The sequence below is a fragment of the Temnothorax nylanderi genome, unplaced genomic scaffold (genome assembly GCF_030848795.1).
Source record: "Temnothorax nylanderi isolate EJ_2023f unplaced genomic scaffold, tnyl_v1.0 TNYL_tig0001_pilon, whole genome shotgun sequence".
NCBI lineage: Eukaryota > Metazoa > Arthropoda > Insecta > Hymenoptera > Formicidae > Temnothorax > Temnothorax nylanderi.
Genome location: NW_027249063.1, coordinates 3,178,318 through 4,130,750, shown reverse-complemented (window position 1 = coordinate 4,130,750; position 952,433 = coordinate 3,178,318). Strand labels below are relative to the sequence as shown.

Genomic DNA, 952,433 nt, shown 5'->3' with positions numbered 1-952,433 from the left:
CTCCTGGAGTGGAAGATACTTACTTGGGACGTGCCCCTTTAAAAATCGAGAGGTTCAAGGATAACGAGTCTCATCACGTGCGATAATCATCGTACAATAAAGAGTGCAATACGGCTCAGGATATTCTGAAATAGAAGGCTTTTACGAAAATTTCCGGTTAGCGAAAGAGCCACTGATTTCGCGAAGCCCCGTGCATTTCGCTCGCCGCTATTGCACTTTGTCGTAGCCGCGGTAGCCGTTGGGCAATCTTCTCTCGAGTTCGCGAAAGAACGAGCTCATTTTTCTGGTGTGTCGTTTCGTTCCTCTTAAAAACAACAATAGAGATAGGATAACATATGGAATTAATTTACTAGGGCGATTGACATTCAAATATCGTCATAATAACGACACACGAGAAACTTTTATGAGCTTTTCAATATTAAATAAATATTCTCTATTAAAAATAAATATTCTCTATATAAATAAAAGCATTTATTGCAATATCATTTCAAATAATATTTATTGTAAAAAAGTCATTCACTAACATGTTCACAAAATTATCTTCTACACATGGTTATACAACTAGAAAAATTACTCGAACCAACGCACACAATGATAAATTATTAAGAAATCGAAGTCGGTTAACGTCAGTTGATTAAATGGAGTTTTATAATTATATAAATAACAAACTCCTTAAAATATAAATAATTAAATATATATGTTATAATAAGGATTAACTCGTTTAATAAACGCTCCTTATCTAAACAATTTGTCCACTTCGCAAATTGTTTATAGTGATCCAATCTTTTAACCATACATCATACTTTTAAATCATATCCCATAAGTCTAACATTATTATTCTTATTCATATATAGTTCTTTGATATTTTTCTCCTCTTCAGACACTTCAAATTGTTCGCAACAATAAATATAACAGAAAATCTGTTATAAAAATGTCCCGATGTTTTCGTAAAGATTTACAAAAAACTGCAAGAATTTTCCGGAGTAAATGCACTCTTCAACAATACTTTCATTACTAAATCATTTGGCAATTTCTATATATTTTTTAAATAAATATGGGATTGAACGAGTATATTCAACAAAATATATGCAACGCGTTATTTTCACAACGCTTCGTTCTTATGCAAAAAAAAAAGAGAGGTGTACATAAATGCCGTGTCACAAACATTTATCGGACATCCATGAAAAAATACGCGTACTTTTTAGAATTCTCGAATTTTTTTTATTAAAACAGTCTGAATCGTCGAAAATACGAACGTTTGAGATATGAAGTCCATGAAAGTTAACGCGTAATCTATATGAGTAGTCTTTACTATTAATATTTTATAGTCTTAAAATTTAAAGCTTACATTTGGTCTGAATGTGTCTACATACGTATATATATAATTACTCTACGATATTCTCGGCTAATTAAGAGAAGGTCCCCTTGTTAATAAATTTTGATCTGAAGGATCACGAGCTATAACTGCGTTTAATACTTCCATAAAGTTTACAATTTCTATAATAGAGATAACAGGGATTCTGATCGCGAGAAATAGTATTTTATTTTACATGAAAGAAAGAAGATCACATGTTTATGTTATTTAACAGTCATGATAGTTTGGAACAATAATGTATTGACTACTGTAGACGAGGATACGTTTTTCGCGTAGATTAATATGTATTATTGAGCCGAGCGCTTTAATTACATATAGTAATACAATTACGTCAGAAGGGGAAAATAAAATGATAATCTCGTCGGCAAAGAGATTCGCACTCCCGCTTTTATATAAATGCCCGCGAGAAAATTTCACGGTAATATCTTGTTTTATTGAAGGCCGCTTTCCGTTGCATAGGATTAAAACTGTGTTGATTTCTCGCTTCTTGCACGGTGACTTTCGTTGCACATTTAATTAAAGCATCAAACAGCTGACAGGGGTCTTTAATAAATTGAGAGATGTTCGCATTGAGAGTTATCCAGTTAACATCTCTGTTTTTCAGTTCTCGCTTTTAATTATCTCTTAGCGTGAACTTTCAAATTAAAAGCCGATAATGTACCGACGGCTCAATGAGATCATCTCTTTAATTTCGTGCTCTACAAACACGTGTACAATCTACGAATCTCGCTAAGAGCTCTCTAGTAAGTCCGAACCCAGTAAGTCGCGCTTCATACATCACCTTCCAATGTCGAAGGAACTAGATACTAAGAATAATCTCAATAGTAACTGCTTGTCTTATCCCAACAGATAAAAATATGTAGGCTTTCCGAAAATATCTGACATTAGTTCCCGCATATGTATGTATAATGTACCATGTAAATCTATTAATTATTCAAAATAGGTGATTATTTCGTTATATCGTTACGGATATATTCGTGGATATGACGGCGAATATTATTATAGTTTCTGTCTGTGATTTTAGAATAGTATATGCCTAGAACGCTTTTGTACTTTACGACAGCATTAATCGCGTGGAATTATGTCGTGCTCGCCAAAACTAGAAGCGCAATCAAACCCATTATGCGATAATGAAATTTTAATGACCGTTACGACCGTTAAATGTAAACGTACGGTCGTTTTTGCGCTGACTACGTATCGTGTTTCGTACATTGGTCGACCACAAAGCTCAATTAACGATCCGACCGATACATTCGATATCAATCCGTTCAACATTAGCTAAATTAATAGGCTCTGTAACGTTTAATTGAAATGCAAGAAATAAATGCGTATTCGATGGACTATATTAGAGCGACAGAGACTGTTTTTCACGAGTGAAGATTTTAAATAATAATCCCTGAGAGCATGTGCCGTTCTTTTCCTTATGCTGATGGCGTTGACAGGTTCTACAGATCGAACGATCGAACGCGCTTGGTAAACGCGCCGTTGCGTTTAATTAAATGATTTACGCTGCCTTGTGTGTGCTGACAATTTGCGAGAGCCCGTACGTCTACAAGAAGAGGAGATGCTACGCGAGACCTCATCTCTCCGAAGAATAGAGTAATTTCTACGGTTCGCTCCCTACAACGGATTGCAGTCCAAGAGGAAGGGGAGAAAAAGGAGAAAAAGTCTCCGTCTATAATTATGGCTATGTTAGTAAAAGACAGAAAGCGAGAGAGAGAGAGAGAGACAGAGAGAGAGAAAGACCAAAATTGAATAGGAGTGAATGCAGTTGGTCGATCGATTCCTTTTCCGTAGGACCGATTATACGCCGCCCGCTCGTCAGACCCCCGCGATCAAGGATGTTAATTAAAAATTCCGGGCCGCCTGAATAAACGCATCAATGAAACCATTTACCAATGCTCGCAATCGCGGCTCTCCCGCCGTATTTATTCGGTTTACTGACGCGGCTGTGTTCGCAATATATCAGTTGCGTTCTACGGTTTCATTGTTCGGCTAGCGAAACTCTCGAATATACCATTAACGAATCGTCGAGTAACGAAGGGAAATTCAACGAACGTAATTTCCCTGGGCGAATTCGTCGAAATGCCCGTCATGTATCATTCATGAGGCCGACCGAATCGAGGGCGCGGTAGGTAATTTCGTTATTACATTTAGCCCGCGGCAAAAGAGGAAGAAAAAATAACGAAAGAAAAAGAGTAACTGAAAAACGATCCTCAACGCCCGCCCTCCTGTTTGCATGGCCACGCGACACGCCTTTAATTTCTGGAGAGTACCTGGAAAGACCCGACGCGCACGTAATTTCGCATGTGCAGGAAATAGGTGCGAAATATTTCTCTGACTGAGAACTAGACCGTTCTCCATCTGTGTGCGAAGCGAGCGAGCGAGATCGAAGCGACGTTTATGGCGCAAAGAGAGAAATGAGGGCGAGTCGTCATTTCGAAACCGCATAACGTTCGAAATACAGCGATTAGTTATCGGAGTCTGCATCGACGGTTCGATAAGGGCCATTCGATAAGGTACTCAGGGCTGTGATATTTTTTTTTTCAGGAGAATCCATAAAAGAATACAAGAAATATAAGCGATAAAGGATGTGCTGACATCGAAGCAAAAGCGATTACGAAAGGATTTCACAGCCGTATTTCGTCCAAGGCAGACCAACTGGACCATCGGTCACGGAATCAACGTCGTCATCGTCGTCTTCGCGCGTTCTCTTCAGCCTCCGGAAGAAGCGGCCGATTAAACGCACGTCGCTTTGTATCCGAGCACGACGTCGGACGTTTTGCTGCAGGATGGACGATCGATGTGATACACGGAGTTGTTTCTCTCTCTGATCGTGGTGCATTTCACCAACGTTACGTCCTGCCGGGTGTTCACGTTATTGGCGCTGCCGCGTAGGTCTCGGCGCGACGACGATTTCCCGAGAGTCTCGATTCTGTCGACGTTACTGACGCTCAACCGCTTGTCCGTTTGCAGGGAACTCCTGCTGCCCGGCGACTCCTCGTCCCTCTCCAGGAAGTTGCACACGCTGACGCGTCTCTCCCGCAGCAGGGACTTGCCGGGCGGAAACGTGGGCCTCGCCAGCACGTCCATTCTGTCGAAGTGACAGATACTCATGCCGCGATCGCGCTGCAACGTCGGTCTCGCCAGGACGTCCGTCCGGTCGAAGGGGCAGATACTCATGCCGCGATCGCGCGGCAACGACGGTCTCGCCAGGACGTCCATCCGGTCGAAGTGGCAGATGCTCAAGCCGCGGTCCCTCTGCAACGGCCTGGCCAGGACGTCCGTCCTGTCGAAGTGACAGATACTCATGCCGCGCTCCCGCTGCAGCGTCGGCCTCGCCAGGACGTCCATACGGTCGAACATATAGGTACTGGGCCGGCGCTCCCGCTGATGCAGCAGCCGCGACGACTCGCCGATGGACCTGAGGGTCCTCAGCGTGTCACCGTCGCGCTCCTCATCGTTCTGCGAGCCGGCGCCCTCCGCGTGCACCAGCGACTGCAGATCGAACGCGCTCTTGGTTCGCCTGGGCCTCTCTTGGCTGGCCGGCAGCAGTGACGTGCTCGAGCCCACGAACACGCTGTTCTGGCGCAGCCTGGCAGCCGACCCGCCGGCGGCCGACACGCAGCTCACCGGATGCTCCATGCAGTGGATGTTGAACTTCGAGTAGCTCCGGGGCTGTGAACACAAGAGGAAAAGTCCCGGCGAATCCTGACGGATCTGTTTGGCGCCGCGCGATCTCGGGACACGGTTTACGACGTTACATCAGCGGCGAGTCATATTTAAAACGGCAGTCTGATAAATGTGCAACGCGAACATAAAGCTGAAATCTTTTTATCGATTTTATGTGCGATACGACTAAAAATATATATACGCGGCTATAATGCCGAAACATGATAGTCGTTGCATATGATATCGCTGTTAATCACTGATAATGATGCGGTGATAAATATCCTTGACAATCAAACGCGCTATTGACATTACGATTAAGCGACATCGTACGATTAATCGTAAGTGCCATAAGTACGCAACTCGAAATTGTGTGTACCCTGAATGAGTCAGATCCATTATTACGAATAAATCCATCTCTTTTAAGCGACATGCTAATAATTGGTGATTTTTTTTTGGGTGGAACACGATCCTCTCGAATGATCTGTACACGAATGTCTATAGCCAATAAATGTTGGATTGGAACACGTTTCTCTCGAATGACCTGTACATATATCTGTAGCCAATAAATGATAGGGAAGCTATGATGGCGCTGTCGTAGAAACATTTAGACCGGGGATATGTAACGGGCTACGTGACTGCGTTGTTTCTCTGATGGAGATGTGTTGGGCGGACGTGACCTGATATACGGGCGCGTGTATGTCGGACACGTTGACATGATTTTCTAGTAGACGCGATGACGGTTTAATGGCCGTGACAGTATTGTTGTGATAACGAGAGAATTTTGTTTTATAAAAGCCTCGCGGCTAGCCGGGGTAATATTGTCCCTCCATAAATGAAGTTTCCCAACGCGATCGAAGTTTCTTCGTGCAAGGCCAAAATTGGGTTATAACGCCGTTCTGTTGAATTCTATTATAACCAGGGGGAAGAGATTGCGTTACAAGATTTCCTCGTGGAACGTAAATAGGACATCTTAAAAGAGTTTTGGGTTTATAATGCCGCGCCATACCGGTAGCTCGCTAAACTATGCGGCTGAAAAGCTGCAATGGAGAACTCTGGTATGCGACACACACACACACACACACGCTTGCGCTTGCTCGCGTTCGCGCGATTTTCATTGCGGGCCGCGGGTATACGTTACCACGGATGCCGGGCGTAAGTCGCTATCGCGTTGGATTTTATAAGACGCGGCGGGTGCTGCATCTCCCGAGATTACGGGTGTCGCGAGTTTCGCTGAAAGGGCAAGGATGATGCTGCATTTACATGTATTATGCAAAAGCGAATGGAGACGCGTACTCCGCCAATGCTCTATTCAATTTACGGTCCTTCGTGATCCTCCGCCGTGAGAGTAATGCAGAGCATATTAGACAAGCAGAATCAAGTATGTCAATAAAATATCATAGCGCGGCTAAACGACGGAGATAGCGAGACGGAGTTTTTCATCTCGCAATTTTTTAAGCGACGGAAAAGCTACAATTTTTCTTCTACGATTTGTATCTGTAACCGTTTTTATCTTTAGCAAAATGAGAGAGAGAGAGAGAGAGAGAGAAAGAGAGATTGCGGAAATAATTACTCAGCTCCTGAATTATACGACTGGAGATGCTAGGTATATAAGTTCCCACGATCCTAATTATCGGAAAATGTTCGACGTTCGGGCATGTACGGGATGTCCGATCGAGATGAAGAGCCCCGAGAACACATCGAGATTCGCTAAATATCTTCCACAATTTATCTGACTCGGACATCGGACAGGCCGTTCGTCATTATTAACGTTGCGCGTGATTTTCGATTATTGCCATTTATAGAGTTGATGTACAAGCAAACAGAATGCCGCTAATAATAATTATGGAATAATTATTACATGGCATTTATCGCAATAACACGATCAAATAAAATGTCGTATCATGCGCTCTGTTTATTTTGTATATTAACGATATATTTCATCGTCTTCCTTAGCAGATATTGTACGGGGAAATATTTCAACGAAAAATTTATTCGTTCGTATGATCGAAAGTCGTTGAAAGCTCCCTTCGATGGCTTATTTCCCGCAGCTTCCTCATCAATCATGAAAGTTGCGCGAGACAGCGAGATCGCTTAACGCGGCTGCATCGGATTACGGATCTGGGAACACGTATACATACGTCGGGAACAAGATGGGATAATATCTCCCAAACGAAAGTGCGTGTAATATACAGCACGACAGTGCTTTAAAGCTTTGATGGAACGATGTAACTCCACGCAGCGCATCACTCGCGTACTCGGAATGACAAATTGCAGGTTTCGTGCGCAGATGTACAGTTCGGCATACCGCTTTATTATACTGTCCTGAATATTGCATGTAATATCACGCCGTTATTCGCAAACATTAGCATAATCAGCGCATCTTATACAGATTGGAGACCTCGGTATAACGAAATATTGTTTAATATTAAGATCCAAAAACTTTAAGATACGTCTCAATCAGTAACATATTAGTTTACTGTATAAATAGAATGTATTTTTGCGACTTTACGAATCAGGTGTTACGAATCACATAATATTTGTGAGTTGTTTCTATACGCTTGAAAAGGACCGAAATCTGCGGTCGAAACGTAGCGTTTTGTGAACAATAAAATTTGCCAGTTGGGTCGATCATAATACCTTTGCTAATTGTTAATTATTCACTGGCGATTCAAGTTCTCCGTTTTTGTTCGTAAATTATTCTTTGCGATAATTCGAAGATTTATGAATATATAAACGCGCAAATATGTAGATCCAAGACTCGTAGGTTTAAGTATGGATATATTCTGGAATCTACTTGATCAGTGGGAAGATATTCGTTTGCACAGAGCGGAATATGCATGATAGGCAGTCAGCAGTGGTGTTAATATGCCAGACTATGTGTACGCGACACGAACTTTCCTCTAGAAGCTCTAGAGCCTCTAAACCGCAGATTGTAATCCTCTGGAAGCTCACCAAATACTCACTCGAACAATTTAGAGAACAATAGTAAATCCATTCGCACCCGGTATTGCAAATGAACGATCGATTCTCCTCTCAGGATGTTGAATCGATTATTTGGAAGATCCTCGCGGGACTCACTTCGAACTGGTATCCGAATCCCGTAGTAAACGAGACTTCAGAGACTGGTCTTGAAATCCAATGATCCGACATTCGACAATTCGAGTGTACCTCTTGTAACTACGTTGAAACGAAGTCTCACTAATCAAGGACATTCAGGATGATGGTTTGCGAGTCGGGATAGTTAAATAGAAAGCCAAGTATTCTGAGAAAAGTTTTCATTTAGTTTCATTAAAGAACCTTCTGCGACTCGCTGCGCGTCACCAATGAGCAACGTTGTTAATATCAATTTTCCTTGCATGACGTCAAAGATACAAGTTAATTTATAATTTATATCTTTATATATCTTTCGCTCTTTATCTTTCCTCTATGGCGATCTTATCCGAGTTTACCCTAAATTAATATTTTGATTCAACTGTGTATATCCACAAATTAAAAATATAGTATCAATTAGACAGAAAAATGTCATTTGTGGTCCGGACTGGGTCTTGGTAGCTTAATAATGTTGCGTGAATTTTATATACTTTTTTTCAAACTCAGCAAAAAATATAGTCTTGAGCCAGCTTCTCTCGAATATCGTCCACGCAGACCGTTGGTGCACAATTTTAAGATACACGATTTGTTCCAATTCGATAGAATCGAGGTCGGCATGTTTCTGACGTGGTAAACGGCAATGCAATCGAACGTTTCCGCGATTGAATTACCATGGACGCAGAAATACATATTGGCAAACGGTGATTCCTATCTAAAAGTAATTGCTCGAAGCTCATGGACGCGGAACATATGTCCGTGTAACGTCCATCCCATGCATATCCCCCTGTCTGTACGTGCAGAAGCAAAAATCTTCTGTTACAACAAAAACATTTAATATACCTTTTATATCATGTTTGTACAAAACCCAGGATTATTTTACCGCTCGAACGAAATAAATATTCGCTCAAAGCGAATAAAAATTCGCCAGCGCGATAAATTGACGCGATAGAAAAATACAATAACAATCGGAATATACCGGAAGGCAAAATTTTACACGGAATAAAATAACGAATAGCGAGTTCGTAAAAACCTCAGCCGATATGCGACGAAATGACAGGGCTTCTGTGAACTCCGTTGTTGAGCACCCATTTCGGATATTTCCCATTCGCGTCGTGATTTGTATTCCTTTGTACCGGTAAATCCGGTGCCGATATATGCGATTGACATCGTGAAATATTCGGCACATCCTAAAACCGATAAAAAACCTGCGTCGATTCCAGACGCAGTGCGTTGTTCGCTTGAAACAATTTTTTTCTAAACCGTACCGCATGAATAATAAAACGCGTCAATGCAAGGATATCGTGGAAAAAAAAATTGGCACGCAAATTCAGTACATCTATATTCGTTATGTAAAATCTCTCTCTATGGAATTACAACCTTAATTCTAATATAAATGAAAGATGATCCGCGCGGTGAATTCTATCGCTTTAATTTAAGTTTTATTTATGCATTTTCATTGCGGATAAAGCAAATATATTTTATCGGATAAAATCGCTGATATGTTTTTGCTTCGGAAAGAACCAGGTTCAGAAATCAAGGCGGTTCGGTCTGGAACTTATGTACTACCTGCTAAACGTGGATATCCATTAAGCTAAACGACCTGCGAGGATCAAGCAGTCCCAGGGCATTTTATGACATAATAAATGATAAATTGCCTCATGTTCGCGCGTACTTTCCCTTTAAATATATTATAACGAAATCGTGAAGTATATATGATCTGTCTGGAACGGGGCCGGTTACGGAACATATGTTATCCGCGTCCGACCGCGATGAGAAGCGCCCGCTCTGGCATGGTACTATTCGAGGGTCAATTTATATAACAAACACGCAGCAGTAAATCCTCTCGTTTATTTTGCATTTATCTACAAATCATAAATAAGCCGTTACATAAATGCGTTTGGCAGTTTAATGGGCGCTACAAGATTTAGGAACTCCCGAAGCGCGCATTTGGAATATGGAACGAATATGGAGATATCGACAGTTTAACTTACTGGATATGTTTGACTTACTAGATATGCACTCCCTCGATTCAGAGCCGCCGATCGAGAGTGTCTTTGCGCAGAAATTTATTTAACACTCTTCTAAGAGAAAGTTAACTTAATCGAGGAGTAAAAGATGATATTTTAAAATTAATCCCAATTTCTTTAAGTTCTTCTTTTTAAGCTTGTAATTGATATTCTTTTATGCGACGCAGAATTTACATGATCTGCGGTACTCCAGATCGGTTCGATTTCTAAGGATGGCACGATTTGAAGCAGAAGCTGAATTACCATAAGGATCCGGTGAAAGATACGAGTGAATTTATGAACCTATACGTAAAATCCGTGTAAAAGCAAGAAGGTTTACGTCTACGTGACCCGCGTGGCGTATGGAAAATACATTATTTTTCGCGTGAGCTCGCGCCGGTAGCGTTCACGTTCAAGTTATTGCTTGCTATGCCATAATATACGACACATTGTATACGCGTGTATTTACTAGGCTGTAAATTTCATTGAGAAAGAGATAAAGTATTTTGTGCTTAAATTCAATTTACAGTATTTTTCTTCTAAAGTTTACGGTATTTCTTCCAAAGCAAACGTTATTAGGACCTTGACATTTACCCTTTCTTTAATTGAGCAATAAAGTATTAGGACACTTACATGGCGTTTAACCGGCTCAGTATCTTGGATAGGTTTACGGTAGTTATTACGCCGGTCTCACGAGTTTGCAAATCTCCTTTAACGGCGGTTTAACATACCGAGTTTGCCCTCCAGCCGAGTGCCGTAACGCTCGCCGTTATTTTGGTAATTAAATGGAAAATAATCAGAATCTCGGCGTCGCTACATGATGTATATATCGGGAAATTTAATTTCCACTCCGCTATATACATGTATAACTGCGATATTTGTGTTCCGCAAAATGCATTAATTTACGCGCCACGAAGAAACTTCGCGAATTATTTAATTTAATTAAATACACAATGATGACGATACGTTGCATAGAATTATATTAAATTCATGAAATTTAAGGGAAAATATCAAATCAACCGTAATAATAATCCTAAAATTCTTTGCTATAGAGCGAATTAAATTCCGTTAATTACCTTGCAAACTTTATCGAGCAATGTGTGCAATCAATGCGCCTCCCAAATAAATGAAAACCGTTAATTTACTTTTATCTGATTATCCATTAGTCGCAAGACTTAATGATTAACATCTCTAGATACATATACAGATACATAATCGATTCAGCGTCATGTATGTAGAACATAGTCTGACATACAGAGCTGTTTACGTCACACATTTGTGCGGATAATGTGTATTATGCTAATCCGACGATGCAATTTGACGTGTTCCAACAACTGTGTACAGACATTCTCTGTGCCAACTACCCATGCGGATTAAGAGAGTTCACTCGGAGACGAGAGCGAGCAGCGAGCGCGCGGCACGAACGCACTTACCTGAAGGGGGTTTGGGTCGAGTATGGTGGTGCAGCTTTGTCTGTGCTGTTGCTGAAATTTCGGCTGATACGGCTCGAGCATGCGGATCTTGCCCCATCGATTGAAAAACAGAGCGATGGCAGCCACCCACAGGATCAGGACAAGAATGACGATCAGGGCCTCCTCCGCTCGCACCACTACCGCGCCTGTGCCTGCAATCCCCGATTAAATTCGCTCTCGTTTCTTACGCTAGAGTGTGTAAAAACTATGGACTGAGGAACAAAGGAAGTTATAAGTTTGTGTTGAAAGATTAATGTTGAAAGAATACACAGCGTGGGTACTATTAATATAGATTAGTACTGAGATTAAAGTTAAACCTACCACCACGATAATGTGACCTAATTTTCTCGTGTGCATCCTTTGATCTATGAGTTAACTACGCGAACGTGTTCGGCTAGCTGCAAGCGAGAAAATGTAGACTCAGGAAATATCGCTCAGGGGTACAATTCGATGTTCAGTCACACGTAAAACCTTTGTTGGCGGTCCTACAATGCCGTCTAACGATGTATCATAGCACGTTTGCATGGCAAACGATCGAACTGATAAATTGATATCCCGCCGTCCTATACGGATCGAACGCGGTGTCTGAAGAGAGAACTTCACCTCGCGGGCTATCGTATAGAAAATCAGAAGGAGAAAAAGAACTAGACAGATTCCATTATACAATGCTCGCGTACTCGTTGCTGGCATCCGTGCTGTATGTACGTAGAAAATATACGTAGTTCGCGACGACATTCTATACATAATTTATATCTGCTTTAAATCTCCTCTCTTTGTCTTCCAGCGACAAGAGTTATCATGCATTTTTAAATTTGCAGAGTTAAGAAATTAAAATTTAATTAAAGTAACTGCAAAAACGTAACACATTACAGAATTTTGGAATACTCCTTTTTCCTCGTAGCATGTTAGATTGTATCGCAAGTGGTTTATCGCGAATTTCATCAAGTACGCCAAATTAATATAAATGTTCACTTTTCACGTTTTCATCCCTGAAGCAAAATTACGCGATCGATCTTCCGCCACTAACAACCTTTCTTAAAATCTGTAGAGTGTCATCAAGTATAAACCTGCCCGTTTATAGCTTTGCATAAAACTAAAATGGTTAGCGGCCGTGAAACGTGCCTAAACGGTATCGGATTAGCGAAAACTCAGATATCGGAAAATTTCCTCGTTTCGCACGTTACGATAATCAATTATTTACTCAATTAACAGCATAATGCATTCCACTCACCGACCGTGGAACCATTATTCCGTCGCGATCGTGTAGATTTCATCATGGAGATTTCGTGAGATATGAAATGATCCTCTCTGAATAACTTTCCGTTGGTTGATGAAAGTAAAATTAAATCGACGTGCGAAAGGTAAGCATTTACCCTAAAAAATACATTTACCCTACGGATCATATTTCTTTTCGTTTGTCACAGCGAATCCGAGGAGAGTCGTGTCAAAAATTCATGACAAAAATACGGACGATATTATGAAGGATCCCGGACCACTCTCTTGGGGATTCTTCCAAATTGAAATATCATTCATGATCAATGTTTCAGAGATCCCATCAAACTTTTGATCGTGTCTTTTTTCAGTCATGTTTCCTTTCTGTTCTTCGGGGTATAACGATAAGATAAAAACTCGTGTCAAGACTCCATCAAGTAGGTATTAAGGGAGAATTATGTAACAAATATAACTTCTTGTATTTTTTGAGAAGTGAAACGAGAAGTAAAAAAGCGTATTTTCCCAGTTACAAATAACATGAAAGAAGAAGAATTAAGAAGACTTCGGAGACTACCATTAATTCTCATTACGTCCTTTGAGGGGAAAAAAGGCAGCGCTAAAAAGGACATCTTTATATCTTAACAAGGCTGGACAAAGAAATATCGTGAAACATGGCATGACCAGAAATATACAAGAGTTACAATTCCAATTGGATTATATTAGACTCACCGTGGGGAAAGGTTGAATTAAGTTCGGTGGTGGCTTCCAATTCAGATGACATGGAACCGACGGTGATGCTGTCTGGTGCTTCCTCGAGCATCACCTCAATCTTTGTCACGTTAACTGTAAACGAATGTCCAAAAAGTTTTAGCTCACCTCGTTAATCATCGGGGCGTAATAAATAAATATTAGTTATAAATATAATTAAAACTTTTAGATTAAATTTTTATCGTTTTTCGCCGTCCCTTTCCTTTCGTGTGTAAATATACGTGAACGTACCGCTTGCATCGGCATCGCGACGTTTGCTCGCCGTAACATGCCGATGTCTTTTTTTAGGTCGATTGCTTCCCTCCACAATGAGATATTCTCTGCTGTGACGGCCTTTAAATTAAAATGTGGACTTGTTAATGAAAAAACATAGCAATTAAAATTGTAATGTAATTAAAACATAGTAATTAAAATAAATCTACTTCAGTTTGATTTTAAAACCCAAGACAATCTATTTGTGTCAGAATTCAGAATAGATATCTTTTGTAATTTTACGGTGCCGTGTAATATAAAAAGCATTTGAAGAATCAAAAATACGCACATATTTAAAATGTGCATTAAAGTACATTTAAAATTCTATTCTAAAATCTGACGCGCGAATTATAAATTAAACTGTAGGTAGACTATCTTAACTCTAGAATAACTTCTTTATTAGGCACTCCAGTTGCCTTCGAGAAACACTCGTTTCTAGAGAATTGAAGGCGCGCTGTAATGAAAGATTCTCTCTGTCCTACGTATCTACTATTTGAATGGATTTTCATGAAAAATATCGCATTGCGTTTGTGAGCCAAAAATGAGAAACAGAACAGCGTGCATCTTGCTGGAATGCAGAAAAAAAAAGAGAACGCCAGTGGTGCTGAAAATGTGCCTCTCCGCCTCGCGCACATCACTCGCCCTCATGCATTATTCAAAGACCACGCTCGGCTACGTTTGATATATCGGTTACGTATCTCTGCTTCGCGTTTTCATCGCGAGCGGAAAAGGGCTTCGTCGTGACAGCGCAACGGCGACATTCGTTTGCACTTTCTATCTAATCCTATCGCGCTTATCAAATGTGTACAGTTTCGACATTTTGGTTCAGCTTTAGCGCCATACGCTAAATCTTTCGACCGTGCGTCCGCGGTAAAGCGAATTTAAAATCCGCTTAAATTTCGCCCGCCCGTATTCTTATCTTCCGCCGTTATCTTCCTCCAGCATAAATCACGCATTCGTAAGCTCGTTAGACTCTAATTAACGCGCCAATTAAATGATTATCGATCGCATACGCTTGCCACTTTCATCGACCCTGAAATTATCGCACTGGTCACGCGTAAGCTTTGCGAATATTTTTCAAGCGTACGCTTTTAATAATGAAAAAGCGAATCTATCGACCGCTACTGCAACTCCATAAATAATATGCACGACTAATATAACTCGAGTACTGTGATACGTCTATTAAAGGAATTAAAAGTAGAAGAGGTACTTGCGATCGGTCGTATGGCGAAGATTAAAACACATTACATTCACCGTATTGCGTCGTATCACGAATTACGATCGCTAAAATAAGCTTGTCAATAAAGCCAAAGAATTAAAAAAAAGTTAAACGCTCGATCTAAAAAGCAAAACTTGAAAGAAAGGTCTACGACCAATAACGAGCATAATAAGATGTCAGTTTAAAATAAAACACAAATTTATTTACAAAAATAAGATGAAAAGCATTGTACGTTTCGACTTTACTTACAATTAGTCTTCTTCAGCAATTAAAATATAATATAAAAGTAGAATGGAAGGTACATAATTAGATAATGAAAAAGAATTAAAAGATTAATAACAAATTACAATGTATTCCGATGATTAAAGTCATATAAAATATTAAAGCATATTAAAGGATATAATAAAGGATTTAATAAAAGTTGTGGCAAGAGCCGAAGAACACATTGTCAAAGAATTTATATTGTCAAACCCAAAGGAGATTTACCCAACTTTGTGGCGCAATTTTACACGAAGACTCCGCAACAACGGCACTTGCTTGCCAAGGGAAAAAATTTTCGACAAATCCCGAAGTCTCATATTTCAGAGAGGGGACTGCTAAAAGCCCAATGAACGACAATGGACAAGGGGTGAAAAAGTTATGTCGACGAATGCCGGGGTGTGCGTGAAAAGCACGCGAGTAATTACGCGTCCGAGATTCCCTCCCCTTTCTCTCTCTCTCTCTCTCTCTCTCTCTCTTTTTGTGGTTTATTCTCCCGTAGGCGACAGCGGCAGCGGCGGCGACGGAAGGAAAGATAATCGCAACGCTTAAACGAAGCGCGAGATTTAATAGAGCCTCAAAGTAGCGACGGTGCCTTTTTTATCTTCTTCGCAAAAAACCTACGACCTTGGAGTGATAAAGTATACATGCGCAATAAAAAGAAACTTGGGAGATCACGTATACATATAATTATACCTTTATACTACGCGTAAAATTCCGCACACGCTATTTTATTCTTGTAACGTAATGTTATTATTTCCAGGTCGCAATTATGATGTAATTTTCGTTTACCTACTCGAATGTTACTTCTATTGATTGAAAATAACCGGCGTTATTGGATAAATTTATTGTATGCTGGAACCGCTTCGATTCCATTATGTAAAGTCGGCCGACATGACGTGAGCTGGTTATATAACATATAATAAGCAACGTTGACTCCTAAAGAGGAATATGCATATACGCGAAGACGATTTATTTTATTTCACTTTTTCGAAACAAAGCTGTTATATTATTAAAATAAACGCTATTATATTATTTTATTGTCTGCATAAAAATTATTATATCTGATTATAAATTTTTATTATTACGAAATTAATTTGATGTACTTCACATCAACTGTTTCGATAGTAAGTATTATTACTCAAACTTTTTAAAAAGTATACGTGTACACAAATGAGCTACCTTTAGATAACTATCTCGAAATTCTCATTTCGTTACTGTTATAGCCTTTATCAGTACAAAGAGCACTGCACATTGGAATACTTTAGAAAGCGCAGAAGGTGAAACGTGAGAATGTAGAAATCTTGCAAAACTAGAAGAATGCTTCTGGAATGTCTGTTCTGTTTTATGAGAAATAAACCTTTGTAAATGTAAAACAATAATCTCTTTTTATTGACATTAAACGAGGGAATGCGAATTGTCGAGAAAATTTAGATCTTAAGGAATGGTAGTTGAAGCTGAAGATTGCTACATTAAAAGCTTCTTGCGATTTCTGGTCCATAAGGTCTGTCATAAAAGACCGGAAACATTTTATGGGGCTTGTCCTTTACGTCCATTTGCGTTATCTTTCAGAAATAGAAATCGCCACGCGTACAATAGTTCCATACAAATATAGCGACAGTAGTTAGAATAAAAATAGATATTTTAACATATTAAAGTATAAATAAAAAATGTATATCAAAATATAAAATATATCAATATATTAATTTAATGTATTAATACAGCAATATATTAAAATTTATACAGTAATATGATAACATATTGGTTAATGAATATTGTCTATGGAACTGTTATCGTATATTTTAACATGATGATTAAAAAATGGTTGACCCACATACACTGAAGCTTTCTCCTTTTCTAGATGAGCATCGCTTTTCTACATTTATAACAATTTTTCCAAACACTTCGTCAGGACAATCTTGAGAAATTGCAACTTTTATCTCTCAGACGTTTTCTTGCGCATCATGAAAAAAGCAGAATGCAACAACAATCACTAGAGCTGAAGAGATTCTACACATTGCGAGCCTCAGCTACTGCAATGGAACGTGTGCAATAAAGCATTACACGTAATAAAGTACCGCATAAAACCAGGCATTAAGCTCCACTCCTTTAATCGGCAGGAGCGTTCTTTTCATAAAAACGGCTTTTCAAGGAAAGGACGTATAGCCTCGCTAAATAATGAAAAGAACTACGACGTTTTGTTGTTATTATAACGTTATTTTTAATTTCCTTCTATTCGAAAATCCGCCATAGTTGACCCCGTTAAAGAAAAAATAATAAGGGTTATCGCTTCTCGGAGTGAAAAACTTAAATAGCTCTCAAATTATATTTTTCAGACTTTAAAAAATACATTTCTATTTTCTTATTATAAGTAAAATTAAATTAAAAATAATATTTGATATTCTTCCACATATATATATTTATTCACTTCGCAATTTCATAATCTCAACCGTCGCACACCATTCAGATTAATTAAATTGTATTAATGAAAAGCTGTTATTCAGTTATGTAGCAATATAACAATCTTCGAAATGCTTTAATGTAGGAATTTGTGAGAATAAATTGAGCGAAAGTTCTCAGCGAAGCTTGTGCGATAAGCGGGCAAGGAAGTAGGGACAAATATCGGTCTAATAGGGTGCGGTACACATTCCAGAGTTTAGCACAAAGTTTGCCAGCACACAGCATGCTTCAGTCACAGGCACGATGAATGCCTCTTGCGGTAAAGTACGAACACTGTTCCGACCCATGGGATACATACACACAGCTATCCAGAAACTCTTATAACTTCGCAGTGTACGGAAATAATAATGTAATTTTCAAGCAAATCGATTCACCGTAAATCAATCAAAATCAGGAAAAGAAATTGATTATTCTGAAATTTCAAAAAATTTAAAAATCTAGAATTTTTTAATTTTTTTTTTTTTTTAAAGATAAAATAGAGCTTAATTTTATTCTAAATCATTTTCTTCTGATCTCAGCGTTTTGTATCTCTAATAATTTCTGTTCTGGTTTTGCTTATTGCAAATGTAAGATGAATACGAGATGATTGACGTCAAAAGAGCGTTTCCTCGCATTCATGTTGTAATTAAACACACAACAGTTATTCCAGTTAAATAACATTGAAAGAGATTTGTATAGTTACATACAAAACTATAAAGCTGCAGTTTCACGAATGTCGGGCAAAACGGAATTACTCCGAGTTTTCCAACAATGATGTAATATGATAGTAAAGTTGTTATTTCAAGCACAACGAAGCGCAGTGCATAACGTGTTCTACGATCATCTGTTTTTGTGGTAATAATTTAGTGAATAGCATTCATGTATCAATTTAGTTCTTTTGTAAACTTTGTCTCTTCACAATAGAAATATATAAAATGAAAGACTACGTAGAAAACATAAATAGAATATAAAAGATATATCGAAGATATGTAATTTTTAAGAGCACATATTGTTTGTGAAGAAAATGCTGTTCAGCAGGAAGGGAAGCTTCAAAAGCAATACACGATTGCACTTTCTCAAATATCTGTATAAGCATGCGCTATTTCAACGGTACTTATTTATCACGTTGTTCACAAAAGATTTCTTTTCGAAACTCTGCAAATCCATCTATAATTATAAATCTAACACATCGTATCTTCATGTAATACGAAAATGTGTGTGATATTCGACGTTATATAAAATCTACGTGATTACATTTAATCATATGTATGTGCTCTCAATCTTTAGTAATATCGAAGGCGGAACATATCTTATGATTGAAAACAATGGATGCTTTTTTTATTTAGATACTGCTAAAAACGTCATTAGCCTTATTCGTCTTAAAGCTTCCGATTTTATTTTCGGCGCCATATCGAGTAACTAATTACTGATTTAAACTCGAGGGAAAAAGCGCTATTTTCACGTCTGACATTCTATCCGGAATATCACGCCGAACAAAACTCTAGTGAAATTTATCGAATTTAATTAATACTTTATTTTTATGCACGAACTATTTCAAATGCAAATGTAATGCGGGTATTCGTATTCTTCCGAGAAATGCGATACCTTCATATTCCCTCGGATAGATATCGCGAGGAGTGCCGAGGAGAATCCGCGTTGAACCGTACCGCGATTACGTTACCGTTATATCTTTCATTGCATCGGTTTGTTTACGGATATAGAACGGGAGGAGATAGCGAGTGGTCCGAAGAAACTACGTTTTTCTTTTCAATTTCAAGAAAGAAGCCATTTCAGGAAATGACTGCCCCGAGTGGCCGCGAAGCAGAGGAAAAGATTCGCGAAAAGCGTTTGGATGAAACGGCGTTTATGATACGCACATATAATTCTTCCTCTATCCTATTCGGCTGGTCAACGGAAAACCCGCGAGAGTTTGAGATCGCAATCCTTTCCATGGAAGTGTCTCTTCGCGTCACCTCTCATATCTCGTAACATGTTTTCGCGCGAGAACGATTTTATCTCGGACTACTCTCCAATTCGATTTACCGAGAAAATATCACCGAAGACATTTACGTTGTTACGAGAGATAATTTTTTCTTTTTCTATATCTACTTTGTGAGACACGTATTTGTTGACTGCACGCACGCATTATTGTGAATCAGAATGTATAGAGGAAGTTTTCAAGATGTACTTGTTTGTAAAGAAAATGCGATTTAACGGAGGAAAACAAATTTCGACAACACATTATTGTGACAATATTGAAAGAGACAATATAATGTGATAATACTGATAAAGTCTCATGCTTTTACTAAGGAATATATGTAACGCCGAAATAAGGGAAACTACAACGAAGAAGATTTGAAATACAGTTATTTCTCTATTACATTAACTCACTAATGTATATATGCCCTCTCGGCGTTTTCATGAAAATGGCTATTGAAATTCCGTCGCCTTGAAGGAAACATCAATATTTGCATCAAACTCTATTCTCGCCTTTTCAAACTTGCGATCCTATGTGCGCCGACGAGCCTCACGTTTTACTGACATTTCCTGTGTAATAGTTTGATTGCAGAATGTTTTTGCTTTCTTTTACAGTTCTATATGTCTATCGTATCTGTGAGCCATATGCATCCTGTTTGTGCCAAAATCACGCGGGGTTACCAAATTGGCTGCCCTCGTCAAAAGCTAACGAAAATACTGAGGAAACTCGACTGAGTCTACTTTATCGAATGATCTGAGAGGTATCGTCAGCAGCACATTCAAGAGATCGATACTGCCGAAGCTGCGAGGAAATTGCGGAACTCGCCTAGATGCAAATCTTTCAATTGTCCATTCGTTAGCATTTCTGCATAATTAATCGGCTGGATCAATTTCGCGGCGCGAGAGACGATCGACACACTCAATATTGAACCTTTATTGATCAAAAGGAAAATCTTTATATCTCGTGAATCCTTTTTACACAATCGCATGTATTACGAAGACCTTTTTTTATAGACACCTGGCATTTATGGCTATAAATAAAAATAGAGTTTTTATTTAAAAATCGATGCAATCTATTGAGAGTATCATATCAGGGAGCGAAACTCTATACGACTTCGATAAATGTGCAATATAGTGAACGATTAATGGATATCTAACATCACCAGCGAAGCGTAAAAAGTTACGGGTACCTACTAGGGGAAGAATTACATTGTGTTTAAGGCTGGTGACTTTTTTATTGAAGACGGACAGGCAAAGTAGACGGAGAAGTCGCGGTAGACAGTAATTGATGGAAACGAATTACGCCTTGGAGTACTTTGCATTTTTTTTGGTCCCTACTAGGCCAGACTGCATTCACCCTTACAAGGACGAAGATTCACTCTTAATGATACGACAAGATTCGCTCTTAATGATACGACGGAAAAGGATTTTCTTGGAAAAGGAGAAACTTTTATAGCGCTAAATAATATCTGTTATTAAATCGGCATTCACAGATTAAGGCAATAATTAATAGAATTCTTCCTGCGCGTGTGTGTTCGTAATTAAATCATTTCAATCAGAGCCGATGCGAACGTGCCGGAGAGAGGGAAGGGCAAAGAAGAATCGATGCCATGAAATCTACCGTCGATGTGGAACTTACGCGCGGGGTCTTGCAGTTAATCTATGCCCGGAGATAACGAAAATGAAGATAATTCGATTTGATCGGAAGAAGATATACCGGACTTGACTGGATCTTGTGATGATTGAATTTGTGATTTTGCATTTACGTGCGATCTCGCTCTCAAAATGGAGCGGGTATATAATTACGAACGATCCGCGTGAGTAATTAATTGTGAAAAGATATGAATCGAGGCATTAATTATAGCACAGAATCGCTGAGTTACAAAAAAAGAACGAATAGATTCCAAATTTTAGCTGGCTTTTATTTTATCGTAACGAGAGTCTTAAACTAGCACAAGCATTAGTATTTGCATTAGTAATTGCATCAGAGAGTCCATTTTTATTCTTGTATTTCACGATAAAGGCATAATACAGGTATGAAACGCGAGATTGAACACGTTGACTGTAATATGTATCTCTATACGTTACTAAGCCAAGCAACAAGGGCTAATAATAATCCCTCTCATAGGGGAAAAGGTTATGAGGCTGAAAAACAGACGAAATTAAAATGGTATGATTCTGTTGTAACGTAAATATTAAAACCATTTAGACTCGTCGACAGTGAATTTAAGTATCAACGCGAGCAACGTAAATCCATTCACGGTTCTCTTTTGCCTCTCTTCCTCTGCTTTTTGTTATTATAGTAGAGCCGCTAGCTATTCTGAAAACTTCGCTTATCAAAGTAACGTTCCATCTTATCCATTTGCGTAAAGCTGCGTCAAAGTTTTTTACAGCGTAAATCTTTTGCCACAAGCTGTCGTACATTTCATAAGATAATCTGATGTAACGAAAATCGTGAGTAAATGATTGTATTTTTAAAAAAGCAATGATATAAGAAATTTACTCACGATTAATATCAAATAAAAACCAATCACAATATTATAATGATTTATTTAGAGACAATATTTTATTAGAGATTTTATTAGAGATTTCTTGCGCCTAAGTTTTTGGTATTATATTCTCCTTTAGCGATATTAAGGAATAATGATGACTAAGAGGCTTGCGTGTATTTAATTTTAGATTGGAAAATTTCACTCATAATTATCACGACGTTGCACCAGCCGAACCAATGTAGTTATCTTCGGAGACACTAACAAACTTTACGTTACGGGAAAAGGGATTTTTAGTGGTTTCCACTTTACTTGTGCCTTCCATCTTTTTGCTTGGGAATGCCATTAACGAATCTGAAGCGACGTGAAACACGCGGTTTCTTTAGAATTTGTGAAAACAAACTTGGCCTTCATCGAGCAGCTGCCTGCCGTAGTTCGGAAGACGCAAGTCCAAACGCCAATAATTCTTTAAAGCTCGTTATATCTGTCACGCGGGAAGAAAGGTGGAAAAGTTTCATTTTTGAGTTACACGAGAATCCAGCGATAATATTTTCTCGTAGAATTCTCGTTTGACCAAAAGAGCGAGGTGCAATACGATGGAAATGTCGTTCATTTTTATCCACTATGAAGGTAACGCGCATTCATTCCTCTCCATTTTATATATAAACGTTGCCATCAGAAAAGATTCGAGAAAATAAGTGAGATTAATGTCCGCATAACCGATCGAATTGCTTCCACGCTATCTCCACGACGGAGTTTTGCTGAATTCCGGCGTGAAATAAACTTGATCCCTCGAACGAGTACAAGTATGTAAAGGTAGGACAGCATAGACGTTCGATCATAGACGTGCTGCACATCCGTGTAAACAATCCGTTGCGACATTTATTATTTCAAAGCAATCGATGACTGGTCGATTGGCCCAAGTCGGCATCAAAAGAAAAAGTGTCATTGATGTAATAAATCAAATATTTATAAAAATTTCATTTGACACGTGCGCATTTTGTAATGATTTTTTTTATTACAGTTAGTAATATTCTCTGCGGCTATATAGCGATCAATGACAAACCGAATATAGGATTTTTATATATTTTTAATATGTTTTTAATATGTTATTAAATCTATTCATATTATTAAAGTATGTATGATACGTTTATAAATAGATTTTCCAGAGGTAGACATGGTTAAAAAATTGTCGCGCAAAAATATTTATGAGCTGAAAACTTTATAAGAAATTACTTCAATTTTTATGCGTGTTGTAATTCTTGTATAAATTAATAAATGGAAATAACAAAAATAAAGTATAGTAAAGTTGAATACCAGTAATATTCAATATCACGACCGCTTTAAAAACCTTCCGTTCACCAAGGTTTCTTTCTCGGCATAAACTACCTGCTCTTAAATGCAATTTAATTTCCGAACAATTTCACCGGCGTGATCGCCGATAAAAACTGAGAAGAAATTAATTTCTGACGATATCAAGATGCAGCTTGAGAAAATTATGACTCTCTCTATTGCAGCTGTAGAATAATAATTATAACGATCGATAATTATGAAGATAAAATTAGTTGTGATACGAATCCATTGAAAGAAATTCTCATCATTTTCAATTCTCGGTGCAACAAAGGTATAAACGTACATTTTATTTCAACATTTGCGTTTATATCGATACGATTATGTCGATGATATTATAGTCAAGTTTGCGGCATCGAAATCTTCACTGAAGTATGACCGGGTCTCAACCCTTGCCTGAAACGCCCTTATTTCCCCGGAAAAATCGAACGTTTCTACGTCATTGGTCATAGTAGCCGGGCTCATAACATTGTCTCTCTCGACGGCTGATCGAAAGTGGCTGCATGGCGCTGTGTCTGTTCCGCGAAATTGCGGTTGGAGTCAATTTTTTATGAGACACAGGGTTCAATATCTCTTCGCCTAGCGACCGGTGAAGTTTCCGCGAGCGAGCGTCGCGAAGTTTCACCCTGGCAAATTCCCTATAGAACGCCGCGCGCTTTACAGTTATTAACAACGACTCAGATCCCACAAAGGGACTTCGGTATCAAAGTGAAGCGGATACCGTGAAATGTAGCTACATTTCACCTATGAACGGTCGTACGAAAGAGGCGAGGGAAAAAACTTACCTAATGCCGCGATTACACGAAATATTGGCTTTATTTTTCTTTCTCTAAGCCTCCGTATAGTATAGAAGCACATATATCTATACATATACTATTGTATATTTGTACTCTCAAAAAACACTGTGTTGTAGCAGAACAAAAATTCTTTTATTTAGATTTTTTAATATTATCATGTAATTTTTTAATATTATTATGTATTTCTCTTTGTAGCTTCCACGTCCCCGAGAGATTTATCCTTTCACATGTTCGCGTGGGGAAATTCCGGGCCAATCGATGGGTCACAAGACCCTAAGGGGTTTCACCGGTCAGGTTCGTTAATCTCAATCGAGGATCACCACAAAGGATCGCGCGCATCAAATCTCCTGTCCACCCACATTGCGTCATCAAGTTTCCCGACGATGCACCAAAATATCTCGCACACGTCTGCGGTTTATAGACTGAATTATTTGCCTAAAGTTGAAACTAATCTAACTTCAATGATATCTAAACTTGAGAATTAGCTACCGCGTTTGTAGAATGTTTAAGATGTGAAATTGTTTAAACAGTGATTTCCTTCGATATCTTTACTAGGAACTTCGATTTTACGATAAATGTTTAACGTACACTTTCCTAACTTAACTAATTATATAATATTATCTGTAATGAACTATTTTTCAATCTGTTGGTTTGAGAGAGTAATTTTACCAATTTTATATTCTAATGGAAGAGCACTAATGAATATACGAATTGAGGAACTCAAAGAGTTTTGGGCACATAAATAAAAGAGGGAGAGTCGCGCGGAAATTTACCCTTTGATGGAGTAGTCGCAATAAACACATCGCATGACGGAACCCCAGAGAAACACACGGTGAACGCACAAAGGAGAAGTTTTTATTTGCTTAATTCTTTTCGCTCGCGTTGAATTCGAACCGATGTTATCTAGCCCGTGTAAAAAAACGATTTTATGTTTCGATAGAAAAGAGAGGTTTTATTGTGGTAATATCGCCGAGATTACACCGATCGGGAACATTTGCTTACTTTTCTTCCTCAGTCCGCAAATATCCTGCCAACGTAGAAATTGAAAAACCACAATTGCTTCGTTAAAGATTGCATTTTGTAACTGCATATTGTTCTGCAGTATCGTATGTTAGATATTAACCGTATGTTATAAAAAATAATGAGCCATATCAATGTACTATGCATCACGCGAATTGTGGTTGCGCGTGAACGAAAACTTGCCGATTAATCTAACTGATAACGCCTGCGTGACATCGGTACATTTAAATGTTTTACAAACTTCTGTGTCGCAGTTTATTACCGCAAATTTTACGCTCAATTAAATTCAATCAATTAACAATTTTGATGAGAGAATTAAACCGTGTGCCATCATAAATCGATATTACGCATCATGATTTCATTCATAATTTATATAATATGCAAAAATATAGCGAGCTATGAATATTTATACTTTAAATGTACGCTAAAACAAATATTAAAATACGATTGTGTATAAATTTGCATTACAGTTGGAAAACGTTAAGCGCCCAAGAAACTTCTTCAAAGATTTCTTTAAAGAGATTAAGATTTGGCGAAACAAAGTCGTTGTTTCAAGTTTCAAGCATAACAGTTAGCTAGTCTACTTCATTACAAGAGGTTTCCGACTCTTTAAAATTTCATCTTTCGAGATAAACCACCGCCGTCCCGAGAGACCGTGAGCTCAGATATTCTCCTTTGCGCTTCTAAGAGAATATAGCGCTCTACTTCCAGAAATATGAAAATCATCTATCAACCCCCTGGGAGTGCGTTCGGAAACTTGTAAGTGAAGCCCAATCTCCCGTCTTCGAATAGATTTGCGAAACTCATCGAAAATAAATGAAAATCGCTCGTTTGTACAGTTTGTGGTGTATGCACTAAGTTATTATATGATATTAATTTTTGCCTGACACGCGAACGCCTTTATCTAGTTTCTGATTGAGCACAACATTACGAAAATTTCTTGCTAAAGGTTACACACGGTTGTTCTTAAAATTCCAACTGCGTCTAATTAAGAGATTAGACTTGGAAAATAAAATATGTAATAGATAAGATATAATCTACTTTAATTTCTTGCATTATACATTTATGCAGTCACAAGAAAGAAATTACGTCACTCAAAGTTATAATTGTATGATGCAAAAAATTAAAGTAGGTATGGTTAAAAATTATACAAATTGAATATAATTTGAGTAGTTTTTAACCATTCTCATAGATCGCCATTGCTCCTACTGAATATGTCATTAATTTAATTAAAACATTGTTAATTTAACTAAACTAATAGAGTTAAAATAATAAATTTCGACGCACATGGTAGTTATTAAAAAGAACAAAATGTTGTTTAACTCAAGGTATTGGTTTAAATTTCATCCTTTGATATTTAACAGTGTTTAAACGAGCGTGAAATTCATATAAAACCAAATTTTCTGCTGATAGAATGGAAAACTCGGAGAATACAAACGTTCAACGAGCATTCCAGATCCAAAACAGTATGTTAATAGAAGTAAAGAGTATAGCGACAAGTCGACAACCCTGCTTTCCTGTAGATTTTCTATGTCGATCCGCAAGAAGTCGCACGAGGTAGAATATGTCACCGTCGTCAGGTGAGCATCGATGCATATTGCATTATTTAATACAGTAACGAAGTATCATTGAACATTGAGACTGCGTTGAGCATTGAGACTGCGGTAGATTCCAAATGTAAACTCTATGTTGCACGATATCGACCGTATATCTACTTTCGCAGTATGTTCTCACCTTTCAAATTAATAATGCACTTATGTCAAACGTGACGAGTTATCTTACAATCGAATTTACTCTTTATGTCACAGATTAACTCGATGATGATTCACAGAAGAAATTCGAATGACAAAATTTCGATTGTCAACTCCTTCCTCGTTGCCAGAGCAATTGAATATCGTAAATATATACATAAATAAGTAAAATTTTCAGTCGCATTTAATATGACAATTTCGATCGAGATTTCGACAGGAACAATTACCTTTGGCGACGATCTTGAAAATGCACCTTGAACCGTGACGAATCCAAATGCTTCTCTCTCTTTCTTTCTCACTCTCTCTCTCTCTCTCTCGGTGTTGGTTTCTTTTACATCACCGAGAAAAAAGAGGCCGACAAAGGAACGCGATCCTTACCCGCGAAAGCTCACCACGTGACTGACGGGAATAGAGGTCTATCCGTCGCTGCCGGGAAAAGCCAAACAGAAATCTCCTGCAGCGCGCAGACTCGTTGGCGGATGGAGCACGTCAAAATAAAGCAAGACATGCGTGTGTTTTTGGATCTGTCCATCTTAGCCGTGCTATATTTCGAACTTTCCATTTATGATTTTAAAAAGTCATAAAAAAACGCGAAGCAACGGAGACTAAATCTCTTAATTGACGCATCTCTGCATTTCGAGAAGAGAAAGAAAGTAGAGTAGAATCGATTGTTTTAGTAAAGACATTATTATAAAATCCTCATTTCTCCCAAAATTGCAAAAAAGGAAAGGCTCAATAGCATTAATATAATGTCTAAAAACATTTCGTTACTACTTCTTGTCACTGTTATTTATCGTATAACGACATCCTAACAATGTTTGCCGAACAATTCATTTGCGTTTTAGAAAATAAAGTTCTTTCTTAAATAAGCGATCCCTGTGTTAAATTCGGCATACAGAGGCTCGAGAAACGTATGTAATGGAAAACATAACAATTTTTAAATTGTAATTAATACTTATTATAAAATTATTAAAAAAAACCACGCCGACGCGAAATAAAGATCATAATTTGAGAGGAAGATTTTAGCTACAAACATACTTCAGTTCTGTATTTATTACAATTTATCGATGCATAATAAACTAAATAAACATTAAGTCCCTTGCATAATAGGCGATGGCGATATATAGCGACAGCGACAGCGACAAAGGTGCCGACAAAGCTGTAGCTCTAGGAGTCTCGAACCAGCTGTAGCTTTGTCAGCAACTTTGTCGCTGTCGCTATTGCTATCGCTATCGCCTATTGTGCAAGGGGCTTTAGACATGCAATAAACGTATCGTCGTATAATGAACATTATTTATCCGTAGCTTTTTTAGCATGATCAACAAAAGGTGATTATGAAAAAGCGTATCATTGTACGTACGTGGAAATGAAAAACGGAGAGAAAAAAGGTTGAATAGCGACGGATAACGAGTTGTGAGGCAACATCTAGCGTCTACTACACAAGGCTCACTATTTGCACTGTCGATAAAAGAATATTAAAAACAAATCCTATTGGAAAATATAAGTACAAATCACTAATCTCTCAAGAATGAAAAGATTCGGGAAAAAATATCCAAGTGACTGATTATTGATTGATTGTCTTTTGAATATTCTATTTAAATGACAGATTCTTAAGTCAAGTCACGTGGGCGACCACGTGTCACGTGGCGGGGGAAAAGGGCGGGAAACCATCAGTGTCATGGCGTGGAGGTGCACGCGGGAGTGATTTTCATCACTCATGGAATTATTTTTTCTTGCATTTCCCGTTGTTCGTCGCGCGTAGCCGATGTATCGCGAAGATCGGGAGATAACAAACGCTACGTAACGCAGTGTTCTCCACGTGCGCGCATTTCGTGTTTACATTGTTTACCTTCAGCCTTCAGCTTCACTGTGCAGCCAGAAGTAGATCATCGTAGATTGGAGGATGGAATACAAGGCACGCCGGCGTTACACGGCCGTCACGGACGTGAGTGGCCTCAGTAACGATTATCCTCACGACATACAGATGTACGATGTGCCCCCGGTCGGTGAAATGTCGCTGGAGGAGTTTCAGGAACTGGGATTCGATAGGTTGAAAGGTAACCTTCCAGGACCCTCTTTGTCTCTGTACAAATTCATTAGAAAGATTAATAAAGTGATTTGAACATAAAGACAAAGAGAAAGGTGTGAGGAGATTTGTGTCAAAAAACTGGAACCCCCGGTTAAAAAAAAAAATTACCCAATTTGTTGATGTACGATCAATTTTGTTGCAGCGTTACGGTTGGTGGAGACGACGAATTGCAGAGGCGATCTGAAAACGCTCGAGGAACGCAAAAAAGCCTTTTGTGATTCTCTAAAATCCGACGGACTGAAGTACTATGCGAATCTGCTGTATGCCGATGGATCCAATCCGCAGTCGGAGGAGCATTCACAGACCAGGAGAAAAGATCACATATCGCATTTTATTTTGAGACTAGTGTATTGCCACGACGTCGAGCAAACCAACTGGTTTGTCAAGCAGGAAGTGGAATTCTTCAAATTGAGATTTAGCTCGTTAGATAAGAAGGGCATTGAGCACCTATTGAGTGTTAACAACCTGAATTGCGTGCCCGTACGTTTTATTATACTATTTACTTAAGAGATTATAATGTAATGTATGTGTTATAATCTGATCATTAATGTTTCTTTAGATTTCACCAGATGAGAAATCTGAGCTGAAAGAGGAGCTCAGTTTATCATCCGGGAAAGTTACAAATATTGATATCACCGATATTTATAAAGTGCCTTTCGAGAAAGTCATTGACTTGGTCAGAGGACGTAAAGTGTACCTCAAAGCTGGGATGGCGTATATCACTCATATGGATATAAGCTCCGTGTTTGTTTCCTATTTTAAAGAAAATCTCATTACAGGATTAGAGGTACATGTCATTTTGATCAGTTTCAAAAGAAGATTAAAAATTACATTCAATTAACTTCTCTATTTTGCAGAGTGCAAGAATTCTGTACGATAATATATCTGATGATGAAAGATTGACCAAATACTTAACAGGTCTTCCTTCAGCCTTCTCTGGAATGGCACGTGTTGTGTGGTCAACTACAGCCACACCCATCGACAAACTGAATGATGTAAAAAAAACAATTATTATTTTAGCTAGAAATTGTATTTTCTTAAGCTCATCTTATTCGAAATCTATTCTAAAATTTCAGTTGTCGAAAACGTCATTTCCGTTATGTATGAGAACACTTCACGAGGCGCTGTGCGCCAACAGCCATTTAAAGAACTCAGGGCGTATGCAGTATGGGTTATTCCTGAAAGGTATAGGTGTGACTTTAGAAGATGCTCTTCGTTTTTGGAGAGATGCATTCTCAAAAAAGACAGACGGGGTTGCATTTGAAAAAAACTATGCGTACTCCATTAGGCACTATTTCGGTATAGAGGGGAAGCGAACGAATTACACTCCATACGGTTGTCAAAAAATTATATCTAGCTCTGTCGGGCCTGGAGAGTACCACGGATGTCCTTTCAGACATATGGATCGCGATTCGCTTTGCCAAAAGTTAACTAGCTGCGGCGTATTCGCCTCCAGTAAGATCATTGATTTTGTTACTGTTGTAAAAAAAACCCGGGAATGTTCTCTTACATTTAAATTTTATATTAATTTATTTTAGATATGACCGAAATATTGGACTTGGCTAAGGATGGACAATATCACTTAGCATGTGCCAAGTATTTTGAAGTTGTGCACAATAAACCAGCAAGTAAACCACTTCTACATCCAAATGCATACTTTGCTGAAAGTCGTGCAATTTTAACCGAAGACGATGGTGGTAAAGGTACGAAAAGAGGACAAATTTTTTTTAGGAAAAGAAACGTCTCAACATTTTCGCATTCTATAACATTTTATTTGCAGATATAGATAATAAAGAGAAATTTTCTCAAAGTACGGTTGGAACTCCTGGAAGCCTGTCTTCAAGGAGAAGCGATAAATATCCTACACCTTCTAGAAATACAGAATTTGCTGGGACGCCAAAGAGAAACGATAAATATGTTACACCTACGAGAAATACAGATACAACTGGCACACCTTTGAGAAAGGATCAAAGAACGAGTTATCAAACGCCTTCAAAAAAGAGTAAAATGACACCAGTAAACATCGCGGAAATGCTAAATGACGATGATTTTACAGAGTTTATGGATGTGGACATAGATCAGAGTTAATAAATAGCGTTCTGTCTTTTTGTATTATAAAACTATTTATATCTTTTGGATTTAATTTACGAAAAATTTCTCCAAATATATATTTTTAATTCTATTTATCGATACTTTTGTCAATAATTGTCAAACTGGTTTTAAACTTAATAAATACTCCGTTTATGTATACAAAGTACAAACTCTGGATCTCTAAACTCATAAATTTTGATTATATGATTTTAGAAAGAAATATTTCAAGTTTTCGAAAGGGTTTCCAAAATTCAGTTATAATACATTTAAAAAGCCTCTTTGTGTAACAAGAAAATCGTTGTATTTTTATTAAATTCCTGAGATATCAGTTATACTTTGTTGGAATTACATTATATAACTTATAACTTATGGAAATACTGTACGGAAATATTTCAAACGTATTGACTTTTACACGATTATATTAACTATTGACATTTTTCACAATTGAAGGACTTCAGTTGAGAGCCATTATTGAATTTTATAACTTGAAAGTTTGCAAAGAGCGTACGTCAATTGAAAAAAGTCCGTAACTAGTTATGTATAACTCGACACAATTATACATAGCTATTGACCTCTTTCAATCGATGTTTCGGTAGAAAATTCGTTCTAACGTCTCGTACCATTAACTCCACCAACCTCTGCAGATCATATTTGTGTTTCCATCCCCAGTCCCGTCGTGCTTCGCTATCGTCGAAAACTTGTGGCCAGCTTGCCGCTAAAATCAACGTAATGACAAATTATTTTTTTAATCGCATTACAAATTACAATATCTGTATGAAGGTGTATGTACCATAGACGTATATAATAGACTAAGCATTCCCATTGAAGAGCTTCCGGCAAGATCTGAAGGACAGAAGATATGCTTGCAGAGACGATTTCCTTTTCTAATAAAATAATAGCGTTTTCGACTAGGCAGTAGGCCGGGCGGCCGCCCGCGCCAGATCCGCCGGGTTGAATCGCTCCGACTGCTCCGAGAGCGATTATTGACGTCACTTTGGCAAATCGATGTTATCGCTCGATTTGCCGAAGTGACGTCATTAATCGCAATTAATCGCTCTCGGGTCGATTAAACCCGGCCCAGTCGAAAACGCTATAACATTTAGGTTAGGACTTGGGACACAATTAGATTTTAGAAAAGGTATAATCGCCACTGCAAGCATATCTTCCGTCCTTCAGATCTTGCCGGAAGATCTCCAATGGGAATATTGGGAATATGCTCAGTCTATTACTTTATTATATACGTCTATGGTATGTAAGTACCTACATATTGCATACGTACCGATGTGCTGTCGTTTATCTGGCTTATAAGTGATTTTCAAGTCCGGTATATACTTCAAGAGCTCGCTGAACAGTTCCTCGGGTGTGAAGCTCATGGCTGTGACGTTATAAACTCGTCTACGCAGTAATTCGTTAGGTGTATTCAAAAACTGAAAGAGTGCCGACAGACAATCCTCGATGTATATCATTGGCAGCCTCGTCGTAGGCTCCAAGTAACACTCGTATTTTTTGTTTAACAGTCCCTCGTGAAATACTGCTACAGCGTAATCTGCGAAAGCGTAAAAAAAGGCAGAAAATTATTGTCGAACAAAATGAAGAAAATGAAATTTGCAGACAGATAAACTGCAAACGATTATTCTTGAAGGAACTTCCTCATCAATTTCTAATCTATTTTACTAAATGGAAATCTTATATATTTTTTTTCATTACTGCACTTTACAATTGATTTTTCTAGAGAGATTAATTGCGATGACAAAATAAACGCTGATTTAAACATGCGGAGTGCAAAAACAAAATAAACGATTATATGATATGATGACAATAGAAATGTGCCAATATACGATTGGATTGAATCTTTTGCGTCTAATAATATTTTTGAATTTATGTGTACATTTTTCGCTTTGCAAGCTACGCGTCGATTACTGTCGGTTAATCGGTATTGAAATGGAAATCTCAAGCTGAAGTTGGAATAGCACAATCATATAATTATTATAAATTAAATCGATAATCATTTCGATAATAGTGATGCTAATAAGCCTCTAAAAAAGATTTATTGCGAAAAATATTACGATGTATAACGTGTTTGTAAAAACATGTTTTTCATCGACGTCAATTTATTGATACTTTACGTTTTAGAAATTAAGAAAAAATGCAAAAAGAAGCGACCCAGGATCGAGACTCGCTGCATTACTTGCCAGTAGCATATTGTCCTTGAGAAACGATACATTCCGCTATTATGCAGTTATCTTAATCGCGGTTAATGCTCTAGTTCTTCGCGAAAGAAGGTAAGCGATATCAATTTTCAGTTATCAGCCTATTCTACACGTGGCATTAAGAGTTCCTTAAGCATGAATACGATTATCTTGCTACGAATCGAAAAACTTGAACATGCAATGTTTGTTTGAAGAATATCTCATTTCAATATATAATATATTTCCATATATATAATATATTCCATATATAATATATATCATATACATTTCCATATATAATATTCCATTAACAGCGATATCTTAAAGAAATAAATGCATTATTTAAAAATATGTGGCGAATGCTACCTTTAGTGATGAACAAATCAGATTATACTGTACTACTGTCTTTTAGAACTTTCTGTTAGCTGGAATGTATCCTCACCGGTGGTACCGCCGCCGGGCGGATCGCTGCTGATTACACCGGGGAATCGGAGGCACCGAAAGTCGAGGCCGAAACGATGATGATAATACTCTCCTAAGAGCTCGGCGTGGACCTTGCTGACACCGTAGATCGTACGAGGTCGTTGCACCGTGACATTCGGGGTGGGATTCCTCGGCGAGTCGGGACCGAATGCGCCGATCGTCGACGGTATAAAGATCCTCAGCTTATACTGCTTCGCTAACTCGATGACGTTGTGCATTCCTGTTAATTGCGAGAAAAACAGATAATGGAGTAATGATTATATGCAACTAATGCAACGCGAACAGATATTCGCGATGATTCTGAATGTCTTAAAAAGGATTGTATGTAGCTTTGATTGTGTCTTTTTCCTAAAGCAGTCTCGGTTCTGCCTTTCAGGCATGTTTTCCTAAATCGCGATATTATCTATTTCGCTTCGACTGCTATTTTGTGCCCGCTTTCTCCCGGACACTTTCTTCCCTTCGTGATCACGACCGCGTCCATAATTAATATCGTAATGACAAATTCACTCGTCGGCACAGCATTCCATTTCACTTGGACGCAGTTCGCGGAAAACTCACGTCCTCGCACGAGAGGTTTTGCGTTTTATTAAATATTAAAGGAAAAAAACAGGAAGTAATTACGTTACGCTGTTAATAATAATATGACACGCGATCTTGATCGGATGACATGATGACATACGGCTCTCCCTACCTTCGATATTGACTCTGACGGCTAGCGGTACGTTTTGTTCACCGACAGCGCTAAGCAGAGCGCTGAAGTGGATCAGCCAGTCGATTCTGTAGTCCACGACGGTCTTCTGCAGACCCTTGAAGTCGAGGATGTCGGCGAAGATGAAGGGCCCGTTCTCCAAGCTCTCCTCCGACGGCTTGATAATGTCCGACAGTATGACATTCTCATTACCGTAATTTCGACGAAGCAATTTCGCGCATTCCGTGCCCAATTGTCCGAGACCACCTGAACAAAAATCACATGAGAATTTGTTCGATGAAGAAAGCACGCACCTTGCATCTTTTATGATAAAACGCGGATATCGACGTGTAGCGTTAGCCTTGTAATATTTTTCTATACACAAAGGATATAATACTTTCTGATAAAATCTTAAGCTGCGAAAATATGCTGCGAAAACATGTGGTTAGATTTACATATGAAACATCCATCTACCAGATCTTAAATCTGAAAACCCAAGTTCTTCTTTTAAGTAATTCTTTTATGAAATATGCATAATTGGATTAGTAACGTATCAAATGCGACGTGAAAGTATAACAAAGAATAAATTCCAAAATAAAATAAGAATATAGTCGCGTGCATTTTATCCTTATCACATTAATAGCAAAAATAGCATGAATTAGCATTTGTCGAATTATGTAAAATTTATTAGATTAATATCTCATAAGATGTTATTTCATTGCTCACCTGTTATTAGTATCCGCGGAGGTTTAACTGCATTTCCTGTATTGGCGGAACTAGTTTCCTTGGCATTACCTGTTTCCTTGATCATCTTATTAAAAGGACTGATGGTTACGTGGAAGTTTCTACGAACGTTTCTCGTAAAGTGACACGAGAAGCGAATAATACTTTTGTACAACATTATTCTCAAAATCGATGCACTCTTTTATTTTCAAACAAATAAAAGATCTCGTTGTCACGATGTTTATCTTTCCTATCGGTCTTTCTATCTAATATAATATTAAATGATTTCTACATAACAAAAATTTATATTTAAAAAAAGTGTAAAATTGTTCGCACTAAAGTGTCCACTGTGTCAAAAACAAATGACTTTTTACAAGCAGAGAATCTGGAGATTCTCTGCTTATACTTAAGCAGGATTTAATCCTTTCCTGTTGGTGGTCGATAAACAACTGGACGCTCGAGCAATAATTCTACCTTATATCACGGTCCATTTTCAAAACCAGTTACATAGAACACAAATACTGTCTTGCCTGTATATCTAATAAAGGCCTGTTCACACTAGGTGGGATCGCGTGAATACTCACATTACAAAAGAATTTTATTGCAGAAACCATTTGTCATGCTTCTTAAAGTAGACAAAAATTGCATCTCCATTTATCTCTCAAATGTAATAATATGCTGGATCATTTTCTCCGTTGCACAAGATTCCGATTTGTTTCATAATAAATATTCGAATAGTTTGCGTCATCGCGATCGCTATCTTCATCAATTAAAAATTCTCAAAAATGTCTCGCAGAAGAAATATTCTCAAGATATTCGCGTCAACGCCATACTTTGTCAGTCAACATGAGAAAAAGATACTTCTGCTGGATTTCGTGGAGAGAATAAAAACTACATACCGCGGATATATAATCGCACTTCTGCTTAATGTGAACGAATCTTTACATAAAAAGGACTTTAAACGGCTCTCAGTCTTTCCCGATACTATGCATATATACAACTCGTTTGACAACATCAGCCAGAGAATTGTGTTTTTTATTAAAGTTACACCCATTTTAATCACAGAATTTTATTCACAATGACATTTATATAGATACCACGTCAATTTTATCGACTATTTCATCATGGCTATCGTGTTTATATTATTACTTATTTTTTATTAATTTAATTTTTAACAATATTTAACATAAATTTCGTAGAAATAATTTTATCGTTACCAGTATAGAGAGAGAATTCCTACTTGTATAGAATTTTTCAATTTCTCTAGAGTTTGTATCTTTTTCGGAAGATTGAATAGATCAAATTCAGAAGTTACATAAATTAATTATTTATCTATGACGTTTGATTGCAGTAATCGATGGAGGCTTGACCAGTACGGACCAATAGCGAGACAATTTTTCCTCGTACGATCCTAAACCGGTTATTGCTCAAAGTCCTGCATAGACGCGAGAGCAAAACATGAGAGCATAAATAAGCCGTTCGTAGATGCCGTATGAATATATCAAGGTTGCAAAAGAACTTTCGCTCACATTATATCGATACGCGAGATAAAACCTTCGTAATTTTTCACATGTGAAGAAAGGATATTAATGACCGATTTTAATGAATGCATTTTAAAGGTGAAGAGAAAGCTGTATCAAAAGAAGATGAAGTTCCATAGCTATACAGTTATTTGGAAGTTAACGATCTTGAAATAGAATCTCGAACATTTCGGATCACTGTGGCGAATAGTGTATAGGTAACTATGATATTTTACTTAAACTTTATTTGTTATTTAGATATAATCATTATTTATTCACATCATTACATGATCGATTATTAAACGTTATTCACGATCGTAAATGCAGAGAGTGTAAGTCACTAACTGCATAATTCTGAGCGTACCAAATCCAATTTTCTTAGTGTACACATAAATAATGTGTTAATATATTTTCTATTGATACAGTTATTTTAATTATACCTTACATCAACTCCACCGACGATAGCATATATATCTATACGTATGCATATGGATATATGTATTGCATTAAAATGACTAATTTTTAAGTAATCGTGAAGGATTAATGTATAATCGACGTGACACACGCGAATAAATCAAATAAAATTAATAATTGTTTATTTTATGATATTAAGAATTCTCAATTTTCGAAATTAATTGAATTATTGAACATGTCCTTTCTGTTTTCAAGTACCCATTCGAACGAGTTAGATCAGGGCGCAATCAACCTCGGTTGCTTCACCAGTGCAACGCGGAAAACGAAAGGGAAGACGATTTTTCACCTGCCGAATTATACACATTCGGCGATCGGTGAGATTTGTGGGGAAAGGGAAGAATTTCCTGGAAGCGTGTCTTCACGGTGGCTGGACACGCACTTCGCAATTCTCTTCGCGTCCCTCCCGCCATCACCCACGCCATGGCACCGTCATCTTCTCCCCTCAAGTTTGTGCAGGCCACCACGCTTTTGCGAACAGCTTCTTCAGTGCATTTAGTACGTAACGAGATTACGAAAAGCTATACTCGTGACCACGGAGACGTTGAAAAAGATAAAACGCGTGTGTATGTGTGTGCCCTTGTAAAAAAGATATATTGTTCGTTTTATGCAAGAGAATAGAGTGTAGATAATTTTATATTCATAGTTTCCAAAAAGCAAATTTGGTTTTTCTTCGTGAAGTTCGTTCTCGCTGAGAAACGTAAAGAATCATATTCTTCAGAAACAAGACGCCGATTTGACGAACACTGTCGATATTGAAGGTAAATGAAAGTTTATGGACAAAAGTTAAAGATTGACACTATTCAAAATTTTCTTTAAATATAATAAATTTTGATGACACAATAGCAAGACTGGCAATCGCAATTTCGATAACCGCTCTAAAACTTATTTTTGTTTTGTAGAAATTTACATTATCTAACGCATCCTTTAACTAGTTTGATAATATGATAATATAGAAATGAAAGAAGTCTTCCATGAAAATAACTAATTTTTGATATATGAATATATCAGATATTTAAAAAAAAATTAAAAATTTTATAAAACAAGTTGCTAGAAATCTACTCGATATTGATTAGTATTAGTGTACTACGAAAAAGAATGCCCCATAATACAAAGAATACAATCTTCCTCATGCATAGTTGCATAATGATGTAAAATTAGCATTTGCGATAAAAATGAGATGCACGCTTGAGGTCACTGACGGCGAAATATCAAGGAAGTGGATATCACTTTCACTAAAATTGCATCCATAGCTATTCGAGGCCAAACAAACGCTGTTGTTTGATCAAAATTCAGCATTATGATGACGGAATTGAGAGACAATTGGTTGTGCGAGTTACGCGAGAAACCAGTCATGCATTTATCAGTGCATCTTTATTGAGCAATATCTTAGAATAAAAAATTAATACTAATAATAACTTAATATATATGTTAAAGTATACAAATAAGTTGTATAGTAAAATGTTAATGTAGAATATATAAAATAATGCACTCTAAGGCAAGACTAATATTACCGTTGCTATAATGCTTGAGAGATCTTGAAGAAATCTTTTAATGAGATATATAACCGTTAATAATTATATGCTGCTCCATATATATATATATGTATATATATATATGTAAAAAAAACAATATGTAATACAAAAACAGATAATATGCTGCAGAAAATAAAAAATAAGTGTTCAGAAATAAGCGAAATAACATTTATTTTTTATTTTCTGCAGCATATTATCTACTTTTGTTTCTCTACGTTTGTTAGCTGCGAATTTTGTTCTGTCAATCTCGATATTTATAATGCGAAATATTCGATTGTCTCAAAAACGTATATTATATTTCTTCGCAGCAATTAATTTTATGCAACAATTAATTTTATTCTGTCATCTGAGATCATTGATATCAATGTTTCAACTTTTTTCAATTCTGCGGAAACGTCTTGAAATGCGGAAACAGATACATCAAGACAGATCTATTCGTTAACGCAACGCGTACAATGCAACTTTGAATCGTTTTATCATAGATTGCGCTATATCGACGTTATTCACGTGCGAATAGCTTTTCAGGCCGCCCGATTGTTTCCTTCTTCTTAAAGACTGGCGCATTACGAAATCCACGTTTTTCTGCATGTCAGGATGCTCGTCGTAAACGCCTTTATCTTAATGTTCACACAAATGTTCGCGTTGATTACATTTTATTTTTCGCTTTAAAATAATAATTATGCAAAATGTTATCTTATTAAAATATTACGTAGTAAAACAAGAGCAGTTGATGTGTTCAGAAAAAAAAAAATTATCTTTTAACATAATTTCAAATGTAAGTACATATATATATAATTGTATGATTATATACAATTGTATAATCTTACAAAATAATAATGCTATCCGAGGAACACAAAGGTGCTTCAAAATACAGTGTACCTACTCAAAGTACAACAATTTTCTCAAACTTTCTCTCTCTCCGAAGTGCGAATTTTTAATCCTAATCCGACTCACCCTCCAGTTTTACTCGCCGGTCATCACTTTATACATCAGAAGCGCGGTCGCGCGACGACAATTATTACGGACAATGATTGTCCTAGCGGTCTTTAACTTCGCTTACGGTACGGGACATCAATTTTGTCGTCTGCGACCGTGACGTGTGTACACGCGTACACAGTGCGTGGCATCGTGCTCAGGATACAGAGGCGTACCGTGACGTCCCCCAAGGGCTCTTAACATCTAAAATCCCACCAATCGGTGGTTGTTTCGCTAACGAGATTTCTAATCTTAGCCGCGCATTCGTCATCTCGTATTCGCGGAAACGCTGCGCAACCTTTGACATGTCGAAACAGCGACATTCGTTACTGTTATAATTTCCTTAATGAGTCTTTTGGCAACAATTTGCTAAATACAATTTGTTGCCAAAAGATCGAGTCATTAAGGAAATGATAACAGTAAGCGCAAAATCGCGTGTAAGAGCGACTTCACAGCTCACGATGGATCTGTAAAAAAGATTAAGAAAATCCGAATATTCTTATGTATTGTGCTGCTCAATCTAAAAAATTAACGATTTAGAAAGATTTCGAATATGAATTTTAATTATCAACTTGTAAAACGCATATAGCTGAAGAGCTAGATTCTCTTATTCCTGCAAATTCGTCCGCGTACGAATGCACGCGTATTCCAGAAAATGCGGAACTGGTGCTCGCGGTCATAGACTACGGTCCAAATGCGCGATGGTCAGGCCGTCGGAGGGCGGTGGGCTTTTGATAGTTGGCTGGCTCCTGGCACTCCGTTCCATCGGTGCCGGTGCCCAGTTAGATCCGGATTACGGATGTCCGCTTCAAGAGAGGATACTGCCATGCAGATGCTCCACGCGCGATATGGAAGTTCAGATATGGCAAGTTTACATGACCGGATATGTAATCCCGAGAATTTCAATGAATGAACAATCTTCAACGCTATAAATTCGCACAGGTGTAGCCACAGCGAGTTACCAAAGGTCCTGGAAGGTCTGCAGGCAGTCAGCCACTATATGGACCGACCGGTGGACGAATTGATCTTGGAGAACAACAACCTGCCCAGTTTACCCGGCAAGGTGTTCGCGACTTTACGAGTTCTGCGCTTGATGCTGCGAAACAATCGTCTCGAAAGGGTGTCCTCCGGCTGGCTGGAAGGTCTACACGACTCATTGCTGGAACTGTTCATCGTCGAGCCCGATCTGCGGTCTCTACCCGTAGACAGTTTAGAAAATCTGCAAGGTGTCGAGGCGATGACGCTACAGAGTCGCGTGATGAAGCGACTACCGAGATTCTCCGGCCTGCCGAAGCTGAGGTATCTTCAGATCAACTCTCCGGCTTTGCTGGAACTCGTCCCGAGGAACTTTCGGGACGTTCCCAATCTGGAGCAGCTGCACGTGTTGGGTAGTCCGAGACTGACCAGACTGGAGGCCGGGCTTCTTCGAGGTCTGCCTCGACTAGAACTGATCAACATCACCGATTCCGGAATCCACTGGATTCATCCGCGGGCCATGATCAATCTATCAGAGCTCAAGGAGATCTCATTGGTTGGAAACGCCATAATCGACGCCGGTATGGTTGGTCGCGCGTGTATGGATCTCCCGTCACTGTCGGTGATACGTCTGGATCGAAATCGCATCAATCGCCTGGGCGAAGGCTCCTTCGTTGATCTTCCCGTTTTGTCGCGACTCTATCTGTCGCGCAATCACATCACCGAGATATTCGCCGGAGCTTTTCAGGGGGTACCAGTTCTCAAGTCTATAGACCTGAATCACAATCTGATTCATCGCATCCATCCGGAATTCTTTCCGCAACGGATAGGAAACGCGTTGGAAGAGATATGGCTGATCAATAATGATCTTAGTCACGTGGCCGAGATACGATCGGTGCTTGAGGCTCTGCCAAGGCTGAAGTTCCTAGACGCCAGTCACAATCAGTTAGAGGAAATACCCTTCGGTGCTCTAAGAGGCCATCCCACTTTGGAGAGGCTCCATCTGAATCATAACAGGCTGGCGTTTTTGCAAAGAGAAACGTTCACGGCGATGCCGGCGCTCAGGGAGCTCAGACTGAAGAACAATTCTTTATCAAATCTGCTGGAGGCTCCCTTTTGGAATTTGCCAGCGTTAAAGGTAAAATTCCTTAAATATTAGTTTTAATTGAATTTTATTTTTTATTTTCATTAAATATTAATATTACACGAATTTTATGCAGTCATTCATTACTCTTCAATAATTTATTAATTTCGAATTCAGCTTCGATTCTTTCTTAAAAGTAAAATTAAATATCGTTGATATTTTATTACTTCTGCTGCTTCTGCACCGGTTACAATCAGTACTTAATTCCAGGGTCTGGATCTTTCGGAGAACTATTTCCGTCACGTAGAACCACGTTTGTTCACTAATCTACCAAATCTCAGACGGCTGGATCTTAGCGGTAACGCCATAGGGCTTATCGAACCCGAGTCCTTTCTGGGCACACCAGTGCTGGAGCACGTCAATATCTCCGGGAACGCCTTGTCCGTCCTTCATCCCTTAACGTTCCGACACCTAACGAACTTATACGAGCTTGACGTCGGTTTGAATCGTATGCTGGAAGTGGTCCCTGGTCTACCGAAGGACATCGAACATCTTCACATGCCCAAGAACCGTATTGTCGCGTTGCCAACGGTGTCCTCTCAGGATCTAGCTCTACCTGCCCTACGATCGTTGGATTTAAGCTCGAACGGGATCGAGAGAATTCCGCCTGGCGCCCTGGCTGACTTGCCGAATTTGAGAAAATTGAATCTAGGCTACAACGCTCTGAGACTCCTGGACGACGGCGTTTTCGACGGACTCACGGGATTGGAGCAGCTAGACTTGAGGTGCAACCGGCTGGTCACGTTGCACGGACGAAGCTTCCGACCTCTGAAATCGTTGATGGACGTGAATCTTCGGGGCAATCGAGTGGAGGTTCTGCGACCTGATATTTTTCAAGAGAATACGAGACTGCAAAGAGTTGACTTGAGTAGAAATAATCTCGCACAAATTCCTCACGCCACCTTCACCAACACCAGGTAAGAAATTCAACAATTTTAATAATACAATGTTAAAATAATTATATATATCATTATAATAAAATATATTTGCAGTTTATTTCTGAACGTGATGTTTATATTATATGATATTTGCTTCTTGCTCTCACATACATATGTTAAAATCACGTAGAAATCATGTTAAATTCACATAAAAAATATTAAAATGCATCATTTTCAGTTTATTTCAATTTTTAATTACCAAAATTTATTTAGTATATCACGTTTATAATAATAGAAGTAATTTTCCCCTTTGTATGTTTATTTCGCGGTCTCGTATTATAGTGGAAAAGTAGTTTCACTCGTGGTTACTTGGTTGCATCACTCTTAACTTGGTACCTAGAAAGTTCTTCGTGCACACGCTAATATCTCTTTCTCGTCGTTGTGTAGCATCGGCCTGGCGTGTCGACTAATTTGACAGTAATTTGACTGGATTTTATACGCGATTTTATTTAATCTCGTCCATCAAGTTTAACTTGATCACATCGATCAAATACAATGTACTTTAAAAGATATGCTTTAATTTAATTTAAATCTGAATCTCAAACGCATTTTCTAATGCATCTTTATCATAATTTTCTCCCAGATTGACTAATATTCAAGATAGACATGTTATATGTATATATTTGCGATTAAACTTAAATTGATAAATATTAATAAACGATTAAATATAATAAACGATTTAATTTTTGTTTAAAACGCTATAAATAATGCCGTGAAAGAAGTTTGAAGGATATTTCATCTTTTCGTACATCTTTAAACGTCTTTCATGCTTTTACTTCGGAGAAAGATTTATTTAAGCATCCTGCATCCAAAACGATAACATCAATGTCAATTACAGAGACCTTCGTGAATTGTACGCGTCGCACAATACTTTGACCGAGTTACCCGGATCGCTGCACGGCTTAACGGCTCTACGAGTCCTCGACTTGAGCTTCAACAAGCTGAACATCCTATCTCCGGAAACGCTAAGCAGTCTGTCGTCCTTGTTGGAGTTGAAACTGGTTAGAAACCATATACGGGAGCTGCGGGAGGGTGCGTTTGACGGATTGCCGCGATTGTCCCTGATCGATCTCGAAAACAATGATCTCAGGGTGATCGAGAGAAACGCAATCAGAGCGTTACCGGAGTTGCAGGCCGTCCGACTCGGCAGGAATCGATTGCAGGTAATAATAGTTTCACGGTCACCCACAATTGTAAAATAATAATTCATGTCAGATTAATATCTCTAGACAAAACATCACTACATATTTTGTCAAATACGAGTAGAAAGTTTCAATATTTGTTATCATAAAGAATTTTCAGAATATATCGAAAATATACTACGTATCATTGTCTAATTTTTATATTTAATAAATTTTATTGTGCTAAATGAGTAAGGATCCAACATAATGTACATGGTTTTACAGTCCATCCCCAGCGGCGCTTTCACCGAATTACCACTGCTACAGAGCGCGGAACTTCAGGAGAATCGGATCCAGGAAATTGCTAGTAATGCCTTCATTAACGTGCCACACTTACTTTTCCTTAATCTAAGTCACAATCACCTGCCGGACTTGGAGTACGTCGGTCTGGAGGGCCTTCGCTCGTTGGAGGTCCTTGATCTCAGTTACAATCGGTTATCCAGAGTCTCCAGCGACAGTTTGGCAGCTATGGAGTGGCTGGTGGAATTAAAGGTAATTATAGCGAAAATTTCAAGATTTTATGAGATCGATTTTAAAAGAATAGATTATTATCTCTTTAGTGTATATTTCACGTTTTTTAAATATTTTTTTTACGTCGTCATCAGAAATTTAAAACTGCGGTACAATTTGTAAAAGATTTATCTGAATTAACTTGCAAAATATCACAAAATAACACAACGAGAGTGCGAGAGTCTTCGCTAATAAAGAAGAATACTTTCTCGTCGAGAGTGAAACTCCTGCGTGAACCATGGTGCGAGACGGGCCGTTCTGCTGGCGGAGCAATTATTCGTATACCTGCATCGTTAATTAGGGAGATAGCTGAGCCGCTTTACATAGCCGCCTTACGACCGTTTTCCTTTCTGCATGCAGATGGACAACAATCGCATTTGCGCCGTGCACGGTTCGCCTTTCGACGATATGCCGAGATTGCGGGTACTGAGCCTGCGAAGCAACCGGATGACTGCGGTCTCTGAAAACGCTTTCAAAAGGCTGCGATCGAATATCGCTGTCTTGGATATCGACGGTAATTTAGAATATAGATTAAATTAATGATAATTATATAAAAACCCGTATTTAAATCAATTATACTTGATAGCGTTAGGATTAAATATTAATTTGCATCAATTTCTTTTAATGAAAGCCTCGATATCTACATAATTCGTCAATACGTTTTTTAAATTTATATTTTCTTTTTATTTCTGAGAAAGGAAATCCACTGTCCTGTTCTTGCGGCATGCTTTGGCTGCGAGGATGGCTACAGCAGGCTTCCTCGGAGGGTCCTAGATGCGCTGATGGTTCCCTCTTCAAGGAACTTAGATTATCGCGACAGGACTGCCAGCGTGAGAGATACGTGGAACTGGTTCACCCAGGATGCGAGACTGAAATGATTAACGTTGCGACGCCTTCGGTTTCTTCATCCGGTAAATCCATGAATAATCCGAGTAAAATAAATTAATTAGCGACCCAAAAAAATCAAGATTTAATTTTTCATCAGTGCTAAATTATTACACTGTTTTATTTATTCGACGATTTCAATTGCATTTCAAATATATAATATATTCAAATATATAAAAAAAATTTTTTTAAATATATGGTACTCGATTTACAATATATACAATATATATCTATGAATTTAGAATTCATAAATTAGAAAGAAAACAATTTCAACAAACAGATTATATTACTTATTAAGTTATATTGAATTTTGCCAGCATTTGGGATTACAGAGACAATACCACTGTGGATGAATCTAAAAGATTCCTCCACGCAGAAGCCTTCTGTTTCCCAGGACTCCGATTACTTCTACCAGTACGTAGATTATCAGGATAACGGAAGCGATACGAGCACGTTGCTGCCTAGCGTGTCTACCATCAGCGCACCTACCCAGACCGTGAAGATCATTCATCCGCCGCCGCCAACGCAGAAGCATCAGAAAAACGCCACATCACCAATAAAGAAGAATCCTATGATGCCACCGTCGCCCAGCAGCTCCGGTTTCACCTTCTTCGGCCTACCGCTGCCGAATTTGAACTTCAATTTGTGGGGAAATTCAGGCAGGAAGGCGGAGAGGAAGGAGTCATCGTCGGATAGACCCGGCCGAGGACGTTACAGATCTTTTCCGCCCACAGAACCGGAAATTCACAGGGGTGGCTTCCTGCCTCTACCGCGCGGCCAAAGTGGATTCGTGCCGATTGCCGATCCTAGATTGACGTACGAGAAACAGGCGAAGCACGAGAATACTTCAAAATCGCTGAATGTAAGCAATACATCGGTACAGGAGGAACGTCCTCCTCGGAAAAGCGGAAACAGTACCGTGACCAAGGTGGAGAAAATTATTTCCAAGTCCGGGAAACCGAGAACGAACTTCCGAGAAAGGGAAGAATTACCTACTGCGTCAACATTCGTTCGATCGACTGGTTTTGAATCTCACAAGATTTTGTCCAACGTCAATAAAACCAGGTAAATGTCAAAAAAGAATTTTTTTATGTAACTTTTTAAATTTAACACACAACACTCGGGATAGGATATCTTTCAAATTCTTTAGTCAATTAAAATAAAATTCTTTTTTAATGCATTCTCCAGATGGTTTACAGTTTTAAATGTACATATATGTACATTAATTTTTTTACTTGTATTCAATTATTTAATTTTAATTTAAAAAAATTAAATTTCAAATTGCTTTAAATTGATTACTGTTATATCGATACTTGCTTTCAGCTAATCTTTAAACGTTGTTTCTCTGCTTAGCCTTAACGCATCAAATGTAGTGAAAAATAGTGCATCAATAATCGTGGAGGAAGATTCATCGCAAGAAGCTCACGAAACATCGGTGTCCACCGAGATTTACGACGGCGAGAGTTTAGAAATAAATACGGAAGACACTAAATTCATAGAGAAGCCGCAGATGGAAGTCGCTAACAGGATAGTTTGGACCACACCAAAAGCAGTAATAGCGGAAACGAAAAAAGCTATAATTACCAAGGAAACTGTGACTGCAGCGGTGGAAGTAATACCGGCAAATGAAAGCGGATCCAAAGACTGGGCCTTAGAAATATCTGAATATGACAAAGATCCGATCCTTTTAAGCAGTACAGTTGACTCTCACGAAAAACCTGGTGAGAGTTTATATCTTAATAACATTAATATAATTTAATTTTAAAATGTTTGATACGTGTATACATTTCGTCGTAAGAGTTCTCAGAGATGTGTTCGCAATTAAATTTCTGCTGCGATAAAATTTATTTTAAAGTTAAATTTTTCGTATCGTAGTTCACTAAACATCTAACAAAAATATTTTATTTATTACAGACTATTCGGATATTGTGGTAAAAATAGATGCAGAGCCGATTCCGCGCTTTTCAGCACCCACAACGTCTTCTACATCGAATCCACGGCCCAAAGAAACCACGACTACGACTTCTCGAGGAACGGAGGCATCCGCTTTGTCCGCTCTTCTGATCCCGGGGGGACAAGTACCGTCTTCAGGACCCGTGGTAAATTTACGTCCGCTTGGCAGATCTACGATAACTAAAGTTGCCTCGCCGTACATCAGCTACAATGCCGAGCAATCCAGGGAGAAGCAGAAGTCGATTGCCGGCGCTGCTCAGAGAAGTGAGATTACTGATGAGACGACGATTGAAAGCCAGAACGAGGCATTCGTTGTCGATGATGAAGCCAAAGTGATAGACAACAGTCCTTTCAATTGGTACTTCCAGCATTACAACGATACGAATTTGGAACCTTATGTGGGCATAGCTTATAGCGGTGCCGCAAAAATCGAGACTTATCGATGGCTCCTTTCGTTCATTTTCTTCAGCATTCTGATATAAAAAAAAGTTTAGAATTTACAGCGGACTATAGATGATTTTTAAATAGATAATCGCTGAATCATACGATAAATCAAATATATTGTAATATTTGTTAATAAATGCCGTGGTACGTGGATGTTTTAAGTCACAAATCATATAATACATGTACAATCAATCATGCAACGTATATGATTAAAGAGATTTACATATTTATATATATTCCGCCTGTGTGAAACATACAGTTGTACATGTACAAAGATCATACATACATATATTATATATCTGCGTTTTTGTATATTCTGTTTGGTAAAGTATAATATTTTAGGAAAGCATTTCTATATCGAGATAATAAATTAATAAAACGGTATAAGTAAAAGATCATTTTTTATTATTAATGTAATATTTTCTCTTAATAGAATGACTTGTATTTCCTAAAAAATACATTATCAATATCTATCACACATGTTAATTGAAACTTAAATTTTAAGCAACACGCAATTGAAGCAATTTAAAAGAATACATCAATTGTTTATTAGTTGAGTAATGATTGAAATCAAGAGAAAATAAATAATTGTGTCTTGTTACATATAGAATATTATCATTTATATTAATAGATTGTTACTTAAAACGCTGAAAATATTGTAATAATTACAATATTCTGTAAAAAATGTCTTAATTCTAAATTTTTCGATATATTTACTACATCATTCATTACATTCAAAATACAGAAGTGTCGAGTTATCATTTATTTCTTTTCTCTTGCGCCTAATATATTAAAAATTCACAGAATTATGCCAGAACAGTTGGGGAATCAATTTGCCGTTTCTAATACATATTTAAACTGTCATTATTTATAAGTGGGATATAATTCTGTACAAATAGTGAACAGGCTTGACTATTACACACAGAGTCATTAATTGTCCTCAACTTTAACAGTCTCAATCTCGCAGCTGAGCAAGCTCAGAAATGCTCCGATCACTGATTCTTAGCTTTCGCCTTTTCCTCCCCTTTTTTCTCCTCTTCTTTCTTTTCTTCCTTCTTCGTGTCCTTCTTCCCGTCCGTTTCTTTTTTCTCAGCGTCACGATTGGTTAGCTTATTGTTAATTAAATTGTGCAACGCTACTATGGACCTAACTAACGCTGCTAGATATACAACCAGCATCTGATCATTTGTCTTGACATATAACGAATCGACGAAGCTACTTTGAGTCATATCCGGTAACAAATTAAAGATATCCTGTAGCTGATAAACAATTTGATGATTTATAGGTAATTTTCCATTGCCAACCTGCAAAAAGTATTTATTTGAGTGATCCTCTCTCCTGGCGATATTAATACAAAGCAATTTCAGAAATTAATATATACCTGAAGCAGATAATCTCTAATTTCCCGGATTTGTTCGTGAAGACCTTTTAAGCCAAGTAGTTGATTTGTGATTCTTTGACTGAGAGTACCAACTGTAGTGTCCTTGATGTCTCGTAATAAATGCTCTACTCCAACCTCTTCCGCTTCTTCAGCTCCAATTTCACTTGGAATGTGCTCAAAAGTTTTAGAGGTAGGAGAGCCATCCTGTGAATAAAATTCTTGTTACGTGTTTATTTTTTTTTTCAAAACAGACATTATATATGTAAACGTACATCATGCACTTCTTCAACTGCTTGATACGCCTCGGTGGGAAGTCCGAGATCTTTTGGCTTGGCGTCGATAATGACCAAGACTGAATTAGGACAGTATCTTCTTATTAGTTCGTTGATGGCAACGTCATTTTGATGTAGCTTAGGCCCAGTGTGGTACCAGCCTACTACCTTCTCGCGAGCTAAGAGTCAACAAATAGGATATCGCAATCAGAATTCTCGCTCCAAGTAAAACCTACAGGATTTGCATAAACTAGTCATAGGTCTTTACCATTGACTTTCTTGAACATTCCGTACATATTTTCAAGGTAATCATGGTCGAGGAACCATACACTTTTATCCTTGTCATCCTCGTCAAAGGGTACTGAAAAACACAAGCACGTTCATCTCTTTATATCGCCACTCAGCTTCGAAGGTAAGGACACTTATTCCTTTAAGCATTTGTGAGCGTTAACAAAAGCAGAATGGCTGCAAACGCGAACGTTTTGAGAAACGTCGTAACATGTAGCTCGTCCTAACCTGCAAAGCTGTTCGACACGTCCAGGATTCCCTTGGCCCTCCAGCAGCCCAGGAGTACGCCGACCACTCTTTTTTGATTTCCGATTTTTCCCATGCGATTAAAGTGGTCCACCACGCTCAACAGCACCAGCGGGTGGACAACAACTTTCGTTGTCATTACCTCTTGACTCGGCATTTTTTGACAAACCCGAAACGATATACTGTGCTGCTGCTACACTACTGACACTATCCCAGCCCAGCCGCCGCCGCCGTGCCCGCCGTCGATCGCATCGCGGTCGTTCGGAGGTAACAAGAATGGCATGTCGTACGTCAAGTTCATCGGAGCGCCATACGCGGACGAGGGGAAAAAAAAACGCCGATACTTGTGTTTTTTGCAATGTGAAATAGCATAAGATAATTCTAGATGTGGAAGGTAAAATATTATATTGTATTTGATTGCTTTCAATTCTAAGTAATGAAGCAGTTTTCCATTTAGTTGATGAACGAGGACAACATGACTTTCGCGATTCATCCGAGTGAAGTTGGCCAGCTTGATCGAGAAAACAACGTTGCACGCGCTGGCCGCTGGCTGCAGTTTTCTTGGTTAGGAGCGACAACGAGCTTTCGTAAAAGTATTACGATTTTTCAATCGAGAAGGTAAGAGTTTTCTTTTTCGCATTAAAGTATATCTAATAGAGATGGTTTATTATTTGGAATACGTCATATTCACATTATTTTGAGATCAAATCATGGACAGAAGTCCAGCGTGTCGAAGTGCATAACATGTTTACATGTATTGTTCTAGACAAAAAGCTGCCAATCTGAAAGATGTGAAAAGCGCGCGGAATCGAGGAAAGAATAAATGCTGAGAAGATATAATCTATAATAAAATTATAACAAAATATAAAAATGTCATTCTAACGTAATTGAGAGAAGTAAATTAAAAAAAATTTTTTTACTAATATTTCCAATTTAGTAAAGCCAAAATTTCAATGTAAAATATTATCTTATCCAATTTTGTAAAATTGAAACTAAAATAGTTAACTAATCTTTTACAATATAAAGCACACTGATTATTACAAAATGGGGAAATCCTGTTAATGAGAAGAATAAACGATGAAGATATAATCTACATATAATGAAATTATAACAAATAAAAGTATGAAAATGTCATTCTAAAGTAATTTAACTAAATCTTTAACTAATACATACAATTTAAAAGTAGAAATCCAATGTAAAATATTTTGTCAAATTTTGTAAAGACTAACTGAAGTTAAAATAGTCGACTTATTCTTTACAATATAAAGCAGACCGAATTATTACAAAACGGGGAAATTCTGTTAATGAGAATATACACATATTTTTCTACATCTATTTCTATATATTTTTTTTATTTTGTAATAACTTACTGGATTTTATATCAAAGAAATCGTAGTTTAGAACTATTTTTTACAGAATTTGATAATATAAATATGTAAAAGTAAATATTAACACGTTTGTATTAATTATAAACAAAAGGGACAGGGCTAGCGAACAAAGCTGGATGTTAGTGCTTAAGATATGCATAAATTAGTAACATTAAAAGCTCAAGATATATATTATACATTAGTAATATTAAAAGCAAACGTTTCGACCTTTAATATGGTTATCATGAGTAGTATCCGCAAATGTACGGATACTACAAGTTATTTTAACGGAAAGACGCAAATTGTTCAGAGTTGTATTCCAACGAAAAAAAACTTAGATATGCAACAACTCTCAACAATTTGCGTCTTTCCGTTAAAATAATTCATATTATATCCTTACATTGCTGCATATACGCATATAAACATCCAACCTTGTTCGCTAGCCCTGTCCTCTTATTTTATTTGATGATAAAATTTTATGTCAACCGTCAGTCGACGGAGGGTTCCTACAGTAGAAAAAGATTTTTTCAACATTAATCAAAGAAATTTTAGTTAAAATAATACACGCCCTACTTGACGCTCTACGTGTCTTCTGTTGCAGAATATGTCGCTGTCAATAGTGTTCGTAACGGGCAACGCGAAGAAGCTGGAGGAGTTTGTCGCCATTTTGGGGAAAGACTTTCCTCGATGGATAACGAGCAAGAAGATCGATCTGCCCGAGTATCAAGGCGAGGTAGACGATATATGTCGCGACAAGTGTCGGGCTGCGGCGAACCTAGTGAAAGGTCCGGTGATCATCGAAGATACCTGTCTCTGCTTCAATGCGCTGAAGGGCCTTCCGGGGCCTTACATCAAGTGGTTCCTCGAGAAACTGGGCCCCGAAGGACTTCACAAGATGCTCCACGGATTTGAGGACAAATCGGCGGAAGCGGTTTGCACGTTCGGTTACTGCTCCGGCGAAGGCTCGGAGGTCCACCTATTTCGAGGCCGAACTCAGGGCACCATTGTGAGTCCGCGAGGTTCCAGGGATTTCGGCTGGGACCCTTGTTTTCAACCTCTGGGGTACGATAAGACCTACGCGGAGCTGCCGAAGGAAGAAAAGAACAAGATTTCTCATCGCAGCAAGGCGATAGAAAAACTAAAAGATTATTTGATAAAAAATGAGAAGAGTTAATTTATTTCAATAGGTATGTAATAAAATTACTATTCCTCCCATAATCCTTGTTGTCTTCTATAAGTCTTTTATAATCTTTCCTCCTCTGAGAATACCTTGTCTACGAACGCTTATCGATAATTCGCTTTTGAAAAATCAGAGACTATTTTTACAATCTTGCATTAATTAATTCTAGCAGGATATATATAGATAAGTTAATTTTTAAAAATTCACTTTACAATCAAAATATTTGATATTAATGCGTTTATTGTAATTTTTTTTAATTCTGGAGAGCGGCGAGTGTGCGTTGTTTTGTCTTCACTTTAATTTACGCTGACCTATAATGTTAACGTTCGATATCCGTTAAATTTATCAAAGGATTCCTCGCCGAAAACAACGCATTTCGGTCACAGCGATAGCCAGGCAGCATATGGAACTACTTGCTGACAACCTTGAAGCTACCGCGACATCTCCTAACTGAGAATCTGATAATTTTTAATTTCGATAGATCATGCGATGTGTTAATCAACGACTTCCACCTTGCAATTCTTACGTGACGCAACAAATTGAAATATGAAACCATTTTAATCGTTCAGTGGTAGATATTATTAATCATGTAAACCGATACCTCTCTCGTGCGCAAGCACTCATAATTAGAACAATAAATCATGTACAGTAGTAACCACAACGGATCACGTCGCTGATTTTCAATTGCTTTATTTACCGATAACGTGATTACATACGTTGTATGTGGTACCAGTACAAATAGAATTTAAATATGCCAATTACTTATTAAATATTTAAGAATGATACAGGATAAAATTAATTCTATACACATTGACTCTGTATACAGAATTAATGCAGAAGTATACTGTACTATATATAGATTTTTATAATATGCTTGAAAATTCTACTTAATGCAGAGAAACTAAAAATATATTTGAACTTAGTAAGAAGAAAATGCTATTTGGTTTATCTTCATAATGCTTGAAATTGAAATAATCTGTAGGTTCAAGGTATGTAATTATTGTTTAATAAAAACAAGTACTTATCCAACGTGAAATTGTAGATAAAGGTAATTAATAATAATATCTTAAAACTATATATATCGGATGTTCTTTATTAACGGCAGGTTCTTTAAAGTCAATTTTTTCTTAGAAAAATATCGAGGTATCAATAATTTCCAAGTTATAATTAAGGGATTAGAAAAGAAGCATATTTCACGAATTAAACTTTGAAAAATCAAATAAATACTATATTTATCAGTTAATTCTTCGTTCAGCTCAGTTAGTGTTAGGTAAAGTTTGCTTCAAGACAATTTTAATTTGAGACACAGTTACAAATATACATGATGCAAAAGACTTTGGAAAGATGCAACAAATAATGAACTCCTTCGACATTTTCATTCAGGAAAAATCGAGTCCGAAGAATCTGTCAATAAAAGGACATACATATATATGTAACGAACCGATAGATAAATTTTATTTTATGCGTGTCGTGGTGTGTTATTGTTGTTACGTAATAACGCTGGTAAACACGCAATCGTTTTTGGATTTCTTTGCCTTATCAAACTGTCGTTGATTATTTAATTTATGCGATCAATGGAAAAATTGTTCATTTAACTTCGCGACTATAATTCATGGTTATCATAATTAATACAGAAACATGTATTAAAAAGAAAAGCCATCTCAGAGTTATGTTTTTTTAGATTTTTTGAGTATTTTAGTTTTTTAAGAATAGTTTTGCTGCAACGTGAAATGCAAGTGACAAAACAGAATTTATAACTTCAATGACTGATAAGTGAGGAAACGAGTAAATTATTTATTGGCCTCTACCGCAATAAATACATTATCTAATCTTCCTATTAGTTTTGCTAACGACAGCAGTTTAACACAAAATTGCAACATTATGTATTCCTTTAATAATAAGTCATATTCTAAAATTTTAAATTATAGAGACAGAAATATACTTTCTGCGTTATCTGCTCGTATCATTTGACAAGGATCTTTCTATTGAACAGCCAATATTTCTTCTAATACATTTGTCCCGACTATTCACACATTTTATTGTCTTCGCAAAATCGACTTCTTACAAAATCAATGTTCTTTCCAATGCTCCTCATTCGATTTACAGACTTATTGTCGTCGCTCATTATCGTCAAGATACCGACTACTCGGACTGCAGCAGTGTCCCAGAAATATTCGGCAATCTCTTCTTTCCGGTCCATAATAAGAATCACGGGAGAGCGGTGGTGCGATTATATGTGGTACACAAAGATAAACTCGCAAAATGCATGTGTAATTTAAACAGACAGAGAGAGAAAGAGAGAAGAGAGAGAGAGAGAGAGAGAGAGAAACAAAGTTTTGATATGCGAATTATTTTTAATATACATGCGTACATTTTTAATGTGAACAGTTGCAGTGGGGCTTGATGCCCGAAAGGGTTATCTCCTTGATTACCGACACGATCCTCTTTCTCTTTCTCTCCGTAACGTGTAACACCCTTTCATTGCGGGGTTATCGGCTCGCCTGCACTTTTGTATTTTACCGGCAATTGGCGAACTTTGCGCCCTATAAAAGCGAGAGGATCTCGCGTACGCTACCAGTCTTACATCAGGGGTCACGTTATGATGAACACCCTTACTGGTAAGTCGAGTTGCGCCTCGACGGATTCGCCTTTTCTTCTTTTTTTCTCGCAACTTTGGCGACAAGTGCAATGTGCATAATTGTGAGAAATTAACACAGGTGTTTTGTCCAGTTTCACATTTGTTTTATATTGCCATTCGTTCAATATTTCTCAACTCACGAACCACTCTGTTCTTTTTAATCTTACATTTTTAGAAACGCTTCGGATGAAAAAGAAAATAAAATTTTTGCGGATTATGAATTCTGGCGGAAAAATACTTGAGGAAGCCATTTGCATTTTCGTATAGCTTTTTCAGATGTATATTGAAGCTTTACTTAATAAATATAGTTACTTAATAAATATATTGATTCAAATATATCTCTTCTCTTCACACAGACATATTTTAAGCATTTTTACCAGATAATACATTATATAAATTATGTTTTCAGTATTGCTGCTGTGCCTAACGGCCGCATGTGCGGTACCAGGTAAGTTTTTCCCTATTTTTTCCTATTTTATAAAATACTAGAAAAAACATTTGTTAACAAATCAGTATAAACAAATTGTATTCTTAATATTTAACAACATTATTAATATTAAGGTCATTTCTTCGGAAAAATTTTATCATTTCTACGTATTAATTTGCTACATCATATGAGTCGCAGATATTTTTCTATACGTAATAATGAGAATAGTTCGATGCACACTTTAATTTATTAAATTAATAAATGTAAAATTATTTATTAAATGCAAAATTATTATATCTTTCTCAAAATCGCAGATCATAGGTAGTATTTATTAATGAAACGCCATAATTGCTTCAATTAACAAATAAATAGTACAAAGCAGAATAGAGAGAGATTAAGATATAAATGTAAAATCCTGATAGACAAGTTAATTTATAATATTTTATATTGGTATATACATATATATTTCATAATATTTCAGTACATTTTCCTGCCGAGAAAACTGTGATTTACAATTACCATGCCGATGTGAAAGCTGGAGTTTTGGAGCCAGCGCATTACGTCTCCCAGTTCGCTCTCGCCGGACAACTTCACGTAAAGAAGGATACTAGTGATCCGACTTTAAATAATGCTTATCACATCAAATTAAACAACGTAAAGCATGGCATGTACAATGGCATGGTCGCCGTACATCATGAGCCGATCGAAATTCTCCACGAACTCGGAGAAGCCGCACAGCAAATCCAAGAACCGTTCGTGATCGTTTACGATGAACGTGGCAAGGTAAATGCCCGACGAATTCCTGACGTGACATTTTGACATAAACGTTCGTGGAAGAGTCATGCGATCTATTGAACGATCGATTTCAGCTCCAAGGTATTAAAATGCCGGAAGCCGAGAACGGCTGGTCCAGGAACATCAAACAAGGTATCGCCTCGATGCTGCAATTGGATCTGGGCCACATCCAGATGCAAGCCCCGATGAAGCCGCACGCTTTCGTCACCCATGAGGTAGGTAACGACTGATGGGAACATCCAACAAAAGCGGCTCTGTTTCAAAATGTTCTCTTTGGTTGTTACCACTAGAACACCATCCACGGTACCTGCCAAGTCTCTTACGATGTACATCCGAAGTACCCGATGAATCCGGAGAACGCTAATGTCTTCGTGGTCACGAAAATGCACGATTTGATGAACTGCAGCCATTTCGTTCAGCGTGTTTTCGATCATTTCGAGTGCGAGAAATGTCACGTGGAGTCTGTGGTAATTTTCTATCATTTTGTTTTCAGAACTTTACTCGTCTATCAAACGTTTATTTGAATTCTGGCTGAGATAGATTATAATTAATCAATTTTTGTTTTGAATTTCAGGATGACATGACTACTTCCGCCAGAAGAGTTTTCGAGATCAAACAACAGGACAATGACATTGTCATCGAGCGGCTGGTTGCTCACTCGGCTATCAATTACTTCCCTTATAATGCCCGATCTGAGGCTCACTATCTGTGGACCAAGTAATTATACGATAACTATTGCACTAATTGCACCGGCGATCATGCTAATTTTATTTGTTATTTCAGCGTTACTTTGGATCTGCATTCCGTAGTATCAACGACGGAAGTCCCTGTGATGGCCGTGAATGTTCAGAACGTAGATATCATTCGCGACATTACTTTCAATAAGCCATTGGGAAATTACGCTCTCCATGCTGCCGAAGATCTCTCTCATGGTCGACATATTGTGAAATTGGACGCGCTCATCCCTAAACTTAAGAAGATGTTGGCCGAAGCTGTTGATTACCTCGAGGAAAATCATTTGGAGGCCAAGGAACCCGAATGGAAGCACGGACAAACCATCAACAGGCTACAGCATACTATGAGTTATATGGATTTAGGTTCACTGGAACAAGTTTACAACGCCATTCAGGATTCGAAGACGCCTAAGGAAGTCACGATGAAGTGAGTAATATATGATCATCCCTTATTTTGTGTTACAATGAAATCAACTAGTATTAGAGGATCAAGAAAATAATTTGTTATTATTTTGAAATAAATCTAATAGCTATAATTTTGTCTGACGCGACGTAATAAAACGATAATTGTGATTTTTAAAGAAATATCTTCCTGCGAATGATTCCAACCGTGGGCACGACCGCTGCCAGCCACTTCGTGCGAAATGTTGTCCGCAAACATCAAGTGACCGATGAAACTGCCGTCGTGATGTTGATGAAATTGCCGATGCATGTCAAAGTACCATCCGAGAGATTGCTTCTGGAAATGGAAGATCTGTTGAAATTGGGTAGCACCGTGTCACCGCAAGTCAAGAAGGCCAGCATCCTCTGCTTCTCCATTTTGATTCGCAAGACGTTCATACATCAGCAGAGCGACGTCATCAACCCTCTTCTCGAGAGATATCTTCACCGTTTCCTCGATCATGTCAAGAGTAAGCATTGTATTTAAATGTATTTAGACATTAGAAGCACGCAGCAAAAATGGATCTTATACGTTGTTAAGTACAAATATATATTTAAAGTTTACTTTTACTCTGAATTTTTCATTTAATTTTATCATTTTTAACAATGCACACGCAAATGTTTCAGACGAGCAATCGTACGAGATGAGAGTGGTGTATCTGATGGCGATAAAGAACGTGCAAGTGGGTAACATTGAAAAGCTCTTGGAGCCGATTATCCGTGGTGAAGTTATGATATCCGAAAATCCACTTCATATTCGCGTTCAAGCAATCTGGGCCATCAAGAAGGCAGTCACCGATAAAGTCGAGTACACTCACAATCTGCTCTGGCCTATTCTCGTTGATGTCACTCTACCGCTGTCCGTCAGGATTGTCGCTTATGATGTCTTGATGAGTCAGATGCCGAACATGCAACGTATTATGAACATCTATTGGTTCATGGTACACGAGCAGAACAACCATCTGTACAACTATCACATTACTACCCTGAAAGGTCTCGCCAATTCCGTGGATCCTTGCCTCTTGCCAGTGCGCGAAATGGCCAGAAAGTTCTTACGTTTCACAAGAATCAGACCGGTCACCACTCAGCTCTCGTATAAACATTTCATTGATTATATCGATTCTGTTTACGAATATGGCGAATCCTGGAATGACGCCTGGGTTCTCGATGAATCGACCGGTATGCCAGTCGCCGGATACTTCGAACATCACACCTCGGTCGCTCGTAAATCCGTCGACAAAATAGGCGTGAGTAATATGTCAACTGAGCGTAAACTTTACTATACACAAAATTTTGACACGTCTCGTAAAAGTCTCTAAAAGTAAAAGAAACATTTGTCTTTTTATCGATATTTTACAATCATGCGTTCTATATAAATTTTCTTCAGATCTACTGGAGCGTCTACGGTTTGGACGAGGTCATGAAGATGGTCAAGAAGGAATTAGTCGGTACCACAGTGGAAAATCTCAACAATAAGAATGTGCAAAATCTTTTGATTCGCGCCGCGCAGGATATGCCGATGAAGAGACCCATTCACGTCGACATCTGCATCACGCTGAACGGTGTTGTCGTCGTTGCCACTCACTTTGACCAGAATAGCTTCAAGAACATATTCGACGAAGTATATCAGCTGAAGCAAATAGTGGTTGGCAATTTCCAGGATATTGTATACGAAACCTTTTATGAGATGCAAGTGCCTACCGACATGGGTCTACAGGCAGTCCTCAGTACCAAGATACCGCAGCTGTGGTCGTTGAAGTTCGATAACATTCGCAACGAGGTCATGAAGCCGTCCGTGAGCATGAAGCTCAACGTCGATGCTCGGGTTTGGAAGCATGGTGAATACGTCATGTCGATCTACAATCCGATCGTCGATGCTTGGCATTCGATTCGCCGCGCCACCGTCTTGGACGTCGCCTTACCCGTAGATATGAGCGTCGGTTACAATCACGAGGCGAAGAGTCTCAAGATCACCATGCGGAGATTGCCGGTCAACAAACTGTCGGTCACCGGAATGCGATTCTACGCGAAGAACTTGGTGACCGTCACCGAGGACGAACAGGACGTTCTCAAGACCTGCTGCGCTACTTGCCATCATCACGCGGTCGTTAGCACCGGCGAGAAGAAGAACCATCATGTCGCCGTAGACTCTAAAGACGTGGGCCTCAAATATAGCATGTCGGTCTTCGATTGCGAGAACGAAATCACCCCGATGACTAACGCCGAGGAATGGCAGCGTGTGCTCTCTGTGGAACACAAGAACACTTGGTAAGTAATAGAGCAGAAATGCAATAATCTGCTTAGATATTTATTGTTGCTGTGTGGTACAGTCTTTCTTCTATATCACAAAAAAGAACACAATTTGTAGTTAAACTTTTTTTATATATTGTCAATGCAACTTTTCGAAAAAAATTATTATGTTGCGATTTGTTCATTAGGAACTCGAAGCTCCTCCAATACTTCATGGGCGTCCGCCAAAAACTGACTAACGACTACATTTCACCGCAAATGGGTAACTGTGGAATTCTCATGAAGGCTGAACCCAGCATTGTTTATCCTACGTCACATGTAAGCAGTCAAAAATCTCGGTCTGAGAGACAGAAGTGATATTGGCATTCTTATCCCCTTAACTTCTTTTCCAGGTTGATTTGAACGTAAGAGTTAATATGGAGGATGTCGATCACATTCATGAAAAGATGCACGCTCTTAGCAGCAACAAAATCAACGTACGCGGTACCCTCGATGCAAAAGCAGCTTCCACAAACGAGTCCGTCCGTTCATGGGACATGAACGTGAATATTGACATGTCTCGGGGACACGTAGTCAACAACGTCAAAGTTCAGATGATGAGACAGACTCCAGGAGAGAAGAATTTGAAGGTACGTCTAACTTAACTTAATTATCTTAATTAATTAAAACAGATTCAAATTACAAATAAATAAGTTCAATAAAATTGAAGTAGTATTATCGATTATGAGACGTGCGTTTTTGGCTTCTACTTCTAGATCTGCGTAGAAGCTCAGAAGAACTATCCAGTCGTCGAGACGGATCCCTTGAAGGTCGATACCACTAAAGAGGAGACCAACAACAAGGTGGTCATCACAGCAGGATTCACAGACGATGATAAGTGCGTCCGCGACGATATGATGATCGTGATGACCGTCAAAGGCGAGATGACGGAAGAACAGAAGAGGCAAATGACGCACGATTCATTGCGTCATGGTGCTTGCATTAAAGACATCCAAAATCCGCAATTCCAGACTAAGCAGGGGCACGTTGCTAAAACCATGAATTGCGTCCGTGAGACTTTACAATACACGACCATGAAGAAGTACACCATTAACGCAACGTACAAAAAGGTAAGAAAAGATAAATACATTATTCGTAACATAATTTTGTTTTAACAATTTGATATAATTTCAAAATATAAAAATACATAAAGAACACACAAAAGTATGCTAAATACGACCTTTAATTAGTTCTCTAATTTTACAAACGTCTCTTGAATTTGTTTTATGCATTTTTAAGCATTCCATTGTTTAATCCCATAATTAGATCTAGAAATATCTTTTTTATGTACTTGTAAATATTATAGAGACTAGCACAAACGTGGAGAAGATTGAGATATTAATATCACAGATATAAGCAGAGAAGTGTGATTCTTTCAGGTGCCTGTGCAGATATTATCGCAAATCGCCATGATCGAAGATCATATTCGCGCATGGCATTTGCCACATGTGAGGTACATCCTGGACCGTGTTGAGAGCGGTAACGCGAAGGTCGTAGTCGAGTACTCCTCCGATCTGAGCCACGTCAATGCAACCGTCGTCACTCCGGTCAGCGGATACGAGTACGTTCAAGTTCCTTTGCAGCAACATCTCTTCGAAGGCATGGTCGTAGACAAACCGATGCTACATTTACAGTGGCACGCTGCCATGGACAATACTCGTTTCTCCGTAGCTGTTATGCACAAAATAAAGCACGACCAGGCTAGTAAGTCGTTATACTCTCAAATAAGTTTCTTTTTTTTTTACATCATAATACTCAGAAATTTTTAGCGTTCAAAATGACATATCTCTTCATTTATAAATTGTTTATTTATCCATAAAGAATTCGAGCAACAGTTCAATTTCATTGAATACCTGTCTTTCACAGAGATCTGCACCGTCTATCCGCAAGTCTTGATCACCCTAGACGAGGGTGTGATTCCATTCGTGATGTCCGATAAATGGGTCCTCGTATCTGGCGATCACATCGATCAGACGTACGCTATTTTCGTGAAGTCCGTGCAAGGTACCAAGCTAGCAGTGAAGATGCACGTTGGCGATCACGAGATGGAGATCATGCCAAACGAGTTTAATGCAGTCGTTAACGTTGACGGCAATGTAGTCAATCAGCACGAGAAGGGAGTCGTGGTGCCGAAAGACGAACCGAACTCTTACGCGTTCAAGTGAGTACAACGATTAATCGATCGCGCATGGAATTTAAAAGAGAATAGTATAGAATTTAAGAGTAGGAGAATTTAAGAATAAAAGAGTATAGACTTCAAGAGAAATTGATTGTATTAAAATACAACTTTCGCTTGCAGACTCACCGAGAACAACGAACATCTCATGGTCCAGTCTCAACGAGTGCCGGTGATGATAATGTGGACCCCCAGCAGCGTAACTCTGATGTTGGACACCACTCTGCAAGGTCACGTGACCGGCGTGTGCGGACACATGGACGGCACGCATAAAGAGAAACTTCCCAAAGTTTATACCGTTGTGTGAATCTTTAATTATATAATATAATTTGAATCTGTATAAAATATATATTTTTTAAATTAAAATTAAGAGTACCGAGCACCATTTTGAATAATATAGAATACAATTTTTGTTCAATAACAAAATATAGCACAACGATATCGTGGGAGTAGAAAGAGAAATATAATACACAATAAATCTTTATTTTCCATTTATCTGTGTTAATTTAATTATTTCTTCGATCTGCAATCCATAAACGTTATGACATCAAGTTATTATGTACTATTTACACGTATTTTATTTTTAAAGAAGAAAAATTGTCATGACTTAGAAATATTATCAATATACATGATACAATTATAAAAGCTCTTTTGAACATAGTCAAATCGAAATAAAAAAATGGCAATAAGAGCCAAACGCAGTAAATAAGGCGCATATATTTTATTGTAAATATAAAATATGCATTATTGATATAATGTATAAATAATATAATAATGTTTCGGTCCTTTTTCGGGACCATCTTCAGCGCAATTAAAAAGTAATTTTAAACATAAATTGCATAAATCAATTCGCAACGCAATCAAACAGGTAGTGAGCAGTTACGAATTCAAAGTATAGCCTCCGATGCCTCACAAGCATCTCTGAGATGTATCACTCCCTATAAATTGATAGGCCAAGAAGAGAACCATTAGCTGAGGCTTCATTACATGTATATTTTCATGCCGGAAACGCTCGAGTTTTAAAAATACTGTAATGAGACGAACGGAACAACACATGCCAAGTATTGAGAGATATATAAACGGATATTATAATTAAGACAGAAGCAACTTACAAATGAATGCAAAGAAAAGATGCTGAGAATCGCATGAAAGGCAACAATTTATGAACATGATTATAATAAATATACGCAGCAATATGTAATGACACACTGGCACCTTTTATTGCTACTTTTTTTACCTCGATCATATCTACATAGCTCTAATTTAAGTATCGAAATTCATCAAATACATATATAAAGTCTTGCTTATCAACATATTTTACACATAAGCAATACTTTATGATTTATTATCAGATGTTTAAGTAAATTATTAATATTATTAATTGTTAATTATTTAAAAACAAACAATTTTTTATATTTTACGTTATATACTGTACGATACCAAGCAAAATCAACTTGCCTCCGTGGCGCAATCGGCTAGCGCGTTCGGCTGTTAACCGAAAGGTTGGTGGTTCGAGCCCACCCGGGGGCGTTATTTTTTTTTATATTATTAATGTTAATAATGATATTATTCTCTCACGACGTTTTGAGCGATAACCTCGCTTGTAAAACCGAACATCTTATCGAGTAATGTTGTTAAAATTGGCATTTAAATGACGTTAATATCGAAGTTTTGTAAGATACCAGCGATTCGGTTGTGTATATAATTTGCGAAATAGTAATCACAATCGCGAAAAAATACGATATACGCGTTTATCGTAATGTGATGCAATTATTAAATGTTTATAAATTATTCTCGCACTTGAAGCAGAGAGAAAAACCTGAGAGCCACACCGGCATTCTGCTTGATACCGTTTTACTGAACTGCTTGATACGTCACTCGTACCCATTTTCAACGAACTATTTGGCATAATCATTTTCTTCTTGAAAATGTAATTGCATATCACATTGCAATTTAAGAAAAAAATTCGCGGTGCCAGTGATATATCGCAAAATCGCTCATCTCTACCTACAATATCAACTTGTATATTTAACTTGGGTCATAAAGCGAAAAATGACTGCTATATAAGGCAAGCGTATAACATTTATTGTTAAAATGAGGAAAATGCATCAACGGGAAAGTAAAAACGGGACGTGTAGTGACGCCGCGGCGCTTTTGAAGTTGCCGCGCGGCGCGCGGGAAACGCGGGAAGCGCCTCCGCCATATTGATGACGTACTCCCTTTCATTTCCAGAGAGCGGCGGACACGGAACGGATCGGCTCCGGAACGAGCGACGTCGCGACTCATTTAATTGGTAAGTATAACACATATTAATGTTGCATGCATTATATTCACCGCGATACCTATCGCGTAACATAGATTTACCGCTCGGGTATTGATATTTCTTAAAAATACGTATTCCGCGGTACTTGTCCGGCCGAAGGCGCGTCGCGCGAGCAATCGCGAAGGTGACGATCGTATTTTCGAGTGTCGTGCCGCGAATATCGCGGATATTTGCCAATAATATTAATACGCTATTCGCTAGAATGCAAAAGAACAATCGTAGTAATAAGCGAGTTAGTAATATTTGATTTCTCAAAGTTCGGAAAAGTCATGATCGCGAACTTAAGTTGGGTGCGGAACGCGTAGCGACGCCGCGGCGCTTTTGACGCGTGAAGTTGCCGCGCGGAAACGAAGCGCCTCCGCCATTTTGATTACGTATTACGCTCTCCTTTCATTTCCAGAACGCGGCGGACACGGAACGGATCGGCTCCGGAACGAGTGGCGTCGCGAATCATTTAATTGGTAAGTTTAACATTGATCTTGCATATATTATTCACTGTGGTATCTATCGCGTACTTAGTATAGATTCGACGCGACGCTCGGGTATTAATGATTCTTGAAAATACGTATTCCGCGATACACACACACACACATACACACTTGTTTGGCCGAAGACGCGTCGCGAGGGTAATTGCGAAGGCGATCATATTTTCGAATGTCGCGAATATCGAGGACGCGCCGCGACGCCGCGACGCTTTCGGTACAAGAAATTGCCGAACAGGAGACGAAGCGCCTTCGTCATATTAATTACGTTCTCCTTTCATTTCCAGAACGTGACGAATACGAGACAGATCGGCTCCGAAACGAGTGGCATCGCAACTTATTTAATTGGTAAGTATATACATATAGACATATATATATATATATTTTTTTTTTTTAAATATGTGTATATATTATAAAGTGATCTGAAAACGACACTGCGCAAATAAATATTTATTTCCATCACCTCGCGATCTGTTACATTTGGTTCTCGCTTCCTTAATTTTGAGTCTTCTTTTTTTCTGTATTGTTATTTCTTCGTGGCACTCACATCTGTTTTCTAAAACAAACAAAATATTTATTAAATGCGATTACGAGTAATCATTAGAATACAATGATCGAAAGTGTATATCATACAAGATATGGCAAAGCCACGCGAAAAAGCAATATATATATCCATATATAGTCATTTAAATGTTTCAGAAAATAACGCGGAAAACGTCGCATCGATTCAACGTGATAACACTGATAACTCAAGAGGATAGCCTGAGAGGAGGAGGAGCCCTGGGAGAGGCATCGTGCGCCAACGTACCAACTTTACAGTAAATATTATTTTTTATTTTGTGTAAAAGTAGTTCTTTTGTTTTTATTCTTGAGTTGTTTTATTTCACAATAATTTAGAAATAATAATTAAAAAGAAGTAATTTGAAATTTTATAAAAGTTCAGTCTTGTAAAGATCTTTTTCGGAAAATGTACCTATAATTATTTAAATAAATATTTAATTGAATGATGAATAAGAAGTTTGATGCGTGTAAGAATTATTTAATCGTTTATTTGTATGTTTTAGAAAATAATGACGCGGGAAGTCGCATCGTTGCATCGATGGAATTCAAGCTGATAACCCGAGAGGACAGCCTGAGAGGAAGAGGAGGCCTGGGAGAGGCATCGGGCGTCGACGTACCAACTTTACAGTAAATATGATTTTTTATTTTGTGTAAAATTAGTTCTTTTCCTTTTATTCTTGAGTTGTTTTATTTCATCATGATTTAAAAATAATTAGAAAGTAGTACTTTGTGAAATTTTATAAAAGTTTAGTCTTGTAAAGATCTTTTTCGGAAAATGTATAATTATTTAAATAAATATTTAATTAAATGAATAAGAAGTTTGATGTGCGTAAAAATTATTTAATATCAAATCATTTATTTATATGCTTCAGAAGAAAACGACGCAGAAAGTGTCGCATCGAGGGAGCTGACAACCCGAGAGGATAGCTTGAGAGGAGGAGGAGGCCTGGGAGAGGCATCGGGCGCCAGCGGAACAACTTTGCGGTAAATATTAATTTTTATTTTGTGTAAGAGTAATTTTTTTGTTTATTCTTGAGCCTTTTTATGTTATCATGATTTAGAAATAATATAGTTAGAAGAAAAGGAGTAATTTAATTTTTTATAAAAATTGATTTTTGTAAATATCATTTTCGGAAAATGTGTAATTATTTCAATAAATATCCAATTGAATAATGAATAAAATGTTCGATGCTGTAGGAATTATGTTTTAAAACATTGAGTTTTTTTAACACTGTTTTAATACAAATTTTATATTTGTTTGTTACAGAATCAACGTAGCTACGTGGCAGATATAATTCCGCTGTTGCGCATCGAAGTTGGTGAGTGATAAATTAACATATTTATTGAGGTAATTAATAACTGGATTTTACCAGTTAAAATAGTAATGACGTGAGATCTAATATATACATATATTTATATTGTTATAAAATAGATAATTTTTTCTTAATTAATTATCTAGATAATTATTTTACAACCAATTAGTTTTATATCACTTAAAAATAATTTTGAATTAATATATTATATTAAAAATAATTTTAATAATTTTAATAATTTGCAAAAAATAATTTTATCAATTCTAATTGTGTGGGAAATTTATTATCCCTTTCGGATCTTACGTCATTCATCTGAATTTCTCATCTCTGCATGCTTTTGAGATGAGATTCAGCAACGAACCGTTCGAATCGATGAAAATACGCATATGGGCCTTATATGTAGATTCTATCGAATGGCGCGTCTAGCAATTTTTATTCATTTGTTTTTAAATTAAAGTTTTTTTCTTAAATAAACTATGTATATAAAACTTCGTTTAATTATATAAATGACTTCATTCAAGCAAGTTTTCTTCATTTAATGTAATATAATCTCATTTCAAGATTAAATATTTTTGCGTATATACAAGTATATAAGTGTTGATTTGACACTTCTTTTTTTCTGTGTAATTGATTTAATTAATGTGGTGGCCTCTTCGCGACGCGTTCGTGTCTCGCGCATCATATGAAAGCGTAAAATCTTGCGCTTATTGGCGGTAACAGCAGGAGTATTTCTCCTTGCTGCTCTGGCTATATGAAGCCAAAATAAGGCCAGATGCTACAAAAAATGAATCTATACTCTGGCCAGAAGAGTGAAAACGAAGAGGATTGAGGTAGGTTGGTGTACCACATCAATCAAAGTATAAAAAATACAGGTAAAGATAAGCCTATAAGGTTATTTATATACGTGCGATTGTACACCTAATCAGAGACGGAAAGATGTACACAGAAAAATAATCATTCTACAGCCAAGAGAAAAGCACTTACTTATATTATTTTACTTCTTTTAAGTAAGTTTTCTTTCAACCAAGAATATTTTCTTACTAATAGTTTTCAAATATCTTGACACGAGTCAAGAATATAGTTTTGAGTAAATGTAATTCTTACAATGACTTTATGATTGATTTGCGGATATACTAACTTACCATTTACTTAATCCGCAAATCTACCATAGAGTCATTGTAAGAATTACATTTACTCAAAACAATATTTTTGACTTGTGTCAAGATATTTGAAAACTATTAGTAGAAAATATTCTTGAAAAGAAAACTTACTTAAAAAAAGTAAAATAAAATAAGTAAAGTACTTTTCTTGGCTGTAGAATGATTATTTTTCTGTGTGTGTCGTCTCGTATTAAATTTCTATTCCGCGAAAATAAAACTCTCAATAAAACTTTTAAATGGTCCTTTTAAATGATTTAAAACCGATTAAAAATCAGATTTAAAATTTACGAGCGCTTGTCTGATTACGGGTAATCGTGGTCGTAACTATAGGTATACTATAATACGTAGAGATACGGGTAGGTAGAATACGGATAAAAATTAGACGAAAATCAGATTGGTAGAAAAACGAATAAGCAAGGGTACGGCCGGGTAGGTAGGGATATGGGGGTGTAATTTTCGAGTTAAAAGAAACTTCATTAATATTATAATTGTAAGGAACTTAATTAGGAATAAGTAAGCATACGGGTAGGTAGGTAGGTAAGGATAATAAAGCGGGAGGGTGTAGTTCAACAATAAACAAAAATTAATTTTTTAAATAATTTTAAGAAATTTTAATTTATTCGTGTAAAACTGTAATAACATAAAAATTGTCAATTGTACAAAATTGTATATAAATAATATAATTAAATTGTATATATCTAATTTGTGTAAACTGGTTTACACGAAATCGAAACGCGTATAACACACAATTTTTTAAATTAAAACGCCATGAAATAATTTCTTTTCTTTCTTATTTCATATCCTTTCTTTTTCTATCCGAGACTTTAACTTTTAAAATATATCAAAAAATCCCTCTTAATCATTAATTAATTCAAGACATTTTTTAAAAATAAAACGCGTTTGACATTGTCACCAATTTTTGTAACGCATAATAATAAAAAATTTTTTAAATAAGAATACAAAAACTTCATGCTAAGTTAGTGATCGAATATTTACTTAAATTACATGTCATTTATCAATACACTTTTAAGTTATATTGTTAGAAATTATGGACGATGTGTCAGTATACGCATTTCCAACGTTTTTGTGTAATCCGGATTTAATAATTAAGATAAATCTTATATATGCAATGTACACAATTTTTTGTCTTGCACAATGTAATTTTGTATTGTTTTATTGCTCTATTATGTATATATTAGATTTTAGCATATACTAAATTGTATAACAAAATAAAAACAAAAAAGAACATAAAAAATTATATTTAAAAAAAAGAGGACCGCTGATTGGAATCGGCGGGGGTGGTGGAGGGCCTCTATATTAGGAATCGGAGTCGGTGAGTGATGAATTAATATTTTTATTGAGGTAATAGATTGTTAAATATACATAGCATGTATCTAGATAATTTTATGCAATTTGATAACAATAAAAGGATGCTACATATAAGTACTGTTTCTCAACAGGAAAATTATGTACGTAGCACGGACACGCACCAAGTGGCGAGACTTTATCGGCAGTGCCAGAAGATGTTATTAAAAATTTCCGCATGAAGTTACGCTAAATTGCCATCGTAGCGCTAGCTTCGGCTTCCAGATTATCACACAATCACAGTCTCCATTGACTCCATTTTCCTTTTATCAGGGAGAGCTCCACGCGAGAAGAAAATCGAATATTCCAACTCTAAAGTCACGATTTATTACGTAAGAATCAATTGTTTTATTATAAACACTAACGATTATTATCAATTTTAGCTTAATTATACGTTCAAATTATATAAAGACACTGAACATTGATATTAGATCGGCGAAAAGAAGGGTTCAATTTAACCGGTCGAGATCCACTTTGTTGCTCCATTAACAAATATAAGATAATACATAATTATAAAGTATAGTCATAATTAAGAAATCTGTAATACATTTGTTATTGTCATTTCTTTCTCTTTTTCCCTTGCTGAGATAAGCATTTGCCAAATATATTTCTCCTTAAAATTTTAGGTTAGGACGATATCATGATTATTAGGAATTAACTAGAATAGTACATCAGATTTCATCATCCTATATTACATAATAATATTTTATGTTTTGTAGGGTAGCATAACATTTGATCATGGCAGCACAGTTTTTCAATCGAATAGGTCAGCTCGGCCTGGGCTTAGCATTGACAGGCGGCGTCGTTAACTCTGCGCTGTACAATGGTGTGATATCTTTTATTCCACGTGACAGTTAGCTACATTGTTTTCTTAAATTAATATATTAATAATTTTTTTAGTTGACGGTGGTCACAGGGCAGTTATATTTGATAGATTTGCGGGTATAAAGAACACCGTGATAGGAGAAGGGACACACTTCTTCATTCCCTGGGTGCAGAAACCAATTATTTTTGATATCCGTTCACGTCCGAGAAATGTTCCTGTCATTACCGGAAGCAAGGATTTGCAGAATGTAAATATCACTCTTCGTATCCTCTTCAGGCCTGTACCTGATTCATTGCCCAAGATATACACGATACTCGGTGTTGACTATGACGAAAGGGTACTACCATCTATTACCACTGAAGTGTTGAAAGCTGTTGTCGCACAATTTGACGCTGGTGAATTAATTACGCAAAGAGAACTTGTATCTCAAAAGGTCAACGAAGATTTAACGGAAAGAGCTTCTCAGTTTGGACTTATTTTGGATGATATTTCTCTTGTAAGTACAATTACATTTATTGATTACATATGCATTGTATTATCACGAGAAAGATACGATGTATTCTTGCAATCAACGCATAGATTATCATTATTTCTCTTAAAATTCTTTCAGACACATTTAACATTTGGTAAAGAGTTTACCCACGCAGTAGAATTGAAACAAGTTGCGCAACAGGACGCAGAAAAGGCCCGTTTCTTGGTAGAAAAAGCTGAACAGCAGAAGAAGGCGGCTATTATTAGTGCTGAGGGTGATGCTCAGGCCGCGATTTTACTAGCGAAATCTCTAGCTGAGGCTGGAGATGGTTTGGTCGAGCTCAGAAGAATCGAAGCTGCGGAAGATATCGCTCATAATTTATCCAAGTCCCGTCAAGTGGCATATTTGCCATCAGGTCTGAACGTTTTGCTTAATTTGCCGCAGTAAAATAAATGAATTGTTACATGTTTCTACATGAATTGTGCATTTATATCATGAGCAGTTTGTCGCTGTATTAGAGATAAAGAGAGAGAAAGTGTAAAAAAGAATATAGCCTATATGATGAGAACTTCCCTGAAAGTGCTGTATAGCAGGAATATATAGTATTTTGTAATATTCATTCATCGTTTGATTTATGAATTTACGCCATTTTATAAATATATTGGTCTTCATATTTTTTAGTTACTAAAAACTCCAATGTTAAATAATATTACTTAACATTGAAGTAATTAACCTTTGAATATCTACAACTTGAAAAATATTTAGAAAATCTTGAAAAAATAGCCGGGATGTTCTATACTTAGAAATTCTTCTATAAAGTCTTTTATAAATTTATCAATTTATATGATGTTTTTCTCTTTATACATTTATTTCTTCAATTAATAATGGCTTCGATGGTACGTGACATGTAACGAAAATTTTAACAAACAATACAATCATACTTTTATTGTATATGAATAATCTTATGCAAAAAATTATTTCGTTCGGTTCAATCAGAGCTACCGACTGATGAGGATCTTAGTAAAGGCGACAGTGGTAAGATAGACCGGATATTTATAAGCAAGTTGTTTAGTTGAGCCGAAGTATGATTACTGGATTTCAATAATGGCTGGATCGATTAAGTTTTATCTCAATCGACGACAGGGTCCTATTGCATAAAAAGGTATCTTTGATTTTTCATATACAAAGCAAGTACCATTGAAAGGAAAAAGACGAACCGTCAGTTTATCGTATATACATTCGTACCCTCGTATTGATCTTGAATTTAAATTATTGTTATTTATTAACAAGCCAACCAAATTGAATTTGTTTATTCGGTGATTTAAGCTTATTTCTAGTGCACATCGTGTAAATAATCGTTATTTTGCTATTTTTTTATTCGGCCTTTCTGTCATATGTGATAAAAGGAACTCGAGTTGCGAATCTAATTTTACAAACTCAGAGAGGTGTCGACATGTACTTTTTAAATCCGCGATAACGAAAGGTTTCGGATTGGTAGGTGATCCGACTCGTTCGTTCCGGACGATCCGTTTGAGCGAACCGTCCGATGGATCGCCATGATCAATCAGGAAGTCGAAATTGGTGGAAGATTATCTCGGTCGGGGTGCTCGCATCTCGCCTCTGTCGGCACAAGCTGTTAATAGAGAAAACAATCCATCATAATTTGGCGATCGTCGCGGGGCGCCTTTACCATGGTGGTCCCCTGTAAAAACGTAAAATATACACGGCGATGTCGGTTGCACTTACACGTGTTTCGGTTACCGGTTATTAATGTCCGGACAGATTTATTGCGTGCCTACAACGGGAGCGAATAATTAGTGGCTCGTTTTTTTTTAACCCCGGATATTGTAGGATATTTCGTTTATTATTGTTTATCAAATTCTTTTCTGATTATGAACAAGACAGAATATTTTATAATAATATTAATTTATTCAAATATATAAATTATAAATTTTTATTAACGCGTGGACATTAAAATTACAGGGAGATCTAGTAATGGTAACTTCGTGCGTTATTGATTTAAAAATTAATCCCATCTCCTCGATTCTCAAAGATACCGAACACTGTATCATCACGCAGTATGCAACGTTTGCTTCACGGTTGTGCCACACGATAATAATATAATATAATTTCCGCGAAGTTACTACAAATAGAGAGAGGCAAATGAGAGAGAAAGAGAGAGAGGGAGAGGGAGAGAGATAGAAAGGAAGCACCAAGGAGGGTTCGCGGTGGCAGCAGCACGGGGCGAGAGCAGATTAGCGTGAATAATGAAGACACGACCCCGTGAAAGCCTAAGCGGGTCTCCTTAAGTCTGTTCCTTCGAGTAGAAGCCGAAGCTGGAAAGGGAGGATGCTGAGGGAGGACGGGAGGGAGGTGGAGCGGACAGAAAGGAGGTAGAAGCAGTTAATTACTCCTCCCATCCACGGGATAACGACTTCCCCTTATTTGTCGAGAGGCGCAAACAGCCAACCCTCTGCAAAATCCCTCGCCAAGACGCTTTCTCCAGTGTATATGCGTACATTTGACTTCATATACACGTATATACGTGTATCACGCCATGTATATACATGTATATTTGTGCTCGTAGGTAGACAGGACCAAGGACTACCCGGTCCATCTCGAAGTACCCATTTCGTACGTATCCTCGATTGATCGGTCAGATTTTCGCGAGGGGATAAGCACCGTCTCGTTAAATCGAAATGCAAACCTTGGCTCCAAGATAAGTCGAATTTAAGACAGTAATAAGATGATCGAAATATGGAGACGTTTTGACCTGAAAAATCTACGAGATTTAAGATCTAAAAGACGTAATAACAAAATGATTAATTGATTACTTAGAATAATAATTAGGAAGTAATGATAATTAAGAAGAAATGATAATTAATTTAATGCGTTATCTATGCGAATTTCTCGAGTCGAACATTCCGAGCGAGATACACATTTATCTCAATATTCTTCCGTGCAGATTTATCTTCAAGCGATATATACTCTCGTTTAAATTCGTTATATGGATGATACGACGTAAGATCGTCGTTAACCACCGCCGTTGTCCCCTCGCTAAGTCGAAGGGCCATCGACAGCTACGGAGTGATGCGGTATAACACATGTTACGGATCGAGCCACGAAACATGCAACGAAACAAATGTTAGGTACGCCCGAATACACGTACGGGATGCGAAAGGAACGAGAGAAAGGGAGAAAGAGAGAGAAAGAGAGACTAATTACGAAAGAAATCATAATAGGCACACATGCACCGCGGGCTGTCGGGCTAACGATCGGGCTTCCTCCGCCGCATCTGCACCTGTTACTCAGATCCTATGGTCGCGCCGATGCACGCGAACTGCATATGCCGATGGCCTTCCCCAGAGACAAAACGCCTAAGGCTCGCCTCTCACCGGAGTCCCCATAGATCCCGGCTCGAGAAGGGTAAAATTACGTCCTCTAGAAATTCATTCCAACAAATTTTCTACGTCTTAACGATCCGCAGAAGAAAGGAAATAGAAAGGAGGAACAGAAAGAAATTGACAGAAATTTATTCCGCGAAATTAAATTCTCAATCTTCCAAATCAATGCCGAGTTCTAAAATATTCGGCTTCCATTCATTATTCTAAATAAATCCTCTCCTTCTCTCTCTTTCTTTTTTTACCTGTAATTAATATAAATTCTCAACTTCAACATTATAGCTGCACATAAACACGAAAGGTATAATCGCCCACGACACGTACGGCGACGCTCGAGTCAGAGACTCGAGTCAGCACCGGCGTAAGTTACCGGCGCGACTAGTTATTAGACGCGACTAGCTACATCATCGATATTAATGATACGAGCGGCGGGCTATAAAATTTCCATCGATTAGGTCCGCCGGGTCGCAAACCGCGCCGGCGGCGGCTCGGCTCGCGAGCGGGCGAGCGCGTTCCCCATCTCGAGTTCGTAATCGTAATTAACATCTCGACCGTTCCGTTTTACTCCGCTTACAGAGAGAAAGGGAAGTATCGTCGAGCTTGAAAAGTCGCTCACGCACGACGAGTCAGCGTAATAACGGCCGCTTTGAACTGACCACGATCACGAGGAACCAGCGGATAAATGCGAGAGCGCGCGCGGGCGACCCCGGGGTCCGCCGCTGCTCGTTACAGAAATCTCGTTAATTAAGGCGGAAAATGTGCGCGAACGAAAACTGCCGCCGGTCCCACCGTTGTGCCTAAAGGTAACGAGAAACGATCTTTTTGTCTTGATACGGTCCACGGGGCATGCGGACCGTAGCCCCGCGCTGGTCCGCCCTTCCTGGTCGTCGAGCTGCATTAACAGTCGACGATGAAATTGGATGAACCGCGATTTTAAACACTCGCGCTGACCGCCGCCGTCGTTTCGGCTCTTTTCATCCCGCCGACGAGTCGTGCGTATGATTACGTACTTTGTTCGCGATTCTCGGCTAATCAACGACGGATATTTACGTTCGCGAGTTCCATCGGACTGCGTTTTTCATTATATGGCTTTACGGTGAAACGTGCGGCAAAGTACAAATATCGTTATTATTAGAAATGAAATTTCGATAGGTAATTGGATCGAATAAGCATAAAATATTTTCGAGCGGCGTCTCGCTCTTAAAATTGGTCGTCGCGATTTTTTCTAAGCGATTTCAGCAAGTTGTTTCGAAGTTGTCTCGCTCGTGTCGAAGATTGGCGTGCTTCTAAGATAAACTGCGTACAAACAGTTTAACATCTTCTCTACAGCCTCTTCAAGTTTGTCAAGAATAATAAAAGCTAGCCGTTGCGAAAATTGATTGCAATCGCAACTGCAGCGTCTGTTCGTTAACGCTCCGGTTGCACGCGAGCGATAATTTGAAATTAGAACGCCCTTCTAAGTACTTTTCTGTAAAAATTCCCCTCTCCGGGCCCGAGGCTAGGCCCGGCTGTGGCAATCTTCGCCAACGGATGGCCGGGGTGTGAAGATATTACCCTCTAAAGGTGTTTTAACCCGTCAGAACAAACGCGGCCGTTCGCCTCCTGCAGTCGCAATTTCGAGAACACTGAGTCAGATTTTTCCTTTTGTTCGCTTCCTCTCCTTCCCCTTCGCCTTCACGCGAAACCTCGCACGCGAGGAATAATTTTCAATAAATGCGCCGCGCGATTTCATCCCGACGAACAGTCTCTTATGATGCGATTAGACTGGTTGTGAGGCTGGTATGATATTGACGCACGGAAAAAATGAGCTTCAACCCTTTCTTTGCGAGATACAAAAGTTTTATATTCTTTCTCTATGCAAATTTCTTAGCCAATGCTAAAAATATGTTACACTGTTAAGTTTGTAGTATCAAATTATACTCATTTTGAGTCATTTTCAACCATTCCTATAGGTTGCCACTGCTTCTACTCAATATGTCGTTAATTTAACTAAACATTGGAGTTAACATAATACTGTTTTGTGTCAAAATAATAAATTTCAACACACGTGGTAGTTACAAATAACAAAATGTTATTTTATTTAAGGTATTGGTTTAAATTTTGTCCTTTAATATTTAACAGTGTAAAGGTACACCTTAATTGAGTCCTGCAGTCCAAGAAACCTCTCTCTACTCCTATCTGTCTCCAACTCCTTCAACGAAGTCTAGTTGCTTAGATATGTCATATCTAGTTGTCGTCAAGTCTAATACCGAAACGATCGTTGGAATTAGACGGTGCGAGAATGTCAGAGGCGAAAAAGATAGTGACGATCACGTATCGCCTCGCCCCATTCACCTCCGTCAGTTCAGTGGACGAGGTACACAGGTGAGAGCCCGAGGGGGCCACTCTCTTTCTCTCTCTGCTTGGCTCGCGATTGATTTAGATCGAGGGAAGTCCCGAACAGGCCCTGTAATCACGCTGGCACGCCGGGTGCGTACGCACGCGAACGTAATCCCCGGGGGTACATTAGGATCCGGGAGGGAGGAGAGGGACGGAGTTGCAGGAGGGATGCTTGGGTCTCCTGCACTCATGCGCGCGCGCTGGATTGTTGTCTCTCGAATTTACTCTCTCGTCAAGGTCGGAGAATGAGACGCACGACGATTCTCGGTAGAACGAATTAGACGGGAATGCGTCTACCATGCCGGAACGTTCGATATATTACGAGCTAAATAAGAGAGACCTTCGAGGGTCATTTTAGTGCCTAACAAAGCAATTAACGATAATGGAAAAAAGAAAATCGCAGTAAATCAGCAACTGCACTTGAGTTTTGGAAATCTCCCTTAACTTTATTTCAATTTTCCGTGAAATCCACATGCACGCTATATCTCGTTTTGCGGTAATACACCTTACGAAACTTCACGTACCCTATTTCACAGTAATACAAATTGTACGTCGTTAAAGTTAGATGGAAATTTGTGGCCGGAAAGTAGGATGGCGCTCCCGTTAGGAAGCTCCCTCCTCGCGAGTATCCTCAGGAAGTGCCGAGGTCATCGCGTGCAGACCCGTATGGGACGATCGCGAATTTCTATTGTCGACGGCGTACAAGAAAGAGAGGTTCACGGCTACGGTGTACGCAGGGGTCAGGTGATGACACTGGGTGTCACCGTTACCCGGCGATCACCTCGCAGCGCAAATACGAGCGTGCATATTCGAACGAAAGTGGAACGGCGCGACGACCGTGCAGAGTTACCTCCGTTAATGGAGAATCCGCTCGGCGGATCAAGAATTTTTCTTTTTTATTTAGTCTGAAAAAAAAAATGTATCGAGATGTTCTAAGTTACCAAAGGTTCGCCATTTTTCAGCGATTTTTAACTCTGAGAAATTTTTCTGAGAAATCTCTTTGCGAAGAGAATTTCGATGTCATCGCGATAAACGTTTATCTTTCCTAATCCCCATGATTTTAAATTAATTTTCTAAAGGAGAAATTTTTTAGTGGAAATATTTATATGGTGAAATTTGCGGATTTTCATGCACGATGCGCGTACGACCGCGGCGGACAACACGCACAATGTGAAATACTCGCGTGACAAGAACGATCGACACATTTTACGCGACGTTCGGCTAACGGTCATGTTTCTTACCGGCGCTTCATGAAGTATATGCGCGACATTTTTATTTCCTGCGTGATAACCGTTCGCCATAGTCACCTTTTTATTCTTTTTCTCCATCGAACGCTCGAGTCATACGAAACGAGCCCCCATTTCTTCCTCGCGCCTTCGACCACCTTTCCGGACATCGTCACGCGACTGTGCTCAGAGAACGATTTTGCATCTGAGATCGATTAATTTCTCGAGGTTGTGGTCTTCGCGAGCCCGCACGTTTCCTTCGCTTCGGTCTCACCTTTTCCATAGATTTCTAAATGAAAGATTAAGTGGTTTAGATAAAAACAGGCTAAGTGTTTCAAATAAAAATTCGCCGTGAAAGGCAAGCATCACACACATAGATTCTTGCCTTTCTACATGATTCCATCAGATTGAGATTTTTCATATCTATGGCCTTAACTGCCTGTTTATCAGCACGTTCGTTGAACGCTATTTGCGCCGACGCTTGGTACCGTCATTTCCACGGTCTCGGTCTCGGTAACCGTCTCGACGACGACCTCGTGACGAACACGACGACAGGTAAATGGCGTTCGCCGTGACCCTCGTGATCATCCAGCAAGCGGCTTCCAGGATCGGCGGCGGCCGCGGAGGACGACAAAAGCGGGGCAGCTCGGTTCCCACAGGAGCCGCTCTTCCGTGCTGCCTCGTACCCGTACACGTTCGCGTACGTTAATTCGAGGGAGAGGTCGCGCGGGCTGGAGGGACACATCGCCTGCCGGAGGATCATCGCCGACGTGGAAGGAGAGACCGGCAGGCAACATATGTGTAACGTGAGGGGCGTTTCGTGGCTGCGGTCCCGTCCGTCCGTCCGTCCGTCTGCGGCAAGGAGCCCGTAATTGCCACATCCTCAGATGCTGTCGTGTGTATGCCCGGGTCGCGCGATGCATTGCACCACCACCACCACCACCACCACCACCACCACCACCATCACCATCACCACCGTTACCAAAATCGTCCCACCGCTCCATTGTCGCATCCGATGCACCGACCTACCAAGGGCGGCGGAACAGAGAATTATGTGTGAAAAAGCAAATTAAGAAATTTTGATAATATTGGAAAATATTAATATCAATTCCTTTATCAATGATTAACCCTTTATTTGGTAATACTCAAGCAACATATTTGCTCTGCATATCATCTTCGCTCTCATGGTTGAAGTCCTAATCCCTATCATTACCGTTATGATGTTTTTAGTTTTCAGTATTAACCCTTATGTAGCAATCAGCTATATTGAGCCCCGAAACATTTTACCTCAAACAAAAAATTAATAGAAATAATAATACTGTATATAAAATAAGGTATTTACAAGGATAAAAGACTAAAATATTTTCACTTGGCTTCAGAAATATCCTCAAGGAAGAGATCGTACAGTTTCTTTGCGAAAACTGGTATTTCTTCTCTCTCTTTCTCTCTCTATTGCCATAATAATCTTTTCGAATTATATAGTTTTAGTCTCAACAATATTTCTGGTTTACATACTTCATTCTGCATAAACGTACTTTATTTCTTGCAAATTATTGCTTGCTTGATTTACATACCAGCGTGCAAAAGCACGTGTTGAGAGCTGCGGCTAATTTTTTTTATTTCCTAACGTCGCCTAATATTTATAAGTCTCGCAGTTTTATGGAACGGGGCCCGGTCCGCCGCCCTTACCGCCGCAGCCGTAGCACGTACGTATGCACGCGCGTGCAAGATGCAAAATACGCGTGTGCGTGTCCGCGCGACGCTTCCGTCACGCGACCTGCTGTGCGACCATCGCGCGTTCTCTCCCTCTCAACGAGCTTTTTTTTCTTTCGTCTTCCTCTTCTCTCACCCGGGACTGCGGAGCCCTCGGCCCCCGGTCATCCGTCGTGGATTTTGATGGACGGTGACTCTCGCACGAGAGGACGAATTCCCGCGGATGCGGATCCGCAGGAAGGACGGATGCGCGCGGAGAAAATTGCCGCTTGGGGTGGAATTAATTTTCGACTGGCCTTCCTTCCCGCCTTCCTCCCCTCATTCCCGTGCGGCTTCCTTAGAAACGTACCTCTGGGTGTTAATGTGTACATCGTTGTCGCAGAAGCGGCTCTTTAATAAATCGACAAAAAGTTTTGGGACTTCACTGCGAAAGTATCCCACACGGAACATAATGTCCATTCAAGGTTAGACGTCCATTCAATGGAGCTCCATAGCTCTATGCGACGTCTATCTCTACAGTGGAAGTCAGATATAGATCTCTAATATAAAGATCCGTACTATTTCCATAATACGTGATTTATTATTAGTATACATATAAGGGTATTCTATACAGCAATTATATAGGCAATTTATATGTATTAAAACAATATAGGATACCAATCTTATATTATTACATGTGTGCTTATATTCATATTTAAGTGTATTTTAAAAACGAGAACATACGTTGCTCGCGAGCCATCTAATAATTGCTGGTGTTACTACACATGACCTCAAATAATGTGCGCGCGCGAATATATACACCACTGTGTACTTTATTATCTAACTGAACGTACTTTTCAAACTTTCTTGATAGATTCGATTATCTGAACACATTTGCTACGGCTGTTTTGTTACAAAACTAAATGTGCAGAAAAAGCGTTGAAAGATACTAATTAAAGCGAGCAGATTTAAGGGACGCGGAAAAAAGTATAGACAAAATAGCAGATTTATAAAATCTATTACTAAATCTCCCTGTCTGAACACTCGATTTTATCTGAAATTATATTTGTCTTACATTATATTGGATAGTCAAATCTGTCGAGAACAGATTTTGAAAGTGTCTGCTGCAAATTTTGTCAATAGAATATCAGCAGATGTATAACAGAATCTTCTAATAGAATTGCAGATTGACCGCAGAAACTGAGCAAAATCTGCCGTTTCGTAACCATCTAAATGACGTATTTCACTTAAACGTTTACGAAATGACAGATTGTGCTTGGTTTCTACCAACAATCTATTATCAAATTATATCGGCCGACTCTGTTGACAAAACACGAATTTAATGCAGACATAGATGATACCGGATTTGTTGCGATAGTTGAACAGATCTTCGCACGCACATTATTTGATGTTATATGTAGTAATACCAGCCGTTACTAGATGGCCCACGAGCAACGTATATGTTCTCGTTATTAAAATAAACTTAAGTATATAATATAAGTACACATGTAATAGGGTAAACTCGGATAAGATTGGGATACAGAAAAGATGGCCAATTCATGTTCATTCGATGTTTCATGGCGAGCTAGATTGAAAGAACATAGGTTGGCCATCTATTCTGTATCCCAGTCTTATGGATTCTGCACACAGGACGCGGAAACGCTTACCGCGCGGCAAGAAGCGACGCGGTAGCCAATAAACTTTTGGTTCTTACGGAAAAGCAACACGTTGATTGGCTACCGCGTCGCTTTTTGCCGCGCGGCAAGCGTTTCCGCGTCCTGTGTGCAGAAGCCATTACCCGAGTTTACCATAATACAAGATTGGTATTCCTCTATTATTTTAACACATATAAATAATTGCCTATTAAAACACAATACGTAGGAATACTCTTTATATATATACTAATAATAAATAATAATCATAAATAATTCTATTATACTGCGGGCAGTTTGCTTATTGGAATTATTTCTTTTTGGGATTGTTTCTTATTAGCGACGCTAATAAAGATCTCAGAGTTAATAAGAAGATCGCCGAGGATTGTTAGAGCTTTTGAGCAATTAGCGAAATGTGCTTTTTTTTCATCACTTTAACGTCGAACGTGCGCGGTTACCGGCAATAAAGGGAAACAATTATCGCGTTATCTCGGTGTCTTCGCTTTGTACAGCGGCGGTTGTTAAATTTCTCGCTTTCACGATGGATAAAACGACGCTCGGCTACTTCGACCTGAGAACTTAAACGAAGAACAATCCGCCGCCGACTCTCTCCCTTCCGGCCTTAACAATGTTTTTGTCCGGAGCGTAACCACGATTTCGCCGTAGCTCACTTTTTACCGCGGCGTAACGATACCGGCAAGATTAACCGGCACAACGTCAAATAAAAGCGTCGGAGAAGAGATAACGTAATAAATCTTCATTAGGTAGGAAAAAGCGCCGGGCACATATACACGCAGATAATACGACGATAAATGACCGCGCGGCGCCCAGGCGTTTCCTTTTCTTTCCCCGGGAAATCGCTGGCAGAAGTAAAGATATCCGACGCAAAGAACGAGTAATTTACAAAATTATCCGCTAATCTGATAAAATTGCAGAAATAACGCCGCGTCGTATAACCCATAAGAGCAGATTTGAAAAATATTCAATCTATTCAAGTAAGATACTTTAAACTTTAAGTGTCTTTTTTTAAGGAACTTCGAAGACGTATTAGCAAGAAAAATGTTATATTTGAACAACGAAGTTAAACGAACATGAAATCAGATTGAAAAACAGGCACGTTCTTATGTCATCGTTTTTCGAACAAGCATAAAGGAGGATATTCTTCAAGGCACTTTGAAATGAAAGGTTTCCCTTCGTAAGTAGCAGGTCAACTTCAAATCCACCCCCGCGTCCTGGGTCCGCGGAATCCTTCTAATTCAATCAAGCTCCCAAAACCACAATGTGCATCCAGAAGCGTAGAATCGACCCCAATTTAACTCACGCATTTCACGTGTCAATCATTATAGTTTGATGCTTGAGAACCGGGTTACGCCTCCCGATCGTTTCCGCTACCGGCGGAAGTTGAACCTGTAATTTTCCACGTAATTTGAACGGAACTTTCGCCAAAATCCGTAACGCAGGAAAGTCACCCTTTAATAACGTTCTTTTTCCCATATATTTTTCCAAGATATATGTTGCAATTGCTTCGATATTCTTAAGAAGATAATTAATATGTTTTGCAAATATTGTAGTTTTATACAAATACAAACGTTAAGTGAAGAAAAAGGAGCGAATATTTAAGTAAACTTCATTTACGTGTCAAAACTTAATTTGCTCTCAATGCATCTTCTTTCCTCGATAATCCTTCCTGGATTAAATGTCAATTAACAATTTAACGAAATCTTGCATATCTCAAGATTAAAACTGCAGCGTTTTGATTTTTGAGATATCAATTTTTTATTAGGCAAATGAGAATACGTGACATTTCCGTACAAGTTTCCGAGGCGATACTCCACGCGGATGAATCTCGTGTCCGTTACCTCGGGATGAGAGAGGCGCAACCTCGACGTCTCTGAGAGCAGCAACCGCGCAGCGTTGCTGCGCGGACCGGCCGCCCTCGCTCGCGCGTCTCACGGCCGACAGCGTAGAGGTAGTAACGACGAGATTTACAGTGGCGCTTGTAGGTAATAAGTCATGCCCGACGAACATGTCGCCTACCGCAGACCTTCGCGCGTGGCCCGTGGCCGCATACATAAAGATGATATGCCGGGTATGAAACGCGATACGCGCGGCGGTGTATATACCGGCGCGGCCACTCCTTCCCGATAATATCGCGCCAATGCGCCACTGCAACCTTTCGGGATACACACGTTTGACGCATGCACGCGTGTACAGGCACGAACATCCGTCGCTACCGCTGCTGCTGCAACACGCGTGTCCTTCGCGTAATCTGCGAGGCGTCGCAACATTGACGTCATCCGCTTCGCGCCGTAAAAGATGCAAAAAAGATGCCAACCGATTGAAATCTGGAGCAGCTCGAGGCGAGAATTTACCTACTTAACATCACGTGAAACATTGATTGGATAAAAATTTATCTTCAAGTTATTTAGTTGTCTTTCCTAAGATTAAAATTGGCTCTCACGTATGTCGTTTATTCTCTCGATATCCGAGATTCTCTTCAATTTTTTTCCTAATACTTTATTCCAAGACCAGCGTTTGTCGCTTTATATGGATGTTGTAGAGTATGTTGTGACTATTGAGATACATAATACAAATGATACAATATAATAGTATGATATGATATAGTATAATACAAATGGGATTACGTTCAGATGGTTATATTCTGTTTTGGAGGAATATGAATGACTAGTGTGTGGAAAAGATCGAGTTGATGCTAAAAGGGTTTACAATCTGAATGAAAAATTTGTGTAGTGGATATCGATTTGAGATGCGGAGGAATGGAGGAAATTCCTAATTGATATAGTGGATACCGCTTTGGGGTTGATTTAAGAAGATACAGAAATTATTTTTGATTTTTAGAATGTGATTTTTTATTTCTCTTACAACTAATTCTTGGTGCGGTTGTTTCGTACGAACCATCGTGCTTTTACTGCATTTCGTAGAACTTTATTCTGAAATTGTTGGATTTTCTTTATGCTGGTGTTCTCTTCGATTTATTTCGACTTTGCTCGGTTAATTCGCATATCGTAGACGATCTCGCGCTTCCCATGTCTTTCGGAACTTGGCACGAGAATTTTCACACAACCGGTGTATAACTCTCGTCTTTCTCTTTTTCATAGCGATCTTCCGTCTCTGGCCGCTGCAACCGTCGCATCCCGCTGACGATATTGAGTAGAAGATTGCGCCGGCCTCTGCATGTAATGATGATTGTCCGGAATAATTTCGGTGGCGCGCCGCTTTTTGAGTGTCACGCCATTCGGGGCAGCGAGCCTGCGACCGCATCGAGAGGGCGGGGGGAGGGGGGGGAGGGCTCGGCTAAATATTTCGATGTAAATTTTCGCCCGGTACCTCTTCCCGCTCTCTTCGTCCTCGCTACCGACGATAAAATTGACTGGCGTGTAATTTTTCGGTAATTCGTACGCCTGACGCCGCGCCGCGTTCGGTTTTGCATCCGCTCCAGAGTCTTTTTGCTCCAATTCGCGAAGCTCTCGTCTCCTCTCGCGTGCGAAATTTCGTAGCCATCGAGGGTTAACCGTTCGTCCCGGGGATAGGCAGATTGAGAGGGGAATTTGTCCCCTATCTAGCACAAGCCCGCTGAGATCGTAGAGTAATCATGAAAATGACGAGAAAATTTATTATGCGCAAGAACTATTTGCCAAATTGAATTAAATCATAAAATTAAGAAAAGAAGGAAATTTATTTGAAAATATATTAGTTATTATCGGAATAATGTTGACAGCGATCCTGGTAATATTAGTAATCCCGTATGAATGTGCATAGAAAATGGAAGGCTTATACTTCGGTCCCTCTAAATGATTATTATCCTAAACGCGAAATTCATCCCTTTTGATGAGCTGCGGAAGAAAGGAGCATCATCCCGCCCATCGAGATCCTTCTTCGCCACACGATCGTAGCCTCCTCGCCTGCCCCCAAGAGAGCTTCGATATCGATGCGTCTGTCTTCTTCAGCTTCCAGATCAGTCGGATACTCAATATCCCGATACCTTATCGCCCACATGATTTCTGAACCGCTTGTCTAGGTATAAGAGAAATATATATATTCGTCGAGAGAAGCCCGGTGTGTATGTGTGTGTGTGTGGGAGAGAGAGAGAGAGAGAGAGAGAGAGAGAGAGAGAGAGAGAGAGAGAGAGAGAGAGAGAGAGAGAGAGAGAGAGAGAGAGAGAGAGAGAGAGAGAGAGAGAGAGAGAGAGAGAGAGAGAGAGAGAGAGAGAGAGAGAGAGAGAGAGAGAGAGCCCGTGCCCGGCTAACCCGGCCTCTTTCCCCTCCTTCCCCGTCCTCCCTTCTCTCTCGCTCGCGCGTCTCACGTCCGCTGGCTCTCGCTCTCTTCTCGCTTACCATCTCAATAACGCGAATGACTGAATGGTCTGAGTCTCGAAATCCCGAGATAACCTTTATTGTAATTACAATGAAGCATTATATATACGCGGTCGGCATCCACGGAGGTCGGAGGTCATCCGACCGCTGAGGTCTTCACTCGGCTTTGCTCACCACGTCTTACCGTTTCTCCCGTTCTTCTCTAACGCCCGTTTTCATCTAGCTTCCCTAGCGCTATCCCTCCTCGATTCCACGCGATAATGCGAACGATATTTTTACGTTATAATGGCATATAAGAATCGATGATGAAATTCGACGAGAAGTTTTGATCTATATTTCTCATAGATCAAAACAATATTATTAATAAAAAAAAATGTTGCATCTCGCGTATATGGAAATATTAATAAGCGGATAGAGGGAAGTCTACTTTCTAAGCACGTATATTCTTCCTAATTAAAATTTAATAACCCTTTAGCTTAAACTATCTATGGCATGTTTTACGTTTGCATATTACCACACGTTACGCTGTTATTACGAAATAATTACGCAATAATTTCGCAACGAGACTTGTATCGGGTTAATCTCCGCTCATTAATAACGCCTTGTCCGTGTCTCATTATCTTTGCACTCTACGAAACCTTCTTGAGGTCGAACGGGGAACGGGCGAGGGAGGCAAAACTGGCCTTTTCAATTAATTTGTTTGCGCGTGAACGCCTCTTCCTGCCGATGATTTACGGATTTTCGATCGATGAATCTCTCCCCACGAGCTCAAGCGTGTGGCTAGTGAGTCACGTGTCTTTACACGTGCATCTCAGAAATAGACACACGTGGACCTTATCTCGAATCTTATCTCGAATATCGAATTAAGACCTCCCTATTGCAGTTTATTGTAATATCCTCTTCCCCATTGTAAATTCAATGAGATGTATTATTCCGGTAACAATAAGATATGGAATGGATTTAATATATTTTCAACCAAAATCGTTTAGCGTGATAAATAAGGAAATTTTTTAAGCATCTATTTGTTAAATTCATAGATGTAATTTATATATGCAAATCAAGGATGATCTTTTTATCCTTAAACCTTAATATCGTGATATTGACGATTAATATCACGTTTGCTATGGCGAAGAGATATTTCTTAGAGAATTTTAGTCGATTCCCTCACGTGAAGTCCTGTTTTCCGGAACTGGTTGCCGGAACGGTATAATTATCCGAATATTAATAATTCAATCGCGTATATGATTAACAGGTGCCGAAGATCGGCGAGTCTCTCCGTCTGTTTTGCCTTTCCTTTTCTTCACTTGTAAAAGGGTTGGTACTCGATGAAGGCGGTGCCGACGACCACACAGAATGCCGATGAGAGGCATGTCTCGCGAGTACTCTAAAATTACTTTATACGGGGTGTTCGACACGCAGTTGTTATTTTGAATTGTATTCGAGTACAGAAAATGCATTCGTTGTACTAAATTTTAATTTATGACCCTTTTCCTTGTCCATTTTTCACATTCGTTATGCACACACACTTAATGTGACACGTTACTGACAATGAGTTTCCATTGTCTTTCTTAAGGCTTCAGTTTATCAATCTCACATCCTTGGTTTGATGAATGGATTTTATTTTTCTTTGTCGGTTAGTCCTAATTTTCATTTCTAGTCTGAATATTGTGGACTATGAATATTGGCAGAATGTTTGTGGTATTTTCTCTTGAAAAATACACCATCTCTTTGTACATTTAATTTTTTAATTCTCACCTTACGCTCATCGGAGAGCTTGAGATTATTTAATTTATCTATCACCGCGTCGCTGAAGACGGCTCAAAAATAAAACGTATGATTTATAATTTGTATTAAATTATTAATTAAATGTTACATAGGGTTAATTCATGCACAACTAACCGCGTTTAATTCTCAAAGCCGAATTTGTGTTACTCGTTAATTTTAATATCGAGAGTCTGTAGTTAATTAACCTTTATTTATCTGTTCTAAATTTATCCCGGAGTAGATTTACAATTGAACGGGACCAGATCAGTGCGACGGACAATCAAGGCGATCTCACGTCGCGGGTCGAAAGATCGAAACTGTAAGTGCGCCACGTCACGGCCGTCCATTCTTTCGCATACGGGCTACACCACCCGTTAGAGAGGCTGTTACCGCACCGGGTGTGATTTACGCGTCCCCTGATTTACACTGATTACGGGGGCCCCGCCACGTCGCAAAAGCAAATACAGCCTCCTACCAGCTTCCCTCCCTCGTGTCCCACCTCCCTCCGCGTCGGGCGGCCGGTTGCAGGTCGTCGGGCACCCACTCGCCCAGGCCAACATCAATTCCCGCTGATTGATTTTACTCAGGTATTAAATTAATCCCCTGGAGACCGGCGGACCCCGATCCGTGCCGTAAACGCTTTGCCGTTCGCCGCAAAGGGGCACCCGCGAGTGCGTTTTATTCGCGCATTACCGCCTTATTATCGACAGCCCTTCTCGAGTTCTCGACTATTTTTATCCCGTGTGTTACGTGCGCGCGATCTGTCTTGCGTGCCTCGCTTTCCTGCACGATGGAATGCTGAGTAATAAAGAACAATCAGATAAAACGGAATTACAAAGCACGATTAAGCATATCTCCAATAACATCTTGAGTACATATTTTTTAAAAAATAAAGATTACGTGTTATGGAACTTATAGAAATCCTTTACTCTTTCTCGCGTTAGTACAGTTTCTCATGATCGAATATCGGGACATTTAACCGCAGCGGTTCGCGCGGTTTTATAAGAGGATTTAATCAGCAAAATCGGATGAACGTCACAATACAACGAGATACAATATAATACGGTACACGATCTAGTACGTGTTTATCGTGACGTAAAGCGGGCATTTCGATCGGCCTAATCGGTCAAAAGCACCGGCAAGTATTTGAAATTGCAACCGGTTCCACCGACGACTCTCGCAATGATTTTCGATCTCGTTCTCTTCGATTTCCCCATCCTTCGAAACGCGGCGGCGATACTCGTTAAGGGCCGACTTCTCTCGCGGATCTCTCGCATCAACGTGCGCTCGTACAAGCCGGTGTTTAATATCCGAATCCGTCTGGTATTTATCACCTCGTAGACACGCCGTAACAAATTGGTTCGCGAAACATTCAAGAGTCATTCCCTTTTCTTCTTCACGATTGCTTTGCTCTTTAATTCTCCCTTATACACCCCGCTCGCCCTTTTTGTAATCCTTATCATTTCCAATCTGCCTTTAATTAATAATTATTATTTCTGCTAATGTATAAGATTATATTAGAATACTATAAATACGAGGATGATATAATTTATTTATTTATATAAGGAAATATAATATAGTAATTTATTTGCAAGCAAAGATCCATTTTTCAATGTTTCTACTTTCTTTACACAAATCATTAATTCAATCGATAATGAACAGTAGATCATAAATCAATCAACATATAATAATACGTAACAATTTACGTAGCACATATATTGGACTCTGTCGTTAACCATAACGTTTATTTTCGTGCCTATCACGTCGCAGGGACACACGTAGCGATCGTGAGGAACGACCCTGAGACGCACACGGCCGGTCTACCTCGAATTCGCCTAATATTTATCGCGCCGTGGACACGCCGTGGCAAATTGGTTCGCGAAGCGTTTAAAAGCCTCCTCGTATGAGACACATCCCTCCACTGCCTCACTTTTTATCGCTTCCACCTCGCTTTCTCTCGTTCTTGTTTTGGTCTACGGTGTCCCGCGCGTCCTGCCAAACTCTTTTTGCTCTTCCGGACCGTCTTCGGGCACGAGGAGAAGCCCTCCGGCAAACGTGACCGGACGGGCCCGAATCATAAATTCCGCCGGGTAATGTAACGTCCGACGCGATTATTTACTGATACTTACCCGACGGCCAGCAACCCACCGGCGCTACCTACCAAGCCGGGGACTTTTCCTGGACCGAGGTTTCAGCGCGACGTACCGAGATGACAACATACACTCGAGAAACATTAACGACGTAAAATATATACACGGGGCTTGCATATTCAGTTGAGAGAATTTAGAACAAAAAGATATCGTTACGGCATTGCTTCCAAATGTGCTAATTTTTGAAAATACAAATGTTATTGTAATATAAATTGATGTGATTAATAGCACGAGAATAGATCATTATTTTTATCATGCAACACGATATTTATTGTAAATATAAAAGTAATGTACTTGATACTACCGTGTCTCTTGATAAAAGTCACTCTCTCGCATCTCGCATAAAGTTTCGTATAAATTAAATCCGGTATAAGCTTTTACAATAATTCGCGGAGGGTGTCCGACATATAATATATGTCCCAACTTTAACTTTTGTGTCCTCCCAGAAGTGCCTCTCTTGTATTTAAGAACGATAACGAGCGGCGTTCATTTTAGAAGCGAACATTAAAAGTGGGAAAGGTTTTCGAATTCTCAAACATATTAAAAACTTTAGATTTCTGAATAAATATTCAATAAGATCGATCGATATATCTCAAATAATTCGGGTATATCTGTCAATCAAGTTTTTTTCGCGCAACGAAAAACGCACAAGTGACTTCCTCGCACAGCGCGAGGGAATGTTGAAAACCAGGAAACTCTAAATATATATCCGCAACGAATGCGCATCCCCACCTGGCGTAAATTTGCAGTATAGGAATCGCAGTTGCTTTTCGGCAACGCAACGCCGGGCGGTTGGTGGTCGGGCGGAAAAAAGTGGATGAAGCCGGAGGAAGGATAGACGCGGGGGATGAGACTCATCTCTCTGTTCCAACCCCCGACGAAGCTGCGCCAACTCTTCCTCGCTTCTTTCTCTTTCCCGATCCCGTCCTCTCGCCGTCTTTCTCCCTGTTTTCTTCTGTCGCTCCGCGCGCAGACCCGCAGACGCGCAATCCGCAGTATTTCGCGGCAGAGAGAAAGAGCAAATATCTCATCGCTATGGAGAGCTAGAGGGCGGCTTCTTTCTCTCTCTCTTTTTCTCTTTCTCTCTCCCTCGCTCTCTTTTCGTAAGCTCTCTTTTGCCCCCCGTCGTTGCAGTTCCCGTGCCCACCCGACGCGCAAATGAGGTGGAAAAGATAAAGACCGCGACGGGCGATCATTAACATGCACGCTCTGCTTTCGAGGAGTCTCTGAAGGATCGGCTGGCGGTGGATGGGTAGATTTGGAACCGCATCTCCCGTGTATATATATAATATATATATGTGCGTGTGTATATACGTGTATGTGCGCGCACGTATATAGTGCCGTGAGAGCGGAAAGACAGAAAGAAGCGGGGCGCACGAGAGGGACAGAGGATAGAGTGGAGGACCAGCCGCGGTAGAGATACCAACCTAATGGCGGCAGCAATTAACAACAAACACGCTCATTAATCGAGAGAGAGAGAGAGAGAGAGAATCTTTGCTTTCTCCGCCATTCTCCAACGGTCGTATTTTCTTTCCCCCTTTCTCGCTTCTTGCTACCATCCGCCACCTATCACCCTCCACCGCGCGTTCTCCTCGCAAACACCGTTTACCCCTTTTACCATCCTGCCCCCTCCCGTGCACACGACGTGAAGTTTCCTATTAAAAAAGGTTGGGAGTATAATAACACCGTGGTCTTTTCATACAAACGATCGATGTATGAAATCGCGTACATTGTGACCGAGGAACGAAGCGAGCGCATTATGTTTACAAGAGTCGCGTTTTATTTATGCGAAAACTGCTTAACCTGACGAGAAAAGCTGAAAGGCGAGAATCACGAGCCGTGAGTCTCGTTACGTGTCAATAAACTCGCAAGTGACACATTTAATCGGCCTTGCCGATAATTTGGACAAATGTTGCGAAGTGATACTCGTGGTAAACAATTGGAAACGGAGATATATAGACCGAAATAAGGTACAAAACGCTCGCTTGAAACTTTGCGTATACTTTCAGTATCTATGCTTAATCAAGTGCGGTTCACGTCTGCAAAGAGAGAGAAGAGATAAGAGAAGGAAACGTATCACGGCGTCGGTCCGCGCGGAAGTTGGTTTCTCGAATTTTAAATTCTTATAAAATTAAAGTAAATGCGCTTGGTATCATACTCGTGTGACTTTGATCCCTATTGGATATATACGACTCTAGTGAAGATATTTCTAATGTTGCCGGTTCTTGGAAACGAGCGTCAAAACAGAAATGGTATTCCGTAAATTAAATCAGATTATTCCAGCGGAAATCGCCATTGAAGGCTCAAGCGGAATAGTAATCGGCGGGATTTGTTGCAACACGAAGGTCCTGTATATCTCGCGTGTGGCGAAAAATTTCTGTCTCGTCTCCGCTTGTTCGTGTTCGTGCTGGTCCCGTGTGACGCTTGTCAAAAAGAAAAAGACAATCCCTCGGTATTAATGAGAGATATCAATAAAATATATATATTAAACAAAATATTAATAAATATACAGTTTAGCCACAGAAAGCAGAAGCATCCCAGCAAAGTAACATGTAACTTATATGTTAGTTATAATTTCCTATATACTCAATAATACAATATAATACATTGTTAAGTAAATTAGGAAATGCTGTGAGGAAATTATAACACGTAAGTTACATGTTGCTTGATATTTGCTGAGATGAGATAAGGCGAGAATTTGGGACGATTGGATTGCGGCTCCGATTCTTTTCAGGAAAGAGTGTAAAAATCACATATGCCCGCTGGACTTGGCACTGTCAAATTGACAAGAGGATGACCGTATGAGATCAGACGACACGAAAAGCCCTCGGGCGTTGAGGTGGGCCCCCGGACTCTTCACACGTGACGACGCCGACGGTCCGCGCGTCTTCATGCACGTTTTTGCGTAAAATATTCGTGGGGGACGTGGTTTCCACGTGAACCGGCATGTAGGAGCGAGGTAGAGGGAGGGAAAACCGCGTGACGGAGCGGGGAAGAAGTCATGCTACCGGTCGACAGAGGCGCGAAAAAGGGACGGAGAGACGGGGGACAAGCAAACTGCGACAAGACATGCGAGCCCAAAGATGAATCCCGATCACGCACGATCCTCTCCGGTTCCTCCTTTCCGTCGGTGCCGCCGCGAATATTCTCGTTCGTTCGTACCCCCGATAATTGGAAATCGGTCTGAATATAAATAACCTCGCACGAGCGAACGGCTCGCGCCTCTCTTTCTCTCTCTCTCTCTCCCTCTTTCTCTTTTTTCTCTCATCGGCTTTTACCCCTTTGCGCTCGAGACGTTCGGCCCGATTTCGCGCTATGCGGAGATTCCCTCCTTGATCAGGTGCATCCTTATTTGCATAATAACCGCTCGCGGGGAGAAATGGAAGACGGCGAGAGCGGGTGTCCGGATCCAATCGGGTTGCAGGATGATAACAAATTCATGACAAAGTCACCAATCGATACAAAAACGACTGATGCATTGTAATCAGGATTGCAAGTAATGTACACAAAGTATTAACTGGATAATTGCATGTCGATGTACGCGAAGTTTTCAATTTCTTTTTTTGACAAGTGATTGGAGAATATATTGAAGGATATATTTCATCAATAACTGTAGAATGCAATACATAATGGTGGAAGATACGTTTTTAAAACGTGGCAGTTTTGAAAGGTGGTGGAGCTACCATTTTTTTTTATGCCACGTTATTCGCCAAGGGAACAAGTAGGCGGGCACCAGGCTTGAGCGTCGGTGCATCCGGTGACAAATTATGCGGAAAAATGCGCGAAAAGGATCCTGGCTCGAAGAAGACGGCGGTGACTACCGCTATTCAGAAGGAAGTTTCAATACGCATACACGGCGAGGAGAAAGAGAGAGAGGGAGAGAGAGAGAGATAGAGAGACAGGGGGTTCGTTTAATGAGTTTCGCGCGCAGACCGTGAGGCGAGAAGCGAATGTAATTTACGAGGATCGTGCCACTTCACAAGTCGATGAAGTGTCGCGGCTGGAGAATTTGTGAAAACGGTATCGAAACGTCAAGAAACGGCGCATTTTCGACGCGGTCCGGTGCATCAAAAATGCGAATTCAATTTCCGCGAGGTAACTTCGCCGTTCGTTCCTCGAACGCGCGACTTCGATCGTTCACTTCGCGAAAGTACAGAGACGTGAACTATCGAAGTGTTTCCGAAGCGAAGCGGAGCTCGATGCTTTTAAATCCGATAAAGTCTCGGTCGAAGGGAATCCTGTAAGGAAATTTGTACAGCTGAAGAAATATCTCGCGAACGAGTACAATTACACGTGACAATGAAGGTCGGTAATATAATTCCTTCTCTCCCCCCTTGGAAAAAATACAAAACTTTTCTTCCGTCCTTCCATTATGCTATTCAGACACAATTATTGTATACTAATATTTACAATATTAGTAGATTATTGTATACTAATATTTTACTAATACATCAAAGAGAGCGACGCGCAATTTTTAATACATACAAAACGATAAATTATCCAAATCTTTAAATCTTAAAATTTGGCTTAAACATTTGGCATCCCTTTCGACTGGGTATTCAGATTTATTACCGCCGCACATTCACTCGGATGATTTTTCACGCGGGTGCGGACGTGTCTCCCCTTTGCACGCAAGTTTACGCGCAATTCCGTCCCGGAGAGAGGCCTCGCAGAAACGGATAGGAGGAGACGGCGGCGGTGGCACGGATTTCCAGCAGCTGGTCTAGGGGGGGTTGCCGGGGACGTAACGTTGTAATTTCAGATAAGCGTCTCCCAGGAGACACGCATTGTGCGCCGCCTCCACCCTCCGGCTTCCTTCGGCATGGAGCGCGTGTCGCACGATGTTCACGCACACGCACGTAACCAGCGCACCACGCGCGCGTCACGTCCCCCTTGTTACCGTTCATTACGTGGCGAATCGCGATATCTCGCTAGGACACCACCCTTCGACATCAAGACTTCGAGTGTCACGGCCCAACTTGTCGACCACACACAATCGTCACTCGTGAATTAATCGTCACGCAGGATGTCTCGAAATCATTGCATTTAATTTCTCGTTTAGACTCAATTAGTGATTACCAATTTTCGAAAATCTTAAAAACTCGCTTTCGATGCAAATCAGCCCTTTCAGGAATGCAAAGTTTTGTTCTTCGTTAAATTTTCAATGGATTTTGCTTTAGGGAAATTTAAATTCGACGTTCTTATCTTTCGAGAGATAAAGCGGACAATTAATTGTCCGTTACGTACAGAAAATTGCAAGAGAGCTCATTAAAATTAAGTGGATAAAACGTTATAGAATTTTTACTAACGGCTGGTCGTAGCCCATGGATCGTCCAATTGATTTAAACACCATCTCGCATTTCTCATCATCTTCGAGTTTATGGGACTCGTCTAATATAAGGGATTCTCCGTGATGTCCTCGCCCTAAACGAGTCGACGCGATAAAGGTGGGATAGAAAAAGAGGCAGGAAGGGAGGACAGTGACGGAGAAAATGACGAGCCGATGATCTTCCCCGGGGACGATGGAGCTGCACGAAACGTGCGGACGCCCACGTGGGGACACGATAGAATGGGATTCTTAATTAATCTTTGCATTTCCATTAGGATTTACGAAATTGCCCTCACCGACCGCTCACCAAATCAATTCCAAATAATTGTCCGGAGGATAAAACGCATCCGTGTACCCGTTCCGTCGATGTTGCATCTCGATCCGTGCGACGATGTTTTTTCCCTCGTGGAATTCACAAACAAATCAAAATCGACAATTACTGTAAATAATAAAGCGTTCCCTCATTTTTAACACTCTCGCACAATTAAAAATTATGTAAATGGTTGTCAAATGAATATAATGAATATAAATTGAAATTACGAATATATTAATATTTTATTGCAGATTTATTTAATTAATCGTAATTTATTAGCTCGGCGTTTTAAATAGCGAGCTAAGAAAAGAATCGCGGAATATACGTGGAAGTTTGAAGTCTGGTGTCAGAATGTCACTGTTTGGCTTATCACTGCGCTGCCATAGACGCGTAACGAAGCGTCACGGCGAACTACTCGAAAACACACTATTTGCTGTTTGGAAGGAAGATGATAAGTGCCCTTCGGTATCCGGTACCAATTGACGGACCACTTAACGGCGCGGTTTAACACCCGTAACGTTAGAACGATGTTTGACTTCTCAATGTGTTTAGGTGGGCGGCGCGTGGGCGAGACCCACGAGCTTCTTACTTATGCATTCTGGTTAGCGCGCGGGGAGAAAATTAATGCCCACCATACGCCACTCCGGCTGTATGGGATATACCGAAAACATCATGAGCGCGCTGCACTTGCCGATGCGATCGAGACTTTGCATTCGATTCCTTACGTGAGATTAATCTCCAAGTAGCGGGTATATGGCAAGAGATCAATTTGCATTTGCCTAAACAAATAGGGATCGGTGTAAAACTCCACGATATACCATAACAGATGCATGCGTTTAATATTCCGATATTTATTATCGCAAACACGGTTTCCAGATATATATATACCAATCGTTAATTCTTCAGATCGCTGATATTTTGATACATAATATGATTCTTCAGAATTAATATTTTACGATCTAAGGAAAATTTTTAGGAAAACATTTAAACTCGAAGTGCGCGGACTCTTGTTTCTATCAGCTCGAAGTGCTCCAGGACGTTTTGCAAACGTAAGCGTGAATTCGTTGAACTTCGGGGTTAGCCGCAGATGGAACTTTTAAGACAGACTAACTTGCGAAATGTTTTAAGTAAATTGCCAGTCGATTCGTTTGACTTTAAAATATCTTGGATGGGGCGTGACCGACCGGTCGTTTAATCAGGAAAATAATTAAGAAACTCTGCCGTCCTTCTTCGTTTCGTCCGAGGCTGCTGCGCTATATGGGGCGTGAATTATTCTACGATATTGCCCGATAAATTTCACCTCGTTGATTACGCGAAAGCGCTTCGATACCGAGCGGACAAAATTCGCTCGACGAATTCACCTTGGAGAAATTCTTTCACAGTCGTTTATGAGAAATTTACACTCCATATTTATTTCATTAAGATTAACAAGAAAATATTTGATTTCGCTAATAAAAAGATATTTAAAAAAGCCTTCAATATCCTAAAGAATTCTTTTACTCTCCGTAAGATTATATACATATTGGTGTGTTTAGTCCTTTTATTGTTTTATTCGTCTCATTTTCTACAAGACTGGAAGCGTTTTAATTAATGGATATATAAATTACGTTTTATTCAACATTGTGTGTGCTTGTTGCGTGTATAATTGCCTCATCTGCGAATATGTTTTCGCAGTCGAAGATTTTTTTCTCTCTCGTAAGAAGAGCTTCCCTGAGAACTAAAGTATACATTACTTTATTATATTTAAAGGCACTCGGCTATCTCTCTCTTTCTTCCCTCCTCTCTCTCTCTCTCTCTCTCTCTCTCTCTCTCTCTCTCTCTCTCTCTCTCGCTTCTCGCGATAAATTACGGGCTGCAGCTCGACGCACCTGCGCACAAGTGTGCGAAGTCGTAGGCGATCTGCGCAAAGTGTGAGGCCACGGGGCCACCTATGAGGACTCCCTCTCATATTTTTCTTTACGCAACTCGTGCCAGCGGGCTCCGTGGAATGCGGTAGAAAGGGATTTTACTTTCCATTTTACCGCGACGTTTATCGACACTTATTTAGGCAGACGATCGCGCTTATTCGTGATAAAGTTTCGCCGAGGCATTTATATCACCTCATATTCGCAAATAGTAAGGCGTAATAGCCGCTAATGAGTCGCGAATACGTGCGCGTATAATTTCGCCCGGACTTTTGTCGCCAGATTTAACGAGGTGGTTTAATAAGTAACCTGGAAGTATTTCCAGAAATACATTCCGTATCTTTCTTATGTACTGATATGGCTTGCTGGAGAAACGTCGCTTTTTGCGACAAGGAGCCGCCGAATAAAATGCGCGTCGAGACGGCGATGCCACGGAAGCTTCGATCGAGTCGACTTATTTCGCATTAATATTATTCCCACAAGTTGACCGCCGTTAGACCTAGCATAATTTCGATTTCGCCCCCGAGGTCACATCTGAAGTGGACCAGATCGAAAGCAGCTGCATGGGCGGGGAAAGCTGCCCGGAACAGGGGGGTGTTTTAGAATCCGACGACGGGAGAAGACGGGTATAAGGACAGGGGTGGGAGGGGGAGGTAGTGAGTACTGGTGATGCTGGCGTTGGAGGGTAGCAAACAACCACCAAACGTGCCACCCTCCTTGCAATACGACCACTTCGGTGGCTCCCCGCGTTTCATCCTCGAGAGGAATTTGGCTTCAAATTAAAAGATCTCGGCCCGAGCCCCGAATGAAATCTCATCGCACGAAGGGTAGATATGTTCGCGAACTGCGATCCACTGTAATCTGTGCACAGGGTGTCTGATATTTTTGTCGGCTTGCGATGATATAAAAAAACTTACGAACGATGACAGTGATTGGAGAAAGTAAAAAAAAAATAAAAAATATGTAGAATATATAATTATCTCTTCTATAATAACTTAATATGGAAAAAAAATATTTTCTTGACTTGTTCACATTTGACGTTTACATGTATTGCACAGATAATTTAAAGTAGGATAACGATGATAACATGCGATAATATGTTGTTTAATATTATTACGCTATCACCGGGGAATTAACATTAAAGATTGGGAAGAGAAGTAAGAGAGTATTTTGCACACCCTGTACATGAGCCGCACAACGACAAAAAAAATACCATCCATCCTCACGGGCTTAACGCTACCAATATCCCAAAATTAAAACGCGCCACCGGCTTCGCAAATCATTCGTGCGACAGTATACCGCGAATAAAAGTAACAATGGCCCAGCGACGAGAAAGAAGGCGGAAGGAAGGAAAGGAGAGCGGCCACGTATACTTCGTACATACATATATTGCGCGTAGGTTGTCCACCGCATCGACCTCCGAGTTGCATGTTGCATCTCTTTCTCTCCCTCAGAGTCTGCTCTTCTCGTTGCGCTACGTGACCATATATTTTGCGTGAATCAGCTACTCGAATCCAAAGAAATGTTTTCTGCTACGTGTCGGCATTATGAATCGGATTGTGTGTGTTGGCGCGTTGGCGTGTACATTGATGTAAGATTTCTAGAACTCCGTGTACACAGTATTCTTAGTTTTTAAATTTATTATTAAAACTCCTTTTCAATAATGATTATTTGTGGATCAACATTTAATTCTTTTTTTTTTAGACGAAGGAATTGAAATGGAATTTACAAGGAAGGACGAATCGCGATATTCGGGAATTATAAAATGATAAATAGTCTCGCCAGTGTGATAACGAAATTTCGATTCGGCGATCTCTCGACCCGACCCTCGATTCGACCGCCGAGGAGCTTAAGAATTTCAATCTGCGGTCAGAAGGGTGGTGTCGGCGAAGGGTGGATAGAGAGACGACCCCCGTAGTACCGTGCCCCTTTAGGGTGCGACGTGATTTCATTGCCGCCCCTTTGCCGCAGAGATCAAGTTAAAAAATGATCCTTGCGGTAGGAGCCGTGCCAATTGTTTTCTCCATCGGGCGAAGGAGCTAATGGAGAGATCGATTTCATACGCTCGACTAACAATGGAAGAGTCTGCAAGAATAAATATTTCCAAATACATATTTTTATTTTTTGATTAAAGAAAGATAGAGATAGATAGAGATAGAGAGAGAAACATCACGCCTAATTAATACAATTTAATGACATAAAAAAAAAGAAATAATGCAAAAATGAGAAAATATATGATATGAACAATTTTTGTGACATCAATATGTAATTCAAATTTCTCCAAAATTTCTTTTGGAGAAATATTAACATTTTCAAAGCATGATGACCTACATAGCTTGATATAAAACATAAAATTAAAAATAAATACAGAAGAGTTAAACGTCCAACTTTATAAATCAGCAATTACAAAATTATCGCATGTTTCTATTTAATATTTAGGCAGACGCTATTAGCGCATCAATAATCATCGTTATTTAGCGCACGCGTACAATGCGTCATGAAAATCCCGGAGTAAGGACTCGGGAGGAAAGAGGGAGAAGAGAAAGTGGACCTGACTGGTCGAAACGATAGCAGCTATCGGAGGTAGCCAACTGGCCTGTTGCTCGCTGACAAGCTGAATTTGCATTTCCTCTCTTCCGTCTGTTGAATTACGGATTAATTCGTAAAAATAATTACAGCAAAGATGTTGGCGCTTTAATACGATAATTGCTTGGGCTTTTACCATATCTCTCTCAGGCATTTGTTTCCACGTTTTTATATTAACTTGCACAAGTTTGCCTAGTTATTCTCATTAGAACGCTACGAGTTTCATCGCATGGAAGAAATGAATTTCAAACTTAATTCCTTGAAATTTTTCAGCTTTTTCGTTCAGACGCTTTCGTTCTTTATCTTTCGTGTTTCATCGATCGATTCATTCTGCCGGATGCTGGCATGACGAACACCGCGGACGAGCCACCTTCAACATACGAGTACAGATTTTGTTTTGAAGTCAGTTGCCAGACTTTGCGAGCTGTGGTGGCCGCCGCAGCTTTGAAATTCCAAATGAAACCCGCGATTCCCTAAACAATTCCAATTGGATAGCCACGGGCTGTAAATCGCGTGACCATCTAACCGCCGAATTTTTTTCTCCGGCGGCGCGAAAGCAATGACCGGAGTTGGAGATGCTCGCGTGTCGCGCGAACGCTTCTGTTTAACCATCCTTTCACACATGAGTAAACAAATAGACGAATAAAGAGCGAACGGTCGCCGCCATCGATGCGCGTGTCCGGCAAATGCAAACCGCCGAATCTTTAATGAGATACGGGGCGAGAAAATCTTATTATTATACCGCGAGTACCTACGCGTATTGTGCGGCGCATAATGTACACACTGCATGTAATTCTACTTTTTATTCTCGTGCGCTGCGACATTCGTTAATCGTTCTCTCACCGATCGCATATGCGTTTCGGCTATACGCATGTTGCAGACCGAAAATATATTTTATTTTACGATTTTATTACTTAAGAATTAACGTTATTTCCTATGTTATTATTATTTTATAACATGATGGAAAGAAAAGCAAATTTGAAAAAAACTTTAATTTAATTTAATTGTCTACTCTAGGACAATAAAAAAATTATAGCTATTTTAACTTTAACACCCTTTATTTGCTCGTATTTGGCTCTTTGACTTTTCCTAATTGTTTTATACATAGCAAGCACTTTCGTATTTGTTACTTTATTAAAGTAATTTATACTGTATATTACTTTACATCAGTCATTTTTATCTCGTTAGTTACAGTTGATTTTACAAGCTAGTACAGTGTTAACGACTGCTGTGATAAATAAATTAGTTGCCAATCGCCATCAATCGCATCAATTGAAGTCTCTCGTCTCGAGCGGGTCGTTCCTCGTATCGTCGAAGAGAAAGAAATGCGGAACAGCTAAATGCCGAGAGCAAATCGAGAATGCCATTTGCGAGTACTCCCAACGCGCCATGCTCCACATTCAGCCCTCTTCCTTCTTGCGAGGCGATCCACCTTAATTAATGAGTTTATCGGGAACTCTCGTTGGAGTCGATGTCGGTCTTGCCGCGTAACCACCCTCGGGGGCGGAAAAAGACTCGGGGAGGGGGGGGGTGAGCTTATATACATAAGCGGCGGATATGCTGTGCCGCTGATGTTGGGGCCCGGAGGAGGGTTCTAGACGAGGCCACTCACTCCGTCACTCCCCGCCATTTTAATTTCGCGAAGAAACTTTCTAATTACGAACTTTTCTGATTAATCACAGTAATTAATTAGTAGCCCTCGCGGAAAAAGGGAAAATACGAACCTCCGAGATGTAGATGTGCTCCCTTCTCCTCTTCCCTCTTCGTCCTCCTCTTCCACATCTTCCTTGCAGTTTCGCACTCGCGTTCTCGGAGCAACTTTTGGCCCATTCTCTTCTCTCCTTCTCTCTCTCTCTCTCTCTCTCTCTCTCTCTCTCTCTCTCTCTCTCTCTCTCTCTCTCTCTCTCTCTCTCTCTCTCTCTCTCTCTCTCTCTCTCTCTCTCTCTCTCTCTCTCTCTCTCTCTCTCTCTCTCTCTCTCTCTCTCTCTCTCTCTCCCTCTCTCCCTCTTTCTCTCTTTTCTTCTTTATTTTTCATTCCTCTCTCTCTTCCTGTCTTTCTTCCTGTCTCTCTTCCTCTCTCACTTTGACAGTCCCGATTCTATCGCTATTTTGTTTCTTTTACGTCTCTTTGATATACATATATGTTCTTTTTTTTCTCTCAATTGAATTCTTCATAATTGAATCCCGAAGGGATTTTCGAGCGATTGGCTCACACGTGAAAGAATGCTTACGCTTCTCTCTCGTTGCCGTTTTGCGACACGCAATTGTACCTAATTTGCGTTCCCGCGCGATTCCGCTCGTTTTATCGAATCGTTGACTTTGATGGATTCATCCGGACACTTTATTCACTGCCGCTTTATTCGCGGCATCTTAAATCGTTAATTATAAGTGCGACGCGCGCAGAGGACCAGCACGTTAGAAGAGAGAATTATGAAAAGAGGTACCATCAAGAGGGCAGGGAAGAGGGGGAGACAGCGATTAATGTCCGCCAAAGCGTACGTCGGGTCGGTGATTAATTTACGGAAACGCGCGTCTTATCTCGAAAGTTGCGCGACGCCGCGCGCTCTTTATTTTTAGCAAATTTCTCCGATTAACGGGTCTCAGCGCTTTTCGTTATCGTTGGCGAACTTGCACGCCGGCGGGACCTCCTGGCGCCTCTGTCCTCGAGAAAGGAGGAGGACAAACTTCGAACATCGATTTACTTCTGCGAGTAACTCCCGATTACTTTTCTAATAAAAACGCAGCGCCAGGAAAATCCAATGATGGACGGCCGCTAATGCGGAAGGAGGAGCAGATTGCTCGAGACGCATAAATTAAGATGATCTCCGAAAGGAGCTCTCCTTATCATTATCAATATCACTCTTGTGAGATAAATACGCGCATCTCAAGCAATTCAAAGTCGGATTAATAAATACCACAAAACAAGCATAATAAATATCACAAATTAAAGTTTGTGAAAATACAATTTTAAATAATGCAAGTGGATAGTAAAACTGAATCCTTCGTTTCATGTCAATTTTAAAAATATTTAACTCGCGATATTTTAGATATCTAAATAATATAAATATTGAAGATGAAAAAAGAGATTGATTTCTAATCTACTAGAAAATATGGATTTAAAATTAATATATTTACAAGTATGAAATTCGCGCGCTTGAGTCGGATTAAAAGTCAGCTCGGCGCCGAGTACTTATTTCGCTTTTCTTCTTTCCAATTAGCTCGTTTAATAAAACGTTTTGATTGGCCTAGTCGCCGGACTTGGCGCCTCGCGATCATTACTCGCAAAGTTCGTGCCAGGTAGCCGATGACTCGACGATATAACAAAATACAGTATCCTGCGTAGACGGTTCGACTATCTCGAGAGCAAACACAATTATTTCAATAAATATATCCCGTGAGAGTGAAAACGCCCCTAATGTAGGATTCTCGTTTTCTTGAAGCCCATTCAGAGTGGATTAAATAATGATTCCTTACGTTCAGCCACGTAGCACGACAGATTACGTTGTGAAATGCTATCTGGACGTTTATTAGCGGCGACTATACGTACCTAACGTGGGCCGAGACCCGCAACTGTAACTATACCTGCATTCCGTGACTGGTTCTAATTCAGAAATTGCTGGTTTCTTAACAGTCGTGATGGCGCGATCAGACCCATTTTGATTTTATCGCACGGCCTGGGATACATTAAGTCCCTCATCTGCGTTATAATACAAATAACATTTTCTAAGATTTTGAGAAATAACAGAGGGAAATTAACATGAAAATAATTTTTCAACAAATAGTAATTTCAATTACTTGTTTCACTTTTAATCTTTCTCTTTTTTAAAAATCATTTTCTGTAATTTTGATGTTTCGAATTACATCTTCAAAATTTTTCAGCTCGTCACCGCTCGAATCTTTTAACTTCTACAGGCTGGTCGAATCTCGTTTATCGAAATTCACTTGCGCAGCCAGAAACCAGCTGACGGCAGCGTCTCTTCGAGCTGCTACGGAGGACAAATATTGCGGAATCCTGCGTCCAAGTGTGGTTAGGTATATATCCACTTCTACATTTTTCTCTCCTTCTTCTCCCCCCGTCCACGAGATCATCCCCCGTCGCCGCCCTTCCGTTCTCCCCGGGTGTTGTACGATTGCCGAGTCATCATGTAATGACGTGCCGGCTGTCAGACCTCGCGAGAGGCAAGGCGGCACGATTCGAGCCACGAAACGATCGGCATCGCCGCGCCGGCCCGAAGAAGACGAAGAAAAGGATCGGACGGGGGCCGCGGATGTACGCGAGCGAGACGGAGATCCGGAGAAGGTGGACGTGAGTGAGACAACGTGATCAAGAGGAGGCGAGCCTCCTAAGGACTCAATATCTCGGACGTCATCTCCGAGGCGAACCGGACGCATCGGACGCAGCTTCTCGGAATTCTCGCGAGGACCTCGCGCTTCGAGGCCGCAGAAGATCGATACAGTTACGGGCGAAAGAAGAAGTCCTGCTCTCTCGGCTTTGATTGCGCTCGATTAGCCATTTCGGTTTTCAACTTTCAATTTTACCTCGCTTTTTTCACACACATTTCGCATATTTACTTGTACTATTTGAAGACATCCCGAAAGGTCCTTAGACTTGGAATAAGTTATACCTGTAACCTTCCGTACGTTCCCAGTCTATAAATCTACTTCTCTTTGTATCCCCTTAGCTCGTGCGGTGCACGCGTTACAAGGATATACGATTTTCTTCTGATTTCTTATTCGGTCGGCGATGTTCTCAACCGACGTCCATCGGACCGTCTAAACACCTTAAATCGTTTTTTTGCCACGCGGAGCGTTTCTAATTTAATCGGAGGCGTGTCCGAAGATCGGATTGTGGTATTTATGTCTACGAACGTATTGTACGCACGTCATCGCCATTACGAGTGATCGTTTCCAGAGGTCCCCCGGAGTACGTTTGGACTGTCAGATACGTCAATAAAATTAGAATAGGATTATGTGCTTGCAAGAGTGCTGCAAGCAGTATGTGTATGAAAGAGTTATTTATTTTCTTATAGTCTCTACATCATAATTTACTTTGTTTTCCTTCAATCAACCTGTTTAACCGCTTCTTTGAACGCACATTTGTCATATTATTCCGATTCGATGACTGACTAAAATTTAATTCCAGTGACTGGGAAAGGGACGTATTAATGTAATTAAACGTTTCTGAACTTAAGTGCTTTTTAATCGCCCACTCCAGAATTACAATCCAAACGATATACAACGTCGAGATTTGTATAGGCGCAATCCAACACAAAGTGAGTCGCTCGCTCCGATGGCACGTACTTTTCTCGTGCCGATCGCTCACGAGAGGATGTCATACGAACTCTCGAAAGCGAGCCCGGGGACGAGGAAGGAAGAGAGAAAGAAAGAAAGGGGGAAAGAGAGACACGGATATAGAGACGAGCGGGTCGCGTCCGAGGAGTCACGATAATTCGTGTGATCAAAGCGACCGACTCGGTGGTGTCTCCCGCGCTGGCATCTCTTCTCACCTTTAATAAAGCTATCTCGCATCTCTAATATCTCCTCGCGCCAACGCGCGAGAGGTAGACAAAGACGGATGAGGAACGTCGGGGTGGTGGTGGTGGGGGCGGAGGAGGAGGAGGAGGAGGGGTAGAGGCGATGGCGGAGGAGAAGGAGAACCCCGGACGGGACGGGGGAGAGAGAGAGAGAGAGCGGATCTCGAGGCTCTTTGCTCGCTGCCCCGACACCTTTCTACAACGAGGCCTTGTTCGCCAGGAGAAAAGACACGTCAGCCGACACCACGTACACACCTCGTCTCTTCGGGGCCATCGATACGCCGGGATCCTACTCTCCTTCTCTATCTCCGTCGATCTCTCTCTCTCTCTATCTCCGTCGATCTCTCTCTCTCTCTCTCTCTCTCTCTCTCTCTCTCTCTCTCTCTCTCTCTCTCTCTCTCTCTCTCTCTCTCTCTCTCTCTCTCTCTCTCTCTCTCTCTCTCTCTCTCTCTCTCTCTCTCTCTCTCTCTCTCTCTCTCTCTCTCCTTCCATCACACGCTTTTTACATCGTAGCCCACCTCTGGTACCGTGCTGTCCTCTCGCTCTCTCTCCTTCTCTCGCCTTTTCCACCTCTCTCCGCGGCCATCTCTCGGGGAGATACCAGCATACCGCTAGGCGCGAGAGATTCACGAAGATATTACACTTACCATCTCTCGCAGCCACGCGGCGATGCTTATCGGCGACCGCCGTCAATTAAGCAATTATCGCCACCTCCGCCGATAGGCTCCGCGCGTATGCTGGGTCATGCCGCCGCGCTGTTCCGCTCGTTTCACGGGGATACGCTTACACGCGCAAGGACGTAAACGTTAATGAACGACTCGGTGTTAATAGGAACGTTGTTTTCCTATCGGTCTCCGTCGTTTAATCAAAGCGCGAGGCATTACACGGCGTTAACGCGTGGAACGACGTTCCACGACATAGGGGTGGTCGCCGCATTCCGAGACTCGAAAGCGGCTGGAAAGTCGAATCAATCGGCGTGAACGATGATAGCGGGGAATGCGATCCTCGCGGCGAGGCTGAACGCGAATCCTTGATGAACCATAATGACGCTGGACGTCGGAGACTTGCTTGCTTGCTTGCCATCTTCGCGGTCTAGGAAGATTCTTATCGACGTCCGGTGTCAATTGAGCGATTAGGCGACTATCATACTGAATGCTGGGAGTCACAGAAAGAGCCTTTGATACTGCAACGTGCTTGCAAAATACTTGCCATCCGATATAGCTGATTTAGATTGGGTATTAATATTTATTTTATTAAATATGGCAATGAATCTTGAGAATTATTGTTCGCAATAGTGCGCATAATTCCATCGATAACAATGTATATATGATATATTTAATCCGAATATATTTAACCGATGTAATAATTAAACCAAATTTTATGACACAATTTATTCGATATCGCAACGCGCTGTTTTTCAATAGCGCAACGGCGCAGAATGGCGCGAAGGGTATTAAATTATTTTATACGATTCTATATGTTTATGCCCTCTTCCTCATGGCATATTCAATTTCTGATAACACCGCACCTTCTCGACTGCGAGGAAAATCGTTTCATATCATCGCGAGATGGCTTCGCCTTGCGCACCGCGCGCGTTCGCTTCTCTTTCTCTTTTCTCCATTCTTCCGTCTTTCTCTCTGCCTTACCTGCCACTGCAGGCGGCCGCACCAGACCCATATACATGTAAACGAATTCCAGACATAAATTTACCGACTTCCGCTCCGCATTCAGCAGCGGGGAACGCGTCTCGGGGGCATCGATATATTGGGACGATACTTCCGGCAATTCTCGAAACTCCTCTCTATGATAAAGTCATCGGACTGGGGTGTGATAAATATCATTCTGCCGCGCGGTGGTCTCCTTCCTTTGCTTATCGCTATATCGAATTTAAATATCGCCATCACCTAGGCGACTCGATTTTTCGGAAAAACACCATGATATTTCCACAATAATGAAAAAACTTACCTAATTCATAATTCGTCATTTTAAGTTGCTTGAACGCAAAATCAATGTAACTAAAAAAAATTTCCTTCCTATTTTCTTAATTTTGGGACACGGTGTTAAACCCGTTTGTTAAGTTGGACTACGCGCCGTGGGGCACTTTGGGATAAAATATTTCGTCCACAAGCCAGGTATTCCAAAAATAAACCCCGAGAAAATGCAATGACAAATCGCCAGCAATGAGATAGGGGATCAACGTTGAAGTTTCACGGAGGCATTCACGATAATTAATCGACAATAGAGCACTCTGGATTTCGTGGGTTCCTCCTGGGGTGCGTGAGGACCCCCACCGCGGTTCCGTCTTCTTCCGTTATTTATGTTCTAGGATCCGAGGAGACGGTGAGGTATCGCATCCCCCGTTTCTTCAAGGAAGACTATAAATTCGACGTTGCTACCGATTAATTGAACAATTATTCAAATATCTCTCGTCATTTTTTTTACCACTATTATTTGTTAATTTTTCAAAAAAGAGAGGGTACTTTCGGGAATAAAATATTATATAGAAAACGTCGCAAAAATTAAAATTATTCTGATATTTTATATAATTATTTTAAAACTTAAAACTTAAATATTATATAATCGCTTATTCTTATCTTAAGTATATTTTTCATTCATTTTACAAAAGTATATCTTATTTTGTTGAAGAATATTTGCAAATTAGTAAAATTTGATAGAACTATACAATTAGCGTTTATATATGAGACGTAAATGTGATTTATGACGAAAGACACAGAGTTATTTGAATTCTCGTATTTCTAGAAACTTTCTCTTATTTATGCATACCGATCTACCAAAAAGAGAACAGCGCGCTTAAATGCTTTTAAGCGAGCGGCATGAATTATTTAAATGCCTGCACTTACTTCTCAGATGCGATAATGATAATTGACGATGCTGAGTAACGATAATTGCGCGCGATCTTATACGTAGCTATAATAATAACAATTATCCATGCGCTTCGTAAAAGCACATGGAAGTCTCATGATCTCTAACAACATATATAAATGTAGTTTCGTTCTAATTTTCATTTAAGAATATTCTTCACGATTCCGAGTCACGTCTCAGCGTCACGTAATGTGCTTTCTCCAGCCACTGATACCTGCAACAGAAAAATTTCAGCAGATTTGTGAGATGTTTATAGGCTTAGCGTAAACTTAGCGTAATCATACGAAAACATCGAGCAAAAATGGATTAAAGCCCAAAGAAACGTCACAAATGTTAACTAAATATCGCAAGCGAAAAAAGCTTTCCAAGGACAGGGATATATGTATAATATGTATAATAACGATACCTAAAGGTTCTAAAGGAAGGGATCTGTGGAAGGATCTAAAAATATCTTCAGAGAAATAATTTCACTGCGGAAAATTTAGATCGCGCGTTTGATTTATTGCGTGACTACGCTCGGACCGACCTTCCTCACGTTAGCGTAAACGCAACTACCGGAAGAGCTCGCTGAGTAAACGCGCCTGATCTGCATCGCAAGCGCGAGAACCGCAGTCGAGTTGTACGCCACGGTGGGTAGGTCGCATCCACATTTCCTCCCTCCCCCCCCCCCTCTCTCTCTCTCTCTCTACGTGTGTGTGACCGCCACTGTGCGACGGCGGCGGTGGCGGTGGCGAGCATAAGAGGGTGGACGTTTAACATATGAGTGGCTACCAGTGTTATTAATGCGGCGGTAGCGTCGTGCTCGGTTTCTTCCTCGACGAGAGCCCACGTACTGGGCCTTAGATCCCAGACGGCGTACGGTCGGGACTAGGGGCCACCCGCGGGTCCTACGGACGCGCACAGGAGGCGAGAGGAAGGGCCCCAGCCCCGGCCCCGGCCCCTGCCCGCCAGGCAGAAGCGCGCGGGATGGGGTACGGTAACACGACACTCGGAAACCGCGGCACGACCGACGTCGTGCAACGGCCTCGAACCATCCCCAAAGGAGTTATGCCTTCCTGCCGGCATGCCGCCAGGATGCCTAATTAATATGTGCTTAGCCCCGGAATGCTGCTCGTGTCTTTGGGAGCTACGCACGTTCACGCTTTCCGGAGGCAGCAGAAGGAAGGGAGGATCGGAACGCGTATCTCGAACGTTGGTCTAGATGCGATACGGTATCTTGAAGATCAGATTTTGTACCGGTAATACACGAGAAAGTATTTGATTGTATTAGATAACGCTATATTAAATAATGAGAGGTATATTAATATAACTTCTTAATATCTTGAGAAAAATTGATTAAGAGATAACTCCTTTTTTCCGTATGGAGTTAACATTTGAAACTTTGCATTACTAAAATAATTCAACGCGCGATATCTCAAAAATATATATCTCAATATTACTGGCTTAAAACATTGTTCTACTCAACGATTCACGCCCGAATCACGTGCAATTTACCAGCTAAGCGCACGTGGGAAAAATTCGACGTGGGTGTGCCCACCTGTTCCATGTGTCTAAGAGAGGAGAGAAGTAGCCGGTGGACCTGGCCTCCCTCGTATCCGCCGCGATCGCTCGCGCGAGCGGGGCGTATAGGCAAATATCTCTCGCGCTCGGCCAGGACATTAGGAGCTCTCTGGCGTCCGGAGGATTATAAATCCTTAATACAGATCGGCACGCGATGCTCGGCTCGTTAGGGTGATGCATGGCCGACTCTGGTGTCCCGTGGTGTACGGTAGCCGGTACCAATACGCGCGTACACCACCGTACCGCCGCGTGCACGCACACACGCGCGGAACGTTCGGTTCCTACGGGAATAACTGACACCCACACGCATCGGTGGACGCCAGGTAATAATGAGAGATCGGAGATACGGCCCGATATTAATTGTGCGCATCGAATGTGGCTACGGCTGCTGCGGCTGGGCCGCTGTATCCGCGCGCCGTAGAGGGAACAGGCCGCGCTACCGGCTTACACCGATCCTTCGGCGCGATATGTACGATATACGATACGGGAACGAGCGTGGTGGACCTGACCTCCCGGTCCTCTCGCTGCGGCGGCGGTCGCGGAGGAAACGCGCGAAATAGTTTCCTCGAAAAACTGTTCACGTATGATTGTGATATGATGTTATCGTATTAGGTCGTACACTGAGAGAAATTTTTTGCTGTATTAGCAAATCATTTGTCACTATAGCAGAGAGAAGGATGAGAGGCGCAATGACGGCGATTTTCTTGGGACGCTTTTGCTAGGCCGTACAGTAGCGCCACACATCCACTTTCAGGAATTGGAACTACGAGTCACATCTACTTTTCGATACTGTCGATGAATTTGATTCATGTCCGTGCTATGTATACATCCACTTTTCGATATTGTCGGTCTTTGGCCGGTATTCATAGTCGGTTCTTGTGTTTAAGACCATCTTAAGTACAATCTTAGGGCCTAAGCAGAATGTCTGTCTTATAACCAAGGGGATCCTGGAGTGACAGCGACAAGGCATAATCGGTCTAAGCAATATCTTTGAATTGGCTGAACAGAATGGAAAATCCTTTTACACGATTAAAGTACGCACAAAAATGTAGAGGGCTGTACATGATTATATCTGATAAACTAAAAAAATTATTTTTATAAATATTGTCTTCACCTGACGACAATATTTGCTTTATACAAAAATTCTGCAGTTTTTCTATAGAAAATAGTGATGCAGCCTTCTACAAAAAACTGTCAGGAATAATATCGTGCAATTAGAAGTAAGATTTAAAGCCTAAAAAAAAGATATCTATTACTTACAAGGGAACCTCGCGAACTGGAAAATTCTGATTTTAATGAAACTTTCCACACATGTAGGGGGAGTAAAAAGATGAATTTAGATATTTTTTGTAGCTGCCCAAAAACGGTTTTAAGGGGTGAAACCACTGCTTATATGTAGAGCGGTTTTTTGCTTTTCTCGATATATCTCGAAAAATATTTGAGATATCAAAAAATGTTTCTCATAAAAGTTTTACAGTAAAATCTCCTCTATTCGACAACATTAATAATATTTTTTAAAAATAATTTTTTAAACAAAATTTTGATTAAAAATTAAATAAAATTTTTTTTTGAAATTTTATTAATGTGGTTGAATAAAGATGTTTTTACCATAAAACTTTTATTTGAAACATTTTTTGATGTCTTGAATACTTTCCAAATATATCGAGAAAAACAAAAAGCCGCTCTACATATAAAGGGTGATTTCACCCTTTAGAACCATTTTTTGGCAGCAACAAAAAATTTATAAATTCATCTTTTTACCCCCCCCCCTGCCCTCCTACATGTGTGCAAAGTTTTATAATAAGAACATTTATGTGTATTTAACCGCAACGAATAATTTTTCAAAAATTTATTTATTTTTGCATCTTTTATTTAAAAAAATATCTGTTGCGTGCGTTATTTAATAAAATTGTAAAATGAAGATACTTTTATCCTGAATGTACTTATAATTCTTTAAACAATATCGTAACAATTTTAAATATGAAAAATTACTGCAAAATATCTTCACGTACAACGTAAAGTATCTCATAAACTATGAATGGGACAATTTGAACTAGCTTATAATAATCCTACTCATGTCCTAATCATCCACAGAAGTTTTGTCAAAAAATCTCCCTCTCGTGGTGTGCCACCTTGCCCGTGGTGAGAGGGCTCCCTGTATCAACGATCCACTGGGGCAGTACCTTCGGCTTTACCGAAGGGAGGGCCCGGTGGGGAGGTACAGGGTCTAAGAGCACACCGTACCCTCCTCCCAGTTCGCTGGGAGTGAAGGGTACAATGGGGTCCGGCGCTCCCGTCGCGTTGTCTGCGTAGCGACACCCCACGCTTAGAAAGTTAGGCGTGTAAGTAATCGCGTCGCGTCGTGTCTGCTTATGCCCGTATCAGACTACGGATTGGGATTGAGATTGGATTGAAATTTGACCAATCAGAGCAAAGTTTACTAAACTTGAGATTAGTTTTCTCTGTTCTGATTGATTAAATTTCAATCCAATCTCAATCCCAATCCATAGTCTGATACGGGCTTTAGCGACACCCACGGGCTAGTTAGGCTAATATTAAGTAATCGCGTCGCGTCGCATCGTGTCTGCTTAGCGACACCCACGGGCTAGTTAGGCTAATATTAAGTAATCGCGTCGCGTCGCATCGTGTCTGCTTAGCGACACCCACGGGCTAGTTAGGCTAATATTAAGTAATCGCGTCGCGTCGCATCGTGTCTGCTTAGCGACACCCACGGGCTAGTTAGGCTAATATTAAGTAATCGCGTCGCGTCGCATCGTGTCTGCTTAGCGACACCCACGGGCTAGTTAGGCTAATATTAAGTAATCGCGTCGCGTCGCATCGTGTCTGCTTAGCGACACCCACGGGCTAGTTAGGCTAATATTAAGTAATCGCGTCGCGTCGCATCGTGTCTGCTTAGCGACACCCACGGGCTAGTTAGGCTAATATTAAGTAATCGCGTCGCGTCGCATCGTGTCTGCTTAGCGACACCCACGGGCTAGTTAGGCTAATATTAAGTAATCGCGTCGCGTCGCATCGTGTCTGCTTAGCGACACCCACGGGCTAGTTAGGCTAATATTAAGTAATCGCGTCGCGTCGCATCGTGTCTGCTTAGCGACACCCACGGGCTAGTTAGGCTAATATTAAGTAATCGCGTCGCGTCGCATCGTGTCTGCTTAGCGACACCCACGGGCTAGTTAGGCTAATATTAAGTAATCGCGTCGCGTCGCATCGTGTCTGCTTAGCGACACCCACGGGCTAGTTAGGCTAATATTAAGTAATCGCGTCGCGTCGCATCGTGTCTGCTTAGCGACACCCACGGGCTAGTTAGGCTAATATTAAGTAATCGCGTCGCGTCGCATCGTGTCTGCTTAGCGACACCCACGGGCTAGTTAGGCTAATATTAAGTAATCGCGTCGCGTCGCATCGTGTCTGCTTAGCGACACCCACGGGCTAGTTAGGCTAATATTAAGTAATCGCGTCGCGTCGCATCGTGTCTGCTTAGCGACACCCACGGGCTAGTTAGGCTAATATTAAGTAATCGCGTCGCGTCGCATCGTGTCTGCTTAGCGACACCCACGGGCTAGTTAGGCTAATATTAAGTAATCGCGTCGCGTCGCATCGTGTCTGCTTAGCGACACCCACGGGCTAGTTAGGCTAATATTAAGTAATCGCGTCGCGTCGCATCGTGTCTGCTTAGCGACACCCACGGGCTAGTTAGGCTAATATTAAGTAATCGCGTCGCGTCGCATCGTGTCTGCTTAGCGACACCCACGGGCTAGTTAGGCTAATATTAAGTAATCGCGTCGCGTCGCATCGTGTCTGCTTAGCGACACCCACGGGCTAGTTAGGCTAATATTAAGTAATCGCGTCGCGTCGCATCGTGTCTGCTTAGCGACACCCACGGGCTAGTTAGGCTAATATTAAGTAATCGCGTCGCGTCGCATCGTGTCTGCTTAGCGACACCCACGGGCTAGTTAGGCTAATATTAAGTAATCGCGTCGCGTCGCATCGTGTCTGCTTAGCGACACCCACGGGCTAGTTAGGCTAATATTAAGTAATCGCGTCGCGTCGCATCGTGTCTGCTTAGCGACACCCACGGGCTAGTTAGGCTAATATTAAGTAATCGCGTCGCGTCGCATCGTGTCTGCTTAGCGACACCCACGGGCTTCGAAAGTTAGTTAGGCTACAAACTTATCGCGTCGCGTTATTGTCTGCTTAGCGACACCCCCGGCTTCGAAAGTTAGTTAGGCTACAAACTTATCGCGTCGCGTTGTCTGCGGAACGACACCACGCTTACAAAGTTACTTACGGGGAGCGCGCTTTTAGCGCTATAAGCGTGCTCTGTCTTTGTTCAACTTTCAGTAAGTAACAGAGATAGAATGACGTTGTCAGCGCTGATAGCGTCTCCCCGAACGCTTTAATCGAATCGTTCATTTGAATGTTTCAGAAAATAACGACGCAGAAGATGACATCGGAGCAGCGAGGGAATCCTGCGAAGCTGACATCCCAAGCAGCCTGAGAGGAGGAGGAGGCCTAGGATAGGCATCGGGCATCAGCGTACCAACACTTCTGGTAAGTGTTACTTTTTATTTTTTTTTAAGATATTATAGAATCCCTCTTTGTGCTTATTCAGTTCCTACATTAAACCATGTTTTAAAATATAAATTAGTAAAAAGAAATATTTTGAAAAATTTGATTCAAGTTGATTCTAACGTAGAAACCTTTTTCGAAGGTGTAATTTAAAATATAATATTAATCTGAATAACGAATAAGATGTTCGATGCGCGTGACACGTATTTAATCGATTCGATTATTTTTATGTTACAGAAAATATCCGCGCTGGAAGGAGCATCATCTTCGCATCGAGGAACCACGAGTGACATCCCGAGCAGCCTGAGAGGAGGAGGAGGCCTAGGATAGGCATCGGGCATCAGCGTACCAACACTTCTGGTAAGTGTTACTTTTTATTTTTTTTTAAGATATTATAGAATCCCTCTTTGTGCTTATTCAGTTCCTACATTAAACCATGTTTTAAAATATAAATTAGTAAAAAGAAATATTTTGAAAAATTTGATTCAAGTTGATTCTAACGTAGAAACCTTTTTCGAAGGTGTAATTTAAAATATAATATTAATCTGAATAACGAATAAGATGTTCGATGCGCGTGACACGTATTTAATCGATTCGATTATTTTTATGTTACAGAAAATATCCGCGCTGGAAGGAGCATCATCTTCGCATCGAGGAACCACGAGTGACATCCCGAGCAGCCTGAGAGGAGGTGGAGGCCTGGAAGAGGCATCAGGCGCCGGCGGAACAACATGCGGTAAATATAATTGGTTTATACATATTGTGTCTTTCGCGGAAAGTTTAACCAATCGGTTTTTCAATCGAATAGTAAAGATAGTCAGAGAGTAGAAATTAAAAAAGAGTTTAATTTTTTAAATTCTATTTTGAATTCTTGTGTTCAATAAATAGAGTATACTTTCAAGAAATTAAACGTTATATTTTTATTAAATTGATTTAACGAAATAAAATATAGAATTCCGTGTTTTACGTTCGGTAATTATTTTTGAAATACAGACTGTCTCTTTTCTTCCCTGCTCTAATCTGGATTATATGTTTGATTGTTACAGAATCATCGTAGCGACGTTGCAGATACAGCTCCGCTGCTGCGCATCGGTGTCGGTGAGTTTTAGCGTAGGGAAGTGTGGAGAAATAAGCGTAGGTAGGGACTTAGTTAAAACGTAGGTAGGGAATAATTTTTAATTATTTTCAGTAATTACATTCCCATTAAGCGAGAAAGGTCAAGAAACATTTCGACTATATTGCAACAACGTCGTAAAATTAATGCAATATAGCCGAAATGGTTTCTTGATTTTTCTTGCTTAATGGCAATGAAATCACACTGCATTGCCACGAGTCTCAATGTGGCTCGAGACTCCTAGCTGACCCGGAGATGGAAGTGGATTTTGTGGCCTGAAGCGCTTAAAAGAAAGTGGTGAGTGTAATTCATTTTCACGTACTATGTCACTTATGTCATAAAATTTTCTATCTCTTCTGTCTTTACTTAATCGAATCCTTCATTTGAATGTTTCAGAAAATAACGACGCAGAAGATGACATCGGAGCAGCGAGGGAATCCTGCGAAGCTGACATCCCGAGCAGCCTGAGAGGAGGAGGAGGCCTAGGATAGGCATCGGGCATCGGCGTACCAACACTTCTGGTAAGTGTTACTTTTTATTTTTTTTTAAGATATTATAGAATCCCTCTTTGTGCTTATTCAGTTCCTACATTAAACCGTGTTTCGGAATTTAAATTAGTAAAAAAAAATATTTTGAAAAATTTGATTCAAGTTGATTCTAACGTAGAAACCTTTTTCGAAGAAGTAATTTAAAATATAATATTAATCTGAATAACGAATAAGATGTTCGATGCGCGTGACACGTATTTAATCGATTCGATTATTTTTATGTTACAGAAAATATCCGCGCGGGAAGGAGCATCATCTTCGCATCGAGGGAACACGAGTGACATCCCGAGCAGCCTGAGAGGAGGTGGAGGCCTGGAAGAGGCATCAGGCGCGCGGCGGAACAACATGCGGTAAATATAATTGGTTTATACATATTGTGTCTTTCGCGGAAAGTTTAACCAATCGGTTTTTCAATCGAATAGTAAAGATAGTCAGAGAGTAGAAATTAAAAAAGAGTTTAATTTTTTAAATTCTATTTTGAATTCTTGTGTTCAATAAATAGAGTATACTTTCAAGAAATTAAACGTTATATTTTTATTAAATTGATTTAACGAAATAAAATATAGAATTCCGTGTTTTACGTTCGGTAATTATTTTTGAAATACAGACTGTCTCTTTTCTTCCCTGCTCTAATCTAGATTATATGTTTGATTGTTACAGAATCATCGTAGCGACGTTGCAGATACAGCTCCGCTGCTGCGCATCGGTGTCGGTGAGTTTTAGCGTAGGGAAGTGTGGAGAAATAAGCGTAGGTGGTCCGGACTCGCACCAGGGGCAAAGTCTGTAATGTGATTTAGTCCGGACTCAATCCTAGGGGCAAAGTCTGTCGGTAAGGGGCAAAGTCTGTCGGTAATCAAAGCACGGAAATGCTAGTCTCGACTTTTGAGGGGCCATTGGCTATCTGTCTATTAATCTGTGACTATAGTGACAACAAACACTTGGTTTGCTGCGAGAGCTAATTAATTTAGCAATAGTAGCAAACTTTTTGTTGCAATAGCAAAAAGTTTGCTCTCGCAGCAAATCAAATTTTGTTGTCACTTAAATTTCTCTCAGTGTAGGACTGGTATCTAAAAATAAGAATACACAAGATACATAAATATTTCTCTTCAGGAATTTCAAGATTACTTGAGATATATAAGAACTACTTTTTAGCGCAGTGACGAACCCCGATAAAGTCACAAAAAAGTTACTAATTGTAAGATATCGCGCGCCTATCTATCTACAAAAGTATGATATGTACATAACAAAAATTTTTTTTGTTTTCATTATGTGAACCAAATTTTTTGTTATATTAACTGAAGAATTTGCTCATATCCAACCAAAGATTTAGTTGATTCAACAAATGGGTTTCTCAGTGTATATCAGAAAATGACAAAGTAGAAATAAATGTTTAGAAAGAAGTTATTGTATACTTTAATCTATGAAAGCATACCGTTTTAAAAAATGGTAGCAGCGCCAAGTTTTTTTGTATTAAATATTTTTTAAAATTTTTATTAAATTTAAAAATATTACCAGCTTTTTTTCAAAGATTAAAATATACAACAGCTTCTTTTTAAACATTTATTCCTACATGGTGCCATTTTCTGATATCATATTTTTGTAGATAGACAGGCGTGTATATTTGACGTATACTTGACGCCCTTTTTGTACCTTTTTTTAAAAAAAGTAGGTTTTTATAGATATCATGCCTGTTTGAGTATGTTAGATACGATTGATGTATGTATATGTGCATGAACTCGGTAAAGTTATTGCAAGTTATGTTTTGCTTTAACGCCTTTTATTAATTATATATAAATCGTGAAATATAACTATTTTAAAGCTGATAAAACTATACTTATTATTAATAACACAGTTTAATTTATTTATTTTTCGTGCAAATCTTTCGTGCAATTTGTTGAATTTTACAAATTGTACTAATCAGTACTGTCAATCTATTGACCTAGAGAATTAAAATCTAAAAAAAAAACGATTTTTTTAATTCTGAAGGGAATTAAAATCTTAAAAAAAAGTTTTTTTGAAATCGAAGCATTAAAAAGTTTTCAAGCGTCTAAATGTTGCTAATTTAAGTATTTTTCAAATCTCGAAAAAAATTGTTACTTGCTATATGCAAGGGTAAAAAAAAAGAGAAGTTAGGATATCAAAGTAGATCGTGGAAGACAAGGGGATGGCTACCAATCCGGGTCGTTTCGCCGGTGATTACTAGGAGTGGACAGATTGAGATCCTAGGGCTCCTCCCTCGTCCTTCTGCCGGTGATCTCTATGCGGGCTTCCCCGGACGACCCACGCCCAGGACGTTCTATTCCTCATCCTTCCAACGAAGAGAGAATATTCCCTCCCTCATGCCGACTACGAGCCACTTTGAAGATACGATCTCGAAACAAATTACGAGTCCCGCTCTCGGGGCTCGCCCTATCTGGCTGAATTAAAATAATCGCGGGCCGTTAGCGGTCGGTCGTGTTTTTTAAATCGGTCTACACGGATCGGTTCCCCTACGGAGTTTGTCAAAGGCCGCGATGCAACGCGTCTACCGATGCGTTCGCCATTAAAGTTGCACGCACCCGCGACGGTGCGTATAATAATGAAGTCTCTCGAATTAATAACGATAACGGATTGGTACTCCATAATTCTTTCCTTTTATACAAATCTTCTTAATGCCACGGTTAATCGTCGGTTATTCGTCCCGCAGAAAAGCTGGGTGAACATAATAAACTTGATAGTTTTAGATTTCAAAATGATATGTACATAAAATTTAATAGGTTTAACACTTCCGATAAAATGTAACGACTTTTCTTTATAATTGAAAGCAAGTCGAGTACATTGACATTTCAAAATGAGACCGTAGATGCTGCAATGCGAGAAAACCAAGGTAAATACATGTACAATACATACGTATATATCGTTATATAGCGGTGAGGTGCATGTACCACTCGGCCGCAGCTCGTCTCAATCCGGATTACGGTAACACCTGACCATCCGCAATTTTATCATCCTCCGTTCCAGAAAGATTCCAATTTTCTTCTCCCGCCGCGTAGCTTTCTTTCTACCTCTCCCGGCACCGCGCTTTCCCATCCCGTCTCCTCCCCGTTCCTCCTTTTCCTCCTTCTCCTTCTCCTCCTCTCCGTGCGCTTTTCTCCACCGTCCATGGACTCAATCTGTGTCTCATCGCGGATTATTGGGATTTCGCGAGGATGAGGAAGAAGAGGAGAGACCGAGGCTCGCTCGACTGTCTGAGCTTCGCCGGGCTCGGCTCGAAACTGGAAGCTGTAAGACTGCCGACAAGGACGAGTCTTTAATTCTTTCCGTCGTCAGCCGATCTCATCGCTTCGATTTTCTCCTCTAGATAGGTGAATTCGACCGATTACTCACGATGTGGGACAAGTAAATGCGAGTACATTGAACTTCCGCTGAGAATCGATAATAACGAAGTAATGCGACAACAGATAATGATGCGGCATGAAAAATCTGTCCGTGGCCTCGTTATATTGATGACGGAGAAGATAATTGGACGATGATAAAATCTCTTCCCGATTGCAATATCTCCCGTCAGGACATTACAACCGGATACAAAAATTGGAGCTAAATATATAGTATTCGGCAAACACGGACACATCAACTTTGTTACAAGGAGTGCTAAGAATTGAAACAAAGGGAAAACTGCATATTATTGATAATTGAACAATTAAATGAATCACGAGAAGTAGAGCAGCTGCAATTCTTTCTCTCGTCATTGAATACAGCAGAATTCTTGCGATCATATTAGAAGAACGTCGGCGCTGACACGTCGAGTTCGCTGTCATTCGCGCAGGAGCGACAGGGTCACGATCGTCACGCAAATCCTCTTACGCGGGGAAACAAGACGCGACGAAGGCGGTAGGAAATAAACCACCGCCGACGGAACGCAAAAATAATGATCCTCGCGAGCGTGAGATAATTGGCGCAAGGAGCTTGCGCGTCCCGCGGAGACAGGGACAGAGGGAAGAGATGCCCTGCGAGATCAAAGGACCTTCACCTTCATCCAGCTCCCAGCGTTCGCCCCGATATCCTGGGAAGCTGATGGAAGAGAGGGGGGGGAGGAAGCTCCTTTTTATCGTTCCTTCCGCGGAGAGGAGTCGCAAGCGACGCCGACGCACGAAATCGATCCGATGATTAATTTTCAATCGCGGCTTAATTACGCCGGGCGGCTAAGCCCGATTGAAGAGGCGTCCCCGGATAGTGAAAGGGCGGTCTGTGTGGTGCAAAAAAAAGAAGGAAAAAAAAGGGGAAAAGAGGAGATCACGTGAAGATGGAGAGAGAAAGAGAAAGGCGAGGGAAAGAGAGAAAATGAGAGAGATAGAGAAGCCGCGTCCCAGTCGCCCCTACAGCCATTGAATAAAAGGCTCTTCGTTCTCTCTAGAAGAGGATTGTGTCCAAGGATGAGGACACGCCGGCGCGGGGATGAAAGGGTGGCCGTTCGAGAAGCGGGAGGGGGTGGCGAGGATCGACGCAGGACACGATTGCCAGGAACACGTGATTAGATGGCCCTCCTTCCACGCGATTCTCCAGATTGGACACCCCCGTCGTTGGGAGACGTAAAAAATGCAATCGGCTCTTACCGTAATGAAAAAGTCCCGACCCCGGGTAATACGGTACTGGTGGCAATATGTGTGCGTGCCCGCGCGTGCGCGCGCGCGCGCGCGTGTGTGTGTATGCACGAGCGCTCGCGAATACACGAGCATTCTGCGCGTATTTGTAGATGCACGAAAGCACGGCTGATGGATCGCAGCAGCATTTGCAGCTGTCGCGTTGGGAATGATGGTGCATTTAGTATACCTGGAAATCCTAATTTTTACAAACGAAGATAAAATTTTCCTTTATTATATTACGTTAAATAAAAAAATAAGTAACATAAATTGCATATATGTATGAAGCTAATAGTTTTACATTTAAACCATCGCGCATTTATCTTCGCTTTAAAAAATCTAACATGACGGATTAAATCTTTAATAATTTGGCTTCCTTTTTTGTTTCAAACCTAAAGATAACTTGTCGGCTAAAAAAATGGAGTTGGACAATATTTCACATTATCGTATTATGTATCAAGAGGATGAGAGGCAGGAACGAGCGTGTTAGGTTTTAGATGAGGGACGAAACCGCCGTAAGGTCGAGTTTAAGAGGCCATAGGACAAGATACAACATCATTGGGAGAGCAAGAACCCCGTTACTCCCGTGATTCATCGGTCTTTTTACGCTGGGTGGCCAGAATAATTCACCCTAATGCCCCACCTAACTGCCTCCGACCCTCGTTGCCCGATTGTTTATTGCCAAAAAGCATTTCTTTAATATATATCATTCTACTCTCTAAAGAGGACCTCGTCTCCTTCGGAGGAAAAAGGGGGCGAGCGAGAAAAAAAAAGAATTCTGGCATGGATTCGGTGAGATTTACCTTCGCGAGACTTCAATTTCTTCCCCGACGAGTTCTCGCGAGTGAAAAGCGGGACAAATAAAAAGAACCGCAGGAAGCAAAACGATATCGCAATACTCACGAGTATTGCTCCCGTTGCTGCAAATTTACATCTGTATAAATTCGTTTGTAAAATATTAGTAGATTTTTTTAAATTATTAGTCGCGTTATACATTAGAATAACAGAGCACATTTTGCACGTTGGATTTACACGAGCCTGTTGAGAATTCGTAAAAATTAACTCCGAGCGCGCTCCGGAAAAAACATCATCGTACACGCAATTAGCCGCGGCTAATTTGCGCAACTCTTTTTCAATTATCAATTCGCAATGAATTTGCGTCCATCTCCGTTAATATGTCCGCGGATATCGATTCGCGTCCCGCTCGCTGCCATCGAAATACCTCTGAAAAATATAGCTTCCTCTTTTTCGTCAATGGTCCGTCGTATATCAGAACGGATCGGGGATAGAAGGGAAGAGGGCGAAGGGCAGCGCGGAAGAAGGGGGAGAGAGAGGAGGTGGAACTGTCGAATTGACGTACGATACGAGGTGTATTAATTAGCGGCGGGAGAAAATTGCGACTGAGCATAGCCTCCGGGATTGAAATCGTTATCGAGGGGGGTTTACCTCGCGATTTTGATTTAGCCCCGGCCTTCCACGTCAATTCTAATTGCGTTTGACAGTAATTTGGCAAGGGAGAGAGGGCTGATTGACGGCTAAGCCGCGCGCGGCCACGTTCGGCCTCGCCCTGTGTTTCCTCTTACGTTTTCTCCCTCTTTTTTTTTAAACCGATCTAACAATAATATTCCTCGTGCGTGCGCGTGCACGATTGTGTGAGTTTTTGCACGCACGCTACACCAAAGATAGTTTGAGACACGTATATCCGATATGCAACCGCAGCCAATTAAAATAATGCCGATGTTAATTAAGCCGCTATGCCGATCATGTCGTGTGACGTGTACGAAATATACCATCGCTCCGACCGTCATTATGAAAATGCGAACGTATTGAGAATTGATCGTAATCCGATTCCGGATACATTGCAGAAAAACTGAATCTTGAACATATTCTAAGCTATTGAACTGTTCGCGAAGAAGTAAAAAGACTCAAAGATTGAGTAAGACATAAAAGCCTATAAAGACAAGAAATCTATTGAAAATATTAATCAAATTTATATGATTATATCAAATAATAAACTAATAAATTTGTTTATTATTTTTTCTTTCTTGGTGTTTTGTTGCATTAGAGAATCAGAGTTATGCAAAGTGCGCGACAAATGATATCTTCGAAGAAGATAGCAGTCACGTGGAGTGCGGCAAGTGCACGATTTCAAATTGGAGCAGCAGAAATTGCGAGATGGCCGATCTCCGCGGCGAGACAGTATTAGCGCGCGAGAATTAATTAAGCCATTAGTCGGTGCTGATGCACGCCTGTTAATCATCAGTCACTAATTATGCTAAGCAGCCGAGGTGCAGCAGGGACGTATGGTATGCAGGTGAACGCAGTGTATTACAAGGCCGTTGCACGTGCTGCATCATCGATCCGCGAGCGAGAATGCAAGCGCGATACGCTTCTGCTGTAACGTCGACGTGCGATTTTGGATATACGATATCGCCAATCGTCTCTTCGGTCGCAGATCTTTACACGCAAAGACAATTTTCCGATAAATTTAAAAATGCTCACTTGTTTGTTATTCTATATAACGTTAATATACTATTTAATATACTATTTTTTATTATTTTATTATTTATCAGTATTATTTCTCGGTGCGTCATCTATGTGATATCATTTTTTTCACATTTAAAAGTAAATATATAAAAACCATGATTCAGCCGTATTTACATTTAAAAAAGAAATTACTTAATATTTACACAACATTTTCTCGTGGCGTAATTTTTTCATTTTTTAAGGATTCTTTCACAGAACAAGCCGACCGAAAATCTCATGGACGTTCAATGACCCGACTTTAAGTTGGATACCCTCGATATCGCCAAGGGTGGTGGCTAAAACAAAGGGCTGGTCTCGGGTTGGTCGATAGTCCACGGCCGCCAATCAGGCGAGACCTCGTCGGCAACCCTCGTCCTTGCGATCCTCCGCAACGGCAAGGGTGGGTTAGATTCCGGAGAGGGTTCGCCCGTCCATGTAGGAGACAGATTCTCCAAGATCGAGAATTCAGGAGAACACCCACGACTCACCAGTCGTCTCCACGGTGACGACTACTAGATGGAAAAGACGGTCCAATATCTTCCCTTCTTATATATACCGAGTGTTCGCCTTTGTCGAGAAGATCGCGAGTGGCCCACTCGGTTTCTATCGAACGATGAACTGAAAACACGGAAGATGCGACTTTACCGCAAGATGAAATGTATAACGCCATTTTCATGACGCAACACGTCCTAATATCTCTAAAAATATTTCAAAGACTAAATTCTACGACAGAGTCTGCTTTAGAATTGTATAAAATCAAATCAGAAACTTTTACTTCGCCAGTAATCGTAAAGATTTTTTTATTCGACCTAACTGGCTATCTTTATTAATTATAATCGTCACAATTTGATAATTATAATTAATAAAGATAGCCAATTAGGTCAAATAAAAAAATCTTTACTATAAAATAAATAATTATTTCTGTAATACCTAACTAGTAAACAAAAAGCAATAAATATGATATTACATACGTTTTGATTGCTATTTTAGCAACATAAGTAACAATAAAAAATTATAAAACATAACTTGAATTACGAATATATAAAATTTATCTCGCTGTTTTCGTGAAAATGTTAAAAATAAATGTAGGTAAAAAAATGTACTAATAGTACGCTATGAATCTTCATTCAAACAGCTGATATTTTTTTATTCGTATTCTATTTCACCAGAATATTCGTTCGGATCTTAAAATTACACGCGAATTTCCGGTGAAGCAGCCATACTCTCATCTCTACGGTGACGACGTTGGCAGAGAAGACGAGCCAAGAAGATCCGCCCTTCCTTACGTCGACCCCCGTCGCTCGCATCAGAAAATTAAACGCGGTCGGCCATTCGTCTTTATTCGAAACATGGCGGATCTCTATCGAGGAGCTGTAATCTCCTCGAAAAAGTATCCCGATACACGAATGCGAATTTATTTTAGCATCCGACGACGATCCCAATTATCTCTATAATTCGATAATCGCGAATCTCGGTGAGATCGTAGCGCTATTCGCTCGACTGTAATTAGAGAAATTAAGAGGCGAACTTTACAGTTAGCTTACCTCGGAACATCATCCTTCGCACTTCTCGCTCGATCATAGAGTTTCGTTATACTCCTACGTCTTATCCAACTTTAATCTTCAATTATCGCATATTTCGAGTTACGACCCGATCATGGAAGATGATTTAATTTGCACCAGCTACATATACTAATCGCAACGGAATCACTGGCCATTTGTCTCAACGTATCTCGTTTATTCAACACTTATTTTTATTATACATCCTTACGCGTAAGGTCTACATAAAAACTTATTAAAACGAGCTTAATCATATGTTCATAACTGGTTCTGGGCTGGGGCAGCTCCGCGCGGCAGCGTCTCGATGCACATAATGGCCCGGCTCTAGAAAAACAAACAGGACGTTCTATAAAATCTGTTCGTTACATTCCCCTAAGATTGTTATTTTGTAATAACGACAATTATAAATTAAGATTATCAACTGAATATACAATTGAAAAAAGTAATTCACAGAAAGTAAAATAATTGTATGTTAAAGTTCTGAGAATGCGTAGCTACTTTCATATGATTAAGGGCCGGTTGTTCCAACCTCTTGATAAACTACCTAATAGTTAAATCATATATATGTCTTTGTTTATCCTTTACATTAGGCAAAAATTATAGACATATGATTTAACTATTAGTTAGCTTACCAACAGGTTGGAACAATCGGACCTAAAAGGATGAGCAGAGTCAACTCTGAACTAAGCTGAATTTAAATGAAAAATGTTTGTTTTTAAAATTTGATACTTGAAAATTTTGCACTTTAATCTCATATATATCTGTCGTTATTACATTATGTAGCATTATTAGGCACTGTTAGACGCAGTTTGAAATAGCAGGCATTTTAGATCATATATAAATATGAGTGTTAATTAAACGATTAAAGCAATTTTGTGGATATAAAAAATAATTCAAATTTAGGCACTTTTTTTGAATGTACATGACACCTTTCCATTTCACATCAACTGTCGTAAAATAACATCAGTTGTCGCAGTCACAAGACACTGATGCATTTATCACGCCGATAAAATTCAATGGCACACTTGTTACGCCGACGAGAGTTGTTTAAAGTTGGGGAAAAAAAGGATAACAAGCCGCTTTTGTAAATGACGAACAAAAACCGAATGTGTAAATGGCCGTCGACGAGTTGCCGCGTTGATGAAGAGGGTGGCATCGTCGACGGAGTGGTAATATAAACTTACTGATTGCAATTGCTACCGGTCTTTTGGGAATTTATATATGTATATAAAAAACACATACAGCAATAGCGAGCCACTGTTCTCGCAGATCGATGATCGTTTGTCACAGCGTGTTCGCGAGCTTTTTTATTAACTTCCCGCGTGTCCCACGAGTTTTCTACTTCTCTACCCGTGTTTCGCGTTCACGCGCACATGCGCCACGTGTATATCGTGCCGTTAATAATCATGAATAATTATTTGACGCGACATCTCGATATCCGACCTGCTCTCCTTTGTGAAAAGCGCCTTTCTTACTTGTGCGAAACGCGCACAATTGATTACAAGCTACGAAGAATTATTGAATCTCACAGAGTCGAGCCTTTAATATCTTGGATCGAATGTAATTAACTTTCGACACAATAATAATTTATTTAGCACAATATTGAATATTGAACGTATTTAATCATCTGAAAAAATAGATTCAATAATTTTTATTTTCTTTCTCGTTCGAGTACTGATTGTCTGAATAAGATAAGTCGAAGCCGATATTGATTTTTATTATAACACGGCAAAACGTGCGGCAAATCCAATTTTAAAAATGAGAAATCGTAGACATTTCGGAATAGACACGATTGTGGCTCGATTTGAGAGAGGTACTCGAGGCGGATAAATTTTTATCGACGCTTGTTCCGGCGTGCCGAGCTTATTAAGCCGTCCGTTCGTCCGTTCGTTCGTTCGTCCTCACAATGGCCGTCGAACGGATGGAAAGCCGCGAGCGAAGGTATGGAAGATTCGCAATCCGTACCCAATCCTCTCTTTCAGTGTAATTATTTTTACGCGAGTCGAGAGCTCCTGCCGATGACAGCCACGACTGCCGACGGAGGCGGAGGTGGAGACGAGACGGGACGAGACGAGACGAGACGAGACGCGACGCGACGCGACGGCGACATTGCGTGTGTCGGTCCGGCGCGCGGCGCGGCGGAGAGGCGACATTGGTTTCACCGAGGAGAGACGCGAGACGGCAGGTGGGACCTGGGCTGGTCCGGGTCACCCCCTGCAACCCGCTCGCGCGAGTTGCAGCTCTCGCGGGAGAGGACAGAAGCGGAAAACGCGACGGATGGGAAAAAGTAGGCGAGCTGGCGCGTGACGAGCGAGGGTGGGACAAAGATCGGTGTCATTGGCAGCATCTCGGCGAGCTGGAAACCGACAAGCGGAAACTGACACGTGACTGGAACACCTGGCGAGCCGATAGAAACTGTGCGCCGTCGGTGTGCGAGTGCAACATCGCGCTGACTTCGACTCGAGTCTCCTCGAAAAGCGAAAACCGGACGGGAATCCGAAGACTCTATCTCGTTTGAAAATGCTAGGAATGTCCGTTTCTTTCTTCACGGAGAAGAAAAAGCTCGAACGACTTTTGTTTTCACAGAGGAAATATGATTACGTCCTATTTTGTGGATAGTGTTCTATTTTATATAAATTCATTCTAATCTTTATGATGTTTAAATACAATTTGCAAATCGCTGAAAGTAGACTTTATGTGGCACGAGAAAGTTTATCATATGTATTCATGTATTCATAATAAGAGCAGGAAGGGTACAGTTTAACATGAGAGTAATGGCTTGAAGTAAGTGAGTAGCAAGTCAATCGGCGAGCTTTCCGAATTTAAAATCCGTATTATTCTCTGCGAAATACACATTCACGCACTACTTTTTTAAATTTTTACTTACACAAAAAAAAAGAACAGATCTAAACAAACTATCGTGTTTCAAAGAAGAAAGAATGTATGATTAATAGAAAATAAGTTTATAAAGAATATCAATGCGACTACTCGCAGTCCAATTCTCTTCGCGAAGAAAATCGCCACCCTTTCGTTTCCTGCAGCGTTAGTAAAGCGGCTCCCGCCTGATGTAATAATAAGCAAATATCCCGAATAATAACGAGGCGCGTCGCGAGCAATCTTATGACAGTATAATCTTCCACATTACGTACAGCTTAATCCGATCCTGGACGAGGAGAGCCAGCGTGGATGATTCGGAGGGGGGACGAAGGGGGGCGACGGGGAGGTAGCGGAGGATGACTCTGCGAGAACGGACGCGCGGCCAGCCAGAGCGCTCTGCCCGCTCTCTGGTTCAATTTCTGGCGTCAATTAAAAAGTGATGCGGACCGAGGAAAATCAGGAATTAACGAAGCGGACCCCGAGCCGTTCCCGCCGCGCCGACGTTTCGCCGACGCCCGTTCCCATTCTCGCGGCGAATCGTCCTTAATCGGCTGTCATTGAGGAATCTTAGCAAGAGCCGATCGGGAGATGCCGATCCGATTTTAGCGAAACGTCCACGAAGCCAGAAGGGGAATGAGTCCCCGTCTATGTGAAAGAACGAACCGAAAGAGAAAAGCGTCGCGTCGTCTCTCTCGCTGTTCTCTCGAGACGTTTATAAATGGAGGAACGAATCATCTTAAACTTATTATTTTTCACTTTTGGACATTTTCTGGATCAAACAGATTTTCCTTTTGCCGGCAAAGGAAGGCAAGTATGAGGTATGGTCGGGGATCACAGGATGTTAGCTTGGGAAAACAGATTTTCAGGATTAACCATACATAAACTACGCGTTCGGGAACCATGCCGATGTCGCTTCGAACGAAACTGACCCTTGATCTTTCCCTCCGTAACGACCTTCTTCCTCCTGCGTTGCGTTACGGCGAAACGGCCTAACCGCGATTCGGACTCGAGAAAGGAGGCTTCGCCTCGTCTCGAACTAGCACCCAGCTGAAGTTCGTTACACAGCGTGACTCGGCAAACACGATTTCTTGGACGATCTACCTCGCCTCGCGCCTTCGATGGATACTCTTTTGCGTGCGCGCGAGCGAGCGGATCTTCTTCCACCACCGGTTTGAAGGAAGCTGTCGCGAGCTACCCATCATTAGCGCAATAATTACCGAATTCGCAGTCGCGCGATCGCATTTAATTGCTCGATATTATTAATCGATCGGGAATCTGCACCACAATACTCGTACCTTTCACGCTCGACGAAAATCGATCGTTCCGATTAAAAGTCTAATCTTCGACCGTAATTTAAGTCATTCTTTGTTACCAGAATCGGTCAAACTGAAATTATATTATTAATTGATAACGCAATAATTGTGAATAGAATATTTTAAATCGTGAAGCGTCTTATTCATTTAATTTTGCGATTTTACTTATTTACGTGGAAATAAGCTTTCTTCAAATCACGTCTTAGCGTTTCTCGATCTTAATCTCCGCCAAAACACGGAATAACACGCGATGCAACTAGATTCAGGGAGGGTTTAGTCGCAGTCACGAATTCTGTTGCGCCTGCTTCAGAGAATTTGCCATTATCCACCCGCCGTTTCGCCAATGTTGACTACGAAACTCCGTAACGGCGTGTTGCAATCGTGAAAGGCGCAGAGCTTTGCGATGACTGTTGCAATTTACCCTCTCGACTAGCCCCGCCTACCCCGACTACAACGTTTCTCGTGAATTAACGGCTAGCCGTACAATGTGAAAGTGAATCGTCGAGAATGTATTGGCTGGCTGATTAAGAATGTGTCCACCTAGCACCCTGCGATCATCATCAAGTGACAAAAACCGAGGAAAAAAAGCGGCGACACGTTCTGCGCGCGTATTTGCGTGCGCGAGATTATGACGCGAGCAAATCGGGCGAGTGAGGATAAAAGAAGGGCAGAGAGAGAGAGAGAGAAAGAGAGCGAGAAAGCGAGGGCCCTTCGCGTGGAAGGTGGAAGGAACGGCGATGCCGCGCGGCTAATTACCTGAAATAACCCATTAGTCCTGTATCTACCAGGGAATTACAAGGCAACTGCTGAGACAGAGAGGGCGCGTCGTCTTTGACGTGTTAATCTCGGCCGGAGGACCGCGCGTTCCTTCCACGGCGCTCTGCCTCTTCTTACCCTTACTCTCGCCTGTTTCCATGAATCAGCACTATCGCGCACCTGAGAAAAATCGCCGACACGGAACGAGCCGCGATGCAGATCCGCCGAATCGATTATCGGCGTAATAAGCCGTGCCATTTGGGCGTGATCCCGGAACGATTTGCGCCGCGAAAACTCTCAGCATGCGACAGACGTTCACAATATTTATCAAAAGCTTTACAAATCGCCTTACTATTTGAATCGCGAAGCGGTCTTAACTTTTTAACTTCGATGTAACATTTTCTACGGACTCTACGGAGCGACGGTTAACGTTTTTACGCTTCGTCGAAATAACTTTTTACACAATTTTAACATTTTCTTCTTACATTAAGTTTCCATTATCATTTCACTCGACGATCTTATTTCAGGGACTTGTATTAAGGTTATTTTGAGCAGAGATAATTTTCGCCGTGTTTTTCAACAGAAAAGAAGTCCCGCGGAAGAACTGATCGACAGTGCCTTCGGATAACTGCTTGGTAGAACTTCGGGAGGTTGGGGGGCCGCGAAGTGAGAGGAGCAATCACGAACGATTTCATAGCTGTCACCCTCGATGGAGGACTTCGGGTTCCATTTCGAGGTTCCCGGGCCGGGGAGATCCGTGGAATGACGGGGCGCATTCCCCTCTTCGCCTGGGAGGAAGCTTTCCCTCTTGAAAAAAATTCGGGATACCCGTCGTCCCGGAGCGGCACGTACCTCGCGCGAACCGATCGATCGGAGGCCGTCCACCTGACGTTTCAATTTTTAATCGTCCGCACGATACATTGCGCCTCAATGTGCACGCAAGAACGGCGAGCGATTTGAGAGATTGGAGAGCGAATCGAATTTCGATCGGGAATTGAAATATTTTATATCCCAATTCATCTCGAAACGTACGTACCTTTTTAAAGTGTCGTCGAAAGGTGATTATTTTTACACTATCGCTGTGTACCCCTAATTAAATTTATTTTTTGATTCGAAACAAGTGACAAAAATAGAAGCAAGCAAAAATATGAAATGGCTCTCTTTCGCGTTAGCACATTGTTGACTATCAATTAACGTACGATCATCATAGGCGTCGTCTGTCACGGGCGATCTTAGGAAATCTTGGAGGATCTGCTCGAAATCGGTTAGTTCCACGTACTTCCCCGTACTACCGCGCTCCGCCTATCCAATTTGTTCGATGAACGTTGCTCAAAGAACGACTCATTCTCGCCGTGCGTACGAGCGATGTCGAAATGGGAGCGTTGGAGGGCCGGTATTCTCGAGAGAGGCGCAGAAGCCCGAGAGGAGAGTTTACTCGTTTGAGCGCGACGAAAGGGCTCGTTCTTGCGAGCGCGGCAAGACTGATGGCGCGAAGGATTTTTTCGCCGGTTACGATTTTTTTTCCTCTTCATTGACTTATTTTTGTAATTAAAGCGACCGCCACGGCGGAACGATCGGTGACAAGGTGCGGCGACCGGCTCGCTCGATCGCGCGAGGGTCAAGCTGTTCGATTTTGGCGATCCGATGAGCGAGTCGGCCGATCGATGGTAAGATCGGCGGACTATCGAAGCCGCCAATCGCCTAGTTTGCCTGAGCGGAACGAACTCGCCGTACAGATCGGCCTGTCAAGTGAAACTGGGGCAAAACATCCGCGTCCCGATTTAATCCGCCGGCCGCGAGGAATCGAGTCGGGATCGGTCACGGCGTGAGAGCTTTCTCGGCTCGTTGTAAAGATCGATAGGATGGATCGATTAAACGGCCGCGATAGAGATCGCGTTTGTCGTAGAGATCGCGAGTCGGCGCAACGCGCGCGCAAAGTACGCGCAAAAAACGATCCTTGGTGTTTTGCGATACTTTCATGGACAAACCACCACCGTTCGACTAGCAGAGTCGATTTGCCATTTGCGTGAGTACTCACGTGAAAATCGACTTTCTACGTTAGCGGACAAATAAAAAAAAAATTTATGCTGTCACGCCCTAGATCGTCGCTTAAATGACCGATCGTTATGCCGAGTTCATTAAAATTCAAGTAATTTGCAGATTAACGCGCTCGTTAGCAAATTATTAAGTAAAATCAAAATTACAAGAAAACGTTCCTTTTATCATCTGATCTCTAAATCTGATCTCATAAAAAATGGGATAGTTTTAGGTAAACTCTTGTGTTTCAGATCTTTGCACAAATAATTTAAATAAAACTAAATTAATGCCTTTTTGTCTCCTTCCAAATTATGATCCGGCCTATAACATAAGCATAGAAAGAAAATCGAGTCAATTACGAATTCGTAGATTAACGTTATTAATATACAAATCGAGTGCAAATTTTCTCGTAGAGCGCATTTCCAAAATCTCGCGTGAACCTCGCTGAGGAACACCCGGTAGGGATCGCGCGTCAGCAGAAGTAATCAATCTCGAGTGTCTAGTAAGTTTCACGCCTTGCTCGATTCTCTTTCGCTTGATCTAATCTTCTCAGGATTGAAGGAAGACTCACCGTAGCGCGCGAAACAATCAAGGAGCCTGATCCTTCGGTGGTGGAATGGTTCGACATTGTCGCGGCGAGAGTCGTTCACGTCGGCCAGGATTCCTGCACGCGTACGTTGCCCGTCGCGTTCCAATCCCTGCAACACACAAGACGTGCGTCTGAGAGCGATCGGTCGGGTCCTTTTTCGGCCGTGGCTAAGGTAAAGACCGTTTCCGTTCTGGCGAATTAGCCGCCGTTCCATCGCGGGAAACATGCCAAATTGATACCAACGAGCTATACTTAACTGCTACGGCCAAAAGAAGTCGCGTATCCGATAGAATCGCGACTGACAAAGGAGGAAGAAACTTGATAAAAAAGGAAATTCCGTATTTGGGCATTTTGTCCAATTGGGCATACGCTACCATTAGCAAAAAGATAAGTTTTACCGATAAGTGTAGCACTGAAAATGTGTTTTTCAATTGTCACGTCGTTAAGTGATATAATACTTTCTTAATGATTGCTATACAGGTGGTCCTGAATTCTTGGAGATGCGATATCGCGCGCGGGTTTAAGGAATGCGATATGATGATTGTAATATAAGTATGCACGTGAATCACGCTGATATTATATATTAAGATAAACGAGACAATTTCAAAATTCATTGCCTCTGAAAATCTATACGTGTACAATAGATTTCCAATACTGTAATTTTGAAAACATTAGCTACTATAAAGACATCCACGACATCTCATTGTTCTTTCGTCCGCACGTATAATGTAGCTTCTTTAACACAAAAGTTGCATATCCTCTTAATAGATTAATACTACACTCACTAACAGCGATTTAATCAATTTAATTATGTCGTGATTAATAATAGATCGTTCTTCAACAGCCATTATTAAATAATCGTAGGTTATTGTCGAATTGACTATTCCGCTAACACCGTGCACACAACAACGAGTTTGTCACGTTTTTGTTCCGCTTCGATAATTATCGATGAATAACTCATCTACTTTTCTCGGTAAAGATTTTCTTCCGCTATAAAGTTCAACGCTATTACGTCGCTGTTGCGTTATCCGCCGATAAGTAAGCCTCGAGCGCATTAAGGTGAACATCGCGACATCGACTACGTCTTAAGCGGGTACATCGCGTGTGCGTGTCGGGGATGTGTCTACGCTCGCGTTGCGTGTGCGCGGGACTAATTCGCGAGTTAATTTTATGCAGCGCGACATGCGAGAAGTCGACGCGAAGCGAAGCGAAGCGACGCGACGACGACGACGGTGCGGCTTATCGCCGTCGCAACCGCCTGCGACGTACAATTGCCGCGTTTCCTCCTCGAAAGCGTCTCACGCGCGCATTTCTATCACTCCCAGGTGTGAAAATGACGGATAGCCGTAACCAGGCGGGGCGAGATAGAGGTATAATGCATTGTACGCCTCGACGAACGCGTTTTACGCATCTATTAAGAGTCACGTCATTAACGAGGTAATTAGATGGTTATGAGGAATATGGTTTTATTATAATTCGTTAGCTCCCTTTTCTCTCTTGAACGTATTAGTACGTCTTGCTCTTCAGTAATTATTTTAGTTAATCATTAATTTAAGTCATCATAATCTAGTGTTAACTTTGATGAAATCATTTTTTTGTTAGTGCCTTATATCGTGCTATTCAGGGCTTTTAATCTCAAATGATGCAATTTTGTAATGCAATATCGAACAAAGTGTATATATACAGCTTATCGTTCTCGCCGGGTGAAAATGACGAATGACCGTAACGAGACGATCCAAGGAGGATATAGCCGAGCCGGACGATGCCTCTTCTCGTTTCCCTTCATTTACGACGAGGTCACGAATGACACGTGACGACGAGTAATGAGCTTGGTTCGTTACCTGCTGCCGCGCGAGGCATTCCACGCCCACGCGTGCAAGAATGTGACGGACGAGGATTGATTTAAGAACTATCGTTAATGTAGAATCACATGTGGTGGATTTCAGCTATACGCGATATACCTCAGAAACTAGCGTGTTTCGCAATTTTTCATACATAGGTAGTCCACGATATGCGTGATGTGATGAAAGCGCAAAAGCTTAATATATCTACAATAGAAAATGGATTCTATTTATCGATCTGTATATATTCGAAATCCCGTAATTTGTTTGGCTAGCAAAGAAAGGAGATCCGATCGAGCACAACAGCAAAAACTGAAATATGGGCGTACAAATAAGCAGGCATATATGTAGAAATATGAGAGAGATCGAGAAAAAAAGAGAAGGGATAACCCTTGAGGAAACCAATGAGAATTAAGTGACAACGTGTGCGCGTAAACAGCTAGAAAAACTGGAGAGGGACATAACGAGAACTAGAGGGGAATGAGGTCCTATCGTCAGAGACCAACTAGACCGAGGTCAACCAACTACGCTCGCGCTGTCCCCAAGTGTCACAAGTTATGTATCCGCACATGCACAGACAGGGCTAGCAGCATTAAAGATAAAAAAAAAATAAAGAAACAAAACTACGACAATTCAAAATTATATTATTTTCGTTATAATCATATGCACACAGAAATATCGATCCCCTTCAATAGGTTTTAACTGCAATTTTCGAACGCGACGCTTTCAGATATTTCGGACTTTTGCAGTTAATTTTGCGATTTTCTGCTCGCCGTTGGCATCGGTAGATAAATCCTTCGTGGCAAGATCGTGATAAATTTTCGCGAGGCCCATGAGGGGGAAAGCAATACCATTAGCTTTCGTTTTGAATGGCGACACGAATTACGTTCAGTTGGGAGAGATTGAACAGTATGAAAAAAGGGTTGCTACCCTCCGCACCGGCGGGCGCGAGCACATCGATGGTATTGTTCGAAAAAAATTAACCCGGGATTTTTATTTACTGCCGTTCCGACCCTCCTACCTCCGCGACTCCGACCCTCACGGAGGCCGATGATCGATCGATCGCCGAATTTACGTGCGTGCTTTTTGTAAACGAAGAAATTATTTTAAAGAAATCTTACGTGTACTGGATTCATGGCGCTTGATATACACGTACGTTTTTCCTGTAAACTTTTACAATGGAATTTTACGAGAATAGCTAATAAGCATCACAAAATAGTTGTTTAATTCGACCTAACTGGCCACCTACGTTGAATGTTAATCTTATCAGTTCTTATGAAAAACATTTTAACAGTTTTGAGATTTGTAAGCTTTTAAGTTTTACTGTGGCTATTATATAAGTTTTGTATAATAGCCACAGTTTTACTGTTATGACTTATCATTTATCGAGGAAAACCAATTTTCCTCATTAGATTATCGGCTGCGTTCCGACATCCGACTCCGACATACTGATTGTAGAACCGGCCTAAAACTGTGGCTATTATACAAAAACATCAAAATGATAAAATGTCTTTGATAAAATTAACATTTAATAAAAGTAGTCAAAGTCAAATTAAACAACTATTTTGTTAGTTATTACTGGCGAAGCAAAAGATTTTCTATCTAATAAACATCTTTAAAGCACTTTCTCTAAAACCACGATATTAGTCTTTCACAAGTACTTGAAAAAAAAAAATATCCGAAGAGATCGGAGAATAATATCGATCGTATCATTCCTTTCTTTTCGGTGGCCACGGCCGCTCGATAGTCATTATGGTGCGATTCGCGAACAATTAAAGCGAAGTGGCAGAAGCAAACAACGATCGGCAAGAGCGCGTAAAGGGAATTAGTATGTACTCTGAAGTTCGAGCCCTTGGCTAGCTTCGAACAGAAGGCGGCCAGGCCGAGCGTGGCAACGCGTGGCACGGTGAGAGTGCGACGGGATGGCACTCAAATATTTACCACACCGTGCAAACAACCGTCGGTATTGTTCTGCGGCGCTACTATGTGTAAATTTAATCTTCCTCAGAGGCTCAAAAAGTAAAGCTTGCGTGCGCGATTGGTGGACGAAACGCGTGGCGAGAGAGAAGATACTCTGCTACACGTTCGAAAAAACGAGTGTATAATCTGCAAATTAAAATTGTCCCACAAATCACAGCCTTTATTGACGATTGTTCTTCGTAATCGAGAGATTACATCAAACTTGATTCAGTTGCCTGATTCAACAACAATCGCCTATTTTTAGTCTCACACATACAGAAAAAAAAGAAATATCAAGACTTATAATATTCGTATATAAAATGTATAGTCTTGTTATAAGAATTTGAACTTTTTATTTCAATAATTTTTTTTCATAGTTGAGTTATATAAATCACTTCATTCGAGCAAGTTTTCTTCGCTTAACGCAATCCTTATCTCTCATTTCAAGATTATAGATTCTTGCGAAAGTCTTGAGTTGACACTTCTTTTTTTCTGTGCATTTACGTCGCATGAATCTAAATCTTTAACTCGTGTGTACCTATGCTATGTAAAACACCATATTTTTTAGTTATCAAGATAATAGTTTATCTCACAAACTTCGTTTTTATGCCTGACTCACGTAGACAGGACGAAGAGATGAAGTTATCATGACTCAAGTGACAACGAAGAATTCACCCCGCCGGAATTCACTAACTCGCCGCCAGACGCGACGGTGACATCTCCATCTTGTTCTCTTCTCTTCGTTTCTCCTCCCGCTTTTTCCGTCCGTCAAAAAAAGAAGTCTAGACCGTTCTCTTTCCCCACGAGCCCTTCTCACAACCGCCCTCCGGCGAGAGGACAACGATGACTTTGCCCGCTGTTATGTGCGAGTGGCCCTCTCGGGCCTTTTGTCGGCCTATCGCGAGAGACACCTGGATGCCGCTTATCTTCTTCTCCGCCACCTCGAGGTCATCCAAAGGGTATCCTCGATCTCGCGTCGATCGCGAAGAGAGGAGAAACGGCTGACGCCGTAATGTCTTGTCCCTCTTGTTACGGAATTCGACTGTTGATTTGAATGACGGTGTTCAGTTCTTTATATTTAAGATACTTCAGATATATCAATATAGTACGATAGAGCTCGGCAAGAAATACATTTTCCGATTTTTAGCTGGCTTCGCCTAGCGCTATATCAAGAGACACGGTTAGGTCTCGCCGTTAACGCATGCACTTGGCGCGAGACACTACTAGGAGATAGCGCTATTGCTACGTGCAATATGTAGATTGATGTTCCTGCTCACATTTGTAAAAGATTTCAAAAGTCGGCCTAAATTTTCTTCATTTCAATAATTATTTAATTCTGTTCAATTAGTTAAAGGGTCGTTTCAGTTATCAGTGGATTAGGTTTATTAGGGATACCACTTATAAAAAAAAAAAAAAAAAAAAACGCGTCAACAATAGTACCTCATAGACATGAAAAGCTATTGGAAACATGTTTATCATTCGCTCCTATCGCTCCTATTGCATTTTTTGTCTTATTAAAATGGACCTGCAAGTGGCAGATAACGTAATAAACGAGTTGTGCTTTTAGTTTCGAGTTATCTTAATAAGTTAGAGTGGGATATAGTTAATGTAATGGAATTAGTTGATTGGTTCTTAACTTAAAAATGCCCAAGTGTGTGTTATTATCTTTTTAACGATTACAAGGATTTATAGAAACAATTTTATCCTGACGTAATTATTAATCTGGAATATACGCCGGCAACGAACATATATATCTTGTTCATTTACCAGAGGAAGACACTAGGATATCTAGATTCCGGACCGCCATATTAGCGGCCACACGTGGTACCGTGAGAATTAATGTACACGGGGGCAATGGGTAAAGAGAACGAGGGGAATGGTGGAAGACGGACCGACCAAAGGAATGCCATCGCCGTGCCGCACGGTCCACCTAGGAACGTAGCTAATGGGACCACTTAACGTCTCAAGCATCTCACGAAGACACCGGACTTCGCGTCCGTGGCCCGTCTTGCACACCTCGGGAACGACGTTGGCCCTTCCTTCCCCTATGGATCCTCCTCAGCGGTCCGCGTGGCGAGTTAATAATCGCCAATATTTATTCCGGATTGGTCACGGCTCGGTCCGGAGAGTGATGAGGAGCTCGGGCTGAAGAATGACGTGACGGCGGGTTCGAGGCCACAACGGAACGACCCGCGCGCATTGTAACGCCTGAGATTAATATTTACCGTTCACCATTACATCGCGTCGCCCGTCGTCGTCCTCGCGAGACTCTTCTCCCTTGCGCGCGATCGCGCGCGAAAGTTCTCTCTCTTTATCTCTCCCTCTCTTGTCGAGAATAAAAGAGGAAGACGACAGAATGTGACGAACGTATGTGCTTTGGGATCCCAACAATTCGCGGTCGCGATAATATATCGCTGCCGCATGGATTATCGTATCTGGTCAACTATTTTAAAACCGGCACACGCCATGGTGAAGATGGAATATAATCGGATGGAATACATCAATTAGGCGAAGTAATGTGTAATATAAAAAGAATCACATACCGTTGTTAACGCAAAATTATATTTGAACATTATCACAGAGGAAGATCAAGATCGCAATTAAATTTAGTTACAATAAACGGATTATCGCTGATCGTAGCCTGAATTTTTTCGATGATAAACCATAGAGTTACTAAAGCCAGCTGACCGGAACAGCGCGGAACGTTAGTAAACGACGTTACTAAGCGAATTCACTGAAATGTTAGCGGGAAATGTTCACGGATCGGCCTAACGGGCACTCAATCCACGATTAAGTCGGTGGAGGCTAATGAGCGTTGAGACTTAACGCCAGATTACTGACTTAATCCTTTTGACGAGCGATTCGCGTGTCTACACGGCGTCACGTTACTTAATACACATTTATATCTATATGTATACACACGTCTAGATAAGATAACGTCGTCTGACGTTACAATCGGTGATTATCGATCTTGTCGATCACGTAGCGATTACCTTTGATACTCACGCGAAAGAAAATATGTAAAGAAACTCAGTGATTCATATCAATGAGATTCGACGGATAAATATTCTATATTCATTCTCGATAAATTCTGAATTACCACGTCTCTCCGATTGTACCTGACGCTGCTGTAAAATATGATTTATAGATTTCAATCGCAAAGTTTTAGACTGTTTGCTTGGATCCTTCGAAAAAAACGTGGCGAAAACAAGCCGGAACGTCGCGCCGAATGAATTCATTCGGGGCGACCACAAAAAGAGAACGGGCGGGCGGCGAGTCCGAGTCCGTTAATTATCTTCCGAGTTACTGTTTTATGGGAAGGGAAGAGGAAGGGGGAATTTAGGTGATACGGTGATGTCGTTTGTATAGACCGTCGAGGGGGAGGAGGAACACCCGGGAACGCGGGGGCGCACAAAAGGGAGGCGAGGATGAATCGCCTCCGGAGAGCGCACGGGACAAATGGGGACATTAAGTCGCTTTTGCCGCCCGGTACCAGGCGCTACCGGTACCTCGCCCAACTTGACCTTATACTGCAGCTCCGCTCCCCTCCTCCCCGTATGCACGCGTGTACGAATTTCTTGCTCGTGTTTTGCACGCATACACGCCTCCCGCGACGCGTTCGTAAACGCGCGCGCGAGCCGTTGTCATCTTCGCGCCTATCAGCGTGTTAAATCGCGACTCCGCCGCACACAAATATATACGGTGTGTACGCGGATAGGTACACGATGCATATCTCGATCTGCCCCGCGACTTCTGTCGCGTTTCAAAGTCAGCATTTGACTCTCGCGCCTAAGTCAACACTGCCGTACGTTTCACTTTGACCCCGTCCTATTGTGAGACGCGCAGCGGCTGCGCCTCGTGAGAAATAATACCAGAAAACTCTGGTATTTCAATCTATAATAAATCTAAACCTCAACATCTTTCTGCGTGCAGCAACAAAAAGCAGATTCCACCGTTATCAGTTTTATTGTATACCAATTCACGATGTGCGCGCTTCCGTGCATTGACACGTGTCATGGAGTCGTTTATGATGAGGCTTGTTTACACACGTATCCATCGTTGCACCGCGATGAACATCGTAACGATCGCTATCCACTTCCGGCGGAAATGTAGAAGCGCCGTGACTGGTCGACCGATCTCATCGATCTATCTTTCCTGAAGGTCGATAGCTTTCCACATTACGGCTATGCATATTTATAATATAACGAATTAATAAGTATATTAATAACACATCTGTGCTTATGGTAATTGTCTCGCAGTTTCATAACAATACCCTCATACCTTGTTTTGCAATCTCGTTAATTACATAATGACTAATTAAAAATTTTTTCGTTGTTACAATCTTTCTGCACTGTTATTACATTCTTAAGCGTAAATCTAATTAATAGTGATAATAAGCACTGATAAATGTAATAATAAATAAGCAAATGAGCAATAATAAGAAGTACAAATCTACAATAATTTATTTTCAGAATTGATCGCGGAATTCTTGTGCGTTAGAAGAGAGTAAAAAAATAAGAAGGACTTAAACAGTGCTTTTCTCTTCGTTTTCCTTCATTACTAACCTCGAACGCAATACTTAATGGCGTTACCGAGATACTTTTGCCCCGAAGCAATTAGACAAGGTTGAAATAAATGAGAAAAGTTTCCGAACACCCGTTAGATGGTAGCGCAAGGCCATAGGATGGTTTTCTCGGGGGTAGGAGCGAGGACCTGTCACATTACGGAGTGGAATTTATGCCCGATGCCCAGCGGCGTGACAAGTTGCCTCTGATGAACGGCCCCACCGCGAACTCTTGGCCCTCCACAACGAGGATAAGGAGAAGGTAGGAAGCAGAAGGAAGGGGCCGGAAAAAAATAGAGAGAGAGAGAGAGAGAGAAAAAGAGAGAGAGAGACCTTAGCACGCTTGCGCCCATCCTTGGCCCTTTCTCCAAATCTCATAGAATTCTTCCTGCGATTTTTATCGCCACCCTTTGCCCTTACAATTTACCGTATCCCGCGAATTCAAATTGAAGATACCGCAGGTAAGGGACGATCCCTCCGTATAATTGTGCAATTTAGCGAACTTCTTCAAACGTAACTGTCCTTTAAGGACTTTCCCTCCTTAAAAAAGACACTCGTTTTATGTTTGCAATAAACGTGAAATCTCTTATTACGTATGTATTACATCTATAACGTTAATATTTTAAATTTTAATAATTTATTTTCAGATTATATAGACTACTATATATCGAATACTTTAATTACTCCGAAAATATTTCGTGATTATAACGAATTTTTATTTTATCTATCATTTTTTCTTTTTCTTTCAGGCGTTACGTTGAGAAAGGTTGATGGAATCGGTCACCATTTCCGGAAACGCAGTACGTCTTCCAAGAGCGGACGGAAAAGACGCGGGAGAAAAAATGCAGAAAGGATTGTTCCGCGTAAGTTCTTTAATTACCGTTGCCATACGAGCCGGGCAGCGTATGTAAGCGTTTCACGCTCGGCGGACGGAATCATTTTCTGCGAAGTTCGCGCGTTGACGTGGGTGGAGGTGACCGTAGGAACGGCGGGTACGGTCGCCCCCCGCGGGACAGGGGGTCACTGTTGTGGTCCCCGCGCGGAACCGTGGGGTTTAAAAATCCCATACGATTTTAACGCCCCACGCAAGAAGTCGTTCCTCGTGCGCTAACGCCGCCGGTCGCGCACGGCTCGCCGGTGATAAACACGCCAAGTTACGATTTCTCGGAGCTCGGCGCGCCGTGTGCGAGCGACGGCGGTTATTAGCGATGACGGTGGTTTCGTACGAGCCGTCCACTTTGCGAGTGGCGCAACTCGAAACTTGGCGGCTCGACGGATTTAAGTGAGATGTGCAAACTGATGACACGATCAGCAATTAGATTTCGACTTGAGCTTCGACGTTGAGTGAATGCAGTCTTGTCTGTTACAACTAACTCTGTTAGAACTAACGGAAACTATAGTCAAACGTTGCCTATAAGTTTTACCATAAATTCTGTTACAAATATATTGTGTGATTGTAAAAAATTGTAAAAAAATAGAAAACGTTATCATCTGTAACTAATCAAAATTTATTTATGTAGGTAATAACGAAAAAAGGGGTCTTACTCGAAATGATCACCTTTTGCTTTAATACACTTGCTTTAATACGCTTCCAAATAACGTGGTCAATCAGCGGATTTTTGTCATTACTACCCATATCAATAAATTTTGATTAGTTACTTTGATTGGTTACAGATGATAACGTTTTCTATTTTTTAAAACAATTATTTAATATATTTGTAACAAAACTTATGACAGGATTAGATATTTCTCCTAATATGTCAAGTAAGCCGACCGCAAGCGGTTAATAGAAATACACAAAATAGAAAAAGTAAATGTACTAAAAGCAAACCTGTTAGAAACAGGTTTTGTTCTCAGCTCATCTGTTAGACATACGTAGACATAGGGGACGCACGTGGAGAAAGTACCCCAAAAATTACATGGGTTGTCGCACATACTTTTGTTAAAATAGTGGAAATTTCCACGGCGCAACTGAAAAATAACACACTTTCTCGAAATTCTACATTGTCTATTTTTTCCTTTTAAACCCTGTAATTTTTTGTAATTTAAAAAATCAATATAGTGTATGGTGATACCTGTGGACACGTACGCAATTAATCCAATAATCCTCCCCAGATATTTTTATCCTCTCGCGCGACAAATATACCTGTCATGTAAAAAAATGTGCTCGATTACGCTATCGGGCGAAATCGATATCTCTCTAAGCAACGTGCGACGAAGATTCGGAGCTGCGTATAATTCTGCGGTCCGAACCACAGCGTGTCACCGCGGAAATCACCATGGCGAATCCCACAGCGCGTGTATATCATTTTTACAGCCCCGGCACTGTTATGGCGCTATCGAAGTTACGACCGTGCGAGAATCGAAAACGTCGAACGGGACGAAGGGGGAGGGCAGGTTCGATAACGTAGCCAGTAACTTGTACCCCGTATCGCTATTCGCGAAATAGTGCGTACGTGAACTGCATCGCGCGTCGATTGTCGACGGCGGATATGCCGCAGCGTAAACTTCCGTTCGAGAGATTTTTCGCCGATTCTTCGTCGAGCCCAAGTGCTACGCGCACGCCGTCACGCTGAGGTTGCCCTACCTCCTTTAGCCTTTGTTAATCTTTTTTTTTATTTTATGGAGAAATATGTTCTCGCGTATCTAACGTTACGATATTCATTTTTCGAGTAAGCGACGAATTTTGAATAAATATTTTACATAAGCGGCAAATTTTGAATAAATATTTTAAAGAAGAGAAACGAAAAGAGATTGCTCCGCAAAAAATAAATCTTTATTATTAATGCTGTAAGAATTTTTCGAATAATCAGGCTTTTAGGAACGTGACTTTTAGAACTGTTTCGATAATGTATCTACATCTGCTTGTAAGAGAGACTGATCTCTCTTAGAATACGACAGTAAGAACACCGCCGATAGGATATCAGTACCATTAATAGTATAATTAGCACCACTAATTCCATGAATAACGGCAGCAACAACCGGCGGTATCAACAATCGACATTACTAACATAAACTGAAAAAACCGCCTCTTATTTTCCTCCCCGTAGTATAGTAAAAGCTTCGGATAAGCCGCTAATAGCTTGAGGGAAAATCCAAGACCAAAGGACACATTCTCATGCGATAGCACTTCCTCGAATCGATAACACGTATATACAATTGACACACAACTCCATACAGCACAACTATTGGCGGTCACTTCAAAAATCAACATTTTTTTGTGTGGGAATAATCATCTGCTTTTTGTTACTTTAGTAGTTTTTTTCTTCGTGGTAGACCCCTAGCTTTGACACATTCTCCTAAGTGATTTCTTCACTTTCGCGTTAGGTTAGGTTTCTTCGGAAAAATACTCACATACCTATCTATCGCAAAGTTAACGCTGCTAATATCTTAATGGCGTTGACCGTCTTGTCCGCTTCTCAAGCTTTTTTGTCGATCGAACACGAGAATGGTTCGTATCAGCGATTAACGTATCGCGAGTCCGTTTCACATAATACAATGCGCGAAATCGCACCGATTGGTATCTTGGGAGCTCATCTTGAAGAGGCATTTCTCCGTAAAAATATTTGGTAAAATTGGCTTAGAATTGTCAGCGAACTTATGAGAAAATATTTTTTCATTCATCGCTCGTATTTTTTCCTTAGATTTCCCATAATGTCAGGGGTCTGCAGAATTTTTAGTAACCTTTAGAGAATTTAACAAAATTGTGCTGCAAAATTCCGAGACCAATTAAATTTTTCTTTTGTCGCTAAATTTTGCGTTTAGCTAGTTCATCCCGATTGTGCAACCCCGCCTTCGTGCTCCAACGAAGATTCACGAGTGAAATGAAATCGAGCTATCGATAGAAAAAGGGAAATAAATAAAAACGTATTCCGACATATTCCAGGGATACGAAACTGCTCGCGCGGTGAAACCCGGCGAGCCATGGAAACGCGGGATCATGGGAGAGAAGCTTGCGCGGCGTAAGGCAGGTGCTCGGCCATTGGTCGGCATGGATGCGACGAGAGATCGCGGAGGTGTAGGTGGGATAGAAGTTTATGTCTGCCTCTTCTCTCTCCTTCTCTCTTTCTCTCCCTCCGTTTTCCTCCCTCCCGTTTCCCCCAACCAAGAGCGAGATAGGAGAGCGAGTTACTGGCTCATTGTACGCGCACGCGATCGGAATTTCGACGCGGACTCGTTATCGCGGCCGTTCGCGTTTTCCATTCGAAAATTTCGTTTTCCGCTCAGATACGATATCGACACCGGGTATCTGTCGGCCGGGGGTATGCGCTGCACAGCTTTGCTGGGGTTCGCAGAAAGCGCCGAGAGAACTGTTCTGCATCCGGGATCCAGGTCGAGCGGCCTCTTTTACGAGGCTATTTTTATCTAAACGCATCTACGCTTCCCTACCTCTACGGGTATTTGAAATAAAATCGACGCGATAACGAGAGCGCTAATACCCGGATCGTCGCCGGATCAAAAATTCGCTCGCAGAAATTGCGCACGAGGGCAATGCGAACAAAAGCCTCGATGTTGGAATCGATTAGCAGAACCTCTTGGGAAAAAAAAAATTTTTTTTCGTTATATAAAAAAATACCTTATGCATAACATAAAATAATGAGAATGTATATAGTAAAAAAAGTGAGAATAAAAGTATAATTTATACGTTGGAGAAAAATTAGTTACAAATAATTTATTGAAAATCTTAAAATAAATAAAGGAAAAAATTTGTTAAATCTTATTATATATATATATATATATATATATATATATATATATATATATGGAGGGGTAAAAACCACAGTGGTGTAAGTCAAATTTTTAAAAATATTTTCTCGTGTGCATAGATGCAATCTGTACAATATATAAATTGCATCTATGCACACGAGAAAATATTTTTAAAAATTTGACTTACACCACTGTGGTTTTTACCCCTCCATATATATAAATTTAAAAAATAATGTTGTTCAACAGCATTAGTCTAATTAGAAAAAAAATTTGTTCATTTAGTACATCATGCTCTTGTTTTAATAAAATAAGTATTTGTTTTATTAATATTATTGAATTAGCAAGATTATTTCCAATTAGATCTAATGCTATTAACACAATATTATTTTTTTTGTGTGAGGATTGTTTTACAACTCCGAAATGTGACTATGTGTGATATTTCGGAAGCATTAAAAAAAAAGAATATATTTATCATCTTATTTAAACCGCTCTTACTTCTTGTCACTCTAATACATTTTTCAAACTTTTAACAGCCGACAGACACAGATAATCAGAAAAACGTTCACCAGGTTTCGATTTCTAGTCCGTTAAACAAACAGATCTAAAAATTTGCTGAATCATTTTCGAATAAAGAGTCTATGATTATAAGCCATATGTTTCAAAAAAATTCGTTTTCTATATTTTCAACAAAGTTTTAACGAAATATTTGTCTTCCTGAATATGCGTTTACGATGTTATTTAAAAGAAAAGTCTCAGTTATATATAATGCCTTTAAAGTTGTATGTAAAATGAAACAATGTATGTAATCCTAAAAGATTATTTAATTAAAAAACATATTAATACATTTCTTATTATTAATATAAATATTTCACAAGGTGACAAGGCACTTTCAAATAGTTGAAGACAAAGAATTACGAGGCGATTCTACGAAACCACGTGCATTATCAGGTAACAGAGTAGATAAATGATAGTCAAAAAGTCTCTACACTGATAAGTACACATTGGGAAAAGGGCGGAAGTCTGTAAAAATCTGTAAAACAGACAAATGTGGAAAAGTGAGAAATAAAGAGTAAGGGATAACTGGCAAGGAAAAATGAGTGACATCTTTTTTACCTGCTTTTTCTTTTGGACTTTACTATCTTACAATTAGTCATAAAATAGGTAACGATCAGGGGAGAATGCTTTGGCAGTCGGCAGCTTTGTCTGCGAAAAATGTACTGTCATAGCTTCTTTGTAGGAATGGGATAATCCTTCGCAGGACACCGGAAGTGAGATACCGAATCTGCCAATTGACACAAAATAACTCAAAATATTAAAACACAGCAGGTGGCACAAATAATTAATCACATATAATATGCCCAGTTCGAGGACGTTGTACACATTGGTTTTTTTCCTTTAACAAATCCTATTTTCGTTATCCTTGGCATTACGAGAACAGAAACGTCCAACATATTAAATAACAAAAATTTACTAACTACATTTTTGATCGAACATAATTCTTTAAGATAAATATCCTCTTCTCATTTATCTCATTATACAACCTTAAAGACATTGATTGAGACCTTTATTTTATCATATATATAGCTTTTATGTGGATGCAATGCTTATGTTACTTTGCGATTCCGAACGTGCAAAAATCCTTGAGAAAAGGTACCTGCGAAAGGAGTTAGATGCATATAAACGGCTCACACGTCGAAATTCATGTCATTAGTATATTTTCCCATCGGCATGTTTCTAGCCTCAGTTTTAATTTTGACAGGCATTAAGACAGATGGGACTGATAGGTACCGACAGACAAAATGGCTGTGAGCTGCCGCACGAGGATCAGGATCAGCACTCCGAGAGATCCCCCCCGTCGCGAGGCACGGCAGACTTCAAAGGCTTCGAGACTTCATCATCGATACCGGGTCCTGATCACTGCCGGCAGATTAGAGGAGCACCCATCCCTTCTTCGCCTTCTCTTCCTCCCCCTCATTTCTTTCGATCATCCGCGCAAGGATATAGGCCCATCGATCCTCTTGTTGTCGACATTTTTAGAATTCTTTTCGAATCTCGCAAATTTCTCTAGTAAGATGTGCTCAAAATAAGACTGTCGTTCAGCTTGATTTTCCCTTATTCAGATATCTAATTATTAATATAGCTAGCTGCATAATTAAGACGATTTAAGATAAAAATACAATCTTAAAATTAACTGAAGAGAACAGAATTTTCACAACAATTTAATATCCATAGTACCTATCTTATTCGACTTAACTCTTTTTCACGATCTCTTATTAATGTGTAACGACAGCAACTTTCTAATCTGACTTCCGGTATACGTGCATTATATACGTATGTACATAGTATAGGATGTCGGTTAAGTAGCAGAAAAGGCAGGACCCCGCTCAGCTTAAATGCGAGCCTACGGTAAAATTTATTGCACGGCACGTTTCGCCAGAGAAGGTTTCCGGGAAACACGATTGCCCGGCGAACCACAACTCGCATACGGAAATAAGTAGAAACCGAGCAGAAACGAAGGGCGGGGAAGAAGAAGAAGAAGAAGAAGAAGAAGAAGAAGAAGAAGAAGAAGAAGGAGCAGTTCCACCGCGAAGTCTTTCGCGGAAGTTGGCGAAAGAAGATGGGGAAAGTTTTCATTTGCGGGCTGCCTCTGAGGTCGGGGCCAATGGCGGTCTTAAATCGTTCGCAATTGAGAGGCGTCGGAATCGTTCTTCCCTCTCCTCGCGAGGAGTCGCCGGAAGTCGGCCAGCTGAAGAACAACCTGTTGACCTGACGCGATTGCCGAGAATACGTCGGTTATCGCGAATTTATCCGAGCGATTTTCGAGAAACGCGTGAAATTCCCTGCCAGACCTCTAATTGTACAAAGTATTCTAGATTCTCAGTCTTTAAATTTAATCGGGGTCCGTTTTTTTTTAGCATGCGCTATTTGTAATACTGATATCATAATTACGATATGGCTGATGATGCCTACGCGCCCGTAATTATGCCCGGATAGATATTACGTTCTATATATACGATCCTCATTATTATTCTTCTTATATAAGAGTCTCTCGCATTGGGAGGGCCATATTTCTCTCAACGCGTTGCGGATGATTAAGATTGATGGCTGACTAAACTCGCCAGGTGTGTGCTGGTTCAGATGATTCATTCCAAAAAGTATAACGTAATATTTTAGGAGAAAAAGAAAACATCTCGCGATGACATGGTGAGCATTGTGCAAATAATTACGGAATTACACAAGAGCTCATAAGAGCTCAAATACCTATGTATACAAATGCACGAAATTGTGCATCTATTTTTATGACTATTCATTTATAAATTTATATATCACTGAAAAGAATTTAAATTTGTTAACATTGAAATTATGTGTCAGAAGAATTTTCACGTGCAAATTGCTATTCGAGAAATATGCTTTATTTGTCCAACCTTCAAAGCAGAATTACGTAAAGTTTTCACGCAGATCAACGCTGGGCGTGCGACTTCCGGCTAAATCGGGAAAATTATCGCGTGTTACAGTGTTCGTTTTTAGCCATGTTTGCTGATATGTGGTTTATCAGCAAACAACATGTAAAAACACTTTTTATAAAGAGACCACAAATAGCTACTTATGTAAATCCCGTAAAACAAAGATTAAGATGTTTTGTAAATATTTTACTTTCTATGATCTATATCGTATATCTATCTATTCGGCTTAGGCCACTTTTTGGGTCACTTGAATAGAATGTTAGACAGGTGCTTCTATTTTTTGAACCAACGGGGGAGTTGTTTTTCAACAATTCTTGAAAGGCGCAAGGTAGAAGGCTGAAGATGTGTGACAAAGAGTGTTGCCTGGACAAATAACGGACTAAGATCGCAAAGGTCTCTTTTTCTGAGAAATAGGTCGGCGCTAAGTACAGATAACTAAAGCTAAATTAACTTCAAAACATCAACATTTAATTAAAAATAATAATTTCTTTCTAACGCGAGTATCTAGAAAATAATTATTTGATTTTGTTCCTACGATTAATAATATCGCAAAAATTGCGGTAAAAGCAGATAGTTGTGGCGGGTGTTTCTAACGTGCGAGAAAACGCAGGAAACTGTTCAGAAAATTATAGCCCATCCCACATGAAATTAAGAAAACCATAAGAACGGTAACGAATTTTTAAAGCAGCGTGCAATTCCGTGAAATATCTTTACACCTCGCGAGGAATGACGCTGCGATATTAAGTGGACCGCTCTCGGATCATCGTCGGCTCATTTAGCCGACAAATGATCGGCACTCGTTGCGAGATCCATGCCGGTTTTTCTCCTTGTTGAAACAACGACGTAGGAATCCATCCGAAATCGATCCTCGACGTCACGGATGAGCATCGACGATTTTCCGGTGCGGCCCTTTTGAACCGTCTATTACGAGGCTTCTCCTCCCTTTTTTTCTTTTTTTCAAGAGAACCCCGGTATACAACTTCATCGTAGATCTTGAGCCGAGCATATACTGAATCGCGACGCTCGCGTGAGAATCGCATAAAAGACCTCCGCGTATTCATAACCGCGGCCGAGCAGGTACTCAAGCACCCACCGGGTACTCGAAACCAGCGGAACCAGCGATATTTCGATGCATGCGCGTGCATGGAGCGCACGGAATATTTTTTTATCTTCCCCGACCGTGCAAAGATATCGGTCGGCCGATCGCTTCTCCGGGGACGAATATAACATCGGACGATCGAATACACGATTCGACGATCGTGCGAAAAAAGTCCGCGGAAAATACTATTCGTACAATTCATCGGTATTATTTATTACTGGGTGCAGCATTTTAATTCGCTCAACGATCAATCATCGTATTGTTCCTAGAGTGTCGTGACGTCGATTGTTTTAATCGCGACTCGCGCAACGAGATACGAATGAGTCACGGTCGAGTTACGAGTTGTCGTTATTAACGTTGCGGCGAGCCGATCGACGAACTTATTCCAGCCACGGCCGACGTGCGACGTAATTAATCACTCGATACGAGGAGATTACGATTACGACAACAAATAAAATCGGCCAGACACCTCGCGCGTAGAGGCTGTCGAAGACGCCGGGTTGGAGAATGAAAAAAAAAGAGGCACGTTGAGAGATAAATATCTCGCAATTAGCGGAGCGTGACTGAGTGACGAGTGACAGTGTGCGAGAGATCGAAACGATCGATTTTCAAACGTCATTAAGGCCGGTCCACGCTGTGAATGACGAGGAAGGCGCGAGCGGGGAGGAAAATCGGAATCGCGATCTCCGGCGGCGCGTCCAGCCTGGAAACTGATAAATTGCGACTTCCGCCTGCGTTTCGATCGTGTACCACGTAATTTCCTGCAGAGGAGCCGCCCTGATAGGCGCGCGCGAGAGGAGGAGGACGAGGCGGTGGTGGTGGTGGTGAGAAGGGGGAGAGGCGGCGGAGGGCGAAAACGGGGATGGGACGGGAACCAACGGCGATCGGAAATTGGCCCGATGACATTGATTAAAGCGTTTAGCGAGAGGCGACAATGTCGTAATTATTAATTGGTGACGACGCCACACCGAGATTCCCGATCGCGATAGTTGACGTTGAAATACGCTTGCTTAGGAAATTGGAGTCTAACAAATGACTGACGTGAAGAATCTGATTCGTTTAATGAACGCGTGTAAAACGTATATAAATGTGCAGAATGTGATTGACAGCGTTTACTTCTAGTAACTTTTGCATTGGCGATTGAAGCTCACCGCATCTTCGTGCATAAAAGTAATAGCATCTTTTCGAAGCGCCGTCAAATTAGTATATTACCAATGGTCACTGTTAACTGTCTACTATTATGTTGCATATCAGTAACATATAATTCTCCTGCATCGTCATATTACGACACATTACGGCGATGTATGTTATCTCATACACGCGACGCAGTATTAGTGTCGCTTTGGCGAATATCTTTCAAACGATTAAATCATTCAGGAGTCATCCTAACAGCATTACGTATGTTTTAACACGTCGATCCATCCTGCCTAAAATTCGTGAGGCTAACAACATAATCGCGATCGAGTCGTATCTCGACTCTCATCGTCGCTATCCGTTGTCGTGTAAGTTTCTTCCTGTTGTCCGGCACCGATGATACGCGAAGGATCGATCCGATGGAATGCCGCTGCAGAAATAATATCGACCATCCGATCGACTAAAAGGAAAAAGGGGAGAAAAAGAGAGAGAGAGACGCAGAATGATGCACGCGCGGCGAAGAAAGAGAGGAGACGCGGCAGCGAGAAAAAATTCTCTCGAGGGGGGAAAAAAGATGGAAGAAACGAGCGGAGAAGAAGCCGTCGAGTCATCGGGCAAACGAGCCGATATTTTCGCACCTCGCTCGACCGGACGGATGGACGGAGGCTCAGGCTCAGGTAAGAAGAGGAGGAGGGGGAGGAGACGCGAGATGCCGAGGAGGAGGCTGCAATGAATTTCGCGCTACCTGAAGACGAGGCGAAGGAGGAACGCGGAGGCGCGCGAGAGGAGATGACGCGCGGTGGTAAAAAATAAAAGGACTACGACGACTACCGGGAGGGAGCTGTTCGCGTCCGCGGCGAAGGTGAAGGAAGAGGGAGAAGTACGACGGGGATGCGAACGAAGGAAGGATAGCGAGAACGAGGAGACGAAGGAGCCACGTCGGTCGTGGCGATGGAGACTGGGGCCCGATTTATTGGCGAGTTTAAAAGAACTCGGACCCTCGACATAACTCAGCATTCGCCTGATGTTGACTGAGTGGCCGACTCGCTCGCGCGAGGCCATAGGCGCGGATAGGCGCAACGTACCTGGCCTGTCAGCTTCGGTTATCGTCAGGCACCTCGTCTGCCAATCAAAGAGCATTCACCGGTACTAAGTGGCTCGGCTTAATTAAGCGCTGGAACGAGACATCGTAACGCTGGTATACGTGCGAGCGAGACGAGCCCGCGCGGCCGGGCCGTTCGCTTCTTTTCCACGGGTCGTTGCGTCGTGAAAAATATATTCCCTTGCGGGAACGCGATTGCCGCGTAGGGCGAGCAACGTCTCGGAAAATTAGGACGATACGGTTCACTTTGGAATCACTTTGAAATTTCCGACGGTGCGTGTTTTTAGAAAAATTTTCTGAACCTTGAGCACGTTTAAAGTGACAAACTACGGAGATGTCAAAGGGCCGCTTTTATGACCTTCGTGCTAAGAGTTTTCGGCGAAATCTTAGGAAATTAGTTACGCGAGATTTTTCTTCAGTTAATGTCTACCATATAGTACTTACAATTTATTATATAACTGTCATGTGCAAGCACGAAATATTCAAAGAAATAATTTTACTTCAATTAGATTGAATTGTAGTTAAATACACGGAACAGTTATACTACAATTTCTAACAAATATAGGAACGCATAAAAAATATTGATTATAACATTTAAAAAATACATTTACACCTACTCATCAGCGCCGGCCAGAAGTCGAAAGCGATAAATCAGTATGATTCGCGCTTCTCGCGTGCACCGAGAGAATAACTGCCGCCTAATCCGGCGTGTCATTCGATCGTGCGGCGCAATAAAGTCGAATGACGAGCCAATAAAATATTTATGGAATCGTATGCAAGCACGGGAACGTGCGCTCACCCCTGTGTTTCCCCCCCGGTGGTTACACGATGTTTACCCCACGACAATCCCCTCCGCCCCTCCCCCGAGGACCGTTCTCGCAAATATACGTATTGTGTCGTAGCGAGTAGGCGCGCGAGGAGAGACTCTCTCGCCGAAATCCCCCAACGCCATCGCCCCGTTGCCGAACATCGTCTCTCGATCGAGATCATTCCGGATCATTTTTTGCGCGTTGTCTGGGTACAACGAGGCCCATGGGACCGGGAAAATCGTGACCCAAAAATACCCTTCGCTGGGGGCGCAAGCAAATCAATTTACACTGTTCGCTATCTAATGTCCTACTTTTCAATACTTATATAATTCGCGATGTATCTTCAATGTCTCAACTTCATATTCTAAACGCAAAATGCCTGCGGCTTCTATAACTAATATATAAATAAAATAAATGTTTTATTTGAAAACATTTGTATATTTTTATTATAGTTATTGCAGCGAGAGATGTCAACTGATGTACTCTGTGCACTAGCGCGAACATAAACATTGGCGGATTAAATGCTTCTATGGAAAGTTGATCGACACACCGAGGTGTCGGACCCTTTTCATTTGCGCGATCCACTCGCAAAGCCAGAGCGCATGTTGAAGAAGGAATCGAACGGTAGTTTCGATCAACGAACATTCCACACGAGAGTATACGATCCCTGGATCCTTTCGGTGCCATCGACGACAAGTAACCCTCATAGAGCAACGCAGCTGGAGCCCGAAATCCCTCTTTTTTGCACAGCTGCCCTAAGGATGTCTGCGCAGGAACGCAAAAGCCCCGACGAAGCACCCCACCGAGACGAATGCGGATACGCAGTTAGCCCTCTCTCTCTTTCTCCGTCTCTCTCCCGCTCTTCTTTCTCTCAACATAGTCATGCTGAACGTCGTAATCCTTTCTCGATCACGCGCTCGCGTCCATCATCGGTCTAACATGCACCTCTTCGGGAAGCGTATTAAAATCTCATTGGGTGTCGAGTACAAGGGGGATCTCTCACAGAACTGCACCCTTTCGCGACGTAAATGTCGCACGGCGATGATACTAATAAAAATCAAAATATCATCCTGTAAGCTCGGTATGACGGTTTAATTAGCTAACGGCGGATTTCAGTTATTTGTATCTCTTTTCTTTCGTGTGACCGCGCGGCACTAAAGAAAGTAGGGTCCGCGCGAACGATGTGGGCACCGCTGATGAAGGGATCGATAAGAAGACGAGGCGATGTCCAGAGGTATCCATTAGAGAGTTAACGCGTCTATTAAAGTGTTAAAAGAGAGTCTTCGATGTGACATCTGGATTTAACCTGTCGCTTCCCGACAAAGATATCTATCGCGTATCAAACTCATCTTTATAATGAGATCCAATGATTTTGCATTATACGTTTTCTTCTTCCTAGCATTCACGTATTATTTCGGACGATCAGGAAAACAGTCATCGCGTGTCAAGCTAGATAAGAAAGTGAACCCTTAACCGAGCCGAGAGCTGGATTTTTTGCGAGGCCTCGTTTCCTGGTTTAATTCCTATTTAGTGTAGTTTTCAGGTAACGTCCGTTAAAATTGGTCAGCACTGTTACAATGTGTGTCAGCGCAGGGAAAAAAAGGGTGAATTTTTTGCAACAATTCGGCGTGCCGCGGGCAGTGTTTAAACGAGCACAAATAACCATAATGAGGTTGCCACGAAAATTCTGTTCAAAATTCAGAGCGAGCATTCGTAAATGCGCGTGCATCCCGAAAAGACGAACGTTCTCAGAAGGATAAACTCTAATATATGCAAATCCCTAGTGCGGTCGAAATGCGAGAAAGTAGCCGAAACACGGCATTCGCGGAATCGATTCATAACTCGGTGACCATGGACAGGATGCACCATTAATAGCTGCGGCCCTTTATACAGGGTGTCCGAGAAATTATGATCAGTAATAACGAGGATGCGTTCCAGAATTTGAAGCTCACTTTTCTTAAAGAACACGATTTATTTATTATATATCTTCTTTTTAATTTAAATTTAATTGATTCCTTTTGATGTTTCGTGACTTTCCTCGAAAAGAATATAAATAATCATATTAATTACAGAATACTAAAAGAGAAGTATTAAACTTTTGATTTCTCCAAACTAGTAACGTTCCAGTGAACCACAATTTATACTCTAGTTAAATTTGCATGTTTCGCAAATTAATGTCCAATAAAAGAAAACCTATAGTTTCTTTCGATCAAGGGAAAAAGAAGATGTGAAACAAGATGTACGAAGAAAGACGAAGGCAATGGCGATAGTAATGGCGACGCGGTCAACCGCTATGTTTGTTTTGCTTATCTAAGACAAATTTGCTGCTTGTAAGTGGCACCGAAGGGTCGCCTTTTGACAAACTGAGGGTGTTTCTGGGATCTCCAGACACGAGTATGTAACACACATAGACAACTTTTAGGCGTGTATACGGGAGATCTCTCTTTCTAGCGTCCAGCCGAAACGAGTCCCAGACTTCTTTTCTTCGATTTTTCTCTCCTCGTTCTCTCTCACGCATATCCCTCCCTCTTTCTTCGACCGGCCCTCGTAAAACTTGGTCGACTTTTCCGACGGTCCGGCATTGACTTTTTCGTGGACGACGGGGAAAAGCACCATACTTCTGGACTGCAGGAAGCTCCGGATGGTTATTTATTTCGGTCGCCACCGAACGTCCAATGTTATGTGGCGTCCCATTCACGGGAGAATTTACTGCCGATGATCGCTTCCGCATAGCGAGAGATACATACGTGCCGTTCTTGCGAGGGACAACTCACATTCCAAATATTAGCGCGCGATAAAGCAAAAAAATGCGTTCTTGAGAATTTGACAAACGAGTATCGAGACGTTTCGTTTCAATTCTATGCTGAACATATTAGATATGAGTGTAGATTCGTATACGTACGATATAACTCATGATGTAATAAGTATCATTTCCATATTAAGGAAATAAATATCGTGTTAAAAGGAAAGGGGGCATGTAGGTATGTATCGCAAGGAAAATAAATCGCACAACAACAAATGGATAATTAACGGTTCTATCGCAAGTGCACGTTGAAAATCATACAAGATATATATCGCGATCATTAAGCGCGCGATGGGAGAATAATATGTATTAATTAGCGGACTTTAACGCTCTGATGCTTTCCCTAACAAAGGGAAAACGCGGCTAATGTAAGACGTTAATCAGATTTACGGCGCAGCCCGATGGCCATAAATCTACGGAAATAGCCGGTGAACCGTATCGCCAAATCGCGCTGCCGACAGGAAGAATCCGATCGAGCATTACTCTTCGGTCGAGTAGGGCGAGAGAGACGGTCTCTCCCGGCGTAATTAATTATTAATTAGGATTACCGTCTCCACCCCGGGGGCGACCTCTCGACGACGACGTAACGACTTCCTTCGTGCCTTCGCCCCTAAAATAAACGGGCGACTGCACGAAGACTGCTAAGTAACTCCATGAATTTTCCGGCTGCGCCCCCGGAGCTGCTCGTGCCCTCTTCACGGGAGGGGAGGGTGTAGCTTCTAATCATCCCTATCTCCTGGCCACACCCTCGCCTTCAATGACCACGGAGTCTATCTTTTCCGCGAGGAGTATTCTTACTTTTTTTCCCTTCCTGTGTTCGACGAAGTTCCCTCCAACTCTTCGCCACATTTTTTTCCTTTTCCTTTTTTTTTTATACGACAGGCTGCGTTTCCTCGTCGTTCTGACCGACAATTTTTCCTCGCTTTCGCCGCTAATACGACACTAAATCGGCCTTAGGCCGTCCTGGGTCGTGGCGAAAGGCGTTAACGGCTGGCCTTAACGAATCTTCGGATGTTCTCCCTGACGCGTATACGGCTGAGACCTGCGTGCGACACGCGAGCTCTCCGGCGTGCACTACGATTTGAGAATTTATTCTCTAGGCGCTGTCATTATTTCCCTTTTTGCTTCACGAATCCGCTGGTGTCAGTCGTAAACTAATTCGAAGTACATTTAACCCGCTCGCTCACGGAACGCTCTCGACGACGAACGGACACGCGAGTTGAGCAAGCCTCAAATAGGAGGCACATTATTCTTCAAGCAATTGATTTTAAAACCCGCCGTTCTTTGACGGTACAGTTCAAACGCATTATAAATTACTCATGGTTACAACAAGATTACAAATGGTTACCAAAGTAAAGTAAGAGTGAACAACGTATAAATTACTTTTTCATTCAAATTATGTGTAAACAATTTTGTCGTTAATTACAGTATAAACAACTTGAATGATTTATCATGCGAATCAATGATGGCTGACAAGATGCGCGACGCTTGAATTAATTGCCGGAGATTGTCTCGCGCGCGTCCGTGTGTCTGTGTCACGGAAATACATTCATCTTCACGCGGACGCACGTCGCACGCTCGAATCGTGACGAAGAAATCGACGGCGGGAAACGGGAGGGCGCGAAAAGGGGAAAGGCGGAAGTAAATCATGCAACCCCCGTGACGACGTCGGTGCGATGACAAACGAGCACCGTCGACGTCATCGCGCAAGAAGTGGAAGCGACATCTGATAACGACCTTAATCGCATTAAGGTACCGTCTCCCGGTCCCTCCCCCGTACAATCCTCCGCCAGTCCGTGATCGCGTCCCTAATGTTCTGAGAAAAACCACCACAATTGCAGATAAATCGCTCCTGACCGAAAGTACCAAGTACACGGAAGGGGGCGAGATATCAATATCTCTCCGTTGACAGCTTCTGTATTATGCGCGAGAAGGTTGATGATAATTACCGCTTCAAATTGAATTCGCGAAAAGCATGTCTTAAATCAGAATCGTGTGTCGACAATGATGTTGCAAAGGGAAAGTCAAGCGCGCCATCGAATATCACCCGAAAATTGAGCCGTTTCACCTCGTTTCATTTCGAGAGAGCGGTAAGGTGCCTCATCCCCCACGCACACACAAAAAGCATTCGTCACGCGTCGTTCTCGAGGGTCGCGGCATTCTCGACGACTTAAACACACTTGTGCCCCTCAGAAAGAATGAATTCAGCTCGCAGAGAAGGGTTAAGCACGCGGCACTTTTCGCAGTGTCTCGCGTACGATGTGCAAGGTCGTGGCACCGCCGGATTACCCGCGCGCGATCCGGTGGTGAGTTTGTAGAGCCCGTCATAAATTAACGCAAAGGCGAGAGAATGGCGTTACGGGTGGGTGAGATGGGGGAAAAAAAAGGAAGGCGGTAGAAAGAGAGAGCGGCGGCCCTTCGCGGTCCTACGCAGGTACTACGGCGACAACACGTGACGACAATATGCTGCGCGCAACAAAATCATCCCAGGGAACGAGGGAGAAGGAAAGAGAGCCAGAGAGGGAGGAAGTTCAACCCCTTCTGACGACAATGCGACATTTCATTATTAACCCTCCCGTTGCGCCACCGCCGTGTGCTCGACCCCCAAAGCGAGATTCAAATTAAACACGCAAATATTTGCGTATTTTATTCCCGGGGTTTTGTCGGCCGGCCGCGTTTTGTTACCTGCTCGCGCAGCGCGCGCCGAGTTTAATTCGTTTTGTTATAAATACATCAGCGGTCGCGGCAAATTACCTTTTACGAGTGCAGCGGGGACGGGGGAAGGAGGAGGAAAGGGAGAGAGAAAGAGAGAGAAAGAACGAGGGGAGAAGAAAAAAAATGCACGCGCGCGAGGAAAACCTCGCGCGGCGATGGAATAACGGCGGTGATAGATTTTTCGGCAAAATTGAGTGTGAATGGTGGCGAATTATACAAAAATTCATGCCCATTGTTTCGGAAATGCGCCCGCTGTTTAACGCCGCACCGGTTAAAACAGTTTAAAATCTCCGCGGGGAGATCGCTCGCGCGTCAACGTGCAACGGTTAACTTCGTTTTCGGCAAAAAAAGCCCGGTGTGTATTTTTGTTAACCTCGCGATCAAAAATGGATACGCGGTAAAATAGATAAAAATACATATTAAAAGGTGACATAATCTCGCTGTCGCGAGGTCGGATCGATCAGAAAAATTTAATTGTACTCACCATGCTCGTACGGATTCGGAGTAGCAGCCGGTTTCCGGGTTCAACATTTTACGATCGCTATCTGACCTGAAAGACAGAGAAAACATAAAACTCATTAATACCCAGTTCTATTATTTGTACAACAAAATATATATATAATCGCTAAAATACAGGAATTAATTTTGTTAACGTTTCTAAATTAACGACGCGACGCGGGTCGCTTCCGGCTATTTCGCATTTCGCGCAAATATCCTCTCGCAGAAGAAGCAGTTAACGAGCGCGACGACGACGACGACGATGAGGCTGTCGGCAGTCGGCAGGACGTATTTTCGCCCAACCTGTTAACAGTGACGTCAGTAAAGATAGACGAGCGACAACCGGCCATTATCGTCTCAACGTAGTCGACACGCGGGATGAATAATATACGCGCGTAACGAACGCGCAGGGCGGCGTCGATGGTGACAAGGTGTAGACCCGTGTTGTGCGGCGGAGTGTGGAGCACGACGTATGTGTCGATACGTTTATTTGCAATACGCCTATCGCGCGTGTAATAACGAAACACACGCGCGCGCGCGCGCGGCGCACACACACATACATACTTCGCCTCTCTCTTTCTACATCTACATATTATACCGTCGTGACTCCGCGGCATTGATACATTATCCGTTAGCGGAATTTATTGGGCGCTCTTTTCGACGCGAACGCTTTCGTATCGGCTTTATCGAGTTATCACTGGTGCTGCTGACAGAAAATATCAGATTTTTGTAGACTAATGAAACGTAATTATTGTCGGAAATGAATAGAAATGTATAATATATATGAGTTAACATTAAATAGGACGAAATGATGAATATTAAATCTTCATTACAGTCAACCGGTATCTCTCGGAGTTTTGTTGCCGCGACATAATATGATTTAAGAACTTACGGCGCTACATCAAATGGACTAACGGGTACTTATTGCCATAATCGCGTTATAGGCGCGTTTTACGAAGCCTCTTGTCACGGTCAGAACGTATAATAAGTTACACAAAGGAGCTACTGGAATCTGCCGCACGCATATTACATCGTGCAGCCGTCGAATAATATCTCTAATGAAACGGAACGTTTATCCCAAAGTCACGGCTAATCCTTTGATTTCTTAATCGGAACACGGGCGTGTGTTTGCGTGTTGTGACAGCGGGCATTATCGTGCGACCGATTACGTGCGACATCGTGGGCTATAGGTGAGTGCGGGGTGGGGTCGTGAGAACCCCATCTGCCCACAGAAAGGGTGGACGGGGCAAGCGCGGATCGAAAGCGGGAACGAGGTAGGAGGCGCGCTTTCTCGTCGAGGGTGGAAATCACTGTCCGCAGGCATTAGGCATTCATGCGTGTCGGTTGCGTGAGTCCCCGTCGCCGCACCCCCCATACGCTCGCGCGCGGGCGCGCGCGCGCGCGCATGTGTGTGTGTGTGTGGGAATGTGAATTCACCATGGTGAATACCGCCGACGCTATAATTCGGTAGGGGTCGGTAGGAATGTGATTTTTGGTCGGCGCAATATGTCGCCGGGACAAGCAGATTCGCCCTCGGCGAATAGGTTGTTTGCCGGAGAATCGGAAGAACGGAGAGCGAAAGGTGAGCTCGAGCAAGCTGCTGGAGAACGCGGCAGAACGCGGGACAATGAGTGAAATCGTTTTTCTTTATTGTGCCGCAAATAGAAGCGGTCTGTTTTTTTCACTTTCTATGTTTTTCACTATGAGAAGCCGCGCGCGGAAAAGTCCTCGCCGCGGAAAATCGTCGATACGCGATAAAAGCGTGTGTCAAGTAGATGAATCGCCACCGAGAGATCTCTCACTGTGTAATCGAGCTGTCGTTAGCGATTATTGGCAACGATATACGAATTGGACGGTGAATAATGTTGAGGCTGGGCGTTTCGCGTATTACATTGCGCTACGGAATGCGAAAAGGCGCTGAGCACTGTGATGCACTTGCATTCGTAGAAATTTGTAACGCAACGCGGAGACAACACTCTCGGCTCTCGTAATCCGAGAGAATTGCCGCGGTAGCTTGATGCGAACACGAAATTTACACGACAATTGGATCGCGTTGCCGAGATTTCGAGATAATCTGAATCAACGGGTGTCGATATCCAATTATTCATCGTATGGAAATTTTATGATATGCAAGCGATATTTCTTGCATTTTGATTAATTCGCCTGCTCGCGAGAAAATCATGTAACTACAGATATATACTTTTATTTTGATAATTTCGATAAACTCTAATTAAAATCGTTTTATCCATAATCGGCAAAGCCGCAGCGAAGCACTTTGAGTCTGTACGCAGAGATTGCCACGATGACAGATTGTACCGAATGACGACCGCACATTCCTTTGTCAAGTAGAGCGTAACTCAGCGGCAAGCATTCGAATTAATAGACGTAGCTTTCGATCTATCTTTGGGCATGACCACAGAGTGTGACTTATGCAAGCATTCGATTTCACCGAAAGTATAACGAAGATATACATATTCGGTATTAAATATAGAAGAATAAATATACACAATATAAATATACTATAAACCATTATTAAATCATTAAACATTAACAGTTTATATATATATATATACAAACAAATATACAAATATAAATAAATCAAATATGAAAAGTACGGGGGAAAAACAATCAATATCTATCCGGAGTAATTTTGAGAAAAATGCAATTTTAAGTTTCAAGGAATATCTCAGAAAGCTATTGAAAAAAGTACTGTCAAAAACCATGTAAAATATATCTCTACACAAAGTATTTTATATGAGAAAGGGTTTTGTAAATTGTCCTAAGAAAACACGGCATTCTTTGATCGAGATTTAACAACAATGATTAATTATCGATCAAGACAGTTTGAGTATCTTTTGACATACCGAAACAACGGATTTTGCAAGGTCATTTGCAGACATTTAGAAAAGACACACAGTAGGTGGTCGAGAAAAAAGAGAAAAAAAATATTTAAGAAATCGGAACTGCAGACAGTTTTAAGTGTCGCTCCACTTAACCATTTGTCAAAGTGACAAGACAATTTCACCCCCGAAACTACCACCCCCCTTGGTTGACGAGTTCAACTCGCTCTCTCCTGGCACGAATATCATCAATCAAAGCTATACGGAGCTTTACGGAGATTGGATATTCGCTATTTGCGACCAAGAGAAACCTACCCTTGGACAGGAAATTTTTGCGTCGCAAAATGCCGCTTGTAAATACTGACAAATGCGTGCGCACCAAGATTAACGACTTTTCAATCTTCTGATCTCATTTAATTCTCGACGAGTGAGGAAAATCGTGATAAAAATTACTACGGCTGTTACTACCATTTATTTTAACATTAACATTACATGATGGCAAGTGCAATCGTTTAACGTAGAATGCGATTTATCAAACAAACTTGCAATCGTTTCATTGGAGATGGATCGATAATCGCCCGATACATATATAGGCGATCTCTTTCGACATAAGACCTGCGATGCATTGCGCAAATACCGTGTCCCCCGTGGCATAATCACTGTACTTAAGGGGAGTGGTTGTTCCACCCGTGTGACCGGGTTCCCATAACCTCGGCGTTATTAAATGCCAAAGCGAAATCTCGTCGTTCACGTCGTGCCGTCCAACACGATCGGCCGTTTTGGCAGGTGCTTCGTCCACGGATTTCCCATAAAAAGGGAACGCCGTGCGCGCGCGACTTTAATTATGCTCCACCTGCCCTCGTCGAAATTCCCATGCTGACACGATGGGGAAATCCGACGCGATTTCTCGTCGCCGTAACCGGGCGGTGTTACGCATAAATCAGGGTGAACGAATATTATTTAAATATTTATGACGATTGTAACTGTAATGGCATGCGTAACCCCCTCGTTAACACGTTGACAGAAGAGACGGTCCTGACAACTTTCAAATATATAGATATCGAATTTCGCTATAACATTATAATCGTTGAATTTAACTTTGTATAATAATTTTCAAAACGCAAAACAGTTTTATATATTTTAAATTTTTAAATAAAACAGAATAAGAATTACCTTTGATGAGTGCGAGTTGGTGAGTGTTTCAAATTTAATTACAATTCGCGAAACATTATTCCCTTCATCAGCTCGCAATGGCGTATCCTAACAAGGAGCTGTGTTAACGGAAATAACGGGATCGTCGCAATCAGCGTAGCCACTTATACAAGCCTGTACACAAAACTGCCACCGAGCACATTGCGAGGTGAATTTCGCGGAATGCGCCGTCGCCGAAATGAAATATCTGAGTTATCGCGCGCTCGCCAAGTTCGCCACGCGTCGAACAATAAAAAGGAAAGGAAGGAAAGAAGGCCCAAAACGCGAGCTATTTCGTGAACGCAGAGAAGATAGGGTTAAAATCTGGCCATCTCACGTCGCCGCGATGCCAGGCGTCGGTATCCGTTTAACAAATCGCCCTTTTAATCACGAGTGGCTAGCTGCCTCGAGTCATTTGGCCCTAATGGCGGCCTCTTGTTTAGGCGCACCGGCCGCAACGCGGTAGGTTGCCGAGCAATTTCGTTCGGGGCCGCGCCGATACGCCGACGTTTTGTTTAAACCACCCCGGCTCATTAGTCATCGTTCGCGGACGGCACAAAGTAATCTTTTGACGTGAGATCCGCGAGGCTCGCCTCGGTCGACGCAGCTGAAAGAGACGCCTGTGTGTCAAAATAAGCTCGCGTGCCTCTGGATTTGTCCGGAGATCGGACCACCTTCACCTGGCGGATCATTTGTAAGCGATATGACTCAAATATAAGTGTTTAGATAAATAAAAAATCACGATATAAAATAGTGTCTTGTAAATGTAGTGTAATGAGCATATCAATGTTCAAAATAAATTAAGTACAGAACGCTCGCATTTTTTCTGCACATAAGTCTCACGCATTTTACTCTTCGCAAATTGCTAAGCATAATATTTGCACGTAAAATATATGTATTGCTCATTTAATGTGCTTTCAAGTTTCAGAATTTTTAAATTTATTTGTAACGTTTTAATGGAAGGTATTTTAAATTATCCTGCATTGTCCGAAATGTAATGCTCATGTCCTAAGAACAGCGCGTTTTGACGAACGCAGACTATCTAATAACAACATTGGTAAAGTCAACGAGCCGCTACGGTCTCATCAGCGGATGAAATCAGCGCGTAGGTTCCGCACCCTTCCGGTTCCGGTGTTCCGGTAGGCTAGCTCTATCTCCCGCTCTCTCGCTCTTTCTCTCTCTCTCTCTCTCTCTCTCTCTCCCTCCTCATCGTCACGGGGAACCCCTGGCTTCCGGTATTCAGGTGGGATACACGCTCAGCCGAGCGTCGTGACGCCTCGGATCCATAGATCCATGGATCCTACTTCTCTCCCGCTTGCCCCGTTCCGCAATAGGTCGCACGTCGCACTCGCTTTCGATGGTATTTCCGGCAGTGCGACAACACGAAATTGAATTTACTGGGATCTTATCTCCTGCGCCGCACGAATTAATTAAAGTCAAAGGCGTTCAGTGGTAAGAGAGAACAAGCTATTTTCATTCGACAGACATATTTAAGTAAAGTAAAAAAAAAGTATTATTTGTACTTTTCCGTCGCACGATTTATCTATGCTGCAATATGAGTCCATTTTTGCCTGTCTCGACACAAAGATACTATTATAGCGTTTAGATACGATCGCAACCTGTTACGATAAGGCTTTCATGCCGCGATGGGTTCCAAAATGTTCGCGAGGACGCTTTTGAGGAAAAAAAATATTCGCGCGTACATTTGGCGGCTTTACGCACTAGCCATTTTTATTGCGCCACTTTTTCACTCGACAATGCCGAGCGAGCGTGACGCACACGGGTTCGCGCGGGTTCGTGACGCTGGTTTTTTAGGCTCGGCCGATGGGAAAAAGCGATCGCGACCGGAAGTGGAAGTGGAAGTGGAAATTGAGGCAATGAGAGCGTAGCCCGACGCCGCTCTTATCGAGACATCGTCGGTCGCTGGTTTCCGCAATTTCCTATCTGTCGACTGTGTATACGTCCTGCAATAAAAATACATTTCATCACGCTGCGTCGCACCAAAATTCGCGTCCACGCGCGTCGATCGACCGACCGAGCTCGTTCGAAACGCGCATATTTCGCGTACAAATTGCGGAATAAATGCGAGATAAGAAGTCGAGATAAAGAGGGTGATGTAACAATTGCACTGACAATATACAGATGTAAATTTTTCAGATTTATGTAAAATGGTTTTTACTTTTTATATTACAGTACAGTGGTAAATTATTTGCTGTTATTGGCTATGTTATTTGCTATTATTAGCATTTATTGATATCAATCAGTCATCGATAAATCTTAATTGGGAAGAAGAGAGAGTCGTCTGTACGTGTTAACGATAGATTATCATATACGAGAAATACTAATTACGTTTCTCTGCAAAATACCACTGTCTCGTTCGAGATTGTGCTTAATTACAACACTACTTATTAGTGACGCCAAATGTTTCATCAAACCTACGAGAGATAATATCTACTTGTAGTATCAACTTCCAATATTGGTAAAACTGTAGTTGTTAAAAAATTTTGTAATGAAATCACAGCTGTATTAGAGAAATTGATATATTTGTTGAAACCAATAATCTTTGCGATCTGAAATAAAGAATTAGGTCGTTGACAGATATAAACATGTATGACAAGGAAAAGTAAATAAATGTTATGGTCAGACGCTGTTTTTCCAAAGCGCACTCAAAAACTGTCTATTGGATTAAAGCAAACCTAAGAATATTATTAGAGATGATATTTGCGTGTCGAACGAGCAGCGGCAGCGCGTGGGTCGCCTTTGTGCGTGGCGGCAAATATTTTCCGAGGTATGCGAAATCCTGGCATCGGTTTCGTCCGAATTGAGGACGGTTCGATGGCGACGGCGAAAACTAACCGTGAAGAGAAGAGCTGCGGTACGGAAAGGCGAGGGGGGGACAGCGAGCAGGGGCCGGGGGGGGGGGGAAATTTACCCTAGCGGCAACATTGCGAGAGTGCACACCTGGCCGAGAGCTGTGCGGCAGCTGCGGCTACAGACCCTCCGACGCCGACAGGGGATGAAAAGGGGAGGGAAAACGAGCGCAGAGCGGCGAGTCGTTGTGGGGCCATCCATGGTTGTCGCGCGCGCGCGCGCGCGAGAGAGAGAGAGAGAGAGAGAGAGAGAGAGAGGGGGGGGGGAAGGGGAGAGAGAGGAGTGCAGGGAGAGGTGCGCAGGGGTCTGGATGCTGAGATTTCAGTTACGTATTTCGTCCTGCGAAGATTCCGACGCCGCTCGACGCTGAAAAACGAATAGGGATAAAATATGCGACTATTTCGACTGATACGATAAACGACACTTCTGTACTGGATGCAACATAATTGCGGAAAAGCAGATCAATCAGCATTTCACGTCCCACGTTAAGTATGACTGTACATCGCTCTTTCAATGGAGCAAACGTAAATAAAAAAAATATCAAAGACGTTGAACGCGTAACGAGAAAACAACGTTGTATTTTAAAGTCTAAACCTCCCGAGCAGCGTCGTAATTAATTAAATGATTGAATAATCAAGCAGTTAAATAAGCGAATATCATAATTATGAAAACAGCGCGACTTTTCAATAGAAAAAAAAATATTTCTCGATATAATCCTTTTTTTTCTCCACGCTAGTTCCTTAAACCATTATTTTGCGCTCTCTTGACACAGTTCCTTTCGAAGGGCGTGCAGGTGAATTTATTCAAATGCCGATCGATTCAAAAGGGCTCATCGACACAAGCATTCTACCGTCTCTCCTTTTCTTTCCCTCTCCGCCTGTCTCTTTCTCTTTCGCTCTCTTTTGTCATTCACCGTACATGGCTCTCTTATACGACGATCTTCGTCAGCACGAGGGCTAGGGACAATGACCGTGATATACGATTCTCAAATTTGTTTATAAATGCTCAGGATGGCGCCCGTTCAAGAATACCCGGGCCACAGCCTGTCGCGCGAAAAATGCGTCTTCCTTCACATTCCCCGTTATGAAACCGACAGGTTACTCATAAGAAGTTACGTCAAGGGCAAGGGTTATTGAGTCATCACATACTTGCTCCACTGCACGGGCGTATGGATGACCTATTTATAGAATTATCATATTATCAAGTCATAATGAATAAAAGATAAATCTTCCGGTTGAAAAAAATAATTCCGTAACGTTCCGAGCATTTCATTTTTTTGCCTCTTTGCAGAGAAAGAAAAATAATTATAAGAAAGAGAAACTATACGCCAAACGCGGGAGACTTCGCAGAACTCCTGAACCGAAACCCTTTTTTTTTCGCGTGCTATTGCAGAATTGTGTCATTGTTATGTCTCTCTTAAATTACGCAGGGTAGCGCCAAACGACCGAATTAAGGAAAATGAAAAATGTTTACCGGACAGTTGGTGTAGCAAGTATTACCTCGAAGAGACAAAGCTGCGCGGGACGAAATTACAAAAGAAGCGTGTCCGAGGCAAGGAGGAAGATCCGGGAGCCTAAGTTTATTTACATCACAGTGCCAGGCTGGCTCTCTCGTTGCTTTGTGGCATGCTTGCCATAATGCATATTAATAGGAAATAATCCCTCCGGGGGTGGGCGCGGCGGAAAGCGACTCAGAATACCTTTCGGGATACCCGACGTGATAGAGAAAGAGAGAAGGAAGAGGGGGAGGGGGGAGAGCGAGAGAGAGAGAGAGAGAGAGAGAGAGAGAGAGAGAGAGAGAGAGTCAGAGCAGGAAATATACTCGCGGATACAAGCGAGGCGCTTTAACGGCGTGACGTGGAAATTTCGTGACGAATTTCCACGCCGGAGATGAATATTCATGCGAGTCGCGCGCGAGCAGTTCGCACTGCTGTTGCGTTTTACAAAACGCGACTGAAAACTCGAAAGCGTATCCCAAAAAAGATTGGAATGCATAGAATTAAACGTGTTTCTTTTCCTTCTTTTTGGGGGGGGGGGGGGATTTTGCCGATTCGCTATACTGGCGCTTGACCGGATTCCGAACTTCACGAAATTGTTACATGTATATCGTGCTAGAGATTTCTACCTGACGTCTCTCTCGAAAAAGAAAATTTCGATTACGCTGTAAAAAAAAATGCATAAGAATGAGAATAATCGTTTCCCGTAGTTTTTTTGGATGCTGAATACGATCCCGTTTACTAAAGTGTTCTATCACGTCACAATTTTGAGAAATTTCAAAAAGGACTATTTTAGTGTATTTTTGCATATTACATCTACGATATGTGACGTGTTGGAGAAGTTTTATTGCAATAAAAATTAAGTTGTTAGGACTTTCAGCTCTAAAAGGAATTCGAATTTTTACTTTTGATACCCGCCATATTGGCTCCGTCACTTTGAATTTAACAACTTTGATATCAGATTAGTATTCAGCGATCTGAAAAATCCTTAAGTTTGATTAATATAATTAAAAAATATTGTATTCAGCGTCCAAAAAATTACAGAAAATGACTAGTCATCTTTTGGTGTTCAAAAAAAGTCATTTTTTTGTTGAGTTATTAGGCGACAGCCACAGGGAAAAAATACATTCGACACTTACTACTTTCTTCCTTGCTTCCGAGAAAAATTTCCATTTAGAGGACTAATAAAATGTTAAAGAATGCCTGCTGCTCTTTTTTGTGTGATAGTTTTTCTAAAGAACTGTCCCACGAGGCTTAAGGATCTACCTGAAGAAAGTCAGTGTTAAGTGAAACCTTTTAATGGGATTCCGTAGTTTTAGGCTTATCCTCGGTTTAAAAGGCTTATATTCGGTTCCAATCATTAATATCGTGTCTACGTCGCATTTTTGCGGCTTTAATGTCGGCTTTCCTTTTGAGAAAACTTTTAGCATCATTGATACGACGACGAGAAATAGACAGACATCAGACGCGTTCGGCTATACCTGTGCTTATAGAAAAACGGCGCCAGTATGTTCGGACACCCCGTCGCGTCGTTTTAGTATTTACGTTGCATTATAGATGCAACGTCTCTCCAAACGGTACAAACATGCAGAAAAAAATCGCACGTGTTTTTCTTTTCTTTCTTTCTTTTCCTTTTCTCCTGTTGTTTTTTTCCAAATCGTCGCGTTTGCGTCGCGTCGGTCGGTTGGCTACGAGACGGAGCTGTTCAAATATTAACACGGAAAACAGAGGAGATTCCCAGACCTTGCTTGGTTTCGTAACACTGGTAGCCGAGTTTACACGTTTACCCCGAGGTTATCTGTACTCGCTCGTGTTTGCCGACACCTTGGCGTCCTTTTACCCGTGCGCACGTGCGTATTTATATGTATATGTTACATGTGTGTATGTTAAATGTAACTTACAATGCGCAGTAGCCCGCGACCGATCACCCACGCGCGACTCGTCCGCCTTACACGATTACATCACGAGGTCGTATTACATTCATAGTCGCCCCCCCCCCTGCACTGGTTTCTATATTTATAATAAGTTCTAATCACGGATAGCGCCAACTGATAAGCGAATCTATTAACATATTCAATATTTGATCGTGCGTACGTGGATGTAATTCTGTCACGTGTGAGCGATTAGAATAATAAAGTCTTCGTAGACGACAATGATTGTGCAACGAACTTTCAGGCAGAAAGCTTAACGGCTTAATTGTTGGTGTGTTTGTGGATTTCATAAAATATTCATATTTTCTTTCATAAAATAACTTAGTAACTCCTTTTAAAAGCTGCAAGACGGTGTAACCACTCACGTGTATCATATTATAATAGTGTATTTACTCAAGCGTAATCGTAGAAATCGTTTCTAATAAGAGCTCTATTAATAGATTCAATATTTGATCAACGTTAGATATATGAAGATCTAAACACCATCACGTGTGCCGTCAAGCAAACATCGAGCACTAACTAAAATAAAAATATCCAAAAACAACGATGAAGCTTTTTACATCTGACTCCGTTAGTCTGTCAAGATGGTCTTAGTTTTCAAATACTGACTGTACCAAATAATCTCATAAATTGACTGTCAGGTATGAAGTTTCACTTTGGTTTACATTTCATGATAGAGCAGCTATTTAACCTAACATCTTATAATGAACATCATTATATATTTTCTAGAATAAAATACGAATCCAAATAAATACTTGCTTAATATTTATAATACAGTATCAATCTAAGTAAAAATCATCATTATCGTCTAATATTAGAGTCTAAAGTCCAAATATTGGCTGTAATAAATCACATATTTATTCAATGGAACCGATATTCGTCTACAGTCTCGTTCGTGACACGAGTCCACAAACGATTATAGTATCCACCCTATAATACTGTGCAAACATATCGCTTAAAATGCTGTTTAAAAAAGAAAATGGAAAGCAACAAATGATGAAAGATCTGAAATCATTTCTCCGGCATGCCATCGGAGAGAGCCGTCGGCGTTTGCCGGATACGCTCGAATTCACTCTCCGAGAATCCTGAAGTAGAAAATCGGTGCCGCCGCGCCGCCGCCGACGCGTACCGAAAGCAGTATAACCGGCACAGACAGTTGGGCGCCCAAAAAGCCCGGAGAAGGGCCGCCGGAGAGGTCCTGAGCGAAGGACCTCTCAGGTAGCCGCCGTCTCTCTACCTTCGTTACCGGTCCCCCTCCCCCTGCCCCGCCCTCCCTCAATGATCCATTCGTTCGCATAGCGGCCCAGGAGCCTGTAGTCCACCCCTGAGCGGAGCCTGATCACCCTCCCCCTCGTGTTTCCTCAACGAGCACACCTGGTCCAAGCTAGATTCTAGGACCGACAGGATGGTTAGACAGATTCTTCTGATTTTTCCTCTTTGTCTTTGCCGCACGGTTTGTCCGTCTCTTTTAACTTTTAACTCTCTTTATTTTCTTTTTTATATTTTAGTAAGATGCTTTTATTAGTTAACGTAAATTAGTAAGATAATTTTAGTCAACGATAACACACATTATTATTGGTAGAAATACTCAAAAATCGCTAAAATAATCAGTTGAAAATCCTTCCAGCTTTTACTTCGTTATCTGTAACGTTTATCCGTAAGGCTCTTGATAAACATACTTTCGACATTGGCATTATTTTATACCAATGATTTATCTTATCGGCAAATGTCAGCTTACATATGGCTTTCTACGAGCTAAAAGACGTAATGCGTCTGTATCGGCTTCGTCTCCGAAGATACCAGCTCCATATTAGATAACAAGGATTCGGTAATCATACACCAGTATCAAGCGAGAGCCCGACTGTTCGCTCGATTCCAAGCGAGAAGAAGAGAATGCAGAAGAAAGAACGGTACGAAGAGAAGAAAGCAAATAGCAAGAGAGAAAGAATGAGAGGGAGGGACGCAGAGAGAGGTGGTTTCTCGTTACAGAGCTTCCTGTATGGAAATCACAAAATGCCAGTCTCTGGTCCTGAGCCTCGTGTCTGGCACAATAATCTGAGATTTAAATCAAATCTAGGCTATATAAACGACCCCTCTGCGCGCGACCACCGACGTCTTCCGGAAGGTTTGTCCTCTCTCTCTCTCTTCCTCTCCCACCTCTCGCTCTGTCTCTTTCTTTCTGAGTGGAATGTCGAGGACGAGAGGGGGAACAAGAGATCGTTGAGGTAACACTCCGTAATCGATTTTCGTGTATTCGAATAGGAACACGAAATCCTGACACAACATTCTATATGGCAAACGATATGAGCAGCTTGAAAAAAAAAAGAGAGGAATAGGTGCCAATTTCAATGGATGTCGTTCAAGTGCATTGTTATTGAATTGATACATATTGATAAAAATTTTATTACGAAAATGGCAGTAATAAAATTCGATTCGGTGTGATATAATAATCAAGTTCGCTTTTAAGTTTTAGATATTTAATCGTGATTGAAAAAATTAAATCTAAATTATTTATCTCAAAATTAAAGCTAATTGCTTCTTAAAAATCTAATTAAATCACTATTACAAATTATTATCTCGCTATTTATTAATTATGACCTCATCAACTAGGAATAGAGGAGAAATCATTCCAGTGCATCTCACGTGTTCTCTCTCTCTCTCTCTCTCTCTCTCCCTCTCTCTGCTTCGTGTTCTTCGTTTTTCTTTTTCCTCTTTTTTTTTGCTCCGCTCACTCGTATCTCGAACACGAAGATATTCCAGCTGAGTTGCGCCTTCTCCCGAACTATCGTGGACCGGATCGAATGGCAGCCAGGACCGCTTGAGAGGCAAGACGAAGGGGGAGGGAAGAAGTATCGTGGACTCGAAAAGAGTGTGTAGCCAGGGGTGAAATCCGGTAGCCGCGACCATGTCGATCCACGTTTGCGTTCGACGGGGCGCAAAACGGTCGGGCAGCCGCGAAAAGATTTCGTGGATATACGGACGCGGGAGCGGCCATCAAAGATATCGCGAGCGATCGACACTGCGCGGACTCGGACGTTGTTTCAGAGTAAAATATCGAGTACGTTAAAATCAACGCAAGTCTTATGAAAGTACGAAGCTGCGATAAAAAAAAATAAAAAGCATCAGCCTCTGTCTCCCTTTCTCTGTCTCGCAAGAAAACATAGCGGTCTATAATTACGCTATGTACAGTTAACGTTGCATATGCCTAAATCAACGGTTAAGAAAGTTTTAATAATATATTAATTTTGAATGATTTTGAAATCTCTGTCAAGACTTTCGGGAGGACCATGAGCGAATTATGATGAAACCATAGCAGAAACGTGTTCAAGCCAACAACACGTGTGCCGCGTGTGCTTTACACCTGGGCACGCTAATTAAGACTCGATGTGGCTTAAGACTCTAAGAAAACGGGTGAATATTTGTAAGAAAAGAAAAACCAGATGACAAAAAAACCTGACTATTCAAAAGATCATTCTATCTGAGTTATATTTCCCGCACAATTTTAGTTCATATTTTTAGTTTTCTGCAGAGTACAGACTAGAAAATATGAAATCCTTAAAAAGATTCAAACACAAGAAAATCAAATTCAATCTACAAATTCCTAAATTAAAATTTTTTTCATATTTTGTGCGTGGCAAAAGATGAAGATTGTTAAGTATCTGTTACCTGATTTCATCACAATGTTGGTCAATATCCATTAAACATATGGTTAACACACGTTTGTTAAAATACTGGGTTTCTCTTCTTTGTATGTTTAGATTGAGGAGAATAGAGAATTGTTCCTCGACACGTGCGCGGCACGATCGTGTCCCTTCTTTCTTCGAATCCAGGCGTTCTCCCATAAATGCGCGACGACAACGGTTACGCGCGCGATCGCATAATTAATTCGTCGCGCCACGTGTCACGCGTTGACTTTCGCCTCACGCGCATCACCTTCCTCGCGTAATTCCGTACGAGAAGGGAATGCTGATCGCGCGCACTTACTCACTGGCCGCTTACTCCCGCGGAAAAACACGAACTTTCTACCGCGCATATCGAATTACCGGACGTGATACCGCGGACGTCACCGGCGATGCTCGACAGCGAGCACAAATTGACCGAAAACCCGTAACAGGACGATGCCAGAAGTTGCCGGCGATACGAATCGTCTTACAAGAAGGCGCCGCACTCATTGGAGCGCGAACTTTTAGCGTTGGATTACGCTCACCGTTTAAAAAAGCCACCGTCGACTTGGTGCATAAGAAACGACGCGAGTATGGTACCGGCTATTACTTTGCGAACGCTTAAATAAAAAGTCATCGACAGAAATTTAGATGAGAGACAAATTATATGAGCTGATTATTTGTATATCAAATCTTTTTTTTCCATTTAAAAAAAGGTAATGGTAATATAATTTAGCGATTGTGTGTAGAAAAAAGATGTTTAATACAGATGTATGAGAACCAACTTTCGTCAAAATTTTAAAACATCTGCATTTATTCCCTGAGAAATGATTGGAGTTGCGAGTAAGAGTTACAGACGCGCTCGCGAAAAGAATTAGCAACTGCATATTGAAAGACGTAAGGCGCATACGAAGTATCTACCGCCTCGACCTAGCCGCGGCGTAATTGTTCGCGACTTGCGAAACTTACGCGATCGATCGCAGCCGCGAGGAAGCTCGTTAGAAAACAAACCGCCGCGAGCGCGAGCGGCTCCGGCGACAATCGCGTCGAGCTCTCAGAGTTCCGTGCGAGTGAGCGAGTTCCGATCGGAAAGCCGATTTTCTCCCTCGTACTCCAAGGTGAATTTAATATCCAAGCGCGCACGGCGATGGCAACAGCGACGGCGACGACGACGACGAAGACGACGATGACGACGGCGGTGGAGGCGATGGTTCTGGCGCTCGCTCGCGCGTACACGGCCGCACGTGTCCGTGTGTCAAAACCACCGCCGAGGGAGTTTCTTGCTGTAACTAACTACTCGCAAATTTATCGAGGCACCGACTCGAGTTTCTCTCGCCCGCCGGCGGCGGTTCTGGAAGGTGCGTGGGCGGAGGCTACCACGGGAGGTAACCGGGGAAACTTTCCAACAGTTTCTCCCCCTCCCTCCCTCGTCCTTGCCATCCCAGTCCCCTTCGCCGTCTTCAACCTCCCTCTTGAGGGGGTAAGGCGTGTGGGTGGCGATGGAACAGCGCCGAGGCGGCGCTCCGAGGACGAAGGGACCCGCCGCCGTCGTCGCTGTTGCGGCAAACTTGTAGTTTATGAATTTATAGCGGCAGAAAGCAGCAGCCGGTGGCAAAGGCAACCGAGTTATGCACGCTCCAGTTTATTCCGTCTCACCGCCGAGATTTTCCGCATTGAAATTTCCCGGGGGAGAGAGACCGCGTAAGGTGCGACGTTGCTCGCCTCCACTGGTTCCCTTTACTAACACTCGCGCCCGCGTTCCTGCAACGATGTTTTACGAAGGACACACACACACACACACACACACACTCTCTCTCTCTCTCTCTCTCTCTCTCTCTCTCTCTCTCTCTCTCTCTCTCTCTCTCTCTCCTCGCTCGCCATTAACATCGTTAGTTCCGAAGTGTTTCCCTTCCCGGAATGGAAGATACTTCTCACGAGAGAACTTTCGGATTTTTCCCGGGTTTGAGAGATTTCTTTTTTTTCCTTTCTCGAGAGAGTAGGTGGTAATAAGTAGATGGCAATGATCTTCATTACTTGATTTTTTAAATACAGTATTCTTAGGAGAAAAATTCTTTTAATATGTTTAGAAATATGTTTTATGATTTATATCTACTGGAAAGTATATTTAATGAAATACACTTAATATTTAGCTTACCGCGTGATTTAACTCTTGCCGCCCATCTGCTCTATTTCATATAACCCACCTAGGTAATTATAAGGTAGGGTCGTTTCTGACCCACCTTATAATTACTCACTTTATATTGAAATCAAAAGTAACAAAAAGTATAAATATTACTACGAAAATAACCTCGGAATCACAATCTTCGATAAAACAGAAGAAAATCGCCATTTTTAGATACGTGAGGATCAAAAAATACCTCAAGTAGGTTGACGAGAGTTAAAGAGGTAACAAACAAAGCTAGTTCGACACCGACGCTTTACAACCATTTAAAAAATATCACGCTACAGCTATGCGACCTGTGTATAGGTTTCTACACGCCCTCTCAAGTTAGGTGCAGCTCGGAAACCAACGTAACCGCATACGCCTATTCCGTTTCCTGCGAAAACACGATGAGTTCCAATTACACAACGGGTACCTAGCGCGAAGAGGAGACCGTGCGTTCGCGTTAATTTCACGTACACGTATGCGGCAGTCCTACACATGAAAGTGAAGAAGCGAGGAGTAATTTAAATATCTAAATTGCAGCAAGTTTAGCGCGTCGTCTGTAAATAATCCCTTCTCTACCTTGCGTCAATTATAACGCGACATTTCGGTGCATTTTGGCGAATATATTACACAATCCCGTCGGAGATCCCGGCACTCACGACGCGAGCATCTGCGGGCTGATGCGCGGTTCTGCGAAGCGATTGTGCACGTGCGTGCAGAGCGGGGTGCGTTACGTACACGCGACACCCCGACGGTGTCGGCGTGTCACGGATTCTGATACGGTCACGGTGACCGACGATGCCTCTCCTCCCTCCTCGTGACACCGGGGTCTCGTGAGCACCCACCGTGTCTCCGGTATGACACACTGAATGCGTGGGACGACGGATGCCTCTTCGGGAATCTTCATTGATCGCCTCTCCGGCCTTCTCTCTACATCGGGTTAGTGATCGTCTTTCACGCACGAGCTATGAAAATTAACGCACACATTGACACATCGAAAGTTGCTGTAATATTGAAATAAAAAAACCCCGATTTTTCTTCTGGCAAACAATGATTATAATAAATAAACAATCGAAGTATATATTTTGTGTCAATTTGTGTACTATTCTGAACCTATCCGCGTGGTAAACTCGATAATTGTCGTCACTGCCTCAACGACGATCCGGGCAACAGCGATAAAAGGAAACCGACATTTCTCACGAGGCGGGCCAATATTTGGTCAATAATGTCAATAACCTCGCGCATGACACTTGACGCTTCTCGTCCTTTTACCGTGTGCGCGTGCATACCGGGTGCCGCACATCAACCACGGGAAACACGCTACGTTTCCCTGGCTGAACATGTGCATCGTGACTGGCCAGTTAACACATCTCGACGACGCAAAACGCCCTGAGTCATCGATGAACCGTGGAATCGATCCGTCGACGAAAGAATACCGCGCACGAGAAGATTTATCGTAAAAATGATTTGACACGTTCGTCTACCAAGAGAATCCAGTGGAGGATCATCGGCACGTAGCGCGGAGATTTAAAGGAACGCATTATGTATCTCTCTCGAGGTCGCGACGTGGAAATGTAGCCATCCGTGTAATCCAAAAATTCATCTGTCGGGGACGGGAAATCTTATACGTTCCGTAATGGCGAACCATTAGCTCCCATATCGTCGAAACCTTATGATATCATGTTGCCGGGACATTATGTAACTCTGCGCGCGTCCTATTAAATGTCACTGTTTCCCCCCGAACGGCGCAAGCGGGGACGAGGCACCGGCGAGAGGCGGAAAGACGTTAATAAGACATACTGACGAGTCAATTAATTAGAGCTGCATAATTAATGTCATCTAGAATGAATGCTTTTTCGGAGCGAGGCACGTTTAACGGGCGTTGATCTACCTCGGGCTCAGGTAAAAGAAAGAGCCGTCACGCCGTACCCAAATTATGTAGCAAAAACAAAGAGCTTATAATTGCCGGATCAAAAGCCGAGGAGATTGTCGAGGATCCGCCGATCTCTCCGACGGAATGGGAGGACGATGTTTATAGATAAGCTCCCTAATTTGCCACGTGACCGGGCGGTCGGGCGTAGGGCAACAAGAATCCATAAATCCCCCGGACTCTCGACATCGGGAACGCGTGCGCCGCGTTAATTCCTCTATTTTTCTCTCCTTTTTTTTTTGTTGGTATAACGGGACACATCGCGAAATAATCATCGGCGCGGAACGATGTTTATTTTGCGGATACTCGTTGAAGCGCGCTCGATTAAACGTCCATCATGTCGGTAAATTCACGGTGAAATTTCGCCGAAATTGAAAAACCAACCGTCACACGTCGGTCCCCCTTCCCTGCCCCCCCCTCTCTCTAACCCCTTCACCCTTCCCCCTTTCCCCCTCCCTCGTCAATATCGGCCCCGCGCATTACATCGGTGAAAAATTTCGTTTCCGCCTTGACGCGAAATTACACACGTTCAAACGGTACGCGCGAATTCGAGAATTAAAGTTAGAAGGTTGCGCAGCGCGACAACTTGTCTCGCGTTTGCTGCCGCGATAAATTATTCATGAATCCGCGCGCTAGCGAAAGGAGAGAACTCGCCTGGCACTACCGCGCGCTGGCACATCCGCACAGCCGACGCGGTGTCAATTTTTTCTCAAATAGTCCCCGGTAGCTCTCGAAGCTGTCGTTTCGATCTGCCGGAGGATTCGCTTGGCCAGCACCGTAAACAGAGGTTTCACTTTTGGCCTGGCTAATTATGCGCCGTCATAAATCGAAGGTAAACAGCGGCCGCTGCCGATGCGCGCACCCGTCGTTCTTGCTGCATTCTACCAGCAAGAATTCTCCTCGTGTTATACAATTTTACACAAGAGTGTGATGCCATACGCCGCATTTAACTAACAATAAGAGTAATTATAACGAAATTTTTCTCTCAATGCTAATTTTATATCAAATGACGCCACGCGAGTAATATAGCGATTTATCATCCGGCACGCAGAACTTTACGTGGAGAACCTTGAAAATCATAAACTACAGGAGAAAGTTAATAAATGTCGAAACATCGCTCGTAAACCATCGTGCCTAAGCGAGCGTGACGGGTAACAAGTGCCGCCGTTTAATTAGTCGATGGAGGTATAAATTGAAGACGCATCTATAAAAGATCATCGTCAGCGTTGCCTGCCTCGGTGACTGCACAACGACGCACGCATAAGCACGCACGCATCGTGGGCGCCGCTAAGCGCGCCAGTTGCGACGAGGGTTGCTGTCATCAATTAATACACACGCGATGGCTCAAGATCACTTGAACAAAACGATTCAGGCCACAATTCGAAACGTAAATCAATTTACATTGAACTTTCACCTCTTACAATTAGACCGTAATGAGCAGCCAAGTGATAAGTGAACGTTTTCAAGTGTCGGAACGCCAAAAAGACTCACGAAATTCAAAACGGGAAGATTCGATAATTGCGATAATTTTATATTTAATCAATCGCTTTTCACTTTCAATGCACTTTCACGCTTTCCTTTTTGAAAAATGTGAGTAAATGGGAAGTACAAGTAAACGCAATCGTCAAATCACGCATATGAAAGTTTCACACGCGTTTCCGTTAAACGTGTCAATCTTAATGTCACGATTTTCATTAAAAAGGAAATAAATAACGTTTGGTCATTATCATATTTATTTCACGGTCGAGCACTCTTGTAAGAAAGACAGGTAGCGTAAAAAAGATTCCACCGCGGGTCGCGCTTATACATGCAAGTTATTTCTATGCAACGGGACTCTCCTTTCCCAGGTAAGAGAGGCGACATGCACACGCGCATTAACGCGAATCCGATTCGCGCGCCTTATTGTATAAGTATTTGCCGTCATACCGTCAAATACGTGACACCGGTACGAATTTGGGTGCCATTAACGGGCGCATTCAATTTCCACGGGATCGACAAAAGCGTCGAATTACAAATTCAAATCCCCGGCACGTGTGTCAAATACGTCGGAATTCTTTTCGCGTCAATCCACCTGTAAAACATCGCGCGATGGTTATAAACCATCACGCGCCGTCTGTTCCGACGAAAATAAATTCTCAGCTGCAATAACGAGGCAAAATAAAAAAAAATATTTGCGCGTAATTAAACTGTCGCACCAAAACTAATTATTCGTGAAAATACCGTATCATTATATCCAATCGCGTACAAATTAAAAATTTTGCAAACCATTTTTTGATACGCTGTATAATCTCATAGCAATTTCTATCTTTGACACAAACGGCAAAAAATTTTGTAATTACCTAATAGTTACATAATTCATTTAAAAAATAGACTCAAATGTTCTTCATTAATTTCTTCATTAAAAAGATGCGATCGGAGATAACGATTCTTTCCCAGTAATTAAGGACAATCTCCATGCCCGTAGGTGAACGATCCTCGCGCCAATTCGGATCCAACTACTAACTCTCGAGTGCCCTCAAAGGGTACTCGAGTAATCGCCACCCACGTGTGCCAGACGTGTACGAAAGTTCCGCACATAGATGAGCGCGCGTGCGCGCGCTTTTACTCCGCGAGACGAGGTAGTCGAGAGAGAAAGAGAGCACTCGAAGCGTGTACCGATCCTAATTAGGGATATGCTAGGAGTGGACGATGCCATGGACGCGCCACGTGTTTCTTTCGTGCCAGGACGATATGTTCGTCCATCAAACACGAACGAATCTCCCTCGTTCTCCAGATTGCACGCATGCATATATGCACACGTATATATGTGTGGATATATATATATCTCTCATGTTCTCATGTTCTCTCTCTCTCGCTCGCTCGCTCTCTTTTACTCTACGTGTTTGGTCGGAAGTGCCTTCTCCGAGTCCGAAGTGTTTGCTCTCGTTGGTAGAACGAACGGTCGTTCGGTTTGTCGGTCTCGTCTCTCGGGCGCGAGAGACGACCCCCCATAAAGGCCCAGACAGACTTGATACTCGACTCGCTCTTTCCATGCGAATCGCAACGAGGGCGTTTAGTGCTGCCGTGATCGCGACTCCATACGTACGCCCTCGCCTCGGTATCGCGTTGCAATTTCAAATCAATATTTGAGCCGGTTACGGGAATAGCAGCAATATTTCTCTCGTACCGAAAATGTTTGCCGAAAGTATTTAAATGTCCAACTTTTTTGTCGTAGTGCATTTTCATGATTGTTCTAGCTTATGCCGAATTGATTCATTTATCATGAAATCCGATTCGATTAGTTTTGGTGAAACATCGCCATCCGCTGTCGGCTTACAACATGTCCAATATAATATTTGTTCGCCACAATTTAACGCAGTTTACATGTCGTTGGAAATTATTTTTGCATTTTTAACATGGCTTCAATAATCTAGCGTGGACGCGTTAGTTAGTTTTCGATTGAATTTACAGCCTCACACAGAAGCCATTCCCGAATGCGATTAAAATTTTCATATATCATTGTACAACGAGATAACATGACTACCTGTAAAATGCGGCAAAACATAGCGTACACATTGTAACCAATCTTCGTTTCGAATAAAATTGCGATGTTAATTTCAATAAAGAGTTGGGATTTACCAATTTGATCCTCATCGCTCATGTGACGGCAAATTAGGTGAAAGTCAGTGCTGTCCAATCAGAATTACGGCAAATGAGGCAAACGCGAGGAAGATGAAGCGGGACGCCGGTGGAAAGCGAATGAGAACGAGACAGCAGCGCACGAATAGATTGCCGGCCGAAAAAGAATTTATTAGCAACGCTGCAGAGCACGCTCGCAATAAACCGAGTTCACGATCATCGGAGATTACGGCGTGAGGTTGGTTACGACGATGGTGGTAACTACCAGGCACCGAGACACCCACTGCCGTATGCACCAGCGCGGCGCGGCGGTCAGCAACGGCAGTGGCCGCCGCGCTGCGCGCTGGTCAACCGCCGGTGGCTGCGGCGAGCGGGATGATTTAATGCTGGGGCTGCCCCACCCTGGAATGCGCGTCGTTTGCGCGAGATTTTCAAAAATAATATCGGGCCACCCGAGCGCGAACCGGCCGGCAATATTATGGCGCCATTCGAATACATTATCACGCATTATGCGCGTTTGCGTTCGGTGGCCGGCGACTTTTCGAGTAATTCCGCCGTCTGCTTTACTAGTTTTCTCTTTATCGCTAGCCGCGGTGGATGAAATATCTCCCTCTCGATTCGGAAGTCTCGAATTAACTAAGCAAGATGCATAATTTGTCGTGATTTTAAAGTTGTTAGATCTCAAATTAGAAGCGTGTAATAAAATTAAGAGATTATATTTGTGGACAACACAAGATTCTCGTTATGTCAATTCTTATTAAAGTAGATTGGCCGTAGATTTCTTTCAAACGCGGCAAATTGATTTTTTTGCAACATCATTACGCGAATAAATTGCCGGATCAATTTTCTTGTCAAACGTGTCAATACTGTTATTACGAGCCTTTACCTGTCCAACGGAGCGGTTATTACTCTCTCGGTACGTATCATTACGCTCACTATGTTCACGTCTTCAAGGATTCGCTTTATCCCAGACAGACGTTAGTCCCCGTTGGTCGAAATTGAAGGCAACTTGCAAAACTGGGACGCAGAAAAAGCGACGTGTACAAAATATAAGCATTTTATCACGATAATTTAGTATTTCTATAATGAGCTAGCAAGTTATTTCGGCTCTGAATGGCACGATATCTCGACATTGATCATCAATATTATGTCATTTTTAACATAAGCTCTTGGCACAACGGGCGCTGAGGATGAGAGGATTATATCTCGTTAGGAAGAGATTTCCAAACGAAAACAGTTTCTTTTAAAGAAGACGTGCGAAAGAAGCGCTTTCTCAACAAACTGTGCTTTCCGCGCCAACAAATAGTCAGCTGATATCGTTGATATATGACCGTAGATTGATATCACGTGTAAGGAACACAAGAACGACACGCAAGAATTCGGATGCGGCCCTGAAAGTAGCAACCGGCCTGCGCTTCGAGGACATCAGGTAGGAATATATTCCGTTCTCAACGGGAGGCTGCTGGTCACGTCCAGACGTGTCATATTAGGATAACCAGGTCTCCAGGATTCCACGTCTCGTTCCTATTCGCTTCGTTCGCAGCTCGCCCGAATATACGTCCGCGATATACGTGAAGGTCTCGAATCTCGAGAACACCGTTGTCTCCGTCGTATAATTTTTCAGGCCCGCAATTTTCCAGAGAGAGTTTCCACGACTGCTCACCCGCAGGCAGAGACGGCGTGAAAAGTGGACCGATTTAGCACGCCCGATCCTCGCTTTCTCGTTTTCCGGTTTGCGTTCATAAATTATTCACCATATTCTCCCCGGACGCCGGTTTTCGAGAGTAGTCTCTATACAGTATCCCCAGTCATCCGCAGATCACACGCGTATTAACCCCTATTGTTATCTTCCGAGATATTATCAGAAAGAAGTCGCGAAAAGTCGCTATCCAGAAAATAAAAAGGAGGAGACGGAATTATTGAGCAGCTCGGGGTGAAAAGTGACACTGCAGTTTTCTCATATCCAGTGCTAACGCTATTTTTCTTTTTATCAAGCCCTGATTGTGTTTCATTGCCACGAAACATTTCCGAACAAGATATACATATATCTGATCGCGTTCGCGTTTCAAAGAAGACCGATATAAGTGGTTGCGAGACACCTGGCTCGATATAGGTGACAAAGAATCTAGCTAATCGTAGTAAGCCGACCAGTAAATTAGTGCCGGTGGGTTGTGCCCCGGTGGAACCGGTAACCGATGACTCGGCACGGCGGAGGACCACGAAGGCCGTCACCGAATCATTAATGGGCATTCGCATTTTTCAACTTCCCACGTTTAGCTGGACCCGGGCATAGACACCCTAAGCCGCATGCGCCCGTAAATTAGATTTCTACGACGATGATTTGTGGCCGCCGAACCGTCTCCTCGCATTCGCCAGGAATCGCGAGTGACGAAAAAAAGAACGAAAGAAACAGAAACATACCTCGAGCCATCGCGTGGAGAAATTTGGAAAATTCAACCTCTTTCCAAGACGCATTTCGCGAAAGAAAAAAGTAAAAGACGCAAAAAAAAAAATGAAACCAAAAATTGATTCGCGAAGTAAAATATATAACGCAATTCATTGTCGCCGTTTATTGATGAACTTTCCATAAAGATCGGTGAAAGTTTCATTAATTTGTTGCGTCACACTTTGCAGTATTTCTTCGCGCGTACTACGCTGTCATTAGTTGATACGCATCTCGTGTAATACATATTTGTATTACCAGCAAGTTCACACAATGAGATTAATTCCGAGCTGAAACGCGATCTGCAGTTAAAGCGCGGTACAGGGGTCAAGTTAGTCGGATAAAATTAAGCTTCGCAATTTCCGCTCGAAAATCGTGAAGTAACTGGAGAACATTTAATCGGATTTCATCGCACAATGCATTTGTCATTATAAATCGCACTGTTCCCAAAAATGTAACGCTTTGAAAAACTGAACGAAGCTGAAAATGTTGGCGAGTTAGGCCGCCAATTTGCAAATCGACGATTCAAATAAAAATGCTTTATTAGAAAAAAAAAATAAAGGATCAGGATCTGAAATTCGTTGAAAAAAGGGTCACGTCAAGCAAATTCGCTACAGGCAACTACCGAGCAACGAAAAGCACGATAAACAAGAACGGTATTGTCAGAAAGAGAGAGCGGCTGGATTCCGTTAGAATACACACATAATTACCCCTCTGTGTCTTCGCGCACTCACACCACGTGACGCTCGTATGGTCTCGTCGATGACGTCTGCAAGCCACTGCCAAAGGGACTGTTTGTTAAGGGATGTACGGGAGTTTCAGGAGGGGGGGATAACACAGGAATGTACCACCGGCGGCGATAGCTACCACTTTGATATCGCGCCTCGCTTTGTGCCACGGTGAATGGCGGACAATAAAATGGCCAGAATCTCGTTTTTTTAGAGACGTGCAGCCCGTTTGCTACAGACGTGCAAATCGCCTCTCCCGGATTTCTAATATATAACGCAAGTGAACAGTCTAATAAAGCAAACGCATCCGGCTGTGTCGTTGACAACTGTGATTCGTAATAATGCCAATAACCGTGGTCGTGAGATGAGATGAGCGAAACAGTAGTCTCAGATAAAATACATTTAGATTCACACTCAATTGAAGAGATGATATATTACTGGAGAAAAAATGTTGAAGATATTAATATGTATAATACTTTAATAATATCTTTAATATCTAACTTTAATATCTAACAATAATATGTAAATAGTACTATCATACATCATATCATAATATTATAGAGATTTTAGAATGAGTAAATAATTATTCCGAATAGCTCATGCGACACATGATCTTTTTTTCCTAGACTATCCTTTATCAACAAAAATCCACTTCGCTTTTGACTGTTATTTCATTTATTATTTTTCTAACTATATTTATCTTCTGACTATATATATTCTTCTAAATATATTTTTTTTTGTTTCCCGCAGAAAGAGGAGAAATGCCTCGCGCATCTCCGGGAGCCGGCCACACCGGAGTATGTGGGGAGAATATATTTATCGTGTTCAAAAAATTTAGAAGTAATCTAAAAAATAGTATTCTAAAAAGTACTAGTCTTCAACTTAGGGGCCTATTCTGTAAACGGATAATGACATTGTCGTGCTTTTGTGTAGGTATAATATATCAAAAATATACAAAAATGCTGCGCAAAGCACGTAACGATATCGTTAACGTTTACAGAATAGGCCGCTTAGAAGTAATCTAAAAATTCACTTTTATCTCACCTTATTTCTCTCCTAATGGGATCGGGATCGATAATCAAAGGGATCGAAAATTATCTAGCAAAGCTAGATATTCCTAAAGCAGATATTCCTTCCAAGCCCAATTGCTTCCAAGGAATCTTCATAACTGAAATTCCGAATTAATAATCTAGCGGCTAGCCCTATCTTTTGTTCGGTGGTGTATGCCTCCGCTTTGACGATGAATTAGGTTAGCGAACGGACGGTAGATTTACACCTTCCGCCATGTGGCCCGTAATCCTTTCAAAGCGGAAACGGCGTCAAGCTCCCTCGGCCACGAATAACACAAGTATTATCAGTTATCAATTCCGCGTAAATGAGATTTCCCGCAATTTAATTAATTTGCCGCAAAAGTATACAAATGTATGAGAATTGTGAGTTATGGACGTCGCGAAATCGGACTAATGGAAGTGCGTCTCATTGAAATTTGTGGTATAAGTTTCGCGGGGAGAAAAGTTCACTAATACCTTGTACAGAACGATGTAACTTTCTGTTTGCGAAATATACGACTGCGTGAGACAGAACGAGGGAGAACCGATTGGAAATATTGGCGGTTGAAGTTCGAAGTAAGTAAAGTTTCGCGGATCATTCTTCCGACCAACTTTAATTCCGGCAAGGCCACTAGAGCGATTTCTTCGAGAGAAAACGCGATTTACTCGAGCCATTTGTAACCTGACGGCACGGAATCGATAACTTACGCGGAGATGAGGTGAATATTATATTTAATTTTATTCTACTCGCGGCTACGGTTGAAATTATAACGACAATCCTCTTACATGCACTTACGAAAACGAAGTTGGAAAGATTCGTTAACAATTTGAAAAAAGGTTGCGTCATTTAATATTTCCTTAAAACGGGTAGCAGCTTCAGCAGATATAAAAATTAAAAATTAAAAATTACATTTTATTAACAATTTTCTGTAAGTGAGATATCAAATAAATTTTCGACAGGCGAAAAAAATTGAAGCATAAATGTATAGAACTCGCGAATTATTCAATCAAATGGAAAGACGAGTCAAGACCCTTATTAAAGTCGTACATCTTGTCCTTTTAAGATTAATTCCGTCGATTTTCGCGAAAACAGAATGTAAAGAGATTGTGAATCGGCGAAAGCCATTTTTCTCTCCCATCCATCGCCCCCGAGTGCGAATCCTGATTGGATCCAGCCACGTCAAACGCATGCGTGACCACGCGCTCGTCGCGTATATACATCGCATTTAATGCGTCAGATACGAACGCGCGTGCGCTTCGATTCGGTGTACGAGAGAGGCATAGTGATAACGCGGAGGCCATCCACTGGCGCGCATCTCCGGCATTTACTTGACAGAAATTCATTCGGGAAAAAAATTCACTAACGCATTATATACCCCAATAAAGAATTTGACAAAAGGTTTTGTAAATTTCTTAGAAAGGGAAAGAAAAATTGATAAAATATTTAAAAGTAAAGAACGAGCCAAATCCCGAAGAATGCAATAAATAAAATTTCTTCCTCATCTAGCTATTCATACCTTCGTTCGCGTACACGCTTGGTCGCGGTCTTAATTAAACGCGCGAAAAAGAAAGGAGATCTCATTGCGTGCGCGCGTGAAGGAGACGAGTCAAGCGGGAGGTGCGAATCCACGCATCCGCGATTTCTTTCTCTCGCCCCGCGAGGGTGCGTTTAATTGCGAGTTTAAGTAATTAGTACCACGAGACGGGGATCTCGATGAGAACCCTCGCCTTTTCTCGTTCGATTCCCTCTTTTTTCATTCGACGACGGTCATGCCTCGTCGTTTCTCTTGTCCTCGTAGCCATAATTGCCGCGACAGAGAGCCGCATAATAATGTAATACGCAGATACAATTTGCAACTCTGTATTATGAGATATAATATCACGGCGATTATCAAAATCACGGTTTTCCTGCAGCTAAAAGATATAGAATTATGCGTATCGCAATGAATACATCCCGACTCGCACATTCGCACTGACGAATATTTCGACGACCCAATCGCTTTTCGAACCGCGGTTTAATGTTTGGCGCCAAGTGGCGGTCCTAATTTTTCAAGTGATTAACATCGTCCCGGACGATTATTTGCGAGCGGAAATTTGCTCTGCGCCAGAAAAAATACTAGACTGTCACGAGTAATTATATAGCCTCGAGCGTAATGTCTTAATTTCCAGGCAGAACCGCGGCAGAACCACATGTGCCATTTGTGCTAACCTGCCTCTTATCTCGCACGTAAATATTTAACACTTGCCTGGGAAGATAAGACGCGCCGTATTTTCGTACTGGCAATGTCCAGTTCGGTGAGCAGCTTCGCAAAATCATCCGAGGTCGCGATTTGGAGTGTCGCGAGAAAAATCGCGGTCTTGCGAAATAGTTGACAGCGTACAACGAACGATAGACGTTCACACAAATCGTTTTTACGAATATCTCTCGACAGGTTTTTTTTTCTTTCCTCGCCTGCTCGTGCCGCGCGTACTTTCAGTCTCCTTTCAAAATCCCACGCGCGCGTTTCGAATATTCTTTCGCGTGACCTATTACGACCGCAACGCGAGAAGCAAAGCAAAGCGGAAAAAGAAAGGGACATGGGCGGAGGGAGGGGTGAGGGGAGGAAAGAGAGAGAAAGAGACAGAGAAAAAGAAAGGAGAAAGGGCACGAAAAAAAAACGCACGATTTGTCACTCACAACGTCACTGCTTATCCGCGCGATACATCACGAACCGGCGCACAGTTGGCCGTAATTAATCAACGGTGCAGCGATAAATAATTAAGATTCGAGCCGCGCGATCGCCTCATTAATTATCGCCGCGTGCGGTGACACGCGTGACACTCTCTACAAAGTGTGGCCGTTTAAAGGCGCACTCGCGGCAGAACTATTTTCTTTTTCTTGAGTTTTAGTTGCCGATCACGCTCGTGATAAGCGGGGCTCCCGCGAAATAAACGAAACAAATGAGAGAAGCGCCGAGATATCAAAGCGACGGCATTCACTATCGAGAGAATTAATTATATTATCTTAACGTTGACACTCTGCTTTCTGCTTGCTCGATTCTCATCCGCTGATGGCCGGTTCCTCAACCATCTAAAATTATTCCTGTAAAAACTATTTGATCCGTCAAAATTGATGTAAAACCGTTACTCGACTTTTTGTCTTGAGATAAAGTACACAATTCGCAGTAGAAATTTACGTGTTATTTACTCTAACATGATTAAACTTAATCTAGAAAGAAAGTGTCAAATAATTATATCTATACCTACATATGAACACGATCTTTGATCGTTTTTTTTTATTCCAGAAAGGAGAGAAAAGGAGGACGCATGTTCGTCCATTTTTATAAGCGTCTATACGAGCAGCAAATTCTTTAACTTCTAATTCGCATCGATTAGTAAAGGATGCGATTTGTATTGTTCGTCATCTATAGACGGCCGGATAAGATTACAATTTTCTGCTATCGCGAAGCTCTGCATTCCGATCGGGTGTCCGCGTACCTATGGAGTACAGCGAGCGGATTCAAATCCGCGTATAGCGACGTTGAAATTTCATTCATCGCGCTCGCGCGCAGAAAACGCAACGCGCGGTTTCTATGCTGACAATACCGTGCTAATTACCATCGCCGGAGAGCCCGCGACAAAAATGACTCGTCGCTGTCACACCTGGTCGGAATATGGTCGAAAGGCAGACAGGTCGGGTATCTAAACCTCCCCCCATGCCCCGCATAAATACGAGCGCACGGAGCTGCGTCGGTTTCTCCGAGAGCGGCGCGGCGCGGTGGGCACATGCACAAACGACACACGCACGACGTCCCCACAAACGGCTCAGGTTAACGGTGAGACTCGGAGCGAGGCGAGAGAGCTGATGAGAATATAATTGCAAAGTCATTCATCAGGCAACATCGGCGGCGGCGGCGGCGGCTTGTGTGTACGTGAATTATGTTAGAACGGAGCGCATGCGAGGCACGGTCGCGAGAGAGCCATCGATACGTACGGATGTATGTACGAGGAACATCGTGAGAGCGCGAATTACGTGTCTATGGCAGACGCGGGCATTCCGCGGGATCATCGAATTCCAGGACGGAATCGCGCGACGCGTTCCGTAGCTTCTTTCTATCTCGTCCCCTCGCCGGCCGAGAAAAGCGGGCGGAGGGTGCGCGCGAATGATCACCGATATCCGATAATTCGGACGTACTGATTAATGGTAGGGCTTAGCGAAGGTTGCGAGATGGATATGTATAACATGCAATCCCCGGCGTTATATCCTTATACCTATCCATAAAAATTAAATTCCTAATTTTATCTCGGATGAGACGCAATTACGTCGTAATCTTCTTTACGACGTCGTAAAAATAAGGTTTACGTCGTGCATTCCTAATTTTATTTACATATACTATATCTATGTTTTGAATTTCACACATATGTTCCAACGGTATACATGCAAATTATATAATTATATAGAACTATGTAGATTCATTGTATCGTACAATGTACGATGCCTTCTAAATAAATTAAAATGTCACATTTCTCTAGTGAGAATCTCTACTTTGTCTTACATTCGTTTCCATCCTATTAATTCGTACAATTTTTAAACTGACGCGAACATACCTTGCGTTTATATAAAATAAATTGCGTGTCGATGACGAGCATCGCCGCGTGAAATCGGACCTAGCACTCGTCCGAAGAGGAGAATGGAAAATTGCGTAAGGATCTCCGCGGCGCGGCGGCGCGACTCGCGCGATAAATATGCAACTTCGGACGCAATCGCATATTTTTACGGAGCTCGGGGGGGATTTTTTACCAGATCGCCGCGACTTAAAAAAACTGCAATGATTGACGCGGTTGCGACGCGAAATTACATCACGATTCCGTCGTGTGTCAAGATGCACGGACTTCGACGCTCAAAGGACATTTCGCGATGCTTAAAGTACGTTTGTTCAAATATCAAAGCGATTGATCATGTCGATTGATTGTCGATGTCGATCGAAATTACCACATTTTCTTATCCCTTAATTAGTTGCGTATTAAACTCGTAAATAACGTCATCCAATTTATCTGAAATACATAAATAAATAAAAAAGTGTGCCGAATAAAGCAAAAAAAATTTTTTTATGATGAGTTAGGTAAAGAGAAATCGATTATTTGTTATTGGAAATCAAATCTCAAAGACCATGTAATTATTATTTAATAGCGCCATAATTATCTCTAATTATGCTATCACTAATTACGTTACGCAAGTTAAAACGCGACTAACTAACAAAAGGGTTAAACGGCGATGGTAGTTTAATTAGAGACCCTATAATAAGAGACTGGCCATAAGGCCAGTTTTGTCAAAATCCTGCGAGAGAGAAGGATATACATTCATATCGCTTTCTCTTTCTCTCTTATATCTCTTTCTCTTTCTGTTTCCCTTGCTTTTGATAAAATTGGCGGACCAATCAAAACTGGCTGTCTTATGGCCAGTCTCTTATAGGATCTCTAAGTTTAATCATCGCGATCAATTATAAGGATGACCGTTTCAATGTTGCGCAACGGTGAACTTTCGAATCGCGGTATCCATTACAAATTAATCGAGTGACCGTTGCCAAAAAGCCGGGTGTCTCTTGACGTCTGTGACATGCACCGATACGCTTGAGCATACGAACAAAGCCAGAAAGTGGGTCCACGACGTATGGCGTCGCGGAACGAGCCACTAAGCGATTACACGGCACGTCGTCGAAGGATTAAGGTCTCGGTTATATTGAAAAATTACGCTCTTACGTAATTAACGGCCGAAAAGTCCAGACGAGATGAATACCAGCGCGCGCGCGCGCTAATCTCGACTCTCCTTCGAACATCGGTCCTCCTCGTCTCACCGGTGTGTTCCCCATTTCTTTTTTTACTTTTTAATTCCTCTCAGCCGCCTGTATGTCACGAAGATAGCAAATTTCATTTGTTATTTTCTCTCTGTATTCGCGAGAGGAAAACGCGAACGCGGCGGCGGGCGGCAGCGACGACGGCGACGGCGACGACGGCGACGACGGCGACGGCTTCTTTCACGCGGCTCGCACGCGACATTTATCACGCGCGTGTGACATTTTAATTAAATGCGATGACACTCCTCGTTCGATCCAGACAGAGCGCGTGCACACGCCCGCGAGTTGTGATCCGCCTCGCACGTTAACACCTACGCCCGTCGATAACGATATTACGTCGCGCGTTCGCCGCACAGCCCCGTCCTCTCTTCCTCTTTCTCTTAGTCCCGACCACATTTCCCCTTGCCTCTCTCTCCCAGTCTCCCTTCCCCTTGCCACGCATCGCGGTATCATTCTTTTCGAGTCTCTTCTCTCGTTTTTCTTTTGACTCTCGAATGAGCACTGGCGATCGCCGACACCGCGCGAAAACAACGCGTCCACCGTGAATCGGAATGACAAATCACCCGTGAGGCTCTTGACGATGAAATTAGCCGGCCATTCGCTAATCGGCGCGGCGATGAAAATCGCACATTGTCAGATTCGCGGAGCGATGACCGTTAAACGCGCGGATACTTGTCGCCGCAGTCATTTTTAATCCGTGGCATTTATTGAAACTGCGTGCGCGCGTGTGTGTATGTGTGTGCTGAAATATTTCAGTAATAGCCGCTCCTTTAAGAGGCTTATGGCACATATAAACGTTGAAATTGCAATCGCAAACACGTCGCGTGGTTAACCGTGATATAATTGCATTACGTTGTACGTAAGAGCGATGATCTTCAGCTGCTTGCTCGTTTTAATTATCATGATTGATTCTCGTTACAAAACGGCGTATTGCCGTCTGTGACGAAAGACGGCAACAAATTGAGCACAAGCGTATCGCGGCAACGCGTCGAATCGCGATACTAGCGATCACCGGCGTCGGTGCGCAATCCGAAATTCTAATCGCCGTCACGATCTCCCCGCTTCTTCAGCTCGAGTAGGGCCCCGCGCGCGATAACTCGACGCGTGACGGCATTATAACGACTTTCGCAGACGGCGCGGGCGGGCGGACCGATAAGGGGACCGGCGAGGCGAGAGGTGAGACGGAATCCCGGATCCGCAGTCGTACCGAAAATTAAGACAAATCACGACCGATTACGATCGCGTTAAATTAGCCGGCGGCCGATTCGTCGCCGACCCCGACGCCGACGCCGACGCCGACGTGGCCGCATGCGAATCGTGCATTAAGAGACGCCGGCCGTCGTAAATGCATCGCCGTCGCCCGGGAGCTTCGCTTCTTGTTTTCGTTCACGATGCGACGGCCCGCAGGACGATAACTCAGCAGCGTGTACGCCATCGCACGCGCGGTTGCCCTAGGTTATCAGCCGGCACGAGTCGTTATCAGCAGCCGCCGCGACCGGCTGAAAAATCACCGGCCGGAAAATAATTGTTAAGTGCTTTTATTAGTGCACTAATGTGCAGCGACGGGGGGGGGGGGGAAGAACTGGGACAAAAGGGGGACGAGAGATAGCCTGTTCTGACAGGGCGGAGCAAGTCTTGTCTTTACCAATAACTGTTCCATCATAGAGGACTTATCTGAATGTTCGAGATAAGCACAATTAAGAAGAAACAAAAAACAATGGCGCTGGAGCCCTGCAATGGTGCCCTGTCTAGACCAGAGGATGATCCTACTTATGGCTCATGTTAGGATGCATTCCGTTTCACGCATGATGCATCATTTATCCATGTTTAACATTCGGTGAACAATAAGGATAAATGTTACATTATGCACATCGTGCGTGAAACGAAATGTACTCCTAGTGAGTAGTGTACACTATTCACTAGGATAAGTCACAAACAGGATTATCTTCTAGTCTAGACAGGGCATGGGCCTCATCAGAATTTTTAAAAGGTTCCGAGACAAGATTTTGTTTTCCATAGTAAGTTCTATGGGTTTCTGGTTTCACGGGTAGGTTTTGTCAGTCTACCGCCTTAATCCCCAATGACTAATTAAGTAAAGGACAATAAAATTGTCTCAGCTACGCCGGAAGGTTGGTTTCAAAGATCATTGGATCGATGGCGATGTCTAGCTTATGCAAAATGTAGGGAGCAGAATTTTAAAGATGTCACACATAATCTAGCGGAAATTCGCGAGATCGTCTGCAGGTAGATGCAAGTTTGTAGTGTGTAACAAAGCGCGCAATAAATCCTCTCGATATCGCTCGTTAATGATCGCGTGCATCGCCGATAACTCGCCGGCGCGCAGTTTACTATCCATTTCCGAGCGGAGCGCCGCGCCGCGCGTCGCGGTGCATAAATCATATTTCGTATAATTTATATCGCGAATAACGCGCGTAAGATAGGTGAAATATAACCTTTCGTCGTCGGAGAGAGCTGAAATCGCTTTGCGGATCCGAGCGGAGAGCGCGGGTGGAGCGTCGCGTCCTTGAAGAGCCGCGGACTAAATCGAGTTAGATATATGGGCCATCCGCTTAAGTAATTGTAAAAAGCACAAGTGAATCTAATGCGCGAGGGTAAGGACAATTTAGCGCTGTTAAATTAATTTCAGGTCAACGTTTCGTAAATACGAAATATTTATGAACTTCTGACGCTGCTCTTCCGACAACGCTCCCCAGTACGCATAAATTAACGTCCACCCGGGCGTAATTCACGTTTGCGCAGGACGCATACCGAAGGACGTGAAGGTGGATAAATGCCTATAAATATTAACTCGATTACGAGGAGCTGTTTGCACCTGCTGAATTACTGACCCGTAACGCAAGCGAATCTGCCCTAAAATTATCCGAGCAAAATCTCCGGTTCGTACGAGAGAGGCTACAAACGAGGAAACGAGTAATCAGTTTCGGGAAATACCATGGAATACAGAAAATCAAGCGTTTTATGAGGGAGATGTATTTTCCTCGTGTGTGCCATATTACATACGTGCCTCGACTTTTCGAACAACTTCAAGACGAAAGTAAATCGGCGTCGCGTGCAAGGGAATGACAAGCGAACCGTTCTAATGCCGGGAAACTGCAGCGTACTTGTTTGTATTACTCCCAAATTGCTCGTAAAACAACGGCATCTTTACTGCGGCGTGCGTACATACGTTTCGCGTGACAGTTCTGCAATGGGCAATTCTAGTTAGCGATAACATTTATCCGTCACGGCCGCGGAGACGGATTCTGACGCTCGAGCCGAAATAAAATGGCACGATGGAAAAGCGTACGGGGAGTGAAAATTGCGTGTATATGTAACAAGCGCTGACAATCTCCCGCATCTCGTGAGGCAGACCGACTCCGAGTGTTTACCCGCGACGAATTTGTCCGCATTAAGAACGCATTAGCGTCAGGTCCACGACGGTTTAAGCGATCGGCGTGATACGAGCTTCGTGCGGGTCGCGACGGCGCGCGGCGCGTGCACGCCGACGAAGCGGTGATTAAGGACTCGACGCCGCTCGCACAATCCGTGCTCTTAAACCTGATCTTTTACATTAGATTGAGCAATTTAAATAAATTTCCTACGAATATAAATAATACGGAAGACGATCTTACCAGTCTTGTGCTACCTTTTAGTAACAATACATAACGATGTAACGATGTATAAATCTTCTTTTTTGCTTTCCTCAACTCAAATCAAAGATCTTGATACCAATTGATTAAAGGCTAACGGAAAGAGAAGAAAAAAAAAGAGAATTAAATTTTCTTACGCGAAAACGGCTCGAAGAAGAACGGGAGGAAGAAATGAGGAACTTGTTTTAGGGTTTGTCAGCTCCCGGTGGTTGGCGGTTCGATTCGGACCGGTGGTGCTATTAACGACATTAACGCTACTACGAGCAAACACGGCTCTATATCATCCACAAGCCGGCGGAATAATAAACAATAAATTCCGGTGAAATACGGCGTCGAACAAGCGTAACCCATTTGTTTGCGATAAACTGACCCGGAGGCTAGTCCGACCAGTTTGTAACTGCCGTCTCCGTGCGTGAACGCAACCCCTCGCCGTCTTCTTACCATTTTTTTTTCCTCGCGGCTACCCTCTCCTTTAACGCGTGAACGCTCACGAATATCTCAGGACAAAAATTACTTTCTTTATGCGCATCAGATATTCATAAAAAAATATTGGGATAATATCTTTATCGCGCAAACTCGGAAGCGACTGTCTTCTCACAAATTCAATGACTGAGGCTGATTATATTTTTTATCCCGTGATTAATGATCAATTCAATCGCGTGCTCGATATGAGTAAACGACACGCTAATAAATTTCTAAGATTTCAGATGTTTCTTTTGCAGCATGATTGCAGGTGTTACTTCCATCTTAAGTGCTGACAGGCACGAACGTATAAAACGCTCGTCTGTTACCCGAAATTACCTGGTGCGAGATTTCTCAAATTTTATCGAGACCCACCTCGGCGAATAATTATAGCGCGCATTTTTGGCGCTTATAAATCGATCGGGGAGATGAGCGTGAAATTAGAAGAAAAAGTTTGGTTCGAGTAATCTGTAAGCTCGCCGCTTAACGAACGACCGTGTGATTACGAGTGATTACGAGTCTTAATCATGCGAGCGCGAATACGATGTAAGAGTGAAGGAGAGAGATGGAAAGAAGAGAGATGTGTGCGACCGCGACGGCAGCGGCGGTTCGTCAGAATATACGATGCGCGTACGTTATCGTGCCAATTAACAAATTGGAAGGTCCGACTGGATTCTCAATGACGGCCGTTCGTTGCCATAACTGTCGCCCGCTGGTACCATAAATGCGTAACGACGAGCGGAAAGAGGCCCTATGTCTGAACCGTTTCTCTTTTTAGTTATACTGTTTGCACTTTTTTATCTTTTTCATCATTCCACGGAGCATATATATTTCAACTTTTACAAAAATTTCGAAAATGTATACCGTAATACTATATCTATCAAAAAATCTAGAAAAACGTGAGAAGAAAATCTACCTGATTGTGTGAGTCACTACTAAAAAGAAAATAATCTACCTGAGTCAGATAAGAAAAGGGGATAAAAAGCAGAGTTCCAGGGAAAAAAAATCTTTAAAAAAGTGATTCAGTAGTATATCTCGATTGTGTAGTATATCTCTAAATACTCTAAATATACTACAATCTCTAGATATATTATAAGATATGCTATACAAAAGCTAGTAGTACTACTACTGCTACTACCTTTTGTAGTAGTAATACGTTCAAAATTCTTGTTAATTTTTTAGCTTTTGCAGTAGTTAGTACCATTCTTCAAAATTCTTGTTAATTTTGATGAGAGAATTATATCTCTTGCAATCTATTAATATATTCTCCAATCAACATTTGTGTATATTAATTTATGAGACACGCCACTGTCGAAATTGCACTGGCACGATGATAACGAAAAGCGTCGGAAACAAAACGCACGACGTATTCTCTCGGTCCTCCAAGGAGTAAGAGAAGGGCGCGGGCTCTCGCTCACCCACGTTCGCAGTAATTATCGCGGTTACGGTTCCGCGGAGAGGGTACGCGATCGTTTAAGTCACTTGGGATAACAAGTGCGAGATTCGCAGTTCGTTAACCCGCTCGCTCGAGATGGATTAATGGATCCGTTAGATCTTCCGATCGGCGACGGCGCGCCCGTCATCCTCTCGTCTCGCTGTCAGTAGAAATCGCGTTGGATCGACGCCGGTGGTAATCGCGAGCTTATTATCTCGGCGCCGCGATTTTTTCGCCAGTAAAACGCCGATGAAAAGTAGCCCGCGAGCCGATAAGCCCAGATAGAAGTAAAGCGATCTCGCGCTGTCGTTGCTGTTGCTTTTCGCGAGCGTATCGGTACGTTATTGGCCGTTAATTTGCCCCCCGAGCACAGGAAGTTGACGAAGAGAATTCTTTCGATGAAAGCCGATCTGCATAAACTGTTTCTCCTGATGTACAAAAAAAATGTATTCAATTAGGAATAAATATATATGGGACAAGTACTGATCGACTTACGGCTCTGATGGAGCAGCAGAGAGAGAGCGAAGTCGGGGTTATTGGATCTAGTAAAGCTTACTTGAACGTTAATAACAAGGTCGTTTCGCACCGGATAGTCGATCGGCACAGTGGCAGGCTGCCAATAACTCCCGCGGGCGCACGGGCGGTGCCATAAGGAGTGCGTTTTAGGTAATTGGCCGTGAATATTATCTTACTTAGGGGCGACGGAGGTTAACCGGATCAACGGAACCGTGATAGCGAAAGAGAGAGAGAGAGAGAGAGAGAGAGAGAAAGCAGTAGACGGTTAGAGGGAGAGCGGAGGCGAGGTGTGCGATACCTTACAAATTGCAACTCGCGAGGGGATGTTTAGCACGGAGGTACCCACGCGTGATCCGAGGGATCGGCTCGAGATTAAAGCGGACCTGAAGCGCAGTGGCATCAAAGCGAACTCTCTCTCGTTCGCCTCGTGCCGCTCGTTTTTCATCATTTTTCTCTCCTTACCCGGCGCAAACTGATTTATCGCGAGGCGCAAACAGTTATTAAGCTTCAAGCATGCCTACGCGACTTTTACGCAAACTTTATCCGTACAGATCCGACGTAATTTAGTCATCTGATTGGAATCCGTATTCAGATCATTTTCGCTTGTTGCGTTTATACAGAACTGAAGAAATGAAACGGAAATAAACGAAGGGAAGAAAAGGCAAACGAGTGCAGCCGACACTTTGCGCGCAAAAGAGAAATCACAAGTGATTTGAATGAAAAATAGATTGCGTTTACGTTAATGACGAGATTTTCCTGTTTTACGCTTTTATTAAATGTAATTTGCGCCAAGTCGTTCCATGATATTCGTAATGTCATATTTGTGTCACAGCCAGTAGTATTCTGAATGTAACATATACACAAACGCATACAGGGATTTCAAGATTGACTACATTCGCGCGTTACCGTATTTATGCAATATTTTCGCAACCGCGCATGCAGAAACCGCTACCATTGTGCGGACGTTACTTTTTAAAGCGGAAGCGCGATTAAAATGGCATACCCGGCGGTTGGTAATTTTCAAATATCGGAAAAATCTAAATCACCTGTGATTTATTTCGCGGATATCTATATATACCGCGAGTAAAAAATTTTGTCGTTAATAACTCCGCGCGTGATGGACGTCATGACATATATTTGTTACGCACGTTCAGCGAGAAATATATACATTAATCGAGAATATTTATTCGAATTCTAAAATTATTTGAGTACCTTTTTTTCCCCGAGATTTTCCCGGGATTTTCCCCGAGACCTTCGTCACAGTATAAGTAGATACAGTAGGTCCACTCCGTGTCGGCCACCTTTGATCTGAAGTGAAATGGTCCGCCATGATGTTGAGTGTGGAAATCGTATGTCTGTCCTTCTCCATCGCTCGCGGAGAAGGACAGACATACGATTTTTCTCCTTCTCCATCTTATTGACCGCCATATTGTTGAGTGTGCAAACCATTTCACGGGTTTTGGCCTGAGTGAACATACTGTATCTACTTATACTGTGCCTTCGTCATATTAAATTAAGGCGTTAGAACAATCCTGGCCTTCAACATAATAGTTTCGGCTTAACTTTGTACTGTTTACGTATGTGTTCGCCGGTATGTAATATATCTTCTAACGTATTTACTTGTTCGCAGACAGATGGAACCTGACCTTCGACAGAGACGCACGCTATTGCTCGATCAAACGATCGCGGTGATCGCGGCTCTATCAAAATAATTTGCGACTTGTCGACGTTCAGTCGAGATAACAAAAACCACCGTGCAAAAGTTCGTATATAGCGAGCTTTAATCAATCCCCAGGATACAGCGATCGCATTGAATTCGCGTAAGTATAATTTAAACAAATTATAGCTGGACAGTTCATAAATTGTTTTTTAATTGAAGAATATTTGTGTTGAACGAGGGACGGGTGTTGAAAGAAAAAAATTGAGGGAATTGTTACTCTTTGAGCCAACTCTGTACTTATCCTTGCTACTTGATCGCGTGTCGAAGTCAGCTATTATTACAGCCACGATCGCTTGTTATGAAATAGTTATTATGCGGCATGCTCAAATAGACGCGTGCTAACATATTTATGCTAACATCTAGTTTTCCTGAAACCGAATAAAACCAGACAATTGTAGTAGGATAAAAAAACGTCGTTATTGTAAAACCGTCTGTGTGTAAAAAACATGTACGAGGTTTACTCCTTATATGAGATACCTAATCCATCTGCTCGTTAGCACTCGTAAATACGGGATATTCGGAAACGATTTAATATTTCTTAAAAAGAAAAATTGGAGAGCAGGATAATCGAAGTGTATCGCAAAACAATAAAACGTAGCGATCATAACAACGGGCAAAAGTCTCGCGTGCTGTACTCGAACTAGTCAAAACGTGAAAGAAATGATGACGCGGATGGAAAAAGATATACGTACAAACACACGTTTGGACGTCGCTTCAACCCGTTGCCCGAAACACCGGAAAGCGACCTGAAATTATTATCCAACTTTGTGCGAGCAACAAGTGTCGTTAAATCAACTCCATGTCGTCCATCTCGTATATCGTGCGGTTGTATATCGCCGCGCGCTACGCACGCACGGGATATTTAAAGAAACGTTATCTAAAGTTGGTCTCTGCGAGCATTGTTATTCGCGGCTTCGCGCAACGTTCGCCCGGTTAAAATAAGCCAGCGTCTACCCAGTTGAGCTCCTGGCATACGAACAGATGCAAATTGCGCGCTAGGTAGCAGGTAGCCAGCCTTATACATTCCAGACAATCAATGTCACGTATAATCGTGCGAGAGGAAAACAATTTTCCGTCTCATCGCTCGTCGTCAACGAGACCACTCGCGAGTTAAACGTCGCGGAAGGTCGCGGACCGGGGGAAGGAGATGAAAAAAAAACGAAGAAAGCTGATGAAGCAATAGGTATTAAATAATGACGTGCTCTCGCACTTGGCGTCACGTACGTCAGCATGCCGCGCCGCCGCCGCCGCCGCCACCACCGTCGCCGCCGACACGCAGCATGCGTGTCCTCGTGGGGCGTGAAACACTTGAAAATCCCGGTTATGTAAAACATAGGAAAACGGCGGCCCTCCGCATGCAGGGCCGCCGCGTCGCGTCGCGTCGCGTCGCACCGCTTCGGGAACGTTAGGTGGAACGCGTAATTGAAAGCACTTTAGAGACCCTAGCGGCACGCACAACGAGCTACTCGCATTTGCATTCAGTGGCGGAGGGAATGCCTTTTAACCGAAATGACTGCGTGTGTATGACAAACGCCGGGGTTTATGTGCCGGAACGATGAGAATATTTATTGGCGCGAATTAATGTCTCCACTCGGCCATATACCGCGTTCGGCGCGCACGTTTATGCGTATATATGCTATATATTATATATACATATTTATCGGAACGATTTCGCGAATGCGCGCTATGACCCGCCGCCGTCGGGAGAATAAAAAGCCCATTAGCGGCAAAAAATCATTTGCGCGGGTCATAGGGCGTGTCTGTTCATGTGGATTCAACTCGCGCTGTTGATACGTGATTTGACATTGACTCGTTATAAGCAAGTAACACATAAACTCATTTCGCGTTTGAGTAATTGAAAATTCAATACAAAAAAATAGTTGCACCACATTTCCAAAAAAATTATCGAGAATGCTTGCGAGCACCAATAGCACATTAAAATATCGACGGTTATTTTACAAATACGCATATGTAAGACGGTAAAATATCAGAAAAAAATATTCTTAGACTTTTATTCTTCGTTCCAATTAATCTTTGTATTATACCGATATAATATTCATGAATTTTCACTCACGAATGAACGGAATTATTCTCTCGCTATTCACTATCAGTGCAATCGAATTGTTTTTAACGAGTCTCATTTTGTCGTTAATGTTTATATAAACATGCATAAATGTAATATTGTAATGAAGATATAGTGCGTCGAAGCAGGATGACGGATACGAAAGATGATGTGCAGGACGGTCGAATTGAAAACACGAGTTTGAGTTGCTGATGTTCAATATATATCTATATATATATATATATATCAATGTATCTATATAATATCATATTCTAACATATCGTAACATATGTACATTACAGAGTTCACGATAATCTGCGTTAAATCATTATCGATCGTGTGTATGTATCATGTGTATGTTCACTCCACGGAATGCGCCTTAACATGAAGACTAAGTAAGAGATTCGAAATGATTCTTGAAATTATGTTTGCGATTATTTATCTCTTACTAATTACAGACTTGTAATGTATGTATAGTTGCTTGCTGAAACAGGATGTTTTTGTGAAAAGTTCCAGGTTGTACGAGTACGCTGCTCCATGCCGTGAAGCGTCCCCGAATATAAAGCTTCAAATGTAAGGAGAAGTCTTTGAATATGTCACCAAGTTACAATGAGTATAATTACCGAGGATAATTCCTAGTTTCTACCGTGTAATAGTATATTTAGATCAATTTTAATGCTTTTTGAAATTGAAAGCGGTGATCGCGAATATTTGACGTTTCCAGATTTTGTATGATATAGTATATGTAAGAAAAGAAATAAAAGAATAAAATATAAAAAATTACATATTTCAAAGATATATATATATATATTATAATCAAATACATATATACATACATATATATATAATCAAATACATATTATTATATAAATATATTAAAATGTATTGTATAAACATTTTATATATTTTTTCATACATTATAAATACGTATACATGTATATATAAATGCATTTTTACATATTTGACAAAAGAAAGAAAATGTTAAGAATGTGTAAACCGTATTTCTCGAAGTGCATTTTTATGGGATGTAAAGGGGCAAGTGGAAGCAACTTTGTTTTCAATTTGTCGTTTTGTTCTGCTGTTAGACTTTATTATCGATATTATTATGAAATATAAAACAATTATAAGAGCAACAATTATAAGAGCGCAATATTTAACATAGAGCATCGCATACTCGTGTACAAACCTCGTATACAAATGAGATACTTTGTAATGTTTCTTATCACAGATCGAATCGTAACGGCAAGCATCGATTCAGATTGTTGGGGTCAAGGGGACTTTGCACGAGCAAAGTCCCTTTGAAATCAGAAACATGAATACTTTTGATATTACAACACTCCCGCTTCAGGTTGGAAATTAATAACGGGATTCGATGATGATTTATGCGCATGTGCGTTGATTGCCCGTTGGGAGAAACTAATAGAAAATTAAGAACCCTTAAGCACTAATGCCGAAAGTCATGTCCGTTTTGAGAGCCGGTCCATTTTTTTTAAGCATTTTTTTTCTAAACCGAAATTTAGAATTTAACAATAAAAGATTTTACGAGCAGCTAGCTTTTTCGTTTTATAAAAATTCTAGTCAAAACAAAAATGATTTGCTTAAACTTAATGAGTACTTAAGGATTGAATTTTGAGTCGCCCATCGTTCCGAGGTGTCGCAATGGAACAATGAGAACGGTCATGCGATAAGGATTACGAAATTATCATCGATACCATCGATGCCTCGCTACCACCATCATTATCACTGAACACGCTATTGTAATACTTGTTACATGATTCGTTATATATATATATATATATATATATGAATATGAAATAGATATGTACATATGTGACACATACATGGCGTCCAAAGAAAGTACGTGCATTTTCGCGATACGTAATTTAATTCGTCATAAAAAGAATTGCATTAAATAAACCGCATACTTTCTTTTCACTTTATGTGTGTAACGTGTAAATACACACATTATACAGATGAACAAAGGAGGCTAGCTGCTCGTAAAACCTGCTATTGTTAACTTCTAAAGTCTTGTTAGATTTGCCTAAAAGACTTATTCGAGACAAAAATATTGCATATGTACATATCTATTACTTTTATTATTATTATTTTTAATGAATCGCGAAGATGTCGATGATATTATTTTAGTTAGAAGAATTACTTACAGTGTAATGATGACAATCGATGATAACGTAGGCGAGAATGATAGGAGTAACTAAAAAATCGCATTCCTTTTACAACTAATAATAATAACTAAAGTTATAATAACGGGCACATAATATGATAATCATAATAATACGATAAAAATTAATATTTAGACGCTACAATGGCGAAAATCATAAACGGTTGCTGTTTTAAGCGCTCGGAAAACGGATTATATAAAAAAAGAATATTATTGTTCGGTTGTATTGAAAATAAAGCTTATTCCGATAAATTCTTCTGCGCTATTAAACAAACTATATTTCATGACACTAATAACTTGTTAGCATTTGTTATAAAAAAAAACTCATCGGAATGAAGCTCTAGTTCAAAAATTGAAGAATGACAAAATGTATCTTTTTTTTTACGCATAGATACCTTCACTGGTATTACATTATGTATAGCGTTATGATTCCCAGCGTAAACACGTCTTCATCCGAAAAACATTGTTCCATCCCCGACAACATCAATTCCATTTACAGTCTATCGGTAATGACGAATACGATTACGTATCACGAAAATGCACATACTCTCTTTGGATTCTATGTGTATTTCGTATATGTACATATCTATTTACAGATATATACACAGTTGCACCTAGTCCTAATTTCTATACGTTTTAAACATATAATACACGAACATTAGATGTCTACGCAGAATGCACGTTTAATGAAGAATACTTGAATCAAGATAAGTTGGGTGCCCCCTCAATACCTTGAATAATTCTAATGAAGGAATAGTTTTCGTCAGAAATGTACTCTTTACAATAATTGATTGTAAACATATTAGAACGATCATCATTTGCACTATTCCTTCCGATTCTTCCGTTCTTAAGTTGTTTTAAATATTTTTTTTTATACACTGTGCATTGTCGCTGCTAACGAATAGACATCTAATAAAATAAGACAAATTTAATAAGACGATGTTTCGACGATGATATTTACACGACGTCTAAAAAACTGACCGTTTTTAATTTATATTTTTATATTGCAAAATATATTTTTAAATATATCTTGCAATAATTTTTTAAATAAATTATTTAGACTGTCAAATAGCGATGTATGTCAAAAAAATAATAGTGTATGCAAAAAAATATTTGTTTATAACATTATTTTCCAGAATTTATCTTTCGTCAATAAAAAATATATTTAATGGAAAAAACCTTAACTTATCGTATACCCATATGTTCCATCACATACTTTTAACGCGAAAAGTCGCAGTGGTTTTTTTCAAGTAAACATTTAATTAATATTTTCATATCACCAGTATGAAAAAACGCAGAAAAAATGAGGGTACATGAGGTTGCGACAGAAATTGAGAGTCGAGTCTCGCGATCTGGACCAATAATACCTATTATCTTTAACAAACATAAAAAAAAATACATAAACTGTAGCTGATGATAAGTTAATCGAGAAACTGCTAACGGGATCCAAATGGAATTGATATGGATATACAGCGTCCGGTCGTGTATAGAAATCCTCTTTGGTAATGTCAATTTTGCGAGAGCGTACTTGCAAATAACATTATATACATTATATTGACGTCTTCTCTATAGCTCGAATGTCTTCGTGGATATCCCTATCGACGCCGAATAGGGACGGCCCCGTCGATGATAATGCGCAGCATGGGCGATGATGATGGAGAGAATCTTTCGTGAGATGTGAATGCGAGCGAAGGCGCGGTCTCTTTCGAGTACCGAGCGCGAGAACGAGAAAGGAGGAAGAAAAAAGACAAGCTTCGTCTCTCTCTCTCTCTCTCTCGTAGCCCCATGAAAATTGTCCTGAAGCTACGTTTCGTCTTTTTTCTCCCCCCTGCCCCACCTCCCCCACCACTCCCCTCCCCTCACACGCTCGCTCTCGCTCTCGTTATGCGTTTCTCTTTATTTCGCATTCCACCTCTGGCCTTTTCTTTTTTCCTCTCTCCTTCTCTCCTACTTTTTCCGTTACTCTCTATAGGCCTTCCATTTGCACAGGCGTCCATCCAAGCTTGCCCTCTCTTTAAGCTACGAGATTCCTACGGCGTCATGTTTTGCGTTAGGTTGCGGCATAGATGTGAGAAAACGTTTGTTAAATTTCTACCTCTAGCTCTCCGTACATCGACGAAGAGATAGGATGAGTCAGACGAAAACCTTCGTGATTATTTGGCGATCGTGATAAAGTGATGAAATGCTATCCAAGTGTGAATTTGCGTAGGATTGTCATGAGATTACTTGAAATATAAGACTCAACGTAAAAAAGGCCGTGAGTGCCAAAAATAAAAAACTCTCCGAAAAAAAAAAAACTATTCTTCTGGATAATAATTTCGACGGTTTTTTGACTCAACCTATATCAGAAAACTCCAATTAAATTCAATATTTATATTCTCACAATTTAAAATACAATTATTTATAAAAATCATTTGTAACAGAGGCAAAAATGAAAAGAAATAACAAAGAGAAGAAAATAAATTCACAAAGAAAAGTAAATTTAAGCCTCAAACTAAACATGTGGTATCGTGAACTCTGCTTCGTTCTGGACCGTATTAAAAACAATTCGATACATAGTTTTAAAATTTCTATCATGTATCTAAAATAATAACGCAACTTAGATATAAAAATAGCAATTAATAATAATTAACAATAAGAATTAATGAAAAGAAATAAGATGGGTAAAAATGATATAATAGTTGTAAAATTGGAAATAATCACTTGATTTCAAAAATAACTATTTAGAAGTTTTTGCGAAAAATCGTGGAATCTTTGTACTCTGAGTATACTCTGTATTTTGTCTATCTAATAAATAAGATTAAATCTAATGAAATAATAATTCATGTCCAAGAAAGAGAATCAGAAAATTTAATGGAACTGATTTGGGAAAGTGTGTGTTAGTATGGTGAGTAAATGAAGACAAACGAAGAATGTTTCTGGTTAATAAATTTATAATTGATCTGTTTAAAAGTCTTAACTTTCGATTAAATGCAAATATAACATTGAATAAATCCTCTGTATTATATAAACCTGTTATATAAACCCACTATAAACCTCTTATAAACCTCTTCAAACGCTCATCAAACATATCCTTTTAACATATACTTTTTATCAATTTTATTATATTACAATTTTCTATCAATTTTATTATAATTCATAGTTGGATTTTTAAATCGCGTTTCGAGGAATACTTTCCAGCTGAGAAAAATTAAATGTGGAATATGTGAGATTTTTGTCATATGGATGTCATTGTCACATGGATTGTCATTGATGTCATATGGATAAATTCAATTTTATTCGTCTTAGGTCGGTTCTACAATCAGTCGTATGTCGGAACGCCGACGATGGTCCAATGAAAGAATTTCTATTTCAAAAATGAATTTTCCTCATTGGACCATCGGCTACGTTCCGACATCCGACTCCGACATACGACTGATTGTAGAATCGGCCTTAACGGTCATAATTATTCAAATGTTTAATTATTTCAGTAAAATTTATAACTGTATTCATCAAGAGCGGTAGATTCTTTATACGGGGTACCTTGGTATGAAGTAAATCAACGTGTTTCCCCGCTGCCAACTCGCCGGTCTATAATTTTCTAGCGTAATGATATCTTGCAAGATCCACCTTACTAACTCTTGAAATGGTAATGATCGTGTGCGAATAAGCGATTGGCAAATTTCAGAAATAAGAATGAGCGAATCGTAGACCATTTTAGCATACTGGGGCGTAATTGTCCATTAGAAGCGAAGTCACAATATCATATGCATAATCATTCTCTCTAGTAACAGAAAAATGTGAGTGTTTGCGTTATGAAATATGTAAATATGAGAACCTGTTAAAAAAAAAAAGAGATAGAAAATATTTCTATATAGCATGCTCGTTTAATGGAAAAGAAATAATTCTTGAACAGAACACTCATAATACGACACTCACGAAATACTGCATGTACGGAATACAGGAGATCCTTGTTATAAGTTCGGCTTAAAGCCAAGTAATGAAAGAATTTATTTTGAGGAAATAAACTTTTGCAAAATAAACAGCAACCATAAAATAGCAAATCCAACAAATTTTAGTGTAAAATCGGAAACTTCTATAATATGTGGAATAAGTAGGAAATTAAATTTTATAGATTAAATAGAAAAATAAAACATCTTTTATATGTATATGTATACATATATAAAATACGAATTATAATGCGGATCTCCTGCGAACTCCGACAACGCTCGATTCACGAATTTCGATGATCTGCGAATGACACTCGCGAAGATCACCGATAATTCTCGTTATTTATAACTCAAACGAACAGTGCAATCATCGTCGAATTGGGATAAATCGCGTTACGTTTATCGTATTCGGCATCGATATTAAAAGATTAGCTTTGTAAATCATATGTTCTGATTCGAATTGTCTGCCGGGGACGTCGTCACAACTCGCTGTTTACAATAAATCAAAACATTTCTTTTCGTTTGAACGTAAATATTATGCTTAGTTTGTAGTAAGAATATATTTTGGGATGGAATCTATCCTTAATATAATATTCTAATAGGAGACATTTAATACTGATAAGCTCCATATTAAGAGCTTGATTGAGAAAAGTGCAGATAATAGCAATAAAAAAAGCAAAAATATTAATTAAAACAGAAAATACACGAATAAATATGTTAATTCCCTTTAAATTTTCTTATTCTATTATCATATAAATAAAGTATTTCAAAAGAAGTATAGTCCACTTTTGTTCTATATTTTAATCGACTGCAAGGTGTCGAGATACGACTATAGCGTCGCGATTTATCCCGCCTCCACGATTCTAAAAAGCTATTCGCAAGCGTAGGCAAGGAAAAAAAGAGTGCTGCGTGTGAGGTGTGAGTATTGCGAGAGAAGCCTCTGTTTCTACTTTTTCTTTTTTTTTTTAAATGATAGCTTACATGTGTGTAATCGGCTGCATAGCCGCATGGTGCTGCAAAGAATCAGGCGACGGACCCGGTGAGTAGACGCCGCCACCGTGTTGCACGACTCCCTGCTCGACTCCCTGTGGCAGGTACATCGATATCATCTGCTTGATCTGTGCTTCGCTCTGTTGATTCGTCTGCGGCTGTCCTATGTATTCCCGCTTCACGACCTGGCCAGCGGGACCAGCCGCGCCCGTCGGCGTCGGCGTGTGTATGCCGCCGCCGCTCGCCGGGCTCGTCGGCTCTGACTTTATGCTGCTGCCACTAGGACTATGACTGGACATCTGAGAACCCGGTTGAGCCTGGTGATAAGGTGACGGTGAGCCGCCGGGCACGGTACCGCCGTATCCGCCGTAACCGTTCATGTAGCTGTTGATAGGGCTAGGACTGTTGCCGCCCATGTGATGGCCCATGGAATCGTACCTCTGGTAGGCCGCGGCCGAAGCGGCGACCGCTGCGGCACCACCCATGTGATTGCTGTACGCGACGTGTTGCTGATACGTCGGATCATGCGACGCATGCATCATATAACCGTTGGGCATGTAGCCGGTAGGCATCTGATATACATCGCGCGGTAATTGCGGCTGCTGCGGTCCGCCGCTGGTGCCCACTTGCCGTTGATCGACGCCGAGCATACCGCCGACGCCGGCAACACCTCCGCCCAGCTGGAACTTGTCTTTCTTTATCAGTGTCTTTGTCTTGCGACGCGGCCGGTACTTGTAATCGGGGTGCTCCTTCATATGCACGGCGCGTAGCCGTTTCGCCTCGTCGATGAACGGGCGCTTCTCCGCTTCGCTGAGAAGCTTCCACTCGGCACCGAGGCGTTTCGATATCTCGGAATTATGCATCTTCGGATTTTCTTGGGCCATCTTGCGCCGTTGTCCACGCGACCATACCATGAAGGCATTCATCGGCCTCTTCACACGATCCATATTGTTATTCTTGGCGTTGGCTGAATTGCTAGGATTGTTAGGATTATTCGGATTGCTATGATTGTTGGCCTGGTGGTGCTGCGTTTGCGATTGTTGTTGCTGTTGCTGCTGATGAGGATGATGCTGCTGTTGCTGAGCGCTCTGCTGGGCCGCCATTGCGTGCATGCTCTGTTGCTGTTGTTGCTGCTGCTGAGCGGCGGCGGCGGCGGCGGCAGCGGCCACCTGCATGCTTGTTGTATGGTAGTGATGTTGAGGAGTTTGATGATGATGCTGAAGACCAAGGCCTAAGCTGCCCGCGCTGGGCGGGCTGCCTGATAGCGCGGAGCTGTGAACGATCGATCCTAGAGATCCGTAAGGTGACATCCCCGTGTGATGGCCCATCGGCGATACACCCTGGTGCGGATGCGGTGGCATCTGGGCGTGCAGGTTGCCGCCCTTCATGTCCGTCTCCATCGTGTGCATCTCTTCCTGCCTGTGCCCGTACAGCTTGCTGCCCTTTTCTAGTACTGTTCTACGTCAAGAAAACTCAACGGAGCACGCCGGAGAATGTCAATCGGTTACCGATAGGATAGCCCGTCGCGCGAACCACGATCACCACCGCTCACTTACTTAACGTTTCACCTCTGCGCGCGAAGCGATGACATGAAAATCGATCGCGAATTCCTCAAGTCACCGATAATCACTGCTAAGACACCTCGGTAAGAACGGATCGCTAAACGCGCGCGCGCGCGCGTTTCTTGGTCACCGGCGTGCGATCAATCCATCACACGATCGCGCGAACGTGTCAGCCGAACGACCATTCCGTGTTACGATGATCTTCGTATCACCAGCTACAAAATCTTCCTTTCGCGCGGCGCTAATCGCGAGTGTTGTTCACAAGGCAACCAACGTGTGAATACGGGGGACACCACTCGCGATCATTATACTATCGGTATGGTCCTCCCGCACGTCGTTTCACGATGCGTACGTTCATTCGTCCTTCTCGTCTTCTTCCTTGAAAATCACCAGAGAGACTCTCGTCGAGCGATCCGTGAGTTACGGAGTCCGTGCGAGAACTGACCGCACTTTCTTCCCCTCACTCGTAGCCTCTCACCACTCCGTACCATTCGCCAGCCGCTCTGACTGGCTGCGGGCCACTGTACGCTCGACGAATCGCGTCACGACAATGCCAGCAACGACGCGCCAACTAAACGCGAGTGCTCCGGAGCGGCGGTCTCCTTTGAAAGGAGATGACGGCACCCCCTAAACGCCGCGTGTGGCACGAGAAACGCGAGAACCAGTGGAGCTGACCAAGTTCACGAACACCGTTTCTGTCTTCAAAAATCTATCAATTTTTTTTTCACTCGCGTATGCACTTTTCCCTCAGCGATACCGTGCGAGGGATTTGAACCGCAGCGCGTACGATTAAAAGCGATGATGCTTTTATCTTGTACCGCTGCTTTCCCGCTCGTCCTGCCTCAACACCGTGCTGGACGACAACGATAACGAAGAATCCGACGCAGAAGATGAGATACAACTTCCACTCTCCACGGGAGAATACTCTCTGAGCATTTCAATCGCCTTGAGTTTGGGGTTCCTATCGAAGGCGGCCGCCCCTTCTTCCAACGCGAAACGTCCCCTCTTCTCGACCTCTACCTTGGGGTAGAGTGGGGATCATATCGGACTGACTGTACTGCGCTCCGTACGCACCGCGGGCAATCGATTGGCAAGAGAGCCTGAGAGAGCCTGCCATGATTTCCCTCGACCAATCGGCCGGCTCGCTCGGCACGCGGAGGCGGCGCTTTTACTCGGTGACGTCACTCGGTGAGCATGACCGACCTCTCGTGGCGATGCTTCGGCTGCCGACGGCTCCGTTCCCCTTCCTCACTTCTCGCAACCCCTACCCAACGCTATCGTCATCTCCTCTCCTCTCATCTGTTCCCTCTCGCGCTCCGGTCTCTGCACAAGCAACGTTTCTCTTGCTTTTTCGCGCCGCGAAATCGGCTGCCCGTCGGACGCATGTACCGCTACGCGGCCGCCGTCCGCAGCGTTGAGCAGCGCCGGGTACATACGTGCGTCCCGCGAGCCTTAATATGTTCCTTTGGACGCGAGCCGGAGTTGCGTGATACATTACGTATACATCGATATTAATGCACGAATAAGTCGAACACGTGCGTTAGTGCAGCTCGCGATGAGAAAACTTAAGAAACTTAATGGAAATAGAGAGACAAGATATAATCCCGAATCTTGTACCGCTGCGGTCAAAATAAAGTGAGAGCAGGCAGTGCGATGACATATGTATTATCTGAACAAGGATTAGGAGTTGAATGACATTCAACCCCTTTCTGGGCAAACGTCGATTGAAGTCTTATAAAAGAACCTCTCACAATCATCTTAGAAAATAGACTGAAATGGGATATGGGTACATTTTCTGCGCATCACATGATGCAATTCACATCTGCGAGTCACATGTGCAAGTCACCCAACGTCACATTGTATCTATCTTATCATAGCAAAATGTTTTTTTTCTCGTTGCAAGTTTCGAGAATTCGCTTTTTCTCTCTGCTTTTCTTACTCTCTTGCCGTAATATAATAATTCCTCCGTCGAATCCAACGTCAATTCCAAACTCTATTTCATTGCGCTTTATTACCGCTCGATATATTCAAGAAGAGTGAGAGAGAGAGAAAGAGAGAGAGAGAGAGAGAGAGAGAGAGAGAGAGAGAGAGAGAGAGAGAGAGAGAGAGAGAGAGAGAGAGAGAGAGAGAGAGAGAGAGAGAGATTTGGAGTTCGTAATAAGGATCCCGCTTCTTCCTCCTTCCCGTTCTCATCCGTCGGACGCTAGAATCTAAGCGGCTGACTGAAATCGTTACCGCAGTGCTTTCATTGGACGTCGCGTCTTCATTTCAGCATGCTGCGTGTTGTGGGACCTGTTGCCGCGAGACGCGACGAAAAGGAGAAGAGATGCGAGACGAGTCGGCGGAAGTATGCGTGGTATAGATAAATAAACGCATAGAGCTATATTTGTGTCTGATCGTATCATTGAAAGAGGCATCGTGAAGATCTCTCCGATGCTGCGCGTACAAACGTGTTCGAAATCATGTTCTCTTTCAAGTGTAACGTGCTTTCCCTCATTTCAAAATCACATGATTATCGTAACTGCATCCTTATCGAATGATTGTTTATCTGCGTTTCTGATTACTGCAGTTACGTTAATTTTCCAAGTAATCTGGAGTACTCTCGCGATCCTGATGCGCGATCAACGTGATTGCGATGACGTTATTATTTCGCAATTCGTCCTTGAGAACGACGGTCTTCAGTGCAATTGCAGCTTGCATTGATCGCGATTATAAATCACTCACATCCGCGATATCTCGATAAGCTTTTATCACAGTGACATTCGATCAAAACAATTACAGGAATAAACCGTTTGATAAATTTTTTGCAAACACAAAATGTATCTAAATGTCTGTGTAGTATCTCTAAAAATTTGATTATTTTAGTCCAAATGGCTTATATTATATCTATCACATAATCATGCTCAAAAGCAATTAATAATGAATTGACGCATAAACAATATTAATTATAAGCAAGTCTGCGTCTTCGCCGCTATAAACATTTCAAAGAAATTTTATTTTAATTGAAAATATATGCAAAAAAAGTGCTAATTAAATTAAACAAACATTTTGCTTGCTATATTTAGAAATTTGTGTATTTACCAAAAATTAAATAAATCTTATGATTAATCGAAGCCTTTTCCTTGCGAGCGAAAGAGAACTTTTTAAATTTATGATTTTATTTTACGATTTATGGGTCGTCCCGCGGCATTAGGTAGCAGGTAGCTGCTACCTCAGAGATACCTGCTTTCAATGAATGAACACAAACAGGGAATTAGGTTTAAGGAAAAACAAAATTACTTCCGTTCGATGTTAATCTGTATCCTTTTCGGAAGTACAAAATTTATTTTTATAATGCAATTGGCAGGCGTAAGTCATAAAAAAAACGACCTTACGTTATTTTTCCATAACTTTATTGTACTATCTTTGTACTTCGGAAATGCATTAATAAATCATCACTTTAATTTCCTCAGAGTTTTCAGAGATTTCATTTTTTAATAAATGTTAAACTTTACTCCCTCATTCATAAGATGAAATGAGATTGGCTTACATCAGTGTCATTCTAAACAGCAAACTTCGTCATATATATTGACAGCGTAATAGGCTATAACAAATTAGAGTGGTGTTTGATAATAAGTGGTGTGCATCCAGAAAAATCTGCGAGAACGCTGGTGATTTGCCCGTGCAACAGCGGCATTAGGCCGAAATGCCACAAGTGGCACATAAACCGTCCGGAATAAGTGGATTGATAGGTCGTTACCATTGAAAGAAGATAGAGCGGATCGCGCGATACACGTAGAAAGTTGGAGGTAAAGGAGGAATAGAGAAAGAGAGAGAGAGAGAGAGAGAGAGAACGCGTACAATAAGTCGGAGTCCGACAATGGGATACCGCGGGCGGTCTTTGTGATTCAAATCAATGTTTGCGATACTCGATGGCGCACTGCCTTTGTAGCACCGGGCTTTCCTAGGCTTCCCGCGTATACATACACGTTTCCCGCAGAACGTGTGCCGCACGCACACATATACACAGAGCTATCTGTCCTATCGAGTGCGCGCGCGCGCGCACGCGCTATATCGAGGTCGCGTGTATGTGCGCGAATGTGTGCATCGGCGATGCGGCGCATCCACCGTGCGACATGAGAAAGCTCATTGTACGTCCCGGCATAGACGCACTCGAAAACCAGAATCCTGAACGGCCCTCCCTGATCGATCTCCTTCTACCCCGTATACGAACGGGCCGGCCGTCTCGTGCCGCGCTCGCGCTCATTCATATCCCACCGCGACGTTCGGGAACCGAGACCTTTCGTTAGGTTTCGCGGACTACGTTCCTCTCGCGACGTACATCGATTTTTGCGACGCGCGAGGCGCGCGTCTTTTCGCAGCGCGAAAGCGAAATCCTTTCTCGTTACTATCCATTAGGCGAGGTGACCGACCTGCCTAAATCTGGTGGACGAGAAGTAAATTACTTATACACAATTTCAATAGAAATATTTTCTTAGCTGAATATTTTTAAATAATTTTCGTCATAATTTGCTTCGCAAACAATTGATTTTATCGATGTCGACGATAATTCTCCTTAGGGCATATTTACATAATTGAAATGATAAATATCATGCAAAAGTGCTGATGATAAATTTCTTTGTTGCAGATAATTGATTCTTTATTGTTAAAAAAAGTTAACTCTTTAGTTTAATCATTAATATCAACCTGTTGTCAAACGTGATGACCGTAAAACAGAAAGACGTATTGGTTTAAAGGTTTAGGTTTAGGATGAAAAATGTTTTAATAGCAGAGTCGTATAAGTCATTAAAATTCTTTCTTTTACCTGCGCACGTGCGCTTAATGGTGCACGTTTCGGCCTTCATCCGAAGGTCAAGAGAAGGTCTCTTGACTTTCTCTTTACTTTGCGGAATCTTTTCTTTTTCTCAAATCGCAAGAATATAGAACGGAGTCGATTCCCATTTTCAAATAATATATTTAAACACTGTGTAGATTACATGTATTATAACTGTTTATGTCATTATTTCTAGAAAATTATTGCTTATTAAATATTGCTCATTTCAACATCTCGCTGGCCGCTTTCGCAACAAAATAAACTTCTCCTCAATTCACCGAACTTGGAACGCCGTCAAACTCCGTGTCAAAGTGAAGAAAGAAGAGGATACTGAGAGGGGGAGAACACGATCGCGCGATACGCGGGCGAATTCGTAGGCGTCCGATTGTCAACAGGTGATAGCATTGGGCCAGCTCTTAGAGCTCGAGTAACGAGAGAAAGGGAGATTGTGTGTGTATGCGAGACGAAGAGAAAGCAGGAAGGTTGGAGGGGGGGGAGGGGCGAGATCGAGCGAAAATCAGGGGGTGGTTGCGACGGGGAGAGAACGGTGGTGGCGCCGGAAGGGTAGCCAACAAAGTCTTTATCGTTTCGAGGACCGATTACAAAGCTCGATTGTTGCCATTCTTCGGAATCCAAATAATCTCTCGCTCGTCCGAGCCGTAGACGAGCAACCAACCACTGGAATAGAAATTTACAGCCGTTGGTTTTACCAAGTGGCCATTATAGATCCCTTTCTTCATCAAGAAACCATTAACGTATCTCTTTTTTTAACAACAGAGAATCTGTAATAAAGAAATGTATCACTAGCACTTTCACTTGCTAGTTATTATCATAATTATGTAACTATATGCCATAAAGAGAGTTAGAACGTTAACATTGATAAAATCAATTACGTTAGAAGAATGATTTTTACGAAAATTAAAAAATATGTAACTGTTGTTTCCAGTGAAATTGTGAATAAATAGTTTAGCAAATTCAGTAAGTCAATATTTTGAAAGTAATTTGATCAATGCGATATAATAATTATCATACTAGTCAACAAATTGCTTCGCATACATATGGTCGTCGAAACACAACATGTGAAAAGTTCTTGTAAACCGTGGTCAGTACGTGAAAAGTTAAAAAAATGGCATACTGTAAAAATTATTACTTTGACAGTGGGTACTTATGGTCGTCGAAAGATGTAAAAAGTTCTTGTAAACTGTGGCCATTACGTGAGAAGTTAAATATGGCACACTGTAAAATTTATCACTTTGACAGTGGGTACTTTTCTAAATTGTTTACACGTTACGCGTGAGCAAGAGGATAGTAACGGTGGTCATATTTTACGAGAAGGACAAAGGATAATTGATTGTATTGCCCTGTAAAAAGGAAATGCAGTAAATTCGTTCCTCTGCCATAAAAAAGAAAGTGAAAGACAAAGGTAAAGTAAAAGTGATAAGTTTTTCTCAGCTGTCAGGCCAATAAATTTAGGAGAATCCCGAGGAAACGATTTTGAGTGAAATATAGCCAAGATTAGATGCGAAGTAACCGAATTGTTACAGAATTAATTCTTATGCCCGTTTCTACCACCTTCGCCTTAATCTACGATGTGGCAAAATTTCTGTTAAAATTAAACCTCGATTTAATGCTGATTGGTTTTTACAATACATTGTGAACATTTAGCTAAACTTATAACTTGTGTGTCATAACTCAAAAAACTTACTAAAGTTAGAACGTTGATCAATATTGGCTTTAACATTTTCGTGTCGTGTGAGGGAAATACGTAATATCGAAAAACCTGTCAAAAATTATTAAGTTAAAAATGAATGATTGCAGAAAACATTATTAAATAGAGTTAATATTCCGATATAAAGATATTATAGAAAATAAGAAATCTGATACGACAACCTTCAAAGATAAAAATAAATCTTGGAAACTAATGGAATGATTATTTAATAGTTATACGTTCTCGACCGAATTTTGAACTTTAGACGTCTTGAAAAGTTGTTGAGACTATTTAAAGAAAAAAATAAAAAAGTACGATTATATAAGAGGCAAATATTTTTACTTCATATACTATGTAGCAAACTTACTATCAATTTTATTTCCTGATACTGACAAATGAGTAATTATTTACGTTTCCATGTCAATATTTTACATTTTTTTAAATTAGTATTTAAGTAACAATCTTAATAGTGGCAATTATTATTTAGTTGCTACAAGTTATATATCAAATTTTATTTTCTAATGTATTAATTATAAAAGTTTAAAATATAATATTCATATTATTAGGTAGAGGAATGTGAATCTAGATTAGAGCTAATGAGGAAATAATGGGCCAACAAGCTACGAACTAATTGTAAGTTCAAGATATGTTATATTAAAAATAAATTTTATTCATAAATAAATTGGATAAACGGTAAACGTTTCGACTTCATTTAGTCTTCCTCAGTACCAAAATAATAAATTAATGATTAATCATAACGGAATTAGTCTACCATAAAGTTTTCCACAATTGTAACTAATAATAAATAACATTTGTTTGGAATAAATTAAAACTTAAAAATAATAACTTGAAAATACATACACAAAACATAAGGTCAAGCAATGAAATGTCCAGAGAAATGTGTCACGTCAAAAGTACGAATAAAAAAGCGCGTACTAGAGTATCCGGTATCAGTGTCTCAACAAACAACAGGTTTTACGAAAGGTTCACAAAAATACAAATAATGACACAGATCTGCAACAGATAAAAATAATCTTATTTAATAATCTGTAGCAAAATAAGTCAAAAGGTATCTATTATCGTTCACATATAATCGCAATGTCAGCAGATACAGATACAAAGTGTCACATTATCAGCGCAAATTGTAAAAAAAAATCAAAATCAAAATTATCAATCCAAATTCCTTCCGGTAATCTCTGATCGCATACTACGACTCTTATCATCCAATCGCACACCCATGGACGAAATTTCAGTGTCTCAACAAACAACAGGTTTTACGAAAGGTTCACAAAAATACAAATAATGACACAGATCTGCAACATTTGCTTTTTTTTCTACTGTCCGAATCCGCAAGCAAAAACTCCTATCACACATGTTCTCAGGTTTACGAAAGAAAATGGGATTAAAGGTTCCCAAAAATGTGTTTCTAACTATTTTTGAAGATCCGTAACGAATCCGATATACGACAGACATTTAAATTTCTCAAATTGCTTGAACATGCAACACATCTTTTACCGCAGCGTACATCGCCTTTAAAAACAAAGCATGAGGTTCGGTGATACCTGCGGTAAAAGATTTAACATTCTTATATTAAAGTACAGTGTCTAAGCTTTAATTTGAGTCGTTTTTAAAAGTCTTTCGCATCTCGGGAAAACTAAGTAAAGTCGAAACGTTTATCGTTTATCCAATTCATTTATGAATTTATTTCTAATATAACATCACACTCTTGAATTTTGCTCGTATTATATTATTAGCCCATTATTCCCTCATTTGATTTACGAAAACAAGCCTAATGATTCAATAATTTCATAGATCATCAGATCTAATTATGGAATGTCTTATTAACTTATTATATATCTATTATCAATAATAAATATAAGTCATGCTTGATTGAAATCAAATTAAATAAGCACAGTATGATATAAAGTTTAGTTTTTAATTTCAATTTTTTACGTCATAGTTTGTAAACTATCGATTCACAATCGATGCTATAATTGCATAAAGATTGTTCATTATTCGTGACCTAAAGCAAACGTACTTTGGCGTAACAATTTTTCTGCAAAATGTGGCCAATAATCTTCTTTCGGCGAGGAAAGTATATCTTCAATAGATACAATCTGTCCTTGTACCTGCGATAACGTGATGCATATTTATAAAAGCCGATCCGCCTAAATTCGGCCAGTCACATATTTAAACCAATCGAAGAGGTGTTAATAGGACGAGCGATACGTTTCTTAAGTTCGGGTTGAATAAAGGATAGGCGATGAAGGGTGAGTGTTGAAAAACTTCTATAATAGAACCGTCGATTAAAGTAAAACGATATTTATACGCTGTGTGCTAGAAACTTTTAGCAATCCAAATTTATACCAATAATTGACATCTAGTCGGTTGTAATAAAAGCCGGCTAGATCACGATTCGATCGTATCGCGATTAACATTTTAATGATGTGATTTTTGTTCGGCATAGTAATATACGTAATCGCCATCGCCTTCCTGGCATCTTGGGCCGTAAGCGCCGCGGACATCGAACCTGAGCCATCTGATCCGAAGGAAGACACCTACGCGAACATTCCCAAAATATGTCCATACCCAGAGCGAAATGAACATAACACCACGACCAACCTCCCACACGAATCCGATTGCACGCTGTTTTATAAGTGCGCTGTGGGTAGACCTGTCTTGCAAAAATGTCCCTTAATGACCGAAGGAGATCCAATAACGAGACTGCACTACAATAGACTCCTGCAAGTCTGCGATTGGCCATGGCAGGCCGGTTGCGCCAGTTGTCCCCAAAGATACCGAAATGGAACATTACCGGGCTGGTCTAAAATAAGCGGACCCAACAATTGCTATCAGTACTATGACTGCATAAATGGTGTAGGGCACTTGCGTACTTGTTACCCCGGTACGTGCTTCAGCCGCACATGTCAGGAATGCGTTGTGGGCAGGGAAGGTGGAAGATGTCCAGGTGGTGGGATAGTGCCTACAACAAGTCCGACACCGAAACCTACACCAAAGCCAACACCGAAACCTACACCAAAGCCAACACCGAAACCTACACCAAAGCCAACTCCACCTCCATTCTGCATAAACGGCGATAGAAAAGCTGACAAATGTGACTGCAGAAAGTATTATACATGTTATAATTCTGATTGGTACTCCACAGACTGCAGTGGTGGTCTACACTTTAGCTCCAGAACAAAAACGTGTCTACCACCAAACGAAGCTGGTTGCCTGCTACCGAGGAACAAATAAAAGCAACAAAAAACTTGGCAAACTATTCGAAGCTAATTTTCAAAAATAGATAGTGTCACAAGTGTGGTTGCGAGTTATCTTACAGATGCAAATATAAAAAGAAGGCCCATTGTCCTTTCCACGGAAATTTTTCTTCGATAAGGATAGAAATGCGATCCTCCCTCGCTGGCCCCCCTTCGCTCGAAAAATGTACAAATACCCAAATGTAAAAATCATGGAGACATTTTTGCATGGTTGACCATCGATTTCGGAAGATCCTAAGCTGAAAATAGTGACAAGTACGAAAAGCAAATTGCTTCATTAAAACTATTATTATTATAATTGTACGAGTAGATTAGTTTGCTAAGATATTTTAATAAATCTGATAATACGTATGATCGTTTTCTTGCAACTTCCATGTCAATGTAATCTCCATTATACGACAAATCACACACACATACACACTCGCTGTTTTGTCACCTCCAATTCAGATAAAAAATTTAAGATAAAAATAATCTTATTTAATAATCTGTAGCAAAATAAGTCAAAAGGTATCTATTATCGTTCACATATAATCGCAATGTCAGCAGATACAGATACAAAGCGTCACATTATCAGCGCAAATTGTAAAAAAAAAAATCAAAATCAAAATTATCAATCCAAATTCCTTCCGGTAATCTCTGATCGCATGCTACGAATCTTATCATCCAATCGCACACCCATGGACGAAATTTCAGTGTCTCAACAAACAACAGGTTTTACGAAAGGTTCACAAAAATACAAATAATGACACAGATCTGCAACATTTGCTTTTTTTTCTGCTGTTCGAATCCGCAAGCAAAGATTCCTATCACACAAGTTCTCAGGTTTACGGAAGAAAATGGGATTAAAGGTTCTCAAAAATGTGTTTCTAACTATCTTTGAAGATCCGTAACGATTTTTAATATAACATCACACTCTTGAATTTTGCTCGTATTATATTATTAGCCCATTATTCCCTCATTTGATTTACGAAAACAAGCCTAATGATTCAATAATTTGATAGATCAGATGTAATTATGGAATGTATGAGTAACATGGCAAGCCGTTAGGCTAGAAACATATATTCAACAAAGGAGAACATACAATATCCGTCGAAAACATACATAAGCTTAATACAGTTGAAGTGCGAAGTAGGTAAGGGATGCATCTTTTGTTGAGAATAAGGTTTGAAATCCTCTATTATATTAAGTATCAAGGAAAAAACGCCAAAACCAGAAGTTAACCATGCTATTGTCGCATTATTATCCCTATCCAATTTTTTTGACAATGAACTCACATTCATGATCGCATTTTCTCTGTTCCTTTCAACAATTTTTTCGAGAATTTGTGTCACTTTAAGGAAAGGTGCGAAAACCTTCAGTATCAATATAAGTTATTGGGTGCATTCCGTTTCACGCATGATGCGCATAATGCATCATTTATCCTTGTTTAACACTCGGTGAACAACAAGGATAAATGATGCATTATACGCATTAATGCGTGAAACGGAATGCATCCATTATTTGCTAAGTATAAAATACCCACAGTTTAGTATTAAAACAAGATTATATACTTAGAAAAAGACTCGTAAGAATAAAGGTATACATAATATACTTATTATTTCAATACCTTTTGATCAAATCTAATTTTATTAATAGAAAACATTGAATTAATTCCTATTAAAAAAAGCAAAATTTTAGAAAAATCCGATCTTTTCCGTTCAGGAAATTGATTTAAGAGATCCGATTTATGCCAGTTTCTACGCGGGCGTAACATTAAGTTCTCGTTCCTTCGTGACTGCGTAATCATGCGTGAAAGCCCGGATCCCGGATCGGTCTCTCTCGCGTCCCGCAGGACCGCGGCGGGCACAGGTGTACAAATAAATTGCACGGGCATACTGATTGCGCGTAGCTACGGCATCTCGCTGCACCGGCCCGGTCGACCGGCCCGTTCTGGCTGCATCATTCTCCCTGATTGCTAAACGATGCGCGCAACTGCTCGCTCGCTCGCTCGCTCGCTCGTGCGAGCCCGCAACTCTCTCGCGCGCCTTCGCGTACGATTAAATACATTCGCGCAAATCAGGATCTCATTGCGCTGTCAACGGCCAATGGGCACAACCGCCGGTCTACGCCGCACGTCCGTTTTGACGACATAATCTCTCTCTTGCCGTACCCCATCTCCTCCTCCCCCCCCCCCCCCCCCGCGTCTCCCTCGTCTCTTCCGCCTCTCTTTTCTGGTTCCCGACATCGAAACGCTTTTTTCTTTCTTGCATTGCAAAATCTGCACTGCAACCGGATAGCCTTCGCAGCCGCGCGATGCAATATCCCGTCGGCCAATTTAAATATTCGTCGAACTCCGTCTTCGAGGATGCCTGGCTATTTGACTCTTTTTCCATTAGAAACTCGCATGAATCGAATTATTATATTTAATCGTTATATCGAGAAATTGAGAGGTTTTTTATTTTCACAATGCAAATTACGATTTTGCACCTTACAGAAATGTCATGGAAAAAAAAATTTGTATGGTACGATTGATGTGGCTCGTGCGTTTCGCTAAAGTGACGATTCATATCGGCGAAAGTATGACGGAATTGCTTTTATGTTTGTTTTGATGCGACGCTCTATTTTTACGAAGGGTCGCGGACCAACGTCACAATAGTCGAGTCGTTTGGAAATGTCCGGTATTATTGCGACGATCGATCCATCGACACGCTTCGGAATCCACGTCGAAATTCGGTGCGCGCGGCGGGAAATGACAATGGCACCCTTCGTATACGCGGCCCACCATCTTACGACACTTAATTCGTGCTACGTCTGTCACCTGCCGGCAACACGACGTCCACGCTGCGCGACACGGTTCTCCCCCGGTGCATTCAAGAAACCTCGAGGAGATTCGTTCCGCGTACGCGAACGTCATCCAACGCGCCTGGAATTTCAATACGTGCCCGCGGCACGATCCCGATTACGCGAATCTTGGATACACGCAATGTGTATCACTCCTGAAACCTTGCAATAAATTTTCACGGACCCCAGCGTTTCACTTAACCCGATTACGCCCACGAAAAGGTAATAATCTCCGTTAATATTCATTATGTGTTTATATATTCTTCAAATCACTGAGAGAGAACGGTAGAAATACATCGTCATTAAAATTAACTATAAGTTATACGGCGACGGATATCGCCGATAAAAATCATTATTGCTTGGGAAATGCCTTCGATAGCGTGTATCTTGTTGAAACAAGGAAAAGATGCGTATCTCGTTGAACCGGCCGTAGAACCGCATGGCTGCGGTTACATCGACATTCCCACGTTATCGTCTCCGAGACGCAACGACGATCGCTGGCACCGGAGAGCGGAGAATCACTGCGACGAGGTCAGGCCCCTTTTCGCAAGGTCCCCCCTCGGGTACGATCGGGGGCCCTCTGCTCCACATAGCCGAGTATGAACCTCGCCGAGGTGCACCGTGAAGAGGGTATGCTCGAGGGTTCCTGGATCGTCAACGGGGGGAGGAGGGAGGAGGAGGGGGACGAGAACCGGGGACCCCTTCGATATTTATTGCGGGGATGCGTGCCGGGCAGATATTATTATTTGTACCACGCGCATAATTCAAGCCGGTCGTTAAAATTATTTTATTACTTGTTCTACACACCGCCGCTCCCAGATTCCGCGCGGTCACCCTCGTACACGGTATTCCTTCGCCATCCGTGGGAGCATCTTCGGGATAGCTGCGTTTTTGCGATCGATTGAAATCGTTAAAAAGCTATAGTGAGTCGTGTATAAAATGAGAATGTCAATTGATCCGGACGCTATCTATTTTTTAATTATAAGTTATACGAGGGTAAAACTATTGCAAAATGTATGCTCATTTATTATTTTTCAGAATTATCGAGTATTAGCATAATAATGTTTCTGCTTGATACGTTACGTATGTATATTTATACTAAAAATGCTAGTAATGCCGACACCCCATAAAAAATTTCATTAAAAGCGAAATTTCCTAACAAAGTTTGAAAAATAATTTTTTTCAACATATATTTTATAAAAGTCACTCGATTTTAATAAGATTAACGTGCGTAAAAATATATGACGGGAACGAGTCTCTGAGATCAACTGATACATATCGATTACGGCACTTTTTAAGATTCCTCCAGCGACGTTGTGCTCGGTAAGAGAGATATATACGTACATAAGAACATATAAATGCCACCTGTCGCAAAGCACATTCACCATCAACGCCTCGGGAGAATAAAGAGAAAAGCTCACTCTCGATTCATCGGAGCCATCGAGGTACGGCCCAAAATAGGTCGACGCTAATACAGCTTCGCCACTGTAAGGCTACCTGGCGGGTTCTTCTCTCTTTCTTTCTCAACGTCACTTTCCGCAGAACGGGTTCCTGCAGATCGTTATTGAAACGAACGACACGCCGGTCAACGGCAGGGGCGTATCTGGTTGGACGCCTCGGGTCGAGAGCGTCGTTCGGAGCGCTTTTCTTCACGAGGAGGCGAGCCGCGCGCAAAGTGGCGTGACGAGTGGCGGGACCAGAATCTCGACGAGCGGCGAGCCTCTCACGTGGAGTAACTTAAAGTCGTATCAATCTCATTTATGCCAATTTTCGTGTCTCGTGTGGTAGCCCCCCTGTTCCTGGCGAGCGAGGGGCTCCCCTTCTCGTCTCGGCCGCTCTTTCTCTCTCTCTCTTCGTCGGGCGAGTCGCCGCGCCGCGCGTCATTGGCGAGAGCCGTCTGCGAGTGTGTCTGCGATGCGACACACGTTTTCGAGACATTTTCATGATAATCGAATCGGTGGGCCTGGGGTGTCGTTGGTACCGCGACACGTTCCTGCGTATGCAAATCGCGCGTGGAATCAGTAGCTACCACCGGGCCAGTAGCAGCCGATTTATCGCGCCCTCCCGGATCGATTATTCATCGATCGAACTCGTTTGTCGACTCGATTAATCTCCATGAAAAATGTGACGATTTTCCGTACCTCTCGTCCAGATATAAGCGAGAACGAGATAATTTACGCACAACCACGAGACTCGCGCGTATATAATTGATCGCTGTTTACCAATGTTTCTCCCCCCCCCCCTCCTCCTGAGGGAGGTATGCGGTGAAATCGTCGACCCCATGTTTGTACGCGTATTGATTTTAACTACTCTCTTACAAGTTTTTACATCAAATATCGTGTTATAATACTGAGCTAATTAAAGTAGATTTCGCACACGTGGTTTCATTATTGACCAATTAACGATACGTATTGACGTCAATGTAGTTCTCAATCATTCTTACCAATGTCTTCGAATTAAATCCGTTAATAGCGTTGAATCCGTACCGCAGGTTATTTTTAGTACCTCTAGATAATTCGCGTGTGCGAGCAAGCTCATGAAAAACCGTACGCGACACACGAGCCAGATCCAAGACGTCTATATGCATTCGTACCCTGAACAGCGTCAAGAACGAAGGGTACGCCGGGTACACGTAGTACCCTCGTCACGATCGTCATCGAGGTGACAGGTAAATACAGAGAACCGGGGTCTACCCTCGGGAGAATATACAATATACGTTCACGAGCCAAGTAGGAGAAAGGAGAAGGGGTGGATCGCACGGGGAGCGGAAGGGAGGCAAAGGGGGGTACGTTCGTAAACGAGAATTAAATCCGAGACGACGTTCCCGTTTATTCGAGATACGCTTCTTGTTGTGACCCAGACGAAATCGTGCGTGCAAGGCGACCGAGAGCGAGTAATCGTTTAACACGACGTTACGTATTCTTTTAATTTCAGACTCGGCTGGGAATCATGTGGGAAACAATAGCGCTGGTGTCAAAGAACGGAAAAACGAATTATCGCGCGATTGCGTTTGATATATCCGCCTTTTAGGGGAGGAATACTAATAACGAGACCATTTCAGATCTCATCAGTTATTCATAATAAATTGTAAATATACTGAACTATAAATTATCCAAGCATTATCCACAGAATATTTGGTAACTATATCGACAGCGATGCAAAAAAAAATCTGACTCGTTGGATTTAGATTGTGTAACAAAGACATTGTGCCTTTTGGCTTTACGTAACATAAAGGCAAGGATATTGAACGAGACGTAACTTCCATCCGTATTCATATCTTGCGGCGATTTAAAGCACGATTATCGCTCGTATCATTCCGGCTCGGAGGCGAAGTTTCGAATGCACCTTCGGCGCACGCGGTTTTTACCGTCGGTTAACTTCTGTTCCTCTTCCTTGGTGAAGAAATAAAAAGCCGCATACGGCGCATACGCACCATTACGCACGCTGGACGCAATCTCGCCTACACACACACACACACACACACATACACACGCACGCATACTCACATTCCATGTAGAGAGAAAGAGGCAACACGCACACCGGCGATTGGTCGATCGTACGCACGTGTGCGTGCACCACAGGAGGGAAGGGGAGGCAGTTATGCAGAGGCCAAAGGCACAGAGGGACGTAGGAAAAAACGCGTGCACGCACACGAACAGCAACGACGGCGGCAGCGGCAGCAGTAGCAGCAACAGCAAGCGGCAGCATCGCCGGTGATCTCCCTCTCGTTCACTCCCGGACCGCTCGATCTCTCTTTTTCTCGCCCACTTCCTCTCTTTCTCTCGCTCTCGCTGGCGCGAAGGGTGGAAGCCATCTGCATCGCGATGAATGCCACTAACCACCCTGCGAGTAACCCCCCTCCCTCTCCTGCAAAATCCCCTTTACCTACGTTCCAACCCCTCTCTGTCGCGGGCTGGCCGGACGCGCGGCCACGGGTTCTCAATGCGCTCACGAATGGAATGCGAAGTTATTCCGCAAGTATAATATAGCGATAATCATCAATAGTCACTTGCAATTTTTTAACAAGGGAACATAAATGTGCTCATTCGAAAAGTGTCCATATCCAAGACGTATAAATGTCCGTTTAGTCACAAATTGAAAATTTTGTTAACGCGTTTTCCATAAATTACTTTGATATTTATACTTAATAATCTGAATTTTTTTTCTAGATATATATTAATATATATTCACCGTAAAACTATAAACCGAGATGCAATATCTTTTGCTATTCGCATTTGCTGCTGAAGCTCAGCACGTCATGTGTCTTTTATTGAAGTCTTTACAACTATTGACGCCTTGGCAATGAAACAACCGACGTTCTCCGTAGCAATTACTTTTGCCGCTTTGCACTTGCGCGATCGAAACGAAGGGCGCCAAATCGAACGGTGAAGGCAACGGTGAAGGCTCCGGCATACCGTGCGGAGCGCACACTTTTCTCAGCTTCGAATTTATTGTATGCGCTCCATCACCGCGCCGCGTAGATGCGCGCATCTCTCTCTTCACGACGAAATAATCGATCGTTTAACTCTGACGCCGGCAGTTTATCATTATCCCCTGTGAAACGCAGACCCGCGGAGGTTTCGTCATCGCTCACGTCGCACCTTTATTTTGCTCCTTGTTTCTCGAGGCGTGCGCTTTATTATCGCCGAGGCGATGATTTGCAAAATAAGCCCTCCCCGTTCGTTTGACTTTCGCCAAGCTTCGCGCGGGCGCAGGCGATGCGGCGCGGCGCGGCGCGGCGCGGCGCGGCGTTTATCAAGTGTACGAATTAAATTGCCGTTTTATTACCCTTGAGGGGCGAGGTCGAGGGCAAGGGTGAGGACTTTACCACTCCCCCTCCCCTTTCATCCCTCGTTCAGTACGCCGGCGAAGATTCGGTATTCAATGTAGAACTTCGTCGTTGCGGATTTTAAACGATCGGAAGGTGTAAATTTGATTCGTCAATATTTTTCTTGAAGCTAATACAAAACTCTTCTGATGCCATTCATGTATAAAGCTTATTCAGTTGGTAAAATTTTATTTTATGATATCCTAAATTCATACCTTAATTGTAACTTTTTTTATTGTCGCATTAAATATTTATCTACCGCGCTACGATATCTCACAATTCAACATCCGTAGCGTTTTATACACGAAACTATCAAATAATCGTAACTTTCTTTTTTGGAATATTCGTATCAGAAGTTTACTTCGAAGAATGTGTTAATTATTTACAGAAAATTGTAATACTTTAAATCGTTCGAGATAATTATTCAAACGCAATGGGATCTCGTCGAAGCGATGCATTAAATATGACCAAAATCCCTCCCCCGGTTACACGTCTCAAAGATGTTTGCTTGGCGGCCAGTTTTTCAAAGCGCGTCCGCACCGGGCGAACATCTATCCCGCGCGCGATACTTCCGGATGCGGAACACGATTCCCGCATTATGCCGAGTACGCGGTCACGACTGTTACGAATCGCCGGGCGAGCACCATTCTAAAGCCCCCGTCGGATTCTAAACATACCCTTTACATACCGCGAAGTGATAGGTGGGCGGATTTAAGGGATTGGCGACAAGAGGGGAATTCGGTCTGATCGATTATACGTCACCCGGGACGTTTCTCGACCCGCGGTCGACGGTTAGTTTTACGGTGGAAATTCGCGTGGTCGATGAAAAAAAAATTTACAAAGAGGATTTCAAACGCCGCTAAAAGTCATATATGTAGAACGGAAAACAAGCTGCAAAGTCGCAATTTTTCACAACTGGCAAAGCCTTAATAAATCATACAATTTAAGACTGCAAAAGATAAAAGTTGTCAGAACGAAATACGTCGTTTCTATTCTAACCAGAGATGAAACATACTCTTTATATATGGAAGCACATGTTGTTACTCATTGATGCGAGGTCACAGAAGAATCAATTCCGATTTTCCGGCTCATTCATAGTGCACCTAATCGTCCCACTTGGCGTTTACACGTCCCAGATTTAAAAAAAACAGCGTCGCGCCATGGAAAGAAGATGGCGTCGTCCCTCAGGGACCGAGGGGGGTAAATTTTAAAGGTCTCTCTTTCTCTTTTTTCCCCGTAGTCTCTCTTCCTCCCATCCGTTGACTCTGAACCACGGCAATCACGACGCGTGCAATTTTTATGAAGTCCTCGCTGGGTCTTCGAGTCGTTGAATAATTCAGGGTCAAGAGGGGAAAAACGACGCTTTTAGGTGTAGTGTGTGTATATATGTGTGTGCGCGTGAAATTTTTGGCCTCCAGTCGACCGGCGAACGTAGTGCAGCATTTTTACAGCCGTATAACATATTACTTGCAATCTGATTGAGATGCGCGAAATATATGCATGCTAAATATACGAAATGTACGAGATTAATTATAATTCTTCGTTTTCTACGGTTTATTGTTAATATAATAAGGAATAGTTTGCCAAGGCTTTTTAAATGCCTACATTTCGCACTTAAATTTTGCTTTTAAAAAATCGTAGAAGAACTCACGGTACCGAAAAACCGTTTAGCTTTTAAGCACAAGGTCTTCGTGAGTTGTTTAGCGGCCGGAATAATTTTCCTGTTAATTAACGAGAGAGGAGAGGTTCACTAGACGTTGCTGTGGGACTATTCATTGGCATCTTGACGGAGCCGGCAGAACGGAAATCATACCCGTAACGAGAGGTACGATCTGTTTTTTTCCGCGCTTAATTTCTGGACTACTCTGGCGCACCCTCGGCCATTAATCACGGGAACGGTGCTACGCTCGGGTCCGCTCCGCATGGCACTGTTTGCAAACCAGTCCGCAATAAAGCGATTCGACGTCGATTCGCCACCACGTCGAATTATCCAGATATACCATTTGCGAGCAATATACACCAGCCCCGACCGTGCGACGTAATTTATTCGCTGCAACTGACGGCCGCGTTACGGGCCGACGCTACCGCGTGATTTTTCTGCGTAAACAGGAGTTATAAAAGTTCATTGGGAAAAATTCTCTCAGAGAGGGAAAGGATAAAAATGTAACATTGTCAATGCGGAATTTTGGATAAGAGATAAATAATAATTTGCTTCTGTAATTTTTGTTTTATCTTCCAAACACAATATTTTGTTTGGAACTATCTTATATATATATATACATATATATATATACATATATATATATATATATCTTTGAAATAAAAAACAGAAATATAATAGTCAAGTTTATTTTGCATAAATATCAGCAATAAGGATTTAACGCCTATTAACTTTGGGGTTTCTTCCTGGTATTATCGTACAAAATATACCAATCACCAACCATCGCACGACAAAGAAGAGAAGCGGGAAGAAAACACTAAGACGATACCTGCGAAGGTCCCTTAGGATCAAGGACACCGTTATAATCCTTACATCGCATTCTGGCATCCTTACATCCGGTAATCCTGGCTTTACGGGCTCGCCACGGGAATGTTCGTGTGAGAGATTAGAGAATAATTAGCCGAACGAGGATGAGAACATTGATTAGCTTCAACTGTCTTTCGCTTTCGAGAACCTATAGGAGACCGAGACTGGAAAGCGACAAAGAGACAACGGGACTGCAGTTACAGTTAATCGACGGGCTTTTGGGGGAACGTTTGCTCCCCCATCATTTTTTACGCGAGTTGCGAAACTCGCGCCTGATTCGGGATACACGGGAACGACGCGGACTGTCCAGGCTTTACATCATGAGCGTGCGCGCGGCCTGAAGGATCGCGATGACGATAGCAGCCTTCAGATAGGGAAAGATAAATGAAAATCGAGTCGGGCAAAAACCGATTGATCCCAGCGAGAGCTACCCCGCCGCCACCGTCGTCGGAGCGTGTTAGGAGAGAAAGAAGGTCGTAGGTGAGGCTTCGGAGGTCGCTTCTCGGAGCCGATGGACATCGATCAGCGAACCGTCGTACGTCCGCCCGCTCGCCCGTGCTCGCTTCCCTCCCGCCCGTCCCGTCCCGTCCCGTTCCGAACCGCGCGTCGCCTTGATGGATGCGAGATTACAGCGGCAGGGACACTCGTTGACACCCCATGATGTATCACCACAACCACCGCTTAGTAGCGCAGCTACTTACCGCGCCGAATGGGGTGCAGGCCGCCGGCGTGAGCAAAGAAACGAAGAAAGGGCGAAGTCCGTCGCCCACCCTCTTGGGCAATGAAGTTTGCATACTCTATCAACGACACTGCGTTTCGCTTACATCGTTCTATCGCTCTGCGTCCATAGCGTTTCAGCGTATTCCCGACGCGTCATTGCACCTACTCGAATTATAAAAAATAAAATATTTATATATGTAATTTATCACGATCTGCAAACTTCAAATTATCGCCATTTGTACTTTACATTGTATTTTTATTGAATAAATATATTGAATAAATAAAATTCACATGCAAATGATAATCGCAAAACATTTTCGCAAATGCACCGACTACGAATATGTTTAAATTGAAAGGAAAAAAAAACAGAGAAAAAGATCTGGTCATTTGCTAAACCGTGGAGAATCGGAGAAGAATGCGCGAGGGAGCCAGTACAGCGGGAGGGCCGAAGGATGTTGGCAGATAAGTCGGGGTTGTCGGGGCATCTGCTTTCTTTCATGCTTCCGGCCATCTTCTGCCACCCTTTCGCGCTTCTTTTTTCGGCGGTAGAAACGGTCCCAGTCCATTCTCGTCGAGACGTTGTATCGGGCAACCCGTAAAAGGGAAAAAGAGACGTGCGAGCGAAGGAAGATGAGAGAAAGAAAAAGAGAGAGAGAGAGAGGGGGGGAGGGAGAGAGTAGGAGGGAGAATAGTCCGATGGAACTAGGAAGAGCGAGAGGCGTGGAAGAACGTGCTGAATAGAAGATTGGAACTCTTTCTGCGGTGACGGCGCGCTATCCGGCAAAGCGGCTGATAGTGCCGGCTATTTCCGGTGGCTACCATGACATTGCTATCGTCGGCCCATGTCTACCGTCGCCTCCCTGGGGCCATCCACGTTAAACGTCCCTCTTACCTCGTGCTGGGAAAGTTTACGTGTCTTCCCAACTTTTCCGACCGATCGCCCGAGTTACGCCGCGCAAATCATGTATACGATATAGAAATACAATAACTGTTCGAGAGAAACAAATTAATTTTCGCGTCATATGGAGAAACTTCCGTATGGAGAACATCTTTATGCGGATTTTTAACAAGCGCCATAAGACAACATTCTGGCTCGATGAGATCTAGAGAATTCCATATGGAGAACATCTTTATGCGGATTCTTATACATGTGTCATAGTACATTCCAGCTCGATGTCTCGTCGCTGATCACGTATCAGATATTCCCGGATCTAACTTCTCGGAGTATTGACCCTTCGATGTCGCCTTTATCGACAGTATGATAGGACAAAGGAGGTCGTCCCGACGACGGACGGAGAGGATTCTATGGTCAGATCAGACGACGCACGCTTCCCTGTGTCGATTTCGTGGACATCGAGGACACCGATGCGCTTGTTAGTCGCGACATTTTGTAATCAACGAAACGTACGAGACATTAACCGTGTCGATCGCGTGTTGATCGTTCTATCTCAAACCAAAAATAATACGATCTTTCTCTCTTTCGCCATCTTCCTGTCGTTCTCCGCGGGGATAGAATATTTTTAATTTCGACGAGAGAAGAGGCCGTTCTTTTGTGGCGGCGAGTATACGTCGTAAACGCTCGCACACGAAATTTAGAACCATGGAGGACGGATAGTACCGAGATCTGCGCAGTCCTTTCAGAGGTATTCAACTGTCAGTCAAAATGCGCGGAGTCCCGGGTCCACCGAGAACATCTGCTCCCGAAGAACGCGATACGTCGAGGGACGGGGGCGTTACTGCTCGACCTCGTTCGTTCTCTTTCTCTTTCCTCTCTCTTTCTCTTTCTCTTCCTGTCATACTCCACGTGCGCACTTTATTCTTCACGGTTCATCCGGAAAGAATTTGTCGGGTGTCTACAACCCTACAAGACGCTATCAAAAAATACGAAGTATTGTCACTAAAAATTGCCGAGTTAAAACAAGAATGAGAAACCAACACTTGTTGTCTGTCTGTTCAATTTCTTGCAATTATACAATGCAATTATAATGTACGTGTAATGTAACTGTTTCAATTTCAAAATAAAAAGTATCTATATAAATGCATATATATAATAATTACACGAGTCTGCATGATTTTACGATCTGGAAAAGAAAAGTAGTTTTCTATAGTTTTTTGTACGCTAAATCCGCAAGCAAAATGTTTCAACATCAGGTCAGGGCGTATAAAAACAAAGCGCACCTGAGATTCAATGGTACTTATAGTAAAAGATCTGGCATTCTCATATTGATGTACAGTGTTTTCGAGCTTTAATTTCAGTCGTTTTAAAAGTCTTTCATACATCGGTTCGTCAGCTGTGAATCTCCAAAAATGGTCACAAGCGTTTCTTGGGGATATTAACTCTATTTTTCTCATAAAGCTGATGTGAAAGGACATTTTTGCTTGCGCATTCGGGTTCAGCGCACAAAAAACTATAGGAAACAACTCCTTCTTTCCAGACCACAGAAAAAAGTAAAAGTTTGTAGACCCGTGTTATTAAGTATCCGGATGCAACTCAAAACAAGAAATTAACAACGTGAAAGACGCTAATGGAATTAATCGCAGCGAGATGACTGGCGAAGGAGCTCAGCCCTTATTCGAGATCTGAACGATGTCGCGGTTTCTGCTTGTGCGGAATATAGTGGCAAGGACTCGATTGGTCTCTGTTTAGATCCATTTGATCTCAGAGGCCATTAAGGGAACGTTGACCAAAATTGATTAACTGAGCTATCGACTAAACTATTAACTTGTAATGGTATCTACAAGCCTAATGGCCTACGTTACCAGCTTAATGTTACCGGAGTTAAATCTATCGTCAATACGTTTTATCGTATCTTTTAGAAGATGTCATATAATGCAAAGATGTAACGCTATAAATAACACAAAGAAGAAATTTAGTAAATAAGGAGATACTAAACTAACAACAAATATTTAAAACAAGTTTAAAACAAGAATAGTGTCTTCCAGCAAGAATAGATAGAAAAAGATATAAACGATAGGTTTATATCTTATAACATTTTGTATATATATCTACTCATAAACAAAGAAAATTCAGAACGTAAAACACATCATAACATTTTAGAATAAGCTACTGTACGGTCTCAAACTAAACGCACGATTCCTGAAAATGCCTGAAACTTATCTCGCTATTTTACTGTGACCAGGTACGAAATGCCAAGTCATTCATACCTACGTCGAAAGTCGGACTCCCGTAAATTCCAAAAAGACCTCCTGTGGATTTGTCGCTTGGGGGAGGAAGAGAAGTTTGCCGCTGCCACTATCCTCGGTTGACCAGGTCCATCGTATTTCGTTTGGTAAAAAATATTTTTCTCTCGTCGCTTGTTTTTCCCGTCACAATTTTTATTTTCTTGACTCAATTTTGTGCGCGCAAAGCTTATATTTATCACGAAAAATCGAAAAAGTCAAATACAAAATCAAAGGGCAATAATTAATAAAAAAAAATATTGAAATTACTGCGATGCAGAATTTAGTCTTTTGACACTCTAGATAATTATTCTGAAATCTGTAAAAATTCTGTGCGTTTCTTCTTCTAATTTCTTTATTCTGGTAACGCAAGAGAGAGAGAGAGAGAGAGAGAGAGGGGGGGGGGAGAGTGCAACGGTTGGCAGCATAATATCCTTGAGAAATAATCGATTGAAACCGTCGGCGCGGTTCGATTTCTCCAGACGTTGCGGCCTCCTGTGTTCTCGAATTAGGAACGAAGAGCAAGCAAGAGAGAAAAAAAGAAAACTAAGGCATCCCCTGTCTCGATGTATCGCGTTACTCCCTCGTACCTGCACGCTGTGAAAGCACCGATCCTCGCTGATCTAGCGCTCCTCTTTCTTCTGCCGAAGACAGGCGAGTCAACGGGAAAGAAAGGGGGAGAGAGAGACGTTCGATCGCGCGACAGTACGAAGGATAGTCCTAGAAGGGTGTCATCGAACTCAATGGTAACTCGTTAACGCGGCCATAGAAAGCCGATACTTTAAAATAAAAAAAAATTACAGAAAGCAGGAACTACGCTGGTGGGAGAGACGCGTTAAATCGACAACGATGCTCTGGATTTTCCGACTAGCTTCGAATCCGATAAATGTACAAAAAAGTCCGCACGAGAGTACATCAACTCGGTTATTCACTCTGGCATCTGATTTTTTTTTTTAATTACTACTACATACTTCCGTTACGGAGTTGATTCGAGCGATTATTAATCGCGGAGAAAATCAAAAAGGTAATAATGATATAAGGTAGATCTTTCAAAGTAAACATATTTCAAAACATGTATTTTTCAGTGCTAAATTTAGCACTGCTTAACCGCGGTGTTTATTTGAGAACTCCCTTGTATGAGAAATAGCTATAAAGCACGAAGGAAGCGCATCGGAAGAAAAATAGACGCGGGTAACGCGATATAAATGCACCGGCTGTTATCGATGATCTCGTCCTGAAAACGAGGCTCGTATGAATGGCGAGCACAGCTAGGAATCTCATTCACGAACCCCTAACGTCCGTCTTGAAGGGACATCTCTTGGCGCGCCATCGTTGACCAAGGTTCAAGTAAGAAAATAATTATAATGGAAAAAGAACCGTCTTTTACTCGAATTTCACGTACCTAAATCTCTCGTATCAAAGTTGAAAATCTTCAGATTTTCCTAGTTCTTAAATTTCGAAATCGCCGATAAGCAATATCGAGATATGCGCGGTCAACAAAACATTCAGTATTCAAAATAAAATGTGAAATGAAAGAACTCCGTCTGCTCATTATTTTATTTGAGATAGAAATAAAAATTAATAAATATATATTATTTGTTCCGTATAATAAATACATTTATCTTCATACATCTTTGGGGTTTTATGTTATATTTCACATCCTTTAATGATGAATTGATTAAACGACATGAACTGAATTCATTGAACATGTGTTAGGATATATATTGCTCTTATCAATTTGCCGTTTTCACGGTTCGCGAGACACGCATTCACCGCCGCTCTTATCACTCTTCTTTCTTTCTAGAGAAACGCCACGCCGGCACTGCCTCGTCACTGCGGTAACAGTGTTGGCCGAGGTTTACGGAGAGAGAATAAAGATTAACGCGAGTTGCTTGTGCGAAGCGGTGCTAGTCCGATGCGACGGGTTAACGATTTTTCTCCCTCTTCCACGGGGCGGAAACGAGTTCCCGACGAGTTCGAGGTCCACGTCGACAGGTTCGTTATCGTAACGGTGCTTTTGTTTGCGAAACGTTTTATTCTTATTTACGTAGCGCGCGAGCGAGCGCGCTGTTTCAGGGTGCACACGCTTTTGGGACTCGCGTAACCGCGCGAGGGTCATCCGTACGCGTTCTGAAAAGCGAAACGACACCGCGGGACACCGTCGGCCGTATATACCGGTAAGTACACAGGTGGCTCGTACCGCTCGTGCCTTCGCCGTCTGCAAGCAAGATCTCTCCTAATCTCGACTCATGAGGCTGACAGGATTAGGCTCGTTAACTCCGTGCGTATATACACTCTCTTTTTCCCACGCGAACTCTCATCCGGTTTTTTGTCCCGCGGATATGATCAATATTGTCACGACCGGCGAGCCTTATCTACCTCGTGAGATTCATGCAACGTTAACCGGCATTACTGGGGGTTGATGTTAAATTAATGCGACTAATTAATTCAGGTAGCACACTCGCAATTCTTCCATCATATTCAAAGTTTAAAAAATGTATATATAGATGTTATATAGATAGAAATGCGAATCTGGCACGAAAACTGAATTAGCATTTAATTAAATTATAAGTAATTAGCAAATAAATGCACAAACATGCGTGTATCGCGTCGAAGCATCGTAATGTTTGTGTTACCGTATAATTTATTTTTACTTTTGTTAGATCGACAAAAAATCGTGTTTAATTATTTAAGAAAACGAGATGCAAGCTTTTAACATGGATTATTACATTTGACAATCTATATATATATATGTATATACATACAAGGTGTATAAATATGATGCGAAACGAATATGTTATCGAATCGAATCGCTACAAGTCTCACACAATAGCCGCGGAACGAAATCCTTCCAAATATATCATCCTGGAACTGTTTTTCCAGCGGGCCTCGGGAACGATCGATGCGCACGCGATCATCATTTCTACGTGCAAAAGGATGAAGCGATAGCAAAAAGAAGAAGAAGACACGGAGAGAAAAGACCAACATAAGCTCGCCGATATTTTCTCCAACGAATCTGTGGAAAAGCCTATTAGGCAAGAGGATTCCTAGGCCTGGACCTGAGAATCTAGCCGGCCCAGCGAATCGCAAAATCCCACAACAAAGACCAGCGGCTGTACGAAGAATTTTGCCATCCCCCTCTCTCTTTCTCTCTTCTCTTCTTCTTTTACATATAATCAATATCTTATAATAAAAAATTACATTATCTTTAATATCTGCATTATGTTTTCTTTCATGTATTAAAAGATCATTTATTTTAGAATATACCATAAATTGTCTTCTTTCCCCTTGAGACCTTCTCTTCCATTAACTTTCTTTTTTTTTACCATTAAATACAAAAGCTTTTTAAGACAGACCGTACCTGCAGGAGACCCCAAAAAATTCCTTCGAAAAAGCCCTCACCGAAAATATTCACAAATGTCTTTTTGTCTCTTGTTATCTCGATACATCTCAGTAACAATTTCGCTTCTCTAAAAAATAAACAAATATACATCTCATATTACTGCAAGTCAGCGAGGAACGGGCATCCAATTACTATTTTATAAATTTCTAAGAATTTTTCCTTCGTCGTTAAAGTTATAGTGCTCGCATTTTTACGTCTCTTTTTTAGAACTTACGAATGACATTTTATTATACGTCGTTATTCCAGATGCGGGAAAAAGATTTTTGACGGTTACATCGGAAAAAATCGCCGGCTGCCGATATTACGATTAATTTGCTCGTAAATTTTCACCTTGGGGTGTTCCCCGAGAAGTCTTGGGGGATAATTTATATATTTCCTGGGTCGTGTCAATGGCTCTAAGCGCACCTGGCATTTTCGACGGACCTTTACCTGAATCGTGCGATGTAGACAGCATCGCACCATCTTTCATATTTGTTTCATCATTTTGTTTGTGCCATCGTTGTGACCTCGAAAAAAAATCCAAAATTTGTATTTTGGATTTTTTTCGAGGTCACAACGATGGCACAATATTGACGACAATAATTTTGTACGGAATCAAAGTGTATATTGCCATATTGTGTAATTTATGCGCGATTGCATAATGATTATTGAAACAGAAAAAAGAGGGTGAAGGAAGAGGAAAGAAAGAAAGAGTACGCGTGCGCTATATCGATTGATAATTAACGACAGATCGGCATCGTTGATAAATTAGCGTCAGAATTTCGAAATTGCTCGTAACCGACAAATCGCGAGACGTTTGCGAAATCGCGTGCAATATTTCTTTCCAGTCGAATTCCGCGACGCGATTTCCTGCGAGAACTTTGCATCGCGCGGAGGGATATGCGAGAAGAAGAGAGAGGAGGGGGGAGCGGGATCTCTTCATCTCTTCCCTCTCGAAATCGTCCAGAAACTCTAAGCAGAGCATTCCCCACGAACTTTCTCCGCAATAATTCAACCGAGACCGAGAAACGACAGAATGCCAAGAGAAAGAAAGAATCGGCATTCGGCACTTTGAGAGATTCTTTTGCCTTGTTTGGCAAATTAAATATGAAGCGCAAGGTAATTGTCGCGAGGGAACTTATCATCAGCTAAGAGAATCACACAGGAGCGTATTAAATCATCCTTCGATGTGACTTGACATTTTAAACGTGATATATTAAAGCAAACGAAACCAAATCGTATGTATGATGGATTTATTGTATGTTTCTTTATACTTATTAAAAATTAACGCCAAAAATTAAAAAATCTTTTGTTTTTAATTTATCATCAATCTTATTGTTACATTATTATCTATGATATAACATCACTTCGTGTTATCTGTATAGCTTCTTGCGATTCATAAAATATATTGTCGGATGCGCTCGCCGTCATGGAATTCCTGACGGGGTGAAAATGAAGTCGCTGCTGGGGAGGATGTCCGGGCATTACCGATTCCTATTCGCGAATTGAATGCGGCGTGTTAATTTTCGTAATAGAGCTGAATGCTCAGGCGAAGTCGATTTTGCGGTTTCTATAAAGTCAATAGCGAGAACGTAATAATAGCGGATTCTTCCACGAGACGAGACAGTCTCTATTGGGACTTTTCAATAGAGCTCGCGCGATCAAAGGACTCTCACGCGCCCCTCTTTTCCCGAAACAGGACCGTATGCCACGGGGAGAGGCGCCATAGATGCCCCTTGGCGCCTCTCGCTTTTCATACCGTCGATAGGCGGCCATAAGTGCATTCACCGTGCAAATCGGGTTGCCTTGAGAGTGCAACAATACGCAACAGGTGAGGCAGAGATCGGTACGCATTCGGTAACAGACGGAGTTCCATTCAAGAAAAGAATTCCGGGCGAAAATTGTGTCAATAGGTCGGCCGAATGTAGTTGGAAAATTCGGTGAAAGGGCTGTAACTTAGAAATAACGAGCGGACTCGATTTAACTCTAAAACTTTTGGCTCTCAATAATGATACGCGAAGTGGAGACTTTAGTCTCACATCACAAATATATTATGGTAATTAATAATGACTGTATGCGATTCAATTATTCATACATTACTCACAAAATAATTTTATAACACTTTTTTAAAATAAATCCTCTTACAAATTAAATAAAATGCTCTCTTATCCGCAAGGATTTTTTTGGCTTTAAGGTTTTGCAAATTAAAAGGCTCAATTAACGTGTTATTAATGAAAATACGCCGAGCAATTCGAATTTTTATTATTGAGAAGAAAACTTGAGCCGAAAATAAGTTTGAAGTCATCAATCCAGCGTTTTATCTTTATCATCGTGTTTCTCATTTTTTTCAACAACGCAGCCGTTCGAAATGATCTTTGGTCTTAATTTTATTCAATGACAAAATCAGTTATTTCTAGAAACCTAACTTGTGTGGCGGCGACGCGGCACGGAAATTCGCTTCGCATCGTAGCGTCTCTTTGCGTATTTTCGGATACACATTTTAGGTATGATAATTTATGTGGAGGCCAACGCGAGCATTTATGGTCGGTGTCACGCACGAATTTGGTCTCGATTCTTCATACGTTTCGTGACACGCATGACACAGAAAAAATGAAGCAACGCTGCGTCTAAATATGTAATTTTGTATAGGAATACATAATCGATTACACAAGATTCTCACAAGATTACCATAAGTCATAATTTATTAATTGAAAATCAGATCTCTGACGGTGGAAGCGTGGAGGTAATGTGTTTTTGAAATAAATTCGTGTGCGCGTCGTAAGCAAGGCGATCAATAATTCATTACAGAGAAAATCGAAATTCGTGGTATTTGAATCCAAATGTGTTTGTGCTATTTTTTTTCCAGTTTGGAGTAATATTTTTTAGATATGAACAAGATAATGTATTATTTAAAAGTGAAAGTTTGACATATGTTTTTAAACGTTACCTGATTTAGAGAAGACATAAATTTCTACATTTCTTTTCGCACCTATTTAGAACAAAAGAACTACGTTGGAGGAGATTTTTCGGGAGTCTGTTTTTCACCCGCACTAGAAAGATCGCGGTCTCATATTGGCGAGACGGGACCGGCCATATATCGTGCAACGAATACAGGATACGTCCACAAAGGCCAAATTAAACGGTTCCGTCGGCATTCAACCCTTTCGACCTAGTACAGCCACGACCCTCTCTACGAACTGCGCGCGTACCAGCATTATCTGTCCATCGGAGTTCCTCCCTCTCGCCCTTTTTCGTTTCCCTCTCGAAAGCACTCTCCCTTCGTGTATATCGGTCTCGAATCAAGATGAATAAATATAGAGTGCCGCTCTCTATTAAACTACACATAGCTTTGCATCCGAGAGCAAAGGTTTCTGAAGTACCTTACAACAGAGCTCTTATGCGTGGCTGTTATTCGCAGCGTAGAATTTTATTGCACCGATCCCTCCCACAATATTAAAAATCTAAACTTTATATTTTGCGGTGGTAAAAGTCCTCGAAGCGACGCGACGTTATCGGTTGATAAACGCAAGAGGAACTAGGATTGATCTGCCAAACAGATTAACCTTGAGAAAAGCATGCGATAACTGCACAGCGTGCACGAGTAAACGAAAGGGAAATCAGCGCGAAATCGAGTGAGCCTGAGAAAGAAAAAGGACAAGGTTAACAGAGCGAAGATAAGTAAGAAGTTCCGGGTGCGATGCGTTCTTCGGTGTCCTTCGCGCAAAAGCGAGGGTATCCTCTTACCTGATGCCCGAGTCCCGCCCCCTCAGACCTCATTCCCTTATACCCTCGATTCCTAAGCTTTCGTATGAGAAAAATCTACATTGAGGCGATAGCAATGAATGAGAACAGCTCGGGTCCTCGGGCGAGAGGTCCTTTTGTGCGAGAATCCATCCCGGCGCGGCGGGCGGATACGCAAGCGATTCCCTCGTTGACGAAGGGGTCCTACGTTTCCAAGTTCCACCCACGATCACCGCTGCGCGGATAGGTTCTCTCGTGGCTACCTGAATCTTCCCCTGAGGACCTCCGGTCTTCTAAAGTCGCACGCGTACCTGCGGAAGGACGGCTTTCTCACGGCAATTTTACGGTACCCCCGCGGTGTCGCCACCCTCTGCGTCATCTCGTTGGACGGACATGTAGGTAGGTATATACATACATACATATATCATGTAAAGTGTACAATACAGCCCGAAAAAGTAACAGCTATAGGTCACGGCCTCGTAAATTAATTCGCTACTCTACCAATGTGGTACAGCTTAATTACATTTAAACTGCAGAATTCACAGTTCGCTTTAACTTTGGACAATTTCAGAAGTTGGAAAGCTATGAAATATAGCTGTCGTAAAGACGTAGCGGATTCAGAAAAGAAAGCAGAACACATCTCAACGTTACTTTCTATAAGACCTTCACTACATTTCTAGCCTAGCAAGCGGTATCCGCGTACGGGCTGTCAATCAATTAATATTTGCAATCAGTTAATATTTGCAATATGTTCTTTTAGGAACGCGGAATGGAAGAATATTATGGAAAATCATTTACACATTAATAATTATGATATCCGCTATGACGTTATCAACGTCGACGACAAGGTATTACGTGTCTTATGGCATACGAATTATTTCATCGAATGCAAATTCACGGAGAGCGACGTGCAGCAGCACGATAGCAATTATTCATCGACGAAGAAGTAGTAATCAGAACCAGTAGTGTGTAGTTCGCCTCTGATCGATTCACCGCTATTTCGCCTTTTCTTCGTCGCCTTCGCCGGTAGACATCATCGAAGCGGATAAGAAGAGGTTCTCTCCTTTGCTGTGCCGTCGTCCGCGACAGAGCGACGGAGGAAGTCGACGAAGTCGATGAATCAGAGGGAAGATGAGCGTAAAGGTCGAGGAAAGTGCATCGTCACGTGCCTCTATTAGAGACCTCGTGGAAAAGGACTTTTTGCTCGCGTTCTTCTTGCATAGCTACCATTCGACACTCTCTCTTTCTCTCTTTCTTTCTCTCTCTCTCTCTCTCTCGCTTCTCCTCGTCATCGTTCTCTCACTCTTCTACTCGTTCTCGCTTGCTTCGCGCGCGTCGACACTCTCCTCTCTTCCGATGTTATATAATATTTTCATGCAATTCGATCAACGTACCTGTCACTACCCGTGTCATAAAATTCGAAAGCAAAATTCAAAAAATTCCAATATTTTGAAAAAATAAACAAAATCAAATTTGTTAAATAATTTATGACAGAGGTATGCAGAATAACTATAATGACATTATTACTTTAAATTTCTTTGCAATCGATATCCTCAAAAATAGTAAAAACTTTTCAAGTACAAATCCTGAAATTTAAATAGGAAAGATTCAATTATATATACAATGGTACTGTGTCATAGCTTGCATCGTTTACGAGAAATGACAACCAGTTATTTAATAGAATTCAACTTTTTGTTTTACAGGGGCATGCAATAATTCATTTTTATCTCAAAATTCCTAAGCATTCAAAAAATTCAGAGAGACTCGTAGAGAGATCTGCGAAATATTTTCACCGTACATTTCTCCCCTTCATACTTTGCACTTTCCCCGATGATCGCGAAGAAAAATTCCCGTCTACTTGAATACTCGGATACAGAGCGAGAGGAAATATTTTTATTGGAACGATTGAGGCCAACATGCGAGGGTTCTTCGACTTCGCGCACGCGGAATCGTAACATGGATCATACTCTAGGATCCTGAACATCTTCTCATAGAGAGCGAACTCGCGGAAGATCCGTCAAAAATTCCGACGTGATAATAGCGCGAACGTTATTTTTTAGTAAATGTATCACTTTTTGTCACTAAAATTATAACATGTAAAATGTAATGATACTTAAGTAACAGTTAGCAATTCTTTCTGTGTGTAAAGGAAAGTCCAGTCTACAGCTAACTTTATCAAGTGCAATCATATATAAAGTATCTTAAGAAATCACAAGTCGCGCATCCTCTTCATCTAATAAAGTTTTCTTTAGCCAAACTAAACAGTTCTTTCATTTCCTGTCAATCATCATACAGAACCAAAACTATATTTATTACAGATTATGCTTAATGATTATAATTGTGCAATGTATATGACAATTCAATGTAACTGCACGTTTACGTTTTTTTTTACATATGTTCATATATGCAACGTCCATACTTTAAACAATGTAGTAATTATCGAACTCTTACGAACGATGAACAAAATTTGCGAACTCGTTTTCGTTCCTTCCGTCTGCGGGCGTTCTCGAGGAGCAAAAGAAACGCATAGGGTGTCGACGGGAGGGACGATACGCGGTCGCAAGCCACGTCTGGGAAGGCGAGTGTAATTATGTGCGAGAGGAGATAGAGTAACGCGTCGGGCATTCCAGCAGCCAGCCACCGAAGTCAGAATCCACCCTCGCCGGCTGGCCCGTGGCTGAACTGAATAGCCGGCTAATGAACGCCGAAGCCTCCGGTCTGTCAGTCCGGCACATCGTAGCGCAGCTACGAGAACGATCGTTGACCGGGAATGAAACCGACGCGATGCCGGCGTTCGGATAAAAAGTTTCGCGAGCCGGCTCATCTCTCGCGCGCATGTTGGAAGAAACGATAATGAGGCACGCCGTCATTGTGCATCGTTTGATCCGGATGATGCAAGATCGATGTCGCACCTGCGTTCTTTCCCTCTATCATTTTATCAGAAAACTTATTTCAAGGAAAAAACAGTAGGACTATAAATTAGTTCGGAAAATTAACCTCATCAGGAATAACCAAGTTTAAAAAATTATGTCAAAGATTTCTTGATATTTCCATGTTATCTTGTTTAAGTAAGATTCTGTTCAAAGAGAAATTAAATTTTTTCATAATGTAAATGACTAATTTTGCATCGACAAAAGCAAAATGTAATGGTTTTTGGGTTAAGAATCATGCGCTCGAAGAGGCTCTTGTCAGAAGACAGTTTCGCCGAACGGAATGGGCCACTCGCGTATCGGTAGCTACAATTTCAATTTTGCTATCTCCCCCTGGTAGTTCCTCCCGAGTCAAAAGGAGGAAGGGAATGATAGTCGGCGGATAGAGGCGGGGAAAGAGAAAGACGGCAGGAAGAGGGAGAGAAAGAGAGAGAGAGAGAGAGCAAGATTCGACGTTAGATAGGCGAGAGAGTTAGGCCGGGCACCGCCGCCACCCGCGTCCCGTCTCGTTCTCGGCTGTCACTCAAATCCTCCCTCCTACGTCAATTCCTCTCTCCCCCCCTCGGTTCCTTCCATCCCGTCGACGACAACCCCCTTCGGCCACCCTCTCTCGCACGTTTCTAAGCAAGAGCCACCCCCGCGGACTCGGTAATTGAATTTCACGAGTTGGTTACCCAAACCCCCGGGATCTCTCGTGCCACCCCCTTCCCCCCCGACGCCGTCGCCAACGCCTCGTCACCCCCGAGGGGAGGAAAACAGGGCGCGCGACACGTCGCCGTCGACGTCTTCGCTTCCGCGGTGCGACGGGGGTCCGCCAGCCCACTCGATGCCCGCTTAACGTCGTGTGGCAACATCGATTATCGCGCCGCGACGATTGGCTCGTGGTAGGCCTCCTGCCTGCTCTGTATCTGACGTTGAGAATTGCTGATTCCCTGCTCGGCGCATTTCCGATTAATTTTCGGCGAGGGTTGTGGACCGATTTCCACGATTTAATCCTTTGCTATATGTATAATAAGCAACTCGCTATTTACATGTAAATATATCGTATCTATTCGTTGAAATTTCATTCCCCCCTCCGGCAACAAGTCTTTTAAAATTATTTTTCGAATTATTAATATTCAAATCACTATTCAAATTTGACGTTTTAGTGGTTTTGAACTATGTTTACAGTAACAATAAATTTATTAATACTTTCGTTTCATTAAATATCGATGCATTCGTACATGCATGTTTATATTGTACTTTGTCGGATTTCCCTATTCGATCCCAGTGACCATGAAGATGTAATCTCTGTCACAGCGACAATCTCAAGCAATCGCGTCAGCACAACGGCAACGTCAAACGTTCAGAAAGTCGAGGAGAAATCCGATCCCCCCCTTCCCTCCTCTCAACAGCGTTCCACCTCCCTTCTCGTCATATTTAATAACCCACGCGCACACACGTCCGCACCAAGGTCCACGTACGGGCATTAAACTCCGGCGAGTGCGGAGGTTCGTTACGTACAATGCACCGCTGATTGACCAACCAGATCCGCCCTGAAGTGACGTACCGCTGCCTGCCGTCACGATATCGAGTCACCCGCCGTTGCTCCAATTGTCGGCACCCGGTATCTTTTCTGCCCTTCTAACGTCGTCTGATTCCTTCGCTCTCGTCAATTTGTCGGACGACAATCTATCGTTTCGATTCGGGACATTCGTGTCATTGTTTCGACCAAAAGCTCGCCTGCAGTAAATGCGCATGGATAACATTTAATTCGGAGTTATATTGCGTAAAAGTCTCTAAACAAATTAGATATATGTTACAAAATGTAGGAAAAAAATGTGTTCATTTATGATCATTAACGGTAAGATTATAATTCTTCGTGTAGATGCGAGTTTTCGCAGCAGGACATAAAGAACAGGTCGAGGTGAATAAGCTACCAAAATTTATCACTTCCGTCGCATTCTATATCACAAAAGCTAAGCAAACGATTATTGCTACCCTGTAAACTCCGTCGCCCGTTTTACTCGTCCAATTCATCGGCTCGTGTGACTCTCGTCGAATTCGCGAGAACGAACGCGTTGTATGTATGGAAGAAGAGCACCGTGGGGCGATAGGGGTACGAGAGGGAAAGTCAGCACCATAAATAACGGTACACGTCATGCGGCCATAATTCGTCTTCGGCCGATCGACACCTCGAGGGCCTCCGGCGGCCTTCCCCCTTTTAAAATTATTATCGTTCGATGAGAGCAACGGAAGAGAGAAACCGCTCACGAGCAGAAAATCCCAAAACCAGCGAATCGACGAGAGAAATAGAGTCGGGATCGGCTTACAGAATGAATTCATGGTCCCCATCTCTCTATCCCTCACATTCATAAACTCCTAAAGTTTAAATCAATAATTTAATTGATATAAAAAAATATAAATTGACAACTAAAAACAATAACAAATATAATAAAGAAGATAGCAAGAATAATAAAGTAATAATAAGTACAGAAAATGAAGAGATGTAAATGTGCATAATACTGAGAACACTATAAAACTATACATGCTTATTTATCAAGTTTTCAAAATTGGAGAGAGAAAACTCTTCGTCTCATTTATAAAACTTTCAGTCGACCCTGGAAAGAGAGGAGGCAGAGAAAAAGAGAGAGAACGAAACAGGGAGAACGCCGACAACGGGGGCGAATACAAACAGCTTCCCTTCCGATATTCGCGCCCGTGAAAAATCAGTCCGGTTCATTAAATTCCGAGAGAATGTCGGAACGCCGACGAATTCGCCCGCGCGGGGTCTGTGGCATCCATCCATCGTGTTTCTCGGCACTCCGATAAATATTTATGAACATGGAAGAGCCACGCGATCGAGCCTGGAGGCTGAACCGGCATTTCCGTTTGCATTTCGCATTTGATATGAGACTGATCGATATTATTTCAAAGCTGTAATAATGTTCGAAAATCCTTTCTTCTTACAGTTTGCTTCCGAACATATTGTTTTCCTCCTACACCTATCATTTCTTCAAGTATTATAACGTTGAATTAATATCCCTTTCCTACAAATATAATTTTTAAATTAGCGTAAAAACTAGGTTGGCTCAAGAAATCTATTCCAACAAGCACACAGCTCGCACGCAATTCGCGCCAGATTAAACTTGAAAACTCTTAAGAGATGCAATTTTTCTCCGACGATAATCGATAGCATCGCGGAGACGGCATCTCCCTCGACTCGTCGAAAGAACGATTTTATCACACGATTTTGCCACGGTCGAAAGTCGTTAGGCAGATGGCGATAAATCGGAGCTCACTGGTCCCCAAAACCTCTCTTCCACCCTCCCGCGAGACTTTGCAAACAAATGTGCCGGCGTCGTGCATTTAGACGTCTTTGTGACATTATCGGCGCAACTTCCATCCCTCGTAACTCCCCGGATTCACCCTCTCCCGCGATCTAACTCTGCTCGTATCACCCTATATTCGCGAAGTAATATTGAACGATCTTAAGTTCGCGGTGCAAACTTTGTATGCACGTGTATAACTATAACTTATCATTATTGTTGCTAATACGCACAGATGTACGTAGATAACTTAATATTTTCTATTGTAGCATATCTATTTAGTAATAACGCGTAGATTTTCGTTAATCACGCGCCTATCGAACATTGAAGTACAATATTTTCTCTTTACGACTTAGCCGACCATCGCGAGGCTTTCCGTCCAAGAGAGGAGGTAGCATCGTAGCTGAGGAACGTGCATAAATTTGGCTCATAGCTCGACCGATGGTGCTCGAGAGCGCTGAAGTGGGCCTCTTGGTAACGGCGAGCACTTATTCGCCCGCTCGCTCGCCAATCCAAATGAATTGGATAATTTGATCAGCTCGTTGCTGGCCCTTTGTTGCCTCCTGGGAACTTTGAATGGTCCGGTCGGCCGTCGGCCGTCTTTTTCTACCTTTCCGCTCGCCCCTTTTCTCTCTTTCTTCCCGTCCCCGATCCCTCCCCGTCGCCTCTCTCCTTACTCACGCGTATCTCCTTCAATTCTTCTATTCTGCCTCTCCTTGATACACTCACGTCGTGCGTCTCACTGCTGATATCGGACTCGGCGAAGATCACAGCAGACGTCAAATAAAGAAACTGCACGTTTAAAATCGCGCGGCAAGAAGTACACTCTCGCTCAATCGTCAAAGACTAACATAGAAAAAAAAGCATCGAAGAGTTATCGATCTCTTTTACGAAAAAGAAAGTTGAACTTAGAGTATTATGATCTAGAGACAGTTATGAAATAATTATGAAATGTTAATTATGATCTTGAAAGGATAATTAGCACCAAAAATGATTCGTGATTTCTATCTTTTTACTCTCTAAATCTGAATCAGTGAATAGTTACTGATATCAGTTATAAGTATACCACTTTCATGAATCAGTGGTATACTTATAACTGATATCAGTGACTATTCACTGATTCACAGTACTATTCACTGATTCAGATTTAGAGAGTACAGAACTTACATTAATACCTCTTTATCACAGACTCATCACGATAGTACTGAACGGGTCGTGCTTTCATTTTTGGGGCGCATACGAACGAATCCAAGAGATCTCAAGTAGGCCGACCCATTTCACGAGGAAGAAGTGTGCCCGAGAGTCTCTTGAACTACATTCACGACATGGAGTCACGAGAAATGATTTTCTTGGCGTCGTATACCGCGTCCCTTCCTAGCAGTTTTTCACCCCGGCCGAAATATCATTCGAACGCAGTATGCGCTTCTTCCGCACTTGTTCTGGCGTCCTCGACTCTCTTATGCCCTCGCGATTCTTCGGAAACGCGCCCGAAAGGAATAAGATCGTGGCTAGATCCTCAGTCTCTCGTGAGTGACAGACGCAGGAGAAATTCATGAAAATGATCTGCATGTAATAATGCTATAATCACGGATCAAAAAATGTAAAAAAATGTGCGAGGAAAACATAGGAAAAAGAAAAATATCACATTTAACCGGAAAGAAGAAAAGGTTCTTGCTTATAAGATTATAAGATTATTTGCTTACAAGGAAGACCGAAACGATTAAAGTAAATTCTCTACGCAGATTTGTTTGCAATTTGCATACTTTACAATATCCTGTTGCATATACAAAATCTTCATAACGCTTCGAGTTTATTTACGAGATATTTCTCGAGATACTCGAGGCTTCTCATATATACATAATATCAAGTAGATACATATATATGTATACATAGCAGTTATTAATTATATGAATAAAGTGGGACATCGCTAATAATTTGTATTAATCGAATCATAATCGTATACGCTTGAAAGCGAGAATTAATTTCAGAAGGATTAATTACAACGAATAGGCAAAAGATCGCTTCGTTGCATTTCGAGAAAGATGCAGGTATGTTTCGCGACCATTCGTCAGCACGCTTCGTGCCGTCAAATTGCGGACATTCGCACATACCCACGTGAGTCTGTAGGTAGGATAGACCCTCCAAAGGTGCAGGCTTATATATCGCCGTCCTGGCGCAGCTCGTCGCGGCCATACTGCCTCCGTTTGACGCCCGGAGGAGTAAAGATCCGCGACGCGAGGAGGTGGGGCAGGGAGAAATGATTAATTACGAGGGAGTGACGCGCAAAGGAACGGAGTGGGACCAAACGAAAAGCGACGATGGAACGTCGAGCCGGTGCGTTCCAAGGGGTCATGGATGAGCGTATCTCGTGAGTTGTAGAAACTCGGCCAGTTAGAGAGTTTCGCGGGCTTTATCATCGATTCCGTAGTTCCATTTCGACATAATTTGAATTTATCAGATACTTGACGTAAGAGAATGGCAATATCAATGCGCGAAAGTGCCAGCTATTGTTGCGTCTGCCATTAATATATCAAAGATACACGTGAACGGTTAATTGCATTAATCAAGATTTAAATCATATCATACGGAACAGCTCCAATTAAAATCTTGTTTTTAACGTCTGTTACAAAGGCGCATCGGAATACCAAAATAATAAAGACTTATTTGAAAAAATGTATCCATTTTCGGCCGTGAAATCGATGCCATTTTCTGCCAAAAACTGCGCGCAGGATCAAAGCTCTTCATGGATTTGACGATCCATGAGTCAGAATAAAAAGCAGGAATCGAATGCCGGCAAAAGGACAGATTCATCCAACGGGAGAGAAAGGAGGGGAGGTGTTTTTGAACACGGTCAAACATATTACGCCAGTCGGTTGTCCGATAATGTGTTTCTGATTGCCGGCCACGGTTATACGAAATCCCAATGAAAATCCAGAGGATATTATGTCCGTTCTTTATATGAAATATTCATTCGAATTATGAGATTTTTATATCTATCTATATATATATATATATACTTTTCATGCTGATTTTTATATTGGCTTTACATAACATATTTGTTATACTAGCATAGAAGAAGCATTTCAACCTCATTGTTCACTGAAAAAATTCAAAAGGATATTGGAATGGAATAATGCAATCCTTAAACGATGTCAAACTACTGGGTAAAAATACAATAAAATACAATTGTCTCCTATATACTTACTCAACCGACACGAAATGAGAGGAAGAAACGAAAACATCGCCAAAGATAAAGCCAAAAACATTCGTAAAGCTACGTTCGTTCGACCTTCTACCGGATCGATTGATGTCAGAACGAACTCTCGATTGAATCTCGCACGGAAAGACCGATACGCGCGCATCAACGAACACGTGTACCGTGCCTGTACACCCACAGGCAATACATAGACGAAGGGTATCAAAGTGCGTCAGAAGGAAGATCGTGATCGGGAGACGGCAGGATGGATGGCTGGAAGCGTATCAAATTATCGGTTATTAATAACGCCGCCTGATCCCCCCCCCCGTTCGTCGTTTTACGCAGGAACAGTCGCCCACACCCACGTCTCGCAAGGTCGAAGATCCTCACCTCGGCTCGCAATGACTCGATTAATAACGCCTCGTCGACGATAGCGCTTAATATGTATCCGGTCTAGAGCGGTCCCTATATATAGAGTTACGGATCCGTCGTTTAACGACGAACGTCGTCGCTGCAGCGAGTCACGTAAGCTCGCTTTGATTTCGCCGATAACAACTTCGTACTTTCGAAAATGTCGAAATATCTAGACACCTCGCGACCAAAAGGACAAAAAATCTATCGGCCTTTATAATGATACGTAAAACAAGTCGTCCGATGCTGATTACGTAATCATTGACGGTTTATCGGTAATTTCGCAAATTATCCGTTGTATACATATTTAGAAACACCGAGTAACATTAACTTTTAACTAACGTTAGATAACGTGTTAGTTATCTCCGTGTTATTTCTACCAAGGTAGATTAACTTTAATCTCGGTTTAACTTATTTTTTATTTTCTAATTTTTAGAACTTTTAGAAAAAGTTTTAGATAAGAAGTAAAACTTTTAAGATAAAACTTTTAGATAAGAAGTAAATTAAACAGAGAATTAATCTATACATTAGTAGAAAAGACACTAGTTAGATAATAAGAGCTCGAGGAAAAAGAAGAATCGACAAAAATATCTGGGCAATTAAGACATGACATCTCTTACTTTAAGTAGAATACTCGGTCAATTTGTCACTTACCATCGTCCATCGTCTCTCTTCCAAAACAGGAACTCGAGATACCTGCAAACAGAATAAAAATCCAACATTAGTTCCGGTCCTTTCTGTTTCTAACATGTACGTTCGTTAAAATAGCGAAAAGAAACGAGCGGTAGATATCGATTAAGCGTCGTCACGACGACGCCTTTCGTTGAGGATTATGACGTCGTCGGTGCCCTATTCGCAGAAGCGAAGCGACCGTGCCCCTCCCGCCCTTCTTACGTAATCCGTCTGTTAAAATATCAATCTCAACGTTTCGCTCTTTGCACAAGGTTCCGCGCGGGGATAAGGAGGGGGCTGGGCCGCCTGTTCCCGATCTGCACAGCCAGGCTTTCCTCTTCTCTTCGTCTGGACGAGGTCATCAAAGATGCAGCAGCAATCAGCGGAGCTAGTCGAGCGAACGAGCTCGAGCGGAGGACCGACCAGTACCCGAGGGATGCACGCGGATTTTCTTTGAGCGTTTAAATTGATCCCCCTTCTGAAAAAAATTGCCCACCGGTGAACAGCCCTTTCGAGAAAAGAGTGGAGGTGTCGACTGTCGACTAACTGCAGCGCGCATCCCGAGCGCGTGCACGGTGTCAGATTGAATTCGGGAAATCGGCTTATCGATGGAGTACGCCTCCGATCTTTTTGTAGTTCCTAAATGGATGGTACACTTTTCACGGCATACAATAGTTTCACAGACATCCTTAAAATTGTGTTAATTTCATTATGCATTCATCGAGTAACGCTCTTTATGAAAAAAAATGGAACGTCCTATTAAGGCAATAAATACTTTAGCAATCAATCAGAAATTATAGGCAATTATAATTAATATTAATAATAAGGGAAACTGAACTATGTTTCTGTCCGTCCATTATGGCGCAGGTATTAGTTCTCTGTTAGCATATCGTTCGGAACTTAGCGGAGAGGGCGGCTCTCTGAATCGCATTCACGCGAGCAATAGCGAGAAGCGCGAGATCGGCTTTCCGCACAAGGGCCTGCCGCGATTTACTGTGTCCCTTAATAAATCCGTCCGAAAGTTCAGTCGCAGGGAAAGACATCAAAGTCCTTCTCGCGCTGATCCTTAACGGGGCAACGAGGCATGCGACGAGGTCGTCGTTGAAATCACTACCGCGAGACACCCTCGCCGACCATCCTACCCCGCACGGGAGAATTCCCGCGACGGATGCTTGCTATGCGTGAGCCGCCGCAGGGGGGCGGACTCTATTAAAAATGCAATATTCTCGTTAATCCACGCCGGTATGTAGCGCCGGCTAATTAGCGAGTGCGAAGGACGGAGAGGCACGCGCGTACGCGCTTACCAACGTTGTCATGCAAATACCCCATGGTGAGCGGCTATGGGACGTCACATACGACATACACATCCACGTGCACAGGTACATGGAAGGAGAGAACGCGGCGTAGAGAGAGACGGAGAGAGACAGACACATATGTGCGTGTATGTACGCGATCGTGGACGCGTTTATATATGACCGGGGATATATGGCGGGTACAGGCGGAGGGGTAAGCTATATCAATAAGCATCGAACGGCCACGAAGGACGGCAGGGAGCTGTTGATTAAGGGGTGAGTACAATGAGGAGATATCCTCGGAGAAGGGAATGCGTCTGCGATGGATCCGCATGAGGGGGCTTCCCACCCACGTTCATCTCTCCTTCACCTTCTCCTCCACCTTCTCCTCCTCCTCCTCCATCACCTCCCATCGCCACGAATGTGCGCGCGCGCCCGCGTTTCGCGTCTCCTGTGTCTCTCCTCGATCTCATCTCCGGCGGCCTAAGCAAGAGAGACCGTTATACACCGATTACTGCCGATCCTGAACGGCACAATGGTCTCGTCTCTGTCATCGAGCGATGACTGGGTCACCTTGTCCCGTCATAAGTGGATTCCATAATAAAGTCGGATAGCTCGGAGCACGACGTTCCGGGGACGTTTTCCGACGTATACAGCGAAATAATTACAAGTTAACGAAATGGATCGGTTTTAAAGTAACAATAAACTATTTTACTGTAAGAGATTTATCACGAAAACTCGATTGATGAATTATCTAAGGCGCACAGTTTCACTTTTACCTGATCTTTCCTACAATCTAGGCGAATGCAATGCATATTTTCACCCTGTCGTTACTCTTTTTTGCAGTTTTCTCTCAAGTATTTTAACATGGCGCCGTATTCGGCGGCCAGCCTATCGGGCTGAGCAAGCCGAGCATCTCTGAAATTAATATAGAGTAATGAAAATTGGTTATCGGTCCGAAGCGACTGCGCGTCCTGCAAACCGAACGGTGTTACCAGCACTGGAGCGCGTAATATCGCATTGAAGATAGTCGGACGGCGGGCACGGGGCTCGGCACTCGGGTGCAAGGGAAGCGGATCACGTTGACACAAAGCGCCCGTAATCCGTTTATCTTCTCTCCGGGCACTCCGCGCCCACGTGTTACGCTTCGCGTTATTCGAGAGTGAGAGAGAGAGAAAGGGAGAGAGAGAGGCAGCCTGCCACCCGTTCTTCCGCCCATCCTCATGCTCTCGCTGACACTCGTTATTTCATAACAGAATGAGCGACCGGTTTCTCTACCGTCGAAGAATCGCCGATGGGATCGAAGAAAAGATCTCATACGAAGAAAATGGCGACGTGCGACCGCGAAGTATAGATTCCGCTTGCATAACGTGATCGAGAGAGCGGAAGGAAATAATTTTTTCGTCAATACTTCCCGGTTTTAGACTCTAGATACTTACAATGTGTTACAATGAGATTAGAATCGTATTTGGCACCGTGATATTAATTCGCGGGTGTTAATTGAGCATTTATGTAATCATACATCAAAGATAGAAAGAAATAATACAAGGTTTGTTTCGATGACACGCGGGAAAATATTACGCTGCTGAATTGTAGGGAAGAAGAGATGGGTCGCGCTCATAAATCTGAAGGTAGAGCGTGCTCGCCGACGCGCATCATTGGCTGACAGATTTCTTCGCGGCGTCACACAGTTCCTCGATGTGCTCGCTTCTCCGAGCTGTTTCCTTTAGAAAGATCCACGAGCCGGACGAGCCATCGCGACAGTATCCCCTTTGAGTAATGACGCCCGGGCCCCGGCGCAGGAATGCCGGGCGAGGAGGAGAAGGAGGGCCCCTTTCATCGGCCGTTTCATTGGCTTCGAAGCAACACGGCCCTTCTCGCCTTCTTCTTCCGCCTCGCCTCCACCTCGCGGCCGTTTAAACGTGAAAACGAATGACGGTGACGAGTCGTCGTCACCGTCGCCGCTGCCGTCGCCGCCGCCGCCGCCGCCGTCGTCGCCGTCGTCGTCGTCGTCGTCGTCGTCTGCGTTTTGTCTCCATATCGTGAAACACATTTGTCTCGCACTCAGATACGGGGCGGTTGTGAATCCTGTGTTGAATTCTCCCTCTTCTCCTCTCGCGCATATAATATATATTACAAATCTCTCTGGCGTTCCTTCTTGCCGTCCTTCCGATTCTTCCCCTATTTCTCTGTCACACAAACTTGCACTTCTCTTTTCACTCCTTTCATCCGAATCCAATCCCAACAGGATTCGGACCGCTGAAAGACGCGACAAAAGGCTCCCTAATATATTACGCTTATTAGCGCCGGGGTATCGCATCGAATATCTTGTCGAAATTTCGTTAAAAAGCCCGCCTGGAAATGCTCCACGAAACGTTGAAAGCATCGGGCCGTTTTATCATGGGTTAAACTGGTTCGAGAGCCGAGAAGAGCACCCTAAAACTCGCGTCGAGAACCCGCGTCGTCCGCATTCATCCGCCCGGAGAAACAACCGTTCCGTTCCGCGCGCTCGTTCCATTTAGTGTTTCTCGCGAATGGCGCGCTTCAGCGAGCGCATTCCACGCGCTGCACTTTTAATTGATCGATCGAATCGCTGTTTTGTCCATCGCCGGATTCGATTCGATCTCGTGTTTCGTGCCATACTGATTTGCACTCTACCGCGAGGGCAAAAAACTTCACGATTTCGATCCAGTTTCAATGAGAATTTTGATATTTAACCTCTTCAGCACATAAAAAAATGTGTTGGAAATTTCGAAGTCGTCAAGAATCCACAATCTTAATTTAAAAAAAAAAATCTTCCCAAATTTGATCGACTAATTGATCCATCAACACAGCTTGAGAAAATTGCTTAATCACGTCCCCCGTTCACGACGCAAAAATAAAAAAATTATGCTTTTTACTTCTCAGTCGGGAACCATATAATCGACAGTTTTCTCGTTACTGATGTAAAGGACTGGACATTCCCGCCTCACCTGTCCTTCTCGTCCGGCACTTTGTTTCGCGTCTCGTAATTTTCGCGTGCACGCGCAAACGCATAAAACATATCTGGCTCATTAACAACACAAAGTCGATGGAGATTAAGCAAACGCTCGGCCGCTATCGCTTCTCTTTGTCGCGCTTTCCACCGCCACCCTCTCTTTTCTCTCGTTTTCATCTTTCTCTCGCCCCCTCTATCTCTCTTTCTCTTTTTTTTCGCCACACATTTCAGCTTCTTCGTCTTTGTCGATTCGCTTAGTGCGCCTCTGCGAAAACGTCGGATAATCCTCGCCGCACGGTCGCTACATTGTGGAACCCGCCACGCGACGCTGCATTATTTATACCCAGTCGCATAATAACGCCGCGAATGATTTTAATGCGCACCTCTGCCTCTCGGTTTTAACAATTTCCACCATGAGAGATGCGTCGTAGAAGTTTTATACGCGTGAAAGAAATCTGCAGGTAAAAACATAATTAAGAAATATCCATAACTATGTAAATCGCGAAACTATGTTACGAATGGTCGAACTGTCACGAAGATGTCGATTAATCCTTGAAAAACCTCTAGAAAATCTAGAAAAATCCAGAAAAAAGAGAGAGAGAAGAAAGAAAGGGGGAGGAAGAAAGTGAGATGAGATTTGGAAACTTTCAAAGCTAATGGCTGTTTTTGAAAGCTAATATCATCTAACACTTCTCTTTGACTGTGGGCGGCAGTGTACGCAAGTATTTGTTTCGCGGCATGGTGCATTTATAGCAAGCTTAACAATGGTAGTTCGGAGTCGGCGACCTTTTTGAAGGGACTATCTTTCTTCAACTATATATCTTTTACATTTATCTGTTTGACATTTCTCTCTTTCTTTGGTCTTTCCACTAATAAGCGAAACTTCACTGATAAGTGATACTGGTGGTTTTTAGTTGTTTAGCCTTGTGTCTCGAGGAAATCGATAAATGCACTCTAGCTCTAAAAGCTAAGTATTTTAGTCCGTTTATACCTGCCCTCCGGATATGGATCTTATGATATTTCCAAAAAAGGAAACAAGATTACTATTATCTCATACATTTTTGAACCTGTCGTATAATGGTTTGAAATCACGCCTTACACATAGAAAAAAAAAGAAGTGTCAAATCAACACTTATATACTTGTATATACGCAAGAATATATAATCTTGAAATAAGATTATATTGCATTAAACGAAGAAAACTTGCTTGAATGAAGTCATTTATATAGTTAAATGAAGTTTTATATAGTTCAATCAAGAAAAAAAAGTTAAAATAAAAAGTTGAAATTCTTATAAGAAGATTATATATTCTTGCGTATATACAAGTATATAAGTGTTGATCTGACTTCTTTTTTTCTATGCATCAAATGTAAATTTCTAAAATTTAAAAATTTATTTAAAGCTAATTTCTGACTTTTTAATCAGTTTTGTAATACAGACTATGAGAAAACGCGTGTGATATGTTCACGCGACATGACAAAATTTTCGAGTGAACGGTTAAGCTGCGATCAGCAACTTCCAGAAAATCGCGAGGGGATATCGAACGCAGGCCATGAACCGTGGCCGGTCCTCCTACGCATAGGATCACGCATGCGTCGAGCCTCCCTTAAAACAATACTGCGGCCAATCTGGATGGTAAAAGGGACTCCTGTTTCATTGGCTCGGCTCCCTCGAGCTAATCTTTCTTTCGAATCGAACGCATCCACCATTCCGTTCTTCTCCGTTATAAAACTCGCCAATCTTTTCTTAAAAATCATATAACTATAATTTTTATATTGATCTCTTTTTATATTTATGACGAAAAATCATAAATCAGATACAAACAAATAGCTAAATAACTCAAAATAAAATATCAATCTTCCTATTTTATTCAGTTTAATAGATAAATCTCAATCGAAAACTAAAACAAGTGATATACATATAGAGTCCATAAAACGTGATCATCACTTAAGCTATTTTGCATCTCGTTGCACTTTATTATCCGACATTAAGAAAGATGGCACGAAACGTGACGATGCGACGTTCCGTTCTGTTGGAGAAAATGAAAAACGGATCGATGCCTTTCGAGCTGAGCGATGAATTTTAATTTCTTCCCCTTCGTTCAGAATATCTAGGTACAAACAACGGCCATTGTTACGCTTATAATCGAGGGTCATTGATCGGCGGCTGTGATGTTAGATCTGAAAAATTAGCAAGTGTTTCCGTTCCCGTGCATATTGTTTCATTGTTACGTAAGAGAAACGTATAGGTAGTTTTTGTTTCAAGGTGTTTTCATGCATGATTACAAACTGAAAACAACGAGCCAATAAAGGTCCAAAAAGTCGATGCTGTCATATATGTAATATGTATCGAAATTTTGATCCTACTTTCAACCTCAATATTCCATTTATGCCTACTTTAATACTCTGAAGCCTATAATAGCAACCCCTTTTGTTTCTATTTAACCTATAGCTTCTATTTAAAGCTTGTAAATTCTATTTGGATGGATTGCTGCTCCTACTGTGATACTTGGAAATTCCTCTTAACCTTTAATATAAGTAAATTATATCCATAATTTCATAAGGCTCAAATAATTAGAAATCAATAAATAAAAAAGAGAGAGCACAGAGTCAAATAGGATATTCACATCGTAATCTTTACCTAAATTAATATTGACATACATTTCGGTCTGTCATCAGATCATCTTCAGTGAGATAAATTAATAAAATACATAAATGTCGGTAATCAAAAGATAAAAAATAAAATCCGCAAGACACATATTAGTCGCATTAGTTTTTGTCGCGATATAAACTCGAATAGAACGCAATCCTGTTATTTCGATGTATAATGTCGAGAAGTAACGTGTAAAAGTCGAGAAGTGAACTGAAATAAATAATTTATAAATGACGTGTCACCGAGATAAAAGAGTTACGTGAAACTTTTTTTTTAATACGTACATAGATATTGTGATAAGAAGACCTGGTGAAGAGAGTCACGTTGTAAAAATTGTCACTTATTCTAATGTTGTACGGTCAGGATGCGGCGAACAAGTGGCGAGAAAACGCGTTCGCATGTATGGAGTAAGGAAAAAAGAATAAAAGAGAGAGTAGGAAACTGACGTAGGGAATGGTCAATTTCACAATTTCCACTAAAAGAATTTTGAAATTATCGTCAGGGTTTTTTTTAACATTGTTCTCTATCTTATTTTTTCCATTTTTAAGAGTAGATTGCAAGGAAAAATTTTTAACATCGATAACAAGAATTATGACGATTTTTGAAAACAACAAAAAATTTTTTCAGCATTTCTTACGTGAAAGCCATTTTCGAGAAGTTCTCTAAGATGGTTAAAAAATATCTTAACATGTTATCTTAACATATTCTTGTTCGCATTCTCTCAAGAAATTTATCAAAATGGATAAAGACAAACTAGATATGAGAGAATAAAAAGTTCATCCTTATGGTGGACCAAAAGTCCACCATGTATTTGTGTAAGTTAACGTAGACGCATATGGCAAACCGATTTTATTCTCATCTATCACTATCTATATTCACCATCATTATATAGATATCACTTGGATTTCTCTTTCGACGAGATGTTAAGCAACTTGAAAAATTTGTATTATTCAACGACGTAATTCCCATAGCTTGGCCAAGTAAGTATGCCAAATATGAAGAGAGAGAGAACGAACAAAGAGGCGGTCCCTTCCCTTCTGCGAGACGAAATGTTTTATCGAAGGTAATGGTCGTGCCGGAAGTGAGATGACGCGTGACCCCAGACGGACGCATTAGACGCACTTCCGGCGGTGTGACGCTCGGCGCCCTCGTTCGTCCGTTAAATCCGGTTCTGTCTCGCTTCCACCCCCGTATCCATCGAGAATCCTCCTAATGCACCGTGTTCTCACGAGTAAATGCCAAAGAGTTATTCAGCGTCGCAGTATCATATCCAGGATCAAATCATCCGCGCAATTCGAAACGCTCTCTCGCTGTATAGCGTTTAATTCCGCTCCACGAGACAGTCCGGCGCGGTACAAAAATGCTCCGATGTATAAAGAATCGTTTTATCTCACGGACCGCAACACGGTATTACGTATTTAGCATTAGCACGAGATCCGATATATTCCGGGAATTTTCACGAATGTACAACATTTCAGAGACAGAAACCGGTTTGTCTCCGCTAAAATTCTTACTCGGAGGCGCTTTGTTCGACAAGTAGCTGCAGACATCGATATCGGAAGACGAGCACGGATTATACAGCCAACGATCGATTCTCTCTCTTCCTCGATTTCCTCTCTTTCCTTCCCACCTTGCGCCGCCTCATTTCTCCTACGACAGAGGAAATGAAATCCCGTCCGGGACGCGATTCGCGCGACGTTTGTCCCGTTATTAGATCAGCGTTACTTCGTGCTTCATCTCGAGAGTGCTCTGCGGCCGTCGAATACGTCTTCCGCGTTTGAAAGCGCTGATACTTTTTCCCTCCTACTTCTCTCCCGTTGATATTTCCTACGAAAATCGCGTTCGTGCTTCGAGCAATCAGCGAAAAAGTAACGCCAGCAGGTGCAACTTCGTGATTTATAAAATATCGCCCGTGCGTTTCAGCGGTTTGAATATAATGTTGTACACATAACAAAGTAAATTTGGATAAGTTTACAATTGTACGTTGTATGTAAAAGAATTTCAGTATATAATACAACACAAACATAATTTCAAGGTGCAGGTGTGATTATATTATGCCATTTTGAAGTTCTCACACGTTCAAATTGGAATTAACAGTCTGTCTAATAATGTCGCGCGGTTGCACGTACCCGTACTGTCGATCAATAAAACGCCAGTGATACAGTCGATTAGTTTTATTTTTTTTTTACTGGCAGAATGTGCCGAGCGATAATTATTTGAAAAAGAATTTTTCCGATTCAGTACTTTGGATAAACTCGCAGTTATATGTCCATTATCGCGCGTTCCGATCACTGGGGCCCATTCATCGTTTATCTGTTAAGCGCGTATGCATATACGATAGACTTTGTTACATCTCTTCTTCTATGGAAGAGGAAATGAAATTCTATTCGCGTCATGCCTCGGCCGACTTTGTCTCGTTATTACATCAATGTTACATCGGCTCGTGAGAGTCGTCTCGTGGTCATGCAACACGTCTTCCTACATTATAACGACTGTCTATAATAATCGGAATAAAGATCGCGGTATCGGTTTCTCACGTGAAATTGATAAAAATGCAATTTCAGCATATATTCCGGGAAATTAAGTATTAACAAAAATTGCAAATGAGTAGAAAAGAAATTTCACTTTCGTATAAAAATTTAAGGATCTCCGGGCGATCGCACGCGCGATTATGTGGATGAATTAGGGGATAAAAATCTCATCGGCCAAATTCTTACCTCCTTTAGCACGGTCTATTTGGCTAGTTTTCAATTCGAAAAGCTCTATTTCGACTAATGGTACAATCTGTCTGATTAACAAACTACGGCGGTGCTCGATTCAATCGTTTCGCCGGAACGATCAAAGCCCGAAAAATCACTCTCGTCGTTCTCGCCGATAGGAATCCGCGAGAGAGCGATGGCTCACGCTGCTCGCTCGCGCGGCCGACGTGCATTTACCACCTGCACCGACTCGAATTAAAAAGTTCGTTCTCCCGCGAAACCGTAAATAATGCCTTCTGACAGGCGGAGCCGAATGTCGATGAATAACGAGGCGCGGAACCTTCGACTTTCGATTCTTCTCTTTTTCCAACCAAGCGCGCGGGGCTCGCGAGCGCACGTCAGTCCGGACCACACACATGTATTGGCTATCGCACAGCTCGATACACACGCGCGTGTATGTGTACACTGCACATGCCCGCATACACTCTCGGATGCACGTGCGTGTGTATGCGAGCGCGCGTTCGTGTAGCTGGCTCGTACGTTTCGAAAACAAAGCTCGTGCCTGGCGAGAGAGAGCTCCTCCGCTCTCGGCGTGGCGACGACGAGACCGATGCATCGATACCGGAAACGGTGCGATACACGACGAAAAAAAGGCAGAGGAACTTACTGCTGGGTGTAAGTGTGTCGGTGTGCGTACGCGCGCGTGTGTGTGAACACGCCGCGATGGCGAGGACTGCGCGTACGTACGTCCGACGTACACGCGCCATGAATATTTGAGGAGACAGAGATACGCCTTCTCATCCCGTGCATGTGACATTCTCCGACGAGTTTTCCGTCGCGATGGACGTCGTCTGATCTCTTTTTTTTTCTTTCACGCATTGAATTTGTACGCGCGCTTCTCCGCTTGCTCACGGTGACGGCTAATCGGTAATATATATTCCCAAAGAGAAGGGGTAAAAAACCGTGCGAAAGAGTGTAAAATGAAACTCGTCATTTTTCAAATATCGAATCGATGACAATGGTAATATAACAATGACACAGGAGAAAAGTAAAGATGCATTTTGCTTTTTTTCACGATAAACAACCTCTGTGCGTTCAGTACTGATGATTTTGATGACGTTTAAATGACGAAAATAATAAAAGGGAACGGAAAGTGACGGAACACGAGATTCGTGACATCGGCGGGAAAAAGAAGAAAGTTAGAGAGAGAGAGAAAGAAAAAGGATGGGAGGGACCGAATGGTGGGAGTATAACGATGGAAGCCTCTCCTAATTCTCCGGGAAGCCACGTTCTCTCTTTCTCTCTTTCTCGCCGCGAATCTTCGGGAAGGAGAAATGAAGAGAAGAAATGCCCTCGCATCTTCTTGCAGAGAGGCATGGAAGAAAGACGGGGCGAGCATCGGCAACGGGCGAAGTGACGAAGGAGGTAGGGAAAATGAGAAGATCAGAAACTACCGAGGAGAGGCGAGGGAGAGTCAGTCGGTCTGTCCGTCTGTGTTCGTCCGTCTCTTCTTCCTCTCCACCACGTTCCACCATTCTTCGCCACTCTCGACGGGGATTAATAACGGCCTGCCATTGTTGCCATGGCAACTCTCGAAGCGTTAAAAACTCCTCGGCCCTAACCCCGATCGTCCGTTTAAAGTTTCACAGCGAAAGGGTTTGCGTCGTTCACCCGGGCCGAAACGACTGGGCAAATATTTGTGTGTTGCGGCGCGATGTATCTCCCCCTGCGAAGTGTGTACAAGACGCTACAATGGCCAACGATGACTTGTAGCTATAATAATTCGCGACGTTAACAATCGTGATATTGATACGAGGGTGGTAAATTAGGATACTTATTAAACGCACGTGCGATAAATAAAGACGAAAGTAGGAGATATTTTGTCGCGATGCCCATCGTGTTCTTATATATAGACGTTCAGACCTTCTTCTTTTCATCCTCCTTTCATAACAGTCTTCAGAGAGGAAATTTATTGATCTAATTTTTAGATTTAAAAAAGATATATAAAGAGTTTAATTAAAAGTGTTATTGAACAAAATCACGGGACTTCGGCAATAAGATGACGATAATACAAAGCGATTCATTAACTGGCACTCACTAGGATTATGTTCAATATAACTGTGTTGTTGTAAGATAAAGATAAACATTTTCCTACTGGATATGAAAGTTAACGTACACGCGAGAGATTGTCAGGCAAAGATAAACACAGCAAAGAGAAATTATTTAATTTTTAATTAATTCTAAGTCTAAGCAGAGATATCTCACCAAGTATTAAAAAAATTTCTGATCTTATTCGTGACCATCTTACTCTGTTTTCTATTCTGTTATCATTGCGAAGACACAATGTAAATGAAAAATGAAGTTAGGATGGCTTTCCAGCTCGTTAACGTGAAATACCACGTCGTTTATTATCGGAATAACTTCCGAACTACCTCGCGATAACAGTTACATCACGAAGCTAAGTATAATAATTTAGTGTTAATAGAAAAACAAGAAACGAGCTGAGACTCCGTACGCGAACGAAGCTGATCAATATTCATGGATCCCCGTTGTTGGGGCGGTTTTAGCGCTGTCAGAGTGGGGTGGATTTATGCGAATGCTTCCTTCCGTCTGAGCGCGTGAGCCATTCTTCTTACAATTCGCTAGACTTAAGTTAGTGAGAAATCGCGGAGCGCTCCTCGCTACGTATCGCATCGCGTTAGTTTAACACGAGGACCTCTTCTTGGTAAATTTCTTGGTAAATAATGATAACGCTATTGGATTTCTTAAAAAAAAAAAGGAAAAAGAAAGAAACGATTATCTTTCGAGCAATTAGCTCCGGATGAAGTCATGCGTTTGGAAAACGAGAGGAATGCGAACGTAACTCAGACGGACGGAGTCGCGCCGAGATTGCCCGGTCGACGTAACTGCACGAAGAAACGCGGCAGTTACACGTGCATCCGTGCGAGTGTAGACGAGTTCGTACGAGAATGCAGTTCGGTTCCGGTACGGGCCATTAGTTGATGAGCTACCTCGCTTCCCACCGCCACCGCCCCCGCCCCCACCGGCGGAAGATGCACTCGCCGCTCGTTGCAGCAGGCAGCCACCCCAGTATCATCCTTCCACTCGCGCTAACCCGGGACGGGCCCTGAAAAGCTCGCGTGGCATTGTGGGATCTATTATTGCCTTCCTCCTGTGGAGTTATATGTTTCGAGGGAGCAAACTCAGCCGGAGCTAGCTAGCCATCCGATAGACCGGACGATCGAACGAACGAACATACGAAAGGCAAGCACGAGGATAGGGAGAAAAAGAGAGACAGAGAGAGAGATTCAACCTCCAACTGCCGACTAACTATCCTTTTACCATATTCTGCTAATTCTATCTCTTTCTCTCCCCCGCTCACTACATTCGTACTATGCAACTCAAAACTCATCGGCACTCGTTTGACTGAGGTCAATGCGTTATCACAGGTAACATTTACTTATAATTTAAAAAAATAAACAAATGCTCCAAAATAAATACTTGAAAGAAAAAAATAGAAATTTATTGAACTTCATAAATTTTAGGTAAAGTCCATCAATGCTGGCCATCAAACACTATAGATGTAATTATCTAGAAAGTAACATATAACAGAAAAGACCTGTCGTGGATCCTTAGAAATAGATGAACGCGGAACGTTTCTCGTCTCCTCACTTGTGAAGGATAACGCGCATTTTTGTTAAATCGTGGCACGATAACGGCGAGGAGAAAATAGATGATAGTATCGCGCTCGCCTTATTCGCTGAAATTTCACGAGCCCCGCTTCGGAACGCGAACCCGGCACTCAAGATACTCGCCATTGTTTCGAAGGAGTCCGGACCGCGAGCACTAAAACCAACCCCCTGGCCCCGACATCGGTGGAAGCGCCGGATGATGTACCGCGCCCCAACCCCTTAATTACTGCCGCGTGCAAATTGGAAGGAAAAATTAATCGCAGAAATGACTTAGAGCTGCCGGCACGAGGGAAAGATGAGGCGGTGGGAGAGATGCTCGGGAGAGAAGAGGGGTAGACGAGGAAGCGCGCCCCAGGGTCACACAAAGGGGATGAAAGGAAGTCCGGGGCAATTAGAATGATGCCCTTTGCACGGTCTTCCTCGCTCAGTCTCCCAACCTCCCGTACCACCTTCCGTCTATGAGCGTTCTTCCTCCTCTTACCTCCCGCCCTCGCAAAATACCGAGGCCATCCTCCATTGCTAGCGCCGATGAAACGATGTGGAAACATCAGGTGCGAGGTATTATAACGTAATAATAAATTATGCTTCTTGTACATAGCATGTGTCACTCCTCACATCGGATCAGAGAATTAGATGACAGATTCTAACACAATTTACGATTGTTTCAACAAAAATACTGTAACCGCCCTTAAATTATAAAAGATTGGAGATGAAACTCTACGTATCTCCAAAAAGTTGTGAACGTCATTTACTTTGTTCGAGTAATTTTTTTATTCTCCGTGGTTTCGATCACCGAAGATACTTTTCCATTACCATCCTCTTTTTCAATAAACCACAATTCGCGCGCCCTTAAAAGTCTCCGTCCGAGTGTTGCTCCGCGCTATGAGGGATGAAGGAACGAGACGTGGTCGCAACGGGCAGATATTTAATCTCGATTTCGGGGTCGACCGCCGCCGCCAATGACGACGACGACATCACCCTCTGGCCGTGGAAGACCGTTGTCATATCTCCGGGGGATGATTCGACGTGACAGCTCTCCCTCGAGGGTTGCCACGGTCGAGCATCACCAACGAATCGCCGCGTCCAACCCCCGCTATCGTAGAAAAGCCACACACATACACATACATAGCCGCGGGCGGCAATATACGTCGTGACGTCCGCGAATTCCACGCGTGCCGCCCCTCCCGCTCCTCACGCGCGCCACCCTCGAGCGAGGTTTAATGACGTATAAACTATGCGTCGGATTAGCGACGCGGTTACGTTCCGCAACCCCCGTAAGACGATCGCGTAGGGCTACTTCTGCTCGACGACGTGGATAGAACTAATAATCTTCATCGATATTTCTACTCTTGTTAACTGTCTGCACACAATATGATTTGTGTAATGGAAATAATTTAAATCTCTCATTTATGCCAGATCGTTTACATGTTAGAATGCACAAACATTCATTTACTTACACTTGAATTGCTGAATTGATCAGCGGTATAAGCTAATAAATATAAATTTTCTTTAGTACATCTAATCTTTGCGCATAATTATTTCAACGATATAAAACTTAATATAAAGCTTTAGATTCCGTCATGCTTTATAAAATTATAAAAGAAATATATTACAAGTGACTGAATAATGTACAAAGAGTAGTTAGCTATTCCATAGCTTCATTTTATAAAGCCATGCCCGCAAATCGGCGATTCTTGGACGGACATGCTTACGAGATCTCTCGCGGTGATTACGGTGAACAAAACAAATAATTAACACGGTGTAGAAACACGCTCGCCCAAGAGCGAGCGTAAGTGCGTGCGGCTGGTGCAGATGAAATGCGGTAAAACGAGGTATGAGCGATAGGGAGAAGAGAGCAAGGCAGATAGAGAACGGAACGGGCACAAAGGGGCCCCGACAACAAAGTCAAGTGGGGCACAATGAGACGCGGTATGAGTACATCGAATGCCACGGTCGCCTCTCTCGTGCAGTCATGGTCCCATGACTCTCTACCGACCTTCCACCGCTTGTGGCACTCTGTCTCATGGTGTGGTCACGGCGAGCCCACAAAAGCGTTCATTCAATAATCTGACCGTGTCACCTATGTATACAATTACCGGTGTACGAGCCGGGATCATAGAGGGAGAAATCAAGCCGCGGTCAGTTCACCATCAAAACGCCAAAGACAATGGCCCGCCATAACGAGCAAATTCTGTCAGTGGAGAAATCTGGGACGGCAACCGTTTAATTTTTGCCCCAAACAGAAATCTCCCACAATAAGAATCGCTAATAATTTCACGGAATACCTACGTATTCGTCACAATCTGACAGACTTAGGGACATCGGGATGTCACAGAATCTAAACGCGACTCTTTATCGTACGCCAAGTATCAAATGTGTTCGGATTTCGTCTCGTTCGTCGAAGTCACGACGCGTTTGAGAGCGAGAAGAGCGAAGAGAACCGAGCGCGACAAACAACGCGCGACAACCCTCTCGTGGACATCCGCCGGTGATCCAAAACGCATATTCGCCGCTTCCGGACGCCGCGCGTCCCCTTCCTCCCGCGTTATTTCAAGCCGGTCGGCTTGATATAGCGTCCCGTCCCGTACCCCTCCGCCACAACTGCCCTCCCTCCCTCCCACCCACCTCCTCCTGCCCCCCGCTACGTGTCCCAGTCATCCCTCATCACGGCCCGGCACCCTCTCTCTCTCTTTCTGCCGGTCTGCCTCCGCGTCTGTCCGTCTCTGTTCGCAGGGGTGCAATCAATAAGACATTCGTGACGCGACGGTTATGGCTGACGGGGACGTGAGCACGGGGGCCAACGGCCAGCCCCATGAATATCTTTCGATAGATTGCACATCATCCTCGTTGCGCCCCCGATGCGCGATGCGCCGATCCGGCGAGGGGTGATCCATCGGGGCAGGAGACACCACGAGGGTGGACGGCCGATGCGTAGCCACGCGTCCACTGCGGTTAACTTCCCGCCCTATCCCTTTCTCATAGAACGGCTGGGGAAGGAAGGGGGAGTGAGGGGGGTAACCGGGGGTGCGAAAGACGCGAGGAATCATTGTTATAAGTCGCAGATTACGAAGTAAATACGGAAAAATTTAATAAGTAGATAGAATTATGCCACGTTTGTACAACCCGATGCGGAATAACGTTACAAGATTAATTTCGACGGAAAGTATTCCTATCTAATGCATTTCTGTACTTCTCAGAGAATCGAGCGCTGTCGTCATGTATCTTTACTCTTGTGCTTATAATCAGACCGTGTGAAGGACGCACGAAGATTTTCGTGTAAAACTTGTCCCAGTTAATCGCTAGACAGCGAGAAAAGACTCTCTCGGTGTCTCTCTATCTGTCGAGCAGTTACGCTGCTTAAATTACCGAGCTTCCCCACGAGTTTTTTTTTTCTCCTTTTCTCACCTCCGTCCATTTTGAAAGAGCGGTCTCACCTCCCCTTCTCATCCGACTGAAGTAGGTTCATCCTTCTTCTCGCCACGTCTGTCACACACCGCGTCGTGGCGCGGAGTTTTCGGACTGATTAGCATTTTTTTCCTTCTTCACGCTTCCACCGTGACCCGATGACGCCCGTGGCCGGACAATGAGGCTACTTATTTATTTAAATACCGGGTATCCTGTCCTTTCACGCGAAGATTTATGCACGCCGTCGAGCTAATTGCCGGCCCATTATCCGGATAATGATATTCCGTCGCGTAACGACGACGCATCGTCGGCGTCCTGGTCCTCCCCCTCTCGCCTCCTCGCCTTCTTGCCTCATCCACTTCTTCGTCTTCCTCTAACTTCTTCATGCACTACCGCTGCCTCCGTGTCTTTTCCTCTGTCTTCGTCTCTCTCTCTCTCTCTCCCTCCTTCTCTCCGCCTGCTCTTCTTCCATCGGGGACCGACAAAAGACGCATCGTTGACGGAATATTCGATCGCGATAATAAGCGAGAACGCGAGATAGGAACTCCAACTTCGTGGTCGCGGAGGACGCTCGGGAATATGTATGCGCGGGCTGAACGGCGCGAATTGCGACGAACGCCAGTGACGAAAGACGCTAATTTGTCGTCTCTCCTTGGACGTGTGTCGGTCACATATATTCATTAGTGTCAACCGGTCGCGGAGTATACAAATAGTCATTCTATCGTAAAGCGTGTCCATTTTTTAATATAATTTTTGCATAATTTTTTGTACACTGCATTAAATAGCTGTCTGTAATTAAGCAATCTCGAAATATAATGCTTGAACAGTTACTATTCGTCGCGGCAGATAATTACACTTAATTTCAAGCCTTCGATTTAAATTGCTGCATGGATATTAACGTGTAATTTTGCGAATTTCGAATTTGAGGAGGTGCATTTAAATTGCCGGAGATGGTATTATTGGTCCGGCAGCGAAATCGACGTTCTGCCCTCATCGAAATTCAAATTTAACGTCGGATTAATATTAAACCGTAGTTTTCGGTAGCAGTCACGAACTTTCTCGTGGAAAAACGTCGGGCTGGATAAGGCAACGATATGCGAGGCTGATTAGCATTTCATATTAAAAAAAGACCGGCAGGTCGAGTTTTCCCGTAGCCATAAGAACGGAGTAAAAGGAGAATCCTATTTAAAAAGTTTGATTAAGAGAGCCGGCGCGCCATTATTCTCATGCTAATTATGCGCCCGCAGACGCACTGCAAAATATGTCAAAGTGAGAAAACGCTGTCGTGACTATCTGCATTGGCCCACAGCGTTCCACATCTTTCTCTTTCTCTCTCTCTCTCTCCAATGAAAATATACACCTTGTTTTTTTTTTGTCTTGTTTGCCAGTTGGATCAAACTAAACAATCATCTTTACTTGTATTTTTTATCCCTCTGAAATGCGATATTTTTATAACGTGCAGTATTTCTTAAGTACTAAGCGGTACTAAGGAAGATGACAAAATTTTATGGAAAAAAAATCAACTAATTATGTAATAAATCATAAAAGTACTTACAATTAATTCAGACAAATTAGAGTCGCATAATAAAGAGAACTGTCGATTGCTGATAGGATGTGAGAATAACATGACTATGATGACTACGGCCGGTTTTAGTAAGCCATCTACAAAATCATATGCGTCAGTTCTCGGCTAAAATCCACATTTCCTACGGTGATATCGTGCGTGATACGGAAATAGGGACGCATAGTTCCCCCCATAGTTCTTATTCTCGACTTTGAAGAAAGTTGAACTTCAGTCAGAACGTTCAGTCAGATAAAGCACGAGCGCCTTTATCTAGACTTCTTTTGTATGTGTATATGTTTTTGCGCTAGAAAAACCTGTCCTCCGATAAATAGCTTAAACAATCTATATTTTATTTTAAAGAAATTTTGAGTTGTTACATGAAACAAAGTTCAACTGTCCTAATCGCATTCCATCGTAAAAGTATCGATAAAAAAGAATCAAAAGAAAACTCACAGAACGTTTTGTTCAAATTTCAAATAAAATGACTTCGAAGATAAGACTCTGTCGTGACTGCAAATAAGTTGGCTACGAAATATCGTAGCGATGACATTACAAATGACATCTGCTGGTTCTGAGATAAATCCGCACAAGATCAAAATGATTCTCGACTACAAGTATCGTATGCATAAGTCACTTCGCTCGCCTTTCCTCTCATTTAATACATCCTCGCAGAAGATATAAATCACGTGCCACATACATCATCGTACCGCCACGCGGAGGGTGGCGACATCGAGTAAAAAGTAACTGAGAACCCGGGCGAGCGACAAACCGACGATTTATCCAGTTATACGGGGGTGGGTTATTCATTTTTTTCCCCTCCATTTTGTACTTCTCGCTCATCATCTCTCATCCGTGTCGCAACTTTGTCGTCCGCGATTTGCCCTATGAATTTATTATTTCTACTTATAAAATATCATGGAAAGGAAGAGATACACTGGTTTTAAAAGTGTGACAAAATTAAGAATACGCGGTTGAAGTGTATTCGATTGTAACGAACTGTTGTTGCGAACTATTAAAGCTGGAACAATCTGATAATAATGCACTTCGTTTAGAATTTCAGAAGAGCTTACTGTCGTAGTAATTTTTTTTTAAAGTCGCCACTGCGATTTATCCAGGGCGATATTTAATTGATATATCATCAAAAAACCCGTATGATTGATAGAATAATTCGGAGGGAACACGCGAATTCCACCTTATTCGGTAACTCTCGTCATAGCGCTATTCGTTATCAGCATTTCTACTCTTTGTTGCCTATATTTACTTTTTATTCGCACCACTCTTCATCATCGGAGCTATTCCGAGGACAGTTCGACCTCTCGACACAAAATTCTATCTATTTAAACTAACATGTCACATCCGATAAAGACTGTCAGGCGCGTTGGCGTCAATTATTTCACCGCAATGCGCACCGCTCCCGCCCGAGTTAGGCAAGCGTTACTTCATAAACAGGTATAAACGCGTTCAACGGAATATTATTTCATCCGTTTCTCACGAAAGCTCATGCGACTACGATATTGTGGAACACTGGCGGATCCTAGGGGGAAGTTTTGGGGTTAAACCCCCCCCCCCCCAAATAAAAGAAATCAGTTTTATTGGATCTGTTTTAAAAAATCTAAGAAAAAAATGCGTTAAATATTAAAGCAGGATCCAAAGTTTCACCAAGTTCTCGTTGATCCTGAAGTAAAAACTAAACGCGTGATACGAAGAAAAATATCAAGTGAAATAATTTTGCCGAAACCCCTCTCATTATCAACATCAGGATCTGCTAGTGCTGTGGAACATATGCATCGCATTTGTTTCGCATATTGACGTTAACCGATCTTATAGGCTGCGTTCGCTTTGGACGCTTTCGTACTGAAAGCATCACTCCATCTTTTTTCAACATGTAATGAGCAATAATTAAAGATAGACTGACGCTTTCAGCACGAAAGCGCCCAAAGCGAACGCAGCCAAAGCCTGCTGCTCTTATATTTTAAAACAACATTTTAGATTGACATTTAAGATTATAAGACAACAGCTGCAACAAAGTCAGAAAACATTTCCCTCAACCATTACCCGTATTTCTCGAGTATCAAGAGAATGACTTGTGTCGGATTATCGGAAACTGAACAGCAGCTAATCGTATCTCCCATCGAATTCGTCGACGTCCCCGTAAACACGACGGGGTCCTACCATTACCGATGCCTGTTGCACGCCGCCAGTGCACCCTACGGACCCGTACAATCTCCAATTTCCCGAGGATCAGAAGTCAAGGCCGCCGATTCTCACGAACGAAAGATCGCGCGCTGTTCCCCTCCCTTTCACTGTCAAAATCGGACGCGATAGCGCTTTATTGGAGCACTGTACACGACCGACGAGGAGATTCTCACACGGTTCGCGGTCCTGCGGTCGGTTGACTGCCGAAGGTCGGACCGGGAAGGAGGCAGAGATAGAAAGAGAAAGCGAGGGGGAAAGAGATTAATCGCTGACGAACGCATCTAACGATCCAGTTATCATGTATCATTACATAAGTCTAGTGGACTAACAATGTCGAATCCATGAACAAGACAATAAAGGAAAAACGAGGGGAAATAGCGGGCAGAATGAGCGACACGGCCGGGAATGCGGGAAGATTGTTGTCGCGGAAACAAGAAGTCACCGCGCTTTTGCGCGCGGACACCCGGTATTACCGTTGATCGGGCTCCCTCATTACTGGTATGCGCTGCGTACGTATCCATTCGCCGCTCGTCTATTGTTCGCCGATCCGCCAGGAAGCATTGTGCCCCGCGGCGAAGGGGCGGGTAATAACGCGGCGCCTTGTTCGTCGATTAGGCGACACAATCGCCGCGCCGGGCTTTTCTTTAATTGGATTACGACTCACGACGAGTGCGCCCGGTTGCATTGCGCGCGATCGTTGAAAAATGACCGCGAGAAGAGACCCACAAATCCCCGTGAGAAGTCGCGGATACTCTGCGGACTAGACGTTTTGTCGGATTACACACGAAGACGGCCGTAACTTCACTTTCGACAGGACGGGGTTCTTTGAGGCGTTCACGCTGGATCTGTAAATCGCCTCGAAGAACTCGAGGGATGAAATCGACATTGGTGAGACGGGGATGAAACCACGGATCAGAGAGAAAGAAAAAACTTCAAAATGTTCAGAATGTGATGTTCGTGAAAGACCCATAAAATAACGTTCGAATTATAGTTTCAACTCGCAATCAGATTATACGTTGAAACAATGTGTGGAATCATAAATGGATACTCGAAATTAGGAACTATGCCGCAGTGTCGTGAACATTATCGATCGCTTGGAATTTTAAGAGGTATACCAGAAAGAATTCGAATGACAGAAGGCAGTTATCGTCGGAGTATGTTGTTGATGGTTATTCGTGAGCGTAGCTGAAATGAGCGAGGAATGAATATAGAGTGCGGACCATAGCGAGACAGAGAGGAAACCATGGCTGGAGCATAGCAAGATAGAAGAAGAAATGGGTTAGAAGGAGAGATATGGTGCAGGAAGCTGGTAAAGAGAATGCGTAGAATGGAGACGGAGAAGAACCCGAGAGGAAGAGGGACAAGGAAAACGAAAGAAAGAGGGATAGAAACGAGAGAGAACAGAGCAGAGAGAGGGAGAGAGGGAGAGAAAGGGGGAAGAGAAAGAGAGAGAGAGAGATGGAGAGGGACGGTGACTTGGGCAGTGCGTATCGATCTGGCTATGTTACGTGCGTGCCGGAGGTTGGGGTCCTAGCGTGGACCAATCGGAAGGCTACTCCTCTCTCTCTCCCTCTTTCTCTGTTTCTCCCGTTCTCCTCCTCTACCTCTCTCCTTATTCCTCTCGCCCATCTACATTGCCGCTCGTCCTCCCACTCGCTTCTTCCTACAGCTTCCTCGTTTCTATCTCGACACGCACAGATCCGCACAGCACGCAGTAGGCACGCAGGCACGCACGCACGTACGCACGCACGTACGCACGCACGCATATACACACGCACATCACCACCTTCAATATGTATATACCTGCCTGCTTGATTACGTCGGCTGATAACGCTATGCGGCCATTTCAGTACAATGCAATGGCGGATGACCGCGAGGGCCACATTGCCGATGTCGGAACCGGCCGATCGAATGATCGCGCGTCGCGTATATGTATATTCACGTCGCTAATTTAAAAAGCTCCCGGCGAATAATTCTGATACCAGAAAATTAATAAACTATTTGGACTGTCATTTTCATTAAATGTTTCACCACGTACGGTTAAAGTTTTCGATAACATAATTACTCCCTAATTCCTAATTACTGTTATCGAAAACTTTAACCGTGAGGAAACTACGAGAACATTTTGTAACAAGAATTTAGATGAATAGAATTTAAATTGTACTAGATTATGATTTAAACAATGTATTTAGATTATAGATTTGAAAAAGTTGTAATATATTAGTATAAACGTCAAGGCGTATAAAAATCTCATTATTACGCATTTAAAGTGAAGTTTCAAATGTGTAAGTAGTAACAGCAATCAACAGTAGGTACAGACAAACAACAGTAGAAATAATTTTCTAAATTGTTCGCTGAAGTGAAAGTACCTCCTTTCAAGATGACAGACAAACGTCGACGGAGTCTGTTACTTACTACCCCGACGTATTTCATATCATATATTTACCTGCTGATGACACAGACCGATAGGACCGCAACAACGTGACGTCGGCACAGTGAAATGGTGGACTGCTATGGTGATCGTCGAGACGTAAGCTACCGGATATCGCTGAGACAGCACGGTATCCGGATGCAAGGTCACTCGCTAAATCGATATGTTAATGTAATCCACGTGTCCGCGATACGGTACGGCCTACTTTATGCACAAGAAAGCGCTAAACAAACCAACGTGGTAAGTAATATGGCGATGAAGCGTATAATTTCCGGCAGGATCGATACACGTTCCACGTGTAAAGTCTGCTTTATACAGGAAAAGAAATTAAACTGTAACAGTCATTATATTTCGAATACAAAATGCTATTCAAGCTATAAATAATCGTGATTCGCCAGTAAACGCGAAATCTGATTTATTTTAAAATACCAAGAAAAAGAATAATTAATACTCGCGAGCCAATTAGCATGCTTAAAAAATCATAATCAATTAAATAACAAAATTACTTTAGGATACGTCAAGTCAATGAAAAAGGTATCGGAATTATCTAAACGTTTTAAGTTCAGTGTCGATTCGGCAACTTAAATTACCGATCGAAACTATCCAATTTAACTATGGCACAATCGACGAAATCTGATTGCAGTACACATGTTGGCTAACGGCTCGACCCGTAGCTAGTTCGAGGGATATCTGGCCATTGTTTGATAAATACCTATCCCATAACTATGCGAGATACAAGCCACCACGCCGACTCTGTTCATTGCAACACCGATCGAGTCACTTTATTAACCCACGAGGTGTTTCCACCCCGTGAAAAATCACACCGTTGTTCACGTCGCGAGTGCCGTGCCGATATTAATACGACACTAGCACGCGCGTGTTACTTTGCGCAGCCTAACAATGAATATTGTTTCGCGCGGAGATTTGTTTCCGGGACAATGCAATAGAAACCGCAAGAGTTCATGAATATTCTCACGGGAAGCGGTTCTTATACATGAAAAAGATAGGGAAAACTTCGGGCGTAACGAGAGTTAGACTTTTAGAAAGTTCCGAAAGGGTCTGTCGGGACTATCTGTCGGCGAATCTTTTTACAGATACGACGCGGACAAAAATCAGGGCAGAAAAATATGCTGAATATCATTAGGCAGTTTGTGGGTTTTTTCCGTTACGATCACTTATCAGATTCGTTCCGTGCAATTTAGTACATCATTGATTCTCCGTAATCGGTTGCTAATAAATCTTCGTCACGCGTGACACTAAATGTCACGTCATCCGGATGTCAGACACATCCAGAAAATATTTTCATTAACCATTCTTCGTTACATAACGATTCCATGTTTTAATTTACGTCATTCATTCGTTGCCAAGTACTACTGATTGATCTATGTTATTCAAAACTCGAATTTCGTTGTCTTTCGATATATCTTGCTTTTCCTTATTTTCGACGCATTCCATATCTCATTTATCTCTTAAATCCCGAGTAGTTTCAAATTTCTCTTTGACTGACGACAGGTTTCACCAACAACGGAAAAAGGGCGAGTTATCAAAATCGGCCTAATGCTTAGTCATACACTACTTACGAATGCCGAGAGTACTCGCGATGTATGTGGGACTGGCTGAATACAAAGTACGAGCAAAGACGAGCACGAGTACGAGTAACCGAGTACGAGTAGTCTAGGAGGCCTATATTCGGCATCGGCCGAACTCGCGCATAATCGCACTCGCACTGAATATTCGCGATGTGTGTAGGATCGCGGTTTTAGGGAAATGAGCTTCGATCGTAAAATCGGCGCAGATTGCGGGGAAAAGGAGATACGACAGTTCTACCGGGTGTCTCGTTGAACCTCGCCGGGGTGTTAGCGAGAATTCGGTCGGCCGTGAAGTCCCGGAAACTCGTATACCGGCGATTAACGAGGGAATTCGATGAAATCGTAAATTCATTCGTTCGTGCCTCTCGTCCTCCTGGCCGCTGTACGCGCGAATAAATGGCCGACTGTATTTTCGCTCACGCACACCACACAATTATACACGCCGTACACAGACACGCGCGCACAACACGGATACAACTACGCTCAGAGAGAAAATATCTGGCATGGCGCGGCCAACACCACCCGGGAGCAGTAAAATTTGCTAAACGATGTAAATAATGGATGGGAACAGTTGGACAGTTTTCAGTTATTTTCCTCGCGCGGGCATAATTCAACCGAAATTTATTGCCGCTGCTCAATTACGCAAAATATTGTCAAAAAACGTGGTGACCGCGGCAACCCTCTCCATTGTGCCATTTCGTTAAAAGCGCCGAGCACTCACATTGTCAGCCACGAGCTTGTCGTTGAGAGTTTCGATAGTACTAATATTCGCGGATGCATTTCGTTTAATTGCCGTTAATTATCTTCTGCAACAATACGACCTCGCAGTGATCATTCTAAAGACGTAGTCAAATGTACCTTAACATGACTAACAACATATGTTTCGCTGTTAAATAAATACTCGTTAATTTGCCACAGTTTTTCCGACTTCAACAAAGAAAATAACATCTATTAAAAAAGAAAGGATGGAAAAGTAAGAGAGAAAGAGAAAACATTTTGGACGCTAGTTTGACAGGTTTTCGCGTAAAATTATCACGAGAATTCCGAAACCGGAGAGTCGAGAAAAAAAATTACCGACAAACAAATCCGTGCTGCATTTTTTATCGCATAACTTCAACATAAAACTCACGTTATGCTATAAAAACGTTGCGTTCGAAAGAGAAAAAGAAAAAGGGGGGAGGAGGAGGAAGAGGAAAGAGAGGGGCGAATTCCGCAAACTTGTTATATATTTTCCAGCTTTGTCGTTACATTGAATTTAAACGGATCCCGCAATTTTCGCACACGCTCGACACACATTTCATTAAAAACCAACGTGTCTCGTGCGGACCAACGTGTTTCCTTTTCTATTCCTTTCCTTTTTCTTTCAATTGTATTATATACATTGAAACTCGTCGAGCGTGAGTTTTACGTCGCTACGCTTTAAGGGTAAACGCCTGCCCTCGACCGGCTGACTCTCTCCGTCGTAGCCGGCCATTTCGAGTTCGATCAGTCTTCCATCGCTCTGTAGGTACACTTTCCGCCTTCACCTCCGCCATTGTTTCCGCGAAGTAGCAGCGGTCGAGAGGGTACGTTGTACGCGCGCGAGATACGAATCCCGAGTGGAAATCACGAAAGTCCCGCCGTCGGCGCGCGGGTTTCAGCCCCTTCTAATCTGGTCGCCTAGGTTTCGCCATCGGGTTTCGTCGTGAAGCGCGGAGGAGAAGACGGCGCGGCGGCGAGAACTCACCCATCGGTGAGCGAGGGAGGGAAGAGCGAGGGGAGGGTGAAAGCCGGTTTCCCAAGGGTGCAAAGGAAAGAGTAGGACGGAGAGAGAGGAAAGTCCCGCGCGAGGGCGGGACGAGATACGGCGAGGGACACGAAGAGGCAGGATGGAGCAACCGAGGGAGGATGAGGATAGGAGGCGGTTTAAAGGGTAGCGAACGTCTCGACAAAAGCAACCCTCTTAAAGTTCGCCCTACGCTCTGCTTACCAATGCGACTTCGGATCTCGCGACTCCGCGTGCCAGATTCGCTGAAAGGAAGCGTCCCGAGGTCGGGAAAAGAGAAAAGCCACGAGAGACATAGGGCGAACGAAAACGAGACGCGGACGCGCGTAACCAAATGACGCGCTCTTAAGACAAATGTCAAATTAAAATACGTGTGCATATATATATATATATATATATTTACACAGCTTGCATGTATCCTAAAAAAAAAAATATTTTTGGTTTTTCCCTCAGCCATGTGTTCACCGCTTCTTGCACATGTTGGTTGTTGCTGCAGACAATGCACGCCCACATATTGCTGTCCATTATATGCGTTCAAACGCATATAATAGAGATTTCACTCCATCTGTTTGGGCCATTTAAAGATGCCTTAAGAAGTCATCAATTTATCACAGACCAACATGTGCGAGAAATGGTGTATACATAGCTAAGGGACAAATCAAAAACATTTTTTTCCGAGGGTACATGCAAGCATATGGAACGCTGGAACAAGTGCATTAAAAAGCACCGGGATTATGTTGAAAAATAATGTAATTATACGTTGTTTACTGTTGTTCTAATAAATTATAGAAATAAAGTGCGGATAATTATTGACTCGTATATAAAACTATATACAATCATGAAAAATAAAGAACGAAAGATGCCAAGAGTCAGTTATTATCTCAACGCGACTAATTTTCGCGAATAAATTTTAAAATAATTACCAGTTACAATTGTAGAAAATTTTCTCGTCCGAACTATTCCTGCCGGACAAATACACCACGCTGCGGAAAACAGATCCCGTAGGAGACGGGTCGTGAGTACGTCGTCGGTCTAATCTGGGACGCGGTGCGAGAGCAAACCCTAATCCAGCTTATCCAGAAAGTAATTTTGGGTCCTTTGAAGGCGGTCCTTCGCGCGGTCGGGCGCCCCGAAAGAAATCGTCAACCGTGGATGAGAAAAGACGAGAGAAAGGAAAGGAGCGCGAAACCTGCGACTTCCGCCGAATACTCAGGAAGAAGAACCACGAAGAACGGAGACACGAAACTTTTCCTCGCGGGATTCTGACTATCAGCGCGCAGAGATCGCTTGTTCCTCCCGATTCCGCTCGAGAAAATTAGCAAGGAAAAAAGAAAGAAAGAGAGAAAGAGAGAAAGTGGGAGATTTCCGACCGTGATAAAGTCTTGGCAGAAGGAAAAATTAAGCGCCACGAGTACTTAAATCCTTCTTTGATTTCCAGAAGTACACGGATATTCAAGACTTTATCGTCAAGCCGCAGATTTCTTCTTCAGCGAAAATGTGGTGATTCGTTATTCGAAACTCTTAGCTCCTAAGTGACGCCAGTTTAACTGATGGAAGAGTACAGTAATGAAATTGAAATATTTTTGAAACCTCTCCTCTTATTATCTTCGGGAATTATTATAATACGTTTATCGTTGTCATAATCTCTTTCGATTCTTATCGCTAAATATCTCTTTATTTCATATCAAAAAATATTCGTTAAGATAAAAGCCCACTTGACATTAAAGGAAGATTACAATTCTACTATCTGTTGACTATTTTGCTCCGCAAAATTCCTCAAGTTTATAAGTCAAAAATTATCGATGTGCCATATTTCGAAACGAGCGTCATTCATCTTGACTTTCAACTCCGTTATTCACAACTGTTAAGTAATCGAAATCTAAGATAACATGTACGATATTGATTGTGGTGGTATGCATTTTCTCCAAAATGTTCTTTCTTAATTTGCATATAACGCTTGACAATTATAATTACACCTTAATCTATTATTAGAAACATCAGTGTCTTTCAATATTTTACGGCAACGTCATGGGCGACACTTGAGACACCATAATTCGCATAAACGTTCTTCACGTAAGTCTAGCCTATCCGATTTCGCGGAAAGTCTACTGAAAAGATGAAATGCTAGAGCCTCCTGTTCTGTGACAGGGGAGCGAAGAGTATGAGACGAGGGATTTTATCGTACTTTAAGGAAGTGGGATCGGCAAACCAGCGATGAGATACGCGAGGAATGCTCAACGTTCAATTTATTGGTGGTTATCGACCGGCAGATAAAATATCGCTAGTTTCGTAACAAAATTCGCATAGATAATAACATCGAGCGAATGATATTCAACGTTTGACTGATTTAATGAAGTAACACAATATACATTTCTTATGCATCAGAAGATATAACTGCTTAATATTTTATTATAATATATATTTTGTTATATTATATTAACAATAATATATTATATACATTTTATGGAATATTTAAGTTAATATAACATGTTAATACAAAAATGTTAACCTTTTCAAAACCTTCATTTAAACTATTATTTTGTGATGGAATCATCTACATTATCTCAAAATAGCGAATTATTAGAGTATCAAACTAATCTTATCAGAACTCAATTCAACAAGATATTCAGCAAGATAACTTTCGTAATCTTTATGAACTTCGAACGAGTGAATCTGATACAATCGACATAATACGGATTTTAGTTTCTGTATTTTTATCTCTGAGTCATATTAAATTAATGCTCATTTTACTATTTTTGTTCATATCGAATGTTCATATCGAAAAAGACGTTATATATATTGCCAGTCAGGTCGATTTAAATTACTTTAATTGTTATTCTATGTACTGGCGAAAGAAATTTATCATTCTGTTTACTATTTTTCCCAATTTTTTGATAATTAAATAATTCGAATAATTCGGACTTCTTGCTTGAATCTCAAACTGTTCGAATCTTTCGAGTCTGTAAATTAAAAACAACTAAACAATCCTAATCTGAAATCAGTTAAGGCCATTGCACGTAACAAAGTTTTAGTCATAATCGTAAGGCCGTAAGAAAATAGACTAATCACACTCGATTATTCTTCGAGCTCAAGGAGAATAATCGACTTATGACTAAAACTTTGTTACGTGCAATGGCCTTTAGAATAATAAAATAAAATTAGACATATTGTGAGAAGAAAACCAAAAAAGCTGATTACTTCTCTTTACAATAAATATTATTTTCTTTTAGACTTTTTTTGATATCTGAATTGTTATCCGAATATTCAGTCGTTGAGAATTGGTCGAATAATTTAATCTGTCTGATTAAATATTTTTAAATATTTTACCTTAAACTGTTCGATCGCACGATTCGTCTTAATCTGTATTTGATTTCTGTACTAAACATATTATAAAATTAACAATCGATAATATAATTGATAGTGTGACGGCATATACATGCCGACAATAAATATCTGGGATCAAAATTGCAAATTATCAATCAGTGAATCGAGATGGAGAAAGAGGTAAAAGGTGGACAGAAGGGCAAGACGCGAGCCGCACCGGGACATTTCGAGAGTACTCGATGCATTGTCACTCGGGGACTACCCTCTTGCCTGTCCACCATCTAGGCGATTCGAAACAATCTCCTCGACGCGATACGTGTGTCGTTACGCCGACTACATATAGGCGTTGCGTTCGTGTCGATATATACATATACAAACACGACTCGCACATGTATGTATGTACGACTGCAGTTTCCTCGTCTGATCAACGAACAATTCAATAATCATATCGAATATCTTTATAGCACTTCATCGTGCGATAGCGCAATCTTATTTCGCGAGTTATCGGAATGATTTCGAAATCCTAAACGGAACTTGCGGCTTTCGCGCGTAATCGGGAAGAACCGCCGTTCTATCAGGATGGTATGCAAATCCCGGAAGTTGAGTCTTGGAATCCGGTCGCGGTACCGCTGCGCGGTGCACCGAATCACCCGGTAGAATTCCATAGGCACGCGTAGGCTATTACCTAACTCTCGCGTAGTCTCGCGTACACAGAAGGCAGGATAGCCGGCCGATGGGGCCGCGACTCAGGCGTCCGCAGTTACGTATCTGGAAGCCCGCCGCCGGTTGGTCCGGGGCGGGTAGGTACCGTATTATATACGTAGTGAGGGCTGGAGGGTCCTCACCGCCGCAACATTACGCTGATTGCCTGAATTATCCGCAACCAGCCTGCCTGTGCTCTCCGCTATATACGAGCACGTACATAGCCAGGCGGCCTAGTATATATGTGCCTCTCTCGTTCGCGTTTGCGTCTGTATATACATCTGGATATATGTATATGTAATATGTATATGTATTTATACATGCCTCTACGTATGTAGAAACGCATACGCGCGCGACCTGCTTCCCTCCGGCCACGCTCTTCGTCGACGTGTACCTGCATACGCATTCGCGAGCTCATGTGCTTTAGTGTCGCTCGTGTGGGTGTGTACATATATATACATACATATATGTATAAATATATGTATACCTATATACATATATATACATACATACAGACATATATGTATATACACATATACGTATATACGTACGAATCTCTACGAATGCACGTATATGTATCGTCACGCTCGTAGGATGGTTCACGACGAGAAAATTGAAAACAGAGCTACGCGCGAGCGCGGAAGACGATAGCGCGATATATTCATGAAGGTGGAATAATGAATTGAGACGAGGTATACGCACACATCCCGCATCCTCGATGCTGATGCTGCACGGCATGCGCGTTATCTAGCTACCGTACTGGCAAACCGTCGCGAATCGATCGCTTTATTTTTCAGCATAATGCGAGGTGCTGAGAAATTCAGTCCCTGATACTATCGAAGAATTTTAAACAAGCCATTTATTCTAGTCGTTAACTTGGACGTTTTGTTTCCTGGTACCATCTAGTTTCTTTTTTTAATTTAGTACAATAAGATCGTTTGCTTTCTCTCACATAATTTAAGTCATTGATCAATTGATAAAAAAAACTTTGAACTGCACTGTCGATTTAAGATAGATCTTAATAAAAATACAAAATTCACAGCTTTTCAGAAGCAAAGAATAAGCGAAAGATAGATAGATAATTCCATGAAGCGGCAACCCTAGCCATAAGTTCGTTTCGATTGTAACGCGAACTTGCAACAGAATAACGAAAGGGATGGAAGGGCAAGGAAGGGTTAAGGACGCGTATCATACCGTTTGATTAATGTACTTCACCCGTACATATCCGCCTATCTCTGAACGATCCTACATCCTACCTACATATGGATAGCTCGGACACGCGCGTCATTTGTTAGTTACGCCACATGGCGAAGCAACATATACATGGCAGTAACAAAATGTTATGGAGAGGGAGAGAGAGAGAGAGAGAGAGAGTGCAAAAATTCTCTAATTTTTTCAATAAACAAGTATTCAGTATGTATGGAATAACGAAAATATATAAATGATGTGTACGACAAAAGACTTTACAATCTTAATTTTTCTAATCTAAGGTACATATTTTAACAGATATTTTTCGTATTTGTCATGTTAACGGTACAAGCATAATTTCGATCTTTGCTCGCCATCAATCTGATAAATTGCAAGGGCACATTTTTTACACGTGATGTCTTATATTTCGTCATATGCATTTCGTCACAGAACATGCAAGAGATATGTCAGTATCTGAAAAAAATCTCTAGATAAGAAATACTAATGTCCTTTCGGAGTTTTATCGATTGTTATAATGGCTAGAAATATACACGACCATCATCGTCATATTTAGACGATGTAAGTTTTATCAGACGAGAACTGGACCTTACACCAAGGTGAATACAGATCATATGATATAAATGATACCTACGTCAGCGTCAACTTCAATGATAAGTTAAGTGAAGGAAGAGCTCTTACTCATTATTTCATGACTAAGATCACATATAATACTTTCTTCGAGTATTATGATAAAATCATTTGTACGTTCGACATTCCTACGAGAGAGCGGGGGAGAAGGGGAGGAAGAGAGAGAGCACTTTTATAGTTATACATTTTTATTTTTACAGTCTGGTGTAATTAACTCCAAATGTTGTTAATTCATCCATACCATTATCATTAATTTATTTCAAGATTGCATATATGCACGTAAATTAATTGTAAAATGCACAATTTTTCGATATAAAAAATAATCATTACACAGAAAAAACCGCGAAAGTAATGATCAATTAATTTAATTCACTTGGCACAATGCGACTTAAGATATTCATCCATTGCACTATTTTTAAAAATTTATTTCTTCATTTTCTTTAATATCGAATGTAATATAAATGCCAATTGCATATCTTAATAAAATCAAATGAGATATTTTTGCGCAAAACTTCAACATCTTAATCGATAATCAAAAGTTATATCAAATTCGAAAATTTATCTATGCGCAAATCGCAATGTAATCGAATTAGCTCAAAATGTTATGTCATAAAAAAACTCATTTTTCCTTGTTCAATACTATTATAACCATGAATAGAACATTTTTACTCCATTTCCAAACTCGAACTCAAATGCATAATTTTAATTGGAAAAATGATTTATACACATCTTTGCACATTATCTTCCTTAAATATAAAATTTCTGTTGAATAGATAAGAATATTTCAATGTTGTACAATTTCGATATTTTTAGCGACTTTTAGATGTCCAACGGTCAACGGTTCTAGTGTTAACTTAGAAAGGTTTAACGATAAAACGTTTTACGAGTTCTGATTGCTATCTAACCGAAAATCATACTCAAGGTTATGATGTCTTAATAACTTATTATATATCTTTTATCAATAATAAATATAAGTCATGCTTGATTGAAATCAAATTAAACGATAAGAACAGCATGATATAAAGTTTAGTTTTTAATTTCAATTTTTTACGTCATAGTTTGCAAACTATCGATTCACAATCGATGCTATAATTGCATAAAGATTGTTCATTATTCGTGACCTAAAGCAAACGTACTTGGCGTAACAATTTTTCTGCGAAATGTAGCCAATAATCTTCTTTCGGCGAGGAAAGTATATCTTCGATAGATACAATCTGTCCTTGTATCTCGCGATAACGTGATGCATATTTATAAAAGCCGATCCGCCTAAATTCGGCCAGTCACATATTTAAACGAATCGAAGAGGTGTTAATAGGACGAGCGATACGTTTCTTAAGTTCGGGTTGAATAAAGGATAGGCGATGAAGGGTGAGTGTTGAAAAACTTATATAATAGAACCGTCGATTAAAGTAAAACGATATTTATACGCTGTGTGCTAGAAATTTTTAGCAATCCAAATTTATACAAATAATTGACATCTAGTCGGTTGTAATAAAAGCCGGCTAGATCACGATTCGATCGTATCGCGATTAACATTTGAATGATGTGATTTTTGTTCGGCATAGGAATATACGTAATCGCCATCGCCTTCCTGGCATCTTGGGCCGTGAACGCCGCGGACATCGAACCTGAGCCATCTGATCCGAAGGAAGACACCTACGCAAACATTCCCAAAATATGTCCATACCCAGAGCGAAATGAACATAACACCACGACCAACCTCCCACACGAAACCGATTGCACGCTGTTTTATAAGTGCGCTGTGGGTAGACCTGTTTTGCAAAAATGTCCCTTAATGACCGAAGGAGATCCAATAACGAGACTGCACTACAATAGACTCCTGCAAGTCTGCGATTGGCCATGGCAGGCCGGTTGCGCCAGTTGTCCCCAAAGATACCGAAATGGAACATTACCGGGCCAGTCTAAAATAGGCCTACCCAACAACAATTGCTATCAGTACTATGACTGCATAAATGGTGTAGGGAACTTGCGTAGTTGTTACCCCGGTTCGGGGTGCTTCAGCCGCACATGTCAGGAATGCGTTCCGAACAGGGATGGTGGAAGATGTCCAGGTGGTCCGCCGATAACTACACCAACGCCAACTGAAACTCCACCTCAACACTGCATAAACGGCGATAGAAGAGCTCACGAATGTGACTGCGGAAAGTATTATACATGTTATACTCCTGATTGGTACTCCACAGACTGCAGTGGTGGTCTACACTTTAGCTCCAGAACAAAAACGTGTCAACCACCAAACGAAGCTGGTTGCCTGTAACCGAGGAACAAATAAAAACAACAAAAAACTTGGCAAACTATTCGAGGCTAATTTTCAAAAATAGATGGTGTCACAAGTGTGGTTGCGAGTTATCTTACAGATGCAAATATAAAAAGAAGGCCCATTGTCCTTTCCACGGAGATTTTTTTTCGATAAGGATAGAAATGCGATCCTCCCTCGCAGGCCCCCCTTCGCTCGAAAAATGTACAAATACCCAAATGTAAAAATCATGGAGACATTTGTGCATGGATGACCATCGATTTCGGAAGATAGCTGAAAATAGTGACAAGTACGAAGAGCAAATTGCTTCACTAAAACTATTATTATTATTATATTTGTACGAGTAGATTAGTTTGCTAAGATATTTTAATAAATCTGATAATACGTATGATCGTTTTCTTGCAACTTCCATGTCAATGTAATCCCCATCATACGACAAATCACACACACATACACACTCGCTGTTTTGTCACTTCCAATTCAGATAAAAAATTTATGATAAAAATAATCTTATTTGATAATCTGTAGCAAAATAAGTCAAAAGGTATCTATTATCGTTCACATATAATCGCAATGTCAGCAGATACAGATACAAAGTGTCACATTATCAGCGCAAATTGTAAAAAAAATAAAAATCAAAATTATCAATCCAAATTCCTTCCGGTAATCTCTAATCGCATACTACGAATCTTATCATCCAATCGCACACCCATGGACGAAATTTCACAATGCGTGCGTAAGTATTATTTGTGTAAAATCGCGAAAGACAAAATCAAAGAGGCTTGCAAAAAGCAGAGAAATACCGGCGGCATTTCGATTCCGGTGACACAGTGACACGGAGCCTATCAGCCGAAACCCTCCATTCGGCGGTCGTTTCTGATAAATAGAACGGTACCGGGAACAGTGTCGCGAGTCCCGACAATGGGCCGCCGGAAGACCGGGGCAGCTTTAATTTCCCCCCGTAGTTCCTGGCAATTACCGCGCGGCGCGACCCGATAGCCATCTCTATCTCCGACCACAATGCCGCCAGTTCCGACGCACCCCGTTCCTTGCCACCTTGCCAGCGATTTACTTCCCTCCACGCCCACGGAACGTCGTCGACCTTCGACGATTTTTCTTGTCCCGACGTGATACATGAGCTGTCCGATGTCCCTACAACCGATTGGACGACTTCGCAAATTATTGATGAGAAAAATCTAGATATATCCTCCAAAAATATCTCCCTAGAATATCGGAAAATTACATTCTACAATTGTACGTGGTATCCTTGTTAATTATCATATGATCGAAGATGTTCCTTATTGAACAATTTTATTGTTAAATTAAAAATCATTGACATCGTCGTGCTATTATTAGAAATATTCATTACAGACTCGTACAGATCAAAAGAACTGATTTATAATTATCAGCGGGAAACTTCCAATGACATTGAAATTAAAATTTATGAATTATTTTCTCGGATGCCACAAAGCGCCTGCATTAAATTTTTTTTCTCACTTATGTGAAATATATCTGATATAGCATTTATAGATATTGCACGATTAGTTTCTTCCGAAGCCGTTACTTATTTATGTAAGAGAAACACGTGCGAAGCAGCGCCCGACCGAAAGTCGGGTCGGGTGTTTAACAACTCGCGGCCAAACTTCTTCGAGAAGCTCGTAAATGGTGCGGGACGATTGGAGCGCGACTGCTTAAGTTCGGTCACCGGGGAAAGAAGAAGAAGGAAAGGGTGCGCGACAGCGGGTAAATTCCTCTCCCCTTCTTTTTCACCCTCTCTCTCTCTCTCTCTCTCCCTCTCTCCCTCTCTCACGGCAACATTATCGTGTTTTAATTTAACTTGCAGCTGCACTTTAATTAGACTTTGGCTGAATGAGGAGACGACGCTCGACGGGCAAAGCGAATAAGTACTGGCAAGTAAACGGGAGGCGAAGCGAGCGAACTCTATTCCTCATCCATTTCCCTGTCCCTTGGCGACCTCCTCTGCGCCTTCCTCCCTCTCCCCATACCATCTTCTCCATCCCCATCTATCTACGGTTAGACAGAAAATTCGAGTGATAAGGAAAGAGCGCAGCGGAAAAGGAAGGTAATTGGCCAATGCCGACAATACGGCTGGTAACGTCGCTTCTACTTAATTTTTCTTTTCTCTGCGACTTCACTTTGTAATAAGAAAGATATTCCTTGAGGTGCACATCTTCGACATGATTATACGAGAAACTAGTATAATTTCTGAAAAATATTTGAGAATTATCGCGTTTTCTCTTAGTTTTATATTCTCCGAGAAATATTCATGGTCTATTTTTTCTCTATCATTTTGAATTTCATTAACATAATTTCATTAACATAATCATTAATTATTTGCAATTTAATTTGCAATTTAATATTTCGTTAATTAAGTAAATTAAATAGATTGCAGGCAATAATTTTGTCAGGTATATACTTTTTATCGCGTAAGCTACTAGATCGCGTTCTGCCGAATTTCAGAATTCGTTGCCGGATCTCCCTGCTTCGAACACCTCAAAAAACGCGCTTCCGACGTAAGGGCGTTTCCGCTCACGGCCATTCAACTGTCGATATTACTCCGCTTGCTCGCACGAGCGCGAGACGCCAGCTGCTTTCCACAGTCGTACATTCTTCGCGGAGCTTGCAACGCGAAACGCAATAAATCTCCCGACTCTTCCTCCCGTAACGTTTCCCGTTGCTCGAAATAATGACATAGCGAAGCCATGGTTCGTGTAAGTCGGTTTTCAATGGCGCCCCTCATCTCGCGCGTACCGGTGTCTCTTCGCGCTTAATGAACGCCGAAACTGTCGCGAAGCCTCGCCCATACCTTAGCGGCACCTTTTCCATCCCCCCACGCTCGTCGGCATGAGCTTCGCCAACAATCTTGACAATGGCGGGTCTTCGTACTCTGACGATCGACATCAAAGGCGATCGCGAAGTCCTATCATGATCCCGTGAACATTCAACCGAGTGAATTAAACACAGCGATCAAATTCGGCAGACGAAGTTCTCGAAATCACGTGCAACTTCGAAACGACTCAGCCTTCTCGGACTGTCACGTTTGACAATGACAAACACATGAAAATTAAGATTTTGTTCTATAATCAGTTCTCGAGAGAGAAACTTATTTATCCAAATAAAGAAATTTGGAACTTATCTAAAATCACAAAAAAATTGGACGACACGTTTCGACTTATTATTTTCCTAATTAAAAAAAATAATGGATATTATTTTAGGACGATGCATAATGCTATTCTTATTTACAATTGCCTATCTTCAATGTTCTAAACATTTTTCTCATTTCTCTTTCAATTTTACTTTATTTTTCTTTCTTTCATTTTTTTAGAAGATTCTAATACTATTTCCGTCTTCCATTGAGAACCTCTGTTCCAGGTCGAGAGCACTTATTCGGGCCATAACTCCTGCGCGTGTGTTCCCTCCCCTTTCTGCCATCCCGCCCTCATAAATACATGAGAAAGAGGAACAGCAGACCGACGAGAAGGAAGGATAGCAGTAGGAGGGGTACGGCAAAGCCCGGGACGAAAACGGCGAAGTCATACTGCCGAAGGGATGAGCGGCGGATGCGAAACACGAGAATCCGGGACTTTAAAACAAATATATCGCGCGTAAATCCAGCGTGGATGTACGTAAGTCTCCTGCCGGGGGGATCCCTGGATGTATCTCCCAAACGAAGACAACGTCGCGAAACGCCGCGAGGAAAGAGAGCGGAGCAAATTGCCGACATTTTGCTTTACATATTTCCCGCGGAATTGTCACAACCGTGGCGAGAGGGGAAAAAAGATACGATCGTCAAACAATCAAAGAAACGAGAAGTAAGGCGGATGCTAACCCTCGGAAGACGGGGTCACTCGTGACCTATGCCTTGATTCTGTTTTGTTTAGATTTTAGATTGTGAGGCTCAAGGAGTCTTGTAACTTAAGCCTTCCGCTATTCTGTTTTAAGCGATAAGGCAACTCGCGTGAATTCAAAGAAAACAATCCAAAGAAAATTTTCATGTAAAAATTTGTTTTGCAACACATACAAGAGAAACTTTGCTATGGGTCAGAATTGACCGAGGGTTAAAATCTCATTCCTCTTCTCTTCCTTTTACACGAAGATTTGTGTAACTATTTTTTAATACTTTTTCTTGTAATCTTAGATTTATATATTTGAAACTTTGTGAGTATGACGGGAAAAGAATTGGCTTTCGAGCAGGATCGTCCAGAGTTTTCCGCCTGGACCGACTGAACCCCGTAGCAGACCGAGCGTACATATCCCGTGGGCGAATACCAGGATTCATGAATACCAAAGTATTTGCCAAGCGCGTACCGATACGCGGAAGCGTCGTGCGGACAATTTTACGTCCACGCGTGCTTGTCTTGTACTTTCGTTTTGCCACCGAAACGTATATGTATACGGTATATCAGAAATCAGTTTGTAAAAAAATAAAGAAGACTCTTCTAGTTTTCAAATGCTCTCGAAAAATTTTTTTTATTAACAAATTTTTCAGGCTAGATAATTCCAAGACTACTTAATACGCGAAATTGCTCTATATGACAGAATAGTTGGGGCCCGACATTTTTTCTAGCTCTAGTAAAGCTCGAGGGCTATCTCTCGATACTGAAGTAATCGCCGTTCTTCCGAGGTTGGATTCTGACGGTCGCACTTCGCAGGAACTGCGCGCGCGAGTGTCTCATACCCTGTATAGCAACGTGGGCTCGGTACGCGTCGTGCATGTAGTCGGGCAAAGTCCCCGCGGGCTTAATACGGTATGCACGTCTGTCGTTCGCAAGCTCGACCCTATGCGGGCTCGAATCCGCTACCAAGCTAATATTCCACGAGAGGGCCCTGGGCTACGTGCTCGGACTCGGAAAACTCAGTAGACCCGTCGAAGCCCGCTCCCTGATACCGAGCAGTCGATTCCGCTGCTACGTCAGATCGGACAAAAGCGCGGGTAATTGCCGCCAGGCCGCGATAGATTTCGTCAACGGTTAAGTCAGACTCGATATTGTAAATATCCACAGGCGCGATAAGATAATAATCCACCAATTTGCCAGACAATTAATTTAGAAGTTAAGAAAGTTGACGTCACGTTTGCATCGGTATCGCCGCGATTCATTCTGATCTCCAAAGATTTAATTAATACAGCATGATCTTTCAAATTGTTACTAATTTTTTGAAAGAAAGGAGAGTTAGGAAAAAAAAACTTCTTTATCGAGAAATATTTTACTTGATTGGATAATGATTGATGATTCGAACGCGCAAAATATTTATATTATTTTTTGCTTTTTCTTCAAGCTTATTTACGGCAAAATTCGTGAATAATATGAACAAATACATATTGTTGTAATAATCAAGAAATACTAATATTAAATCTTTAAATATATTTAAGAAGGATAATATTCGCTTTATTTTTCGTAGCCGACAGGTAAAATAGGATAGTGTGTGCCAGTTAATCATAACGATCCGCATACTCGATACCTGTTAACGATCATAACACACAATCGTCATTTAATCCTACCCGCGTAGATGCATACCGCGAGCGTGTATAACGTATACGCAAATAAAAAAAAACCGTGCATCGCATCCGTGCGATCGACAATGGTCACCCCGAAAGTTCGTTTGCGTCCCGCTTGCCGGTAGGTAGCGGATGGTTTTGAAGCTGCCGCCGTCGGGGGTGGTTGGGGCGACGATGGTGACGGTAGGGTTGGTGCCGATGTGGATTGGGGAGTGCGCCACAATGGCAAAGCGAAGAACAAAGCCTATCCACGGGTAATTCGAAATTCGTAGTGCTCTCTGTGCCTGCACGCTCGTAATTAACGGTAACCTCGTGTTCGAAGCCGATTAAAAAACGAGGGAAAAAAAGGAAATAGGACGTCCTATAATTGCACGTCGAAGCGGCCGCATCCAGTCGATGGCGCTTTTAACGATCTTTAGAGGGACTCCACGACACGGAACTTTGATGTCTGCTTGCTTGATCGAGACTACAATGACATTAACGATCGGAAGGACGAAGATGCTGCGTTTTTCTTGAAAATTGATTTTCGTCACTCATCTAAGCAACTACTGTTTAATACTATTATAGCAGCATCTCAATCCGTGTAATCCGGACAGAAAATTATATATTAATTACGAGCAATTAAATGAATTCAAACTTTAGGGTTCAATGTCTTTAGAAAGACAGCTATTAAATCAGCCATCTCTACTTATGTTCACATCCCTTCTATCGACCTGCAATCAAACGCTAGGGTAAAGGAGGAAACCTTCGCAAAATTATATTCATTAACTGGCTTTTCACAATTAGATTTATTGATGTTGGAATAATGATACAGAGGCACACACACACACAAACACACACACACACACACACACACACACACACACACAAAAGAAAAAGAGCGAATAATCTAAGCATATAAAATATGTTTCAGGACGAAGAAACAGACGTGAAACCTACTGGAATAATTGCCGAAATATTCTAGACCTATTCTAGACCAGTCGGTTAAGATGGAGAAGTAATGAAAGAAGAAAGAGAATAGAGGGCAAAGAGAGACAAGGAGAGATATGGGCGGATAGAGCGGGAGAGCAGAATGGAGGCACTGAGGAAGGAGACGAAAAATAGGAGAAACAAAGAGAAACACAGCGGCGGAGGAAAGGGGGGAAGCGAGTCCCGGTTTCCTCTCGCGATCGAGACGACGACGACAGAGCCTGAGCGGGAAAGAAGGAAAGAGGGACGAAGAGGAGGAGATAGTGGGAGTGCCCAAGATGGCGCCACGCGGTGAAGCTGCTGTAGGAGGTAGGAGGCGAAGAGAGGTAGAGAACGCGGACACGCGGGCATAGGGAGGCGGTGGGTAGTAGGGTGAAAGATAAATGACGTGTCCACCGCTACAACCACCACCATCTCGCGTCAACGTCGTTGCCACCAACAACGCCTCGCGGGTACGCGAGAGAGGAACGGGAAGAAGACGCGAAAAGACGATGAGAGAAAGCTTCCATTAAACATAAGCTACTCCGCGCGTTCGCCTGCTTACTCGCCCGCTCACTTCGCGCGCTCGTATTACGAATTTCGGTCGATTGTCGAGGACCTTCTCCTTCACGCGCTTCAGCGTTCGACGGACGGTCCGCGGGACCAAAGTTCGCGTTTTTCAAAGGCGCGATTATACCGCGACGTAACTCGTTTCGTGCGGGTAAATCCCTATTCTCAAATATCTCTTAAGGGAGCTGTACGTTTCATCGATATCACTAAAAATGTTTGATTAATATCGCGTTAAATGCTGTATGAAGATCCAACTTGGTATCAAGAGTCAACTGCTAATTTCATTCGTTTTTTTTTTTTCACTCTGATCGTAAACTATGGCTAATCTATCGCTCATTAAAAATGGTTCCTTAAAAACAAAAACAGAATTAACAGCTTAATAATCTGATATAATATAAAACTAAAAAAATACTTCGATAAAAATTATCAAAAATTGATTGGATTGTTATCGGTTCGCAAGAAAAGAAATGCGGACAGCGGGGCGCTAGTGGACCTCCTCGAGGTCCTGGAAAGATTCAAAGTAAGGCAGATAAGCTTACGAGTTTACGGTACTGTGAATCGACGGTGACGGGAACAGAGAACTTGCGGGATCTCTATCCCTCTCCCGTCATTCCGATGTTATGAACTATCGGAAGACACATTAGCGCAAATCTGCGAGGCCGATAACTCGGCACGACACCAACCGATGCGGAAGGTCGGCGAAGAAGGACGGAGCGACGAAGGAGGCGGTGTAGAGAGGAGAGAAGGGCGCGTAGAACGGGCCGCCGGCTCTGTCGCCGGGGCGTCAAATTATTCCGCGATTAATAATCCGCGCGTTACACGCGTGATCGGGTCTTTATCGCTACGCCCGCCGCGTCGCTCTCCAGTCCGCCTTCCTTCCTTCCTGGCAACCAAACCCCGAAGGTATCAATGCTCGTGGTACGTCAACGCGATTGTCCCTGTGTGTCGGCGGCATTTATCGCTTCGCGGAACGCGTATAGATCGATTGCACGACAGGATCCTTTAATGAGACGCGTCGCGACAACGCGTCCCAACTGTTTCGCACGACATTCAGCTCGTGGCCAATAATGAGTCTGATCCGAATTGTTCGATCATCAGGTTTTGTCAATTTCCCTTGACTGTACTTTAAATTCTTGAATTTATCATCACCAAGCGAATATCCTCGTACCGGCGCGCGTTTTACACACTAAATCTTTAAAAAATTTATCCCTAACTTTAATGTTCTAGATTTTGACAATGGATGAATAAGTAAATACATTATGTAAATCAAATTTTCAATAAAAAATTTGTTGACAAATTGGCTTTAATTTCTTTTTTTTTTTAATTATTTCTCACAAGTGTTACGCTCCTTAACTACAGTTAATTATCGTCAAACACCCAATGGATTCTTGCGTCAGCTCCGTAAATAATGAAGTGACGTTCGCGTCCGGATCGCGAATACTAATCGTGCTGTGGCGTGACACCACATTCGGATATTCCAACTTATTTCACCTTTCGGGCATGCAGCCTTTTTAAGCCCGCATTTCGACGGGCGACACAAAGAGACCCCATTGAACGGAAGTCCGCCACGTAGTGCGTACGCGTTCCGTACGTCATCATTCTCGCTCGGTCCGTATTGTACAAAGAAGAATATACGCGCACGCGCGCGTCCACGTGGGTGTGCAAAAGGGTGATATCACCCCCGTTAATGCGATGCAGGCGCGATGATCCGAGAGCAATATACGATGCTCTCTCTTATTCTGTCTCTTTCTTTCCCTCTCCGTCTCGCGAGTCTCCCCTCGAACCCCAGGCGGCAGCAGGATAACCTCGGCAGGACCCCCCTTCGGGCGCCCGGGACACCGCGATATTGCTTGTTTTATTGGAGCGTAAGACCCGCTTTCTCCGACACCGTCTCCGACGCGGGTTAACAGCCAGGATCTCGCGGAGGAAAAAAGTCATTTCACCGGATACTTAGGAGCGGAAAGCCGGAAAGCGTCGTGTCTCTCGAGGGCGAAACGATCCTCGATTTCGCGCCCGGGCTGGTGGCCGCGATAAACGAAACAGATTGCGGCACATCGTCGGCACATCGGGAAAAGATACGCGTACACGAATATATCCGAGTTTTATGGAAAAGCGCCGGGCCGCTTGGAATAATTTAATAGCCGTGTCGCACTCGGCAGCCGCGTCGTCTCGCGCATTTATAATCGACGTGGCTGGTCGGATGAATATTTTGTTCTTTGCATTATTGCACATAATTGCCGTTAGTTTGGAATACCTTCGTGCTGCTAGTCGCAAATTTCTTTTCTTTAGATAACAAACTATTTAATGAATTTATAGTCAGTTGTCATTTAAGTTAGAACGCAAAAAGATTTGACGAGATCAAGACGAGAAATTTTTATATAAATAAATTATAGCACATATACGTATATCTATTTTGGATATATTCATCGATAATATTCAAATCCAGCAAAATCGTCTAGAACCCGTTCTGTTTCGACAAAATGGCGAGAGAACGGAATGGGAGAAAGGGAGAAAGGTGAAGGACGAAGTGGCGCGGGAAATGAGGAGCGAGCGTGCGCGCGCGCGCGCGGGCAACCGGATACGAGCGAGCGCGACAGAGGAAACCGCGCCGGACCAGAAAGAGAGAAGTCTACTAAATTTATCAGTGGTCATCCGAGGGCGGAACCGAGGCCGGGGACAAATTCCATCGCGAGCGTCGCCCTCTTTCGCGAACGAGCACACGGAACGTTAGCCGGCGCGGGGGGGGATGGTCGGGGTGAATGGTTGGCTCGTTGGCCGGCGACCGAGCGATTCTGCCCCCTCGTCCTCTCTCTCTCTCTCTCACCCTTCTTCGTCTGTCGCGACCCGGCGTAAGTCATTGCGGCTGACCGGAAGTCACGGGATCACCGGAACTCGGGATATTTATGCGAGCGCATCCACCGACCGGAGCATTACCCGTAATAAGGAAATTGCGAATTTATTACAGGAGCCCTCCACCACCCCCCTTTGGTTCCTCTACGTTGTCGGCACCCTCCCGTCCACCCCGACCTTCTTCCTCTTCTTCGTTATTGTCCGCCGTCGAGTCGAAGGGGGTCCGGTCCGAGAGTTATTTCGGCTTTTATGGGTCGAGACCGCCATGGGTCATCCGGCAACGTTCCAGATGATGGGGAAAAAAAGCTGCGACAAGAGTGGGTGGTGGGGTGTAGCGAAAGAGGAACGAAATTGATTATTCGAGCTCTTTGGCTACCACGAAATCCATATCATTCCTTTCGAACTATTGTAGAAATACCCCACGACGTCGGCAGGTGAACGATTCGGAGAATGTGCGAAGATAAATTCGAATCTATTCCGGATTACGTGAAAATTTGCAGTTATTCCACTATCGCTCATGATTTAAAAATTCCATAAGAAATAATGGATCGTTTTCTTAATACATTAATGCGTTTCTGTGTTTTTTTGCACTCCTAAAATATTCTTAATTATGTAGAATTATGAATGCGATCCTATTCTAATACCAATATCTTGTAAAATCTTCTCTTTCTCATTTACGGCATGTTTATATAAAAAAATTGTATCTAGAATCTGATATCTAGAATCTCTCGTTCATTTATTTAAAATATTTCTCCGGGAAAAGTGTGCAACGTCATGCATACTACCTGCATATACGTTATATATGTTAAGATAGAACAAGCTCATCGTCCTATATTGTGACAACCGTGCGTTAAATGAGATTATATTTCATGTACAAGCGTTTGTTCGGCCATGCGTTACGTCAAAATCGCGGCGCGCACTCGACATGTAAAATTCAAGGCATTTAGTACATTATGAAGTGGCTTTATTAAATCATGATACGTTAATAAATTAAATTATGGATATTAAAACAGCCTAATACTAAATAAAAGCATATTATGTCGCGACGGTGCAAATTTAATCATGTAACGAACGTAATATCGTTATCATTAAGTATGTAGGAGAACTAATAACAATATGATTATAATAATTATTATTGTTATCATTGTTGTTAAGTACCTTAAAACTTTCACAAAGAGCGAACCACCCCCACGCGAAGTTTCCATTGAATGTGCGAGACCTGTGATTTTCGTGTTGGCGTTAATTTTCGTCAGCGACGATGAGATTCGCGTGGATCCTCGGTAACGCTAAGAGACGCAAATCCGCGAGAAAGAAAAAGCGTGTCACGGGACCTGGATACTGTGAGCGAAAGCCACAGGGGACTATTAGCACACATCATCGACAGCCGGGTCGCTGCTCGTGATGCGCCGGCATTGTTGTGCCCGGTTAAGCGCTGGCAGGAGGCGTGGTTCCGCGATAATTCATTCTTGATTGCGTGTCTGATACATACGATCCGTAATTATACCGCTGTGCCATGTGCATACGCCCGTTCTCGAAATCATTCGGGAGAACACCCGGGAACGAGGCCGTTCATTCGCGTCTCCTCGCGCGCTGCTCCGCGCGCGCGATTGTTTTGTTTTCGTCGATTTTCCGACCGGTTTCGCGCGTTCTCAGCTTCGTTAATTTCGCTCGCTGCACTTGTGATTTACGAGAGCGCAGGGAGAAACCCTATTCGGATAAGTCGATACCGCTGGCAATTCATGTCACTTTCGATGAAAGAACGGAGAATAAATAATATTGGGCAAGGATGGATTTGTATGCATGCACACATTTTTGGAAAAAGAAGACACCGTCTAAAATGACATTTCCAAAGAAGTTTCGCCTAGAGCTTTAGCAGGATTGTAGACTGCGTTCAATGATTCGTCGAGTGTTACATTGAAAAACGAAGTCACGAATCCTCTCTCCGCCGCGCCCGCGCCGCGAGAGAGGAACATGCGCGCGAGGCTAGGCGAAATGAGGCAAGGCGGAGGCGAAGCAAGGTGAGGCGAGATGAGAGGAGGCGAGAGAAGAGAGGCCAAGGTGAAAGAGTCAGGAGAGTTATTGATGATGCATGGGCACGGACACCGCCGGATACTGGATACTAACGTAACTCCCGTTTCATCCATCAAGCTAAGGGATTCGGCTTAATATCCCCGATGACCGCGAACGTGGCTCTGCATCTCTAATTCGTCGCCCCCGCCTCTCGCCGAGAGGTGCTGGTGGTGGTTCTCGTCGTCATCGCGGTTCTCCTTTTTTCTCTCTTTTCTTTTCTTTCTCCCCCCCCCCCCTTCTTGTCTCGTTGTGTTTCTTCACTGCTTTTTCTTACGACCGCCCGGCCCGGGGTCCTTGACGTGCCGAAGACGGGATTCCTGGCCTAAGCGTCGAATAATTGGGTGAAATATTAGCGGCCTCTAATGTCGTCGCGCTACTAAAAAGACCCGCTCGCCGACCCGCTTGCTCGAGCTGAGTCGCTCGTGAACGAAATCACGCGGGGATTACGACGTTTGATTAAAGTATGTCGATCAAACTGTTACACGAAAATATCAAGCCAGGGCGTTGCGAAATTGAAACCGGTATAAAAGTAGCACAAGAGTCGAGTGCAAAAGTTGAACGTCTCTCAATATTCTAAAAAGATTATCATATGCGTTAAAAACATTTAAATATAAATATCTACTTTTTTAATAGTTACGAAATTTTTTAAATTAATATCAGAATACTAATTAATTCATATATTATATAGTAAGAATTTGTTGAGTTTTAAGCTCATTCAACTTTATTGAGCAGATTAAAGGCGAAACAATATCACGTATTGGAGCAGAATCCTTTGAAACTTACAACGCTTTTAAAACAAACGGCTACAATTGACGGCACCTAATTTCGTTTCCACGCGGTCATTTTCGCTGGTCGCCCCGCGCGCAAAGTTTGCGCAGCCTCGTCCCTCGGGGGTAGTCCGGTCCCCGAAGAATTTCCGCCCTATAAACTTCAAATCCAATCTGCGCCGCGGTATATCGAGCGTATGCCAAACGTGGCCTGGCCCTGGCAAAATATTGGACCTACGTACACACGTGTGCACCGTGTGTATCGGCACCGGCGATGGACGCGCGTGAGCCTACATCCGCGGCTTCACATCGCTTTGTATGTACTTGTATCGCGTACGTACACTTAAAACACGCGCACGCGGATTGGTATGCGCGCTACGGCGTACCATGAAATCCCCATAGGCTGTTTGACCGTACAGTAGACGAGGCGGCATTATGTGAGCTTGATTGGCAACGGCAAACGTTTGCTATCGCTGTTGCAGATTTTGGCCAGCATATCCGATCACTTTACCAACGGTACCTGCCCGTCTCAAAGATAGCCCGAGATCGATCGCCGTTGCCACGGTAAGTCCACGCCGTAAAGATATCAATTATGAATCATAAAGGTATAATCCCCTGTTATTTTGAAAATTGGGCTAATTTGAGACGTAATCAGAATACAGGGCTTCGATTATTTTTAGTAAAAGTAGTTCAATCCTCGGCATTCTATAGCAGGGAAAATCTACACCATCACCGTTGTGAGGTTCTAACTTGATTACAATTTTTTTAATTTATGTAATTTATGAGAAAAATATCAAAGATTTTATTAATATATATGTCGGTTTTATCCTATTACTTGAAATTTTATAATAAAATAAAATATTACTAGATGTAACATATTTCCCTCCGTTATTTCCTTATCGAATACTTTGCGAACGAGTATGAGCAAGTGCGTTTTTACACCATTCGTCGTATATCCACCCTCGATTACCAACTTGCACACTCGGATTAATCGTCGAAAGCTCAAGTTTCACGAATTCTCGGCAAAGTTCTCAGCAACCACGTCGCTCGCTCTCCCTCTCTTTCTCTCTTTCTTCCTCGCAATTCTCCGATTCCGCATACATACGCTCACAAGCGCGACCGTGAGGGTTCGTAAAAGGGAACAGATGCAGTTGCGGCGCGATGTTTAAGGATAATTGCGATCGGTCGAGAGGCCATGTCTCCCTACACCACGTTGCGCGTTCTGCCAAACTACTTGAAACTTCCCGGGATCGCGATCGAGAAGAGGGCCATTGCCAAAGGCTTTGCTATACGCAAATACCACGGCCTTACATGGATATATTCCTGGAGGATATATATTGCGAAAGTAGAATCTAGCTTTGTATCACATCAAGCGTACCGAAACTTATCAAGTTTGCATGTAAAAGAGTAGAGAAAAAAAGAGACATTTACTTAACTCCAAATTAAAATAAAACTTTAATACAAAATTTATTATTATTTTTTTTTCAAAATTATAATTTTGCTTCTAAAGAAATAGCAAGACCTTTTACGGCAATGAAACAAACGAAGAACTGTTTAAGTTTTCGGCAAAATATATTTTATTTTATTTTTCTTGAGTTTCCTAATTTAATTATTTTGGTATTTAATAATGGTTTTTGTTGATTTAATATATTATACCTTTATAGTATTTTAATTGCATTCGGATATTAGAGCCGTCTCGCATATGTCAAGCTAGGCATCAAAGAGTAAAACGTCTCCTACTCCACATTTGTCCGTGAGGAAGGCGCGTGTCGAAACTTGCAGGACCAGTCACGTCCGGACGAAGAAAAGATCGTTCGAGAGAACCGCGAAGTGAATACGTGTCCGGCGCGTCGCGGCGCGGCAAGTTATTTCGCTAATGCAGCCGCAACGAATCCATCCGACGAAGTGCACGAGTTTACGGCGCGAGGGGTTCAGCGGGGAAGAAAGGAGGCGGTCGACAGAGAAAAAAAAACGAAGTCCACGGTATTCCCACTCGGTAGAATGCATCGTCGAGAAGTTCACGCCTCGCAACCGCACGGCCTCCTCGTCGGAAACCGTTCTCCAATGCGAACCTCATGATAACAGCAAATTACAAGATCATCATGCGCGAACTCGAGATTCTGCGTGTACACAAAATACGGTCACATTGAACATTTATGCATCAAAATTTAATTTAATAATGAGCAAGCTAATCGAAGCATAAAACATCGATGAATTTTGATGTGCGAAATATTAACAAGTAAACGTGATGTTACTTAACCATAATCTGCTAATAATAAGTCCCGTTTAAATAATTATATACAGTGTCATTATATAAAGATATTTTTAACATTTCAGATTTTCCACACAAAAGATATTACCTAGAGGAATGTTTAATAGAAAAATGAGCAATATTGCAAGAAAATATACGTGATTAGTATATGACAAATAGCACTTCGATACACAAATACATAACATATAAATAGAATTACATAATAAATTTGTTAATTTTTTTAATCAGTATAGCAATTCCTAGCTCTTCTAAAATGGATGTCTTAAGTAGATACTGTTTCCAAAATAACGCGAAGCATGTCTGCGGACATAGTGGCGATAAGCTCGAGGGGGAATATCAGAACAAATAGACGAGCATATGTATATGCGGAGTTAAAGATGAAAAAAAAGAAAAGGACCATATCAGAGAAACCGGACTCAAGTAGACACTGTTTCCGAAGGAACGAGAAGCATGCCTGAGGACATAATGTAAATAATCGAGGGAGTGGAAAGAAATTCAAGACGAATAGACGAACGTATATGTGTGCAGTTAAAGATTAAAAAAAAAAGGGAGGACCGTATCAGAGAAACCGGAGAACTGACTGCCATGGCGCGCGCGCGCGGAAGCCGCGAACCGGATGATGGCGTAACCGAAATTACTTAGGCGCGCGCTTTCAGAGGCAACCGAGGAGAAAGGACTTGTTGCACGAGTAAGCCGCGCGGTTAAAATATCGGAAATTTAAGCATCCTCCCCCTATGCCGCCCGCCCCCGCCGCAACCGATGCCGCCACCCTCGCGCGGTACATTTGCATTTCGTCTATTTCTTTCCTCGTCTCTTCTTCTACTTTTGCCTGTTATTTCGCCGTCCTCGTCCTTCCCCATACCGGAAATTTTCGACGTCGCTACTGATATCCGACCTCCAGCTAGCATGTATATGCCAGACCGATTGTCGCTCACTTATTCTCAATATTCGCGAATAAGAGTCTCTTATTAAATCTATAGAATAATTTCACCGAAGATAAGAATTTCATGAAACCTTCAAATAGAGGAATATACGTAAACATATATGTGTATGCGTGATTAAGGCTTTTAACAGCAATTATAAGTTTTAACAGCAGTTTTTAAGATGTGAGGTTTTCACTGCAAATATCATTTTACAAAAGCGGGCAAGGGTAATTTACAATACGATTTCCTGCTGTGCAATTCAATTATCAGACAAAGACACCACAAAACATAGCGTGGCCAATTGCAAACGAGTCCATTACCGTAATATTAGCAGTTTTCTTTTATTACCCTACCAAAATATAGAAACGAGCCGCATTAGTATTACCATCAGCGCGTCACATAACGCAAATTCTACATAATCACGTGCGTATCTGCATTAATTAGCGCTGGGACGGCCTCTGTGGTATTTATTAACATGATTGTGTACGCAAAACCGATTTCTCCGGTCATCCCCGTGTATTGCATAATTTCTCGTCGCCGATATTCAATTTCCACCGAATATTTCAACGCGTCATTCTACCGTTCTATTATCTCCGGATATCAATTAAGGCATTTCCCTCCAACTCCTACGTTGTGATTAATTTTCTCGCTATTTACGCGATGTATAACGTTCGTACTTAACACATACAATAAAGAAATAATTATACATTTAAGGAAAAAATTGCAAAGCCAAATCCGCGTTCCGTTGGAACCAAAGTCCTTCCAAATAAACGATGCATCCATTAATTAGAAGCCATTAAATGGATTCAGTCATCCGTGTCGACATTTTAACGAGCAATGTCACCAGCGGTGCATCGATACTCGCGCGATGCCAGTGTTTCGGGACTTTTCTCCTCGCGTTAATTAGTCGAAATTAGTGACGGCGCTGCTAATTGTCGTAACGATTGTCTCGACGCGCAAAACCAATTTATTGTCTAGCTCGCGCAGAATTGCCAACAATATTCCCTCGGAAATTCAGCAGCCGCGTTATACCTATCGGGGGATTATCACGTTATTCGCCGACTAAACCCCTCCGACACCTCGATTCTTATTGTTCCTTTTTTTTCTATCGTGGCATTAATGAGACTTCGCGGTGTTAACTGCTTGTTTCTTTCGTCCCGAGAGATGTGCATCCGACTTACACAAGCACAGCGACTTACACAAACATATTTTCTCATTTTGCTCATTCCGCGCACTGCCTCTATAGAATATGTCCCATCTAGAGACTGCTACGAAGCTGCAACTCTTTCATTTATGAAAAATGCCGTCGGAAAAATTTTTATTGACTTTAAATAAATTTTTTCTTATTCTTCAAAAATAACTGTTTCCTCTCATTATTATTATACCACAAAAATCTAAGACACATTTATAGTATAAAAGAAATAATACAAATAAAAGATAAAATAAAAACTGCAGCAAAACTAGGATATTTAAAAAGTCATCCAGCCGCGAAATCTTATTTCTACGTCATACGATATTTTTCGATGCGTATTATCGAGGAGTTCGATGGAATATCGAGAGGCAACGCGGTTCGTATTCTCGGAGCAAATCCGAGAATGGGCGAGACGCCATCGCAAATCTACCAACAAGCCAAACGATTTTTCTCACAAGCCTAAGACGACCCTGCGCGTGCGAGGGCTACCTGCTCGGATTCCGACGAGCCCTCCGCAGGCCCAGTCGTGCTCCAGTTGGCAAAAAGGTTCCCACGACATAAGATACGCTCCGCCATTTTAGACCGGGGAGAAAGAGGGACGAGATTCGTCTCTCTGTACAAGGCAATATTCGACGTGTCAAAAGTACCAGGATTACTGCCGCGCGGAAAAGATTGACAAATATTTTTCTTAAATATCCGTAATTGTACATCGCCGAGCGGGGTGCATTTTAACCGAACGTATGCCTCACGGAAAAATCACGCGAGAAACATATGAAACAGTGTTACGCGCGTGATTCACTTTCAATTAAAGATACCACAACTTCCCAAGACAATATCGCGTTTTCGCACGGATTATCTCTCCTGTCCAATTCTCTCTCTCTCTCTCTGCCTACGTCCGCCTTTCCACGTCTCTCTCCTCTCTTTCTCTCGCCCGCTCTTAGTCGGCCGCTCGCAAGGAACGAGGCATGCGCGTCGCCGCCTTTATTGGCAACACAAATTTTCTCTTGGCTGTTTATCTGACAGCTGATCTCTTTGTTGCGCGCGCTTCGCCCGCGGCTGGTAATGGCGAAGAAGACAGGGTCAACGACGTCAAGCACAAAACGCTGCGCGGTCCAGGACAAAGCACCTGATCCTTTCAGATTTTATTGCTGCATAAACACAGGTAGCAAGAACTCGTTTGCAGCATATTAAATTATGCAAACGCCTGTAACTGCCTCGTTTGCCTAAAATCCGAGCCCCGGCACACGCACCATTGCTATCCATCTGCCACGGTTTTGTTATGTAGCCCGCTTAAACGAAAGTGGCATTCTTCGCTAACACGTTTACGGCCCAGAGAGATGATCTTACTGCTGACGCCCCTAATAATAGACGTATAAAAGCTAACGCGACTCCTGCAAGATTGTACTGTCATGTCCGACCTGATTATTCGTGAGATATCCGAATCACTATCAGAAACTGAACACAACCAATCTTATACAAATTACTTACTAAAGAACAATTCTATTTTTTAACAATTATTCTCGTTTTCATTTACTACAGTTATTACATTCTCAATTTTATCTGCGCGATATAATCTCTGTAAAAGATTGAAATATCGTGCACGTGCTTGCGTATATTACGTATAATTTTAAACTGAAAGATTATAAATCGTCTCGAAGGCAAAGTGGAAGAATGCGAATTCTTGCGTAGTATCGATTTCGACGCGTCGGATTTCCAGCGGACTAGATCACGAGGTTGTCGGCCATTCGTTATAGATCGCGGAACGGCTATCGGCATTGACGTTCTCCGGAGATCGTTAATCAACTGAGAGCCACTGGGAGTGCTCATTGTGGACGGGTTATTAATCAAATGAGAACTACTGCAGCCTATTGTCGACCCCGCGGAGGTCGGAGGAAGAGAAAAAGAGCGAGAGAGAACGAGAGAAGATATATGATAAAAGATACACTAGAGAAGATAGAAGAGAACTTCTCTGCTATTTACCAAACTCAAGAGAGCACTAGATAAAGACAGTCCTCACTTTTAGATATTTAAAAACACTTTCGAATACATATATGTAATACATATCTCATATGTATTATATGAGATATGTATTACATACATGTATGTAATACATAAAAATATCTCTGTAAAAATATCTCTACGTCTAGATGTACTTCATTTTTACTTCGACCTAACGTCGCCTCTTTACTCAGAACAATATGCATGCCACAAATTGCTGACATTTTCAACCAGGAGGAAGCAATATACGGCGATTCCTAAACTTCTACGAACAATATCTGATGCGAGTCTCTATTCCAAACACAGAACAGAAATATTACCGCGTGTTCCTTGCGTGTTTTCCTAACAGTAGGAATCTAGATTCTATGGGCGATCCGGAATCAAAGCAAAATCAGTCGGCTTCCCGCTGTTAGAAACGCCGATGAAGATGTCGGCGGCACCTGGAGATACACAGGGATCAACACCAACGCTCCCGTTCGTTCGTCGCACATCATTCCGTTTTCTACAACAATGACGGATAACGAGAGCTTTACGACTTCTGGTGACAGGGAATTCACACGTCTCGTGTGACCCAGATGCATGCAAGAAACTTCGTCGTACTTCTTTAAAAAAATATACTTCGTTCCCACGTTTCTATCGTTACGCGTCTATCTTTTGGAAAAAATAATAGCGAGTCGCGCAGATAATCTGCGTGACTAAGCGAAAGGATTGACAATTCTTTTATTCTTACGTAATGTCACAAGTGTCACGAATAGGACGCGACGACGTAAGGAAGGCGGCGGAATTAGTCGACCCGAAAAAAGAAGCTTTCGCGATGCTTCAGAAAATTTCTTAATGCGCAAGTAGACTCGGGCTCAGGCAGGCAGGCAGGCAGGCAGGCAGGCAAGGCAGGCTTCGCACCCCCGAGGATTATTCCGTGTAATTAAGTCGACGGAACTTTTCTCAGAGCTTTCAGGCCTGAATCTGAAAAGAGGGCGAGAAACGGAAAGAAAGAGGGAACGCGAGAACGAACGAAGAAAGGGTGGAAGGAGGGCAGAAAGGACGGAAGGCGGCAGGTCGGAGGAGGTGGAGACAGACGGACGAGAACGAGGAGGTGCCACGAGAAGCGGAGGCCGACGGAGGAGAGGCGAGGAAGTAGAGGCGGTAATTAAGAGAGTTAGTTGCCGGTCTCCCAATTAGGAGCCAGTAGGAGCTAACTCTGCTACCGCGACGCCTGCCTTCTCTCTGCCCTACAGCTAACTCCACCTAAAGACTGCCCGTTCCCCAGATGCTACCGGGTGTATAAATGCGAAGATCGATGTTCCGCGTCATAGATGGCCGAGCCGGCTGCAACCGGCAACCAAATACAGGGAAATATGGCATGTTGATGTCGTTAGAATTGCACATATACTGTACAGGTATACTGTAAATATAATATTATAACACAAAATGAAGATTTTAAAAAGAAGCTAATTTGTTATAATAACTTGTGTTCCCAAGGTAGTTCCCCTCGAAATAATAATATTAAGAATCGCAAAATCGCTTTTGCATTTCGCTATCCATCGCGTTCCTCCAATTTTCGTCTAATAAAAGCTATTATTCCAACAAATTGGACGTAGACGATGAAAGAGATCGCTACCTCCCCGAATTTTCATCCCATTACCCTGTGTTAACTCTGATTTCCTCTGGGGAAAAGAGTGAATAATTGTAACAAGCAAAGATCACGTTCTGGATTATACGATAAGAATTCAAATAAAGGCGTAAATAGAAGAATCGTAGGGGTAAAGTAAAACGTCGAAGGGGGTTGCCGAAAGGGTTGTCCGCCTTAATTTAATCAAACTGTCGCAATTCAAACGGCGGACAAATTGCAGCCTTTAAAAAAGGTCAATTCAGAAATTTATGTAGTTTCAAGAGAAAGCAGAAAGAGAACAGAGTATATTTTCTTTGACTAGAAAGTTATCTTATCTTTTTTAGAGAAGAAGAGACTTCGTATGGTACACCTACAAAGTCTCTTTTTTTCTCTAAAAAAAAAACTACTCTTCTTTAAAAAATCATACTAAATTTCTCGCTTGTAAAAATCTCATAAAATCTAATAGCCAATCTATGCACAAATTATTTATACGCGGCTACAGCTCTGTGCAGCAACGAAAATGGCATCGTTTGCGATGCAAAGACGATGACGACAGGCAATCGTGCCGATATTGGGGCGCCTTGACATGGCAGAGACGACGCAGTCAGATAGCGGAAGAGGTGTTGGCAGCGTGACGATGCTTACCAATCGAAAAGTTGAAAAGGTATCGACAGATCGACGCACGAGGAACTACCGTTACAGAACGCTTTTCGCGACACGGCGCGCGCTTGTCACGCACGTCCTTGCTCGTCGTCGAGATTCCACGTATGTACGAGTCTTCCTCGTACGACTCTTCAACAGGTTGCGCGTTTCTCCGGGACGAGATAACGCGTCGTCGATACGTTGTGCGTAACGTCGATATCAACCTATGATCCCGATATGCCGACATCACTTCATGTCAGGATACCTGACACATTTTTCTTTCTACTTTCCAAGAGATAACGAGACGTTCCAATATCTTGCTATTGCTACAATGCTCCACATCGACGTAAAGTCGAAACGGAGATAACGGACTTTCAATATATTTTTTAAACCATTTGAAGTATAGAGAAATACAACTTCTATATCGTGCATTGTTAGACACGCTATTTACAATAACGGATAAAAAAAAGACGGTGACCATAAAGACATGTTTTTAATATGCTGCTACATGTATATCTAATATTTTACTGTATATCTTTGTATACTAAATATCTATTTAAATCATTTCTTAGCAACGGCATATTTAATCTGTACTATATTTAAATGAAAACAACATACGGATTTCACATTTTTGAATTGAGTACTCAAATAATTAATAAAGTACGCCGAGCATATGCTACTAACACGCGTAAGCTTATGAGCAAGCTCTCGAGGGTAATATGCCCATCTATATAGGCGCGAGCCAACTCTTCCGCTGGTCCTCCCTCTTTGTCGAGGTTCCCATCTCGCCGTCGAAGTCGTGGGTCAGGAGAAATCCCTCCCTCCCTGATCGGATGACAGGAGGGTCTCGAGGAACTCCTCCAGGCATAAGGACCGAACACCTGGTCGTTCAGCACAACGGGAATAGATCGGGGGAGGGTAAGGGAGGGTTGGAGGGGCTTGAGAGGTGACCTCGGTGGCGCGGGACGAGGTGGGGTGAAAGGGTAGCGGCAGGGTATTACCATGACAAAAGTTCCCCGTCGCGGCTCTTGCCGGGGTACCCAGGTGCGTGGGACCGAAATTCGGGGGGCCCGGTAGCCGATAGAAGGGCAGTACGAATCACCCCCGCCGCGAGCCAATATTCTTCATCCCGATCCCGATAAGTCCGCTCTGGTTCGTTGGTCCGTAGGACGGAGCTCGTGCGCGGCGGATTTAACCAGAAATCGACGGGGACTCACTGACGAAGGTATAGGACCTTAGTACTCGATATCACGCAGTTCCTTGTAGAAAACGAGATCCTCTTAGCGCTTAGAAATTCGACGTTCAATTAGAAGGACGATTAAGATCAATTAGGAAAGCGGAACTTAGACTAAAGTACTTCCATATTCGGTGGCATCCACCTTAATGTATATCGGTTTGTACTTTGCACATCTCAAGGCAACTTACTTCACATTGAAAACATGCGAAAATGCAGGAACTACGATAAGGATAATTATTATTATTTTTCGATAACACTATGACGTCACATTTTTACACTAAGCCAAAAAACCTATTCTTTTATTTTAACATTTTCTACGAAAAACGAAATTATATGCTAATAAATTTTATATTCTAGTTTGCCTTTTGCAATGTCTAAATTATCTCGAAAATGAAGATCTATTGCTAAATAATTAAAACACAAAAAAGGAATAGATAGACGAAGAAGAAATACAAAAATCCCAATTTCTGCAGTCTGTTCGTGACATATATCTAATGTGTCCATGCAATGCGTTAAGTCATGTTCTCAGCGTGCCCTCACATTTTTATGGTTTCCCTTTGCGGAGCATTCGGAAAGATTCGGTCCGTGACGAGGTACACGGCGACGAGACGACTCGCGACGACGGACACGAAGAAACGTATCTGAGAAGAGAGAAGCGAAGGGCGACGCGCCACGAAGACCTGGAAGCAGCGTACGCGGACGAGGCTTTGCGTAAGCAGGTGTGACGATGCGTGGACACGCGTCTACCAAGAAAGGTCGACCCTCGCACGAAGGATCCGCCACCCGCGGGACCAGGTGTTCTTTATTGCGGATTTCGTCTCGTAGGCGAGAGATCGCTGCGGTAATCTTTGTTTCGCGAGAAACTCGACGGCGACAGCGACGACGGTGATGGCCTTCCATTAGATCAGACGCAATCCTTTCTTCCTTCGCTTTCACGTGAAATGGTTGATTCTTTCGAAAAAGACGTTGTTAAAATTTTTAATTCTAAATATCACGACGAAAAATCTTTCTATATATTCTTAATGTCTAAAAACATTAACAATATTTAGTGATATATGTCTCTCCGCATTTCTCAGTCTATACCAAAGACACTAATACCCGTTCGAGGATCTTGACGCGCTCGAAGACGTGAGCGACACGCATCCAGCCACGAAACGGGAGCGCGCGGTTTCAGGTGGAGCAGCGGCAGCGCCGGGAGCACCCGAAGTACGATACAAAAGGGTATTTATTTTGGGTTATTGACGTCGCCAAATATTACACGAGCCGGCATTGTGTGCGCACACGGGTCCTTGATATTAGCATAGCGTGGATAGAGCCGGTGCCTGGCTACATTGTTGGTGAACGTGTATATCGGTACGGCCCTGGGGCGAATACCATTCATTGTGTGAGTCGTTCGTGCCCCCCACGCACCGACGTTCCGTTACCGCCGGGTGGCTACCCCGCGGCCAGGAGGTAAGTTAGGAAAACCGAAAAACAATTCAAGACTTTAATCAGACGTAAAAAAATTTGTTACGAGTTTTTTTGGTACGGCAAATACATTACTCCGTGGATTATTCTATTAAAAAAAGCTGTAAAAATCTAAATTTAAATCAGAATATATAAATAAATATGACGCCGTGAAATTAATACGCAAATCGAAATGCGGGTCGACAGACTCAACCGGAAATCGATTGTATTCGATTTTACAGATAACTATAACGATTAATTAGCTCACTGACCGTAAATCATTACCGGCTGAAATATCTGAAAACGAGCGCGGACACGGTGTCACGACGTCTTATCTCTCAGAAACGTGTCGCTAGTTATCATCAAACTACGTTGCGCCGATATCGTCGCAACATAGCCGAAGCGATTAATCTTAGCTGCAGCCAGGACGACGCGGTGTCCCGGAGGTTCTGCAGCCCCGTCAGGGTAATGATCCGTGGCACGCGTGATAACCCACCGCTCTTGCGTGTCCTGCAAGCTACCCTCTATAACCTTGTAACGTCCACCCAACGTATCGATGACCCGGAAATTCTAGCCGGAATGTAACGTGTCTCTCGTGGATGTTTAACGAGAAAAAAGATTCATACGCACGAAATCTTGTGAAACGAAAACGCTCTTTTCTCCCTTTTTTTAGGGATATTTATAAAACGAGAAACGTTGGAGTTGGACGCAATTCAGAGAAAATTGGTCAATTGTTTCGCAGGATTTTAAGGTACTGAGAACCAGTCGCGTCATACGCGATGATCCGGTACTCGAGCCGGCCAACTGGTTTGGCAAGTATTGAAATAGACTGCCCTCTTATAAGCACGAACGGGGGCTGCCACTTTAAAATATAATGATCTACTGGGTGTTTGGTACTAAAAAATATTACAGTTTTAAAGTCCATAAAAGCTAATAACGTTTGCTTACTTTAAATGACAAATAAAATCATTAAACAATAATATCTTATGTTATTTATATATGTGTCTTCTATTTTAAACTCCCTTATATTAAATTATATTTCCCGACTTTTTTTTCAATTATACTCAATCAGTTATTCCTTAAAATCTTCGCATACATTCTTCACAATAACTTTCCCAATAGACCGACTTATGCATATTTGTTCTTAAACAGTGGCTACTTGCGACGTATGTAAAATTCGCGGAGACGCGAAATTGGATTTAACGGAGCACCCCATATACGACGTCGTGAGAGCGCAGCCGGTCACGTCCCGGCCGCGTGAAATCAATGTTTCATAAGCACAGTTAACAGAACCGACCGCCATGTACACCGTGACCAATGTACATCTTGATTTAGTAGGTCCGGTGGACGCGTTTAGGTAGTCTCGTTTGGTCGTTGAAGGTAGGCTTAGGGTGAATACGTTGGTCGCCCGGTTGCTTCTCCGCTACTCACGAGCTGTCTCGTTAGCAGCAGCCAGACGTGAACGAGCGAACCGTGCCAGATGAGAGAGGAGAGAGGGAGGTGGGAGGGAGGGATTACAAGAGGGAGGATGTCTAATAAAGCAATTCCGTTATGGTGCCCGGCGTAATATGAGAAGCTATCCGCCCTCGTTGAATGCGAAATTTTTATGCGGTTACCTGTCCGCCATCCCGGGGAATCAGAAATAGCGGAGAGAGAGCGGGGGAGAACAGTACAGTCTGCCAAGAGCATGTTCGCGAATGTTATGAGGTACCATTTTGAAGAAAATTTTCTAACAAAATTCTAAAATCCTAAATTAAAATATGAGAATGTTCAAGGTATTTTCTCAACGCGATTGTCACATTTTTGACGTGTAACTCGTATAATAAAATAAAACGGCTATAACATTAATACATTAAGATATATCTTTAGTAGCAAGAATTCGTTTCAGGTTCTCGACCATAAAACAGACATGTTTCTTACTGTAAATCTTAAATCAACTCAACACTACTTTCTTCCAGCATGTTGCCTCATGGCTTCTTGAATCATGTCTTTGCGTTCGCCTGCGACACGTTCGTAAAATTCGCCAACACACACAATGACGATCTATATAGCTTCATTAAACGCGTGACCATTCAGGACGAACGGCATCCGTGACGCCTCTGGACTCTCAACGAGCGAATTAGGGAGATTTACGAGCCTGGGACGTGACCGTGGTACGTCTGACTAGGAATAGACCATATCTACTTTTCGATTTGACCTCTCGCTGTCGATTGATTTAGGTAACTCACGAAATAAAAATCTGAAGAAACCGTTGTTCCATTTTTTGTTTAAAAATTGTTTAATCAATCTAAAGCTAACTGTATTTCAGTCAAAATATCAGTAAATTATATTTTAATATACATAAATATTTTAAAAGTTGAATTGCATTCAAAATATTTTATTAATGCTGTATTGTGTATTTAGCTAGTTGTTTATACGAATTCTGTATTTTCACCTAGATTTGCTAGAATTGTATTCACTTTTTTAACAAAACGAGTACCTGAGAAATCATCGACAAAACAGGAAGGCGAAAGAAAGAAAAGGAACCAGAGGGTAGCGCGCATTGTTTTTAACCAGTCCTGGTGGGAGGAGACTGCAGGGAGTTCTCACACAGAATCACGCTATATTTAACCGGAAGCCGGTGTCGCCATCAGTTCGGGGGTGCTCGAGTACTCGTATTCCAAGTACCCGTCGTGCAGAAAGAGCTCATTCCAATCTCACGGCGTAAACGCGGCGGGAGTCCGCAACAGGATTCTCTAGTTTACACATCGACAGCGCGCACACGCACGTACGTACGAACACACGTGCGCCGCTTATAAATCATTAGCGGGTCGAGCGATTAGTCCTTGCGGAGGGGCTGCAGAGGGGGTGGGTAGCAGTCGCTCGTGATGCTGGCGGCGATGCGTGGCAGTCGGTATACGGTCTGGCGCAGGGGGGTGGAAATGATTATTGCCGCGGCGCACATAGGTCGGTTAGGGGGAAAATTATTAGTAGCCCCTGATTGGAGCTACTTCCCTTCGACCAAGAGGGTTCTAATATACTAACGAGTGCCTCCATATCGACTGAACCATCCGAAAAGATTTACCGCGATTCACTGTCCTCCTCGATATACATATGTATATACGATATACCCGCAGTATTTACGTAACGCGAATGCATAGACACCGGATTGGCTCAAATAAAAAGCATTGAGTAAAGACGCGTTATATCAATTCAATGAACATAGAGATTTTGATTTCCCTATAACTAATTTCTTCTTGGGAGGAAAATAATATCCGTTATCAACTTGATATTATAAGATACACTATTCTAATTAACATGTTCTAATTAATATGCATTAATATATATAGCAAGCATCGTTTGACAATGGTATTAATACAGATAAATCCAATTTAAATTATTTTTTAATAAGTTTATGAATGACAATCAAAGCTCAAAAAACTAATCACTGAAAAATAATAGTAACTCATTAAATCCGTAGACAACAACTCACAAAGTACGTCACAAATTTATCCCTGAATTTATCTGGCTGTAGATTACTATTATCATCCCCTATAGCTTGTCTCGCAATGTTTCGCTATGCCACTCATGCTGAACGACGCCGCACGACATAATCAAATTATTTACACTATATACATCCCCGCGCGCGCGCAAACCATCGATGGAGAATAAAATTTCGTCACGGAGAGAGATACGTCATGAATATTCCCGCGCCGGGATCGCCCGCATCGAGGGTCGATAGTTGCGCTTTCCCATCCCTCCGCGCATGAAAATTGTGCACTCTTGTAGTCGGGGATGATGTTCTAACTATCCCACAGAGCCGAAACATTAGAACACCGTAACGCGCGCGCAATCCCCTTTCCCCCCAAAAGATGATCCTCGCGAGGGTGGTTCGCTCGCCGGTTGGTCTCTCTATCTTCGTCTCCCCCCCCCTCTCTCTCTCTCTCTCTCTTTCGGTCGGCAATATGCCACGCTCAGTTCGTAGCATATGCTAGGCTCGTCCCTACGCACAGGCTAATCCGATTTATCATGTACGCGCCGCGCGTGCGAGTATCGAGATTTTATCGCCCGGCGCTGATATCGGCGGCGCCGGCAAGGGTGGATTAAGTCCAGACCCATCGCAAGAGGGTCGCCGCGAATTAACAGACTTGTTTCGCGCGACGTATTTGCTCCCTGCGACTGACAGATAACGCGATATGATATCGGACGTTTGGAAGGATGATGTACCGTTCGAGAAAAATCAAACAGAATTGAATCTCTTTCGGGGCCCTCCCCGCGGGAATAAGATCTTTTGCAACCGTATTTTTTATTTCGATCGAAAAGCAAACGATAAATTTTTACTTCCATTCTCTCATCGAGAACTCAACGGTTTTAACTTTTTTTTTACAGAGGTGTAAAAAACTTCTCTCTCGCCCCGGACCGACACGATTTAATCTCATCTCGTATTCAAAGCTTAAACTGCTTGACCGAATTATCAAATATACCCTGTATCGCACCAGTATATTAGCAAATGAAAAGGCGGTGGCTACGATATATTCATGTGATTATTAAATTATAACCAGTTGTCGCGCGGATCATCGTATGGAAAAGTGGTCCTACGAGCAATTCAATGACGTTCCAGCAACGATACTAACCCTCTACACGCCGCTACCCCAAAGCGTGGCCACAGATTCACTTAGCACCAGTTAACACGGAGGGAGAGAAAGAGAGAGAAAAAAAGATTCCCTTTCTCCGTCTCTCTCTCTCTTTTTCTCTCTCGCTCTTTCCACACGAACTATTTATTCTCCTTCTTCTCCTCGATCTCTCTCATTCTCGCATGGAACATACTTTACGTCACCACGTGGCTTACCCGACCCTAAACTCGAGAAGAAGGGACACACCCCCTGTCACCGATTCACGCCCCACCGTGTGCGTGTACATTGTCATATACGGTCATTGTATAATCGCAAAGTCCGTTTCAATTTTCGAGCTGTTCCTTGCCCGGCGATCATCCGCATATTAAAAAATAATCACTACGATTATTTTTTATCGCAAAGAGTCGGAAACATCACTAAAATAAATATGCAAATGAAAAGAATAGTCAATACCAACATTGTCGATTAACTTACTTTCTCTTATCTACAACGCACTTTTTTAAACTGCGTAAGAATGCGCTTTTAACGACGACCCGATGCCCTCCTGCGGGGCGAGACGGGTTATTTAAACCTCCGCGAGTTGTAGGAGTCAAGGGGCGATGAGGTTCTGTCGTTCGTGTAAGCGTCAATCACACACCGCGCATATATTTACGAGAATCGCGCTCCAGGACGTCCCATCCCTACGTCTACCAGCTCGACTAGCGTGTGACGTCTACCAGGCTCCGAAACACACCCCCAAGGAGAGTCTATCTACCCCCGTCGTTTCTCACCGCCGTGTGCACCGATGTTGGCTAAATAATAGCTCCCGGGGGAGGGCACACGACGTGTCAGCCGCCTTGACAGCACCATGACGTTTCGTACGTTCGGAATATACCTACGATAACCGGGCGACTTGATTCCCGCTAACAAAAGGATATCGCACGTATCGCCTTGTTAAACTGGAAGAGTACACAAACGAGATCCGCAAGTGTCAATTTTTTATATCGAATTGCGTCACCAGTGATTATATAAAATGTGCGTGTGTGCGTGTGGTGTGTGTGTGTGTGTGTGTGTGTGTGTGTGTGTGTGTGTGTGTGTGTGTGTGTGTGTGTGTGTGTGTGTGTGTGTGTGTGTGTGTGAGTGAGAATTACTATTTTTACAGTTACGGATATGTCAGATACGGATAACTTGAAACAGTATATAATGGAACTTATCTCAGTAAAGAGATTTATTTATGTAAAAGTGTATTTAATGTTGACAAAACTGCAGGAATGATGATGCAAAAGGATCTCCTCACCGACGTTTCACGATAGTATCCCAAACTGTCCCTCAAAATGTCGCACGACCCTATTTTACGACATCGCCGCCGTTCTCGCCTCGCGCGAACAATCGTGCGTTCCGCGGACAAAAAAGCTCCCGTCGACCTGTCTAAAGTTGCCGCACAGCGCGACAACGCGACTGTCTCGTGACGATGACGGCTAAAGTGCCATGAACGTTTCTGGCTTTATCGACTTTGCGCGCTTGCAGTTTATTAACTCGATCATATGCGAAACATTTTTTATTCCCCCTTTCCTCTTCCGTATATCTAAGATAGCTTTCAAATCTCGTAGAACATAATCATATTGCATATGTATAAAATTTCATATCTATCGCACTTTTGATAAATTGACAAATGATAGGAAGTAGTTTTGTTTTGTAATGTAATTACGCTATTCTGTTTCATAAAATTCTTGAAACTCGCATATTCATGAAATATCTGAATTGTCATGGTTATCATATGTTTAATAAAATAGGTTACCCCCAGAAGTTAAAGATGATGTGAATGGATATCACTACTTCATGGTCAACAAACGTATCTTACTTTCGATTTTATTCTTTTAACACGGACCGCGTCGCCCTATCAGGAGATTTAAAAAGATGTTCGCCGAGTCGTAAACCACGGCGAAATGACTTGAACAGATTTTATCGCGCTCACTTTAGAACTCTCTATCCGAGATACGTCCCCTCGAGAGCGATGTTTCAGACTTAGTTTAAAGTATTTCTCTCGGTTATTGATAGGCGACGGGACGCTATCGCGAAAATTGACGTACATCGTAATAGCGGGAGATCGGATCGAGGTCGAAATTGAGAATCCTATTTTTCGAAACGCTATTTCGGGGTCTCTAAACGGCGGCGGCGGGGAGCGTCGAATAGAATTCACCGCCATCGATCAGCCATTTGAATTTTAGAGTGGCCCAACGCTGTTTACACGTCCGGGATTCGCGCTTCATCACCGTGCGAATTTCGGACACGCGCGCATTTAAATCACGTCCCGTGAGCTGTCGCGCATGAAAATAATTTTTGTCATAATTACATTATCTGTCGCGCGCGCAGCGTCGATTTACTCGCAGCTCGTGCGATTTTTCATTTTTATTTGCCCGAAGACTCGTGCGGGACATGTGTCGATGATATCGGTATCGTCGACGGGATGAGTCGTAATGGCGCACAAAGAGCATATCGCAAATTCTGAAATAATAAACCGAGTTGGCAGCGTACCACTGTAAAATAATCAGGAATTCCGCGCGTGTCCAGCTTGTCGTACGAGGCGCCAATCACGCCAACATTCAATCGCACCACGTGTAACGAGAACGACAGACAGGGTTAAACGTACATGGTGTACAAAACGTTTCGGCCAACGAATGAAATCTCCCGATGGGAATTTTTGGGTCCTGAGTCCGTCAAATGGATATAATCAACGCCATAATTACTGATTGTCACTCATTCTGCAAAAACAAATGTAAAAATGACTGGAAAAATGAGCGAATCTCCCTGCGGAATAAGTAGAATATCGCAGATAGATTGGCCATTGTAGACAACTAAATTATTAATCCGACTTTATAAACCATGTTAAATTATTTGACTAGAAATAAATAATCGAGAAGTGAAATATCGAGCGTACCTTGTATAATGAAAAAAAAACGCGACGCAGTTTCAACGAGAAATGCCGCCGAGCAACCGCCACACGATTCGCGAAACTCACCAATTATTTGGCCATTCTTTGGCAACGTGCGCCAAATCTACAAGTGTTTACTCTGTTACTACACCTATCTATGTGAGCAGAATAACGAGTTTTGATTCGGAATCTCTCGAGCGGTTGAAGAAAGAACAAAGACAGCGATAGAAAGAACTGGAACGACAGAAAGAAACGGCGATAGAGCAGACCGAGAGAGAAAATTGGGAAACAAGCGCGAGAAGCAAGCGACAAAAACCTAGGAAAGCGAACGGCCAGTGCAATGGCGGAAAATCGCTGATTTCTCGTAAAAATCGAGTAACATCACCGACGCGGCTACCAAGCGATCCTTAATTGGACGACAATAATTATCAGTGCGTCCGCCCTTTTCGGCTTTTCCTTCGACGGCGAATTTTATTTCAGCCGGACCGGAAATTGACGCTTCGACGACGCAGGTCAAGCTGAGCCAGCTCCAACCAAAAAAAAAAACCGAGAGGATAGTCGTTGCTCTCGCGACTTGCACTTGTATCTTTTTGGATTTTTCAAATGTGAAAGACAAATCCGGCCAAAATTTTTTTATTAAATTAGACGTAAAATTACTTATCAACATTTGGTATGATTTTATAATAAACAATTCCCTTTCGTTGAAAATAAATATATTTTAAAAAATCGAAAACTAATTATTATCTAAAAACAGTTCTGTGAGAGGATAAGTCGATGGAGGAAGAAAGACGTCAAGCGTTACCAAGAATGACGAAGACAAAGAGACCCAACTATACAAATGAGCGCTGATGAGTGATCGACACGCTCTATAATTGATTCCCTCGAAATCGATCACTGAAATAGCGGACGAACACTAATTACGACGCGCTTCGACTAATTAGTGCAACCAGACTCCGCGGCTAGGTGTTAATTAATTAAAGGCCCTCTCATCGCAGATACGATAACGACGGGTAACGAGTATCATATTATTCGAGAAATGTCAACCACAACTCGGAGATATCGCCTATTTTCTGCTTATACATTATTTCCGCAAGCACTTATACATATACAACGTTGATTACCTTTCTTACCAGCATATTCTTTATTCAATATAACATTTATTTTTTTAAATAAAAGTTTTATGGAAAAAGCAGCTTCTTTATATTCTTAATATTAAATATTTTGACAATGAAACTTTGAAGTAATAATGTTCCAAAAGTTCGCTGTATCGAGATCGAATACAGAAACCTTCCGTTTCCCTCTTTCTCCACCATCTTCGAGCAGTTTACCGCGGAAAAAAGGTTTCACTTCGAAGCGGAAGAGAAAAAAAGAAAGATCGAAGAGAAGTGGAGCGCAAGAAAGGAACGCCGAAACCAGGAAAAACTCGCGTCTCTCTCTCTCTCTCTCTCTCTCTCTTGCGCGCGCGCGCTCTCTCTCTCTCGCTCTCTCTTTCGTCAGCTCTTTGACCGATGATTGGCAATCCGTAAGCCGATTACCGGCGCCGAATGAATGTGTTCGCCGGCCCGCGTCTAGCCCGGTCCAACTCCGCGCATAACTCCCTTCCTCCGTTGCCCCTCCGTAGCTCGCATATATCCCCCGAAACCGACCCCCGTTCCCTCGTCCGCTCCAGGAAACCACCCTTCTCTTGGTGATCTCCTTATTAACCACAGCTCGGTAATTGCGATCGACGAGCGATTATGCCGCGCTTCGTTGGATGCTCTCTCTGCACACGGCGGGATTAGGCAGATTAGTTGGAGGTTATACCGCTGGATAATTGATCGCACCCTTCTTGATCGGTTGGTGCCTCAGTGCAATTAACCACTAATATGTTCGTTGCAAAAATCATTCTATCGCATTACGCATACGTCGAAAGTCGTGTATTGCAATGTTTAAAGCCTACTTTAAACCGTTTATAATTCGTGCCAGAATTCAGAAATTCTTTTATAATTTTATGTTTAATACGAAAAATACGTCAAGAATACGTAAAGAAATAAAATATACGTAACAAAAAAATATATATATATCAAAATACATATAAAATTATAAATAAAATTCTATCTTGAAATTTTATGCAAATTATATATTGTCTAAAGGGAGCCTTACCGTGCAATATCGCACACAGTTAATGACAAGAAATCGCAAGATTGCCATTTTTACGTTAGATTATGTTTAGACTATGTTACAGAGAAAATTAAATATACATACTTGAAAAAGTAGAATATAATTTTAATTAAAATTTAAATCTGCGCTTGAGGAGTTCATTAAAGGGTGTCACTTATAATCGAAAAAAACTTCGTGAGAAACGTTTGCGAAATATTCTGAAATATCAACTATATCATGGGTTCGTCGGCGTTCGTCACCGTTTGGAATTATTCCCTCTCATTTTCCTCTCTTAATTTCCTGGGAATCAAAGAGCGCGACTAACCGGAGCGCCGAAAGCGAGTACATATTTAATATAGCGGGCGACACAAGGGGGCGTGTGTACATCTGTCAATGCGGTGTACCGCGAGTCTTTGCGATTTAGAGAGGCGAGAGAGAGAGGACCGAAGGCTTGCTTGAGTTATTGGAGGTTGTCAGCATTGGCTTCTGGTGCCAGGAACACATGCTCCGATTTCGTGGTAAATCGTCGCCCCGGCGACTACCACCGTGTATTTCGGTACGATCGACCCTCACGGCCTCGCACTCTTCGCGCGATTCTTTCTCCCGGTCCAGTTGTAAAAAAAAAGGGAAAGAGAAAGAACCGGCTATGCGAAAAATAATGGCGCCGCGGGAGGGAATTGCCGCTTTGGGAAAGGAATGACGGACGATCCTTCGCGAAAGAAAGAAGACTCAGGATTAAATAAATAGTGAGATATGATATGTAAACAGTAAATATGTTTAGTAAATATGGAGAGACATGGACAAGTGGTATACATATGTGATGAACATGTTGTATAGTATGGTTGACACATGTGATAATTAAAAACTGGTTGTGTAGTATAATTGTACAGTTGACAATATACATATATAAGATCGTTTCTCTTCACAATAAAATATCACGTTTGTTTCCGTCGCGCCACAAGCTTTTACACGAAAGTTTGCTCAGCGTTTCTGTCATTCCTCTCACTCCTTCCGTCATTCGTCATCATTTCACTAGGAAAGCTTTGCTTTGTAAATACAAGATGTTTGTATTAAAAACAATATGTACCCAAGAGCCCGCATATCGAGAGACTCGACGGTGAAACGAATGCACTGTGAGTAACTCGAAACACGAAATGTTTGGTCTACTAAAAGTTCTCTCGCACCGCACAAGAATGATGCCTTTAAAATGGTTTTGCGAAGGGTGATCCTTGCCTCTCGTGTGTCGAATTAAAAAGGATCGAGCTTAAACACCGTGTGTTCGTTTTCGCACGGGTTTCCAAGTTAAATCAAGCGACCATTGGGAAGTATATATCCGTAAGATTTAATGTAATTCTTTTTTATCATATCTTGAACTAAATGACACAGTTACACAGCGCTTTATTAATAATAAAAAAGAATTGTATTAATTTTATTTCAGAAATACTTTAGAAATTTCCTTTTTCAAGATCTACGATGTCTGACTACGAGTCGATAGGTCATTATCGAATTGCAGACGTATTAGACACATAGTAGGTAATGCAGTGACACGATAGATCGAATAGAAGCGCAAGTATGGTCGGCGGAAGTTTAGAAAAAAAATCATGCTCGCCATAGAAGCACCCTTCTTGTCTATTCAATCGAGTCGCCCTTCGGAAGCTTTATCGATTTCTTTTCACCACGATACGAAAATAGTTTCGAGTGGCCCGACGGAACTCGAGGGCTTCTTAAGGCCGACGAAAGGGTGTACTTCTCATTGACAGAGAACCCAAAATGGCGTTCCCGATACGAGAACACCCACCGAATGGTTGTACATGGAAAATGCATTAAATTCGGAAAGGCTAAGTATCGTCCACCAAAATAACTCGATGGTAAAGAAGTTATATGTCGTAGTTATCTTAAATTAAAAAATATCTAAATATATATTTTACGAATGGCTGCTTCGTGTTTTAATATAGAATTTCTAAATAAGATAATATTTTAGCAATAAAAATGCCGGTATTAATTTTTCTTACGAACAAGTCTGAATATTCCAGATGCATGCCGCTAATTAGGCACAATTGAATAGAAAGCGGAAAGACAGAAAATGCTTAAAAAATGGAGAATACGAGACGCGTAACATGTAACAAGAAATGTTATCTTCCACCAGTCTATACACAATGCTAATTAGGATTTTAAAAATATAACGAAGGAGAAGAATTCTTGTAGAGTAGAGAATTCATGGAGAAAAAATATGGATATTGCGATGGATGTGTGATAAAAAAATACATGTACGTTGAAAGTCGAAGGAATGAATTCGCATCGCGGATAAATTCAGGAAAGCAGAAGAAAGGAAGAAATGTAACCGCGTGTAGCAAATGTACGTGAGGGTGGATGGTGTTCGCGTAAAAAGGAGCAACCGCGTGTTCCCATCGGGCCTGAATGTGCTGGATGACAAACTTGTCGTCGACCAAACCATTAAATTCCTTTGAGAGGAGCACGCGGAAGATGTGCGCAGTGCCAAGGAATGTTTATTCGCGGAGTATGCCTTCCCTTCCGATCTCCAGGATGCGCGCTTGTGTGTGACTAACATAACGCAGCACAATGATAAGAGAGGAGAGTTACATGACGAAATATGAATAACCAACATTGTGACACGATAAAAGAAAAAAAGAAAGAGAGAGAGAGAGGGGGGCAGTAAATTATTGTATTATGTAATAAATTATGTTAATTTTTAATCTTTGTGTTCATAATTTTATATTCCTATCACAATATCATTCATTATATCGTTACTATACGCATATCTCGCAGATATAGCTGATTCATATTTTGTCCTAGATAAATCATATCACTGCAATATTGTAGAAACTTTAATACGAATGAAATCCGCAAAGTAGACAGCGTCTCGTAAATATACTTATAATCCCGGGCACTCCCTTTCCCCATCAACACTCATTATTCCGAAATATCTCACTCTACGCGGCGTAGTCGTGATCCAAGATTTAGAAAAATCTTATTACGATGGGTGGAATGAAAACATAGAAAATATGGCGGAGAAAGAAACCGGCGCCGCAGGGTGCGGGGTAAATGTTAATTGTCCAATAAAGTCGAGTTACGCTTGGCAAAAATATGTCGTTAACGCGGCCTTAAGGAGACCTGGAAATGACGCGGAAAGACATTATTTTTCGTTTAAGTTCGCTCTCCCCATCCCTCCATATCGCGGGTTTAAAGAAAGATATTATCCTCGTAATTCGCGTTATACCGCGTCGCGATGATGCAGTTGTGAATTTGGACACTACACAAGAACCATTGACGCAATTGGGCCCAAAATTAATATAAAGAATAAAGTCTTGCTACTTACTGGGTATTTTTCAACATTTCCGTAAAGATATCAAAATATATAAATTAAAATTTATATCTCTGAGCAAGTTCTTTACAAAGTACGAACCACTCGTATTCGTCATAATTTATTAATGGTAGCGACAACGCGGAATGTTGCGTTTAAAATGCGTCGCTACCGTTCCGGTCTACTTTTTTTCCCGGGGAGCTTGTCGAGATCTTCCCGGAACACACCGGAGCGAGAACGGGCTGCCGCACAACGAACGAGGAGTCGGGCGGATACAGAGAAAAAAGCAATAGAGAGAAGAGGAAAAATCGAAAAAGAAAGAAAGAGAGAGAAGAGGAATGGCAGAGAAATTTCTCGAGAGACGGAAGGAGCCAGGAAAAATGAATTCGGTGTCCCTACGGCGGAGAGGGAGAGGGAAAGGGAGGGAGAGAGAGAGAGAGAGAGAGAGGATGAACAAGCGTGCGGGACTCCCGGGAACAGGATCGCGCGGGATTATGATTATCCTTGGCGTAGAGGAAAGGAGTGATTTATCCTGTCGCCGTCCTCATTATGGCTCCCGGTCACATAATCCAACCTGGTGTGCCACACCCTGAAACCGCTCCGGGCGATAGATTAAGGTACGTCCATACCGACGTAGGTGCATCCTGCAAGTCCGCTGCGACGTAAATTAAGCGCCGTGTAGAACGCAAGATATATATATCGCGTCACGGTACATCCACGCTTCTCGGACTCCCGTTAGCGAGATTTACGCCGTATCAAGCGAACGATACTTAGGGACAACGAGAAACGAAGAGAGAGAGAGAGAGAGAGAGGAGTGAACATTTTCCATTTTCCAGCGGCGAATAAAGGGAAATCCATAATTCTCGCACGCTCGTCGCCTTTTCTCTTATTTTCGAAGAAGATTGATAAAATTTTTTCATTAAAAAGAGACCCACGAGTTTTCGCGCTTCGCGTACAAGCTCGTCGCCCGATTTAAAGCGCTTCGCGCGGACAGCGTCGCGCGCTAGGGCGAAAAAGGGTGTTGGGTGGACGGGGTTTTTATGGAGAAGAACATAAATATGGGGTATTATTCTCCTGGAACTGGTCGGTCGGCTGGCTGTCGCACTGATTTATAGGCTCGGCTTGTGAACACGGTTGTCGGTATTTTTATTTAAATTTAATACAGTCCACTTGGCGCCCGCGCGCGGGGGTGTATTAGACAGTTTTGATAAGCAACTATGTACGGATAAGTACACGCGTATATGTCGCACTGCCCGCTGATGATGATAAATGACCGTTAGCTCTTGCTACCTCACTGTTAATTTACGAACGTATATATATCTAGCGCAAAGTGTGAGATGTTGATTTAGCGATCGTTTCTATTCATCAAAATAAAAACGTAAAATAATTTCGACCGAGCCTTCATAGAACAGGATAACATTAAATTTTCTATGTTTCAAATAAAATAAAAAATTTAGTATAGCAGATAAATTAGATTAGATGAAAAAACTCTTACATATTGTTACATTGATTATTCTAAACAGGACGTAGTTGTTTTCATGTTCAATCATCGCGTTATCGATAAGGCGTGTATCCGATCGTTCATCCGGCAATTCTATTGAAATTAAAATAATTCGATATAAATCAATATACCTCTCGGATAAAGAAACGATCGTATTGCGTCGAGTCGCACGTAATCGCTCATTACACCTTAATCCAAGTGGGCGCACAGCAGCAACGTACACTGCGTACGGGAGTTAAGTCGATTCCTGCTGCATGATGGATCGAGTTAATGTAGCGTACCGCGGGTTTACACAGTGCGCGCGGACGTTAGGCCCATGATGATCCTAAGCTAGATGCAGGGTGAAAGTGATCGTGGGAGAAGCCGCAGTGGGTGTCGGCCCGCGACCGGGGTGTATCTATTCCACAGAACTGAACCGTAGATCGAATATTAAACCGTTCGATCGATCGATGAACCTTCCCCTCGTGATATAGATGGAAGAAAATATTTCTTCCCTATTTATTTATTATTTATTCGGAATTGTAAAACTTGATTTCGCCACGCCTAAAGTTTAATAGAGATTTGTTTTACTTTCAGCAGCCACTGATATCTGCATATTAATCAAATATTTAAAGAAGAAAAAAAATCGAGAATTGTTTCCATTTATTTCGATGATTTTAGGGTCGACGAGTCAGAGATCCCCGAGCGAGTATATTCGCAGACAATATGTTTTCTTGTTGTTGTAGCGAGAGGACAGAGATGGTACCGTTCGTGGGGTTGGCGTTTTCGCCTTTGGGGTGGCTCGCGGGGCTTGTAACTCGGTTAAACCGGCACGGATATTTCATTAGCCGTCCCCCGAAGCGTGCCGACCCCACGCACGACCCCAGAAAGCTCAGAAACGGTGGGCCAAGGGTGGGCTCGTGCATGAATCTCGGAAGGCACTGTCGCTCCTGTCGTTTCGCTGTTCGAAATCGCCGCATTAAGTCGAGTGCCCCGGCACCCCACTTTTCGTTAAATTGTTGACACGACAAATATATCGTACCGTCGTCTGCGACCTGTGTATCACACCTCGATATACCTCCATGTTTTAAATTACCGGCAAAACGCATAGTGATTAAACTCGACTAACAACGAATAGTATAATAATAAATAAAATAACGCGTGCAAGAATAACTCGTCCAAGAAACTAAGCAAAGCAAGTTATATAAAAAAAATAGAAATAATATATAACAACTGAGTGAAATTCATGAATTTCTTTCTACGCCGTATCAACCCGCGAATATTTGACGGGCGCGTTTCTGCTTTCCTGTTTCGCAAATTCTTCGCCATAATACGCACGCCCGGCGGACAACGTGGTCCGAATACGTTTGCCTTTGCCATCAGGATTCTCTCTTGCGGAAGCGCATTCTCCGAGAAGGTGCAAGATACGTGAACGAATGCGAGACAAGCCGGGGGCTACGAGGAAATGCAGGGAGTTAAGGGATGGTGCGCAGCCGGTCAGTACAGGGGAATGAGGCGTTATCAGACATTAGCTTTCAACGGGGCGCCCGGGATATAAAAGTAGCCCGAGGCAACCATTACTCGGACATTGTCCGCTCGAGTCTCTTTCGCGAGTCTATCTTTCTCGTTTCCTCCCTTTTCCAGTCCCGTGTCTTTTTTTCCCTTCCTTTCTCTATCTCTCTCTTTCTTTCCCTCTCTCTCTTTCTCTCTCTCTCTATCTATCTTTTTCTCGGGCTCTATCCTGCTGTCTTTTCGTATGTATCGCTCCCTCTCAAGCGAAAGGCGAAGAACGGAGAAAGACGCGGTTCCTTATCAGAATTCCTCGTTCGCATCGCCGTCACCTTGTCGCAAATCCATTTCGCAGTCGGCGAATTTCCACTCGTACACGTCCCCGGAATAGGGACGAGAGCTGCGTTCCAATCGCGCGAATTCTACGTAGATTCTTACCTCTCTTACCTCGGGCTTTTTTTCCGCCCTCCGTTCGCTGTTCGTCGCTCGCCCGTCTGCCATCCCTACCGCAAGTTCTACGATCGACTCGAAAATGGAGCGTCGGAGAGGATTCGCGAAGCGCTTCTTAATGGATTGTACCTAATTTGTGCTCGAGGGTCCTCCGAAGGGATTCGACGGGATTATTCGCGCGGAGAATGGAAGCGCAGCACTAAAAGTGCTTCTTACTGAACTCTTATCTATAATTGGGAAACACCGATACGCGCATTATAAGTATTTGTAAAAGTGCGTTTCTGCGTTTCTAAATTATTCTCATATACCAAAGATATTCTTCAACAATTATATTATTATCTATACGTTAAAGAAAAACTTTTGACAATATTTCGTAAGTTACGAAGAGCAAATTAGGTCTGTCAGAATTTGCGGATATACATAAATTATTTTTTAATCATGAAATTCTTGTATCAAAATCCATAGAAACAAATATGTTCGATGATCGCAAAATAAATGTAAATTCGTGCATCAATATTTTTTTCACGGATGCTATCATTGGAGTCGATTATTTCCAGCGCGGTTGCTGACGAAGCCGGATATTCCCTTTTCATCGATTATCCCACATAACATTTCTATGAAATCCGCACAGTGAGAAGGATAAAACGTGTTCTCGCGAGCTACTCGAAGGTTTCGCCGTATCGCCACAAGCAACAGGAAAGCAATTATCCGCTTCGAGATCGCGGTTCAAACGCTCCCCTTTATTCAAGCCAATGAGGTAAAAAGGACTGAAATATTGGCAAGCGGTATCTCAACAAATTAGCCCGATGAAACGCAAATGGAACACAAAGTGAGCGCGGAGGGGAGAAAAGACTACGAGAAGACAGGAATGACGGGAGTGGAAACTTTGAGAGGAGGGCAGTATCGAAGACAGAAAAGAGTGAGAGAAGAGAGAGAAAGAGAGAACGAATCAAAGTAAAGTCGTTGAGACTCATTGAACTGGAAGTAACCGACAGAGTGCCTTCCGCGCCTGGCGCTACTAATCTTATGCAATTACTTTACAATTCACTTTGCCGGTTGGCACTCACTACCAATAGAACAATCTCTGAAATCGAGTTACCCCCTCGAAAGTTTTCAAGCCCTTCGCCGCCCTCGTCCTCGCGTTACGAGTTTTGGATAGCGTCTGCTGATCTACGCTTCAAGACCTCGAGATAAGTCTCGATATACTGTTTGATAAAAGACTCACGTAAGTCAAGTCATCGTCATAAAGTGTAACAAAACAAGACTTTTTGCACAACTATAAAATTTCATACACAATGCATAATGATATGATTAACTATATAAAAACTATCTGATAAAATTAGCTGTATACAGGAAAATATACATATATACATATATACATGTCATATAACGCGTTTTTATAATGTAATATAAACTTATAAAAAATGCATTCATCCAAAGTTTTCACAAATGCAACCTCAAATTACGGTGATGCTTTAACGAGCGCGATAATTTTTCTCGTTTTCGTATTGCTCTCGATTTAGCCACCGACTAATCATTTTGAAGCAACCATCCGTGACGAGATGACTCGTCGTAACCGTCGTAATTGTCTCGTAACAGTGCACTGCGAACGCGCACAAAACAAACTTCGCCATATGGACCTTCGTTGAAAGAGAGCGGGACGGGAAACGGGGAAAAAAAGGACACGAAAGAGAGAGGAATAGAGATCGTCAGTGGTGTACGACTCTAAAGAGACGCAGAATCGTGCCTGGCGGAGCAGGATCGGAACCCGCGATCGAGATACGCCCATGTAATCAAGAGAATTAAGGGGACACCCGGCCCGCCCGCCCCTCCGTCCCTCGATACACCCCCGAAAACCCGGCGCGCAACGATATGGTGAGCCGTGATTAACTTTTCGTCATTCGCTCCGCGCCCCATTCATTCGCCATTCATTCGCGTCCGCACGGATTACGAGCACGCCCGCGCGTGTGCGTGTGCGTGGGTCGGCGAAATCGCGGATCAGCAGACCGAACGACCGGCGCGGCGCAACATTGCCTTGCGTCTGCGTGTACCACCGATCGTCTCGTCGACTATTTAGCTAACGTTCGCGAGATCGTCCGAACTCTATCACGCGATCTCCCAATTCTGCAAATTGTCGTTTGATTTTCAACTAGCACAGCCGGTCGATCTGTACCGAAAAACTGACGTTATCTTCTTTGCAATAAATGTAATTCGCACGATTTTAATGTAACGCTACAAAATATCTGTTTTTAAGTTTCAATTAAACATGGCTATTTGATCTATAGAAATCGCCGTTTGTGCGATTTCTTTTTCGATACGTAGGACATATAGGTACCTCGAATACGCGTGAAAAGTGGAGCGCGTAAATAAAATCATCTACGGCGGACCAACCAATTACGGAAAAAATCTCCTGCGTCGTTACAAGATATCACGATAAGATCGTGACCCTCGCATCCACTTTAAAGCGCGCCCCGTGAGTCACCGCCTTAAAACCACTCGGCGACAAAGGGCGGAAGGGGTTTCCGCCCTCTTCGGTCCAAGATTTAATGCACGTTGGTTATCAGAGTAATCACGAGACTCACCCCACGTCCTCCCCTGCCTCCTACCACCGCTACCCCGCCGATTTCCCCGACACTCCGCGCTCACGGAGCGACCGTTGATTGAAACGTTCTGATTGCGTCCCGCAGGGGGCGGCATGCGGGTGCCACATGGGGGTGATCACCCTGGTCGACCCCCCTCCTGCGGAACGTACCCACTTATTTGGTAGTCTAATGTCTAATACGGACGTCACCGTGACGAGGACGTTGATGATGTCGACGGCGGCGGCGGGATCGAGAACAATGCGACCCCCGAAGAGTCCGGATTTGCGGCCGAGGAGGCGGGTCCTTGCGTTCTGTTTGCCGCGGCTCCTAACATTATTTTTACGCGCTAACGTCTTTAGAGAGCAATTACTGCCACTTCACATCTCTGCGTTCCTACATTTCATCACGATATTAAATTTCATCTATCGACAAAAGCAAAATATAGAGAAAGATATATAAAATAATATTTGTCAATAGTCTGAACAAATTGCGATAAAGTCAACTAAGTTTTCTGACATGTGCAATCTTTGCAAAATTACAATCTAAAGCGTAATGCTAAAAACTCTGATTATCCAGATTCCTGTCAAGCGTATCATCGTTAAACTTCTCAATGATGCTTTCTCATTCCGTATGACGCGCGCCGGCATGAAAATCGGGAATTCGTGGCGCGAATTGAAAATTCATCTCAGATAAAACGAAGGCGACGAAAAGTCGAGGGAAAGGGGCCGGATCCATAGGCAATTTCTCGCGCCCCTGCCGCGATAAAGCGTAGCCATGGCGTGCGCGACCGCCGAGGATACGGCGAGAAAGAAGCCGGAGAAGAGTAGGAGCGCCGAAAGTCTTCCGCGAGAGGAGAGAGGGAGGCAGGTCGACACACCGAGCCGAGGAGAGGATGTCCTATCAACGTATTTCAAAGATAAGCCTGCTCACCCTACGTACGGCAGCGACCCCATGGCCATCAGCCATAATAACAATCCGATATGATTACGCCATAATCGTAACGCAGCCAGCTGCACCGGCCGGGTGGGATGAAATTACGCCGGTGAATTGAGATACCGTGTTTACGTCTTCCAAAGTGCTCGCATAAACAAAATTAAACGACTCTGGGGCCACCCCTCTCTCACCCCCATCCATGCCGGCGTGCATACCGCGCGTTAACCGCGCGTTGTGAAAATAAGTGGAAGAACATTTTCGGCGAGACGTCGCCGCGAAGATCGCCCCGCGAAGAAAGGGGAACGATGAATTTTATGCGAGATATAGAACGGACAGAGAATATAAACCGCCGATTAAGGATATCCGCGACGCTATCAATCAGAAGCTCCGGCGCGATTTGCAATCTAATTAGGTAGATAATGAAATCTATAAAGATAATGAAATCTTCTTCTTAATTCTAAATGAAATATTAACATTAATTATTTTATAAAATCCTCACGCAGATACCAATAGGTGCCCTGGTACGCTAATACTAACAATAACATTGTTTTGACATGATTGCAACTGACTCCAAAAAATATCTCACAGATACCAATTTTACGTGTGCCGGAAAAATCAAGAATTGTCCAAATTTAAATTATATAGAACATTTCGCTACTTCGACAAGAGACGTTATTTAAAAACATGACGAATATCAATTAAGAATTTCATATCGTCGTGCCATCCGCGGATTCGCACCGACATTAATTAAATGTCGAAATATCGCCGGGGTGGTTTTGGCCAGCGCCGATGGCTTTTCACAAAAATAATTAGTCGTTTGCGCAATAAGTTACGGGTCGGAACGTTTAATAAACCAACGGGGGCTCGTTACGCTGGTTGACGCAAAATACCACCGTGACATCGGCACGCGATATAAAATACGGGGACGCCAGCACTGCGAGCGTGTGTCAGTCTCTCTCTCTTTATTTTTTTTTCTGTCTCGCCTATTTCACAATGCCGATACGTTTTTAATGATTCGCGTCACGAAATACCAGTGCCGGTCACACAATGCGCCGGTCCGCGTGTAATCGTGGTTCCATTCCGCGCATAATGCCCAACAGTCACGTCGACGCGACGCGACGCGACGCGACGCGGTCGAAATCGCGGCGATTCTTTCGGTACCGTGGCACGTTTAATCGTAATTTCGGTATACGGCAATTATCGTTCGTCACAAAGTCAAACTGAGATGCGCCGTCACCCGTAACGAGTCTATCAAGCGCTATCCGTCGCGCGTGTTAATGTCCGAACACTCGGTACCGGGTGAAGTCGACCGCAAAATACGGTCCTAGCCATCATTAAACTTTCGCAAACGACGAAAATAGTTTATATTGGCACTATATTAGTTTCAGATTCTAAAACACTTATAGTATTGTCTACTTATAGTAATGTCACTCATCTCAAAAACATGTCAGATGAGTTGGAGTAAATTCAAAAGGAAATTTCATATCTTGAAATACGGATAATAATAATTCAATAATTAAATCGACATTAAAGCTCAATCAAGATTAAGAAGCAGAACAATTATTTACGCAAAATTTGACGTGATTCGTAGCGTTTTAGATTTCGTTTACTGAAAATCTTGCTGCACGCAGAATGCTTGTATAAAATTTGATAAAATAGTTTCTTTATAAAATCTACAATCTCTTTTTGCAAGACTTGCTCTATCATTTATCACTTTTTTCCAAGTTTACTCTACTTGTAAAATTAAATAAATATATAATAAATATAAACGATTAATTTCTTAAGTAATAAGTAATAATATAAATAAATAATAAATTACTCACCCTACGCCTGATTGCTCCGCCGTTGCCCGATATCATCCAGGCCAGGCTTCCTCCTCCTCTTTTGTTTCTCGCTTGCTGATTTTTCATAGTACTTGCGTAACACTCGCGAAAAAACAATTAATTACGATCGCGCGACATTTTGTACGATACTCTCGACGTTAATCGTTCACACTGCGCATTTTATCGCATTGTGCACGAAAAGTAAAAAAAAAAGCTTTACTCACGACAGCTCGCGAATTAATACAACGAACGAGATGCGAACCACGAAAAGTTTTAATGAAATATATCGTAGATTTTTGTTATTTTAATCACTCGATTCAATCATCTATTAGTACATTATTCCGCGATCTTAAAAAATAATAACCAGACGACATTTGAGTAGACGAGGAATTTAAAGAGCAATACGAAAAATATCCGACTGCTCAGAGGTATCGTTAAAAAGATAATTAAATATTACAAGACAATCATTTATATAATTCCAATTCAAATTTCTGTTTCAAATAAGTAAATCATGCGAAATGTTTTTTTTTTTATCTGCCACTCAGTTACGCTTGCGAGTCGCTAATTAAAAGAGTTAATCGCGTGTCGACAATCGCAAATCATTCGTGAAGAATGATCACGTTCGGCATCTTGTACTTGTCGCGATCGCGTGTCGAAGGGTAATGCGAGGATAGAAGGAACGGCTGTTCCCCCACCTATCGACTCGAGCCATGTAAACAAGATGACCTTGTGTATACGCACATCGCGCGTCGTAAAGCTCGAACGCTGTGTCTTAATTAATTGTCGTTACGAAATTTTGAATATACTACGAAATAAATGTACGCCAAATATTCTGTTCTTTGCATTTAGTCAATTGTTAATGAATGGTCGATATATCTTGCTTTTCGTACTGATACCACTCGGTTTGACAATTCGCGTATTGTTCCAAGCTCTCGACCCGAGAATGATAGGCGAATTATACTCAAGCCAAAGAGAGATTCTAAGCTCGATACAAGACAGGTATATTCAAATACAAGTATCGTCAAAAAAATAATTCCTGTCCGCAAATATCGTGAAAGAATAATTTCTATACCTTATCGCTCCGATTGCTACTTCGATAAGTAATCTCACAACACGTAATAGTACGAGTCGTCGATTGACAAAGTCGCGCATGTGATAACTAATTGTTCGTGAGGTACGATCCTAATATTCGCGATCAAAATATAGTACATGCGTGTAAAGAAATAATGCGATACACAGAGCGACCGCTACCTTCCGATTCGAATCTCATTGCAAAAAAGATAATACAGACAGTCTTGTCTATGAATACACAAAAATTGTGTTTAAAACTACTTAAACACAATTTTTTTTCGATTCAATTAATATAAGATTTAAAAATTATCAATACATATGTACCTATATGATTCTCTTAGAATTGATTCAATAATATCAATGATTCAATAATCGTGAGAAATAGATATAAATATTGCCCTTGTACTCAGATTCCTCGAGAGTTTCGGAACTCTAGAATCCAAAGTTCGAGACTTTAGAGATAGGAAGAATCTAGGAACGTATTACAGGTTTCGAATCGATCTGGAGACAGGAAAATCGCGCGGGCCCGAAACTTTGTTTGGTATCGACGTTCGACAGACTTCCTCTCGACGGTGTCATCTCGGGAGTTTCCCGAGGAAGTGGAGGAGAAGAGGTGGGACAGAGGAGGTGGCTGGGGGGGGGGATATTCCGGTCTTCGCGAAGATCCGGACAATGCGCCCTCGACGTCACTCTCGATGCTCGCAATGTCGATGGCGGGGGCGCGACGAGAGGACGAGGGACTTAGAATCCGGATAGCAGGAGGAGATCGCTCGACGAGGCGTAGAAAAAGACGAGGAGCGCCAGCCATGCGGTCGCGAATGATGGAAAGCGATAGAGCCTCGATCAACAGTCAGCTGACGAGGAACGAGCATAATAGCGACGAGAGAGTGAGGGGAAGGGGTGAGAAGAGCGATGTGCAGGGGCGAGAGGGAGGAAAGACTCTCACTTTCCTGTCGGTAGTCGACGGTCCAGATTGTCGATGGAATGCTAAACGACCCGGAATCGTTGAATCGGTATTGAGCCCTCTCTCGCGAGCTCTCTCGCCCTCTCGTACTCGTGCCGGTACTTTCCGTTCCTTCCAAAGAATGTCGTATATACAGCCGACCGCTTCCGACGTATCGCTGATTCTGATCGGCATTTCGTACGAATTTGCCTGACGATGACGATAACGATAACGATATATCGAAGCCGAGTATATCGGAAGCAGAGCGAAAGTTTCCGGGAAACTGTGTGTGTGAACGCTTTAATTAACATCTCTAATAAAAGGCGATTTGAAAGCATAGAAATATATCTATAACTTTATATAATTTCAACTTTGGAAACTATTATGTAATGTAATTACGAATGTAGTATTCCGAGTATATTACAAAGGCATACGAGCGGTGCAGAATAATATCGCTCAACTGTGAAACGAGGACGAACGATGCGCCGACGGATAAGCCATCGAAATAACCAACTACGCGATCATTCGCGACAGGAAGCGGGAATCTCGGCTCGCTGCTCGCACGAAGCTACCACCGAGTCTCATCTCGCTCCATCGTCCCGACATACCGACACACTGCCCCTCTTCTCCTTACGTCTTCCGACACGCGGCTAGCCGATGACGTATACAAGTCAATTTATTTGCGGGTGTGCGCGTGCACGCGATTGTGCAATGCGCATGCCTCGCTCGCGTATTCCGTTCACTATACTATCCGAGCTGTAGTATCTGATGACCCACCCTAGGGCTGCATATGACAGCAGCAACAGCAGCAGCAGCAGCGACGTCGGCGACGGCAGCGGCAGCGACGACGGCGCTGGTGGCCGGGAAACGAGGACTTCTAGAAGCGGAACCACAGCGGACGGCGGGGATGGCTTTTGCGAAGAACATAGGCAAGGGTGGCTAGAGGGAGGCTACGGTAAGGGCGAGGAGTGGGCCGAGGGGGCAGTGGAAGCCACGGGGGCGAATAGGAAAGGGGGGCAGAGCAGTCTTCATGTCATGCACTTAAATATGTACCGAGATAATGCCCGTCGAGAGGACCTACGGGGCTCGCAGGGTTCTCGAATGGAATGGAGCGTCCCGGAGTGTTTCAGACAGTTTGTTTACCACCCGAGTGTCTCTCGCCTTTCTCTCTCTCTCTTTCTATCTCTCCCTCTTTCTCATGCTCTCTCGAGCCTCTCTTCTCTCTGGCGCGGAGGACCGCTCGCACTCTTCTGGACGATTGATATCTACGAATATTTGCCCGAATAGCTTTCATTCGAGAAAAAATGAGATGACTGATTTCCTGCCATTGCTGATTAAACGCGATTAAACGATAATCTCAGCTATATCGTTCCTCTTGAGCAAAGAGTAGAAATTTATAACAAAACTATCCGTGTAATGAGATCCGAATAGTCAATAACAAGTGAAAGAAAACCGATGTAATATATACAATCAATTAAAGAAAATGCCATTTCCGATCCAGGCTGGATCTCTAGCCTAATAATAATATTGTGTTTGTATATTTCTCGATTTAAATATATGAATTTACTGTTCCAACAAAGAGTTATGTTTTAAATATCGACAAAAAATCGGCGCGCAATTTACTGAGTTTGGAAAAAAGTACACAAAATTATTATTAAGCTATCAAGATCTAGACTGGACCGGAAATGGCATTTGCTCTAATTAATTAGAGCATTATCTAATAGTGCTTTTTTTATTTTCATGTGTACATACATGAATTATACATGTATTATACATATTAAAAAGATTGATATGGAAAATAATCGAAATAAAATATTCCTTTTTCTAAATTACTGTCTTTCATTTCTTCAGATTTCAACAATATATAGTGACAATTACCCTTAAATTTTGGCTCACTGTTTAAATAATCTACCAAAATTTATTCTTATAACCTATGCTCTATGCTATCAGTTTCAATCCAGCATCCAGCGATCGCCAGGGTAAAACGCAGCTCAAAAGGGGGAATACGGAACCGAGATACGACGATAATCGATATACTCGCGTGTGTGTACGCACGCTCTTGGACGAATCTCGGCATATCGCATATGTGATGCCGAGCGGTATGTGCATATGCTAATGCAAGAATAAACGGTTCTATTAGAAAAGCCAACAAACGTCCCACTCGATGAGCATGGGGATTTGAATACATAAATACTCGAGTTCCTGGTGGACGCGCGCGTGTGTATACACCGAGGGTATGCGATCTGCATACATTTAAGACGGGGGGGGAGTGTGATGTTTTAATCCAGGTTCGGGTACGCCATTATTTCTGCCAGGAAACTGGTCCGCGGCCTTCTCCCTACGTGTGAAAAGGGAATCGCTTAAAACTCCAAGGAATAAATTTTGAAAAGTTATCGCACGTAGTAATTTTAAAATTTTAACCGTAATGAGATAAAATATTTACTGCCTTAGAGATATTATCCTTTTTTGCTCAAACTAAATTCTCTACGATCAAATATCTTTTAAATGGACTATTTTTTCTACACATCTTTTACAACATTTATGAAATATCCGTGACAATTTCCATGGCGGAAATAATGTAGCGATAAAGTCCAAGTGTTACATCTAAAAGCATATTTGATCTACAGGGAAAGAGAGAGTAAGTTCTCCCGAATTCTCGACGAATGTCCGTGCCACAGAGGAACAGTTTCCAAGGGGACTCTCGAGTTGTCGCCGGGCAACTCGAATTCCCTCCGTTCTATCCTCTCAACCCTCTCTTCTCCCTCTCCCCTCTCCCCTCCCCCGTTTAGTTCAAAACCCGTATCCCATTGGTAAGTTACTTTGTCTAATACCGGCCAACTTCGTCGATTTATCTCGAGAATCGGTTATATATGTATATAGCACATATAATCTTTGCGATAAAGTGATATTTCTAGCATAATTTGCGCGAGAGAGAGAGAGAGAGGGAGAGAGAGAGAGAGAGAGAGAGAGAGAGAGAGAGAGAGAGAAAGCAAAAGAGCGCGAGAGAGAGAGAGAGAGAGAGAGAGAGAGAGAGAGAGAGAGAGAGAGAGAGAGAGAGAGAAATTAGAAGATTCTCTTTCAATTTCTTTCTTCCTCGAAAAAGAGCAAGAAATGCAAAACGTAATAATAATTTATATTTTTATCGGTAAGTTATACATGTAATTATTTTTGTGGTTAAATTTGTGCAAGGAGCAATTCTGAATTAAGTCTAACCTGTTTGAGCAAAAGCCTTAGTTCAAAAACAAAGGGGATGCTACAGCTCCTCAATGAGCGTTATCTGTAGATTACACCATGTCTACGTAATTTGCGTGCGAACAAACAATTCATACACTGCATATGTATAGACACTATTATCACGTATTACTTATTCGTACGAAATATATTAACATAACGTAAAACAATTCTAGGTAAAAATATTTTGCGTAATACTTTCAATTCTCTTATGTCTCAATATATCTAGATATACAAAACTAGAATATTTATCTTTAGAACAAACTTTTCAGGATGTAAGAAAGTGTCTCTAACATTTAAGTATGCGTGAAATATTATGTGATATAGAATGATAAACGAGTATAGGCCTTAGAAACGTGGGAGACATTAGCAGTCCGATGACAAAAATAAAAGCAAACGCGAACAACTGCCAAAGCTCAGCCAAAAAGGACAGCGATATAATTTTCCCGGACGTGCCGGGGCCAAAAGGGGTGACGCTCGGTTTTCTTGGCGGCCAAAAGGAGAGTTCTCCGTAGCGTGGCACTTGGCTAATGGGTGCCCGGGAGTCTTACAGCGGACGACGAGGACGCCACGATGCGAGACACGAGTGAGAGGAAGCGAGAGAGCGAGATAGCCGTCGCGACGCCGAACTTTAACTCGTTAATTACCGGCGCGAGGGCAACTTCTTGCCAGGGCGCTCGAATATTTCAAACTATTGTGTTCGTAAACCCCTCGGGCTTGGCTCGAGCAAGGCGACCGTATATACACGCGCACGAATATCCACACGAACACGCGGACACATGTACACACACCTACATACTGATTTTGCATTTACGACGACTTGCTCTTTGCCCGAGCGCGAACGTATAGACCTCTGTCGTCTAGCATTCCTTTCCTGCGAATCGCCCTCGGTCTGCCAACATCTCCGCCGAATGTCCCAGAAAGCACCTTGCTACCAATCGAATTGAGTCGAGTCGAGTCGAGTGTCGCTGGCTGGAGAATAGGATGCTAAGCCGAAAAAGCTGAAGAAATCGCGGAAATAAAATCATGCGCGACGAGAAGAGATATCGGGAAAAGCAAAAAAAGAGAGCATAAAAAGAATGCTCAAATTTCTGTACGGCTAACTGCACAATAAATGCAACAAATTAATGCATTAAATCATAATATAAGCAAGCAATATAGTGATGCTTAAATCTCAAAAATCAGTCTACCGGAACACAGTCGTTATTATACCAGCTAAGGAATAAAGTATGATTATTATTAGTACTTAGTACTTGCTAAGTTTATTTATGGAAGAATCCACGCCTTTCCTTCGTAATTACCCTGCTATGAATGAATATAAGGTCGACCATGCGTGAAATCGACGTGTCGAAGAATCGCAATGAACAAGACGAGTCGGATGGAAGAAACGCGCGCGTTCGCTTCCGTACCCGCGAAAGACGCCAAACAGGGCACCAGTTGTTGCTCGCTTGCTCTTCACGCCTACCCACGTTCGTTATCCTAGCTTTTCCAGACACACGCACGGACACATATGCAGGTGCATACATGCACATGACAGCTCGCGGGTTGAGGGCGAAATCAGATGCGAGGATGTAGACGATACGGCAGATATGTTCTCGTCGACAAGACGAGGCTAATGGACGAGTGTAGGGCGTAAGCGCGAAAAAGCTCCATGGGAAAGGAGCGTAGCCGGAGTTGAAAGGGTGCAACCAACGATTAACGACCGAGAGGACCGAAGGTATCGTCGAGAGCGTTGTCTTCGTGAAGCCGTCTGCCGCTTCCCTTTTCTATTCTCTTCTCCTCGCGTTGCTGCAACGATGCAGCGCTCACCTTTATCGTGCTCCATCCCATCTCCGTTCCTCAATTACTAAAAACAACGAACAATCCTACGAAGAAATTGAATATACGAACGCTTGCGGCGCGCAGATGAGGGACAACAAATTATTTAACGCCGATAAACATATTCGCGATTTAATTCATATGCATATTGACCTACAAAATCTACGGATCGACAACGGAGCATTGAGATATTCTTGGAAATAATGAAGATTTTATACAAAGTACGATAATTGCGATTACTATGACTATATAAAAATGATATCACTGATTGTGAGAGTTGTTAATCTAGTTGTTCATATGTTTTTACGTACTTTCTTTAAAACGCATTCTATTAAGCGCAAGAGCATTGACGACGCGACGGTACAAATCGACGTCCGCTTACGCTGCGATTTTCGTCACTATGAAAACAAGATTTTTCGTCATGCGGAGAACGTCGGTCGACGGAATCGCGTGATAGATAGAGTCGCGTTACAAAGCGATTTTTATCGGTTCTACGGGCCCGTGTACGGCGCGCGCAAGTCGAACCGAGGCTGCCTGCGAAGACGCGCATATGGCGCGGAATGACGCGGCGTTCTCTCATTAGGTATGAAAACTCGTGCGTGAATTATAGCATTTATTAATTTACGCCTCGCGCGACCCTTCTCTCAGGAACGAAAGGGTAGCGGATCAACGACAGGAAGAAAGTTGTAAAACACGTCTCATCACGTCTGGGATAAATTCTAGATCGATATATAGAGGAATCTTTGCGCAGATTCAATCATTCGAAAGCGTACGTCATAACATATAATCTCTTTATATGTAGCAGCATGTATCTGTATATAAAAGAATAAACTGCGATATCGAGAGAAAAATTAAATATCAGAAAACATGGCTTTCTTCACATAACAAAAATATATCTCATCATTGTTATTCATCATCACAAAAAGTAGCGTACTGTCATCGAGACGAGAAGAGAGAAAAAAAGTTAATTCGGACACGTAAAGTCGGCTAAGTTTCGCGAGACTCGTTCATTCTCCGCCCATGTGCGCGCCCTCGCGTGAAACTGCGAGTGCAAGCGCGAAGGGTGCGAACATTTTCGCGTCGCGGGACATGTCGCGCGTGATACGATATTCACGATGCGTGATACAGCACCGCGCGCCGCGACACCCGGGACGACATCGCGCGCGAGCAAGCACGCGAGCACGCACAAGGGCGGGCGGCGTATGCACGGGCCCGTGCTCTCTCGTCCTCCCCCGTGCTCGTACGCGCGCGTTAAGGGACGCGTCTGTCTAACCGCGTGCACGTAGCACGCCCCGTCGACGTTTCCGGCCACAAGGGCTCGGCGAGAACGTAAGTGTGAATCGCAACACCGCGTTTCCAGCGCGTCGCGACGTCCCCTCGCCTCTCATCCGTCGCCGCCGCGAACTGCCACAACTGCAGAATGTGGTTGCGCAGTGAGTGCCGTTGCGTGCATAATACGCGGACGCGCATACTAATTACGGCGCTTCCATTTTGCACGTAGCCGCCTCCGCGCGACTTCGCTCGCCGTAACGATCTCGCAGCGACGATCATTCAGAAACGGCTACAATGCGCGACACCTTAACCCTTTCTCGAAAGATGACTTTATAGATCGAAAAACATTCGTTATAGATGAAGAATAAGCACCTAGAATTGTCAAGAAAAAAAAATAACTTATTGTTAGGTGGACGTCAATTATTGAGCGGACTTAATCATGTTCCTTCTCACACACATGTATTTGTAAAATAATTACTTACATATTACTAAACTAAACTATAAATCCTATCCCAAAAAATTCGCATTAATTTACGACCGTCTCACTCCCTTTGTCAATCGCAGACGGAACAGCCCTTAATTAACATTTTCATTCTCAAAACAGTGCCCATTTAATTGTCAGTGGTGAACTGAGTATCGTAGACGACGATGTCATCGTCGTCATGTGGTCGCGTCGACACGTAACGGATGCGTCTACAACGAGAGAAATAAACGGGCAACGAAGAAAAGAAGAGATACAGATGAAGGGGTTGGGAAGGCGGGGGAGCGGCAAAGGGAGTCCTTTTGTGCGTCTCGCTTGCCGTTCGTATTCTAGTAATTAGTTCGTTTGCCTGTGCTAATTACATTACCTTTTAATAGCGCACAAGAGACACCCTGCAGCATCTCCGCGAACAGACGTGCGCAGGCGTGCCGCTAATCATGAGCAGACCTGAAAGACCTAACTCGGTTGTCGTTTTCACCGAAACCGGCGAATATTTTTCTCCCCCCTGAAACAGTCGGAAGCAACGGTAGAACGCGCGTCTTGCCACCCCCGTGAGTCGCGATTTCATTCTTTACGCGCACGCGGTAACCCTACCGTTAAAAGTTCGCACTGTCGAGATTATAGACGAGAGAGGAGCCCAACTGATCTCGAAACATCTCGATGCGAGCATAGGGGAACGCACAAGCGTCGAAAAGCACACAAACGTGGCTAAAAAAATGTATTATACGGAAATACATAATATAAATATTCCGTTATTTTTTTAACGTGCCCCATTATTCTTAATAAAGAATCAAATAATTAAAGTAACAATTATCAAAAATCGACCTCTCATTCAATTAAACGAATTTATTTTCCATGTAAACTGATAATAATGTTTTAATTCTCCTGGCAACAGATTTGCATTGAATTTGTAATCGCGCCAAACTCGTTAAAAGAAAAAAATCAAATTAAATAATTGAAAAATGCATTTCAAAAATGTTAACCATGCCAGGTAGCCATTTGTTGCTCACGAAACAACCCTTCGCGTGAAATCAAACATTCCTGATTGTTGTACATCGTCCTCTCTCTCTCTCTCTCTCTCTCATTTTCCTCCGTGAATGCTTTAACCTCCTTCAGACTCGCAATTAGGGGGCGCCGAGACGCTTTACGACGCTATGTCACCCTTTTGCCTGTTATTTAATTGGGATGCGCAATTGAATGACACTCGATACACGGTATACCGGGAAAGAGTTGTCATCGGCCTGTGCTGGGCCCTAACGATGGTATTGTGCGGTGCCTCTTTTGACTACATCGCCCTGTTTTTACAAGCTTTTCGCGTTTATTTTCGGGTGCGGTAAAACAAAGGTAAACTCACCGCCCCAGATTATTTTGTGCTTTTGCAAAAAGAAACTTTTGAGGTGCGGCGAGTTTTAATAAAATAATAAATAATTTAATTAAATGCACAGCAATTTATATTTATTTATTTATTTACCGTAATTTATGAATTCTACCAACTAAAACTGTTGTATTTCGCGAATGGAATTTCGAAATATTTATATATAAAGAAACAAAAAATTCAATGAGAAACTCAATTGCATATTGCATGGTTCATGCTAATAATTTCGCTGTTCTAAGATTACATATATATCTCGATCATATAAATAGCACCATCACGACGAAAAACATTAATATCTCTCAAATCACATTCTCAGCGATCTAGAGCCATCCAATTCCGGCAAGGAAAAATAGAAATAAACTTCACGAGACACGCTAACAAGGCGCGAACGGGCGGGGCAGAACGAGTCCCTTAACGAGATCAGCTCCGTGGAAGTGCGGAGATTCGCGAGGTATCCGTCCCGAGAATGACGAGAGAGGAGCCCTTTGACACTCCGGCGCCACTAACTAGTGGAACAGAGAGCGACAACGCAGGCGGATAGTAACGAGAAAGAAGCGGGTGGGAGAAATGCTGCAAGACTGCGTCTTGGAAGACTTCCTCGAGCTCATTACACCGACAATAATTAACGTTGCACAAAGTGTCGTTATAGAAATAACCGAGGAGCCGAGCAGAACGCGAATGAAAGAGAACAAGACGGAGGAGACGCGCTCCACGCGAGAAGTAACGAAAAAAGACGGAGACGGCGAGATAAAACACCCACTATCCAACGCCATTCCGCACCGATGGAAAATGTTTCTATTGATAGTCCGCCCCTTCGCGGGATATCGTTTGCGGTTTGTCCTCCTCTCCTCCTCTCGCGCTATCCTCCCCGAAGAATATAATTCAACCGTCCTTCGTCCTGAAAGCCGACGAGCGAGAGACGGTCGAGACGGAAAGGATGGCGCTTCGCGCTGAATGTCCAATTATTATATCACGAAATATCTGCTAGAAAATTGGATAATGCACTCGGTAGGGTCGGTAGGCGGAGCGCAGCGGATAAAAGAGGAAGAAGATTCCCCGCAGGAGAGTAGGGTAAAGAGAGAGAGACGAGGGAGATCAGCACAAGGAATCTACAGGGGCAACTCGCCGGGAAATACAGCCACCTCATCACGCACGCTATATACATATATAACTATCTACGCGGAAGAAACGAAACCACTGGCAGAAAACGCCAGTGAACGACAGTCAGTACGCGGAAACCGCGACGAAATGACACTCGTGCTAGCGCTAATTGGGCCCTCGAGGTGACGCCATCAAGAGGGATGCTCTTCCACCCTCGGAGTACACCCCGACCAGCCTCCCACCCTCTACCGACTTCCTGCCAGCCCCCTACCCTCCTCTCTTTCTACCGCCTCATCATCTTGCTTCCTCTTCATGCATCGCGAATTGATGCAGTAGACGGAGAAAATTTCGAAGATTATCGAGAAGGAAAGGACAAACGTTAAATATATAATAATTTCTTACACTTTCCCTCCCGTAATTTTTAAACGTTCGAATGAAAATTCGAATAAAATCTGAATATTTCTTTCGAGTCACAATTAACATCTACGTATAATGACTTGCTTAAGTTGCTATCATTCAATTTTCTTAATAAATTCGAAATCGAGAAATATTAATAAATTCACGATATGAAATGCGGAATCATATTAAGTTTTTCTAAATTCATGACTGCTCTCAATTGACGATCCTTCATTTAATCTCTTTGGAGGTTCACCAAAGAGGTATTGTCACGCGCTCCTTCACGTACGATATTCATGAATAAAAGAAAGATATGAGCAAGCGAGATCATCCATGCATGCAGATTTCTATTTCTGTGTATAAAACGAACGATGCAATGCGCGTGAAAAAGAAAATAAATAGTTCCGATTCAAAATTAATTTCGTATCTTATAATTATATCATCTACAAATTATATGTGTCACTCTAGATGTGATAAGCGTGGTAAAAATCAAAATGAAAATTTGAATTTAATGTGTAGAAATTTTGAAATTAATGCATTACTATAGAGATTGTGTGATTGTATTACTACAGAATTGCCCCTTAAACACGAAAACTATACGAAAGTCGTAAGAACCCAAAATAGGAAGAGGATCCAAATCATAAGACTCACCGATCACACGACGTGCACCTCCTGCCGATGGGCCGCAGCAAGTCGCAATTCATCTGAAACAATAGAGAGAAATGCGTATGAAGGTGATGTTCATTGAGATGTTCCATATGTAGTCGCGAGAAGAATAGACAAGAGAAGGAAAGGGGTGCACAGTGGGTGCGAAAAGACGGCGGGAACTGAAATTAAACATTATGTCAGGCATTAAGAGAAATTATCCGCGTTATGCCTCGATCATATCTTTTATGGAGTTTCGCAGGCAACCGCAACGAGCGAAGTCAAGGCAGCGAAAAGGCAAGAAACGAGCCGACGATGGGGGACGGAAACTCGTTGAATTTATATTCGCCACTATACCGTATATAGGCGTATACGTATATATTTTATTGCGATATTCATATCGTTTACAAAGACGCCTCGCCGAACTACCTCGTTAAATATTTTACGATACGATCGATCTACGCTCTCCCTCCGACGGACCAGAAAAAACGGCGTGAATGAAATCGAATGAGAAATCATGTACAAAAACGTATAACTTTTAAGATAAGCAGTAGACAATATAAAGACAAACGCATTGCTCCGTTAGCATCGTAAATCGAATATTAAACGAACTACATCCCAATATGTCTCTAGAGATTATTCGTAATATATTTACTTCAGTGTACGAAAAATTTGCAGCGGTTTTATAAATATACGTCAAACAATATTCGCAAGTATAAATATAACAATAACAACCTATACATTTCTTTATTAATCTATATATTTATTAATTTAATAAGAATGGAGAATTTCGTGGAACAGTTTTACATAAAAAGCCTAAATTCGCGAAGTTTTCTAAAAAAAAAAAAAAAAAAATGTTATGTCCAATTCTGCTGCCACAATTCTTTGTGGCAAACTTTCGTGGCTCTCTGAATTTCAAGTTTCTGTCCTCGTTCGCCGGTCAGTGTCGCTTGCGTCGTAAAAGCGGACAAGTAGTAATTGCGCCACCCCGAAGTGTACGCACGGGTGGACCAAACGGGGACAATATACCAAAGCAGAGGAGCAGAAAGGGACCGTCGTTTCTCTCGCGACAGAGTCTCACGAATAAAGTTTACCCATTTGCAAGAATGGAAACTTTTATTACGCCGTTATACGAAGACGCATCATGCCACGGAAAATAGTTTTAATGTCTCTTCTCGCACTTTCGGAATTCCGTAGCATTTCGTGTCCCGATCTCGTAACTTACATTAGTTTCTTTTTCGATAATCTAATGAATTCGGAATCTAAGGTACTGTCAGAAGAAAATATTAAGCTATTTCTTACAAACATTTTAAATCGTACAGAAAAGAACAAGGAAAGGGAAAAGAAGAACTAAAATTAATTAAGACTTTAATTACTTGGAAAAATATTCCTCGTAGATCAAGAAAACATTTTCGTCATACTGAAAAATGTAGATAATCAATTTTTAGTTGAGTTCAAGAACTCGCGACACAAGTGTAGATGCGTGTACGCGTGTCTTGGACATTGTTGGACATTGGAGTGTGTGGATTGTTAGTTGGAGTATTAGTGCGAGCATTCTAGATGTAGAGCATAGCTGCCGAAATAAATGACCGGACGTCGTAGGCAGGCATTCATAAACTTGGCAGTGACTAGAGGAGTGCCCTGCTCTAGTGCCTTTCGGAATTCCGATTGGGGAGTCTTCGCGAGAGAAAGAGAAAGAAGGAAGGAGGCGATGGCGATCCGAAGGGGAAAATGAGGCACGGACAGAAAAAGAGAGGACAGACACGCGAGCGAGCGAAAGAGCACGAAGGCGGTGGATGAATCGGTCGTACAACCGTAGGGGGAGAAGCTTCTTTCATGTCAGGATAGTGAGCGATCGACCGAATCGCAGGTGAGTGCCTGCGCGACCGCGTAGGATTATTTATATAAACGCCGAGTCACCGGTTATTAATGAGAGGTACCGCCTCCCTCTGTCGGTGGCTATCGATGAGTTCCCTCAAACCATCCCCAAAGCAATGCCGGGCTTATATGTCGACGGGTCAGGTCACCGAAGGTGTCGATCGATTGATATTCTCCCGGAAGACGTCCGTCCTCCCGAAATTATTCGCCGAGCGCGATAATAGTAATTAAATTCCTGTTTGCGTCGAATGTGAAAATGATGTGTTTTAAACTTCCAAAAGTTACTTAATCTTTATAATAAGTATGGATTATAATACTATAGATATATATGTATATATTTATAGATTATTAAAATATTCCTAACAAAACATTTTATATTATAAAATAAACTTTAAAATATGCATTATGCATTTTTACACAATCTATTCGATGACATCGCACGCGAAAAGCTTAGCGGCTATTAAGTAAAAACGAAATTGGAAGCTCAAATTTTTTGCTTAACACACAATAACGCCGAAATCATCGCGATGATGACAATGAGTTTCCGCCAAACGTTTCACCATTAGTCGCGTGTCAGCCCTTTCTCAGTGGGTATACCTAATCGGTCTCACAATTCGGAAGTTTCACCATATAAAAGCCAGCGGTCGAGGTTTGAACATTTCTCTTGCCGCCCACGCTTCATTTCTTTTGCTATGCATCCTATTTATTGCACGAGATCGCAGAGATCTACCTTGAACGAAACCGGCACACCTGCATCTGGCTTCCTCCCATTGACGAGATGAGTGAAATATGAAGGTCTCCGAGGATGTAGCGGGACAGGAACACCTGGATTTAGCAATCGTTCTCTCAATGAAGGGATTCCCGACCGAGGGTTAGAAACGAAGTGAAGGACTGACCAGTTACTTCTGCCCTTTTTTTTTTTCAAAACCACCGAAGCAAGTAATCTGTCTTGAGGGACTAACATTGACTTTTAGCAAAAACGAGACTCTATTCTTCAAATATTTCCTGAGGGTGACCCACTTATTTTCAACATGAATTTGACTGCTACAAGTGCAAGTTTACGTATGAATAATACAAATCGCCTTTAGAATGTAGATATATTTAATTCGCTTGGGTTTGATCTTGGAAAGTTTCTTGTAATATTTTATCAATTTTTAACAATCAATTTAAACTTATTTTTGCCAAAAAGCATAATTGCACGATCAGAATTTCCATACATGTACGTTTGCTCATGATTCCATCCATATCGCGAACCAAACAGTTTCGGAAATAGATACGACCATCATGGGGCCGTGGAAGGGAGGTTAAAAAGGAATCGTAGGGGTTTACAGTGGAGATGGGGAACGCAGAACCAGGTGTCACGGGGCTGCTATACAAAGAAGTGATGGATGTCTGGCATGGCAACCCTCGTAACGTGTCATGGCGTCGACACCTCAGGTGTCACTCTTGGTCCATGCCTCGTTATCTCGCCGATAGGAAAAAATAAAGCCGATTCTTTCTCACCCCATATAAAGCCGACATATCGCACACGAAGAAGAATCTTTTTAATTTATATGCAAATTATGCGGTTAGATGCATTTGACATTGTTCGCCGAAGTTACCGAAGTAAAAAATAAAACTCATATAAATATAGTTGAATTTAAAAGTTAGACTGAAACCGCGCATTATCGTGAACGAGAGCAATTTTCTTTTTCTTCCTTTAAGACGACTCCTCCCTTCTGTAAAGTTGATAATATTCACTTTGTTAATGCGGCTTCACATCATCGAATTCGTGGGTAGCATGAAAATTGAATGGCCGAGTTGTGATCCTCCAAAGGGATCTTTTTTCTCGGGCCCCTGACCGACAAGAGAAACACTCAAGAATAAGAATACTGGTCGCGCGCGCGCGCGCGCGCGTTTCTTCGCACCTGGCAAATCCAAAACATCTCTCGAAGTGGGCTCTCGCTTTCGTTCTCTTACACAGGACCTCTCGTGCCTTTGTCGAGCCACGCGCCCAAAGAAATACAAAAAAGATTAAAAGTAAGATCTCTAATCCCTCCTACTGACACGGTGTGTATTGATAGCGCGACGCAATCGCATTTACATTATCGATAAATAAAGATAATAATAATTATTATTATTATTACAAATAAAAATAACAACTAGTATAATAATAAATAAAAATAATAAAAATATTAACGGGCATTTAATACCGTATCTTTTCAACATCATATTTTTTCCATTTAATAATAATATAAAGGTATACGAGGTATTCGTGCTATGAAATAACGTTAAGGAAATAAGACATCATCGCGCGTAGAGGATTACTTATATATCTTAATCTTATGATACGATACTCCATCTCTAAAGGAAGAAACGCGGTCAAGACGTTGGTGTCGACACCAACGACGCGCGCGTGATTCGCGTAAGGAAAGATTTTCTTCCTTTGCACGGTCCGGTGGCTTCTTTTTCGTTGGGATAGGTCCTGTCGGGGGCACCTCATTTCCTTTCGAGTTGTCGGTAGGGGTTCGGTTCTACAGTGCGACAATTCTTCCTCTCCTGCACCCGACTTCTACCTACTGAGCCCGAGTTGACAATGGATCGTTGGTCCACCGCGTAAAGAAATCTAGCGCGGAGACGAGAAATGTGAGAAACCGAGGAGAGAAGGAAAGAGAGAGAGAAAGAGAGAAGTTTGTTATGTTCTCTTAGGGTAAGTCGTTCTAACAATGAAAGAAATAAGCAATGCAATAAGAAAGCAAATGATAAAAAGTGGGAATAATAATAGGCAATAAAGGCATGAATATAAATACTTCAACGTAGTAACTTATAAATAAATAAAGGAAAAAATATGATGTTCGTCATTAATACGTCTGGTTATAGAAGTTTAATCATTTCTTCAAAATATTAAGTGTCTATCATTTGACTCAATATATAGAACATCAAGTAAAATTTGACCTAAAGAGGCAGAAGCAGAAAAGAGATTGAAAGCGGGAAGGCTACAAAAGGAAATAGAAGAATTCTTTCGAGTATCTCAAAAAACGCCATTCATACACCGCAGACCAATATTGCCATTCAGAAACGACAACCCTGAAACGAGCTTGTTCCGAATGACATACAGAAGCAATGAGCTAGATTATTCTTTGCAAAGGTACAAGTCAAAATTTTCTTGTATTTTGACTACCTGCAATGTTTACAATATATATTACGTAAAATTCGTCACACAAGATGACATCGATTATATAGGGTACTTTGTTAGTCGTTATGCCTCGAATTCAAAAAACTCTTTTCCCTTCTCTTCCTTCCTCTATTATCTACAAATCGTCCAAAACAAACAAAAACCTACATATACAATTTGATTATGTCGGCGCCAGCGATATCACGCTGCTTGAAATCGTTTGATTGCAATGAAACTTGCTATATATTAGACTGAAGCTCGTACGATCAATGTATATCGGGATTAAAAAATAAAAAGGCATAAATGACAACATCGAATCCGAAAGGGAGAACGAAAACGAGCTACTAGCATAGGGAGTGAATGAGAGTGACCTTGACAAAACATCGCGGCCACGAAATGAAGCCGTTGAGCCGCGAGAACAAAGAGATTCTGTCGTCCTTTGTCAGACAGTGTCTCTATCTCAGTCTGTGCCCATCGTTCTCTTTCCCTCCAGACTTTTATCTCCTCCCCCTTTCTCTTTCATTTACTTTTATCTAAGTCTGTTTGCCACTGTTCAAATTATTACGTCGCTTTCGCTCAACCGACTACCATTTGCGTCGACCATACATTGCATTGAGTCGCTATATTCAGAAAAAAATCGATAAAAACTGGCAAAGTTAAGTTTCAGAAGCTAACTACCTTATGACAATTTGCATCATTTTATCATAAAGTACGTTAAATACTAATAAACCTAATTAACAGATTTTAATTTAGTGACCCGAGTAAGCACATTTTTATCTATTAATTTTAGGAATTAAATAGATATTAAAAGATATCTTATCCTTATCCTGCAAATACTCATTATAATATATAAAATCGATTCGGCATCGTCAAAACTAACTAACCTTTCGCTGTTGGTCTTCGGGGAAGGCGACCTTTAAAACGGAGTTCACCACTGACCCCTTAATATCACTGGTTTCGCTCATATAATTCATCAGTTAATTAAGTCAAAGTTCACGAAAGTTTATAACGAAACATGTCAATAACCAATCCGATAAAATGTCGAAAGCTCCGGCCAGTTTCCTCGCGGTGCTTCTGTTTAACAATCTTGCGGAAGAAGAGAAAAACGGAAATGCTAAGGACGTGAAGACACGCCAGACCTGTCGATATCAGGACGGCGACGTCCCTCCTACAACAACATTGGATGACAGGGAGGGAGAGGAGGGGATGGAGAAACGATAACGGAAAGAGAAAGAGGGAAAGAGAAAGAGAAAGAGAGAGAGAGAGAGAGAGAGAGAGAGAGAGAGAGAGAGAGAGAGAGAGAAGAGAAGAGACAGAAGAGACAACAGAGTTGAACAAGTTGGAAAAACACTTAAGCGGGCAGCTAATGCTTTTATCGCGACCCTTGATTCCACCCTAGCCTGATTTTCGGCGACAAATCAAGGCGCTTGTCCCGCCGGGAACGGTAAATACGTTTTTGACGCCCCCGCGTGAAATAATGCGTGCGCGTACGCACGCACGCACGCGTGGCGTAGAGCGCGTAGCCGCGCACTCACGAGCGGCGACAATGCGCGCGAGCAAGCCTATTTACCGGAGGGTGAGAGACGAACCGAGTGGCGGAAGAATGGCACTTTATTAGTGTTTGCAAACGACGTTCCGCCGCAGCGCAAAGTTCCCCGTCTTGGACGATTTATCAGGCCAAGACAGCACCGTTTCGTTTCACTAAAATGGCGGTATTCGGCGTGAAAAGGTTACCATTCACACGTAGAATACATCTGCAGTAAATTTGCGACAGGTACAAACCGCACGAGAGGCGTCGTACGTTATTGCGGATACGTATGTCTAATGTGCGATATCGCGAGCTTGATGTATAACTCGTGAACATTAAAAATTTATTCGACAAGCTATCAGATAGATCAAAAAGGTAAGAAACTGTAAAAATTATTACATTGCATGTTTCTCATTAATTGTATCACGTGATTATAATGACATATGATCTATTGTTAAACTCACTTAGATAGTATTAATAAAGTTCAGGATAGTATTCGCGATTTATAAATCTGTCGTGTACTAAAACGTGAAAAATCTAAATACACACACACATATATATATATAATACACACACATATTAAAAGACATATAAAATTTTAAACAGAATTTTATCTTTAAATCTGAGCGAATTATAGATTACACCTAAAATAAATATAAAATATTAGAAACATGAATAGTTGTTTAATATTTTAAACTTCTAAATGGCTTGATAGTTCATTGATTTTTTGGTGCTTGCTGTGGATTGATACTTTTTATACGAAAGAATCGATACTCGTGCGAGGCTGCTGCCCGGAACGACAATAACTTGCGAGGGATTGCTACACAACCTGGTGAGACTTTGTGAATTTGGAAATTCAATATTAGCGAACATTTAGATCCACCATTCATAGAGAATTCACATTCGGTCACAGAGGATAACGGTGTCCACCGTTGCGTTCAACGTGTTAAAGAATGATACTGCATCACACAAACTCGCCGATTAGTGGAGTGAACGCTACGTTAATCGGATTTTCAATGTATCGACAAGCCTCTAAACCGATTCACGGTGTAACTCTAACAAATCTAGACGCGTTGATAACGGTTTAAAATTATTACACGTTAGAATAATAAAGAATCTAAAATGCGAGAGAGGATTGTCCTCTTGTCCCCTTGTTCAAGGGGAGATTACACACGATACAGGGTATTATTATCTTTCTCAAACTATTGCTCATAAAATATGCGACAGAATATCGTTGGACCGACGCTCCGGTTGAGACAAAATGCCCGAGATTCGCGCTGTTCCGAGGTTTGCCACGTCAGTGACGATGGCAGCACGTACCATTCTAGGGGGTGCATCACCCCCCGAGCCCGAGTTCCAGGTTAGCGAGAGCTGTTCTATAGACTCGAAGTAGGCGGCAGAGGAGGTAGGAGGTGGCGCGTAGGGACGGGTGAAGGGGGAAACAACGACGGCGGAAGAGCAGGAGCATGAGGTGGAGGAGGAAGAGGAGATGGAGGATGGAGGCACTCCATCGCAGTCCGTCGCCTCGTCCAGAGGGTGGGAGTAGCCGGCGGCGGGGTGGTTTTGTCTTCCTTCGCCCACCCTCCTTACCCGCCACCCGCGGAACCACCTCCGCGCTATTCGAGTGCGCTTGCGCTCGCCGAACCACCCCCGCGCGAGCCACCCTCTTCCTGCGCCGGCCCGTTTACGCTTCTGTCCCCTTCCCTCCCGCTTTATCCCCCCGTGTCCTCTCGCGCGCCACCCCTCTATTGATTTTGTTACAAACCGGCTCCATCCCATTCCCCTCCGGCCTCCCGACGTCACCCTCACGCCGACCCACGCGAAGTCCGTTGGAGCGATACGCGCCGATGCGTGTATGTACGTTGATATATAAATGTATATTGTTTATACATATTTCTCGTCGTCGGCGTCGCCGTCGTCGTCGTCGTTCACTGGGCGACTCCGAATTTCCAACAGGCGACGTCAACGCGCTGCCGCAAGTCTCTCCTGCGACCTAAGTATAGTCAATAAAAGTGGAAGTGTTGTGACCTGAAAATCGCAAGCAGAAAGCGAGCGATGGTTTCGAAAATGCTCGCGCGAATCATCCTCGTTCAATTGTAACAGTAATCGCGACGAACTAACTTCCTCTTAATATGTAATGCGCGACTTCATTCTGGACTATATAGCCATATCTATTATGCACAGAGAAAAAAATCAGATTGGTACTGATAAGTAAGTTGTGTGTTAGCAGCAGAAAAAATCGCGTTCACGAACTATTCATAATGTTTCTGAAAAATATTTGCCCGCCTAATAAAAGAAAAAAGGTGACAATAGAAGAAAGAAGGGTCTTATTCCTGCCTAAATTAAATAAAATATCGCAATTCTAGTTGCTTGAAAGAAATAAAAATATTTTATGCGAGAGCTTATAAATTAAATACAAACGATATCTCGTTAACGATTGTAGAAAAGATCGTATCCAGTTCAATTTTCTAAAAAACGAACTTCAAATTAAAGATAGATACAGTAAAAGCACAATATTTCATATAATTATCGCAAAGCATATAATTTTCGACGTGAGAGCGCAGCGCGAGTTTTCGCAGCCTAAAAGGATACGAGCCCTTGCTGATACATGGAGCTTGTATATAGCACATATTCATTTGTCGCGAGCTATTCGGCTGCACCACGTGCACGCAGCCGACATTCGGTCGGCCAACTCTCAGTGGTCCCCAACTGGTTCAAGTACCACATGCTCTCGTGGTCGCCCTTGCGCTCACGTACGAGCAAGAAGTACTCGATGGCATTTGCGGTGGATTTGGCGGTACTCCGCGCCACGGGAGCCCCACTTCTGGCCACCAGTAACCATAGGGTACTCTCTCTCTTCCTCGACTCCTCTCTGGATTCCTCCTCTTTCCTCGCCCCTCACTCACCCTTACCAACGTTCTCGAGAGGCCCCGTACGATACCCCCGTGATAATCTCCCGTCTATCGAAAGGGAGTCGCTGAGCGCGGATTAAAAGGGTGCCTTTTACGCAGAGTTCCACGCAAGATCTACATTTTCTCTCTCTTTCTTCCTTCTCTTTGTCTTTCCCTCTAGCGCCAAAGCTTTCCCGACATTCGCGATTACATACCGTGTCGTCAAGAAATACATTCGCAACAATATCGCCAGAAATATATTTCGCACGTTCGTAAACGATAGATTTTGGAAAAAGTCATTGCACATTGTAACTTATATCTCTTGAAATTCTCATAAGCGCTCACAAATGTGACGTTTATGTTTCTGCTTCACAGCAGATTCGAATGATTGCTAAAATATTTGAATCTAACATCTGTCAACTTCGATTCTATGAAGGAAGCCAACCTTAGTTAAACCGACCTCCGCGTAAGTCAGACAGATATGTGAATTCGATGACTTTGTTTCGTAGGATTGCCGACAAAATTCTGCAATTGCGCAGCTTCTGTGTTACATAAAAAATTCTATAACATTAGCACAATGATAATACTAAAATAGTACGATTGTTTTTTTAATGTCAATAAACGTGCATAGAGTGTCACAATATAATCTAACATTAAAAAGTAAAGCAATTACGCTTCGATAAATTAAGTTTCAAAGATGCAAATAGACCTAAAATTTGATTTTTTTTAACAGAATTGTAAGTCAACATTGTTTTAACCGAAATTTGATTTTCAAGTCCGATATAAAAAATAAATTCGATAAAAAAATCAATATACCTCGTCAATTTTATTGAACAGGTTAATCGACGCGATCATGCGCCACTTATTACACTAAATCTTCGCCACGTGTTCGTCTACTTAGCCCAACAATTCAGCGTTACGTAAGGTTTCACGGGGAGGACAGGATCCAGGATCCCGACGAGAAATCGGGCCCGCGTCCAAAGTGGGTTAATAAAGCGATATTAAAGCCACGGGTGGTAGACCCTACGGCAGAATCCCTCGTGTCCACTCTGGCGCGGTCTTCGGACAGCGGGAATTACGTGCGAGAACCACCACCCCGTGATCCACCATAGCGTTTCATTAGCTCTCCGCTGTCTCGGCACGTTTTTTCAACAAGCTCGCGAGTTCGATTATTAACTTAGCGTTTTGCTTGAAAGCTTTTACATTACACGTGCAGTAAACTTGTTTTTTTCATTTACATCCGAAAATGAGACTCTCGATTCTGATGAAACGCTAGATAGAAATTGCATTTTTATTATGTAGTGTTGAATGCAGCTATTAATCTTCAATTATACTATCGTATCTTATAAATTAAATTCCATAAAGAGATTTGTAACAGTCTTATGTGTGCAATCATATACTAACGGCAATTCTATATTTTTGTATGGAAAATATTTTAAAAAATTGCACGCCAAACATATAATTTAGCTAAAATTATCGACCACCGTACCATTATATGAAAACCTTCAAAAATATATTTGCTACTTTCAAACTACACGATTCGTTGCGGCACGACGTTATCGCGGTGTAATCTCTGCGAATGTAGAACTTTCATTCGCATATTCCCGACCGTTCTAACTATCCGACAAGGCTGGATATGTACGGTGGATCGGCAAACTGTAAAGTTTACAAACACCCCAGCGCTTCCTAGTCATTATCCCGTAATCCCGGTGTTTTACATGTTATGAGGATGCGAGAGAGGCGGCGGTCTGCTACCTGCGACCTTCGGTCTTACATTATTACACACCGTTAGTAGTCCACATATCACACCGACGAACAAAAGCCTGCATGATTTTACATAAATTTCACGAGTCGAAACACCTCGCGCGGGCAATCGTGATCTCCTCGGAAAGCTACAAATATGCTGCCGCTCAGTATAATCTGAACACGGTGAGGAGAAAACGCTGCGAGTGTAACTTAACGTGAGTTTATTTATCGCGCGAATTCACGTACGCGTAACAACCTATTTCATTTTGTCTTAGGTGGAGCGTTTAAGTCAGGCGCTTAATCGTGCATATATCCATTAAGTTTACAAAACGGAACGGCTGAGTTTCGACGGAGGTGAGCGTGTCTCCGAAACTTAACAGAATGATCCCGATGTGTCTTCGGTTTCGAGTTACGCCCGATCGCGTGCGAATTGGACGCGCGTGTTTTGACACGCAGCCCACCCACGCTTACCCTCCCGATCACACGCCTCGCACGAGAACTCGTCATTAAGTGCATTAGGACGCGTTTAATAGCGCCGTGATCGCTCGTTATATAGGTGGCTACTCGCTCGCTCGCTCGCTCGGGGATGCTGCGCTCGTGCTGGCCCGGCGAATGTGTCTAGTTCTCATTGTTCCCGCGCGTCAGACACGTGGCCGTGGCACGAGTCCAGCGATATCGAATATTCTTCCTTGCTTTCTCTTCTTTTCCAGCCCCCCCTCTGATTGGCACTTTAAAATCCGGACGATCATGCGTCGCGCGGGCGGAGGGAGGTAAAAAAAAAGCGAGAAAGAAATGACGGGGAACACCCACGGCGCGGAGGTCGCCATTCAGCTCGGCTCGAATGTCGCTCCCGCGAACTCTCGTGTGTCGGGAAGTTTGCAGGCTAAATTGACCGCAGCTCCGATGAAAGCGGTAATTTCAGCTGCGGAAAATTCTGTCTGACGCCGAGAAGTAAACTGTATTTCTTTTTCTTTTTTTTTTTCACCGCGGGCGTGGATATACGAGTCGAGTGCAAATACGCGAACGGTGAAGTACCGCGACGAATTCGAAAGTAATAATTTCGTATCTATCTCGAGCTCCCGTGATTATTTTTGTCTCTGCTGCGCATTCCTTTGACTGACAAGTTAACATTGCGAAATTGCTAAGATTACAAAATTACTAGGAATTTCTACTTTTCTTAAAGCTGACGTATTAAGGATCAAGGAAGATCGCGATTTTCAACAGCGATTATCCTCGGGCTATTTAGCACTTATCTCAAACGTTTCCCTAATATCTCTAAATGCGAATGTAAATAATTTATCACCTGTGCCGCGTGGAATTATCCGCGCGTAAATGGATCAGGTGTCGGGCGCGGCCCTTTTTCCTTGTCTACCATCGCGCGGTCAATTAATAGGAGTCATTTATAAGAGCAAACCGGGGAATCTGGGAATCCGCGATCCGCCCGGAGGCAATAAATCTCAAGTCGCCGAGAGCGGCATGGTAGCGGAACCCCTCTTGTAAGCTGGTTGTATTGTAGCTATTACCGAGCCATGCATCACTAGGTAACAACCGCACGATTCGTCGTCTCCCTCGTTCTAACGGCCGAGCACGGATCTCTCCGCATTTCGTGACCACGGGAAAGAGCACTAGGACACCGTGTAGGAAAGCGCAGGAAAACGCGTGATGCGTTTGGGAAGCTGCGCAGCTGATATCGGACCACCCAGGTTATTCTCTTGGATACCTTCTGGCCCCGTGGAACGTTCCGCGGCGTTAAGGGAAAACGTTACGTCCGATTCACGCATGACCACGAACAATGTTATGGCACGAGTGATGAACGATCCCCGTCGTTAATGAGCGAATCGTGTCTCGCATCGATATTTTATGTTTCGGTGCTTGTAGCAGAAAAGGTGGGTTAAAGCGTTGATTTGTAATTTGGCAACCTGCTTTTACAAATTATGCGACAACGCGATGCTCGCAGCTAATAAAAAAAAAAATTTTATAATCACGAAATAAATATTCTTCTCAATCAAACAGCGAAGAAAACCGCTTTCCTCGCTGTTATGTCTTTTCTTCCGTGTTTTAAGACTTAAAAAAAATAAGATTTCAAATTTTATAAGATAAAACTGATAAAATACAAGGTTACATGTATTGAAACGAAGAAAATATTACTCCGGTAATATCGCGGTGACATCTCATGCTTTCAAAAACATACTGCTCTAAATCGCTCGCTTGGTCCAGACGACACAACGACAGACGGTGAGAAAATAGCGGGCGATACTTTGTACGCGAGACAGAAGGTCGCGAGGGAAAAAAAACAGTGGAGCGAGGGAAAGAGACGAGTGAAGAAGAAGAGAGGGAATCGCGAGGACAGAATATACGGAGCGACGAGCCGCGCCGTGGTACAGCACAGTCTCTCTCGCCGGACAACCGACAGTTAGAAGAACGGGGTGGCTGTCGAGGAGGGTAGTACCTGCCTACTACTCGCACCCTCGCCGGGCGCTATAGTAACAACACGGGGAAACATAGGGAAATCAATATGGCTTCCGTTGCCCTCATCCCTCTCGCGCGCGGCCCTCGCAGCCGCCTGTCTCTCGCTCTCGTCCGATTCTCTCGCTCCTCTCTCGCTACTACGGAATTACATCTCTCCCTCAGTCTCCCTCGTTTTACCCATCTCTATTTATCTTTCCCTTTCTCTCTCCCTTCCTTTCTCTCTCTCTCTCTCTCTTTCTCTTTCTCTCTCCTTCCAGCTTTCTCTCTTTCTCTCTAGCACTCGACGCGGACGGGTGAACCCATTATAAGGGGGTGTTACTCCGGGCCAATCCCCAACCATCCGGAGAGAGAAACCAGAGAGGCGAGAGTCCAAGAAGGGCGCATGTGCGTTGCTAGGGCCACCGGATGGGTCGCGCGATGCGATGCGATGCGATGCGACGCGATGCGATGCAATGCGACGCGATGTGATGCCGTGCGTAACGTCCGCCCGGTATATACACCAGATACTTGACAACGCAGAAATATCTAACAACGCACCCAAGAAACAAGTACGGCGTATAATTTGCACTCTGTAGCTGGATGTATATAATAAAACGAACGATGAATTTTCTTTTCAGAATCTCCGAAATATATTTCTTTAACGAAAATATAATTGAATAACTAACCGTTATATATTCTATTTATATTTCTTTAATATCCGCATAAACGAATGCATTTTGATCTTATTATAGAATTTTACAATTAAATCATTAAGTCATTACGAAAGTCATTACGAAATCATGCAATATAAAGTTTTAGAAAATAAAATATACATACATAAAATCTTGATAAAGTATATATAAAATACTGATAAAGTATTACATGAACTATGCTACATTATTACTAAAGATTTTATTTAGCTTAAAGTCCTTCTTATATAAATAATGTGATATATATGTATATAACATGTATCTATATGTGAGACAAATAAAAAGACCGTGATTACATGTGTATATGTATGTATATGTGATTTAGATTTAATTATTTGCACTTATCAGTACAAAGTTTCAAAGCAAAACCCTACCCCTACTAATCTTTTTATGAAAAGGCCTTGAAAGGGTTGAATGTATCAACTAGAGTTCTCTGGCGGCATACCACGATATTCGAAATCAGAACTCGTACGTCGGTAACATAGAATTCTAGTATACAGAAGGTACTAAATGTACTCCTTCAGAACCATACCAAAAGCTCCAGGATAATGTCACACAGGTGCATTTTAATATATGTTCTATTATTTAATTAAATATTTTCCAGGACACATAAATATGTACACATAGCGAAAAAGTTAATAACGCATATAAAAATAAATATATTTTTTTTATTCTAATACGCATTATTAATTTTTTCACCGTGTATACATAGTATATATTCTATAAAATATTTATTTAAATATTTATAATAAATCATTTTTAATAAAAAGATCATTTTGAATATTGATTAAAATAATTGTAATATTACTTTACTAACTCAGAAAAATTTCAACGAACATCGTTTGCGAGAAAAGTAATATTCACCAGCTATATATTTTGTTAGACATGCCGTACACAGTTTAAAGTTTAAATACACAGCGGCAAGTTTAAATACAAATATATATATGTATTTATTGTATCATCATTATATATTAACCAACTTTATTTTGAAAAATAAACTTTAAACTATTTCTTGCAAATCAATCAAGATATGGAATTAAAAAAAATTTTATTTTGTATTCCGGTGCAAAATGATGGTCCACGGTGCTACTACAGTTCGCAAGAAACCTCAACTGATTTCAAGCAGTCCATCCTCATACTCTTCCAACCAAATCACGTTCACAAAGAATCCCATGAATACTCGGTCAATTCAAATCGCGCTCAAGAATCGTAGGAGAGATATACAGAATTTTCCCGTTTCTTCGCTATATAAATAGCCGACGTCCATGTATTACATTCGGTGAAGGTGGTGCATGCCTGTTACTTATTATTAGCCGACGTGGGATATATTCAGACTGGGCCCATTAAATTTCCGAAAATCATCCTTGTCGCTTTTCAACACTTTCCTCCTGTGTGAAATTCACTCATTATCGGCCTCATCCTAGCATATTACGGGATAGAGATCCTAGCTTTGGCTCCACTCTATTCCAAGAGAATTCTCTTGAGGGATGTTCCGGGAAAGTTTGAGAGAAGTTTCGCCTTGAATTTTCATACATCTTGAGAGTCCTTGTTGTGAGAGTATTTCTTTCCCGTTTCCTAGAGTTGTTAACTTAATTCGTCCCCTTCTTCTATGCAACATCACATACTCTACTCTAGAGGATAATTGGATGAATATTGCTCCCTCCTCTCTTAGAGAGGGCAATCCAATATAGATAAACCAACGTACACGATTTCATCTTCCAATCATCGTGGTTCTTCTTCTTCCTGAGAGTCTTTTTGGGAGAGTTTTGCGATTATTTTACTCTCCCTCTCTTTGACTCTATATATATACATATATATATAATATACACACACGCATGTGCTTTATAGTGCGTAATTACAGCCATTATATCTACATTAGCAATATCACGAAGAAGGAAAGCCCTGTGTTGGAGGAGATATCCCGCTCTTCTATTTTTTATTCATGAGGAATTGTGTTCAGAAAACTTCACCACACATCAAATTCACTCCCCCTTCACAGGGACACAACTTTCTTCTCTTCTATCACTATCATTATCTTCTATCAATCTATCTTATCATTATAGACGACCATTGCATATCATCAGAATAGACAGAGAAAGGAGCGTAAGCGCAATAACCTGCTCTCGTTTAATCGATAATAGTCTTCGATCCGTAACGATGTCCTGGCGACTATCTTTCATAACCACTTGGAGTGACGTCCACTGGAGCCTGTGAGAACGAGATAGCTGAAAGAACGACGAATGAAAACTTTGCCGTCAATTCTGGAACGATGAATCCGTTTTCACTAACCGCACATATAAAGCATCCATCATCCTGGTTTATGACGATCCCTGAGTAGCGTCAGACCACCTGACTTAAATGTATTCTGATACACCTTATAAAGAATACGACGTTAAAACAAATGCTTGCGAGAAAGCTCGATCTAGTATACGAAAGCACGTTATACCGAACGTATCTTTACAGTCTGCTTTCCGTCAAAAGATGAGATGAAACATAACGTCAGAGAGAAATTTATATGCAAATTATGCATCAGGGTGATATATTATAATAAAAACTGAAAATTTAAATAATAGACGATCAATATAATGATATCCTAGCGGTATTACGAGCAAACAAACTTGCAAAAAGAACGCTTGACGTCAAGGACTCGCGGTTACCCTGAGTATTATTTACCGGCATCATGCCGTATGGTAAGAAGTATCGATTAAAACCGGATAATATTTGATATCAAAACAGTTATTATTACAAGTTGTTGTTATCGCAAGTATGTAAAATCGTTTTGTAAATGTTAATTAGCAACGCTTATTATATGTGGGAAAAGTAACACGAAAAAATAATTGCAGTCGGCAAAGCAGACTTCGTTGGTAGATCAAGATGTCCAGTATCCTTGCTGAAGGAAGGAACGTTGCATGTACCATGGGTCCATACAGCAAACTGTACCAATGGAAAATGGCTTTACCATCCTCGTCGGTAAAGGAGATTTCTCAGGGTTAGAATAGTGCCACCACATGGTCAGATAAGCGATAAGAGAACTACGGTTTCAACAGGAAGAAAGGTAAAGGAGTGCTTGATCTGAGCTTTCACTGATCTTCTTATATATATATATTCCACCTACGCGATTTTATATCAAAGAACCTTGAATTCACTCTATTAATATTTTTCTAAATTAATTAATTTTTAATTAAAACTTCTTCAAATTTTCTAAACAAATTATAAATGTGTAAATTATGAAACAGTCTTGCAAGATTTATCTATCTTATTAATTCATTTTAAATCCCTCTTTTGTACGAAAAACCTATATCGATTTTTCGTCTTTTTAATATTTATTTAACGTTTAGTACTTTTTCCGATAAAATACAGCATAGCATGACCGGATTAATGCTTCTCACTCGCGATTCGAAACATTAGAAGGTCGTGTTTGTCATCACGAGTGCTCATACGAAAAGATTATATGTACAGGTGAACAGTGTGGCAGGATATACAAGCAGGACACACTTTCAGTTGTCGGTTAACGTCGTAACGGTTCGCAACGGCTCTATTATTAAAGCGGCTCTTATTACTTTTATTGTGATCCAGGTAATATCGACGCAAAAGTGAAATCTTGTTATAAGAAATAGTAAAATGTATTCGATTTAACGCGATGCGCGTATTCTCAAGAAAGTTGAAAAATCGTAATAATAACTCTTTTCGAACAGAATAATCTCCCTCGAATATTCATCTACAAGTACAATGTGGACTCTAAGATTACATTCTTTTGCCAATATACGTTATTTCTGACAGAAAATGTCGCGCGCGAGTGTTCCCCACGCGATTTAAACCGAAAAAAAGTAAACTTGCGAAGTGCACAAGCTGAGAATTCCTTGATTTCACTACAAACGTTCGTTTTTTTTTCTCTCTCTATTTTAAATCCAAGCAGGATACATGCAAAGTGCTGATGTGAACAAAAAATGTGTAGAACATCGATCAGAGGTCGCTCCAACTACGGGGATTAGTTTTGTAAATAATCGATCTTGTAAATATCACGCGTCTAATCATAGTATTATCGTGACAGTCGATTTTGATCGAAGGATTCGCTAAGAAGAGATCGAAAACAACGCTGAGCAAAAATGGCATTGACGTTAGCGCTACCGTTATTCGGTCTGGACCCGGAACGCTTTTCCACACTGAGCCTGAAGCTTCTTAATATTGAGCGCGAACAGAACTTGAGGAATTTGTCCGATTCTGGGCGGACTTCTCCAAGTACCGGAAGCGAGTCCAGCGGCGTCAGCAGTCTCGCAACGTCCGCCGAATCGGCGTCAGTCGAATTAACGCCGATCTCATCGCGACCAGAGACTCCCACTAGAGCACCGTGGAAGAGCCAGGAGAAGGTAAACATTACGAGCGTTCGCGTTCGCACGAATAATTCAGAACTCGACATAAAAAGGAGCTGTAGGAATGCCATATCGAAAGAGAGAGAAATATCAAAGAAACTTTTCTTAAAGACTATTGGCTTAATAAAAAAAATAACATTTATAGCATCTTATATAAATATATGCATTGCATATGAAAGTCTTTTGATGAAAAGATAATTTTATGGATATAGCATTATGCTTATAATCTTAACCATATTAAGCATAAGTATGCATCTATGTAAGATAGAAATTTAAAAGTATTTCCTTTCAGATAACTGCACCATTACGCATAATATACGAAGACCGCGATATATTGAACTTGGGAGCGAACATCAGACCGTCGTTCGACTGGCAAATGAGAGATCGAACGTTGTCTCGACACAATCTTCAAGATTATATAACTAATCGCCTGATGTATCATCGACTACGCGAGCAGCCGCCTACCAAAACTGAAACTGTACGTATGATGACGTCTTATAATAAAAAAATCACGATAATGTTTTTATATTGTCGGAATAAAAGTATTTAATACAATTAATTTTTAAACAATATCAGGTATAGTATATAATTTATATATAACTAATCAATTTTAATATTAAAATTTATTCTAATGTTTAAAATCGTATCTTACAGAAACGTTGCGACGAATGTGGGTTTTCCAATCTATCGTTTATCTTTTGATATCGACTTAAACGTAACGAAACGATTGACGGCAACAACGTCATGGACAACTGAACTGTGATAGACTGGATAAGCGGCAGCCGGATGGAGACGTATCGTAAATCGAGGAACGTATGAAGATATAAATCTAATGTCTAAGTTGGGATCCTATATTCGCAATAAGAAACGTGAATATTGAAATAATTGAAATATTCGCGTAAATTAGTGATTTAATTTAGTATTAATGAATTTGTCTAGGAAGAGATATCTAGAATTATTTAAGCGGTATGCGTTCCCTTGCCGGATACGGGCTGCAGTGGTCATCAGTTCTCCTAATTACGATATCGTAAGATGTGGTGAAATTATGTCAGCTAATGAATTTTGCATCAAAATAAAAATAATTCAGGGTCATTTAATGTCTAAATCTTATTGTTAGGCATTATACAATTCTACAATTTTTTGTGATACAGTACAAAATTAATTCTCTACTAAAGTAAATGTACCTCATCTTGCAAAATTAATTATCTACTAAAGTGAATGTAAATGTACCTCATCTTGCGACATCTTTTTTCTATTTTCAACTATACAGCGCATATGTACCTAATTATACTTCGGACGAATAACGATGTCGCGTAAGATATCGGCGCCTTATAAGACTATCCGAGCATAGAGTATCGTGTGACTGTCATCGAACGATCGAACAATATCGGATCTTTTACGCACGATATGACGATCTAAAACAGATTGAACGTTTAACTAGAGAAACGACCGTAGGCTTACAACTCGCAGTGTGTGTGCGTGCGTGTGTGCGAAAAGTCACATGTCGCCCAAAGACTTTTCTTTATGTATTCTTTACACAAACTTATTAATTTAAAGATACATCTCGCTATCCTAGTGTCAAGATTGTCATTATCATCGACAATTATCATTTTATTTTTTACAGTAACCATAAACAAATGCCGTTGCATTTCGTAGAATATCGTTATCAAGTGACACACCGGTAGATGTATTGCGTTTCAGGTAGTATCATGAACGACCGGCAATTTCTATAAACGACCGAAAATCAACCCTTACATTTTCGCGGTAATGTAGTACCTGCTCGTAGGATATAAATACGTATTTCTACGACGGCATTGCATATATACCTTGACCATTGTTTATAAATACATGATAAACAATATTTTATATATCCCAATATTGCGTTATTAATTATGCTTTTACATTAAATAAAATCATATTAAAAAATGTTCGCGAGAAATATGTAAATAACTTAGGTATGTAGCGTTCTCTCACCCGCTGAATCTCATATATTCAGCGTTTTATAAAACGAGATGGAGCAACTCTATCCCCAAGTTAAGAATATTTCGCATGGCAATATCGCCGCGGTGCAACATCAGCGGACCTTCCAGTAGCGATACTTGAGCCAGGCCGAAGATGAACGCTCGGCGAATTAGCGCGTAAATTCGCGCGAAAGGCATTAGTGCCGTTTCACGAGCCGCACAAGGGGGTTGATCGCTCGGACCCTCGTGCTTCTGCATTGTTTCAGTTCGAGCGTAACACCCGGCGTGGCGCTGTGTGGCCGGTTCGATCCACAATCCCGCCCGAAACACTCACACCCCTAACGAGAGAGACCACACTCGCGAGGCTCGCGACCGCACAACACGCGCGCATTACTCCGATCCTCACCGACGCACACGCGTATACACGCATCCAGGAAAAAAATGGACAAATTGCTAAAAGGAAAGAGAGATATTTTACCGTAAGGAAATTATATAAAAATAGCAATCTCTCACATATAACAGCATTTTTTGCCCAGTTTTCCTGCGATGCACGAGATTTATTTTAGACACGAGCGTTATGTGTCCATTGTTTATTATAATAATTACAAATTAAATGCTAATATTATGCCAAACACTTCTCATTTAATGATCGAAATTAAGAACGATGCTTCCTGTCCGCCGATTTTTCGCCTTCGGGCCCCGATATTTACTAAATCCACTGGTACGTGCGTTTATATTGCTTGCATGTATTCCGCGGGGTGTGCGGGAACCTTTCATCAGGCTGCACGCGTGCGTGTACACCGGTGCACGCGCGCGTGTGGAAGCGCCCCGTCCGTGCGTGCACGCGCGGATGCGTGGGTGCGTGCAACGCGCGAGAGATGCGCAGGACGACTATTCAGATATTGTTGTTATTGTTGAGGGAACAATCGCCCGTCAATAGGCCGCCTCGGCACAATGTATCTATTCAGGTGCGGTCAGCGGTGCTCAATCGATCAGGAATCCACCCTTTGCGAGAGTCGAAAAAGCACCGCGGAGACTGGCGAGAGATTGCCGTCAGTTTCGCGATGTGTATCGCGGAATTCTTTGTGCAAAGTCCCACTCTTAACTTGAGCCTGCCTATGCATGAAGAGAATAGGTGTGCTTATTTTCTTCACGCTTCAGGAGACCAAACAAAAGCGATTCTGAGTAGCTTGTGCATTTCTACTTATAGGACATGTACAAAATATTTTATATCTTTACATATTTATATAAGGAGCAAAATAAAATTGTCAAATTGATGTAAATTTTATTGAGAGATGATTAATTCATTGATTCAGCGAGAATTGTGTAAATCGACACGTATTCTTGTTCGTGTAGAATACAAATATTATATTTTTACAATAATTACTTTTATTATTGTAAAAACCAATGTTTTACTTTTGAATGATTTAATTAACAGGCATCAGAATAGGTGGGCTCAATAATCGAATTGAGAGTACTCTGTACATAATGTACGATTCATCCGGTGCGAGATTACTGTAAAAATTTAAAATGCTCCTGATCACGATAAATTGGTATCGAACCGTGAAACGAATTCCGACCCATGATGAATCATATCGACATTTGAGATCGTTGACGTCTAATGTTATTCCGACATCTGCTAACGTTGATCCTGATGATTAGCTGAATTTCTTACACATACTGCTGCTTACACATACACTGATTTCCTCTAAAAATCGACATTTTTCATCGTAACTTTAGATAATAACTTAAATTTTCATATTAAGAGTCACGCACAATACACACATTTCCTAAAGATCAAATGTTCTAAAAATAGATTTTAAGCTATACATGATTGCCGATTGACCTCCACTTACGCCGATGCAATGATCGTCGCTTAAACACACGACTGAAAAGCGAGTTGCGCGAATGAAGACGAGTCACCTATGACTTTCAACTATTATTCAATGAGCCAGAGTTTGAGCCGACAAACGGACCGCCGTCTCACGCTGATTCTCTATCGGGACTCGAGCATCGAAGACGCTCTCAAAAGAGGTCCAGCCGGAGAAAAAGAGGCCGCGAGTGAGAGCCACTGCCACGAGCGAGGGTACCAGAGTTCCGCGGCTATAGCGATGATTACGTATGCGGGAATCATTGTCGAGTAACGCGCGATGCACATGCAAAGGCCAAAAATCGTCGAAATCAGTCGAGTTCAACATCAGCATTGTACCTGGGCTTTGTCTCTGCCTCATTGTTGTTGGTCGGTACTCCTCCCTCCCCCCCTCTCTCTTTCTCACTCTCTCTCTCTCTCTCTGTCGATGTATAACCTATGCGTACGACTGCGATCCCCAGGATAGTCTCTATAGCATCCACGCGACCAGGATCATTCGCTAGTAATACCTATTTCGCAGACAGGGTCGGTTTAACCCTTTCGCCGCTAAAGACGCATACGCGTGCCATTGAAGAGAACAACGATAAAGAAGGGTAAAAGTTTGATATTTTTGACTATAAATACTACAAATTGATATTTTGAATTTATAAGATAATATCAAAATAGTAAAATAAAATAATTAGATCTATATATTATATTTAATTATCTTTTATAAAGTTTCTTCGTTTTTTTTTCAAAATGAAAAAAATAGTTTATAGCTTCTACTTTGCCGAACGCTGAATAATCCCTATGATGAGAATATCTACCTCCTTTGGGACACAATAACAAGTAAAGATTAAGTTGTGTCGTAAGTTATTCATCGGTCCTGAGCGGTTTTCGCACGGTGCATCGCGTTTCTAATTCACTCGCATCGCGATCCGATCCTACGCAGCCAACGCGCGATCGAAATGAAGGAGAAGGGATCCACACGGCGAATCCGTGTCTGCCTTTTTCCTCTGTGCATAATACAGGTGCAGGACAGATAGGACAAGATCTCCGCGATGATATTGGAACGAGAACGAGCGAGCGAGAGGGGTAACATCACCAGCAAGGTGAATCCGGCAGAGGCGGGGAGGAGGGGGTTGAGAGCAGAGAGAACGAGAGAGGGAGAGAGAAAGAGAGAGAGAGAGGGACGGTAAAGAGGGGATAGGAGGAGAAGAGGGCATAGAGCAGCTGAATAGGAAGCGACACAATGGACCTGGGTGGCTGTGGAGGCGTGTTATCAAATGGGTTCCTCATTCACATACTGCGGCCTGAGCTACCTGTGTCTGTCTGTACCGGTGTCTGTCTGTTATACTTATTCATACCGCCCATTGTGTCCTCCACTGTTGAGTCGAGTTCAGTTCAGTTGAGAACGCGATGGAACGTGCCACAATGCACGAATATGGGCTGCGCCGCACCTCCTCCCCTCCCCCGCCTCTTTCTGCACCCTTCCGCACACCCCCTTGTCACCGTATCTCTTTCTCTCTCTTTGCCATTTGCCACCCACGGTCCAACCCGCGCGCGCGTTGGATTCGCCGGGGCCGACTGAAAAGAAAATTGCGTCGGGAAATTGTATCCGTGAGAAAACCCGACCGATAATGCCGAGTTCTTGAAGCGTACACGTCGCGAGATTTCTCCGCCCTGGCGACGGCGACGGCGACGGCGACGGCGACGGCGACAGTGGTCGTCGAATCCTACTACCGAATGTCTCGTTAGACGAGCGCGCGAGTTTCCGCGAGGGGTCGATCGATGGCCTAACGTGAATCTCGTCCGGAATTCCGGGATGCACATGATATTTGCCGGCAATTTCAACGGGAAATTATCACGACGCGATAGTTGTTAGAGGCGATAAAGCGAAGCTAAGATTGTGCGAACGAGACCTTGGGGAAGGGTCAATGTAATCCTTTCCATTATCCAAGAGTAATCTCATTTACCGATGCAGTTTATCGCCCGAAGCGGGTTGCAATTTAAAAAAAATACTTGTTATTGGTGTTTCATACCTTACCCTCAATAAAGTATGAGATAACACAGTAAGACTTACTTACGAAATTAAAAAGTTCCGCAAAGAAACGACTCCAAACTGATTTTATTACTTCTGATAACAGAATGCTTATAAAGGAGCAAAATCGCTAATTTCATTTTTAGACGAAGCTTTTGAGGGACAGCCCGTATAACGTGGCACGCTATCAACCTATGAAAGAGATGAAAGAGAAACCTGAATTACGGAACTGGCAGCATTCTCTGTCGCGAGGGTATATTGCCGAAAAACGAAAAGCGGGAAGAGAGAATCTCGAGAAAGAGAAAAGGACGTGCAGACTCGTACGTTTCTTGTCGTGACTGCGCGATGTGGAAAGAGAAAAGAGAGAACGTAATACGTATAACGCGTATAAGCGACCATAGGGCCGCTGGATGAGCCGTCCGCGGACGCAACGGCATACAAAACTCGCTCAATACGTCATTCAGCCGAAGAATACGCCTCGTTCTCGCCATTTTGCTCCCAGAATGAGAGTTTCAAAGGGAATTAAGGATTCAAAGGCATCTTTTGCGCGGCGCGCATAAAACGTCCAGCCGCCGCCGCGGCTCCGCGTCGCTCTGTCTCTCTCGCGCTCTCTCCCCCTCTCTCTCCCTCTCTTTCTTTCTCTCTTCTCATCTAACTTCCGTCTTTCCCTTTTCTCCTTCTATAACTCCTCGTAAGCGTCGCCTTCGTTTCTACAACGTTCTCAAGAGGAGCCTTGAATCGGCGAAGTGCTGAATCGCACATCGAGTCGCACCAGCGAGATACCCACGGAAGGATGCTAAATCGTTGAACGAAGTACCTAGTCCATATTTCCTATATACATTTGCGACAAATGTCTAACAGATTTTCACTTCATGTTGAATACAGACCTCACCTGAAGCAAACAAAGCTCAAAAGGAAATAAAGATTTTGAAACATATGGTTTTTTTTATCAAGAACAAAAAAGAAAGATGCGGGAAATGTCTAACATATGTGCCTCCTACGTGTTTTTGAGCCTTCTCGATTATTCTCGATTATTCTCGATTATTCTTATAATTTAATATTTTAATCACTTCTCTCATAAATAATATAATCATAGATTATTTAGTAGCGAATAAATAAAACGAACCCGTATCAATAGAATCCCCTATTCACGTCACCGTTCAAATAGCCGGTCAATTCCCAAGTAGCCCCAAATCTGTGCACACTTATTCACGAAAAGAAAAAAAAAAGAACGCGGTCGGATCGCCCTTCATATTTAACGTGGAGTTCGGTCAAAAAATATGCCCCCGCGTACATGCACCCTCGCGATTCCTCCCTCCACGAGATGACCTTTTCCATTTACGGCGTTCGCGCGGAACAAATTCGGACGGCGATCACTATTTGCGCTATAAGATAACAAAAGGAGGGGTGGCAGTCGTCTCGCCTGTCTAGGATTGCGCGATTAACATAAAAATGCGGCGCCCGTAAAAGGCCACCGTATACATACATATATTATGAGTATTATGTATCGCGGGAGGGTTATAGCTCCTGATTGTTATTCATGTATGGTCGGTAGCCGCGTCCGGCATTCGTGCCAAGTCCCCGAGTCAATATAATGTCAACACAGTGCAAATATAGAGATGAAAGGTATAGGCACATCGCTCGTCATAATTTTCATATCTTGCACAGTGACAATATGAGATGCAATGTGTTAAATTATTTTACAATATTATCCTTATATTACTATATTTTGTTTCTTAACATGTTCTTTTAACAGATGCGGCTTTGTATCGCGCGTGGCTCTAGCATAATACTATTAAACTTTTCGCGATTATCTTTATTTTATCTTATTTTATTTATATTATAATTGTATTCGGTCAGTTTTTTTTTTTTACTAGAATCCGCATCGCGAAAGATAATTTACTCTTCTTCAGAGAAGATCGGCGAGTTTCTTCTCTAACCGTAACCGTATTAGATGTAACGCATGCAGACTTAAATGTTTACTTACCAACGCAGAATTAGAAGAGTGAAAGTGTCACTTATTTGGTCGCATCGATGCAAAAGCCAAGGACCTGAAACAGAAATCAATCTTAATAAGAGCAAGAATTAAATGTCATAAGAAATAAGAAATGTAAATGCTCAATATAAATATTATAAATGATATACTGTCCTATCCGCGGCACAAATAACGTAAACAACGTAATATCGGTCAATTCGAATTGCAACTTATTTCAATTCTCAATTTTCGCGCGATGTTTGTGATACAGCTTGCACATTAGTTCGTAGAGAAACGGCTATAGAAAAGTAAAGGAAATCGAGTCGTTCCCTGTTCACCCTTCCCCATCGCGACATCGGTATTCTTTTCGTCAGCTACACATCTACGTTATATTCTTCTTTTTATATCCTCCGCTCTTGTGCGCGCGCGAAAACGCGCGACGCGATCGTGCATACACCCCCACAGTTTGAGCATTGCCGAGGCCTTATCGGCAGTTATCGGGCCGTGATGTCACACAATGGGGCAGACAATGCGCGGGACAATACACCCCCTGCTCCTAGAGACTATCCGGCCTTCCTCACCCGGGGCACCCACCCATCCACCGTCGACTTCTCTTTTGGAATCAGCACATCCCGCCAACTTAATAAACATAATAGCTGACTATGCCGCCCCGCGGTCACAATGAGAGCTCCGCGCAAAGAGATACCGAAGATACGAGGCACCGACATTGTGTGCCCCGCTCTCTCTCTTTCTCTGTCCTGGCTACCCCGAACGGATTATACATCGACAGACGTGCCATCGTGGATTCACGAAAGACTTCTCTGCAAGAGAGGGGAAAAAAGAAAAACTGTCGTTCGGATGATAAAAGACGAAGAAATTCACTTTTAGTCATTATCAGGTCTAAAGTCAAGCAGTGAGCTAATGCAAAATTTATCAATAACACATTTCAATAATTTTTATTTATTTTGTATTATCAGTAGAATGTACTTATTTCATAAACACTGTGATATTGTCACGAGATAAGTCTTATTTTAAAACTAATTCATTTCAATATTAATTCTTAAATTAAATGAGTTAATAAACAATTAATTTTTAGACAAGGCAAGACTTGGAATGAGAACAAAAAGAAAAGTTTTGAATTGCGCGATGGATTTTCTTTCGATACGATTATTTCAGAGGGTGGATTGCCGCACACATCATCGGATCGACTCCACGCCCTCGTGTATATATTCCCACTCTACTCGACCTACCGCGGGTTGCTCGAACCACCCTTTGCGGCTGAACAATATGTTTGCCCTCCCCGCCGCCGTGTAATTACTCGAAACCACGTGCCGCCACGGAGAGGGAGAGACGGAAAGAGACAGAGAACGCGTGAGAGCTGATGCACGAGCCATTGAAAAACGCAGTCGAGCGCCTATTATCCCGAGAACTTTTCACTTTAAGCGCATCCGATGCCACGCACGACGACGCGTGTGATTGAGCCCGAAATAAGTCGCAATCGCCACGATCTTCTCCATACTAAAGTCCGAAGCATGTTAAATTTAAAATAAAATGATGGAAATTCGAATATATTAAGAATATATTATTACTGCTAATCTCGCTAACTTTTTGGATACGTACAAATATTGGGTTGATTCATAATGATAAATTAAGTTATGCTATACTACCGAATCACTTAATTCTTTTGAGAAACCAGTATTACCTGTGGTATCTATAATTATTTTATCTGTTGCAAGTAGAGTGTATCTACTTATACTGTTCTTTAAATATAAAAATTTAGTTTGTTAAATAAGACGTAACTTATATTTATGAACTGACCCAATAAATAATCTCGAAAATGGCAATAATTCGTATTATAAAAATTATTTCGTTATATGTTTAGCTAAATGAACGTATAATCTAAAATATGCTTTATAATTGCTAGTTGATATCGACAGGTAGATTTTCGTGTAACATCTTGCGCCCGGTACCCAGCACCGCGACACCGATCGTATCTCCGAAACAGCATCGGAGAAACGTTAATTAAGCGAGCAGATGCGCCGAGGAAATAGTAAATCATACAACCCCGCGCAAATAGAGACCGTTCGGCGCATCGAGCGTCGTATCGTCGTCGGGTTATCGGGATAATGATAAATCGTTCGTTCAAACGGACCCTTTCCAAGCCGCATTATAACTCGCTAAAGGGGTGGAATATATACCCTTGCTGGCACAAAGTGAACTCAAATAACGCGCTGTTTAAAGGACTAAAAATTCTTAGCAATTTAGATGCGGGCGGAGAGATTGCGACCGACTGTTACAAAATCAAACGGATCTTTTTTCAGTGAATACACAACACACATCTCGAAGGGAATACTATCATCGTATAATAAACTCAAACTTGTTAATAATACAAAATTATTGCAATTTAACGAGAATTAAAACTCCTCTGCGTTTTTTAATTTTATTTTAAATATTCTTCCAGCTTATTAATTTATAAAAATATATATTATATTTTTTTTAATGCAAAAAAGCTTCGGAAGTCGGGCCCTTTCGTTTATCAACACCATGCCACCAGCTTAAAGCCAAAATCGCGAAATTAATGTCAGCGGCGTATTAACGAGTAATTAACCACATCGGTCGATTCGATAGATAATCCGGAAGACGGCAGTAAAACAAGGTAACTTCGTGGGATTGGCGCCAGCGACGGTGGCGGCGGCGGATGACGGTGGTAGCGCGGTTGTGTAGCAGCGGTAGCGGTGCGGTAGTCGTTGGCGGAGGTGGTGGTTATAGTGACAGTGGTGGTGGCGTCGGAACCGCCCCGGCTTTGCAAGCCCGGCGAATGGAGTGACAATGCTGCCACGAGATTCACAGTTCTCTACCACCCCTTTTGTCTTTCCCCTCTTTACCCTCGGTCTCTCGCACGCGCTCTCGCCCCCTTTCATACCATTTGCAACTTTCCGGCCACCCTTCGTCTTTCCCCTGCCTACCCTTCTCTCTCGCTCTAACCACAGCTCTCTTTCCACACCTTCCTTTCCACGCCGCGAGTCTCTTTATCTCGTCTACGCGCCCGCCGTTGCATTCCGGCGGCTGCATACTTCGAGGCAAATCCTCGCGAAGCGATTATCATCGTCAAACGTGCGGATCGAAACGTTGTAGACGAAACTCGTACAACGAGATCAACTTCATCACGAAAAGAGAGATAGAGTATACATACTCAATTATCCTTTTAAAAACGCAGATGCTGAATTTCTCAGTCCTGTCACCTCACCGCACAAAAATGTTAAACAGCATCACTACATCTCAGCAAAATATATTAAATATTTTTACGACACTTCTTTCCCTTTGATGATTATAGAAATTCTTAAATATTTTTTAAACGCTTAAACGCGTTACATTCTTTTTTAAATTAGAAATGAGTAATTTGCTACGATGTAAAATATCGCATAAGATGTCAAAATATATCATTCGCATTTATATAGCGTCAAAAAATAACCGCGAGTAAATTGCCAAATTTTATCGCTTAAATTCAAGCGACACTCACTTTAACGGAATTTCGATTTAAGGCTTAGTTACGCCCGGAGATATTCAATGCCATAACGAGTCCCCGTGAGGCGGTAGGAAACACGTACACGTGCTGCAAAAGCGAGGGAGGGGGGTGGACGGGAAGTTCGCGTGCCGGTCGAGTGCGGAGACACGCGATCGAATGAGACGCCGGATTGCGGAGAGAGAGAGGGTGGGACACGCGCGTGAACCAAAGCATATCGAAAGAATCCACCGCGCTCTCCTATTTCACAAGAACGACGTCCGATGCGCGTCCGCCGTCGCATTCCCGCCGCCCACATCAACCCTTCCCCCTTCCATCTTCCCGCTCTCATCGGCGACGTTTCCCGCCGCGCGGCATCCACCATCCCTTCGCACCCCCTATCTCGCGCTCTCTCCCCGTATCAGATCGAGTCCCTCTATTTCGCGTCCTCTATTATTTCTTTTATCAATCTGCGCGCTTTCAGGACGCTTTGAGGCCCGCTGAAAGCTGCGCGATAAATCATGAAATGTAAGAACTCACACGTATGTGCCGGGCGCGCACATAGTCGCGGAAACGTACATACGTACGCGTCTGTAGCGGGTGCATCTACATGGAGCGCGCGTTTCTGTGTGTGTGCGCGCGTATACACGCGACGGAACGAACGAACGAACGAATGAACTGCGTTTTCGTGTAAACTGCTCCTTCGTATACACCGCGTACACATACGTGTACACGCATACGAGTCGCTCGCGCGTTCATATTCGCGTCTATCTGTACAGAGATGCGCGTAATACGTGTGTATGTGTACGTATATAACCGACGGTTCAATAGGCGGCATTGCCAGGGCGAACGCTATCCATACAGCCCGCCAGATGAGGTCTTCTAGCTTCCGTCGAGTCCGCGTGAAAGGATGCCCCAATAATATTCCATTCACCGAATCACCCACTCCCCTCTCCAACCCCGTCCTCCCGTCGCACAGCCCCGCCGCCCCCGCCGATATATATACTCGTCATCCGTAGTCCGGCCCGACTCGTGCCCAACGTCACCCGCCATTGATTTTTCATTCCTGGGCTTTTCAATAGTTTGTTACGAGCTTTCCTACGATGACGCGCCCCATCCCCGTAATAACCTCCCTCGTTTTCTCCTTCGGCTTTCCTACGACGCAAAGAAACCTTAGCTGACGCTGGGACACGTCGCTCCATTAAAGGATGCGTCCATAGATCGCACGACCGATTCGCGCGGTACACGTTCCCGAAAAATTTTCTTTTTAAAAAGAATATTTTTAAACGACTATTACTATAAATGTATAAATCGCGAAAGCAAGATATGGTAACGGTATTGATGATGATCTGGATATTGAGACCGTTCATTTAAAATCGTAAATTTGCAATTCTAAATTCGTTATCGATATCGAGAGCATTTCGCGTGTGCAGTGTCTATTCTATATAATATCGAAGATTCGACTGACTCGTACCGACTCCTGCTACCAACGAATTAACAATTGCCAAACATGACGTGGACTGGCGCCAGCTAGAAAAGTCCGTCGGCACGAATTTCGCCGCCGCGAAACGGAGCGAAAATAACCTATAACTTTAATCAGGGATGAATAAAGGCAACCCTTTTCGGTACGGCGCTGCGTCAAGGCGAAGAATGGAGATGAGGATGTAGCCGAGTATCGGCATTGTTTCCAAACAAAGCACGCTTTTCATACCACCCTCTCCTCTTTTCTCTTTCTCTCTCTCTCTCGCTCTCTCTGCAACCCCCGTACCTGCACCTCGGCCCCCGTTCCGGGTCCCCCCACCCATAGATTCCGCCCGCACTCTCCGCGGTTCAGTCATTTGACACGCAAAGAAGTCTGGCAAGTTGGCATTGTGGCGACCGCGCCACGCCATCCTCGATCCATTGTTACCGCGCCACTACCAAAACCGCGAAACCGTCCGCCCCAAACCCTCGCAGCTCGTCGGCTAAAAGTCAAACCTCTTTCATCACCCTCGTCAAATCGCGAATAATAACGAGTCGATCGCCCGCACACCGTCTTTAAAGATCTTAGTCATTTGGAACGGATGTATGGGAATCGAACAAGTGCGATAGATAGCACCGTACGTTTGACGATCCGTTCACGTTCCCTATCGACCTAAATTACTAAAGAAGGAGGAGTTTATCAAATTTCCTAATTTTTAAAGAAAGAAAAACTCTGAATTCTAACAAAGAAATATGCTAAAACGACACCGATAGTATTGTGAATGCTATCAAAATGATTTGGTGGATATAATGATCTCTGCACAAATCCTCTGCGAATTATCCGTGCTGTAATTAGGGCGAATATAACACGTAATGCATGCAAATAAAACAGTACGCATAACTGACATAATATATGCATTATGCATAGTGACACGATTAAATTAACTTCGCAGCATAACTGATTAATTGACTATAAAGAGGTAAAGAGAATTCGTTCGAGCGCGCACTCACCCCTCTCTATGACGACTATGGTTATGAAGTCCCCCATAAAGTTCCCAGGCATTTGCCACTGGTGTTCATCATTGGCTCCGCGAAACAAACTTCTTATATATTATGCAACTGTATGCGCACTCTCTGTGCTTTTTATCGCATGTAGAATGGAACGATATAACGCTTTGTCATCGTGATCAATACGTATATATATATATATATATATATATATATATATATGATATACCACAGAAGTACATAGAAGAAACTTGTCTATATACATTTCTTTGCAACTTAAAAATCGTTGATATAATAATCTAACTATGTGATGATTATTGTCCTAATTATTTTATATTTCTTAAAATCTGTGCATTAATTATTCAAATGATAAATAAAATTTTTTTAATTAATAAATTTTTTGATGGGCTAATCACTCTGCTTGCAAATTACTTAAGATATGAATTATGAACAGATTTATATCTTACTGTGTATTTTTTCCGTCAAGAAATAAAATAATACAGTTAAATAGCGAGTAAATTAATATCTTCCTGCCACTTGCACGACTTAAGGATAATTGCATTACCGCTCTTGTACCATATCGCGCGATATGCAGTTCCTGCAATGTACTCCTGATTTGCAGCATAGCATCGTCATCATTCAGGTTCGTTTTCACGTACGCAGCAGCGTCCCTTGTCGCGCGGGATACACACGAATTCAAGCACGATTCACGTGCGAATACAACGACCTCCTCTCTCTACCCAATAGAAACGACGATTATGTTGTGTGTGCGTGCGAGTAGCATATAATGCAATAACGCGAATCAGTCCTCGGGAGATGCTCGCGAAAGCATTATCCGTAATGTTATAATGCCATGCAGAGCATGCGTGCACGTGTCACACGTGCGAACATTAATAAAGGACCGACGTCCGATATATCGACATCCGATGGATTCCTCAAGCGAACGAATTATCGGCAGTCCTATTATACGAGTTCTAATAATTTAATTCGTATTTCATTTTTGCTTCAATGACATGTTATAACAAATGTACGAGATATCAATACTCTTCTCTATAATGAACCAATCACGCATAAAAATGCAAAGACAATCCATCGTAAAAATGATGTAAACACACAGATATATACCCCCTCTTTTTCTTTCTAGACTCAGAGAAATAAATTAAAAGTTAATACAATAGCAGATTCATATTGGATCGCAAAAGTAGATTTGAGAAATTTTATTCGCTTCGCATCCACGTGAAGAAATGAACGCGATTTTTGCCGGGAGTCGCCGGGCATCGAGCTATCACGAGACAAATAATCGTCTGTCGACAAAGGAACCTGTTAAAAGTTGCTAACTCCCGTGACAGAATAGGGCGCCGCGCGTTGAAAGGATATAATAGACATGTACGCACGCGTGGAGGGTAACGGAAGCTGCACCGTCCTCGTCCACGTGAAGGGGGGCTCGGGAGATGCGTACAGAGTAGGGAGAAGGATCATCGACGACCGGGATTTCAGGAGGAACGAGGACGACGCGAGACCATACGAATATGTTATACGCTCAAGCTCGTTCGCTCGTAACCGCGCAGCAGAATAGACGAATTGTTCGGCAGCGGGGCTTTTGTCTATTTTACGGAGTTCCAAGGGCTTCCATTGAGGGACGAGAGGACCGGGGGTGAGAGGAACGGAGGAGAGGAAGAGCCGAAAGCTCGGAAATATATTCTCGACTGAACGTTGTACGGATTCGCGCACCGGGCGTTCCTAATTATTGTTTTCCAGACATCCGTCCTCCGCCTGGTTGCTGCGGTGACTGAAATTCCCGTTGTAAAAGTTTCCCTGTCGCTCACTCGCGGAACAAGTGAGCGAGCGCAGCGAGTTGTCGCGTCGCGAAAGGGATTCTGAATTCTTATGCATTTTTTCACGTGTGCTCTTCTCGTATAATTCTTGGCGCGTTTCTCTGGACGTCGTACGAGATAAAAAAGACCTCGCGTAATCGGGCAACATATGTAAACCGATGTGAGTACCACGAATGTAGACAAGAAGGAATAAAATCGCGATACTCGAACCAATGATAGCCATCAGTTACGTGTAATTTTCTATCTTTCATTCATTGCATTGTATCGTAAAATAAAATAGAAAAACGATATTATATTGTTTACAATCAATATTTAAAAATTGAAAATTACACCAGCAATTATTGTATTTCAAAGAACCAATTCACGCTTTTATTAACATGTAATCTCAAAATAATTATATACCTATTTAATAAATATGTAATTATTTTAAGACTAAAATAATATATGTTAAAATAATATATTTAACAAATATAACCGAGAAATAATTTCAAAGACAGACAGTAAATTATTGTACTTGATTATATCCATAAAATAATCTCTTGCGCGACACATTAAGATATCAATTCCCTCTTTTCGACATCGTCGATAAGAGGTCGGAAAGTGACAGTAGAAAACGGGAATGCCAAGCAGATCGAGAGAACAGCGTGGCGCAAAGACTGAGGATAGGAAGGAAAACGAGGTGGGGATAGGGGTTGATGGTGAGGCAGTCGTATCGGTTAAGTGGGGGAAATTGCAAAACAATGAGACGTCGAGGTAGGGGTAACAATGTGAGGGACAATAGGCCTGATAATGTGCCGGAGAATGGACGCCTAGACAAAAGAGTCAAATAAGGGCGCGCTCACCTACCCGATCCAGCATCCACGTTACATCGCCGTCTCGTTTCGCACCGTACGCACTATGCGCGCACAAAGCAAGGCCGCAAAAAAAGACGCGTGCATATTTTTCAGTCGATTCAGTTGATTTTCAGCCGGGAGCACGGAAAATTTAGATAAATCTCCCAGCATGAGTGATAGCGACGTGAATGATCTATTGAGTGAGCGGCACTCTCGTTTGCATAAAAAGTTTTCACGCACATATACACATCTTATGTAACTGCAATTATGTCAAAATATTGTTTTAGATAGAAAAACAATCCTCTATCCGGCTGCACTTTCAATTATTTAAAATTATTTAAAATAGTTGATATCCTTGATAAATTTTATTTATTTTAAACTCTCTATTGCAAATTTAGGGAACATTATTTCCTTCCTTTAAAAAATTCTCTTGAATAACACATATACTTTTTATACAAAACATTAAGGAAACTGAAAAACACTTTTATATTCCATACATGCATTCTTACGAAAATTTATACTAATAAAAGAAAAGATGAAACAGAAGTGCAAAGAAAGTAAATGGGACAGAGATAAATGTCCATTAAATATCTTACACTTACACTATAAACGATCATACAAGAAACTACAGCAGAGGGAAGCAGGAATAACGTATGAAGCACATCCGCGTGCCGGAGGCTAATACCTGAATGTAACCTCGCGTTCTGGCGGGATTGCGAATCAAGGGGTTGAATGTAAGAGCTCGAAGCCAACTTGGGACACAATCCGCTCGCTATACAGCTACGTGTTCGACTTTGAGTTACAGTGCGAATCTATGATAATACACGTGTCTAATCGGATAAAAATGCGGTTAAAATTCTTTAAAAAATTTTCGAACGATTCTATAAAATTCAGCAAATTAAGCAGAAAAATGTCACGTTATGAAAAATTACTTTTAACAATATAGTTTGTAGATAGTTTAATATACGCAAGTATGTACAAAGCTTGCTCCGATTTAATTCTAATATTAGCTATTCAGAAAAAGGCGAATAATGTGGACCCTTCTAAAGTTCATTTTGTTCTCCTTTCATGAACTTTCTTCCGAAAGTACTTGGATCCTCACCGCGTTCAACAATTGAGCGCCGAACACATTGATGCACCGCGCGAACGGCAGAGAGCGAGGAAAAATGCGGGCGAGAAAGCTATGAGGAGAATTAAAGTTTTCACATGTTAACGACCCTGCCGTGGAAAATGTGTCTTGAGAGCACGCGTATCTTCGTGAGTGAGAAACGAGCGCAAAAAGTCGCAAGAAGAAGAGAGACGATGGAGATTCGCAAGCAAGGACGTGAAGAAAAGGAGGGAAAGAGCGTGGTGTCGAGGACAGAAGTGGTCGTGCAGGACGAGAATGTCACAAACGATCCATAGAAATTTGCGACTGCGGAATGCAAAACCATCTCGCTGCCGCGCACGCGTGCAACGAGCAGACGTCGTCATCGTCTTCTGGTACACGCGACTGTTATTTTAAGCTTCTCGCGACTCTTTTATACCTCTTGTGTCTTACATGCAAGACTCTGTCATTGCGACGGGGTGCATTCATTACGATGAATGCCGTGCAAGGTCTTCACAATAGCCTTTTTATTTGCAACAGATATTGTGCTATAATACCGCGGAGTATAGTCGGTCCCCGAGGCAGTCTTAGTTTTTGGTCTTAGCGAAATCGCCTGAGACGAACAAGTATCTCTCATATAGTTACGTTGCGTGCAATAAATATTAATTTCTATTTAGAAAACGTATAAATGTTTAGTATTGGAGCATTCAATTCAATAGTTAATTATCGCGTATTCAGGTATTTTTATGTTCAAAAAACTTAAAAACAAACGAAATTTTGCGAACATAATTTAGTAGAATAGAGAATTTAATAATAGCAATTAGTAAAGAGCGTTTAGGAATGGAAAACTATATAACGCCTTTTCTTTTTCCTTTTGCCTCTTTAAACTTCTTTGCTTAATGTAAATTGCCAAACACGAACAAGTGTCTTTATCGTTAAAATGCTAATTAATAAATAAAATGTATTCTTCAGAACTTTCACCTATATAAATATAAATTTATATAAATTGACACTCATTTATATAAATTGACCGGAACGGTATTTTCTAAATAACTTTATAAAGCTAAAGTTAATTGAGAAGAGATTCTTCTACAGCAACCGATTCCTACGAACAGGGTGGAACAACTCTTGCGCAGCTTAAGCAAAGTCGTCCTACGAGGTCGCCACATCACAGATTCGCCTTCCACCCACGTTATCCGCTACCCCTCCAGGTTCTTCACCGCCGGTGCCCTGTGCGCCTCGTCGTGGAAGTGCAGGGGATGAAAGGAGAACAAGAGAAGTACAGACAATGGATTCGGTTCGCGGCTGTGTTGGTGGTGCCTGCATTGTCGCCCGGCATTGTTGCGGCCCGGTTATTGTGTCGCTGTTTTGTGACCGATCGCAAGGTGGCGTGTCTCGTGTGCGCGAAACCCCGTCCACGATCGTTAGGCACGTTCGCGATTATTCGGAAGAACGATCGTTCGATGATAAAACCGGCTTCGAAAGGCGCTCTTTCCCCCTGCCGCCCGCCCTTCCGCCGTACGCGCGAACCAGGAAGGGAAGGAAAGTGCTGATCGCGAGGTTAGCGATCGAAACTTACATGACATTGACTTTACCCGGATTGGCGAGACCACGAGTAAAAGTTAAAGTCAATCACTGGTGGTGTCTATCTCTAAGTCTATAAAGTTTCGTTATTTCTTCAATCCTCCCTACTACTTCGATATTTTCTCGAAGACAGATATCTCAAACGTCGAGTTCACGAAACTACGGAATTAAAATTTCGGAGTATGAATCCTACGGTCGTGATTCCTCCATGAATCAGTGTCGGGTCCGACACTACTTCTTTCTTCTATTTGTCTACAGAACTCGCGATAAAAACGCACGTGCCCCAGCTCACCCGGCATGACACCACAAAACTTTATTCACAAGTAGGAAAAACATATGAAGAAGGAGGAAGACGGGCGGTGGAACCGAAAGAGCGAGAACGAGAAAGAAATAGAGAGAGAAGGAGAGAGGATTCTCTACTCATCCTCCCGTAGGTCTCATTGTGTTGGACGATTGTCTTAGAATAATGGCGGAGACTCACAATAGTGACTACAATGCTTGCTCGTTTAACAATGCGGTGACGTCACGCGGCGGCGTGTACGTGAATGTACCGGTACGGGCGCCCCGGCATCGTGTGCGTCGGTCTCTTTAGACTTCGTCTTTCTTCCCCTCTCTCTCTCTCTCTCTCTCTCTTTCTTCGCGATGCCCAGCCGCCACCTTTCTCCCGCTACCACCGCCAACCTCGTGCCTTCTCTTTTCCGCGATTCTTTACTTGGTTATTCATGGCGGGGACCACCCTCGTCCACCCACGGGTCAGCGGCAGCGGTAGCGGTGGCGGCGGTGGCGGCGGCGGCGCCAATAATGCCAGGGGAAGTCATTGACGGTAGCATGTAAAAAGCCCGACAAGTCACCCACTTTGTGGCGGCGAGTTATCACGATGGTCAAAGCAAGTAGCGCGAAACGTGAAATATGCAACAGATTCTATTATCAGATCGCGAACCAGAAAAAGAATCGTTTTTCATTTTTCAAAAACCGTCCCGAATTCATCCTTAATCTACAGTCAATGCGACAGCTAATGACACATTTCCTTTGTTTTCAACAAACATTTACGGATTAAAATAATTACGTATTAATATTATACAATATACTGTATTAATATTAATTCCATAAGCTATTATAGTTAGAATAATACTCAATAGTAAATGCTGCAATACAGTAAATTTTTCTCGAATTACCCAAATATTTTAATCGTATCAATTTAGCCTTTTGATAAAAATTAAAAGATGTCAAAAGAATAATCAATACCAAAGTATTGTCTCTCATTTACATCGATCAATTTTGACTTTTATTACTGGGGTGGTCGCACGAACCCTTCGCTCTAATCCTTCGCATCCCTCCCCCCCCCCCCGCGGTAAATTCAGTCGAATCATCCCTTGGGATGAGTCAAAAATGCAGTCCCACCTTTTTACGCTACGCTATAGAGCCTTACTCAGCAGAGCTATTAAACGAGATGATAGGCACGATTGTATTGGCAATTTTGTGTACCAGTTAAAAAGACGGAATGGCTCCACCCTTATGTACACGAATCACAATCTGCATCTGTTGAGTAAAATACAAATAATTTCAGAAATAAAATTAATACAATATATATACATATATATATTATATATATATATGAAAATAACAGAACTTTAAGGAAAATATAATTGAAAACCAACACAAATCTAGTCCAATTCAACGAAGACCAAATTGTCGCCCACGTCGAATTGATCAAAATAACATTTTTAATCTAGCGTTTGATAGATATAAAGAGATTGGTGACGCGAAGAGACGACTTTGCGTCGAAGCGAGAGGTAACGACGATAGGTTGCAAAGATTTCGCAAAAGGCGCGTGGGCGGCGGGTGATGAAGAAAGAAAGAGATAAAGGGAACCCAGAAAGACAGGGGTACATTGTGCCCAGCCGCTTGATACTTTATTCCATATAAAAGGAAAGACGGAACAATGACGGGAACGCGGAAGAATGGAATGAAATGGGACCGAGAGAGACTGATAGAAAGGAAGAAGGCAGAGGCGCGCTCGCGCCAGTGTGAAGACTCATCACTCTGTAAACAATGCGCAAAGCGAGAGTGACTCAAAGAGCGGCGAGATCGTCAGAACTCCTCCTCAAATGAGACAAGAGAGGAGAGAGAGAAGTCAACTTCTGTCGTCCTTCGGGTATTTCCACGCGCGTGCCCCGTTTTATACTAACATAAATGTAATTTAAGAAACTTTGTTTAATCGGTGAAAATTTCTTTCTTTCATTGTTAGATATATTTCTTTTATACGCGCGCGCGTGCGCGCATTAAGTACACACGTCATAAAATTCAAGTTTCCAATCTTGACATGACCACGTTTGAACAACCGGTATCATTTTGATTGACCAGCTGATTTGAATTGAATCAGTTGAGCCTTCACGTTTCAAGTTCAGGTGAAAATTTCATTGGCATCTGAGACATTGACAACTTCACATGCATAGCCGGAGTAAATTTTGAAATTATTTAAAATCCTATTTAAAAGAATCGAACAGTGATTAAATTTTAAACAAAAAGGGGAAAATCTACCAAAAACTGGAAAATAGCCGGATGTTGTTTATGGAGATTTCCTATTACGAAAGAATGGACGAAACAATTCCGTTTAGGAAGAAAGTCTAAGATAAAAAGAGACCGCGATAAGAAAGGTCTATGGAAGACTCAATCACGAAATAAGGAACAAAGATAATTTAAAAAATATTTTTACACGAGAAATTGCTTCCTTAAAATATAAAAAATACAAAAGGATATAAACACAAAAAAGATAAAAGAGATTATTTTAAATTTTGTAAAATAATCTCTTTTTTTATCTTCTTTGTGTTTATATCTCTTAAGCAGGGTGGTTAGTCAAATCAATTTGATAAGAATTGGTTCAAATTTATGGAAGATATTCGTCTATGGAAATCTGTCGTCCATGTCAAAGTTGAAGATAATTGTCTGCATGGTTGTCGAGTAATTAATTATTGAAGTTATATTCTTGTCTCTCTCTTATACACGGGCGACACAGCAAAAATGTTACCTAAAACCTGTAACATAACTCTCGAAAGCATATTAAAAATGATAAGAATTTAATGAAAATAGGTGCAAATAATTCTTTACATATTTAGGAAGAACTTTCTCGAAGACTGAAATGATTCGTCTTTATACTTATCAAGAAATTGTAAAAATAAAACAAGACCACATTTATTATTTTCACATTTCAACGTGGATAATAACGTATTTGGATTTCAATTGTACAAACAACTCTTTTTAGACCTTAAGAAACAGCAATTGAATGCATTCCACATATTTATTTGCTAAAATTCGTTTATTTCACGCGACGAAAATCTAACCTACATGCTTTCCCCCTGCCGCGCCGCCTGCCCCGCAGCGGAACGCTAACCAACCTCCTTAACCTTTAGAGGACTGGCAAGTTTTTTTCATGAATTTTTATAATTTTTATTTATAACTTCCATATATATGTTAAAGTGTTATACTACAAAAAATAAGCGACCCCCGTGGAGCCTAAAAATAGGCTTTCCGTCCTCTATACAAGTTAAACTATACAGCCTTTCTACATTTTCAAAATTTTATCATATCAACAGAAAGAAAATTTCTGTACATACGCGCACGATTTTTAACAGATACGAATGCACCACTGCTCAAAACGTTTAACATTTATAAAGTAGAACAAAGCTATAAATCAGCCCATCGAGATGATAAAGCTAATCCATTTTCTTTAATTGTCATCCCATACTTACGAAACTATTCCGTAAAGACTAAAGAAATAAAGGGCAAGATTACTAGCAGAATAATGCTCCGGCACCTGCTTTACATAACACGTTATCCACCATAACAATGGACCGCCGACAGCCGTGACTACCTTCAGAAAGAATCGTTTAATGCCGAAGAAATTGTCTAAGACAGGGGAAAAAGAGGAGCGAAAATTAATTTCACCCTGAGGCAGGAGAAACGTGCCGCGGCATCACTTTTTATTGAATATCTAGTATATTCATCCGAGAAAAAAAACTGATTCTTTTCTTCCACTTTTCTAGAAAATTTGTAACAATATTGAAACATTTTTAATTTTTGAAATATATCCTCGATGCCTATAATTAAATGTAACTTTGCTTCTTTAATCCTATTGAACATGTGACAAGAAAAGAAAACTAAGTGGCAAGATCGCAACCGGTTATTGTAGTTGGATTGTGTAACCGATTGGAGTGTATAAAATTACGGGTTGTCATGGCACGAATACATCGCCATTAGAGCGAGATAAAATGTTACAACTAGGGGTGGGCTCTGTAGAACTTAGAATTGCACAGAGAGAAAGAGAGAGAGAAAGAGAGAGAGAGAGAGAGAGAGAAAGAGAGAGAGAGAGAGAGAAAGAGAGGAGGCGGAGGGAGGGAGAGAGGGAAGGTGAGAGGAAACGGGAGGGTGGGCGAGGGTTGAAAATATTTAGACATCCGCGAAGGGATGAATAAGACTAAATTGTATCCACAATGCTGTCTCAGAGGCAGAGGCGCTCTGAATAGCCTTAATAAACTCGCTGAATCCTCGGAAATATTTCCAAGCTCTGGAGAAGTACCGAATGCGGCGAAAACTCTTCCCTTGACTTCACGTTCTTCCCGCTTTAGCACAACGTTCGTCCTCACCTCCCCTCGCCGTCACCCTCTTTATCGTCTACATACTGAGGTAATGCGAACGCCTCGGAAAGCCTTTGAAAATTTTCTCAAGACGCCCCGCGGCGAGAAAAACCAGATGCGGAATGTTAATAACCGATGCTCGTCATTAAGACGCGTGTGCGATTATCATATGAATGCTCGCGTTAAAAAAGAAAAGTTATCACGCCGCGCGCCGTGAATCCTGATAATATCTTCTAATGAAGTGAAAATAAGATGTACGACTGGAAAAAAAAATCGCGGGAGTCCCACACGTTTTTAGAATGTTACTCCACGAAACACGGGCGAGAAGTGCTTCGATGTGAAAATATCGGAGCACTCTCACCTCGTTGCAAATATATTCTCGTCTTACTTGTATGTGTGTGTGTGTGTGATAGCCCTCATCAATAAGCATCGAAATTCCCTAATGCAACGCCGTGTTCGCATAATACGCAGATTTGCCACCGAGCGCGATACAATTTCACTCGCATTAAGGAGAAAGCGTTCGCCCATTTTCCCCGCGAAACGATTTGTTCCAAGTTCACCCTTCAAACGTACGCGATCCATTTCCGAGAGCTTCGCGACTTCTCGCGCTCGACGTAAACAAGTCTTCACGATTTTCGCAAGATATAACAAAGTTGTACGAGCTGATCATTTTTACCGTATCTAATAAAACATTGTTTTTTTTCCTTTATCAAAAGATTGTATCGCGAAAGGACCTCGACGGAACGTCAATCTGATGAGATCGCTATCTACATCCCCGAGGCAGTGTAGCCGGCAAAAGTATAGACTATTCAAAGTTCGCCATTCGCGACTTCCGGCCGCGGGCAAGGCGAACGAGAACGTCGTTGGCGGAGATGCAAGGGAGAGGGAGGAGAGAGAGAGGGCCAGCGGAGGAGAGCGCGGAGAGTGAAGCCAAGCAGAAATGGATTCGCGATTTCGTATGAATCGCTAGTTACTGAATAAAGTCTTTTCGCCCGGGTTGGTCGGAGCCGGCAGTGGTGGCTGGCTTTACTTTATTATATGTATATTCGCTGCAGAGAGCGCGCGCAGAGGATGAAACAGGGTTTTCGCGGAGAGAGCGGTCGAAGGGCGAAGGGGTGAGGAGGGCGAGAAGGAGGAGAACGGGCAGGCGGGGGGGGAGGGAGCGAGTATCGCAAAGAGGGAGTTGGAAATGCGCGGAGGAGGAGGAGGAGGAGGAGGAAGGAGGTGGTCGTTCGACCGTGCGGTTCTATGAAATCAAAGGCCACATTGTCACCGGAATTACCTCCATTCGGAAACGACGTATTCAGGCTACCGGGCGCACGTGGAATTAACCCTATTTGTTTGCCGCCTTCGAGTCGCGTGTAACGAAGCCACGATTTATTCCGTATATGCCCGCCCGCTTCGCTCGCCGGCACCCGCCGGAGAGAAAGGGAGAGAGACAGAGAGAGAGAGAGAGAGAGAGAGGGACATCGCGTACCCCGTGTGCTTCGCGCGCGCCGTCGATTCAGAACGTCGAGGAATCGATCGAGAGAAAGGGGACTAGAGAGAGAGAGAGAGAGAGAGAGAGAGACACAGAGAAAAGCGCGCCGTACGCTACACGGGGCCCGAACTCGAAGGCGCTCGGGAAAAGGAGCTCGCGCCGCGCGGCAAGAATCTGAATCGCGGCTAATGAGTCGCTGCTCGATCTGCTTGCTGAATTACATCTGCATGTGCATGCCTGATAACTACGGCGGCTATTGTGCGCGAATATCTCGAGCCGCTCCACGCTCGGCAGATTTGCCGATAGTAATCGCCGCAACGAGCTTCGAGCCGATCGCACGAGTGTCGCCAAGGAGACTCGCCGTGTGTTCCTATTATAGACGAATAACACGAGAGATTCTAGAATACGAGATACTAGAAGCCCCCGCGCGAAGGAGAGATTTCCAAGTGGCCGCGATTGCAAAAAGGGAGATTCCGAATCACCCTTTCTGATGAAATAAAATAAAATTACACTGTTATTTACATATAAAATCGTGAAACGCGACGCGAAGATGAAAAGAGCTAGTAGAAAATGGTCTGAAATCGCGAGAATAAAATGTTCAACACGTGTTGGTCTTATTAATTGGCAGTCATCCGTATCGCATTGCCACATTGCTCACGGATGAGAAAATTGGAGCGTATCGTTTCGCGTCTGTCAGCTGTTGGCATTACGACCGAGCCGCTCGAAATTTCACGGTTGCAGATGACACCGTTTAATTGACCAACCGGTGTGCGTCATTCTTGTCGATTTCATTATTGAAATGATCGCCCTGAGTTTCGGTCTGTTACACCGCCCAAAATTAATTAACGGTTCCGTAACACGTATTCCTGCTGTTCGAAAGTCTCGCATCAACGTAACCACGATCGATTAGAATTAAGAATGACGTATTCTTTCCGCGGAGTTTACTGTATCGCGAAGCACGAGCCGGAGCAGCTAAAAACGTCGGCGATGACCGCGAGTTTCGCCACGTGCGCAGGTGGCTGTCGCGACATAATGACATGAATGGATTTCTTCTTAGTTCGTTAAAGTATCGTTATCATTTGCGATCATTCAAGTCCTTTAATGCACGATTTAATCTCTAGCTTATGCAAAAATTGTTATATTTTGAAAATAAAATTAAACCCACACTACATCTCAAATATCTTTTACCCTATCTAATACCTACACATATACAATATCCTATACGTAATATCTAATGTATTATTTATAAAAAGTAGTATCTAATGTATTATTTATAAAAAATATTATTAAATAAAATGTATTAATTTTACTCAACTTATACTTTTACAAGTACGTAATTTAGAATAATTCTTATAATCGGTACGCAAACTCTGATCCAAACGATATTTTTTGCAGTGCTGTACTGATTTGACCATTATACCGATGGTAACAACATTCACAATATTACGATATTAAGAATTCGATTATAATGTTTCTAATTCAAAATGCGTTTTGAATTTGGAGCGTTAAAAAGAACGTTACTAAATAAAAAAAGCCGAGACTCGGTGGAATATTTTATCCTTTCGAAGCCGAAGGAATTCGGGGAACTACTAAAATTGTCTCTTCCGGGAAATGACTGCTTTTATCGGAGATCGCCACAGGACAACACTGAAAAAAGCATTAAGCGAAGCCACAGCTGTGTTTATCGAGTAGTTTACAAATTCCTGAGATAGACGAGATCTGACGATTCTATAGGAGCCGTGCACGCAAAAAACCAAGTGAGCAGGCGGACGACGTGGCGTCAATCCCAGTCGGTCTATCGAGAATAGGCGCACGTGTGAATCGTGGCCGAAGGTGGGAGAACGAAGAGCGCGAAGAAAAACAAATGAACGCTGCTTGCCCGAAACAATCGAAGCCTGGAACAGGGATTGCTGGCCTTTTATGTTACCAACCCCTGGCGTACGGCGATCTCCTCCCCATTTTCAGCCCTCCGTACCCTCGACGCACCCTCTCTCTATCGTTCAAGCTTCACCCAAGGCGCCCTACCCTCCCCCGCGAACCCCTCGATGTATTGGTTGCTCTTAAACTGGGACTTGAAATAGGCCGGCGAGGGGCCCAATAACGTGTCATATGCATAATATTAACTCTAGACTTATCAATGGGGCGGGCGAAGGGATACTTTATGGAGGGGTACACCCATTGTTGATATTAAAGTCCCTTTAAATGAAATTCGTTTATTCTAACGTCAGTTTTATTTAACGCGTATTCAAGTCAATTTTCATTTTTAAGTAGACTAGAGAATAAAAATTAAACGATACATGTTGACTACAAAGGAATTTTTTCGTCATTCTACCCTACCTATTTAAAATTGTCCTAAAAGATTATTATATTACTTTAGATTCATTTCAGACGATTTACAATTTATAATTCAATAGGACTGAATTTTATTTGTAATTTAATATGTGTGTATATTTTAATATTTTATACATTTTTTATCTTCTGAGTTTTTAAATATTTTTTTCTATTATACCATCCTGTTGAATTATTACACAAAATATATAGATATACAGTAAGTACTAGCGCATTATTCTTGAAAAAAAAAAAAAAAAACAATCATCGATCGATGTAACTACATGCAAAATTGTTATTTTTCCGAGATGCACTCAAACTCTTGATTCGTCTTCAGCCGTGATAATTATTAATTATAATATTAACGTGCCTGATAGACTAAAGAAATAAGTTAAAAATTATCACTACACGTGAAATGCATTTAGGAGTCACGTGTACGTGACAAAAGTCAGTTAAGCAAATCGAAAGACATGAAAAGAATGAAAAGTTACGTTCATCTACCGCGTTACGTTTTTTTAACAGACAACTTTTGAGAAATCGCTCGTAATCAACACGGCATCGGGTGAATTAAGAATCGAGCGCACACGGCGTGCGCGTCCGAAGAGACGCCGGTAATTATAACAGGGTACTCACCTCCGTGCTCCAGCGACGAAACCAGGTCGGCACTCGGCGATGACGGGGGAAGGGGGGGGCGGCAAGAGAGAATTTCGGCGATGGCACCCGGCGCAACATAAATCAGATCCCCAATCCGAATAGGTAGGTAGGTAGGTAGAGGTGTGATAGAGATACCGACCACTCTAACGACCACTCAAAGTCAAAGCCAAACGTCATTGCAACCCGCGGCACTACATCCAGCAACGGCCTCGGGCGCGTGACGCGCTGTCACGATCGTCGCGCAAAATTCAAAACCGAAATTCCGCGCATTGTCCGCGCGTCACCGCGTCACTCACACGCGAGTTTCTCTAAATCATCGGACCACGTCCCCGGGACAACTCGCGGCGTGCGTGCGACGATCCGCGCGCGGCGCGTTTCGCGAAACGGCCGGGGCCGGCCGGCCCGGCCGACTCCGAACTCCGAATCTCCGCGGCTCCTTACGTCCGTCTCGCGCGCGAGATCGCGAGTCCTCGCTTCCACGCTCTCGCTTCCGTTACACTCGGTAACACGAAACGCCGCATCTCGGTCTAGCTAAACGTCAGCGAGTGCTCGCCTCGAATTGAAATGGAAATTCGTTCAAACAACGAAAACAAAAAGCGGTACATGAATGCGCGTTTGAATTCACGTATCCTTCGTTATCGAAAAAAATTAAGAAACAATTAATTTTGTGCTTTAAAGATAAATGTAATTCATTTGTAAATTCGTAAATTAACGACCGGGTCTATCGTATCAGCTGTTCTAACCGCGATTAACTGAATTTTTCAAGAGTGCAGCTGGAAATTGTCAACGCACTTTTGCCGTATATTTAAAAAAATACACGTGTATACTGAATTCACACAGATCGTATTGATATTTGAATTACGCTGCAAAATCGACAAAACCACGGAGCAATGAGAACTGCGGATCATTCGACACAACGTACGGAAATATTAAATCAATTAACCTACAAGTACGATCATCCTGGGATCTGCCGCGTGACGTTTTATATCAAATCTCAACTCTCGTGAAGTAACATCGACATCTCAATTCAACGAAATCACGAGCGTAACGAAACTACGATCGCACGAAGCGAGGAGGAAACTCGGCGCCGGGCACAAGAAACGTCGTGCGCAGTTGACAATCGCCTATATCAAACTGCGAAAACGGCAACGCGACACGATCGGTACTCTCGATCTTCGATATCGCACTGACGGCGTCACTCTTGTCCGTGAAAACGTCACTCGCAAGAAGTCGGAGCCCAGCGAAACGCACGAACTTGCGAGCGAGGCGCGAGACCCCGCGAGACCCCGCGAGCACACCCGCACACGTCGCACAGCAGCATGGGACTGAACGGTCGGACGGTTGCACGCCGCCCCACCAATGCCCGTCCCGCGTGATCCCCCCACTCCGCCGCCCAGGCGCCGGGCGCCGCGCCGGGCGCGGGCGGCGCGGCGCGTTAACGCGGCTATGTTCGCGGAATACTAACCGAAAAGCGGCGTCCCGATTTCACGTACATATCTATAAGTTTATACGCGTATTTATGACTCGTTATATAGGTGTATGTAGGAAAGAGAACAATAAAGCCCGTCGCTGAAAAATGTTTTATCTGACCTCGGCTCGTTTTGCGACCAAATTCGGGGCTGGACTAGTGGACTGTATAACGACGCCGCGACGCGACGTACCGAAGGCGTAAAAATTCCCGAATTGTCCAAACACCTCGGCACTCCGACACTCGCGACACTTAATTTCGGCACGCGACTCGGCACTCCCGTACTCCCGATACTTAAATCCGATGCTCGCGACGATTAATCGGACACTTTGTTTCGGATCCGGCGGATACAGACCGCGAGAAGCGCGGAGCTGCCGCGGCTCGCTGCCGACCGTTGCGGGAGGGACGAGGCGACTGAAGTATGCGGCGCGTCCTAACCGTCCTTAATGCGCGTCACCTGATGCTTCAAACCGCGGACTCCGTAACGGCTACTCGCTATTCGGCGCTCCGACATGTCCGATACTTTCTCGACACTCGATTGACGCCGCGGACACTTAATTCGACGTTCTCGAACTCGCCTCAGATTCGGCGAGCAAAAATCGCGAGAGATACGGAGGCTCGCCAACGAATCTGCCATTCGGCACTTCGACGCTGCCGATACTCAATTCGAATGTCTCAATGAACTATTTCACACCACCGACACGCGATTTCAACGCTACCGGCACTCGATTCGACGTTTCCGACACTTAATCCGACGTCCGGGGCATTTATTTTAGATTCGGCGAGTACAAATCACGAAATACGCGGAGCTACACCGCGACTTGCCGCCGACCGTTACGAGAGAGACGGAGCGACTGAAGTATGCGGCGGGACTTTTTACTTGCGTTACTCGAATCTCGATGCTTTCGCTTTAATGGCGGTTCGCTATTTCGGTATTTCGGTATTTCGTCACATTTGATATTCGACGCTCAATCGACATCTCCAACACTTAATTCAGTACTCTCGCAATTATTTCAGATTTGGCGAGCAAATATCGTGAGAAATACAAAACTCACTAACGGGTCCGTTATTCCGGATATTCGGCACTTCGGCGATACTCGATTCGCATCTCCCAATACGCTATTTCGCACCACCGACACGCGATTTCACACCATCGACACTCGATTCAACGTTTCCGGCACTTAATTCGACATTCTGGGCACTCGTTGTAGATTCAGCGAGTAGAAATCATGAAAAATGCGGAGTTACCGCAGCTTGCCGCCGTTGCGAGAAAGACGAAGCGACTGAAGTACGCACTAGAACTTTCTTACTTGCGTTACCCGATGCTTTGCACATTGGATGCAGTAATGGCCGTTCGCTATTTCGGTATTTCGTCACATTTGATATTCGATTCGACACTCAATTGGCATCTCCAACACTTACCCTCATACTCATTTTAGATTTGGCGAGCAAAAATCGCGAGAGAGATACGAAGCTCGCCAATCGACATTCGATACTTTGCCACTACCGATATACTATTCATATTCACACCACCGACACGCTCCCAACACTCGATTCGACGTTTCCGACACTTAATTCGACATCCTGAGCACTCATTGTAGATTCGGCGAATACAAATCGCGAGAAAAACGCAAAGCTTTCTTACACCACGTGGCATCATGGAAATACGGAATGCCCAACAAACTAACTTGCGAAGGAGACGACTGCAAGTCGACTGAAGTCGAGGGCATTCCATGTGTAAAAAGAAATTGGAAGAATAAACAACGGTTTTCAAATAGAAAAAAAAGGTAGAGACCTTCGATGAAATGCCTGAGATACAAAAACAATGTATGAATTCAAAATTTTCCAAAGCTTTGTTTTAAATCGAACGCATTTCGAAACAAGATATTCTCTGGATTTTGTATTAACGTTCTTTTGTGGATCTCAAAGAAAGACATTTTCAAAAGGACATTCTCCCATGATATTCCAGTCTCATTATGCCGCTGTCAAATTCAAACCTAGTCAGTTCACAGTTATATGTACCGAGATGTACTCTTCCTTTCTCTTTTTTCTCTCTTTCTCTTTTTCCTTTCTCTCTCTGTGAAACTGATACTCCTTTATTTAAGCAACAATACAGGAACGCTTTGCGTTCTAAATACCGTCGGGCAAACAATACGCATATTCAAAAGTTATAATTAAACTTTATTTATACATAAAATGTAAGTAAATTGAAATTAGTTCGTGCGCGTACAGAGATGCAACGAAAAAAATTATCGTTAATAAATCGTGAGGAGAGCTCTTCAATAAAGGGCTACTGCAGACGATCTACTAAGAACAGTAACTTGATACTTTGGCAAGGGCACTTAATTGATTGAGGCAAATTGAACGATGAATTCATATTGCGGACCAGAGAGCACAGCCAATAATCTGTTAGTACAATCACGAAACTAAAAAAAAAATATATATATATAAAGCGTTTGTGACTCTCGATGTAATTTGTATTATTGAGATCTCAAAATCTCGGGTACTTGCAACTCGTGCCTTCGCGTAAAAGAGTCACGGTGCGGTCTCGCTTTGCGTGTACTTGGCGCGAGACACTACCGCGTCTCTTGATAACTTCAGAAACTCTCAAAATTCAGAACTTAATGATTACTCGCGTTAAGATAAGAATCTTATGGTTTCCGTGCACTCGGAGGAAAGGCAAGCGAAAATCAAGCGTATAAATAACGCGCACATTGTACGCACGCTTTTCGCGCCGAGTTCGCCGAGTGCATAAAGGCCGAGTCAATATAGTTGACGATATTGTGTTAGCGGGCGCGCTTTGTAAGGAACGCTCGGCGTCTTAATATCGCGGCCGGAAGGATTAACCACGAGACCCACCTAAGAATGGAAGGATCACGGTAGGATTCTAATTAAACGGAAAATAGCTTCATTAAGTTCGTAACAGCCCCGGGGGCACACTCCACGATACTAAACCTATGCCGTGTCGGGAGCGAAGGAACCAACCAAAACCCCCCCGTCCCTCCGCCCCCTCGGTCGACGTACATACGCGGGGAACGTATAACGAGAAGTCGTGTATTCCGTGGCGAGTACAAAAGGCGTCAATACAAATGAACCGAGGATATGCGCCCGGGTTAATTGGCAAATTGATTTTGCATAAATTAGCGCGTGTCGATTCGCCGATCGTAATGAAGGAAATCGCCGGACACAAACGGGGAGTAGAAATATCAAGCCGGGGTCCACGGTGTGTTCGAACGAGCGCGATAACGTTCGAGATATTGCCGCTCGTTGATTTCCTTTAACCCCTTTCGATCTCTCGTTACGTAATTTCGATTACAAACCGCGTTCATTATGACACTCTAAATTCACTCTTGGATCCCTTCTTTCTCATCGTTTGATCATCCTCTCGTTCTTTCTCCTTTCCCTCGGTCGCATCATGAATCGTCTTACTCACCGGATCGTATCTTTTTATCCAGCCTAGCCAGCACTTTACAGTTTATTATATAGCCGCCTTTTACGTCACACATTGCTTTATGAGCGAAACGCTCTCGGATATCCTCCATTGACGTTGCATTTTCCGAAGGAGGCATTTCGCGGCCGCCGACAAAGAATCGCGCATCAAGTGGACAAGGGAGCGGTATGCTTTATATCATTTTATCGCTTGCGATGTCGTAAAACCGGGCTTTGGCGAAAGAAAGTCCCGTACGATATGTATACGCTCATATACTCAAGTGATATTTCAAATTAAATATAGATACAGATTGTTTGTTTAAACTTTCGAAAAGAATTTGTCTTTCAAATAAGTTTAATATACAATTTTGTGATAATTCAAAGCACACAGAATTTTCCTATCTTTCAATTATTTAAATTGGACTCTGTGTTTATAATATATGATTTTATTAAATTATGATGTTAAATTGAAGTTTCAGGCAAGCTTTAACAACTACACTGTCTCAGTAGGTAGGAGATAAAATGCGAAATCAAAGGAAACATATGACAATGGCATTTTAACGCTGAAAGCTCGATTCTTTGATCTACGCGGTTTAAATCACAACGATGCTCGCAATAATACATTGACATCGCACGTGAGCTCGCGTAGGCAATAAAAGGAGGTAAAAGAGGCTGGAGGGCGAGGAACTGGCCGCCGAATTGGCGATTGCAAATTGCGGGCCGCATCCGTGAAGATGGCCTCCAGAACGAAGAGGCGAGACCGGGAGAACGTAACTGGAAGAGGACGTGAAAGAGGAGGGCTGTGGAGGAAAGGCAAAGGCAGAATGCAACGAATTCGAAAAGAGCGGTAGCGGAACCCTGCGCCTGCATACGTAATGCCATCGAGCTATTGTCAACCGGCGCCGGCCCCCTTTTGTCTACCAGGGGGGAGAGGGAGAGTTAAGCCCGCGCCCTCAGTACCGCGAGCCGCAGGAAAATTCTGATCGCGCCGATATCGATCTTCGGCCGATCATTTGCATGCTCATTGTTCGACAACGCCGGCGCAACGAACAATATTCCCGTAGTCGCGAGCTGCCCAAACCGATTTCCTTCAACCCTCTTTACGTCGGGATGAGACACGCGAATATGTCACAAGGAAAGCGTTGCACGCATGCAAGGGTAAATATAAATATGGTTGAACAAGGGACGATCCAAACGCCTGTAAAACGATCTCTGCATAAGAAATGTACAATTTTTATTGTTTATCATATTAAATTCTATATAACGAGCAATATCTTTATAATTTGACAACAATGGAAATATTAATCGACTCTATAATATTGGCCATTATAATCGCCAAGACAATACGACCACGATTTGGTTCGATTATCGTCAAGACGCTCTTTTAACCAATATAAATTGGTTTTTATAATTTGATTAGAAAATTGTGCTTTGTTATTTGTTCTTTTTAATATTAAGATATTAAAATCTCAAATTTCCTTTTTAAAATAAAAATGTAGCACTATTTTTGACTGAACTTTTTGCATCTCGTACGAAAAGTGGAGCCTTCTCCGTGATGTGTCGACAAACGGGAAATAGGGAGATGAGCAATAGGATGGGAGAAAACGGCGCAGAAGTAACGAAAGGAGATGGAGAAAGAAAGAGAGAAGGAGATACATCGCTGCACATATTTTTATGTCATAGCGGTAGAGGCGATGCATTGTTGTCGCGAGACAAAAGCAAATGTGGCGGAAAAATTGCGGGGAAAAGACGAGGTGCGGGGTTTCGTGGTGTTCGGGACGAGTGTCGGAGGGTTGAAACGAGTGGAAGAGGACATGAAGATGAGCTGGAGAGAGAGAGGAAGAGAGGGACAAAATAGAATGGGTTAATGTAGGATCTCGCGCGATTACTTGACGATTATTTTCACCGAATGTTCCGTGAAATCCACGCCCGACAGTGTACAAGTCACTCGCGTAAACAAGATCGCATAAATAATGGTTATCATAAATTTAAACAAATTATGAGAGGGAGAAAAATGGCGTGTCAACAAATTTTAACGGAACGCGAAGAGCAGGCAATTTATAAGTGATCATATCATATGCTTCTATAAAAGTGTATTTTATTTATGATAAGATTTCTTTATAATTAGGTAACTTGTAATTGTGAAAGCTGTCAAATTATAGAGAGAAGATTGACATCCCTGAAGCCATTTAGTCGTACATTTATGCAAAATGTTGGCGAGCAAAAGTATTCGGAGCAATTCCTCCCGCGCGTTTCCCGAAACTTTCGAGAGCCTGACGAAACGACTCTAACACGGTACACTGACGATTAAAAAAAGAAGCGCTCGAGAGGAGACGCAGCTACTACAATTAAGGTAGTCAGCCCGTGACTCGTTCCATTCAGGGAATTGGCCCGCACAGGCTATGAACTATCGAGCAGAATTGAGAGTCGGCAAGGAGATTTCGCAGATTATCAAGCATCAGTTGGCGGGAAGAATAAGCAACCGCCAACCGTCATTTAACTTTAACGCTCCAACTGCCCAGCTCCGTCCCCGGCTACCCCCGAGGGCTTCCGCCCGTCCATGCTAATTAAATCTGCCTACGTATATTCCCCTCTATCGGCTCTCTGCTACTTGCATCCTATACAACGCAAATTCTCGGCCGGAGCCGGCTCGACGATCCTGCAAGCACGCTATTTATGCGCGCACGATAAACTAGGTGCTCTCACTTTCACCTCGATCCACTTTTGTTCCCGTCGTATCGAGCCCGTCACTCCAACCGTTCGCAAAAATTAATCCCCCGGAACTTAGTTTTTGTTTCCCGGAAGCATTTTTTTTATAATGCACAACGGCGTGTAAATAAAATTTCAAAATTAAAGAGAATTTCGTAGAAAAATTTCGTTACAAGAAAAATATAATTGAATAAGAACCGACATAAATGTATAACATTACATACAAATACATTATTCTAATAATATGAAGAGGATGGGACGGACTTTAGAATTCACACGCATGCTATTATAAGAGTAAATGCGTTATCAGTATCATTCGGATAATTTTCATCTCGTACGTAGACTACTTCTTTCGACGTCAGCAGTCGGAACTGTGTCTTAGCGATGGTATTCTCTTATTCATTTGATTCAGCTATACGGCTTACACTCGACGAAGCACAGAGTAAAACGCAAGAGTATGTGTTATTCGTTTCCACAATAGCGTCATTGTTGGAGCATTGTGCTTCCACCCCATTCCGTAGATTCGTCGCGAACACTTTACCTCCTACCCCTGGACCGTTCACAAATACACACGCACCGGCTTGCTTTACACGCACGAGATCCCCTTTTCACCCGTTTCTTCTTCTTCTTCTTCTTCTTCTTCTTCTTCTTCTCTTTCCTCTATATCTATTTCACCTGATATTTTTTTTCTCTTTCCTTTTATGTGCTAGTAAGTATCTCATGGTTTCGCTACCTTGCCCATTACCTTGCACAGGAAAGAAGCACAGAGTCTCTTACATCATCGATATCGACTACTCCCAGCGATTGGAACAATAATTTTTTGCCCCATCCTTCTGAGATAAATTTCTTTTTTTTTATGAATTATAATTGTTCCTTTCTTTGTGAATATATTTATGAGCTCTCTATAAAAAAATTTGTCGATTCGCTCTTTTGAATTTTTAAGTTATAAGAGACGAAAAATTGTCTAATCTCCGTTTCTGTTTCAAGTTTAAAGAAATGATGATGGTCGACATATTTTCTGGCTTCTTCGCAAAAGTTGCGAATGTAAACGCCTGCGTCCAGGCGAGCATAAACCCCGCGAATTACTATGGCTGTTCAGGAACGATGCCTGATTAACGACGGCGCGCGGCGCGACATTGTCCCGGGGTTGCTCGGAAAGGGGACAACGGACAGTAATGCGCTCATCTCTCAGGCACAATAGAACAATGCGTGCCATAAGTAAAACGCGTCCACTTTCACGAAATACACGCGGCCATGCGCGTGTAGGTGTACATTGTGCTATCGACTATAGCCTCGGTGCTCGCTTATGCGTATTTGCGACGAATCCTTAGATATTGTTGTCCTAGGACTTTTGTGATAATCCTGTCTCAGATTCTGACGAGTCTCAAGTACAAACAGCTTGAAATTGGAGATGTAGGTACATATTTCTATCTTAACAACACATCATATGAAGATGTTAATTCTTTCTTTTAAAGTTTATTTAAGTCTTTTGTATCTTATCATCAGGTAAGATATAAAAATGTCATTTTGTTTAAATCTTTTTCACTTAGATCTTCCGAAAGAATGTACTTAGTAATAAGATAACTAGCAATAAGTACGAGTCGTCAATAAAAGAAAGCAACGTATAAGCCACTGTCAAACAATGCTCGGAAACAATACGAGGAAGAAAGAGATGCTATCGTGTAACAATGTGGACAATAGATAAATGGTCACAACGAGAAACAAAGAGAAGGACGAACGTTGGTGCGAATACAATGCCAAAGAATTGGGAAATCGTAATAGTCATAAAATTTAGGCATCTAAAGTTGTTTTATCTGGTTCTCAGATGCTTTTCTGACGTCACCTGTTATCCAGCTAAAATCAAACATTAATTAATTACGTACAAGAGATAAAATTCCGCCTAATAATTCTATCGAAATAATTACAAGCACTGATGCCGTCATATACAACATTTTCTTAATTAAACGAATCGCTTATAAAAGGGAAAAACGCAGCTATCGACATTTAATAGAAGGCAAGTCGAGTCAACAGATCCGATGACCTCAAACCTCCAGGCGCTTTTAATCATCGCGCATCTGGATAACAAAACGGGTGGCGGTTAAGGTGCATCCACGGGAAAAGCGGAGCTACCACGTGAACGGGTCCGTCTACGATGAGCTTTATGATTGAAAGAGAGAACGGTAGGGTGGGCTAACAATGCGTGGGAGCGAGAAGGAGAATGTCAAGTGGACATTGTTGACGGTGACAATGCCGCTGAAATTGCCGGAGGACAAAGAGGTCTTATGATGATGCTGCTGGCGAGCGAGCGAGCGAACGGGCGAATAGAGCGAGTTGCTCGTGGACAGGGACACCACTGAATTCTCCGCTTCACCCTTTGCCACCAATCCGCCGCTCCTCCTCGCCCCGCCGTTCCTTCGCCACTTCCCATTTCCTCTTCTCCGCGACCCCTCGCATTATCCGTCATTCTCGAACTCCGGTATTCCGATATCGCGTGCGGCGTCGTGCCGTTGCCCGTTGTCGCGGCATCTTCACTCGCGAATTAGTCACCATCGTCCATTAAACCCTTTAAACGAAAACCGTTTCTTCTCTAATGGAGTACAATACGTATGCCGGATACTTTTTCCGATGTTTTTATTCGAAAATGATAACGGAAATCACGTTTTTTTTTTTTTATAAAATAAGGTAGTTTCAAACCTTACAAATTGTCACACTTAAAGGGAGAAATTTTCAGGTGTATGCATTATTGCGTATTATTAGAAAATTAGAGCAATCTTCAATTGCTACTGGATTGGATTTTATATTCGCCATAATGAAACAGTCCTTCATACTCGGTTGGACAACTTCTTTCAATGTTATTACTCCCTCGGGAAGAACTTGACCCTTTTAACGAAGGGTAATTCGTGACCTTTGGGCGAGCGGAAGAAATTTATCGCGTTCATTAGGGTAAACTCGGGTAAGATGGCCATAGAGGAAAGATGGCCAACCTATGTTCTTTCAATCTAGCTCGCCATGAAACATCGAATGAACATGAGTTGACCATCTTTCCTGTATGGCCAATATGATCATCTTACCCGAGTTTATCCTATACGGATCTTTTCTTTATAATCATCTTGTAAATAGCATTAAATTTCTCGAGTCATTCGTTCGCTATTAATTTTAACTTTGTGCGCGAAATCTGCATGCACAAGATGTGAACCGATAGAGTGCAACTACCATTCCTGTTGACACTATATTCTTTTACGTGCAAAGTAATTAATGTCGGTCAAGAAAATCCAATCATCAGGATGGCAAACATTTTCTCTCTTTAAATAGAAGAATATTTAAAGTATGTGAAAGTTCAAGGCCAAGTGTCCGTTTTCTCGCATATGTGTATGCATTGTATTATCACCGCGAATGCATGCTGCGTACTCATGTGCACGTAATCGAGATGATTTTATATATGTATATTAAGTGTATATACATATATATATATATATATATATATATATATATATATGTATACTCTATATACTTTTTATTTATACATGTATATAGAGTACATGTACATATACATCTATATATTACATATATATCACCAACGTTCTTTGCTTTCATTCGTTCACAGAAAGAAGTAAAGAGCTTTGTCGCCGCGGCATCAAAAGCTTGAATAACGCGACGATGAAAGAAGGAAGTATCGGTACAAGAAACTGCACAGTGAATACTGAAAAGAATGTTGTCGCGAGGAGAACGGCGGCAGATGAGGGGGATGAAAGAGTTAAGAAAGAGAGCGAGCGAGCGACATTGCAAAAAAGAAGGAGCAGATAGAAAGAAAGGCAGAAAGAGAGCGAGAAGGACGGCGGGGAGGAACGGGAGAAAAAGAGGGACGCGCTCTCTGAGAAGAAAACCTTTTGAGGGAAAGTGATGAGCATTTCTGTGGGAGATCTAATACAACTGTCCGAGATAGACATCGAAAGAAATTAAAATGTTTCATGAATTAGCAGCGCGTTATTATAAGTTATACTGTTGGAAAAAAAAAGATTATTTATCACATTGATGTTTATCAGGAAAACTTAGAAGTAGATTAATTAATTTCTATCATTTTAAAAGTGATTGTTGAACTTGAGAGAGCATTCGAAAATATTACGCGGTAATAATAAAAATTAATTTAATTTTAGCCAGTATTTGAAACATTCATAGCAAGACTAACAAATTAAATCGAATTCTAGACGAATCGTTTCCTTTTCAAACTTCAGACTCTCGAATGCTACGTTTATGATTTATAAAATCGAAGATAAAACGTATATCCACCAGATCTGTAAACAATAACAACGAATGTTGAATAAAGAACAAAGTAACGGAATGCGTTAGAAAGGATTGCGCAGCGACAAAGGTGTCTGCGTATGCAGATGCGTCTACGTTTCGTGTCTGATTGCCGGCGCTATCCGCCGTCTCGCGTACGCGAGAACAGAAGCATTTCAACCTGCGTCCCATCGCAGAAGAGCGGTGGGCGAAACAATGTGGCTTTTGTGGGGCAAAAGAAACGGCGAAGCCCGCCTAAAGAGAAAAGCTAAGAGCGATTGAAATACGCTCTCCTATGTCCGCCTTTCTTCCTCGGTTTTATTCCCGCCTCTTTCGAACCCCGCTACCGCGTACGCTACAGTTGTTTCCGCGCCTTTTATATTTTGTATTACAATAAGCGGAATATATATGTGCGCTTGTGCAAGAGTGCGAATTCATATAGAATAAAAATGCTCCATCGGAAGTATCCCGTGATTGGGAAATAAAACAAAAATGCGACGTGATCTTTAAAAGGAAAATTTTAGCGATATTTCTGTCGTCTCGAAAACACGCGTCTTCCGCTAAATTCGTAGATTTACGGACGTGAACTTGAAAGATCGTCACTCACGACGAACGGCCGAGGAAGCTGCGGGGGGAGGGGATTTTCGCGGAGGGGCGAGAAACGGGGTAAGAGCGAAAGAATGAGAAAGTAACGACGGAGGCTGGGGGACGGCGGGATGGTGGCGGTCGGCAATCGGGGGGATGGGTGTGTGTCGAAGGAGCGAGTATTGAGAGATGGGATGGGGGGGGGGGGGACACATGGGGAGGCGGTATGGGTGGTTGCAGGTTGGTAGTCAAGACTGCCTTCAGATTTCCAGAGTGAAGCATTGTGTTCCGAAGGCGCATTGTCCTCCCGTCGGCGGGAACTCGACAATGCCGAGTCCGTAAGTTAGTAACCCTACCGTAAAAACTTATCTCCACCCCCGAACCATCGACCTCCACAGCCTCCGTGATTCCGTTCGATTTCCAACCTGCCCTCCCTCCCTTCACCCCCATCCATTGGCGCATTCTCCTGGGCCCCGGCGTTCCGGAGGACGTGTATCTTTCTCTCGCTTCCTCTGCCTCCCTTTTCAGATTACGGCAGAACAATTCCGCGCCGCGGTTCTGACGTCTTCCTTCTTGCGGAATCAAGCCAACCGTCGCGTAACGAATTCGTTCCTCGCGGCTGAGAACGGGTATCTCCCGTTCGTTTCCTTCGCCGCGAGTATATCTTTAAATTGGAGCTCTAACAGCGACTGGTCCAGATCACGCTCTGCATCGCGCCTTCCGTAAAAAGTATCAGAAATTAATTTTTTTGATAAGTATGATTAAGAAAACGAAAAAAAAAAAAACATTCTCCAACATTGTTTAGCGCGTTGCTGTTATTTTCTCACTTTTACACCCGATAACGCAATTGCGATTAACCCGACTGCGTCTTCTTAGCAGCTAAAATTGATAACATATATGAGCGTTCGTCGCTGCGCACCCAATGATGTGCGTTAATTGTATCGACGATTCGTGAGTATCGCGGGAAGCGAACACACACAATGGGGCACACGGCGCGCGATTCCGAGAGTCGGAAGTGAACGTTCCGGGGAGCGGATACAAGCATCAGGGGTTGGCGGGTGGTCCTCTCCTCTTCTCTCTCTCTCTCTCTCTCTCTCTCTCCCGTTCGAACTCAAGTTGCCGGCCGGCCGGACAGCGCTCGGTCGCCGGACAAAGCTCCTCTAATTGTCCCTATCAGCGACGAAGAATGGACGGCGGGCCTGCCTCTGACAATTTCATTTGTAATTTGCATAAGGCTTATTAAAATCACAATGAGCGAGGAGTCGCGGCGTTGCTGCGTCGCGCGGCGATGACCGGCGATCACGGGGACGATCGCGAGAACGATGCCCCAGCGCGTCCCTCATAATCTTTTTTAGAACCGCTTATACCGGAGTGGAGGATATAATCGCGTTATATGTACATCGAGTTACGCCGATTGCGCACCGGTTGTGCGATGTTAACACAACCTTTTTGCAAGTTGCTATTCTCTGCCTACAATCATTATACATTAATATATATGTGCGTCAGACACACAAGTGCAATCTCGTGTAACAAACGTACGAGCGTTTCTTATAAAGAGATTTTCAAGGCTATATAATTCAGAAACTAATCATAAAGTTGATGAAATATTAGACTTTTTATCAGACACAGAATTACAACATATTACAAATTTACCGAACATTTTTCTCATTAGTATTATGCGGGGTCTTTTCTTTGCTATTAAATATGTAGTAGATTTAGTTATTTTATTATTCTTGCTTTGAGATATGTATACAATCTTCGAGAATCGTTTATGAAAAAATAAATTAATTGGGAACATTTTTTTTGCTGCGCGTCCGCCAGTCCGCTTTGTAGGGAAAAAAGGCATAACGTTCGCCGCCCTGGCAATCGCGATATTCGCGATATTCGCGATCTGTTGGCAATACTGATTCACTCCGGTCCGGTCTCCTCTCCTCGCGTGACGCGTCTGCTTGCGTTTACAGTGCACCCTTGACGATGACGAATGTTTTCTTTTCGCCCCGCGCGTACTGCAAAATCATTTTACACGCAGCCAAATACCCGCATTGTGCAATAAATGGCCTGCTGCTCGGCAAACAAAAGAGCAAGGACGGCAGAGCGGATCTGTACATCGAGGATGCGATACCTTTATTCCATATATGCCTACATGTTTCCCCAATGGCGGAAATAGCGCTTACTTTGGTAAATATTTCACGGATACTCGTTACCGCGGTGAAGCATTTCGCGAAATTGCACTTGCTGTCGCGCCTCCTTGGGCACGTACTCCGGCACGCGCGAAAATCAGGGTGTGACGTGGACGTGTCAGTATCCTAACCTATATCTATACCACAAGGACGAAACGTCACAGCGAGTGATCGCGCGCTCTACTTTTTTCCGCTCGAAATGCTAGAACAATAATCCTGTAATGTTAATTTAATGTTGCAACAGGTGGACCAGTTAGCTGCAAGCAAAGGCCTTATACTGGCAGGTTATTACCTGGCTAACGAGAATATAAATGACTTAAGGTACCTTGATATTTTTTTTTAATGTAACTAACAACCCTTTTTTTACATTGCATTGAGTACTGACTCACCTCTATGTTCTCCATGCAGTACAGATAGACCAGCCCACAGAATAGCAGACAAAATCGCAGAGAACTTTAATAACGCACTGCTGGTAGTGGTATGTTTATCAGTCGCCACGTCAAAACGTTTTACAAACTTCTACAAACTTTATTGGTTTTTACTGTTATCAGGTGGATAATCGAGAAGTGACTCTAGGTATGGGATCGAGTCCGTTGAGATGTTCGCAATCTGTAGAGGGAAAATGGAAGCCAAAGGACAAAGCAAAGTAATTATATATTTTGAGGATGATGCGGAAAAATCATGACCCTTGAAATTCGATTAAAAGAGCTTAATAGAACTCTTTTGATCGGGCTTTAAATATTATGCTTCTTGTTGCAGTATAATTTACGAGGACGATATTGCACACACAGATGCAATGTATTCGTTACTGAAGGCAGATGAGTATAGGAATCTGGTCGACTTCGACAACCATCTCGATAACATCACTCTTGATTGGCAAAATCAGAAACTAAATAAAATAATCGACGAGGCTGTCGACAAACACACATAAGAGATGACAATGCAACCATTCCACAAACATAGATCATACAAAGATTGTTTTATTTATATGTTATGTTGCACTCTATCTATATTTCATTCACTATATGCAAAATAACAAATGTACATAGGCTATAGAATTTATAAAATGAATATCACCTGTTTTTAAAATATCAGAGCTTTACTTTTACCTATTATCCTGTAATCTCCACTCTTTACAAGTAGTTCTTGTATTATCTTTTTCAAGAGAAAGATCTCCTTTGGATTCAATAATTTTATAAGTAACATTTAGATTTAATAGACATTGAATTTAAAAAGACGTGACTATTATTTTTTATATAAATGCAGTATATTTTTATAACCGTATATTATTTATATTTTCTTCATTTTATGTGTATTCTGTATATTTTTCTAGAAAATTAACTTTATGGAAAATCCCTGAGAGCTATAAACCCGATTTTGAAAATCGTACGAATGATAAACTTCATAATTGAATGAGAAAATAACGAAAGACAACTCGTATTACGGGATAGTTTGAAATGAGAATGTATATACATACATCGATTTACAATTCTACGACCAAAACATTATTTACCGACCGGTTAAGTAGGCAGGTTGAAGGAGAGGGAGCTTCAATGTAAATAATTTCTCAGGACAGTTTAATTCCACATTTATCCTTGTATTTATTCGACTTTCAACTGCCAAAGGAAGTTCTACCCTTTGCATGTAAAATATTGTTTTATTGCAATTGTTACGACAGTTATCAGGACAATCTTGTTGCGTGGACTTAACCTCAGCTTAGTAACGTCTTACGTTCGTAAAGAAACCAAGGTAAAATGACAAATACTTCAAATATAGATAGTCATTCCCTTCATAGAGAGCAACACAATGTTTTAAACATAATATTGGGAATACGAGCAAATTATTCATCTATAATTTGTGTACTTTTTGAAGAAATGAGTGGAAAATATATGTTCTAACATTTAACTCAAATAATTTATATTAATGATAATGTTATATTAAGATATCATTCGTTATATTATATAACAGTACTTGTGATCGCCATGTATATAAATATATAATTTATTTTGAATTAAAAAAATTTTTCTTTTAAGTGATTTTGTTTACTTTGTATATATTCATGTCTTTGTATTTTTTTATTGTTAACAGGGTCCACACGGATAATGGAACATCGATGTAATTGTGGTAGTGCACATGATACAACAGAATTAGGAGTCAGTTATAATTTATTCGAAAAAATAGATAAAGATAGAGTGGAGTGCCTAAACGAGCGTGAGGAAGGCAGTGGTGCCAGGGTCTTCAAAACGTGGGAAGAAAGACTAGATAGATCAGAGGTGAGTTCCATGATATTTCTGTATTATAAATATCAAGTGTACCTTAATATTTTTACGAAGCTTTCTACGGAATCTTTTCTCTATTTTACTTTTAGTACGTTGAAAGTGATGTCGATGCTGAGCTTCTATTTAACATACCGTAAGTATGCTGAGGCAATTTTTGTGAAAATGGATCAATATCTCATTACATTTTAATTTCTTTTGCAGTTTCACAGGAGATGTAAAGTTGAAGGGTCTTATTGTAGTTGGAGATGACGAGTATTTACCCAAAACAGTAAAGCTGTGAGTATAATTAAAGTTTCTCAAAAATAAAAAGAATTATATATGTCGACATTCAAGATGTAAAGAATAATGTTTCAATAAACTTATATGTATGTTATAGATATAAAAACCGGCCACACATGCTATTTGATCATGTAGGTACTAGCCCAGAGCAGGAATTTGAATTAATTACAGATTCATATGGAATACATGAATATCCTATAAGGTAATTGTACGCTTATTTTTGTTTGTATATTTTTAGATTTAAGAATTTTTATAACAGCTGTAATTGCATACAATTGTTTGTGTGAGATATTAAAAATACACAAAAATTATGTGCTATATAAATTATTACAGAACAGTCAAGTTTTCATCAGTGCAGCATTTGAGTCTTTACTTCACTGGCGACGAAGAACAAGTTAAAATTTATTACATCGGTCTCAAGGGAGAATGGACACCAGCTCACAAACATGGCGTAACCATTTGTACATACGAAGCACGTCCCCTAATCAGTGATCATCCAAAAGATTTTAGTGAAGTCGGTAAGATAATTAAATGATATCTGGATTGAAACCCGTTTTTGAGATTCTGGTTTCGAAAACAGGAAACGGATGTTGAGGATACGATTGTGAAATAATGTATTTTCTATGTTCTATTATGAAAATTCGATATAATATGGATGTTTTTAAATAAAAGTCCTGTAATAATAAGAAATTCTGGTAACAGTTTTATTTCAATTACACTTATATGTTTGTAGTCTTATTGGAATTATGTTCTATGATAAGATGTACATTAAAGACCTTACTTACTTAACAAATATATTGTACATCATTTCCATCACATTACACCATTAGCAAACCTTCCTGGCATGGTACACGGTTTAGATTGATCGATTTTAGAATATAAAATAACACATTATGTCTTACGTTTGGAATTTGATCTTTCCTACATCCATTTCTGAGAATTGCATATCTAGGTGAAAATCAATTATTTGAAATAATTCCAATGGTTGTGGTATCCTGCCGGTTTCGAGCTTCGACCAAACAGGAACGTCTGAAATATATCAGATGCGATCAAGTATTTCACATGATGCTTGATGTTAACAACGACTAACAACTGAATATACTTACCATTGAAATGTATTTCAAACGCACCCGACGAAATCAATTGGCCCTCTATGGCATTGCCAATCAGAAAAATCAATATACAGGAATAAAAACGATTATTTATACACCACCGCCATATGGATGTTAGGGGCAGACCAAAGTCGATTCCGCTTACGATTAGAATGATTAGCAGTATTTTTAACGTTCCCTAAATACAAATTTATAAATGAGACATATACAGAAGCATAAATCACAGAAAAGTATCAGGCAATAAATATAATTACCAGCGCTTTGGCGATTAACATATTATGACCGGGTGGGTTAAAGTTCTCGCCTTCCACATGAAGTTCTGGATACTTCTGCTTAAGAATAGTCACGTATTGTTCATAAGCTTTTCTATAACCGCACGAATAGCTGCAACAGAGAATTGACAAATTGGATTATTTACCGACGAGCCCGAAGATGAACAATAAAATCCGCGATGTCTCTAGGATTTATGTGAGAAGCCTAACAAGTGTCTCATTTAAGCGCGTGTGTAATTTAACGGCGGACGATCGTTGCGCGTCCATTATCTTACAGGACGCACGCCTCCGGTCGCCTCCGGTGAAAATCAACAAGAGAGATCGCGACGCTCACCAGTAAAAGAACTTCAGGGTCGGCCCGGTTTTTGCGCCGAGTTTGGTTAACGGCGCCTCGTCGCCGCTGTTCGCCTCTATGCTGTGCGCCAGCAAAACCGCGAGGGCACACAGGCGTATTAACCAGCGCATATTTATCCTATCCTTATCAATTCATTGAAGAAGACGGCCCCACACCACACGTCCACGCGACGACCAGACGCAACCAATACGCAACTGAACTAAACGCATCGAATTACTGCATGGCAGTCATGGCACCTATCCTATCAGCCTGGAGTATTCTCCCTCCTCCCTCTCTCCCCCTCTGTCTCTCTTTCTCTAACGTGTGTTGTTTGTTGTTTGCGTAGGGAGTACCGAAACTTATCTCGCAAGCCCTCTAATTTCCCAATTATTGCCGCTGAACGCCGTTATCGCAACTGATACTGTCAGACTTCGACCCGACCAGTTGAGAAGTGGATTTTCGCCTGTCTGCCTGTCATCGACAAGAATACAAATTGTTCTCACTCTGACAGGTTGCCTCGTACGCATGCTTCGCTCGCGGTGGCTCGCGGCGGCAGCGCTATTGGCCCGATTGGCCGCGCTCGGAGTGCTCGGACAGCCGTTGGGGAGGTTGTCGCCGTTGTCGGCTGCCCGTTTTTCACGTCGACGACGTCGCAGAAGCGATTTCGCGCTCGTTTCTCGTCTCTCACCTCGGAAACGCGAGAGATCGCCGGTTTCCGAAAAACGCGCGCTTGAATATGACTCCAACAGCCATGCATTTTAGCGATCCTTCGAGGATCTCGAAAGATGTAGACGAGAGTTTCGGAGTCTTCTACTCCGGCTGTCGAAGGATTCTCGTGCGACATAGCGTTGCCTAAATAAAGGCGAAGTGTCCCGTTAATTGGGAGGATTAAATAATTTCGATCGTACGCATCGCAGATTACAGCATTTACAGCCTCCTGCGACATTGGCGTTCCGAAATTCATCGAAAAGGACTTACACATGTGCATAAGGAAATAGACCAATCAATTTTCTTATGCTTACGCATTATGCGTTGTGCAGAAGTGTGGGCTCCTCGCTTTACCATGCCGATTTATCGCAACTAAAGTATTATATTCTCCCTTCGGATCCTGACAACGTGAATTTCGATCTCAACTGATCTCAACATAAATTATATGTCTACATGTCACAAGCCTACTTCGCATATTAAATTGGATAATATTTTGAGGTGGATTATTTTACCGATAATTTTCATCGAATTGAAAAACCATTATCAGCACAGGAAGAACGTTGGTATGTTCATCAAAATTGTTATCGTTTAAGGGGTTCCTATAGTGGCAGTGCACTTTATGCACTAAGTGCACACTTTAACTCGTATTTTATTTATTATAAATTTTTAAGAGCAAAAATGCAAAATCGGGCTGTGTCGGGCACTACATATGAGCTTACTGATTAAAAATATCCTAAATGGAATAAGATTTATTCGATATTTTGGCTAAATACTTCTAATTCGTAATTTAATTACGAATGCATATACGAATGCACTTAGTGCATAAAGTGCACTGCCGCTATAGGCTGTGTTCCTTTTTTACTGGCAGTGTACTGGCAGTGCTGAAAATCTATAGTATACGTGACGCAAACTATAGATTTTCAGTACTGGCAGTGAATATCGGAACCAGGGGTTGGGATCCCCTTAAGTATAAAACTTTTAATGTCACTGCGTGACATTAAAATATATATATATATAATATTCTATTTATATTCTACGTAGAAAATTCTATGTAGATAGCGTGTACATTTTGTACACATTGGGTGCTTCCGAAGAAGCGCTCGGGGTTAGGTTTTGGTATAGTGCACGTAACATATGCTATACCAAAATCTAACCCCGAGCGCCTCTTCGGAAGCACCCATTATGTTTTAATCAATTTATTTTTGCAATTTTATTATTTATTATTATTAACAATATATCTACTTTTAGTACTCATTTTTACCTAATCAGAGATAACATTAATTAGGTTGGATATCGATTTTATTAGTTCTCGAGGGACAATAAAAACAATATTATGTAGCCCATATAAAACATTTGATGAATGGATTATTGGTGCCAGTAAATACCGCGGTACAATATATTTATGCGAATTTTATACAGATGAAAAAGAACATCGTCGAGTCAACGAAACAATGTCAGAAAAACAAGTTACTTCATGGGGATTTAAATTTGAGCAATATATGGTAGCAGGTATATTATATTAAAATATATATGAAATTTTAATATATCACTGTTATTTCAGATATATATACAGTAGGCAAAATTGATTGCTTGTTGAATTTATATAATTAAATTATACACATTTTTTATTAGATCATCCATCACATAAACCAGATCTGTCAGTACCTCTCAATGAGTGCGAAGAATTTCACTGTATGTTTAAAGTAAACTTTGGCAATCATTCGTTATTATATGGAGCAGAAATAGATGGTATTTCTTCGCAACAGCCTATAACTGATACGCTTATTGGCAAAACTTTTGAAATAATCGAGTTGAAAACGTTTCCAATGGGTAATATAATGAATGGAAAAATTTCTCGGCATGTAGTATCACAATGGTGGAGTCAGAACTACTTGGTGGAAATAAATAGAATTATATGTGGATTAAAAGGTGAAAGAAGCACAGTGAGAATGATAAAGGAATATCCTACGCATGATCTGCCAAAGCTTTCAAAGGTAAATAATTTTGTTTAAAAAATTATACGACATGAAACTTAAAGATATATTAATGTGAAATTATTATACTGCAGCTGTCTTGTGATATGAACAAGTGCAAAATATTCTGCAACATATTTTTAGACAATATGAAAAAAATTGTCACTAAGGATCATAATGAATGCATGTACAAATTTCACTGGAAGACATCTGCTAAGAATGTTATTATAAATTATAGTGAAGAAGCTCCTGATAACGATATTTATTTCTTCTTAAAACCGTGGTTTGTTGATAAAGCAGAGCAATACAGGCGTGTAAATACAGCAAATATCAGGCGTGTAAATTCAGTAAATACAGAAATCTAAGAAATATTTTTCATACACCAAAGATATTATAGAAATATAAATACAAATGTAAAACATATGTTAAATATGTACAACGCGCAAAATGCATCAAGTATTTTATATTTTATGTAACTTTTTCTTTTAAGATTTTTAATCTTTTTAATCTGTTTGAGTCACCATTTATAGGTATTTGTGGCATTTATAGTACAGTATCAATGTATTCTGATATAATATATGATATGATATATTAGTGTGTACATTGTGATCTTTATACTATGTGTAAGTAACCAGCGAAATTAAAAAGTCTTAAAAGAAAAACATATTATTTTACTTTTTATTCTCTTAAGTAACGAACATGATTTATTAGTTTAAATAGATTTACATGTGAGAAATATTTTAATAATAATTTTTACATAAAGAAAAGTGTGACATAAGTTTTTACGTATAAGGATGATTAATTTATCTATAAAAACTTACTTTTTAAAAAAATTGTACAAAAAAGTGCCATGTACACACGCATCTGTTTACAAAGAGTATTCTATATAAATATTTGTATTTATATAGAAATGTTTAATACTCTGCTTGTGAAGTGTAACAACATACAATTCCATTAATTTACTTTATATTATTAAGTTTATATAAGATAAAAGTTATAGCGTAAGCACGTTGGCTAAGAACTGTACAATAATACACCTATACATATATTTGGTAATTTTAATAATTCCTATTTGCCAGAAAGCAAATCTTTCGTGCAATTTTTTGAATTTTACTAATTGTACCAATGTCAATCTATTGACCTATAGTATCAATAAGAAACAGTACGTGATGCTTAGCTATCAACATGCAATCGCTTGTACATTACATACTTCCATTACATACTTTTCGCGGAATATTTATATCCTATTTTCAAGATCAGGCATTTGATCGTGCGTTCGTGGCGTATTAAAGATCAGGTGACTCATGTCAATATCTTTGCTTTGCAGGGTCTCAACCACTCAAAGTAATTTCACGAAATAAGCGAGAAAATTATATTGTCAAGGGGTATATATAGTATGTTAAATAGAAAACTCAGTAATATATATACAAACCTTTTTATAAATATTTTTTAGTTCCATTCTTCTCTTGACTCTGAAAGATATTTCATTTTTCGAAAGAATACTGCTCGACGATCGTCTAATGTTTTCTACCTTAAGTTTATACATTTATTCTAATTATAATCATGTTGCTGAATAAAATCTTTGTTAAATATCAGACACTTCAACCTAGAATTTATCTGATTACATCTATCACTTTCCGACATAAGTTCTAATATTAATCCCAGATGCTGCGCGGTGAAGTCAACTTTAAATCATAATTCATTTACCTTTACCCATTCCAATATAATAATAATGTAGAGCACTAAAATTGTAGAAGGTATAAGAATTTCTTACTCCGTCAATTTTTTTGTTTGAAGTTATTCAAGCTGTTCTTCAGCTGCTTTAGATGGCATATTTCAGAGCAATGGTATCCCACTGTTATCCATGTTATCCATATTTCATCACAATTAATCAGAATTTGGTTCAAGTCATACTGAGCTGATAGTGATAATTTTCCAACGAAAATTAGAATATATCAATGAAGTGAATTTAATAAATTTTGCGAATAACGTAATATAACAACGCAAAAATAAACACTTTGATACCATCACCAATATACAGTTACAGCGTTAAAAATTACTGCGTAACGAATTCATCCAAATATTAATAGTAATTTTATAAAGAAGATTGTAGTACGTTGATTGTAACAAACTTATTGTTTAACAATCTCGAATCTGATCAAAAGTTTTCAATTTTTAATAAATCTCTATAAATGTCACCCCACCCATATGTATTAATAAAATTAGATGTATTTGATCTAAACTAAAATCATTGTTGCAATCGCTCAAAATCGCTAGGATTGATATAAAAAATCGATTAAGTGTTGACGGGAAAGTGTTTTAAAATTAAATACATCTCATGTATACAAAGTCATAGATATAGATGGATAAATAAATAGATATAATTAAATTATTATTTATCTTTCTGAACCGATTTTATATTCCCAGTTTGGAATCAAACACTTTTTTGCACAGCTTAATATACATTAAATATATAAAAGGACTGTCATAAATTTAAAAGAGTTGAGTGTTAGAGCATATAAACGATATATAGAACATTAGCGAGTGCTTAGTTATTAACTTAATAACTAAGAATATGTACATACATATTCGGTTAAGATGTTTATAACATATTTTTGCGCTAATACGTTTAATGTATGTATACATAGCTTTCAATGTTTCTATTGTTCATCTCTATATCGTATAGGTACGTACCATTTCCATATATCTACAAAAAGTTGTGTACAAACATATTGGTATTATCCGTTTCAAATTTCTCCTTGATGTCTATATTTCCAGTAACTCTCCTTCATCAGCGGAAACAACACACGCAGCATCGTCACAGTAAAAATCGAGTATTCAGCTCTTATAAGTTCTAAAACGAGATTTTGTGCTATTGCGGAGATAATAAAAGGATTCGAGCTATGGCAAGGAGAGAAGTTGTTGATGCACGTACAAGTCCGCCAGTTCATGTAACGACGGAATTGATCGGACATTTTAGTATCGATAGTGATTTGCAATATCGTGCTGATTTATCGCAACTAAAATATTATATTCCTCCTTCGGATCTTAACAATGTAAATTTCGATCTCAATATAAATTGTACGTCTGCCCGTCACAAGCCACCTTCGCATATCATATTCGAAAATATATTAAGGTGGATTAGCGTTAATTTTCATCGAATTGCGAGGCCATTATCAGAACAGGATGAAGAACGTTGGTACGTTGATAAATCGATCATTTATTTATGTATATGTTATTTAAATATATAATGTATTCTACAAAATTCTATATGTAGATAGCATATATTTAATACACATTATACACAAAAAAGTTATTTTTGCTATTTTAATTTATATTATCAGTATATAAAATATACTCGTAATAATAACTCATAAATATATTCGTAATTATTTTTATATAATCAGAGATAATATTAATTAAGTTGGACATCGATTTCATTTGTTCTCGTGGGGTAATAGCAAAACTGATGTTTTGGCCAGATTCAAAAAGTGAGAAATGGATTATTTGTGCTAGTAAATACCGTGGTACAATATATTTATGCGAATTTCGTCCAGATGAAAGAGAACGTGGTCAAGGCAATGCAACAGTGTTAGAAAATCAAATTTCTTCAAGAATAAATAAATTTCGGCAATACATAACAGCAGGTATTTCATATTAAAATACGTATATGAAAATTTGATCATTAGTCACTTTTACTTTAGATATATATTTAGCAAACAAAATAATGGATTACTTGTTGTATTCATATAATTAATTTATTTAAATTATATATATTTTTTTATTAGATCATCCGTTACATGAACCAGATTCATCAATACCGCTTAATGAATGCGGAGAATTTTACTGTATGTTTAAAGCAAATTTTAGCAATGTTTCATTATTATACGGTGCAAAAATAGATGCTATTTCTTCACAACAACCTATAACGGATACACTTATTGGCAAATCTTTTGAATCGATCGGATTGAAGACGCTTCTTACGTCAAATAAACACTCGGGTTGCAAACCTTCCACTGCAATAAAATGTTGGAGTACGAATTTCTTGGCGAATACAAACAGAATTGTAGTTGGATTTAAGGACGCAACTAACACAGTGAAAACGATACAGGAATATTCTATGGCTGGTCTGTTAAGGCTCTCACAGGTATAAATAAATAATTATGTTAAAAAACTTGTATAACAAAGTTTAAGGACGTAGTATTAATGTGAAATTATTGCAGCCTCCCTGTGATGTGGAATCATGCAAAAAGTACTTGACTGCGGCGCTTAACACCATCAAAAACAAGGTCACTGAAGATTATAATAAACACATATATAAAATTCAACGGCATCCATCCAAGGGAAAGTTAGACTGTACTAAAGTAGATCCTAATAACGAAATGTATCTCTTTTTAAAGCCGTGGTTTGTTGCTGAATCAGAGAAATACAGGCGTGGCTAGCAAACAGACTTTTAGATATTTTTCATATAATAGAGAGAGATATTACACATATACAAGTGTAAGAGATGCCTACCGGAAATTTCTAACAAATGCGTATAAAAAAACTTGTCCGTATCTTTTCGTATCTACAGATTTAAGCGAATATGAAATGTAGACGCGTACAAATGCGGATAAAAATTTTATTGGAAATTGCAAATACATACGTACATATATTTTCTGTGCTTTTAAATACGTACAAATTTGACATCCGTATATACAGACAAGCACATATATGCTAATAAATTACGATAAAGTTCAATAAGTTTTTAACTTGCATAAGCGGATATATTGCGTATACATATAAACATATAACATTTTGATCTGAATTTCTGGGATATCATCAGATACATGCTTATTAAATCGTAAAAATACGGATAAAATGATTCGCATTTGATTGTTTTTGATGGAAATTTCCGGTAGGGACGTGTTAGACAATGCGTACATTAACGCACAAATCATGATTTTTTCTTTTAAGTTTTTAATTTGTTTTTAACTGGCATTTACAATATAATCATATCAAAACGTAGATTAATATAGTATACGGTGATCTAATTATAAGTGAATTGCAAAATTGAAAACCTTAAAAGAAAAACAAATTATTTTTAGTCTTCATTTTTTGAAGTGACGAATAGGACTTATTGGTTATTTTGAGATAGGTGCATGTGGAATGACAAAAGAAGAGATAATAATTTTTTAGATATACTGACAACACTGTTCAACAAAAAGTTACTTTGTTTCGAGCACAAGACCGACAATAATCGTAGTCTTTTGGCGGATATCAAATCTTATAATAAAATTGCCCTTTTTTGCAACTTAACTGCAAATTTCTCAAAATTGTGACGTGATAGAGCAGTAAACAGTAAGTGGTAAACAGAATCGTATTCAGCGTCGAAAAAAAATAGGTGAAACGATTATTCTCAGTCTTGTGCATTTTTTTTTGTTTTTGTTGAGAAGTGTAATAATTTTACATTATATTCAAAAGTTTTGTATAGATCTAAACAATTAACATTTAATTGAGTAATTAAACTTGAATATTTTAAGCTCATATATTTACTCTCATTATAATTATATTTCTAAACAAAGAAACTTTATTAACTATTAGACACTTCGACCTAAATATTGTCCGATTGCATCCATTTTTTTGCGAGACATGGGTTCGAACATTATAATCCGAGTACCAGTCGAGTTAACCCTAAATCACGTAATACATTTATTTTTATCTGCAAGTCGCTCCTTAGCTTATTAATGGCAGTACATTCTCTTTGATCTGTAACATAATAATAACAATAATATAGAACAAAAATTCCAGAATATAAATCAATTTCTTATCCAGGCCTTTAAAATTACCTTTTTCAAGCAGTTCTTCAGCTGCTTTAAGATGGCATCTTTATAGCCGGTGATCCTACTGTTATCTATATTTTTTATTGCACCTGTTTTTAAAGTGCTCTCATTCCAATACGATCATCGTTCTTCTCTTATCTAGAGCGATATTATTTCCTTGCGATCAGTGAGAATTTTACTATCTTTATTTCTTAACTAATCTCTTGTTCCCAATTTAATCTTTTTCTTTAATTATATGTAGAATTAACAGTTCTATTTAGATTGACAAAATAATACAGCTATTACTTGATAACTTAATTATCGATTAATTATTATAGTCAATCATAGAATTTATTTTAAGTCACCCTGAGCTGATGATCTTCAAACGGAAATTAGAATACATCAATAAAATAAATTTAATAAATTTACGAATAACATATAATAACGAAAATAAACACTTTGGTATCATCGCCAATATACAGTTAAAAATTATTACGCAACAAATTCATCCAAATATTAATAGTAATTTTAAAGAAAATTGTAGTACATTGAATGTAAAGCTAGGTAACAAAATTATTGTTTCAACAATCTCGAATCTGATCAAATTTAGTTTTAGAAATCGATCTAACAATTTGCCGTTGGGAGACGTATAGTTATGTCATTTGAAAAGGAAAAATTTTTAATAAATCGTTAATAAATAAATATGTCACCCCACCCCACATGTATTAATAAAATTAGATATATTTTCCAGTTAAAAATCATTGTTGCAATCGCTCAAAATCGCTAGGATCGATATAAAAAATCGATTAAGTGTTGACGGGAAAGTGTTTTAAAATTAAATACATCTCATGTATGCAAAGTCATAGATATAGATGGATAAATAAATAGATATAATTAAATTATTATTTATCTTTCTGAACCGATTTTATATTTCCAGTTTGGAATCAAACACTTTTTTGCACAGCTTAATATACATTAAATATATAAAAGGACTGTCATAAATTTAAAAGAGTTAAATGTAGAGCATATAAGCGATATATGGAACATTTTAGCGTGTGCTTAGTTATTACTTAATAACTATAAGAATATATACTTGCATATTCGGTTAAGATGTTTATAATATATCTTTGCGCTAATACGTTTAATGTATATATACATAGCTTCCAATGTTTCTATTGTTTATCTATATCGTATAGGTACACTGAGAAAAAAATATTTTAATCCAAAAAAATATTTATTAGGTGGCTCCTAATAGCATATTTACTTACTTTTTACACATATTTATATTTAGAATTAGATATTTTTATTTAATTGAAGTAAGTAAATTTTTTTTAGTACTTAATAATATGATTGCGCTGAAATTAGTTCTTTAAATAGAGATTGTTGAATAAACAGATTCTTTTTAAATAAAAAAACGTACATATTGGCCAAGAGTGGATTTTTATATTTTAATTCAAATTTTAATTTTGTATTAACATGTAAAACAATGTATATAATAATTTTTTATTGAATAATTTTTTAGATTTATTAATATGTAGAAAAATACATCGATAATTAGGGTGCATTCGGGGAGACGCTTATTAACGCTATAAACGCAAACGCTATGAACTTCGTTCGAGGAGCCAATAGCGCGCGATAGCGATAGCAAGCTTCCCAAACGCAGCTTAAGCGCCAATAGTATTTCGTGCCTCACCTCGAAAATAATAGCGAAAATAGCGCGAGTGATGACGTCACGCTGCCTTTACAGTGACGTCATCATCGTATATCATAGCGCCACAAAGTAAATTTTCGCAAGTTACTACAAAATCCCGTTTACGCGAAGGAAAATTCCGTTTACGCGAAGGAATTATCGTAAGTTACTACAGAAGTAACGCTCGCGTAAACGTAGTAATAGCTCGAGAGAGAAGAAGAAGACAGCAGTCGATCTGTCTATCTTCTTCTACCGCTCGACGCTCGAAGCTGGCTGCTGAAACGTAAAGTTGGCATCTCTGCCCATCCCCACCACTGGCTGGCAGTGGCAGTGGCTGTCGAGAAAACCGCGAGTCTGGCATCCTTATTGACCACTCTCTGCCACTCTCATTCTTCTCTCTGTACGAAGCATACGAGCGTTGGTAGATTTCCCCTCTCCGTGCCTCGATCTTTTCCGGTGTATGGTGGACCACGAGGTAACGAAGTTTTTACGATGAAAAATATTTTGTAGAATCCGCATCAATCCGTCGATGCGTCGAATATAATAATTCGACATTGTGTGTTTTTCGCATTGTCGTATTTCACTCTTTCGCCGCAAAATATTATCTTTTTTTTTATTAGCCGTCTAATAACAACGAGGTGCACGCGCGTCTATGATTGTCGAGTCGCTTTGAGATTACATGTATTTTTATTTAAATAAAGGCATATACGAGCGAAGGTACATATGAAAAATTAATACGCAAATTTGCGAAAAATCACGCAACTTCTATTCATCTATCTGATCCTATCGATTCGTGTGAACATATATGTATTAAGGTAGCTCGAGCATCAGCGAAAACAAAGATTTTTGATTGACATGAAACTGTTATTCTATAGGGCATTATACGTGATCAGGAATTAATTCATGATTTTTTACCACGTAATTACGTAAATATAAGCATTCAAAGTTGGTCAGTTTTACATTAGGGTATATGTAAACGACGTGCATAATCGTAATTAACGAGATTTTACGAGTATTTTAAAAAAAGATTGAGGTTTGGAAAACAGAAGATCTTATCAAAACAAAATGTAGCTAACAGAGAAGCTCTGGCTAGGCTGCGTCACCCGGAAACGTCACTCGGGTGTGCCTTCTCCTTCTAACTTGCTGAGATAGAAGAAGAGGGGAGTGTGCTCGTGTGCGTTCGGGTGACGTTTCCGAACGCAGTCCTAGTCGGCCATCAAAACTTGGCAACAGCACGGACCGTACCTAACCTCACTGTCGGCGCCAATGTTAAAATAATCAGAATTAATGACCCAAAACTTCCAGAAAGTCATTTTTTATCATTATTATGATAGTTGAGAAACTTACGACTATATTGCACCCAATTTTTTAGATTTTTTATTACATTTGTTTTGACAGATGTGAAGTTGGTACCCGTGTGTAAGACACTTCGTTTTTAATGGGCACGTTCAGCAGACACAACTGTTGAGTTCGTCTTATCAACACACTGCGTTGATTGGTTGGTTCTAAAAGTAAGAGCCAATCACGTTCGACTGCTACTGAGCGGCTTGGTCTGCTGAACGCGACCAATAGCGTGTTTTCTTGGCTGCACTACCGCCCACTAGTGCAACACTAGTGCAAACGCTATTGCACTAGTGTTGCACTAGTGGGTGGTAGTGCAGCCAAGAAAAAACGCTTTAACTAATTACCTGTATCCTGTATCTGGGATTAATTACATGGTATTATTATACACTTCTGGAGACTAGAAGTTGCACGGAACAAGGTGATACCAAATATACATTTTTTAATACATTAATAAAAAAAATTTTTTTGAGACTTGACTCACGGCAACGCTCGAGCTACCTTAAGCGCTACTAACCTGATCTAACCTATAAGCTAGTAAACTATTGAGAATCGTAAAGAATGTGTTCCACCTGTGTGTTACAATAAACGATAAAATTGACAGCGATATATTCTTATTACAAGTTATTTTGTGCAGTGAGAATAAAAGTTCTTATTTTTAATAGCGCTATATTTATTGATAAAAGGGTAGTAAATATAAACAATTGTAGCACGTAGTTTTCAAACTTTTGTAATTAAAGACACCTACATATTTGTATTTTCATACTCAATTTATATTTATCGTATTCTTTGACGGAAACATAATTATCAGGACTTAAAAAAATCTAGCAGCTATATAGATAATCGCTACTGTCAATACTGTTGTATTCTATAATTACAGTACCCAGGTAGCAGAGTGACGTCAAATGACGTCTTAATAACGTTTTAATGACGTCTCTGGACGTCAATTAGACGTCTTTAGACGTTATTCTGCTACCTGGGTACTATATCTTATGGCAGTCTAGGCATAGGTCGTATATTACAAAAAGTGTAAATATATGAAATTATTTATGTTACAGAATGAAGCAAATCGATACTAATCAAACGGTTAAAATCCCAAAGGGATTGACTGTTACCGTCAAGTCCCGTCTGGTAACGGTGAAAGGACCAAGAGGTGTATTGAAACGATCCTTCAAGCACCTTGCGCTTGACATTCGTGTAAGTAGAATATTATTATTACAAAAGATATGATGTGTTTCTTGAAAAATTGTCTTCCAGTAATCGTCTAATTTTAAACGAACAAACTGGAGTAATTGTATCCATTGTGATGAGAATTTGGATTTCCCTTCATTTTTCCCATAAATGATAAATCAACATCTGAAATATTTGCAATTTATATCAAAATGTTGCAACATTTGTATTTATGTCTTATAAGTGAATATTCTTTATTCTGTATTTCAGATGATCAGCCCGAGGTTACTGAAGGTAGAAAAATGGTTCGGTACGAAAGAAGAATTAGCTGCTGTTCGTACCGTGTGCTCGCATATCGAGAATATGCTTAAAGGCGTAACAAAGGGCTACCAATATAAAATGCGAGCTGTATACGCCCACTTTCCTATCAATTGCGTGACTACGGAGAATAATACAGTTATAGAAATCCGTAACTTTTTGGGTGAGAAATTCATACGCCGTGTCAAAATGGCACCAGGTGTGACTGTCGCAAATTCCAGCAAACAGAAGGACGAGTTGATCATATGTGGAAATTCCTTGGAGGACGTATCTCGTTCTGGTAAGTACTTTAATACATATAAGTACCGGTAGTTTTCGAACAAATAAATAAACTTGGCAACATTAAACATTGTATTCTATATTTTAGCTGCTCTCATTCAACAGTCAACGACGGTAAAGAATAAGGATATTAGAAAGTTTTTGGATGGACTTTACGTGTCCGAAAAAACAACAATTGTACAAGATGATGAATAAATTCTTCAATATATGACTGGACAATAGAATTTATTAATGCACATATTTTTATTGACCCAATATTGAAATAAAAATGTACAGTTTTTAATTGTCTCTATCAACGTTATACTTTGATACCTTTAGGCTATGCACATAAAAAGTAGTTATATATGTCTTATTATAATGTTTATTACCATTTTTATTATTATTTTTCTTGAAACTTACAGTTTTTAATTGTTTCTGTTAACGTTACTTAGCTTTAAGCTATGCACACAAAAAATAGCACTGATTAAGTGGAGATATGTTTTATTATCATTTTTCTTTAAAATGGTCTCAAGAAAATATTTTCTCGAATATTTTGGTGTTTTAGTAAAATGTATGAATCCAAAGAAAATTGTTCAGATTTAGTTTTTTATTAATTATCAATTCTTCAATAAGAGTATGACTACTATACACTTTTATGTAGGTAGATAAATTATTAATTGAACTGCCGAGAGAGTTCGTGGATATAGTTCCGAATGACACCCGCTCCCGATCGACTTAAAACTTTACAGATAAGTTGTTTTCGATGTGAAAAATGAATTCCGCGTGGTCTCAACTTCGGGAAATAAAAAAAATTTTTTTTTTTTATAATACCATTTATCGACTAAAATCGGTTCTATATGATATATATGTTACTGTAAAAGTGATAAATTCGATAATTATACATAATTACCAGTTATTATGCATAATTTTCAACATACGGTGATAAATCCCAGGTAGCAAGCACATGTCATTTGGATGTCAAAAGACGTGATAAAATATCCGATATATATTTTACCAAATAACGTTATTTCGTTATTCAACAGAAAGTACGCTATTTTATCGCCTAATATATTTACGTTTTATTTACGCGTTTAGATAATTTCATGCGCGGCAGCCTTTAGTACGCACCGTGCATCGTGCATCGAATATTTTTGTCTGATTTTTGTTTGGCACGCTGACATCGTAAACGGAAATATGCCGGTATATACGAACGAGTCGTACTGAAAAATGTAGATTAACCGAAGAAAAATTTACTCCTGGCTGTGTGCAGAGTTATGTTAAATGCTGTTATTTTCATAAGCGACGTAATATAGGAAAAACAAGACGAGCAGGATGCAGGAATCCGTGAAGTTCAATCTTAAGGAGGTTAAGTCGGATCTTCTGCACGCGATACATGAATGCTCTCAGCGCGGTTTGCTGCACACCACCAAATGGTATACGTGAATTTCTGCTCGAATAAACGTATCGCGGTCTCTTTACGCATACAATTTTAGGATTTTATATTCATGTTTGTTGTAGGTTAGCGGAATTAAATTATTCGTTGAAGAATGTAGACATAGATCCACACGATTTAACAGCGGACATGAAGGTACCAGTGATCGGCGAAGCGGAGGATATCTATACCCTGGCTAAAACGTACTTCGATCTAAAGGAGTACGACAGAGCGGCGTATTTCACGATGGACTGTATAAGTCCTAAGATCAGATTTCTACATTTGTATTCGCGCTATCTGTCAGGGGAGAAGAAGAAGATAGACGATATGACGGACGTGCCGCCGGATCCTCTGAAGAACGAGACTCTGAAGTATCTTTGCGAAGATCTAAGGGCGGATCACCGAGCGTCGAAGCTGGATGGCTACGGATTGTATCTTTTCGGCGTGACGCTGAAGAAGCTGCAACTCACTAAAGAGGCGATAGATGTTTTAGTGGAATCTATACATAAGGAGCCTATGCATTGGGGTACGTGGTTAGAGCTGGCAGCATTAATCACGGACAGGGAGAAACTAGAGAGTTTGTGCCTGCCTAATCATTGGATGAAGTATTTCTTCATGGCGCATATGTACTTAGAACTGCAGCTCATAGATGAAGGCCTAGCGTTATACTGCCAACTGCAATCGATGGGCTTTCAGAAGAATGGTTACGTTTTAGCTCAAACTGCAATTGCAGTACATTATAGAAGAGGCAAGTGAGCAAATTCAGTATTTAGAATGGATAATATACAAGCTTTGCTGAAAAATTTAGAAAATCAATGTTCTCTTGATTATATGAATTATTTTAGGGTATGGTTAAATCTATCATTCGTTCATAATTATTAACATATATGTCTATGAATATCATATATCATGGAAATATTTTTTATTTTAGATGTTGACAATGCAATAGAAACTTTTAAAAGAATAATAGATGAAGATCCTTATTGCCTTGATAACATGGATACATATAGTAATCTACTTTATGTGAAAGAAATGAAAGTTGAACTGGCAGATCTGGCGCACAGAGCTACCGATATAGATAAATATAGATTGGAGACTTGTTGTATAGTTGGTGAGTATTAATTGCATCCCTTTGAAAGACATAAGTATAACAACGTTGCATTTAAGGAGCACATACTTTAAGAGATAAAAAAAAGGTACGTCTTTTAGGAAATTATTACAGTTTAAGAGCTGATCATCAAAAGGCAGTGATGTACTTTCATAGAGCGTTAAAGATGAATCCGCAATATTTGTCAGCCTGGACATTGTTGGGTCATGAATTTATGGAAATGAAGAATACCAATGGTGCTATCCACAGTTATAGGCAGGCGATTGGTAAGTTCTTTGAACACTTTCTGCTTGCATCGGTATGACATGTATTTTTAATTTATATTTTTCAACTTGCCAGAGGTGAATAGACGAGACTACAGAGCATGGTACGGCTTGGGTCAGACGTACGAAATTTTGAAAATGCCTTTTTATGGACTCTATTATTATAAACAAGCTCAGTTATTAAGGCCCCATGACAGTAGGATGGTTCTAGCTTTAGGCGAAGCATACGAGAAGCAAGATAAAATTCAGGACGCACTTAAATGCTATTACAAAGCATGCAACGTGGGTGACATAGAAGGAATGGCACTCTTAAAATTAGCAACGTACGTATCCAACATGTAGTGCTGTATGGCAAAAATAATATATATGTATAATTTCTCGTCTTGTCACAGGCTGTATGAGAAATTAGGAGAACACGATCATGCAGCGGCAGCTTATACAGATTTTGTAATGGATGAATTTCGAAGTGTTGACAGAACAGAGCTTAGTCATGCATATAAATATCTCGCACAGTATCACTTAAAGAAGGAACAATTGGATCAAGCTTATCATTACGCACAAAAATGCCTTCAGTTTGATGAAACAAAGGAGGAAGCAAAAGTGTTGTTAAGTACTATTGCTGAAAAAAGAACTAAAGTAGAAGAAACTTCTATGGTGGTAAGTAAAATAATTTTATAGTAATTAAACATTAAAGCAATTCAATTTCGTAATTTTTCTAGGTGGATGATATGAACGAAACGGACCCTGTAATTGAGCAAAGAGCGCGAACGGATGCAACACCTGGAAGTCAACTATCGCCGATGAATCTCTCATTCACACCTACGCCATAAACAAAATAGATATTTTCTACTTATAGTATATATAATTTTAATATTTGTAATTCTGTATATAAGTATACACATAAAATATTCAATAATTCTTTTGTATTGTATATTTAGTAAATTATTCTTTTTTCCTAAAGATTGCAATATTAAAATTTCTCGAGAATGTTTTAAGTGCATCTAACAATAAGATTAATTATTAAATAGCATATGAACATATATATGATAAAAACAATTCACAAAATCTCGACTTTTAATCCAAATAAGAAAAGGATCATGAAATAGCTATTAAATTCAATTCCAATTTGCTTATAAGAATTATTTATGCAGTCAATTCGCATATTAATACTTAATATATATATTAAACAGTTAAATACTTTTAAAGCGCGTCACTAATCTATACGCCGAAAGAATATCATTTCGAATTATGTTATACTTCTGACTTACCAACCAAACAGTTGTCACGTGACCTCTTGCATGCGCATGTGGTCGCGGGGCATGCTCGTACTGCTCGTAGTCGCTACATCTTGTCGGTATGACAGGTCTCATAACCTGATAGTCGTCAACTTTGACTGCTAATATCTCGCTTCGCGGGGCAGAGCGACACTTTTTTCTGCCAGATTCGGTCGTTTTGTGCAAAAACGCGTCGATTAAGCCTAAGTTCAACGAAATCGGTGAGGAGGCCACTATTCTGCATATTTACCCGATCTTCCTGACCTGTCCTCACTCGGCGCACTCCTCTCAGATGACGTGTACACGTTTGACATGGCTTCGTTGACATTCCCGCGTAGGTTATGTGCCGCTGATAAACTTCAAGACCCGCGATGAGCGAGAAAAACATTAACTCCGCTTTAGTGCGGAGGGTCAACAAGTTGCTGGAATCCAGGGTGGAGCACGATAAGGTACGAATGAATCCATCGATGATAAACGAGTCGATCATGTGGGAATCTCTCTTCTGCAATTTGGGTACGTTTTTGAGTGCTGAATAATTATTCAGATCCTGTATTTTAGGACACGCTAGAGGCTTTGAAAGAACTGTCAACCTTCTTCACGGAGAACACGTTGAATTCCCGCCGAAATCTGCGGAGCAAAATAGAGAGAAGGAGCCTAGCGATAAACGAAGAATTCCTGGCCGCCTTCAAGGAGGTAAAGGGTGCTTTGGACGATGTTTATCAAAATGTTCTAGCGATGAACACGGCTGTGCAATCTATGACTAATCGCTTGCAAGTCACGAAGGCTCAAACGTCGCAACTGATCGAGCAGACCTCCAAGCTTCAGAGCGAAAGGTAAAGTTATTTATAGGATGATACGCAGCTGTAGTTTCTAAGAAACTTATCGTTTACTTTTATTCCCCAGTCAAGCGTTGACTATGCAGCAGGAGGTCGCAAATGCATTTATCAGAAATTTCCAACTGACTCCATCTGAATTGAGCGTACTGCACGGATCATCCAGAGAGTCGCCTATAACGGAGGAGTTCTTTTCTGTAGTTAATAAAGTACAGGTAGTACTATCAAAGCTATTTGTCTTCAGTAGCGATAACTTGCTTCTGTTGCTATACTGTTATAACTTTGTTGGAATTCCTTTTCTAGGATATTCATGGTAAATGTAGAGTACTGATGCAGTCCGGCTATCAGACATTGGCTCTGGATATCATGCAAAGGATGACGTTGTTGCAAGAATCCGCGCTTGAAAGGTTATATCGGTGGACGCAAACTCAGTGTAAAAACATAGAAAACGAACGTTTGGTGCCGTTACTCATTAAGGCTATGAATAAGCTACAAGATAGGCCAGTGCTATTTAAGTAAGACGATTAACGTTGAATTCAAGTATTACTTCTTTGAAACTGCTATTTTTATCATAATTGACACGCACTGAACATCGCTAGGTATATTCTGGACGAATACTGTGCGGCAAGAAGAACTACTTTGGTGGGATCCTTCATAGATGCGCTAACATTAGGAGAAAATTTTGGTGGAACACCTAATCCTATAGAAATGCATGCCAATGATCCTAAGCGATATGTCGGCGATATGCTTGCTTGGTTGCATCAAGTGATCCCTGTAGAGAAAGAGAATATTCTTATTTTAGTGAAAGGCTGTGATAAAACAGGTAAGAAACTCCTTTTTTTTTCATCTTAAGCCTTTGTTAGGCTTAAATTGTTAAATATGAATTTGTTTATCGCAGATGTGTCAGATCAAGTGAAACAGGCGTTAAGTAATATCACGGAGGGATTATGTCATCCTTTAAAATCAAGAATAGAGCATGTTATAACTACAGAGGCGCCAGCAACAGTATTATATTCGGTTACAACCTTAATCAGATTTTACCACGCTATTATTGAACAAATCATACCCGACAGCGTCCTGGACCAGACATTGTCGGACTTATTAGTCTTGAGCGAAAAGAGTTTTCTAAGCAGGCTGCAGAGAGAAACGAGAATCGCTCTCGGGGAGCGCGCGGAGCCTCCCGGAAGCGATTTGGTCCCCGCTCCATCAGTCTCTAGACTATTGTCACTTCTAAATGAAATATTGTCGGTCGCCAGTATAGCTGAAGACAGGGAGAAAGATATGTTGCAGGTATATTCAGCAAAAATATTTCTTCGCCTTTTTGCATTTACTTTATGTCGTTTTATGATCCATAGATCGTGTCGTGTATTATCGATCCATTACTTCAAGAAGTAAATGAAACAGCATCCAGATTGCCAACCGTGGATATGGCCGTTTATCTTCTCAATTGTATGCATCAGATACAATCGACGTTAGCATTGTACGAGTATATGGATCAGAGATTAGAAAGGTTACAGGTGATTGGTTAGTTTGTACATTAGAGTCAGACGTAATAAGATAAAATTATTTCTATTGCTTCATTTGGCGTTTACTTGTAAATTTTGACGATATCGTAATCAACTGTAATAATCTAGGCACAATCGGATGCGCAAATCGACACGCTTACGTCGGAGCAAGCTAGTTCTTTGGTCGCGCATTTAAATCTCGGCTCGATCTACACCATCCTGCAAGGACGCGATCAGGGACCGCTTTCGTCCATACTCGGCATGGATGCCCTCAGCGTGAAAGAGTTTACTGTAAGTGCTTCAATCGCAAATATAGAATAATATACGATTAACGACAGGCATTGATGCTCATTCACAGAATAAACTGGAGGCATTTCTGGTGATGCCGGACGTCTTGCTGCTACCGCAAATAAGTTTGCTGCAGAGCAACAATCATCGCGTGATCACTCAGAAACGATCATTTGAAGTAATCGGAGCTATATATAGACAGTTGTACGACGCCTGCCACGACCCGAAGAATTTATACCAAAACCCCAGCGGTCTCTTTTCTAGGACACCCGAGGACCTTCTTCAGACACTAGTTTCTCAATAATTACATCTCCAAACTTCCAAAGGCATCGTGTATTATATACATACATGTACATATTTAAATGATAATGAAGTATACGAAAATGAGTCCTATGCTTGATTCTTTATAAACATGAAATGTCTCGAGCTTTTTAAACATTTTTAATCATTATTTTTAATAATCAATTAAATATCTTGAACTCTGTAAACAGTTTTAACACGTGTAACGTGCGTTATTGCCTTTGTTAAACATCGGATTTGTAAAGATCTCTTTGTTTAAAACTCCGGAAAGACGGGCGGATTCAGCGTCCCGCCAATGGCCGCGATTGGCGCGCGATTCTGGAGCGCAGGCGACGACGAGCGCCGATTGGTCGACGTTGTTCGCGTCGCCCGCGACGGCCGCGGGTCGGCGGCGTCGGCGCACGCGCCCCGCGCGGCGATTGGCCCGGCGTTTTCAGTCAGTCGCTAGTCCGGTGCGGTGGAATGTGGTCGCTTCCGCATTTTGTTCGCGAGCGCCGCGCGTCTTTCATTCATCCGCTCGTGTGGTAGTGCGTGGCTCGCCGTGCGCGAACCGTTTCGTCGGCCTGATCGGCAAGCGATCCCGCGCGTCGATCGTTTTGTCCGCGCGTCCGGGGGAACGGCCCCGCCGAGATCGCGTCTCCGGAGTCCGGGTACGGAGTGTGTCGTCTCGCACACACGGGGTGGGCGACGTGAAATGCGGCGCCGTACGGCGGCGGGCACGGCGCCGACGCGACGCGACGCACGCAGCGCGATATAATTCCGTACCGCGGGCATCAAACGCGCCATGGACCTCGCCGTCCCGTCGACCCATCGACGCGTACAAAGGACGGATGGATAAGCGGCGGCAGTAGTGAGTGAGTGAGTGGAAAGAGCGTTATTGAGTGCGGGAGCAAGATGGCGGAATCGAGCTATTATCAGGTGAGTCTCCGCCGCGCGCGAGGCACTCCGTCTGCGCTCTCCGTCTCTCTCCACGCTCTCTTTGCGAACTGGCGCGCGTGCCCGACGTGTGCCCCCGACGTGTGTTCCCCGTGCGTTACACCTTACACCCGCCGTACGCCGTAATCGCGCACCCTCTCCTGGGGCACGCGGACGGCTCCTCGTCCTGGCTCCTGGTTCGCGTTCTCTCACCTCTCTTTCCGCCCGCGCCGTTTCTCGCTCGCTCGTCCGCGACGCACATGCACTTGTACCCCGGGGCACAAGCGGGCTTTCCCCACCGACGACGGGAACCGTCGCTGTTTTCGTGCGAGAATCGCGCGGCGAACCAGGCGTGACGCGTGACGGGCCGCCGCGCCGCACATCTGATCTATGCATCCGATTTCCTTCGCCGTTGACTGTCTGGGTTAATTGACTCTGTTCCCGCTGTTCCCTTCGAGATTACGTTGCCACCTGTGCGGCGTAGAAAATCCACGCGGGGAGAAAATCCAGTTAACGAGGATCAAGCGACGTCGTCTGGGCGATCGGCACCCACCCGATCGCGAGGTTGCGGTTAGCGACTGCTCGGCTAAGGCCTACTATTATATACACTCACAACGTATACTTGCCATAGATAGTAAATTAATCTAATGATTGATCTAGGTCTGTCCGATTGGCGACTAAATCGTACGACCCAGGTCTCGGAGGAGAATTTTACCATGCCGGATTTTACGAGCGATATCTCGCCGAGGTTACTTTTCGACGCGGAAAGAGATTCGTCCTTCGACGATCGCAAAGGAGCACTCTCGCACAGCAGCGGGATTGAAGCTCGCGACGGTGCCGGTCTCGCTCTCGCGATCGTTATCGTTCTACCTGACGAAGACGACGAGAAGGTGGCCGGTCGGCGCTAATCAGCGTCGGTGTAACCGGTCCTGACTGACTTTTCGCGCCGGTCGGTTCCTCCTCGGCAACACCTGTTCCTCTCGCGAGGAGGCACGCGGGCAACGGAACGTCCGAGAGACATGCTCGGCCGCCGCAAGCGGATCACCGGAGACCTGCCTGCGCACGATCGGGCACGTTTTACGGTGAAGGCTTCTACAGACTTCGAATCCGAGATGATCGTCGTCGGGAGATCGCGGAGTCGGTTTTTGTCCCGAAAACTTTCGCGCGTATAATCGCGAGTTACACTTAAAGATCCGATCTCGAAAGGTCGATTCTATCAGATCGTTCACTGGCATCTTTCTCGAATTTCGCAGCGAATAGAATGTCGAGCGATGTTACGAGAATAATATTCTATAATATTTTCAGTGATATCGACTGCATCTTTTTTTTTTAAGATTTAATTTCACGGTGAAACGGGGAATATCAAATTGGTGCGGAAAAGTTTGTCGTTTTTCTTTCGTCGAACCGTGTACTAAAATATCTGTGGAAAACAAAATAAATAAGATAAAAATAAAGTTGGAGTTCTTTGAAAGGGGAGTGAAAAAGTTTCTACCTAAAGGGAAAAATATTTTGTTCTGACAAACTTTTGGAGATCAATTTAGTGTAACAGATAAATTTTATACATCTCGAATTTCGTAATTGTTTATGCTCCGGATTAAAACTACAGTGACGATCAGTGATGCGCCAATGGATGAGTAATGAATCAGTAATTTAACGCTATCGCGGACGTCAGGATTCCCTAAATTTAGCATTGCGTGATGGTTTCGAACCCAGGAGGCTCGCGCGGCATCGGTGAAATTCCCTCGCTGCTTTCACGATTTTCCCCGTGCGATTTCCTCGTGCGAGACGTTGGTCCGGACGTAAAGGGTTCCCCGGACGTCGCGACGTCTGTTGACCTCCCGGCAATTATCGGCGTGGCACAAATATTGGCGGAATGCATGAAAATAGATCGTGCGTCAGGGTGCCGGCCGTGCGCACGTTTTCGCACACGCGGCGAAAACCAAATTAACATCCACTTTCATTATTCTCGAAGACAGAGAAGCCGGGGGGTTCTTCGTCGTTTCCTATTCCCGCCTGGCAACGTCTTGACACGAGGAGGATTTGCGTAACTTGTACGATCGCGGATTGTGAATGAGACGTCGTAATTTCATGCGGTAACTTCGGGCTAACGCTTTAGCAGTAGCCATGTCGTTTCGACAGGTCTCCCCTGTGATGCTGTTTCTTGCACAATAGCACGATTACAATATACATGCTGTACAAATTCACGGATATTTTCTTTCTCGAGATAAATTGAGTTTATCAAAGTCAGCACAACTTGGGTTGCGGTGTAAAGAAATTGGAAGCTTATGGTGGGAATTGATTATGCATTACGCATCACATACGAATGATTGTTGATTTAGAGTCATAACAAAAAATATATATGAAACGGTCGGATGGCACCAAGTTACGTGTTTGCTTGACGATAGGCTGTTTTTTTTTTTTCTCGAAGATACCTTCTTCGTATTAGCATTGTAAGAAAACGATAAGTCCACGTTTTACAGTTGAGTAACGCTGTTATCGGCGCGGCCGAGATAAGAGATAACGGCGTCGCGCGCTGTCTTCTTGGTCAGTTCTACTTCTCAAATTCGAGGAGCTTGTTGTCGCGCGCTGCTCCTCGCGGGTGCGAGCGGAGAGTTTTACAGTTAGCCCGCCCGCGTGACAGCGACAGTGTGCGAAATCGCGGAAATATATGTCGCGCGGACGTGATATCGTAGATTTTCCACCGCAACAGGTGGCTGACGTTGACCTGCGGCCGCGGGCCCTGGAGATTATCGCTCCGATGACAGTGATTCAGCAGTGATTAATCGCGGTGGGACCTCGTTTGTTTGTTGCTCAGTGCGTTAAAACGTTTGCCTGCCGATATATTAGCCTCGCACGACAAAACGTAATACGCTAAGACTAGGAGACGAGACTGTCCGGTGCGAGGCCGTTTCAAGGATGTCGTTTATCGCAGTGGACAAAAAGAAGAGGAGGTCGATTTCGTGCATCTCACTAACCAAAATGACCGGCTCTAAATGGACTTGCGCGGCGCCATGTGCGGTACGTTTCCGCCGACGGTGTCGGTTCTGGATTGAGTCGGGATGAATCTTTTATTTACCTCTAAATAAAAGAAATAAGGGCCGGTTGTTCCAACCTATTGGTAAGCTAACCAATAGTTAAATCAATGCCTATCTTTGTCTAATTTAAAGGATAAACAAAGACATATATATGATCTAACTATTAGTTAGCTTACCAACAGGTTGGAACAACCGGCCCTAAGACTCTGGACTCTCGAAAATGAACCAGCAAATCGTGGCGATGAAAGGACTATGAGAGTAACAACGCGGTTGTTAGTGCGTGACTTTTCAGATTAACTGATTTCTTTCAAATCTCAACCATATAACGTTCCAGACGTTTCAGCTCCACCCTGAGTCATCCCCAACGGTATAAAAATTAAAATTAAAACCGTTAAAAATGGCTCAATGTGGAGCCGAGACGTCCGGAACATTATATGGCGGAAATTTGAAGTAAATCAGTTAATTTGAAAAATCACGCACCAACAACCGCGATATAGCCCTGTACTTAACTCTCATAGCCTTTCGTCACCATTTTAACGCAAAGTCAAGTGCAAACTCGCGGCCTCCGATTTACTCGCGATTCAAAGACGCGGTTGCACGTTGCACGTTGCTCGAAGTAGGTCACTAACGCGTCCGTTAGAAGTTTGATCGAATACCCTTGGACGTTTCCATGGTCGAAGCAATTGTGTATCGCCACGCTGATTGACAACTAACCGACGCGACGTCCATTCATCACAATGGATGATGCTGTTTCGATGCCCGGCATTCGATGCGAGGAGAGAGAGACCGCGGGAGACCGATACTTTCTCCTGCGTGTGTTGTGTTTACCTAGCTTCTATATCCGTATCTCACGGGTAGGCCACACGGCGGTATATACGTCTGTATACGCGCCAGACGATTTCCGGTTAAGAGATAGATATATTCCGCGGTGTTTCCCCTCGGCCCGACGCGATACTCCCCGATCGTCGATATTTATACGGTGCAATTTCCGCCCGGTGTTATCTTAACCCGAGCGCTAACGCGAGAGATCACATTGCGATTATTATTATTACTATGAAGATTAACGCGGGCTCTCGCGCATAATACCAAAAGATTATATACGTATACGGTGCGCGGAAACGAGCACGATGTCGATTATTAATTGATACGAATCTCTTGGCACACAAGGATGAAAAGAAGTGATTAAATACAGATATGGTGCTTCGCTCATGTCTCGTATATAAAAGTGGAAATTACTGTATAGAGCAAAAGGAAGAACTCTCGTTTTAATTAGAAAGAGAGAGTTTAATTAGAGATTGATTAATCGTCCGACGAACTGCCCGTCGTTATTGCGCGTTCTTTCGCCCAAGCTCGATCGCTGCACCTCGATCGTCAATAATCAGGATCGAACTTTGTATCTGTTTCAGGGCGATTACATCAGGCACCCAGTTCTTTACGAACTGTCGAGCAAGTATGGAGTGGCCGGCAGTGACCAGGTGCCCTTGCCGGCTCGTCTCGACGTGCTGCGGGAGCACATACGCCGAGAAATACGCAAGGTACGTCGAGTTTCGCTTATCCTTCGTCGACTGCAGTTTCTGCGAAGCTCCGGTCTTTTTTTCTTCGTCTGTGTGTACACACGGTAGCACGGTCAGCACTCTGCGTCTCCTTCGTTATCTCCCTCTGGCCTGTACCGCCTCCCTTTTCCTCTCGCTTTTCCTCTCCAGCAATAATCAGCCTAATGCGTCTCTTTTTTTATCTCGATGCGTAGAAATTAATCTCTCCTTGCTCGCCTACCTTAACGTTCTCGAGTAATAAATCTCTTACGATAGACGAGGGTATCTATTGCAGTAGTAGAAATATTAATTGCATCCTTATATGAGGCTAATTTAAGCCGATTCCATAATCTCGGAAATTTGCAATTGCAATTGCATCTCCGATCAACTCAAAAAGATTACGAGACCGTGACGAGTATTTACTGATCGTGCGCGATTATATTTTTTCGCGTATACCTATATCTGCCTTAATTATCCGACGTACAACTCGGTAATAAGCGATCGATGATCTATGGTTTCCGGATGCGCCGGACGTTCACGTTCTAAATCACGTTGCGAATGGAAACTTGAGGGTGGTCCGAACATTTCTGCAACTCGCGCAAAAACAAGTTTTGCTGTATGACAGCGCGTCCCTCTCTTCTTTTTCTCTTTTAATCTTTCTCTTGTTTTACCTCTCTGTACTTACTAAGCGCCTTTACAAAACTCTCGTCTGACTGCTACCTATCGCTAATAGATCCATTGCGAAACAAAGCTGCGTGTAATAGTATATAATACGATAGGTTTCTTAACGCGGCACATTTTCATAAACGCTTGTTACCGGAGCATTCGCTGCAAACTGTGAGTCAACTGCGCCGCAGAATGGATGCATGCATATCGCCTCGGAAGCCAAGACCGTTTATTTTAAATGAACCATTATTCCTTAATTCCTCATTGAATAAGTATCTTTTTTTAACGATTGTTTTTGATTTAATGTTTGACGTGATGTTGTTGGACCAATCGTTCTTCACATACCAACATGCCCTAGATTAGAAAATAAAAATACGTCGAATGACTCATTGCGAAAATTCGCGGCCACTATGCATTAATGTTTGATAATAGAATATCAAAGGGTATCATTGGGCACGTGTGTGATTTTACGTCTCATTTGCCGTACGGGGGAGCGGCACGATTGAGCGATTAAATGTATATGCAGTTAAATTCCTGGCGGTACAGGACGCTAGTTTTCGATTGAAATGAGAGCGCGATTGCGATAATTGTTCCGATGTACAATTATTAATTTTGACGCTTTTTCGTTCGCAGGAGCTGAAGATAAAGGCCGGTGCGGAGAAGCTGAGGGAGGTCGCGACCGATCGCAAGTCGCTCTCGGATGTCGCGACGATTGTGAAGAAGGCGAACAGCAAGCTAAACGAGCTCCAGGCGGAGCTCCAGCAGCTCGAGAGTCAAATTATACTGACGCAGGGCCAACCTCAATCGCCGCAGCAGAATCACTCCAATGGTCAAGGTTGGTAAAGCGAAGCCGCACGCGGCTTCGCTATGCGATACCATCTTCGTGTTCGCCTTATGATATTCTCCGCGTAGCATTGACCGAGCGAGAATAAAGCGGTCCGCTACGCGCTCCTAAACGGGTTTTATGTAACGAGCGCGTCGCGCGTCAGATGCAATATCGGTACAAGCACTAAAGATCCTCGATATCGGGACACTCGTGGAAAACAGGTTAATATAAGCAAAGAGAAATCGGCGTTTCTTACATCTAACATCCGTCGCGCGATGGTTTAACAAGCATTATTACATGAGTCATCGTAGAAGATAGACGATTACAAGCAATTAAAGCGCGCGGGATATTAATAATCGGAGAGCCTGATAACCATCGAGCCGATTACTCGAGCGAGGCTTTTTCACCAAGTTTCACGAAAGTACTCCCGTTAAATTTTACGATAATTTCACGTTTATTTGCACGCGGCGATTATTGCCCCGCTTATTCATTGGTTTTACGTATCGATGCATTGCGATAATAGTTAATGTTCCGGTATGTCAGCTCCCTACCGCGTTAACGATTGTTCCGTGTCGTTAACGAGGGGGCACTTAATAACTCCACCCGTTAACGAAGCGTCGAGACGACGTCTTCGGGTTTATAAAGCTCGTCTGAGCATACCAGGCTAGGCTGCTAGCCTTACGTCGCCATTAGCGCTGACAAATCGAGCGTATCTCTTTAACGCAGTGACGTTTCTGACTCATCGGTCAATATACATATCACTATGCATTAGATACGTATCTAAACGCTCGCGCGACAACGCTCAATTGGATAAATATAGCGAAAGACGTGTCAATATTGAATCTAAATATTGAATCTAAGTTAAAAAAGCGCGATCGATGAGATAAATGCAGCGAGGGGTATATTTATTCTTTTCACTGCTGATCGATTGACTGGCGATGGAAGACAATACATTCCAAAATAATGGCGCTATTGGTGCCGTTAACACTGTCGTTCTTCCGTGATATTGGGTTTATGCGCTAGCTGCACACCTTCGTGCCGTGTACGATTCGATCTAGCTTCTATGTATCCTCCTATGCGATGCTTAAAACGGCATTCAATTCCACGGGTTACTGCAGTTTTGACGAGACGACAAAGAGACGACGATTATCGCTTTCACGTCTCTGTGTCTATTCTGCCTCGGCTCAAAATCTCTCTCTGTTCATTCCGCGGAACAATTAGGAACAATTAACAGAATTTTTTGTAATCAGAGATCGTTGTCTTCTCTCGGTATTGACAGTATCGCGTTTCACATTCCGCGAGTCTGTCTAAATTGATGACTGAAATTCAATAGTCGCATTGTTTTCTTTTGCGCTGTTGCATTTGGTTGAATGCTCGAGATATAAACATCACCTGCATATTCTCAGACGGAGGAATTGATTCGAAGGAGAAAAATTGTTCGTTCGTATGTGACGTTGAGTCCGTAATTAGTATAGCGGAGTTATACGATCATCGAGATGATCATATAACGCAATTAATAGGCTACTCTAGTACGTTACACCCGGGCAAAACATCGTCTGATTCTTGAAGAGCATTTTTTCGCTGTATTACGAGTGGCCACTTCGTTATGCGCTGCGTGATACGTTGTACAGAGGAACTACAGTCTTGCACCCGCTCTGAATTGACGGTAAGTGGTAGCGGCTATTTATACCTTGGACCCCGAGACGCTCTCTATCCATTCCAGTTAAGTCAGTCATCATCATACTTGGTCTCTAGCAACCTGCCTCGGGGGTGCTTCATTCAGTTTCCCTTAGTACGATGGGGGACGCGCCATTCAGTGTGCGATCCCGAAATTTCTGCATTGAGAGTGTTCTTCTCAAGTTATTATTATAGATATTAAGAGCTCAATAACTCTGAGAAACTGATGAAGAAAAGATCATCCGAATTCGTCAAGAAGTAAAGTCTTTTTCCCTGGATCGCATCACTGTCTACGATAGATAATGATTCTCAAGTTTACTAAAAAAAAATGACTGATCCAATCGATTCAGCGCTTGGCGGTACAGTTTCGAGATCGAGGAGAAAGTTCACGCTCTTCTCTCCTTCTCGGTATCTCGCGAGGATGGCGAGCGGTGCGAGGCAGACGCCAACAACGACGACGACGACGACGACGACGACAATGTTCGTTCACTTTCCAGCTCTGCCGAGACACGCGCTCTCCTGCTGCGTGCAATGGCGAAAACGTTCATGTACAAACGTACACACATACGCAGACGCGTGTACGACGCGAGACGATCGAGAGCGCATTACGAAGAGAGGCGATCGGGATCGAGCGATCGCGCGGGGTACCGTTACGCGTGCGTACATAGGCCCCGAAGCTCTCCCGGCCATCCGACCACCTCGTGCTCCTCTCTGTATATCGAGATCGCGTTACGGCCAAACCGAACCCACGCTTTCGCATTCCATCGTCGGCGCTCTCGGGGGAAGCCCTCTTCTCCGATTCTCCTTCCTTCGCCCGTCTGCCTGCCTGACCGGCCAGCCGGTCGGCCGGGCCTGATCTTTGTGGATTACCTGTCCGGGCCCTCCCTCCGGGCCCGATTTAAGATCCCATGACAGCCGAAAAATCGCGTCCACGCGCGCCAGAGGCATAAAACTCTGCGAAATTCCGCGAAGAAATGATCAAAACGGAGATTATTTCGTCTTTACTCGTAAGCTTATACTTAAAAGTCCATTGTAAAAACTGCAGCGGATTGGCGAATCGCTAAGAAATGAAAGTATATATTATAAAAACGTAAACGTGTTTTACAATCGCGCTAGCAATTGGTATAGTTCGCTCTAATTATCGGTTATCTTCCCGGTGGGGAAATCCCCGATGAATCACGATACGCCTGGCGCTGTTCGGTCGCGAAAATTCCGCTAGATTTTATGAGCCGAGTTAATTATAAAGCTTATTGACCGCAGGATACCATGCATGAATTTATGAAGTGCACTTTATCGAACGTGCAACGTTCGTAACACAGTAACGGTATAGGGGCCAGGCATTTACGAGTTAATAAATTTTAAGTGGCCGCGCATTGGGTTCGTAACTAAATAAGTCACTCAGGTTGCCGGTTCGAATAAGCGCCGGAAATACTGCATGCCGCAAGACATATCATCGTGCAATGTTAGAACTTTTATGTTCGCGACTGAAATATTTGTGGCTCCCGAGAAATCGTATTCCTGAGTTATTCATCGGTGACGTAACGATAACGCAAGAATCGCTGGGAACATGTTTAATTTATAAGAATATTACACACACAAAGTACACTTGTACCGTTAAAATCGGACGTTTCGTATGTATAGCTACTTAAGTAGCTATATTAATATAGCAGACCCAATATAGTTCCGTAACATAAAACCTGCCCCTCCGGACGTACGTAATACCGTATTGCACAGCAGTATAGCGCATTGCGCTTCCGTATAACTGGAGCGGCGAATGTATCGAGTTCGTTATCAGACCTCATCAGCGCTCGTAAAACTTCTTAATTGATCGGAAAGGCGGGTGTTCCCTTTTCGCCGAACGACTCTCTCAGTACACCTTTCGCGATCTTTATTACATATGCAGACATCGCGTTTACGATCTTAATATTTGTTCTCGTCGACGTGCGAAGATCCGCCTGCGATATGCTATATTTAATTATTTCGTATCAGAGGTGTATTGGAAGTCGCGATATCATCATTAAAATCTAAAATCTAAAAATTAAAATCTAAAAACATCTCAGAATTTCATTTTCTCTGATCCACGTGATACGTGATTCCGAGAGACGTTATCGCTACAAATCTGGCGATATATCTACTACGGGAAAACTGGTGCTCGAGATTGTGGGCGAACAGATTAGATCGATAAACCTCATGCAATACAAATGTCTTGTAACTCGTCCTATCCGTCATATATAATGTATCAGTGCTGTCTAACGCAAGTAACACCGACTCTCCTCACCGTGCTCGCGTGCGATACGTTCACCATGGATGGCAATTGACGCCTACGATCATTCAATGATTGCGGATAATCGATAGGTTCCGGTAGCCCATGTCAAGGGTATGAAGCGCTCGCGACGAGTCGTAGCCTTGTTCTCGCAAATAATTATCTAATTCATCTCCGTACAGTCTCTCGGGAAATTGTGCGTCGCGGCTGCGTGTGCATGCAGTCGTTGCGGCGTCGCGTCGTGTTACTCGATTTTAAGTGATTTTCGCTGGCATAACCGTCGCTACATTATTGCTTTTTTAACGCTGCACTTTCTATCGGACCGGTCCCGCGATTTTCTCGATCGGCGCAACCAACCGGTGGCTCTATACTAATAACTTAACTGCTACTTTGCCGAGCGCCCGGGGTTACTCGTCGTAGGTTTTTCGAGGCGTATGCTAATTTCTCGGTACGCTTTTGCCGTTTATGCTAATCAGCGCCTCGGGCGTGTTTATGGCAAAGTTTGCCTGATACACGATAAAAAACTGTACTGCCTGCACCAAAGGTTACCTAGCCATCGGAGTATTTTTTTTTTTTAAGACATTACAAGGTGTTAAATCTTGCATTCTGCCTGCATTGTGTACTATCTTGAAATATGATTATTATCGAGGATGTCTTCGACTCGATCGTTATTTTAAAAAAGAAGAGAAAAATATTCATCAATTTTCAATTAATATCGTAATTATTGTAACTTAAATCTTGAGGGACAATATGTCATCTTATGATCTTCGAAAAGATCCTCTTTTCACAATTTCAATAGAGATCTGATTCCTCCCCAAGGAATTCTAGAGTTCGCGATATACGTTCTCGAGAAGCTCTGATGAAGTGTAAAAAATAAAAATCCGAAGATACGGAGTATCAATATCGCAGTTTTATTAGACAGAAATTGGTAATAATTCTTTTTGTTTCAATTGAGATCGCGAGTTAGAGTCGTGATGCTCTTTAATAAAGCTCTCGAGACGTTATCTGGAACTCTTGAGAGACTGTCAGATATCCGAGAAAAATATTTTAGCCATGGGAAAACTTCACAGAGATCCCGTTGCGTCCACTTGACGCAAGCGTTTGTTATGACGAGATGCTAGGAGCTCGCATATGTATGCGACTCTCGATGTCGATGCTGGCTTAGATGTATAAATAAAGCGCCTCGCACTCTCGCCTCTTGCAAAGTTACGGTAATTATTTTAATCAATGCCGTAATAAGGATGTTGCCGACAACCATCGCACACGAACAATCGCTTCTTACATGCATTAACGAACTGCACAAGAGCTCTCTCCCTCCGCGATCCGTTCATGCTTTATGAACGTATCGCTAACTCACGCTCGTGTAGATGGAACAGCTTCGACGCGAGTAGAGTTATGAATGGAATGGAGAGACGACAAAACCGGCACGCATCGCGCGATGGCATCAATGCATATCGCGGTTGCGTGTACAGCCACCGAGGAATTACCGTGTGTAATTTCTGTCTATTCTTCTCGAGAGATTATTACCCGAATTTTTGGTTTGCGGCTTTCCATATTAAGACCTAAAAAAAAAATTTAATTTTGTAAAATGCTTTTTAACATATTTTTTGAGATTCGTGGAATATTAAATGTCTTTCACATCTAAGCGCACAAGACTGGCAGAACACCTGGTTGCACATCGCCTCGATACGTTTTGCATAACCACCTCGCGTGGTCGCTGCGCTGTCCTTTTCTCCTTTCGCTGCGAGCAAAAGGCAGAGAGCAATTATCCTCTCTTCCAGAGCGCACGCACTCTCCCTACCGAAAGGGTTGCGTGCGCCGCGCCCGCCCGACGAGTTCATTGAACCGGCGAGAGTGGCTGCGAATAGCTGCAGCCACTTTGCACGCTCTGCACAACCACCCTTCCATTTCTTCCTCTATCTTTTTTTTCTCTCAAATGCTCGCGTAACCTCTCGGTTTGTTTCTCGGCGAAAGGATACCGAAAAAGGGGGAAAAAGGCGATTCGAGAGAGGAACGAGGACAAGCGGAAGGGCGCTCAGGAAGGGTGGGTGGATGGGTGCAGTTGGCGGTATCAAAAACAAGGAAAGCCTTTGTCAGCCGGGTCTCCCCGTGCGGCGGCGGGCAAGGGCAGAAGCGCGGAATATAATGGGGCACGTGTTCGGCCGAGCTGCGCTAATGACACGGTTTCGCGGAGCTCTCGATGCCGCATTGTCCCCGCAAACTCTTTTATGCCGCCTCCGTCTCCGCCATCGTTTTCGCCGTATTGTGAAACGGCTGGTACGTGTTTGCATTCGCGCGGACTTGGCTCCCCGTTTCTTTCGTTATATCTCTGCCTGTGTGCGCGATCCCCGGGAATAATAGCTGTCCCGCGATTGTCCGAGAGGTCGATGAAGTCGCCGGGAATCGATAAGATCTATCTTAGGCAAAGAATTAATTAAATTCTTTAGCCATAGAATTCAATCTCTGTCTATTGGATTCTTTCCTGACAAATGTACCCTGTGAAAAAATGTCTGCTATTAAATGTAAAACGTGTCGAAATAGTATCGGAAAACAATGTTCTCCCGTGCAACCGATTTCAGTTTTGTCTAATTTAACATATTTGCACAACTTCCCGGGATATTTGCGATCCTTCCATGCTGAAGGAGCGTAAATATTATTGCAAATTATCACAGATGCTTAACGCTTTCGCCGACCGTTTAGACACTTTAGACGTTTACGCGATTCCTGAGGTCTAAGCCGACGATTAGCATACATTTTCGGTGGTACAGCATATTTGAGGTATCGCGTGAAAAATCGCGCATCTGCTCGCTCCCTCGCATCGCCTTATTCGGACACGTCGAATGTACTCGTGTGCATAGACGGTGTGTGAGCGTGTCCGTCCGCGTTCGCCCATTTGCGTCGAACGGGCACTACGCGTCGTTTATCGCGACGTGCGTGCGTGAGTGCGTACGTACGTACGTATACGCGCGCACAGGGAAATCGCGGAACCGTGGAACCGTGCACGTGTTTACGGTAACTTCCCGTGCGCCCGGGCACGGGTGCATAATAGGCATATTTCGATGGAGGAAAGGGTGCCCCACATCGCAGCATTAACGAGCTAAATTCGTGCGCCAGTCATGCACGATGCAACAGTGTGCGGTCGAACAACGGACCGACGTAAATCTCCTCGAAAATCGCACGGTTAGCCTTGAAATAACGATGTATACTAGAGTAAAATAAACCGTCCGTAGAATTGACTTTTTTTAAAACGTATTTACTAAAAGCCCATTAATTCACATCGCAAGAGGATGCATTTATACGTGTTCGAGCGGTTTGCATTACGCAAGCAATTATTAATATATATCCTTGAGGAGATTCGCTATTATAGGGAGACGTCAGACCGCGTCCGCGCCGTTAAAATATATGAAATATACGAAATAATAAAGGATAACGCGATATGATTACGTAAGGTACATTGATTAATGTAATTGTTGGAAGTTCCGGCGGGCACGGAAATAACGCTTGTAATTATGACTTGCGTTTCCCACACCGTTCCGGTACGAATTACATGTACGCGGGTATTTTATTCGTACGCATCGTAATATTACTACATTGTGTATGCATTATTGTATTATTCGTATAAATTGTGGTCGCGAGTCTATTCGCGTATACGTGTAGCGATTCCGCCGCGCGCTGGCTTTGCGAGAAAGCATCTGACGCAATTGTCGGATAATCCCCGTTGTATCTCGAAAGACGTTTATGATGATAGACAGGCAGAATAAACGCGGTGAAAAGGAAGCGATGGGAAATTCATAACGGCGCGCTCCTGAAACAAAGCGGGACATCACTTTTTTCCACACTTCCCCATATACTTGGCTTGAATACGTGGGAGTCAGGGCGTTTTCAGCGTGTCAGCACTAGGCGATGGAAAGTAGGATCCAAGCGCGCCGTACGATCTCGCTTGTCAAATCAAATGGAGATTGCCAGACGTGAAAGAAAAAAAAAAAACATCACGTGTAAGACGGCGATTGCTTAGGCTAACGTGGAAAATCCGAACACGAAGAGAGATACCCGCGGGCTAAAGAAAGCGTGTCCGAATCGCGCATGGAACGTCTAGAAAATATATAGGTATATTCTTTTAATGACGCACTTTTGATACGTTCTCGCGTCATAGAGTGCTCCGTTTCATCGAGAGATATCTCGTTTACCGTTTAATATCGGTATCGCCGATACATTATTAAGTCATATCGGATTCTTTCATTTCGTGAACGTTTCTATTTTTGTTTCAGACACGCCTCTATCACCGATGGGGCCTTCGTCGCCGAGTCAGGAAGGTCTATTCACGGATCTTCGGCTTCTGTCCTTGGAGAAGCAGCTCAATATCGAACTGAAGGTAGAATCCGCCTGTTAAAGAGACTATTGAATTACATACATTTCAGAATAACAAGCAGACAATCGCGATATCCGCGAACACGGATGACATTCGCGTGATATCGAATTGTCACGCTATCATTTTTAGCAACAGTTGTCGCGATATCGGAGAATATCGATAACGAATGTCCTCTTCAGTAATAATTATATATCGCGGTACTTGATAATGTAGATTCAGAATATAAATTCTCGCAGAGTCATGTACAACGTTTTCCGAGTGATTACGCAGAACTTCGGTAGTTCTCTTTCACTTTTCTTGTATCAGCCTCGCGTGAGTCAGCGCAGTGAGTCGCTCGCAGTTTTTCTCCTACTAAAAATAATCTCTCGTTACATCACGCGGGGATTTGAAGTAATTAGACTAACGTGCCTGGACTCCTTGCAGTTATTACTTGTTAATGCAGCAGAAGCGTTAATTGTCTGCAATTATACCTTCCTCCTCCTCCTTTCGGTTTTTGATAAAATGGTTGGTTTTTTTTACATACACTGAATGCATCAAATCGAGGAGAGAACTTTCAATAGTGTATAGTAGAATTTTAATAAAATAATACATGTAAAACGTCATCTCATTCGTTTTATATTCACGATAGGTCAAGCAGGGTGCTGAAAACATGATACAGAGTTTAACGAGTGGCCATCGCGACAAAAAATTGCTACAGGAGGCTCAACAAATGCTAGATGATTCCCGCGCCAAAATCGAGTTCCTACGTATGCGGATTATGAAGGTGCGCCAGGCACGGCAGCAGCAACAACGAGGCGATGCGCCACCACCGAACGGCGAAACAGCTAGCAACAAAGGTACATGTCGGTTGTTATTAATAACAATTTGTGTATACAAACCGAACTACAGAGAAAGAAAATAATTGAAAGAATATTCCAAAATATTTTTCTATAAAATAATCGATTATCGTATATTGATTGTAACAATACGTTTTACAGAAGAAACGTTTTCTGTAAAATAATCGATTTTCTCTAGTATAAGGACCGGAGAACGCCCTTAAAGAGTTGTACTAGCATTTTGCGATATTACACGCGCAGATTAAGGATCTCTGGCTAAAACGCTGCGCTTATTTAAATATTGATACACGCTATTAGAAAGTTTCGCTAAATTATGTCGAACATACATGCGTATCGTCAGCTTTATCGTTGTAATTGTTTGAACAATCACAGTTAAGCTGTATACATTTCATTGTTAACGTTGAAGTTTACGGAATGAAGACAGTAAGCTGACATTTACTGCGGTAATGAAACCGTTTCAGAACACGGTATACATTCGTATCTCACCCAGGAATTTCTGCCGAGTATTCAGTATAAAAGTACAATGTTGCGTAGTGTGTTCGTTATTGTAGTAAATGGCGTTTCTTGGAAGGAAGCGCTTTGTTCGTCGAAGGATATATTCGTTACGCGTGTAATGGTTTACTTTTTCTCGCTATAAAGCGTGGGTGGATATACGTTACGTAAGAAGATAATCATGCACCGTTGATAAATGAAAGCTCTGTAATGGTTAGCGTTGCGAGTGTGATATTTTTGTCGAATGTAACGCGAACAATAAATGTAATGCTTTTACAGACAGGTACGAGCCTAGCTTGGAGCTCGCGTTGGAGGAAAGGGTGGAAGAGCTGCGGCATCGATTACGAATAGAGGCAGCTGTCGTGGAAGGTGCCAAGAACGTGATACGTCTTCTACAGAGTGCCAAAGTCGCTGATAAGAAGGCCTTAACCGAGGTAGGTCATTTCTTCTTTAATTCGTTATCTGTCAACGTAGAAACGGAAGTCTGCGCGTGACACGCAATCTGCGAAAGGCACTTTGTATGTGTAGCGTTAAAGGAAGCTATTTACGTCACTTCGCCGACAGAACTGTTTCGAAATGATAATAACGAGGAAATTGTCCGACTTCATCTTTCTCGGTGAAAATATAAAATGCGCAGACAATTTCCGTTTCTAGTGCAACAAGACGAATTTTTTTTCCTTTAAATTAGCAAACGCAATATATAAAAATATCCTATTGTCAATCAAAAGTTTTTATTTTTTTTAATTAAACGGATCGTGTTTTCTATAAAATTGTTGGGCTGTTATAAGTTGATTGATTAGGAAAACGTTTTCTGTAAATCGGCCAATTTATAACAGTTCTCACGAATTAGCGTTGGAGTCTGAGCGAACGGTAATGTGATTTCGGCGAGGGCGTCCGCTGCGCCGATACGAAAACGACTTCTTGTCGACAGCCGGATCGCGCGGGCGACGTCGGCGGCGTAATGCATGTCGACGTGGACCCCGGAGGGTCGGTGGCGGCGTATACGTTATACGCGCCTCTCTCAAAATAGCTCTTCGAATACCCGCGCTACCCCGCCGTTTCTCGTGACGCCTTTTCGGGTCGCGCTTAGTTACCGTCTCTCGAGGAGAACTGGCATCACCCAGTATCGTAAGCACCGCGATAAACCGACGACATGTGCACCGGCCGACTGCGAAGGAGGCGCCCGTGGAATGTATACGTCCGTCAAGTGGACATTCAAGAAGATATCGACCACGCATTCGGATAATCGTGGCTGTTAATTATGATTTGAACCCGAAGACTGACACGAAGCCGCCCAATGATCGTAGCCCGTTCGGAGTTGCTCCGTCGCTCTCTTCTCGAACGCTGCGCTCCAACGAAGACTGACGTCTGCTTCAGAATCGATTTAAGCTGTCAGGATACTTGTATACTAACTGGACGCTCAAACGTTTCTGATCGAGCCATAAACAATCCGTTACTTAGCGGAAGTTTGAATCTTGTTTGATTCTTGGATGCTTGGATGTGTGCGAGTCACTCAGAGATAATTGACCCGCCTTTTAGATTGTGCTAAATAATTTCACGCTCACGTAAGATATCCGTGTTTCGAATATTCTCGACTACCGGCGATTATCGAGACTGAATAGTCTACAACTGTAATTGAAATTTTTCAAGCAACTCGATACCGATTTTTGTATCATAGTGTATCTCGCCTGACTGTGCATTATTATTGCACACAATTATTGCGTCGATGACTGTCGAGCGTATGAAAAATGCCTTATTCCAAATTATATTCTTAGTGCGACTGTACGTTGCTCCAAATTTATATTGTGCTAATTATACACATTATCGCTATATTGCTCAGTTTATTGCCTTACGAGAGATGAAAACTGCGGTGGTTGCAACAATCGCAGAAGTATTGTGTAATATGCAACGACGAAGTCACACATTATAACTGTTTCACGTTCGTACAAGAAAAATATTGATTATGTAGAGAAATGGAATGCAAAGCGACGATCACTGTGTCACGTCGAAGTTGAATCTTCTTCAGGTATCGGCGCTAAAATTTTGCGCCGTTAAGGCGGAAAGAAACGCACTCGGATAGTTCTCGAACACACGGGAACCCGAAAATAGATCAGTGGCGATGCAATACCGCAGTATTACCATCCTTCCGGGAAAAACTGCGCCACGGACGAGATCGTGAAGCACGAGCGGCTCAACTCTTAAATAGACATTATTATATAAGATTACTTTTCAACATATTACGGAATCGGATGAGGAATTAGATGAACGATCGCGGGTGTTGCACGTAATCGCCGGCATTTTGTGTACGTTCGAACAGAGAGACTTCAAATCCATGAACAGAAGAAGGATAGGGACGAGAGAACCGCATCATCGTCTCTTCGGTACGGAGGAGGAGAGGACAGATCGCTCGGAAGTGTTCTCCTGCCAGCAGAGCCGATTGGATAACAATAATGTCGTGCGGTGGATGAAGGCGCGGCGGCGGAGGTTGAGGGGGAAGAGAGGCGCGAGATGTACGGACGTCAGGATAATTCGGGCGACGGTAGCTCGAGCCAGGTGCCACCGTGGCTCGTGCGCGCCGAAGTCACGATTCGCCACGGCGACGCGGTGACCTCCGAGACCGTGCGAATGCCTCCGGGTACCACCACCACTACTGATGCGGGCGGCATCCGCATGATATGCCGTTGGAACACGAGCGAGCCCAACTCGACGTCGACGCCGACGCCGACGCCGACGCCGACGCCGACTACGTCCAATGCGTTCCTGTCGGGTAGTACCGCCGGCGGCTTCGGCTTTCAACGGGGCAATATACTCTTCACGTCCACACCTCCCGCGAGACCGTCTCAGAAGTCATCAAGCGGGTCATACACTCTGCCGCGTTCGGGCTCGTCTGGCAATGACGACTCCATCTCGTCCAGAGGCCGAGCGAACGTTTCCGACTCCGGCTACAACAGCGAACAGTTCTCACCGCATACGTATTCGACCTTGCCTGCACGACTCTCGTCCCAAGAGTACAATCGTCGATGTAAGAGCACGTGCAGAATCGTGCTTTCCACCGCGGCCGCGGATAAACTGAATTCCGAGAAAGCCACGTCCGCCGAATTCTCGAAGATCACCCCGTCCGTCGATCAGTGGCACCGTCGACCCTCGCACCAACACATCTTTTCGCGCCGTCAATTCAGCACGGTCCCGGAGGTCTGCGAGGATTGTGCGGAAGGAAGCGCGTCGAGTGCCTTCACCACGCACTTTTGTACTCGCGTCGTGGAAAAGACTACGAATAGCAGCAGGTCCACCGCGGTAAGCAAGGACGCGGCATCGCAAACCACCGACATCGAATCGGTCCGCTCGTCGTCGACTGTGAACAGCAGCAGAATTCGGAGGAAATCTGGCACTGGTGCTTACCAACGTAGCGAGCAGAAACAGGAGGTGAGTCATCATTATGGATTCTGCAATATGTAGTAAACGTATGCAACAGAGTATTCACTATGAACGCGACGGTCGTCTTCTTCCAGCAGGAAATCAGATCGCCCCCGGCGTCAACTGAGAATACCAGTACCGGTCCTCCGGCTGATCCAGAGAAATCGGACTCATCCGCAAAAGAGGACAGCAGTAAGCGCAAGTCGCGGACGGTACATATCGACGTGTACTGTACAGGATCCGATGACGACGTCAGCACAGATACGATCAGCGAGGATGAACGCAGCACGCCCATGACCGTCTTCGAGAACGAGAACGTCAAAGTCACTCACACTGAAGCGACGGACGATTTGCCACGAGGATTCCAAGACGCAAATGCATTTCTGAAGCGTAGCGCCGAACGACGATGCGCGAGTTTCAGAAACGCGCCGATGAGGATGCCTTCGTTGGCCAGCTCGAAGGGATACGACAGCGACGAGGTTTTGAGTTCCCTTTACCCCTCGCGATTCAGCTCATACAGCGGGATACGGGACCTCGATTCCGTTCCGTGGTCCGCGGTGTCGTCCAGCACGGCTCTTTCACCATGCGATTACGATTCAACCATGACGTCGTCGAAGGACACATTTTCCGATATTGAGTCTCTGATCAATAATAAATCTGGCTTAACGCCTTGCGACAGTTTTGAATATGCCAATATCACGGATCGTGATAGAATACGGAGAATGGATATTTTGGCGAAAGCTGGTAATGAGAGAAACAAAACCTGGCGATCGCCGCAAATTGAACGGAAGCATCTGCTACAGAACAGAAAGATGAGGGAATACTTCAAGAAACACGAGATAAATTGGTCGTCCGGGGAGAGTGCCGAGGATTCCGACGAGAGCGGAGCAGTCGGTTGGAGTTTTGTATCCGGCGATGACAAATCACGATTTGTTAAAAGAGATTCGATCGTCCGTCGTACGAGCAAGGGTCAAATAGAGGAATTTAACGCGACTAATTTAAGCTCGGAGCATAGAAATGCTCAAGAGGAATGTTCTCAGTTTGCGACACGCAGAGATTACGTTCCATATACGAATGTTTTACGCGATCGTATCGGTCCGTTCGGATCGAAGAGCCCGTCTCCCCTTCCTTCGACCATACCCTCCCGCGTAACGTCTCCCTTCACTACACCGTATGGAGAAAAAACTGATCATATCGTAAAAGCCTCAAAATTTGGAGCAGTAATCAATGCGTTTCGAAAACCTGGACATCACATAGGCCCCTCGAAAAATCCGACTTGTTCGTGCGAGCATTGTCGAAGCTACTTCGAGGACGGAGCGAGAGGACGGTCCTCTTCGTTGAGCGAACTTGAACGTCATCCAGCATTCAAATCGCGAAAAGAGTGACACCTGATTTCATTAGCTTTTGAGAATTTTAAACATATTGATTCTTTTTTAGTTTTTACAAGACGACAAACGCTTTCCACTTTATTTATGTTGTAAGATTGTATGCGTAAAAAAATTGCGTTCCACTGCAATCATGGCGATTGAGGATAATGTAAACTTGTATATTGTGATTTGTGTGCTTTAATTTATATTTCTTAAAGTATTCCATATATTCTATATACGTATAGCTTTTTTATCTAAATTAATTATTATGAGGGCTGCTACATTCTGCTGAAAATTGAGCATTTATAAAAATTAACAAAGATGTATTATATTGATTGCATCGTTAATAAATATTATGTCGAATATTGTTTGTGTGTCTACATATATGTATAATCCCTTGTTTACGTAAAATTAGTATTAAAACCTCTTATCTCTTAATGGCAATATCTTTTGTTACATAAATCATTAATCATTAATTATAAATTACTACAGGCTCAAGCAAGCCTCGCAGAATCCAGTAGAAAATTGGACTTACTCAGATTGTCCCTTGAGCTCAGAAGACAAGAGCTACCTCCCGACAGCGGTACTGCAGCTCAGTTAAAGAGAGAATTAGCTAGCGTACAGTCGGCTAGTCCAGTTCCTGTTACGTATACATCATTACAACCGTTTCGCGGTCCTTTGGAAGGTAAAGCCACTGTACCAGCTTCAGTATCGAGATGCGCCGCTGTTACAGGACAATTAGAGGTATGTCGAAGACTGTGCAACCAAGTGACCGACAGTATTATTTCTGTTGTATTATACGCCGTAATTGGTTTAGGTAAGATTAATGGGATGTCAAGACTTAGCAGAAGAAGTGCCTGGCCGTACGAGGAGGGAACATCCTGCTAGTCCTGATTTACGTAGCTTCGTTAAAGGTGTCACAGGACGCAGCTCAAGCAAATCATATAGCGTGAAAGACGAAACTAGCAGTAAGTTTTCGATATTTTGAGAGTAACATCTGTATCTTTGAATCTTTTATTAATCTAATCTTTTATTAATCGTTTATTTTCAGATGATATCATGGCAGTTATAAAATTGGATAATCAAACCGTAGGACAAACTAGTTGGCGTCCATGTTCCCAACAAGCTTGGGACCAAAGGTAGTGTTAATACTAATTGATCAATTAATACAACTCAATTATCTTCATAGTGTTATGTGTCCAATAAACATTTCTAGGTTTTCTATTGAGCTTGATAAATCGAGAGAACTTGAAATAGGCATTTATTGGAAAGATTGGAGATCTCTTTGTGCGGTCAAGTTTTTACGTTTAGAAGAATTCATTGATGACGTTCGACACGGCATGGCTCTACAATTGGAACCGCAAGGCCTCTTATTCGCAGAAATAAAATTCCTAAATCCAATGATATCGCGAAAGCCTAAATTGCAGCGTCAACGCAAGATCTTTAAGCAACAAGTGAAAAATTTCCCAAGAGCAAATCAAATGAACATAAATGTCGCGACTTGGGGTAGGTTGCTTAAACGTTCGGCGCCTTCATTGCACAATTCCTCCAGAAACTCAGAGAGTCCGCCGTCAGGTAAAGATTCAATCTCATCTACGTATAATGCAAAGTCTTACCAAGATATCTTATATATTTTGATTTGCAGGACCACAACCGTTGCAACTTGTGTTTGATACCTCAGTAGAAGATAAGCCTGAAACTCCCGGCGAAGTGCCCGATCCGGAGAAAGGGGGATTGGGTGGCGCACGGCCTTTGAATATGTCAACATCAAGTAATAGTAGTCCAACTCTGCCACGTCCTCCGGAGCATCCTCCTCCACCGCCACCAATTGTGGCAAAGAAACCTTCTCCGCCTGCACCTACACCACCTCCCAAATTGGATCAAGAGGTAAAAGTCTTTATATATGCGTGTTTTTTTAATATCAACATCATTATTTTTTAAATGAAAGAGCTCACGTGTAGATACTCAATATTATTTGTTATAAATGCTGTTTATTGCGTTATACGTATTTGTCAATCTTTGCTTTTGATGTAAAGATATAAGACTGCCTAATGTCACACATCGTAACGTAAGCGTTACAAGTATATGATATGATATTATGTGTGGAAAGTTTTCATTATGCTACAAATATTTACTATACTCATTATATTTTTATGATATTATTCCTACTTTTAATCACTCAAGAAGATTATAGCAATATGTATTAGAATCTCAAGGCTGGGAATCTTGGTTATGGGATAGAACAATTTATAAAATAAATTGTATGATATGATAATTAGATACATTTTTTATAAAGTTATAATTCTAATGAATGTATATATACATATATATCTTGATGCGGCATGTTATCAGATATATTATGTGTTTCTGCAATTATAAATAAGTAGTTTAGTTTAATTTGCACTTGCTTTAAGAGAATATCTCGTAGTCATTACACACAAATTCTTTATTAAATGGAAATACAGGTTTCCTGTTTTCTAGTAGCTGTATTATATCAATTATTTTACAATAAATACAATTTTATTTTCTTGCACAATCGATTGCACAATCGAAAACAATATATACATATATATATTTACACTGTCCTTTCAATTTTTCAAAAGCAACAAATCCAAACTCCCTATTATAAATGATAAATCACAAGTTATAGAATTATTATAGAATAAATACATAGAATAAATAAATACATATTTCAAAATCCAAATTATATATTAGTTATATAGCCATGCATGTGTTCAATTTAAACAATTTCGGTGCGCAATCTAAAATTTACGACAGTTTCAATCAAATATTAGAGCTAAAGAGGTAGCAATGTAGTTGCAGAGTGCATTAAGGGAGTTTGATTTTCTGCACAACGAGGAAAAGGGCGGGCCTCAGGGTGCAAACTTGAGGCCCCTTGTGACAGAGCCCCGCCCTGTGCTGATTGCACCACCCTCTCCACGCACACCCTCGCCCCAACCTGTCGTCGAGTTTCCTGAGGATGAGGTACATACCCTCCACATACACACAACATTGCTTTGCTTGCTTTAGTATGTTGCATGCAAATACTGAAGAAACATGTAATTCTTTGTAATGCTTTTATCTTATATTATAAGCTATTTTATTTTTATCTTTATAAAATATTATCTTATACATTTATCTTATATTAATCCCTACTTTCTCTCCGAATCTTTCGTCTATACATTGCATGTATTTCTAATTATATTAAAATATATACTACCTAGACATAAAATTAATAACCATATGAAAATTTTAATAATTAAAATATTGCAGTTAACCTGTTATTGTGTTAACCTGTTATTGTCTAAGATCTAGGACACATTTAAAGTGTCTTATTTTTACAATATAATTCTATTTAACTAACATATAATTCTTATATTTTTATGTAATTACTTTTAACATATATATTTAACTAACTTATAATGATACGTTAAAACGTGCATTTGTACGTAATTAGTTGTTTCAATTAAACCTTTCTGTCCTTCAGGTTGTATACGAAATGCCAGTTAGACCTCTTCAGTATAGAGATAGTGCCTACGAGTCAAGAAGGCATTCTCAGCTCACTGGTATGACTCTGGAGAACTTTAGACTACTCTCCGTACTCGGGCGTGGACATTTCGGCAAAGTAATACTGTCGCAATATAGAAACACGGGAGAGTACTTTGCAATTAAGGCCTTGAAGAAGGGAGATATTATAGCTCGAGATGAAGTGGAGTCATTGCTTTCTGAGAAGAGAATATTCGAAGTAGCAAACACGACGCGCCATCCTTTCCTCGTTAACTTATTTGCGTGTTTTCAAACTGAGGTACCGATAATAGTTCTCTAGTGTTTTTGGTACGATTTGTAAGATAGGAGAGAATAAGAAAGATGAATTCTTTTTAGGCACATGTATGTTTTGTGATGGAATATGCAGCTGGCGGTGATCTTATGATGCATATACATGCTGATGTTTTTGGGGAGCCACGCGCTGTGTTCTATTCCGCTTGTGTGGTTCTCGGATTACAATACTTGCACGAAAATCGCATTATTTACAGGTATGTAACATATACACTAATAGCGAATTCGGGCACTTGCACACTGGTGCACACTGAGTGCGCACTAAGGCTTGTTTATAATCTATTCTTATATTTAAAGTTGCTTAAATACACATTTAAGAACTTTTTAGCCAAAAAAACAATCTGTAATATCTATATGGATGCTGTACAAATCATTTTATAGACTAAGAAGTATTTAAGATGATCTGTAAATATAACAATTGATTAAGAACAAGCCTTAGTGCGCACTCAGTGTGCACTAGTGCAAGCGCCCGAATTCGCTATAAGTAATCCAGCAATATATTTATATATTTAATATTTTTCATGATATACTTTATTTACAGAGACTTGAAATTAGATAATCTGCTATTAGATACGGAAGGTTATGTTAAAATCGCAGATTTTGGTTTATGTAAAGAAGGCATGGGATTTGGCGAGCGAACAGGCACATTCTGCGGAACTCCTGAGTTCTTAGCGCCCGAAGTGCTGACAGAAACTACTTATACGCGAGCTGTAGATTGGTGGGGTCTTGGAGTTTTAATATTTGAAATGCTGGTTGGAGAGGTAATTTCATTGCTTTAAAATATTATATACTTTGTTTAAAATATATTTATATTGAATATTAAGTAAAAATGTAATGTGTTTCAGTCCCCTTTCCCAGGTGATGACGAAGAAGAAGTGTTTGATTCCATTGTCAATGACGAAGTACGATATCCGAGATTCCTTTCTTTGGAAGCAATTGCAATTATGAGAAGAGTAAGTATCTTTGTTTTACTACTTTTTTGTTTCTCTAACATAAAACTTATCCACATGTTTTCTCTATAACAGTTACTGAGAAAGAATCCAGATAGGAGACTAGGTAGTAGTGAAAGAGACGCTGAAGATGTTAAGAAACAAGCATTTTTCAGACACATAGCTTGGGATGATTTACTTTTAAGACGCGTGAAACCACCTTTTGTACCAGTAATTGTAAGTATCACTTTAATTTATTAATGCATGAACTTTGAATATGTAAAAAGAAGAGAGAAAGAGATTACATCTGTTAATATGAGTAAACTTTAAATATCAATTGGAAATTAGAATTAAATTGGATCTTTTTTCGTTCTTAATACTTTCTTACATGGAAATATTTTTCTGTTATTAGCATTCAGTGGAAGATGTAAGTAATTTCGATGAAGAGTTCACATCAGAGAAGCCACAACTAACGCCTCCAAAAGATCCTCGGCCTCTTAGCGACCTAGAGCAGGGTCTGTTTAAGGACTTTACTTACATGGCTGATTGGTGCTAGCCATAATGATTGATAAATCTCTCGATGGGGAAATATCGGCATAATTGATAAAAAGTTGTTTCATACTATGGAATTCGCGCAGCTGTGGTATTTACACGCGCGTTTGTTTATCTGGGCAATATATATCATATGTCATTATACATCATGTATAGATTTTTTATTTTGGATACTATATTAATGATCACAGTAGGCACATTTACAAGAGAAATTTTTAAACCAAAGTTGTGGGGTGTACATGAATGCAGCTCCACAGGTCAAGATCTATTCGTTAGTGAGACTAATATCTCTACTTTCTCGAATATAATCAGATGAGCTAGGATTATTGGTATTCTCTCTCAGATATCATCTTGAAATTAATCGAAAACATTTTGAATGTTTTCGATTTGGAGTCGATATAGATAAAAACCCATATAAACTCTATATTATTTGGGTATTCTAGGAAAATATCTGCCATTTTCGAATGCTAATTTCTTTGCTTTGTTGCGATGACTACCAAGAAGCCTAAAAGATTTTGTTGATATTGCGCTTTCAACGCGGTTGAATATAATTTTGGTGCTCGATTGCTCACTCTGGCGAACGGCTTCGCTAAAAACCCCGAAACAAGGTATCTCTTTGTATAGGTTGTGAGTCTCTACGGTAAGTGATCCACAGTATCCGTCAATAAGCTGAGTTGGGGGTATTGGAAAAAAGTTGAAAACAAATGCTTTCTTGTCTCATGTTGGGTTATTCCTAGCACTCTCAGTTGCATGTACAGAGGTTTGGAAACAGTGAAAAAAATTTCCAGCAATAGAATTTCTCTCTTTCTTTTTTTGGTTATTGATTGCCTGAGTTTTAAAGATACAATTTTAAACCAAAGCATGGCAGTGGAATAAAACTCAGGAGACGCTTTTTGTAGTGCGACAATATTAATTAAAAATTTACTGAAAGTGAATCCACTCACTTCAGTCTTTCTAATGGTATAAATTGCATGTTAAGATTGACTTCTTGTATAGACATTCCAGTTACTGGATCCTGGATCGTTATTCTGGGGAAGAACTGTCTTGTCTGAATGCAGCTTATGTGGTTAATTTTATCACCTTAGAAATCTATCTTTTCTGAGGTTAGCCTTTTGATTTAACTTTGGCAGTTGTTCTTCAGACGCTACAATTGCGTCAGAATTTTTCTAACTTTCTTGTTTCCTCAAAAACTACACTTTCTTCTATTTAGCCTTCGTGGTAAGTTGGAATGGTTTAAAAACGTACAGAACGCTATAAATTACATGGTGTTATTTATGAGGGATTATGTGAAAATATATAGTAAAGTTTTCGGAAAATATAATATTCACCAACAATTGCATGCGCGAACTTTGCTCCAGAAACTTCTTTTATCGAATCTCAAGTTTTCCGCAAATGTATGAGTTGCACATTTTTAGTAAATAACTGGTGCATATGAATTTACAATCTGTGGTTTGATATGAAGTAATATTGTAAATGAGTTCATATTCTTGAAGAGTTAAAGGGTTCCGATCAATTCCTGTCAAGCAGAAGAGAAAACGATGAAATCTATGAATCTTTCGACAAAGAAGTTGTTTCTTCGCATATAAATGAGAATATTTTTAGATTATATTTGCAAAAGTGATCTCCAAACACTTTCTGTCCTGTTGCTAGTATTAAATATGTATGGATATCCTTTTGCGTGAAGATATATTATTTTCAACATTTCGTTATCTATGTACTGCTATTATGTACAGTAATACATGCAATTACTCAAAGATTTTATATATCCTTATAGAACTTAAAGGATAATCATAATAATGAAAACAATATTAACATTTATTAAGAAAGCATAAAGTAAATCAAAATGTAGCTATACTTGCTCATGCTCATGTGATAAAGAATTGAATTTGAAATGGCGCTATGTATATGCAACAATAATGATCATATTGACATTAACATTCAGCGCTTTAATTAAACTAATCACATATTGTCTGTTATGATAATTGGAAATTTAATCCATTTATGTATAGCTAATTTTGCAAGATTATGGTGACGTTAGACATACGAGCCCTATGATATCACGTGAGAAGCAGCGCATTAACATCATATAACAGAGTCCTTTAGGTTCGTTTAACATGTATCCCAATTATGTTTGCTATATTTCATCATTTAGTTATGTACATTTATATTCTAGTTTATAAGATACTTTTACTAGTTCATGTGCTTCATATCACGTATATGTTACGGGCAAAGTCCGCATGGTGTGCAGTGTCGGTATTGCCCGGGCAACGTCAGCATTGAACAACGCGACTGGGCAAAGTAGTTTATTAGCGGACATTGCCCGGTTTGATGTGGGCAAAGTTAACACTGCCCATCCAGCGATGGCAATGTCAGCAACTATTATCACATTGCGGACTTTGCTCGGTTCCAAGTGGACAATGTCGAAAATTAACAGTTAGCCTTATGTAGGCAGGGGAGAGGCTCCGTTTCCACGCGAGACGAGTTGCCACATGGGTTTACAACTTTCCACGCATGAAAAGTTTACGCATGTACTTTGCAAGGCACGTTGTGGCTTTTTTACATTGCCAAAACGCGTTGTGAGCGTTTTTAAAAGTGTCACGATACGAATTTCGCGTTGTGACCTTTTTTTGAACATGCCACAACGCGGTGTGGTCGGTTTTTTCTCTCAGTGAGCGTTTTCGGTCTTTGAGCCTGACATGTCCATTTAGCGCAGCTTAGTCCACGGAGATTTAGCATTGTCGACATTGCCTACTTGGAACCGAGCAAAGTGATTATAGTTGCTGACATTGCCATCGCTGGATGGGCAGTGTTAACTTTGCCCACATCAAACCGGGCAATGTCCGCTAATAAACTACTTTGCCCAGTCGCGTTGTGCAATGCTGACATTGCCCGGGCAATGCCGACACTGCACATCATGCGCACTTTGTGTGTGTGTGCCCGTAACATATATAAATATATAACCAAATGTGTCGAGAGAATAATAATGAATGATATTTCTCTATGTTCAATAGCTGTTAGTGTAGTATTGTATGATCAATTTTAATTAACTTTACAACAAAATACTATCATAAGACATGTTTCACGTTTTACTTCGAACATACTTGAATACATTTTTTAAGATTCGGTTTTAATTTTGCAGAGAATGATCTGAAAGCTGAGTAATATTGGAGTAGCTGTTAGATTTTACTTATGAAAAGCTTTTAAATTAATTTTCCTTCTAATTATTGCGGAACATTTCTTTCTTTACGGATGCTACTATCTATATATATTGTAACTTTAGTATTTAATAATTAATCCTTTATAGGATTTCGATTGTTCTTAGAACTCACACAATCTAAATGTAGTCCATGGTACACTTCACCCATCTCTTAAAAGGTGCCTACGATAATCGAACAACTTTTGATATATAATATGCAATAGAACTAGACAATTTTCTGGCTATTAGTAAGAAACGAAATAATCCGATATTGTATATAATCTTTTTGACCTGTCATTTATCTCTATATGTACTACGTCTCAGAATTGAAATTGAAGATTGAATTATGGACTTTATGACGGTGCAAATGAGGAAGGATATTTCAAATAGAGCTTGGTAAATTTTGTGTTAGTTGATTATGATACAGTTCATTTAATTTTATTTCAGATTCGTAAAACAATTGTAAAACAATTTGTAAAACAATTAATCATACTGTAAAACAATTAAACTACAGTTAAATCGGGTTTTGATAATTGTAAATATTGATTGCTGAAATCTTATTACATCAGTGAGATCTACCAAGTTTTATTTGCATTGACCTTTTAACAGGGCGTAAATATGTAATGACCAGAATTACTTGTGAAACTTTAATATCGAACATAATTATCATAAAAAGTTAACTGTGTCATTAGTGATAGATTCGAGTATCTCGAGATCTAGTTGCCTTACTGCAATTATAAATTGATATGTATATAACCATTTTGGTACCTATTTTATATATAATTTTTATACACGCAGAATGGTTCAGATCTGGTAGAAAAATATTTTAGGTGTTTCTAAAATTTTTTTCGGATCTTGAACATAATATACAGCAGTGGAAGATAATTTAAAAGATGCGGATAATTTTTATATGCCTGTTTTCTATTCATGTATATAAATTTTAAAATCTGATCTTTTTATATGGTATTATACGGCTTTGAAATAAAGAATACAAAATTCATGAAATTTTACGTGATGACACATTTAGTAATAAAACAGGCAGAGAAAAATATGGCATATACATACGAAATAATTTGTAAAGCAATATGGCAATTTGCAATAGATCTTGCGCGAGGGGGAGACCTAAGCTTTTCATTAATTTAACATTAAAATTACGTTTCGCAAAATACAACATTATTCTAGTTTCTTGATCTCCATTGACACGTGTTTATTATTTTTATATCTTACATAGCAGAAAAAAAGCTATACAATATCATTCTCTTTATGCTACTTTCAACTGCCTACAATCTTTAAAAACTTTGTAAACGATTTTGAATGAAAAAAAAAATATTTTTACGTCAAATAATACCGTTTTGTATTTTATGTTTTACAACGTACGTATAACTTGATACATATTATAAGATGGCATCGTGTGTGAACAAATTACTTTTTCCACTGATATTGCACGCAGCTCTTCATAGAAAAATTAAATTATTTAATGATTTTGTGGAATACATGGTCCAAAATGCGATAATTAAAAAAATTTATGTACATATAAACATCTTATAGTGTTTTGTAGATAGATCTACTCTCTTGATTCATAAAGATTTTTTTATTAGATTATTATTTCGTTACATGTATTTTTTATAACAGATAATTACATAGCAATTACTAGATATAAGTTTGGTTAAAATGTTCGCTATATTTATCATTAGTTTTATTATAATAAGGAAATTTATGTGCCTCGTATTTTGTAGTGTCTACTAATAATACATGGCTAGAGATGAAGATTTTTAAAAATTAATTTATTTAATTCATATATATTTGCAGTGGCAGCTTATTACATATCACTTTAAACAATTACGCAATCCTTAGAGGTATTCTCAAAATCCGCATTATATGTGAATTACTTTAAAAAATAAATATTAAAAATACACATCTCTCCCCACTTCTAAATGCACTCTCTCCTATCAACGCGTATTTATTGTAACTAAAATTATTTTACTTATTTATTGCAACGAAAATTATTTTACTGTGCTTAACAACAAAAATTACAATATACTGAAAAGTTTACTTCCAATGTGTCAGAATTTTTTACACGTTTAGCTTAGGTTTGATACATAAAATGTAAGGCGTGCAAGAAAAAAACATAAATACCAATATACAAACAGCAGACATATATTACATCAAAATTATATATTAAATAGAAGAAAAGTATCATAATATCTCCAAACTGGAATCAATATTTGAAGATTCTGTAGTAATATTCAAACCAGGATTACAATTTTGATCATTAATCTCACGAGTAGTACCTAAAGTCTTTGCTAATTCATACAAGTTTGGAGTGTTCCTCCGGATTTCACTTTCCAAATTAAGTATCTTTTCCGCTTTTTCCTTTTGTCGTTTGCTCGCTTCTGGTGCCGCTGGCTTTGAGAGGCCAGCGCTTACCGTATAGAAAACACTGCTGCTATCCTCAGATTTAAATACAAATGTCAATCTGTTGGACAAAATTCGTTCGTTATTCGTAAACGTACATTCAATCAATAAAAACCACGTTACGGAAATATGAAAGAGATGCGAGACAAACTCGCAGTATTACCGTTCATTTTGCAGTAACTGTTGCATCTCCTCAATCTTTTCAAGACAGATGTTATACTTGGTTGGCCAAGGCACGTAGATCTCCAACCGAGAGTGCTCCCTTTTCTTCACCTCGAAATAGATGACGTCAAGTTCTTCATTGTACTTGTACTTGACGTCCCAGTATCGCTTCACTGAAAAATCATCAGGAAAATAGATTGCCCGTGTTTATCATCCACCTAAATTGGACATACAATACCTTCGCATATCTCGATGTAGACGTAAAAAGCGGTGCTCGTTTTTATCGGGTCATTACAGCCGAGTTTGCACAGATGATAATACTGCAAGCGTACATTGAGAACGATCGCAAAATAATCACACTAAATGTTTACGTACATAGGCATGCGGACATTCTCAGATCTAAGATCGCGCGCACGTCTTCTCAAGTTATACTCACGCTGGGATGGCATATGTCGTACATCTTTTCGCACGCAGGAATGGAATTCGCCCCGTTTTTCGTCGCGAAACTATTTGTCGTTAAATTGTCATCGTAACTTGGGGGAGAATGTCAGTGGGAACTGGCACATGTGTTCGCCGACGGTTCCAACTCGCCCCGCGACGCTGCTCCACACCCACACCAGTGCCACCACGCCACCACGACGACCACGTCGACCACGCGTTTCTTCTATGAGCATTGAGCGTCCATCTGGCGTTTGTGGCCAGAAAGACGTTAAAACAAACGGCAAAAGCGTTATCCGAGGAGAGACTTGCTTTACCTCTCGAGTTGAAGTGAGGTTTCTCTTGATCGTGCAAGGATGTCGCCAAAGCATATATCGAAGATATAGAACAACGAAGACTTATGACCAATATTGACAAATTTTTGGCCAATAAATTAATTTAATTACAGAACTATAGAATCAATTAACTTACTATAGATTTAATTAACTCCAAAACTCTAGAACAGTTAACTATAAAACAAATAGAATATACGAGCTATGATCTCGGACACTGCGCATCTTACAAAAATAATTTAATCTTATATATGTAGATTTTTTTGTGTCTATATACTGTAGTGTGCACGTTAGATATGATTAATTTTTTGCTAATAAATTGATTCAATTACAGAGCTATAGAATCAATTAACTTACTATAGAATTAACTCCAAAACTCTAAAACAATTAACTGTAAAACAAATAAAATACGTGCGCTACGATCTCGAACATTGCGCATCTTATGAAAAGAATTAACTCGGTAGCGGGCGCCTGATTGTTTTTGCATGAATGGTCACCTGGAGTGATTTTTATACCTCAATTAAAAGTCATTAATTACATATTGCATATTTTTGATTGTTCTATAATTTATTAGTACCTGAGGACAATATGTATATTATAGATTTACTCAACATTTTTTCTGAAAAAAGTAAGGAAAAACTAAAAATTATTAAAATCGAAAGAAGCACATTAAAATTACTGTGACGTGAACTTTATTTTTTCGATACTGAGATGTAAAAATCACTCCAGGTGTGTACCTACTTTTAAAATATATTTTTTCTAGAGAAATTAGAGTGGATAAATACTCCAATGTAATCTCGAATGTGATGTTTATTGCTTAAATTGTACAAAGTATGATATAAATAACTGTCGCCCTGTATGCTTATTAACGATACAATGGTTAAACTTTCTTATTAAATATATGTTGAAAAATTTTCTCCATTATTTAATAAAATAATTTTTAAGCATTGATTTATTATACAATAAGCATCGAAGTGTCTAAAGATTTTACATATAGGATGCTAACATACGGATAGCGTAATATATACAACAATGTCTTAAATGCAAAGTTAAAAACTGCGTACATATCTTGAAACGTATAAAAAAAATTTATCCTATAAATACCTCACACGATAGGTAAGCGCAACATTAAACATTTTTAAATTACACTCTGCCGCTTGTAAAATATATTTCTACATAAAAATATAAATATACAAAGAAATATGCGTTTATTTTTATGTACAAAATGTATTTGAAATTAAGCTTGAGCATTTCGGCTGAAATAAGAAAGAGTGACAATATCACATACGACATCAAATAATTTTTTTTATCAAAAAAGCAAATTATTTAACAATAATGAACTGAACTTATTGAAGATAAGTTAATGATTTTATTGAAGAAAATGAGATTTGAATCACGCGATAAAATCTTCATGAAAGAAACTATATTTGAAGTATCCACACACACTCTTTATTACCAGCCTTTTTGTGTTCTTACAATTAAATCCTGCAAAATAGAACAATCTGGAAGTTTACAAATTTAATCAAAAGAATAATCTTTTATGTCATTTCGTGTGTTGAAAAACCATTAACGTGTGCGCAATCGATATGAAAATCATATACGTAGGCTCGGTTCCGCCGCCATTTTAAAGAATTTCCAGAACCCAGGTAGCAGGATGACATCTAAAGACGTCTTAATGACGTATTATTGACGTTAGGGCGTTATTAATACGTCATATAATGTCACTCTGCTACCTGGAAAGTCAGTCTTCAACTACTGTCGCTGAAGCTTCTGATCGAAGCTTTCCTACGCCTTGTGCAATTGAATAAGCATGACCCGACGGTATTTAGGATAACGAATTAGACTAGTTACAGCTGGTCCGATCCTCGCCACCCGGAATCGAAACCGCACGCCGTGTCGGAGTCGGAATCGTTCTGCTGAACGCTGCCGGAGGCGATGGAACTGGAGCTGACCGACGTCGTGGATATCGGTCGACGCTGAACGGCCCGGTTCGGTCGGCTGATCTTACCCTGCAGCAACGGAGTAGTCGGCTGACTGGCAACCTGCTGCTGTTCCTGCGACGAGCCGAAGTCCTGCGGACGCCTGCTCCTGCGCTTCTTGATGGGCGCGTACTTCGGCGGCGGCATCAGCTTCTGCTCCAGCTTGCGACGAGAAACGTCGCAGCGAAAGACATGCGAGAGATTAGAAGGGGCACCGAATGCTTTTATTAATCGATTATTGTATTAACCAGCGTGTGCATTTGTCTTTTACATATCGGCGGTAGTACAATTCTATTTGTTTCGATTAAATTTGTGTAATTATATATTTTTTATTAGATTTGTGTAGTTGCGAATAGATCGGTGATAGAGCTGCATGTATTCGGGATATTTAATTATTAATCTTGTAGAAACTCATGTTATTTATTGTTAATCTTCACAGAATTAATCAAAGAAACCGGATATATTCCTCGTTATGGAATTCATGCATTATCCTAATGTGCAACGCGTTTGCGAGATGCGCTGAACCCAGTAGGACCTGGACCTTGAATAATACCTGTACGTTATCCGCGGATCCCCACGATTTATGAATCTTCTCGTTGTTGCTGCTAGCCGTACTGCTGGTTGCCACACCCAGGAACTGGCTGAAGGCTTCCGTCGTACGTTTCACGCGAACGTTCAACGAGCCAATTCGTAGGAAACCAAGATCTTTCTCTGTATATTTAATCAATCACTCTGTTACAGTGCTTTCTTTTACTTATTACAACGTAACTTTTACAGCTGAAGAATACATAGCCGATCGACAAGGCTCGCGTATATCTCTGACTATCTATAAAATCTATGTTTTGCTATGTTAATTAATTCTACTGCTCGAATATTATAAAATTATTGAAACTGATACTATACTATTGTAAGCGGAGTTATTAAAACCATAAGTTTGACAAATAGGAGACTAATAATGCTCTAGGGTTAATGTCTATTTAGCTTGTTTCTCATGCGCTAAGTTAGTCTCTACTAAAACGCTCGGACACCAAAGGAATTATTTCTTACCTGCATGCTTTTTCCTTGCTTTTATTTCTGAAATAAAATAGAAAATCATTTGAAACTGATGTGTCTCGTACAGGCAGCGAGAAAATGGGAAGATTGACGAGTGACGAAAGAATATGAGCAAGTGAGTTAGAACCGAATAGAAAGAGAAAAAAACTAAATTTATTTAAAAATATGGTATTATTAGGGGATATATTAATTATGATATACTTAATAAAGCCTAAAGAGAAGCAGTTTATGTGCAGAGATTATATTAATAACAAATCTAAATTAATCTCCTTAATGGAAATGTTATTTCGTACAGTTAATAAAAAGTGTGATTCGCGTCATATGGGATTAGATAGAAGGAAGAGACCCAAGGAGAAGTTAATACGGTTAAATAAGGTAGTACAAAAATTAAGCCAACTTTCCCTTTCGAGAATTACACGTCCTGTCATTGTTATCAAATATAATAATTATCCAGTGCGAATAAAACGTGATGCTGAGAATCGGTCGACGTGATATATATGTGCTTCTCATGCTTACGTGTACATGCTTCATTCACGTTATAACAGCATATCACATACATACGCCCACGCACGCAAAAACAATAACAAATAACAGCAGCGGCGATGTGAAACGAAATATCTTATGTAACTAATAAATTAAGGCTCAGGGATGAGCCTTATTATTTTTTAATTGAAAATGTATCAGTGCTTCATCTCACGCACTCACATAAAAAATTACGAGTTTTAAAATCAATTTCACATTGCCAGTTACATAACATTGATTTTCTATGCCACGATGTACTACTGCCACTTGAATAATTTAATCACGCTTTATAGCCGATGCAAAACGTGTGATCGACGCTTATCGATGAAGAAGAAACGGAATATATGTTACACATGAAAAGAGATTGTTTCGTTACTAACAGTTGATTATATATTAAGTATTAGTTCGTAAAGAGTAAATATATGTTATGCAAGTCGATATAGAGTTACTTTCGGAGTAAGTACGTCAAAGCTGTAAACTCTTTAGCGCATCGACACATCACACATTTTCAACATTTCAGACGTTTAGAAGAGGAACAGTGACGGACGAACATTCCCTATTGCTCGTAAAGCGCCAGAAGCAAAACGGGTTCGTGTTCGACGCTAGCTCGCTTCTTTCGGCGAACGATATCCTCGGGCGGTATCCTCCGGCCCGTACATTCGCGCGACGAGAGGACCCGTGAAACTTCGAGATACTCACGTCAGAAGTGCAGAAAAGTGACAGTCATACGTTACTCTAAGGTGCGCCTACGTACTTTAATCTGGCGACACACAAGCGCTTTACTACTTTAGCGGAGGTGTGCTTCTGAACTTGCCTGAGCGTAGCGGCAGCAGTAATCCCTACAACAGAAGAATATTTCCAGAGCCCCGAAGTACACTCACCGTAAAGTGCGCCCGTAACCATCTTCCGACTATCCGAATACCGCGTCATGCCTGACTCTACACACCTTAAATCTAAAGAGGCGTCTAAAGCGACAGAAAGGTATCCTACATAGCCTGAGGATGCATTGTTATCTGTGCTATATTATTGGTAACGGTACATGCTGCTGAGAATTAATCGTAGTAGTAGAGTACCATGGCAAGAGTGCTAATGGACGTGCGAAGTTTAGCGATACGAAGAAATAGCGACGTTAAGATAAGGTCCAGATGTAAGCACGCGGTGTATCTAGTTTGAGAATATTAGCTCGTAGAGTGCCGACGGTATCGTTGCCGCATCGCATGCATTCTTCGAGGATTAGGCGGAATCGGGCTGTTAACGGATCGTGCTGGAGCGTGACAGGCAAACGTCACGAAAACGAGCTGGAGAACGGTGAACAATGATCGACACGGGATACAACGGGAAGCAACGGAACTTTGACGGGACTCACACTGACACAAGCGGTGTAAATTATAGTGTAGTACGGAGCGTAATTGGTTTCACGGCGACGACGGTGGTCGGGGCGCGTTTGGCACGGGATCAGAGAATTCCTTTAAAAGAACTTTTCCAGCCGGCAATTATGTCTTTTGTATTCGCGTTATGCAAAACTGCTTTCTTTCTATGGTCCGTTTCCATAGCGTGAGATGAACAACGTCTCGCTTGATAACAACACGTGGAAAGAAAAGGATTTTTATAAAACGTGAAAAAAAATATTTTAATATCCCACGGTCAAACTTTCGCTGCGATTTCGTCGCGAATGCGAGACGCGGGGAAAAGGGGGAAGGCTGATATGAATAATTTATAAAACATCCTCGTGATCTTGTTCGTCAACACGAATCGACAAACAAACGAAAATGACGCGTGTGCTGGATTCTCGAAGGCGGGCGAGAAGCTCGCTTTGTACAGCTTGCAGTTAAAGATTACCAAGATAGGCTCATGAAAATGCCACTAATTCGCAACGCGCGAATTGGAGACATTAATTTCGTATTTATTGAACAAATTATAAGGAATATTTCAAAATATCTACGCAAATATGTACAAAAATTGCGTTTTGTTTCTCTAAGTGGCGTTCTTCGTTCATAGAAAGAAATGTACTTACTGTGAAACGTGTCCTGACTGACTGCCGCCTCTTGCGAGGCCAAATACTGCCTGGCTTTCCTACCGCTGTAATCACGTATGTCCTGATTCGCGCCTGAAAATATATTTTTAAGATCCGTCAAGATGCGATCATTACGGGGTTTTTGCCTCTCGGTGAGGCTGTACAATGCATACTCACCGTATACTTGAACTAAGAGGTTGAATATGTTCTCGTGGCCGAATTGCATGGCGATATGCAGCGGCGTGTAGCCCTAAAATCGACAACAGCTTGATGTACTATATGTTTTCGATAGCTTGTTTATAAAGAATAAATATAAGCATATCCTCCGATCTTTCCGCCACTAAACACAGAGGCGTTTAAACGCGCATATATATATATATTAATATATATTAATCCCGTCCAGAAATAAGGAGAGCATATCGATAATTGGGCAAATTAAAAGACGAATGATATTCTCGTTTGGCGAGCATGTAATATCACGCGAATACAATGTTCACGTGCTTTCACGTTGACACAAGGTGAATGGGCGTTATTAATATACTTATAAACGCATTCGGTCTACAGTTTAATGAATAATGTATTTCTAATTGTACACGCGTATCCATCTGCGCTGTCCGTCGTTTCCGGCGCCGTTTTACGAAAAGGATACGCCAATCTCTTTCATTCTTTCTCTCGCTGAAAGGAAATTGTAATAAGGAAAAATAACAGGGAGGGACCGTATCACACCTCTCTCCTCACGCGTTGTATATCTTATTACGATTTGCTCGAATGCGTGACGTGCATTTACGAGTGAGACAGCGACGATGGGAGCGAGACGCGGAAAGAAAAGGGGGATGATAGCGGTGCCGTCGCAGAGACAATGAGTAATTAATGGCACCGTATTATGAATATCACCTCGAGCGTGCGAATTCGCATTTCCGCGACAACAGCGCGATCCGAAACAATCACGTACTTACGTGCGTGCGCGTGCGTGCGTGTGTAAGGGAAACGGCGATGCCGCGAAAACTAGCCTCGCGTGCATCGCCTCTATCGCCTGCACGCATTCATTTTCATCCGGCTCTTAAACGAATCTTCGTATCCCTGTCCGAACACGATCTGCCGCAGGCAGATGAATAACAGATTGTCCGTCGATTAATCTCGAATGGATTTCGAGACACATTTTAATCAGAGCTATAATTAGCGCGATGTTTAACGTTAAGAAGCGAGGTTCGATAATCCGATAAGTCGAAATTACTTCTCGACAAGAGTTCGCTGATCAATCTGTGAGTTAGCAGAACGTGTGCGTGACTTTAGATATATTACATATAAATCGATCGTACATATAAATGAGCGGACGATAGACCTTAACATGAATTTAATTAAACCAAGCCATTAAATGATACGAGACCCTCGATATGTAACGTAAGTAAGTGAAAAATAACGGTATGGACAAATATCAATCCGCGGACATGTTTCTCTTCATGATACACGGTACTATTTTGGTACGAGGTATCTTTATTAAGGAACACCATTTCATTAAGAGATAATATCAAACTAATCTGCAAACGTAAAATGTTAAGTGGGGCCTGCTTACGTTTTCATCATGGCATACGACACGTCAAGGTCTTCGGGGTATCGCGCTGTACGCACCATTTGTTGCGAGGGCAGAAATATTAAGAAGGCGTTATCTCACAATTAGTATCGTTCGAGTTGGGCAGGCAGGTGAAAAGAGCTGCTTTTCCAGCTCGCGTGTCAGGCAACAGCTGCCGCCCCGATGGCTCTCGTTCGCTTTTACCAAGGTAATACAATACGTGCATTCGATCGCGGGCCCATGATCCACTTTAATGCGTAGTAGCATTGCGATAGTTATAAGTGAATCCGATAAGGTCTATGAAGTGGTAATTCATCGCCGCGAAATATTATATATTATAATCGCCGAAATAATTTGCGCTGCATATCTTTATCTTTACACTGGATATCGACAAGAAAATTATGCAATTATTCCATAGCGCGAAATAATCGCTTTCCTCTACGTTTTATGTCTACATTCACAAATAAAGTATCTCTATTCTTCTAGAGCCAAATTAAATTTAAATCTCGTGCTGCGCGATCGTATAACAGCTAATGCCCGCGTCGCTGCTGTACCTCTTTTGCTGAGGGGAAAACTGGTTTAATTTAGATAAAAGTCGCTGAAAGCCGATCAGCCAAGAGGAGCCCGACCGCATAGCGCGGCCTTGGATTAAGGTATGCAAAACGCGAAGCCGCTGATATATGTACGGTGTCTATAAACAGCTTCGCCCCTTTCGAATGACAAATCGAAATTCAAGAATTGATCTTCGAACGAACACGCGAGCGGCGCGATAGCCCTACGAATGACAAAAAAAGCGAAATTAAAACTCGCCTGACTGTAGGTTTCAACACTCTTGAGCGCAACTGCAAACAATGCGTCATCTCATCACACAATTGTTTTCCATTGAAAAGTTATTTATTCATCGTTCGACGGTCTCGCGAACACGCTTCGCCTCGGCACAATTCGCAGACGGTATCCATGGTGAAAAGTAACCGTGGCCGGTCAGGGACATCGTGTATTCTTGCCGTGGGCTAGCGTTCGTGAAAGAGCCACGTTGTACCACGTACAACCGCCGCGGTTCACGATGCTCGCGTCGATAAGTGCGACAAATTGCGCGTAATTGTGTGCGTGCGCGAGTCATTATCCAGCGGAGGTGAAAACGCAGACGAGCTGCCTTAAAAGTGCGTTTTATACGTGTAAAATATGCGGGACATTCGAAGAAGGAAGCGCGTGAAGAAGGGAAAAAAAACAGGTGCGTCTGGGAACGTAGCGAAATACCCGTTGCACCCTATATTTTTTTGACTCTGTATTCACCATATGACATATATGTAAAACAAGATACTTTTTGAATAAGCTTCTGTGATCCTACTTCTACACTAGGAAACTACGAAACAAAAATTTTACCTTGGAGTCTCTCGAGAGATTAAATCAAGAGAAAAGAATAAATTACAGGAAAAGATTTTCGCAGGTTGAATTCACGGATACAGTATGCTTCGTTTTAATTATACTTGTGCGGCATGCATAATCGTATTACAGCTATATGTGTGTCGTCGGCTGTGAAGCCTGTGGCGAAAAAAAAAATGCGTAACGAAAGGGCCGATTTGAATCTGTATAATGCTTTTACCCTCAATTAAAATCACCCTCGAGGTACGCGGCTGAGCGCGACATTTGGCCCGCGCTACGGAAGCGCGATTAAAAAATCGTCCCCGTGACTGAGTTCATGAAACGACGCTCGACTGTATATCGTGGCGTTTAATATCGAACAGCGCAATAAACGATAGTGACAAATGTGTCAAAACCGCGATGGTAGTTATCGAAACGCGGGACGCACCCTCCACGTTCAACGTTCACCCTCGACGAGGCACGCCGTGCCGAAGGAGAGAAGGGGTTGGTTGTTCGCGCGGCGCTCACCCCCCTCGAAATTTCTAATTTATTTCACTTTAAAGTCCTCGTGACTATAGGTATACGAGCGAAAAAGTCACGACGCATATACACAGTCGCATATAGAAAACGGCGCGTATATGGGGTGGACTTCGCGCGTCACCCTTTTGCCAACTCCAATAGCATGCGACACGTGTGTCCTCGCGACAAGTGGCACGACACACCCTTTGCCGGGCTCACGCACGCACCCTCTCGCGCATCCCTTTTCGTGATACGGATATGCATGTACGAGGTGTCGCAAAAGCAACGGCTCCTCGTGATTCGTATAGACTCTGAGAAACTGGTTACTTAAACGCTCGAATATCACCTCCGAACTAGAAGAGAATTTCAGAAAATTTTTCATTTTATGCAAACAGATAACTTTATATTTTCAAAGCACTTTCAATTTTTTGGATTTTATTTCAGATTACAATTTGAATCAGGATATTTTTTCAAAAGCAGAACATTTCAATGATTATAAAATTTAAAGATTTAGTCGTCTAGATTTGCGCTGGCATTGAGTTCTACATTCAGAAAGCGGGTGATTTCTGAAACACCCTGTACGTGGATACGTACACGCGGAGGACCCCCTTTTTATGCTCGCGATGATATTTTAAAGTAGCAATGTCCTGGCACACGGAGTCTCGAGACAATATCGCGCCCCTACCGCCACTTCGTCTCCGTCTTCCTCGTCTCTGTCTGTTTTTCCTCTCGAGCGCGCCTACTCGCGCGTAACATGTCCCTTTTTTCTGCCTCTTACCTCTTCGTTTTTCTCTCTCTCGTCCTCGCAGCCTTCAAGAATAGGACAGCTGCCGGCCACCAATATCACGCACGCGTATATCACCGTTGAGGATTTTCAATTTTAATATTTTCCTACATCGGGCCGCCTTTACGAGCCGCTATATCATAACGGCGCTTCTCCATCCTCCCCGCCTACTCTGGAAGGGTGAAGGAAACGGGGGAGGAAGCCCACACGTTTCGAGGATATCTCGTTCTCCGACGTGGGCCCGCTCGAAAATCGGCAGGAAAGCAATATCGTTTTTCCGCAATCCATTGTGTAGACATTTTTTATATATCTCGTATATTTCGATGATTCAAATCTACTGTGAGCCAATTCAGAAAAACGAGAAATACATAATTTTTACGTAATATTGCGATAAAGATACAGAACTGGAACACGAACACGAGACTAATCGGATGAACTGAAACTCGATTTCTGAAGATTAGGCCTCTTATTTGACAGTTTACTTAAGTATTAGTCCATTTCTTTTTCTTCTTCAACTTTGACGATCCGAGTTTCAGTAGCTCGTAAAAATACGCGACAGATAATTTTTCTTATATTATTAATTATAATAATTTCCCGCCGATTAACTTATCTATTTCGAACTATCAATTCTAATCAGGGATTATACTCCGAAATGGATCACCGGTTGCACGAGGCAGATTCCAGACGCATCTACGAAGCCCTAACCGAGGATAGAATGACCATTGTCGTTGGCCGTCGTGCGCCGGGCAAGGATGCAGGCGCCACACGGTCGGCTTACCGGGAGTCCCCTGTGGAGACGGGGCACGGGGGGAGGGAGGGGAACGTGGCCACCGTTTTTTGCGGGGATTAAATGCGAGCCGATGCCGCGATAAGCCGTAGAAAAGCAAGGTAGAAGCGGTACCGGTGACAGATTATGCCCGTGACTGCGATCCGCTTCGTCGTCGAGGCCCCGGCGCGCCCGTTTTATTTAACGCCGACCGAGGATTTAAAAAAAGAATTGGTAAGCGGCAGCGGAACCGCGGCGAATTCTTACGATAAGCGGGTCGGAGTTTTTTCGCCAACGAAGCCGACCGTCCGAAAAAGCCGGCCGCTCGCGCTATGATTTTTCACACTAAAAGCATCATCAGTCAAGATCGCTCGGTGCTTGTTGCAGTGAGAAACATTTCATTACGTCGAAAATTCCAAACTTGCGTGAGAGACGAAACTGTGCAGCTTCGCGTTAATTCCTGGATAAAATAATGTTTTAAATAGCGCAGGAATTCAAAGAGAACCGATGAAAATTAAGCAGCGCACAAATTCGAGTATGTACATGTACATATATGAGGGAGAATAATCCTTTTTTATTTCTCGAATCATTATTAATTTTTATTATTTCCCATTATCGTACTCTTTGTAATTCACTGACTTTTCAGGTTTCCGGCAATCCCGTCGAACGAACCGGTATCGATGCCCGCGAGTGGCGGATATTAAACCGTGGATGAGATCGGCGGCGTGCCACGGGCGATTCCGCGCGCCTTACGGAGCTACCGGGTAATCGCGGGGTTCCTTTTTTTTTTTACTCGTTTCCTACCGTCCTTTCATTTGCCACGGGATTGGGGGAAAGCCGGTGCCCGGGATAAGCCGTAGGAAAGCGCGGCGCGCGGGAGCGATGCCGGTGACAGATTACGCCGCGCCGCGCGATCCGCAGTCTGGTCCTAAAGCCACGCCGTGGAAAAAAGCAGAGCGAGGATTCGCCGAGGACAGATCTCCCTCGTCCGGGTGTGGATTACCTACTTCTACATCGGTACGTACACGAGCACGACCGTATTCATTATATCCGGCGCTAATCCCCGGCAACATCGAGTCAGCTGGGATTGTCATTGGGAAGGTACGAAAATAGCGATGTCTGGCGCATAATGTTTCTGTATTAAAGGAATCTTTAATGTATACTCTTGATTTCTGCTGTTATTGATTCCTCTGCTTTATATTTTTCAGATTATTTACGAAAATTTAATTTCCGATTTTATTGTACAGCGATTTGAAAATAATCGAAGCGTATAAAGATTCCTGTTTTTTTTTCTCGATAGGGTCTCTATAGTTGAGAGAACTCTCAACGGATGACAGCGAACTGTAGAAGAACGTGGGATTTAGAGGCGAGGAAGAAAAGGTGTGCTGCGGTGTCGACAGGTCAGTTCGGATTACACCGGCAGAAACAAATGAGTCTACCGTGCGCGAAGGAGCTACGGTGAAGACCTTACAAGAAGATAAATGAACCGGCTTTCGGAATACACGCGCTTCGAATTCAATTTCCATCTAATGACGGAACGATAGACGAAAAAATTAAACGAGCTAAGTAAATTCCTTCTGATTGCTCGAAACGACAATTCGAAAATGTCGGATATTTTTATTTGTCGTAAAATCGTTATATATATTCCCATTACGCCTAATATAAAAATTTACAGTTTTACAAAATTATAACGACACATTGCGTCAAAACACGTAATAGAAGAAGAAAAACTAAAAACGCAATTGGTTTTAAAATGATAAAGAATACTGATAGCCTCGCCCAATGCAATATCCATGACAGAAAATCGAAATAACTTTGTTGTCCAGTGTCCAGTATAACGCGAGGGCAGGAGTCCGAGACGGAGTTTGTCGCGAACCGCTAACGAGCAAAGACCCCGTTTTCCCTCTTCCCTCCTCTAAGTACTCGCCTCCCTCGTCGCACGCCGTCTCTCGTCGCGCGGAGCACTCCCGCCTTATATAAGTCTTATAAAGAGCAAAGAGCGGCGGGACCACACACATCCGATCCTATCTGCGGGCTTTTCTGTGTGCTTCGGCCGTCTCTCTCCTTTCCCTTTCCTTCCTGCCTTCCTTCCTTTCTGCTACGCTGGACTGAGTCTCCGTTTGTTCTACCTCTTACAACACAACTCGCCCCCTAAACCGATCCTGCTCTCCGTACGTCTGGCAAATTATACGCGATCGTGACAAGGGCCGCCGCGGATACTCGCTCTTTCTCGATGTTATCCAAACGTATTTGAGGTACGCTTCGTCTTAATCTCGATATAGAAGTCATCGACGATTAAGAAATAAGATTCATTAAAGGAGACGTTATTTTTTGATATATGAATTAATTGCTAATCTAATTGTCGCGATATTATTACTTAAAAAGATATCAATCAATAGTTGGAAAGTATAAAGACACTTACCCCATTCTGCATCATCCGATGGAGATATCCAGTAGTCGGAAACAAAAAATGTGAAAGATTAAGTTGATTTTTGGTCTTACATTATTGTTCGAGTAATAATGTAAAATCGAACAATCGCTTCGATATTCTATACGTAAAACTATCGCTCTTACATTTTATAATGTTCACGCGCACTGATTTTATTAACAAATATTTTATCTAGCAATCTCAGAAATAGGACACTCACCGTGGTCTCATTGACACTTTTGATGTAGTCTCTGTAGGTGCCCGCTATTAATTTAACGATGTTCTCGTCCCCGTGTTTGGCGCCCCAGTGTAAAGCCGTCTGCAACACGCACGAAGAAAGGCGAGGTGATAATTCGTTCGTCGGTCGTTTAAATCGCACACGACGGCAGCGGTGCGGGATTATCGCGCGAGTAATGCGAGACTGTGAGGAAGACGCGCGATGTGGGAACGTGATAAGTAAAAATGTATCAAGCGTCGAGATTTATAGCACGACTGTGGACTTTTCGGCGGGGTGTGCCGAAGGTGGCCCCCGATTGTAGACACGACGCGAGCAGCTGTAGTGTATTTTCGGGGTGACGCGCCGGTGAAATATTCGCGAATTAAGCGACGGCAACGGCCGGGTGTCAACCGGGACGAGCTGGATGAATGGGAACCGTCGCCCGCGCCGGAGCGCACTCGAGAGAGGAAGATCTCGACTGGCAGTCGATTACAGCCGGAGTGCGGAGGAGTTAGTGCGGCTCGAGGAAACCCGGTAAGAGCAAACATATCGAGCTTCAGTTACTTCCACTTAGACGCTTCGATGAGTCGGAGAAAGAGGAGAAGAGAAATAGAGAAAGAAAAAAACATTTAGCCTGATTCTAGTGGAAGAAAATAGTAAATATTTTCTGAAATAGATATCACCAGAGTATTTGAATAAAATAGCGAGGGTGATAAAATATATCGCTAGCGAGATTCAGAGTAAGAATAATAAACGTGTAGGATATTTGGACCGTATTACAAAATGTGTGGACAGATCGGAGATATGCATGAACAGAAATTTTCAACGAGTAATAACGGATAGTAATTAATTGTGTACAAGTCATCTATTTGAAACTCATTTCCTGAGAATACACATAATTTTATATGTAACGCGCTGCGATTAATAATGCTGCCAAGAATCTCGCGACAGAATCTTGCTTTGATTATTCTAGCAGCATTCTATCCTACATTGCACATTGAATTGTTGAATGTATACATATCCGAGTGTGACCGTACGAACTTCAGTTCAGCAGCCAAAATTAACGCCCAAAATTAATCACCGAACCGCCGCGCGACATCAACTATTAACGCGACATTCTCATGAACCCATGATTCGGGGAGGTGTGCTCTAAAAGGGATATACACGTTTTTCGCGTAGGGGCGGCAAAATAAGCAAGCTTTCGTAGCGAGACATGCGTTTTAATTCCATCGAGCGTCCCGCGGGTAGATTAAAAATAGTGTTTCCGTCTCTCCGGATTTGCGCGGGAGCGTCATAGAAGCTGCCCTCGACCTGAGGCCGGCTGCCACGTATAACCCTCCGCACGGCGCGGCGGCGGACTGCAAGTCGCGGACCACCTCATTAGCGGACGACGAAAAAAAAAAGTTCATTCTAACGAGGCTACGTACCTAATGACGGGAACCACGCGCGAGCCCGCCCGCGCGAGCGGGTGTATGTATGAAGGTACACGTGGCGGCTCTCTGTACGAGGGCGTAGGTACACCTTGTGTACAACTCTTTCATTTTATATGCGCGGTCTTCGCGGAAAAAATTAATGAACGACGAACGTATCGAGACATGATACTCGCGCGACATTATGCGTCGCCACGTGGCGCGAATAACAAAAAGAGCTTTATGGTATACTGATCAATCAAATTTGACTGTTACGTGTGTTGAGAAAACGATTGGCTTATAGTGATGAGAATGAAAAGTATTGAAGCTAAAATTTCAATTCTCCATGTAAACCGAAATCTTTTTTGCGCAATGTATTATTAGTTTTTACCATGGTAACGCTCTTTATACATTACGGATGACGAAGAGCAGAGCGCAGAAAAGAGGATGGAATTTACGCATACGGATAATACGAATAATTAAGGGCGCGCTGTCGCTGTACAATTATTAAACGTACCGCACATAGCGCGACGACAGGCCGAGCGAAGTCATTAACTGCGAAGTGCGCGGACATGGCCCATCTAATACGCTCCGCTGCTGGTCCGGCTGGTGAAGATGCAAGAATCCGGCTGAATTACACGGCCGAGGTGCAAAATGAATTTTTACGGTGGTCTCGCGGGACCATCAGCGCTTATGTGGGTATATACCCGTGGCCGGGCTCGGACGTCTACTTCCCCCGGCTTCGTGCTAACGAAGTTTTATGAAGCGCGATAGCGCCATACCTACGCCGCGCCGCCGTGGACTTTGGCTCTCCTTAATTTGTGAATGCTGCTGCCGCGCGGTGTCGGCCGCGCGCCACGCCGCAAAAGAATGGTATGTCGGCCGACAACGTGATATATCTTCGGCCCTCTGCCCCGGACCTTCGGTCCGAGTATAGATGCATACCGCGGATATACGGTAGCCTGCTTCTTTTCCCGCCGGCGCGGCGTAACTTTCTTCAGAACGATCCGGGTGTAAAACCGCGCGCGCGTGAGAAAGCACGCGGTCCAAGTACCGCCGAGATCGACTATATGCTTTCCACAACGTAGCTACGCGCCGTAGTCTTCTTCGAAAACATGACGCATCAAATGGTTCGGTGGAAAAGTGGTCCGCGACTTACGGCGCATTTAGAATTTCCATCTTCTCTCTCTCTCTCTCTCTCTTTCTCTTTTTCATTTCGGTATCAATTGTTGGTTGACATACATATGTATTTAATTTTCGTACTAATTAGAGTCTTAATTAATACGCGGCTGTAAGCGCGTCGTAGCGCTAACATGATTACAGACGAGATGCGAGATGACCATCAACCATGACGGTTACAGCAGTCGGAGCCGCGCGATGCTTAATGCTGGACAATGTCGTTATGTTGTTCGCAGCTCGATATAATGCAAACAGAGCGGCCTTCATAAAAGTTTCTAAGGTTCTACGATGTATAATTTTTTATTCAATCTGAATGAAGTTTCGTCACGTATGTCGCGCGCGTCCAAAAATAAACTTCATTAGCAAAAAAAACTCCCAGAATTATTCTAATTATTCAAGATGCTCTCTTCGTAGCTCAACAACGGGAGTTTCTTCCCAACTTTCATCGGTCCTCCTTCCGTGGGACCCAATGTCTCTGTGACGACGTGTGCACGCCACATGTGCGCGGAACTATGTATAAGCCACGGCTATATAGTTGTCTTTCGTGGATACTGATTAAGCCGGCGTAGGGAACCGCGGGCGGTTCCGGGGGCCGAGGAGGAGAACAGGAGAAGCAGCAGCAGCGGCAGCAACGGCAGCGAGAGCAGGAGCGGGAACAGCAACGGCAGCGGCAGCAACGGCAGAAGCTCCGCTGATGTATGCGGGCGATACAGATATCTCCGGGAAGGAATTTGCGTTGAATTAGCGTATAATCGGCGGGCCGATCTGCTCATACGGAATCCCGCGGTCCCCCGTTTACACGTGTCCCGAGAGCTGTATTCTCTGCGCGAACACAATATTTAGTAGCCGTCGTGGCGCGGCGGCGGCGTCGCGGCCGGGTCCTCTCTCCTCTCGTCTCCTCTTCCCCGGCCAACTCCGGGCTCTCTTCTCTCCCGTGGGATCCTCTCTCGCTGCCGCCTGGTATGCGAAGGAGTCCTCTTTAAGCACGCTTCCCTGGCCCAAATTTTTCCCTTTCCGTCCGCGTCGCGCTGAACTGAGCTCGGCCGAGTCGAGCCGCGGGGTCGGTCGCCCGCTGGGAGCGACGGCGCGATTTTGTTATTAAGATAGGATTTTTTTCGAGATGCCAGCATCTCACCCGCCGGGATCTGACACTCGTGTCTCACCAGTATTTGTGGCGAGTGTTAATAAGGCTGCGGCCTTTGAACTCACTTTAATTGGCTCGATCGTTATTACGTTGATAACGCGTTGCAATTGAATATAAAATTTATTAAATTTATATAATTGCTGTAACATCCAGTACTTTGCCGATTTCTTAATACTTGAAGCGAAATGCGAATGTCGAAGAGATAGCAATTAGGTCCGTTTAGAGAGCTAGATACCCGGGCTCATCGACCATCGATCGTTCTACCGCAGATAATCGCGCAGACACGAGGGTTACGAGTATTAACAGATTTCACCATCTCCGTCCGTGCTTCTTAACTTCGCCATCCATCTCGGCATGGTGAATTTGCGGGAGGAAAGGGGGAGATATCGGGAGAGAGGAAGCCAGGATCCGCGTCGACCGATTCACGAAACTCTCGTGAACGTTCGCGGTGGGTCGTCCGGATTCAGCGGTGCGGCGCGATTCGATCTCCCGAAGGTCGATTCTGGGAAATCGGGGGAGACGTCGGGCGCGTGTCTTCCGACGGGAAGAGACCACAGGGTGATGGAGGGAAGAGGTGGGGTAACCGGAGGTGGAAGGAGCGAGGAGGATGGCCGGGTAACGAGCCTCCGGTCACGTGTATGGCGTCGGGCGTCGAGATGTCAGATCTATCGGCGCGTGCTCGATGGCGCGTGTCTTCGCCTGTTGATCAGTCCTGTTGCTTTTACTCGTGCCCGACGTGCACATCGGTCGGCTTGGCTTGCCCGATTGCCAGCATTAGTCATGAATTCGTGATCGTGCGACGCTTCGCGGTGTGACGAGCGGAAACCCTCGTACGCGATGAATATGATCCGCGATGAATACGCCCGCGATGACAATCGTGCATAAAGACTTTGACGAACAATGTTGGATAGATAGCAGGAAGATAAGGCGACAATGACACAACGCTGAGCAAATTGTTAAACTGAAAGAAATGTTCTTTTCCTATTCTAAAATATGTTAGGGCGTTAGTAATTCGCTACAAGGGATGTGAATCGATATTCAAGCTGCCAAATAATCTTTTGTTACTTCTGGTTACGATTCAGCCGACGCTGCGATAAAGACTTGCGCCGGGTTGAACGTAGAGAAATGTCGAGGGAGAGTGTTTTATTTCCTGCAATTGCGTCAAGGAGGTGTGTTACTCAGAGTCCCGTAAAAAGAAGAACGACGCCGACGCCGCGTGGCGTGCCGACCTGAACTTTCGCGTCTTGCGCGAAGGATACACAGGATGCAGGAGGTGTCATTAGCATAACGTGGAAGAGCCGTGGTTCGTGATTTATTCGCTATCTCCCGTTCTTTTCGCTCGTAATTCCACCTCTACGCCGGATAAACACGACCCCAGGAGCCAAAGGCGTCCGAGTGGAAGATCTATTAGAAAGTAAATTTACGCGTATATTTCCGAAGCTCCCGCACGTTATTTTCGCGAAAGAATAACGATGCGAATAAAGAAGAAGGACGCGCTAAATTAGTGACATTCCTAAATTAGCATGGGCCATTTCCAGTCTGGTCCGATTTAATTAATGATTCGAATTGTATTATATCACGATTGTATTACGTTGAAATCGTGTTTGATCGAGGGGATGTTGTACCCTAAATATCGCATGTTCAGTTGCGAAACATTTATAATTACGTAGACTCCACGCGCAACTAGCTGACTTATTATCACAGATCCTGTACCGTGGATTGACGATCGTACAATGTTATCCGTCGCCATCAGGCCCGCAATTGCGATCCATCACTACGGCGCGGTACAATTGAAAAAACCCGCTTCCTCGTTCGAAAGGAAATAATAAGAGCCGCTGGTAGATCGCGCAAACGAGGTGTAACTGAAATCACTTGAGGCACTCGCTCAAACGAGCTGTGACTGCACGAAGATCTCTATCCCGGCTACCGAGCCTTTAATTCTCTCGCAGATTACCACCTTGCGATATTCCCTTTGAATATTAATTTTTCTGCAAACGCGGTTTCGCGTTGCACTACACACTTACGATGATGTGCAAGCGCAATTAAAGCGCAATAAACATGAAAATGACCGTATTATTCGTCTAAATCTAAACTCATTTCTTAACGAGGCTGCAGCGTAGTGTGTCGGTTTAATTTTTAACAGCGTTCATGTCAGATCAATCGTTCATGTCAGAGTTTAGAAAAGGAAGAAAAAAAAAGAGAGCGAGCAACTTCAACCGAGGGAAAGCGAGCGATACAACTTGTATACGTATTCCGCTTTTTAGAAAATTAAACGGGTATTTAAAGACGTCGATGAGCAGCATTACCACGTAAATCTGCGCAAAGTGTGCCCCTGTGAGGTTTTCCCGCTGTCGCAGGTGGCGTCGACGAGCCGCGACGCGACAAGACATTGCCATCAGCCACGTCCATTACCTCGTGAACGTTGATTCGGTCCGATGAGCATCGGTAGTCAACAATTTCACTAGCCGTTCGCCTAAGCGAGCGAACGTCCGCGTCACGATCGCGTCTTACACGTGTAACCGTGAGAGACCGGACGCTGTGAATTTATTCTGTTGGAGGCTGGGGAGGAAGCGCGATGTCCTGAACAAAAGATGACCCGTTTCCACAGCTTCGGGATGTCTCAACTTCCGAGCAATCGGTACTAACAGAACCATTATCGTATTACGAAGTATTCGCAATTAGAAAAAGCATTTAAGGTAAATGTACCAATGCCTGCATGGACACGTACCTATGTCTGAACATTTTTATCATTTTAGTCCTTAAATAAGTTATAACGCGAATTAAATTCAAAGAATCAAAGATAAAAATATTTTTCCTGTATTATATTTTTATCTTTGATCTTAATTCGCGTTATACTTATTTAAAAACTAAAATGATAAAGGTGTCCAGACATAGGTCTTAAGTGTCTCGGCATTGGTACAATTACCTTACACATTTAGAAATTAAATTCGCGATTAATCGATTATTTAACAAAGCGTCGCGATTATCAGCGCTTGCAACATTATTTGGAATTTCCGCTCGCGGCGGAGACGATTTCCTAGGCGTGTCGGATTTTCTCGACGTGTCAGGCTTGTTGTCGACAAAATGCAAATATCGCTCATCGACGCTTTTGGCGAATACATCGACGATGTCGAACTCTTACGGCGCTGAATATCGATATTCAACGAACCTCCGGGGATCCCCTCGTGGTTTCGTGAATCACGAGATTCAGGGGGTGTCCGCCGCGGGTACGAGCGATGCATGCATACATCCACCTGCAGCGGAGTTTAAACGATTAACGGGGGCGGTTTCCCGCGAATAATCGATGTCCCCCGATGTCCTCGGGCGTACGGCAAAGTTCTCGGTCGTCTCGATCCAACACGGTATTTCACGGGGGATTACGCGGCTTACGCTTTCGTTCGATCGTATCCTATCCTGTTCTCCTCCCCCGGCCACCATCAGGAATTATCGGTCGTGTGTCGATTATATTTCGCATAGGCGCTCTTACTCCCACACTTATCTTCAGTCTCTCCGGTAGAAGGTACACGAACTATTTTAAAAATTGTTATAAAGGACTACAAGGTTCATCCTATTAAAAGTCTAGATTGAAAGTATGTATAAGAGTGTGTAAATATTTTATCGTTATCTTCTCGGAACTAAAAGCTACAAGCTATATTTAACTACAAAATAACTTACACGTTTTTGGAAAATAAATTTCCGCTGATTCTCTTAGCTACTCCGCTACTGGAGAGCTCTCACGTCGTATAGCGATCGACGAATCGAGAAAATCGATTTTGGATCGATCGTGAGGCTCGTCGATGGATACAGAAGCTCTCGGCTGCTCCGGCAAGAGAGCGGCGGAAGGGGTGAAAGGGTAAGCCGCTTTGCGAACGAGCGGAATTGCCGAACCGCGTTTGGGACGAAGGGAGTAGGCGATTAGGTAAACCCGGGATTAGTTAGACGTCGCTGCTCCCTTCGTTCGGGATTCGGAGAGCCTGCCGAAGAGCCCTTCCACCTTCGACTCAGACTCACAGTAGCCTCCATCTACGTTCTCTACTCCGCTACTATTGGCCTAGCCGAGTTCGATTGCCGCCGCTAATAATGCCATCCTTGATTTACATGATTGGATTGGCGTCTCGAAATTGAAACTGCCGCCTGCCGTCGCGCGAATCTGACGGAGAACGGGCCCCGTTTGCGTCCTGTATCAGACCGCGGACATTGAAATTTGCAGTAGGACGCCTCTCAATTGCACAATGATGGAACGTGTCTGATGAAATTGTGTGCGATCAGATGATTGCACGATGTGTCATTTATGGCGATCTTTCTTACCCTGCTGGCCAACGTGATCAATCAGGAATGATAAATATTGTTTTTCCCATTTTTGCATACAGTTTTCTACACCTTTTTGCTTCGCAGCCTTGTTTGTGATCTCTAGAGATCGCGATCTTCCAGTACCACGAGAAATCCTTGTAAATTCTCGTGGCCGTAATCATATTGAATCATTCCTCCGCGTCCCGGATGTGTGGGTAGACACCAATATATTTCATAGATGGATGCAACAAAAGAACGCCGTTTCCTCTTCGGAGAGACCTCTCGGAGAGATTAGTATGCTCGTATCTGCATGCCGCAAGATCGTATCTGCCACGAGCGCGGTCCTTTGTGGGTTTTTGTTTGCGTTGCGTACGTATTTATGTGAGCGCCCTTCCTCTTCTTTTCGGCCTCTCCTCCTCCTCCTCCAGCTGTTTCTTCCTTTTCTTCTTCGTCTTCCTTTTCTTCTCTTCCTTCTACCTCTTCTTCTTCTTCCCATACCATCATCGCGGGGGACGCTTCTACTTAGGAACGTTCCAAATGATCCGCTTCGACTCAATCAATCTTTAGAAAGTTACTGTCACGACACGAGTCTCCGGAGAATTTCTTCTGTACGCCAAGTTACATTCAAATGTCTAAGTTTATTTCTGTTTCTGGAAGAGGAAACTTCGCTAGTCATGTTTTTTGAAGGGGATTCGCCCATATTTTTACTGTTTAAATTTTATACGTATTAATGATCTTCTATCTTCATAGAAAACATTTAAAAAGACCGCAATTATTCATAATTAAAATATTTCTTCAAATATAGGAATTAAACTGTAACTCAAGATTGTAATCTATAATCTTAAACTGCATTTATCAGAACTCTTAGACTTTCGGCAGCATATAATCTGATATTCATTAATGCGTGTTTGATTGGAATTCTTGCGCGCACTATATCAATATCAATGTCGAGTTAGATGCATATATCCATTGTCTTGGCGTGGATCTGTAATCCCTCACTGTGTACCAATTACCTTGTCCATTCTACTCGCGTTGCATGCAAATTGGATTTCGGTCACGGAAGACGTAGAGGAAGACGCCCGCCGTTTCCTCATGACGAGCCGAGATTTCGTAGTTACCGAAAGCAAATTAGTAAACCAATGCGTTCGAAAAGAAGGAGCTTTCCGGTCGGTTAGCCAACCAAATAATGTGACAAAAAATGCGTAAAATTAATGCTGGGAGAAGTGGCTCGTGGAACATTAAATACATCCGGGGGCCATTCGTGAAAAGGTAACAGTGGCGCCGTTCCATAACCATAATAGGGTATTATCGGAAGACCGACAATAGAATAGCCCTTGATAATCATTTTAAACGGCAATTCGATTCTCCAACTGTAGATACCTGACGAGACATGGACCTGCCGCCGACCGACGAAGGAGTCCGAATAGTATACGGCGAGACAAGACGAGACCAGACGAGACGGTACTTGGTCGTGTGGCGATACTAATCCGATTGCGCGACTCGCTCGTGCCAGTCCCCTTTGAGACGTAACGACCGGCAAACTTTCCCTCCGTTATGCTTTTGTGAAAGTTACAGGATCAGTTCCTTCGACGACCGTTTGGATTGTTCGCGGCGGCGAGCTTCGGAATAGTTCCTTGCTGAACAGTTTACAAGATTTAGCCCCGGAAATTTAGTAGGTCGCAACGTTAAATCCTTTCTCAAAGCGTTCTCCGCCATTTTATTTTTAATAACTGTCCGAGAAGTAAAAGATCGATACGGCGAATTGTGTACAAAGTACCGAAGTCCTCTTCTTGCAGACGACACGTTATTAATTACGGGCGAATGAGTATGCGTTCGCGTAAAGTGTGGGAAGCGTGCATGTTGCGCTCTGGTATTTGGCTGGGAAAGGAAAGGGAGCATTAAAGAAAGAGATGAACTTTTTTTGCGGTAATTTCAGCGCGCGTCAATTAAATTACTGCGATGCGTCCGGGCCCTCGGGTTCGATCGAGTTATATAGGAAGCGCCTCGCGCTTGAATGAGAATCTTTCCCACGCGAAACGTCTTTACACGGGCATCTCATTCGAGATTGCATATTAACGCGTACGTAATCAGTGCCTTCTTGAAAATATCGTTTTCGGAACTACGCAGCGACATTTCGCAAAGTCGCGCGCGCGCGACACAGGAGGTTCGCGAATACATTCTGAGATATCGAGATCGATCATGATACGGATGTCAGTATTAAAACAAAAAGATCGGATAAATTCCATGCCTATAAAAAACAGTTCAGAATTCAGGATATTTATTGACTTGGTTTCGACGAGATTGTTAATTGTAATAAATTTTGTTTTTGAATTTACAAAATACATGTGATTGTTAAATGATTACAAGATAAAAAAAAAAGTTCAGATCATAGTGATAGTCGAGAGAAATCCCAGCAAAATCACACATTTTTTGTGACACCCCGATATTCCTCGTTAGCTAACGGAAGATGAAAGTCAGGAACCATTAGCATTCACGTAGTGGCACGCTTGTCGCTTTTTGGAAATACAACTTGGGAGGGCGGAGCCCGCTAACGCGATCGACGCGTGAATGCAAAGGAACCGATTTGTAATAAGGGACGTGGGGAAGCACGGGAAGGAGAATCGAAAGTCTAATCCCCTGGAAAGCGAAGTTCCCGCCGGAACTCCAGAATTCGTCGCATTAATATGGCGCGCGTGAGTCACGCGAGTGCGTTGTTAGTCGGCGGGCGTTCGGTTTTCTGTCGGCGATCGAGATGACGACGGTGATAACGACGGCGCATCGATGGCGACGTATGGTTGACAATGATGACGCATAATAGAAGGGATCGGCCACGCCGTTTTCCTTTGTCGTTGTAACCAAGCGAGAGGCGCGATGAGAATCCCATTATTTACGCGACGCGGGGCGGTACGAGTTGACACAGAAATAGGCACCAGAAGTCGCATACGCGTCCGCGTCGTTTAACGCAATTACCTCTGCTGCCGTGCAAGCGTGCGTGAAATTCCAATATCGTTCGTTGTTGCAGCAATCCCCATTACCGAGTACCGTGCTTTCGTGTATGCGAAGGGGCATGGGATTTTAATAAAATTTTATATGTAATTTAACGATATCTTCCTCTTTCGCAGTGACCAAGTAAAATTTTACTAGAATATTTCGTGGGTTTATGTAAAAAGAAGTTTTGCAAAACGTAAATTATATATCTCATGGCTTAAAAAAATTTAATTTTTTGATGGTAAACTGTAAAACTATAATTGTCCAACTTTTAAAGAAAAATGCCGTAAAACAGACATTAAAAAGGAGCTATTACATTCAGAGATCGCAGAAGTATTTTCTCTTGAATAATCTAGATTTATTAATTTGTAATATACTATCATAAATATTTTGTCAAGTTTTATCCAAGTGTGTTCTTAGTACAGACGGCATTAAAAGCTTATGGAATATATCGCTCCATCTTTCTCTCTCTCTCTCTCTCTCTCTCTCTCTCTCTCTCTCTCTCTCTCTCTCTCTCTCTCTCTCTCTCTTTCTCTCGTATCCTTTTAATGTTGGCCGACTCAATTAAAATGGTATCCTCAGACGACCACATTTACCAGGACTTTCCATTTAGTTTGGATCGTGGTGTCCTTGGACATTTCGCCCGGCAGCAATTTGGAAACACCCTGTATGGCATTAAGTGATGGACCGAGCGAGCCGATACGGCCGCGTACAAGAGTAATATCCCGAGTGCGAGAGGATGACGCGATACGACACGAGGGTGCCGCTCTGGGGAAGAGAGGAGGCAGCGCGCAACAACTCTCCGCGCGCGGGCACAAGGGTCAGCTACAGATTTTTGCGGGCAGGTTGGACCGGCATTGGGCAGCTGGCGTGCGGTCAGCCGCTCTGCCCGCAGCGTTGCGTCGGTCGTGCATCACCGGCCACCGTATTAACCCCAAGCCCCGACGGTACTCGGCCAGTACCGCAGGCCGCAGAGTCCACGGTCCATGGGTGCCCGTGGATCCCGTGCGAGTCCTCCACGTTCCGCCATATACCTGATTACCTTCCCCTCCTGCCTTTCTTCCGCCGTGGTTCAAACCATCATATCGCCCATAGTCAACCGCGATATTTCGCCTTCTCGCGACAAAAGGTGTATAATTATATGCTGTAAACGTGATCCCCCGAATGTGACAAATGGAAAGATAAAAAGAAAAATGATAACGTTCTTTTCTAAAAACGAGTACAAAAATTTATCTATTTCTCTCGAAGGGTTATTCTTTACTTGAGATACCAATATATCGATATCGAAAGGCATCATCGATGAGAGAACTTCACTGCTTCGAGTGGAAGTTCGCGCAGAGAGATTCCAGACGCAGTTGATCACGCGCCGATACGGATGGTTGGTAGAAAGGTGAAAAGATAGGCGGAATCGAAGGGCCGCTGAGAGGAGAGCTCTAGCACGGGCTCATATTCCACATAATGAGAGCAGCACCAACATCAGACAAGCCGACATTGCCGAGTAATCAAAAGCAGCCGTGCTGGCCGAGGCTGGCGAGGCTAATAAAGCAGCGCTTTAGATCGATAAAGTAATTTCGATTGACGATAACCGATAATTGAGAGAACGAGTGCTCGTCCAGATTTCTCGGCGCGGCTACGAGATGATTTGCGCGAAAGTTGGTAAAAGGGTGAACGCGTACTTTCTCAGAATAATGTCTCGGCCTCGCTATTTTTTACCGTAAATCAAGATACGCGGAGTTCGGATCTGCTATTGCGCACAATAAACACGAACTTTTAAATTGAAGTCTGATTTCCAATGATAAATCACTATCCATCAAACGCTGAAACTGCCGTTAATCTTTTCTAATTCGGTTGTCCTCTGAATTGACTACCATACACGTAACTTCCTCGTACATGATAAATGATCGCAACAATATTAATAAAACATCGTACTTACATACTATGATGATCCACGATGAGTATGCACATATCCGTCCACCCGAGATGTATGGCCAGGCAGGCACGAGGCGTGAAACAGAAAAGACGATAGTTACACGTATCTGCGCGTCAGCCTCGTTAGTATTAATTAAGACCTTATTTATATAGCACAAACGCGCAAGCACGATTTGCATATACGTCGCGTGGCGCCCGCCGAGCAAACAAAGTTCAGCGTCGCGCCGCAGATCCATCATCGTTGTCATTACCGCGTTGCGGCGGACCGGCGATTGTGGAGACGAATTATCGCCGGTATATACGTCGACGATTGTTGACAGGCAGCAATCATGCCGTTGGTACGCGGCCGACGATCATGTACTGGCGATGGCCAGCGATACGGTATAATGTCGTGGCGCAGTAAAGGCTTATTCAAACAATACGATTTCTAGCGCGTCGCCTTAATATCACTCCCAAAAATCCCCTTAACGCTGATACCACTTGCCACATGACATTTCGAGCACATTGTTGCCGCTGATCTTGACTATTGTTACATCTTGTGCAATTGGCGCTGGAATACCGTATCGTTTGAACAGGGCTTAAGGGCTCAAGCTCCGCGTGCAGACCGTCGAAACAAGGATCGCGATATCCGCGCGATCCGCCGAGACGTTTGGCGAGGAAAACTCGAGGAGATTTCCAAGGCAAAATAGCGGTCGGAAGCGTGCAACGACGCGCGCGAGGCTACGCCGGCGATCCGTCATGATCAAGCGGGAGCTGTGATTTAATTGTCACCGGTAACTCCGTGACGAGATGGTGGAAAGTGCGCAGGGTCGGCTCAGTCGCGAGGCAAGAACTGCCGTAGCCCTTTCAGCAAGAAACGATTACCGCTCTGTGCAACCTACGAGAACAGCATGCAAGAAGCGTCGGTGGCTTATTCCGAAGATCTCTGGCTTCTATCAAATAGTGCTCCGTTTTTTATTTTATGCAAAGCTTATTTTCGCGGAATATCCTTAGAATTCTTTGTATTTCTCAAGACTGCAGAATCAAGTTTCGCATAAACGCAAAGAGCGCCGGCAACTTTCTGTTATGGGGCACGATATTTATATTTTATTTAAATCACAGTTTCCCCCCTTCTCCACATATAATTATAACAAAATATCTTACAGTATAGTGGAAGAGCTGAGGCGCGCAGAGTACTTTTTCTGAAAACAAGCAGCGGCCCTGGCGCAGGAAGGCAATAATTGAGGAGGAAGGGCGGATTGCGGGGTTAAGATCGACTCGATTCCCGTTGGTGGAAACGCAACGGTGTTTCGCGAATCTCGTCCAACGAGCGGACACGATATCCAACGAGTCGGGCAATTATAAAACTGCTGTAGAGAGTCACCGCGAAACACATGTCGCCCTCGTACCACCCCCGGAGCCTCCCTCCTGTCCTGCACCGATGCCGACATGGGAGCGAACGCGCAACACGCACGCACGCGAGCACGCACGCACGCACGCGGCCGCTCACGAATGTGTGAGTTCCAGGGGTCTGCGTGCGTCGCGGTTCTGTATAATTTGACATGTTGTCGTACACGTTATTATTCAGATAGATCTTAAGATACGCGCGAGTCGAACGGACTTCTCTTCCTCATTCTCCTTTTCCTTCAGTTAGTCAGTCAGTCAGTCAGTGAGTCTCCCTCGCCACCATCTCCGATTGTCGTTTTATCACTGTTTCCTTGATCATTCTGACCCGTCAGTCGACGCTCATGATCACGAGCGAATTAAATATTATGTGACGTCCCGTCACGTCGGCTCGATATACATCTTTAGAAAATATCGAGCAGCTTTTGAATATACTACTAATAAATTAATGGGAAAACGATACTGTATAAAGGAAAGATGTGTTCAAAAAATAACTGTATATTGATAAATGTGACTGTATATTGATAATTTATTCCGATAGCGGTATTATCAGCGCTATGTTCCTGTGTTAAAAAAAGTCTAATCGTGGAGGAAACTGATCTTTTCTTGCTTTCGGATATTTGTACGTCGCGGCGCCGGTGACGCGGACTGTTGTACGATTCACGAACGCTAATGGGCCCTATTAGCGGCGAGCGCGATGTAGCGAATCGTTCTCGAACGCGTATAAAAAGCGACGCTAGCCACCCTTCCTTCTTATTAACCGCCGGCGATAATAAGGAGAGACGCGCGCGTCATTAGAACTGTGCTAAATATTCAAACGTGCATATATAAAACCGAGCCCGAGCACCTGCGGCCCCGCCTAATTATTCAAACTTTTTAAGTCGCGGCGATTTATATCGAGCAATTAGCTCAGCCTGTAACGCTAATTGGAATGAGACCGCGTACGCCCGCCGCGTACTGTACAACTGATAAACGTCGCCCGTTTCGTTAGTTACCTACGAAACGTTATCCGCTTTCGGAGGATACATTTCACGCAGAACTCCGGAAATATCTCTATATATATATATAGTCAATTTCTCCCTCGTCTTGATCTTTTTATTATTATCGCGAACAGTACGAAAAAATAGGTAGAATATTGATAATAATAACGTAGTATCTTTGCGCGGAAAAAGTTGTTCTCCAATCGATGGATTAATATCCGATTCGATTGTAAATTAGATATTTTACACATCGGTAGTTTCTCCTTATTAAAATGAACGTAATGGGTGTATAAAATATTAATTATTAAATCAACCTAGAGTACTAAAAACGTACATAATAAGTGGAATGTTTTATAGATGTGTGTTTAGTTAAACGCGCTAAGAAGCAGAAAGTATGAACAGGAAATATGCGCAGTCATTATGCACTTCGTTAAAAAGTAACTACATCGAGCGCTACTTTATCTCTTACATTTTTATTCATTAGGAAAGATATGTTTATCTCACACAATATTTTCGTCATAATTACGGCATTAGTGTCTAGCTTGAACGAGATAAGTGCCAGTCACCTTCGTGAAAATCCATGTTTGTTGTGTGAAAATACAAATTAAAATATGTTAGAAATGCCGGTTGTATCAATCAATGTCTGTCTAGTAAAAGGTAGGCGTGAAGGTGCTTCGTCATTAGGGGCTAACCTTTCAAACGTCTTCGAGGTTGAAGAGTGGCGACTCATCCGTCAAGTTTTTCGAATATTTTTACGATTAATATGCATACGCCATTTTTCATTTCGCGGACCTCTTATCGAAAGAATTATCGTGTCGATTATAGAATTAGATTTTTATCAGTTTAAGAGCTGGAAAATTACACCGCGTAATATATTTTGAATACCGAGATCTATTTTTAGTGCAGCCGTATATAATCAAAATTTCACTGTAAAGAAAACGATATCTTACTTCGTAAGAGGAGGAAACTTGCTTTTTACGGTGCTATTATTCAAAGTCAAACACACGAGCAATTATAACACCGGTAATCAAGATAATGTTAGAGAGATATAACATATAAATACGATATAAATACCGCATGCGTCTACCATTGCGTCCTTTTATCGCCGAATGCATTTTGTGTTTTTGAAATGTCTCGTTGCACACTATCTCGTTTCCTGCCCGTCCGGATACCATCGGAGTCTCACGAGTGTCTTCGTTGTATCTCGTACAATAGCGACACTCGTAAAGATAGAACGTTGACAACTTCGTTTGTCGACTAGGATACGCGGCGCTTTAGATCGTGCTTAACTCATCGTGCCTGATCGTCTACGACATACGCGCGATATGCACCCGCGTAACGTGCGTGTGGAACAATCGATAGAGTAACCTATCTTCCTTTCTCGCGAATGCACCGCGCGTCTACGTACGCATAAGCAATGCGAGAGGAAACTTCTCTCGCGCTCTCTCTCTAGTCGCACACCGGAGAGATCTCCCGCGGTAGATATAGCGCCGGCCCTAAACATCCGCCATTATATTAAATTGTGTATATTTCCCTTCATAATTGCTCGAATTATACGCATTATGTAAATCGGTATGTTAATGCCCTCTTGCTCCCTTCCCCCCTCTCTCTCTCTCTCTCTCTGCGACCCGTCGTATCCCTTCGTCCGCGATTCTTTTCCCCGCTTTTGCCCGCCTCGACCGGGGATTACAGCAATTTCGTTTAAGCGCGCGCGCGCTAAATGTTACTTTATGCTCCTTTTATATCCGCCCGGTATCTCCTGCCGGGCAGGCAGGCAGGAGAGGCGGGCTCTAGATCGCGCGCGTTTTAACGCACGCCTCTATTTACATAATATTTCGCCAGATCTGTATCGTCGCGTCCGAGATCGTGGCGTCGTAATCGCGCTTCACGGCGTTCGGCGCCAAAATCGGAGCGATCAAGCACGTTAATTGCATTCACGTCATTCACGTCGTCGCGATGCCGCGAGGACGACGATCTAGCTTAACGACCGACGCATAAAATCAAGCTCGGAATTTTGGATGATCTTTATAACTTGTAAATCACGGAAGCGCTAAACTGGATTGGACTACTATACGTATAATGACAGGGTTATTTAAATTTTATCGTTTTCTTCAGCGCAACAGGAAACATATTTCGTCTGTTTATTTTATTAGCGTTTTACACGTATTTTTCTTTCATGCTGAAACACTTCCACTTGCAGTAATATCGCAATTGAAGTTAATGAGTTTTGACACAAGCCCACACGCACACAGGAAAAATGTGAATTAAAATATTCCATTAAAAGTAAGTATCAACAAATTATTGATTATAATCAGCTCGATTTCCATAATATTATAACCGATATAACTGTAATAACGTCAAAAATGCAAAACGGCGCATATTTTTCGCCGTAAAGATGGTATCTTAAGAAGTGTTTGAAGTATAATGTATCGATAAGTGTGCGCTTCCTTATTAAGGTACCGAGGACTTCATCGAATTTGTATCCGTCGACTTCAGCAACGATCGATAAATAATTGCGTGATAATCATTACACGCCCTGAACATCATTTCGCATTTATCTTCATTTCTAGACAGCTGTACTTCACGTGAAATCGAGCGCGACTCGAGCGCAAGTGTTTCGCAAACTGTTTCGCCCAGACAATTTCGGGCAATATCGCTCGTCGTTTTCTTCCTTTTAAGAGAAACGGCGCGCCATTCCTTTTATCATCTCTTTTTTTTTCACCGCAAAAATTTGCCTGAACGACCTGAGCAGGTAATCCTGCGTCTCATTACCGGCGCCAATTATCGAATGGACGATTGGATCAGGTGCGGTGGCAAACGATCCTCGACTACTCTCAATCAAGCCGCGGACGAGAAGGACGACGACGATCGAGGGCAATTTCGATGATGATACGGAATTATCCAGCGCGAAGAGAAAGAGAGAGAGAGAGCGCGCGTGGTATCCCGAAAGAGGTTTTCGCCACAGACTCCAACTAGAAGATCTCTCCATACCCTGCGCCTTTCAATATTCTTCGGATATCGTATATAATACTCTATGATATGTATATACATATAATCTATGATATGCGAAATATAATATGTGCTTACGTGTGTACGCCGATAGGACGACTATTACGGATCTGCGGGCGAGCTTCGTTACGAGACCTGTGTGATTTTCCATGCAAATTGAGTTGTTCGCCTGTCATTATGCTAATAAAAGTAATGGCGCGTCGCATAGGGATAATGCAGCTGTCGTAAATGAACCGCCGCGATCGGCATCGGGAGGCACCATCGCGGAAGGGTGCATCGCGAATCGTGACGTTCGCGACATTTTTTTCGCGGCCGATCGCCGTCGCGTCGGCTCGGGGCCGCGACAGGTGGCTGACGAGATCGCGCGGTGAAAGTCGCTCTGGGAGCAACGGCTCTTCTTATCGCGCTCGCGTCCCTTCATTACGCGCGGACAATACCGGGGAAGAAGTGGAAAATGTTAAATTCATCGCGAGCGAGAGGGAAAGCAAGGGACGCGCGCCGGATTTGTCTCACGATTAGTTTTCACCACCTGCGAACGACGTCGGGCGCGAAACGGGATTAGCCGCGCGAGAAGAAACGTTGGTATTATCGAGACGAGTTTTTCTCACCGCTGCAGAATATCTCGGAGATAAGGCTACTGGATTTCTCTCCTCGTGCAAACTGGAACTACCGTTTCAAGCATTTCCCAATTTTTCTTTCGCGCGCTGAATTAAGAATTCACAAACGTATTCTACATTCGCGCATATACACGACGACGCTTTCTATTCGAATAATATTCTTGCCGGGACATTGCGCGTATGCTCGTTATGTCACGCGTGGAATGCATTTTCGTCAGGGCTAAACGCAACAGCTCGTCGCAGTAGCGTCGATACGCGAGTATCGCACAAACATGGAGAGTTTCGTGATAGTAATTACATTTATGTAAGATATACGCGCGTTAAATTGCGCTGCCGGTGTGCCGTCGAAAATAATGACGCGGCGATGTGTGTAATTAACGTGCCGTCATTGTGCTCGCGCCATTTAACCCAGAGGTTTTCCCCCGCGTTATTAATAATGTATAGGACTCGCGAGAGATAGAGCCTGCGCTTCTTCTCCTCTTTTTTTTTCCGCGTACCGAACGCGAAAATGCAAACCGGCGCACGTCAATGACTCGTTTCTCACAAAGCGGGCGAGAGTCGTCCACTGAGCTATGGTGCATCGTGGGACTGACGGCGGAAACGCGTCTGCTGCCGCTCCGCTCCGCGCGGCGCAGCGTTACGTGCGTGCATAATGCATATCGCGTGACTCCGTCACGGATCCGGACAGTTACAACGTGTACACGCGTAACAATATCGCGTATCACGGCGAATCTTTTTCTACTACCGACGTCTAGCATTTTAATCGAAGTGCGAGAAAGAGAGAGAGAGAGAGAGAGAAATGTGTGTGTGTGTTTGTTTGTTTGTGTTGGATGTGTGTGTATGAGAGAGAGAGAGAGAGAAATAGATTGCCAGGAATGCGTGTCTTCGTACGAGTGAACGATAGCGTAACGAGTGGCGTGCGTACTAATAAAAAATGTAATGCTGCGCGCGCTCTGTCGAGACAAGTCCGCCGTGCCTCTCCTTCACGCGTAGAGTGCCAAGTGCGTACTTCTAAAGCACTCTGTATATCGTATTACGACTGACTGGTTACATTGTAGCGCAATTACACTATCCCTATGTTAGATCTATGTTAATGACATTGTTACGTCCGGTGCCTCGCGATCGCGATCGTAAAAAGGAACGTAACACTTTTATATAGTAAAATAAGGAAAATTTTTTACAACAGCGATAAATGTCACTCTAATAGAATGATATATTTCAAGCCGCGAGGGGGGAAAAAAATGATCACGCAACTAATCACGTATGTTCATACAGCTCGTAAGATCGAAAGCGATTCTATTTTTTTTTTTGTTATTCACACCGGTCTGTCAGAACAAATGGAAACATTGTATCTTGACACGGCGCATTAGATCCCAGTTTTTCTTTGTTACATAGAAAGATGGATGGATTCGTAGGGAGAACAAGGCTGCCGTAATGACGGTTTATCGCAATTAAAATTATACTTGCTGACTACGTTGTAGCACAATTACACTATCTACCGGTAGATCTATATTAGTAACCGCAGCAATAACAACTCGTTTTTTTTTCTCTTAACGTCCAGATGTTCTTGCTTCGAGGCTTATCTAACCGTGCAGCCTATTATGCGTTTGACGAGAACGTTAAGAAGGAGGATCGGCAACGCAGTGTTCCGGTGTATACTTGTAAATTTGTTTACGATTAATTTCCCATTTCCAAGCCTTGTAATTAACGAACGAGGAACAGTTATTTTTTAATTACTTCAAAATGAATTTTCGTTCAAATCTGTTCTAACTTGTTTTTCCACCTGACGATTGACCCGTTGAATTTTACGTACCATGAGTTTGCCGTATTCTCATGAGACGTTGGTTTCTTCGTTCTCATTGAAGAAGGCCGTTGCCGAACGTTTACGCAATTGAAATCAGTGTTAAACAATGGATCCAAGGAAAAGCGCGATTTGTAAAACGTCGTGCCGGAAAAACTGCAGGACAGCGAGGCACGCCCGCTGTGCTTTTACGAGCTGCAGCATGCCAGCCAATTACACCTTCCACGGTTAGGTGGTTCCACGTCTTAACGGGCAGTTAGTGCGAACATAAATGTCTCCGCTGCACGCTTTTAATTGCCCGCTTATAGCGCCGCTCGCAATATACCTACGCGATAGCGAAAAAGGCAGTGGCCGATGTAGAAATTTGAGACGCTGTGGTATGCGAGGCGAGCGATACCTGCCTCTCGGTTTATTTCCGAACGACCGGTGGAAATCATCGGTCAGGTTTCGAGAATCCCCGTAATAAATTTCGAGGCGGTCTCTCTTCGGCGAGAGAGGCTCGTCAAACGTTATTCCGTTTACAACTATTGAATCTATGGACGTTTTAGTAGTGAGATCAGGATATACAACCGCGAGGCGAGATCGCAAGATTGTGCCCATCCCTTTCTACCACGCTCCAATAACAAATAACACCGTAAATCTCGCCCGACCTTATTATAAGTCACTTAACCGGTATTCCTTTTCGACGTATGCATCGCGTGGGTGTGCGACGCTCGGATTGCCGCGTCGCGTCATGAGGTCCGTCGTGAGGCCCGTGGCGGAAGACTAACTTCTGGCCCGAGTAGGAACACTCGAATTTCGGTTATTAATTTCGTGAGGGGCGCGACGGGGTGCTACGACCCCCTCGTGCGTGTCAAACCGGGGTTGGCCCTTCATCGTGGCTCGCCCTTGGGATCCCCCTGAGACAATGGTCCCCCGCGGCGCTGGATGTCTCCGACGACGTCTGGGGACCCCCATCGGGACACGAATGCCACAGTCTCAGTTTTACTACTATAGAGACGTCAGTTATCCGTCCCGTCATTTTTGTATTTGGGCCCCGGCGTTTTGCAGGCTCTCTTCGCCCTCCTCCGAATTATTGGGACGACTGTATTGTCGTCACGCGTTAATCGGCATGAAATATTGGCAAGGTCACGATATCGCTCACTATGCTAGTCTGTCTTTCAATAATAAAAATAAAATAATGAAAAATGCTAACAAAAATACGCAAGCTTTGTTTTATCTACATATATTTGAAAAATTGAAATAAATTTGTAATCTATGTTTCAAGCGTAGCTTACTTTTAGAACGTATCTCGCATAATCAATACTGCACGATACGAGCAGGTAGAAAATACTCAATAATCTGTACAGTTAGTGCATAATTTGTAACTAATTCGTATTTCGTGTTGCAACATTGTTATTATTTCGACTAATTAGGTACTATTCTCAACCGTTCCTCGTTCATTATTGCGCGAAATGGAATAATAATCATCGGTTGGATGGGCCTTAAACCTATGTGTAATCCTCCTCAAATGCAACGCGCTTGTGCGAAAATCACGGATAAGTACTATTCAGTATAACGATTTACATCAATAAATGTCGAAAGATAGCCATGTTAACTCTTTTACTCTTAGTACATCCACCGCGTATAATCCAGTATATCCACCGTCTAACAATAATTATTAAAAAGACCAAATCGTAAAATACTTACGCCCTGTATATGGTTCGCAGCGATGTCCGTACGAAGATTAAATGTCGATGCCAACGTGCGTGTATGTAAGAAAAATATGTACCATTAAATGATATCGAAGAAGCTTTGCCGCGCTGTTTTCAAGCTACAAATTATTGCTACGGTTTAAGGTCCCGTCTTGCTCTCACGCGCGGCATATTTTTTAGCGATTAGCAATGTAAACTACATGCATGCTGATACGCGCAAAACTTCTCGCGCCCTGCGAGCTCTCGTGCCTACGAAGGAACCGGCGCTCCGCAATTAATTGCCTACCATCGACTCCGGCTTTTCTCTCCCGGCCCAAACCCATTACTTTGTAGCATTTGGCTGGTAACTTAATGACCTATACTCACGGAAGTCGGATCCTGAAACAGAAAAAGCGTGAAGGCACGGGTTAGACATGCTACTCAAAATTCACAGTGCGCTACGAAACGTTTAATTTTCAATTTTAAGGATCAAGCGTAGCATCGCAACGGCGGTGGCGGCGCGGCGGCAACGGCATTACTCCTCCCGGTAGCCAGTTTCCGCTTTATTGCTCCTTTTTAAATTGCATTCGCTTAGAAATTCCGCTCGCACCACTCTCGTCGGTCGTATTATACGTAGTTGACTACGTGCTTACACGCAGAAAGGGAGAGAGAGAGAGAGAGAGAGAGAGAGAGAGGACAGTTCGACATTATGCAGGCATAATAATCGGACTGTAAATCGGTCGTGCGACGAAATAGCGTCCTGCCCCCGTGCTACGTGCATAACGTCGCGCGCAGTTTCTTTGTAAGTATAAAGACGTTCGTCAATTTGTTATGCATGCCTCGGTGGGACGAAAATTGCATTTAATTCGCCGTCGCTCTTGCCATTCCACCGTCCGGGCGACCGTCCGCGGCGACCGTGGACGCTACATTGACTACATAAATGTAGATGTTCCATTTAAAAAGCCATTTTCGCGTGTTTAGCATAATACGTAATCGCGCGAATCGCCTGTCCGTCGAATCATCCCCGCATGTCCGTCGTCCGCAAAAGGGTTACCGCGTCGTTAACCGTAAGAAAAAAAGAGGATATCGCGAGCAAAAATATCCCACCTTGTGATCGACATTCCCCGAACAGTTTATTCCCCGTGCAAATGAGATTCCATCAAAATATGGAACGCCAGGAATTTCGAATTTTTGCTTTTTATCCAGTTATATTAGTTGTCATAGAACAGAGATGCGAATCCCTGTCTGTCTTTTATACCAATTTTTTCTAATAAAGAGATTATTACGTCATAATTTATTTCTTCTTTTGATGATTATGTTGGTATATAATGTGCACGCGATTCGTTGTATTTTTTAATTTTTCCATATTCTCTCTTGCACCGACATTTTCTCGTTGATAAAAAATTTTGCGGCCAACTGTAGTTTCGTTCGAAAACACAGCGACGTCGGTGCCGTGAGCGCGTTTCAATCAATCTACGAGTAAATGGCAATTCGACGCGACGCGTCGCGTAATTCACACGATGTGCACACAGACATCGTCGTTCTCGTTCCGCTCTCTTTACTCTTCGGTGGACAGTTTTACCACCTTTCGATAGTACCGGTTGTCAAGCGGTTCGGCGAGAAAAACTCGTTGTCGAATCGCAAGCGAAATCGCCGATATAGCGAAACCATACGTTCGCCGTACATCGCCGCGGTTCGGTGAAATCCCCGGCCAATGAAAGTCGACGGTAAACGGTAAATTTTGCTTTAATTAAAACCCGATGGCCTGTGCAATTCTCTAATCCCTCTTAATTCGAGACAACATGTACCGTACGTGTCGAATTATGATAAACGTGTGAGAAGAAACGCGCCGGCGCGTTTCCACCGACCGCGAGAAAACTTTCGAGAGCGTCGTTCGCGGCTAAAAGGCGGAAGACGAGGGCCGCGTGTTTCGAATCTCGATTCGACGTCCCGAAGCGGCGTACAAGATAGATGGTAATACGATTATCTATGGGGATGCTCCGCGCGAACGCAGGATATACATGCAGTTATACGCGATTGCTACCAGCGGCCGTTATGAACATAGAGTATCGCGCCAATGAACGTTTGTACGAGTTTACAAAAAAAAAAAGAACAGAAGAACGTAAATCGAGCGAGTCGGGAAAAGAGCGAAGGAGAGAGAGAGGGAGAGAAAAGAGAAACAGAGAGGAAGAGAGATGAGAAAAGAGGACGAGAGAAGGAAGGGAAGATGAAGAGGATGAGGATGTCTGTAGAGAGGTTCGCCGCAAGATCGCTCCGGCTCCCACCGGAATTTTAACTTTTAATAATAAAGCGAGGGAGTCTCGTGTTGTTACGTTATGATAGCGCACGCGAAGGGAGGGGAGAGGGGGGGGAATGGAGGCGAATTAAAGGCGGTAGAAGGAAGTTCTCTCCGCTCTCCGTCCTCGGTTCGCCTGCGGCCGGGGGCCGGGGCAAACCGCAGCACAGGGCACCGCCGCCACCGCGTAATTGCCGAGCTCTCACTTACCGGTCGTTCGATTGATTATTATTTTTACGCGCTGCGACCCGCCTGACCCCGCCGCGAAGTGTGTGCGAGAGCGAGCCGATCGGCGATCGCCGTATCGCGCGTCTTAGATCTCGTCATTAAGGCATCGCCCCGCTGCGGCGTGCTCTTCGCGGTGGACAGATTCCGTCCCCATGGAATGCCATCAAAAACCCTTTCTCGTAGAAAACAATTCGCAGTTTTTTGACGAATTACTTATATGCGATTTCGGTAATTTTCTGGGAATTTTTGGACCAATCTGTTTTAAAATCTGAAGAATTCGATAGATAGAACGTTCAGTTATTAACTTATTAACTGTATAACATTTAGTTAAATACTCTTTATACTTTCTGATAGAATTAATCGCACGTTTATTGTAATTTGCAAGCTTTACTTTATTTAAATCTATCAAAACCTATCGTGTCGATCAATCGATCGGTCGGTCGGTCGGTCGGTCGGTGGCGAGCTATTATCTTTATATAGCTCGACCCACCTGACCTTAATGTACCGATTGCTGCCGCTCCTTGAATCATGTTATTAAACCGCTTGATCTTATGGACAAAGGTTGCCAGGTGTGGGGAACGGCGAAATCACGCGAGAGCGCTCCGAGAGAGCCTTCTTTCCCTTCTCCCTTTTTTTTCATAATCAAAATGTGAATACACCGGAAGTCGTGATCGTATAATTAAATAACAAAGTAGGAATTCCTCGGAGAGATTGGGTGGTGGATCGCGCACGAGCTTTTTATGCGCAACAGAGTGCGGCGGTTACGCGGCTTAGCTCGACGCGGCGCAAACAAATTAAAACATCCGCCTAACGCTGTTGCATTTTAAGCGACGCTTTACCTTGTCTGCAAAACTCGCGAATACGAACGCGAACTGGAAGAAAGCGCAGAGATGAAAACGGTGCAACGCAGCGTAGAAAGAGGGGCGTAAGCCTCGCGATGTTTCCGTCGTACTCTTTCTTCGGCAAAAAGCGCAAAGTAATTGGATTTGCAAACGTGGAAAGCCGCGGATACGGAAGGAGAAGAAACCCGCGAGAAAAGCCGTGTAATACCGTAAGAGAGAAGCACAATGAGCTGTATAAATAAAAAGCTCAACGAGAGAGTCTTGCTGCCGCGCGTAAGCTCGGAGAGTTACGAGACCAAAGAAAACCTGCCCGCGTTGCACCGAATAATAATTACATTCCGCCGCTGTTTACGTTACAGAGTACAGAAATTTCGCCAAAGAAAAAGAGAAAGGGAGAAAGAGAGCCGACAAGCTCTCGGTGAATAAAAATACGCTATTTATTTTGTCTTGGCATTCCAGTTCCAGAGGCTCATGAAACTGTTTCACGAGTCGCGACAGGTGCTACCCGAGGCAATTAAAAGCTCTGCTGCTAACGAATGAGGGACCATGTATCGTAATCGTGAAAAAATAGTATGTAAATTGAGCATAAATATCGCTAAGTAATAATTGCTTGGCGAATGAATAGAACGATCGATCATATCTCGGATGCAAATCGAATGTCCGGCCGCAATATCGACCGTGAACTTTGGGCACGCGCACACGCACGCGTACACACATACACGCATACACACGTACAGACGGTTTACTCATTTAAACTAAATTATTCCAAATAAATGAGCGTGTCCTCGGTAGTGCCTACATACCCCGGGACATTCATTCACCCTTAATTAATGATCCGCTCGAAAGTCGGCAGGATTAATCGCGTGCAATCAGATCACCGTAATTAATTACTTCGTGTTGGAAGCACTTTGTTTGCGTCGGCGAGGGCTATCTTGATGAAATGAAATTGCGCGACGTTGTGTCTGAAAATGTGCAAGTCAACGCGCGATACAAATGACTTACTCTTCGTCAACCTTGTTTCCCCTGCTTATTTTAGTACGTCCAATAATAATTATTGATTTCACGAATCCCACCGCAAAATTTTTCTCGTTAATTTATTTTACCATATATATACGATCTTTAATTACATAAATTATTTGAAAAAGAGAAGATATGTTTTCTAATTTGATACAGAGGGGCGACAAGCTTGTCACTGTAAAATAACAACTCCAATGACATTCTTATTGGATCGCATTAAAAAATAAATATTATTCGATTATCCCTTTTCTTTCCAATACGATGATCTGAACGAGCGGCGATTTTCTTCATTTTTCTCCAACGACTTCATTTCTATCAATTTTCCGGGCGCGCAAAACTGCTTACGGCATGTATAAAAGGTCGTATATTATATAATACAACGGGACGGCAGTAATAATATCAGATCGTGTATTCGAACGCGTAGACGAGACTCGTAGAGATGGTTTATGACGTGCGAGCGAGTGAAGCGGCTCGCAAGAGCGGAGGTGGAAGATCTTTACGACCTTCTCGATGGCGCGAAATCTCTCTCTCTCTCTCTCTCTCTCGGTGCTTCCGCCTCTATCCTTCGGTAAAACATGGCTAAACCGTCTTGGGCTAAACCGTCGGTCGGGCCCCACGGCAAGAAGAGATTCCTTTCTCATATATGAAACGCAGTACGAACCGCGTTGTACCGACAGCCATCGCGCAGGCAAGAAGATACGTAATATTTCGGTGGGGAATGTATGTCGTCACGGCGTAAGATATCGTCGTAAGCGTCACCTCCGCTGGTCTACGTTTGCGATTGCGATCGGATTGCGAAGGCGTAGCTAGAGTATAAACAGTATAAACAGACAAGAGTAACCACTTATAAGGCGCTGGAGGCTCTTCTTCCTTTTACAAATGCAAAAGTCAAGAATCTGTCATCTTTAGAAAAATATCTTATCAAGTGAGAAAGCAAAATTATCTTAACGTGTGCAATTTGTGTTTTAAAATTCTGATTACATTCTTAATAAGATGGTACTCCATTCGCGAATGTTACTGTCGTTAAACAATGAACATTAGCGCGAAGTAGACCATCTCGACCAGCGATCTCAAGCGCAATCGACCATCGCGATAGATTCGCTTCTTTCGACGGATCGCCGTCGCGCGGCTGAATCCGATTCAATGGGAGGCTATTAAGATAACCGGCGACGATCATTAATAAAACTAATGTGATGAATCGCTCGCGGAAGTTGGGAAAACTGATTAGGGCTCAGCCTCGGAAACAATTGATCACATCGTTGTTCGCGGCCGAAAGGCAGCGCAATGAAGAAACGATGCTTCGTGTCGCGTTGCGAACCGTTTACAGAATGACGAACGAGCGTTTCGGGTGGCAAATCTTATCAACAGTGCAGATGATAGCGAGGCGCGAGACAACTCTTTGTATGCATTGCGGATATTTCTTACGGAAGATGAAGGGGGTAGGTTGCGAAAGAGGGAAAGATCAAAGGTCATCGAGGCGAAGTCAGACACCCACACACTCTTGGAAAGCCGCACCCAGGTAAATTATTGTGCGAAAGTTACGAAGACGCGAAGACGGTCGTGCATCACGATTATCAATTGTAGACCTGCGACGTAAACGAGGATATAAATAAAAAAAATTAAAATTGTTTATTTTTCTTTTTCAGAAAATATTTTCATTACCAATTCTAAATGCGATCTTTATTTGAAAATGTCAGATCTCGCTTTCTCGGAAGAAACGCAATCACGGGGCGCGTGGAAAAACTCGTGACTTTCCACGGAATTGCATTAGCCAAGGTATGCGAACGTGTGCGTTTCTTTATTAGAATCCTATTTTGAATTTATGTGGGTAAAAACGGATAAACAAGTCGCCGGGAAAAGATATAATTGCGGCTTCAATTACGCCGATGGTTCGTTACAATGGTGCTCCGATCCCTATCGGCTCTTCACTTTCTAAGCGGACTGGGTTTCTGGTGTAACTGATCCGCTGAGATCGGTGAGAGACTACTTCTGTTTCCGAATCTCACGCTCTCGTCTAAGATATGGCGTCACACCCTCATATCTGTCTAATCAACACGCATCGTATTTTCGATAAGACCATCTGTAATGAGTTTCCCTTAAATGTTGCATATTTCTCCTATTTTCGTTTTCTCATTATTCTTTTTTTCTTTCGAGAAGAATTCATTCTCATGAAGGGAACAGTATCACGAGTCACCACATCAGCAAATTACGTCGCCGCACTTTGCTTGGTTAATTTACGGGCACGGTTTGACCCAGAAGCTCAGAATGACAGCCGGCGAAGCGCGGTAGTCAACCCCTGACGGAATAATTTTGCTTTCCTCCAGCGTTCTGCGAACGAACGAGTGGCGCCTGGCCCACCCCCTGACCTATTCCCTCCTTCTATCCTTCCCCACCATTTTATACCCGTGGGCGGATCCCGGATGGACCTAATAAATTGTTTGTTGTAATTAAATGAGTTCGAGGGAATCGTGTAGGGCGTGTGGGGTGGGACGGGGAGACGTGAGAGAGTGAGGGGGGACAGAGGTCGGGGAATAGGGCCTCTATATATAAAGGAATAAAGATGAACGGCCTATGGATGGGCCGCTATCTGCGCCGTTGGAACAGAAACACGCTCGTGGCGCGACAGCCCCTGACAAATGACGGCCCGAGCGGGGCTATTGCCGCCGCCCCCCAGCAACCCCTCCTCGTACATGCCGCACAACGCCGTACCCCTCTATGCGAACGGTCGAGCCACCCCCGATGCCGCCGCTCGCCGACCGGGGGCCCGGGCCATGATTAAACAGGGGGGGAGAAGCGAAATTGACCGGCGAATATTCCGCGGTGCGCGCCCGAGTGCGCTTGATAAACTCTCGATTGGTTCTGCCGAGCAACACGACTGCACGAGCCGCTTTCATGGGAACGAACTCCGGCTCGTGAAACACCACTGTCGCGGGACGGCTATTTTTTGCCTGCTCGCGGAAAGTTTTGCGCCGATCAACGAGAGAGAAAAAAGAAGAGAAGAGTGATTGGTGAAATCCATTGCGTCGACGTGATTAGGTCTTGTCAAGTAGCTTCGAAAACGATGCGATAGATTATAGGGGTGGCTCCCTAATAATCCAACTATTTATCGAGACATTAAACACAGCTGATATTATAGGAGGAATAGAGATGTATGAAAGATTTGCTTAACAGAAGATATTAAATTTTGAGAGGCTTTTCAATTTTATTACTTGCAGTTGATATACGTCGACGCACAATCCCGACCTTGTAAGGAAGAATAAGGCTGTCTCTTTCTACGATGAAAGAAAAAGGGCGACAGAGCGAGCATATATCAGAATAGAGCGAATATATCTCGCGCGAACGTCGTCCGCGCAATGTAACCGTTGCAGCGGGGCGCATTTTATTTGATTTGCAATTCGAGCGAGTCGTCCTCGCGCACACGCGGTGAGACGGAAAACAAGAAGCCCGCGAACGTATATATCCGTTACGTGCGTGCGCGCGAGGGACGGCGCGGGGCGGGAAGAGACGAATTGAAAATCGCCGACGTTCCTCGTGTCCCGGGGTGAAAACGCAATCTCCGCGAAGCGACGGTTCATCGCGGATACGAACAAATTGATTTTAGTCACCCCCTTCGACCCCTCTCTCGGGAGCTTCTTCCGTTGAATCAACGTTGCAACGCGCGCGAGAGAAAAATCGCGCGCACGCGCGTGCTAACGTCTCCCGCGCGTTTATCCTCGAGCTAATTGCCGGTTTGGCTCGTCGGCTTTCTTTCGGTCGCTCGGGAACAGACATTGTGTGTATGTGGCGATTTCTTTCTCGAATGAGGGGTTGAAATGAAAGAACCTCCTCGGGAGAAAATTGAATCTCATCGAATCGTTGTGAACCTTTTACTTCCAGAAAATAACACGCTGTAAAATACATACCGCGGCTATTACGGTGTAATTATGTGATTGAGCGATTAGTGAAGTTATAAAATACATATTCTGATCGTATGAAGCAATATAATTATCTTTTTTCTCTCTCGCGAGAAAAAGATAATTGTATGGGGAATGGGGATATATTACACAATCTTCATTTATCATTTATAATAAAATTACAACATTTATAATTTCTAACTATGCTAAAATTTAAATTGTTATATAAGATTCATGTAAATCTTGTAAGAGATTACTAATCTTTCCTGGTGAGAGATTGAACGGAAAAAAGTGTTATCGAGCGATTGCCTTGCGCTCGGTACGAGAACGAAGAGGGAAAACCATGCTACCGATGCGAGTGTCGAGACAGAAGTGGGGGGGAGGGGGAGAAGGGTACAAGTGCAGATAGATTCGGAATGCCGCCGATGGATTTGACAGAGAGCCTCGTCGAAGCGTTGTCGCGTCATTTTGTATTTTATTTTCAGAGAGTCGCGTGCGGATTGGACACGGCGCGTTAACAGCGCTCGTTGTAATGCTTTATAATGCCCCGTGACTATCCCCTGTCCCTCCGCGGCTCTTGGCGCCACCGGATAACAACGGGAAAAGGGACAGCTCGCACCAGCCGTCGGATTTTTCGTGATAAAATATGACGGCAAAGCCCCAGAGGGCAAGGTCCGAGCGAGACAGCGATGTTCGTGGTTTAATCCGCGAATTTTCGCGCTAGAGACGCTCGCAAAAACGATTTTTCGTCAGTTTCTAATTTCACATGACAGTTACCTTTATCTTAAAGAGAATTTACAGGAGATATATAAAATCTGATACATTCTATTAATCAAATATTTTTCTGCAAAGCGATGTGCAAAGACGTCCGCGTTCCCCGAATTTATCAATCGATAGGTTGGCAAATATCGATTGGCGAATCGATCATAATCTCTACAAGAATTCGAGGCAATCCGTCCCGATAGCGTAATTCACCGCGAGCGGGCATAATGGGACACCATTTGCCCGCGTACACTCGCATTATTGCGCTTGCGCTCGCTCCGCTCTGCTCCGTTCCATCTTCCTCCCTCGTCGAGCGCAAGCAGGCGCAGAGCGAGCGAGCGAGCGAGCGAGCAAGCGCGAGCGGTATGGCGCATCTTTTATTCATCCGACAGAGTGGAGCCTTAATTTGAATTGAATAGGATTTATAAATTATTTCAAATTATAGTTGCGACGCATGACCGAGCCTGCTCGGTGCTCCGGTAGCTACCGGGAGCGTCGCCGAATGCAACAACGGCGACGACGACGAAGAGACAACAACGACGACGACGATAGCGACGACGGTGGCGACCGGCGATCACGATACGCCGCTCTTTGCCGAGTCCAGATTGCACCGACAGGTGCAGCGCATATACCTCGTTCCGGTAAGCGGGATGGAGAGAGAGAGAGATATATATATATATATAGGGAGCGAAAGAGAGTAAGAGGAAGGGAAGGCACGACGAGCTGGATGCGGTCGAAACCTTTTCTTGTATCGTCTTTCGCTGAGATTCTCTTACGTAAGTACGTCGGCTTCTCGCGATGGAATTCGAAATCCCCCGGGCGTCATTGCGTCGGAAATCCGCGCGGCTCCGATCCGGGGATGAAGAAAGGCATCTCTCTCTGTCTTTTAATTCCGGATCTCGCTCTTCTACCGGGATCTCTCCTGACCGGAGTTCGGCGATTGACGGAGAAACGGACTGAGCATGAGAAAAACTTCCGCGCTGCAGAAGAAAAAGTTGCATCGAGGCGATCGCCTAGGTGATGCATCGATGCAGTCGGAAAGAAGCGGAACCGACGCGTAGTTTCCGACGACAATGTAAAAAGACGTAAAAAGAGCAAGGCTTTATTATTCCCGATAGAAATGTATCGAAATGTCAGTAACTTGTCGTCATTCGCAATCTCTGTCATTGACGGTTTCTCCTCGCGCGCTTCTTAATCTCGGAATCGAAGAATAATCGCAATTCATGAAACATTCTTTTCTATCTCTCTAATCGGCAAATTAAGTCACATCGCCCCGAAGAATGCGCGCTATAAGATTCTCGCGCGAGAGTAACTTGTAAATATGGTAATCCCTAAATGTTAGCGCTACTCGGTGAATCGAGAATGATAACGATTATGCGAATGCTCGACGAAAAGGGAATTAGGGAAATCATTTATTAGGCGAGCTGTCCGTCGCAGCTGATGTAATCCTCGGATCCTAGCGCCGGAAAGCGCTCCCTCTTTCTCGCACGAAGACGATTTGATCTTAATTTCATCCTACATTATATCGATTATGATTAAAATATTTTAAAACTTAATCTGTTCCTTGTCAATTCCCTATCCATCCCTCTCCTTTCAAACAAAATAAAATGATTTAAGAGTTCTTCTTAGGTTCTGTATTTTAATCTATTGTTAATAAAACAAGACACAGTCTTTGCATTTAGAAATATTTTCGGGATAATAAGAGGTATAAGTGTGTTCGGCTTCGAGGCGCCTACATTGAGCAGGTCAGGTTTTACTCCTGGGGAATGACACGCGATGTCGGATCCGTCTGTCGTTCCTCTTCGTCTCCATTCCCTCCCTTCCTTTCTCAGCGTGTGGGCAGCAAGAACTCAAGGAGCGTTCGCATTATGAATTACAGATTGGCTTATACGTACGTATCGGTCGGACGCACTGCGGGTAACGCATACCTGCGTCCATTACGCTCGAGATCCGCGTTGAGGACAGAGAAGAGAGAGAGAGAGAGAGAGAGAAAACGACGAGGGGGAGATAGACCATAGGACTGGAAAGAAGGGGAGAGAAACGACCAAGTGAGCAGCAGGTTGCAAGTTCGTTCGAAGGGGTGAAGGAACCGCTGTCGAGCTGCCTATTCTCGTCTGTCGTCCTCGTCCTCGTGGAAGATGGGGAGGAAGAAGATGGGACAGAGAGAGGACGGATACGGGGAAAGAGATGGGACAGACTCGCGTATACACGCGTATGTGCACACATACATATATACATATACATATACATGCTATATGTATGTATATATATATATATATATATATATATATATATAGAGGTAGTACTCGCCGGGATACGTCACCCGATTAATTTGTTGTTAGCAAACAGGTTGGCAAACTGCGAGCGGATGCTGGCTCGAGCAAATAAAGGAGCCTCCATTTATTAAGCTGGCAATAAAATAGCGCTCCTTCGTTCTTCGTTTCTCCGCGAGCCTTCCTTCTCTCTTTCTGTCTTCCTTTCCCTTCTTCCATCTCTCTCCCTCTATCTCTTTCTCTCTCTGCCCTGAGTTCGTGGGTGGAACATCGAGAAAGGAGAAAGGGTTACCGATGGCGACCGGGCAGGGGCACAGTCGGGGAACCAAGACTGATTTATGCGAAAATCGGGGGACTCTACTTTCAGCCAGGATCCATGGACCGGAGGTGCACTGCGTGGAAGTAATGCCCCGCTACAGCGGCGAAGCGAGTTAATCCACCCCAAAGTCTGTCGGGAAGCCGCACAAGGAAGTATCCCGACGAGAGTCGAGTTATCTAGACTTCTGGGAGGGGTTTTATAAATAGAACGATTAGCCATTTGATTTACCGTTCAGTATTAACATATCACAATAAAATCTTGCCTATACTGAAAATTCGTTCCTAATTCACCGTATGTTAATTTGTGAGCTTGAATTTTGACGCAAATTTATGGATCCAGCAATTCGACGCGTAGAAAAATTGAAATTAAAATCACTTCAGTAAAAATTATTAAAGGCCACTGATCGGCCTGAGGCTAACTATACGACTTGAATGATTGCAACATAAACATGCAGCTATCCAAAATTCTATTTACGAGTTACAAATTTTTTCCGTGTTGATCAATTGTGATTAGATTTTATCTGAGCTTATTTTATTAGCGAGCGCACGTGTTTTATCACGAATTTCGAGGTCGCGACGTCATGCGGATCCAAGACGAACGACTTCATCCTGAGAAACGAGTGATCCGACGTTACACCGGAGTGGCGGGGAAATAATGAGGGCGAACGAAGAGGAAAGAGGATATCATTTCCAATGGGCGACGGTGGTGGGTATATATACGTTCCATCGCTTCGGGCGGGCACGTCCCCGGCTTACACCAACGGGGGCACCATGGAAACGACGTGGCCGGGGTCCCATGCTGCGCTAGGAAGCATATATCCTCCGCTATCTAAATAATTATCGCGGCCATTACCATCACGTGGCGTTGTCCGGTGGAACCAACGACGCGACGTAGCGCCCCACGCCGTATTACGGCCAGGAATATTATGTATAGGTCGCTGTACACGTTGTGCGCTCCCGCGCGCGTATTCGTGTACGCATGTGTGCATGTGTGCACGAACGCATATTGAAACGGCCGAGCTACCGTGCACGGACACGGAATATGATGCACCTACTCGCCGTTCGTAGTGGTATCTCGTGGTCGAGAGAGAAAGAGAGAAAGAGAGAGAGAGCCCGAGAAGGACGAGAATGCCGAGAGGACGTGCCTTCTTCAATAGCGACTCCTTGACTTCCAGCCGCGCCGCGAGACGAACCTTCTTCTCGCGACTTTATTGATCACGGTACTTATACCGACATGTGTCGCGATACTTATCGTGCGTCGTGTATACGCATACCGTGCACCCATGTCCGGCTGCCACTGATGCGCGCCCGGGCCACCAGGACGCCCTGAATAAAGTCCCCGGAATGCGAAGTAGGGCTCATTTTTCCGCGAGACACTTTCAAGATCTGAGATTACTTCGCGGCTCTCCTTCGAATAATCTGGGTTGTTTCTCGCAGCGATCTATTACGGATCTTAAATAAAGTTTATTGAAATGTACAAATTACGATCTAGTTCGTATCACGTTTCTACGTCTTGTCAATAAGTTGTCAAATGATATCCATTTGCTGGTAACCGCAGAATGCGCTCAAAGGCAGCTACGAAGAATGCAAATTGAAGGGAGTGATTGTACAGAATAATCTCATTATCGAAGGTACTACCGACAGAGCGATGTCATAGGTTAAAAGAGGAGAAGGAGAAAGGTTAAAGGAGGAGGAGGAGGATAGAAGCCTGAGGCAAGCGCGTTTAAAGACTCGCTTCTGCGAGAGAGCACCGAAACTCACTCCCTGCTTTCTGCTACCAGAGAGGCTGACTGGCTCCCTCCCGGCTCGAGGGTAAAGGCACCGCCAATTAGCTCGAAATAATGAACGCATTTCGGCGTCTTTTGTTTTGCTTCCGTTCGCCGCCTCCTAGCTAACGGAGCTCGCCCCGAGCAGGAGAGCGTGGCATCACAATGGAGAGGAGAGACTCTGTGTTTCAGAAATTTACCGCGCGCGCACCGACGACGACGACGACGACGACGACGACGAAACGATGCAGGAACATTACAAGCTACCTGCGTCGACGGTCCTGGGTAGCATAAAACGTGCTCTTCCATTACACCGATTCTTCGGGAGCTAAATTATTCTGCGGTACGGTGAGACGGTTGCGTTACCTTGCGGAAGAAGATTTTTGACTATTCAGGTCTCGCACAATGATGATGAAGAGATGTTTTAACGAAGAAACAAGACCTGCACGGAATTACCGCGGAATATTGAACATGCGATGCGAAACAGAAAAATGTTAAGAGAACAATGTTAGCGTTAAGATGTTTTGACTATAATTACGCTTTTACCATTAGCAAGTTACGGAAGATGTAAAAGTAGAAACTTTATCAGAAAAATACTCGCTTCAAGTCAAATTTTATTTTATATTTTTCTCTTAACGTCTAAATTAAAAGATGTTTACGACTCACAGATCAAAGATGGCATTTGTACATTATCTTTCAAGAAATGATTTATAAATATCGGCATGATTTTCAATCGCTGCGACGATTGAGAGCTAATTTCAGTTTGAGAACTCGTGCCATGGATATTCCGCGTGCATTCGCTGGGACACCAGAGAGAAAAAGGGACACACACAGAAGAGCGCGGAACACGGAGGAAAGGAGAGCGAGAGAGAGAAACGGAACGCAGAGAGATCTCAAGAGGGCAAAAAGTAAACGGCGCGATCGAGTGAGAACGATTCAATCAGGAGCCACATAAATCTCCTCCCCGTGGACACCCCGGGACCTGGTCTCCCCCGATACCGACGAGGATCCCTTCTTTCTTTCCACGATTCACCGACCAAGAGAGACCGCGCGCGTTGTTCGCCGTTTCTCCTGCCCCCTTTGCCTACCCTCTTTCGCCTCTCCCGATCCTCTCTTCCTGCCACGAATCTCTCTGCCGTGCCCAGGCCACGGTATTAATTATGCGCCGTATGCGCTCGCGGGCATTCTGCAGCCGGTACCAGTATTTGCGCCATTGTTAATCCGCGTTCCTCTCCGTCCGCCGCTACAGTTTCGTTTGCTCTCTTGTTTTCCCCGTTCCACCTTTGCCCTCCCTGCCGCCATTCGCGTTGGCACGTCCTCTTTTTACCCGCGTCCCGCCGACTCTATCCGGCGTGCTTTGACGTAACGGCGGTGTCTTGCGCCGCTACCTAAAATTCGACATCGTCGTCATCGTCCCCGTTCACGAATCAATTTCGCCGCCGGCGAAACGTGAGCCATTCTCATTTCGCCGGATTCGTCTCTCACGACGCTGTGGCGAAGAGAACGAAATGACCAACGCAGCGACGCAGAATCCTCTGCGTGTTTCCTCTTGTTTTTAATGATATTGTGTATTACGATGTAAGAATTTATGATACCGCGTCGAAATTAAGAATAGAGCATATAATCGTGATCTAAACAACGGCGCGCGATGTCTCATCGAGAAAACATTCGATTTAGAACCTGTGATGTCATCTTGTTCGGAATTAAGCGGATTCTAAAATAATTTTTGCGACGGTATCAGTGTCTTCACAACACGTCGACACGAAAGCGTTTCCGCTCTCTCTCTCCGCGTAACGCACGATTCTCGGAGGTTTCCCCATATTCCACGCTTCGATAAATTACGGATGTAGCGTCCTCGATCTCGGCGAAGGATCACAAATAATAACGCGCTCTTTGAAGACGTGTTTTCGGGCGCTCGGGATGACGGGCGACTTCGACTTCAACGGCGGGGCTAACGGTTCCGAATTCCGTCTCTCTTCCTATCCTCCACGATCTCTCGTCATGTTACGAAAGCGCGGCGTTTCACGGCACGAAGATATACATGTTCCTGCTTGAATATAATCAACGTCACAAGGGTGCGTCCTTAGTGCATCACTGCCGCGTACAATTATGTCAGCGATGACGCAGCCGGGCGACCGGGGAAGAGGAAAAGACGGAGAGCCCGACGAGCGGGCGGACCGCGAGACGCGAGGCATTAAAGTGTCAGCGGCTGGAGTTCATTTAAATCCTGAGATATCCATGGCCGTTCATATCCTCTCGCAGCACATGCGGCCGCGCGCGGGTTGCGACAATTTTAAATGCAAGGAGAGCTTGGTATCGGAATCAGAGTTCGCCGCGTAACTATACTTCGCATTCTTGCGCACGACTTTATTTATCTCTTGCTCGCGCATTTTCGGGGATTAGAGGGAAACGAGAGAAATGAATTATAAGTATCTTGAAGATTATGGCTTCCAGTTAAATTCCCACGAAATTAAAGTCCGACCGAAATCAACGTGGAAAAAAATGTGACATGCGTACCTGATATTTAATTTACCTGCAGGTAATCTGTAATTTTTACCATGGTAATCTGTAATTTTTAACGCCTCGCTATTGAGAAATAACCGTTCATCCTAATTTATTCTGTAACATCTGTGATCAATAGGATATCTCGTAATTCCGGGCAATTGCGCACGGTACTGTAACATCCAAGCCACCGAGACATCTCCGAACATCTCTCTCATAATCGTCAGCGGCAGCTCTCATAAAAAGCCCGACGCGTCGCGTCGCGTCGAAGAGTAGCGTTTTCCCGCTTCATGACGACTGTTACCGCTGCAGCGGCACTCGTGTGGCGCCGTTAATTTACAGGCGGGTTACCGAGTGGAAAGCATCCAGTGGCACTTTTTCAGGGATGATTGATTCAATTGCATCCGCGTGCCGGGCGCACAGGACGTTACTCTTCTCGTCGAGGGCCCTGCTAACCCCGTTATTATTTCCAACGGCTGCGGTCTGTGTTTTTCGTCCCGCGGCACGGCCCCGTTGTAAACGCCGTTTAAATAAATGGTACTTTTAAACCGATATATTATGCGCCGCGGCCGCCGCCACCGCCGCCGCCGCCGTCGCCGCCGTCGCGCTCTCGCTCGCCCCTTTCACGTCACATCCGTCCTTTGCCATTGCACTCGTTGCACACGTTGCTGCATTCGCCCTGGCCCGGGAGTGATGGACTGCCGGGAGTGCACACGGGTGACTGATTCTCGGAGTACATACTCTTCGCGCGTCACCGGGACGAGGAGGGAGCCAGGAGAAAAAGGGGAAAGGGGGAGACACAAAGTTCTCTCTCCTGTCATGGATGCAAGTGGATGTTTTGACAGCGAGTCGCGCTAATCGGTCTTTCCACTTTGGCCCTGATGTACGGGCTCGGCTGCGCTCCCCAGCGCGTTTCTAATTACCGAGGGAACGACGTAGTAGCGCGTCCCCGTTGATCTATCCGATGCCTAAGAGGGAACCGCTGATCGCCGCGAACAAATGCGCGTGCCATTTGGATTCGGCATGACGTTAGGATGGATGAAGATCGCAACAATGTAGGAGAGACGATTATAGCACGGTTCGTATATACACGCAGAACACCAAAATGCACTGAACGGTTCGCCGAATAAGATTCTTGACTGGTTTTCAGGATATGAAAAGCAGTCCCGAGTGAATTATAGCGACTATACTATCATAATATTGTACGAAAGAACGTTTCAATGTTTTACGCAAGAGAAAATAAATTCGCGTTTGCGTAAAACCGTTTTACATTTTTCGAACCATGACGGCCGTGTTGAATAATAATTTATCGTGCCAGAAAATGGATCCGTCCGGGTAGGCACGGATTTAGCGTGTCGTAATGTCGTATAAATATTATATTAACATTTTCGCACTTCTCGTATATCTTTATAATACCGTTTCCTTTTACAAATTGTTCATTATGCTATTACGCTGCTATCCTTTCACGATGTTGTTACAGTTGATGCGAGTTTCTGTAAAGTTTTAATTAATTCCACTTCAAGATTGACGTGGATTAAAGTACACCGCGATAAGTGATATCGCTCGACGTGCAATTCAGAGATTCGGATCAACTGCCAAAAGCAAACGCATGCCCAGACCCCAGTGTTTTTCGTCGCGGAATCCAACCGTAGCTCCGCCGTCGCGAAAACGGGGGGGGGGTATTATTTTGAGTTCTAGCCGCGGATGGATGACGGGTGCTGGTGATGAGAGGATTACGCGTTTGTTTGCGGGCCATCGTGGTGATGATACGTAGGAGAAAAACGAAAAAGAATCCGGAGAAACGAGAAAGGGGAAGGGGAAGGGGCAGGAGGGGGAGCAAGAGACGGCTGTGTCACAAGAATGTTGAGCCCGGAACAGCGGCGAGACACGCGGCGACACGTGTAGGTTGGAAGCAAAATATATAGAGATACCCAAAAGCACGCGAATGTTCTCCGCCTTCGTCCCGGTCTCTCTCGCGCGACGATCCTCGTCGCCACTCTTCTTCTTCATCGCCATCGTCGTCGTCGTCGGCCGCGAAGTGCCCGCCTCGGTTTTCCAGCTGCGCGACTTTCGTCAACGTGACGGCGGTAGCCCACCCTCGGCGCCCGTCGGCATTCCCCGCAAAAAAGCTCGACTCCCTCGCGCACATAATGGCGTATGTTTGGCCGTTCTCCTCCGTAGGGAACGTTTTTCAGCCGCGCGACGACGCAGAAGAACGAGCCCGGCCGATCCGAGCGGAGAGTCTTCTTCCGCTGTGAATGGAACCTTCTGGTTTCCGCCTACAGATAAAATTCCTCTCCCGGATCAGCTTTGTGCTTGTATATCGCGCCGGACAAGAGAAATTGGTTCGTTTCATCGTGTTTCCGATTCGCGGATCCGTCGAATTGCGATTCTATCGTCGATTCGGCAAATCGAAATTGGTAACAACGACAGAATGTCAGGACGATCCGATCGCGTATGTAGGTGACGTTTAAAAAATTACCGCTGCGAACAACTAAAATGGAGACCGCGTCATACAATGCGTTCGATGAAACGTCTTAAATAAGAGAAGGTATACTTAAATTAATGAATACCATTTCGATTAGTTTCACGTGTAAGCCTATTTTCGATTTGTTTGATCTTTGTCTCTCTAGAACCTTGGAATAACCGAGAAGGTGCGAAAACGATTAGGTAAACGCGACTTCCCAATGATGGATGTCGAGAGATATACTGTATATTTCTCGACACTCTTGAGAAATGGCAAGTGAGGAAGAGCGGGGACGAGAATTCGAAGGGCGCGTTAGAGTGGCGTCGAGGCGCGGCATCACTAATTGGGTGGTACCCGTTGTCGGGAAGAGAAGAGAGGACTCGGGAGAATACTCTATGGTCCTCGACGTTTTTGTCCGTGCCACCTCGACGGCGGCGGCGGCGGCGACGGCGGCGGCGGCGGCGGAAAAGAGAGGGTCGCGGTTGGTCGGAGTAGTTCATCACCGGGTGAATTGGCGGTGTAGCGGTCATAGCGTGAATCCTGGTCGTTCCATCACTGCTAAGAGGTCCCGGTGTTCCTCGTCTAAGCGCGCGTCGCTCCCCCTCGCGCCTCTCCTGCCGTCGTCGCCGGGCTCTCTCTTATTTCTCAGGCGGTCGCGAGGCAACCCCTTTCGGCTTTCCAAAAAGAAGGCGGCGCACGACCACCGCGCACCGCTCGCGTATGGACGCGAGAGGACAGGGTGTTTAATGGCCGACGATTACTCAACGGATCGAATGGGCCGCGCCACGACCTCCGCGTAACGAAATACCAAAATAACGTTACCAATAAATATACCGAGCGCGGGGTACTCTCCTTCGGGACCCGCCTCGTCGTTTCTCGTGCCGCCAAAACGTTACTGTCGCTCGAACGTTACTGTCGGCCCGTCTGACAAACGACATCGGAATTAATCGTCGCGCACAGCTTCATAAGAAACGCATTTTGGAACAAAAAAATTGTGTCAACGCACTGAATTTTTTGAAATAAAAAATGCAACACCTTGTGCTTTCAAGTGGGCAGTCAGATGTACCGCATAACTGACATGCTTTGAATCGAGAAGGTTTAACAATTTCACAAACACCTCTCGCGTAGATGTTACCGAACGCAGATTAATGATCGTTCCACAGTTAGAGTTATAGAAGTAGTTTGATCGCGAGCAATTTGTTCTTCGAAGGAAGCAGCCAAGCGAACGCGAGCGACGACTATCGCGGCGAACGAGAACGATGGCATCCCGGCACAGGCACATAAATTACCAGGACACTCGGCAGCGAGGGGAAGTGAGTTATTTGCGTGTGACTGATGGAACGCGCCAGCTGAGGAAAGGCATCGAGGTAAAATAGCCTCGTGCGCGCGTTCTACATCACGGCGACGTCGCCCGTTTTCGAGGTATATTCCCGCCCGGGGATAATCGCGCCCCGGTCCTCTCGATACTCCACACTTATACGGGACAATTCGCGTGGCGAAAACGGGGAAGCCGCACGCGACTCGCGGATTGACAGCTGTGCGCGGATATCGAACAGATTCTGCGCCCGATATATCCCGTGGAACGTGCATTTGTAGACGCCGTTAGGTACGCGATGGGCGGTATAATGATAAGTTACGCGCAATGCCTCTTCATTGGCTAAGTGTTTTTGGCGGGTTCGAGGCGTATCTTCAAGGAGTTACGGTGTCATTACGCGTTATTACATTTTGCATAATAGCCATATGCGCATGTGGAAAGACATCGTGCATATTTAGTAAAAAAATTAATGTAGCAAGGACGCGAAGCGTTATTATGACGACTTAAGTTGATGATCATCCTGAACTTGGCTTTTACCTGCTACGACATAAGATAAACTTGATGCCAGCATAATTAAATAAGCTATATAATGCAGAATAGATATACAGGATAAAGTCTTTTCGCGGGTCCTGCGCCTTGCGAGCCCGGGCCCGGAAATATATGCTAACCTGTTCGTAAGTTAATGGCACCATTAATTAGCTTCGTTTCGTTAAAGCGAGGCACGAAATCTTGTCGTTGCGCGGGAGGGAATTAAGTGAAATAATTAGACAAATTAGGACAGGCGGCAAGGGTGGCTGGCTGAAGGAATCATTTATCATTAAGATCCGCTATTAATTCCTCGTTAATTCCTCCTTTCCTCGTCAAGCAAGATAAACGAGTGGCTCGAAGGTCTCGTAACTCCGCTCGCGGGGTCTGCGAGAGGCACCAGGCAGAAGGACCAGAATGAAGGAGCGAGAGAGAGAGAGAGAGAAAGAGAGAGGGCAAAAAAAAGGGAGGAGGAAAAAGAGAGAGGACTCCGTTAGGCGAGATACGAGTCCGATAGAGCGGCGATTGCATATATCGCGCATACAAAGAGAACTGCGACGTCTCACACTGACGAGCGTATAATAAATCAGTTAGAATCCGTATGAAGTACGATGTAGATCTACAAGAGATCGACGCGATTAGACGCGCGAGGAACGTGTACGAGGAAGAAAGTGCATCGGGTGGTGGAAGGAAATGAGAAAAAGAATGCTCGGTCGCAGGAAAGAGGCGAAGAAAAAAAAGAGAGAAAGAGAGAAAGAGGGAGGGCGGAAATATACGCGAGCGATTATTATGCTACCGATGCCACGAGCGAGAGCTGTTTGTCTTGAGCTTTGAGGAGAAAAGCGAACCCCTTCTCAAACACATCCTCGAGTGGCTCTCGACGGGAAGCTCGGTACTCTCCTCGAACAGGCGAGAGCCATCGTAATATCGTACATCCCCGAGGAACTCGTGACCACTCTCTTTCTCTTTCTGTCTCTCCCTTTCCTGCAAGAGAGAGGCCTTGATGTTTTGTCGGCCCCCTTCAGAATTCACGAAAAAGAGCAACATTAGCCCTCAGTGTCCGTGTACGTTGCATGCATGGCCTTTCAAGGATTTCCATATGAGCCCTTCTCGTGACACTGAAGCGAAGCATCGTTGAGAAAGAGGAGGAGGCAAAGCACCGCTTGATTATGTATTTATACGATATGTACACACAAAGCTTGTCAAAGTTAAATCTTACGAAATAGCCTAATGTTGTGTGTTAATTGCATATTTCTTTATTCGTCTATTTAAATGTATATCAAAACTCTTTGCAGTATTGCTAATAACGCACAGTCAGCTTCACGACGCGTTTATCCGCTGTAGCTCCAATTAAAAAACGATCAGATTACTCGTTTATTACATTGTGATGTTGAAACTTTTTGCAAAATTTAATGACACACTCGCACGTTCGTATCGCCTCAAATTATCCGGTGAATACAAGAAGCTCCCGAATGTCGCGCTACCAGCGAACGCGGTGAAACACGTGCGGATAACGTATACGAGAGCGTGCGATTGAGTCAGAGGAACTCGTACGTTAGGGTCTTGATGTGGCGAGACTAACCAATGCACGGCTCGTTGCCGCTGTCACCGCAGCACTATCTCACTCGTTTCGTCCCCGCATAAACCCCGCGCGACGCACCCACGCACCCACCAGCCGTATGTTTGAATAGACGTATATATCGGCCCGGTCCGCGCGATGAGGGCCCTATACGCGCCGTCCTCATAAGGCACGGCGACTGAGTATTTATTAAGCGTGGCCTCCGTGCCGACAGTTATGACGTGGAGGCCCGCGTTTATTTGTTTCCGTGGCACGGCAAGGAGGAGCCGTTGATATCTATACTGTCGGTCTCTTCTCAATAGAGAATGAGAGAGAAAAGGTGGAGCAGCGATGGTTCGACGTACTTGGAATCGAGAGATAAAAATTCATTTCGAGGTCGTCTATCCTAATAATAAGAATTTCAGTGACGCTTCCATTTTTCGTAAACGCCCGAATTCTGGGCATATCAAATCTTTATAATTAAGAAAATTGAAGAAAAAATATCAAATATTGTTTCTTAGAGCGTTAAAAAAAAGCTCAAATATTAAATGTTTCAATTATAAAATAATTGCCATTGATCTGGAGGAAATAAGATCGACTTATAGTTGCTTGATGTTTGTTCCAGTTCTTTAGAGACGTGTCTAGAAGAACGGTAGTATTGTGAGATCGTTACATATTGTTTTACGATGGCGCACGAACCGTCGCGCCATTATGATCCTTCAATTGCACCGACCTGCTGATACGCATTACGGAGATCGCTCGTCGGCCGCAATCGGCCACTCCGGAAATTAGTTCTCGCCGGATATTTTCTGCGAAGCCTGTATATCCGTATCCTGCGGTTCTTGCATATCTATCAATCACCACCGCCGCCGCAACCACCACCGTCGTCGCTATCGACGATAGTTAATCTGTTCCGGAGGCTATGATCGTGTTCATTGCGCGAAACAAACGTAGCATGTTACAAGCACCGTTCGCCACGACGCGCGACGAGTATATGCATCTGCGAAGAACTGAGTAAAGTTGAAACTAAATACCTACTCGAGAAAGTCCTCAATAGTGTGATGCATCCATTTCTCGAGCATGTGCATTAAAAATTCTTTAAGTCCAACTTACTCAATTTCGATAAAAGCGGTAGATCACAACGAGAAACTCGTAATATCTCTTTACAAATTCACATATAATTCTAAGTCTGGTTGGATGACTTTTGCTCTTCCGCGAAAGCGAATTTGCGCGATATTTCGCTCGTACGCCCACGATTTAACCTCTGCCGTATGTATCCTACACGAATATCTAAGTGAGAGAGAAAGAGAGAGAGAGAAAGAGAGAGAGATATGCGTGAATTTATATGTAGATTCTTCGTACGGTGCGTGTCTACAGTCTTGCCATATTTATTTCCCGACCTTTCGGACACCGTAAAGCATCGCACTGCGGAAGATGGACGGAGGAAGTCAGAACGTAAGCGAGAAGAGTGCGAAGAAGACGAGGTACTCCGCGTCGCGACGTCCACCCTTATTCGATCATCAGTTTGTCATGCGTCAGGGAAGCTACCGAGCGCTAACCAGGAGGGGTTGCACCTGCCGCCACGTTGTCACGAGGCTGGCCCGAAAGATAAACGGGTCGCCTTAAGTCGCCGCATTAATTACCGATTCCGAGCCGGAGCACCTACCGACGTTTCGTTCAGTTGGGCTGGGGTAAGCCACGAGGAAAGCGTTCAGCCTCTCTCTTTCTCTCTCTCTCTTCCCTTACCCTGTCTCATTTAACTTGATATAAATTTCCTAACATTTCCCCTCGCCATGGACATCGTGCGGCTCGCTGCCGCGTATAAAACGCACGAGCGACCCCGCTGTCGTTTTCTTTCTTTCTCTCTTTCTCTTTCACCTTAATGTCCGTTGTTTCTATCTTCCTCATTGCTTGGTGTTATTATTAGGGCCATGCCCGAAGCCACAAATAATGTCGCCGGCTTGGTGAGTGACGCGGTGACGCTGGCCGAGGGCAGGGGAATGCTTAGAATGATCCACGAGTCTCAAGTCTTGCCATCGCGCTATTTAAGATTTTCCCATAGATTCAGTCGGCAATAAAGACGCAATAAATTAGAAAGAGAAAATTGATGTCGCGAAAAAAAGAAATACGAATCGGTAAACGTAGTTGTTTAAGAATTTAAGATCACCGGGTGACTAAAAATATTTATTATATAATAAATATGTGGAAAACCGAGTACCGCAAAAACAAACGGAAAATATATAATAAAAGATAATCAAATATGTAGCATCGTGTAATATAATAAAAGAGAATATTTCACGAGTATAATATCAATTCTTTCAAATTAAATACCGATCCGTCTTGAAGACTGAAAAATGAATCAAATATTCACTTAACCAGTCAGCATGCCTGAAGTGTAATCTGAATCAGCGTCTGCATTCGGTTCGCTTGAAAATTACAAGTAGGTTCATCGGCTCGAGGGCCACTGCTATTCGTGAGAGAAAGTGCACCGCAGGGGTGCGTTCGTTCCCACCGGTCGGTGCGGGGTATCTCGGAAGACGGCGTCACGAAATTAATTGGATGGGTGTTAAATCCGACAGTGTGCTCGTCTGACTTTCGCACCGTGCCTTCCTTATCGCGCTCATTTATACGTTTCAATAAGATGACGATGTTTAAAATGGGGAAAGATCGGCCGAGGTATAATGTATGAGGACATTTTATTGAGGCGTTGTTAAATGCGCGATCCAATTAATATCAAACGATGAGAGCAACGAAAATCTTTAATCTGACAATACCACGAAAGACAATCAATTATAATCGACCAGCTGTTTTATTGTAACATGACAGTTTCGAACGGCAATAATTATAAAAAAAATCTCATACTGAGAAAATTTGAATTGTTAAAACAAAATATTTAATGAATCTGACTTAATTGATAATTATACCACTGGCTATCAATCTACCGCGCTCAAGTCTGCCGTAAAATTCTTATTGACCGTGAAAGGGAACAGAAACGGTAGGCGAGCAGAGGAGGAAAGGAGTAGAGCCAGGTGCCCGTGCGTTTGTTAAACGCTCGATCGGCCACACAGAGACGGGGGCCCGGGGGCGCAAAAAGATGCGTGTGGCATCCGCGGTGGCTCATTAACCGAGCTGCCTCTAAATTGGCCCCACGGCAGCTCCGTAGCTACTTCTTAGGCAACCCGTGGAATATTTATACCCGCCGCGTGGCGAAGACCGACCGTCCATCCGTCCGTTCAAACCGTTCAATTCGTCCAAACAGACTCCACTCGAGGAACGGACTCTGAAATTCTTATCGGTGATGATTTACGCAGTCGCACCCGCCGAAATTGCCCGCGCCGTATGGCGCGATTTATTCCGCGCGACTGACCCACTTTCGTACGATATTATCAACTCAGCTGACTGATTTACGGAGATGAAAATGGAATAAACTCTCCGAGAGTGAGAGAGAGAGAGAGAGAGAGAGAACTTGATCTCGAATATAATACCTTACTAATAACATTTCATTAATCATTATATTAAAATATATTGATATATAATTGTACTAATATATGCCTTATTTTTCTTATTCTTTAAGGCGTTCATGACTCTTTGCCACCTATAAATATGGAGGCTATTTTGTAACATCGCAATTTTTTCCTCGAAATAAAGAGAAAAAGAAAGAAATTGCAGGGAGAAGGGGGCGTGAGCAAAAGCGAGTGCTTTACTGCGCTTCGAGAGTAAATCGTAAAGATCGGCTCTCTCTCTCTCGCCGTGCGCGGGATCGGATAGGCCGCGACGTAAGTTACCTCCGCCATCGTCGTAGGTAAACTTATCGGCCACGGCGAGATGGCGAGTGACTTTTTCCGCCGTGGCTCGTGTTCCTGATTTACGAACCATGAGTTCAACGTGGCGGGTATAGGTAGGTAAAAGAGCGTGTGTACACATACGAGTACGTGGAGGACGCTTACTTAGACGGCGGTAACGCTTTACGCGGCTTTTAACGGTATATACACCGCCGTAGCGAGGCGATACATATGTATATAATGATGCCCCTCCCGTAAATTACTTAAGATCGGCCCTTATAATCTCGATTCGAGTGTAACCAATCTCGATATCGCTCGACAGCATTAACGGGTCTTCACTCGAACCGGAAAATTGGAATACCGCGATATAGCGGAAGATAATCGATCAAACGAAAAATGTAGATAGACTGTGCAAATATCCTCGTATCAGATATGTCCTCGATGAAATTTATCTGATATCACGGATTGATAAGTATCGCGAGACGATAGCGTTAGAAATGTTGCTTAATTTTGAAACAATAGTTGGCGTGAGAAAGATCCAAACCAAACGCGTGCAAGGAATATCATGATTTTTAGAAATCCTCACAACGCGTTAATAAAAACGGTTATAATCTTGCTTGCAATTTGGTGGTAAAATCGCATGTTACTCCGCCGCACGAAAGTGCCTGTCGAGCAACAGGACACGGAATGTTAATATAATCGCCGGGAGAAGGGTCCCGCGATCCTGATGTCCTCAATTGATATCGTCGTTTTAACGATCTACTTATACAAGGTGTTATATCGCGGTATTTTCCACAACTTGTACGTCTCGTATATCTTAACCACTATGAAGGAACCGAAAGGTAATTATAATTCCGCACTGGATTACAATATCCGCAATGTGTATATGGAGTAGCAGCACGGATATACACGGTTTGCGACACACAATAATACGGTATAATAAACGCGCAGTAAGCAAACGGTATCACTATCGTGCCGTTGTAAGAGGAAAGGGTACAAGTGGTGCAGCTGTTAGTTATCACTGCGCCAAATCCAGCCTATGGCGACTCGGCGAAACGGTGTTATAACAATACAAATACATGTTTAATATCGTAATCACGTAGTTTGAATGAATACGCAATAATACATTTGCCGCGTTTTAAGAAAACGTTAAAATTAAGCGCGAACGAAAAGCTAAGAAGAGAAATGAACGACTATAAGTTTCGACGTTTCCAGAGATATTTCAAGATCGCTTTTCTAAGCGATTTCTATGGGAGTAGCGTTTCTGTTTACTTGTTAGCGACCCCGTTCCTGGCGCCAGTTTCCCATCGCGGATATATATTTTCTCTGGGCGTGATTAGTTAAACGTCGTTAGGATCGCGGGTGACAGCAGTCCTCGTGGCGCAAGCGCCAAAACCTGGAAGCGATTTATAAGCATCCTACTACTACGGTGCAGCATTGAGTCGGAGTTCTCGAATTGGTAAGAAGAAACCAGCCCCATTTCAACCGCGTCCCTTTTCCCCTCCGCCTCCTCCGCCCTCGCTAGCGCGTGACCGAAAATATTTCTCGACGAATCACTCGTCGTTCGTGGCCTAATTGGCTGAACCCCATACAAAACTACAGCGTCGGGCGCCGGCAAGAAACGTGCCTGTATATGAGCGCTGCATTCGTAGTACGTGATAGAACATCAAAATTAAAAAGTACATTAAAATTAACTTTAATTAACTTTTACTTATGTTATAAAAATAACGAAAATAAAAAGTATATAGATTTAAAAGCAGAAAATTAATTCCGTTTCTAAACTTCTGGTAGTGTTGATGATTCCACGTTGCAAATACATCGTCAAACTTTAAATTTTAGCGATTAGAGCTTGACTAATTAATCTAACCGCAAGTTCTTTCGCGAGACACAATAATATGATATAATATATATATATATGTACGTATATAGGACCTCGCGGAAGTACCAAATTTCCTGTTGCAAGAGACACGAGGTATAGTGAGCCGACGCGACGCCAGCTAGTCGTCGAGGCGTTGCTGCCGATCAATCACGAGGAGTCGTCGATCCGGCCCCTTCGGCCTCATCCCCGGCCCCTCTATGCGGTAGATAAATGACAGGACGTGGAGCTGGCGGCGTCGCGCGTGGTCCTTGCGAGACCCGCTCGTGTTCTCACGTATCTTACGAGACGAGCGGCCCGTAACGTAACACCAACAGGTCGCGGCTGGGGTGGCTCGACGATTGGCGAAGGGTGGTCAATGTTTAGCCTGACAGCAAGTGTTCTCTAGAGTATCGCGATCTCTTTTGTTGCGCGCCGATGCGAGTCCTGCCAACGTCCTCCAGTGGCTTCGGCCGGCTCGTAAATAGCCGACTGGTGCAACACGGCTTTGCGGAAACATGCGTGCAGCACGTGTTGCGACGCGTTTTCACATGCCGTTGCGTGACTACTTGAGATTCACCAGATACCAGTCCGCCGATCGCGTTTCTCGAGTGCACTTAGTTCACGCGAAATGGCGGATGCATCTTTGCGGGATGCATCTTTGAACTTGGGCAAGTCGAGGAGGGACTTGATTTAGTTTACGTCACTTGTAGAAACATAAACGTTTTTCACATTATAATGAGAAAGTAGTATCCTAGTATGTGGAAACAAGCTCCTGAGCTCAAGCTGTCCTTAAGCTGATGAAGCACTCGAGAACACGAGATGTCTCTCTCGTTAACCTACTGGAATTCAGGGCGGCGTCGAGTAAACGTTAACAGAGTCGCCAGATTCTCTAGTCCGGATATAACTGTCACCCGAGACGACGTTGTACGTTATGCTAATAATTAGGAGATTCACGCCCACGCTAGTCTCGCTTCCTGAAACTATTTAGTTGCCGAGTAGTCTCCCGAGATCCAGATTCTCTTCGTGGATTACGATGAAATGTATTTTAAACCAAAAAAGAAGAAAACAAAAAAAAGTATACCGATTTTATAATGCAATAAAAATATTCTATTACTCTAGTTTCCAATAGAGAAAATCTGTAAAAGCATTACGGATGAGATATAAATTTTCCTGTTTCCTGTCTAAGATTTCACATTCTATTTCTTATCTAGAATATAGGATTATAATTTATTTATGAATGTGGCTATTTATAGACGGCAGCTTATCTCTCGCACAGAAAAAAATCGTGAATAAACTTTCTTTCTACCCTTTCCGCGATAGTTGATAGAAGCTGTGCAGTTCCGCTAGGTGTAAATTACGAGGCAGACTCGTGGCTTCATTTCGGGCGACATTTCGAGGAAGGAAGGCGTTACCGTACCCTGTAGACGGAATCGAGTAACTAATGTAAGAACGGGAAACTCGGGGACGATTCAGGCAACGGAAATGTCTCCAGTAAACTACTAATCACCATAAACCACCGGGCTACACGTGTTACGAATTCTCGGCGCAGAGAAATCACTGCGCCTCTCTGTACCTCTCTCGCGTTTGTCGTCCCCTCGGGGAAACCTCAGACGTTTACCTCAGCGCTTCTCTCGGCTTCTTGGTACTGCCCTCTCGTGTAATATTCCTCTAGCGAGCAACGCACCCCCCATTACGATGTCTGTGACCGGCGACGATATATCCTTCGACGCGACACCAAAGTCACATGGCCACTGTCACATGGTCGTTTATAGAACGATATATTAAAAATATAAATTAAGTGCAATAACGTGCGAAAAAGTGCGGGCAAATTTATTCTGACTGATTATATCCTCTTCAATTTATATAAATATCGAAACGTAAACCTGTCTCGCGATATTTATCAACGCATATCGAGACACCTGCGTGGGGTCTACGTGGAATAAATAAGCATCAGCGAAAAAATGCATTCTTCACCGAGTGATCTAATACGCCATGCATCAGTGGATATATTTCTCTTTTCTTGCCGGTCGATTTCGATGTCGGCGTATACGATCGCCCGATTCGCATGGCGATAATTCTAGCTAATCTATCGCAGCGTGTCGATGGGCAATCGATTGCACGCTCAGGCACGGGAGGACGAGGGGAAGAGGGTAGGAGTAGGCAAAGTACCGGGTGCAACTGCATAGCCGTCCCACTGTGGAGATTTTAGCCGAACAAACACGCCCACGGGGTAACGCATCCTCCTAAGTCGTCGACATAGCGTACGAAGACACAAGATACTGTCTTTCTCCCTCTCTCTCTCCTTCGGAGGCGAGAGGACACGAAGGGGAAAAGGGAGAGACATTCGTCTCGCATTAGCATATACACGACGAACGAGAGAGAGGTGCAACGCAAGGAGGGTGAGGGGAACATGGAGAAAAGAGAGAGAGAGAGGCTGTCTTAGTTCAAAGGGTGGAGCTCTTATTCGTCCTCTTCCTTTCGGCAAGTTGTCACATTATTAAAGATCATTTTTACGAAATATCTGCTACATTCGTAATTATTTAACGTCATTTGTAAAAATTGAAAGGGCGACAGAGGTTTCTATTTTTTACAATAAAATAAAAGTCTTATTTGCCATGGAGGATCTTTTTTGTAACTGCCATAATTCTTCGTTAGTTTTGACAGTAAAAAGATAAAAAAAAACTTTGAATATCGTGCGCCAAGATCATTTAAACGACGGGACCAGCAGACACATTTTTTTTCTCGGATCGGTTCTTCGGAAAGAAGTGTCGCAGAACACATCTTGACAGCGTAAAACAGATATAGTGTAATAAAAGTCGACTTTTTTTTTCCTCGGAGCGTTTACGAGCAAAAAACCTTACGCTGTTATGCTTTAGGTGCCACGTGCGACATAAGCTCAACCAGAGTGCCGGTCCCCGATTCTTCCCTATTTGTAAGAAACTGTCGGAAAGCTCGACTCGAGGCCCGAACTCATTATCGCGTCAATAATGTTTACATCCGGGGGACAGTCGTTGACGAGATAAACGCCTTAAATGACACGATAAGTGCGGGAGAAGGTAGTTTCTTTCCAATTTTTTTCTCTCCTTTTTTTTAATTAACGTCGTCTGTGTACGTTGAGATAAGGGCACAGGTGAAGCGGATAAGGTTACATTCCTAAGTTGTGATGCGATTCCACGGACGGGCGGATGTTTTACCGTCATTTCGAGTCAATAATATGCGAATACGTAATCGTAAAATACACCTTAAGAGATACAAAGAGAAAGACCGTATCGTAATCTCTAGGCTGACCGAGATCACCTGCCTCCACACTTTATACCTCTCGTCCCGACTCTCGCGACGCCATTAACTTACGCTCGTCGAATTATCAGGTGTCACGGTCGATATTTATTAATTATATCATATTAATCCTCTCGACCGGAGAGGCGAGCGATTACGGGACGCGTCTCGATAAAACGAGCCAACCGCGCCCGTGCCTCGTTCGAGGATCCTTCACGGCGAGTGGATATGATAAACCATCGGATAAGGATCGAGGAGAGTGGCTCTCGAAAAGAGCGGAGAGACTGAGAGAAGGAATGAGAGAACGCGAGGGAATATCGGCGGGAAGAGAGGAGGCAGGGGGGAGGGGAAAGGAGAACGTGAAACGAGAACGCCGTAGTCGCCCAAATTAAATCCTCGGACGTCGAAGCTGTAGCGGACCGTTTGCTCTGTGGAGAGGATCGAGGACCAAAAAGATCGAGAAAAAATTTTACGAGGGTCTAACGGGTGGGTTGGGTCGCCCCACGATGTATACGAGGGGGTATATCCCGCCGCATCCGGACCCATGGGCCATGGTCCGTCCGTCCGACGATGTACAACGTCCGACGTTCCTGCGGCGTTCACGGGACCCCAGGCCGGAGGTTCTGGCGCCGCGTTGGGCACAAAGTCACTGGATCTCGTTCGCCTTATCCGTCCCTCCCGCCCGCACATCGCCAGCGCACCGTGCGCACCGGCTTCCTCTTCTCTCGCGTTCCATCGCGGGCCGTATAGGGAGAGTTGTTAAAGTTATATTGCCGGGCGTTAAAGCGACGCGAACGTCGCAAAAACAATATGACTTTATTGCCATCGGCCGGGACGAAAGGGAAGCTGAAGTGATCGCGCTGGTCTCTCGTGATATTTAGGGATGCGAGCGCCTGGTGTTCGTCAAAGAAACTTGCGACAGTTTCCTGAACTGAAAGCTCTGTCGCGAAAGAGACGAGTTGAGTTTTTTATGGAAAGAATAAAAAATGGTCTAAAAACTTTAAGTTTTTCAATGTTCTAATAATTAACTGTATCATTTTCAGCACGACCAGAACTGAATTATCGCTCGAAGACTACGGATCAAAGTGCCACGCAAATTATGCGTTCTTTTTTACGACTAAACGACGAACGGCGGCTACAGGTAAATTGGTGGTGCAAGAGTGTGTCTTTCCATTCCGCTCCGCGCGCCCACGTGCGCGTTCTTCGCTGTAGCAGGTTTCGAAATATATGACCCACCAGCCGGCAGAATCGTCGAACCGGTACGCGCGGTGCGAGCCCGCCGTTTTTGACAACAATTTCCACTTAGTGCCTCCGCGCGAGACATCCGAGACTCGGGGATTCTCGGGGAACCGTAAGCTCGAATGTTGTACCGGACGTGATGCGGACAAATCTTGCGTCACTACGAGCAATGACGAATCGTCGATTGATTCTCTCTATAGAATTTAGTTGAAAAAAATTTTTTTCAGATGTTAAAAAAACATGTTAAAAACGTGTGAGGTTTATATTTGCTTTATGTTAAAAATGAGTGTCAAACTTATCTAGGCTCTCTTTTCTTCCGTCAAACTGACGCTAATTTTATTCAACAAGTTGTTAAACGTTAAGCTCAGTAAAAAAATTAGAAGAATATAGAATCGACTTTATGATGATAAATCTCTCTAATCTGCTCTAGCCTCTTATCTTCCCCTCAATCATTCACACCGTCGTGGCTCATTGAGAGTGTGAATAGGTGCCTCCCCGCGACGAATTATGCGAGGAGCGGCCAAGATGTTTATCATCCGAATGAATTCAGGAGCGCGAAGCCAGGGAGAGGTGTGGCGAAGGGAGACGCGGGAGAGCCGCGACTCTGACGGTTAGGGTGGTGGTGGGAATGTTCGTCCAAGGTGTTGACACAACGGGAGCGCCGTGAGTGGAGGCGTCGCTACAAGCAAGCCTCATTCACACCTCCGCCTCTCTCGTTTCTTCTCCTCATCGCGATCCCTTTAACGTTGCCGAAGACCCCACGTTGTTCTTCTCGAATGGCGATGATTCCTCGGTACTGTTACGCTGTCCGATCGCGATTTGTTACAATCACTCCGAATAAAATGGGACTAAGTTGTGACATTTACGTAGAGTTAAAGATCATTCATTATATGACTTTTGCATAAGAACGTGACGTAATTCTAAATTATTATATGCCGGTTTGATAATACTATCCCGACAATGCTCTTAACTTCTCGTTTATTCTACTTTGTCTGCGTCACCAACAAAAGCGGACAGGATTAAAGCAGCAGTCGCAGATTAGCAAACAAATGTCCGATTGTTCATATAATGCGCTTATTCTCGTGGGCTACATCCGGTCGGAACCCGAATAGACGGCTCCTCGATGAGCGCTCCTCAAGGAGGAAATGCTGATTACAAAGTTTAAAGAGCGTTTAAAAAAGAAAAATCTCACTTATGTCTGTGTGCGACATTCGGGCGGCTCCGAGACCGGCCATATCTCTGAGATATCGGCCGATTATTGGTCGACAAGATCGTTCGGGGGTCTCCGATCGGTGAAATTAGTCGTATTTGTATGCTCATCCAGGCGACGAAGGTGTGGACCACGAGAGGGGCTGAAGGGTGGTGAGTAGGTGGAGCGGAGCGGGACCACCCAGCCCGTGTCGGCGGCGCGAGTGTTAGCATAACGCGTGGGCGCCATTCTTTCCTCTTTATCCTCCTCCTTTACCCTCCTCTTACACCCCTTATTCCAGATCGACACAAGCCGTGAGCGTTGCCGCGACTTTGTGTCCGCGACGCAGATCACCAGGGCCAACCTCTTCAAAAATCGTGACCAATAAGAAACTCGATATTGTTTCTCTATTGCCTTCGGCGATTTATAAATATAATATCGGGAAACATGTATTTTATCGCATTAAAATCATACAGTCACGATATTCGTTGGGCAACATGCTCCTCGAACTTTTCAAATTGTATAAAATATGGAATCTGAGAAAAAACTGGAATCCAAAAATGGAATCCAAAAAGGCCATTAGTGGTGAAATATCTTCCAAGAGAAATCATTAACAACCAAGTTACAACATAACCGATCCGGCATTGTCTCAACGGATGAATGAATTAAATTCCTTCATCGAGCAGGTGACAATTTTACGAAGACAAAAAATATTTTCGCGTGATCTCATGGTGTAACCAGCTCACTGACGCGAAAGATTCGACGACTGCTTTTCATATCTACTATTTCTTCTGCCGGGAAGAACAGGTGGTACCTTTCAGAGCGCGGAAGATCTCATGAATAATTCCACAAGCCGCAAAGAATAATCGATAACTTTCTAAAGAAATGCGTCACAGCCGGTGTCAAAGAATGTAGCATTTCCCGCTACAGAGTTGTCACTCGCCGGCGCGGCGGAGGAAACTTCGCGATTACATTTCCACGACAAGATAGATAAACGGATAGCGAGAAAGCTGAATATTCGTGGCTTTATTTAATGTAGAAGTTACTGAATAGCAAACATTTTTTAATGGTAAGTATATCGAGTCTTACATCATCATACATTTTATCTTGCTTCACAAGTTTCGATATACTTTCTACTGCGAAATTATTTTGCATTACCGGATTAACGACTTCACACCGTCGTGTATCGGTGATACGAAATGTTAAATTACCTCAATTACGCGGGGCACTCTCTTACGAAATTGATGACGATGCTCAAGGCGCGGACGCGCGTTCAGGCCAATATTAAAATCGGGGTTAGAGTAATGCGATGACACGCGACGATAGCGTCGATGGCGACGCGCGCCAGGTGATAACTTAGCGTAAACCTGTAATGGGAAACGTCGTGACGGGCGCGATTTCATACGCGAGTTGTCTCGGCCGGTGGGGTTCGTAGGAGGATCATCTTAACGACCATCTAGATAGGTGACGGTGAAATGATCTGTAAGAAAACCGGTGGCGAATGATATCCTCCGGCGGCCATTAATCAAAGGACAGGAGCGCTAATGAACCTGCTGGAAATCACGAGCCGGAGAACTGTTTGGTTCCAGCTGCGCCCCCTCTTCCGTCCGCTCTCCGCGCGCGTGTCTTCGTCTTTGAATCCGTGAAACCCCCGGAGGGCAAACGAATTAGTGGCCAAACAAATGAACGCAAGGGCTCGCGAACATCGAAGTGATTGAGGAGTTTATGGAAAGTTATATTTGCTCCTGAAGGACGCAGCAATAACCGCATATGCTATCAACCAGAGCGAGAAAGAGAGAAAAAGAAAGAGAGAGAGAGATCGCACGTGCAAATAATTCTACATATTGTAGATATTGCGTTTTCCATTCAATTATCCTGAGGAAATTACAAAAACCTTGTAAGCGGATGGATCGAGAGATAGCTTTGCACTTGTGGAAAAGCATCGATATTTTTCCTTTTCTCCTCCGATATATTTAATCGGAAATTAGCGAAGATCGACAATGTAGCTTTATTAAATAGCAAGCCTCCATTATACGCAGGGGCAAAATATCGCGGTCGATTCAAAATTGCATAGGAGGCCGTTCGTTCGACACGCGCGCCAATTATCCATATGATAGATACAATAAGTCGCGACTGCAATTTGCTTTGTATTATTTGCAGTATTGTTTTCTCCAAAATCCCTTTTTCCCTCCCTCGCCTTTATCCCAATTACTCCATGCCCTCGGGGCAACCGATCTCCACCATTATCGGATGACACGGCCCGGCGCTTTTATGTTTAATTGATATTTTTCGTAACTCCCGAAATCCAATAAAGAGACGCCCGGCAAACAGATATAATTCCAAGCCCGACATCGCTCTCGTTAAAATATTTCTGATGGAAAATATCGCGCGCGGATCGATCGATTCAGATTTAAAAGCGGTTTACTCGCCGAAAAACGAAAGGCTTCGATTAATTCGACGCGGAAGTTCCATTACAAATATTTTAGCACGGACTATCTCCTGAAGCGTTTCGTTGAAATTAAAAATACCTTATTCTCGTGCTAAATGCATGTGGAAATTGTATAATATTGCTGTATTCATTCTTTTATCGCTGAAGAAAGAATAGTTGTAAATTGGATGTAATAAACTCCTGTTCCCTGCCTTCTATTTCCCTGATTTATATTTTTCTCTTCTGCGCCGTCGCGCGTAAAAAAAATTTGGGAACCAGATAACATCTAGAAAAAGCATAAAACCGTAGCCCACTTGAAATGAAACTGCTCGTCCCTTTTCTGTTTTCATGCCGAATAATGTTTCCCCCGCGAAAGGAAACTCGAATGTATTTTTTTCTCTTTCTCTATTCTCTCCTTCCGCTTCATTCTCGATTTATTGGAACGTGCTGTCCAGGGTTACAACCGAGCCCCACCGCGGCGCCGAAAATGTTCAGCAAAATTAAATGAACAATTCGTTACGGGAAGTAACGACCTTGCGCACCGCAATGGCCTCTCTTTCTCCCTCGTGGCCACAAACGGTGGAATTCGTAACGCAACTATATTAATTAATCACTATCTATCTATCCCTCGAGATGCATTTTAGCTTTTCTTAAATAATATTGGCAGATCCACGCGCGTGTATACGAGAATTATACGAATAGTTGCATCAAATATAGAATACAAAGAAGAAGAATTTACGACAACGAAACAAATCGGACTTTCTTGTCGGGGGAAGTAACCCGGCATATTTTTTCGGAAAAGTGGAACTATAATTTCACAAGTTGTTTGCGGTTGACGTTTTGCGTAAATCGCCGAAAATATTTTGTGAAATCGAGACCCGAGAGGAGAGGACGCGCGGTTAGAAAGGTCCAAAGAAAGATACGATCTCGTCTTAACGATCGTTTAACGATGGCCGTGCGGTTCCTGAGTGGCGCCAAGTCTGCGTTTCGCTGCAACACAGTGAGCGCAATCCGAGGACAGGACAGGACAGGAAAGGACCGATAAATTTCCCAAAGTCAGTACTGCGCTATATATTCCAAGTGTTTTAACTCTAATGCGTCCGTGAAGCGAAAAAATATTAGCGGTAAATTTCCCGCAGGAACTGTTGCGCACAGTTGCGGAATTATTTTCGCAGACCTTGCCACGGCATTTTGAAAATTCTCCCTCATTAACACCGGTATATATTTTTATATATGTAGCATAATTTACCAGAAAAAAGCGGAAGTGCTCCAAGTGGCCGCAAATGTGTCTAGTTTTGGAATAAAAAGTGTCCCAAAAATTGCCATAATTTGTTTCAGCTATATAAACTACTACATAAATATGTAACGCGCGACATTTTTTAAAGAAAATTCGAAAAAAGAAAGTCCGATAGTTTCTAGATATACATTATACATAAATAAAAAAGTTATATTTTAAATATTTCATATAATATAGAGAATCACATTTTAAGCATTCCACGCAAAAAAACATAAATCTATTTTTAAAGATGATTCGCAATCAATCTCGGAATAACTTGTATACTGGATATGATAATTCGCTTCTTCTTGTGGCTACTATGTTGGCGTCACTTACAAATTAACAGCAGACAAGGCTCACCGCAAGATTTACGACGGCGTCGCCACGTTTTCGACCCTTGAGACGTAAATCCGCTCGTAACGACGCAAAAAAGAGAGCGGATTCATTATTCATATCTAGCAGTGTATATCGTGAAATACTGTACGTTTCTACCTGCGCGAATGTTTCCCTTCGGAAGCCAGAGAAGCGGAAGAGGGCCAGTCGAGTCGGAGCAAAACGGGAGAAATGGTTCGAGACAGGCTAGGGATGTAGCCAACTCGTTAAGGTAAGACAACCGAGCCGATAGCGATCGGCTAATCTTCGCCGTGGTCGCGTTTTTCTGTATTTTCGAGAAAGAGACAAACGTGAGCGGAATATTTGTTTTCTTCAAGGTAGCGAGATATGCCAGAGCAATTAAAACTCGTCGGAACCTACTGTGCGACTAATTAATATCTCCTACATAAAATAACTAATATAATACTCTTACAGATCATATTTTATCCATTTATTTTACTCTAAACTTTTTACACATTATTATCTTATAAAATAAGACAATATATCTGACGAAACGTTATTTTCTTCTGAATTATATTAAATTGAAGGATTGTGCAATTATATTTCTCAGCTATATTAGAAACTTTGATAGCTAAACAGTATCTGTAAAGAGCATTATAAAAATAAAAGAGATGAGAAACAGCCTCTACAAGCAACGACCAAGATAGATTTGTTTATACTCCTGACGTCGCGTCGCGCGCGGATATCAAGCAGAATATCGGGCGATCAACGCCAATGGCGTCGTTAACGCCGAGTTGAAGAGATAACGCAGGTAGACGAGGAAACAAACGAGAGAGGATTAAGAGGGTGCCGTTTAATTCGAGGGTTCGCTTTCATAACAGCCGATCCCGAAGAAAGGCGTCCGGTCTGTGTGGGAGGAGTCGGTTCGCGGAGCTGTCGACTTGGTGCGAATGCCCAACACGTATATGCGTGTACGTATATACGTGAATATAATAGCCGAGGCGACGGACCACGAGCGCAGTCGTTAACGAGCATTCGTAGCCGCATTAAAACGAAACCTGGATCCTTATCTGTGCAGCGTGACACGATACGCGCGGCTCATGCTCTCCCCCCTTTACATATACGGTGTGTCCCGGGGTACACACACCTTCTCTCGACTCTAGATTCTCGCGTGAGGTTTTCCACCGTCCTCCGAGGTTTTCCACCGAGAGCCGATTTTTCCATCACCCGTCGCAATTTTTATATATTAGATTAATGCAATCTCTAATTATCAAAGCTGTTCTCAACGAAGTAAATTCAAGATTGAGATAAAGAATACGGATTTCGTCATGCATTTACATTTTTTTTCAGACTGAATATAAGTGTTAATTTTTACTCGCTTACGTTAATATTCATTCGCTTTGCTATTAAAATGAACGATGTTCTCTGAGTATGACGTCTAAATGTTTGTACATGTCCTTGACGGTAAAGCGTGCGATACGTGGAACACCCAGTATACAACGGATACGAAACGACGCGGTCGTCGTCGTGTAATTAGAGCCTAAACTCGATTTAGCTTAGCGACACACCGGTGTACACAGCGTTCCGAAGCACGCCGCTACAAATGACAAAAACCGCCGACCCTGACACTGAAATATCAACGACGTCTCCCGAATTCATCAGATCGTGCCGCCGCCACGACTTCTCCACACGCCGGCAAAGCGCAGACCGTCATGCGACCGTGGAAAGAAAGAAAATGTACAATAAAAAAGAAGAAAGAAAGCAGCTAAATGCGTAGGAAGATGTAAAGAAGTTCCTCCACAAGCCCATGATTTGTATGCTACGGACTTGATCCTCGAGAATTCGCGGCAAAGCAGGCGGTATCAAAGAGAAGCTAGAGTTAGCTACGAGAGGAGCTAAATTTACAATGTCGATAGCAAGATACATTCATCGAGATCTCATTAGAAAGAAATTCAGAATGGCTCACTGCAACGAAGGCGATAAACGTAAACATGTTGCATTTGACAGGATGAGGTCGGAGGTCGACAGATTTCGACAGGGCGCCTCGCATCCCCGATCGGCGTGAACGCCGGTTTGCAGCGCGGCCGGTCAGCTCAGACGGGCGCAGCGTGTACGTACTACAAACAATGGCTTTGTTTCCACGCGCAAAACGTGATACAACTGTAAAGTAACAAATATCTCGGCGCAGATCGACACGCGATCCGTCCGACGCGTTTAGAGCAGGTTCTCATACAGGGGAAACACATGCGTGCGTGTGTGCGTGCGTGCGCGCGCGCGCGTGTGTATATTGCGCGTTTATAGAAACGCCAGGGGCTCTTCTCTTAGCGACTGTCATTATATGCGGGTTGTCTGCCTCTAGCAATGTGGCTCTTTACGAATTCAAAGCGGGGAGGAAAAGAGAAAAAGAGAGCGGAGGTTTGAGCGAAAGGGACAACGAGACCTGTATTAAGTATTTAGTTACGCGAGGAATCTCCATAATGAGCTCCGCTTACTAATTGCACGACGTTCGAGCATGTATCTACGCGTTCGTATGTGTGCGTGTGTATATGTGATGTGCATGTACGTGCGCGCACGGTGTGTGTCGGTATTGCTATGATCTCCTCCATCGTGTACAACGCGGTCGATTCGAAAGTGGCACGGCGCCATTACAGGGGCCACCGATTTCATGCAGATTAATTCTAGGCAAGACTCCAAATTCAATGAGGTGCCAGCCGCGAATCCGACGGCTAATGATTCCGCGTTTTGATCACTTATGCATCGGCGATGATGCATGGGCTCGTAACGAAATCAAAGTCGGAGCGCGTTTATATTCTCGCAATGCACCTGTGATGTATGTAGCGATAAAACGCTTACACGTATAAATGCTGTTTAATTATACGTATATACGCTCCTTTAAATATACACTACTCATATATATAGCACACCATTAATCATACACGCTGCATTAAACCTGTGTCATTACACCACCATGTATCAGATAGACATTCTTTGTACTGCAATGCAACTATACGTATATATAAAGAGTTTACGTTTATTAGATTACACCTGTTCTCTCATAGACCCCATAAAATGATACCAGATACGTAATAATGAAAGTGTCGGATAAGTATCTTTATTCTTTTTTTCCTCCTTGAATATCTCTACGATCTCGACGTATAAAAAAGTTTCTGGCATAACGAGACAATACAACGTATGGAAATAAAAAAAGAATTAATCGTTCCATCGCACTATGGTGCTCATAATCCGCCAAGATAAATAATGTTACACAACAATGAAATAAATGAATATTTTTCACTAATGAAGGTGGCCATAAAACCGAGTGGAAGAAGCGCAGTCGTCAACGGCAAATCGTCGTCACGAATCCGTAGAAGAGCTCGAATTCCAAACGGAAAAGGCGTACCGGATGTTTGGGCTCGCCACTTTAAGGACATGTGGCTGGACAGATAGCCATCGGTCTTGAAGCTAATTAGCGACGCGCAGTGCGAACAAGCAGGACAGCCGAGTAGTCGACGCACCAAGGAGAAAGAGTGTACGGATATATAACACGAAAGAAGCGCGGTATCCCCCCGGTGAACGCCCTGCCGTCTTTCTCCTCCTCTCACCTCGTCCTCTTTACTCCTTGGACGCGCCGAGCACCACCGGGCACCGGGCTGCGCTGGGCACGATCGACGAGCGCACGTCACGAACGATTTCGCGGGTAGATACCGTCGGCCGACGGTTTCGTCGTTCCTCGTTATTACGCGCATAATTTCTCGGAACCTCGCTCAAGGCGCGGTAAAATTATGCGCGAATGCGGATCACAGCCCTGCCGTGCGTGCCGGGACCCCGACACGAGTATACGCGTTACAATGTATCGGTACACCTGTACTACGACATTAATCACGTGGTACGGGACATTCCTGTCACGATGTATACCAGACATTATTCGCGCGCGAGCGAGGCGAAACGGAAAGGCGCCGGGATTATTCGAGAAATATTTAAATTAGACTCGCTTATCGCGTGTCGGCTTATATACCTCGCCTTGATTCCCGATCCCGCGCGCCCGTTTGCCAGAGCGAACGCCGAGGAAGATCCTCGCGCGCGATCGTGCGATCGTACTCTTATCGGTGATATGAGCGATATTAATATTGGCGTATCAATCCGCCTCATTCATCGGCCCGGAACGAGTCGAGCTTGCGACACTTCTTATCGCAATATCAGAGTGAACGGCGATGACGGGGAGGTAAGTCTTATAATCAGTGACAGCCAAAAACAATTATAGCGACACACCCGAGTTATTCTTGTAGATATAAAGAAAGCAAATAAAGCGTTTTATCTTTTGTCAAAAAAATTAAATGACGCTCAAATGTACCTAGGCCTTGATTCTGTAACCTTTAACAACAGTTTCATTATATTGTCGTTGCGCAGGTATAATATATGGTAAAAAAAGCTGCACGATGACAATATAATAATAACGACACTGTCGTTAAGAATTACAGAATAGAGGTACTGGCAGATATCGTTGTTGATTTTCAAAGAGACGAAAAGAAGAAAATCATAACTTATTTCACCAATAATATTGTAACTCATTGACTTTTGTGATTTTCGCTTTTTTGGATGTGGGAACAAATGACGGACAAACCACGAAAACCGATCGAATCGTCGTTGAAGAATAGCGAACAAACAAAGCGGTTGATCTGTATAACGGGGCAAAGAATGAAACTCCAAAGGGATCCTATATGCCGAAAGGAGAGCAGGCGAGAAACGGAGACTCATAAAAAGGGCACTATGCAAGACGATCCCATGTCGCGATGACGACGCCCTGGCGCCCTGATCCCCGACACCTTCGAATGCGCCCCATAAAACCTATTCTCAGCTGAAATATCTCGGACGGGCTGCCGCTTGATTTTTTTTTACCTGCGCGGAGACGAGGGGAGATTCGACTCCTGCAGTTGTAGCATTGCGCGCGATAACGCTCCGATGCGATTCCGAGACTATTACAAGACGAGATTCAATTATCGAAATCGTAAATTCGCTTCGATACATCGCGTATCAAAATGTAACGCTAATGCAACCACACAAAGAGAACGTTTCAATATTACGATCTGATAAGTCCGAGGTGTATTCACCGGGGGAGATCTCGCCGGAGGTAATGTTTCAGTATCATCTAATGATCCTTAATCATTCTAAAGCCATCTTTAACATACGCGAGATAAATTTAATAGTAACCATTAAACAAGCGAACGGGAATATATCTCAGGCGTGTATATTCTACACTTCAAAGCATGCACGACCCATAGAGAGGCGGGACAGGTCGTTTGGTGAGTCGTCGCGAGAATAAATGATCTCCGCGGGTCGAATCCGAGTTGCGGATGAAGGCGCAACCCGCTATCGTCCCCTCTTTCCTCAGCCTCAGCAGACTCGAAGCGACTTTACCGAGCGTTCGTTCGTGGAGAAATACGTCGAATAATAAGAATGCCATTAAAAAATTAAACGAGGCCTCTATAAATACGCGCCAGGAGAACGGCAAGAATGGCGCCGAGGGAAAGAGCGGAAAGAGAAAAAAAAAAGGATTGTGCGAAACGTGCGGAGCAAAGGGAGGCGGAAGAAGGAACGGTTAATTTGTTGTGCATCAGCAGCACCAGCAGCTACGAAGACAAGCTACAGAGAGAGGTACCGGGGCCATACTAAGAAAATAACTAGAGATAATTACGCGCATAAATCAGAGTGTTAATATTCGGGGGCGTAGGTAGGAGGCGCAGGTAGATATATTCGCCTATAGGTAGGCAGGACCCGTGGATGTATACAGGAGGAAAAGGAGTAAGGGGGCGAGAGGTCGGACGAGAGGAGACAGCGAGAGACGGAGAGGGTATGAGCGGAATAATGCCAACTTCGGATCGGTAGATCATTCGTGGCCGTTGGATACGCCTCCTTGTTAGCCTGGGTTTACTTAGTCCTTCGACGCTCCTACGACGTGCGTTACGCCCGCTAATAGCCCACCGGTAACGAACTACCGTCGACCTTTTTTGAGGACCTTTTAAGCGAAAACGCGTTTCTCTCCTCTCGCGCTGCCTCTTATCGATCATGGCCGTCATCGCGAGAAAGGATCGCCCCGTGCAGTCGCCTCTGAAAGCGAATTCCTTCCCACGTTTGCCGCGCTGCCCCGACGAAAGGATATAACGCCACTTAAAGAGCAGTCCTCAGGGCGATATTCGTAATTTATCGGTCGCAAATGGAAGGACTCGCGCGGGTAATTCGCTCGGCTAGTACGCGCGAATTATTCCCAGTCGTCGCGTCGCCGTCGTACGTCCCCGTGATTCCCGTGCCCGTTATAATCGCTCGTCGCTCGACATTCTCGACAGGTTCGTGAGGTATCGAAATTTTTCTCGATCGACGAGGGTACACAACGGTGGCGAGGCGAAACAAAACGGGGAAGAAAAAAAGGAGGTAGGGCGCACAGTGGCGTTGAAACACTCATAACAGGTGGACCGATACTCGGCACGAAGATACATCTTCGAGGTGGGCGGTCCCACACTCCTTAAATCAGCCCGCAGCCACCATAACATTAAGCCCACCTCCTCTCTCACGGCACGTCTCATCTCCCGCCGTTTATTTGTTTGCTTAGAGCGAGTAATTAGAATCCGATACAAATGGTTATTATTTATCGGCATGGAGAGGCGAGCAGAGCCGACGAGAGGCCCGGTACGAATGCACGGAACGGACGGACGGGGTATGCCTCCTGATTGCCTGGCGTTATTAAACCGGGAGATACCACGAGATAAATACACGGAGGCCAAACCCGCAAACACCGGCCACTATATAATGTTGCCGGCGATCCTTACTAACAGCTTTCATTCGCGAGCGACGCAGAACTCAATTATTATAGCGATGTCCTCCGCGAACGCACTATTAATAATTCGTTACGTTTTACAAACGTCTAGCGTCGTTTGATAAAATCAAACTTTTTCAACTTTATTCAACTTATTGGTATTTTTGGAGGTTAATTTAAGACTGATATTTCAAAATCTGTTTGATTTTTGGGAAGTAAAAGATTAAGTGAACGCAAAATAAAAAAGTTTCACGAGCGCTATCGGCGATAGTTGCAGCTGTCGAAGCATAGAAGCGGGTTCATGGAAATAAACGTAATGAGGTTCCCGATCGAACAGGGGCCAGCCGCGCGCGCGTCACGTCAGACCGATGCACCCGTCCTGCATTTCCGAGGAACGCACCGCGCGACTCACAGAGGCGAATCTATCGCGATGCCAGACGCGTCCGTTAATAAAGCATAATGGGCACACAGCGCCTCTCTCCCCCGATGACGACGATGTACACCTGACCCACAGAATACAATGGCCGTCTACATCGTTCGGGCACGAATCACGTAAGCCGTGTGTATTTACGGACCTCTTTAATGGGCTTTGTATAAAAAAAAAAGATACATGCCGCGCCTATCGTGACCAGTAGACCATAGACAGCAATGAAAGATGTAAGATGTAATAGAGATCGAATAAAAATATTTGATCTCTGTTCTTCTTTATTTCGAAACACATAAATAAACTTTTAAGTCTCATCAACTTATATAGTTTCAAAATTTCCCTTTAAAATTACAATCATTTGATACTATTAATTGTTCGTTACACTAACAAAATCTTCGCGGATGAAATCGTTAGCCGAATATTGAATAATCGTCCGATTTATTTATTCCGACGAAGGCTCCATGGGGGATGGAGATATGCCGGGGGTAACGTTGATTAGCTCCGCTGTTGATTTAATTACCGGGAGAGTAATTGGCATGCCTACTGACGATCCCCTTCCCTTTCCCTCTCGACACAGACACCCCCCTGTCGCTTACTTCACTCGCTCTCCAGCACCCTATCGTCTCACACCCTCTCCAGCCCAAACTGTTGCATATTCATCGATGATAGATTATTATATGTCTACGTGTCAAAGACTCGCAGGAACAATTGATCTTGGACAATTTCTATTCGATACACATATCTTCGATAAAAATTTACGCGACCAACAACGTGACAATTTGGTGTATGTTCACTTTATGTTAATCAAAATCGACCATAAGTCTCCTCGAAAAATTGCCGACGCTCGAGTCTGTTTTTTTTTGCCTCTCGCTTTCCAAATATCGTAAATTGGTTCGTTCGCCTGGTTTATCGTGCGTGTTTTGTGGAGAATATGCGCAAATGAAAAAAAAAGAGTCAGTCAGAAAAACAAACAACGACAGAGCAGTTCGTTGCCAATTTCCGCGAGTCCGAGACACGTCGTAAAAAGGGTACCGCGGACGGTTAGGTTCGTACGATAGCGGTTATAGGCGAACGTATATCGCGGCAATGTTATCCGCAAACACGCGGGTTCGGCCAATTTATCCCAAGGGATGAGGCCAACGTAGCATGGCGATGGTGGGTGTGGGGCAACCTTGTCCAGCGGAATGAATTCAGCACGCAGCCCCTGTGCGGTCAAGCCGCCTCTACCCCTTTCGCCGACTATCTCCAACCACCGTGCAACGTCCCCACCTTTTGACCATTTCACCCTCTCATCCCTTCCTCTTTCTCGTTCATCCGATGGCGCGCGCGCGTGTTAAGGTCGCTTCAGAACGTCCAGAGAAAACGATAGGAACGAGTGATAAAAGAAACGACAAAATTGCTAAAATATCAAAATTTAATTCGCGACCAATTAAATTCTTAAAAATATTATTCTGCTAATTTTTTTTCGATATATCACAAGATTGCAATTAATTATTATTAATGTAGAATGTATTGGAGTTTAGTTTCAGCTGTATCTCCCCTGAAGGAGCAGACTCGTGCTGCATCCGTGGCGGTCGAAACCACTTGACAGGCGGCGATTTATAATCGATACAAGTGGTGTGAATAGCCCTTAACCCGCTACCATCCGCCACTCCTGATCCGCTCCACATATCGCTAGCATGGTATACAACGGCCGCCTGATTGCCACGGGGGCTCTTAGATTTATTGACCTGTCAATGGCGGCGCGCGAAAACGGCGAATTTACAACGCCGCAGGTGTTAAGTTCTGCCGTGCGTGTAATAACGGCCTGATCCCCAGGCCTACGGTAAGCCACACCGTAATTATATTTCCGAACCTCCCGCCCGCTACCTTTGTCATTATCACTCGAGGTGGCGTAGCTGTAATTCAATGAGATCCATCGTGCGACCGCGCGTGTATACGTGTACGATAAAGGTCCGATAAACGACGCGCGAGTCTAGGAAATTTTAGCATGCAACGTGGCCGCTGCCAGTGCCACGAATCATACGTTCTCTTTGTACACGATGTTCCAAGATTGTCGAATTTATTTTCTGCCTATAGATATATACTAAAGTTCCAAACCCGCAAAGCAGGATGACGCAAATTTCGAAAAAGAGGGCAAGATAATTTATAAGCAAAAAAATAAAGCAGGGTGAGTTGCACGAAACGCTCACAAAATGATTCACAATTTGTAAATCTCATACATGGCGGAATAAAATGATATAGTTTATCCTACCTTGAGCCTGGTGAGACGAGGTTCCTCGGCCGCGAGCTTCGCCAGCGCCTGATAGTCTCCCTGCGCCGCCCTGACCAGCCACTCCCGCGATTTTCCGTCCAGTTGCTTCGGGAAAGCATCGATCGTAGCGATTATTAGCGATTAATGGGCACGAGGGATCGCCGGGATCGATCAGCAGCACGCGGAAGATCGAGCGGGCCGTTCGATCGAGAGCGAGCGAATTTTAATTAAGATCCCCGGCCACGATCTGGCGTGCATTTATCAGGGGCCGGCGATGCACGTCCGACCAGGGAAGAGAATTACGGCCCGTGCTGCGTCGCTCTCGTCGGATTGGCGCGCGCAATAATCGCGATCTGCGGTGGGTGATGAACTTACCGAGGCAACGGAAGCGCTGTCATCCTCGTCGGCGCCCTGTGGAGAAAAGAAGAGAGGAAGGGGGGTTAAAGTTGATCCCTCGAAAAATCAACATTACGCGCCACGTCACGCGGACGCTCGCGGGGCATGCAGCCGCAAGTCGCGGCGAAAACCGGTCCGCTGTATATGGCGTTGGCGTTGGTGCGCTCTTCGCAGAAAGAGTGAGAGAAAGAGAGAGAGAAAGAGAGAAAGTGCACTCTCGCTATATCGCGTGTGTGCCACGATGGCGAGCGCACGAAGCGGTATGGGGAACGACAGGGGGGAAGAAAATGCGTGAGCGCAGCGGGAGGCCACCGAGCACGGGACGCGCGCTTCGGCCATCAGATTGATATACGGATCCAATAATTGATTCTCCGACGCAAGGCCTTGGAGAGGCTGGCTGGTCCGCACGCACTTACGCAACCCCCGACCGTCGCCCGTCGTCCAAGAACAGACGTCCCATTTCGGAAACTGCCGTCCCCCGGACGGTCGGCAAACGATTCACGATCGTGATTATCGATGGAGCATAAAAGCACACTTAAGATACTCTCGATAAAATTCTTGTCGCGCACGGTGCTTCGTATCGCCTACAAAACTCTGCTTTTAACAAAGAATCCACGCGCTGTATGATTACGTAATTTTATTTGTACGTGTTTTCATATTAATATTCTGTGTCGTGATAAATCTTAATCTTAATAATATCCTTAACAGATCTTGATAATATCCTTAAATCATACACGCGCGCGCGCGCACACACACACACACACACTCGCAAACACGTGAATAAACAGTTTAACGAGAAACTCGTCGTTTAATCGCGCTCGTACACGGCGCCGATCGCTGTGCAGTGTTCCACGTTATACTTACGACGGTATATGCACGTGGTACAGTAGGATGACGCGACGAAGGAGGTGGCGGTGGAGGAGGGAGGAGGTGAGGGCTCTCTCCTGATCCCAGGAACGCTAAACGACTACTCATCCCTGTTAAACTGTTTGTATTTTCACTCGTCACGGCCACGTCGGTTGTTCGAGGTGCTCATATCGACACTCGACCCCGAATCGATCGTGACTCTTCATAAATTACTTCCACGGGTCGGCCGGGGCGTAAGAGATGTGCGTTTGCACTTTGGCCGAGTCATCATTAGCCGGCCACGATATATCTTTATCCATCGACAATATCGCGCGTGTCCTTAAGTGAAATCACGATTCGAAGGACACGCGTCGATAGAAGCGAGACGAGTATGTCTGGCATTCCAACATTAAGCCAATTCCCCGCCCTTATCAAAAAAGAGAGTACATCGTGTCTCGTGCCTCTTCCGGAAATTCCGTCGCTTAGAAATCAGAATGATAACCACTGACCCCCCGTCGCGTCAGGTGGTGCATCGAGGTGCGTTCCCAGCTTTCGTGCACTATGTGTGCTCTCGCAAACACGTCTGTACGCGTGCGAATGCACAGATGCATGCTGATAGGACGGACTTTGTTATATGTATGTATCACAGAGGCCATGCCTCATCGGCGATGCAACAATTGTACTTGCGATAAAAAGACATTATTGCCTTATGGCGGCGGTAAATGGATGTGTGTGAATTATTTTTCATTTAATCTTTTCATGACGCAACTGTCTTATTAATGATTATTATTAATGATAGGTATATACCTAGATAAATAAAGTACCTACACTTTCTTATTCTCTCTTGTACGAAATGCATAAGGACACTTGGTAAAAGAATACATAAATATCCCCGATTATTAGAGAAGTATATAAGAATACGTAATAATTCGATTCTCTCAAAAAATTCTTCCTCATACATTTCGAGATTAATATGCAAATTGTCGCGAAATTATGCAAGCAGCGGAAAACAAGAGAATTTTACCGAGAGCCAAAGAGATTTCGAAGAGACAAACTTGGAAGCAAACTCGAGAAAATCTTCGATCTCGATATTGAAAATCACGGACACTCGCGATCGTATGGTATTCAAATCGCAGCGAATCGCTGATTGATTTTTAAGCGATCGCGCGATACGACTCGACCGATTTTCGATGAGATTCGGGGGCAGGGGACACTTGTTCGCTCGTATCTCGGACCTGGAGATATGTAAATGTTCTCATCCTCTCATGGCGCGAGGTCTCCACGAGAACGATCAGACAAACGGACCAGTCAGCGATGGCACAGTCACAATGTGCTATGAGCCATAACAGCGTGGTTATCAGATAAGCTTATAAGACCCAGGTAATCGTAATAGCATCGCAATGGCGGTTTCTCTGGCTCCATCGTGGTCGATGAACGGAGATGGGGAAGCGGCGGATAAACGATGAACGAAGACGAGAGGAGAAACGAGTCGCCGGGCCTCTTTTCCCCATCGGCGAGTCATTGTTCGGTCGTAATTAATATTTTAATTGAGATCAGCGGGAATTAATTAACGCAACAGGCCTGTTAAGGTCGTTCGCCTGAACCGATCAATCGTGATCGTGGCGCGCTTGTCAGGATCAAGATTTAATTCCGTCTTCTTATTCGTAATATCTCTATCAGGACGTGCAAGACGTTATAAGCTTGATAAGAGGGTACGATTCACAAAAAGGAAATAATCGTGAGTAAATTGATTACTGCCACAGCAAATGTTACTTGAAGAAAGAAGCAAGGATCCATTAATTCGCCCATTATGAATATTAACAAATCTAGCTTTACGCATTGGATGATAATTCGGATAGCTAAATATTCTATTGTAACAGCGGAGACATATGCAGATGGACGCTCGTATATCACATTCGTAATCGGATAAAAAGCTAACGACGCGACGCATACAAGCCGCATAATCAGTTAGGATGTGATCCTAGCACGAGCGAGCGGCGAACCGAGTATCATAGAAATGGATACAAAGGGGCCATCAGCAGCCACGGTAACGAGCCAGCCCGACCTACCCACCCCATCGTATCCCCCATTGTTATCGCTCTTCGTGGCGCATCAGCGCCGACTCAAAAACACGCTCTCCCGGCAGTTAAGCCGTGCACATTCGCGCGTCTAATTCCGCGAATGTGGCCAGCGGCAGGTACTCAACTACTCAGCAGGCATGCACGTGCTTACTCGTGCCCTCCTGTCTCTTTCTCTCCGTGTCTCCCTCTCGTTCTCTCTGTCTCTCTTTTACGCTTCCCGCGTCTCTCCCACGTCTCGAACAATAAAAGGAATACGCGGTGTAAAGCAGATAGCAAACGCGCGCTCGCTCTCTTCAGGGTGGAAACGTTTTAATAAGCAGACGTGGCCTCTCCGAGGGGGCGTATAAATATATTCGGTTGCTCTAGCGAGAGCCGTACTCTTGCACTGCGAAAGAGTGAGAGACGTGATATGGGGAGACTATAAGGGAGACTGGGTGGTGCACCGGGGGCGGATATATCGGTGAGACGAGAAGGGTAGAGCGGGGGACGGCGGGCGTGGTAGAACGAGAGGCAAAACATGTTGCGGCACGAGCTGCCTCGAGAGCTCCGCGGAATTAGCTTTATTATAACCTGGGGGCCATCCATACATGCCTAACAGCGCAGGAACATTCGCCGGCCAATAAGCCAAATGCTAACCAAACATTTTCGCGACTCGGCGTATCCTACAATTCATCCCTTCCTCGCGTCTCCCTGTAGCGTCGAGAGGTCCAGCAAGGAGGATCGATCTTGATTAAAGCGAGATGTGTATTTAACATGACCATCAACCGACGATGCAAGCGTGACGACGATTCGTCACGCTTAATGTTTCGTGATTTAACTTTAGATGAACAAGATATATCTTTCTGAGATATATGTGCGAAAAAGGAATTCTATTCTTTTATCTCAATATAATGTGGGGCTTAACAAAAATTAAACACGCGGTTTATCAATCGTGATTCCGCTTAAGATACGCCGGGCTAATACAAGATGCATCGAAGAATTAGGCGCATCTTTACTGCGGCTGCAGGGAAGTCCGATCCAGCCTCTAACGACTCTCCCTCCCTCAGGAGGAACTTTTCTGGTCGCGGCAGCGCCGTGAAACGATTAGGCCCGGATTAGTCGAGCGCGCGAGATCGATTATGCGATCCTGCGGATAACATTGGCCTGATTTATTCCCCTAATGGGCGTTCGCGCATTCATTTCGAGGCCGTGCGAGGCAATTCCACGGGGCTTCGTCGGATGGCGGTGCCCATCCTGCCGCTGACAGGAAAACTCTCGCTGGGTGATTCAGCGTTCGGTTCGGCGACGCCTCCCAACGACCACCATAATGCCTATCTACCTCGGGTACCCACCTACCTAACGCCATTTCCATCGTCCGGGATCATAATCCAAGGTTCAATCGCGAGCCGAATGAAATCGCGTCGAAATATGACGACACGAGATGTTAGGACTAAACGGTCACGGCGGCTCAAGTACTGACCCTCTAATCGGCACCGCCGATTCTCTCATTCGTCCAGTCTGTCGATCAGAAATCGATTGGTTTCGGTCAAATTAATGGATTTAATAAAAAAAAAGAAATGACGAGTACTCTGCAATTTATATGAAGTACGCAGAATACTTTGCTTTAACAGCGTTCATCGATGCTGAGCGTAACAGGCAACGCGAGATTTATACATATAATTCGACGCGTGCGTGACGCGATGAAGTAAATAAACGGATTTTAAAAAATGAGATTTATGACTAATATAGGTTCCGGCTTGAAATCGGCTGGGCGGAATTAATTTTGCGACGGCGGGATACAAGCGTCGCGCATATACGAGGGAAATTCGACAAGTCGGGGCGGAACAATTACACGATGGCGGGGAAATTAGCGATCGCGGGCGATTATTATCTCGCGTGGCGGCGTAGAGGGTGATTCATAACCCGCGCCTCGTATTTTCCGCGGACGGCACACGTCGAATTTGGTCCGGATGGGAAACACAGGCGGCATCGACACCGCACGCTCGCTCAACCGGCCCTCTTCTCCGCCGCCCCTCGCCTCTTCGTTGACAGGATTATATTCGTACGTACCCACCGTGTTCCTCGGTGTACTTCGGTCCGGCAATACGCGTCGCGCGATCATATTCCCGTCAGCTAATAAATTTAGCGCGTTGCTCGAGCACACGAGCTGTCGCCGCGCGATTATCGTCGATTGTTCTGCTGGCAATGCTACAGTTTCGAGAGGTTCCAATGGTAAAGCGTTTTCTTTCTGAACAAAATAGTGCGATTAAGTCTGGTCATTCAGATTATACATGAGATCCCGTATCTGATACAAATTATTAATAATCTTGCGAAAAATCGCATAGAATTGTAATATTGTGAACAAGTTAGACGAGTTCGTTGATAAATGTCTGAAAAGCGTTAGGCGATAGTGCTGACGTAAAGTACGCTAGGAAGCTGTCGGGCGGAAGAAATCTTAATAGCCGATGCGTCGGCGCGATAGAGTCGTTGTGAAATTAACTTCTCGAAAAGAGTACCGTTTCACGAAATGACTGGGCGTGACGAACGCGTGTTAATCTGCGCCGTTGTTGTGCAATAGTGCCGAGCGCGATTATATCGCAGATATACAGTCGATATCGCGCGACCAATAAGAAAATTAAAACATGTACATTCAGATCGGAATACGTTGCTGTTCATAAAGACAACCTTTTATAAAATGAAACATTTTTATATTGTTTATAAACATTGTAGAACAACTTTACAATATCACAGACGTGTCAGCCAAAACAAAAATGTGAAGGGATACCTGTTCTGGACTATGCTTATTCATCGGGAACCGAAACTTCGCGACATTCGATTCAGTGAAGCGAGAGGAAGAAGCGGTTGGCGTAGCCTCTTGTATAGTCCATGATGTACTGCGATGAAGGTCGAGCTTAGCCGCCCGCGCGGTTTCGTCTCCTAACGAGTTTATCGCATCCTCTTTAACGTTATTAACACGGGCTAACGAACTGGAAGTGCCGAGTCACCCAGGTCCTATACCGAACCACATTGGAGCCACGGTGGTTCCGCCAGGTATACACACCTGTACACGCGTGTCTGATCTTTACGCGGGTGTGAGCGTGCGCACGGGTATGTATGTGTGTGTGTACGTGCGTGCATGTGTGTACGCGGGCTTGTAAGTACAGGGCGAGAGGCGGGCGTTCGACGGTGCCAGTTACGTGTATAAGGTGGGATAAAGGTACGTATAGATACACAGCCTGGCCTGTCTGTGCGGCCCTGATACCCGGGTCTCTGGGCTAATTCCGAGGTGTAATCTACGGGTACCATCTCAATGGATTAGCATATAGATAGCGAGGTAGACTGACCGCATATATGCGCACCTAGACCACGCCACGGGGGGAGGACGCGGGCATGTCCGTTTTGGTCCCGTGTCCTACGCACGTAAGGGGGTCAAATGATGTTGCAGCGACGTTCTCGTGCGATTGCTAGAAATAAACTCTAGACATATCGTGTGTTCGCATTAACGAAGTCAATTAAGACTTGTACAATCAATAGATAACAAGAGAAATTAAAATCGACGCCGAGAGAACTTCCCTTCTGTTTTAAACATCACCAAGAAAAGTAAACCGATGAAAGTAACAATATAGTTCAGAGACGTAAACCGTCGAAATATTAATTGTAAAAATATTCATTGAGTTCCTCGGATTATCTTCAAGATTCTTATTCACGCAATTCGGCCAATTCAATCTCATCTGCCACATCGACGTGGCTACAGAAAGACATGCCATCTTTCTCCGTGAGGACTTCCGTCTCGGAGATCATTGGGGGATAAGAGGCGTCATCGACGCTGACGGCAACGGACGCTGGGTTACGAGAGGGGGCGGACGGGCCCGCGGACTTGGGGCATTTCGCCCGAGGTGATTCGGTCGCGAGGTAATTTGTGCTCACAGCGGGGCTGAGCAAACACGCGCGGCGGGGGTGCCTCGAAAAATTAAATAACTCGATGACTGGTCACATTCTCGAATGTGCGCGGCACATATAGCTCTCGGGACCGAACGAACGTGCATACATACATATGTACGTCGACAGTCCCGAGATGTCCGCGAAGAAGGGCGCCTCTCGGCTGAATGACGTGGCCCTCTATTGTCCCTCTTTTCCCCCTCTCTCTCTCGTCCTACCTTCCCGCATCGCGAACGGTGCGTCCCGGGGGAACACCGTGGGCCTTGTGCGGCCTAGGACGATCCCAGGACTGTGCCCAGGGAGCGAGCGCCGGCCTCCCGCGGACTTATGAATACAAATAGCCGCTCACTGCGCGACTCAGATCCTTGATAAGGTACGGTCCTGGCTTACCGTACCGTCGCATAAAGTACAGACTTAGGGCCTTGCAGGGCCCATCCGATATAGGACCGTTTAACGGCAGATTATCCTCGCGACGGAGAAAGATTCGAATCGACCAGAAAGATTTCGCGAGTTGCGCGTGGATAAATTGTAAAACAAGATGATTTACAGAATTTTTAATTTAAATAGAACGTGCAGAAACGATAAAATGTGTAATTGATCCTCCACGAGCGCGATATAATGCGAATCGATATTTCTAAGAAAATCGACGAGCTTGCTGTTATTTGTCTTATCGGAATGTATTCGAATTATTCTTCTTTTTGCAACACCATGTAGAAAATTATTATAGAGAAAAACAACCAGACAATAATACAAAAATTTCGGTCCCACGATCGGACCACCAAGAAGGGCCCCACGACCCGGAAGGGCGGCGCCCCGTCCGCCGCTGTCATGACAGTCACAATCAGTCAGTTTTCGGTATAGTCTCCGGACTGTCACTACGGGAGACAAGACTCCCGTGGATGAATACCGGGGTCTGCCATTCACCGGGAATGCCATGGAACGGAGAAGGCAATCAACGAGACTGATTTAATATACGCGCGCGTCTCAAGAGGGAAAAAGAAATCTTGTTATCCGCCTCGTGATCTTTTTTCCAAGAGGAGATGCGGCAGTTGATAGATTAGCGTAAGACCAGAAGCCTAAGTTGGTATGGAAACGTGATAGACGATAGGAATTATGAGAAGACAACAAGCGACCCATTGTAAACCGCTTGCCGTTTTCCCCCGCGCCTTTTGCGTAGGCATCTGCCCTACCTACCACATATATATTATCACATAAAGGCCTAAAGAATTCTCGCGGAAGTAAAAGCGAGGCGAGGCAAAGCGAGGCGTCGCCGCCGTTGAGCAAACAAATTTAATGCCGCGTGCATAACGACACCAATTTAAATGATAATACGCGGTGTGTGTGCCTTCAAGATTAACTCGTAATAGGCAGGAATAAATGTCGGCGGACCTGTTAGAAGTGTATCTAGTCGCCCGTTACACGGAAACAGTGGGTGCTAACTACTTCTGTAGACAAGCTTGTTTATATTGGTGCGCGCTGTGCAGCACGAAAACTATGCGTGAGTCCGTACGCACGCATCTGGCGGTAGTGCCAAGAAAATTGGGTCGCCAGGGATCACGTTTTGCTAGATCTCTCAACGTCGTGTTATTAATGAGACCGCGGGTGAGTTATCATCGGGCGTCGGGTATCGCGCTAGCATTCGCAACCCGCAATTATCCGGCCGGTTATTAAATTTAACCGGCGATATTTAATTATCCTCCGATGAGGTGTTGCCGTGCGTATTAAGCGCTGTACCATAATTTACTCGATTACGTGTAGAACGTTCGATAGCCGATAATCATATTCGGCGCTACAAGAGATGCGCGCTACCCGAATGCATCTTCCCGCGAACGACCACCGGCACTTACGCGGTTTTCCCGTGTTATACGAGCGAACGAGATAGCGTGATGATGGAGAAAAAAAGGATCTACGCGGGGGAGAGCGATACCTCGCGCGTTCATCGACTACATTGATAAATTCTGACGGTAATGAGTGGGCTTATCTCAAAGACACTTATCAGCTGGCACTCCTGCCCGAGTGAATTTGCCTAATTAAAGGAACAAGATGTAAACGATTTTATTTCCATCACTGTTCGTGCTATCTGCGTATCTGCCGACCACTTGGAATGAATAAATGGTTTCCTCCGTATCTATCATTCTTCCTCTCTCTCTTTCTCTTCTCACAGAAAACCGAGCAACGCACTTAAACTACCACGGCCAGATGCACCTGTCAAGTGCTCTATGCCGTTAGTTTGATTAATGACAGAAATATTTCTTGAATAAACAACGGAGCACGCTTAAGCTTGAACAGATTGATATTTAGATATACTTAGAAGCAGCAACAATTTAGATTTAAAAGATAATCAGGCAATTGTATAGCAAAGAGATAACTCGAAGTTAACCTTCGTTGATCTTATGTTAACATTTCGAATCTAAACTACTGCGAAGAAAAATCTTCGTAGTCTTCGTATCTTCTGTAAACGTATTCTCTAATGAATATATGAGAGGGGTCTTCTTTCTTTTTAAGTTTTCTTAAATGGTAATATCAACATTAACGTTTGAATTATGAGAGAGATCTTATTTCATTTACTTCCAAATAGTTTACTTCAAAAGTAAGAATTAGAAATATTGAACACAAGCTAATTAGAGGGAATAATCAAGCTCGATCAAGAGTCGACGATGCTTCGGAAGTAAGCTGCACGAAGTAAGTTTGCCTGCGGAGGTGTCTTGTCGAGATTGTCGCGGATAGAATCATGTGCAAGCTGTGCCCTCGCTTCCTCACCTCGCCTCGCCACGCCGTTGAACCTCTTTGCATATACATTCTGTAAGATTACTTTGTGCGGTTTACACCCAACCTCCTCCCCTCCCCTTCCCCCCTCGGCCGTCCCTCAGCATAGCACGCTGCGCTTCACTTGAGCCCTCGCCTGGTTTCGTTGCCGAGAGGCAAACTACCCTCCAAGTTTCACCCAAGGTCCCTAATGTATGCGGAACTATACGGCAGAAATTCCAAGTTCGGCATGGCCGTGTTAGGCGCCTTTATGATGAGTTTCCACCCTCTCGTTCTCTCTTTGCCGCGCTCGCGAGGTAAGGGACGAGGCTCGCTCGACAAGACTCGCCCTTCGCATAAGAGGCAAACACGCGTGATCCTAATTAGAACGCGTCCTCGAGGTGCCGAAGTAAAAGCGAGCTTCTTGTTAGGCGTTCCGACGAAGGCGCCGTCGGCATTCGCGCGCGCATATACGCCAGCGTACAAGCGAGATGCACTATCCAAGTAAAAGAACCCCTCTCTCCTCCCTATTTCGCGAACATTTCTACACAAACAATGTCAAAATCTTAATTTTCGCGACATGGTGATAATTCGCAAAATCCGCGGTTCAATGTTCTTATGATTGACGAAACGAATGATCGCCAGAGATAATAGAAATTTTATACATAAAGTACTCGTTATTATTTTCGTAAAGAAATATTTACATACAAAATAAAAAACTGAAGCAAGAATTCTCAGAAGTAAATATGATAGATAAAATATCCCGCCACCCGCACTCGTATTTACATAGACAAGAAGCTTCACTGAAAAAGCTTAATGCTTACAAACGACCGCATTAGTCGTGTATTACATTGATATAAATACATTATGCTTTGGTGATTAAATGTGTCAGAAATTTTTAATACTAAAAATCAAAGTACAAAGTGTTTGTTATACACGAACGAATTAAGATAAAATTGGATTAAAATAAAATAAATATACAGGGTGAGGCAATAACTATTACCACCTTAAATATATTCGAATCTATAAGACCCAGAGAAAAATTAGTGTAACCAAAATTGTACGGTACGAAGGGGGCTATCATATAGCGATAATAATTTTTGTCCAGGTGGAGGCGCTTCGGAGATATCAAGGTCATCTTCATCATCGCTATATGATAGCCCCCTTCGTACCGTACAATTTTGGTTACACTAATTTTTCTCTGGGCCTTATAGATTCGAATATATTTAAGGTGGTAATAGTTATTACCTCACCCTGTATTTGCAAATAATTAAAAAATTCCAATTAATTGAAAGATATTATATCGACTATTCCAAATTCTTCATTCGAACTATTCTGAATGTTTCATCTTCGCACTTCTCTATTACCCTGGCTTTCCTCTGTCATGAGCTTTCATGACGAACCTGTCGCGCGTTCAATGACTCGCGATCAGCCGTTCGAAGAAAATATGATGGAAAACTACGTAGAATGTGTTGACGCGGCAATTGGCCGGCAGACCGGCGCGGCGCGGCACGCGACACCGCGCTAGACGAAACGGTCATTAGCGATGCAAAGGGCGGAATCGCGCGGCTACGTTGCATGATAATTACTGTAAAGAAAGGCCGACCAGCTCTACCCACGGGCTTCCCAGGAGATTACAGGATGTCCGGAGGCGAGAGGATTCTCCCCGCATGACCCGAAAACCCTTTCCGCGCTTACAAGCAATAAAAATTAACGGCCGGCCCGGTCAAATCGTATATGAAAGGCGGCTCGCCAGGACCGAACTATGGTGTCTGAGTAATACATAATTATCACGGGCTATTCAATGTATACACGCGGCAATAAACAGTTTCCTTTTGTAACGAAACTGTCGTATAGGAGAGAATGTGTCGAAATCTTTCAGTGGCCGTTAACATTTTATCCAAATTTCGTAAAGCCAGAATATTACAAATAAGTTATGTACGATACGCGTATCTACTATTATAATAGTTCATTCTGATAATAGTAGAAAAAAAATTTTCGTGTCATCTACGGCTAAGAACAATCGATGGAATTACAGTATTAATTATTTTTATCAACAGAATGAGTGAGATTTTCAGTTTTTCCCTTAAAGGACCAAATAAATTATGCCGCAGCCACGCGCGAGGGGCGAGCCGAGAGCACGATCCGGTCATAATCGGTCGAAGGAAGCGTGAAACGGCCGCTTCTTTTCTCCTTTGTGGAGCGTCTTAACCGGTCGGCGCCTTTAATCGTGAGATCCGATAAATATATCGAAATTATGATGGAGGATCGACCGCGTACAGGACAGGCCGGGGCGGCACATCCTGCCGGTGCTGCATCCAACTTTGTTGGTTGCGGCGGAAAGGAGCTTGTTCCCCGCTCTCCTCTCGAGATCTCGAGACCTCTCCTCCTCTACTTTTAATTTCCAGGCGCGGCTAATTATGATTTACGGCAACATCGGCGCAACATCCTGATCGCTACGCGAGATACCGCCCGCAGGATATTCAAATGCGATGAATATTGCTCGCCGCGATAAACGGCACACGAACGACAAGATAAACGGAGAAAGAGAGATGGGAGATTGCGCGCGAGAGAAAGAGAGAGGGAGAGAGAGAAGGAGAAAACGCGAGAAAGGGAGAACCGTCGCGAGAGCGCGTGTAAAGGATACGGAGAAAGGATTCCTAGTAGCCTACCTACTCGGTATGCAAGATGGGCAGTCAGCCTTGTACATACCGCATCCTTCCTCCCGCCCTTCGAAGGATGTATAGGTATCCGCGCGCGTGGATCGTTCCGTGCCGAATCGCTCGTCCGTAGTATTTAAAGCCCCGACGGGATAATTCAATACGGGACCCTGAACCCTTTGTGTCCCCGCATGTGTTTGGAAAACATAAGCTGCCTGGCGATGTCACAACACGACGAGCGCCATGATTCAACCCTCACCAAGAAACCGAGGTGTAGCAAACGTCTTTCCCCCGAGAGAGACAACACATAATAGACTAAAAATACACACTCTGATCTATATATAGAGTCCAATGTCTTTCTTTCACGTGAGGGATTTTTGCGTACGCATTTTTTCCCCGAAATTTTATTTTATTATTTACAAATCAGTATTATTTGTATAAACTATAGTTTTCCAAACTCATTCTCTCTTTTCTCTCGCTTTTCTCCGAATTTTATTCTGTCCACTTACTTTCGCGACTCTATATCATTCGCAGCGCTTCACACACACACACACACACATACACACACACAATTGTAAAACAAAAAGATACGGCACTTACCTTATCCGTTCGTTTTCTGGCAGGAACAGTCGTTTCGTTAGGACGGGCATGAAGATCGGTTTCGCTAGCCATTCGATTGAAACGTTGCATTCGTTCACGAACGCTGAGCTGTTCAGCCGAGGAAGGATTCGTTGTCGTGACTGCTTCATCCTCCTGGAATTTATCAGTTTCGATTCCCAGATTTAATACGGGATTTATGACAAACGCGATGAATAACAGATGACAAATCAACTCAGAACGACTACCAAAATAAGAGTCTTTAAGAGACGTAAACAAACGATAAATAGATAATTTTGATAATGGTATACTATTAATATAAAATACTAGAAACCATCTATATAATCTTAAAAAATATACACATAATAATACACATAATATACACATAATACACTAATAATTGTATATCAAACAAAATCTCTTATTTAAAATTTTCTAATAATTTACTAATAATATATAATTATTGTATAAAAACCGTGATTATATATTGTAATTTTTGATAGATATTTTATTTTTGTAACTATATAAATTGGTATGACATCGTAAATAAATTCATAGAAAATATAGTCGTTTATCACCAGCATGATACATCGTTTCCTCGTTACGCGATAACCGCGCAAGTATGACGACATCGATAACAGTTGTGAGTATGCTTTCAAGGAAATATAAGTAAGATAATCAACGAGGAGCCTACCTTTATAACGGCTTCCGAAGTGCTGTTCCGGTTTCTGTCGACGTTTTCCTTGTTTTCCACCTTGAGCTTGTCCTGACTTTTGCGACGCGGTGGAACAGGTGGCGATGATACCGACGCCACTCCGACGGACCCCGAGTCGTCATTTTTTTCGAGCGTAGATATCGGCGACGTACTCTCTTCGAGGCTCGCGTGAGAACTGCTCGAGGACGGGCTGAGGGGCGCGGGGGGTGGCGGCCGGTAAGGTGGAGGCTCGCGTAAAGGAGAAACTGGAGTAGCTAAATCGGGGGTGGCCACGGGAGATGCCACTTGCTTAGGGGGCGAAAGGTCTAAGAAGGGTTGCCGATATTTCTTCTTGAGGACCAAGTACTTTTCACCCTGTTAAGAAACGTTCACTTTGAGAGCACTTCGCGTGAGTGAAAAAGTGCTCGCAGACAGGAGCAACGCAGATTTTAACCCGTGTTTCGCTTACTTCATTTTTTGTCATATTAATTACAGAAGAAATATAAAAATCCCAGGAATTCAATAAAAATGTTATTTTAATTACCACTTCTGAGTTTTCTCGTAAAAAATAAACAAATAAATTTTTCTAAAATATTCTCACATATTTAATGTACTAGTAAATGAAAAATAACAGTATGTCTTTTTCATTAAACTTTCTATAATTCTCTACAATCGCTTTCTTACTGCTAAAATCGTACTTTCTCCAAGTCCAAATCAATTGATCTATTGTAAATACAAAAAGTTTAATATTGTTGCGCGAAATCAGTTTTAACAGCGATTTTGCTAAGACAATGCGCAACAAAATTCTGAAAAAAAAAAAGGTTTTTCACAGCGCTACAAATATTAATTAATCGAACATTAGAAAGAACTCTCCCATCAGCAATATTTTCTCCGTTACTCAGATACGCCTAACGGCTTTCATTTCGAGGATATATAGACCGCAATAGCACGCATTCACGTGATAGCATTCTGAATATTTACTAATACCTACCAATGTGTAGGGATTTCGTGTAATTCGTTATTTTTGCAAAAAGGAATGCACAAAAAACTGAGATATTGTGGAATAAATACAAATTATTAATATAAATATAAATATAATTTATAAAATACATATAATAATATTTATATTTACAAATATAAATTAATAAAAATCTCAACTCACAATTTCACTGACAGAACCTAGGATTTTGCAAAATTACTGAAATCTAGTAAGATATTGTGTAATTTTTATTCATTCCTCAATATCCCGGATATTTTGTGGATTCTCTATGAATTTTGCGAAAAAAACGAATTACACACACGAGATCCTTGCGACACATGTAACACTGTAGCGCTCAATTCCAAAGTAGCTAGGAAGGATTCTTCAAGCAACGCGACGACTCCGCTCCAGAGAGAATTTTTCAGCTGATCGTCTTCAGCTGATCGCGAGCGGAGCCGGCAACGTCGCGTCGGGCGCGCAACAAGTCGCTCCTGTCAGGACGGAGAGGGACTCGCGGGGACGTAGAGAGAGAGAGGGCTCGTATTGACCTACCTCCTCGTTCTTTATGGTGGCCAGGATATTGACGTACTCCTTGAAACGATTCCTCGCCTCGACTGTAACACAAAATCGCACGTTGCACCACGCTGAACAGCCACGACAGCCTCGACCGTTCGCTGCCTACGTGTTTACACCGCGTAAGCGAAACAACGCGGAGGTCACGCCTCGCGACGGGGCAGCCGCGAGCGGGACGCGGCGACGTGAATGAAACCCACCTCGCGTCTCCGGGTCCGTCAGGAACCGCTTGAAATGCTTCACCAGGTCGTGATTGCGCGCCGTGCCCCCGTTTTCCAGCAGATAGTTGCGAATCTCCTCGAGAGACAGCTCACTGGGCGTCGCCATCTTGGACGAACTGACTCACTGGAGCGCGAGCGGCCGTCCGTGACGCGATCCGGCCTGTTGATAACAGCGCTCGCTGTAGTTACCACCGAGAATGAGCGGACGGTGACTGATTGAATTTTTTTTCTCGATTCACTCTTTTATGTATACATAAAAGCGTACGCACGTAAATGTCGCATAATGAGGTGCAGAATAATCATGAAATAATTATAAAGGATAATTATGATTAAGTAAGGAAATTATAACGTAACGTCAATAATTTTTACTTATATATATTATTTAAATTTTAAATATATTTATATAATTTAATATAATATATATTTTAAGCAAAAATATTGACGTTACGTTATTTATAATTTTTTTACTTAACCAGATTATTTAACTAAATTATACTTTTATAATTTATATATGTAAATATAAATTATTACTAAATTAAATATGCTATTTATAATTTATATATATATATCTATAAACTGTATATCGTTCTAAATTATAATTTACATACATAAATTATAAAATTAATTATAAAATGTAATTATATATACAAAGTATATTGCTATTTTAGTTTTAAATTGATGTGAACATACTCTGCAAGTCACGCTTGATAAACAGCTCAGATATTCGCCAAAATCGTCGATACATATATAGAACGCTATATATGTATATTTAATAGCCGCGAAAGTATCTATCCGTGTTAATGCATTCGTTGACGATATATTATTCACCTGCACCTGAATAAACGATTCTCAAATGCTTTTTAGCGGCACGTTATTCCGCGCGGAATATATCCAACGTTCGAACGCGCGCGCGGTGATCTCCGTTCACGTTCGACCGGATTAAATACCATATTTTAAACGCGCCGGCACATATTAATGGAGGCGTCGGTCGCAACGTCGGAGTGCATTTAACGCTTTCCCGCCGTAAAGCTCTTTACGATCGGATAGGATCAAAACGCACGACACGCGCGCTTCATGCGAAACCTTTTTAACAGACGTTCAGGCGAAATCGTAATCTGTCCCTGCCAACGTTGGCGCGGGGCACCGTCCGGAACACGCGCCTCTATATTTATTCAACGACCAATTAGTAACCGACGCGATAAATTCTGCCTTAATTTATGATCGACCATAATTTTCCGTGTACTTTTAAAGCTGCCCCATAAGAGAGAGTAGGTATAAAGAAACGTGCGTATCTCGTGACTGAGACGTTCGTGTCTTTCGCCTTTTCATTTAGACGATCGTAGATACAATAGAAAAAAAAAAACAGAATTTAAGAAAGGCCTGCCGAAATATTTCATCTTAATTTGTATATCGCAACTTCGTGAATTCTAATGTACGTCGAATCGCGTTACGCAAACACATTGTAGACATTATTATGTCCCGTTATATTATGCGCATATATTATGTGCGCGATGTGGCTGGTATAAAATTAAGGAATATGTATTCAGTTCCGGTCTCCCCCCGGTCTCTCCGAAGGGTTAAAAACTATTACGGCGCACCTTGTGTTACACCATTGAGCTCTCGTTAGCTGTACAATCACGCGCCTCTAATAGCGGCGATTCTTATTAACAGTGCTCGTGATTAAGAAAACGACCTTACTAATCACCCTTGATGTGTAGAAATACACGTAAACCAAGAGAGGGGTGGGGGGGGGGAAGAGTGCTAGAAGGGCGGGTATATGTATATGCCTGCGTGCGGCACGCAGAGCCCTGCACGCGTATGAGTATCCGTGGAACGGAAGCGAGGCGGTACCTTTGTAATTAAACCCCCTTTATCGGCGATATTCTAATGAAACGACGAGTAATGATCGAGCGTGGCCCGCAACAGTCGCACGAACATCCTCCTCTCTGACTTCGGCATAAACATCGTTGTTTTCGCTTCCAAACATTCCGTTTAAACTCACCTGCAAAAGATAAAATTTCTAATTATATTATGTCATTAAATTTTAAATTAAGCAGTTTTTATATCGCAAAATTCTCACGAAGAACGTAATTACGAAGAGAATTATTCGAGGAAATGTATCGCATTCCGCAATACTATCACAACTTAAAAAATTTCGATTTCGACACGATTTCGGACTCGCGCGAATATAACGCGACTACAGTATACGTGTATGAAAATTTGGGAAGAGCGGGGAGCGGAGCGAGAACGCCGCCCTTTCTCAGAAAAGCCGGGCGAAATAATCCAAAATAATAACCGACCGTCTATCAAAAAGTACAGCACTCCGAAGCGTTCATTTATACGCGAGGTTTATTTTCGACAAATAAAAAGAAGCGGTTGTGACTTGTGACTCACTTGCGTATCGTTGAAACAGAGAAGTCCGCCATATGCAATTACCGAATAAGGTAGATTGCGTTGCCGCCTCCTTCGAATATGTCGCGAGTCGCGAGATGCCATTAATCGTGATCGCCCATCGCTCGATTTCGACACTCCGGACATTCGTTCGCACGCGAGATTCACATTCGGCGGATAAAAAGACGCGAGAAGCGCGTAACGGTCGAAATTCGTCGTCGGAGTCGCGCGCTACGCGTCACTACGCGATCGGAGCATCGGGCCGAATACAGCCGTTAAAAATCGAAGGGAGAGGGAGGGGGGAGGGGAGATGCGTTCGTCAAACGTTCACGCTGCGAGCGGCGCCAGCTTCATTGAACACGAGCGATATGCGAAAACGGGGAAGCTCGCAAAATTCCCGGAAAAATGAGTTATATACGTATGGAACTGGGTCGAAATAACGCTTTAATAATCTATTCAAGACGGATTAAGGGTCACTTCGACCAAGCTCCGATTAACTTAATCGTTGATTAGTCCATTGGAAATGACCAATCGCATTTGTCAATCTATTTAATGAGCAAATGCGATTGGTCATTTCCAATGGACTAATCAACGATTAAGTTAATCGGAGTTTGGTCGAGTGGCCCTAACTCATTTTTGTATAATGTTTTAAAACACTCCGCGTATGAATTTCGCGTTACAGTCGCGCGAGAGAAGCATATCGGCGCGCTGAACTTAGCCGAATCACAAGCGTTTCGCATTTCTGCTCGTGGCACTCAGTCACCGCGTCGAAAAACAGTCTATTTACCTATTATTTCGTAGAGAGAAATTGAACGGCTTAAAAAGCGTCGCTTACGAGCCGTTGCGCGTCGTTTTACTGCCGTATGCCGTGTTTGTGTAGCCGAGGTTGTTTACGTTTTTTGGGCTCGGTTTTCCTGGAAGACGCGCGCCTCGCGAGACGCTCGCCGCGGCGTGCGCCCTCCCCCACTCTCCCACTCTTTCCAAATTTTTCCTATTGGCGTAGGTCAGTATGTATTAGTGCGAATTCGGGACTGCGACGCTGCGTTCAGCTCGCTCCGCGTTTCTCGCGTTCTCTAGCCCGTCGATCGTGAATCTTTTGGCCATATTGCGTGATATTGCGCTCCGAGAGAAGGCCAGAGTTATTGTAATTAAAGAAGAAGAAAGATCGTGAATCTCTTGTCCGCGAACGAGTGTCGGGAGTGTCGGAATTGAACGACGGTCGATCGTCTTGGTGCCAGAACTGCCATAGAATTCGGGGCTGCGTTCAGCCCGCTCCGCGTTTCTCGCGTTCTCTAACCCCGTCGCTCGTGAATCTTCTGGCCATATTGCGCTCCGAAAGGAGGCAGCAGCCATTGTAACTAAAGAAGAAGAAAGTTCGTGAATCTTGTCTGTGAACGAGTGTCGGGAGTGCCGGAATTGAGCGACGGTCGATCGTCTTGATGCGTATGTAAATCCCGAATCCATATCGCGTCTCTCGACGTTCGCAAGTGGCGTCGATTCGAATTAACTGACTTATCACACGGAACACAGTGGATTTAAGAAGTTTTAGTGTCGTTTGATCCGCGTCTCCTCGCTCGCCGCGAGAGTGAATCTCGGCGTCGGAGTAACATGTCTACCGTCATTGCGTACAGTGAATTTCGAAAGTTTCCGTTTCACACGCGGGTGAGTGAGTGCTTGGTGTTGCGGAGCGTTTTCGCGGAAGGGCCGCGCGCTCGAGAAGTCGAGACGTTCGGCGCGGTGCGTACCTCCTCCTCTTCCGCCATCTTTCCTCCATCCCAAATTTTCCATTAACTTCAGCCGCTCGTGGGTTCAAGAAAATCGCGGCGAGAGAGAGGCGGGCACGATATCTCCACGCACGTACGTAACCTTTTGTCGCGAACTGCGTGTAGAACTACGTGTATACCTTGGCTTCGCCGGCGCGCGGCGCGGCGCGGTAGCTCGCACACGAGCAACGTTCCGCGTAATTTTACAAACTCGGCGGGATTGATGCACGAGATTGGGCACGGCACGAGCAGGACAGATATTCCCGCGAAACGCGCACCGTCGGGGTCGCGGGACCCCGGGGGAGCGTGGCGACCGCGGCCGGAGGGGAACGAGCCGGCCGGGAACGAGGACAAAGGATCGCGTCGACGCCCCGCCGGCCCCGAGGTGCATCTACTACGATATCATCTACCCGTGTTCTCCTCCGCGTTATGCTTATGCCCGTGCATACGTAAGAGCCGCGGCCGCGTTGTCGCCGTGCTTTATCCTTTATCCGCGCAACCTGCGCGAGCCGGAGGGCACTCTGTATGATCTACCGACCCGAGATTCCACGGAGAAGCCGCGACAATCCACTTACCAGCTGCCCGCGTTGATTTTCGGCCCGTCGCCGTTGCCCCCGTATCCGCGTGCCCGCGCGAAAAATAACGGGAGAGCGACGCATTCTGTGGCTGTATTCCGATATTCACTGTCAGCAACTTTCAGTACTGAAAATCTATAGTATACGTGACGTAAAATATAGATGTTCACTACTGACAGTGAATATCGGAATGCACAGCCTATAAGGTCGGAGATCGGGAACCGGTAGAAATTCGATGAGCGCGAATCCGGCGCCTCGCTGGACACGAGAGAATGGGATATCTACGTTCCGTTCGTGTGACGTGATCGCGCGATGATTGATATGCCAGGTAAGTATGCGCTCGCGCGTCTACGTTTCGCGGCGAAAGTTCAACTCGTTGAAATTATAGCTTGTCTCGATTACTTCCCGGTTACGACTATATTTGGAATGAAAAGGAGATACGATCACTCGCTCGCGGATATCTCGCGAAAACATGATCGTGCGGTAACGGTTGTCACCTTTCCGGTTTTAAAGAAGACTCGTCGAGGTTTCGGCGGAAGAAAAAATATCTACGATGGGTCGCTTTAAATTTCGATACCTTTTTTTTTTAAGAGAATATAGAAGAGAATATAGAACTGTAGAAGAGGCAATTTTGATAGTAAGATTCAAAATGTAACAAGATATTAAAATATTGCGTTGATTAATGCGCAAACTGGATAATTTTATTTTTTTTAATGGGTTCTGAAAAAATAGTATAAAGGTGGTAAACGTAGTTGTAACATTTTAAAGAAGCATTCATATATCGCGTGACGCGCGTAATAATACGGAACGTGTTTATACGCATACGAGTATTTCTTATGCGTCACCGCGAGCCACTTTGTTCTCCGGTAAACGTAAACAGGACTTCTTCCGCGTGAAACATCGAGAGGTCTTTGCCTTCGAGGACTTGATTCATAAATGTCGACGAGACGCTCCGAGCATTAAAGCTGCGCGACTTGATTTGTAAGTACAGTATAACATCAGCAATGACAGAAATAGTTGAATTAGCGCGATAAAAGTACATTACTGAATCACTTAAATCGGTAACAATGTAAATAGGTTCACGATCGGACAGACGACAGAAATTTCATGTTTTCTCGGTCAGTGATGAGTCTTTAAAATTGTATCGCAAAGGAATCACGTTGTTTCATTTACAATGAGTGACATTAGCGAGCGAGCAGTAAATTCGTGCTGGGCCCAACAGCCGAGGCATATAACGCATTCTCTCTATCTTCTCTCGCCATATAAAGCGGTGGCGATAGGGTCGCGGGGGCAATATATACGTCCGGCTGGAACGACGTATATATTCGCCCGTAATTGGAGCGCGTCGCTCGGCGAATCGGCCGCGAAATAAAACGAACCGTATAAAGACCGTACTTTGGTCAGTTTTTGCGCGAGGTTTTTAGCCGTCGTACCTCCGGTGGTCTCGTTAGACCGGACGATGGGAGGTCCGGAAGAGATCCGCCGCGGCCGCGGCCGCGGCTGTATACGCGTCCGCATTTGCTCCACGTACTATAAAGCGTCGCGGAATCCTTAGATCGATCCTCCGTCGCGAGACCATATAAAAGTATTGGAAAACGAATAATTTACATTAAACGAGCTTTATTTAGATCAGATATTGGTAATTTCTTCATATGTGCCGTTATATGAAGTTTGTCAGAATTTTATTAGAATTTTTACTGTAATTTTGTACATTTGTACACGGAAAGAACGGTTTTGCTGAAGTATCTAAATATTTAGTTAGATACAGATCTGAAAATAATTTTGTTGCACCATCAAAATAATGATTACAGTAGGTCGCTGAAGTATGATGGTAATAATGTAAAAAATTTTGACATTTTAGCGATCAGTTTGAATGTTCTACAAATTCTACATAATCTACATTATTATTTTTAGATACTTCAGCAAAACCGTTCTTTCCATTCTTATGTAACAGTACTAACAGTACGAATTATAAACTGCTGTCTTTTAAAATTTCAATGTGATTCGCAGTTTTACATCACATATATTTACATTTCGAGCACATTTTATATTTCAATGCGCGATACGTATCTATATACGAGACATCACTGACAATGAGTGGACATCCAGAAATAGTTAATTATGTCGAACGAGAAGCGTCGAGGGCAGATGGGACACAGCTGAAGAAGCAAATAATATCAGGAACGTAAAGCATTTCGTAGGGTAAAGTTATAGCTCCTTAATGAATCGAAGGGGTTTAAAAACGGAGTCTTTCGCTCGTTGATGAAGGGAGCGAGCGCGGAAGTTATCGGACCGCACGATCTGGCCTACCGTTTACCCTAGCCGGGGTATTAGAAGTTGTCACAGGTGCTCGCCCGTATAGGTACCACGCTCCACGTACGCACGCACGCACGCACGCTAAGAAAACGGGCGAAGATTCTCTCAAGGGGAGCCCGCGTGTATATTTGGCTTTCCCACAGTTTAGCGCGCGACTTTAACTATCCCGCCTCGCGCCGGCGTTTGCCGACGGACAGACGGAAGCCATTCGCGAACTTCAAAGATTCGCGATCGGGGTGCGCGCCTCGAGTGGTATAGGCAATGCATATTATCACGGTGCCTACCTAGCCGGGGCCCCCGACATGTCCTCGTCGGCCCGGCGTCCTCGGCAGCGCGTGCACACAAAGTCGAGGACTCGGCCAACACTCCAACGGCAGCGCGTTTATCGTCGAAGACCGGCGGTCCGAACAAAGTGCACCTCGCCGAGTGCGGCTAATGGCAATCTTGTTTTATGCCTGGCGGCTCGGCGCGCGACAAAAATCGTTTGCACGTGAGCCAGATTACTTATTACCCGGAGACGTGTGTCAACCTTGGGAACCGGCGGCGTTCGAGACACCCGATTTCCACGTCGCTGTAGGAAACTTTGAGAGAATTTTGCATAAAAGCAACCGTAACAATTTTCGACCTCGCGCATTTCGCGACACACAATCGATCGTTTTCAAAAAATCTCTTCGCGTACGCGCAGAAACTCCGGTCGTTAGAATTTAATTTTCAACACGATTTCACGGTGACGTTTATTGACTGACGTTTATTGAAGGCAAATTTCACAACGATGCGACCGTGCATTTTCTGGTAGCGTTTCGTTCCGTGGTAATCCCGCGATATATCCAATAATTGCCGCGCAGCGGTCGTTTTAAGATTCGCCGAGTAAAGTATCGATACGAGAGCGTACAAACCGGATTGCTAAATTACAAACGTTTATATACGACTTCATCAATCATCGGCCCCGACGCGCGGGCAAGCCGCGCGTTGCATGAAACTGCGCCACGCGATGATAACGACTGACAAGTGTCGAGTAACGTTTTAAGCGTGCGTCAATCAGCGTTGGAGCAACGGGGGAATTAAAATGCGAGTGAGAAGTGAAAAAAAAAGTGAAAAAAGTAGCCGAACAATCGTCGGGGTAAATCGATGGAAGGGCTCAAACGTGCAAGGGAGGGATCCGGAGTACCGTCGAACGAATCGTGTCGCTGTCAGTAACGACGCATTAACGCGTTCATATCGCATTCCAACCCTTCGTGCGTTCGATTACAACGCACTCACATCCTGCACGTATATTCGCGTCCTCCTCCCCGTAAATGTAACTCAATAGGTACACTTTTTCTCCGCTACTCGCGTCGCCAAGACACCCGTGTAAATTCATGTTCATGTAATGTAAAGCATTCGCGATCGGAGCAGATACGAGGGAGCAACGTACTCATTATATATTTTGTGGAAGGATACTTTTTTTATATACATTGGTGCGATATTTCCTTCTTCTTATCGCACACGCGATGCCTTCGCCGCAAATTGCTTCAATCATTATTATATCAGCGTTACAGACTGACGAGACGAAAAGTTTCCTCCGCAATGTCTGTATTTGTGTGAAATAAATAAATCGCGTATATTCTTACATTACGAGGGGCGCTATCAAAGAAGATAGCTTCGCTGCGTTTCCAATATTCTCCTCAATCCTGGGTACTTCAGCATCTCTCGTCCGCAATTCCCGCGGTCAGTTCGGCGAGCACGGAGGGGGGGCTCGGAGGAGGAAACGCGGGGTTAAGCGGGTCGGCATATAAGTGAAATCGCAATAATTACCGGCGGCACGGATCACAAATCCCGCAGTACGGTAGTTGGTAGGCGGGATGGTCTACCAACAGACGCATACAGGTATTATACGCAAGCTCTTTGTCGGGGGGACCTCGGAGGAGGGGTACGGTTTATATTGGCGCCACCTCCTGCACGGTTAAGCGAGCGACTAGGGCAGACTTACGCCTTACACCTCTCTCTCTCTCTCTCTCTCTCTCTCTCTCTCTCTCTCTCTCTCTCTCTCTCTCTCTCTCTCTCTCTCTCTCTCTCTCTCTCTCTCTCTCTCTCTCTCTCTCTCTCTCTCTCTGTCTCTCTCTCTCTCTCTCTGTCTCTCTGTCTCTCTCATTCTCTCTGCACCCCACCCGCCGTCGTTTTCACCCTCTCGTTCGCTCACTCTCTCTCTTTCTCTTTCTCTATCTCCCGCTCCCTCTATTCTCCTCTCCCCCCTCTCTCTCACCAGCGACGACCCTCTCTCGTCTCTCTTGCCGCGCGCGCTCTGATGCTGCACAACTCCCGCTCGCTGGCTAACCCAACCTAACCCGCGGGCGAACTTCATTCCACGCCGACTGACCACCACCGACGGCCGTCGTCGTGTCCTCGACGCCGCCGTCGTCGTCGCCGCCTCGTTTGTCGTTCGTCAGAGAACGCGGTCACGCGACACGTCGACTCCGTCGTCGGCGAATCGGTGTACTACGTAGTACATACGTACGTGGATCTCCTCTTCTTCTCTTTCTTCTTCCCGGCGGTGGTGCACCGGCCGCCCGGTGTGTCATGCCGATATCATTGTGACTGGGATACGTGACTGGATTTTTTTTTTTTTGAAAGTGACTGTGCCTAATAGTACCTTCCTCTCGATCGTACCTCGCGCGTACGCAGTTGTGTATCGGGGAAGTTAAGAAGACGTGTCGCGAAAGCCAGGGGGGACAGGAAGGTTCGGCTTACCCCGTTCTCCACGGGGGAGGACCCGTTCAGAAGGCGAAGGGAGGAAGGACCAACCATGGACATGTCCGAAGACTGTTGGGATCACGTGGGACTGCTCCAAGAGGTCTCCGCCGCGGAACCACCCCCGCCACCGTCCGCCTCCGACTTCTTAATCCAGCATCAAGAGGTAAGTCTCTTCTTCCATCTTTTGTAGTAAATTGCGCTTTAGTGCGCTCTGCAACGTGAAATTCGTTATTTAAGAGATGCGAATCGAATGAGTTTGCAAGAACAAAAAGCGCGGGAAGAGCGAAGCATATGTGATAAATACAAGATATGATATGATACCACACAGAGATATCTGCGAGATAAATATGTTATTAGCAAAATCCTGAAATAATTCTTCGATCATCGTGACGTGAGCGGAATCGGATTAGCGTTCATCTGCAAATCGACGGCGCTTTTTCGTTGCCGCGCGTGGGCAAACGTTCATCTTGACTTTTTATTTAACAATATTTTAACGATACGGTTAATTAATTCGTAATATGAGGAGTTTATGTTGAATTAAAGCGAAGAAACCAGGCTGACGGCGGCTGTTCCGTGCGCGAGTAGGGTACATATAATTATACCCTCTTTTACTTAAACCTCCGACAATTTCGGTATTTGTACGGCTGAGGTCTGTCATTTTACGTGCAAACTTGTTTTATTGGCGCGAACACCTTGAAGAACCTATTTATCCGGTACGGCCGGAGGGCTGCGCGCATTTGCGCCAGATAGCTCTTTTTAATAAAACCCGTCGGGGATTCCGGTGTGGAAATCATTATCATAATGATACGGCGAGGCGCGCTGATTTCATTCCGTGAAAACGATCGCGGCACGTACGTCACACACGAGGATCGAGGAACGTATGTTCAATTACGCCGCTCTTGGCGATCGTCCCCATAGCTTCCGTAACTTCCTTAGTACGTCAATTATGATACATCATTATTATCAGGCGCCATTTTTTTTTTATTTACTCCAATCTCTATCCTTCAATTTTCCGACGACCACTAGTGGCGATCGTATAGATTAATAATTTAATGACACGAGCATGTTGCTATAAACTCGTATTTCTTCTTTCAAGACTCGTTTTTATCTTTCAGGAGTAAAAGGTAATATATATAATTCAAGAACGGCGATTCGCGACTTACTATTAGTAGTTTACGAAAGATCTCTTTATCGTAATCACGCGCTTAGCATCTTTTTATTCGGTTCGAAAAACGCGAGAGATATATTCTTAAATTTACGAACTGTATTTCGGACACCCCGTATATCGGGCCGCAATTAAGAGACCGAATTGAGGGTCTCACGAGGAGCCGAAGCGGTCGAACCGCGAGCTCCGGCAACATTCCAGTAGGCTGCACCGAGGTAGAAAGCACCTGGATAGTCGTGGCGATTTCTCTGTTTGCTCAAGCCTACAGCAAATTAGTAATAATCACGCGGGGCCACCTGTCATCGGTCCGATTGGTCCGAAGCTGGGGGCGGGGATTTATATGTTGTTATTATATATACGTTACCTGTGTGTGTGCGAAAGGACGAGACGCAGGGAAAGAATCGTCCTCAAACGATCGACGAACCGAGGGGCGCCGGCTCGTTCCGTTTCAATTTCGTCGGGCCCCCTTGCATAACGAGCTCTTTCTCTGTCTCTCTTCCTCTCTCTCTTTCTCTCTCTCGGCGGGGCAGCATGAATCCACGGGGCGTTGGTTACGGTGCCCTGTAATCATACCCGAAATTATAGGCATTTAGTTGGGCATGAATGAGCGGATAGGAAAGTTTAAGAAGAAGATATCGGTGGCATCGGCGCGTCAGAGGCGCGTGCAGGGCCCCGGCTCGCTTCCTTTACGCCTCTCCCATGTCCCCGTCCCTACCGTTCGTTCGTCGCCGGTTTCTAGAGGCACCTGCATCTCCGCTGCCCCGATCGGGGCTCAGATTCACCTCCGATACAGGTCGCCCTACCTGGCATCCTTCCTTCCGCCGCGCCGTCGTGTACATATGCACGCGTGAATCCCGAGACACGACGATCGACCATAATCCATCATGCACGATGACAATAAATGTCGTAATATATCGCACATCACTATTCAGTAAAATCAAAGCTTCCCCAGAGGATCTTATCGTTTAAAAAAACGTAATCTCTTTAATTTTATTTGAAAGAGATGTCGAAATATGTATATTTTAATTAATGTTATTTAAAATAGAATTTTGATTGCTATTTTATTTTATAAGTTGAGAAACGTTGACAATGTTCTATACATTTCCATAAGCTAAATCTAAAAAAACGACTCCGAGTTATTCTATCACAATAGCATTAACGCGGCCAGCAAAGCTAACAATAAGAAATCAAAGATTATAGTTCAAGGAAATATTATTGCGTATTATGCGATCGTATAGAATAGATGCTTCCGTAAAGAAAAATATAGGCGATTCGTGAATAGAATGTCGGTGAAAAGCACAGATTCGTTGCGCTAATTTCATCGAGAACGTTTTCTATGTCACGATGATCGCGCCAATCAGCGACTGTGGCCGGTGCCTTGTTAAAACGAGACACGAAAACGCGATGGCGTCTTCGTACCGAAAAGGATTAAAGTAAGCGATCGGTCCAATTAAAATACGGCGGGGCACCATCCCTCGCGCCGTGTCCAACACGTGACAAATGCGCGCACGGCACGTCCCAGCTGCAGCGCTGAAAAATGTCGGCGCGCCGAAATATAGGCTGCTAATCGAATCGCACCTGCGTCGCGAAAGCTTCAAGGCTTCTCGAAGCTGGTTTCGCGGGGTGGATGCTTCAGCGCATCGCTCGACTCACGTATAAGTTTCCCACGACGGGCGGGCGGGCGGAAGGGCGAGCCCAGCTTGGGGCCCGTGTGGGAATATCTGGTCTTATTACTCGCGCATAGGAAACTCAGGCGTTCGAGCGCCGATCGACCGTCGATTTTCGTATTCCTCCGACGTGTGCGCTCGCTGCTACCTCTCTTCCTCTCTTCCTCTCTTCTCGCTTCTTCCTATTCTCTGTCTCGGGCCTCATATGAGTCGTAGATCGGCGTAGCTTAAACCCGAGTCCCCGGTAGCGTCCGCGCACGCGACATTCCATCGTGTTCGATAGCTCGAGCACCCGTTCACACCGAAAATCGTGAATTCCGAGGCGAAGCGAACACGGAGCGGACTACCGACGACGCGAGCACGTACGGGTTCCGTGAGAGAACTCGGTCGATTCGATGGCGATAACGGCGTCGCGCGTCCCGCTTCCGAATTGCCCCGTTCTGCCGGGCATTCTACGGTAGCGAGGAAAAACGTCGACCGGGATGAAGGAATCAAAGCGATGGAGCATGTGGCTTGCTCGGCACGTTCGTGTCGGACGAGCGAAGCGTCGATACGAGGCGCGGTAGAACGCAGCCATGAACGATTTGCGAAGCATCGTATCCGAGGGGCTTTGAAGGAATTTCAATTCGTGGCGGAGAGTTAGACGGCATAAGTCTTCCTCCCGTTCTTCCTCTCCCTCGTGTAATTGATGTAAGTCGCGTGTTACGACTAAATTCCTACGTCTGAATGCGCTCGGTGCATGGCGACGATTGTTCGGACACCTTTTTTATGTTCCTGACTACTCGTGTAATCACTCGGAGACTGCCAATCACGATCGTGGGAAATAATATTTGACGACTGATATGCGGCGCTAAAAACTATTTGCATATAATGACGAGATAATTACAGCGTTACGCTACTTGTTTTCTTAGGGCTGTTAATTTCGTATTAATGAATATTACTCGCGTGCTCGTTAATTATATTCTATTATATTCCGAACGCACGCTATGTATATAAATATGATTACGTCGTTAATTTTATTCTAACGATGCGGTAATTTTCCCAGCTACAGAATGCGTTATTAAAATCTAACATCATGGAAAATATAACATCTGTTTATTAATTATCACATTGTTATAAGAGATGCCAAGAAAATTATATTATATTTTTCTCTCGGATATTGTCCAAAATCAGCCAATTTACAATCGCATTTTCTACTCAATCCAATGACATTCCGAGCAATGCAAGATCTCTCTAAACTTTCCATCAGACCATGCTGTCTATCCGCGATTTAATATCCCACGCGACGAGGGAAAGGCCTTCATGCTATTCTAAGGGGGGAGAGATGTGTCACCCGAGTGAACGCTTAGCCCTCTCGAGAACCCAGTTCGATGACATCGCCTTTTTCGAGGCGACTCGTTGCAAGGTTCACACGACCGTGCATTCCGTACTTTTGTCGCACTTTGTCGCGCGCGGGATACGCACTTGTCGTGTAAGCACTTGTCGCCACCCTTCCTGTTTCCATCCAGGACGATGTCCTTCCGTCGTCGTCCCCCTTCGTCGCCGTCGTCGCCGTCGTCCTCGTCGTCGTTTGATTCCAGTCGCTCACAAGTCCGCCGAACGGAGCTTCCTCGGGCACACGTGACACGTGCGTCCCGCATCGACCGGACACGTGCAGGGCGCAATGTCGCTGTCGAGCGCGACGAACTCACGGTACCCTAATGGTTACGGTTACAGACCACGTCGGCGCCCGTATTTTCTCTCCGTCCCGCCGCTCATCTCGAATACATCACCGCAACAGCGGTACATTAGGCAGGGGTGTGAATAATGATTGTATTCGAGGTCTAAAGTTAATACTTTCGAAAGGGGCTCCCACGATTGAAATCAATTGGACAGTTCTACATTCTACGAAATGTAAGATTCTGAACGAAACATTTATAAAACGAAATATCTGTGAGATTTAAGGTCAGAAGCTTAGAAATCTCGACCCGTTATTCTATTCCTGTTACTCTACCGTCAGTGCAATAATTCTCCGCAGCAGAATGCCGAGAGAGGCTTCGAGTCCTTCGACAACCTTCTGGGAATTCGAAAACGTCCGAGTCGACGAAAGCCCCCGAGTGCGCGAGGAAAAGGAAACAATCGACCACTTGTTGCTGAAAAGATTGTATCGAGTATTCGCAAGAGAGTCCCGTATAGGCGAGATTAAAAAACGGTATATACTTATAGGCATACCTTTTTTTTCCGCGAGCAACCGTCATGCTCCGTCAAGTTTCCGACGCTATATCGGCGGGGATCCGCCGCGGCCGATGAAACAGCCCGATACGTTTAAAGGCGCTCGCCGTTTCGTAACGGAAGTAATCACGCGGCCAAGAACAAGGATTGCTGGATTATAGACGTGGCGCACGAGAGAAGCTTTTCTTTTGTGTCACCAGTAGACCGCGGCGGCTCCCTCTCACGCGAGAATAAATTCGGCGGACCGTAAACCACCGCACCGCTTTCGGATCGCCTCAGTAGCGATACGCCCGCCGCTCGCAATAAAAATATTTTTTGCGCCCCCCATAAAATGCACTATAACTCCATCAGCGACTATATAGAGTTGCCTTCCTCTTTGGTTGAAATGTTTTTACGGGAAGATGTATCGTGTTAGAACTTATTTTTTAACAATTCACATATTTATTAACTGTAGATACGTGATAACAATCATATATTAATAATTTCTATTACCATTGAAAATATGTAACTAATTATGGTATTTATCCAAAATATAACAGTATTAATCTTTTCGGTCAAACAAGATGGTGTCGATGAGTTATTAACAACTAAAAGCACTTTTAGGCTTTTTCTTTAATCAATGGCTGTATTTTTGACCCCAAATTCGCGCGGAGCAGGGAGATGAAAATCGGACCATTGCGTTTTCAAAGCACACGCACTCTTGGAAACGATACTCTTATCGAAAGTTTTCGTCCGCGATGTAAACGGCAAGTTGGCTTTCGCCGCTTGAAGGGGAGGTTTCGTCCTAATTGAACGACCCTCGGTCGACCGACACGCTTCGCTACAAGGGTGGATTTATCTCGACGCACGTTAACGCGAGTACGAGTAGGTTGTGGGAGCGCGTATAAAGCACAATTCTCGCTGCCTTTATTCTGACGATGGTGAAGTGTGTATGCGTGTACACGCACACACATACATGTCGTGAATTTTCCTTTCTTTCATCGTCTCGTGGAAGTTACTTTATTAGCCAGGAGGCATCGTACAGGTTTCGACGCAACAGTTAGCGGTTCGACCTCTCCACCATTCTGAGGGGCTGCACCATTGTCGAGCGAAGTATCTTCCGGCAGTAACTAATTTTCCAGGAGAAGTTTTCGAAGGTATCGTGCGACCCTATACGAGTCCCCCGTGTGAGATTAGAGAAACGAGCAATGACAACGCGTTTGAGCTGATACGGTACATTTCTCTAAATTGAAACATGTAAAACGTCTTATGATAATTCTCGTTAGATTTAAAATATAAACGCATGCGCCAAAATTTTGAAGTAACTCCTCCTCAATGTTTGAATAAAATTCCAAAGTTTTTGCGTTCTCAACTTGCAGAGGAATAAATTTTCTAAAGTTCGTCCGAGTTTCGTGTGGTGGAGCGAAAAGAATAGGTGAAAGAAAGAGCGCGGTTCAAATGCTTTTGCGATGCTCGAAGAGAGATAGGGAAGAGGAGAGGCGCGTTCGACACGAGGGAAGAAGTGTACCAATGAGTCGGATGGAAAACGACCCTCCGCTACACTCGGGGGTTAGCCGCTCTTCCCGATTTCCTTCCATCCGGCGCAGCCACTTTCCCGCTTATTCAGCAATGATTCAATTCGGATGTGCTTTTTACGCCCGCTACGGCGGCGGGCGGCGATAGAGAAGCGTCGTCGATGGGAGGTTACCGAGCCGTGCTCCGTAACCCCGCAATGGGGAATGAAAAAGGGGGATGAAAGGTAGATAGGCTAGGGACCGACCAAGGGGAGAGAAGCGAAGGAGGCTGCGGAGTTATCCCGGGCTGAAAACAGATTGCTTCTTCCCTCTCATTCTCTCGCTCTCTTTTTTCGCCTCTCGCTCCTCTTCGCGTTCTCACGGAGGGAGAAAAACTATGAGCCGGAGAGAGTCAACTAACCGACAAGTCGTTCTTTTAATTCAGCTCACTGCGCTTCTTTTCCGCCCGCTTCTGCGCTCGCTTTCCTCGGTGCGCCCGACCGCGCCGCCACCTGGCCGGATCCATTGGGCCGATAAGGAAGTCGTGACGCGGCATTTTTGCGGTGTCGTACACGAGTGAGGTCTTCACTAACGGCGAATTTTCCGCTAACACACACAGGGGGAAACGTAATTTCTCTGACGTGATTCAACGATATGCGCATTTAGAACAAATTGTGCCGCGGGACTCTGCAAGAGTAGCGCAACACGAGCGATGCTATTTTAAAAATTTGTGTCATTTCATTGTAAATGTGCATCTTGATTATATTTTTAACACAAAGATGTTGGAAAAATGCGGACGGTGGCATACCGTGCTATAATACCAGGGCATTTCGCTTCAAACGAGGGTCCGATGTTCCGACTATGCCGCGGGACTCGACGGGGCCCCACTCTTTGCCGGCGGCCAGCGCATGAAAATGAAAAAGCACTCATTCTTGAGGAACTCTAATGACGGGAGGGAGGGAACACCGGGCCCCGGGTTCTCGCACACTTAATACACCTCTCTTCTCGACAAAGTATATCGGGAGCCTCACGATCGGCGTAAATCAACATATACTCGCCGGCAGGGCCGCTCACGTGACCCATCGCTCACATGCACGTGAGCACGAGCTAAAGAAACCGAAAAGAAACGGCGCTCGGAACCTTCCACGATGATAGTTTAATATTAGTGCGGTAGACGGTAACATGTCAGTCAACCTTCCGACGTTCCATGCGCCGTCGCCGCATGCCGCTTTTCAAAATCCTCGCGTGTAAGACCGATATTCATGAAGTGAACGATTCCCGACATAAAATAAATAAAATCGTTTAATTCCTCGTTCCTTCCTTCATCGCGACGGAGTTTCACGCTATTCGTGCATATAACTTGACTAAAAATAATTATCCGAAAGGGGAACGCGGTATCAGTCCGGACGAGCGACGCGACGTTCATGCGACCGTCGCGTCGTCTTTCTTCTTTCACGTCCAACAGAACGTAGAGACGTGCGTAATATAAACTGTAATTTAACAATTCAGCGATGCGGCAGATTGACGCGGCGCAGGGTGCGCACGGGAAAAGGCAAAAGGACACGATCGGCCGCGATGCGTACGGCTGATGTGACGTAATACTACCGGCCCAGCGGTTTACTCTACAGCAAAAGCATCAGTCCCACTCGGTCAGTCGCATATTAATACCCGGGACCGTGTAGCCAGAAGCGGGCAGCTGCCGGCTCGTTTGCAGCACGCGATACTCGCGCTCTCACCTGTAACGTATATCTCAACCCCCCCTCTCTCTCTCTCTCTCTTTTTCTCTCTCTCTCTCTTTCTTTCTCCCATTTTCTCTCATTCTTTATCTCTTCGGTTCGTCGCCTCTGTCTTCGTTTAACGTCCAGCGCCCATACGTCCCTCTCACCCTCTTCGTGTCCGTATCTATCTTCGAGAGGAACATTCGAAATTATTATTCCCGCTCGCGAGTCGGCTAAAGGCTTTCGTATATATCGGCCGGTTAATGTGTGTACAGGGTATGCCGATATCCGAACACAACGGGCTGCGGTCTCTCCGATCTCTCATCGGAAATGTATACACCGGCTCGACGCGGGCACACGCGTCCCCGTGAATATCCCAATGAAAAATGAACGCCCGTTAATGACATGCACTTATGGCTGGTTACGTCGCGCATTAATCAGGTGTATCCGTATATCGTTTCCGGAGCAAGTATTCTTAGAAATCGTTAAGTTATCGGTTGGGGCACGCGAACGATCTCGAGCAAGAGCCATGACTTACTTTCGGTAAAGCTGAAAGATTTAATGCGCTAAATACGATTAGCAACATAGAGACACGAAATAATGTTCATACACTCTAGAGATAGAAAGTAAAGAATAAATTTATAAAATAATATTTTTTAATATCAGTTTTCACAACAAATTCTATTTTTTTCTAGTCACTCAATTTTTTCGCCAATAAAATATGCTTCTTAAAATTTCTATGTTTTCTGAGTGAAATTTTCGCATCATCAAGAAACTCAGGCATAACACGATATCAGAAATGTTCACGGCCTCATAATTTCCTTCGAGAGATCGCATCGCTTTTAGAAGACGCATAATTATCCCCTCTTCTATTATCGTGCAATCCACGGCATGAGTCTCGATATTCGCACGTCGGAGTCGTCGTGATTTTGATCACGCGCGAGGCGCGTCTCGTCGGTGACGGATGATCATCGCGGAGGTACTTTCTGGGAACATTTCAGGATATCTCATTGACAAACAATATCCGCGCGCGCGTTGCGAAATCGTGAATGCCGACCCGTGCTCATCGACAATCGAGGCACGATCGCGCTTAAACGACTGATAAAAGCGTCTGCGACTATCCATCATACCGTTCCTCTCTCGTCGATCGCAACACAACTACGGGTTTATTTGGACGTGACAATTTTCGACCGTTAGCCTCCGAGAGCGGATTGCGTCCGCTAGTCTTGTATATGCTTATAACATAGTTTTACAACAGAATAAAAACTTTTTAAAATTTAAGTATTCTATATCTTGTTAGAAATACCATTTCAGTTATACGTGAAGTAATGTGTACTCTTGTAGCCGTTTATCTACGAGAACGCGTAATTTCCATTTCCCACAAAAGAAATAAATAAAGCGTCATTTTACGTGTCACTTTATAAATATCGTATTCGATATTACGACGATAAGTTAAAGACTTAATAAGCTTTTAGGCGTAAATACTTATCTCTGTATACTTCCGTTCAATGCCAAGAGAGTTCTCTCAGCATTAAATAGCTGCTTTTATGGAAAATTTTTCTCTTTTTCTGATTATTCATGATAATTCGATATCGTGTGTATTTAAAGCGAGTGTATGATGTCCGAACATCGGCAAAATAAATCATCGTAAACGCGTGTTAACAATCTGTCTTGGATATTTGTTAACAGATTATAGTAGGCGTACGCTTCTTATTCGTCGCGTTACACATATAGTTTGCAACGCGTGTAAAGACACGAGACCGCCGCAGCGATTTTTTCGCAACCGCGTAATGCTCTTGTCTACGCGCGAGTGTGTATCACTTACAAGCGCGATCCGCGATTACGATGTCACAATAAAATGTTACATTTCCTTTATCGTGGAAAAAAGAGAATAAGAGATTCGTTAGATAAATTTCTTTTTCCCTCTTGCCGGCCATTGCCGGCTGCGTGACGACAGCCGTAGTCGATCACCCTTTGGAGGCTCACATGTAATTGGATCTCGATGTAAATTACACAGAGTATCACCTTAAGATTGGAGGGAAAATTTAATTCTTACTAAAGAATTCCAATAAACGTCACATGCTTTCGGAAGTTATTCCTTGAGTTTTCTTGGAGGTATTTATAAACTATAGTGAATGTTGGCGGATTAGGACGATTCATTAAATTTCTTCGCGGACCTCTTTTCCGGTTACTATAATCGCTGTTAAGAGTTGGGAAATCGCCGCGGTGCTTGTTAAGCAATCGTCGGTTTTACCGTTGACATTGCGATTTCCTTGCTCTCACCGGTCATTTTAACGCATTCTGAGGTAATGGTCGTTCCTTGTAAAGAAGTTAATTGGTTCCTGTGACAAGACACTATGCATACGTAAGATGCTGGCGACGTTCCTGCTTGAACATTTCTACCGTTCGAATTAACGTTTCCTACGTACCGACTAGAATATAATGAGGCGGGGCTATTCTTAATTAGACCTATTCTTAATTAATCGAGTATGCTAATTTTCCAAGTGACGTATAAACAAATTATAATGTAATTCATCCAGTGTGCGCACATCCTGTATATGTTGTGGTAAAATAATTAATTTTATAGCTTTTTGCGTGCAATTAAAATTATTTTTACGTTCATCGCTCTAACTTTGACATTTTTTAACAATTAAATAGCACATTTTTAATTTTATGTGTGGATTTGAGGCAGTTTCAATCCGAAAATATTCGAACGTATTTGAATTTTACCAATTTTATAGCTTTTGTTATACCGCGCTTTTTCCGCGAAATACATGACAGAATCATTTATCACAAATGGTGGTTTATATGTCGTGGAGCCATCAAAATTTTTTGGACTGCGCTGTAGATTTCCGTGTCCATCCTCGGGAATAAACGAAGGCACGTCAAGAAATAATCATCATTGCCATCGACCATCGCCCACGCTCCAGCGGCGTGCATAGTTGCATACGTTGAGTAGAGCCAAGCCGATCCGAGGCCGAGCCGCGAGCACACGATGCACACCAATAGTCTCGCCTCCCTCTCGGCGGCCGGTCGGCCGAGTCGGCTAGGTGGTACTTCTCCGGTAATTTTAGCCGGATCTGCATATTTTAGCACGAACACTTCCGTCGATCATTATCCCCATTCGCCGCGACTCGCCCGACCCGGCGCGGCGAGTCCGATGCAACGCCGCCACCTCTACTTTGTTGCATACAATCGCAGGATGGCAGAACCGCGCACGTACACAAGACACCGCACCACGCGAGGCTCCCGGAATCTCGTGCAATCTGCCTTATGGAAAATCGTTGCACTCTGACCTGCACTCCTGCGAGGTTTGACCGAAGTATGAAGACGGACTCTTCGAGAATGTATTACACTTCTTCACCGCAAAGTGATTGTATCTAAGTGTAATGTAACAGTGACCCGAGGCATTTTCCGCGATAGAAAGTCCTCAAAAGTCGTTAAAATTTAGATAATTGTGCTGTGTATTTTTGTCGACGTCTACTGCAATTTTTGAAATTATATATAAAGGCAAAATGACGTTTTTGATACACGACGGTTCGCGAAATTGAAAAAAAAAACCAATTTTAATTGTGGAGGCCATAATTAACAACATTTAACCAATAAGGATAAATTATCCATCGGTGGCAGTTCATTACTTAGCAATAATCGCTTGAACGTACGCTGTTATCGGAAAGCATGGAGAAATACCATCCGTAATTTGCCGATCGTAATTCCGCTATGCTACAGCTACGTTTTCTCCGCTACTTTTGCATCCGCTATCTCCTTGAATTATTATACGTTTTAAATCAATTACTGCGCCGTGCGCACATGGCGGTTAGCCGAGGCGTAATCTTTCCCGGCAGCGGCGTCGAAAGATATTGTTACGACTACCGTTTTCGTAGGAGAAGTCTCGATCGCTCTCTAATTCTAATCGTCGTAACGCGCAATAAAGCGCAATTACAGAATGCGCGTGTTCACGCGCATGTATACGCGTCCGTGTTCCTCGCCGGGTACGCGCAGTTCACGGCGCGTCGTGCCTCGAATACTTCGCACATCCGTGTGCGCGCAAGCACATAAACGAGCTAGAGATGCTAAAGAAAGGAGGAGCGCAGACGAAAGGCGGCCGCAAATGAATTTCAATGAGTACCGTGTGATTTGAGTTCTTCTCTCTCTCTCTCTCTCTCTCTCTCTCTTTCTTTTCTCCATTTCTTTTTGCGATATAGGAACCGCGAACTCTCTCTTGAACTGCATCGCGGTCCCTCTTCCGAGAAGCGGACCGCGATCGTGCGCTCGTCGAAGGTACGACCTTGTCCCCCTGCATTATGGATGCGTTATAATTACCTATTCATTTTCCATGGGCACGTAACATCGCGGCAATAACCGCTCATGCGATACCTCGTGCTTTGCACCTGATTGCGGACGCCGCGCCGGAGGAAGAGCACAATCTACAGCGAGATAGGGGAAGGAGCGAAAACTATCGTGCATACGCGTCACGAGAACGAATGCGTGTTGTCGGAACTGTTAATACGCCATAGGCGTAGATTACTTGCGAACCGTGTCCTTTGGCATTTCCTTCCGTACGAGCTTCGCGCGAACTCATGCGATGTTCATAAGGAAAGATATTAACCTTAGGGCTTTGCATACTTCCTGATGTAACCATTAAATGCAGACGTTCTGGCGAAGGCCTATATGCTTCCTGTTACCTCCAGCTTCTGCTGTCCTGTTTCTACTCTGCTTTGCGCGAGGAATGAGAATCTAATCGGTATCTTAATATTACATTTCAATGCGGGAAGCAGTAGAGTTAAACGTTACAAACTTTGGCGATATGTCGTATCTTTAATTTTAATATTTTATTGCTGTATTCTGTCATGTTACTCATGTAGACTTTTGCTTACGAAGCGTATCACAAAATCTGTCATGCTGCTGATATGATGTTGCAAAGAATCCAGAATGCATCGCGATGCTTGTAACAGGCATGTGATACGTTTCAGTATTCATAAACAATGGATAATAGCTGTATAATGGCATCGCACACAATTGCGATATCGCGATAGCGACTAAATGCATGCTTTGTAGTATTTTCGTGCAATACCGCCAGCCGTCCTTTCCCGGCGGTTTTCCCTTTTTCTCTTCCCACGCACGCCATAATCGCGCCGCTATTGACGCTCTCCGCGACTATTCGATGCATCGGCCGGCGGCGTGCACGTTGCAGCGCTCGAAAACGTGCGGCCAGAGACAATAAACAGCGCGGTTGCACAGGGGACAAGAATGAAGGGACGATGCACACGCGCGTACATCCGCGCCAAGGGACGCGCTTTTAACGAAAACCGCTCGACAATTAGGCTCGACGAAGCCTAACAATGTCGCCACGGTACTCTGCATCCAACCGAATTCGGTTGATCGCTCTGTCGCGTTTCACTGTGTCGCAATAACGCGTAAACCTTGCTTTTTCTAAACTCTCTTCGATAGAATATACATATTATGTTATAATGCTCAGTAATCGAAATGTTTACAAATGTTGATCATAAGATACTAAAAAATTATTCATTATTACATCAATAATTTTTATCGCTTGAATTATATTCTTTGTCATTAATAATTTGCTATATTATTTCAATATATACTTAATTTAAAAATCGTTTGTTGTACAAACAGCTCTTAATACAACCGTCGATCTTAAGTGCCTTACACGTGCGATTCTTTCAATGATCTTTTAAAAATAAAATAGCAACTGGTATAGGCGTTTTCGTAGATATCTCCGCGTTATGTATGGCGGTTGACGCGTCCCTCTTTCGTGTGCGGGATAAAATGGAAATGCCTGGCAGCGGGCGGTATAGGGGAAACCCCGCGGATTCGACTGTTTCGAGGTGGAAGTGCGAGAACGAAAGTGAACAAGGGAGTCATCCGGATTTGCCCCTTTGTACTACCGTCCGCACTGAAAGCAATGTTTCCTACTCTTATGCCAAAAAAGCCCCGATTTATTTCTCCGGACGATCGCGCATCGGAACGATATATATCGGCGCCGATAAAATCCAGTGGTGACTGATGAAATCTTCCCTTTTTTCGGCTACACGTTTTCATCGGTTTGAACGTGATACGCGTTATGCGAGATGTAATGCATATCCATTAACTATTATTTTGTTACCCACGAAAACTCAAATGAATTATCTATTTCGTTAAAAACGTGTCACATTGTTATTAAATATTTCAAGTAATTATACATTTACATATAACATAATTTAGAACATAGTACAAAAAATTAAACTTTTTCGTCTAGTTCGATTTTCCACGGTTTGCGGTCTTTTATAACAGGTCGATTAGGAATTTCAAGACTGCTTCAAGATATTTCTTATAACTTCACCGAGGGCTGTAGAATCTGTCCGCGCGAACAAAAGAAGAAGACGTTCGACGAGCGAGTGAGAGGGAGACGGAGGAGCGCCGTTGAGCGCTGCAGTTTATTTCGGTCGGGTTAATTAGTGTTGCCTCGCGAGGTTTACGGTTGACATTTCGTTGGTCGTTCGTTCGTCGTTCTACGGGGGGAGAACGGGAACGAGAAGAAGGTGAGGAGAGGGACGGACAAGAGGTCTGGGGAAGGGATCGGCTTTTTTTACGGCAACATTCTGGTCGGCCATACCGTGTGCCGAAGAGGAAGACGAAGTCGGCGCAGAAGTAGTATAGAAGAGGAAAACGGACGAAGGAACAAGGACGTTCCGACCAATAAAACTGCGGTGCTCCTCGAAGGTATCCCGAAGGCGCCGGGGCAGTCTGGACCTCCCCTTATTAGCTTCCTTCTTCCTTAGCGTGCTCGCCTCGGAAACCTACGTAACAATCTTTTGTTTTATTCCACGGTGTAAATCGCGCCGTTCGACGGCACTCGAATTAGACCCGCTTTTATAATTCCGCCGCGGTAGAGAACTAATGATTCGTTTTTGGAGAGCGGTAGAACCTATGGCGAGAAAATGTCATAAAGTAGTCATAAAAGCTAACCATAGTGTTACAACGGTACAATGAAATAAGCTCGATGAATAGATTTGAAAAGAGAAGCACGAATTTGAAAAAAAAAAAGGAAAGTGTAACAATAAGCTTTTCTTTATTTTTTTTCGTAAAACAGCTTTGCAGAATTTGTTCTTGAAGATTAGAAAAACTAAAGAACTGGAGAAAAAATATGGAGCTTGCCTAACTAGGTCGATGTTGAGATAAAGGAGAGGCCTTTCACGAACAAGGGTAAGGAAGTAGGAAGGTGGACGGGGTAGTTTGGTGCCTTATTAAGCATTCTTATCGCTGGAGACGGACCGAGTGGACACGGCCGTTTAACTTTTACTCGACCTGCGGACAAGTAGTGGAACACACTGGCCGGCGGGATAGGACCCGGCAGTTCCTTCTTCTGGTAGAAACCTTCGCCTTATCAGACTCGAAAAAACTTGACGGCTGTAAACACCAAACGACCCTGCGCAGTTTGACTGCAGATATTTCAGCCGAGATTTACAACTGTCGTCGTCCAGTTAGAAACGTGACTTGTAAACACAAAAATCGGATATCTATTCCTCTGTGTGCATATCGATGTTAAATCCATTAAGATCTTTTTTCTTCGGCTTTAAAATATCGGTCCAAACATTGAAAATAACGTCGCAATGACAGCATGCGATTGCGATCTGGAAAATAATCGAACGATGTAAAATTTTGGCGGCAGATAGCCTTTCGTTCCCGTGATATTATTACTTTTGTCCGTGAATTCATGCTCGACAGTACAACGGGCCGAGTGTAACAATAAAAACTGACGAACCGCGAGTACTGTTTTACTCCCGTAATCATAAATGTTACGTCCAACGGCGAAACACAAATGGACATTCAACAATCCGAGTGATATTTTCACATCGCGCGCCAGCTGCCGCCACATTTCATTTTGTCACCACCGCATTCGTCGCGTAATTCTTCTCGTTTAATTATTCGACGTCCGTCACGGCGAGCGGCAAACGCCGTAGACAATATCGTTACATGCTTTACAAAATCCGAAACCTTTTATTCTCTGATAAAAAATATCTTGTTACATCTTTTTATAAAAGATAAAATCTCGTCACGACAAATTTGTGAAACGGACTCTATAAATTTTCAACTTCAATTATAAAAGAAGTATTCCACAACATCGATTAATTTGAATCATAGTGCATTTCTCATACATATATTCAAATCACTTAATTATATCACGTTCATATATAACAAATTTTCATGCACATAAATTATAACACCGTCACACTGATATCATTAGCGGATGTTTGTTTAGCGAATATATTTGGCATTTACAAGGGAATTTGGTATGTTAACATGAAACGAAAGGACGGAAGCGCATTCGGCGTTGAATGTGTGGTGAAAATGCGATGTTTGGTTGTCTCTTGTTTGGTGTGCGAACGATGATCCCCAGAGAACGAGAGGGATTAAGCGAATTATTGTGTGGTTTCGACGTCGCATGTGACTTTGGAGGAAATTATAGCACCAGCTACGTCTCCACGATATAACAATCGTGGTGGTTTTAGGACATGGTTTCCTGAAATGTTCGCATTATAACATTGACCGTCAGTTCGTTATAAGGGCGTGATCGGCAGGTCACCAGGTTTACGCAGAACAATAAATCATCCGGAGGGTCCCGTGACCGTTTCCTCGAAGAACTTCGGGATACAGGTACAAAGTCCTCAAAAGGATGTTTATCTCCCGAAGACCTCGTCAACCTGTCGGCTAATCCTATTAGCAGCGGTAGATCTTGTTGCATCGCAACTACTATTTTCTCGTTGTCCCCCGACGGCCCGTCGACCATTCATCCGTTCACCCTTGTTCTCCAGATTCGTGTTTTCAAGAAATGAAGCTTAGTAGTGTTGTGTTTGTCATAAGCACTCCTCTATATAGTATATCGTTACTTTAAATATTTTTATTATTGATTATGTTCCGTTACTAGTATGTGTAGGTGTTTAAAATAAATAATAATAATTCTTATACCTGATATAATATACCTGATATAAATAAATAATTATTCTTATATGGACAGTAAATAAATGTAAAAATTATTATAAAAATTATAAAAATAATTATCAATTAAATTTTTTATTTAAGTTATTTTTAAGATAATAATATCTCTGGGGTGCAATTTAATAATTCAATAATTTATATAGAGCTCTTTAGACAACAGTTATCGGATCTTACTTTTTCATAAAGAAAATTCTTATATATACGAGCAAACAATCTACAAATCTTTTACCCTAATTTAGCGAATAAATGTTTTGTCGCAGTTAATGGTTTCGGTCCATTGGTACGATTTAATAACCCGTGAAATTATTCCAAGTAGCACAGTACGGGGTAAATCCCACGGCTAATCTGCTCGGTGTTCTCGTGAAATTTTCAACGATATAACAATAGACCAGAACAAATCTTTGGCTTATGTACTGGCGCCAAAAAAAAGGTACAATATTATTTCTATAATTTTATTTTACGATTGTACAAAATATACCTAACCATTCTTTGTCTATTAATATCCCATTGTAAGAATTTTGAGTTTGCAAATTTTCTACTGATGAAATATGTTATTTATAATATGAATCCAACTTCCAAAAGTTATGCCATTAAATATTAAAATTATGTTGTTAAATATTAAAATGATGTTATTGAATATCAAAATATGTTTAATTAAAAATTGATTACGCTATTATATTATTATAAATTATTTTATTCAATAAAACTTTCGTGAAAAATGGCTTATCTTAAAACATAAGATAATTCCTTTTACTTTGAAACTAAAATGGGCCTGTTGGCATTTCACGAAAGGCTTCACAACCTTTGCTTCCTGGTACTTTGCAATCTTGTGAACCGGACAAAAGGTGCAAAACTAGTGCGCTCTCCTTACATAGGCGACGTATGGGTGATACGGTAAGGAGGGCGGAGGAATGTGGATTTATTTAAGTCCCTTGCCGTTGGGTTGACAAGAGTAGAGCCGCGTAAACATACTCGTTTCTCCTTGTTCAGTCGTGGCCGTGCAACGTCCCGTGGCGAAGCAAGGCGTCGCGACGCAGCTCGCTAGATCGTTCACTCGCTGGTGGTTTCTCGGTGGTGAATAGAGGGGACGAAGGGCGTCGGGATGTCGATGGGCACGTTCAAAAAACACCACCGCCCGCGCGCCAAGTGCTCGCAACCAATCACAGACAATCGTACAGCCCGTGGAGCCCGCCCCTAGGCCAACGCGCTATCTCGCGATTGCTCCGTTTTATCCGAGTCACCGCCCACGACGTATGGTGGGAGTAGCGTTGCTTTCGGTTTTCCTCGCCAGAGGGGGAGCCGTGACAGAGCGGAGTGGAGAAGCCCGCTGAAGTGGTGTGAGTGGTGCCGAGTCAGTCGCAGACTGGAGTGCCCTGTGAGAGCAGGGGACGGACCGAACGAACGAACGAACTGTGTGAGCTCTCTATATCTAACCGGTCGTGACGCTTCGCTCGCCTCTCTGTCCGAATGTCCGTCCCGCTTCCTCGGTGTCGTTATCCTGATACTGCTATCACGTCCCGGTGCTGCGTCCCGTGTCAGCTGTTTTCATGACGCGACGTGTCGCGAGTCGTGAACCGTTCCGTGCCGTAGCAAGGAGAAGAGTCGTCCTCGGTATAGCGCGTCTACGCTGACCCCGTCGTTCCTCGCTCCACCTTGGGAAGCATCCAAAGCAGGAATTCAGGATTGAAGTGCGCGTAATTCGCAAAACAGCGCGATGACACTCCGTTGACGAAGCCGCGTGGCTGAAGAAGAAAAACGTGCGTCATGAGGCCGAGTACGGCCGCCCAGGACCTCGGGGCAGCCTGATGGCACTCCTCGCCGGCGAACGTTCGTCGCGCTCCGTCGTCCCGTTTCGTTTCCCGTATGTCGTTACGATATTGCCGCGCGTAGAAACTTGTCAGTGAGAGCGAGGGAGAGAAAGAGAGAGAGAGAGAAAGAGAAAGAGAGAGCGAGAGAGAGAGGGAGTGTAGTGCGTGCAGATGCATTTGTGTCCTGATCCTCTTTGGTTCCGCAATATATACAGAGAGAAAAAGACGGAGGACTGCACGTAGACTCAACGCTCGTAGACTCTAGACATGTCAGCGTACGCGCAATTCGGATACTCGTATCCGTCGGCGTCCCAGGTAAGTCATTAGAGATCATGACAAGTAATCATGTAGAATGCTTGTGCGAATTGTCACGATAGAAATGAAGGAATGTTCGTAGATCGTTTCGGAATAAACAATTCGCCATTTGTCTTGCGTGGCGTTTAAAAATCACTACTTTCCGACTCACACGTGACTCTTGACGCATCATTCGCTGCAGGTGTCAAACATTTTCATTTAGGATGCTTTTGCAAGTGGAAAGAGACGTACAGCCGAGGAAATTTATCTCGTTTATTTATGTACTCAAAATTCAAGTTTATTATAACTGAATATAAATATCGCTTCCTATTTTCTTGTAAAATCTATTGGCGCGACTTCGTATCATTTATTATTATCGCGTTTAACGCCATCGCGTAATCACTGCACGTTTTACGTAAGTAACTTACCTCATGGCGAGATCTTGGAATGAGAACCGATCCAAGCGAGTTCAAAGAAGCGGAGAATTCCATGACCGGTCGTTGCCAATAATAGCGCACAATTAACATTCGCGCGAGTTCACTCGAGGAAAGCGAGTTAGCCTAGAGGCGCACCTGCCTTCTTCGTAAGTAGCAGGCTAGAGCGTGAAGTTTGTAGAACGAACTTGGAGCTCAGCGACGGCCGTCGCTCAAGAGCGTGACGCGTCGAGGAAAAGGATCGCATTCTAATGTCCATTTAGTACAAATGTAACTTTGCCTGATGTGTCTAATCTTTCTGATAAAAAGATCAATGTCACTGTAAGGAAAACACTCAACAGTTACACCTAACAAAACAATGCCGAGAAGTCTAGCGTTAAATATGCGACGAGAATACCAGAAAATCCCCTGATATAATACCTATAAGCTCCAATTTATTAGCTCCTTACGGTGCGGATCCCGCGTGAAAAATATGACCTACGATTAACCAGTTAATCGATATTCAACGAGTAAATATTCTCATACATTGCAAAAAAGAGCTATAAAAATAAAGAGTTCTGTATAGACAATATAATTTTAAGAGACCGTATATTAACCAATCTTCATGGAATAATATAAGTTAACCGATTAATCAATTATCTGAGAGAATTAATTATCTTCAATATTCTCACGAAGGGAAGCCTGCGCAAAAGCGAGCTTCTTTCGATCGCTTATTCGAGAGCAGTAAATCCAATCTCTTTTTCAACGTCGGCATCCCCAATCTAATGAGAGCATGGCATCCGAGCTGCGGATGATCGACACGCGGCTGTGGACTTTCTGAACGGAATAGTAATTAAAGAGTCGTACGCCTGCACCGCCGCGTGACGCTTATTTAATCAATGTGTTACTTAACGCGCGCTTTCTTTTCTCGCGATAAATGTGTTACATACGCGCTAAAAGTGGAGGTCAAACGAAGATAAAATTGAAATAGAAGTTCTGTTTTGAGTGAACAATCTTAAACCGATTAGAGTATATTAATACGCACTCGAACATTTTGCATTTCCGTTGGATTACACGTAATCACGAATGACAGAAATAGCAAGAAAGCACTAACTTGAGAGATGTAAAAAAATAATTAAAAAATGGAAGTAAGTACTTGTTTGCTCGCTGAGAAAACAAGTTCTTGCCGTTCTTGATGTTAAATAACATTAATTCCTTCTATCGCATTAAATGGATTTATTCTACTCTTAATAAAACGCGAATATTCTAAATATAATTTTAATACTGTGTAAAGAACAGATACCGTTGAGACAAACAGTAGTGTTATGAACTATCTATAATTTTATTCTTAACTACTTTTGTACAGAACAATATCGATGTAAAAGAATCCATAATATGTATAGCCTATTGCGTATTCATCATTGTACTCGTGATCGACGATACATAGAAAAAAGATTGCCAAGTAACAAGTCTCGCCATGAATAATCGCCTAAGAATAAGCCAAGAAAACAACGCATGTTTCGAAAAGCTTACATGAAAAAATACCGCAAGATACTATGGGTATCACAATGCTCGCATAAATTCATGTTTGCAGCAATCGCTTGGGGACACAATATTAAAATACACTATTGAATATGCGGGATAACAGTAATGTTAACAAAACGTTGGACGATATGGCAAAGATGTATTATGTGTCAGTTGTCGAGTTAAATTAGATAGGCGGTAATTAAGATTCTAGTGGGCGGTCCGTAATGAATATTCAGCCGTGTGTTTGTTCTATTTTGAGTTTTTCTCCACTTGATTCTGCGCATCAAAATTTACAATTAGCCAGAGAAAACTTATCAGAAATCATTCGAACAATTTTACTAGCGATTGCCATTTAATTACAAGTAGATTAATTAAACATAAAACAAAAATAATTTAAGTTGCAAGCCGAATGCTCTCCCCCCCCCCCCATCAAATGCCATAGAGTTAATAAATTACAATGATATTACATTTAATAAATCGGCACATTTAAAATCATTTTTAAACAACAAAAACGTTGGACTCGAGACAATCTTCTCCTTTTATGAAAATAACGTGGAGGGATTTTCATGATAAAATTTTCCAACTGCGAACTTGTCGCAGTACTCGGAAGGAAGCGCGCGTCTTCTCGGACATCCTGTTATGGATTATAATTTCGCGTCTCGTAAACGGGACGTCACACGCTCGATGGTTATAGAAGCGCGGCGCGGCGCTATATCTCTGCTATGTTTTCCAAAAGGGGAGGATGAGGAGGAGGAGGGAAATAAATAATGCTCGATAAAAGCGGCGCGCGCGTGAAGCGCACTGAGGATCGCGCAGGTGCAGCTTGCGTCCGACTCTTGGCAATAATACGGGTAAGGTCTGCCCGCATCGGTTCGCTGCAGCCGTGGAAGATCCGCGGAGAGTTGCAAATTGCATTATTCGCCGCAACGTCGTTGAAATATACGCGCGTACGCCGAGGCTTACGTATTCCGGACGTGCGATGCACGATCGCCGTTTCCCCGGGGGGGGGGGGGGGGGGGGGAAAAATATCGCATCGAGGCCTCCTATCTGCCATAACGAGCTAAGAATTTGCATAATCGCGCTGATGAGCAGCGGTGCCTTCACTTCATAAACACCGTTCCTGATTGATTCATTGGGACGTGAAGTAATTTGTGGAGAAACTTCGTTCGCCATGATATTTCGATGTAACTCGTTCCGCGTTATTGCAATACATCATGCACTTTCGATATCCCGTGAGATTACCGAAGTCATGACTTTGTTAGAGTTGCGTTATCGAATGCCAAAACTTAAGCAACACCTGTCACTTCGATTTCTTAAAATATATTACCGAAGTAATTGCATGCTGCTCGTTAATTCGTTAATTTTTTTATTCCGCAGCAAGGTATCTCCCGATATGTACGATATAAACACTAGAAATATTTGAAGAAGTATCCGCCTCTCTTTAACTTCTTAATATGAAATTAAATGTGGGCCAGAACGTCACGGCGATGAGCCGTTCATTTAATCGCAATCTACAACGTGCAAATGAAGTAAGAGATCCGGTTACAGTGATTGTACCGTTGGAAACTTCAACGAATGATTAACATGTATATATGAGTAGTAATTATGTATAATTATCTAAATGGCGTTACGAAATTTGTCATGGTTTGCGAACGCGCGCTGCAAGTCCGTGCCACGAGATAATAACTATCTTGTGCCAATGATTTCTAAGCATATACGATAATTGATGTTTATACTCTACTTATAACAGGACTTACCGTAGATAAAACGGGACGAATCGTAAAATCTACAATTGTAATTTTAATTAATTCGACAGGTTTGATTAACTAATACTCGCTAGTGATTTCTTGTCTCCTAAATCATAATCGCATACATAATATATTGTTCATGCAACTTGTAAGTGCCTTTCAATACTGTTTCCTATAATGTATATATGTATATATGTATATTATACAACATTAAATTTAATTCAGTCGCATGAATGATTGTAAGTGATCTACATTAATATTACTTATTTCACGGTTGTTCAATCGTTATGGAATAATTATAACTAAAGCATAAGGATAAAGAAATAAAAATCGTGAGACTCACGATTTTCATTCAGCTCTAGTCTTTTCTTCCGTTGGGAGACGCTACATATCTCCGTACTCTAATGATCGCGCGTAAGAAAAGGGTTAAACTTTTGAGCGCTGGTCGCTACCCATCATTCAACACCATCGCTCGAGCATCGTGCTCTGTACGTTAACAATAAGTTACACTACCGTGATGGCAATAATGGGAATCGTGCGGTATATCGTGCTCCGCGGCATATAATTACGAGCGTCGACACGGAAGCACCTCGGTATCCGCGATATCGATTTTCAGGATCGTGGCCTGCACATTCTCTCTCTCTCGCTCTCTCTCTCTCTCGCTCTCTCTGTTTCTCTCTCTTTTCGTCCGTCTCGCTTTCATTCACGCCGCCCACTTTTTGCACTGTTCGCGGCCATTGTTATCACGAGGGAATCGACGCAAGCTCTTGGCAGAGGAGTGACGCGAGAGATCGACGAGCTGGCTCAACTGCGAATGCGAGCGCTTCGCTAATCCGCGCCACTCCTCTTGTCTTCATGAACCGGTAATTAAACGATATCCGAGTATTGAAGTTGTTACGATGCAATACAAGTGACAAGCGAGAGAGACATACGAGATCGAAAGGATTAAATTAAAGGAATATAATTAATCTAAAAAGAAACAGTTAAACAACTTGAAGAATATACGACATTACGTATTTAGCTTCTCTTTGTACTACACGGATATTTTTTTCTCGGTCATTATTTATCGGTTAATTATAATTTATTAAAGATACACCGTCGATTCGTGTGGAACTTTTATTCCCAATAGCGCGTACCTTTAATGATATACAAATTGCCGCGCCCGTGTAATTACAGAGTAAAACTACAACTTTGTTGGCCGGCTCCGCATCGGTTACAATAATGCCCGACGAGATATTAGCCTTTCATTTTATGCTCTTCTCACGATCGCATGTCTGAAAAGAGAATTTCGAGGCCCCGCTCACTTCGTTAACTCGCATTATTATGCCGTCGTTATCCGGTTATACTTTGTTATTACGCGCTGTTTATCTCGTATCACGCGGGATTTGGCAGCGGCATGAAAACACCGTCGCCCGATGATTGACGGAATCGGCAATTACGCCACAAATTCTCGCACGTACTTGCCGAACGGTCTCAGTTGTGTGTCTCGCCTTTACACGCACGTCGCGCGGAAACCGGTTGCCGGTTTAAAGGTGCACGTGTCTCATCCTCATAGGAACTCGGCCTCGTTTCGCGCGCGCGCGCGAATTCATCACTATCCTTTTTTCGCGAGTTTCGGAAGGGTCGACAGGACGGAAATCGGCGATCGAACCGAGTGAAGCGCGGTTCCTCTATAGAGAAACGTACGTGAGAAGACGATTGCTTGCTCTTATATTATATCGTGTAAAGAGAATAATTTTTTGTTTAAAATAACGGTAAATAATTAAATAATATTGTTTAGAGTCATTAGGAAAGAGAGAGATGAGGAAAAAAATCTGGTTCGTCATAATTTGCGAGACGCGCGAGCGACGTTTGACGTTCCCTCGGTCGATTTAATTCCAGTGGACTGGAGCAGCTCGTAAGAATTTCCCCCGGCGTCGATAAACGCTTCAACGAGCCGCGTAAAAATACCCCGAGTCGTCCGCGGTACTCGACGTTCGCGCCTTCTTAACGTCGAGTTACCGCCGCTTTAACAGAGTCTTTAACGCCTCAAATAGATCTCGCCGCCCTCCGACAGGCGTCCTCCTCCGCGCCCGGTGACGTTTTTAAAGCCATGCTCGCGGAACTCTCCTCTCGTTGTCTGTCGCGTCTCTTTCGGAGACGGACGTAATTAACGTGAAACTGCCGCGTCCGCGTTCGCACCCGTTTAATGCCCGCGACTTTCGTGACGACTCGCTCTCCGTCTGGCACATTGAGTTTACTAATTAACAATTCATCCGAATTTGTAAATCCTTTCATTATCCATCACCTGTCACATTAAGCATCGTATGATTAAACTCTCTAGATACGTTATATCAGAATTTTCTACATACTTCTCCAATTTAGTAGATTTGGAGTAACTTGATATATGTATAAGCTACGGTTACGACGGGAGATAGGAAAAGAGTAATTAATTGTGTCATGTCGCTCGAATAGACCGTTTTAAGTCCCTCGTTCTTTTTTGGGACGTTGACTTTTCGTAACTCTGTACATTCCCCGATGAGAAAAACAACCGAAATCGCGTGGCGATTCTGTTAAATTTTAATTGAAGATCTCTTCTGTCTGCACGTTGTAAAAGTATCGCCATGGTGGCTAATTTGTCGAGAGAGGAAGGGGCCCGGTAATGCCGTTGTCGTACAAGAGGTCCAAGGTGGAGAGGACGAAGGGAGAGTCAAGATTCTTGCCTGCTTTCGTGATGGTTGTGATTCCGGTGAAGAGAAAAAGATACATGGCGTGACACGAGGGAGAGAGAAAGAAAGAGAAGCTATACGGCCGCGGCGTGAGGAAGAAGTGGTCTCTGAGGAAAGGAAGGCGAGCAGAAAAGATAAGCCGCACAACTCAACCTTTCCTGTCGCCATCTTTTCAGTATAAACTGCATCCACGTAATTGATGGCTGCCAGCCCGTCGTAATAAATTTACGAACGTTCGTCTTTTAAGAACGTAACTGAAAATAATATGATTCGAGCCAACATTGTTTGGCGGGACATTTTGGTTGAAGGACGTAAGTCTAAAATCACTGATAAATTTCCTCTCAAATAAAGGAAAAAAGCAATTTTTTATTCACCATATTTTCGTAGCGTAATTCATTGATGATAGTTTAGGCAAGCGTTTAGTAGCCGGCTCGATGTTACGTGCTGATTATTTTTTCGTGAATGATGTCGATGACGCATGATTAACCCTAAGTACCCTATACAGTTTCACTCGGACAGATGTAATCCTGTTTATACAGGCCGATCGTAACGATACACATACAAGATCTGTTTCTTGGAGGACTTCGGCTTCTCGGGTTCATTCAGCCCCTTTCGTTCGCACGTGTAAGTGTCCGTGCGTGTTCATACAGTCGCACACAGTCCAAACCCGCAGTGATGAGATTTTTATACATTGAAGAAATATAGAAAGATTTAACGTGAGGAAAATATGTGAAGAAAATAAAATAATACAATTCCGTAAAGTTTCAATAAGCGTAGAAATTAATTAACAATTAAGGAAAAAGTTTGCGCGTAATATATTTTATCGTAAAGCTTTTCTCGGCACAGTATAAATGTAGTGGAATAAATACTATTGAAATCACTTTATCGATTATGTCACTCTGTCGCTACAAAGATCACTACTTAAGTTGTACATGATGAAAGTTGCAAACGAGAATGCTTTCTATCTGGATAAAGTGACGAATCTTGTCAATTTCGCAAGGTAGATTGGTGGACTATCTCTCGATTAATCATCTTGATAGGTGACATTGACTTATTATTCTTAAAAGATGCCGCTTATTTCAGGTATTTTTTTTTCTTTTGCGATAATGAAGATTATCGATCATGCGATAATAATAATTCAACGCGTCCATTCGTGTAGCCGATTTAAGCACGATTTAAATTAAAAGATGTTTAAGTTGAAAAAAAAGTATATTTATACTTTGCATTAAAAATATATATTTTATTGGCACTGTTGATGTGATCTCATTTCTGTTTCCAAATGTAATATATTTACGACAAAGTTTCTCTCTGTATGTTTTGGATCATCCGACATTAAAATTTGAGGAAAATTGAATGTATCAATGATTACTCGCTATTATTTATGAACTCTAGGAAACTTTGACGACATAACTTTCCACTCGTGAAATTAATGTTCAATCGCGGCTAACCGGAACAGCGTAATACGCATCGTTCAAGAAATCATGCCGATAATAATCGCCATTTTCCGGACAACGTCAAATAAGCGAACTTTCGCCACCCGTATCTTTTTTCATGAGTAGAAACCTACTTGAGAGCAGCGATACTATTATATAAACCACAAATATCAAGCAGTAAAGGAATCTAAGCATTCTTGTTGTCCAAGCCTTTTTCGCGAACGTCATTATACAAACCACTAATATCAAGCAATGAAAGAGTCCAAGCATTCTTGCTTTCCAAGCTTTTTTGCGGATATAACCAGTAGTGCGCTCACTTATTTATAAAATAAATTACGAACTTGGAATTATTTCTCTCCATCACTGTTAAATATTAGAGGATAAAATTTGAACCAATACCTTGAGTTGAATAATTAAATAAAATTTTGTCATGTTTAACTATCATGTGTGTTTAAATTTATCATTTTAACACAAAAAGTATCATTTTAACTCCATTTGTTTAGTTAAATTAACAACATATTAAGTAGGAGCAGTAGCGATGACCTATAAAATAACTGAAATTGAGAGAATTTGACACTCCAAATTTAACAGTGATGTGTTAGCGATTGTTAAAAAAAAAAGATAGTAGGTACACGAACCCGAAGAGAAAATTCTAACGATGCTCGTAACGAGGATTCGTCCAGAATCCGACACTGTTTTACTCGAGGGGTTGCCTCGCCAACGAGCGCGTCGCGAAACGATCGGCGACAAGGTGGAGCATGGAGCGCGAGAAGCGGAGGCGGGATAGGACCGTATCACGGCGACTCTTCCTGCTACCACGAGTTCCGAAGGGTTTTCGCGCCGGCGGCTGCCGCGGGGGTGAAAGTGGGGTCTTAAAAGGTTCCGGTGGGAAACCCAGCAGGGCGTGAATGGCTCCAGACACGCTGGAGGTGCCCGGAACGTTTCGTTAGAGGCGAGGAGAAAAAGAGCGGGACAGAGAGAGGGCCGGAGGAAGTCGGGGAGATTCCGAGCGCACATATACACGCGCGCACACGTGTCGCGTGTTATGCGTGAACGGGGACACACGTGCGCGCGCGCATAGCATGTCCTCCAAGTCCGCCGCCGCCGCCGCCACACCACCGTTACACCACCACCACCGTTATACCACCACGAAAGTGCGCGGGGTCTTTGTTCACGAAAGTTGGATTTACCTCGTTCTTTCGGTGCGGATCCCGCGATGCGACGCGCCGGTCCCTTCGCCCTTCTATTTTTGCAACGGCGACGCGCTCCTGTGATATTTCTTGTGAAAATACGCGAGCGTATTGACGCACGCTCACGGAAAATCGATGAGCACGAGATTGTAAACAGCGTGAGCCGGAAATGGCTCAATGTTACGGAAGCGACGCCTCGAATTTTCTCACGAAGATAGTTATGCAGATGGTTCATTGTAGATCGAGATAATTATGCAAATCATTGAAACCGCGTAATTCGAGGCATAAACAAGACAGCTGAATACTATCGGGCGTCTTTGTAAATACCTTATACGTTTCTCAAAACAAAAGATGATTTCACGCAATTGCCTAACGATCTATAATCTATAATCTATATTATCATGACGAAAAAAGCATCACGTATTAATGACTGAACTTCCTAATAAACAGGAAATCGAAGGGAATCGTCCCTATGGTATATTGCTCAACGACCGAGATACAGTTTCGTATTTTGTCGCGCGAGAAACGATGGAGGCTCCCATCGGTATATATAAAAACTTCGCCGCGCGAGTCGCCGTATTTTTGTAAGCGCGCCGACTATAAAATTGATAAGCGGCGCCGCGCGGGCTTTTAATAATTCACGAGAGAGGTGAAACGCTAAAACGCGAAGGAGAATCGTTTGCGGGAATAAAGTTCTCGTCGATCCTATTCATCACGCGCGCGCCGCGCGCCGCAACGCTCCGTAGGCGTTTTCGTGGGTGATTTCGACACGGTCTACGAATAGAAAGGTATATACGTACGAGGGAGAGAGAGTCGTTTTCCGGGCTCTCCTCTTTCTCTCTCTCTCTCTCTCTCTCTCTCTCTCTCTCTCTCTCTCTCTCTCTCTCTCTCTCTCTCTCTCTCTCTCTCTCTCTCTCTCTCTATCTATCTCTCTCTCTCTCTCTCCCGTGTGTAACGGAATGCGGGAGAGCTGTCGGAGAGAAGGCTTTATCAACGCAGATATACAACCCGGCTCGTCGCGGCGGCTCTCGAGCCTCCCGTCCCGTCCTCTCGAAATAACTCCGCGCCCTTGCCATATTAATTACCGGGATTCATTCCGGCCTCATTTACAATGGGCTAATTTAGCGTGAGGCAACCTCGGCGCGATCCCCTGCGCGCGAGCACGCACGCATGAGAGTGACGTCTTTCTGTTTATGTGAGCTTTACGAAGCTATTAATCGTGGGAGGGAATAATCGCTCACCGTTACGCGTCAAGATTGTTTCGATAAAACTAAATACGTCGTGAAATCTATATTTTATATTTTTTTCACGTAATATATTCTTATATCCTTGCAAAGATAAAGGCGATGGTTATCGAAAAAAAAACTAATCATCGTCAGAATTTTCGTACAAAGAAAAAGGAGTCGTAAAAACTCAGGTAGAACCTTCTTCTCGCCATCTACCGTGCCAAAAGAAGAGTACCGTTATCGATGTTTGTGAATATCGAATTTTGAGGTCGCCGAAGCGATGTAAGCTAGCTAAAAAAGCACCAAGACACACACTAGAAGAAAATAAATCTTCTGCGTTTCTATATCGTATGTACACATGTAGTACATATGTATGTCCTTATCATGACACGTCTGATGCATATGTGCTTACGAGCAGTCATTTTATGCGTTATTTATATGTATCTACGTTGAAAAATGAAGAGAATGTGAAATGAATCTGTGTGGGAGACGAAGTTTCCTACGACCGCACGAATATCGAAGTCATGTTCGAAACAAGTTGAAAAAGCTAATTTCTAATTTTACAAGGAAATATATGGAATCTCTGCATCGTACATGCGCGCAATTATACTATGTTAATGACGTACATTTTTCTTTTGTTTTTTTTTTCAGCTCCTGGTGAGCGGCGGGCAACCGACAACGGCGACGTCGCCGGCGATGTCAGGGGGTGCGTTGAGCCCGGGTGCCCTGTCGCCTTCGTCTACGGCGACAACGACGACGGGGGTCGGGCCCGCAGGTACCGGCGGTGCCACGACCCCCGTGGGTGGTGCCGCCACCGGGCCCGGTTGCTGCGAGAACGGTAGGCCCATGATGACGGATCCTGTAACAGGGCAAACGGTGTGCAGCTGCCAATACGACAACGCCGCGAGATTTGCGTTGGGCGCTTATCCTCGACTACCCACCGCGACTTCCTACTCCTCCTACCCCACGCCGACGCCCTCCACCACCGACCAGGGACCTTATCCCAGCATCGGCATGGATAGCTCTGCGTTCTACTCCCCACTGGTGAGTCCTTTTTCATTTTTGATATAACAATGTATCACATTAAAAATGTTAACAAACGATTTTATCTCTCAGGGTATACCACTTTTTAGACATTAAAACTGTCGCTGCAATTAATATTAATATATACAAGATATATAAAGCCTTATTACATAAACCAAGATTCAATTAAGATAATGTCGTTATGAACCTTTGGACTTTAATAAATTTTTTCGATGGTTTCGCAAGACTATTGAAAAAAAAAGTAGAATTTATCATTCCTATTGAATGTTAGGAAATTAGTTTTTATATTTTAAAGAGTCAAAGATCTTTTGACTTTTTTCGTATTTTTAAATTTGCTACAACATTAAAATCATATTACAAGTTTCTTGTCAGACCTACGAAAGATCATCCGGTACTTTGCAACATGTAACGCGGCCGTTGCCGGATGCAGATTGATCGATTCGTCGTACTAGGCGTGCCGGGCGATTATTGCTTCTCCAGTATTAACTTAAGACGGATTAGCACGTGGTGTTGCCGCGAATTAGCTTGGAATCCCGGTGACAGAACCCTCTCTCGGACGTCGGGATCGTACGGCTCCCCTCGATCGCCCCGCGCTCAGGAATTCGTGCGTCTTCGCAGGCTGGGTACCGGCTGCGTCGAATTATTCACGCGTCCCTTTCTCGAGAAGCGACTGATAATCTCGTTTAAGTTTCGATTCGCGGAAAGCGAACTCGCTCGTTACGTTCTCAAGGGGCTGCCGGTGACGAATTCGCGCGCATATGTCATCGGGAAATCCTCCTCGACCGACTGTGCGTTACTTCAATGTCTCGGTCCCAGAGAAGCCGGGGAATCGAGCAAAACGCGCGTTAAACCAGTTTCGCCGAATCTAAAATTCGCCACAGAATTTTATCTATAATTTCATTATGATGTAATGTCGAAAGTATTCCCTGGATCGGAATTACGTCTATAAAATTAATGGCGTTCTACTTTCAAGCAAAAATGGTGTTTTGTACATACATAGCAAATGTATGCAACAAGATAAACGATGACAGAAACACAATCTGACTGATTTTCCTCTTGTTATCCGTATTTTGCGACTGAAAAGACCGCAGAATGCATTACATTCACGCTGATAAGTACATTTGATGCCATCCCGGATTGGAAAAAAGTGTAGTAGTTAATTAAATTCGAATTTATCGGGCGATTATACTAATTGGATGCTTTTAGGCGGCATTGTCGATTAATATATTCTTCGCGCGGCTAACGAGCGAGACAAAAATAGAGTTGCTATGGAGAAGAAAATCTAGGAAAAAGAAATCGTTACGAGATAGCTAATAATGTAGTCGGAAATTGTTCCGTTTCACGCCGCGATTTGACGGCGCGAGAATTTATATCCGCTGCAATTCATCGCGTGTAATTTGTAGACGGGGCTTATCTCGAGTGAAATTCAGCGAATGTGCATTCGCCATCCAGGAGACACGTCTCATTCTTCATACGTTCAATTAGCAATGTAAATTTGCAGATGCAATTTTCTAAATCGCGTGTAAACGGCGATCTCGCATCGGCGCAACGCGGTTGGACTAACATATCATGCATTTACGAACTGTAGATGGAATCGTCATAATTCGGTAAAAAGGCAAAAAAAAGATGCCTCTGTCAAGGGAATGCTACTTTCACATGAAAGCGCAATTATCGTTAAAATTAACTTTTAATAACGGCATTATGTACGGTATAATCAATCTGTAACGGCAATTTCTGTAATGGCACGGGACGGCGTGCCATTGACGTGTGCCGTAAATGTGTCATTACCTTGTATAATCAGATAATACGTATAGCTATCTCTATCTCTACAGCGCATTTTCATTTTCACGAGTTGCGCGATATTTGTACGACTGAAAAAGCTATCGGCTTTTTGATGTTGCCGCGTAATCATCAGTGCATGCTCTGGTCAGATAAACGCTGATACCGACACAGACCCTTATCTGAACAGCAAAGCGCGAACAAATCATGCGATATGTCCTGAAATTTTGTATTCTTAAGAATTGTGTTGTATCGAATATCGATTTGATATACTTATTTTGCAAATTAACTTAGACTGCCGTATATCACAGCGCAGTCTATAATCTGCAATTTAACATGGATATCGGGATTTACTACTCATTAAAATTTGCCGTATCATTTCATTCAGCTTCACGTGATAATAATATCACGAGGTTAACATATTTAATTAAACATGCTTGGCAGATTGCATGTATACACGCTAGTTCATAAGTTCAATATTTTACACTGTTGAAAACAGAGGTCCTGTGTGTTAAAAAAAGTCCTTGTTAAAATTTTTGTGTAAAATAATCAACACATACGTGTGTAGATTTAACATATGCCTGCTATGTTAATTGAATTTTACAAATTCAAAATGTAAAATAATTAAAATAACTTAAAAAATATGTTAAAGTAACACAATTTGAACGTATTTATTAAATGTGTTAAAATTTACAGAAAAAGAATGTTGATTTTACTCTATAAAAGAAGTAGGAATAAAAATTTACAGAAATAGAGTGTTGATTTTATCTTACAATCTCAACTTCAACATAAAAGTTATGTTAATTGTACACATAATTAACTTCAAATTACGATCAGAATTACATTTCCTTTCTGTTGAAATATTTTAACATAATATCAGTGTTACCACTTAACACATCCATATTATGTTAAATTAACACAAAAATTTGAGTGGACCGTTTTGGACATGTGATTTATGTTATATTTAACACAAATTTTCCAACAGTGTACGGATCTATCATTAGATCTGAATATTTGTCGCGGAATTAGCTGAAAAACTGAGAGACTGTCGATAATATCGATTCGTAGTGACATAGGAATGTGTTACATAGTTCCATCTTAGAAAATTAATCAATTCAAATTAAAATAGCAAATGATTAACGTACATCTCTATTTTGAATTATACATCTCTTTTGACATATATATTGATATATCAAACACGGAAATGCCTTCGAAATGCCTTTTCTGAGGCGAGAGGCCGCCGCGTCGATGTTTCTCCTCCCTTTTTTTTATTCATAAATAAAATTCCTGCACAGAAATATATTCCGCATATGACATTCGCGAATCTCGCTTATCGTGCGGATGCGCTAAACGAGATCGTCTCCGTCAAACGAATTGGCGATGAAGGAAGGGAAGAGGCGGACACCGAAAGGATGGGGAAGTAGGGAGAGGAGAGTGCTCTCATCGCTCTCGCGAACGAGTTTATAGAATCAATACGCGGGATGCCATGAAACAGGGACGGGAGCCACGGGGGATACCGCGGCGGCGGGAGTGCGCGAACGCGAGAAAGGACGACGAGAGGAGGACGTAGCTGCGCGAGATAGGGGAGCAACGGTAGACGGGGAAACCTCTTCTCATCAGCCGACGGATTCGTCTTATTTCACGTAGCGACGGTCGGCGTAACGGATTCCGAGAGAGATTCGCTCTGGCGACATTTTCCTCGGGAATGCCGCCGCACACGGCGTCTCGCGCTTTGAATGATGTTTCTCTTTGTGTCTTCTCTTGATGTTTTGCGCTTTATTCAAATTGTCTGTGGTACAGAACAGTTGTATTTCAGACACTGTCACCTTAACACAGTGAGAATTTTTAATGTATCGTTAATACTGCGTGAGAGATTCTGCAAAGATAGATATCGGTAAATATTTCTGCAAACTGTCGAATAGTTGACTATATTTTTTTCGCGAAATAGAAATTTATCTTATCGAGAATGCGCATAATACCAATAACATAAAAGTAGCAAATTGAATACTTGTCGGTTTTTTTCTTGGTGCTCGTTTTGACGGAATATCAAGCCACCTGATTGATAATGAAAATGCTCGCTATTCTGCAGTATTAATAGGAGCGACAGCGTGATGCCAAACGTATGAAACTTGGATATTCATTGAACGGCGTTAGTATCAATAGGAATATTACGCGGTTGTGGAGAAGAAGCACGTATGTCTGCCGCAATACGAAAGTCGTAACGTTTCGATTCGCGATATCGTGTGTTATTTTACGGCCCATTGAAAAGCGTAACACGCGTAGCTTTCTTAATCGTAGATTGTTACGCTTTTATAATTGGCACTTAAACGCGGCTGGCGTGCAATATTGCCACGTGCAACGTGCGTTTAGTGCGCGTGTACATCCGCGAGTAATACATCGGAAATTGCGTGAAATTATTGCAGAATCCTTATATTTACGAATTTATCAATTTACGAATGCGATTTCGACTCATGATTTCTTCACCAGTTCGTAATTTTCAAATTCTCTCGTCGATCACCCTCGTCAGTTTCTATAAAAGATCGCGTACAAGAATGGAAAATTTTTGATAGCGTTCGCACAACATTGAAGAAGCATTGAAGTACTTGTACGTGTATTGAAGTACACTAGAGTATATAGATAATAACCGTTGTTGACAGTGTTGTTATGCGGCTATCATTCTGCACATATAGATAGTCGATCGCACCGGTGAGTTCCGTTGTAATTGAGACTGATGAGCCGAAAGACGAAGGGATCCTCCCTCGCGCGTATTGGTTTAATCCTGGCCATGCGAAACCCCAAGAATGCCATTTGTCGCGCGAGACGCGGCGGGACGCGCGTCATAGTTTTGCATCTTTATCGGCATAAATTGCAGTCCGGCCGGTCAATCGTTCGTGGAATTTCAACGCCGTGGCGTAATTTGGCGCACGCGACCATCACTGTCAGCAGTTGGGTGACGAACGATAGGACAGGGTGTAGTCCGGAATGCCATAAGCGTCCGACTGCTGAGAATTTTGAGTATTTTGACGATGGGTTGCATTGTCCTTTTTGTTCATATCGAGATGATATCGTCAATGAATGAACAATACCGACTATGTGACAATTAGTAAAATTTTCAGGAGAGACAAAAAACTGTGCCAAATGTGAAATATACAACTGTCTATGTACCTTCTTGAATGAACATTGAAACATCTGTAAATAATATATCTGGGACAAAAAATCTATAGAATGGGACTGCGGAACAATCAAAACCAAAAAGTGCATTTGCAGAAAAATGTCACATAGTATTGTTTATTCATAGACGATATCGTTTATCAAAAAAATGAAAGAGAAACGTTGAGTGAGAAGCTTGCCCTATTAAAAAAGTCGCTCCCGCTTTGCGTCGCGAGCGTTATGGTTCAAGCGACAAAGCATTCGAATATTAAGAGAAAAAATATTTCTTTAATGATTATATTATTATATAATCTCTTGAAGAAATTGTACAAAACAAATATATTTTAATGATATATTTTAATTACGTAACTAAAAGTGAAACAAAAACGTTTCTTATATTATATAAATAGCTACGGAAGATATAAATATGGTATATTTTATTTCATAATTTCCATGTTTTTTTATATTTTTCATCGTGCTCACTGTAACCGTTTGTTTTTCTTTTTCTTCGTTTGCGTTTCTTCCTTTGATCTTTTTCATCGGATAGTTAAGCAGGAAGCACGTGCTGCTGACGATGCAAATCGTCAGACCGATTCGACAGGCATTATAATATAATAAGAATTAGATTAGCATTGAATGAAGGGTGACGCGATGGATTGTCGAAAATGCCCTATAAGAATTCTATAAGACTCACAATGTACAAAGTTAACTTATTAAAAAAAGAAATATAAAACACAGAAAACGTTATTCATATCGTACGAATAAATATATGAATAAATATTACTTGAAAATTTTAAGCGACATCATTCTAAATTATATCTAGAAATTGCACCAATTGTTGTTCACAAGACAATCGACATGAAATCAATGCATAATTTTAAACAAATTACGTACATTTTTGTATCGAATAGAGTAGCACGCGGATAGAGAATAAAAAAGTATTTTGTCATAGAATATATACGGATCTGCACTTTTAAAGCACCCTGTATAGGAGACAATTATAGGCGCTATTGCATTAACTTGATGGACTGTGTCGAGCCTACAGCGACACAGGATATCAAGTTAGAGCCACCTCGCTGTCGCGCCCCCTAATGCGCCGCATACGTCGCAAGATTTGGGGCGCAACACGACGATTATTGCTACCTTAATACAGGCGTGCTCGTATAATCGGTTAAACTGGCGACCGGTGACCCTGTGTGACTGTGCACAGTCGTAACAATAGTCCAAAGCGTCGACGTCGGACCACCCGCAGTTCGCCATTAAAGCCGCTTCTGAAAAGAAGAGAAATAAAGACGAAGATACGCACACACACACACACACACACACACACACACACACACACACACACTAACACGTGTGCCCTGGACTCCCTGAAGAGGGAGACTCACGGCGAGGTGGGACTAAGGACCGAGAGCAAGGTGAAAGAAAGGCGAGAGGGAGAGCCAAGGACACCCGTTAGGGTCTTCGAAAATCGAAGGGGTAGGGGCGAGCGGAGAATTAAGAAGGTGAACGCCGACGACGATGAAGACACGGCGACGACGACGACGACGACGACGACGACGACGACGACGACGACTAGATGTAACACGAAACTCCGTGGCGCCAAAGAAACCACTCCTAAGCCGCTGCACTAATAATATCCCCCATTGTGCTACCATTAGCCGCGTAACGTGCCGCCACGTTCCCTCTCTTTTCTCACCTGCGCTCCTCTCTCTTTCTCGCGTTCTCTTTTCCACTCTTTCCTCTCATATCTCATGTCCTTTCCCCCAACTCTTCGCTCGCCCTGTACTGCATGCCTTCACAATGCATCGTGTGACAATATTATATACCGACTAACGTCTGTCCGCGATTATGTCTTAGGGGTACTTGGTTAAACCCCTCGGCCACCTTTCATTTGCCTCTTAATCCGTCGGGATGATCAGATGAGAGTAAAAGATGATTGAAAGATTTCTTTCAGAGACATTTATTCTGCTCGTATATAATCTCTTCAAAACTACAAACCGCACACCGTGTATTCAGATCAAATATTATACGAGTATTTATACGATCGCTATGACTTCTTGTGGCTTTCCAGTCTATCAGCGAAAATTGAGATGGATTGGATTGAACCTCTAAAGGATTTCTAGACAGGCTTGCGATAATCTCGCTCAGCATGCAGAACATAATCTGCAGCATTAACTATAATGGATCGGTATAGTTTCCTGAATCGCTCGTGTCACGCGAGGATCGATATCGCGCGCGCGCGCGATCGATATCGTGTCGTTTCTTTTTTTAATTTTAACGTCGCGATAGAAAGATATCATGTCGATAGCATGTTTACATTGTAGGAGAATTTATATGCGCGATGCAGCGACGTATACTCTAAATAAATTAGCGCTTATCATGCACTCTGCTCTTGCAGGGTAATCCGTACGGGCTGAAGGACGCGACGGGGATGGGCATGACGGCGGACATGGGTGCTGCCTGGGGCACGGCCGCCCTTCAACCTGCCGCCACGGGTTACTACCCTTACGATCCAACCCTGGCCGCCTACGGGTAAGTTTATCGCCAGGTTTCATGGTCTCTCGGCTCCATTAGATTAAACTACTACCGAAAGAGAGAGGAAGAGAGAGAGAGAGAGAGAGAGAGAGAGAAGAGAGCGCCGAGCTCCCCTCTCACCCCTGTCCTGTTTCCTCCGCGCGCCGCCATTAAAACAAGAGTCACGATTCCGTCGTACTTGCCACGTATATTCCGTTGGAAACGTTTCTGCGCGACGGCGGTTATCGTTATCGCGAATCCGTAATATCTCCCCCTTGGTCGTGCACTTGGAGAAGCACACCGTTTGTGGTGTATGGACCGTTAAAATCGCGCTAGTCGTATCGGCGAGATGAGAGCCGCAGCGCTGTTCGATAGAGACTGTAGCCGGCGTAGAGTAACTTTTACGTTAGTACGATGTATGACGCGCCAGATATTCATCCGACTTAAACGTCCATCTTTAATCTCGTTTAATCGCGAAGATAAACAGATATAGCTGGCCTGCACAAATTGATCGAGTGTACCTACATTAATACGGTAGCGTCTGACATAATCGTCATCGATCGGCGTGACATTCGGCCGAAGTAGTTGCCGCGATTTCCGAATTCTGTCGAACTCGAAGGGGTTGAAGGTACCGGGCGTTCGAGTTAGGCCAAACACGACGGACGGCTACAAAATGGCTGTAGGCAGCCGAGTGGGCGTATATAATGGAGGCTTCCAGGTTGGACGTGTGTACATACGTACACACTAGCGTACACGCGTACACATATACACAGCTACATATATCGCCACATCGCGAGCGTAGGGAGAGGAGCAGTAGGTCTCTCTCCGTAGGAGAGCGAGTGAGTGAGTGAGTTTATTGATTGGCTTCCTCCCCGGGGTTGGCTCGCTCGTTCGCCAGGCCTCTCTCTGCTTTACTCACCACTCTACTCTCGGGCTCCGCGTGCTTTCTCTCTCGCTCTATCCCCGTCTGTATCTCTTTCCCTCCTTGGCTCTAAATCCCTCTCTATCTCTCCCTCTCTTCTTCCCGCCCGTTCCTCCCGCACTCCCTCGCGTACTCGTCTACTCCCTTTCGACTACTTCCTCGGCCACCTCCGTATCCTCCGAACGAGTCGGCTCCCACAGGTGCTTTACTTGCTTCGCTTAGCAACCCTCGTGTCCGCCTGGCGAACACACACACATACACACACGTACACGTACGTTCATGCTCGACGTTCAGGAATAGGCAACCGCGCTGTGACTCACGCAACGGGAGACTTCTCCCTTTCTCTTCCCGAGCCACCCCTTCGGGGTGGTTGTATAGTCTGCATGTGCTCGGCGGCGGCGGTGGCGGTGGCGGTGGCGGCGCCTACCAGAGAAACTCCGACGGTAGGCATTGTTTATCGTGGAATTCAGCGCCCTTACTGCTTCGCTCTCTCACCACCTCTCCTGGACAAGCCTCTATTAATTTACTTGCTTAATAATACGACGGCCGCTCTCTCGCTCGCTTCTCCCTCATCTCCGCCCCGGTCGCTCTCTTCCCTTAACAGGTTACTACGTGCCCCCGTCACTTTCGACACCGTCGGGCTGCTATTGTTTTAGGCAGCGTTGAAAGTTGCGGATTGCGCTGCATGATACAAGAAGGGGGTATCCCGCGCGAGGCCCGAGGGTGTAAATTGAAGCGGCTCGATTGAAACGCTCCGACGCGAACGCTCTGATTACAGGAAATGAGAAATATGTCGTTTACTGGCTCCGCGAAAGGGTTCCTTTGGGGACACTTTGATTCCGGAGTGTCTCTTTTTTTCTGTTGTCTTCGCGTAAATTGATTGATTCCTCCGTTTTCCTTCATTCGCGCCATTGCACAATCTCGCGAATCTTATACTGCTTTGTTATTTGTTACTGAATGATAGATGAGTATGTCTGCTTGCTCTTTGTGCGATAAAACAATATCGTAATTTAAATTGTTATTAAATGTAAATTTAAATATCAAAGACAATTGTCGTGTAGCTTTGAATAACGCGAAACGTTAACATAATATACATAATATAAGAAATATGTATTATATGGAATAAAATTTCTTTTCTTTCTATATATTTAGATCATTATACAGGAAATCTTGCATATTTCACGAAGCTCTATAATTGTACTGCCGCTCTTTTTAGCCATTAAAAGATAGGATACAGTGTCAGCGAATCCTGCAATGATACTATCTTAATTTTAACCCGATCGGGAGATACCGCTTTTTACTATCAACGATCACTTATAGACATTGCGTTGGGATCATAGAAACGCGCGGTCTTTTTCTCTTTGATGATTACCTTTGATTTCCCGTAACCGGTTACTTATTCGCGTTCCTTTCTATCTATCTCTTTTCTATCATCTGGAGCTGCCTGAAACGGTATCTAATACTAGAAAAATCGCTCGACATGTCGGCGTATAGAGCACGTACGCGAGAACGTGCGCGTTTTATTGACCGACAAGGTAAAAAATTTTTCCACCGAGATTCTCTCGCTCCGTGTTACAATTCGTTTAAAACAAAAATCGAGCATCGAGGTTACTCGCATATAGTACAGTTCCATAATTTCTCTGATTATCGAACTGGTTGCTATACTCTCTGTCACTGTCTATCCCGTCTTGTCCTAATGTGTAAGGAAAAGGCTGCAAAGTTGATGATTAGACATATCGGTCTATCGTAGGACGCAGCGATTGCGCGAGTACAGGGGGCGGATCTTGTCGATAGCAGTACGGAGCAAACGCAGCCGTAAGCTATACGCGATTGCACAGAAGAGAGGGTGTATGTGTGCGAGAGCGAGAGTGAGAGCGAGAGCGAGAGAGCGAGAGAGAGAAAGAGAGAGAGAGATGTAGTAGATTGGCTGGGTGGAAACGTTTGCACATCCGAACCCGGGCGTAACTATTGAAGCTACCTATATATATATATATATATATATATATATATATATATATATATACATATATATACATATATATATATATATACACACACACACACACACACATATATACATATACACACGGTTATATCAGGCTGGAGGACGTAATTACGCGCGTTCTGCCAATATTGGTTAACCTTTCGAGGTTGACGCTACCATATGCAAAGCCTCTAATGAGTCGCTCGAGTGCTGCCAGTGTCTAGCATTACGCGCTCCTCTATGCACCCTTTCGCATCGTTATTATCCCCCTTAGAGAAGGAATTCCTACCGTTTCGATCCTATTTCGACCTCCACCTCCCCCTGAGTCTGCCGACAATTTCGTCTCGCATATGTGATACGCCTCTCTCCGTCCTTTCACTGCCACAAACGGTGCACCTTCTAAATTGACGTTGATCTCCAATCTACGCAGAAATACAGCGTTGTGATAACTGAGAGTTCATTTTGTTATTGCGCGAAATCCATTTGCCGAATCCAATATCGCATAACGTCAACATTTGATTATCAGCCTTTTGACGAGCGATTGACTGACAATAAGAAATATATTCGTTCCTATTTGTTACCGTTAGCGTCGGATTAAAGATATTTTTAAATTGTCGAGGATATTTTTAAATAAGTCACTCAAAATGCCAGTTCGGATTAACTATTGAAATGCACACGTACATCGAGGTACATTTGATATTTGTATGTTTATTGATCACACGTTAAAAATCTACGTTGTGCTCTTGAAGGACGCGCGTCGCACGATTTTACTTTAGCATCGACAAAGAGACGATAAGAGCGTGTCGGAGAATTTTATGATAGCAGATAGCGCCATTCACTCGCAATCTACTAGTCCATGATCTCTCGCATTATGAGCACAACGCTTAGATCTTTATACATCCGGCTTCGTGTTTACAATCCTTCAGAATATGTAAACTTCATGTTTATAAAAACTTAAGCACGCTTATTACGCATACTTGCCATTTCCATTTCAAGTAATATGTGTCACGAAATCGCGATGCTCGCAAGGCGCAACGTAAACATCTTTCTTCTTTTCTATCTTATTGGACCTCTGCTTGCGCCTCTTTAATTCACAACAAAACTTGACTCGTATCACATCAATGTTTCCGTATCATCGTGAGCATCGCGACTCGCGAATAACGGCAGGATTTTTTCTCGAACCAGCCGCGTTGAGATATGCTGCAAGGAGGAAGGAAGGTTGGACTGGTCGTTGCGCATTCGCCAAGTTTTTACTTTGCTTCCATTCGTCGTCGCATCTGCATCGTCGCATATACAAGACGCGATCGCATCCGAGCGATTCTCTCCCGGCACGCAACGGTACACTTAGTATGTAAATGCCGATGCGGACTCGTTGTGTATGTAGATAATTGCGCGGCGCAGCGCCGACGCGGCCCCGGCATGTGGGAGGCAGTCGAAATTGCGCATATTAACGAAGGGGGCGAACTTTGATTATATCTGCAAGCTCTTGTATCGTCCGCTGTCGATTTCTGACGAGTCCCCGTTTCGAAACGCGGACTGTTATCTTCCTCCGCGAATTTATTAACTTTCTCTCCTTTTTAACATTGTTCAATCGTACCGGCATGGACAACTGTTATATGATGCTTCGTAACGCTGATAATTCAAAAAAATATTAGAGAGCCTTTTCTCTGTCCTGCTTCGTGAAAGAAAAATATATCCGCAATAGAATAAACAATTTTCCACCGTAATACGGTGCGTTTTATTGTTTCGTCTTTCGCGAATGCCGCCATATGGTCGCAACTGCTTCAACGGCGAACGCGGAAGCCTATCGAAATCGATAGGAGTCCTTCGAGGACATGGCCGCTTTCTTGCGGTAGCAGCAGGAGAAACGCGGCCTGAGGAGAGCGGAGAAAAAAAGGAGAAAGAAAAGAAAGAAACGTGGAAGGTGGAAGTCGAGGAGAGGCTCGTTTTACTGGCGACGTATCCCGGCGGCCGCCTTTCCCTTGTACGAGGGAGTTTAATAGAGGGTGAAACGTCCTCCACCTTCTTCGAGTCAGCCTCCTGCGGATTGCCGTTTCTATCCCCATCGATGCGGTCATCTCGGTAATCTCGGATGCGGATCGCAGTGGTAATCGGAGGGTAGTATGGGGGAGGGGGTTGCGCAGCCTTGTGCTCATTGAGTGAAAGCGGGAACCTAATAATTCGCCGTTCGTTCGATTTACCACGATTTCCGCTTTTCTCTTTCTCGCTCTTCGACTTCCTTCCCGCGTGTGTCAAAACGATTTCTCCAATCCGACCGCCGCGCCGCCCGTCGCGCGCTCGTCTAATTCGATTACATAAAGTGGAAATGGAGACCTGACAACGAGGTTATTTTTAACAGCGTTCTCAATCGCCACAACAAAAATAAAGGGTCTGCGATTGACGATTATTTCTATACGCAACGTCAGGGAAAATCGCCGCATCGTAAATCGAGTAACACGGGTTGATCGTCATTTATCTAGAGTATTTGCTTAAATCTCTATTATTTTTCACATTTGTAAAATTCTCATAAATCATTAGGAAAGTTATTACGAAAATTTATCGATTATCAATATCTTTCAATTGTCGTTTGCCACTCGACGTCGATACTACGAAATTTTTATTTATCCCTAGCCTGACGAGCAACAGCAGCAGGTATCTCGTCAGGATGCGTTCCGCTCGAGGCAAAACATTGTTACTAACCACCACCATCGCCGCTATCGTGAACCACCGATGGATCGTCGATAGGTATTTTAGTATATAACAGTACCCACCTATAACATACTCGCACATCGGGTTCTTCGTAAGGGAGAACGGGGAGGAATGGAAGAGAGAGGCGAGAGGAGTAGACGAGACTGAGCGACCGAGCGAGAGGGGATCGATCGAATCGCCATTACGGCGAGTGAGTGCCGGGGGTGCACGATGGAATCACGCCGCCGCTGGGGGTTTATTCCCCGTATATATTTGCCGGAGTATCACCCTCGACCCAGTAGGATGCCGCCCCCCCTATCCCAGGGGAGTTTAATGTTCAGCAAGGTGGAGAGAAAGAGAAAGGGAGGGAGAGGTGGAGGGAAAGAGAGAGAAAGAGAAATAATGCGAGAAAGAAAGAGAAAGAGGCACGGATCTAGGAAAGCCGAGGGCTCGTGCAGAGCACTTCGGACTTGCCAAAATCTGCGGGGAATTCGCACCCTCGACACGATACCACTTCTCGAGTGGAGTGGCCCGTTTCGACAAATATGGAACAATAGTTACCTTCTGGCAGGCGAACCTTGCTTAGCGGCGATTACTCAATCGTTAATAATGCATTTGACATTTATTAGCGAGATGCGACTACTAATCTTGGTGTAATTTACAAAAAAAATAGATGTGTGTTAGATTGTAATATTTATATACACACACATGTATTAATTAATTAGCGGTCAACTGATAATGGAAATAAAGTGACGTGCAAAAATATCTTCTACAGTATTCTGAGCTCTTTATCGGTTTCTTTCATATCGCACTTCCTGTTTACAAGCTGCTGCTTACTCAAGTGTAACGGAATTTTTAAAGAATCTCTCTCTCTCTCTCTCAGAAGACGTCTCATTGTAAGCTGTCTTTTTCGTTGTCTTTTTCAGGTATGGCGCTGGGTACGACCTGGCCGCGCGGCGGAAGAATGCCACGAGGGAGTCGACGGCAACCTTGAAGGCTTGGCTGAACGAACACAAGAAGAACCCGTATCCGACGAAAGGCGAGAAGATTATGCTAGCTATCATCACAAAGATGACGCTGACCCAAGTCTCAACTTGGTTCGCGAACGCGCGGAGACGTCTCAAAAAGGAGAACAAGATGACCTGGGAACCGAAGAACAAGACGGACGACGATGACGACGCGGTGCTCACCGATTCTGAGGATAATAAGGAAAAGGACGATCTCGCGTCGGACAACAGGAGCGACCGGGTCGGCGAAGAGGCGAGGCGGGGCCTCGACGATACCGGTAAGCCTTTTTTCCTTTCCACGCATGATATCCGTTGCCCGACAGCGAGTCAGAATTCATTATTCAGTGAGACGCTGCCTCCAGATACGAGCCGTCACGTTTTCACGTCGCTATATCTGCGAGAACGATTTAGAAAATTGCTCGTAGTCGCGGGGCGTGCTGACGTTAACACGCGAAATCTTAGTTTGCGCCGCTAACAGGACTGCGAAGTACGAAGTGAAATGAAACGAGAGGCGTGTCTGCTAACGTCGCTGCAGAAAAAAATGCTGGGAGAGTAATAATAATATTCAAAACGGCTAGCCAGCAGCGTCTGCTTCGAGAGACAGTCTTCGAGAGAGAAAGAGAGGAATTGCGGCGGCGCAGTATAATATTCGCAGTATAATTCGTCGTTGGTGCTATGAGAGAATTTCTATTGTTAGAAACGTCCGATTATTATCAATATTACGAGAAGCTCCGTCGGCCGGAGCTGGAATCGTTTCTCGAAGGTAGGTCCGGCGCGAGCAAGGCGAGCCGATCTCTTTGACTTCGGAATGTCGATGGCGTGTTTTCCTCGCGTGACTAGTTTCCCCGATATCGAATACCTATCAGCTGGCGTTTCTCGTATTGCTCAAGTATGTATTTCGCTCACAATGAGTCCGGACTTACGACTTCAATACAGGCGGTCGTCAGTTGTTTCTAAAGATTGCCTGAATCTTTTCGAAAAAAAATTCTCATGTACCGTTCCTGGATACCTTCCAAATATATCTTCGCTCCGTGCTTCGACCGAGAGAGAGATCGATGATAGGGCCTTTTAGCCTTGTCGCCCGCGTACCTGTCGTTCCTCGAGAGCTTCTGTGGGTCGCCCATCAACCGTGAATTTTTACGGCCGACGATTCCAAAATACGCGGCTGCAGATTTCGGTTCGTTTCGACGCTCGATTCACCGCAAGCACCGTCGCACATGCTCATTAAAGACCCGAATGCCACGACTCGTTTCCCAAATAGTGATTCGGATATCGAAGATATTCGTATCCCGAGGACGATTCGCTCGTCGAGGCGCATTTCTTCGCGCGGCGACGACCGGAAACGGCGAGTTAGAAATTCGCGGCGAAACGGAGCACGCGGTGCGGATCGGAGCGGATTCTACATCACGGGGGCGGACATAATGGTTCACATGTGGGTAAACACAGTGACGGGTTGCGGGTTGCCGCGCGAAGAGATTAATGGCCCTCGGTTTGGTCCCCCGGTGAATCGGGCCGACGCCGTTGGTATTGGTACTGGGCACCCCGGGCTCGACCGGGCTGCTTGCCCGTGTGCTTGCCGCGGACGTGTAGGTGTATATACGGCGCGCGAGGAGCACAGATCTGTGAGAGGAGCACGTAATTGTATGCGTGCGCGCGTGCAAGAGGGAGAGGGTGTCCGGACTGAGTAGCCATCCGTAGAACCATATCCACTCCGTGCTACGGAGTCTATGTATATATATACATGTATATATGTGTATATGTATGTATATCTATATATCTCTATATATATATGTATTTACATATATATATACATACACACACATATACATATACATATACACACATACATTGTGAATGTACATATATACATACACACGCGGGAGAACGCTGGTTCGAGGTACGGTGATGTATCGGCGCCCGCGGCGAGACGAATGGTACAGACCCTCCTATGGCCACCATTACCCCACCGCACATTGGCCAATATCGGATATCTATCTCTCTCTCACTCTCACTCTGCTTCTCCTTCGACTCGCTCTCTCGTGCGCTCTCGTCGTCTCAATCTCTCTCCTGATCCAGGACACCTAGATCCTGCTACGTCACGCGTCCTGCAATGGCTCGTAATTTCAAAGGACCGGCTCGAGCGAAGGAGAGCATTCCGACGATGCACTGAAAACGACCGACGAGAACCGATGGGAAATTGATTCGTCGCGCCAGTTCTTCCGGGTAAAGGCGTGAAAGCACAGATCTTTTACCTCTAAAATTTTCGTGGTTCTCTTCTTCCTATATAAATAGCAGAAACGTGTATCGACACTTCGGTATGTGAACGGATATACACGTACACGCCTTCGCTCGCTCTGTGCCGGTGACCTTTAGAAATTCAAAGGGGAGCTTTTCGCGCGCTCATGAATTTCTACGCCGAGCCGCTGAGGAAGATAGGTCACACGGACTGTCAGCCACCTATGCGGCGAGGGTTGAAATATTCGTATTCAAGTAGAATATATATTCAAACTCTCGGGCTTTTGGAGCCCGACTATTGTTACATAAAGTTAGACACGCGGGCAAGTTCGGTCTCTCTTGTAAATCACCGAAATATAACATCGGAATAAAAAAATTATTTTGTGCTTGTAACTTGCGCGCGCGAGTAATGATCTGACCGAGTAAAGTCAAGCCAAATACAATTTAGTTATTCAATTTAAACGCAGAATCCGCCCGCACGGCACGAAGATTACGAGATTAACGTCTGATAAAAGAGGGTCAAAAGTTAAAGAGCCACTTGTGGACTCGACGGTAGTATCTATTTAGTTGGCCCATAAGAGAGAAGTTCTCCCTTTATAAGGGGGTGCGTGCGCCCTAAACCGAAACTCTCTTTTTCTCACCTTCTCTCTCTCTCTCTCTCTCTCTCTCTCTCTCTCTCTCTCTCGTCATCTCTCTCTACGTCTCTCTTACGCTCAAGAGTGTAGCAGCGCGCCCTTCGTGCTTGGGAATTATCGCTTGACGACCCATCAAGTAAACCCTCTGCCGACACATTCGAACCTCTTAATGAAATTCTCACCCCTGACTGACTGCCTGGCTTGGCTCGGTGGCTGCCTGGCTGGCTGGCAGACGGTCGGGACGATCCGTGGAGTGCCCCGAGAGACGGCGGGACAGGGATATCGGAGAAAAGGAGACGGATACGGTTTACCTTCTCTCTTTCTAGCTCCCGCTTATCCATTCGCTCGCGCATCCTCCCCACTCATTGCCCCGAAGGGAAACTGAAATCTCTCGCGCCCCAAAGTGGTTGAAGGCTTCGCTCCCTTTTTTCACAGCATCCTTTACAGCTTAACTGTATAGGGGCGTAAGGGAAATATCCGCACTCTCCCACCGCTCGACGACCCTCCATGACGGTGGAATCCCGTTACGAAGACTCGCGTTCTACGTTTCACTTTTGCGTATCGAATATTATAAATCATTAATGTCTATATACGTTTTTCATATGTATCCACTTTCACGAATCATTTTCGATGAACGCCAAGCAATATTTCATGTATAATATCTTTTATATATTTTGACGCTTTACACATTTTTTCTCAATAAGTCTGTATATAATCTCCTCGATTGTTTCCAGAACCAATGAGGCACGTGAAAGCAGAACTTTTGCAGCACGAGAAGGACCTCGACGATGAAGACGAGTTAGATCTTGAGGACGACCGTCGACGGAGCGAGCATCCCTTTCATCACACGATGCAACATCATCATCATCATCACCAAGGTTATGGCGGTGAGGACCATTTGAAGGAAGAGGGAATCAAGTCGGACTGTAGTGCGGGTGGTGTACCGATCCCCGCGACGAAACCTAAAATCTGGTCCCTAGCGGACACGGCGGCGTGTAAAACGCCACCGCCACCGTCGCATCCCCATCATCAGCAATATCACCATCTGCATCATCAGCAACATTATCCCCAGCAGCAGCAGCAGCATCATGTTCCCAATCAAGGACATCATCATCACTCGCAACAACCGTGGCTCGGTCCAGGAGGCGCAGGAGGTGGCGCCGGCGGCGCTGGGGGCGGCGGAGGTGGAGGAAACTTAGGAAGTTCGTTTGCTCTGCCCTCCTCGGCGGGGATGAGCCCGTCGGCGGCGGCGACGGCGCCGTACTCGGGCGCTGCCGCGAGATACGGCGGTTTCCTCTCGTCCTCGTCCGGCGGCCAGCTCCATTACAACCCCAATTCATCGTCGGGCTCGAGTTCGAGCGCGTCCTCCTCGGCGGCGGCGGCGGCGGGGTTTCCAGAGGTTGGCACGGATACTCCACCCCAGACACCGCCCAATATGAAGGTGGCCACGCCGAACGGAGTGATCCAGGCACCGCCGGGCGGTTACTGTCCTGGTGGCAACGCCGCTAGTGCCGCAACTAATGGCAATCCTAATATTCCCTACGGCGCGAATCATCCCGGTGGCGGTGGTTATTTGTCGACGAGCTCGGGCTCGGCCAGCAGCGCCTCGTCCTTCAATTCTCGACTACAAAGCTCACCTCATAAGGACTTCTCGCCGGTCGGCCAGAATTCCATTCTCCATCAGCATCAAACTACTGCCAGCTTGCCACCCACGGAAGCTACCACCGCATTTAAACCATTCTATAAAGGGTGAGTGGAAGATACAGTCCGACGTCATTTAATTCTGTCATTTAATATTAACGCGTTGTTAAATCACGCTTAAAACATATGAATCTTTATTCAGTGCACGCAATTTTAAAAAATCTCGTTAAAAAATTATAAGAAAGGATTAAGAAGAATACATATTTTATTTCAGTTCGCAATCGATGGGTAGTGGCTTCGTCTCGCCGGTTTAAGAGCCAGTGCCGAGGTCCAGAAAACGATAGTCGTCTTTCCTAAAGTAAGTAACAATATTATATTATTCTTTCTCTTATGTACGTCCATCCTCTTTTCACAATATCTCGCTCCTCGTTCTACAATTGCAAATGACACGCGTATATACTATACATATGCATCGAAAAATTTCCGCTACAGAAAAATCGACTTAAAATTCTTCGTCGGTCTGTAGTATACGGTCACGTTAATATCACGTCGAGCGATGTTCGTAATTTACTTTCGACTGTAAAAAAAAAGAAGAAGCGTCGATGAGATGGGTAGCGGGGGACGGGCGGAAGGTGGGCAGAAAAGGTAAGTTGTCCGAAGCAACGGTACATGACCGGCTTATCGGCACGAAAATCGATACAACGATTCTCGCTTGCGCGAACGGCGCGAAAGGCGCGCCGGTCGAACTGGTGTTGCGCCAAACTCGCGCACGGCCGAGACACTACGGGAACAATCGATAAGAAATTAATATCCGGCGTGTCGATTGGTCGTTAAGCCGAGCGACCCGAGTTGAAATAATAATGGTATCGGACACACATTGAGTAGCGTGTGGGTAGTCCACGGTGGTAGAGGCAACCACTGAGAGGCGAAAGAGAGAGAGAGAGAGAAAGATAGATAGAGAAATAGGGAGAAAGAGGCTATCGCCACCTCCTTGACAGTGACAAATGGACGGAGATTTCAATCAGTGAATGGAATCACCACTGGCTAACCGCGTCTTTCTCTTACCACACCAGTCGGCCGTAAGTTTTTAACGTGTGTACGCGCGCGTGTGTTTGCATGTGTTTACCGTGCGCGCCCGCGTGTGTTGGAACACCACACTTGGACACACCTCAACCTGTCGCGTTGGTGACCGAACGGACGACTCCGGTCCAGTCTCGCGTTTGGGTCTCACGAGCGAGATCTCCTTACTAGCGGACTTAACCCTAAGATGGATACCTCAAGGCGTCGTAAGAGGAGCCAACATTAGCCGTAGTAGTGTCGTCGTAAATTTTCCGTAAATTACGTGTGTCGCGTCAAATAAACGATTCACGTATAAATTTATCGCGCGTATAAATTGTATACAAATCATTGCGTCGTTCAAAAGGTTTCTGAATAAAAAGCTGCGTTGCTCCTCGGATGTTCTATCAAATTTCAATTCGAGTCGTGCGTCGTGTAAACGATCGTAGGACGAATGCGTTAGCGCACGACTTGTGTGCGAGACGATAAGTCGGGAAAGAGATGGGAAAGCGGTTGTCCGCGATAGGCGGCAAGCGATCGTTAAAGCGTCTTGGGGGAAGCCGGAGCCTTCGTCTTTTCATTCGCGGCATTCGTAGATAAAATGTAGGAGAGGGGGAGAGTCGAAACGGCTGTTCTCCCGTTTCCTTACAAACGATACGGGATTCATCTCCAGGGCTTATACCCTCGCCTCATTCTCTTTCTCCATTCTTCTCGGCGAATCCTCCCGCGATATCCGTAACGTCGCGGTGCGAGCACGAGTCTTTGAACATTATCTGATTCGACGGAATCGTAAAGGAGCCGAATCGCTCTCTTCGCGAAAATACATTTCTCGATTTCCCTCCCCGCGCCGATTCGAGAGTAGTTCCAGTAAAGCGGCCCTTTCTCGAGTCTCTCCGTCGACCTGTACTCGATGGCAACGGGAATCTGCTCGACAGGATCGATATTATTGCGTGGAAAATGCGCATCAGCCAGATCAGCCTCCAACCATGGATAGCGTATAATCGAGAGATGTAGAGAGAGAATACCTCTTTTTATTTCAATGTAAAGTATATCTAAATATAACAATATTATTGACACGTCCAGGACCGTTAATTATTTCCGCAGCGGAAAAAAAAATAAAAGCAAAGTTAAACACGAAGTTTTTAGGACGCTGGGTAAGACGAAATGAACTGCAAAAAAATTATCCCGGTATCATTCATCGCCTCGTTTCGCAACAAGGTGATGAAGACTCGAGAGAATCGCCAGCCAGGGCGACGCTGCCACGTATCGGCTGCGGAGAACGTCTGTCGTCGTTGTCTTTGTAGGATGCCACGACGTGAACGCGAGTAGAAAGGCGGACGGCGAATGGGGAATGAGGGTGGCGGATAAAGGGGGAAGGGGGGGAGGTGGTCGTCTTTTCGGATGGAACCGGGTGTTAGCCGGTGCTCTCTTATCTCGCGGCGATCTGATTCTAATTTATAGCCGCGTTCCAAATAAACTAGTTTTCGCTGTCGTCACCTCGCTTCCTCCCTTCCCCCGTCACCATTCACGTGATTTCGTGTGAATGTGTGTGTGTGTGTGTGTGTGTGTATATACACCAAACGCGCCTGTGCGTTCGCAGGTCAGACGCGCTTATAATACTACCCTCTCCTCTTTCGATCTTCTCGGACCAGCGCCCGCTCCAGTCCGGACCATCCTCGATCTCTGCCTCCTCCCTCTTCGCCTTTCCTGTCGCGCACAAACAGACAGGTATACGACGGAGAGACAGAGAGAGAGAGAGAGAGAGAGAGAGAGAGAGAGAGAGAGAGAGAGAGAGAATGTGTATGTGTGTGTGTGAGTCGCTCAAGTCGCACGAGGCAGCGCCTTTTGTAGCACCTACCACCATGCCGATCTCCTCCTTATTCGTTCTCTTTCCGATCGCATCCGAAAAGAGGCGATCGGAGAGAGAGAGAAGCAGGTAACCACGAAGAGACAGCCTCCGTGCAGGAATAAAGTCCTCTCGTGATGCCTGTGCCCTATAATTGCCAATTAGCGCGAGGATGTTTAATCGCCATTAGTACGATGGTAACCGGCCGATCGGGGATCGGCTGGGCCCTTCCTCCTTGGGTGGACCCGCTTCTAAATATCGTTGCCTTTTAGCTAGCGATATTTACACGATCTCACGGCATCTGCATAAAATTCGCGACCACCGTGCACCCGTGATCCGCCTCGGAGGTGCGAGAGGATAGGCGATCTTTTTAACGGCTTCGAGATTCCGGACGGAGGATTCAGGTGTCTCCTTAATAAATCCTCGAACACGTCGTCGCGGTTTCCCGCGTGTCTCTCTCCTTCTCTCTCTCTCTCTCTCTCTCTCTCTCTCTCTCTCTCTCTCTCTCTCTCTCTCTCTCTCTCTCTCTCTCTCTCTCTCTCTCTCTCTCTCTCTCTCTCTCTCTCTCTCTCTTCCTTTCCCTTTCTTTTTCGATAGGTAGGCCTACCGTTGCCGGTGCCGCTTTGAGAAACATGCGCGTTTCTGGAATTCCCGTACGACCTTTGGTGGTTTCATCGGTGGCGACACGCTCGTCGTAGTATACCACGTTCTTCTTTGTCCTCGACCTCCATTTTGCGAGACGCAACACTCGTTTCGAGCGTTTATCGCGCGCGTACGGTTGTCGAGGTTGTGGATCGTGAGATCTTCAGGGCCGATGCGTAGACGGTAGCGAAAAACAGATTTACGTTTCCAGATGCGCGCTAGACCGCTTCGTTGCTACCTGGGTAATCGGGGGGAGAGATCGCCGGGAGCAGCACCACGCACCTCCACCCTTTCGACCCTGACGTGGCGAGGCGTCGCTATCATTCACGTGATTTCGTGACTCGACCGCTCGGCCGGCCGACGCGGATGCAAATGTTATTGATTGGGAATAAAAACGCAGACTGCAGTCGCATGGCGCGGCTCCTACGTGCTCCTCTACCCCTCTGAATATAAATCGACACGTTAATTCTAAAACCGGACAGATACAGCGAGAGAGAAAGAGAGAGAGAGAGAGAGAGAGAGATCCTATCTCTCACTTATTAAAAAAAATGACGCTCAACATTGCCGTTCGCTCCGGTACGATGATCGTACTCATATGCGTGTAAAAGATCTGCGAACGAGACGGCTCGTTATCCTTACGCCCTTATGCATTACCGCGTAAACACTCCGTGCTCGTGTAGGAACTCGCAACGAGATTATTAATAAAGTTATAAAATAAACAGACTCTCCCGCTTATCTCGGGCACGTTATAATTAAATCATTATAGAGGCGCATACACGCTGCTGAATTTCCAAGGAAATAATTCGTGTCGATACGCGAGCGGAATGTTAAACTTCTTTTATAAAAAAAATGCGTAACGTAAGGCGAGCTATCAGCGTGAGTTATTATTAAAATTCCCCGTAACCGGTGCTTTCATTGAATTAATGATTGTTTGATGTTTATAATTTTATGCGCCGGGCTGTCTTCTACATTATGCAAGCTATATACCGGCGACCGGCCACACGAGACCAGCGCAATAATTACACGATGGCGCATTGCTATTAGCGGAACGTACCCGCTGTCCCGCGATATCCGGCAATGCAATGGAGAATTCGAGCAATGAAATTCGCGTTATCGCGCTCGCATGCGCGACGTTCAATTTCGTCGTTCCCTCCTCGGGGGTATCGTTCTAAGCGCGCAATATCGCAGGTGTCGATCGACACGAGATCTTCGCGCTATCTCTTTCCCGAGACTACGGTTAAATTACGACGTCACGTTGAACGAATCCTTTCGAAAGTTTTCGTAATCGGCGATCCTAAGTCGCGATTGTATAAATAAATTATAATACCGTCGCTATAATGCAAATGGATGCGCGCGAAAGAAAATTTGCTGTCGTAAGATTTTAATTCGCTGTATCAATGATCGTTCGAACGCGAATTTATCGCGGATACGTAAAGATATTATTTAATGAAAAGCACGACACTGTGCAGTTAATTTGCCATGTTTATAAATTACAGATGAATGTCTCGAAATATTTAGCATTTATATAGGTACTATTTAAATACTTAGACGGTTTTATTGTGAAATAAAACGTTTCACAACTTCTGATTCGTTGGAAATAACGAGGAATGAATCAACATCTTTTCTATAGAGCGTCAATCATCGAGAAATCAATGGATATAAGTAGCTTTGCGTTTGCAAAAAGAAAAGGCATGCACTTAGATCGGAGTATTGGCTTATTTCAAATTAATGACATATGAATGGAATTCTACTGTCTCTTTTTCGCCTGAGATTCAGCTCTTGCGATAGAACGATCGTCTTATCTTGTTCTCAATTCGACACACCGAGGCGAAATAATCTTTTCAGTACGTCATCGATCGCGGATCCTAAATTTCGTATATGCAATCGCGCAGTTTTTCTCTCCTCTTCCGTTTTATCAAATTAAAGCCGACAAGGTCACCTGACATTGATAGCGATAAAACGTCGAGAGACGTTTTTATCGCCCACATAGATCGCTCGAAGTTTCGTAACACAATGGAAACGGAAGCGGGGACGCGCGGCGCGGTCGCGGCGCATAAATGATAATCGCGAATACTTATTGCCCAGCGGAGAGAGAGAGAGACGACAGCGGTGCCTCGTCGGTGGTAACCGGCGTGCATGTAACATCCAGATGTCATTGCGGAAACTTTCGAAACGACTTGCCGCATAATCGCGCGACATTTGTCATCCGAGCCGACGCGCGCGTCATTCCGTTTCGCGAAACCCGGACGAAGCGGACGGAGCGAACGAACGTGAAGCGCGACAGGAACGGGCGAGGAGAAACGAGAATGGGAGAAAGGGGGCACGACAGACAGGATAGACGGCCCCGTATAGCCGTTTTGAAATATTCGCCGGGCGTCGCCGCGGTGGTGCCGGGGGCGTCAGTAACGAAACGTCGGTCAAAATGGATATTGGCGTCCCGTTTATAATCGTGCACCACGGATATTTCCCCGGCGGCGCTCCACCGCGCGTATCATCGCGTGTCGCCGTGTCCGCATAATTGTTCGGCGAAACACGATTAATTCGTACGTGTCGCCGTATCGCCATGAGCACCGATCAACATCGCTCGGGAAACATGTGACCCTCTTAGAGCCGAATCGATTGTAGAAGAGAGTTCGATAATATTCCTTCTTTTGTCTGCGTTTACTTTAAAATTGCTATTCAAATAAAAAGTTTTTCTATTCTCAGTGTTTGTATCCGTTCCATAGTTTTGGAAACCTTCTATGGTTTTAGAAACTTTCTTCATTGACTCAGGGAAAACCTCTAACTGTCTAACATATGGCAACATTTCTCAGACAAAAGCGAAAGTGAAAATGCCTTTTTCGAGAAAACTTTCCGAGTCAATATGTATATATATTCCGGTACATATAAAGAATAATTAGTTTTAATAAAATATTACATTTAATCGTTTGAAATCGTGACTAATATTTCTCTATTTTTATGTAGCTATATAATGTACGATAAAAACTGTGTCGGTCATACCAATTGTGCCGGTACATCGGACTTGTCCACGCAAGAGATATACAGCAATTGAGTATTGATTCGTTCGTACATTGGCCCATTAATGTACCTATATATAAAGTTCCGTTAATGACCGATTACAATCTCCACGAGCAATTTTTGATGATGCTAATTTTACCAGTTTGAAAAATACAAATCGCTCTGGTCTGCAATTATTAGCATAATTCTACATAATCGTCACGATTAAGTAAAAGTTTTATGCCCAGAAATTACGTCCTAATCTCTCCGAGAGTTGGGATTTACGAGGTATTGCTGTTATCAAAGTCCCCGTTACGTAACTCGCGTGTCGCCCCAAATACGCCACGCGAAAATAGTCAACAATTGCGGCGAACAGTTACGGGCGTATAAACGTCCGTTTAGTGCCGAACGATATCGGCGGTAATGGTCGGGTGAGCAACATGTTTTGCATAACGATCGGCATTTTATCTCGCGGCACGTGTGGTTTCGTCGTTTATTAACACTGACAATCGCTGTCACGGCACTGCGGGGCGAACGATTATCCGTTAGAGTCGCAAAAATGGCCTTGCGATACATAATGAGCAGGTATCCGAGGGAAACGGGCGCTCCTCCTTCCCGCTCCTGACGTGGAATCTATATCTTCAACGTGCCGATCGCGGCGGCGGTAATGGAACGGGGGGCACCGTCCACACCGGCGTGAGATACGGTAATCGAGTATCGATAGGCGCAAACGAGCGCGCGTACGCAACGTCGGTTCCACCGTCACGTAAGCGCTCTAGTAATAGTTCGTTTACGGGTTTACAAAGGCATCGACATTTTCATGAGTATCGGTGGCTATTTAAACCGATTGCCCGCTCGTCGAACGGTTTGTAACGTCGTCGTGTAACGATTGTCGTGCGGCTTATCAACGACTATACGCCAGACGTCGATGGCATTTTTTTCAAAAAACAGGCCGCAATTGCGTGGTTGATAATCTATAACTTTGCACTAGTTTTCGTAACTCATTACGGAAATGTGAGAAGCAACATGCGCGTCCGACATTGCTTAAGCGTGTGAAACATGACGAGCACTCGATCCGAACATTTGTCTTAAAATAATACGTTGACGTATTCTTAGCTAACGTATATTAGTATATTAGTAAGTCTGCTTCCTGCTACGCAGGAGAAAGAAGGGACAAGGCGGCGCCGATCTAAGACCATTTCCATTTCTCTGTTGCAGAATAAACGCAGCGCCGTTGAGGGAGAGGTCCTGCGAGGAAGTCTTGCGGCCGGACTGTAAATACGCGCTCCTGAGTGGTCTCGGGATTTATTAGCGTTATCTCGACTTCGCGTCAGGGGTGGAGAGAGAGAGACAGAAGCGCGAGGCGTAAGAAGCGGGTAGAGGCAGTCGGGCAAGCAGGAAGGAAGGAAGAAGGGGAAGAGAGGAAGGTGGCCGACTCTTCGAGATACATAAATCGTTCCCCGACCTCTGGGAAGGCGCGACTTGGAAAAGACGTATGAGGGGGATAGAAGAGCGCCTGTGCGAAGCGGGAGTACGCGAGAGAGGAGGCGGCTTAGAGGAGATTTAGGAATTAGGAGAATTACGTCAAAGTGCCTGCTTACGCACGGCTACGTACGGCGAAGCGACACCGGGGGCCGGGTAAGAAGAAAGTATGGGGGCCGAGCGCGCGCGGGATTTATATCCGACGCGCTCCTCTCGGCGTGCTGCGAGCAAGAGGCTGCGAGCCGCCATATTTTCGATCGGTACCACCGACCGTTGGTTGACGGCTAGAAGATGGGGTTTACCGGGGCACGGGGCAACGCGTTGCGTCACCCCGTTGTCGAAGCGGGCTCGAGGGAGGAAGGAGGTTTTCAAGTTACCCAGATCGAGTGGCCGAACTTTCCGCGATCGTCTTGGATGATGTTCGGTTGAACCGCCGGTGTATATCGTCCTCACACGTACACTCACACACGCATCCCACACATGTAATTGTGAGTCCTTCTTTTCTTTTTAGTCAATGTTTCATTGCCGATCGTTCAGCGACGTCTCGAGGTTTCCGGAGCACGGCACTGCGCGTGGAGAGTCATCGATTTTGTAAATAATATGAACGAGCAAATGCCGATCACTTCGGGAACTCGCATTGACGGTTTCGCGCCGAAGATCGTGTATACATGTATAAATATACAATATTTCCGACGGAAGGGCGAATCGTTTGAGATTCTAAATATATCCCGCGAATTGCCGGACGAACGATGCGCCCCTTCCGAGATCGCGAAGATACCAATCGCGAATTACACATGGGCAACGTGCAAGGTAGCACTACTTCTTCGTTACTAAATAACGGGGTCTTTCTTAACGGTCGTCGCTCGAAATCGGTCATTTAACTCGATAGAGAAAGAGAGTTTCCATGGAGCGCTCGAGCGAATATAATACTTCGACCAAGTCGCGCGCGGCACGAATATCGAGAGAGAAAGAGAGAGAGAGAAAAAAAAGAGAGAGAGCGTGAAGAAGAAACACTCGATCTACCTGTTGTAGGTTTAAAATGAAAAATAGGGGAAAGACAGATCGCGTAGCGCATTACAAAGCTACTATCGTTAAACTTACCACTAACTCCTTTAATTATCCGAATGAAATATTAACGTATACCCGAATACCCGCATATAGAGATGGAATGATAAATAGTACACCTACGCATTACACATACACACACGGTGACACGCAAGTAACTCTAGGCCGTAGATCTTAAGGCTGTACCTACTACATCACGAAATTTTATCGGGGTGGATGCGTCTTAAGGATTTTTGCAGAGAAAAAGAGAAAGATCCTCGCCGCAGAGTATACATCGCTAAGTATAAATAAATATATATGGGTGGAGTTGGGCCGCGTGCAATTCTTACGCGCCTGACGATAATACTAACAGCGACGAGAGAGATTACGGTGAGAAATTGAATAATAATCGTTAAGGATCAAATTCGTCCCTTTTCGCGCGAACAACCGTGCACTCGCGCATCTCAGGTCAAGCCGGGACATCGGAGACGCAAATTCGTATATGTAGTTTCATTTTTCCTAGTACATGTTACATTTGATTGTTACCCAATGCTGTATTTTGTTATATTTCTTGCAGTTATCAATTTCTTTTATGAACAATTATCAACAATTTTAAGTTTGTTATAGGTACTTGTGTTAATCAGCGTTGTATTCTTAAGGGAAAGAATATTATATGATTTTACTCACAATTTTTACGCGAGATATACGAGGACATCGCGAATGCGTGGCATAAGAAAAAGGGAAATGCGGCGTGCACGGTGCTCGAGACAAAAAATTGTTGATATTTTTTTATATTATATGTATATCACGCGGATCGTCCCTCTTTTCGCGAAACCGGTTACGTTGGTGATGAGAGAACGGAGGGACGCACGACACAGTATCTTGCGCAAATCGCGAGTGATTGTCATGGTCGCGTTTTGAAGAAAAACAAAAGAAAAAATAAAAAAGAGGGAAGTCGACTATTATTTTGTACTTTGGCGTAAATGTAAACGGGAGCGCGCGCGAGTCATCGTTGGCGGTTAGGGGGAGCGTGTCGAATGGACTTGTACATTGTTTTGTAAAGAATACATTTATTTATATCTGTGATAACGAGAGAGTCCAACGGGGGAAGAAAAAAAAGAGAGGAAACGATAACATAAGGCGTTCGCGGTATCGGTATACTCTGACGAAGGCGGTCGGTGCTCGTGCATTCGTTGACACGTATATCATAGTATAATTATATAGATATGATAAACGTTTTTTTTGTAAATAATCAGAGAAGTATAGAGCGATAGAGAGAGGGAGAATGGAAAACAAGGATAAAATGTACCGCTTTGCGGTTTTAACTAACGAAGGCTAAAAAAGGAGTAAATAAAAAAATTATATAAATATATAAATATAACGCACGTTTTGTGTACATTGTCGCACCTTCGTGAGAGAATCTATTTGTTGTGAATAGTACACGTAATAATACAGATATATGCTATGATTTAGGTTTTATTCGCTTGTTCGTACGAATTCGACTGTAAAATAATTCAACTGTACATAGTCCTGAATGTGAATATAAACAGAATATATATATACACATATGTATGTATATATACATGTATATATATATTATTGCTTTTACCACTATTATTATTAACATCGACATATTATTTTTATTATTATTTTAATATTTTATTGTCTGATCTATTATTATGAATTCATATTATATTATAAAATAATAATAGTAATAACAGTATGTCGATGTTTGTAATAATAATAATAGCAGTATATGTATATATACGTATACATATATATATATATGTATTATTGCTATTATCATTAATTATTATTATTAACATCGACATATTATTACTATTATTATTTTATTATTAATATTATTGTCTATACTCTATCATTATGAATTCATATTATATTAAAAGGAAGACTATATTACGTTGTACATGCACGCTTCATACTTTCTTTCTCCGTCTACCTCAATACCGCATTATGAAACATTATTCAGCGTTACTTTCCTCCGGTATCGACGTTATTTGCAACGGCGACGAAGATTTATGAATAAAAGACCACTTTAACGTCGTAGCACGTTCATTGTCGTTCAAAGAAACCCAAGTTTCACCATCCTTGACTCGATAATCGTCCTCATTCAAAGTACCGCAGATCGATAAATATCCCGCGATCGTTACAACGTTCGATATTTGGCCGCCGCGGCCAGGCCATATCGAAGGTTGGCACGCACACCTGTTTGCGAATCCTCTCCCCCATCCCCCTGACTTTATTTTCGGCGTTCTGCAGATTTTAAAAAAGTCACGGATGAGTTGTAAGTCGCAGCACGCGCGCGCCGCAACACAGGAACCACATTGTGCCCATTCTAACGTACCACAATGGACGTCTCCGTTTTGAATATTCGAACAATGGTACTTTTGCGAGGTGGGTGGAGTTTCAATGAAAATACGGGAGAGAGGGAGGAAAAAGAAGGAACGGGAGAAGGACAATGGAATCGCGCGCCATCCCTCTCCTCCGAGAACGAAGAAAGTAAACTCTATTCGGTAGTTTGCGAACACGAGTTTGCAGCCGGTTAAAGTTTTGGAGATACGGCGGCGCGGACGATAAATATCGGAATAAGTTGCGATATAGGTACACATCCCATTACGAAACGTCCATTCTTCGTTGCTCGGCGAATTTTTAGCGACAGACCTGCCGTATCGCGGATTCATAGTCGTATATGTTCCGATTATCGATTATAACATTGAATCTAGAAATACCAATTTGAAATAAGAAGCGTCTGAAATTTTCTGCTATTAATAAAAAAACCGGCTATTAATGAGAATCTCTGAACTTTCCAACGAGACCACCCCGATGGCTCGCCGAGGGGGACGAACGCGCTCACCTGACCCGCGTCCTTCCGGTCTGCTGGCAACAAACACGCACTCGCGGCACGCACGACCGTCGAAGATTAAAACTCGAGCAACGAGAGCGAAGTGAAGTTCCAACAGCGTGTGAGGCTGCTCCGTTTCCCTTCGTATGAATCTATATATTCTTATTATTCTTACAAGTGTAAAAAGTGTTTTACACTTGTAACACACCTATATTTAGGAAAATGGATGCCGCAGTTTCTTCAATCGCGATTCAAGAAGTATTTAAACGAGAGAAAGAGCGCATAGTTGCATTGCTAGCGCAAAGATATTACGGTAAGTTAATTTCCGTGCACAGATAATCACGCCGGCCTATTATTCATCCCGTTGCGTGCTATTTTTTCACGGGACACGCGGTATAATACGCCGATCGCACCTCGGCCGACTCGCGCGTGACTATATTGCCGTACGTTAAAATCCTAACAACCATAAATTGGGCAACAAAAACTCGCAGGCGGCCCGCAGCAGTCAGCTAAGACAAAGGATTAGGACCTGCAATTCCGCAGCAGGATATAACGCTATAAAGTCATAACAGTCGTGACTTTTTTATTCGCCCTCCAGTCTCTTTCTCTCTTTTCGCCTCTCCATCACTCCTCCTCCTCTTCCTCCTCCTCTCTTGCACGAGTACCATCGGGATATTCCACTTGAGTCGTATTGCCACGCCGCGCCGCGGCCCGGGCAGATGCAGGCGAGTGAAGTTTACATGAATCGGCCATATAACAACGGTCCTATATCATTTGACAAGAAATATGAGATCTCGCGACCAGCGTATGTACGTATGTACGTACGTACGTACATTTTAATGCGGCGAACACCGCGAGCAAATCTTCCGTGTTAACGTTGCCGAATCGCTGCGATCCGGAACGGTATACCGCGCAACACGACGCGAACACGCATATCGATACAAATATTTTGAGAGGATGTATCATTCAACGATAATTCGAATGTCGCACACTCCCGGCCTCTATAAATCTTCCCGGCGCACACATATATAATTGTATCGCAACTTGTTTTCGTCGTCGCGGTACACGTGTCTCAAATAAATGCCACCCATAAGTACGGATCTCGTGACACATATAATTTGTATAATCACCCGCCGAGAATACTTTGCCGATAGATTAATGATTGTAGCGCTATGAATACTCTCGTAAATTAATATTCATGAACCCCCTTCCCGTCTCGCTCCTCCGCCCGTGAATGTCGGTCCGCGAAATCTCGCTCGATCGCGATTCGCGACTCCTATACGAGAATAACAATAACAGAAGTGATATTAATAACGGCGGTAACAACAAGCAAGAGAGATGAGATCGATAACCCTGCGTCGCGAGCGGCCGAGCATTACCATAAATTTAAATGTCCTCGCGCTTTCTGCCCTCTCTCCCCCCGCCCCCGCCCCCCGCCCCCGCCCCTCTTTTCCCTTTGCGGTCCCCTCACGATTCTTCTCGTGCTCTCCCCCTGCCTCCCGTGCACGAGCGAGCATTTCCCCATGACCGCCACCCTTTTTACGGCTTACTTTATGGCAAAGACTCAATTTGGCCACGGCGGTTGGTGCGCGTTCTCCGGTGACCGGTGACTAATATACCGGGATGCGCCGCGTGGGGTGCAGCGGTGATGCATCGTCCGCGGTGCCCCATGCATGCCTCCTTCTCCCTCGGGGAGATAGGGGCCTCTACGGGACACCTTCGTTTCCAACGCGCGCGTACGCGTTTTTACGAATGGCTCCTTACAAGCGGAGCTCGTCCCTCTCTTAACGCTGCTCCACAAGATCGTTTAATATCTCTGATTCCCTTAACGGCCGCGAGTGTGTATACATAGTGTACGCTTCAACGCTGTGCAGCAAATTAAGGAACGTAATTTTATATATATATATATATATGTATATTTTTGTTAAATAATTCATTTTATAAACAAAAATAATTTCTAACTTAATTACCTCAGGGAGGAAAGATATTTGCTGCGTGACGACCATCTGTGTTATATTTAACACTGCTTCCGATAATCATATATATTGTTACTTCCACTCTTTTATTATCTTTCCCATATCGTAGGGATACTCGTTCCGTAACCCCGAAGACGGCGTTGTTTGCGAACGTCGTAAGGCGCACTTACGAATGGGCCCTTCATGAGTATACACGCATTCGCGGGGGCATTCACGGGCAGCACCACGTTGGGCCTCGTCTTCCTCACCGTGGGGCATCGGGCCGCGCTAACTTACGCCGGATTACGGACACTATTTCATCGGAACGCGGGGGACGTCTCGGTGGGGCCGGCCACAATACGACCTCACCTTCCTCTCGACCATCGAGCCGGATATCGCCGTATTCAAAACCGCGTCGTTTCCTATGATATACAACGAGATGTGAAAACAGCAGTTTATCGATAAAATTTATTTATGTATGTGTACAGGATCGATATTATAAATTGCCTTACTCCAGGCAATAAGTCACGCGATTCTACAGAAATTTTAATGGAAAACAACGTAGCACGGGTAATTAATCAATTCACTTTCTAATTAATCAATAATTCACATCTAGTTTGCTATCTAAAAATTTCTGTTTTATCGTAATTCTAGCTAATATATTGTATTTAACTGATATACTGTATATATCAGTTTTATATCTTCGTGCGCAATCTTTGACACGAGAATCTCTACTCCATTTTAATAGCCGCATGTAGATCATAAACATAGAGTTCCTGCGAAAGATAGTATCGACGAATTAAGTACAAACACACAGGCTGCATCCATGTAACCATAACTTGCTGCATTAGCGTAATTATGATAGCTTCCGGCTGTTGCCGCCGGTTCGCCGCAAAACCACGAGAAGAAGTCCGTGGCTGAACGGAGAGCGCGGAGTTAATGACAAAGTGCCGCGCGTTGAAACCGGTTGGACGAACTCTCGGCGAAAATGTCCATCAGGGTGTAGCCGGATGGGATCGTTGAGGAAAACGAGAATCGACGTGACCGTGCGCCATTGTCTAGGAGTTCTTCTGCTCTCACGGGAGAAGAAGAGCGATAAAGCTACCTGCGGATACGCGGGCAAGTACGAGATGAGCGTAAGCTTCCAGCTGCGCTGGAATGTCGAATTCCCTTTAGGTGCCTCCTCGGTGTCCCTCCGCTGCGACAGTGTCGCCAATGCCCCGCTCTCAACGGGAAGCAACGATCGTGTAGTTCTTAATGTCTCGAAGACGGCACGGATGTTTCTTTTACCGACTTAATTACAACGGAGTCTTCAATACGTCTTAAACGAGTTCGAAAGGAAAACAAATCTATTTGTCGTCACAGTTTCTCCGACAGAGAGAGAGAGAGAGAGAGTATCGCGTAAATTAATTTTTGGTAATTTGATTTGATGTTCGATATCCGATATTTCGTGTTTTTCTTTTTCCGAAATAATTATTGAAGTAATTGAGATATAAAAAAAATTCTCGAGTGTTAGAATACTAAAATTCTAACACTGACAGAAAATCAATGTACGAGATAAACAGCCGGTGCGCTACATGCGTATCAGTAAAGTCGTTTTATATCAATACAGTCATTATTATTGTGACTAATCACACGACAATTGACTGAATTATACATGTGCAGGATCCGATATTTGTATCCCGACGACATTACACAGCAGCTGGCTCGTGTCGTCTCGATGGTCGAGCTGCAATCGAGTCAACTGCCGGCGTCGTTCGGCAAAAGTAATAATCCAATGAGCGAAATAATCGGGGAGTACAAAATAGTGGGCCGATAAGGAGGGAAAGAGGCAGAGACCACGAACGGCTGCGCAACGGCCACCAATGCCTCGGAACGCGCTCGCGCACTTATCTGGCACTAAAGATGTTTACAGCGCGCTCTGCACCGCCGCTATCACTATCACCCCGAAAGAACGGGGCGCTCTAATTGATTTGTGGCTCCGGCGCTATCGGCGCTCGTAACTTAAATTAAATTACACGAGCAATCGCCCGGCGACTCGTCGAAAAGTTATGCCCGAGACCTGACGTGACTCCGGCATTTGCCCTCTCCGGAAGACCATTTCGTCTTCAATGACGGTGATTACTTTTATCGGGGACAATGCTCACCTTGTGTTACTCCGAATATTCGGATATTCGTACATCATCTGGCTATCGAGACATAAACGCGACAATGTGTTAAGTTTTCGATTATCCTTGTGCTCCCGAAAAAGGGCTATAGGATGTATCAAAATGCGCTCGAAGATAAAGATGATTTGGTACTGAAGAGAAACTTGGATTATTGCAGGCCGTATAAAATTTATTTAACGAATGTAAAGGCAGTCGTAGCAACGAGGTGAAAATGTCAAGGATAACGATATCTAAACGGTTTTATATGTCCCGATAAGACAAGACTCGAAAAGCTAGCAGAAGATTTATCTTTCATTCCTCTTTAAAGTTCAAGTTATTACACGGAAGTATATTTTATACGAGAGAGCATTAGGGGCAATGAAGCATGTAAATACAGTGGAAACTGACAGGGGATTATTGAAAAATTATGGTAATGCACGTAACGAAATTTCGACGGGAATAGAAATTGCAATTAAATTGATGTCATTTCTTCTCGCAAATTAAATGCATCTCCAATATATCGACTATTTAATTTCCTTTCCGATAAATTTACTTCTTCCGACAGCCAATCAATGTCACTCTTATAAATGTTCGAATAAGTCCAATTACGATATTCTTGCATCTTGGAATTCTACATCGAGTCAACATTATCAATCAATCGCAGTTTTAATGATGTTTACGATATTGCTTAAACTTTGTTAATTCACGGTAACAAATACTTCGATCGGAAACGATTGATTGAAAGAGCTTACGGTTTATATCACCGTAAACACGGTTAACTAAACGAGACAAGTTAAAGAATGTAGGTTCATTAGCAACCACAGAATTTCATCATTTACACTTATTTTATCTGCGGTTTCATGACTTTGATGAAAGGCCCGAACACACCGTTAAGTATCGCTTGAGCTTCCGCAAACGAGATACGACGAGTTACGACCACTTGTAGCCGATTTCGACCAGTTTAGTGCAATAGGAGAGACCACCCTGGACACGAAGAATTTGGCCTTCTCCCTTTCCTTCTCTCTCTCTTTCTTTTTCTGTTTCTCTTTCGTGGAGTATCTGTTGCCATACGAATAGGTACAAAACTGTCAGATGCGGCCCCAAAAGTAGGCACCGGATATTCCTTGTTGCCACGGACCCTATCTTATCGCGTTCGCTGAGCAGAAAAGCAACCCTTGTGGGTACCTGGGACACGTTCCGGCCGTCTCTCTCGTACTCTCTTTCTCGCGCGCCGTCTTTCGAAACTTTGGTTGATTTAAGGTTAACGAGCCAGTGGGAGACGCAAGTGGGAAGGTAGGGATACTGTCGCGGACCTCTCTGTCGCCACGCCAGACGGCCGATCGTTTGCGATCTGAGGTCATTTAGCCTGAAAATAAAACCCTGAGCTAGGCAAAACAAAGGATAATTTCTACCGAGATATCTACCGAGCACCGATCGAGATAGTTCACGAATTGTTACGCAAGGGTCCTCTTTCTTTTTCGACTCAATTATCGTTATTGGTTTTTACGAGTCTTCTCGTTAATCGAAATTATGTGACATGTCTGATGTTCTCAACGACGAATATCGACGCTCGTTAATGCCACAGCTTAACGAAGCAATTATCCATCGACGTCGCTTCGATAAGCTGCCATGAAAAACATCAATAAATCTAACAATATTGCGGAGCAATAAAAAGCTTTTAACTAATGACACTATAAAGATATGAAACGTTTTTTTTACTATCCGAAGAAATTTTTTCAAGATTTTCCCCATTTGAGATTAAATCAGTGTGCCTTTTTTTTCTTATATGAAGGATATCATGGAAACATTTTTCACGAATGTTTTTCACGTCTCTAATTCCTTTCTGAACCTTTACGATTCGACGGCATCGTGAGAGTGGTATTCCCGGTTCGGTTAGGCGTGCGCGTCTACACGCTACCAAGCATCGTTCATTCACGCTCCTCTCCATTGATGCTGCTGCTACGTGGGCCCGAGCGAAGAAGCGCGGCTCTTCCAAAGAAGAAACTATGCGATCTGGATAGTGTAACGAGGGAGGACCGCGCATAAATACTCCTTCTGCGGCGACTCCCGTGAGACCGCGCGCTCTCAAAAACTCCGAAGCGGCGTGGACGGTCTTAGAAGTGTGTGAAACCGGTAGGTAGAAAGAAAAAGATTGACTACCAAGCATCTATGACATTTCCGGAGATTTCGCAGTCACACCTGGCGGCGGAACACGACTCGATCTCCTTTCTTTCAAGCGCAAACGTGCGAGCATAAAATCACGGAGGTTATTGTTCATCTTTTAATTTGGTTAGCGCTCTTGCAGATTTATAATTAATAGTTTATTCTATTCGTTAATATCGAGAAGATATATCTTTTTATAATTCCTAGAGGCTGAGAGGAGGTGTTTTCGGAAGAGTCACGAAATTAATCTCGCGATACCGTCCTGGACGGACGATAGAAAACGGGCGACAGTCATCCGAAATATTTCGAGGACGCGTCGCGGTGGCCGCAGGACGTTCCAAGGATGTCGTCGCGACACCTGGGGACCCACCTTTTGTCTCTGTCGTTGCATCCGGCGACGCGATGCTGCTGCGAGATACGTTACGTCACCAGCCACTGGCTACGATACGTGGCCAGTACGATTTATCACCGTCGCCACGTTAGCTGCTCGATTCATCCGTTCGCTAGCCATCCGCCGCCGTTAGAAAGCCATCATTATTTTAGAATAATCTAAAACCGATGGTGATTAGTGGAGGAGATCGCCGCACCGACGGCGTCACCTGCGCGATCAGCCTCTCGTTTATATCGAGGCTGTAACGGCATGGCTAAATCCCCCCTTTCCCCCTTTCCCCCTTCCCCCTGCCTCCCGTACGCCAGCCAGCAAATTCCGGGGCATGGACAGACGAGGTCGATTTTAACTATCCATCATCGCTCGTCTCGTACTAAATGACTCCTCGCCTGGTATCGTCGGGTGCTGACTTCTGTTTCGACATCCCGCGGCCGTTAATCCCGCCGTCAAATCAAATATAATAGCATCGCAAAAGTGAATTCGCGAAGATGCGTGTGGAAATTCACTTTGCGAAATCTTCATGGTCATTAATTAATGTAAACGTTTAATAATGCTTGTAAGTGCTTATGCGAATTTTTAGATGAGACGAGACGAGAGACGACCAAGATCCGCAAATGCGAATCCGTCCAATCTTGAAAGATTATGTTTTCTCTTCTTCTCGTTTTCTCTCCTCATAATCGAGCAAACCTTTCTTAAAGCTTATTATGACATAAAATAAAATGACAATGCAACAAAGGATATATAGTTACTGATAAATGTACAATGTTCCTCTTAGTGATTTTCATTGAAAAAAGTCTTATCTCATTTGACTCGTGTTTGAAGAGTGGTTTATAGAGACATCTGAAAAATGCTGACTTAAAAAGTCATTATTTCGCACTTCGGTTTTTTCTGTGGAACTTCAAAGAATGGCCAAGGCAGGTAAAAATCTAAGAAAATCACTAAAGAATTACCGTTAACCATTGTGTAATACTCAAGGACGATGGTTATTCTTCGTCTTTGTATCTCGGAATGTCACCTTTGTCCTTCATAAAAGCATGAGTTTTCTATTAAATGATGACATTTTCCGTAGTTAATAAATTCTTGAGATTTATTTATTTTATCACGGTAGATTTAACCGTGAAATATATAAAATATACCTACGTTAAGTATTTCTGAGACACACATTCATTTCTTACATTCGCAATTATTTCAGTGTTTTCATTTTTTTCCTTCGACAATATATTTCTTCTTTCTTTAATGCCCGAATTTCACCAACGTCGTTTAACTTGAACCTTAGTTCAATTCACTCTTTGTCTCTTTCTAACAGTCTCCCTTAGAAACAGACAAAGAGTGAGTTGAACTAAGGTTCAAATTAAACGACGTTGGTGAAATCGGGCATAAATAATAGCTTCTCTTTTTCTTTGAAAATGTAACTATTTTATGTTCAAGTCGAGAAGATTGAATACTTACAATAGTCTAAAAATAATGTGTAAATATGTAAGAGACATTATTCCTCGTTTAAGCCTTTTTAAACGTCGTGTATACGTAGATAGCCTACTTACAGCGCGAGCGAACGTCTGGTATAGTTAATCCGATTGATCGGCAATTCGAAAGGTGACACCATTCTCGTCCGAACTTGCGCAAGCAAGTGCCTTCTTCGGAGGAAACTCCGTATGACAAAAGTGGTGGTTCTCGATTCCGCCACGCAAAACCAGCGAGCGGCGGCGACAGCGGTGGTCCGGAGTGCGATTTAGTCGAACAATTTATTAGCCATTATCTGAGACAATGCGGCTACCTGGGGGCGCCAAAGGACGCGTACACAGTTTAAAGTGTGTGACTTCGTTGCCGCGCGAGAGAAGGGGGGTGCGAGAGGGGATGCGCGGGTTCACCGCTGGTGCGAGAAGAAGCTAACCGAGGATGGCATAGGTGGACCACGCATATACGTTGTACACACCTTCGCCGCTCCTCTTCTTCGACGTGACCGAAGAGAAGCGAGTAAAGCGGACGCGGATGAAGAAAGCGAGGAAGGAAGAAAGCGAGAGAAAGAGACAGAGAGCGAGTGAGCGAAGGTAAAGGAGGCGAAGGAGAAGTGGAAGAAAAAGTCGCCTAATTGATGCTTCGTCTTTGTTTTGGTTAATTCCAACATGGTTCGGCCATTAAAACGTCCCGCTGTATCGGCGGGCCCGATCTCCGGTGCGAGATAAATGATGACACCCGCTCCGGGGGTACCATACTTACCACCACCACCACCATCACCCACTACTACTATCATCATCGCCATATCCCAGTCACCACTACCATTCCTTGGATCAACGGTGGTACACGATGCGTTTCCTACGGTCACCATAAACGCACTCTCGAGGGCCCAAGCGCTCTGGGCCCGCCAACTCCCGAGGGAACTCCTCCCCGAGAATCGAGACGATCGACACTCAGTTCTGGGCGAGTGTCTTGAAATCGCGCTCGACTCACGCTTCTCACAATCAGACTTGACGAAAACGCGTTCTTGAAAAAAGGAAAGCGTAAGTATCAGCAAATCGCGATATTGAAGACGTTAGCTCATGTGTTTTCTTCAAACCGACATTATTTTCGGTTAATATTGGAGAAAGCGATGACTCGACTAATCGATACAAAGTACGAGATGACTTTCGTCGGATTGAATCGTAAGGAAGCCAAAGGGTCGCACTCGACAGATCAGAAGTATAAGAAGACCTCGAAGTGCGCGATGCGATGTGAGGCCCCCGAGTCGCGCCGTCGAGGTCGTCGCACGGCGGATCGGTAACTGGCGGCCGAAGTAGCGGGAATAAGGTCAAACGACTCGGCACGACTTCGAACGTAGATATCATATCGGGAAGAGGACGCGCTCGGCGCTGAGAGTGTATAAATTTGTAAAGCCGGGAGCCGGACCACTCAACGCGGAGTGGCATTAACGGCCCGGCAATCGCCACTAAAACACTAAAGTATTAATGTAAAACACATTCTGATAGAGATACCTCTCGCCCTGTTTGCTCGCAGCGCGTCCGAGAGAGCCCCGCACGCACCCGGCCGCCGCGCCGATCGGTCGCCGATTTCTGCGGGCTTTCTATCTCGTATCGCGCGACACTCGACGTGTCCTGCCGTTTCGAATCTCGATTTCGGCAAAGAGCGAAGAAGAACGTTGCCATGTAACCACTTTGTTCCGATTGTCGCGCATCTGAGCCGTGCGCTTTCACGTGCGCTGAGTGAATCTCCGCCTAGCGCACGATAAGCTTAATGGACGACTTGCGTAATATTACAGCATGGAGAAAACGTTAATTTTAAGCGGAGTTCCCCGTCGCCGTTTCACCTAAAGTACGTTCTGTATTATCCGTTTAGATATTTTTTGTTTCCCGTTTCACTTTCGTAAGAGCGAATAAGACGAGCGCATGTTTAAGACGAGCAAATTTTTCATATGTCAAAAATTCTCGGTACGCTAATCTCGAATCCCTCACGTTTTATCCTCACGAGTATAGATATTGCATCAAAGCCATATCTCAGAGTCATTATCTTGTCACTTTGTACGGAACGAAAGATCTTTCGTAAGTGATAAACTGAATAGCTGTTTGCGAAATATACGACGAGCCAAGGAAACTTGCGATTTAAAGTAATAATGGATTTTGATCTTAAAGATCGCCGTTTAAGAAAGTCAGACATGTCAGCCAAGGTGAATACGAAAACGTGAAGAATTCTCTTTTAAGATATCGGAAAAGAATTATGTTGATTATCTCATGATGTTGTTCGCGTTGCTGAATTCTGCGCGTTCCTCGCGACGCCGCGACGGAGGGCAAGCCGTAGATTGAATACATCACGATCATTAATTATCGTCACGAGCGTTATCTGCTGCTGACGACGGAGCTGCCAGCGGAGGACAAAGGTGACAGGAAGAGCAGGGCGTAGTAAATAGAAGAAATCGCGCGGTCCGCGACGACGAGTGGCGGTGCGGCGGTTTAATTAAATTAACGCTTAGCGCGAGATTAACAAAGGTGCGAGCGGAGATTCGAGATGCATAATGAATAGCTGAAGAGAGTGACCTCTCCTCTCAGGGGCTATTAGAGATTCTTTGGGTGGTCCGTCGCCTTCGTCCGAGGCTCGGGCCTCGTTACCGGACCTGGCGACACATTTTATTGCCAGTTTTTGTTCGGATGATTATTTAGCGCTTTACGAGGGCCATAGACGGGCCACGATCCGACTCCTCCGAAAGCACCGAGGCATCCGGTCGTACGAATTCTCGATTCCCCTCGTCGAGAATCGCGGCGCGCCGACGAGCTCGAAAAATCGAGATGTTTATCGAGTCGGATGGCAAGATTAATCCCGTATGAATTCCTGCGTTCGCCGTGAAGATCGTGATTCTTTAATGGACGTGCTACCGTTTTGCGGATCCTCCGCAATCGCTTTGTTATTTCGACGGTGTTCGCGGTTACAAATTTAATAAATCCTGGGGCAGTTTAACGGCGGGGCCGTCGAGAAGAGGGACGCGCAGCGTGTCCGATGATAAAGGGACTAGATCCTTGAAAAGATAACGGACGCGTAATTAAATTCAACTTGATTTTATTGCCTCGAACAGGAACCTCGTTTATGTGGCTTTTATACCTTACGAGCAAATTCTGAAACTACGCCTTGATAGCGCCACGAGATGAACATTATACGTCAGTCACATAGCGTTCTTCGACGCTTTATCGCCGTAATTTCGACGTGCGGCTACAAATCCCTTAGTCAAAAAGATGCCAGCCACTATCTGCATCATCGGCGGTGAATTCTCCACAAGTAACGATTTTAATCGGCAGGGAAAATATATTCTAAATGATCAACTTGACGTTAACCGAGCTTCCATCGATTTTGCTATTTATTTACACAATATGGAATATTCGTTAAAATATTAATTCTTCACTCGTATCGCTCTGTATATCGCGTACGAAATATGATTGGATTCTACCTAATTTGAAATGGATTAAGTCACGTCAGTGACATATTTAAATGGAGTTCTCCATCTGTCGAAAAAAGATAATCAATTGATATACCAAGAGGGGAGTCGAGGCACAATGTTTAATGTTTCCTTTTTTGAATTCGTGATAGCGATCGCGATCATTAGTAATATTTAGAGGTAAGCGCATGATGAATTAGACTTTAACTACGCTGCTTGTACCGGGCACGTGACGGAATAACAATGTGCCACACACGTGACCATTATCCCTATCTCGCTAAGGGTTTTTTTCCGACACGCACAATATAGATATTCACGAACGCGCGCGTGGACACGCAGGAAACCGCCGAAAGACAGCGTGTCCGATCGCGTATTGTCTCATGGTGCCTGGGTGGTTAAATCTTGATTAACTTGGTATTCAGTTCGACCCGCGTTATAATGACTCACGGCGTCTAGAGACGAATCTCTAATCCAAGTCTAAAGTATCGTCTTGTCACTTACATTCGAAGTAATCATGGAAGTGTTGCACATCCAATGTATCACGTGGATCAGTGACATAACACAAAAATAACTTTCGCATGAAAAACACATAGAATTAATCGGAAGAAATTGCAAATTCATAAAATCTTACGTGGCTATTCGTCCTGAGAATATTTAACATACTCAAATTATAGAAATCTCACAGCACTTCTGGAGTAAAATAACAAAAATTCAAGGAGAAAAAGAAAGAAAGAAAAATCAGTTTTTATGAAAAGTTCTTGCATAAGGTCTTAAAAAGTTACGCCATTGGTTTCGGCCTGAACGAACGTTCGCAGCGGGCACGTGGCTGCTCATCCTGTCACGTATAGAAAGGTACATCATCGGTTTATTTTTTCTTCCACCTTCGTCTTTGTGCGCCGGGAGACCATTGTCGCTCGAAGCTGTATTCCGGCCAAATCGCTACACCGTCGGCATTGTTATTGCCGCGCCATGTCTGACACGCTGATTTTTCCATGTACGATAATCCCACGAAAATGATTCACTCGGATTGCGGTGAATAACACAGCCGATCGCCTCTCGCGTCACGTAGCTCCCTCATCGTGTTAACTTCGATTATTCGACTCGAATAATCGGACATCTTTCCAGAGCAACGTTCGTCTGGTCGGAGAGGAACGCCAGAGCGAAAAGGCGATGCCGAGGTAGATGACTAACTTCCGGCTGTGAAATCGTATCTCCGCGTACAAGTCAAAAGTCGACATTCTTCGCATCCGCAGATCTAATCGTGAGATGGCGACATCTCGGCAGACATCTAATCGTGAAACACGAGACAGGACGGACGTACTTACGGAAAGGATACGCGTATAAAATAAGGGACAGGAAAGAAATCAGGAGTCGCGCGCGCGCGCGCGCGACTGTCCTTGATTCATTCAGACCCTTTTTATCTCGAGAATTCGTCCCGGAAAGGACGCTCGATTTCTCGGAAGGAGGGGGAAAAGGGGGGGACTTTCCCCCCGCCGGACATTCAGGAAGATATTTAGACCGGACCGTGAATCCTGATAGCGAGGAGAAGACACTCTCGAACGGGCGCGGTCGGCGCGGACGCATCAATGGGCTCCATTCAGCTTCGTTTCTGATGCTATCACCGGAGTGGTTTTCGGGACCGGGACATCGATCTTGGTCCCCCTAATTATTTCCAAGATGGAGATTCGTGCGGTCTAGGTCCCGGTTCGTACCGGGCTATTTTCGACTCTAAAGACCGTACCTGCTGCTTTGCGAGAGGAAAGAAAGATAACTGCGTAATGTCGTCACGCTTTAACGACGGATACCAAGGTGATCTCTCGCAGACCAAGGTGATCATATTTTTCGATAAAGTGCCGAATTTTGTCATTGTTTGATATCTAGTTCTTTAAAAAATGTTTATATTTAATGTACGCAAACCTAAATATATTATGCGTAAACACACGAAAGGAATGTTAGAAGGCGATGCGAGCTGCTAAACGCGTCATCTCATCAGGATTAAGAGATTATCGAGAAAAGTGCTGTGCAAAAAGTCAGCAATGACGAAAGGCTGAAAGAGAGATAAGACGCTCAGCGGAGATCGGTCGAGGAAGGGGGCAAAGAGGAGGCGGGGGAAGGCTCCGTGAAACGATGAGGGCCCTCCCGATGGTACCCCGCGATGATGGAACGTGGCGGAGAACGCGGCGGTGGAACGCGGTGCCGTAGGCATGCCGGCCGTAGTTTCGAGGGGGGCCCTTGGCGGGGGGTGGTGACAGCGGAGCCCACGGACCGCGGGGGGCCTCCTCGGAAGAACCAGGAATTTAACCACGAATGGCCACGCAACCAGCGGAGAGCCGTCACTTCCAGCGAGCCCGAGCATCCATTACCTCCTGGTGCCCTGCCAACCACCGCACCGCCACTCGTATCTTATATTAATATATTATTTACCTCGCTTCGTGCCGCTATAACTCGTTGCGCTTCGTTGTACTATCTCGCTGGGAGAAGGAGCGAGCGAGAGGGAGAAAGAGAGAGGGAGCGAGAGGACAAGGTAGAGAGAAGTCCGAATAAGAATGGCCGCGGTGTCACGTGCCTCGCATTGTTCTCATTACTCGACGACGAACGCGAAGCGGGAGATCGACGATGATCTAGAACCTAGAGTATTCTCCGACGAAGGCGAGCTCGGATCGGATTCTAGAACGAGTGAGTCGCACGAGCGGCTTGCATCGAGCGAGGCAGATCTTTCGCGTGTTATGATGTTTCTATAGAGTCTTCTCTTTTCCGCTTCTGCACGCGTCGCGCGAGAAATACTTTCGACGTTATCCTGGAATTCTGTATCTAATTCTTGACTCTTTCGCTAAAATATATGATTCTGCTAGTACATACGTTTATACTCAATCTATATAAACTCCTACAATTTATCGAGATGTAAAAATGGTAATTCAGCCGCTGCTTTGTTGTTCTGCCCCCGTCGCCATTCCGCGCTTTCTCAAAGCCGACCCATCGACCACCGGGGCTCGACCGGGGTGGTGATCGAAGTGTCATGAAAGTCATGACTCCGCATTAAATTCAGATTAATGTCCCGCGTGGCGCGTTGCACTTCGGCGCGACGGCAACGGCAGCGCGCGTGCGATTCGCGTGACCGAATCCGCGCGTATCGCCGGTACAACGCGCGTGTACGTGTCCGTGGTCATACGCGCGCTGTTACGGTGATACGGCAGGCTTTATGGTATCGCGTACAGAGAGGTAGGTATGGGAGACTACGCGAGCATGGCGTGGCGTATTCATTTCCATGCCGGCCTCGTAAAGCCGACTTAATTTAATGTACCGTTCCACCTTCCTCTGTCGCTCTCTCGCTTTACCCCTCTGCTGTTTCCTCCACCCACCCACATCCCCGATTCTCTCTCTCATTCTCTCTCTCTCTCGCTTAATAAAATCATAACACTCCGGATTATCCGCAAATGCGACAACACCAACTTCTTTCCCTTTCATACAAACGTACCACGATTGGGGGGCGAATTTTTAAGGAAACGGATCTAAAGGAAAGATAGTCTTTTTTATGAATTGTAAAACAAACGATTAATATCACGCGCACGAACGCGCACGTGAGTTATTTCAATTGGGGGCAACTCGTGTTTCTCGAGCACTCGCGAATTAATAGCATAGTATCTCCTTATTATCGCTATCTCTCGTGCTATATGCCGACAGCGGATTCGCAATAATTCATTGAAACGTGTTCGTGATCGCGACGCGGTAAATCGACGTATCCTACACAGGTACGCTATATCGTTTCTCTCTCTCTCTCTTTTTTTAAGGATAAAGTTGCCAGACTAGCGTAATACGTTAGGGCATCGAATTGTCACTGCGGACGGAAACGCAGCAGGTAGAAGCGCCGTCGGGACTATCGGTATCAATCAATAATCCCTCCCCGACCATGCGCCCCGGCCAAATCGCGGCATTTTGTTTCGTGCCACGAGGAGTCCTTATACTTGGGTATGCATATATGTACGTTATATGCAGATACGCGTGCCAACTCGCGAACGTATGCGCGCGTCGTATAGCAGCGGGGACCGCGCCGCGCGGAGTCCCGCAGGGAGAGTAGACGTATCCTTTTTCCCGACTCCTACGCGCCCGCGGGACTGTCCCTAATGTCTAATGAATGGCCCCCAATAAATTCATAAGAGCCGGCCAAAACATGCCCGCGAGATGCGGTACACGCCGCCGATCCGCTCGCGCCACACTCGCTCGCTCTTCCGAACGCATTAAAGTCGGTCCCGAAAGTGCGTTTTATATGCGGCCCCGCAGTCCGCGATGCCGAATCCAACAATATACAGCGCGGCACGCTCTGTAAGTATGAGCACGAGAAACTGCAGCGGCTTATGTAAGTCCTGCAGGGATACCTCAGTTTCTCTTCACGGTTATCGTGAAACAATCTCAAAACACGTACATCCAAGAAGTGCCGATTCGTACGTAAAAGAAGAAAGAGATAAAGTAGAAAAGTTGCATTAAATGTAATTAATCAGATAAACTCCGGTGCTCCGTTTTACGTTACTAAAAATATTATTAATTACACATACTCGAGATATTATCTTCTATAGTAAAAAAAATTACATCTCCAACTCAATCATAACTTTTTTTCGTAGTAAAAAATTTGTTATACAGCTTGAAGTCAACATCGAATTTTATTTACGATATTACACTATTAAGAACTTATATTCAAAGATGAGTGCGGAGTTTCAGCCCCTGCGAGCGCAGGGGAGCAACGCGAGCTCGTTACTTCAGCTTCTTCGCCGTCGCTCTTTTACGATGAAACTTTTGCACTCTCCGCGCATTAAGACAACGCGTCGCAAGGGAAGACTCGGCTATATAAGTAATACACGTCCCCTGACGCCCTCGTTGTTGAAATTTTCGGCCAAACAGCGTAAGCAAGATTATTTGAGACGGTCTCTCTATACAGACGAAAGCATTATTACTTTAAGTTTTCGTCACGAGCTAATTTCCTTCTGCGATATTTGCCGGCGAGTAAAACTAAAGTGAGAACAAAAACGGAATTGACTTGGATTTCATCGAAGCTAAATTTGCAAAAATTATAATTACGTTATTTCATTCGGTAATTTAATCTGGAAATATATGTAGTATATCTAATATAAATATCCTGGATATTTTGACCGTCGTTTGCCGCAGGAAAACGGTGACATTTGTTAAAACGTTTACATTATTTTTCAAATGTCACAAACCATGATTTTTGCGAAAAAAGTCGCAACGCTTATTTGACAGCACTGTACAGAGACGCGTCTCCCGTTGTATCTCGCGTATATACGCGAGATGTATCGCTGCAAAACTTCAAGTACTCGTACAAACTGTACAATACGTTTCGACAGCGAGACAGCCAGCACGTACATGTATATACGTTGTACACGCAGATATGTCGTAACGCAGCAAAACTTGCCTGAACTTTGCTCGGGGGAAAAGAGGCGAGGCTGCTAGCTAGTGCCGGCTGCCGCTGCGCGGATATACGAGCCGGAAACTCTACTTCGACGGAAACATAACGTCACTCGCGAGCACGGAAACGGGGCGCGAGGCAGTTGGTAAGAAGAAATCGGAGTGTTGCGCTCGCGAGCGAGGTGGATCGGGGGTGTGAGCCGTCGACTTGGCGCTCGAGTTCGGTCGAATCTCCATACGTAAAAAAAAGGCTAGTCTACAGTTTTAGCGTTCTCCAACTTCTTCTCGGGTAACGCAATGTTTTTCAGTGGTAGAAAAATTCGTGGAACATCTATAAACCAGAGCTCCTCGCTTGTTTATCGTAATCGCATTTGCAAATCATTCACAATATAAATTCTACCATTTACAGTGCATTAATTGTAGAATATGAATAATTAATATCCACTCTTCGGAAAGCAACTAAAATTATTGTAATTGCAGTAGTTTATCAAAGTATATTTGATAATAATGTATTAAAATTAATAAAATTGTAATTTATGAAACTAATTATATATATGAAAAATCATGAAAATAATTGTAATCCGAAGCAATTAATCAGATCTTTACGTGGAGAGTCAATCGAGTCTCTTGATCTATCTCCACGTTTCGACGCACTCTTCGCTAATACTCGCGTCGCGCTGCTTGAGCATTAACGCTCGAGTTACCCGCGCCTATCTACCTACATCGGAATAATTATTGCGGTGCAGAAAGTCCGAGTGATCCTTGCCGATGGTGATCTACGAGGCTTCGTTGCCGGAGACGGTGGGAAGCCAGGTATACTTGAAATCCGTCGGGATCTATATCTGATTTGCAATCGTCGTGGACGCGGATAGCGAACGCGACCGACGCGAATGATTCCGTTATAATAAAGCGCGGTCGATGCTACACGAGCCGTATCGCTGATCCTTTTCGTTCTGTTTGCCGTACTCGTATAAAGCAAGATAAGTACTGAGTTACGACGCTTACGCGCCGAGGTTGCTTGGCGAAGCTCAACTTGCGATGTCCTGCCAAGTTGCGCGCACGAGATTTATCTAAATGCGTGCGTAATATATTACGATCTGTTGGTAGGACATTTCTTTCTTTTTCAACTCGACGCGAAAGAAAAAACACGTACGCGAAGCTGTAATTCTCGAAGAACGCAGATGGTCGCATTCAAACGCGTCGATCGACCTTATGGCGAAAAAAATGGACACACGTGATGAAAAAAATTTGACGATTTCGTGTCCCAAGCACTCTTGACACGAACGCCCCTTAATCGCAATCGCAAATGACCGCTTTAAGCCCGCTACAATGTTGAGATCCCATCGTAGCATTAAGCGGTAATGACCTAATGACACTTTGCACCTTTCGGCGGCTCCTCCGTCCGCTATAATTATTCGTGGCAGCATAGTAGTTTTCTGCACGTAATGTTACGATTTGTCGACCAACATAGTAGTGCTCGTGTGCGCAATCTGAGGCAAAATATCTGAGGTATAATACACGTCCATACTAATAAATTCCTAAATTAATTTCCGAGAGCGTCGGTCTCTCTTTTTTCCTCTCCCTCTCTTATAAAGCACGGTGATAAGAGTGATGTCCCGCCTGTATCATAATCGCGAATTAAAAAGCCTGATTAATATCTCCGTCGCCGATGACAAATGAGTAACAAGCTAGAAGTATTGCTTTTTGTCGCATCTCGTAGTACGTCGCGCATGTTTGCAACATGCTCGCTATCAACGATAGAATCGCGAAATTCTGATGTTAATTTGGCGCGATTATTTAAATCTCACTTAATGCGCGTGTGATCGCGCTCCTTTTCCCCTTTTTCCCCGCGTTATCCGCGCGATACAATGTATATGGAGAGTAAACGCGTGTGTCGGGCGCGGCGAGAGTCATTGCTCATTAACGTGGCGATATCGTCGGATCTCAGTTGCGGTAATCTCAACTGTGTACTCATAGTAATTTATTGCTGATAAGGCGTCGGGAAAGGTGGCATTTATCGCTAAAAGCATAATGGCCGCTTTGGCATTTATTATCAGTGAAATGGCAACCCACGGCGAGCTCTTGATTTATGATTGAATTCTATGATATATTTTTATATCCATGTAAGCGAGCACGGATTGTCTCGGCATCTAGTGCGAAACTATTTCGCCTGAGTGCTTTCAAAATCGCACCTCGTCGCTCTGCAGTACAAGTTGCTAATTAAACTTGACGAAATCGTGAGAAATAGGTGGGAAATTTATAAAGCGAATCTGTCCGCCCAACATTTTTTATAGCGCAGCATGATGTATTGCGCAGATAAGCGGAATATGCAGTCTTAAAACAAGCTATTTAAACCGTGTTCCCGTCCGTAGTAATTTATTGCAATTACGTTCGCTCGATTCACATCAAAAATTGTCACTCAACTCGCAAATCGCTGTGCATCGCTAACGATTGCGCGAATCTTTTTCGAATTCTTTCATTTGTTTGTTACTAACGTTAAATGTATAACATCAATTCACGATCGTTACTTTAAGCGTACGATTGTTGGTGAAGTGAAATCATATCTCGATACGCGCAAATTCGATGTAACCGACGCGCGCTCATATACCGCCGGCATTCATATTCCCGGAATTCCTGGTTGCAATCGCAGCGGTCATAAAGTCGCAATCACCACTCGGTGCAAGTGTTGCATCGTATAAAAACGCATAGTTCCCGTAAGTAGCAGATGGCAGCACCGCACTGCATCCGTGTGGAATTAAAAAAGAGCGACTGAGAGAGGAAGGAGGTTGCGAGATGGACGGAAGAGAGAAAGAATCGCGGATTGGCGAAGGGGTTGAGAGGACGGAAGAAGAGCGCGAGAGAGAACGGCAGAGAGGAGGTGACACTAGGTCAGAGAGAGATAGACGAAGTGAAAGAGAATATGAGAGGGAAAGGGAGATAGAGAAAGAGAGAGAAAAAGAGAGAGAGGGAGAGGGAGGAAGAGCGAAGAAAAGAGAGGAACGTATCGCGAGAATCTGGTGGGGGAAATCAGTGGATCGAAAAAAGGTCGACGATGAGGATGGAATAAACAAACGAGAGACGCGCGGAATAAGGATGGAGGATGTTAATGCGTGCGTGCGCTATGGTGGTGTGCGTTTAATCTCCTCCGCGACACGGAGGTGGGCCGATGGGAGTCCAGTCCGCGCCTCTTAGGAGGGAGATGACTCGACTGCCTTAATGATTCCGGGGGAAAATAATGAAACATGACCAGGTATCAGAAAGGGGCGTTACTTCGGCGCACAGGACGATGGAGGAGGAGGAGGAGGAGGAGGAGGAGGAGGTAGATGAGGATGAGGACGAGGACGAGGAAGAAGAGGGAGGGAGAGAGCGTCTCTCCCTTTTCCTATGCGTCGTTGATATAAGGACCAGGATACGGCGTCTCGGCGAGTAAGGATGGTAGAAGGCACTAATGAGGTACGCGCAAGGGTGCATGAGAGAGAGAAAGACATGGAGAACATCGTCCAAGAAGATAAAGAGAGAGAGGGGAAGACAAAGGGGGGAATCGGGACGAGAATAGACGAGAGAGGAAGAGAGAAAGAGAGCGAGATACGGAGAAGGCTGTGGCTCTGGACCACTGATCATCAGCGGGGATTGGCCTACGGGCCCGGCCACCGCCGCGACTTGGTTGGACGAACGGACCCTTCGCTGCACCAGATGAGAAAAACTCACCTGAGAGAAACCATGCCTCCGCGACGGCTGGGAGTGGTGAAGCTATCATGGGGTAGCGCGATCATGGGGGTACCAAATGGTTCACCACTGGATACTGGAACACTTACTCTCGTTTTCTAGATGCTTTTGCCGTACCATGACTTTCCTGCGAGCGTGATCGTGCAAATTCCGACACGCTTATAATCGCTGATTTATTCAAATGCATTTTGCAACGAGAAATCCAACAGGAGAAATTTTTTTACGCAAAGAGAACAAGGAAAAATTTACAGCCGAGTCTTTTCGTATTAGTATGCCCGAAGAAAAATATCTTTATGCACTCCGGAATTCGCTGCGCGAGATTTAACGCGTCAAAGTTAGAATATATGCACCGTAGGTGTTGGAATCTACTAGCGAAAAAAGAGGCAAGCCTAGAGTGGCGGCGTTCCGTAATTACAGGGTGAACGTGTAATATCGTGCCCATTTAATTAACGATGAGCATATTAGGAACTATACCAGGAAAACAGTATTGCCGCATGGTGGAGGATTTGAAATCCGCCTTCATAAATATGTATATCCATTTAAAGCGCAGGAGATTACCGAGATATATCGCGCATCGAACTTTGTTATAAAACCTTTCTCAAGATCGCGACCGATAGAATCGGTCTTTCAACATCGTCGAGTATGAATATAAAATAAGTCTTTCGCCGCTTCTAACTCGCCCGCGACTCCGGTTCACAACAGGAAACGATAGTTACTTTGTTATCAGACGGATGCAAACTCGCGCAATTATCTGTAATTACCGTTTAATAGCGGGAACGATAGGGGCACCCGCCTGTCAGAACCTGTACGCCACCTGATGCATCGATAAACCGCACAATGAACGCGTTTAATTGCTTCGGATATTTGGTAAGATCGCGGAGATACCGCCGTCATGTTGTGGAAGTAGTTTCATCGCGTATTCATCACCTTCCGTGATGTATACTTTGCATACTATGTAAATCGCGCTTTAATTCTTCGTTCACTCAAAGGACGAGTAATTTCTTTTGTCCTTGTCGAGCAATATGATAGAAGAAGAAACCAATCAAATTACGATACATTTGTATTCTTTATGTTATCAAATAAAATATATAATACGCAAGAGAGAAAAATGAGATACGCAATGCTTCATGTGGCTAACTAAAGTTTGTTTAAAAACTTGTTAAAAAAGTTGTTAAAATAACAATTATTCGAGAATAATTGTATGCTGCTTCACGGAGGAGGTAAAAAGGCGAAAGAAAGAACTTCGTACACCGTAAGTCCATTAGCGCGCGTTAACATATTTAGGAACGTAAAAAGTTGGGACACGTGTATCGTTTTGCCGCAATAGAAGTTCACGCGACATTTGCCGAATTAAGAACAATGCCTTTCCGTTTAACGATAATAATTGCGGGGAAAATTGCGATTCTGTCAGTGTGAACTCCATGAACACAGTGAACAAAACGCACTTACACGCAAGTAATGTTAATTCCCGTACATGACAGCATACATGTTCCTAGATAAGAGTTTATGTCCAATAATTAGTGTATACATAACCCATGCTGAAGGAGGCTTATCACTCCCCTTAACCGGCTGCGGTAGTCGACTCGCCGATTATACAATCGTCCTACAACAACGCACGAAGACGTGAGGTGCATTTTCGTACGAGAGTGTCTCAACGGCGTAGTACAGAACGATATAAAAAATCATTAAACTTGTCGTAAATATAATGCTCGAGCGATGAGATTAACAAGTGATATTTTCGCACCAAGCAGATCGGTTATATGCAAAACATTGCAACAATTGATGACGAGACGACAATCATTAACCCATGACTCGCTTCGCTTGATAATATGCATAAAACGATCACACGATTGTGATTGACATGTCCGTAAATTCGTTGATCGGTCTTTCAATCACAATCCATCAGTTACGTGGATCGAACAAATTTAAAAGAAAATCGTACCTGTCCGTGACGAATGATGAATTGTTATTTCGATCCTGTCGCGCACGTATTCCGCGTTCTAGATTTCTCATTTTAAAGAAACTCATTACGTCAATATTGCAGTAAAGTTTCGTCTATTGTAATACAATTGTTTTTAAAAATTATTAAAAATATCAGAACATCATATACAGAGATATCTGTGTAAAAAAATAATATCGTACGAAGTTCCGATTAAATATCTTAATAAGTTAGAAACGCAGGTTTTCGTGATGAAATCGAATCTTTTTCCGTCCCGCGCCTTTTTTGTCTCTCTATTCGTTTCTCGATTGGAAGACGAGAGTCGACACTTTGACGGTTTTACGAATCGGTTGATCGACTTTCTAACGGACGATCGTTCGAGCGGCTCCTTCAGATCGTCCGCAGGATTGGCCGGCTTGCACAAAGACAAGCTGCGGGCAACGAGGGGATCGCCGGGAGAGGGTTGGAAATCTCGCGCTTCGTTTAATTAATGAATGGCGGCAACGCTTCTTCCCTTCTTTTTGTGGGAGAACCGCCGCTCTCATCTAAACGCAGTTCTCTTTAGGGTCCTCACACAGTTACGAGGACGCGTCACGTATTCATCACGGGGCTCTAACTATGTGCGCTTTTTATGGGCCTCTCACGAACACACACACATACGCACACGTAACGGCGAAACATACATGGGCTGGAATACGGACACATAGGTGGATCTAACTATCCACGTCTACCGCGGCAAATCTTTCATGTTGCCGCGCGACAAGGTGCATCCAGAACCCTTCTCGAAGATCGGCCATGATGGCGCCGGCCATGGATATCTTGAAACATCGACCATTAATGTCGAAAACTTCTCGGTTGCTATCCTCTCACTTTGCAGCCTTTTCGACTCGTAGGATGTATTTATATGTTAAAGATGCAAATCGCTCTAGATGAAAATTGTTTGAAGAAATTGGAGAAATTTGCAGGTTGATATTTATGTATGAGTTAAGGTAATTTAAATCGCTCTTGTAAATTTTTTATCAGTGTTCTGTATTAGTACTTATAATCGATCGATCGCACCTTTTCGACCCGCGCATGAGCTCTGATATATTAAGTAATGTACAATAATTAGTGATTCCCAGTATTTTGGGATGTTACTCCGACATGTTTGCCCGTGCCAGATTTCACGATTATCGCGGATACGTCGACAAAGTGTCGGCCAAAATCCTTTGAAGATATCGCGTATCAGTCTACTCGATGTTTGATCTGCTTCGAAACATGGACGAGCACTCCGTTCGCTGGTGATAACGGCCGATGATACTTCGGACGATTATAATGCCTGTCGTTCGTTCTGGGTGGATTGATCTTATCGAAGGTTACACACACATGCACGTGAAATAAATATCGATAATAATACTATCATTATTACTCATGTAAGTACAATAATGCTCTTATACAATATAATATCGTCTAATATATTATATTAACCCGGGAACGGGCGCCCAAGATAATTTTTACACCCAATATCGAAAAAATAAAGCTTACGTCACAGTAATTTTAATGTGCTTCTTTCGTTTCTTAAATATTTTCTCCTTACTTTTTTCAGAAAATGTTGAGCAAATCTATGTACATATTGTCCTGAAATACTAATAATAAATTATAAAATATTTAAAAATATGTAATAATTAATGTAATTAATAACAATGATTTTTAATTGGGATGTAAAAAACATTCCATCAGGTGACCATTAATGCAAAAAAATCAGGTTCCCAGGTTAATACTTGTATCACATTATATTATGATCAAGTATTGTTTCGCAGAATGATGTATTAGAATTAATAAATTGGACAGGCTTTTAGACATATCTGACCCAAGTGGGCGACTGATTAGGGTACATGGAACCGAATCTTAAGGCGGACCCCGCGCATTGTTCGTAACGCACGCTTGTATATGTATTATACAATGGCTCGGAAGTATCGGCGATTCACCCTGTCGCGATGGCTTACGCGTGAGTGGCGTATTAATTATACCGCGGGGCTCCTTATAATGTAATTTATGGGGGCGCGCGAGAGTACGGGGACGTGAGCGAGGGAAGCGTTATCAATTCCGCGAGATTAATCACTTAAGTTTATACTGGCCTCTCCTATCCACTTTACTCTGTAAGTAGTACTCCTCGTCTTGCTTCCACGGCTTCTCCCGTGTCTCAACACCATCAGCACCGCTCTTGATTTATGAGGTGGAGCGCGTGCTGGGTCTGCTCTCAGTGTGCTATTACACTAGACGAGCGGTCTTAATAAAAGTTTATCCGGAGAGTCATTGTCGGTCGGGAAAACCTTGTGTTAACCACCGTTTCATTACAACGAAACAGTCTCGTGTCATGAAAGGCAACATTAATCTCTGCTCGAGTTGAGCGGACCTTCGCGCCGTATCGCACACATGATCGTATTATTATTTATATAAATATATTTCTACAAAGTAGCAAACACGCGAATATAAATTGACGCAATTCTTTTAGTGAAATTACCATTAAGATTGTTCGTCTGTCGCCTGCTTCTTGAAAAACAAGCGATCGAACTGGTATTATAGAATATACAACGTGTTTGCTAATTCCACGACGTAACTCTCAGCTTGTTAACAGAAACGACATGACGAAGATTCAAAGATTCGAAGATTCTCAATCGCATGATCGAATTCACTTCAACAAGAAGCGTTACACGTTTTGGAGTACAATTTCTAACTGGCGTGAGAATTTTTGTTCTTTTTTTTTTTTATCAGAAAGAATTAACGCAAAAATATAACGCTCGCGCACTCTGCCGAGAACGGAACGAACCCGTCCATGATTCTTTCCTCGTTGCACCGGGGATTCGAGCATTAGAATCGTCTCGCTCGTAGTATCCGTCGAAGTGCGGGTAATTCAACACGATGACAACCGTTGCTGCACACACCTTTGAAGATGTGTCGCCCTCCCCTTTCGCCCCTCCTCGCTCGCCAGTACGGACGGGACGGAAGGGTGGTCGTTGAATAGCCACGGCGGAAGGGGCACCCCCTTCTACCGGATCCCCTAGTAACACTCCCCACTTTTCTTACGCCCGCCACGGTGCCAACGAGGAGGGTCTATAACCGTCCTTTGTCGAGTCGTGCTGCCACCTGCCCAACAGCTTCGACGACCTTGCCCATGAGTGGTCGCCGAGCACTCCAGACTGTCGTCCCGTCTGCTCTCGAGCCGTGGAAAGACGTCTATATGAGAAAATATCGAACGGTCCCTATAAGAATCACAATCCGTTTGATCGAACCTTGTGATCTGCCTCCGGATGATCGTCCGTTTCAGAAATTTGGTACAAAGCAGTAAATTATGTGATAACGCGAAAGGCATTTTATTAAAGTTATCTATTCAGTATTTAGGTAAGAAAGTGGCTAAGCATGTACAAACATGAAAGGATTTATCTTAGGAAAAGACATGCGCATAGGCAGAAGAAGAATATTTGCATCTGCCTAGATGATTGATTGCGGATTTGCGGAACGTATAGTAACTGGATTGCATTGCCGGTGTAATTAGTTTTTCTTTATTTTAAATTTCGCAGCCCTTAGTTACCGTTGTCGTAGGATTAAAGGACAGGATAAAGGGAATCGATGCGACAAACATGGAATTCATTGCGTGTACTAATAAAATTGTATACGAGGCACCTGTTCCGTTCTCCTTCTCGCGGGGAGAATCGCTTTCGCGCGCGACGTCGACTAAGCATTAATATACACATGATATGTGTTCCGTGCGAATAATTGCCGAGTTGTCGGTGAACATGCGACGTGATGAGCCGCAGTTTGCCTGGGCGATGTCGAACGACGAGTCCCTTTCGCTTTTGCGGTATTACGTGCACTTTACTTATCGCGCGCGATCTATAATTGCGGGTTATCGTCAAGACACTGACAGCCTCCATATAGATCTTGGCGGATCAATTCACGTGCGAGTGGACACGTCTACTTTACACGTGTGTATCGTGTCATCACGTACAACGTGTCCGCGGTGTGTTTTACACATTTGCGTGCATCGCTGATAAGCATCGCTGATCCACATCGCATCTAACATTCCGTATGTCTACTCTGTCAAATTGTCAAACGCACCACTTAACGTCTACATCGCTTCCGTGCTGGTTATGCATTCACGAATGCTCGCCGCTGTTGTTTAAGAGTCTTTTATATGTGTAACCTGACAATTGTACAAATTTATCCCTGTTGAACGCATATTTGTAACTTAAAAAACGAAGAATTTATTTCGTAATATGTGAAAAAGATAAATCCTAAATAACTAATTGTTACTGAATTTCCTTTACGAATCTTATAATGTTAAAACCTTATTGAATGTTTTAACATTCATAACGTAAGACACACGAATCACAGATTACGGTAAAAGAATATTCATATCCGCATAAAATTCTACGATACGAGCAATGCGTGTCGTAATAAACAACCTTCGAATTAAGCTACATAACTGCCGATAGCATCGTATCATGAAATTATGACACACTACAAGAACGTAAGACACTTAAAGGTTGTAAGCTTAAATATATACGATCAGACGAAAAAAGCCCAACAAGATCACAAAATATAACTAACGTTCGGTACACTTTCTCATTAGATGAAGGTAGAACGCATTTATATCTATCGAAACTCGAAACGATTGGCACCGACGAATTTCTTGATGCACGTCGACAAGGTGCGTTAAAAAAAATCGTGCATGCAGATTTTGCGAACGCGAGTCACTCGGTAATTTGATAATTGTCCGTCACAAAAGAAGTCCGATGGTAGCAGTTAGCACAATGCACATGCTGGAGTTGCTATGTCAATCCAGTACGATCTTCATTGTGGTCAGGAGCAGTTCTCGCGATGTCTATATCATTATCTCGATTTACTGTCAATACCCTGATGACGACATTGCGATAAAAAACGATCACCCTCTGTAGTTCTCTATCGTCACCACAAATCGTTCCAAGAGTCGAAACCAAAGTGACTTCTCAAACACACGCACGCACAGGAAATCCAATATCGATGCGCGATATCGGTCAGCAGCTTAGTTCTCGGAGTTGCGGTTTAAAGCGGCTACGTCGACGTTCTCTGTGCACGACAAATTCGGCTTTCGCGAAAAGTTGGCACCCTAAGGATGAACGGACGGGGAGTAAGATGGTGGTAAGATGGAGTTAAAGCGCGAAAGGAGGAATGAGAGAGAGGAGAGGAAAATAGCGAGAGGAGGAAAGAGCGCGACTTGAAGAAAAAGAGAGAGAAAGATACTTTCTACGTGCCAGCATTCCACGATGAACTCACGAAGAAGGAAAGCGCTCACACGCGCTTGTCCTTGCCAGCACGTACCACCAGCAACGCCCTCTTAAAGAAAGCGAAGGGCGACGAGGGGACGATGGGGCCGGACGTGGTGGGCGAGGAGAGGGAGAGAGAGTTGCGCGCGATTGTGTGTAGACCGCGGTGTTAACAAACGGTACACTAATGTTTCACATCTCGGTGTGTACCCCTCCTCCTTCCGCTGGCCAGTTCTCTTCTTCATCCCGCTTCCGTCACGATCGTCGGCGGTCTCGCTCCCTCGATGAAGCTCCTCCGTCGCTCCGACGGCCGCGGCGGCGGGCAAGAGCGCGAAGCGGTAGCTCGGCGTGCCGTGCACGTCGGTCGCGGGGTGACGGCGAGAGAGAGGCAGCGGCGTCACGAGTTTCAGCGGTAGTCACTCTCGTCGCCGCGCTACAACACCATCCGCGAAGGGTGGAGGGGGCCGTAAACGAAGGAGATGAAGGCGGGGCGAGGTTAGTCCGCGCCCACGGAGGGGAAAAAAGCCGAGCTCCGCACCCACCGTGGCATGTTAGAGGGGGAGGCGAAAGAAGTATGGAAGGGGGACGATTTATCCCGCACTTCTCTCTCTCTCTCTTTCTCTTTCCCTCTCTTTCTTTCTTTATTTCTCCCTCTCTTTCTCTCTTTCCGCATTTCTCTCCCCTGCGTCCACCACCGGCACGAACACACGTGGAGCGCGCTCTCTCGTGTATATGTGTATGTGTGCGCGCTCTGCAAAAATATTGCCGCCGGCAGGCAGGTACGCGCGTGTGCGCGCGTCGTCGATCAGTGGGCGAAAAATATCGGCGAGTCCTTTTTTCCCTCCCCGCACGCGAGGGACCCCCCACCAGCGTGGACGACAGGGTATATTTTCGCGCCCGCGACCCACTACCTTCGGCTGCTCCTATCCCGCCCCTTTCGTTGGCGGTGACATCGGGAGGGCGAACGAGTACGCGAGGAGGCAAGTTGCCTTGAAAAAACTGCGCGAAGCATTCTCACGATGCTCCCGTCAAGGTCCTTCTGATCATCGTCGCCACAATTATCTCATTTGGTGTCCGCTCGGATATCGCTCGGATAGGTGTTTGTGCATGTTTACGCGTTGTCTCGATTGGATGATCCAAGTCGAGATAACGGAGCATTAAAAAAGAAAAGACTATTCATCCGTTCGCTAGTTTGATTAATCCGAATTCTGCGGAGAAATAGTGAAGCGAAATTGCAAAAAATCTCGGTGTAACAATCTAACGAAATGATTGACGGTCGGGTTGCACGGTGGGACGTTCATGCGACATCGTCGCATTAAACTGTCGGAACGAGCATAGTACTCTGCGTAAACGCCGTCCGTGTAATGTGTAATACGCTCGGCGGAGTGACGATCGTGCATTCCGCGATGTAAACGCGCGAGGGAGACGGACGATGCTGCAGGTGGGAGCTGTATCATGAACGAGACGTAGGTGGAAGCGAGAGAGGTGCGAGGCGCGAAGGACAGGAAGAAACAGAGAGGAGGCGAGAAGCGAGAGAAAGGGATAGGATGTAGGTACACGAGGACGGAAAGAGAGAGACGGAAGTTTGTGTAGTCAAGTGTCGCGTAGTGCGTAGAATAAGGAGGAGTGGCAGGTAGCGCGGCATTAGAGCTAACTCCGGGCGCAGGAAGGGGTACGAAGTAGTCGGCGATCTTGTCTTCGCGCGGAGGGAAGGGGGAGGAGGAAAGAAAGAGAAAGAAAGAAGACGGTGGGACCTCGATGGTGGGAGACACGAGTCGGAGTGTGCGGTCGTGTCCGAGGAGGAGGAGGGGAAGAAGCAGCCGACAGCAACGGGAGAGAGGGCAACGAACAAACTACCGGGAAGAAGTCAGCGGCAAGTAAAGCAGCGCCGCCGAGGCTAAACTTTGGGATCTATCGAACTAAAATTGTCGTGTAGTTTCTACCTCCGTGCCTCCCTCCCACCCCCTAACCCAACCCTGTCGTCCGCCAACCTTCCCGTTCATCCCCCTCCGAGCGCTACCGACCGCTCACACTCTTCTCGCCCCACCATACGGGAGCGTGGCAGCATCTCGGCCGGTCGCGTCCCCCTCCGTCTCATTCAAACCCATCCCCTCCACGGGAACGAAAGCCGAGAACGAAGAGGGAAGAAAGCGCCTACGGTGGGGCATCAGGAGGAACGAGGGAGCGAGAGCGAGCTATCGGGCTGTCGCGCGAAAGAGCGAGAGACAAAAAACGGAAAGAGGAAAGGAGAGAAAAGGACGGGAGAAACGAGGATCCTCGACTCGGGCGAGCGGCGAAAGGGAGGGAAAGCGCAGGGAGCTAGCCGAGCCCCACGGGCGACTCACCATATTTTATTGTCGCGTTTGCCGACGCTAACCGCCGGCTCCGTGCCCGATCGACGAAGTAGGATGCCGACGACCTGTGCGGGAAGAGAAGAGAACCACGCACGACACCCGGCGTGCTAATACGAGAGCTACCCGCGGAACGAATTCGCGCGCGGGTACGAGAGACAGCGGGCCGCGGGCGAGAGAGCGTGGCATCGGCGCGGCAGAGGTGGTGCCCGTACCCCCACCACACCGCGCGCCGTACCGATCTGGACCCTCCCACCCGCCTCGCCGAGGGCAAACCATCTCGCAAAAATCGTCCCCCTTTCCGTGGAAGGAAAAGAACCACGGCGACGACTCTGCCACTGCCACCACCACCACCACCACTACCATCACCATCACCACCACTAGACTCGGCGGCGAGTTTCGAGCGTTTCTCTCGTCATCGGGCCACCACCACTAGCGTGATACTATCGTTACCGCCAGCGCCACCGGCACTGTACCCGTCGCCTCCTCCTACGACACCGCGATCAACCGTCATCTCGCGGAACGTGGGGTACAACGGCAACTTACAGACCGCGAACCACGCTTGTTCCTCCGCGAGCGAGGAACGAACTTGCGCGGAATCGGGTGACGCGATAGGGGCCACCGACGGCGGATCGGCCACAGTGCTTATCGCGTTCGGTGAACGTGAAACGAACTCGTCTCCCATTGACAATCGCGTGAAAGTGAACCCTAAGATAATAAATAAACGCACAGTTGAATTCTCGTATTAGTCATCGCACGGAAAAAGGAGAAACGGGGACAAAGTGAGAGAGAGAGAGAGAGAGAGAGAGAGAGAAAAAGAAAGAGAGAGAGAGAGAGAGAGAGAGAGAGAGAGAGAGAGAGAGAGAGAGAGAGAGAGAAAGAGAAACAAGGAAACAGGAGGGGGGCAGAAATACGGAGCAAGAACAACATACGGTGTCTGGTCGTTGTCGCTGTTGCGTCGGCAGCGAGCGGGCGTGCACGCGGCGGAAACACGCGCCTCCGTCAGTTCGTACTTGGCGCTTTCGCGGTGCGCGCGATCGGTAGCGCCACGACCGGAGCAGTCGAGATCGGCACGAGCGAGAGGAGGAGGAGGAATAAGAAGACGGAACGCAGCATCTCTTTCGCGAGTTCGAGGCGCGTGATTGCGCAGGCCGCCAGGCGACCGGCTGCGTGGAAGGACCGCGAAGGATAAAAAGAGACGGCCGGTGTGCGCGATTCACATCGTCCTCACCGTTCTCCCTCACTCACTCTCTCTCTCCCTCTCTCTCTCTCTCTCTCTCACTCTCTCTCTCAATCTCTCTCTCTCGCTTTCAGTCTGTCCTCCTCCCTGTCATTCCTCTCCTTTTTCAGCGGTGTCCCTCCGACACCCTCGCTCAACCTACCACTCTACCTCACTCTTTCTCTCTCTCTCCCTCTCGGCCCCTCCTCCCCCCTCGCTTAGCTCGCCGTCCCGTCCCTCCGACGCTCGCTCGCTCTCGCTCCCTCCTCCCTCTATCCCGTCTACCCTTCTCGCTCTCCCTCACCGTGGCCGTCTCGCTCGCGCTCGCGATCCGTGTACCTCCGCCTTCCTATCCGCCGAGCGGAGGACTGGATTCCGTCGAAAAGAAACGACGATTCGGAGGATAGTCGCGACCGATCATAGCTGGCGCGTCGATCGGATCAACGGAGTGAATAGCCGTCCGCGACTAACCGCATCGCGCGTTACCGCGACAAGTGCCACGCATCGCGCCGCGCGCTCTCTGTGCCCTTCGATCTTTTTTTTTTATTTTCGCGCGACACTGGTTACCGCGACTCGCGACACTCCGGTGTGCCGGAGCAGAGCTCGCGCTCCTTCCTCGGGAGGACTCTTGGTCGCGCTGTTCCCTCTTCGGAGTGAGATCGGAGTGCGCGCGCGAGACGACCGTATCGCCGATCTTTCGCAACCTGCTTCGCGAGTGCACGACGACTACGATACACGGTAGTTGCAACAGCAGAACCGCTCCGGGGGACCACTTCTCGGTCGCTTTCGCGCCTCTGCTTGTTTCCGCGTGTGACAGTGCGAGTGCATATGCCGGCAGCGGAACGCCACCGATTTCGACCGGTTCGAGCGCAGCCGGGCGACCAGTCGCTACGACCGGGCGCACGGGAGTGCCGTCGACGCGAGTAGCACCCCCCTCGCCGGGGTGGCTGGACACGCGACAGAGAGGGTCCTCGCGCCTACCGCGTGAGCTTTCGCGTTGGTGAAAAAAAGGAAAAGGAGAAGGAAAGGAAAGAGCGAAAGTGTGACGGATCCGCGGAGTGACTGCGTCGGCAGCGAAGGCGCACTGCGAGAGTGCCGCGGACCTCTGGAACGATGATCGCGTAGCGGTGTCCGACCATCACGGCCCTGAGCGGCCGACACATCATGTCACAGTTCTCCTTCCGAGGATCGCCAAATCTACAGGTGAGCGCTCTCGATCCTGCGTACTCCCCGTGAGAGCTCTCGATGCCCGTATCTCGGGCCTCTTGGAGCCACGCGCGCACACGTCCGCTTGCGAGTAAAAATCGCGCGCCGCGACAGCTCCGTATGCTTGGAATTATTCGTAACTTTTCGGTCGAGGCTTCGGTATCCGCTTTGACGTAACTTTGACGTTAGTGCGTGTGCGCGTGTGTGGAATTTGTTAATAATAAATTTGAAAGGCGCGGTGAGAGAATGTGCACGTTGGGATTTAAAAGCTGCGAGCTTTCGAATCATACGTGGCGGGAAAAGAGCCGAGTTAATTAGCACGAGTGATAAGATTGATGCAGCGTAGTCAATGATCAAAGACATAAGTAGATTGATAAGTCGCAGTAGTTATCCGAGAGATCACGTTGCTAATATCAATGATTCCCGTTTGCACTTCGAGCTAGCTCGTTTCGGTATATCAGGCACCATTGTAAAAAGAAATCACTTAACGGCCGTGTCGTGCAAAAAAAAATCGATAATTATCCGTGAGATAAGCGAATTGAAAAAAAAGTAACCTTGTTGATAAATAAGTGAGTCCGCGAAATGGACGTCTCGAATATCGTACGTGTCGTTACTGTCGTTCTGATTCTCCTTACATTTAACGTTTTAGTGAAACACGGCAAACTGATCTTCCGATCACAGTCGGAATTATTTATCGCCGTGTTTGTATCGTTTACGGCTTATCGTGCCAATTGTAAAACGAAGTAATCGAATCAGCAAAGAGCCGCATGTTTAAACGATCCGATCGCCGCGCTTGTTAACAACATCGTATCTCGTCCCTTTTTCCGACTTGTGTAAAACAAATACGTATCCATAGTCACATAATCAATAATAAGGAATGACGCATAGCGCGAATTTCCGTGAAACATTTTTACCGGAGTCCAATATCTATTGGCTATTTTTGCTCCGTTTTACGCTGAAACGACTACAAGCAGAAATGTTAAACCCGAAAAATACTCTTGACACTCTTTTTTTTTGCACAAATTACCGACCGACATGACCGCGATATTATTTATATTTAGCTTATAATAAACCCGTCTGTTATCTAAATTACAGTTGCTGACGACACGTGTATTATACTGATAATAAATGCAAATGTTTTTTTTTATGCATATCTCTTGCGACAATAAACGAAAAAATAAACCAACTTTTAGATTAGTCTAATATAGGTATAGTATCGATTTATAGCGCACTGAGTTTATATGTATAGATTCGATATTAATTCAGCATTTTTCCCATCTTTGTATGTTAACAATAGTTTGATTTGCGTTTTTTTCTTGATGTAATCTCTCGAAGCGTTAATTCGTTGGTATTTGAAAGTAAAATGTGTAGTTAATGATCGAACGTTCATGTAACGTGTATGTATTACTTCTCGCGTGTAGCCTTGCGCGCACATATATATACGCACACGCATAATACACAGCTCGACAAATGTATTCCTTATTACAGACTATGTAACGATCGCGCGCAAGGCGAAAATATTGTCGGCGCGATTACAAAGCAACTTCTTGTCGGCTGACTGCGACAGAGTGTCATCGTTTGCAGAAATTACTATCGGCTAATTTTCGCGCCGCGAAGCTGTATTAAAGGCGTTCTCCTTTTAGTAAATAATTTTCGCCATTAAAATCACGATGCGTGCGACGCGTCGTCGTTAGGCGTCGTTAACTCGTTTTGGCCTCACGAGGCGTATCGAATAATTTGTGCAGGGAGGAATCCCTCCCTTTCTCTCTCGGCGGCGAAGGTGAGGGTTGCGAAAATGAATAGCCGTTGGCAAGCCGGAGAGGTTCCGTACCCACGTGTCCTGACACGCTGTATATAGGTATACCTTGCATATACGCCGCGCATAGCGCTGAACTGAGAACATGTGTTGCCACGCCTAAATGATCGAAGAGCCGAGCTCGGCGGAATAATTATCTTGTCTTACTAACAACGAAGGTTTTTGTCATAATAGCAGCATCGCATGCCGCTGCATTTCAACCGTATCTCGAAGGTGGTAATTGGTGCGTGCTCCACGCACATCTTTCCCATATCCGTTCGGTCGCTCTTCCCGATTATTTCACGTTTATATTCGCAGTTATTAGAATACGAATTAATTCCCTTTTACATTGATTTTATATTTCGCGTGAAATTACGTGAGAATCCAGACGTTTACTGCTCGCGAAAAATCTCAACACAACGCAAATGTATCGACACAAGGTAGCGCAAGTAAAACGATGATATTGAAGATGTGAAGGAATGTCGATGCAAAAGCGAGAGTATATTACAACCACTTTACATACAGCATATTGTTCAAGTGCTGATAAATTAAATGGCCTCTTATCTGTTATTTTCTACTTATAGTGCAGTAAAAAAAAAAAACAAAAGAGATAAATAATTACATTGGTCAGTGTTTATCGTTGACATATTATCGTTAATATATGACGTATGTATATATGTAGACAATAACTCGTCACTCATAAAGTATTGTTTTTTCATCTGTAATATCCATCACATTCCGCGCGTATTATTTTGTAACATGAAACACATCAACGAAGGAACGCATGGATTATCTTTGCCTATTTATGAAAAGTATATTTTTAATTGCATGTCTCAAAAACAAAATTCCCCGATCAAATAACGATGCATATAAAGCCACAAAATTTATCGAAATTATTACCCGTCACCATCTTCGTACACATAATCGTTCATACTACCTTAAAACCATTAACAATGAAGAGCAATTAATTACGCTACATCAATGTTGCTCGGTAATCGTCATATATCGTAACGTGTCGGTGCACTTGAGAAAATAACGAATCATAAACGAACAGCATACTAGGCGAACGTATAAATTTATCATCAGCGACTCCTAAATATTTGCAGATATGTAAGCGAGTTCGACGAATCGAAAGATAAAAAAAGAATTTTTCAATCTATTTTTATCACTTAAAGTCCTATCTTTTTTGTCGCAATTCCAAATTTCCATACCACATGGCTTTAGCATATCCACGAGGTAAAATGATCGAAGCAATATTGACACTGATCGTTGCCCAAATTAATCTGCAGTACGTTGATCCGACACGTCTCAGCGAACGCGAATGCAACGGTAGGTGACGTTGCGCGATGCGATCCACGCTCGCCGTTTAATTCCGGCTTGAAAAATTGTCGCGCCCACAAATACACGACTGTTCTTTTTTATTTTTTTTTTACGAAACTATAAACCACGCTCTGCATCGCGGCGACCGTGCGCGGCCAGGCGTTGGCATTAAATTTAGAACGCGGTGGAATTCATAACACTAATCTGCGTCGATCAATTTAATTGAGATAACAACCTCTTCGTTCTCGCACTCTCGCGTCTTCTCGTCCTTTTTGATTCCGTTGCGTTATTTTTGCCCATGTCGCGCGGTAAGACCGGAGAGCGTCGACGTCGCTGATGTATCGAGGAACCGCCTAGATGAATGCCGCGGTTAAGCTTACAATTTGTTATGCCACTAGCAGCATCGTTCCTCCCGACAAAATGTCACAACACACGGCGAAACTTGAAATTATCGTGTAACCGTACAGACGTCACGAGACGAACGGAGACCTTATATTTGAATTATGTTAGGTGTACCGAAGTATATTGTGGTTATTAGATTTTATAGCTAACAAGTTTGCGTATTATTGACGAGTGAATTAGAATGACGAATGTATCTGTAGGAAAAGTTTGTTTTGACGACTCGTACCGCACAAAAGAACAGTCTAATTCTTGTCACCGAGCCGTTAACATGAAATAGATTTCTCATCTAGCCCGCTTCGATAATTTGCTTGACAATTCTGGACCCCCCTTCTCCCATTCCTAACTTATAAAGATCACAATACGTGTGTATCTCTTTTATCAAAATGTTACGCTTAAAATAAAATAGCAATGCGGGAAATGGATTAGTGTACACTCCGCAGTTTCTCGTGTCATGTTGCCTTGACATGCGATCGGTTCATATTAGTTGTGACGACCGCGAGATTAGACGCGGCACTGGTTGATAACGGTGCAACGAGTTAACTTAATTACGGATGAAAATGAATCGAAGATTTGCGCTTCGAGCTCCGATTTGCTTCCGTCTTTCCGTTGAGGAGATATGCAGGATGTTGCAGGTTCATTGTAAAATATTCAACATTATCTAGATTTGTAATTGTACTCGATTGAATCACAACGTGCATCCTAGTGAGCGAGTATCGTGTTTCCGTGTCGGCTTATTATGTTTCGCTTGGGTGCAGCCATGTTAATACGTTTCGTAAGATCTGTGCGTTTTCCTTCGCGATAACGCGTCACAAATCCGTACGTAGGGCACATCCGTGGACTTTACTGGGCCTCAAGTAGTTACCCGCCTCTCGTTGTCGACATGTATACGCGCGTCAAATCGTCGATACGAATCGACGCAGTACGGGGAAATTCGTGCGATACGACTGCGTAACGGTTTAATCAGGATATCGATATAATAGATAGCTATCGTAGCCAGCACGAGGATACATAAATGACTTACATAACTAGATTATATCCGAGCACATCTGAGTACATTCTGATACGATCGGTGTATCACATGTATTTATCTGTTTGGAGGTAGTCAAAGTACTTAAGTCAAAACTTTTGGACAAGCCGTGCTCACGTAAACAGAAATGGAATATTGGCACTCGTGATATTACTTATCTTCGTATCTTTTTTTCTTTTTCCAATGACGTTATCATAAATAAATACATGACTACGCGATACAACATTGTAACAATGAATAAAAATCACGAGTATATTTCATTTTAAAAAAGAAATAATTAGTAGAATATGGCGGATTAGAAGAAAAACACCTGGGTTGGAAGGGAAGAGATATTTGGTCAAAGACATTTGTATGCCTGAAACGCTCAACGATGGCGATTCGGACAGAAGGGAAAAGAGGAAGGGACGCTCCCCATTGACGGCGACCACATAAAAATTATGAATGGCCATATTATTGCAAGTTGGCAGAGTGGCGACGTGTCGCGACGCGTTATATATAGATATATATATATATATATATGTAGATACGATCGCCGGTAGTAAGTTCGCGCCCAGCGGTTAGCGCTGTTTCACTCGCTGACTTAGCGCTACTCGAGCCGGTCTCTAGAGCTGACTCAGATCCGCCCTCGGCCTCTTGCTCGTTCCCTCAACTATCCTTCTCGCTCTTGCGGCCGTGACACGTTCATTCGTTCGTTCGTGTTCACATCGTGAGTAGCGACAGCCATCACGCAAGCGACATTCAGAAAATTTATATCGAAACACCGTTGACTGTGATCCGTTTTTTAATCAGAAGACAAATAAAAATTTCCACCTTGACTTTATAATTAGGTTGTAATCGCCGCTAGTAACGCAACAGTAATTCAATAGTATTATCAATACTGTCAAATTACTTATAACACACATACATACACAAGCCGGAGTGTTAATTGAACACTCCGTTTGTATATAAATCTCTTGTCCTTTGTCGCCAGGATAAGTCGCAGCTTCAATGACAGTTACACGCGTAATAATTCTCCCACACGATAAGTCACCGGTAACACAATAACCGCACACCCGTAATATAGTAACGCTCTTCCGTAAGCATCGTCAACGAGAATGCGATTACGCCGACGCGGGCGAAAGTAGTATCGCCCTGCACGGTGCGTGGTGTTGGTATCGTTCGTCACAATGTTAAACTGAGTAACGTACGTATGTACGCTATTGTATCACCACAGGTCCTCTTCTGATAACGCGCCGTCGTCGTCGTCGTCGTGGTCGTGGTCGTTGCTAATCGCTTTACGGCGAAACTTCGGTGTCGGATGACGACTTCGCAGTTTCGCCGCTCTGCTTTTGTCGAAATACGCGAGCGAGAGCTCTGGCCGCGGGCCCTCGGGAACCGTGAACGATACGATTGTATGTGTCCCCCTTCCACGGCGATCACGCCAACGATAACGCCGCATTTTGTTCCCCTCGGAGGCACGGGAGTATAACCATAAGCGATTAGCAGAGAGGAATTAATTAATTTAGCTGCATATCGCGCGCGATCAAATTATCGATGATACTTTGTGAGAAACGCGATATCACAGACCGCCCCGATCGTTTCCCGCAATTGCGGTTGTATTTGCGGTCGACGAAGGAACATAAATCCCATTATTTGCGTTTTCGTGAATTTTTTTTTTTTTCTAAAAAGAACAGAGCGAATTGATTAATTAATAATAGAAAGATAACAATTTACGCGGAATATTTAGAACGCTATGATTGAAGCGAGTATTGATTCCTTGTCACAGCATAAATTGAATTTGCAAGAATAACTGATCCCCGGAAATAGGAGATCATTACATTTTTAAGTTATTGTTAGTTAAAGTTTCATTCGCGCAGATATTTCCGAACCTACCGATAGTTTAACGCGACTCGTTAAAATCACATCCATGAAGAATATAAAACCTGTTTTTCAATCGACGTATTTCCAATCACATAATTTTATTATATGCACTCCGAATTATTCGGACGCTTCAATGTACAATTCTTTTTTATTTTTAATGTTTTTGGGCATTTTTATTATATATCAGATATTTTTGTTCATTAATTTTTATATACAACTAGTCTTCAAGATCATAAGTTACAGGTTCACAGCCGCTTCAAAAGATTTAGTCCATCGATCGGAGTCGGTCTTAAGCTTGAGAAATAATTGTATTCATATTATCTGACTGTAGAGAATTAGCGAGGATTTTCACGTTTTTCCGAATGTAACATTCAACAAACAGAGACGGTGCAGGAAGCTAGGGAAAGAGGGAGAAAAGGGAGCGTGGAGAAATATGGATAGGTGAGTCGCGCGGGGTGGGAACATAAGTGAGTGCTGCGAGGCCTAAACACACACGCGAGGAAGGTCCATCAATCTGGCCTGGAGTCAATATTGACTTGGCTGGGCCTCGTTGCAAAGAGGGCATCATCGGCACGCATAAAGAGGATCGAATCGGCCGCCGCGCCGCGTCGGTCCCTTTTTCGCTCGCAGGACACGCGTGACAAATGCTCCGCGCGCAAACACCGGCGCATCTGTGTCCACAGGATAACCGATTCTCTTCCGAATGGCCTATAAATCCTGGAAGTGCAGTCGCGCTACGGAGGTCCGCCGTTCGTTTCCGATTCGACGTACCTCCTATTCGCGTTCTTTACAAGCTTCTCTATCTGACACCCCGTATCGCCCGGAGCACCGCGCCGTCGTCAACCCGAGTTTTTACGTTTATCGAGCTCTTCGTTGGAAAGACGCCCCTGGGCTCCTCTCGGATTTTACTTGAATAAATTTCACCGTGGATTGTTCAAGACCCGTCAATTGAAACTCACTCGCATATCGCGGTATCGCGTGTATTACAATTTAATTTGTCAGTTAAAGCAAAATATAAGCACATCTGTGTCTCCACATATTACGACTTTACACTCTTGATTTTACATGTGTGAATTATTTATCGTTTAACTTATCTTAAGACGAAATATCAACAAATATAAGTATTTCAGTATGAATTATTTCTGTGCTTATCACTATGTTAATATCTCGGTTGTACGTTATAAAATAAACATTTAGATATATCAGTACTTTTTAGAAAATGTCAGCTTGTTATTGAATTTCTACTTTAATAACAAGCTAGTTATTGAAGCTTCTTCTCCTTCAGCAATGTTTTCGCGACGAAGCTTTTTACCGCTGCCGAGAAACATTGCTGATCGCGCTATTACTTGTTCCTTCGTCGACATGTTCGTTACACCGCGCATACAAATCGGGTCATAAGTAAGATGCGTGCGGCCAGGTGCTGTCGATGCCGATGTGTACCGAGTGCCGATCCTCAGTCGTTCGTCAGCTACCCGTTCACGGCCGCTTTAATCCGAGGACATGCACTTTTCTCTTTTTCCCAGGCCCGGACGACGATCCATCGATCATCGACTCGCGGCGCGACGCGTACGATATCGGTTTTTCGCGACGCGTGAGCGATGGGTCGTCGCGATTCAGGTATCCGAGGTATACCTGAACCTCTGAACGACAACCAGCGTGTGCGCGCGCGCGCGCGCGCGCGCGAGTCGAGAGATCCCGGTGTAACTTTCCGCAAACTCCTCGAAGATGTCAGGTCGACACACTAAGCGGTGGTGCGATGCTCCTCCGCAGTGTTCAAATATCCACGTATACCTATTCCCCGACGATGAATTCTCGCTCGTTTCGTTCGTTCGCGGCGCAGGTAGATCGCGACGATCGCCTCGTCCACTTTATCGCCAACCGGTTTTTATAGTACGTATCGAGTAACGGATGCTCGCGCGAAACCTTACACCGAACAGGGCGTAAGTAACGTATAATTACGCGAATGTTGCGAAAGGAAAGTACGCGAAAAGAGGGCTTCCGCTCGCGTGCCGAGGCATTAACGCGAACGAGAAAAATTGAGTTGATTATTTTCCCAGTTGACGTTTGAGATATCTGCCTCTCCTCTAAAATATCCCATAAATATAAATCCGAACGATATGCGGAATGATACGATTCTAGTTTTTAACGAATGGCTGGCGTGCGACGGATGATAAGAGTCGCCCCCGACGGCACGCGAAATTTCGTATCAAACGTAAAAAATATATATATATTTCGTATATACATCTAGCATGAGCAAAGTAGCAAATTCTCAGCTTTCTCCATAATCTGCAATTCTTCGATCTTGATGCCCATGTTTCAATCATAAGAACAATTAATCAACGGGGGACACCCAATTATAACGAATTAAACGAATATAATTTACTCCAAAATTTTAGTAAATGTAAAATCGGAAAAAATCGATATTGCTACATCTCAACGCGACTGCTAATTCGCAATGCACTCTCCGGCGCGTGTTTCTTCGCTGGGAGGCATCTACGAGAGAAATCACAGTGATGGCAATTAGCGCGCTCGTGGCACAAACGAGAGAACGAAGAGCTAATGCGTCGATATATCGGCACGTATACGGCGTACGAATAATTATTGCTTTCGTCGGTCGCTACCGGTACGCTGCGTGCCACGTATAATACTACCTCGAAGCCACCTTGCTTCTTAAAAGGAGACAGCAGCAAGGACGAAACCAGTGGTGCTTAAACTTTACATAATTACTTGAATTCTGTTGAATTTTTCACAAGGCATCCACTTTCGCTCGCATATAATTTCTCTTGAATGATTAATAAAAAAATAATTAAAACCTATGATAAGATCTTTGACAAATTAATTTTACATCCTATGTTTAAATATGTATTATAGAAATGTATTATAGAAATTATATATATAATATTAATTATAAAATTATATAAATTATAATATTAATTATAGTTTTTGTATGTTTAATAATTATTACAAATGATACTCGAAGGAAAAATAATAAAAAATAAGATTGGAAGAAAATTCAATTTTGTTATAATAAAATCTGTTAAATATTGCATCTCTTTTCGTTATACTTCGTAAAAAATATGACGAAATAAGTTTTCGTTTGCAAAAATGAAATGCATTATAGGCACCACTGCGCGACACCTCGCAGAGGTGATATAGTTGCCGTTGCGGTTTGCACGGTTGCGACTGGCAAGCAGCAGCTTCGATGCGATCGCATCGAGTAACTCAGGTTCGCCGCCTGGCTTCCTCTCTCGAGGACTAGGACTGAATTATGGCCCGTGGTAGCGGACACTCGCCAACACGCTTCGTCGTTTAACCCTTTGCCCGATCCGGAGTCCCGAAGCGCATTCTTGCCATCGCCGGCTTTTCCCTCGAACTCCTTGGAATCTTACGATTTCTGAAAGAGAATGGTCGGATGTATGCCCGGCGAGGGACCGGTTCTTTCGCCTTTAAATGCGACGCAAATGTCGAGCATATTTTTAAATCGAGAGAATTTCCTTTTTTTTTCTCTTTTTGTAAAATTGGATATATGCCGATGTCAGCGATATTTTTACATTTAAACCAATACGTCGATACAAGAGCGCGGAAATTGTACTCTAAGGCGCAATCTTCTTTGACCCAAAATTATAATAGAGAACTGCTTTATATTAACTTTATCGTCGTCGATTGCAACGCGCGTCGTAATATAGCGGAGGTATATACGGTATTTACCGTACACACGCACACGCGTTTGGCCATCGTGCGACAGTTGGCCCTCGAAACATCGGCGACGCATCGAGGACACGCATTAACGCGACTCTCTCTCGACGCCATAATGCGCATCGCGCATGGGTTTTTCGCCCCAGCACAATGCGTACGGGGGTTTCGACAATATGTTTGGGGCCACCGAAACGAGGCAATGGATGGATGGATGGATGGATGGATAGCTGGCTGGCTGGGACAATCGCGGGGAGCGTCTCGGGGGTAGGGATGTTTCACGGGGGTTTGTTTAGGTTCCCGGGCGCGAAAGGCACTCAACCCGCTAATCTATTTAGCCGTAGTGTTTGATATGGAATTAATGAGGCCCGCCGGCATTATGCCCAGCGCCCGTAGATTTTCGGTTTAGTCGTGGAAATAAAAGGAGGGGGGCCTGATGCTTGCAGTTGCGTTCGCCTTTTCATAACGGGGATCGCCTCTTACCATCCGCCAGCTGCAACACGTCGTAACATGTAGTCGATACTTCGAGATTTCGTAGCAACGATATATCTAATCCTTTAACGAGGTGCATTTATAATATCGTGAAGAATGTAACACTCTAAGACAAACCTCACGTATGGAATAATTTAATCAGGTCAATTCAACTTGGATACTGATTGGAGCTCTGCGATCTATTGGTTGCAGTGTCCTGTAACAGTGAACTCGTCGTTGGCGCCGTCCTCGGTCTCACCTACAACCGGTGCGATCCTGAGCGCGGGCGGCCCGTCTCTGGTCAGCAGCGTAACCGCCAGTACGACGACGAATCATCCCCTGGACGTAGCCGGTCTGACGCAAGCGAGGATGGCGGTGACGAGCGCGATCGTGAGACCGCCCGGCAGTCCCACTACCTCGGTTAGCCCGTCCCAGGGTCATCCGCCGCCATCGGCCGGCGGTCCGACTGCGGCCAGGTGCTGTGATACCGGTCGGCCGATCTTCACGGATCCGCTGACGGGCCAGACCGTCTGCTCCTGCCAGTACGAACTGCTGGGCGGCTATCAGCGTCTAGGTGGCCTACCCACGGCCGCGCTTTCCATGTACAGCGCGCCGTACGCGGCCGCCGCAGCCGCGGCGGCGTCCGAGGGTATGGCCGCGTACTTTCCCAGCTTGAGCGCCGAGCAAGCACCCTTCTACACGCCCACGGTGAGTCCAAGTACCATATATGATAAAATAACAAAGAGCCGAGATGAAAGTTCGTGAAATCAAAATTCGACAGTTTTATGCTCGCATTTTTCCTTTCCACGACCGTAAGCGGAGGATTCTTTTTCTTTTTTTTTTTATTCTGCGAATTCCGTGCATTATTCTCACTAAAATATGTGACTTATAACCGTTCGCACGGTTCAACTGCGCCGCGTGCGATAAGCTCGACACTAGCTTTTGAATCGGCTGTAACAGTATTTCGTCGCAACGGCGTATACTTGGTTTTCAGAATTTTCTCGCGAGGCAGAGAGTAGCATATCGATAAGCCTGGGGGAGAGATAATATCGATGCACGACTGAAGCAATTCGTGAAACAAAGGATATCGCGGATTTTACGATACCGTCGATGATAACATAACCCGGAAATTCTGGCTTTCATATAGCTGCATTCCGTATAGTTAGCTATATTTATTTATTTTTATTAAAGAAAAACAAGCAAATATATTTTATGATGTAACTCGTCTCCTTCATTTTACATAATATAGGTATTCGTAAACGGAAATTCCGGTATGGCAATTCTATTCTAGGCAATACAGCCGACGATAATTATGCAATCAGTAATTTTCCATAACTGATTTCCTTGTAGATAGCAACGCAACAAATTAATTTCACTTACGCATATCTAGTTGTATAAGTAATATCATGCTATCAACAAAGTTTTCAGTTAGCGTTTAGAAGTTTACAAATCAAGCTAGATAAATATGTATAACGCAGATATGCCGAATATTTGTCACGGAAGAGGAGAATTCTTCTATCTATTGCAAGCGCAGCGTGATAGCGCACAAATATTTATAAAATCAGATATAGCATCATACGAATTCTGTGAAATAATTTAAAGATATATATACTGTTAAACGACAATTCTTTATAACACATTTATAACCCTGTGCAAATATTTTCATAAATGTCGTGTATAAAAGGATTCCTTTACGCTTCCGAATGGGACTTACAACAATTCTGCCGATGTTTTCGAATTCTAGTTGCATTCTTTCGAATGCTCCTCGCGCTTGGCGTCAAGTGCTAAAGGTTTAATATCTGAACGAAGTCGAGTACATTGAAAGCACACGGGATGTGCGAGGTTTCTCTTCGCAGCACTTCCGCGTTCCTGCGCAGTACCGTCGATCTCAGATCGTCGAAATGTTCGACGCGGCTCTCCAATATCGATAAATGCCTCGCGCGAGCCGGCAATAGTAGCGACGTTATATCCCGCCGTAAAATTTTTATCACGCGGATTAAATCCCAATACGGACGGACTTCTATATTTCTGTATCACCGTGCAGATTAAATTCTGATACGAATTTTTATTTTCATGACTCGATCGAATGCTCCGAAATGATGTGTTTATTTAGGGGATTAACGAAGTTTAGCGATCCGATTTTGCCCGTGGTCCGACCGATTTTTTCGACGTGACGCAATTCGCGTCTTTCGGTTCCGTCATGCGCGCGCAGAAAAAAAGCCCTCTTTCACATCGTCAATCCCTTCCCGGGCCGTAATTCGCGATGTCGAGATGTCATTGCGACTGGGTGGCTGCAGGGCGACGTGTTATTAATGCATAATCTAGAAGCGCTTTAGCGTGTTCGCTCATGCGTCGGATGAGCGTTATCAGACCACACGCGAGGCGTGTACGAAGAAAACAGCGAGCGGAGCGTAAATTTATGAATCCGTTTTGCCGTAATAATAGGACACGGTCCCGCGTTACCGAGCCGTCGTCACTCCGTAAGACCGAGCTGTTATCGTTGGTCTTTATGTTCGAGCTTAAGGGGCGCGGGTATATAGCGTAGCCTGCTCGTAACGAGGCAGCAGATTGTACAGGTCGCGCACCGACTACGCGACGTCCATGATATCCCCCTATATATAAAGTCATTAAGTATCGCTTTTTAACGAAAACGTTTATTTCCTGCCTCCCGCTCTGTGGCATTCGCTGGGCATGGTAATTACCTGGGTTACCGCGGTTCCGTCGTTGATTTATGTCGTGTAATTCCTGTCACAGACATCGCTCTTCGGAAAAGCCCCGGACGTTATCGCGTAAAGGCTGTAAAGATACCATGTCTATTTAGTTTATCTGTCATCTCATGTATTTCGGATATCTAATCCGCTGTTAATAACATATATCATATTAAAATAATACAATAAAACATATACATATATAGTAACGTATATATAGTAATAATAATATGATAAAACATATATCGTATTAAAATATTATTGCGTCAGATATATGTGTGTAATTTAGAGAGAGAGGAAGAGAGAAAGAAATGGAGAGCCTTTTACGAGCCTATTATACCCGTTAGATAAAATACGGCAGAAATTTAATAGCGACCCCCTGTCGCATAAGCGAGGTCGTGGGTTAGAGAAGCAAACAAGAGAGCCACACACAGCGATCCTAATTATTATTATCAGCGCTTTACCAGCTATTCTTTTATCATCATTGATGCATCGGAGATCGGGCCGAGCAGCGCGGTCGATACGAGCTAATTGCGACATTCGTTCCTAAAAATGGATCTTTTTCGAGCAATTAACCGCATTCTGTGCGATTTCATTTAAAAACCACGATAACGAGTGACCGGGTTCGGCGAAAGCATACTTACATGCGCGCGTCAATAATCGGAATAAATTCGAGGCACGTGCAGATCCGTTTCTGCGATCGCGCACTGCCACTCGAGGCGACTTGTGAAAATTATCGGCGGGACCGTTAATGGCACATACGTATTAATACATGTATTAATAGCCTCGAGAAAACTGGACGGCATAAAACTGCTCATAATTTCTCGATATAAAGAAATCTAGTATATTGCAAATCTCAATAATTGTTTTTATCAATGCCGTTAATTCGTCGATCACTATCTTTTATCTCGTTCCCTGTCGTTACTTTTTCTTTAATGTGTTGTAATAGTCGCGTATGCTAATAAATCACGCGTGATAATTACAGAAACGAAAATACCGAGATATTTATTTGTTCGTACGCTGTTACAGGCCGGTTTAGATCTCAAGGAAAATCTAGGCGCTGGAGCCGCAGCAGCGTGGCCTTATCCCTCGATGTATCACCCTTACGATGCTGCTTTTGCGAGTTATCCCTTCAACGGGTAAGTCTTGTAAATATTTTCCGAATTATTCATCGTACGAATTACATGCGTCACGCGTTTAACGTCGATATTTACTATGCATACAGATTCAAACACGAGCCAAAGCACCAGCCGTTTAATTAGATAAACTGTATTTCGATGCAAACAAGCCAAACGATTTCTTATTATTGTTTTTAACGGGAGTGTGTCGAAATTTTCGGCAATTGCCGAAAAATTGACCCGTTGACTTACAGCAGATAGCGTCTACAGCATCAGAAAAGTCTGCTCGCATGAAGAACGAAAGCAATGCGAGCGAAATAAACGTCGCGCGCCACACTAACACCTTCATAGGAAGATAAAAGTTCTCCAAAAGATCCTCGCGAGTGATAGCAAATGCCACGTTATAATTTTATTTATCTTCTCGGCGTTGAAACCTAACAGCAGACGTGATATAATTATTTTAATATCATCGAAACAATGTTATACAGAAGAAGTCCTCCCGCTTTGTAGCAAGAGCATAGCGTTCTTTCACAAACCTACGAGACGCGGACGAATCTTAATTACTCCGTAATCTCCGCGACGCGCTACGTTATTTTCAATGTTGACGCGTTTTAATGCCTTTTCCGTCGCAAGAAAGAGAAAGAGAGAGAAATCAGGTTGTACGCTCTTTCTCCTTTCCACAGTCGATACGCTGGTGCACGGACGGAGATAAGACAGCGAGAGAAACACATAAACATTCCAATAAATTAGCGCTCAAGTGACCCGGGACTGTCGCCACGCCGCTTTTTTCTCGCACTCGGGATCAATCGCGGCGTGTCGTGACGCGGTCGGCGAAAGGTCTCGTTTGATAAATTCAAGTCGGATCACCGGGCACCAGGACAATGAAGATTAAAATTCGGAGAGAAAGAGAGAGAGAGCATCCGGAGTAGCGCAAGGCAGAGCGACGTTTGCGGATGATTGACGCGAGGTCATCCGAAACATCGATAATTAACCCGTTTAGTCGCGTTTCCGGGATCTCGCTCGTTTACAAATGCCACGGATGATCGTGGCCGATTCGAGAAATTCCGACTGTCGTTAACGCCGCGCGTTTCATGCGCGATCTGAGAACTCTGGTACCGCGCATACACGATGGTCGTATCTATGTAAATATGACTGATAACTATATGTAAATTACTGTTGAATATTAGCCGGTCCACGCTTGAAATACTCCTGAATATCACGGCTGGTTCATTTTCGATCATAGCGAATATAGGTCTCGATCGCTAATGAGATTTCATTTTTAAAAAGAGAACGTTTCAGTCGCATATATGCAACATTTTGAAATTTTTCATTCCAAGCGTTGCGGCCGGAGCGTTTATCTCTCTCTCTATATAATATCTAGCGGTGACGCACGTCAACAAATTTGATAAAGATTCAATTCCTAGTGCTCTTTTACGTCAATGCCATTGATCGAGGCGTTCGATACTCCACTCTGCTTCTCGGGAAAATAATATATATATATATAAAAGCAGACGGTCACGTATTTTGCCGCACGAAGGGACGGGCGGGAGAGACGCTCCTCTAAAGGCGAAGTAGCGAGCTTGGTTGACAACAGCGGTCGACGCGTGGAATCTATACTGCCGTGCATGACGCACTTCCGGCGACGGTCGCTTCGTATGCAAGGAAACGATCGGGTAATACAGCTTGCTTAGCATCCATTCGCTCTAGTCGTGGCCGGGCGACCGAGGTCCTTTGCGGGGACCCACCGCGCCGGATCCGCGGGCCCCGCGCCGCACCGGAACTACACGCGAGTTCTACGGACTGTCGACAGGCGACAAAGACGCGGCCAGCTACGAGGCAATCGTAGCTGCACCTGCGTCAGTCGGCTCGTGGATCAGCTCGCAGACATAGAATGACAATCGAGAGTCCCCCCCTTCCAAAGTAAATTTTTTTTTATATCTATCTCTTATCGATCTTATCTCGTTCTCGGAAGAGACGTAAAGAGGATTGTCGAAGGAATAAACCGAGTCTTTTTCTTTCTTTCTTATGGAATTACGCTTATTTAGCTAATGCGCGTCTGCTCGGAAAGTTTTCGTGCGCGTCGGTGACACGCCCCGTTCTCGCGTTTCCTTCGCGTTTCGAGACGAACGGATTTGCACGACGAACATGAAAGCTTCCCTTGACTCGTATATAGAGCGAGTTACATTCAGTCCCGATATACGCGTGATATCTTTTAACACAATCGCGCCGTGTAGATGAATCTGAAAGAAATGCTTACGTTGATGTTTTAAGAAGTACTTAGTATGCGAGTTTTAAGGCGCTCGTTATTGACATATCTTATCGTTAAAAGAATGAAATGTCACTCGTATTCTTGTTCCTGCAGTAACCGGAAGCAAAAACTGAGAGTGAGTATTAAACTTTAAAGTTTAATACTCACTTTTATTTATTTATCATTTTTCTGTGTGCGTTAACTTGTCCCACATAGTATACGTACAATTTTCTTGTATAGTTTCTCAGCACGCAACTTTCTCTTCATGTCTAACGCCGTGTCTAAAACGCAAGGAATTACTGTATCTCGCAATATAACTTGTTATTAAATAAAAAGCATATCTCTTATATATAGAATTAATTATTCTCTACTATTATTACTCGAAACGAAACCTATCATAACGTTATTTTTATTGGCCACGTAATAGCTATATCATTAACTCACTTTTGTAATTAATTCCAACGCGAAGCGATTATTATTATCCTCGCGAGTGACGGGCAAAGTAGCATCGTGCGAAACGTGGCGGGGAATTTGGCGGTAACGCCCGGCCCGGAACTATCGCTTAAATCGGTACCGGGAGGTGCGAAGGATCTGGCGCATTATGCGCGAGCGTGCGCGACGACCGCTTAACATGAGCATACAAAAAGCCAATAATGCAGCGTTGGCATGCACGGCCGCAAGGTCTCGGGATCGTGCGGGTTAACGGTCTCGTCTTTCCGGCGGATTGGCCCTGCTTCCGGAGACATATAGGGTAGACAATAAGAAAGCGACGAAGCAGGCCCCTCGGTCGTACGGGCAGGCCCGCTTACGTCGTCTCGCGCGTTCTATGTTCGGCATATCGCCGAGAGCGATCGCCGATACGTAGTATTATTAAGCGTGTCCGTACAACGACACCGATGTGTCGGGCACGCGCTTCGAGTCCCGGACGAGTAGTATCTCGAGGCACGGCACGTGAATCCTAATGTACGTGCGAAGTCATAAGATATGAACGAGCATGATTATCGGTGGAGAAAAGTAGTACTCTTCGACGAACCATATTTGTTCGTATGTGAAATTGCGTACAACGATAAAAAGCAGCTTTCTAGGTTTGCCTAAATTCATCAACGACAGAGTTGCCTAAGCGTAGAGAGATAAATTCGCGCTTCCATCTTCCTCCGATGATCTTAAAAGGAGAGTTAACGCGGTCGAAGGGTACTTTTCAATGTAAAGGCCAGTTTAACGTAATCATTTAGAAATTAGAGCCTCAACGGCAGCGTTCCTCGCTCGGTGCCGATAGGACTCGAAATATTTCGCAGCTAATGAGACGAGGCGGGGCTGGGCTATCCCGCACCCTTCGGTGCCCCGCCCGTGAGATACGTCTCGCGTGGATGATGTACGGCCGTTTAATGACCCGGTTTCAGTCCCGGGGGACGGTTTTTGCCTGGTCGGTAAGGGTTGAGGGGGACGTGCACGTCGGAAAAGTCAGCGACACTCGTTTTTCGTTAGACGAAGGGGTCGCGGGGCCCGTGCGCGCGCGCGCGCAGCTTCGTTTCTTCGGCAACATGCGGATGACAGCGATTCGTCGAACCGCGTGACAGGCAGCCCGCGGAATGCACGCCGCTCTTTCCCCATTAGGCTTAATGGACGTAGATTAGTCCTGCCCCGGCTATGTATGCGCGTCAGGATTTAATGACTTGGCCGCACCCCTCTCTACCCCGATATCGCTGCCTTCTCTCGACGGTCGAACAGACGTTGCCGAGAAATAGTGTGTCGTTGCACTGATTGCAAGCGGATCGAAGGAAACCCCCACGTTCTTGATTGAGCCATTACCAATTTTAGAAAAATGTGACAGATGACGTTCGATATGACTGGCGAGATCGCCAATAATACGGCGAAGCCGAGTGCCGTTTCGGTTATACGAAGTAAATAATTCATGAGAGTATATGTCTCGATTAAGAGGTACAAGAATATCAAGTGGGAAGACTCGTCGACGTGGTAAATCATAAGTTTGGAGTGTACGATAAATTATTTCATCTTATATTTCATTCTGCGGAACGTTTTCTAAATTCACGGTCTGCCAAGATAACAATCTTTCCTCTGCTCGATTTTATTTTACCAGAAGCACTTGTTAAACGGCGCGCTTCGTCAGGTCGACAATGTAGTAAACAGGAAAACGAATCCCCGGGAGTACGGGCTAATTAGTAATTACGCGATCGCCGATCCGTTACTCTCGGCCGCATATCTCTCTGCAAAGCGCAGGAAGTGTGCTTCCATAAATTTCGTAAGTTCAACGATAACGGTCGAGCAGTGCGGAGCTATAATCCCGACTCGCGATAATTCAGCGTGACTTTAATCACGGACGACGGAGTTAAAGTGCATCCGCGGACGGATTTAAGCGATCGTGTGACAAAGTAGCACACCGTGACACCGTGTATCATTTTGTATAAACTCGGTGATATTCGCTGGGACAGCCGGAGTGTGAGTAAGACAAAAAGAGAGAAATGGAGAGAGACAGAGAGCAAGATTGTATAATCTCCGTACGTGGCGGGATGCATTGCAACACGTGTACACACACACGTCGACACGCGACCGGAGAGAGGGAGGGGGAGGGTGGGAGGGGGAGAGAGAGAGAGAGAGAGAGAGAGAGAAACCTTTCGCCGCCGTTCTGGCGAGACGCACACACATATCCGGCGAAGTTTACGATCGATCTGTCACAGTGCGACCAACTGGTAATAAAGTTGGATGCGGAACAACCGACTGTCACACCGCGGTGACAAAACTTCCTCCTCCCGTGCGAGGCGAAGCGAGGCGTGGCTACGCGAGGACGCGCTTCTAAGCGCTTCTAAGAGCTTAACGTGACGACATCGGGTACCACACTAGACGCTCGTGTCGTGTAAATTGCGGGAGTGAATACCGTGGCCAATGTGCCGTCTCCACCCGCCGGCCGACTGTAACTTGACACTAATAATCGGCTGGCTCTCTCTTTCTCGTTCCGCGCGTCGTCGTTCCGTTCCTGCTTTCTCGCCGCGTGCTTTCGCATCTCGTATATCTCGTGGTCTCTCTAGTCAACGCAAATATTTATACCACCAAGTATCAAGAGCACGTTGCCGAGTCGTCAAATTAGAATTCCACTCCCGCGAACAGTTCGCGTTCGTTCTCATCCACGGAATCATGTCTCTCCGTCTCTTTCGTTCCTACCTATGTGCAGCTGATTTTACGAGCATCCACCGAAACATATGTTGTTGGATCCGCGGAATCGCACTCGAAACTTTTGACCGGTTCGATGAAATTCGTATATATTAGTCTTCGACGATCGGCTGCATTTCGACGCAACTTAAATCGATCTAGGCCATGCTCGGTCTAATAAAATAGGTTATTGGAATAATACGTGGATCATAAAAGCTTTTACAAATCAAAACTTCTTACAAAAGTATTTCGCGTCTAAAAATGAGTATGATTAAGTATGCAACTCGTTAATCACTATAAACGGATTCGCAATTTTTTAAATAAATGGAATTCGAAGGCCTTTAATAATACAACATCTGCGATATAACGCCCGATTTTTCTTCCCCGCGAGTAAACCTTTCAGTTCACTCTATTTTCAACCTGTCTCACGAGGACTGGCAAGGTCACCGCCATGGAAAGCGGGTGGATCAAAGGGGCCGCAAACCAGTCTAGCCGCGGACCCGTGGCTGATTAAACTCAAGCGCAACCACAAACGACAGGGACAGTGATGGTGCGCAGGCGAACGGACGGACGGGCGGGCGGGCGGGCGGGCGGGCGGGCTTTGGGACAAACTGGATGGAAAGATGCGCGCGAACGCACAACCCTCGTGCGTGTTCACGATCGTGCCGCGGAAAGATGGCGTCTACCACTGAAATGGCCGCAGTAACGCGCTGATAAAACATAAGGCATGACGACCGTATCTGAAAAGGAGCGTCGAGGGGGCGAGGAGGGCCCGGGAGAGAGAGGGAGTAGGACGGAGGACGAAGTTAGATATCATCCCTAGTTACGGCCGGTGACGAGGGGCGGAGTCATGCCAACCGCACACCTGCCCCGAGGTGAACTGCCCTTGGTCACCCCCGGGGCTTCCCCCCTTCCCATTTTCACCCTCTCCGGAGGCTACATCTTGATGGACGCGTTTACGCTAACCGGTCGACGGAAAAAGGGCGAAAGAAATGGCCGTTCGGCTGGATTTTAATGGTCGACTCGATTCGCCGTCTTAAAAAAACCCTAGGCTGGACCTTGCGGGACTCGAAGCTTCATCATGTGAGCGCGCGGAGAACCGGTTGTTATCTACGAGAAATATATTCACAATAGCGGTCCATCTCGCTCGGAGGATGTCAACCGCGAATCGCGATGCGCGGTCGTTCGGTTTGACGGATAAGTCGTCCGGAAAATATATCAGCCTTCGCGTCGTACATCGCCGTGGTATGCGAGATATGCAAATCGCGATTCTCCACAAATTTGTAGCCCAATCGAAAGCAATAGTGGTGTTTCATACATCTGGGCACTGTCTGATCGGCGATAATCAATACGCGTGTTAATTCGAAACGAAGGTTATAATTATCTCGTAGAAGTCCATGCTGATGGAGTATAACGCAGTGTAACGCAGTTTACGTCAATGGAAATGTGTTGTGCATATCAGCGATAATACTTTTACGACTTGCATTAATCAAAGTGCTTCACGGGATTAAATCAACACCTCGTATATACATTGGGTTAGCATGCTTGAAACGTTGTACAGTGGACGCTTAATGATAATATATACGCATCGTTACGCGTTTGTATTTAAATTTACTTTACATCTGCTCGATCAATACGCCCGTATTTCTTTAAACCGCTGGTTAACAGCGATTTTGTGGGACAACTCTTCCCATTTACGCACATATTAATAAGTATCGTTTCCGTTTGACATTTTTATTTCCCCTGCCTTTAAAAATTAATAGTACAAACGATATTAAAACAATTAATGTTTTCAATTTGTTCTTTAATATCTATAGTTGGCACTTCCTGTATAAGGATATACGAGAAACTAAATTTTTATAGTCACAATGTATTGCTGAATCGGTGAAGAAAGTTACGTAACTTACATCGGGAATGCCTTCGGGATGCGGCTCGAAAAGAAATCGGAAGTGACATTGTCGGAAAGTATTTCTCCCAGTAAAGATTTGCTTTCGAAATGTAACGAGAGCATATATAGATTTTCTGAAACGCGGCGAAAGTTTGTGTCCAGGATAGAACAGGTACCTTTTGTGAGGATAAAAAATGCTAAATTTTTTATAAGTCACACTGTAATTAATTTTTTGCGAAACAGCGAACGGTATTACAAGATGGAAATGGCGTAGGAGGATAGAACACGAGGCGCGGCCCGATTAGCAATCACCATGGAAACAAGCACTTGATGCGATCAGTTGTGGAGAGCGCGAGAGGAGAGGAGGATGCGCGCGATGCCGCGCGCATATACGTATGCGTATCTATCAACGCACACCTACGTGCATTTGCATATATATTTATATAACTCTGGCAAATGTACAGTGCTCCCTCTATATTCTATCGGTCCTCCGCATATATGTATACAATATATACACACACCCGTATAGCTGTCGTATATTTAAAGCGGTTGACGATGGCGATAGCGATGGTTGGTGGCGATGATGATACCGGAGGTAGCGGCTATACGGGAGATAGATTGGGAGAATCACTCGGAACGAGGAGGGGTCGGGAAGGGGGCGGGAGGGTAGGAGAAAGAGTAACGGGGAGTGAAACCGTTGGTGCTGCAAGCCAAGAAAAGAGACGGGAAACAGGCTCGGTACGCGGATGGAGGAAACAGAGAGATAGAGACGGAGCGGAGGAGTGGCAAGGGAGGCGAAATCGGGAGAAAGCAGCGGCACCAGCAGTTGCCGCTCTCGGGGCGGCTGGCTGTTATCATGAGAAACAAGCTTCCACTCTGATTTTTTAATCCGATCCGCGCCCCCTGCCACCGGCTGAATTTTAAAATAACTGCAGAACGCCATTTGCTCCTCGCAAACAGACCGGGGTTAAGCCATCCCCCCGCCGTCACTACCGCCCCCGGCTGCCGCCACCGCCGCCGCCGCCGCCGTCCTGCCACCTCCTCTTGGTACTCTTGGCTCTTTTCTGTCTTCCTCGCACTTTTCCTGCCCCCGTTTTATCGATGTCGGTCCATCTTGCGCGTCCTCTGCCTCCCTTCGGCTCGCTACTCGCCCGAACCACCCTTCGTCTCCATTCTCCCGACGAGCGGAGGCAGGACGCCGCGTCTCCGACTCTCCGCGTCTGCGACCTGGCGTCGAGCGGATAGGACGAGGAATACACAGCGGAAGGATAGGATAGGTCGAAAGACGAAAAGACAGAGAGATGTATATCAAGGCGTGCGCGGGCGTACGCGCGCGCGCGCGCGTGGCATGAAAGCGCCTGATGCCAAATTGAAATGTTTAGCGCTTCGTTTCAGCTGCTTCAAATCCCGCATGCGGGGCGCCCCGGAATCGGAGCGAGACAAATAGAAGCGGGAAAAGTGCGACGGGTAGATAGCGGAGGAAGGGTGAAGAGAGATAGGGAGATGGCGAACGAGGACGGAGGGTGACAACGAAGATAGAGAAGCGAGAAATGCCGTGTGTAGGCCTGCCTCCGGGAGAAGGGTAGATAAGTGACAGTTTTATTAATTTCCCATCTCCCGCCGCCACTTCCACGCTCACCATCCCTATATCTAACCTACCCAACGCCACGCAACACCAGGGACGTCAGTCGCGCGTCCATACACGCCTTCCCACCCTCGCGTCCCCGTCGTCAGATACGTCTCGGAGTGTGCGAAGGCGAAAATAAAGCTCAATAATGGCGACGCGCCGTGACGGGGCCACCGCCGGAGTCCAGAAGGTGGCGGAGGTACCGGTTGGGGATTTGAATCAACGATATCTCATCGTTCAGAGGTATTTTTATGGGGGAGGTTTTTCACGCCCAGAATTTCGTATAAACTCTCGTTTGCTTCGCAACTGTTTGTGCGCTGAAAACATTTCAGACGTAAGATCAATTAACATGTAGTTTTATATTGAAACTTTTTTTTATGTATTATAATTCTCAATGAAACCAATGAAACCATGTCAGATCATTCATATTTGCGACAGAATTCAGTAACGGCTGCAATCATTAATGACGAATACGATTAAGAAAATCGTTTCCGATTAGATCGGCGATTTCATATAAATCTCTCGAGACATCCGAAGCTTTGGATCGCGACATCTCGGCCAGATCTTACACGCGAAGAAAAAAAACTGCGAAAGGAAACGAGAGACGAATAGAAAAGAAATAAAATAAAATTTCACGAGAAGCAGAGACAGAAAGAGACAGGGGGAATGGAAAGAAAGAAGCGGAGAGAAAGTATCCCGTGAGTCCTGGCCGGTCGCCTTGGTGGTGGAAAATTTAATTTCGATCCCGTCGATTCAGCAGTTATACCGAAGTTTAATCTTTGATAAGGGTTAGTCTTTTAGTAATGGGATCCCAGAGGGTCGGTCGCTTCGGTCCGCCAGAGTGGAAGGCAAGAAGGAGGTTGCTTGCTCTCCTCTTCTCTCCCTCCTCCCACCCTCCCTTCGCTCCTCTGCTCTCTTTCCTCTGGCCAGGATGGGAGGAAAGAGCTTAAACCGTTAGATAGAGATCTGCTCTCGGGATGAAAGTAGTATACCTACCTCTGCCGCTTATATCGCTCTTCAAACCGAGCAGGACTCGGACTTTTATACCGACGTTGGGGAAGGCATAACGAGCCCCGCGATGGGATAAGTTTTTCGACGCGAGCTCTTCCGCGGAGGATCTGCTTAGTCCTCCCCCTTTCCCCCTTGGCGCTGGCGTTTATTTTCGCTCACTCGCGTATAAAATATCGTGTATGCGTCTATCCAGGTCACGTGTCTCCCTCGAACGAAAACGCGTCCGCGTAGAACTTAATCCTCGACTGGTCTGGCGAGGTCCAGGGACCGTTTCGAAGCCTACTAGACCAGTTACGGGATAATAAACGCGTGACTTAACTCGCAAGTCCTGCATCTGCGTTCCGGTCGGGAGACACAAGTTGTTATTGAGAATATAAACACACAGCAATGATCTTTCTATACACTCGCCATTGAATTACCATCGTTATTTGCTTTTGTTAGTCCGCATTTCTTTTTTTGCATATATCTCCTACGAAAATATTTTCTACAGGATACGAGAGAATAATTCAACGATTATCGTATGTGGGCACTACTTTGCATATAATTTTTCTCACTTTAATTTGTTATAGTTATGGCATGGATCTAAATGGCGCGAGGCGAAAAAATGCGACACGGGAAACAACGAGCACGCTAAAAGCGTGGTTAAACGAGCACAAGAAGAATCCGTATCCCACGAAAGGCGAAAAGATCATGCTGGCTATTATTACCAAGATGACACTGACGCAAGTGTCGACGTGGTTCGCAAACGCGCGGAGGCGTTTAAAAAAAGAAAATAAAATGACGTGGGAGCCAAGAAACCGTGTCGAAGACGAAGATAACAATAACGAGGACGACGATAGCGGGAGGAAGAGCGTCGACGAGAAAGATCGGCTAGGTGAGTGTCTTGTCCTCTATTTCTTAGTTTTAATCACATTACTTATTAATCATCGATGTTATCAATCATGTCGACCAATAATGTGATTATCGTACTCCTGGAGATTCTTCTGTTTAAATTGTTAAATAAATTCGAAGCTTTTTAAGAAATTAAAAATTCAAACCGGAGCCAACATTGTTCCGAATTACGACGCTCGACTTTTTCTTCTTGGTTCAGATTCGAAAGACTCAGGTACAGGTTCCAGCGAGGACGGGGAACGACCGGCGCACCGTTTGGACCTACTGCACGGTGGCAGTGGCGGATCGGCGGGCGTTCAAGGTAGGACCGAGAGCGAGTGGAGCGAGTCGCGAGCGGACAGTGGCCCGGACAGCCCGGAATGCCTGTACGATCAGAGGGAGCCGAGGCATCCGCTGCAGCTGCAGCATCCGGCGTATCTCACCCCGAATCACGGCCGGTTGTTGCGTCATCCCTCGCCGGAGAGCACGTCGCCGGGTAGCCAGCATCATCATCTGCCGCCGAGCACCAGCGCGCCGTCCACGGTCAGCGCGGTGACGACGAAGCCGCGGATCTGGTCGCTGGCGGATATGGCGAGCAAGGACGGCGATCAGCAAAGTACGAATCCAGCCACGATGACGGCTCTCACGTCACCTTACAGCGGAACGGGCGGAGGCGGAGGTGGCATTGGCGGTGGCGGAGGTGGAGGTGGCTGCACCACGGGGGGCAAGCTCGTGAGCCCTTTGGCCAGTCGACTGCCGCCCCATCATCCTCTCCATCCGATACATCCGGGCACGCAGTTCGTAAGACCGCATCCGGACTTCTACAGGAACCTGTACGGCGCGTCCCATCTCGGCTCCGGTGACATATCCCTGCTTGAGACGTACTCGAGGACTCTGGGTGGACTAGGCGGCGTGATACCGCCATCCACGGCCCCGAGCATACTTACGTCTTCGTCCTCATCGATCTCCGCCGCCGGTACCGTGAAACCTTTCTCGATCAACGGCGGTAGCGGCGCGGCTGGCGGCACCACCGCCGGCTCGACCGTTTTACTGACCACCGCGTCCTCCGGTCTGTCGCCGTCGTCGTCGTCGACGGCGTCGTCGGGCGGGTCCGATCATTCGCCCCATCCGGCGAGCGCCGGCCTCCCCGCGACTCAGGAACTCAAATCTCCTGGACGGGTGTGACTCGACGTAGCGACCGATCGCTAAAGAGACGTTATTTATCGCGGGCGCGCGCTGTGTACCGGCGGGCGTTTTGTGTGGTGTGGCTGACAATAATCAGAGACTACAACCTTGTAATTAGTGTACAGTAAAACGGGAGATGATGAGATATACTGCCCCCCAACCTGCTCCTCGTTCCTAGTCTTTTCGTTTTTTTTTCTTTTTCAATGTCATCGTCGATGTTCCTTTTATCTCTCGTTGCCTACCCCCTCCCTCTCCGACATTTCATCCAAGTTTATTTTCCGTAAACGCAATTACTCTCGATAAAAAAAAAAAGGGAAAACTTGTTAGTACCGACTACCTATAGTGGCTCTATCGCGGTATAACCGTACAACAACTAGCGCGTCAAGAACAGTACTATTACACTCGACAGTACTATTACACACATATAAATATTATAAATATCTAAAGATATACAATAATATAATTAATATTATTTATGCGTTTGTAAATAGTAGAAGAAAGGCCTAGTAGAGAAATCCGGCCAGTGTATGTATTGTATGTAGAGTAGACACTATATTACTAGCCTACCTGAGATCATAATTCATATTAATGACGATTATTATTATTATGATTATTATGATTATTATTATGATTGTTATTGCAATGTTTATAATATTATCGATTCACGTCGACTCGGTCGAGCATGACGAGGTATGGGTCGTTAGTCGCGGCGACAGATTGCGAGGGATCGCCGGAGTGTATAGACATAAGAGATTCTTGGAGGTCAGTCCTTGGTTCCTCTTCTTGTAAGTATCTTCTCTCTTATTTATTTTGCTAAAAATTATTGGCTTGTGATAATTTTTCGCAAGAACGCGGATAAAGGCTGCCAAATCGCGAATCGATTGTGTGACTTTCCGTTGACTCGCGCAATTATAATGACGTCGCTCGCAATCTGCTTGCGAACACAACTCCGTCGCGTCCCGTCGTCGTTGCGTAGAAAAGGAACGTTCTAAGTTACACGAAGGTGAAGCCACGGGCACCACAACGGCTGTCAACATATCATGTCATGTCGAGAGTGAACGATCGCCATCACCTTTTAGTCATTCGTGTCCAAAATTTCACGCGAACTCGCCGATGTCACACTGACATGTGACGTCAACGCGCAGACTGTGTCCTTTCGCAATAAACGAATCATTACGGAAAACAAACGAGTTTCTCATTTCTGACCTATAACTCTTCGCCAATTGTACCGCCAAATATTTATATACGCATACCAAGTGTTTATTATTCCTTCTTTATGTAAGTCTCTAAAAAAATGTATCTTATATTTAAAATTAATTTTTGTCATGTGAAGTTATCGTTGTTTTTTTTTTTCGATTATACTGCCAGTTCGGAGATATCCCGTATATGTATCGAACTTATCGAACGACTTGATAATCGAATACAATTCAGTATTCTTGGGCATACGCCGCTTTTCCGAGTCGGGTAACATGTTGATTATTATGCCATTCGAGTCGAGGGCCTAATCGTGCATCGTGTGTAATTCAGCAGAGACAATACATACACGAGGAGGCTTCTAGTCGACTGTAGGGGACTATCCTTTCAGAACGGTGAATGAATATGAAACGTTCTCATTCTCGGAACCGGGACGGCCGGGATGTACTTATAAAAATGCAAAGCGACCGACTTCTGGGTGGTTGCTGGACAAGCCTGGTTATTAGTAAACATTTAAATCGACAATTCCTATAGCTATGCGGACAGCGGGGAACATCGCTTTCGTCCCGTTTCTACCTTCCTCCTCTTCTTCTCCACCTTTCTCTGGCGCTCCGCTTCCCTCTCGTTCTTTCCACGGGAGTTAGAGGAGAGAAGGACGACGGGGACTACCGCGTTCGCGGGTTTGCGGTAGAAGAAACAAGAAATCAACTCACGGGACCACCCGCTACGACCTGGGGTGCACCAAGCCGTAGATCCGAAGGAGGTCCACGCCGTCTTCATGAATCAACTCGTTTCTGAATCGGCATAAACCTTCAAAGAGTCGCGGAGCGCTTCCCCCGTCCGCCAGATTCAGAGTTATGTGAGTATCGGTGTCCCTTCGTATTCTCTCGATTTCAGCCGGTGGTCCGTAATACGAGCGCGCGGTGTCCTCGAAAGTGCATTGAAGATTGGAAGTGAAGAAAAATTGTTACAAATGATGGAAATGCACGACAAGATGTCGGGAGAATATTCGATATTAAATTACGATAAATAAATTAGTTCTGTAATTCTTCGACTTGATACGATTTTGCAAGAAATAATAAATCAATAAAATTCTAAAAATAAGTACAATTTCTAGGATTAACAGATGAGGCCATGTGAATCACTTGCATAATTAGCTAATTATTCCGATAACGAAAACGTTTTACGTTTTAGAATCGACAAGCTGTGTCGTGGCGCGTCGTGAATGCCCTAAATGGCGCTTAAATCGCGCGATAAACCCGTTTTATGTTACTATAAAGATATCGATGGGCAAAAATGTCGATGCGTCAGAGGTGAAGGTAACATTATATAGGTAGCTAGTACCCGTCGCAGATAAACCGAGCCGTTATTACTGAGTACAACGGGTCCAATTCTAAGATCATCATGCTGTTAAGGAAGACAAGACTATCTGCCGTCTGGATGATGTATCTTATAATGGCAAACGAACGATAATCGGCTACTTTATTCCACAAATGCATACGGATGTTATATGGTCACTTTTAGTGTTATAGCGTTTCCACAGTGCAATAACGACGAATTGACGACCTTTTTCATCCATTCGTCCGTTCTCCCCTTAGCAGTAACGCGAGTGCCTTCAACGCCCAAGAAGCACTGGGATATATCGCTCATCATACGTGGGCTATGACGTACTGCAATTGCTAGATTTTATTCCGATATTTTATCAATCTCCGCGAAAATTTATCGTCACTGTAAAAGTAACCGAAGAAGGAATGGGCGAGAGGGACGTTTCAATTTTCACGCGGTTGTATACCTGTAAATAAAAAAGTAGCTCGCAATCGCGGTATAAATCAAACAGTTATACGCCTTAATCATGGCACGGGTAATCCGCAATCTATCCGCGTTCTTTCGGGCACCGCTTTCCCATTTGCCATTCGCGCGTGTAATTTCGCGAACGAAGCTTTATGGCACTTACAACTTTTCGCGCGTGTAGCTTCACCGTTACGCCGTCACGGTTAATAAAAATTAACAGTAGTTTGCCGTGTATACAGCCGGGATATATACTTAGGTCGCGCGATTTTGCGTCTCCGGGAATCGTCGTTATATATACGACGACGGTTGCCGGTTGCAACGCGAATTCTCGCGAAGGACGCGGTAAATCTCGCCACTGCACTAACCCTTCTTTTTCACAACAGGACTTTTCACGCATGCATTTTATTTGGAAAAAAAAGAAATAAATGGATGTAGGTGCCCGCCGCGATTACTCGGACGTTTCGCGAGGGCTTCCAAGAGGGGGCAGACGATAAACTCAACTAAACTGCGTTCTGCAGCGATGGTTTATTGGCTTTTATCGAGTTTTAAGCAGCGAATTCCTTTATGAAAACGCCATTAATTTTACGATGCGGGCATATTTAGCCCACGGCTTCTCATAAAATCATACTTCGGTCGCGATAAAGTTAAAACATTAGGGGGAGAAGGGGGTGGGCTCTGCTAGAGCAAAGTTGGCATCGTAAAAATGCGATAGACGGAAAAGATCAAGTAGTTACGTTATGTTTTATGTATAGAACGTTATTATGACGTAATGTAAATTATTTTTAATAAATGTAATCATGATCAAATATTTTCAGAAAAGAAAATATAAGTATGTATATAAAATCGAAATTCTTACGATATACGAGTATGTATATTAATTTAAAGTGTTCTGTTGCAATTTTCACTTATAGCCTCTCACGAAAAAAAAAAACAAGATATTTAAGAAGATAGTTAAGTTTTTAAATAAATAGATGTTAATTAGTCGCAAAAATCTCAATAATTAAATGCGAGAGATAACAGAGGTAACACACATAAATATTCAATTAATTATTCATTATCTATTTCAAAATAACTAGTTTTTTTAATCGAAATTTCAAGTTTCATATCTTAATGCCGTGACACATCCCTAATAATTTATAAATAAAATTTCACTATATAGTATATTGTATATAATATATTCGTGCTACACGCAATCGCAATATCATTATATAAATTCATTTCATTATTGAAATCTTTTTAATGATCACCGCATATGCGAATAATTCGTAAATAAAATTTTACCTGCTGCGAAATAATATTCTCCGCGGAGACACAATCTTTTTACATCGAATAATATGGTAATAAATAAAGAGGGCTGCATTTAACTAGACAATCTGTAAAACAGATACGTGACACACGTTCTTTTTCTGGCGCACCGCCACGCAAGTGCGTCCCGCGTTGTCGAAAGGTAGCGCGTATCAGTGTAGGTGGTGAATAATGAATGGCAACGTCGAGACAACTTGCTGGACCAGCGTCGACGACGTGGATCAGGTCGGCGGTGTATATACGACCGGGGTTAGGAGGCGCAGTTACAGCACGAGTTCCGGGTGAAACGACATGAAAAATTAACGGGTCCGCGTTTTGACATTGCGTCAAACTTTCGTTGTACAGCGTGATAGATTGTTCTACGGATGGTAGATTATTCCGTACGGCCGCCTGCAGCAAGAGAAGGAGAGAGAAAAAGCGAGAGAGAGAAAGCGAACTTGGTGCTCGGCGGGCGAAAGATGGTTTTGGTTTTCTCGGCTAACGACCGACGGACAAATTCGAATTTTACGAGGGACACCTCACGGCCGTATTGTCAGCTGCCCGTTGAGCTTCAGCGAACGAATCGTGGGCCAGGCCGCCGCTGGACAAGTATTTTTCGTGAGATTTATCACCGTGCCAGAGGAATATATAAAAGTGATCTCGATCAACAGCCTAGAATTGAAATACACGACGATATTTCATCTTTCAGTACCTGCGCCTTTACAAATATACATGCGGTATATTTGATGATCGTAATAATAGTAATCTAATATTCCCACTAGCTGAACGTTAACGCGCATTTAAGTCTCTCGAAATTCTGTGTTTTCAATAAGGACATAATTAGGTAACCCAAATGCGTATGCTATGATCAGGTCGGACCGGTGAATAATCTCCGTGGAAGCGCCAAGTTTTTCTATCGAGGGAAAAAGAAATACGCTGTAAATGTTTCTCGCAAGAAGGCGGGCTATAATTTGCCGCCTGCGGTAGAATCCTCCGCAGTTCGTAATCCTTTTCCACTTTAACGCGTATCCGGGCGCGCGACGCATCGCGCAACTGTGTTGCAATGCGGTGCCAACGAGGACAGAGGGAACAGAGAGACGGCACGTGGACGGCCGCGCATCGCGATATTTCATTCGGCGTACGATCCCGCGAATTTGCGTTCTCAAAGACTTCAAAGGGGCCTCTGCGAGTTACCGGATGTCCGGCTGCTTGCGACACCGTGCCCGCTTTGTGCACCGGCCCACCGGGAAGAGAAGAGAAGGAGGAGAAAGGGATCACAGATGCTGGAGGAACAAAGAGAGAATCGGAAAGAGAAGAGGAGAGAGGACAGAGGCGAGAGATAGAAACGAGAGAGAGAAGGAGCGTTCAGCGCTCAGCGTGGTACTCGAATTCGTCCGTGGCTTGTCGGCTGGCAAGTACGACGTAAGTCACCTACTAAACTGGCGGCTAAGTAAAGGGGGAGGTGCATAATTCACCGCTGGTTAATTGGCGAGCGTTTTCACGCCAGCCGCCGGTCTGTCAAAGCAGCTACAGTCTACGAGGCGCGGCGAGACGACGAGTGTACCATCGTGGAAGACCGAGGAGGAGTGACGACGACATGCTGCTTTTCTCTCGAGAACGAAAGAAACGGAGAAAAGGCGAGGAGAAGGACGGAACGCGTATCATCACCAACACCATTGAGAACGCGTGCTGCGAAATCCTCGGTTCTCTTTTCTTCTCCCTTCCTCTCTTGCGTCAGTCGCCCCTGCTTATAAATACTGCATCTCTCGTAAAGAAAGAAAAGAACGAATCGGAGGACGGTAGAAGAGAAAGAGCAGGGGGTTGGAGAAGGAGGAGGAGGTAAAAAGAAACTGCTTCTGGCAGTCGACAACTGCGACAGACGACGACGCCGACGCTGCGCGGCACGAATACGAGGATGCTTCGCGGCGCTTCGTTAGGAGAGACGCGGCGATATGACTTATTTAATCGCCCGAGATGAACGTTAATGTTCTTCCATGAGGCGCGCTCGCGAATGTTTGGGGGATTACGCGTGTCGACGGGGCGTTGGCCGCGCGATTTACGAAGATCGTAAGTAATGCGCGATACGTTCTCAATGGTGACGGAGCGTGGCACAATCGGAGCATAACGCGAAAATGTAAAAGTTAAATCGTACTAAGTGTTTCTTCATCATTCCTGACAAGGTTACAAATCTGAAACGTATTTGCCATGTTATGCGGATGATGCCAATAGTTGTATATCTTCAATTGGAGCTTACCGTTTGTCAATTACCACTATCATTGCTTTATAGATGTTTCATATTTTCTCAATCCGTTTTTCAAGCTATCAAATAACGAATACGGGTAGTATGGCTACTTTTCCTCGAAAGCGCGGCCAGTCACTAACCGTTTCTCTGGCACGAGTGGTCCTTTGATTCATGTAACAGAAACGCGGCATGTAGCTATAGCGAGAGTTTCGGCAGCGTGGACACGCGCGCCTAATTATATCCATGATTTGTGTTTGCCTTCCGAGAAGGCGACGTGCTCGCAGGAACAAAGCGAATAATCGTAATCGCCTCCCTTTCTGCTTTAATCAGAAATGGATCTGTATCGAAATCAATTATACCTCGAATTTGGTCCGCAATTATCAAGTGTCTCTCTAGGATAATTTTATTTATCAATATTTTAAAGCTATTAGAGAAGAAAGAAGCATGATTTTTTCTTTTTATCTTCTTTGCTCGATTGTATCCCGGAGCGTTTCTTCGAGAAGTTATTAGCTTTAAGTTTCGAATATTCGTTCTTGATTTATTTGTCAAACCGCGATCGATTCACACAGCGGGACGTCGTGCGTTCGGGCCCCGCGAATGAAAAACTGTATTTAATTAGGGGGTCCGTCGAGGTCGGTCACGGCGACGGCGACGACGATGACCAGAGGAGCCGCGACGAGGAATACGACATGCAGAATGGCGATCACGAACCGCACTAGTTCAGGGATCGCGGGCAAAAACCGAGTCCTCCGTCCGTTCGCGCATGTCGACGGACGCAACATCGATGGATGACGAGTCAATCGAGAACCGGTGTGCAGCGTCCGGAGATGGACGCGTCGGCGTTCCGTCTGCCATTCCAGTGTCCGCCGATGAGGGACTTTTTGGAGGGCGAACGCGGGGGCAAAAACGCGAACGCGGTCGCGGGGGTTATGATTGATACCGGTGCGAGAATGCTTATAAAATTGCCGAGCGAGATGCGACCGACGCTTTTTCCTCCAGGCGCGAATGTACGATTGATGCGAGAGAGAGAGAGAGAGAGAGAGAGAGAGAGAGAGAGAGAGGGGGGGGGGGGGAGAGAGAGAGGGGGAGAGAGAGAGAGAGGGAGAGAGAGAGAGAGAGAGAGAGATCGTCGCTGTGGAATCTTGGAGACTTTATTACAACTCGCGGAAAGATGGAGACGAATTAAAGAGGGGGAGGCATAACGTCGACCATCGTTCTCGAATTACTAATTTTGATTACGATTATGGAGGAAACAACAGTTTAAGAAATGAAGACAGACTTATTTTACGAGCATTACTCTCCCCGAGGTAAATTAAATTTTAAATAGCACGCTTTTGCTTTCAAGTCTCTACAACGCTGGTCAACGCTTTGATTTCCATTAACATCAAAGTTGCGTGCGCAAAGGGATATTGGCCCCGCGCAATCGTTTCCACCGGTGTCGTCGACCCCAGACAGGACATTGCATCCTCGCGAGGATATATACATGAGCAGCTAGAACCGTGCAGTTTCGATGTTTGTCGGTGTGTCACGCCGCGGTCACGTCTTAATCAGTGTCTGGTCAAGACTTCCAGCGGGCCCACTGGAGCAAGAAGCTCGTCGGGAGCCCAGCTAAACGTGCCGAATGTTAATTACGCCAGCGGGAATCCCGCGTGGCGGTATCGGTCCCCGAGTGAAAAAACTTCTCGTTCGAATCTCGCCGATCTTCATCTCGTGCTCGTCAGCTGTATATTTTATTACCGAGGAATTATAAAATCGATGTCGTGTTTTCTTTACACGTTGCTCGCTCGTGCATCGCGAGCTCGGGACACGCTCCCTGCTCCGGAATTAATTTTATCAACTTTTCACACAACCGAGATTAAAATTTCAATTAGCTGCGAATATCCAATCTAGGCTTCCTGTTCCTCCTCGAATGACGGAGATTTTATACTCCAAGTTTTATACGATCCCCAGCGACTCCCCGCGTTTGTTTCGAAGTTTGTTGTGACACAGTCCCCAGTCCTACATCGTAATGTAATTAGTAGCGCCGTGCGCGCACGGAGGGTGCTCTCTCGCCGCTTCTTGACGAGGAGGGTGACTAACGGTCGTTCTATTAATGTTTGTTTTCCACGTGCACCGTACACGCGCGCGACATATTTCGGAGCCGCCGCCGCGATTTACGGTCGTATCACATTTTTCCATGTGTAACCGTCGATCTTCTTTCCCTTCGCGTATACCGCGCGATCTCGTGTTCTCGCCCGCGGGGCGTTCTAATCGCGCGTCGAGCAGTCGGCCGAATCGGTGTAAAAATAAGTGACGTTTATTATATGCGAGAATATCGAGGGAGCGACAGAGAGGGAACGATGGCGCGTGTCACAACAGCGTCGAGGCGCGAAGCGTCAAAGTGGATTTATGATATTTTCCCAGCGTGTCACCTCTCTCGCGCGCGCGCGCGATATTCCCGCGGCCTAAAAACGACGAGTCGCGCAAAGGCGGCGCGCCTTTGATGTCACGTTTCTTACGCGCCCTACGCGCATGATGCATCGCTGTTCTTGACGCGCGCGCCTTGCTTAGGACCTTTAAACAAATCGTCGAGTTCTTTGTCGTGCGCTCGTGCGCAGATTAATTGAGGGAGCCGGCTTCCCGGACTCCCCTAGATCTCCTGATTTATCGCGATCAACGAAGTTATCCGTGGTTAGTGACGTTCATGTTAATCCGTGTGATAAGTATTTCGACGAATCACTTGAAATTTTTTCAACGGTTCTTATAATTGGATTACGATCTATTTTTACGGTATTCGAGAATTTCCGAAGCGCACATAAATCAATCTCGGCAGACATCTCGGATATAAATCATAACGCGTGCGAGTTACACGAAAGTCCCTCTCACACGTGGAATGACTAATATTACAAATTAGTAAGACAAATACTCTCGCCGGTCTGTGCGAATGACTTCTTCAGAATTTTGAGTAATCGACGACGGGTCAGTTTGTCGCATACCGCGACTTTCGTCAAGTAACAATTAATAATAAATAATTAGACGTGATTCGTTAAAATATCCAGGATAATTGTGCGCGATGAACGAGCGCGCGGGCCCTGCCATTATTCCGTTTAGCCGTCATGGGAAAAGGAAGCGACGCGTCACCAAGATCGTTACGTTGACGGATTCATGCCTTCTGCGGGCGCCGGAAGTAACGCGCGGTGGCGCCTTACACAAATCCCAATAGATGGATACCACGGTTTCTCCGACGAAATTTTTTTCCACGCACGCGAGAACGAACACAAAATGGAGCATCGTGAGTAAAAATAAATGTCGCGAGGCACTTGGGATTGTCAAAAATAAGATATCTCTCTCCTTAAACCTGGGGATCTTCCCTCTTTAAATGACTTACGATTCTATTCTATATAATTGGACACGTAGTTATCGGATTATGCCGCTTCAACTCCGACATTTCGTATAGTCACGTTTGTCTATGGAAATTTCATATTGCGTGCGTGTTAATACAGATGTACCGCGTGACGTGGCCTGTGCCGCGAGATGTTTAGTCCTAAACTAATAAACCTCCTCTCCGTCTCGTGCGCTCTGTTATATAACATTAAATTTCTCGCCGTTGAAAGCTCCGTGCCAGCATGCTTGTGCAAATAGCGCGACACAAATCGTCGAGGTGTAACCTCTGCCTCTTTCGTTGTTCGCGCACCAAGCTCGAGCTTGTTCCTCTCGGCCCCGCGTCTCGGTCGCGCCACGGCTTCCCGGCCGAAGAGGCTTGGTGGGGAAGGGCGAGGAGCTCTCTCATCAATCACCGCAGTCCGCGGGCCGGTTTATTTTAAGTCGGTTGCGTTTTTAATACACGCGTCATTAACGCATGCTGGCACCTAAGCGGCGACGGCGAGGATGACGAGACGACGAGGACGACGCCGACGTGGCGCACAATTAAGCATGCGATGCCCGTAACGACCGTAGGAAGCATATGTATGTACATCTCGGAGGTAGACTCCAAGGTGGCAAAATGGCCTTCGTTGCACAAATTGTGTCCCGATCATGAACGGCGATCACGATCGGCGATGCGTGAAATCAAAACGATGATCTTTAAATGTCGCGGAGATTCGCGGCAAAAAATATCCTTATGATATCGTCGGATGACGATCGCCATGAAACGGCCAGGTGATTTATTATGCGCTCTTTTTTCTTCTTCGTAGGTGAAAGGCGTTTTGAAGAACTTGTGTTACACAATAGGAGAATCTCAGATCATCGTAATGATTTAAAAAACACTTTTCAACCGCTTGTCGCAATTGATACCAAGTTGCGAATACTTAATCATCGTTGGAAATGTTACGACATATGGATTGCATCGATTAGACTACAAAGTGTTCTATTAAGTCTTTAAATCAACGAAGTTCCGGCCGAACTCGCGCATAATTTTCATTTTAATACCGTCGCCGTGTAGCGCTAGTCCGAAATACTCCGCCGCGAAGTTTCACGCGGGTATTTATCAAACCGCTGTTAAGCCCGGCGCGTCGATACGCATACTCCGTATTTATTCGATGAGTCGCCGAATACGTAACGGCATTAACTCCCGAACTTATGGAGCGAAAGTTTTATCGCCACGGCACTCTGCTCCGTACAGCTGCGCGGTATATACGTTCCGCGTAACATACGGGCGAACTATTTGGCCGGAAAGTCGTTAACTATTAGCGCCGACTTGACTTATGTACCCGGAAAGACGTACGATCCGCTACGATCGTGCTCGATGCATTTATTTTCACCGCTCGCCTGCGTAATATGTCAGATTGTCGTTTCCGTTTCTTCCCACTTCTATATACATATGCTTACAGCTTATCGCACAAACAGGAACCGAGAGGCACTCCTAAGTGATACGTCGCGTGACGCCGCGGTTCAAAAATTACATCGATAATTCAAAAATCGTATGACTTGCGTTGCAGAGAGCAAGCCTATCGAAAGATATCCGCGTCGAGTGACATCTGCTCGGCGCGGCACGGTATGCGCTCCGCATTTCCGTCCTCTTTTATGCCTTGTCACGACGTTGCGCGACATTTACGATGTCACGTATACCCATCGCGTACGCCCACATAATTACTTGGCGCGGCGAAAGAGAGAAAGGGAGAGACAGAGGAGAGATCCCAATTAACACGCCCCAGGTTCCTCTCTCCGGATGAATCGTGATCGTCCTCTGCCGGGTGCATCCCCGATCGTCTGACGGAACGGGCTCTGTGCTCGCTTTCGATTAAAATTCATTAAAGCCGCTGAGATTAGTGCGGTTCTGGAAATGGACTTGGAAGGCCGCGCGACGCATATCAATCGGTCGAGGCGACGAGGGGCGGAGAAGGATGCATCAGAAAGAGAGAACGGAGGAGAAGAAAGAGAGGAGGACCGAAGAAAGAGGAGACGAGAGGGCGGAACAAAGGGGAAGGAGAGAGAGAAAGAGTGAGAAAGAGAGACGGGCGGAGAGACCTGAGAAAGAAAGCCGGGGCGAGTCGCTAATGAGAGCGACAATTCAGTGTGTCGGGCGCAGGCAGCGCGCGGAATGCAGTCGGCTTCCAGCATTCAGAAATTTATTCCCGCCGCCTTCCGCCAGCTTCGTTTTATCGCCTGACAATATGCCGCTCCGAGAGAGAGAGAGACCAGCTCGCGCGCCGGAGAGCCCGTGTGTACTCGCGAAGTTACAAAATCGACGCCCGCCCGATGTGCGTCGAGCGGTAACTCCTGTGCGAGAGATCGCCGTGAGATTGATTTTTCCATCGGCGGAATCTGCATGCGGAATTATTGTCGACCGGTTCGCATTTCTACTCTTTATCGCACGATCGAGTCTTTTAATGCCGACCGCTGTATGTCACAACCTGCTGAAGCGGTATTTATGGCGTGCAGTGTTAACTAGCCTACTTGTGTTCTTGAGTATTTTTGCCGTTCTACAGTTTGCATGTCGCGTACAGAACTGAAAAGCACAGTCGGACAAAATATAAAAGCGAAGAAAAATATAATCTAGCATTAAGACAAATGGCTGAGAAAAAGTTGGAGAAATTCTTGGGGCATATGTGTACAACAATTAATTGTAAGAATTTATATATTGCGCGTGTAAGAGGGAAAAGGCAAAATGTATGAGCAGACGTGTTTATCCCCAAGTAATTAGTCTTTTCTATTGCGAGCGCAGTGGAAAGAGCATCTCCCCAAGGAGACACTTCACCCTTAGCGGCGCCGAAATCTGGTAACCATTCGCCGACTTAACCGGAGTTTTACGAACGGCTTTGAGCGAGACAATGGCGGGGTTCCGGGTTTACATTATTTAATGCCGCGCAGTCGGTGGTCGGGGCGTTAATTAGGCGGCGCTCATATGCTAATACGGGGGACTAAGCTCCGCTTACTCGCGTAGTAGCTGCCATGAGCCAAGTACAAGCATACTGCGCTCATTCGGTTACTCGGTTATAGTACGCCAAGTTTCGTACTAGCCCTACGGTGTCGCACCTATTCGAGCACCCACACGCGCGCACGCACGCACGCACGCACGCACACACTCGCGTTGAAACCCTGCGCTCACACCGAGCCCGTCGAGCTATTTGTCTCGCTAATATCTTCTCCTCCCGCTCCCTCCGCAATCGTCTTCCTTCTACGCTTCTAACAAGGTAACAAAGCCGGCCTACCTCCCTCCGTTTCCCTCTCGTTCTCATCTTGAATTTGCCTATTCTCGCGATTTGACATAAGCATCTATGCGAACAAGCTATACGGGGTTATTTTGATTCTTCATGGTAGAGCCATTGTAAAAGTAACTATTATAAACGATTAAAGTGCTGTAAAATTGGCAACAGAAAATGCGAGTAATATAATGAGTTATAATTTTTAATAGTAGACTTTGCAGAAAATATAGGAAACTAAACGCATGATCTTATTCTTATCGAAACGAAGTTGTAATCGTGATTATTTATAAAACTAATTATAAAAGCAATCATAGTCAAGTCATGAAACTAATGTCACCATCATGCTCCGTGTCATCTGATCAAAGTTACACCGCATTATAGAAGGTTAGATCGGCGCATTACAGAAAGAAGCTGCGATCTCTAATTCGTTACACGTGAATGATGCCCGACGCCTCGAAGGCGTTCGGAGACCGTATCGAGGGTCCGCGTCGTCTAAGATTTCCCTGATAGGACCGATTCCGCGTGGCTTCCATCTAGATCGGTATCTAAATAGCCGACGATCCTCCAAAGGAATTCGTCATTCTAACACACCACTCGAAGGTAGAAGACACGAGAGATGGACCGCGCTTCTCTTTCGCCTGATTTAATTTATTCGCCCTGAGATCGAAGAGGGATATAATCGAATCGTTTAGACACGGTCGATTGCGGAATTTAGCATTTCTTATTTTGCATTGAAATAATTTAGTTGAAATTATTCAAGTAGTAGTTTCTACTACGTATGTTCTTACTCTGTTTCTTAGTTGAAATACTTTATAACTAAAATTCTTGTCATTTCTCCTCCATTTTGTCATCGCGTTTGTAGAAAATCAAAGCTGGAGCGGTATATATAAAAGCGTTTCAAGACGGTCGCCACCTCGATAAAAATCTCTTATCGCCGATCAGGATACGTCGCCCGAACGTCGCCGCACCTGTTCGACTAGATGTAAAAATAGTTCGAGAGTTAGTAAAATCCGCGTGTAGGTAGCCCACGAAGCAACACGCTTAGGATTACATCCTAACCCAATATATATATATATATATAAACTATTAAAAGATATAACGTGGCCTATGGCGGAATCGGTAACTCTATATTGTAGCGGCGGCTTCTTTTGATGCGACGCGCTTCATCCAGCCTTAGCGCTCGTCCACCGCCACGGTATGGTACCGCAGCCCATCCAAGTAGAACCGGCTACAAGAGTCTCGAATACCTCCTCAGGTACTCTCTCGGTGTCCGATCATCGCGAATGCCTGAGAAGATAACGAGTACGAACTTGTTCTGTGAAAGTATTTTATCTTTGCGTTGCCATATACTCGAGAAGAAGACAAAGTTAATCTTCCTTCTTCACACCTGTTTTTAATTACCTTTTTCTTCACCGGGCCTTCCAACTTTTTTTCACTTATTCACGTAGTACTCTGGCAAACAATTGAAAGGAACGAAATAAATGGCCACGTAGATAACAGCGAGACAAGCAGACACATATGAATATACACTTAAAAGTATGTTTAGTAAACTCCTGTGTGCGCAAGATCCGATGGTTAAACTATCTCACAATCAGTTAAACCTAAGATTAGCTCCAGCCGACGCTATATCGGCCACGAACGTTACAGGACATATCAGGGTACGTAGAATGATCTGACGATACATATCATCGCTACTTATAACAAATGTAAGCAGTATTATAACGTCGGTCACATTCATAGCGTCCGGTCGGGATCCGATTACGTTACGACGAACTATACGCGTGTATAAAGGAGAGTTTATCCCCGGAAGAAAAAGCAGCGTGGGTCATGAGTCAATATATAACGCGGACGAAATAAGGCCTGGCTTCGCGGGAAGGCGAACTAAGGCGACGTGTCAGCAACGGCACACATTTGTCATTTGATAAGAGAGTAGCGTATTATAACGAGAGCGTGATATAAATACTTTTACAATCAGGGCCACGGGTGACGATTGAATCGACCGTCCGACCGTGGCGTCGATGTCTGCCCGAGACGATTGCGAACGCGTCTCGATGCACGCAACGTAGGCAGCGCGATAACGAGAACCGCTGCAGTGCATCTCTTCTTCGCACCGGATCTGACGATTATCCGCCGCGATACACTGAGCCGATCATTAAGGAGATGTCCACCCGGACGTTCGTGGAAGGCACCGAGGTGCCTGCGACGACGTCGAGGATGCATCTGTGCGCGTGCAACATGCGCACCGTGTCTCTCCGGTGTCGTGGCTATGTTATCTCGGTCGCCGATTATAACGAACGAACGAAGATACAGCTTGCACGTAATCGGGTTGTGCGCGATATTATCCGCATTGCAGATTTCGCTGCGCCAAACATTGGCTACCGTACGCGTGTATGTCTATTAATTGCGATAAGTGATAGTAATGCCTCTCGCTCTCCCGAGACGAAGATGAAGGGTTCGAAGTGTCGCGAATAAAATAACTGCGCTATCTTCTTTCTCCTTTTTTCTCGTCGCACCAGTATCATCCGCGATGTCTTTTTCGACTATGCCGCAAACGGAAGGATCAGAATCGCATCTCTTCTCGACGCGAATCTTTTCTTTTGTCTTCTTGTTCCTCCTTCTCGTCTTGCTCATCGCCATCAAGTAGTGAGTCGTCGAGAGAATTTGAGATAGAACGTGAATCTATAGGCTCGTCATTATTTATAATTTTCCGCTCTGTTGGCCGTCCGATGTCGGCGTCGTTGCACCCTTGTGCTTCCGCGCCTTAAAAGAATGATCGAGGTAGAAGAGCCCTTTTTCTTTGCCACCGGCGCATCCGTTCTGAGGTACGACGACGACGACAACGACGGTAACTACGACGACGACGAGATGAGAAGACGGAAGACACAGGGAACAAGAGAAAGAAGAAGGGCTTGACCGCCCCCGCAACTCGAAGAGGCGTCGAGATGCCCGCCTCGATAATACCTGAGACAATGACCGACCGCCATCGTTACCCGCCTGGAAACGCGTACTCGCGCGCGACACCGCGTGCCGGGAACGCTCTCTTACACCTGGAATCAATTTATCAAGGCTGGAAAGAGTACGGTACGGTTGTGAATCGTCATCAGAGTATCGAGTATTCCCTCATACGGATTAGCCTTATTGCGATAATGAATCTGCTAAAATATAGAAGGTTTCTTTGTACATTACTGTTAATATACATTATTATTGTCCATTTAAGAGGCAATCCTTCTGATCTATCGCAATCAAAATGCGATTAACCGCACACAGAAAAATACTGATGATGTATTTACTAAAAGCCCTCACGCGGGATTACAGAGTTACAGCGCTTCGTGTTATAGCCGTTATAGCCCCGGCGTTTGTTACGTCACGTTAAAATCCCCCTAATGAGACACGTCTTCGCGGCATGATCTTCGAAGTCTGTCCGACAGCGCGAGATGCAATTAGCAGGGTCCTTAAGCGCGGCAATCTCGATGAGAATCATCGGAACAGTTTGGTGGACGATGGGGCCGTGCGCGCACGCACGTACCTTAATAACAGATTTTTGCCCGATCTTCGAGATGCGACGGAGTGATTAAGTCACTCTTTAACAGTCGCGTCAGGCTAGACGTGTGTGTGTCGCGTATGTCCACGCCACACACACACACACACATGTATACACATGGAGCATTGGATAACGAGAGCACAGTGAGGAACGTCGGTCGTCCGCATCTCGGAGGAGCTCGTTAGACAGCCTACGGCCACCGCTCGCCCAGACTTATCGTCCCGACTCGCTTCCGTTCGTTTCTCTTCTTCCTCGTTTCCACCGCCTCTTCGCGTGTCTCTCGTCCGAGACTGTCCGTCCGTTTGTCCGTCAACGAGGGAGACGAAAAGCGCAACGGCGCGGAGCACGACTTCGCGGAGCGGCAATTCAACCATTTGCACAAAGCAGAGAAAGAGAGAGGGAGAGAGAGAGAGAGAGGGGGGGGGAGACGATCTTCAAAGCAACGTTAACGACGATCATCTGGCGGTTTCTGAATTCCAAATGATACGGCGCTCCGCGCTCTTTGAGAGCCGCGTATTTTTAGACGGTTAATTATACGGCGCGACCAATCGTCACCGCGTGATTAAGTCCGCCGATATTTTGCCTTCTTCGTCCTCTTTGCGTAAGACACTCCGGAATTACGTTTCTTTTCCTCCTTGTATATACCAGAATTTATTGCAGAAAGTTTCGATTTATCGATTATTCTTAAATTTACGTTGATTATTAGTGCCAATTCGCAATATGTTATCACGAGAGATAATTTCAGCATGATACGTACACGTAACGAAATCGGACCGATTATTCCGTGTCCGTTCAAAATTAATTCCTCGCACGAGCTCGATGGTAAATAATAAAGCGCTAGTTACCGGACAACTTTACGTTACAACTGTGTCGATCGTTATCAGCCGTAATAGATATTATAGTCATATCGTTAATGAGACTAACACGTCGTCTTATCGATTCGTTTTATTAATTTACCAAGTGTCACGATACTCGCCGTGGCGAATGGTCGCAATTTCCAGATCGTGACGATGACGATGGCGACCGCGACGACGAATAACAATACTGGTTTTCTAATCGCATTACGATCGCGAGACCACTGCTTTCACGGGCTTCTAAGCGAGATCATTTTTCCGCTGTTTGCAGCTTCGAGACGAATGACACGCGAGGATCGCGGCGCGATGCATAGGGGCGAGAATCTAGAACTGGAGGCCAGGTGCCGCGGAAACTTTATTTAAATAAAACTGACGTAAACCTCGATATTGCCGTTCGGGTTTATGTATTCAGGTATAACACGAGTTATTTCGCTTTTAATGATCGCGCGTAAAACATTCGGTCTTGATTAAACGTGACGTCAACCGAGAAAGCGCAAATCGCTGCATCTCTCTCAGTACTTGCACAAAGAAACGGTGCGTTTTAATTCTTTCCCTTTCGCTGCATATTTATGTCATTATGAGTTTTCGTCCTGTCGAGCGTTTTTTAAATATATTTAAGGCCGGTATTCATAGTCGGTTCTTATATTTAAGACCGTCTTAAGTACAATCTTAAGATGTCATTAACCAATCACAGAGCCGTATTAGCATCTTAAGATATTACTTAAGACGGTCTTGAAATAAGATCTGACTATGAATACCGGCCTTTTAAATCACTTCTTGCTCTCTTTTTCCAAGGCAATTGTTTGAAATTTTCGGCAATCGTACATAAAACTGATTGGATAATAAATTCGGCTGATTAGACTCTCGCCTGTCGGATCACGTCTTGATCTGATATTCTAATGTGCATGTCTCGTTGCATTTCGGGACACGAGAGAGATCACCTGCTTTTCGTCCGCGCGTTAGTGGTGCCGTTTGCGTGGTTCTTAAACGGCCGAGCAAAACGACCGAACACGCGTATAAATTGAAATTTACGAAGTAGTCGGTGGAATCGCGTGATAGAAGCGACCTCTCATCGTCGTTTTCTCGCCGGGAGCTGTGCTGATCGTGGGCAAGGATCTCTCCGCTTCTTTCATTCACACTTTCGTACATCGCCATGATCGTCTGAAATTTAACTTCGCTTGTCATGCTATATCGACATTAATGATTTTCATTTACATCCGTTTTATATCTTGCCTCTTTGCCTAGAGCTTTTACAAAAACGATCGTCATGCAAATTAATTATTTTCTCATGCTGACGTAAAATTGATAATAAAAATACACGACGATAAATTTAGGTGTCTCCTCATTTATAAGAGATTCGCGCGGATTACAACACGCATTACGTCGCGATTTCATACCAGTTTGTTAACCGACGCGAACTCAGAGAAGTAATAAATTGCGGCTATTGACAGGCAACATGAGACTGCCACGGCGGAGGCATCGTCGCACACCGGGGTCCGTTCGTCCCGAATTTTTTTTTTGCGTTCCGCCTGCGGGGTCGCCGCGCCGAGCCGCGCCGCGACAGAACGGAAACCGTTTTGCCGAGAGACAAAGACCGAAATTCCATAGAGGCGTGAAGCACCAAGGAGCTGGTGTCGGCGTAGCGGCGAGGAATGGTGGCTCGTCGTCCCAAGCTTAAGCGTGGGCGGCCCCGCATCCGGCCTAAACTCCCCGAGATAATATAACGCCGGTTCGTTCGAGACATTTGCACCATCATTAAAATTCGCGATAGCGGATCGAACAGGCACGGTGACATCACCCTCGTTCGCGCGGACCAACTAAGAACCGCGCGGGGAGGAAGGCCTCGCCGTGTTAAAACCCGCCCTCCCTGTTCGTCGTGCCATCGGCGACGGCCTTCCCGTCTTCCTTCCTTCGCCCTCGGGATCTACCTTGGAAAGAAAGGGCATCACGTAAGCGGCGGATAGGCCGTAACGCATCGATACACGCGTACGGTATGCGTATAATGAGATTGACGATGACCATTTGATAATTAATCCGGAATATTCCCTGAAAGGACAGTCGATCTTCAATTAATCAGGATAACTTTCAACATCCCGCTTTATTTCTGTCAGTAAAATCAATCTTTGCTTTCGCAAAGTACGATATAGTGAATCATAAAATCGCGATAAATCGTTGGGCAATAAAATCGCGCTATAAATTACTTCAATGAGCAGCGAGATGCGTGAGGAATATTTTCACGGTGACTTCTATAATGTATACTTTTATTTAATAGAAAAGAAATAAAGTCATCAAGAGTCTTATCGATTAATCTTTCTTGATATATGTACATAAACAAGTGTTTTTTTTATTGCATACTCGTAAATCAAGTTAACGGTGTTATCTAGGATCACTTTATGCGAGTGAAATTGCAATCTTCAAAAGACTACCTTCCATGTCTTGAAAATTTGTCGTCGTTGCTTAAATATTTTTGTTTTCCCCGACTATTTTAATATCTTACGATTTAAAAGTCCTCGATTATCTAAGTAGATCAAACGAGAACTGTCGAGTTGATTTTCCTAGAAATCAAGGGGGAGATTGGCGAAATCTAAACGGTATGATATTTCCGGCCGTTTTATTCCCGTCCGTTTGCCGCTAATCAACGCTTAGTCATATCGACACCTGCATATCGGAGTCCGTGACGCTACGCGGCCGGGGAGCCTCTTTTAATGCCTCGTCGAGAAGATCGTTCCGACAAGTGGAGAGATCGAAGCACTGCCTTCCGAGAATCTGTATATGCGGTACGTCCATTAAGCGCCGGGTATAGCATCATAAACGTATTTAATAAAAATTAAGCCTCTCGCCGCGGAGGCTGCCCGATTTCCTCTCCCGTTCCTCGGGTGATCCCCGACTTCTCTTCCACCTCCGCGAATATTTATGCAGATGCGATGATTCGCGTCGGAGAATGCGTAACGGTAGCGGAGAGAATGCAAATGTGTTACGCTTATAAACGGCGGAGGCGGCACAGACTCCCGCGTTTCGCGTCGAAACCTGATGCACGCGTGCATTTCCAGTTCGACGTATGCACATCGGCGGCGCGGCGGCGGCACGGGCGTGTGCGAAAATTACGCGGCGGTCTGGCTGCGCGAGATACGATTGTATTCCGAGTACGGCTTTCGGTACTCGCGCGAACCGCGCGCCGGATTTTACGCGGTACATAAGGCGTGACGGGAGTAACGAGCTGTATCGAAGTCACGCGCGATAAGGGCTGCAGGCTGCATACGCTGACTAATAGTCCAGCGGACGCTTGTTTATACTTTGGTTGGTGACGAGTGATATTTGCATAAATATGTATTAGCGAGTGGAAGAAATGACGATTCGTGTCTCGTGATATTGATAGAGGATTTAATATAGGACGAAACCTGAGAGAAGTAAAAAGGCGTAAATGGAGCGTGTCGAATGGAGAGTAAGTCAACGCACTTAACGTGAAACGTTAAGTATTAACAACATTCCGTTGCTCTCATTCAACTGATCGCTAAAATGAAACACTTGCATCGCCATTATTTCCGGGAACAATAAAGGCTCAGGGCGCAAAAATCACATGTACAAATTTTACTTCCATCTTATTATTTCGCCAATTTATCAAAATTGATTCGATAGATTGCGATTTCGCGATCGGAAATAAATCATAATAATCAAATACCACGAACGCATCTCGGGTTTCCTTACGCGCCGCTCGCCTTTTCTGCTAACATCGAGAGAATGGCGCGCGGTCGCGCTACAAATCCGGCAAAACTCTCGCGGACGACACCTGCTGAATTATTCAGCGAGAGCAGCCGCGGTGTCGTACGAGAGCGGCTTTTGATTGCTTCTCTTTCTCTCTTTCTCTTCCTCTCTCCTTTCGAGGAGAGATTCGAGGTGCGAGAGGCGATAGAAGGGATAGAGGAAAATTCTTCTGTCGGCCGGACAGGTAACCGAGAAGCCGCAGCAGTTCCGAGGGTCGCGGCGGAAACTACCACGCATCTTTCTCAGTACCTGTCTGGCACAATCGCATTTCCATCGACGCCGATCTGTTTATACACGATGCCGGACACGCCCGACAAATATTTTCTTGGCAGAATTCTTCCTCCCAGGATCGAACGGCAATAATGGCGCTTTCACCGAGATTGACGGGCTCGCAAACGGAACACGGCGCGTTTTAAACAATCAAACCAGTTAGCTCTCGGTGAGAGTCGAAGATCTGTAACCGTTATTATTTCGATCGGTGTTACACACTCGTCTGGAGCTTCTCTTCTCTACTCATGACGAAGATATAACGCGCGTCCACAAGATGAAACACCTTTTCGCCTCTCATCCTTTTTTTTCGGCCTTTCCAGCCATTGTGTGTTTAGACACGCTTTCTCGCTGAGCTTGCGGCGAAATGGTACATTGAAAAACATAATCTCTTTGATGTTAAGCAATCATCATCAAAGACAATATTAAAGATTAAAACATCTAAGGTGATTATTATTCGGCGTCCTAGAATTAATAAAGCGCAGGAAGCGATGTATCATCGGTCTAGAGGTCCGGTTTGTACGAATGGAATGTTGATTGGCTTGATCGCGTTTGCAAATCGTGATTAACGCGCGTCTTCCGGCTCGGCGGGCATCTTCCTCATCACCCGCGGCCGGGGCATCTTCCGGCGTGATTTCGCGCGTTCCTTCTTTCCGCCGCGCCGCCGCCGCTCCCGTCGCGTCAGCGGGGTTGGTCAGACTCGCTCGTTAATCTTTTTTACGACGCGCCTCGCGCGGAAGAGCTCCGTTTCCCTCGGGGGTGACGAAGGAGGTGTCCCGCGCTAATAAATAATTTCTCGCGTAGTCCCTGTAGATCTGGCGATGATAACCCGGGCTGAAATACGCCGGACATGGGTCTTCGGGGAGGCACGTGAGGACGAGCACACGCGTGCACGGTGGTTACGCGCGACGAACACGAATGCAAGCGGGCGGCGGAGGAGAACGAAAGGGACCGTACACGTACACGCAACTACACTTGGCCGGGATGAAAGATGGTCGCTTCATAAGAGATACGAGAACGTATAGCAGGACGAACGTATCAGGGGAGCAATTATATAAAAATGTTGTGTCTTGCGGTGTGGCGCGCTAGTTTAACCTACTCAATACATACGCAGTTTGTCATCGTTAGTTCCCTATAGCCCTTTGTAACTCGCTTCTTATTACTGAAATATGTTTCTCACCCTGGTCCCTGGGCTTATAGTTCTTGCCTAACAAAGAAAATGATTGACACAAATCGTATTATTTGCAGATAATCTCCCTTTTCTCATCTCTTTCTCTCTCTTTCTCTTTTAATTCTTTCTTTTTTGGGTGGTTATTTCAACGTGATTGAAATAAGTCCACAAGAATCAGATTGATGTTTTTTGTAAACGATCTCGTTATGACGACGAGGAAAATGGAAAGATGTTTCGAAATACGCGATAATATACTTATGGTACTCGAGATATCAGGAATGCTCACGGAACAAACCTGGGGGATGGGAACCTCGGGGAAGGACCGCAGCGGCCCTGGGGGGCCCGGTGGTGGTATAAGAGCGCAATTAAAATGCCGCGCTAGCGCCACTCAGCAGCAACCGCCGATAAATAAACGCGACTACCGCTGCGTACAACGAGTAGAATAAGTGTGCAGGAGGACTGTTCCGTAACCAACCAGCCAGCCAGTCAGAAGGTGGTGGTTGAGAGAGCCTCCTCCGCAGAATTCTCTCCTCTCGCTCTCCCATCTCTCTTTCTCCTTGTCCCCCTATTCGTCCGTTCTCATTCTACACTCGCGTTTCTCCCGTTCCGTCTCTTTCCCTCTTATTCTTTCTCAGTTTCACGCGCGCACACACACACACACACACACACACACACACACACACACACACACACACACACACACACACACACACACACACACACACACACACACATACCTATATATACATATACATATACGCACGCGCGCGCAATGGACAGACATTCTGCCTTCTGCCTCTGGCGCTCACAATAAAAAGGTGGAGACGCTTAGCCCATGCGGCCATGTTTCTCATCCCCCTGTCGGTATCACCGACTAACCCCCTCTGCTTTCCTCCTGGCCATCCTCGCCGCGGAAAAAGCACGTAACGTATAGCCGCGATCTAATTGTTGGAATTATCGTCTGACGCGGCGCCGTAAGAAAATGGCCGTGGGGAATACCGCGGGAGGGACCGCGCCAAGGCGCATCGGGTGTCTGAGCCGATTCATTGAGATATGACTCGCATGCGAGCTCGTGTGAGTTTTCGGATCTTCAATCTTTTAATTGAATTCCACATTGATCACCATTAATTGTTGACTGACATCATTCTCTGGAACGTTTGAAATCGTTAGGATCTATGTGGAGACGTAATTAACAAATATCTTATCCATTTACCTGTCTGAAACCGTGATAGTCATCTATGTAATTTTGTTTTTTGATTAAAAAATTTATCGACTACCGGGAAAGAGTGGTACCATTAATCTAATAAGATGAGACGTCGAATCGTAAATCGTACTCGTCAAGAGTAAGCGGAAGACTCTCTAACGTCCACTTGTCTTCGAGAACGGAGGTAAGGTATATAATTGTTAGAGTTATCACATTTCGCCGCGGTAAGAAAATGTCAGACCACAGAAACCTCGGCTACGTGCCAGAGATGGAGAATTATCTCAATAGCAAGTGCAAGCTCGAAGCATTGGCCCATTGTTCTGCCAAGACGCCTGGCTTTCTGGCGTCTCTCGCTATCGCTCTATGAAAAAAGTGCGGTAATTGCTGCGCTCGTTACCGTTCCTGCCGATGCGGCGTAATCGGGGACCCTCCTGACAGAAAGATAATAAATGGTTTTCCTTTCAGAGAGCCTACCGTGTGCTCGCCGCGTGAATGCCGAGCGGATTTTTAATATTACTCCGTTCGGCTGTGGCGCGTAATCGCATATAGTAGATACATGACGTATTGACGAATATTTAACCTTCGGAGTCGTTAAGTTGGATTATTTGATAAAATGGCATACTCGTCGAAGGGGGAAGTCACGTTAGTTCGAGCGTTAGTTTGTACACGATACCGACTGATACGGTCGAGATCAAGATCGACCTGCGACATGCGTGAGTGGAGAAGAGAAATGTCAGCGGGAATACAATTGGGGACCTTGGCACCCTCGTCGTATAGATAGAAACGGAAACGGGATCCGCGGTGAGGGCGCGCAGATATTTACGAGGCAATAATTTAACCGCCACTTAGTCGGCTATTAATTTCGGAAATTGCTGAGAAAGCAGGAAATTATGAGAAAGAGAGGAGAGAGAGAGAGAGAGGGGGGGTGGGAAAGAGAGAGAGAGAGAGAACGGCTACCCGACTTCGGAATATCTGCGATTCGTTCGAAAGAGACGAATATCACGTCCCAAGCAGAAAAGGAATCTCTCTCTCCGGCCAAGAACATGTGTGACTCGTTGGGCGTATGTTCTAATTCTTTCCGCGAAATCTTTCGCTCGCTGGAATGTCTGCGTACGCACATGGTCGCCATGATCTCGCGAAGAGGCTCGTTTAGCTCGGTGATTGATCGTCACTCGTATGCAGGTCCAACCGTGTATTGCTTTCTTTTAAGCGTTTTCATAATTTATTTTATGTTATGGCACATGCCGGATCCGTGTCTCGCGATTGTAATTAAGAGAGCCTGAACTTAAACGAGGGCGCCTTTTCGCACGTCTCTCTGCCTCACGTTCCATTTCTGACCAACAGCTGCCATGCCCCCCCCGAAACTACCGATGACGCCACCGATAAAAGAAAGCATCGCGGCCGATTGATTGGAGGAGTGCGCCCACGCTATGCTCGCCGGATGGATTCCAATTATGCCCTACTATTTGCGAAGCACTCCCACGCCTGACACGATGATTTCATATCGGCTTGGCGAACGGCTTCAGTGGGTCTACCATGGCTGTCCGATATGCGATATTAATACGACTGACCTCCGACCCCTTATTTTCATCTTTTTCTCTTTCTCTCTCTTCCTCTCTTCTGCTTTTCCTTCGTCCCTGCGGTCTCATTGTGTACCTGCGTTCTCATTGTATAAGCTTGCGCGTATATCCTCCCATGATTAAAGGGACAATGAAAAAGAATAGAAAAAAAAAACCCAAGTATTTCTATAGATGCGGCCAGTCGCAGTTAAATTCGATATCTCGTCAGAGCTTGAATCGTAAAAATAACGATTGCACCTGAGAATAATATCTGTTTTAAATCGGAATAAAAATTCTTTTTATGTTGGCATGTTACTTCTATTACTGTCATTTCCTATTCAAAATATACATTCAATTTTCCTATAATCGATAATATTTCATATAAACTACTATTTACGGATATTCTTGGTTGTGATAATCCCGCTGGATTATATATAGAATACCTCGTACCGTGTGTAATGTACCGTGTAACTTTGTTGTGCTTGGCAAATTCTTAGTTATTTTGTTACCATGCTTATAATGCGTAACGATGCCGTTTAAGATATACGAGCTTATGTATCAGGTAGCATTACTAAACGAAACCTTGCTAAATTCTCCGAAGACGGAGCACGATAGTGTATCAAGAAATATCGATGTAGAAAATTAATAGCCTGCCTTATATGCTCATGTTCTCTTTGAAAATATTACCTCTTAATAGAAGTAATATCGCTAAAGTTGCGCGTTTCATTAAAGATAAATTCGTAGTCAGTTGCTTCGCGAGTATAACTAGTCTTCACACGCCATTTTCATTTGCCCTACGATACAGCGGACTTTTCAACGTAAAAACGGTTTAATCGACAAGGCATCTCCGGAACGTGGTCGACAGTTCGACAAGAACCATGGATTACCGCGGTATTGATGGACGTCGTCGAGCGGAGATACGAAAGGCTACATCTACATCGTTGTTTCCAGATGAACCCACGCTGCGAGACGTATGTTCTTACGACAACGACGAAATTTATCTCGTGCTGTCGGTAACAGAGATCGAAGACTTTCACGGTTGTAGCTTCGAAGACCCGCGGCGAAGTTCACCGGCGCGCCACGTCGTTAGGAAACTTTTGGTTGATTGCCAAACGAGGACGAAGATGAAGAGGTGAGAGAGAGAGAACGAGAGAGGAAACGAGAAAGACAGAGAGAGAGAGCGCGGCGCTCTCGGATCGTGATATTTTGTACTTGTCGGCAAATAATAAATGTAACACTCGCAACTACATGGATGATCCCCTTATGATTTTGTATCCCGCGTCAAATATTAAAAAAACGCAAGAGAGAAAGTACTAGCGCGCGTTAGATAATTATAGATGACCGATTTGTGTCATGATATTTCGCGAGCTGGTCTCCGTAGATGAAATCATTAATAATACAAGAGTAACGATGTACATATACCGTATATATATTCCTTATCTGTTCAGTATATTTAATACTTGTAAATAATTCATGAAGGATTGATATGTCAATTATTTTTTTTAATAGTAATGTATAAAAAAAATTATAACAGTAAAATGTAATATCCTGTTGTAGAATAAATTATAAATAAAACTTACAAATAAATCTTCTTCTCCCCCTCTATTTTATATAAAAATTCTATGCAAAAATAATTAGCAATAAATCACTCTTAGCAGCATTATTAATAACGGATGGTATATTTATAGACCCACAAGATGGAATTCGCGGAAAAATCTCACGATGGAGTATCCCTAGTGAGAAGTACCGCAGGAATTCATCATGAAACAAGAGGATCGCCTTACTTGGGGAAAGCTACGTGGTATGTCACGAAGTTCCATGAGGTATGGCGGCAATAGACGTTAACCGACTTATGTGGATAATCGGACTCCCGGAGATATCTCATATCGATGGCCGGATACTATAGATATGCGACGAATGAGTTCAGGTATGCCGGACTCGCGGGTTTGATATGATCGGCCTCCCGTATTTATTGCTTGTACCTGCTATATGATACCAATATTCCTGCTGATGCTACCAAATTGGAAGCATGAGCTTTTAGACAATCGAGGGTCGGACGTAATGATATATAGCTGACGTATTTATGTAATATCAAAGTTGATTCCTGATGCCAAAAACCGATTAAAACAAAATTTGTTATCATATATCAGCTATTCTGGGCATTCTGAAAAAAAAATGTCGAGTCTTAAATAACCGTGATATGATGAAAAGCGAGAGGGAGAGAGAGAGAGATCCGATTACATCTTAATTATTTTAGGAAAGTGTTCAAAGTCCGCATTCCACCATTCCGTTCTAAATATCATATAGAAAGAAACGATACTCTTCGTTCGTAAAACGATAATAAAACGTTAATAAAATTTGACTTACGCGTACAGCCCAATACCAACATCGCGCTTAATGTGAAACGAGCCGCAATGTGTCACGTAAGGCGGTCATCACGCGTGACGCGTGCAACGCATCCGAAACCAGTGTCGGTAATAAAACACAGTAACCCCGTGAATAATCATAACGTAATGTCAAACCCATAAAGTGCACAAAGGGCGGGCGAGTCACCCTAGCGGTATCGATGGTCGTCAACGCGGACGCGTCCCCCGAACCCTCGCGATCTGTTCACGAATTGCGATACGCGCGTGTCTTCCTCATTACGTCGCATTCGCGACGCCACGGCGCGTGACATTGTTTAATGATCACTCTTCACACGTCGTCGTCAGAACGTACCAAAAGATTTCGTCTTGATTAAAGTAATTATACCCATTCGCATGATTCAGAATAAATTTCATTCCTTTGATCGTAACGTCATAATTTCATTCGGCTTATGAGTTATTTAAATTATCATTTAACATTTAGAATAATCTAAAAGGTTTGTATTAACGTATCTGATTATCGCCTGGTGTCAATGAGAGGGACGCGAGAGTTTCCGACTACTGCTTACTACATCGAAATGCAAATACTGACAACGTTTCGCAACGCCGCTTCCTGTTTCCTGAGTCTGGCCCCGTGTACTAATGCAGAAACTTGTACTTCCTGTGTAACGCAACTTGATCGTTTTCAAGAACGTCAGCGGATTTCTTGGAAATCCGTCGACGTGCCGCTTCGTCGACGCTCCATCAATGAACTGGTGTTTCACAATTCGTCGAAATTTACGCGTTATCGTTACCGTTCATCAAAAATCGTTTGTAGTAACTTCTAAGAAACAAATTCGATGAATTGTCGAAATGTCAAGGAATATTGCTTATTTTGCATGCGTTATTTTTAAAAGGTGTGTGTGTAAGGTACACGAAACATTTTGACATATACACCGCTACATTTATCAGTATCTTTTCATGAGCTCGGTATTGCAACGCCAGTTTCTAACATTAATTCAACTTTATATCGCGGAAAATCGTGACATTACGAACAATAACTGTATGACGTGAAACGATGCGATTTCATGGCTCCGCGATACTCGGCGCGTCGTACGCGAAGCACTTAATGCAGAATAGCGCGCGGCTGACCCCGCCAGAGAGCGCCGTACCTTTTAATGCTCGGCCAAGGGTCGAATTTATGTGCCGTCCCGTGCAGTTTAATTCGGATTAAACTTATACTGCAAGGAACGAATTAAAGGGATTTGCGATTGGACACGTTGTATATGGACGGTCGCCGTTCTGTCGGGGCGAGTGTAGAGGTTCGGAGAAAAAGAGAGAGAGAGACACAGAAAGATAGAGAAAGATAGAGAGAAAGTGGAGAGAAAGAGAGAGAGAGAGAGAGAGAGAGAGAGAGAGAGAGAGAGAGAGAGAGAGAGAGTGATGGGGGGCACAGAGGGGAGGAGGCAAGGGCTCGGACTCTGGCTGCGCTCGACGTCGCACCAGTCAATTTGATTTATCGGCACGACGCCTCCGCTTCGCCTCGCCTCGTCCGCGTCGCGACGCCCTCCTCTCGCTCTGTCTCTCGCTGCTGTTCGCTCCTCTCACACACCTCTCTCTCGCGCCTGCAGCCGGATACAAATATCCAGAGGGAAACGCACACCCGTGCGAAACCATCTGCCATTCGACATCGTCTGCCGGCGCGCGACCGGTTTATCTTTCGCCGATAGATAAGTTCACTTAACTTCCACCTTCCGTGCGGTATTATCTCTCGCGAATAATATTCTATCAGCGATCGACATCACACGTCGATCTCTCTCAAAACACATCATTTTGCATTCACTATGTAATCAATCTCTCGCGAAATCTTTTGCGCGCGTTCAGAGACTTCGCTATTTTCCGTACGGATACGGCGAGGTTCGCCAGTACTCCGTAGTTACCGAGATCAACCCTTCGCAAGCACGGCCCGACTCGCTATTTCAGAAGACTCTGCAAAACGCGTACAACGCATTTCAGAGATGACCCAGAACCGTGAAGGCGGGCATCTCACAGTTGAGCGCGGATGAGCCGGATTAGCCTCTTACCTCCGCGTCCGTGGATGCCTATAACTACTGATGAATACGGATTAAGGGAGCACTGGCTGTGCACGAAGCGCGAAGCTGGTCTTGCGCGACCGAAGGAATCCGGTGATTTGCCGAGAAAGAGAGAGAGAGAGAGAGAGAGAGAGAGAGAGAGAGAGAGAGAGAGAGAGAGAGAGAGAGAGAGAGAGAGAGGGAGAGAGAGGGAAAGACAGAAACTATCCATCTGTCGCGACGGGAGTACGTTAATCTCGTTTGCAGGACCAAACACTCCTTACTTCGGGATTAACGTTGCCCGAATGGGTTCGAGTATCTCGCGCTCGATTTCTCGACTCTATCTAGAGAGCCATTGCCCGATTGATATATCTAATTATTAGATAAAATCCAGCGAAATGTTCTTTTGAACACAAAACGTGACTAACTTAAAATATTGAATATTAAAAATCGAAAAAATGATACAAATATTAAATACATATATAATAATTTTGTATTAATTTAGTGATATATTTCGAATATATTTATAATTCCGTCTGTGTCTTGGAGTTAACAAATTTCTCGTCAAGGAAGTTCTTTTCTATTTCTTCTTTCAGCCAAAATCCGCAACATCGTCGAAACAAGGAATAAAGTTACAGAGGTGGTACCGCGCATCCAGTAGCATGTACTCTTCTGGACCAACTTGAAATCCTCGATCCGAGAGTCATGCATCCCTCCCCCCCTCTCCTTTCACTGCTTTGATCGAGCTACTACCTTCCGCCTGCCTACCACCACTTCTGGGCTCTTACCGTCGTAGGGACGAAATGAAACCCTCAATATCGGTGATTGCTGCCGCAAGACGCTTCCTCGTCATCCCTCCTCGGAGCTCCCACGTTTCGAGCGGAAAAAGGAGCGATTCTGCTCCTACTCCCGACAGCTCCTCGTTTCTCCTCGGTCACCTCTCTCTCTCTCTCTCTTCCTCTTTCTTTCTCTCTCTCCCCCCTCTCTCTCTTTCTTATGCGAGGGGATGTTGACTCGCTGCTGGGCTCCAACTTTTATGGAGATGCATCCTCTAATATATCCGGGCTCCGCTTGCTCGCGCTTGTGTTTGACGAGCGTACTTCGTGAAGTATATTATCTGACGGGCGAGAGACCTCCTCGCCCTCATCTTTCCCTTACCGTTTGTTCAATTCCCTCCCACTCCAGCGACTTCGCCACCACTTGCCTTTACCTTTCGACCGTTTCCTCCGACTATTGCCCCCTTATCGATATCGCGCGGCTCCACCTTCAACGCGGCTCACTCGAAAATCATTCGAATACGATTTCCGGATCTGGTTAGGGTAGGGCTACATCGAGGAGGTCAGATTATGATCCGAGGGACGAAAAGAGAAGGAAGACATATATTTCAGAAATGCACGGCACGAGTTTCATCGTAGAGTGGATGAACGAGCGAGAAATCTTTACGGCTGCGTTCGCAACCCGATGGATTAATTTGGATTAATATCGATAACTAAGCGAATTGCGCTCTATCTTGTTAGAAAAATCGTAATTATTTTTTTAGACAAATATCTCGAAACGTTCTAGTTATAATCGATATGAAATACAATTTTCGTAAACTTTACGAGGAAGTCAAATATCGATATCAGCGGTGCAAATCTCTAGCGATTCCATTCGACGTAAGCCACGGAAAACTGAAGGCATTTTTCGCAGATATCCGACCAACGTAAGATATAAAAGTCTTTTCATTCTTTTTTTTCATAAAGGTTTTAGTAAGTACGGTAGCTTCCGTGTGCTCCTTTTCTATCCCTGTGACGATGTCAGCACGAACGAGAGAGCTTCGCGAGCTCTAGTTTCCATAGTAACACGCAGTAGTACCTCGCGGCCTGTGAATTTTTATAAGATAATCGCGAACGAAGCGCGACCGTAGACTTTCACCTACCGTGCGCGCTGCCTCACTCCCCTGCGCTCGCTCTGCCGCGCGTGAAAACCGGGAGATAATCTCTTGCTTTTTTTGTCGAACCCTCTTCTGCTCGCCCGTCCGCCTGCCCGCCCGCACCAATATGGCAACTTTCCAGTTTCCGCCCTTAGGCAGTTGCGCCGCGGTGAGGAATAGAGCGGTTACGGCGATACGCGGATGGAGGAAGAGGAGGAGGGTCGGACTATTCGTTTCCCCCATTTTACCGATATAAATAGCCTTAATTAGCGGACATTCATCGGTTACGGTTAATGGATCGTCAAGCTGCTATACATTTAACGGCGGTGCTATACCGCCCGTCCTTAAATTGAGTATCCGTCTATCACGATCGATAAGTTCCTATAGATTACCCACCCAAAGGATCAAGCCTCTTAAAACGGGAGATGTATAATCTACACTTCTTTTTGTTCACACAGATTACCTAATTAATGCAATGTCAAATTATTTTATAAAGAATTAAAAGAGTGGAAGTGCCACTTACTGGTCGCATCGCTGCAAAAGCCAAGGACCTGAAACAAAAATCGATCTTAATAAGAGCAAGAATTAAATGTAAATAAGATAATAAATGTAAATGCTCAATATAAATGATACTGTCTTATCCGCGTCACAAATATAAACAACGTAATATCGGTCAATTCTGATTGCAATTCTCAATTTTCGCCTAATGATACAGTTTGCACATTGGTTTGTAGAGAAACGCGTGTCAAGTACAACGTAAACTTTTTTTTTTCAAAAGATCAAGAGACGCGGTAGTCTTGCGTTAAATACATTTTTTGCAAAATACATACTTTCATAAACGAGACGGTACAGGAAAGAGAACGCTTCTTTGGAAATAAACCATTATTTTCTTCTTAAAAGGTTTTTTTTTTTCATTTTTAAAAGAGCTAATAATCAGGTGTCCACTATTGCGAGACATAACATACGAGAACGCGGGAAGGATAAGACTCCACTTGGGGCCCGGCGAGTCCCGATCGCAACTCTCGACACGATTTATGCAACTTGGGGACCAAGCTGGCCGCCGGCGCCAGCGGTGGACAGCCGCTGCTCGTTCGAACCCGCGGATGCTGCACAATAACTCGCATTGTGTACGCGAGGGCACCGCACAGGAATCTAACCCGGCGGGCCCGCGGGTCAAACTCCGGGAGGAGACAACGAATGCCGCAGGAGAAGATACTGCCTCAGAGAAATCGAAACATTATGCCGGACTTGGTTTTCTGCAGGATTGCCGGCTCCCCCATGTCTTATAATCAAATAATATGCGTATAATCTAACACACTTCTCTTTATTTGCACGGATTATCTAATCAAGTATCAGAATATAATGTAAACATATTTTTTAAAGCAAAAAAAATTTTTTTCAAGACATTAACAGACGCGATAGCGTAAAATTTGACTTTTACTTCCTCAGAAATGCAAATTATTCTAAAAGTCAATAAAATTATCATGATTACGGTTCACAATATTTAAAAAATGTATCTCAAAGTATATTTTTAAAAAGCGTACATTTAACAAATTCACAATAAATGACTGCACATATCTATTCGACGTCGCTTGCTCTTGTAAAAGAATTGAATCCAGGTACAATAGCGTCCCGCTGTGCCGGCAAATTTAAAAAAATGATATCATTCTAAAAGAATCCCTCGATCCTTTCTAATCGCATCAGAGCGTACAAAATCCTTCTCGTTCGCGAAAGGACCGGCACGATGGAATACCGGGAACACACCTGCGAGGAATGATATCGTATTCGCGCGTGGTCGCCGTGGGTCACAGCCGTGAATGGGGCACGATACGGCGATCTAATTCAGTCGGCATCAGCATCGGACTCTCCCATTTCGCCGTGTGCGCGTAGCGGCATGGTAGCGCTTTATTGTCCGTCCGACGAAAAAGGATTTATCCATCCCGGCATCTCATCCTTTCCTCCTTTCCTGCCGCATTCCTTCCTCCACGCTCCCTCGAATTTTCTCTCTCGTTTCGTCTCCGCGAAAGGCGTTGCTGCCGCTTCTGCCGCCACTGCTGCTGTTCTGCTGCTGCATAATGTAACAACGGTTCTTCGCCCGGGCTAAACGTCAAAGCCAGTGTGTTTCGCAAAGATTTAGGGGGGGTGGGGTTCCTCAGCTTATGAGTTATGAGCCCGACACATCCCACCCTCGTTTCGCTCGTCCTACACTCGTTCCACCCCTTCACACTATCCGCCTCTCTGTCTGTTTCTTTTTCTGTCCTCCCCTATCTCCTCTCTCTCTCTCTCTCTCTTTCTTTCTTTTGCTCGCGGCCTTTGATCCATCGTGATACGGTACTCTTTGTGATACTGGTTGCCTCCTTGGTCGACGTCGGGCCGTACAACAACAACAACAACAATGTAAATCCACGCCGTCGCGACTTTCTTCCGCTCGTTCTACGACTTCTTGCTGGCACATATCGGCTCTCTTTCTCTCTCTCTCTCTGTCTCTTTCTCTTATCCTCTCTCGCTCTGCATCTAAATCATTCTCGCAGCAAGATCGCTGCGGTTGATGAAGAGGCAAGCGGACGGGAATGGAGGGATTTCGCCCATTGTACGGCGATAATTCCAGTTACACGCGATACCCTGAGGACTCCCGGATGAAATCCTAGAGGAGGCTCCCTCTCCCGTCGGAGAAGCGGCGGGCCCCATTCTCTTCGCTCGCGACCCTTGGGGTGGTCCCTCGATCTGTGCGCGAGAAAAGACGCAGCACGGTAGCCGCGTTAGTTCCTGAACTAAGCCTAAGAACGGTCTTATCTGACTGCGTCATCTGCCTACCGTCTTGACTCTATCTCTCCCGGGCTCTCTCGCCGGGTGCGCATACAAAATCAAACGTTGACTAAGAGCACGAGGAAGCCCGGCAACGGCCCACCGCGGCTCGCGTCCCTAATATCGACTTCGGTTTCGCGAGATATTCGCCAGATACGAGAAGAACTGAATGGAGGATCTTACTTTATAAACGACGTATCCAAAGCGTGCATTAATATTGACGTCATCCGATGCGCTAGCAGTCCCTCCATTCGTGTCTGCCTCAAGCTTTTACAACAACATTGCTTAATTCCAAAATTAAAATTCCAAATTTAATATGAATAATGACTCAGCGAGGTAGAATAATTAGAGAACTGCACAATCCATCGTGAATATATTTCATAAGATTTCGTGGAACGATACCATAAATCCGGAGCAACGGCGGTTAACGTCGGTACATACCGAGCAGCCTTAAAGTTGTTATCCGGTTGCTCGGAAGTCCAAAAGGTCTGATCTTGATTTAGATTTCACCGATAATCTGCCCTTTCCTGCGTTAGCCTCCAAGCGGATATCTAGGAATATACATGTTCCTCGGGGTTATATGCGCCGGGGTTCACACGCCGTTCCCCATTGGCGCTCCGCGCATCCTCCGGCAGCCCCTCGCAACTTACTATTCCATATAATACGCGCTCATATCTCAGGATTATAAGCCAACCTGAGAGACAGGAATCCTGGGAGAGGGCAAACACGTCGGACCAGGGAGAGATAGAGAGAGAAAGAGAGAGGGAGGACTAAAAGGAGCGGACAGCGCGAGAGGAAAAAGAGGATATGCCTCTACGTCTGGAAGAGACTGGACCCGTTTCAACGTGACTCCTCTGGACGAGAAAGGGCGAGCATGACGTGGCGTTACTTTACAAGATTCGTGCGCGGCAAGTGCCGGGCGACGATACGCTTTAAATCCGACGACACGTGACGCGGCGAGTGGCGTGATAAGTCAAAAGGGTTTTGCCTCTCGATATGTGCAGCGCGATCATGTGTAATACGGCGCGGCGGCATAAAGAATTCGCTCTCGGCGTCGACGCTGGAATGTCATCTATAACATTCCAGCCGTTCGTTATTATCCCTCTGAAGAACGCTGTTATTTTCGCAATTCAACATATTCGCGGCAGAATGTTTCAGATCGATTATACGGATATAGAATTTTGATCTTACTGACCGCCACGAATTAATACTGAGATTAACAGTTTATCTGGTCGATCGAAGACGACACCGACTACGACGAGAATTAATCGGGCAAAGGCTCGGCGATGTACGGCGAAAGTACAGTGTGGACACAGCGTTGAAAGACACAATTTCGGGTTAGAAACACGTACCACTGGGGAAACTCGTGCTGTTTGTCCACTTCGTTCGGTCGTCGTGATCCACGCACACACAATCAGGAAATTACTACTCGAAGTGTATGCCGGCGCGACGAAGGTACCCGGGCAACACAGCTCGGCGAGTTTAATTAACTTCGGACGGCTGTTTTCTGTCAATATTTTCACTGGCTCCCGAGCAGCAAGCTCTTCCTTACCACCGCAACGAACACTCGATTTGTGGTACACTCAAACGATCGAATCTAATACCGTCTCGCGATTGTGACATCTTAGATATTGGAGATATAATTTTAAGATCGAAAGATCCTTTACGCGTATATCAAGACAAGATTATTATTATTACTCACGTAAGAGATATTTGTGTATCATATGAACCAGACGGTAGCAAAAATAAATTTTTATTTTCATTACACCTTATTTTTGGTTGACTGAAATTATTCGCTAATGTCTAACGTCTGGTTTAAAATTACGGAGATATAATCGGATCGGAGAGTGATGAAAGACATGGATAAAAATTACTTTTCTCAATATTCCACGTGCTACAAAGTCACGAAAAAATTTATGTATATATATCAGCCGGGCAAGCAAGCCCTATTATCTCTTATTGTACACGTGTGTAGATCGCTACAAAGGTGGCCTACGTGCCCCACGACGTGTTTCGTCCCCGAAACCGTATCGTGGTAAATACACATTGTGAAACACGCGTCACTTTGAATAATAAATCAATTTCGAGGGACAAAGACGGTCCATGATTATGTATGGACATCGCCGGTAGTACGGAGCTAGGCGAGTAGTCCATATAACCAGGGCCGCTGGGTATAAGGTCTTTGATGTATTGAGTTGGCCCCGTGTCGATTTGGTAAGTACCACTCCACTCCACGAACGGCCACCCTCAACCCCCAAAACTTCCATTCGAAGGGCAAACAGTCAAACCTCCGCCCTGACCCCCCTCGCCGCATCCTATGTAGTCTCTACGTGTATCCTAGGCCGCGAAACTAGTTTCGTATCAACTGCCTTCGTAGTTGGTAGTTTCCTTAACTCTCTCTACCCGACCCCAACCACCTCCTCCTTCCCCTTCGCCGATGTGTTCTTGCACCTTAAGTACTCGGGAGTATAATAAGCTCCTGGAGTGTTAAAGGTCGAGTTCTTAAAATAATGAGCTACTTATTTCGTGCTCGCGTATACTTAACACGCGAGCTTCAATAAATTAGCATGCAAATTTTCGGAGCGGCAGATTTTCACGAAGCGGAGTATCTGCCGTCGTATAGACGCGCGCCACGGGTATAAATTCTGCGACCGTTCCACGTTACATACGGCGTATTTTTGCGGAAAGTTTTGCGCGCGGATCGAATGTTTGTCCAAACTTCATCTGCGAAAGACATATATCGATACGATAAAAGCGGACGCCAACATTGACGCGTCTTTTAATACACGCGAGAGCGCGAAACGGCTTATACTTGGCTCGCAGCGCTCGCCGTGGAAACGGTCATTTGCATTTAGAAATAATTTCTACGAGCGGGGCGTCCTCCCGGTAGAGGAGAAATAAAATGAAAATGTAACGAACAAGCGAGCTGTACCAAACGGGGAAGTTACAATCACCGGGCGCTTTTGCGTGATAGCATGCACGGGAGAGAGACGACGAGATTGATATTGGTTCCTGAGCGAATCGAGGAAAACGGTATGGGCTTCGAGGGCGGTTCGCTGATATTGGGCATTCAATCCTAGGCAACCCCGATTCTCTCACGCGCCCCTAACAACGCATTAACATGCATGAGCCCTGCGTGATTGTTTTACCCTAACCCACCGCCATCGGCGGCCTCCTCCCACATCCCCTCCTCCCCCTCCCGCGCTGCTACCCTTTAGTCTCCTTTTAGCTTCAAATCTGAGTAGGCTGCGATCTGCCTGTCGCTGTCAAAAACTCGGGAATTCGCGATGCGTGCGACCAGTGCAAATTTTATGTTGAATATCAATGGCTATCGTTAGTCAATATTTTGTTGGTCCGAGAAACAAGGAAATGAACACATGCGTCACACGTGTGATTATAGAAATCATAATCATAATTTAAAATAATACTCGCGTTGAAGGCACCCATAATCTCTATATCCATAATCTCTATCTATATTTCCTTTTTAAATTAAAAAATATGAGAATTTCCCTTCGGATGGTTATACTGGCAGATAAGGGAGCAATTTAAGCTTTCATCTAGTTTTATTTGGTATACGCTATCCGTTCTCTACGAACGACGACAATGTCATCGCTGTAAAATTATGGCCGCCACGGTCTCACGCGGAATACGGTGTAGGGGGTGCCATTTTACCTCGTCCGCGCGAAGATCGAACCCTCTCGTTTTCGTTTTATAGGCGGTTTCCACCTGCGAGCCTATGAATACTAAGCAGTTTATAAAAATGTTGATTTAACGTCTTTGCCAACGATATACACCCTCTGTCATCACTTTCCTCCACATTCTCCTCCATCGTTGTGCATCGCTGTCATGTATATAGGTATTTTTACTAGGTGATGGAGACGACAAGTGAAGGGACATATTACTTTGCCTGTCGTCAAAAAAATCTTTCTCGTCGAGGAAAAGGAAAGCGCTTTCTTTTATTTTCGGCATTCGTATTCGATCTTAATCGATGTAATTGGCGAGGACGCTCTCGTAATCGAATAAAGTAGAGGAAACGACGGAAGTCAGAGTGACGTTTCGCATTTCCCCGCGGTTTTCATACAATGAAATCAGATAAGACGCCATGTTGGAGCACTTTCGTGTCATCCCGAGCGGCCATTCAGCAACCAGGCGGGGGAAGCCCCTTTCGCGCGCCGCTTAAAAGGGGGGATGAGTTTTAAACTCGCCCGGGCTGATCCGCTGTAATTAGCGTCGGTGATCACTGGTGCGGCTAACCCGTTCGTAAGGATGCCCCTCAAATCAGAAACAAAGGCGAGTTCCGCTCCGCCGTCCGTCCTTCTCCGATCTCTCCTCCTCTCGCTCGTCGCAGCTCGCTCGCCCGCCTTCGTCTCCGTCGTCCTAACGAAGGCCTCCTTCGAGCTCGATTATAGGCCGGCGGAATCGATACCCCGCAGGATTTAATCTCTTTAATCGGTAATTATCCCCACCCGGTTGGATTTGTTCGCTCGTAGCGGAAACCGAAGGGACATAAAATTGGGTTATAGCCGACTGAGTGAAACTCCCCCGCATCACCGGGGTATCCATTCCAAGATCAACCTCGATTAAAAACAGAACACGGACGAGTTCTCAAACAACAATTATTGCACAGGCGACATTGCCGTGCACACTTCGTCGAAACTTTGCAAATGTATGTGTGCGTACGTGTAACGTTTCGCAGATCCGTAATGACAGAAGAAGGATAAACGTCTCGTTTCAATTGCTTGCCATCGAATTCTTTTTTTCTGAAATATCATGCAAAATCCACCTATTTTCAACGTATGTCGGGGTTCCGCGATATTATAATTTCTACCCATGGGACACGCGTGAAATTGTCGCCGTGAAATCGGGTTTACGCCGTGGAAGTGCGTGTGACGACGGGCTCCGATTTGTCGGGGTACAATGCAGTCCCCCGTACGCGTATTTCTCAGCCGACTTTTCCGGCGAATCCACGCCGAGCTCGTAACACATTATCTCGTGCCATTGTGCCGCGGTATATTGACGCGCGCAAGTCAAACCCGACTATAACCCGATACAAGCGATTTTGTCACGCTAGTTCTACACCCGAGAGCTCCCAATTTTCCCTCCCTCTCCCTTCTCTCTTGGGTGAGATGAAGGGCATCGGGACACGAACAGAAATCAGTAGGACATCACGGGATACAGATGTTCTACAAAACAGGCGAGCTAGGTCGGGGCTCATAATAGCCGACACCGGGTATATACGAGAACGCTAAGTAGCAATCCCGCAGAATCCACGGCACAATGGCGGACCCTTCGTATATTTTGACTTTTTGACAGATGGCTGGTCCTACCCGCGTAGGAACGGTCCACCGGCTTTTCGTTCCGCGCGATACTAGTCAAAGAGTGAGTCGGGAGAAAGGACGTGCGTTGAACTCGAACACGGCAGTGGAAACGTGTCAAATGCAGGTGAAGAAACGCACAACATTTTTGTCCGTAAATAAATTATGTAACCAAAAACATTACTCCGCAAAAGGAACAAAAGTAACTCAAATGTATTTTAAGCATATAAACAAGTATGTAAATTAATATGATACGCTTTCATATATGTGCATTATTCCGCAACAGATCGCTACAGGACCATGTTGCGTCGTCGCGACAGTTTCTCACTTTGTTACACGGAGGGATACGAGTGGTAGTAAAATCGAATTTCCCACTTCCAAAATCACGACGAGCGGAGCAGGTAGCAGCAACGTTCTCAGCACGAGTGCGTCCCTCGCGTTTGTGGCAACGTCATTGCTTACGGCCACAGTAGATTCGAGTCACGGTATTGCAGCGGGAAGAAATAATTGCCCGTAAAAGCCACGTTTCTCTACCGGCTTCGTGACGAAACTGAATGCGATGTGACACAGCGGGGGACGATCTGTTGTGACCGTTACCACAATGAGACCTTTTGTTGCCGTGAACAGGACACGGCGTAAACGTTTCCGAGCGGGAGGCCGGGGAAACGATGATGATGACTCCTTCTGCCGCGGATTCTCCCATAACTGGAGGAAGCACTCTGAATTATATGTGTAAGAAAGAACTGAATCCTTCTTTGTTGGGGCGCCTCGACGAAGCGGAAAAGATTCCTCTTTCAACGAAACATTCTTCACTATATGTTTTCGCACGGGAACTCTCGCGACGCAATATCTTGCTTTTATTTTAATCGAGAACTGCGACAGTCAATTCAAGAATCTGCGATACATGTGCTTAAGACATCTATATAGAAAACTTTTCAACTAGAAAATCAATCTTCGAAATTTACGTTTAAATTGTTCGAGCTCTTAAAGGGTTCACGAAATGCTAAAAGCTTCTTTAGGAATGACCGTTTCAGTCCCTCGCTTTCATTGGATCTCGCTCGCGGTTCTGCGAGGTGTTCTCGGTGTAATTCGACCAATGCAATTCTCGTAAAGTTAAATTGCTCCAGCGGCCATTCCGCCGGAAATGGCCATTATCGTTGCTACGCCGATCAGAGATCGACGTATATACTCTTGTAGATCTAATACAAACTTATATTTTCGTCTCTTGTAACACGTATTGTTGCAAGAGACGAGTAAAGTAAAGTTTGTCATTTTTTTTTAGGAGAACAATATCTTTACTGTCGGCTAATTTTCAACTAAGTCGTCAATTATTGTTACAGCATTTTACGCTGATGATTTATAATGTCCACGGATATATTTAATAAAGTTCATACCTTGAAAAAGACGCGTTTCGCAACGCGATAGCGAGATTCATCGAGCTCGCTCGGAACCGGCCGTGCAACCTGACCACCCTGAGCGCCATGATTTATGGGGGCCCATCGTAATAGCGCGCGATTCAGCGCTCACAGAAAATATTTGTGTCGGAGTCTCCGATTGTGCGCGCCCGGAGATCTGGCCGAACATTTTCATTTGTGGACGAGAAGAAGAAGAAAGAGGAGAAAGAGGAAGGAGAGACGCGACCAGGGAGGCAACGGGGAGAGGACGCAATGGAGCGCATATAATAATGGATCCAGCGATTGAGAAAAGTGAAACGTCACGACGTGAAGTGCACGAAAGAATAGCGGGGGTACGTACGCGTATCTACGAATACATACGTATGCGTACACGCGAGCGAGCGTGGCAGGCCACCTGCTCGTGATGTCTTATTTCGTTCCGCGACGAACGGCCCACGGCGATTACCGTTTAACGATTACAAGTGTGTCCGGGATACCTGTATCACCTTCATTCATTACCACCTACCGTTCTCCAACAGGCTAACGCGTAGCGTCGTACAATTAATTAATCCTACGTTCCCGAGTGTTAACGAGACTCCAACCATGGGCGGTCAAGTCGCAAGGAGAGAAAGATATTTTGTGAGTTGTTTCAAAAACTGTTATAAAGGAGCTACTTTGTAGAAGTATCACAATTAAATAGCGAGAGTGAGAGTAGACTAACGTAAGAGATTTGTTAATATAGGTATATTATTTTAGTTTTAATAAATATATCGTTATATAAATATGAAGAACCAATGCGTAACGGGGTAAGATTAATTTGATATTAATACATTGATGAATATTTATTTAAATAATGTTGTACTAATGGCAACAACATACACCCGCGCACGGGCGCGGTATGTAATATCAATCGTAGGATTTTTAATAATATAGTGCGCCGCGCTCCGGAAGAAATTACCGCAGTTAAGCCCGTACGAGAGAATCCGGAAATTCTGTCGCATGCCATCGCCATTCTAAGAAACGTCTCCATTCATCGAACGGTGGGATGAGTTTCCAAGGGTGGCGGCGGTGTGGGTGGCATTTTCTCGCTGTGAATATTTCCCTCCCCGGTCGTTGGAACTCGGCCGACCTTGTGAATAGATCTCTCTCTATTTCTGCTGCCTCCCTCCGTTCTCCTCAAATCGCATTTATTCGCGAGTTACGAGCGGGCCCTCTTGTGCTCATTCCACTTTAGTATACCTTTATAGTGGCCCCATAGAGATGTCAATCAGACGGCGCTGCCTTCTTTTCAGAATAATTCTAAAGTCCGTCTCCTCGTCACTGGGTCCCAACCTCAACAACCTTTCTTATTCTCGTCATCTCATACGACCTGCATTTCTTCTCTCTCTTTCTCGCTCTCTCTCTCTCTCTATTTTTTCCTTCGTTTACTCGCGTCTCCCGTCACTCTAGAATCCGCAGCACGGAAAATGGAAACATCCGCATCTGTATGGATGCGGCGAAAAGCAGAGTGAATCAGTCCTCTCTTGCAAAACGCACATCTGCGAGATCCGCTCTCGATGCTGCCAAGAATAACGGCCGTTGCATGTCCGATCCGGCGTGATTTCATCGCCGGAAGATATTCTCGCGCATATTCGATCGCACGCCGCATAGAGAGGTAAACTTTTACCCGCGCGAGCCCTCGTATATCAAAATGATCTATCATCGTAATTTCGAAGTACGAACTGGCGCGCGGTGCTCCCGCGTCCGAGTGTATCTCGCGGCAACAACGGGAAAGGAAATACGAGATAAAACCGGGCGGAGGTAAAAATAAGCGATTATCCTGACAATCAGAATATTTATACTTTCCCGACGTTTATTGAGGTATCGAAATACGCCATATTTAAAATACATCACACACGTGTTTTTTCCATAAAAGGTCGGACAGAGTCGAGCTTTCGCGATGGACGGGGCGGCAACGGACGTCTGGCATTTTGCGCGAGTAAAGTTTCGTACTTCGTAAAAATAGAAACGCTTTTGCATTCGCGCCGGCCGCGCGCGCTAGTTTATTTTACTTGCGCGCTGCCCCGTTTTCACGGGATTGTTTTTCCTCTCTTTTTTTTTATTGCGCCCCCCGCAGGATCTGTCCCTTTTCGTTTATCGTTATTTCCATAGCAGTCGATGGTGTTTCGATAGTGTTCGGTAGTATTTCAATATCAAGCCGGCTCAGAAGTATTCCGGCCGGCCCGAATATACCTTTGAAGCCGGCTTGTACCCCGGGGAATCGATACTCCGCTGCTGTGCCGCGCGAACTGCTGGGCGAACGAAAAAATGCAGCAGCAGCCCCGGGTGCACCGTGCGAGAGCGATTATCGGAGACGAGAGACGAGAGACGTACGGACGGACGTGCGGACGGATGGATGAGAGTGGACGGGCGGACGGTTTGACTTTGCATGAATGCGCAGATGCGGGTGCAACAGCTTGCGTAACGCGGCCGACAAAGAGCAAAAGGGAGCCTTCGCACAGCCATATTGCCTCCTGTCAATCACAACGGCGCGCGCGGCACACCTCGTCCTCTCTCTCACCCCCGCGGGCCCCGCGCATCACGTCGCATCGCGTCGGCGTTTTCGCCCCCGCGAACCACGCCGCGAAAGTTGCGGAAGAGACAAACAGCGAAACAGCGCGGCGCGATCATCTCGGCGATTTCCCATCGAGTATCGTTGATATCGCTTATAATACGCGCTTATAATATAGTATATGTAAATTTTTACTTCCACTTCAATTTACGACGTGTGTTCTCTTGCATCGGTGATACGGCTTGCCCAATATCGTTAGACGCAGTTTGGTTTTATGTGTGCGCTATAGCACACAATGCTCGGTGCATTCCCGTCTCAAGTATTCCCGTGTAGCACGCATCGAGAAAATCGGGAGAGAGAGATCTTAGATATACATATATCTCCAGCGGAATCGTTTGTTTCGGCGGACCGTTTAGCCAATTGCCGCAACAAAAGGCCCTCCTCGCTTCGCGGAGGGGTTGTTTGTAGCTGGAGTAATGGCCGCCGAGGTAACTCTCCCCTACCCTCCTATGGGCCTTCTCCATCGAACTGCCTCGTACACCCTCCCAACCCCGTACCTCCTCTTTCCACGGTGAGACAGAGAGAACCAGGAACGAACAGGGGAAGGATAGTCGATCGCTAGTCGTACGGAAAGAGAGAAATGGAGATAATGTAAATGGCAGATAAAGAGAGAGAGAGAGACCAAGTGGGAGACCGGAGAACTCGATCTACCCTATGCCTGGGCATTCCGCGCGCGGGTGCAGGCTTGTAGGTAGATAGGGGGGCGGGTAAATCCGAGCAGGAAAGCAGCGCGGCGCGTTCGAGAATCGGGGATTTATTCGGAAACTATTGCACGAGGGGGTGGTGGGTAGGTAGGTGGTGGTCGTGATAGGTGTAGCGTAGAAATAGGTGGAGGCGAGTTTCGGTAGGGTGGCGTACGGGCGAGAACGAGGATGACGCGATGGCGGAGGAGGGGCGGGGGTGGTGGCGGCGGAGGTGGCGGCAGCGGCAGCGGCGGCGGATGCCTGCTCGGAGCTAAATGCTTCCGCCTCCTGTCTCCTCTCTTTGCCGCTGGCACCGTCGTTCGGCACCGTAGATTCCCTCTAAACAGCTCGAAAACGCTCAAACGTAATATATTATCGGACGTATATCGGACCGCCGCCGTATTTATCTGGGCGCACGGGGTAGCCCGGGTGGCATGGCGGCGCCGGTTGAGAGAGGGAGCCGCCGTAAAGCTGCCAGCGCAAAGTATTGCATAAATAAGTGCGCTGGCGAAATATTCATGGCCGTGCCAAACCATCCTTCCACCGTACCGCAGGTCCTCTCCCGTCCTCCCCGGCCCGTCTCCCGCCCCCGCGCTCTAGTACGTTGGCCACCGCAGACCTAGTGTAGTCTCCTTCGACCGTTCCCCCATCTCCGCGAGCATCAACCTCATCCCGGATATCCCACGTCGTCGTTCCTATATAACCAACCTCCGAAAAGCGCGGATCTATTCATGAGCGTCTCTATCAGTACCTGATGCGCCGATAAATTTACCTTCTTCCTCGGCTTGTACCGCCGAGAATACCACCGTGGAAAAGAAGGGCGTATTTACGTAGAACCGATCTAGCCTGACCTAACTCGCACTGCACGCCCGCAGAAACGATGAACATTTTGGGCGACGATCGTGCGCGGACGCGACATAAATTTCAAAGAGAATATCGTCGAATCTCACACGACCCAATGATTTCGTTTGATCGTTCAACGTACGGGAAACCGCATCTGTTTCTAGACCTTGGCTTGGCTCGCGGGATGGTGAGAGCAATTTCGACTTCTGAGTGGGAGAGAGAATAATCTTATCATTATCGAAGAACCGATACATCGCATATCGACATTGCGAAGCGTTACGAGCGTTACTCTTGTCAATTACATCCATCGAATCGCTCGAGAGTCTTCTTTTCTTGCCTGGAATGGAATATTTTTCACAAGGTAAACTGACGCCCAAAAAAAAAACGCTATTAAAGGCAATTGAGATTCACATCGTTAACTATTAATGAATGTACGCGGGTTCGATCCCTTTTTCTTTGGGCATGAAAAAGAAGGACATCGCTGCGCGATTCGAATGGCTCTCTTGTTCCGAAAACACCAATGTCGCCTCAGCCAGAGGCCATTACACACTCGAGTAAGAATGCGGAGCGGCGGATGGAGCAAGAGAATGCACGAACATTGCGGGTTAACAGCGGCAGCGAGAGAGGCAGGGGGAGGAAAGAGAGAGAGAAAGGTAACAAAGGGCACGATAAGTCTCATGAGTCGCGACTACGTTCGTTTGAAGAGGGACACAGGAGGAGGAGAGACGGAGAAGGAGAGGCGCTCCTCCCGATTGTCGTGCGTACGGATATAAACGTAGGCAAGAAAGCGAGAGAAGAAGGGTGATTAATCTTGCGGTCTTCTACGTCTCAAGGCGCGGACGTGCGTTATTGATGGAGACTTCTTTCGACCTCCATCCTCGCTGTTCCTCTCCGAGAAGCGCGTTTGCCCCCCCTTCGTCGTCGTCGTCGCCGCCGTCGCCGCCACCGGCCTTTTTCTTCTTCCACCCTTCCTGCCTGGTTCTCTTCGGGCGACCGCGACAAGCGCGTGGCATGTACACCTAAGTACTCCGCGTGGTGGTATTGACCCTGAGATCCGTGGCGGGACCACCCCAAACGAGGAGGCATTCGTTCGAAGACGCGTCCGGCTTCTCCACGACGCGGCTATTTTCGGTATACGAACGATCGCGTTCTAATGACGGCTATTCGAGCCGTTTTATCGCTTCTAAGTCTGCCACGGAAATAGTAACCGAACGTTTCGCCCGCGAAGATAAATAAAGTAGCGTAAAACGTGCAATATTCGCGAAACACGTCAATAGCCATAACACGGCTGTATCTGCTATATGAACACTTCGCGGATACATATTACGTTCCGTACTTGTGCTACTATTTTACGAGACCCCGCTCTATGCGCGTCGCCATTATTGATATCTAACGAGAGACTAGTCGATAGCAAGACTTCTAAGAATTCTTCCTGTATACTTCTCTCTGTCGACATGAACGAATAAGTTGACTTTCCGGAAGGAGTTGACGACCGCATCGTTTCTCTTCATCCGCAGCTGTAAGCCCCAAGAAGGAGGAGGGGCGGTGTGGGTTACGCGCTTTTTCTACCGCGCGTCATTAATATCCGTTGCTACGACGCCTCCTCGCAATTTGTCAACATCTGATATTTAATTTCACGCCCCTTTACTTTAGCCGTATGTACGATATGTGCGTGTACGTGTCGCAGGTGTAAAACGCCGGCCTGCAAAACGCTTGCACTTGCGCCTCGAAATGCCATATCACGTATTCCTATATCTCTTTGATACATATTCATACATATATTTATTTTAATTTATCATGGCCGGCGTTTTGAGCGCAATAAATATAAGATCGTCGCGTGGAGTAACGATCAACGGGAAACGTTACCCGGGAAACAGCGGAAATAGTCGCATATTCCCAAAGACAAACAACCAATGTCGTACACTCGACTCCCAATATCCTCTAGTAATGCGCAACATGTGTTTAACTTGAGCCCTACTTGCACCCCGGGGAGAAGTTAGCTGTCGAAGTCGATACCACGAATGTTCATGGATTTAACTACCGCACCAAAGATGCCTCAGAGACGAAACAATTTACGTAAAATTCCACGCTCATCTTTTTTCGGGCCTACTACGAAAATTGAGCACTCATCTCTAAATTTCATTTTTTCTTTAGAAACCAATCCTTAAGAATTAATTTTTTTGTAAATTTAACGTAAAACATAACGCGTTTAAAGATGTTTTCCAATCTATCATTTCAGTTTATTATCAAATAAAAAGAATATATTCTTAATCAATCCAGGCTAAATCTCGCTAAGACTGGTTTCTGTGCACGGTTTACGAAATAACGCAATATTCCTTATTTCAAATTAATAAAATCTCACGGCAAGCGAGCAACCAACAGCATCGTATGAACATATTGTTGATCCTATGGAACACGAGCGATTTCTTCAGCGAGGCGTTGTTCGTTTTTCACAGCGTCTTCTCAGCGTTTTTTTGCTCGTCGCTGATATACCGGCGTTACTAGTAGCAGCAAGTAGGTATAAACGTACTAGCAACCAGAAGATAATAGACGACCGACGTTCTCCCGGGTGCCGTTAATCATCGGGGATGAGGCCTGTACGTGGTGAGGGGCTCGATGCGAAACCGCAGGGATACGACGATGGTGTGACGTGGGATGAAACGTGGGAGGCGTTATGGCGTTAGATGGTCAGCTCCTAGCTGAAACGAAAGTGACCGCACGCTGGAGCAATGGAAATCCCATGGGATTCGCTGGCGGGCATTGCCGGTTTCGTAGTCGGAGATGGAAAAAGCTCTAAGCTTTCCGGGGATTCGCGATTGCGCTAAGAATTTTATAGAGCTCCCAGCAACGAGAAAAAAAGCGATAGTTGGAAATTAATTGCGCTAAAGAGACATTATCGACGGCGAGAAATAGAGACATCGCTGCATCGCGCATTTCATTAGAAAAATGTATGTCCCTGCCGTTTCGCAAATGACCGCGATGTATATCACGCGCGACGGAGTAACCGTAACGCGAAATGCGCGAATAATTTACGTTTATTACGCGAACAGCGGCGTTACGGCGTATCGTATATCAGATAAAGATCTCTCCCATTTTTTTTCATGCTAGTTTATATAAAATATATTTATGAGATTCCGTTTTCGAAGTTACGAGAGCGGCGCGGTCTCACCGCCACGCGAAATGACGCCTCCCCGTTAATCGCAACGTCCACCGAAAATTCGCTATCGGAAAGAGAAAGAAAGAAGTAAGCAAATCAGATCGGTAATTTCATTTATCGAGAAAACTCTACTTCCGGGTGCTATAAAATCGCCTCGCGGGGGCGAGGACGAGTCCAGTGATTCGTAGTGGAGTATCAGCACGTGTCAGGCAGGATCGCCGTGTGAAACACAATTGGTATTAATGCGGGACGCACGAACGCGCGCGCGCGCGCGGGCGCGGGCGAGAGCGCAAGGACGAGATAAATGATGACTCGCTTTCAGCCTTTTGCTCCTTTTCCATTCGAATGGAAAATGGATATTAATGGGGCCCCAACTAGCCGGCGCGGCGCGTCGGCGATGGTCAGATGCGCGTAGGTACACCCGCGGCGGACTTGGGATCCGGGTTTAATGCGCATAAACGTATATACATGACCGTGTCTCAGCAGTTAGTCCGCAGTCGGGCTCGAAGCGTCGCGGATAGACTCATCAGCCTGGACATGCCCCGCTGATTATACGACCTAGCGGCTCATTATTGCGGGCTCTAAAAGCATCTGCCGTTTACTCGCCACGTTGAATCGACCGGATTTCATCCGGCATGATTAGCGTTTATGCGAGACAATCCGTGCCGCATTATCCAATTTGTATTACATCTTGCTTCCTCCGCATCAAGATTGTGCGTATGATCATTATTTCAGAATTGATCGTATTAAACCTTTGCTTCTTGTATACTAATTAATTATATTATTATTACCGCTGAGATTATCTGTGTGCGTAACATTTGCTGAATCGCTATATTCGCTATCTCTTTCAAACAAATTACTTTTGCTTCATTATACGTAGAGCAGCAATGCACATTCTTACGCGATTATGAGACGATATGCGTTATTAAGGCAAAGTACGGTTCTCTAATTACCGCCATCGATGGAATATTCCTTCCCGCTGGACGGCAATTAAGACAATCGTCGGCTTTGTGCGTCCTAATAAAGAACAGTGCGGAAATCAATCGAGTGTCTCGAAAAATCGGGGGAACGAAAGCTTGGCAATCTTTCTTATTCATGTCAGAATCGACTATGCAAAGAATGCGAGATCTTTTATTATTTTTAGACAAAGCCAAGGAAGACAACTTATATATAGGGATTCAAATAAATTGTACTACAAATATGAAATTAACATTTCAAAGCAATCATGACCGCTTAAACTGCTTAAAGCATTCAAAGATGATGAAAAATGTAAAGACTTAAGAAGAAAAAGATAAAATCAATTTAACAGTAGTAAATATATTTAAATCAAGATAATGTCGAAATGTTAAATTTGTACTTGCATGGAACCGCATGTAAATCGAAGGGACAGCGGGACGGGAAATTTTTAGGTATATATCGGACGTGGCTACTGGTGAAGTAGGCACCCGGGCAACCACATCGCGATAAGCTAATGCGTTTCGTGGGTTTTAATGAGGTTGATTGGCGGTTATACGAGACCACCGGTTTCTCGTATCGCCCGGCCGAATGTGTCCACCTCTGTTCAAGCTCGTTCGGACAGATTATTACTTACTTAAAAAACTGTCAGCGACGATGGTGTGCCTAAATTGTCCCTGCTCGAGCGGGAATCGGGTACATTTCAATATTACATTCTCATGCTGGAAAGATGCATATGAGAGGTCGAATATGCATCTATCTGCGAACGATATATCATAAATCGGTGGCCGGCACTAATCGGACTATGATTACTCAGCGGTTCATCGGGTTTCAAAACCAGCGTTCTATTTCGAGGTACTCTGAAGTAGTTAATAATATCAGAAATCTTTTTCACGTGTAGAGATAATTTCGACGAAAATAGATATGATTGCAATCGACTGAGAGAGCGAGAAATCAAGACGAAGGAATAAGAAAGAATACCAGACGTATCTGTCGGTCGACGTAAAACGCATATTCTTTTCGCAAGTAGCAAGAATTTATTAGAATTTATGCATGTCGACGACAACGTAGACAGTTTCTGAATTTCACGTTCCTCCCTGGATTTCTACACATCTCCCCCGGCATGGTATTTTTATAATTGAAAGCACGTGGAGAATGGAGGGAGAGAGAAACGGCGATTTATACGATTATAACCGGGCGCTCGCACACGAATTAGTGTACTAAGCACTATCAGGGTCATTCGTCACGCTCGCGCGACGAATGGCGTATTTCTATTTCGCGTGGGCGAGTTCGGCTCGGAAAGAAATGTGCGAGCGATACCGCGACGAAGAAAAATGAAATGCCGTTTTGCAATCCGCGGCGGCGCGCGGCGGCCCCGAGACTGTCCCGGTAGTCCCCGTCGATTGCGTGTTTCACGGGCGTGTTTCATGCCGATGCACAGTGATCGAAGTGCCTGGGCTGCCGGTCGTGCCTTATATCGTCGGTCATCGACGGCCTAACAAGCGTGCCGTGAACGTTCTTACGAACGTTCGTTTAAGAGGGAGCCGTGGCTTGCTCCCACGAAACAATGAAAGGGGCATAATTAACCGATGGCTGTGAGCGCGCGCGAGCGCGTTGTAATCGCGTCGGCTCTTTGTCGTTGACAGTGTCGACTTTCACCTCGCGCCGATGACGCCCGGCGTGAGAAATAATCGAACGCGATAAAAGGCGTAATTGTCTTTCCGTCCGGTGACGCTCGTATATTTGACGTAACGTATACGCTTACGCAAGCGGATATGCGAAAATATCACTGACCCGCGCAATATCCGGCGACTAAAATAATATATATGTACATATGTAATTGTAACGCAAATCGTGCATTACATGAAGATTTCTTGTACCCGATAATAATCAAGCACGTTGATTTTCCATCGCGCGCGTATAATTTACTTAATTAATTAAATACAAAAAGAGACATCTGCGATTACGATGATACATTTATAAGTACAAACTTATAAATTATATATTTATTAATGATAAGTTATTTTGATAATTGTCACATTGCATAATCGTGGGAAAGTTTTCAGCGCCGTTCTGCTCTCTCGCTAACTTTCGTTAGGTACACCTGGATAATATCGCAAGCGATTGTTACACTGTTATCTAATATCTGTCGCAATGTTTTAACGGTCTTTGACTCATCTAGTTCCTGATCCCGCTACAGCGCGCGATCCCCCTGCCAGAGTGTAATTAACTCGGATAAAGAATTCCTTTATGTTTCAGCCTACACATGGCCGATCCTGCATAGCCCAGTGAGATCAGGCCACGTTTATATATCTGATCTGTTTTACTGCCAACTGTTCTTTGTCATAGACACAATTGCCCTCACGCCGTTAATTCATAGCCATTATCCAATAGCCTCTTCGGCTATCGAATCTGCTTCCGCAATTTGTTAAATGCGCGGAGGGGCACTATCGTGTGAGACGACTGACTCATCTAACTAATTGGAAATTATCTTAAGCCGCGGATGATTAAACTTAAATTTAATCAATTATCACTGACAATATAAAATTATATATGAAAGGTATCAGGGTTACAAAATTTTACACCTTCTCTTAATTCGCTTCCTCCATTGTTACCTTTTCAAGGAAAATTGTTCTCTTTTCAAGAAGAGATTTCGATCTAATTAATTATTCAACAACGCGACATTGCCTGCTTTTAAACGACGCGTTTTTCCTCGATCGTAACCGCCACGTTCGCCATCTATTCGACCAGCAATTCCGATTTCAATGAATTAGCATTCGCGCGCGCGCGCGCGGAGGGGAGAGGGCAAAACGGAGGCGGATATAAACACAGAAGGACGGGAGAAAAATCTGGAGAGACCGAGGGAGAAGTCTGTTACGGGGGTGGGAGGAGGAACGGCCGGTCCCAAGCCAGTCACAGATGGCCAATTACTCCCGACAATAAACACAATTTAATTTTATATTCATTCCACTTAGCGCTTAGGCGCGGTAATCCATCACCAGGGATTATTTCGGCTATCTCCTGGCCGACCAACAACACACCTATGACCCGCGCATACAGACGCCCGTGGTATGCTGCACCGCGTGTCGATGCACACACACGCACACTCACACACACACACACACACACTCACACATATGGCATTGCAGCGCCTACGTGCTTCTGCGAGCTCGCGCGATATATGCAGCCGGCTAATGCGTTCGTGCGCTACATATTTATGCCCGAGATGGCTGATACCCGCCGCGCTACTGGACGTGATTGCTTCTCCGGTGGGCCCTACGTCCTCCCCGCGTTTACATCCCGATACCGCTGCTAATCGTTTTTCCAGCGTAACATTCCGCCGTCTTTATTCCACTCGAGTGAAGGAAAATTAATTGGAGCACGGAAGCTCGCGCTACAAATTATCTTTCGCGTACGTGGCATAATTAATCAGCATGGTTACGAGTATAATTATCGAGTGTATCTCAAGGCGTCGGGTGTATCTCGATGGTTCCTTAGGTTGTCTTAAATTGTATCGTAAAGCGACGACTGTTCGAGAGTCTCCCTTTAGTCCCTTAAAGTACGGTTACGCGCAGGCAGGTGGGAAGGTGCAAGGCTGATTCGTGCAATTTGAATGGCGCGTAGCTCGAGATCCAGTTAATTTCGCGCCGTCTCCCGTGAGAGTGGAAACGTAGAAATACGTAAACACTGTACACGCCTTCGTACATGCCCGTGTATATAGGTATTACCGTATATATAAGATCCTCGTCGCCGTCATCGTCGTCGTCGTCGTCTTCGTCGTCGTTGGTCGTCGCCATCGCCGTCGCCGTTCGTTCGCTTCTTATGCAAATCAAGCGGAAAAACTCGCGTGTTTCCGGCGTGTTTTAATTATTCAAGCGACAACTTTCTGCAATGAAATTAGAACTCGCGCAGTCGTGACTGCCGGCGACAAGTGTTTTGCTTATGGCTGCCGCCGCCCATTCCGGCCGAAGAAGGAGAGCCAGGGGTATAAACTGCTGGGGTATATCTGAATCCGCGAGCGAGAAGGGAAAGTCCGGGAAGAAAGAAAAGAGAAGCAAGAAATTGAAAAAAAAAAAAAACATTGTGTGACAGTACGCTCTATGCGGTGCTAACTTTTTAAAGGCTCCCAAAAGGATCAACAGAATCTGGAATCGTGAATCTGGATGATGGTAGCAAATTTAAAATGCAAATAGGCATTAAAATATCGCACATTGTAGCTGTTACAGGTTGTCAACGTCTTTTAAGTGCAACGTGTGTACCTCATCTTCATAGTGAGAGGCGGATTTGGACAATGCGCTCGCTGAAATTTCTTCGGTCCCCCACACCGACACGTAGCAACGCGCGGAGTCGCAAATATAGCGAGCTCGTGCGGGAAGGTTGTATATACCCGGGGCTGGTAGTTATTCGGTAGTAACAATAGCAGTCGTGCCACCCGGGGCATACAGAGCGTGTTTGGCGCCGCGTTTGTATGAATGAAATTATTCGCTTCTAGGAATATATAACCGAACGTTACTGTGTTGCGGAGGGCGAGGATGAAGGAGGGGGGGGGGGGTAGAGGATGCTTTTCTCCTCCTTACATGCTGGTATATAAGTGTTGATTGCACCGCGGCAGCTGTGTTTTATGCTTTCTCGCCTCTTGCGCAAGACCCGCCTTTTCTTATATTATATTATAGCGACGTGTTGAACGGCGTCTCGTACCAGTTTCGACAATTCCTGAGTATTATATGCACCGCTACGCAAAACAATGGCGATTGCGACACAGTCGCGTTTTACAAGCATCGTAGTAGGGGATGATGGCGAAAATTCTCTTATTTCCAGGAAGGATACTTCTCGCGTTCCTTAGAGAAAGAAATTTGGCTAAATCAAAACTGACTAATGTACGTTTTACGCGTGCAAAACGTATTCAATACGTAAGTAGGAATTTATTCATTTTATCCGCGAGCAAAGAGTTTATCTAGAAGTAAGGAAATAGAGATCTAATTCGGTTCGCGAGACGAGGCGATCTGTATTCCAGAGGAGTCTTTTCAGAAGTCAGATACATCGGAGAGCGGATTCATCGGTGGTGCCTGAATGTTCATTGTGCTGCTCGTCACGCGGATCCGCCGCCGCGCCGCGCCGCGCCGTGGGCAGAGGGAGACGGAAGCGCACGGGAGAGGAGAGTCAGCTCTTATTTATGGCTATATTAATCCTTAAATGGTATCTAATGTCACACCGGCACCAAGGCAGATCTATCTGATGGGAGGGCGCGGAGCCCGGCCGGTCGCCCCAACACCGCCGCGTGGAACTTGCCATTGTCGTACGTATTCATACGTGTGTTCTTGTACGGCTGTGCTGCCGCTGCCAGGCACTCCTACCACAACGGAGTACAAACGACGGTGTCGAGTTACCGGATGGTACACCACGGGGTGTCCGTGACTTATACCCTGTTTGGTTACCCTGGTTCTTCAGCCCCTCCCTGCGGAGCCCCTCTCACCTACTCCCTTTCGTCTCCCTCATTCCGCGGGGCCCAAACCACCTCTCTCTCTCTCTCTCTCTCTCTCTCTCTTTCTCTTTTGTGGTTCGTGCCGTACCACTGCTCCCGCGACCAAGATGTTTTGCAAAACAAACGTTTGTATCTGCACGCTCGGCCAAGCGAGAAACCCCCATCGTCGGGGGCGACGTTAATAGACGGTGAGAGCTCGCCAGCTTTCGCCCTCGTGCTACCGCGCGAAATAGAATTTATTCTCGCAGGAAAGGCAGATATTAACTACGATCTAATTAACAAGAAATCTAAATGGAAAAGTTTATAAAAGCCGTAGAAGATATAAATCCAGAAAATCAACTTTGCAAAATTTCCTCTTAAAGTTGCCACTTTGTGCTTTTATAATCGACTATGCTTAATATTGTATGTTTAACAAATATCATCAAATCGATCATGAGAAAAACGATCAACGATGTAAGAAGGAAAGCAACTCTCGTGAATGGAGAAAAAAAAGTAAAAAGAGAGAAGGAAAGAACGTGCAATCGAAAAAAGCGCGTCGCGTTGCGGAATAATGCACGGCGGGGTGCACGGTGCTGCATTTAATCCAGCAATAACAGAAATATCAGTATGGAAGCACAATGGCCGTAGATATATCTGTTATATACGGGGATACGCGGCGTGCGGGATAACCGTGTATAGGACGTCCATGTAGACAACGTATACCCGATGCGTACCATTGCCACCGTCGGCGGTGCAGCAGGCTGGTTGGTCGGTTATTGAGGTGTCACGGGCAACAGCATCAACAACGTGCGAACCAACCGAGCCGGGGCTAATGAATGGCATCCTCCCTTTTCTTTTCTGCCTATGAAAAATTATTGCCGCTCTGGCCTCTTCTCTCTCTCGCGCGCAGGGGAACCCCCACCGGATCTTCGTCTCACGGTGTCGACCTACCACCGCGCTCCGGGACGCTCTGACGCGACGTGGCGCGGCCCCGACGATGGCCGCGATACTCTCCACGGCGATGTTGGTGACGGTTGCCCCGTTGGCTTGCTGGTGTGCTCGATGGCGCCCCGTGGCGAAACCAGCTGGCCCCCGGTCACGGCCCCGGTTCTGGTTCCCGATGCACCCATCGCGAGCATTGTCGTTGCACACGCGGAGGATGTATGTGCATTGCTGGCTGCGCTCGCGCGCCCGACTTAAGCGGTCTTACCTTCGGAACTCGAATATATGTGTGTGTGTGTGTGTACCGTGTGTATGTACCGTAGCGAAATATGTGGAGGAGAGCTCGACGTGCTTTTGTGTGTATGGGCCGCCGTGCTCGCCGCGCACATTTGTCTTGATAAAAGGGACGAGCAAATTAAAAGTAATGATTTGTAGAAATATTTTGGTCCTGGCCCTTCTTTCGCGCTGCCCCACGAGGGAAATGGAGCCATTATGGTGCCTAATGCCTCATCTGTTAGCCGTGCGAAATCCTGCTTGCTCCTGTGGGGCATGCTTACAATGCTCCATTTATATAAAACGAAAGGATATTCTGTCCTGTTTACCTTACAACGGAACAGAATTGTGATATGATCCGGCAAATACGGAAAAAAAAAGATATTGAGAGACAATCAAAACTATCGTAACGAAAATGTATTCGATCGGATTAATCATCTTCTTACAAGTAACAGACTTCCCATCAGAGGCACTAATTACAACTTGATTAGCATAGCGATCTACTCAGATTCCATGGGAATTCGTTACGGTGGGATCAAGATAACTGGCGTGCGTGTTTTCCGCGAATGGCCGGATAGCCGAATAAAGGCTCGCACCACGACCAGTGGCAGGCGTGTAATGCGGATCAATGGTACGGAAAGAAGAATCCACGCTGCGGAATCGTGTATACGAATGCCCTGTAATCAAATAAAGGGGAACAATGTTGGCGAACGATGCGAGTCAGCCAGCTCAGCAGTGCGATTTCGAACCCGCCCGTTCCTTGTCCTGGACACACCCCCACCGTAACCGAGCGAGCGCTGTTATCCGCGTATCCTACGACTCACTTCGTGGTTCCCTTAACCCGATCCCTCTCCCCCTCTCCCTCTCTCTCTCTCTCTCTCTTCCTTTCTCTCTTACTCTCTTTCTCTCTTCCCTCCTCCGTTTTCTGTCTCTATGTATATATATATCACTCTACATTCACTTCGCATTTCTCTCACAACTCACGATCGTACCTCATAGTCTATTCGATATGAGATAGAGGGAGAATTCGAAACTGCGCCATTCTATACGCAGTGCGAAGTGTGTTTTACGGTGGGAAGTGGCCAAACGGGCACTGGCCGCCGCCTTATTTACGATGGAGAATTTATGACCGTGTCGCGACAAGGCGATACAACTGGAAACTTATATCTTTAAACGATTCTCCGATATCGAGTGTCACCGTTAATTTGATGACGATAACTGCTGCAATCCGTGATTCGTCGCAGAAGGCGCTATTTACGAGTGCCATCACGATCCACAGACGACGATTATCAGAATCCGATAATCTTTATAAGACAATTTAGGTAATCCCACACTCGGACTCGTTGCAATGTTAAAAAAGAAATGTTTATTCTTTCCGAGACCCCTCGTTCGAAATCCGTCGCTCCCGACTTCGAGTAGCTCGTCTATTCTCGTCCTCTGATGAATATACCCCTGAGACCACGGGCTACCGGAGAGCGACGAAGGGGAGAGCGAGGAGTGGGTCGGAAAGCCCCCGATGGTAGATAACGTCGGTCCGTTTGTCTTCGTAATAATATTGGCCCGCGGTCCGTCATCCCGCTTAAACGGGTCTACAAACGCAAACACAGTGGCCGAGCCAGTTAATTAATGTACGAGTTGTAACGTTGTTAACCTACAATCACAGTTACATAACACCGACGTGGCGATAACTCACTTCGGGCGTCGTGGCATTCGCGCATACGTTACTTGACACTCGAGTACATTCATTAGCGCGGTAAAGACAGTATAATTATATTAACTTTAAGATGATTATATTAAGAAAGATTCACTCCTTGCAAAATTGGAAGATGTGTTCTCTGTTGGGGACAAGGATCATCCTTGGCAAACGTGATCCTGCTTAATCGTGCGTTTCCGTCGTGCACATTATTCCGCGAGCGGACACGAGGAGGTCGTCCGTAAGAGGAGAAAAATGTCCGAGAGGTCACTCCTTTGATCAGACGCCGAAGACGTATGCGGTTTAATATCGCTTGACCCGAGAAAGAAAGACAGAAAGAGAGAGAGATAGAAGAAAGAAGGTCACCTCTTCTCTCTCTCTCCGCGACGGTCTCGGCGGGATACACGTACGGTCTGTGGTACGGGTGGAGATCCGGTCCACTCACCGCTCGTCGTCTCGTTGACAAATGTCTCGAGCATCCCCTGGGCATCTCCGCCTCCTCTTGGCTTAGGTTCGCTATCATCCCTTAACTCGCACTATCGAGCCACTCTCGGGCGAGCCTTGCGTTAATCCAAAGGAACGAGTCACCCCTCGTGCGACACACGGAGACCATTCAATTACCCGATGACGAACATCGTCGCCTGTCAGTTTGTAAATTACTTGCATCGTTGTCGAAACAGTTGAGCATTATTTTACCAGAGAGAAAGATTTTTCTCTACCATACAAATAAAATTTTGTATTCGCTATAGATTAAATTCTTTCTACTTATATATTTTTATGCACATGTTCGTAAAAAAATTTATTTTTTATCTTATTTATTTCACGTAAGTTAAGTTGTTATTGTTCGCGATGATATTTATCAGCAATTAGGCCGTCACGAAAAGTAGTTATTATTATTCGCAAGCGTCTCGGATATTCTTCGTTTTTCTTATTTGTCACCTATCACGTGTCTCCGATTAATCCGTCACTTTGCAAAATACGTATGCAAAACGATCGGCTATCCAATTAATTTTCGACGACTCCATTTCTGGTATCGTAATTCTATTTTGCGACACCGGCGTGATATTTCCGTGTATTATTGCCGGGAGCGTCGTCGAAAATACGTGTCGGATAATAAATTTTTATCCAACCGTGATTGTAAGTGAAATGATTTAATTACGTTATTAAACGTATGTCAGTTAAACGACTGTAAGTAGGAAAATTGCGGCGAAAATATCGACGCGGGTAAATTGGCAAGCGGAGACAATGCGGATAAGATATAAGTAAATAGTCGACATTCCCAATAAAAGTATTTCTATTCTCGATACCCGCGTCAAACGATAATAAAATATAATTTCGTAATGACACATCCATTTCTTTTTCAAAGATCATCCAATTACTTAGTAATAACATCGCCTTCCGTAGAATGTCGCGATAAGAGAATTAATTCTTAAATGATATTATTTCTGTTAAATCTCAATTCTTTAAATATAATTGGTTCAGAGGTATTTCATTAGTTTTCTTCCAGGTCTTAATCAATTACGTCACTCGTGCGAGGAGACACATTTCCTATCTCGATACTCAAATAGAACTTTCCGTCTGTGTCTCTCACTTTTCATGAACCCAAACCGGGGTTTACGTATTCATGCCCACGCGACATATCGGGGAAAACGACGTAGAAAGTGTGCGAGCGAGGGAAAAAGGGACACGGGCAGCGGTAAAGCCGTACGGGGGGGAGGAGGAGGAGGAGGAGAAAAGACGAGAAGGAGAACCTCTTGTAGGGTGAAGGGAAAGAAAAGTTTACAGCCCGTGTCCGAGAGATTCGTGCCGGAGCAGTCGATAAAAAATGTTTCTCGCGCCGAGATAATAAAAGTGCGAATAAGCGGCAGGGAGCGATGAGAGACGAGGAAAGGAGATGTATGATGCAAGGAGAGACCAGCGAGGGTGGTGATCGAGAATGGGTGGGATGCTGGAGAAGGATCGGCGCGGCGGATGTTTGAAATATTCCCCCGTCCGACTCGAGGCTCGCGATGGGAAATCTTTATTGATTCGTACCCGTCGGCCGTGGCGCGTATATGGCTCCGGGTCAATATGATTTCTCTGCTTGGCTCTTCGCGTTGGCTGCTCGCGTGTTTTGTATATTTCTGTGGACACGTATACACACATACGTGCAGTCTCACGCACTGTCTCTCATACGGCTGTGCGTGGTCGCACGCACATTTGACATTACTTATAGAAAACCAAGAGGAGAGAAGATCGCGGGGTATTTTTTGGAACGAAAGCCTGTTGCTGCAGCAATATTAATACAATGATAAATATTATAATTCTTGTTGCTATAAGATATCACTCGCATTTTTATATCTTACGTAACAAAAAATTATTTAGTCCCTCCTATTCTTTGTACAAATTCTTTTCGTTATATTTACAAATTTGCAGATTTTTAAATAAAGTAGAATTGTATACTGTTATTTGTAAGAATAAAAAATAACCGCGAGATACTTGTGTATAATCTTAGATGTTACACGTCTCTTACGTGGCACTACATACAGCAAATGAGCCAAGTGGATCAATCAACCGTTTGCCAAATGGTAGCATCGAAGCTTGTTACGGCATCCTCTCGTGTACGTATATATGTATGTACATCATCAACGAGCGAAATCTTGGTTCAGGTTTAGCATGCGGCGGCTAAGGAAGCTGCTCAAATGTTTGCACCCGCCAACATACGTCGTCAACGCGTTACGTTTACGCAACACCGCAGTGTCGGCCGCTTAGGTGTGTGTACATCCATCGGTGGTTGGCTAAGCACAGGTGAAGACAAGGGAGATAGGGGTATATTGCCTGGCGCTGGTTATACGACAGCGTTAAGTCGCTTGATAGGGGACGTAATGATGGAAAATGCACGTGGCAACTGCGGTAACTCTACCCGTCTCCGTCCCCTTCTTTAAAGTGTCAACGGAAGAATCGGCCATCCATCTCAATCTTTTTCGCGATCTTCGCGGATACGTATGCATCGCTTCGACGCGACGCCTCCGTTTTAAATTCCGCTAATGTATTCCTTGTCTCTCTCTTATTCTATAATCCTGAATTAATGATTCGCGACCATGCTTACAGTGGTAAGCTCCTCGCTCGCCTGATTACTTTCTTAGACATTAGATAATTATAAAACCGCCGTCTCTCTCGCACTAACGCAAAGTTATTCCTGTGCAACATTATCCCACCGTTTTGACGGACTCGGCTATAATGGCGGGGCGACAACTGGATAAAGTTCGACAATCTGGCAGAGTCGCAAGCGGGGTGGCGAGCATTTAAGGATAACACGTACAAATCTCGCCGGCTCTCGGTGCGGAAGGTGGATTTCTGGGCGTGTCTCCATCTGGCGACTCGGCGTCTATTAATTAATCGACGCGCAGCCGAGACTAACTGCAAGTTAATAAGCAAATTGCCATGCAATAAAGTTAGTGCCAAGTAGCGGAGTAAAGGGAATGTATAGGGATAGGAAGTGGAAAGCGGGCACAAGTCAGCGCGAGTCGGCGCCCTCGCCCCGGTTATAACAGTTACACCCTCTGCGGGGCCACAGATGCGGCTTGCTATTCGCGCGAACCTCCCCTCGTTTCGACGCCTTACAGCACCCCATATAATTTAACGTCATTCATCCGACTCGCTTATTGAGGCACTCGTATTAAAATCTGGTAAAAATGCCGCTTGCACCAGCCAAAAGCCGCGCGCGAAATTACGTTTCTAAAGTTTAATTACACAGCGATGACTGCGAGGGATCGGCTGAGGAAAAGCTGCCTGTCGCTTCGCGAGAAATCGGTAATTTTTTATGATCTTAAAGCGCAACCGTTGAGATCTGCTTGCGTACACGTTCGTGGAAAACCGATCGCAAAAATGTCTAAAAGTTATCCTTTCTAGTCTCGCTTACAATGACGCGTAAGTATGTCGGTCGGATGGGGAACACAAATAAATCCATCTGACGACCAATGAGAATATTCTATCAATCAGGCGGGGTCTCTCTCGCAGCCGCGTTTAATTAACACGGAATCGCACTCTCGTCGCCGGCAACGAGACTGACAACGTGTTTGAGCCGAACGAGTGTCGAATAAAATTATCGCTCGACTCGACATCCACACTCTTTGCTCGTCTCGTTGGGGGTATGGCTGGCAATAACGATAATAATACTTCATGCAAATCCTTTAATATCCGTTGATGAAGCTACCCGGGCGTCCCCTCCATTCCGGGCTTCACGACACCCTCGGGGATGTTAGACGCGGCATCGCTCTTCCCTGGACATGCCCACCCGTCCTTCGATTCAGTGCAGTTGACACTCTGAGAAATGACATGCTTCATTATTATAATATCGTCGCCGCGACGCGAGAGCGTATGCGTATTGGTGCGCGTCGCGAGAGTGCGTTCTCGATACGGTTTCATTATATTCATGCACACGCACCGGCGCCATTTGTCCCCGGCCGCAAAATGCAAAGTGTCCGAGACAAAACTGAGGGATCGAATATGAGGCCCCGAGCATATGCACGTATATCGAAGCGTAATTTATCCGGAATGTCGCTCTGCCCGTCTTTATCATCCATCATTGTGTTACAGCTCAGACATCGTATTACGAACTTGACGATCATTTAACTATCACAAGTGGTAAATGATATGTCCGAATGTCATACAGTGTAAAATTCACGGAGATAAATTCATATAATTAAGCCTATTAATGCCACGTTGAAAAGATTATATAAGAATATTAGAAAATACTGTTGTAAGAGAGAGTACTGCGGAGACAAGCTAAAGTTTTTCCCTCCTGCCGCTTGGTATACTCTTGCTTATAGCCTACCAACAAGGGAATATGAGATCGAAAGAGTGAGGCGAAGCGAGAGGGACGGATAGAACCTCCCACGAAGTTCCCCCGATTCGCCGCGCGGCGTAGACTCTCGTAAAGCTTAAATAAAGATAACCGAGGCTTAGGGTTGATATCATGCTGAGGGGGCGTTACGGCTGGTTGAGTCAACGAAATCAATTTATTCTCCCCTCCCCACTCCGTGGGCACCACCCCTCCTCGGTTCTCCTTCGGAGTCTCCTGCCTCGGCAAGGCGGCAGCAGACAAGGAAAAAGAGGGTGTGTATCGCACACAGTCACACGCACAGAACCACCTTCGCCACTATACACACGGACATTTGCGGAAACGTGGAACGGGGTTGAAGTGCGATCGTGCGGAGAGACTCATCTGGTTTAATGGTGAGTTTATTTGGGTCGATTCCCCACCTTTTAATCAACAGGATTGCCGCTCAGACCGCCTACCGACACGGCCACGGACGACTACCGTGTATAGGCCCACATTCTCTGCCTCGCCACGTAAAATCATCCCCGTGAAGCCACCCCCTTACCGCGGTCCCACTCTCCTGTCTCCCGAGCGAACGTTTCCCTCTTCCCCGCACGCTCCCGCTTCGCTCTCCCGCGCGCTGGAAAAGACGAGCTTGTGGCTGTTGGTTGGCGAGCTTTCGAAACCGCGGGGACGGTTATTACCACCGGCTAATCCCGGAGCTCGTTGCCTTGGCATTCTCTCTCGCTTCTTCTTAGTTCCCTCGGTTCCCTTCTACGACGCCTCTCTGTCGAATAAATGTCCGTAGTTAAACGAAATAAAATAACTCCTCGTCGTTCAACCAGACGGTCCAATCGGTACTTAAGACAAAGTTGGCTGAGAAAGAAATTATCTAGGGTAACACTACGCATTTAAAATACGTATATTTTGAATACTATTATCAACAACGTAACGATACGAAAAGCCCTGAAAAACGCTTTCGGCTCTAAACTCAATCTGTCGGCGGTACGAAGAATAAAATGAGAAATCCATGTTTTTCCATGAACGATCGAAGGTAGTCTGTTCATCGCGGTAATCCCCAGCCATGAGGGGTCAGAAGGAGAAAGAAGGTAGCCGGCGCGTTACAGGAGAAAGAATCCAATATGGACGTTGGTCAATCCGATTTCACGGACCCTCCACCATCCGTCAAATATGTTATTGGATCCCCTCGTGCGCGATATCAGCGACTACCAAAATCCCGGTTAATGTCCGCAGGTCTGTGATCCAGACACGGTGCTCGAGCCAAACGGAAAATCCTTAAAGGAAAAAAAAAACGATCGTCGCCGAGACATCCTGATCTTTCCGATATGGGGCCAACAGAATTCGCCAGTTCCGCCAGTGTTATATTTTCATTATGTCTTACATATGAGGGACGTGTTCCATTATTTAAAGCACGAAGTGAAAACCGTGGTAAGATGCGCATCGCCGGACGAATGTTGGTGCCGATGTCAATCTTCTTGAACCGTCTTCTGGCCGTCACCTATTTCATTTACTAGATCTCCCTTCCAGCTGACATTCGCGAATACAAATCAAATTTTAAATCACCAAGAGGCATATTTGAAGAGACAAATGCGAATAGAAGATTCATCTCACACTTAATATTACCGAAATATTCGTGGTATTAATGGAATCGAAGAAAAACGGTCGACAGTCACGTTGCAGTTGCAGATTCGCAACTCTTCTTTCGTCTCTCGTGCTAACTCGATCCTATAAATCGTACGTTCAGCGAGTAGTAACGCCCAACTCGTTTCGGTCCGGTCACAATCGGAACAATGACGCGGAGAGTGTACCCTACCGGCAAGACAGAAATATGGCGGTCCTCCTGCTCGATTCAGTTCGTCGGCTAGTCGAGAGATAGGATGAGAGTAAGAGGAAACGTGGAGGATGATCGTAACGTAGAGAGAAAGAGAACAGTGTCGTACAGCGTACGGTTAAAAAGAGAGAAACAGTTAGACATAGTGGGCGAGGAGGAGGAAGGGGAGGGGAGGTGGAGGAGGAAGTCGCGGACTCCACCTTCTTAATTCAGGGAGAGGCGATAAAAATGACAGAGCCACTGCTCGCCTGCGCTGACTTATATCCATTTACTACACAACGGGTGCCTGACAAAAAATAAGAATGGAATAAATAATAGCTTGCTCCTCATTCAAAGGATAACAAATGCGTCTCTGAAAAGGTTCCGGCTGACAATGGGGTGGAGAGTCGCTTACACACGGTCGCGCCCTGTCTCGCGTGTCGACTCCTCTCGCTCTCTCGTGTCTTCCTCCTAGAGCCCGTAAAGAACGCTCGCGGTTGTGTAACGAGAGTGTCCGCGACGTAGAGTTCCCGCCTTGCTTAATGTTCGGCCTCTGTGCCGGACAAAATGACAAATTATATCGCGGAACGTGTTACTTCGAAAGTAGATCGAGTTTCGAAAATAACGTTGAAATCGACATACCGCGCACCGCCTTGTAGTGTCTATAGAGGTATGAAAGAAAATACGAGAGATCGAAACCGCTTAGAAGAAGTTCCCGTGCCCCCTTCCCGTTCAATAGCAACGGGAGGGAAAATGATTTGTCGTCGTTCGTCTCGGCTGTCATCGGGGCCCGTGACACGTTCCCATCATATACACGTATATACAGGAAACGCGCGGAATATCGGAATACGGGTACGAGAAAAGCAGTTAAGCCAATAGGGGTAACAATGCAGATCCTGACGCGATCCGCGTGCATCGCAGGTCTGGCTCTATGGCACCGTGGTCTACGAAAGGAACATCGGGAACGAACGACAGGAGCGACGTGTCGACTTATATCTCGCTGTGTATAGAGTAGACGTAAAGCGACTAAATCCGCGTCACCGGTCAGGAATAGCGACGTGAATAATGAAAGGGGAACGCGGGCGGGCGACGGGGAGGGGGAGGGGAGGATCACGGTGGCACGATTCGGCGTGTATAGCGAAATGCACAAGGGCAGAGAAAGGACCCCTTTTCCCATTCTAGAGGGGGGTAAGGTGGGCTCGCGCGGCACAATGCGAGCAGCCGCGGTCCGTTGTTGCGCGCCGGGCCTAATCCGATTAGAGCATGCACCAAAAAGAGCAAACGCCCAAATCGCATTTATATTAGCTTCGTGAATGAGTCGTAAATATTTATGTTGCAGAGGCCCGTGGAAGTGCGGGCACCGCTAATCGGTTCAAGGATGTCGTCGACGATTGAATTAAATTTTTTCGGACGAGCTTTCGCAAAGCCGAGGAATCCTCCTGAAACTCGGCTCGAAATAGATCGACACGAAACGTTCGTCCCTCTCGTTAAATCTCGTAGATTACTATATTTTCCGCGAGCCTTCGATTTTACGACTTTCTGCAAAGTTGACTGGAAAATTTGCGACAGTGATTAGACTCGCGCGGATGGGGACGAAGTCTATCAGCGTAAAAAAAAGAAAAATGCCAACACCTCCGGCAAAGTGTCGAGGAGCCCCTCTCTAATTATTCGGCATCGGTGAGTCTTTAGTTCGTGGGGCGCATCAATCACCAACGCCTTGTCAGACGATCGCGTAATTCCTGTCCGAATCGCGTGCGCCGCCGCGCTTGAGCGGCGGACAAAATTTCTTCTTTCGCTCCTCGGGTCGCGGCTGCAAATGAGTTTATAAAGGCAATATCTCCGTTCGCGGTGTAGTTCGTCGAACCGCCGTCGTTGGTATCGCCATCGTCGTCGTCGTCGTCGACGTCTACGTCGCCGATTCCTCTTTTCCCCGCGCGCGCGCGGCGCTAATAATAAAGTTTCCTCGGGTGGTTCGACAACGCGTAGACAGATTTTTAAATTTCCCGTCACAAGGAAGAACCGCCTCCTACCCGTTTGCTCTGTCTCTTTTTTTCTCTCATCGCTTCTTTCTTCCTTCGCCGCTTCTTCTTTCTTCTTCTTCTCGCTTACTACCCCCGGCGGCTAGATTCTCGATATAACCACTGGGGGCGACGAAGTAGCGGGGGCGTGCCCTCCCCCAAGACCGAGGGAAAAATTAATAAAGTTGAGGAACAAAGTAAGTTGGATGGCGTAATGCTGCTGCTGCCAGGAGAGAAGTGGGAGAGGGCTGGTAAAGAGAGGGCGGAAGGCTTCCAAGGGTGGACTTTATTATAACGGAGTGTCGACTCTTTTATGCTTCCTCCGCCACCTCTCGCTTCTTCTTCTTCTTCTTCTTCTTTCTCTTCTTCTTCCTCTGCTCTTTCCTCTCCTTTTTACTTCTCGCCTTAGCTGTTACCTCGTCGCGTTGCAAGTACTGATATACACGTGGTAGTCTTACTTAGCTTCGGCAAACCAACACTGTATGCTCTTCGTCGTAGTTTTCCTCCCTTACTTTCATCGTTATCTTGTATTCTATGGTTCCATGCTTGCTCGCTCAATACGCGGTGGAAAAATTAAAACGCGGTCGCGGTCAAAGAGCGAGCAAGTATGGAATAAAATAGTTTTGTACGTTTTATCTTAAGTATAGAATCTTCACGTTATTAATTCCTTATCAGATATTTATACTGCAATAGTTACTAGTGTAATGGATTTGATATATTTGATTTAGAAATAAATCCAAGTAAGATGAACGTGAGAAAAGAAGAAAAATCAGTCACGTCCAAAATTCGCAATAATACCATAGCCTACTCAAAGATTGCATCAAAGCTTCGATGTCCAATGGACGATGTTCCATGCAATCGGGAGAGAAAAAAAAGAGAGAGACAGAGAGAGATGGGGATGGCAGAGAAAGAAAGAAATAATAAAAATATAAGGGACGAAGGGAGAAGAAAACAATTCGAGGGAGAGAACGTGCGAAGGGGATGAAGGTAGAAAATAGCGGATGGAAAGGGATGGACATGAGTGGAGTGAGAAAGAGAGGACGATCACTCGCGCAACGGTTGATGGACAGCGGCGCCAATTTGACGGTCGGAGGCTCCGGCCACGTGGGGCTCTTTTTTTGGTGGCGATGGCCGACCCTCCCCCACAAACGACTGCCAAGAGCCGCTGAATATTGCATCGGCTGTTTGAAAGGGCTGCTGCAACGTCGAGAGAGCGTATTGCAGAGAGAAAAAGAGAGAGATAGATATGAGAGACGGTGGCTACGGGGGGCGGAGGAACTAGAGGGGAACGAGTAGCCGAGAGAGAGAGAGCGCGAGATGAGTGAATCGGGCGACGGCTAGGGGGTCAGGGTGTAGCGTTGGGTGGCGTCACACGGTCTACCAACACCACCTTGCATCACCTGCTCACCTCCACGGGCTTTCGTTTCCATCACGGCTCGTCGCTGCATATCACACGTCGGTCAAACGCCACTCTGTGCTAGCAATGAAATCGCTATACGTTCGCGCACGTACGCGTTAAGTGTATGTGTGCGTGCACGCGCGCGCGCGCGCGCTCATGTCCGCGTCCGTGCGCGTGTTTTACGTACGCGTCCGCGAATGTGCGCGAAGCACACATAGAAAAATCTCTATATCCATGGCGTGCATACGAATTATTTATTCCGCCAGGGCGTCGCTTACCGCTCCGACGGTTACTGGCCGATCATCCGGCCGATTTTCGGCACGGATGACCATATATGAACCTTTGTTTTGTGCCAATTTTTCTTTTTCTCTCTCTCTCTCTCTTTTTTTTTCATTTTCCGTTTCCCTCCGCTTCTGTTTTTCTCACCTATACCACAGTGAGTCGCAACTACGCACGTATTCTGTTGCTCGCAAACATTTCCATTAGAGATATCGGTATTTCAGACACCGCGTATAAAATGAAGCAAGATCGTCGATCGAGGCACGACAAACGGATTCAGTTCAGACTTTAGGAAGAAATATTTACGCTAATGTTAAATCTTTGTCCTTTCACTCCTCCAGACTTGTGAAGCAATTTTAAGAGCAACGTGAAGTACAGGATCCTTAAGAATTGAGGGGCACTCGTAGCCATGAAAAGAAGATGAGGCGCGAAAAAATTAAACGTCAAACCCCGGGAGGGTCCGCGTCCCTTCAAAAGGCATCACCAGCGAGATGGCATAATCGCAGTTAGGCTCAATTCATTAAGGAATTTAAAGGGTGGCGGAAAACGACAGCGTGAACCCTTAATGGTTTTCTCAATTACGAGTCAGAGTCGGTGGATGGTGCAGGTCTCAAAGCTGGCCTAGTCATCCGTAATAAAATAAATTAGGAGAAGAGCGGGACGGAATAGTGCAATTATTGGCTTGCCACTCCGGCAAACTAGATATAATGCCTCATCGCCCCCGTCGTACCGATCGCCCTCGACCACCAACGACTTCGTTCACAATAGCTGAATTGGCCAATTTGTAATAACGTTTAATATATATTCGTCTTTCATTTCTCGCATTACTTAATTTCATTTTCACAGTTCATCGTCAGTTATGACTCACAAAAAAATAGCAATATTAAATTAACCGCGATTGATTCTACCTTCTAAATAAAAATTATTAATAAGGAAAATAATTTATTCGTTTTACAATTACTAAAGAAAAGATCACATAACATTTGAAAGCATTTAACCGTAATATACGATTACAATATGTCTTTAAATACAACTACGTTTCTTAACGAGTCTTATTTCGGGGAGAAAGGAGAACATTCTTTTCTCATCTCGCCTAAACGGTCAATCGTTGAGTTACGCGGATTCGCGTTCTCGTCGATAGCGGGCAAACGCGCTAAGCAATCCGGTCGCGTACAATTTGAACCAATCCCGCGAGGATAGCGACGACGAATGAGAGGAGAAGCCATTACCGGCGGAAAAGTAAGATCAGGATGCGGGTGGCGTCGTGACGCCTAATGAACCCATCAGCCTGGCGCGTGCCCTCCGCACAGAGTTGTGATTAGACTGGGCATTCCGGGACCGTGCCGCGTACGAAACTTATCCCGACTGCGCGACCAGTTCGAGAACCCCGCTCGGGTTTCAATTATACCGAAGATTCTCCCGACAGTGTCGTTACTCCGCAAGGATAATAATCGTACATAAGGTCCGAATGAGAGGCGAGCGACCGGGAGAAAATTAAACGTATGTAGATTGAATCGTAATACGCGGCGATTAACTTGACGTCCGGTTACGTCGTGTTTATAAAAATGCAACCTGCATTTCACCCGTGCAGCATCTTCACAGGGATGTCATTATTCGTGCATCATTGTTCGCTCGTGGACGATCTCTGACGATTTCACGTACTAATGGGGGCTATTCAACGCTAGTAAGTTGTTTCCAAATATTGACAACTGGAACAACTTTCTTACTATTTTGTCGAATGGTAAACGATACGTTCAACGTGTGAATGCGTAACACAACCGTCTTTACCTCGGGGAACGGAGCCGTAGGGAGCAACAAGAGTCATTCGAAACGTGTTTTCACGAATGACCGTGTAATGACGAATAATGGGACCCTCCTGGACGGCCGGCTTGACATTTCTACGCCGCGTGATGCACGAGAAAAGCAATGTGGAATGACTGATGATCGTCTTAAGGTTTCTCGAGGCGGACTCGAGAAAGAGAGAAAGAGCGATACGTTGGAACAGGTAGCCCCCGACAAGCTAGCCTGCGGGAGTCACATACTGAGTACTGAATGGAGAGAGTCCTCGTATTCCCGGGATGTGGACGCTCTTCGTCCTTTTTTTTCGTCCGTCTCGTTCGCCCAACCGCTCGTCTCCTTCGTCCCTCTCGCCGTAGATTGGACAGAAAGACAGTGCGGCCAAGAAAAATGCTCGCTCGCCTCTGGTGGCCCGTCCGAGATTCGTGCCTGTATTATGCGCAAGTTCTCTTTCTTTCCCTCTCTCTCTCTCTCTCTCTCTCTCTCTCTCTCTCTCTCTCTCTCTCTCTCTCTCTCTCTCTCTCTCTCTCTCTCTCTCTCTCTCTCTCTCTCTCTCTCTCTCTCTCTCTCTCTCTCTCTCTCTCTCTCTCTCTCTCTCTCTCTCTCTCTCTCTCTCTCTCTCTCTCTCTCTCTCTCTCTCTCTCTCTCTCTCTCTCTCTCTCTCTCTCTCTCTCTCTCTCTCTCTCTCTCTCCTCTCTCTCTCTCTCTCTCTCTCTCTCCTCTCTCCCTCTCTCTCTCCCTCTCCCTCTCCCTCTTTCGTGCTTGTAAATACACACATATGAGGATTATGGATGCTCGCAAGCGACTCGCGCCAGCGTCGCTGAATGGTCTTCAAGCTGAGAGAGAAAGAGAGAGAGAAAGAGAGAGAGAGAGAGAGAGAGAGAGAGAGAAGAGAGAGAGCAAAGGAGGTAATAGGCTTAAAAACGACCGGAAAGGAAGGACTCTCCCCGATTCATCTCGAATCAGCTCCTCTCAGCCGCCCTAAAGAACTCGCGCGCGATAAATACCGGTCACGTTACTAATGCGTGTTTACCCACGCACTGGCTTTTCGTATGTACATGCCGTATATAATCTTAGGTGCTCTTCCTCTCCCCTCCCGTCTTTCCATAGGCTTTTTGATACTCGTTCGTTGCTTCCGGTTATAACTATTGTAAGATCTACGACTGGCAAGCGTATTTTACGAGATAATCGAGGCTTAGAGGTGTGTCCCTGCCTCGTGCTCTCTTCGTTGGATTTTGAGAATGTAATAAAACACATGTATAAAGAAGTAAATATATGTATGTATATAAATGTATAGAATTGGCCTAAATCAAACACAGATAATAACATTCTTTACCCTGTTTAATTTATTTTACGAATGGTTATAGAACGTCGAGTCGCTATAATGGCTGGCTCATTGCAGCCAATAAACGAACGCTTACCCTTATTTAACTTTCATTACTAGCGCGTAAACTGAGCTTTATTGATATTTGCTTAGAAGAATCAAAGCCACGGATAAGATGCTTTGGTCACGCGTAGACTATCAGGTTTTATCCGATCTTAAGCCTGTGTCAAAATGTTACGTTCGCAGATTTATATCCCTACGTCATTATTTGCTTATAGCAAAAATATTTTCTCTTTTTCTATCATTTTCTAACGAAACAAGATTATTCTTATAATTTCTATTAAATATGCATAATTAAATATAAGTACAGTAAAATAAGATCGTTGACACACATCAAACCGGCATTGCCAGCATTAAAGAGGACGAGGTTTATCTTAATGGGAAGGAAAAATAATAGACTTGTAACGCAATTAACTTTTCCTCCTGGCCAGCTGCAGAATTCCTCGAGAGCGCTTTAAGCATCGATCCCGAAGGAGAATTCTCATTCTCCGAACGATTCGACTTTTATAGCTGTAACGATCACCGCGTTAAAAAGGAGTAGTCAGTGAAACGAAGAGCCGTTTTATAAGGGTTCTTCCAGCTCCGAAGTCTATTACGACGGTTGAATAGCGAGATATCGACGTTAGCTGGACGAAAACGGATCTTTCCACGCTTTTTACGATTTGTTTACAGTGATCTCGCCTTCTTGCAAACGTTATCCGTTTAGACAATCGCGTGAACAATTCGAACCTGCTTGGATCGTTAGATAAGAAACTCGTAAGATGAGCAATCGTTGCAAATCGTTGGTTCTTGCCTGCGAAAATCTTTTCTTAGAGAACCTTAGACCAGTATACTTTAATCAAATTTTTGCGAGTTACAAATTAACTGCAAATTGTAAGTTAGATAAAAAGCTACAAAGTTGAACTTTTTTTTCGTTGTTTCAATAGCAAACAAACGTGGGAAGTACGAACGTGCGAAGCTTATCTTATCCCAGAAATGGTTAGTGCTCAGCAAGGGATGTTCATACTTAATTTCTTATCTTGTAGAAACGCACACTCTTGAGATTGCACCCCATCCTTTCTTCAGGATCGTCGAACACTGACTTACATCGAATTTCAGCATGGTATATATCCTAGTCAGCGTGATATATGCCGATGCACATAGTGGTTTTGAACAGGTCGCGTGGGCGAACTAGACAATCGTTTTACGAATGATCGTTGGTCAAGACGATGGCAGCACCGATCGAAGATCGGTTTCCGAAGATCAGTTTTTCTAAGAGTTCCATTATTCTCTTATACTATATACGATATGATTAAAAAACGGAAAAATAATACTAGAATAACGAAAATGTCATTTGTTATAAAAATACTTCGATATAATAAACATCAGAAAAAAGTTATTTCTTCTAAAACTCAATTAAAAATGTCGCAGGAAATATATGATATTTAATCTAAGTACAATAAATTTAGGGACATGCATGCGTCACAACTGTCACAAGAGTCATTTGGCATTAATAATAAACAGTTGTGTAAAATGGAAATATAATCGCTCGTCGAGATGCCATTGTGAGAAAATGCCGATTGCACAATGCAAATAAGGTCCAGACCGCCTATCCTGGTTCGGAATCGGCCCCCCTGCAGGCAAAACTGCCTTTTCTACGGCGCGCGACATTTGTTATTTGGTCGACTAAAAATGTGTCACAATCCATACAAAAAGGGTATTTCAAAGAATGTCCAATAGCTAGAACCAACAAATTAGCAGGCTCCTTCCGTTATGTATTACCGTTGTTCACAGTAGGGGTGGAACCGTACCGTCTGCCTGAAAGAGAAAAGTCGTGTTTTCCCGACGCACCGTATCTAAAGAGCTGTCGTCTCCGTTTCTTTAAAAGTCACTACGTCTACATTCGCTTCGTCAGGCATTAACATGATATTCTCTTCCCCGTCAAGAGAATCATCCCTACAAATAACGTGAAAATGAACAATCGACATGGCATCTAGTTTACTGGAGATAAAAAATTGCCGATAGATTGATTTATTAGCGTATTAATATACATATATTATCTCAAATCCTGAAAGTTTTGTATATATATTCTATTAATATATAAAATATTAATAGATATACAAAACTTTTGTAAATTGCAAATTAATCTGAAATTATAAACTAGATAAAAAGTTACGAAAACGGATTTTTTTTCATCATTTCAATAATGAGCAAATCCGAAGTACGAATGCGTGAAGCTTTATTATCACAAAAATTGTCATAAAAAGATTTGAATAAGTTATGGACTAAATTATTCCTATCATTCGCTATTGTAAATATGCTGAATTTTCAAAGGCGCGTAATTATGTTTCGACAAAGGAGCCTTACACGCCTGGCGACAGACGATGATTGTTTCTCCCGAATCAGACTACCGTATACCGAATCGTCGCGACAAATGAAATATCGTTTCACGGTACATCCGACAGACAGACCAGACGGGCATACCGGTCCAGGCACAATCGACACATCGTGGCGACCCATCGCCGGCGACGCAGAAACCAGAGACAGTCGCGGCATACGGACTAAGGCGGCTCGTTAGGTTCAAAATAGTTGGACCACTACTAATTCAAGCTGACATAATTGGGGGTGTTTGTTACCTGCACACCCTCGTACGAGCGCTCCTCGTACAAGATCGTATAACGAAGAAGAACATGGAAAACCTCTTCGGGCGATCCTAGGGGTCGATAGGCGATGCTATCGTCGCCCGACAGCTTGTAGCCCAACGTGCTCTCATCCTCCACCTTCTCTCGCTCTCCTCTCTCTCTTATTCTACCTTACGCCGATCTTCTTTCTTCCGATATACTTCCCGTCTCTCTCTTAACGCTATCCTGACCTCCCTACTTCGCCTTCGGTATACACCGCTCTCGCCAAGCAGGAACAGCATTCTCTTCTTTTCCTGGTAACTTTTCCTCGTACACCTCTGTCCCGCTCCTCTCTTCGACGTCTTTCCTCTCGCCTTTGTCGCTCGATATATACGCAGATATATCTATACAGGAACCTAGCCGATGACCCTCCGATAGCCGAGAGATAGCCGCCAGATATTCGCAAACTGGAGACAGCGCTCTCGGCTCGCTCCACCGTGAAATTCGTGCGTGTCTACAGGCTTCGCCAAAAGACTTGGCTTTTGATGTTTTCGATACCATTCTGCATCTTTGTATTTATAATGTTTTATAGTATTTATAGTATTTTAGAGATGATCGAATAAGTGTTTGTCTTTCTGTGGTATTATCAATGTTGTAAAATAAATTTTTGTCAAAAAATTGTAAAGAAAGCATTTGTTTGTTACGGTTGTTAAAGTAAAGATTACTTGAATCGGCTTATAGAGATCGAATACGTTCATGTGTCCGTAAAGTCTGGCTCTCGTCGATTACGAGCGGCTCGCATCCAAATATACGCGCGTTTTATGTTTCTGTATCGCCCCGCTCGCAGTCTCTCTTGCCCAATAATCGCTCCTTGATTTACCGACTTGACAGTGGAGAGAAAACCCGAGAGAGACTTCGTCTAACATTTCATAGTACCTATTGTAGAAAACTTATCTAACAACTCAACAGCATTTGCTTTCGAATCGTGCACCCTCGTCGCCCTGATGATTGATTTCGATAAATTCTCGTGCGTTACACGAAAGGAAAACTGACACGGAGACATCATAAAATCAATCTGCTTAAACTGGGCTCTGAGTAGAACGGCTTTTATTTTTGTGCAACTCTTCTTCTCCAAATTCCGTGACGGCGGATATAAGGCCGAGTCGTAAAGTCAAGGTTTGACGTGCTTGCACAGCCATAGGATGACACGCGAGAGAAAGGAGATAGTGCCGAACCCGACGTGCAAATATCCCGATCCGTCAACAAACAGGCGGTCACACGTATGTGTCCGAAAGGAAGACCGCCGAAAGTGGCTCGAAAAATCTGCGGACTGTTGTCTCGGAGGTCCAACGAAGGAGCGTGTTTTATTTGCGTGGGATGCGAGCCGCGAGCTCGTTCGTTTTGCGTTGAGAGCGAAAACTGACGGATTTAAACTCGAGTCAAGTGTGTGTATGTGTGTGTTGGTCGATAAAACTGGAAACATCACACGCACGTCTAAACTGCGCGCGGAGTGTGTTTCGGACTCTTTGGATTCCCTCCCTCGAGTGGCAACAACTTCGTTTTACAAACGTTCTATGCCGACAAAACGTCGAAGTTGTAGAGACGGAAGTTTTGCACAAAAGACTGTTTAAGACGGATACAATTTTGCCTGATCGAGTTAATTCTCCATTATAAAGTTTCCTTCACGATAACGTACGTCTAACGCAATCATTTTATTTTTTGAAAAAAAAATAACGACTTGTAATTGCAATAATAATTCGAAATTGGTCATCTTATCGACAACGTCATATTTCCCAAATTCAAGAGAATATCTCTGTCACGGAATTTGGCGGTTCGCCAGTCTCTTCAGTGGTGAACGTTGTGTTTACAAATATGATAATACGACAAAGTCCAACGAACGCATTTCACGGTATCACATGTGTAGACATTTTAGAGGAAACCTGATATATTTTCTAAAATATATCGTTTGTTGAATGGGTGATGAGACCACCCACGAAACTACACGTGCTCCGCAAGTTTTCCGGAAAACGATTCGCTGTCGGGACCGAGTAAGTTCCTCGCGGAGTTTCGAAAAGACATGGAAAAAGAGGAAAGATCGAGTCACCGAAGTCGATCATTCCATGCTGAAGAACTCTTTCTCTTTATCTCGTGACGGGACCGGTTCGGATGACATCGCGATCGGAACTTGCTCTAAATCCGACCAATCCGAAGGCAAATAAACAAACAGCTCGCTGTTCTTTCCGTCTCGTTGAGGATCCCTTAAGAAACGCACTCGTGAACGGAAGAGCGTGCCGACGACGGATTATAAGAGAGCCGTATAATATGACTCCGTAGACCCTCTGACCGGGCCTTCTCGGTCGTGTCGTGTTTACGGGTCTTCGAGACGAGCGTGTTTCTCTTGGCGGTGCTTAATGGCCATATTTTCGGGACTCGGGGGCCGTAAAAGTGACAAAAAGCGGCGACACTCGTGAGCGCATGTTCAGCGTCTGTCAGCGCTCGTAGGTCCTCACACTCCCTTGGTAGTTTTCATGAGGTGTGTGCCGGCGACACACACTCGCATGTTCTCGGGTGACCGCGCGATAAGACGAGAAACGACATTTTCTTTCATGGAAAAAAAAAGACAAAAATCGTATCGTAGCGGAGAAAACTCGTACACTTCCCTTTGTCCATCGACGAACAAGTTCGTTTCTGTTTTATATCCTCTCGCGAAGAAACGTTCCCCCCATTCGGACGAAATTATCGAAAAAGCTGCTGAATATTCCGCGCGTATTGTAACGCAAGTCTTACGACATCTTAGTTAAGGCAGTCTCGCGAATATTTCAGGCTAATGTCATAATGAAATTATAATCTTCGATAGGGATCTATTTGGAGAAGATAAGATTGTCCCTTACGTCGCATTCGCGACGCGAGGGCTGAATTATTCCGTCGGCTACATTGGATTAGCTGATAATTTTATATCGCATTTAAAATTTAGCGACGTGCTAATTGAATTAAGCAACCGGATTTAAAACGCTCGGCCGGATGGCACAGACACGCGAGCATTTGCCCGATGAGATCTCTCGCGGATCGCGCGCGCACGCTCGCCACGACTCACACACACAGAAAAAGAACGGAGGACATTAGCTCGTCCATCTATTTATGAATCTATTCGGGGACATTGGCACGAAAGAAACTCCACGGAAAGCGTCGCGAAAACCGGGAATAAACCTACGGTCCGCTGGTATTTATAAGCAACAAATGACAAAGATGACAAGGCGAGAAAATCGCGCTACGTCCCGAATTTATGTTTCGCCGTCAAACGAATAGCCCCGCACACTTCTTGCGGCCGTCAAGAGACGCGTCTCAAAATACTTGCTCCATTAGTATGCACGTACGTATACACTGATACGCGCGCATGCCGCCTCTAAGGTTTATCTCGTCTCATCCTTTTTCTCTCCTTAGGGACGAAGAGGAGGAGAGGGATGGAACGTTCACCGCGGCTTACCAGGATTATTGACGTTTTATTCCTAGACAATCTTACGACATTATTTACGTCGCGCCGCCAGTCGAAAACGCATGTATTTTTCACTAAATTATACATTTAGAAATGTCATAAGAAAGAAGCATGGGGTTATTTATAATCAGTAATGGCATAATACAGACTTTTCTTAATAATATGTCGAAAGAATAAAAATTCGTCGAAATGATAACGTATCGGAGAAATATACGTTAGACAGAATCGACGCACGTTACATCCCGGTAAAACATTTTGGACAGAGAGAAGCTCTAATAGCGACACGATCCTTTCGGGATCGTTCGCTCGCGAACAATAACGACTCGAGAGGAGCAGCCTATCACTCGGCAAGGAGAACACGAGCGTCTCTCGTGGTCTCTCACTCCGGAGGTTATTTATCGGCGAGATAAACCGTCGCGGCTGTTAAACGTGCCGGTTTTAACATAAACACCGATAAGTTGACCGCGAGAGATCCAACGACACTAACCAGACGCGAAAACCAGAACCTCAGAAGAAAGCGAGCACATCTCGGGAAGGACTCGTGTCCCCCGTCTTGCTCTTACGACTCCGAGTTCAGATCTCTCGCTCTCTCTCTCTCTCATACCGTCTGATACCTAACTCCGTTCATCTTTCTCTTTTAGCAAGGACCGTTGCGTTAACATGCTCGCGCATGAGTACACTACCTACATATGCTTCGCTCGTTCGCCCCGTGAACGGTTTGAGCACACTCACACACACACACACACACACACACATACACACACACATGTACAAACACATACACATTACCTTGGTGTTTATGCATGAGACAACTGTACGTGTGCACCTAATACGCCACGTGAACACGCGTGTAGCTATACCTGAATTGCTTGACACATGCCGGCTTAACACTGTCGACGAGACTCAATGACGCTCGACCAAAGGGTATATCTAGTTCAATCCTCTAATTGAGAAATGGACTTAACACTCGCGATTTATTCACGGATTGCAATAAATGGATGTGAAAGCATCAAAGAATTGATTGTAAAAATTATAATTAACAGATCTCTCTCTCTATATATATATTATGCTCATGATATTTAATGAAAAATTGTGTTCTATATCTCGCCATTATTTCGGTGTCTGATTACTTAACATGAATAATTTCTTTAATCGACAAATATCATATCTTTAGAGAAGTTATTAACTTCCATTTGTATAATAAATTTCATCGATTGATATATAATTTCATCCGTTATTATGATTAAATTTTGATGGCAAATATTACTTAATAAATTTTACAATTGTTTCTATAAAAGTTATATCGATGAGGAGGTAGTATACAAAAAGTGGAAAATTGCCAAATATTACGTCACGCCGTAAATCGTGACTTAATAGAAAGAAATATCCGGTGTATATCGTTCTAATGCATAGTCACGCTCGTGAATTTTCATCATTCACACGTGTGTGCATGCATGTCGAACATTTAGTTATGTAAAAGATACATTATACGCAAGAAAGCACGCATGCAAAAAGTCACATATGCGACATCACGGTTGATGTTATTTCGATTATCAACAATAGGAGCACAAATTTTCAACAGAAATCTCGGCAAGAGTGATTATATAGATGATCTGCTGATTTTCCTTCTTCAAACCTTTGGAAACGGCTTAAATTATATTAAAGAAATAAGTACAATTATATAATTATTTCAGATATATACTTTTAATTTATGTTTTCAAACTCTCGTTCATTGTTTAACTTGTTTAAAGCAAATTACACAATGAAATAAATTATTACTTACGTTTTCTAATCAACAATGTTTGTCTATGTATCTATTTAAGTTTGTTGATCGATAATAAACAGAAAACATAAGCAAAGCATGTCGATTTTGTGTCATAAAGCGATTATTTTGTACTTAGGATAATTTAAAAAAAACGAAGGTTAAAAGAATTTCTGTAATAATTTTAACAAATATTAATGCAAATATTGTTACAATAATATACACAAAGCTGTCGTGACATTTTTTCCTGTTGCTTCTGAATTTGACTTGCTAAGAATCTTGTGACATTTAGAAACAATGTAGTTCAAATCAGTAGTCAGCACGATTGTGCAATATAATCGATTAAGACTGTATAATTAGGCAGTAGCGGAAATTAGATACTTTGAATAATGCCACATTGTGTTTTATAGAACATTTATTGCTGTTGTAAGTAACACAATATATGTAATATCTCTCTTTTTATACTTCATATGTAAACTGTTGGTAAGACATTAAAAATTATTTATATTCAGAGATTTAGAGGAAATTTGACCTATTTTCGAGTATAACTTTAAGTAAAAAGTGTTTCAACGTTTCACAAGTACAGGAAAAGCTAAATCTTTTTACTTCTTTGTGAGCTTTTTCTAGTTTGTTTCCTGCAGTTTAGTATATTAACATAAATGCACATTTCCTTATTGCAATATTGCACAATCAGTATATATAATCAAAACCATGAAACGGTTAAGCCTTTAATAACATTCTGTGCACCAGAATGCGTCTAACAATAAGATATGACATCTAACAATAAGACGCGAGAGTGAAGAGCGAGCGAGAGAAAGAGAGAGAAAAGCACTACTAGTCTGTGTAAAATAAATTTTCTCGGATCTACTATTTATTTATAAAATACAATGTGACAAGAGCGCGCATAGACGAAGCTTAAGCGACCGCGATTTAGCGTGCGTTAGTCACGCTATAATATATTACGGCCGAAGTGGCCGGTCGTTGATGCTCTTTTGGGTTTGTTTGTCCGCAGCTTAATGGATACACCTCAAGGACTTTTCTCGTGCTTTATAGCCCGTGCGAAACCGCTTGGATTCCGTCCAATGTCCGTAACACTCGCCACTTTTACTTCTAGCACCCCTTTTACTTATCCAGCATCCTTTTCTATACCTGAATCTTGCGTAATCATTACTTAGCTACTCTCTGCGCATTTCGTACATTTACATGAAATGAAACACGATAATCCGAATAGTTATCATCTCATAGTGGCTGTCATACGAATATATTAACTGTATCAACTTTGTTTAGAACACGGTAGACAAGATGATAGCATTAATTATATCGTTCGCTGGAATTTTACATTTTACAGATTCCTTTATGGCGTACGCTATCATCCCGTGGAAGGTTCACTTTCCTCATAATGTCTCTGTTTCGCGATGGAATCATAAAGTAAATCATGCATACGAGGAACGAATATCCCGGCACTCTCAGACGCGTTATCTCCCCGGATCCATTACTTCGCATCTCGGCCGCGATGATACACGCGATTCCACCTTGTTTCGCTTTATTTAATTTTCGTATCCGGCCGCGAGCGCAAAGGAATCTCTGCGCTCCGCCATCAACTTATCGAGGGACATAGCCATAGCGACAGTGTCCCCGCGTGACATTAATACGTGTGCAGTAACATAATTCGCGGAGCACTTATCTACTATGAGCGGAGAAACGTCTTATCGGCTGCCCACTGCTAATTACGCTACTTGTGTGTCAAGATTCTTCCTGATCCTCAGTTCTCCATTCCTCCCTCCCCACCATTTGCGCATCCCGTAAGATTATAAAACACTCACACTCACGCGTCGCAGTAGGTGCGGTAGGACGCTTTTTCGCTCTTTATCTGTATGCGTTCGCTCTTGCTTCCCGTCTTACCTGCGATAACGCGGCGTTTCTTACGAGCTTCTTTTTACGCGCAATTTTCACGCGCGATTGAATACGTTGAAATATGTATCTACCGAATAACTTGTCTCCACGTGACGTTAATACGCGATCAAGTAGTAGATCGTCTAATGTACCTCCATTTTACTCGGCGCATTGAGGACATTGCAAACATTGAGGAAATTGCGTATCGCTCGTATCATTCCTAAGTCACATTCGCGGCTACCGTTGCTAACATCGCGTTCGTGTTGCTAACATTCTTGTGAAATCGTGCAGCAAGCGCTAAAAGGCATTTGCATACAAAGAACATTAATATCTCGTATTAATATAAAATCAATTCATTTCTTTATATTTCGTATGTTAATAACGAAGCGTTTGCATTCAAGAGGTATTATCTAACAACACGTTACTCCGACGCGATCTCCGTACGCGACCATAGTTCCTTATTTATTATTTCTTTTTCAATATTCAACTTTGCATATCATGTCTTTAGGACACGACAATGATGCACGCGATTCCGACGACTGGTTATCCCCTTTCGTTTTTAGCCGATGTAGCTCCGAGAGCCTGTTAAGGCATGCGAGTTCCCGGATACTCGCGAGTTCCGCGCCAGCTGCTGTCGCTGTTCAACGAGCATGTACGTCGACACGGGGACAATAATCATAAAGTTCCATGATAACGAGAGAGTGACTTTGAGGTGGAGCAAGGGGAGAGGTAGAGAGAGAAAGAGAGAGGATGGAAGACGAAGCGATTAGAGATTGTCGCGGCTGCTGAATGAAGCATGTATGAGTTAGAACGCCGAATGAATGAGCACTCTTCTCTCGCAGATTTCCTCTGGCCTTTTTATCAATCTCGAAAGACGTCCATTAAGTCACCGCGAGGTCGTGGCACGGCTAAAAGCGATTCACGTATATCGAACGAGATATGAGAGCACGCATTACGGGCTGGTCGCTCAATGCCTGCTCTTGTTTTACGTAATGGCTGTGAAATTGAAATTTATGGCGCAGGTTCCGCGGTATCGCCAATCAACGATAGAGTTGTATATTTGGAGGGAACAGTGGGGCTTTATCCTGGACACGCGCGCGTAGAGAGGAAGGCACATCGTTAACTTGACGAAATTGTGAAAGAAGAAGGAAAGATATAAAGCAGTGTCGCCAGAATGGAACTACGATAATTGTCTAATGTCTGAGATTATTTAGCCTAATTATATTTCATCGTTTTTTAAGAAGTCTTCTTTATAATATTATATCACTAAAAGCATACGTGTATCGTAAATATACGTTTCATACGTAATACTTATGCATTATCTTCCGGTCGAGAAGATGTATACATGTCTGCGTCGAAATGTAGATGAGAACATTCATATACTATCGCGACGGCAGGCGTTAATTAAGTTCGAGTTAAGAGTTTGTACGGAACGGCGTCCCATCGCCCTCCTTCGCGTCCTACCGGGGGATTTTCCCTTTCTCCCTTTCCCTTTTTCTCAGGGACCATTGCTTTCAAGGCGATCCGCAGAAGCCCGCTCGCGGTGCGAAGGATTGTTACGAAAGGATTTGCGGTAATCCTCGATCTAATTTGCATGCTGATGATAATGGATGTATATCCTCTCTTATTCCTCGGTTTTGTCGCCGCCTGCTATTTCTTCAAGTCGTGTTTGCGCGGCAGTACGCTCGAAAGAAATGCAGGTGGCTGCTAATGTTTTATCAGGTCTTGCTGCATCTGCACCTGTCTCTTAAGAGCGTCGGTACGGCAGCGGAGTTAAACATTGATAAGAATTCAATAGACGTGCTCCAATATATTGGAACAGATGCCTGCGGAAATTACGTAATTAATGCGAAACCAAGCCTGTACGCGATCACGCGAGATGATATAAACCTTTCAGTACAAGAAACTCGCAAGCCATTAAAATCTTCCGGGGTACATTTAGATTTCTCTTGACGTTACGCAACGTAACGCTGCAAATAATATTGAAAGTGATGCAAAGATAGAAATCGATACTTCTGTTGGGTACACCGATGGAACAAAGTATGCTTATGAGATGAAATCTAAATATTAAAATATTACACACGTTAAACGCCATGAATGTCTGATCGCTAGTTGAGCAGTCGAGGATGAGGCCGCGCGAAACCTAACAGGTCGGACCTCACCTACCTGTAGATTCGTCAGGGAGACATATAAAGGGGAACCGATACCCCCCTGTGCACGACGTATATCCGCGGCGATCACATGCACTTGGGGAACCAAGAGAGCATCGCTCGAGGCGGAGCAAGTACGAGCGGATAAAATAGGAAGACGAGGAAGAACGCCCACCGTGGTCCCGCAGGCCTATCGGAGCCGACGCCGATGGGAAAAGAACTCGGCTGTTAACAAGATGGTGCTCACTCTCGACACCGCGTCGTGGTCGCATAGCGATCGCTTTCACGGCCTCTCTCGTGCGGTCGAAGACGCGACCGTGCGGCGCCTTCTCTCCTAGCCACCTCTCGCCTCCATCCCACCCCTCCAACATGGCCGACGACTTCCCTCACCCTTCGCCGATCTCACGCAGCCCTCCTCTCCACGTTTCCTCTCGCTCACCGGCCCTTCTTCTCCGCCCCTCCCCGCTCTCGCAGGTCCCGGCTAAGACTTTTCGAGTATTCGTGTAATCTACTCACCGGCGACAGCACTTTGTTCGGGCATTATCGAGTACACGTCGCGTATAGATAGGTAGCCCTCACGAAACAGCTCCCGTGCCGAAGATAGCGCTTCTCGGAATCAGCGGAGGCCGCGAGACGCAGGGTTTGAATTATAAGCCAGTAGAGAAGAAAAAAAAATACAAATATAAAATATGGGCTTCTCATAATTTTGACCCGATCACGAATAACGATACTATTTTAAATACATGCGATGGTCTACATAGCGTACATACATCTGCTCCGATTTCGCATCAGTCGAAAAAAAATTTCTCAGTGTACGCTACTACTGTACATTGGAATGATTACAAGCGGCTCTTTAAAGACCTGAAAACACGCTACCTGGACATTTACAAGTAGGTCAACCAAGTGAAATCAGTAGACGTCACTAATAGCTGATAACGAAGGAAATAAGCGACCCACGCAATCAGTTCTTTATCACGAATCCGTACTTCATATGAGAGCTTTATATTCTTAAAATTATAAATCAGTCTGATACAATCTCTGACACAAGTCAGTCATACGTAAATATATGCGATAATTGCGAGACAAGAATTTGTGTGTAAAAATATCTAACAGTTTTATAAAAGGAATTTTTTTATGCAATTTTATTTTGACATGGATCATCTTTCTCTCGAATCCTCCGATATTCGTTTCGATCGATCTCGCGCTATATGGTCGCGTCGCTAAATTCAGGATATTTGTAACTCCGTATTCTCCAGTCGCACGACACTTTCTTTTCACCCGAACGGTCCCTGGAAGTCCGACCAAGACCTCCATGTGTGTCGGACGATCCTGAATGCTTGCTACGGCGCGAGGGTGGAAGCACGCGCGCGTCGACCCTCATGTAAATTGCTTCATACCACGAAGACTCAACTCCGCTCGACGAATACGGGAAGGAACGCTCTTACAACCCTGGGGGCGAGGCGAGGTGGAAACTGGAGAGCCTTCTGGTTTACGAGCGCGATATGACCGCGGCTCCCAGACTTTATATTACTTCGCGCCATTCGGGGCCGACTCTGCTCTCACCCCCGCCGATCAATGCGCTCACCAGTCTAGAGACGTTCGTTTCCACCGAGAAGAACATCTTACGGGCCAAGTCAAGCTCGACGATTTGCTCTCTCTCTCCCTCGTGCCGCGTGTTAAATCAAAAGGCAGCAAGATGGATTTTCGATGTACTCGGTAAACTCCCGGCCGATATATTCGCGCGCTAAGGACCCTTTCATAATTTGTAAGCTAATCTAACTCTGTCGCTCGTTTAGTCGTTTGATTTATGCGAAAGGGCTAATGGCCGTAGTCTTTAGTATTGGTTTGTCAGAGATGTAGGGGATAACTTATATGTCTTTCTTATGCAAATAAAAATAGATCAGCGCGATTTCTTTTTTTTTTTTACGAGCAAGTTTCACGGTCGAATACATTTGCCTGGCCGATGCGTCTGGCAATCGATGCAAAATGCATAGGCGACACGCCCTACGCGTAGCAACCGATATCGCGAACCAAAGAAGCGGCGCCTAAGTTAATATTTCTGCGGACGAGATATTGCATAAACGGAAAAAAAGGATCGACCGCCAATAAAACGAGGCGTTACCCGCCTATCGAAGGTATGTTCCGATGACGTCCACACGGGGCGGCGGTTCGTCCGCTTTGAAGGTCGTCGTCAACGAGGACCGCCACCCTCCCTCCACACGCAACAATATACGGTGGCGCTAAAGGCTCTTTCCCGGCGAATGCCGTAGAATTTATTGGCACACCAGCTGCAGCCAGCTCTCTCTTCCCCTCGGACTTATAAATGTAAACAAAAATCTGTAACGTCCGTGGCGTGGTTGGTGAGGCGTGCACGGGAACGCAGTCCACCTCTAAAAGCGGCGCCTATCCTACCGATACCGAAGAAGCTGAGGTAGGTGAGGAAGGGGTGAGGTGACTGGCGATCGGATTTAAAGGGAGCCGTTGATCGACCAACAAGTGGCGGCGGCTGCTTCAAAGGATCTTTCTACCGTACTCTCTCTCGTTTCTGTTAACCTCGACTTTCTTTCTCTCTCTATCTCTGTTATTTCCGTCTCTCTCTCCCCCCTCCTCCCCCTCTCTCTCTCTCTTGTGACAATCGGTCCGGCCGATGTGGTATTTTCTCCTAAATGCCCACACACCTCTACCCGCCGTGTCTCATCCATTAGATTAGGTGTCCAGGTCCGACGCGGGATGCCGCGCCGCACGAAAAAGAGGTTTCCGAGGCAGTCTGGTACAGGAGACGAATCAAGGGGAGGGAGAGAAAAAAGGATGAAGTCGATAGCGCGACACGACCACTCTCCGGCTTAATGATGTGCCGTGCTAGCGATCCACTTCTACACTCCGCATCCGAGGATGCAACCTCGAGAATGCGCGGGTCTTCTTTTCCACATCGAACTGTACTCGAACCGGTCGATTTCCTCTTTTCAACCTTCGCGAGTCTCCCCCTCTAAGCTTCTGGACACTTGGACAGGTTCGATGAGAGTCGACACCGACAATCTAGTGTACATTGCTCAACAATTTTGAATAATAATAATACCAATTATGCAAACCACCATACATTTCGAGTTTTTGTGTTACTCTGAGAAAAGCAAGACAATCACGCCTCGACATCTAAATCTCTCTATTTTATTTTACTACCTTCGATTTTGATAACAATTCTTGTCAAGTGCAAGAACTAGGTACAACGGATATCTCGCGTCTGCTCGCGAAAAAATTAAATGCGCGTTAATTCCGCGGAGTTAAACGCCGGCGGGGCCACTGATCGCGCGGCAATTCGCATAAGGGGGCGCGTTCGAGACAATTCGCAGGTATCCATAAATTATATGGCCTTGCCATTATCAGGGCATTTTGTGATAACGCAAGCGTACGCAGGGCAGGCGAAGGCGGGAGGGAGGGAGGGCAAGCAGGATAGGAGGGCGTAAAAGGGTACAACGCCAATCGCGGACTGCGCGGGGTCGCAGGTCCGCCTACATCTGTTGGGTCCATATAATCGTTTATACGGGCGAGCCAGCTGATGCCGGCCCCCCCGCCATATAACCAACTTGTATGCAAATTATATTCATGCAATGGGATCTCGTACGATTACGTTGCCGGTACCCGGGCGCGAGTTTACAGCGGCAACACGCGTATAAACCTCCGCCGGATAGATAGCCGTGTTTCCGTATGGAAGTGTAAGTGTGGCGCGGCGCCGCACGCGCAATGTGTGAGAGACCGTCGTCGCGCGTGTGCACACGCGTGTGCGTGAGCGTGTGCGTGTGTGCGGTGTGCACGCGAAAGGTCTGTGCTGCCTTCGCTGCGCCGTTATGCACGCACACGCATTTCGTGCGCGAGCGAGCGAGCGAGCGAGCGAGCGAGCGAGCATGGGGAGTAGTATCTGGCCGGCGTTCAATTATGTACCGGGGCCTGCCGCTTACCAGTAATTTCCCGAATACAGCGATAATCGCTGTTATTATCATGGCGCGCTCCTTCTAGTTCTCTCTACCGCCCACGTCTGTATTGTTGCGAGGCCGTACACACCGTATACCCTTCTCGCGTCTCGCTTCCACGCGACGTTTCACCGCTACATCGAAACCGAGGATCGTCATTGCGCCGCGAAGCGGACGGGAGAGCGCGTTCCAGTTTAATTGTTACTGCGTTTAATTTGTAATTCGCTGCGCCGTTTTCGTAGCTATTTGAAGATTTCTAGATCGTTGTTTCGAGCACGATGGTTTTAACGTAGACGCCCGCGGATTCCAATCGACGCCTAATTATCGTGAGATGAAAAGATAAGGCGGAGCATGATACTCCGCGAAAATGCGATATAAGTAATTATATATGTTTTGCACGTTCTGCCTGCGCTCAGATTCGATCTACTGCGGATGCAATGACCGCGTTACGTCATCCCCTGCGCAAAATATTCCTGTTTGATATTATTTTTGGATTAAATTGAATAAAGTAAAGGCGTTAAGTGGCCGGCCTGATACGTAACCGCGCCCAACGAAATCACCGAGGAAGCACTAATTACGCATCGCAACAGAGTTGCATCTTCGTCGTTTCAGCGTGCCGGTCACGCGAACGTTTTATCTTAATTCACGGAATAAATTTTTTTCTCGAACGAGACTCCACCTGGCCTGGTGGAAGCGCGCTTATCGCGCGATACATTTAGGACGCATAAACTAGTACGGCAAATTAAACTCGCTACTTATCGCGCAAGAAACATCGTATCCTTCGGATGCACACGCATGCACCGATGAGGCGTGCGCGGCGCGTATATAGATACGCGCGTGTAATACGCGTCGAATATTACACTGCTGTAAGCTGTAATACTACTACTACGACGACGGATTTTCGTCGCTGCAATTTCAACGATTACAGCCGCACTTAACCGCGAATACAAGCCGGTCGCTGATACGCGTCTACCGGAAACGCCGCCGTATACCTACGTCTTGTTAGATCGACGGATCCGCCGTATTATTGCGAGACTATGTCGAGCACGTATACCTTCTCCGTGCGGATTAATACCCGACGTTTCGAAGTGATAACACACCCGTGGAACCTCCATTGTAGGCCATCGTAATTGTAACATCTCTGCGAGCTAAATACGATCCTCACTTGTAATCCATTGTACGTGTGACGTTGTTGAGACTCACTTTCCAACCTAACGACGGATTTGTACTTCGATACGCGTATTGATTTGCTGTTACGTATCGATGTTATGCATTTGATTATAAATAAAATATTAATAAAATGAAATTTGTTATTTTTAATTATTTTTATGCCTATTCTTCAAGAAAAAAATAAGAAAAGAATATCGACAGAGCTATCAGTTCGTGGGATGTAAGAGAATCCGATGAGATCTCTCGATGGTGTTGAGCGGCGAATTAAGCCGATTTTTGTCGTATCCGTTCTGCGGGAGACGCCGCTAATGCGTCTTTGTTTCCGCAGGTATCCGCGGAACTAATTGGATAGAGGTCGCCAACGTAGGAGATAATGGATATTAATTACCACGCCTTACTTTCCGCAGCATTAAACATTTTCTTAAAGGAGAGAGAGGGGCAGGGGACGGGCGTCGTGGAGGTCGACAGGGATCCACCATCCCTCATTGTTAGCCCCTTTAAAAAGACGCCGTCCCCCGTTAAGTATAATAAGTATGAAATCTGCAGGCAGCTCGGCACGCCGTAGCCCTCTTCGTCCTCGTCTTCGTCGTCGTTGTCGTCGTCGCCGTCGTCGTCGCCGTCGTCGTCGCCGTCGTTGTCGCCGTCGTCGTCGGAGTCGTCGTCGTCGTCGTCGTCGCCGTCCGTCTCGTTGTCCTCTTCGCTCGCACACCTAGACTATTTTCATCCCTGTGTGTGTGTTCTCCTTATAATCCATCTAAATTTTAAGAGCGGATCAGCGAATCCCCCGGAAAACTTTGCCACGGAGTTGCGCGGTAATCCATTTAAATAATTCCCGTCGAGCCAACAGCGCGAAAGGGGTTTTCTTCCGCGTTGAGAAAGTCGATCGTCTCTTTCCTTCGTCGCGTCAAGGGTGGCGGAGTCTCCTCGCGGAGTTGGTACATTGAAAAGTTACGGGGGCTAAGAGCTTTGATGCGGATGCGCTCAAGAATTCGGAGCACTATCAAAAGAAACGTGTTCTCTCCGAGAGATTTCGAATATACGGATTACGAAGTAATCAGAGATTTTTCATTTCCGTGACATAGCCGTCATTTTGTATATTTAATATTCCCTGTTGTAATGATTATTTACTTTATGGTGCATGTCGGAGTAATTAGGCATTCAAATTGCCAGGGGAAGAAGTAAGAACAACGAACAAACTCTGAATTCATTTGTCTACCGAGATAAGGTAATATATCCGAACCGCGGAGATATACGTGTGTCGTTCCGCGTTCTCACCCTAATAGATTGCATTCTCGCACGGTGAACGAAGTTGTTAGTAGCGAGGTGCTGACGCGAGAAAGCGTCGGTTCAAAGCGAAGACTAGTCCTCTCCACGAGGAGATGCTCTCGTGCTGCTCTCAGTCCTGCACACGACCGAGCGCCGATAATTCACCGAGACCTCTGGCCTTACAACGTGACACAGGCGTGAGGAGCGTCCAAGCGTACCCGAATGATTAATGAAGAGATGCAAAATGTACTCGGACTAGCGTCTGTTGGCGTGCCAAGCTTGGCTGCGCACGAGTTGCAACAAAGATTCCTTCATCAGTCGTCGAGATATTCATACTCCGTCTAATGCCTTCAACTTAGAGCGAAAAATTCTATATATATATGTCAGAATTTATATTACTTAGAATAAATTATTCTGCATTGTCAAATATTTTTAGACAGGTAGACATTTTAAGCGTCTCCAATAAAAAGCAAATGTAACTTTGAGAATGTGAAAACTTCTTCAAGATCTCGGTGCTCTCGTTAATTTTAGTTTACAAGCGATAATTCGTCGATGCCACGTTTCATAGTCTTAATCTGACTCTTAGCTTCTTGCAGGCCGATTGAGTTAAAAATCGATAAGTCTGATGGCAAACGAAAGACACATATGCGCATTCGCGACCGGTTGAAAGGCACGAAACGAGAACACCGACGACGCGTCTTTACGCGCGCACGCGAGAAAATAAGTGTCGTCGCGGGTTAACAGCCGGGGCAGCCACATTCCGCGTCTGCGACGACGTCGGCGGAGGGAAAGAGGATCGCGCGGGGAGGCGTTGTCGTCAACGAAAGTGGCAACCACGTCGACGAAACTATTCCCGTCCGTCCGCGCCATGAATCTCCTCGGTGTCTTCCTTCTCAACCTGCCGGACCTCTCTTGGACTCTGTCGATCTCTCCTCCCGAGCTGTTTCTCGCTGTCACCGCTGCTGGATACGTTACGCTCGCCTCTAAGACGGCCGGCGCGTCGATGATTTGTTGGCGAGGCGTTCCTCGCGAGGCGTAAAAATGCGTCGCGTTATTTCGACGCGGATGCACGTGGTGCTGGCTCACCTCGTTGACCGAGCCTCGTGTCTGGCACAAAGTGCAAAGTAGCTACTATGTTGGCGACACGAGACACGTGTTTCGTACTTGCAAACTAGCGCGCCAGTAAAAGGCGCGAGGGGGAAATCCTGCGACATTTTTGAAGAAACGCGGTCTCCGCACTTGTGTCACTTGGCGATAAGAGGAAGAGAGAGAGAGAGAGAGAGAGAGAGAGAGAGAGAGAGAGAGAGAGAGAGAGAGAGAGAGAGAGAGAGAGAGAGAGAGAGAGAGAGAGAGAGAGAGAGAGAGAGAGAGAGAGAGAGAGAGAGAGAGAGAGAGAGAGAGAGAGAGAGAGAGAGAGAGAGAGAGAGAGAGAGAGAGAGAGAGAGAGAGAGAGAGAGAGAGAGAGAGAGAGAGAGAGAGAGAGAGAGAGAGAGAGAGAGAGAGAGAGAAAGAAAGAAAAGACAAAAATGGCATCTCACGCAAGAAGACTCGAACGAAAGAAAAGATTTTTATCTCGAGTGCGAACGTGACGATCATTCCGCTAGTTATACAACGAAATAAATTATAATTTCCTTTTAACGTTCGAAAGTTTATCAGCTCAAGTTAGAAAAATATAATGCTCTGAAGTCTGAATCGCGCGTTAGCTCGTCACAGAAACGTATTTGACGGTAAGCCACGACGGTGACCCGTGTCGTCCGAGGATTTGGTAGGGCCTCCCTTCTCGGTTTCGTGAGTGATCACTCACCGATGTCATCGGTACCGACTGAGAGACAAACAAACCTACTACCTTGTCTTGACCGTAGGGCGAAGGTGGTGTCACCATAAACGAGCTGTCGGAGCTTTGACGAATTCGAAGGGGAAGTATCGTATCGTCGAGAAAAGAGATCGCGTCCCATAAACTACGTCGTGTAAGATAAAACGCGAATGGAGCCGAACGCACGTTGAGAGACGTCGCGATAATTCTTAATCGTATGAAACTCGGCGTTTCTTACTTTGAGGAGACGAGACGGGGGTGAGGGAACTTGGAATGGGGACAGTCGAGTAGCAGCAAAGGAACAGGCGGTCTCTCGAGCGTCGAAAGGACGTCGTGGGAGGGTTTCCGATACCGCCACTTAATGCCGTGGCTCGAAATTAATTAAACTTTTGCGTTCTTCCTGGAGCGCCATGGCGCGGGAGCCGCGCGCCGCGCCGTGGAAATAAAACGTTGATGACACGGCAACCCGGGTTCCGCAAAGCCCACCCCGCTGTCGCGTCGGCGAAAGACGCGTCCTTAATAGGAAAAAGGTATAAACGAATTCTCACGCTGTTCCCTCGCTCTGATAAAACAAAACAGCCTGCTTCTCCATCTCGCACTTGTGCGACGATGCGAGAAAAAGGGAGGGTAAGATTGAACGGGAGGGAACGTACGATCGCGAAAAGAAAAAAGAAGAGAGTGAGCAAGAGAGGAGAACGAAAGTAATACACACCCTTTTTAATGTAATCGCGTTTCTTGCGAAAAATTCGCCGTCGGATCAAAATTAAGCCCCATTACCGGATCCTGCGTTAATGTATATTCAGACCGACATTCGCTCATTATCGCCTCATCTATGTACCTCTATAATTACCGGACAACAGTGTTCAAATATAAACGGTCGGCATCGCGCCTTCGGCGAGTCTTTCCGGTTATACAATCGTGGCGTGCGAGTCACACGGGAGTTCAAAGTGATGTATATTTATAGGTTCGTTAGTCGGAAAAAGGAAGTAAAAGAAACGGCAAAAACTGGCGAATTCGCGCTCCTCTCGTGCCGTCCCTTGATTTCTTGCATTGCTCGTTCACGAATACGGTCGGAGAATACGAAAATGAATGAATGTCGATTTATTGTTATCTGTGCTCGCAGCGATAATGATAAAATTTTGGAAGTGACTTAGAATGACTTTGCAAATGGACAATCATTTTGTTTGATTTCAAATATTTATAGATATTATTCCAAATTTTATATATGTGTAAGTTCATCTAAATTATATATAATATTAAAATAAAAAGTTGAACTAAATATAATAAAATTAATAAATGTAGATCTTAATGCACACGCGTTCCTTTAATTACTACATATACGTCGGCACTCTAAAATGCGACGCTTAGTTCATTTACCAGTTTCCGCTGGCGTCATGTCTGACCTATTCATAAACGCGCGAAAATGAAGACATTTTGCCGAGTATCATTCACGGAATAAAATAACATAATCGCGCACTCTCGCCCGGTTTGTAATGGCTCGTGATGAATTCGATAGCGAGCACAATTCATTGCAATTTCGCAGGATTTCTTCGCGATTCGACCGACTCCTCTTTTTCACCATTGAGCGTCCCCTAAACACGCGCCGGCGCGTCCTTATCCTCCAAATTGTTCCCATTCGAGGATGAACCTCGCTGGCGCGTCCCTGAAAGACTCGTTCGCGCTTATAAATCTCAGCCCGCAACGATAGTGGCGGGTAGCAAAGAGGAACGGAGAAAACGGAAGATATAGAGGGAAACGGTGAATGCAGAAGAAAGAGAGAAAGAAGAAAAGGAAGAAGAAAAAGAGGAGAATAGAGAGAAGCGAGAAGCGTCTCTCACAAAGCGCTTCACCCGCCTCTTTGCGGCCACAAACAACCTCTTTATGGAGTCAGATCTGAAACCGCTTCGCGAAAGACAGAAAGAAAGGGGGAATCAGAGGGCTGGAGAGGAGGAGAGGAGGACGGGGGAGAGAGACAGAACCTGTCCTCGGAATTCCTAATTCTTCGAAACCGTCGGAGAATTCCCGAAAAGTTCCATTCAGGACCAGCGATCTCGAGCATATCATTAGCACCGTTTCCAGGTACTCCGAGGGCTCGCGAAGGCTCGCGTGAATGGTTTGTTCGGGTTTACTGACTCTTGTCTGCCTCTTCTTCCCTTCTTCCCTTCTGCCCCCTTCTTTCGACGTCTCTCGATCTTGCTTCCTCACGGCTCGAGATCTCTCGATCCATCCATCCTCCTTTGCTACCGTATTCGTTCACTCGTCTACCTTCGCGGCGGTTCCCTTCTCCGCTTGCCTCCCGGACGTCTGCAATCCCTTTCTTCGAGCTTGCACCGCGCTACGATCTTTCGTAGACCGCCTTTTACTATTTGGCGGACGAGAAAGAACGGGAAAGTGTAGCACAGTGGTCGTTCGGTTTTGTTAAGACGGCGAAACGTGCGGTCTGTAACACGCGTTGTTGCAACATGGATCTACAAGCGAGCTCTCAATAGCTTGAGAATACGTTCTAAGGCGAGTTCACAGGTACGTATCGAATCGGCAACGACGACGACGACAAGGGAGAGTCTGAATGGCCAGACGAAATCCTCGTTAACTACGGCCTTAGCGCCGACCGAGATATCTACTTTGATATCACGCTTGACGATTAGACCTTGACCGTTGGTCATTCTTTAACCTTTCTCGCAACTTTGAACTTTGATTTGTGGTTGTATTTCGCATTATCATAGTGCCGCGGTTGCGAACAGTTTGCAAATAGATTTAGCAAGGCGATCGACTGACTATCATTGTTATCTTTCTTACGTAACAATTACTAGAATATTGAGTAAGATTACATTTACAAAAGTTGTATCATTAACTTTTATTTTGAATATTTTTAATAGATATTTTTTAACGCTTTAAATATTTCATCATTAATGTCTAATATTCGGAAGTCTCGATTAAAATTCAGTAGCTGTGCAAACGTGTTTACGTTCGATTTCGCTATATAGCCAGCACGATGTGCGTTTCGAAATCGTTGTCCAATTCCCTGATACAGATAGCCCGAACATCCGACCGATCGATGTCGTGGGTGGTCAATAACGAGGACAGCTGTGAATGAGTCCAGTGTTCGATGACTCGTTTATGCACGTCGTTATCCGCTTACACGCGAATATCCCAATGACCCAAGGCCGCGCTCGAACAAAAACCATTTATTGTTCTTCGTGACTGCCGGTTCGAGTTCGCAATGAGTAGTGATATCGATGATAGAAAATGGACGCGGTACAAACAGAAGCGTGTTTGTATTTTAATAATAAAGTAAAAATACTTTAATTAAGCAGAATACGTAATTTATTATCCCGAGTCGTCTGCGCAGCGCGCGAGACATTTAGAACAATTGGCAAGCGTTACTTGAACGTCGTCCAAAATCGTGTCGAAAGCAATGGATTAAAGAAGTAACTAATAGTCTATTAAAGTTAAAAGGCTATCGCGTGTTAATGGAATGAAACTCGCGACATAGACAAGCGTGCTAATTTTACAGATTGAATTTACGTATTGGCAACACAACACTCTTTCGTGGTTGTACAATTCTTTATCACGACTAGTATTAATCAATCTCATTTACGGGAATTGCAACATTTTTTTTTTAGTACGATATTCGTCCAACGAATTGACTAAACTCGCATCACGCTGCGCATCGCGACTTGCCTCGTTTATAGCGGATGAAAACATTGACGGGGTCGACGAGCGGGTGACAGGGGGTGAAAAGTAGAAGGGGGGTGGGACAACGTGCATGCAGGTTAATAATAATTCGCGACCGGGCCGGCGGTGTCCGGATAAGATAACAGGAAAGGCTGCTCGTAATAGGCGGTAGGTACGGTATGTATTTTGCCCTACGAGAGAGACGGCGGCAGCGCGAGGGACGGAAACGGAAACGCGACAGAAGATGAGGTGAAGAGAGGAAGAGAATGAGTGCGGGTGAGCGGGAGAGAGCGAGAGAGAAAGCTAGGCGTGTGCGCGGCGTAGAACATACGCTTCATTAACGGATCATCTCGTGTTAATATCTACTTTATCCCGGGGCTGACCGTATCAGCTCTGGCCAGGCGCGCGGATACCAACGGATACCGACGCGGGTACCAACGGGACACGCGGCGCGGGCCTGCAATCTACCCTATCTCGTTGGAGCATCATCGTTCGCTGCTACGTACCCAGTGCCGTGTACCAAACCGCCGCGCGCGCATCTCTTTTCACCTCGGCGAACTTTCCTCGATCACCGGCGTTGTCTGTCCTCTTTCGCTGCCGCACCCTTTCCGCCACCCGCACGCTCTTCGTTAACGAACGGACGTATCGTGACACCGGACCGATCCACTATTTTTTTGTAAAAACATAGATTACGAGTTTCGTGGGTTTTTTTTTTTAAACCGTGATAAAAGCGTCTCGGAATTCTGTCAGGTTTGGCGGAATATAACATGCACTGCGGTCGCTCGTTTATAATTTTCCCTCGCACGCGATGAGTTGCCGGTTAACGAGCACGATTTCGTCGCTTTTCACGCTGATAAGGCTCGATATGATACGATATATCTTCGACACTTGATTCGCGACAGGACGGTTACGCAGCGGTTTTATCGACAATTTTCTCCGGGCATTTTCCCTCGTTTTTCGTCGACTCGCGAATACGACATTCGTAATCGTGGAGGCTAACGTAGGTGAATTACAGATGATACGTGCGCGGCGAGAGCGACCGTGCCGGGGAGGGACGGCAGGGGTAAGGATAAGTGAGGGAAAAGGTGTTCGGGCGATGGTAGCTCGAGGGTTACGAGCACCGCGGGGCCACGCGCGCCCTGCGACTCGTATAACATCGTAATCGCAATGACGGTAATAACGTCTCGTAAAGTCTTTTTACATAATCAACATTATTCACAATTTAGGGGCGAATGGGCCACCGGGAACGCGCGCCCGAGAAGACAGGGATGCTGAATGGTGGTGGTGGCGAGGGATAGCGGGGGGGGGGGGGTAGGGTGCGGCGATGGTAGGTAGCGTAGAGGAATGGCTTGTGTGGTCTCTCGAAGCACAGCGCTGAATACACCATCCTCCTTCCTCCCTTCTATTCGTGCGTTTCCTGCCCGATGACGAAGTGGGCATAACCACGTGCTCGTGGAACGCTGCCACGGAGGGTGGAAGGGGTGCTTAGACAAACGAGCCCCTTGTGGGGTGTTCCAAAGGATATTCTACCAACCGACCGTATCGCGGCTGCCCGGGCATTGCTGGCAGGATATGTAATAGTATGTACGTACTCGCGTAATATTAGAGCTCCCTCGTAGTTTGTCTGCTAACGGGGGTAGGTAGGGGAATGACGAGCGAGAATTACCTCCATTTACACGTTTGGTTTAGACGAGACTGTCGGTATTCAATCGCCAGCTTGCATTAAGATCGCGCGATAAATTTGCCAATTCACGTTGAAGCGTTCCGCGGGGCAGACATCGAAATTATGCCGAGGAATTAAAAAAAAAATGTCTATTCTCTGCATAACAGAGATACAATATTTAATCGCTACGGCTATCAATTTTTTACAAAATCTAATATATTTTTCATTCAGTATGTATCACCTCCGATTGCTATTAAATAATCATGTTAAAATAATATAACTTCTACCCCACGGTTATATAAGCTTCAACTTTTCATCCTGTCCTTCAATAATTAATGATACTATCTTTCAACGTCTAGTACGACAAAAGTTAGTAAGCGAAAGGACGAGGGATACGTGCATGCCATAAAAGATACAGGCGTACTACCGGAATGTTTGTCTTAGGGCCAAGGGCTCTAAGCTGGTCAAGAGTGAGGTCCAGGAAGTGGAACTGGACGATACGGGAGAGAATAGCTGGAGGTTGTAGATGGAGTAGGTTGGCCGAACTGGTAGTCAGCTGCTGTCAGTCCAGTCCATCCGTCCGTCCGTTCGGGGTCCGTTCCAGCCAGACACGAACCCCACCGCCTTTCGAGGTCGGAGGTGGATACACGCTTTTCTACTTAGCGAAGGGGCACCCCCAAGGGGGTTGAAGGCCGAGACCCACCCTAATTGCGTCCGAGAGACCGGACAAAGCGCGACTCGTGTATGTGTGCGCGCGAGCGCCCGGTCGAAGGAGCACGGAGGTGGAGGTGGAGGAGAAGGAGGAGGAAGAGGAGGTCGGAGACGACGGAGGGAGATGAGGGGATGGTTATGTCCGGAGCCAGGCGTTCAGTTCCGGTTCCCACCTCTTGTCCGTCGGGCTACTGCCCTCTGGCAGTCGACACGGTGTACTACAAAGTTTGGCGGACTGAATAAACTTGGCGGCCGACCCTCGGACAACTTGGAAAAACCAGACAACACGATGTGAAAAGGCACGGACCGGAAATAAAGGAGCGGGCGGACAAGGTGGTGTGCTCGCGGTCATCCTGACGTCAATGCGACGCCCTTGTGTGAAAGAGACATTATATCTACTTGCACATATTACTATAAGTATGAAAAACATATTAAACGTGTATACATTGCGCGAGAAATATTGTGGAATTCACTTTGTAAAATTTTATAAAACGTAGTGTAAAAGTATCTGTAGAAAAAAGTTATGGAGATCTTGCATGACTTAATTATAAATCTTTTGTTAATTTAAGACTGATTTGTCTCTTAACAAAAAGTGGATTATATAAGCTATTAAAAAAGATAGCATAAATAAATTTAAAAAATAAATTTTGTTATGTTCAAATAATGGTTTAACTTAAGATCATAATCAATAGCGCATCTAGACATGTTATTATTGAATTATTAGTAAAAATTCCCTCATTGTGTTGCTCAGCGTTTCCAGACGAAAGACAGAAGGATGAACGATAATCCTGCAATATATGTATAGCGAAGGGAGATCTACGTTTCTTTTCCTGCACAAGCTACTCAAATCATTGTTCCGGCGCTTGAGCCGTATCAAATCCGAAAGACATCAAGGTACGAAGGCAACATCCACGCGTGTCCGTGGCAGTCGCTCGACGGAACTTTGTGGATCGTGTGCCGTGGTGAGCACAGCAGCGCCTCTTGCAGCAAGACAAGAACTCGGATGGAGGCGGAGTTCGAGGTACGGCCTTCTCGCGTACGCTCCTCCCATAAGCTCGCAAGCTGCCGGGGCAGGCAACACAGTTGAACGGCACCTATATGGATCTTGGAAGCTTGGACCCGGGCCAACCTAGCGCAACCTGATGGCAAGTGCCGTGAACGTGCCACGGCACCTATTCCACTGCCTGGAGTCGAGGCCTGTGGATCTGTCCTGTCGCTCGGGTTGTCTGACACTCTGTCGTTCTCGTTCCCTCACGTGCCCTCGCGTGCCCTCACGCCACGAAATCAAGGAAAGTATTACGTGAATTCACACCTGCACGCACCGTGCACTTCACGCCTAATTATGTCCCTGACGACGTACGCGACGTCTCTCGGACACGGTTGTGGTTTTTCGAAACGTAATAGACTCGAGGTTGAAAGGAATAATAGTAATGATACATGTAATAGTAATAGTAATGAATACATTTCAATTACTACGTTGTGGATTTCTGACGTATACAAGTTCCATATGATTCTTTTACTTTTACAGTATAAATGGAGAAATGATTCACATATATTTTTCAGAAAACATCGAATGATAAAATTATAATATAAATCATAATGTTTTACGAATCAATCAAGAATGTTTCTAGCATATATAAATATAAATAAATGGTAAATAAAATCTTTAAGTTTAAGATTAGCTCTCCGATTTAAATTACATATTGGATAGCGATATCAAATAATCTTGTTATTTTCGCTTTTACCACGACTTATAAAACAACATGTATCGATATTCGATCAATGGCATGAAAAGAGCAAGTTTCTCGTTGCACCGGCCCTATCGACGATGAGAAATAGGCTATCTTTTAAATCGTTTTAGAGCCCTGTAGCCGGAGGAAGTGAAGATCAATAAAACAGTGGGAGAAAAAGAACAATTTGAGGGTGGCTCCGGTTTCACAGCGACGGTGCACGTTTGATGGGCAAGGGAGGCGCGGAGGGTGCGAGAGGGTAGCGAAAGAAGGGTGGCTGAATGGTGTGGCGCGCAAGGTGGGTGGAGATGGCGCGACATTTCATTCAATTTAAATGAAACTCGTATTAACGATGTGAAATCAGTGAATTCAATTAGGCGAGCTTTATTAATACAACATGATTAATTAAACAATAGAGCGCGATAGAGAAGGGGGGACGAAATAAGAACGGGGAACGAGCAAAGGGTTACCCCAAGAGAGCGCGGCAGATGTTCGTGGCGTCAACCGAATTATTAAATATCGTAAGTTTGCACGTCTGTCGCTCGCGCGCGCGCGCGCGCGCAAAAACAAGCTTCAGTAAATACAAATCTTTCCACTATCACCGGCGAATTTGGACTTCCGCGTATTTATATCGAGCTGGCTGAGCATACGGTGTAAGAGAAAATTTCCTATTTTGTTTTACACATTTGACGGGAGAGAGCAGATGTAAGGATCGTTATTACACGTCAAACAATTCCAGGGAGGGAATACATCTATTTACTTGGGATTGTAAGAGGTGTTTATAAGTGGAACGGCATCTCTCTTTGTTCTCGCCGACGTTAGAGACAGGTACATATATATATATACCTTCAGTTGCCTGAACAAAAACGACACGGGTGAATTTAACCGAAAAATCACCATCTGAAAAATGAGCCTCTCCAAACTCGACCATGACCGTGGACCTAAGAGAATAACTCACGGATTCTATTTCATGCTACGAAAGCAGAACTTGAAAAAGCTAAGGGCGGCGGTTTGCTTACGTTGAGATTGAGTCGGATTAAACGTGAGGAAGGGGGACACAAATAAGAAAATAAAAAAAATCTCGCTCCACTAATTTCTCTTTAACTAACTAGAAGGCTTAAGTCACTTAAATTGCGGCTGACTCGTGGGCGCGTTATCGCGACTTTTAACTAAAATATCTCATTCCCTGTAGCTCTTCATATCGAGTCGGGCATACAAGCCGCGGCGTTCTAAGGTTTAGACGAACTTTTTCAATGAAGATTATTCCGAAGTCCGCTAACTACTCAGCGCTCTCTTGAGGGTTTGCGCCAACTTTTTTCATTCGCCTAACTTTCCCGAGAGTCTGCGCCGACGAAGGAGAAAGAGTAAATTGGCGAGCACGGAAACAGGAACATGGAGACGGCTACATGTTCCGTTTACTGCCACCTTAAACCTGTTACGGCTACGTCGCCTTGGAGCCCACAATGCACATAAAAAGAGATGTTTTAATAACGATATTTAAGCGTAGAGAGAGTCAAAACGTCCGCGTGCTTCATTTTTTTCGGAAATAATGTTTAAAATTTAAATCAAATTACTATAGTATCAAAAAAATATGACATTACGTTATAAATTCAAATATTAAACGAAATACGATTACGGCTGAATAAATAATATCACGCCTGTGTGTAAAATGATAAAATTCTCGCTTATAAATTAATCTTTATTTACGTTATTATATTACGGTAGCAGCAATGTGCTTTTTATGTCGCTACAGCTCGGTCGTCTCTCTATCGAGTAGTCGACGACACGGCCTCATCCCGAGAAGGGCCCACGCGATTTATCGCTCGTTAGCCTTCAGAGCGAGACCAGTCGACCAGTCTCACCACCACCGCTCGATTCGTGCATAATGACTGTAAGAGGTATGCGGCGTATTCAGGCGTCAAAATCCGCAGCCTTACGTTGCCTCGTAATTGGTCCGTCATTCTTCGACCCGTCAAAATACACAGTGGGTATAAAGGAAGAGGGAGCTGCTGCTGTCGATGCTCGGCGAAGGACCTGATTAGCGACCCATGGATCCCTCGGACATCCACGTAAGTCTCCAGTCATGGAGGCGCGAACTTGGTGGGGGCAAAGAACGAGCGAGGGAAGAGAGAGAAAGGGGAGAATGGAAAGAAGGCGAGGGACTCGTCGATCCGAGCACCTGACATTCATGACTCGAAACATCGTTTGACGTTCATTCAGGGCAACTTTTCGAGGCAGCCTGTTTTCAGCGCGCGTATCGAATAAGGCCCCCACAATGGCCCGTGATGCAGGCAGCGTAGATAATTGAACGTTTCAGTGGCTGCCTGCCACGAGTAATAACGGTATAGGGTACGTGCATACATCTGATTGCGAGAGATCGACCGCTTGTGGTTGTGGTGTGTAAGGAGGGAAAACGTGGCTGGCATTAAGGACGCGCTGACTTTAAACCTCCGCACGCAAGTCCTCTCATCGAGGAAGTGTCTTCATTATCCGTTGACAAGCTCGTCGACTATGAATAGAGGCGTGGAACACGGACTTTGTCCGTGAACGAGGTACGACAAAGCGCGAAAACGCGATTGTACCAATATTGTTATGCACTCGTCTGTCGGTGTGATGTGAGCTGCGCATAATACTTCTTTGAAAAATATTTTTCCGCTTGTGCCGCAACGTTGTAAGAGCGCGGTGAAGAATCGGCGGCTTAAAAATATACCTCCGCGCATATCCCCGTACGATGATTAATTACGACCGCGATTATTAACCGCGTCGCATCCGCCAATACTGTCGACGGCACTCGTGCAGCTGGATTTCCGACAACGACAGCTTCAGTTAGCAAAGGCGCACTAACGCGTAACGCATTTCGAATATTGCCAATCAGGACGTCGCATTTAATTTTGGAACCCCCTCGCCACAAGAAACGACAAACGTTTTGATCAAACATTTGGCAAACACTCGTCGCACGGGCTCGAGTTCAGCTCTCCCGCGCTCGTCTGAACCGAAACAACTCTGTCGCTTCCACAAACAACCGCCGAAGCAGGACGAGCCGATGATGGAGGGAGATGGACGATCAGTTGTTTTGCTACTGTCTGCGCAGCGAAGTTCGCTGGGCTGCATATCTCGGGGCGTTTGCTTCGTCAACCTCTTCAACGTACTTTCCTTCAGTTTCGGCTCTCTTCCCAGGCATAATGTATCTTCTTAATGTATCCACTAATATACATATTAACATTAATATCGCAATTATAAATTATACTTTTTTCTCGCCCACTTGTAACATGATACAAAAAAATTGATCAATTTAACCAAATTTGTAATTATGCGATCTTGTTCTTTCTATTAATGTTGCGCGACCGTAATACGAAAAAAAATATTCCCTACGAGAGCAATTACGTTGTTCTTGGGCAGTTGCAAATATATACGCGCGTATATAACGCACGTCTCAGACGCGATGATGTTAAGAAGAATACACGCTGCCATGACTTGATGCGGGCTGGCAATAAAGCGACATGCCGTTGTTACCGTAACTATTAATTAGCAGCCAGCTACAACGCCGTCGTGCCGTCGCTCACGGGATCCGTTTCAACGTATATAAAGGTCGGAACATATCGCGCAGCCTAAATGGAAACGTCACGATGATCGTGTAAGTGGCTTGTCTAACATTTTGATTAACACGTCGGTTGCCGGCAAAACGAAGGCAGAAAGCTGCAAAACGCGAAAGGGGTCCCTCCCCTCGCCTTCCTCGTTCTTTATGGTGCGCGTACAGACGTAGGTTGGTATTAGCTTGTCGAGGAGAAGGCGGCTGTCACTCAGCCAGGCCAGGTATCCCGAAAGACCGTCTGGCTGTGTCAGGAGGTGGATACACGTGAGGCTAGGGCATGTGAATCGATCTGTTAAAGAACATGTTTACACGCTACCGCCTCTCACTCCTACCAGGTTTCGGCCAATCTCCCTCCCTCCCCCCGCGTTCCCATCTCTCGCGCGATTCTAATAATTTATCCATTGCCAAATCGGGCCAGTTACGTTGCCGACAATTTTATCTCTAGTATTATTTAGTCTCGCACGCACATTACACAGTCTTTCTCTTAAACATTATTCCGCGATCTCGTGCGCTTCTCACGCATTCTTGAGGATGGTAGACAATTTTCTCGGTGGGGTCTATACTACAGAACCGAGTGACGCACACTCGACAAATGGTCGTTTGCCTATATATCCAAGGCGGGCTCTTATTCCCGGTGCCGGGCCAAATAAGCACAGTTTACAGTCGAGGGTCGTGGGGTTCATGACGTTACTTATGCAATGTAACTCAACTCGGCTCGGCTCGGCTCTCGGTTAGACTCGATTCGGCGCGGCGCGGCGCGGCGCGGGAGAAACCGTGAGGCAGGCGGGAGACGGTGGAGAGTATGCCCGTCGAATTCATGCCCTCTTAGAATACAACCCTTGTGCGGAAGGGTCGCGGGGAACCCTTATATTACTTACGTAGACCCGGATCAGGACCACTCGGCCCCTTTTATGTATGAAACCCCTGCGTATAATACTCTCGCTAGCGAGAGGCATCGCGCTCGTCGGGGGTGGATTCGAGTTGGATCATGGTCACCGACAGTCTTCTCAAATTACCCATCGTTTAGAACTCGTTTCTCGGTGAGTGCAAATGCATACAAATATATATGCTGATCGTACTCCGGTAGGGACGTCTGTATAAAGGGCTCGTTTGACTGCACATCGAATATGATATTTATCGGATTATATCGAACGCCAATCTGGAGAGATCCGCTTCGTGTTATTAATTTTGTCCGCAAAGTCGTCTTGCGAAAACGATATCTAATGAAAGGCCATGTTATCGCGCGATACAGCCAAAATTGCAGGAGGATCTATCGATCGATATTAACTTCAACCCAGAAATTTTCGTATATTTCCTTAGTCTATTATCCAATCGCGCGCGCGCAGATATAGTTTTAGAAATATATAAATATAGCGATTGTATCTTTTCATCGATTATGTATTGTACTTTCAAGAATTGCTTTTAAACTAATTATTATACGACATTATAACTTCTATGATATCAATTATACCTTTCGGAAAAAAAATCGGGCAACGTCTTGTTGACAGCTGCCTTATTCTTCAGGCTCATCTCCCCCGTGTGACAGAAGAGAGCAACTGGGACAAAGCGTTGACGTGAGAGGAAAGAGAATAGCGGCGGCGGGCGGGCCGCGAAGAAGTGGCGGCGGAAAACGGCTTCTTTGACAAATTCGATTCGCGTGTCACGGCACGCGGAACACGGCGAGAGCCGGAAAACTGCGAGGGTGTTCCACTCTCGCAGTCGCTAAATCAGCTAAATGGCTGGCAGAACCAGCGGGGATTGGGAACCTGTGTAACGCGAGGTGTGACAGGCGTGGCTGACGCCATCGGTGAAATCTTGAATATTTGATGCCGCGCGTCACGCGGCTGCCGCACTGACGACTACGACGAACGCCGACGAGATATTGAGAGCCGCGAGAATTTCAAGCGTCGTGCAGAAAATCAAGTCTCATCGCCCTTCCTCTAAGAGGAATCGAGTGTAGGAATACCGGATTGTCTGGCCCGTCACCTCTTATCTTCGTTACCCGTCATCGCTCTTCGTTCCGCGAGAATTATTCAACGACTTTAATGCTGCGCATACACTGCAAGCGCAACTGAATTGATATTTCCTTGCGCCATTCATCCGTCTAGGTATTAATTATTTCCATTATTTCCGTATGCGTCGTACGTAGCGATTTAATTATAGAAATTATGTACATCGCCGACGATCGTCGTTAACTAAAAAAAAATATTCATCTACAGCTTCGAGTATATCTCTCTTAGCGTACAAGTCCATCCGATCAATTAAGCTATTTCTTCTTCGAGTATACAAATAATTTGCGAAATCGTCACACATTTCGAGCTCATTCCGCTCCTAATAAAGTATGAAATAACATTCGCACACAGAGAAGTCAAATGTTCCTCGCGCGCGCGATAATTCACATTGTACCACGGACTCGATATTATATGAGTCATCTCGGAGGCGAAACGACCAAGGGTGATAACAATCGCGCTAACGTTTTTACGACGTGTGTTCAGGCGGATCCGGCGGGTACGCTGGCGCGCGCGCTGTCGGCGAGAAATGATGATTGAATTAAGCGTCTTAAAACCAGACCATGCCCATTGACGATCGCGCGACGACCGCGGCGAAACGGCGCAAACAGCCTTTAGTGCCTCGCGGCAAACAGAAAGCTACACATCCCGGAACGTACTCATTCCAGGACTCATCCAATTAATCATTTTACGAGCCATCGACTCTTCCCTCGTTTCGCTGTACAGTTCTACGGCCGCGTACACCGCTGTTGTCCGTTCTGTTGCAAAAAGAGGAGCGCGAAACGCGAAACAGTAGAAAAAAAAAAACAAAGAGAGAATAAAAATACAACGCGGTATAATTTTTATCGTTGAATGTTCCGACGCTGGCCGTGACACGTCGAGCGAATTAACAAGCTCCGGCTCGCGATTTCCGACGGTACATCAACAACGCCGTCCCTCTACCCCGTTCCGATGTTAATGCGTATTAATGTCGAGCGTGTAGATATTTCGCTTTACGTGAGTCCGCCGTGTGTAGGTAACAAGCGCATTTATTTATGGATAGCTGGAACGCCCGATGAAACATCAATGTGTCCGCGCGAGAGCAGCGGACGTGGGAGCGACGCGAGTGCAAGAGTGAGAGAGGTTCATAGACGAACTAGCGAGGTAGCAGGAGAAAGAGGATATCAGAAAAAGAGGGGGAGAGAGGGAGAGAGAAAGAGAGAGTGCGGAGGCCAAAGAGAACAAGGGATGACGATAGAGAAAGAGGATGAATAGGCGCGAAACGAATGTGTTTGTGAAAAGTACGAAATCGTTGGTTGATAATGGGTGCAGTTTATCAGACCTCCCCCTCGCCCGCCCCCTTCCACCTTTTCGTGTCCACAGCCCCTGTACCGCTCTTCCATACCAGCGGCGGCAATAGCGGGTGCTTTCATTGTACACGCGGCCTGCAAACAATAATCATGACACGCGGGATTGCCCGGCAATGACAATGGAATTGATGAAATATCGATTGCGCGCCCGACGACACCGTATAATTGTTTTACAACGACTGCTGCGCCATTCGGCGCCGCTGATAGGACTCTGCGGTGGCTACGTAAAATCGCTCCCGTACGTTTTCCAGGCGGGATATATGCGCGCCTTCATACCCCTTTCAGCGAGCGAACGTTCTCTCTTTTCGTGAAAAAGAGAGGGACGTGTTCGAACGCGGCGCGAATAATTGAAGAGGCTATTTCCAAAACGAGCCGCATCCACTTTTAGCCCAAAAACGAACTCGACACGTCCGCTGGATACGTCGCGTATATATTTTTAGAGACTGCCATATATTTCCTCACCGAAATACTTATGATCTTGCGCAATGAGAGATAATGAAGGTAAATGGCTAGCCTAGCGTTGCTTTTCAGATAATTGCAAATAGACGTTACTTCAACAGGCATTTCATTTTCAGGTGTTAAAGTGTCACAGAGTATTGTACGATGTTTAATCCCTCGTCTCTAAGATCCCAATGTAAATTTGACGTGAACATTAATCGCACGCAATTACTCGACGTGTCGCGTCGAGGAAACGCTTTCCAAGGTATCAGCGTGTCAGCGGACTGACGCACGGTGCAATAATCCTGAATCTCATAAGCAACCGTGTGTCACACGCAAGCGTATGTTGCGGGAGCGGGCGGTGTCGGCCCTCTAAGAACAGGTGGTGCCTAAAGGGCGAGGAGATTTGTAGTTTCATTAGGCAGCGGCTGCTGCTTATGACGCCTGGGCCCGGTTGTCTACAACCACTTACATCGCTACTTACCTGCGTCGCGCCGTAAGTAACCTCTCCCCAATTCGACGTGGCGTTGAGCCACTTGCAAGCCCGGCGAGGAAAATGAGCAAGAACTGTGCGTTCAGTTGAGTAAGTGCCATCAAGAGCGAGTTATACGTAACTTAAGCAAATGCGCGGAAATAAAGCCTCCGCGCTAGCTATGTACAGGAGATGGTTTTGCGCGACGCAGACAAGCACGAAGAAGGGTTACAACCGACACACCGTCGATCATAACAATCCTTCCGATTTCTAACTCTTTCAATTTATTGCCGTAGATCAATACGCGAAATTAATATAGAGATTCTGACGAAACGGCTCGATAAAAGTAAGGGGACGACTTCTTGGAAGTTTATATTACAAGTAAGACGGATAGAGCGGAGTCTAGGATCTTGAAAAAGTAGCAGTTTGGAAGTCGACGGTTCCCCAAAGCCACAAGATTGGCTTTCGAAAGCATCCGCATCAAAAAGTTCGCGCAATTGCCTCTCAGAGCCGCGCGCGGGCGCGCAAAGGGAGAGGAAGAGATTCTAAAGAAGTTTCCCAAATTGCGCGACGATCTCGTTGAAACGACGTTCACCGGGCGTGTTCGGACCCACGAGCGGCTCCGTCGAAAACTTTTGACGCCAATGTCACAGTAGGTACGTGTGATGTGTATCCGGCATTCATACATTCGCACGAAAAAGATGCAGATGGTGTTCGCATAATACAAACTCTGAGAGGCAGCTGCGCGGATATATATACGACAGATTCTCGCCGCTCTCATCGAATAAGCTCGTCGTTCTATTCCAACGACCGGAAGAGACAAATATATATGTATATATCATTATGTGATAAACATATCTATAGAATAAAAGCATAAAAAGATCTGCAACAAGTCAAATTTTATATTAAAAAAAGAAAGCTAACGTTTCCTAAAATTCTATGTCACATTTTATTTACGCGTTGCATGTCAGTCATACCAATGTTGCATGGTCTGATAAATATCAGAATCGTGGATTACGTTTGCTGGATAGATACACGACTCGTTTCAACGAATAAATTTGACCACACAAGATCGAATACATTTCGCTCGGCTTACACGACATCGAGGCAGATGCTGGAGTAAATTCGACCACGTCACAAGTTTTTTTCAAAACGGATTATTATGTCCGTCTTTCTCCGTCTCTTCTCCTTTTTTTTTTCCATCGCGTACGTGCCCGAGACTCTGATCCGCGGATCTCACCGAGTAACGTAACCGCGACTCTACGGAGATCGGTGGCAAAACAGCCGCCAGTTACCTCGATCCACCCCGCCACCCCCGGGGCAACGAGGCGTCGTTTGTGACGTATCGACTTCGCAGAAGTGCCGGACGTGTTCCTGCTCGAAAGCGCCGTAATTACGGGTATCTTTTATAGGCAGGAAGAAGATATTTATACAGCCGACGTGCTGGATGATCGAGGAGGCTCTCTCGCCCCCCCGGGCGATGACGCGACCTTTTCCCTATCAGCCGAGGTGGGATGATCCACGACCGATCCAGCGGACCACGATTCTAACTTAGCAGTATTTTTCATGTACGGTATGCTCGGTAAATTAAGCGTCCATTCAACGCCATTCCACACCGAGAATGCTCCTTGCGTTCATGACGTTGTTTGCTTAAAGGCACAATGCTGCTGTTGCGCGATGATAAAGCATCGTTAAAAATAACTGACGCGATCGGAACATATAGCGGAATAACGAAAGCATTATACACCTGTATAGATTGGGTATTCAAAAGCAAGATGTAAATCGAGTTTATAACGAGCGTATCCTAAAATATGAAAATTATTAATTGGGTGATTATATATTGGAGTACGCATTTTGATAAAATTTTCGATCTTTTAAGTTGTATATATTAAACACACTATCATAAGCGAATATATTCGATCGCAATGATGGCACGTGGAATTTTTGGCGGTTATTTTATAGGCGAGAGAGGAGAGCAAAGTCAGGAAGTGATAGAGAGCGCGCGGGGGAGAACGAGTTAATTTCATAGCTGATCACCCCGGGTAATCCAACCGGGGGCGGTGCCGCTGATGCGGAAAACAAAGCTGCAGGGTGCGACGAGTCACCCTACCAAGCTTTTCCGAGTCGTACGTCATAAGTGCTTCCGCGCTAGATTCATCATCTTAGCCGACCGGCTTCCAGCAGGGTTATCCACTTTTTCCACCCTTGTCGACGACAGTAGACGGCACGGTGACGGGGATTATTCTGCTTGAACCGTCCTAAAATCTTCTCTTCTCGAAGAAAAGGATATTTTTCTCGCGTAGGGAAAAAGCTCCACGGAATTTTTCTCTTAAAACGGAAAAACCGTTCCCTGTAAGTCTCCGTTAATCGCTCCGGCATCTAATAACACGCAGTCCCCGTTACTGCACAAAATCCCATTCTAACACTAAAAGCGCGAGAGAACCGTGCGTTTATTTCCATATCTTTGATGTAAAAACCTGATCGAATCATATTCATACAGAGATAGAACTCGTGATACTATTTTATTGCGCACATCGGTTATATAATGCCTTGACATTGTTTCGCGTGTACCAATGCTATCTGTTACGTTGCGTCGACACGATTCAATGTGCATGAACGCTGTGTAAAAACGCGCACGTGCTTTACCCCGGTCTGACCGTTTGTTTTTACGAGCGCGTAAACGAATAACGTCAAGCCGGCGGCGTGCGAAAGTTACAAGAAGAAACTCGACTCCCGCGAGATATTCAAAACGGGCGCGGAGATAGCGCGGATAGATGCCGAGGAAGAAGGACGTGCGTGGGGTGTGAGTATCGCGTACACACCGCAGGACCCTAATGGTGGCTGCTTACGAGTTGATTTATTTATCGGAGTGGCAATACCACGGCGAATCCACCCTAAGAGCACGCCAGATTAGCCCGGAGCCCTCGTGTGTATCTTTCTCGCGGCTCTATGGACGCATAATAGACACGCGTGATAGACGAGAGAACGGGAAAGCGTGACACGCGGAATAAAGTATACCCGGGGACACGGAAAAAAGCGGGGCACGATCGTATCCGAATGCATCGTGAGCTAAATCTGGGACTGATGTAGAAATATCCGATTAAAAATCCAGCGGGATGAACAACGTTTCCCTTAAACTTTGATTTCATTTAAATTTCGCTAAAACTATCTCCTCTCTAAATTTTTCAAAAGGTATCCGAGAACGATAAACCATCGATGCGACGCAAGTACGTGTACGTGACGCGTGATACAGTAATCGGTCTTGGGAACGAGCCGCTTGATATCAGGATCACCTTCCCATAATCTCTGGTAATCTCATAAATAATGCGCGCAACGTGCGCTCCGCTCGTTCGCCATGTTATGAAAAACAAACTCGTTTACGTGCTCGCGCATTAAATCTCTGGACTCGACGAGATCCTCGAGTCTCGTTCGCGTACTTCGAATCCGTGAAAATGCGTGTATCGGCTTTATCAGCATTATAACGCGTATCACTCCCTCCCCCGAGAAGCTTATCCTGCAATGCACGTCGGCAATGAGCGATCGTAATCGAAATTCCATTTCCTGTCTCGCATTGTGTGAGCTCTAGCCCAGGTGAATCCCGATATGCGTTCAAATAAAATCTAACAATGACCCAGCCGGCCAAACCCATCTCTTTTTTGTTCTCTCCGAAAGAAAAAAAAATGGATTTTTTTTTGGCCGATCCGAACGTACACAAAAGCACGTGTACAATCGTACGCGCGATGCAGAGACGCCAGAGCGCGCGAATGACCGCGTCGTCCATATATTCCCGGCTAGACCTCGATTTTCATCCCCTTCGTTGACGGGACCGCTGAAGAGAGCGAGCCGGACCGGGGATGCGCGTGTGAAGGGGGAGGGAAGTGGGTGCCAGATTCGCAATGCGAGCGAATTGACCTCGCGATTTAACGCTATGCGAACGCTCCGGCCAATTATCCGCAGTCTCCCCCCGTTTTTCGGATTTCATGCCCATTGTGCGCCCGACCCCTGTGCGGCAGAGAATGCACATCGTGTATTCACCCGACTAAGCGTTCTTGCCCGGTTCGTCGTGCACTCTTGGTGTTGCAGCGCGTGTCGTAACAGGCGTTATACAATCGAATGTCGGTGTTGTCTGGACCGATTTGATTGTCCCTTACGCTTTCAACTCTCTCTCCCACGATATCTTACTGAAATTACGATATCACATGTGTCCGGCGATCGATGGTGACGGCGAGTGAATGGGATCGCCGGATGAATTGGATTAAAATTGGAGATTCATGTATGTCAAAAGAACCGACAAAAGGTTACACGAAAGAGCTACGAACGTATTGGTAAACTATAGATTAAAATATACGGAGAACTGAATTTTTTAAAACACGTTTTCGCCATCCGGGATCAAATCTGTCGTATCACGTTGCGATAAGGGCATAGAGATTCGACGCGAACCGACGCTCTAAATTCGAAGACACGTCATGCTTGGCGACTCCGAAGGTGTCAGTCTACTTTCCCGTTCTGCCATTCAGAACCCAGACGTTCCCCTTTTGCTTGAAAGGACACGCGAGTTCTTGTCCAAATCCTTTCAATACATACATATGTATTATGTACACAAACGAACACGCGGGAGCACCTAAGGGGCGTGCAGGATTTCCTTGTCACAAAAGTTATATGTGCTCGCGAAAGTAGGAGAGAAAGGAAGAGAGAGAGAGAGAGAGAGAGAGAGAGAGACAGGACAAAGAAGTCATTTTATTGCGGAATGGCAACACTTAGGCTTACACGAATCTCCTTCGTCTTTTGTACTGTAATAATATTTTCCCTTCCGCCTGCTAATTTCTGTTGCCTTGCACTTAATAGAATACGCTAAGAATAATTTCTCTTAAAATGGAATTTGTATGTTAACAGAAATGTAGCTCTCCACACTAGAGCTGTACAAATGGCTACCGCGTGTTTTAATATGATAGTTTTTACTATGCTGTTCGTTAATTATCCGAAACATTTAACGGCTACGAAGTTATAACTAGACGCTTGCTCGCGGCAAAAGTGCAGGTGGAAAAAAGAATGAAAATTTACTACGGCCCCGCTATAAGTGTTATAGAAACAAAATTCCGCCACAACCTCCCGGTATGTTCAACATAGTCGGTATTACGGCCATTTTATTCCGCTAATGCCTCGTGTTGTATCTACCATACATCGCGCTTTTATTCATGAACACGCGAGGTATATATGCACGGCGGCACACATTCTGCATTCGGAGGCAAAAACATCGATGTTAATGAATAGCGCACGAGGAAAGGTAAATCCCGTGAAATCACTATCGCTCGCACGCGATAATTAAATATCATCGCCGGATAACAACGTCGGAATCCCGAATCGTGTTCCGCAAATCGTGTGCGCCGAGCGGTTGGGTTTCCGGCTGAAGAGCGGATGTTGAAAATCGCGAGAAACGAGAGCTGGGAAAAAAAGGCCACTTGCGCGTTCGCTTTTGACAACGCGGATCTCTTCAGGGACCGACGAACCGGGCGCCGCTGTTCGAAGAGAGCCCGGAGCGGAGACGAGTCCGGACGGCGGGAAAGCGGAAAAAACGGACAAAACATGGACGTGTCGACGTGTCCTGTCGCATATTTTCTCGCCGCGCGCGGGTAATCATAAAACTCAAACCGCGCGCGTTATATATGTATAAAACTGAAGCGGCGCACTTTTCCGACCGGTGTACATTCGAGTCCTCGCTTTGAATACAGCGCCCGGAGGACGGCAATAAAGAGTTTTGACAAACGGGCTAGACGCGCGAGCGAGCGCGACGCCGGGCGTCGCGTCGCCACCCACCACGGTACACAACGTACGTGACGTCACGTCGGTGTGTGCACTGCAGATCGCGCGCGGCTATGTGCGCCGCCTGGCTTTTTCATTCGGCCGGAAAAACGAATGAACGTCGGCCGTGACGACAAACGGCGGGTACACGTCGAGTACATGAATACACGAGCGGCCGTTTATACATTTCGCTCTCCGACTATATTGCAACTGGCATATTCCGGCGTGTTTTTTTGCGAGATCGTCTTCGAGAGGAAAATCGCGTATCGCTTGGAGATCGGCGTGTTGATCGAGGCAATTAGCATCGAGTTCGTCACTTTCTTTTTAACGATCATCTTTGAAGTCCAAAGAGCTATCGCTCGAATTATACTAAAAATAACCAAATTTAACGGGATTTAAATTTATAAACACGTTCCATGTAAAAGCACGGTCCACCTTTACAGTGTACGCTCTAATTCACTCCGTTAAATAATTTTTTGAAAGAGAAAAATATCGCGCTGCTGACTTTTGTAATTGTTTCCATTTATCGTCGGCACGAGTCACGCCAATGCGCTCTCCGCATGCTCTTTTTTCATATTGTTGGGAAAAACAAATGAACGTCAGCGACAAACGGCGGGTGCACGTCGTCTACATGAATACACGCGCGCGAACGTTTATAGAACTCTTGCTACCATTTCGTCCTCTGGCTAGCACGAATTATGAGTACAGCCAAAATAAAACAAATTTTAAAAAAAAGTCGCATTGATAAAGTAAACTCTCGTCTAATTTTGAGTATCTGTGCGCGATTCGACTCCAGACTCATCGTTCGGCATTCGTCATGTCGGAAAAATCATCAACGCGTACAGGCGTTTTTAATGCCCGTCGGATTTCCATCGACGGAACAATTACTGCATCTGTGATGAAATTTTTGCCATCCCGGCATCAATATACAGGTTTAGCCGAGTGACGACACGTTGTATCACACGAGTAGACACACGCACGCGCCCGTATACATATACGTATCCACACAGGCCCAGCCGTCTCCTCTCATCATCCGGCGTGGCCGATGGCACTTCACCCCGCACGCCGGAATCATCCAACGATGAAGCACTCGATTACTGCATTAACAATGCTACTAATTCAGCAGTGTCCCGCCGAAGCCCCTCGTGCGCGCCCACTCGGGTCCTCTCTCTCTCTCTCTCTCTCTCTCTCTCTCTCTCTCTCTCTCTCTCTCTCTCTCTCTCTCTCTCTCTCTCTCTCTCTCTCTTTCGCTCGATTCAACTGGCTCGAATTGGAATCGATATCATATCGTTGCTACATCCGTCCGGCCTCGGTCACGAGTGTGTGTACACGGCTTTCGGCGTGGCTGCCGACACTCGTTTTCCGCCGGGCCGTTAAAACGGTTAAAACGACCGCACGACCGATACGTCATTCCGCGATGTTCACGACCGTTGGGCGCGCCGAACATGATCGTCGGCCAATCGTAATCGCTGACTCCCGATTTCCACCCGTGGTAATGAAAGCGTATCGTTCGCTACTGCACGTTCAATCATCGCATTTATTCGATATACCTACGTCGAGCGCTTTCGCGCTTCGTTTGCTTTCGTATATTGCGCGATATGTACGTGTCTTTCATCATTCGAGATGTATCGCTCAATCCTGATCTTATGCGTTTAGTCGTGTAGCTAGATATTCAACTACGCGGATTTAACTACGGATAGATGGTAAAATTGTTTTCCGCTTAATTCCAAATTCTAACAAGCTTGGAAATTCTCAATTAATAAGAAATTTATGAGCAAAGGTTAATAAATTATATTCTAGTTACGTGTGGCTCGTTAATAAATTATATTGTAGAGAATTAAGGTAACGACCGACGATTCAATTTCGAAATGCATATTCCCTTCGTCTTTTGCCAACCTTCAATTAACAATAATCGGGAATAAAAAATTGGTCTTAATATTTCATGCAGAGTAACTGCGTGCGAGCTAACTAGCACTTCATTTAAAGGACTTATTAGAGGACTTACCAATCGCGGCTGTTCTTTATGTATCCCGCTCCATCTGAAAATAATTAATTTTTTTTAGTCGCCGTAATTAAAGGAATTTCTAAGATTTTTTATACAACTTATTTTGACCCCGTACTTTTTAAGGCTACAACAGCTTTGAATACTAATCAAGTATTATACTAAAATATCAGACTAAACCAAGTATTATATTAAACTTGATTTTTATTAAATTGCGCGCCGAATCGTTACTCTCTGTTGACTCGACGGTACCTTTTGCGCGAATAAATGCGGGAATACAATTGTGGTGAAAGGCGAGTCGACGCGCCTTTTTCAGTCACGTCGTAAACCTGCGTATGCGGTATCATATACGTGTTACGGGCGCACGGTCGAATCGGAGATACATCAATTTCCGCAGGTATCTCTTTGGATGCAACGACGCGCGTAACGCACGCGTGGCGCAAGATTTTACGTCGATATAAACACGGTTGGCGATAGTCGACAAGAGAAACGCGATCGTATGGCTGCTGTGGGTCGAGCGGCGCGGCGCAGCGCGTTCCCCACCGTCGAGGCAATGAATACGAATAGGTTTCGAGATACGATCTCTCTCGGGATACGCGCGGCACGCGGGAGGGGTTAAATTAAATGATTTGCATAAGTAGGTGGGTGTCGACACCGGCAAACATTGACAAACGCGTGTGCCGCAGCACATGCTTTCTCGCTTCCTCGCGCACCGTCCCGCTACGTCTCGCTTTATCCGCCGTCCGAGAGGGGGAGATCTCTCTCTGTACGAAGTTATAAGAATATATTATTACGAGTAATGGAAGCCATGCCCCGAGCCTCGAGCCACACGTTGTAAAGCAGTCGCCAGATAAGAGCGTCGAATGCACACAGGGCGACACAGGGGCGACACGTGTCGAACGGAGAGTGTGGGTCACTGATACAGCCGTTCGCAATTACGCTACACACGTCATTGCGAAAGCCGCTCTCAATCGGGACGTTACTCTTTCGAATTTCGCTGCCCTCTTCTCCGCTCGCTTAAAAAGTAAATCTCGAATCAATTCATTCGAGTTCGATTCGGCATCAATTTCCGCCAAAATCCTGAACGATCTGAGCAATCGATCCGCGACGAGGTGACAGAAAAGACGTATCTTTTCGGGTCCCCAAACGATCTCTCAGAGCGTAACATACGCCTCCCTCGATCACTCCTCGAGCGTGGTATGTTTGCCGTTGTTGCGACAACGGCGTCACGTGCCAATTCGCATTATTACTATTTGTCGAAGAGAGTATCGCGAACGGCGGGCGGAGGACGGACGCGGTGGGTCGGGCTCGACCCTTCGTGGGAAAAGCCAACGCAAACAAAATAAAATAGAGATAGATAAAGGCGCGCGCGAATATCGTAGGAGACCCCCTTCTCGTAACTTCCCTTGTATCTAATCCCGGATTGACTCGTGTCACTTATTAATATTTTATGCAAACACCATGATTTACGGCCGCGCGCGGAGATATTACCCCCGCCGCCGCCAACCCTCTTTCCTCTTAGAAAACCGATAACCGCAGACGCGACAATGGCCTTATCTCCCTGTATCGTCGTGACGAATGACATTTGCGTCTTGATTACGGGCGCCGGGGTATCCATTTATGAGTTCGTTCGCACGGAATTATTAATTTCCATCGCTCGGATGTGGCGAAACACTGTTTCGCTCTTTACAGACTAATCTTGCCGGTTCTTTTAAGGAATTCACAACCACACAGTTCTAAATAATTTTCCCTACGCGAGATTGAAATGTTCTGAGAAATTCGATGATTTTAAATTCCTTCTTTAACGCGGCGGAAAGTAGCTCCGTTCCACGGTACGCTACATTTACGCCTTGAGATCGAAGAATTTTATTCGCTGTTATCGCAATACCGGCAACCATTTTCTGTATGCTTTCCCTCTCGTTCCCGTTCCCCAAGATTCCCACCCCAACTCGCATAGCGAAATCACCGGTAGGACGCTGATGGGCACGGGGCGGTTGAAAAAGGCGAAATCTGCAAGCCAAAACGAATCAGAGTAATCCTCCGCGCGTTCTCGAAAAGCACCCACCCTCCCTCCCTCTCGCTTCAGTGGTTCGGCTACGGTGAGGGCGGAATACACCCTACATCCGGAAAAAAGCCCACGACGGTCGATGAGCATTTCGTAAATGGATCTCTTTCTCTCTCTTTCTTTCTCTCTTCGCGTCTTCTGCTTGTCGCAGTAGCGGATATATTTTCAAGACCTAAAGTTAACAATTTTCCAAGTGTCTAGCGTGACAAAATAAAGAGAAAGAGAAAACAAGGTGCCTTCATTTATTCTTTACATAAATGTATAATTTAAATAACACCCGAAAATTTATAAGTACTTCTCGATATTAATATGATTCCTTAAAATCGATGGAAACCAAAAGCGTAAACCTTTATTTTTCGTATTGAGACCTAATCTAACTAAATAATTGTATTGAGAAAGTTTCGAGGTTTTTCATATTATCATTAAAACAGCATTAAGTTTTGTTAGACTACACGCAAAACCGTCCCTGGCTACTCATCCTCTTTTCTTTTACCCTCCAACCTATTCCTGGCCGCGTGAAGGCAGACGCATCGCCACGGTGGTAGAAGCGGTTCACCACCGACCGCCCCTTCCGTTCCTTCCGAAGGAGCCACGCGAAATTCTCTTCTCCTCGTCGTTCTTCTCTGACTACCCCATTGACTACGCTATCCTGCCATCTCGTCTCGTCCAACCCCGTCGCCGTTGTCCTTCCAGAAGCCCTCGTCGTTTTAAATTGCTGATGAGCATTTTTAGATTGGTTACGTTAAGTGAATTGGTACATAGACGCTCCTGTGTTCTCCCGATAAAAGTCTTTAATGAATCCCGAAGGAAGATGGCCTCGCCGCGACGACGAAAGTATTGCTACCGTCGTATTGTCGCCGTGTGCTGACTAGCATTACACATACATACACACATACATATGTATATATATGCAGTGATGCTTTCGCGTGCAAGAATACAATGTTACGAACCTATCGAGATATCTTCTTGCAACTTTCGCGAAATGTTGTGTATATGTCGGGAATTAATTGCCCGAAACGCACGCGAGGATTCGTAGCGGACACGAATAAATAGAGATACGCGTAAATTAATTAAACAACTTCCGATGTTTGTAAAATCAGCTTTGCGAGTCGCAACTCATTATACTTATCATAGCTCGACACATATACCGTATATATTAATTACAGAAATATTAGTAAAAGCTGCTGGCAGGAAACATGGTGATCGCGCAATCTCAGTCATGTTATCATAATGAAAAGCAATCTCAGACATTTAAATAAGAACAGGTCGTAATCTGTTAGACACATCGATGTCCTTGGGAAAATCGTCGACCGTCGACGAGCACGACTTTTCCTGAGAACATCGAAACGAGGGAACCCAGGCCCGGTTAAAGCCACCGAGCACACGTAAATAAATACCAACACGAACCGGGAAAAAGATAGCGGCGAGTTAATTAAAGCCCGTCCCCGGCATTAGAGTCAAATCGAGAGAGATTCGTCGCCTGTGTCCTTTCCTCTCCTTCTCCTCTTCTTCCTTCTCCGCTTTCCCTTCGTCGTACCCTCGGTCATACGGTTTTTCTTCCCGTACGAACGAGCGAAAGGGCGCAGACAGAGAGAAAATCGCCGCAGGATGGGAGGAGAAGAGAGGGACAAACGGGCGGAGGTCTGCCTTCTGGCTTCATCCGATAAAGGGAACGGGTAGTCGGCCGAATCCGTCCGGGTCCCGGCAACAACAATAATGTCGTCGTCAGTTCGTTAAGCGCTTCTTTCAGGCGACCTGCTCTCACCTCACCTCCGCGAGCCCGAAGAGATAACTAACGTCCTGCCAACTGCGAGGACGACGTCGACAACGACGGCCACCTACACTCGTTACATCCTGGCCGTTACGACATGCATGAGCCAACCGAACGCTCGCTTGCGTGCGTGACTTTGTCACTTAAGATAATATCGAGCCGCGGAGCCATTTATCACTTTCCGATTCCCATAAGAACTCCCAGCAGAGATACGCAACGGCGATCGTCGCGACGCATCTCGTTCTCTTCGATGACTTTAAATATATCTCAATATCTCAAACTTTTAATAAATTACGCGTCACAAGAAACAGAATAATTTCGGAAAATTTAAACGAAAGATGGAATTTTTATACTAATATAAATGTAAATAATGCCTCGAGCATTTTGTAAGAGTAATAAAATATCAAAAATATTAATATTCATGTCGCTTAATCGTGCATGACCGTGTTTGTCATTATGCCAAACCGGTAGCTTCGGTATCGATATTGAGGAGATCGTCGACGTATAATCGATACCAATATCAGATCTCGGGATAATACTTTAACATGGCCATGCTAATTCATCAATTTATTAAAGTCCGTAATTAATAATATTTCATTTATGATTCATAGCGGGGCAGTCTCGTTCAGCTGTCGATAAGACCTCTAATAAATGCACCGGATAAGTATCGTTATTGGAAATCTGCGGCCGTCGTTGTCGTGAGTGGCACGTGTGCGGTTTTACTCCGTCAATCTCACGACCGATCGAGCTTAGTTGATTGATTGCTGACGTATGATGAGTCACCACGATTACCGTACAACGCCGCGAGCCAAGCAAAAGCGTCGCCTGGCGACGACGATAAGGCATATTGTTCGTCGTACCGAGTGACTTTTCGCTAAACCGACGCATCCGACGCGACGTCTCTCTTACCATCGCCTTCATTTCGCGCGTTAACAAGCGTTTACGTGACAATCTACATCGCCGCGACATCTGTGACGTATACTTGCTCGTGGCGCTTTACTGGTATAGCGAGAGAGAGAGAGAGAGCTGTCTCCGTTTTCGGCGACGACAATATTCGAGAGATTCGCTGTTCCGGCGGTTCCAACTCGAATAATCGTGTCGACGGTATTATACAGGCGATGTATTATTCGGTAACACGGTAAAGCGCAACGCGCGTGTCTCGTTAACAAAGCCGGCTCTCGATAGATTCCCGCAACAGATGCGAGACGATGTCAAACGGAGCGTGCACGCGCCGGGGGTCAGACCCGAGTGATTGACATATTTTCCATAGCGGAATCCATTCGTGTCCGCCGTTGCGTCGTCGCGAGACGTGTGCGATTCGGATGTGTCGCTCCTGTAAATCTTGATTCTCGATTCTACCCTATATGCACCCAGAAGAGAACCTCGCTGACTGATTCCGTCTGAATGATCGCGAAATTTCGTCCTTGCCTGCAGGCTAAATTGGAAAGGCGTCCCTCCACTTGGACGTAATCCCGCGATCTGACGGGATCACAGCTAATCCGCATAACAGTATTTTACGTCTCGCTCGGCGCTGGCAAAACGCCGGGCGAGGTGTATGCGTGAACCATGCCGATTTGATCGGCTGCCCCCCTCGTCCGACGTGTTGCCGTGAATTTTTGTTCTTTCGAGATTACCCGTACATATCCCCTTTATACGCGCGCACAATGCAATCTCTTAGAAATCGAATGCCATAATAAATTTATACGAGTCAGCAGAGTCAGCTTTAAGAAGATAACATACAACCGGGGATAGGGCTCGGCACGGCTCGCTCGTTCACTCGCGCTATGACTCGCGAATTCAAACTCACGTCCCTGGACGGATGGCTTTCAGCCTCAGTCAGAGAGGTATTGCCAGGACGTCCCGGGAGGATGGTAGTTGATCATAAATGACAGATGGACCGAGTTGGCTGCTATATGCGTACGTGTATGTGCGAAGTCATAGACGAAACCTCACATCACGAAAATAAAAACTGTCATGTAACAAGTTAGCGCTCGGCTATGACAAAGAGCAACGACAGAAAAGGGAGAAAGAGAGAAAAAGAGGGAAGGGAGAGAGGGGAGGAAAAAGAGAGAAAGAGAGAAAGAGACAGTCGTAGAGATGTGTAGTTAGACCGAAGGAGTGAGATCGTGTCGTGCGAGTAACGGAGATGATAACGACGTGATGGGCAGTGTCGAGTTTTGTGACATGACAGCAAATATACAACGCTTGGCAGCTGTATACGCGCGCGCTTAAGCGGATCTCTCTGTTGAGATTTGAAACGTAACACCCATTGCGGAACACGACGCTTCGCAGTGTAGTACGGTGCCGATTCCACTCGCCCCTTTCTCTTACCCCCCTCATCGCGAATAGTCAGGTTCTAAACTTAACACGAGCCCTCTCCCAACCCCTTTCCCGTACATCCCCCCTTGTCCTTAAATTCTCCTCGGCTCCCGCGACTATCGCGCTCCCTTGTACATCTCGGCCTACGAAACGGGGCGACACGTTTAATTGGTAATCCGTTTAAAGGATTAGTAACTCACGATGGGTATTAGAACGTGTCGCTGGTCCGTCTGCAGCTTGTCCGTTTCGCACGGACAAGCCGAAGGACACGTAACCCAAGCGCGCCGATGGACGCTCTTCAGCGTTAGCGTTCGATAGCTTTCGTAATCAAGGTCGATGGCCTTATCAGGTGTCATCCTTCTCGCGGCCAGCTGAACAACGAAAGAAAAAGAAACGAGGTGAGAGAGTCGATGCTTGCCAAATGCAAAGTTCGTCAATCGCTTGCCGAAGTGGGTCGTAATTCTCATGAAACTTATACAGTATGTGTCTTCTTAATATTATAAGAGATTGAGAAATAATTATCATCATTCACACAGACACACTGAGAGACGCGGACGTGTTATTAGCTTAAGTTAAAAAAAGAAGACCCCTAGATATCTGATTAAAGATGGATTAATGAGAAAACAAATGCGAGAATTCGCCGAGACTGAATTTTTGCCCGACACAAAAGATCGATTTAACCTTAGTCGTATTCTACTAAAAAGTGAGACCCGAGGGTATCTTCTCCCTCCCACCTCATACTCCCCATCGTTGTCGTACGCACACACGTCCGCCTTTTCTCTCCTCTCTGTGTTCGACACGACCCCGCGGGGTATGCTCACTTTTCAAACGAGCTTACTCTTTGCCACGCAAAAGCACATAGCCGGGAGGGGTAGAACGGGTTTGAAATCCGGCCTGATCTAATAGGGATTAACAGAGTGACAAATGTAAGAGTTAGCGACGGCGGGGTTGATGCTCCGTTTCTGCCCTATGCTTTCGAGAGCACTGATCTCCTCGAAAAAAATTCAATAAACAACTTCATTATTGAACTAGCAAGAGGAAAACTAACGTTTATACTTTTTCTTATTTCTTAAAAAAACATATTAGCCCAATAATGTAACGATAATAACTTTCTTTAGTGATAAATTAAGTAAATTAAATAAATTATTATTTCATTTATTGCCAAATTATGATATATAACATATTAATAAGATTATTATGATGTCGTTCATCTCGTTAAAATGCGTTTACGACTGCGGCGCCAGACGTTTGATGCAGATATATAGTTTGATCGAAGCGCGATAATAAGCAACGACGCATAATAAATTATATAAAGAACGTTTGGCAACCCGACTCACGTTTACCAGGAAATCGATCCTCTGACCGCTGGCAACGTTCCGAACAGTTCGGCGCACGGCTACATTTATATTCTTATGTAAGATCCGGGGTAGATACAGAACACAAGGGAAGTACTTAAATTGGAGGGAGAAACGCGCAGCGGACGTTGCAAGCTGCCTTTTGCTGGAAGAAAATCGACCATCGCGCCCAGATAACGATGCAATGTTATTATAGAATAGAGAACCACCGCGCGTACATGTGGTTCTCTAGTAAAATGCAATATTGCGTTATGTTTGTATAAAAATGTTTATGTCATTTACGTTTAACGCCGAAGTCCTCTGCCAGCGATTGATCTCGGCACGGTCTTTGGGTGGCCGATAAGTATGTTGATCGAACAGCTTCACGTTAAAAAGAATATCAGATCGTTCCGTAATAACGAGGACAGCACCCAGGCTGAAATTATCGGCACTTCCGACGCGCTAAACTCTCCGCGTGGATCATCAATCAGCGACGGCGGTCGAGGGATCCACCTGGCCTAATTTTATCGATAATCTCCGCGGGTCCAATCTTGATCAGAAATTCCTCGTAATAATAGACAAACGTAACCGTAACGGTCTACCCTCGGGTGAAATATATCGTTACGATGCTCAAAGAAATAGCATGAAAATGATAGAACGTTGAAGCAACGTGTAATTTTTTAATTCAATTTATGATTTATGTAAATCGTTAAAATTGTTTTTTTCTTATATATTAAAAAATTAGTATAAGGAGAGAGAGATATTTGTAATTATTATCACATTATTATATAGTCACATATATGCATTCACGTGTGCTATAACTGTTATTTCAAATATAATGTAACAAATTGTTTCGGTAAAGCATTAATCGCTTAGCTGAATGCTTTAAAACTAACCCTGAAGATACATATGTCGTGTAAAGTATCCAGACAAGATCTACGCATTGCGGAGTGTCTCGTACACTTGTCGGGGCATACTTTGCGTTCAAAAAGCAGAAAGGGTGAACGAGCACGACATCGCGCGACGTCGGCTATGCGGTTCGTAATAAATCAAATCGTGTTTTTCAAGGGTGCCGGCCGCGATCCGCGAGCCTTTCGTGCACGAATGGTAATGAAAACCGTTGCACGATACAGCCCGATAACATTCCCCGCGACCAAAGAGACGGGGGACACGCGTGTCTCGCTTACGAAGACAAAGACGAGGACAACGACGACGACGAATCGTTCGCGCAAAACCCATTGCTCCCAAGTACGAGTCTCATCTCTCGTATTCTCTCATTGCCCGTGCGCTGCGCATACCTGCATACGTGTATTCGGAATCGCGAAAAAGAAACAGTCCAAGTCTTTTCTTCAAATGTGCAGGATGTTTAACAGTTAACACACGCGTACTTTAAAGACAATTTAAAAATTATGTCGCAACTTGCATGTATAAATCTCTAAATCCATTTTATTATTAAAAAATTTTCATTTACTACTGTTATTCAAGTTCTGTTGTATCAAAATACTGCACTCTCTTAATAAAGTTATCTTATTACTATCATTGTTTTATATTACATCCTCTTTTGCGTTACATGCGTGTCGTCTGTTAATAAACTATGTATGAAGTAGCTAATTTGCTTCATTCGCGACATCCTCCTTCTCGCAGTCCATTTAAGCGCTGTCCGCAAGTCCATTTCGCTGCCGCGATCTTTGTCTCTGTCATGCTCCGGGACAACCGCGATGTAATTAATGCGCGGTACAGCGGGCAGAAGAAAAGCCCGATCCTGTACGTCTGTCATGGAGGACTCGTCCGACATGGTAGACGGGCGAACGAACGCGACCGCGATGCTCGAAATGCATGTCCTCGCGTGAGAACCGACTTGTTCTTACGGTTCGCCGCCGGCTTCCGACCGACGTATGAATATTTGCCTGGCGGAATAATCGATCGATATATTACGGCGAATTAAAGCTTCAAGCGCGAGCTATTATCGCGAATTTCTGCACGACACCGCGGATATTGAATAATATATTAGTTTATTCCGATATTTCCTTGAGCTAATTGATTTGACGAGCACGCCGTTGCCACTTCATGTAAAATTATATTAAAGAATTAATATTTCAAGAGGATTGCAAAATATGAAGACAATGATCTAAAAGAGAAATCGCATATTGGACACCTTATATATCCGTTTACTTCGCAAATACAAATGATGTGTTTAATTTACATTTAATTAATTCGCCTAAGATAATCGTTTCTCAGTTTCGTGCAGATAGACGCGAAATATTCATACGAATTGATCGTCTGCTATGATGATCTCTCATCACCTTGACGTATATTAAATTACTATGGATAATAGAAGTACTTAAAAGAACGAATATAGCGAATGTTACATTTCCAAAGTTCTCTCGTTGGTTAGTATTTTGATACCGATTTAATCCGGTAGAATTCAGAATCGTGATACGTCGATAAGGATCTAATAACTGCAGCCATCAAAGCTTTCAAGAAATCACATTCTGTCGATATATCCATCATGTGTCTAGGGTCCATTTTCGTTTCTAATTCAAAATGAGACGTCTATGTTTGAACATATAATTGATATCCAAAAACTGCCGACTATTTTCAAACTCACAATCAGAGATTCAAAAATCTAATATGATACGAATCGAACATCTCGTCGCGGTTAGAGGCGAATAATGCGATTCAAAACTGCTCGCCGGTGCTGAATACGACGGCTCATTAACATTCCGGCTTATTTATTCGGGCCGGGGAGAAGAAACCGCTGCTTGAAAGCGAAGACGGGATCCTCGGAAGGATTACGTGGCTCGCGCATCTCTCGCGAAAGGAACCACTCTCACTTGTCTTCCTGCTCGCTCGCCTCTGCCGTATAACTCGTTCTACCTTCGACCAACCTGCCGCGCTTTCAGTATCCGGATACAACCTGCCGTAGTCAACACGCGCGCGATTTGCTCGCGTCGGATCAAATTTTTGCGCGTCCTACACGTTTCTTCTCCGTCACTTTTCGTTTGCTCAAATTCGGAAAACGAAAAACGAATAAAGAAGGTGGACAAAGAAGTGGACCTCTCAAGGCAAAGTGATATAACGAGGCACGACAGGTAAGCGAGACATACGCATGGATTGTGTGATATCAACCTTGTTATCGTGCTTTTGTTGATTTTTAATTCTGCTATCAATATCGCTTTCCGGACTTTATCGCGAATTATTTGTAAATTATAAATAACGTTCCTGAGCTCTTGGAGGGTGCTTTATCTGTCCCCGCTATCAGGAAATCGCGGGCGAGATTCTTCTTTCCTCTCTCGTCTGGCATGAGGGGTGAAATCTCAGACGCATTATTCAATCGGTGTGTCGTCGTGAACGGAATGCATAAATCGTGCTTAATAATGCGACGGCGACAAAAAGCGTAGAGAGTGCGTACCGTATACGAGACTACACTCGGAATCGGCGCTTAACCGCCGCAAATTAATATAAGCGAGATGGGGGACCCCCATCTCGAATCGCTTCATCGAGTATGCGTACCGTGCGAGCGCGATCCGATTGCCGTCTCGTCTCGTGAAATTCCTCGACGGCACATCGCGCCGCATCCTGATGATGACTAGATTTTCGAACTCACTACATTTCACGGATTATTCTGTATTTCCAATCCACGAGGGCATTCTACGAACAATAATAAATAGTGAAAACGCATACGACATAAGCAAAGAATTATTTGTCTTGGAAAAAAAATTTAATATCTCCGCAATTTTATCTGTGAACGTAATGATTTTGGAAAACGCGTGTGAGAATAATGGTCCTGCAACGATAACATTTTACCGCGATATATTTACGCGCCTTCTTTCACTCGGGTGTTTCGTCTAGGAAAGCAAAGTGTGAGACGAAAGCGGGGAAGTTCGAGATGATTGTGCTCTCGACACTTTCTCCGGGAGTGCTTTGTGGCCCGTAAAGTTTCTTCGTTCGACAACCCTCGGTCTCGGCCCAGAAACGGAGGAGAATCAAGAAAACGTAGCGGCGGTGGCGGCAGCGACGATGATACGCGAACCGAACCGAAAGTTTTTCCGCGGCGGTAGCAGCGCAATCATTTGTTGAACATACCGCCAACAAATCCAATACTCCTAGCGAGCGGCGCGAACGCGCGAATTTTCTTCTCTCCTCCTTCGCTCCTATGCCTCGCTCGGATCGAAGGAAAATATATGTGCGCATGCAACACACGAATGATACAAAGGAAGACGCACACGAATAGGATCACGTTCACACTTGCACATACAGCTTACGTATGCATGTACAAACGACAGTTCATCCATCTCGTGTGCGTGCACGCGTCAAAGCACGAGAAGCACTTCGATCCTCGCGCTATCGGTTGCAGCACGTACACCTCGGATGTAATCGACTCCATCTTAATGATGTTAACATCAATCTTGATAGGATAGACCGCTAAAAGTGTTTCCATTATCGGTGTCGTCGCTACGTTTCTCTCTGAGCATGATAACGATATAACAAAATAAAAACAATTCTTTCAAACGCATTTTTACTGAGAAAACATCGATATGTGTGTATGTAAAGCGTAAAAGAATGTAACATATATATAATTTTCCAAATATACGCGAAATTGTATGGTTTAGATTATATAATATAGATTATATATGTATAAATGTGCAAACGCAATTTCGTGATGATCGAAATTCTATGCGCGAGACTTTCCTCGGCGGCGTCGTGGTTTTTTTTACGTCGAGAGCACTTGTCGCACATTGATTCCACGGCGACACGAAATTTGTTTGTATCGGAAGAAAACTCGTGGAAAACGCGCTTTTCCCTCGGCGATTCAACCGCGGGTCCCGGAGCATCCAGAAGAGGGAAACGTGAGAGGACTCTGGATTTATTCGGATACACTTTGCCGTTTGGAAATACCGCGTGCGCATACGGTGTAACGGCTGCCGCGCGATACCCGAAGGGCGTGGAAAAGGGCCGATTCCTTAATATCCCCCCGGGACTCGAGGATCAGATAGATATCGGTTAGGTTCGGCTATCTATTCAATATGCCTCCATTATTTGGTAGGTGATAAGGTGGAACGGCAGCCCGCCCTTCTCTCGGTTTCAGTCCCGTCCGCCCTCGCGTGCAGGGATAACCTGACTCTCGCACGACCTACAACTACATCTTCGCTTCCCTGGGGAGTTCCGCGATGAACGATAGTCCTCTCACCCATCTCTCTTCTTTCTTTTATCTCATCTCGTAATACAGCCTTCGTTTCTGATATACTCGCTGTTTACATCCTTGCGGAGTGGACATGCCGAAAAACCGTTAAACAAATACTTGCACATGTTAATTTTATTAAAATCATTTTAATTTTCTAAATAGAATAGAATTTAAGTTGATAAAGGTTTTAGAGATGAGAGAGAAGAGAATGTATATACATATACATAAAATCATATGTGTTAATATATGTTCAGAAAAAAGAAATATAAATAAAATTACGTATATAATTTTTAAGTATTTTTCATAAGGTTTTTAATTTAGTATCTTTGCTGAAGGAACACCACGAGATCTTCAAATAGAAAACCGACATTTTCTTACGCGTGTTTTAGTGCTTCCGGGTGTCGGAGTTCATTTGTGCAAATCTATTTTGTCGCGGCTTCCGCGAGACGTCAACATATAGCACCGTTGTCGAATATACATGCGCGCGCGTTCGCGTCGTGCGTTGAATTGCGACTCGATGGTTTCCAGGTTACCTCGTGCGCACCTTTTCACAGAGAAGAAACATGGTGTAGGGTCCATAAAGGCGGGCGTATCTCGCCTCGTATCTCGACGGCAGCGGTAAAACCGCTGCGCGCCGCTCGGGGGTGTGGAGCCCCTAAGGGTACACAATGGGCCCCATATGTTTGCGGGGGTGTATAACGTACCGCGCTCCATCGGGACCTCGATCGACCTCCCGTTCCTCTCCTCGTCCTCTCCCGTCGGTTTCCTCGATGTACGCCGTGGTTTCTCTACCTCGCGGAGTGTTACCTCGCAAAATCGTTTCGCGCGAATGCACACTTGGCTCGAGGATGTAGTCTCATAGGATATCGAGCCGATGTTTATGTGAAACTAATCGAGCCGTCGCGTCGAGCGAAACAATGATATAAATATAAGTCAATAATATTTAATAATACTCATTGTCATAGATTTTGCTATGACAAAAAGCTTTCAATCTTTCCATCTTTCCTAATTTTTTTCCTCGATATCCATAGGACAAAACACTCGCGCTGCACTATGCCGCGTCACGATTGCACGAACGCGAATGAGCACGCGACGGTTCGGTGGTACGTACAATACATATGACGAGATCTCGCACACCCTTACTGGCAGATTATCTCGAAAATGACTGGCAGCCTTGTTTGATACGGCACGCAAAAAATTTACGATTAACCCGGAGGTATGCGCGATCGTTAACGATGTAGACCTTTTCAAGTATCGTGTACCGCGTTGCAATCGCGCGTGTAAACGGCGCTCCGGAAGATCTACGTTACCATAAAGGCCCGTATCGTTAGCAAGGAGCACATGCCGATATTACAAAAACGCTGGCTTTAATTACGTTTATGGCGGACCGTGAGATCGTAAGTAGTACCGACGTAACATTTAGCTTTCCGAACTTTTCGTGAGACATGCGAGTTATGCGACGATGCAGGAGGAAAAGTGGTTGAAATTTTTACAGGAGAAGAGATCAATGGTGCTATAAATAACGCGTTGCGTGCACTATATGATTATTTTAATTTTCCACAAATATATACACATATGTCACATATACATACGCGCGCACACACACATACTTTTGCTACATGTAAGATATCGTACATGTGAGACATAATAAAAATTTCATGCATCTTGTATACTAAAATCTGATTATTTTACAATTAGTCACAAATTGCGTCTTCTAGATAAAGAAATTGTTAGTCCTGACGAGCTATCAGACCGAAAATCCAGCGTGAAAGCTCAGCATCGTCTAATTATGGTGTGCGTATATGGAGACTAACGAGTTTTAATGGACTCGAATCGAATGCACTTGAAAGCACCGAGCGCCACATTGGCAGGTCGCGTCAATCAGATAGCATCGTCGAAACGTAGCGGAGAGAGGGTCGCTGAAGTGCCGATAACCACGATCCGGCTTCCTGCTTTAATTTAATTGGACGATCGCCAGTCACGCGTGCCGCCTGATAAATAATTAACGCGTCTAGTCTAGATCGATTATCGAGGCGTCGCGTCGCGCCGCGAATAGGGGATAAAACGAAGGGTAAGCGCGAGGATGCTGGGGGGAGGACGCTGGACCCGTGTCTCACATCCGTCGCTGAGAATTATTTTACCTTCATTTATTGTCAGCGCTGCCTTATCGCGACGGAAAGAAACGTGGAATGAAAACGTTACCCGTCACGCGAGTCGCGGCAAGATGTGTTCTCCGGAAGTTACGGCATCTACAGTCGTCGCACCTACAAAGTAACCCTTACGCCTATCTGCGATCGGCTGTTTGCCACAATGTAACGAAGCACGGCAATGTCGCTAAAATCTTAGACCTGTATTTACGTGAAATCAATAAAAGCATGCGTCGTGCATAAGCAGCTTGGGAGGAAAATTACCCGTATTCCGAGTGCATTATAATTAATGAACTCGATTATACATCTTGAAACTTCATTACAGTTTATCCGCTTTATCAAGTACAGTCATTAGGGAAAATGCTTCTTATTAGTAGTAAAATATCCCTTCATTCGCCGTGCTCGCAATCCAGCAATTTGGGTCAAAGCATATCGCTAATAACGCTTAATGCACCCTTCACAATTGTTTCAATATGACGTACCATTTCTTCACAGTCCAGAAATCGCACTTTCCGAATATAGATTGACGCTTTGACCTCGGAAAAATACACTTTCGCGTACCTATAATCGATTTTTTATCAATAAAAGACCAATTGCAAAATTAATGAAAAAAATACGGTAAATTGGGACACCCAGAATATATCGGTAATCGTCCTGTATATACACAGGCTCTAATGACTGTGGTGATTATGCTGCAGTATAAGCGTATTGGCGTATAATATAGCTGATATAGCAGATATAGCTGAAGCGCGAAGGAGATCCGCAGACGAACGAGCTGGTCCATCTCAATTATGGGGGGAATATTAAACGTACCGCTGTAATACATGCTTAAACTGCTTCGTGTATTGGCAGTCCGCTTTGGGAATGCTTAACGATATCGATTACCTGCCCACAAGATTCTCGCACACATCGTAAACGAATAGACTAGTAATAAGCTTTTATCGTAAACGAGGTGACACTTATAATTATTATGCCGGCACGGTGAAATAGCATATATATCGCGGTACGATACCAACATCGGTGTTAAGATATTGACTTAAGGAGCGCCTTAAACGACGTGTGCTAATTTCTTGCCACGGATGGATTATTTACGAGCTTGTTTATTCCTGCGATGATATTCTATAATTCTATATCACCGGCGGGTATATGAGATGCAATACGTAATATATGAAAAAGCCTAATAGAAGCAATTCTTTTGATCAATACGGGCTGTTTAATCGTCGCGAATAAAAATTATGTTCATTCGAACAGGTGCAACGTAATGCGAGTGTTCAGCTGTCCCTCGCGTACGATGTTTGCCTATCACAGGATACGTCAATCTTTTAATTTCGTGAAATATATTCCAACGCTATCGCTGGAATTAGCCTTATCTTTACTATATACTGCCCTTCCCATCGTTTCGAAGGTTTTGCGAGGCAAAACCGATAATATGTTTATCGCCTTATTTACGTAACCACCTTGGCGACTTTGTTCAAGCTCCGTGAATTTGAATCGTCAAGACAAATCAGATCGAGATAGGGCAAAAATGTTTCTGATAATTTCTTTTCGTGAAACGTATACCTACGTTCGTCCTGAATAAAATGTAAAAAGGGCACGTTCCATAAAATGCTGGCCGCCCCTCCTTCGCACGGCAGAAGATAAATATCATCGCGAGTGCACTGCACCGGAACTCTGGAGCTGGCGTTCATTATAGCCGCTTAATGGCGCGATTTACCATTGAAAAAAGCTGGCGACACCGTCTGAATGAGCCATTACGGGTCGCTCTACAGAAATAATTATCGCAGTATTGACACAAAAGGGCGCGCTGGCTGGCACAGACGCGGCGAATGCCTCATTGGTGGTACACCGAGATGACGCGAGTGAGAAAAGGACCCCTCGTCTTTTTCCCGCGCATCGTTCTCCCCATTTTCCTGCCTCTTTGTCACCCCTTTTTCTCTACAATCTATTTATGCCGCGAAAAAGAAACGCGCGTGAGTGAATAAGTGAGTGAGAGAGTAAATGCGAGTGCAAGAGAGAAAGAGAGAAAGATGTAGGGTAACGAAAACATATGCGGAAGGAACGAGAGATATAGGAGCAAAGAGTGGAAAGGAGACGAGAGAAACAAATCCGTGGCAGAATGGAGATGGCGGCTCTTGGAAGGGCAGATTGTTTGTTTGTCGGGAGCTCTCGTGCGCACAAACAAGTGGAAACAAATAATATCCTGGCCGCACTACGAGAAGGAGTCGATGGCGAACCGGGAGGACTCGGTGTGTGCAGTTAGGGTGGCTCCGTCTTTCTCTCTTTCTCTTTCTCTCCCTCTCTCTCTTTTACTCTCAGCTTCCCATGATTGCCCCAGGGCGACAGTAACGAGGCGAACGAGTGCCGCACATCCCGTCATTAATGCCGGCCTCGGGCCCACGCGTCGTTTTTCCCCGCTCGTGCGTTCGTTTTCACGATTTAGCGCACACATATCTTCGCCGATATAACGGTCCCACAACCGAACCGATTGACGCATCTCGAAAATTGACTCGCACGTTTAGAGAATAATGATCGAAACGTATCAGTATCTTCGTTTGCATTCAGTCGCATCCTTGTGAGAAATAAGCATTTGTGCCTATATTCAAAGAACAATAAGTGTTACTTTGATTTCTACCATATATTCTGTTTGTTATATCACATTGTATCATTTGAAAAGTCAGATTATTGTAGAAATTGAAAAATATAAGTCTTGCCTTACATTTACATAGGGGAGACTGGGGCTAATTGTTACAGGGGTAAAATGATACAGCTATAAAAATGTGGGTTCATGAAACCGTCTAAAAAACGCTAACGCGATTGTAAAATGTATGATTATTTAGCTTCAAAATGCGTTTATCTAGCGTTTCTTATATAGACGGTTTTATGAACCTACTTTTTATAGCTGTATCATTTTACCCCTGTAACAATTAGTCCCAGTCTCCCCTACGTATACTCATTGTTATATTAGAAATTACAATTAGAAAAATAATATGCTTGAAAAAGCACTACTTTTGTAAAAAGCACTACATTTTTTTATTCATAACAACGACCAAGTCTCTTAAGCAACTTATATATAGTTTTTAATTATCTTTATAGTTTCATCGAGCGATAATAACTAATTCGGCGCGGCCTTCTCGCTTTTATGCCAACCACGTAAATAATTTTAATATGGTAATTAATTTGTACGGGCGAGAACATCGAGAACAGGAATAGCTCGGTATATTAAACGGGCATATGTATTTATGAGCGGAGCACGACGTAATCGGTGGACAAAGCAGTTATTTCGCGGTGAAACGCGCCATGGACGAGGTTGCTTCGAAATTGGCCGAGGATAGTCATAAAGGAATAAACCGCCGGCGCCATAAAAGCGACCGACGTGGATCAGTCAGGAAATTGTCGGCGCGATGGCACGACGAGGAGGAGATGCTAGAGAATCCGTGCTTTCGGATGAACGTACGCGAGGGGACGTTCATTGATTACCCGAGCCGATTCTCGTGGTATCGTAAACCCGCGGAAACTCCGGAAATCTAATAATTGAGTCACATCTCTCGCTTGTCAGAAAATAATATTACCCTCAAGAAAGTTTGTTCGATCAATGTAAATTTGCGCAATTTGTAATTACGCAGAAACTGGGCTATACATACGCTTAACATATAATCAACATAATATAAGCAACATTAATATATTTTTAAAAGAAATTATTAAGTAAGATACTTGTTAATAGTTCGTGATACATTATGTTGAATAATTCTTATTGCCTACTTTACGAACGAGCAATCGTCAAAGTTGATAAATGTGCAACGTGAAATTATACAGCGTTACTATCAAGTATTTACATGGCTTCAGATGCTTGTCTAGTTTGCGCGATCGCGAATACGGTAACATCAGGAGTCATTAATGGCTACCTCGCCATTAATGAATTTTGTAGAAGACGAGCGAGAGAGCCGGTTCCTTAGCCGCTCTGTATCCTCGCACACGACGATTTGCTGTATATCCGTTATTTATCCTCTGTTCGACCGCCGACCAGCTTAATTGCTCAGCCAACATCGGTAGCGCTACCTCCATTAGCCTACAAGCCGCTTCATTTACACTCAGCGTGCCGCGTATGTGCGCAAACGTACAGAATGTTTCGGCGTCTTTTGCATTGTTACTCGCGGCCCGTCTCGTTCGAGGATCGATAAATTGTCAAGGAAAAATTGAAGGTTTCGTACGCGTATCGCCTACTGCAAGTGTACATTTAACGTTTCCCATAATCAACTTTTTATCAGCTTCAATTAGTCACGTGAACGATTACTTCACTCATTTACTGCAATGTATAACATATTGCACAAACAACCTTTTACTTTTACTTGAAATTAAATTGAAAGTTATATAACATGTTATTATTATTTAGTAATAAAAAAATATAAAATAATTACAATAACCAAACGTGTAATTATATATGTATATTTACGTTATATAATCGAATACAGTTAATGTATCTCTTGATATATATTCTCAAGCAGTCAAATCGCAAGAAACAAGTTATCGAAAATCAAAAAAATTGCCACTCTCATAAAAACATGCGTTTGTGCGAATACATACGCGCGCAGAAATGCACGTGTATTTTCCGCCGGCAAATGCTACCCGAGTACAAGACCACTCGAGTACACTGCATACACGACAGCTAATGGTTCGCATTGCACAGGTAATCCTGCCGCATGATCGTCTCTCCCAGTTGCACCTGCTCGACATTCACCATCTCCGCGGGACACGTGTAAATTTATCATTTATCTATTCGCTCGTGCCCGATGACTGACACGCATTTATGCTTTGGAAAAGCATCGAGAGATCGATGATATATTCTCGATTTAAAATTGTCGCAAATCGGGATTTAAACGTGGAACAAAAATATCTCGATTAAAAGATAATTAATTTTGTGCGCGCAAATTATTAAATGCTTTTCTTTTAGCAACCGAACAATCAACCTTCGAAACCGAGAATATATTACGAGAATTCCTTTTTATAAAAAAAGAGTATTGCAAAATTAATTTGTTTACAGCAGTTTGTTTCGCAAAAATCGCTCGCTCGCTCGATAAGCCACTTTCGGGATCAGCAGGTGCTCGGGCAAGATTCTGCTGTATAATGAGCTGGGCTCGTTAATCGTGTAATCGATCGATCGATTAGCTTTACGGTTTTATATTTACAAATTACTATGTTTACCTCTCTCTGCCTCTGATAAAAAGGGGCTAGCAATTATTCGTGTATGTACGACAGAAATGCAGCAATGATGTTATACAAGAAGTAGCAGTTATCGCCAAGCCTCTGCCATAACAGATTTCCGCGGCTCTCCCGTCATGTTTCATTCTGTTTTCGAAAGTAAGTTCTCTTTCTCGAACGGGTATACAAGTACAGCTAAGTGTTCGGTTTCATCGTCGAGGTAGGGATGCGCGATTTCAGCTGGATATATGCTAGTCGAGTTCCTTTGAGGCGTAGTCTTCGAGGATACCCTCTCTGTCGCCCTCCCTCCCCTCGAGAGCTTTCACAGGCAGACAAAGCCAGCCCTTTCCATGGTAGTCTTCGCACCCTCCGAATATCTCTGCCTCGCGTTTCTCGATTCTTCCTCCTCGATCTTCTCCTTCGATCCTCCCGGTCTCTCTTTCTCTCTCTCTCTCTCTGTCTCGCATGCGCTCTCTTTCCACGGCACGACGACAACGACGACGACAGCATTGATTGCAGGTTCACGGTCTGGAACCTCAATTGTCGCATCTAAGGCACGCTTCCACGCCTCGAACAATCGCCTCACTGCCGCTTTCGCGTCTCGTCCTCATAATCCGTCGCTTCCATCTGCACCTCCACCTTCCTTCTTCACAACCATCATCCGCCTCCTCTTCTCCTTCTCCACTATCGTCGATGAAAAGCGCCTCTCGCTTCTGAAAACGAGACTCTCCGTCTTGTCGTCTTCGTCGTCGCGCTTTCGTCATCCACCATCGTTTCGCTCCGACAAAGTATTCGTTGAAATTACGATCGTTCAAATGACATGCCCTCGCCTGTTCTATCATAGTCCACAAAATCAGGGATATCGAGGCAGAAAGAGGAATACTCGAGAAATTTCCTCGGTATTATAATAGTAACATTATAACGAAATTTCCTCTCAGCACGGGAATGTGATTATGTTCGATGCAGAGATCGTTAGACGTATTCGGATGTATCGCTATCGTAGAAGCTCTAAAAGTACACTGCCGTATTCGGAAATTAACGATAATGTCTGTAGAGCGCTTTACATAATCAACAATCTCAAACGTCAACGTTAATAGAACCAAAACGGGTTACGGCGTACCCGCTTTCTTTCGCGAGGTGGTTATAGTATCCCCGTTGTTACCGTAACCCCTCATTATACTCCCATCGTAGCCTGTTATTAAAGCTGTTTCTCACTTTTATGAAACAAAGAAGCGCGAATTAAGCAATAAATACGTCGCTGCCTCCTGTGCAGGCCGACCGGTTCGGCAACGACCGTGACACCGCCAGGTGCAGGTATATCTCTCGGGATCGAGAGCTCAAGATCGTTGATCTAATTGCGATCGGCAATGTATCCAAACCCGTGATCGTATCAAACGCGATCTCGTCGTTAATATTACAGGCTCTTCAATAGCCGTAATAATTACAAATTCGAATGTTATCACCCATCAAAATTATGCCTTCTTCACGGCTTTTGGAAACTCTTATTACCCTATAAATTCATCCTTTATAATCGATCCGTCATAAACTGCGACGGGATTATAGCCCGACAAGTTCCAGATACAGAATCTCGCTAAAGCCAGACGCGTGCGATGTGTAACGTACAATTCTAACGGAGAAACTGCTTCTACATTTGCGGCGGTATACAGGCGCAAGTACGTTAACACGACGCGAGTACAATGGACACGCGTTTCGCAAGGGAACGGGGGTATACAGAGAAGGTCGAGTTGGCTGGGAGGAGGGCGCGGGTGGGTGGTTTGTTGCGACAATGGCGCGGTTACTTTGTCCAGGAAGTATAGCACCACCGCCGAACCACCCTTCTGGCTTGAGCCACGAAACGCTAATGCAAGTTCCGGCGACTGCCGGGTGAAGAAGGACAACGATGGATAGATGTAGCGACAGAACGGGAGAGAAAACGGGGGGATAAGGGCGACGAAGGGAGTTGGCGGCGAAATAAAAATTGTCCGGGCGCCCAGTAAAAATGAAAGTTTACTCCCACGACCTTTTATTATCGCTTTGCTCGACGGCGCCGGTACACGCGTACCGAGCTAATTCCATTCTATCTACCTCACGCCGCCGCTACGGAGGGAAAAAATTGCTATGGCCAGAAGAGAGGAGAGAGACTGGGGAAGCGGCGCACAATAGGTTACGACAAGTTAAACATAAATTGCGCCGACGATATACGATCGCCCGGCGCTTAAACTTATTCATGTAGTTCTTCGGTCGCGTTTTGCGAGATGGCCCGCTTATAAAAGAGCCGGCGATTTATGAAATACGGTATATCTTTAAAAATCGCATCAAGGATTACTGGTATTACGACGATACATTCCTTGTTCGGTTTAGAAAATAATGACTCTTTTGAAATGAAACTCTAGTCTGGATAAACGGCTTATCAACGTGGCGTGCAGCGATGATTCTTTCACGTTTAAATTTATCGTGTAACCCTTCGATATTTCCTACGGATATCGTTAATTACACTTAATCATGGAATGATAAAGTCTGGATAAGAACTTTAAAAGATCGAGTCGGAGGTTGCTATGGATGAAGACTAGGAACAGAAACGAGGATCGAGGGAAATAATTCCGCACCTCATGTCGGAGTGCCGAGTCGTCAGTCCCGTTCCAAGACTTCGCGATTACGCTGCCGGTTACAACGGAAGCGGTATCACTCGTTATAACGGATATTTTCCTGGCGAGAAACATCTAAAGTATGACCGGTTTGCTCGAGCGAGGGACGCGGGGATGCGAGAGGGATGAGACGAAGGGGGGGAGAGGGCCTGGAACGAGCTGGAGGGTGTAAGGATGCAGCCGCGCCTAATGCGCGTTTCGTGTCAACGAGGGCGACGTTCGTATAGCGACGGAAAAGGAGTCGCACTATCACCGACAGGAGGAGTCCCTCTCCTTCGGCAAGCTACGCTCCTAGGGGGGTTGCTAGCTACCACCCTCGGAAAAGGACGGGGGAATGCTGAGGGAGAGGGGAGGAGATGTGGGACACGTGTTTCCAGGGTCCCGATTACCCACCGTCGTCTTCTTACACGCGTACATCGCTATGCTCGCGTAATGTCCCTGTCGATAAAACCCCCGAGGCGCGACGTCCTGATTTATACCTGGTATGAATATAGCGCGCACGTATAAGCGCCGCGTATCCTCATCTTTGGATTATATGCTCATGCAAATGCCGCGGAGCGATATACCGGAAATCCTGCCGCGATCGCGAAAGTTCGTCGTACCGCGGATTATTCTTACGACGGAAATCCTCAGGGGCGCGATACTTTCTCGCTCCACCCGCATCTTTTCTCTCTGCCAGGAAATTTCTATTTCAATATAAATTAAATTCTACCAAATAATTATCTTTATCTGAATTCATTCTTTTTCAAGCCTTTCTGACCAAAATGTTGAAACGTTCTTAAGTCATTTCAAGATAAATCGCTTTTTTTACCGTTTTGTAAAGCAAGATATGTGTAATTAGCGATACAGACAAAGTAAGGCTATTTATTCAAAATTCCGAGTCCGATGTAAGAGTGAGAGCGATCCGATTTCGGGCACTCTCGGGCAAGCGTATAAATGCGAACGTGTGGAAGCTGGGACGAAGAAAAGCACGCTCGAGAAGAAGGTAGACTAGGATAGGAGGGTGTTCCGTGGAAGAGCAGAGAACGTGAGTTGTATCGGCAACCACGGCTTTAATAAACCCCCTCGGATTCCCGGTGACGCACTATTGTGGCGAAGTCACTCTGATCCTTAAGGTGGTAGTCCGCCTATCCTTCGCGCCATTCCTTCCCCGTCCGACGTTACTCTCACCCTCCTCTCCACCCTATCTCTCCGAGTCTCTCAATATCCCTTTGTTTAGGGTGCTCACGAGTAGTCGGAGCAAGGATGTCATGCGCCAGCGAAAAGGTTCTCGCGCCATCCCTCGGCCCACGACTTTACCGGGATTCTCGCTTACAAGACTGCATTCGGATGCTGGAAAATGGATGTTTCTCGTGGCCATCTATAGCACGCATCCGAGGGGGGGAGGACTCTCGTCCATGAAAATATTGAATTTTAAGATAACTAAAAAAGAGCTAAGCACCCACCTAAATACCTATCGCCTTGAGTAAAAAGAATTGCAATAGTTTAAAATGTCTGTCATAATTGTTACTTCCATACGTTTAATGTCAAAACGCAGTTATGAAAGGCAGTTGAAATTTTTGGGGGAGTGAAGATATCAATCATGTCGGCACGTACGAAAGCAAAAAAGGAAACTGTGTTAACGCGAACTAGGGTCGATAGCTCGGCGAGATCGTTGATGCATTTTCTTCGGCACGTGACTATATCCGCCCATGTAATTTAAAGAGCCATCTAAGTTGCGCGTGTATACTCCCCATGCGCTGTGGTACAGCTCGTTTTATTTCACCGCATTCATTAGAATGGCCTGTAGGCAAAATACTATGTGTGTGCACGTTCCTGAATGGATGGGCGGACATGCGTCGGGAGATCCCGATCTTCGATGATGGATTCCTTTATGTTAGGAAAGTAAGTGGCACGCGCGCATGTCGACAACGAGCGGTAATGCTCGGACATACTCGAAAAACAACGCAGAGCATTAAGTTCTAACGAGGATGCGTGACACTCCGATCCACTTATATATCCAAGGAATAACACGGATACGTTTCGGATATAACATTGTTCACAACCTGGTAATAGCGCGTACGTCGAGATGCGCGCGCGTACGTTTCGGAATATTTTTAGAGAATACAAACGAGGCGAAGGAAACATTTCAAACGCTGTCGAGTAAAATTAGCGCCGACAACTCGTAAACAAAACTATCGGAGAGACAGCGACGTGGCAAAAATGATATTTTCAAACCGAAGATCCGTCGCTGATTCGAACTCGCTGCGCGCGCGTAATTCGGGAGGTTTATCCTCTCTCGCCTGGCGAAGTGAAAGACAGCCGCGAGTTGGTTAATGTATCTATCAATAAATTCTGCTCGTACACATATTGACATTCCGCATTTAAGCGGCTATAAGCGCCGCGAATTTTAGTGCTCGGCGAAGAGTTATCAAGCCTTCTCGTTATATCGACAAAACGTGTCTGCTCATTACGTTGACAGACAATGCCGACAGAAACGAATGCGACGGCCAACGCATATTCCGTGTGATCTGTCAGCTCAGACCCGGGACGGTAACACGAGGGCTGAATATATATATATATATATATATATATATATATATATATATATATACGTATATATATATACAATATATATACATAAATAAAATCGACTAGCGTTTTCCACCGCAGAGCGAGAAACCAACGCGTTCGGAGAGGCAGAATATCGCGTTACCGTGACGATTGCAGGTGAAAACGACTCGCGTTCTCTCTCGATTTATTCATAAAGGGGGCGGAGAATCGTCGAGATACGGCGGCAAAAACAACCGGGAACTCGCGAAATGGAGAGGAGAACGGTGACGGTGACGATGGTACAGGGGGAAAGGGGAAAAGGCGTTGACAACAAGTCGGATTCGACGGCGTACGCCGCGCCGCGTTTGTATTAAAAGCTTGCAAATTCGTCGCGCGGAGCGCCGCGTCGGGAGAACTGTCCGGAATGCAAAAGAGAGACGATGACGAGATAAACGCCGAAGGGGCGCGGGCTGATTAAGGGATGGAAAAGCGATGGAAATGCGGATATCCGACTGCCGCCGGCTGATATTAACGCGAACCGCGCGCGGTCGGAACTGCACAAACGAGTATTTTTAATTATTACTTACGAGTGTGCACTCGAGATGGACCAACGGCGGATGAATATAAAATGGCGCCGCAGTTTTTTTTAAATTGGATCCCGCTGAACAAAGTGCCGCGGCGCGCTTCCGACTAAATTTTAATTTTGATTACTCGCCGCATTACTGCGTGCCAATTTCATTCTCGTTCCCGTTCCACGATGACTGCTATGCGGGCATATATGTATATTATATGCAACGATACCTAGTTACGTGTAATATTAATTATACGCTTACGGTTTTCTCATAATGGAATTTCTATGGAATTCGTGACGGCTGCCGCTTTAATTCGCCGCTTTTCAATCGCGCTATATCGCGCACGGTCTGGTTTTCGCGAAGTAACGTTGGCGTTCACGTAAATGGAATAAATTAACCGTCCGCGATCCTTAATGTGACGTCGGAGTAATATATATTTGTTTAGCTAATTTTTAACATATTTGTACTCGTCCATACTACCGTTGGCCTCGATTTATCATATTCCTTTTTAAGCGGATCGTGTACACGACAGAACAAATGTGCTCACGGTAAACATTCTACGAGCTTCCTGGAAACCTGAACGCGGCTACCAACTTGCAAAACATACGCTCGTGGAATATTATTTTTTGTGCGCCTTCTTTGAATCTGTATTTAGTTTCTGTCGATGCTGAGGGCGGTATCAGATGTTCCCTTAAAAAAAAAAAAAGGAAAAATGTCATGTCTCGCAAATGTTATGCCGTACTTGCGTCGAGCGTAAACCGATACCACTTCTGTCTCGCGTGCAATGACCATCTTGACAAACTACCTGGTGAATAGCGGAGTACACGGTAGCAACGCAAGAAACATGGCTGCCGGTAATGGAGTTTACCTGGAACACTTATGCACGTAGGCCACGCACATGAACGAATAGCACAGCGAATTGCTGACGTAGAGAGCCACCGCGAGAAGTACCGCCCTCCGGAAGTACACTCCTGTTGCATCCTCGCTTCCCCTCTTTCTACACGGTGCGCTCTATCGCACCAAGATGGTCGTGTACGCACAGTTATGCGCGAGGCGCTATGATATTCCTCTACCGAAAATATTTAATAGTTTATATACGAGTACGGTTCTTAAAATAACTTCCGTCGGATCCGTATTACAAGCGGTGCTTATACAGAGAATAAGCCTACGACTCTTTACATCAGTAATTGCAGGATGCTCGGTAATTTACCAGTAAACCTCCGGGCGTTTCTTTAGTCAGCCGAGGGTCTGATCATTATATTATCCGAGCAATAAAGGAATCCCTCGATCGCAACGGTGCCTCCGGCGCTACTCGTAACTCCTGGTGTATAGCCATATATACCGAGGGGGAAAGCTGGTTTTACGAATTTCGCGAAACACCCGCTGTATTTGAAAGAAAGCAACGTTCTGCTGTATCTTCTATTTGACGTGGACGGATATTAGACCACCTATCTTTTTTAAAGATCATAATTTCGGACTGGTGAGACTCTGCACGCTTCGCTTGCCGCTTAAAATTCGGTTAAGTACTTCGTCTTTTATTCTCTATTTGTTTCGAGCGCGGTATCATGTTTCATGACAAAATCAGAACGACTTAAAGTCAGGCTTAAAACGGTCCACATTGCCTGGCATGGCCTGGCAGGTCCCGGGGGACACGCGACACTTTGGGTGGCCAGTCCCTCATCCGCCGCCGGATAATGGATTCCCGGGGCTACACCTTGGCATCAGTTATTTTAATCCGACGATTAAAAATGTCAGACACATGTTCGTGAAAGGCGCGATTTTGCGCTGCACGGACTGTGCAAGTTCGGAGGATTAGGTCCCTCGTGGCTCTCCTCGACAAGTCGGGTACGACCCAAAGTGGATCTCAGATCGTATATAGCGTAGGACACACGATGCCGCTCGATTTCGAGGATCGAAAATCGAGACTCTGCCGCGGCTCGACGAGGGATCGACGCTCGTTCGGTACGATACTGATTTTATCGGAACTTCGTCTGCGAAGTTCTATTTCCAATAGTCGGACAAACTTCATATTTTGCGTCAACAAGATCATGTAAACATTTCAAGCTAAATAGCGTGTACGTTATAACGCGTTAAAGATTACGGATACACGCACGTTTTAAATTCGCGCTGTGGTAACGACACATCCTACCCAGTAATTTCGCTTCTCAGAAATTATGGATTCACCCCGTTTTCAAAATGACCGAAGTCATCGTACAGTTGAGTCACGTTCTTGCCGAAGAGACACGGCCACACAGGTGTGTACCGCTTCATGACGCAACGGACCGCATAATTCCTAAGGGGCGTTTGCGGGGGCGGAGTCGCGGTCGCAAAGAAAGTGCACAACTGGTAGCCACGCGTGTATACGGAACGCGAAACGTGAAACGTGCCGCCATCGAAGTCGAAACGATATCGCGCGCCCTGATGAAGTGCGGCTGATAACTGCATGTCAAACGATACCATTGACAAGTGCTCGTGCAACAGCGCATTCGACAAAGTAGACAGCTATCCAATAGATAACGAGCACGACCTGGTTGCCGCGATAAAGCGGAAAATGCATGCGTTTTCACGTTCTCTCTCTGTCTTTCTCTTTTTTTTTTTGCACAGGATTGCAACACCGAACATGACTCGTACGCGTGTAAGCGCAGATAGCGGATACAAATACAAGGATAGTGGACATAAAGCTCTCATTCGTGTTCAACGTTTAAGTTATTCCGTATATATGCGTTAGCTCTTGCGAAGAGACACTTTCTGGTTGGCGAAGGCAGGTAGGAAGAAGCGGCCCGTAGAAGGCCTGAACCGCGGCGAGAAATGATTTGATACCCCGCTGCGCCCGCCGGATTCACACATGTGTTAACACGACCGTTTCACGCGTACGCACACGCATATATACACGATTATACTCGTCTCACACCTGCTTACCACTTTAGATCCCGAGGATGCGACGCTGCGAAGCCTAATTGGCTTGTCCTCTCAAAACTTCTTACATCTATATTCGCTACTACCGTCAACGTGCACAAGGTATATGTTTAATAAGGACGACAGCTAGCCATTATTCTCGCAATTAATAAAAATAGCTGTTAAATATAATAGTGTCTTGCACTTTTGAACGCAAGTTACACGATCCATTACACAAAATCGTCGCTCGATATCGAGCCTCTATCGAACGACTTGCCGACAAAACCGGCAACTTGCCACTCTCGGAACCTCAAGAGACAGGAGGAGGTGGGAGACGGTGTTTTTTCTCGCCGCGTTTCAGACGCCAGGTTACTAATTAACGCGCGGCCGGACTATAAATCTGAAATTGATCGGCTCTTTTTGCTGGAAGGCGATTTGGGGACCCGGCTGGCGGACACATCCAACCGCTTCGAAATATTCTACAATGCCAATATATATTTCCTAAGGCCATTATGAATATCGAACATATTTATTCCCGCACCGTTTATCGTAAAAATTAAATCGTAAAAATAAATTTTCAATTAGTCCATCAAAAAATGCTAATGTTATGGTTTCATCATCCTACCGTCGTTTCAAAAATTATACTCGAATTAAAATTAAAAAATGTATCCTCTCGCGTTACCGCTGTACATCTCGCGCGAGCGTAAACCAGATGGCGATCATCTCGGCAATAAACGCGCGATAATTTTTACGCGTGCCCGCGCACACCTTGCGGCGCGACCACGACAAAATAATCCCGTGCGCGAAACATAATTTTTCTGTCCGTTAAGCATCCCGGTGAGAAATCATCCCCGACGAGTCGGCTTTCCAACGTCGCTTACCAGGTGCGAGCGTGCGCCCGCGCAACGACCGACCATAATTTATAATTCGCCGGGCTGGTGTGAGTTATGGCGAGTGGGTTGTGTATTTACCAATCTACTCCTCTCATCATAATGCGCCAACACATTCTCTCTTTCTCTCTCTATCTATCTAATAACGTACACATACTACGGTAATACTACACTCAGTAGCGTTTATGCATGGTATTATATCATGCGAACGTGCCCACGTGAGCGCTTATCCTGCAACGATGCAACTTGCTACGACTGTGTGTGGCTATGCGTCGTATCGCCACCATTCTATCTGATGAACATGCGTAGAAATGAAGGTCACGCTCGTTTTACGAGCAATCGAATGTATGTATATGCTTACTGTACGGTGTTGTCCATGCAAATTGAATGCTTTTGACGCAAGGAGTGGTCGACAATTCTGCGATAATATATTTAATATATTAACAATCTCGAGTATACTCATTACCTAATCGAAACTTAACTCCCACTAAAGCCGAGAATTATCACGCGTTTGTCAGGTCAAGTACGAAATTTCGTCCGGCACAGACAGCAACTTCGATCGCTATCTACAGACCTACGCATTCCCGAAACCGTGCGAGAACTCGTGGAGTAAAGGAATCCCTCTCAGTCTGGAGGATTGTGCGAGGAGAATCTGACTGTAGGATATTTACTACGCGACAATTCAGAAATCGCCGCGGGAGTATAATGGCACTGCCAACGGTGCAATCTGGGAGAACATCGGCGCGCTTATCGGCGAATCGCGAAGTGAATTTTTGCGCGAAACACGTGTTAAAACATGCGACCACGCTGCGTATATATGTAACTCAGAGACGGGAGGACAGTAGATAGGAAGACGAGAAAAAGAAAAAGAAAAAGAAAACTCGAGGGGAACAGAACCGTGGATGAAGAGAGAGAAAGAACAGAGTGAGACAAGTTGGAGGTAGAAGGTAGAAGGAAAGAAGGGCTAACCGGGAAAAGGAGGCGGGGAAAGAAGATGAAGGAGACAAACGATACGCGGACTAACCGATAATGTACTGCTCTCACGCTAAAGCCGTCCGTGTATAAGTATCGCTGTGGGTAAAACAAGGAAAGGCGAAAATAGGATGGAGAAATACGAGGAAGATGTGTGGGGAGAGCAAGAAGGAAAATTGCACGGCGGCATGGTACCAGATAGAAACATGAAAGCTCGACTACCATCGCGTAAGTAGCGCGGCTGCCGAGAAAAGAGCGGTAACGCGCGCGCGCTATCGGCGAGTCGTCCGATATAAATATCTCGACTGTTGGCGGAAAGAGGAACGAAAGGGAAAGAAAGAGAGAATCAGAAAGAGGGAGAAAGAGAGTGGAGTAGAAGCCGGTCGCGGTTACCGGCACCGAGTCATCGTCTCGCAGCCAGCCAGCCAAACCAGCCGACCAGCCAACCAAACAGCAAACCAGCCGGCCGGCCGGTCGCGCGCTTACCGCGGGATTCACAATGCTATCTCATCGGCGGGATCAAATTGTCGAAGGACGGACGAGCATATTTCGCGTGACCCCGCGGCAAAAGCGTCCCAGCGAGAGGCGCGCGAGCTGCAGTTCAATTCCTCGGGAATACCTCGATACATTTGTCGTTGTTCCCGCCGCGCGCACGGCCGGTATATATCTAGAGATAACTCCTCGCTCTCTCCCTTCTCTCCCCATCCTCTCGCTGGGCAGATTCTGATGCTCCGTTCTTAGGTACTCGCGAAGGACGGTCTTTCGCGACAGGATTCCACGAGGTATAAATCTCGTCGCTCCGCGCGATCTACCTGCGCGACGACTCGGTTTTTTTTTCGCGGCCACGTTGCTCGTAGCACCGATCTATTTGAATCATTGATCGTAATAATAGCGTAAGTTACATCGAGATTCCGTAAAGAACAATATTTTATTGTTCCAAAATTGTCATACACGGAAATTGCTAAATATTTCTACTTGTTTTCGATTGCATCTACAACATCGTTATATAAACCTCGCGTTAAGAATTTTTATATTGTTCTGGGAAGAATCGAAATCATAGAGCCTTCAAAATTATCTCAAATTTCTACCCTATCCTGTAATTGTATTCTCCTTCACCTCCACCGAAACGATGTCGATCGTCGACGTATACGTCTGAATATGTAATCGAGGACCGTCTCGCGGAAACGGCGGCGGCGGTATTCGGCCATCCGCCGGCACCTTTATTACTCCGGAACGCACTTCCCCGAGTAAAACACAATATATACATCGCGATATGCATCTGCCGTAAACCCATACTTAACAGCGTGTTCCTACAAGACGATGTCTTCTCCCTCCCCCCCCCCCTCGCACACTTCCTGATTTCCTTTATTTCGTTAATCTCTCTTTCTCTCCTTCTCTCTTCCGATTCTATCGTTGCTATCTCCCTTCCTTTCCACGATCTTCTTATACCGACTATCTTAAATACTTGGTGCTGCGTGTAAGAGCATTAAAATACAGGCAACCGCTCGTCTCTCGCGCGTTCCGCCGTTCGCGCGTCTTCCTTCCCCCTAGACGCGGTCGGAATTTCAATTCCGCGCGATCCGCAGCCGCTAAACGGCCACCTATTTGCATGATAATTGTTGCATAGCCTATGAGATTCGCTACCAGTGTTGCGCCAGATATCTCGTATAATGGACTACTCGCGAGGTCAGTAACTCGAATTTTTTTTTCTGAAATTGTACCTATCGGTGGGCGATCTTACGTATTCATTTAACAGTTATCTATATCACCGATAAATCATCAACTTTTTAACCAAAACTAACGCATTTTACGTGTTAGTAATATATAAAAAATATGCAGCATACTTTAATAAATTGTAATTTATAATGCAGTTATCGATATTTATTAAGCATCATCGCGCTTGTTCATAATCATACACGCAAACGTAATAAGGAATGATAATGTTTCATCTGTCCGCTGACTCGCGCAATCGTAAATCAGTAATCTCGTGTAATAAATTGTAACCAAATACGGAACGATCGACATCCTGCGGACTGCACGTAAGATAGTGCAACACCTGCGTCATGCCCTCGACATAGCCGCATCAGTAAAAGAACGCATTATGCCACGATGCTCGTTAAGTCCATCGCTTATCCTCGGCCTGAAATGCTTTGCGAAATGCCAATAATTGGCCCAAAAATTCGACCGCTTATCTGCGGTCGCACCTGTCGTCGGGGAAGCGTCCTGCGCATGCAAATGCTGCGGACTGCTTCACATACCAAAGATTGATATCTGCAATAAATTGCCGCGGTAAACGAGGGTGTAACCTGTTCTACGAGTAATGAGCTCTATTGGTGAGAAATCTTCTACAAGTACAAGTTTACAAATAAAAAGTTATTGTACCCACATCATCCAATATATAAAATTATAAAATATTGATTGTACTTCATTTACGTAATATTGATCACACAATTATGACAGTTTTAATATACAAGTGTACTATGACGCGTTTTAGAGCAACATCCTATTTTCCCTTTCAGGACGTCGATGGATAAAATCCTTGACAGGGCGGACATCAATTTTGATAACGGTTTATCAAGGGGCACGGGCAAAGATACGCACCGGATGTTGGGAAAGCGAGGCAATTTTCGAAAGAGTCGTCGTGCCCGAGAGACGTCGGGTAAGCAATTTTCTTATCGGGGCGTCATTTCCGGCCGTTTATCTCATGGCTTGTAGTTAAGAAGGGACATTGATTAAGGGCCCATTTTAACTCCCGGTAAAATACCTTCGCTGTCGTCGCCTCGCGCACCGCCCGCGCCCCCTCCGAAGTCGTCTCCTCATTTCGCTCCTCTTTTGATTCAATTTACGAGTAGGATGGCGTCGATAAAGGTACCCGATCTCATACTTAGCCTTCTACCCCCCATTTTCTTGCCATCTTGCATCGTGGTATCTGTCTCCCTTGCCCGACCTCGAGTACCTGAATTCACCTCCATTTCCTACTGCGAGTTGGCCGTGTTTCGCCTTCATTTCTCTCTCTCTCTATTCCTCGTCCTTCCTCTCAGCTCAGTTTTATCTCGCCAAGATCAAATCATTCGATTCCCTTCCGCGAGTCGAATGGCCATAATCGTCTTGCTGTTACTTCGAAAGAAAAAGAGGGTCGTTTCAACTGCTATTTTCCCTTTCTAGACGGCAGACCGAACGGTCATTTCACTTCACACTGATACGACTGGTCAGTAATAGTCCGCTTTTGACAATGTACGAGGTGAGAAAAAAGCTCCACGCGATTTTATCTTCGACAAAGAGATAGTATGAGATAAACGACGTGATAAATGCAGAGATTATACCGCGAGTACTTTGTTCAGTCCCGGTAGTTTAATTTATAGCTAGTGTTGGGAAAAAGTTTTTAATTCGCGACGTTTTAAAATGTTTTAACGAAATTGTAAGTTATAATATTCATTGAATATAATTTCTAGAAAGAAAAAAAATATTAACTAAACCATAATATAATTATGATGACTGTTGAATATCCACTCAATCTTGCTCTTGATTTTACACGTACATTTGCCGCGCAATACGATCTTACAGTAATAAGGACAAATTCCAGATATATCGTCGCTGGAGACAAATCTCCGGAGAAATTTACATTTTAATAATAACGGCCAACTGTGTCATCGGTGAGCGGAGTTGTGCCAGGACGGGATGAGAAGCGAAGAGGGAGACTGGCGTCGACAAGACGCGACCGAAGTTTGATATTTCGCCGAAAAGTCCTCGCATTGTCTAAAAGTTGATGGTGTCACCCCAAGGAGGAAGATAACATCTGGTGCTGCCTCCATCAACAGCCTACTCCCCCCACGCCCATTCGCGCAACCACCCCTATCCGCGAAGTGAAGGAAACTCGTCTTCAATTATTCTTGTACCCATCCTCCCTCCCACCTCCCTTCGTCTCTCGTTCTTTCTTACACGGCTTTCCGCGTTGCCACCATCCGGTTCATCCGTCCCCACCCTCTCCTCCCTCAGAATCTCCCTAAAACTCAACCTCTTTCCTCGCCATTCCATTTGTCACGCAATCCTGATGAACGACAAGTTTATGGAATTACGAGAAGCAAAGCGGAATTCATTTGTATTTTCGAAAAATATTTATACACACATATTGATACGAGTATTATTGTCGGAGATTGTCACATAATCGCTTATCTCTGAAGATCTTCACTATTTTGTGGATGATACTTTTCGCGGGGGAGAATTCACGCGATTCTTAATATTCCTTGTTCTTGGACCCAACCAAGAGTCCGCCCTACGAATCGAGGAAGTGCTAATCCTATCAATCAAAATATATTAAAGCTCGGGTCGCTTTTAAGCCCCGATGCTGCTTACCCTTCTTTTCTTCGACTTCACCCTTTTAATAAATTCTCTCGCCGGGAGCGAAAGGAGCGATTTAAAGAGTTTTCGCGGGAAAGGAGCAGGTTGCGAAAGGAGGGTTGCGAGAGCCGAGATTCCGAGTCCGAGCAGCTGGCCTTTGAGGGTGTCGTAACTATTTAATTCTAAAAGACATTGCTGTCTCCCGCTCGCACCGACACCGGTGTTTCCCGGCCTCTTCTCTTTGCATCACAAAAGAACCGCAGGAAATTCCAATTCCCGTCGAACGTCACCTCGGGATCGTCGGCAAGCTGCCGGCGGCTCTTTGGCGTTATTATTTTCCTATTAGCAAGAATCTGTACAATAAACGCAATAAACGATCTCGGAACTCTTGTATTTGTCCATAAGCTGGATAAAAATTTCATTTGTATTAGTTATATTTGTGCGAAGAAAGTAGCAACGTAAAATTCTCCAGATATTAAAATTTTTTTAAATTTTATACTTTATAGTTACACGTATTAACTGTTAATAGTCTTTCGTCAGTGCGGACGCGAATGATAATGTCAATAAATCTGGTACAGAAACTGTAATCTGCTGGCAGGAGCGCCATTAGTGGCGTTCACACGTGTAACGATCAGTAGGAATCGTATAAAGCACACAAATGACAGAGATTTTTCATAATTACACATTGAACTAATCCGAAACGGATGCTACACGTTTTCATGCCAATGTACGGACACGCGCAAGAGCGTTATCACGCCGTTAAATATCATTTGCTAATTAGCTTCATCGCTCGACGTGTAACCATAAATTATTCTGTCTATTTCGATGTATGGAAGCTCCGGCTGCGGGTTCGGTGAGAATTAACCATAACATCGCGTCGACTGTTCGGAATTGTGATTATCGCCCGTGCATTTTAAAATAATTAATATTTATTCTGGTTGCGCGCCGTGTATGTGAAATATAGGAAATTTCAATTCTTCAAAGCGTATAAATTATTATGTTCTAAATGGAAGCGCTCTGCTGTGTAATATTTTTCTTTGTCTCTCCGATATTCTCTACGAGATACGCGCACGACGGGGTTATTTCACGTATAACATTCTGTGTACGAGGATATAAAATATTTAGCTTGTCCTATTTTATTATATTACAACCTATTTCGCGAAAAGAACGCTTGTTGCGAAGCAGCGAATAACACGGAGAAAGAAAGATAGGAATTTTTCAGGTGTAACACTCTGCTAAAGTGTCTTCCCGGTCTCTGTCAGGAAAAAAATAGCCTCGCATGTTTTCACTCGACACTCACACATTCAAATATCATTCGACTTTGCATATTCCGTAATATTCCGAAAAACACAACCGGAATATTTATTGTTCGCAATATTACTGATGTCACCGTGTGTCGCAGAGGACTATCGGGCTGCATTGTTATCGTGACATTGATCGATAAGGCATGAGATAACCGTATCGTATCTACTTTTGCATATCTGTTACAAAGATTTAATAAAAGGGCAACGCTGTTCTACAAAGTGAAGGACACGCGAGTTGAAGTAAAATTTCGCAAACGGCAAAGCGTGAAATCATAGAGCGCCGGGACGATGTTTCGAAGTGTCGCTGGCGGAAACATCTCACCGTCCACCCACCGTCTCTCTCCTCTCTCTCTTCAGCTTTGAGGATTGCCCTCCGAAAACTGGTAAGGTGCAAGGTACAATGCTTGGTGGGTACAGTGTGTCCGACGTTCCTCCGGGGAGCGATCAATGATAGGCCGGGGGTACGAGTCACGTGACCTCGCCGCGGGGAGTTCGCGCAATGCATCACCAACCAACCACCCAGACCACCCCCTCCTCCACCCCCGTTCTGCCTCGGCTCTCCACCCGATCCCCCTGTATCCTCCGACTGCCTCCGTCATCCTCCTGCGCGCCCCTCGACACCCCGCAACACCATCCTAGCCAGCCGTCTCGTATCCTGCTACCCCACTCTTCACTTTTCATCCACCCTTCGTGCACACCCTCCCCTTGGCACCGCCACAGAGCTCGTTCGCCTGCCGCCGCCACCACCACGTTTCTGTACTCTCCACCGCGCAGACACGCTGGGAGTACTAAACGGGATTGTTGCTACGTTGCTCTTGGCGACCAGCAAGTGTCGCCGTCGTCGTCGTCGTCGTCGTCTTCGTCTTCGCCGAAGACGAAGGCAACGTTCCGTCGCTCGCTCGCTCGCTCGCTCGCTCCCACTTCCTCGCCTCTCGTTGCTCGAAATCCCGCTTCGTTTTCGGATCAACCGAAACGTTTCGGCAAATGGGAACGCTATGTACTCTCGCCCCGCATTTCTTTATATTTGATAATACTCGATAATTAGATTCGAATCGGAATTATACTCGCGAATTGATGGTTAAATCGATGCTCCCGCTTTCTATATTGACAAATGAGAAGCGTTACATCAACGCGTTTTACTGTGAAATTTCTTTCCCTTCAAGGAAAGAGGAAATAAAGGATCGATATCGCTTCAAATACTGCGTTTATTTAATGATCGTGTGATTTCGGTTGAACTGAGGATTGCAGGCGCCGCATTACTGCGAGTTTTCTTCATCGGTCGTGCCGCATAGCTCTTTGCTTTCAAGAAAATTAAATTTCTACTCTGATAAATTATCCGGCCTTTCCCAACACTTTTCTATCATCTCTCGCCGCTCGACGTTTCGCGTCGCGTTCCGCTTTCGTGCATTTTCAGATACTAATTACGTTATTGCTTCATATTATTTCATCACTCCGCATTTTGCAAGCCGGGTATTGTATACCTGTATATTTCCCATTTTCATTACTCCACTGTACATTAGCAATGGCTATTAAAATAAAACCAATTTTCCCTCTCATTGTTATTTTTATACGTGTTATATACGTGTTATCATTTGTGTAATTCCAAAGCGAATAAATGAAGAATATTCACAATAATTCGTTTTACTGCGAATGCTTTATCACGAATAATCTAAAAGCGCATCCGCCGTTCTCACATAATTGACTCCCCCAAATTGAATTGAAACTATCGCTTCGCGATACCGACGTTAAAGGTCTCGAAATGGTTTCGCCATTAACCTACTTGCCGCAGCAAAACCGATACAAGCGAATCGAGTGTAGCACGTAATCCAATGACCTGCTCCAACGAGAACATAAATATTACTAAATTCTGCGGACCATCGATAGGTGCATCGTAACATTGAAATATTTATCGGGTCAGGTACAATTTCGTGATTATTCTATTAATGCCAATTGTGTTACGATAATATTATAATTTTGAGCGCAATATTTTCTATTGTGTAATATTATACAATAGAAAGATAGGTAGTCACACGTTCGTATAAAAATATAATAATTCTGATGTGTATGAGAGAGAGAAAGAGAGAAAGAAAGAGAAAGAGAAAAACTCTTGGGAAATCATAGCATCTATTACTCACGACAGATCGTCTCAAAAGACAAAAAGAAACGTTTCATGCATCTGTCAACGACCGTATAGTATGTATCGTGCTCACTATATTATGTATATATATTTAATCTACATTTTTCAGTTTATTTGAAGCAAATATATTCGCTTCTCCTAAAAATTTTTCTACCATTTCTCGCTCGTGTTTGATACCGTTATTAGGTGATAAATAGAACGTTAATAATCTCTCTTAATAGCAATAGCTGACAGCAGGTACAACGGATTGACGACTTTATAGTGACACTGTCGCCTGACGTACGATCGCGTGCATGTTACAACATCAGGGTAAACAACCCTTATTGGCCATAAGACCGTGGCAGAATGTCAATCTTCGACCGGTAACCTGCGTTCTACGCTTGGTATGCTCGTTACGACCCTGTTCGCCGCACGATAACTTCGAGGTTACTGCCACCACTTACATTTCCCCATCAACGACACTGCCACTTGGGCCGCAGTGGCTACTGCCACTGATTTGCGAACGAAACATGCTCGAGTTAGCGCGGATTAAAAGAAAATGCAGAGTAGATTTATTTCGCTCACCCTTACCCGCGCGATAAGGGTGAAATTATTTCTACAAACTGCTTTCGGTTAATTACCTGCGTATATAGCTCGAGTAATCTAGATTCTAGCACCTGCAAGGCGAAATTGTGATAACGGCTGTGTGAAATAATGTTAACGTAATACCACTATTATAGCGCCCCTACGCCGTTGTTCTACAGCGTAATTAATATCAAGAGTTATATAAATCATCTTAAAAAAGAGAAGGGTAGAAGTAGTTTTAAAAATGCTCGGTTTGATAAATTTTTCTTCTACTTCAAGAAAATATTAAAATAACTTTTTCTATAAACACAACATATTTTCTTTCAGCTGCGTATTAAATCCTGAGTATTGTTATTGTTACTGTTCGTTCAAATACGATCCGAAAGAATTAATAACGATGTGTAATCTCTGTATTTATTTGCCTATAGGTACTTTCTCACGGCGCGTCAGCCGGAAACGATATGACGGATGAAGTCTCTAGAATATCCAATGAAGTCAGCGTGCAAACTAAGGCAGAGGTATGAACACGCGGACGGATTATGGACGGTTGCGATGCGTGGTCCGCGTGCGCCCCCCCCCCCCCTCCCCACGAGCGAGGTTTAGGCGCGTGCGAGCTGGATTTATGACCCCCATTATGACGTTGACGTATCGCCTTCGTGAGGGTGGCCTAAAGCAAACCCAAGGCGAATCTAAGCCCCGTGTATCTAAGCCAACGGCTAGCCACAGGTCACCGCGACCGGTACGAGAATACTTTGAGTTAATCCTGCGGCTCACCATATCTGCGATAGCTTTAATTAACAATGAGTTTCGTTCTTGCAACATACAATTCATATGACACTTCTATCTCATCACTTTTATCTCACCCTAGAGCATAATACATTAACAATTGTTTAAAAAAAGGTATTGATATAATAATGTGAATTTATTCTCTGTATTAGCAACAATATTTCAAATATATTCGATTACAGCATATCAAGGAAAGAAAACTTATTTCACGTTAATATTACGTTAGGGACGGGCGGGGGAGTCATTCGAACAAAAGAGCAGACACATCCGAAAGTCAAGAACACCGAATTAACGGACACCGAACTGTCGCCGAGTTGGACAAGCGACGTAATCGCGGCGCGTCACGAAAATTATTGGCATCTTCCGCTCCATAATGGTTGTCTAGCGCCGCAATAAAGCGAAAGCAGGGAAACGGCGGGGAGACAGTGGCGCATTGACGATTTAAAGGGCGTGCGAACTCGCTTTTACGCGTCGGATGCGAAACCCCGCGATTCAATTTATATCCTCTGACCGTGCGCTTCCTGTCTGCGGCGCACACAATCTTTCGGGATTGCACCACTTCGTCCACTTCCGGGGGATTCCACTTCCCCCCGTCTCTCCTCTCACCCTCGATGAAATACGACAATGATTCTATCGGCAGCGAGCGTCGCGACGATTCTCAGGAGGGTGGAAGGGTGACGCAAATAAATCGCGCTGCAAAATGGACCGGGCGGTATGTTATAGTGGTCGACGTTACGCATCGGCGAGTGTCAAAACACCGTGGAGGAGCCGCAACTACGATGCATTAAAGGGAACCGAGTTAATGGACAAACGAGATCGTGGAACGGGAAGCACGCGCGCGCAAAGGCGGCCATTCGCGAAGGAATTGTCAAAATACATGGCGAAAGTAAATCGAATATTGTAAGCGAAATCTCTCGACGAAAGAGCAAAATAACATATCACATCGATATTACAAACACCTCATTTCTTAAATCGTTTCTCGAGAAATAAATTCGACAAAACTCCATTCTCTGCGGCACCGCGCGATGTATCTCTATTGTAACTTTACTCGATATCGCAAGTCGATTCCTTTCCGAGTGAGATCGAGGTCTTGAATGCACGGTCAGGGGACCGTACAGAGCTTTACATCGCCGCGTATATGTAACTATAAGAGTCGAAAGACAAACGGTGGCGGCGGCAGCGGTTATCTGCCGAGGTTGGGAAAAGCAGAGAGAGAGAGCGAGAGAGATAGAGAGAGAGAAACAAGGATAAAAGGAAATATATAGGTAAATTCCGATAACGGAGGCAAGGCGAGAGGGAGGAGCGACGGCGCGATGGAGGAAAGGGGCGGAAAGAAGAGGAGAGGCCGTAAGAACGTAGCCGGAGTAAGAAAGATGGGACGAAAACATCGATTGCAGGGGCTTGTAACACCGCGGTACGAACAGAGGGATCAAGCCGAGCGATAAACCAAGCGGCCTGGAAAATGCCGGATCAACGGTACGATGTTTCAGCAAAAACTGCCTGGAATCGGAACAGCCCCGGCTCAAAGAGAGAAGACGGACGGGAGGGAGGGAAAAAGCGCTTCTCGCCGGGGGTGGGATGGTGGGATCGAAAACGAGCGCCTGGAATCGCGGAGCTCTCTCTCGTGGTTTCCTGGTCTACGATCCCATCCTCCTCCCGATCCTTCGGCGAGCGCTTACCGCGATATATACACGCGAGATACATATATGAATTTTACGTTATGCACCGCGTTATACCGCCGTCCTGCAGAGACGCGCGCACCGGAGTCTCGACAGATTTATGAGGGAAGTAATGCGAATTAAACTAACGTCTGCGCGCCGGGGCGATGCGACGCACCGTAAAACGCCGCGATCCCTGTGTGAAATCGAAAATGAGGGTAATTCCCCGTGATAAAATATATAACGAAGTTTCCACACGAACGTGTAACGGTCGTACTGGTACGCGCGTTGATATCAAGATAAATTCAACGTTAACTAATTACCCGCACGTATACTGTATTTAATATTAATTAAGTTGCGCTGTTGTGTTAAATGAGAGACAAGTTTCATCGTATAAAAACAGATGCTCGATATTACGCTTTGTAGAAATAAACTGCACGAATGAAAATGGCAACTCCCTAAAAATATATCCGTCAAGAAATAGCGCGTAAATATAATTATCGACTTTTTTAAATTTAAGGATGTAAAAATAAAAAAAATAATTTCTTATTATCCCGTTTCTTATTTCGATTCTATCTTATTGCGATTTTTCCTCTTTTTACGGCTTTATCTCCGTTAAAAATGTACATATGAGTATACATAATATATGAATGTATGCGAATATCTGCAGTGTATTGAACTCGGTTCCGCAGATTCGCTAAATCTAGAATCTAGATGACTGGTGCAAGTCACTCGTCATTGCGAAGTCGTCAAAATGAGAAATGAACATAGGAGATGGCCATCTGCAAAAGAATGCGTGAAACTTATCACGCACGCGAGATTGAAATGAATAACGCGATCATCAAGAGTTATCACTCCGTAGATAACTTATCGAATGACGGTTGCTCGCGACAAGAGCGTGATTTAATTATTTAATCTAACGATGATTTAATCCGATCTGACTTGGCCTCGCGCGACCTTACGCGACAAATCAAATTAGATAAGTCTACTATCTATCAGCTGTCCTACTCCAATTGATTATTTCTTATCAACTGAAGGAAGAGGCGGCAAAAGCCCGAAGCCGTCGCATACCGTTGGGAGATGGCAACGACTTCAGAGAATGGCCTCGGAGAGAAAGAGAGAAAGCGAGAGTGGTGAGCCTGAGTTACCGATCAGCACAACAACAATGACTGCGGGGTACTCGATAGAAGTATGAGAAACGTCAAAACCGTCGTACTTTTGTCCGCCTAATCGTGCAAGTACGCGAGAATTCCGGTGCGGCGGAACGAACTCCCCAGTTCGATTATGTAGCCGTAGTGCGTCGAACATGAAGACGATAGAGGGAAAAGTAGTGATGCTGGGTTCGCAAGGTAAGCGTTCATCGGTAAACGAGGCGATAAAGCTGGCCCGATTATCGTTATATAAATGTCAACGGGAGGACACGCAACCGCTTCCGAAGCGGCAATCGCGGATGGTGAGGACGCGTGACGCGATCGCACACCTCGGGGGTCGGTCATCGCGTCATTTGTTTCCTGGTGCATCTTTCGTTGTGTCGCAGAGAGGTTAGGTGAACGCGTTACCCACGAACACAGATTCACGCATGAATCTGTGCCCCACACGCGCTGCTTACGTACGAGACTAGAAATGTGTCGCAACACTCGCAACGTCTGGTGCGTGCGTACTCGGTCGCGTTGCGCGAGAGTAAAGTTCGCTTGGTGTGTGTGTGTGTGTCGCAGGAAAAGATGAGATTTATTTCTTTCATATACTAGCAATTTTTAACTAATAAAATTAATTCTTTGTGCGTGTAAATATCTGCACTAATATACATATATGTATAACGTATTTATTATCCTTATAATCGCAGAGATAACAATCGTAAAAATTGCAAACGTTTCGATCCGCTTTCTGGATTCTCCTCGAAGCGTTTGGTTTTGCGATTATTATCTTTACGATTATTACAAGAACAATTTCACGTTTGCGTGATATATGGAAATAAATAATTACGCGCTGACAAACGTTCCGGTTCCTCTCATCTTCCTGCTATCGAGATTTCATTGTCAAAGTTTCTGTTTCTTCATTTCTTTTATGATGTAATTGTAAAAAGCGGTCTTTTGAATTCCGAGCCAAATATCTTCGTTTGACGCGGGCAGTGGTAATATTTATGCTCGCATTATGATACGTTTCCGAATCGGGAGGTCAAAATCCGCGCATGACACAGTTCTCGATACAACGCATGCAGAGATTACAGAGAAATTGAAACGCGTAATCAGCGTACATATAACGAATCGTCTTTACCGTAATCATTTTGTAAATACGTCGCATTCGGCCAATGACATGTCGACGGATGAAAAGAAAAGCAACTATTTAGAAACTTAAGAGCTCTAACTGTTCAGGTGAATTATACACAGGTAAATTTGTACAATTCCTCCCGAAAGTTTCTTGTGTTATTTATCATATATAATAGAAATATAAAATATTAAATAAATAGGAAATTATATGTCGATCAGAATTGTAGCACGCTTTTGAAGTGTACTGATAAAGTGATATTAAAAAATAATCAAAAGTGTTAAAATTGATTGCAGTCGAAAATCCTAATATGAAGATATTGAAATCTTAATTAATTTTTATCGCAATCTTACAATTATATCGCATGGATTTCGTGCATTTAAATCCATAATTGCATTGCATGCGATCTGTCATTTGTCATTTAATTTTCGGAAGCATGCTGACATTTATTTGTATCGCTCGATTAATTTTGTTTCTTCAATTTCCACCGTGCAGATAGTACGTATAGCAAAGCAATTAGTTGATGTGTGATGAGTTAATTACGAATAGAAATTTTGACTGCCATATATGCAAATGTTCTGTTTCGTATTTGATAATTATTTACATATTACTATTATAAAAATTTGAATTTGTGATACTTTATAATTGTGATACTTATTTGTAATGTTCTTAACTTAAATTTTTAATCATACGTCTAGTGTGATTATTATAATTTTCATGATTCATTGCTTTAATCAAAATAAAAATTAATCTGACTCACCAATACGACGCGCAGCAGCGGAGTTATGACTGCATCATATTGATCTGTAACATACAAATATATCCGAATTACAGCAGCATTCTCAAAATAATTAACACTTTCTAATATAATTATCGCAAACAATACATTTTTTATTCGTCTTTTTTTCAAGCGAAGATACTTAACTAGTTATATTTCCGATTAATTCTGTCAATAATAAGTAATAATATGTTAATAATAAGTAAATAATAAGTTAATTACCTCTTCGTTGCTCCGTCGTCACCCGACGCCTCCAAGCCTGCTCCTCCTCTCTTGTTCTTGTTGCTCATTCGTCACATTCACACTCAAACACACACACTTAATCGGAGAAATATAATTAAGTACGATCGCGCGGCACTTTGCAAGGCCCTCCTGGTATTAATTCGCCGCGCATTTTATAAAATTACGATAAAAAAATAACGCGAACGAAGCACGACCACGCGAAGCTACGATTCGCTCAGCAACGAATCGCAAATTGGCACAACGAGTTAATTACGACTATCGATTCGACCGACGACTCTGTTCTGTTAATGACTAATACTTGAAAAATAACTTCGGTAACTTTATCCCGATAGCTCGGCTATGATATGATTAATAAAGTCTAGCTAATAATGACGCGATGGATCGTTGAAAACACAGATTCTAAAATATATATATTTGAAAATATCCAAATTCATTAAAGAATTAGTTATAATAATTGAAATGCTCATAAATAGTTCGTATCTCTCATATTCCTTACTGCTTCGGTCTCTACGAATTAATCATGCAAAACGTCCATTTTAGCAAAGTCGTTGGTAGTCGTTGCTTCGTTTAACCAAACCATTAATCGTAAGGATTAAGGAGTCGTATACGTATGACCATTCGTTAATTACTTATAAAAAAATTGATCGTCTCTTCTGATTCTTCTATTCCTTTCGTATTAACTGTTACTAAACAATCGATATGTATATATCATGGGTTTCCGTCGCTAGATCCGATTACTCGATCTGGCGATTTGCGTATTACTTCGCGCTCCGAATCCGAAAACAGTCGACAAATAAAATTATTTATGAAAGGTTTAAAGAGCGCGACGCATATCTTCCGATTCAAGCGTTATTAAAAGAATACTTAGCACCTGTAAGTATCGCGAAAAGCTAATTTACAAATCTTATCCCGTGCCGCTTCGATTGCCAAGTATTTCCAACGAAAGCAGAATGCATCGCGCGAAATATTCTACCTCGGTAAATAATTACCGTCTCTTACTTGAAACTCTTACGAATCGCGGAGATTAAATTTAGTCATACGGATAGATATTCGTAGAAAATAATCATAGGTAACAATCGCATTTTCATTTAGAAATCGTCGTGATTGTATCTAGAGGGGATTAACGCGATGACACCGGTGACACGCGGAACATCTCGTGCCGATACTCGCCCGCTCGAGCTCCGCCTCGGGATTCTCGGGAATGCCATCAGAAGGGCGACCGCCGCGACCGTGCGATCGCGCGATGCGCGTATTCGAACGGCGCACTACGTCACACTACGCACAACGAAAACAAACGTCGAACGTTAGTACTGCGTGCCGATGTAAATAAATGAAGCCGCGTAAAGCTTTGAACGATCTATAAGGTGTGCCGGAATTTGGAATAGAATTCTATTCGTAATTTCAAACGCTTAATAATGTCGACGCTTAATAATTTCTATGCTTAATAATTCTACTCGCAATTTTAAACGTTTAATAATACGAAACGTTTGAAGAATCAGAACTCTATACAGATATAAAATATATATACATCAAAATGCACGGCGTATAAAATTATAAATAAAATTCTATCCTGAAATCTGACACACTAATTGTAAAACGTCTAAAGTGGGAATTGTAATTTATAAATTGTATTATTTATAAAAGAAATTTGCCTAATATTATCACTCTTACATTTTACATTAGTTTCGATGACCGAATTATTATCGTATATTAAATCTAGCGTTTATTTGAAGAAATATGATTATCTGTTTGAAAATAAACAGTAATTAAATATAATATAAATATAATGGAAGCGATTGATTATATATGCGAAAATTCATTTATCTGTAATATCGAATAAAGTCTTGAGTCTCGTACGAGCTTGAAATACACTCGCTATCAGATAAGATGATCGATTTTTTTTTTTATGTAGAACGATATTCGATGAATGTTATCAAGTGTCAACGCTAACATTAAAAAATCATACACACACAAGTATCATTAGCGCACAAATCACGATATCATTTTCAGGTGTTGGCAAAACGTGCTTAATCGGACGTTACTTGGGAAATTTCGATCATGCAAGTCCCACGATAGGGGCATCTTTCTTCAATTGCAAGATCAATTTGGATGATGCGAGGATAAAATTGCAAGTAGGCTTTCAAAAATCATATTTCTCTCTTTTATATTAATATTCAGAAATGAATTTAGATTTAATAGATCTCGCTCCGACAACGAATTAATAGATACGAAACGCTAACATTCTCGTCCGCGTTATCTTTTCAATTAACCCTTTGACCCATTGATTCAACTTTTCACTTCAGTTGTCTCGATATCGTTATATATTGCGCCTTTAATGACGTAAAATTCGCTTCAAAATACTTAAGCTTAAATAGTTAAAAAATTAAATTTATCTAAAGAATTAAAAGCGTCACTCTTATGTAGGTGTGGGACACGGCTGGCCAGGAGAGATTTCGCTCCATGGCGCCGATGTACTACAGGAACTCCAACGCAGCTATGCTGGTGTTTGATCTTACACAGTACAACACCTTCGCCGCGATCAAGGGTTGGGTGAAGGAGCTACAACAGAACGTGGAGGAGACGATGGTGCTAGCCTTGATTGGCAACAAGTCCGACCTGGTGCAAGAGCGTCAGGTTGACGGTGAGGAGGCTCGGAGGTACGCCACGTCAATTGGTGCTACATATCATGAGATCTCGGTGCTACATAACGAGGGAGTAGAGACCGTTTTCCTGGCGATCGCTATGAGTCTACAGAGAATAGCGTCTGACAATAACGATATGAACACTACCCTCAAGATTTATGACTCTAATAACTTTCTTAAAAGCGACGAAATGCTGCCCTCGCCCTCCGTCGAGGAGAGCCCGCAGAACACCAGTATTGCACACGGCATACACGAGAAACCGTTTACCTGTTGTTAGTTTTAGTTTTTTTTTTTTTTTTTTTTTTTTTTTTAATAGAAAAAAGGCGACAGTAATTAGGCGAAAATCGCATCTTGTTTAGGAATTCGCGTCAATTACCAAAGAGTTTACTACCAAATGTTACTTGCAGCGCTTTGCGGATAGTTTTGTTAGTGAACCACAAATTTTTGTCTTGCGACGCGTTTCCGTTTCCAAGATGCAAAATATATGCAGAGAGCGAACGAATATTCGCTCTTCCAAGCAGCTTTGGTATTAGTTCGATTAGTCAAGTCGGATTTATGACAAACGCTCGCGTTGATTTATCGCGAGAATTAAATCGACAATGTCGACGACAGAAATTATATCCGAATTTTCCATGTAAATGAGTAATAAAAGTTAGCTAGGCAAAAAGGACTATATTTTTTGCATATTAAAATAAATAGATCTCGTATGGAATAAATAATGCGGTATGTTAATGCAAATTAAAATGATTAGAATTATAATGACAAATTTGAAAATGTAATATTCTAAGAATAAGAAATTCAATTATTAACTACGGCGAATAACTATGTTCAAAATCTCCTATTTTGATACGTTTCGATTCTAATTCTACTTCGTAACGTGATAATAGAAACGTGTGATCTTACGTCTTACATGTTGTGCAAAAATTAATGCACGCATAACGATCACACGGCTTGCCATTAGAAATCAAATTTTCGCAAATTACAGCTAATTATTTTACGATTAACACTGCTTTTACTATTATGATAATTTTATATGAAACAACAGTATTCCACGTCGGTGCGTGAATTATTTATGAACGAAATAGAATAGGCTTATATGCTATTAATATTTTTCGTGAAGACTGCTAAACTTTAAGTTTGAATATTTTTCCTATGCAGACGACGAATTATTTTCGATACTTTTAGGAAAAATCCTAACTCCTTTATTTTTTACATATATTATGATACGCACGTTCACGCGCCCCCTTCGGAAATATTTCTAAAAGATTTTATACCCAACAAAAATAAATATATTTGTGATAAAAAAATATATAATGCATTTATAAATAATTTTCCTTTGAGTTCCTTGAGTTAAATTATATAATCAATAATCGTACAGATTTCATTGCGCACAGTATCCACGGTATCTGTGTGTGTGATGCTTACTTTATATTTCATTATTAAATAGATAAGACTAAACTGAGACACTTACATATAATAACATTTTAATATAATCGAGATAGGATACGCTTGTTCGAGATCTGAAAAGCTGCGCCTCCTCGGGAAATCTGCTCGTCTCGCTACGACAGAGAGTGATAATCACACAATGACTCATTCTCACTCCAGGCCGGGCCTCGCGGAGCGTAACGTCCCAGCTTTGTCTACGTGTAACTCATCCCATTTTTGTTATGTAAGCGTCCGTTTACTATGCATCTAGGCCCATTAGGACTGCGCGGCGGCGTCTTCGAAACTTACGCGCAGCGGCAAGACGCGCTCTGTGCTCAGGGTCGCTCGCGCGTGCGAGAGTCAAGGAACCCGAAACTCATGTTTTCTCACTGGTATAATTCAAATATCGCGACTTGTATATATATATATGTGTGTGTGTGTGTGTGTGTGTGTGTGTGTGTGTGTGTGTGTGTGTGTGTGTGTGTGTGTGTGTGAAAGAGAGAAAGAGAGACCTTAAGCTCATGCAATGTGAAGGATTTATAGGAAAAAGAATTAATATACAAGCTCTGATACAGAGTATAAAAAATTTAAAAAAATGTAGAATTGTGAGGTCAGTATACATATCAAAACAATTAAAACTAGTATAAAATTATCAAATTACATTGTTGCAAATAGCTGTATCGAACGATAAACTCGTTTGATTAATTACTTGACGTACTTTCGAATCAACACTACAGATAGATTCGTCAGGCTTCACACATCTGACTTCAGAACCGGAAAGATACGAGGATGTATGCACCGTTAGACGATAATGAACTATCCGCTCGTTATACTGAAATGTAGTGTAACTCCGAGATGGATGTAATAATCGCGTAGACGCGATTACGCGCGGCTTTCGCACGAGTAAAAGCGCTCGCAATTAGTCGAAAGCAAAGCGACATCGTGTTTTTTAATAGCCGGAGAATCGATTAGCATACCGCGTGAGCATAATGGAGTTTTATCACCGTTTAAGAACAATAGGCCGTAAAACGGTAAGTACGAGATTGACTAACTGCAATCGCCGCGTCGTAACCGCAGCTCGATTTTACGCAAAGGGAATCGGCGCAATGATGACTTTACACGCCCTTCTCGACACGCCCGCATCGCAAGAACATTGTCCCCCCCCAGTCTTTGACACGTGCGCGCAAGACAACTTGAGTTCCGAGGTTTGCCAAACAGGAAGAATTCATCTCGTGCATTGCAACAGGTGCATTTTCACTTTCTTCCTCTTAACGATCGCACATCTTCGAGTGAGGTAATCAGGGTCTTCCGGTAAATGGGATAGACCGTAAAACATTTCTCAAAAATAAGATTAGATATTATTATAAAAGCATTAAGAAAAACTCGATATAATATGTAAAATAACTTTGATGTTAGAAATGACTCTACGTGGCAATTTCTATATTTAATTTGTTTGGCGTTTCTATATGTTAAATGTTTCTATTTTTAAATGGTAAATATTCATAATATTTATCAGATAAACGTAGAAAGTTGCAATTGATTTCCTTATTGGCAGTGATGCGTACAAGCCTTAATGGATATATGATGAAGAATCGTAGCTAAAGTTACTAACTAAATTTGCACGCGTGAGATATCGTGGATAATTTTACGCGAACGCGCAGGGAATACACAATTCGATTTCGCAATACTGCGAGCGTCGCGATCTGCTCCGTTCGCCGGTGCGTTAATTAAATGCAAGCGCGAAATCGCAGAGCAATGGAAAAGAGGAGAGAGAGACTCGCATGCGCGCGAATCTTCAAAGGAGCGGGTATACGAGCTCCTTTGAGCGTGCAAGCGTCACGCAAAGGAGCGAGTAGGAGAAGACGAAGAGAAGAAGCGGTACAAGCGGAGGAAGCAGAAGAGGCGATCATAATGCCGGCTCTGCTGTATAAGACAATGATACAGTTACACGATGCTCTCAGTTGTGAGCCAATCGTAAGAGGCACGGCACAGAGGCCCCGTACGCGAAAGTATAATGAACCGCGGCAAGGACGACACGCTAATTACGCCCGGCCCGTTAATTAAAGGAACGAACGATCGTTAATAGTTAATATTGCCGGAAGAAACCAGAAGGTAGACCGTTCGGCGCGAATCGGCGCGATCCTCACTTCGCCGCGGGATGTCGATCAAGTCAGTGATTCAGTGAACACGAATCTCTCGCAGTGATCTGTAAATCAACCTCTGTATAAAAAGATAGAAAAATTTTCCCCACAATGAGGATTATTTTTGCGATTGCATTGAGATTGACGCGTACACCGACCATTTTATGATTTTTCTTGCAACGTTGGGAAGGTTGTTTTGTTGACAATTACCTCTGTAATCGCTGCGATCGCTCATCGTGTATGCGTATCTTCCGTCGAATGGACACTCTTTCAGGGACGTCTCGTGTGAATGAACCGTGATTCATAGATCGCGGATAGAATAGAACGCCAGATAACGGCTAGAAAGCAATAACTAAAGCGTACACGTGTGTACTAATAAGGATCGTACGAGTAAGCCAGGATTAATTGAAACGTAAATGCACTTCTCGTCACATTTTTATGGAGAATAAATTAGATCATGTCATAATAATGTAGAATAATGAGAATCATTTCTATGAAAATGATGAAAACCGAAAGTTACATACACCATGTGAAAGTGAAATAAGGTATTATTAAAACGTGAAGAATTTATTAACGACAATGGGACATCAGCGGGGATTTCTCATTTTTATCATCTGTTTCCTGCGATCCTGTCGAGTATCGCATTCGATTGGTCTCACGATTGATAATCAACTTGTAATCGTCGCGAATGGTAAGTGACAATGGTTGGTCACCAAACAATATACTGAATATAACAATTAAATGTAATAATTACATCATGCAGATTGCTACACGAGAGTAGCCATCGGATCCAAATTGCCGGACATGGATATCTTTTCCAACGTCGCGGTCGGTAGCATTTCGGAATGCGAGGACGAGTGCTCGAAAAGGAGAAATTCCTGTAACGCGTTCGCTTTCGGGTATATGATGTCACATAAGTGCAACAGAAAATTCTAATTAACAATAAGAAGAAAAAGAAATATATGAACACAATATGAAAAGTCTCAAAATAAGATTATATAATTTTTGTTTCTATATGATTGCATGTGTTAACTCTCTGAAACCGTCTTTGTATACGTGTATTGATTTAGGATTGGCATCAAAGGTAACGGAACATGTGCGTTGAGTGCGATAATACCGAAGCCTGAAGATCTACAAAGTCACGCCGATTATGATGTCTATGTGAGGAGTCAACGTTCGCCACACTGCGAGCCAGATCGACTTTATAAGATGGGAAGTGGTAATATCGGACAAGAAAGAAGAAATCAAACGGTGCCAACCTCGATATTCAGAAGCGGTCTCTTGGGTCCGACAATGCCAAATATCCCGTCAACTCCAAGGTACATAATTATCTGATTATTAATTTCAAACAGGGAACAATCCCGTCGTTAGCACTTTGTTTATTTTTATTCTTATCTCAGTCCCCAGTAAGATAAATATATTTGTGGCAAAAATAAAAGAATATTTAATGTTTAGCAGATTGTCAAAATACGTACATTTTTAAAAAAAAATGACTCGATCACAAATATTACTTTTAATCTCTAGATATTTTTACGTTTACTCATTTTATATAAAATATAATTTGATACAAAAAATACAAACAACTGTATTGTATTTTTACTGTTATAACTGTTATAATATTTTTCACTTGAAGAACCATGGGGAATATACCTAACGGCCCTTCATATCAGCAAGGATTTATGCCTTCTCTCGACGACGAGCGCCGGATCACCGATATCGTTAGAAACAGAAATCCGATGTCACCCACCAGCAATCCTTTCGGAACTAATAACGTGAAATTCGATAACTATGATCTATCAAATTGGAAGCCAGCCTTCGGTCAAAGAATGCATTCAGATCCGAAATACAGTCGCCCAAATTTCGGCGGGCCGTCCTTTCAAAATCCTTTCACCGGTATCAACCATCCAAATTTTGGATCAAACTTAGATAACGATCTTCATTCGGTTAAGGCCCTCACCGTTCATAACGGGCCCTTCGAGGTTTTCTCGAGGCCCATCTACGTCTACGATGAAGCCTCCAAAAACAGATCTCCGATGGATTTTGGATTTTGGAATAATCACGATACAACGAAACATCGCACCACGAATCATCTTGATCAGCATCGGCATCAAGAATTTCTCAATAACGTATACAAAAGTCAAGGAATTACCACGAGACCGAAGCAGAACGAGTTACTCACTGGAAATTATGATTTCCGCAAAGTCTCCTCCCGTCCAACTATTAGCAATTCTTACGACTTCGAGGCCAATAGAGCAAGAATCTCAAACGGAGGGTTCAAAGATACTTCCGACCTCTGGAATCCAGGACTGACGACGATGTTTCGCAACTTCGGCACGAGGATCACCGAAAAATCGAGATGTGAGTACTTCAATTCAATTTCGCTCGTGACCAGTCATCCGTTTCTCTGCCAACATAGTTTTCGTTGCACGCAATCTGCGCGCGTAATGCGTAAGCTTTCGGTGCAATTCTAGCACCTCGAGAAACGGAAACGCGAATCTCTGTCTTCAACGAGGCGTACACGAAAGACCGGAGACACAAATCTTCGGACAACTTGTTGCTGCAGCTACGTCGCGTATGTGAGGCGCAACCACACTTTTTCTATGCAGCAATCACAGGATTGCATTATACATATGTGCTCGCGCCGCGTTCCACAAGTTGATTATCGCTCTCTTACGTAAAACGACATTGTTCCGTTACATTAATTCATTTTTCGGACGTAGAATTAAATAAATTAATTTCACATTAAATTATAAATATAACAATATCACATTCAAACTATCGTGTCTAATTTTTTAGTGATTTTTATGTTACTCTGTAAATATTCTAAAGAGAAAAGATATGTATTTTTAATAGATTAATAATATCTTGTTGCGATATTTGAACTAGAAATCAGTCGACGTTCAAAAAAAAACCTGCCGCAGTGTTGTATCTAGCGTTAATTCATTATCCTCTACCATCAACTGGCTCAACTAGGCGGCTGCAGCCAGCTGCCGGCGTTTATCGAGCCGTGTTCATCTACAAACTACCGATTGACAAATGGCAACGGCATTGACACGGATTTTAAACTATATGCGAATTAGCTCGTTGCATTCGTTGACTTCCGGAGTTAGCCACTCTTATCGCACAATTTACGCGCATCTTTTTGCCTATCGAGTTACTCAGCATAACTAAATAATTCGATAATGTTTCTCGGACTTGTAAATAATAAAAGTAAAAATATGATATACATTCAAGTTAAATAATGGTTACAAGCAGTACGCGTCTCTATTAGGAGTCAACGATTTTCTTACGTGAAGTTTGTCGTCCGAGCAACGACCGGCTAAAGGAAACCCGATGATTTTTCGCGATTGTGCCACTACAGTACATGACAAGTTGCACAAGGGAGAAATATAAACGCCGAGACACTACAGGACGCTCGGCTTCCGGTTCGCGTGATCTACGAGCATAAAACGCTTTTACTTTCGACAGCTAATCCCTTATTCCTGCCTGCGCTTCGAATTAATTGCGCGTAACATTGCGCGTCCATCTTTTTGATCAGGAATTGATGTAATCGATTGGATACGACAGTTGCGACATGATTAATAAAATTTTATCAACAAATTGCTTCTCGAGCAACGAAATTCGAGTTATAACAATCGCATGAGGGTCGCAATAATTAAGCCTAGCTGACTGACTCAAATCGCGGAAGTATAATTTTACTAAAGTTATGGTGCTACATTAAGAGCCAGGCTGGTTGAAATAATTGAGGTAATTGTGACCCTGACGAATATCGTGAAGGACACGCGACGGCAAATCCCTTCTAAAATGATGTCACTCCTCTTTGATGTTCCTTGGCACAAAAGTTCTTTTTAACGACGGAAAAATGCAAATGGTTCCGGCAGTTGGTTTCTGGGTAAAGATCTTGCGGCGAATAAGTAATAATCTCTTATATATCTCGGTTGAAAATACAGAAAATACAAAAAATCAATAGAAAAGAATTCTTAAACGATTTGAATATAACAACTCCTTTGGATTTCCAGTAAGTTAAATATTAATTAAAATTCGAGGAAATAATGCTGATCTCGATAAAGTGAGCCAAAACAACGTTACAAAGATATATGCGCTTGCACAGTCACATCTCAATTAAAGGTTTACATCCTGCAATTACTTAAAACGACAAGCGACTCGTAAATCCATTCTACGTAATTGCACAAAATACCGAATGACGATGCTCGGCAAAAGAATGAAACGTTCGCGTGTCCGTGAGCAAAGAAAAATAATAGTAAGTGGAATCATTAATGATCATGTAACGCTGAGACCCCTCCCCCGACGTGTGAGCAGTTCCTCCCACTATCCTCGCGGAAACGTTCACTTTTCTATAAAACGACGCGAGCCCGTAATTTCTCCGCTACTTTTTGCGTGATTTTCAGTTCGCGCCATTTTTCGCGCGGAACGTGCCGGAGTGCGCGGATCGGGGTGGCTTGAACGTGAAAATTTTCTTAGGAGACACCAAAATGGCTACGTCTCGCTGCAATTCGCGGTATATCGCGAGAGTAAATCGCGGCTCGAAGGAAAAACGCTGAAGCAAGAAACGCCTTGCGTACGTTCGCGTCGCCTCTCTCGCGATCTCGATTCGGATGGTACGTTCACTCCGGTAAATTCGTCGATCGAACGTGGGAATCATGTCGATACGTCGACGATGGTTGTGGACCTTTGTGTTAGCTGTAATTGCCCGACGGGCCACTTCGATAGTTATAGTGGAGGACGAGTGTTCGCGTAAGTGATGCGGGAAAAAATAACGCCTGTAAAAAGTGCAAAGTTAAAATTTCTTTCTTTTTCTTTTTGCTACAGCGTGCTACAGAAGACTGCTGTCCGGTAAGAAAAGCTTGGATTTGCACGTCAGACGTGTCATTGAGTGCGAAAGGATCGAGGACTGCCATCGCGCTTGCGACTATGAGAAGCGTTTCACTTGCGAAGGCTTCAATTATAGGTAATTAGATTGTCCTAAATACTTATAAAAACGTAGAGAAATATTTAGAAGATTAGATTAGATTCATATAATTATGAACTTGGTAGACAATTTTAAAAAATAAATCCGTCGCATTGAGAGTAACTTCATAATATAAACATAATTATGCTCCGATGACAGAGAGAACGTCCTCGATGAATTCGTTAGTTCTAGATGTCTCGGTGATTTTTAATCAGATCTCTGTATTTCAGTAAAGTTCTCGCAAAATAGCCAAAAAATAATTTGCATAACAGTTAAACGCGATTATTCACGCTTGGAATCTTTCAATGATTTTACGCGTTTCTGTACAAGTGCGTATATATCTAGGGTACCTATTATTAGATGCACACGCAAAATACAGTACGTATATATGCATGACCCACCGTGCGATTGCATCACGGACAATTTGATCGCACCACAATCTGTGACACGCTTCTCCGTCGAGGAGAACTATCACGCACGAGCCGGGCGTCGGGAAAGTTACCGCTGTTTTCCAACATTCAATTAACATATACTGAAAGAAAAACCGTTAAAGCCGTTCAATAAATAATTTAAATTGACGACGAATTTATTTATCACCGTGTAATCGCGATTTTATTCAAAAAGGCGCGTTGGACATGGAGCGAGAGGAATGTGCGAGATGACATCGGTACCTTATTCTCGTATGGATTTCCATCGGGACTTCGTATCGGATCCTCAATGCGATTATTACGAGAAGGATCCGAATTGCGCGGTAAACACGCCTGAGACGCGACCGTCCTGGTGGAACCAACCGTCCAGACCTGGTCAATCCTATGGTCCACCTTACTCTCCCAACGAAAGGCCAGATACAAGGTATAGTGATTAAGAACTTACCTATCATAATAATACAAAAAAAAACTACTACGTATTATGTTACATTAAAGTTCATCAGTACGAATAATCCTTGAGAAACGCAATTATTGTTCTCGATAAATTAATGTTTACGAAAGAACGGTAATTCACGAAGACGAAGGACGCTCGTTTCTCGGTAATAATTCAGCAAATTGCTTTCGTTTAACCAATCGCTCAAGCGTGACTTTAACGCGCTTCCTTTTTTTTTATCCATCGTTCAGACAAAATAAGTTCCGCTTCTAATCTACACAAATTTGATGCAAGACCTTACGCTCCGGATCGACGACCCTTAAACGAAGTGCCACGGCCTCTGGATTACGATCGACGACCCTTGAAGGAAGTTCCGCGACCGTTGGATTACGATCGGCGTCCTTCGAACGAGATCCCACGGCCTTTGGATTATGCTCCCAGACCCGCGGAGTATGATCGACGACCACCGCCTGTCTACGGGTATCCTAATCGCGGATTGTACGACGACATGTTTGGTCGAAGGAATTATCCCGATGATTCAATACGGGGTGGACACCCAGCGACGAGACCGGAAGATCGATTTGTCTATAGTGTTCAATTTCCATCTAGACGACCCACCGACGATGATTTTTATAACAGGAACGTACCATGGGCGCGATATCCGAATAGAAGGATCGATCAAGACATAGGTAATGTTGAAACATAGATTTAACATGACGCATCATTTTCTTTACAAAGAATTTTTGTTACAAAATATAAATGACCTGATTCAGACCAAGCGAACGAACGCGAACAAATACGAATGAACAACTTGCTTCGATGAGTACTGACAAGCGCGACGCAATTGCTGAAATAAATTATTCATTAGTGTTTGTTCGCGCTCGTTTGCTTGATCCGGATTCCGCTTTATTGTTCACATATATGTTCATCATGTCGCAGGCACGAACGAAATCGGCCCGTATTTGCCGGATCATCGAAAGGATCCGACTCGCGATTGGGGTTCTTACGGCGTTTACGGCGGCTCTTACGGTTACGACACGAATTACGTGGGAAAGTTTGACATACCGAAGTATCCGAAATCGCCGTCTAAACCACCCTACGAGAACGATCAATTCTACGGCGAGTTTTATAATTATGGCGGCGCATTCGGATACGGCGATAATTATATGCCGGCTAATCAGGATTCGCTTTACGGCGGAACCGGAAGGACCGAGGAATGCTCTGTCCGAGCCGGTGCGGGATTCAGGCTTAGCCGAGGAGTCGTTCGGAAGACGTATCTGACGTCAAATCTGGACCAGTGCGAGAGTCTGTGTATTAATGAGAAAAGCTATGTCTGCATGAGTTTTAGCTACAGGTATTATATATTTTAATAATGTATAATGGGAAAATTGTAATACTGTTGCCTCCAGTAACACTGCAAATCCAAGTTATTTTAGCTGAAACTCTTCTTACACATTTTTTGCCGTTTTAAATCACGTCATTTAACACGATTGAACGTATTAACTTTGTTTAATTTAACACGCAAGAAAAATGTAAAAAGAGCTTCAGTGACATGTGTCATTTTTAGACGTTTATGCGTGTAAAAACAACACACTTGGATTTGCAGTAAATATAACAAAATTGAACAGCGACTTATGTGACATTAATTTAATTTTTGATATTATAATTGGACAGATATAATGTAGCGCCCACGGACCCTACGGACAATTGTCTTCTTAGCGACGTTTCATACAAAGATCTGAACTTTTACATTGACCTCGAGCCGGATCGTGATTACGATATTTACGCCATAGTCACCAACTCGAGAACATGCACGAAGAGAGAACCGAGTTCGCATCCTCCAGATGGTATACGATTTGATTGAAACTTTACTGTGAATTACCTTTAATACAAATGCAATTTAATCAAAATCATTTTTAATGTATTCCGTTTCCTAAACTTTCCTTATATAAATAAAACTGTCTTTCAAATAATGCAACTTATCGTCCTGAGCGTTGCACTACTGCCCCGATTGCGTTACCATACGTTATGCGTTCCGCTTTGTGTTTCCGTTAACTATCAAACTCGACAAACACAACAATAATTTGTCTATCTTTTTCTCTCTCTCTCTCTCTCTCTCTCTCTCTCTCTCTCTCTCTCTCTCTCTCTCTCTCTCTCTCTCTCTCTCTCTCTACTAGTTCTATAAGATTCGCGAGAGTCACGAGGAGTTTTTTTTTATAAAACTTTTTAGAATGTTTTTGGAGAGTCAGAAGCGGATTCGGAATGCCCACGGACGTCGTTAGAAAATCGCTAATAGTCGACAATCTAGGAGAGTGTCAGGCAGAATGCATGACAACGCAAGACTTTATGTGTAGAAGTTTCATGTTCAAGTAAGTTTTTTATGCCAAAGTCGACAGTAAACTAAATTAAACAGGTTGTTTTGGTAAAGTATCGTTTTATGTATCGTGAAATATTTCAGATACGGGCTGGAACAAGGACAATCGGATGCTTTAACTAACTGTTATATAAGCGACTGGCCGTCGCAAGATATTAACCCTGCCCATATGCCGGATATGGACGGTGCGGAATTATACGAAAGAGGCAGTTTCGGCAGAGGATGCGAGCCTTACGCTGTACCGTTTTTTAATATGGGACGGTTCAATGGCAAGCAATCTTCGCAAGGAGATGAAGGTACATCGATCTAACGCATGCACATTTATTACACCGAATATTTTATTTCACAACTGAATATAATTGCAGTTAAATATATATATTTTTTTGTTAATATGTAATAAATCTTTTCGTAGTATGTTATTCTGGATATAACAAGCCGTGCAAATTGACACCTCATGCTGTTCTCTTGGCAACGTATGTGAATTCTGAACAAGATTGTCGACAAAAATGCTCGAAAATGAGAGAAACCGATTCCATTCCTTGCATGTCCTACAGTTACAAGTAAGCATACGTTAAGAAAATTCTTGTATAATATTTTGAATTTAACAAATTAATATAACAATATAACGTGCACGTTTATAATAATACATAATTCATTATAATACATAATTTCCTATAAATCGAAATTTATTTTTAGTCGTAATTTTTAAATAGAATTAATAAAAAATTATTTTTATTCTTTTATAATAAAAATCTCAAAATAATATTAATTATCCTTAATTCTTATTATTGCATATTAACTTCGTTTGGTTTCCAGGCTCACTACGCATGGCACAGAAGAGAACTGTTTACTCAGTGACGTACCTACAAGGGATTTGCGACCGGGTCTAGACTATACCTACGACGATGATCACGTTCTTTACGCATGGAAGGACCTCGATCCCTACTGCATGATTATCGGTTATTCGCTCGATGACGATCATGTGTTTGGTGGACTAAGTCCAATGAAGCCCCTGCTTCCGGATCATTCGCGACCCGATTTTAGTCCTGGCAGATACCCGAGTACGAGACCCGATGATATGTATCCCGAATCAAGGCCTTTCTTTACGAAACCGGGCGGTTATGGCGTGAGACCGTTCGATCCCGATAGGCCCGATCCACATCTTCCCGGCGGTTACGGATATGGCAGTTATGGAGACAAATTCGGATACGGAATTCGTCCCGGTGGATCTTTTTACCGTGAGTGGATCCGACAATTACGAACTTTATACAATTATTCGCAAAATTTTTAGTAATAGAGACAGAGAAAGGTGGGTCTAATTAATTTCTTCTAAAGCAGCGGATGAATACTCGACTTTCCGTTATTACACGGTAAACGGTTACCCGTGCAAGAGAGGTACGAAGTGCGAAAAAAATAAACTTGCTGGATTTTGGTCCTGCGAGACCGAAGGAGGCGGATTCGACAGCTGGGACTATTGTTGCGCGCCGACTCATCATTGCGGCTTCTCGCAAGGATATCATTATCAATGGTATATCACTATAACGCGATGCAACGATATATCGCAACATAATATACTTTCGCTTTTCTTTTTACATCTCTAATTTCACGGTACCACAGTTGACGGTACTTATATTCAATGCGGTAAAGAAAAGATTCATTTTTTTTTTATTTTGACGAAAATTAAATGTAAAACAGACAACAAAACGTTAAGAATAAAATAAAATAAAAAATAAATTAATTGCAGGTGCTACGTGGGATTGTCGGAGGACCAATGGCGCCCTTGCAGCGAAAAGTACTTCCCCTATCTCCCGAGTCCGCGACCGATCCGGCCGACGATCGGTGGTGAGGATCGTTACGATCGTCCCGAGCGTCCCGATCGTCCGTACGATCCCGGTTACTACGGCAGACACTGGCCGATCACGTATCTGCATCGAGAACCGCCGCCGAATTGCACGGACTCGCTCGCGTCCGCCGACAATAGCGGGAATCGTCGTTCGAACGGAACTACGATCTCGACTACGATCAAAACGCCGAGCAGCACCAGCGCGGTCACAAGCGGTGAAAACGGCACCGCAAACGCGAGCAAAGTGCGCCGGCGACGATTACGAGTACGCACGGCCAACGACACGCGGAATGATCGTAACGCGATTTTCTCGCGAAAGATCGGCGCCCGGATCATCGCGAACGCGACGCGGATTCGCGAGAATCAAATGAGCCGAGACCGCGCCGGAAAAATCGAGCGGGTTTCAAGACCGACGAACACCGAGCCGCCGCATGCCGCGCATACCGTTGCCTCGTTCGTGACGACGAACCATGTCGACGAGGCGCAACTCGAAGCCGCGAAAAATAGCGACGGAATGATCAAAGTACCTCTGATCGCGCCGAACAATTCACTGCCAGTGGCGGGAGCTTAGTTATCCGAATTCGACCGCTCCGCCATTAAAGAAGCGATAGGCTTCAAATTGGGACGATATTACTTGAAATTTAAAAATCGGACGAGACGAGCCGCGAAAGACAATTTAAGATAACTGAAATATAATCCTAACGATATGTTTATTTAAGGAATATAAAAATTATATTTATAACCGAATGAATTAACGATGATTAGTTTTGTAAATATATAGATATATGTAGATCTTATAATAAATATACAAATATGAAATTGATTTCCGCTACAGATTTAGAAACGTCGATATCCATATTATCGCGCTTAAAATTCAAGATGTCGCTATTTAAGTCAATATCAAACACAAAACGCGTCATTGCGCCTAACTCTTGGCAAATAAAGATGTTAAAGATTGAGATGCTTCCACAATCTCGAATTTTTGAACCATAATATGCTTTAACCATGAAATTGTACGAACGACAATTCGTCCTATCCTTTAATTCATAATTGCAGTCAACTTAATTATTTCATTGTTTGATAATTAATTGTAAAAAGGATTCATACAATAAAAAATTATGATATTACTATATGTTGGCTATATACTCAATAACCACAAAAATGTTTCTAGAGTTGAAACATTCCTAAGTGCCAACGTGCTAATTACGAACCTACCTAGAACCTACGTTTTGTCCGCGCCATCTAATGAGAGAATAGAAACAACAATTTCAATGACGGATTACTACATGGATTTACGAGACGCTATTTTGAGGCCCCGAGCTTTTTCAATCGCAAAAATTACATTTTTTAATACTTTAAAAAGTTTTACAGAGTATTAAAAATAGTGATATGTAACATTCTTGAAGTGTGTCCCTTAACTTCTAATTTTTAGCAGCTTGAATAGGAAAAAAATGTGTCTGGCCTATACGTGACATTTTAAGTAGCTTCGTTCGTTACTGGGTGATCCTATCATGAGATAGTGGAAATTTCTGATTTTATCAGGACATAGCTTATTACGTTAAGATAACGCTGACGGTACCGCTCCTTTTTCCCGTTTGAGTATTGACTCGATGCGTTCCATGCATGCGCGGTTAGCGTCAGTCGCGCTTCGTTCGTGCAGTAAGTCGGTCAGCTGTCCCGTCGTCGAGCAATTGGGCGCACGATCGTGCAACGTCATGTCGCTCCGGAATGAGAGTTACACCGTTGACATTGGAGGTAAATCAATAACCGCCATACTGAGCTGTCAGTTTAATACGATATCATGAGGCCTGTTCGTTTTATCTGAACTTCTTGCACAGTTCATCCTCTTTCCTCTTTTTCTTTTCACGTTAATTGGAGAGAAAAATAGAAAAGATGAACTGTGCAAGAAGTTCAGTTAAAAGGAACAGGCCTACTAATATTGCCAAAGGTTAAATAATTCCATTATTACGTACATACATACACAATCACGTCATTATAAGAAGCGAGAAAAATATTATGAAAATTCCTGCGACGTGCATTAAAATAAAAATGCTTTTCAATAAGATAGCGTTTGTAATTGATAGAATAGAGTTGTAAAATATACCGAAAACTCTTTTTTCATCCACATATATCAAACTAAATTATGCCTAATTAAGGACAAAAACAAGCTGTTTGACAATTGCCGAGGTGAAATAAATATTTAAATTTACATATTAAATTATGACAAAATGGGAGTTTCGGTATTAATACTAGGACAATTTTAAATGTAACAATATTACTCTAAAACGAAAAATAACGCTGTACGTCACAAGAATAATTTAGCTTTTTAACGTCATTTTTCACGCCTTTTAGTTCACAATTTTGCCAAGTAACGCTGTGTATGCGCTATCAACGCGGACTTGGCAATCGAGTCAGCAGGAGCTTAATTCTTAAACCTCTTTAAACCTACATTTTCGATTTACTTTTGACCTTATACATATATGCTATTCTTATATCTTCGTGCTTCTCTCTTATTATTAAAAGAAAAACAAATAAAAAATTTGGCAATTATATATATATTAATATAAATATTTATTACCAATATTTGCACGGTTTGATATTTATTCTTACTATCAACATTTTTGTATGTAAACTCACTTTTTCTTTCTCGTTATACTATTTATTATAGCACACTCTATAATTAATAATTAACCATATGCTAATGATTAATATAAAATTGCTAATTAAAAATAATAATCGAGAAGTTATTTGAAAATGTTCCGAAATTAAAAAGTATTTTCTTTTGCTTTGAAAATTTATTGACCTACGATCTTTCATTCTTATATAATTTTTCCTACAGATATGCGAGTAAAATACAAAGATAGAAACGAGACTTTCACGGAGGACAGTTTAACTAGCAAGGAGCCTATCGGACAGTTCAAAGCATGGTTCGAGAAGGCATGCAATACTCCACAAATTATGGAGCCCAATGCGATGTTTCTTGCAACAGCAACGAGGTAACTTCTTTTCAATTTTTCAGTTCTAAAATACGTCTTGTAATAAAATTAAATATAAACACATATGTCATATGCGTTATTGAGAAAGACAAAAGATTTATGTGGATAGAATTGGCAATGTTTTACACAGTCTTTTAGTTAATGAAATTACCAGTTGCGCAAGAGAAAAATAAGAGTTGTAATAAAACTAATTGTCAATACATTCACGTAACTTGACAATTGTTGCAGAGATGGCGTACCATCCGTGCGCGCGGTGTTGTTGAAAGGCTTCGGCACGGACGGCTTCAAGTTTTGCACGAATTACGAAAGCAGGAAAGGCCGCGAATTAGTGAGTTCAGATATTTAATTGATATTCACGTGATACCAAGGAGACGAACAAATTTTGTATTACTCGGTTTATTTACAGGCTGAAAATCCAAATGCCGCGCTGACCTTCTACTGGGAATCTCTTAACCGAAGCGTACGACATTTATTATTTTTTTACACCAGGTTTAATTTTATAAATTGCAAAGTTTCCAAGATAGAATTATTTCTTACAACAGCGCTTTAATCAATTCTCCCGTCATAATCATTTTGTTGATTTTTTACTACCAATTATTTTAGGTACGTATCGAAGGTATCGCGAAGAAAACCTCGGCGGAATATTCGGATCGTTATTTCCAAAGCCGACCGTATGGGAGTCAGATCGGGTCTATGGCCAGCAAGCAAAGCAGCGTGATCGCTAGCAGGCAGACTCTCATTGTGAAAGAAAGAGAGCTGCTTGCACAATTCCCAGAGAATCAAGTTAAAAGACCTGCCCACTGGTAGGTATAATTAAAAAATAATTAATATATTATTGGTAAATCATTATATATCAAATATATGATTGGAGGACGCGCGTGTAAAACATTGACCGTTTTTCTAATTAATTATTTCGAATATAAAGGTTTCTTACACGAGAAACACGTATAAAAGCAAAGAAGATTAATAGTCACGTGCGATGGCACACTGCCATACACTCTCCGCTTCGTTTAGCAACACTAATACATTTAATATCGCTGACCTAACCGTGAATTAATAGCGTCGTGCATCTGCCACGTGTATAATTTCCAAATTTAGATCATCGTTTATTTGTAAAGATCGTTCATTATATCAGATATTCTATTTCAGGGGCTGTTATCTCGTTGTGCCACATTCCGTAGAATTCTGGCAAGGTCAGAGCGATCGTCTTCACGACAGAATCCGTTTCAGACGTCCAAAAGCGGACGAGAAAATAGACAATATTCTCTTGCACCAAGGAGAGGACGGATGGGTTTACGAAAGACTTTCGCCGTAGAAAAACATTTATTGACCAACTTAATGGCTTTGCGTACACAAGAAGAGAAAACAGTTGAACAAATCTTGCTGCGGAAGAATCGCTATTGTTGATTATTGCAACATTCCGAGCCGATACCTCATAGTTTTACGAAGACAATAATATTATTCACTAGACATGTGATATTTTTCGTGGGGTTTCCTCGTGAGCTTCAGGATTTCTCTGTTTACGCCTAAAATGTATACAGTCGATATCGTCGAATATCGAAAGAGAAATATATTTAAAATTAATTGTTAATCACCATCTTGACTTCTCCACACCGATTTGACGTCGAAGCATCCGTCCTTCAAGATGAGATTCTCAAACTGTCTCGTCCCACCACCCACGCCAAAATAGTAGGTTTTTCCAGCGACAAATCTAATAGAAATCACCCGTTTCTAAACTTTTGATATAAAAATGAGGCATCAGTGATCCAATGTACTCACACAGTGCCGTCGTCTTTTAACTTCGTCTTAAAAATCTCGTACAATTTTTTATGATTGTCCGAATTGTAGATCGTTTCGCTCGTAAAGATATAATCGTACTTCTTATTTTCGTCGAGTAACGTCGCGAGAGAAGCCCAGTCCCCGGCATAAAATTCACATTTCGTCAGTACAATCGTACGATCGTCAAAATTCAATAGCACGTTCGGAATGGTCACGGATCTTAGCACTTCGGCGTTCTACAAAACATTATTATCGTTAATCGCGGCCCACTTTTCAGAGTGACAATCACAAATCATACGAACGTAATCTTGGAAATGGACCACGGAATTTTTGCGAAGAGATAGAAGCCCAATCAATCCAGCACCGCATCCTAAATCCATGACGAGTTTGTCTTTTAACTCGATCTCCTTTTCCAATATATATTGACCCAAGTCGAACGTGCATTCCCAGATTTTTAACCCGCCTTAATTGCACAATAAATTTTTAACGCGTGTATTAATGAAATTTCGGGAATTCGAATAAAATTTAAATTGTCAGTAAAGCCTAAGAAAGCTTTAAACAAATTTTAATTAACAAAAATCACCTTCGTATTTCGCTGGAATGAGATCGGAATGTTTCGACTCGGCCTCAATGATATTCTGATAATTTTTATCAGTTAAATCCTGTGTTACTTTATCAGAGCGAATTAACTTTAGAGTGCAACCAGGAAACACTTCAGTTTCTGCATAATAATCAGCCTGATATCTTGCTCCGATTTGTTCGGGCGTTATTTCGAGTTTTGTAGCGGAAATCCATTCTAATTTCTGCTTCTGTTCGCTATCCTCTAAAATTATTTAAATAAAATAAATAACTCCTTTGCGCGTGCATACTTCGTAAAAATTGAAAGATACAAGTTGAATTTCGCGGGAAAACAGTTTCACAATGCTCTAACCTCAAATTACGAACAGGCACGTGTGTCTCTAGACTTATCCCAAAAATATGATTAGTCGTACCTTCAACAGTGCCAGCTGCATCTTCCGCAAATCCAAACTTGAACATTTGTTGCTAAGTTTAAATTGTGAAATTAGAAAGCTACGCGTCTCTGATCAAATTAAAATACTAGACAGGGTATATATCAATAACTAACGTTTCTCAGTGTAATGGTAAGCCGATGGTAACCCAGAAAACTACTGGACCACTTCTCGAGCTCGAACATGCTTGGAGAAACGCGACACCTGGTATATAGTCGTGCAATTTCTAGCACTAGCAATTAAGACAGCACCAGCAATTTAAAGAGTAGCATTATATGTATGTAATACTTCGGAGTTTATAAAAGATGAAGAATATATTTGCTGACAATGTCAATACTGTCTTATTGTAGCACAATCTTATGATGCAATACTCGAACAAGTTGAACTCGATGCTAAGTGGATCCATTGAAGAAATTTTAAATCACAATTCCATTGATGCAAATATAGTAACTGCTGTTGTATTTGTCTGCTCTTTGTTAAAGAATTTTATCTTGATACATTTGCAAGATAATACATTTAAGACCAACGTATTGCGTCAATTCATTTCTACGAAAAACAGAGATGGGGGAGAGAGAGAAAGAGTCGAGAAAGAGAGAGTATAGCGTTTCCCTATTTTTCTACAATGATGTAGTACTTGATCAAATTCTCTATTATACCTGATTATTGCCTGATAATGTGACAATTTTCCGAATAAACAATCATTAACAACATCAACGATTATCATCGATATCGCTCCCGATAAGATTGATTCTCGACAATAATTTTATCATTTGTAATTTCAGGAGAAAAATGATGAATTTTCTGAAGAAATTTTTTAAATTATTTGTTCGTTTTAAATTATTATCGGGTGGTCTCGCTCTTATTCACTCTTATATTACAAAAAATATTATAAAAAGTAAGTAACGGCCGTTGCTTCGATATTTCAATTGTATGACTTGCATGACGTTCGGTTCATATCACGTTACATTAATTACCACTATTTTATCGTTCAAGTAGTTATTGCAATTGATCACGATGTTTTCCTATAAATCCTATAATTATATTTTTCATGTAATCAGTCAGTGGCAATCGTACGTTTCGCGAGTTTTTTAAATCGTTCTCTAATTAATTTTTACTGGTTTGATAACATCATTATTCGCGACTACGCCAATGACTAACGATTTTATCACGATTATCTAAGACAGTGATTTGTATATACTCCGTTTTTTCAACTTTTTTTCTTCAGTAATCATGCTGCATCACCTAGCGCCTATTTCCGAGGATAGGATTATACTCTTCAGTGCATTCGTGGATCTCGATATGAAATTAACCTTTCGACTGCCGGAAAAGCCACTTTTGTGACTATCAACAAATCTCGAAATTCTGTGCATTGTGTATGTTATTTATCTAGATAAATTTTTGGGGAAAAAAAGGACACTATTTTAATGAAAAAATGCCGGCAGTCTAAAGGTTAATGAGTTTGTTAATATATCCTTAGTTACATCCTTAGTTATATCGTTGTAGGAAATAGAAATTCTTTCGAGAAACAACCTGGCGAGATATTACGAGAATTACGTCAATGATAAACAGTCGCAGGAAACAATTAGTTGACAGCTAGATGACAGCGCACTATGACGGGCAAACAAAAGTCATTCGACGCCTTTCATGAATAAGGCGTTATCTCAAAATCACACTCTCGTAACACGGATAACGATATATCCCCTCATTATGCATTGATGGTTATTATTCCGAGCAGAAACAGAATAAAAATTTCTACGTCGACACATATTTTGTCTACTGTAACTCAGTGAAATCGAGTCTGTCATGTCGAGTACAAAACAATGTTTTCGTTTATTTCAATTATTTTTACTTCATTATTGCAGCGATGATTTCGATAATTTCGATGTCATTAAGTTACCAGCAATATTATATATATGAAAGGTACAAGGGAAAAACGATCACTTTTTGTCGAAATTGATCTGATCATGGCTATCTTGTGGCATGTTTCAAAGAACTTTCATAATCTTATCTGTTTTACTCAAGAATGCATTTACAATTCATTAGAAATAAGACCATTAGAAAGATGTACCGTGCTGGGAAAAAACGGTCATAGTCACGCGCTTAGGGGAAAGAACCAACAGAGTCTAACATACAATGTAAACATTAAGGCTACGTTCCGATATTCACTTAATTTTGTACTAATTTTTTTCAATAGCTTCCTAAGACATCTGATGTCTTGAAACTTAAAATTGCGTTTTTTTTTTTCGAAATTACTCCGGATGGATCGGACATTGATCGTCTTTCCTCTGTACCCTTCATATATGTAGATTTGTAAGAATATCTGATGCATAATTTACCATTCAAATATACAGGCAACGATATATACATACATATATACATATATTGGATAGAGTCAATTTGAGCGTAGTTCTGTTTGTGCAAATTGCATCGTATTTCCATCAGAAGACAAATATGTTATTATCTGTCAGATATTATAGATCAGATATCCAAACGCGCAAAATAGCAAGTCATTAATATTATTCACATTATTCGTAGAAATGTATGGGCATTTTAACAAATTGCGCGCTGACGTTATTTATCAAAAATTCTCAATCGCTGTGAGCGGTCAAAATGAAAGAATAATTGAAAAGCCGATTCACTAAAGACTAAATAGAATTTTGTGTTCTGTATTACTGTCGCGATATTGATTAATTTACGTAACTTCTAGATACCGTTATCGTCACGGTCCAATTTGATAAGACTGTGCAACTCAAGTTCATCGTAACCAGTAACTCACGTAGAGAAAAACGTACTAAACTGCATTAATAAGAAAAATATATATACGTATAATAAATCCGATCAATTAATAAATAGTAGTTCGAGACTTCGAAATAATCTTAAATCTGACTTTAACGCATTTCACCCGCATTTAAGTATTAGAAATGCCGCACTCAAGTTGAAGAAAAAGATAATTTTTTTTTTTTTTAGACAATGAGTTTATATCTTACACATTTTTCGGTTACTTGCTTTATGAAACTTTTTCAGTACCTTTCTGTCTCCAACTTTTTACAACGTATAAACGCATAAATGTTAATAGCATATATTTATCATTTTGATATATGTATATATATATATATATATATATATATATACATGTCTCTCATGCTTCTTTTTTATGTGATTATTTTCACAGTATAATTTATCGTCAAATTATCGTTACTCAATCACTTTGTCAATCTCATTAATCTCAATCATGTTCGATTTCTTATCGCGCAAACAGCGTAATTCCACGTCCTTCCGCGTTTCGATTGCAATCGCAGTCGATGCAGCTATTGCACGAATTTATAGCGACAAGCATCTCCTCCATGAAGTCGTCGTCATTGTCGACGTTGTGGTCGTTGTGACAAACACGCCGAAGAGGGGATAGGGTTAAGGGACCAAACGGGTTGATTCTCAACGACTCCTCCGAGGGGACTTCCCGGTTATCGTCCGGTTTAAAAGCAGACGGCAACACGATGGCTACCCAGTTTCATTTTTGACGCGCGCTGTAACAGTGTCAATCACTATGAGGTCATCTTCTTACCTCATCCGATTGTCCACGCTATGCGCCTTCGTACTCCTTCTCGAGTACGCGGTGCTCGCTATTCCCATTGACAACACGAATTTCATCAATGCAACCGGTAAGCCACTCGGGAATCAAAGGCTTCGGTATAAAAAGTATATCATATTCTCAAAATTAATTCTCCCTCGTCGAAGAAATTGCGTGACATCGATGGTAATATTGTGGAAGACCGTGCAATTAGATCGTGTATTTATAAGAAAATTTATAATAAATATGATAAATTTAAAGAGCAATCTTTATTGTGTTACTTATAATTAAAATAAATATTAAATAATCTACAGCAGAATATAACTTTTCCTAAAACTATTATTCGCTCTTACGGTTTTTTATATCAAGCCTTTAATGGTTCTCTTTTGATTGCTCTTGTATGCGTAAATCAGAATCTCTCGAAAGGTGTCTCATACTTTTTCTATCCGATAAGAATAAGAAGTGCTTGCTTTTTTACGTATATTTTTTTATGTGCATTAATTTTTTTAATAAAAAGGTATTGCGAATCCGCAAATATCCACGCCGAATTAATTTTTATTTAACCTCGACAAAGCTCGACAAGTTCAAAGAGATCTGCAATTTTTCGAAGGCGTATACTCAACTATCATGCGTCACCTGCATGCAAATTAAAATGTTTAATCATCATAATGAAGTCCACGTTTAGATATGATAAGTATAATAAATGCACGGCTCACAGCTACGAAACTTTTGCTAAAAGTACCTACATTTGCAACGAAGCATTGGCGTTAGCGACTTAGTGACTGTCCGGTTTTCTAGCAACAGTGTTACAACGCTATAAAATTAAAATGTTTAATTAAAAATTAAAACAGTTGTTTAAAAATAATACGCTAACATGATACAGTTATCGGTTTGTGCGACTTCGCGAAAATGCATAATCGGCCATGCTAAAGTTCGAAAACCTGTTTACAGTGCTCCTATGAAAGAAAACCGTGTGTGACAGTTTTCTCTTTGAAGTGCGTTACAATATTTTCTGCAAAATTGTTCTGTTAAGTCGTATATCATATCGATAAGTTGATTTGTGCGATCGGACGTGCATCGAGAAAAAGTGAAATTATTCGAGATAAAACATGCGTTACAGTAGCAACAAAGAACAATTATGCGCTCCTCGTGACAAGCGCGCTTCGATAATCAGTTAGTATTTTTCCAAGGTTTTTCCAAAAAAAGTCCGAGCCGAAATTATTTTACAACTCGGGAATCCGATCGGGCAAACTATCACCGTATCTCAAGGACAAAATAATTTCTGCACGTTAGAAGTACATTTGCAGTTGCGCAACTAATTGCTGAAAACGTGCTCGCTAATTAGTTGACTCCAATTTATACCTGCGTGTTCTGCGCGACGATGCAGGAAAATCGTAATTTTTTATCATTATTATTATCAAGAATTCATAAAGCATTAAATAGTAATTACGCACGCTATATAGTTTACGTACGTTAAATCTTTCCGTCGATCTTTTAAGACCGTCTAAGTCTTCGGAGAATTAATTTAATTAGAGAGTAATTTATTAAAAATAACGAATGGGTTTCCGGTTCTCCAGAATGCCCGAGAATCGTCAGCCGAAAGGAATGGAAAGCCAGGGAGCGTCGCTGTTTCGAAATAATGCCAGTAAGACCTGTACCGTACGTGGTAGTCCATCACGGCGGTACAGATACATATTGTTACGATCAGGAGTCGTGCTCCGCGATCGTTAGAGCCTACCAAAACTTTCACATAGACGATCACAACTGGTGCGACATTGGCTATAGTTTCCTCATTGGCGAAGACGGCAACATCTACGAGGGTCGTGGTTGGGATTACGTTGGCGCGCATGCACCTGGATACAACACCCAGAGCATCGGCATGTGCGTCATAGGAAACTTTACCGGTAATTAAGACATTACAAACATGATTAATTATCGCTATACGTAGACTAAATAACGTTCCATCAAAAAAAGATTAATAATTTTGGGAAAATTGTTGGAAATAATTGACAATTTTTTTTGTTGGAAAATCATTCTTAGTTACGCACCAGCCTCTTGCTACAATTAAGAGATATTAAATTGCATTGATCAAGGAAGAATTACTACTTAAAATTACTACTCACAAAAGTGCTATCTCAAGTTGACTTTACTTTAGAAAAATTCGTCTTTTCTGTAAAACAACATTCCTTGAAATATCGTATCACGAAAAAAACGTCTGCGACAGAGGATTCATGTGTGACGCACATAAATGTATGATTTCGCAGGCCGTCTTCCGAATGCGGCTGCTCTAAAGGCGTTGGACGAGCTGATAGCTTGCGGGGTTTCACTTGGCAAGATAAAGGTCAACTACAACGTGATTGGTCATCGACAAGCGAAGGCGACGGAATGCCCTGGCACCAGCTTTTTTTACAAGTACGTAAAAAATCTTCCCGGTTGGACTGAGCATCCGAAACCTCGTAATTCCACTGACACGAAGCCGATAGTGCAAAAGGACGACACCGTATAGAGAAAAACAGCAAATCGGACACTACTCTATAACGGAATTCCTAGATCATTGTAAAATAGACCGCAATTACAATGAATCCTAAGTATAGAACAAAGATTTGACGTAACAAAGGACTGTAGGTATCGCAAAATTATTTATTCTTATTAGAAAAGATACTTACAGTTTACAGTCGTATATTTCGTTTTCCATTTTTTTTTATTTATAAAAAGAGTTTGATAGTTTCGCATGATTATGTCAGTAGCTTCTAAAAATTCGCTTACGTTATTTGTTGTTAGTAAGCGAAGTTTAATTTTATATTACGTATATATATAATAGTTTTTCCAGTATGTTAGGTACTGAATATAACTGTTGCTACCTCTGCTATTAGGTATCATTAACATTCTCGTTGTCATGAACGGTCGTTTAAATAAAAGAAAAACGACTTTCTCCGTTTCGCGAAGGTGATTCCCCCGATGTACAAAATGACCCCGAATGCTAAGACTCTTTCCGCACTAACTTATTCATATATGTATATATATATGTATGTTACTATTTATATATGTAATAATAGTTAAGACGCCATCGATAAAACTGTCATTAGGTAAAAAAGTTATTAGGTGCAAAGTTTATGTATACGCAGTGTTTTAGACATATCCTTAAAAAAGTCAAACGAGCTGTCCTAGGGGATGTGTCACAAATATCTCTCACGCAAGTTCGACAAACGAGATCAATGCCACTGTCGCCTTAGTTCGCGTGCAAGCCGTACTTTTAGATGGCTATGCTCATTACAACGATATATGCTCTAAGGTCACGGTCTTCGGGTTTAATTAGCGACAATGGTGATCGAAATATCACGGTGCTGCACACGATTGTCTCTGACATAATTTCGCATGGATTACTCCGATAAAATCTTTTCAGGTACTCTGTTCCATAATGCATATAAATTACGATCGCGGATTTCATGGATATTGTTTAGTTAGCAAATATATATTGAAAATGCAAACGATAAGATTGTACATATGTCTTAAAAAAAAAAATGATTTTTCGATCGGTAAAACTGTTTTTTGCAAATTGCGAAAATTACATCTGAAAAACTAACCTGTTTACTGCATTTCTCAATCTCGCCAGCGCAGCGCAGAAAACAACGAACTTTACCACCCGATAGTAAATCTGAAAAAAAAAAACGTCAATTTATTAATCAATCACGAAGAATAATCATCTCTTGGGAATGCCCTGAAAAACACTGTTTTGCCGAACACGTGAAATCGATAAGATAATAGGTATCGTGCGTAATGTAACATAATCGTAACGTCATTACCATATATTGTTTTTCGAGCAAAGGTCAGAGAGATCGCAAGACACAAGAATCCCGAGTTATAGATTTGTGTAGTGCGTTTCGTTGCTAACGTTAATCAAAGTTTCGATCAAAGCGCGAGCAAATAGAAATGTTGATACACATTTGTCAATATTAATTTTATGTACATCATAATATATGATTAGGTCAACATGTGCGATTAGCTCGTTAGTGTTCCTTAAGAGAGCCTGTTTTTTTTTTAAGCAATACAAATGATTAGCGACATGCTATCTCTTATATTTATCGTTTTTATTCATATGCATTTAAAATATATGTATGTGATCGTTGCGTTGTTTCGCATTTGTCATTAATTAATAATAGATAGTTTTGTATATAATAGTATTTGTGTACAATAAAATAAATCTGTATTATAATACTATTACAATAATAAATAATTATTGTATATATCGGATATATAATTATGTCAAATATTTAAGTATTCCGTTACCAACCATTTCGAGATTTGTTGTTAATAAAAACATTACCTAATTAATTATTTAATAAATTATTCGAATGATAAAATTACAAATTATTCTAATGGATTACAAAAATTTTTTCGTAATAGATGTAAATAAACATATATAAATTAATATTCCAATTAAATGATTTCAGCACTATTATCGGTGCTAAAATTCCTGTTAGTTTGTTTCCCCCCTCCTCACTCGTAAGTCAGATAAAAACTCGTAGGGAAGTCCCGTTTGGAGAGCACGTCAAATGTGTACGTATGTGGGTACACGTACATATCTATCATAGGCCATGTGGACAGAGATCGTGTCCCAGGAGCAATATATATCTTCAATCAAATGCTTATATATTACATGCCAAGTCACATGCGGCATCAGTATCGTTTTGCAAGTCAAAATGTACATCGCGACGACGACGACATTAATCTTCGCGACGGTCTACGTGACATTCATCACCCAAGAGGCTGCTGCCAGTAATTCATTAAATATATTATTTATGCCGGGTGTTAAGCCGTGAATTTCGTCTTGTGTCTTCGTGGTCATCGAAATTTTTAGAGATATTTCTCTCACAGTTGCGTGTAAAAAGTGAAAGAATGTTTTGCGTAAACATAGCAAAATTTTTATTCTTAGTTTCAAAGACAGTTAATATGAATTAATTTTTACGTAATAGTAATTGCAAGTAATCGCGCGATAAGATATAAAATTATTGTGAAAGTAAGTGCTATTGATAAATAAATTTTCTATTTTAATGCCTCTCTTCGTGTTTTCTTGATCAATCAGAACTTATTATACTACGATTCGTGGAAAAATACTAATTGTTGCCGATTGAATGATTAATAATGTATATTTGCGCGACAAGAGTGTTAAATCTATTTGCATAAAGTAAAATATTTACCACATGACAAATTATTATGAAAGCATCTCGTATCTAGCAAGATTCCCAAGCTATTACGTCACAATGACATTATTTGCGTTTCAAATAATTTCTCCCACAAACTAGAATACGATAAACACAAATAAAGATAATTTCGATAATGTATGCGAGTGAGAAATGTTTTGACGTAGAACTACGTCTTTCCCGGAGGGGGGGGGGGTAACTTCGGGTGCACGACTGCAACGTTTTCTTGCAACGTTTTCTTGCAACTTTATAAATATTCTCTTATATTCTTATATTTTCGTGACAAGTAAAAATTAGAGGCATGCATGTAATTATCCTATAATAATATTCATTTCATTCTTAATATTCAAGGATTCAACTCGTGTTTGAGAAACAATATTGCTAGCCGAGTGATATAAAGTATTCACGTAAAATATAAAGATGACATACATATAAAAAGCATGTGGACATATAATTGTTTATATTCGTGCTCTAGAAAACAACAATTATATACAATACAGTTTTATATTCAAAGTTCTATTAGTCTATTAAAATAACAATTTTTCTAAATTTACTTAAATAAATTAGATTTTAGAATTAAACTTTAATCAATTAATTTAATTAAAAGTTGCTATATTTTTACATTAAAGTACAATCATTGGTTTCTAATTTTAATTGCTTTTTTTTAGATAACCCAAACATCATTTCTAGAGCGCAATGGGGCGCTAGAGCACCGAAACGGACAGCTTTAAATCTGAAATCAAACCCAGCGCCTTACGTGATTATTCATCATTCGACTGGCTCCGGTTGTGAAACTCAAGCTATATGTCAGTTAAAAGTGAGACAATTCCAGGTAATTTACACCGTGCCTTTCTTCGCGCGTACACTTGACGTGAGACACTACCATGTCTCTTGATCAGAAAACAAAATTTTTTCTGGACAACAAATTTTTGAATAGTTGAATTTACAATTCAATCACGCAATATTCTATATTATAACAAGTGTATCCTCTATTAAATAAAATCGACGCTCTATTAAATAGAATAGGATTTCTGCTTCTGTTTTTATTTTGTGTTTTAATAAATAATGAATTTAATGATACCTGGATATCACAACAAGTATCAAATTTTATTTCAAGAATGATCACATGAACAGAAGAAACTGGGCTGATATTGGCTATAATTTCCTAATCGGTGAAGATGGAAACGTTTACGAGGGTCGCGGATGGGACAAGCAAGGCGCTCATTCTGTACCTTACAATAAGAAGAGTATCGGAATTTGCATCATCGGAGATTACAGACGTAAGTAATGTCATCAGAAATCACGGTGTGAATTTGTTATTAGTGTTGTTTGTACGTGTAATGTGTATTTCTCTAACGTGCTTTCTTCTCATTAGACCGAACACCAAACGCAGCGGCGGTACAAGCAGTAGCTAACTTGATCGCTCATGGAGTACAAAACCATAAAATAAAGAATGATTACAAGCTTCTTGGGCATCTACAAACTTGGACAACCGCATGTCCCGGAAACAGTCTTTACACAATGATAAAATCGTGGCCTAATTGGTCGCCAAATCCATAAATTAAATATAAATAATTTTTACGTACGGTGCATAATGACAATCCTTTTTATCAGTCGCGATCGGAATGATCGTAAACATGATTTCGTAATCGATTGACAATTATACGGATATTTACGATGTTCGCAGCGTACTTAACTCCATAAACGTCAAAATTTTCCTCATCATTAATTTCATACTAGTGTATATCACTTTATCGAACTATAATTAATATGTAAATATTTGTAAAAATAAACCAAAGTCTTTGATACATATAAAGAAATATGATTTAATTCAATTCCATTTTTACCAGCATATCTTATTATAAAATATTAATTAATAACAGTATTATTGGCGATTAACAATCAAATACATAATTTTTATGTGATTATTATACATGGACAGTAACAAGGCCATTAAGGTAGGTATCATAAGTATCCTCCTCGGTCCTGACACAAATTTCCAATCTCGAGAAATCGAGTGCGACATCATTGATTTCGTAATCAATTTGGTCCCTTATCTGAGATGAAATAAATTATTTAATTCTTTATATTCTCAATATGGATAAATATCACTGCTGAGTTTAACACTCTTGAAAATATAGAGTAGCAAACGTGATATGATTACGCACCTGCAGGTGAATTTGTCTGCCGAATTGCTCATTCAACTTTTCTATGCACACTTTCGTTCCATACGGAATACCAGACCTCAAATTACCGGCGACGGTGACGTAACGAGCGCGACCATCAAGGTGATCCTAAAACGGATTTGAACATAGCAGAGAGAATAGTTCGCAAATCATTTTTGCATCCACACTACGTCTGTCATAACTACGAACCTGGAGAGTATTCAACATTTTTCCTTGGTCGTCTAGGTGATTACGTTTATCGTCTGTCCCGAATACGGGATAATATGCGGAAAGAGACACGTTGTAAAAAGCATGTCCCATACATTTCAAGTCCGTCCTGTTCAAGCTCCTGTCTGAAGTCAATGCTAATTGTAAGCCTTAAGTATTCGAGAGCGAAGTTATAAATATTTGAAAAATTTAATCACTAAAAATAGGATATCTTAGCGGTATGTCAAATTGTTAAGAGTAACTTGCTTACCAGTAGCGAGAACCGTGGAAAACAGAAAAAGGACAAAAATCGCAAACATTTTCGTAATCGAATAACGCAACTCGTAACGATCTCGCGGCAATAATCGTTCTGACCGCCGAATGACCAAGTCCTCTTTTTAAAGCTGACCCACCTTGATACAACGGCGAGCGGAATTTGCTAACGCTTGACAATTTACTCAATCGCTTCCGAATACATTCTAATAAATAAAAGGAATCGAAATCACCGTGCACAGCATATATACTGTCCTCCTATGTAAATTGTCCATCACATAATGGATCATGTAGCACATAATAGCCGGCAATACGAAACACTTCCTTACGCAACACATAATTATAGTTCATCTGCTCTAAATTTCAACATGTCTGAACGGGATCGATTATTTGTACCACGTTAAAAGTCGATTATCGTATAATAAAAATAAAATTACATTGTGCTCGCACATTACGTTATAAATTATAGATTATTGTTTTATCAATACATCTCATGGCTTTCTATGATGTCAGGAATATTTCATAAAAATATATTTACGCACGCGCGTAACGTCTTTTTCGCGAGCTTCTGAACGCGGAACAATAAATGTTCGGCTATCCAGATGGGCCATTAAAAAGTTTGATTGTCGGTTCCATGGCGGCATTATGGCACCGAAGCTACTTTCGAGCTATACCCTCGTAAATAATATAAGACTTGAGTGAACAGGACACGTGGAACACTATGCATCGTCAGTCTTATGAAGTTGCTCGTAGCTTTCGAACGCGTTTTTCTTCGTTTCGAGATAAAAGGTGTTGTTATGTAATACGATGAATCAGGGAGACGTTTTCGATACAGTGGCAAATTAAGCAGAGTGCTATCAATCATCGACGTTCCATTAAAAAACGAGAATGGGGTTTTTCATTAAATAATACACGAAGCGACATATTTGTCCCCGATATTGTAAAAGCAACTTCGATATTATCTTATTTCTCTTGGAGGTGTGATCAAAAAGGTGATTGTCGTAGTTTTAAATTGTTATAGTTTTAGAACTATACAGCACATATACCTACATTGTTGTATGATACGTACATTTTTCTGCTTTTTATTTTATCATTACAAATTCAATCTAGTTTGTTATGTTAAAATATAAGTTAGTACACTGACCGTCTGGTGTCACAAGCTTTTCAATCTTTCAATTGTTTTTACTATAATTTACTGTATGTTTCAACAAAAGTAAAATCAGTTGAAGAGTTCGCGCGACACGGAGATACCTAAGCCGTAGCATGATCGATGTGTCATTGCACCGTACCCACTAACATCGATTGCGAAACCGTGATACGAGAGCAAATAAGTAAGACTAGAAAATGAACGTAAGATATAAAAACGGAGAAATGGATACGAAATTAGAACGCGACGAAATATGATAGTTCGATAGTCGTTAGTCGTTTCCTTAGTCGACCACCCTGTCAGGGTTACTGCGACAGCGCCGATGAATGAGAGATAAAAGTCATCCCTGAAAGTTTTCTTTCACGAAGATATCGACTAAAGTTATTTTCGTGTCAAACAACGTTGCTCGATTAACAAAAAACACATCTCGTAATGAATTCGTTTCTGCATTATTTCATCACGTCAGACACTGCAATATCAATTACTATTGTGAAATATCGCAAGTTTGTTTCATTTAGCCTTAATTATGCACTAACGCTATTACTGTGAAAAAAATATCTCTTTTATCAAGGAAATATTAATTCTCTTGTCCTTGCCGCTCATTTTTATTAGTGTCAGCGCGTATCATCTGTGTAATGGGATTACTCTATTTGATTAGCAGCTTATCACATGAAGAATGAGTTTGACTAAAGCAAATCTGTAATGCGTTTTAATAATATTAGTAATTATTTATCTTTCTGAATTCAATGTTTTCTTTTCTTTTACTGTTTATTAATCAAGATAAAGATGTAATACTGATTGCTAGGGAATTATAACGTGATAGAAACGCTTAGAATACTCTTTATTTTATCAAATTCTCATATTCTAAGTTTCACGACGGTGTTTCTATTATTATGACATAATTTATAGTTACTGTGACACGCAGTTATTGACGCAGCAGGAAAAGATAAACACACGGCGCATCGCTTATTCCGTTTTACGAGACGATCGACCGCAGTGCTAGTCTCGGGTAAAAGAATGCCATTCTGTCGAAATAAATCAACAATGACTGTCAAAGCAATTTTAGCATAAATTCTTGATTGACCTTAATTTTTTATTCATTCGTCCGAACTGGACGCGAGGACGAATACAAGGGATCCTCCTTAAAAGCCCTTCAGAACAGCACAAGCTTTTCGCCCGTGCAAAACGCAGGTTCGCACAGGTGGCGTCGTGACGCCGAGCGTCGGTTTCATTCGACGCGCGACGCTTCCTCGTGTCGCAGCGTCGCGACGCTCGTGTGTCATATCTCTTTAGAACGCGCTGCTACGCACGTTGTTTGATCCGCACGGTCCGTATGATCGACGCAGAAATGCTGGTCACAAAGCCGGAGCGAAGCAAAGCCGATCAGGTACCGTTTTTCTTTTGATGCACTGCCGCATTAAAGCACTGCGGATTGGATTTAATGGGTTTTATCCTTCAATCCGTATATTTTTTAACGATCATTAAAACGAGAAACGTCTTCCTTACGTGTGCTTTAGCGCAAATATCCAAAAGTTTCAACATTGAAAGCTTAATGTGATCGAATCTATCTTGTTGGTTGGCTTTAATTTTTAAATCTACACCATGTCTATGATCTACACGCATATCAAGAGTTGCAAAATCATATTGATTGTTTTCGCGACATTCGTAATTGAAATTTGAAAGGCACAATTTAATTTCTATTTATCCACACTTAATCTGTTTAGATTTAAAAAATAGATGCATGAGTATAGTTTGTATCGCAAGAGTATAAAATGACGTCATGCACAGAAAAAAAAAGAAATGTCAAATCAAGTCTTATATACTCGTATATACGCAACAATCTATAATCTTGAAATACATATGTAGTTCAACCAAGAAAAACAAGTTGAAATTTTTATAAGAAGATTATAGATTGTTGCGTATGTACGGAGTATATAAGTTTTGTTTTGACACTTCTTTTTTTCTGCGTATGCTAATTAACGTTAATGATTGTATCTGTTTTACAAAGATACGTGGAACTTGTTTCGGACTCACACATAAAATCACGTGAAAAGTTTTATTCATTATCCTGCGAACGCTAATCAAGCCACATGTTATAAAATAAAAAATATATAATTAAATCCAAAAATTTATTAATCTAATTTTTATAATCATAATATGCTTGAAATAACATTTCATAGAAAAATTATTTAAAACATGATTGTATAGAATGCTGAAAAACGTATTCACTCATACTTAAGAATATATCATATTCGTCAAAAAAAGTAGAAATTATTTATCAATGTTTAAAATGATAAAAACGCATGTAATTAAAAAAATATAATAATAGATGATAATTTAATAGATGAATATGTTTGCAAATAAAAACGCAAATGGAAACACATAAATCACTGTGTATAGAATGTACGATAGTTTACATTCTATTGAATTCCACGCATTGGCATTGAATAAATAGAAACAGGGAATTCACCGATTGCTTTCGCAAGAGGGAAAGTCCAAGCATGTTCCGGATATACGGAACGCGTTTACGGTATTGAGTGAATAGCCAACTAGATCCAGTACGATAGTGCATAATGAAATCATTATCGTGATGTAATAGCCGAAACCACATCGCAGTATAATGCGCTCTTTTGCGATATAGCGAGAATAATTTATATAATTATGCTTCAATAATTGAAAAGAATCTGTCGGAATATAATCTCTCGACAAATTACATATTGGGGTTCTCTGACTACATATTAAAGCATATGTCTATTCGCGCTTTCGACTAATATCACGTTTCGCGTGTCATGAATATCGCTATTATATTCTGACCCGCCAATCATCCATAAAGCACTATGAATATGCAAGCGAAAATCTGTTTGAATGCCGCAGAACATGCGAATCAATAACGAAGAGGAACCAGCAACGATGAAATGTTTGTTAATCTGTCTGCTGACCCTTTATAGATTATAAAACATATTGAAAGACTCTTACGCTCATTTCCATTATCAATAATAAATGCAATTACACATTTAAAAAAAAATATAAGATAGAGTTTATATAGGATAGAATGTGTGCCTGCAAGAATTATTATACTTTTACAAATTAACTATGTCATGATTATTCTATACTCATAACATTCATCTTCTAAATTTTGGAATTGTCATTCTGTTGCAGAGGCTCAAATGCATTCGGCCGTAAAAAGTTGGTTGCATCGTGGCGAACTCGAGAAACTCGAAAATGTCGTATTGGAGGGTCGGGGCACTCGCCTGTTAAGCGAACAATCGCAGGATCTTAGAACTCGTGTCTTCCTGAAGGGACTCCCGAACTATTTGGTAAGTAATTCATCATGAATTAGACAAGATTTATAAACAACCGCCAAACTTGACCTGAAAAACTGCTTTCAGACTAAGAAAGTTTCGTTAAAAGAGAACGTATCAGTAAAAATTAATCGTTTGATTTGTTTTAGACGAAGATTTCTCAAGTGCACGATGCTGTTGCACGTGGCTCGTTAGCTGAAACGCAGAAAATAATATCTGAGGAGTCGAAGAAAAAGTTGGCAATCGCGAAGGATTTATGTGGGGTACCCTTGATACACAAAGCAGTTTACTACGATCGACCCGAGATCGTTGCTTGGCTCATAGAAAATTACCCTATTACGCCACAACAGAAAGATAGAGTACGTCACTTTCCTTTAACATTGCTATCTATAAACGTAAAAACGAATAAGAAACGAAACCCAAGAAACTACTGTATCTATATTCGATCGATTTCAGTCAAAGAATCTTAAACATCAACTAATAATAAAAAGCATGCTTAATTTTATGACCGTAAAACTAATCCAGCGAACCTCTCTCTTTCTAAATGGCTCTGTTCCGAAAATAATAATTGCCTTAATCTGCTAATTTATTCAAGGACCTTAACGAGCATAAACTTCGATTGGCGATATCTTCTATAATTCACAAGGTTCGCGAGGCCTATTTTCACGACAGAATCGTGTCGCAACGCAGCGTCAACTCATTCGAGAAGAAGCTCCTAATAATCGAATACCTTCTTTTCTTTATAGCAAAACGTTGGTCCCGCATCGCGTGACGCTGATAATAACAAAGTGTAAACCACCTGTTCTTTCCTCGCCAGAGCCATCAGCTTACACTTAACATGCAGACACACGAATACAAATGAAATAATCCTAATCCAGCATATATCAACGTACATTTCTTTTCGACACCCTTGCCTTTCGTCGAAGACATAAATCTCGAAAATCTAAATCCATTTATGATTAGACGATCATATTTCATATACGAAATTCTTCATTGTTTAGGAGGGACGAACAGCTTTGCATTACTGCTGCGCGTGTAAAGATCCCGATTCGATTTGGGATCTTCTCATAGAAGGCGGATGTGACGCTAGTATATGTGACAAGAAAGGAAACCCGGCCTCTTATTACCTAGAACACCCCGCGGATATTGAATTACCCGAAGTGCAAGAGATGACGACTCGACGAAGGAAAAGTACTGGAAAAGATAGTGAGTATCGTTATTCTTATTTCAAGAGATAACAATATTTGATACATTCATGATATAAAGAAAAGTATATTCTTCTTTTCCTCTACACACATCACGCGAGATATATATCACGATATTTTCCTTTTCTAACAATAAGAATCGAGTAGATAAGTAAAGTACTTTAACGAAGTAAAAGCCGTCTTGTATTGTCAAATGATATACATACTGTATCCTCACTTCAATACCGCAAATAAACGTGTTTAAATATTACATTAATTTCGCTAGTTTGCCAGCAAGTCGTTAAAACAATTTCGAGGAAACATCGCGAACGATTCGACGGGCAACCTTGTGACCGGCGGCATACTATAGTGTTTTTTGCCTGTTTCCTATATTCGCGGATATAGATTCTTCGCCTTATACCCTACATATCCGTTTCTAATGACCGTGAAGAATCGATAGCACATAAATTCGTAAGGCAAGGCTAACTGCGGCGCTCGATATAGAAAACACGATCGAAACGAAAAATTACAGACGCGATAATTTTTGTACTCGTCTTCACGTGTCTTAAATATTCATCGCTGACGCGAATATACAGATTAAATTACAATGTAAGATAATTATGAAAAGGGAAGGAACGACTTTTCCGCTCGTTAAATGACTTCGCGCACGTAAATAGCTCGTGGATCGACCTATCGTTGTAACAAAGGCCGAGTTCTAATTTAGTCAATGATAAGAACTCATCTTCCATTCTTCGATCGTACCCGCCATGCTGGCAATTACGTTCGAGAATTGAAGTCAAAGCAATTTCCTGTAAATATACATTCCAACGATCGTCTTCTTCTCTTACGCGATTATACATAAGAAATTCTTGCTAGATTGCTCGCGATAGACAATTTATACCTAAAATTACTTGCTGTTTGAATAATAGATAATAATAAAATAAATGAAAAATAATCTTTCGCTAGTTAGCGTTACATTGTATGTAAAAACAGTTCAGTGGATAATTATTCTTCCTTTTGCTATAAAATCAGAGATTTGTTGCCTAGTCCAATTAGAACTACTCATTAAATCATTATATTTTGTCACAAAAAATAGACTGTCATCATTGTTTTCGTAATTGCTCGTTGAATCATTGAACCATCGTGGCAATAATAATTTATTAGAAACTCCGAAGTGTGACAGGTAAAGAGTTGTAAATAGGCACAGGTAGCATAATACTAGTTCTCTTTATCGGGTAGTAACGCAATGTCTATATTCACTGTATGCGCATACGGAAACATGTCAGTAATATAACAAACTCCGTACATTGCTCCACTTCTTAGAAAATTTAATAACTGGCATTTGTGCTCGCCATTCGCGTATTCAAGACGATATAAAATATTTAATGTAGCGTGCATGTAACTATTATCGAAGGCGCGCATCGATAGATCGAACCAAATCACGTCTAATTTATTTAACGATAGGTATTCCTGAATGTAGCGAACAGAGCTATTACGAATGTTATTTGAAGAGAATACTGACTATCGACTTTCACATTTTAATTATGCAAACAATCTTTGATACAAATATGACGTAACTATATTTTTACGAAATTATGGATTACAACAAGATTAGATTTAAATTAAGTAAATCTGTTGAGAAGAATGTCATCAGTCTTTAAGGTCTCCAGTTCTATTTTCCAACGTTTTCGCGTGATAAAGAACATACACTTTAACAGAATTTGGGATTTCTCCGTCATGAAGAACATACATGTGCCACTCCTGCAATTGTGCCGGCATTTAATATTTTATTAAGTCATGGATTTCTTGTCTCGAGAATTTCAAATATTTAACGTCTTTGTAATAGTACGTAGAACTCGAAGAGTCATACCGTTCACAAGAAGGTACTTCGTAAAAACATCACTATGCAAATGCAACAGTCATAAAAGACGGTCAAGCCATTTTATACCGTAATGTTATCGCAACGATTATGTGATTACTTATTTTTATTTTATTTTCCGTTTATTGCTCAGTTATTCAAATAAAAATCAATTTAATATAATCACATCTAAGTCAAGTAATTTTCATAATTTGTCGAAGAAGGAGCATGGTGATTATAACTGTCTTACATTTATATTTCGTGATTGATTTAATTGTATGTCAAATCGTTGAGAACTCTTTATATTTTTATCGGTTCCATTGTCATAATAACACATAAGCTACTCCAGATTCTTTAGTATGAATTAAATCATGAGATTTCCACGATATTGTCTAAATCGTTGTCTTTCTTTAATGCTCAGGTATGGATTTTAAACCTTCCAATATCAGGATATGGATACACAACAAAGACATCGGAAAATTACAGCAGGTGTTGTGGGAGGGACACGGATCCAAACTTCGATGCGAGACCAGCAACAATCCGCGAATAAGAAAATTCCTAGAGGCCGTGCCCTTTATTATGGTACGTCAATAGATGATAAAATGATTACATATATTTTCTAATTATTTTATTATTTATAAAATTAAAAATATTAACATCGCGATAGCTAAAAAATTATCAAATTTTATGATTTCGGCAGGGTACAATAAAAGATATCCACGCGATGGTCATTAATAACGATTTGGAGGGTCTCAAAAAGAAATTGGATGAACCTATTTCGCCCATTGTTTTGTCAGGCAAGGACGGCAACGGCTTAAATACCCTACACAAGGTAAGCTCTCTCGACGAAAGTCCAAAATGAATTTTTTCAACTGCTAAAAGTCGAGGCAAGAAAAATCCCTCCTATCTTTTTCATTGCAAGGCTGCTGGTTTGGGATACACGGACGTCGCGCGTGAAATTCTCGAAAGATATCCCGCAACGGTAACAGCTCAGGACAACGAAGGAAAAACTCCGTTGCATTATGCAGCTGCGATTAAGGACGACGGCGTCATGTACGATCTCCTGACAGAGTACGGAGCCGACGAAAGTAAACTGGATAATGTGAGTACTAGTCGGCTACTTGTAATTGAAAGAAAAAAATAATTAATTGATAAGATATATGCCGCCATAATTATATCCTATAAATTTTGCTGCTAATCAGAGACAAAAGGCGCCCGCATTTTACAAGAATCGCCCTTCGGACGTAGACCTGTCGAATTTGTCATTGATACCGGAAGCGCCCCGAGTTTCCGATACTTATCCGAAAAGTTGGGACTGGAGAATCTTGGACGCAGGGCAAACTATGCGAGGCATGAAAAAGGTTAGCAGTGACGATAGCGCTTTCGGTAGCGCCGAATCCACAATGAAGGATTCGGACGGCTCGAACGAGAAGGTATATTTGTCATCGTTGTCTAAGATATATGCACGACATTCTGCCTGTCTTAGCTTGAATTTGATATATTTATTATTGTATGATACACGTTTTCGTATTGAGTAATAATTATTTAGTGCACCATTAAATCACGCGTAGCCGGACATAGAATGGCATCCCGGTCGAAATGTAGTGTCGTAGTCGGAATGAGTAGTCAGTATGAGTAGAGAATTTCTCTTTTTTTTTCCTCCTTCAACATGAGGAGGGGGGGAGAGCTTCCCGTTCGTAATTCCAGGTCAATGATATGATGGATTATTTGATGGGAGATTTGGTGGAACAGAAAGTCGACGATGAGCAACAAGAGAACGAAGAAGTCGAGACTCCAAACGGAGACGAGGAGGAAGCACAGAATGGAGATGAGGAGAAAGCACAGAATGGAGACGAGGAGAAAGCACAGAATGGAGACGAAGATGAGGCGAACGACGGGGGAGACGAAAACGAAGCCGCAGAAAATAACGAGGATAATGCCACGAATGAGAATGAAGGGGAGCAAGAGGAGAAGGCATCATCGGACGATGACGTGGTAACTGGACCTGTCGCGGAGCCAACGAAGGACGAGGAGGATGGGCCTGAGGCCGCCGTTAATGAGGACGGTATCTACGAAGAAGTCCCGAAGATCGAGGAAACTGCTACCGATAACGAAACCGCCATCGAACACGATGAAAGAAACGAGCCTAGCACCGGCGATTCCGGCGTCGACGATCCTACGCAAGACGAGGAGCAGGTATTGCCTTAATTAAATTATCACGATCACTGCACTGCGCCTTGTATAATACAAAGAAGAAGCCGGGATATATCAATCTATGTCCGTCCCTGGGATTACAACATTATGTAACAATTATGTGTGATAATGTAATAGTAATTACATTCGATAAATTCAATAATAATACTTTTTAAATTGAGAAAAAATTTGCCGTTCACTTCCTTCAATAAAGTGAAGAAAATAAATTCTTACGATTCCTCAGACAAAGTTTATTTGTAAGACTCGAGTTGCCAGCGAGAGCTACTAAATGTTTTTTTTAGACGGACACCTTGTGTGCTATACACACATACATAGAGTATGCGTAGGCGCGGCGAGAGACATACGATCGATTCGCATGTAGGATTCCCACATGCGATTAATATCTCCTATCGATCGTCTATGTGTCTTTTAGCCGTGCGCATGATTTTGTACCTGAATGTAACAGCAGGTCATCGTTGGCGAGCACAAGGAGCCCGCGGAGGTAGAATTGACTGAGGGTAGCATGGCCCGGGATTCAGAAGTGGAGGGTCTGCTGGAGAACGGTAATATGGAACAATTAGCGGCTCTCGTTCTTAACGGCGAAGGCCGACGACTGGTCGGACGACAGACCGGAAATCCTGAACTCCAGGCTTTCATCGACAACGTTCCGGCTTACATGGTATGTCATTGCTACGCGATAACAGAACGCAAGAACGGAACATAGACACGTACAATATATTTATGTATAAAATATATTGTTCCGTAATATAAGGGAAAAATCCATGCCGTGCACATAGCAGCGCGAGAGGGGAATCTTCGCGACCTGCAAAGCGCATTGGATCGGCGCAAATTCGCGATAGCGCGAGACGAATCGTCGCCTCACGGTACAACGCCATTGCACGTGGCCGTTGTCTTCGGAAATACCGCTGTCATCAGGTATTTAATTAACTTATTTATCACGTCACAAGACTGACTTTTAAAAGTTGCAGATAGATTATAAGAAAAAAATTGCGCCGCGTTTTGATGACAAAATTGCATAATTTCTTTTTTTATAATCTATACACTGCAACTTTTAAAAGTCAGTAGCTCGTTGTTCTAGTAAAGAAGATACTGATAAAAATATTAAAGAAGGTATTCAATAATGTCGACCGATTGCCGTCGATACTAGCTCATGATTTATCCCAACCATATCACGATAGACTTTTGTTCGAATGACAGGCTATAAACCGGCACTATCAACTCACGCCATTCGGTTGAATATTTTATACCTGATTTAGGTACCTGGCAGGCAGGTTTCCAGAAACCGCCAACGCAATCGACCTCGACGGACGTACTCCGTTGCATTACGCGGCAACGCACGCGGACAACGGTCATTATTACAATCTTTTGCTACACCTGGGTGCCAACCCTTTAGTAGAGGATAATGTGAGTGCTATTATAATATTTTACTGCGATCTTTATTATCGCAATTCTACGATCACGAAGAGAATCAAATTCAATTTTATGCCTTCCGACTAAATAATGGAATTTTAAAACAAAGTTCGAATTCTAAAAAAGACAAGTTAATTTAATGTTAATAACTACACGCAGAATTCTCACGAATTAACTATTCCATTGCAAGCGAAGTGTCCATAAAACTTTATCTTTTATCATGTAGTTCGGACAAAAGGCGGATTATTACAAGCAAAATCAAAGCGATCTGTCGCACAAAAAGCTTCTTCGCGATTTCGGGGCTAGCGAGAAGCTCGCCGACGAAATGTTGACGGATAAAGGTATTTCTTGATTTGAGACATTTTAAAGCACCATCGGCAATATACATAAAAAAAAAAATCGTGACATAAACCGTCCGGGCACTCCTTCTCGTGATATCACTCTTCATGTTTTATGTTCGAAAAGATGGTTCTGATTGAAAGTTAAAATCTCATAAAGATCTTCGACAACGTCGCACTTGGCACGAATATTCTATGTGTCGCGATTTCGTGAAGTATCTATTAACTGTTTCCCGCTCGCACACAAAAACATTGTTAATTCAATTATTTTATAACATCCAGTTTCGTACACGAACGATTTATATCTTTCTAGACAAGCGCAATCAGATCATCCCTCAAACACCGCGTAAGAATCGTAGTCGAAATACTTGGTGAAAGCACAAGTGTTACTGACTTTCTGATTTTGTGGATTGATTTGACACTTTGCTCGATTATTTTCATAATAGCATGTGATCAAGTCAACATTTTAACACCTCAGCGCGTTGATCGAGCTAGGGTGTAAAATATAAATTCGCTACATATGCTTTTATTCCAAGTCAATACATTAGTTATATAATTATTGTAAGATCAAGAAAAATTGAATTCTAACTGTAAGGCGATTTAGTTATTTCACAATTCCATCATAATGAAATAAAATTCTTGATCTTGCAATAGTTATCCTTTAGAACTTTTCAACATTTTAAATGTGTAAAAGATCATTATCATGCATTGTAAGACAAATCAATTTCATCTTCACTTTTTCAAGTGAAATATTCCATTTAAAATTCAATTTTCCAACATTCGCTCTTTGATAATAATTGTTACTAACATTATCGCGAAATTTGCTTATTCGCTTTTTCTCATCAACCTATATCTCTCAACGCCGATGGTTGTTAACCCGGCTGTTCTTTCAATCGCCGCTGCTACTGATTCGGCCGAGATCTACAGTACCCGGAGGTGATATCTACTCGGCTCGGCGGGATGTGAGCGAGCCCGAGATCCTGGCCACCCTGGAACGATGTTTCCGATTGCTGGTGGGCAACCGGCGATTGTCGATACCGAAGACCCCGTCGAACGCCGGTACACTAGTCGCTCGTTGCCTGAGACAGCCCGTATTCGATTTGATCAAGCACCGTGTGACTCGCATGGATCACAATCTCTTTGACGTGATCTGGCCTGCTCTGAAAAGGTTCGGTACTGTCACGGGCAACAGCAGCAAGATCAACAGCGCCCGCTCGAGCATCAGCAGTGTCGCGGACGAGGATCACGGTTACGGCGTGGTCGCGCCCGACTTCGAGAGTTACGTCGTCTTCACGGAGTTCTTCGATCCCTTCATTCGGGAGTTGCACTGCGTAACTGCGAGCGGCGACCTACCCGATCACCCAACACCACGTTTCTTCAACATCAACAACGAAGAGGGCGAGGAGGCCCCGCCGGATGAAGCGATCGTTATCGCGATCGAACAATATGATTTAGACCCGACCGCCAAATTTATCCAAGCCGGTATTTTAGAGTGCACCCGGAACCTAGTTAATTACAGCCTGCCATTGACTTTGACGGTCAATCAACTGGAAGAGGTCGAGAGGGAAATCACCAATCAGCTAATGAGCCCAGAGATAACTGACCTGTTGGCGGAAGGCAGCAGCGAGGACGAGGCCGGCACGTATTTCACGCTCAGCGAAATTCTCGATCAACCCAGCCGAATACGGGCGCAATTGGCGGCAGCCGGTCTACTGCTGCCGATCACAGAATTCGAGCCGAACGACGACCGGCGTCTTCACGGCAAGCACTGGCCTTACGGGCGCGGTGTGTACGTCACCACCGCCGGCGATCTCGCCGCGTGGGTAAACATTCAGGATCACTTGAGAATCATTTGTCGTACCAACGAGAACCGGCCAGGCCTCATTGGTCGGGCTTACATCAGGGTAGCTAAACTGATGATGATATTCGACCAGAGGCTGAAGTTTAAACGGAATCCGAAACTAGGTTTTCTGACCGCCCGCCCGCACACCCTCGGCAACACCATCAGATTCTGCTTCATTGTACGATTCCCTGAACTTTCGAAAACGCCTGAAAATTTGCGGCACCTGTGCGTGGTGCGTGGCCTGAACGTGCGCGACACCGTGAAGAGCGATATGGTGAGGGTCAGCAATCAGCAATCGCTATCCATTACCGAACTGCAGACCCTCCAGGACTTCTGCAGAGCGGTGCACAACATCATCACACTGGAGAAAGAATTGTCGTTGAACAACTCGATGAAGATCGCCAATCTTATCACTGGCATATTTCGCAAGCGGACAAACGCGTCGAGAAATCTCAAGACACAGATGAATTGATAGTCACGATTACGGAGACAATATTAGATTTTAAGTTTTTAAGGATGATCTGTAATATAATCATCTTCTGCCTGCTTGATAGACAAAATCGGCAAGCAACAGTTTGTCAAAAACAAACTCGACAAAGCAGCCAAACGAGTAGTATCGAAAATAATTCGTATACAATGGTATTTTAAATAACTTATCAAAAAAATCGCTGCTCTGTTCTAGAGAATTTTGCGAAGCAAAAATTCTACTCAGACATATTTAAGTCTGAGAAGCGAAACGACTGATTCATTATTTACTAGATATTCCTGTTCGACATATAATGAATCACGATTATTAATTGTGGTTATTAAGAACGTTCAATTTATTGACATTCTAGGCGACAATTTAATTCCTTATTTAACGACACTATATGACTGTTGTTCGCCTTTGAGAACCTTCGTTCTTTACCTTCTCTTAAGTCTTTCTATAAAAAAACACTTACGCTTATTCATGGAAATCTTCTGTGATAATTATCAGCCAATGTTTCATCGTCAATTACTCTTCGCAGACTGAACCTTTTAAATAACATTTAGGCTATAATGAGATTAATGAGCGAGAGGGAGAGAGAGAAATGCGTTGGAAAGATGTGTGAACGTTATTTTGTTTTCTCTCGTGCACCCAGCGTCTCTCTTACAAAACGCTAAATCATAATCGTAGTCGCTCTATTAATTGGATTAACTGGCGACGAGAACGCAGGATTGCTGATTAGGTTAGTAAACGATCAGCATTATTGGTATAAACACGACACCGTTATCGCACAACGTTTCACAATCGTGCTTTGTAAATCTTTGTTCTTTCGAGATAATTCAGCAAATTCTAAAAATTATTTTTGTATAATGTAACATTGCTCGTATGAGCAACGATTTTACATGAATTCTCCTCGAAGATACAACGAAATAAACGTTTATACAACTCAAAGATTCGTAACTATTTTACAACCGTGAGGAAATATTTCGTTCCTTATGTATCTATAGATTCTCGTAGTTATAATTCTAAGCATGACCCTATTTTCATGTAAAGTCGAATATATTAAAATTCTCGACCCGATATTGGTGGCACAACAAGCTTAAAAAATGTTAAAAGTCTTTTCAATAGCTTTCTATATCTAAATGTAATGCACGAGTCGATGTTCACACAAAATCAAAATGACGAAGCACACGTCTTTCCAACTCAGTGTTATTCGTTCTAAAATGGACCTATGTACCCTTCTTTTACTCTTATTCTAATTGTAAGCATCGCAATGTAAATTTGTTAATTAACAAATAAACCAACAGGCGTCTAAGTGTCAAATTGTATTTTTTATAAATATGTACAAGTATGTATACTCTATACATTTTTATTCCTATTTTGTATAATGTTGTTCAATAAAATATTCATTATAATGAAAGAGCAAAAAATAGAAATTGATATTCTACTCAATAGTAGAAAATTATCGATAAGACGGTAAAAAAAAATTGACATTTATACGTCTGTTGATTGACAATTGCGCGCGATTGTAATTATTCATCATATTATACAAATAATCACCAATGCACTTTTTTTCAGATACAGCAAATCAACCGTATTTGTTATGCAATTGTGCTTGTCCATGCTTTTGCACGTTAGACTTGAGCTTGTATACGTATTGTATATATGTATACGTATACGTATAGTATTGTAAAAAGTAATATTAATTACCGTCACGTTTTGTCGAGTTGTTGTGTAATACACATAATTTTATAATATATTTTTGGTAAAACTGAAAACTATTATTGCATCAATGTAATAAATTCCTAAATCATAGGAGATAATTAAAATTAAAAAAAAAACAAAGGATTACTTTGTCTGGAATTTTACTGAAACTTCATTAAAATTTGCATATGCTGTATGGGAATGCAATAATTGTTTTTAGTAAAAAATAGATTGCATTAACTACGAATAACGTGCATGCTAGTTTAACAATATTAGTTTAACAGAATTTTTAATTAAAATAACATTTTTAAAATCATTATCTGACAATCTAATGGATTTATTTTACAGATGATAGCGGAGTCGACATTCCAATATTTCGCTCGGAGGAAGGACGTTACTTAGCATCATGTAAGTACACAGTACGTTGTATCATATTCTTCATAGAAATCAATGTAACAAGACCATCTATATTTCAGCACTTGGTGATCCCTTAATTAAAGGATTAACAGAAGTTGCTAACGCACGTCCAAAAGATCCGATTACATATCTCGCAACATATTTATATAACTTTGCTAGCAAGAATAAAGCCAATGAACAGGTATGTGTCTGAATGACAGAAGAATTGAACGCCGTGAAATATCATTGCTGTCGCATTAATATTGGACTGCTTCACGCTGATTTTCTTCGCTCGACTTTTAGGAATCCGACGTTCTCATTATACCCGATCGCGAAGAGGAAAATTTGGATAATGTCGAGAACCACACGTTCGACGATGACGCCGGCTATCCCCGAAGCCCAGATTCGGACGTACCTGAATCCACATTTAGCAATCCTAATAGAGTACGTGAATAAAAATATAGCCCAACTTTCGTGGAACAAAACTTTTGAAAGCGATGTTTCTTAGGACGAACATGGGCAAAGTATGATCCACTTCGCGGCGGTTCGTTCCTATTCGAAGGATGGGTTGTATCACCTGCTGCTGGAGACGCAGGTCAATGTCGGTTTCAGGGATGAATTGTATCGGACAGCCAGAGACGTTGCCGAACAGGCGAATATCCGAGAGAACGTCGAGGAGATCGATCGCTTCGTTGTTTATCTTGCGGCAAGAGGTAAGAAAAGAAAAAATACAAGCTATGCTCACATGAAAATTACGAGAACCTATACGAGCTCAATTCGATACGCAGGAGAGACTGAAAAGTTGGTCGAGCTTCTGCTCGAGGGCTACGATCATATTCTCGACGCCGAAGATGACGGCATAAACATCATCGACGTGGCCGCGCAAAGACAGCACGAAGCTACTGTGCAATTTCTGCAATCAATTCCTAATTACGTGGTAAGTTGTATAATTAGCAATGAGAAATGACATACTGTTATTTTGTGTTACGACTTTTAACGCGATCATCCGACATGTATTCCAGAATCAACGCGAAGAGGTACACGCTGCCATTCGGGCCATCGACGAGGATCGTGCGAAGGAACTATTGCGTAAAACTAATGGGGGTGGGAAATTGCTGGCGGTTGGAAAGAACTCGATCGGCCGATGCGCCCTGCACATCGCCGTACTTCGGGAAGATGAAGAGCTCGTCAAGCTTATCGCAAAAATGTATCCGGAAACGTTACGCATCGGCGATAATGTATGAATCATTGAAAAGAGCACGCTCGCGTAATAAAAAAATAAAACTGGCTTAACCCCGCGAATTATAATCGCTTAGAGTAAATAATTGAGCAATGTAATTTTCTAACTATAAATGTTATTTTGAATCATTAGCATTAACTAAGATAATTACTGACTGTTGTGACGAAAATTATAACAAAAGAAAACAAGAAATATTGTGCATTCATAAAATATAAGAATATTAATCTTCCTTGTTATAGTTGGAGAGAACGGCTCTTCATTACGCAATGGGCGTGCCGTCCGTGGAAGCCTTGAGTAACATATTGATCAAGGCGGGAGCAAAACGCATTGTTAAAGATCTGGTAAGGTCACGTATTTCTATCGAATAACTGATAAAATAAGGAACTAATTTTCTTGCCTTTCAGAAATCTCGGCAGCCCTCATACTACTTCATGAATAAATCTGATATTGAGCGACTTCAAGAAGAAGAGAAATCCATGACTGCGTAAATCATAAAATGCTAAAATATTTTTGCACTCGTAATAATACAACCACACTTTAATATGTTCCTGCGTTCGATTGAAATGCGTATTGAGGGCCGACGATAGAGAAGAGAAACCGATATAAATAAGATAACCGATAACGCGTCAGATAATCTCCTGTTACGTATAAATTGTTTATGACGTCGAAGATAGAATAAGTGTATTTCGAAGAATCTTAAAGCTCTTTCTATAATTTAAAAATATATGTATTCTATGTTATATTTTATTTGTACATATACTAAGAATATTTTGTGAAAAAAAATTTCATTGTCAGGGCTTGAACTAACTCTGGTCGGCCCCTGTTAAGAGAAGTACAAGTGTTAGTATGATATGTCGTCGAAAGTATACGGATTCATAAATTATGAACCATGTCAAATGTCAAGACAGTTTAGTGCCTTATAAATAAATGTAATGAGACTGCAACACATATGTAGTATCATCATTTTACTCAATTGTATCAAGAATGTAGTTGTGAACGATAAAAGAATGGAAGAGAAAAGAAAGAAGAGAGAATTAGATTCAGGATTTAAAAGGCATTTAATGCCCTTGAAACGTAACTTCAAGTTTCTTGGTCATTCTGCTATTTATTATAATTTAATTCAATGCTTAACAATCTTAAATTAAGTTGTGCTTATTCGACGTATTACCTAAGGTAAATTGAGATCAAAAAAGATTTAGCGCTCCTGAACGAAATTTTTAACGTTGGTCTCGGTGGCGTTGTTTTGCCGTGTGATCATAAGGTATTCCTCGGTGATTTCCTCGGGCTGGATCTTGTTAAAATACGTCTCCCGTTCTTTGTGTACATAGTATGTATCATCAAAGTTAAAATGTAATCCCAAAACTATATTTAACGCGGAGGTGTCGTATGCGTGACAACCAGAATACCGATATTGTGGTTTTTTGTTGAATCTACAGCCCGCCGATTGCGCACCTACAAATATTCAATTAAAATTTTAATATAAAAGAATGAAAAATTGATATTCCCATATTCCCATACATATTCCTATCAAAGTATCAAAGTATAAAAAAATACGGAAATATATCAATATAAAAATAAGAATAAAGAATACCTACCAATGGGGGAGATACAATCCCTCGTCAATGCACACTGGACCCAAGGCAGCATTACTTTTTCTCTAATATCTTTAAAATTGCTAATTATTAAGTGTGATGCTCTAATCAGTGGGAGAAAGAAGAAGCTCTCAGCAGAGGCATGAAAGTATTCGTACATCTTTGGATGTGTCAGTGAACTAATGGCGTGCCTTGTAGGCCAAGTCAAGATTCCAGATTTTGGACAGAGATATTTCGCGATGTCTGAGGAATTCAGACGTACATTGGAATCCATATAGATTATACTACCTAGCGTATTTAAAGCTGTCTGCGGCATAAAAGCATTATTCAATTAGTACGGTCGTTCTGTAAAACTAAATAAAGACACCCTGGACAACTACTCACTTGAATAACTAAAGGTCTATAAACATGCAGCGTGTCATCTTCGACGTGAGCAGGAAAAGGATTTAGATCAAAGTGAGTCACATTACATCTTGTAGAATTACAGGCGAGTCTAATACTTTGTAAGGAATCTTCGTTTAAACCGACGCTATAAATTACAATACTATTATTTGGCAAAAAATGGCTGACGTTCCTAACGAAGCCATAAATATATTGCTCGTTTCCAGGCCTTACGAGCGACACAACCGTTACATTATGAGGTTTTGGACTGATCGGCGTGGTGGTTGTCTGTCCATCCAGACCAAGCAACGCAAGGTACTTAGAATCCGTCACTAGACGTTTCTCCTCAACGTCTTTTAAATTTTCCTAGAAGCAAGATTTTTGCGTGTAAGACTAATGGAAAGATAAACGACACGGTAGTGTTTGCTAAACAATAATATACTTACCTGGAAGCTCCGCAACTGTTTGTGAGTCTCCGTCACTAGAGTCTGAATGGAAGGTCGTTGATTGCTGAAAGCGATGAAAACGATGCTGCTGCCTGCTATGCAGATAAGCAACAGTAGCAGGCCTTTGATACGCATCGCTCATCGTTTAATGAGATTTTGTGGGCAATCGGAGACAATAATACTGACTACGTTACGTCAAGAACGTCCCCTTTAGGTTAGTCTCTCGTTGCAGCCTCATAATACGTCACGTTGCGAAAGACTGAGCACCGTAGAAACTCATATCTAATGCATGAGCGATCAGCACGGTTTATCGGCCTAATGTTTACAAACTTACAAACGATTAGATTAAGGCCTCCGATAACAAACTATTCCCGCGAGTCTGACAGACCAGACAGACGTTTTCCCACGTAGGGGATTTCATTCTGCATAAAACATGACGTAAAACTTGGAGGCAGTGATGCCAGTCAGAATGAGAACGCCGAACGCGACTACTCACACCGTAAAAGCAGATGGAGGGGATACACAACATACATATACACACAAACAAACTTACACACACAAAAGAAAAAGTAGATATATGTGCTGTCGGAGCTTAGGGTTTAGATTTAAAATTAGACTTGAGAGACTTTCTTTAGATCTCTAGACTTTAGATCTTCGGACACTAAAAAAAGGCAGATGTGCTTTTCCACATTATGCTTGCAAAAATATTTATATGTAATATGTTTGTAATATTTAAAAAAATATTTAATGCAAGAACAATTGTTTTAATGTAAGAGAAAAGATAACAAAAATATTTTTTAACTAATTTAATCAATTTTTCCTTAGAAATTATATTCAGATATTTTTTACTGCATAATTCACAATTTTAATTCGTGTGCTATATTGAAAATGCTGGCTAGATTTTGACATAAAGTATTTTTCTTCAATGCTTATTCTTGTTCTTCTCATAGAATATTTACAGTTCTCTAATTCAATAATCACGAGATAAAACATTGAAAATTCTATGATGATAAAACGTAATACGGAATAACATAAAAATAGAGAATTGAAATGATATAAGAATAGAGAGAAACATTTTTATAAATTTCTATTTATGAGATAACAGAAGATAAAATAATTTGAAGTGATAATAACTGGATTTTCATCTAAAAGTATTAAAATAATGTATTAATACCCCCAGAATTGATATATACATATATATATAAAAAAACAATATATCTTATGTATCAAGCCTCAGGGCTTATAGGCAATAAAAATCACAGTCTAAATCACAGTCTTAACTACGCAGGTTGGATATGTAAACACATTCAATTGAGAAAACAACATCGTAACTAAGTTTAATCATTTAATGATTTAATGAACTAGTTCTGTGATTCAGACTGTGATTTTTATTACCTAAGGCTGAGTTTCCACTGAGCGCGTCACGCGTCGTCTGTCGTTAACCAATCTAAACATCCCGTCACAAATAATGTAATAAAATAATATGTTTTAATTGCGATGGATGACTCGACGCGTGACGCGCTCAGTGGAAACTCAGCCTAAGCCCTGAGGCTTGACACATAAAAGATATATTGTTTTTTTATGCTTACACATTTTTATTTGCCAACGCAATATATAACTCAGAACTTCGAAGGTAACAAGTCAAATAGAGAGAGGTATCACAAGTTGTTTTTAATAATTTCCACAGATATAAACTGTTTCATCTAACAGAAATATTAAGGAAAATTCAAGCAAGAATAATAATTATCGCAAATAGAATTAACCAATTTTTGTGTTATTTTCAATACGTATACAATATATACATCATCTAATCCTTATACTTCTTTATCTGAATTTAGGTAATATTTAAAATTATTTCGATGTATATATATATATTTTTTTAAAGAAGTTTTAAAATAATCTTAAGAGAGCTGCAGTCTTCAATAAATCTAAAAAATTTAAAATTCTGTTATAATTTCAGCGTTCTTACTACAATAAATATCATGTTTTTCATAATAATTAAATTACATAACTTTATAAGTGCAAAGTTATCTTCGGATAGCATCACACTATAGTTAGGAAAATTATTGTGATAAAACATCTATCTGGAAACGAATCGACAATTCATATCTGTACCTGGAAGCTTATTATAAGAATATTTACATAAGGCAATTGCTAATTGGCCATATACATATATTCAAACGCAATTTTATGTCTCATACCAGGTCTATCTGAATAATTCAACGATATATAATTATCACAGTCACGTTTTTCTCTCATTTGCTGTCAGAGATGTATGTACGATTATTACTACCAGTTTTATCGTCATCCTATGCATGTCATCTTATGACGACTTTTTATCTCATGCTTAGTATATAAATAAGACGCGCATTCGGCCGATCGTTCAATATCTTACGAGTTGTGAAAATAGAAGAAACAATGGCTCGATTAAGTTACATCGTGACGATCGGTATTGCACTGACGTGCGTTCTCGCGGAAGAACTCTATTCTGATCAGTATGATGACATTGACGCCGACAGTATCCTTCAGAACGAAAAATTGCGAAATCAATACTACAATTGTTTTATGGAAACGGCGCCATGCGTGACAGCAGATGCGAAGTTCTTTAAAGGTATTGTATTGATACTTATGCATTATAGAATTTTATAACAAATACATTTTTATGACAGACCCTTTGATCAATTAGAAATCAAGAATTCCTCAACAGTGTCTAGATGTGTCTATTTTAACATAGAATAATTAACGATTGCGTATTAAAAGAATAAAGAAAATGACAAAATAATACTCCTTAGGTAATTTCGAGAGAATAGCAAGCTTTTATTCGGCACTTACAATTAGTCAGAAAGATATATAATTTAAAAAATTGAAAAATCACAAAAATTACAATAATATTATATTTTAAATTTTTCCCAAAACTGACACTAAATTACTCAAAGATTGTATCATTCAAATGTAACGAAAGTAGAAGTAGATATCCTGTATACACAACACAAGAAATATTATGTACTATTCTGAACAATCATAGAGATTCTTGTATCGTTGACTTTCGGATAGATTTTTTAATTTTTTAAAAATATGACGGAGGAGGCTTTTAATCTTATTTTTTGTAAAAACTGCGTAAATATATAATACTCTTTACTAAAAACTTAATTTTTTCTGAATATATTCCATTCATATACTTATTGATTATAACAAAAGCTATGGAGAGGAAAAGAGAAAAAAAAGAGAGGAGAGAGAAAGAACTTTATGCTCACTACGAATTATAAAATCAATATAAAGGTTTCTTATTTTAATTTCAGAGATTTTTAGCGAAGCTCTCCAAACCAAATGTAAGAGATGTACTGAAAAACAAAAGGAGAAGATGGATTTGATAGTCGATTGGTACACAACAAATAAACCTGATCAATGGGAGACTCTCGTCGCAAAATCTATCGAAAATCTACGAAAGAAGAACGCTGGTCAATAAATGTTGACGACAACTGCTGAAATAACCGGCAAAGAAAACACGGGAAGAATCGAAAGTGTTAATCGTCTATAAAATTATTGAATCTTATATATTCGGAAACATCTCTTCAGGAAAGAGAGAAATTCCGAGATGCTATGTAATTATTAACATGATCAATGTTTATATTGCAGCTATTGAAATAAAATGTAGAAATAAAACTTTTAGTTTCATTTCGTGAAAATTATGACCATTAATTTTTCTGATACAAATTATGTTACTTATCTGTAACGTTCTTATTTAATATAAGTACATATAAAAAAAAGAATGAGACAATAATATCTTGTATTCTAATATAAAATCCTATCAAAAACGAAAGACCAAGCAAAATGCAATTTTAATATATTACAATCTTGATCAAATTATAAAATATTACAAATAGGAAAATTATAAAGAACGTTTATCTTCATTATTATGTAATTTTATTAAAAATCGGAATAAATAATTGAAAAAAATAAATGAGAAATAATTAATTTATTGTTAAGAATAATACCGTCATTTTGAGACCTTCATGTCACACAATAATTACATTTTAATTTAGTAATAATACCGATTCTACAAAAAAAATTATTTTCTAGAAGAGCTATGGAAATGATGGTGATATAACTGAATATAATGATATAATTTGAATGCAATAATTATTCTGGCTTATTTTAAAAACGTATCTGTTATTAAAGCATAGTGCACGCAGACAATTATGTAATTAGTTTAATATTATATGATTACATAATTATATATAATTAAATATATAATTATACAATTATATTTTGATCTGGTACTTGTAATTTGCATGCATTATTTATACTCTTTTTAATGTTCACATGCGTGATGCTAAATTGTGCATCTTAAAAAATCAACCATCTATGAGAAACGCAAAAATATCTAATCAACAAATAATATGCCCAATATTTCTTGTATTGAAGATTTATCGTATTCAAGATATTTTATTTCTATTTATAAGTTTGGAATAATGCAGATTTTTAATATGTTTTTTATATGTATTTAATATCTGCAATATCATACAGTTTTTCTTGTTCTAAATATCAATAAATGCGAGTGATTAACGATATACGAGTGACGTTAGCGATAATAATGCAAAAACGAAACTAATTTAGTAATCATTTAAAAAGTAATTTTTAAAAAAAGCACGCAAATAACATGTGCAGTTTATTTTTAATTATATACCTATTTGCTCAGAGGTCAAAGATTTAAGTATGAGTGTAAGAAGGTATGGGTGGATTAGATATATGGAAATGTAGAGGATATGTGTGCTGGAGATAGGAAAGGATATTAAATAAATTAGGTGTAAAAGATAAGAGTTTGATGGAAAAGTGTGTCGTAGTAAGATTAAAATAAAAGAGTATGGAATATGAAATATGGAGTATAGAGTATGAAGTATGGAGTATGGATGGTGTGAGTTAAGGAGAAAATTGTGAACCAAGTCCACTTCTTGGCGATAAATTATATATAACACCTATATTCGTTTATTGCTAATCAAATATCAAAAATATTGCTTTTTCCTTAAAAATAGACCCTTTGGTTTATTCTCAAAAAACATCTAATCTTTTTATTATGTAATCGCACAATTGCCCTATGTATATTTAGAGCACGATTGTCAATTTTTAATCCAATTAATTTTCCATGAAATACTATACTACTTCCCGACATTCTTATCTAATCAATCGAAATTATTTTCGAAGTAAAAACAAAATTCAACTTCGCAAAATATAAAGTATATGTTATAAATATAAACTGTTATGTACTTTCACAAATTACACTATATTATATATTATACTATATAAATATTTTTATGCATTACAAAATATTATGCAAAAATATTTATGCAATTTTGTGTATCACTGTGCATAAAAATATTTATATATAATATAGAAGTATAATTTGTGTGCGTTTTAACCCATTGGCCTAGTTTAAACCGATCACTTGATGCGCGTATTAAATAGTAAATAACTAATAAATTAGTTTGATTATTGGCTGATCAGCTCAAATATACTATTTGATACGCGTATCAAGAGATCGGTGTAAATAGGCCATTAACTCGCTTTACCATGGGATTAACGTTACGATTAATGTTTACTGACGGTTAATATTACCTATATTTCTTCCGTTACCATCTACGCTTAATCGCTACATTCGCTACAATTAGATAATGCTTCACATTTTTTGCGATACCGGTCGTTGGCGTACTTGTACATACTACATATACATACTCCATCGTAGATACGATCGTACGAAGCTCACTTGATGGATCTCTAGCGCATCCGCGCCGTCAATTACAATTCATCAAAGACGTACAGCACATCAATGACGCTGCCAATTTTATAGATTATATGCGCATACCTGCTAATGGCCGAGCATTCGTCCCGCTTGCGATGCACCCGGGCGAGAAAGTGTCGAGAACCGAGGAGATGCTCCGAACTCTCAGCTCACCAGAGAGGCTGCGACTCCCCGAGATCCCGTTACTCCAAGCATAGCGGCGATGACACTCAATGTTTTATACGTCACGGCGATCGGACGGCACTTCACAAGACACTCGCGATCACTCTTCGCGTCCGCGATTGCCCTTTTCGGGCGAGAACGATCGCGAAAGGTACGAGACAGTCCCCGGAGCACCCGTCGCGAAATGTCCCATCCCGGGGAACGGGGGAAAGTGGTAATTTCGAGAATCGCAATATCGCGGTTCAAAATTTCGAGAATCGCAGGCAGGTGTATCGTCTGTCGAAACGGCGAGCCAATCAGCGTCCTTGCGCTCCTATCGTCCCTCCATCGGCTCCATCGCCCGCCGCGAGCGCGAACCTGCACACCTCGCGCCGCGCGCGTCGAGGTACAGATGGCGCATAAAACGGAAATGCAATGCGCGGGTTCTTTATTAAAAGGGAAGGTTAATTAATATATTTTCTTTTTCTTCTTTTTTTTTCCTTTGAATCGGCGTATTTCCGCATCTCGTCGGAAGAAGGAGAATGTTAGCGCTCACCCACGCTCACCTGAGAAAATTCACGAACAAATCTCTCATCCGGCATTTCTCTTTGCGCCTTCTGTCTCTTTCTCTCGCGCTTCCCCTCTCTCTCTCTCTCTTTCTTTCTCTCTTTCTCTCCCACTCGCCGTCCTCGCCGATCTATTGCGCGCGTTCGATCACTAGCGAGAGCGAGAGTCCAGTCCTCGTCCTCGTATCTCCTCTCCGGGCCTCTCCCTCCTCCAGTTATTCCGGTACAAAGTCTCGATCATCAAAATCTTGCTGTCTATTCTGGAACGCACGTCAGAATAACTCGGAGTAGTCGGAGTGTATCACAACAAGGACGGGAAGAACGAGGGTGGTGACGAAACACCGAGGTGATTCCGTTAATTGTCGTTTTTACGCTGCTGGCGGGCAGGGACGGCCCCGACGAAATTGGCTGACTAACGCCAAACTTCACACGCGGCAAGTATTCTTCCTTACAATCGGCGCTCACTTCGGATACCGCGAGCGCCAGGTCGCGGCTATCTTCTTGTCATTGAACGATTCGTTCCACGTAATGCAAAATCGGAGCATTCGCGATTGCCTATCTATTATGCCTTTCATGCGTATTAATACGTTGACCCTCACTTTTATGTACAGCTATAACTTTCTGCATTACATATCGCACATAATAAAGATGTTTGGCCTTTTTATTTACCAGATAAGAAGTAGAACATTTCATGTTGCTGCTCCGTTTAAATGTTTCTTAAGTGTCCACTGTCGGACTCGATGTACGCTTAATATTTTAACGTGGATGATATGGCAGATAATATTTCTATAGGGTGTGTATAAAAAGGATAAAACAGCAATCGTTTTGTTTTCCTATGCAGGAAGCCAGTAACGATATAAAAAGATGGCATTTCGTGAGTTAGTGGAAGGTGACTGTGGAGGTCCCAGTCCCCTGACACGTTTGACGTCGCACTATGTGCAAGATCATGGCTTCAAGGAGGAAGGAATTCGTCAGCCATTCAGTTCGGCAGAGGCTTTCCAAGTACCGGACGCAGATCAGTTGGTTCAACAGTTCTTGGGGGAGTCCGCTTGCCCGCAGACGTTTCGAATGGACAATCTACTGCAGGAAATGAGGGAGATCGATCAGGCTAATCATCCTCCAAAAGCTGGGCCGCAGATTATGAAGGAATTAAAGAGTGACTTGGACAAAGCTTGGGAAAATTCGTACCTTACATCTAAGACTCTAGACGTAATTTCATTAAATTCATTATCGTTGCGTGCAATTATATTTATTTTTAGCATTGTAAAGTATTTAATTGTCGTAAATGAATTGTAGGAACTGCAGGCGGACAATATATGGAACGAATCTGTATTACCTGTTCAAGATCAAGAGAAAGACGCGGATCTCGACAGGATTAATCAATATGGTCTGGATCCAAAATGGGCAGAAGATTTTCTAGAATGTAATACGAATACCGTACGTGACGGTAACGACAAAAATGAAGCCGCGCAAGCTAAGGAGGACAACGATCCAAATTTTGCGTATTCAAAGTTTATGAAATTTATGGCACAAGAAGGTGACATTCCAATAGAAAGCAATCAAACGGCAAATCTGAATGGTACAAGCGAAGAATGGGTAGAACAATTTATAGATAATGATGCAACTAGTCTTGTCAACGATGACAATACAGTGTCGAATGACAATACAGTGTTGAATAAAGTAGAAGAGGAATTAGAAGCTGCGGGTACATGGGTAGACGAATTTACAAAGAAAAATCCTGTTACGGGTAATATTTTTAATTTCTTTTTATAAAAATAAGTACATATATCTTTAAACACAATATGTGATTATTAATATAAGAATGACTGATATTCTAGAAGAAAATATAGAGTCATTATGGAAGCGATTTCAAGACGAATGGGACAAGATCTCTGCAGATGGACTCTCCTCCACGCACCCGTGGGTATCAGAATTCGACACATATTATGATCCATTTAATAAGGAATATGATTTCTGTGAGACAAACCCTATGAAAGATTTGCCAAATGCATTGGAAGAAGGCAAGAGACGATTAGAGGCGGGAGATTTACCAAGCGCTGTACTCTGTTTTGAAGCCGCTGCCCAACAGGATGAAAATAACGTTGAAGCCTGGCTACTCCTTGGCAAAACACAAGCCGAGAACGAGCAGGATCCTTTGGCCATCTCTGCTTTAAATCGTTGTCTGTGTTTGGATCCATCGAACAGCGTTGCTCTCATGGCATTAGCAGCTTCTTATGCAAATGAGTCTTATCAAAAGCAAGCCTGTCTAACATTAAAGGAATGGTTACTAAAGAATGAAAAATACAACCATCTTGCAGGTTCGGAACCTAATCTTAAAAAAGAAGAACATTCGAATTTGAGCGTGTCTACTTTATTGTACGAGTAAGTAAAAAATGATTTTTAATATTGGAATATTTTTTTACATGTCATTTTTTTAGAAAAGTATATGATGAAGTCAAAGATCTGTATATTCAAGCCGCAAGAATGAATCCTACGGATGAAATCGATGCGGACGTACAGTGTGGATTAGGTATATTGTTTAATTTATCGAACGATTACAACAAAGCTGTGGATTGTTTCCAAGCAGCGTTGCACGTGCATCCTGATGTAAGCGCAATCTATTTCTGTTGGGATATATCCGAACTAACACTCATGTTTGAATGTATGTTTTTTGGAAAGGATTCCAGATTGTGGAATAGATTGGGTGCCACTTTAGCTAATGGTCAGCGATCGGCGGAAGCTGTAAATGCGTATCATCGTGCCTTAGAATTATCGCCTGGATTCATTAGGGCACGTTACAATTTGGGCATATCTTGCGTTAATCTTGGAGCGTATAAGTAAATATAGACTTTAAATTATACAAGAAAAATATTAGCAATGTATCGATGAAACTATTATGATATGACAGAGAGGCAGGCGAGCATCTTTTGACAGCATTGAATCAACAAGCTGCAGGGAGAGGTCCACGAGCTAGTAACGTACCTTCTAAAGCAATGTCAAACACAATATGGTCTACGTTAAGATTAGTTATATCGTTGATGCATAAATATGAGTTGATGGAAGCTATAGAAAACAGGTAACATTTTATGCAACATTCTATACAGATTAATGTATAAAAACTTTATGATAGTTATTTATATCTAAAATACCCATATTCTTCTAGAGATTTGTCAAAACTGAACAGGGAATTTGAAATAATGTAGACGGTCGCAAATGCATTGAAGGTTCATACAACGGTTCATTTTTATATGGATTTTATATGGATTATTCAGGAATACATTCGGATTAGGTAATCAACCAAAAATAATAAAACGTTTTTTTCAATACGTTCTTTAAACATTTAGCAAAGTTAAATTCTAGAATATTTAGTCAACTAAACACAGAAAATGTATATACAGATGTGCAAGACGTTCAAGATATTGAGTTATCGCACTTTTATTGTACCGATTCTTTAACTCTGATATCCTGTATATAAGAAATATAAAACTGGGACAATTAGCTCATTTATCATTAACACTAAACAACATGAATAACAGTTTAATAATATTTCAGGGCAATTTATTATAGCCATAGAAATTTGTTAACATCTTACATTCCTAATATCTATTTTTATTTTTATGAAAATAGTAGGTATAAATATATATTTTATATCTATTGCGAAACTGTTAAGATTGTATCACATTTATTTCTATTGAAAATATTCAAGTTGCTCAAATTTGGATCTTGTTATACAGAGTGTCTCGGGTTTTTCGGTATAAACTTTAGTAATATATTCTATGAAATAGAATATCAGAAATAATAAAGAGAAATGTTGTATAAATATAGATCTCAAAATGCTTTATTAGAACGTTACCTTAAAAGTCAGAATTTCGTATTGAAGAAATAATAACGGTCTTGCCATAGATATGTAACATGCCATGTACATAAGTGATACACCGTTCGATGATGTTTATCTCATCTGCTTCTTCGTGCTTACTATTTGAAATGATTGAAGGTAATCATGGAAACTTGTATGAATACTAGTAATGAACAGTATCTCGTAGAATATTGTCTCAAAATGCTGTGAGTTTTAACAAACGAAGAATACACGGATATTTATTTTATATTCAGGTTTGTGTACAGGGAATGTAAAGGCTTCTGTTAGAGAATATCAATGAAGATTTCCTAGCAGAAGAGTGCCGCATCATACAGTCTTTACCAATGTTTATTTGCAATTATGCTTGACGAGTTCAAATTCCTACGGTAATAAGTTCCATATTGCATCGATGTATAGTTTATATTGACATATGGGCTGGCGGCACTTTGAAATGCAAACTTAAGTAAAATTGTTTCTTATACATCTCGTATTTTTGCTATAACTTTCTAATAAAGCATTTTGGGGCGTATGTTTATGTAACATTTCTTTCTTATTTCTGCTCATAGAACATATTACTAAAGTTTGTACGGAAAAAATCTGGGACACCCTGTATTATCTTTATTTTAGAATTTATTTTATCACATATATACAAAATTGTTATGCCTATTAAAAATTTATATTAATACTACTGTAACATTAATAAAAATTTCGAAATCTATGTTTTTTTTAATTAATATTGTAATTCTAATAATGATTACTGGTTACTATGTTAGGGATAAAATTATGAACAAGGTATAGGATAAAAAAGTAACTGCTATAGATTATTATGTATTTATTTTTTTTATGATGAATTATAAATATTATTAATCATTCTAACATAATTAGATTTACAATAAAGAGAAATCATTGCTAAAGGCACATCAAAGTTACATGTTTTGTAACACTCAAAAATCGATTACGTAAAACTACTCGTTAGGATCAACAGATTTGATAAAAACTATTTTAGTAAAATTCATTTCATTAAAGACATACCTTCTGTTCCAGAGCAGAACGAATTCGATTGATGTAATTAATATTAATAAATCTTGATATAATCTGCGTAGAGCATTCAAACATTTATATAATTATTTCTAAATTCAATTAATGAATAATTAAAAACATTTTCTTATATAGATATAATGTGCTCCAAATTTATAATTTTTGTATACATTATTTTATGTCAATCTTTATGTGTTAAGTTATTATCTTTGCTCTGGGACAGATTTTATATTTTTAGTCATAATATAATATATCTATATAGAATGATTCAACAGTTAATTATAGACAAATTCTATTTATAATATCTCCCTCCGAATTTTTTTAAATAATTGATGAAAGTTATTTATCGTTAAAAATGCGTGCATCAGCACAACTATTAACTAACATCAGTTTATGTGATTGCATTAATCAGGAGGAACATATGTCTGAAATGTTTGTAGAAATGGCTAATCTGCGAGTATAAGTGCACACAAAGTAGTCTTTCGCGATATCATTGTTAAAACGTGATATCCGAATTTATATTCGTAATTCCTTAGTATCACTTCCTTGTCTAGAAATTAGCTAACAAATGATATTTAATGGAAACCTATCTTCACAACTTTAGAGTTGTCAAAAGTTGCTGTCCGGTTTCCATTATCAACGATTTTACATGATCCGCATGCATGATTTGATTGCACATTTCGGTGCATCTTTGAAATGCTGCCATGTCATCTCTCGGTAAGATGCGATGTAGACTTTTCATAGGTAATGCATGTGGCAAATAATTCAGGATTTCTATAAATTCAGAAAAAAAAAAGATTATTTTATTATACATATACTATCTGTTTCACATTCCGTTCATATTATTGTGTTCAACTTACCTTTCATGATCTGCGTGTACAAGAGTTGTAACTCCTGTTGCGTCGTTGAAGTGGCAATTTTGTCCTGCGTTAATTCAATAAGATGCTTCCACTCAGTGTCCTTCGTATATTTATCCTGCAACATGATAAACAGACAGTAAATCTCCTGGCAAAATGTTTGAATAAAAACCCGATATCACATGTTACATGTGTGTGTATGTGTTAAAAATACCTTCGCATACTGTACTACAGCTTGTGGACAACTATCCATTAGAATTGTCGTCACTTCTTCCGTATTCTGAATGCATAATGTCTTGAGAGACAAGCTTCCATCGATATTTTGCGTTCCGAGAAATTGCTTGACCTCGTGCAAACATTCGACCGGCAGAAATTCGCACGACAGTATGGATTGCAGCTTAAACAATTCCTTAGGTATAATCTTCTCGGTCTCGGATGCGTTATTAAAATTCTCTAAATCCTTAAAATCGTTCATGCCTAAAATTTTTTGGTAATCTTTGGCGTATGGTGGCATTTTGTTCAAATAGCTCGGCCGATATTTGGCGAACATGAAGTATTCTTTATCATTTTCTCCCTGATCCTCCTTGAGATCGGTTTTATACACCCTTGTTTGAGTTAATTTGCCTAAGTATGATCGCACTAATAGTTTGAACGCCTCAATGAGAGCAAAATCCGAGCGTATCTGATTTTTATTTACAGGTTGTGCCCACTCCATCATGAATTTCGAACTGAAATAATTATGTAGATATTTCTCGAGGAAAACTTGCAGGGTGGCAGCTGCGTTGTGCCCGTCCCTTCCGACTCGCGACGGCAAATACTCCAGGAACACCTGTATGATTTGATGCAACGACAACGCACCCTCGTCTTCTATTAATTGTATCAGGATATCGGCGAAGGTAGTGTTCTTTATGAGCATCAAGATACCGGCAAAGTCCGAGAAAGTAGTGATCATAGGACTCCTCTTTTTCACTGCGGTTACGTCGAATAGCAGTTCCCAACGTTCCAAAACAATCTGCTTGATACATCGCACGGAAACTGGCTCCAACGCCTTCTCCGCTTGTTCCTGTTTGTCGGCCTGAATGTATAAGAGTGCCAAGGCGAGTTTAACAACATCGTCGGTTTCGTGCGTTAGCAGAAGATTTTTCAGTTTCTCGTTGGCGTACTCCCTCAGCACAGGACTCCCGAAGATTAGTTTCAACAGATCCTCCTTCTCCAGTTTACAGATGATTTCTATGATATTAAATCCTTGGAAAAGCGCGTCCGCTTCGGATCCGCTTTTCATCGTGAGAAGCGCATCCGTTAAGAACGTCAGGAGTCCCTGTGCGTCCTGACTGCATTTCCTGGATAACACCTCCGAAGGCTTTAGCCCGGACATCTTGTAGTAAGGAATACACAAATCCCAATCCGATTCATTCTCCGATCGTATATAGTAATCCGCGAGCAACGCGCACGATTGATTGTAGAGGTTTTTCAACTTGAGATCGTTCTTGTGCGTCGCATCGTCGAATTCCTCGTTATCCACGCCATCGTACGAAACATCCTTCGCCAAGCGTATCAAGGCGTGTGCCTCTCCCAGCAAATGTCGATAAGTGCTCGGACTGGAGGATTTATGACTCCTTGCTGCATTCAATATATCGAAATATACATTTTCGAATTTCGGTAGATTCAAAGAGTACATGGTCCAAGAACTGTCGGCCTTAGCTAGCAGAACTATATAGCTTCTCGTATGCAACAGCTTCTGTATTCCCAGGAACGGTCTTAAACCGATAAGGCTTACCGGTTCGTTGACACTGGGGCAAGTTACTCTAACGCTGTCCGTGCTGTTTGACAATTTCGCGATATGATGAGAAAGACGTAATGTGTAGGACTCGAGACCGGCCTCGGTCAATGCGTGAAGTACCGTGTGCTCCAGCGCCACGTGATGAACAGGTGCGGTGAACGGATAAGTGGTCAGACACGTCGCATCCAGAGAACCGCTGCTTGCCGCTGAGAAGTGATACAGATATCCCTCCTGCGTAGTACAAACGAAACAACTTACACCTTGCAAGTATCTGTACCTATCGGATCGCAACATAGATTTCTTCACACCGGAGATATTACATTCCTTCTTCATGTACAGCGGCTTCAATACGAGGCACCTGAAGATCTCTAGAATTCCGTCTACCTTGGCATTATTATTCCCAGCGTTGATTTTTAAACATAGTAAATTTTTTATCATATAATTTTCAGACCAGCCTACGTCAGGCGAAGTTGTCTTGATGAAGATTTTTATGTCCGCTGAATTTAGTACAAAAGGACTGAGAGCGTGACCTGGACCAGCCCTTTCTAAACTTATCAGTGGCAGATTCACCGTCAATGGCTGTGAAGAGGGATCAATAATTCCTTGCGCAATTAGCCTTTGCATCTCATCTTTCTCGTTGCATATCAGGTGCTCCCAGTCTATGTAATTCTTATTATTACTTGCCTTCGTTTTGTTGAAATCGTCTACTTCTGGCTTATACCATGTACTTCCCTTTGTACCCCTGTGTTTTTTATCTTTAGATTTTACATTGGTCACAACTGTTTCATTATTTTTAGGTGTCGCGTACTGACAATCTTGATCAATAGATTTGTGCTTTACATTTGTTCCCTGCAGTGACATATCATCATTTCCAAGGTTGCTGCTATTATCTACGAGAGATGAATCTGTGGATATGGACGTCTTGTCGACGGAAGAAGAAGTGGAAGTTAAAGAGCTAAGTTGGTCAATATCTTCGTACATCGAGTTTGTGAGACGAAAAACGGATAAATTTGTATTATCCATGATTGCTATAAAATCTTCCATGATTTCCATGCGCGTAGGTATAAATGTGAATCCCAACGACCACGGTCTAGGCTCAAAATCTATAAATTTCATCTTTGATACCTGTTGAGTCTCGATCTTGAACTCATGTAGAATCGCACTGTTTCCGGAAGCTACCAATAAATTCCCGGTGCACTGGCAGCAAGCGATTAACGTAGGTTGCACGCTCAGAGGTAACTCTATCATCTCCAAGCTGTTCAAGGGTCGATTTAAGCTCGGCGTGACCCGCCCAGCAATCCTGGCTCGCATCGGCTGACTCTGATCCTTCGCCGTAGCCCAATTTACATAAATCCTTACAAAATTAGAAGTGGCTCTATTTGCATGATTATTGCTCGCAGTGTCTCTGAGATATTTTGATTCCAGCGTCACGACGTAGTCTCCCTTGGCGCAGTGTACCATTTGATTGATCATGTCCACCGTGGGAAAAACAGTGCGCAACTTGACGTCCGAATTCATCAGCTCCCATACCTCCACGCAGTGTGTGGGCAACGCCAGCAGGAGCATCTCCTGCCCCTGGCTGATGGCCGTGCAAGTCGCCGTGGGTTCATCGATCTGGGCGACATTCTGTCCCAGGAAATTGTGCACCGTTATCACGCGTACCATCTTTGCGCCCAGTTCTTCTTATCGCCTACCTAAATATTAAAAGTATGTTCTTAGATAGAAATTAAGATGCAAGTTGAAGATAGCATGAATATTGGAGTACGGCCAGGTACGATTCTCATCCCTTTACCTACCTAATTTAAGACTCAACAATTCTGGAGATTGTGATATTGAACGCGTTTAACACATGCATTACAGCCTTGCACTTCTGCCTTCGTTGGAGCTTCCGCTTTCGCTTCGTTAACAGTTGATGTATGAGCGTAATAAATGAGCATTCGAGTCGATGTTTGTTTGATGTATGCCAACGAAGCACGACTCAGCGCACGGAGTCGCGGTTCATGGAGGAGCGACGTTCCACCGGGTGCCTTGTTACGGAACAACGGGCCGGCAAAGCCACGGATGCGTTCACTGGCATTCCGTCAATCGTGCGTCGATTTCACGGAAATCGCGATGCGACGCACACACGGTGGAGGACTCCGAGGATTCGAAAGAGAGAGAGAAAGGACAAGCGTGGCGAATCGCGTCAACGAGCGCGACAGCGCGGCGCATTTTCCGCAGCCGGCGTCATGCTCGAGATGCGTTTCATTCGGCGAGAACGATTATCTAACGCAAACGCAAAGTGGGAGAGAGAAAGAGAGAAGGAAAAGAATCGGTCTATTTGACATTGCCCGGCAAATTGCGCTTGCGCGCCAAGAGCTTTGACAGAGCGATGCATGCGTCCTTGTAGCTGCACTGCGTTCATTCTGCGCTTAGAAAGAAATAGATATACAGGGGTAGACATTATATAGAGAGAAAGACGGAAAAGCCGAAGAGTACAGGGGACAACGTTGAAGTCAAGCTGGGTCGGCACTCGGCAGGACCATGGGTCGAGCTGCCCCTTCGACGACCGCGCGACATGCGTATTGCGTACATTGCAGGGATAGTTTCCGGGTAAATGCACTTGGATGAACGCTCGATACACGATAATGATAGACGTGAGAAATTAATAGCGTTCTAATTAAAAATCAAGGACGAAATAAAGAAGATTAATATCATAGTTTCTAAAGTGGTGCTGAGTCCTAGGGCAGTATTCGTAGCGCGATCCTGTATGTAAGATCTTAAGATCTATCTGATCTCAAGGATGATCTCAAGAGTCCGTCCAGCCAATGAAATGACCGCACGGCACCTCGAGATCATAGGGACATAGAGCGAACTTGGACATTCATGGATCGATTTTGTTTCAAGATCAGCTTAAGTCTATTTTTAGATTTAGATAATCTTAAGATTCCATCTAATCAACGAAATGTTAACATCTTAAAATAATTAAATTTGTACTTAAAACGATGTTAAATATACGATCGAATTACGAATACTGTTCCTAGTTTTCAAAATTTCGATTAATTTGATCGGTGATTAACTGTCAATTTAAGCAACTGCAGCATTTTGCTAACATATATAAGCATTAACCCTCTATTATTTAACCCTCTGTCAGCAATCTGGGGCTTTAAAGCCCCCAGCAAAATTTTTTTCTTGCATTTCTTCGTGGAGAAGAGGCAGTGTTTGATACCCCATCCCCCTAAAAAAAGTTTATGGTAGACCGTAGAGAGATTTTGCTGCCGCGGTGACGCCAGTTTCTGTCAATGCGTGTTGAAGCATCGATCCTGAACGATGACGAATTTGTAAAAACATAATTACTGATGGAGGGTTAACATATAAAAGAGGATTATTTTATTTATATATTTACATAAAATTCTTCGTTTTTTTTTTGCTATTTGACAGATGGAAAGAAAGATATACATGTAGGAACTGCAAATTGTTTAACCCTTTAGGGGCCTGTGTACATAATTATGCACATTTAAAAAAACTAAAAAAACTAAAAAACTTTCATCAGGGACGTCTTTTAAGACTATCTTATAAATTATAACATTTTACTCCAACGGGATCGATGTGTGGCCCCTATAGGGTTAATAATGTCTATGTCATTTTGTTAATAACGGATAAAATTATTAATTTTATGTTGTTTGGCATATGGAGAGAAATTAGATAAGAATTAACAATGAGTACATTTTATATAACGAGAAATGTTGACGTAGGCAATTTCGCCGATTGAGTTAATCGCCGATTAAATTTATCGGTATTTAGTCCAAATTACTTTAATATGTGAGATGGGAATTTATTCATTTGAAAATGCACCTTTAACATTTGACGTTTAGCTTTATTCTCTAACAGTCTACTTGATAAAGGAACAAAATATTAAAATACTTCATTAACATACATATTTACACCATAGTAACGACACTTTTTTGCAACAATCGTCTTTTTCGTATGATTCGGAGCAGAATGAAAAACATATCCAGTCTCTTATCTCTTTTTTACAATTCTTATTTACATTAAATAAAATTTTTTATCTGCGAAATGCTACACAAAACAAGATAAGTGTATAATGTGTCAAATATTCAAATGTTATAAAGACAAAGAAAAAAAACAAGAGTTACGAGAAGAGTAAAATTGAAAAGCGATGTTCTACGTCATGTTGTGTATTCCGCAGTCATATATCCATCATACCTACACAGTAGATAATACGAGCGTTTTTATCTGGCATATGTAAAAGAATAATACTAAGTAAATAATGCTGACGAATTTTTAATAATTTTTAATAATTTATAAACGCGGAAACGCAAGACACTCTGCAACAATAGCGTACCGTTTCCGTGAGTTTCTATGTGAAATCTATTTTGATTGGTTCCACGTTCGAATAATAACGAGGAGTCATTGTTGTCAGCTGTTGTGCTAACCGATATCCCACATTCCTGCCACAGTGAGTGAGTGAGCGAGGTATTGTGTTATCGTAAGTTTCGCGTGTGCTGAGTGTGCTCTCTCAAAGAGCGGAAACGAGAGAGTAAAGGGGAGAGGAAGATATACTATCTTATAAGAGTACCACCAGATTCGCCAAACCAGGTTGAGTTGGCAGTTGCGTTCCAGCTTCCAGCCACTACGTTTGATCTGCGTTCGTGCGTTCTAACGGAATTAATATTAACAGTCATGGCATTACCACCGGCCTTGGAAACTTTGTTTAAGTACGTTTCGTTTATTCTTTAAAGCATTTCTAATTTCACGAAAGCTAATTTCGTAGAAAGACATTTTTGGTCAGGCTCAACGTATACAGTCGTTTATGCGTACGTTTTGTTTGTAATTTTTGCTCACTTTCATTCGGTTCTTTTTTTGCGCTGTTATAGGTACATAGACGAGCATAAACAGGAATATATAGATAACTTGAAAGAGGCGGTAGCTATCAAGTCCGTATCAGCATGGGCGGATCACAGAGACGAAGTGATTAAAATGATGAAGTGGGCAGAAGTGAGGTTGAAAAATCTTGGAGCGACTACGGAATTAGCTGACGTAGGCAAACAGCCTCTCCCTGATGGCAGTGAAATCCCACTCCCTCCTGTACTACTCGGTAGTCTTGGCTCAGACCCGAAAAAGAAAACTGTACTTTTGTATGGACATTTGGATGTACAGCCTGCGCTAAAGAAGGATGGATGGGATACCGAGCCTTTCACTCTTATTGAAAAAGATGGAAAACTTTTCGGTCGAGGCAGCACAGATGACAAAGGGCCGGTTCTTTGTTGGATACACGCATTGCAAGCTTACAAAGCAACTGGGATCGATATCCCTGTTAATCTCAAGGTATTTCTTAACGAAATAAAGAATGCTTTACTCGGTATATTGTCAACTAATTTACAATATTATATTTATTTTAATTGGCTGGAATTTTTTTGTACAGTTTGTCTTTGAAGGAATGGAAGAAAGTGGCAGTGAAGGTTTGGATGAACTTCTTTGGGCAAGGAAAGACAGCTTTTTAAAGAACGTAGACTACGTTTGCATATCTGATAATTATTGGTTGGGCACCAAGAAACCATGTATCACTTATGGTCTGCGAGGCATCTGCTATTTCCAAATAGAAGTCAATTGCGCTACTAAGGACTTACACAGTGGTACCTTTGGTGGATGTATATATGAAGCTATGGCAGATCTCATTTACTTAATGAATACCCTGGTCGATGTTAACGGTCGCATTTTGATAGACGACATTTATGATAATGTGGCAGAATTGACAAAAGCTGAATTGGACAGTTATAAGGATATAGATTTTGATGTAGATGAATTTAGGGAAACAGTTGGAACTAAACAACTTGCGCATAAGGAAGATAAAGTATGTGCATGTATATTTTCTCTTTTCTTTTTTATAAATTTTAAAATGCATGTTAAATATATGTCCCGATTTATTCCAATTTTTGCAGACCAAGCTCTTAATGCATCGTTGGAGGCAGCCCAGTTTGTCTATTCATGGGATAGAAGGTGCTTTCAGTGAGCCAGGAGCAAAAACAGTAATTCCGAGTAAAGTTATTGGCAAGTTTTCGATTAGAATAGTGCCTAACATGACTCCGGATAAGACGACCGAGAAGGTGATCGCTTATATAAATAAGAAATGGCAAAGCAGAGGTAGCCCAAATATTATGAACGTGAGCATGTTCCACGGTGGCAAACCATGGTCCGAGAATCCCGACCATCCGAATTACATAGCTGGCCGAAAAGCAACTCAACATGTTTACAATGTAGAACCCGACCTTTCTCGGGAAGGCGGGTCAATACCAGTTACCCTGACTTTCCAGGAAGTTACTGGTAAAAATGTATTGCTCTTACCAGTCGGCCAGGGTGACGATGGTGCACATTCTCAAAATGAAAAGTTAAACGTATATAACTACATCCAAGGGGTAAGCATAACTATTGGTAGAGCAGCTAAAAATTTGCTAATTGACCATTTTTAAAAAATCGATATATTAAAACGATTTATCTTTACAACTTATCTTTTTATTATTTCCAGACAAAACTACTTGGAGCTTATCTGTACGAAGTAGCTCACGTGTAATATTTTTTCTGTTAGCATTTGCTTATCTGTGGAATAACAAAGAGGTGCTTGGTATCTCTTTTAATTTTTTAACTTACTTTGAAGCGTTTTATAACTATGATTACAATACGCTGCATTGTATTTGATATTTTTGTTACAGAAAAATTCTATGGAAATGTCATTTTCTAAAAAATGTCATTTTCTTTCATATGTATTTTTGAAAACAATATATACAATATAAAATATATTCTTAGTAAAATATATGTACATTATTTAATCACCAATCTTTAATACCCAAGCTGGCTGTCCTTTGTGTGCATCAGGAGGCAAATTTATTTTCAACTCATCGGATTGTTTCCACTAAAATGTATGAACAAAATTACTTAACTATTTTTATAACATATCTAAATAGCAACACACTTACAGGAATTACTGACGAATAACCAAGTAGATGTATCTGAGACTTCTTCGAAAGTTTAAGCGAGCCTAACGATAAGATATTATCATCTGGCCATTCTAAAATTGAGGCATATAATAGTTTTTCATTTTTGCTTAATGTGTACCAGACACTTCCTGTTAAAGTATCATTTTGTACTGTCCAGGGCTTAGTATCGTAAATAGCTTCGCCATTAACTGCTAGCCAAGCGCCTGAAACAAGAAATTTACTTGTATATCATTAAGATCATCAAAAAAATTAATATCTGAATCAATTAAGACACTAATACAAAATATGATAAGATACAAAAGATGTTTACCCATTCCACGTAATCTTTCTTCATATATTGGTGTGATAATGCCATCTTTTGTTGGTCCGACGTTCATCAGTAAATTTCCACCACAGCTCACGGTAATCACTAACTCTTTCACTAATCCGGCCAATGTATAGTATTCAGATAAAGCAGCATTTCTGCGGTATCCCCAGGACTTTTTGTCAATAGTCATACAGTTTTCCCATTTGTGTGAAAGGAGTACACCTAGAAAGCAAAATTTTATTAATTTATAAACCTACCTATGTATAATGCAAATCTTTATTTAATAATATTACATATTACATATACTACTAATATTACTAATTACATATTAGTAGTTCGTATTAGTATGTTATAATTTTACATTACTTACCAGGATTAAAACGATCAGTGCACGTATAGAAACCACCGTGTTGGCATGGCATATCACTACCCCATCTATCATTCACGACTACTGTATCTTTTACAGGACTTTCATTGTATAACCATGCTAGAAATTCCTTTGATTTCCAATAAGAATCCGACGCTTCCCAATCCCCATCTGACCAAACTACTTCTGGTTCGTACGTTTCTATCAACTCCTGTAACTCTGGTATTATTTTCTGAGTAACAAATTTGTCTGTTGTAAAATTGTTTAACTTGTCTGTTACATAAAGAGGATTGTACCATTCATACATGGAATGGTATAAGCCAAACGTTATGTTTGTCTCGTTACGAATTGCTTGTGCTAGTTCACCTGGAAATTTCATAGGAAAAAAAGAATACTTATAAAAATGTTTACATTTAATGCGAAATCTTATTGTTATATATGTAGCTTTACTACCAACGAGGTCCCTTTGAGGTCCCACATCCATGGAATTCCAACTGAATGAATATGTCGACGGCCACAATGTGTATCCTTCATGATGCTTGCTTGTCAATACAACGTATCTCGCACCTGATGCTTTTAATAACTCAGCCCATTCGGAAGCATTGAAGAATTCGGCAGTGAAGTCACGTGCAAAGTCTTGATAGGTAAAATTCGGAGGATACCTTTGTTTCATAAAGTCGGAGTACTTCGTAGAGTTAATTTCCTCTGCAACATCACGTATATAAATAACAGTATAAATAGTCTGCATACATGATATATTTCATAAATATAAAAAATATAATAACACTCTCAACCTTTCCAATTATTCCAAAACCATTCAGAGCCAAAGCTGGGCACGCTGAATACACCCCAGTGAATAAAGATTCCAAATTTTGCTTCATCGTACCAGGGCGGAAGCGGTCGACTGTCTAGACTAGACCAAGTTGGATCGTATTTGGGTGTTTCTGTTAAAATCGACACCAAATTCTCCTCTTCATTTGTTCTGGCTATCACGTTATAATGTGCCTTCACTGACACACCAAAAATCAACACAGCGCCCAAAATATATGCAAACAACGTCATTCTGATCCAACGAGACTTGAGCTAATGAAAGCAACAGACATCAAACGGGTCTTTTATTTCTCTCCGTATTTGTATTAAAACTCGACGAAGATTATATTTCTGTTTTGTATCGTATTTCGAGATTAGATATCGTTACCGCGTATTTTTTAAACCAGGCATTATATTATTTATCAATACCAATACAACTTGAATGGAAAATTTAAGCGGCCATTGTTTACAAAATAATTCCACAAAAAGCATTGAGAGTTGAAACAATGCTCTTTATTATATTTAGTTATATTAAACTACACTAAACGCAAACCGGTTTCCTTAATGATTGAATCATAATCTTGTTCATAATTATGATAATAGAAAAGTGCAATATATATTTCAAAACAATAATTGTAAACTTGACAAGCTTTATTTATTGTCATATAACTACGCAGTTACTATTAGATTAACGGTCTTCATTTTATAACATTGATCAACGTATTATAAATGTTATTTTTTCATAAGCTACATTATTTTTGAAAATTGACCACAATCGTCTTCGTGTCTTGGTCATTATCCACGTTTAAAAAATACAGTATAATTAAAATACAGAGAAGGAAGGGACAAGGAACAGGGAAAACAATGGATGTTAGGTTAGGTTTTGTATTGAAAATCTATACTGTCACGTACATTATACCTGATTATACCGCCAATATTGAAAATCTATAGTGTACGTGACGTAAACTATATAAATTTTCAAAACTGACAGGGAATATCGGAAAGCAGCCGTAGATAAGATCGAAATTGCTTTAAATGCGACGAATGATACGCTACAGAATTTTCTTCTTTTTGTAAAAAATATCTGTTTTATATCGAAATGCAGTATTATTTAACTGTTTCAATTTTACAGAACGATCGCTATGTGCTAATTAATGATCTCATCACACACAGTTTAATGTTTACATCCTATAACAATTCCCTACCAATTGTGTTTTCGAGAGCGAGATTCATCTCGACTTGTGTTTTGCTTCTCACGAAAACAAGATCGCATGATTATGAATTTGAGTTACGAGGAGATAGGAAAGATTATACGAGATAAAGTTTTTTTATTGTAACTTATTTATCTGGAACGATTTTGCAAAAATGCTACAAAAGTTTATAAATACTTTGTTTTTAGTTTTAAGTGATGTAAATTTGATATTAACATATTTATATATAATAGAAAATATTTCTATTAAAGTTTTCTCATGTATTCTTCTATGCAAACTTTTAAGGCGCACGGCATGGCAGCCAAGTACTTTAATAAATATTTATTATTTTTCATGATTTAAGTACATTTCTAAATATTTCTAATTCTAATTCTAAACTTGTCTACCAGACGAAATATATTCTTAGTAAGTATATGTATTACATACGTATATAGTAAATACATATATATTGATGAAAAAATCTATATCTATACATAAAATACTGTGTCTTCAACCATTCAATGATTATTTTCCTTAAACTTTAATACCCAAGCTGGCTGTCCTTTGTGTGCGTTAGGAGGTAAATTTATTTCCAGCTTATTATCGGATTGTTTCCACTAAAACAAATGTACAAAATTATTTTATCACCATTTTTATAACATAAAGGTTGGTAAAAGTAGTAATACACTTACAGGAATTACTGACGAATAACCAAGTAGATGTATCTGAGAATTCTCCGAAAGTTTAAGCGAGCCTAACGATAAGATATTATCATATGGGCCATATGGCCATTCTAGAATTGAGGCATATAGCTGTTTTTTATTTTTACTTATAGTGTACCATACACTTCCAGTTAAGGTATCATTTTGTACTGTCCAAGGCTTAGTATCGTAAATAGCTTCGCCGTTAATTGCTAGCCAAGCGCCTGAAACAAAAAGTTTACTTGTATATCATTAAGATTATCAGAAAATTTATATCTGAATCGATCAAGACACTAATGAAAAATTTGATAAGATATAAAAGATGTTTACCCATTCCACGCAATCTTTCTTCATATATTGGTGTAATAATACCATCTTTTGTTGGTCCAACGTTCAACAGTAAATTTCCACCGCAGCTTACAGTAATTACTAACTCCTTTACTAATCCAGCCAATGTATAGTATTCGGATAAAACAGCGTTTCTGCGATATCCCCAGGATTTTTTGTCAATAGTCATACAGTTTTCCCACTTATGTGGAAGAAGTACACCTGGGAAGCAAATTATTGTTAATATAACAATTTAATCAGTTATTACTCTCTTTTACATTTTGATAATTTAGATAATTCTAATTATAACAAGCATAATAATAAATTACCAGGATTAAAACGATCAGCACATGTAAAGAAACCACCATGATGACATGATATATTAATGCCCCATCTATCATTCACCACTACTGTATCTTTTACAGGACTTTCATTGTATAGCCAGGCTAAAAATTCCTTTGATTTCCAATAAGTATCCGTTGCCTCTCCATCTCCATCTGACCAAACTATATCCGGCTTGTACGTTTCTATCAGCTCACGGAATTCTGGCATCACTTTATGGGTGACGAATCTATCTGTTGTAAAATTGTTTCTTTTGTCTGTTACATAGAGAGGATTGTACCATTCAAACCATGAATGATACAAGCCGAACTTTATATGTGTCTTGTTTCGAATTGCTTCTGCCAGTTCACCTATTTCAGGAAAAGGAATATGTATAAAAATGTTTATATTTAATGCAAAATCTTATTGTTATTAGATATATGTCTTCATTACCAACAAGATCCTTTTGAGGCCCCACATCCATAGAATTCCAACTGAATGAATACGTTGATGGCCACAGTGTATATCCTTCATGATGCTTGCTTGTCAGTACGATATACTTTGCACCTGACGCTTGAAATAATTCTGCCCAGTCGGAAGCATCAAAGAATTCAGCAGTGAAGTCTCGTGCAAAGTCTTGATAGGTGAAATTTGGAGGATACCTTTTTCTCATAAAGTCGGAAAATTTTGTAGTTAATTTCTCCTCTACAATATCATTTATAGAATTCTATAAGATATCACATTAATCTGCATAGTATTTTTTAATATAAGAACTAAGATAGTAGATATGTTCAACCTTTCCAATGATTCCAAAACCATTCGGAGCCAAAGCTGGGCACGCTGAATACACCCCAATGAATAAAGATTCCAAACTTTGCCTCATCGTACCAGGACGGAAGCGGTCGACTGTCTAGACTAGACCAAGTTGGATCGTATTTGGGTGCTTTTGTTGAAAATGGCACAAAATTATTCTCATCCCAGTTTGTCATCACACTAACATATGCCTCTACTGTCACACAGAGGATCAGTACGGCGCACCAGATATGTACGAACGTCATCCTGCCAGTAAAAACTTGTAGTGAAAGCAATGATTGTTGGACGAGTCTTTTATTCCTGACTGATATTAAATCTCGACGAGAATTCTATTTCTGTATGTTGTTTTGTTTTCATATTTAGAGATTAGATTAGATTCGCACTCCATATTGTTTTAGGACAAAGATCACATTATTATTGATCGACGCTATATAATTCATGTGTACAGTTCAACATTTTTATGAAACGCTGTAATTCCGCTAAAACCCTAGACAAAATTTTAAATGACATTTATTATTATATTTAATCTAAATTAAATAAGCATGCATGTATAGCTGTCAATTTATCGTAAATTTTCAATAATTGGACGGCATTCGAATCGAAAATTTACAATTGTAATAGAAATCTTTATAAATCTCGAAAAAATATATGTTTAGAAAATTGACAATTGTAGATTGATGTAAACTTTATTGTGGATACGTAATTACAAATGTTGGATTACCAATTTCCTGTTACAAGATTAATTCAGAGTAAATGTTATCTCTTCACTGAGGCCACGTTATCTTTAACCAATGGTAAATTATGGTCATGTATGTATAATATATATGTGCATCTCGGCTCCATTTGGCTGCATTATCGTATTTACAGTGTAATTAAAGTATCATCCAAGGTGCAATCTACAAAGCAGATGTAGATAAGAAGTTGATCGTGCAATATACCGCTTGTATGAAAAATGATACGTTATAGAATCTTTTTACGTGGATATCTGTCTACTGGACCACGGGGACCTAACCTGAAATGATACCATTTTATATTGGACAATCTTTATATATAAGATCTGACTATGAATACCGGCGATACCGGCCTTAATATCCAAGGAAAAGAGTCAAGAAAAAACTAACAGGATTGATCATGGAAATGCGACGTGTAAGACGTAGGGCCGATATCACAGTCTCCGATTAACGTGATCCTCCGATTAAACTCACTCTGCATCTCTTTCTAACTGTCTTTTCGTCTCTTTCTAGGGGGACAGTTAGAAAGAGATGCAGAGTGAGTTTAATCGGAGGATCACGTTAATCGGAGACTGTGATATCGGCCCGTAGTACGCGTAACGTATACTTATAGATTTTCAGAGCTGGCAATGAATTTAGAAACTCAGCCGTACATAATCCAGTCTGTCGCATTGATAAACAGTAAAAATAATTTCCTTCGTTTTGTACACTGTACAATTTCGCGCGCGCGACCACTCGCAATATATCGCAATATATCGCGCGATTCGAGAACGAGACGTAGCGTGACTTGACGTTTCGCGATGTCGTCTCCGTCTCGTCTGTCTCGTCATGGATAGAGTTCCTCTAGTAAGAGTTAGGACACCGTCCGCCATTAATGGGGAATTATGCGAACGATCGAGAGAGACAGCCTCCCGACTCGTACTTTTCATGGGTCTTTGTCTCACTCCCACTTATAGCTTTGTCTCACTCCCACTAACGTCTCTCCCATTAATGGCGGAACCAATCAGGAGTCAGACCGGGGTGTCCTAACTCTTACTAGAGGAACTCTAGTCATGGAAACGAAACTGCACGAATTTGAATCGACTGTGACGAGTGTGACGTGACGTGAAAGGGCTTGTTGAGGAACGTTTACCGGCGTGTTGGAACGGAATCTCTTACGTGTGAAAATTATCGCGATTCATCATGGCTTGGGTGCCCTTGGAGTCGAATCCAGAGGTAAGTGAGCCTCACCTCGAGTCACGACACGTTGTTGCTCGAGCAGCGATTGAACAACCGGGCTTTCTGTTTCAGGTTATGACGAAGGTAAGCAGCTGCAATGTTCAGCCGGTTCGGGTTAATCTCGTTGTTTCCTCGACGATCGTAGTCTTGGATACGTCGATCAGCACGTGCCTCTCGCGAAAGAAAACATTCTAACAGATTTCTTCGGCACGGTCGAAAATGCGCAAAAATTCAGTGTACTGACTTCATGCCTATTTTTGTAGTTCCTCCACAAGCTGGGCGTTCCAAAGAAATGGTCGGTCTTAGATGTGTACGGTTTAGAGTCGGACTTGCTGGCAATCGTCCCTAGACCCGCTCTTGCCGTTATTTTGCTTTATCCTATTTCGAAGGTATATGTAGTATACAATATGACAAAGCGTCTTGGGGATTTGACTGACACGTTTCTATAAGCAAGATTTGCTTTACCGTCTTCTTAGATTGACAAGGCTGAAGAGGATAAAGCAGAAGTTGAGGATAGCAAGAATGATTCTCCAGATTCTGTATACCATTTGAAGCAAAATATCTCGAACGCATGTGGGACAATTGCATTACTTCACAGCGTAGCGAATAATTTGGACGTGTAAGCATCTATGATCATACATAATCCAGTTTGTCACATTGACAAACAGTAAAAATACTTTTTCCTTTATTGCGTTACAGCATACAATTGGAGGATGGCTTTCTCAAGAAGTTCTTAGATGAAACCAAAGGACTTTCGTACGCTGAACGTGGAGAGCGTTTAGAAAAAGCGCAGGAAATTATTGATACTCACATGGAATCTGCCCAGGAAGGACAGACTGAGGTACTTGGCTACTTTGTAACTGAAAATGACATGATTGTCTTTCAAACTGTAAATTACAGATATATTTTCTTCTTCTTTTAGGCACCAGCTGAGGATATAGAGGTGTACCACCACTTTGTCGCGTTTGTACATAAGGACGGTTCCTTGTATGAGCTAGGTACGCGTTTGTTCTACATTGACTTTATGACATGGCTAAATAAAAATGCTGTAATAACAAACATTTATTTTTCTAGACGGTCGAAAGCCTGCTCCTATCAATCATGGCTCGACTACACCGGAGGCACTTCTGGACGATGCTGCCCGTGTGTGCAAGGAATATATGGAACGCGATCCCAACGAAGTACGCTTCACAGTGGTTGCACTCGCTGCCAACGAGTAAAACGGCGTCCTCATCCTCAAGTGCATTTGCCTTTAAGCTAATTTAAACTCAAATAATTTATTTTATACGTTATACAATGTTGTGTATATTTCGCTTCGGCAACGCATTTGTTTTGTCAGTTTCCTTAATTGCCAACTTTTTTTAACACTGTAGGACGTGAAAAAAATTTATATACGCAGTTGTATATTGCACTGTTTTGCTTTTATTTTGAAAAGAAAAGGATCCTCACTGATTCCTTCTATACGACGTGGCGCTTGTATCAGGTTTAATAATATCGAAAGTGATATATGTATGTATTTTTAACTGTCAAGATGACGATAAAAATATGGTGCGACGCGAGATGCTATAGAAAGAACGTTTAAAACAAACTCCAGATATCGCGCGTCGGTCAAGGTCTCCGAGCTTTGCGTAACAGCGGACGACTGCCAGATTGAGTTCTGGGTCTGCAAGTCGGTGTTGATGATAAATTAGGACCAATACAGCCTCCCGTTTGGCACAGATTTAACACATTGATTTGATAACGTTCACTTTTGACCGCTAACTTTATACATCTCGCACATTTCGTTTTCATTAATTATCGACCTTTGATATTTCATGATACTTAATGCCTTTTGTCACGATAATTACGCATTGTATGGAAATGGTAATATTACCACAAGAAGCTCTTTGGAAATTGATTAACTGTTACGGAAATGGCATGAGTCATCATTTTGATGAAATTGAATTAGAACCGTCTCATAATTACCTTATTTCTTAATTTATGTAAAAAACATTCGGAGTGTACTGATTACAGAGATAGTGATTTTTTTACAGGCAGATTATTTAATTAAAATGTTTACGGATTTTTGATTAGCTGCACGTCTCCAAAATAATTAAAATTTAAATCCGTAACATTCTTATATTTTATTAATTAATGTTTCTTATCGAAATTAGTTAGTATATTTTATAAATTTTCTTAGAATATAAATCGATTTTTAAAAAAGATTTTATTTTTTTCTTTTTTAAGAATATGCATATTTATGGGCATTCGTTATATGTGGAAGTGCTCTATTGTTTCGTACGTTATTAAGAATTGCAAAATGCATCGGTCACTGACCAGCCGCCGAAAGCGTTAGCTATTTTGGATCCTCTTCCGCGAGACTACGCATCTTGGCACCAATTCTCTAAATAGTGGCTGCAAAATACAAAATAAACTTAAATTCCAGTAACGCGATCTGCCTATATTATATAACATATTCCTTCGTTCTAAATCGTGATTTAGAAACTTGTCCATAATAAACTATAATTTTAATTGCAAAACGTTAAAGCTTAAGACAATAGCAGGATGTTGTTCGCATAAATTTTGAACTTTCTATTTACTTTATACATTGTTTTATAATATTTACAAATCTTGTGGAATAGAATAAGTGTGGACACGGGTCTCTTCAAAGAGTCTTGTCAATTTTTCCATAGGTAGAGTCAACGTGTTATCTCGGAATTAATAACATGATAAAATGAACACACAGCCCTTTTAATGTTTATTTTGCTTTAGATAATGAAAATGCATGCTTATTGTTATCGAAAGCATTCCTCGGTGTGCTGCGTCATCCTAATGGAAAATTTTAAGTATATGTTTTGCCATGCGGACTGGACCGGTTAGCATCGGTTATCGTGGACCGGTTATATTCTAACAAATAAATTATTATGATAAATTGCTGCAGACCACATAGCTTTTACACTGTCAACACAGTAGAAGCGTCGCCGCTATCTTTATAGATTCTTCAAGGCTTGCGGAAAGTATTGATTAGTAAACGTAACGGAATAGCAAAATTCCATTACGTTACAATCTAATCAGCGTATTTGTTCCGAAAATTATCATATTCGTCGTAATCGCGCTAATTTGTTTAGCGATCTTCAATACTTATCGTTATATATTTCAATACGATTGAGCGATAAGATCAATTAACCACCCATGAAATATGTACATATTTACGTGATATGTATATTTGATAAACGATCTCCAGAATTCGAATTGTTTAAAAAAGAAAGATGAAACGTGTATCTCTCGAATCTCAAAATGTCAGTTGGAGGCTTATTCGCTCTATCGTTGTGTTATTTATAATATTTATCGAGTAGCTTGCGAAGATTCGCGTATCAGCCCTTCAAGATTGATGAGATTTATGATCGCGAACAGAGCTTTCACGATATTTTGCGCGGTTCTCCTCAATAGAGAAACTGTCAGCGGCTGATAAGCGCAACCTAGAGCAAACTTACTAATCGTACGACGGGTATTACTTTAATTGATGAAACCATTTATGATGGCAATTCCGCGAAGTTTCGCGATTAACCGATCGCGGTATCTGTATCTCGCCAGTGATTCGCAGATTTTGCAACGTAAGAGACAAATGCTACGCAATTGCATGTAAGAGAATGAGTTACCAAGAAGAGAACTCATCTGTTCTTGATTAATTCTAAGCGCTCACGCTATATATTTTGCTGAGAAGACCGCTTTTCGAAAAATTGCATTAAAATAGAAAGAAGTAATATTTAATTTCCGTTCTACTCGAACAGTCGTTGTAGTTTTCGTACAAAATGACAAGGTATCTTTAAAAACGTAACAAAAATTCTGCAGTGTGCAGTGTCGAGTATATGTTTGTATACATCAGGTATATTACGTGCTTGTTCTGTACAACGGTTTAAGGTCAACCCACGCTTATAAAATCTCACGTACGACCTCGTTTCTGTTTCTGGTCCCCGCGTGCCGCGCGTGTCGTCCGTTTTCGTTAGAGCTGAGTCGCTCGCCGTATAGCCGCAGATTTGATACGCGTAAATTTTTCAATACACCGCACAACGTGTACACTCCTTATCTCGCTCCTCTACCACGCCTCTTATATCGCTTTCCCGATCGCTCGGTTTTAGTTGCGGTTTGTGCATATGCATATGCGCGGAGGCCTTGGGTGCCTCGAATGTACTCTTACTTTCAAATAAGGAAACCTCCGTGCCGAAGTCGAGGACGCGCGTCAATAGCGAGGTCGGATTTCCATCGGACGTTATTTTAAACTATGTCGCAACGTATCCTTCGTCATTAAGCGTGAAGTTTACATTTGGATTATCAAACATTGTCACACATTAATCGCACCGTTGGGTTTCCAAAAAACAGTCTCCGTTGTAACGAATACGTGTAAACTTTTTGGATCAGAAAAGATTCCACTCCTTTTCTGACTTCTATTGGCTTATCATTGCGTCTGGGAAGTTCAACCTTTGATGCCGAAAGCGAGTGCGTTGACCGGTAATACATCAATCCTTTGCACGTTGCGGTCGCGTCATTGAAGTCTTTTATGCTAACAAAATGAATGACTATATCCACGCAAGTTATTCCGACTTGTTAATCTTTAATTGCAGTCATGAGAAAGTATAAGACGGTCCCAATCACGCGCGGCGCGACACTCGTGATGCGCTTTGATGCGACAGTTAATTCGCTCGATTATGATCTTTCTTTCTTCGGCCACTAAGCTCTTTTTTAACACCGACCCATTAAATTTGTGAGTTCCTTTCTTAGCACCCTTCACTCGAGATTGCCCCGAACGATCTGCTATATTAAATTTTCTCAATCTGCTAAGCTAAATGATCAAACTATCCACTGCAATGTTCCACCGAACGATATCTCGACAATTTGTTACAGCTAAATTTTATCGCTGTGTTACGACAGATTTTTCTTATCACTCCGCCTTTTTTTTCCTTCGTAAACTCTATGACCTCGATAACGACCACGCTGTTATCGATAAAACTCACAGCCGGTAGATGAAGTATACGAGACCCAGGGATTTTCCTAAGTGAAGTTATGACCTCCCTCGGAATCGAGGTCGATTTTCGGTTCGTGCACTCGATGATGAAACCGACACGGTCTCTGCCCCGGGTCTCAACAAGCCCGGTGCCAAGAATAAAGGGACACGGCATTTCGGCACCAGCAGCAGCAAGCGAATAGTCAGAAGGAAGTAGACAGCCTTCGAGTGGTTATTGCGCCGAGTATTCCTCGACCGTTTCAGACCGACACCGTTTCAGTCGCGTGTAAGCAGCCGACCGTTGAACGTGCGACCGCAGGAACGGCGACAATCGACAGCACCATCCATGGGTTATCAGTATTCGCGTCCTCTTATTATTTGGATATAACCGAGCCGAGAACAGCCGAACTGACCGCGAACGAAGGTACGTACGTGTGTCATCTGCTATTTAATTTTCACACGCGTTTCCCGACAACCCAATGAGTGAGTTGTTGACCTTTTATGACGTGTCTCAGACTCTATTTACTATCACGTACTTTTGAATAATGAATCAATGATCTCTCCTCACTCTCTCTATCTTGAAACCGACGAGAATAACTTGTTTTCGAGGTTTTAGTGATGCAAATAAATTAACATAAAATCTTATCACGTGCAATGATTATCGCACGAAAGGTTGAAGCAAGAAAAATTCTTGATTGAAGAAATAAGCTAATTTGAAGACGCTTAATCATACTATTATCTCGTTATTTCAAATGACAATTGGACAAATATGATCGGATGTAAGTTTTGCGCGCGAAATATCATCACTCGTTAATGAACAGTAAACAAATGACGTTTGCCTCCGCAAATATGATCGCATTAGTTTTCGTCACATTTTTGCAAAACATGTCGTATTTTCTTGAATCTTAAGAAACTTTTGTGGCAAGCAAGAGATACAACACGTATGATGCAAAAATTGGCGTCGTATAAAACTTATTTAAGTTTATATACAACAACCGATAATAAATCAAGTAATTTGGAGTAATATGATTGTTACAACACGTGAGTGATATTTTAGCTATTAAAATTCTTAAATAATCCTGATGGAGAAAGGGGCTTAATTAATTTTTATAAAATAGAAAATTCTTAGGAATTTTTAAAAATATATTTTTACTTTTTTAAAGTATATTTTAAAAATAATTTTCTGTTGCAAAAAGTTTGAAATGAAAGGCAGACACATACAGAATATTTGTTGCACAAATCGAAATAAAAATCCGATTTGAAATAAATTATCGACAGAAATAATTGTTACATATCTATGTTAAATAAATATCGATTCTCCTGAGGATTATATGCTTCTAAAATTTTTGGTCTTTTTGCTACGTCATCTTATATATCACATATTGCATAATATATATAATTCATGCGGACGTAGAGAAGCTTAAAGGTTTTAAACAATTACATTTAGTAATTAAAATGACCTATTTATAGTTTTATTACCTATTGCATGTGCATCTATAAACATCAGATAATAAATGATTAGGTTTGAATTAGGATGAAGACTAATTAAGTAAGATCAGATAAGATTAGTAGGATTAATATAGAGATAGTAAATAAGACAGAAAATAGTCTTATACTTCAATTAGGTAAATTTACGTTGCATAAGTAAAATAATAGTAGGAGTTTATTTTGTTTAAAGATTGGGAATTTTCTTTTTGTGTTTGTAAATTTTGCCAGAAGTATGAATTTTATATTGAATGGTCACTTGCATTTATTTACTTCTGTTATTTTTTTAATGTGCAATTTTGTTCAATTCTTATCATTATCGTTCTGTACTCGAATTTTCCTAGCCGTGTGGTAAAATTTATTTTGGCGGTGGGCATCATCGACTGTCACCTGCAAACATGCGTAATTTCTTCGAACATTTACACTTGTGTCGACATTGTTTTTTGCGACAATATTTACCATGCCATTCTCATGGAGATAAGTTTTATTCGGGCAGTTAGCTTTAACTGCAAATACATTCATTTATCTCCCCGAAGGTTTTTCCGTCAAGATCACATTGTTTTCAACTGCGTCAAGCGCGCGACATGATTTTCTGGCAAGTGCCAAAATTGCATTTAATGACGCACTAGGCTTAGCGCCGAAATATCGTTATTTAGAATACAAATACGATTCGATCGGTATAAAGCGCAACGTGATGTTGCATAATGCGGTTTTACGTATCGACAAAGATATGAATTTCTCAGAAACTAATCTAATCAATCAATTGCGGTTTTCATGAATTTATTAATTCTAATACCAATTAAAGCACGTGTATCTATAACGTCATCAATTTTCTCTACTCACTGTTTCACAAAGTTGTACAGCTTGGCTTCTGCGAGGCTCGTGTATACCAATGTAGCGAGGTGAAAATTCACGGAATAGTAGTTTGTGTCGAATGTCCTTTAAGCATTGAAACCTGTATGTTTCACGTATACATCACATGATACAATTATGTATTGCATCACGTAATATACTTCAATACACCTTAGTAAATATTAATACGCTGACAGAAAAAGAACATTTTTCCTAGTAACGCATTTCAAGGATAGCAAGTGCAACAATTTCAATTGGCGATTGCGGTGAATTGCGATTATTGCAATGCATGCATCAAATTTGTAGGAAGCTAGAATAATTTTTATTGAATAGGAACTTAAGCATCCTGTTTTTGCAATTTGTCGTAATTTCGCTAAATTGTTCACGTTACGTGAACAGCTATTGGGGAAGTGAACGCGAGTGAAAGTGAGCTTCATTTCTTGCGTTACGCGGTCGAATTTTTTTTTATAAAGCTATAGGCGAGGAATACTTATAGGTACGTATGAGTTATCGCGAAAATGATGTCAGCATATCGTTTGATGATTCGACATTTTGATCGCGGTTTCATATTGACTGCGCGCGAAAAATTGCCTTCTCTCCGAGCGATATCTATACACATTCGTACATATACCGCGTGTCCCAGAACTCGCGCACTATCTCTGAAATACTAGACATCAAAACAGAAACGAATGCTCGTCGTTCCATGTCTGAGACATGTATTCATAAAGATAATTACTTCCTGTAAGCTCTTCGTCTTAAGTCATGTCTGTTCTTCCGAGCTATTCGGGAGTAATTCAAGTTAATTTTAGACATGTTTATCTTCCGAAACTGCACTCTATTTCCCAAAAATTCTCCGAAACGCAGGTGTATCAACTCCTCGCGCAATATCTCTTTATCAGTTATTCTGAATAATTATCTAATCATATTTGACAGTCTAAACAGAAGCGCGATTATCTCTTAATCGCGACTCGAATGTTATGACTTTCAATGACATATCAATTTTTACGATTGCCACTATCACTCGGAAGGTACAAGGAATTTTTTCTCGAGCCTTTCTTTCAGAAATTCTCTATCCTTCTTTTCAGCAGAAAGAAAGCAGAAACGTCGAACGCTTATTGGCATTTTGACGCAATCACGGTTCGGGTCTGATAAAAGTGCACGTGACCGGGGACTAAAAGAGCGCCGGTGAACGCTTCTATTTTGGTGGTATCGTCGCTGGCAGCGGTAACATTGCCAAAAAGTGAATTCGCGTCGGTTAAAGCAGGCGCTGCAATTTCCTCGAGCGAGACACGTGACAGTGATTTAGGTCGTTTGAGCTTTAGCGGCTGCTCGTGTTATCTGTTTGATCGTTTACCGTGAAATCGTAGAAGCACAAATGTGTTCATGAGTCCACATATACGATTAACGGGAATCTAAATACTGCGGGCGATTCCAAACGTAATTATCTCCCGTCATCGTGATTTAAGAGATTCGATTAATTGAATCTGAATAATATTAGCCTGCATGACGCTACTCCCCATCCCTCTGATCGAAATAATCACGTGTAGTCGACACGTTAAAAAAAGCTCTTTGACGAATTACGACAGTAATTACAGTGATTACATTAAGTTGACTAACTGGATAAGTACATTGTCAACGTGTTTACCGTACGATTGTATGATTAGCTCGCAACAAAAAGGTGGAATACAAATTTTCGACGAATGTCATATCATCTTATTCTCTTTCACTGTATTATTATAATAAATCGTGCCTTCTCTTCTGAGAACGCATGATTTATTATAATGATATCGGCGATTATATTTTAATTATTATTTTGTTTTCTTGACACAGCACATATCTCTCGATAAAATTTATCTGTTTACTTAATACTTTACTCAACATTTTGTAATTGATTTAGATTTTGATCGATTATTTGCACATGAAAATCTCTCCAATCAGACTTGTGTTTAGTCAAATTTTAATTCAAAAGAAATGGAAATGATGATACAAACGTGAGGTTATCATATACAATTTAATAGTGTTTAAAGTACTTAAATTCATTACAAACGTAATCATAAATTTTAATGTGAGCATAATTTTGCTTGCTATCCTCACGTTTGTTTCCACATGAGCGCCGAATTAAACGAAAGTAATGTCTATAAAAGCGTCAAATTAACCGGAAGTAATAAAACTAGCTCAAATACGTAATGTACACTTTAGATATGCCACTGTAGGTAGTTGTAAAAGGGATTTTAAACGGAGTATTAACTTTCAGAAAAATCGTACTGTCACGCCTGTTGCCTTTGTTCCGAAATCACGAAGTCCACATACCGCAATCGCTCAGTGAGACAGTGATAAACTATATCGCTAAAATGAATCATTATATGAGCGTGCAAAATAATATCGACATATGATTCAATATGGTACATTATACTTTGAAAGGAAACATAAAATATTAAAACAACGTGATAAATGGAAATATATTTGTCGCGTACACGCGTGAGAAACACGTATTTATTACATATTAAATGTAAATAAATAAAATAATACAGATATAAATAAACGAAAAAATATAATAAAACTCGACTTCGCAAGTTTGCACAAAGGGTCGTATTATTTTATTACTGCCGCGTTCAATTTAGATGCTTGCACTATAAACTTCGAGTCTGCGTCAACTTCAACATCCGTTATTTACGCTCGCCTTTCTGGAATTTTAATTTAAGTTATCTGCTTAATGAGCAAAACCGTCTATGCTACTTCTGCAGGCCGAGGCGCTTGGATCCGGTTAAGGGTCACGATTCGTGATCTATTAGCATGAGAAGCGATAATAGATTACACGTTACATACACGAGAATATTATCTAGCGCAGACAGTTATATTCCCTTCCATATGCTTAATGAATATGACATTTTACAGATTATTTTTACATTCCATCATGACTAAATGCTTTTTCTGTTGTGCAAGTGGCACTAATGATTGCAGCATTGGTGATAATCTATGCAATTCTAGGCGCATTATTTATCGGCGTTATCTATTCTTCTGCATCGGTATGTTGTCGATGCCAGAACCCAAGGAGAACAGAAAGTAGAAATAACGCCAATTTGACCAAATTTACGTCATTTTTTTTATCAGTATGATATGAAATTGACATTATTTTGATTTTTCTCCTTGAGAAGCTATGTCAAAAGTAATTGCGCCATTGTAATATTCGCCATTTGCCTTATCGTTGTCGGGCGTATTTTTATAAAGTTGCAGTTATTTTTTTCTCACGTTAGTAAAGGTGCCATAAATATTTCGTGTTGTTCCACTTGCGCCGGGTGACAATTCAGTGTTTCTACATAGCACACGGGGTTTACATTAATTATATAATAGCTTCTCAGGCTGTAACCTGGAGGATATCTCGATTAAGATCATTTACGCTATTAAAGGTAAGTGGCGCAGGAAATGATTACACGCGCGTTTTACATGACAATTAATATATAAGGTCGTCCCTTTTTATTTCGCCTGAAGAAACACCGCCTGATGACGATTGTACACTTCCGCGTTACGAAGTTCTCTTCGTCGGAGGGGCACCACTCGCTGTTCGCCTTTATCATATAACAGAGACTAGATAGCATCGATAAAACCTGCTTTGTTTTTCCCAAAAATTTCATTTTTATTTCTATCTTGCGGATAAAAGAAAGGTGGAAAAGTACTGAATTACAGATCGATGATTCATTTATATAAACAGATGTACACTCATTTAATCGTATTGGAGATAAATTAACCGAAGAATTTATTACGAATAAGCACACTGCGCTATTTATTCTAGCTGCGTATATAATTTATAAATAAAAACGTTAAAGTAATATTCAAATAAATATATGATTATGAGGCTAATTGGTTTGTTTATGTCTGGCATGTCACTTATCTCACCAAGCAATTAACTAGAAAAATAAAAAATAAAAGAAAAATAAAAAATCAACGATTGTAACGATTTGTATATATGTATACATAAATGTATAGTCACAACTATTGTTAAGCTAGACTCGTCACGTTTCTCACACGTACTCGCGAGCGAGTGTTTTTCTTCTTTTCCTTTTTTTTCTCATTTAGTATTTTAACATTATATTGATCCCATGTGGGATTAAATGCTGTGCACGCTACGGATTAATTAAGAAGCCAATCAATACGGAAGCGTGCAAGGCGCGTTCAATTAACGGACGGACAATATGTTGTTAATAACGGAATAATACTGAGGACCTTTGATCTATCGTTACGCAGTCCGGTTTCCAGCGAGATAAAATAAAATAATGTACTGCAAAAGTGTGTAAAAATAATCGAGCCGACACTTATTCGTGCCGATGACAGTCTGCATACTTGGCGCCGGACTGATCCGTACGTGTACATATACATACGCGTTTCATTCATCACGTTGTCGTAACACGTCTAGACGATTGAACAAAGGACTTTCTGACGTACGTGTCGTTACGAAAAGCGCGAGTTCAGAGTTTTGGGCTCGCGAATAGAGCCGCGCGCGAAAATAGAGCCTCGAGAGGCGCACTGTTCTATATATACTTTAGTATTTCTTTAGATATTCTATGTGTATATATAATACGTATATTTTACAAAACATGTACAATATAGGCTAATATACATACATTACTACATATGCTTTGAGCATGTTTGTAGCTCGAAATGTAATTCGAAAATGTGTTTTCACTGTCTAATTATTTTACAGATGGAAATGAACAGCAATCCGGTTTCCCCAATTTCGCCGAAGAACTCCATTCACGGCGATGAAACAACTCTCAAGCAGCCACTTGGGTAAGTTTATCTTGACATAAACGATCGGGAATGTAAAACAGATTCTCTCTCTTTAATAAATAATCTGTTGATGTTGTTTCCGATATCAATATCCTCAATATCAATAAAGCTATTATAAGTTTATTTTACTGAAGATGCTTCATATTAATGAACTTTGTTCGAGGAGAAGCATTATGTAATCAATAATTGAAAAGTTGATTAATACGAGACGCTGTGACGGACAGTAATTGCATGAAGATTACTGCAGTCGCAAGTGCGCGACACTGCTAATTCTGATTGAACGCGCCATATGAGGAATGTGATTTAATTACTTCGTTGGAGCTAACTTAATCACTCGCTGAGTTGCATAATTACGTGGACGATCATTAAACAATGTTACGATCCGGTGTTGCCACGTCCTGTGACAAACGGGTTAAAAAATTTTCTTAGTTTCACGAAGACCAATTGTTATCAGTACCTAATAATTACTACCGATTACTCTTATCTAGTTTGCTTCTATTTATAAATATTTGTATGCTTACAAACATATCGCTTACAAGTCCGAGTCGTAATAATTTATAGCGCATCGAAATAAGATGCCAGAACAATACGGAAACAATCGATAAACGTCGGGACGAATCTCTGCCTTAAATTTATAGACATGCTATTTCAGGTGTCAGATTGTTGCCAAGAATGTCGTATTGTTCTATTGGCATGATTATGACAATCATGTCTCTACCGAAGCTCGTTAGAAAAATATTTTCTCGCTATACGTTTTTCTATCTGCGTCAGTCTCACGTCGCAGTTAACGTTAATTGTGAAAATTCGATCATCTCGCTTGAACATTACAGCATGCGCGTACATATCCGGCGATTAGTACCATTGTACATGGAAAGCCCCGTGAAATATCACGGACATCGTTAGATGTACGTACACGGCGACAATTAACTTAATTGTAACCACTTCCTCCATCCTGACAATTAGATAGAATTTTTTATAACAACAAAATAGTTCTGGCATCCGCGACAATTTATTATGTCATAATACTAATCTCCGTTCGTCCATTTTTTTTTGATTATAGAAATAGCGGGACCTATGGAGCATTCCAATCGAAAGATCCCATTTTGGCGATGGAGAAAGGTGGCGATGCCATCAAGGGAAGAAGTAATGAGCACGGTATCACCGTGCACCACCCCACCTCGTAAGTTTAATTGGCGTTAACAAAACAGCAAAATTTTACTAACCACAAACACAAATAGGCCGGTATTCATAGTTGGATCTTATTTCAAGACCGTCTTAAGTAATGTCTTAAGATGCTAATACGGTTATTTCATTGGCTAAACGGAGTCCAGCCTTAAGACTGCCTTTGACCAAACTTAAGACAATCTTAAATATAAGATCCGACTATGAATACCGGCAATAGATCGACAGCAAAACGATATAGATTGACGTTGATTAAAGATATTAGACATTGATAAAGGTTGCATTAACAGAAACAGAACATTTAGTGCGTGTCATGCACGAGCGATGAAAATAATGTTACACACCTTAACAGTAAACATATCTCTAGAGAAACAAACAAATTTTGCTCACGATAAGAGTGATACGGCACGTGATCATCGCGAAGCGTATGATTTCAAAAAGACGGAAGCTAGTATTATATTATCTCGTTATTCATTTACGATAGTCCGATAAAAACCTAATTTACTGTATTTCCGTGCAAACTCATAGCTATTTTTTCCCGGAAAGAATCACGTTTTGTCGGAATGTTACGTTATTTTGACATCGGCTTGTTACAATTTTCTAGCGTTCTCAGCTACGTAGAAATACGTTTGCACGTACATAAATGCATTGGTATAACCGAATTGCGGAGAAAATTTGTCTTTTAACCGTACTGCAAAAATGATAGAGAAATAAATGCATCAATTTGCGTCAATAATCACATTTAGCTAATTATTTATTGCCTCATTGTTATTAGGGATTGCGAATTGCATAAGCGCAGCTAAGAAACTTCCAAAAAAATATGACTTCTTAAATTTAAATTGATATGATTTATTTTAATTTTAATTTTATTTCAAAAACAGTTTTATTTATGAACAAAATTTACGACAAAGGTAGTACGTTTCGGAATATAATTCGAGATTTATATATTTATAATCTCTGTACTGATATTTTTGTTTAGATATTTCATATATCGCAGTAGAGTTATTCGTATTTATAAAAACATTTATGAAAGATATTGATAAAATCATGAAAATTCAGGTAGTTGTCTCGCGACAATATGATCCAAAATTGTATATTCTAAAAGTCAATACGAAAACATCCTTTTATGGTTACGGGAAAACTTTTGGACGGTTCTCTATTCCTCACACACAGAACAAATATCTATACAGCTACAATCTACCACAGTGATGTATCAGGAACTGGTTTCGGTAACATGTGGTGGCATATGGAATGAATAGGTCCCGTGCCGGACACATGTGCGTACGGTCACACTTCGGTACGGTCAATTGTTTTCTAATTGCACATATGTATAGAGCGTGTTTACATTAATATACTGTCGAATTGCAATCTATATATTCTTGAGAAATTAGTTGTTTTTTGATATATTTAAACTGAACAGCAGTCATATGCTCAAATTGATTTGTATAATTAAAGAGACGTATTTAATAAATCTAAGCGAGCAAAATCGAACAAAATCCATGACTGGCAAAATCCGAAAAATTCTCGCAAATCATGATCTTTTCTTGGCATATTTGGCATATTTGGAATGCTTATCAAACATTCATATTCATATTTTGATTCATAGTTATATAATCTCTCTATTGACTGGAATCCCGCTTATATCCGATGATTAGTCTTGATTTACCCTGTCACCGTCGAATATCACGTCGAGGCGAGAATAAATAGAACGCACTAACGAACTGCAGGTACCTGGAAACCATGATGCATCTGTTCAAGGGTAACGTCGGTTCGGGAATCTTCGCGTTGGGAGATGCTTTCAAGAACGCCGGATTACTACTGGGACCCCCGCTGACGATCTTCCTTGGTATCATTTGCGTGCACGCTCAACACATTCTCGTACGTGCAATTAATTAATAATCATCAATTATATAAATAAAATAGGAAATAACATATGACTCTCTTATCGGAGAAAAATTAAATATAGGAAATTAATAATATTTTTCGTAATAAAATATAACTCTGATGAAATTACAGGAGCCTTACGCTTTTGATACTAATATCTTTTGCAGATTAAATGTAACGAGGAGGTGACACGTCGCGTTGGCGATGGCGTCTACGCGAATGGATTTGCTGGAACTGTGGAGATGTGCTTTGCTACCGGTCCCATTGGATTTCGTAAATATTCGGCTTTTATGAGGTGCGTGATAGAAGTAGCGAAGCCAGGAAATACGGAATAATAAGGAACACAAGCTCACGCAATGTCACAATCGTTTTGATCCTCACTTATATACACACTTTTCAATCCACATGAACGCTACTCGTATGCCTATTTTTTAGTTTACTTTTTACACATGTCTTTTAATTATTTTTTATAATTTCTTTCACATTAGCGCGTCGCCAAAGGTGCATGTTATTTATGTTGCTCTCTTGTGATTTTGTTGCAGAAAGTTGGTTAATGTGTTTTTATGTGTCACGCAACTCGGATTCTGCTGCGTATATTTCGTTTTCATTTCTTCGAACATGAAGCAGGTAAAGCATTTTCCACCGACTCCATCTTAGCTTTTTGGATTTTAATGCTTTGTTCGCAGTATGCCGGTTTCTTTTTGTAAGAAACCGCAAGAAAAATGAAGTCCCCCCAAAATTGCTCACGATAGATAACATTATCTTTACCGCATATAATTAATAATAAATTGTTATAGGAAAGATAAAAAACTTATTTTAATCTAATCTTTATACTTTATCTGAGCAATAAATAAAGATTATTAATAAATATTAAAAATTTTGTTTTATTTTTCGCGATAGGTACTGGACGCGCACGGAATCGAGATGGACGTTCACGAGCACATGGCCGTGGTATTGGTTCCCATAATGCTTAGTACTTGGATTAGAAATCTCAAGTATTTGGTACCGGTGTCCTCGATAGCGAATTTCCTAATGATCGCTGGTTACATTGCCACTATGTACATCATGAGCCACGACGTGCCGTCCATACACGAGAGAAGATACGTCGCGGATTGGAACAACCTACCTCTGTTCTTTGGTACTGTGATATATTCCTTCGAGGGTATTACTCTAGTAAGTACAAATACTGTTTTTGTTAATATAGTTGATAAGAACAAAAATTGGCGTTACAGTATACTTTCTATGTTAATTATTCTTCTGACACTTCTGACAATTTACAGGTATTGCCACTGAAGAATGAAATGAGGAAACCTCGCAACTTTAACAAGCCATTAGGTGTTCTCAATGTCGGTATGGTGATAGTCGGCACTATGTTCGTCGCAATCGGTTTCCTGTCTTATCTGAAGTACGGTGACGCGGTTGCTGGTTCGGTCACGCTCAATCTTGCGCCAAAGGAAATGTAAGCATCGAAGCTAATTACACTTCGTGTGCATATCGTTTATAACTTATCTTGTCGTGTTAGCCTGATTGTCGAGAGATTATCTTAACATTTTCTTTTCTGTATTCCAAGGGTGGACGGGAAAGTCATCAGTCAATTAAGGTTTTTACCTAAACGTTTGCTGTGTCCTGTGATAAATATTAGAGATAGCTTCGTGACTTCGCGAAAATTTAAATAATGTGTGCGCTTCGTGCATGTTTTAATTATTAATCATCGAACTGAATCGCACATGATTTTTTTTTCTATTTACGAAAGATATAACGAGCGATCTTTCTTCGACTAACAGATTGAATTTTTCTGCAGCTTGCCGCAATGCATCAAGACCGCCATCTCTTTGAGCATATTGCTTACCTACGCGTTGCAGTTTTACGTCCCGATCGCAATAATGTGGCCCGCCATCGTTGACAGATTCGGTCCATTTAAATGGCCAGTGTTCGCGGAAATCGTTTTCCGATCCGTCATGTGCTTTATCACATGTAAGTACAATTTACATCGGGAGAGTTTTATTAAATTATATTATTTACATCACAAACTTACTTCTGTTTACATTATCTTCTTCGTCAAACTTATATCTCTCAAATTATAAATTTTGACAATATTTTTATATCTTTACAAACGAAATACTTCTATGCACAGAATAAAAAGCTTATCTAAAATTATAAATATATATAACTTGGATGCGGAATAAATAGCTTGCAGCTTGTTTATGTACATGTGATAATTTAATATCGATTGTTCCTCCAGTTATCCTGGCAGAAGCGGTACCAAAATTGGGTCTCTTCATATCCCTGGTCGGTGCGGTCAGTAGCACCGCCCTCGCCCTCGTGTTTCCGCCGATCATCGAGATGATCGTCTGTTGGCACAACACCAGCCTCGGTTTCTTCACGATCGCGAAGGATGTGATGATAGTGTTGATCGGCGTACTGGGCTTCGCCACCGGAACGTACGAGAGCATTACGGCGATCATCAAGTCGTTCAGCAATTAAATTAAACGCGCTCCACAGGCGCTCTGTACAAATTATTCTTAATTTCTCTCTCGTAAACGCGCGCGCGCGCGAGTTTAATGGACCATGACACCTACGGTATTTCCGCGCGCACTTCCAAATTCTGCATGCTCGTAGACATTGACCACGCCTCACTCGACATTAGCCATTTTAACGTGATGATATATCGTTTATTATTATTATAATAATTTATGTGTGATGTATCAATAGAAGTAGCTGATAAGGTGCAAGTAGGTTGTGGACACCAGTGATTGTTAATAATAATCGTTCAGACAACGCAAGTCTCTTTAGTTTTGCGTTGTTTGGATCGTACATTATTATGCGTTCAATGAATTTACGCGGATTAATTTGGGCTTTCACTCGTAATAACGAATTGAAGTACAACACAATAATCTATATGATGCAAGACGAAAACATGAATAAAAATGACCCTTGCAACAGCGATGCAGATCGATAAATACTCGATATTTTTGATTGGTACTTGTCATTCTTTTACACCAATGAATTTGATTTATTGTTAGCGAATTGTATTTGCTTTAATTCCATAGAAATAGAACACGGATTGTTAACTAATGAGATCGTAGTATCTAATAATTGAAATGATAATGATGAATTAGAAAAACATATTTATTTATGTTTAGAAAAACATATTTATGTGCTAATTACCGTTAAAATTTTTCTGAAAACAAATTGTGTTAGAAAAAATGTTAGTTAATTAATATCTACAATAAATCAACTCAAAATTAATTCTAAATTAATTCTAAAAACAATTCTAAAAAATTCTAAAACTGTATTCGATACTGCATGTTACTGCGAAGAAAACTGCATATCTCAAATATCTGGAAATTGTATTATCTCTTATTCGAAAGATAAAACCATTCGTGACGAGGACATACTTTGTCTAAATGGTTTTATTTGTAATTGCAACCGAGTATTGTAACAGCAGCGTAACGTTTTATTTATTTATGTATACATCAGAGTTAGTTTCACCAACATATGGATTAAACGTTATTACTTAAAAAACTCCTTTTCTCTATCTTATATAGAATATAATGTAGATCTAAAGAGAGAAAAAGAAAGAGAGAGAGAGAGAGAATAGATCGATTAAACTAATATAGGTGAAACTAACTCTCCACGTGATTGATATTTATAAGAGACAGTGAGCAAAAAGAACCGAACGATCTTTAATTGTATATTGTATCGTAGTTTTACTTTATTGTTAAACTTTTTATATATTCGTAGCGACGCTTATGATACGAAACATAATGAACATCAAACACAGTATCTTAAAAAATGAATCATCGACTATGTACAATTTCGATACCCTATATCAATTGATGTAATTAATTCCCCCTTACTATTCGAAGATTTGGCGAAGATTCTTCGTAAATTTCCAAATCCCATCAATATATTATACGTACAGTTAATTTATTATAAGTTAATTGTGTCGACAAGAAAAAGAACGATATCAATCGCTGACGTCGCGAAATGTTTCTCATAGGAAAACCCAGATCTCTCAATTGAGATTTAAATCGATCTTCCATCTCTACGTAAGTAGTGTGTATCTATGCAGTATTAATTAAAGTTGGAACGAGGGAAATACTCATTAACGATAAGACGTTATGAATATCAATTGACTTATGAGCGGTACAACGGTTATCTCGTCCCGTATTACCGAAGTACAAAGCCCACTCAGGGAAACTAATATTAAAGTATATATCTTCTTTCCTTAATATATTTAACAGCAGCGTGTAAGACGTGTTTCTCTCAGCGAGATGCTGAGGCTGATGGAATAGAAAGAGATATCAATAAACATGTGGCACAACGAATTGGATGTCTATTCATGTACCATGTGTTTCCACATCGAACAATTTCGTAGATCTCTCTCGTTGCTTCTCTGAGAAAATTGACACAATTATCTTCAACGTAAATGTACTCCAAAATAACATAGAATAAAGTATAGTTAGAAACATAATTAGAAACAGTTGCATAATGTTTGAGGAAAGTTATGAAACGTAAATTATCGATCTATTTTTGACAGCAAGGCTATGTTTTGAAGGTTGGGTTCTACATAGCAAAAAGGATCATTTCTTTTTAAGGATAAAAGTAACCCTCAAAATGGTAAGAGCAAATAATTTGAAATATTTTTCTATCAACTCGAATAAGTAAAGTATAATCGTAATGTGCGTACTACTACATATGATATACGTAGGATCATCTAAAAAGTATTCAGAGATATGGAAATATCGGTGAAAAATAATTGTGTCTTTGTGAAAATTCTAAATCCAAAAATGTCAATTAAGTAGGTAAATTGTATTCATTTTCCGAGATTAAATGAATTGTTTTAAAACAATTTAAGTTCTCGTAAAAACTGCTGCAAATTTTTTTTAAGTATTTCCGATCGTTCTTACATATAAGTATCATTAATAAAAAGATTGCAAAACTGTCTCCAAAATTTGAATTTAAATAACATTATATTTCCATAAAGTTGAATTATATCATCAATAGAGCGTTATAATTCAACTGCTTTTTTTATGTCAATCGCGGATTCTCTCATGTTTCATATAAAGCACACGAATTCTCGTGATTCTCGGTTTATAAAAAGCGACACGAAAAATATGTCTTCAAGATCCATTTAAAGATTTTTCGTATCCCTGCTAGGACTGGACTACTCATAAAATTACGTCTAAAATTTCAAAAGCTGAATCAGATATAAAAGAGAGACTGGTTGCCTATCAAACGATTAACGAATTACAAGCTGCAAATCTAATAAATAACGCCGATAAAAATGCATGGAGCTGCTCTCAGGATCCTAAAGGTCCGATCAGAAAATCGAATCAAAAGCGAGTGCTTGCAGAGCATTGTGCAGGAAAGTCGTCGCCAGTCATCAAAGTGCGTGCTTTTAATTCAAAGGCATACGACTGCCGTGCCTCGCGGTTAATCATGCCATCGTATTATTTCTCAGCCGGTGGAAGTCAGGCATACGTTCTCATCCGTTCTAAGAGAATGCGCGCGAGTCACAAATGACAGATGCAAGGAGGTCAAAATGTATTTTCAACATATTTATCGCTTATAGTTTGTCCCACATAACATTGCCATATACACATTTGTAATATTAAAATCGTTTGTAAATTTTTTGATTTTCGAAATATCAGAGTACGGCAGTTAGCAGAGGGTGGAAGCGATCCGTCGATGATATCGAGACTCGAGGTTCAGAAAAAGCAGGAGGAACGGATGCGGGAGATCCGGAGGATGCAAGAGAAGCATTCGAGTGCGTTACTGTCGCGAGAAGATGCTATTCTTGCCAAGCAGTTGTCGATAAGCGATATCAAGGTGCAGGCGGAGAGAATGCGAAAAGAGGTGATATTGCATTCTAACAGGCAAATGTCAAATCAGATGTTATTTACAATGTAATCTATAATAATCGGAAAAAAGAGGATGGTGATAAATGTCGCAGCGTGTTTTGCGCATCGTTCATGCTGCACGAAACGTCAATCGCCGTAATTACATTGTCAACGTCACTCACATAGTTCTCAATTTTCTTACGTACAAATTATTCGTTCGTATAACACTTATAGCCGTTATGTAACATATAATTATTTGCTTTGCTGATACACGCATATCTATATATAGCGTCTACATAAATCATAAATATTAATTTTTATATGCATATTTATATAACATGTAAATTGTTAATTTACAAAAACTGAGATAATAATTATCTTCGCTATGAAGAAAAAAGAATTGTATAAAAAACTAGAAAACCTGAGGCGAGATCAAAGTAGAGAAGCGGCAAAGATAATCGAGAAATGTCACGCGATGAAACAAGCTACTCGCGAGGCTCTCAATTCAATGGTAGATGAGAAACGGAAGAGAGGTATCAATGTCATTTTCTAATATTAATGTAGGTATGAAAGATATCTGAAATAAGCAAATAAATAAATTTGCGAAAGCTGCCGAGATTAACGAGGAATCCCGCCAACTGAAGTTAATACTATCTAAGCAGAAGGACGAAGACGTTCAAAAAAAGATTCATCTGACTCAAGGAATCAAAGCAATTCAAACGTTGCGATCGAGACAAAT

The 952,433-nt window shown here is 42.8% G+C and overlaps 40 protein-coding genes, 6 long non-coding RNA genes, 1 other non-coding gene and 1 pseudogene across 94 annotated transcripts; 33 read left to right on the top strand and 15 right to left on the bottom strand.

The window, feature by feature from the left end:
- Positions 1-482: 482 nt before the first annotated feature.
- On the bottom strand, positions 483-29,123 carry LOC139784129 (uncharacterized). 3 transcript variants are annotated; one of them, XM_071723382.1, is made up of 5 exons: positions 28,997-29,123; positions 13,827-13,928; positions 13,557-13,670; positions 11,577-11,767; positions 483-5,053 (listed from the first exon to the last, which is right to left on the bottom strand). In XM_071723382.1, exons 3-5 carry the CDS (start codon positions 13,645-13,647, stop codon positions 4,115-4,117), a joined length of 1,221 nt encoding a protein of 406 aa, XP_071579483.1. In that variant the 5' UTR covers positions 13,648-13,670; positions 13,827-13,928; positions 28,997-29,123; the 3' UTR covers positions 483-4,114. The 3 variants fall into 3 exon arrangements, with proteins under 3 accessions (XP_071579483.1, XP_071579422.1, XP_071579529.1); XM_071723321.1 differs by lacking the exon at positions 28,997-29,123 and adding an exon at positions 27,375-27,532; XM_071723428.1 differs by lacking the exons at positions 13,827-13,928; positions 28,997-29,123 and adding an exon at positions 27,375-27,532.
- On the top strand, positions 29,051-31,490 carry LOC139784053 (DNA primase large subunit). The gene is made up of 7 exons (XM_071723241.1): positions 29,051-29,204; positions 29,379-29,716; positions 29,796-30,023; positions 30,094-30,231; positions 30,313-30,691; positions 30,775-30,939; positions 31,017-31,490. The coding sequence occupies exons 1-7, from the start codon at positions 29,051-29,053 to the stop codon at positions 31,322-31,324; spliced, it is 1,710 nt and encodes a 569-aa protein (XP_071579342.1). The 3' UTR covers positions 31,325-31,490.
- A 115-nt stretch (positions 31,491-31,605) lies between these two features.
- On the bottom strand, positions 31,606-35,980 carry Tdh (L-threonine dehydrogenase). The gene is made up of 5 exons (XM_071723503.1): positions 35,414-35,980; positions 34,691-34,954; positions 33,959-34,219; positions 32,607-32,873; positions 31,606-32,042 (listed from the first exon to the last, which is right to left on the bottom strand). The coding sequence occupies exons 1-5, from the start codon at positions 35,586-35,588 to the stop codon at positions 31,882-31,884; spliced, it is 1,128 nt and encodes a 375-aa protein (XP_071579604.1). The 5' UTR covers positions 35,589-35,980; the 3' UTR covers positions 31,606-31,881.
- On the top strand, positions 32,258-39,657 carry LOC139784396 (uncharacterized). Of its 4 annotated transcripts, none has more exons than XR_011721575.1 (6): positions 32,258-32,430; positions 33,461-33,609; positions 33,929-34,165; positions 36,762-36,916; positions 37,030-37,148; positions 37,600-39,657. It is a non-coding gene; the product is annotated as an uncharacterized lncRNA (long non-coding RNA). The 4 variants fall into 4 exon arrangements; XR_011721562.1 differs by having other exon boundaries at positions 32,258-32,575; XR_011721569.1 differs by having other exon boundaries at positions 32,259-32,465.
- A 940-nt stretch (positions 39,658-40,597) lies between these two features.
- On the top strand, positions 40,598-48,177 carry Atk (artichoke). The gene is made up of 10 exons (XM_071722695.1): positions 40,598-40,776; positions 40,854-42,024; positions 42,241-42,947; positions 43,807-44,131; positions 44,375-44,641; positions 45,020-45,173; positions 45,358-45,570; positions 45,862-46,609; positions 46,898-47,265; positions 47,459-48,177. The coding sequence occupies exons 1-10, from the start codon at positions 40,613-40,615 to the stop codon at positions 47,977-47,979; spliced, it is 4,638 nt and encodes a 1,545-aa protein (XP_071578796.1). The 5' UTR covers positions 40,598-40,612; the 3' UTR covers positions 47,980-48,177.
- Positions 48,178-48,325: 148 nt separating this feature from the next.
- On the bottom strand, positions 48,326-50,428 carry Rpn8 (regulatory particle non-ATPase 8). The gene is made up of 5 exons (XM_071722762.1): positions 50,111-50,428; positions 49,863-49,955; positions 49,595-49,773; positions 49,323-49,526; positions 48,326-49,245 (listed from the first exon to the last, which is right to left on the bottom strand). Exons 1-5 carry the CDS (start codon positions 50,283-50,285, stop codon positions 48,934-48,936), a joined length of 963 nt encoding a protein of 320 aa, XP_071578863.1. The 5' UTR covers positions 50,286-50,428; the 3' UTR covers positions 48,326-48,933.
- On the top strand, positions 50,381-53,711 carry LOC139783746 (inosine triphosphate pyrophosphatase). 5 transcript variants are annotated; one of them, XM_071722971.1, is made up of 4 exons: positions 50,381-50,522; positions 50,586-50,746; positions 52,097-52,682; positions 53,027-53,711. In XM_071722971.1, exon 3 carries the CDS (start codon positions 52,100-52,102, stop codon positions 52,667-52,669), a length of 570 nt encoding a protein of 189 aa, XP_071579072.1. In that variant the 5' UTR covers positions 50,381-50,522; positions 50,586-50,746; positions 52,097-52,099; the 3' UTR covers positions 52,670-52,682; positions 53,027-53,711. The 5 variants fall into 5 exon arrangements, with proteins under 5 accessions (XP_071579072.1, XP_071579178.1, XP_071579025.1 ...); XM_071723077.1 differs by lacking the exon at positions 53,027-53,711 and adding an exon at positions 50,895-51,024 and having other exon boundaries at positions 52,097-52,713; XM_071722924.1 differs by lacking the exon at positions 53,027-53,711 and having other exon boundaries at positions 52,097-52,713.
- Positions 53,712-55,174: 1,463 nt separating this feature from the next.
- Vhdl (larval-specific very high density lipoprotein) lies at positions 55,175-62,670 on the top strand. The gene is made up of 16 exons (XM_071722597.1): positions 55,175-55,293; positions 55,723-55,761; positions 56,222-56,523; positions 56,610-56,750; positions 56,826-57,002; positions 57,110-57,252; positions 57,319-57,696; positions 57,852-58,180; positions 58,338-58,957; positions 59,098-59,978; positions 60,149-60,278; positions 60,353-60,589; positions 60,716-61,069; positions 61,379-61,703; positions 61,866-62,160; positions 62,299-62,670. The coding sequence occupies exons 1-16, from the start codon at positions 55,275-55,277 to the stop codon at positions 62,480-62,482; spliced, it is 4,554 nt and encodes a 1,517-aa protein (XP_071578698.1). The 5' UTR covers positions 55,175-55,274; the 3' UTR covers positions 62,483-62,670.
- A 961-nt stretch (positions 62,671-63,631) lies between these two features.
- Trnan-guu (transfer RNA asparagine (anticodon GUU)) lies at positions 63,632-63,705 on the top strand. The gene has a single exon. It is a non-coding gene; the product is annotated as a tRNA-Asn (tRNA).
- LOC139784005 (uncharacterized) lies at positions 63,643-67,976 on the top strand. The gene is made up of 7 exons (XR_011721460.1): positions 63,643-64,468; positions 64,899-64,959; positions 65,268-65,328; positions 65,680-65,798; positions 66,045-66,168; positions 66,414-66,525; positions 66,809-67,976. It is a non-coding gene; the product is annotated as an uncharacterized lncRNA (long non-coding RNA).
- A 1,591-nt stretch (positions 67,977-69,567) lies between these two features.
- Positions 69,568-71,296, top strand: Phb1 (prohibitin l(2)37Cc). The gene is made up of 4 exons (XM_071722837.1): positions 69,568-69,711; positions 70,099-70,205; positions 70,280-70,701; positions 70,816-71,296. The coding sequence occupies exons 2-4, from the start codon at positions 70,118-70,120 to the stop codon at positions 71,122-71,124; spliced, it is 819 nt and encodes a 272-aa protein (XP_071578938.1). The 5' UTR covers positions 69,568-69,711; positions 70,099-70,117; the 3' UTR covers positions 71,125-71,296.
- Positions 71,297-107,456: 36,160 nt separating this feature from the next.
- Soxn (SRY-box transcription factor soxNeuro) lies at positions 107,457-391,223 on the bottom strand. 12 transcript variants are annotated; one of them, XR_011721182.1, is made up of 7 exons: positions 390,828-391,218; positions 389,860-390,433; positions 369,487-369,550; positions 342,930-342,982; positions 250,368-250,409; positions 158,594-158,659; positions 131,929-132,021 (listed from the first exon to the last, which is right to left on the bottom strand). XR_011721182.1 is itself a non-coding variant. In XM_071722097.1 (3 exons), the coding sequence occupies exons 1-3, from the start codon at positions 208,716-208,718 to the stop codon at positions 107,981-107,983; spliced, it is 1,542 nt and encodes a 513-aa protein (XP_071578198.1). In that variant the 5' UTR covers positions 208,719-210,070; the 3' UTR covers positions 107,457-107,980. The 12 variants fall into 12 exon arrangements, 3 of the variants coding, with proteins under 3 accessions (XP_071578198.1, XP_071578315.1, XP_071578373.1); XR_011721172.1 differs by lacking the exon at positions 131,929-132,021 and adding an exon at positions 107,997-108,038 and having other exon boundaries at positions 389,860-391,216; XR_011721165.1 differs by lacking the exon at positions 131,929-132,021 and adding an exon at positions 124,498-124,664 and having other exon boundaries at positions 389,860-391,216.
- LOC139783373 (uncharacterized) lies at positions 113,539-198,580 on the top strand. The gene is made up of 9 exons (XR_011721248.1): positions 113,539-113,956; positions 114,212-114,334; positions 114,590-114,710; positions 115,021-115,385; positions 115,485-115,609; positions 115,865-115,986; positions 116,297-116,348; positions 141,026-141,139; positions 198,060-198,580. It is a non-coding gene; the product is annotated as an uncharacterized lncRNA (long non-coding RNA).
- LOC139787430 (uncharacterized) lies at positions 217,850-219,341 on the top strand (the record flags this gene model as incomplete). Its single annotated transcript, XM_071726555.1, has 1 exon — positions 217,850-219,341. A coding segment is annotated over one exon (798 nt), but the record flags the coding sequence as incomplete, so codon positions are not given.
- LOC139777182 (uncharacterized) lies at positions 283,790-285,175 on the top strand. Its single transcript, XM_071714819.1, has 2 exons — positions 283,790-283,876; positions 284,074-285,175. The coding sequence occupies exons 1-2, from the start codon at positions 283,870-283,872 to the stop codon at positions 284,784-284,786; spliced, it is 720 nt and encodes a 239-aa protein (XP_071570920.1). The 5' UTR covers positions 283,790-283,869; the 3' UTR covers positions 284,787-285,175.
- Positions 358,349-359,618, bottom strand: LOC139776753 (uncharacterized). The gene is made up of 2 exons (XR_011719234.1): positions 359,568-359,618; positions 358,349-359,503 (listed from the first exon to the last, which is right to left on the bottom strand). It is a non-coding gene; the product is annotated as an uncharacterized lncRNA (long non-coding RNA).
- Positions 360,715-364,892, top strand: LOC139782797 (uncharacterized). 3 transcript variants are annotated; one of them, XM_071722009.1, is made up of 4 exons: positions 360,715-360,854; positions 361,330-361,645; positions 361,941-362,126; positions 362,303-364,892. In XM_071722009.1, the coding sequence occupies exons 2-4, from the start codon at positions 361,385-361,387 to the stop codon at positions 362,348-362,350; spliced, it is 495 nt and encodes a 164-aa protein (XP_071578110.1). In that variant the 5' UTR covers positions 360,715-360,854; positions 361,330-361,384; the 3' UTR covers positions 362,351-364,892. The 3 variants fall into 3 exon arrangements, with proteins under 3 accessions (XP_071578110.1, XP_071578005.1, XP_071578060.1); XM_071721959.1 differs by having other exon boundaries at positions 360,769-361,274; positions 361,346-361,645; XM_071721904.1 differs by having other exon boundaries at positions 360,768-361,645.
- A 13,033-nt stretch (positions 391,224-404,256) lies between the features above and the next one.
- On the top strand, positions 404,257-405,620 carry Emc8-9 (ER membrane protein complex subunit 8/9). The gene is made up of 5 exons (XM_071712869.1): positions 404,257-404,527; positions 404,774-404,850; positions 404,938-405,007; positions 405,081-405,175; positions 405,289-405,620. Exons 1-5 carry the CDS (start codon positions 404,324-404,326, stop codon positions 405,458-405,460), a joined length of 618 nt encoding a protein of 205 aa, XP_071568970.1. The 5' UTR covers positions 404,257-404,323; the 3' UTR covers positions 405,461-405,620.
- A 412-nt stretch (positions 405,621-406,032) lies between these two features.
- LOC139782659 (PITH domain-containing protein CG6153) lies at positions 406,033-407,777 on the top strand. The gene is made up of 6 exons (XM_071721712.1): positions 406,033-406,278; positions 406,618-406,802; positions 406,898-406,941; positions 407,010-407,084; positions 407,185-407,289; positions 407,421-407,777. Exons 2-6 carry the CDS (start codon positions 406,632-406,634, stop codon positions 407,620-407,622), a joined length of 597 nt encoding a protein of 198 aa, XP_071577813.1. The 5' UTR covers positions 406,033-406,278; positions 406,618-406,631; the 3' UTR covers positions 407,623-407,777.
- Positions 407,768-409,209, bottom strand: Selt (selenoprotein T). Its single transcript, XM_071721798.1, has 4 exons — positions 408,806-409,209; positions 408,454-408,583; positions 408,194-408,377; positions 407,768-408,116 (listed from the first exon to the last, which is right to left on the bottom strand). The coding sequence occupies exons 1-4, from the start codon at positions 408,934-408,936 to the stop codon at positions 407,986-407,988; spliced, it is 576 nt and encodes a 191-aa protein (XP_071577899.1). The 5' UTR covers positions 408,937-409,209; the 3' UTR covers positions 407,768-407,985.
- A 191-nt stretch (positions 409,210-409,400) lies between these two features.
- LOC139782571 (decapping and exoribonuclease protein-like) lies at positions 409,401-413,085 on the top strand (annotated as a pseudogene).
- A 6,210-nt stretch (positions 413,086-419,295) lies between these two features.
- On the top strand, positions 419,296-422,296 carry LOC139782429 (large ribosomal subunit protein uL6-like). 2 transcript variants are annotated; one of them, XM_071721545.1, is made up of 4 exons: positions 419,296-419,452; positions 421,377-421,515; positions 421,759-422,086; positions 422,174-422,296. In XM_071721545.1, exons 2-4 carry the CDS (start codon positions 421,378-421,380, stop codon positions 422,278-422,280), a joined length of 573 nt encoding a protein of 190 aa, XP_071577646.1. In that variant the 5' UTR covers positions 419,296-419,452; position 421,377; the 3' UTR covers positions 422,281-422,296. The 2 variants fall into 2 exon arrangements, with proteins under 2 accessions (XP_071577646.1, XP_071577587.1); XM_071721486.1 differs by lacking the exon at positions 419,296-419,452 and adding an exon at positions 420,581-420,739.
- A 508-nt stretch (positions 422,297-422,804) lies between these two features.
- Positions 422,805-425,798, top strand: LOC139782313 (uncharacterized). 2 transcript variants are annotated; one of them, XM_071721403.1, is made up of 8 exons: positions 422,805-423,497; positions 423,583-424,022; positions 424,131-424,244; positions 424,428-424,607; positions 424,706-424,870; positions 424,944-425,190; positions 425,260-425,524; positions 425,587-425,798. In XM_071721403.1, exons 1-8 carry the CDS (start codon positions 423,397-423,399, stop codon positions 425,695-425,697), a joined length of 1,623 nt encoding a protein of 540 aa, XP_071577504.1. In that variant the 5' UTR covers positions 422,805-423,396; the 3' UTR covers positions 425,698-425,798. The 2 variants fall into 2 exon arrangements, with proteins under 2 accessions (XP_071577504.1, XP_071577430.1); XM_071721329.1 differs by having other exon boundaries at positions 423,583-424,244.
- A 446-nt stretch (positions 425,799-426,244) lies between these two features.
- Cog6 (conserved oligomeric Golgi complex subunit 6) lies at positions 426,245-429,154 on the top strand. Of its 2 annotated transcripts, XM_071721194.1 has the most exons (9): positions 426,247-426,590; positions 426,700-426,974; positions 427,045-427,189; positions 427,278-427,489; positions 427,574-427,797; positions 427,873-428,264; positions 428,330-428,491; positions 428,609-428,770; positions 428,838-429,154. In XM_071721194.1, the coding sequence occupies exons 1-9, from the start codon at positions 426,513-426,515 to the stop codon at positions 429,069-429,071; spliced, it is 1,884 nt and encodes a 627-aa protein (XP_071577295.1). In that variant the 5' UTR covers positions 426,247-426,512; the 3' UTR covers positions 429,072-429,154. The 2 variants fall into 2 exon arrangements, with proteins under 2 accessions (XP_071577340.1, XP_071577295.1); XM_071721239.1 differs by lacking the exon at positions 428,838-429,154 and having other exon boundaries at positions 426,245-426,590; positions 428,330-428,498.
- Positions 429,155-429,498: 344 nt separating this feature from the next.
- On the top strand, positions 429,499-460,888 carry Pkn (serine/threonine-protein kinase N). Of its 4 annotated transcripts, none has more exons than XM_071720744.1 (18): positions 429,499-429,985; positions 434,424-434,552; positions 435,849-436,050; positions 444,250-444,353; positions 444,979-445,186; positions 445,958-446,112; positions 450,952-451,203; positions 451,277-451,427; positions 451,511-451,598; positions 451,676-452,034; positions 452,105-452,346; positions 453,277-453,444; positions 453,947-454,264; positions 454,342-454,493; positions 454,838-455,057; positions 455,142-455,249; positions 455,322-455,462; positions 455,638-460,888. In XM_071720744.1, exons 1-18 carry the CDS (start codon positions 429,962-429,964, stop codon positions 455,779-455,781), a joined length of 3,165 nt encoding a protein of 1,054 aa, XP_071576845.1. In that variant the 5' UTR covers positions 429,499-429,961; the 3' UTR covers positions 455,782-460,888. The 4 variants fall into 4 exon arrangements, with proteins under 4 accessions (XP_071576845.1, XP_071576793.1, XP_071576727.1 ...); XM_071720692.1 differs by lacking the exon at positions 429,499-429,985 and adding an exon at positions 432,005-433,000 and having other exon boundaries at positions 453,283-453,444; XM_071720626.1 differs by lacking the exon at positions 429,499-429,985 and adding an exon at positions 432,006-433,000.
- On the top strand, positions 446,140-450,824 carry LOC139781970 (uncharacterized). Of its 2 annotated transcripts, none has more exons than XM_071720934.1 (2): positions 446,140-449,101; positions 449,191-450,824. In XM_071720934.1, exons 1-2 carry the CDS (start codon positions 448,187-448,189, stop codon positions 450,475-450,477), a joined length of 2,202 nt encoding a protein of 733 aa, XP_071577035.1. In that variant the 5' UTR covers positions 446,140-448,186; the 3' UTR covers positions 450,478-450,824. The 2 variants fall into 2 exon arrangements, with proteins under 2 accessions (XP_071577035.1, XP_071576979.1); XM_071720878.1 differs by having other exon boundaries at positions 446,141-449,101; positions 449,188-450,824.
- On the bottom strand, positions 460,737-462,201 carry LOC139782071 (uncharacterized). 2 transcript variants are annotated; one of them, XM_071721048.1, is made up of 4 exons: positions 461,987-462,199; positions 461,789-461,870; positions 461,552-461,723; positions 460,737-461,449 (listed from the first exon to the last, which is right to left on the bottom strand). In XM_071721048.1, exons 1-4 carry the CDS (start codon positions 462,008-462,010, stop codon positions 461,170-461,172), a joined length of 558 nt encoding a protein of 185 aa, XP_071577149.1. In that variant the 5' UTR covers positions 462,011-462,199; the 3' UTR covers positions 460,737-461,169. The 2 variants fall into 2 exon arrangements, with proteins under 2 accessions (XP_071577149.1, XP_071577203.1); XM_071721102.1 differs by lacking the exon at positions 461,789-461,870 and having other exon boundaries at positions 461,987-462,201.
- A 911-nt stretch (positions 462,202-463,112) lies between these two features.
- On the bottom strand, positions 463,113-570,175 carry Sowah (ankyrin repeat domain family member sosondowah). Its single transcript, XM_071726126.1, has 17 exons — positions 570,051-570,175; positions 562,130-562,280; positions 560,258-560,438; positions 560,037-560,098; positions 558,506-558,880; positions 557,815-557,967; positions 544,944-544,979; positions 544,569-544,673; positions 498,324-498,335; positions 475,464-475,636; positions 475,312-475,351; positions 468,066-468,138; positions 467,889-467,981; positions 466,619-466,713; positions 465,347-465,503; positions 464,853-465,010; positions 463,113-464,461 (listed from the first exon to the last, which is right to left on the bottom strand). The coding sequence occupies exons 3-17, from the start codon at positions 560,382-560,384 to the stop codon at positions 464,168-464,170; spliced, it is 1,953 nt and encodes a 650-aa protein (XP_071582227.1). The 5' UTR covers positions 560,385-560,438; positions 562,130-562,280; positions 570,051-570,175; the 3' UTR covers positions 463,113-464,167.
- LOC139780991 (homeobox protein caupolican) lies at positions 570,081-630,390 on the top strand. 2 transcript variants are annotated; one of them, XM_071719790.1, is made up of 7 exons: positions 570,081-570,216; positions 600,306-600,698; positions 608,029-608,162; positions 614,665-615,023; positions 618,350-619,364; positions 619,531-619,614; positions 627,016-630,390. In XM_071719790.1, exons 1-6 carry the CDS (start codon positions 570,106-570,108, stop codon positions 619,568-619,570), a joined length of 2,052 nt encoding a protein of 683 aa, XP_071575891.1. In that variant the 5' UTR covers positions 570,081-570,105; the 3' UTR covers positions 619,571-619,614; positions 627,016-630,390. The 2 variants fall into 2 exon arrangements, with proteins under 2 accessions (XP_071575891.1, XP_071575969.1); XM_071719868.1 differs by lacking the exon at positions 570,081-570,216 and adding an exon at positions 588,655-589,430.
- Positions 611,304-850,061, bottom strand: LOC139781584 (uncharacterized). 3 transcript variants are annotated; one of them, XR_011720609.1, is made up of 6 exons: positions 849,869-850,061; positions 849,629-849,672; positions 805,297-805,330; positions 722,625-722,652; positions 677,166-677,259; positions 611,304-611,472 (listed from the first exon to the last, which is right to left on the bottom strand). It is a non-coding gene; the product is annotated as an uncharacterized lncRNA (long non-coding RNA). The 3 variants fall into 3 exon arrangements; XR_011720599.1 differs by lacking the exon at positions 611,304-611,472 and adding an exon at positions 675,621-677,075; XR_011720594.1 differs by lacking the exon at positions 611,304-611,472 and having other exon boundaries at positions 675,621-677,259.
- On the top strand, positions 661,519-691,470 carry Mirr (iroquois-class homeodomain protein mirror). Its single transcript, XM_071719961.1, has 5 exons — positions 661,519-663,892; positions 674,677-675,171; positions 678,201-678,310; positions 688,798-689,102; positions 689,319-691,470. Exons 1-5 carry the CDS (start codon positions 663,854-663,856, stop codon positions 690,281-690,283), a joined length of 1,914 nt encoding a protein of 637 aa, XP_071576062.1. The 5' UTR covers positions 661,519-663,853; the 3' UTR covers positions 690,284-691,470.
- Positions 710,783-717,634, top strand: LOC139781676 (uncharacterized). The gene is made up of 3 exons (XR_011720638.1): positions 710,783-711,254; positions 715,561-716,907; positions 717,464-717,634. It is a non-coding gene; the product is annotated as an uncharacterized lncRNA (long non-coding RNA).
- On the top strand, positions 847,682-853,845 carry LOC139781379 (uncharacterized). Of its 3 annotated transcripts, none has more exons than XM_071720261.1 (4): positions 847,682-847,952; positions 850,982-851,192; positions 851,900-852,021; positions 852,314-853,845. In XM_071720261.1, the coding sequence occupies exons 2-4, from the start codon at positions 851,018-851,020 to the stop codon at positions 852,806-852,808; spliced, it is 792 nt and encodes a 263-aa protein (XP_071576362.1). In that variant the 5' UTR covers positions 847,682-847,952; positions 850,982-851,017; the 3' UTR covers positions 852,809-853,845. The 3 variants fall into 3 exon arrangements, with proteins under 3 accessions (XP_071576362.1, XP_071576469.1, XP_071576415.1); XM_071720314.1 differs by lacking the exon at positions 847,682-847,952 and adding an exon at positions 847,959-848,990; XM_071720368.1 differs by lacking the exon at positions 850,982-851,192.
- Positions 853,846-853,974: 129 nt separating this feature from the next.
- LOC139780911 (uncharacterized) lies at positions 853,975-867,276 on the top strand. The gene is made up of 15 exons (XM_071719686.1): positions 853,975-856,788; positions 856,861-856,996; positions 857,168-857,416; positions 857,731-858,455; positions 860,928-861,066; positions 861,691-861,918; positions 862,222-862,616; positions 862,867-863,281; positions 863,602-863,774; positions 864,158-864,296; positions 864,386-864,597; positions 864,714-864,861; positions 865,118-865,539; positions 865,640-865,829; positions 866,046-867,276. Exons 1-15 carry the CDS (start codon positions 856,677-856,679, stop codon positions 866,713-866,715), a joined length of 4,353 nt encoding a protein of 1,450 aa, XP_071575787.1. The 5' UTR covers positions 853,975-856,676; the 3' UTR covers positions 866,716-867,276.
- Positions 867,277-867,682: 406 nt separating this feature from the next.
- LOC139781311 (pyridoxine/pyridoxamine 5'-phosphate oxidase) lies at positions 867,683-870,731 on the top strand. Its single transcript, XM_071720203.1, has 6 exons — positions 867,683-867,899; positions 868,984-869,140; positions 869,369-869,468; positions 869,547-869,600; positions 869,744-869,943; positions 870,290-870,731. Exons 1-6 carry the CDS (start codon positions 867,755-867,757, stop codon positions 870,453-870,455), a joined length of 822 nt encoding a protein of 273 aa, XP_071576304.1. The 5' UTR covers positions 867,683-867,754; the 3' UTR covers positions 870,456-870,731.
- LOC139781181 (histidine protein methyltransferase 1 homolog) lies at positions 870,445-872,099 on the bottom strand. Of its 2 annotated transcripts, none has more exons than XM_071720102.1 (6): positions 871,912-872,099; positions 871,503-871,742; positions 871,222-871,382; positions 870,920-871,155; positions 870,736-870,799; positions 870,445-870,666 (listed from the first exon to the last, which is right to left on the bottom strand). In XM_071720102.1, the coding sequence occupies exons 1-5, from the start codon at positions 871,955-871,957 to the stop codon at positions 870,781-870,783; spliced, it is 702 nt and encodes a 233-aa protein (XP_071576203.1). In that variant the 5' UTR covers positions 871,958-872,099; the 3' UTR covers positions 870,445-870,666; positions 870,736-870,780. The 2 variants fall into 2 exon arrangements, with proteins under 2 accessions (XP_071576203.1, XP_071576139.1); XM_071720038.1 differs by having other exon boundaries at positions 870,736-870,851; positions 871,912-872,094.
- Positions 872,100-875,377: 3,278 nt separating this feature from the next.
- On the top strand, positions 875,378-882,518 carry LOC139785929 (peptidoglycan recognition protein 3-like). Its single transcript, XM_071725362.1, has 7 exons — positions 875,378-875,588; positions 877,075-877,401; positions 877,762-878,000; positions 880,090-880,273; positions 881,367-881,530; positions 881,816-881,978; positions 882,074-882,518. Exons 1-7 carry the CDS (start codon positions 875,474-875,476, stop codon positions 882,256-882,258), a joined length of 1,377 nt encoding a protein of 458 aa, XP_071581463.1. The 5' UTR covers positions 875,378-875,473; the 3' UTR covers positions 882,259-882,518.
- LOC139780846 (uncharacterized) lies at positions 882,273-883,469 on the bottom strand. Its single transcript, XM_071719581.1, has 4 exons — positions 883,342-883,469; positions 883,074-883,216; positions 882,867-882,992; positions 882,273-882,755 (listed from the first exon to the last, which is right to left on the bottom strand). The coding sequence occupies exons 1-4, from the start codon at positions 883,388-883,390 to the stop codon at positions 882,627-882,629; spliced, it is 447 nt and encodes a 148-aa protein (XP_071575682.1). The 5' UTR covers positions 883,391-883,469; the 3' UTR covers positions 882,273-882,626.
- A 785-nt stretch (positions 883,470-884,254) lies between these two features.
- On the top strand, positions 884,255-901,393 carry LOC139780467 (uncharacterized). Of its 7 annotated transcripts, none has more exons than XM_071719230.1 (22): positions 885,730-885,877; positions 887,650-887,807; positions 887,942-888,151; positions 888,794-888,998; positions 891,256-891,416; positions 891,535-891,666; positions 891,757-891,936; positions 892,037-892,267; positions 892,542-893,030; positions 893,494-893,706; positions 893,800-893,963; positions 894,305-894,452; positions 894,685-894,799; positions 895,724-895,855; positions 899,158-899,217; positions 899,286-899,407; positions 899,509-899,649; positions 899,714-899,918; positions 899,994-900,142; positions 900,228-900,443; positions 900,685-900,786; positions 900,850-901,393. In XM_071719230.1, exons 2-22 carry the CDS (start codon positions 887,658-887,660, stop codon positions 900,931-900,933), a joined length of 3,609 nt encoding a protein of 1,202 aa, XP_071575331.1. In that variant the 5' UTR covers positions 885,730-885,877; positions 887,650-887,657; the 3' UTR covers positions 900,934-901,393. The 7 variants fall into 7 exon arrangements, 4 of the variants coding, with proteins under 4 accessions (XP_071575331.1, XP_071575413.1, XP_071575532.1 ...); XM_071719312.1 differs by lacking the exon at positions 895,724-895,855 and adding an exon at positions 895,110-895,142; XM_071719431.1 differs by lacking the exon at positions 895,724-895,855 and having other exon boundaries at positions 892,587-893,030.
- A 137-nt stretch (positions 901,394-901,530) lies between these two features.
- On the bottom strand, positions 901,531-903,325 carry LOC139780757 (uncharacterized). Its single transcript, XM_071719503.1, has 4 exons — positions 902,865-903,325; positions 902,422-902,784; positions 902,041-902,344; positions 901,531-901,897 (listed from the first exon to the last, which is right to left on the bottom strand). Exons 1-4 carry the CDS (start codon positions 902,997-902,999, stop codon positions 901,641-901,643), a joined length of 1,059 nt encoding a protein of 352 aa, XP_071575604.1. The 5' UTR covers positions 903,000-903,325; the 3' UTR covers positions 901,531-901,640.
- A 1,914-nt stretch (positions 903,326-905,239) lies between these two features.
- Positions 905,240-906,527, top strand: LOC139780391 (ejaculatory bulb-specific protein 3-like). Its single transcript, XM_071719048.1, has 2 exons — positions 905,240-905,475; positions 906,164-906,527. The coding sequence occupies exons 1-2, from the start codon at positions 905,283-905,285 to the stop codon at positions 906,328-906,330; spliced, it is 360 nt and encodes a 119-aa protein (XP_071575149.1). The 5' UTR covers positions 905,240-905,282; the 3' UTR covers positions 906,331-906,527.
- Positions 906,528-909,487: 2,960 nt separating this feature from the next.
- Pex5 (peroxin 5) lies at positions 909,488-913,942 on the top strand. The gene is made up of 8 exons (XM_071717038.1): positions 909,488-909,802; positions 910,210-910,577; positions 910,665-911,115; positions 911,207-911,750; positions 911,807-911,975; positions 912,048-912,205; positions 912,277-912,444; positions 912,532-913,942. The coding sequence occupies exons 2-8, from the start codon at positions 910,233-910,235 to the stop codon at positions 912,569-912,571; spliced, it is 1,875 nt and encodes a 624-aa protein (XP_071573139.1). The 5' UTR covers positions 909,488-909,802; positions 910,210-910,232; the 3' UTR covers positions 912,572-913,942.
- A 99-nt stretch (positions 913,943-914,041) lies between these two features.
- Positions 914,042-919,265, bottom strand: LOC139778791 (BLOC-2 complex member HPS3). The gene is made up of 4 exons (XM_071716920.1): positions 918,696-919,265; positions 915,334-918,593; positions 915,123-915,237; positions 914,042-915,036 (listed from the first exon to the last, which is right to left on the bottom strand). The coding sequence occupies exons 2-4, from the start codon at positions 918,562-918,564 to the stop codon at positions 914,855-914,857; spliced, it is 3,528 nt and encodes a 1,175-aa protein (XP_071573021.1). The 5' UTR covers positions 918,565-918,593; positions 918,696-919,265; the 3' UTR covers positions 914,042-914,854.
- Positions 919,266-921,299: 2,034 nt separating this feature from the next.
- On the top strand, positions 921,300-923,708 carry Cndp2 (Cytosolic non-specific dipeptidase 2). Its single transcript, XM_071718483.1, has 5 exons — positions 921,300-921,617; positions 921,777-922,227; positions 922,325-922,753; positions 922,842-923,315; positions 923,426-923,708. Exons 1-5 carry the CDS (start codon positions 921,583-921,585, stop codon positions 923,468-923,470), a joined length of 1,434 nt encoding a protein of 477 aa, XP_071574584.1. The 5' UTR covers positions 921,300-921,582; the 3' UTR covers positions 923,471-923,708.
- LOC139779535 (alpha-L-fucosidase-like) lies at positions 923,356-926,632 on the bottom strand. Of its 5 annotated transcripts, XM_071718019.1 has the most exons (8): positions 926,130-926,281; positions 925,363-925,651; positions 925,022-925,273; positions 924,572-924,934; positions 924,205-924,423; positions 923,874-924,097; positions 923,718-923,809; positions 923,356-923,496 (listed from the first exon to the last, which is right to left on the bottom strand). In XM_071718019.1, exons 1-7 carry the CDS (start codon positions 926,172-926,174, stop codon positions 923,723-923,725), a joined length of 1,479 nt encoding a protein of 492 aa, XP_071574120.1. In that variant the 5' UTR covers positions 926,175-926,281; the 3' UTR covers positions 923,356-923,496; positions 923,718-923,722. The 5 variants fall into 5 exon arrangements, with proteins under 5 accessions (XP_071574120.1, XP_071574281.1, XP_071574339.1 ...); XM_071718180.1 differs by lacking the exons at positions 923,356-923,496; positions 926,130-926,281 and adding an exon at positions 926,584-926,632 and having other exon boundaries at positions 923,645-923,809; XM_071718238.1 differs by lacking the exons at positions 923,356-923,496; positions 926,130-926,281 and adding an exon at positions 926,291-926,432 and having other exon boundaries at positions 923,645-923,809.
- A 263-nt stretch (positions 926,633-926,895) lies between these two features.
- Positions 926,896-929,995, bottom strand: LOC139780010 (alpha-L-fucosidase-like). The gene is made up of 9 exons (XM_071718564.1): positions 929,852-929,995; positions 929,708-929,742; positions 929,452-929,626; positions 928,714-929,217; positions 928,371-928,622; positions 927,926-928,288; positions 927,600-927,818; positions 927,261-927,493; positions 926,896-927,185 (listed from the first exon to the last, which is right to left on the bottom strand). Exons 4-9 carry the CDS (start codon positions 928,973-928,975, stop codon positions 927,087-927,089), a joined length of 1,428 nt encoding a protein of 475 aa, XP_071574665.1. The 5' UTR covers positions 928,976-929,217; positions 929,452-929,626; positions 929,708-929,742; positions 929,852-929,995; the 3' UTR covers positions 926,896-927,086.
- Positions 929,996-930,529: 534 nt separating this feature from the next.
- Positions 930,530-932,090, top strand: Uch (Ubiquitin carboxyl-terminal hydrolase). Its single transcript, XM_071718958.1, has 7 exons — positions 930,530-930,676; positions 930,752-930,763; positions 930,943-931,068; positions 931,156-931,298; positions 931,379-931,520; positions 931,602-931,677; positions 931,754-932,090. The coding sequence occupies exons 1-7, from the start codon at positions 930,644-930,646 to the stop codon at positions 931,897-931,899; spliced, it is 678 nt and encodes a 225-aa protein (XP_071575059.1). The 5' UTR covers positions 930,530-930,643; the 3' UTR covers positions 931,900-932,090.
- A 2,717-nt stretch (positions 932,091-934,807) lies between these two features.
- Positions 934,808-950,179, top strand: LOC139779816 (proton-coupled amino acid transporter 2). Of its 2 annotated transcripts, XM_071718320.1 has the most exons (11): positions 934,808-936,084; positions 942,697-942,782; positions 943,843-943,962; positions 945,692-945,842; positions 946,016-946,143; positions 946,391-946,475; positions 946,749-947,021; positions 947,129-947,307; positions 947,419-947,448; positions 947,650-947,822; positions 948,091-950,179. In XM_071718320.1, the coding sequence occupies exons 2-11, from the start codon at positions 942,697-942,699 to the stop codon at positions 948,330-948,332; spliced, it is 1,467 nt and encodes a 488-aa protein (XP_071574421.1). In that variant the 5' UTR covers positions 934,808-936,084; the 3' UTR covers positions 948,333-950,179. The 2 variants fall into 2 exon arrangements, with proteins under 2 accessions (XP_071574421.1, XP_071574479.1); XM_071718378.1 differs by lacking the exon at positions 947,419-947,448 and having other exon boundaries at positions 934,817-936,084.
- Positions 950,180-952,433: the final 2,254 nt, after the last annotated feature.

Bases quoted from the DNA above. Each gene is read 5' to 3' on its own strand.
- LOC139784129 (XM_071723382.1), bottom strand. From the start codon at position 13,647: ATGCTCGAGGAAGCACCAGACAGCATCACCGTCGGTTCCATGTCATCT. The intron at 11,768-13,556 runs GTGAGTCTAATA...CGGGGATTGCAG, and splicing joins TAATTCAACCTTTCCCCACG to GCACAGGCGCGGTAGTGGTG. The intron at 5,054-11,576 runs GTAAGTGCGTTC...TTGTGTTCACAG, and splicing joins TCGACCCAAACCCCCTTCAG to CCCCGGAGCTACTCGAAGTT.
- LOC139784053 (XM_071723241.1), top strand. From the start codon at position 29,051: ATGGAATACAAGGCACGCCGGCGTTACACGGCCGTCACGGACGTGAGT. The intron at 29,205-29,378 runs GTAACCTTCCAG...ATTTTGTTGCAG, and splicing joins GGGATTCGATAGGTTGAAAG to CGTTACGGTTGGTGGAGACG. The intron at 30,692-30,774 runs GTAAGATCATTG...AATTTATTTTAG, and splicing joins CTGCGGCGTATTCGCCTCCA to ATATGACCGAAATATTGGAC.
- Tdh (XM_071723503.1), bottom strand. From the start codon at position 35,588: ATGTTGTACAAAAGTATTATTCGCTTCTCGTGTCACTTTACGAGAAAC. The intron at 34,955-35,413 runs GTGAGCAATGAA...ATTTTTGTTCAG, and splicing joins TCCGCGGATACTAATAACAG to GTGGTCTCGGACAATTGGGC. The intron at 32,874-33,958 runs GTGAGGATACAT...ACGCTTTCGCAG, and splicing joins GCCCGGCGGCGGTACCACCG to ATTACGCTGTAGCAGTATTT.
- Atk (XM_071722695.1), top strand. From the start codon at position 40,613: ATGGTCAGGCCGTCGGAGGGCGGTGGGCTTTTGATAGTTGGCTGGCTC. The intron at 42,025-42,240 runs GTAAAATTCCTT...ACTTAATTCCAG, and splicing joins GGAATTTGCCAGCGTTAAAG to GGTCTGGATCTTTCGGAGAA. The intron at 46,610-46,897 runs GTAAATGTCAAA...TTCTCTGCTTAG, and splicing joins TCCAACGTCAATAAAACCAG to CCTTAACGCATCAAATGTAG.
- Rpn8 (XM_071722762.1), bottom strand. From the start codon at position 50,285: ATGCCGAGTCAAGAGGTAATGACAACGAAAGTTGTTGTCCACCCGCTG. The intron at 49,774-49,862 runs GTAAAGACCTAT...GTTGACTCTTAG, and splicing joins AATGTTCAAGAAAGTCAATG to CTCGCGAGAAGGTAGTAGGC. The intron at 49,527-49,594 runs GTACGTTTACAT...TTTTATTCACAG, and splicing joins CAGTTGAAGAAGTGCATGAT to GATGGCTCTCCTACCTCTAA.
- LOC139783746 (XM_071722971.1), top strand. From the start codon at position 52,100: ATGTCGCTGTCAATAGTGTTCGTAACGGGCAACGCGAAGAAGCTGGAG.
- Vhdl (XM_071722597.1), top strand. The intron at 55,762-56,221 runs GTAAGTTTTTCC...ATAATATTTCAG, and splicing joins GGCCGCATGTGCGGTACCAG to TACATTTTCCTGCCGAGAAA. The intron at 60,279-60,352 runs GTAAGCAGTCAA...CTTCTTTTCCAG, and splicing joins TTGTTTATCCTACGTCACAT to GTTGATTTGAACGTAAGAGT.
- Phb1 (XM_071722837.1), top strand. From the start codon at position 70,118: ATGGCAGCACAGTTTTTCAATCGAATAGGTCAGCTCGGCCTGGGCTTA. The intron at 70,206-70,279 runs GTGTGATATCTT...TAATTTTTTTAG, and splicing joins TAACTCTGCGCTGTACAATG to TTGACGGTGGTCACAGGGCA. The intron at 70,702-70,815 runs GTAAGTACAATT...AAATTCTTTCAG, and splicing joins TTTTGGATGATATTTCTCTT to ACACATTTAACATTTGGTAA.
- Soxn (XM_071722097.1), bottom strand. From the start codon at position 208,718: ATGCACACGATGGAGACGGACATGAAGGGCGGCAACCTGCACGCCCAG. The intron at 158,660-207,300 runs GTAAGCTATCAT...TCTGTCTTTCAG, and splicing joins ATGCAGCCGATTACACACAT to GTCAGATAGCGATCGTAAAA. The intron at 108,039-158,593 runs GTGAGTACAATT...TTTCTGTTGCAG, and splicing joins TCCGAATCCGTACGAGCATG to GTATCAGTGGCTGGAGAAAG.
- LOC139782797 (XM_071722009.1), top strand. From the start codon at position 361,385: ATGGCATTGACGTTAGCGCTACCGTTATTCGGTCTGGACCCGGAACGC. The intron at 361,646-361,940 runs GTAAACATTACG...ATTTCCTTTCAG, and splicing joins CGTGGAAGAGCCAGGAGAAG to ATAACTGCACCATTACGCAT. The intron at 362,127-362,302 runs GTACGTATGATG...CGTATCTTACAG, and splicing joins CGCCTACCAAAACTGAAACT to AAACGTTGCGACGAATGTGG.
- Emc8-9 (XM_071712869.1), top strand. From the start codon at position 404,324: ATGACGAATGTTTTCTTTTCGCCCCGCGCGTACTGCAAAATCATTTTA. The intron at 405,008-405,080 runs GTATGTTTATCA...TACTGTTATCAG, and splicing joins ATAACGCACTGCTGGTAGTG to GTGGATAATCGAGAAGTGAC. The intron at 405,176-405,288 runs GTAATTATATAT...TTCTTGTTGCAG, and splicing joins AAGCCAAAGGACAAAGCAAA to TATAATTTACGAGGACGATA.
- LOC139782659 (XM_071721712.1), top strand. From the start codon at position 406,632: ATGGAACATCGATGTAATTGTGGTAGTGCACATGATACAACAGAATTA. The intron at 406,803-406,897 runs GTGAGTTCCATG...TTTTACTTTTAG, and splicing joins AAAGACTAGATAGATCAGAG to TACGTTGAAAGTGATGTCGA. The intron at 407,085-407,184 runs GTGAGTATAATT...TGTATGTTATAG, and splicing joins TTACCCAAAACAGTAAAGCT to ATATAAAAACCGGCCACACA.
- Selt (XM_071721798.1), bottom strand. From the start codon at position 408,936: ATGCGCTGGTTAATACGCCTGTGTGCCCTCGCGGTTTTGCTGGCGCAC. The intron at 408,378-408,453 runs GTAATTATATTT...ATTTGTATTTAG, and splicing joins TGTTAATCGCCAAAGCGCTG to GGAACGTTAAAAATACTGCT. The intron at 408,117-408,193 runs GTAAGTATATTC...GATATATTTCAG, and splicing joins GTTTGAAATACATTTCAATG to ACGTTCCTGTTTGGTCGAAG.
- LOC139782429 (XM_071721545.1), top strand. From the start codon at position 421,378: ATGAAGCAAATCGATACTAATCAAACGGTTAAAATCCCAAAGGGATTG. The intron at 421,516-421,758 runs GTAAGTAGAATA...TCTGTATTTCAG, and splicing joins ACCTTGCGCTTGACATTCGT to ATGATCAGCCCGAGGTTACT. The intron at 422,087-422,173 runs GTAAGTACTTTA...TCTATATTTTAG, and splicing joins GGAGGACGTATCTCGTTCTG to CTGCTCTCATTCAACAGTCA.
- LOC139782313 (XM_071721329.1), top strand. From the start codon at position 423,397: ATGCAGGAATCCGTGAAGTTCAATCTTAAGGAGGTTAAGTCGGATCTT. The intron at 424,608-424,705 runs GTGAGTATTAAT...TACGTCTTTTAG, and splicing joins GGAGACTTGTTGTATAGTTG to GAAATTATTACAGTTTAAGA. The intron at 425,525-425,586 runs GTAAGTAAAATA...TAATTTTTCTAG, and splicing joins TAGAAGAAACTTCTATGGTG to GTGGATGATATGAACGAAAC.
- Cog6 (XM_071721194.1), top strand. From the start codon at position 426,513: ATGAGCGAGAAAAACATTAACTCCGCTTTAGTGCGGAGGGTCAACAAG. The intron at 426,591-426,699 runs GTACGAATGAAT...CCTGTATTTTAG, and splicing joins CCAGGGTGGAGCACGATAAG to GACACGCTAGAGGCTTTGAA. The intron at 428,771-428,837 runs GTAAGTGCTTCA...GCTCATTCACAG, and splicing joins TCAGCGTGAAAGAGTTTACT to AATAAACTGGAGGCATTTCT.
- Pkn (XM_071720626.1), top strand. From the start codon at position 432,899: ATGTCGTTTATCGCAGTGGACAAAAAGAAGAGGAGGTCGATTTCGTGC. The intron at 445,187-445,957 runs GTACATGTCGGT...ATGCTTTTACAG, and splicing joins CGAAACAGCTAGCAACAAAG to ACAGGTACGAGCCTAGCTTG. The intron at 446,113-450,951 runs GTAGGTCATTTC...AAATTACTACAG, and splicing joins ATAAGAAGGCCTTAACCGAG to GCTCAAGCAAGCCTCGCAGA.
- LOC139781970 (XM_071720878.1), top strand. From the start codon at position 448,187: ATGTACGGACGTCAGGATAATTCGGGCGACGGTAGCTCGAGCCAGGTG. The intron at 449,102-449,187 runs GTGAGTCATCAT...GTCTTCTTCCAG, and splicing joins GTAGCGAGCAGAAACAGGAG to CAGGAAATCAGATCGCCCCC.
- LOC139782071 (XM_071721048.1), bottom strand. From the start codon at position 462,010: ATGTACGACATATGCCATCCCAGC. The intron at 461,871-461,986 runs GTGAGTATAACT...GTACGCTTGCAG, and splicing joins ACGACATATGCCATCCCAGC to TATTATCATCTGTGCAAACT. The intron at 461,450-461,551 runs GTAATACTGCGA...TTTGTCCAACAG, and splicing joins CAGTTACTGCAAAATGAACG to ATTGACATTTGTATTTAAAT.
- Sowah (XM_071726126.1), bottom strand. From the start codon at position 560,384: ATGGCGACGCCCAGTGAGCTGTCTCTCGAGGAGATTCGCAACTATCTG. The intron at 558,881-560,036 runs GTAGGTCAATAC...GTTTCTTAACAG, and splicing joins CCACCATAAAGAACGAGGAG to GGTGAAAAGTACTTGGTCCT. The intron at 468,139-475,311 runs GTAAGTGTCTTT...TGTCGATTTTAG, and splicing joins ATCGGATGATGCAGAATGGG to GGCTACACGCCGCTGCATAT.
- LOC139780991 (XM_071719790.1), top strand. From the start codon at position 570,106: ATGGACATGTCCGAAGACTGTTGGGATCACGTGGGACTGCTCCAAGAG. The intron at 570,217-600,305 runs GTAAGTCTCTTC...TTTTTTTTTCAG, and splicing joins TCTTAATCCAGCATCAAGAG to CTCCTGGTGAGCGGCGGGCA. The intron at 619,365-619,530 runs GTGAGTGGAAGA...ATTTTATTTCAG, and splicing joins TTTAAACCATTCTATAAAGG to TTCGCAATCGATGGGTAGTG.
- Mirr (XM_071719961.1), top strand. From the start codon at position 663,854: ATGTCACAGTTCTCCTTCCGAGGATCGCCAAATCTACAG. The intron at 678,311-688,797 runs GTAAGTCTTGTA...AATTTGTTATAG, and splicing joins GCGAGTTATCCCTTCAACGG to TTATGGCATGGATCTAAATG. The intron at 689,103-689,318 runs GTGAGTGTCTTG...TTCTTGGTTCAG, and splicing joins CGACGAGAAAGATCGGCTAG to ATTCGAAAGACTCAGGTACA.
- LOC139781379 (XM_071720261.1), top strand. From the start codon at position 851,018: ATGACACCGGTGACACGCGGAACATCTCGTGCCGATACTCGCCCGCTC. The intron at 851,193-851,899 runs GTTAGTACTGCG...TATCATTTTCAG, and splicing joins AACGAAAACAAACGTCGAAC to GTGTTGGCAAAACGTGCTTA. The intron at 852,022-852,313 runs GTAGGCTTTCAA...ACTCTTATGTAG, and splicing joins ATGCGAGGATAAAATTGCAA to GTGTGGGACACGGCTGGCCA.
- LOC139780911 (XM_071719686.1), top strand. From the start codon at position 856,677: ATGGGACATCAGCGGGGATTTCTCATTTTTATCATCTGTTTCCTGCGA. The intron at 862,617-862,866 runs GTAATGTTGAAA...ATCATGTCGCAG, and splicing joins AAGGATCGATCAAGACATAG to GCACGAACGAAATCGGCCCG. The intron at 863,282-863,601 runs GTATTATATATT...ATAATTGGACAG, and splicing joins TGCATGAGTTTTAGCTACAG to ATATAATGTAGCGCCCACGG.
- LOC139781311 (XM_071720203.1), top strand. From the start codon at position 867,755: ATGCGTTCCATGCATGCGCGGTTAGCGTCAGTCGCGCTTCGTTCGTGC. The intron at 867,900-868,983 runs GTAAATCAATAA...TTTTTCCTACAG, and splicing joins TTACACCGTTGACATTGGAG to ATATGCGAGTAAAATACAAA. The intron at 869,601-869,743 runs GTACGACATTTA...CAATTATTTTAG, and splicing joins GGGAATCTCTTAACCGAAGC to GTACGTATCGAAGGTATCGC.
- LOC139781181 (XM_071720038.1), bottom strand. From the start codon at position 871,957: ATGTTCAAGTTTGGATTTGCGGAAGATGCAGCTGGCACTGTTGAAG. The intron at 871,743-871,911 runs GTACGACTAATC...AAATAATTTTAG, and splicing joins TGCAGCTGGCACTGTTGAAG to AGGATAGCGAACAGAAGCAG. The intron at 870,667-870,735 runs GTGATTAACAAT...TATACATTTTAG, and splicing joins GGTGTGGAGAAGTCAAGATG to GCGTAAACAGAGAAATCCTG.
- LOC139785929 (XM_071725362.1), top strand. From the start codon at position 875,474: ATGAGGTCATCTTCTTACCTCATCCGATTGTCCACGCTATGCGCCTTC. The intron at 877,402-877,761 runs GTAATTAAGACA...ATGATTTCGCAG, and splicing joins CGTCATAGGAAACTTTACCG to GCCGTCTTCCGAATGCGGCT. The intron at 878,001-880,089 runs TAGAGAAAAACA...TATCTATCATAG, and splicing joins TGCAAAAGGACGACACCGTA to GCCATGTGGACAGAGATCGT.
- LOC139780846 (XM_071719581.1), bottom strand. From the start codon at position 883,390: ATGTTTGCGATTTTTGTCCTTTTTCTGTTTTCCACGGTTCTCGCTACT. The intron at 883,217-883,341 runs GTAAGCAAGTTA...CATTGACTTCAG, and splicing joins TTCCACGGTTCTCGCTACTG to ACAGGAGCTTGAACAGGACG. The intron at 882,993-883,073 runs GTTCGTAGTTAT...AATCCGTTTTAG, and splicing joins AAATGTTGAATACTCTCCAG to GATCACCTTGATGGTCGCGC.
- LOC139780467 (XM_071719230.1), top strand. From the start codon at position 887,658: ATGCATTCGGCCGTAAAAAGTTGGTTGCATCGTGGCGAACTCGAGAAA. The intron at 891,937-892,036 runs GTGAGTACTAGT...GCTGCTAATCAG, and splicing joins ACGAAAGTAAACTGGATAAT to AGACAAAAGGCGCCCGCATT. The intron at 894,800-895,723 runs GTATTTCTTGAT...CGAGATCTACAG, and splicing joins CGAAATGTTGACGGATAAAG to TACCCGGAGGTGATATCTAC.
- LOC139780757 (XM_071719503.1), bottom strand. From the start codon at position 902,999: ATGCGTATCAAAGGCCTGCTACTGTTGCTTATCTGCATAGCAGGCAGC. The intron at 902,785-902,864 runs GTAAGTATATTA...TCTTGCTTCTAG, and splicing joins AACAGTTGCGGAGCTTCCAG to GAAAATTTAAAAGACGTTGA. The intron at 901,898-902,040 runs GTAGGTATTCTT...GAATATTTGTAG, and splicing joins GGATTGTATCTCCCCCATTG to GTGCGCAATCGGCGGGCTGT.
- LOC139780391 (XM_071719048.1), top strand. From the start codon at position 905,283: ATGGCTCGATTAAGTTACATCGTGACGATCGGTATTGCACTGACGTGC. The intron at 905,476-906,163 runs GTATTGTATTGA...TTTTAATTTCAG, and splicing joins AGATGCGAAGTTCTTTAAAG to AGATTTTTAGCGAAGCTCTC.
- Pex5 (XM_071717038.1), top strand. From the start codon at position 910,233: ATGGCATTTCGTGAGTTAGTGGAAGGTGACTGTGGAGGTCCCAGTCCC. The intron at 911,116-911,206 runs GTAATATTTTTA...CTGATATTCTAG, and splicing joins AAAGAAAAATCCTGTTACGG to AAGAAAATATAGAGTCATTA. The intron at 912,445-912,531 runs GTAACATTTTAT...ATATTCTTCTAG, and splicing joins ATGGAAGCTATAGAAAACAG to AGATTTGTCAAAACTGAACA.
- LOC139778791 (XM_071716920.1), bottom strand. From the start codon at position 918,564: ATGGTACGCGTGATAACGGTGCACAATTTCCTGGGACAGAATGTCGCC. The intron at 915,238-915,333 runs GTATTTTTAACA...ATCATGTTGCAG, and splicing joins CTGTAGTACAGTATGCGAAG to GATAAATATACGAAGGACAC. The intron at 915,037-915,122 runs GTAAGTTGAACA...CTGAATTTATAG, and splicing joins GTACACGCAGATCATGAAAG to AAATCCTGAATTATTTGCCA.
- Cndp2 (XM_071718483.1), top strand. From the start codon at position 921,583: ATGGCATTACCACCGGCCTTGGAAACTTTGTTTAA. The intron at 922,228-922,324 runs GTATTTCTTAAC...TTTTTTGTACAG, and splicing joins ATATCCCTGTTAATCTCAAG to TTTGTCTTTGAAGGAATGGA. The intron at 923,316-923,425 runs GTAAGCATAACT...TATTATTTCCAG, and splicing joins TATATAACTACATCCAAGGG to ACAAAACTACTTGGAGCTTA.
- LOC139779535 (XM_071718019.1), bottom strand. From the start codon at position 926,174: ATGACCAAGACACGAAGACGATTGTGGTCAATTTTCAAAAATAAT. The intron at 924,098-924,204 runs GTAAACATCTTT...TTCTTGTTTCAG, and splicing joins AGAAAGATTACGTGGAATGG to GCGCTTGGCTAGCAGTTAAT. The intron at 923,810-923,873 runs GTAAGTGTGTTG...CATACATTTTAG, and splicing joins GTTATTCGTCAGTAATTCCT to TGGAAACAATCCGATGAGTT.
- LOC139780010 (XM_071718564.1), bottom strand. From the start codon at position 928,975: ATGACGTTCGTACATATCTGGTGCGCCGTACTGATCCTCTGTGTGACA. The intron at 928,623-928,713 runs GTTGAACATATC...ATGATATTGTAG, and splicing joins GTTTTGGAATCATTGGAAAG to AGGAGAAATTAACTACAAAA. The intron at 927,494-927,599 runs GTAAACATCTTT...TTTTTGTTTCAG, and splicing joins AGAAAGATTGCGTGGAATGG to GCGCTTGGCTAGCAATTAAC.
- Uch (XM_071718958.1), top strand. From the start codon at position 930,644: ATGGCTTGGGTGCCCTTGGAGTCGAATCCAGAG. The intron at 931,299-931,378 runs GTAAGCATCTAT...ATTGCGTTACAG, and splicing joins GTAGCGAATAATTTGGACGT to CATACAATTGGAGGATGGCT. The intron at 931,678-931,753 runs GTACGCGTTTGT...TTATTTTTCTAG, and splicing joins CGGTTCCTTGTATGAGCTAG to ACGGTCGAAAGCCTGCTCCT.
- LOC139779816 (XM_071718320.1), top strand. From the start codon at position 942,697: ATGGAAATGAACAGCAATCCGGTTTCCCCAATTTCGCCGAAGAACTCC. The intron at 946,476-946,748 runs GTAAAGCATTTT...TTTTCGCGATAG, and splicing joins TTTCTTCGAACATGAAGCAG to GTACTGGACGCGCACGGAAT. The intron at 947,022-947,128 runs GTAAGTACAAAT...GACAATTTACAG, and splicing joins CCTTCGAGGGTATTACTCTA to GTATTGCCACTGAAGAATGA.